At 29.2% G+C, this 1,075,481-nt stretch overlaps 2 protein-coding genes and 1 long non-coding RNA gene across 3 annotated transcripts; 1 reads left to right on the forward strand and 2 right to left on the reverse strand.

Annotated features, from left to right (window-relative positions):
* Positions 1-241,541: 241,541 nt before the first annotated feature.
* Positions 241,542-762,683, reverse strand: LOC142320255 (uncharacterized). Its single transcript, XR_012755328.1, has 3 exons — positions 762,407-762,683; positions 373,190-373,329; positions 241,542-241,680 (listed from the first exon to the last, which is right to left on the reverse strand). It is a non-coding gene; the product is annotated as an uncharacterized LOC142320255 (long non-coding RNA).
* LOC142320254 (neuroligin-1-like) lies at positions 277,521-566,819 on the forward strand. The gene is made up of 10 exons (XM_075357956.1): positions 277,521-277,631; positions 370,493-370,799; positions 422,787-422,939; positions 434,304-434,483; positions 464,649-465,021; positions 484,427-484,676; positions 503,189-503,340; positions 530,925-531,025; positions 556,578-556,724; positions 566,422-566,819. Exons 1-10 carry the CDS (start codon positions 277,521-277,523, stop codon positions 566,817-566,819), a joined length of 2,172 nt encoding a protein of 723 aa, XP_075214071.1.
* Positions 762,684-894,916: 132,233 nt separating the features above from the next.
* LOC142319954 (ciliary microtubule associated protein 1B-like) lies at positions 894,917-914,375 on the reverse strand. The gene is made up of 4 exons (XM_075357632.1): positions 914,312-914,375; positions 912,402-912,617; positions 897,704-897,914; positions 894,917-895,211 (listed from the first exon to the last, which is right to left on the reverse strand). The coding sequence occupies exons 1-4, from the start codon at positions 914,373-914,375 to the stop codon at positions 894,917-894,919; spliced, it is 786 nt and encodes a 261-aa protein (XP_075213747.1).
* Between the last annotated feature and the right edge of the window lie 161,106 nt (positions 914,376-1,075,481).

The following is a 1,075,481-nucleotide window of genomic DNA, read 5'->3' on the forward strand; positions in this document are numbered from 1 at the left end:
AAAATGAGAATAAAAATATTATTAATATCATGAAAGATATACGCAAAAGAATTAAATGTAGCTCAATAAAGTATCCGAAAAAGCGAGTAGGCCTACATGAAATTAACCATTCGTTATCTAATTTTTTACAGTACATTTATCGATTAGTTTAAGATTTATCTTAAAAAGTTCTGGGTCTTAGTAATACTCTACCCTTTATTCGTTTTTTTTATTATTAAAAACCATTGAAATACACTCGCTAACACATGTGTTTTTATATTTTGAAAGAATCTATCAATGGAACGCGGAAAAACAAGGATGAAAAATGTAAAAAAGAGAAAATTAATGAAAGAGACAAAAAACAATGATTAAAAGCAAAGATTGATAAATACTCTTAGCTACGTTATTGAGAGACGTGGAGAACTTATGTGATAAAGAAGGAATTGGAAACATTTGTTTGTAAGGATTTTGGTCCAAGTTACAATGTAAAGAATGATTCTATATTATCGTTTTTGTTTTCTTTTAGGTTTGTTTTAACTTAGAGAAAATGCGTTTGTACATTCTTACACAGAACATTCTACGAATTTTATACAATAAAGTATACATAAAGGTCACAATGTTAACATCTTTAATAACTTTTTTTTTAACGTTTAATACAATTATTTTATCACTTCTAATTACACTTTGATATTCATGATCTAATAACTAATTTACAGTAAATAAATCAATTCATTTTGATTAATAATAATTTGTTTTTCTTATTATCGTGAATATTTATATTCAAGTTTATAAATAATTGTACTATTATTTTTAATTGTCTTTGCCATCTATAATATTGTATTTAAAAACTAATATTAGTAAAAAAATAACAATAAGAATTAAATACTGAAACATAAACTAGCATAAAATGAATTAACAAGTAGATTAATTAAAAATGAAATATTTCTTTTATAGTTTTCATACTTACCAAGCGGGCGCAAAAAAATAATGAGCTAAACTGGAAAACAGGATAAAAATCTTTTACAAAAAATTTAGTAAAAATTTAAAACTTTACGGCCAATTTAATCGTTAAAGAATATAATCAATATTCACTGATAAAAAATTTAAATAAGAAAATAAGTATACGAAATAATAAATAAAACTTATTTCATGAACGATAAAGATAGCATGACAATGAAATAAACCTTTTAATGTTCTTAGAACATTAAAACTTTAAAAAAGTATTAATATAGTAAGGTAGGGGCTCGCTTCGCTCGAGCCAGCGTCCAGGGGCTTCACACCTAGACACTGGGGCCTAGGTTGCCAAGTGCGAGCTCTAAGTCACAGAACCGATCCCAGGGCCGCTGAGTTCGCTTCGCTTGATATAGCCGAATGGCCAGAGCAACCCACCGGGTTGGTCTAGTGGTTAACGCGTCTTCCCAAATCAGCTGATTTGGTAGTCGAGAGTTACAGCGTTCAAGTCCTAGTAAAGCCAGTTATTTTTACACGGATTTGAATACTAGATCGTGGATACCGGTGTTCTTTGGTGGTTGGGTTTCAATTAACCACACATCTCAGGAATGGTCGAACTGAGAATGTACAAGACTACACTTCATCTACACTCATACATATCATCCTCATTCATCCTCTGAAGAATTATCTAAACAGTAGTTACCGGAGGCTAAACAGGAAAAAGAAAGAAAGCCGATTGGCCAGAGGGATCCGTTCCCTGGACCAGCAGTGTTAGTTACTCTCATGGTAGTGAGAATAATAAAAGTGACTGAGAAATAAGAATTAATTATTCAACTTTTATAGAATCCTGAAAAAGAAACTAAATTAAATTACAAAACACAGAATAGTAGTCAACTATTCGATCTAAAAGTACAAAGACCTTTGACGAGGAAAACTCTGCAGGTTACAGAAATATAATAATGAGATAAAGTGATTAGATTTGATTTTCTTAAATGAATATCTTTAATTTGAAACTGCAGCCCCAAGTGGGCCAGGGTCTCGATCTATGGCTTAAAAGCTTCGCTGGGATAACAAGAATATATCCTACAAATCTGAAAGCAGTCGGTTCTCAGGTGAAGCTGTTTCAAGCAAAAATATTTTCGGAATTATATAGGAGATTAAACATTCTTAAACTAGCACTAGTAGTGACTTATTTTTTTATTATATTAACGTGATTGTTTTGAATAATGACATGCAAACCGAAATTGTGTACTTCTAGAAGTCGATGAAACTCCGTTAGCCGTTTACTGAATTATTCAAATGTGCTAGTAATACATACTTAATACATTTTTTCATACCTAGTTAATAATCCTATTTATAGTTTAGTAATTTAAAGAAAATGTATATTACCAGAAAATGAAACAAACATACCTGCAGAATTTCTTTATGATCTGCAAATAAACTTCGAGCCTCACTAAAACTTTTCATCAGAAATTTAAAAAACACCTACTTATTACAGCAGGGAAAAAATGAATTACTAAACCATAGAAAAATATTTGGAGCTATTTTAAAATTACATCTCCCTCTGTATTATTCACCAACTTGATATAAAATGAACATTAGATATTGCTTAACTGTAACTTAAGGATATTTTTTTACAAAACAACCAAGAACCTTTTCTCGTTGACAAAGCTTTTATTACATTTATTATTTTTGGTACTCACCAAACTTACAAATAGTATCTTCTTTTGAATTTCCGTGAATAATAACTATATTTTTCGGTTCCCTTATTCAGATATTTTATAGGTTCTCTTTTGCTGTTTACTTTTATGCAGTTCAAGTAAGTTTTCTTCCTTTGCTTCCAATGATTAATTTGAAACTTACTGAAAAACTTAAATGACAACTATAGTCTTCTTAAGTGTAGTTTTTCTCATTCAGTCCCTACTTATATTGGTAAGATTTATTTAACTTGTGTTAATGATGTCTCAAATTATTCTGATAATAAAAAAAGATGATGTTTATTATTAGTTGGCAGTATCTGCTTTTACAATTATTTTTTATAGAAATGTAGACTTTCAGTTTAAATGCAATTATTAGGTAATCATTGAAAACTGATGGCAAGTTTATTATAATAATTATTAAAGGTTTAAAACATAATGTCATAACAGGGATGTAGAAGTAAAATATTGTAACATATTGTAATATTGCATTATAATATTGTTTTACAAAAAAAAATTGTATTATATTTTGGTCATTGACCTTTATTAAACGCAAGCTACAAACCCAACAACCAAATATTAATCAGTAGTAAGGCGATTAAAAACATCATTTAAAACGTGTGTATAATTTCATACGAAGTTCATCATCTACTTCTTTTTTCCACTAGAAAAACATTTTTTAAATATTTTTTTTTGCCTTTTATTAATTTTATTTAATTTGAAAACAAGCTTCTTAATTTTACGTTTAATCAAACGTAAATAATTTTACGTTTGACAAAATATAAACATTTTTATAGTGCAAATAAGTAAAGAATTATAATTAAAAATATTATCAAAAAGATAATAGTTATAATTGCTTTAATATATAAAAATCATAATAAAAGTATACTATTACATTATTGAGTCAAAACGTCTTCATATTTTTGTTTAAAAAAGTTCCATATTCAATTCCTGATTAAAAAACGGAGCTTTTACAGGCTGTTCCATTTTACTTTCATGGATGATCATATTAAAAAGAGAATTATAATTATCAGTGGATCTGTAGCAGATTAGTAAATAAATTAATAATTTTCACATAATTTGTAATTAATAGAACAATCAAAAATACGCTACGATTTTATATTTCATAGTGAATAGCAATTTATTAACGTAGAACATTTATACTTGCAGGACGAAAACTGTGATATTGCCAATAGTGTCCAATCTAGGACTAACAGGGATACGGAAATAAGCCTTTAACAGCGCCGGTAGAAGCTGCAAAACATTGTGAAGGGGAAGAATGAATTATTATTGTATGTTTTATCCAATCGCCACCTTTATTAGCGTGTTGTATGCTACATCACGATTGCCTACATAGTGATACTTGAAATTACCCTCTGTTTAAGTTTCAGAGTTGGTTTATGGTAAAATATTGTTCTGATACAGTAGTACAAATAATCCTGAATCATATATTAAGATCCTTTTTTTAAATTTATCTGTAGGAATTAAACTACTGCTATTGTAATTGTCATTTTTTTTCTTTGTTAGGTAGTTCTGAATGAAATATCCTTTCATTTGATTTGAATTACTTTCTCTACACGCACAAAAAAATAAAACAGGCCGCCTTCAAAAATAAATCAACCAAAGAATGTGGAATTATTCTCTAATTAAGTCATGGTGCTAACATGTACCAATTAATTGTAAATTAATTTAATTTCAAAATGTTAAAGGAGGTTAAATTACAGTTGTAAATTTTACAAAATAATTTTTTTTTTTGCTCAATAACAATTATAATTACAATCGGCTCTCCTGCGGAGCCATAAGGAAGTTTCCTAACAAAAGCACGTGATAAGGAGGTCCTTAAGGAACTCCCAAAATAAATAATACACAATACATAGTTGCAAATAAACTTAAAGTCCAATATGAAATTTCAAGCTGTCATAAATCACAAGCTAGTAATTTCAGCACCACATAGTTCATAAAACAAACATTAATAACAAATAAAAAGAAAAAGATAGAGAAGTAACAAAAAATTAGATAGGACACCACTAAACTTGACGGTGTTAGATTCCAAACTGTTACGCAGACCCTAAATCGAGTACATGGGCACGTTTCAACCGTCGGACGTCTCTGCTGTTATCGAGTAGATTAATTGTAAAGTGGTTCACATGATTCTCAAGCCTCTGCAGTTATTTAACATTGAGCTGTTGTGCAATCTCACGAACCGATGGGAGCTCCAGATAACCGTGAATCTCATTCCGCGTGAGCCACGGCGCTTCGGCAATTACCTTCGCTACTTTGTTCTGAAATCGTTGTATAATTTCTACATTACTAGTACTAGCCGTTCCCCATAATTCTACACCGTACGTCCAGATTGGGCGCAGGATAGCCTTATAAATTAAGATCTTGTTGGATAACGTGAGGCCTGAGCCTCACGTATTCTTCCGTAGCAGCCAATGAAGTTCCCTGTACCTTGCGTTTAGCTGTTTCCTCTTCATTCTCACGTGACACTTCCAGGTCAAACGCCAATCGAAGTATACACCGGGACAGTCACCCCTCCCCATGGTAAATGTGACGTGCCTCGACTTACCTTGATTAAGATTAATCCTTCACTTTTTCTGCCACACGCAGACACGATCTAGCGCCATTTGTAGGTTAGGCAAGGCTAGGCCAGGGTTTTCGTTAACGGCCAGGATAGCAGTGTCATCAGCGAACGTGGCGACAATGCAATGATTCAGAGCTGGAATGTCCGCAGTGAATATGAAATACAATACAGGGCCCAGCACAGAGCCCTGAGGGACACCCAACCCAATCACAAAGAACCTTGAAAACTCGTCATTACATTTCAGCTGAGCAAAATGCCCCTCAAGTTAATTCCTCAAGACTAGGAAGTAGGGTTGAGGAAGTTGTAGATTTAACTTGTAGAGCAAGCCAGGTAGCCAGGTATAAGGTATCAAAGGCCTCTGTTGGATGTCTAAGAACGCCGCCGAGCAGAATTTCTGCTCCTCCAGATACCCATTGATGACCTGATGACTCTATGGGATTGTTTGATTGTGGAATGACCACACCTAAACCCAAACTGATGGTCCGGAATTATCCCCTTACTCTCCAACACTGGCCTAAGCCTGTGCAGTAGTAGCTTCTCAAACAATTTATATAAGACCGGTAATAGGATAATTGGTCTGTAAGAAGAAACTTCCTGTGCAGGCTCCCCTGGTTTCAAAATCATCGTCACCTGCGACACCTTCCATTCCGCTGGGAAGTAAGACGTCCCCAGAACAGCGTTAAACAGATTCCTGACGTACTCGGTGCCTTTAAGGGGTAGCATGACTAGCATTTTGTGCTTCACTTGTCAATCCTGGTAAGAAACCCAATCCGTTCTTCTCGTATGAAGAATGGGCCTCTCTTTTCTCCTTTGCACCGTCGTGCTTAGTTAAGTAGAACGGGTGAGTGGTCCAACGATGAATACATAGTTGTTCGCCACCGGAGTGTATGCAGATGATATACAAAATAAATGCAAAAAATATATGAAACTTATACGGAATAGAACCTAGTGCAGGAATTTATTTTAGTGTACATCATAATAAAAGCAGAGCATTAATGACAATATTGGAACATTTTTTTTTTTTCAAGTATACCTATACTTTACCAAACACACACACACACACACGCGCGCGTAGAAGAACTGTGCACACGCGCAGTTCTTCTACTTCCATTTAGTTAAAATAATTTGTCATGCATTTGAACCTGTTAAATACAATAACTACAGAAAGAAAGAAATAACAGAATAAATAAATTATGTATTCGTTCGAATAGAGAACGCAATAAATTAAAATGAGAAGAGAAAAATTACAATAAATAAATTTTTTCTAAAAATAAATTCTACCTTCTACTGGGAATTTGTTTATAGATGATTAATTTACCATATATAAATAAATATTTTGCATGGAAATGAAATGGAAGATTTTTTAGCCTATAAAAAATACTGTGTCTAAACCGGGATTAGAATCCAGGATAAATTAATTATATTAAAGAACGACATGATTGTTTTTCTTTGATGTATGAAATTCATACGTAACGAGTTTTTCTTATGTATAGACATCAATTTATGGAGGTGACATGAGATGTTTTAAAAGTGTAACGAACGTGCATGACGAAGAGAGTAACACTCATTCATTAAATGAAGAAGAAAATTGTGATGATAAAATAAAAAAATTAATCTAGTCACAATTTTAAATTCTAAATTGATATTGCGGATCTCGCTATAGTACATCTTGCAAAATCGTCTACCAAAATTTACATTACAATAAGATTACGGCCCGTTGAACAACTTAGATGTAAACGAAAGATCTTAAACAATTCCTGGAGGGATCCGCATTAGAATATTTAATTAGCCGTGTAAAAGAAAGCTAAAATCTCTTTATTCATGTTTTACTAAGAGTAGTACGAACACTGGGTAGGAAACATCAATTTCTTGAGTTCTGTTATTTTAATTTAGTGAAAAAATTCACAGAAGTGTAAGCAAAATTTGGTCCACAAACTGATGCGTTCAGTATTTTACGATCCGTTTAATGTCCTTCGATTGAAATAATTTTATGTCGCAATAAGCTATTAGTGTAAAAGCCTAGTCAATTGAAATTCGGCAGCAGTAGTGGCTTATGAAAAGTGTTGTGTTTATAGACATGTAGTCTCCTTTTTCTGAACAGCAAGTGGTACTATACTTTAGAAAACTGTCAAATACTGTTTAAATTGACGGCAAAAAAAATTCTTGACGAAAAAATTTAAAGCTTGTGGTTCACAACGAAAATTTTTCAATCATGATAGCGATATAAAAAAGAGGCTAATATAATTAGTTTTAGTAACACAAAAAAAATGATAATTAAAATATTTCTAAGGAAAAATTTTTTTTAGCCCACCGATCTCTTTAACCAATTATCCTTGGAATATATTGATACGAACTGTAATGGTAGTTTATTTGTATACTAAGATCATTCTTATTTTCCATTCAATAAAAATTCTAAATATAATTCGTAAAAAAAATCGTTTCATATTTAATTTAATTTAATTAATTTCCCCTGAAACTTTTAAGATAATTCGTCCACATCATGTAAAGTAAAAGGAAACTATCCTGTAAGATATTAGGAAAGAAATTCAAGTGAATCTTTCAAACAAGATAAATAACAATTGTATACGGTTGTACTTCTTAGTGAGTAAATTTTTGAAAATTTACTGGAGAAAGAAGAATACTGACTGAAAGGGAGATGGTTAAATTTATTTTTTTGTTTATTTGTTTGAAATGTGTCCCGAGTAAGGAAATCCAAAATATATTTTTTTCACCGACAACAAATGCTTCATTGTTATATAACCGATTCTTTATAAATGTTTATTCTTTTAGCTTTATTAAAACGTGACACCGTTATTCATGTTTAATACTATTAAAATAAGAAAATAATACGCATCTCGATAACGGGTGTTAATTAAACTAAAGCTTTTTAAAGTTGCTATTGTTTTAGTTTTATATGGAATATAAAGATAGCAAAAAAATAAAACTTGGCTTAGGCATTATTTTTAGATTTCAGTAATGTATTTAATAATCGGATTACACTCCCTGGAAAAAGTTGTTGTTTGTCTGCCTGCTTATGAGAATCGTAGAAAAATAAATGTATTAAACTCCTATTAAATAATCAGATATCTTGAGAATTGTTGAATCTATATTTATAATTAAATACCATAATAAAAATCAGCTTTATTACAATTCAATTGTAGAATCTTCTAACTGTTTCTTACAGATTCTGATGTAATCAAAGACTCGAGTATTAAAACACAAAAAAGAACGCTTGGAAACATTATATGCTTTCTGCTAACCTTTTTCCTTTACCCAATAATGGCGATAACTGGAAAAACATATCGTTTAAACTATTTTGAAATTTCAATAAAACCGTTTGGCCGTTTTACATCCACCCAAAAATCCTGAACTTTTAAACAAGCATCGGCACTTGAATTACGTATGGATATTCTGATTCACATAAAAAGATAAAAGTGTATAGAAGTAAGTATGAACAACGGTCTGTATAAATACACATAAATCTAGTGTGGGGTAACGTTATTGCAAATGGTAGATAAAAATCACCGGAAGAAATTTTATTGTAGTCATTTATTTAGCCTATAGTTATTAGAATAAAGTATTTATGAGAAAGAATTCCAAAAAGTAGATTCTCGTTTCAGAAGTTGTCCTAAATAATGGTGTGATGTATAGAATATTAAATAAAATGTTGTAAAGAAAAAGTTACAAAACTAAAAATATAAATTGTCGTACAGTAATAAGCAACTGATAAATTCTAACTCCAGCTACCAATGGAACACAGAAGGCGTTGCAAATGGAAATGTTAAACGGTATACGCTACATCTACGTGAAAAAATACTATTTTTCTTACTTTGAAGCAAAAAATGAAAAAAACTGATTACGCGCTTTTCTTTTTTCATTAAAAAAAAAAGAAATCACGAAGACATATAAAATAAATGTTACACTACAGTAACTGTTGAAATCTATAGAATAATATAAATGTAGTAGATTATGTTACGTGTATAATTTTGTAAAATTGTAAAGTAAAATATTATTTACTTCAGGTAAATTTGTATTACGTAATTAATGGTTTTGTTTTATCTAAACAATATTCATACTCAAATAAATAATTTAATTTGTCCAAACACGCCGAAAAAGTGAAAATGTATAATTTTTACAAAACTTTTATACCCATATAACTGCACTGGATAATGGTATCGATTTCATGAAACCGGTGTCAAATTATTAATTACAATTTTATGGCGACTAAGTTTGTAAACGAAAGTAGATATACAACCCTATAAATAATATCTTCACTCTCGTCACGATTTAGACCAGCTGTTTAATTAACATCATTACTATCAGAAAAAACCCTTACTGGGCCCTCTTGTACTTCACTGGTTCTTCACATGTACAACAGTAATAAGAAATTTTGCAAAGCTAATAGAACAACAATTTAATTTACTTCCTAATATAAAACAGTGTCGTTTCATACACTGATTTAATTTGGCATGGAAATATTTTGTTATATATAAATCATTATTATTGACAAAAGTACCCAAATATTAATGAAAAATATTTAAATAAACGTAGGTTTATTTTTCTATATCCATATACACCTGTTGTTCTTTTTTTTATAAATATTAAAAAATCTTTAATTTCTGATAAGCTTATACTTAGATTTTTCTTTTAATTTTTATTACATTTATTCCATACTATACTTTTCAATTTATTTCTAATTTGGCTCAGCGCACTAAGTTTCAAATGTTTTTGAAAATTCAAATTATACCATTAAAATTATGTCATACTCGAATAAAAAAATATTTTAAAACAGAGTAATTACTAAATCAAGCATTTTAATAAAACAATGACAACTACATATGATGTCCTTTGTAGAATGAAGGTCATTATCGATTTTGTATGTATCAAACTATTTTAGTGACGTTTTAATGACCTGATCTGTATATATAAATGATGACGAAGGTTTTCAACTTTAATTTCTTACATTATAGAATAATACAGAACTGTATTTCTCTTGAGATAATTTTTGTCTGGTTTCTGGAACGAACGAAGTATCGTGTTTAAGATTAATATAACTTGTGGGCAAAATATAAACAAAATGTACATTTTATTAAATGTAAAGCTGGTGAATGTGGTTTAAAGTAGTTGAAAATTAACCATTAAGGTGATGCAAACATTGGGTAGAAAGCTCTTGCTGGTTCTTTTAAGTGGCATTATAGGATCTGTTTGTGAAAAAAAATTAACGGTACTTTTTTCAGGAGTACGAGATAATTAATTTTTACTAATTTACGAACTTTTCATCATTGTCTTATAAATTGAAACCTTTCACTAAATTATTTCTACTCTGTATATTTAGCCTAATTCATTAAATATTAATATACCGCTGTTAGTGCGAATTCACATTCCATCAACTATTGCACGTGTAAATTCAGGCGTCAATCTACCTCCTAACCTTACTTTGTGTTTATATATTAAACAACCTTATGTTCTCAGAATTCAAACATCCTAACCATGTATTTTATTTGTATATTTGACCAATGAATTTAGAACCCATAGTAATTTAGATCAATCTATATTTGAGCTTCACGGTAACTTTATAAAACGTTTTAAATAACACATGCAATTATAATACAATAACAATAAATAATTCGCTATTTCTTTTAATTGATTCTCTAATAACCTCTAAACTTCACTTTTCCATATGTACTTCAACTCGTCCTCAAACATCTAGCAATTAAATATTTTAAAATTGTTATTTTACTTCAGACAGAATTGTTACGTTTCCACAGTTGCATATCATTCTTATTTTATAAAATAATTACTTCTACGTATATGTTTTTTTTTTCATTTACAATTTTATACTTCGTAAAAATGCTCTCTGGCAACTTATAGCACGGTTCTTCTTGGATTTTGCTGGTAATTGATGGAGCAGTTACATTTTTTATCTGTGGAATATGAAACCTGCCATTCCTAACTTGAGCTCTGTAATGTAAAATTATATATTAGTCTAAACAAAGAATTTTTTCTAATTTGATTAAAAAGGAAGACTTATTACCTTTTTTCTTTTATATAAAGATTTCTTACCATAATTGAATTCTGCTCAAGACATGTTTTTATAGTTTGATAAACGGCTAACAATAATAAAACAAGTCGCTGTTATAGAACACTAGATAATAGATTCAAACAATTACATCGCCTTCTGTCTTGACAATTCTAACTACCCATACCATAATCTCGTAAACAAATACCTTCTTTGACCTATTTGAACTTATGTAGGTCAAATGTATTGTTGCACAAAGTCGGCAGTATCGAAATAATTAAACGTTTTCATTCAAAAACAATAAATAAAATGTTTAATGGTTTAAAGTAACGCACGTTTAATTGAAACTATTCAGATGCTAAGATGATAAGTAAATGACGTCTTAAATTTAAATTAACGTTAAAGACTGATCAATATCCCGATCCAATGTCTGTAGATATTTATAGGTTAAAAATTTAAATAAATAATGGTATTTTGTTTATGCAATATTTATATTTAACATATACTTCATTAGAAGTATAAAAAACAGAATTTTGCGAATATGACTGTTATCTGTTACCCATTATATTTTCTTATATTTCTCCTTAATTATTCTACCACTTGTAAATGAAAAACTAAAAGATTAGTATTTGTAAAAAGTTCTTTGAATATTATTTTCACGATTGTCTTCAAAAGAACATGTAAAATTAAACGTAATTAATAAAGATAGATCTTTTTATCAATTAAAGATTTATTTAGAAAAACTAAAATTAAGATTTAAGAAAATTAAGATTTAGTTTCCACATAAAGTATAAATTATTAAAGGAAGTTTTATACCTAAATATAGGTATAAAAATTTCTATATTTTAACACAGTTTTAATACGGAAATCGTTATATTTCAGTACTGCTGTTATAGTGTTTCAGTATTTTTTTTTTATTGATGATATCTCGAAAACAATTAAATTGATTTTTGTAAATGAAATCTGAAATAAAACATTGTTGTTTTTTTAAATTTATTTGTGAGTGTCTTATAGCTAACTCTTACAGAATGAATTATCAACGAATAAAAATATTATTATACCAAAAATCGTGCTATTAAATCTACATGCTCTCTTTTTATCCCTTACTATCCACTAAATAATACACTAAACATATTAAAATTAGTAATATATTTGTAGTCATCTAAGCGGTTATTGAGGTTTAAACAAATATCTGCTGAACGTACAAACAAACATTCTGATTAAAATATAAACATGATTTAAAATATAATATTCAACAGGAATTTTAAAATACCTCAAAATACAAATTTCTTGGTTAGTCTCAAATAGGTATACAATAGGATTATATCGTGTAAAATCTACACAGTTAGTTTTCAAAGAACAAAACCAAAATTTTAAGATATCAGTTTTTCTCTTTTTTTTCCTAATTTATTCAGTGAAAAATAATACATCGATGCGTAAAAGGTATAAAACACAACCTAATTTCTTTTCAAAATTCAGCTTTTCATGAATTATTTAATATACTCTTTATAATGGTAATAAGACATTTTTTCTTGAAAACGAATTAATCTTGTTACAAAAGTAATTCGTGAAAAAATAGTAAACATAATAAATTATTTCTATCTTGAAACATAAGCATTTTGAACATAATTTTTTAATAATTTAAAAAATTAATTTGTAATTCATAATTTTAAATTATGAGTTAGTTAAGTTTAGTGCCAAACTTCCAGTGGTCTACACTTTACGGTGACTAATATTGCTGAAAATAACCCGATCCACGAGTTCGCTGTAGTAATATATTAGAAAGCAACTCTGTCAAACGAGTTTAGGTTGCTCATTTGGTCTTTGACCAGTTGAACGGGCATCCTTGGGAGTATATGTAAGTTCCATTGTAGGGTAAATATTTAGTTTTAGTTACATTTTAATTAATTCAGACATTTCTGTAACCAATAGTAAGTATAGCGGAGACATATCATCTAAGTTAAACAAAGCACCACGTAATTGACCAATTAAATGTTATGAAAATCTTAACAAATACTAATAATTATGATTCATATTGAGATGTTCGGAAAGACTTTGGCATAAAAAGATAGATTGGCGGATCATATTCTTGTAATTACCGAAGGAAGGGAAAGTAACAAAGGAAAATAAAATTCTTTACGTTCATTTTTAATAAATACCTTCGAAATTAATTTATTTATTATTAAATGAATTTTTACTCTCCATTTGGCGTAGTTTGGGTAAAAGTAAAATTTTTTCTTTCTTACTTTTTTTTTATTATCAGTTGCACTAACATAATACTCTATTTACAAATCTTATTTATTAGGAGAGTGATTTTAAAATCAAACTATTTTACTTAATTATTTAAAACATAATTAAAAAAATCCCTTTTGGCACACCGGAAGGCGGAGGCAGATTTCACCCGTGCTAAGTAGTGGATAACAAAGATTTCCACTTTGAAGTTAAGAAAAACTTCAGTTACTCAATTCAACAATGGTTGCATGGGAAAGAAATTTCACATGTTTAGCATACGACAAGCCCGACCTTCTTACAATTTCAGCAAAATTTTGATCATTCCTTGCCGTAAGAGTTGGTCATATCAAAAATTGTTTCAGACAAAAGTTTTAGGTAATGTTTAGAGGGCTAAGTACCACTTTAAACCGATTCGATACTGTGCCTATTAAGATAGGTATGATTTTATTTTGTCTTTGAAACCCGATTTTTTCCACCCCTTAGACCAATGATTGGTGATATCCACGTACTTTACTTTAATACGTTTTAAGCCCTTATCCAAAGAACAGTAGGAAATTTATATGAGTTCGATATTTTACTTAATAAGAAAGTAATAGCGATATTTTGTTTTTTCGAAAAAGCCCACGCAACGATTTTGCCCATTAACAAACTCGACCGAGATTTTGGGTCGTTATATTTTACGTATCAGTTTGAAAGTGATAGGTGCAAAATTACAGCAGTTACTGTGTCCAAAAGAAAGTGAAATATATATGTATAAACTTTTGGACTGATGGTGGTTTTGAGGTCTGGGGGATGTGAAACGCAAAGATATGTCGAAATTTTCTGGAAGTCGAATCTATTAATCTATTACCGAAATCCATTACAATAGGTAGCTTTCTTATGAAATCTACCTAATAAAGAAGTAAATAACAATAATAGAAGCAGTAGCAGCAATATTAGTGGTAAGATAAAATCGCTATTCACTAGGACAAATATACATACAAATAAAAACCTTTAGCAAATTATGCTAAGTAAATTCTATATAGTAACTAAAAGTACCAAAAAAAGCACACAATTGTAATTGATTCAAACAGCCTACATTAATTTATCGCTTTATTATATTAGGGTTAAAATTTCTTTAACAAATTACAAAATGTATATGATTACCACGTTACAAAAATTAGTAAATATATAACAAGAATAGTAATGCATCATTACTTTTAAAATTTATGTGTATGTTATTTATTTATAATTTTTTGCAAAAAGTAGTGTGATTTTTTTGATAGGTCAGAAATAAAACTAAATAATTAAAATCTATAACTTGATAATTCCTACAAATTTTGTTTAGAATTTTACATTTATTTATAAAATTACCCTATAGGTATATGTAATAGTTACTCAATAGTCAGGCTACTGCTGTAGTAAAACTTTATTTTTGTTTAATAAAACCAGGTACATAATATAACCAGGCTGATATTTATGGTGGTCTGGACTGGTAATTCCTCAATCTTTCTTACATAAGGTTCTGGGTTCAAATCCCACTCCGGAATAGCATATTTTTCACGCAACAAAAATTCATATTTCATCGTTAACAACCGTATTTGGTTCTTGTATTTATAATTATTTAAAACAAATACAATTGGTATCACATATTTTAAAAGTTTTATCTGTACATTCATAGCTGTATCGATTATTCATAAAATAGCTTTTAAATTATTTCCCTCCATGAAGTGAGTGACAAGTTATTTGACGTATTGAAATTCATTAAATAAAAGTAAAGTTAATATAAAGTAGAACGAGTGGAATGTTCTTTATAGATATAGTTAGATATTTTATTTTGACTCGCATGAATTCATGACAAACAAATGTTCTATTTAAATAGTATTTCATTTATTGAGAAGCTCCTTTAAATTTTCAATACAGAATTGAGTATTACACTTTAATATTGGGCGTGTAAGTGGTACATGGTGACTTTCGTTGTATATAAATGAAGTTTTGAACTTTTATTGAATCTTGTTTAGTATATTACAACGTAATGAGTACACTGCGCAAAATATCTGCGTCTGTTAATAAATAATTTTGTCGTCTATATAGTGTTATACATTTCTCTTACGGTTCGTTTGTTGAAAGGGAAATACAAGATGAATTAACTTGGTAAATACAGTTAATATAATTAAAATCAGGGATAATATTAGAATTGATAAATATTAACAGAACGAAGAAGGTCCAACTTTATTTAATTAATAGTTTTTATATTTGGTTTAATGTTTTGTTTAACTGCTGCGGACATATTTGCAAAAGACAAAAATTAAACTCGGGAACTATTTTTTAAGCATCTTACCTATTCCACTATATTTTAAAATAGTTGTTAGTGAGTTATTTTTAAAAGAAAACTAAAAAATAAGTGTCATTTAAAATGAAGAGGACTTAAAAAAATAAAAGGCATTCACAAATGAAGGTTATTTATGGAAATAAAAATCGATTAAATATTCTTTAAAATCAGAAATATATTAATAGGGCAATTAATGGTTTCGAAGTTTTAAAAATAAACATTTTCAGATAATATGATAACAACGTAAACTTTGACACATGATAAACTTTGGAGTTTCTGATATTCTACACAAAAATTGATCAACTAACTAATTATTCTGAGAAATAATAAATTCAAATAAATATTAATTTTATAATATTGGCAACCACAATTTACAGCAGACAAATAAATAATTTAATTTTCTTTACGGTTTCAATTATTTTTTTTTTTTTGTTATTTTATGAACAATAAGAAATTTTATGATAGCAGTAATGTTTTGTTTCTAGGCGCAATTTTTATTACCAAATTCGTTATCATTTACGACCGAATTATTACGTCACTCTTCAGTTACGAATTGAACGAGAGTTTCAAGGCTCCTCTTCTAAATCTCTAATAAACTAGGCTACAAGTTATAGAAATACTAGAATTTCTGGAAATGCAACCAATATATTTGTAGTCTTAAAATATTTTTTTTATTCTAATAAAATTTAAATAAATCGGTCTATAAGAAATGCTTTTCAGGAGGAAATTATATAAAAAATTCATAAATAATTATTATTATTAAAGTAATGCTGGTCTTCAAACTGAACAGATTTTATTTATATATTTAAATAAATATATAGATCACGAAAAAAAAAATTTCATATTAGAATTAATTTCATGGATTAACAAAGAAGTTCCCAGAATTTACCTGATTGGATCAAGGGAAATCTGAATCATAGAAGCATCACAAAGTACGCAAATATAATTAAAGAAAGAATAGATATGGTTAAAATAATAATAAAAAAATAAAAATAAATAAGCAGTAGATTCCTGAATACAAGGATAAAACCGGAAATGTTAAATGGTTTATCTTTCACTACACATGATTTTAAAATGTTAAATGTTTTTGCCAATTGTAACTAAATAAGGTTCATGAATTTAGCGAACAATTAAACGATAAATTCATCAACGTCAAACAACAAAAACTTTTACAATGAACAGCTTCAAAATACTGAACATGTTTAGGTGTATTTAAGTTGTGATTTTTTAACACAGTTCTAACCCCAGCGTTTTCCTTTTTTATCTCAAAAACACAAATATAATTTTAGATAAATCGTTCGTGCGCTGTGTGCAGCCGCTCGGCGCCCCACCATTGGTCCTCTCTGCGCCAATAGCAGCTGAAATAAAAATGTGAGCATATGTAACAAACAAACCCAGGTGCCATCCTTTTTTTTATTATAGGAATGAAAGATACTAAATATGTTGCAATCGAAATTAATGTAATCAACTGGCAAAAAAAAAAAATTACAATAAATAAAGGCACAAAAATCTCATATTATGGGCAACAGAAATATATTGTTGTCATTCTATTCACACAAACGGCTATCTGAGAACAGTCATATGCTCAGATGTTTTCAATCATGTGTTTTATACAGTCCTATTACCTGCAAAAGGATAAATACAAATGTTTAGCATTCATAAGATTTTGTGGCAGATAATTAATACTCAATAAAAAGAACAACGGCCCAAGAAAACTCCCTGTACCAATCCACGTTCTACATTTTCAACTGAGGACCGAATAACAATATTTCAAATGACTTTTCACGGTTGGTAAGACCAACCGATTAAACCAATTATTAAGCAGCTCCTCTGATAAGAAATTTTCGTAAATAGAATAGTAGGATATGTGAAATCTTTCGTTGTACTGAAATAGAATAAATTGAAAATAGAATCCTTTGTTTACTAACCCATTTAGTTTTTATTTTTTAATTGGAAATGGTTGTGTCAGAAGACGACTATTCTTAAAACACGCTGAATGTCTGTCAATACGTTATTTTTTCAAGAAATCTTTTACTTCTCTTATACATAGTTTTTTCAAATAAAAAACAATAGGTAATATGATTATAAAAATTATATAATTTTTTAAATTAAGAGCAACATTTTTCTTGAACGGAATTACTCCATTATTGATAAAATAGTTCATTAAATTTGTAAATTAAACAAAAGTGGCATATACTACTTTATCTAGAAGAAGCAGATAGGAATTTCATTACTATTAATTGTTTATTTTTTAAAGGTTATTTAAAATAAAAATTTTAACTTCCAAGTAATTAATAAGAAATTTAAACAGTGATTTATGAATAAAACTGTTAAAATGATGAATGAAACTGTTAAGATGAATGGTTTTGATCGAAATGAATCAATATTAATATTAATTAAAATGGTAGAAAAGAATTCATTAATTTTTTTTGCTAGAATGCAGGGTAAGAGAACTGAAGTTCGGGCTTTTCGTAGTTTTGCTGAAGTAATTTGACCAAGTTTATTTCTCAATTTTTAACTTTCAATATTTCCCTACTTTGTTTTAAGATATTTGTTGAATAGAGAAATTATCAAATATAATTTTTTTAAATTCCGAATAACTTTAGGATAATTTTTTTAATAATTTTTTAAATAAATTTTTTGACATCAGACATCTGCATAATTATATGGCTTAAATAATCATTTGCGTAGTTATATATTTTCAGGATTTATAACCTGTCCTACGCAGTAATAGGTTGCTATAAATGCATAAAAATTACTGGAAATGCACTGCGGATAATAATTCTGTAACTAGTACTCAACATTTTTTCTTTAATAAAGTTAGAAGCCAATACCACTAATATATGGTTTATAAGCTAAATATGTACGTAACAGTATCCTAAAGTTTTTAAATAATATCCATAACGTACTGACATTCCTTTATAGAGGAAATTAAATTAACGAAACAACACTTTTATCATTTAACAGATAAAATGTGTCGGTGCGTAAAATAACGATCTACTTTACAGTAATTTTTCCTAATGTAGAGAATTCATTGTAAAGAACTAATCGAAAAAAAATTATTCATCGCATACGTTTTTGATACAATTTAGTCTTCAGTTAAGTAACTAAAGATAAAAAATTTACGAATAAGTTAAGAAATAATATTAGCACCTTTTTTTAGCTGAAATATATATTCTGGAAATTCATAGGTTTTTAATGTTCAAAACTTGTGAAGATAGCCTAAATAATAAAAAAAAATTTGAGCAAAGTTTTTATAGAGCTGTAATCTAATGTTGTTTTCGATATACGGTTTCTGAAAGATACATTTTGCAGATTCGCTTCTACAATTTTTGGGGTTGTATTGACTCAAGTTTGAAAAAAATCTATATATTTCACTATAATACAAAAATTAATTAATGTAAAAATTATTAGAAATGAATTTAAGCTTAGTGGTTTGGTCTTATTTGTCTTGCGGTTACTGTTCAGGGATATCGTTAAGAATATGCGTAATTTGTTGATGAAAATTAAAACTCATTATTTGAAAGTTTAAAATATATTCTAAAGATATAAAATATCTTCGTTGTCTTTAACGAACGAAATAATTTAAAACAAAACGGCATAAAAAGTAGCCATTGAATTTACATTAAGCTTTAAAAAGTCTGAAATTATTATGTAAAGTGAGAATAGAAATAAATTTTATAAAACATTTTTGTTACAGTTACCTTCATACAAGAAATACTTTGAAAAGGGGGTAGAACGATATGCAAAGTTTCTTAATATAAGACCTTTTAAGTAATGTAATATATTATCCTTTGCCCTTGTAAGGACCGTTTCTTTGTGCTCATGATCGCACAAGAACTAGATCTTTCGAAGAATGCATACGAAGAAATCAGCCAAAAGGATCTTTCTCCAAGAACATAAAATAAGATGATGGTAGGGTTAGTTTGAATGTGGGCGACGGATGGAGCATGCGCCGAAAGTGACGCTAGTAGTGAAAGAGAGACCGTCTGTCAGTGGTGCGCAACCCATTGTAGTGGTCGTTACTCTTCCGGAATATCTACGCCGCAAAATTTAGTGGTAAAAGGAATTTATACTTTTTTAAGTTCTTTTATTTATACAATTTTTCTTTATTTTATAAAAATCTTTGAATTGCGCTTTAATGTTCTGTGTTCTCATTATTTAAGGGAACAAACTTAATACTTCCATTTACATAACGTTTATTATTTTTAGTTCGTTTAATGAAAAAATAAATTGAATCTAAAATTAAACAAGTTTATTTAATTAATAATTATTGAAAAAATATTTTCTTAAAAATGAAGTGTAACTGAAGTTTATGTATGTTTTTTTTTCATAAAAAAATAAGATTTTAATTTTTAACTATGGTAAATTATACACAAAGGAAAAATAAGTTTATTTTTAACATTTGAAAAATTAAGTTCATCTTTAGTTTAATATTTTGTGGTGAAAAAGATTTGCATATTTGCCCAGCATAATATATATATATATCGCAATTTATAAGTTTTTGGTCGAATGTAGTTCGTGAAAATAAACTAAATTGAAAGTTACGTACCGAATTATAAAAAAAAAAAATAAATAAATAAATAATTTTTAATATTTATTAACAAAGAATTTCATTAAAAATGTAGCAATATTACTCGAAGTGCCAAATCTTTTTTAATAATATTAATTCTTTTTTTTAAAAAAACAGGAAAGAAGTATTAAAAAACTTTTAATAAAATAAAATAATTTCTTTTTTAAGTTAGTCATTGATTTTTGTTTCATTTGTGAGAAATAAATAAGAAAAAACAAAAAAATAATTTATAAAAAATGAAAAAAATATTCCCGATTTAAAATCTTTTAGAAACTTAATCATGAAAAATATATATTTATATATATTAGTATTTTTTTTTTTTTTTTTTAATAAAAAAATCTTCCGTTAAAATATCTTCAAAATACTTTAGAATATAATTTTAATTCTTTACTGTAGGAAAGAAAACATTTTACGTTTCTTTATCCATAATATGTTTGTGAAATTATAATTTCTCATTATAAATCATAGCTTTTCGTTAATGTAAGTTATTTTATTTTATTTATTATTATGAATAACTGTTATAAATTAAATTAAATAAAGTATAAATTTTATAAAACATAAAAATTTATTACTTTAATGACAAAGTAGTCTGTTTATGTAAAATCAAAATATTAGTCTCCTTAAACAAAACATCCAAAAATTAATATTGTTAACTAATCTCCGCTCATTTACTAAATTTATGGACGTTACACTGATTGTTTACATATCTCGACTACTTATTAATAAATATAATCTTGTTTTCCATTAAATAAGAAAAATATTACAAGTGCGATAATTTTTTAAGATTAATGATTAACTTGTAAAACGAGAACTACACAAAAATTATAAATCATTAAATATATCTATTAAAAATTCTTTCAAAATAATAATTTAAAAAAAAACATTTTGGGATTTACCATTAACGTAATTAATATTCTAATCGGTATATTAATAATATCATTTTATTAGTAAAAGAATTTTACAAATTTAAATAGAAATTTACATTTTTAACGAACGATTTGATATTTTTAATGAAGTTAGTTTTAAATCTTAAAATCTAAATTATAATACAGAAAAAAAATGTTCTTTGTTACAATTTTTTCAAACAAATCCTATCTAAAATTGATTTTTTAAAAAATACAAAACAATGTGTGTAACGTATCCATCGTAAGCAATATTTAATATGTGTAATTGACTAAAGAATTCACCATAAAATTAATGCAAATATTGTTAATAAGAAATATACCTAGGAATATTTGTGTTGATAAAAAATAATTAAAATATAATCCTTAAAACAATTGAGAAAATAAAATATATTTAGAAATTTTTTTAAAAATATATATTTAAAAAAAAATTATAATGAAGATTCTTGTAGGCTTAAACAACACATAGACCAAATCTATATTAACTGTAGTTATAAAATCTCTTATTAAACAAGGGTTAGGTTATTTGTATATGTACCCGCACATAGTCTGTTAACACCCGCATATACTTTCAGTATGCTTTTAAGAGTTTAATAAAATTTTGATTAAACTAATTCAACCAGTCTAGTAAAAATGCAAAGGTAAAGATGAAAACGCACATACAAAAAGCAATTCGTATCTGAATTAAAAAAACAGAGAGAAGTTTTTAACATTTATTTTATTATAAACATGTTTTAATATTTTTTCGAATTATTTTAGCAGCATATGACGAGAACATGATCTTACGTAATCTAATCATATTTGTATTGTAAGAAGAAGAAATACATATTTTTTTATAAAACTTATCAGTTAAAAACTTCCTGTAGTAAAATAATCAATCGGGTTTAAAATATCCCATCGGGTTTCTCTAGCGGTAAACTCGTCATCGTAAATTAGCTGATTTTGAAGTCGAGCGTTCTAAGGTTCAAACCCTAGTAAAAATAATTTACTTTTATAGTATTTGGATACTAGATCCTAAATATCTGTGTTCTTTCGTGGTTGGGGTTCAATTAACCACATGTCTCGGGAATGGTCGGCCTGTGTCTGTTCAAAACTACACATTTATCGGTTAATTTACACCTACAAATATAATATTAATGAGTCGTTCATGAATTTTTTATTAATTGTTATACGATTAAAAAGAAAGACATTTAAAAAAAAATTAAACTCTCCTTTCAACATTTTTTTAAAAAATTTTTATTGTAATAATTCATTCAAAAAGTTTTACCCAAGTAAAATTTTATGTATGATGTAATTCTTTAAAACAATCGTTACCTTTTAACGTAAAAAAATACGAGTATATCTGTTGAGGTGATTTTATTTCCGTAGATAGATTTTTAAGATGTACGTCAATACTGTCAAATAAAAATTAAAAAAAAAAAAAATTATAATAATATTTATGTTTTATTTAAAAATAGGATAAAATTAAGTAAAAAAGGAAGTCGGAAATAAAGCAACTCTGTCAAACGAGTTTAGGTTGCTCATTTGGTCTTTGACCAGTTGAACGGGCATCCTTGGGAGTATATGTAAGTTCCATTGTAGGGTAAATATTTAGTTTTAGTTACATTTTAATTAATTCAGACATTTCTGTAACCAATAGTAAGTATAGCGGAGACATATCATCTAAGTTAAACAAAGCACCACGTAATTGACCAATTAAATGTTATGAAAATCTTAACAAATACTAATAATTATGATTCATATTGAGATGTTCGGAAAGACTTTGGCATAAAAAGATAGATTGGCGGATCATATTCTTGTAATTACCGAAGGAAGGGAAAGTAACAAAGGAAAATAAAATTCTTTACGTTCATTTTTAATAAATACCTTCGAAATTAATTTATTTATTATTAAATGAATTTTTACTCTCCATTTGGCGTAGTTTGGGTAAAAGTAAAATTTTTTCTTTCTTACTTTTTTTTTATTATCAGTTGCACTAACATAATACTCTATTTACAAATCTTATTTATTAGGAGAGTGATTTTAAAATCAAACTATTTTACTTAATTATTTAAAACATAATTAAAAAAATCCCTTTTGGCACACCGGAAGGCGGAGGCAGATTTCACCCGTGCTAAGTAGTGGATAACAAAGATTTCCACTTTGAAGTTAAGAAAAACTTCAGTTACTCAATTCAACAATGGTTGCATGGGAAAGAAATTTCACATGTTTAGCATACGACAAGCCCGACCTTCTTACAATTTCAGCAAAATTTTGATCATTCCTTGCCGTAAGAGTTGGTCATATCAAAAATTGTTTCAGACAAAAGTTTTAGGTAATGTTTAGAGGGCTAAGTACCACTTTAAACCGATTCGATACTGTGCCTATTAAGATAGGTATGATTTTATTTTGTCTTTGAAACCCGATTTTTTCCACCCCTTAGACCAATGATTGGTGATATCCACGTACTTTACTTTAATACGTTTTAAGCCCTTATCCAAAGAACAGTAGGAAATTTATATGAGTTCGATATTTTACTTAATAAGAAAGTAATAGCGATATTTTGTTTTTTCGAAAAAGCCCACGCAACGATTTTGCCCATTAACAAACTCGACCGAGATTTTGGGTCGTTATATTTTACGTATCAGTTTGAAAGTGATAGGTGCAAAATTACAGCAGTTACTGTGTCCAAAAGAAAGTGAAATATATATGTATAAACTTTTGGACTGATGGTGGTTTTGAGGTCTGGGGGATGTGAAACGCAAAGATATGTCGAAATTTTCTGGAAGTCGAATCTATTAATCTATTACCGAAATCCATTACAATAGGTAGCTTTCTTATGAAATCTACCTAATAAAGAAGTAAATAACAATAATAGAAGCAGTAGCAGCAATATTAGTGGTAAGATAAAATCGCTATTCACTAGGACAAATATACATACAAATAAAAACCTTTAGCAAATTATGCTAAGTAAATTCTATATAGTAACTAAAAGTACCAAAAAAAGCACACAATTGTAATTGATTCAAACAGCCTACATTAATTTATCGCTTTATTATATTAGGGTTAAAATTTCTTTAACAAATTACAAAATGTATATGATTACCACGTTACAAAAATTAGTAAATATATAACAAGAATAGTAATGCATCATTACTTTTAAAATTTATGTGTATGTTATTTATTTATAATTTTTTGCAAAAAGTAGTGTGATTTTTTTGATAGGTCAGAAATAAAACTAAATAATTAAAATCTATAACTTGATAATTCCTACAAATTTTGTTTAGAATTTTACATTTATTTATAAAATTACCCTATAGGTATATGTAATAGTTACTCAATAGTCAGGCTACTGCTGTAGTAAAACTTTATTTTTGTTTAATAAAACCAGGTACATAATATAACCAGGCTGATATTTATGGTGGTCTGGACTGGTAATTCCTCAATCTTTCTTACATAAGGTTCTGGGTTCAAATCCCACTCCGGAATAGCATATTTTTCACGCAACAAAAATTCATATTTCATCGTTAACAACCGTATTTGGTTCTTGTATTTATAATTATTTAAAACAAATACAATTGGTATCACATATTTTAAAAGTTTTATCTGTACATTCATAGCTGTATCGATTATTCATAAAATAGCTTTTAAATTATTTCCCTCCATGAAGTGAGTGACAAGTTATTTGACGTATTGAAATTCATTAAATAAAAGTAAAGTTAATATAAAGTAGAACGAGTGGAATGTTCTTTATAGATATAGTTAGATATTTTATTTTGACTCGCATGAATTCATGACAAACAAATGTTCTATTTAAATAGTATTTCATTTATTGAGAAGCTCCTTTAAATTTTCAATACAGAATTGAGTATTACACTTTAATATTGGGCGTGTAAGTGGTACATGGTGACTTTCGTTGTATATAAATGAAGTTTTGAACTTTTATTGAATCTTGTTTAGTATATTACAACGTAATGAGTACACTGCGCAAAATATCTGCGTCTGTTAATAAATAATTTTGTCGTCTATATAGTGTTATACATTTCTCTTACGGTTCGTTTGTTGAAAGGGAAATACAAGATGAATTAACTTGGTAAATACAGTTAATATAATTAAAATCAGGGATAATATTAGAATTGATAAATATTAACAGAACGAAGAAGGTCCAACTTTATTTAATTAATAGTTTTTATATTTGGTTTAATGTTTTGTTTAACTGCTGCGGACATATTTGCAAAAGACAAAAATTAAACTCGGGAACTATTTTTTAAGCATTTTTTTAAGAATTTTTTATTAATTGTTATACGATTAAAAAGAAAGACATTTAAAAAAAAATTAAACTCTCCTTTCAACATTTTTTTAAAAAATTTTTATTGTAATAATTCATTCAAAAAGTTTTACCCAAGTAAAATTTTATGTATGATGTAATTCTTTAAAACAATCGTTACCTTTTAACGTAAAAAAATACGAGTATATCTGTTGAGGTGATTTTATTTCCGTAGATAGATTTTTAAGATGTACGTCAATACTGTCAAATAAAAATTAAAAAAAAAAAAAATTATAATAATATTTATGTTTTATTTAAAAATAGGATAAAATTAAGTAAAAAAGGAAGTCGGAAATAATTTCATTTTATTAATTAAAAAAAAAAAGATCTAGTTGGAATTTCAGTTTGGTTGGATGTTGTAAGCGTCACTGATCATAGTAAAAGGTTTCTAGAAAATTTCCATTCGTGAAGCCAGGTTCCATGCATGAATACATTTATCTGCATTAATGTAACCACCGCATCTTCCCCCTAAAATACTGAGATTGATCCGCTAAAATTTTGTTCACAACTACAGTAAGCGTATAAACGACTCTGGTTTACATAAGAATCATATTAAAGAAAGGCGTTATACTTTTAAGCTGTATTCATAGAAAGAATAATAGTGTACTTAAAAAATATAAAACAATTTTGTTTTACCGTAATTTTTTTTATTAGCATTCGTATAATACTTTACTAAACTAAATAAATTTACTTTTTCATCCCCTACATAAAAAAAAAAGAATTATTTTAATTCCAGGAAAACTTGCAGTTAAAATATAAATATATATATATATATATATATATTATTTAAATACTTATTATTAAGAAATTAATGAAAGTAAAAATATAAAGTAAATTTAAAAAATTTACGGAAATTTAAACGAAGAATATTTATGTTTCTTTATTTCAAATAATTATTATAATGAATCTTTATTTAACATAATTGAGATAGAATAATTAAAATTATTATAGATATTTAAACAAAAATTATTGACGTAAAATGATTAGTAGTTACTTTCCTTTTAATAAATATACATAATAACAAGTCATTATATCACATTGTCGATATATATATTATTTTTAAAGTCATAGGTTATTAGTGATTTCGTTAATATTCATTTATAAATTTTCAAATCCTTAGCTGGGAATTAAATCTGGTGGTACCTTCGGAAAAACAGATAACTACGCTACTATCTTCGCCACCAAACTGGGCAATTATTTTTAATATTGACGCATAATAGCAGCACAAATATCCACACGGAATATGGTGATATGTCTGCGAACGTTTTCCGTAAAAATGTGCTGTAAAAGCTTTTTAAATTAGTTATGCTTTTTTGTATTTAATGATATATATTTTCATAAATATACTACATAAAAATTTTATGTTTAATAATACATACCGTAAATACATACTGTATAATACTTTAATTATATTAAATATTATGACCTGAGCATCTTGTTAAACTAATTAATGATGCAATATTTTTTAATAGTTTCATAATTTTACATCTTTTTTATTGAAGTTTATTACTACTTCCATTATATTAAATTATTTACCGTATTTTTTTACTTGATTTCTGCAAGTAAAAGAAAAATGATATTTGTATATTGGAAACGTTTTATTTAATTAAAAATATATTGTTCCAAAAATAATTTCATCATCAAATGAATTATTATTAGACAAATTACTATTTTGTATAGTAGTACGTACTATCTGTATTTCAGTTAACATTAATAAATTTGTATAGTGTATTGTTAGATAATTAAACGCATAAATTACGAATGTCATTTCATCCTCACACTCATCTATTTATTTAAATATAAATGGCTATTATTCAATGATACTTATGTGTACATTTGTACGAACTACGATTAATAATGAACTCATTGGCCTTGCAGACTTCAAAATGAGATCAACTTGTAGTAATAGTTATAGTATGTTTACATGTAAATATTCAAACGTTCAATTAACATATTTATTGAATTTGAAAGCTTTATTTTTTTAAAGAAAATGTTTTTATTTTATTGCAATACAGATATCATTACCACTAACATAATTCCGAAAACACTTTGTGATCGAGTTAGGGCTAGCGAAATATTTCGGCAGGATTTCAATTTCCCTGGTGAAATAAGGTCATTCTGAAATTTTTAAGGCGTAATATAAGAGGTAATTTGTTAGTTTCTTATGGTTTTTTATTTGGAAAATTGAAAAAATAAATAGTTTTCAAAACTTTAGCTCCTGTAATTTTCGTGATATACAGCGTAAAACGGAAAAATTCGTTGACGAAACACACATTTTTCATTGGTTTGATGTACAATATCATTGTTATTGAATGACAAATAAATGTGTGAAACTTGTACAGAGTTTAATTTTGAGAAAACTTATTTAAATAAATTCTATAAGTCGCTATACCAGTTGTCGTTGATGCGACTATGGAAACGATAGAAAAAATTTATAAAAAAAAATAAAATATCTACTTTTATTATTAAAAAAAAAACTTACCAGAAAAAAGTTATGACTTTTCAAAAATTAAAAACAATTGTTTTTAATGCAATAGATTTAACCATTGTAAAAATAGGTTGGTAGCACCAACTGTATGCTTCGAAATTAATTTGAATATTAATCATTATTGTTATAAAGTTGTGTTTTCGTGTTAATAAACTTTAGGCGTTTAGTTGTTTTTGATATGATTTTGATTGTGTTTAATTTTTTTGAGAATCAAGTTATGTAGAGGTTTTGTGTCTGTTGACTCTAAACTTTACCTACATCTGTTCCATAAAATCTGAATTTAAAAAAAGTGAAATACCGTTTAGAATTCTTTGTTTTGAAAAATTCCGTATCTTTCACTCATGTAGAACATGCTGATATGATCTTTGTGCACGGCTTTTGCAATGTATGTGTTCCAGCTGTGGAGGAGGAATACCAACGCAGGTATACTGGAGGAGTAGTTGAAAACTGTAAAGTGTTCTTTTTAAATTTTCAATAATCTTCTTGAAAATGGTAACCTTAATTCAACGAGAATTATCACTTAATTCCTTTCATACTATTTTTGGACGAAACCTTTACCTATAAGGACATAAATAAAACACGGAATTCACATCGGTAATCGCAATAAAATCCACATTCAGCAGTTAAATCAAATTTCCAGCAACGATTTTCGATGAAGTTTGTTGTGGCATGATTAACAATCAATTAATAGGTTCTTTCATACTAGAATAACATGTCACTGAAGAAAATTATCTGGAATTTTTAAACAATGAATTGCTTACAGTGCTTGAAAATTTCTCACTGGCGAAAGAAATTATCAACTTGATCGAGGATCAATACATTTTACGAATGAAGTAAGACAATTCTTAGATGAAAAATTTAACGGTAAATAGAATGGCCGTAGAGGATCAGTAATTTGGCCATTTAGATCATCGGACCTTACTTCCATATATTGCTGTTTATAGGATGGATTAAGTTGAAATTCAAGGTAAACAAGCAAAAAGTAGACACACGTAATGAACTGATCATTCGCATTCTTAATACTCCAACCCTCATCAAGGAAAGCTTCTATATCGTTAGTTTGGCGATAGAAAATGTAAGGAAACCAGTTGAAAAGTGCATCAACGTGAAAAGTGGAATTTTCCAACATTTATTGTAAATTAATACAGAATAAACTGCCCACCGGGTTAGTCTAGTGGATAACTCGTCGTCACAAATTAGTGGTTTAACAGCTGATTTTCGAAGCTAAGATTCTGAGGCTGAAATCTGATTGAAAGTTTGTTAGTTGCTTTTATACGGATCTGAATATTAGATGTGGATAACGGTTCACTTTGGTGATGGGGTCCAATTAACCATACCTCTAAGAAATTGAAGGCCTAGGTTTTTTATAAGAATTATATTAAAATCGGAAAAAAGAGGTTCCAGAACTGTATATCCTGTAATTTTAATGATATACAGCGTAAAACAGAAAAATTCCGTGACCAAAAATACAATTTTAGGTTTGATGTACCATAACTTTGTTAGTGAATGACTTATAAATGCGTTACTTATGCATTTCAGTGCTTGACTAAATGGAGGAGTTATTGGAAGGTAGACCTCATTTACGTGTCTTACATATCATCCTTATCTCATCGGGCTGTGTCATATGTTACCACACATATTACTCATTGAACACAATGAAACGTAGAAAAAAATACATGAGGATAAAAAACGGTATACTTAAAAATGTACTCACTAAATTTATAGTACTTAAATTTTTTTGAGGTCTAAATTTATTGTCCAAAAAAACAGCTATTTTTATTTTTTTCAAATGAATTAAATTTTTTTGTTAAGTTTTGATCTGTTTTGTTTTATAAAAATTATTTTGTTTTTAAAAATAAAAGTTGTTTTATTTTCTTTATTTTTCAAAGATTTTATTAATTATTTTCTCAAAAATTAGTATAAAAGTATCCTACTGAGTATGCTAGTAGGAACGGGACAGTCATGATTATCTTTAAGTTTTAATTATGATTTTTTAAACTTTTGACTTTAAATGTATTAATTTTAATTCCTGATGGTGGCTTCCAAGTAATCCGAAAGATCTAGAATACATATCTACGTACTGGTAAGATGGATTTTATTGATTGTTAATTTATTTACTTTATTAATTTTTGAGAATTAAATTTTCTACAAGTTTTGATAATAAAATTTACGCATCATTTAGTAATTTAACCAAGTTATTGTACATAAATCCTAAAAAATGTATTTTGCGTCACCAAATTTTTCTGTTTTACGAGGGATATAATGAAAAATACGCGATATACAGCTCTGGGACCTGTATCATTCGATTTTTCAGGTGAAAATACCTAAGAAGCAATCAGGGTTAATCCTTATATTACGCCTTAAAAATTTCAGTTTGACTTTATTTCACTTCTCCCGGTGAAATAATTTCACCGTTAAATAAACGTTTTTCCTTATTTGAAGCTCTGGAATCAGTTCACAAATTATTTCCCCCTCCTTCTGAATCACTCTGTATATAAATCCTAAATTAGCACACTCATATATTTCTTAATCTACTTAACTTTTTTTTACCTTGTAAAGTATTGAAAGCTATTATGAGTAAAAAAAATAATTATAATTTAAATATTAGAAATTAATTAAAATATAAATAACAAACTCTTATATTATTAAAATAGTTTATTATTTTATTACCTTATATAAATACATCTATACATGAAAATCTAGTTTAAAAAATTGTAATTAAAAAACTATTATTAATTTAATATTTTTTACCGATTGATCTACACAGAATAAAGTGCATAAAAGAATAAAAAAATACACATATGTACATTTTTTCTTCTTTACTTTCTATACATATATATATATATATATATATATATGCATACATTTTTACTTTCCCATCTAGCGCTATAGCTATAGAAGGGAAAGTATTATTCGGTCAAATTTGCGTATACGCTGTTTTTATTGGATTTTGACGTTTTCATTTTTAAGGAACACAAAAACCCGATCGGATGTTCATATGTATGTGTGCGTGTTCCGTGTCTTACATCTTATATCTCCAGAACTACAGGGCCGATTTTGAGCAAACTTGGTCAGATAATTTCTGTGTATCGAGCATTGATTCCATTAAATCTTCAACTTAAAAGGTCCAGGAGGTGAGCCTGTAGAGCAAGGTCATCCTCAGTATCTCGAAATTTCGCCTAATTAAGGTATTTTTCTTAGGCACAATTGTAAACGGTTAAAAAGTAATAATATTTGCAAAAACACTTTTTTTTCAAAATCGCATCCCTATCTCAAAAAACGCTCTAACTGGTGACTAAGTGGGTATATTACGTCAATAGTACCCCCTGTCACCGCTATGAGTGCTAGTGTAACACTAACGTACAGCTGTTTTAGAAAAATATTATATTTATAAAATTATAAATATTTTAAATATAGTTGTGTGTATATTTTTGTGTAAGCCGTGCATCAAAAACAAGCCACGAGACGGGAAAGTCGTACAAATGTGTTAAGAACTTTTATATATTCTTTTCTTTTTAATACTTATAACAATATTATATACAACTATTTATTTTGAAGGTAATGTATTTATATAAATAATATAAACATTTATACATACTATATTTTTTTATCATTAAAAAACATTATCTTAATGACAACCGATATTTAATAATAAACGAGAACAATGCAAACTCTCTAATCACTTCCAAAACCTATGAAGCTTTTGGAGATAATTTCGTTTTTAGATATTCATATAATAATGTAAACCCAATTATTCATCATATGGCAGTAAATCCTCTCCGTTCTAACCACAGGTATAAGAGTAACATTTGCTGCATCAATATATTGTTCAGATACGTTAATATCTGTTTTACAATAATATATTTATACGCGTAGCTAATATATATAGCTTATGGTAATATTTAAAATAATATTATGTATACTTGGATATTTATATAGTTTTATAGCGAATTTGAACGAATTGAGTCTCGGAAATACAACATTAGGAATTATTATATAATAATAATAATAATATTATTATTATTATATAAAAATAATAATAATAATAATATTATTATTATTATTATTTTTATTATAAAATAGAATATTTCATCAAATTTTATTTAATTAATTTGAAACTTACCAATAATATGAAATATATTTTACTAAGCATGTCTTTTAGAAAACGGAGTGGTAGCATTTCCGTCTTTCATTATTAGGTTCGAATCTCAGTCAGTCATGGCATTTTCATACCCTACAAAATTTTCATCTCATATTGCCATTCCCAAGCTTACAGTTTATATGATGAATTGATCATGCCCCCTAAAAAAGATGGTATTGTAAATTTGAAATTTTTCAATTGATTTTGACAATAGGCAAATCATCCACTTAATATTTATTTGTTTAATTTTCTCGATTTACGAGAAATGGATTGTAAAATTTTATTAATAATATACAGTAATAATTTTATACCGTTATAAAATATAAAATACGGTATAAGTATAAAATAATTTTATACATCAAAGACTGTCTAAAATAAAAAAAAAGTGTAAAATATTTTAAACTTATATACCGGAATGTTAGTATTTTAATCTTTCCTTTTTCATGGATCATCCTGGGCTGCAATCGCCATCGATAAAAAAATCTTTCTTACTGGCCAATTTTCACAAGCAAGCTTAATATGTCACAAGCCACAAGTTATCATATAGTAAAAATAAAATCATTAATAATTTTATATATTAATATTACAATTTCAAAGAAAAATCGAAGTTACATTTAAAAATTAATTTATAGTTTACTTATACATTTGGCTTTATATAAAATCTGAAGATATAAACATTTTTCTTGGTTATTTGAATTTTATTTAATAATATAACTACCAATGATTGATGATTTTTTAAATTTTAATAAAAATTTGAGAAGTTGTCTTGCTGAGTATTTTATATAAGCTAATAGATAAATAGCACTGTGCTGAGGGGTAAAGCACACTTGTATTGCATGAATGCTTATTACATAAAAGATATATTATGAATGTTACATGAAAGAATGTAAATAAGGAGTTCACAACTACTTCCATACAATTCGCTGAAAATATTACGTTTCCTATTTCTTTAGTATTTAAATTATACGTTGATTTATTTATGACTGTAATGCAAGCTATTATTTTAAAATAATATAGATTAAAAAAAAAGAGAATATTCAGCTAATTGTGTTAATGTCTAAATATTATATGTAAAAATCGTTGTTTAATACTGTTAAATATTATGTTTGTATTTTACATTTCTAATATATTAAAGGCGCCCGTTTATTTTATTAGGCACAGAAGTGTAAAGGCAGTCGTTGACCGACATAGGATGACCTTGACAAGACAAACGAAATTAATACTTTTAACTTCTAAAAATTATTTTAGAGTAATTTGTTTCAACTGTTTCTTAAAACGACTATTTTGTTTATTTATTTATGTTTTTTTTAATTTCTCGGAATTATTAGTGGTCCACGTTTTGCTGTTATAAAACGCTAAATATACCACAACCATAATATCATACTGAGAAAAAAACTGTTCAGAAATTGAAAATAAAAAAAAAAATTGTTTATCCAATTCGTAACTCGATGTTTCATGTAACTATGTTTATTGGCTTTATTTTTATGAAGCCTCCCTTTCTTTGTAACAAACTGGTTTTTATCAACTTAGGTAGATTTAAAATTTTATCATCTAAATAGATTTTATTATTTTTATTATTTTCTATAGTTATTTCATTATTACTTTTTGTGAAATTTAATTTTCTTTGTTTTATACTTATATTTTCAAATAATATAAATTATCCTTTCATTAATTTCATACCATGTAGTATTTTTCAAAATACTTAATAAAAAAAAAAGAAAAATAGACCAGACAAGTAAAAAATTGTAGATAAAGACATAAATAACTAGAAAAAATTCTACTTTCAAAGTTTTCATGATCTTAATATGTTAATTTTCAGTTATTACTAAGTAATTTTTTTTTTAATTTTAGTTGTGCAGATGTAACAAAGGTGCCTGCCTTATTAGATTTTATATCGTCTCGGGAGTTTCTATTTTTTAAACCAATGTTGAGAATTATTATGATTCCTCATCCCATCATTCGCCAGTTCAGCTGACCGTTAGCACGATGTTTATTAAGAAAATAAATCCCCAGTACTGCATAATAACTATGCACGCTAGGAAAATATCAAATCTGAGTGGAAAATAAACTACCTAGAGCAGATCCTTTGAAATACCCCTAATGAGATTGCCGGGTGATGCGACCCGGCAATTGACGTTGATTATGCTGGAGGCAACTTGGCGTTCGACTCCCTAGGAAAAGCATGGGCGTCGAGAAGGCACAGCTTATCCAAGAGAACTAATAAAAATTATTGTCAATAAAAGAAGATTTAGGAGAAGATGCCAATTATATGATAAAATGTGAAGATAGGACAGCTATGAACAGGTGTGCTCGTAAGTAAAGCTGATAAAGACTATCAAGAAGTTGACGTTCAATAATTACATGGAAAGTCTTTCCCTTTCCAGTAGAAATGATCCATTCGTTGTTGAAGCGGAAATGAGAGCAGAAGCTGAAGAAGAATTCTTCAGCTTCTGCTCTCATTTCCGCTTTAAGGACACAGACTGAATGGACTCGTAGTGACGGTCAGAAATCCGAACTGTTTGCTGAACACCTAACCAAGATCTTTCAGCCAAATGAGATGGAGGCAAATATTGATGTAGAGATTTATTACTTTTTAGATAGCTCGATTCCTCTATGTCTACCTACACAGCGTTTTACATCGGCAAAAGTATCACAAGCGATCGAGAATGTAGGAGGCTTAAACAAGGTTCCTGGGTTTGTAATAACCCGTAAGATGTTGTTTATAGGAACAATTAGTGCCATCGAATACATAACACTTCTCTTCATTTCCCATCAGAATGGAAGGTGTCACAAATAAAGATGGTTCCAAAACTGGGGAAACCAGTAGAAGATATATTTTCGTATATACCTATCAGCCTTTTACCTATTCTCTCTAAGATCGTTGAAAGGCTTTTCTCGGAACGATTCAACTTATTAGTATAAGGGGTTGTTGTTCCTGACCACCAATTTGGTTTGGGAAGTGGGCACTTCGGCATTGAACAAATTCATAGAATCGTTGATGACATCATCAATTGTTTGGAAAGGAAGGAATACTGCTCGGTGGTATTTTTGGATATCCAACAGGGATTTTTGATAAGGTGTGGTTGCCTGGTCTGCTTTCTAAGCTTAAAATGAGACTTACAAAAGCATATTATTTGGTATTACTGCAACTTACCTTTAAGGACGGTTGTCATGGTTGAAATATGGCCTAGAGTTCTGCTTCTTTGATACGAAAACGGGGGCACCGTAGGATTCTGTGTTGGGCTCGGTTTTGTATTCAATCTACTCTACTGATTTTCCTAACATAATAAATGTCACTATTGCGTCTTTTGCTGATGATACGGCGATTATGGCGGCTGATGTTAACACAACAGTATCGTCAGAGAAACTGGAATCGAAGTTAAACCTTCTTAGTGAATGGAAGGTACCCATGAGTCTGCCTAGACAAAGTTCACATCCTTCATTCTGTCTAAATAAGTGACAGATATCGTACGTTGTCTACATACGATGCCTAGGACATCATTTGGACCGTCGCCTAACATGGAAAATCATATGAGAGAAAATAGAAAATAATTAATTATCAAGCTTAGACGATTGAACTGGTTATTAGAAAGAAGGTCCGTGTTATCGTTGAGTAACAAACTGTTTTTGTTCAAGGCGGTTTCATAGCCAATATAGGCCTACTGGTTACAACTTTGGGGTACGACAAGCAATAGCAGTATCAACATCATCCAAAGGTTCCAGAAGAAAGTGCTGAGGAACATATCATCGGAGGCGCCATAGTTTGCAAAAATCAAGGAGATTAAATAGGGATGCCATCTATTCGTGAAGAAATTCGCTGATTAAGAATGTATGTAATTAAGCTTAACGCACAGGAAAACTATGTGGCTGTTAACCTTTTGGATAATAGTGAAGATTTGAGACCACGAAAGAGGCTACATGTATTGAATCTAGGGCTGTGCGGCTAAATATCTTCTTTTTCTTACTGAAATTTTGCTGATACAATTTATGATGTATTTTAATTAAGTAATATGAATCCTTTTGTTTTTAGTTTATGACTTGTTTAAGTTTTGTGGTTGTGCTTTGTTTTTTATATGTGGTTAATATATTTAATTTTTTTTTTGTTCAACAGTAACTTTCTAATTGTTTGCTACGCTTAATTGTATTTTTACTCGTTATACTTTTTATTCTACTACTCTTGGTTTAAACCTTTATACTCTCTTGAAAGGTATAATTGGATGTCTACCTTTCACATCATTAATACACTGTACAATTTACTTATAAATTCATTGTTCAGGAAACCGATTGTAAGTAAAGCCGTACACAAAAAGAGAACAAAGTTATCACTAATTAAATAAACTGAAATTTATATAGGTCATTCATATGAATGTATTTATAAGCGTGTGCGCGTGGGATTATTGATTTTTATTATTAAGAAAATTGTCAGTAAATATGATAACAAATATGCTTTTTTTACGTTTGAGGAAAGGTTAAGAAAGAACTTTAAAAGCAGTTGTAAGTTTTTAAAACATATTTTTTTTAATAAAAAAAATACTTTTATCCAATGTAGTATAATAATGTAATATTAATACTAAAATTAAACCTATTTATTTGTTTGTATATATTATTACAATAATTTTATCAATATGTTAGGATAAATTTTTTTTGTTATTTTCTAAATAATAGAAAAAGTGTTTTGGACTCAAACTATATTAACTGATTTAAAAATAATAATGTGATGTTATAATGTATCCATAACTGGGAATATAAATGTGCTCCTAACTATGAATCACTTTTCTTTTTTTTCTTGATGATATCGCCAAATGAGCTAGAAGCATGTCTGTGATATATGGAAATGGAATTTGTAGCGTATGAAAAATGCCATGCCTGACGGGATTCCAGCCAGGGACGTCCGGATGAAAGGCCAAGACGCTACCACTCCGCCACGGAGATTTGCGGATTGTTTATGAATTGTAACTTAAAATTCATTACTGAAATAAAATAAATTTATAAAAAAGTTATAAACATGTGTGGGTTTATGTGTGAAAACAACCAAACGCACACACACACACATATATTTTTATTCTTCTTTCTAATCTATTGTACCTACGTGTACCTTTGTATTATGAAAACCTACTCATTCCTACATTAATATAACATGGAAAAACGATTTTTCTATCGTTAATAGCAAAGTACATAAATTCCCAAGATAAATGTGCAGTAAATTTTTAAGTTTATTTCTGAAAAATTAGGTATCTATTTCATATTAAGTAAGCTTTAAACTCTGCCTATATAAACCAAATCAGAGTAGAATTATTGCGAATTTGAATCATTTAATAGAAATTTTAAAAATTTATTTAACTTAATTTAGTTAATTTATATACATATATTTTTTAATCGTTACGTGTTACTGTATATGAATGTTATCTATTGGGTGACTGGAACGATTTTTGCACGACTGTATAACTTCTACAACCATATTTTCAGCTGTATTTTTAGTTAACTTAAAAAAAAACTTATATATAGGTAACCAGTCATTCTTCTAATGCTTGTAAATTTAAATGATAAATTTGAATAATATATATATATATATATATATATATATATATATATATATATATCATTTATATACACTGAATAAAAGTATTCATTTAACAAAACTTAAAAAAAATCATAAAACTAAATTTATTTTATTTATATATTTGTTATAAAATCTTTAAATGTTATTGTATATAAATGTTCTCTGTTGTGTGACTGACATGATTTCCATACGACATATTTAATTTCTACAACAGCAGGTTATATTTTCAGTTAATTTTAAAATGAGACAAAAAACAAATTAATGAGGTAAAAAGCAATATAAACATGATGTAACAAGTGATTTTTATAATAAGTTTAAGTGATCAATATTGAATAACCTACTTATAGTTTTTAAATTAAGTCTCCTGAGCAACCATTCGTAACAGGTCTTGTTTAAAAACAAGTTCTTAATTTTAAGCTTTTGATGAATTCCTTCGTTATATTCGAATTCGATTACATTTAATACAAAAAATGTACAATAATGAATACAATTTAACATGAAAAGTGTTATATGATTTAATTTTCCTTGTGAACAATGTGAAACATTTGCAAAGATGTTTCTCTTGCTATCTTGGTCCTGGGTAACATTTGGAAATATTATCATAAGTCCATTCTAGCGCTCCAATGTCATGGAAAGAGTTAATGAAACTAGTAGTTAATAAAAAATTAATACTTCCTAAATAATTTATTACTTAATCTAAATAAAAAAAAAACAAAAAAAACTTGATTATATATCAATAAGAAACCGTCTGATAAAAAAGAAGGTATTATTGAAAAAAATGCAATAATAGATGAAAGTCCTAGATAAGAAAATAATGTAGAATTAACATTAACCACTTTGAGTGAATAGAACGTTTTTCTTTTCATTTTTTCCATCTTTTAAATTAAAGTAATTTTTCTGAAAAGAAAATAATTGTCATTATCATAGGGAATAATAAGTTAGGATTATAGTTTAAATAATAATTATTTTTAAAAATATTCTATTTTTTTTGGACAAAATAAAACCACAGTTTTTCATAAGAAAATATAATTAAAAGTTATACTATTTCAACCCAAATAGAGAAAATAGTAACGACTTAAATGTAGTATAATAATCTTTTTAATCCACATTAATGTAATATCAGATTTTCTTTATTAATAATTAAGTTTTTGATCATTTTATCAAAAAAACATAACAACATAAAATAAACCACCTTAGTCTTTTTTTTTATAACGAAGAAAATTCGTTAAAAATAACATAAGTTACTGGACGACAATATAATAACTACTATAATTATATTTTACGATTATAGGAAGCCTTCTGCTACAATTTCTTTTACACACGAAAATTGGTATTATAATGGGTCATGATATTCATACAGTTTATTAACTAAACTTGAAAAACCGAACCCAAAGTGAAGTTCACAACACCTGCATTTAATTAATTTAAACTTTTTTGTAAACATTTTCGAGGAAATTATATTAAGTGATACTACTACAAAAGAAGTGATAGCTATATCAAAGTTCTACTTCACTAGATGAATGAATAGCGAAACATATGAATGTTGTCAAAAGATAATATAACGTATACAAAAGTGAGAAAATACAGAAAGAGCGTCATAAGATAAAAAATTCTGTATTGTATTAAAACAAAATCTTAAATGATGTTTATCCTGTGCTACGATAAAAGATTGTAAATGTCGGCTCTTATTTAGCTTCTTTTAATGAAGTATTTGCTGGAAGTAAATGAAACGTGGACAGAGAATTGATTCAGTATTTTCCTTATCCATTCATCTACCATATATATAAAAGGTTTTTATTAAGAAAAGTACTTACGTTCATCTACTATATGTATAAAAGTACTTTACTAAAAGAAGTACAATTTATCTATTTGATCATTTTTAGATTCAAAGCAAATGATATTTAAAAAAAGGAATTAACTGTTTTCTAAAATAAAAATACTTCATTTATGCTACTTTTATATTGATAATTTTATTAATTACATCTAGTTTAAGAACGAACATAATTTTTAAATAAGAAATTGATACTTTCTTATGTCACGCACGTAGCGAGCGGGAGACTAAGGAGGCTATATCCCCCACCAAAATTGTCGGGCGATGAGGGCTCATCTCAAAATTATTTTCACAAAATTTAAGATTAATCGGTACATAATCATCTCCCTAGTCATTAATCCACTCCTATAATTCTTAAACCACCGTTACTCACCTCTGCAAGAGTAACGTTTTTACTCGACGTGTGAGCGCCGCGCTCACTCTGACGCAGTACTAATAAACATAATTGATTATTCAGGATTTCCCGCCTCAGATATGCAACACTTGCTAATCTCAATCCAAACACATGCGTAGGCAGCTAGACGACGTTTCAAGAATCGTCAAAAAGTTTTCAAGTTCTCTTGACAGGTTCGGCTAGTCCTGGAAGACTGGATGAACTAAAAATTTTACCAATGTATTATGATAATAAATGTTCTGAATCTGTCCTCCAAGCGGAGTATCTTATTTGGTGCTAGGAGATGAAGTCATTAAATTTAAAATGCGATCTAGAAGTGATTGAAGAATTGGATCACTGCAATAAAGAATATTTGCCGAATATCCATAATCACTTGCAAGTTTTAGCGACTCTTCCGGTAACAAAATATACTAACGAACGATCGTTCTCCACAATGAAGAGAGTCAAAACGATTGCGCGTAACAAGTAGGGGGATGGAAGAATAAGTTCGTTAGTTTCTTTGTTAATGCGTAGATATATTACTATTAATTCTGATGAAGTTTTAGATATTATGAAGAGAAAGAAATCGACGACTGGCTTTATAATAATTCATCATTTTTATTGCAGTGTGAAGAATAAATGTGGATTATGAAAAAAAAATATATACTAACATTATGATTCTTGTTTACGTAGTAAATGATGTATTAAGTCTCCGCATATGTTCTGTATTTTTCAAATGCAATAAAGTATACAAATCTGATTCAATATAAAATGATTTTCATTATAATTATTTTAACATCATCATCATCACCCCTTCCCTTTAGTCACCCCCGGAAAAAAACCCTAGCTAAGCACCTGAATGTTAACTTAAGTAAATTTTCGGTAAGTTTAATATTTCCATTTTTTTAATTTTATTTATTGCTTATTTGTTTAATTATTTATTTACTTTTTCATGTGTATTTATGAATTAATATTCAATTATTTGTTGAGTGTATTTTTTCCAGTAAATTTTATTGTTAGTTGTTTAATATTTCTTCCTATTCAATATAGTTAAAATCTTCAATTCATCATGATGTAGAAAGTTATTATTTTATGGAAAATATTTTGTAACACTTTAACTAAATATAAAAATAGAGTTTTAATTATTATAGTATACTTAAAATATATTTGTATTCATATTGTATCACTTTTCATTCTATTATTCCAATATAGATTCGATTGAAGAAATTTCTCTAGATTAAAAGTAAAAAAATATTCTTAATAAAGAAATTATCATCTTTTTTTAAACAAAGTTCATTCTTTTAAGAAAATAACTGCCTACTTAAAAAAAAGTAGAAAGTGAATAACACTCATTTTAGCCAAGATGATTATTATAAAATTAGTGATATATTAAAATGAATTATTTGTCTTAGTAAAATTGCCTTTTATAAGAATTTTAACCAAGGTGGTAAAATTATTTAAGTTAATTTTTACCTAATAAATGTTATAAAACTTAACACGTTTTACTATTTTATAAGAGAGTATGTGTTGAGTGGTTGTGAGCGTTCTCTTTTCTTTAAACTATTTACTGCATTTTGTTACAAGAAATTATTTATAGAGTACTAGTACTTAATTACAGAACACTATCTTCCATGGATGCAGAAATATACCATTGGGTAAAATTCTTACTAGACTCTTGTTTAACTCTTGTAGTAAACATATTTTAAGGGAGGAGAAAGTTGTAACTGCATAGTTGGGTACTATCATTTTGAGTACATTACACTCTAATACGCTAATTGAAAACTTTATTTAAACGTTCTGGTCGTTAATGAGGGTGTTTCATTAATCCTTCTCAGCAGCAGCGTGCTAAAAAAAGGTTTGGTTAGTTTTCAAATTATAAAATATCCTTTGCCTGTATAGCAAGTTTCCATAATCTATAAAGAAATTACATTGCAAAACTATCGTAATTGAAATATGAAAAGATTCTGAAATTATTTTAAGTTATGCCGAATGGACAAGATGACGGTATACATTTCAGGTGATTTTTTGATTTAAAGAATCTATTATTATTATTATTATTATTCCCAAGGACAAAGAAAACCCAGAGTCGCCATTCTCCTACCGCCCGTTGTACATGCTTGACACAGCTGGGAAGGTATTGGAGAAGCTGTTAAAGAAGACTGGTTGCGGCAATTAATCAAGCAGGTGGCTTGTCACCCAGCCACTACGGTTTCCGGCAGGGTCGCTCGACCCTAGACGCAATTCAAGAGGTTGTTGAAGCAGTGCGGCGAGCAGAGGACCATAATCATTTATCGCGACATGTGGTCCTTCTCGCTACGTTAGACTTTAAAAACGCTTTCAACTCCGCACGGTGAAGCGATATAATTCGAGCCCTAGAGCATTCGTTCCATGTGCCTCAATACCTCCTCAGAATGGTGGACGCATATCTGAGGAACCAGGGTCTCATTTTCTAGACCACGGCAGGCTAGCGTAGGACTACGATCACGTCAGGGGCGGCGCAGAGGTCGATTGTCGGCCCCGACCTTTGGAATGCCGTCTACGATGGTTTGCTGAGGCTGGAGTTGCCTGAAGAATCTGTCTTGGTTGGGTACGCTGACGACGTTGCGCTACTTGTCGCAGACCGCGACGTGAAGCGCGCCCAACTGATGCTCAGCCGAGCTGTGCACAAAATAGGTGCCTGCTGGATGACCATGGGTTGTCTCTAGCCCTCAGCAAAACGGAGATCGTGGTTCTAACGAAGAGGCGTATCGATAACCTTCTCTCCCAGCGGGACGGGGTAGTGGTTGTCGAGACCAAGCCGGTCGCAAAGTAGCTCGGTATGATGATTGACCGGAAACTCACCTTTGCTGAGCAGCTTCGGAGAGCCGCCGACAAATCTGCGAGAGCCGTAACAGCTCATGGCGAATGTCGGCGGACCGAAGGCCAGCAGACGGCGAGTGCTGATGTCCACAGTGCATTCCATCCTGTTGTACGGGTTAGAAGTGTGGGCCCAGGCACTAAGAACTGGAAGAAACCGGAAGCGGCTCGCGGAGGTACAACGCACCGCAGCTTTGCGAGTCGCTTCCGCGTATCGGACGGTCTCCGAGCCTGCAGTACTTGTGGTCGCCGGGGTCATACCCATTACTATTTTGGCAAGGGAGCGCCAAGTGATCTACAGGAGGCGACGGGAAGGCGAAGACCGGGAGGCCATTGCCAACGAGGAATGCACTCGCACATTCCTCACGTGGCAAGAGACCTGGGACCACGACACCAGAGGACGATGGACCGCAAGGCTTATCCTTCTGGTCGGATCGTGGACGGAGCGGCGTCATGGAGAGGTACTACATGACCCAATTCTTAACGGGTCACGGTTATTTCCGCGCTTACCTCCATGTCATAGGGAAAGCGCCGTCCCCCGAATGCCTCTATTGCCCCGGTGTACGGGACGACGCTGAGCATACCTATTTCAAATGTGCTCGGTGGGCGGCAAATCGAGGGACACTAGAGGCGGATCTTGGAGCACTGAGCCCCCACAATGTGGTGTTGATGATGCTCCGTAATCTGAGCAGCTGGGAAAGTGTAGTACGATTCGTCGGCAACATTCTCAGGACCAAAAAGGTTGACCTGGATAGTCCTGAAAATTACGTAGCACCTAATCAAACTAGTATAGGAGGACTCGACCGGAAGAAATGTGTTAAACGGTTCCGGGTCGAGTCCTGATAAAAAGGGGGGTGGTTTTAATCTGTAGTCTGCTGATAGTGACTGGGTAATGCCATTAGCGGGAGTCCGACAATCCGTGCGTAAACGCATTTCCACCTACCTCCACAAAAAAAAAATATATATATATATATATAAAAAAATTATTATTAAACATGTTGTAATATTTTATTTCCGAATATTATACAATTAAAATTATTCAATGGGTCAAAACTAAGCCACTGAACTATTTATTTCTAGTCATTTAAAGTTCTTTGTATCTAAAAATATCAAATTATACTAAAAGTGACATTTAAAACAAGACACTTTAATACATCTTTCTTTTGTTTTAGTCAAACAACATTCATTGTACAAAAAGTAATTAATATTGTAATAAATAAATAATTGTTATAATAATCAAACTCAGTCAGTTTCTAGGAAGCTTAAGGAATTAATTTAGCAAATGAAGAGTAACTCTATCCTTTCAGAAATATGCTCAGACGGAAAAAAGTGTATATAGAAAAATGAATATTTGTTAAATAATTAAAATATTAATTGTTTGCACTAAAAATATTGCATATACTTAATAACAAGCCTACTGTGTGTAATTAATAGCACAGTGTCATGACTGGAGACAATAACAGCAATTTTACTGATTTATATACTTATAACTCGTTATTAATGATTTCGGTTTACTACTAATGGTTGTTAAATTGATTTTTAAATCTATACTAACTGAAATGAAAATGAAAAAAACGGAATGATTTTTTTTAATGTTTTGTTCATCTCCTTCTGAATGCTTTCTATGTTGCATGAAACATGTTAAAAGCACGTTTACATCATAAAAAATTGTCTTTCTAACCCCGAAATGATTCACCAAGAAATTCAGTAGCTTATTTCCAAAAATTATTAATTTAGTTTTAGTAAATTTTTTAGGAACGGCAAAATACTGGAATTTTTTTCAATGCTTCAATTTTAGAATTTTGTTTAGATTACACAAAAAAATAACTTTATATGTTTGTCAAAATTTTATTAAAATGCTACTTGAACCTGATTTCCTATTGGTAATTTCTTATTTACTTTAATTAATGACACCAAAATATAATAAAAGAAAAAACTTGGCTACAGTTTTAATACTGTTTAAGCATAATACATGAAGATAACATTAAAATTTATTTAAAAAAGTTAATTTAAACTTTTTAGTTCATTTTACTAAATGATCTTCATTGAGGATTTCAGTGTTGTCTTGCCTACCATTTTGATAAGCACCTCAAGGAATTAAGTTTTGCAGTGATAAAGCCTCTTTGTAAAAGTCCATTGTTTTCCATCGATCCATTCTATAGCAAGTGTAAATTTTGCATGTTTTAAAGGTAAATGGTTTTCAGACATAAAATCTTTTTAGAAAGTGGCAAAACATGTTTGTAAATATCACGGCTAGTGCTAACAAAGCTGTAAGTTTTTCTGAATGTAGTAGTATAACTTGATGGCTCAGAAAATTCAAGACCTTTTGCCTCGGTTATCTTAAAACACTTTTCAGTTTTCAAAAGTATGTCAAGTGCGCTTTTCCAGCTTGCAAATTTGAGATTAGAAGTTGTAAACAATGTTCCTATTTGTGAAACAATGTATGTCATCGTGTTACTCTTGAAATAAAATGGTGTATACTTTTCGCAGTTTTCTCTCTACCAGACCAAATTCTAGATTTGCAGGCATCTATGAATGACCTCTGACTGGGAAAAAACCACTGAAACTGTAGATATTTTTTGTTAGAAAAATCGTGTAATAGTAGTAAGGAGAGAATAGTTCTTGTTCTACCCGATACATAAATCTAAAAAAAGTCTAAGTTTTCATGCACTGTTTAAATGCTGCTTATTAAGAATGTTATCCAGAAAGTGGTTCAAACTTGTTATTATCTCATTACAACCTCTTGTATATTCAGTTTTTAACCAGCGATATAAAAAGTCCTGTCTTTCATTACAGGTTTTCTGTCCTGAGAATCAATAACTATACCAAAGATGTAATACTACAGTTGGCGAGCATAGAAGGCTTGTTCAATGTTTTTCTTTGACAAAGGGTTATTTTGCATCGGATTGAAATTAATGGTGACAGTTCCTTCTGGTAACAAATTCAACTCACAGAAAAAACTTTTTGCCCGCATATTGTGAAAAGCGTAGAAAATAAGAAGCTTTTTCTTTTTTTCTGGATCACTCTCAGCTTTTCGCAGAGATCTGATTTTAAAACATTCACTACAGGTGTGTGTTTCTATGATTCCAAAACTCAAATTAAAATCAAACCTAAAAACTGAATAGTAAGGTGAATATTTACAAACATCTGCAATTGGGTATTTTTTTTAAAGAAATTCCTTGGGAATATCACTGATTGTTAACTCTGCTCGGTGGTACTTTCGACCAGGAGATTTCTATCGCCGGTAGTGACTTTCTCAACATCTTGAATATCTTGATGTGGTTTTTTTAACAATTCTTTCTGGCGTACATCTTCTTCAGTTGTTCTCGCTCCTTCAAATTTTTTCATCATCTTGCATTATAAGTTTGGCTGCAAGTTCTACCTTTGATCTGGCAAAACTCAAAATAGTCAGAAAAGATTCCTTGCAAACTCTGATTGGGCCAGTTTGTGTGCAAATAAAATACTTAGTACTCAAAGGAAAGACCCTTTTTGGATGTGGTTTATAACGCTTAGAATTGTTAACTCCCTCTATGAATCATGAGACCTTGCCGATGGTGAAGGGTCTTGAGTGCTCAGTAATGCAGAGTAGCTGGACCGAAAGTGCAACCATATCGGAGAGGTGTCTGTTGAGAGCCAGACTAAGGAATGATTCCTGAAAGAGAACTGTAGCTCTTTTAGTAGCTGTTAAGAGCGTATGCCAGAAGGACGTAAACGGCCATCAACATTACTCAATCTTCCGACTACAACGCAACTGAAAGCAATATAAATTCTATGAGTCGGAGCGTGGAATGTTAGAAGTCTTAAGATGGTTGGTAGGATAGAACATTTAACGAGGGAGATGGAAATGATGAGAGGGGGATGGAAATAAAGAGGGAAATGGGTAGATTAAATGAAGATGTAGTAGCAATTAGCCAGATTCGGTGGGAAGAGGAAAACGAAATTTAGTCAGGTGATTTTAGAATAATTAACATAGCTTCAAACAAAGAGCAGGCAGGTGTAGGTTTCGTAACGAACAAGAAGGAAGGGAAGAGAATAGAGTATTTCAAAAAGCATAGTGACATATTCATTGTAACAAGGATAAAATCAAAACCTAAGCTGACAACGATTGTTAACATCTGTATGCCTACAAGTGCCCATGATGATTATGAGGTAGAGTGTGTATATGAAGAAATTAACGAAGCAGTTAAGCACTTAAAAGAGGATGAAAATTTAATAATAATTGGAGATTGGAATGCAACCTTTCAAAAAGATAAGGAAGGAAATAATGTGGGCGAATATGGGCTGGGCAAAAGGAATTAAAGAGGGGACCGGCTTATAGAGTTTTGCATGAAGTATAATTTAGTAATTGCCAACACCGAATTTAAAAATCATAATAGAAGAATATAAACATGGAAAAAGCCAGGTGATACTGCAAGTTATCAGATAGATTATGTGATGGTTAAACAAAGATTTAGAAATCAACTCGTTGACTGCAAAGCTTATCCTGGAGCAGACATTGATAGCGACAATAATTTAGTGATAATGAAATGTAGATTGAGGTTTAAAAACCCGAAGAAAATGCGTCAGATGAATCGGTGGAATATAGAGAAGCTTGAGGAAGAAGAGTTAAAGAAGATTTTTGAGGAGGACATCGTTAGAGGTCTAAGTAAATTAGATAAGGGAGAAAATATAGAAAAAGAATGAGAGAATGTTAAAAACGAAATTTTTAGAACAGCAGAAGCAAACTTAGGTGGAACAAAGAAAAATGGTAGAAAAACTTGGATATAAATGGTTATATTGGAGCTGATGGATGAACATAGAAAGTATAAGAATGCTAGGGATGAAGAAGGAAAAAAGGAAGTATCAACAATTAAGAAATACTATAAACAGGAAGTACAAATTAGGGAAAGAAGAGTGAATTAAAGAAAATTGTTGAGAAGTGGAAAGAGAAATGATCATTGGTAAAATAGACGGAGCATACAGAAAAGTTAAGAAGTATTTTGTGATACATAAATTAAAATATAATATTGTGTTAAACAAAGATGGTACACCTATTTATAATACGAAAGAAAAAGTCAGTAGGTGGGTGGAGAGTTATACGGAGGAATAAAATAAAATCATGGGAAAAGATCACGGTGTATTTCATGAAATATTTTTGTATCATTGATGTTCAAAGAATTCATATTACTTCTTCTTATTAAACAATACTAGATTTTTTAAATTTGAATTTTTTTGAATATGATATTTACAGAAATTTAAATTCACATCAGTCATTGGTTTTGTTAGATAATATTAAAGCATTGGTGAGGTATTTGTACTGTAAACTGCAGAAAGGTTTGCGAGTTCGTTTGCTACGTTAAAACAAACTTTAAAGAATTATCTAATCCGTAATGTTTTAAGTAAATAAATAAATATGTAATTACAATTATAAAAGTTATATCCATATCTATTAAGTAGTTTTATTATTTTCTACGGAATATTTAACTTCATGAAAAAAAAAATATAGTGATGTCAGAATTACGGTAAGTAAAGAGTAAATGAAAGAACTGCGTATAAAAATATATAAAATAAACAGTCTTACTTTTTAAGTAATAACAGAAAAAGAAATATATCATTAAGTTTACATTACATCCTTTCGAATCTTTTGTATGAAAATTATTGATTAATAAAAAATATTAAAATTATAATAAAGAAAGATTCACTGAGGAAATATTTTAATTTCAACAATTTTAAAGAAACTAATGTGAAGTGTTTAGTGTTAAAAACATTTTAATTCGTAAAAAAGATTCTGTTATATATGTTGAAAATCAAGAATTAGAAAAATAATTTATCAGACGCACGCTACGTACTAAAAATATTTTAATGACATCTGACACGAAATTGACTTCTTGGTACTGATAACGTAGTAATAATATTTTACAATTTAGTACATCTGCAGTGCAATAAATTGTAATATTTGAAACCTTAATTTCTGTAATAGATTTTTATATACCTGTTTGTTACATTTCGTCATTTGGTATTGTAATATATAACATAAAAAACAGTTTTTCTACCAGATGCTTTAGTTAATTTTGATTATCATTATAATAATACAAAATTAATATTAAAAAATACACAAAATTACTAAACTTATTACTTTAGTATTCATTGTGATTGTATTTTTACAATAGTGTACTTTTATAACTATAGCATTCGTACCTACGTGACACGAGTGGTAGCGTATTGGCCTTTCTTCCGGAGGTTCTAGGTTCGAATACCGGTCAGGAATGGCATTTTCACACGCTACAAATCATTCATCTCATCCTCTGAAGCAATACCTAATGGTGCTCCCAGAGGTAAAGAAAAGAAATTATAAAAAATGCCTTAGTAAATAATGCTTTGAAAAATTACAGGTGCTTTGAGGTTAATAAAAAACGTGGCGTTACAAAAACGTAGTATCGTGTAAGAAGGGCTATATTTAGTATACAGAGAAACGCTCTTGACAGTGGAAAAGGTGTTTTTCAGATAAAAATTTTAATCTAGAAGTCTCAGTTCCTATTCAGGTCCATTGAACGCAATTTAATCACATCTAAATCTTTATAGATTTTCTACGTTAAGACGTATCTTACAGTGTAGTTATCTCTTACAGTGAACAAATTTTAGATCATCGATATTAAAATACTCTCCATTTTTCATAGTTATTAAGAATATCTTTCTCTTCAGGCAGGGTTCAACCTAACTATTTTCTCCATTTATTTTCTCCTAGTTACATTGCCTTCATTTTTCTTTCCGCAGATAATTATTATACTAAATGTGTCCAACCCGGTTAGCGTTTTGTTTTGCCTCCAATAGTTATCCACTTCTCTAATTGTTTAACCTCTCGTCATAAGGATTTTCTTTACATTCTATTTCTTATATCTTTACCACAGGCATACCTTCAGCTTTCACAAACGTTTTTTATCCTATTTTTAGATTTCAAGAGTTATGTTGCACTACATGGTACCTTTACCTCAAGCATTTAAGAAATTTTTGCAAAATAATAATTTTATTTGGTAAAGAAAGATTGCCTTTATAGTCTTGGTTTTGAAATATTTTCAACATCGTATTTTTCCTCTTTTCTTTGTCAGAGTAACAACATTAAGATCATTTTTTCATATGAAATATTGGATATGAATAAGTAAAAATATAAATTTTAAGATATCCAGGGACAAATAAATCAATTTATTCTGTTATATAACAGGATAAATTGATATATACTTCAGCGCTGCTAAGCTGTCTTTAACTGAAAACAAGATTTAAGGCAGCTAATATTTTGTTTTTTAAATCTTGAAATATATCTGATAAGTGTATATTAATTAGAACGAAAAATAAAAAAAAGTAGAAACAAATTTATGCTTTTATGTGTAACATAAATAAAATTTAATTATTCTCTTTTTTTATTAAAAAAAAAAATAATAATAATAATTTTACTGACATTTATATTAATTAATTAATTTATAACAAATATAAGCTGTTCGTTTTTTTATGATAAAGATGATTAATGAAGTTTGTAGCATATGAAAAAATGCCAACCCTGACCGAGATTCAAACACAAAGTATTTATACATTATTATTTTATAGTTATAATAAAATCAATTTTTTTAAAAAGAAAATAAACTGACATAATCACATGGAAGTTTATGCTTTTTCAATTATTCTAAAAACTGCCACTTTTTGAATTTGGGGTGGAATTTTTAGAATAATCCTTAATTTTTTTTCATTCTTTTAATTATATCTGCATCAACAATTGAAACAATATTGTTCCTCAGCACTCTTGAAAAATCACTGACCGGTTAGCCAATAAATTGACTGCCTAATAATTTGGGTGCCGATCCAAACAACTTTGATAAGGTAGGCAGACCAGAGCGATTTCCTGCCGAACCATTCGCAACTTAAGATCATTATACGTACATGAGGCTATTGCTTATGTACCAGGGTATGTGTAGCATTTTCCCCAGTTTTTTTGTCTGGTAGCGTTCAAGTACGTCAACACTGGACGCCGTATCCCACAATTCAAGCCCGTAAGTCTAAACAGGCTTCAAAGCTGATTTATAAAGCAATAATGTACTTTCCACTGAAAGCTGAGATCTATGTCCTATCAGACAGTACATGTTTTTTTTTATTACTTTATTTTTTTCAATTTGTCTTTAGGAATTTATTTTTAAACTAATATTTATTAAACATCTACTGATGTTATGTAGAAGAAACTTACTATTAAACGTCAAAGTACTCCGTTTATAACAGATATAAAAAAAATCATTGAAATTTGATCGTTTGGAGAAGTATAATGATTCAAAATGTACAATATAGTATTACATGAGTTAAGAATCTTTTCCTTTTTTGACATTATAAAACTGCTATTTTCACATGCTTAATTAGGTAGTACAAAAGTACACTAATACAAAAACTGTAAGACTAAGTTAAAAATTGAATATCAAATTTAGTTGTATGGTTAATAATTGTTAAAAATAAGTTACATTAATACACATACTATTAGTCTAATAATTGTGTTACTATTACATTATTATAATAATCACGTTATGTAATTGTATGACATTTATAGGATTAATTGTTTTATGTTTATTTTTCTATAGTATTTTATGTCAGGGGATTGTGAAAATAATCATACATCTCTATTATTTTAATATTTTAAATTATGTGATTAATTAAATTTCATGGAATAAACGTTCTATAAAAAATCTGAAAAATTCTGAATGAGTAGGAATGTGGAGGAAAAACAAGTTAGTGTAAAATAATTAACTTTATTAATAATTGTATTCTACTGTTGCGTGTTACTCTCTAAAATGATTATTAAATAATTTATAAAATTATTATTTTAAAATGATTTTATGTTTTAGATTAATAAAGTAAATTCAAATTCACTGGCATATTGCTAGTCTCGGCTACTATTTAAAAATAAATAAATATATATATATGATTCTGAGAAATTTTGTTATAAACAACGTAAAATCATTTTTAATTAAAAAATATTTGATTTCAATAAATATTTAAAACAATAAAATATTTCAATAAATATTAAGTAAAATGAAATAAATATACAAATATATAAAAAAAAAGTCCAGTGAAAAAAAGAAACACTTCTTTAAACATTACAGAATTACATTAAACAAACAACTCTTTTAAAATAAGTTAAAAGTTACATTGGAATTTAAGTACTGTTTTTCTAATTATAATTTTTTATTTGTTATTTACGATAAATGATAATTGTAAACTTTGTAAACTAAAGACATATCTCATAAACCGTTGCCTACTTTGTTTACTGCCTATTATTCCCTGCTAACGCAGGGAACTTTATTTCACTGATCAACGCATAACATAGGTTTACTTTGCGTTCGTTGTTTTCTGAAATATTCCAGACCCAATTACATTCTCAAATATTTAAATGAAACAACTTTCTTAATTTTCTTCCAATTCTTTCTCTTAAAATGGAGGAACTGTTTATTATTGTTTTATTAATTAATTAATCAATGTACTAATAATTTTTATTTATTAAGAGTTTGTGATTCATTTAATATATAAATTATCAGTGGCTGCAAAGTAATAAGTTTTTACAGAAAATCAAGCAGATAATATTTTTATTTTTATTTTTAAAATTACATTAACGTGACCTAGATATCTATTCTATAACTTCCAGGAATGAGCCTACTTTACGGGACAGCTTTAACCGTTTTCCTGCAGCTACTACAATATGAAACATCTAAGCCGTACCCTATTGATTGCCTTTTATCCCGAAGCATTTTTCCTTATCATATTAAGCCATTATGTAGGTTGCTTAGGGATAAATATTTTAGGCGTTACCAGGTACTCAACTGAAATTCATTGACAGGAATCAGAAACAAAAAAAAAGAACTCAAAAGGGCATCAACAGGATTTTTTAATGTATTTTATTATTAATGACTGCCCCTAGCGTTATACATTCTCCCGTGAAAATAATCTACCGTAATATTCTCTGCATAAAGACCGAGTCCCGGTGGGGCAATACTTTGGGGTCCTCTCATTGGAGGCATGACTCCTAAAAGACAGAGTCGATCGTTTGAGAGAACGAATCCCGGCTATCTGCTGAAACTTTGTTCCCGACGAGGTAGTTAGAGGCTATGGCACCGCACCCCTCGGAGCCGAGTTTATGTTTAGTTGCGGATTCGGCTTCGGTGGGCAGGGAAAAACAGAGGATAAAAATAATATTCTCTGCAATTCACCTCCTGTGAACTATCAAAAGAAGCAAAACTGCAGCACCTCATTATCCCTGTATTTCGTACACAAATTATTATCAATATCTAGGAATTGGAAAGTTATAGGTATTTGTTACAACCTAAGTTACTAATATTTTTACAACATTCTTATTCTATTCAGCGCTTTTTATAATCACCACTATTAATTTATTCTAGAATATATTAAGAGTAATCTTAAATATCTTCTTAAGCAGCGAGTAAATATTATTGGTTGTTATTTCCTAATTAATAACGCGAATGAAGGAGTCACTCATACTTATGGGAGGTTATGAGTTACCGCAAAACTGTTGTCCTTCAATACCGGTTTGCAATTACTAATAATTCTATAAACCTTTCTAACCAGTCAAAATTAACTGGAAGGGAATATATATACGTATAGGTTACGTACGTTTCAATTTACGGTCTGTAAAATTTGAATCAAATTTTTGGGACAGTTTTTTTTACTTTTAAAAGTTTCAATATTTTGAGAAACTCTTTTCACCTGTAAAAATGAGGAATTATCCGTGCAGCGTGAAGGATGTAACAGTAATATTGGAACAGTTTTTAAGGGAAAGAAAAATATTCTTTCAATGGGAGAAAAATATTGTTGTAGATAATTTTTTATTCCATTATTAAATTTTTTTTCTTAGTATGGAATAACTCAGCATAAATTGAAATTCGTGCAAAGTAAATTTTTGATGGTTTAATAACTGAATCTTGTTCACATTATATATATTTTTTTAAATTTATTTATTTATTTATTATTCTTTAAAACAATTATTAAAAAATGTTATGAAAACTATATTAATAAAAGTAATTTGTCATATTTATTTTAGGTTAAGTAATTTAAAACTGATGCCCACCCAGTACCGGTGTAGCAGAAACAACTGTTGAAAATACTTTTTTCATTAAGTTGAGAAAAATGTATAAATAAATAAAAATTAATTTTTCATTTATTTATAAGCAGTAAACTTCAAAAAGTTTATTATTCGGTTATAAGGCATTAAAGTTTTTTTAATGTTTATATTACCTTTTTTATTATTTATACTAGTAAAAGTAACATTTAATCGAATTGTACATCAAGAAGAATAGCCTCCGGGCAACATAAAAAACTTTCTTTGTAACCGAGTGAAAAAAGCCTTGTAGCATTTTTTCTTTTTAATTTCACTTTGGAGAAGAAAATGGAAAATTTTAAGGCGGTACAGTAAGTAGTAACTTTCAGGGAAGAAAAGAATCGTATAAAATGCTATTATGCATAAACTGCACCTATTCAACTACAGGAAGGAAAGTTTATGTTTAGTTAGAAATGAAAATTTTAGTACAGGAAACTCAAAAGTTGACACGTATTATCGATCGGTAAAAGTTATTCTTCAAGATGAGAAAGTGTCACCAAAGTAAATGGAGAAATGGAGAATTTTACACATATCTTTATTCTTACGTAAAATGAAGCTTTTGTCTTTTGTCGTTCAGAACTATCATCACATTTGATAAAACGTCTGGTATAATTACTGATTAAAACGCTTTTCATTCAAATGATAGAACAAACTTTGATAATTAATTGTGATAAGACTGTGTTATATTATCCTTTTCTTGAAACTTTACGGAAATTATTTACACCTCATATATTTTGTAATAATCATTTAGCTTCTACCGTTTAAGTTTACTTATGTTCAGTAAAATCTTATTAATATATTATTTATTTCCTTTTGAGAAAATATTAATAATCCGTGACAAATTAATTAAGAACTAATAAAAGGAAATAGTTTCTTTTTAAATGATACAAGTAGATATTCATATTTATCCGTCATTCTTGAAATATTAAACGCATAATTATTTGTTTTAAAAATAAAACAAATATAATAATTATAATTATTATTTTAATAATAATAATTATTATTATTATTGTAATAATTATTTTATAACTTTATTACAATTATTTCCAGCGATTCTAATATTTTATATTGTTATAGAAGTTTTGTGTGAGCAATTGTTATCATCTCAGAATAAATCAGTAATTTATTAGGGTTTCATGGATATCGTGATAAATAAATTTAAAAAAATATTATAAATCGAACAGAAACAAAGAATTTTGGATTAAACTAAAATAATCTTGTAGAAATGCATAAAATATTAGATTACGAAAAATCAGATAAAATACTAAAAATTCAAACAGTAAATATGAAATCATTCTAAAGAAAAGCACACAACTGTAAAAAAATTTACATTAGATATTGTAACAGATCTCACCAAAAGAAATTGGTTGAAAAAGTTTATTAAACAGAAAAACAACTGACAGCAAAGTTGTAATACTCTCTGGTAGTGGTTATTTTTTCTAATATAGCGTAAAAATAATTTGACATGAAAAAAATTAACTAAGATTTATTTTTTGTGGGGGGATAATTCATGATTAAATTTTAATATGAAATTATCGTTATATGTTTAAATAACCCAAAAACGTGATAAAACTTCCAATATTGGTATATTTTTTCTACTCCCTCAACTCCAAAATTATCTTTAAGAACATTTATTGATTTTTCTACTTTTACTACGTTAAATGGAAGAAAGTTACAAAAATTCCACTAGAAAATGTACAACCAATATAAAGATACCTAAGATTTATTGGCGATGGGAGGTGAATTATGATGAAATTTTATTGTTATGATAGTACTAAAAGTTTATTACTTAAAGTTTTAATAATATTAAAAGATTTTTTCTAAGAGACAATTTTGGGGAATTTTATTTTAATTCTAAAATAAGCATGCACGCATGTACTGAGCTTTAATATAAAATGGGGTTACGTTTGCAAAATTTTGAGAAATTTTATTTCCAAAAACCTCTCCACCGCCTGAATTTATTGAAGCCGAAATTTTGTCAACAAACTGCTCCATAAACACAAGTTTGTAAAAATTTCATCAAAATCAGTTTATCCAGTCAAAAGTTTATTAGTTTCAAACACGCCAACACATGATTTAACGTCGTGTGTTATGTATGCACGAAGATTACCTCTCCACTTTTTTTGGGGTTCTTGGGTAACGCAAACAAACTCACTCCCATTTTTTAACCGATTACCATACTTTCCTTCTTGCATAACTCTAGAGCTATGATTCCAGGAAAGTGTTACTAACAAATAAAAATTAAGATAACATAGAGCAGCGTAATTGAATTAAATAAGCAATAGAGTATCATAAACAAACAAATAAATATGTATATATATATATATATATATATATATATATATATATATATATATATTTATAAGAATAAATAATGAGTAAAAATATTATTATTGTAATATTATGTTAAGGTAGTATAAAAACAATAGAACCCTTTACTTAAACTATTGAAGATCTCTATTTATTTATACAACACCAACAGGCTTACAATTACCGATGGATGATGAATGAATTTTGTAGTAAAATGCCATGCCTGACTGGTATTCGAATCTGAGATCTCCGGATGAAAGGCCGAGACGCTACCACTCCTAGACAGAGATAAACGAAGAATAAACGTGACAATGTGATAAAATAGTAATAATTTGTATTACAAACCGTTTTAATTAATATTTTAACAAAGAACTAAAACATCTAATTTACTTTTCTAATATAGTATTTAACTTTGCTAGATTTATTAAAAAAACCCTGTTGAACTACTTTTGAAATTTTTGTAATTAGTATAAAAATTCATATTCTTCAGCCTCAATAAATGTAGGCTTAATCATACATAGCCAATAAATAAACATTTATTCTAGAGCTTCATTCTTTTTCAAATTAAATTTCATCATATTAATTGATTTTATTGTATTAAAATCTCAATCATGAATTAATTATTTAATTATCTAATTTATTACGCGTGATTTAGATTCCGTATAAAATTTAAAATTGGATTAATTTTGTATGCTGGTGCAACTAATTTAACATATGTATGCACGCGTACTCGTACATCAACCGTTCTTTTTCGTTTAGTTTAATTAACAACGTATGGAAAGCAGACTCCATTACACCGGTGGAAATTGAAACTGAATAGGTAAATGAAATCGCTTAACTTGTTATGGATGCGGTAATGGTAGATCCATTGAATGATTTTATGCTTTAAAAATTTCCAGCTCGAAATTGATTTGTTAGATTTTTGGATTTAGCATCAGCAGAATTATAATTAAATATTAACTTTACAAGTTTGGCAATTTTTTTTTATATCTTTATTAATTTTAGAAATTTCCAATAAAACTTACCAACAAACAACGAAAATGTAATTAAATGTAATTGTATTTTTTCCTAACATAAAACAACTGATGTAAAAGAATGTTTGTTTTTGTACAGTACCCGTTTATAAACAATTTTTATTTTAAATTTTAGTCATATTTCATTAGAAATATTGAAAAAAATTAAATAGAGATAGTTTAGATAAATTCGTAAAACATGACGTACGTTGGGATATTTCTTTATTTCCAATTAGTCTGATATGAAGTAACATTTATAAACACTTCACAATTATATAATATATAATAATAAATAATAAATTTATATATATATAAAAGAACAAAGTATCCATCCATCTGTATGTATCCCATTACGCTTGAGCTTACATTGATTATACTTATCACTTTATTTAGTATCATCACAATATTACTGAAACAGGATATCTTGGTTTAGCTGGAATATTAGAGATGGTGAAGTACGTCAGAAGTTCAATAACGTGCATCTAATGCATCTAGTACATCTAATGCACGTCCAATCAACCGTGAAATTTTACTGGGATCAGCAAATAGTATCCAGTTATTATTTTTTTTTTAACGGTTACATAAATGAAAAAAAAAATAGTGTTTGTTTCATTTTGTTTTGTTTGTTACATTTGATGATGTAAAATTCTTCACATTTTCACATAAAAACATGTTCAAACTTTTAAAAAGAAAAAAACTTTAAAAAGAGAGTTTCTTTGCTTAGGAGTTAAGTTGATATAGTAATTATTATTACGGTTGTACTTTGTAGTTAATGAAATATAATACTTATTCTTTAGATAATTAATTGTACCTAATAAATGCTACATTCGTTTATGTACATAAAATATATGTATCTGTATACATTAAGATAAAAGACTAAATTATTTTTTAATTCCCTATTATCTGATAAATTAAGAATATATACTATTTTGTCAATACTTTTTGTATATCCTTTTTTCCCTTTAAAAAAAAATACAAAAAACAATTAAATAATACAAGATGAAAAGTAAAAAATATAATAAACATATTTTTTCTTGATTTTTCAATGTTTCTCTTAAAGCAATATTGTTGAAAAGTCAATAATACATTATAAAAATATAATTTTCATCAAATAAAATCGTATTGATAAATTTTATCTCAGTTAGTCACATATAAAGTAAGGACAACAATGAAACCGAAAACAATAAATATAAAAAAATATCAGCAGCAGATGTTTGAATAATCAACAAACTCGTTCAATGACGAATTCAGTTTTCTACATGTATCACGTAAAATAAAAACGAACATTAAAAGCTAAACTATCTCTTAGTTATACAGATATTGAAAAAAAAAAGTAATTTAAATGAATATTCATGTCACAGGCCAGCATATAATTCTAACAGTTAAAATCATTTTTAACGGCAACAAACATATATTCACAGAGAGTTAAAAGTAAAAGAACAACGTATCTACCCGTATGTGTTCCGTTACGTGTGAGTTTTTGTTGTATTCATATCGCTTTGATAGGATGTAAAAATAAGGAACATACTAAAATTAACAAAAGTACTATTTATTAATATTTTGCAAAATGATTTTTTATTTCTGAATCAATCTTTAAAACATAAATTTAATTTTTAAAATAAATAAAAAAAAAAAAACGATGGAAAACACTAGGAGTATTACAAAAATTTTATTGCTCTTTATAAAATCAAATATACATTCTTTCATATCAGTATTTTAGAATATGAATTTTTTTATAAATCATAAAAATGTTATACCACTAAAACCGCACACAATCTATGCATCAAGTGTTCTGGTTTCCTATAATTATTTATTTTAAGTTTTAATATAATGCAAAAAAATATATATAATCAATGAAAGACTAAGATTAAAACCGATTACGATTACGGTTTACGATTTCCGATTACGAAGTTTACTGTTTTACTTTACGAAGAATGGAAATATATTACAATTATTATAAGAATTTTAAGAAGTGTAAATCATTATGAAAAGGTTTACTTATTTTAAGCCCTGTTTTGTAATCAATTTATCTTCATTTAATCTCATTATACCTTTTACCTAATAATTTTGAAGGCCTAACTTCAAGCAGTGTTTCACTATTGACTGTTCAAAGTGTATTTTGTAAATAGATAACGATCGGATTGTGCTTTAAGTCTATATCCTATAATCAATAAATGATACACCAGTTCATCTCCATAAATGATTAAAGTCAGTAAAGGTATTTGAGAAACTTATTCTGTACGCTTTACAGGCTGAGAATATTAGGCTAAATTAATTTCTAGGAAATTTCACTTTTAGACTAGTAAGCCTTAGTGGTAGCAGAATGTTCAATTAAAATTAATATTTTGTATAGCATGAATATTAATTAATAAATGAAGTACAGGAAACTCACTTAAGTACGAATATTTAGGAAAATAAATGAAAAGAATGATTGTACTGAAAACTTCTACGTTAACACAGCTTGTTTATCAATTATAAATTAGAATATGGAATACTAATATCAGGAAAGTTGTATTATGTTGAATTAAAAGCAAGAAGATTATTATAATTAAAAGTAAGACTTATTATTACGTAATAGAAAAGGAATTTCCAAAACTATTGCTTAAAATAAAATAAATCATACCTTCTACGAAGTTTTCTAATTCTTTAAAATTTATAATACGTAGTTGATTTCCATTTCGTTTTAATGTATTATTCTGAGTCCAACATTATTTATCGGTGGGCGAATGCAAATAACTTATTTCTCCTTTTAGAGCAAATATTTCATCATTGTTTCTTTTTAAATTTATTTTGAAATTATAAAAAACTCTTTTAGCATAGCTACCATTCACCAAAGTATCAAATATGTTACATTTGTTGGTTGTGATTTATTTACTGCATTAGTATTACTAAAGCATATAGGATAAAAATGTATTATAATTGTTTATAATACATCATTGTATTGTAACATTTTTGCTTAGACTATGTGACTGATAAAATTTTATAAACTTAAATACAAATTCACTCAGTAAGAAATATAAGAACGTAATGTTGACATTTTAATGAATAAAAATGTTTACTAATTTAGTATACCTTAATGAAATTTGCTAACACATTTTTAGTGAAAAGCAGCTGTATTATTCATGTAGCAACAAATAGAAATAAAAAAAAAAATAAATTTTTAGTAGTAAATCATAAATTGTTCATCACAATAAATAAAACTTTTAAATAACCAGATATTGTGTTTACTTCCTTTCGTACAAAGAAGTATTGTAATCGCGAAAAATGTCGGTTTTCTGATTTCAACGGAAATATCTATTTTGATCATCTGAATCCATTTTGACTAGTTTCGGCGTAACGTCTGTACGTACATACATATGTTTCTCGCATACCGTAGGATGTTGAGATTTTGGATTTAGGAATATTGTAACATCTATTTGTGCAATTCCCCTTTTGATTGCAATCAACTGAACCAAAAGTGTTCAAAAAGAGCCCAAAATAGAATGTGATAAAATAGAATCTGTAATAGTTTTACAGGTTATTATTGGTTTCAGCCTAGCGTGGCAACTATAGTACTTTATTAGTTGTCCTAATAATAATAATACCCTTTTAATACAGCGATAATCTGTCATTAACATATATTGCTATCTGATAAATTATTTATTTAATAAAATTATCAACATGTTTGACTATAGTAGATTATATAATTGTATACACAGCTGTAACCCTTTAGTGTTTTTACTAGTCTATGTTCGTCTAGCTATACTTTCATGCTTCGAGCCCAGAAAAGGCAATTAGTCTCCTTTGTTGTTAGTTAGGTTTCAATTAACCACATGAGCTGAGACTGTACAAGAGTACACTTCATTTATATTTAATATTTGTTAAAATCGGATTCTGTAATAATAAAACAGTATTCATTCTTTTCTTTTATTTTTAGTTTACTGTATTTGGTTTTGGTATTTATAAGACTGGTAGGATTTTTACATATAAATATTTAAATATAAGTATATTTTAGATTTAAATATAGTTTTAAATTCAGGAAATTATAATTTTTTATTATATCCTGAGTTTTTGATAATTAAATTTCTCCTGTTTTAGTTTGATGATCATATGTGCTTTTTATAAAATCAAATAAAACAACATTCTGACTACTTACACGTACTATCCTTGCTGAAAATACAATTACTTGTTAACTTCATTCTTTTTCAAAACTTAATGAAACAAAAATATTTTGTTTTTTTGTTTTTATATATTTTTATGATAACACTATTAAAAAGAATAATGAAAAAATTTAACTAAAAAATAGAAAAGGAAAAATCGGTTTCTCAAAATGTGTCTATAATGTGTAGTTCTAAAAACATAATCATTAATTAATTGCTATCTCTCCTGATGTCAGATTTTTATGATTATTTTTCGATAGCCGGCTTACGTGGGTCAAACACATTAAAGATTTAAAAACAAATTGTTTCAGACTTTAAGATATGGTGCGAGTCCTCAACAATACAAATTGGGGTGCCGATCGGTCATGTATGTTGCGTTTTTACTATTCCTTAGTTCGTTCTCCTTTAGATTATGGTTGGGTCACCTACACTTCGGCGCGCAATACCGTGCTTAAAATGCTGGATTCTGTACATCATGCTTTCCTTCGGCTTGCTACAGCTGCCTTTAGATCAAGGCCTGTCGTTAGCCTCCTCATTTAACACAGTTTTTAATACTGTAATTTTTTTTTACAGAAGTTTTTGGAGGTAGTTGTATGTTTTTGTGTTTTAACATTTAGTTAATGTTTTATTTCGTCTTTATTTTAATATTCTAGTTTGTTTTGATTTTGTTTTAAATTTCTCCTTAGAGTTATCATTTTGTTTTAATTTTTTTTACATTATTGTTTTGTGTTTATATTACTTGTTTTGTTTTCTCGGCGTTTCTTTTAAATTTTTAATTGTGAATTTTGTTGTTTTTTACATAACTTATAAAACACTTACATCTTGTTTGGTCGATGATAACGTTGAAGCGTTTTTCGCCCAGAATAAAAAAAAAAAAAATTAATTATTAAATTCATTTCAACAATGTTTCTTTGTTTTTTCTCATTTAAACACCCGCAAGGCAACCAGTCCGGCAATTAAGCATCAGTCGCTTACCTCAGGGTGTCGTGGATGCCTCTCCCTTATAAAGGCATCCCAATGGGGACTCCCTAGCGTCATCAGGATACGCCGACTTCCTATTCTGGATAGTTCATCCCTTAGTTGGAGAGCTGACATTCCTTTACCTAACCTTCGATGTTTACATCTATCTATAAGTCACCTAATTACTTTCCTTTTGTCTGTTAGTTTGAGTTTACTTTTCTCTGTTAGTTGTGTTAAGTGTTTGTTACCCTCAACTTTGTGTTTTTCTGTATTTACAAGTTTTTTTTAGTTATTTTTACTAACAAGCCTACATGCTACATAACCTAGCGGTCGCGGCATTGCTATGGACCAGTTTCCGCCAATTCTGCATAACAACCACCTAGCGAACGGCAGCTGGGAGTTGGTAAACAACACCCAGGTGGATAGAAAAAGTGACCCATTCAATTACTCCACCGGTATCCATGGAAGTCGTCGAGGAGTCGTGCCGGTTGACGATAGCCCCGCTACTGCCTCGGAGAAATTGCACTCTGTAATGGATGCCATCAGCGTTTGTTTGAGTACATGGAGGATAAAGGTTAATCCGGCGAAGTCCAGCCACGTGACGTTTATGATTCAAAGGGAAGGTTGCCCGGCGGTTCGGTTAAACGGTGTCAGGATACCACAAGTCAGTACGGTACGATACATGGGCTTATACCTTGATCGCCGTTTGTCGTGGAGGGATCATATTATGGAGAAGAGGAAGTTACTTGAAATTAAGTTTAAAAAGATGGTGTTGGGTAAGAGATCACAACTTTCTTTGTTCAACAAGGTTCTGCACTACAAGGCTTTCTTGAAATCGATATGGACGTACGGGATTGAAACCTGGGGAACGGCCAATAACAGCAACGTGAAGGTTATTCAACGGTTTCAGAAGAAATTTCTACGGAACATAACCCATGCGCCTTGGAAATGCTGAGATCCACGATTACGTACGTAATCGTAATTAGGCATTCCATAAGTTCGAGAGGAAACTGGACGTTTAATTTCGAGGTATGTGTCCAAGTTGGATAAGCATATTAATCATCTTACTTTGAATTTGCCAGACAATAGTGAGGACTTTAGGAAACTAAAAAGTCTGCGTGTTCTTGATCTTGTTGATAGTCTGTAATGATGAATTGCTTTGGCGGCTTGGTGCTTACTTTTATTGTTTCTTGGCTGTTTCAAAGTTAATGTTTTGTTTACTATTCTATTTAAAGTTAGTTATTTTGTTGTTCTAATTTTAATGTTGACTGGGCATTCAAAGGCACTATCAAATGTTTCATTATTGTTTGTTTGTTATTTTGTGCTTTTTTTTTGTATTACTTGAAAATTATCATTGGCTGGTCCTCTTTCACGAGATGCTCAGTCATATGACTTACTTATAGCTTCATTGTAGAAGCTGATTCTAAGTAAATAAAGAAATTCAGCAAAAAAAAATTCAACAATAAATAATACGAGTAGTACCATTATTCCTAATATCAGTAATTACCTGTAACACAAAATTACCTTTATGTGTTTTTATCCCCGGGGAACGGCCCTACTGTACTTCAACCACAGTTACTGTTACAGAATAAAGAATATGTATTATATTTTAGTACGTATTCATAGAATTCTCCGATTAAAAACCATAAACTAGCAGTTTACATTTAAAGTACTCCATTATGAAAATTAATTAAATATACATATTTTTCTTTATATTAATTGCAGGCTTATACCATTTTATAATTCCATTTATCATTCATTTAAGACCAAATTCCGGATAATGAAGAATAACAATTATACCATACATATAAATAAATAAATATGTATATATATTTATATAAATGTATATAAATTATTTATAGAACATTTCCAGAAATTTTTAATTAAATTTTACACTGACTTCTGCTTCACTACCCATAATCGGCTACGGAGGTCATAACAGAACTCCTAACAGAAATCAATCATAACAGAAATCCTAACAGTTTTATTCTGCCACAGATATTGTCATAAAAGAAATGAAAATATTTCTTTTGCTTTCTAAACAATTATTACTATCTACTTTAATACGTTTTTTCGTGCGGATGTTTACAGTTTGCAAACACTTCATCAAATTTCAATGATTTAAAATGAAAATAAAATATGTAATATGTAATTTCATTAAACTAATTTTCAACATCGTGTTGCTAACATATGTTAGTTACAAAGAATATTGCTTTATTTATGGCGCAAAAACTATTTACACGATAAAATTATTCTTTTTATATTTTAAAAAACCTTTACGAAAGGTGTGTGAATTTACAAATGTATTACAATAACTAAGATTGAAAGAAAAAATGAAAATTGATAACAATGTACAATGTATTTCACTTATTATCTAAATAAAATCGAATGTAAAAGGTAAAATCGATATAATTGTTTTTTTAATGTAATAAAATTACTTTATGCTCATTAAACATGTTCTACTTTATCTCAGGGTGGGAGCGTCGGTATTTAATTCATATATGATGTCCTGGTTTATAATTTCCGTTAAACTTAAAATTTTTCATAAGCTTAAAATTTCAACTTTTTTATCCTTGTACGATATTTAGCTTTACATTTTAATATAGAAAATAAATAAATAAATAAATTGGAAGTTATAAAAACCTTGAAAATAGTATTTTCAAACCTATGATTAAACAAGTCTGATGGAGTGTTTTATCATGTAAGTCTGCTTGCTTTCTCCTGCCCCTTATCTTAAACTCTTTGTTTTTTTCTATTCAAAGAGTGTAGGTATTTACAGTTTAATAGAATGTAAATCCTCCGATCTCGTGGAAGATTAGTATCGTTTCAGTCTTTCACCCGGGTATCCCGACTTTGTATCCCGGTCAGAAAGGTAGCACTCTTTATACGGTACAAAATTTCAATTTCATATTCCTATGGCAAAATTCAAGCTTATGTGGTGAGTAAAAATATAATAATACAACATTAAAAAATAATGAAATTCCCAGATACGTTAATAAAAATCATAAGAAATAATAAATCAGTAGCAAGATCGTTCCTTTTTAAGAAATTTCACTTTTAATATTCACCTTCGGTATTAAATATAAAGCCTAACACTTTACAATGAACTTAAGAGTAATTAAAGAATTTTTTCTTAAAACGGTAATAATTATCCCTTAATATAGTATTACACAACGTGTTAGTAGAACTGTACTAGTCTAGTCAAGAGTTGGGATGAAAGAACACTATAGGCTTGTGTTGCACTTACTTCTCTTCTTTAGGTAAAGAAACGAGTAGAATAGCAGCTGTTCTGAAACTTTTCCAGGAACATACGCTGCGGTTTCAACAGCCGCAGCACATGAGACTCCGTTTTGCGATTGCGTGTTGCGTTCAACACGCACTATATATAGTGCTTCTAATGACAAAATGGAGACAAAATCATCGTGTATAGTCCACAAGATGATATTAGGTGCTTATGTATTCCTGCGCACTACCGACTAAACCTCCACCCCTGGCTACCCCTTCCTGGTACAGCTGGTGTGCATTTCATCAGGAAGGAGGTAATACGCTCACACAGACAATCAAACATCACGTAGAAAGTCACACACAAGTACAAGATCACATAAGACAAAAGCGTACCCCACACACGCAACACAACATAACAGTAACCATAATCTACACACGTCGCTACACATCACAAGTCACATCCATCCCCTTATGGCATCCATCCCTTGTCAGATAGGCCACTTGATAGGCCCTATTACGACGGGGATTTCCATATTTTTGAGCCTGGTTCCTGAGGACTGGTACTTGGGACATGAATGACCATTCTTATTGGGGTCAGAAATTAGAAACTTAGGTGATTAGCGAATCACTGAATGCTATACTAATCTCGGAGACACATTTTACAGATGGAAATTATTTTCGTCTGGGAGATACTGCTTTTACACGAATAATCACTCCTATCGTAGGACCCATGAGAGTATATTTTTTTTTTTTGTAAAATATGTTATAAAAAAATATTAACACCTGGGTACAAGATTGGCCATATGCAGGCAACTTCAATTGAAATTCATGACTGGGTTGGATCTTTAATATTATATGCAGGTTAGTGTCTTTTCTGGTTTCCTTTCTGTAGTGGGTACCCGTCTTATAACAGGAGGTGATTGGAATGCGAAGCATCTTCTCTGGGGTTCTTGGTTCGTGACTACAAGAGGGTGAGCTTTGAGGGAATGCATTACCAACACACTTTTTTATGTCATCTCACCATCGCTTTTAGCCCACGACCCATCCGTTTTCAAAGGTGGGAAAGATTGTGGCGGTCTATTGAAATCCTTCGTAACCTTCCATGGTGAGTATTCATCTCTCTTCAAAGGGGAGTAACCCTGAAGAAAGTTTCTAAACGTCTCGTTTTTAATAGACTTCAACAGCTGTTGTAATCTACGAGCAGCACTCGTAGATTGAAATGTTCTATTCTGAGGCCTTCTGTAATATTGTCATCTCCTTCTACGTCTCCTCTTGGTAGAAATAAGATCAATAACCTCTTTCGGATAGGTCGTGCCTCCTTGTCCACTATATCATGTCTGTCCACTGGCGTCGACCGCCAAGTTGTCTCCTGCAGGATTGCGTCAAGTAATGCATCGCATTATCTATATCAGCACTATTTTTCAAATTAAAGGACTGTTACGGAAGATTAAATTTTTAGTTTTAATTGTGTAATGAATGAATTCTTTAATGTTCTTATAAGTAAGGAAGTTTTCAGCGTATATTTTTCTGTCTTAACAATCCATAGTTATACTAAATGCCGATCTCTATTCTCTACTCTATAGAAGTGGTTGCTTCTTGGCCTTTCACCTGGCTGTCCGGATTCGAATCTAACCAGGCGTGGAATTTTTCATACGCTACAAAATTGCATTTCCATATCCAATGCACAAGCTTCAAGCTTATTTTGTGATATAATTAACAAAAAAAAATAAATAATAAAATTAAAAATTAATTAAAATATAGTGCTCTTAATATATATATTTTTTTAAAGAAAACTATACAAAAAATTATTTAATATATATAGAAATGATATTATTGCTATCAAAGGATATATGCCTTAATTTAAGGAGAGTATGAATAAAAATTCTGCAAAAAATTATTTTACGTTTGTTTTTCTTTTAATGGTAATTTTAATTTAAAAAAAAATTCTGCTACTGAGAAAATAATTAATGAGTCCCAGTTGATAAATTTTGCCAATTGAACTGTAAGGTAACGCATCTATTGATGTTTACAAGTTGAAAACTAATATGCTATTAAATTATCAATACAATGAAAATATCGGTAAATTGTTCATAATATTGTTTTGAATAAGAACAATTAATTATTTACATGTTTAGTAAACTAGTAAATAGTTTCAGAGCAACTTTTTAACATTTGTAGTGAAAACATTTTAAAGTACTGTTTTAAAGTATTTTTCTTTATTTATCCAAACTATTTTTCAGGATTGTTTTTAAAAGTTTTCTTTCACATATTTTATGTGAAACAAAGCATTGATGAAATTTAATGAATGAATTTAACGAAAAATTAGGTAGTTGTATTTTTTAGCTAATTCATTAGATAAAAATAATTAATGTTTATCATATCTTATACATTTCTCTAAGGAATAGTTGCAATGTGTACATAATTTATTATTTCACTTTAAAAGAGAATAATTAATTTGTTGTTTATCATTGGTTTTCTTAGGGCTGTGACTAATGTAAAGCACCTAACGAAGAAGGTGGGCTTTGGAGTTAATTTCTCAGTAGGCCTAATAATGTTCAGTTTTCTGCGGTGAACGCAGTCTTTGTGGTGTCACTTGGGCTGAATATCAAATATATTTTAGTGGTCTTGTTCTTTGTGGAATGAATTTTGTTTGGTACTTACTTCAAGGAAGGCTCTTGCCAAATTTGTGTTAGTATGTTAAAATACTAGTAACTGTTTTTGTTTAATAAAATAAACGAAAATCAATTCAGATTTTTTTGTGCGATTATTTAATCAATAAAAAGTACTATTTGAAAAAAAAATATATATATATAAAAGTGTTATCTTACAGAATGTTTTTACATTAATTTGATATTCTGTAATTTTTGGGAAAGTAATATTTTAAATATATTATTAGATTCCATTGTAAAATAATAAAATTAATAAATTAAACAATATTGAAATATAGAGTACTTAATTTGAAATATAGAAATAGCTAATGTTATACATATATAAAACGCGTAAGTTTGTTTGTAATAATACTGGAGAATAAAATACAATTCTCAGAAATTAAAATCAATCCACAAATCCAAATGTCAAATCCATTAAGTCAATCCATATATTATAAAAAGAGAAAGAAAAACACACTGATATTTCTACCTTGGTAAAAGTTACAGGGAATATTCTCATCACAATCTGGAATTTAATTTTCACTAAGAGAGCAATAAAATGTTGCTTTAAATTTTTGCAACTTTCACTGACGTCATAAATTTTGATTTTCGTTTCAGGCTTAGATTAAAAATAAAGAAACAATAATGATAAAAAACACAAATAATATTCTAACGAGAGCAATAATATTAAAAAATCGTGTTGGTGAACATTTGAAGAAGTTTCTTAGTTTTTTATTCTTGACATCGATCACTAACATTCATTTATTCTTCGTTTTAATAAAAGAATTTCTTCCTAAATTCAGTGATTTATTAGGTTTGTATAAAAACGATCTTTTTTCCTGCAAAATAAAAGTCTAATATGAAATAATCTTTTTATTTATTTTTATCTTTTAATATTTTTGAGCCTTTAATGGTCGGTTAATGATATAATAATTTCTATACAATTGGATATGAAAAGAGTTGACTTTTAAATATAAATTTAATTGAGGTGGCAATAGTTTGAAACTAGCTGTATTTGTGTTTTAAGAAGTTAACATTATACGATCTATTTACTACATAATATTTCATTAATAATTCTCTAGTCTATACATATTTTTATTTCTTACCAATGTGGAGAAAAAGCTTCTGCCATTTCATTATAATCCAGGTGCAGAGATAAAAGCTTTCTGCAAATATATACTGAGATTTCTAAAGTAGTATACTATTCTCATTATATAATAAATACAGTGTATAAGTAGTTTTTATTAAGGTTTATTAAGGTAGTTTTATAATATCTGTAAATTTATATCTTGAATTTAAAGAAGAGTAATTCACAATATCCCGCCTCACAGTATAAATTTTTCATTACATTCCACGTTAATGAATACCACGTAAAAACTTGCATATATTGAAATTAAAATTTAGTCGGGAACGTTCCATTTCATTTTTTAACATTTTGCTACAAAAATGCAAAATTCAATTATAAAAATACAAAGTTGTAAACTTAGTTTTTCCAATAAATTAAACTGGGAATACAATTATTTCATTAAAGTTCATTTTTAATTTTACTTGTCAATTCGAACATATATATATATATATATATATATATATATATATATATATATATATAATCATATTCTTTAATATTTTTGGGCATACTTATACGGTATAATGGGAACAGAGCCTCTCCGAGTGCTGGTATGAGAGAGGAAAGCTGTGACGCATGTCACAGGTTTTCTGACTATCCCTATTTTGTCCCGTAGTGATGGAAGCTCTCTTAAGAGATGGGGGAATTTCTTTTGACAACATTGTCCAGGCAATGTTGACTGATGAGGAGGCTAGGGACTTAGTTTCAGCCTATGTCGAACGGATCCTAAACCCTGAGAACTAAGAAGGAGGAGGTAGGTATGTTTAGAGGTGACCAAAGTATTTAGGAAAGTGGATGGATTACGAGGGTTGTTCTAATAGAACAGGCAGCGAGTCTTGGACTGACGTAGCGTGAAAACGCTCCCTGTCCAGGGAAAACGTGAAAATGCTTATGAATTTCACACGACCACGCAATACTAACAAGCCTGGTGCATTTTAGAGATTTTCCCTCTTCGAAAATATTATTTTAATATTTTTCTGTTTAAAATAATAATTCGACTTAAAAAGCAAATAAACTTTAGACTTGTTATATACAGCTCTTATATTATATACGATCAGAGAAATTCACTGAAAGTACTAATGTATTTTCAATACTATCACAAAGCAAACGTTTAGCTGATCATTAACATTAGCCAGACTTCAAAATAACTGTAAATATAACTGGATGACAGTAACTATCAATAAAATAATAATTAATTAATTTAACTAATAAGATAATATATATTATTTTCTATAATTATACATTACATCAACAATATCTATACTTTAGGTGCATTATGATATCTATAAAAATAATATATATTATATACATAATTATCATACCATACAAATTTTCATTTTACATACAAGTCATTCTGTCATTTGAATAAGAAACAGTGTACCAAACAACATGAAGACTGGATAATATAAAATGGTAGAAGATAGGAATCTATCGGAATTTATTGTTTTACGTGTCTAGATATAGACGTATAATACGTATTCAATTAATATTGGCGTAGTTTTAAGCATTTATCTGATATTAATTCTGAATGACTCGTAAAGTTAAAAAAAAAAAAATTACTTCACTAAGAAAACGTTTACTTTGTATAAGTAAATACTACTTTCAATTAACAGTGTTGTCCTTATATCTGACGTATTTAGGTCATTGTGATTCGATTAACTGCTTAATTCACCTGAGGTTTGATAAGACTACCTTCTGACTTGTAATTTTAGCGAGGTATACAAACATGTAATTTGATAGGGATTACCATAATAATCAAATGGTGTTATGTTAACCCTTACTAATAAGTTAATATGGAATGAAACTTTAACCAAGTGATTACTAGGATCTCGGAAGTTCTTAGACATAAAGCATTGAAATTTAACTATTTAGTTAAAAAAATTAAAATTTCATAAATGTTTAAAAGATTTTTCTTCCTTTTGTTTTGTTTGAAGTTCTACAGACTTTTTTTTTGATATTGCATGGATGTAAGAAAACACAACTAAATGAAAATTTTACTGTGCTGTGATGAAAATTTATTGGTTGAAGATGATTTCAGAAAAATTATACAAAGGGATAATTTATCAAATGTAATTGAAAACAAAAATTAATAATGGTTAATTCAAAAGTATGAATAATTTTTTTAAGTATTATAATCAAAAACAAAGATGGGATTTACTATGATTTCATATTTTATTAATTTTTATAAATATTCTTGATTAAGGATATAGTTGTTTTATTATTTTACATTTTTGATAAGAAGTAGTTTTCAAATTAATTATTTTGTCTACAGAGATATCTTTTAAAACATACAAAAATTTATTTTTCCATTCTGGATAGAACCAATCGGTATGAGTTTGTTTAAGGTATAAAAATAATTACCTTAGTTTTTTGAAACGGTATTCGAATATAATTTTATGTTTTATTTAAATTTTTTAGAGGTCTGCTTGGGTGAAATTTTAACCTAGTGGATCTGTGGTGGTCTAGTGAACCAAGTGGTTTTAGTTTACCTACTAAATTCCTAATGTTAAAAGTTAAATTAAATTAAAAAACTGTTTTAAAAATTTTAAAACATTCTTTTTTTAAAAAAAATTAACAAAAACAAAATATACACTTCGTACTAAAAAGTAAAAGATAATTTTGTTTTCAAGAAAGTTACTTTTAAAGAAAATTTCTATTTATGCGTAACTCAAAAGAAAGGCGTGGAACGCGTTCTCATATACAACCACTTTAAAATTGTTTTGTTTTATTTGGTAATTACTATTATATTTGTTTTTTAAGAAAAGCTTTTTTTTAAAAAATTGTTTAATTTCTTTTAGAATCCAAATATCATACTACCATTCAAAGTATGGATGTTAAATTTTTAATATGTAAACATGTTTTAATTTTAATCAGAAATAAACATTGTAATTGATTTTATAATGTTTTAATGCTTTAAAAAAAGTAGTAACAGGCTGACAACAAAGAAAAAATTACATAAATTTTATTATCAATAAAACGACGATAAAATAAAATGTTTAAAACCAATATTCATTTGAAAAATTTAAAAATAAATATTATTTTTTTTACAATTTTTGATATAAAGTGTAATTTGATTACTACTGATCTTTTTTGATTGTTAACTTTAAAAAAAAGTAAACGTAGGAAATGAAAAATGAATAATACTGCGAGAGATAATAATAGTAAAAGATAATTTTGTTGTCAAAAAAAAATTCACAAAAGCTTTTTTCGATTGAAATGCAATAAATGAGAGAGAAAGGGTGTTAAAATTGGTGGAATTTCAAATGGATACTGTGTTAACTGAACCGTGATAAAGTGTATGAGATTGGCTGCACTGGAATAATGCTACAGATCATCTGTCGGATGTCTAATCTCATACTGAGCTTTTGAATAACACAGACGATGATAATTCCCTTAAAATTACTCTACATTGTTCTACCAAATAAATATATACATTCATATGCATACATAAATATCTGATGATTTATTTATATGAACCTAAATAGTGAATAAGTAATTCAAAGTAAACCGAAATATTTAAACTGCATTAATATATATATATATATATACCAAATTTCTGTACAATGTTATTATCATTATATACATATATGTTTAACAATTAAATAACAAGTAAATAACAGAATTTAAACTACACTCGAGTTAAACTTTATTTCTCTTTTCCCGTTTATGTACACGTGATTGTAGATGCATGCAAATACGCGTACCTCATATATACAAGCTCGCGTGCTTATACACACAGTTTTGAGTGTTAATATTTACGTAATTAAAGGTTAGAATTGAGGTTATAGAGAGTTAACTTTTAAAATTGATGTTATTTTACAACTCCAAACAATGGAATCGTATGCATTCAATGAGAACCTCTAATCATAAATAATATATACATATACATATATACTTATATATATATATATATATATATATATATATATATTATTTCAAATATGACACTTACTTTGTCTATAATCTCCTAAAATAATTTAGTAAAATTTAGGTAGTAACAAAATTTACTGATTTTTTAATTTTATTATTATAGAAAACTACATGTTTATAAATAGTAGCGCTGGGAACAAAAGACCTGGCTCATTTTGTTCCCAATTTGGCACATTCAGCTTTACAACTATACTGAATTAATAAAGTGAGAATTAAAATAAATTACACAACGAATTTTTGAATTGAGTTGAGTGTAGAATGTTAGTGCAAAAGTAATCATAATATTAACAAAATTATAAACATTGATTCCAAAATCCTAGGATATCTCTGATTGATGGATGCCAAGGAGATATTTCCATTATATCCCCGCGGTTTTTTTTTTTGTATTTTACATTTTTAAATAAAATTCCCGAAGAGAAAGCAAAAAAATTAAATTTATCGAATATTAAACAAAGTTATATTATTTAACAATGCACAGCAAAAAACATGATTCTATTAAGTTTTAAGAGAACGGTTTTACAAAATAACATTAGGTTTAAAGACTGAGTAAAACCTAAAAGAGTGTAGTGTACACGTAACTACTGAGAATGAGACTGAAAATGGAGGTTGACTATATGACATCAGGAGTAGCTCAGCTTAGGAACAAAAAGCAGTCTACGGTATCGGTTTTGTTAATAGTTGCGGCCTGGAGGCAGAAATTTATCATTTACTGAATTTCACTAATACACCTTATATAACAAAAAATTGCAACTGCTATTTTGAAACGGAAAGATTTACGATTAATTTATATGTCGTTCTACCTTTTAGGAAGGACCTTATTGTAGAATTTCATAAAAATTTGAAAAGGTCTTTGCCCGTAACTGCATCAAAACAAACAGACGAAAGGTAGATTTAAAGCAAGACTTTAAAACCCCATGTCAATACTCTCTTATAAGGGCAGAGAGAAACTCTCCTATCAGGCCATTAATTCATAAGAATATAGTTCTAAATCTCAACCCTAATTAATAGTATTTTTACAAATTGGGATATTCTGCACCATCTGCTAAAAAAACATTTACAAGTATACAACATCTTTTATTTTTATTTTTTGTAATTCTTAAATTTTATTTAAATGATGTTCTACATTAAAAAAAATATCGTATTATTTAGGAAAATATGAAATCATAATTAAATGAAGCCTTCGGTAGTAACGGAAATTCATTTTCTAAATGTGTTACTGAGCTTCAAATTAGTACCAGAAAATAACTAAAAATCAAGTAAAGTAAATCAAATATAAAATAGTAAAACAAAGACTTATCAGAATTTTTACTATGTTGTTTTAGCTTATTATTTACTATGAAGTTTTAAACTGTGTAAATGTTGAAGGGAAACAAAGGATATTATTACGTTATTGATTTTAAAGTTGGCAGCCCTGTCATAGTGCAGTTTATTTCGAAACATCAATTTTGTTTAGATCAAAACGATCGTCTGTCAGAAATGCTTGACGTTCTATATTTTGTTGTCTGTAACATTATCCTCAACTAAGTGATTCTGGACTGTAATCCAGTTTTGCTAGTTCATCACTTTGTCCAATATAATTTTCACTATCATTTTACTCCTTCCATCAAAGTAACTTTTAGCAAAATTGACTGACACGCTTTGTTTTATGTGTTTTAGAAAGAAGAAAACTGATGTACAGTTACACATCTAGCGAAGACTCTGTCCATTATCAGATCAACAATTTTCAAACAATAATGAAAAATATGTGCTCATTTTACATTTACTTTCATAATTTAAACAATGTTTTGCCTATAAAGACTTGTGAAGATTTCATATTAATATAATATACAACTTCAATCGGATTCTTTCAATCGAAAAAATCCCGCGCCCCTATTAAATTAATAAAATTAAACTTATATACATAGTGCAGTTCAGTTAGTATATAAAAAAAATCACTGTATATAATCAAGTAGGCAATTACGAATTTAAAAATATAATACATAAATTGTTGCAAATTGCATCATCAAAAATAAAAGAAAAGAGAATATATTTTAAATTGATGTAATATTAATATAATATAGTATAATATTATTCCCCATAACATGCAAAAGAAAAATCATTAGAACTTTATAGGAATTGTAAAAAAAACTCAGCTGAAGTTTAAAAGTAAACGTTAATTTATTATCTAACTTGTTATATAAAGGAGCAGTAAATTTTTATATGAAAAGAAAATATAAGTCTATGTACAACGAATAAGTTACAGGTGATTTACTGAGTACAGGCTCTAAGCATTTTACACGGATTGAATACTAGATCGTGGATACCGGTGTTCTTTGGTGGTTGGGTTTCAATTAACCACACATCTCAGGAGTGGTCTAACTGAGAATGTACAAAGACTACACTTCATTTACACTCATACATATCATCCTCATTCATCCTCTGAAGATTTATCTAAACGGTAGTTACCGGAGATTTAACAGGAAAAAGAAAAGGCTTTAAGCATAATGTATGAAATAAAATATATAAAAAACCAACAAAAAAAAAAAAAATAGATGAAACATAAAATAGAAAAATATATTATTATTCACTGGTAGTATATATCTTCCAAAAATTCTAAAAAAAAAGTTTAGATGAGAAAATACTGATAATAAGGTGGTTTAACAATGATATGCTTTTACACTTCATGATCTGATACGTTGCCTGTAGGTTTTTAAAAATTATTCTTTATATCTAAATACAAAACAAGTTTTAATAATTTTGGCTGCAAGCCAAACATATTTTTTTACTAAAGAGTTTGGATTATTTATGCATGCATGAGTGCAGGATTTTGTGAATGATTTCCCAAAAGACAAACCAGTAATTGCGATCTGTATTTTCTATAATAAATTCACCACAAACAATATACATGTTGATTAATTTTGAATTTCCAATCTAGGATCAGTTATATACTCTCGACTACTGTAACAATAATCCTACTCAAATAACACAATTTTTTACCAGTACCTGTTCTTTAAATTCTCACACTATGGTCTGGATTACACTTAGGAAAAACATGATTTAATAAGTAAAATAAAAAATTATTCTTAATTTAGGACTTAGACTATAATACTCACCGAAATTTTGTGAAATGACATGCTAAAATAAAATCCAAATAATTAATAATAGTAAAAAAATTGTTCCATTATGAAACTAAAGCTGATATTATTTTGTGTTAATATTCTATATAATTACCCATGTATGTCTTGGTACTATGACGTCTAACTTGTAATATATCATATGATTCGTTTTAAACAAAAAAAAAAACTTACTATCAAAGGACAGTAATTTACTTTAAATAAAAGTATAAATTACAGGGGTATTATATATATAATGGGTTCTTTAGGGATTAGGATTCAATTAACTACACTGTACAAAAATATTCAGCATGAGAATGTGCAGGACAAATCGCTAAATTTAACCTCCAGTTTACCTTACTCTTATAAAAAGGTAATAAATTCTCAAATTTGAAATAAAATTCTGAAAATAACTAGAAGCATACATCGCATCCAGCATTATCAAATTACGGTTTAATGTAAAAAAAGATTTTATGGAAATATATTTTTTTTTACAGTACAAGTAAATATAATAGTCCAAAAAAAGAAATATTTGTATTTATTTTTTCTATTTACCGTCGGTAATCATACAGTACCCGTGTAACAGATCGAATATTATGATGAAATACAAAATAGTAGTGTTGGGTCTATATTAATAAGAAATATGATAAACACGTGTAATTTGAATGATTCTCTTAAACGTACGAATATTAAATGCTTATTTATTTATTAATTATTATTACTATGAGGGTTACTTAGATAAGAGTTCGAATGGTAAAGTTATTATTTTGTTACAGTTGGTATTTTGTTACAGTGTTTAGTATTATTTAGTAAATTAGAATTAAATAATAAAATACTTTCTGGAAAGCAGTATTAGGATCACATCGTGGTAAGGTATAACTGGGTCAGATCCGGCTTCGAACTAGCAATCCCGTGATCGAATGGGAAGTGCTAATATCCAGTTGTCATTATCTATAAATATCTACTTTAATAAATAAATATAGCTGATTAAAATCTGGTAAACTTCGTAATCCTGCATGTTAGTTTCATTCGCGCGTGATTTGAGTGTATATGTATTGAATGCGATGAATTTTCTAAGATTAGTTTTACGCTCATATGGAAAGAATGATCATAACAGATAATTTTTTACATTTTAATCTTAGATTAGTATTAAAAAGGCACTAAGTAATTGTTACTGAAATAAAATTATCAAAAAAAAAAAAAAAAAAAAAAGATGCGAATTCATATAATATGAACTATAAACTCTCTGTTAACATCTATCTTTTTTAAGCATTTAGCACTTCATTTTTTAATATTATTTCACTTTCTTTTATTTCTTTTTTTTTTTTTGAAACCAAATTCATTTACATTAACAAACACAGGATTGGATAATAAAATTAGCTACATTCGATTTTTTACGGACATTATGACGTGAGATGCTAAACTCCAAATTCATCGGGAAATATATTACGCGGCAGTTATAAATACGTGGGAGGTTTTCATTTATCCTACCAATATACTGTACTGCTAATAAAATAGCTTCTATCGGCTTTGAGCTACATCACGTAGCAGGGTAGTTTGTTATGTTTTTTTTTTTTTTTTGTAAACGAGCTACTATGTGCACTAAGTACTGGAAGAAATTGAAAATATTAAATTTTTTTTTCTCTTTGACAATCATTGGTCTAAATGAACTATAGAAGCTTTATTCTATGTATACTATAATTTATATTCATAATGCAATACTTATTTTATGATACAAGAATGATAAACAACTGGAATTGTTTAATAAAAGAAGATACATTTTGTCACAAAAAACTCTCATTATAATTAGCAATTCCTAAATTCCTGTTGCAACAAAGAAATTAATTGATAATTCCTGTAAATAGTTAATTTTATTTTTTATTCCGTTAGCGCTTACATTACAATCTATTCAAAGTATATTAATAAATAAATGTACAAAATGAATAACTAAGAACAACAAACAATGTCATCTCTTAACTGAGGAAAATTAAATATTAACTAAAAAATTCTATATTTAAACAAATTAACAGTCCATGACTTACATTACTAAAGAGAAAAAGGAGGTAGAAGATAGAAAAAGAACGAGTGCAATCGAACAGGAACAAGAAGTCGAGATAAATCTCATAAATTGGTGAACCAGGTCCTCATTAATGTAAACACGTTTTATCCTGAAGCCGTTAACCATCAATGTGCCATTATTGAGAAGGTTGAAAGGTAACAGTAGATAGTCAAAAAGTCATTCTTGGGACCTGCTTTTGCATTTAGCGATGTACTGCTTGACTATAGAGCTTTAGAACTTGGTATATGAATTTTTTCTAACGTAAGAAGAAGTGTACAACATTTTCCTAATGATTTCTTTTTATATCTCTCAAGAACGAAAGGTAGGTTGAAAACTACAGTTCTCTAGATCAATGAGCTTTAGGAGTTCAAACATGCTTCAGAATCACTTTGAGCAGAATTAGTTTTCGAACTGATTACTATTTTTGACCGTTTGGACAAAACATTCTTCCACCATATCATAAGAGATTCAAGAAGGGTTTCGTTTATTTTCAGTCAAGAAGACAGATTTTGAACAGTCCTTTCTAAGTAATCCATAAACTTGGGTTAATTGGGATTCATTCATTTTTATTCTCCCGGAAGTAGCCACCTTTCCAGCGAATTCGAAAATTCTTGCAAGCATTAAATTTCCAATGCTGAATCACTATCAGATGCTACAAAATTGATGTCATCTGAAAAAGTATTAAGCATTGCTCAGAGATACCGAAGCAAGTCGTCAATGACCAAAGTACGAAAATAGGCCCGAGAACGCAGCTCAGAGGTACACCTTAATGTGGTTATTCAAATTACGTAGAAATGTCATATTTAACATCAATACATCGACCTTCGAAATATGATTTTAAGATTACATAAAATACGTGGGGTAGCTTACTTTTGAATTTGTAATTGAGACTACCGTGCCAGTAATTTTTAGAACGCATACATACTTCACGAAATACAACAAAATAGTATTTTTTTTATTTCAAATGTAATGTTAATAATCTGCAAGAGTCTATAAAATGTTTTCCTATTATAATGTTTCGCGGTAAATCGAAATTGGGATTTGGTGCAAGATCTTTTAGAGGCACTTTATACCGTTTCAGGAACAATATCTCAAAACTCTTACAAAATGCGGAAAGAGTGTTTATTCTCTACAATGTATTATCAGGTGGATATTTCTTCGGTTTCAGAACCAGACATATTTTCCAAGCACTATGAAAGTAACTAAAGAATTTGAAATTAAGAATTGAATTCATAAATCATGTTATAAATACTATCGTCTTCCTGGATCTCCTTTTTGAGGTCATCCTAAAAAGCTTTTAGTTGGGTTGATTTCTTTATCAATTAAAAACTTAACGTTTTTATAAATAAATTTTTTAACGGAAACTCAAGAAAATTCGTGATACATTGATATACAGCAGCCTTGAAGACAAAGGAAATATTCATAAGTTGAAGATAAGTGATCCCTAGACATATACGCCTTTTTTGAATCTCGTTCACGTTCCATTCTTCATATTGTAAGATTAATACTATCGGTAATGAGAAGTTTGTGTCTTTGTGTCAAGTATAAGATAACCTTTCAACAAACATATTGAAGGAGCATTTTTAATACTCTGAATCATCTACTTTTTTCATTTTTTAGAATTTTTCAGTCCATAATTAAAACAAGTCTTGTTCTCTGGATGGATCTATTTTCATATCTTTTCTGGAGCGTTCTCCTCTCTTAAATTTAGATAAACAAAAAGGATTTTGAGAAAGAGGGGTAGATGTGCGGGCATGTATGCCTTAGCAGATGATTGCATTAATTAATGTGGTACATGAACTTGAGCTTATACAGGTCTAATTTACTTCTGGATCAAGCGTCGGTGTATTTTAATGAAAATCAAGTAAACTTTACGTAATCCTGTAAATAATCCTGCTGTCCTTTTCCTGTATTATTTATTATATATACGTTCCATGTTCGTTATCAAATGCGATATGCTTAAGAGCACATCACACTATAGTTTAATAACTTATGTGAAGATAAAAATGCATATTTGTATTTTGTTACAACTGTGTACTAAGAAATTTACAAGAATTTAAGTAAATATCTTAGGTGTTATACATATTGTTTTGATTTAGGATGCCTAAAACCGTCGGATGGATTAATTAAAGGAACAGTCAGGTGGATAATATTTCATTATATTTAAAAACTGTGTTTTTAAAAACACAGATATACAACATTTTATAAAAGTTGTGTATTTTATAAAATCTTTCAGTGTGCTCTAATTCTACATTTGTTTAAAACGTTGATATTAAAGTTACATGCTATTAGAAAAAAAATTTGTGTATTATTTTACTGACTGGAAGTCCCATAATTATTTGAGGCCAGCTTTCCTAATTCTTAAATTCCAATTTTCTTTTCCTGGGTTCCACATAAATTAAAATACAATATTTTCATATAATTTATCACCGTCTTCTTCGCCTTTATCTTCAACTCTTCTGTAGTATCAACTTAATTTATAGGGAGTGTAAAAATTTAAAACCGCATTTGAACAAATAATTATTTTAAGTAGAAATTATTTTACTTTCATTATTATACGCGTTAATTACACTTAAACATATTCTGAAAAAAAAGTTTAAGCATCTATAAGTATAGTAGAACATTTGAAAATTCTATTTGTTTTATAATTATTTGTTTTTAGTCGTCACAGCGGTCGTCTATTAATTTTAATTACAATTTTAGTTATTTTTTCATAAAAATTTGAACAGAACATGCAGTAGGTCTATTAAAAAATATTTACAATAAATTTCTTTCAGTCAGCGATAAATTTACCATACTAGTTAGTTTAATAAGCCATTAATTGCTCACCCCGGAGCTACTCCATTATGTTTATCATAAACGGAATGATCGCCATTGTTTAGAATGCCTAAGCTCTTTTCAAAGTGACATGTCGAGATTTAATCGCTCGTAATCGTTATAACTGGAATAAAACCAATGTACCATGCGCACAATTTTGTCCGGATTGACGGTTGCAAAAGTACCGTGTGCGTTATGATTATCATCGCATTGATGATAATGCAATTATTGAAGTTATATATATATATATATATATATATATATATATAAATCAATCCAAACAGAATTGTAAAACTAGCCCTTTTGTTTTGACTAAGAAACATCCAGTGAAATAAAATGATTTAGATAAACAAAAACTTGGCTATAATTCAGCGGTTTCCATTTTCATGCTACTGCGCCTCCCTAAAAAATTTTTTTTCCACGCCTCCCCATCTTTTAATAGATAGACACGTTTTAAAAAGTAATAACTTTATTACAAAAAATACTGAAAAATAAAATTAACAGAATAATGACAGGATTTTCGTATAAAAATACGAAAATAAGTAATTATTGATATAAATTACTAACTAAACTACATCTAACGTATAAAAATTTAATGCGAGGGTTGTTGTTGTTTACTGGCACAAAGTTTATCAAATCTTAGAGGCAATGTGGAACCCAACTCATTTTCGACTATTAACCTGGATCGACATTTGGTTTTCATTGTGCCAAAAAGCCCGTCTAGCAAAAATAAAACGTTACAAATGATAGAAGCACTTGTATTGCTTTGAAATACAAGATTCATATTCTCCACTAAGCTTCATCCAAAACTGAAATGTGGTTTCATTTTGAAACTTTTGTTTCAGTGACCTACCGCAAGATAATTCTATCAGTTTTGTTTTTTTTTTATTGTTGTCAACTCAAGCTCGTCTTCTTCATTGTCGATAAATGGATTCTGTACCCACAAAACCTTTGAGAAATCTTTGAAGTATTTTAAATAATTTGAAAAATGCAGCGCTAACCATCCAAGTATTCAATAAAAAAAAATTTGCTTGCTTCAGTATTGGCTGTGGCCCAGAAATTGAAAGTGAAAACATAAAACTGACAAAAACATAAAACATAAAATTGATTGAAAGTGAAAACATATCCAACTCATTTTTTAAAAATTTATTTTCCATAACTTCAGCTTTTTAATGAAAGCTTTTACTTTGTCTTGAACAAAGGAATGCATTTGTGATCCCTGCTTTCATTTAATTAAACCACTCAATTTCCAAAAATTTCAACCAAATAGGCATGTTGAACAATAATTTTATCGTTCGTCCACAAATGTGATTTTTCATAGTGGTTTTCTTTGAGAAATGTTGCTATTTCTTCTTTGAGCTCAAACACCCTTTGAATCAATTTTGCACAAGGTAGCTAGCGAACTTCAAAATAATACAGAAGTGAGGTGTAATTAGTTTCTATATCAACAAACACCTTTGCAAGCAGTCTAGCTCTCAGTGGACTGTTCTTAATATTTATAATTTTATAACATTTTTATAATGTTTTTTTCTTTTAATAATTTTTATAACTTTAGTAAACATGTTGTTCAGTTCGTCGCTCATATTTGTTGACACTAAAGCTGCTCTGTAAAGCATACAGTGCGTCTAGACGGCATGTAGTGCTTTCTTCTTTATCAATGCTTGAAGACCTGCTTTGTGTTTGGACAATGAGTGAGTTCCGTTAGTACACAGTCCAATGAAATTATTCTACGTTTTGTTGTTTTCTTCAAAGAAACCCGTCGATTATATTAAGCATTTCAATGTATGTGGTTTTTCCAGGAATGGGTTTGCAAATATATCTTCTAATATATTATTTTCCGCAACATATCGAACGTTTGCAATTAAATGGGCATCTTTAGCTGTATCAGTTGCCTCATCTACTTGAATGTCGAATTTCGAAATACGCAGCCGAGAAATTAGTTGATTGCAAATATCTTCACGTATATCATTGATTCTTCTTCCGACTATATTATCATCAAGCGGAATTTGTCGCAACTGTTTTGCATTCGGTTCACTGAACATTATTTCGGTGAACTTGTTTCTTACCTTTCGCGTTTCGGTATGTGTCATGGTACGAAGTCAATAATACGTAACTGAAATAATGTGTAACTGAAAGTATTTTTTTTAACGTTTGCTTCTGAATATTTATCTCGTCAAATTTCTCCTTGAAAAAATTCTTCCGGCGTTCCAACGTATTCAGAATGTAGAGTTTCATGATGCCGTTTTAATTTGACTGGTCTCATACTATCTGAACCCAAAACTTTAGAACACAACAAACATCGTTTTTTTCTATTTTGAAATCTAACGATAAACACAATGAATTGTATTGTCTTTTCTTGGAAGCTTTACCTCCTTTTTACTTATTCCCACTTGTATCAGTATCAATAACTTTATTATTGTCACATTTCTTGTGACTACTTAAATTTATCCATTCGTTTAAAAAATATTTTATTAATGTAATTTAAAATTAATGATAATTAAATATTTTTATAAAAATGTATTAACGATAATTTTTAGAAAGAAATCACAATAAAAACCATATCACACCCCGCCAATACGCTTTAGTTGACACTTTAGCTACGAGTGACGTTTAAATTTGAGGTTATTGTTTCATGCAACTAGCGAGCGGTCCTTTTTGCATTACAGAAACAGAGCGGTTGCAAAGGCGCCATTATTAAAATCTTCCGTTCCAGAAAACGTTTTAATAAGAATTAAATGAATGTTTAAAAGTATAAGAAAAATAAAAATAAATATTCCTTCACTGAATTTATACTGTTATGTTACGATATGAAATTTATTTATTTATAGATATTATGTTATCATTAATTTTTTATTAAAACGTTTAGGCGCCTCCCCTGGTAATAGTCTACGACTCCCAGGTTGGAAACCGCGGCAATAAGTAATAATCAGTATTAAAAAATTGAACTGTTATTTCGCCGTGGCGCCAGAATTATCGGAAGCTATCAAATTCTTCCTTTGCACTTTTCTCACACATAAACTATTCATATTTAATGATTTTCATCATTTTATGATTAGTTTTTATTATGACAACGAGCGTTAAATACTTGAAAATTCGTTGACAGTAGAACGACAGAATGATTGAAAAAAGAAACTGTATTCATTTACTATTGCAGAAAAAGTTACGTGTTATTACATACGGAAAGGAGCATGGAAATCGTGATGCAAACAAAAAAAAATTGATATAACAGAGTCCTCCATCCGTTATTGGGGAAAAAAAGAAAACAAATTTCCTGTAGCCAATAAAGAAAAGAGAGTATTTGGCAGGAAAACGCAAAATACCCGGAAATAGAAGAAATCCTTGTAGCGATATACATAATGCACAATTTGGATACGCAATTTCTACAGAAATATATCAAATGAATGTCATAGAGATCGCCGATGAATTAAATATTTGTAGGATGAATTTAAACCTAGCCTTAACAGAATACGGCGATCTTTTTCAATTCAGAGGATAATAGTAGCATAACGGCTACCAGTATCATACAAAGATAAATTTACAGTTTCAAAGATACGTGTATGATAGATAAATTTATGAAAAAGGAACAATTATTCCCTAAATTTAATTAGGAATATTGTCCAAACACCAGTGATTTTTGAAATGCCATTAACAAAAAATAAAAGTGTAGATGCAAAGAGTGTTAATTTATAAAATACCGGTTACAAAAAACAACGCTGTTGGGCGATGCTGACAATATTTTCAGACAGGTAAAAAATACTTTCGTAAGAAATTTTTAAAAGAAAACACCGATCGAAAGGTAAGGTATTTATTTATACCTGATATTGTCTTGCAAACACAAGAAAAGGATGGATAAATATTTACTTAATACAGGGGTACATTAAACGCGTCGGTCAGATCTTTTATTTCGAAAATCTTCAATACAAGTAATGGACGGTTTTAAATATCATACGAACGATTATCTAAAGCGAAGACTGATTGCTGGAAAGTGTGATTAGGTAATTATTCATTGTGGATAGAATTATAATCTTAAATTTCTAGATATCTGTGTAAACCGACCATTTAAAACCAAACTCAGTAAAAACTAAACAAAATGGATGGGCAAAACAACATACGTGAGTGTACATCTGGTAAAATTAAGAAACCATCTATGATACAAATTAATGAGCGGATTATTGCAGCTTGGTCAGAAGTTACCGGTTAATTTGATTAAAAAATCGTTCAACAAATTTTACATTTTGAACACTCTCGATGGAAGTGAGAACGATTATTTGTGGTTAAGTGATTACGGAGATAATTGCAATTCTGTGGATAACGGAAACCAAGCGCAGAAACAGTAATTAAGTCTAGTTACAGTAATTAGACCTAGTACAATTTCTGTGATTGTAATGAAATGTTTACATTGTACACTGATTTTCTGACATTATGCAAACAAGAAATAAATAATTTATTTCTTGTTGACTTTAATCATCTGATTTTGATAATAAAATGCAAAAATCGAAAAATTTTTTCTTTTTTCAATCTGGTTGCACGTGATACATAAACGTATACGGTTTATTATATATTAATATTACAAATTTAATGAAAATGTTTATAAAGACTAGTAATTAATCAGTCCATTATAAAGTATAAGAGGTGTGGGGAAGCTCTTGGTGGTCAAGGCGCCAAAACCGGCTGAAGCCTATACTAATAGAATAATGACGGCCGAACGGTTAAATAACAAGAAACACTAGCTTATTAAGAGTTGTATAAAGTATTATCCCAGTTTTAGTTCCCTTTTTAAGACAAAAACACTGCTTACAAATGGAAACTGACTAATTGAGCATTCACGTCAAACCGTATTGATTGAGAAGTATTACTCATACATTAAATAAGCTTTAATAATACATCAATGCACGCGATTATGATAATGCACATTCATGCAAAATAATGTTTACTCAGCAAGCAATTCAAAACCAATTTCACAAATTTATTATTTGAGAAATGATATCAAGTCGGTCTTTTAAATAAATAATACTAAAAATATTGGAACCAGGAAACAATCTTAAGGTTAGGTAAAAGGTTTGTGACGATAAAAACAAATTTAAAAATCTATTACCTTTTATTTGGTTAAATACAGATATTTTTATAGAATAAGGTTAATGTTATTTTAACAAGTACGACATATAGAATAAACTATGATTTATGATATTAATGTAGCAAACATGTCTGCTGCTGTAGAAGGTCTAAAGCTAACAGAGAATTACAAGCAGACTCAACCTGCAAGTTACTTTCTCCTACACATTAATCTGTGTTACTTTTAAAGTAACAATCCATCATTTTTTTCACTTTAATTTAAAACCGTAATTTATACGATAAAATTATTTTTAAACAATTTTTGTATTTATAACAATTTATAATCTTACAATAAATACAAATAAATGTAACATTCTAAATTAATAATCTACGTGGGTATTGAATTTTTTTTTATAAAAACAATTAAATTACTAAAAAAACTCAGGAACTTCTGGCTTTTATTGATATAAATCTGAACTTCATCGCAATACAAATCTTGATCATTACTTAATTTTGACATTTGGGTGGTCATAATTCAAAATAATGTTTTGTAGGAAATTGTTTCAAATTTTACTTAACGGTTGTTTAAAAATAATTCAGTAAAATTCTTTCAGAGCAAGTGAATCATAAACAACTGTTGCTGAAATATGCGGGAAGGAACCCCCATTGAAATTTCAAAAATATTTCTGTAAATGTTGTTTACAATTTAATAAACTTTCATTTTCACTGCTTAGCAATTTTTGCTTCAATTTTTCCTCAGTACTCGGGGCATAAAATGATACGCCAGTATGAAGGTAATTCCAGCTCCCAATATGAGGTGAAAATGAAAACTTCATTGAAATTTTATTTCAATTTTTATTTGTGTTGATTGAAATTGTTTTAATAAATTATCTCCTCGACATTAGAAAAACCGCAATCAAAACATTTCTTTACTTATTTTTCTTTTTGTTATTAAGTGTATCTTGAGAGACTAAGGGCCAAGTATCTATTTTTATTTAAGGCTTAATGATAAAAAATTCGTGAAAAGAAACAGCCAATTTTAATGTCTATATTTCTTTCAAATATGAGTTTATTTTAAATGTTTGATGGAAAAGATTGTCATTTAAACAAAATGGCTTTGGAGTAAGTTCCCTATGAAACGTAAATTTAAAAGGCACTGTGCAACTACATATGTAAATCAATTATGGATACAGTAAATAGATTGTGTTCGTTACCAAAATTTACTCATTACTCGTTTACTTTTGAAAATTGTATAATAAAATTCAGTATTAAATTGCTCATATTTTTAAATACTTTCAAATATTAAGTATATTTTTAAACTTTCAAATATTGTATATTTTATAATTATGTATTAAATAAATTGCTTATCACTTAAATTTCAACCACAGGTACCATGTTAGAAGTTCTTAAGAAGTTTGTGCAGTCATATACACAAACTATTCTACACGAAAAAGTACTAATTAAAATGTGGTTTGCACTCTGTTTAACCTTACTACTCGTATAATTATGATAGTATCTGAATTAATTTGGACAAAAAACATTCTAAAATTTTTAATAAAAAAACATTGGTAAAAAATTATTCTGGTTCTGCCAGATGGTTCCTGATTTTTAAATAAACATCAGTACATCTAAACAAAGAAACATATGCAGATTGTAAATTCTAAAAGTAACCATTACTTTTAAGATTAGAGACACTCTAAACTACTAATTGCTGATGGACATAATGTTTTCAGTGAAGCTAAAGAAAGAAGAAATTTATCTTCTCATTTTTAAGTCATAAAAACACTACAGGTAACTGCAAAAGTTTAGTTGGATTCATCTATTATTATTAAAGAAAAAAGTTTAACTTCGTAGCAGAAGTTAACATGTTCTAAATAATTCGATCATCGAAAAAGTTTGTCTACAAACTAAATTTTAAAAAGTCAAATAAAATGAATTTAAAGGACTATGATATGGTGAAATAGATGACGACTGCATTACATCAAAGAAGATGCAATAGACTAACTAAAATAGTGCAAATTCTTTAGAATGACATGGATGTCTAGCAAGAATAAAGTTTCTTTGACTGCTGTTTTTCTTCTTCGACTATCTTATCTGAACATTCTTTTTTTCGTACTTTTTAGTAAGCTGTATATCTGTTTTAATCTCAGTCTATGAAAGCAGTAGATTAACTCAATATTTTCAATTTTTAAACTTTGTGTAATTTTTTCCTATTCTTATATCTCTAAGCCGAAGGTTTGCTTAATTTCAACACGTTTTGAATAAAGTAGGTGAAATTAATAAAAAAAATGAAAATATATATATTATTTAGTCATTACTTTATTCAAATCTACCAGAAAGGATTCAGAAATAATGATGCTAAACTTTTCCGGTATTTTCACATTACTTAGTACGAGTATTTAACCTTTTCGACAATAATATATATCAAAACCAGTGGTATTCTTAAGGTTTTATATAGTATTTTGTTTATATTTAACTAAAACAAATGTAATAAAAACATTCAAGAATAATATTTTAATTAATAGAAATTAAATAAAACCTCAAATTAAAATGAATAACCCTAGATTAAAGTATGAAAAATACTTAATTAAAACCACGTAAAGTTATCATATTTTAAAAATTATTTTCAAAAAGTTAAAAATTTTAGAGTATACTTTTGTGATAAGGTTCGAAGACTTCACCTTATACAATTCATTCTAACAAAATAAATAATCTGGAAATAAAAAGTAAAAGGGGAAATATTAACATAATATAATAAAAAGGCCTCTTTTAGACCAAGAGTTAAAAAACTGTTCTCATTCTAATAAAATCTCATTTAAAGAAAAAACTAAAAACAAATAGATCCATAGTATGAAGCTGAAAAGAGTTGAAAAAACTAAAATTAATTTTTTTGACGTGAGATTTGAACATTTTTAATTTAAAAAAAAAAATATATTATTCCAATGATATTGATACGATATAGGAATACTTTTTTATATTCTAAAGAAAGGGGAAAATAATTTTTTTAAATGTTCAAAACATAGTAGTTTAGCTCTCGTAGTATATTTTGTCTCCTTATCCGATTACAAGGACTTAACGAGATTCTTCCCACTCGAACAAGTTACATCAAACTTCATAATTGTTACTTCAACTGTTTCTGAAATATATTTCCAAATATAGGCTAAATCAAAATATGCTCATATAAATAGAAACATATTACAACACATAAGTGCGTGCGCGCGCGCACGCACACAATACATCAGAAGAAAATTGTTTAGTTTCTAATTCTTATTAATATTTTAATTAGTATAATTAATCACAATCATTTAATTCCAGTTTGAAAAAAAAGAAAAAATGAATTATATTATTAATATAATATTAATGTAATAATAATAAATAATAATGTAATTATTATTATTCATTAAAAACAAAATTACTCATAATTTTAATTATTTCACTTAAAACAATGAGTATACAATCTAAAAATATAAATTTTTTCTTCAACATTAAGTAATTTAATTTTTACAAACAAAATGTTTTATATTAAGTATATATTTTTCTTTAAAATTAGTTTTAGATATTGGTTTTTGTATCTACAGAGCTTTCTAAAATAAGTGAATTCCACATTTGCAAATAAATAATTATGCAGACTAGTAATTTTTTTTGCGAGTTATATTTTTGTTTCTTTTTTTACAGCATATAATTAATAATGAGATAAGGATTAAAGCACTTTCAGGATGAAATAGTTAGTAATTAATCTGATTATACTAAAATAGTCAAGAGGTCAAACGATGAAAAGAATTTTTTACAATTAAGTCCTTACTACTGCTTTAGTATTTTAATTCAATAAAACCTCTGGCGCAAATCTGCCCAAGAAGACCAACATCTCATTTTTTTTAATAATAATGTGTATAATTTTTTGCCCAAGAAATATACTAAATATAAATTAAATGAGAAAACTAAGGTATAATTTTTTATTTTATTTTTTCCTCCGCGAATTCGCCTTCAAGGATCACGGAAATATCATTTCATGTGGTTTATTTATTTTTCTTCTATAAGTTCTTCATTCTTTTGGACTGTTTACGTCTTCATTCTTCAGCCCATTCTTCGCTGTTGAGTTTTACTTTTCACCTATTCAAAAATTTCTTTCTGTGTTGTTTTCTATCTCGATATTTTTCTGTAACATTGATTTTTTTAGCTCTTCTCTCATCTATTTAACCTATCCATTTTGACCTTTGTACTTCCAGAGTTTATAAAAACTCTGTATATTTAACCAAAAATGGTTCATTCGAACTATGTGCCCATAAACGTTTAGTCGTTGTTTTCTTATTACTACTTCCAGGTTTCCAAATTTATCGTATATCTCTTTATTTCAGCACAGTCTGTGGCATTATTGTGTTCTTCTTGGTCAATAAATCCTTAAAATTCTTCTTTCTAGTTTGAGTAGATTTTCTATTCAAGTTATATTTCTAGTTTCTATGCTGTACAAGATGACTGGTCTTACAACTGTGCTACAATGCCTTAATTTTTCATTTTTAGAAAGATTCTTTTCATCGTTAATATCTTTTGTGTAAAAGATTACTTGTGCTAATTTGCGTGTTTTTTTTTGTCTCAATCACTAGTTTATCTGTTCCGTTCCTGCTAATTATTTTTCAAGATATCTAAAGTGGTCCGTGATCATAATTGTGCCATACATTTATTCTATTGTCTTTTTGGAATATTTATTGGCCGTTGTCATCAGTTTGTCTTAAAAAAGAAGATCTATAAGCCTGTTTTTTCAGCTACTTCTTTCAATTGGCTAATTTGGTTGATTGCTTCTTGTTCTGATTCTGTAATGAATGTTAAGTCGTCAGCTAAAGCTACGCATTCATTCTGAACGTTCTAATTTTTTGTTTCTATTTTCGCACTTGAGTGCAAAAACAATGAGCCTCTTTCCCGAAGGTTTTAATGACTTTATCTAACACCAATGCTATTTCTTCTGAATCCACCTTGATATTCGGCAAGCTTTGATTCGATCTGTGGGAGAAGTCTGCTAAAAAGTAGTTTGGAGAATGTTTTATACGGGACAGGTAATAGGGAGATTCCTAAATAGTTATTGACATTAGTTTTTGAGCCTTTTTTATGGGAATGGATGAATTAATGCGACAAGCCAATCATGTGCAATTTTTTGTTCTGTTCAAATTTTCTGTATAGTTTTATTGTTTCTGTTATGAATTTCTCATCTGCAAGCTTCCTTAATTCTGCGATTACACCATTCTCAACTGAAGCGTTGTTATTTTTGAGCGAGGTAATTACATTTTTAGTTTTTCCTTGCCTAGTGAATTAGAGTCAGGATTCTATATTGTGAAGCTTAAGTTCAATTTTTCTTTGAGTATTTCAGAGTTAAGAACTTTTTAAAATATTCAACCAGGATCTCACAATTTTCCGTGTTGTACACAATTATGTTAGAAAGTTTTCATTCAGAACCAATTTGAGCACTGAAATCTCCTAGAAAAATCTTCTCGTAATTTACTGGGATTTCTTCTTCCAAATAGTTTCCGAATTTTTCTGGGTAAATTTATTATCATTTTTTGTAGGAGCGTTATTTAATTAGTGTGTATTTTTTATTTAATGATTTGGTAGTCATAAGTGATATTATAACGTTTGCAGCTTTAAATAATGACAGAATCTAAAAGTTTTTTCTGACTATAAAAGCTGTTCCAAAATATGGAAAGTTTTTCATTGCTCTTTTGCCGAGTTTACCCTAAAAATTCTGATACTGTCAGATTCAAATGGTCTTCATCTAAGAGTTTGGTTTGTTGAAGTGCATGTATTGAGATATTTAGTCTCAGTAGTCCTGTGATTAATTGTCTGAATTTTCCAACTTGGATGAAAGATTTAATATTATATGTTAAAAAAAAAAAAAAAAAAAATAGTTCATTTTATTTTTATATTTTGGAAAGGTTCCTGCGTTGCTCTGATGCACACTATTGAACTCAATACAGGCAGATATCCTGGAATCCGATTGCCCGACTTTGTTATCAGGATAATTACTTTTGAAAGAAGCCATAATCCACGATATTAATGTGTTTGATGGTTAGACAGACTCCAGCGTAGTACACAACTAAGATTGTTGGCCCTACAGGGTTTCGTTTTAGTTCCCTCTAAACTAAACTTAACTACTACAGCATTTCTAAAGTTCAGTGAAATTGATTTAGTAGTATGAAGATTTTTGAGCCAAAAATTTTATATATATTTAATATGCTGGAAAATTATAATTTAAGTAAATTATAATTTCTTACTCCTAATACTCGAAACGTAAAAATCCAGTTTCATCCCTCTAATTTCATTGTGATAAAAAATCGGGTCTTTCTTCGAAAAATTGGTAAACAAATTAATAAGTATAGAAAAATTTTTTTTTAATATTTTTTTTGTACCTGTTAGTCAAACTGCTGTACTTCTTTTTTAATTTTATTCATATTCAATTTAAATTTAGTACATTTTAAAAAAGAAGAAGATAAATAAAATACGAGTATACTATTTGACTTTCACAAAATTTACTTTAAAAATCACAACCGGTGTTTTGGTTCATCCTCGATACCTTACTCAGGTGTTACGAACGAATAATTCATTCGGAGAATGAATGAAAATTTTTTAAATAAATTTTGCGAAAATCAAATAACCTATTTTGTTTGTTTTCTTTTGTTAAGATGGATTTTCATCAAGCAATGACTGCATTCATAGATTACTCGTACATTTCGTTTAAAAATTAGCTTATTTGAGATTTCCATCTGAAACTATTATTTTATCAAACTTCTTAAACAAATCTTTCGTATTATGCTAACAAGAATTCCAATATATAGTCTTTTATGAAAACTAATGTCCACTCATTTTAAAACCAAAATTTTGCCTAAATTTACTGTTTATTTTGATGTGAAAATGTTACTTTCACTGAACACACACACACACACACACACACTAACGCACTTGTATATTAGATAGTTACAATTAAAATTAACATCTTTAAAATTTCATTTCTACATATATTTTTGCTACTAGCAGATTTATTTTGACAAAACCTCTTCGTTTTCTCATTTAATCTCCTTTATGATGTACTTAGGCTTACTATATCTTATCCAGCCTTTGTTACTTTTCTTCCATTCTAACAAGCAAACTTCTTCTGTTCCTAATACCACCATTCTTAGTCTCTTCTGCATCATTTATATAACTTACAACAAATTCGTATATTTTATTCAAACTAAGACTGAAGTAAGTTTTATTTTACGAAAAAAAAAATAATTGCAGGTAGTATTTTTCTTTTAATCTTTGGAATTTCCTTTTCTTTTTCTTTAAGTAATAGTGTATTACGTTATGTAGCTTTAGGTAACATACTCGATTAGAAAATACATATTTTTTTTTACTGCAAGGTTTCAAGTAGATGTCGTTCATTTAAAAAATTATTTTTCTGTATAACAACTTTATAATAAAATAGTGAAGGTGAAGGATGATTTTACTTTAACGTAAGCAATAAATCTAAAAGGATTTTTGTCAAATATAAAAGCAAAATATAAACAACTTGTAAACCACTAAACACTTGAAAAAGATGAATCATAAATCGGTTGTTAAATAGAAATTTAAAAAGAAGGAAAAGCCATTCAAATCGGAAAGTTTGAAAATTTCATATTCAAAAATTTATGTTTGGTAATTTATATTTACGTAAAGATGTTACAACTAATAAACAGAAAAAATAAGTTATTTACTATTACCACTGCTGCTATCAATAGATGGAATTAAAATAATTATTTTAATTTAATTGGCTTATTAAATCTATTTGAAGATCCCCTTTAAAATATTTAATATATTTTAATTCATAGCTTAATCAATAGCTCCAAACATTCTGACGCTTTGAAAATATGATTAAAGTTGATTTAGAAACGAAATAAAGATAAAGTTTATTCGTTGTTATTACTAATATAATAAAATAGATGTATGTTTACAAAGATTTCTTTTTTAATGAGATAAAGTATCATTTCAAAAAAAAAAAAATTAATTGTGGAATATTATTTTTTAGGTTTTTCTTTAAATTTTGATTTTTGATTTCGATGCCAAATTGGAAAAAAAAGGTCAACAAATTACTTACCGTTAAACTGGTAATTCCAATACAATAGCCATTTCAAATAAATTTAAATCTGACATTTTTCAAGTGTTTTATTACATTTTTTTTAAAAATAAAGTTTATCTTGTTCACTTTTTATTTTATTTTATACTGACTTATCATAAAATATGAGTATAACAATAAAAATATCTGTCCTTCTTTAGTAGCTATTTACAAAATACCAAGAGTAGAGAATTTTCCCATTGAGAAACGTACAGAAAATGCAGATGAATAAATATTTCCGAATAAAATGCTTTCTAAGGAATGCGGGAATATTACTTTAAGTTTATGCATATCATAATTAAAAAATGTTTAGGTCAGAAGATTATTTTCAAATGTATTTTTAAACATTGTAAAATTGTAAGTAATCAATATTATTTATTAATGCAACAAGTAACAAAAAAAAAAAATGCCTTAAAATTACTTCAAAATGTATCTCATATAGCTCCTTGTTTCAAAATTCATTAACTTGATTTATCCAGAACAAATGTTCAAGAGTCCATCACGGGAATATCTTTTACATAATACAATATTAGAACGAGAATTTGTTAAAAAAAAGAAAAGAAAAAAGCCTTAAATACAGTTAACAAAATATTTAAGAAAACAGTTGAGAAACGACTATTTTTTGAAGCCGAATACAAATGTTCATTTATCTGAAAAATCCTAAGAAATAAAGCTCACACACACGCGCGCGTTTGCGCTGACACACTCACACACTCTCAATCTCTCTCTCTCTCTCTCTCTCTCTATATATATATATATATATATATATATATACATATATATATATATTTATATATGTATATACCCGTACATATGTAGATATACCAATCAGAAACAACTATCCTAAAAGTAGATACAAACCGTTCTTCGAAAACTCTATGCTTAGGTATTAAGATTTTTTTACGGGACTTTTATTTTTCTGTTTAGCCTTTAGAACGAATGTAAGGTTGAATGAGGATGATATCTATGAACGTAAATGAAGTGTAATTTTGTACTGTCTCAGGTCGACTGTTCCTGAGATGTGTAATTAATTGAAATCCAATCTCCAAAGAACACCGGTATCCACGATCTAGTATTCAAATCCGTATAACAGTAACTGCCTTTACTAGGATTTGAACTTTAGAATCAGCTGATTTGCGATGACGAATTCACCACTAGACCAACCCGGTGTTTATTTTACGGGACTTAATTTTATCATTTGGCACTTGCTAAAAACTATTTTTAAAAAATTAGCACCATCCTGATAGATATTGAGATTGAGTTGCTTACCAACTGATGTGAATTTTTTCTCTTTCTAAAATGCTAGAAAGCAGAAAATGTTGACCATTATTTGTTTAAATTAGCATTACGATGAAATGGATGAGTTTAAGAAAGAAATATATGGAGTTAAAAGAAATAATTTGTTTCAGCTACAGTAAAACATCTGAATTTAAAACCATTGGGTTGTCTGAATTTAGAAATTTTGGATAGTCGTTATTCAGGAAATAATTATATAACACTGAAATGTTAGTAATGATCTTATGAGTTAGAAAACCCATGCACATAAAATAACCAGTAACATTTTCTGAGCTGATGGTTTTGAAAAACTAAACAATTGCAGCCAAGTTTCATTTAGGTTCAGGTACTGTTAAAAAAATGTAGCAAATATCCTTTAAATTTCTCCCGAATGAGAATTCATCTCCTCCCGGACAAATCTTTTTCGCAATCAATATAGTCTTTCGCAGTTAGTTTTCCGTAATTCAATCATAGTCTCTTTGGTGTTAGTAAATTTAAAGATTAGATGTTTCACTCATGATAACACATGTAGTCTGTTTCCCAACACATGTAAGCAAATCCTTGTAACAGTCCACTTATAAGTCAGCTACAACAAAGATATTCTTTGATCTTGGATGTGTTTTCACGAAATCTGCCATTCCTGCGGTTATTTTTAAGCCACTTCATAAAATGTAAAAAGATTTATATTTATGGTTATAACTTTTTACCCGAAGTACCCATGGAGAAGAAAAGTACTCAAAGGAAGGTACGGTATCTATGACAGAAGATGTAACACATAGGAAGGTAACATGATGCTAATATCGTTCCATAGTAGTACCTTCCATCTATTCGCTATTTAAAGAATATGAGGCCTACGGTATAATACGTTCTGTTTTGCGTCTCTATTCCTTTCTAGAATCTAAATTTTATTTATATGAATTAGTTTTATGATGCTATTACTCAATTACATCTTTATGATTAGAATAAATTTTGACAAGAAATGTTCACAACAGATGAAATTTAATAACTTACAGAAAAGCGGTAGATTAATGAATGAATCTACTAAATTACGAATGTCCATTTTTATCAGTCTTCTATTCGAATTTTAACCTTGATATCTTCAAATAACTATTATAAAATGATTTCTTTTTTCACCCTTAAAGTGAGGACTCTATAGATAGGTAAAACTTAATACAATACAATTTAATTTTAGAAACTTAACACTGCCAACAATGAATTGCAACGAGTTTTTTTGGTCATCGGCAATTTACCTTATTCATATTTGCAATTTCCTGGATGAAACTTTGTAGATCTTTCAAACTTTATAGGTTTTGTTGTCTTATTTAAAACCTTATTTTAAACTGTTTAAACAGAAGCATCATTTTTAGAGTTGCATGGTATAGGGCAAACATAAAAGTGAAACTATGAACTAGTCTTCTTACGTGCTCGTTAAGCTTTTCTTAAATAGTTATCAGTACCGTTTCATATATTGTATACTTAGTATTTCTATTCCATACAATTTTTTAATATTGATTTAAATACTGGGAGATTAAGTAGACTAAATATTTTTAAAACAAAAATAACGGTCTATTTTATTTTCTACGAGTATTCCTCTCAAAGTTGTTTGGATTAATATATTTTGTGTATAAATTAATAGTTAAATGATAATTATACATATAATTTGGTTTCAATATAATTTTAAAATGAAATCATTATTTTTAACATTTCTTAAAATATTAGTCGATTTTTTCTTATTTTTTATTTCCTGCACTTATTTACAATCTCCTCTTCATTAAAAAATCTGTTATCATGAGATTATGACATGGAGAGGTAACTCTCTGTAGAAATACTTATAAGTAGTAATTAAATGTCAGAAGGTTGTTCTTTTATTTACGTATAATTACTTTACGCAATCAAAAAGTATGAACAAAAGAATTATTTTTGGTACCAACTTACTGTAAGTTCAGTGGATTCTTTCTCGTTTTAATCACCTTACGTATTCTTCAGTAGGGTTATTGCTAAATGTTTTTGATGATTCAATTTTAAAAAAAAATTTTTTTTTTCAAAATTTTTCTTTGAAATAACATGTAAGTTCAGTGAATTTCTTTATTTGTTACGTACTCTGTAAATGTACGAAGAACTCTCGATTAAAAATTTTGAATGATTATGATATTCAAATTACTTGACAATTTTACCCATTTTTCCAAATTGGTTAAACGATTAACTTTTGTTTTTGTCTTTTTTGAATTTCCTCCGAAAATGAAAAATAACTTTTTAAATTTTACGTTCAGTTGTTTACACTTCAAACAACTTAGAGTAATGATTAACCTTGAGACACAATTAATATTTTAATGCCAGGTTAATAAAACTGTTAACCGTTAATTAATTAAAAATAATGATAATAATTAAAAAAGAAATAAAGAAGTAATATTTTAAAAATAATCCAATTTTCCTAAGAGACATCTCTAATGATCTATCCTTAATGCCTAGATGAATTGTCATTTTAAGCTTATCATAATAGCATATTCAGTTTTAAAGTGGAGATTGTTGCATTTTTCTACATAAAAATTAATATACATAACTTCATAAAACTATATCAATAGTATTAAATTACTATAGTATTAAATGTTTTAAACTTATCATCGAACAATTTCAGGAAATATAAAATTATTCACATTACAGAACAAAATAGGATTTTAATGAAAAAATAGATATTAATTTCATGAAAATCATAAAACAAAAATGTTTTTAATCTGAGAAGATTAATATTAAATTCTATATTTAAGTAATTACTGTAATATCTTATTAATAGAAACGACAATAAAATAACCCGCTTAGTACTCATTAAAACCGTAATAACAGTGTTATTAAATTAATTAAGCTATGAACAACAAATGTGAGATCAAAGTAGATAAAAGTGGGATTAAAATGTCATGTAATTTATTATAAAAACAATTATCCATGAAAGTAATTAATTACTTAGTAGATAGAATCATTTTAATAATTCTTTCATTTTTTTTAATACATATTCACAAAATTTATATTTAAAAATTTAGTGTTATTGATGTCGGATAAAAGAAAAAAATATTTATATAATAATCAAAAGTTAACAGTATTTATGAGGTAGCAACTTGATATGTTATTGATTTTATTGTTAATAGATTCATCACTAAAGACTTAAGTAATGATGTATTTCGATTTCAGCCCGTAAATTACTGATTGCTTATTTATGATGATAAGGCTTATAAAATGTTTAAAGCAGTAAATCGAAAACGAACATTTGTTTAAACTATTATTTCGAATAACAATAAACAACATGGAGAGAGGCTTACTTCTAAACATACATTATTACATTATTAAACTTACATTATTTTTTTTTTGCAAAAGCCTCTTTAATTTTCATGTTTATATCGTATATTATTAGATTATTGTGGTATTGATTTGCAATGATGAAAAAGCAATTTTTTTTGTTGAAATTAACAATATAAATTATTAATTTTCAAATCTAATCACAACCAAAACTTGAGACTTAAATTACGTTATATTCACAGACAGACGTGAATAATGCAAAAGTAATATGATTTGTAAAGATCATTATTTAATTTTATTTGAGTTTTGAAATGATAGACTTATTAGTTTTAAGAGAGTTTAATAATTAACAAAAAAAAAAGAATACGAAAATTTAATTACAATATAATTAATAAAAATTAAAAATAAATAACCAATAAAAGAAATAAATCCTCGCAATTACTCATTAATTTATTTTGAATTAAATTACTGATTAACAGTGTAATCAGTTTATATTCATGATAAATCAGGATGATTTATCAGTAGTCTGGATGTGTGCTAGATATTCATCAGGGAACAATGAAATGAATTAGGGCAACAGGTCACATATTAATGTTGAATCCTAGCTTAAAAAAAAGAACACCGACGGAGAATAATTCATATTATCTTCCTACAAACGAATAGAATAAAATGTTTAAAATTAATAAAGAAAGAAGTATTTATTTATAACCTGAATACGAATAACTGTTAACCATAAACCTAAAAGCGGAAAAAAATTAAATATTTATCCCATTCTTGGATTTGAAAATAATTTGAATTATTTAATACAATAACAATCGGTGAAGAAAATGCAAAATTTAAAATGATATTTACGTACTGGAAGTAAAACTGTGTTAGATGAAATGCTGGCATGTATACATTCATATGAGTTGATATTTAATTTTAAAATAAAGAAAACGTAAGTAGTGATTGAAGTAAACAAAAAACAAATTTTTTTTAGCTGTTTATTTTAGTTTAGAAAAGTATATAGAAATGCAGAAGCCCGTAATGACAAAAAAATATCTATGTTGTATAGCCTGATACTACATTCCATAAGGAATAGAAGTTTTATTACAGTAATAAAAATTTTAATCAGAAGCAATATAAGACCGGAATATTATAATCTACAACACTTAAAAATTAAAGACTTTTCCCTGAAGTTTTTAACACACTTAGTAGAATCTGATTTTACATTTTTTATGCGATTTATTTATTCTGAAAGACATTATATCCTTACGTTGTTACTTACTGTATATATATCTTTCCTTTCTGCTTAATGTAGTTTGTAAAATAAGAATTAAAATCCAGAAGATTTTCTTGAAAGTTTTTCTACAGATTTATGTATATTATCAAGAAATCCATGATCCCATTTATTGGGTTATCTCAATAACAATAAAACTTGTGTTAAAACTTGCAAAGTTGAGATATTTATTACAAAAACTTTGATTTAAGATTTTCTAATTAAATTTTATAAGCTGAATTCAAGATCGAAGAATTAACAAAAAATTATGTTCTTAACTGAGTTCCAATTCTGGGGATAGTAGTTTAATATAACGGCATACTTTAATCTTATAAAAAAATTAATTATATTTTTTATTTTTATAAAGTAAACTTAGGTCATGAAATGACCTGAATTATTAATTTGCTGCTAATTCAGTTAAGAAAAAAAAGTTACAAAGTATTATATTTCTCTTTATTGTTTTAATTTACGGGATATAATAATTGTAACAATCACCTAATTTATTTGTTAAAAAAATAACCTGAAAAAAATAAATTGCGTTTTTAATTTTATACAACCAAATTTAGTACTTACTACCTTTACAACTGCTGTCTTCGTCTTCATTTTTTAATTTAGTTTTACGTTACATTCAAAATTCAGTAAATACATAACTGGATTCGTTTGTTACAATCAACAAAATAAATCATCATGATATATTTTTTTCTGAGAATTTGAGATAAGTTCTAAATTAAGTAAAAGAGTAAAGGAAACGTAATTTTGTATATATATATATATATATATATATATATATATATATATATATATATACTTCAGGGATATTATCCTCTTAAAATAAGGAAAACACGAAAGGCAAATTCATGAATTCATTTCAAGGTGCTAAGTTTATAAAAACATAAATATTTTAAGATTTTTATGGTATTCCAACACAAAAATAAAATGACTGCTATCAATTATCAGCATACAGACAATACAAATTAACTACACTCTTAGAGAATATAGATCTTGTTATTAGTTTAATATACATTCAGACGGTTAAATCAGGAAATTGAAAGTAAAAGCTATTAAATATTTGTAATTTAATAATATGTAGTTTTTTTAATACTTTTATTTATAGTCATATCAACAATTAAAGTCATTAACGACTTATCAGTGTAATGTAACCGAACCGGTAAATTTGTAGTCTTGAACAAACTCAGGTCGACTACTCCTGAGACGTGTGGTTAATTGAAATCCAACCACCAAAGAACAACGGTATCCACGATCTAGTATTCAAATCCCATTAAAAGTAATTACCTTTATTAGAATTTGATCCTGAGAACTTCAACTTCGAAAACAGCGAATTTACGACGACGAATTTAACACTAAACCTACCCGATGGGTTAATATATTATATTTAATTAATAATATATAATGTATATACTCGTTTTAATGATACATTATACGTAAAAGTGTGCTAGGTTTTGCATTATTTCGGTTATAAATATTTTTAATAAATTAAATTACTTTTAATAGATGAGAATTTTTTTTTTTAACTGAAAAGCGACGCAAATCACGTTTACTTTAACTGAAGCATGTTCATGTGATTTAAAAAAATTTAACTTTACAGTTTTTTTGGTATTTATCATATGTGATATTTTACTTACACTTGAGAAATAAATAAACAAGGACTCTAAATCTCAAAAATTTTAAACACAAAATTAATATTTAACTTTAAAATTGTTCTTTTTTCTTTATCAAAGTAAGTTTTACAGTAAGTTTGATGCTGAAAAAATATAAAATAGTCTTTGTCAGGAATACGCGTTTTACAGTGAACTGTTTTGCTGGTGTGGGGGTTTTTTTACAAAAAAGTGAATATCATAGAAAATGGTAGTATAATCTTTATTTAATATTTTTAATGTTGCATTATTGAGCCGTAGCATAATGTTTATTTAATATTTTTAAAACTTGGAAATATTTTTAAAGTTACATTATAGAGATCATACAGATATTTCGTGTGTAGGAGCTCTGCATACTTTGGAGAAATGTATTCTATATATACAGCATGTATGACACTGTTATACGATAGTACAACCGTGATCATATGTTAATATGATCTTCAATTTTCACGAAGAATAATATATGAAATCATTTATTTAATAATATTTTTATACTTACATAAAGTTGTAATTTATTTTCATATTATGTCGAAAGTGAATCATACTTTACGTTTCTAAAATTTTAATATTGTAATGGATATTTTTGTAATTTTTTTGTGGTAGTAGGATCCTCTTCAGCTTTCAGGATTTTTGAGCTCAATTTCACATAGTTATACCTAGTCATATATCTTTACAATAAGTTAACATTTTTAAATATATAATAGAAATAACCTAGTGAACCAAACAAAAAATAAAAAAATATTGATTACATATAAAAGGATTTAAATTCAATTATTTATTAATTAGTGGGTAGAAAAAAAAAGAAGAAATTTAGAGATATGTGGATTGTAAAAATATATAAATTAATTCTTACACTTCTGTTTAATTTATCTTTTACATTTAGTATTTTTTGCAGAGATCACTGTTTCATAAGAAAGTTCTGTTGACATTATTAAACACATACATATTTAATTAATAAAAATATAGAAAGGTAAGTTTGCCTTAGATGTAGAATGAAGAATCTTGCTGCTATTACAATAATTTGAAAACATATTTTAATTTTAAATTAAATAATTTAAAATAAATCTATTATTTCCTAATCTAACAATCATACTGACGTTCAAATTTTTCAGTAATTATACTTTTGTTGTTGAAATTTATGTTTATTTTTTCGGGAGTAAGTGATTAAAAGTTTTTCTTTACTTCACAGATTTCTTACACATACCCTGTGTATACCAATGAATTATAAACCTATCTCCCTATACTTTCAATATTTTAATTACGTTTGACATTACCAAAAACTTTTTAACGAAGTTGAAATCTCTGTGAAAATTCTAAATGTTAAGAAAAAATAAAGCAATAAATGGGAAATTTGAAAAAAAAATCATTCGTTATTAGGATGAAAATTTTTGCAGTATTTATTAACATAATATTTATTTAAATACATGTATGTTTGTGATTGTTTGTCTGTGTATATGTATGCGGTATTATTTTAGAATAGTAATGTAATTATTATTATTATTATTATTGGTTTATGTCAGAACAGTAAATAATTCTTTAAATTATTCATCAAAAAAAAAAAATTGCAATGAGAACAATACTAATGGAAAAACATGTTAAATTGCTGATGAATTCATTTTTTAAGATAACAAGGTAATATATTTTCAAAATTAGATTTGTATTCCAATGATCCTCTGATGATCAATCATACTTTTTTATAAAGTTGACATTTAGAATGTTCCGAAAGGAAACTTCAAAACAAATGTACTTTGATTTACTGTGTAGTTGGTCATCTTCTTTTAAATTACATTTTTTCTCTGCGATGATGATACCCTTTTTACAATTTTTTTTTTTTAATATCTCTGAATATAAACTAAAAGTTACATAAGAGTAAATTGATACGATTCTTCTTATAAATCTCTATTACCTTTTGTGTCCAAAAAGTAGAATTAGAGATTAATTTTTTTACAAATGTTGATACCACATTTTACATTTATCATTCAGCCTTACAATAAAGAAAATTTATGAGAGAAGTTCTAGTTATTAAAATATAGCTATAATAAAAAGCATAGGAAAAAATATTGCCTAAAAAAGAGTAATTCATTACAACCAAATTATTTTATTGTGAACTCCTTTATCTAATGGGAAATCATAGTAATTTTAAAATTATCAAAAAAATGGTTGTTAAGAAGATAAAAAAAAAATTAAAATTAAAAGAAACTAGGATCATTAAAAATTGTTTAGATAAAATGATTCAAAAAAATTTACTAAAGAATATTTTTTTTGGTGCATCGACTTCTTCAATTATTAGCAAAAATTTAAGTAGTATACATTAAGTAAGCGAAATGGAAACTCTAATTATTTCTCTTTCAATTTAATTGAAATGTGGGAACAGGATTATTAAACCTAGTGTTAGCTTTCTTTTTCTTTTTCTTTTTCCTGTTTAGCCTCCGATAACTACCGTCCAGATAATACTTCAGAGGATGAATGAGGATGATATGTATGAGTGTAAATGAAGTGTAGTTTTGTACATTCTCAGTTCGACCATTCCTGAGATGTGTGGTTAATTGAAACTCAACCACCAAAGAAAACCGGTATCTACGATTCAAGTCCGTGTAAAAATAACTGGCTTTACTAGGACTTGAACGCTGGAACTCTCGACTTCCAAATCAGCTGATTTGGGAAGACGGGTTCACCACTGGACCAACCCGGTGGTTTAAACTTAGTATTAGCTATAATTATTCATCCTCACTTCTGCCCTAGTTATCGTTTTTAAATAATCAGTTAATTTATAGACTGGTATAAAAATACTTGTGCTCAGAATAACACAACAGAAGTTTAGTAAATGATCTGTAGATTAAACAAACCGAATAATTTTTCTAAATATTTTTACGAATTAAAAATGGGGGATAAAAACAGAATATACATGGAATAAGTTGTGGTTAGACGATTAGTTATTTTAATCATTTATTGTGCTTTATATAAATTTTCTCGGGACCTTGTTAAAAAATTGATGTAGGAACAAAAAATCTACAAATAATCTGTGCACAGGTTTTTAACAAATAATACTTTATAGGTTTTCTTAAACTTCGAATTTTCATATGATAACCAGATAAAATACCTGGGATTACATTTAGTTCGTCACCTTACATATTCTATTCATGACAATATGAAACGGATTCGGTTAGCAAACTTCTGTATCGCTTCAATAAAAAAATCAAAATTTGCCGGTTTAATATGAAATCTTTCATCCATTGTTTTATAGAATTTTGCTCAGAGGTATGAATATGAACATGTAAAAATATCGATGTATGCCATGCAAATTTACGGTTCCAAAAAACGAAGTAACTCAATAAAATTCTAAAATTCCAGTCTGTTACTAAGAAGCATGATATATACATTACATTTTGAATGTCAGTTTAGAAAAATTTTATTTCATATAAATAAAACAACGCATCAAAACCAAAGGTTTATAATAGATATTCAAAATTTCCACTAAGATGGTTAAAGAAAAAATCTTCAAGAGATCTTTCTAAATATTTCTGGTACTCTAACAAACTTAAAATAATTTCAAGATATATTAATGTTAAACGTATGACAATCTGTTTCCAATGTATGAACAACACTCTAATGTTTTTACAGTCGTTTTTCATTATTTTTTTTTTAATTTGGAAATTATTCTTAAATTACGGAATTAGTACTTATAATTAAATTTAACAACGTTATTTGTTTAAACCTCTTAGAAAGGGCACATAATCTAATACTTATAAAAGATTCAAGATTTTGCTTTAGAGATCCATTTTTATTTATTAATGATATAATTGTTAAATCCCCAGTTTTTCACAATCTTTTGTAGAAAGAATATATATTAAATATTTCATTTCGATAGGGTTAGATGATTTTTGAGATAAAGTAATCCCAGTTTTTATTTCAGATAAACAAGGGTATAAGAAGTTCGTGGTTAAATCATATAAAGGAATATTATTAAATAAAATTATTTGATTGCTATATTGTTTACCAGATTAATAAATAAAACGGTCAAGGTTGCAGTTTAAGGACTTGAAAATATTTTACTGTCTTCTTCAATAGAAATGAGAGAACTAATTTATGTTTTTAAAAAGTGAAATTGCAATACGAAATATAAAATTACAATATCCATCTGAAACAGAATGTAAAAAGTTAATGCACACATATAAAAAGTTCAACAATAATTTATTTATTCTTTTGTTTATTGTCGTATCAACAATTAATGTTATTAACGATTTAACAAAACAGTGTATACAGATAACTAGTATTTAAAACTTACAATTAAATTTACGATTAACATTAAACATTAAACTAATAATTGAAAATTATAACATCACCAATATCTAAGCAATAATTTGATTAACCTTCACACGTATTAATATTAAATTAAGCTCATCATCTTATTACTTTATAAAAAATGCAACATAGTCTTGATGTCACCCCCTCGACTAAGCATCTTCTTCGTATTTTTACTTAATTCAGTTGCCAAAGACTAGCTTTGAATTTTGGGCAATCAGGAGTAGATTGATGATAGACTGCCCAATCCTCAGTCGTGTCAGGATGATTTGATTTCGTTTGTTGCGGGGACGAACGGTTCTTCAAAGACATTTTCCCTAATTATATAACAACCAAAATCGGTTCCACTGGGTATTTAGTCTATTGCAAGTTTCGCTAATGAAATCATTCTGACCTGCCAAACCACTCGAACCTCATTTAATTAAGCATTTACTTCAATACCGAAATGAACAAGAGTGTCATAAATTTATGAGTGATTGGCTCTGAATTCCTACAGTTCAAGCTTTGGAGGACACTTTTAGAGTGTTAAAATTAGAAATTTATCTTTATGTAGGGCAGAATAATCATTAAGGCAGAATATATTACGTAAGCTTCACCAAAGAATATGGAGAAATAGGATTTTTTATAGCAATTCTCTGTAATTATCATAGTACATAATGGAACAGCCAGACCCTTCAGCAAAGATCAGAACTGTCTATATAGACATGTATATATAATCTTTGTACATCTGAGTTATCTCATTGAATTTGTTTCTGAGAACGTATTTTTACTTAAATCTTTGTTTGTAGTAGTTTTGTAACGAACGAATATTCAAACTTCGGAAATATACGAAGCCACGAAGCAATACATTCCTTTGCTTTTTAGAGAAATCTTGGAACAAATATATTTAGCTCTGGGAGTTAAATATTCAGTCTTTGACTAAAAGGTTGGGACAAGGATTCTTCCTTTGCGGGCGCAGTTTTATGTGCTCGTGTTTAATAATTTGGAATACATGGCTTCCCGATGAATATTTTTATTTCAACAATAATTTGTTAATTATTAGGAAAGGTAGAAAAAAATCATTGTTATAAGTATAAGGTACATACATTTTTAGTAAGTATATTTTTAGTGAGAAAATTATGTGTACATTTATAAAATTCTTTCATAATATATTAAGATTTAACAAAATTTTACTTTTATTTAATAAATTTATTATATTATAATATTTAAATTAAATTAAATTTAGATATAGTTTTTGAATGAAACTTTTTTCAATAAATAATTTATTTTATTTTATTAATATATAATTTTAATATGCATCACTCTATGTAGCAGCGTATTGCTTTACGTAAGTTTAAGGAATATGGAACAAAAGGGCTGGAACGAGAAAAGCGTGGAACTTAATAACTTCTACCAAAGTCATTAAAATAAAGTTATAAAAGTTTATGGTATTCATACCCTTAACCGATAAGTATTTTTATTGCAAGTGAACTTCAAGGATAAATAATAATAATATGCGATATTTCGCATATAATTTAAGGATAATAGCGTTAGGCAAATAAAAGTTAAAAGAAATACAGATACAGTTCTATATTAAAAAAAATTTGATGTCCTTGAAGCCTGTATTTAATTTTCTCTTATTGAGCTACAAGGCAGACATACTAATTTAATATCTCATATTAATTATAATGTCTTTTTACTGACGAGACCGCATCATTTTTTTAAATACATAAACCAATAACCGAAGATGTTTTTATTTATTCTTCTAATTTAATAAATAAATAGCATCAAAATATTTATTTCTTGTTTATATAAATTATACAATCTCGATTAACTTATTTTGGGAAATTATAATTGAATAACGATTATTTAAAACAAAATATATCATATTAATTATACATATTTTTTTACATGTAAATTTTTAATTCGCTGTATAATTTACTGTGGAAATTTCCCTATTAAATATTAGTAAGCATAAATAACATGTTTTCTTCTTTCGATAGCATTTCCACTCTACTATCGATGTTCCACTTTTTGATCTATATATGCATATATATATATATATATATATATATATATATATATATATATACTGACGTGTACCACGAAACGGTCACCAAACTGAGACATGCGATCTAAAATCGACGACGAGGTAAACTGTCGTACGGCGTGGATTACGCCGTACGTCAAAATCCTCCCGAAGGAGGATTTCCTTCACGACAACCAGCGTCCTCCTTTACATCGCTGCCAAAACCACGAAAAAGATTCAAGATTTACCTTCGGAACTTTTTGACCACCTCTATATAGTTCCGACCTTGCACTAGCGACTACTTCCTCTTCTTGCATTTGAAAATGCGGCTTGGTGGACAACAGTTTGAAAACAACGAGGAACTCAAGATTGCCGTAGTCAACTGGTGCAATTCCCAGGCGACGAACTTCCATGCAGAGGAATTGAAGAAACTCGTGCAGCGTTACGAAAAGTGATTAGAACCGAATGGCGATTATGTGGAAAAGTGAAGTAGATATGAAATAAACCAAAACTGTAAGTAAAAACCTTTCCTCAAGAGGTAATATTTTAATGACCAAACGGCCCTCACTTTATGAGTATGCCTCGTGTATATATATATTTTTTAGGATACAAAAATCTTTACAAAAGGCTATAAGCTGTCGGTCCTAACAGGTAATCTAAGTTTCAATGTATTGCAAATATGAAATACGTTAAAATAACCGTAGAGTTTGACAGGTCGATAAATCGGTTACATTTAAATTGACACATTTTTGATTTAAGAAAGTAATACTATTCTCCAAAATACTGTAAATTCATCTTACGTACGAGTTTGGGAGTCATCTAGTAATTTATTAATTGATTTTGATCATTTGATAAATTACTTCTTTATTTTGAAGTGAACGGTTAACCTACCATAATAATAAAATGTAATTTAACAATTTTGGATTTTCTTTTTTTTAATTTTGTGTTTAATCTTTCGTTTTTCCAGTTAGATCGGTTTTTAACACTTACAGAGTGAAACAGAAGGAAAGGAAAATAATCTGGAAAATGACTCAAGAGCTTAAAATTAGGAAAACCTTCATTGACACATATGTCGCTTTGTTATTATTTAACGGCTAGCGAAACATTTTGTCGGGACTTCAGTTCCCCGATGAAATGAAGTCAAACTGAAATTTTTACTGCATTATACTCGTACGTTTTTAGAGCTGAAAAATTGAATAAATTAGATCCCACAACTGAATAAGTGGTAGTTTTCATGATATCCAACGTAAAATAGTAATATTCGATGACGAAAAACACGTTTGTTTAGGTTTGAAAGAAATTCCTCTGTTAAATGACTAAAACATGATTAAAATATATTATTAAAAATTGTAGACAATTTAATTCTAAGAAAATTTATGTAATAAAACCAAAAAAAGCAGTTCCGAGCAAGAAGACTGACATTTCGTTATTTTAATTTGTATAATATTTTTTGTATTTGTAGTTATTTTGTATAATATTCTTTTTTTTGCGCAAGGAATATTAAAAAAAAAAAAAAAAAAAAATGAGAAAATTAAAATAGGTGACGTTCTATTTTTATTTAAAGATAACATATATTTTCTGTTTATAAGAAAATTAAATTATTATAACCGTAATTTGATGCAATTAACACAAGCATCAAATTTAAATTCGCTCATCACTGTGACCCACCGCATAAGCGCGTATTAAAAATATAGCAATATAAAGTCATCATAACCTCAAATTAATGTAATATTGTCTGTTGTCCACATTAAATTGAACGTAACAGAAAAATGACTAAACCAATCTTCATAAAATTTTCACCTGCATAACCTCAGATAAGCTATAACGCCATATCTGATTTTCAATGAAATTTATCTAATGGTTTTCGAAATTTTCGAACCACAAACTTAATAAATAGGCCTTTAAATATGTATATTTATATATAAAGAAATTACATTTTAAGTAAATAGTATTTTCATACTTCTCTTAATTTGAAACAAAGAAAATTCAATCTTATCCCTCATTCCCGTCAAGCGAATGAAAGTAATACCGTACTTTTCTTCGAGAAGTTGGTAAAAAATCAATTTTTATTTTTAAAAAAATTAACAAATCTTAAAGGAAAAATGTTATCAATTCGTATAAATTGAAAACAGTTGTTTTTAGTACAGTAAATTTAGACTTTTGAAAAATTAAAATACATTAAATTTACTTTAAAAATAATACTCAATGTGTTTTATACTGTATTAATTTACAATAAATGTTCAAAAATTTCACCACTGACATCGATGCCCTTTCCAACTAATTTCCTTAGTGTTTTTTGTCACCAACATAACTGAAATCTTTGTTTTTCTTCATCAGGGCAGCAACATTGAAAATGCGAACGATCAGTTCATCAATTATCTCTATTTTTGCTTGTATACCTCGCAATTCATACATCCCGTAATACTTATTCTAAGGGAGTATTATTACACTTAATATAAGTAAGTATTATCACACTTATTCTAAGGTCTGATGATCTAGGTGGTCAATTAACCGGCCCCTACATCCAATCAGTTTACTGATAATTTTTTCTACTAAAAATATTGTCTTTCTTCATTGATAAAATGTGTTGGTAATCCATGAATTGATAGTACATTTGAATTCGTTTCGGCCAATGAGAAATTTTCAAGCACTATAAGAAATTCATCTGTTTAAAAATTCCAAATAATTTCTCCCCGTGTCACGTAGTATGAACGGAATTAAGTGATAATTATTATTATCTCTTACACTAAAATACAGTCATCTGACATGGTCACCAAGCGGGAGGTGTTGAAATCTGTGAATATGATAAGGACGCAGTCTATGAGCAAGTAACATCTTCCATACTGTGCTTAGTGGAATGTTGAATATTGTAGAAATTCTTCGTGTGCTCGTTGTAGGGCTGAACTACCACCTGAAGAATGGTTTTCCTTTCATCAGCATGCACCGGTTGACGTTAAGATGAAAGATTAATGCTGAGAAGTAAAAGATTAATGCTGAGAATTATTATTAAAAATTCTACAAAATACTTTATATTTTGGGACTACTCGTACATGATAATTATGTCAGTATTCTTCCACCGCAGCTGCAACATTTCCGTTTCACTTTAAAACACAAAACTCTGAAAATTAATTTCGAAGTATACAATTTTTGTCACCAACCTAATTTTGTGTCTAGATTGAAGTCTACATTTATTGTACTAAAAGCGGCTGTTTTTAATTTTTTTTTAAATTAAATTCTCTACAAGTTCCGATAATAAAATTTTTGTATTTATTTATTGTTTAACAAAGCCAGTCTTTTTCACAAACGTCTTTTTCATTACCGAATTTTTCTGTTTTACGTTGTATATCATGAAAACTACAGGACAAACAGTTGTGAGACCTATTGCATTCGATTTTTCAGTGCATAAACATAAGAAATCATTATGTTCACTCCTCACATAACACCGTAATACTTTCAGATTACCTCATTTCACCGTGGGAATGAATCCATACAAAATTTTTCGCTAGCCTAAGTAGATAACAAAGGGTTTTTAGACTTATGTTTGGATGAACATTTTTTCTTATTTCAAGCTCCAGAATCAGCTCCGAAATTATTTCCCTTTTTTCCCGAATTTAATTTTAATACCGTATGCACAATATTGGCAAAAAATAAATAAATAAAATAAAAAAAACAGTGTGAATAAAATTCAGTTATTTTCCTTATATTACATATTTTTTAATCCTGTGTAATGTGGTTTTCCTTTATATCACGAATAAATTATACGTTTATTTTATTTCATATTTCTTAATTCTTTTAACACCTACTCTTTAGCTAATATTATAAAAGTATCCGAAGTGCTGTTCATTTTAGGATTAATTATTACGTGAATGACGAATAAAGGAGGATTTAGTCAGGAAGTAGGGAGGAAAAGTCAATGTGAAATTCTTTATTTCAATGATGATATGAGATTATTGTAGACACAGATATCGCAAAAGTGTAACAAGAAATAAGAAATTGTGGAAAATTTGTCTTAAAATATTCCAGAACTTTCATATTTTTAACTAATCTTGAGGCATAAGTTCAGGGTAAAAGAGATGATAAAATACTAATAAATTTTTATGACAATGAAAATGTAATTCTAGGAAGGAGAGAAATTATAAAAAAGTACGAGGATACACATTATGAGTTTAGAGTAGATGAGTTGTAGAGAGAAGATTGCGTTGGTATGGATTGAAATTAATTAAGATAGAAACACCTGTTTGAGCAAAACGAAGGTAAGAAAAAACATAGGCAATAACTACTGGATGAATATAAAAAGGTTTTGAAAGAAAGATCTGGTTAAAGGAAGATGGTGGATAGGCATTAGAAGGATGGAAGCACTATTCATTCCCAAATCAAAAATATTTACTAATTTTAAAGAAGGAAAAAAATTATCGAGGTATAATTTTACTTTAATGTACCGATTTGATATCCAAAATAAGAATCAATTATTTAAAATAAATGAGGCCAGCAAAACTATTAAGAAAAATAATTCTTACAGACTCCATATTTATTCGTTTCACTATAAATTGCAATTAACAATAAAAAATTATTATCCAGTTTAAAAAAAAAAAAAAGTGTAATTAGGGTAATAATAAACACAGATTGTAAGTAGTTGTAGTAAAAATTTTCAGTTTTAACTGAATTGTTTATTAAATTGCTAATTTTATACAAAATTGGTTTTATATGATGCAAATAAATTAGCTTTTAATGAAAATAAAATACTTACATCAATATTAATAATTATTATTAATAATTCATTTTGTTAATTAGCTGTGAGAGCACTGATCAAGAAAATAAATAAATCTTGTTTCACCTCATAAAAAGTAGTTATAAAAAATTATTTTCTACGCTTTAGTGAACATCTGCTTTTCTGTTTATTATCTAAATTGCCAATTCTTCTATAATCAGTTTTTCTATGATCATAAATTAAAAGGTTTATCTTCTTTTTAAAACAGAAAGAGCAAAAACGTTTTAAATACTATATGTTCACATTTCCCTCAAATTTTGTTTAGATATAGACTTCTTTAAATAATAGAAATAAATAAAAACATCTTTCCTTGAATTAATTATTAATGTAGTCCGGGTGGATTAAATAATTAAAAAACTATTATTTAAATTGAATTAAGTTATATTAATATGGATTAAATAATAAAAAAACTATTATTTAAATTTAATTAAGTTATATTAATATATAAGTATTTAAGTAAAAGTGTTTCTATCGTTTATTTAGGGTTAATCTGGAGTGAATTTGTGGCAAATGAGATTAAAATTATTTAGTATATTGTGTACAATAATACCTAGAAATGCAATCACAAACAACCATTGTAGTTGTAATAATCATAATAATTACCATCATAATCAAAAACCATCTAGATCAACTAACCTCGGTTTGAAAAGACTCGGCAGAACTACTTCACAGAAAGAATCTGGTACTGTTTGTGCATATTTTTTTACGAGATTCAACTGATTTCTTACATGTAATCGACCAGCAGTTTTACTTAGAAATCATAGACTACGGTGGTTTTTCTCTACTGCTTTCTGAAGCTATTTTTAATTAAGTCTCCATCGTTAATTGAGTTAAAGATGAAGATAGTGTAAAGTAATGTGTAAAATAGGAATACAATTTAATTTGAATTTAATATTGTATATAAAAACATTGAAATCGTATTAAAATTTAAAGAAGTTCAATGATAATGACAACTCAGCGATATGAGTTCCTATTGCTACTTAAATTCTTAGCAACTTCTAGATTCTAAATAACTCACTATTTTTTTTTTCAAATGCCTCCCGTATTTTCACTCTGTCATTTCTATAACTGTTGTTTACTATAACTTATTTTTAAGATACCTCCTTCTATTGATATACTGTCACTACTATGCAAACTCTTTTGACGAATTCAAGTGGAGTTATATATAAAGCTACCTTTATATATTAAAAATACGTACCGTTTCTTTATATTTCAAGTGGTATAAGTTACATCAAACATAAGCATCTAATCCGTATATCCATCCCATTTCTGATTTTAATATATAAAAAGGATTTCACTGTAATATAACTGCGTCTATGTTCATGTCCAGCGTACTTTTATTATGATATTAAAGTCAGATAACACATTTATTACTAAAAATAAAGTTACGATTTACAGTTTTTCTATACTCTATTCTTTACATACCGGTATCTTAAAGTTAAATATATAATAATAATGATATACCGTCAACCCAGTATAGACATTTATTGATTTTTAAGAAATTATTGAATTTATTAGTTTTGACTGACGTCTTATTACAATATTTAATATTACTATTTTTATTTGTGCATTATTGATTTCAATTAGCTATTTTATAAATTCAACAATAAGATAAAATAATGAATGGAACTGATAATCTTTAAAATTTAATTATTTTTAATTTTATATATACGTATTACTTTCCTGGCATCATACTATGATTTCTTTCGTTTTCTGTTTAGCCTCCGGAACCACTGAAAGTTATTACTTCAGAGGATGAATGTGAATGATATGTATGAATGTAAATGAAGTGTTGTCTTGTACAGTCTCAGATCGACCATTGGTCAGATGTGTGGTTAATTGAAACCCAACCACCAAAGAACACCTATATCCAGGATCTAGTATTTAAATCCTAATCTAGTATTTAAAAGTAACTGTTTTTATTAGGATTTGTGCCATAAAACTCTCGACTTCGAAATCAGCTGATTTTGCGATGACGAGTTCACCAACAGACCAACCCGGTGGGTTATCATAAAGCTATGCTGAAAGAAGAGAAGTAATCAGTCAAAATATGAGGTATGAAGTTTTTTGCGTTCCTTATTGTTCGTACGTAGTTACGTACGTGTGTTGGAGTGTGTAGTGAGACTGATTAGAGCAACCAGAGAGTTTCAAGTGAAAAGTAATATCCACATTATTTTCTCTTAAAATTATTCCCACCTAATCTTTTCTTTATATAATTTTGACATGGCATTCTCTTTTTTTTTTACAACGCCTTTATGTGGATTTTACTGGAATTTGGTTCATATTGTCCTAAATATTTTTTATAGTCTAAGTCTAAAATTTGAAATTGTTCTTGTCTTTACGTGAATTTCTATTTTTCTGTTAATAGGTAATCTGTGTATAAGACTCCCCAGTTGATTTGGTTCAGTCAATTCAAACTTTTATTTTTTATCATTTAAATTTTACGCTACAAAAGGTAACACTTAAGAGTCTCACAGAAATAGAATGTCCTATTCGTGCTTGAATATAATTTTATTAAAAAAGAGAGATGGCTTTTATTTTTTTCTAATATCTGAGTAAAGAAGGTAAATTCAATTTTATAAAAGGATACAGAAACCGTATGAATTTTGTTGGCGAGATTTTTAAAGTTAGTAACAGCTCTAAGAAAACTAATAATAATAAATATTATATTCTAGGTTTTTGTTAAGTTATAATAAATAGGCGTATTTTATTCGTAAGAGTGAGAGAATATTTTGATAATTTCATGAAAATTTAAAATTAAATTTTTTTAAAATCAATATTTTCTTCGAATATTGTTTATTTCATTTTTATCACTTTTTCTTTATTAAAAAGATTATCTATTTTACCAAAGCTATAAAAACCTATTAAGTATATTAATATTTGATTTAATAAAGATTATCCGTGCCTGATATACTTACTTCTTTTATTACTTCTTCAAATTGATGATCAGTTATAATTATTTGGTACACGTGTTTCAAATTTATTTTATTTGGTATTTCTTATATTTTAATGATTATTTGAACTAGCTGTACTATATATTCTATAAATCTGTATATGCAATTTTTTTTTCTTCAAATAATTATATATCGATCATTATTCCCGCACATATGAAATATTTTTTTAATTTAAATCTGGTTAGCCGTTTTGAAGTTACATTTCACAAACTAATACATTTCATAAAATATATAAAATAAAATATATAAAAATAATTATATAAAGTAATGCAATAATATAATATATTTTTAAACATATAATATATATTTAACAAATGGAAACGTAATTTTAGATGGAAAATTAAAAAATATAAATAAGAAATAAGTAAATGTAATAGGTGAAATAGATAGTTGTATAATTAAACTACCAATATCCTCTAAATAAGAGATTTTGATCTATGAATAATTGATATATGTGATACTAAGTAGCCGGTTTGGAGTTACATTAACACGTAAATATGTCTACGTCTATATTCGTATTAAACTCAATAACAAAACGTATTAGTTTTAAAGACGTTCAGAATGCTTTTAGAGAATAATCCATTAAAATTTATGACAAGTTGTCTGATATTTTATCTCCAGCCATTTACTTTATATGCAATTGGGATAACTACTCTTTACAAATTTTTTTGAAAGTGGGCTGTGTCCCTCATTTAACCTTTGACTTTATTTTATCCAAAAAATGTTACGCAAGGATACTCTGTCATTTGTAGTGGAAGGGAAGCAGGGTATAAAGCTAATATATCATACGATGCAGTTAATATAATTTGCATGCTTGCAAATTTTTTGCAAAGTTTTAAAAAAATATGCTCTACACGACAGTTCATTAAAAATATATGAAAATGCATTTCCAGTTTTAAACCTTATCATAGATTAACCCAAAAAATTTCCTAGCACAAATATTTAATTTTTTTTAAATTCTTGGTGATCCATATTCATTAATATTTTTAATTATGCTTTCATCATTAATAGCATTGTTACAATTAATAAGACTACCGTCTATTTTAATTAGTAATAATTTTCAAGTCGTTTATATTTGCTAAAAACAATGATAAATTATTTCATGGACAATCAAATAGTAGCAAAGTAATCTAAGAGGATAGTATGAAAATTCTATATTTTCATTAATGGTAATAAAAATTCTCCACCTCCAGAAATAAATACATACACATTTAAATAAATGATTTAACAATAATTTGATTTCTTTTTCGTTTTGGTTCTTCTTTAATTGCCTGAGTCATAAGTATAAGAAAATTTAATTACAGGAAAATATTCTTATTTTAGAAACGTATAGATTTTATATAATTACTTCAAATGCAGCACGTTCAGTGGGTGTGCTAGTGAATTAAATAACACGGGGAGATGACACTTACCACGCTAAGTACCTGACGCTAAGATATATATATATATATATATATACGTATGCATATTTTATGAAATTATCTACTGTTGACTTTGTAATAAAGGAAACGTTGACTTTATTAAAAGGAAATGTAATGTAAATTCATAGAGTTCAAAAGTTGTTAAGTCTTTACATGTATTATTTTTTATTACATATCATTTAATTTCATCTATGTAATGTAGTTGGAAATAAGATTTACGTCTGCTCTTATGTCCTTACCGTTTTACATGAAGTAGATATAATAGGGAAAAGTTTAAAGTGTATCTTAATTTTGCTCATATATATTTTAAATAGTGTATCTACAAAAGAAATATATTGGATGATATATTGTATATTGTTAGTTTTTAATCCTTGTAAACTTTCTTCATAGACGTTCATTAAATAAAAAAAATATTTAAAACATAAATTCCCCTTCTTCAGACTTTTAACTTTGTCTATTTGTTGGACTACTTCCAATATTGAAAATCTATTTAAGATTCAAGAGCACATTGAAAGTATCGGTTACAATTTCGATTAAATTAGACTCTAGAGTTCATTCAAAGGGAATGAAATATTTTCCCTTTCAATTTCTTACAATTCTACTTTAAACTAACGACTAAATTAACAACGATTCGATTCCTTATTCAAGGTATTATTTCTTTCTTTTATTAATACTCTTTTGTTCTTTTATCAAACAAGCGTAACTTCAAGCAGAAAGTGTAGTTTGAACAAAGTTACTAATATTTTTCGAAATTTAAACTGCTGCGTACGATCAAAAACATTGTTTATAACTTGTAGGCTATTTTTTTCTGAGAAAAAAAACTTGCAAAATAATAGGCAAGATCTTAATATTGCTCAGTCGTTATTGAACACATCAAAGGTTTTTCGTTCTAATTTAATAAACATTACTGACAGTAATATTGTTTTTAGAGCGTATAAGTGAATTCCTTAGGACAGCAGAAGGATAATATTCCAGCACTAGATTTATCGTGAATTGTGTAAAGAACGCGATTAAGTGTTTGCAGTTGGTATTCCAAACTAATCAATATAGATGTAGCCAAGTTTCATTGCTATTAAAGATTATTTAGTTACTTTGAAGGATTTTTTTTTATCCGGTCTGAAGTGCTTGATTTCACAGAATGAAGTTGAATTATCAACAAAATTGTTTAAGTTCGATTAGAAATTTGAGTATTCAGATTTTCAAAAATATCGGAGTTATTTTTAATGGAAGAATACGAAGTTCTTTTGGATATCATTAGCTAATAGGATTTATTTTCCCAGCGGTTCCTCCAAGAATCTTTTGATGTAAGGTGGACTTATGTTTCTTTTTCTTGGCCTTGAAAATATGAAAAATAAAATCTATCGTTTAATTACAGATTTATAAATAAATATACATGCCTGCCGAAAATATTGTATTATTTCACAGAAATATAAGTAGCCATACATCTTGGGACATGTTAATGGGAATATTACTTTTAGGATAATTTAAGTGATGAATTATTTTTGTAGCTTTTTAAAATTTTTTATCACCAATATTTTCCATAAAGAAATTAAAATTAGGATATTACTGATAGATCTCTTAAGCTGATTTTTTCAGATCAATGAAGAATATTTAATGTATTTATACCAGTTACATTTAAGAACATAAATACCAATTTAGAAAAGATAAATATAGTTTATAATTTTAAAAATTATATTTAAATTAAGTCAATAAATTACTAATTGTTTCTTATTTCCCGAAACATATATGACATTTTATGTAGAGAGCAAAATAGAAAAATTCCGATTGAATCATTCCCTACGAATATTAATCTTGATAATCATGGTAACTATAGTGGACTTGCTGAGCACAAAAAAAGGGTTAGAAAAAGCGTACGTTGTTAGGCTGTAATTCATACTCGACTGGTAAAGGTTGAGAGGTTGAATGTAAATCAACCTCTCGACCTTGACTCGACACTTTTTCTATAACTTTTATCATTTACAAGTGAGAACTGAGAACTTTATTACAAGTTGAAATAAGTAACATCTTTAACAAACTAGTTTAAAAATTATTACTTAAATTAAACTATGATTTTTAGTTAAAATTTAATTCCTAAAATAATTAAGAAGTTTAAAAATAATTGATTATTTACAATAAATATTGCCCATTTTATCTAAGTGCAGCAGATAAGTCTGTTTTCATAATCTAAAATATTTAATCTCTAATCAATATCTATTAAAGATCGCTTAAGTATTTAATGTATTACAAAAGATTAAAGTATTATATAATTGTTTTATCATATAATAAGTATTATAATTGCAAATATTATATAGTAATAATTTGAATTATCAGCTGATAAACATCACTAGTAACAGAACTATTTAGTCATTAGTTACAGAACTTATTTCAATCCAAGAATATAATGAAATTTTGAATGGGGCATTTATATTTATATGAGTTATGATATTTTGGATATATAACTTGTTATGAACTTTATTCTAAGTACATACGAGGTCCATTCAGAATATAACTGAATTTTATTTTTTTAATCTTTGTTATTAATTTTACAGATTATAGGTCCTTGTCCTTTTCAAACTACTCCCCACCACTATTCATACACTTTTCCCACCGGTATTTCCACTTCGCGAACAGTCCTGGATAGCTTCATTTGTAATGGTCTTTAAGGACCGTGACGAATTTGCTTTAATGTCATCAGTAGTTTCTAAACGGCGTTCTTTCATCAATAATTTTAATTTCGGAAATAAGAAAAAAAATCGCAAGGATCCAGGTCTGCCGGTTAGGGAGGCTGGGGAATGACAGTCATCTGATTTTTGGCACAAAACTAACGAATTGACAAAGCTGAGTGTTGTCTTGCTGCATAAAGAGACCACTTTTTGCGGAGATTTTTACGTAACCGTGTTACAACCTTTTGACAATACGCACGATTTCACCTTCAGGCAAAAATTCAAAATGCACAATTACATTAAAATAAAAAAAAAAAAAAAAACAGACATCACTTTGCCATCGATCGAGACTGACGTGCTTGGTTGTGGCGTAGAAATCCTTTGCCGATCCATTTAACTTTTGTCTCAATGTCGCAGCCGTAAACTTTCGTTCCCTTATGATACTTTTTTTCTCTCTGTTTTTCGTGTTTAGCCTCCGGTAACTACCGTTTAGATAATTCTTCAGAGGATGAATTAGGATGATATGTATGAGTGTAAATGAAGTGTAGTCTTGTACATTCTCAGTTCGACCATTCCTGAGGTGTGTGGTTAATTGAAACCCAACCACCAAAGAACACCGGTATCCGTGATCTAGTATTCAAATCCGTGTAAAAACAACTGGCTTTACTAGGACTTGAACTCTGTAACTCTCGACTTCTAAATCAGCTGATTTGGGAAGACTCGTTAACCACTAGACCAACCCAGTGGGTTCCGTTATGATACTTTGCATAAGTGTTTCATCGTCTTCAGCTTGTTGAAAAAGTTACAAAAAAAACTTTCACTCGATGTTCATTCTGCTGTTCTTTCATCAAGCGACGAACAAACTTTGCTGCAACTCGATGCACGTTCAAATTATCAGACAAAATACCATGACATGATATGAAAACTTTCAGTTGAAATGCATGCTCTCTGAGAGTCAATCAGCGATTTTTACCCACTAGGTCGTTGATAATCTGAATGTAGGTGTTATCAGTTGAAGTCGAAGACCTCCTACTCGAGGGTCATATTAAAGATGACTGACGAACGCTTTTAAATCGTGAAATTCATTCGTAATATTGCTTAAGACCCTGAGTATCATCTCCGTAAACTTGTTTCAAAAGTTGAAACGTTTCTCTGAAGGTTTTCCCCTGTTTCAAGCAAAATTTTACGTTGTATTGTTACGTTTGTAATTTTACGTTGTTGCTCCAGAAATTTGCATGTTACAAAAATCCCTACTAACATTTCAACACGTTGCACTCAAAATAACAGTAACACGAAAACTAAACGAGATATCAACAATTCAAGAACAAGTGTTCACAGAGGAAGTTGTGCGGTACACAATGCTGTCAACTGCATTTCACTAAATGTCTCAGTTGGTGCGTAGTTAAAAATGTTCGTTCATTTTCTGAACAGACCTCGTATTGCTTTTTGAGGGAGTATGAATCTTTATTAGACTTAATTAATTAAGAAATAATTTATTCTAAATAACTATTTAGAAATATTATAAAATAGAATAAAATAAAGACACCTAAATATTAAAAAAGTGAATATTTCGCACAGCACCAAATATTTGATCTTTAACGATTTTTCTATTTATGAAATAATGAAATGTTTTTTTTGTGCTTGTTTTTATTAGAGATCAAGGGCGATTTTTCTTACAAAATTCAATTTTCGAGAGCATTTTAATATACCCTTTTTGAAGATGACAGGCTAAATATTCAAATCCTAGTAAAGGCAGTTACTTTTATACGGATTTGAATACTAGATCGTGGATACCGGTGTTCTTTAGCGGTTGGGTTAAAATACAAATCTCAGGAATGGTCGACCTGAGACTGTACAAAACTATACTTCATTTAAATTCATACATACATCTTCATTCATCCTCTGAAATAATATCTTGCTGTGGTTCCAGAGGCTAAACAAGAAAGGTATAACGTAGCCTACATGTTCTTGCTTAAGAACAAGTTTCTTCGCTTTGCCGATTTCAGATTTACACTGCGGTATCCTGCTACTTTTCTCTTTTATACTGTTTTACATGTCAATCCCGATATTTACAATACTTGATCTAGTTGTTTCCCTATCTTTATATCTAAATTTCTATTTTCTAGTTTAACTAGTTTTCTGGTTTTCTAATTGTTAGTTTTCATATCATTCCTTGCACATCATCTATTTTACTTATCAGCTCCGTAAGTTTTTATTTGTTATAAAACCATTATTTTTGTTATTAAAAACTGTTGATATAAACGTTCTGATCTTAGAAATAAAAATATGGAGGTTGAATGATCTATAATCAATCCAATTTATTCGGGTATGTCAGCAAAATATGATTAAAATGAACGGCCATCCATCCATTTCTTGTAAAAATTTACAAATAAAACTTAGCTTCATTTTTCACAGTTGGAACCTGCGAATAATATCGCTGAAGTCGCTGGTATTATAATGATTAATGTAGATGTAAATAACTAAATAATGTTGTTGAATTAGTGTTTTACTTCATTAACTACCGACCAACATTAAAAACGTATGATAATATTGAATGAACTTAACTTGCAGAAACAAAGCCTACAAATACAAACATGTTTGGTATCAAATTTTCTACAAACGACTATATTTTGTTCTTCAAATGAGAATTTAATGATGTCTCTAATGTTAATATTAATAGTTTAAATATGTGCTATGTAGTTTAAATATTAAACTGCTAAAGCTAATGGTAAGGATTAGAGAGTCATTATCATGTAAAGTTAAAATAAGTTAAATGTTACAGAAACGATAATATATTTAAAGTAAATGTTTTATTGAAACTACAAAATGAAAGTTACCCTTTAAAGTGGTTATATAAACTACAAAACATTAGTTTAAATACACATGAAGGTTAAATTCAACTAGAAATATCTATCATTTACTATTGTTTTTGCTCAAACAATGAAATTTGTATTACCTGATCTTCTCCCTTTTACATTAAATTCATGAATTATAGTGATACTTCAATAATCAGAATTAAAATAAAAATGTTTTCTTTTTTTTATAAATTATCAGGTTTTATGAATCGCAGCTATAACAATCATTAAACTTATAAAAATAAAAAAATTTCTAAGCAAATTTATTGCATTAATTAAAGGATTTTATATCCAAATACTACAATCTCTATGTGGTATTACACCTTTGCTTACATGAAAGTTAAAATCAATTTTAACATAAAAACATTTACATAAAAGCTAATAAAATGTGGTCGAATAATTTTAGAAAAATTTCCCTACTATTGTGAATATATATTCTGATAACAACTAGACAACAAGAGTTATCTCAATGACCACATTTTTGTTGCTGAGACCAAATCCATTATTTTACACGAACTATGATATACTGACAGCAAACGATGACGAAAAAGATAAAACTTTACCACTGGCCGCAACAACTGTCAGCCAGCCACATTCAGTTCCACGAAAGGTTGCTGGATGCCTAAAATTTTCAATATGATATAGAGTTTACCTGAGTGGAACATAAACAATCAAAAATAATTCAGATTTTATCATATCATATGGACATGTAATGGATATTACATCGCTCAAAGTAATATATGATTTATACATTCCTTCTGTAAGCAAGAATAACAGTAATAAATTTACAATCAGGTAAAAATATATACTATACAGAGAATAAAATCCATGTGAAACAAAATCGAAAGAAAATCAGTTTTTTTTTTATACCAAACAGATATGGTAGGTATATTACTATTTTCTTATTATGTGTAATATTATTATACCTATAATGATAAGCATTTGCTACCTCAAGCGCGCATTCTGTCATTTTTTATTCTAGAAACAGAAGAAAACATCAACAAATAGTTACACAAAATTACTAGAGATTACTGATTGGTTTTACAACTGCTAAAACACTTTGAATAACAACCAACGAAGAAGACAGATTAATAAAACTCATAATTTATAAAAGTAAAGACTTCTGCAAAAATATTATACGATACAGATGGAATATATATTAAAGTAAATTCAACGGTTATGCATTAATAAGTAATTTTTGAAACAGGATAGACCTACACCCAAAGATGTTAACCAAAACATGAAAATTCTAAAACATTCTAAAACATTTCTAAAACATTAAAAGTATAATTTCTAATCACAGAGAACGTGAATTATTTACAAGTACACTATATAATTTAAAACGAAAAAACTGTAAATGAAAAGAATAACCATGATACATTTCCTAGATATTACAGAAATTGGGTTTCCTTTTCACCTAAAAACTGGCTCCCGTTAAATGTTGTGAGACTAAACTAAATCTCATAAGTATCAATTGTATTTATATTAAAGAAATATTTTATTTTATTTAAATGCACAAAATTGTTTTAATAGTCTACTCGTAAAGTAGTGATATGTATGCTTTTTTCTCTTCATACAATATTACAGAACTAAATTTATTATCTCCAAAGATTATCTCGATTACAGTATACCAATATGGTGATGTAAATGTTTTAGCAGTAGAGGACACGATATTTTAAAACGAAATTTAAAGTTAAGAAGATAAAAAAATACGAGATATATTAAAGATTTTAATTGTTTACAACTGAATTAATTTACTTGAATATAATTAAGTAGGCCTGTTTATAAAATTCCTTTTCTCTGATACGCATTACAACAGAACAGAAAGGAACATAGAACATGGCTTCTGTATACAAAGAAAAAGAAAATACAGCTTGAAATTGTTAGTCCTTAGCAATGTTTTATAGCAATTGTCACCCTTAACGAGCAGCGTCGCATTTGTCTGTCTTGCATACAGATAAAACTGACATGATCCTATTCTGTAGAATGAAAAAAATAATTCAGCTCGCTTAGAATAAAATATTGTTGAAATATTCTGCGGTTTAAAAAAAATTTATTAATATTACATAGCTTTTTTTTGAAGTTTAAGTAGATAATTTTATATACGATATTAATTAATAAGTGGTATTCCGATTAAACTTTTATCGTTTCAATCAACTAAATAAATAATAGCTTTAAATTTGTAATTTAAATTATGCAAAAAGTTATTGATTTGAGATGTACCAGTAAAATTTTCACAACTGATAATTATTTCAGGGCTAGATTATTGTTGAATTACTTGATCGTTTTACCTAATCGTGGCCAATTATCTGAGCTGCATGCTAGGAGAAAGAGAATTAATATTAAATAATAAATGATTTGTAATAATTTATTAGAGACACTTCGAAATAGTAAAGTTCAAGTTTTTACGTAGTTAATGAATGGTAATATGGAAGTAATGTGGGTGATATGGAAAGAAGCGTAATCGGTTATAATCATCTGAGATTGGTCTTGACTGAACGCCGCACAAGATTTTGAATCACATACATTCAAGTTTTTATTCGTTGTTGTGTATCCTCCGAAAACAAACGATATTTCCTAGGAAAAATAAAAAATGCATATTTTTTTAATGGTACTACTATGTAGTTTGCATGAATCAAAAAATGCCTAAAATTAATGTCTCACAAAAAAGATTAAAAAAATCCCATAATATTCCAGTTCTTTAGAATGTTTCGAGAGTTATAAATTTACTTTTTCACCTCTTTTAGTTCTCCACAGATTTATTCAATTCCACCCATTCATTATATCCTATTTTCTGTTTTCTACCTTCTTATTAAAATCATTTATTTTGGTGCTATAACATATATCTCGCCAATTAAAAAAATAAGAAAACTGAGTAATCCGTCTTCAAATTTATAATTTGAAAAATTTTACAGATTTAGAATTTTTTCCACCGATTAAGTTCAAAATTTGTAATTAAGGTTAACGCGCACGAAAACCATTTGGCTATTAACCTTTTGGATAATACCAAAGATGTAAGACGACTAAAGAGGCTGCATACATTGGATCTAGAGGCTGTTGTGCAGTGAATATCATCTTTTTGTTAATTAATTTTTAAATATTTAACAAATGGTAATTTGTTAATGTTTTCTTTTTTCTCATACATGACTTTTGACTATTTTTTTATTCTCAAATCCTTGTTCTGTTTTGTTAACTATTCAGTTTTATTATTATAAGCTGTATTTTTATTGTATTATACTTTGTTAAACCTTTATATTGTCTTGGGAGGTATCACTGGATTCCTCCCTATTTCTTTTTAATTTTCCTTACCACTGGGCTGTTCCTGCGCCGAAGCATTGCGCAGCCACAGTAACCCCTTGGCCAGCCTTGGCCTGTAACCCCAGAGGGCCTCCATGAGATCCGGCCATGAGAGCAGTTCCTCACAGAGGATCTCCCCATTGGCCGGGACTCATCCCTTATTATGTTGCCTTGCCACTAACCGGTGCCCTTTCGTGAGGCACGGCTCCAGCAGGGACTACGGTCTTTTGTTTCTCCCACACCTGGTTCGATTATGTCAGGTGGGAGAACGAGAGACGTCAGATTCCGGTGGCCTTAACACCAGATAACGTCGTCAGACACAAGCTTCAGAGTGAGAATGGATGGAGGGAGGTAGAGAGAGTGGCTCGTCTCGTACTAACAGCGAAGAGGCAAGAGGTACCCCCTTGACGTGCACACGGCCCCCGATGTCAAAATAGGCATCGAAATGTTTTTTTGTTTTTGTAGTTGTTAATGTACTTTGCTAGGTTAGGAATTTATGATTGTATTATGTGTCTTTGCACATGTTGTTGTTGGATTATGCTGCCGGATATCCCGATGGACGTGGAGTGGGGAAATATTGTGAGCGGTGCTCTACCGCTGACGGCGAGGGAGGCATGGCGCAACAAGTAATGAGGGGTCATGGAAATGCGTGGGGGATCGAGGACAGGTACAAGTCCTTCTTGATGCGTGTAGGGGCCAGGGAGACAGCCTCTATGCTTACGGTGTTCCTACTCACCTACTCACGCGCAAGAGTGGGTGGTTCGGAGCTCCCCGATGATGGCATGGGGATCACCATGCACACCTTGAGGTGTGCATGGTGGGACGCGTAACTGTGAATGGCAAACGAAATGTGTGTCTTGATCAGGTACAATAGGGACTGGAAGGGTGCTCTCCTGCGGAGAAAAATTCTGATCACCGGAAGAGGTGATTAGTATGATTACGTGGAGGCACGAGAAACCCCGATGGGATGTCCGAGTTCGGACGAGCTAGGGAGGTCAGACTGCGCTGCCATGAAACCCTGAGGCGACTGGGTTAAGCTTTTTAGCGTGGGCTGGTCGTCTTGGGAAAGTTTAAAAAAAAAAAAAAAAGAGGGATCCTCGGTCGCTCATCAAAGACGGCCCATTGTAAATGATCTAATACAAAAAAATAAAATAAATAGAATAACAAGCTGAAATGTAATGTAATCTTAGAAAATGTTATTAATATACTCTTTCTTCAGCAGAGTAAATTATTATGAAGTTTTGACTTTTTTCATGTAGCTTTCGGTATTCTACCTGATTTTCAAACATTTATATATAATGATTCTCTGTTAAGTTTCATCTTTTCCAAAATAGTATGAACTTTCCATTCTTACTTACAATTTCAACTGCACTTATTTGAGTAAATTTTTTATTGACCAAATTTTTAATAAATTCAGTTAATGTGATAAATAATTTCGTGTAAAAAAAAAAAATAAATAAGATTAGGTATTTAATGTAAATTTTAAATATATCTTAATTATGAATTAAAAGAAAAAAATATTTTAAACGATTAGGTTCATCCATTTCATGCTAATGATATCTATTTAATTAGATTAATGCAATTTTAAAAGTAAAGAAGAAAAATCTGTGGTGTTGTATATGTAGTTTACAAGAATTTGCTTAGTTATCTACATGAAATAATTAACTTTTTCTATTATACGGGATCTCAAGTGATTGCATAAGATATTTAATACGGTTAGCTGTAAAAACAGTCTAATTTAGTTCACACAAAAATAAACCAATGATCTTTATTTACCTTTTTTAATGGTGGTTTCTTTTATTCAATGAAATTACTGATTTTGGGCTGTAATGCCCAAGTTTATAAAAGTTCATATTTGGAGAATTTAGTAAGTATGCAAAATTTTGGTAAATATTTTATTTTAATCCGTAAACACTATTGAAATATACACAGTAGTACTATAATGATGTTGCAATTAAAAAAAAATATTTTTTTTATACAAAATCAACTTTAATTAAATAATACAAAAGCTAAATATAAAATTCCCTTGTAAAAATGCTATAAATATCTTATAATCCGGTACAATTGAAATCACAAAAATTAACCAGAATAATCAAGTCTGATTAATTAGAATCCAGTGTAAAAGATAAATAAAAAAATTGTTACTATATCCAGATCACTATTAACGTTATGCACATTACCTAAAATTAATTAAGACTTTTTAATGAAAAATTATTTCTTAAAAATTGTATGATAGTGAATTTACCCCAGATTCTTTAGTTTTATTCTTTTATATTCTTTCATCTGTTCGACCCACTTTTTAAATCCTATGTTATTAAAGCGGTTTCATATAACCGCTTTATATCCTAGGTTATAAAGTGGTCATACGAGTATGATCGCTTTATTATCTATTCCATCAGTGCTTTTTCTTACAATAAAAGAATCTTTATCAATTCCATTTTTTAATCATGTTGTTTTATATTATTATTTGTTGGAATACACTGTAGAATTTTCATTGTTTAATTTTAATAAATCTTAACTAAATAAAATTGAATTTTTTCAGATGATTTATGATTCACTCGTATTTGTAGATTATGTAAAAATAAAATATTTAAATTAACGAAGTATTTTTATTTGTAAATATAGAATTATTTGTTCTAACTATACTTAATGTTATATAAGAAAATTAAAAGAGAACAGATTTAGAAATCAACGCGCGTTTGATGATTAGCTGTCTGAATATGTCGTCTTCTAAGATTCGCTGATTGTTATACAAAATATTTAAGATAATTTTTCCGTTTTGAAAGATTATTAAAGTAAATCTTTTTATAGATGAGTCAGTTCTTCCTTTTAAAAATATTAAAACTGCTGAAAAGAATAAACAGAAACAAAAGAACTGATACTATTCCCTAATTTGAGGTCCAAATAAAAAGCCTCTTTTGTCTTCAATTGAATTTATTTCCTTCCTAGGTTCAAAGACCACTCAATCAAATTCTATATAAAAACTGATTTCTTTTGAAAGCGTTTATACTCTTTGAAACAGATATGTGCACGGCCACACACACCATATCAACTGTGAAATGCCCTATTATAATTGTCACACGGATTCTTGCTATTTCTAATGTTTGGAATTTAATTATATTAGTCATAATAAAAAATAAATCAAACGGTACTGCAAGAAAAATCTATAAAAAAATAAGCTATAATGATGAACGTTTTTGTTTCATTCTAGGAAAGTTCGAGCAAATTGGATGGCAGAGAAAACGTTAAAAGATTTATAAAACGTTTTACTTTTTTTTTGTGCAGAAGTAAACCGATGAAATTAGCAAAATAGGTGAGGATCTGAATTGATAAATTTACTTATTTTATATCATATATATTCAAATTCGATTAATTTACATAGGCAGGGGATGATAGTTATGTATTTGAAGAGACCATATATGTCTAACTACGAGTAATTTCGTATAATAATAATTATTCCATTAATGAATTATTAACATTACAAAACAATTTCAAATATAGTACCTCCGGGATATAGACTGAGAATAACGATTCAATTAACACATAATTTTAATTAATATGAATTTACTATGGTTTTTTTAAATTTTGCATACTCCGCTTTTCTAATATGTTTTACGTTCAATCCTATGTAAAAATATTGAATTTATTTATGTTCTATTACAAATATAATGACTGTCAAAATAAAAGACATACAAAAAAAAGACTTGACCTGTTTTTCCCGATTTATTTTACAATTTTTATTTAAATTAATATAGACCCGATACAAAATTATTTTTGATATAATTTTATTTTAATAAAACTATTAGTACAAAAAATATCGAAAAATGTACTTGTGCACACTCAAAATTTGTTTTATATAACTTTTATTCTACAGGTATTCTTGATTGATTGCAGAATTCAGAAAATGTTTCCTTGAAAAATTGTTTATAATAAACCTCAGATTTCTTCGCTAATCTATGTTACAATAACATTTTAATAATTTAGCAATAACCAAAAATGGTAATTTGTTAAAAATAGTTAATCATAAGAAAAATAATTGGTTTCTAGTGATATGAGATATTTTTAAGAGAATTTGTACCGTGCCTTTTGGATAAATGTGTGTGCAATCGGGTAGGAATTTATTTAGACCGATTTTAAAAAGTTTTTAGTAAAAAAGGTTAATATAAATTTCTTTCAATCAATAGTTATCAAATAACAGTCAGTAAATGTTTTTATTTGATGAAAGTAAATGTTTTTTAAATAATTTTTGAGAGGTTATAAGAATATCGTACAAATTAAAATTTCCATAAAACAAAATTACTTTTTTCATCATTGAAACATACCATGTTTTATGAATACGTAAATAGTACTCTTATTTTTTATATATAAAGCATGATTTTATAAAACATATTTCTATTTTAATTTAAAATACCTGGTAGTTGCAGTAATTTAATATAAGATACATTTTTATGTAGATAAAATCTTGTACTGCATATCATGTGACTATGAAGTGGAAATAAATACTTTTAATTGAAAATGAAAAAAAAAAACAATTAAAACTACCTTGCACAATAACAAAATCAAAAAAAATAAAAACAAAATAAATAAAATTTTTATCTATTATTTTTCTTTTTATTAGATATAATGAGCATGATTAGTGTGGTCGTTAGCCTTTGTCACAAACGAAAACTTTTCCACTTTTAATAAAATAAATGACTAAGACAAAAGGCCAGTCTTGTCAAGAAGATTTAGGAATAATCTGGAAACTTTAGGTAATTTAGGAAAACCTGGAAAACAAACTTTCATAAAATAATAAACCCCAGAAAAAAACAAGATGAAAAGGGTACATAGGGCCCTCGATATTTAAAAACATATAATCCATTCCTATAGAAATTTTTCGTCAAACTATCAAAAGCGGGTATAAAGGGCCCGTAATTTTTAAAAACCCATCCTTAACGAAATTTGACATTAACGCCAAAACAAAACACAGAGAAAAGAAGAACTTCAATAGTTATCCTAATATGAATTGCATTACAACCTCCCTTTATTCCAAAAATCAGTATTACATGGAAAAAAAAAAAATTATATTTAAATCTTTCGTGAAATTCCCAGATTAGATAGTATATATACGGAATAAATCTAATCAATATTTTGAAAGTTTCCATTAAATTAAAAAAAAATAGAATATTACTTTAAAAAAAAAGAAAATGTTCATTAGCCAGATTCGAACCTCCGCCTCCGATCCGAGCCAATATCACGGGCGGCTTGGTAACAGTCCGACGTCATAACCACTGAGACTAGTCGACGACTGGCATCGGTTCCGTAAAACAAGCTTTATGTTATAAAATAAACCAGTGATCGTCTCCAACATGAATCCATTAGAGAATTATAGCCTAGTTGAAGAATAGAATTGTAACCTAGTAATAGAATTTTCAGATGAAGGAATTTAAAATAAATTAAAATTCATTACACATATATAAAAATAGACTAAAGAAATATAAAAAGGATTTACATTTATTAAAATTAAAATATTTCTATAAAAAATACAATACGTTCAAAATAACAGAAATATCGAATGTATTATAGGCGTATTTATGCTTAGTTTAAAATATTACTTATGAAATTTACTTACCGTTGCGTGACTGGTGTCGGGCGCATCATATAGAATTTTTTTTTATTTCTTCAGATAAAAATGTATTAGATTTTTTCCTCTTGTAACCGTTAAATTTTTTTTTTAGCAGTCAGCTTAGAATAATTTATTACGTCTTTTGCTAGTTTTAAATTTAGTGTAGATTTCATTATCAAATAATGTGTCCAAATAGATACATTTGATTTCATTTTTTTAGACAGTTCTTCGATATAAACAAGCAATTCATTCTCCGAGAACGAGTTTACATTGTTAGCTATTTTCCAATCCATGAACTGATCATATAATTTTTCATAAACTTTTTTTGATTCCTGTGGCGATAAGTACTCGTAATTCGTTATATGTTCTGCCTTTTCTTTAACCGAATGGTGTTAAATACATTTCTTCCTCAAAATCCGACTTAATTAACAAAAGGATAAACAGTGTAATATAGAAACTTAGTTAACTATTGGTGATACTTTCAAATTAACCTTTGCTTGCTAACTACCAAATCGGATTCAAATCAAAGTAGAAAAAACAGGTGATACATTAAACAATACCCGATTCTGATTGATCAGTGGTTGAAAAGGGTAAGCTTTTTACTGGATGAACCCGTGTTTCATAATAAAAATTTGTTTCATAATGACCCTCATTATGATACAGGTTCCAGCTCAATAATTCAAACGTTTTAATAAAGCCGTAAAAAAACTATTTAATATTGTATTTTCGATATTAACCATTTGTTCTGTGAGACTGAAACTTCGGTAACCGCTCTAATAATCAATTCTTCTTTATCAAGCACCCACATGAGTAGATAATTTATTATCCACTCTTTTCCTAATGAAGTAAGCGAGATAGGGTGGGTCCAAGGGATTTTTCCTTTTTTTTGAGTAGGAGCTATAATCGCTTTTTTCCATATTAGTGAAAATATACCAGCAATCCAAATTTGGTTAGAGAATTTTGGTATTTTTTCCTTAGAATGGTATCAAGCATTCTGATCATTTCATATCGGATGTAATCTAGACCAGCGGTAATGTTCGACCGTACTAGACCGTAATTAAATTCTTCTCTTGTAACCTCTTCATTATAATACAAATAATTTTCTACGATCATTATTATTATTTACTATTATTACTACTGAAGTGCTTTCGTTTTCTGAGAAAAAAGTTGTAAGAAATTAGATAATGAAATTCTGCGTCTTTTTATAATTATAATTTTTATTTTTAGGTATTATTCTTTATAATGGTAATGTTTATTTTCGGTAACACTAGGTTGAGTCAGCCGTTTTGATTATAGAATTTAACAGGCTTATATTAAAAATGTATTTTTTTTTCATACAAATAAATAAACTATAGTTTAAACAGAATGGTAGATACATTTTTAGTAGAATTTCAGCTACGATATTTAAAAAAGAAATACAAAATAAATTTTTGCACTTGGCTTAAACCATATAAAATAAAATTCATTCAAAGTAATTTAATATTAAGATTAAAAATTCTTTTTCTAACAGGTATTTTCAATTCTTGTTTGGAATTTTAAAAGTTCTCCGGAACATTTTATGTCAATTTAGAAATTCTTGCCTTTGTTCATAAATATTTTAATTTCTAATTTTTTCAGAAAATAGTTTACAATGAAAAATGGAAAATATAAGAAAACAAAGTTCAGATTAATAACTTAAAAAATAATCTGCAATGTAATATTAAATATATATAATATAGAAGTATTATAGAAATATAAAGATATAAAAAAAATAATTACATTTTATTTCGGCCCAGTCTAAAATGAATTCTTAATTATTTTAAAATAAAATTTTTGTATGATGAGTATTCTATGCTACCTAATTGTTTCGTAGCAGCTGTTATAAACATTGATGAACGTAAAACCTTGGAGACTGATATCCTGCATTAATAACTTAAACCAATACAAAATAGAGAAACCTGAAAGAAAGATGTTTAAAGTAAGTAAAAATTGTTTTGTTGACAAAAAAATTTCTTCGAAAATATAAGTAACGGATGAAATCTAATAAGTCCTAAAACCTGAGATGCCGGGAGAATTCTCCCAACACCACAAACAATACTGACAATATTACTGCTGATATTCGGATTTTGGAAACATAAAGATTGCTAATATAATTTATTGAATGCATTCAAGCCAATACATCAATACATCTTTATGCATATAAAGATCAGAAATTCGCTTGGTTGTCCTTCATGTTCACCAAAGATACGATTCAATATTATTTATTTCTTATATACCTCTTGATGAAACTTGATAATTTTTTGGAAGAACAGCACTGTAGTATTGTTGTTCGTCGGCATACATAAACCATATTTCAGGTAATTAACTGTTGGTCAAATTCATGTCACATCTTTTTTTTTAATCTACAAGTATTTTGGTTTACTTATAAAAAAAATATCATATTATACTACTACTGTATTTATTATGTAAAAATTTGTACGGTTACGAATAAAATAATTTTTTTATGCTATAAATTGCTAATATATTATATAAATTAAGTACTTATTCTATTTAGTGAGAAGAATAATTAAATTATGAATAATAAACTTATGTTAAATACAGTAATGAAATTTAAGTTTCTCAAATATATTTTGTTCATTGAAATAAATTGACCTGTCTAAAATAAATTAATACTAATTGTAAAGGTCGGTCACCATATTAAAATCAGTTATGAACTGAATGTTTCCAACTAATATTTTTGTGTTATTCTCTTAGATTAAAATAAAATCAAGAATATGGATTTTTTTTTAAAACTAATTATCCTTTAAAAGAACTAAACAAAAGCTTATTTTATGTTTTTGATTGTAAACGAAGGTTCTTTAGAGATATTAAAAATACATATTTGTTTTTTTTTTTCAAGAGACTGACCGACCACCTTTTGTTCTACGTAAATTCTAAACCACAAAGTCGGTGGTTTTGCCTTTTTTTTTTATAAACGTCAGATATACTCTATATTTCCCAGCAGTACAGGGTTTAATTTCAAGATTTTCATGTTAGTATGTACAATAACTCTGAACAAGCAACTGGGATGATAAAAATAACAACAATAATAATAAAAATGTAAACGAGAATAAAGATATTTGGCGTTTATTCAGATAAAGTAAATTCATATACTAATATTGTGGTTATAAAAAGAGTACAAAGGTAGGTTAATATTGCGTTATATTAATCAAGAAAAAATTAATTTAGCTTTTATCATAATTATACAACTTTTATTTTTAATCTCATTTCTTTTTAAAATGAATATACTAATGAATCTTTGAGCTCTGCATATAAAATATATATACCTGTATTGTTGTCAGATAAAAATATTAATATTAAAAATAGGCTTAAGGTAAAAAATTCTGATAAGCCTTTAAATTATATTTTAAAATAATATATCGAAATTTTCTGTATTCATTTCTTATGAATTTGAATTTATTGTAATTTTCCAATAAACGTAGTGTAAGACAAAATTCTGAAGAGGTAAATCGAGATAATGGTTAGCCTCAAAATAAGCTAGGGTCAATACAAATTGTGAACGATATTTATTTATTTGGAAAATATAATATAACTTAAGTTTTAAAAAATGTACAAGTATATATGGATTTATAATTACAATATGTAAACATGTAAGATGCTGTTACCATAAAGCACAATCTACATAAAGCATCACACATTCCCAATAGTAGCATATACATTGTAATGCATAGCGTATCCACGCTAAGGTTACTAAGGAACTGAAAATTATAGAGGTCTATTGTTATATTTTTAGCTGAGTCAAACCGATTCCTGCATATCTTTATATCAAGTCCACCTAAATGTAGATGATATTCAGCTTCATAAGAAGCACCTTCACTAAGTTCATTTCAGGAAGTGGCTGATTAATGAACATTATTATTTAAGGAGACAGAAACTCACAATTGTATTGCCATATGTTTATCATCCAGCAAAATATGGGTAATATAAAGTATCACATCAATATAACCCTTTCTTTGGAAGCAATGCATTATGTATACTCTCCAAACAGTAAGGAATGCTATAGACTACAAAATTCGAAATATGAATTTAATATTCAATTAATTTTGTAAAAAAAACTTATCAATCAGAAATTTAAATATAATATTAAAAATAATATTTTAAGATTTAAAATAGTCAATAAATTAAATCATTACTTACTTAATATAACACAGCTACTTAATTATTAACAGAATTTGATACAATTATTTATTTAAATCATTACATAATTAAATTTTATTATGTGATAATTTTTATTTTATAGAAAAAATAAAGTGTAACTGATAAATTTTCTGTAAAGATATAGAAAATCATGTAAAAAAAAGTTAAATTAAAAAAGAAATTAAAAAAAATAATATATATATATATATATTATACTACCTTTACATAATATATTACCATTAATTAAATTATATTATCTTCAAATATACCAAAGATAAACTATCAATATCTCTTTAATTTAAATGTCGAAAAATATTCTTCGGAACGCCTGATATAATATTTATATCTAATAATATATCACCGTTATACAAAATTGATTGTGTACAGCTCACCCCCTGCGGTGTACATATGTGATAGGTTTTTTTTTACCCTCCGGGTTCACCATTAGGTTTTGCTTCAGAGGATGAGATAAATGATTTGTAACGTGTGTAAAAATGCCATACCTAACCGGGATTAAAACCCGGGACCTCCGGATGAAAAGGCTGAAACGCTACCGCTTGCGCCACGGAGGCCGGAATACATGATAGGTTTAAATTTATACAAGAAAACAAAATTTAAAAAAAATAATAATTCACGTAATTTAAAAAGAATTGATAAAACGAAACAACAGATAAAATAGCAATACAATTTTATAATAAAAACTTGATAATATCAGAAAGTAATTATATTCATGAACATTGTCATCTGTTCCAATTTCCGTCAGTCATTAGAATAACTTGCTTTATCAGGTTGTTTAAAGTTATCTACTTCTACGTATTAACAAAAAATATTATAACACAAAGGTATATTTTTAAATTTTGAATATTATTTATATTAAAAAATAAAATGAAAATTAAAAAACCAACAAATAACAGCATAACCATAGAAGTATTAAATTATGATTTTTTACATTCCCGCTTACGATTTATCGTAATCGTGTATAAATACATAATTTTAACTTTAGTTATAAAATTCACTAAAATTTTACAATATAATTATAACTGTTTTCTACAAAATCCATCTGGTACAGCCAAATGTGAGTTTTTACTTTAATAGTCTTGAACATTTTTTCAAGACACGGTAAATTTTTCCATGCCTCACATTGTCTGCTTATTACGAAAAATTACTGTAATTAAAATATTTTTAATATTTGTTTTTGTTTGCACTTTATTCATTTCAATCTCTTGTTTCTATTTCATAATTTTCTGTAAAGCTTCGCGATAAACAATATTTGTTGTTTACTTGTCTTCTTTCGTAAAAATATACAATCCTTTAGAACTTCCTATTCTAGAGCATCCAACGTAGAGGTGTTCATGAGAGAAGCAGGGTTCTTCTAAAAAGCTCCTAAAAATCGAGATTTATCATTGTCCTGAATTTAATTTTTGTATGACGTTTCATTTAAAAAAAGACAGAAATTTTTAAATCTTTGATAACCGATAACTTTAACGATGGACAACATATGTTTTTTATTTGGCATATCGATAAATAATTAAAAAATGAATCTTTTGGCTATTTCAGAAAAAAAAGGTTGTGTAGCCGGACATAATGGGAGAAACAGATCATCGAGATTATATCTTTTGTAAGTGTTAGATCCTTTGCGATGTGGAGGACCATAAAACCTTTGTGGTAGGTTTTAGAGCGAGTATGAACTGTAGATGCATAGGTAATAAATTGAAACAACGCCCTGTTGCTTATTGAATTGCTATTTAAGGTAGTGTCCTCTTCACATTTCGATAACACATAATTGAGAATCTAACATTAACCTAACACGTATAATTGAACTTAATAACATATAAGCATACAAATAAAATAAGCGTTCATTCAAAAAATTAGTATGCGTGTCCATCCGGACTGAATGTACAACACGACCGCTCTGGGTCAGATTCTGGCGCCGAAATGCATAGAAGTCGCTATATCACAATGACCACTCCTTGCGGTATTATGACGTAAAACATCGTATGACCATAGCTTGCCGGAGAGACCTAGGTAGCAGCACCTGACGGCAAAAGTGAAACGTAACAATATGCTTGTGTTAGCCCTTGTGCTACTAACAAATACGCTATTTGAATTTTTAAATTGGTCATACCGTTCCGGAGATATAAGGAAATTTCGGATAAATAACGAATAACCGAATGATCCAGTGTACATCTTTTTTATACAAACGTTAGCACTCAAAATGGTAAAACATAAGCAGTTTGAATTTTTAAAATTCCACATCACGTCTCGTAGATATAACTGAATTTATATATTTGTTTTCCTTTACTACAAAAAAATAAATTAATTATGTACAAAAAACTAGAAAAATGTACTGGAAGTACATTTAGTAGACTACGCGTGAGACAAAAATTAAAGATAGTAATTATTCGAGTACTTTACATATGTGTTTAGAGAAGAGCCCAGCAATTAAACAATAAAGACCCACTTCAAACAAACAGGTTTTGAAAATTATTCAAATATTATAATACATGCCAGATTATCAATAGATGTACCTATAACTTTCTTATATGAAATGAAAGTAACACAATGACAGTGACAGGTAAATGTATAAAAATAAAATAAAATGGAAAATTATTTATAACATTTATAAAATTTATTGATTTATTTATCACTACTATATCTGTGTTGCTTCTGGTTGCCTGTTCTTTTGAGATTGAGGCTGGAAAAATTCTTTTATTGATTTTGTACAAGAAAGACAGCTACGAAATGTATTAGAAAAATTCAAATATCTGACACCGGTTGTTACAAAGAGAACATACTAAGCCAAATAGAAACCTTATGAAAATATGGTAGAACTTGTCCAAACAGATGTTAACATGTATGAAAATATCTGGGGGAAAAATATAATATATATTATATATTTTACATAAATAATATGCAACAAGGACTTACTGTTGAATGTTTTAATAAATTCTGTATTAGTCAGACGTGTACTCCTATTATGAATATTAAAACAAAACAAAAAATTCATCCTTTGTTATGAATTAAAAGAGGAAAGAATAAAATTACATTATGAAAAAATATATAACAAAATTTATAACAGTTACTGATTCTTAAAAAAAAATTAAAAAAATGTTGCTTTGTAATTCTCTTCAGCCTGTATTCATTTTTTCTGCAAAAGGTTACACGACTGGATGATTCATTTTCAGAAAAAAAATTATTTCATTCAAACAATGTTTTTCCCGCACGCTACCACTATTTTCCAGTTATGATTATAATGTTAAAAAAATATATTTAGTGATAAGTAGTGATGATAAAATAAAAATGTGAAATTTTCTTGCTGAATCAGGCTAAAATGTGGCTAGAATTTGTATCTAGAATATTTTTCACGTAGACTAATGAAATGGAAACATAATTTAAATAAAAAAGCACGCATAAAAACTATAAAAATACTGTTATCCTTATTGATAGTGTTCCCAAAAATGGAAGAAAAAAATTAATAAATTTAAAAAGAAAGGAAAAATATTTAAAGCCTAATACCGATAAAAATTTCGAACTTTCTTAAACATAATTTTAATTAAATTTTCTTACCGTCTTAAATTTTAGAAAAATCTACACATATATTTTTATGATGTTTTGTTTCAGAAATCAGTTCGTTAGGAATAAGTAGTATGCTTATTCCTTTTTCTAAATAAAGAAAGAATAATAATAATGATAGATAAAATTACCGATATAAAATAAAACTTTAACTTTCTTAGTTAAATTACTTATATTTCACTTCATCACATAGGAAAATAAACAGTTTAATGAGAAATGTCTGTATCTCTAAAACGTCAATACAATAAAAATATAATCAGTCAGATCAATATAATGCCATTTTTTATTCATAAAATACATTCCTGATGATTTCATAAGTAATGCATCATTAAATAAGCATTACAAGTGAAAAGAAACATTATATTTTATAAACGTAAATAGAATAAAAAATAATAAAATTTTACATGCTAATTTAAGAGCTTTAATTTTTTAATAGGACATTTTTACTTTTAAAATAGTAGAAAATTAATTTTTTTTAAATTAAAAAGTTTTAATTAGCGTTATTTTGTTGTAAACGAAGTAAATTTATTTAGTTAATTAATTATTTTGCTCCCAGGAAAGTTTATAATATAAATCATATTTAATAATTTCCAAAATAAGAGAAATAGAAAATATTATTGTCATTACATCTCAATAAATTTTATTTTGAAGAAAAAATAGTGAAATTAATTTTAAATAATTACTAAAAATTCAAATTATGTAGAGCTGTTATTTATGATAAAATTTGTGAATTAATTATTAAATTAAAACTTATTACGATTTATCTATTCGAGTACTTTATTTAATTAATGAATCAATTCAACTAAAAAATGAAAATAATTGTTGCTTTACATTAAATTCAATATCTTTTATTAGAAAAATAAAATCAGTAACAAAAGATATATAAAAACGTTTTTTCTTATACCAACTTCTGTGAAATGTCTTAACGCCACAAGAACAAATTACTTTTGCTGACTATTCCAACTTTACCCAAAATTCAAAATTTAGCGCTACATTGATAGTAGAATATGAGCTGTATACATGGTCATTCTATATATTAACCTAGCCTCTGGTTTCAATTGTTATATCTCTGTACCTCCCGTCAAACTTTGCAACTGGATATTCTTTAAGAATAAGACTCATGTTTTGTTTTGGATGACTATAATTGCAAACAGACTATTCTGCACCAACTTATAAACCTGTCCCCAAATCTTATAAAAAATATCGAATTTAGGATTACCAACCAGTCGAAGACAAGCCAAGTTCAAGTAGTACTTAAAATGAAATTATGTAAATAGTTTTGGGTTCTTTTCCATCTATCATTCCGGCTGCAATTGAATTTCTTAACAATTTTTAAAAATCAACTGTAAAAATACAGCCCGAAATAAATACCTTAAATTTCATTCGCAATTTGTAATTTTTTTCTGATTCATTAGAATTGGTGTTTTCCTTTGATATTCAGTTATGTTTTAGCTTTGGCTTTATTCATATGTGTGAAGGCATTATTTAGCATAAAACAGATCAATCAGGTCAATCTATTAAGTGTTGGTTTTAAAAAGCATGTGACTAGCTACAGTTTGTCACTCAGTTTAGTATCTATGTTTATATAGAGTGAGCTGTTCATCGTACAGTTAAAGAGTACTCAGCTGTTGAATATATGAGGGCTAATGAAGGTGTTCTAAAGCATTTAACCGTAAAATCCTAGGTCGTACTGATCAGCTTTTAAGTAATATTAATTTATTTTATGTTGTCTAAATTCTATATGTATTTATCAAAGATCCAATATGTTCAAAGGGAAAATTCCAAACATCTTGGGTTCTATTCATGTCTTAAAATGGATGGATTAATGAAATCTTTAGACACTTCTGTCGAGCTAGGATGAAAGGTGAAAACACTATTCTAATCATTAAAAATTCCTCATTTTCTTCACCAATTAGAATGCCGAATTTTTCTAACCAGTCAGAAAGCCGGCTAAAGTAAGTGCAGCGCTTAATGGTTGTAAAACATAGATAATAGGAAAAAATAAAGAAAAAAATTGAAGACTAAAAAAATTTTTAGAGGACTAAAAATAGAACTTCGTTGAACAAGAATGGTAAAATTAGATGAGTTGATAAAACGTAACAATCGGAGGTAAATTAGAGAGAAAGTAGGAGAAGAGAAAGATGGTGTGAATTGCACTAGAGATTCCCAGCATTCATACCAGATTATGTAAGTTGATAAAAACAGAGGTATAGAAGATAAAATTGTAGAGAAGACCACGAATTAAACAGACAACTGAAAATAAAATATATAGAAATTGTGTTGAGAAATTTAATTTGCATCTCTTGGTGACTTCCCGAATTTTGTCACAAATAAAACGAAGTATAATTCTTTATTTTATGACCAATAAAATTTTATTGACATTCACTGTTGAGTAATGTAAGACCATAAAATAATGATGCTATAAAACAACAGTAAATTGGAAAAATATATATGAGTTTCAGAATGTGATGGGCATTTAATTTGTAAAAAAATCGACTATAAATCATAATTATTAAATAAATAATAATCAAAATAATAACACATATTTTTCATATTTTCATGTGACATGATGAACGGCTTCATATTCCATTTATAAATATCAGCGAAACGTCAGAGAAGCAGTAAACTTTAAGGTCCGTTAAACACAAGTTATAGCTGTGGAAATGGGACAGTACTAGTTCACCGTCTGTTATATATTTAAGACTATCCATAAACTTGCAGTAAGCGATTCCGTGAGGCAGTTTATATAGTTTTGCTACCGGAAATAAGAATTTTATACTGCGAATTTCCATGGAATGTCTACATATAAAAAAATATCTATTTAGTTTTGTTTTAAACCGGTAAGTAGATTTGGAATGAATTGAAAAAAAATAAGAATTACATATTGAAATTATATGGGTAATATATTTTATGATTCTGTAATATAAAACTTTTCTGTAATTTGTTAGACAAAATTTACGGCAGTTATAATTTAATTACTAATTGTAATAAAACAATTTAAAAATGAAAATAATGTTTTTTCACAGCTAAGATTTATTCAGGTTGAAATAACCAAATTAGTGCATTTGTAGATTTAAATTAATTACATTTATTTAATTGGTACAAATTAATAAATTTGTTAAGTTCAAATAACCAAATTACACAATTACAAATATACGTTTACGTGTAAGTTCTAGCCAGATTACACGCAAAAGTTGAATAGCTAATAAAATTCTCCATGTGTATTTTATTACGATTATTGATTTAATTAATATGTTATTTAAAATTTATGTTAGACCTTTATTGGAGTTAAGATTTTTAAATAATTAATTCTACAGAAAGAAGTACGAGGTTTGTGCATGGAAATATGTTACAAAATATTTGGACTGTATAAAATTAAATAAGTTCTATAATTTTAATGTCGTAACGGTTTTTTTTTTTAATAGCTACTTCTTAAGAAACATTAAATAATGAGGAAATTTCATGATAAAATATGAGTTGATAATACAGCTACATTTTATTTTAATCGTTTTTGTAAGTTAGGTTTCGGGATAGTAATATGTATCACGTTACTCCTCGACGTCCGAAATACCTTTAACTCCCTCAGCTGGGACTCCATCTTCCGGGCGCTGAAGGGGTGGGATGTGAGCGGCTATCTTAGGAGGATGTTGGAAGACTATCTTAACGATAGGAAGCTGGTATACAAGGTTAGTGACGCTGATCTCTGGTTCCGGTTCACGTGTGGAGTGCCCCAGAGCTCCGTTTTGAGTCCCCAGCTATGAAATATCGTGTACGATGAAGTCCTCCGGTTGCGATACCCGCGGGGTGTCACGTCTATCGCCTACGCTGATGATTTAGCTCTGGTGGCGGTGGCAAAGACAGAAGAGGAGGTGACACGTGCCGCGAATGCCACTATCGCGATGGTCAGTGAGTGGATGTCCGGGGTGGGACTCCATCTATCCTGCAATATATCTCTATTTGTCCCAATGGCGGGAAGGCGGCGACTGGTGCCTTTCCCGATTTCGATGGAGAGAGCAATGATCCAATCATGAGAGGCCGCCAAGTATCTTGCAGTGTGGTTGAACCGTAGGCGGTCATTCATTCGTCACGTCCAGGCGGTGAGTGAGAAAGCTGAACAGACTGTCAAGAGTTTGGTTAAATTATTATCGAACGTTGGAGGGCTTCGTACGTTGAAGAGGAGGTTGTACGCGCATGTGGCGAACTGAATTCTTCTTTAAGGCGCGTCAGTGTTAAGAGAGCCATGGTGGTAGGGCCTAACAGAACACTGTTGGAGGGAGTACAGCGTCTTAAGGTGGCGTCGACATATGCCTCTGTATCGACTGAGGCGATGCTAGTGCTAACTGGGATGCCACCAATTAACAGCTGGTGGCGCCTCGTGAGCAAATTTATCAGGGTATGTCTAGGAACGATGCCAACAGTACTGTCTACAGGGATTGGCAAGCCAGGTTTGATGCGTCCACGAAAAGGAGGTGGACGCATCGTTTGATCGGCGCACATTGAGTCGTTGGCCGAGAGGAAGTTTGGCGAACTGGGATTCTGGCTGACACAATTCCTGACCGGCGAAGGGGTCTTCATACCTGTTTGCACGAAGAAGAGCTGAAGACTCATTCTGCCCCTACTGTCGGGAGTTAGACGCGCCGGAACACGTGATATTCCCAGTGTCCGCGGTGGGACGAGGAACGCCGCAACTGTACTGCCGTAACTGGGCATCTTGAGGTGGGGATCATTGTTGGAACGATGTTACGAAGTTCGGTGGACTTCGATAATGTGACGGGGTATGTGTCCGGAATAATGGAACTGAAATATCGGACAGCGAGGGGGTGAGGGACAGCTCCGTAAGGAGCTGCCGTTCGCCCGTGCTTGCACGGGTGGATGGCGATGAAGTGCGGGGACTCAAGAGTCCCGGCGGGGCCGTCCCTTCGGGGGTGTGTCCCCGTTAGAGGCGATGCAGAAAGGACTGAGTCCCGGTTGCTGGGTGATGGAGGCCGGGAACAGCATAGCCGGGCCTGGCATTTCCTTCATTTGGCGACTAGAGGCAAAGGCACCTCCCGGAACTGTGTTCATGCTTAGTTGGGGGTCTGGTTTTGGGAGGCAGGGGAAAAAATATGTATCACGTATTATATGTTTTATTAAATAGAAGATGTGTATAGTTAAAGCGCCTATGGGACTGATCTGCGCTCTAACCTGCTGTTGGAATGTTTTTGGTTTCACTGCTTAAGAACATACACGTGCATTTACTGATTAGATGGAGTTTTTATTAAACAATCCATTGTTTTATAAAACAAGGAAGCATGTTAAACTCATGACCGACTGTCATGCTTTATCAAATATTAAGAATGACATTCGAATTCCAACTCCGCCACGTTTTTGCTTTAGGAGAGTTTATATTTGTGAGTAAAGTAATTTTACAATTAGAAACATATTAATACAATTTTGAGAATTATTTTTTTTGTTAGAAAAAAGGGAGCATTATTTTTTAATTTTATTTTCTGATAAGATAAGACAAAATATTTTCTAAGATACCACTAGTTCTTAAAAACAAATATAGAATGAGATGGAAAATTATTTCAGTAGTTTTGAAAAAAATATTAAGTGTCTTATGTTGTTTTTACTCTGTAACGATGAATCTGTGATTTTTTTTCTGTACTTTGTTCTGAAAAACAGCACAACAGGCCTGACATAACCAACTTGTAAATCATATATTTTTGCTTTTTTCGCCCGAAGCGCTTTAGTAATGGAAAAAGTATGGTAAAGGTAATAATTTAGAAGGAATAAATTATACGGAAAATCGATTTTACTTTTCATATTTTTCCAACAGAAAATTTTGAACATTTTGTTTATACTAAAATATACAGAAGGGGATATTAAAGTAATAAAAAAGTAAATATATTAGAAAAAAAGATTATAAAATATTGCTTTATAAGAAGTTAAATTGTTATTAAGTGTATGAAAAATATATCCTACAAAAATTATGATTATTCTGATGAATAATGTTATAGTCATAAAACCATTATAACCCTAATTTAATTTCAATCATTAAATGTATTTATATTAGTTATACATACAAGTTAAAATAAAAAGAAACACTTTTTAAAAAATAAAAACAAATTTAATAAAAACAGTGAAACATTAGAAAATACTCTTTAAGTTTTCTTTTAATTTCGACTTTGGGCTGGCGGAAAATTAAATAAAACAAAATAATCAAAAATTAATTTTCTGTAAAATATAAAAAACAAAAAAATGAAAAACGACTTGAAAAGCAGCGTATTTACTTGTCAGCGCAGTTTTTTTAAGTCTTTTTAAATTTAATTTTAATATTTTTCATATGAAATATTTTAATATTAAATTTTTTTTTTAAATATGAGTAGGCCAACTATACTCCTGCCTCTATGAAAATATCGTCCACTCGAAACATTAAGGAAAGAAACGTGTGTCTTAACAAAAATTACACCGTTACACTGATCAGGTATACATTTTTGTAATCCTGTATCAATCATAAATGAAAATATTATCATAAATCATAAATGAATTCAAATATTGCTAATATTTTAAATGTAAAAAAATTGAATTTTTCGTTTAAAAACAACTTATATTATTTAGGAAAATTATTCAACTCTACTATTCAATGGATCTTTTAGCATAGTGCAAATAAAAAAAAAATCATCAATATTTGTCCTTTTATTGAAGATTTTTATTTGAACGCTTATCCAAAAAAAGGACATATGAAACTGACAGCCATCTAATTTATAAGTCGATTAGAAAATGTATGAAAAATATGATATTTCATGTATTGAACCATGAAAAAAGTAAATATATATCAAAAAGTTCAGTTTATTTTAAGAGAAATGAGGACCACATATAGAAATAACTTCATAAATATGCAATAACAGAAACTTTATCCTGTAGACTATGAGAGGTTTAACCAAAGATAAAATAAAACCGACTGTTATACAATGACAGCAAAAGTAAAAATAGTCGACAAAAAAAAAATTTAATATTACGAAGTGCATTCAATTTTTTGTTGACATACTTTGTTTTACAACAGAGATTTCTGTATGTTAATAAATTGTCGCAACATAACATTTTTTTATTAAAATGAAAAATTTTTTATTAAAAGATTAAACAATGATATTTACCAGAATATAAATAAAAAAAAAAAAAAAATTGTATGTAATGGAAATAAAATATTAATTAAATTTCATATTTTAACATTCCTGTACCTTAAGAATACTAAATTCTTAAATTTCGTATTCTTACATTTCCTGAACCTGAGTTAACACAAACAACAACAACAACAACAACAACACACACACACACACACACACACACACACACACACACACACACACACACACACACACACACACACACACACACACACACACACACACACACACACACACATACACACACACACACACACACACACACACATACACACACACACACACACACACACACAGAGAGAGAGAGAGAGAGAGAGACGCGCGCGCGCGTCTCTCTAAGAATGAATCTTCTAAGTTCATTCTCTAAGAATGAACGGCATACATAAAAAAATTGCCATTACAAATGCTAAATTAATAAATGATGAGTACTTGTGTTTTTATCAACCCGAAATTTGGTCGACACGTTATTAGAACTATCGTTCGCTGCTTGTATAGTAAATTAAGGGAATAAAGGAATCTAGAGTAATTTGAAAATTATTAACATAATTCGGCTTTATAATTTAATTATTAAAATGTGATTGTTTTTCTTCTGGTCTCCTAATTAGAATCTAACTACGGTACCTGATGTAAACATATATTTATTTACGGCTGATATACAATATTTATTTTAGGTACAATACAATATTTATTTTAAATGTATAGATTTCCTGATATGCAATATTTATTTTAGGTACAATACAATATTTATTTTAAATATATAGATTTCCGAATTTAATAGTAAGTTTATCGTGAAACTACTGATTTTGTTTTTACAAAAATGTACCATCTGCTAACTGAACTTGAAAATTAGCAGATAGTAGAAGAACACTGTGAAGGAGCTGCGGTGTGGAAGGGTGTGATCATTGATTTCACTCTTGAAAGCGGACTAGAGCAGTGAGAGATAGAGTATTAGAGGCTTATTAAATTTGTGAATGTGTCTCTTGATTTTTAAATGAATTAAAAGGAATTTGAGTACATTGAATTGTTGGACATTTCGTTTTTGCGGTTTTCTTGGTACGAAGATAGTATTTATGATGTTATAGATACAATCAAGCAGTAATGATCTGAGTGCATAGCCTAAATGATGTTAGATATAGGAAGATATTTTGGGAAGGCGCCGAGATCGCGCTTCCGCGAATCGATTAATTTAATAGTTGAGGATTGTAAGTTATGGTAGGTGCTCGTGGTTGGAAGAGGACACACAATGGCGATAGTAAGTTGTGTATTACAACTGATTGAAATGTCGGCCGAGGCATTTACATCGGTAGCATCCTCTCCGGTTATCAGGTTTAGAGGGTCTAAAAGACAACCTTCAGATAAGCCCATCAGGGCGTGGAACGGAGAAGTTGGTGTGGTGACCGGGATCGTCACAAAGCGGTGTCTTCCCCTTCGGCAGTCAGAATGATTATTAAAATTTTTCTTGTGTTATAGATCTTCCACTAACTTAGTGTTTAAAGTGAATTTTTTTTAAAGATGGGTGATGGTAAAACAACAATGTGTTAACTATTGCAGGATTTAGAAGATTCACAATCGGCTACAAATCTTCTTGTGCAGCTAGCAGAATATATTAAATATTTATTTTTAACATCTTATTTTTTAGTTACATGTCTTTTATTTGCAGGTGATTAACAAACAAAATATATATTAATTAAAAATAGTAACGGGAAAATCCTCGTTAGTTGTGATTCGTATGGAACCTTAATTACATGAATTTTTAGTAGCTTCTTAGTTAACTTAGAAGATGAACGTTTCACTAATTTCTTTTTTTTTAATATGTTAATGGTTAAAAAAATTAAATATAAGGCTAATTACGGATAAAATTAAGATATTTACGGATAGCTATACGTCATATTTAACCATAATTACTGTTTTAAAGAAAAATCTAATAACCTATTTGTTCAGTTAGGAGTTAAATGTTTAAATATAAGATTTTTTTTTAAATATACAATTTATTTTAGATAAAATAAAATTTTACCTAAACTTATTGTATACAACGGTAAATTCCTGGATAGTCAATGTTATATGCACCTTAGTTACTTTAGATTTCAACGTAACTGTAGACGATATTTTGAAATACTCAAAGGAAATTTGTTTTTAGAAAATGAAAAAATAAATATTTTATTTGAACTTCAATTGTTAGCTAAATGTACATAACATTACTCAATATATTCTCAAGGATGAACTTTAAGCATATATGGGAAATTAATCACCTTATAAAATGTAAGCAATTAAAAAACCAACCAGATTGAATTACGTAATGTAATTTCATATTTTTTCATTTAATTAGATTTCCTGTTTTTTAATAATTACTAATATATTGAATGTATTAATTGTTTAATTTAACAAATTATTAATAATTCAATTTAATTAATTAATTTAATAATTTAATTAATATAATAATTCATCAATTTTTCAATAATTTAATTTTTTTTTAAATTGCCTTTGCATATCATGTCAGCAAACTTATAGCTATAAACCGTTATTTTTATTAAAACATAGCAAGTAAATTTAACAAAATATAATTACACTGAATAAGTGCAATGTATTTTTATTTAGAAGAAATTATTGAGGCTGCCTAGTGACAACAGCTTCCGGTAGAAACAGGTTTTGGATAGAAAAAAAATCCCAGATACTTCCAGTGGCGGCCACCCTCCTGATTTTATCAAGGATATAATCTACACAATTTTACCATGAATGAATTGGAAATTTAACCTACACTCGTAGAACCCCAACAATGGAGAAAAGGACAGCAGACGATAAAGAATAATGGACAAAGGATAAATGACAATGGATAAAAGACAATAAAGGATAACGGAGTAGAATAAATATTTTCCAGATGGAATCAGGCAAAAAGTAAACCGCATCCAGAGAAAGAATACCCGCACTCATTCAAAACTTTTCCAAATTGCCGGAAGATATTGTATCTAACCCGTTCTATCATTATAATTTCCATTCCACAATTTAGGAAATAGGGACAGTTTCCAACATACAAAAAATGTACGCTGCATTAAAATGGCTTTATTTTTTAGATATTTAATAGTGACAAGAGAAATAACTTTTAAAAGAATATGCTCACTAATCCTCGGACTTATGTTGCGAATATAGAATCAAATTCCTAAGAGATATCTTGGTGAATTAGATCCCTTGAACGGAATGATACAATCGGGTGCTATGTGAAATCAAGAAAATATGGCTAAACATTGACATCATATTGAAACGCCAAAGAAGAAATTCTGATAGTTTATAAATTATAATTAAAAATTAATTATATTAATTAATAATGTTCGTTTGTGTTAGGTGTTTCTAATATTAAAAAAAAAATTCAGGTATAAAAAATCTTATTGCAGACGAGATAAGATTGCAGTCTACTTTCTTTCTAAAAATCATCCTAAGGAGAGTATCAGTCTAAAAATCTACAAATTATGGTTTTGTTTTCTTTTTTTTTATAGGGGTAGTTTAACAAAAATGTCTGTTAATATTCGGCTGGACGCTATTAAAAACCAGCTTATAAGTTTCTGAGTTTGCATTCTTCTGAGGTACCCGTAGTAATGTAATAAAAAAGTATTCCTATAAATAAAAAAGGTAAAAAGAAGTCTTTCGAATATGAGATTCCTTTATACATTTATAAAATTCTTTCTACAATAATTATTTTCTATTATGAGAGACGTAAAAGGCAGAATTCATTAATTCATAGTTTTCAGCACTTATATTTTTCATGAATAAAAATTAATTTAATTATTCTGCGATAATTGTCTCGTATGAAATTTAATTTTGAGCATGATTACAGTCTAATTACTTAGCAATATTATAATAAAATTATATGTACTTTATTGATTAACAGTAGTTACATTAATGATGGTGACTGCGTTGCCAACAACCGAATAATATTTAAAACAAGTAAATATTAACCAGCTTTCAACATTTATACTGGATTAAATATGATTAACGCAATATTCGTTGTATTATTAAACACAATGATCAAAAATATATATACTGTGCGTTAGCAAGTTTGCTTACGGCAATCCTATCATAAGCTATTATAATCTAGTATAAACAATAACGTACAATTGGTTTCATCAGTTATACTACGTTACCTTGTGTAGTTATTTTTTGTATATTGTATAATTATTAAAAAAAAGCTTCTTTTGCTTGTTTGTGCAAAAGACAACAAATATTTTATTTTATAACTCCTTATGTAACACAAATATTTTATAATGTTGTTACACAAAAAGTACAAAAAAATAATTAAACGACGTTTCGTTCCGAATTCGAAGCTTTGTCAAGTATAACTGAGAACATAACCTACTTTATCACAAGTTAAACAATATCGGACTGTTCTTTTTATTCATCCAAGCTGGAAATTTGATAAATAATAATAAATCATATAGATATACCTAAATAGATATTCTTTTGAACAATAAAATCTAATCCTATTTATTAACTGTTAATCATTCAGTTTAAATCATATACACGACCTCGACAATTAATACCAGTTCTGTTGATAGAATTGTTACATTTGAATATATGAATCATTTCATTTATTAAGCTCTTAGTATTGTTTACATTATAATCTAACATTTTTACTTATTCGTAATTAAAACTGGGTTTATTTTCGTCTTTATGTGATAATAAGGCAGTAACTTTATATTTTCGGTGACTCAATTATATATATATATATATATATATATATATATATATATATATATATATATAAAATTACGTAAAACAAGGTCTGTAAATAAAGTAATGAAATTGGTTCAGAAAATCTTTTTATTTACAATCCAATTATACATGTACTCTATCACCTTCTAATTAGTTCCCTTGGAAAGCCACGCAAAGATTCAAATCGTTTTCCCACTCTTCATAGCAGTGTTGGAACTCAGAAACCGGAATATCCTTTAGATAATCGGTTACATTTTTTTAATATTTTCTATTGCTCCAAAATGGTGTTCTTTGAGGTGTTTTTTTTTAAAAGTCGGGAACAAGAAAAAATCGCAGGAACTCAACTAAGGTGAATAAGGTGGTTAAGGAACTACAGGAATGTTTTTCTTTGCCAAATACTCATTAATAGAGAGTGCAATGTGACAAGGTGCATTGTCATTATGCAGTATCCATTTGTCTTTGATGACTGGTCTCGCACGGGCAAACTCTTTTCCGCAAGAATTTCTCGGTAAATATATTCATTTATTGTCTGTCCTGTAGGGAAAATCTCTTTATGGACAATGCCGTTACTATCGAAGAAACAAATTAGCATGGTTTTGATTTTTGATTTGCTCATTTTCGCTTTTTTGGGACGTGGTGAGTTTGAAGTGTGCCACTCCTTGGTTTGGGGGTTTTGTTTCTTGGTCGTACTCAAATATCCAAGATTCATCATCAGTAATAACATTTGTTAGAAAATCAGGATCAGCTTCAATTCGCTTGTTACCTGATGTTTTTCTGTTCACAGTGATGTTTTTTGGGATCAATTTTGCACAAATTTGTTCATGTTCAATTCGTTTGTCAAAATTTGATTGACTGTGGAATGGTTTAAATTCAATTGTTCTGCAATAATTCTGACAGTTACTCTCCAGTCGTACCATATACAGTCTCTGATTCGATCACCATGTCATCACCTTTTCACTTTATTGTTCTTCCAGAGCGTGGATCGTCCGCCGTTGGATCCCCGGTCATCTGAAAATGCATTAAACCATCTAAAAACTTGGGCTCGTGACAGAGCGTCATCTCCATACGCCCTTTTTAGTTTTGAAAACGTTTCAATAGCATTCTCACCAAATTTAACTCAAAACTTGATTTCACAACGTTGCTCATAATTAGCAAAAACGCACAAAAAAAACTCGTTTCACGAAAAGTTTGACGTGGCAACAATAGACTAAAAATATTAATACTTAAAATAAATCAACTGTTCATATAACCATATGTTTACAGTGACTTAACAGCATAGTAACTTTACAGTGTTGTCACTTTGGTTGCCAAAAAAAAAACTAGTCTCATTACCGTTGTTTACAGACCTCATATATATATATATATATATATATATATATATATATATATATATATATATATATATATAGGAGAATAGGAAAAAATCTCTTAATACATAAAAAGTTCTAAAAATTAAGTAATAACCTTTAAAAAAAACATTAGAATTTAATCAAAATACGTAGGCGTTCATCAATATGAAATAAATACAGCCGTTGTGTCAATAAATACCGTTATATTATAAACATTTAAAAACTATTAATCATTATAAAAACTGTTGGGATAATAAATAAAAATATGGGACCGAGAAAACCAGACTAAAATTTGATTGTAACGTTGATTTAGTCGTTGACAGACTAATAAAATAGTTTAGCTAAATAGAACCGTAGCTTAATGTTATACCAAATACAACTTTTCAGTATTTCAGATAAAAATAAAATCGTATCATATAAAGATAAATATATATAATATATCCTCTAATATAATAACAGTAGATAAACGGAAGCAGACTATTGAACTATTATAATATATTTTTTATTGTATCTGTATATAATAGTTTTCTGGTGGCTTTGTTACTTGTAGTATTTTAAAACTTTAATCCACTTTTTCAGTGGTTTAATAAACTAATAACAGAAACCGTTTTACTTTTATTTCATTAATTTAAAAAAAAGTACACTACAATTTGAAACCCTATCGGATTAGTTTTTTCCTAGTTAAAATTCTGTGATAGCTGATCAATAAGAGTTTCAGAATTGAAAACCGCTGGGAATTACTTAAAAATAAATATACTTTTTTATATGACTGCGGCAATTAACGTACAGTTCAACTTCCTTTGTGATAGGGTTTTTTAAATTTAATTTTTATCCCTTTAGAACTAAAACAACATGCTTTAAAACAATTTTTATATATTTTGCCACAGTTTTTCGGTAAAAAAATGAGTGAGTTAGGCTAGCACAGTTATTCCTATGAATCAATTTATTTTTGTTACATTATTAAGTAAAATGCAATGAATGAACCAGCAATTCATTCATTGTGGTTTATTTAACATTTTCTTCCTGTGGTTTATTTTATTCGTGTAAATGCTTTTTTTTTTTTTTTTTTTTTTTTTTTTATAATTTTGTAAAAATATTCTTTAGTACAGACTTGTTTCATTTAGGTCATTTTTATTTATTTGTTTATTAAAAATGTTTCCAGTTTATTAAAATTATGACACACTAATTTGTTCAATTTGTGGATCAGTAAATATAAAATGTTCCTTTTTAATCTGTTATTTACTTATTTAAACTTAATGGTAAATTCATATAAGTTAAGATGAGTATTTTATTCAATATTTTTTGTTGGTAAATAAATTTCTATTCGTTTTATTTGTGAAGAACTTTTGAAGGAATTAATTAAGTAAAGTAAGTTAGTATTTGGTCCTCTGTCTGACTTTAGTGATTTGTATTACTTTGACATATGATTTAAAGCCTAGAGCCCAGTAGTAGGACTAGTTGAAAAATATGCAAGAATAGATTAATACAAGGACAAAATTCAGTAAATAAATATATGTTATTATCAAACTGAGTAAAAGTATTGAAGAACTTACTTGGTATTCTTTTTTTAAATAAATTATTTATTTTTAGTTCGTAAGAATTGCCTAATTCAGGCGACATAATATCTAGTTTTGGAGGACTTCAATAAGTCAATAAGCTGGTTCAATAACTTCAGCCTTAATAAAAACTTTAACAGTTGAGGATACAGAATTGTCCATTTTAACCTGAGTTAAGTAACATTTAAGTTTACTATTTTCAGAATGTTTTATGGTTTTTCTAACGATACTTCGACCTTATTATCGGGCGAGAAGGTATTTAGTGAAGTTTAATAATATTTACAGTTTTGTCATCATCTTATGCATTCCAAGAGAAAAGAGGGGAAACTGTGTACGTGCATTGTAGCATAATATATGCATGCTTTCTTTCTGGATGGTGCAAGAGTAAATCTCTAAATTCTACGGAGTTAATCCTAGGAGAAAATTCGGCAGTAAGTTAACGAAAAAATTAATAAATTTTGCAGAAAAAGAGTTCATGTAGTACCTTTAAATATTATATGAGGATGATATTATATTGGTTGTAATGGTATTTTTAATGATATTGGTTGTAATGGTAATAGTAATTGCATTAGTACTATTGATAAATATTATAAAATATTACATTTTATTTAAATACTGCGTTTTTAGTAAAATATTTAAAGAAATCTATAGCACAAGAATAGTACTAGGAAACGGATTATTTAGTCGTTAAATTATAAATTAAAATTATTTCTAGTATATGTAAGCAAAGAAAAGTTGTTTGTTAGCAAAGGTATGCATATATAACTTTCTACTTTATACTACTTACTGATTAATGTAGCACTTACTTAACAGTTCTTAATACTCCCTAAATTTTAGCGAGATTACAGCAAACTAATATAGTCAAAGAGTCTTCCACTATTGATTACATTCCCTTAACTATTAGGTATAATTGACAATTATCTTCTCATTCTGACAGGTATGTTTTGAACTATTAAAGGTTGACTTTGTTGATAACTGTAAGATATAAATTTCTTTAAGAGAAATTAAATCACCATTTGATTTCAAACATTTTGAAGTTGTTGATTGCAATATAGAAATTGAGCGAAAATACTATTATTATTTACTTTTCTGACAAGAAAATACTCTGATTAATAGAGACTTAAAAATATATATCCAAAATAGTTACTTAGACTATAATTATTAAAATGCAGCCAATTATATATATGTAATTAAATGTACAACTTATGTGATTTTATTTATAAGAAAAAAATATTTAGATATAATAAAAATAATATTATAATAATATATATATAATACTGAAAACTATTTATATTTCAACAAGTAATAATATTTGTTACAATTATACATCAATACATTTGATGAATAGAAAAAAAGTCACAAGTTTAGTCACAAGTCACATATATATATATATATATATATATATATATATGTGTGTATAATCAATGCCTTTAATGCTTATTATATTTTTGCCTGAAATTCAGTATCTTTTTCTTTTCAGTTTGTCAAAACGGGTTTTTAAGCGTAAATAAACAAAGTTATTTTCTTGAACAATATCACTATATAAGGAAAACTATTTTTTTTATAAACAAACCACATGTAAAGTTGTTATATCGAAAATTTCTTAATATTTCGCATTAGGGGGCTAATCATCCAATAACAACATTTATCGTATACAACATTTTAGTAGAAGAATTCCCTTATTTTTTAATAGCTTGTGAAATCCATAACCCTAAACATCCAAGATAAATTTCTACAGAATGAAAACAAAACACAGAACGTAAAAGTTAATAAAAAAATCCTATTTACATCACGTTATTGACGGGAAGGAAAGAAATATATAAAAAGGGGCCAGACAGCTTTCATATTTAGAAATGGAATTTGAAGAAAGAAAATTATGAAATCTCAGTAGGGAAAGAAATAATATTGTTAGAAATTAATTAGAAGTTTCAATCTGCAGAATAAATTGAGAGATAACTGTTTTTCAGCCGCTGAAGAGGATATTTTTTGATAGATTGCTACGTAAAATTTTATTCTGAATTGAAATCTGAATTGAAAATAAGTTTTAAGATAATTGAAAAATATGCAGAACCAGAACAAAGTCATTACTTTTTAATAATATTGTGTTTTGATTAGTATGCAACTGACACAAGTTTAAACAGTTTATTATTCTATTATACAGAATAAATTACTAATTTAATTTACTTAAAGTGTTTTATTATTTTTCTTTTTGACATAATTTTTCTTCCTGTCACTGTGGCTAATAAAATTTGTTTAAAACTATAAACTAAAATTTTTTATCTACTCTCACCAATAATTCCAAAATTGAATTCTTTTCTACGCAGTTAGACCAGTTACGTCCTAATTGTAAACAAAAATTCTATATACTGTAATTTTTTTATAGAATAGTATTTCTAGGAATTATTTAAATTAGAGATAGTTGAGGTAATGAAAATACTCGTGAAATAAAAATGATATGTGATTGAGATCAATTGAAAGGCAAACAATTTGTTACAATCTGGTAAATCGATGATCATGAGTGGAAGGTCGGAGTTATTAGGTCAGATGATTAGACGTGTAGAAAATAAATGATAGTTAACCGGTGCCTAGAAGAAACGGCAAAAGAAGGTCGAGTGCAGCTCGATAACACATCCATTTTTTTTATTGGCAACTCCCATCGTTGTCATCATGAGTGCGAAGTCACTGGTGTTTCGTTTTGATGGTCAGGCCTCAGCATTGGTTACTTGCTCAGGAAGATGGGGGATTTTTTTTGTAACTGGTTGAGACATCTTCTGACTCTCTTCATGGGCAATAGTGTCCTTCACTATTTCCCATGAACACATAGGGGTGCTATAACACTATTGCATAGATAGGGGTGTACTATTGGTAAGATGACAGAACTCCGTCAGCGCAACTCTCGTTAAGTCAATAGTGGATGGAAATCCTTCCATGGGGAAAATATATATGTGTGCGCGTGCAATAAAGGGGGGGGGGGGTCTTGTGCGCCTAAATTCAAAAAAGAAACTATCTTTGTGAGTATATCCTCCTTTGACAGTATGCACTGATCGAAATTATTGTATTTTCCGTTTTGGGGTACTTTTAGGAAATTCTTTTGTAAAGTTCGTGATTTCTCTCGCTTATGTATTTTCCGACTGATCTTTCGTAGGAAAGGAGAGATGTAATTTAACGCATGAGCGCTTACTTTATATTCATATACTCTTTCGACTTCAAATAATTTTTTAGATTAGTTTTAGTTTCACATTATTTTTATATTCTGTAATTATAATATTAAAAGGGTCCACTGGATTTTATTTCCCACCATGGATTTTATCGTTTACTCTTTTAAAGGAAACACACGATTGAAATAGCCGTTTTAATAAATGATTAAAATAGAATATTTTCAAGGTGAAATAATAAGTTCTACGGCCTAAATTTCATAAATATCTTATTTACGACTAATACATATGTAGAATTTATTTTCCACATTAAATTAAACGTATAATCGTATAATATGAAAATATTATAATGATTCTTTGATAGTTGAACAAGGAACGTCTTAAAGTTTGTATTTATCTGTATCGGAAAATAAATGGAATAGCAATCAAGATAATTCCGTAATGAGATCATAATTAGTTTTTTCGGATGGTTATCACTGGTAAAAAATGAAGTTTTTTAACTGATTGGAATATGATTTAACAGCATTTAATAATGTGATTCATCAAAGGAGTTATGTATTCTGATTGTTCAAATTGTTTTGTATACCATTCATCGAAGTATTCATTCTTTTTATTGGTTATAAAATGAGGAATTGGTATGGGTTATAATTTAGTGCAAACTACTTGGGCAGTATTTGGTCTCTCAGTTCAATGCTGTGATTGAGCTGTACATATGCTGTACTCCGCGATAGGTCATACTTATGATTACCATTTAAGAAGCTGCAGAATTATGATTAGTTAGAAATCGATGATCTGATTTTTTTCGAGCGAATTGCAATTGAATTATTTAAATTGGATAGTTATGTGTTGTGGCGGGGTAGCTTACTTGTAACCTGTAATAGGTTAGAATCAATGATGTTGCCATTAGTTTATGTTTATCAATTTCGGTTTGTGATAATTATGATCATTGGTCGTGAACAATATTCATCTTATTTACTCGCGTTAATTATATATCACAAAGGAATAAAATTTCAATACATTTTCAATAAAATCTGCATGATTTTGAAAATAGGATGTTTCTATCTTAATTTTTTATATATTCATAGATATTGTTATGCTTGGCCATCATAAATTTTCAATTTCACAAATTGTTAGGTTTTACACGTACATAAATTATGTTTACGGCGTAACATGCAACTGAAAAATAACGTAACCTACACTGAAAGAGACACCTGTTTCAACATTTAAGAAGAATGAATTAGGCAATAAAACGGCATCTAATCGTAATAATAAAAGTATTACCAAACTATATAAAGTAGAACCATGCAAAATTACGCTTCAAGATATTAAATTCATCTATTATAGTAAAAGCTACCTATAACAATAAAGATTTAACTCGCTTTAACAGTATTTTTAACAATTTATAATTATCAGGAAATAATAATGTATTTGATAATGCGGTTGTTTTCCCAACATAAAACAGAATATTGCTGATATGAAACAGGATATTACTAATGGGGTTTATTTTTCTGAATAGAACTTGTTGAAGATATCTGTTGTTACCAAATTGTGGTATTAACTGAAAGTAGTTATAATATTTGTCCATATTATTATACAATTAAATTTAATCTCAATGACCGAAAATTAGCTTTTTATGTTTCAATATAGAGACATAAAGTTAACACTCAAGAAACCAACCAATCTGTATGTGTTTCTTTTTTGCCAAAGTAGTTACCAAAATTTTATTATTATTTATGTAGCTATTAAGTTATTCAAATTTCTCTATTGGTTAGAGTAGAGTACAGTAAATTTAAGAGTGGATGTTATTTGACAGCTTCATTTCTCGAGTGGTAATTTCCTTTAACTGTGTATTTGGAAAGTATTAATGCAATGTATCTCCTCTTAACAGACAGTATTTTTTATAAGAACTAGAATAAAGAAGATTTTTTTCGGGTGAAATTTATATACTCCTGTTACTGAAATGATAACCAGTGATTTTCTGTATGTAATAGGTAAGAATAATTTTATTTGCATATTATTTCTTCATTTGGAAAATAATTATTCAATATGATATCTGGTTAATAGGTTTTAATTATTCAAATTTGTGTCAATCATCTCGATATTTTGTTTATAAAGTTTGTACGTTATAACGCAAAACGAAATAAGTATTTATAATAAATCATTGAGAATGAATTTATTTGAACTAGGCATAGCAATCTATACGACTGAAATCAGCAATATCTATATTTTCTCAGTTATGAGAAAATATAGTTATATCATATATCATATGATATATGTTATATCATATTTTATACGATATATATATATCAGTAATGATTATGAGTCGTTTTTTGATTAGAAATATATTTTAATTAATTAGTCCTTATATTATATATATATATATATATATATATATATATATATATATTTATAAAATACAGTTTGTGTAGAACAAGTCTTATTTTTTTGATCACCTTATTGAAATTAGACTAATTTGGGTCTATTATTTAAATATTATTTCATAAAAATCATTTAATTTCTCTCCATTTTTCAGGAAAAATAAAATATTTTTTTCAGCTTTATAAGCTGAAAATATATTTTCTAATACGTAATGATACAGTTTCATGTGTTTATTTATTTATTTTTTTTCATATACTCGTCGATCAATAGCTTCTGACAATTTAAGGAATATAATTATTCAATCATAAATAATAATACGTATTTTATCTGACTTTAATTTCTAAAGGACAGGTTTTGTAACCGATTTTAAATTTATGCGTTTATTTAATTTAAAAAATACTAATTTGATAAGATGGTTTTCGAATATGAAAATGTAAAAGATTGAATGACCTAAGAGGTGGATTGATTGTAAATACTAAACAAGGAAAAAATATTTTGAACCGAAAATGTAAATAAAATTCACATGCGTGAGTTCCGAGTCTAAACTGAATTTACTAGATTTATATATAAACTAAAAACATTCCGGTATTTACTTATTTCATAGTTCTACTGGAATGTTTTATAGAATTTTGCATATATTTTCATGATTAGATTCTTTAAAACAGTAGGTCTATTTACTGTGCATAAAAGAATACAACTCTGTTAATGAATAACAAGTTTTATTACATTCGTGTTTGTTTAATTAGAAATTAAAGCTTTTTTCAATATTTAACAATTTTTATATTATTTTATTATTGGTTTAAACTCTTAAAACGATAAACATGGTATATAAGTTACACTGTAATAAGTTAAAATAGTACCAGAAATTTTGTAATACCCACTTGATATGTACTCGTTTATAAAATCCTTTTTACATTTATAAAAGGATTTGATTTGTAGAAATACTCATGAAATAGCCGAAAGGAAGAGCATGGGAAATATTGCAAAGGATATCGTACAAATCGAAACTACAGTAAGAGCTCTGGTGTCAATTAAATTTTATCCTTTGAATAGGGTTAAAAGGATGCAAATGGTGGGAAGGATTCTTTTAATAATCCATAAAACATTTCTAAAGTTTTTAATACTACTAAATATATTAACACAAAATTAGAATTATTATATTTAACTCAGATTAAATTTATCTTTCAATTTTAGCTAAATAAAATAATTTTATTTGTATTTACAATAAAATGTTTTACTACATCTTTATTTCATTTTTACTTTCATGTACGAAGTATTGTGATCGCGAAAAATTTCGGCTTTCAGATTCCAACGGAAATATACGTTTTGACCATTCCTGAATCCATTTTGACTAGTTTTGTTGGGAGGTCTGTACGTACGTACGTATGTAACTAGCATAACTCAAAATCTATTATCCGTAGGATGTTGAAATTTTGGATTTAGGTCTGTATTAAAATACTTGTGCACCTCCCATTTTTATTGCAATCGACTGCACCAAAAGTGTTCAAAAAAGCCCAAAATTAAAAAAAAGTTGGATTTTGGACTTTGCTTTAAGTGCAGTAATAAGCCCTCATTGAGAGATTTTCAACGGTATATCAGAAGTTTTCATTGGTTCCAGAGTTATAGCCAAATAAAATTTTAATTATTGAAATATCAAGATCTTATCACAGGCAGGCACATTGGTTCGAATCAGACTTCATGTCCTTTTCTTTAACTTTTTTTTTCATTTAAATATATTGATTTATTAATATTTAGTAACCCGTGATTTAAAATTAATTTTTACAATAACCAATAATTCAGTAATAACAATAAAAAAATCAGAAGTTATTAGTGAAATAAAACTTTATGTACTTTTCATTTTTTAAAAATGTATATATGTAATTATACAGGCGTACAAGGAAGTCATGCAGTCCCCACATAAGATTTTTTAAATAATATTTTCAGTTAGAGTTTATTAATCTTAATCAATAGAATAAATAAAATTTGATGGTAATTAAAATAAGGAAAATAATTTTTATAAAGTTAGTTTTAACAGTGGATGATAATAGAAAGAGGAATGAATAAAGTTCTCGATTGTTTTTTTTTTCAATTACAAATAATAGATTTGTTTGATAAAAGATAATTAAAGTCTTAAATTTACTTTAATCATGTATTTGTATCAATAGTTGTATATAAATGTTAAAGCTTGAACCACTGAACAACTTTTTTAATGTGCAAACAAAATTAATTTATTCCTGAAAATTATTCTTTATCTGTAAATTAAATAACTAAAATTTGAATAAAAAAGCACCCATAAAAACAAGAAAACTTGTTTCTTATTTTCGTTTATCGAATAAGAAACAATTTTCAAATATTGATTTGAAAATATAAAATTCCGGCATACTAAACTGGTATGATTGTAATCGGCTTACTTCCCAAAGTAAGTAGTTGGTACTTGACAGTGACTAAAAGAAAATAATATATTTATTATTAGCGGTTTAAATTTTATTAAATCTGTTACTAAATATTATCATTATTTTTAGAAATATGTATTCGTGTTAGTCTTTTTACTCAGTTAAAGGCTTTCATTATCAATTTCAATTTTCATTGCCATTTTTTCCCTTTCACAGATCAAAATTTCTGTTATATTCCGAAAGAATAGAAAGAAGGTGGCTATTTTAAAAACTGGATGTAAGTTTACACTACAAGAACTTTTTTGTTAGAGAATTTCAGTTGATTAACGTACATACAAATGTATGAAATATCAAAATGTCTACTGAAAAATATATTTTACACTAAGAAATATATAAAAATGGAATATATAGAAAGTCTGAAATAGAGATATATTGATAAATATTCTTTATATATGGTAGCTTTATATAATTCCAACTTGAAGCCTATTATTGTGTTCTATCTTATTAGTAATAAATAACAACATTTTATAAATTTTACTTATATAAAGCTTATTTTCCAACTTAGGAATATAGAATATAATTAGATTAATACATAATACATGTTTCTTTACAAATTAGTCTACGTCGTCTTAATAACGTGACTAGAAAAATAATAAGATTTACTCTACACACATTTTTACTTTACTCGCTACCGTACAGGAAACAGTAATATAATATATAAAAGGTATTTTACCTATCAATGGAAAATATAAACATTTTTATTATGCAAACGAGTTGCTTAGATATACAAATACATTTCAGGACGTACATTTATGTCCTACCCAAATGAAATAGATCTATGAGGGCATGAATAGAGAAGATGCCTTTAAACTCTTCTTGGAAAAATGGCTAGAGAAGTGGAACGCTGCTACAACTGGGGCGTGAACAAAGAAGCTTATTCCTGATATAGGACCATGGCTGAGGTGGTAGTACCCCACGACGACGTGGGGTACTACCTGTCATAATTCCTCTCCGGTCAACGAAGGATTTGGTGTATACTTACACAGGTTTAGAAGAAGGGAGCTCCCAAATTGTGTTACTGCGATCAAGAGGACGCTCCCTACCACACCTTTTTTGAATGTGCGCGTTAGGAGGATCTAAAAACAAGATTAACTTTCAAGAGACTACCCCGGAAACTTCAATAAAGTATATGCTGAGAGGTAAAGAGGAATAGCTGACAATAGAGAGATTTGTGGCTAAGGTTATACGAGCAAAGGAAGTGGATTACAAGAAGTGGGAAGAGTTAATTTAAGAAAAAAAAAACATAACGACCGAGATCTGGCTGGGGAAGATCCGGAACCGGTGAGCCAACCTGCCATGCCGGACGTACTACCAGTAGGCGGTGAGGCTCATTAAAGTCGCAAGGAGACTCCCCTGGGCTGAGTAATACTTGATTGTTGAGTCGGCTCGGGGAAGCATAAACTATGATTGATTAATCTTATTAAGGAAACGGATCATAGTTATTTCCCACAACACAGTTTTTCTTTTCTACAAGTAAAAATAAATGTTTACTTAAATAAATATAAACCAAGACTTTTTTTACAGATTTTCTGCAAATATTTTTGTTATTACAAGCTAATAAATATACCATGCTTTATAAAATTACCATAAATCCTTTTAAGCTTCAAATAAATAAATTGTAATGTTTAGTTGAAATTAATAGGACTTTTCAGTTACTGATATTAAAATTGCTTCTACTAAAAGTAAATATAACACATCAAATAATTAAATACTTTGATTAAAGATTCATCATGACGTTGAAATAATACATTAAGTTTAATATAAATAGCAAAACTACCGTTTGAAAAAGACGAACATAGAAATAAGAAGATTATTACGTCTTAGGATTCTAAAACAATCCAGTAAATATTTATATCTGCAGCCCAAACCGTCGAATTTTACCTCGTATTATAAAGTTTTGTAATTCAAACAAAACTGTTAAGGTTGTAATGATGGGTGAGAACTGTTTCGCAACTACATTATTATGTAATATTTATTCATTCAAAACCCTCAACATTTCTCTTTCTTTTTGTTCTGTTTGTTTGGAGTTGCTAAAACTTTAAATTAAATTCATATATTTGATTTAATCATTAAGTAATCTGTTTTACTTTATAGCATTTTTGCGCTATTCATCAGTATTTTTGAAAAAAAAAATATTATAAAAAAAGTGTTATTTGTATTTAAAAGTACATTCAAATTAAATTGAATTACAAATACATGAATGACACGAATGTCTGCTGACTATTTAAAAAAAATAAAAATAAAATCTTCAAGCAGAGATACCAATGAAAGGATTTTCTAATCATGGCAAACTAATATACTAGTTAATTATTTACCGTAACGAATGATTTTTTGACGACCAAATGCATTTAAAGATAGAAAAGGTTTGTGTTTTAGTTAACTATCTTGGAATTAAAAATTAGAAGGCGTAAAGACCAATCCAATATAGTAATATATATTATCATACAGTAATATAATAAATATATAGATGATAATAGTAATAATAATAATAATGCCCGGATAAATCCAATCCCACGTCCGTGCATTAAAATCTACGCACAGGTCCGGGGTGGGCCACGATATCGTATTTCGGTACTCTCACTTACGCTGGCCAACGGGGAAATGGTCTAGATCAGGAGCTCGCTGTGGAGTATTGTGGAGTACGGGATTGGTTTCACTACATGGCACTTTGTATACCTCTAAGGAAGTAATCGTGAGCGGAGACATATTAAACTGTACTGAAGAAGAAATAGTAGAAGAACTTTTTGAAAAAGGAGTTTTAGCATGTAGACAATTGAATAAGCAACCCAACAGGGCAGTTGTATCCTCCACGTCGTACGTCCTCACCTTTAACAAACCTACGTGTCCGAAAAAGATAAAGGCTGGGTCCAGAGACTTGAAGTGCGTCCTTCCGTGCGTGAATCCACCCGTCTGTGTAAATTGTTATGGATATCACTTGGCAAGATCGCGGGACTGCCCAATATACAAAGAAGAAGTAGCCATTCAGGAGATTGACCATACAAAAAGTCAGCTACTTCGAGGCAAAAAAGATAGTTTGTAGCAGAATGCCTAAGTCAGCGTCATATGGTCAGGTTACAGCTGTTCCTGCAACTTCAGTCAAGCCAAAAGACGCTAGATCTGAGTTAGCCCAAGCCCTATCAAATATGGTAGAAAGAATTCTCAACGAGAAACTTAGAATCCGACCAATCAAAGAAAGTAGTTCTATATCGGGACCAAAAGTTCAGAACGTAATTAAAGAAAAGACCACTCAACCAAAGCAAGATCCTACGGCCAGTAATACATCGAAAGAAAATCAAGAAAAAATTTAAAAAGCCTCAATCTAATCAGAAAAAAATTGAAGTTAAGATATAAAATGTCCTAAATCAAGGAAATCGGAAAATAATGAGAAAGTGACTAAGGGAAAAGAGGTACAAGTACAAGTGATTGTGAAGCCTCCAAAGGAACAGAGGCCTCCAAGAGAGAGGCCGAGCATCATAGCCGCCGCAATATTAACCTTTGGGAGTTCATCAAGCATGGACTTAATTGTAATACTCCCCGCACCGCCTGGGTCGGGATCACTGGATGCTACTCGCAAAACTTCCTCGCCTTCAGCATCAGTGGCATTAGGGGAGATGAACAGATGATGGAAGACAATATCTTTGAGGCTTCGGACACCCTATCTTCAGAGATAGAGGGTGTGTAAAGAATGGAGAAAACATGTAACAAAGGTTCACATAAGGAAAAACCTAGGCGATAAATCTTTATTTGTCAAATGGTCTGTGTAAATGAGTCGATCTTGCAATGGAACATCAATGGATGTTTGCCGAATTTGAGTGAGTTACAGCTGCTAATGAGAGAGCTAAATCCTTTATGCGCTTGCTTACAAGAGACGCATTTTACTAATACCGATAATTTGAGGCTGAAAAGGTATGGCATAGTTCGGCTTGATCAAGCGTTTAATCAAAGATAAAGAGGAGGAGTTGCCATCACCTCAGTAACTCGTTGTGCTTTTGAAAGAATTTTATCTATGCACTGATTTACAAGCCATATACCGGCATACCAGTCATACTCATACATGCCACTATGTATATATGCATATACCGGCCAGTCAACCTAATACACTACCTTTACAATTTACACAACCTAATAGAACAATTGCCTCCCCCTGTAACCTTTGGGGATTTCAATGCTTATAAACCTCTTTGGGGATCAGATCGCTTGGAACCTGCGAGAAGAATAGTTGAAGATTTTCTGTCAAATTCAAATCTTGTATTATTAAATACTGGCACAAGAACCTTCTTTAATTTCAGATGGTTCTTCCTCCTGCATTGATTTAGGTTTTGCCAGCGCCGCTATAGCGCATAAATTAGAGTGGAAAATAAATGAAGATTTACATGGAAGCGATCACTTTCCAACCGCGGTGTCTATAATACATCTGTGAAATTGTATTCCATACGTAAGAGATGGGGTTTTGCAATGGTGACTGGATTAGCTTCACTAGTGATGTCCATTTTCAAAATCTAACTGGAGACATCAACAGCGTTATTGAACATGTGACAGATGTAATCGCTGCTGCAGCATCAAGTCACATTCCTCAAACCACAGGGATGTTGCTATGTTGACCGGTTCCTTGGTGGTCGGGTGTTGTACGTAAAGCTATTAGGAAGAAGAAAAGGACTTTTAACATTTTTAAGAAAAGCCCTAAGCAAGAGAATTTAATAAAATTTTAAAAATTCAGGGCTAGCGTCAAAAGAGCTATCTGAAAAAAAGAACCACCTGGAAAAAATATGTCTCCTCGATTACAGAACAGACCACTTCGGCAGAAATATGTAGCAAAGTCAAAACGTTATCCGGTGGATCATCCTACCACGAGATTATCTGTATCAAGGATGGAGAAAAAGTTACTTGACTCGCCTTCGAACATAGCTGAGAAATTTGCGAGTCACTATGAAGCTGTCAGTGCAACGGAAAATTATGATGTTAATTTTAAGAAACAATAATCTGTAACTGAAAATGATATATTGTTTGATGCACAAACCAATCTGTATTAAATGAGGAATTCACTGAAGAAGAATTTAATCACGCTCTGAGTAAAACAGCGAGCACTGCCATTGGTCCAGACAACATCCGATATGAAATGATGAGAATGCTAGATATCATTGCAAGGAAGAAAATACTAGAACTCTTTAACCAAATCTGGATTCTGGTATTTATCCACGATAATGGAAAAAAGCGATTATAACTCCTATTTTAAAGAAAGGGAAAAATCCCTTGGATGCGCGGAGCTATCCACCCATCTCGCTTACTTGGGCTCTAGGAAAGATGTTAGAACGCATGATAAACTATCGACTCATGTAGTTCCTTGAAAAAATGAACGAGTTTCATCCCATCAAGGGGTGTTATCGTAAATTGTATTCCACCACAGACCAGATGATTAATGTTGAAAATTTTATATTGAATAGCTGTATAAATAAAAAAACATTGTGTAGTCATCTTTTTCGATTTAGCGAAAGCCTTTGATATGACTTGGAGATACGGTATCTTATAAAAACTACAAGATTGGGGAATAAAATGAAGATTCCCAACTATTATTAGGAGTTATTTAGAAGAATGTTACTTTGAGTTACAATTTGAAACGAATTCTCGCTTCTCAGAAAGTTATAAAATGTTGTGCCGCAAGTATCGACGGTTAGCGGAACCTTGTTCACGATTGCAGTGAACAAACTTATTCTCGCTATACCATCTTATATTGGAAGAAATTTATATGTGAACGATCTTGCGATTTTCTACGCCTGCAGTCAAACCGTAATGATCAAATATAAGCTACAGACGGCTATTAACAAACTCGCCAAAGTAGCAAATATGAATGGATTCCGGTTTTCATCTGAGAAGACTTGTATGCACTTCACTGAGAAAAGATCGGTATATAGAAGTCCAGTTTTGATAATGAACAACAGTATTATTTGAAATATAGAAACAGTTTTTTCTTAAGTATCACTTTCTACAGATACCTTCCATGGAGAGCGCATATAAAACAGCTAGTAACTAACTGTTAGAAAGCCCTAGCTTTTAGCCCTAGCTGTTAGAAATGTCATCAAGTGTCTGTCAAATTTGAACTCGGGGTCTGATAAAAAAGTATTATTGAGACGTTATAAAGCATTGGTCTAATAACGAGTAGATTACCGATCAATAGCGTATGGCTCCGCCAAAAATTCTCATCTTAAGAAACTCGGCGTGATCCATAACAAAGGAATCAGGCTTGCTACAGGAGTTTTCCATCCAGTCTGATTGAATGCATATTGTCAGAAGCAGGAGTTATGCCGTTGAACTACAGAAGGGAAACAATCCTGCTAAGATTGTTTCTTAGCTGTATGTCTCTATAACACATACAGCTTATGTCTTCGCTCCCAAGACATATAAATTTTGTTTCCTTTTATAAACACAGTTTGGCCAAAAAGTATCGGATTTATCATATAATTAGAAAAGAGAAAAAAAAGATGATAGAGTTTCTCAGGGGAAGCGGTTTATTGGAGATTCATTCATTATCATGAATAATTCTTTGAAATCTATTTAACTGTTTTTGTTTTTTAACTGTAATTTTTGCTTTCTCCAGTTTTAGTTTTGGTGTTTTTAGTGAAGTTGACGAATTATTTAAGGATGGGTTTTAATAGTTGCAGGTCCTTTACACCCGCTTTGATAATTTAACGACATTTCTTCAGAAATGGATTACAAATAATAATTGACAAGGGTCCTATACACCCTAGTCTCTAATGTTTATCTGGGGATTTATTGTTTTGTGACAAGTCTGTTTATCCGGATGATCTGTTAACAACACTGGCATTAATCCTAGTCACTTTCATGGGATAGAGTAGTTGATGCCTGGTGTTTCTAAAAATAAAAATAAAAATGGTAGTAATAATAATAAATACTGCTTCATGTTTCCATTTTGTATTTTGTTTACATTGTTTCATATAAAAAAATAACATAGATTTTTTCCTTGGAGTAAAGATTGAAAATGCATACAAAAAATTTGTTTTACTTTTTTAAAAGGTTAGTATCTGAGATTTATGTTATCATAAAGTATAACTGTAAAAACAAATTTTCAACCCGTGGATAATGACGTTTATTTTATGAAAATTATGTAAAAAAGTTTCGAAAAAATAATTAAATCGTAAATAATATACACGAATATATTAGTGCGGAAAATAAATTAATACTTTATTAATAACAAATTTAGATCAAGAAAATTGTTAATAAAAGTAACTACTTTACGCATTTAAGAAACAATAATTTGTAAAGTATGTATATAATAAAAGTACGTTCTTTTATATTATACTAGAATTTCTTATGAAGTTATTGGGTATTATGTACTGTCCATCTTCATTTCATTTTAATTTCAAAGTTTTGTAGTAATGCATGAATAAAATTAATTAAGTACGATGTGTTTCAGTAAGATGACTTTATCGTTACTGCTTTTATTAAAGTTAAAACTTTGCGGAATTTAATATTTAAAACTAGCGCTAGCGCTAGATCTCTCTTCGCAAGATTTTTCGTTGCCTTTTTCGTTCACGGGGGGATGGCTAGTTGGGGTTGGGGACTAATTGGGGGTGAGGCTGGACGGAGGCGGGAGTATCTTTTTAAAGTAGGTTAAATTTTTGTATAATTTATTACTCCGGTATTTCTCTCCAAACTACATTTTCAGTAAACTCTCGTTTTGATTTTACCTCTACTCTACTCTAACATTTTTAAAAGATCTTGCACGTGGAAGAGCCGCGTACAGGTGGCCATGACTGGAGACTGGTTCTGGCTAGTAGACTCCAACTTTATCTAATGTTTGTTCTTGATGCTTATTTATAGCCATTATAAAAGCTGGGTGCAAAGAAAATTGTTTCCTCTTTGATGAAACTGGAAGAGATGAATCTGCTGGTGAAAGATCAATTCTGGCGGGTAGTACTTTTTGCTCACTATTAACTACAGTTATTATCTACAAGTCCAAAGTATTGTTGTAGAATTTACGAATCATTAGGAGTCTTGTGCTATGCTTGCTTCTGATTGCTTACAAAATTATGACGTAATATTAACTCCCTTTCTCACTACAGTAATGAGGATCTGAAGAAATGACGCAATATTTACTTTTTTCTAAGTTTTATTTTTTTAATTTTATTAATTTTAAAAAATGATATATTTAGTATTTTTGCTTCCTGGTACGAAGTAAAGGAAGTATTGTGATTGCGAAAAATTTCGGTTTTCAGATTTCAACGGAAATATCCATATTGATCATCCCTGAATCCACTTTCTCGTTTCGGTGTGTCGTCTGTACGTATCTATCTCGCATAACTCAAGATTATGAATAGCCGTAGGATGTTGAAATTTTGGATTTAGGACTGTTGTAACATTTATTTGTGCACCTGCCCTTTTGAGTGCAATCGACTGAACCAAAAGTGTGCAAGAAAGCTCAAAATTCAAAATAATTTGGATTTTGGACTTTGTCTCAACTGCAATAATAAGCCCTCATTGAGAACTTTTCAACGATATATAATATTCATCGTTATATAAATATATATATATAATTTATTACGATAATTAATTTTAATTAATGAAATATTTGGATCTTACAAGGGGAAGGGACATCGGTTCAAATTCGACTTAACTCCTTTTTTTACATTTTTTGTTTTTAAATAGATTGATTTATTAACTTCTAATTGTAAAAAATAAAAAAATCAATAAATAGTAATCCAATAACGATATAAAAAACAAATAATAACAGAAGTTATTAATAAAATAAAATTTTATGCACTCTTCATTAAAAAAAAAGAGTATATGTAATTTAATAAGCGAACAAGGAAGTCATATGATGTCTTGGATGGATATTAAAAAAAATTTTTGAATTTTTTTAATATCAATATTATATTACAATTGATTATTAAATTACTTATCATGTTAAAATTGATTGTTACGTGAATTACACCACAGGGGCTATTACCTATGGGTTATATGCTTTCGTATAAAATAATTTACGAAATACCATGGTGAAATGGTTAGGCTGTGGGACTATCAAGGATTTTGCCAATTATTTTAAATATATAGACAAAATAAATGTAGGCTAACAAAACAAGAAAATGTAGCAATAAAATTAGCATTCATTTTAAAGAAAAAATTTACCAATTCAATTTTAGTTAGAGTACTTAAAAATTCCAATCTGTTTAGAGTAATAATAATCTTACCTCAATGGATATTGATAATATTATGATTACCAGGAAGTCTCAAATTCATATTTCAAAAACTTTATTTAATTGGACATTGTATTCAAGGTCCATAGTTGTATTCGTTAACTTAAATTTGCATTCATACAGATAAGTGTTATTCCTAAATATATTCTAGGTTAACCAGACTGATTGTTTGTACGTACAGTCCGGCAGGAAGTGCTTTCCAATAGATAGAATTAAGGAAATCAGTGGAATCAATATAAAAATCTATAGCTTTCACTCGATCGTAGTAAATCTTTCCCAATAAATAAATGTATGACAAATGACTTTAGGAGACCAGTTTTGTGTTACTAACAACTCGCTCAAGTATTGTAATAGAAATTTTCAAAATAAATGTGTTCTTCCAGGCATATTAGAGAAATTGAAGAGTGGAGTGGTATATCGTTTGTTTTAAACGACTTTCTATTCTTCAGAAATTAAAGAACACAAATTAAAGAAAGAAAAGAATGTGTATTATAAATGTGCTGCTTTCTGCTACTTTTTTATTAAGTAAACGTCTATTCAAATTAATTTTTTCTTAAATAATTCTATAAATCACTTATTGTCTCACACGAAAAGGCAAAGTATTTAAGTGCAAACCGTTCTAACTAGATTGTCTGTTCTAATTCCGATTTTTTTGTTTTATAATACTGGCTATTTCTAGATCATATTTAATTTTAACTTTCTACAGAAAAAAATCTCGTTTGTTTTGTTAAACCTATATATTCAAACACATTGAACAGGCGCTAAAGTAATAATTATAAAATTATCTTTTAACTTCATTAATAATAAATTTACTGAAAAATGTATTTATACTAATTTTAAAATAATCATTTTATGAAGTTATTTGGATTAAATGTATTGCACCAATAATTTACATTCTCTAAAATATAACGATTAATCAATAATTTCGACAAAATTGTTGGTTTATATGTTCATGTAAAATCTAATCCCAATAAAAATCGTTGGATAGGTAAATAGAAAATATAACAACATGATTAACACGACAAGCAGTAAAAGGTTTTAGTTCAATATCCAACTAAAATAACTGATACAAAGTAGCATCTTTGAATTAAATTGCACGAACGCCGTATAAACAATTTTCAGGTACATCATTTTCTCTTTATATTGAAAATCAATAGAACAAAATATATAAAATAATTTATTTACGTACGAAAATGTCATCAAAATACATACACTATATTTAATAAGTTTCTATTTTAATCGAAATATGTTATGGAAAGTTTAATGTAAATTTAGCGTCAGCACGTTAAATCAAATTTCAGAAACGAATTCTTTTGCAATCTACAAAATAAAAAAAAATTATTGTAATATTTCTCTTATGTCTATCTTGATAGATAAATAAATATTTTAATTAATTACAAAATGCAGAAATATTCTCCTTAAAAATAAGAACTACACAATATTTAGATGTATCAATTAATGAATTACCTTTTTTTGAAGTATTATAAAAAGAAAAAAAGCTGACTACAAAGTTGTAATACTTTCCTGACATTGGTTATTGATTCTTATATTATTGCAAAATAATTTGTAAATGAAAAAAGTTAATTTTAGTGGGGATAATTTATTACTGTAAAATTATCATTATATATTTAAATAAACTAAAAAAATTTTGAAAATTTTAAAAATCAGTTTTTTAAATTTTTTCTGCTCCTTTCCAAAATCCCCTATCAAGGAAATTGTTTGTTTTTTCTATATTTATTACGTGAAATGTAATAACTTGAAAAAAATTCTATTAAAAAATATACAACCAATAAAAACTTACTAGCATTGTTTTTTTTTGGAAGGCGGATGATTTATAAAGAAATTTTATTTTAGTATTATTACTAAAAGCTTATTGCTTAAACTTTTAAATAAACCAAAAAAGGTTTGAAAACTTCAATCTTTGAAGTTATTTAGATTTATTCACTTCAAATGTAAATTTTGATCGACTCCTCCATTCCCAATATTGCCTCCAAAGTTTTTTTGAGGTCGCTTGCACTACTATTATGCCTAGGAAGACATTAAAAAAATTGGTTAAAAAACATGCAATATGTAAAAATATAGCTTTTTGTACATTTTTGGAAAAGGGGGTACTTTGGGGCAAATTTTGTTAAAAAATGGTAAGATAAGCATCCACGCACTATTGAGCATAATATAAAGTGTGGTTATGTTTGTAAAAATTTGGGAAAATTAACCCCCAAAAAATCCCCCACTGCTTGGACCTAATATCCCTCTAAAAATCAAATTGCCCTATATGCACGAGCCTCTATACAAAATTTCATCAAAATTGGTTTATCCAATGAAAAGTTATTAAGATTTAAATAGGCTACCACACGTATATACGTATAAATTTTACCCCATTTTTTTGTTTTTTTGTTTTTTGGTTTCCGGGTCATAAAACATCGAGAAATGCACACTAGCCATTAACGATATTTTGACTGATATCCCATACTTTCCTTCTTGCAACATAGCTCCTAGAACTTTAATGCCAGGAATATAAAAAAACAGGCACTATATTTTAGTCATTAAACTAGAACCATTTCTATTGTTATTTAATCTGTGTCTACTTGTTAACTGTGGAAATTGGAAGTTATAAATCCCTTTTTGGACAATAACAAACAACTTCTCTAAAATTGTTTACTTCAGCCACTTATGGCTAAATTTGGAGCTTAAGGCTAGTCTGATTATAATTTGTAATCTTTTTGTTATGTATTTCCTTTTGGTTAGTTTTCTAAATTACTTCCATCCTTAGAGATTTTCCTACAGAAATCTACAACATTCTGTACATGTATGCTCTCTTATGTTAACAATTAATTAGTTGTTGTAGTTGATTCAGCTTATAAATAGATTACTCTCAAATTTCACTTCATTCCATTTTCCGTGTTAAACCGTTGTTAGAATTAAGGTTTCCCCTTTGGAGGCAAATGAAAATAATTTACATTATTACTAACTAACTGTACATTTTAAATTGCAAAAAATTAACCAAACATGGTATATTTATTTTTGTGTATATTAATTTACTTTAATTGTACATTTTTTGTTTAAATGACCAAAGTTTAACTGGTATTCTGGTAAAATTATACAAAACTGGAATGTACATTATTAATTATTATCTTTCTTAAATTTTATTAACTTAAAACTGAATTTAGCTTTATATATTAAGTAGAATTTTTATATTCAACTCAAGACTGAGAAGCAATCTGATCAATAGATCATTGTTTCCATTATGGTAGCGATAGATAAATGCAAACTGCTTTATGATTTATATTCAGCGATAACTACCTTATATTGGTGAAACGTGATAATGAAAACCATTATCAGCTCTAAGATTCATTAATGCAGAATTTTAATCAAAAAACAAAAACTATATATTTATGGAATAATGAAGATTCAATGGATATTGTTTACTAGATGACTCTGTAGATTTTTCCTTGGTCGCACAACGAGGTGAGGTTATCAGCTCCCGGACATAATATTACTATAGTAAATGATCAAAATTAACATTTAAAATTTATCTTAAAAGTTAAAACAATGTAAAACTCCTGAGTGAAAAATAAAAACGATATTAAAAATCTAACATAAAACAATAAAATTGTCGAACATCAAAAGCCAAAAACATGTTATAGTATTAATCAATTATTTGAATCCAAATGTAAGGTCTTAAGAAATCTTAGGATATTAGACAATACGAGGTGCTACCCAAAAGCTAGGGGAATTTTACCATAAAAATAAAATAGCTTACCATAACTTATAATTTCCACTGTCTCCTTCAAAGTAATCCCCTAGGGCACTGATACAGTGATCCCAGCGTTTTTGCCATGATTCCATGCATCCCAGGAAGTCAGCAGGAGTAAGTGTTCAAAACACTTTCTGCGTTTCTTCCTGAATCTCCTCAATTGTGTTAAAACGACTGCCTTTCAATTGAAATTTTATTTTCAGAAAGAGAAAAAAGTCGCACGGGGCATGGTCAGGCGAATAGGGTGGGTGGGGAATCACTACCGTCTTTTTGGAAGCCAAGAAATTCCGAACGGCTAGCGATGTGTGCGCGGGCGCGTTGTCATGGTGCAGAACCCAGCTGTTGTTACCCAACAGATCTGAACGTTTGCGCCTAATGCTTTCACGTAACCGCTTCAAAACTTCACAATAGAACATGTCATTGACAGTTTGACCAAAGGAAATAATTCCTTATGGATAATGCCTTTGATGTCGAAAAAAAGAATCATCATGGACCTGACGTTGCTGCGAACTAGGCGTGCTTTTTTTGACCGCGGTGAATTTCGTGATTTCCACTGGGACGACTGCTGCTTAGTTTCAGGATCATACCCATACAGTCTCATCACCGGTTATGATGTTGAAGAAGTTAGGATCATCTGTTGCTGAATTTTTCAATTCATTACAGACAGCTACGCGATTTTGTTTCTGGTTGCTGTTCTACAGTCTCGGTACGAATTTTGCAGCAATGCATCTCATGTTCAAATTGACCGACAAGATGCGTTGTACGGACCCGTATGACATTTGTACGATTGCACAAACATCATGGATTGTTTTTCTACGATCTGCAACAATAGCCTCTCGCACTTTCACGTTCTTTTCCGGTGTTGCACTTGTTGATGATCTTCCTGAACACTCATCATCATTGACTGTCGTTCGTCCATCTTAGAATCGTTTGTACCACAAAATAGTTTTACTTTTACTCATAGTATTGTCACCAAATGCTTCCACAAGCATGCGATGGGTTTTTGCTCCGGGTTTTTTAAGCATGCAAAATTTGATGCAGGTTTTTTGCTCTTTAAAATCTGCCATTTAGAACTTCGCCGAAGTAGTAAAACACAACATTACAGAACCGCACGAAAGTCAAAAATGCAGCCTCTCACCGTCACAGCTGTTGGAACACTGATTCACAAAGAGTTCTGTTAGCCACATCTAGCGGCAGCAGGTCGTACCAGCAATGGTTCGCGCGCGTAATTCAAATTCCACGAACTTTTGGGTAGCACCTCGTTTTGATATATTTGTGTACTATCAGTTGGCAGTCGCAGCAAAGAAAAACAGTTTCACAAGTCATAAGATATTTATGATTGAATAATCTCCTCGCAAGGGTATTGCTACTGCCACTTACCATGACCCTGAATAGAAACAAACTTTAATCACAGATATATTCTCTATTAAAATAGAGAGTAATGGGTGGATTTTGCTCCTCATCGAACTCGACTGAGATATGTGTAAGCTCCAATCCCAATAAGGGATGAATGGACCAGTATATCTTCATGTTACATAAATCCTTCAGGAATTATTCTACAAACGTCTATAGGGAGACATATGCTTTTTCTTATGTAGACTCACGTTTTAATGCACACATATTAAAGCATCTACCAAAAAGAATATAAATTCTTACTGAAAATATTAAATGACTAATAATAAAATATTTTAATCTTAAAATATCAACAGTTTAAATAAAGTAATTTTCAATTATATGTCTAGAATACTTCATTAAAACACATTACACGATCTGCTGTGAGAGAAAAAGGAGATTATTTTATGAAGAGTTTAAGAAATACAGGATTAAAATAGATGCAAGATAGAGTTAAATTACAAAATAATATCCAGTTTCATTTGCTGTGTAAACGTCAGAATGCTTCTTAGAAACACGGAGGAAAACTGTTGAAAAATTTAAAGACAAGAGAAATTCAGAATAAAAATTACAGTTAATGCCATATTCTGAGACGAAATGTATTTAAAACAACCAAAAATAATGCTATGCATAAGTATGATGAAAATCAACATAACGAAAAGAAGAACTTTAATATTATGAAAGAAATGTTTAGGATCTGCTAGAAATATTAACGGTGAATTTTGTAGTAATGCATATTGATCAGTTAGAATTAACACTTAACTTAAAAAAGCTCTTTTCTAAGGTAAATATTTAATATTACTTAACAAAACAACTCAAATTTATAGGGTTTGTTTATAAAATGAATTACAAAAAATTAAACGAGCGATATTCCCGTGAGGTGTTACTCTTTTGGAGTACTATTAATCGTGTTTAAGGTTTATTTTATTTATTTATCTTAGAAGAACAGAATAATTTAACCACTTAAAAAACAAGACAAGAAAAAATGGTTCATGAATTTATCATAATGAAGCATCTGCTAAACAATAATTCTTATAATGCAAACAGCATTGCTATGCAAATTGACATGCAAAGCATTTTACGCTAGTCTTACAAAGAAACCTAAATTAAAGAAAAAGATACACAGCGTAAAGTAAATTATTAACCTTCTTTTTCTTCTATGTTGCTGTAAATGAAAAATACACTTTAGGATATATGTCAGAGTTTATTTCTTTCTTTCATTTCATTGTTTTGCGTAAATTAAAGAAACGGATAAGCAGAAGAAGACAGCAGCAATTGAGTGCAGATGCTTTGGGCTAATCACACCATCATACAGTCCGCGTGCTAAGCCTTCTCTAAATGAGTTTTGTATCACTCTTCTAGTCACTAACAGCTCAATTAAATAACATGGCCACGTCTAAAAAATACATTTTTATACAAATTTAGATTAAAATAAACGTTAGGAAAGATTTTCATTATTACGTTCTAATTACGAGTAATTAATTAATTTACTTAAAGAAACTAAGCGATAATTTTATAAGCTTTTATACTTTTTTTTATTTTTAATTAAAAATGATATTTTATATCTATCCTGTTTTGTATACATATATTTTAATAAGGAAATATCGCAATTACGAGTACACTTCATAATATCGAAAGAATTTACTAGTTCATTTTGTGAAAGATATGCACGTTCAGGATCCCTTTTGTAAATTTCATAAAGAATAAAAGTAAATGTAAATAAAAAAATTAAAAAATATATGAGTTTATACTTTTTACTTCAACTAAATAAATTAGCGTTGTTAAGAAATTTTGCTAGCGACTGTGCAAAGATAGGTTTAAGGAGTTTTGGATGAATTTCTCCCCGCTAATGTAGCTTTATTATCACAGTACCGCTGCAGTTAAAGACGTAATTACATAGATGAGTTCTAATGTTTAACGGATACAACCAAAATGTAATGTACCAAGTTTAAGAGATTAAGAGTTCCTTATAGATTTCGTTCAGAATTATTACATGTACTTTGTTTTTCAATAAGATCCGTTACATCATCATATTAAAACCAATCTCTGCCAAGGTAACGCTATTACAGGCTTTGAAGGTATGGATATTATCCCCACATACCTTCGCAGCTGCAGTAGCTGAATATTATATCCATGGTTTCCTGGCTAAAATTAGAGTACAGTTATTCTATCTGCTCCGTGAACATACATAACAACAACTTTTCTAATTTAGAAGTAGTTCATAGAGAGAAATTTCTTGGAGTTTGTAATGAGGATCTAAATCCCGACGATCAAAACCGACTTTATCAAACTAGATAAACTAAAAATTAATCTTTTCTAATAATAACGTTTGCAATGGCAATTGAGTCTTTTTGATTAACTTAAAAATGTTTTAACGTAAACCTCAAAGAAATAATTTACCACCACCATTTATTTAGTATTTGCACAGTGTTGTTCTTAGAAGGGTAATAAGTCAAAATTATAGAAATAAAATGATAAATGCTGAGATTTTACATAAAAGCATTGAGATGATATTTTCTTGCTGAGAAAGTTGCAGTTAGTAATATAAATATAATTATTCTTGTAGAGAATACACTAAATTTTCCTAGTAAACTCCGCTAAAAAAACATGATGAATTTGTTTCATGCTGATTTATTAGTCAGAATATGGTAATTTTTAATCAGACGTGCTAGTTAGAGTACGGGCGAACTGTCCTATTGGTTGAATGTGGCCCGCTTAACGACATTTTTTCACATTATACGGTTGTAGGGAAATAGTATAAGCATTACTTTTTTATTTTATTTGTGATTCATTATTCTACTGATGGAAGTTAAAGAGTTTCTCTCTGCTTTTCATTAGCAAAGTTATTGGTTCAATTCACCGGTCAGCTTAGCAAATTACAGTCACTGCAAAAATTATTTCCATTTAGTAGAAAAATGAATAATTAGATCAGATACTGCAGATATATATATATTTTTTTTTTTTTTTATAAATTCTTTTACGTAATAATCAACTTTTTCAGGAGTTTATATGAAGATTGCCAGTTAGAAACCCCCCAATGGTACTGAAAAAATTATTTTGATTGGTTTATTTTATTTTTTAATTAGTCTCATACAATTTTACAATATTTTTCTAACTATTTTACATTTAGTGTTTGATAAAATATATCCTGAGGCATCAGCATGTGCGAGTGGTACATATATTACTTATTCTAAAGAAAATTCATGGAGTTGGAGTTGTGGCCGACCAAATGATTATTTCACAAGATAAAGCTACTGACTTTATATATATATATATATATATATATATATATATATCAATATGACCTTTCTTTACCAACACACTATTATTATATTAATATTATTATTTTTATCAATAGTTATATATTGATGTAATTATTACTTTTTGTTTTGTTCCCTTAGGGGGAGGGAAGAGCTCTACCAGCTGCCTCCAGGCCCGCTCTGACGGCAGTGCGGGGCTCTCACCCACTAATAATCCTTCCCCTCTAGCAACGCTGGGACCGAAACTAATCCCTATGGCTTGTACTCAGACCCCGCGTGATCACCCAGGCTCTCTTCCATCCTACTCGAAACGACCCCGTGGCGGCCCCTAGAGACGATTGACGGACAGGCGGGGAGCCAGCCGGCTACCCCCAGAGGCTGGCCCCATGATCATTCGTCTTCGGACTCTGTGCCTCGGTTCATCCGTTGATCCATATTCTGCTGAATTCTCTCATCATGCGCTTTTTCACATATCATGGTGGTGACCAGTGTTAATACTTTATCCCACTTGTCCTTGCTGCAAAGCATTACTTTTAGTATATTGCTCGTGTCCACTATTATTCCTTGGTCCATCGGTCTAACTCTCAAATTTCGCCAACTTGGGCAGGAGAACACCACGTGTTCCGCAGTATCCTGTTCCCCGCGATCATGACATTGGTTGGTGATGTTCCTACCGATCCGTTGTAAGTTATCAGGAAAACATCTGTGGCCAGACAGGAATTGAGTAAACTCGACATTCGTGTCTCCGTGGCTCCTCTCTTTCCAACCTCTGACATCTCCCATGAGCAAATATATCCATCTACTCTTGCGTGACGTTTGCCACCTTCCGATCCACTCCGTGTACAGCTCATCTACTGCTAACCTCTTGTGTCTACCGTTCACAATGAGGATCCTCATCCTAGCTTGCAAATCCACCGGTGGAACCCTCGCCATCACCGATGCCGCCTCTGTGCTCATGGTTCTGTATCCTGCGAGTATCTGGAGGTTAAATCTGCGTTGCAGCTTCATTTGTCGACTAACACCTTTAGAGCTCTGGTAAAGAGCTCCCTGCCAAATCTGCACGCCGTATAAACCCACTAACGAGAGTACACTTTCCAGCAGTCTGCTCTTCACGGTCCTTGGGCCCCCTTTGTTATTCATGATTCTACTCAGTGCCTGAACCACCCTGTCGCCCTTTCTGGCTGCCTCTTCCACATGTATGGAAAATGTTCGTTTCCTATCCAGCCGCAATCCCAGGTATTTTATGTCTGTACTGGGGTAGATTCGAGTATTGCCTGTAAAAAAACTGATAGGACTCAGCCTCCGCCGGCCGGACATCAACACCACCTTCACCTTTTTCTCCACGACTTCGTGTGGCGACACGAATTATATTACAATTGTTATAAATGCGTTTATGATTGGGTTAAATAATTTATCATATTATTTCAATTGAATCACAGATAATTCTACATTCATTCGTTAACAATGAGTAGTGTTTGTTTATAATACGCCTACTTATTTATAACTTATTACGTTGTTTATTCATTAATTCCATTATTGGTATTTATTTTACAATCAGTATTTGATTTATTATACTTACTTCTCTAATAACCTAGTTATTCCAAGTATTATTTAATTACTCTCTAAGAAGGCGAAGTATATGCCATGAATATGTTGACTAATATTAATATATATATATATATATATATATTGTTTTAACATAATTTTGAAGCAAGCTTCTTGTTAGCCATCTTTTATTACAACTTTCGCAAACGATCAGTGTTGTTATTTTTAACAAATCGTTTGTTTAATAATATTTTCTTTACATCGATCATAAATCAAACAAATGTTGCTATTTTTATCATTAATGAATTATTTAGGTGTTTACGTCTACTTGAATCAAAGAAGTTGATTATTTTAAGGTTAGAACACTGGCTATTTGTAAATTATTACGTTTTATTCTCTGAAAGCAACCATTTCAGAAATAATATTCAGCATATTATACTTGTATTATTCTACCTCTTGCTTTTATATGGAGATCATATTAAATAAAAGCAAAAGTTCATTATTCATTCACTCTATCATGAATAGATAATACTAATTTAAATAACTTAGTTTTGGCTTAAATAAGGTGATAAAATATTTGATTTATACAGAAGTTAAAATAAACATAATATGAAAAAAAAATTTCAAATAGTTAACTAAATCTCTACCACAAACATAGTACTAATCATTTTACACAAAATAGAGTGTGAAGATTAGATATGGAAATAAAAAATAAACAGTATTATTTAATGTTTAAGGGCTAATTTGTATAATTTAATTTGCGACAACTCTATTGAACCACAATTATTTACTTGTTAAAAACCATACATCTGTTAAACGTCACGATGTTAATATACTGGAATACATTAATCCCTCGATAATTTATTTTCATGCATAATTTAAAACTACAGCAAAATGTTTATTTCATTCAGGTATATTAGCGATAATTTTATTTCATGAAATAATGAACAATGTTTACAACATTATTACATTTTATATGCACATTGCATAGTCAGAATTCTATCACAACATTATAGATTTACAACAGACAATAATAAACATCTGCTTTTCAATTTCGATTATTCAGTACCTAATTATCATAAAAATATGATTCATCATAATAATTATTATTTGGTGAACGAATTATGGAAAACCCTCCAGTAAGAAAATAGATCCAGACCATTTGATAACGTAATATAAATCACAAATTATTAGGTATTCTTTGATGTATTTTAATTTTTCTACAATATAAAAATATTTAAATGAATTAGATTAAGAAAAACTCGTTCTTAAATTTCTGAAAAAAACGGGTAATTTTTAATCTGATCTTTTGAACATATGCCGTTGAGGCTACACGAGAATACATCTGTACAATTTATCCACCTTTTTTCCTCAAAAAGCTTTTATATGATTCTTTTGGATTCTACATTTTTTTGTTTTTGGCAATTTTGTTTTAATATTTACACAATATTATTGTAAATTAAAAACAATTCTTACAATAGAAACCGTGGTCAAAACTTGTAGTACTGTATAGGTTTTGGAAACAAATATTACTAAGAGATGAAACTTAAATCGTATTGGGTTAACATGCGTTCAAAAATGTTACGAAATTAACTTTTATTATTGTTTTATTGAAAATGTGAAATAAAAAATAAAAATGTAGAAATTGGAAAACTTTCCAAGACGATTATTGTAAAATAGTTAAAAATGAAGATTAAACATTTTTCATTTCCTTTTATTTTTCTTACTATAATTATTTTATTTTTCATCTTTGTGTTCAAGTATTTTTGAGCAGAATTTGTTAGTAATTTAAAAATAGTAAGTTTACTGGAACAAGAACTGATTTTGAAAGTGTTACGGGAATGGTGGTTTCGTGATCTTACTTTTGATGATTCCATAAAAAGAAAAACACATAGTCATCTGCTTGACACTAAAACTCTACAAATGTAGCACTGGTAATAAGTTATTAAATATTTGTTTTATAAATAATATAATTTGGTTTTCGGGTAATCAATTTATGGGTTTAATTTTCCAGTGGCTATGTCATATATCTGTGTAACATTAAATAGGTAGTAAATAGATGTCCATCAGAAAGTGGGAAAAAAATGGCTGACTAATTTGTAACACTGATCTTAAACATCTCATGCAGCTCTGCTTAGAGTTTTTTTTAAAGTATATGTGAACGTAGGTAATGATTAGACTAGCTTTATAGCTGATATAATCATAAAAGTTTTAATTATGTTTTTTTTTTTTTATACTATGCTGTAACTTGTTAAAGAAAATGTGTGATTCTAAGTACTTTACTTAATTTTTTATTTTTATTTTCTGTGGAAATATTTTTAATACCTTGAAATGTTCAAATTTTTTTTTTGTGGAGTTAACATGAATGTTTGATATTTAGAAATAAGAATGTAACCTAATTTATTATCTTCAACTGACCCTAAATAGTTCACAAACTCAAGAGGCCAACCACAATCCTATTTTGTGTAACACATTATAACTATAAATCACATACGTACTAAGATAAGCAGAAAGTTTGCAATACATATATATATATATATATATATATATATATATATATATATATTATTAGATTCGCAACAGATTTACAAATGCAAACCAACCTAAATATATGATATTGGTATGAATCATATAATACTATCCCAGTTGTGTCAAAGCATTTCACGTATAAATATCTCTCTACAGTACTTTTATACATTTATTCCATCAAGTAAATTCTACATGAAAATATGGAAAATGTCGTCGCATTTCTTAAGCATCCGAGAAGAGTGGAAAATCCCACCATCCATGCGGAAAATTAACAACATAAAATATCCTGTTAATAAGTAAATGCATAATTAAAGTATGAAATAAATCAGGAAAATTGGAATAATTTTACAGCTGCCTCGGAACTTTTGTTTATTATCTGCTAACTTAGGTTTTTGATCAGTAGTTACCTCGTCTTTTGTAAGCAAATATCTTTTAAGCTTATTTTATTGAAACACCAAAATATTGACTCAAAAATGTCTGAATCAAGACAACAATTCTTTTTATAGTGCCATTAATTGAAAATTACAAACGAATTTTATCTGATTTTGGATGAATAGGATTTTAGATGAAATTTTTTTGTTTTGCAAAAAGATTCTAATTAGAATAAGGTTTTATTGAATTTATTTTGGAACGTTTTTCCTGTTTAGCCTCCGGTAATCACCTTCAGGTATTACTTCAGAGGATGATATGTATGAGTGTAAATGAAGTGTTGTCTTGAGCAGTCTCAGGTCGACAATTTCTGACATGTGTGATTAATTGAAACCCAACCACCAAATAACACCGGTATCTATGATCTAGTATTCAGATCTGTATAAAAGTAACTAACTGCCTTTACTAGGATTTGAACGTTAGAACTATCGACTTCAAAATCAGCTGATTTGCGAAGACACGTTCACCACTAGACCAACTAACTCGGTGGGTTTATTTTGAAAACTGCACACAATTACCGATTAATTTTTGACTAAAAATGAATGACAATTATCGTCATTATTTATCACCATTCAAAGTCATAAAAATTAAAATTAAATTATCTATGAAGCAGTAGATTGGTTATCCTCGTTATTTTATTTCTTTATTTAATTTTACTATTGTGGCTAACATCATTAAATTCTGTTCTTTATCAAAGTTACAAACATGTAAAATTAAAAAAAAATAATAATAACAAAAAATTAAGAACATGTAAGATGTGGCAGGATTATTTCACCTCGATCATAGGAAATTTTGAAGAAAGTCGTTTTCCCAATAATAACTCAAAGAAATAATGAAAAATGGTATGAGTGCGGAATATTGAATAGCCAGAGAAGTTTGTTTATTTAGAAAAATATTAAACGTAGAAATTAAAAAGACCATAATATTTTCCGACGGTTAAAAAAATACTTTAAAATACACAAATGAAAAACTAAGTTCCCACACAGGCTAATTAAAGGTTAGGGCTTTATTTTCAAGAAATGCAGTTAATTGTTTGTACGCTTATCACTTCATTCTTAAAGTTTTATTCATAAACTTTTTGTATAATTTAATACGATTTGTCGGTAGATACTGGCTTTTTAACTGCATTTTGAAAAACGGAGGCCAAATATGAAATGTTTTACATGAAATCCTTTTTTCACGTAAAGTATTTTTTACTATGATACGGTTATTATCTGTTTGTTAAGAAGTACATCAAATTTCATATTATGAGTCGTAATAAAAATACTAATTTTTTATTATTGCATCCCCTATCAAACAAATTTTATTTAGATGTGGGTCTGTTGGATATTATAACTTTAGTTACAGCAGATGAGTTGACATTAACATGACAGTTTAAATTTCTAAAGTATCACTAAGAGCAACAAAAACTCCTTCCCAAGCCAGAAGATGTTCCATCTGCCAGAGAAGATGAAAGGTTAATTTTGCCATGCCTTTGTTTAATTACGCCCTGACTTAGGTATCCTTACTGCTGCACGTCCTTCTTTTTAAGCCTATTTAAATAGTTACTCTACTGAAAATCTAGTCTGCTACCAAAGAAATTGACTCTGAACGAATACCATACTATCAGAGGAAGCAACTGTAATTGGCTCCGTGCATTATACATAACTTACAAAAAAAAAAGTTCGAGTAGAGAAAATAAAGGAAAGCGCTGCTTCTGCTCTTCAGATAACTTTATTTTAAGTTAAAACTCATTACTTACTTCATTTTTAAATAAAAATATTTATATTCCTGGAAAAAGTATAAGTGCAAATAATCTTCAAAACTGCAAACATGTTCAAAACAAGGCAGAAATCAATTTCCCAACATTAGAATTTGCAATCGAAATTAAGCTTGAATCAAATATTATTATGTATTAATTATTGGAATTATTGAAGTTCACCGAAAGAATAAATTCAAAAATCAATTTCGCTTTGCAGGAAAGAATATTTTTTCTTATAATGAATTTTAAAACCTAAAAAAAACGCCATGATTATTGCAGAAGTTAATGTAACTTATAGTTAAGTTAATAAATTACTTAATCAGATATATGTATTTTTAAAAAAATATAAATTTTCTTTTGTTTTTGCTTTTTTGCTCAATTTAACTGAAAACATGGTTAGAGTTTTGTAGCAGCAGCTTGATGTTGCCATTAGTGAGGGCGTGAGAGCTACGGGCTTAAGGCACCTCATTCGTGGTAGGCCATCCCAGGAGACGAAGTGAAGGGGCAAAGAGTATTTTAGAGAAAGACAGAATGACAAGGATGAACCGAAAGGGTAGAATCGTTAGCAGTGATTCGCAGCCCAGAACTCAAGCCGCCCATTGGCACGTATCCCAACCGACTTCCATCTACTCTAATATTTAATCCCTTGTGGATTTTCCTACGTTTTAAGGTCACTGAATTGTTGTATAATTCACAGCTATTTAGTCACCTGATAAACTAATTGTAAAAAACATATGAGCCCAAATATTCTTAGTCTTAATTAAATTTGAATAATGCATTAAGCTAAAAACAGGGTAATATTTGCAAAATACGTTTTGTGCAAGAGCAAAAAAGGTAAATTATTTTTGTAAAAAGCAAATATTATTTTGCCGATGTTTATTGCAAATGACGAGATAAATTTCTTTTATCGTTCAATAAATGGCCCGTATTATTGTGCTTCATCGTTATAAATTATTCTCTTTAGGCAAAAAATATTAAACTCGGGTTCTGAGAATATGCATGTCTACGTTTTATTTATATTTACATGTATGCTTATTTGCTTATACTTCATAAAGGCTTGATCTTTTTATTCCTTATTGTATTTTTATGTAATAATAGGCACTTAACCTAATTTCGGGTGCAGATGGCAGAAACAAATTTTTGTAGAAAAAATACCAAGCCTACTTGAAATTTGAACCCAGAACCTTCGAATTTAAGTCAAAGGTACTAGCTGTCGAAATCTTTAATAATAAAAATCTAATTTAGCAGTATTTGTAATAGGATTATAAAGTAATAATTTTGAATAAAGAAAACTCAAGAGGCTACAGGATATATATATATATATATCGAGATAGTACTACTTTTCGAAAAAAGTGACTATAAAAATTTTAATTTCTTTTAGTTTATCTGTATATAAGATGGAAAAATACCTTAAATATTTTATAAAAAGCAATCCCAAATGTACCCTTACCATAATACATGCGATTCATATAATCATTTTTTTAACTTATTGATTTAATATCTTTTCACACTATATTAGAGGATTTAGAGGGTAGTCGGTTATCGTAAAATGAAAGAACTTTTTTAACTTTTATTCATACTGTAACACTATTTCGAAATAAAATTATTTGATCACTTTTTTTTTAAATAAACGGTTATCGGACTTAAAAGAATTTTCAGTGTTTATTCAAGATGAAGAGGCTATACTTTTACGTTAAAAAGTAATTTTGTTGTTTAAATGTACAAAATGCAATCCACAGGTATAATGGTTAGTCAGTTGTCGAAAATCAGTTGTTTAACAGTTGACTTTCGAAGTCGAGGTTTCTGAATTCAAATCCTAGTAAATGTTAGTAGCTTTTTTTACGATTTGGATACCACGCAGTGGATACCGGTGTAATTTGGTGGTTGGGGTTCAATTAACTACACTTCTCAGGGTTGGTCTACCTAAGTCTGTAAAGACTACACCTCATTTTCATCTCATATATATCCTCATTGTATTGAGCCGAATGGAATGCTTATTGTTCACCAGTTGAACAAATTGCAACTACACATTAGGAAAAGCAAGTATTAAAAAATGTACAATAAAAAGCTATTTGAATTCTTTTTAAGTACGTTTAAAACCCACTGTACACTAAGAAGTCAAAAAATAATTACAATTGAGAAAATCTTTACATTTCAATAGTTTACCAAATCATTGATTATTATTTCATCGCTTTGATTTCGTTAAAAAGAAAGTAAATAAGTTCACAAAGTTTGAAAATATTACTCAATTTTATCAGTAAGGTAGGAATTAAATTTTAATTCTAAGTAAATTTTAGGATAAATAAATATCAACCTTGTCATTTTGTTATTTACTAATTATGATTAAAAGTCCACATGCACTGATAAACTTAGTAGTATATTTCATAATAATACTTAATCAAAGCTTGCTTAAACTCTTTTATTTTAAATTAATAAATTTATTTTTAATTTTATTACATTAACTAAACTTTCTTCTAAACAAAGATTCAATAAAATAATAAATAAAAAATACTGCAAATTTTATTTAAACTAACATAGGTAATTTTTATGCAGTAAGGTAATTTTATTAACTTAAATTATTCATTTGCAAACTTATTTTTTGGCAACGTTTTTTTTTCATTTGCAAACTTAAATTTTAATCTTACTATCCATTTGTTATTGAAAAATATATAAATAATATGAAAACTGTAATCACAGTCGATAATATTAACCATGTACGATAGCATATACCTAAATAAGAATATAAAAGGGCTAATATAAATAGACAAAGATTAACAGTTAATTCAGCCAACAAAAATGTTGATATCTTGACAAGTATTTAAAATTGGAATTATAATCCAATATTGTTTTCCACCCAAAAACCCGCAAATGCACATCTATAAATTTATGAAAATATATATTCCGTGGCATTACATAATCATGTATTTTATTAGGCGATAAATTATAATTATTTCTGATTCCATCGGATTTTGTAATTTAGCTGCAACTAAATTACATTTACTTTTTGGGCTTTACTTTTTCCATAAAGTTATCTCGTCAAATTGAGTTAAAAGTTCTTACCTTGAAAAGAATGACGTTAAGCCCGAAATTATGTAAAAAAACACTTAGATATTACTTTTCGTTTAGAGTGAAGGGTTAAATAATTTTGTTCAAAATTCATTAACAAAAAGGAAATAAAAAAAATAATTATTACTTAAAAGATCGAACACAATTTATCTCCATCAACTTTCTAAGGTAGGATCCCATCCAAAGACTTTACTGAAGAGTAGTTATCTCAGGAACTAATATCTTCTTGGCAGCTCGAAAACAACACTCTATACGTATTAATAGGGTTCACAGTTTCAGAACTTTTATTTTCTTCTTTTTTATTGAAGAAAAGTTTAATATGAAGAACAAAAAAGTGTTAAGGGCAGTTTTTCTATTCGAGAATTACCTATCTCTCTATTTACGTCCTCTAATAACCTGCGATAAGTTATATTATTTATCTTTCTTACTTATAAGGATATAAAAAAATAGAAAAGTATATTAACTTAATCAATGGGTCGAGGCTTATAGAATAGATACACCGCTTTTTTATAAATATTTATAACAAGTAGATGCTTTCATGAAAGTTACTGAATTGGATGTAATTTTTCGTGACTGATTTCATGTCACGTAAAATATACATGTCAGTTTTCAAAATAATTAATTTTAAAATTACGGATATCAGTGGACTCGATATCTTGGTGAAAATATTTGTAAAGCTTTGAAAATAATATGATATGAAATAATATTATAAAGCTAAGGTTATATTAAAAAAGAAATTAAAACTTCGTTCATGTTGTGTATTACTCATTACTGTACAAATTGTTTCATCGACAAAAACATTTCCTGGGGCAAATGAAGTTTTGATCTATTTTTTTTTAGGTTTTAAATTAAAAAGTATAATAAAAAAACTTAACTAATTCCGATGATTGTTTAAGAATTAACTTTGATAATTATTTTCTTTAATTGAATTAGACGATTTATTGTAAATGTTCTCATTTAATGCAGTTTGGGAAAGGAATATCGGTAAAACTTTTAGAATAAATTGTTTAATAAGAACTATGTTAACTAATAAACGCACGAATGTATGAAAATGATTAATTAAATTTTATAACAAATTTGATAAAATTTAATTTTTGTGCTTTTCTTATAAAATTGGCAATTTGCAAACTTGATTAATTAGGCTTAACTCCGAATTGTCCCAGAGATGTAACCGGCTGTGTGATTCTTGTTTTTCTTTTTCTGTGTATGATTGGTGTATGAGAGCTTATCACCCTACTTCTTGATGAAATGCTTCCTTAAAGTGTTCCAGGAAGGGCGGGAAGCCAAGGATGGAGGTTTAGTCAGTAGTGCGCAGGTATAAATACGCGAATTATCTAAACGGTAGTTACCGGAGGCTAAACAGGAAAAAGAAAGAAAGAAAAGTATAAATACGCACTTAATAACATCTTGCGGAACCTGTTAGCGAGCCCGACACTGCCTAGGCGCCCGTAAATCGGGTTCCTCCACCACTTTAAAAAAATAAAAAATAAAAGTCCGAATTATCCCTACAAGAGATTGAATAAATAATAGTAACAACACTGAGGTTTTAATGATATTTTAAAAATAAATTCTTAAGTAATCTTTTAAATTTTTAATCAAAACTCTTCTAAGTTAACAACAAAATTTAAGAAATGAGAAAACAGAAGGAACCGTCATAAAAAATGATAATGACTTTGTTTTATCATCCTACTGCAGAGAAGCAGGATGTATGGTGAAGAAAACCACAAGAACAGGATGGTATCGAGAAAATATCCTCTGATACGGATAAATATTAGAAGATAAAAAAGATATATTAATGATGTAGAAATCGTTATTGAGGAGGATATGGAACTTTATGGATTGTAATGCCGAATGGTTTGTACATGAATGTTTGTAGGCTTGTTATCGTAATAAGCATGTGTGTAATAAATTCCACAATGCGTCCAAATTTACAAATAAAAGTTTTATTTCACCCGCCTTCTGAACCGTTATTGTTAATACTTAAAAGTAATGAAATAATCTAATTCGTTACAGGATTGTTCGGTCATCGGTCAAAATCAATATGGAACATTAATTTTCAGTTGATAGAGAAGGTAATGACGTATTTTGCAGGTATTACTGACCACATTAAACAGTTCAATTTTCGACAAGGACGGTGCTTCATTTCGTATAATCAGAATATACTAATTTATATCATTTTAATCGGAAAACAGTATCGATGTTCTAACTCATCCCTTAGAAACAGTAAATTAGCATCTGAAGATTAATTTAAAAGCATTAGTCCAATTTCACAAACAGCGATACTCGGATCCTATCATGCATTTTACATTCCTAAAGAATCTAAACGTTAGTGTCCTTCTTTACTAAACTGTAAATATAAAATAAAAGGTTTTACTTAGTCATTTAGGTGAAGGCTCGCTTGAAATGATATAATATGTAATTTAAGTTACTATTTATATTTTTAAAAAACTTATAAGTAAAAAACTTCTTTAAAGTAGTAATTCATGTTACGAATAAAAATAGCGCAATATTAATTAACATGACACAGTTATTCAGACATTTATTCATATTTAAAACCCTGGAACGTTTTATGCCAAGCATGAAAAGTGCAACATTTTAGGTATAAGGTTTTCATATAATTTTTTGTTAAAGGGAATTAGTATATTTTAATGTAATATCAAAAGAGTAAGTGGGGAATAGAAAAATTAATTTAAATTCATGCAGGCGTATCAAATCTTTAGTACTCTTAACTTATTTGTTTTAAAATTAGTTATTTTTTAAATATTCTTAATCATTCGATATCATTTCGAAATATAAATCTATTCAGGCAATTTTCAGTACTCTTAGCCTAAATTATTTGGAATCACTGAAGGATGTAGTGATTTACCAAAATCATAATCTATTTAAGATAGGATAGTGTACGTACTTTCTTTCTTTACGGAAAAATCAGGATTTTCTTAGTTTTTTAAATTTTCTAATGCACATATGGAATTTCCTTAACCAAAAGTAGAAAAAAAAGAAGCTTTTTATAGCGAAAAACTGTTTTCAGAGAGCTGAAAAATATTGAGAGCATTTCTCATTGTGTAAACAGCTTTAAATTCTCTGCCCTTCTGTTAAAGATCCATGAAACATGACAAAAATTTAGAATTTAAAAAAAAATTAGGTTTCAATTATCTTTTTTCATGCAAATAGAAAAAAATTGATAAAGTAAGAAATTGTGTTTGTTTGTGTACTGGTTATTTCCCAATCAGACCGTAATTTTTTAGAGATTGGATTTAATTTTATGATAATGAAAAGTACAATTATAACCCAAATTGTCAGTGACTTAAGATTAAATCTTAAATATATATTACAAAATATATAAACTAGTTATGGGCTGATGAAAATATCGTTGATGAATTATTATTCATTTTAACTGCAACCAAAATGAGGTATGTTTAGAAAAGAGTCTGCTAATTGATATTTTGGAAAGAATTGAAAAAAAGAAAAGTAAAGAACGTTGCAGATATCAGTAAATAAACAATAAATTAAATTGAGAGTGAATAACGCAAAAATAAAAACGGACTGATGTAACGTGAAGATCTGATTCTTCTGCAAAGCAGAATGTTTAATAATATTTCTTTAAAATTCTTGACTCATCCTTACTTGTCGGTACTTGCAGCTGTATCGCTTTATTAGTAAAATGATCGAGAACAAGTAGCTTAACTAAATCTTTGGTTTAGTCAATCAAATGTATTTTTAATTTAAAGCTATCATCTAATTATGATAGAAGGAACAATAGAATTAAAATTTATTTGGTACCACTCAGGCTACTCTTCACTAAAAAGAAAACATTTGTTTACTTCTACTACTCATAAACAGCGTCACGTTAAAATGTTCCTATAATTCACTAGGTTTTTTGAAAGTTATTTATAGCATGCAGAATAGATTTTTAAGCCAGTAAACTTTGCTAAAAGTGCGATTCCTATGTTATACAAAAAATTTAATGAGGACACGACGTGACTTCCTTGTACGCCTATTAAATTACATATACACATTTTTTGCTGCATTTCATTTGAAGTGACATATGATCCTCAAATTCTTTAATAAAGTGTACAGTTATTACAATTATACAGTTACACAATTGCTGAAATTAAAAAACGGGTACACAAATTAAATGACTCGCAACAAAAAACAAATAAACAAAATGATTATCAACTCCGACTTTGAGAGAATATTATCCGACATTTTCAGAGGAGTACTGAACTAAAAGATAAATTTTTTTTGCAATTTATAAAAGATCAGGCATGTATGCCTCAGTGTATATGTTATTGTGAGGATCTATTTCTCAGTCACTCTGTAGTTAATTTTAATGTAGATAAAATTTAAACTTAAATGCGAATCAAATTTAATGCAGAATTTAAACTCAAAAATCCGGAAATAATACAATTCTAAATTTTAATTTTCAATTAATATTAAATTATCAGATTTTTTACCAAATCAATTACATACACACATGTGAAATAATGCCTATTAAATTATCACATTTTTAAAAGTACATAAAATTTTATTTCAATAATAACTTTTGATTTCTTATATATATATTTTTTTATTTTTATTATTGAATTATTATTTATTTACAACTATATGTTACAACAGTCCTAAATCCAAAATTTCAACATCCTACGGCAAAACATTATTATGTTGTGAGAGATACTTACAGAGATCAAGCCGAAAGTAGTCAAAATAGATTCAGGGATGGTCAAAATCCGTTGAAATCTGTAAACCGAAATTTTTCGCGATCAGGGTGTAAACGAAGTATTCATTCAACCTTTACTTCGTACAAGGAAGTAAAAAGTTTTCCTTGCATTATACATGTAAACTTATTGATTTCATATTATTAAAAAAAAATCACAGAATCTGCCTCATTATGATAATTTCTGCACGTGATATACAGTATAAACAATTTTTCATTTTACTGTGAATCTTTATTTTAAATTTAAATATAAGTGAAAATATTCATGAACAGAAAACAATTGTTATATTTATTATTAAAATATTTTTATTCATTAATGACATAATTTTATTTTTGTCTCACAATGTGTATTTCGAATCGTTTACCAGTAAGAACTATAAGTAAATCTTATTACAAAAAGCACATGCTGAGGATTTCCAAAGGACACCATCAATTAAACGTACATAAACAAAAAGATATAAATAAAGAAGATACATAAAGTTCATATATGTATAATATATACATACATACCCACACTGGCACTGAATAAGACTACAGTACAAGATTTCATAATGATGTAACGAAAAACAAATAAAAAAACATGTTAAACAATAGACAAAGACAAACAAATAGTAATATAACAAGGTCACAGAGATGGAAAGAGGTTAGGCTTCTCATCAAAGTCACAGAAGGATGCTCAACACATAGTCTGATATTTAGCCAGCTTAAGAATCATTCAGATTCTCCCAACACCAGCATATGTGTGCATTTCAGACACACCGCACATCTTCGCTGTTGTCTAGAAGATTTTTTTTTTATTTCACCCTACCTACCGGGCCGGATCCACAACAAAGCAAAGCACAACCCAGGGGGTTGTCTACTCAAACGGGCCTCCCCATCCACCGGTCATAAGTCTAGTCGAACAGGTCAGCCCGCCGGTTAGATCTTTTCATTGCCTGGCTATAACCCCTACTGCGGGGTATCCAAACCCGACTATTTCGTTCTTGGACTCCACCCCGGAAGCCGGAATACATCTAACACTGATGGAGCAGCTCCACAGTCCCTCCCCAGCGACTCTTGTAGTTGTCCAGACCAGGCAACCATGTTTAGTGCCCTCACTAGATCCACTATCGTCTCCAAGCCCTCTTTAATCTCACGCTTCGTATTCGGAGTTACCTGCACCAAGCAGTGCAGTAACCCGACCCCAGCAAAACGTTCTTGAAGGGCGGTTTTCACAGGACACAAGACATTCCTTTCCACTTAGCACAGCATGGCTCCCGTCAAAGATTCCAACTAATGTATCCCCTGACTCCACGATCTGCGAATCAGAACCTCCTCCAATAGCAAGTTGCCACCTATTGTGACCCGCAAGTGGTGGAAACCGCGACTGTAACTATTTATTGGTCGGTTTAATCTCTTCCACAAAATCTTCGGTGCATCTCAACTGCACACGGAACCGGAGTCGCGCCCGGTACAACCTCTGATGATAACGGTGGGTACTCTCTCTCATATGCCTCCTCCTGTAAAATTTTTACAGAAGAATCATCTCTCTCTTCCTACAATGACCATATCCCTTCGAGTACTGCACAGAGTATTCCTAGAGGCCTTCCTGACAGGAAGGCCTCTAGCCCTTCCTGTCAGGCGAGGTCTCCCTCGCCCGAACTGATGACCATCACGAAGGGTACGTGAGACATCCTGCGATTCATCAAATCGGGACATAATCAATTAATTGTAACTTAAGCTATTAAATTAAATAACTGTTTATTCTGTCTACCACGAAGGTAAACAAATGCAACAGCTCTTTTCGTCTGTAAACAAGTCCTAGCAACCGTAAGCTTAAAGTAAAAATTATAATTTTAAACTCGCAAATAATGGTGATAGTCAACAAAAAACGGTAAGCAACTACGAAAATAACTAAAAAACACAAAATAAAAGGGAAAATAGGTAATCATACAACACCAAATCAAAAGTTATGCAGCAGCACAACATTGAAAGTTGTGTAATGTACTTGATGGCTTCGGGAGCGTAACTAACATTTTGAGTCACCAAACTAAAACCTGAAGCTTTCTTTGACCCTTCCCTTTGTTTGTCTACAAGTAGTGCTTCAACCATTGATGTGGGAATAATTGGAAGTCTTAACGGCATGGGCTGTCAATTATTTCCTTATCATTAAGACTCCCTTCGTAGTGCAGAAGAAATGTCTTACTATGATCACATTTATGCACACCCACATTTATGCCATATTTATGGTGGCTTCACATTTTGGTGGCTTCACATTTAAAATGTGAAGCCACATTTCCGCGATATATCAATTTCCGCGATATATCGCGGAAATTCCCTCATGATCTATGTCTATCCAAGTGGGAATGAATCTCAACATTATATTTGAATGTTTCATGCTTATTTTTCTTTAGCAGTCTTTTCAATGCAGCCCATATTGAGGTATGTTCTATCTTCAGCCTGTATCATTGCCACTTCCATCTGAGTTGCCTATTTATATTAATAAGTTCCATTATCTCTCTCGGATAATCCTCATGCCTCAGATTTCTGCTCAGGAGTCGGGCGTCACCCTCCCTTTTGCATGGTTTAGGTAAAATAGTACGTTACATAATCGATGTCTTCAGGACATTTCAATGGGACCGGTTCAATCAGTTCCTCCTTAATCCAGTGTCGATATCAGTCTCAGTACATCCTTTTGTTGTGAAGGTCAGGCTTCCTCTTTCTTACCACCATCGTACTTAAAGTGAGTAGAACAGGCAACTAGTCCGATGTTGAATCGTAACTACTTTTAATCGAGGCGTTTAGAGACGACATACTTGAAGTGACGTAGAAGTCTAATAAGTCCGGTATTTAAATTGGATTTGAAGGACAGTATTTACTATGTTCTAAACGTTTGCTGTAACCTTGATACCACATTGAGATATATATTGAGAATACAACTCCTTAACGTTCTCCCTCTAGTTGTTGCAAGCCGGGCACCCCAAAGAGGATGTTTTACAATTCAGCTTCCTCCTGCGATGAACCGGGAATGTAGGGCTGCAAAGAATTCCAAAAATAACTCAACTCACTTGCTACTGAATGGCGTGGAAGACAGTACACCGCAAATAATCTGTTAGGCCTCAGCCATCCTAACGTTTTGGGAAATATTCTTTGTATGGTCGTGACTGACAAGTTTAATGATTCTGAATGACGCCTGTATTAGTAATATGTCTTTAAATGACGACATGTTTCACTCTCTCTCTCATTATTTTTTGGAGTGTTTATACTATTCTTGGCTACTTCTTTATACAATTAAAACTCTCCTTGTGGACTATTATTTATTGTATTGATCTAAAATTAAATTACGTGAAGGAGTATTATGTATTAATACATATTTAGGTGTATAAAGCTTTAAATATTCTTTTATTAAATTATTATAAGTAGCATAGTAATAGTACTCTACTACTTATAAATATTTTAAAGTTCAGTGACAAAGCAAAATTAGTGAATGGTTACGTGTTTTCTCTAATATTACGATAATATTGAAAAATACTATACTAAAAATAATATATAATGCCAGTTATATGAAGAATATAAAGATAAACTACATCCATTTCAAATTGGACAATCACAACTTGCCTGGTGACTGTTTTAATGAACAACATACATAATGTATTGGATATCGTTACCTGATACGATATTAGGAAGATCGATTGATTCAGAATGTACTTTTGTCATTCTTTGGCATTAGAGTAACATTGACACACAAAACATATTCCTCCTTAAATTAAATTTTACTATTTTTCAATTAAATGAACGCCCGTTTGGTCTCTTAAAACATGTTCAATAGTTTATATTAATTTCTTAATAACTTATAAATAACTTTTTGAAGTAATTTCACCTTATTAATATCAATTATTTCTTTTAATATTCAGTTTATTAAGCTAAAAGTTAAATGACAATTTCTTTTTTTAGAAGTGATTGAAACTATAATAAGTCAACTACAGATTTTAGAGTTGTAGCACCTATATACATGTTGAAATATATAAGATATGAAGTAGGAATTGACAATCGCGCATGAACACATATAATTGCATTTGTATATCAAGTGATAACATAATGTAATTACTTTGCCGTTGACTCAAAAATTTTGATCTATTTTATTAATGTTAAATAGTCTAAATAATAGCATTTTCTTAACAGCCCTCCACAAATCATGATTTTTGATAATTTAGAAAATTTAATCATATGAAACCTTTTCAGTAAGTGAGCTTATATAATTAGCTTGTCTTACACAAATTTATACCATACAATGTAGAAAAAGTAGATTTTAGGATATCTATTACAGTATAAGACTTCTTAGGAAGCATGACATTAATCAGCCTATATGATTGAATCTATAAAGACAACTTCTTTTTATTACGAATATTCAGCAGATTAGAGATAAGATTTCAGCAGACAAGATCAGCATATATTCCAAGAAAGAGTACTTTTATCTTTCTTATTAATTTAACAAATTTAAAATTAAAATAAAATTAAAATGAGTTCTTTTAAAAGGGAATACGAGTAAAATTTGCTTTGCATCAAAAATATAGAAACTTATTTAATATCTTGTTATGAAACAGAAAATAAACATACTGGAATGAAACTATAATTCTCCTATTATTTTAAGAAAATTATAGACGAAAAGATGGATAGTTTTCATGACCAAGGTATGTAACTAGTAATTGTGTAACTTTTATCTAATTAACCTCTATAATACTGCCTAGTATTATGCTTGGTAACAGCTTTAGAGTAGCATATGATAGTGAATCCAGACTGTTGTTAGATGATTCAGACTGTTGGCCGTAGACGAGCATTTCGATTAAATTTATATTTTATAGTGGTTGATTTATTTCAAAAAAGAATTATATATATATATATGCATATGTTGATTTAATGAAAAATCAATTTAATGTTCATGAAACATTTTTCTTCTGAGACGGAGTAAATATTAAAAATGCAATATCCGTACCTCTTAGTATTTTCCTTTATCATGCAACATAAATAACTTAACTTTTCCATTACAACGTCCCTCCTCAAAATGTTATTTGACATTTCAATAATATATTCCAAGATTACGTACATTTGTCATTATCCATCTCTAATATACGTTATAGGTATTTAATACTTTAAAATGTTTTTTTTTTTTTTTTTGTATATGAAATGATAATATTTTTATTATATTCTATTAAGAATTTTATATGTAAAACGATAACAATACACGGTCTTAGTAAAGTAAATATTGTATTTCTTGCTAAGAATCTTTATTTATTTTTTTTCAGTTCGTGCTGAAAGACAAATAAAATTCTACATTTCATTAAATGTAATTTTAAAAAATTCATAAAATTACAAGAAAATTTTCAAGCGTATGAAGTATACTGTGTTTTTTTTTTGTCTTCAGTCATTTGACTGGTTTGATGCAGCTCTCCAAGATTCCCTATCTAGTGCTAGTCGTTTCATTTCAGTATACCCTCTACATCCTACATCCCTGACAAATGGTTTTACATATTCCAAACGTGGCCTGTCTACACAATTTTTCCCTTCTACCTGTCCTTCCAATATTAATGCGACTATTCCAGGATGCCTTAGTATGTGGCCTATAAGTCTGTCTCTTCTTTTAACTATGTTTTTCCAAATGCTTCTTTCTTCATCTATTTGCCGCAATACCTCTTCATTTGTCACTTTATCCACCCATCTGATTTTTAACATTCTCCTATAGCACCGCATTTCAAAAGCTTCTAATCTTTTCTTCTCAGATACTCCGATCGTCCAAGTTTCACTTCCATATAAAGCGACACTCCAAACATACACTTTCAAAAATCTTTTCCTGACATTTAAATTAATTTTTGATGTAAACAAATTATATTTCTTACTGAAGGCTCATTTAGCTTGTGCTATTCGGCATTTTATATCCTTCTGCTTCGTCCATCTTTAGTAATTCTACCTCCCAAATAACAAAATTCTTCTACCTCCATAATCTTTTCTCCTCCTATTTTCACATTCAGTGGTCCATCTTTGTTATTTCATTACTTTTGTTTTGTTCTTGTTTATTTTCATGCGATAGTTCTTGCGTAGGACTTCATCTATGTCGTTCATTGTTTCTTCTAAATCCTTTTTGCTCTCGGCTAGAATTAGTATATCATCAGCAAATCGTAGCATCTTTATCTTTTCACCTTGTACTGTTACTCCGAATCTAAATTGTTCTTTAACATCATTAACTGCTAGTTCCATGTAAAGATTAAAAAGTAACGGAGATAGGGAACATCCTTGTCGGACTCCCTTTCTTATTACGGCTTCTTTCTTATGTTCTTCAATTGTTACTGTTGCTGTTTGGTTCCTGTACATGTTAGCAATTGTTCTTCTATCTCTGTATTTGAACCCTATTTTTTTTTAAAATGCTGAACATTTTATTCCAGTCTGCTGTATAAAATTTTCTAATTCATTTTTTATTTCAATTTTAAAAAGCAAAAGTTAGTTTAGATTCAAAAAAAGTAAACAGCATTTTGTCGTTACGCACATTTACATTGACATTTGATATAAATTGCAGCAAAGCAAAAACCTAATAAAATAAATGATAATCATAATGATTATTTAAAAGGTTTACATTGTTTTTATAGGGATCTTTTAGAGAACTGAAAAGATAACGTAACTAATCATTGTTTTATCTTAGTTTGTCTAATTTTATCACAAAAATTCCTGCTTTTAAAACGTACTTATTTTTCAATGACACTTTCCAAAAATTCTTCAAGACCTCACTTGAGAAATAAATAACCGGCAAAAGTTTTCATTTATACAATAGAATACTATATTTGTTGCCAAACATCTTTGAAATCTATTTTCAAAAATAACTTAATCGTTGTAACAAGTAAAACTAATATGAGAAGAAAGTATTATTTTATTTTGTATTATTATAATAAATACAAAAAAAAAAAGAATTCATGTTACAGTCGCTAAATTTACTTCCTATTTTTTGTAGGAAAAAGTAAAAGAAAACTGAATATTCTGTAATTATTCATATTATTGTAATAAATACATGATGTAATAACACTTCCCTCTTCAAAAAATTCCCGTAGAAAATGAAACAGTAACATTTACTGTTCTTTCTACGACTATATTTATTTTCAGTTCAAAGGCTCAGGTTTGTATTTGAATTAGACGGTGTTCTGTTTATCTACTTCTGGCCATACAAGGGTTTGTTGCCTTTGATGTGAGAGTGAATTAGTATAAGAGAGGATGATTAAAGAACCGGAAGGTTATGCATGAGGAATACGCGTCATGATCTTGGTCTTATAGCGAGTACGCTATTGATTGTAGTACTGTTAATTATCTCACAGGATATGCTTTCATGCAAGAAAAAAATCAATTTATCTTCAATAATTGCAAAGTGGAGTGAGTCCACATTATATCTTTTTTTCAACTTTTTTATTCTAAAGTAAATGGTGTGTTTTTGTAACTGGTGGGAATAATATATGTATAAATATATATATAAGTATTATTACTAATATTTACTGAACTTAGCAGTAACGTTTTACATAATGTAATAACTCTTATTTATTATTTGCAGTAAAACATAAAATATTTTTATGTGTAATGGGGATGTGGGATAATTCATCAAAATTTGCAGGCTTCAACAACTACTGTTGGTGTGTGCATGTGTGTGTGTGTGCGCGCGCGCGTTATATTGTGTTATGGTGGTAACAATTAGTAATTGTTTGACTGGTTCTCGGGTTTTTAAGTGTTAAACATCTTTCATGATAAGGGATAAAATTGACTATGATATATATCTTTCGTAAATAAATTACAAGAAAAATAAGAAGCAAGGAAGTAATAGTGATTGCATTGTAATTTACCTACAGGCAATTTATCTAACTTTGTATATGTATATGCGTTTGTAGTTCCAGAAATATATAGTAATGAAAAATTTGAATTTCAGCAAAATTGATTCGTTCTGGCTGAGCTTTAGTTAACACTATCATGATTCAGGCTAAACTTGTCATCATGTTCACTTAAATGACAGTTCGTCAACATTTATATACAAGTGTTTTATAACCAACACAAGAGTAACTTTACCTGGTAACCATAATATAAAATCTGGCCAGTGGGACATTTAGACGTTTTAATATTCAACTTCCTTTTAAAATTTCAATAATTTTTTTTATCAGATTGTTAGGACAGAAGAGTTTTACGAGTAAACTCATATACAAAAATTAGTTGAGAAATTTTTTGTAAAACCATATTGTTATATCAAGATTTATTTACACGGTTAATAAATATTTAATGGTTAATAAATATTTTTATGTAACTTCATAAAAAAAACACACACACACACACACACACACACACACGCTCGCTCCCGCACTCACTACAAACAAAGGCAAACAGAATAAAAATATTAACTTTATTAATACGTAGCGTATTAAGAAATCATATACTGTATTATATATTTAACAGTTAACTGAAGTCCTAACTTCTGCTAGGTAAATAATTAATAAATCATTACGTATTTAATGGTCTAAAATTTCATTCATTATGCGGTAGTGGCTGTACGGAATAGTATAATAGTATTAGTAATGATTACATTGATATACGATTACATAATTTTAGGTATGTGCACGAGTGAACGTATACGAATACAAAATAGACATATTATGTGTTCACACTATTAAGTACTCATTAGCAGTTGTGTTGCGTTTCTGGCATCCATAACGCATGGTGTGCCATCAAGCTGATTAAGCTGGTGAACACTTCGGCTTACCTTCTGCAAACCTGAGCTTACTCTCCCCTTTCTAGCAAACCATACCACACCCTTCCAAAGCGCTATCATACTGTAATTTACTCAGCGAACCGCATTCTACTATAGTAATGTCATCTACACAAGATAATCACCTTCAAAGGGAAAGATAATATTTTTCCTTCATTGTTATTAATTGAATTATAAAACAATGTGATGTAATTCATTTTTCATGAAAAATATAATTTTCTAATTATATACATTTTACTGTATGAAGGCTAAAATTTCATTGCAATTATATTCGTGTTGGCATTATTTTTGTGTTTGTTGGTGTAAGAAATTAAATATTTATAATTACCACATGTATTTTCCATGAACAAAAAAATTGATGTGAACACCACATCACTTCCTTGTACGTCTATAAAATTACATATGGAAATTTTTTTCTGCACTTCATTTAAACTTATTTCATTTGAAATTGAGATACTATCCTCCAATTCCTTAATAAAGTGGACAGTTCACAATTTCTAAAATATTAGTTTTTATTAACATCAAATATTTATTTAATCAATTATTAATTCAAGAATTTTACCGGAAATATTAGGATAGATTAAAAGTCCCTTTATTACTCTTTAAATAAATGTATGTCTTATATATATATATATATATATATATATATATATATATCTAATAATATGTTTTTTTTTTTTTTTAATTACTATGGTGTAACAATCAACAAAATAAAAACAAAAACGAATAATCAGATGTTTCGCCAAATCTGATGTGGGCACCACATGACTTACTTGTACGCCTATTAAATTAAGTATTCACATTTTTTTAAAACGAAAAGTACATAAAATTTTATTTCATTAATAACTTCTGATATTTTTTTATATATATATTTTTTATCACTATTGAATTATTATTTATCGTAATTTGTTTTTTACAATTAGAGGTAAATAATAATTAATATCAATGTATTTAAATTAAAAAAAAACGTTAAAAAAGGGGGATGAAGTCAGATTTCAACCAATGTTCCCTTATAAGATCCAAATATTTCATTAATTATATTTTCATTTGGCTATAACTCTGGAACCTTTGAAAATAAGTACCATTTATTATACATCGCTGAAAAGCTTTCAATGAGGACTTATTACTACAGTTAAGAATAGTCAAAAATCGATTTTTTTTGGATTTTGAGCTGTTTTGGACATATTTGGTTCAGTCGATTGTAATCAAAAGGGGAGGAGCACAACTAGATGTTACCTAATCCAAAATTAGACCTAAATCCAAAATTTCAACATCCTGCGGCTAATCGTTTTTGAGTTATGCGAGATACGTACGTACAGATGTCGTACAAACTAGTCAAAATGGATTCAGGAATGGTCAAAATGGATATTTCCGTTGAAATCTGGAAACCGAAATTTTTCGCGATCTGAATATTTCCTTTACTTCGTACAAGGAAGTAAAAATAGACCTGCTTGAAAATTCTTATCAGTACACTTATTTTTAAGTAATCTATTTTAAAAAGTAACAGTAATTGTAATTATGGAGCGAAATATCATATTTGCCTTTATTATTACTATCAATTCCCTCAAATTCGTTGTAGGACCTACGCGCAATTACAATTACATTCCTTTCCAAAATCTAATTACATATGAAATATAATTTACATATTAATAATAATAATTCTTATTTTTATTTTTTATTTAATTTTACAGAAACAAGGGAGGACAGCGTTAAATATTTGATATATCCTGCAATATCATTGTAAACATACAGAAAAACACATGCTTTACATGTTCTTAAAATTGAAAAAGTAGACAAATAATAAAATTCAGAGAAAGTTATATAAGGAACAAACAAATTCCAATATTATGAAATTACATAAAAATATCGGTACATAAATAATTTTTACACCTACGTTAAAAATTCAAATAAGTACTTAATTACAACTAATATTTTGATTGTTTATTAAAAATATTTATAATTTATCATCACAACACAAGTTATTTAACAAAGTAAAAAATTGACAACGGTTCAAAAAAGTCGAAACATAAATTTTTACCACCCATCCTGTGTTTCCGAAAGATAACAGAAAAATGTTTATAAAAAATAATAAATCAAAGTGATCTCATCGTGAAGCTAATTTAGGTATGTCAAAAAGTTGCGGAAGGTTTGAGAGTTGTAAACCTTCAAGGCGAAATCGGAATTGCAGCCAATGTAGAATGTCATTCTGAACAACCAAAACCCTTTCGTTGTTCAAATAAGCATTCTGTTCCAAATGCAAGAATAGTAATCAAGCTGTCTACGGACAAGAGCTTTATATAAAACAAGACGGATAAAAGGATAATTGAAAGTTTTCGCTAACCATTTTAATAAGTCGAGATTGCGTTTGGCCTTGTTCACAATATTATCAACATGATCTGTGAAATATAATTTTGCATTGAGAAGAACTGAAGATCCATGGGTTTCCTTAATTTACATGTATTCACTACATAAATTTCAACCACATCAGAATTTAATTTCAAACATTTCCAATCGCAACAATAATATAACACTAACTTTTTACTTTATCAGTACTAGATATTGTTATAAGTTTATCAATCCTATGCACATCACCTTAATAAATATTTTTAATCCTGCTGATCTGTTTGGTGGGGTGATAACGTCTGAATACGGTTTTAACACAGGCTGAATATGTTTTAATTCTCGTCCTATTTTTTAATGTTTCTACAGATCATAGGAACCACTCTCACCTGGACATATTCTTAATTTTTTTTAACTTATGTCTTTACCTCAACCCGATTACAAAGAAATTGAAATTAACCACCCAGTTCGTTGGCAGTTATTCCAGAAATTCGTCCAATCCATTTGGAAACGATGGCCTAAGGAATATCTTCTCATTATATCCAGCAGAGAAATAAATGGCGTTTCCCTTCGTGTAATCTGTCAATTGGAGACTTTGCATTAATCTCTACGGAAAACTATTCACCAATGCAATGAAAATTTGGAATTATCACTAAAGTTCATCCTGGTCATGACCAATTAGTTCGAGTCGTCGATTTTGGCTGCAAATGGTCAGCTCCGCAAGACCTATGCATAAGTTGTGTTGTTGCCAGTAGCTGTCAATTAACTGGATATTGTTTATTTAAAAAAAAAAAAAACCTTTCACATGTTACTAATTGAGAATATTTCTAAAATAATAATTTTACTGATTGATATACTTTATTATTGTAATTCATTTATTCTATTTTATTAGTATGCTTTCAATTGTGACTTATATTATGATCATAAATGTTATATCTTGTTATTGTAAAGTAATATTCTGCACTTATATCAATATATTCATATCTTACTCGTATGCTCTTAAACTTCTTACACTTTACTCTATAGAATAATTATTATACTAAATTTACATCTACATATATACTACACGCAGGCACATATGCAGAAAACACATACAACTTACACACAAATACAACACGTAGATATTATATATTAGATGCTATAAGTCACTAAATGTACAATAAGTCATCATTGTTTACACTTTCTAGCAAATGACACCAAAGTAATTCGGGTCACTTAACACATCTTCTCGCAATAGATGCGTCGCAAACAACATATTTAAAGAAATCCTAGTGGCTATAAGATAATAAGTACAAGACAGATGCGATAAGTCACTAAATGTGCAATTAGTCATCATTAGTACACTTTCTAGTCAATGTTACCATGGTAATTCAGACCGCTGGACACATCTCGTAATAGGTGCGTCACGAAAAATATATTTACAGAAATCATAGTCGCTGTAAGATTATAGTTACAAGTTTGTAAGAATATGTATATTAACTTATATTATTACAAAATTATTAATATTATTAGCATTACGATTATTATATTATGATCCTCATATTATGATTAATGAAACTAAGAGCATTATGATTATTATTCTTATTATATTACTACTTTTATGCATTGTTACTGATTCGTTATCACTATTATATATTATATTGATAAAAAATTCTAAAATAAATATATTTGGTTTATCTTGTTTTCGTTTATCTGAGTCATATTAATGATATAATTTATATTTATAAAAGTATAACATTTATATACCGTATATTATACCTTAATTATATTGATATTCTCATGTTATTATAACAAAAAAGAACTTATTTTTTGACGGGCAGTATGTTCAGATTGATGTGTTTTCTTTGTCCTTTTGCTTAATGTAACCATCTTCTGTCATCGTCGTCTTTCTTCTTATTTGTTAATGAACCAGCTGATCTTAATTATTGTTAGAAATATTAATGTTATGAATTTTACTTTCCTTTATAATGAGAACGAATTAACATGAAAATGCATATATGTGCTGGTTAGAATGCGCTAGTTAATAATCACTTCCTTTACTTACTTTCAAAATTTACACTTCATTAATTAAACATTGCAACGTGCTACCCAAAAATTTATGTTTTTAGTTAAATTCCCATTTTAAATATATATTAAATATTTCTAGCTAGAATAATAAAAATTTTAAGGAAAGTAAATTCATACAATTAATTCCAACAATAATTAAGATCAGTCGTTTCATTAATAAATAAGAATAAAGTAGAAGATGACAGAAGATGTTTACATTAAGCAATGAGGACAAAGAAAACAAATGAATCTGATTCATTAGTTAATAAACCGTGAGAATTAAGTAATAACATATGACCTAATCTTAAATATTCTTGCATAAAGGAAGAATATTCCCTTTTAAGATTAAAATTCTTGCATAATCTTCGTTCCAGATATAAGAAACTATTTTTAGCGTTAATGAATGATTCACCTAGCCGGAGTTTATCGGATCTACGTGGTAATGAGACGATAAATCTGCCTTGATTGTTCCTAATGGTATTAAGTTGGAAGTGTGTTTCACATGCAGAAGTTTCATTAACTGAAACAGAATCAGTTTCATGAATTTTTCAAAAACTTTCAAGTATAGTTGAATGATATAAGTTATTTTTGCTTGTAAAAAAGCATGCAATTGTATTCTTATGTTTAAATTTAATAGGAAGACAACCGCTAAGAAATACCCTAACTTAGTCTCTTGAATAGTAAGATATCTTGAATCTCGAATAAATTTACGAGGTAAAATAAGTTTTAAATAAAATTGGGCACCGATTAAAATATCAGTATTATTTGATATATTAAATTTAGGATCTCCAATGAATAAAATTTGAGGAAGATTAAGATAAGAAGTTTCAAATGTATGTAATGGAAGGTTATTAGTTATGTTGCCAAAACAGCACAATGTGCCTTGAATGATAGGTCTTTGTATCGTGAGTGCAGTGCAATGTAAGTCCTACATTATAATCAGATTTGGCTAATGCATTATTTATACCTGTTTGCGATGTGATTTTAATGCATTGTTTTGATATTGTCCTTTAACACTTCTAATACTGCATTGTGAGTTTGTAGTACTTACTAAGATTTTCCAGGATGTGTTGTCTGGTCTCAAGAAATTCTAGGAACTCTTGAAAGTTTGGACAGCCCTTATTTGATAATATTTCCTTCGATAATCAGGCAGTATTATTATCTAGCCTTGTTGTTAGAAATTAAATTACAATGAATCTGAATATGTTAAGTGGAAGTTGCACTGCTTCAAGTGAGTTGACAAATGATGAAATGTCATTAATGAATTTAGGCAGAAGATCTAATGATTCTCTTCATTTTTTTTTTTTTTAACTTTTAAAATGCGATCTGCACTAAACTATTTAATCATAAATTAGTTTTTATAATTTTCATTTCTTAATGAAAGATTTTTAAAAATGGCTAAGGCTTCGTCTCTTAGCGATGAATGGAAATAATGTAATTTTTGAATATTTGTTAAATCTTTTTGAGTATGAATTAAATCATTAAATATATTAAAAATGTGAGGAAGAATGTAACCTTTAACCGATGGAAAATTGTTAGGTTGTAATTGCAATTGTTTAATAGCTGTGTCTACAGAATGTTCTTGATTATTTACTCTATGCTGACTATTTAATAAATGTTGCAGCTTATGCTTTATGTTGCATAAATTTTCCTCGACTTGTTCTCGATCTAAAGACAAACTATCATCATCAACGTCCATTTCTAATTGTATCTGAATGGAATCACATTTGCGGTGCAAATTAAGCAAAATTCGTAATTTGACTTGCAAAACGCATCTTGTGACGCGTCAAATTTATCCGTGCTTTTTATCTAGAGGTTGTATAAATTTTATTAAAAATTTCAGTTAAAAATGAACTATTATAGGTTTCCTATTTAATGTATCGATTGTAGATAAGTTTACATTAATTTAAATGTAACTTTATATTTTGATTTGCGTATGAATCGTACAACTTGTCAAGAACTTGTAAGAAGTGAATGAAATTAACAAATATTAATATAACTACAATTTATGAACATGTACTATAATTTAACACAATAATTCAGAATAGTATTTCTGAACGTATGGCTTAAGAAAATGAATTATTTACACAGTCGGGATTTTTTTTAATATTTTTTATTATTTTCTATCATAAAAGTTTAGTATGACTGCATGTAAAAAATATCAATTCAGTTATCCTGTTTATTTCACCATTTGAACGTGATATATCCCGATAGAATGATTGGTTTGAAGTACAAAATAATATGAATTACTAATTCCGAAACTGGGACGTGATCAAATCCTGTAAACTGATGGGTGCTGTTACGAATTTTTTCATTATTAAAAATTAATCAGTGTGTTCATGCTATTTGTGTAATTAAACAAAATGAAGTTAATATAAATATAATAATAAAATAAGAAAATTTTTACAACAAAATAATATATAAAAAAATCTGTACTAGTTTAGCGATAGATTTTCGGAATGAATTACAGTTTTCTTTTCTACTTTGGAGAGGCAAAATAGTGCATACTACACAGACACCTGTTCTCTAGGGACATAAAGAACAGGGTGTAGTCTCTGGTGAATCCAAAGATAAAGCTTCTTTTAGTGCTTACAACTGAAACACGATTAGAAAAAGAATTCAGGGGTAAATGCAGCTATAAAACCATCATTTAAGGAAAAATTATAGATACATACTTTGTAATTGCTTGCACTACTCTCAGTTTTCCCGCACCGTGATTTAGGAACTATAATGTATCATTTATTAAAGTAAACGTTGATTAAGTAAAGGCTTTGCCATTAAAATAGAATTCATTCCGTGATAATAAATACATGAACTAACCGGTAACTTAACTAAACATATTTAATAAAAAATACTTCGACAAAATAGCAAAGCTTATTAAACTTATATTTAAATAACGTATTACACCACGTGAAATTTAAAAAAAAAACATTCCAAGTTCAATCAGTTAAGTTTGCAACTAACAATGAACTAAAAACTCCGGAAATTGAACAATTAATTTTATAAACATGTTAAAAACACTGAAAAACAGCTTTTTAGGAACTACCATATCATAAAAAACAATAAATAATAAAATAAACGTAAACATTTAGAAATTTAAAGCTGCTAGAAAAGAAAAGTGTATAGAATATAGATCTTAAAATTATTATTTTAATAAAATATATTTAAAAAGAAACATAATAAATAATAAATTTCAAATAGGATGGAAACTTCTATTTACATTAAGTGATTTAATAAAACCTGTTATCTACATGATGTAGATAATCAGTTTTATTGAACGACTGGAAGAAAAATTCTGCACATCTTTCTCACTAAATTAAAAATATTTTTTTGCCTTTTGAATTTTTGATATGAAAGCATTTATCAACCGAAGTTAAAGATCTGAACAGCGATAATATAATTTTTTATTAAAAAAATATTTTAAATGCAATTAAATAAATAAATTCTTAAATAAAATGCTTTTAATAAATAATTAAATTAAAATAATTTAAATGCAATTTAAGTACTAGGGCACTTTACAATAAATTATTCCTAAGCAATATAAAGATGTAAATATTAGTAAAAATTTAATTTAATTGAACACTATTAATAGGAATTATTATTATTATTATTATTTTATTATAATTATTATCGAATTACAATTATTTCTAAAAATATTGGAATTACTTATTAATTTATTTATTCCGTACCGAATAATATTTGAATAACATTTATTATTAACGCAAAGTTATTCATTAATACAAAGAGATAAGAGTTTTATTATGTATTTTTAAAATTGTACTAAATTATAATGTTTATAGAATATCTTACAAACAAAACCTATCATTTAAAATTATTACATTTTGAAGTATTTATTCTGGGATTAAAATAATGAAATATTATATAAACGTAAAAAATTGAAAAGTATTTTACAAAATTAATAAAATTCTTGGAAAAATATTTTAAAAATTATTTGACGAGTTATTTTCTACAGTCTTTCAGGTTATAAACACAGGCAGCTTTCAATAATAAAAAAATAAAATAATAAAAAAAATATTTATAAATTTATTGTTATACCATAAATATAAATACTATAATCAGACGGTGGTAGGCTGTTTGATAAAATACATAAATCTGCTCTGAAAATGGGATCAGTCCTCAATATAAAAAAGCACCCGATACAAGACTTATTAAAAAAATAAGATTTTACTCATGTAATATACTATCCTACTTAATACATGTATAATGCATTGAAAGATTTAATATTGAACTCTTCATCGGATATTGACATTCATGAATATTGGGTCTGGTTATGTATACGCCCGTCTAATAAGTAACTATTAAGCTATTATAATTTACTATTTAAAAATACTACTGAATCAGGAGATATACATTTACGCATATTGATATTTTTAAAGCGAAACTAACGGTAATAAATCTTCTATAACTACATCACAAACGTCTGTCAACAGTTTCAATCCGGATATTGATGTCATATTCATTAACGACTGAATTAAGTAACTTACAAGAATTGTGCCAGAAATAGGAAATTACGCAGACTTGCCTCTAACTACTCGGGAGGGGGGACCGGGCCCGATTATGTATCGTTCTCGGTCCCTACCCAGCAGCCGGGACTTGGTCTTTTGATTACCCAGCCTACAGACCTCAGGCTGATCCCCAGCTGATCATCGGAGCCGACAGACACCTCAGCATGCCAGCCCTCCCAGCCGGGGCTGTTCGCCCTGCCCTAAACTAAAATCCCCTTCGACATCTTTTTCCTTAAAAATCGTCCTTGCCAAACCGTCGATGGCTCTCAAGTTTGACGCCGAATCCAGCATATAATCTACTAGTTGTTCTGATGTTAGATCAGCAACTCCGGCCCTGACCCGAGAGTTTTGCCATTTGTGGCAATGGAATACAGTGTGCTCCACTAAATCTTGCTCGTGAGAGTACATACAGGTTTTGGCAATTCCCTTCTGCATATTTTATACAGGTACTTCCTTGAAATTGCAATGTCCAGACATGACCTGAGTTAGATGGTAATTTAATTCACCGTGTTCCCCAGCCAGTCATTTCCCCTGGTCATAGATTTCTTCTGGTCCAGCTTGCTTTAACAATAGCCACCTGCTCTCACTCCATCGTCGAATAACAGACAATCTGGCGTCCACCTTACTCACCCTCGCAAACTGTTCCATTCTCTCCGGGATGAGCAAGTCCACCGGTGGAACCTCAGAAAGAACACATGCAGCATCGTATGAAAGTTTCTTATAACCTGTAACAACTCCTAGTAATGCTCTCCAGTGGACCCTTCAAAGCCTGTCAAGATTTCGCTGGATGTTAATTGTCATACACTAGGCCCGTACCGCATAGAGAAGAACTGAGGCTACGGCCGACATGATTACTTTTCTTTTGGTCGAGCCAAGAGCAAGTCACGAAGACATAAGTCTATTTAAGGCGTTCACTGATCTTTCCGCCTTATTACAGACTTCTGTGACGTAATCACCGAATCTGCATGCTCTATCTATTATTACGCCAAGGTATTTGACTTTATCCCTCCGATGCAACAGATGGTCTCCAATTCTCTGTTCTTTTGGCTCTACCTTGCGTCTACCAGTTACGATTTGGAACTCACATTTGTTAATCGTCATGTGTTTGCGTCCCCTCATCAATTAATGATATTGCAAAATTTCCCCTTGCCAGTATTTCCTCTTTCATCCTTTCGTTGACAAGGACCGCAAGGTCATTGGCGTATCCGTTACATATTAGCTACCTACCATTGAGAATGCCCTCATCACAAACGTATTCCGTAGGTATTAAATCGAGTGGGATCGTGACGTATAATTGTATGGATTCCAGGACACGCTGGTGTCTCAGTAAATGAAATCGCAGACGAAGCTGCCAGAATGGCAAAAATTTCTAATAATAGACATAATTCCTATTCGAGTGGTAGACATTCGAGAACCCCATAGAGTAATGAATGGAGAACTCAACACTAAACTATTTACAATTAAGATTATTCCGGATAAAGTGCGCCGTGTATTACAAGTAGTACTTTCTAACTGTCAAAAAAATACCAGTATGCGGTGTATATGATAAAATATATGATATACCTTTATTATTGTTAAGCATCTAATTGAAGAGTGTCTAATATGTCGCCTAGGTTCAATATCTCGGTTAAGTTTAATTATTCTAAATATTTTATTATTCGGTGGTTCATTCAAATTGTTAAATATCTTTATTTCGTTTATAATAAAAAGTATTTTTATTAAAATCTTTGAATTTGTAATTCATGCATATAAAATTATTGTATTAATTAATTATACATCTGTAATAAACATATGTTGAGTCTTTCAAGGATGGAACAAGACTGAATAAAAATAGAGTATTAGATATTCATTTAATAAGAGTAACAAAAAAGTGAACATTTCTATTTTTACAAATAAAAAATTATAAAATGAAACCTGAGTCTTATCACAACACATGAAAACCTGAGAAAGAAATACGGACTAAGAAACAATATTGCTACTGATTTAAAAAGTAGCAAAGAAGAAAACATAGTCGCTTCCTACATGCTAACAAATTACTAACGCTTTAATAGCCTTCAACGATCACAGTGTTTGTTATGTTTGACTGAAAATCATCAACGTGTAGACATTTTACACCCGAACGTAGTGTTCTCAATATTACTTGTCATCATCCAACGTATTTTTGAGTATATATTATCTTACTGTGTGTTTAATATTTTAGTTTTGTTTTCTTTTATGTAAATGTCAGATCCCTTTACAAAGTGTTATATGTGTGCGTTTGTTTAATGTTTCATGAAACAGTTATTTTTGTTTTATTCAAATGTAAGACCCTATAAATGATTAAATCTGAGGACCCTACTAGTGATTTTATTTCCTTTAAAGAATGAGACTAGGGCTGATGACTTTAGAAGTCGGTGCCCATATACTCAATTAAATAAGAAATAATTGTCATAATAATAATTATTTTTTTTAAATGGCTTTCTAAGTTCAAATTTTATGCAGATTTTACTCTTTGAATGGTTAAAAAATAATTGAGGGAATAGTAGTTTTTAGCAGTTATCTAATGATATCTATAAAAATAAAAAAAATTGTGAATGTAATTGAGATGCTGTTCTGCTGCAAATTATATTTACTAAAAGAGGCATCTTTTAGTAGTCAAAAGTAAAATGTGAAATAGTAAAAATACTAAAATGTGTACTTTAGTCAAATTTCGGAAAATTTTTTTACGAAATTGTTTTCGTTTTATCATGAGGTGACCATAATATTTTAATGCAAAATTATCATATATATGTTTAAAATATAAGACTTTTAAGAATATAAAAGCTTTTTCCTTACTTGTTTTAGTGTTGAAATATTTGTTGTTTTTTTTTAAGTCAGAACTAACTACTCTTCTGAAATTAATAATTTTCTATAAGTACAGTCCCCTGTCCTTCGATATCTCGGTAGATCGCTATGAACGGTGGGGATTACTGGAAAATAAAAGATCCGAACCTGTGGAGGAAGCCAGCAATGGTGTTCCCTCACTTGAGTGAACACTTAAAGAAAAGACCCGAACCAGAAGCGGGAAGCCAGTGGGCATAGAAAAGACCCGAACCGGGGGGGGGGGGGAAGCCAGAAATGGTGTACCCCCGCTAAAGTGGGCAGAAATCAAAACAAGAGATCCAACTGGCGAATCTCTTTGAGTTTCAAGGACATGCCGCTACGCTGAGCCATGCTTAACTGTTGTTCCAGTGCCTGCACTGATGATTATTAATATTATTCTTTAACCGTTCAGGTCAATGAGTTCTTTCTGATTTCCTCAAATACCTATTTCAGTAGTTGCATACTGTAAAATGAATAACGGTTTTTAATTGAATATCCGTAGATGTATAATATAACAAACCAAATAAAATCCACAATAATTTCAAATATATTTAATATTTGAAGGGGGGAGGGAGATCTCCCTCCCCCCTAAAGAATTTTCATTAACTGACATGACCTATATATATGTAACCAATTTCCAAATTCTTTATTGTAATCGTGTTTTCTTTTATTACATAAATTAAAAGTAAAATATTTAATACCTTTAAAAATTCGTAGGAGATTTTACAAATGTGCTTACCATTTTGATTTAAAATGTATAATTGTTTCTTTATTTTGCTTTTATATCAATCGCACTTGGAAATTTCATTTTAATCGTTTTTTTCATAACAGATCAATGAAAGGTAAATAAAATTTAAAAGCTGAACGATTTATTGTTATAATTCAATTTTTTTTCAGAACGTCTCACAACATTATTTTTAATTTAGATTTTATGCGTGCAAAAAAAATATTTAATTAGTAATTATTATTAGCAAAATATTCATAACCTCAAATGCAAGGCCCAAATTTTGAACAGTGATAGTGATAAAATCTAAATTTAACGTTTAACTAAAATGTATTTTTCTAATTGAAAATAATTTTTACCAGAAATTTAAAATAGTAATTAAAAACGAACTATATTCCATTTCATAAAAATTATAGCTATTTAAAAAGAAAGGTCCGTATTTTCACAGGTTCGTTAGCAAAACTTTTTCTGTGGTCTTCTGGAACGGGTGCTATTAAAAGATAGATAATTACGTGAAAACACCCTTCATATTTGTGAGCAGGTACTATTATATCCTAATTATACGTTTGGTATTCAATGCACATGAATACGTTTATGTAAATACTAAATTCTGGGAACAGTAGCTATTTGCAACTGTGATGAATTAAGCAGTCGGTTGCTTTTACCAAAGAAAATACGAAGAACGCTTCACAATATAAAGGGGATGGTGATTCTCATATACAGTTTGAGACATCAAAGTTAAGACTCTTACAATTATTACCTTAGGAAAGCAAATCCATAAGCCCCTAGTCAGCTTGTAAATACTACTTCGCTCATTAACATATTGTAGCATGTTTATTTACGCTTATAAACTATCCGTTTCAGTAATATTTTATGTTTTTCTTTCGAAATATTGAATCAATTCCAATAAACATAAGAAAAAATGATCAGTCAAATTTGGTGATGTAATAAAATCTCTGAATAAAACAAGAATCATAAAATTTCGATGTTGTAACCTCAGATTAACGTTAAACTTTAAGATTACATGAATCAATTAATACTTTATTTAGTCCAGTCTGAATGAATAAATTACTATGCTGTTCAAATGTTTATTAATAACACCAGCTTTTGTATATATTGTATAACTTTATACAAAAAAATAAATAAATAAATAAAATGTTAAAATATTTCACGCGTTAAAAATATTATACGAGGGTAAGTCAATTGTTATCCGCAATGTAGTATTGCAAATTTTATTGCAATACAAATAGGAAACTTACATATACATCATTTTTAAACATAGTCTCCTTGCATTTCAACGCACTTGGCCCATCGCTGCACAAACTTACTGATGCCCTCATAAAAGAAGGTTTCCCGTTGAGCTGCGAGCCAGGAATGCACCGCTTCTTTCACTGTTTCATCCAAGGCAAATCGACGGCCCCTTAATGCCTCTTTGAGTGGACCAAACAAGTGGTAGTCAGAAGGGGTAAGATCAGGAATATATGGAGGATGAGCCAGTACGAGATTCTGAGGCGTTTCAGCAGTGTGAGCAGTAGTATACGGACGGGCATTGTCGTGCAACAACACAACACTTTTCGACAGCAGTCCTCGGCGTTTTCTTCGAATTGCAGGCTTAAGCTTGGCAGTAAGCATCTCACTGTAACGCCCACTGTTTATTGTCGTGCTCCTTTCCTCATAATGTTCCAGAACTGGATCTTGTGAGTCTCAAAATCCGTAAGCATCAGTTTTCCTGCGGACGGTTGGATCATGAACTTTTTTTTGAAGGGCGAATTTGGTTAACGGCAGGGCAGCGATAATGTAACTAACCTAGCAGCATCAAACCTGCACAGAAAACAACAATTAAACCACGCATGCGACATCTACGCCACACGACAATACTACCAACATAAGCAAAAATATAACTAAATTGCGGATAATAATTGACTTACCCTCGTATATAAAACTATATTTTAAAAAATGTGTGAGTAAAAAAATTATTAAAAAGATTAAATTAACTAAAATATTAAAAGCATTAAGTGAATATTAAAATTATTTAAATAAAGAACGTCTTAGCAGGTTAAATTGTATACACCAAACATTGAATTAAACGCAACAGCTTACTTAATATTTAATAATTAATTTACCGGAGTATATATTTATATCTATATGTATTTTGAGTTTCAGATTAACATTTTTACTTTTCAATCCTGTTGTAGTATTGAATAATGTAGGAGAAAGTATTACAATTGTCAAAGTTTTATAAATTTGGATTTTTAAAATTTTCAAATTTTGAGATTTTATGACTAAAATATATGACAAAACAAAACCAGAGTAAATTTATGTAGGTATGGATGTGTATGTGTTTTGCTATTTATTCTGGTTAATATATCTGTTAAAAGTGATGTTATAATCATAAAATGTCTGCATAATGTTATAAACACATAAAATAATAATGCTATTAAATTTTTATTGTAATCGATTTAGGGATTGTATTGTTACCTCATTATTTTTAACTCATAGACAATTATAAAATTTTGCTGAGAAAATTTCCCAACTACAATGGCTGACTTTTTATTCTATAATTTGCCAACAATCTAATCGTAGAGAAGAAAATATAATTGATTTCGTTAGAGAAGAAACTGGTTTGTATTTTTTTATCTGATACAAATTTTTATTTACTTTAGAATAAAATTTAAATAATTTTAACAGTTTTTTGAACATTATATCGTAAAAAAAAAATACTTTTTCCACTAACTGGTTATAATGGCCTACAAAAGACGGAAATTGCAAAGTAATTAGTTTCTCGGAGTGTTTGAGTTCAAAAATGTAAAAATTTCTAACAAAATTCTGTATTGTAACATTTTAAATATACGGGATTGCCTGGATTGGGTAGAGCCATTCTTCTCTCATCTAAATTTTGTAAGTCTTTTCAAGTCGATGACTTCCTCCCACTAAATTTTTAAGAGAAAAAAAAATGTTTTTATTGAATTTAATATGAAACTTATTTTCACTAAAATTAATTACAAAATGTTATATTTACGTTACATTTGTTTCATAAGCACCTAATCGAATCAAGCTTCCCGGAATATCAAGCTCCAACGTAGAATTAAATTACTCATGGGATACAAATGCAAAGGCTTTGCCAATTTATTGATTGCGGATCATCCATAGAAAGAATCAAGAAACCATTTTGATAAAAGCTATACTTGGAATCAGTCCAGAACTAGGATTGTTTTAAGTTCTCGATTAAAAAATTGATATTGTAGTAAATTGTAAACATTTTATCTAATTTGTTTTAATCTAATGAGTAATAGTCATAGAGTTTACTGTTTGATTTAAAACTGAACAAAAAATTTACATTAATTTATAAAATCATTGGAATAGGAAAAACTGAAGTAAATACAATTTTCTCATTATTGAAATAATAGTATTAAGGGAAACGGAAGAAAATTATTCAAACGAGAAAACCCTTTTAATATTTTTTTTATCTGGATTTTTAAATTTTACCCAAAATGTTACTGTAATTTATCATAAGTATTATTATTATTGTATTATTACTTAATATTGTTGTATTATTAATACATTTTTTAATTAAGTTTTTATAATTTTTTTTAAATTTATTTTCGTCCAAAATATTAATGTAATTTATTACATTATTAATATTATTACAATTATAATATTAATTTATTAATATTATTAACATTAATGCAATAATATCATAAATATTATTATTGTATCATGTAAGTAGTATTTATAATACAATGAATAATTTTGAACCCATCTGTGTAGGAAAATAGGTAATTTTAAATTTCAAGTTGATTTTGTAAAGATATCTCAAAATATCTAATGAGGCACATCACTAAGAGAGGGATATTTCTAAGAGGCATAAACACCTTTGAAGTATTTATACCTCTATAATTTTTTAACATACAGTGCGTTAGAACAGGAATAAATATCGGCAAATTTTTATATCGGTTACGAGGTTAAACATTAATCTATAACAAATTTGGTAACTTTTATTTAAAAGGAAAAAATTTCTTCTTTCTAGGTTTCTTATCATTAAAAGGTAAAGATAATTTCAACTGTATATGGGTTAAATATTAAATTGTACGGTCGATTTTGCAAAAGTTACCCAATATTTTCGCCATATTAAAAAAAAAATATATTATCGCCACGATTGCGTTTCGGTTTCCATCACCACAGACATTGTATATAGTTTGTTATTTTATGTCCGAAAGCGGTATGCTAATTTTTTTCTATACCTTTACATTCTGTATGTCTCTCTATATTACTCTGTATTTCTTTCTTATAACTGTGAATATGAACGTCACCATTCAGTCCAAAAATATATTCAGTCCTATATATTATAGTCCAAATATTGGAAACCATTCAGACAAAATTTTTACTCTATGCTTGTTGTGGGATAGTTAAGTTAAGAGAAGGTTGATATAAATAAAAATTTATTAAATTGCCTTACTTTCAAGGCCACCTACTATTTACGTTTTAGTAACTAACAAAAGGATATTTTTTTAACCTTCGCGACCACCGTTAGGTATTACTTCAGAGGATGAGCTGAATGACAATTTTTGTAGCGTGTGAAAATGCCCGGGACCACCGAATGAAAAACCGAGACGCTACCACTCGCGCCATGGAGGCCGGCAACAGAAATATACATTTTTGAGTAATTTCATCATAAAATTTAAACAAGAAAAAAATTATTAAAAATAATTTGGGATAATTAAATAAAAAAAATAAATAAATAAAAAAACAAAAAGTTTACTTGGGTTTGCTTTTTACAGCGCAAAATAAATAAAAAATTAATCAAAGAAAATGTTTATAATATTCATTTTCTTTTAATGTGAAATGTAAACACTGAATTGGAAGATAAAATTTTTACGTTATAACGAAGAAAAACCTGGTCAAAACCTAAGCAAAAGTCATAGTGTCGTGGTGCAAAATTTACCAAGGTATTTAGAATTACAAAAGTAACTTTAAGTTAGAATTTATAAGCATGCGTTAAACTAATCACTGCTAAAGTTTTTTTGTAAATGTAGATTTTAGTTCAAACTTCTAAACTTGCAATAGTAAGCAATTAGGCAGGTAGCCTGTTTCTTGGACTCAACAGACCCACCACTTCTCTTTTGTCCTTTACTCACCAGACAGCTTAGAAAACTTCTCCTTCAGCCGTCTAAAGTTACTGAATTATACTGAACTAATCTCAGAATACACCAGTTAAATAGTTCAACGGTAGTATGTTTACAGATTTCGTTAGTTACACCGTGTGTGTTACTAGATGTGATCGAGATTATTTACTTTTCCAAATAACCTAAGTTCATTTATGTGTTCTGCAGAATCAGGAAACAAAACATAAAAAAAGTATTGATTATATAAAGAGCTAAATTGATTAAAACATTCAATTACAAAATATTCATAAAGTTATTTTATCATACTCGTAATTTATTTCAACTATTTCGGTAAAATTTCAGTGTTATTTTTTTACGCAACAAACAGATTATAAAAATACATAATTTTCTTAAATTAAGAAAATACCAACTAAAATTTACTGGATATAAAATTTACTTTGTGCATTAAGAAACAGAATAATAAAACATATAAAACAGTAGCAAATTTGAACAAATTATAGATTAAATATTGAAGAAATACACTGATTACAAAAAAAGAACGATGCAGTATCTGATAAATATATAAAAATTTCACTTAAACTTTACTTTAGTGAAATGTCGCTATTACTCGGTATCGTAAGTGATAAAATATATAAATTACAAATTTTATTGAAACTAAATTTTATTTTTATTGAAACCAGTATTACAGTAGACTAATCATTTTTAACCGATGTTTTACTTTACAAAACTCTCTGTTTCACTACATAAATAAAAAAAAAAGTTTACCTCTTTTGGGCTAGAGCAAGGCTATTTTTAATGCATGTATAGGAATGAGTTATTGAGCTGATGGGACGTAAATATTGTGGGTTGAGTATTTTTTTTTTTGTATTCAAGCCGCTATTCACAGGTTGCCGGGGTTACGAACTAAAAACAAAAATTATGGGTACATAATATCAGATATCCTATCTTGTTTCACCTGCTACACACCAGACTAAAATAGCAGATTGTTATACAGAAAACTTTATTATATTACAGTTGTTTACTAAACCGATTCATTTTAAAGCTTTAATTGAAAAAAGAAATAATTATCTCTAGAAGTGTGAATAACCGCAGGGCTCGTGGTTACAGACACACATGCGTGTAAAAGAAAAAGAAGAGAGAGAAAACAAAAGTAAGAGTTAATGGAAAGTGTTGAAAATGTAGAGAAATAATATAGCCTAAGGATATATATATTTTTTTAAACAAGGTGTTGAATAGTATTTTCCTTCCTTATCATTGAGTAGTATTTTCCTTATCCTTTTGGGATATTTAACATGAGTGGATTTCATATTACATATAAGATACATTAATATCTTTTAAATTATTAATAATTCTAATTTACAAAAATTATATCAAAATTTATATAATTTACATTAACGCAAATCCCCAAACCAATTTTGTGATTTAGAAAACTTTTCAAAACTAATAATAAACTACGCGAGACAAAGGCTGTTAGGAAATTTGGATTAATCTGAGTTAATAATAAATTATATATTTCAAGTTTAATCAATTTTCATTTATTACTTTGATTTTTTTACCTATTACTTTTACAATGGAAAACAGGAATATCCATTTCTATTTATTTAAAAAAAGTATTAAAATTTGAATGTAAAGTGGTCCTTACTAATCAATGTAGTAAGTAAAAAAAGTTATTAACTCATCCACAGTGAACGCAGTAGGCGTATTTTGAGATTCTGGTTAACGAATTATTGAGAATATTGCAGTGGTCAATGATGTGTGAACGATTAAATATTAGTAATATTCAAAATATATAACACGTTGCTAGACCAAAAAAAAAATTGAAATTAAAGACTGGAGTTAAATTTACTAACGCGAATCCCAAGGAACGGAATTATGGGATAAAATTCATATTTTAAATCTACATTAATTAAATCCGCAGTTGGGAAACGAAAGCAGGGAAGTAGAATTATATAAGAAAACTATTGTTTTTTTACTTATCCAACATTATTTTCTCTAAGATATAAAAAAAATCTTTGAAATCTAATTACTGTTCTATTAAATAATTATAGAATCGGATAATATACTTTTTAATATTTATAATACTGGTTTACTTCAATCACATTATTATTTAGTGATTGCCACATGACGCTAAAATTATCTACTGAGATTTTAATTTATATATTTTAGGCGTATTACGTTCTCGCTGTTAACCGCCAACTAGTTCACATGTCTATTCAGTTTCGTTTTGTACCTTGTACCGAATCGTCGTATTTTCTCTCGAACGATTAGCCATTACAGGTATTTATGTATTTCAGTGTTTTTGATTTTATTTCACTAATATATCTTCAACAGGTAAAGTAAAAGTTTTTTTTATAACAGCTTCATTGAAGAAGGAGTATAGAAATTTTTTCAGTAGTGTGAGTACAAAAAGATGAAAAATAAATTATTTGAGCTAAAATCCAAATTAAGTAGGATTTAAAGTAGAAAATTTAACAAAGAACCTTATCGTATGAAGAAACAATACACAAAACGCTTATACAATCACATTTTGTAAGCGTTTTTTTTTAAATAAAAAAACAATTCATGGATATCGCTGACTATAGTCTGTCACGTAATTATTGACACGCAACATAATTGAAAACGATAAAAAAACATCATTTAGGTCGTATTCATGTTTTTGCTCAAAACATCATCAGTGCGTAAATTATTCCAAGTACTTTTGAGGGCTTAGTTCAAGTGCCTGAGGAAACGGCAAGTGACCAGAAATAATGTATAAGATGTAATATAACCGGTGATTTTTTCAAACGAATTAATTTTTAACTGCTCGTAAGTGCGCTGTGATTAATTTTTAAGATTACGAAAAAGATTCAAAACTTCAAACCATCTAGTCAAAAACTATAGAACACTAAATTGTCATAACTATATAGTTAAGACAGCAATTGATTAATTTAGTAATAAAATAACTATTTGTTTACTAGTCTTGTTAATTAAATTTTTTGTCCCTAACTAAACTATATAGTTGTATTACAGTAATTCTAATGTATGTACGAATTTTTCCGATGGAAGTGTTTTTTTTTTTTTTTTTTTTTACCTTTTTTTCTACCACTTATAAGTTTCCTCTACTACTTGGTAAAACCTCATAGAAATTGTTTTTGTAAATTTATGTGATGCATCCTTAAGGTAAATAAAGGTAATTAATTTTTTCAGAATACAGTCAAGATTAATAAAATTTTACATACATTTTCCTTTTTAAAAAAAATTTGTTTTGTATCCTACATTCTTCCTATATATAAAATATAGAAATAAAGTAATAATTAATTAAGACAGAAGAATTTCACTGTTTGTAATTTTAAGAAATTAAATGCTATAAATTACTTGTATATTATTATTATATAACTGCGAACTAGAATTAATTGTACTAGCACGGAGCCTAGTCTTCTGTCTAACTTGTCCATTCATCACTTAACCCTTGGAAAACTTGCCAAACTCTTTCCCGCATTCCCTTATAACTCGTCATACCACTGGTCCTCGTCCATTGTCTACTGGTGGTCCTATTGTTTACTGAGGTAATTCAGTCTGCTATGCGTTTAACCCGGGGTTATGACGCTTCACCTAGATGTTTTGTCTCCTCAAAATCCAGTTTAATCTCAACTATGTGCTTCTTCTGTTGTCATATTTTTGTATCATATCTCTTCTATGATTTCTCATTATAAAATACTTATTTTACAAAAATAAGTTACAAAAATCTTTTCTTAGCTTCTGAAATATTTTAATCTGGTGTATTTAAAATGCTAACAGTATATTTCTAGTTATTCAAAATAGTGAAGTTCAGATAACCAGGATTTATGAAGTTGAAAATAATCAAAAGTTAATTCATTAAGAAACAAACATTTTTGTCAGAGAGTTTATTAAGATAAATTTAAAAACAAAGTATCCTGTAAATTAGTAGTAATTGGATATTGTTTAAGTAGTGTATATAAATTAGTATTATTTTATTCAAATTTGTCATTTTGTTTTTATAAAAAGAAAAATTTTCGTTTTCTTTCTTGTTTCTTTCGTTGTCTTGTGGCTATGCCATCCCAAAATGTAATTAATAATAAATTAGAGAGAAAGGATTTATCATACATAGTGTGGATTGTTAGTTATATTTTATTCATTGTATTAATTGTATTATTCTTTGTTCAAACTTTTATTGTATTATCATTGGAGGTATCACTAGAACCCATTATTTTACGTCGTTGTTGTTTTTATACTATTTCCTTATAGTTTCTTTACTTGGAAAACTTATTGTAAATAAAACAGTAAAAAAAATAAACGATTCGTATAAAACAACTGAGATATTTATCTGCCTCCACGATTTGGAAATATAAATTCTTTAACAAATATAATAACCAGTATTATTAAGTAAAATTCATTTAAGAAAGATTAATTATAATTAGCCTTTAAAGAAGAAATTCTTTTATATATAAATTCTATTACCAAGCAATGGAACGTTTATAATCCTCTTTAATTTTTACGTCATTTTAAATTGTTTGACATGATTAAATTTCAAAATAATTTATTCTGGTTTGTAGTCTCTAATGCTGGCGTGGTCTCCATCAGAAATTTTCATGACAGTTTGTGGAAGTATTATTACAAAGAATACTATCGTAAATTGGGATTTTTTTTATCATTATTACTAATATGTTTGTAATTGTATTAAAAATAGCTCTTTTTTATTTAAGTTCTATCTATATTTAATAATTTATTTATTATAATACAAAGCTTATTGTTTAATATTACCTTATAGTTTAAAAGATAAGAAAAGTAAATTATATAAGGTTATAATTAATATTGTTAATCGTAGATTAGGCTACTTTATTTTTAGAAAATAAATTTAGTAAAGGAAAAAAAGAGTGAATTTCATAAATTCAAGAGTATAAAAGAAAAGCTTTTCTTTGTAAAGTGAAAAAGGGGATCTCCTTAGTTTAACGTCATTTACACAGTATTCATTTACCTTATCTTAAAGAAGCCTTTCATTTATTAATTCTTTTTTATACTACCAACATAATGATGGATGATATATATTTTCTAATGGGTATAAGCCTAATAGTAAACGTACTTTTATTGCAAATAAACAAATAACAATAATATTAATAAATAAATACAATCATAAAATATTATAAATGTTATTCGGATGTAATATTTTATTTGTCCATATTTATTCATCACATTTATGTGATGAATAATAGGGTGTTATATGCATGCTTTTTTTTATTAGAAATAGATTTTTTCTTGGAAGCCGAGAGATTGTGATATACAGCTTCCTGATAGTGAGTGATGCTGTTGCTCAAAGTGGTTTTCGATCGTCAAGAGAATAATAGATTCACGGTTCAAACTTTTCAAGTGGGCCATCAATTTTTCCTTCTTTTTATTTTAAAAGGCTGTGGTCATCTTTCAAGTAAATACAGAAATACACTATTTATATACACTATCATGATGAACACGGTTCTATTTCATGTTGGATATCTGTAAAAAAATAAATCGTATAGCATTATTTCAAAATAATCTATTTGAAAAATAATGCTTTATGAAATTGTTATTTTGTTGTTTTTGCTGTTTTTTTAACAAACATAATATAATAAATTTAAAAAAAATGTTTACTTCTACTGCTTGTTTTCTGATTAGTAAAATACTACATTACGTAGTTTATTGTATATACAGTTTTACCTATATTACAGTATTGATTATTAACTTAAAAATAAACTAAAATACATTTATAAAAAGAAAAGAGAGTAGAAATAAAAGTATGTATATAACTTAAAATTAATATATATTACAAGGCTAAAAGATAAATTAAAACTAATGAAACGGCAATTGAAACCTTAAAGTAACCCTACTGAGAATTGAGTGTGGTTAGTAGAGTGTACATTATATAAATTCAAATGCTGCTGCTTTCAAATTAACTCGGCTCATAGACAATAAAAACAGTTTCGTTTGTTGAGTATTTTAAGGGTTGTTCTAATTAATAGTTAGTAAAGTCAGCCGATTATGAATTAGTTTAAAAAATAAAATGCATATAAACCTATCAAAAAAAAAAAACTTATCAATTAATTTTATTACTTTTATCAAACTATTTTACACCAATGTATTTGGTTTCAATTCATCGAATGATTTTGTTCTCGACTTCTTCCAAGTTAAAGTTATAAAATACGAGTAAGAATATAATGTTATTTTTTCCAGTTGATGATAGCATATATATCTGAAGAAATTATAAAAGTATTTTTAATAAAATAAAACAAACATAATCCTTTATCCATTACGTGTTGTTATAAATAATTTTTTATATGTGTAGCTCCCGCGCAGCTTCGCCCGCACTCTATGGTTACTTGAATTTTCCATCGCGGTCTATTATTTTTAGTCAAGTAACCGGTGTGAAGTTGCAGCCAGTCACACATACAGTAACGATGGGAAAGGCTGTTTTGGTTGAGCCGCCGCGCCGTATATCATCGCATCCCATAAAAAGTGATAGATATAAGTTATAGTGGTAATAATAATCTTTATTCCACAAAATATAAAGATAATAATTGAATAGAAAATTATTTACAGTTATAAATTCTTAAAACATAAACTTAATAGGCATATCTCCAAACAGTAATACAAAATTGTAGTAAAATAATAAAATTAAATAAATATTTATTATAATCTAGTGAAACCAGTACCCCTTCACAATAATAACTCTATTGGAGGTAACCGCCCATTATTTTCAATGAGTAAAATAACTATCTAACCATTCACTGAAAAATGTGTCAAGTGTGAATTTTCAAGTGGATAACAAAATTAATTGCACGATACAAGTCTTATAATACTAAAATTTTAAATTAATGAAAAGATTATATATACACACGGATTAAATAAATCAGAACCATAAATATAATAGAGTGAGTGATAAAGTTGAAAAGAAATTAATCCTATAATAATAAATATAAATAAAAATATGAAACATTCAGAGTCACCGATTTCACCCAGAATCACAGGACAATTAATTAAATAACTGTCTACATCTTCAATTGACAACAACCAATCGTAAATAAATAGTAAAAATGTTTTAGAGTCTTCTTTGAATTTAAATTCCCTTGGTTAGCGATTAAATGTTTCTGGATCTAAGTACGAATAAAAACGTTTAAATAACTCAATTTTTGGCTTACGAGAAACTACTCTATCCGCTTGCCACAAAGGCCTCTTAACTAAAGTACCAGGGATTCTATCCTGTTTACTGCTTTATAACACGTCATTAGTATTCTATAGAAATATACTCGTATATAACGCAATGGCAAGACCTTAAGACATCTGAATAACGAGAACGAGTCATGTTGACTACTTTTACCCCAATATTATACGTACTACATGCTTCTGAGCAACATAATCAGATCTATAAACATTGCAGTAGGCTCCACTCCAACATATCACCCCATAATTCAACCGTGACCCTACGAAAGCATAATACAGCGATTTCAGAACTCTGATAGGGGAATGTTTTTTTAAATAATAGAATTTATTTAAACAAATACTAATTGCTTTTTGCGATTAGTAATATGGACACTCCAGAATACTCTACTGTCCAAAGTAATGTCCAAGTGATGCAAATATTCTTCAGATATTTATCTGAAGAGTATTTTTAAGTCCAAATCTACTGAATATGGCGTTTAGTATAGACGAAAATGGGAAAAATTGCAATTAATTTCAACACTTTTTTACTTCTCTTCACCACCATTCAAGCTCGAATACTTAATATAGAAACAGGTTCATTCACAAACAGGTTAAACTCACCAAATATCAGGTTTTTATTTTCATTATTTATCGAAAAATTAAAAAAAAATAGTCGGGTTTCAAAAAAAAATTAAAAATCCATTTTAACCATATAAACTCGGAATTTAAAAAATCTAGAAATTGGTTTTTAGATATTCACTTGAAGAATTCACACACACAAAAATCAAGCTGATGTCTTTATTTGTTATCAAGATATTCAAAAATAATAAATTTATTTTTACTCCATTTTACTCTTTTAAACTCGGAATTTCAAGAAATGTTTTGTTAGTGTGCACTTACAGCGTTAGAAGAACGTATATGAATAATTTTTATCAATTTATTTTCAGTAATTTTTGCTTGACGTTGATTATGAATCAGTCATGATATGTTGATATTTTGAATTCATTAAGACCTCTATTGTAGAACATCTTGGGAACGACTCGCTATAAGAATTAAGTGACTTGCCTCCTAGCGACCCGAACGAGACGTGTAGCACCATAACGGATTGATTAGTTATTATTTACAAGTTTAAATAAATAATTATTCATATTAGTATAGCCTATGGTATTCCGGATTACATAATGAAGCTAATGTTTTAATTTGCTGGCGATTAGTTTATACATTCTTGAGAGTTTTGGAAAGGTACAAAGGTTTCCTAAAATAAATTATTATCCTATTAGTTTTTTCACTAACTTCATATTTATATAATAACAAGATTGCGGGCAGATGAAACGTATGTATATATACATACTTTTTAATACGTATATATATATATATATATATCAGCGTTCCCCGATATCGCGGGCGCTTTGCCTGCGATATCAATGCAGCTTCACCTGCAGTATATCACCTTCGAGCGCTGAAAAAAGGAAAGTAGTAATTTTTACTGCTGCATTATTCTCTGGTTTGCTGCTGCTGTAACTGGTGATGCGTGCCCGTCCGTAAAATGTTATTGCTGAAGCACATCCGTCGATGTGTTGCTCAGCATTTAGAGTTTTTGGTGTTGTTGATCCCATTAGTGGTCGAATTTTGGGAAAACCACAAGTTGATGTTCAGATATTAAAGGGAAGAAAATTGATTCCAAAAATCAAATGGATATATCAATTAGATTCCGAGAAATGCGCAAAAATGAAAAATGTAAAGAAAAAACAATTTATCCCCTTTCGCGCCTTCGCATCCCCGTCCACATATATACCCTTTCACCTTCGTCCACCCTATGTGGTTATTTGCGTTTCCCGTCGCATTCAGGGAATGTTTAACCGATCATAGTTCGCTTCGCTCATCCTTACCATCCTGTTGGACCCCGCTGTGTTCATTAAACTCACGCTTGTGAAAAAACTAATGATAAATAAAACTTAAAACCCGTTTAATTTATAAAAAAATATAAGTGTCTTACAGTTTCTTCAGAACAACAGATTGATCAGCACAGAACCCGGAACTTTGAGTGATCTAAAAATGTCGGTTTCAAAAGTCGGCTTCCATCTTAAAATTATTAGTTATAACTGGTTTCTCGTAGTTCGTATGGGTTAAAACTATATTTTTCCTGGTTCTTAGCTTTACCTGACAAATACCCCTAGAATGTGATCGTACTTCGTTTCTCATTTATTTTTAAATTTTTTAATTACTTTTATTTTATGTTTTTTAGTCAAGCTAACCGGAGGTAGTGCAGTCAGTCAAGTTGCACGTACAGTAACAGTGGCTGTATTAGTTGAGCCGCCGTTACCGCCGTACACCGTAACTCCATTGCACCCTTAAAAAATCACCGTTGCGCTCCTTAAAACATCGAAATTAAAGAAAAACTGAAAATGGTTTTTAGATATTTATCTTAAGAGTATTTGCAAGCTCCAGTCTAGTAATATCTTGCTTAGATTAGTCAGAAGTGGGGAAAAATTTCAATAATTATTCAAATTTATTTTACCTTTCTTTCACTCCTTTCTAGGTCGAATTTCAAAAAATCTACAAATTGGTTTTTAAATATTAATATCAAGATTACTCACAACAAAAATTGAGTTAATATTTTTATTTGTTTTCCAGAAATTTAAAAAAATAACTGGGTTTCAAAAAAATTCAAAATAACTATTAGTACTGAAACTGAGTATACTAATCTGTGTTGCTTTTATGAGTCAAATAATTTTTATTATATATCCATTCTCTGTGTTGAGTATATTGGATATTTCCTTGTTGCGCTGTATATCTCCTGCATTTCCTCTCTAAAAAAAATAAAATATAAAAAAAATATTATAGATAAATAAAATACAGCTAAATAAAACTATAAAAAGAATAAAATCAGTTTATTTAATAAACATTATACCTATCAGAGCTTCGTTAAAAATTGTCCTGAAAAAAAAAATATATATTATAATATATATTATTTTATATATATCTTAAGTCTTATTTTAAAGATTGTAACATTAGAAATTGGCATTCAAAAATAAAATTCTAAAGGTCTAGTAATCTTTATCTTCAAGTCATTAACATCAACAGTCAATTTACAAAGTACAAAATATAAAAGAAAATTAATGTGTATATATAAATTGCATATTTATTCCCTAAGGAAGGTCTATTAGATAGGCATCTAATCCCTTGATTAGCCTAGTTATTTAATGTAAATTATAACTAATTGTTTGTTTTATAACCAGGAAAGAACTTTTCGTGGAAACGAATTTATTCTCACATGTTTTAAACATCTGGAGTGTCATCTGCTAGCAAAAATTATCAAATTACTTTATTTTTTATTTTTAAAATAGCAATGTAAACTCTGCTAAAAGGATAAAACGAATAAAGAACAAAAAAGTTTTTTTTTAAAGACCTCAATTTTTTTATTTTTTTATCTATTACGAAGCTCGTTCAATAATTAAAGAGACTGTAAAAGAGTTATTATTTATTTAACGAAAATGAAACTAATGCTACTTTTCAACGTAATCTTTGGCCATATTCCATCTATCTGTAAGTTTTTCTTATTCCAGTAGTAACCAATTGTTGGCCTAAGTATCTGAACCGCCGGCCTCCGTTTCGCGAGTGGTAGCCTTTCGGCCTTTCACCTGGAGGTCCCGGGTTCGAATCCCGGTCAGGCATGGGATTTTCACGTACGCTATAAATCATTCATCTCATCCTCTGAAGTAATGCTTAACTGTGGAACTGGATTTTAAACAAAATAAAAAGTATCTGAATCATTCTTGTACTCCTTCTACCCGCCCATTGTTGTCAAAATCGGTGAAACGTAAAAACTTTATGGTGCTTGATTGGGCCTCTATAGTGGATGTGACAATACTTCTCAACGCAACTTTTGAGTAGCTGTCAGTTTTTTTGGGAAGTATGATGTTGAGCGTTATCATGCAGAAGAAAGAGAACTAGGAAACTTTTTGGACTTTTCCCACATTGTAGGTTTCACTATGTTTTCTGTTTTCATCTCAGCATAATACTCACTGTTGATCGTTATTGTTATTCCAAATAATCATTAGAGTTTTACAGTCCCAAAACACAGTTTTGGACACATTATCACCTGACGGTTAGGTTTTGATTTTTTCCTGGCGGGCGAACTCAGATGTTCCATACTCTGACGTTTGGATTCGAACTGAAAATGATAATCTAACTTCCCTCAATAGTTTTTATGTGACTTAAAAAATATTAGCTTACGTTGTTTAAATTCCTTTTTAATTTTGAGTCAACTGTCTCAAAAATTATCTTGAACAATTTTTACTGTAATTCTGCTTATCGTGGATAATGGAATAGACAGTGGCGATACTCTACTACTACAACTTTCAGCAATTTTTAACATTTTTATGCGTTTGACTTTGTGAGTAAGATTAATGCGATTTTTCAAAGCTACATTCAAAACAATCACTAGCCATCACCTACGATCGTCATTAGTGACACTTGTTCTGCCCGATTTAAACTGTTTAATTCAATTATAAACATTTTCACACTTAATATACTGGTTTTACACTTTCAGTAAATAGAATCTCATCACATCATACTGTTCTTCCACGGTAATCGTTTTCAAACGAAGCCGACACTTTAAAATATAAAAAGTTATAATACCGAAAAATTTTTTCAAACTGATATTTTCTGTATCACGATTATATTTTACCATATAATATATTTATATGGGTAAAAATTAAATAAAAATCTTTTTTGGAGGTAATTTAATAGTATAAATACAATCCACATTTAATTATAAAATATCAAAATTTTGTATATTGTGAACGGGGTCTAAAATAATATTTAAGATATACATTAGGTATTAACGGAAGTAACTTAACAAAGTAATTCAACACCCATTGTATTAACGGTAAACACATATGTCTTAGATATGTTTCATACTCACAAGAGATTTAGAGTATGGTAAAGTTACAGAGGAGTGTGAACTTAGAATTTCCAACACCTGACAACAATTCATCTCTAATATTGACGTATGGCTCTCTACACGGAAAATCACAAGGAATATTCATATCGTATATCTTCATTTCATTTCAAACATATATCTTACAAACCTCATAAATTACAACAGAATATACCTCGGATTAATAATAAGGTAAAAGAATTTTCAAAATTATTATCCTAAAACTTATTGATTTTGTTGAAGTTTATTTAAATTGAATTTTAGAATAAATTTGTTACGTTAAAAACCCTAACTTTAATAATTCAAAATGTATAAGTTAATTATTATTTTTAATCCCGATTTCTTATTTCGAAATGCGATGAATAATTCCAAAGTAATATTAATATATACAATCTTAGTAAAATTTCTCTTGAACCTGTTTTTTGGCAGAGATTATACAGTCTATGAAACCACTATGACATCTTCAACATCTAATCGGGCTTTCCAGTATTGTTTCTACGAAAACGTATATGATTAAAATATTCTAAAACTCATTATTAAAAATAATTTGACAAATAATAGCCTAAATATTCTAAGATACTGATAGTTTATTTTAAATAAAATGAAAAATAAAACTCAATAACTACATACGAAAACCTTTTTTTTCAATCTAAATGTATATTTCATTGTAAAAAAATCGTGAATAGCAGATACTGAAAAAATATATAAGTAATATAAAAATAATAATAATAATTATCAAATAAGTAATGTAACAGAATAAAACGATTATTTAAAAAAAAAAAAAAACAAAAAAAACTTTTAATCGTTCAGAAAGGTAAATATCCTTAAAAATGGAAGGTAAGGTATCCTTATCAGAAAGGTAAAATTGGTCTTTGTTCTTGTGTGCAGGATATATTAATCATATACATCATGGATTGTGAAGTTCGTGTATTAAAATAAATTTGTTCTGCTGCCACTTTATACTCGTAGTTTATATAAAAGAAAAATAGTTAATGAACATTAAAGTTATCGAACGTTTTACAAAAGTTTCATTGATGAAGGTATTAGGAATTACGAAAAATACTGGTGTAATAATCATCACTTGCTGTTCCAAAATCTCTTTTAATCTCTATAATAACCTCGAACCGTTAAAGTTTTGAAAAAAATATTTAACATTACAAGTACATAAAAACAAAAAAAAAATTATATTTCAACAAAAGGTTTTAGTGTTAAAATTTTAAACTGGAATAATAATTCCTATCTTTTATTTATCTTGAAAAATGGTTTACGGGCACTTTTTCTTTATATAAAAATAATATTTTTTATATATAAATTTCTTCAAAATAATTAATGTCTGGTAATTAATTACACATTTTTCATATTTGAACTTTTTTTTAAATAATTACCCAATACGTGATTAATAAATATTTCAACTTAATTTAAGATATCACCGAACGAAAAATAATTCGAACTGCTAAATTTAATTAAATTTGCATTCAATTATCAGTAATCTCATTGAGCCTTTTACAATCATAATTCCCAATGATCTCAAAAAAGGCGATATCTCTGATAATATTCAGCTATTTATACATAGATTTGAACGAAAGTCCTATTTTCATGGTTAATTCGTAGTTAAACACTTACGGCTGAAATGATGATTGAATTTATTGTTTCTTTCCTTTAATTTGTTTAATTTCGTTTGTTCTTATGTGTTTTAGTTAGTTTGTTTTAATTTGTTCGTTATAGCAAACGAATTAAGACCTGTTACATTTTGCTGTAACCTGTTAAATTTTCCGACCTGACTGTTTTATTATTTTACTAATTTAGATTTTTTTTTAAATAAACCACCAGCCAAATGATTAAATTAACTAAAGTTTCCTCCCGAAATATGTAATCTACACTGCGGGGCTTTTATTTCAAACAAAATACTGTTTAATACTTGTTATATAATAGCACAATCTAAATTCTTTACTCATTGTCCTCAACTAGCAGGGTTAAACACATTATAAAATACTAAAATTGTTGTAGAATTCATGTATTATAAAATTAAAATGATTTTACATGTTTACCCTTTGTCCACAAAATATATTGTAATATTTATCATGAAGATTGCCTACAATTTTTATAAAAAAAAGAAGAACAAGTAACAAATAAACAAAATTAATGGCATAGATCGGTTTAATAGAGAGGTTTACGAAATTAATTTTAAGATTAACAGAAACAAAAATTACGAATGGTTTTTTTCTGAGTTTAAAAGCAAAGCTCGTTTTTCATAATCCACAATAAGCTTATATATTATCGCGTTAAATAATTGATTATAATTCATCTGAAAATTAAATAATTCATTTAACTAAGACAATTTTCATAAATTATTTTAATTTCATGTTTTTAATAAATATATTGGTAAATAAATCCTTAAATCAAATTTATTTTATTTACACAATTTCTTTAACTTTTCTGCGCATTGCAGATTCTAAATTATTGTTCAGTGTAATGAACTCGTTAACATTCTACCCTATGAGATCATATCAGGTTACCTGCTCACAATTTTAATAGCTACGGTACAAGTACACAATATTCCAACAGCAATTTAACATCCATCTAGATTTAACATCCATATAGCTTATAATGATTTTGGCAAAAAACCTTAATCTAACATATAACGACTTTTTTGAAAGTTACAGTTTTCTTTAACATAGGGGATCTGTTTTATGTATAAAATATAAATATAATCTTATATTTATAAAATAGTAATATTTAATATTTATAATATAATATATAAAATGTTATTTTTTTGCCGCAGTGTTTATCGATTCCAATTTTCCGGAACTATAAGTAAATTTGAATACTAAAAAAAATGACCTGATAAAAGAGGGGTTTCCATTGAAATTCCTCAAAGAACAGTACATGTATACACAACTTTTCATTTACATAAAATACTTTATGATTCAATTAAGTAAATAAATAAAACGTACTATTTAACTTTTAAAATTAGTTTTGCTTTATAATTCACTAAAATATATTTTTAAACTGTTATTAACAATAAATTAATATATCTATTTTTAATATTGATATCATGCAAAAAGGGATGGATAGGATTTAAGAAGAGATTTTATTTCAAAATATGATGAAAGTTAAGTATGTGGATGGTTGATGATGGGGTAGAAAAAGATGAATAAGTTATGATGGTAAAGAAGATACTAAATTTTACATGACACAAAAAAGAGAAAAAGAGAGAATACCTTAAACGAATGCCTAACTTAAAAGATCTGTGTAAAATCCTAAGCTAAAATATAATCTAAAAACGATGGCTTAATATTTTTGTCTATATTTAATTTGTGGGAATTTCGTATTCCTACAATATTCCAATTACTAATATTATAATTTACTAGATTATGTCAAATAATAGTTGTATCTATTCATACTTCACTTAAATAAACATAAACAAATGGAATAACAAACTAGAATCGTGTATGCAAGCTTTCAAGTGTTCTTATTCGAGTACATCTTTTATAAGAGATAAAATATTGATTATATTTTTTTAAATTCTATCCTAAACACGTCCAGACAGTTATGATAAAAAGATAAAATCTTATGTGTGAGTATGAAAGGTGCAGTATGCTACTGGACTTATACGAATCGTATTGAATTTTGAAATATAGGGCGCGATCGAGCGTCATAAGTAAATATTTATCTGTTGTAATACACATATTTTGAAAACGAAAAAGAAGGTTTCAATAGGAATAAAACTGCTCACTCTTGAGTTCTTTTTAAAGTAATTTATTAGTAGAAAAAATTGATGTACAAAAGAAAAATAAAATACGAATTTCATTGCCGGTATTGTTCATTTAATGACTACTTAATTGTTATAAATTTGGTAGTTTTATTTTAATTAATTAAACAAAAAACATTATGAAATATATTAAAAATAACAATTATTATTAAAGTCAAAAATACACTCGATCCTCAGAATAAATTCGTAATGCTTACGTTACCTAAGTTACTGATTATGAAATTAATAACAAGGCTTTTCGGCCTTTATTAACATGTGGTATTTACTGAAGAAACAGTTCATTTGTTCCAATATACGAGTAAACTTATAGTCATCTCTAAAAGGGTGATTATGGATATGGGTTGTTGTATTTGATGTGCCTATTAAGGCTGGATGTAAATTCAGTTTGAAAGAATAGTGATGTAAATATATTATGAAAAGCATGGCGAGGAAAACTGCAACATTTAAAACCAGAATTTGAATCTGAATTTATCCGTATAAAAGACGGAGACCACAGATATCGGCTGAACAGTGGAGTCGTTTATAAAAAAAATCTATAATAAAATATGTGGAATTCAAGGTTGAATGTATATAATCGATAGTCGAAAGAAAATAATTTTTGATAAAAATAGGAAATTCATTCATTCAAGTACTTTTACTTTAAATAAAGTTGAACGGTAAACATTTATTTGAATTCAGCCAGAAAAATAGAAAAGAAATACTTTACTTTACTTTTACTTTTTCTGCTTTTACTTTAAAATGTTTAGTTTTATTAATTTTTATATTAATAAATTTTAGTGTTTATATTAAACTTTTCTAACGGAAAAGGGGGCATTAATCACTAGATGCAATAATTGCCTGCAATAGTTAATTGGAAGTAGGACATTTCTGTATATTTGATTTACGTTTTACGAATTTTTTGTATAGTCTTCATTTTAAAGTAATTATTTTCTATAACATGTAAATTATTTAGGATAGATTTTTTTATTTATTCCTTATTTATTTTCTTCTTATTTTGTAGTCTTCATAGATTTCTTGGGACCATGATTTCCATTGTCAGCCTCTTCCATCCATCTCTATCACACGCCTTCATCAACCAGTCACCTTTGTGGCCTGATTTTCTGATAATTTCTCTCACCCCCACCTACGTTTTTTGTGTACATACTTACGCATGTACACACATTCATTTATCTAGAAGAACTAGTTTGAGCCTGAAAGTAATGATTTACAAAAATAAACTTGATATCTTATTTTTGACATGATTGCCGTACTTTCTTCTTTAATATAGCTCTAAATATTAACGTGTAATATTAGCTTTCAATATTCTAGCATATGTTCTTTGCTGAGGGAGTTCGGCTCCAGCAGATGGCTGGATCAGAACGTTCTAATGACGCATTGAAGACCCTCGCCAAGTGACGTGACTGAAGACTAGCCCCCCTTAATGCAGCTTGAAGCTGATCTCCGGACGGGGTTCTTCTTGGATCATTGAGACATCACGAGTTCCCGGTTGCCAGGTGACTCTCCCTAAGAGGGCTACCTTTCCCTTCCCTATCACCTAGTCTGGGTCCGGGTATGCATCCCACGCATACCCCCCCTGAACTGTGCGCCCACCTCACAAACCTCGAGGGTCATCAGAACGTCCTGATCCAGCCATCTGCTGGACCCGAACACACTCAGCAAAGAGGCTGCCTCCCTGGACCTGCAAGTGTCCACGATTCGACCCCTGGTGACAGAATCTTTTTCGCCAGTTTCCCCCGAAAATGTTATTTTTTCTAACTCACATTAGTGGAGTTTGACATCCACACAGTATAGTTTCACTAGCTTCAGTCAGTCGAAGGTATATGTCATTTCCCTTCAGTGAGATGAGGTATAACACCTCACCTATATGTGTAGCAAGATTTATTTACCAACACAATTCAGTATACATACAATCAAGTCACTTAATATTACAAAATGGATGAAATACAATTGTTAAATAAATTAAATTTATTATACATTTTTATACTAATACAGCTCTATTAGTAAGTCATACTACAACACATGTAGTCATACTACAACACATGTAGTAATGAGTAGCACAATAAAATATTATAATAACAGTACAATGTAATGATAATACAAATAATAATAAAACAACAGCAACATTAATAAACAATGCTAGGAACCTAGACCAGCCCAGACAGTAAATCTTAATTACTCGCCAACAAGCACGATACAACTTATAAGAAACATAACAATACATGATAAAAAATCAATAAACAAGATACAATACAATACATAACATCTTCATTACAAAGTATAAAGTGTAGGGGGCTCTTGTCCCTGATTCATACGTCTGCGCTTACCCATGAAGCATTTCTGACAGTGATCTTCATCTCGTCAAGATGTAACAGCGCATCATTTATGTATAATATATACAGCAACAAATTCCAATACGCATATGACAAAAAGTAATTATACAAAACATCAGTAACAAAATAGATAGGATTCTTAAAACTAGAACAAATCGAAGAACGTATAGATGTATATATTACCCAATTTTACACTAAACATAACAATAACACAAGTAATATGATAGAAAATGTTCAACAAGGTACGGTACAACATATACATTTCATAACAAAGTACCGGGGTCCTTGCTCCCAGTTTAAACATTAGTTCATAGACACGACACATGCTAGGTAGTGAGCTTCATTTCACCAAAATGCGACAGTACATTTTTATATACAATACAATTAGTAGTAGATCCAATAAACATACGGCAAATTACAAGATACAAGAAGATATGTCACGAGAATTAATATATAAAATTATAAAATACACATGGACGAAGTCAGTATTTACAATTCCGTCTACATATTTACAAATTAGAATTATATAAATGCAGTTAAACCGTTAAATAAACTATTAAAGAAAAACCTTTACCCGTCAGTGACAAAAAGATGATCGATAATTAAAATAAATATAAGAATGGATTATAAGTTAATAATACCGTAAACCTTTTAACATCACTATAACTGAGGACTGTCCGTGACAAACAGTATAAGTGCCGCAAAAAAAGGTAAAAATTTTCTTTGAAAACACTCCACGTACCCATGCCAACGCAGTAATAAACAGTAAAAGTTCCAATTCAATTTTACGTAGTTCTTGCTTCATCAAGAGATGGAGTTGAGTTGCTTTTTATCCAAGAGATGGAGGGAGTAGTACCAAAAACTGAACACAATAACATATAAAAGAAAAAATCCCACCTTAGTAGTCGCACAGTATTTCCTAGATCCAACACATGAAGTCGTTTTAACTGTCTAACATCCACGCTATTGTCCGTCCAGTAAGTTCACAACCAGATTGTGTTGATGGACGTTTAGCTCAAATGTTTATTTCGAACATATTCATTGAATTTCTTCGCGAACATATGGCATCCTCAGACTCTCAAGACTCTCGATGTTCATCACAAATCATGGCGCCTCCTTTATGTTGAGCAGTTTGATCTGAAACCGATGGTTAACGTCAATGTTGCTTCTGCGTGTTGTACCTCAAAGTTGTATACTGTAAGTCCACCTTATGGCCTTAAAAATACTTTATATAACAACAGTTTGTTAGACAATGATAATTGAGACCTCCGGTCTAAAACCAGTACATCAGCTTAATCATAATGTTCAATTTTTCTCTCACATAAGATTTCCAAATCAGACGTCGGTCCAGATGAAGATCTAGGTACTACACATAGATTCAGGTATACTCGTGGGGAGTATCCTCTCCTCATTGCACACCGTTAACATGATTTGATTTCACCGGATTAAATTTTACATTCAATTTTATTAGCCCCACGCTGATTAAATCCAAGTCTGAATGCAATTTAGTCGAGGCTAGCGTTGGGCAATCGTCGAGTACCAAAATCACTGTGTCATCAGCAAATAATGCAGCAGTGATATGGTCCGGACTAGGAAGATCTGCAGTGAAGATGAAGTACAAAATCCGTCTCAAAACTGAACCCAAGGAATTCCTGACCGAGTGTCAAAGAAGTTAGACAACTCCAGATTATAGACTTTAGCAGCCTTTACAATCATTGTTAAAATTAACAACATTAATTAAGGTTTCTTTAATAATAGTAAAAATTGACCGATACTTGAAAAGTACCTGGGATTTATTACAACAATGTTTATTTCTTGTAACAACATTTATTTTCATTTTAATGAAATTCAAATTCTATATTGTAAATCTTCGTAAACCATTCATATGTAGTCTAGTCCAATGGTAAGTGGACTAGACTACACTAGAACACTAGTATATTCCATGTAAGTGGTCTAGTCCGGTGGTTTTTATATTCTATTCCCTAATAATCTGGACTTTCTCATATAAATGTACATCTAAAAATAATTACGGAAAAAATTCTTACGTTCTTTTAAAGAGATCATTCTGTAAGATAACCCCTTCTCTTGGGTTTCAGTAGCGTAAAGGTCCTGTAATCTTTTGTCTTTCTTCATTACAATTATTCATAATTTCGCGGCAGAATAGTAGTTTTTAATCCCATTCTAAAATTACGGTTTTTGAATCTCGGATAAGCCGGCCATTTATTCATACGCTATAAAATGTATATTTCATCTTAATCACCAAATGGAGAAACTTCCTGGACGTTAGTTTGTATTTGCTATAAATAAATAAACAAATTATCCTGAAAATCTTTTGTTGTCAAAGAATAAATAAATACTTTTTTTTAAATCTATTAAGTTCAAGCTACCTTTATTAATACGATTCAAAGACCAAATAACAGTATTCAAATAATTAATATTACAAACAGTAACCTACATATATGACGGAAAATTTCAAACTGATCAATTTTTTCAGGTGTTTTAGATTTATATCACCTTTTTTGATTTTTTAGGTTCACAAATATTTTTTCCTTCAATGACTACAGAGCTAAACCAAGCAAAACGGCAAAATTTCAACAGTTATCAACCGCAAGTACACAGACTGTCGAAGATGATCTTAGGTCTAGGAAATTGTGGAGTTAGAATAATTCATTTATAGAGGTAGAAGAAGAATTGCTAACATTTACAGAAAACAAAATGCAGCGGTAATAAAAGAAGAGCATAAGAATGAAGCCGTAATAACAAAAACTGTCTGATATTAGTCAAAAACGAGGGGTATTATAACAAAAACAGTCTGATATTAATAATAGATAATTTCAATTAGTGTGAAATTTGTTAAAGAATAACAGAGAAACATTTTCTTAGACTGACTAAAAAAGCTAAAAAATACTAGTTCTCAGATTCAAAATGTTACGATAAATTATTAGGAATGAAAGTTAATATTTGTTAATCATTCAGCATGTAGATTAGCCAGTGATTTGCGAAAGAATTTTTACTTTTCTGAATAACGTATGGGTTGTTTCCCATTTGTTGTTCTATAGTTGTTAAGAGTTTTCTTTTCCATACTGCAGGATATATAAAAAAATCCTTCATATTATCATCATACAACCATTATATGCTTTTGTGCACCAATTGCAGTAGCTAATTTGAAGTACATTTTACAAGAACTCAAAGCGTACTTTAATCTAAAACACAAGAACAACATTCCAAAATAAAGATAAAAATCAATACAACAAACATATGTTTAATAATATATGTTCCTATCGCATCAAAGAACTGTAATTTACCGTATTTTATTTCTTTCCCACTTCATTGAATTAATCTGAAAAATATCACTGATAAATTATGATAAAATTAGAATTTTTTTCCAGAATAACACAAATTTAAATAGAGAAATTTGTTTCAACTTGAAACAAACTTACAAAAAGTAAATCCATCTTAATACTGTAATACAACGGATACTTTATAACTCGCTGTGTACATACGAAAAATTTCTATTAATATCATGATTAAAGTTTACCAGTTTCGAAAATATTTCTTATAATATCTCTCATGTTAATATTTTATGCATGTACAAAACAAAACCTTTCTGTAAAAATATAAAAGCTTAAACTTCGGCTCCTCCTCTATGAATCATGAGACCTTGCCGTTGGTGAGGGGGCTTGAGTGCTCAGGGATACAGAGTAGCTGGACCGAAGGTGCAACCATATCGGAGAGGTATCTGTTGAGAGACAGACTAAGGAATGATTCCTGAAAGAGGGCAGCAGCTCTTTCAGTAGTTGTTAGGGGCGTGAGTCACAATGACTTAAACGGCCGTATCAACATCACTCAGTCCTCTGAGTACTGCGCAGCTGAAAGCAATGGAAAACTACAGCTGCTTTTTTTCCAAGAAAATGTGGCTCTCTGCGTTATCACATAGCAATAATGGAGGCGCCTTCCTTGGTAAAATATTCCGGAGGTAAAATAGTCCCCCGTTCGGATCTCCGGGTGGGGACTGCTAAGGAAGGGGTCACCAGAAAATTAAAAAATAACATTCTACGAGTCGGAGCGTGGAATGTTAGAAGCTTAAAAAAGGTTGGTAGGCTAGAAAATTTAAAAAGGGAAATGGATAGGGTGAATGTGGATATAGTAGGAATTAGTGAGGTTAGGTGGGAAGAGGAAGGTGACTTTTGGTCAGGTGATTTTAGAGTAATTAACTCAGCGTCAAATAATGGGGAGGCAGGAGTAGGTTTCGTGATGAACACGAAGATAGGGAGGAGAGTGTAGTATTTCAAGACGCATAGCAATAGAATCATTGTAATAAGGATAAAATCAAAACCTAAACCGACAACGATTGTAAACGTTTATATGCCTACAAGCGCCCATGATGATGATGAGGTAGAGTGTGTATACGAAGAGATTGATGAAGCAATTAAACACGTAAAAGGAGATGAAAATTTAATAATAGTTGGAGATTGGAATGCAAGCATTGGAAAAGGCAAGGAAGGAAATATAGTGGGTGAATACGGGCTGGGCAGAAGGAATGGAAGAGGGGACCGACTTATAGAGTTTTGCACGAAGTATAATTTATTAATTGCAAACACCCAATTTAAAAATCATAATAGAAGAATATACACTTGGAAAAAGCCAGGCGATACTGCAAGGTATCAGATAGATTATATCATGGTTAAGCAAAGATTTAGAAATCAACTCGTTGACTGCAAAACTTACCCTGGAGCAGACATTGATAGCGACCATAATTTGGTGATAATGAAATGTAGATTGGGGTTTAAAAACCTGAAGAAAAGTTGTCGGATGAATCAGTGGAATTTAGAGAAGCTTGAGGAAGAGGAGGTAAAGAAGATTTTTGAGGAGGACATCGCAAGAGGTCTGAGTAAAAAAGATAAGGTAGAAAATGTAGAAGAAGAATGGGAGAATGTTAAAAAGGAAATTCTTAAATCAGCAGAAGCAAACTTAGGCAGAATAAAGAGAACTGGTAGAAAACCTTGGGTTTCAGACGATATATTGCAGCTGATGGATGAACGTAGAAAATATAAGAATGCTAATGATGAAGAAAGTAAAAGGAACTATCGGCAATTAAGAAATGCTATAAATAGGAAGTGCAAACTGGCGAAAGAAGAGTGGATTAAAGAAAAGTGTTCAGAAGTGGAAAGAGAAATGAACATTGGTAAAATAGACGGAGCATACAGGAAAGTTAAGGAAAATTTTGGGGTACATAAATTAAAATCTAATAATGTGTTAAACAAAGATGGTACACCAATATATAATACGAAAGGTAAAGTCGACAGATGGGTGGAATATATTGAAGAGTTATACGGAGGAAATGAATTAGAAAATGGTTTTATAGAGGAAGAAGAGGAAGTTGAGGAGGATGAAATGGGAGAAACAATACTGAGATCTGAATTTAAGAGAGCATTAAAAGATTTAAATGGCAGAAAGGCTCCTGGAATAGACGGAATACCTATAGAATTACTGCGCAGTGCAGGTGAGGAAGCGATTGATAGATTATACAAACTGGTGTGTAATATTTATGAAAAAGGGGAATTTCCGTCAGACTTCAAAAAAAGTGTTATAGTTATGATACCAAAGAAAGCAGGGGCAGATAAATGTGAAGAATATAGAACAATTAGTTTAACTATTCATGCATCAAAAATCTTAACTAGAGTTTTATACAGAAGAATTGAGAGGAGAGTGGAAGAAGTGTTAGGAGAAGACCAATTTGGTTTCAGGAAAAGTATAGGGACAAGGGAAGCAATTTTAGGCCTCAGATTAATAGTAGAAGGAAGATTAAAGAAAAACAAACCAACATACTTGGCGTTTATAGACCTAGAAAAGGCTTTCGATAACGTAGATTGGAATAAAATGTTCAGCATTTAAAAAAAATTAGGGTTCAAATACAGAGATAGAAGAACAATTGCTAACATGTACAGGAACCAAACAGCAACAATAACAATTGAAGAACATAAGAAAGAAGCCCTAATAAGAAAGGGAGTCCGACAAGGATGTTCCCTATCTCCGTTACTTTTTAATCTTTACATGGAACTAGCACTTAATGATGTTAAAGAACAATTTAGATTCGGAGTAACAGTACAAGGTGAAAAGATAAAGATGCTACGATTTGCTGATGATATAGTAATTCTAGCCGAGAGTAAAAAGGATTTAGAAGAAACAATGAACGGCATAGATGAAGTCCTACGCAAGAACTATCGCATGAAAATAAACAAGAACAAAACAAAAGTAATGAAATGTAGTAGAAATAACAAAGATGGACCACTGAATGTGAAAATAGGAGGAGAAAAGATTATGGAGGTAGAAGAATTTTGTTATTTGGGAAGTAAAATTACTAAAGATGGACGAAGCAGGAGCGATATAAAATGCCGAATAGCACAAGCTAAACGAGCCTTCAGTAAGAAATATAATTTGTTTACATCAAAAATTAATTTAAATGTCAGGAAAAGATTTTTGAAAGTGTATGTTTGGAGTGTCGCTTTATATGGAAGTGAAACTTGGACAATCGGAGTATCTGAGAAGAAAAGATTAGAAGCTTTTGAAATGTGGTGCTATAGGAGAATGTTAAAAATCAGATGGGTGGATAAAGTGACAAATAAAGAGGAAGTTAAAAGAAGAGACAGACTTATAGGCCACATACTAAGGCATCCTGGAATAGTCGCTTTATTATTGGAAGGACAGGTAGAAGGGAAAAATTGTGTAGGCAGGCCACGTTTGGAGTATGTAAAACAAATTGTTGGGGATGTAGGATGTAGAGGGTATACTGAAATGAAACGACTACCACTAGATAGGGAATCTTGGAGAGCTGCATCAAACCAGTCAAATGACTGAAGACAAAAAAAAAAAAAAAAAAAAAAACTTCGGCTCTCTATTATTCAAATTTACAATTAATCAGAAAATAATAACGAAATTTGATTTTACAATATCTCGAATAGCATAGTTTAAAAATCTTGTTTCACGTGCTAGTTCAATAATAACACGTTAATTAACAAAATTAGACCATCGTCAATTTTAGTTTCAGTTTCGAGAAAAAGTTATCAATTTCGTCCCAGAGCCAGAATGATATTTCAAATACAATTATACTGCAATATCTTTTAGGCATCCATTTATTAGCTGAAAGCGAAACAGATAGAAAAATTTTAATGCATGGGGTAAAGATATTTTCTCCGTAGCTTATACGTATGATCGTAAAATACACATAACTTTATATACACGTAACATATAAAATTCCATCACATTTTTTTTTGTTAAACGGATGTTACTTCTCTTTAATCCATTTTGGTAGTAAGTAAAGGTGATTTTGATCGTAAACGAAAAAAGGAGAAATTACTAAATGACTCGTAGGAATGTCAATATAAATTATGTAAAGATATTAAAAAATTGATTATTAAAATCCTCAGGGATCACGAGTCAAGAAAAGTTGTTCTTTAACCTTTTTTTATAATTTTTTAGGATCCTTCACGTGATATGTCAAGATTTTGCCTTAAACGTTTTTAGTAATATGGTAATGAAAGTGTAATATTCCATTCTCATTTTAATAGCTTAGAGAGGTCCTAAAAACATTTTCGTAGCGAATATCTGCAACACATAATAAAATTTTTGCTAACTTTCAGTCTAAGAATGAAATGACTAAAGAAAAACGTCGAAGAAAGAATGGATTATTTCGCAAATAATAAAGAAAAAAATATACGCCTAAAGAATATTGAAATATTTATTTTTACCTTTAAAACATTTATTTTGTTATCCCATTGATTTCACTAAACATGATGATTATGAAGCGATCCAGAACTTTCATATACTTAATACTTCACTATTTAATCACACCATTTATTGATTAATTTTTAATATTTGAATGTATCAGATTTCTGCCAAGGTAACATCGACCATTAAAATTTAATTTTTCTTAAATTACAAAAAAAAAAAATGATTTACAAATGAAACTAATGTATTGCTCAGAAATAAAATGTTAAAAGTTTGATCATTTACATTAAGAATCTTGTATAAAAGGAGTTTGCATTGTATAAATAAATAATATTGTCTGTTAAAAATGTAGCACATTCTTTTGAATTTAATAATAAGAGTTTTTCTTTTGTTAACCTCTGTTGTTGTTAGCCTCTCTCCATGTGCATGTCATAGTTATTATTACTTTCAACATAAATATAATTTTACTCAATTATTTACGCATTTCAAATTGTAAAATGGTAATTATGGATTTCCGAATTTCCAGCTTTACTAATATTTAAATCAGTAACGTTCACGTAATTAGATTATTTTATTTTACTTTTATTTATTTACATAAATGTTTGCTAAACTTAATAAAGGTTAAATATGAATATAACAGTTAATTTTAATGTCTACAGTCTGCCAGTTTATCGAACAGATTAATATGGTTGATTGACTTCATTGTACAATGTATAAAACATAAATTAAAACAAAAAAAAAACAGTATAATTTCGTTTGGAAATTATTGTTAAATAACTTCCAACCTTACTGATTATTACAAATTCCAGTCAAATTTAAAACATAATGAATCTTGCTCATTCATTGAGTCAATGTTATGTTTTTATATTATCATTACATAATCCTTTTAATTGTAAAATTTACAACGCAATACAAAAAAAAGTTTTCCAAACGTGAATTGCCTTTTAATATTTACTTTATTCACCGGAACCACAATTGCTTACTAAATTTTATACTACCTATATGTTACCTATATCACTACAAATAATAGAAAAAGATAATTTAAAATAATGTTGTAAACTTTACTAATAATATTTATGAGTTAATTTTTTTTCGTGAAAAAAAGGATTATAATCTTTTTTGTATTTCTTTTTTTTGTTTTCCTAATGTGTACGTTGCAATCTTCTATTCAATTACTGAAATATAAGAAACTCCTTTATGACTGAAGAGATGAGTATATGTGACTTGTAAATGGGTGTAGTGTTGTACAGATTCAGGTCGACCATTCCTCTATGATGGTAATGCTACTGAGAAGAGCACAATGGGAGCTGTATTGAGGGCTTTAAGGAAGATTATTCCTCAGGCTGGTAATTTAGTATTTGTCGTCCCCAATAATAATATTGGACACTATATGAAGAAATTAATATCTTATTTGTGGAGAGACGAGGAAGTAGCGGTTAAAGTGCTTACGATCCCAGTTGAAGGTAAAGCTATACAAGGCAAGTCTGGACAAGCCCATATTAAAAAGTCGACACCACCGGCAGTTGACAGTCGTACTGTGGTTATCAAAGCAGCTGGAAAATCCTATTCTGATTTACTTAAAAGGATGAAGTCTGCAGTAAGTAGCGAAGACGCAAAAGAGGTCATCTCCTTACGTAAGGGCAGGAATGAAGAACTCCACGTGTGAATTCAGGGAGCGCAGAATGCTGCTGAGTTTACAAGTAACCTACGAGATAAGGCGGCAGATTTGCATGTTGACCTGCGTACAAGAGCGGGAAGGCGCACAATAGTTCACATCAGAGATGTAGAATGTGACACCATTGAGACCGAAATTTTTTCTGCAATTACTGCAAGAGTAGGTACTGATGAGGACATCAAGATATCGTCAATTAGAAAAGGGTACGCCGAGACCCAAAATGTTACAGTTATCACCTCGTATAGGGCTGCCTGCAAGCTGGTGGAACAAAGGTTGAGGATTGGCTGGGTAAATTGTCGGGCATATATTAGGGAATCAGAGGAAAAGTGCTTCAGATGCTGGAATATTGGACATCGTAAACATGAGTGCAAGGGCCCTGACAGAATGGATCTCTGCTTCAATTGTGAAGGCAGAGACCACAAGATTGCTGAATGCCGGGAGCATAGTAGCTGCCTGGACTGTGGGAGCCAAGAACACCCCACCGGAGGCTGGGGGTGCTCAAAACATTTAAATGCTTAGGGTGATAATGGTTAACGCAAACAGAAGCACCATGTCTCATGATTTGGTTAGTGAACTGGTCATAGAGGAGAGGGCTGATTTACTGATAATCACGGAGCAGAACAAGTACCTTGTTGCTAGATCAAGCTGGATGGTGGATACAAATGGTGACGTGGCAATTATGGATGTAAGTGGCAGGATAGCATGAAGATTGACGTCCAGATCTGGAGGCATGTTGGCGGTGGAGTCGGATTCAACACTAGCGATTGGTGCCTATGTGTCTCCAAACTGTGACATACATGAATTTACTAGAAGACTAGACATAATACAAGGAGTAGTAAATAACGCTAGGAAGAAAGTCATTATTCTAGGTGATTTCAATAGTAAAGCGATTGCAGCAGGGAGCGCATACACCAATCGCAGAGGTGAGATCCTTACGGATATGATGGGGCAATTAGCTGTCATTGTGTAAATGATGGAACCCCTACATATGAGGCGAGAGGACACTCGTCAGTCTTGGACTTAACAATCATAGACGATAGATGGAGTAGGGAACACTGGGACTGGCGAGTGTTACCACATGATGTGGCGAGTGATCATCATGCCACTATGATTACCATAAAAGGCTCAGACTATGTGACTAGAGACAAAATGCCCTATAGTAGTTTTACAAAGGAACAGATCGAGATCATAATCGATAGAACGGCCGAACGGATTATCAACATAGAGAATCTGACACCAGTTGCCCTGACTAACGTTATAAGACAAGAAATGGGCAGAGTAGCTCACAGAAGAGCCAGTAGACACTCAGTGTATTGGTGGAATATGGAGATTGAAACACTGAGAGGGCTCCTACAATCGCGCAGAAGAAGGAAGCAGAGACTCAGAATGCGAGGCGGACAGGAGTACGAGGAGGCATCTCTGGCTTATAAAGAGACCAGACGGGCCTTAAACCAGACGGGCCAGACGGGCCTATTCGTATGTCTTTTAGGAAGGATTTTAGACCGTCCGGCCATCCAAATTGGAAACCAACAAATAACAGAGGTCGAAAAGATTATATACCTGGGTGTGTCTCATGAGAGGAATTGCCGGTTCACCCAGCATATAATAGACATATGTGCCAAAGGTGAATAGATGACTAAGAATTTGAATATAATAATGTCTTCGCAGAGAGCTCCAAGACCCACTAAGCGGATGGCGATAGCGTCCACAGTGACATCTATGATGTTATATGCAGTACCAGTGTGGTGGCACTCAGTCAGGGTTAAAAGAAATTTGAACAGACTGGTTAGTACTCATAGGAGGCTGTTGCTGGGGGTTGTTTCAGCTTACAGGACGGTCTCCTATGAGGCGTTGTGCGTGTTGTCTAGGGTGCCACCAATAGACTTAATGGCCCTAAATAGAATCGAGAGGGCGCAAGGCCTCGAAGCAAATGAAGCAAAAGATAGACTTAGACATAGATGGCAAAATAGATGGCAGGAGGATGGACCAGCCAGACGCACGAAGGAGCTGATTCCAGATCTTACACTATGGTTAGACAGGGAACATGGTGAGTTAAATTATCATATCACGCAATTTTTTACAGGTCATGGCAATTTCAATGACTACCTCCATCGTTTTGGAAGAAGGCCAGGTCCAGAATGTATGTACTGTGAGAGAATTGACAATGCAGAACACACATTTTTCTGCTGCGAGAGGTGGGCAATTAAAAGGAGGAACTGTGGCATAATAGGTATGAGCCCAGCAGAGGTCCTAGAGCACATGTTGAGGAGCGAAATAAACTGGAAGAAGGTTACGGAATTTATAGTAGCAGTATTAACAGAGAAGTTACTAGTGTAGAATAGGGTAGGGTGGACAGCCGCAGTGGTGAGAGACGGCACGCTGAGGTGTGTCGTTCTCAATGATCCACTGATGACTCCAAGTGTTTAGATAGGTTCCGATGAAGAAGAAGAGCAAGAAAAGACCCGGTGCCACGTTACGGCTATTTGAGGTATGTCGTGGTTTCCAAATGGGCAAACAGAAAATCACTCAAAAGAGCTGACACCGGTGAGCCGACCTGCCATGCCGGACGTTCAGCCGGTAGGCGGAGAGGCTCGTTAGAGTTTACCAGACACTCCCCTGGGTGGCGCAATACCAACCAGTCGGACCGGCCCAGGGGAGTAGAGTGGGAAAAAAAAAAAAAAGGTCGACCATTCCTGAGACATGTGGTTAATTAAACCCCAACCACAGTGATAGTCGGTATCTACTCTTTAGTATTCAAATCCGAATAAAACCATTAACTATTAGTCGGATTTCAACATCAGAACCTTCGAATTTGAAAAAAGTAGTTAAAGATGTATTTGCGATGATTAACTACTAGTCTATCCTGATGGATTGTGTTATTACAGAATAATATTTTAGCACTAAATGATAGTATAGCTATGAATAAATAAATATAAAAAGGCGAATTAAAACAGGAAACAGTGAATTAAAATATAAGAATAATGAATGAATGATGTCTTATAGAAAATTACAATTAATATAACTTTAGTATATATCAGAATGATATATTTAAATGCATCACGAATAATACTTCATTAAATAAAACGAAGTTAATTCTAATTAACGAGTAAAATAAAACAATAAAATAAATACATTTCATTTCTCTTATTTCATGTTTTATCTACTTTTATAATGTGAAGAAATTTTTCGCTTCAGGAATTGTCTTGGGGGAATAATAATAATTCTTACGTGCTTAAATAATTAATTTAAGTACAATTAAGTTAAAATGTTATTATATTTAATTTCTTTTAATGAGGAGCAACTCACGGTGATTTTCACATAGAAGATATAGTCTAATGACGTAGTTAGATTATATTTTAATTAATTTTTTCGTTACAAATTTAAAAAAGAATCTTATTTCTATTTCCTGTTTATTATACATCATAAATCAACCCTAAATGGAACCAAAAACATAGCCAAAATTTATCAAAAACAGTCCTTAGGAATTTCATGAAATATAAATATGCATATTTTAATGAAATTAAAAAAAAAATTGTACAATTTGTTTTTTTACTTCAAGAAATTTGTAAAGATTTATTAAAAAATATTATACCCTTATTTTTAAAATGATTGACTGATTTTCACTAGTTTAGGACCCAAATCAAATTTCCGCAGGGAAAAGCAAGCACTAAGTTCCGTGTCACATCAAACTGTTTTAAATGATTTACAATCATTCAACGGATTCCATCCGTTTTATTATTTCCTAAATACATGAAACAGAATGCGTGCCTGGCTTCATGTTCTAATTCACAAAGACATTTTCACGATGTCTTATTTTGTCTTTCATGAATTAGCCTGAAAGTCCACGGTACAGACAGATACAATATCGAATCTACATTATATTAAAATGTTAAATAAATATTGAGATCTTTATATATGTAAATTAAATTGTTTTACAAAATTAGGCATTGTAAACCAGTATTAATTAAATTAGATATTATTTATTTTCACTTTTATGCTTGGATTTCGTATTTAGATAGAATATTTATATTTTAAATACTGTATTTATTAAACAAACAAATTAACTCTATTTTTTCCCGGAAATGGTTATAGCGTTGAATAGAACTATGAGTTCTATCATAATCCAGAAGACTTTGGAATATCTTAATTGGTAATTAATGTTGCTCTGTGTTCGTTCTATAAAATGTTCAGCATTTTAAAAAAATTAGGGTTCAAATACAGAGATAGAAGAACAATTGCTAACATGTACAGGAACCAAACAGCAACAGTAATAATCGAAGAACATAAGAAAGAAGCCGTAATAAGAAAGGAAGTCCGACAAGATTATGGAGGTAGAAGAATTTTGTTATTTGGGAAGTAGAATTACTAAAGATGGACGAAGCAGGAGCGATATAAAATGCCTAATAGCACAAGCGAAACGAGCCTTCAGTAAGAAATATAATTTTTTTACATCAAAAATTAATTTAAATGTCAGGAAAAGATTTTTGAAAGTGTATGTTTGGATTCTCGCTTTATAAGGAAGTGAAACTTGGACAATCGGAGTATCTGAGAAGAAAAGATTAGAAGCTTTTGAAATGTGGTGCTATAGGAGAATGTTAAAAATCAGATGGGTGGATAAAGTGACAAATGAAGAGGTATTGCGGTAAATAGATGAAGAAAGAAGCATTTGGAAAAATATCGTTAAAAGAAGAGACAGACTTACAGGCCACATACTAAGGCATCCTGGAATAGTCGCTTTAATATTGTAAGGACAGGTAGAAGGAAAAAATTGTGTAGGCAGGCCACGTTTGGAATATGTAAAACAAATTGTTAGGGAAGTAGGATGTAGAGGGTATACTGAAATGAAACGACTAGCACTAGATAGGGAATCTTGGAGAGCTGCATCAAACCAGTCAAATGACTGAAGACAAAAAAAAAGTGTTCGTTCATGAAGGTGGGTTTTATTTTAAAGGCAACAGAAACGAGAAAACAACATATAACAAATGCTGGTAAGGCGTTTTTCGATTTATTGGCATTCTTCACTGAGCAAATAACGTAATCTCTTCAAAATTCCAATCGCTGAGATACATTAAATATCATATTTCATTTCGTAATTGAATGTTTTTTGTTAGAAAATACTGCCATTTTATTTATAAAAATATTTTATCTTTAAATAAGAATATATATTTTTTTTTATATTTCAATATCTTCCGAACGCTGTACGGAATAGAATAAAAAGTATACTTAACATCACAAATATAAAAGAACCTTGGTACAAAATTTATTTCATGAAAATTTATTTAAAAGATGTATTATTTGTAGAAAAAGATTTGTACAAAAGAAAGTTTCCATTTTTATATTTTCCAATAATCAAAAATCGAATTCTTCCTTTCAGTAATCGAATACCTGAATCAAACAGAAAATTGAACGCATCAATTGGGAATGAACCCCTGAGGAACTAAATCGTTTACTTGACATCGCCTGATATGTTATTATAAACTGATATTATCTAAACTCCATACCCAGAAATACATTTCTTTTGTTATAAAAAATACAAAATAAAATAAATAACAAATATCGAATACTAATAATAACGTATGTACTATTTTAAATTAAAATGATTAATATAAACGTAACATAAGTTTGTAGTATTATTTATTTACATTAAAATAATGTTAAAATTATAAATTATATGTTGGATACGTTTATTTACTATTTTCCTTTCAACGAATTTTTTTCTTGTAATATTATTATTGTTGAATAATAAATTATAATTAATAACAGTTTAAGATTTTACGTTCTTTAAAATCTATAAATTTTTATGAAAAATGGGTGAAATATAAGAAACTTTTCAAGAAAATAAATATATGTTAAGCTCATTCAGATATTTTCAATCAATTTTTATAATAATATACTATTTTTTTGTAATTATATTTCTTAAGAATCAAACGAATTATTTTCATGTAGTGTATTTATTTAAAAAAAAAATCTTTTATTAAATTCTATTTGCTTTAAAAAAAATTATTGAAACATAAAAATACTATAAAAATCAAAGTTCATAACGCTAGTTTTATCCAGATATAAACTAAAATAATATTTAATGCGACTTCGGATGTATTATATGTTCATCCGCGAGAAAGTCGTATTTTCGAAAGTTAGACGTAATACACCACAGCGGAATAAGATATGCCACAGGCGCTTTTCGTAGAAGTCCGGCGACTAGTCTAATGTTGGAAGACGGAATAATTCTACAAAATTATAGAAGAGAGATCCTATTGCTAAAATATGCGGCAAATATATGAGCCTTTCCTACCCATATTAATAATTAAATATTCAACAATCATCCTTTGACTGTATTATACGAAAGTCGTGTTACTTATTCCAGAACAGCAGGAATAAGGTACCACGAATTAACAAAAAAATATGATATTGCTTTACCAGAGACGTTAGAAATCTCTACACGAGAAATACCACCATGGCTCTTACCGGCGGTAAATACAAGACTGGATCTCTCCTGTGGAAAAATAAAAAAGAAATCAGAAGTAGTCATCCAACAGATATTTTTATCAACCATAAGGGCTTATGAAAAATATATTAAAATTTATACTGACTGTTCAAAAACCGAACACGGTGATGGATGCTCTATATATATATATAAGTGGAGAAGCCGATTCTTGGAAACTGTCAGATATGGCAAGTGTTTACACGGTAGAACATTTCGCCATACAGCAAGCTCTTCGCTACTCTGAACATTTCTGCGAAGAAAGAGTGCTTATATATTCCGATTCGTTAAGCGCACTTATTGCAATTGGGAAGAAGAATATTAGAACGTCCTTATCGCCAATATCTTGTCCATCTTGTACGTTTTAAATGGACAAGGGCAGCGATGTATATTTGTATGGACTCCAGGGCACGCTGGTATTGCAGGAAATGAAAGCGCAGACGAAGCTGTCAGAAAGGTAACAATCTGTAATAACCTGGATAGAAGAATTCCAGTACGAGTGGTAGATGTTAAAAATTGTCTAATACAATAAGAAATAGGCGGAGTAATGATTGGAAAAGATCGAGTACCAAACTAAATGCAGTTAAAACTTGTCCATGTAAATGGAAGATCGACGTGAAGCTGACTAGCCGAGAACAGGTGGCGGTGACCAGACCTAAAATCGGTCACACGCGAATAACAAATTCATATTTATTAACCAGCGAAGAAAGATTAATGTGTGGTGTTTGTAATAAAGCACTTACAGCCAATCATCTAATGGAAATGTGTACCATATATGAGGACCATAGATGAGCACAATTAATATGAGTAACATATAATGAGCATTATAATTTATGAAAATATATTCTTTAAAAATAACAGAACAAATTATTTTATTTACAACTAAGAATGAACCAGTAAGGTTAATAGGCAGAATAAATACACTTGGTACCAAGGCGGTTTCTATTCAAACATATTTTTGGTCCTCCGACCGGAGATATTAAAGGTTCTAGAATTCAATACTTAATTTATGATTATATTGCTCATTATTTATGATTCTATAAATGTTCATGTTGCTCTTACACTCTTAGACAATCTATAGACTAGTTACTACACTACGTACATGCACACATGCATATAACATACATATACGCACAACATCGTATATAAAAACATTATTTACATGTAGTTCGTCAGTGGTATTAGTTGCTTACCAGCCACTGGATTCATTCTGATGGAGCACCACGAACAACACACTAGAATAAATCCTAGATCTATATGATTATAAGTACAAGAGATTATTTATTCATTTATTATATAGGTGCAAAATCACATTAGAGATTATTCATTCGTTTATTTTCAGCATGAAATACATTTATTTAGGTACAACACAATAGTAGAGATTATTTATTCAATCATTCGACATATTGATTGAGATTTTAACACATGAGAAATACACATGAGCTTTGTGACTATTACGAATTATATAATTACATAATCATTATTCTCCTAAAAGTGAAATGAGTACGAATTCAATTTTAAACCAAGTGTAGATTCATCAATTTAATTGTATTATTATATTTGACCGATATGCCCAGTTAAACTTTGTTTATTGTGCTGTATTATGTTATAATCTATGCATCATTGTATATTATATTATTTATCCATTGATTACATTATCAATTATATTGCTATATAACATATTGAGATTACAAATCAAGCATTATTATTATTTTCATATATTTACTACAACATTTCATTACATGTAAAAAAAATCATCATATGATTTTTGGCAGGCAGTATGTTCAGACTCATTTATCATTTCCTCCTTATTATTTTATAAATAAGGAACTTATACTTATATACTTAAAGTATATAAGTAATAGTAGTGCCATTAAAGTAGTTGTTATATAAAATAGTTGAACTTATACTTATATACTTAAAGTATATCAGTAATAGTAGTACCATTAAAATAGTAGTTACCATTCAGTTTCAACAGCTGATATTTTACATTGATAATGTAACAATGTAACTAAGTCTAATACTGTTTAGTCCAAATTTACACGTCATAAAGTTAACATGTACATACAGTAAATTACACATATTCTTCAACAATGTAATACAAATTAAATTAAAGTGTGAAACATATAATAATCATTATAACTTATGAGAGTATATATTCGTTAAATAAAACTTAACAATGTATTTTATTTACTACTAAATATGAACCAGTAAGGTTAATAAGCAGAACAAATAAACCTAACCAAGGTATGGCACCATGGCGGTTTTTATTCGAACATATGTCAAGCACTAGGCAGCTTCTTGCATGACTGAGGTCAAATGTTGAATCGGTCAAATGTTTCAATGGTACAAGTACAACCAGCTCGTTTTCTACCCAGTTTCATCATGAGTTCGAATTGATTCTCTTGTTATGGAATACAAGGGCTTTCCATTTCCTTACCATCATCTTACTAATGGTAAACAGGATAGGAATAATCATACATTGAATCAATAACTAACCTCATGTACAGTAATGAAATTCCTGAATTGATATAGATGTCCAACAAATCTGGGATCTTTGATGAATTCGACGGCTAGTAAGTAGGTTGCAACCCAGATAACACATTTTGGTGCATCTTAATGATGCAACCATTTAAATTCCTCCAGCAAACAAGATGCATTCATTTTGTTTTCAATATTTGGAAAAGTAAGTAGCTGATCCACAATTAACCTCTCCACTGCAGGGTTAAAAGGTATCCCGAAAATTTAATTAAAAACTGATAAAAAAATCTGATGTGAAAAATACATGACTTCCTTGTACGCCTATTAAATTACGTATAAGAATGTTTTTTTAAATGAAAAGTACATAAAATTTTATTTCATTAATAACTTTGATATTTTTTATTTTTTTTTGTTATTGAATATTATTATTCAGTGTAATTTTTTTTACAATGAGAAGTTAATAATTAATTATTAAAAAAATCAATATATATAAATTAAAAAAAATAGTTAAAAAAAAGGAATTTAAATCTGATTTGAAACGATAGCCTTCCCCTAAGATCCAAGTATTTCATTAATTAAAATTTTATTTGGCTATAACTCTGGAACCAATGAAAATAAGTAGCACTTATGACATATCGTTGAAAATCTCTCTTTGAGGGTTTATTTCTGCTGTTATGAAAAGTCCAAAATCCAGCTTTTTTTGGATTTTGGCTTTTTTGTACTCTTTTGGTTCAGTTGATTGCAATCAAAAGAGAAAAAAATAAATGAAAGGAAGCATGAAGAAAACATTTAGGAAATGAAAATTACTAATTATTTTATATTTTTTAAATGCTTGTTTTTTAGAATCATAATTATTATTTATTTTTCGGGATGTAAAAACAAATATTTTAATTGAGTTGTAACTTTCTACAATAAGAAATAAGCAATATTATAAAAATTAAATAATTTTTAAATAACATTTTAGATTTGCGATTGAAATATTTTATGTTAACTTTCTTATTTGCATATAAAAACGTCTATGGATGCAACAAATTACAAATTTTTATAATAACAATATATATTATAAAAAATTGTACCTTTTTAACACGAAGAGAACATGTAACTTAAATTAGTAGCAATAGTATGTACGCATTCATAGTGTGCACGTAAATATATATTGTGAGAACTTGGTATAATTGGTATGCCAAGAAATGTTATTTATTCGTCGCTTTAAAAACACAACTTTCATTAAACGTAACCTACACTTAAAAATAAAATATTAACATTCTCGAAGAAATAACGGAGTAAATTCACTTCTGTTACTAACAAATTTATAGTACTTTTATTTAAAAATAAATATACTATTATATGTTCCTGGAAATTGCTTAAGGCCTTCTGAAACAATAAAGCCAACAATTATTTTAATCTGTATACTAATATCCAAGAACAATGTTCTGTTTTCCGATTTTATTTCGCAAAATATTTTACAAACATATATTTTACATACATCTCTCAAACATTATTTTATTTCTCAGTTAATTTAATATATTTAAGTAGTTTTTGGCCTAAATAGTTTTCGGTCTACAGAGGATTGAATCTGTTAGTTTTAAAGAAAAATGGGTAGGGGTGTAAGAAAATAAAGAAAGTGTTGAGCATCTTAAAATTGTTTTATAAGTTATTTAAAACTACAAAGTAATCCAAAAAAAAAATTATAATACCACAAAAAGAAATCTACAACAAAAAAAAAAAAGGTTATCGTAAAGAATTTAAATGAAGCCGAGTTAGAAGCTTAACCTGGAAATTTATAATAAAAGATTAAGAATGCAATTTTATAAATATTTTACATGCTGTACCTGATGTATAATCGAGTAATCTGGAAAGAATTTATTCTCTAAACTGACTTTATATAAAAATATTTTTAAAACCAATTAAGCTTTTTATGAAACAATATGCCTTAAACTTATTATTAAGTTAAAATATCGTTTAATGTGGCTGAAGAAAATTTACGATGCAAACAAACAGAATCGTTATTTCTTAGTTTTTTTATTATTAAAAACATAATATGAAAATTAAAGTGTTTGTAATATTCTGAATGTACCATGCTTAAAATACATAAAGTCTGGAATATAAAGAGATGAATTAGTTTGTTTTTTGTTACAAAAAGTTCAAATGGTGGCATTATATAGTAAAAATAATCATGAATTCTATACTCTATTAATTAATGTAAATGGTTTACTCAGAGATTTATTATTATGTAGTGATAAAACTCACCACATGGTTTGCTACAATAAAAATAAGTAATAATAAAAAGGTTATAAAAATGAAATTTATACTTCAGCAGTCATTTTTTCCGAAGAAAAAAAAATACTTAGATAATAAATCACTTTACAAATAAATTCATTTTATGTGTTTTTTTGTTGTTAATACCTTATTTAATATTATTTTTACTGCTTTTTTAAATTCATTAATACATATTTTCTTCTATTCATATTATATATAATATAATAATATGATAATACATTTATATATTACCTATAATACCCGCAATTAAACAAATGTTGAAATTTCAATGAAAAATATTGAAAGGTTATTTTTATTCTTTCAAATTACCATTCACCATACTTTTAATAAAAATAATTATCGTTTATTTAATAATTCTTGTTGTTCTTGTTTCAAAATAAATATTTTAATTTTTATTTTCTAATTTTAACTAATTTGACAGAAATTATCTTATTACATTTCTTTTTCTTTTTACAATGAAAAATAGAAGGATAAATTTTTTGGTAAAAATTTATTTGACAGAGGTTTTTCAAAGTTAGATTATTCTTTTGGTTGGTTTTTTTTAAGAGAACAGCGAGGTAAAAATTTAAATAAAGCCATACACAGAAGCAAACGTAATTTTTCTGTAATGAACACGTCTAGTAATCTGAAACTTTTTATTATCCCTTGGGTTGAGTAGATTGTAATTTTTTTCTGTTTTATTTCTCTATTCCAACATAAGAAAAGTAGGTCACTCTATTCTCTGAAATATAACATTTTTAGAAATAGAAAAGTAAACGTACTTTTAAAGTATAACATAGAAAAGATACCATAAGTTTTTATTGAAGGTATATTGTATCCTTATTTAATATTTTATTAATAACATAATTAAATAAATAACAATGATTTTATTACCATAATTAAAATGGTAACTATTTAGTGTCAGATCGGATTTTCCTTTTAGAGAACAAAACAAAAAGAGAATTTTATATTACAAACATCTTGGTAGAATTTTACTTTAAATCTATTAAAATAAGCTATAAAATATACATCTTTTGTTAAAGAAAGCTAAGGAATTGTAAAAATAGAATTAAGTTTTAATTGCATATTAATAAAAATTGCTGTTGACATTGGTCAACTTGTTTGTTAGCGTCAAATTATTTTAACTAAAGACAAGTATTTCTATTGAAGTAATTCAATGTAGCATAAGATGATTCTAAAATCTAAAAAAAAAAAACAAAAAAAACAATAAAATAACGCCTACGTAAATTTTTGTTTAATGTTATTAAAATTTACATAATATTTTTAATTCCTAGCCGGTAGAAAATTATGGAAATTAGTGATAAATATAAAAGACTTTATTTAATATTATAAATATTTTTTAATAATTTTTCTCAAAATGCTCGATTATTCTAAAAGAAGCTTCATTATAAAATATACTGATATCTAATTGAACAGATTTAATTAATTTTCAGAGTTTGTGATGCTAAATTATTATTGCTGTAATAAAACATTAAATGAATTATTTTATCTATTTAGATTAACTTTATAAAGCATGGCCCATTGGTACTAATAGATAAATTATTTATGTAATAGTTTCCACATACCAACAATCTATAATAGTGTTGTTCTAGCGCTTTCGGATTATTATTCCATCCTCAGGAACAATGATGTGTTATACATTATAATTATTTACTTCACATTTCATTAATTATACTAAATTTCATAACAACTGGGACCTTCATCCTGGCATGACGGATAATGTTAACTTAATTTTACCTTTTAACGATCAATTGTTATATATATATTTTTTATAAAATTAAATTTAGTATAATATGTAAGTAAATAATTAATTATAATGTATAACACATAGATGTTCCTGAGGATGAATTAATAATCTGAAAGCGCTAGAACAACACTATTATAGATTGTTGGTGAGTGGAAACTATTATATATATAATCTATTTAAATTAATCTAAAATTTTACAGAAATATCTATAATATCTGTAAAATATGTTATTTTCATAACAAATTTTCATAATATGTTATGAAAATATTTATATATTTTCATAAGAATACGTGTCATTCCTCTATAGATAACAATTTTTTTTTTTTTTTTTAATTTAACTTCATCGCTCGTGTTATTACAAAAATTTAATATAAATGACCTTTTCTAAGAATTTTTAAGTTTGCCTTCATTTACGCCCGAAGGGTACGTTCATGTTATTTAAAAAATTACTGCCTGTTCTATTCTCATTTTCCATCAATTTTGAGGATCTTTGGATTAATGATTTTCTACGTAATAAATTATTCAGTCAGTAATAGTTATTAAAGTAAAAAATAAATAAATAATATCTACCTTTTGAAAAAACTAAGTAAGATAGTATACTTTATAATAGAGAAAAATAAATTTCCACTATTTTTGCCATAACTTGGCAATGATATCACGAAACAAAACCCAATCTGGAACTAATAAGTGTAATTCATAACTGATAATAAAATAACAATCCATGAGATATTTAATATCAAAATATGAAAAAAAAATTATTTTGAAACATCCGTCAATAACTTAAGCAGTTATATTCTGATTTCGGTAAACTAATAGATAAATAATTAAGTAAAATAATAGGTAATATTTATTTATTGTACTGTCTTTTTCCAAACAGTTCCAGAAACGGATAATCCTAATAAAAATAAATTTATTTTGTAAATAATATCTTCTTACGATGGTTTATGAAATCGGTGATTAAAATTATTTTTAATTTGAAATGGTTCATTTTTTCTTTTAAAATTATTAATATTTTTAATAAGATTAATAATTATAGTTCTTTCTAATAAAATAATATTTATTCAAATAGTATTAATGGTATTAAAACACTTATAAGAGAGCTGTAATTAATTTTAAAAATTTGAAATTGTTTCAATTCATAATTTATTCCATTTGTTTATAAAGCATGATTCCAAATTTAAAATAAATAAAGAGTTTTCTATTTGCTCGATGGATGAAGAATAATTAAATGTATTTTACCTTTTACTTTGTGATATATTAGCGACATGAGACTAAACTTGCCCCCTATTAATTACTCCTTTGAAATGAAATACTCATTCACCGATATTCATTACTTTTATTCATACAAAAATAAAAGGTGCAAAATTAATTTTCAGTTATTAACAATATTTTGCAATCTAATTATCACCTGCACGTTAATTAAATATGTGTTCGTATTACAATTTATTTCAAAATAATTGAATCTTATTCAATTACTGCTTATAAATAGCTATAAATTAAAAATAAAACTAGTTTATTTGTGATGACAATAATTTATCAACCCTAATATTTATTTTAAGCAACGAACCTTTTGAAACAACTTTTCTCTAAAGTCTGTTCTTATAGTTACAGATTTATAGTTCAAGCAAGGAAGAAAAGAATTATAAATATATTTAAAGTAACACACATTTTTACTTAAAACGAATATTATCTTACGCAAGTGATTTCATGACAAATAATATCTAAGTACAGATATTTTGAAAAGAGATAATAACATTGAAACTTATAGTAGGGTGTAACGTTAGTCTCTTTGCAATAAAATCAGATTTTATCTGATTCAGTACTTTATTACTTTTCTAGTTAGGGTGCTATAAACTTCTTGTTAGTTTAATTTTTTTAACGAAGTGAAATGTAACTCTAGTAAACTAGAAATAAGTTTATCTCATTACACATACTATAATTTATGAATAACTTTACTGTTATTAAATTAATGGAAAATTAAAATTTATGTCATGGTTACCTGGTTTAAGAGTTATTTAACAATATGAATATAATAAGGAATACTGCCTTTAAGCGTTACTTTAGTACAACAATTCTCGACTAGAATGTAAAATAAGATGAAATAATGAGTCATTTCTGTAGTAAAAGCATGAGTGGGTCATAATTTTACATACTATGTAAGTTTACTACTAAATAGTATGTAGTGAATTCTACAATGGAAAGTTCAGTTGTTATTCGTAGTTTATCCAGTTAACTCTATGCGTTACATTAAGGGTTTTGTTTAATTTAATTAGTATAAATCTTCATGTCAGTAACTAAATTTATGTAATGATTTAAGTTTAATTTTGTGTTAGCTATTCATAGGTCAAAATTGTTTAATTTTGCTTTATAACATCACATTAATATATATATATATTAAGATTATTTAATTTTGTTTAATAAAATTAAAAGTGATGGTATGTCTATTTTAATGTATTTAAGTGTAATATTGTGTTGTTTTATATTTAATACAAGGCAGGATAATATATAGTTAGACTCAACGATAATACTCGTATTACGCATAATGGTTTAACATAAAAGTTTATTAATAATATAAACATAATAGATTACTTTATAGGCCTACATGTAACGTAAGTTATGTATATAATGTAAAACACTGTTAAAGCTCGATAAAAGTAAGTTGTAACACATTTCAAAAGGTGTGAATTTCTTTTACGTGAATAATACAAATAAATGCTGGATCAAGTGTCACATTTCGTGTCAGTTGCAGTAAATATTTCTACTTATGTTGTCCATTTAATTATTTTTATCTATCTACAATTAGGAAGAAATGAACATTTTCTAAAAAAAAAACTGTAAAATTTGTTTAAAAATTCAAATGAATTTTGAATTTATAAGAATCAGAAATAGTACAAAATTGAATTTAATAGGTTCCATTTACGGTATATAAACGCTAAATTCAGATGATCACAAACCGTTACATGTGCAACTGTACGTACGTACTGTTGTTGTACATACTGTACGTACTGTTGTACGTACTGTACAACAAATTAAAGATAATTAAAAAAGTATGATGTAAGAAAGAAATAGATTCAAACGATATCTACTAAATTTCTTAGTTTTTCTAAATTTTTATTTATTATATTCAAATAAGAAAATACAAAAATTATTTTGTAGGATTATTTTATATAAATCGAAAATTAATTTTGAATAATATTTGTTACGAATATTTTGAACTAAGAACTTAAAATTGACTTAAAAACTTGTGAAAATATATAAATATGGTACGGTGTCCAACTGTAGGGTACGACTAGCAAGAGTCATAGAGCGATTCCTAAACACACTACTGTGAAGTATAAAAAAAGCGCCGTGGTTTGTGAAAAAACACTGAAATTCATGATTTTCTGGAATTCCCTACCGTTCGAGAGGAGATACGGCGATTCAGTACAAGATATAAAATGAGATTGAACAAACATGTGAACTGGTTCGCGGTTAACCTCATGAATAACAGCGAGGAAATTAGGCGCCTAAAGCGACTACATAAATTAGATCTGCAATTTATTCGAGATCTGAGGTAAATCAGCTGCCTAAGGGAGTTGTTCATCGTTAAAATTCTTCATTTCCTACCGCCACTTCTGTTGGTTTTTGATTTGGTTGTTTGTTTCTTTGTTTGATTAGTTATTCTTTGTGTGATTGAAAAGACTATTTTTTGAAGTTTTGTTTGCTTTTTATGTCTTGAAATAGATCAGTGCTCTTTGGATCATCTTTGTATATAATTATTAACGTATATTATATATTTATGTTTACTGTATACGATACATATACATATGAAAATTTACGTATATATATATATATATACGTAAGAACTATATATATATATATATATATATATATATATAGTTCTTTGAGGGATTTCAATGGAAACCCCTCTCTTCATGTTTTTTTATTTTTTTTAATTTAAATTTATTTATGATTCCGGAAAATGTGCCTGTAAATATATTGAAATATATATATCAATCGCTTTGAAAAATTACTCCTTTTTTAAAAAAATCGTAGCATAATAGTTTTCTGATACGTATATAATTTTTGAAGAATACTTAAATTGATTTTAATAAATAAAATAACAATTATAAAATTCAGGAAAAATGACGCTGTAGATGAAACACGCCCTCAGTTTAAGCTTTACTATTTTCCTAACAAGGAAATTATTTTGAAAAGTTTAACAATCCTCAAAGTTTAATGAATACTGTGATAAATAATTATTCAAATAGGCACAGCGGTAATGAGATATGAAAAACATTTTTTTAAAAATTCATCTACTAGGATATACTAATTTATATAAATAAAAAGATATATACATATAATCAAACCAAACAATGCAAATGTAGGAAGAAGCACAATATGTTTAACTAATAATCCTCTTTTAGTTTTCGAACAAGCAAAGTCTCTGTAGTACAATTACTGTATAATTCTAAGATTAATACAAAATAATTAAAAATAGTTTTGCTTGACTAAACGGCTATGGATTCGTAGTCTTGGACTAGAATAAAACGTTCGTATAAGAAATTATGCGGGTATTAATGTGGTCCTGATTCTGAAAAAGCCTAAAATATAAGATAGATACAAATTTTCTTGTAAAAAATTAGCCTAATAATACTGCACATTAAATTGTAGCCAAAATTTAGTTCACATTAACGTTTTGTTGTTATAAGCAGGCAACAAACTACATAGTACTTAAAAAAATACATCATTTATAAAAAAAATAAACAAATAATTATTTTTGTTCTTTTAAATATTTTAGATAGCAGATAAACAAGATGGATTGGATCTATTAATATTTTTGAAAATATGACACTAGGCAGGAGTGAAAGGTATTGCAAAAATGCTTGAACAGGATTGGTCTTCATGAATATTTTACTCAATTGTGTTGTTTATCTTTCTAAACAATATTATTATCGATATGATACGATTCCTCCCAAAAAAGAAACTAACTTTCTCGAATAAAATATGAAAAACTTACATTATTCTTGGGTGATCTAATACAAATCAATCTCGACATAAAAATTTGCGATTTAAAGATTTTTATATTTTTCTCGTTTTAGATTTGTACTTTTTTATTTATTTTAATGTAATTTTTTGTGTAAAGTATGTTGTTATAAGATTAGATTAATTATTTTCATCAAATATACCAGAATAATATCATTTCAGGTGTTTTTTAATACATCTTTACGATATCATAGGAAAAGGTAATTTAGCAATAGAGTAAATGTACTGCTGGACGATAATGACAAAAACTCGTATATTATTATTAATTTAAAAACCCAGAAAACGTTTGTTGATTTGCTTTCTGTATATAAAATTAATCAATAAATTATAAAGGTTCAATAAATAATCTTCTAAAATCTTTATTATTCTAAATTCTATTATAGTTTAATTTATGTCAAAATGTTGGGAAGTTCTGGCAAAAACATTACCAAATATTTTGTTGCAGTTGTAGTAAATCAACTACAACTTGATTTACAGGACCGGTTTGTATTTAAGGCAGGTTCCTTCATATCTGAGTGAAATTTTAACGCTACAAGCTGAATGCAAAAAAAAAAGATTAGAGGAGTGTCCATTAAAAAAAAATTTATGGTAGATAATAAACAAGTTATGGTATTTTTTTTAATGAAAAAAATAAATCACAAATTTTTTTTTTAACTGTACTCGTTTTTGAGCGATTATTATTCAGACTTCTCTCCCGTTACTTTATAATTTCATACTAGTGGATTGCTTGGTCATGGAGTTAGCTGAAATTACAAAAGAGTAGTCATTGCAGTCAGTCACGTCTGTGAAGAGGATTATAAGAAAGAGAATGGTGTTAATGTACCAAGATTTCCGCTTGTTCTAACCTCACCTAATCTGTCCGTTGCTGATCGAATAAATGTTGGCTACCTTTCTGTTGTGCGACCATATATACCAAACCCCAGACGCTGCTTCCAGTGTCAAGGTTTTGTTCACAACAAAATTGGTTGCACCAAGGAAAACGTTTGTGCGCATTTCTGCCGTACGGGAAATGATGATAGCCCTTTGTAGCATTGTGTCAGTACTCAATGCTGCAATACCTCAATGCTTGCCAGGGCAAGAAGGTAATTTCTGTTATAAAGACTGATATGGTTTACGTAAAACTACTTAAGTCGGTACTCCACCACATAAAGTTGCTGCTGTAACGATTGTATAGCAAATTAACAAGATACCTATGCAGAGATTATTAAAACATCTTCGCCTCTGATACGGCATCTCTGTCATCCTAGGCTTCCAATTCACCTCCACCATCTCGAGATTTCTACGAGGATATGATGATGGATGAATTGCCCGAAGAAGCAAAGCCATTCCTAAAAGTTGTAAAGTCAAAAAAGAAAATCCAGATAATATTTGGTAAGTAATCTTCACGCAGAGTTTTTATACATAACAGGAAAATGTATATTTTATTTTTTTTATTAAGAAAACAATTTATAAGAACCCTTTTTTAAAAGCAAATATAGAAAATTTAGTACATACTATTCGTAAATAACTTTTATTATAACTTTTACTATTATTAGTATTAAAAATATAACTAATAAAATATTAAATTTATAAATAAATTTATTATGATTTACAGTAACTGTAACTTCTTACTCGGTATATGGCAATATTTTTCCTAGAAAGAATTGGCTACTTAAGCGACTAGAGACTGGGATATATTCTCGTTCGGATTTTTAAATATTTTTGCAACAAAATTCGTTATAAGCAATTGATTTCCTGAAACATCCCTAATAAATATTTTATTGAAAATTGAAACAAGCAATAGCCAGTACGTTTTATAGCAATCTTCTACATTATCATGATCAGTCAAAAAAAGATCATAAATCTAAACAAAGAAGATTATATATAGCAAACAAAGTAATTACTAGCCTATGTTTTAATCTTACTTAAGTTTGAAACATTTTGTTCAGTTGGCTATGTTGTGATGAAATTAGTTGAGCTTCTAAGACATTTAACTTGGCATAAACAGGCATATAAAAACTATCTGTTTATTTCATAACATTTACCCAATTATTAATGGTTCTTTGTAATTCTATCTTGAATGAATTAATCAGTAGTAGTTTACTTATAATAATGAATTTCGTAGTCTATTTTACAAACATAAAGGGGATGCTTTGGTATATTAATACAATAATTTTCTTATACTCAGTTCATGTGTTTAGTGAAAATATTGTTTTTGTTCTATATTTTTTATGTAATTATTTAAATCTGTGTAGTTTTAATTCTAAATAAAAAAAACAAAACAAAAAAAAAACAGAATGCATACTTTTTTGAGGTGGGGGAATAAATTTATAAAATCGCAAGAAGACCGAAGTTTTGTTATTTTATTTTGTATTCTACATTCGAACTTGCATCATCATAACGAATAATGTTTCCAACTTGCCTAAATATTTTCAACCTTTGTTAATTATTTCCACCTTAAATTGAGTCAACTCAAGAAAAACTCAACCAATCTTCTTCTAATTTTCACTACAACTTCAGTTACACTACTACAACAAATCAAATTTCAAAGAAATTGAAGACACAAAATTTTATATATAAGACGATAAATAAATATATAAGGAAACTAAAATTTAAATTAATGTTATTTTCGTACTCCTCATATTTCAAAACCTAAACAACATTCATTTTTATCCCTCCTCCACACCGACGACCATAAGTAATACCGAATTTTTCTTCGAAAAGTCGGTAAAAAGAAATTTCTAAAATTATTCATATATAGATTAAGCTTAACTAATCTGCTTTAAAGTTTTTTTCTAAATTTAATAACCTCTTCAGTAAAGGCTAAAACAAGAAGAAAAAAAATTTTTCTGCATTTTAAGTCCCGGCGTCTATTAAAAGAATAATACATTTCTTTATAGCTTTTTATATGATGTATAAACTTTAAAAATTTTTCTTTTGAAATATATTTAAACCGAAGAGAGATAGAAAAAAGAACAAAAATATTTTTAGGAGGTGGGGGGTTTTTAGAGAAAAGTTATTTTGAATTATTTATATATACATTGTAGGTAACTAATTTGCTTTAATAAAGTTTTTCTTAATGTCTCTGAAGAAAATCGACATCGGTTTTTTCGCGATGCCGCCCACCCTGTTGAGCTGTACCTGAAAAAAAACGATTTGATCAAACCTGAGCTATAAGATCAACAGTGCCACACATATTCGTGTATACTTACAGATGTACACACATACATATGTTTTTTTGGTCTGGATAAACTGGTTGGGTTCTAAAACGTAAAGATTTGCAATAAATACTTTTACCTAACGTTTGACATGCTTACAGTTCTTTCTTCTTTATTACACCTATAGTTCTTAATATTTTTTTAGCCATATTCGCTGGGAAAGTAAAAACTCAGTTATATTTTTTGTTGATAAAGAAATTCACGATATTCAAAATAACTGTAAAGATTTATAAGACTTCTAAGCTTTACTTAATTCTATTCTAGAAACATTTATATAAATAACTTTTTTTTCGTACTTCATGTATATAAGGTGACTTAATTTAAATATATAAATTGATTTATATATTATTAAATAATGATGAATAATGGTACTATTAAATCTATGAATTGATGTTTTATGATTTTAGCATTTAACAGTCTAATTTTTCTTTATTAAAACCACTGTTAGTTTTCGTCAACATAATGGCTATGAAAAGAATAATAAAATTTTTGTGTTCAGCAATTAAAATTAGTAAGGATGCTTTATCCGGTTTTTTCATATTCCCTGAGGAGATGAAAAATTGTAAAACCATAAATATAAACATAAAAATACATGGAAGTTTACTTTATTAACATAAAGTAAACTTCCATTTTTATGAGAAAACTTTATGAGAAAAATAAATAAAAATAAAAAAAATGTTAAAAAGAAATATGAATAAATCGATAGAAATAATTATGAATATCATTTCATCAAGAAATTATGTCGTTATATATAAGTATGTGTATTTTTTTATTTAAAATGTTTTTATTTAAAAATAGAAACATAGGTTTAGGTGTTGAAAATTCTCTGCATCTTATTTTGAGATATATTATTCCAGCAATGTGAAGTAAATTTAATTTCAACAAAAGACGTGTAAATATATGTATTTTTTAATTTTTTATAGACTCTAACTTTTGAGTTGAAATAATGAACGATTTCGTTATGCAACGGAGTTCTATTCAAAATAAACAGAATTAATTCCAAGACTCTCCTGTGTACGTGACGGGAGTTAAAAGGGAGAAGTGAAGAATGCGCAACTTCTCATACCCGCAACTGCCGCCAACCCGATCTACCTACCCTTTTTGGCTATCTATCCTGATGCTTTAATTCTGTACTGGCCTGAATAGCAACAACTGCTTAGTTAATCGCACATTTCCTTGAACATCTTTTATTCATGACAGAAACATTTGGAAACAGAATTTAGACCTGACTGAACAGAATATGCAAACGTCATTTTCTGTGAAAGAATATCATTTTGTGTAACGTAACGAAGAATTATTCCAAGTATTATTATAAAAAATATAAGATTTGGCTGAAAAAAGTGTGTATTTTCATGTAGTAAGGTTTGTGAAGTGTTAACAGGTTAACGTTTGACGTAGTTTTAAAGTATAAAGGTCGCACGAGTTAAAAAATGGATATAATGAAAAAAAAATCTTTAGCAATAATTATGAATATCATTTTATCAAACTTTTATCTAATTAGTATTCAAGTACCAATTTCTCAAACATGATTGCAGCTGATTATTAATCAATTTTAAAAAGTACAAATCCACCTTATCATTGCTGGGTGTGTACTTTTTAATAATATACAAGTAATTATTAATTTAACTCAAATTTATGAAATGGCGTATTCATTTGATAATTAATTCAGTAAATTAAAGCAAATACCAGGTAGACGAATTTTATATAATCCATATTCCTTTAACTATAATATTTTATTTAATAAATATTCGGGTATTAGCATATCGCTATTTTTGTTAAGAGTAGATTAACATGGTAGAATACATTTATTAGCTGTGGAATGAAAATTATTAACTTATATAGATTATAATAACCAAGGATTCACATAATAATAAAAAAAATCTCATGTGGACACCATATGATTTCCTTGTACGCCGTTTAAATCAACTATACACATTTTTTTCTGGACTTCGTTTAAAGTTATTTCATTTGAAAGTGAGATATGATCCTCCAATTTATTAATAAAGTGGACAGTTACACAATAACTAAAATATTACTTTCTATTAACGTCAAATATTTATAAAACTATTAAATCAATAATCTTACATGAAATATTAGGAAAGAGTTAAAAGTCCCTTTGCTACTAATATTATTAAATCAGTCTTACTCGTATCTTTGTGAGTAGCTGATTAACAAAAGTTTCAGATTTCTGGTGTATAGTATAAATTAAAGTTAATAATAATTAAACTATTCTGTTTAGCGAACTCCTATGCAAGCTACAAATGTTAATTTCGAACTTACGTGGTAAAATATTCAGTTTTTATAATTGGGTTATGTGCTGAATAAGCAAAAAATTAAAAAAAAAAAATTTATACAGGAAAAATAAAAGATACATGAAGAAATATATCTCAAAAAAGGAGGGAGAAATGCTAAAACTAAAGAAAGAATAAAAAGGATGAAAATGTTGCAAACCAAAAAAAAATAAATAAACAGGAAGATGTTGCAAACAAAGAAGGATAAAACATTAAAAGTAATGATAAGTATAAACACGAAGAAAACGTAAAACCAAAGAAAGAATAAAAAGATTAAGAGAAGATGTCGAATAAAAAGAGCGAGAAAATATGAAAAATACAATTAAATATCAGAAGAATTACACCAAACCAAAGAGCGATAAAATGATTGGCAACAAAAAACCAACGAAATGATGATCAACTCCGACTTAGGGTGAATATTGTCCGACGATATCAAAGGAGTAATGCACTAAAAGGTAAGACGTTTTTGTATTTTATTAAAGATCAGGCATATATGTCTCAGTGTACAAAATATGTTATTCTCGTTAAGGTTAATTTTTTCACTGTAGTTAACTTTATTACAATATAGATAAAATTACACCGTAATTCCAGAATAATTAAATAAAATTAAACCTAAAATCCAAAAATAATACGATCTAAATTATAATTTTCAGTTAATATTAAATAATTAGATGTCTCACCAAATCTATACATATACACATATGTAATAATGCTCATTAAATTATATATACACATTTTTAAAAGTGCATAAAATATTATTTCACTAATAACTTCTGTTTTTTTTTTTTTTTTTTTTTTTTTTTTTTTTTTAATAATTACATATTTTAAAACGTTTTTACAATCACAGGTTAATAATTATTAATAAATCAATATATTTAATTTTAAAAAAAGTCAAAAAATAAAAAAAAGGAAATGAAGTCTGATTTGAACCTATGTGCCTTCCCCTTGTACATAAAAATATTTCATTAATTAAAATTTCATTTGGCTATAATTCTGGAACCAATAAAATTAAGTACTACTTATAAATATCGTTGAAAAGCTTTGGCTTGTGGCTTTTCTTATTACTGCAGTTAAGAACAAGTCCAAAATCCATATTTTTTTTTAGTTTGGGTCTTTTTGGACACTTTTGGTCAGTCAATCGCAATTAAAAAGGTAGGCTCATAACTAGATGTTACAACAGTCCTAAATCCAACATTTTAACATCCTACGGCTAATCGCTTTTGAGTTATGCGAGATACATACGTACAAATATGAATACGTACGTACAGACTCACATGGAAACTAGTCAAAATGAATTCAGGGATGGTCAAACAGGATATTTCCGTTGAAATCTGGAAACCGACATTTTTCGCGATTACAATACTCCCCTTATTTCGTAGAAGGAAGTAAAAATTGCAAAATTACCTTAAAAGACTTATCATTGAAATTTATACAAAACTCACCTTATTTATTTGTATTAAATGTATAAATATAAATCTACCTCTAATAATCTGGATTTGATTAATCAGATACAAGATTTAAACATACATCACTAAAATTATGCTGCCGTTCATTTTCAAACACGGAGTTATTAAACTATAAGGAGGAATATTGTTCATTTCATAAGATGAAAAATATCGTTATTTGTTAGGATAAACTTGTTTTACTATATATATATATATATGTATATAATACTTTTTTAGCCAATGTATTAAAATTTTTTATTATACGATATCGTAACTTTTTTGTTGTAGTATAAATTTTCAATACGCAGCAATCAGGATAGTGTTAATGAAATATGATTATAGCCTGTTTAAAAGAAACCTTTACGAAAATGACAAAAAAATGTGTACTACGTAAAATGTGAGAAAACAACATTTATCACCTTATTTACACGATTTAATATTATGAATAGATAAACTGATTACTTTCTAGCAGCGACAATCATCAGTTGGTAGAGAAGTGAGTGTTAATAAATGTCTGAATATACTTCTCTTCTCTGATAATGTTATTATACTTCGAATGTCTGAGGATGAACTGAAATTTGAAATTTATAGCTTTCCTTTATATTGCTTTAAATTACCCGTTGCAAAAACGAAACTGATGGCTTTTCATAAGCGTAATCTCATGACGCCACAAAAAGGAACCCATTGAGGTTTCTCAGTTCTCCTTTTTTACCTTTATTTTATTCACCAAATGAAATCTTCTACGTCAGTTCGCCTTTCCACCTTTATCATTCATTTTAGAATCTACCCAATAAATTCAAATCTTATCCACTTCTTTAAACTTTTATAAAATTTTTAATTTTCTTCTTTCTAAACGAGTTTTCATACATTACTCATTTCTTACTGTTTCTAGCCTATCTATGGACTCATCCTTATAAGAATAAGGATGAGTCCAAATTTGGAAGAAATAAGAATTTCTTCCAAATTTCTTCTTTTATTTTCTTGATAATTAATACAAATCCGCATAAATTTTACACTCCAAACTGAAAATTTGTCATCGTTATAAAAAGTTTTATTTCTATCGGTCAGCTATAACAAAATTGATTCTTTTCGCTCCTTTCTCAAAACTATTCAATTGAAAAATTTATAAAAACTAATAAAATGATCACTTTAAAGCTTCGATAAAGTGAAAAAATTATTATTTTCATTTTTTTTTATTATTCTCATCATTCTCATTTTATTTTATTTTTCTCATTTTTAGCTTCAGTTCCCTGTTTTGGTTGCATAAAAATGATATAAACAAGAGAAAAATGTATCTATTAATAATGCATAGATTTGAGACTGGTTTAAATAAAATAATATATTATTATTTTGTTCTATTGCATAAAACGTAAGGATAAATTAAATCATATGAAACATTAAATGCACTTTTACTTCCTCTTACGAAGTAAAGGAAGTATTTTGATCGCGAAAAATTTCGGTTTTCAGATTTCAACGGAAATATCCATTTTAGACATCACTGAATCAATTTTGCCTAGTTTCGGCGTGACGTCTGTACGTACGTATGTATGTATGTATGTATGTATCTCGCATAACTGCAAAACGATTAGCCGTAGGATGCTAAAATGTTGGATGTAGATCAGTTGTAACATCTAGTTGTGCACTTCCCATTTTGACTGCAATCGACTGAACCAAAAGAATGCAAAAATAAAAAAAATAATTTGGATGTTTTGCTTATTTTTAACTACGGTTATAAAGCCTCATTGAGAACTTTTCAACGATACTTTTCAACGATAGTACCATTATAAGTGGTACTTATTTTCATTGGTTTCCGTGTTATAGCCAAATAAAATTTTAATTAATGAAATATTTGGATCTTACAAGGGAAGGCACAAGGTTCCAATTAGTCTTCTTCTCCTTCTTTTACATTTCTCCGTACATTTATTTCTTTAATTTCTTTTCTGTAATTTAAATATATTGATTTATTAATAAAGTCAACCCGTGATTGTAAACAAAAAAATGTACAATAAATAATTATTCAATAATAACAATAAAAAAAAAATATATAAAAGAAATCAGAAGTTATTAATGAAATAAAATTTTGTGTACTTTTACAAACATGTATTTGTAATTTAATAGGAATTATTACATATGTGTATATGTAATTGATTTGGTGAAAAATCTGATAATTTAGTATTAATTGAAAGTTATAATTTAGAATCTAATTCGTTTCTTCTGATATTGTCGGACAATATTCTTCCTGAGTTGGAGTTCATCATTTCGTTTATTTTTTTTTGTTTCTGATCATTTAATCGCTCTTTGGTTTGATGTAATTCTTCTGATATTAGTTTGTGTGCAGTTTCTCTAGTTTACAATTTACTTTCTGTTTATATTCATCATCCTTTCATAATCTTTTTATTCTTTTCTTAGGCTTAACGTTTTCTTCCTCTTGATATTTATCACCTTCTCTTAATCTTTTTATTCTTTCTCTGGTTTTTAAAATTACTTCGTCTTTATATTTATCCTTTTCTCTTAACTTTTTTATTCTTCCCTTGTGCTTAACATTTTCATCGTTTTCATATTCATCTTCTTGTCGTTTATTTGAGATATATTTCTTCATGTTATCTTTATTTTTCCTGTATGATTATTTCTTTTTCATTTTTAATTATTCACCACATAATCCAATAATAAAAACTGAATATTTTAAACCATATGGTCAAAATTAACATTTGTAACTAGTATATGGAAGTTATACAAATAAACGGAGTTTTATTTGTTTTATTCCGTTTTTAAACGGAATAGTTAAATTATTAAACTTTTATTTATTCGACACACCAGAAAACTGAAACTTTTGTTAATTAGCAAGTCACGAAGATAGGAATAATACCAATCTAATAATACGAGTAATAAAGGGACGTTTACTCTATCCTAATCTTCCAAGTAAGATTGTTAAATTAATAGTTGAAAATTTATATAGTAATATTTCGGCAATTGTATAACTGTCCACTTTATTAAACAATTGGGGGGATTGTATCTCACTTTAAAGTGGAATAAGTTTAAATCAAGTGCAGCAGAAAATGTCTATGTGTAATTTAATACGCGTACAAGGAATTCATGTAGTGTCCAAATTTAACTTGAGAATATGTTAAATTAAAAATTGAAATAGATAAAACTAAATTTAATATTTTATAAGTGAAAGCAAAATATATGTTAAAAAGTATTAGGGTAATATTTTGTCTAAAAAAAGTCTGATGAATGTACTCATTCATTATGAATAAACAAAATATATTTTTCAGCTCTGTTATATATATATATATATATATATATATATATAATATAGGTTTAAGTTTCATTGTTTACAGAGTTTAGTAATGTTTTGTGACCTTGCCTAAGTTTAATTCACAATATTGGTCTTGCTGTTAGTATAATATTTGTAGACAGTGTTAAGAACGTTATAACTGATGGATTATAGTTTTAGTAATGAAAGCTTTACTTGTATGTTTCAGGAAACTGTTCTTGTGTCTAGAGTCAAAACGTCGTTCGGTCATGTCGTAAAACGTTTTATAACATCAAAGTAATGAGGTAGTGTACGATCTGAGTTTATTATTTTTTTTTTTAATAAAATATTAGTTTATGAAACTTATTCGGGACAGTTATCATATTATGATTTTGTTACAATTTAAATTAAAAAAATTTTCAATACATAGTTACATACAGTTTTAAAAATAGATTACATGTAAAAACATTTAAAAAAAAAATTAAATATCAAAACGTTAGACGAAATTTATTATTGAACAAACAATTTAACTTATTAATAAAGTTTTTATTAATTTAAAACATTAAATTTTTAATTAATAAAACATTTATTTATAAATAATAAAACATTTTATTATTAATTAACATTGTTTTATTTATAATTTTAATTATTAATAAAGTTTTTATTAACTTGAAGAAATATTATTTAAAGTTTATTTCTCGTTGAAATATAGCATATGATGGAATAAATCATGTGAGCTGTTTTAAATTTTTTTTTATAACTAGTTGAATACGTAAAAAAACTTAATGTTAACTTATAAATGATTTGAAAACTATTCGTTAAACAAAACTAATATATACATTGAAAATCTTTAAAAATGTATACATAAATTTTACCCATAAGTACATAGATTTGTAAATGTTTGATAATTTAGAAATGTAATCTGATTAGTTATTTTAAAAAATGAATTTCTTCCTGAATTTAATATGGCTTTGTCTATTTTTAAATTTAATTAAAGAATTATATTAACGAGCATGTTTAAAATGCTGTATATATCTTAAAATCTATTAAAAAAAATTCTACAAAGTATTGTTTAATTATTTAATAACATTATCTAAATTACTTTTGGCTAAATGAAATAACAATATTTCATTATTTTTGAATAGTGGTTAGATGTGTTACAAAATTAAAAATTCTACGGATTAAATAAATGTTCTGTTGTTGATTATAACTAGTTAATATTCTTAGTTAGTCAAATAAAATATACATTTTTTTTTTTTTTACAATAATTTGTAAAAAGCAGTTTATTCAAAAGTGATAAGTGTGAAGGTGTTGTGTTGTGAAGTGAATTCATTGTTAGCGTTCACGTAATTTGTTTTTCAACAATGTAAACGTGTCTCGTTATGGGATAATGGCGTGTAGGCGGCATGCTGCTGGAGGTGGCGGGTGCTGGTGACAATGTGGAGATGCCTTCTTGGCCTCCTTTTTATGCTACTCTTCGAGTCGGTGTTTGGTGGTCCTGTTTTCAGCTCCCGGATCGTAAAAACCGAAGCCGGCAGTGTACGAGGGGTAAGTTTAATTGTTATCGGTAACATAAAAATTACTAATCTAAATGTTGTTTAAAATTAGTTTGGATATTGCGATAAAAATACAGATTATCTTCATTGTTTTTAATAACTTCGTGAATTATTTGAAAACTCTCATCCGCAACCTAAAATATAAACATATTTAAGATTGAATGATGGAAAATTTCAGCAATAACAATTAATAGTACATAATATGTCGATTGTGTTATTATTATTCACTTTGATGCGTCCACATTCAGTTATTATATGCATTGGCAAATGGCGTTTACTTATATTGTGTTATCCTCTTGGTTGGATTTATACTTCTGAAATCGAAATAAATTTCTTCTGCAGTGTATAATTAAAATAATCACCTTAAGTTAATACCGCTTAAATAGTCAGTTCAGTATCATGTTAAACATTAAGATGATACTTCTGATTAAAAATAATTTGATCTTCGGATTCATTGTAAGCAGGTTGTCGCTTGTAATCTGAAAGGTGCTTTGAACTATCCTTTGGTAGGATTGCTTGTTTTATGTTTCGTGAGCGGATCGTTTTTTTATCACAACATATTTATTTTTATTAATTCCTTCTGCATTTTTATTTCTAGTTCAAGGAATGAATTAATAACAAAACAGATATTGTAAATTTATGTAACGTTAATGAGAGTATTTTGTAATAGTACATTATGATTCCCTCACTGGGATGGAAGAAGTGGGCTGTTCTATGAAGGAAGAGTCATATTGAGGATTAAGTAACAGGATTTTTAGGCTATTACCAATTTAGATGTCTGGAATGGAAAGGTAACTAACTGTCTAAGGTAGATGATTGAAATTTTTTTCATAATATTAACCATTTTCAACAGAATATAGTGCGTTGCAGTTTATAAAGTCTAGGAATTTAGGTGATTCGTTGTGCCTTGCTTCTATAAAATGCACTATTTTTAAATACGCTTATTGAGTGGTTACTTGTAAAGTTGTAGGTAATATTTAGATATTACCTAAGAAGACAATATGTTTAGACATATTGTCTTCTTCTCAGAGATCAAAAAATAAAAAATAAATAAATTACGTTTACTCGAACATAAGTAATAAGAGGCAAAAGAGGAAAAGCAGTGAAAAATATAATAAACAACTGACTACCAAGTATCCAAGTATATCACGTGATTACGTTAATTCGTATTGAAATATCGATTATGTATAACAAACTTGTCTTCAAGTTAAAAGGAAACTAAATTTTAAGATACTGGTAACGGTAGATACAGAAATCTATGAGAGTTACAAAAATACATCATATAAATTTAATTATTGCTGGTGAAGAATGAAAATATAAAAAATACTTTTGTAATGATGAAATTATACAATGATATTTGTGCAATTTTTTATATTTTTAAGCAACATAAAAAATTCTGACGGTGACATCAAGCTTGCAGTAACATCAAAGTTCAAGGTCATTCTGGTTCTACATTCCAAATCCAAGGTAACTGTAATCGCTGTCTTTTCGAAAGACAGTTAAATCGCTGTCTTTCCGAATAAATCGTTTTATGGTTCTGTTTTCAATTTCTTCGATCCATAAAATTTTAATACTTTGAACCACTAAGCTGGTAAGAAGAAATTCTGTCGACAAAAAATGTTTGGATCGAAGTCCAGAATACAAATATATTCACTTCAATAAATTTGGTTCCTTGTTAAATGAAATAAACAGCTAAACACCAGTTCCAGTATAAAAATGGACACAATTACACTGCTGACAAGCAGTTTTCTATTTCAACTTCTATTAGGAGTGTACGAAGCTGTACTGTTTGTTTCTGGTGACAATGGAAGTAATTAAAAAAATAATAAAACAAATATTCTGGAATATCTAGAGAACTCGATTAAAGAAATGTTTAATTATAACTTGCAATTCAGTACATTCTGATTTCCCATGGAAAACCACAGTTTCTAAAATACGCGAAAAAAATATACATATTGTTTCCTTATATTAGAAACTGTACTTTTTTCCAGGAAATAAACAATCGAAATTGTAATTACCTGTTTCCCAATGTCTGTACTAATAAAACAAAATAAATTTATCTGATAATATTTTTCACTGTTTCATCTTCCTAATGTTTCAGATCATAATGTTTTAGATCAAATACATCATTACCTATTATTAGGAAACTAAAAATATTACGTGTATATCTAAAGATATACAATTGTATATCTTTAGATTGACCAGCAACTTCTATTTAAAAGTCGGTCGTATTGAAGGAGATCATATTATAGTACACTCTGGTAGAAATAAGGCAAAAATTATTATTCCCTTTTGAAAAAATGAAAATTTAAAAAAAATTATAAATTTTATTCAAAATTATATTCAAAAACTTATTATTTAAAATTATTATATGGCTTCTAATATTTATAACTTAATATGTGATGGTATCAGGAAAGCCGGTACTTATTCTGCGAGAAAAAGATCCTTTTTGAATAAAATATTTGAGATCGATGATCCAGAGCGTTTCTTCCTGTCGACTAACCAATTGCCACGCTTATGAGGTCTGATTGGTTTGTAAATTTATTACAGGATTAGTTGAGTTGGACGAATAATACGGTAACTGCTCTGGCCTTTCATATTTTCAATATAGGGATGTGATATACAACCGATGTTAAACTATCGATCGTAAAATGACTTGATATTTGTCATCTATATTTGAATGGTTGATTGTTAGAATTTGATTACAGTAATAAGGGTCAATATGTCAACTGAATGGAATTCTATAATTCTTTAATGGAAGGAACGCTATCCGATAAGGTTATGGTGAATACCGCGCCTTTTTTATGTTGGAATTAAATTGATGTTTTAATCTTGCTCTCTTATTATTAATTAATTATATTACTGGTAATCTCTGAAACAGGGATGCTTCTAGAAATATCTAATTTCCAATAATTTTGGTTATTGTCTAAATAATATTATTAAGAAATCTAAATTAATCTTGATTGTAGGGTAGAATAATAATTAGAGTTTGTAATATTTTATTTAATTGGAAATAAGATTATTATTATTATTATAATATGCCGTGGTATCTTTTACGTTTTCCAACATTGAGAACTATCCCTTTCAATTCTATAACCATGGAGAGGGAACCAACTCGCATAATATTTCGATTGTTTTAAAATCATCTAGTGATGAAATTTAGTTTTTTTTTTTTGGCATCATAGCTGTACAGCTATATTGCAAAAAAGAAAAGATAATACAACATGTTTAGTTGTATTAATATTAGTATTTAATATTAAAAACTAAGTTTCAGTAATAGCAATCAATAACGAATAACTCCAGACAGTCAAAAAATGGGGTATAGCTTTCTTCCATTTATCAACTTTTTATGAAACAGAGACCCCAATAACAAAAATAGGTGGAGGTAATGTCCGTACGTAACGTATATACGTGTGTTGGCTTGTTTGAAGCTTAATAACTTTTGATTGGATAAACTGATATTGATGAAATTTAGCACAGAGAGTCGTGTATACGGAAAAATATTTTGGTAAACGGTGTAAGGGGTGATAGATAATTTTTTACGGGTCAATTTTTTTTTGTCTTTCTAAGCATAGTAGATCAAGCAGCGTCCCAAAAAATACTTTGAGGCAATATTGTGGAGGAGCAGATCAAAGTTTAAAAATACAGATTTAAAAAAAATTTGTTAACACTTTTTTTATTCTTGCTCTGTCTTATCTTTATCATCTAGTGACCACAATCTCATTATAATATATCTCATCATATACAACTCATCTTATTGGATTAAAAACAAAATTTCTTGCTGATCCCAGAAAAATATAACAACTGTTGTTTTAAGTATTTTTATTTATACATTGATGCACTGAATTCCTAAACAATTGCTTAGAAAGTTTTACAGTGACTAAATAAAAAATCAGTATATTTACATTTTCACTATATTTACATTAATAAAAGAATATCCATTTTTTTTATTATTCTTTTTTTTTTTGCTTGATGATCTTGTACGTGGGATTTAAATATTAATTTTCAAGATTATTGAATAATAATAATTTATAACTACTTTTATAATTGCGGCTCTTTATAGTTTCCTTATAGAGAAGAAGACAATTCCTACAGCTTCATTCTTTCTGTGATAATCTATTTAATTTTAAAATGAAGATAGATGTTTCATAAAAATATGTACTACTTAAATTATAAAAAAAATGTATTATAAAAATTTAATTAAAAAAATTATTTTTTTCTCATTTTATTTATTTTATCAAATTGCATATATTCCCGTAGGCATAACATCAACAATAACTCCAATCTCTTATAAAGGTATATATATTTTCAGTCCCTAACCTTTTAAAAACATGTATTTACATCAAGCTACAATAACAATAATATAGATATTATTGATGTTTAATTTAACTTTTTTTAAATTTTCAATCTACCACTTATGGAAATAAATTTTCTAAAAATCAAATGAATGATAAACAATAACATTTACTAAATGTTAAAGTAATTGTAGAATGATGTATGCTTATTGTTATCGTTAATCGCTAATGTTAAAATTATGTTAACGGTATATTATTGTTTAATTTCATTACGTTAACAAACCTCCGGGTTCATTTTAGATCGCAAAGATTGTATGTACGCCGATTTCTTTATTTCTCGTTTTTATTCTTGACTAAACATATACTTTAGAACATTATAGTATAATAGTATATGTTTGACGAAAGATAGATACTTATAACAGCTTCTTTAATATTTGTTCTGATATGTCTATTTGCACATCATCTGAATTTTTCGATTCGTTACCATCTCTTCATCATCAACCTGTTCCATATGGATACTTTTTTCTTTCTTTTTTTTTTCTCATTTATATAACATTCAACATCATTCCAGTTTCTTTTCATTTTTTTTTCTTTTGTTTTGTTTCGCAAAAGCAAATTAGTATTACTTTTCGACTTAGATAAACGTTGTCGCTAAAAAAAAAAAAAAAATAATAAACTGTAACAATACGCATAAGATAATGAAATAAGAATATTTTAATTATACAACTTCATACCCAAGTATATAATTATAATATACATATTTAAGCAGGATATATTTATTCATAACTTGACTGGATCTTCTATAAACAAAATGATCATCGAATTTAAATTTAGATGAAATCATTACATCTGTCTACAACTACAATAATTTATGTGCAAAATGAGCTGACCACTTTGAAAAAATAAGTGCAACGGTTAAAATAATAAAAAGATAACTGTTTATTAAAAAAGGGAGTAATTTTTTCTTTTGTACATGTTAACAACTGCAAAATAAATTTTTTTGATACAAGTTCAATCTCAAAATACTGCTGCAGTCTACACGTAGTTCCAGTTTGATTGCATTAGTGTTCTTCAGATTTTTCATAAAAGGTAAATTAGTATTCATATTGCGAACTGCACCAATTTTCATAAAACGATGTTCCGATATTGTCTGAAAATATTTGACTTACTAAAATACTGTATCGGGCCAGCGGCTTAAAGGTTTTAATTTTATCTTGTTAACTTCACAATTTACCAAAAATCAACATTCAAGGAAAGATTGAGATCAGAATGATGTTTAAATGTGGTGCGCTGGTATGCTAACGTAAGTTATCAAACGTTAAAATTGTCCCTAACTACCAAGTTTTTTGGTTGTTAGAACATTAGAAAAAAACATCCATATGATTGACGTGAACATTGTTTGTCTCGTGAAATAAAGCAAAATCATTGATTCTACTGTAAAGCGATGATAGATCAGTAAAAGTCTAAATTCAAAAATGATTTTGATAACGTCATGAGTAAAATTGTGATTCCGACAATAGTAATCACAACTCTCTCTTTTTTTACAAAAAAAAATAACACTGCACTGTTTGACGAAAGAATTTTTCTCTTTGTAAAAATTATTTTTTTTCGGTCGGAACTAACTAAATTAACGTAATTTCACAACAGACATACAACTTGTACGGTCGGTAGACTGGTGTAGCCGCGAGGCTTAACGCACCAGAAACCGAGTCAACCGGGCGATCGAGTTTGAAACTCAGCCAGATCGAGTTCCTTTTTTACCTTTAAATATTAATAATTTATTTAATTCTACTTTTTTTTTGTGGTTGTTTGTGGACGAAAAACGCTTGGGCGTTATCATCGCCCGGTAGTTATTATTAAAAGGGTAATTTAATTCTACTGCTCACCTGTGACATCACAACATAACAGACGACTTCAACAACATTTGTTTTGGTGGGGTGCAATTTTGTAAAATTTTTGCGCATATTATTTACTTTTTAATTATTAACAGGTGTGCCTAAGAAAATATGATCTTAAATAGGCGAAATCTCAAGATATTAAGGGTGACCTTGTTCTACAGCCTCACCTCCTTGACATTATCAGTTAAAATTTAGTCTCATCAGTGACCCATATACAGAAGTAATCTGACTAGTTTTGGTTAAACTTTGTTCAGTATTTCTGGAGATATAAGGTGATTTAGAGGCCGACTGAACACTCGCACATACAAAAATTAATAGGGGAAATTTCCATATGGTTTTTCGGTTCCTTAACTGTCAAAACGTCAAGATCCGGTGTAAACCGCATTTGCCCAAATTATACCGATTGTATTACATTCCCTTGTAGAGCTACAGCTCTGCTATAGGGATATCTAGACGGGAAAGTAATAGTTATAAAGTACCTAGTTACATACATATCTGGATTGCAAGGAAAGTCAGAATTCGTGCTGGCTTTTACAGTACTAATAACTATAACGAGTTGTATTAGTTTTAATCTTTAGATTTGTGTTTGTGTCGGGTGATTCAAAAAGGACATCGAAAGCATATAACTAACACCATATAATGCTTTATATAAAGCATATAATTTCACAAATTTTGTAAGCATATAAAAATTTATTTAGATAACTTATAAATTCAGTTGAGCTTTAACTTCATGACAAAACACATCACGTTTTGACGCACGTAGTTCATTAGTACCGAATTCAGCCACTAGCGCTGTTACCATGTTTTTAAAAATTGATACATTTAATAGTGAGGAACGTGCTCTTTGTGTGTTTGGTTTCACTATTTGCAATCAGCAATTGTAGTTCAACGGAATTTTCGTAGAGTAAGGTATGGAGCCCCCTAGTAGGGATACAGTTTACTCTTGGCACCAAACCTTCGTTGAGACAGTTGTTCTACTAAATATACAAAATCACCAGGACGCCCAGGAGTCCCTGAAGCTGCTGTGGCACAACTCAGAGAAATCTTTATATGCATATAGTGCAAAGAAATCAACTTGACGTGCGTTAGGCGAGATTCGCATTTCACAAACGACTGTTTGGCGCGTATTACACAGACGATTACCCTTGAAGCCATACACACTAACCATTGTTCAACACATTACAGTTGACGACAGAGTTGCTCGGATGCAGTTTTTTGTGGAAGTGATGGTTAGAACCGCGGACAACGATATATTTTTAGACAATGTAATGTCAAATTTTTGATAGCAAAATCCCTCATGAAACTTTGCAGCACATTCCTGACAGCTCTAATGATTTTAGTGCCCTAAGGAAATAAAGATTTTACGGCCCGTTCTTCGTCCAGGAGGCAACCGTAAATGGTACCGTTTATCTGGAATGAACATGCCTCAAAATTTTCTAATTCCTTAGTTAGAGGATTTGACCAAGATGGACGACATTACTATTAATAATACGAGGTACCACCTGTCTACCCCCTAGAAATCCGAGATTTTCTTGATACTCGATTCCCAGGTCTGTAAATTGTACGTGAAGGTAAAATTGCATCGCCAACTCACTCCCCAAATTTGGCAAGGCTAGAGTTTTTCTTGTGGGGTTTCATTAATCATCAGGTTTATGTACCATGTATGTCCATGGTCAACCAATGTATGTCACATTACAAATGGAAGCCATATCGAACCAATGTGAATGTTGGTTGACAAACTTAATGAGTTTTTATATGAAATGAGTTTTCAATCGAATCTGTAAGTTATCTTAATAAATTTCTATATGCTTTTAAATTTGTGAAGTCCTTTTTGAATCACCCGGTATAAATAGATATATTTTTATGTACCATATTCTAAATTGGAAAATGGTGATCTATTACATAAATAACCCGTTACGCATCTGTATGCCAACAAAATGCAGATGATATTCAGCTCACCAGGGAAAATTTCATTATACTCTTTATAGAGATAACTTAAGTTGATCATCAATATTTTTTTAAGCAAACCAACAGCTAATGTTTTACAATTAGCTATAATTATTTTTTTGTTTCTTAAATAGATCATTTTTGTGTTATTATAAATTACGTAAGTCGTCTGATGTTCCGTTATATTATTATATAATAATTTATATTGTAATTGTTACTATTCAATTTTTAAAAATACAGTTGTACATTATTTCAGTTTGGAGTGCAAATAATTCTTGAAATTAATTTTAATAACTGTTATTGATGTTAGAGTTGTAAGCACTATCTGATTACACAATTGTAAATATTTATTAATTAAATTAATATTTTTTATCTTTTATGTTTACTAAATTAGAAAGTATTTTTATTTAAACAATATAAACCAAATATTTATACGCTTAGAATTTATGTAACTTGATTTCTAAACGTAATTAACAATAATACTCGTATTTCATCAATTTCAAGTTGGAAGTTTACATTATTCAGGCTTGACACATTATTTTTTTTAGTCACTAAATAAACCCTTGAATTTATGTCACGTTTATCAAATAAACTAATTAACTTTTCAGTTAAACGAAATTCTGAAACGTTTTTGACAAATAGTTTTACAGTGAATCATTCTTTGTGAAGTGTTTAAGAGTAATTAAAAATTTCATCACCACTATCAAAACAGATGTCGTTTTTTAGTGCACAATTTTGCCTATAACCAGTTTTAATGATAATGTTATATTCTTCTCACAGTTTAACATTTTGGTTACGTTTATCGTTGTGTGAATATGGGTGATTAAATGTGTGTGTATATATATATATAGGTTTTCTAACACTAGATGAAAATTTTCATTTTAATCTAGTTACTGAGCCAAAGTAATTTCTAAGAAATATTTGTCTAAACAATATATTTTTAAATTAAGGTCAATTCATAAAACTAAAGTAAAGAAAATAAACAAACATATATTAACAAAGAACTCTAGATACAGATACACAGTTGTGGAATTCCTCAATATATTTCTTACTCATATATAATAAAATCAGTAACAGAATTTTTTTAAATATTTAATAATGCGTAGAAAATTTCATTCTCTTTTACATCTACTTCTTTGTAAACATTTTAAGTACCAATTACCAAAAAAAATTTTCTTTCAAATTATTCTACTCACCCACATTGTGGATGAACTGAATTTCTAGAACTGCCTAGAGAGCATATAATAATCCCTATTTTTATATCAATGTTAGAATTTTCCGATTATTATTAAAACCACTGAGATTACTTTGTATGCTGTGTGGTCTAAGAAATGGTGAACTGAAAACTATCGGCATAATACCAATTTTATAAACAGTATTAATAGGATCAGAACAGCATTTCTTGTCATCTTAAGAAATATCTAAATTAAATTAAAAACTTCGTTATAAAAAAACCACATTATAACTATTATAAAATTTAAAAAAAACAAATTACTAATATGATATATATAGATTAGGTATATATATAATTTTATGAATAAAACGAAAATTAGAAAACGTGAATTAAATTAGATTCTACATTTGCATCAGGAAAAGTAACATATTTACCATATTTTCACAAAAGACGTTACAAAAAAGTGAGCGCTCTGTATAGCGATACACGTTTATGCTCGAGTGATCAAATTGAGATTATCCTGACGCAAATAGTATGTCAATGCCGTCAATTTCTTATTAAATGTCGTCTTCAGTTGATCGATGGGAATTTGATCCATACCCTTCAAGTATCCCTAAAAGAAAATATCTCAACTAGATAAATTTGAGGAACGTGGAGACCACCACCCTCTGTTGACTGTTCAGCCGAATATTCGCGTGCTAGTGAATTTGATGTGTGACATGTTGCTCTGAATTCGGAAGAAACCGTTTTTTATTTTACAATCTATTAACGGAGCGTAAATTTCTTTGAAAATGGTAGCTCTCTATTATACGGTTATCAGAAAAAGCAGACCGTATACCTATTTGCTTATCGTGAAGTGGAGGTTTAAACATCCGGCACCCAATAGCTGATGCTGTGTGAATTACCCAGGTAATTGATTCCGTTTCTTTTCTAACAACAAGTACAACATCCAGTCTATTCGAACATCGACATTCTCTTTGAGAAGATAGACGCAATAATTAGGACGTTTCAGTTCATTTTTTTTCTTAAGTCATTGTATAGTTGTTACAGAATAGGGTCTAAAATTTAAATTATGAGGAATCTTACGGCAATCTGATGTTTTACGGCGCTTTGTTTTAATAACTAACGTGTAGATGTTTTCGTTCTCGGAAAAACGTTGAATATCGATTATGGCCTCGGGAGTTCTTACAGCGGCTCGTTTGTTTCATTTAACGTTTGAAACTGACCCCACTGTACGCCATTTATAAATCAAATCGTCTGTACTGAGTTATGGCTTCATGAATTACATTCAAGTACATATACCTGAAAAATTATTCCGCGAATAGTGACCCGTTTCTTGTAAAAATGCTCATAAGTTTCCTCTATAGCAACTTTATCCTCGATTTATAAGGTATTTCAGAAAAATACAATTGTAAAAAACAAACGTTTTTGCAAAATTAAAAATTGTAATACACTGAAATATTATAAAATGAAAACAATAGATGAAAGTAGTAGCATATAGTGCCGCTATAAATAGCTTTTTATAGGTGACACTCAAATAACTTCAGTTCCAGCCCGATCAATTTGATTTTAAGTTCCTCAACCACCGGTTTGTTAAAGCATATTTTCTTTGTATTATTGCGTAATAATAATTAAAAACAAATTATTAATAATTATTAACTTATTTTTTTGATAATGTTTTGCTCAATGTGAAAAATTTCATCTTTCCCTTAACAAAAAAAAAACCAAAAACAAACTGATGTGGACAAGACATGAATTTCTTATACGCCTATTAAATTACATTTCCACATTTTTTTAAAAATAACGAACAAAATTTTATTTCATTAAGAGCTTCAAATATCTTTCTTTCTTTTTTTTTCTTACGAATTACTGAATTATTATTCATTGTAATTTTTTTTTTATGAGAGGTTAATAATTATTAATAATAAATCGATTTATCTCAATTAAAAAAAAAGAAAGTTAAAAAAATGAATGAAGTCGGATTCAGACCGATGTGCCTTCCCGTAAGATCCAAATATTGCAATAATTAAACATTTATTTTGTTATAACTCTGGAACAAATGAAAATAAGTACCACTTATAATAAATAGTTGAAAAACTCTGATTGAGGGCTTATTACTGTAGTTAAGAATAAGTCCAAAATCCATTTTTTTTTAATTTTCAACTTTTGTGGACACTGTTGGTTCAGTCGATTGCAATCAAAATGGAAGGTGCACAACTAGATGTTACAACAGTCCTAAATCCAGAATCTCAACATACCATGGCTACGTACAGACGTCAAGTCGAAACTATTCAAAATGGATTCATGAGTAGTCAAAGTGGATATTTCCTTTGAATTCTGAAAACCGAAATTTTTCGCGATAACAATACTTCCTTTACTTCGTACAAGGTAGTAAAAAGGTTTTCCATTCTTTGAAAAGTGTTTTTAATCTTGAAATTAAAATTCTTTGATATCGCTTATAGTAATAAGCGATATTATTTTCTTTTATACCAACTCTACATGTCTATATTCGTCAAAACTTTCTAAGTAATAAATTGAAGTTTTGGTTTTATACAATGCATTTTGTTATGGTGTGAATAGGCATGGAAGTTATCATCCTTGTAGCTGTTCTACCAAGTGTAATTATATTTGCAATGTTTTATTTTAGAATACCGTTGATGTATCTTTATTTTAATTTTTAATTTTTATTTTTCTTTTATATAAATGTGTCCGATTCTGATATCGCATAGCGTATTGTTATATATGTACACTGTCAGTAAAATGCCGACAGTTGTTTGAATATTACTTTAAGTGTTCCGCAATTTTCAAATGTTTAATTGTTTTGATGTAACTTTAATTTAAATTCACATGAACAAAAAGTTTAATTTGTAATGGTTTGCGTATCAATACATAACTGAGTTGTAAATGTACCATTATAACGTTGTAGTGATTGTGCAAAGCAGTTTACATTGAGACTGTAATATTTTGAGACTAATATTTCAAAGTTTGTATTGTTTTTTTGTTGTTTTTTTGGATCGTTGAATTATTCTGTTTGTCCATGTCGGTTTGAAAGTTTCTTTGTATGAAAAAAACTTTTCAATAAGTTCAATGTTTTATTTTTTTAAATTCAATAAAATTATTATAATATAATTTAACACTTTCGTTTCATTTTGCAATTAGTTTATTCCAATTAATTAAATAATTAGTTTTTCAAATAATTTATTCGGAATAATTTTTTTAAATTTGAATCGGCATATGAAAGCTATTAAGAATTAATAACGAGCAAGTTTCTCAATGGAATATAAAGGTGACGTGAACATTTGAATTTTTATTTTCATTTGTGATTTTTAATCAGGCGTAAATTGCAAATCATCTTGAAAATTTCCATGTCTAGCGTGCCATGAATAATTTAAATACAAGATTAGTGAATATTTTATTAATTTAATTTTTTTTAATATAAAATTTGATAAATATGAAAGATCGAATTATATCTGAACAATATTAGAAAAATATTTAATTTAATGAAAAAAACGTTTGTGTGTACTTATATACGCATGTAAGAAGTTATACTTCTTTGGCGTGAATAAAAAAATAATATTTTTACGCCTTCAAGCAAGATTGAACTGAGGATCAATAGACGAAATTAAATACCATGCATGTTTGAATAAATAACACTTAAATTAAATAATATTTATTTTACACAGTTTAAAAAGTATTGAAGTATTCGTTGTCATATAAACAAAAGTTCATCAAATACATATCGATTAGTTTAGTTCCATTAATTTGTCGGATGACGATTAAATAAGCACGAGGGTTATCAGCGGCTAATGATATGAAAAATATAATACAAATAGTTTTATTTTATAATAGTGCATTTTATCAAAACTTTTTTTTTTGTTAAATTTAAAATTATTTATGAAAATCAAGAATTTATCTGATGTGCGCTATTTTCTGTGTCATTAGAAAATATAATTTTACTCATAAAAAATAATACATAAATATACCCTGAAATCTTGATACATAATTTTCACAAAAAAGAAAAAATATATAAATATATGCTGCAATATAAATACATTTTTATGTATATGAACAACAATATTCACAGTTTAAAAGTCTTCAGAAATCCGTGTATATAAATATATATTTATTACGACCCAATCAATATCTGTTATGTTTACAACACATGCTAATCACTCGATTGCATTGAACGACAGGCTGAATTAGACACTACACGCAAGTGCATGCAAACCAATCTACTTGGGCCTTTGCAAATCTCCATTGTGTTACAAACTTTCGTAACTTTCTGAAAATACACTCTGATCAGTTTCTCCTAATGCGTCAAAAGAATTACAACTTCAAAAACATTTGCTTAAAGTTATTATAAATTGCGGCAATAAGGTAACCTTCATTTTCACGAACATTTTTAGAATATGAGTAATGTTTTATATACGATTGCTGGAACTATGAAAAAATACACGTATAAATAATACACAGAATCAAAATTTTTATGATATTTAATAAGAATTAAAATATTTATTCATTCAACTGCGAAATATTCCTGACTCACTTTTTTTTAATACGAAATAATTTTAAGATAGAAACTTTTTTCCTATTTGTTTAGTGAGCGTTCTGTATTTATTCTGACTGAAATCAAATATTGATTATTGTTAAACATTGTTAAAACGTTTAAATCTCTGGTACTCTGGAGTTCATTTTATTTTTTTTAAATAATTTCCACAAACGTTAAGAGTATCTTAAAACGATTAATTACACGACAAATAAAGAGCGCAAAAGTTAAAAGTAATACAATGGGAAAAATATTAACTTCAGAGTTTTTGTATAAAATAAATATATATCCTTAACTTATTCAGTATAAAGTCATTAGTCAATCATTGTGAACAGTACTAAAATAAAAATCAGCCTTCCTGTCATTTTGTTGTATCTGACGCATAATATATTATTTGAGTGTGTTCTTGAGCATGTACAGAACTCATTTTCATTCAAACGCAGGGAATGCACAGACCACTGGAATATAGTAAAATCTTCTACTTTACGTCGGTAGCCGTTGAAGATGTGATAAGAAATCAATTTTCTCCTTTAAATTCTACAGACAAAAGTTATGGTTCAATACTTTGGGTAATACTCAATCATAGAAAATGAACAGCAATTTTATTGCCATTTTATTTTATAAATGTCATGTAATGTTATTTGTGCAGGGTTTTACCTTTATATGTATCTTTAAAATGATTGGGTTAAATATGAATACCCAAATTATAAAACCAATTTATGTCGTTTTAATGGTGTAATTTGGTTATTGCGACAATATTCACTATACTGCCTCAGGAATATCAGTACAATTTTCGTATAGACCAGCAACGCAATTCTAATTGTAACTTGCAGCTTATTGCAAAGTACAGTCATTTTAAAATAAAATACATCATAACAAACATATAAATAACATATTTAATTAAGAAAGTATATATCAGTGTAAATTAAAAAAAAGTATCAGTTAAATAAAAAATGACAAGCACTTAAATTGTTCTGATTGTTGAAACGAGAAACTATATTACTTTATATCAGATTTAATAAATACTTAATTATATTTCTTGCAAAATTTTAACGGTTTTGAGAGTAACTTGCTTGCGGTGAAACCTATCTCGGTAATGTTCAAGAAAAATTAGAATAAATTACACGGGGTACTTTGATTGAAAGGAAATATTTTCGTGATGTACATTGGAAATGTTGAAAAGCAAAGAAATGCAAGATGTCTATTTCTAATTTCTAATTGAGTCTAGGGACATGGTTAGACGAAGAAAAAATCTGATATTAACGCTGAACAAAGTCTTCTAAAAAGCTAAAAAGTAATTTCTATGTGTACCATATTAAAAGTTGGGGAGGGCTATGTAATCTGCAAATGGTCTTTTATATCAATTCTTGGGGTTAGTAAGAAAAGAGTAGATAGTATTTGCAAACTTGTTAAAAAAAGAGATTCCAAAGAATATGAGAAGAAACTACAATGGTAATGCGATCCCAAGCAGTGTTTGCCAAAGAATTTATGATTTTTATTAGTTCACTAAATGTTTAGGAATCACAATACTCCGGGAAGACTAAATATTACCTAGATGCTAGGCTTAACAGAAACATATTGTATGATACTTATATCTCAAACAATCCATTAGACAAACTGTCATATGACTTTTTAAGTTCTATTAAAATGAAAATTTTGGTTATTCTTTTAGACGGCCACAAGTTGATGTATGTATAACTTGTGAGGAGCTGGTTCAAAATTTAAGGAACACCTATTTGAGTGACAACACTAAGAGAACAGTTGCTGCAGAATTATTAGTGCACAAGCGAACAGCAAAAAGATTTTTCAGTAAACTAACTGAAATGCAAAACAAATTAGACGATAAGTCATCTGATTTCTCAAAAGTAAATCTAATTCTAGCGTTCGATTATATGCAAGATTTGCCACTATTCAACATTTAAAGGTCCAGGATATTTTTTATTTAAGAAAACTCTGCGTATTTAAACTTTACATTCACAACATGAGCAAAATAAATCAGGTAATTATGTTTATCACGAGGGTATAGAAAAGAAATATCCAAATGAAGCATGCAGCTTTATTTTATATTATATTAAATGTCATGAAATGCAAAATCTAATTGTCTTTACACACGCAACAAAACACACTACTTACCTCTTAGTTTCGGACTGTTTCCTCTTGATGGTCGACTCTTTCTTTTTAACCTCGATGATACGTTCCATCATCTTACCTAAAGCTGGTGCTAATTCTGCCAGCACATTTTGTGACTTAATGGAAGCTGTAGTGAGCCGCAACTTGCGCGTATGAAGCTGTCTTTGGCGTTCTATCAAGCACAATTTTCCGTTGCCGTATGTCTGAATCTTTGACACCCAAAGCAATGCAAAGGTTTTGGGATAAACGGACGCATATCCAACCTGTAAAAACCAGCTTTAATCTTCTCCGGACACTTTGTTTTATGGAAAGTAAACACATGTGATGTGGAGGGTTGAACTTCTCCGTTCCGGCGCATGTTTAATCGACGGCACGCAACACCTTGTTCCTGGAGTTCATCTACAATCTTCTCTTCTGCATAGTTTAACAAATCCCTGCACACAATAACGCCCTTAGAACTGTTCAAAGTATCATGGGAAGATATCTCAATGTCTATGACTCGATCTTCTTGGCTTTTAATGATCGTAAAGATTGAACGTCGTTGACAGTTTCTACAGAAGGTCCAACTGCAGTTTCCCGTGTCTCTTTTACCGGTCCTTAAACAGCTTCCGTGATGCGACGAGCTATCACAAAAGGACTAGTTTTCGAAAAATCGACGTGTTTCCTATTTATAAATAAATATTTCAATACTGAACCACTATTCTTTGATTCTCTGGCACGGAAGATGTGGGTGAAAAGTTGTCCATAATCCGGTCAATAAGGCAGTCATGATGTCACAAAGTGCGGGTGGAGAGACTATTGGGCGTGCCCCGCATCACTGATCTTGCCTGGGTTCCCCTCAGTCAGCCGCCTCCCACAAATTTCACCTGGGCCGAGGAGTCAGGTACTGCCTGACTCACGATACCGATATTCCAGGGCTCGCACGTAGCAGTAAGGGATCCGATACCCTTAACCATGGGACAATCTGCCAAGGACCGAAGTGAGTGACTCACGCTTAACGGCGCAAGACTTCAGCAGACCAAGCTCACAGCAACCAACCCTCAACCCGACTCCACAACCGAGAAGATGGCACTCCCCGTCCGCATTCCGCTCAGCGTTGGCAAACACATCACGATCATGACTCCCACTCCCGCTGCAAGCAGCAAAACCGAGAAGCACAACCGCATTCAGCTCGGACAGCTCAGAACCGCCAGTCCCGTACTCCATAGGGAGCTCTTGAGCAAGACCATTTCCCCGTTGACCGACGTAAGTGAAGGTACCGAAGTACCATGTTGTTGCCCGCCTGGACATGTGCGTAGATGTTGTTGCACGGACGTGGGATTGGGTTAATCCGGCAAAGTATTATTTTGTTGGTAATTATATTAATAATAATAATAATATAATGATAATATTATTATTATACTAACGATAAATGGATTGTACAACTGACAATTTACTTATTATTTGAAACTATTACTTCTAGTTTTAGAACAATGCCAATCCCCTTCGTCAATTAATTCTTTTAAATGTATGTAAAATAAATTTATTACAGATAACTGGAAAAAAAAATGTTTTCTTCAATTTTTAAAAAATTAAAGAAATTTTTATAGGGTTGATTAAGTATTATACATTTATTTATTGCCTAAAATAATTAATTTAAAACAATTTATTGTAGATTGCACGTTGTATATTGCTGACGTTAAGAAAAAATAATTTGGAGATATATTGAAACCACTGTTAATTTTTTCTTATTATGAAATGAGATATTAAACTCATCACAAAAATGTAGCACACCATTATAAAACATCCTTAAAAATTAATATATAAATTTCAAAACCATGAATTGACAAATTAGTGATCATTTATTTCCCTGACAATAAATAGTTTTAATTTGCTTGACATATTCTTTTCAGTTAAAATTATGTTTTAAAAAACGTTACCAAATTATATGAAAAATGGAGGAAATCAATAGAATGCATTAATAAGAAGCTGGGTAATAATGAAATTTTAAACGGAAACAGAACAATGAGGTGTTATATGTCACCTAGCAACTGCACCTGCTATTATTCAGTATTACAATATATATTTTATCATCATGGTATTCGTTCCTAAATACACAAGAGAGGACAAAAGCCTAGAGTAGATTCCGTTTTAGAAACAGTTTGACATTGTTGAGTTGATGTGGTTTCGACGTTCATTACAAATGCTAGAGTTAAATTATTTTCATCTGAATTCTGTAGCTATATGTGAACAAGTTACATACATTCGTTATCTTCCAAAACTGGAGCATTAGGTACAATTAAAAATTAATTCAGGATTGATTTACAGTGTTAATTTTTTTTTTAATTTGTAGTTTATATATTTTTTTTTTATTGTATTCATTATTCACCCCTGAAAGATGTGATTAAATTTAGGTTAAGTTAGAACTTGCTCACATTTTTAATTATTCTATTTCCAATAATATTAGACTAAGAATCAATAACAGTCTTGTGGACCAATGTCATCATTCCTTCACAAGACTGTTACTAATAATATATTAGAAATTTTTACAGTAGTATTCTACCGAATACCATAAAAAATTAAGCCAGAATAGGACTGAAATGCTGGTAATAGTAGACATAATGTATAAAAAATATATTTCTTGTGGTTGTTTGTTCAAATTATGTTGTAATCTGAAATCAGTACTGAATAGATAATTTCAGTGAATAAAAGTATTTACCAGTCTACAGGTAACTTGTCTACGTATCTTGTACTTACAGGGTTTCAAGAAACATACCTCTATAAGAAGTACTGGTTGTTATCCGATACCACTGTTGGTAGTGGTGTAATAAAATCAGGGTTCGCTTGTAGTTGACAACCTGCTGCAATTTATAAGTGATATAGTTAGAAATCTTTAATACAACATAGTTACCATATAGAAGGTACCTTTTGTCATTTATATTTAGGATATACTAAAAGTGGGTTAAATTCCTTCAAAAAATAGTTATAGAGAAAAATTGGTGTCGGGTATTAGTCACTGCCGAATATGCCATGGTTATCTCCTGCGATACGTAATACGGAAATTTCCTTTATTACTGGGGCAATATTTCTAAATAAATGCTGTGATTGTCTACATGCCAAGCCACCAAAATCCAGGTAATATTCAGCCCTGCAAGTCACTCATTCGCTTTGTTCATTAGAGGACTGATTTCTGATTTCTTATAAAAGAAGCAACATCAAGTATTAACAATTCAGTGGTATTGTATGCATCACAGCGACAAGATAAAAATAGAAAATAAAGTTAAAAACGTCAAATTAATGTTTCATTTTGTGAAAAATGAAGCTTTAGTTGACTGCGTCAATTTATTAAGGGATATCACATTTACAAACAGATACATTTGATAAATAACTAAGATTCGATTTGCTTACTTATGTAAGAGTACAACACTAAACTTGATTTTCAAAATGTTTTTATTATTTTGGAAATTTGTACATTCTGGGGTTTTATTTAGGGATAAATTCGCGTTTTCTGTGATACAAGAATTATTAACAATAATAACCTGTACAATACTCGTAAAAAGAGTTTAGAACTTGATTTTTGTAGTAATCTTTGAATTAAAAACATCAAATCAGCTGTCAACAGTTCTCATCTTCAAGGCAAATATAAATTGCAATTCTAAGTAACAGATGTAATTTCGTTTACTTAAAAGGAAATAATGATATATCTTTCCAGATTTTTATTTAAAACTAAATAAAAGAATTATAATTCAATATAAATCTTCTAAACAGTGGCTTAAATCAATAAATTATTAACAATTTAAGTATCTCTAATACTTCCAGAAACCCACCTGTTTGGTCTAGTGGTAAAACTCATCATCGTAAATCAGCTGATTTCGAAGTAGTGGGTTCTTAGGTTCAAATCCTAGTGAAGATAGTGGCTTTTATTCGGATTTGAATACTAGATCGTGAATAACGATGTTCTTTGGTGATTGCAGTTCAATTAACCGTACCTCTCAGGAATGGTTTGCCCGAGTCTGCTTCCAGACCCAAGGGCTCTTCTCAGTGCTAACGAAAGAACCGCCCTTTTCAGGGCACCACTTCAGGAACCTCAAACAGCTATTTTCAGGGCTACGAAAAAGTTTTAAATTACAATATGCCGTCGAAGCCATTCGGCGACAACAGCCGTTCTCAGGTCATTTTACCATAAGGTTTTAGTGCCATGTGCCGTCGAAGCCATTCGGTGACAGTATATAAAACTTACATGTAACGTGTGTTTGTGTGTTTTGCGTTTTTTAGTTAAAATTAGTTACTATTTAATTAGACATTGTATTATGTTTAAAAATCATGAATAAATCTTTTAATTAGTTTCAGCAAATTAAGCTTACTGAGTATTTTGAATTTTACTGTTTGTAAAACTTTATTTAATTACGATATGTAGTGGTTAAATTACTATTATTAATTTTTGTTATAATCGGATTACATTCAAGAAAGATTAATCACATAAAGCAACCTACTTTTAAAATCTGACCAGACAAAAAGGTTTTCACTCAAACAGCTAAATTTAAGTAAAATTCTAGTTAAATTTTCTGAATAATTTCCATTTTTAAAACCTTAAAGGCCACTATTAAAATAAATTCTTATGTACAAATCAATTCATGCAGGTTACGTGGGAGTCCAATCATTAATAAAATATTTCTAAAAGAGAAAAAGATAGAGCATATCTACTGCGTCTCGATTTGTATTTCGTAGGCATCGATGTTATTAATTTCAAAAAAAAAAAGAGGAATTGACACGTTATTCAACTGTAAAGGGCAATTCAGTAAAGCAAAAGAGTGATATTGATGGAATTACAGTTAATAAAGAGACGTTTTGAATTAATTTTTATTATATTTATTACCTCAATTCTTTGATATATGTAGAAATAGTTTTATAGAAGAGATTTCTTGTTAAATTATTACTGTTACATTATGAACCTTTTATTATCGATGTTACTGCAGTAATTACCGTGATAAAAGCATTGTAGTCTATATAATGAGACCAATTTTTCTGCGAGAACTCATGAATTAAAACTGATAATAACATGTATAATATTTCTATTGACAAAGTTTTATAATTTTAATCATTGTTTATAAGGGAATAATTATAATAAAAGTCCGTTAAAATAGCAGAAAATACTGTTTCCTTTATTAAAGTACGAAAAAGTTTACATGTTAACTTCATTAGTAGTATATAAAATAAATCTCTAAAAGAAAAAAAAATTGCACTTCCATACCAAGCCGAAAAATATTCGACCACTGTTTCTTCAATTACATATTAGTAAAGCAACAATTGTGCATGACATATTCACGGTATGACAAATATCTCCCCAGTACACGCGGAAATCAGAGGCAGGCCTATATATCTCAGGTGGATTGCACTTAATGACACTAACCATTCTAATAATCTTGACCTGTGGTCTATAGTCTATTAATTGTTATATATACGATTATTTGTGAAATACTCTTGATCAGGAAAGAAGATAATCTATCAAATCTTGTTATTTGTTATTTATTACTTAAAATGCTGTTTTTTTTTTTTTAATATATTTTTTTATTGTAAATAACAAGATGAAATAAATTTAATTTCCGAATAACATTAGTTTTTAAATGCGTTTATGTAATCCATTATATAGCGTGTAACAGTTATAATGTAGTAATTATTATTACGATCTTTACTAATAATTTATACAATATCTATTCCCTTAAATAAGTTAAAAAAAAAAATAATAATAAAATAAAGGTGATAGTTAAGTATATAACTGAAGTGCTTAAAGATCTCTATACTCAGTTTTAAAATCCTGATATTATATCCTGCTGATTTAAATACATTTTTCGGATGTAATACGAACTACCCGTATGGTGAAGTGTTTTATACCATTTTTTTTTTTTAACGATATATTACATATATTATGTTCAATGTTTGATTCTGAAGAATAATCCCAGTCAGAGTAACACAGGAAGATTTTCTTTGAAAAAAGAGAAAAACTGACAATAGATCATTACTGAATTACACAAAACATAAAATAGTTATAACAACGTTCGTAATAAAAATGTTTAATGAATCCGGGTTAATATTTTTCTAAGAAATTATTTTTTATAGTATTCATACTTTTTTTTATTTACTCATACTAAAGCATACTTCATCGAGGGCTATTGAGTACAAATCTCTACAAATTTTTCATCGTGATAGAATCGCGGTCATATAATCCTATGGCTTAGGAATCCAATAAATAATCATCCTTTTTTATTCACTACTTTGGAGGACTGTATACTACTAATAGCGTGTTAATAAAATTTTTGGTTTGAATATCAATACATGTCACTTGCAATAAAGCAAATAAAAATTTTAGTAATTCTCAATATATTTTTTATAATATCTTATCTTTTTATCAATACAATTCTTACAATAAGATAACCTTTATTAAAAAAAAGTCTATCTTTTTTAAATAAGAGAGATATTTTATAATTATATATTTTACACCTGAGATGAAACAAATCTGAGAAAAAACTACAGAAAACATCATCGAGAAGGATTCTGGGTAGTGTTCAAACAGTTTAATTTAATTTGGAAATAAAAACTGTGAAGCGATATTATGGAGGTATTACAAGTTTGATTAACTTTTATACATTTTCTTGCTCTTCAAAAGATATAGTATCCTCATCATAGTGGGATGAAATGATTCGTTTGAACTGAGGCTGTTTGGTCGAGATTACTTGTTTTAACAGGTATCCAGTAGCGACTCGCTGTAATGTAGTTCATTTAGGTAGATTTTCTAAGAAAGCTACCTATTGTAATGGGGAGCATGAATCGATTTCTGGGAAATTCCGCCATATGTTTGCGTTTCACCCCCCCCCCTAAACACACCATTACACTACAAAACCACCATCAGTTCAAAAGTTTTTATATGTATATATTTCACTTTCTTGAGGACACAAACTGCTGTAATTTTGTACTAATCACTTAAATTGATAAGAAAAGTAATAACACCCAAAATCAAAACGATAACGGCCCAAAATCAAAGTCGAGTTCGTTAATGGGCAAAATCGGATTATAGGGGTGGAAATGGGGGGGGGGGGCTTTTTAGAAAAAAAATAACGCCGTAGTTTTCTTATTAAGTAAAATATCGAATTCATTTATAGTTCCTACTATTCTTTGGATAAGCACCTAAAACTTATCTAAGTATAGGTATTTGGATATCAAATACCTAGTGATAACTAATTGGCCCAGAGGGTGGAAAAAATGGCGTTTCAAAGAAAAAAAAATTATAACTCTCTTAATAGGCACGTATCAAATTGGTTTAAAGTAGTCCTCTAAACATTACCTAAAAATTTTTTCTGAAACAATATTTGATATCACCAACCCTTACGGCAAGGGATGACCAAAATATTGCTGGAATTGTAAGAAGATGGGGGATTGTCGTATGCTAAACATGAGAAACTTTTTTCACATGTAACCATTGTCGTATTGAGTAAATTTAAAGTTTTTCTTAAGAAGTGAAAATCATTTTTATCCCCAACTTAGCACCGGTGAAATCTACCTCCGCCTTCCGGCGTGCCGAAAGGGATTATTTTTTTTTACATTTACTCAGCTATCTTCAGTTGATTGATATAAATACTAGCTCGTACTAACGTTCGTTACTTTCTTGATGTAACCTTTAGTCATTAAGACCGGTTTATGATTTTTAATATAACTAAAGCTGTGAGCTATAAAACTAAAATAGCATTCTGGTGTATTATTTCATCTAATAAAACTGTATTTCCTAACTAAATATTAAAGTAGCTAAACATAAAGTAATTTTAGTATTTTTTAAAATCAATGATCAAGATTTCAATACTCAAATTAAAATAAAATCATAACTTTGATTTAAACGAACAGATCAAAGTCCACTTGTCTTCTTTGATATTTTTTTAATAACAATTACTTTTCTTTTGATAATGTTAAAACGGAAGTAATCATCACTAATTCCTTTTTTCCGATAAATCTAGAAAGTGTGTAAAATGGCAGGTTTATTTCACTCTCCACACTTCCAAACAGAACAGCTACGATTGTTTTTGTGATTATGTCACAAAAACGAGTGTTTTTGTTATTCTGATATCAATACGTTTATTTGAAATGCGAGCAATAATAAACGTATGAAATTTTGAAGAAAACCAAACAGAAAACCAAAACATAAATATTACAAAGCTATTAATAAAATTGCTTGAAAGAATAATTTTAAAAATATATTTTTATCTTTTCGTTGTATTATTATGTCAAAAAATTAATTTACTAAATTATGTAATAAATCATTTTTATTTAAAAAAATAATAATAATATTAAACCCCAAAATTCTTACTTGGAAATTAAATTTAATACAGCCTGTTAAGAAAGGTTGCTGAATCAAGAAATACTTGTATAAGGATTAATTGAGTAGATGATTGAAGCAATGTACAAAATAGATTTAAATTGAATCGTCAGAATCCTTACGAAATATTTTGTTAATGGTAATGGAAAGAAAGAAAAACATATATGTTATAAACTAAATTAATAAATTTTACTTAAATACAAGTTGGTTTTAATTTTATATTTCATACATCAATGATATAAGGGAAGATATTTTTAAAAATGTAATAATTCACTGTAAAAATGTTGTTTAGCATCTGTATAAAAAGTGGAAAATGGAAGTTAGTGGAAAAAAAAAGAGAAAAAAAGGAATTCTGTTACCAGTATCAGATGGTTTTCGTTTTATTTTAAAATAAGATTATTTGTTTACATTTCCAATAGATGTATTGTTATAGTATAATAATGATTGATTTTAATGTATGTATTTTCTATGCCTGCTTTTTTATTAATCTTTGTCATCTAAATTGTTCATTTAACGTTCAGACTTGCAAAGCATTGAGTATTCAGATCATTATTCAGTGAATTAAAAATGACATCGAGGCTGACCTACAGGTTTTTTATAGTTTAGTTTCCAAGGCTACGGTGTTTTTAGGTCTGTTTATATTCCTCAGAAGCATGTAGTACGTATAATATTGGGTAAAAGTAGACGACATGAATACTTCCCAATATTCAGAGGCCTTAAGATCTTGCCACTGCGTCTTATGTATTTTTATAGAATACTAATGACGTGTTATGAAGGCTGTAAACAGGATAGGATTGGAACTTTGGTTACGAGGCCTTTGCGGCAAACGGATAGAGTAATTCTTCCTAGTCTAAGAATTGAGTTATTTAAACATTTTTATTCATACTTAGGTCCAAAAATATAACCAAGAAAATTTATCAAGGGAATTTAAATCCATAGAAAACTCTAAAAGTTTTTAACTATCAAATTTTGACTGGTTGTTGTCAATTGAAGATGTAGAGAGTTTTTTTAATTGATTGGCCTGTGATTGTGGGTGGAATCAATGACTAAAATTTTCATATTTTTATTAATTTTTATTTTGTTATCATTATTTATTTCCAATTTTTTATCTAGGATTAATTTAATTTTCAACTTTATCACTATATTCTTGTATTGTATTTACGGTTCTGACTTATATAATCTGTATGTTTGTACATATAATCTTGTCACTAGCTGGAATTTTATTATTATTATTAGTTGGATACCCGGTAAATTGTACAACGTCTTCACTATTTTCTATTTATTTTAGTAATTGAGTTTAATAGAAATTTTTATCTATTATTTTATAAATCCTACAGAAAAATCTTTTTTTTAATATTAACAATATAGATAACTTAAGAAAAGATCTTCTTGACGACTTCCAGAGATTGGTGTGTTGACTACTAGAGGATCTGGTTTTGCTTTACATTCAGAGAGAGGATCAGGAATATTTTTTATATATAACATTAACCAATCTAATATTTGTCGTAAAAATAGGTATAAAGCGTATGGGAAATTTATGCTGCAATAAATCGAAGCCAATTTCTTGTTTTTTGGTTCATTAAAGCAGTTTCATATAACTTTACTTATTTTACCGACTTTTCGAAGAAATAAATGGTTTTACTTTCGGTCGTATGGTATCGGTGGGGGTAAAAATGAATTTTCTTTACATTTTGACGTACAAAAATATCATTCATATATATATAGGCCTATTATAAAACTATTAGCTTAAAAATTTCTAAACTTATTGGATCAATTTCATTTACATTTGGATATGCTGTGGTAGTGTATGTGAAATTGTGCATGTGAAAATTAGATGAGGATTGGTTGAGTATTTCTTGTACGCTTAATTTAAGGAAAATACGAGCGGAATAAGTTTGAAGCGTGGTTCGTTATGATGCTGCAAGTTGGAACGTTAACGTTTCTTTAACTTCAGTATCTATTGGATATCTATTGCTAGAAAAACCAAAATAAATTAACGAAAAGTCGATCTACTTGCACAGAACTGCAGAAGATTTTTTTTCAAAATGATCTAAAATTTAATAAATTACAGTTGTTATTTCTTTAGACAAATTCTGTTTAATTTATTTTATAATTTTATTTAATTTTCGTAAGTTTAGTAATTTTATATTTTTATGACACTTTTGATGATAACTACAGATTAGCATACACTTAAATAAAATTTCATTAATATACTCTTGATCTACATAAAATCTTCAATTTGCTGAAAAAAGCAATTTGATCTACAGGTAAAAAAAATTATAAAGTTTATTTTTCACAGCCATAACTGAAATTTTGGGCAACAAAATCTAGAATTGTATTTGTAAATGTTGTTACAGTCAGTAGCCAGCAATATTTAACCTGATTATTCACAACTAACGTATATATGAAAATAATTCTAATCAGAATATAACAGAACACGTTTTAACTATTCAAAAAATAAATAAAACAGTATTTAATGGATTTTGATTGACATGATCGTACGTTGCACGTTTCCATTTTAATTACAGTATTCTCAATGGATTTTATAGAAAAATTCTGTCAGTTATCATTCTGATACGTTTGTTTTTTGTTTTTTTTTTTTTGGCCTACTTTTAGCTTTATACATTGAATGCAACTTAAATCATTTACACTAGGGAAAAAACTCTCATACAATTCTAATTAAAGCGTATATACTATCCAATATTTAAAATTAAAAGAAAAATAAATAACCTATAAAATATGGAGTAAATTTAATTAAAAATTATGTAAAAATTAATTTTTTAAATATTTCCACAAATAATATATATGTTATAATATTTATGCAGTTACATAGCATTTCAAGTCAATAATATTTGAAATTAATTTATTGAATAAAAATATCATAAAATAATCAAATAGTAAACACCAATCTGCTGTGTCAATTTTCATAGGAAAAGATTGAATGATGATGCTTAATAAATGTTGGTATCTAAAATCGAACTGATGCAAAATAGTTGGCAAAATTTGGTTATTTCCAGGGCCTAATAAATTGAAGAAAGTTTAATTACGAAATTTAATATTACACATTTCTGAATTATGTACCTCTTATTAATAAATTAAATACGTGGGTACGATTATTCAAATAGTTAAATCTCTAAGTTCCATTCGGTTAAACGGAAAAGTCGTTTATAGTATAATATTAATATAGTGGAAAATTATTAATTGATAGGATAAGGGTGAGCATCATGATTCAAATCGATAGTTAAACACTATTATAACATTATGTTTAAAAATGTTAAAAATCCTTCGTCCCAATCTAATTACATAACAATGTTATAGAATATGTTAAAATTAAACAAGTGATTTTGTAAACCATTAGCTGTTTAACAAAAACCAAAGTTAGGTGACCATGTATGTTGATTTGTCAACACATAGCCTGACACTCAGATGATGTCATAAAGCGCATCATTTATTCTCAGTGCGACTTCCTTTAAATTATTTTAAGATAATGTTTAGAAAAAAGGTCACAATACATTACTTAACAATACAAGATGTAACAATATAAAACTTATGTTTCTTCAATTTACACGAAACGTTTTATTTTTAGTTTTGAACGTAGATTTATATGAGTATGTTTAATTGTTTTTAATATCCAAAATGAATTAAAATAGCGAAATATATATTAAATATTTTAACTGTAATATAAAAATACATGTACTAGATTTTAAAGTCAGAAAATATTTGATTTAAAAATATTTCTAAAAAAGGAATCGCCACTTAAAAACTAGTGAAATCATTAAGGGATCATTATCAAAAAAGTTTTATTTTATAATTTAGTCTTTGGGATGCACATCATCACTCAAAAGATAAGAAAAACGAATAAATAATATTTGATACTTATTGCTGTAATAATACACTAAATAATTTAAAAAAAAGTAATTTAAATGTCTATCAGTTGTACAGCAGAAAACGATAGTAATAAGAAAATCGTAAAAATAAGATTGATGAAACACGTAGTAGGTAAAAAAAGAAAGAATAAATAAAAAATAAAATCGAAAACAGAAACAGAGGGGAACGGAATGAAGTATTGATTAATGCACAACACTCAGCAGGTGTAACTGCATTATAGAGCTACTAAGGTTCAGTACATGCAGCCGTTTAAGTCTTCTAAAACCTATCCGTAGCCTAGGACGTTTACTGATAAGCGGTTAACGTGGTCATTTAGCCGAAGTTCATATTTCAAACTGAAACCTTGTATTTCTTCCTTGACATACCGTAGAGCCAAATATTCATGCATTTAAGTGTTTTACGTAAACCACGACGTCTCAGCTTCACGCATTTCTAGTTTGTTCTGAAACCGATCTATGATTAGAACATTTATCTTGCTTGCCGTGCTCCATAGCGGATGCCATATGTCCCACATTGGTTTCAAAGTTGTTAAGTAATATAAAAGTAGTTTATTAAACAAAGATTACTCAGACCTCCTGCCCAACAACCAGTAGTACATTTACAAGAACTTCATGTTACCTTCCCTCTCTTGACCCTTCCATGTCAAACGACGATCCAGGTGATGACCCAGGTATCTTACACTTTTAGTTCGAGGGATTAAAATGCTATCAATGTTGACCAGTGGGCGGGCAGTCTTTTCTCATAGTTGCGAATGTCACACGGCTTGACTTAGTACGATTAACCTTATCTTGCTAGTACCCGGCCACTTGCTGATTAGATTTAATTCAGATTGAAGATTTGTTTAGTTGAGGCCACAGTTGGGTTTTCATCAATAGCCAGAATAGCTGTGTCATCGAAAAAAGAAGTGACAGTGTCTCCATTCTCAACTGGAAAGTCGATATGTGTGTGTGTGTGTGTGTGTGTGTGTGTATATATATATATATATATATATATATATATACACAGCGTAACAAAAAAGTGCACCTGGCTATTCATCTTTGAATTCAAAATATCAACATGAAAAACAAATTGGCTATTTTCATTGGTTGTCGAATTGTCCATCATTTTGTGTTTTTAAAAGAAAAATGTATTTGGTACACAAATGTACATCAAATCTTTTTTAGGAAATAAAAATTACGCTGTAAAAATCTTTACTTATTCCAGAATAATGGGCAATTTTTTAATATGTTTTGTATCGTTAATCGTTAGGTCTACCAAAATATATTTTATTAGCTAACGTATATTAAGCATTTATACAAAAACAGTAAATGATATCAAAATATTTCCTGTAAATTTTCTACCGGATCGGTCCATATTAAGATTTGAAACAAATTAAAATACTGCACATTGATGTTTTTTTTTTTTTTTTTTTTTTTTTTTAATAAATAATTCTGTTTGCAGAAATGAATTAAACTTAATTGTGATAAAAATATTCAAACATTGTTGATCACCCAAGTAATCTAGTTCCCTAGCAGCTCCTAGATAAAAAAAACCGCAACATTTCTGTACACATGCTTTATTATAAAAACCGGTGCTCTGTTTTCAGGGACAAGTAAAAGACTCATCGATTCCCTTGTACTGCCAGATTTGTTCGACCCCTTAGTCCCGTAAATCAATAAAAATTGAAAACTCTAATTTCTGTTCAGGCATATTATTGACCTCAAAGAACCAGGTGAAATGACGTCATGACGTCATCATGACGTACTGACGTCATGATACGGCATGACGTCAGTACGTACGAAGGTATGTGTGTGTGTATGTACGTACGTACGTATGTATCTCGAATAACTCAAAAACATTTAGCCGTAGGATGTTGAGATTATGGTTTAGGACTGGTGTAATATCTAGTTGTGCACCTCCCCTTTTGATTGCAATCGACTCGGCCAAAAATAGCCCCAAATCCCCAAAAATATGAATTTTGGACTTTTTCTTAACTGCAGTAATAAGCCGTCATTAAGAGATTTTAATGAAATATCATAAGGATACTTATTTTCATTGGTTCCAGAGTTATAGCCAAATAAAAGTTTAATTAATAAAATATTTGGATCTTACAGGGAGCGGCACATCGGTATGAATTAGACTACATCTCTTTTTTTTTTATTTACTAATTTTTTAAATTGTTATATATTGATTTATTAAACTCTGATTGTATATAATTTTTACGATAAATAATAATTCAATAATAACAATAAACCTTTAAAAAAATATGAAAAAATAACAGAAGTTATAAATGAAACAAAATTTTATGTTCTTTTCAATTAAAAATAATGTGTGTATGCAGTTTAGTAAGCGTATATGGCAGTCAGACATCTGGTTTACATATCAGATTTTTTTATGGTAGTTATGCGAAAAAAAATTAAGTTAATAAATATATAATTTTATAACAAATATTTTGTTTACGTCTAAAAAATAATTGTAAATTATATGATTTCATTTTTGCCATTTATTTAAAAACATATATAAATTTTTAAATTATATATTTTAATTAGTGTAAAATCTTTAATGTTTTTAAAATAGTAAAGGAAAATGACAATAAATTAATTTTACACTTAGATTGTTTTTTTTCACAATATAAAGGCTTAAGTTAGAAAAAACACTTATTATATTCTTATTATTACTATGCACTTCTTAATAATAATAATTATTATGATTATTCATTAATAAGAGTTTTGCACCAAGAAAATTATCTTCTTCAGCTATGATATGATATTCTCATTGATCATGCTTTTATGATATATGTATGTATTTTTTTTTTTTTTGTCTTCAGTCATTTGACTGGTTTGATGCAGCTCTCCAAGATTCCCTATCTAGTGCTAGTCGTTTCATTTCAGTATACCCTCTACATCCTACATCCCTAACAATTTGTTTTACATATTCCAAACGTGGCCTGCTTACACAATTTTTTCCTTCTACTTGTCCTTCCAATATTAAAGCGACTATTCCAGGATGCCTTAATATGTGGCCTATAAGTCTGTCTCTTCTTTTAACTATGTTTTTCCAAATACTTCTTTCTTCATCTATTTGCCGCAATACCTCTTCATTTGTCACTTTATCCACCCGTCTGATTTTTAACATTCTCCTATAGCACCACATTTCAAAAGCTTCTAATCTATTTTCTCAGATACTCCGATCGTCCAAGTTTCACTTCCATATAAAGCGACACTCCAAACATATACTTTCAAAAATCTTTTCCTGACATTTAAATTAATTTTTGATGTAAACAAATTATATTTCTTACTGAAGGCTCGTTTCGCTTGTGCTATTCGGCATTTTATATCGCTCCTGCTTCGTCCATCTATAGTAATTCTACTTCCCAAATAACAAAATTCTTCTACCTCCATAATCTTTTCTCCTCCCATTTTCACATTCAATGTATGTATAAAAGTAAAAATTTAATTGTTGGTAGTAGCAGCCGACTAACATTTTTAATTAACCTACATATCGAATTATTTAAGTATGACGGAAATAATAACATAAGTAACATGAATAGAAGGATTTTTGTGTTGGTTTAATTTGTTATAATCTGAGCTTCAGCAATAAATTTAAGTTAAATTGTTGATTAGTTTTAGAGACTAGTTATATACAGTGCAGTAAATTTTTGCACTTTCACTCAATATTAAATTAAGAAATATTTTGAATTTTATTAAAAATTTATTATCTGAAAATTAACATCATTACCAATCAATTTTATCCTTAATTTAACTTTCTGTTATACAAATCTAAAACGTAGTATCAATTCAGTCATCTCAGTGTCATTATCTACCAGATTTAGGATAATGAGATAAGGATGGTTGTTAAGTCTTGTTAAGTTACTTGTACGGTAACACCTCACCACATTTAATATTGAAAGCATTAGGAGATACTGATGAATTTCAGCACCCCTTGCAAACCACGTAACGTTAGTATATGTCAAGTTATCGATTTTGTTTTCTTGTAAAGTTATTGAGCTACTATTGATGGCGATGAAATTATTATAATTTTTCACCCAATTTACCTCTTCTTTTTTTTCTTCATTATTAATAATCTCCCGATAGTAAAGAAAGGTATTTTGAATAATTTAAAATAATTATTCCTTAATTTTCGTTTATAATTCTTCATAATTCTGATGTAGTTTAACAATTTTTCAAAGAGAAACGAGGAAGTACAAATTTACAACAATTTTTTTTACGTTTTTATTGTATCTATGAGTAATTAACCTCGCTGAGTTGAATGTTTTTGGACAATAATACTATATTCGTAAGTTTCGAAAGAATTTGAAAATTTTATTCATGAAGATTTATGAAAACTAATTATTTCAAAGTAATCATAAATTTCTTTTTATAAAGATCTACTTAAATTTATTCGGAAATAAATATATCTTTATTATGGTTCTCCAATTAAAAACTTCCATAACGATTTCCATAACGTGTGGGTAAAATAAATATATTGAAATAAGGCTTTTTATCTTTTCATTGGATAATAATACCTTTTTATTCATGAAAATTAAGAAAAATTATCCGATAAAATATGTTTATCTTTCTTCAACAGTGGTTGGAGAAACATCTCTATTTTAAGAGTAAGACATAAAGTAATATGGTCAACAATAAAACTGACATCATCTTGACCATTCAAACCCTTTCGTTTAATTTAACAATTACACTTTTGAAAAAATGTTGGTTTAAATCAGATTAAGAGACTTCTATAGGCTAGTAATTAGTATAAATTACAAGGGAATTAAAACACTGATTTTGGAAAAATAAGGAAATCAAATATTCCACTTATCTTATTTTAACATGATTTGACAGAACAGGTTCAGATAAATAGCTGGGCGTGTATAAAGTCACATTTTAGCAGAAAATTATTTACCTAAAAGGTTCGACGGAAAGCTTAGTTTGGTTTCATATAACATATGCCGTATATCAACGGTATTGAAAAGACGGATGCTCTTTCTGGAAAAAAAGGAAGGCTAAAACTATGTAAAATTGTTGTGTGACTTTTTTCAAACCTATTAAAAAGTTCGGTTGCAATATATCTCTAAAAATATAGATGTTGCATTCACATTTGAACATTTTTCTATCTTACTTTGCCGATGTAAGTGAGAGGCAAGGTGATCACTTTCATCATATATAACATTGATGAAAAACACACTACTAGGTAAAATGGAGATCAAATTTTCTTGAAGATTACGGCTATACACTGAAAAAAAATTCCAAAGTTTGAACACAGGAGAAAAGAAAAGAAAAGAAGATATTAGTGAAGATATACCTATGTATTCATAGGTATATCATACCTATGTATTATGTTAATAAATATGTTTTTCTTTAAATCCGTGAAACTAAAAACACAGAAAATTTTTAATTTATTTATTATATTAATTTATTTTAGGCTTCCAGATTTGAAATCAGAGCAATATGTACTGCAAGACAGCATAGTGAATGCATGAAACAAAAATTTTAGTTTTATTGATCAGTGTAATTTGAGATAAGACGCTGGGTACACAATCAGCCTTGGATAAAAAGAGAGAACAGTAAATTAAATCTAACCTATGTAAATATCTTTTTCCACCTTTGCAAATGAATTTAATAAGATTCCTTATAATAACGTCTAGAATATAAGCTTTCCAGGTATATTGAATTCAGTAGTAGTAATTTTCATAAAATACATTACAATTCCTTACGTCTCTGGGAAAACACGGCACACACTATTTTTTTTTTAATCTATTGCTGCAAATTATTTTTAAGACTATGTTGTTACTACTGTATAAATGGTTAAAAATGAAAAGCAAAAAAAAAAAATGTACAGCTGTGCTTGTATAAAAAATTTAAAAAAAATGATATGAATATACAGTAGTTAAAAAAATATGATACATTATTTCTGTCTCTTTTTGGTTCAGTAATAACAATAAGCCGCGACCGCTTTATTTACCACAGCTTAAGCATTGAACTTGCAAGTTAAATTATGGGATTATTGTTTGTTAAAGTACAAGATAATTAAAATTGTATTAAAATAGAAGTAACCGTTACTGGTTTAGTAAAAATTTAATTAAGAATATTTTATTAACATTTTGTATTAGGATACTGCAAGTTATATTTTTAAAAAAATTTTAACTTAAAATTTCTGTATTTAGAAACTAATTAGTAAGTTATTACAAATTTAAAAAAAAAAAAAATAATATTAAGAAGAAAGAACTACAAATCATGTGGTTAAATTTCTTACTTTGATTACATGCTTATTTCATAATAAAAAGAACTATTTTGTTTGTAGTCAATAAATAATTATAAAATCCATTTGACGAATAATATGAAAACAATATTATTTAGCATTTCACGGTACTGAATACACGATAAAGAAAAGTTTCTCTTAATGAAAAGAAATTAATGATTTAATATACACAATAAAATTATTTTATTAAAATTAATTGTTTTCACTACCTGACTTTTTCCATCTACTTGATCAAACACATTTATGGAGATCTCTTAACAGAGATCTCAAAATTGAGAACAGAGATGAAAACTACATATAACAATTCATAAGCAATAATTTGTTGTAAGGAATCGAAGAACTCTGCGAAAACCCTTAACATGTTATTTTTAAAAAAAGCAGTACGTTAAAATAATTAATATTAATAGAATATATAACGACCCACCGGGTTAGTCTAGTGGTCTAGTTATTTTATTAAAATTAATTGTTTTCACTACCTGACTTTTTCCATCTACTTGATCAAACACATTTATGGAGATCTCTTAACAGAGATCTCAAAATTGAGAACAGAGATGAAAACTACATATAACAATTCATAAGCAATAATTTGTTGTAAGGAATCGAAGAACTCTGCGAAAACCCTTAACATGTTATTTTTAAAAAAAGCAGTACGTTAAAATAATTAATATTAATAGAATATATAACGACCCACCGGGTTAGTCTAGTGGTGAACGCGTTTTTTCCAAATCAGCTGTTTGGGAAGTGGAAAGTTCCAGGGTTCAAGCCTAGTAAAGGTACTTTTATACGGATTTGAATACTAGATCGTGGATACCGATGTTATTTGGTGGTTGGGTTTCAATTAACCACTCACCTCAGGATTGGTCGAACTAAGACTGTACAAGACGACACTTCATTTACACTCATACATATCATCCTCATTCATACTCTGAAGTAATACCTAAACGGTAATTCCTGTAGGATAAACAGGAAAAAAAAGAAAAGAATAGAATATATTATACAGTTTGTGCCCGTTACTTAATTTTATTGACATTATTTTAAAATTGCATATTTCATTTATAAAAATAAATGTATAAATAAGCTTGGTATCATACAGGAAATAAAATATTAATAGTGTAAATAATTACTAAACGTATATTTATCAATATTTTAAGTTAGACCAAATTACTACACTGAAACTTGTAATATTTAAACATGCTACTTACAAAGAAATTCTTCCCTAAGGGTTAAAGCAAAGGCTGTTCTTTCACTACACCAGAGCGTTCCCATGGGATAAAGCTACTTGTGTAAGTAAACGTAGAACTCAATTATTTCCTACCCGCTTTGTTTAAACCATCAGAATTTTCTTAGCAGTACAGAAAAAATTATTTAAATTAATGCCTAATTAAATAATGAATCGTAAACTCTTATCCGTTAAAAATATTAATTTATTTCTACTAATATAGTTATGAAATATACAAGTATATTGTTAGCTCAGTAAAGATATTTGTTCAGTTTAATCAGAAAATTCATATCAATATGAATACGTGACTTACATTTCAACACCGTTAATGGATGGAATCACTCATTACCTAAGAACAGAAATAAGTTAAATTAAGAGCTATAGCTGCGATTTTATTATTTTCAAATGCTTTAAATAATGTATCATCACGTCTCAATGTACGTACTTGGGTAATGTACTTCAGCCTTTGGCACGGTGATATTCTTACTTCGCCCTCTTTTCTGAGTTCTATTTTCTTCTATCCTTTTAAATATCTGATTTTTTTCTTCTCAGTTCCCAATTAATTACACTTAAAAGTATCACGTTATTATTACTTTTATAGATTAAAGCGTACCATCTCTTAATAAGCTGTAAACTTAATTAGCTATAATTCAATTTTAGTAATTAGTTAAAACCTATACTGATCATCCTAAGAAAATTTCATTGATTTAACCAATATATAAACTTCATTTTTCCTTATCCTGAAGCTCAAAATTAACTATATGTTGTTTTATTAAGGATTAAATATTCTGTTTTAAACTTTTGTAGGTTCTTAAAATCTCTTTTGTTTTCTCAAGGATTTTAGATTTTAATAAATATTCAAATTAAATTTTGAAAGTATATAAATAATTATTCGTTCTTCATTAACACTATTTTCCATCAATAGATATATTAAAATATCAATCCTTATGTCAGTAATAAAAGAGAGTACAAATAACATAAAATTTTGCAACTATATCAGAAAAACTGCGTTGGAGAACTTTGAAAGAGAATAGGAAATAAATATTCATCCGTAGTTGATAATGTAAATTTCATTTGTTTTTGACGTATTTTAATAATAATGGAGTTAAATTTTAGTGATATTTCCAGGATATAGATGATGGCTACCTTTTCTATTGTTCTGACACAGCCAAGTGGAATTTCAAGCATAAAACTTCACCGTACTGAAAGTTAATCATTTCTAGATAGTCCTGTTCATGTATATACGTAAAAGAGGCCTTAAAAGCAAACAAAATCATAGTGAATTTTCATCAAAATATTTAAATAAGGACGTAGAACGTACCCGCATATTATAAATTTCATTATATGTAAATAGAAGCCTAATAATTTCTGATAAAATATAAATTCGTATAAACACAAAAGTTTTGTAAAAGATCAAAGTAAAATTATTCATAATTAACAGACGTAAGGAAATGTGGAAATACATACTTGGGGTAATATTACTACAAATAACTACAAGAAAATTGGTTTATAGAATCCGAAAATCTGATGTGGGATACTTCGTATTACATTAAAAATGTAAAGTAACTCACTCGCTAGTGTATTTCTTTAAAGAGAAAAATTATTTTTTCTTGCAAACATGATCATTTTAGATTAAATTATCTTATTTATTTTTCAGGATGAGATCTCTGAATCCATATGAATTCGCTAAAAATGAAAATTCGTATCTTCTATCTCGGTTTACTCTTTACTCTTCCTTTTGCTAATTATTATAAAAAGAAAAAGATTTTGAATAAATTGATTTAATTTTTTTTAAATGAAATATTCTTTAAATACATTACAAATAAAAGGAATGCTGTTGTAATAATATTTTTGTAAAATTTTGTTTTCAGTTAATCTTTCAAAATAAAATAAATTTAGGCAATGATAAATAATTAAATTAAATGATTAATCAATTATACTAATCTAATCACTGGAATATTTTAAGAAAAAAAATCAAGCTATTTCACTTAATGAAAGCATCATTCTTACTTTTTTTTATTAGACCTATATATGATAATCTGCGCAATCCCCTAAAAAACGTTTTATTACCGTTTTTGATACACGTTTTATTCCTGTGTTTATTTAAACAATGATCATTTGGGATCATTTTTTATGGCATCAGTAACGCAGTATTTGATTACATGATCAATGATTTCTGCAAATTTTATTTAGTATAAAGTATTTATCTATTTCCAACGTTATTTATGAATTGTTATCCTTTAGAAAAAAATTATTACAGAAAAATTGTCAATTTTTGTTTAAATGAGTGCTAATTACATACTAAGTATTAGAAGCAAATGAAAGAAATGTTGAATTTAATATTTGCTGTTATTAAATCAGCTTATAAAGGCTAATAAAAATCAATTGTTTTATTTTTACTAAATAGAATAAATAAGGTATTTCAAAATAATGGTACATTTTAATTTTTATTATTCTATAAGGTTATGATGCGTCCATATGCAGATACAAATAAAAAAAAAAATATATAAATTAACATAAAGTTATAACATTTAGTTATTTAAGAATCCGTCTTTCAGGCATATGATGAATTGTAAAACCATGAAACTACTCAATATTACAGGAGTCCATTAATATTTCAGGAAGATTATTTTATTTGAATTTTTTTACGTAAAACTGTTATCTGTTTAGGTTTGGAAAAAGTTCGTAAATAGGGTTATAACCGTTCAATATTCAAGTTCCTTTGTTTATATTCTTTTTTTTTAAGGTGCCATCCATAAAGAATATGAAAATGTTTTGTTTTTTTAAATTATGCACTCAGCTTTACGGCAAGCCCCATTAAATCACATCTTGTTGAAATTTTTAAAATTTGGGAAGCAACAGCCTTTTCTACGTTTTATTCCTAAAACTTTATATAAGTTTCCATTTTCTTGTTCTGAAGTATGTGTATTTTTTGTTAATAACAAAACGTCAGCTATTAAATAATTTTTTTTGCAATGTAATATTGATTTAGAATTAAAATATATAAAACTCACACTATAAAATTATTGACATAACAATTTTATCTTTGTAAATGTTAAAGTCATAATTAAAATTAAAATAATTTCGTCCGTTTTGTAAGAGCGTTACAACTGTTATGAATTCTGTTGATTGTGGAATCAGTTTAGCCAACTTAATAACTGTTGTATATTATTTGTTTATATAAAATGTCATCTTCGTATTTAATCTGTTCATTTATTAATTTGTTATTATTATATATGTGGAATTTTTCCAGATTAATAGTGTAACAATTATTAGAGTAATCCAATATTTCCATGAATTTATCTGGATTATAATTATATTTAGAATCTAAAATATATTTAACAAAATTTGAATGGTCATTGTGCGTTGTGTTTCTTTGTTATGCAATTGATATGTTCTTTGACTCTGATTAAAAAGGAACGATTAGTTATACCAATAGATAATACCATAAAATTAAATAACGAATTAAATAATATTAGATACATTGCCACATCAAATGGATACAATGATAATTTAATAGACAAATTAAATTTCACATTAAAAAATAAATTATATACGTATAAAGAATTAACTCAGGAAACGAATATGTAAACATAGTGATATTTAAACTATAAAAAATTTAATAAAACATATAAATCGTTTAATTTAAAGACAGCATATACCGCTAATCATAAAATCACAAATTATACAAATAATAGAGATCCAACTGGAAATAAATATAATTTAAACGGACTAGGTGCATACAGTTTAAAATGTGAAGATTGCGATTTACGATATATTGGTTTGACTAATCGTTCCTTTTTAATGAGAGTTAAAGAAAATACCAATTCCATATCAAAGAAACACAAAGCCCGTTAAAATTTTGTTAAACATATTTTAGTTTCTAAACATAATTATAATTCACATGAAAAATTCATGGAAATATCAAATTTCTCTAATAATTTTTATACTGTTATTCTGGAAATATTCCACATATATAATAATAATAATAATAATAATAATAATAATAATAATAATAATAATAATAATAATAATAATAATAATAATATCAAATTAATATTTGAACAGATTAGACTCGAAGAAGGCATTTTATATAAACCAATAATACACAACAATTGTTAAGTTGGCTAAACTGATTCCAAATTCAACAGAATTCATAACAGTTGTGACACTGACAAAACGGACGTAATTGTTTTAATTTAACTTATGAATTAAACATTTACAAAATGTTTATCTAATGACGATCAGTTGTTATGTCTCTAATTTTATCACGGGAATTTTATATTTTTTACATGTTGTAATTCTAAATTATTATATCCCTACTGAATATGGCAGAATAGCCTAAAACGTTTGAGTAAATGTTGATGAAAAAAAAATCGCTATTAAAATTACAGATGTCAAGAAAATAAATATAGTTTATGAACAATATAATGACGCACATACTTCTAAAAACTCAATAAATTATATATTTTGTACATAATATGCTTAGTTACAGACTATTATAGCAGTAGGTAAGACGGACAGGAGGTCACAGCAAACTCCTTTAAAGCTGTAATGTACTTTATGAATGAGAGCAAATATGATTTCATGTATGAAGATAAAAAAGGATAAATTGATAAATAAATATACAGGTGTCCATTAAGCCTTTCCATGATTACTAAAATTTATTACAAATAACATGGCAAAAGAAAGAAATCATGGTTTTTTAACCATGTCAATAAACTTCAACATGTGCGCCTTTTGTCACTAGTAGAATATCTAAACTAAAAACAATTTCACACCATGTGTAGGTTATCATTTCTTTGGTAACTGTAGCAACAGTTTCAGTTATTTTCCATCTCAATGTATCCAGGTCAGTTACGAGTGTTGCACAGACCTCTTCCCTTAACATTACCCCAGAGGAAAATGTTTAAGGGAGTTATATCTAATGATCGTGATGGCCAGTGAGTAAGAACGTCGCGCCCAATCAATCTGCCATTAAAGGGTTCATTAAAAAAACCTCGAACTAGTAACTTCTAGTTGACTGTAATGGTGCGCCATCCTTCTGGAAAACCATCCTAGGTTGCAAGTCATTTATTTAAAGTATGGTGTTGCAGCATATCCAGGTAAATGTTCGTTATTCTTGATTGCTCATTGGAAGAGAAGGGGCCAATGATTCTGTGCATCAAACCGCAACACAGTCACTTTAGGGGAATCCCTTAATTTTTTCTCTAGTAAAGTACGGATCTCTGGGTGAAAAAGACACATGCTTTAGGTACTCATTGTCTTTATCAATCCGTTGCAAAATCTCAATTGCAAAGGCAGAACGACGAGAGCCGTCGTCTGGCTAAAGATGTAGTAATATCTGAACCTTATACGCGTGTAACCTTAGTTTCTTGTGTAAAATTTTGTGCACTGTTGACCAGGGAATTCATAGTTCACGAGATGCACGACGTGTAGATTTGGAAAAGCTATGCAGAATTGCTTGCTGCACAACCTCAACCTTTTCTTCACTAACCGATGGCCGCCCTGTTCGGGGAAGTTCGTCTACTCACCCTTCCACTGTCCTTAAACTTTGAGTAACCTGATAATTACTGTAATAGGTACAGTAATTATTTCACTGCACAGTAATCGGTGATTTTGACTCATGATACCAAAACATACGTTGCGCTTTCTCCTGGATTGAGGCCATTATATAAAAAAAAATTGATCACAAAGCCCTCTACTTTGCCTCTACCAGCAACAAATCAATAAATAAATTTTTGTATTCATGGAAAGACTTTATGGACACTGTATATACACATCACCAATACTATAATAATTTTTAAATAATATAATATAAAGCTAATTTCATAGAAGTTTGACGTTTGGAGGCAAGCAATGCGTTTTCAAAAGCTCTGTTTTGTGGTTCATATTCAAAATCCTATATTTTAATCTCTTATAGAAAAACGAAAAACTTTTGGGTTGTTCTTATTGAATTTGTAAAGTTTTATGGCACAGTTGCCTCAAACTTGTGACATTCTAGTGTACTGTAGTTTTTTACTGGAGCAGGTACTGAAAAAAAGAGAGGTAGAGAATGTAATTTTTATAAACAATTTTTAATAACAGTATTGATAAACTGCATATACCTTCTTTACGAATAAATTATGCAGGAAAAACATTGCATTACATATTTTTATATTAAAAGATTTTTATTCGACACATTTTAAAACTAAATTATATTTTGCTGTTTGTACGTAAAACTTATTAAATTTCAGGTTAATATGTGCAGTCTAGTTTTCTTCTTTTAATAGACAATTATTATTCAACAAATGGTCTCCATCAAAACAAGATTTAATCTTCAAGCACTTGTCTGATAACAATGGACTTAATAGTTTGTCGGAAGCGCTATGTTCAAAGTGGTAAATATTTTATTTATTACTTTTCTCAACAAATTGTTTGAATAGACTAAAAAATTAAAGAAATAGAAGACGAAGGTGTTGACAGAAGAAAGGATACTTAGTATCAAGAGCTCTGTTTTTTTATTAACCTCGAAATCATTTCGAAAATAATGAAAATTTTATAACACAGAAAAAGTAAATTTTCTTGTAGTCTTTTTTCCTGGCAATCACCTACTTTTTGTTTAATCTACCTCGTTAAAACAAGCAACATAAAGAAACTTTATAAATAAAGAATTTCTTCAAAGAAAGTGAGAAAATCTTCGTGTAACTACACGTATAATACAAATTAAGGAAAAAGTTACTTTATGTGAAATCCACTCGGTTCTCATTGCTTTTCAGTCAAGAAATACGAATCTTTTTATTGAAAGAATTGTACAACCAAAACGAAAAACCGAGAAATCTCTTAATAAAATCTAATAAACTTTTATTTAATAATATCTGAGGTAGTCACACGGATTTAATAAATACATAAGCACCTTCAACCTACGCTTCAAGTGTGTAATGTAGAAGTACATTTTATATATTTTTTTATCTAAGTAAATCATTATAAAAAATTTACGATTTGATTTAAGTTTTCTATCTATAGATTTAGTAATTAATAAATTATACATTAAAATAAATTACAAAGCCTAATTTATAAAATTACGTTTAATTATATTATTAATAAAATGTTCTCTTTTTATTCTTAAGTACAACACGTTCAGAGTCTACAGACATACATTTTTAAATTTAAAGATATAACAAGCAGGAAGTATTTTAACCAAAACAGTTAAAACAAACTCATTTTTTAACCTTGTTTTCGTTAATTTTTACACATTTATAGGTCAAATTTTTTAACATTTAAAATTCTTTTCGGGACATAAAAATTCATTTTTAAAAACTATATCATTTCCATATATTTTTTACGTCTTATAATTTTTTATTATATAGCGTTCCTTTTTGACATTGAAAGGAGAATATTCCTCCAGTTACAAGCTTGAAGATTTATGGGCCAAAACCCAATTAAAAAAAAAAAAAAAAATTACACATAAAATCACATGAAGCCCTTTTTTGCAACGTCTAGTCCTAGTTTCCAATTTCTTTTGACTTTCTATCTAGTATTGAAGGATATATTTCAAATTACCACCCCGGTATCTACAAACATACTTCATTATGTGGAAATGAAGTAGAAAAAACAGGAACTAGATATTTTATACCATGTACGATATATACTAACACAATTAAAAAATATTTTTATTAAGGATATGACAAAAAATCTCGCCTAAATATACAAATATATGATTTTATAAGTGATTAGAATTAGAGTTTTAATAAGAACTTAAGTAACCGATCTTTCAATCAATAATAAGCCGTGTTAATGTTTGTGTAAGCTACTGAATCAAAACATGCAGATGGATAATGAAAGAAAATGCAGAAAATTATTAATAAATAATCGAAAAAATACCTAAGAGAAAGAGATAAACGTTTTTAGAGATGGATGAGAATGGAAATAAACACACCTTCCATAAGTCAACAGTTATGAAAACATTAAAAAGAAAGGATATAAATTTAAGATGGCAATGAAAAAAGATAATCAGAGAATGTTATTAGCTGTTATTCTTTAAGTAGTTTAATAATACTAAATTGAAGCTGGAGAAAAGAGATCACAAAAAGAGATTGCAAATGAAAAAAGCGACACTCAGGGTTCTTAAAGAGCAGTTAATAGCAAAACTATTAATTAAATGTAAGGAAAAGGTTAGGAGAATTTATTGTTTAGAGTACATAAATAAATGTTGAAGAACAAGGAAGGTAAAAAACCAAGCAATGAAATAATTAAAAAGCTTTAAAATTTTTTTTATGATAAAAATCAATAAATATCAATTTGAAAGAATGAATCACTAATGAGGAAGTAATGGATAGAATTGGCGAGAATAATAACTTTTTTTATACTTGTCAATAGACTGATTCACAAACAAAAAGATACTAGAATCACCAACCACTTGTGTATCGTTGGGGTACCCAGCGGGTAAGTCTAGTCGTGAACTCGTCATCGCAAATAAGCTGATTTTTAAGTCGAAAGTTATAAAATCCAAATCCTAGTAGAGACAGTTACTTGTATACGTATATGAATACTAGAACCTGGATAACGGTGTTTTTTTTTTTTGTGGTTGGGTTACAGTTAACCACAAATCTCAGGAATGGTCGACCTGAGACTGTACAAGATTACACGTCATTTACATTCATACATATCATCCTCATACATCCGCTGAAGTAATACCTTACGGTGGGTCCGGAGGCTAAACAGCAAAAGAAGAGTTATTATGTACCGCTGGGATTGGATGTGAAATAAAATTTATCTCAAACTCCTCTTTACCTCTTTCTAAGATTCCCCTTGATTCAAAGTAAAATTATAACTTGTCACGCTATTTTTCCATCGTATTTATGCTTCCACTCGAATTAATTTTATTTCCTTTTATACATTTTAATACACTCAAAATAATTAATTCTCATAATTAATTTTGATATTTTGCATTATCTAAAATAAATATTTTAATAAATAATATGAGACTGTAAATTATAGATTAAACGATAAAGTAAGGATATAATATTCATTGATTTATGATTGACTATTTAAATCTGGCATGTCTATACGTTTACTGGTACTTTGCATATTTGAAGATGTACTTACTCTGTACAAACTTTACAAATGCAAACAGTACGTTAACAAACGGAAACTTCTCTCCAATAGATAGGGGATTATTCCTAACTTACAAGATAAATATACAAGGTGCTCTTACCCGCATAGAAACTCGCGCGCACACAATATCATTCTCAAACATAATGACAATATTTTTTTAAATGTTGGATAAAATATTAAACCAATTTACAAGTTATAAGAGCGTGTACTTATTCAATTTCCTATTGCTAGCTACAATCATCAAATCATCATTAAAGTAACATATGTACATTTTAAAAAATGTATAAATTTATTATCAAAGAAAATACGTATTACTACCACTACCACACCACTACAACTACAACTACTACTACTACTACTACCATTACTAATACTAATAATAATAATAATAATAATAAAAGATTTATAATAGTTACAACTTTTGTATTAGTTTTGTAAGTATAACCACGGACTTTATTTTATATGTAAAACTTGGAATAATGCTAGAACTTTGCCAGAAATTAATTACGAGTGCAGTTGTTCTGAAAGCAAGTTTAGTTTTCCAATTGTTGTTTTTTTTTTAAGTTTTTATATTTATAATTGGTTTTAAAATATGAGGCTAGCCAACAAAAAAGTTGTAAAATCGAATAAATAGGTAAGTGAAATATACTAATTATAAACCAATCATTGTTTATATATATATTTATTTATTTATACATACGCGTGTGCGCGCGCAATTTTTAATGTATGTATGTTGTGTAATGTGTATATACATACAAAAGTATTGATACGCACACACACTTATTTAAAAATCTGGAAGTAATATACAAATATGGGTAATATACAAAAAGCGACCTGGAATCTATGTTCACCTTTTTTTTATCATTACTTAGGCGTATTTACAAAAAAAAAAAAAAAAACTGACTGATTTAGTCCAGAAAGTTTTCCCCCAAGGCTTTCTTATTACTAAGTCAGCATATGATATGAAGGCATTTAAAAATGATTCATGCTACATTTTGTTTATTATAATACAATATTTGGTGAACTTTATCATGCTATCAATGGGAACTCTGAAACAAAATTACAAAATGTATTTTATTCAATTCAAACATTTACAAAGTAACCCAATGTAATTACTAAAGAAATAAATTATCTACGAGGAGTGTATATTTTGCCTTTTTGTTTATAATGGGCGATTGATAAATGTGACATCAGTGAGAAATTTTTACACTAAATTCTCCTTTACTTGACATAGTGAATATCTATTTTACTGTAAGTAAAACTACTAAACTTACCTTTTGTTGTACCTCAGTTTGCTTATTTCTTTCGTTTTTAATCATAGCAAGCTACTAAAAATATGTATTTACTGGATTGAACTAGGTTATTAACTAGTAACAATTTTTTATTAGCGTCTATGAACTAGTATTGCACGCAGACGTGAGACTTTACAAAACCAATATATTTCAAAGATTATGTTTTGAGCAAGTCTCGCAGCATCCTTTTATAAAATCCAAGTAACTTACAGTAACGTAACTTACAATAAAGTACAGTTTCTTTAACAATTAAATAAGCAATAGGTGTGTTTATTCTTCGTTTGTTTTAGTATTTCTTAACATATTAATAAAATAATAGAATTTATTTATGAATTTAATATAGTTAAATTCTATTTTAAGCGCCCATGTACCGCCATATGCGAACATGAAACCAAAAGCATAAACTGGGAGTATACATTCTTTTGAATGATTCCCCTTTCTGTACAATTTTCAAAAACTATTGCCTAACTTATATTGTAAATTTTAGATTGGGTTTTTTCATAGAAAATTATTTATGAAAATAACTTTATATTAATAAGACGATTACATTTAACTTGGCAATGCATTGTCTTCTAGTTATATTTTGAATAACTAAGATTTTTAAATAATGTAAAAATTATCTGGGCACTTCATAAAACTCTACCAATGATGTGGATAAATGGCAATTTTACACCAATGATAAATTAAAAGTACATGTGTCATATTCTATTACAGTGGTAAAAAATAATTTGCATACCGACTAATATTTTTCAACTATTATCATTTGAAAATACTTAGTTTGTAATAAGTTATTTAATTTGTCATGAAAGTGTCGTGAAAGTTAAATTATAAAATAATTGATTTACAAACAACAGTACGGTATATATAATAAAACCCGGTATAAATTTTATTTGCATTTTTAGGTAATAAATTTACGCTGGAATTTTTTAAGAAGTTTTTTTGCGTTCATTTTTAACTAAGGTTTATGTTCTATGGTGTGTGGTAGCGTATAAATAGCGTAAGTCTGCACTGGTTTTCTGTTGAGGTCATGAGTGTGGTTCTATCTTTCTTTCTTTCTTTTGTTATCTCGGTAAATAACAGACAATGATTTTCCTCCCACCTTTCTATCAAATTTCCTTTTCATGTAGAGCAGGTAAGAGAGTAAAAATCATTTGCTGCCGCCTTATTGAACCGGAGCAGTTTGTAGAGATGAAGTCAATATATTGAATTTCCTGCTGTTGTTACTGTAAACTGTTTAAAAATTTGTTAAAAGCATCGTAAGGGTTTAATTGGCAAAATTTAAGAACTTGAATTACACAGTTATTTGAAGGCTTGAAGTTTAATCTTTTATAATATAAATTTTTAAATATAAAAAGTGTAACCGATCCTACACGTAAATCCCTCATTTACTGAAAAGTTAACTGCCTGATTTAAAAATAGAAATGGTGTACGCGTTTAATTAACATGGAAATTGCACTAGCTTAATAAGAAAGTTTTTGAAACAATCTAAATCCAACCGAATTAAAATCAGCGCCACCTTCTTATGTTATCGTATTAAATCATTATAACGTTTGTTAAATCATGAAATATGCAGGTCTCATTCTATCAGCAGCCGTGATACTAATAAGACGCATTCCAGTTAACAGGACAAAGTGATAAGCGTACCTCTATTGAGTATTCCTTACAGAAAATTTATTCTCGAGCTTTAGTAATTTTCTACGACTATATGAATAGTTAATTAGAACCAAACCACAGAAAAGTGGGTTAGAGACAGTAACTAGCATACTTTGAGAAAAAACTAGTCCGCCGTCCTTCAATTTTGCAACGACAAGCAAAGCGTTAATGTTAAAGCTCTGGCAAAAAGGATGAAAACAAAATACTGCGTTATCACATCCCAAATATAAAAAATAGGATTTCGAGCTACGATTGGTCGCGGACGTCTTTCGTAGTGCTCCGTACTTGAGATCTATTTATGTGTTAGACTATTTTTTTTTTCGTTTTGTGTTATAGGTTTTTGTTGTGTTTTTTCGTTTATTTTATTGTATTTACCCTTGAAGTTTCCGTTGCTAAGGATTGTTGTGCCGGTTAACAGTAGGTTAAGTGTTTTTATTATATTTTCTACGATATTTTGGATTTACTATTTTCATGGACTTGTTCAGTTGCTTATTGGACTGTGAATTACTATTTCTCTCGCCGTTGGGTGATTGTTATTTTCTTCACACATTAATTGACTTTTGCTGTGGTGATTTGTTTACATCGCCACAGCCGATTCTTTGTTTACGTTTCGTTACTCGTGTTTTTCAGTGATAACGGATCCCGGAATACCCTTGCCCGTATGTGGGAAGTTTGCTACACCTATGAGTAAACGGAAGTCTACACAGCGTGGCAAGGCCCGTGGGGCATTGATGATAACAGCGAAATTGGGCAGTCAGAGTCGGACACGAGTACCTAGCCGAGTGCATAGATGTTCCGGTAATTCGACGGCCTTGAACTCTGATTCCTGACACTTGTACGAAGTATATGAACTCAAGGCGAGACGGAAGGCAGAGAAATATAGGGCCACATTACTTAGGCGGCAATTCTATCAAATGCCTCCTCGCTGGTGGCTAGCGACAGCTCGGGATTGATGAAACTAATGAAGGCATTGAATCATGTCTACCTCAGCGGAGTGGATCTCAATATCCAACTGCAGATATGTTGTGGGCGCCATTGATTCCTCAAGACTAGACTGCTGCAAATACGAAAGATGACCTACGGCTGGTAAGGATGATGGCAAAACGGCGGCTACAATTGTCTCACCCGGTTAGAGCGAGGGGAAAACTCTCATAGTGAAGATTCCTTCGCCTCGATGGAGGAGACGGAAGATGGGACATCGGGCCGGGAGCTAATTGGGCTCCATGAAGTGTATTCTACCATAAAATATGGAGGGCGTTGAACACCTTCCGGATTGTAGTGGCGGGTTTAACTTAGTGATTCAAAAGTTGGGCGACCAAATTAAATTACTGAGTCGTCTATTCGCCACGAACATACTATAAAAGTTGAAATCAAACAATAAGCAAAGAAACTGAGTGCTTCTATGAAGCAGTTTGACGGCCACCGAAAAGTCTTTTGGGCGTCTGTCCAAGAGTGAGGAATCTAGGTGGGAGAGATATCCACACAGACGACCGTAACGAATGTTGACCAGGAGATCCAGAGGGCTTTGGAGAAAATCGTGGGGGAGTCGGTATTGATGGAGTTGGCCGGAAATAGATGGCTGAAAGAATTGGTCAGGTTCAGTGAGCTGGTGGAGGACCCCGAAGGCTTGGAGGATACGTCGGTGGCGTGGGTCTTTGCCCTGTTGACTGATGTTGGGCAAGAAAGACAGAGGAAACTGGTGATAAAAATACCCTGTATAATAGAATCGGATCATAGAGTACCATGGATGGAGATGTAAGGTGAAATTGCTGGTCCACCAGAACAAGTCGCCTTCGGAAGGAAGACAGTCAAGGGGAAGCGCCAATGAAAAAAGGCCAGGAGCGACCATTGTTACGGTGGTTGTAAAGGCGGGGGGAGGAACTATGTCAACCTTCTGAAGGCAGTAAAGGACAGTGTCACCTGACATTGGCGGGATACTCTCGGTCAGAGAAGGCGACGGTCAGGATCTTCATCTTAGTGTTAGTGCTGAGAGAGGAACAGCGGAGAGACTAAAGAGTGAAAGTGCGCAAAAGGTGCAAGGAGTTTACGGTGTCAGCAGGAGGTAGAGCGGACCACCTCTATCTCCCTTGTTAATGGAGAGCCTCCAGAAACTCTTGTTAGTGGGGCTCTCTATTACTAGAGAGAGTTGTCAGGGAGACAGATTCAATGAAGGTGGTATCTATGAGGTCGGCTTTTTGAGCAACAATAGTAGCAACGGTGGCGATACCGGCATTTAATACTGGGTCACTGCTATCGTAGGATCGGATGAACGTAGGATAGGATGGTGGCCTGCAGTGTTTCCCTCCGATTATCCGAAGAAAGGTGATTTTGGGTTAGGCGCCAGAACACCGAGCCGCAACGTATAGGGGCACGGGTAGGTCGAATTTATAGTTCAACTGTGATGATGCTGACCATCAGAAGAAAGACTGCATCCGCGCCGCTAAGTGTCCCGCATGTCGTAAGGAGTGTCATGCTTTCGGAGGAAAGAGCTTCAGGGCGTTCTCCCACTCATAAATGTCATTCAGATAAGACGCAAAAAGACCCGTCGTACATGACGAAATCATGGCCCTCGTCTGAGAACGGGATGTGGACTTCATTACGCTAGCGAAAGCCTCAATCTGACAATGTGTGGAAGAACTCTGGCGTATAGAGGGGTTATAAAAAGGTAGGCGGTGAGGACCACCAGTAATAAATTTCCAACTATATTGTCGAAAATATATTGTCTCCACGGATGCTGAGTTGTGATATCGGCTATCCCACGGATTGACTTTCTTGCACGATAGCGTGAAGAGAAGTGGGGGAATGGAGAAAAGCATGCACATAAACTGCTGTTGAAGAGGTGGCAGACGAGGTGGGGGGAATCGAGGAATACGGCGCTTGGACACCGTAGTCCCTACGATTAAACCTTGGGGGGAAAGAACCTATTGTGAGGTGGGGTACGAGCTAACCCAGTTCCTTACGGAACATGGATGTTTCCGCTTGTACCTGAAGAGGTTCAGATGGACGGAGGCAGACCTGTGTGTCTACATTGGACAGGTAGACTCCGATGAACATACCGTATTCAACTGCCACCACTGGGAGCAATCGCCGGCACAATGTTTTCAGACGCTGAGATATCTATCCTGATAACGTTGAGATCCTGATAATTTTATGAGCTGCATTTTCAGGTCCAGGAGGAGCTGGGCTGTGGGAGAGTGCATGATAACGGACATCCTCAAGGATAAACTGGCAGATGGGAATTGGGTGACGGCCAGTCTCCGAGAGTGGGCAGCGGTGGCCCACCTTGGTCGTTGGCTGCCGATGACTCCGTGTACGTCGGATCCTATCCTACTGCTCAGAAGCTGGCGTTACATATATCCTGCATACCGCACCCGTCACATAGGAACCGTGTTCATGCCTCGCGATCAGAGTCAGTTCCGAAGTGTAGAAGGGGGAGGTATTTTATTCGGTAACAGGCCAACACTACCGTCTGTTTTGTGCGGATGGTAGCTAGGAGAGCTTTTTCCTCCACCTACAAGAAACGAGAAAAAAGTATAAAAAATAGATTTACTTTTGAAGTGAAAATTTTTCACATTTATAATACTTCTATGCATTTCCTGAATTATATAATACGGAACAGTTTTTTCATACTTTACTAAGAAAACAAAAAATAGCGGAAGGTGTTTGATTTTAGTTCAATGACCATTAGTAATTTAAAATAATAATGTAAAATAATCTTGAAAAAAAATATTTACAAAAATTAAATAGATATAATCTACTTAAGATCGTCTGTTCTAAGAAAAAGTTTAGTTAATTATATAAAAAAAATAAAATGGAAATTGATTTGGACCAAAATAATCTAAAAAATATAAATTTTTTTAGATAGATTTAATAAAACAACAGAAATAACCAAATTGGAATCCGTTTTAATGAACTATATGAAAGTGTAAAATAATAATTTCACCAAAATGTTTTATTTATTGAATATGGTACACCGTATGAGTTTGCTATGTCATCAGAATTTGTTTTTAATTTAAAATTGTTTTTAGTGTTATGTTCAATGTGATACTAATAGTGAGATATAAAACATAGGAGTACTGTAGTTTAGAAATTATTTATTGTAGGCAGGTATTCAATAATAGATGCAATTAAATCATACAACAACAACGGAACTTGCTGTGGTAAAGTTTTACCGGAAAACTAGAAATATTTTACGAGGCCAGGAAACTTAATAATTCCGTTGTTGTTCATTCACAGTTCCCTACTTGCCTTAGATTTTAACTTATGTCAACAAAACGTCATGTAATTTTGTAGACACCACAAAAAATAAATTTTAAATTTTATTTTTGTTTTATTTGATTGAAATTACTCATTCATACAATAACAAAAAATAAAAAATAAATATATTTATTTGAGAAGAAAAATTTTAAATTGAACTTTAACTAACTGTAGTAAATCCATGCTGAACCATTGTGTGGGAAAAAATAATATGTTTTAGATTATAAATTAACATTATATATTGTCTTGCTTATTGTTATATTTTTAGTTAAAAATTGAACATTAATTAAATTAACAAGAAAGAACAAAATATTTATCAGTTTTTTTGAGTATGGTAAGAAAATTTAAAATATCCGCTAATTACTTTTGAATATATGAGTGACTATTATAAGTGTAGCAGAGTTAGAAATTTGGGATCTTCCAGTTCAGAAACCCCGGTATCGGAAAAAATTAAAGCCAGAAGCTTGGTAAAGAACACAGCAAAATTTCCCTTTAATGAGCTGATAAAAAGCTAAATATTACTGAAAATGACTATAGTAAGATTGTACAAGATTCATTTCAAACCAGAAATTCAATTATTATGAATGGTTGTAATACGTCGTAGACTTAGAAGAAATGCGATGCAAAAACATTATGATCGAATTCGAAGAAAAAAAAAAAAAATATATATATATATATAGACATTGTTGAAATATTTAATAACTTGTGACTGGAAACGGAAACAGAAGAGAAAGAGAGATATTGGCAAAGCAAACAATAATTAGTTACTTAACATGAAAACAAATGCAGTTGCTACGGCCACTACATTGAGGCAGTAACAAAAAAAAAAAAACCGATGTATGGAACCAAAGATCCGACTTAGATTTGTTAGTAAAGTAAAACTGAAAATTAAAAGTAACTAATAGAAAGAATAACCGTAAATTTTTACAAATAGCTCGTATTACAGGCCTAAATAAAGGAACTTCAATATTATTAATACAGAATAACTAATAAGAGTTGCTGTATTTAAAACCTTTAAGGTTTGTAGTAGCAAAAATAAACTTTTACTATAAGACAACAATTTTATTATACTCATTCATTTAAAAAAAGAAAAACTATTTCAGTAGCTTCTATTTTTCTTCTGTTGCTTGTCTATTAAGCTCTATAGTAATCTGTTTGTGACTTCATAACCAAGTATGTTCTAAAAGTTGACGTTTGTTTATTCGACCATTTTTAGTAATCGAAACCATGATTTTTGATAATTTTTTCAAAATTATGTTTTTTAATATTTGTCTGAGAATGGATACTATATGTTTGATTTTTATAACGGTCTGGAAAGTTTTGGCAAAATGAGAAAAATATTAAATTTCTTTAAAAAATTTGTTTATAAAACACAAATTTTAGTTTCAACAAATCTTTCTGATCTGATATTAAAAAAACAATAAGTAAATATATTTATATATTTTTTTTTTTACAATTTTTTTTTGTTTGTTATTTACAACTTAAAGTGCAAAATAGCTATAAGTGTTTTACGGGGTGATTTTCAATTTCTGTAAACAATTCTCCGTGATTTTTATGCTTAATAACATGTTTACTTTGATAATTATAATATAATTTTTTGAATTTTCTCCATTTTTTTAATTTTATCATTATATAGATTGTTTAAGATTTTGTCAAATACCTTTAATTCCATAAAAATATATAAAAGCAATAATAAAAATTATAATTAAGAGTTTAATATTACCATAATTTTTTATCTGAGAACTGAAAGTGCACCGTTTCTCAAAGTTAAGTAATTGTTGGATAATATTAGATTTGTATTAGCATTATGGGTAACAAAGTTCTATTAAATGTTGGGAACCTTGTGTTGTAAGTTAATAAGTTCCTAAAACTTATGTAATGTGTTTGCGCAAACTCTATATTTATTATTTATAAACACACATTTCTCCACTTACTCCCTTTCGCTCGTTCACCCACTTATACTCGCGCGCTCGCATAATTATTTCAGTATTAGGTAGGGGTTTGTGTACAAGTTATATATCAGCAACTCATCAAACAAATATTGTTATCATATTTTCATTGTAAACTTATCTGTAACTGTGTGACTGCAGATGTGCGGTGTTTTATTATTCAGTAAATTATTGCAATTAATATTTCACTAAATAAAATAAAATATTTTGAGAAAGCTCCTATGAAACGAATAAAACTAATTCAACAAACATAATAAATGTAATAAATTCTGTAAACATGAATCAAACAGTAAAATACTGAATACAATACAACTCAAAAAACATTTTCATTTTAAGAAACGTTCTACAAAAATTTTTATATTTGCTTATTGCTAAAAAAACAAATATTTTGAAGTTATACAAACATATACGGCAAAAATAACTTATAATATTCCTTTTAAATGGTAATAGGAAAAGAATCTTCTTTGTAATCCGACATACAAGCACCGTGAAAGAGGAATAATATTTCAAATAGATTTTGAAGCAGACCTTTTGTGTCCTTAGTCTGAAGTCAAATCTAAACCTATAAGAATTTAATTTTACGTACTTTATACTGTTTGAAAAAGTAAACTAGACTCGTTGATATTCCCGAAAGGCTCCTATTTTTAAAAATGAGAAAAAATGTAATTTTATTTTTCATTATCCTGATGGGAAATATAATGTTTATACATTCAAGAATTAATGCTTATCGAGATCAAAAACAAAATTGTTTTTATAAAATTTTGAGTAAATCCAGTCTAAGATAGAAGATAATTTATACCAAATAATTAACACTTTTCTAAAAATATATATTTTAAAAGTGATCTATCAGCCCCCTCATTACAAACAGAATGTAAGTTAAGGTTTACATTCAAAAAGGTATACAATACCTGATAATTCTAATTTGTGTGACAATTCTAATTTGAATGCAAAACTTTTATACTTAAAAAAAAAATTGAAAGGATACATAATAATTGTTTATTTTACATTTTATCCTCTATATACCTTTTGTGAGAAAAAGTTTAAAATGAAATAATAACACAGGGTTCCAACTTCCATAGGAAAATTTACATTTTGGCATTCCACAAGATTATTTAATTTCTCCTTGTCGACTTAACTAAGATTTAGGTTATTTTGAGTATCCTAAAAAATTATTAACGTTGGATAATTTGTTTTCAAACCAAGTAAAATCGAAAAAGTGAGATACACGGACTAAATTTCTAAAAAGTGTTGAAACCATAATTGTATTTTTCCGATATTCCATTATAATTACACATAAAAATACATTTTTTGTTGCATTTTATTTTGCACATAAAAACACTATATCTCCCATACAATTTCATATACTATCATAGAGTATTTTGATTTTAGTTGTTTTATTACAAATCTTGCTACCTAGAAACAAAACTCAGAAAAAAAACGAGTACTTAAGTAATACCAAAAATAGAAATGTTACTTATTTAAAAATAAAATTAATTAAAGAACAATATTTAAAAATTTAATACAACAAAAATGAATAAATTTCACCAGAGAAGTAGAAAGGTTTTTTAAAAATATAAACAAATTTTACGAATAATGAGATATTTCTTAACCTTTGCTTCAACTTCAACCGTCGAACTTTCTTTAGCAAATAAAAAAATTAAGCCATTAGCAACTATCATAAATATTTTTAGTTATGCATTGGACTGAGTGTGACACCAGAGACTTATGACCAAAATATAATTGCATATTCATAACATTTTTTCTGTTTATTTCTGTTCTGTTTTGTTTTAAATAATAAAAGTTTATTCCTCCTAAATCACTCTGTATAAGATAAATTACAATAATTATAACTGTCGAGATAATATCCACCTTGCTGTAGTACCTTGTGTAGAGTAATTATTCTATGTATTTACCACTCGTTCAAATAATAAATAAGTATAGGCATTTATTACTTCATAATTAGATATAATCTTTTAATATTTAAATTACTAATAGAGGATTATGTATAACTGTATATAAATGCCTTTTAAAGATTTCATAAATGATTCATTGTTAAGAATATATAAAACATTTTTGTAAATTTGAACCGTTGAGTCCATAAGGCTGATGGAAGAAGGCTGGAAGAAGACTGCCTGAATGTAATGCGGAGCCGGCTTATATAGTGTATTCGGAATCATCTGAATCATCAAGAGCCGAGTGCATTCGAAAGGAGCTGTGTGAATTGATAGAAAGACCTATAAATTTTTAAGTCCTACTTAAATAAATTTTTAATAACATGCACTGAGTCTGAACAGTAACTACGATAAATTTATTTACAAATCCTTTACAAACTATATTTTACTCCCAAGTAAGCTTTCAAGATGGCCAACAAAGCTGTAAAGCAGATGAAACTAAACATTAAATCTAATGAAAAGAAATTTTCTTACGAGGTAATGTCGGTATATGACGAGTAAATAAATAAATTTTCATAATCTGAGTTGAGTTATTCTGAAATATTTTAGGTTCAATTCAATCATGAATTATAATCAAGTTAAAATATTTAACAATTTTATCAAAATTCAATTGAAATTTTTATGTTAGATTTCCTTTTTAAAATGGATTTAGAAAACTAATCAAATAAAAGATTTAGAGATAATTAAATCAAATCTTCACTTTTTCTAATAAACTAATGTAGTGAAGAGAATTTTATGCGTTCGGCTTGAGGAAAGAAAAAGGGGACTATATGAAATAAAGAAAAGAGGTGGTGATAGGCTCAACATCCATACCAAGTAAGCGCGCGCCGAGTTAAAAAAAATGCTAAGAGATACCGAAAGAAAGCTTCACATGAGAAGTAATGAAGAGTGTATTCCGCTACTTTTACGTTAAGTTTTTTTAAAATTAAGTTTTAAATAATGATACATTGCATTATATTTTTATGAACGAATATGATGAACATTTTTCATACTTTCTTCAAACTGCCTCCTACTACTACTGTTATGTGATATAAGAATGAGGCATTTATTTCACTTTATTAGATTATTCAAACAATTATTAGAATAACAGGATAGTAATACAAAAAAAAGTTTGTTGATTAATATTAGTTATAACTGATAGTTATGGAATAACAATTTAAAAATATTTTTGAAAAAATAATTTCTTAAATTATTTCACGGTATTTTTTTAAATGAGAACTTCAAAAAGAAATAATTTACGTACAAAGTTTTACAGGAAAATATAATGAATAATAATCGTAATAAATAAATAACAGTATAAAACAATAAATAAAGATCATATTTGAAATTTATTAAAAAAAATCTGATGTGGAGACAACATGACTTCTTTGTACCCTCGTTAAATTACATAGACACATTTTTTTCCAAGTAAAATTTTATTTCATGAATAACTTCTGATATTTTTTCATAATTTTTTTTTGTTATTGAATTATTATTCATCGAACATTTTTTTTACACTGAGAGGTTAACAATTATTAATAAATCAAGATATTTAAATTAAAAAAAAAAAAAAAAAGTTAAAAAATGGAGTTGAAGTTTAATTCGAATCGATGTGCCTTCCCCTTGTAAAATCCAAATATTTCATTAATTAAAATTTCATTTGGCTCTAACTTTGGAACCAATGAAAATAAGTACCACTTATGATATATCGTTGAAATGCTCTCAGTGAGGGCGCTTATTACTGCAGTTAAGAAAAACTCAAAATCCAAAAAAAATTGGGATTTCGGGCTTTTTTGGATTCTTTTGTTTCGGTAGAATGCAATCAAAAGGGGAGGTGCACACTAGATGTTACAACAATCCTAAATCCAAAATGTCAACATCCTGCGGCTAATCGTTTTTCAGTTATGCGAGATACATACAAGCGTACGTACGTACAGACGTCACGCCGAAACAAGTCAAGTGGTTCAGGGATGGTCAAAAAGGTTATTATCGTTGAAATCTGAAAACCGAAATTTTTCATGATTACAATACTTCCTTTACTTCCTACAAGGAAGTAAATACATTAAAACTTACTGAATTCAGATTAAAACTTATTACTGTTTATTTGATTGCCTTAATTGGGAGATGTTATTTAATTACCTCAATTTAGAATATATTAAAACATGTTATTTTCAGTTTTTTTAAAGTCTATTTGTGTAGAAATGATATACATATAAATATAGAGGTTATTACGCCGTGAGATTTTCGCAAGCATCAATTTTCCTACTTTGATCATCTATTAGGCTTAGGTAGCAGTTCATTACCAAGCTTAGAGAAATTAGTTACAAAATAAATTTTTAGTTTTTAGATAAAGTATTAGAGGAAAAAATTAAAGCTTTAAAGCAATTTAAAATAAACATTTAAACTAATGAAACGAAAAGAGATTAGCTCGCAAGGTTATATCGGTATATTATTTAATTAAGGAAAAAGGAATGATAAATACAGTTCTTGAAGGTTGAAAAAAAGAGGAAGGTTGAGGCTTAGTTAATAAATGACATAAAAGATAGCGATGATTATGATGAGATGAAAAGTAAGTCATAAGACAGAAACAGATGGAGACAACAGTGATGCCAGGGACTTGCCAACAGGCGGAACACCACATGATGATGATGATATACAGCATTTTTATTTCAATATGTATAAAAAAAAATATTACAATTTTTAGGAAAAATCTTAATCTAAAAGTATTTTAAGTGAAGAGCAAAGTTTAATCTTTCTCATATCTGTGCGTGCTAAAACTTGTATCCGCAATTAACTCTTATTTCATAATAGTAGCTAGAAAGAAGAGTTTTCATTTAATACAGTAAAAATACTTAACAGATTTTTTTGAAGTTTATTTTTAATCTTATTAGTAATCTTAGAAATGGGGAATATTATTCTGAAAATGTGTTTAAAAAAATGAATGAGTCAAATGAAAAGGGTTATCAACATACGAAATTTTAATTTACTAATGACACACCAACACACATTACATACATTACATTATGTTTTCATTTATACGTAATATTACTTTGCATCTGCGTTTTTATATATTTGTATAAAACTAATAAAAAGTTTGTAAATTTTGTACTTGGTAACTAAAATAAATTATCGGTATAAATTTTTTTACAAGAAATTTATAACTTATAAAATACTAAAACTACTATATTTAATGTTTTTCCTTTTTTAAATAATTTATTTCTTAATCCTTTTACTTCAACGTAAGAATTTAAATCACCACTTGGATTGATGGTCTTCCGTGACAAATGGCCAATAAAATCTAAGTCTTAAAAGTGAGATAGATTTCACTTCTTTTACGGGACAAATAAGAATGATTTATCTACAAGTTTGATTTACACAAATTACTTTTCATGTAGATATAAAAAATTTTAAATTTTATAAACAAACATAATTAATTTTTTCTACATAATGATATTTGTCTACTTGTATAAAATTTACTTTTTATGCTTTGAAATTGTGTATATTTACACAATTTATTTTTAGTTTTTCATATATTTCTTTTGACAATCTGGAATAATGACTCGATATATTTAATTACTACAACTAACAGTCTCTACAATCAGTTCTACTCTGACCAGCACTCAATACAGCTCCAGATGAATGATAATAAAATGAATTCTTTTCTATGGCATGTGAAAAAATGCCATCCCTGACTGGGAATCGAGCCAAAATCCTCCATATTAAAGGCAGAAGCACTATCATTCCGCCACTGAGATCTGTCGTGTACAAATACGACAATTTCTTTCAATCTCGTTTAACTATTCACTTCAAATTAATTCTTTGGAGATGACAATACAGACACACACCATTAAATTAGCCTTACTATTTGCAAGAAAAATAACAAAAAATAAAAGGAAACATTATTTTCTCAGTTAGAAAAATTAAATTAATTAATTAATCGTAAAATATAAGATTATGGCGAAGTATCAAGATTCTTATCCAATTTAATAGGTTCATTCACAAAAACCCATAGATCTGTAATAAACAGTTTTTTTTTGACATGCAATCAACAACTACATCTGTAGAATCAGAAATATTCATTTTCTCTTACTACATCGCTGAAGAATCAAAGAAGATGGCTCCGAAACAAAAGAAATATACAATTGGATCCAGTATTAAATATATCACTCACATAATATTTTCTTTACGTAACAAATAAGATATCATGAACTACTTCCCGATTATTGAGGAAATCAAAACATCAGAAACTACAGCAAGATTTATAACCAGAAGAAACAATAACTAAACTTGCACATCTCAAAAAATGGAAAAGGCGTTTCTGATGAGCTTAGCCTTGACTATGTCAATATCGGAGTACAGCATTAAAGCACACTGGTCAAACCATTTTATTTTGTGAACAAATGAAAAATCGTTCCAGCATCTTAAAATATCGACTAATCTACAAAATATACGGAAACTAAAGAAGTTTCTTTTCATCTTAGATGTTATTCGGGTAATATGTTCATAATTCAACAAAGATAGAATACATCCAAGTCCAAAATACCTTCTCTTTATATTCAATTCAGGAAAACCTTATGGCATTTATTAATTTTATATATTTCCGGGTATATGTGATTCGAGGAATTCGGTTCTATCTAGATCTAGAATTAGGTGCTTGTTACAAAATTTACTTAAACATTCCGACATTCTGCAAATTTTTATCGTTTGAAAATTTTTCTAATTAATATAACATTTATAAAACAATCTACTTTTTTTTACCTACGATTTAGATTATATAGCAATAACATGAAAAGGTTATTCATTAAATTTAATCTTATACGGAACGATATTCTGTTTAGAAATAAAATCTTTTTAGTACTTAGTATAGTTGGAAATATTACTGGAATAATAAAGTAAATTATTTAAATGTTTTAACAAAAGTTTTAATTAGATATCAACACAAAAATCAAATTAGTTATAGATATCATCATTTAAAACAACGAGTTGAAATCCTGTAGATATATTTTGATCATGGGATCAGTTTATCCTAACAACGTAGGAACTAGTTTATATAAGTTTGCTAAATGAAGTATTAAAATAGAAGTTAATACCTTGTATAATACAATAATAAATTGAAAGAAATATACTGTTTTAAAAACATTTTATATACACACTTGACGATTCACTACAAATTACACTACAAGAAACTAACTTCAAGTACAAACCAGCAATTACCTTTATATATATATATATATATATATATATATATTTTTTTTTTTTCATTAAATTTTAAATAATTGTCTACATTATCATTCAAAGGGATAATTTCATTATTAATTTACATTCATTATTAAAGAAATATACTTTAAATATATCACTTTTTATTTAATTGAACATAATTAAGCATTTAAAAAAATAAATAAAGTACTTTGAAGATAAATATATTAATTGCAAAAATAAAACAAAAAAAGTATACTGTTTGGTTAAAATAATACAGAAAATGTTATTCCTGAATTTAAAAAGGTTGATTTTATAAAAAATAAACAAATTTTACATATTATAACATTTCTCCTTTCAAATTTTATTCAGTTTTAATGCATTCAATATATGTATTAACATAAATTTTAGAATACTTAATATGGTTTATAATTTTTTTTTACTTCTTGCTTATTTCATATTGCATTGTAATCAATTTTTTTTTATATTAACATATTAATATTTTTTTATGTTTTAAAATTATTAACATACCTTTAGCACTACCAAAAAATACAAAAAAAAATTAACTCTATTAAACGGTTTTTTGATATACATCTATCGTACAACCAGAATGTTGACATAAAAAAGATTAAATTTATGTAACAAATAGTATAATAAATGAATATTTATTATAAATAATATTTAAAATCATATTCCATGTGAAGTTATATCTGGAGAAAACCATAAAAAATATTAACCTAAAAAATTCTATTAGTATTTACACTAGAAGAAATTAACTTACCATAAAAAAATTTCCTTTTTATATATATAAAATTTTTTCATTCTATTTAAATAAGTCTGTACGAACGTTTTTATGTATTTCGCATACCTCAAAAACGATTAGCCGTAGGATGTTGAAATTTTGGATTTAGGATTGTTGTAACATCTAGTTAAGCACCTCCTCTTTTGATTGCAATGGACTGAACTAAAAATGTCCAAAAAAGCCCAAATTCCAAAAACATTGAATTTTGGACTTTTTTCGTTACTTAACTATAGGAATAAGCCCTCATTCAGAGCTTTTCAACGATATATCATAGGTGGTACTTATTTTCATTGGTTCCAGAGTTATAGCCAAATAAAATTTGAACTCTGACTTCATATATTTTTTTTTTTTTTTTTTTTTTTAATCTAAATATATTGATTTATTAATAATTTTTAACATCTGATTGTAAAAAAAATTCGATAAATCCTCATCTTCAAATTTTTAATATCATCATTTAGAAAATAATCTCATATTTAACATTTATCTCATTTTTAAATAATTTTCACCCTATTTCATGGAATTTAACAATTTTTTTAAAACCTTGTAAAATATTTTACCTGGAAAAAGTTTCTAAACATTCTATAGATTAACAGATATCTATTTAAAAATGTTTTTTTTTATCCAAACAAGATGTCCTATATTATAATTGAAATACTTAATTACAATAAAATAAAAATACATGTAAAGTAACCCTTACGGGATAATTTACTTTATGGTAATTTTTTTCATTTCAATCTACATATTTTCATATCCATTATTTGTAACATACTCATTAGTTTTACTATTTCTACAAAATACTAGCTTTTCGTAACTTTCATCACAATATAATTTACATTACATTCATATTGAATTATAATTTTCTTTCAAATGTCAAATTTAATATATAATTAACATCTGGAAAAAACTGTAGAAATTTCATGCAAGTTATACTTAACCCAGCCAATGTACGAGCTTTTGACGTCACGAGCAGACTACATATTACTACTCGGCCTGAAAACATCAACTCCGCGTATCAAATCGAAGTATTACTTATTATCGTATTGTACGCGGTAATAACTATAATATTTACATTTAAAAATTATAAAAAATACGTAATTAATTCTTTTACAACTTTTATTTGTACTAAATTATAACTTTTTAATAATAAACCACAGCTTACTTGAATTTTCTTCATGCATCTAATTCAAACTTCTAGCAATTTCACCAGCCTCGTTAAACGAATCACTGTCACTTTCATTTTCACTTTCACTATCAGATTCTACACGTATAATATAACGTTGTCATTTCATCTATCAATGGTTCCAGTTTTTCATACTCTTTTTCAATATTTTTTTACTTTTTCAAAATAAGGTTTCCAGTCACCTTCATTAATAAAATTAATTTTCTCCGTAGTTAATTTTTCAACATTTGTGAAAAAAAATGTTGTGTTATGACTCGCCATATGTCTTTTTACGGATGACCGTACCATCTCGATCAGATTCAAATTAGAATGCTACGATGGGAGTCTAAGAACACGATGCCCATGTTTTTCTTCAAAAGTTCATTCAAGTGATATTTTTGTACTTTTTCTTCTTTTTCCTGTTTAGCCTCCGGTAACTACCGTTTAGATAATTCTTCAGAGGATGAATGAGGATGATATGTATGAGTGTAAATGAAGTGTAGTCTTGTACATTCTCATTTCGACCATACTTGAGATGTGTGGTTAATTGAAACCCAACCACCAAAGAACAACGGTATCCACGATCTAGTATTCAAATCCGTGTAAAAATAGCTGGCTTTACTAGGACTTGAACGCTGGAACTCTCGACTTCCAAATCAGCTGATTTGGGAAGACGCGTTCACCACTAGACCAACCCGGTGGCTGATATTGTTGTACTTTAGTTTTACATAACTGTACTATTTCATATAACTGTGGTTTCAGTATTTTTGAACTCTACGGAATATGGGGTTTCTCCAGCCAATCGGTCATATCTTTTCTCCTGGAGTTAGAATATCAACAACTGGGGCGTTATCAACAACTACTACTGACATTGGGGGAGATTTAGAACAATTAAATCTGCTTTACGGCAATTGGCATGAACAGCAGAGATCAACTACAGTAATTTAATTACTTGAGTGTAAACGGACGGCCCTAAGAAACCATAAAAATTAAAATAGCAACGCAAAAGATGTAATTTGTTTATTCATTGATCTTTGATTGTTGTTACTCTTCTTTTTTTTATTATGTAAGGTTGGTATAATTAATCTTATTTTATGCATTGTGGTTAACGTTTATTCTGCCTTAATGGGGCCATTTGTCTATTGCCGCAATGCAGCGTGCCGTATTGTAAAATTAGTTGTGTGAAAGGTAGATATCTTCAGTGTTATTAGTAGATATTCTCTCTTAATATTATAGCTAAAGAAAAAATGTTTGTGAAGAGGTTTAACAGGTCGATATAAGTTGTACAATTAGATAAATAACTGTGTATTTGACATTTCATAATTTATCTTTTGCTAAAGTATATCTTATTCATATGAAATTTGTGATACAGATAACATACAAACATAAATTATTAAATTAATTAACTCAATAACTTATTCTTTATTATATTTTTGCAATTTAAACGGTTTAATAAATTTACGTACACGGCGAACTATTATCACAACAAAAAACGGTGTTTACAATTTTTTTTTTTAATTTCAAAGTTAACTCGTTTTAAAAAAAAATATTCCGCCAGACATCATCTTCTCTTCCGCTGAATTTATCTAATATTATTTCTTGCTTACTTTTCTACCGCTATTAATCCTCGCCACAACAGAGATAACCTACTTTCACATACTACCACAACAGACGAAAGAACGGTCTCCTGTTCGACCTTTACTTCGCAGTCATTTTACTTCTGAATTGTACATTTACTTCCCGAGATCATCTTGTTGGTATAGAGCCTACCCATATCTGGTTTATTAGCTTATGGACATAATAATTTACACTTAATAATTTGTTTTGGATTGATTGTATCTGATAAAAATCTTACTTTGTTTATTTTCACCCAACTGTTTCCAGTAAGCTTCAGAGTATGGTACTCGCTAGAGTATCGGTTTACTTAACCTTCGACTCTTTTCCTTTAACAGAAAAGATTTAAAATAAAATAAGGTGTAGTTTATTATTATTATTATTTTCAAATCTTGTCAGCCCATATCCAAATATCGATACACCGAAACACCGTGTCTATGAAGAAAATAAAGATTAATATATAATTCATTCTTAACACAGATCAACAAATCCTTGAGGCTTCATTAAAGATGTTTAGAATCGACATCTATTATAAAACTACTGCCATAATTACCGTCTGGCTATCATTGTAATATCTTGTTTTGTGAATCTTTGAATGTTTTAATTATTAAATTAAATTATTTTTTTAAATCTTGTTCTAAATTAGCCTAGAGAGATAGACCGGATTAATCACAGACACTTTAACTCCTGAGTTTCTGCTTATTCCAGTTCCAAACCTAAAAAACCTATACATTACACTGATTATGTTATCTATTTATATCGATTAATCGATTCAGAAATAATTTGATGTGTCTTAATTGTGATTTTATTTCATTTACAAGTCGGCTTGTAATTAATTATTATTTTAAATTGATTTTAATATCTGACTTATTGTTATTATCTGATTTTTTAGGTTAATTATATCCCGTTATAGTAAGATTAACTGGGATGAACTGTACATTAATTATTGTAAAATTAGAAGCAAACAGAGGAAAAAATTATGGATGTAACTATATTGTTATGTTCTTCAGTTTAATTGATTAACTGTTAAATTGATGAGGATTTTGTAGTATGTTTTCCGTTTTGGACTGAACATTTTTTAGTTCTTTAAATAAAATAAAATATCTGACAACAAAGCTGTTGTACGAACAGATGAAGTTCGGCGCTGATTCTTAAGTAATTAAAGTCATAATTTGACGTTATTATCAATTTTTTATTATATTTGAAAATACTTTTGTATGTATAAATTGAATGTTTGATATACTTGAAATATTAAATTAATTATTTATATATTATTAAATGTTTATTATAATTGAATTACGTACTGGAAATGTTACTGGATGCGAATGTACAAAAATAATGCGATTTCCATTTGTAGGCGACTGGCTGGAACTGAACAAGAGAGACGACTGAAGAATGAATAATGAATGACGATGGACGTGCTTAACTAATGTTGTTGGAGCCGCTGCTTTATCAGGAGCTAACCGTATCTGAAAGAAGCCATGTGATGTCGTTAGGATACGAGTGCATCTGAAAGGAGCCGAGTGACTTATAAGAAGCCGCTTAATCGTCAACAGCCAAATGAATATGAAAGGAGCCGAGTGTAATGTAAATAACCGAATGAATCCGACCGAAGCCGAAGATATTTAAATTTAAAAATCCTATTAAATACATTAAAGCCCCAGCATTGAAACGATACACACACATATATATATATATATATATATATATATATATATATGTATGTAAAGAGTAAAAATAAATATATAATATATATATAAATATATATATATATATATATAAATATAATAAAAATATATATATATATGTATGTATGTAAAGAGTATTTGAAAATCAATGAAACCAAAGTCCGAAAAGCTATAATATTTACTTGGCTTTGGCTATTTATTCTTATATAGTGGAAAAATAATTATAAAAATTTACCAAGATTATTTTTTTTTGGATGGGGGTAATGTATGATAAAGTTTTATTGTAATATTATCATTATACATTTAAATAAACAAAAAGAGCTAAAAAAATATCAAAAAAATCTGTAATTTGTAAAATATTTTCTACGCCTCCACCTACAAATCATCTTCCAAGAATTATTTTTTGATTTTTCTACGTTTACTAGGTTAAATGGAAGACAGTAAATACAAATCCACAAAAAATGTACAACAAATGAAAGGTTATATATAATTCTTTTTTTCCGGGGTTGGGGTGAATTATGATGAAATTTTATTGTAATAGTATTACGAAAAAATTATCATTTAAATTTTTAATAATATGAAAATTTAAAGTTAAATATAATTAAATTAACAATATTTAAATAAACCTAAAATGTTTTGAAAAAGTTTACAATAATTTATATTTTTAAACTTTGATAAGCTCTCTCGTCACTAACATTCCCCCAAACAACTTTTTTTGGATTGCTTGCGTTACTACTACGGCAAGAATGATATTTAAAAAAATTAATTTCAAAAATATGCAATAGTAGTGTTTTTTTTTCCATTTTTGTGCAAGGGAGGAATATTGGGGCAGTTTTTCTCTAAAATGATAAGATAATGCACGCATGCACTGAACTTAATATAAAGTAGGCTATGTTGGAAAAACACTGAGAAAATTAACCCCTTTTTCTTCTTTCTTTTTCTTGTTTAGCCTCCGGTAACTACCGTTTAGATAATTCTTCAGAGGATGAATGAGGATGATATGTATGAGTGTAAATGTAAGTGTTAGTCTTGTACATTCTCAGTTCGACCATTCCTGAGATGTGTGGTTAATTGAAACCCAACCACCAAAGAACACCGGTATCCACGATCTAGTATTCAAATCCATGTAAAAATATCTGGCTTTACTAGGACTTGAACGCTGTAACTCTCGATTTCCAAATCAGCTGATATGGGAAGACGCGAAAGAAAAAAAAAAAAAAAAGAAAAAAAAAGAAATTAACAATTAACAAAATTAACAATTAACAAAAATGAAAAATTAAGAGAAAATTAACCCCTGAACACTCCCTACATCACTTACGAGAGACTGACACCAAAATTCTATCAATAAACTGCCCCATAAATGCAAGTTTCTGTAAATTTCATCAAAATCGGTCTATTCCGTTAAAAGTTATTAAGCTTCAAACATGCTAACGCACGTGCGTAACATTATCCCCCTATCCCCGTACTTTTTTGTGTTGCAGAGTTCCTGTATCATGAAACTATGGTAAATGAAAATATCTCATACTGAAGTTTTTGACTGATATCATAATTTCCTTCTTACAACATCACTCTAGAATTATGATGTCAGGAAAGTAATAAATGATCTTTAATAAGGGTCGTAGTCATTCTATGTATTTATGCTGATTCCATATTTATTTGGTAAAATAAAAAGGAATGTATATTTATTGTTAATTATAATATGATTTACGTATTTTGAATAGCGTCATAATAAAATATATATATTTTTAATTAGTAATACTAATAAGCCGGAAATGATTATATACACAAAAAAATGTTTCTAAATTCCAGTTTTTACGTCTAAAGTTCTACTTATTTCTGCATAATTCAATTTCAAATTTTTACTTTGCGATATGTCCTATTTACCATCTGAAACCAAGCAGAATATCAAGAGATCTCAATCTTTCGAATAAAAGACGAACGTTATTCTGTGTAATAATACGCAAGTTAGCTAAGTTCATATAATTTGTATTTTGAAATTTTTTTTTTAATATGCGGTTATAATAAGTATTTTCAATAAATCCATTATTTCGGCAGCAGTATGAGGTGTGGTACTATCGTGTTGAAACCAAAACCGTTCCAGATCGATGTCATGCAGATTTTGAAACAAATAATAACTGCTCATTGATCTGTAACAATCACTCTTAACAGAAACATGCACTCCGGCCTAATTTTTAAAGAAAGGACCGACGATGCCTCCAGCATATAACCGAAACCACACAGTGCATTTTTCAGGATGCAATGGAGATTTGTTAATTACCAATTTTTTTTTTTGAAATTGGTCTTACCTCTTATATGGTAATTGTGCTTGTTGAGATAACCATTTAACCAGAAATGAGCTCCGTATAATAAAAGTTTTCGGTAAAAAGTGGATAAGTTTCCAATCGATTTAGGCACAATTCACCAAACAACCGACGCTTATTGTGTGGTCTTATGGTTTCAGTTCTTGTTTGGGTTTAGACCAAGATCTTTACGTAAAATTTTCCATGTAGTGGATGGAAAAATTCCAAGTTGTTGAGAACGGCAACGAAACACACATTCAGAACTTCTTCAACACTATCACTGACTACACCGATATTTTCGTTTGTAAGTACAGATCTTTGCCTTATTGTTAGTTTTTCATTGAGTTTTTTTTTTGTCTTCAATCATTTGACTGGTTTGATGCAGCTCTCCAAGATTCCCTATCTAGTACTAGTCGTTTCATTTCAGTATACCCTCTACATCCTACATCCCCAACAATTTATTTTACATATTCCAAACGTGGCCTGCCTACACAATTTTTCCCTTCTACCTGTCCTTCCAATATTAAAGCGACTATTCCAGGATGCCTTAGTATGTGGCCTATAAGTCTGTCTCTTCTTTTAACTATATTTTTCCAAATGCTTCTTTCTTCATCTATTTGCCGCAATACCTTTTCATTTGTCACTTTATCCACTCGTCTGATTTTTAACATTCTCCTATAGTACCGCATTTCAAAAGCTTTTAATCTTTTCTTATCAGATACTCCGATTGTCCAAGTTTCACTTCCATATAAAGCGACACTCCAAACATACACTTTCAAAAATCTTTTCCTGACATTTAAATTAATTTTTGATGTAAACAAATTATATTTCTTACTGAAGGCTCGTTTAGCTTGTGCTATTCGGCATTTTATATCGCTCCTGCTTCGTCCATCTTTAGTAATTTCACTTCCCAAATAACAAAATTCTTCTATCTCCATAATCTTTTCTCCTCCTATTTTCACATTCAGCGGTCCATCTTTGTTATTTCTACTACATTTCATTACTTTTGTTTTGTTCTTGTTTATTTTCATGCGATAGTTCTTGCGTAGGACTTCATCTACGCCGTTCATTGTTTCTTCTAAATCCGTTTTACTTTCGGCTAGAATTACTATATCATCAGCAAATCGTAGCATCTTTATCTTTTCACCTTGTACTGTTACTCCGAATCTAAATTGTTCTTTAACATCATTAACTGCTAGTTCCATGTAAAGATTAAAAAATAATGGAGATAGGGAACATCCTTGTCGGACTTCCTTTCTTATTACGCCTTCTTTCTTATGTTCTTCAATTGTTACTGTTGCTGTTTGGTTCCTGTACTTTTCATTGAGTAGAGTAATTTTTTTTCAAAATTTATCAATAGTTCCACGAATAAGTTGCCCTGATGGACGATTATGTGCACCATAAGTATTACGAAGTGCTTTATACGTTTGGTGAACAAAACATTGATTTTGGAAATATATTTCCAAAATTTGTGAACGTTGTTGTGGTGTCAGTTTTTCATGATCATTTGCAAATGCTCACTAATCTGAAATGACAAAACAAAATTTCATCAAAACAAAATAATCGAAAGGTCTCTCTATCATAATTTCTATTACTTTAAAAATAATGCTCGTCTTTAATTAATATAAAAGATTGATTATAACACAAATTAATATCATGTCTTAATTTAAATAATTTCGTGGACATGAATTTTTTAAATTAATATTGTAATAAAGTCGTATGAGAAATATCACGGTTGTTAACTTAAATTGCAAACTCATTTGTATAAATAAAATTCTTCAACTATAAATTAAATTAAATGAAGAATTTAAACAATTTTAATAATTATTTTTTTTAGATTTTTAATTAACGTAATGATATTTGCGGTTTCCATTTTGTCTTAAATAATCAGAATTTAATTTTCTGAAATTGCTTTGCTTGTCTCACAAAGATCTTTGAAACAACTTATCACATGACCGTATGTCCCTTTTTTATATTAAATTGGGAAGCCCGGAATATCTGTATTGAAGTATAGTATATATTTTAGATCTGATTTTTTTTATACTATGCTTTAATATAAAAATTACACTAAATTACCCATATACTGAAAAATGATATAAAACATAATTTCCATATAATCTTAAACCGAATGAAAACAATTATTTAATAACATTTTAAGGAAATGAAATTAACTAAGTAAGTTTAAAAATACTGAGCTGAAGGCCATCAACTCGAAACAGCTTTTAATTATCGGCGTATACATTTTAAAAGAAGCAGTCAGGTTACCGAATAAGATTTTTATATTAAAGACGCTGTGACATCTGCAAATAAAATAATTTTGCTAGTTTAATTGAAGTAAGTCATTTACGAAGGTAAGCAATAATAATAAATCTAAAACTAACGTAAAACCCCAGTTACTGATATTTACAAGGTGATAGTAGATCTGTTCATAAAGGTTAACATCCGGTCACAAATTAAATCTCTTTCGGTCATCCAATAGGATTCCACCAGTTTTCAATTCTTCCTGTAATATAATAAAATTCAGGTTAGTTTACCTACTACTGTCAATAGATACACATTTGAAAATCTTAGTCATATAATAGAAGAGACAAAGACTTGTGTGGCATCGATCAGTTACCCAATATATATTCTCAATAATTATATTTTTACAAAATTACAACAAAAAATGATATATATATATATATATATATATATATAATACAAAAGAATTACTATATCTTTGGCAATACTAAATACAATAAATCAAAATTTGACATATTTGTTATAGCAACCAATTCGCAATAAACAGGTAGGTTAATTACTATTCGTATTTTTCGCCTTTCTTTAAAAATTGAGAAATTATTTATAATAAAGTCTAGCGATCAGAAAAATATTGTTGCAGAAAGACATACGGACTATTACTGAAAGAATGCAAATACTAGCAATAGTAGATAAAACAAAAAGGTTTATCGAAAAAAAAAAAACTCGCACTACTATAGGCAAAATCTCATAAAATTTGTAATACGTTTAAATTTTCATTAATTTGGACTCATCAAATTAACCTGATTTGTTTTGTAAATTAAAAATACATGAGAATTCATAATAAATGTTTAATTTACTCATATTTTTTTTAAAGATAGTAGATTAACCATTATTATAAATTAGCACATATTTCTGATTATATTGAACAGTTTAAAAATAAACGAACGTGTAACTGCATGGAAAAATAATGAAATCCAAACCAAGAAGTATTTAGGATTTTTTAAATCTTTATTTAAATAAACTTACTAATTTTCTTTATTTTTCTTGCATATTATAAACAAAAGGATACCTTAAACATATCAACAATTATTCATATTTGCAAACAAAATTGTTAATAATCATGTAAAACACTGCATAATCATATGCACTAAAGATACAAAACAAATATGTAAAATGAGTAGATAATGATTACAATACATCATTTTATTTTCTTCACAAATTCCAAGATAAATGACAAATGCCATAACATTAAATTTCTTTAAAATAAGTAAAGAAATTAAGTACTAAAAAAAATCAAGAGAAAACGTTTTTGACTAGATTTTAATAGAATTTATATGGTAGTAGTCGATCAGGAATTTTCATAGAAGACTGTACTTCATTGATTTAGTGATCGTAATTAATCTTTTATCCTATACTTCGTTAAAATTTATTTAAAAAATACCATAATCTAATTTTTATATCTATTCGAATGATTTAAAAATGGCACACTTTTCATGAAAAGTTTAGGTATGTAGAAAAATATTTCATGGTACTGAAATATTTAATATCAACCTAAGTTGAAATTTCACCAAGTATTTCAAAATTATTTGGTTTTCATGTAGAAAATTTACAGTTTTTATTGAATTCCCTTTGGAAATATTACTTTTCTCCCCGTAGATTTTTTATTTTTTTCAATTCCTACAACTACAGTAAAAAAGTGCGATGACTTCATCCATTTTCACTGCTGATTTAATAAACACATAGGTTTTTTGTTCAACTGTTTTATTTACAATCAGTTTCCCAAATAACGAAACTATACGAGAAGTGAGCGGAATAAAGCAACAAGACGTGAAAGATATCATCCAGTGATACTCCCCACGGTAGTGTTATGAAAGTACGAACAAAGAACAATACGTTTAAAAGTGCAATGAATAAAATATAATAATAATCATTGCAAAATCCGTAACAAAGTACACATAATTCAATAAATGATGAAGTAGAGCAAAACAGATAAATAATACTATCACAACAAACTTCTAAATTATTAATAAAACAAAGAAAGTACAATATTCACCGCACAACAGTCTCAGGATCCAATGCATGCAATCTTTTGAGCCGTCTGACATTATCACTGTTAACACTGTTTCACAATAACATAACAGCCAGATGGTTTAATGCGTGTAAAGCTTGAGGCTTAAAGCTTGAGATTAACCGGTGAATCACGAATAGATGGCATCCCTAGGTAATCGTGAATCTCCTTGTTCTTCGCAAACCATGGATGGCACTTCTGATATGTGAATGAAGAAATTTACGACTACCTTAGATTGCCTTATATTTATGTTAGTGACGAAATTAAACTGTTTGCTTTATGTTACAGACAGCAATTAGACAGTCACGTGAACTTTCTAGCAGTTAATCTTCTAGACAAATTGGTGAAGCCCGGCGACTGAAACGCCAACAAGCTGGTCTTGGGATAACTGAATGATTTTTTAAGTGGTTCGGTATCAGACATGTAATAATCGTCTTTACTGTGCCTTACTGAGGACTATAGCGTCTTTCTATTTCTTTCTGTGAACTGTTTATGCTACTATTCTTTTTATCTCTATTTATTATTTAATAATGTCGTAGATTCTTTTTCGGTTTATTTTTTTTACTAGAGTATTTTGATCTCTTGAATCTTTGTGATTCCAATTAATGCAAGCGTGTTTATCTAATAAACGTTTTATATATATGCAGTTTATTTACATATATATTAATTTACATAAGTACTCTTTATTGGAGATATTTGCCGGAAATCATTCCTCGCCTACTTTTTTAATGCAACTTCCTTGCGTTAATCACAATGGTTTTAATCGGAACCGATTGTAAATACACGATTTGTGAGACAGAAAATATATTACTTCACTGTTTAAATGATATGTTTAATTAAATGTTTTCGTCAGGCTCATAATTTACATTTTATTATAAAGATAATAAAATTTAAAATTAATTAACTTAGTTTTGAAATTAATTAAGATCAAAACTTGTACATATAAAATTTAGATTAATTAAATTTTACCTTGATTGAAAATTAATATAAAAAAACTTATCTTTACAAAATTTAATTATTTTCATGGATTTGTATTAATTAATATCAAATCACCTCTATCAAAATATCTATTACTTATCACTTAACACTTACCCCATTTGTTTTGTGATAAAGTTTTCTGCTAAAAATAATATTGTTTTATTGAATATACAATCTTTATACTTTCTCTGTTGATAGATAATCACTAATTCAATTACAAACATTTTAGTAGAATAGCTTAGTAATGTAACTTTAATTCATTATTCTACCAGTAAACTGTATTATATTTAATTTTTCCTTGTAAACAATCCAATCATTTCTAATTCTACAGGGATTAACAAACATACATTCATAATTAATCACCAACCACAAAATAATGGCTACCATATAGTCTATGAGACTAAATGCCTGTTTTTAGGAGTACTAAAATAAAATTAATTATGTAGAATATTTTACTACAATACGTAATCGATAATGTATGTGTCTACAGGTTTTTATGCGTAGGACACATTTAAAAAACATAAAATTTCTGTAAAAATGCTTTTGGGTTCAGTTTTATTTTTGTACACGATTATTTTTTCAATATTATTGAAAGAACGAAATTAAAACTCTTGAGATCTATTTTTAAACAAAAATGTTTGGATATTAAACATATAAGAAATTAGTCTTCAATATTTATACGTTAGAATAGTCGTGAAATTGATCTGAATTGTGTACAATCTAATTAGATTTATGTTTATATATGCGTGTAATTGTAATATTTTGAGTATATATCCTAAGCGGATAGACTTAGTGAAGTTTCATTCATACAGTTTTGCTTATTTAGCTTTCAAAAATACAGTGAAATGATACATTTTTGAAAGTAGGATTGTAAAAATTTCACTTTAAATTTTGTAAATTAGTCGTATCGTGCAGTGTAAGGTAATCTAACACGTATATTCTTTTGGTTCTGACTAATGCGTAAGAAAAATCATTTCGTGATTGACTCGTGGAGGATGGATTTTATAAAAAAAAAATTATAAAGGTTTAAACAAAATAAAAAAAGTAAGAAAAGTTTAAACAACAATAAAAAAGTTAAACAACATTTATGTGAAACATTTTCCCTATGTTCCTTGTTTGCTAATAGATAAGAACTAGTATTATTCTCAGATTAACTCCTTGTAATTTTATTGTTATTCACTAAATGTGTTCAATGATTTATATTTACAGCTTTAAAATTCAGCAACGTAAATAATGATATTCAATATTTAATTATTTAAAGGTATAAAAATACAAAAATATTTTGTAATTTGAAATTATAATTATAATAAGAATAACAGTTTAATGTACCAAAAATAAAAAAAAAAAACATTTTAAATTTTCGTATGATTTTAACTTGTAATAACTTTTTATGTATATAAGAAAATAAAATTATGTAAATAAATATACATAAAAACAATTGTAATTTTCAGTACTGAAGGAATGTATAAAATGTTGACTGTAAAACATATCGGAAATTTTCAGCAATATCCTTGTAACTTTTCATTCTAACGGGTCACATTGCAGTAAATGTAAATTAAAATATGAAGCTACTATAAAATAACTAATAAAGAACAATAAAAGGCCAGAAATATCTATTTGCAAAACTTGAACACAGGTTTTTTATTCAACACGACTTTAATTCAAACCTTTCCAGTAAAAAATTTGTAGTTTAAAAAGGTTTTAGAAATTTTATAGTTTCAAAATATAAATACCATGGAATACAAATTTATTTTTAAAAACCTTGCAAAAAAAATAATTTGTTTGAGGAATCTGTTTTTATAATCGGTCGCCAGTAGAAGTGCGACCATAAGTAAAATCCTTAGCTAAGGGTATCATGTCAGGAGACAATCCAAAGACAGCCCACCTCAAATAAATACAGTATTAATAATATACATCAAATTTCATGACACAGACGAAGCAATTAACCGAAAAAAGATAGCAAGTCAGATAAAGGCAGATAAGTAATAAAGTCACAAAATATTACAGTCATACAAGTAACGTCACAGATATTAAATATAGTCACAAAACAATAAGGGCAGCCAATTCGCAGAGAATCAGACCGCTGACTCAGAGTCAACCACTAGCTTCAACATACGTCAAATTCCAGTATAGATTTTTAAAGTTTAAACTATCTTTAATGTATTAACCACTGTATCATTCCACGCACTCCAATGATAATCCATGCCCTCAAAGATCAGCGAGTTACCTTTCTCAGTCGTCTTACTTCTCCACTATAGTAACGTAGAGTCGGTACCAGATTACTTACATGTTTGTCCAGCTTTTGAGATGTAGTCCCTACTGTTACTACGTATCATCTCACGAATAGGTGGCAACCCAAAATACCCTTACACCTCATCGTTCCTTGGGTAACATCGTGTCCCGATATCATCCTGAGCACAATAAACCGTTGGGTGATTGCAAGATTATTATTACAAGTATTCTTCTATATTTGTGCATTATACCTCCATATTAAAAAGTAAATAAAATAAAATAACAATAATAAATTTAACCTGTAAAATATTTTCCAAGGGCAACAAGAATTTATGCAGTACAGATTTACTGTTTTGAAAAAAGCTGTCATTCCAATAAAATTCAAACAATACAATCTAACATACAACGGAAATCTTAAATAAACCACACTATACAACAAAGTCACTTCACAAAGTCCCAACATTCTTAAGATAGAAGAACTTTCAAGATTTATCCAAATCTTATGTAAATCTAGTAATGAATCAAAACAAACTATTCATAACTTGGAGTTACAGTAAGAATTCTAATACCATCACGGCTAAAGAAATGTTGGTCGAAAAATTTGAAATACACATGAATTCAATGTTTAAACATTCCTTCATCACTCTTCCAGATTTCAGCCCTTAATGTTAATTAATATGACTATGAATTAGCATTAATAAGATGTTTTCAATAAAAAACACATTATTGAAAATATTTCTGGAACGAATAAACCGATTAATCTTTACAAGCTTAAATTAAAGTGAAGTAAAAGTACTATAAAATGGAATTAGAGATTTATTTGAATAAATGCATTTTTCGCTGAAATATTGCAAAACATTTATAATCTTTAATAAAAAAATAGAAAAATGAGCTAAAAAATAATGTTTGTGATAAGAAAAATCAAGTTTCTTCTCTTTAAATTTAGGCCAAGTAGACCCATAAGTCGCGTTCCAGCTGCTTAAATAGACACTTACAATTTATTTTGCAGAATCCTTATGTTACAATAACAAATTAACTTAAAGCATTCAGCTCGGGGGTACATTTTGGACAACATTAGAGTTATTTGTTTCCAAAATTTGAAGTGATTTGAGGAAGAAATTATAAAGCTATCGAATCTGAAATGTCAGGTTCAATTTTTCGCGCTTTTTTTGCACTTTTTCGGGTATTACATGTGATCTAATTACGTAACCGTTATCTAAAACATATAAATTTATATCGTAAGAAATTACCTAAGCTTTTTCCCTCTGACATATTTTGAAGAGTGATTTCCGGCCGAGCTATACGCAATTTTCTTCGGTCATTCGGGTAATTTTTTTCAATTTTTCCCGCTTTTCCTTCTTTTCAAATCTGATTCATGTTACTCTTTTGTTAGAAACAATAGTGTTCCATTCCTATGGAACTCCATGTTGAGCCGTCTGGTGCTAGTGCGGCACCAGACGGCTCAACATGGAGTGCCGTCTGGCACTCCAGACAGTGCCGATAGTGCCGATGCTAGAGTGCCTAGCATCTACTAGCGCTGGCCGTACGATCATTCGAGTTGGATCCCGCTTGAAGAGGTCATGATTTGTTTAATGTAACATTTCATTCTAGTGCAGAATAGTCTAAAGTCTAATGTGGCTTATAGTGTTTATTGATTATGTTCAATTGTATAATTTTGACTAATGTGTCATTTATTCATCAGTCTAATGTTACTTGTATTTTCGATAATCAAAAAATGTCTAATGTGACAAATTAAAATTTAATTAATTTTAATTTGTTTTAGTTAATTTCATCATCTAAACCATCATTTCAAAATGCAGTCCATACTCGCTCTACAAACTTAAGAAATAGTTTTCATCGGTTACAACATCATACCAAGTTACAGAGTAGTACGAATTTGTCTGAGATTAATGTCTAAAACTCCTGGTCTTTTAACGTTTTTCACTGTTATTCTCGTTTTTATAACTCAGATAATTTACGTTACAGTATAGTTCTGGATGTGTAGATATTTACATTAAAAAAAAAACTTTCTAAAGCATATTCAAGAAATTATTTCAGTATAAAATTAATTAATTTTCCTTTGAAATTTTTCGAAAAATTTATATTAGAAGGTTTGATGAAGGAAATTCTCTAAAATTGGGAAAAACAAAAAAGTAAGTTTTATTTTCTACATGGTATATAACACATTCGATAATTTTGTAGTGTAGTAAAACAACTTGAATTTTCTTCATTCTCACAATTTGCTAACTATTCCTCAAAATATCAAATTTCATCCGATTACAGGCTCATCCGCTTTATTTTATGGAATTTTTTAACTAGGATGCAAAAAAACTTTGTATCAATAAGCACTCTTCTTCCAGTATTATCCAACTTTCATTGTTTTATTTTACCGCATAATTTTATTATTTTAGATCTTTTCGACACTTTAAAATTTCAGACTACGTGTTTAGTAGGGAAAAAATTTCATAATAATAATTTTACAATTTCTCATATTCTACAGTTAAACCTTTGGGGCTTGTGTGAGAGATCTATGAGTCGCTTTCAGTTTCAAATAAGTTACAAGTCAATAACATGTCAATTTCTAATGAGTACAAAAACTGATACAACAAATGTGTATTGAGAAGTGTGAAAAATCTTTTTGTACATTAGAATACTCGAAATTGGTTGTAAACACAGACGATTAGATTAATTCTTCGGAGATATAGATGAACTAGGAACAGCTAAAAAAGAATAGTGATTAACAACAATAGCAATTTTTATGCCTAAGGAGGGAATTTATTTTGTAAAAAAAATTGCTCGTCAGCTATAATTAAAAAGTAAAAGTGCTTTTCAATGTGTATAACGACGTTATACATTTAGAGTTTAATGCAAATATAACTTTAAAAGAAAATGAGCCGTGATAAATATGTTTCAAATTAACTATTTCAAGGTGAAAATAACTTATTCCGAATAACATCCTAGTAGGTTACAATGATATATAATTACCCCTTTTTCAATCTGCTTAAACTATTTTTTTTTAATGCAATACCGTAAGTTTTCTGTAATAAAATTGGCTTTGTAGACAAGAAAACAGGCGTTTTACTCATTTTTCTGGATTTTTTTTAAGTAATTCGTATGAAAATAATTTTAAACTTATAATAAGAAATTTAATACAAAGTTAAAGGAGTTTTATTTTGGTTTAAAATTTTCCCGTTTTACTATTTTCCAGTAAAAGAGGATACACATGGTTATTGACCCGCTTATTTTAATCACATTAAGTGACGTCATATGTACACCCTCATTCCCGCTGGATAATCTCTACACAGAGGGTAGGAACGTAGCTAAGCATATCCATTTCGAGAGAGCTAAAACTTCATTTTGATATGGCCTTACTTATTTCAAATTTACTTAAAACAATATTAATTTTACTCTTAGTTTTCATTCGATTACATAAAGTAAAAAATTTTGAGAACATAAATCCTGTGATTTCATATACTCGTAAATTTAATTTTTATAAACCAATAGCTTAATAAGATTACTAAAACAAAATTTCTATCAATTTATTATTAGAGTTTAATATTCTTTTATAAATTTTACGCTATATAAATTGTCTGATGATTTTCAGGCACCGTAAATTTATTTTATTACTAATTGGTTACGTCTCAAAGGAAACGGATATTATATTTATCCTCACATTAACTTGAAGCAGAAATTTTTTAATATTTTATAAAAATTTTTACTTTTATAATTTCAGTGTTGATTAATTTCTAAAAGTAAGATGTCTGTGACGAATTTATTTGTTCACCAAAGTAATAAATTTTTGAGCTTTAATGGATAGAAATGTAATTAGATTAATGTTTTTAAATTTTTATATTAATGAAAGAGGTTTATTAAATAAATTGTTTCTTCTGTGAGATTACAAATGTGCTAAAATTACAATAGTAATAGTACAAAATGAAAGGTAATATAAATGAATAATTTGTTATAAAAACTTAACTTTTTTTCTGCGTACTCTATGAAAAATTTCTTAAAATAATTTTTATCATGAAATTATATGCTATGACTAAAACGTCGAAAAATATTTTCTAAGCTATAAACGTTTTTTCTATCTTTAACTATTAAAATTCTAGAACTACTGATAACAATTTTAATTAAATGCAAATTAAAATGATTAAGACATTTTTTGCTAGAGACAGGTCGTTAACGACAATCAAAATTCTACTATATTCCTTGGGGACGATCAGATGTTATAGCGGAAGGTATGATCTCTAAATATGATTGTGAAGTTAACTGAAAAGTAACCTCGAGTTGGCGTCAAAATAAATTTGCGAAAGACAAAATATTTGACTATTGGAAATATGCGCATTAAAGTTTATCTGGGGAAGAAAAAAAGAGTGTGTTGTAAGGGTTAAACAAGGGTAATTTGAAGCCATATTTAGTCAAGCTGGAAGGAGCCATGTTGAAATAAATTCCAGAAGGATAAATTTAGAACGGGCATTGAGGTTACGATGAGTGTTTAATAGGTAGGAAAACTGCAAAGGAGATTAGGAAGATTTATAGAAGTGTCTTATGTAATGAGTAACTTTATTTTAAGTAATAAGATTGTGGCTGACAGGTGCAAAGGAATTTTTTTTTGCGAAGGAACTTCCGAAGGATGTGATGGTATCGCGTGATACAGCAAAGCATAATAGAATCTGCATATTTAGTAGATATGATGCAATAAAACTAACTAGTTTTGTTGGTTAAAAGAGCCGGAAAAAATTTTAGGAGTTGATATAGACTTTATCCTTATAGAGATGTTCCAGCTGGAGAAATTCCACTGGTTGCCCTAGATGGTAATAGCGGAATGAAATCATTGAGGCCGTGCTCATTCGAATTAAATGTTCATGATCGTCAGTTAAGTGCAAAGAGATAAAGGTAGCTGAATAAAAATTCGCTAAACGTATAAGTTAAACAAAAATATAAGTCTTTCATATTTTTTAACGGGTAAAGATAATACGTGCCAAATATCCTCCACAAATTTACCTAGTATTTTTTTTGTTTATTTTGGTATTGATTGTTTTTTTATCCTTACAAGTTTGTTTTTATTTTATTTTATCATACATTTAATTTTAAATTATTATTATACACCATTTTTATTGTATATTTTGTGAAGTTACTACTCTCAAGATTTTCCTTGATCCGTCGATGTAAGTACTGGATCACTTTGTTTCTCATCCGGGTAATGGCAAACCCATCCGTAACTGCTGTGATCTGCACTGTGTATTATTATTATTATTATTATTATTATTATTATTATTATTATTATTATTATTATTATTATTATTATTAATATTTACCAACCTAATATAAATACTTAATTATTTATAATAATAAAAAAATTAATTTTTAAACCTAAATACACATAAAAAACACACTTTAAAATTATCGCCTTAAAAATTCGACCTGTTTAAAATGCTGTATCACACTTTGAGTATGAAATCAAATTAACATTTACGTTGCAGGAATAAATAAACTGAGATAAGGTTAAATGTCTGATTTCCATTATTAAAACGAAGTTAGAAAGTTAACATAAAAAAAAGTCTCCTGCATCTATCATCTTCAATATATATAAAAATGACTGTTCGTTTGTTTGTCACGCATGCGTTCCTATACCACTTATCCGATTGCAATGAAACTTTGGAAATTTATTTTGCACACACTCACATAGGTTTCTGAATTAGTTTGGACCCGCTATGTGGCTCTGGGTTCGAGATATTTAGAAATATTGTATTTATGGACTCACATATGGCTCCATTGGCTCATATTGGCAAATAATCATTTGGAATTTGGCTCATATTCAGAATATATATTAATTACATGAAAAGAACATTTTTTTCAAAAACTTGTTTCACGAAATTTTTGTTTATGTCTTTCATGGCAAAAATAGACTAAAAATATTAATACCTAATATAAATTAGCTGTTCATGTAACTGTATGTTTACTAGTAACTTTACAGTGTTGCCACTTTGGCTGCCAAAAAAAAAAAAAAATCTCATTACTTTATTTACATATCTCTTTATACTAAATTCTACCAACAGCGAAGCGTTGCCGGGTCTGCTATTAAAACATAAAAGAAAACAATATATATGATTTACTGACTCAAAAGAAAAAAGTTCTTATTGATTCTCCGTGAGATCTTAAACTCTTGTCGGATACAGCAATTAGCCCTTAGCCCGTATCATTACAGGTGTCACTATTGCAATAACGTAGGTCACCCTTGTTCTACCGTTCAGAAACATGGCAAAGTTCCAAACGGAGTAGAAAAACCGATCAAAAGTAAAAAGGAGAACTGAATTATTGAACAGCTTGAGCTATAACTATATCAGGCATCTTTAACCCACTTCACTTACAACTGCTTATCTTACTGATTCGTTCCTTAATTAGAGTATCTGAGTAATGATCGATTAGATTCTACAAGGAATCACTTGTTCGCTAAACGTATAGTGTACAGGAGTTGAACGAGTATTAATGCAAGAATTTGATATATGTATATCGTATTTATTCCGAATAATCTAATTTACTCATTTAATAAATGTCAAGTTCTTTAGTTCATTAATGAAGAATTTCTTCCTTTAAATTTCAATGTAAGTTGCTCAACAACTTAATTCCAATGAATAGAAAATTTATGGTGGTGGAATAAGAAAGTAACATAATAAGGAAGGAACAAAGTAAAGGAATAACTTGTTATTCATTTAGATTACAAATCAAGGATTATTAACCAAAATTATTGAATCACTTTACTGGTGTATTACTCTTTCTCATACCATCTTATACTTTACTGACTGATCATCTGTATTGTATAAAAAAATTTCTTTAAACTAAGTTAGATTTCTTCTTAACCTAATTAAGGAAAAAAGTGAAAGACACACATATTCATTTGATACAAGAATTTTTAAGATAACTTAGATTTTTTACATAAGAATACGGGTTATGAATGTGTGTATGTGTGTGTGTGTGTGTTTGGGTGCGTCCGCGCGCGCGCTCACACAATCATAAAGTAAAACTCTGGAGAGCAGTATAAATGGTTTTTTTTTAAATCCCTTTAACTACATGAATTATAATACTAATATTTTAAACATGTTATTCGCTGGCTGGCCCATTTATTTAACCTTTTTTATCAATATCTTATTATTCTACAAATACATACATCTTCATACAGATTTTTTAAATTTGTTACTCGTATTTACATTAATAATCTTTTAAATTATTCTTGAAAATCTACTTATGTATGCAACATGACAAGCAATTTATTTAATACTAACCTCGACTAGGCTCTGTTTAACATTGATAAAGTAACTTGATATCTAACTTAAACTTGATATGTAAGGTATTTTTATAAAATTTTATGCATGGTAATGACTATGTACCGTAATTATTCTATTTACTGTAATTAATACAGGGTACTTCTATGTACTATAGGGTACATACTGCACTATAAGGTACTGTATTGTAAGGTTCTAGGGTACTTCTATGTACGTAATTAATATATAGGGTAAATATAAGGTCACCCATTTAAATTGTTATTAATTTTATGTCTATTTTCATTATTACGGCTTTTGATAATCAATTTTCCGATATGTATATATATAGTATGAATAGTAACATGGTTGTATGTAATTATAAAACCTGCCATTATTCAACTGCTGTTTTTTATTATGAAAACGTATTAGAAGAAGGTATTAGAAAAGGTTTGTTATATCTATGAGAGGAAATTATATTGATTCGTTTGGAGAGTTGTTATTAAAATATTATATTTTACATCAATAATTAAAAGGTCTCAAAAATATTAATTTTTTGACACTTGTGAATATCACGAATCAATTACGAAACTGATTAATTTAATTCTAAAAAAAATGCAAAAAAAATTTTTTGAATTAATTAATGGGTTAGTTCAAATTTTTTCAATAAATCTTATAAAAAGTAACAGTAAAAAAACCGTAAATCAATTTCTATTATATCAATTGCATTTTACGTATAAATGCATTTTAAATTTCCAAATCGTTGTAATGTGATCTTCCTTTAGTGAATTTAAAAAATATACATGAATTGTTAAAATTTAATATTTTACCTTTCTTAATGATACATGCAAATTAAGTTACAATGAAAAATACCCAGCAACTGAACTTGCATAAAAGAAATGATTTGAAAAATTCAATATTCATCATGATTTATTGAAATATTCAAAAGTACTTTAGAGTAGTCATTTATTTATCACATATAACTAAACATTTTAACAATACTAAGAAATATTTGAAAAATTAAATTATAAATGTTAATGAATTTTAAATTATATGGAATTTTTTTTAACCAGAAACAAATGAAATATATGCAAGAATTAAAAGCTTATTTCCATACATTGCCTCCGGCTTGAACGAAGTTGAAATTCAAATATTATATAGTTTATCTCTGAATTTCTACGAAGTTCAACAGTAAATTATTGATATCGGGCATAAACCGACGAAGAATAATAACAGGCTACTCGTTTTCAAACAAGAGTCCGTAATTGAGGCATCAAATACACACCAGACGTTTATCCACACAAAACACCTTTCACCACAAAGGAAGATAATTTAAAAGCAACATAGACCTCTACTATAAAATTAAATTACAAATTTCTCTCCAATTCATTTCTCACTCAAAAATTATAATAAAATATTCATTAGATCTTTTACACAGCTGGTTGTATCATAAAGTAATAATTAAATTTTAAAGGTTTTTCTCCAGTAAAATAACTAGATTAATGATAAAATTAAGTTAATTTCGATTGTGGAAAGAAAGAAGCTGATTAAAAACGTACCAAATACATAACTTGCGTGGATCAGTTTACTTCGTTAAGACGCAAAAACTAGTGATTCATTTAATACTTGGTCTTGAGTAAGAAAGAAATAATGACATGAATTATAAATTTTCTTAAATATTCTTAAAAATCAACAGTTCTTAATCAACTGATTAAGTACTGGTGCTCATACTTTTAACGGAAATATAATTGAAAAGCTCTCAATTTTAAAAAATCGAGTGGTAAATTAAAAATATAAAGGTAACTGTACTGTAACTGGTTTGGGTAATATAAGGTAGCTTTTAATATTGTTCTACAAAAGACAAAAATAGTGAAGAAAGACGCAGTTTCAATGTTATCCTGCAACTTAAGCGTGGCAAGAAGAAAATGTAATGCAAACTTAGACAAGCGTATGCCTTACACTCTCTGTTAAATTTGTAATGGAATTTTACTGATAATAAAAGGAACTTTACTAAAAATAAATAATTCAATTATTTCATATTATTATAACTATTATCTATCACCTATATTCAGGGAGGGCAATGAAAAAAGAGGAATGCTCGATTACGTACTAAAACATCTCTTGCAATGACGTTTTATTAAATCCCTTTGCTTATTATCATTCTAATAACTAAGTACTTCAGATTGTATATAAATTTCAATAAAAACCACGACAAATCATTCTAGTCTCTTTTTCTGGTCTTACTTGTTGACCTTTAACCGAGTACCTAATATATCGTTCAGGGCATAATTTTATAATTACCAGTAAAAACCTAAAATTTTCGTAATAAAATATATTTTTAGTCTTCGATAATACAGGGAAATTTTAACTGATGGACTCAATTTAGTATTCATACATTTAACTATACATTGCACACACTCTCACATGAGAGATTCTCCCCCAAGGTTAATAATGTGTTTTGCGCTCTAAAGGTTTACGGACTATTGATTTTTGCGGAACATACAGTTACTGTGATAATGATCAGGATATTCTGGAAAACTGGTTTTTCTAGAATAATTTGATATTCAGAAGACTTAACTTTTCAACAGGATGGAGCTCTGTCTCATTGACACCTAGATGTTCAACACTATCTGGATCAATCTCTACACAAACAATGGATGGGACGAAACGGAAATGAAGAACTGGCTCTTCAGTTTTGGCCTCTAAGATCATCTGTTCTCACGCCATGTGATCTTTTCTTGTAGGAGTTTGTGAAAAACGCAGTTTACTTACCACCTCTATCAACAAATCTGATTGACCTGCACTAAACTCAATAACAAAGATATGCTTCCACGCCTATGGAACGCGTTGAGCTACCCCTTAGATGGGTACCGTGCAACTAGAGGGGGCCACATTAAACATTTATGAATTATATCTGTAAAGTTTATTGTGAGTACTATCAGATGTAATTTACTTCACATTTGTTATTAGTTCTTCATTAGGAATTCATAGTTTGAAGTTGAGTCTATCATTCTGAGTTACACCTGTAAATTTAATTATACTGCACAAATCTTTTTTGAGTAAACTAGAATGTGTAAAATTAATTCAAATATGCTTGATAATGAATTAATTCACCAAGGAGCTTTGAAAAATGGAATGTTGTAGCGTAAGGAAACTGCCATGCGTGACCGGTGTTCGAAACCGTGAACAAAGGATTAAAGGTCGAGACATTACCACTCCATCACAGAGATTGATTGTATAAACTATTATATAAATAGCATAATAATAATAATAATAATATTATTATTATTATTATTATTATTATTATTATTATTATTATGCTTGTGGTAATAGCTGTTATTAATATTAATTAGTTAATTATCTTAATGATGGACAAACCCTATACACACACAACTTTGGATTATTTACTACCATTAGCACAAACATTTATTTCTCACTAGTGATAATAAATTTAAAACTAGGAACTTTGCATTCAATATTTCATAAAGAAATACATTTTTTTTGCTAGGTTATTAGTTTGGATTATTTTAAGATTGTTTTCTGTTTTAAAGGAAATTTTCATATCAAATGAGCATCTGAATATTAATTAAACATGTTTAACAATGTAGCAGTTTAAACACATTATTATAAAATCAGCTATTCTTCGAAGAAAAAATCTGTTTTATTTTTAATCATACATTATTATAATATTTTCTAATCTATATTTCATGGCCATGTAAGCTCTTCTTATTTTAAATTATGTAACACCATTGTTTTTGGGATAAGGAAAGGAGTCATCTTCTATCCATCAGTAAGTTGAATGGAAGATGCCTTATTAAGAGTAAAAAATAGAAACCAACCCACAAAAAAAAACAACATATTTTGGAGTTTTCCTGAATTCGTCCTACAAAGCAATATGCTTAAACAACTAAGTGCTTTATTTTTTTTTTATCACAAGAATGTAATGTAATATCCCTTAAGAATGAGAAATTATGTGATTTTACTTACACACAAAACATTTTTGGCAGTGTGTTGTTATGATTCCTTAATCCTGTGTTAAATCCGAATAAATATCCTAATACAGTGCTAAACTATTCAGTATTTTACATTTAAGTCTGTACAAACTAGATAAAATAATCAATAAATCTTACTTTATCAGAATCCTATAATAAACACTATCCGCCTTTGTACGTTATATATCCATTTTTATAGATTTTTACATAGATTTATTTAGCAGAAATGATAAAAACTGTAGAAGTAGTAACCACTGATAACGACCGTTATTTTTTAGTTTTTTTAAAGAGTATTTTACAAAATATATAATGAATGAATAAATAATAATTATTGTGTATTGTAGTGCAAAGAGAAACATTTAAACGAAAAAAGTGGTGTTCGTATTTTACAAGCTAGAGTGCATTATAAATATACTAGTTTTTAATTCAATATGCAGAAAATGTAAATTAGGACAAAAAAATTAAAACGATTTTTGAGGATATTTCTGCATATTTTGCGGATTTTGCATATTAAATGTAAAAATAATGTATATATTTTCATATGGCTTAGATGATTTGTAATACAGAAATATGTTAGACAGTTTTGCCTTACCTTTAGTCGAGAATTTAAGGACATTTTTTTCTTTCATTATGGGGTAAAAAAATGGAAAAGTAAAATGCTTACAAAGTAATAGTTTTATGACGGTCTTCTTTATAACTGCAATAAATATCAGGAAATTGTTAAAAACTGTTAACCAAATCAATCATTTGAAATTTATCATAGGACAGACATGAAAACACCAAAAAAATGCTGCTCAATATATGAATATATGTACGTATATTTAAGAAGAATAAATGTTACATTTTAAAACAACCTGAGAAAGAAAAATTGGTATAAAGAAGATAAAAAATTGATGTCATTAAAAACAAAGAAAAACAAAAATAATGTACTGTAGTATTACATAAAAATTGTGCTGTAAAATAAATGTAATATTTGCAATTTATGATGTATGATATGTATGTTTTCTTGATGAATGTGTAGTCAAATTTGTTTTATACCATAAAAAAAAAAATTGGACATTTATATAATAAAATGTCACCAGACGTGATAATTTTTCTTCCCTTAATAATACTGATTTTTCATTCTGAAAACATCACAAAAACATTACTACAGAAATTCACAATATTTATTGATCTTTTATTTTTATGCATTGTATTGATCATAAAAACTCATTCGCCTCGCTTCTTTAAATCTATTTTTATTATTTTTTTTGTGTTTGTTCATTCTTTTTCTCCCGTAAACCGACTCAAAAATCAAGTATTATTCAGCCTAGGGGAGTGTCCTTGCGATTCTAATGAGCTTCTCCGCCTACCGGCAGTACGTCCGGTATGGTAAGTCGGCTCACCGGTTCCGGATCTTTTCCTTATTTTCATCTTGCCTCTGCTTCTAACCGCTAGGCAAGGGCCACCGGGCCCGGATACGCCGTTTCCGACCCCTGCTCCAGCAGCCGGGTCTCCGTAGTTACTTTTCTTTCTTTTCTCCTTAAAGTAACCCTTCCCACTACTTGTAATCCACTTCCTTTGCTCCTAACTAGCCTCAGCTAGTTAACATAGCAAGTTAGTTAACATAGCAAGCTAACATAACCTCAGCCACAAATCTGTATATATTGTCAGCCATCCCTCCTTCTCTCTCAGCATATATTTTTTTGTAGTTTCCCGGGTGATTTCTTGTATGTTATATCTTGCTTTTAGATCCTCAAACGCGCACTGTCGAAAAAGGTGCGGCAGGGAGTTTCCTTTTGACCTCAGTACACAATTCGGGAGCTCCCGTCTTATTAACCTGTGTATACACCAAATCCTCCATGACCAGAGAGGAATTGTGAAAGATAGTACCCCATGTCACCGTGTTTCCTCCTCAGTGGAGGAAATACTGGGGAGTGGCTTAATATTTCTCCCGCCAACACCCAATTCGATCACCCTAAAGCAGAAGTCCGAATGTCTGTGCCACAAAAGGCTACTGAGCCTCAAAACAGTTTAGCGACAGTGTCTTAAATAGCTCCTAGAGCTTACCTAACAGCATGAAGGGACTAAGCACGGTGCCATACACCACCGGCTTACGTGTCCCGACCGCTCACTGGTTATATATTCACTAAAATTGGTAGGCGTACCTCGTCAACTACTAAAAATATATATAATAAATCCATGAATTAAAATTTACTTTGTCAAAACAGCAATTCGCTACCACGCCTAGGTCGCTGAATGCCACCTGTCCACCATATTAAAGCGCTTGGAGCCCTAATTGGCTGGTGGTCAGTCATATATCTCAAAGTTAGCTTCCAACAGCAGTGGGTCAGGAGTCTTTCCCTTAAGTAAACTACTGATGTCGGTTGAACGTGGCAACCCATCAAGGAACTCCCACACGGTTCGACAATGCGCCTCTCGCCACATTGACTCGCCGCTTGTGAGTGACCAATTTTTCCTCTGACTTTTAGATTCCCCGATCTCTTGCCCCCCCCCCCCCCCCCCCCCCGCAAAAGCAGGGCAGTCAAACATCCGGTGTTCATTTGACCAGATCAAATCACTGGATCAGCTGCCAGGCGGAACCAAGCAGATATTGGTTCAAATTAACATGGTTGGTGAGCAACTGGGCAACCGTTGCCCTTAAAAACTAACTCGAGGCATACCAACCTCCCCCCATACCTTGTACAAAATTGTACAGGGATCTTCCCTTAGTCGTGATGTCCCACTCCAACTGCCATGCTTCCATCGCGAGGTTCTACAGCCTCTTCCGCAGGCAGGAGATGAGAAACTGAACGAAATTTTATCCGGTGCATTGTGATCTCCGTTCCGTTCCGGAACTGAGTCGGCCCGAAACCGCATCCCAAATACCTCGGCCACATGGCTGCCCGAACTTTCACCGCTAAATTGACTGGGAAAGCCTTTCCCAAAACAGTGGTAGCATCGCAGGAGGTTGTTTTAAAAACACCAGTGCACACAATTAAGCCTCTGCGCTGGCACTCCTTAAATTTTGAACAAGTGCTCCATTCATATCCAAGTTATGCACCAAAGACGGGCGCCGGGTATGAGATCATGCTTTCGAGGCACCTCGGTACACCATGTAAATTTGACTGCCAGACAACCCATAGTTTGACAATTCTCCTAATTTTGTGCATCACTGAGAGGTGTCCGTCGCTACTTGCCTTATATGGTTGCTAAACAGCAACTTCTCAACAAACAAAACACCTAGGTACTTATGAACTCTCACTCGGCTGATTACACAGCCTTTATATTTAAGGTGGGGGTTTCGACTGTACGATAATTTTCCTGCATCCTTGAGAAGCATTAACTTCGTCTTGGGCATAGAAATTTTTTAATTTTGAATGTCCATCCAGCCCTCTTCGGTTGACAAAGCCGTCTACGCTCGATCTTCTACCTGTGGTCGTGAGTTACCACGAACTAACAGGAGACAGTCATCGGCGAAAGCCTGGGCCGTGATCCCATCTGGAAATGTCAATGCCAAACATCGGTCGAATACCAAATTCTACAACAAGGGACTGAGAACGGAGCCCTGCGGGCTTCCCCTGGTGACGGACTTTTCTAGAACTAGGTGCGCATAAACAGAGCCTTGCGGTCAGACAAGTAATCACGTTCTACGCCCGGCAGGGCTACGAGAACATTTTGGCGTTCCAAGTCGTACATGAAAGAACTCCAACACAAAGAAGGAAATGCTGCCTCTATATCAATAAAAATTGCCAAAACTTATTTACAGCCAGCGCCTTCTACCTCGGCAAGAGTATTTAAGATGCAATCATCGGTGCCAACACCTTTCATGAAGACATACTGGCCTTGGTTTAGAAGTGAGTTCATATCGATGTTTTCCCAGAGCCGTTCCACAACCAGTCTTTCAAACAATTTGCCGACCAGCGGCAAGAGACTGATAGGTCGATAACTGCTGACCTCAATCGGATCCTTTCCTGATTTTAAGACCATCCTCACCAAAACCACCTTCCAACAAGTCAGAAAGCAAAGCCCGCTTAGGCACCTCGAGAACTTTGTTACCGTAGTGGAATCTTCTCCGTGTCCAATGAAAGTCCTTGCTCTCGGCGTTTTTATATCAGACAAATTTAGAATTCCGAGAAGGGCAGCCAGTTTAAAACCTTGACGGGTCAACCTGTTCCCCCCACGGAACTGAACACATTTTTCATTATAATTACCAGAGACGACAACCGGCCTCTCTGATTACCGCTTCCAGGCCCAAATAGACCTTGTCAAATTCCAAATCATTGTAGTTTGGGGAAATGTAGCCATTCACTAGGGTGAAAGGATTTAACTTCACTGCCACAATTCCCTTGCCAGTTGTGCCATCCAATATAGCGAAGTGATTGGTAATATTCATTATTGCTACGTTACACTCTTCGTCAACTAGACAGCTTCTAGAGACCTTCTTGTGGTTTTGTTCCTCTACCAAAATAAAGTCGATGATACCTTTCTCCATCGTAACATCCCACACTAACTTATGTACGACTGACCTTCTGCCAACTTTAATCTGAAGTTATGCTATATATGTTAACTGCCATTAATCTGGCAGTTCATACTCGATGATGTTCACACTCCCGGTCACCGGTTCGGTGTCCTCTTACACCACAGTTTAGGCACTTTGTCGGTCCTACGAATTCACCAATCTTGTGGCCTGCTTCCCCGCAATTAAAGCAGAGATTGGCCCTGTTGTGTCCTTTGCAATTCGTCGACGCTTCTCCAATCCTCCAACGTATATATCACTTCAGGTCATCGACTTGGGGTTCTATTCTACAAAAATATCATCCCAGAATTATCTGGTCCCGTTTGCCCGTGTTTTGGCTTCTCGGACCGGAAGGTAAATGGTTGCCTTTTAGGTCGCCCCATAAACCGGTCTCACCCCTCACACCCTGACTGGTGTATCTGCTCCTATCTCTTTACGAATCGCCTTTACTATCTCATCCGCTGTGGTATATGAGTCCATCCCTTTGATGTGAAATACCGTTGTTCTCCAATCGTGTTCTTCTGTTACAACCACATTTTCTATTTTGGTGCCTAGATTTCTCAGTATATCCACCCTCTTCGTAGATAAACTTCTAACCCTGATTTTCATCATATCCGATTTTCCCTTCTTTACTAAAATAATATCCTCAGTAAGGTCATCCCCTATATCCGTTTTATAACTTGCTGGACGAAACCTATTTATAAGTATATATATGTGTGTATATAAATTATATACTTATGTATATATAAAGTATATTATTTATAAAACTTTAAACATATTTATAAGTAGCCATCAGTCTGTAGAGAGAGTGGATTAATTTACAAAAAATATGTACCGAATTTTTAAGAAAGAACTTGAATTAAATACTGTATTTAAAAGAAAATAGCATATATGTTTATAGTGGGTTATTACGTAGTTGTTTCATTTTATATCTTTCAATTATTTCTTAAAGAATTATTTTCTTTTTCAGGTAATTCTAGAGCTGAACTCTCGTCACCTAGAACCAGTGGAAGCATTTTTAGGTGTGCCTTACGCTGCGCCGCCAATAGAAGAAAATCGATTTCGGTTGGCAGGCAAACCAATAAGATGGAAAGGAACAAAATTAGCCGATACGATGCCTCCCGTTTGCCCCCAGCGACCACCAGACCTGGCGAATGTAACTGCAGCTTTAGAACGAATCCCACGCGGCCGTTATCAGCATTTGTCACGATTAGTTCCCCTTTTAAGGAATCAAAGCGAAGACTGCTTACATCTCAACATTTACATTCCTGGCAGTGGTAAGTACTATTTTGTAATAATAAATTTCATAAATATTAAAGACAAGATTACAATTATCGAACATTATCTATAAAATAATTATTATTGTTGCCTTCTTTTATTTAATATATATCTTTTAGATTATTTTGAGAAAAAATGTGGAAAAAAAGTTTTTGCATTAATTTTAATTTCATTACACCTAAGGGAGACATTACATCTTGCGTTCGTAATAACGCAGCTGTTTCTAAATTTTCAGTATAGAGAGATCCAGATACACTTTCAACTACCTAATATCCATTACTACCGTTCCACTGACTCGTGATCAAAACAGATACAAAGTGGATAAGCTCCCTAAGAATTTCAACGTATTGTTAATAAAGTTTGTCACAAGTAAATACGGAAAGGAAATTACAGTTAGGACCAGGTCAAATATTTTTCTATGGTTCCAGTAAGTGGCAGATAACAACGTTTTAATTATAAAAATATAACGTAGTTAGTAGACTATGAATATAAAATCTCAACTTTAATTAATCTGTTAACACTATAAGTGAATGTAATTAAATTTAACTCTTTGAATGAAAAAATTCTGGAAAGTATCCAAAGATGTCTTCGACAATTTTTTTAAGGAAGTCTTTTCTCACGTTGCTCTTTCGTACTTTCGCACAAGGAAAAATGTAATTTAAACCGATCAACAGAAAAACTTAAAAAAATATATACTATTCATAATCCAGACAATTTATACTTACACTCCCTGAATAATTGTTGGGAAAGCCAAACATTACAAAAATTAAAGACTCAGTGTTGAAGGAAGAAAAATAAATTTTATAAGGCTCGAAAATGAATCTATTCTTACAGAAGATGAACTATAGAAACGCTCAAAATACAGAATTATTTCAAAATTAGAAACCTTTTGTCGTTGCACCGTACGAAAATATAAGTCTCAAGTAAGTACAGTTTGTAACAAAATAAAAGTATGAAGTTAGCAGAAAATGAGCCAATTAATGTCTTCATAAAAGGAAAAATTAAATAGACGGGATGAACAATGTAAAAGTAGTGAGGAAAAAAATTTGAATAAAAGCTTAATCGATCAACATAGGGAAGAATAATAGAAATTGCCTAATAAATGTCATGAGAAGAGAAGAGTTAATTAAAGTAGGAGTAGAAGAAGAAATAAAAGGTACAAAATATAGGAAAGGTAGTAGTAAACATTTAAAAGATCTAAAATGCTAATAATGATTAAAATACGAACTTATTTACGGTTAAAATTACATAAATTTATGTTTGTATAAATATGGTTTGAAGTACGCAACGAATGTGATCATTCTCAACACAAAGTTTTGCATGCGTTTAAACACAAAAAAAATTAAGGGTAAAGTACACAAATGGGTTTATAAAAAATTTGTAATTTTAATTTTTTTTCTCTTTTTAAAAACAATCATCTATAAATATATAATTTTTACAAAGTTTTATTTGTTTTACATTTTATTATTTATACCAAAGCATGTCAACCGAAAACGAATTGTCAAGTAACGCAATTCACTGAATTTGAAACAATATTTGGTGAATAAAAAAGGTGATATATGTGCTTTCTAACACATCTATAGAAATTTCCTAACATGCCTCAGAAAATAGAGGGTCATATTTTCCAAGCAGAAAGAACAATGGAAATGCTATCTGAGAACAGATTCCGTTATCGACCGCTCCTTTAGCAGGTATGTTGGTAGGGCAAGTAGTTTATGTCAAAGGTGACATCTCTTAAAAGCCTTCGATAAGGCTTCTTCTAGTTCGGTCCATATCAGGCTGCCATACGTAAACCCTTCGCTCCATTTATTTTCAAACGAAGAACACAAACAGCTTCCAAAATGTATTACATAAATTTTGTAGTCTAATCTCTTTTTACAAAAAAAATATTTGTCTGAACATTTTCTAATATGCTTTTGAATATAATGATTGAATTATTTTTATACAAATAGAGAAAAAATTATTCCTTATATATAGGAAATGTAAGCAAAATATTCATTAAGTACATCTCTAATTAATTGAATGTAACGATAAGAATTTACTTTTTATTGCTTGGAAAAAAAAATTTGTAATTGATTAATTTGGTGCATTTAAAATGCAAGCAACATGTTTTTTTTTCCCACAAAATCCTGTTAAAGATTAGTTTTTATAAACTTAATATGCTTATAATTTTTCCGTTTGAATTTAGCAACATATTTGCTTCTGATGATTTGTTAATAATTAATTCTAATTACACTAATGTCGTGAGCATACTTCCAAATGGAGAACAAAAAAATTATTTATTTTACAAAATATACCTAACTATTTAACACAATAAAACTAATAACAGTGTATTAAAAAAAAAAAAAAAAACAGAAAAAATCGGATTTGAATACTAGATCGTGGATACCGGTGTTGTTTGGTGGTCGGGTTTCAATTAACCTCACATCTTAGGAATGGTCGACCTGAGACTGGGCAGGATTACTCTTCATTTACATTCGAATATCCTCGTTACTCCTATGAAGTTATACCTTACGGTGGTTCCGGAGGCTAAACAGAAAAAAGAAAGTGTATTAAAAAATGCAGTACCTATAATTTTGGGTGTGAGTTTAATTAAAGTGAGTGATTTAATGTAAAAATAATCTACCCTAGAATAGATGGTAGGTAAAAAATTATTTTATTCTTTAAACTTTAAAACAAATAAATATTAATATTTACTCAAAATCATTTGAACGAATTCCTAAAAATCATAAGCTAAAGAAAGTAGTGTTAACGCCGCGCTAAGACGCAGAATACTAACGATCGTGATGATATCTTTCAGAACGATCGGATTTCTCGGCCAATGTTCTGAAACTGAATGGACACAATCAGTGTACATAATTAAATTAAAAATTCCTAACTACAGTTGATTAAGATATCCAGCAGAAATGGAAAAAATAAAGTATTCATAAAAAAAAAAAATTAAAAATACCAAAGTTAATATACAAATTTTACGATCACAAACAAAATTTTGCAGTTATATAGTATTAAAATAAACGGAATGTTATTACGTATCTCTTGAACGAAAAGATAATATTTATTTTATGAATGAAAAGACTTAATCATGGTAGTGGATTTTCTATTACGGAACCAGTAATAGGGGTTATTTTGTATATTGAATAATATTCTTACTTCCCAAATATAGTTCTATTGCTGATATATATTATCTATAGCTGTAAAGGGAAAGTATATAGATCAGTCAACTATTTCGATGTCGGGTTTTATGTATTTATAAACATTTCACGAATCCCTGAGTTCAAAAACTAAAAAGAAATCATATTAATTTCCGGATAATATATGTACGTTTGCAGACCTATATTGCATGAATTTTGATTAATATAATCTGACTGGGTCAACATAGCCTCTTCAAAAATTACTTAAAAAAATTTCTGAACATAGTAAATTGGTGACAATAAAGCTTTGGAAAAATTAAAAAGAAAGACGAATAGTTTTCGTTATTTTTAATTTTTACTTTTTGTATGGAGGTTATAGAAAACTGGGCTTTAGTATCATGAAAGCGCTATAAAAGTAATTTAAAACTCCAAAATTTCCAAATTCCCAGTCGGCGTTAGGGAAGGGTGGTTGGAAGGGAAGAGAGGGAGGAAGTGCATTCAACATTATGTGTAAACATATTTTACCTCTTATCTAAACTCTTCGCCTAAAAGTTGTAATTAGCACAAATATTTGGCTATATATATATATCCCAGTTTTGACATGATTTTCAACCTTATTTGACATGTGGGCAACACCCTTTTCATTTTTCTGTTTTATTTCTTCCTTGACAGGATATCTTGGCAGGTGTTGGCGAAACTTAAGCGACATATTCAGAACATCAAAGGAAACAGAAAAGTACATGTAGATAAATCCCCTACTTGACTTCATTTTCAATCTGTTCGCCAATTTATTTTTCCCCCGCAATTACTAAATATGGAATATCCTGGAAGTGTCAGCCAAACTTGTGTTTGTGTGTGTGTGTATTTATATGCCATATTTTGCTTTATTTTCCCTTTTTTCATCATAAAAATTTAATAATTATACAGTATGTACCCTACATCAACCACAAAAAAAAAAATAATTTTTGTAAAACCAATATGGTGACCATTAAATTTCTTTAATAGTTCCGTAAATTAGTTTTATCAAATAATGTTTTATTAGATACATTTATAAGTCTTTTCTTGTGAATAAAATGACACATGAATTATTCATATCGGTAGATAAACCGTTGCGAATTGAAATTGTTAGTGGCATTAAAAATTTACGCTTGAAAAACGGGTATAGAATTTTCAGACTCGATAGTTTCCACTCTGCACTCCTACAGGCAAGCGGATTTCGATTTCAGATTTATTAATTTTCTGTAATATTTTTTAACAGATTTCACATTTTCAAGCGAGATTTAATTAAAATATTTTCTTATAAGGGAAACATAAACCGGGCAATCAATATTTGTTTTTTTCATAATAATAAAAAAAACAAAAAACAACTAACATCATTTGGAACCAGAGTGTGGTTATCACAGCACAATTCTCCCTAATGATGACTATAAGAATTATATTTTTAACTAATCTTTAATAATTTAATACTGCTTGCTACTATTAACAGTTAATAAACTTTATTAAGGAAAAACATGAAATTCTGAATGAGCCGGTTAAAAGAGGAATGAAGGTTAAGGAAAAAGAAGAGGAATGTTAACACTGAAATATATTTGTTGACGATCTAATATCTTAATAACTTTATTTATTTATTTGTACAGTTTAATTTATAATTCCAGGTATTTAATTTAAAAAATCACGTAAAACATATTGTTATTAAAACTAACTTACTTATAAATTTATGTAGAGGTTAGCTATTAAGAAGTTTGTCCGATCTAATTATATTACAAGAGAAACAGATTTAATATACATTTTTTGAGTGTAAGTATTTAAATACAACGTCTTACTACCACATTTAATATAAACAGAAAAACATGATTGCAATCAAGACCGTTTATGAAAATGTTATTTAAAATTTAAACCTTGATGGTCTTTCGATAGTAAAGTGATTACCAAAGTTGGTACAGTGGAAAAAGTATATACGAAAATCTGTAAATATATGTAGATGGTAAAAGAAGAAATAATAATGAAAATATAAATAGATGACAAATAAACAATATTTACCATTATATCTAATTTAACGAGCAGTTCCAGAAAATACTGGTCAACAATAGATTTTTCTTTCTTTTATTCATAGAATGAACCAAATTCATTATTCTTCTTTCAATTTTCCTTTAAATCTCAATTTAATTACTGAAAATACTAACAGGCTATAAAAATCATTAATTGTGATTAGTGGACGTATCGCATCAAACAATATTTTAACCTAAAAGCCGAGTAAAAAATAATACATTTTTACTTGTTTAATTCTTTGCAGAATGAAAATATTAAGAGTTTATTACTAATAGAAATTTTATTAAATAAATTTTAATTGGAACTAGATGAAATAGTATACTGCATACGTAGATTCGAAAGGTTCCACATTATCTAGAACCTTACACGGAATGTCATCCTTAAGACTGAATGCTATGAAATAAAGAAATAATGGTGATAGCTGAAGATTTGATCTGATGAAAACATGAAGTAATTCTCTGGGATCATACAACTGTTAGTGGGGCTGTTTTGAAATATCGTTGATAAAAACTCCTTAAGCACATTAGTAGCCTTCAGTAAAATATATATATATACAATATGTATACTACATATTTTATGTGTAGCTTATTTACTAATAGATATTCATTCCGTTATCCATTCTATTAGTATCGAAGCATATTTTCAGCTGTAATACGTAAACTCAATTAGCGAATTCTGCATATATGTTTACATACTCCACATTACTAATATCTAACATAAGTATGAGGGATGAGAGAACACGAGTAGGTATCTATTAGATTAAACAACGGTATTCAAGGAATTGATGAAGCAACAAACGTAAGCATGACTAATTACATTCGTTCAGAAATCAAAATACAAGATATGCAGAATATGTTACTTAAAATTGCGATTAAAATTATATTAAGATATTAGTGGTCTTAACTAAATAAACATAAGGGTAAACAGATAAATCCGAAATTCTACCTGTTATTCTATCAAAACTTGGAATTCAGTCCTATGGCATATCCACTCCTGAAATCATTAATTATGTACAGGTAAGGAAAGATTACACTATGTAATGCATTTGGTAGGCCAAGATCTTATCACAAATTAATTCAAAAGTTTTTATTAGAAATATAATAAACTGGTTTTTGGGAATTAAAAATTATTTATTCAGCATGAAATTTTAAATAATATAATTATTATTCATATATTCATTACAATGAAAAATATGATGGGATTTGAGGTAATATATTTAATTAAAAAAAAAAAAAAAAAAAATGGTATGCCCATGATGAAATATTAAGCGTTACATGTTTATTGATTCAATAAAAAATAGTTAAGAAAAGAATAGTGTGAAGAAAAGAAGTTAAATTTGAAGAAGAGAAAAGAAATTAAATTATGATCGTTAATACTGGAAAAAAAAAATATTATAAAAATTCTTAGATTTAAAATAAATAAAAAAAAAGTCCTGCTTCCAGGGTTGTGGTACCATTCATGGTGAATTATATTTGTGAAATGACCTTTTTAATAATAAAAAAGGATAATTGTTTTTATTAGCCACGAAGTCGAGTCAGGCTGGAGCAGTTTATCTTGATGGCAACCGTTTAAAATCCGTCAAAAACAATGATGGAATTGTGTAGGTGGACGATCCTAGGATGGGCTCTGATAACCTTGTTGCTTCCTATCCATGTTGACCACGGCTGTCTGAATGAAAGAGAATGTCGGAGAGAGAATCTTATAAAAGTGTCTTGTGAGAGAGTGTGTAACTGTCTGGTTCCTGGCAACGACCGAGCTTATTATACTTTCGGGGTTTCGACGTCATATAGTATTTTGTCTAAACAAATAATTAAATAATAAATTTATAACGTTGAACCTACTGGATCAACTTTAAACATGAATTTTTCCTAACTGTATTCCATTATATTTTTATATAAAATTTCATTATTAATTAGTTATTATCGTATTAGCCGACCTCCGCGGTTAAGAAGGTAGCGTCACAGAATTTCAAGCGATTCTCCCGGGTTCGAATCCTGGTCAGGCATGTCATCTTTTCATACGCAATCAATTTCTACCAGGCTAATAGCTGTTGATGCATACTCTTTCATTAAAAAGAAAAAAAAATACCGAAAACTTTGATTTTGTTTCTTTTAGTAATAATTATTGCGACATTCCGCACTATTATATTTAGAAAATATTTTTTAATAATGAATAAAAAATAGAAAGTAGAAAAGACCAATGAGTTTTATAATTCATGTACTTAACATATATTTGTGAAATGATAAATATAAAGAATGAATAAAATATAATTTAATAGACCAAGTTAAAAAGTTACAAAATAAATAAATTCGAGCTTATATGTGATATCATCAACCAAAAAAAAATTTTTAAATGAGAAAAATAAAAGGAAAATATATCAATTCATTTTGCTAAGTGTAAATTAAGTTTAACAGAGGGGTCCCATTAAAAATTATTTAAGGACTTATCCCCTGGGCTTAAAGATTAAGAACCTTGACGGCTTAATACAATAAATTATAATAAAATATGGGTTACCTTAAGCATAAACTATGTATGAATAATAAGGTTTTTAATACCTCTAGTTATTAGAAATAAGTACTAGCTGCTGCTTAGTACATAGTACTTAATTTGGTTTTTTATTAGTAGAATTTATTAATTAGGTCCATGTTGATGGGTAGATAAATTTGCAAGAATAAAATTATTTACATTCGTCATTATATACTAAATTATCTTTAAAACGGTAAAGGTTCAATAAATCCTTTTTTCTTCCTTGTACGAAGTAAAACAAGTACTATGATCGCGAAAAATTTTGGTTTTCAGATTTCAACAGAAATACTCATTTTGATTAGTTTCGGCGTGACGTTTGTACGTAAGTATGCATCACGCATAACTCAAAAACGATTACACGTAAGAAAAAGTCCAAAATCCAATATTTGGATTTTTGGATTTTGGACTTTTTCTTAACTGCAGGAATAAGCCCTCATCGAGGAATTTTTAACGATATATCATAATTGGTACTTATTTTCATTAATTCCAAAGTTATAGCCAGATAAAATTACAATTAATGAAATATTTGGATCTTACAAGGGGAAGGCACTTCGGTTCGAATCAGACTTCACTTTTTTTTTTTTTTTAATTGAAATATATTGATTTATTAATAAATATTAACCTCTAAAAAAAAAATGTTTTACGATAAATAATAATTCAATAATAACAATAAACAAAAAAAATAATAAACCTAAGTTATTAATGAAATAAAATTTTATATACGTTTTATTTTTTTAAAAAATGTGTTTAATTTTAAAGGCGTACAAGAAAGTCGTGCGGTGTCCACATCAGATTTTTTAAGGCTTATTTCCCATTTCAAAAAAAAAGAAGTTTTTACTAAAGCACAAAGAGTGACTGAAGTTCTCTGCTAAATCTTCTCTGACTAGAGTGACTAAATCTTCTCTGCTTTTTTAGTTTAGAAAAAATTCTTTTAATCGTGACGGTTGATCCTTTTTTTTTTAAATATCAAATAATTATAAAATTTGATATTTCAAAATACCTATTATATAAACGCAAACGTTTATGATAGGTTCTGACGGTCTGTTTGAGAAAGCATCACACCTATAGAATGCTTACACATTTTTAGGATACATTTGTATCCAATAAATCTCAAGAAAGATTTTTAAGCCATAAATCGAGGTCCTAGCCTCCTAAGGATGAAATTGTGATTGTGAGGTTTTCCTCGTTAAAATTCTGTTTACTTTAGTTACTACTATTTTGTATTTTTTTAATTTAGTTTCGTTTTAAGTTATTTGTGAATACTTTATAGTATCATTGTTATTTATCAGTATTATTTTCACAACCATGAGGATATCGAATACAGCGGAGGTCCAGAAAGATGGGAGGAAGGTGGGAGACGGGAGCCCTTACCCGCTAGTTTAATATAAATTTTACACCTATTGTATGACGCAGGACAGGAATAAACATGCAGTACAGTTTTCTAATTTAATATAAAAAATAACCTAATAAGATAAGATGTTTTACTCATTTATCTAATTTAACAAAATTACCATGTCAAGTTTCATTCGTCTGCTAATATATTAAATAGAATAATAGTGTTTAATAGATAAAGAAAGAATAACATTAAAATAAATTAAGAGTAGAGATTAACATAAATAAAAATAATAAAAGATAAAATAGAAATTCTTTGAAGCTCTCAACGCAATCAAAATCCCTTTACAGTATATATATATATATATATATACTGTCTATTCATTAATCAGTTCTGATTTAATTAAAACACTTTATATATCTGGGAATTATATGCATTAATAAATAATTTATTAGTAATAAAATGAGAAGAGAAATGCAAAGGTATTTCAACTCTTCATTAATTATTTCTTACAGCTTTTCCTTAGAAGTATTCAAACAATTATTAAAACCCATAAAACATTTACTGATACTTTTACAGAAATTGCCCACAATTATTTCACAAAAATAATACTGCCATTTTTAAGAAATTAATTCAGAAACTAGATTTTACTTTTAACTAAAGCCCATTCCTTTCAACTCTTTCTAACAATGGAAGAAAATGATTAATTTTTTTTAAAACTCCAAAAAAACCTAGGAAAACGTGCTACATATACCAAAAATTATTTAAATAAAAATAGAACAAAAATTGCACGTTTTTAGCTAACTATTTTAAATTAATGTCCATATTTAAGAGACTTTATGAAAGATAATAGTACAACCACTTAATATTTTATTTTGTGTATTTTTTTTTATACCTCAATTTTATCCTTTTACACTTTTTTATTTATTCCTTCATTATACGATAGAATTCAAAATAATTCATTCAGAACTCGAACCTGGAAATGATCAGTCATGGGATTCCCTAAAAATATGGATGCCTGCTATATAAACTTGAAAACAATTTATTGGCCGTTTAAATTCATAAATTTTGCAGTTTAATGTGTATTTCTTGATAAAAAAGCAATATAATATATATTCAAAAAAAGCGTTTAAATTAAAATTTTATAAAATGTTGTAATTATAACAGTAATAAATTAATTATCACATCTTCCTTATTTTTTTAATAAAGAATTATTAAAAAATAAATAAAAAAATTCATTATACTACGTCGTGGTTTCAAAAATGTGTATTGGCGAATTGAAAAAAAAAAAATAGACATTACTTCATACCCACCGGGTTGGTATGTCAGTAGTAGTTGTTGATAACGCCCCCTTATTACAATGCAGGTATTGATGAAGTGCCGTATTCTAACTCCAGGAGAAAAGATATGACCGATTGGCTGGAGAAAACCCATATTCCGTAGAGTTCAAAAATACTGAAACTACAGTTATATGAATTAGTACAGTTATATAAAACTAAAGTACAAAAATATCAGCCACCGGGTTGGTCTAGTGGTTAACGCGTCTTCCCAAATCAGCTGATTTGGAAGTCGAGAGTTCCAGCGTTCAAGTCCTAGTAAAGCCAGTTATTTTTACACGTATTTGAATACTAGATCGTGGATAACGGCGTTCTTTGGTGGTTGGGTTTCAATTAACCACAAATCTCAGGAACGGTCGAACTGAGAATGTACAAGACTACACTTCATTTACACTCATACATATTATCATCCTCATTCATCCTCTGAAGTATTATCTAAACGGTAGTTACTAGTGGCTAAACAGGAAAAATAAAAAAAAAGACATTACTTCATAAATTACGAATTAAAAAAAGGCTACATGTTTTCTGAAAACCCGTTAAAACTTTCTCTTATTAAGTTTTATGTGGTAGTTATTACCAAACGATTTTTTTTTCTTTTAAGAAGTGTTGTTTCAAAGTTATTTTGTATTAAATTTATACCGTTTTGTAAAAACTTTTAAATATTTTCCTTTTTTTAATTATCTTTTTAAATTAATACAGTGTCCATATGATTCACTTACAAATTGTTTGTTACAAAATAAACCACACTATTCACAAACAAATTTTCAATGGAAAAGTATACATTTTTAAGTTTACTTTAACTTTTCAACTTAATTTTCATGAAAATCATAACTTGAATTTAACCAGTAATGTCACTAAATTTATTATTACATTTATTTTAATTATCTTCCTTTTTCGATCACTAAAATAAAACTATCAGTATTAAATATTTCTTAATTACTGATAAGTATTTCTTTTAAATTTTACTGAAGGCGTAATATGAATACGCTAAAAAATAATTATGCAGAGAAAACCAATACTATTTGCTTGAACTTAGAAAATTCCTACTTATTTAATATTTGTGTGATATATGAAAAATAAATTTATTTATTTATTATAAATAAAACCGTACAAATAAGATACTTCATATAATTGACTGATAAATATTATTAATAAAATTTACTGATAAAATATTATTAATAAAATAAAATGATTACAGCTTAACATTATTAATTTAGCAGAAAAGTTAAAATCGATTACTTAATCTATTTTTCAAATCAAGAATGTCAGGAAAAAACTTTCTTTTAGTAGATAGCTAAAAGTATTTTAAATTGGACGAAAACCAGAAGTGAAGCCATGTGGTCGATAAAGGCAAGTTAATCAGGATTGATATGGCATTCGTAGCAGGATTTTATTTTAAGTTAACAATCCAATACAAAAAAAAAGAAAAAAACACACAGAAAGAAAAGTAACTTCTATTCGTCAATTGTCTGTTAAATGAAAAAATCTAATTTCACATTAAATCTCAAACCAACAGTAATTTAACCAGTAAAGAAAACATAAACACCTGGCAACTAAAAATATTCCCATTATTTTCATAACGGATGAAATTATTCATTCCTGATAATTAGGTTGAATATTTTTTTATCCTTATGGCATTATACATTTTCTTATTTATTTATTTATTTTTTTGATGTACATAAATAAAGTTTACACAATAATTTTTCATTACTTTTTAGAAAGAGAACATCGTATTAATTCGCAACATTTAATAGTATGCTAACCTATTATAAAATAAAATGTTGTCCATAAATATTACATGTAACATTTTTGGGGATAGAATAAAAGAAAAGGTACAGATAAAATAAATTATAAGAAATACTAAGTAAAATTTTTGTCTTTATAATTGACTGTAATCAACATTGAGTGTAAAAGGTAAAAAATAATTTTATTTGATATCAAGTTATGACAAATTTATCGTTACTTTAGAAATGCATAAAACTAACTGGCAGCCGGGTTCCATGGCACGAGCGGTAGCGTCTCGGCCTTTCATCCAGAGGTGTCGGGTTCGAATCATAGTCAATAATGTAAAAACAACTCTAATAACGCTACGTAGAAAAAAATAATTTATTGTCATTAATTTCTATTTTTTATATGGTGACAATTATGGTGAAAATTGCATATGGATGCAAAATATACTGTTCAGGCTAAGCGGGATTTAAAATCGTCATTTTTTCGCTTTCTAGATTTTCAATAATTCCTCATCTGTTAAAATAAAATTAACAAAATATTGGGTTTCTCGGCCTTTTGTATTTTACTTAAAAATCAAATTTATAGTAATTTACTTTTTAATGACTGCAAATTTTGTGACATTGTGACTGGAAAAAGTGAAACTGTTGATATTTTTTTTTAATACTCTACAATTTACATCGGGCATCAAAGCTCTGATAATTATTATTTTTTTAACTTCATTATTACTTCTCATAACATACTTTTAAAAATCTATTCTGCTGGAAAACGTTTTTCCAAAAACAATTACACTGATTAACAATGATTTTGTTAAATGAGAGTGAATAAGTGATTCTTTTAGTAGTTTACATGCTGATATTAAATATGAAATCTGAATTGTTCTATCCAATGTTTTTGTAACTACCATTAAGAATCATGCATGAACTCCATAACCGTAGCATTTTTTGAACGTATGTTATTATGTTATTCATCAATTAAATAGCTTTTGTTTATTTATTACAGTCCGGTAAATCGATGTCATATTGATTTGTTAACCATTAATCATCATGCTTTTATTTACACATTATTTAAAATTGAACAAAAATGTGACTCATTCTTCTTGTATTCATATTACTGTAAACATGACATCCACTCATTAGTTATCTTCGTTATTATATTTACTTATAAAAATGTCGTACAAACTAGAGAAATATTCTTAATTCTCCTTCAAGTGCGAGTTCTCGTATCTGTAACATTCAGTTTTGTAGCTGGCTTTCGTATTTGCGTGTTTATGTTCAGTAAAGTGAGAGTATATTTATTAAATTAGTGTGTTTATAAGTGTTTTTTTTTAAACAATATTAGTTATTGCAATGTACTAACAATGCCTCGTAGTTTAAAATTAAGTTAATTAAAAGTTAAAATTAAGTTTTAAATTAATCATCCAAACAATTTCTGGTACATCTGTGATGAAATAATGAAGTTAAAGAAATGAAATGTTATTTCTCAGAAAAGAAATGTAAATCCATTGATAAAAAATCATACGAACTATATTTTGGATGTAAATTAGCTGATCAAGACAAATTATGGGCTCCTCAAATTTGCTGTTCTTTTTGTGTAACATTGTTAACTGATTGACTAAATGGATTTTCTCATATGCTATTTGTGCAATTTCAATGGTTTGGAGAAAACCGAAGGTTCACACCACAGACTCTTATTTTTGTGTAATAAAGATATCTGGAATAACAGCTAAAACTAGACGACCTGTTAAATACCCTGATATTCCCTCTGTCATGCGGCCAGTGCCACATAGCTAGAGCTTCCAATTCCAGTACTACCAGAAACAACATGGAACTTAGATTAAGATGTAAATGTCGAATCTTATGCTGATTTATTAGGTAATGAAGAAAGAGATCAAATTAGACATTAGATATACTGAATCCCATTTAATTAATCAGTCAGAATTAAATGATCTGGTTCGTGACCTAAATTTATCAAAGGATCAAGTAGAAATATTGGCATCAAGGCTGAAAATATGGCATTATTTACAACCAAACACTAAAATAAGTGCTTTCCGTGACAATCAGAATTTGAAAATTTCTTCTCTCAGTACGAAAAATTAGTATACTGTAATGATGTGGACTCTTTATTGGAAGATTTGGGACACATGCACCATCCTGACAAATGGTGACTTTTTATTGAATCGGCCAACCATAGTTTGAAAGCTGTTCTACTTCACACTGTAAATAAATACCCATCATACAATTAGTATACGCTGTTGACATGAAGGAGTCTTATGAAAATATGTAAGTTGTATTGAGCAGGATTCAGTATTATAAATATTTATTGCATATTTTTGGAGATCTAGAAGTAATACCGCTTTTACTTAGACTGCAACTTTGATACACTATTTTCAGTTGCATTTTCTGCGAGTGGGACAGCAGTAATAGGAAAAATCATTACACAAAAGATCAGTGGCCAAAGAGAGAGTTGCTGACTGTAGGAGAGAACAATGATTTTAGTCAGGCATTAGTAAAACCTGAAAAAGTTTATCTTCCGCCACGACACATTAAGCTTGGTTTATTCAAAAATTCTGTTGCAGCAATGGATCGTAATGGTGCAGGTTTCAGTTTCTATAAAACAAATTTCCTAATTTAAGCGATGCTGAAATAAAGGAAGATATATTTTTTGCACCACAAACAAAAAAAAGTAATGAGTGATCCGGCGTTTGAAGACTATTTGGATGACTTGGAGGTTGCTGCGTGGAAATCATTTAAAAATGTGTTAAACAACTTCCTTGGAAACAATAAGTTCAGTAACTACAGAGAACTTATGAGTGAACTCTTAAAGATCTTGGGTGTACCATGTCACTCAAAATCCAATTCTTACATTACAAAATTTGGATTTTTTTTCTAACAATCTCGGCGCTATCAGTGATGAACATTCAGAACGCTTTCATCAGGAGATATCTGCAATTGAAACACGATACCAGGAAAGGGGAACCCAAAAATGTTAGCTGTCTACTGCTGGAATCTAAAGAGGGCTCTAACTATAGCAAATTACAGCAGGAAATAAAAAAAAGAAATAGATTTAAGTGATTACAAAATTCATGTCATGTATTGTCATACTACGTTCACTATACATTTTTTGTATCAAAAGACATTTCAATTACAAAAAACTGAGCCTGAGAGAATAAAAAATTAACATATATGAAATCAGCATAAAAAGCAGTAAAAGAATCAGCCACTCACTCTCATTTACCAAATAAAAAATTTAATTTTGGTTGGGCAGTGTTATTTTTTTCCCCTCTCCGCCCAGTCGGATTCCACAATGAAGTTCAGCACAATCCGGGGGAGTTTCCTTTTATAAGCCGGCTGGATCTTAACTATTAATGTGTGCCTCTAACTGGCACAGAAGGTTAACAGTCCCGACTATGTCGTTTCTGTTCCACCACCCTTGGAGCCGGGATTCGGTCTTTATGCTTTGTTATTTAATTTTTTACCAGTGTTACTTAAAGATAAGAATGTTTCCGAGATTAACTATCTTTTCAATATTTGATTAAGTATTCGTTCTATGAGCGATACTTTAAAAAGAAAGGTTTCATTAAATAAAAAATGAAATTCCTAATAAAATTTTATATTTGACTCTGAATCATTTTAGTGTCTCCTTATATCTTATTTCCATTATTCCAAAAAAAGGGGGTTGAAATTTTATTCAAGATGATATTTCTCTTTTTCTTAAATCAAATACGAGTAAAGAACCAAAGCTGAATAAAAATATATACAATTTTTAAAAAATCAACATTTATACACATTAGTATATAAGAAAAACCACTTATAGATTGCTCTTGATTTTCTTTATAATGTAATTTATTTGCTTTTTTTAGAATTTTTTTTGAGAAACTATGATATATGCTACATATTAGAGTTTAATAATATCATAATATTACGTCATTATAGATACACCATACAAATGCAGTTCTTCAGCTGTTTTAAGATATTTTAAATTCGTTAAAATAATTCCAAATTTAAATTCATCATAATAATACTTTTTTTACCGATATAAGAAACAAAGTAGGTGAAGTATAAAAGAATTGTTTGTTTGTTTTTCGTAGAAAGATTTGGTTAGAGTGCAAAGTTTTTTCCTCATTTTATTTATGTTCTTTTTAAAAAGCTACTAAATTTAAAACAAAGAATTTTTCTATATTACTTTTCCGATTGTTTTACAAACAACAGACATACCTTATGCGATAAAAACCAGACATAGTTTAGGCGCTAAGAAAGTGGAATTATTATATTTAGAAAAACAAAAATATATTTGGATTAGTATAAATTTTCTACTTGCTTAGATTCCTAAAATTTTTAAACTTATTTTTACTATTTGTTGTACGACTAACAAGAGAAGTATAAAATTATTATTCACTTGTATAATCAGTTTTAACACTTAGAAACTACAAAATAATTGATAACAAATGCTGTTTATTTTTAAAATCGCAATTTAACCAATCCTGCTAAGGATTCAATGAAATTTTAGAACATTTATGTCGACTTGGAGTTCGTTTAAAGAACGAAATCTCATTCTTAAGTTAACATTTGTTTTACAAAAAGACATAAAATGAGATCGAAAAGAATGTAATAATTGCTGGTGGGGATATCCTTGTAAGTATCGCGTAGAAAGTCGTCTTCGACTGATTTCATACAAAGAAGAATGTAAGTAAAAGAAACAAGCATATTTCAGTTAAGGGAAGTAAACAGTTAAAAAATTCTGTGTATTTTATGCAACAGAACACTGTTTGTGTATTTTTGCATGCAGTAATCATAAAAGGGTTACCATCAATTATAAAAAAAACAGGAGTACTTAGAAAGCTTAAAAGTTTAATTTATGGAACGATAAAAATTCAGCGTTCAAAACTCATAGGAGATCATTTAAGTCTGTTGTAATCAAAATTAGAGTACAATTATGATTTAATATTTAATGCAACACATTAAATCTGAATAGAACACAATACTAAACAGTATCATAAAAACGAGAGAATGTGCGGGATTTTCATATGAAATTCCTAGACTTGCCAATGACGAGATGCTAATAGAAGGAGTTAACAGATGAGAAATCCAGTTAGTAAGGAAATTATTCTTTACAAACAATATGATAACATAATAATAACAATAATAATAATATATATTATATTCAAATATAATATGATAATCCTATAATATAGATTCGGAGTAACAGTACAAGATGAAAAGACAAAGATGCTACGATTTGCTGATGATATAGTAATTCTAGCCGAGAGTAAAAAGGATTTAGAAGAAACAATGAACGGCATAGATGAAGTCCTACGCAAGAACTATCGCATGAAAATAAACAAGAACAAAACAAAAGTAATGAAATGTAATAGAAATAACAAAGATGGACCACTGAATGTGAAAATAGGAGGAGAAAAGATTATGGAGGTAGAAGAATTTTGTTATTTGGGAGGTAGAATTACTAAAGATGGACGAAGTAGGAGCGATATAAAATGCCGAATAGCACAAGCTAAACGAGCCTTCAGTAAGAAATATAATTTGTTTACACCAAAAATTAATTTAAATATCAGGAAAAGATTTTTGAAAGTGTATGCTTGGAGTGTCGCTTTATATGGAAGTGAAACTTGGACGATCGGAGTATCTGAGAAGAGAAGTTTTTGAAATGCAGTGCTATAGGAGAATGTTAAAAATCAGATGGGTGGATAAAGTGACAAATGAAGAGGTATTGCGGCAAATAGATGAAGAAAGAAGCATTTGGAAAAATATAGTTAAAAGAAGAGGCAGACTTATAGGCCACATACTAAGGCATCCTGGAATAGTCGCTTTAATATTGGAAGGACAGGTAGAAGGGAAAAATTGTGTAGGCAAGCCACGTTTGGAATATGTAAAACAAATTGTTAGGGATGTAGGATGTAGAGGGTATACTGAAATGAAACGACTAGCATTAGATAGGGAATCTTGGAGAGCTGCATCAAACCAGTCAAATGACTGAAGACAAAAAAAGTAGGAGTAACTGAGTTGAAGAATCATTGAAAGAAAGCATGATGTTTAGTTTTCAAACAAACATATCTAAAAGAATATGAATTACAAGCTGGGCATTTAATGCTTAAATTAATAAAGTAAACAGCAAAAATTAGGGATTATGGTAAATAAAGCCATATACTTAATTACAAGAGAATTAGTTTGTACAAACAGCCTACAAAGTCTAAAAAAGGGATAAACGTAGTAATATCCCTTGACAATTAAAAATCCAGATTTATCAGTCAATACACTCATAAAAAGTTGTTGCTTAAAAAAATTAATTGAAAAAAAAAGGTAATTTACTTTTACAATCAGTTATCGACGTTGATTTCTGACCGGTTTTACAAAATGAGAAATGAAGGATTAGGATCTGTAAACAAGCTACAATGATATGCAGATGAAGTAGCAGTCATTAAAGTTGGGAAAATACTTCGGATAAAAACATCCTCAGAAAACCGGAGATTGAACTAATAAAGACAGTTTAAGATATAACAACTGAACAAAGCAAACCTTAGGGACGACTAAAGCCCAGAGGCCTTGCAGTAACTGCGGTTTGAAGAGCCATGGAAGTAGGTTAACAAGTGCGCAGAAGTAGAGTTAGAATGCGGTCGTCACTTGATAAAAACGAGAATTTATTCATTGTAATCGAAATTAAAAATTTTATTCCACATTATTGCATATGTACTTTAGAGTTCTGTACCGGAAACAAAATTAAAGTAAAGTCATAGTTACTATTATTTCCTACTTGAGCATATTTTATTTAATTAAATATTTAAACGGCTCTATTATGTTCAGATCTATAATTACACAACTGAAAAACTTTATTAAAACACACATTTATTTTATCTTTCTAACTTTTTTTCTTACATTTTACTGCTGTGAACGTCAACACAAAAAAAAAATAGACTTTTGATGATTAATTTTCAAAAGAATTTATAATGCTGTTTTTTTTTTTTTTAAATAAAATAATTTTTTGTTTTTGAAATAATTTTTATGCGATTTTATTAAGATAAGTAATGGTTAAAACTCTTCTAAATAAAAGTTTTACTTCTCTTACTCTTTATTGGGTTGGCTTAGTAGTAAAATAATCGTCGTAAAATCAGCTGATTTCAAAGTCGAAGTTCTCAGGGTCAAATCCTAACAAATACGTATACATAAAAAAGTATAAATCAATAACATATAATAATAATAATATATTATTATTACACTTCAATTTCGATTCCTGTTTTTGTTTCGTCTACCAAAGAAAATTTGATTTATTTGGATTTGAATGCTAAGTTGTGGATGCTGGTGTTCTTTGATGGTTGGGTTTCAATTAACCACATATCTCAGGAATGGTCGACCTGAGACTGTACAAAACTACACTTCATTTACGTTCATAATTATCATGTTCATTCATCCTCTGAAGTAATAACTTTACGTTGGTTCCGAAGGCTAAATAGAAAAAGAAAGAATACTAGATCGTAGATACCGGTGTTTTTAATAGTTGGGTTTCAATTAACCTCACTCTCAAATATGGTTGGCCTGAGTTTTTTCAAGACTATGTAATTACCGGTACGGTTACATTACACTGATGGTCGCTTTTATGACTTTAATTGTTGATGCGACTGTATATAAAAGTATTAAAAAAAGAAAAACTTTTAAAGTTTTCTTGTTAATAAAGGGGTAAAATTTAATACAACGTCATACAGAAAAATACTGTAGAATGCATCCTTTTCTTTGGCAGATGGAACAAAAACAGGAATCGAAATTAAAGTGTAATAATATATAATTATTATACGTTACTGATTTATATATTTTTACTCATATTAATATAAAAATAATAATAATATTAATAATAATAATGATGTTTTCATAAGTTAATTTTTAATTAAATTTAAAAGGAAAAATTAATTGTATCGGCGATAAAAATAACCATTTACGGTAACTCTTACCTTCTTTTATAAAAATTCTTAATTAATGAAACAAGAATAAGAATATTTTTGTTGTTTTAAAATTTAATTATAGATTAAACCCTAACTTATTATTCCTTTTATCGTAATTTTTTCCTTTTTCTGTTTAATTCAAAAGCAGACACTCCAGTCGTATTACCTAAAGCAGATTACTTTTATAAGCTTAATATCAGAACTTTTCTCAATTTTATCCAATTTAAACTTTGTAGTTTCCTTGTCTTAAGTAAACTCATTTTTCCGGCTTAATGCATAGCATTTACTTTTATAATAAAACATTGTAAGTTTACTTTTTGTAGTACGGTGGCAATAAGATATTCAATTACATGTGTTCATTCACGAAAATTTTGTCCTTTAAAAAATAGAAAAAACTACAGTATGTTTAATATCTGTCCGTTTTCATTATTTTATTTTACTTTTTAATTGGAAAACTAAAACGTAATGTTATAAATATCCTACACAAATATACATACTGTCTCTAAAGAAGTGACTTACTACAGTACTGAACGAATAAAATGGAGATCAAGTTTCAACTCTCATTTTTCACTTCGTTTTAATTATTTATTTATTTTTTCAACCACAAACATTAAAAATTATTAGCATAAAGAAGTAGACTGTAATGATTGTTTGGAAAAAACTACTACTTGTAAAATTGAATTATACAGATAAATCGACAAATCGAAACATTTTTTTATTTAGAATACTTGCAAACTCATTCATAACTAATTAATAACAAAAAATACACACGATATAATGTCTGTATTATCGATCAACGTTTGTTGAAGCAATCAAACTGAACTCTTATACTACTATTACTCAGTTTAAATAATATTATAATATGTCAATATTTAACTGGAAAAAATTAAATGAAAATTAATGAAGGATTGTACCGTTTTCTTAACTTCATATATAATAATTATCAAATAAACTGTTTTTAAATGAAAAACTAGAATTTTTTATGGTTGATGATATTTTAAGTATATTGACTAAAAGTTTAATATTAAACATTATCTGTGAAGATATGAAAACCATCCACGTTATACTTCATCTCTGGGTATTTGGTATTACTACCCGGCGTTTCCTACATATTATAAATGTTGCCGCACCTTCCATTTTTCCGATTTATCCGTGTTTGTATCCTTCGTGGAGAATTAACTTTACTAATTTTACATTTGACCTCACTATGTATAATAAAGAATCAACATCACCAGTTTTCTTTCAACAAATGTTTCACCATATTCTCTCCAAGACAAACCCGGATTCGGTAGTAAACACAGATGGGTCGAAACAGCACGATATCGTTGGATGCGTCTTTATTTTTAATGACCGAACTTACATGTTTGGTCTACCCGGTTTTACTAATGTGTTTACTGCTGAACTATGCGCTATAAGTAAGACTGTGAATATCGTTGACCCTAAATATCGTCATATCCTTATATTTAGTGCGCACTAAGTCTTAGAACATTTTTATTTCAAATATCCTATCATCACCGAAATCTACAAAGCAATCGCCGAGTTGAACCATCGCAACACACAAGTTAGTTTCTGCTGAATTTCTAGCCACGTGGGTATTCCGGGTAATGGACGTGTAGATTTCGCTGCTAAGACACATGTAGTCAACCATCCTTCACTACCTGTGTTACTACAACCGACTTTATTAACCATGTCACGCACACGCACTTGGAGCGAGGTGGCAAGACGACTTGATTGCTACAGTCGACAATAAACTTCGCTATATCAAAGATACTGTGTTGCCTTGGGATTTCTCTCACAGGAAAATTCGCCGAGAGGAGGTGGTCCTTTGCCGATTGGGGATAGGACATACGAGAGCTACACACGGGTATCTGATGTCAGCAGAAAATTCACCGGTATGGTTACGATGCAACTGCCGCTTGACTGCGCGCCATATTCTTGTGGATTGCATGCGTTATGCGGCGGCCTTGCGTCGTAAATTTAAATTGCCCAGGAGTTTTCCTCACATACTGGGAATAATAAAGAAGTTCTGGATCGGGTATTTTCATCTCTCCAATGTATTAAAGTTTTACATATTTTATAATAGTTCTTGACATTTTCTTTTTTGTTCGGTAGTTGTATATTTTTGTATTTAACGTTTTACTTTAATTTTTTGATTTTGTATTGTTTTCAGTATTTTAGTTTATGTTTTAATTTTGTTTTTAATTTCTACTTAACGTTTTTATTTTGTTTTCGTAGTGCCTATATTAGATTTTATATTTCACATTTTGGTGTAAGGAGCGATGAAAACACGAAAATTCTTTTTCGCCCCAAAAAAAAGGTTAGTAATTTTCTTCGAAAAAAGTTACTTTTTATTTAATACTACCAATAAAAAATTCAATTTTTGTAAATACAATACTTTATTTTTAATTGTTATAATAATTTTAGGTAAAATTTGTAAAACTTCTTTATCATGTTCAACGCACTTTCTTCCGATTGATACCTAAATGGTATAGATCTGAGAAAAACTCAACTTTAAAGTTTTTAATTTAGAGATAACATCTCAATTAACTCAAGAAGAATCAATAACGGAACTTCCATTTTTATTTTTATAAATGTGTTTAACTGAGCTATTTAGTGAATCTAAAATTCAACAATTTTCTGTTTGTTACAGCACATGATAATCTACTGTTAACTTACTTAAACAAGTCGAGCGACAAGGATTAACTTCTCTCTTTTTTCCATTGGTTTCTATCATAAACACAATACAACACCTACATGATATAAGTTTTCTAACTTTACAATTTACAAAACAATTTCTGTGAGTTAGTAAATTAAAAAAAATATATATATAAAAAAAAATAGCATCAAACTTTCATAAAAAATAAAATAAAAACTGTTTTTCTCCTTATGCTAGAACTTCACCACAAAAAACCGTCAATATCGAATAAAATCTACAAAAACCAACGAGGTGCTGAATGTTTACTCCATTACTTCACAGTAATTTGTTGTATTATTCTTAATGTACCCCATAAAAACTCTGAACTAATGAGTTGGAAACGGATATGAAAACTGCTACAACTAGAAAAGATATCTGAGGAAATCTCTTTCTAATCAACCCAATTAGAGTAGTCAGGATAAGTCAGTCAGAAACTGACAATCATATTTCTTAAAAAAAAAACCTGCCTAAACAATAAGTAATAAAATAACTTCCAGTATTTACTTCGCATTTCATTTTTCTAATAAATTAATGACCAATACACGAAAGAGTCGAGATATGTAAAATATTGTACCATTATTACAATACAAACAATTCTGGTAATTTTCATCGCACTACTGAATCGAATGTTACACGCACAGAATCGAATCGATGTACCGGTTTGTAAACTTAAAAATAAATTCGAATGTACTCCAAACAGAACAGCTTTTGATTTATGTTTCAAAGAATTTGCATGGAAATTGCATCATCATGGTCTTAATTCCAACGAAAAAATAATAATATAAGATATAAAGGCTTGTAGTAAAGAGAAGTGGAATACATTTTTTAATTCAGTAATCACTCCTTTGAATCTACAACTCTTGTAATGAATAAAAAGAGTGAAACACTGAAGTAGCGACGACATTTCAAAAAACTTAGTTTTATTAACTACAGTAAACTACTACTGTAGTCTACTACAGTAGACTAGAAATAATTTTTTTTAAAAGGAAAACAATTTTTTACTCTTTATTTTTATCTAAATTTATTCTCCGACTATGAAAGCAAAATATTATTTGTGACATCCCTTTTTACAAAAATAAATTATTTTGGATGTAAAAATATGGTAACTAAATGAATAAAAAATATCAAAACTGAGGATGTGTATCATCCTCAGTTTTAAACAATCTTTTAAACAACCTAATCTTTTAAACAAGATTAGGATGAATCTCTAATCTTGTTTACGTTAGCCCGAAAATGTTTAATTTGAAACCATTGAATATAAAAAAATTAAACGTGTGTTATAATGTATTATACAAGACTAATAAAAGGTTTTTCATTCTTTTTTAATAGTACTTTAGTGCTTACCATAGATTATTTTTTGCTGAATACTTTATATAGTAGGAATTAGTGAGGTTCGGTGGGAAGAGGAAGGCGACTTTTGGTCAGGTGATTTTAGATTAATTAACTCAGCGTCAAATAATGGGCAGGCAGGAGTAGGTTTCGTGATGAACAAGAAGATAGGGAGGAGAGTGGAGTGTTTCAAGACGCATAGCAATAGAATTATTGTAATTAGGATAAAATCAAAACCTAAACCGACAACGATTGTTAACGTCTATATGCCTACAAGCGCCCATAATGATGATGAGGTAGAGTGTGTGTACGAAGAGATTTATGAAGCAATTAAACACGTAAAAGGAGATGAAAATTTAATAATAGTTGGACATTGGAATGCTAGCATTGGAAAAGGTAAGGAAGGAAATATAGTGGGTGAATACGGGCTGGGCAAAAGGAATGAAAGAGGGGACCGACTTATAGAGTTTTGCACGAAGTATAATTTAGTAATTGCCAACACCCAATTTAAAAATCATAATAGAAGAATATACATTTGGAAAAAGACAGGCGATACTGCAAGGTATCAGATAGATTATATCATGGTTAAGCAAAGATTTAGAAATCAACTCGTTGACTGCAAAACTTACCCTGGAGCAGACATTGATAGCGACCATAATTTGGTGATAATGAAATGTAGATTGGGGTTTAAAAACCTGAAGAAAAGGTGTCAGATGAATCAGTGGAATTTAGGGAAGCTTGAGGAAGAGAAGGTAAAGAAGATTTTTGAGGAGGACATCGCAAGAGGTCTGAGTAAAAAAGATAAGGTAGAAAATGTAGAAGAAGAATGGGAGAATGTTAAAAAGGAAATTCTTAAATCAGCAGAAGCAAACTTAGGCGGAATAAAGAGAACTGGTAGAAAACCTTGGGTTTCAGACGATATATTGCAGCTGATGGATGAACGTAGAAAATATAAGAATGCTAGTGATGAAGAAAGTAAAAGGAACTATCGGCAATTAAGAAATGCTATAAACAGGAAGTGCAAACTGGCGAAAGAAGAGTGGATTAAAGAAAAGTGTTCAGAAGTGGAAAGAGAAATGAACATTGGTAAAATAGACGGAGCATACAGGAAACTTAAGTAAAATTTTGGGGTACATAAATTAAAATCTAATAATGTGTTAGACAAAGATGGCAAAATATGGCAATATATAATACGAAAGGTAAAGTCGATAGATGGGTGGAATATATTGAAGAGTTATACGGAGGAAATTAATTAGAAAATGAAATGTTATAGAGGAAGAAGAGGAAGTTGAGGAGGATGAAATGGGAGAAAGAATACTGAGATCTGAATTTTAAAGAGCATTAAAAGATTTAAATGGCAGAAAGGCTCCTGAAATAGACGGAATACCTGTAGAATTACTGCACAGTGCAGGTGAGGAAGCGATTGATAGATTATACAAACTGGTGTGTAATACTTATGAAAAAGGGAAATTTCTGTCAGACTTCAAAAAAAGTGTTATAGTAATGATACCAAAGAAAGCAGGAGCAGATAAATGTGAAGAATACAGAACAATTAGTTTAACTAGTCATGCATAAAAAGTCTTAACTAGAATTCTATACAGAAGAATTGAGAGGAGAGTGGAAGAAGTGTTAGGAGAAGACCAATTTGGTTTCAGGAAAAGTATAGGGACAAGGGAAGCAATTTTAGGCCTCAGATTAATAGTAGAAGGAAGATTAAAGAAAAACAAAACAACATACTTGGCGTTTATAGACCTAGAAAAGGCATTCGATAACGTAGATTGGAATAAAATGTTCAGAATTTAAAAAAATAGGGTTTAAATATAGAGATAGAAGAACAATTGCTAACATGTACAGGAACCAAACAGCAACAGTAATAATTGAAGAACATAAGAAAGAAGCCGTAATAAGAAAGGGAGTCCGACAAGGATGTTCCCTATCACCGTTACTTTTTAATCTTTACATGGAACTAGCAGTTAATGATGTTAAAGAACAATTTAGATTCTGAGTAACAGTACAAGGTGAAAAGATAAAGATGCTACGATTTGCTGATGATATAGTAATTCTAGCCGAGAGTAAAAAGGATTTAGAAGAAACAATGAACGGCATAGATGAAGTCCTACGCAAGAATTATCGCATGAAAATAAATAAGAACAAAACAAAAGTAATGAAATGTAGTAGAAATAACAAAGATGGACCACTGAATGTGAAAATAGGATGAGAAAAGATTATGGAGGTAGAAGAATTTTGTTATTTGGGAAGTAGAATTACTGAAGATGGACGAGTAAGAGCGATATAAAATGCCGAATAGCACAAGCGAAACGAGCCTTCAGCAAGAAATATAATTTGTTTACATCAAAAATTAATTTAAATGTCAGGAAAAGATTTCTGAAAGTATATGTTTGGAGTGTCGCTTTATATGGAAGTGAAACTTGGACAATCGGAGTTTCTGAGAAGAGAAGCTTTTGAAATGCAGTGCTATAGGAGAATGTTAAAAATCAGATGGGTGGATAAAGTGACAAATGAAGAGGTATTGCGGCAAATAGATGAAGAAAGAAGCATTTGGAAAAATATAGTTAAAAGAAGAGGCAGACTTATAGGCCACATACTAAGGCATCCTGGAATAGTCGCTTTAATATTGGAAGGACAGGTAGAAGGGAAAAATTGTGTAGGCAGGCCACGTTTGGAATATGTAAAAAAAATTGTTAGGGATGTAGGAAACAGAGGGTATACTGAAATGAAACGACTAGCACTAGATAGGGAATCTTCGCGAGCTGCATCAAACCAGTCAAATGACTGAAGACAAAAAAAAAATTACCACTAATTTAAGTTGTATAGAAACAATAATTATCATGTACACATGCAATCAGTTAACACTTATCTGAGTACCCGTATACGTTCCCTTAGATTTTATGTCGGTGATATTTAAATAACTGTAATCTTTCCTAAAAATAAAAATAAAAAACTGTATTTGAATTAAACTTAAACTAAAGAAAAATCATGTTATATATTTACTCATTATGAGAAAAAAGAAAACCCAATTCATAAGTTTATCATTATTTTTTGTTTATAAACTAATAAGTAGATTGGAGCATTTAAACTGAAATCACTAACAATAATAAGCTTTTTTTTTCTCTCTGAGAAACCACCTTTCTGCTAAATAATTACTTTTTGTATTAAATGACAATAACCTACATAGGATTGCCGAATATATTCTACAGTATTAAAGTATTATGAATATATTCACGAATAACAACAAAAATTTTCACATCATCAAAGTTTGGTGAGAGCCCCGCTGGAGTCAGCTAGGTGGAAAGCGCAACCTAAATAAAGGCAACCTTTCACCACGAAACAAAAGGAAAGGGTTTTCTACACGACCCACCGACAAAAACATAATATAACATTTATAATAATAAAAAGAGTTTCCAAATTACTTTTAACAAAGCTTGTGTTCCATTAGCTTCTAAATAAAGGTGATTTATGATTATTTTTTTTTTACCAACATTAATTATTATTATTTATTCTCTTTGATCATGTAGATCAATAATATTTTCAACGGTTTAATACGTTTAACAAGCATTATTTTCTTTACGTTATATTTTATTAGTGTTAAACCACCAATTTTTAAATTTGGGAGAAATTTCATAACTAGGATTAAAATGTTCAGAAGTATTTAGAATAAGAATAAAATATATATATATATATATATATATATATATATATACACAAGGTAGACTTTAGTTATTGTAATTCATTTGAAACCTTTATACTGATATTAAAAAGTATGTTTCAACATAAACTATTTTGTTTTCGAAGTTAATAATAAATTATTTCATCAGATTTAATACAATTAAAAAGCAAAAACTACTTGTTTTATCGTCGATTTTTATTAAATTTAAAAAAAATATATATATTATTGAAGGGGCAAATAAAAGGAATAACAAGTTTATGATGAAAACGGAGAACACCATATTATTCCGGATGGTTGGATTCCCTGGGCCATTAAGTTAAATACTTTAATTCAGATGGGCAATTGTCCAGTTAAATCACTAATCGTATTATTTTGTTATGGAAGGATTTTTCTAATTTATTTATTAATTGTAATTTTTTCAATTATTAGGAGAAATAAATAACACAAAGACTTTTACCGGTAAAAATCTTGTAACTATTTCCCTAAACAAATTTCAGTGACTTAAAAGTATTTTAACTTACCACTGAAACTAATTATGTGTTTATTGACTTATAAATATGCTTGGATATCTGAATTAATTTTAATTTTACAAATCGAATTAAACTATTCAATATTATTCGTAATAAATCTTTTTATACATTTTTTTATGTTATCTCAATTTTACATGATTTTCATGAATAGTATTATGCAGAAACATATATTAGATTTAAATTTTTTCCAATTTTGGTTTTAGATAATTAATTTGGTAATTTATTTGATAAGTTTAAATTTTAAATAATTATGATTTTGACTTAGACAAATACCAACTACCATATACGCACCGTTACCCGAATAAATAACGCTAATTTTTTCATAATTATTTTACCAAATTCACTGTAACTGTTCCAGTTCAAACTTTTCACAAATAAATACGAAAAACCAACAAAAAAAAATACAGTTAAATACATCCTATTTTTTAGCAGTCAGAAAAAGAAAGGAGTTTTAAATATCAAATATAAAAGAAATATAAAAGTAAAAGTAATATAAAAGTAATATAAATATAAAAGTAAAAGAAACCGAATAAATGCCGAATTTATCGGTTGATATATTTATTCTGTTTCTAAAACTACGAGTAACTGAATCCTTACTTATATTCCAAATTGCAATTCTGAGTCAGAGAAATACAATTAATTCGTAACTTTTTAAGCAAATTTATATTGTTTTTTATTTATAATAATATCTTAGGAAGATAAAAAAGATATGGAAGCCTAAAGTTTAGAATTAAATTGTTTAACTAAGAAAATGAAGACGTACAATAATATTTTACTTTAGACAGGACTGAACATAAGCATGATAAGTTAATAATAATGATGGTAAACTTCTAAACAAATGATGATTAAGTTTTGCTGTAAGTTTTCAGGCTGATACACTGTCGGTCTATATTTAAGTAGTTGTAAATATTTAATGATCCATTATCTGGTCTTATACTGGGAACTGATCTTAATCCCAGATTTAAATTAATTTACAGAAAGGAAGATACCAGCCTGACTAGCCTCTGAAAGGTATTATCGTTTTATTTTATCTTAATTAACATCCTGTTAGTGTCCATAGTTTTATCCCTACGAATTTTCTAAAGATTATCATAGAATAATTACACAGATGGAAAAGAATTTCCTTAAAAAATAATTTTTATAATTAAAATAATTTTATTTAACGTTATGTTGTTCTTCATTCATACATGTTTATATGTGTAAAGTTTTGCGATAAAATTGAAGCGATTTAATTGGCTACAGTATCCCTTTTTATACAGAAAAGAGACAATTACAGAGCATAGAAAGTTATATAGGTCTGTGTTTGTTTGTGCCGCAGAAGTTCTTTACTAAAACTTTCTGGAAAGGAGTATAAAAACTCTACTCATGCTAACATTGTTGGTCGGCTAGGTATACACAGAAATATTAAAAAATGAACGCGGAAGGATTTTTGAAGTATAGAAAATGTAAAAAGGATTTAAATATGAAATTCTATTATAATCAGAAAAATATTGACTTTTCTCAAAAGATTTTATAGTTATTTCCTCCAAAGTAGAAACAAAATTAACAAACCATAAGAACACAAAATTGCAATACAATTTTGAAACCATATGTTACAAATGAATCCCATAAAAAATCGTTGGTATTTGGAAGAGTATGGTAGTTCTCACTCACTGGATAACCAAGTATCCGAAAATTCAAAAAAACAATTATGTTTTTAATAATGGTTTTGTCTAATGAAACAGCAAAAAAAGATGAACTTTCTTAATTGAGGTGTACAGTCACAGAAAATTACCAAATTGCAATCGTAGAATGCAAACTTTTGAATACAAATATTAACTGCGAAAAATTTATATGATTTGAACATAAAAAAAAATATGATATGAAGGTAAATGAAAATTTATACCGATTATTGTAAAGCGGAGGTTGGATGCTCTAAATATGTATATATGGTAAAGCTCATTCGTGGAACCTGCTACATTGTAGCAGGTTCCACGAATTGTAGCAGGCAATGGCTACATTGTAGCCATTGGTTACATATCAGAGTCCATTGCTTTCAGCAATTCTTCGCTACTCGGTTCATTTCTGCAAAGAGAGAATGCTTATATCTTCCTACTCTTCAAGAGCATCTAACTGCTATTCGATTCAAGAACATTGAGAATGTCCTTATCGCAAACATACTGTCAATTGCGTATGCATAAAACCGAATGGGAGATCAATGTGTATTTGTATGTACTACAGAGGTTTTAAAATGCAAATTAAATTATAAATATGCAAATATTTATACTAATACAAATTAATACAAGTATACATTTTTATGGGATATCAAAAATACGTGAAGTAATGAATGGAGAAGACTAAATACGAAATTAAATGCAATCAAAATTACTCCATATAAATGGAAGAGCGACGCGAAAATGCCTCACCAGGAACAGGTGGCGGTGACAACTCAAAATTGGTCATATACGGATAATAGATTCACATTTGTTGACAGGCGAAGAAAGACCAGTGTATAGTGCGTGTGATAAACCATTTACTGCTACGCATCTACTGGAAGATTGACAATGTATCAAAACCTCAGAAAGAGATACAGATTAAGAAACAATATTTCTGGTGATTTAGTAAATACCAAAGAAAGAAAAATATCTAGAACCTAGAGGATTATTAACGCATTTGTAGTAAGCATTCGACAAAGTCAGTATGATTTATTTATAACTGAAAATCCCCTGCATGAAGGCTTTTAGACCTTATCACTTAGGTCTCAAAATTACATGGTATTTTCAATATTTTTTATGTAATTTTCATGAATGTTTATTTTATGTTTACGTTTTAATTCCTTTTTATATAAATAAAAAGGTTCTTAGATCCTGTACCTGTTTCATAAGTGTTTTTTATTTAATATTACAATTTAAGTTTATTTTTGTGCTTTTAAAAATGTAAGAATATCATTCTTACCTCTAACGATCATGCAGATGATTTATTCCTTCTTTTTTTTTTAGAAGAGTGTAAAGATGGCTATTGACCTTAGAAGTGATGCGTACATAATTCAACAGAAAAAAATTATATATTCACAGTCACAATTAACAAAACATTTTTAACCGAATTTAACACACTACTAAATAGTAATTGGGGCAAATTTTCTACGTGTGTAGAACTATTTTTCACTAAACATTAACATTTTTTGGTTATTTCAACATATTTTCTTTTTTTTATCTTTCTTTTTCCTGTTTAGCCTCCGGTAATTACCTTTCAGATCATATTCGGAGGATGAATGAGGATGATATGTATGAGTGTAAATGATGTAGTCTTGTAAAGTCTCAGTTCGACCATTCCTGAGATGAGTGGTTAATAGCAACCAAACTACCATAGAACACCGGTATCCACGATCTAGTATTCAAATCCGTGTTAAAATAACTGACTTTACTAGGACTTGAATGCTGGAAATTTCGACTTCCAAATCAGCTTATTGGGGAAGAGGCGTTCACAGCTAGACTAACCGGGTGGGTTGGTTATTTCAACATCTGCGTAAATGTTTTATCACTGATATGTTGTCCTATGTTAAATATTTTATTATCAACAAAAGTTTTATTAACTATTACGAATATTATGAAATCATCACAGTGGCAATTTTTTGAATTTATTGCACAGTGGCAATAAATAACACCTGGCTGCGAGACACACAAGGTTTTGGTTTGCAAAATAACTGTTACAATGAGGCAACAAGGTTACTAATTAAGAAGTTCAGTTTATCGTTTAGAAGTAAGGTTTTAGTTAAATGTTTTTACATTTTTTGCCGATTACTTTCTTTTATGCAGCAAAATCATTGAAGCTGTTTGTTTAATAAAGTACTTGTTCAGGCGATAAGCTTATAGATCATACGGTACGTGGTTTTCCATACAAATCAGGTACCCGGATCAACGAAAAAATGAGGTACTGGTCCCAATGAAAAGAATCGCTGATCATAAAGTGTTAGTGCGCGTTATTTTTTAGAATATTGTGAGTGTGTTTATTATCTTTACCAGTAAATTTTAATTCTAAAAGTGGTAACATCTGTTTTATAGATAAATTTTACGTTGTTTTAAATTTATTTTTAAGAGTTCAATATGATCAGATGTATCATAGACAGCAAACATATCATTTACGTATGTTAGCTGATAATCAGGAAGTATTGAACTTCTCGTTTAGTAGTATTTAAGTATGTCAGTGTGAAATATAAAATGATTTTCTAAAAAACTCAGACAGGGTATTTACCCGTTGATTTTCTAACTGTTTGATAAAAACCACAGATAGTTTTCCAGTTCCTGATTTGTTGTTATTTACTCATTTTTATAATTTTTATTTTATTTCTATAATACTTTAAACTTCAATAAAGAAGGATAAAGGCCAATTAATATCTTGTTCTTCAATAAAAATGGAGGAAAATAGTTTATTATCATTAAAATTCTGAAGTGCTTATAGTTTTTCAGTTAGTGAACTGATTTTAAGAGTTCAAGTGCATTTACTTTTTAAGATCTCCTCTTTCTCACCAGGAGGAATGAATTTCTGAATTTATTTTTTTACTGAAGAAAGAATCAAATATATATTTTTAAATGATTTCAACCATTTTCAAATTTTTTCGTATACGAAAAAAGGTTTTGAGATTTAAAAAAAATTATTAATGTAGGTATATTTATTTTCATATAAGTGTTTCGGTAATTACAAAAATATATAGGAAGAATATAGATCTAGTAGTCTACATTTATGAACCATCGACAAAGAGTAAGTTTTATACTTTACTATTGTTATTATCACATTACATTAGTCCAGCGTAGGCAGATAATGTATTTCTTAAAAGAAAATATTTCTAAAAATTCAGTAAATTTATTTCTCCAAGTTTCCGATTTAATAACATAAATCTTATTTCAAATACAATAGATTTTGCTAAAATTTTCAAAATCCTCTAGTTTTCAACTCTTTTATCCAGTTATAGTAGAAATTAAAATTATTTTGTCAGTTCAAACTCAGGAAACTAGACCACATGCAGTTGTTGGAATTCAAACGCAAAAGAGTAATTGCCCTACTCCGGTAGCAGGATATTCCACCATCACAAATAATCCTATATTCCAAGTTATATAAGTTATATTAAAGATTGTTCTTTCTTAGTATTTTTTTTTAAATGTTTAATTTTTTTGTTAAACACAAGAACGCACCTAGATTATGCAAAAATATGATTTTCTATTATTTTATTGATGAAATAAATATTACTTATAACACTTATTCTCGTATTATTAAAGGATATTTTGTTATATTAAGTAAATATTATTTTTATTTGACAATAATCATTAACCATTTAGAAACTCCTAGAAAATTAGCTGAAATAATAAGTACAAAATTTATATGTTATCTTTTTTGTAATGAAATCCATTAACAGCCACCAGATTTACCGATAAACGAATTCCAGTTTCATCAAATTTTTTTGTTTGTTATTTAAATGATATACAATTTATTTTTTTTTTAATTTATTTTTATTTTCTAGTTAAGATTCTTATCTCTTTTTTGAAAGGTTTCGTCTCTTGTTAAATTGAAAATAGTAATACAAATATATTGACCTATTTATGTGTAAATAAATAATAAATCTGCTAACCTTATGTAATTGCGAATTTTCTTTTATAGCACAATCATTAAATTAGGGGATCAACCAATTCTTCAAAATATCTACTATTTTCTTGGAATGCTAAAATACAGTACATCAAAATATATATAACAAATTCAACAGTCGGTAAAACTTTACTTTTTTTTTTTTTTGGATCCGAGTTAACTTTTAAATAAAAAGTTGTTGTTAGCCTGTGTAATTATTTTTAATTCTGTTAATAACCCCTTTCCTAAATAATAAGTTTGAACATTTATTACGGAAAAGATTGTCATATTTTAACCTGATTTACATCTTTTTAAAATGTTGAACAATTTGGCATGGCAGAATCAGAAATATATAGTTGGCTTTTCTTTTCACAACCCAACAAATTACTTCAATTGCTTATTCCCTGGTAAACATTTTTTAAATACAACCAGGAATATGGTTCTTATGAATTTGAACGCATAGTCCACTTTCAGTCACTTTGTGAACCGTGTTTATTACCAGTTTTATCTACAATTACAAAAGGATTGCTTTATCGGCCTTTAAATAATAATCACCTTTATTTTTACGGTCAGTTACTCTATTTCTGTTTTCCTATATATTCCTTATTGATAATGGCATAAAATAATTTCATTCGGTCTGCCTTCAAAAATCATTTAATTTCGGCCATCATTTTGTTATTAATTAAAAATTTCATATAGTTGTTAAAATTTATATCGGTGTTCGATTATGACGTTAGATTCATCATTTCACCATTCAGTTTACTGAAAATGTAAAAAAAATCGAGAAATCTGTTCTAGCTCTACATATCCTAAAAATTCCAAAAAAAAATAATTTATTAGAAACCGCAATTTTAAAATTAACTTAAAATAAACATCTTATTTTATTAAAGGAAAACTTCCTTAATCAATAACTAAGCGGAAATATCATTGTTGAATTACACAGACAAATATCTATATCTGGTGCTCGGGAATGAGGGACAGCCCTCTGCGAAGCTGCCGTTCGCACGTGGTTGCAGGAGCGGCCGGTAGCGATGAGGCACGGGGACTCTCGCACTCCCGAGCGAAAAATATCGTGTCCCGGCGGGGGATGCTCCACTTGGGTTGTCTCCATCAAAAGCATTGGCATAAAGACCGAGTCCCGGATCCCAGAGTGGGGACATAGGGACGGCATAGCCGGGCCTGGTGGATCCTACTCTGGGGGTTTGAGGTTTGCACAAAGTAAGATCCGTCCGGCAGGCCGAGACGTGGATCCCGAGTAAAGAACACTTCCCTGGACTGTGTAATACTTAACTGCAGGATCCGGCCTGGGGGAGAATAAAAACAATTTTTAAATGATTAAAAATAGTTTTTCACGTTTTTAATCACGTGAGCACTAAATTTTCATCCCCAACCTTAAATTTTTGTTGATAAATGTGGATATTTCTTTGAACGGTTTAATTATCATGCTGTCTTTATTAAAAAAAAAAAAATATTCATCTATTCAATTTATAGATGATGCATGGAGGATTAAGTCAGGTTGGACAGTCTGAAATGAAGGTTTAATCAATCTCTAAACTTTTAACTTTCCTGGGCCACATTGAAAGAAGACAAGTTTTTTTCGGACCGCACAAAAATATAACCTTCACGATAGCTGTAAAGAAAAAATATAGAATATACAAGAATTTAAAATTCATATTTAATTAAATAGTTTAAGTGACCTGAATAAGGCATTGTTGAGAAGAGATGATATTATTCTCCGGAAAGATTATCTTATAATAATAATAATAATAATAATAATAATAATAATAATAATAATAATAATAATAAAGTAAAGCGTTACGATCAAAATTTTCTTTAAATTGAATCAGATTGTAGTCTTATATATTCCATTTGAAAATTGGCAGGGATTATGTTTATTACGACTAAAAATGCAATCGCAAATATAATAAAAGATTGATGAATATTCCAGAAATCTTAAAACCTGTTCTCAAATTTCTCTATCATATCGAAAAACAAGGATGAATATTTTTCTTTGTTCACAGGACCGTGAAAGCTGTTATAGTTTGTGACGTTGTAAGGATCAATTGGTTTTCACCTTGAAAACGCGTTTAAATCATTTAAATGAGCGGTAAATTCTACTAAAATGTCAAACTGTAAACCAGTTTTCATCGTCTAGTTCTCGCACAAATTTTGTTTTTGATCCCATAAGCGATTTATTTCATTGCTGGATTCATAAAATCTTTACAACATTTTACGAATTAACCTTCTTATCTTCAAATGGTAAATTATATCCAAGAAGCATCCATAAGTATAAGGAATTCCTAAAATTTGTGATATTCAATCCCTTGGCCTTATTAAATTTACAGACTTAGGGAGAATCTTCATGATGTTATCCTTCTTAAAGATTTTGAGGATAAGTTTTATCGTAGACTATGCAATTATATTCCATCATACGTAAATTTTAAGAAGCAACTGCATCGTCTTCTATTAATTTACAAGTCCGTCTCTTTTACCCATCATTGCCGGAGCATAATCATTATCAATAACTTATTTATTCACAACGGACAAAGAAAATAGCTTTAATGTATTTTTCACTACATCAAATAAATCTCTTGACTTACTTGGGACTTTTAATGGCACTAAAGAAGCTATTTCTTCAGTGATTTCATATTCGTCATCAATAGCTCTAATAAATATTTCCAATTGATCTGAATTAGTAGCATCAGTATTTTCGCCTACTGCCAAAGTACAAAATTTAAAATTACCTCCTCTACTCACCAAACCTTTTATCTGGTAAAACTAAACAGAATTTTTTTTTTAAATCGGGAAGTAACTATTCGTACGGGTTGCAATTTTGAATAATTTTTTTTGATAAAAATTTTATGAATTTCTCATTGTTAAACAACGTATTAAATTAAAACTTCATTGCTTATAAAATAATATCATGTTAAAATTGTATTTGAAGTAACGTTAATATTATGTAATGTTACAACAAATGCTAATTCACTACTACTGTTATTAGTATTTTTCATTTATTTTTATAATTACGGGAATAATAGAACGATTGTTTAGAAATCGAAACGAAATCAGTTTTTAAGTTACATCTACATTAGGACTGGAATAGTGTATTTTTAAAAAATAAATCTCATGAATTAAAATGCATGTTAATACTATAGTAATGACTAAATACTCAGGCAGTAATAAATATTTTTAAAGTTTACTTTATAAAATAAAGTACACTACAGTATATTAATTCTAAAAAAATCAGATAGATACATATATTTTTAATTATTCACGCAAGTTTAAACAAATTTGAAGGGGGAATATATATTGGTGCGAGTATTTGTTCGTACGTGTATTATAAAAAAATATTGTTTAACAAAAAATCGTCCGAATATGTTTCAAAATAAGTAACATTATATAAAGTAAATTGATGGAAATATCCATCCCAGTAGACGATTTTATATCGTGTGGGCTTATCCGCGCAAATATAAAGTGAATAAAAGCTTCCGTGTAACTATTGAAAAATTAACGTAGGTTTTTTAATTAAAAAAAAAAGAGTCATATAATAGATATGAAAAATAAAATTATGCTTTAAAGTTATATTCGAAATATTTTAATCCATTAAATTTTATATTTTATAATCAATATTGATTTCCATGAATATGAAAATGTTTTTTATATGCATTACCAGTTTCATGAAGACCAGTTCCTTTTAAAATACAAATATTATTAAAGAATAATTAATAAAAATCTGATCTTAAACATATAAAATCAACATAAAAGTACAAAAAGTATAAAAGTAGTTTTGGAGAATTAGAATGGTAAATAATTAAGGCACAAACTACAGGTTTTAAACTTTTTTAATATTGCGCTCTTTGGTTCTGCCATTAGTCTAATAAATATTTAATTTAATAGTTTTTAAATACAGAAGGTAAAAGGATAAATCGGGGTTTTAAAGTGATTTAATATCTCTTTAACTTCGATTTACAGTAATGAATCGCAAATAAAATTATTACTCTTTTAATTTTTGCCTAAAAGTATTCAATATGAACACGTTTCATCTATTACCACACTCCAACCAATTAAAGAGTTCGCCCCATACTTTAACCAGAACGTAATGGAAGCAATAGCTGCTTCAATTCTGTGCCTTAAATCGAGTAGATGTAGAAGCAAATACGAAAAATCCTTTATAAAATCCTAAAGGAAAATATCACGTAGTTTCAGATCTCTGAGACAATAAGTCGACCTCTGAGACCACTTCAAACAAACACTGTCATCATCGGTCTTGCCAACCAATCCAACGGTTGTAGAAAATGTAATTCAACCAATCCCGTCTAGAGTTATGGCGGTGTGAAAATTCTTTGATCCTTCATTCAGTTGTGGAAAATGCCACGTCTACATTAAACTACAATAAAGAGCATCTATTACGTTTGATTCAACGAGAAAAATCGGACCGTTTTTTCCGTCAGGATATTGCACAGAAACCATTTAGTTTTGGGTAATTTCTTTCTCATTTTAAGACGGGGTTTTTATGACCCCCAGATATGGATATTTTCCTACTAAGATAAGATATTAGCTCATAACTAAATACGATACGATGAAGAAAGTTATCATCATGCTGCAATACTTGTATGGAAAAATTGTCACGCACAGTGTAGTCGGTAGGCTTCAATTACTGTAACAGCTGAAAAACGATATGGACGCATAAGTAACAGTTTCCTTAAAATCTTTCCTTCTATCATCACAGACATTACTAGTTCGCGTCTACCCTTTCTAAAAAAAATTTTTTTTTCGAAAAAACTCTGATAGATTTATAATTTTCTTCAAACACTCATGGATCACATACTCTTCCCTTTACATAGAGATTAATTTTTAAACTGATTATGCAATCAAGAATATTGTCAACAGAAGGATTACAATTGTGCTATCTACAGATAATAAATTGAACTGTAACTACAGATTTATATTTAACCAACTGAACACAGGAGGCCTTCTGCTCAGGAGCCTCTATCAATGTTAATGACGCTGTCGAGCGGAAAGATAGTCAATCTATGGTCATGGAAACAACTAGATCTGCCCTTTTTTCTCATGATTTTAGCCTTATATCTACACCGTATAATTCATCCAAATTATATATTTTCATTTATATTTTGATTCTATAAAGATTTGGTTTAATATTTTAGTAAAAGTAACGAAAGAGCTCATTTAGAGCTAATTTAATCTCACTTCAGTAATTATAGTTACTGATATATCAACAGGAACTGTTAAATTTTTAGCATCAGTGTAAGGAATAACTAACAAAAACAATCATTCCAAATAGTTTGATAGATCAGTTGGGTTTGTAGTCATATTTAAAATAGGATGATTAACAGGAATAATAGTATTAGTCAATTAACTAATTTTACATAATATTTATTACGTAGAAGCCCATTTCCAGAATAGAAACGGTATTTCCTATAATAGCAAGAGTTATTCATTGATTTCTTAAAAAAAAAAAGAAAATCAAAAAATAAAAACTGACTAAAAGTCGAACGTTTCCCCAGGACAACTTTACGGACTACCAGGATTAATCCGACATTGTTCTGATTACCAAGAGCAATACAAGTTAGAAAATTCTGTTTCATCGCTGGAATCAGTTATTTAAATAATCAGATTTACAAAATTTATATTTACAAAAAACCAAGGTTTTCTTGTTTTCAAAATTAGTTAATTTAAATAATTGGAAATTATATAAGCCAGTAAAATATCAAAAGTTCTCTGATACTCGTCTAAGTGACCTTTAGTTCAGCGATAATTTATAAACATTTATTTATGATTAATTGTTTTCTATTAGTAATCGGCTTTTAAAGCCATTAGCCATCATTAAATTTTGCATTAAGCAAACTGCCAATGCACAAGTCACTTTCAGTAAATTCACATTTCATCCTTTCCTAATTTAACACATTCATACACTTACTATCATAAAAACACTATATACGCAAATTTCAGGCATTTACGTAAAACACATTCACTCTTAGGAAAACATTTACTGAAATGATTGGTTATATAGTAAAATAAAAATATAGCAAATTACTTGTAAGAAGTCAGATGACAATCCTTTACACTGAAAGTGATTTGAATATTCTCATAATTTCTACTACTTCCCACTCAACAGCCTACGTAATACGGCGCGATTTTTTTGTCCGCCGGTCGGCAACCGGTTGAGCTACGGTGTTGAAGCGAAAAAAACATATCTAGAGACCTATTTTTCAGGATGTTTCGTCTGTTGTTGCACCTGATGATGACTGTTCGGAGTTTGACTGTTTTTCAATATTTTTTTGTATAAACGTCACAAAAAAAATTATAAAAATTTTAACCGCTATGAACTTTCCAGAATTGCATTTTTGAGAAGGCATTGCATTTTTGCAATTTGGCAAAGATTGACAACTGTAAAATTGAATGATATATATAATTTTATTTCTTTTGTTTTTCGTATGAGTTTATTAAGATTGCCTGACATCAATTATTACTGGATCATAGATATATTTCTTGGAACTCTGTTTTTAAAGAGGCTTCTATCCCGTAATAGATTCAAAGGCATAATGTACGCACTACTTGTAAATCCCAATTCGTCGGTCAAGGACATGATCCTAATGATAAAATTATGGATTTTTTTATTCCTTTTAAAAAATAGTAATGTAAGTTTCAAACCTTATGCAAATCGGATAGTTGATGAAGGCCTATGTTCATTTAGAAGTCAAGAAGGGTTTAGAATATACATGAAAAATAAGGGTATATTCTTAATAATAAATATGGAATAAAACTTTACATAAAATTATGTGTTGCATCTACTGGGTATGTCCTTAATTGTGTGTGATATTTATACAGGAACTTTGGAGACAAAGATAATATTATTCAAGGAATATCTGAAAGATTGTGCTGTCAGTATTTTGTAAGGGGCACTGCATTTACATGAACCGTTTTTACACTAGCCCGGTTTTACTCATTTTTTTGTGGGGGAAGCAAACAGCTGGTGTCGGGAATGTTATGAAGAACACACGGGATCTGCTAACAAAACAAAAAAAAAATTGAAAAGAGGTGAGATTTTGTACCGTCGTACAGCTGATTTACTTGTATGCAAATGGAGATCGACAAGAGATGTTTATGCACTATCCATAAAGCATGAGACTATATTTTCACAAATAAAAGTGAGAGCCAGGGGTAGGTCAAAGTAAGTCATCAAGCCAGACCTAAATGTTGACTACAACCTGAACAAAGTTGGTGTCGATAGGGCAGATCAGTTACACAGCTATTAAACTTTTCATAGCAAAACAATAAAATTGTGGTAAATTAACTTTTTTTTTACTTGTTACTGTGGCTATTATCAGTGGCTATATCTTATACAAAAAAATTACAGGCAAAAACGTTACTCAGAAAGTTTTATCAGAGCAGTTGCAATGGCACTAGCTGGAGTAGATGGATATTTCGTTGAGCCAAGTCCACGACCACCTTTACAAAGTTTCGATAGAACTACTGCTCCGCAATTTACCACATATGTTTCTTGTTCTGCCAGTAAAATCAATACCAGCCAGTGCTGAAATGTTTATTCTGATAGAGGTTTGGAAGAAATTTGGAAAATAAAAAAGGAAGGAAGGTTTTGGTATGCATATTGTGAAGTTGGTCTTTATTTTCCACAGTGCTTTATAGACTTGTGTTTCATAGTTGGTGAACTAAATTAGAAAAAATTAATATTGTTTTATATTGTATTCTTATTTTTATTTTTATTTTTGATATTTGTGTGTTTCTGCCTGTTTCATGATAAAAGTGTTATTTGGTGTTGAATAGTAATTTAGCTTGTAGAATAATAGGCTATTGTTATATTAATGAATTATATTTAACCTAAAATTTTCATAATTTCTTGTAAAAGATAGAAGTTAAATAATACTGAAACGTGAACTTCTAAATTAAAAGATAAACAATAAATTAGTACAAATAGTAACAATAAAAATAATTCTTACAAGTGTAAGACTTTACAAAGTGAAGAACTGGTTCTGTCTTTCAATTTTACAAGACAACCTGTTTCAGTTTGTACCAGATAATAGCATTGTAACACTCTTTTTTGAATGTATAAATTTTGGTTTAATATTTGTATTATATATGTTATACTAGGTTTATATGATAAGTTTTATGATATAAATTTTTCCTTACTAATTCCTGTAAATATTTTTCAAAATACGAATAACGTGGCATTATTCAATAAACAATTTTGAATAAAATAAAACGTAAGGTGCTTTAAATATTATTCCAGTAGAGACACCAAGTTCTTAGATTTAATTCAATGTTAAAACCTTACATATGGGTTAAAAATTAAATTTGGCATCATTTTTTTCAAAAAAGGTGGAAATCTTCAGTCTAGTTAAAACAGTCTTGAAAGATTTATAGTTTCTCAATATATACCTGACTGTTTCTTATCCCAATATGTATGGGTTCAACTTTACCTGCCATCTTAAATTATTTATATCATGTTAAATTAATATCTTCAATTCTTATCCTGGTCAGCTATACTTGTTCAGGTCTTGTTAAATTAAATTTTGACTTGTTAGTATTTTTACTGACAATCCTCACTAGTTTCTTATCTAAGATATTTTCCCTGCGTTAAAAAAAAATATTTCAAACCTTTTTCTTTATACCGGTGACGTATTATAGAGATCGTCGTTTGCAGAGTCACGTTCTGCATTGTCTGTAGCACTGACAATGCCTGTAACACTACTATGCACCCTATTCGTCAGGAGTGCTCAGAGTGAGTATCTCTGGATACTATAATGGAGTAAAATTACCGTCGTGTTTTCCATGCAGAAAACTACTTAGTGGAGTAAACAGTTGCAAAAAATATCAAGGATCATGAATAACAAGGCCCAGTACGTGGAGGGCACCCTTCCACCACTATATTACTTATTTACATAACTTATATAAACATGCGCTGTGATAGCTAATGTCATGTATTATTTTCTAAACTGGATGAATAACTTCTACGAATTATTCAGAAACAGAATTGAAGTTAAATCTGCAAGCAATGGAATCAGTGGAAATTTTCATAAGGAAACACACCTACATAATTGAAAGACTTCAGATAAAACAATATTATGATCATCCATAAACTTTATAAGCGGTCGCTAATGATATTGAATATGGCTGACGTCTGTTACAAAAAAAAAAAATTAAAGAATAATATTTTGTTAACAAGAAATAGTTCAGGTGATTTGGAAATGATGAAAAATTTATTTCATGAGGAAACCGTTGAATACCTTGTTTAAAACGTGAAAGGAGGAACTGTTATTAAGTACAAATTCCATCCCTGGGATTTACGCAACTAATGAAACGTCGATTTATGAATTATCCGACTTGTGGGACTTATATTCAAAATAAGCAGACTGCTTTAACAGTAATTAATTCATGCCTGGATCAATGAATGATTAGGTGAAGTGAACTCAATTCAATCTCAAGTAGATTTCCGGCGTGTGAACGTAATTCAAGTGTTTTATCAATGATCAGTCAAGAAATATACTTCTTTCTTGGAAATATCGATCAAATTAACAATAATGTATTATGTATGGTAATTTTTTGAAACCTGGAAAATGAGAATCGCCCAAGACCCCAATACTATAAATCAGAACTGTACCTTCTATAACAATAATTACTTGAAACGTACAATTGACTATTTCAATACTTCTACTGAGGTAAAAGATAGCAATGTTTATTAAATTCCACTATGAGATAACCCATATGGTCAGCTGTTTTGAAGAATTGTCATTGAGGAATTGGCTTTTCCAACGCTACCTCTTATAGATTAACAAAAGCAATATAGTTTGTAGTTAAAAAATTATGTTTACTTACATTCAAGTAATTTTCCAATACTCTGTGTCATTTTGAACACTCTCCCTAAATCAAAGAACATAAAATAAGATGTCTTCCGGCATAAATATCTTTTCTTATAAAATTCATCACATGAAGTAACAAATTAACAATCTAAAATCGTAACCAAATAAACCAAGTTTAGAATCTGATTTTAATCAGATAACAAGCAAATATGTAAAATGTTACGTAATAATATGTTTTATGATATGAATAATAAAGGTTTTCGAATACGAACAGCTTTTCACTGCTATCAAAAGTTGAGGAGAATATTTATCTTGTTCTGATAAATAAATGAAAAAAATAAAAATACATTTGTTACTTTACTGATGTAAATCATACATAAAGAGACAGAAGGTAAAATCTGTTAAGGAAGACAAAAAATTAATATAAAATGATACCGCAGAACATAGGTTGTAAGTTTTATGTTTAAGTTAAAAGATTAATATGAAAGAGAAACGAATGGATAGTAGCAGCAAATCAGTTATTTGACTGGTAAACAAAACAAAATTATATATTTTCTAAAAAAAAATAAAATTTTTAGTGATGCATCCTTACCGCCAATGCATAAAAAAATGGTTTCAGTTCTATTTTAAAATAGAACTGAAACTTGGTTATCCATGATATAATATTTTTATTTTATAAAACGGAATAGATCTAAGTAGAGATTCTACAAAAAAATTCGAGATTATGATTAGTTTCATTATCACTGTTAAAAAGCATACTAATGTTTTTTTTTTTTTTAAATTTAGCCTGTGAATTGTAAGTGAGCATTTTTTTCATACAGTATTTACAACAAAGGAATATTTCTGAATTAATTGCATCAAACAAATTCGCTCACAAATGTTATTTATTTGAACTAGAAGCGTTTAATTTAACTTTCAACACAGACATAATGTTAAGGACATCTTGTATCTCCACTATATTTGTGGCTGTATAATTGCATTGCATACATAAAATGTGTTCAGAACATATCTACTATATCTATGGCTTTATAATTATAATGCATGACAATTTGATTTAATATTACAATGTAGCTCTTATACCTACTTCAAATAACATTCTGTTTGATATTTCAAATACACTTGTCATTCAGTATAAAACACATCTGTATGTTTAACATTACTCAAAATATGAAACTAATATGATGATATCAGTTCAATGTCAAATGATTTTTATTTTTGATTGCAACATATCTCAATTCGATTTTCCAAATCCATAATTGATTTTTAGTAAAATTTAAATCTTACGTTGACATTCTCTAAATGATTAGGCATGAGCAATTTTGTAAAAATTCTAACTTACAAAGCAGTAATCGTTTTAGCATAAAATTGCTTTTTGAAAGATGGCGTAGATGCCAATGAGTGAGAATTTTAGATTTTCTGTAGATTCTTCTATAATATTTGAATTGTTATTAAAAAAAAAAAAAAAAAATATTAAGTGGAATTTTATTTATAAGAGGTACTGTTTGGAGTTGCTTCCTCGAAGAGTAATGATCTTAAATATACTTAGATATTGACGTTATTGAATGTTATAAATGTGTCACTAATAAAACTGATAAATTACGATTTAGGACTGCCTTAATTGGCATATTGTCAGCCTCAAAAGTTAATATTATACATTTTCATGTTAATAATATGAATAACGTTAATAATATTACATTCTTCTCCGTGAATAACGCAGCAGAAATCTTTGAAGAACGCACTTCTATTCTTTTTAATTAACTTTTGGTATAGGATACTTATTACCGTTAAAATTCTTATGTTCTATGCAAATTCTTATGTTCTTATGATTTACTTCTTCATTCCCTATAACGTTACGGTTGTAGAAAAACATAAGAGTTGAGGAAAAATTTCCGAAGAAATTGGCTTTCTTTTTTCGTTGAAATAATAAAGACTTTTTCTGTCATTAATTCAAACTATGGCAGTAGTCGATATATTTCGTAAATATGGTGTTATCGTAAATATGTGTTTCATAAATATGGTGTTCTTTTTTATCGGCTAAGTTGCCAATGTAAAAAAAATAATAGAAGAAGGGCTGTTAAAGAAGAGAAGTAAAAGAACGTTAACGTTAGCAATAACGACCAAAAAATAAAGCATTGTTTTATAATAAAGTGCAGTTTCCTAAGCTTTACACCCCAATATATAAACTATAAACAAATTGAAACCCAATCTATTTCAATATTTTCATAAAGCAGAATCATATAAATATCTTTTTCTATTTTTTGTTTTATTGTTAGATTTTATTTGATTAATTTATTTTATTTTTCTCTATTGCACATTATACAATTTTTCTATTACACGAACATTTTTAATTTGTGCAAATTTGTTCCATCGGTAACAACTTTAGAACACTGTCAAATTTTTAATGAATTCCTTAACGAATCTCAAATATAGCCTCTGAGAAATTATAACCTGCACTGTGTACAATCAGCATTTTGCTTCGTAAATGGAAAATAAAGGCAAATCCGACAAAATCTAGCCACATACGATCACAGAAGAAAATATTGTCCAGAAGTTCATTTAAACGGAGTTTGGATACATTATGCCAGTAAGGTGAGGTACCTGGGTTTTTAACTTCATCGCCGTACAACTTTAATTTGGTGAGGTAATGTTAGGAGAAAAGGAAGTTTCTTAACATTAAGTTTTTAAAAGATGTACTGGATATTGGGTAAGGAATTTAAAACGTTTTTTATCCAAAAACATTCTGCTATACAAGGCGTTCTTGAAGCCGATATGAACTTACGGTATTGAACACTGAGGCACATCTAGTAACAGCAGTGTGGAGATCATTCAACGGTTCTGAAATAGAATACTACGGAACATAATCCAAGCGCCTTGTTCGCGAGGAATACTGAGCTTGACGATTAGATAAGCATTCCATACGTTAGAAATGAGGTTGAACACCAAATTTCGAGATATGTGTCCAGGTTGGAGAAGCATTTTGAATTTGTTTGACAACAGTGAGGATGTTAGGAGGCTGAAAAGTCTCCATATGCTGGTTCTGGTTGATGGACCGTCAACATGATCGGCTTTGTTGGAGATAACAGTTCTTATAATTATTTATAAGTTTTATTTTTGGTTATTCATATCTATGGATGTTTACGTTTATTTTTTATCTACCGTTATCTTAATGTTAATGTTTCATTTATTGCAGTTTAATTGTTGATTTGTAATTATCACCCTACTTACATACCCGACTTGATTAATGGTGTGAAGATACCATATTCAAAGACACTATCAAATATTATGTTATTTTATAGTTACCAGTATTTATTCATAGTATTTGTATTTATTTATATTAATTTTTTTGTACTCAAGTGTAATTTTTTTTATATTATTTCAAGTGACAGGAAGCCATACGATTTACTTATAGCTTCAATATTGAAGCTGATTGTTGAAAAAAAATGATTTCAGAAAGCGTACTACTTACCGAAATCAATAATGACCAATAGATAATGTCGATAATGACAACATTTAACGCTTTTCTTTAACTACATTTCTTTTAGTTTTATGAAGATAAATGAAAACAAAAATTACACGATTAAAACTTACACTCATCAGTTTTACCTAAACTCAACACATTAAAACTTCTTCGGTTACTTAGAAAGGAAAAGATAAATATATATATATATATATATATGTGTGTGTGTGTCTTCGATTTTATGTGTTGCTACATAAACAGAACGTTTTAGAAAAATAAAAAAAATAAAATATTAAAATTTTGTATTTTAAGATTTTCCTTGTCTTTCATCAATAAATTTGAAAATTCTGTTGGTGAAAGGACTAAAAAACAGAACAAAAACAGAAATAGCTGACATATTTTTTGTAATCAGAGAATGACTATATACGAGGAATGAAACAGAAGTTGTAGGATCCTTAAGAATAGAACGTATAAGAAACGTTAAAGGATTATTAATGTATAAGAAAATACGAGGGTAACATCGCAATGAGTTTCTAAATAATAGGTAGTAAATTATAAAAAGCAGATAAATACTTCTGGTAACCTATGGTAAAGGCGATTTGAGATTAGAACAAACAGTGATTTTTTTTTTCCTTGGATTTACTATTATTTCTATTGTAGCATTTTTAAAATGTAATTTTGGTATTTTTAATCAATGGTTGAACCCCAAAACAAAAATTATATTTAAAAGATTATGTGCTGTTTAGATCTCGATCTTTAGGAACATTTTGGAGATGAAAAGGGTAATATACCCAGTTTTAAAAAAATTTTTTGTTTAAATGAAGGATACAAATAGATTAAAAACCATATAAAAATGATCATCTTCGTTACCAATTTAACAAACAAAAAAGAAAATAATGATTGAATTATTCTATTTATAGACAGATATATTGCAATGATATATGTTAAACATGGAAATATAAATTAAAATAGTAACATTAAACCAATATTATTATAACATTAATTATTTTTAAGATAAATAAATTTTAATTTAAGACAGAGAGAACAATATACTCAATCTTCAATGTAAACAAAGTAAATACTGTTTTCAACAGGTGAAGCAAATTGGTTTTAAATTCCAGCAGAATCATATAACATTTTCAATTACTAATACAATTATGAGTTCAAACATTATTAATTTTCAAAACGAAATTAACATTTACACAATACACACGTAAACTTCATAAAATAAGCAATTTCTATGTTGAGTTTTGCTCTGAAAATTAGTTTAGGTTGAGGGATAAATATTTTGCTACTGAATTTTATCTAAATATTTTATAATGAAGCCAGAATTCAGAACAAAAACTAAATGAAAAATAAAGAAAATATAGGATGAAAAGAAATGTTTTTCTTGAGAAAATATTTATTAGATTAAAATTTTAATTTTTAACAAAATAATATAATTGTAATAAATCAATATTTAGTTACTGAAAATCAAGTTCCGGATATATTCAGGGGAAATTTCAGTGCAATAAAATAACTTTCAAAATTTCGTTTAAAAACCCTAAACTTTCGTAATCTGCAGGGGCGTAATCCGTATTATCTGCGCGTGCGCGCAGACATACACACTCCAGTAACGTATATATTTCTTAACATATCCTTAAAAAAATTACATGTGATTTATTTATAGAAAACATTTTTAAAAATGCAAGCAAGAAATTAAAAAAAAATAATAATTTGTCTGAATCATTAAAGAAGGATAATAATGATTATAGGCTATTGTTACTAACAATAACGTATTTCGTAATTCGTTGTTACACAGCGAAAAATAAAACTATAGCACAAAATATAATTTATCTTTAATTTTGTGTAGTTATATTTACGATTATTTAAATCTGAAAACCTTAGTTGTAAAAATACAAGGTGAATAAATACGAGTTTAAGGTACAGTTAGGTACACTAAGGGAATTTGCAGATGTAAAAAAAAAAGATCCACCTAAATTAAAACAATGTGAAAACTTTTTTTAAACGAAAAATATAACATATTCAAACACACGAAATTTACTTAACTAATGTTTATAGAGGTAAATATCTTTCTTCCATCTCACAAGAAGAACTTTGAAAATATATTTCACCCGTAGTACAGAATGTTAACTGAAAAGCAGGTAAAGCGCATTATAATTTTAAATATAATTAGAGAGGTAGTGTACTATTATAGCTGGTGATAATTCAAGCAGCAATTATCGTTTCATAATATATTAGTTAATTGTCAAAAGAGTTTATTGAAGACGAAGAATAAGTTTAAAAAAGATAATAGATGATACAAAATCGATCATTTATTTAAATACTATCGAATCTTTAAATAAGTGTCCACAAAAGAACATTTAGATATAACTACTGGGTTCAAAATAAATTAATATTGATATATAAAATTGATTTTCAATTAGTCCGATTTTAATTTAACAAGAATATACATTTTTTTTTATAAAGCTGACTAATAGCTGTTTATTAGTTTGACCCGTAAATACTTTAGTTTATGTAGTTATAAATGTCTATTGTACACCAAGTTATCACTTCGTTGTTTTTTATTTACTTTACAGACAATGTTGTATACTTTATTGAGGGTCATTAGAGATTCTCTAGTGATCTCGTTTTAAATTTTTCTTGGTACCTTTACGTAGAAATTTCTTAAGAATCTTTTGAGAATTATTTGACTGCAGAGACAATTTGGGTCTTTTCTTTTATAACCCTATCCCTGAAAATAGTGATTAATACTATAATACCACAGTACTCTATACTGATGAATGCAAAGGTTTTACAGTAAAATAAGCAAGTAAGTGACTGAACAATAACCTACAATATCAATAAAGTAAGGATGAAAAGAACAGTTTCAATCTAAATACAGCATTACCTACAATCAAATTCAGCATTACCTTATCAATAAATTTCAGTGGTAATTAACAATATTAAGATACCTTATGTTCAATAAATATCAACTAATATCAATAAATTTTGGGGGGGGGGGGATTGTAAGCGAAAAGACTGGACGGACGATATCATATTTTTCATTCTTTCTCATCATGGATGCAAAGTATTTGATTATTATAGCGTTTAGATATGTAGCCTTAATTTAAATTGATATGCTGAGTATTTTCAATTGAAATTTATTAAAAATTAATTGGAATGTTAGGTAAAAATAGTTGATACTTCTACAATCCTAAGAGTTTTAGCTTAGATCTTGTAGAAGGTTCTTTTGTTGTTTCTCCACATTCCTTTTTATTTTGTTATTATGATGTAAGTTTCTCGCCTGTGAAAGTATATTTTAGTATAGTTTCCCTGAAAGCATATTTTTCGAATATGCGACATTATATAGCCTTCACAAAATCTTGAAACTCAAATCAAATTATATATATTGATTACCAAGCAATGTTATTTGGTTTATAAACTCACACTAGATATTCAATGATTTTAGATCGACGAAATTAAATTATATTATAATGTAATATAATTATATTATATTATATTATTTCAGTACTGAACACTGACAGTACAATATATTCGGGTTGGATTACACCATACCTAGATGAATTATAAAGTGAAATATAACTAATTATAGTCAGTAATGTCAACATGTCGGTCAAAGTAATAAAGTTTAAATGCTAGTGTTTTATCATTACCTGTTTTTTGTTAATAAAAAAAAAAAATGTATTAAAGTAAAAGCTGATTTTTCTCTAGTAATTTTACTTTTCTTTTAATCAAAGTTAAGATTTCTAAGACTTGTTTGTTTATTAACCATGACGGAGCAGTAGCGTCTCGACCTTTCATCTGGAGGTCCAGGATTTGAATTCTGGTCAGATGGCATTTTTCATAAAATTTCCCTTTGATATTCCCATGCACAAGCTTATTATTACCGAGTTACTATTAAACTTGAATTACTGTCTGATTCAGTTACCATATACTTGAAAATTAAACAGAATACAAACTTTTATTTTTACAAGTTTCTTTCTTCAGGCGGCTGTTAGCCACTATTCATCCAAAGTGGTCCAACATATAAAGCAATTATACCATTTCTCAATACTAATAATCAATGTAAATAATTAGTTGATTTAAAGAGGATTGACGTTTCAGTTTGGCAATCGATAAAAAGTATGTATAATCAATTATTATTTTTCGCTCGAAATAAAATCTAACCTAAAAAAACAATCATCTAAATAAATAACCTCCTCGTAGGAAGCTTACAACCTCTTGCAAAACTTGACAAAAGTCTGCATGTGAGAAATATAAATATAGATTTCGATTATTGTTGAAATAACTTGGAACAATCTTATTCGATTTTCCAACAAATGCTACACGATCCTCTCTCTTAAACGGAATTTTCTATAATTCTTAGGAAATGAACGATTTGTCAGAAAGTTAACTTTATTAATTAGATTAAAATATATTAAAGCGAATTAAATAATGAATAAAATAGACAAACAATAAAATATCTTAAAAACAAAAATTATTTCTTGTGATACAAGGATTCAAGTGTTCTACTTTAAAATACCTCCTTCCATCGTTACATAAATTTTAAAAGTAGTAAAGGAAAACACAATGTTGAGTATTTTGGAAAGCAAATAAAAGGCGCTTAAAAGTAACCCTGAAGCACTTTTCAATTACCAAATGGTGGTCACTTATGAATCTGTTATGGAGGTTAGTTTTGCAATATTACTTATAGAATAACTGAATAATATTACCTTTAATAATATTATATTCGACATTCTATAAAATTAAAAAAAAAAAACAAATGAAAGTTTTATAGTATTTTGTAAATTTTTTTCAGGAAGCCGAGGATTAGAAGCGCCTTATGCAGTCCTTGTGTTTCTTCACGGGGAATCCTACGAATGGAACTCTGGGAATCCTTACGATGGCAGCGTCCTTGCCGGCTACGGACACATTATCGTAATAACGGTCAATTATCGTCTAGGAATATTAGGTAATTTTATTTTTTTTTATTTAATTTTTAATGAAGTCCGAAAAAACTTTGAATAAATTTGAAAAACGCTTCAAAACTAGTTTTTAAATGGTGAACTTTTTTATATTTTTATTAAACATTTTATTAACAACAAATTTTTTATTCAGCAAAGATTTACTTATAAACTGATTTTTCAAGTTTTAATTGAATCATTACCAAGCATAAGATGTAACTGAAACTCATTATCCTTTAAATGTCGCTAACGTGGACTTCTATATCAAATTTACAGTAAATAAATTCTTAATTGGATTTCAGTGTAGCTCTTTTACCCAAAGATTTACTTATAAACTGATTTTTCAAGTTTTAATTGAATCATTACCAAGCATAAGATGTAACTGAAACTCATTATCCTTTAAATGTCGCTAACGTGGACTTCTATATCAAATTTACAGTAAATAAATTCTTAATTGGATTTCAGTGTAGCTCTTTTACCCATGGATTTTACGTATTATTATATCACATTAATTCTGACCGATCAAATCAATATTTGCAACCATTCATGTATTTTGTTGTAACGGCAGTGTGTGTATTTTATCACATTTAGTTCAAAGAAGTTTACACATATTTAATGAACGAAAGTAATGTAATTTTACATCATAAGACAAGGGAAAGAACAAAACATCCTCGAAATGTAAAACAAATAAAATTGTTGATTTTTTATAAAAGTACATCTGTATAACTTTTACTTTCCTGTCTACATAGCGCTACAGCAGAGCTATAGCTCTAAAAGGGAAAGCTGTAATCGGTTTAATTTGGACAAATGCGGTTTTCACCGGATCTTGACGTTTTGACAATTAAGGAACCCAAAAACCTGGAAATTTTTCGAACGTTAATGTTCGTGTGTACGTGTGTTCGGTGTTGGCCTCTAAATCATCTTCAAAATTACTGAACAGATTTTGAACAAATGTGTTCAAATTAATTTTAAATATTAAGCGTTGATGTCATTAAATTTTCAAATTAAAAGGTTAAGGGGTTGAGGCTGTAGAGCAAGTTCACCCTTAGTATTTCGAGATTTCGCCTAATTAAGGTACGTTTTTCTTAGACACATTTGTTAACAATTAAAAAGTAATAAATATTTACAAAAAAAGTTTTGAGAAATCGCAACCACACCTGAAAAAAATGCTCTAAACTACTGCTATGTTGTGATGTCACAGGTGAACGGTAGAATTAAATAAATTAATATTATTTAAAGTGTAAAAAAATAACTCGGTCTGGCTGGGTCCTGAACTCAATCGCCCGCTTAACTCAATACCTGGTGCGTTAAGCTTTGCGGCTACACCGTTTGCCGACCGTACAAACGAAATTTGAAGGTTCGTTGTGAAATTACATTAGTTTCGTTAGTTCCAACCGTCGCCGCCGCTAGAATAAAATACAATTTGCGCGCGGGCTTTAGTTAGAATCATTGAATTAAATATAAACGAAAAAATATTAAAATGGTAAATATTTTTAATTAAGTTGTGTGTGTAGTGTGAGTAAGCTGTACATCAGAAACAATCCACAGTTGTAGGACTTTCCCGGAACGAGGCAACCGCGTGACAGGAAAATCCTACAACTGTGTTATAAGCTTTTTTTTAAACAGGTATTAAATTATATTATTTTAACAGGTGGTCGCACAATAAAATGTAAATGTGTAGTAAATTTCCTCTTGATTATTATAAGATTATAAATAGAACTCTTCTAAAACAGCGGAACTATCTCCATTTATCAAACTCTTATATATAATTAATTTATTTTTTTAAATACGTCACAATAATTTCCGAATTATTTTTCTTTTAAATCCTAAACTCAACTTTTATCTGTTCTAACCACTTTAAGGATAACAGATTTAACGCAAATAATTAAAAAAGTAACTTTTTTAAATCATTTTTTAAGGCTAATCAGGTAACAGTGTGAATATCATTTTTCTGTTAAAAGGACTTAAATTAAAAGACTAGATAATATAGAAGCAAACAGTATCCCTCAAACATCAATATTTATCAAGGATATATATTGAGGGAATAATGATTTTTATTCTATTCTTGGCAAAATTTGACTTCGTTTAACTAATTTCAACATATTACAGTTTGTTCTAAAAGCACAGAATCGTATTATTACGTATTATTATTCTTCTCAGTGCGACAAAAAAACAGGAATCTCATATATGTAATAAAACTTACACAGTAATTCCCAACTGTAATAGTGCGTTTTTCTCCTTATTGAGTTGTGTGGCGGGGGCTAATCAATACATTAGCTTACCTGACAAACACCAATTTATCGGGTAGGGATATTCAACCAATTTCTTGCATTACTAAAGTCAATGTGCTGAAAATCCCTACATGATGATTTGGATTTTTGCTTAAAACTATACTCTATTTAAAAGAAAACCCCGGCATTTATTACGGAGTGAGATAATTTTTGAGAATTATTTCTGTAAAGGATAAAATTGTAATATTATCTAAAATGAGTAAAGATATTTTCTATTCCCCAAAGATTATATATATATTTTTTTTTGTTTTATAGGTGTGTAAAAAATTAACTTAAAATTTGTTGAATTATTTCCGAATTAAAGATTTTAATATTTATTTTCTTTTTACTTTTTAAAATAAAATTTTATTACTTTTTGCATTTACATATTGTGGAATATGTGGAATAATATAAATTATGTACATTTTGATGTACACAAATCATTAATGTTTTTACATTAAATAAATCATTTTAAAAAAATTATATAGAGCCTCTATATATATATATATATATATATATATATATATATATATATATATATATATATTTTAAAGATTTTTTTATTTTATTTTATTATACACTTACTGCATTGCACATGAAACATTTTTTGACACACACACTTTCTTTTTACTGGTAAGTGAGGTAATTTTGCTCGGATTTACATTTTTGATAACTTTTACGAGTGCATTATTTAAACATAACTTTGGAATCTACGAGCATTTACAACAATTTGCCGACAACTTTCCTAATTCATGGTTTTATATATCAAAGAATCAAGTAATCATTTAAAAATCCATATTTAGTTATATAATCCCTGATTAACAGAATCGTTTTGTTTAATGGTAGATAAATGGTTGTTTAAATTACTGTTTGATACTTTTCTTAAAAGACATCGCTAGAATTATTGGTATTTTGTTGTAATGTCAAGATCAGTTCCAATATAAATTTAATAATATTGTCTGAAATTTAACTATATTGAAATTGCAAACATTAATCACGGTTGTTTAGCTTAACAACATTCTCATCAAAGGCTACTTACTATAGCTACAGTTCTGTTGTTATTGGAAAATTAATTACTAATAAACTAAAACGTAACTCAATCAGAGCAATTGAAATTTTGTTATCAAATACGCTTCTAGATAAAATACTGTGTATCTGGTTTATATTAACATTAACAAACCAATAAATCTTGATATTCTGGTTAGAGGTAGATGAAATTAACAATATTATTGTTGTCATAAATTCAACATCGACAAAGGAAGAAGTTAATATAATTTAAAATTTCTATGTAATCCCAATTATTTGTAAAGTAGATTGCTATTTCTCGGTTTTTCATCTGGAGCTCTGGGTTCGAATCCCGGTCATGCATTGCATTTTTACACGCTAAGATCGTTTTTAATTGTCATTCATTTAGAAAAACTAATTAACTCTTCTCATTTTATTATTCTATACTTTTTCAGCCCTTTAAATTTTACTCTGAATTTTACTACTTTGATATAGTAAAATAATATTTTCCAGAACTCCTATGTAATGTTAAATCATTAGTTCAATCATATTATTTTGGCCAAAATATTTTTTAGAACATCCACCCTTTCTCATTCTTAGTTTCTTACTAGTAGCTTTTGGCTTCTTTTGAAATATTTTTGTTATTTTTTCTTTTAAGTGTGCAATTAAGTACATCCCGCTAACCTTTTTAAATAACCTAACCTTTTTACTCGTTTTAAAAATTTTTCTCCCATTTGTCTAAATTTAGAAACTTTAAAAAGAACTTTTATTTTAGCCTGTAGCATTAAAAAAATCAAATATTAGGTAAATAGTGACAAAAAAGCTGTAGAAGTAAATTTTTTATACAGATATTTCAGCTATTTTTTAACAATATATAGTTACTTTAATTAAAGTAGTTAAGAAATAAACTATCGTAATATTCTTATTTCTTTATCAACGACTTAAAATTTATTATTACAGAATATTAAACAAAAGAACTAGTAAATTTATTTGTTTTTTTATGATCCTAAAATAAAGTAAAAGTTTAAATTGCATGGTAGGTATACATTTATTTAAAGTAATGAACAATTTTTATTGTCGTACAGAGTTTTATTATCAAGCTTTTAGAAATTATCAGTTTCTTCTTTATTATCAAAAATCTTAGTTAATTCCAAATTAATATTTATTAGAAAAAAAGTTATTTGGAAAAAATATCAAACATATTCTATTGATCAAAGAAAATGATAATCTACCAGTTATTAGGAAGTTTTATATATATATATATATATACAGAATAAGTTCCAAATTGCACTTTTTTTATTTTTGCTGTAGCCAAAAATAAGAGAAAAAATTTCATATAAATATATGTCGGAAAACGGTTCGTTCGCGAAACATTTAGCCTCGCTTTCTGCTTCCTATGTAAAATTAAATCGTACTAAAATTCTTGGGTTACAAATCGATGATGATATGATGATTTATTATGGTTTTAAATTAAATATGTTGAATAGAAATGGTCCCAGACCTCTATATCACTTAGATTTTAATAAAAATGTGGTAATACAAGAAAATACTTTGTTAGAAAATACATTTTTAAGGTTTTAAATAAAATAGCGTTGTTAATTTCCCAATAAAAATAAAAATTTCGAGTTAACTTAGTAGAAGATTTAATTTTGAGAAAATTTCTGCTGTAAATAACGTTTATTAAAATTAAACACGAAGATGAGAATTTCAACTTTAATTAGAAACAAAACACATAAACTAAATCGAAAAGTGATACAATTTTAAACAGAATAATGTTAATATACATGCTAAAAATGTATTTTAAAGACATCCTTCTAAAATATATTAAACATCCTTATTTTTTTCAATGATTACAGCTGATCAACAATTATGTGCCTAAGATTTGAATATACGTTTGAGCGGTTTTTGTGCTGTTATTGTTCAGTAAATCATTCACAAATGGTGATACTACCACAAATTTGTTTTCATTTGGAAAGTTAACAGATATGTTGTTAATTTATCATAAGCAAATAAAAATGGATTACCTGCTGTGCATAATACCGAGAAAATTATTCAGTTTGAAAATATTATCGTAAAACACTGGAGACTTTGGAGAGGCGAGTTCGAGAAACATGTATGTTTAAACATAAAGATTCGATACTGGTCGTGAACTATTTGTGAGAAATTCCAACACTGAAGAAGCAATATTGAATGAGGTACAACTTATCTCCCAACTAACGCACCAGAAGCATATTGTCTTCATGTTTCGCAATCTAGTGAGTGGCGAAACATGAACTTGACAGGAACAACACAATTATACCCATTCCGTACAACACGAGTACAAGAATTACTACCACCTGTTCTTGATAAATGGATGAAATTCTGTCGATGGTTAAGTACAAAATGTAAACATAATTCCGATTTCCTCATCAATATTCTAATTACTGAAGAATCCTGTTTTACAAGAAACCCTTTTATTTCATATAAAACCCTAACAAAAAACAAAACATCAAACAATAATATAAGATGAAAGAAGAAAAAACAAACAGTAATATAGTTAGCTTATGAAAGGTATTTATTCATAAGCTACATCGAGTCATAGAGGTGATACTCACTTAAAGAATGTTTCTCAAGCCCAAGAGTGAATCCCCCAAGTCCAAAATATAAAGAAGTTTGAGTCACCGGACAACCTTGTTGTTGTTTAGGAGATTCAGCGGTAGCTAGCTAGCCCACAAGATTATCTATCTGTTATTTGTAACGGGAACCAAATTTCTTAATTTCCTGGCGGATATAAGGCGATTCCAGATAGTAATGAATTTCTTCTTCCGTGCAAACTACGGCGCCTCTGTAATGATTCTCGCTAACTTATTCTGGTAGCTTTGTATAACCTCAACGTTTCTACTGGTCGTCGTACCCATTATATTTATATCATACGTCCAAATGGGTTTAAGAATGACCTTGTATATTAAAAGTTTTTTGAATACAAACAAATGTGATTTCCTGCTTAGTAACAAATAATGCTCCTTAACCCTGACGTTAAGCTGTTTTCTCGTGTCTTTCACGTCGGTTTTCATTGTCAAGCGACGATCAAGGTGGAGCGTGACGTACCGTAATTGGTCAGAATATGCAATGAAAACGCCAAATATGTTGACAGGGAGTGAGTTACCACCATTTAACGATTGTACTTACTGAATTTTGGTACAAATTAACTATTGTGAAAGGTTATTTATTATCACCATTATTTTATCTGATAAGCAAAACAAAAATATTTGATAACAATCTTAATCCAATTATCATTCAGTGTTTATATATATGTATATAAAACCCACTGTATACATATATTGTATGATTTCTGTGTAATATTTCAAACTACGTATTCCTATAAATCTAATACTTTTTTAAAGATAAAAGAAACTTTTTTAGGCGATAAAATAACGTATTAGCAGTTTAATTTTTATCTACTTATAAAAGCAACAGCGATAGATTTAACATTCGAGAAAATAGGAAATGTACTTTCTTGAAAGTGAGATTTAATTTACAAACGTACAGCTCATTTTACATATTTACCCGTCGAAAAAACCAAACGGCCGGTGTTTAATTTGAATTGTTCATCGGAAAGGGAAGTTGGTCGATACTCGAAGTCATGTCACAAAAAAGTAAATGTTACAGAAATAAATCAATTATACGACGGAAAATTTAGTTTTTTCTATTCAATCGCGAGGGGATAGAAATGGACTATAAAATTTTGCATTCAGGCCGCAAACAAAGCCCGACTGAGTGATCACTAGTCTCGGTACGGATATAGGCGTAAAACAGCAGGATTCAGATATGTAGTCTTACTTTGTGATCTCGCTCGGTAACAATTAAAATACAATAATTAAACTAATTAATTTTAATTAACTAACTAAAATTTCTATATAAATTATTTATTAATTAATTTAACTAACTAAATCTCATTAGAAAACTGCTTTCTAACATTTTGAAAACAGTTTCGAAATTTCGTTTTCCTAGTATAATATGTGGTAGGTAAATTGTGGCATTGTTGTGAATAAATCTTACATGTTTTATGTTCTTGGTAAAATTGATTTTAAATATCAATTATGATTATCGAATATAATAAATTTCTTATTTTCATTTGTAATTTCTCTTTTTTCTAATCCGAGAATATCGTGCTGTAATATAACATTCATTCTCTGTTTCCGTTCAACTGCATTTTACATACACCACAAATCTGATTAGATTAATGGCTAAACGCATCAGAAAGGTTTTAGTGGTGATTTTCCTGAAAGAATAAGTCACGATTTAAGTTAAACATGACTGCATGTACAAAAAAAACAAGCATACAAATGTATATTTTATTTATTTATTAATACGGACTAATATAATTTGTTTTATTGATTAAAACACAAGGATATCGTTGATTTGAATACATTGGATATCTTTAATTTACAAATTTTTAGTGAATTTTGCGTATTTGTATTATGATTAGAAAAACCTAACGTCAAATAGCGGTGTATGATTAGTATTGTTCACCGGAATTATAAGTTGCTGAATACACGAGGTTATATCCCAATTAAAAAAGATTGTATTAGAGTATCTAGTTTTTATTAAAGAATCGCGGGAGATACGTAATGGACCCTGGAAAACTACCTCACAAAATTTGTTTTTAAAAACAAATAATCACTTTGAAAATGTAATGAAATTTATATTCAAAACAAAGGTGTGATAACCCATTGAACGGTACATTGTGAAAGTCATAATTAGAAATAGATTGGTGTAATATTTTCGTAAAAATTTACAAATTGATGAAGTTTTTCAGTATTAGGAAAACTTAATCAGTATGCGGGATTAATTCAATATTTCTTTTAAATTTCGAAACAGGCAGCGTTTCACAATAGATTATATCATTTTACTTTTCAAATGAAAATATATTTAACGGGTAATCGTAAAAATATATGAGTAAATAAGGTAACGATTTTTGAATCAAATTTTATAATGGCAGAGGCTAAGATTATGTTAAAGATCAAAGATACTGGCATTCACAAGCTTTTAAAAATAATGAAATATTCTGAAGATTTATTTTATTTTCGTCCCTTCATAAGAGTAACGTAACGTGCGTAAAAAGAATAAAAGATGACCCCGAACTCAATTCTAATCCTCTCAAAGCAAAGCGGATAATAAATAAGTCAATGATAATACACATTCATTTTTGTATATCGCAGATTACATTTATATTTCACCGCCCCTACAGAATACTTCAATTACTGACTAATCAGAATACCGTATTTTGCTAACCAATCACAAGTACAAATGCGATTGATCAATGAAAAATCACTAGTAAACAATAATCACAACATTAAAAGGAACTGAACAATTTTACGCAGTAATTCCAACCTATTGTAATCCCGGTTTTTAGCAAATCATAAGATGTGAATAAAACTTACCGACTGAAATATATAAAAAATTTGGCCGATAAAGTACGTACTGCCCTAATTATTGTTAACACTATATCATATACAGTGATAAAATGTTACATCTTATCAGACAAAATGAAGGAGAACCAACCCTACATAGATTAATTTTAACCAAACACTAATCATCACTATTATTTTATCAGATAAGCGAAACAACAATATTTGTTAACCAATCCTGGATATGGATTGGTTAACAATTAATAATTTATGATTCAATATTTATGTGAATATACAACCCAATGTATACACATATCGTAAGATTTTTATTTTAATATGTTAAATGATGTATTTCTATGGATCTAGCTATTTTTGACAGATGCGTAGAAGAAACGTTTTGCAGGGAATAAATTAACGTAATAGCAGTTATATTTGTATGTATTTATAAAAGAAATAGCATTTTATTTATCAATTGAGAGAATAGAAAACGTATTTTCTCGGAATTGAGATGTTAATTTACAAATTTTTATTGAATTTTGCGTATTTGTATTATGATTAGAAAAACCTAACGTCAAATAGCGGTGTATGATTTGTATTGTTCACCAGAATTATAAGTTGCTGATAAATTATCCCAATTATGATTAATGATTAATATAATATTTAATTAATATAATAATTATATAATAATATAATTAATATAATGATTAATATTCCAATTAAAAAAGATGTAATAGAGCATCCAGTTTTTATTAAAGAATCGCGGGAGATACGTAATGGACCCTGGAAATTTTGTATTAGGAAGCAAACACTGCCCTATTGAGTGAACACTATTCCCGTACATTATAAACAGGACCATCAGGATTGAGATAATGTTATTTTTTAGTTCGTTATCGGTCAAAAATTCAAATATAATAAAGATACTTATTTATCTTATTAGAAAACTTGCTATATAAGATGTTGAAAGAGTGTCGGACTTTCCTCTTTTCAATATATGAATTTACTACTAATATTTACTAATCATATGCGCGTCAATCGGTTTATGAATATTAGTTTACGTTTATTCATGAAATATGAAATTTTAATTAGTCTTTTGTAGGTAAATTGTTAACATTGTAGTAAATTAATTTTTAACATTTTACATTTTTTCACAATAAAATATTTATGTTAATATTAATTTCTATAATTATCGAATTCAATAGTCTCCTTGTTTTCATTTGCAATTTCTCTTTTTTTAATTCGATAATATTATACCGTAATACATTCATACTGTTATATTCTACTGCATTTAAGTTAGACCAGAAATCGGCGAAAATTTAAGCCAATATCTACGCATTAAATGCATAGGTTTGCACTTAAAGACAAGCATACAAATTTTTGTTCTATTTATCCATTAGTACCAAATAATATTATTGTTGTATTAACTAACGCACAAAGACATCTTTGCAAAAACAAAAACAATACCTTACAAAATTTCCACATAGAAACAAAAAATGACTTTGCAAATATTTTCCTTTTTATATTGAAAACAAATGTGCTGCCCAATTGGACGGTGTCCGGAAATCATAACCTGAAATAAACTGGTGTAATATTTAAAAAAAATAAGATTCCACAGGAAATTTACAATATTTTTAAAATTTCAAAACAGGGTTTGACAATAAATTGTATCATTTTACTTTTCAAATGAAAATATAGTGCAACGGTTAATCGTAAATATACATACGTACAAGTTAATAGATTAAAATTTGCATATATTTTGCAATTTAATCTACCCAGAAATATCCGTGGTGTCTTGTACAATGATAATGAAATTTTAAACCGGATGTTTCAATTTTTGCGTAGTGCTGGGTTAATACAAAAAATGTAATATTGTTGCGTATATTTTTTGTGCTTGAAGAGTTTTTAATAAGTTTTGTTTTTATTTTACTTTTAATTTTTGTGGTTCTGTGTTTGAGATTTTGTTATCCGAATAGGGAGCCTTTTACACTCCCTATCGGAATTTGTTAAATTTTATATAGTTTGTTTTATTATTTTTGCTTTTATGTTTTAAAGTCTGTGATGTTAGTTGTTAGATTTTAGTGATATTAGTTGTAAGTTTTTTATTATGTAATTTGTATTAGTTTTAAGTTTTATGTTAGAGCTTTTATGTTTTTTAGTTTTCTTTTTAGTCTTTTTGTATCTGAGAATGGGCCCATTAGACCCTTCTCGGACTTTGTTAAATTCTATTTACTTTTGGTATTATTTTAGATTTTATTTGTGATATTAGTTGTAAGTTTTATTTACCTTTAAGATTAGCTTAAATTTCTTTTATTTTTTTATAAAAAAATTCCGGGCGATGATTACGCGTAGGCGTTTTTCGCCCTCAAAAAACAAAGATCAAAATTATAATCTGTCGATTCTCCGTAGTTGACAAAATTAAAAGTATAAAATTATATTCTCATCATTTTAGTAAATAAAAAAAGTTATTATAGCTATTAATGGTACCGGCGAAGCTGTACTAGTTTTTGAATTAATAAATGTTCGTTTTAAAGCTGATGTTTCAAAAACATGAAGTAAAATCATTTACACTATGATTATCATAAAAAAGTAAATGTATTTCTGAACATATTAGTGAGCTGTATTGCAATTGCAAAAAAAAAAGAATACTGAGTAAAATATTTTTAAGAAACAATCAGTAAAAATAAAATACTGACGTTAATTATTTTTTCAGGTTTCTTGAAGCAGGACCAAGAAGAACAAAGTGCAGCACAAAGCGATGTAGAAGCAGCACTTCGTTGGATCAAGCACAACATAGGAGCTTTCGGTGGCGATCCAGGTCGCCTTACTGTCTTTGGTCATGGACAAGGAGCTACAATTGCAAATCTACTTCTTCTCTCACACAGTGCCAAAGGCAAGAAAATGTAAACATTTTAAAACCATACATAAAAAAATAAAAAATAAAAAACAAAACCAATTTTGAAAAACAAAAAACAACTTTTTATTTAAAAATCAACAAAATTTGTTGGAATAAAGCGAGTCGATTCAGGTAAATTTTATTAGTTTTATCATTACACAGATTTAAGGGAAGAGTTTTGAGTGAAAATATTTACAGAAGTAATAGCTATTATTTCAAAATGGATGCAATTATGCTCCGTATTTAGGTTAACTCGATGAATAAGTAGCTTTGATAATAAAGCCCTGAACTTCCTTTTTATATTAACAATAAAGATGATTTCAATAATAAAATCTAAACTGTTTCAAATAATCCGATTTATATCTTCTCAGTTGTAAAGAAAGGAAAGTCGGAAAGAAATCGGTTTTCTTTTATAATGAACTAAAAATCCTATTAATAACTAATTTATAAAACAACAAAACACAGGAAAATGAAAATGTAACTGAACTCTGTAAAATAGAATAACAGAAATACATTGCAATGATTTTGAAGCTAGTTTTTGTAAAATACAAAGAAGTTATTTCATACAGTTGTAAAACAATTTATCTAATTTATTATAATATTGCCGGAATAATATGGCCTTTTTCCACGTAAAAGATTTTACCATGATAGTTAAAATTCCGTAAAACCTTTTCTAAAATATTAGTTATGAATTTTATAGGGTAAAATGTTCTGAATTATTATTATATTTTCAAATGATGCCCCATAAATCGTAGCATTGTCTTTAATGAATCCTCAGTAAGTATCAGAAAATAAATAGTTTTCTAGATTTCTCTAATGCAATGTGTAAGCTCATTCTATATTTAATACTATTTTTTCGTTTGAAAAATATTTAAAATTTATCCCTTGAACTTAACGGTCAAGTTTAATTACAAAACTAAATTTTCTAAAAAGAACTTTTTTAAATTTGGGCATTTTTTTACCTTTGTTCACTAAATGATTTTTTAAGAATAACTTCATAGTATAAAATATGTGAAAACGTTTTACTAAAAGTGAAGTAGAATCCTATTTTCACTAATTGATGGGAATAAAAAAAATAATACCCTTTTAAGTATTTCTAATTTTATTATCCTAGGCTTCTTTTATTATAATAAAAACTCAATGAATTATTAAAAATACTAATTCCAAAAAATGACGACTTGAAGACCACTTATTTGATGAATATTTTCAACAAAAGTTTCTAAAATTTCAATGGATTTATTTATGTCTTATAAGTGCTTTTAAGTGCATTATTAGTAAATAAATGTTTTTTAACCGGTTTTTCAATAAGAAGGCACAAATGTTCATGTAAATATGTTGTATTAAGATGTAATGAGGAATCCTAACCTGTGTTAGCCATTTTTCTATGATACGGAACAAAAATATAAAAAAGTGATAACAAGAGAAAATGAATTTCCCATTTTAAATGAAAAATATATCAAAAAAGAAACTACGGGGAATCCCGTAGAGCTGGTATAAAATTTTAGACTTATAAACTAGCTAACTGGCTTATAATCTTTGAATTACATAAATCAGAATTTTCTTTTAGTGGTCGTTAAAAAAAAATTATGTAACTTTTACTGGTCAACAACCTACCGAGATATTTTATAAAAAAATGTGGTGGGGAAGAGTGTGTGAGTGTACGAATGTTAGTCTATATTTAATAAAAAAGCAATTACTTTATACCGATTTTCATTAATTTTGTAATGAAAATTCAATGTAGAAACAAGTTAAGGGATTTTTGGTAAGGAACATTTTTGGTAAAATTTTTAAAACTACAATTAAAATATTAATTATTGAAATACGAATATTATTATTTTTAATTAATATTTTCTTGCAATAAATAACAAAGAGCGGTTGCGCTCATTTTCTGAAACTAGTTACATTCGGATTAGATTTTTTATAGAATGGCCAATAAAACTGCCCGAAACTTACTTCCGTAAATTACAGAACAGCAAATATTATTCGGCCACTGCTTATTTGTACTTTTTGTAAATTAATTTTCCTTTAGCTCAAATATGTTTTGCGCAAAATCATTAAGTTTATTCAATTTTTTCTTTTATTTTCTTGTTCTTTTAGCAAAATTTCTTTTTGCAAGTGACTGAAATCATTTCATCTAATTTTTTCCAATGATTCTTGTTTGGAACATGCATATTAGAAACGTATAACAAAAAAAATTAAAATCGCTTTAAACGTTTTCTTGGAAAATAGTAAAAAATGTTTTGTTAATTTTATACATTTTTTTATGATTAACGGCCATACATGATTATAATAAACTCTTTCTTATTTCAACATATTAATGTAACATGCTTTAGAGCAAATTATTAATATTTCTAGTTTTTCAAGCAACGTAATAATAATAATATGTATTGTAACCGAAACTTTTATTAGAATTACAATAAATATCCATACACTGTAAATATATAATATACACATAGTTATATTTTAACGAAAAACGAATACCTTCAATTTTTATAAAACTATAATGAGAGAGGGTAATTTGTTATTCTAACAAGAGGAAAACTTTTTATCAGTTCTTTTATTATTAAGCTTAGGCTAAATGTAAATTAAACTGTCAGTGAGATTAGTTGTTGAATTACAAATTATTGATCATTTTTGCAGAAAATTACTTTTATGATAAAGTACGGTGAGACGATTTCAAGGTTTGCCAAGCTTGTTATCAGGAAAATACATTATTGATCATAAAATTATAGCAACTACGTATTTGGAAAAAGACGAGCATTAATAACAAAAGAATCGCCAAGCTAAAGCTTTATTTTTCTTATTTATAATAATTATTTCGTCAACTTATTCCATAAATAATTATATTTTATAGAATTATATAAATACTATCGCATATATTAGAGTTATTTTATAGAATTATATTTCATTTAATTATATTATTAATATTTAGTATTTTATTTTTACATTGTAATTTTTTCTGTCGAAGTCTATTTATCACGAGTTTACATAAATAGTTATTACAATTTCTACACCAGTTTAATACTTTAACAGTAGATATTAAAGAAATATAGATAATATTTTAGACTATCAAAAATATAATAATATAACCTTGTATAAGGTCTAATGTAATCGATTTACTACTTATAACACATTGTAATGAATAATTAATTTGTCATTTATTATTATTACTCATACATTTATATCAGTAAAAAATATAATGATAAGATAAAAATCGATTTATCTTTATTTAAATACAATCAATTTTGTTTCCTTTTTAATACCATCGATTACATGATATTTTTACATGTCATAGAAAATTAAATCATTGTAGCATATTATTTTAATTTGAGTTTGATAGTCCAGCCAAGCATCAATCAATATGCATAATGAAATTAAATAAAATTTCATAGATGAAAACATGTAAATTTTATCGTTAAGTTCAAGTAAATAATTTATGTATTTAAATATTCCAGTCCTTAATCACACCGAGTAATTCAAAAGTGAGGATAAACCGGATTATATTTACCGTTTAATTTTCTGCGCCATAGGGTTGTATCAAAGGTTCTTATCCTTCCAAGAAAATGCAGGAGTACATAGTTTTTCTTCCAATCTCTAGAAATTAAACTTTCAAGATTAGTTCATTACAGAATATACACGAATTTTAATGTGTTAACGTATAATCTTTTATGCAATACTTTCATCTAGTAAAATTATATCTCAATTTCCAGAATAACTATGAAAAGTAATTGCCCCTATTATCTATAGGCGCATTTAAGAAATCATTGATTTGCCTGGTATATTTGATTTCCTAATCCAACTGTAGATAGATCGTCCGTTTGTCATAATTTGTTCCTTTCCTTTACCTTTAATTTTTTTATTTACACGTTTTTTTGGTATGTCTTGCTGACTATATGCTATGGAAAAAAGGACCTGCCAAATCAGTGCATTTTTTATCTTCTTGAATTAATTTATCCATGATATACGAGGTGCGACAATAAAGTAATGAGACTGATGTGAAAAAAAATGTTGCTTACCGTTTTAGTCATGTTTAGTGTTGTCTCCTTCAAAGTAGTTCCACTCTGATTGCACACACTTATTCCAGCGCTTCTGCCATTGATGGTAACATTTCTGGAACTCATCTTCTGTAATATCCTCCAAGACCCTCGTCACAGCTTTTTGGACATCTTGTGTTGTTTGAAAATAGTGTCCCTTGACCGCCATTTTGACTCTTGGAAATAGAAAAAAAGTGGCACGGAGCGATATCTGGTGAATAAGGTGGCTGTGGTAGTACTGAAATTTGTTTTGAGGTCAAAAATTGCTGTACTGACAGAGCAGTATGGGATGGCGCATTATCGTGATCCAGAATCCAATTATCAGCAATGTTGGCACGGACACGAAGAACTCGTTTACGAAGTCTTTCTAAAATTTCTTTGTAGAAATATTGGTTAACTGTTTGTCCAGGAGGCACCCACTCTTTATGACAATTCCCTTCGAATCGAAGAAGTACACAAGCATACATTTCACTTTTGACTTTGACATGCGAGCTTTTTTTGGTCTGGGTGATCCCTTTGAGTACCATTGCGAATCTTGGCGTTTTGTCTCTGGATCGTATTGAAAAAACCAACCTTCATCACCAGTGATAACACGGCTCAACAAATCTGGATTGATTTCCGTTTGCTCTAACAGATCGGCTGCCATATTTTTCCGTGTTTCTCGCTGTTGTTGTGTGAGATTTTTGGGGACCATTTTTGCACAAATCTTTCTTATACCAAGATCTTCAGTTAATATTAGACTAACCGTTTCTCGATTGATGTTGAGTTCTTCTGCAATCATTTTCACGGATAATCTTCGATCAGATCGTACGATTTCACGCACCCTGGTCAAGTTGACATCTGTCCGTGAGGTTGATGGTCGTCCACTGCGGTCTTCATTTTCAACATTCATTCTGCCTTCACTAAAAATTTTATACAACTGAAAAACTTGAGCTCTTGACATAACCTTCTCTCCAAAAGCCTTCTGAAGCTTACCATAAGTTGTCGCGTTTTCACCCAAAAAGAAATGGTATACCGTTGCGCAATATTTTGCGGTTTCATTTCTGTGACGAGAGACACAAATACGTGTTCACTTATTACAGCACAACTCACGACTGACCAGTTCCATCAATGTGCCGCTTGGACTAGAAGTACCTTATAGACTAAGTTCAAAGATGGTGTGCCTACGCAAGCTGCAGGGTTGCCACATCTTGCAAAGAAAAATCAGTCTCATTACTTTATTGTCGCACCTATGGTATGAAATGGTAATATGGTAAGTGTGGCTCTTCTAATTGGAATATTCATGAACACAATATTCTCCTTCTAATAATGGCTCTCTAGAAAGTCAAATTTGGCTTACCAATTAAGGCGTACCTCCTGCAGTTTATCTAATAATTTTCCCCTTGGAAAAAAATCAGGACTAGAAATTAAAATTGATTTTTTCATTTTCTTATTAAACGATGTGAAATAACAGGAAGAAGGAATTCAAGATCTTCGATGTCATATTTTAGGTAATAAGATTTTTTGAGGATTGAAATAAGGTATCTGCGTTCCACTACTTTTCTCAACTTATAATGTATACATTTCACTTCCATAATTGACATATAAATTTAACAGTAAGTTTGACCCTTGAGACGGCCTAAAAAATTGTTTTTCAATTTGTTTGTGTACTATAATAAATTGCCTTTTATCATAAAATACCATGAAATATCTACAGAATAATTATTGTTAAATTCTATCTAAGACAAGTTAAGATTAGCTAAAATAAATTGATTGGTGATTAATAAGGGAAAATCCTTATTTATGAAGTCGAATTGGTATTACATTGCCCCTACACAGCAATTAGTATTAGTACAAGAAGTACTTACATTAAATAGGTACACAATTGCATACATATTACGTCATGTGCAAAACAGTTACATTATATTCCTGGACTTCAGTATTAAAATAACTGAATGAAATCTTGGAAAAGACTGCATATTTAAAGAATAATACTGCTTTTAATAACAACTACCACTCTCCAAAAACCGAAATAAAAATCACTTAAAAATATCTAGTTTTTTTAATAACAAATATATGTAAAATAAAAAATATATTCTATTACAGGATGCTGGACATGGACTAGGCATTACTTTAATTTACTTTAATATATTTTTTATATTTATTCAAAAACGATTTCACTAGTGGATTTGTTATTAAGTTTTGATATTTATTATCTTTTACTTAATATTATAATATTACATACACGTTTTTCATTTTGTTTAATCTATTCTAGTTACTTGAATACTTTTGGAAAATTTAATTAAAAATCTCAGTGACATAACTAAAATAGAGCGTAAGATAATTTTCTTAATTTATGAATTTAATATTCAACATTTACATTTTTTTCATGTATATATAATATTTTTATCTTTTTATACGAACATTAACGTAAAAGGCTTGAAACTCATTCCGCAAGCAGACTGCTCAATTTGTTCACTGGACCATTAATTTACAACAGGCGGCAAACAAAATGGAGGTGTCGGGTAGTCTGAAATATCGCTCCTTTGTAGTTAATGCCACTTCATTTATTTATTGCACGCCACAAACCACAAACATTTTTACACAAATTATACGTAAATCTAGAAAAAGTAAACAAATATTTAAGTTATCTATATGACGTTCTTATTAATAAAATATGAAGAATTAGTTTTAGTGGAATTATTCTGGATTTTAATTTTATCCTGGAAGTAAAAAAAAAAAAAATGAACCTTATAATAATATTTTAAGAAATACATAAAACACCAGTTAAAGAAACATTTATCGTCCAGTTTAGAAATATTATTGGTTACAAAAAGAAAAGAATTCAACTGACCTATTTCATATTCTTTTGACATAAAATTGCTAGTTTAGTGTTAAATCGTTAACATGTTCATACTACTGGGTGGTTCAAGTAACCACCCAACACTCATGTCCCAAGAGTACCGGGGATATATCAGACCAATCCAGCAGAGCGCACGCATACTGGACCTAGGTTTCAAACAACTGGGCCCACTCAGATGTCCAGAGGAGATCGTTTGAGACTCACTAAGTAGAGTCATCCACTCTTCGGCACGATAATTCATCCACCTTGGATTACGATTTCGTTCGTAAGGTGTCGGAACCCAACCGAGTGTAGTGTAAGAAGAGACTGTGAAAGATGTTGCTGTGTTGTAGTGCAAGTTTATGTTATAATTTGTGTAGTATTTGTGGTACGGTGTATGTGTATGGTCAAATAGGTTCAGCAGCTCAGTATGTATGGCAAAGAAAAGCTGCATAGATTACGGCCGAAGAGACGCCAAACTCCAAACTTCTAAAGAGTAAGACCCTCCCATCGTGGTTGAGTTCCCGATTAAATCCCGTAAGATTCCCCGTGTGTCAATCCCAATAAATATTCCTTCAGTGGTTGTTGGTCTGCTTGAAAAACCACAAACAAAAGAGGCATAAGAGACTTTGATTGGCTCTGTCTTCTGAATTATTATTTAATGGTGAAGAAACAATAAACGCTACAGAGGGGGTGAAATAATTCTGTTTAACGTTTCTTGTAGTGAAATACAGTGAGGAAGATAAATCGTTTGGTAAGGTTTCTCCCTTCTTGATAAATAAGTGCGTTTTATCAGGTTGTGGTTCTCCAAAACCTGTTAAAGCTAAGGAGTGGCATCCTGTTGTTGAAGTAAATAGTGAAGAACAATGGCGGAAAATTCTAGCCCTTAAATATATACGGAAAGATGGAGTGGTAGTGGAACCACATAAGACATCTTTTCATCTTTTGCCATGACATAACTGATGTAGATTTATCTAAAACTACAAAAGAGCTGTCATCCCAGTCGGTCACGACAGTACACAGAATTATGAGATAAGAGAATGGTATTGATGTGCTGATATCATTGTTAGTTCTAACGCAATCAAGTCCGACCGTTCCTGACAGAATAAAACTAAGTTAGTTTTCCAAACCAAAAATTAAAAACCTGATAGTATTTAATCAGTAATTTATGAATATTATCCATTGGAACTTAAGAGGATTTTGGTACAGCATTAAAGATGCTTGAGTGTTCATGCACATACAAGAACCTTTAATAATGCGCTTCCAAGAAACACTCCTTTTCCTTACAGATACACTCAACGGCTATTTCTCTTAGAGATACGACTGTATCCTTGGAAGTCGAGAAATTAGTGGGGTTGGTTATTATCTTCATTCAGGACGGCGAATAAGCTACAAGCATACCACTAGCGAGCTACCCTCACCCCTGTAGTAGCCATAAAAATCTGTCTCTTTCAAATTGCATAACTGCAATATATCTTTCACCGCACTCTGAGTTTGATGCACTAGATATACAAATTCTTGTCCAAATTCCAGCTTCGTGATTAATAGTAGAAGACTTCAATGACCACCATATTTCATGGGGCTCATCAAACTGTTCCCCTCGAAAAATTAAACAAAGAGAGTTAGAAAAAAGTTGAACCTCTGTTTGTTGAATGATAAATCATACACCTTTATATCGTCATCGTCTGGTACTTTGTTTAATATCAACCTCTTCTTACAGTCATCGAGTATACTCTCTCGTTTTAAATGGTCTGTCTGTAACAAATTCTATGGCAGTGATCATAAGTCAATTATTACTACCTTTGGTTTCGACTGATTGGTGAACAAAGGAACACGGATTGGGACTGTTAAACGAGCAAATAGGGACGATTACCACAAAGACTTCCCATCACAGTATGATGATAGTGCTGACCCACATAATCAACATACTTCTTATATCTCACTACTACTCAAGAATGCTAGCAGAAATATTCCACATATATCAGGAAATCCAAGACGTCTCTCCATTCACTGGTGGAATGATTGCCAAAAACAAATTAGGAAACGACGGTAGGCACTGAGTAAATTTAGATACAGACCTACTAATGAACATCTGATTTTTTATCGTATGGCGAGAGCGATATGTTGTCAGGTATTCATAGACGCTAGGAGAGTCATGGAGGAATAACATATTTACCACCTTAGCATTACTCCCCACCTGCTGTGAGGAATATGTTTCATGCAATCTGCCGATTACAATCTATTCTCTGACTTATTCACGAAGGAGAACTTCTTAGCACTGTTAAAAGTAGTGAGTTAACAGTTAAAAGTAGTAGTGAGTTTTCACATGCATTAAAAAATTCACGTGATACCTCCCTAAACCTAACAAAATTCCTGTCAGTATGCCCTGAAATCTTCCTAATTCAGCATTACGATACCTTCTGTGAATTTATAAATTTTTTTGTTCTGCGCGCAATTTTTCCCAACCGGAAGCGATTGTCGTAACAGTGCTTAAACCTGGTAAAGACAATGCATGCTCCTCAGCCTACCGCTTTATCTCCTTGAACAACATTTTGTGCCAAGTGATGGAAAGAATGGTGAACCGCAGGCTTATTTGGTATTCAGAGAAACATCCCGTTATATTTGTAGTTTATAGTTATAGTTTCCACCAAAACCGATCTTCCATCGACCATCTGGTATTACTGAAGACGGCTATCCAAAACGCTTTTCTGTTCCGCCAGCACCTCGTCGCTATTTTCTTTCACATCAGGAGGGAGAACGATACGGCCAGGCGAAATGGAATTTTAAACAGCCTTAAAGCCCATGACTCCCTTAGTGGGGAGTCATGGGCAATATGCTTGCGTTTATTAAATGCACTGGAAAGAAAATGCTTCTTTGCAGTGCTTGTTTTATTAAATGCTCTTAAGTAATAGAACTTTCCGTGTTCGTGTTAGAGATTTTATATCGAGTAACGTCACCTTAGAGGATGAAGTGCCACAAGGAAGTGTATTAAGTGCCGCCTTGTTTGCTATATTTATTATCAACAGTATTACTAACACTGTGCAGCCACCTGTTTCATGTTCTTTATTTGTTGATAATTTTGTTATGTATATCCTATCCCATTCAATAACCACAGCTGAGAAACTACTATAAAAAATTATTTATTGCCTTGAACCTTAGTGCAAGGTGACCGGCTTTACATTCTCACCTGACAAAACAAAATGTGTAGTCTTTTCGTGCCTAATGAGTAGCCTTTTCTCTTATTTCATAAGCCTCAATGAAGAGCCAATTGCTTTATCCTGACGATAGGTTTTTAGGTTTGATTTTTGATAGCCGTCTTATGTGATCAAACACACAAAACAGTTAAAAGCGAGATATTTAAACATTTTAGATTTGCTACAAGTCCTTTTAGAAACAAGAAGTGGGAAGTCGATCGATCATGTATGTTATGTTTATATTATTTTTTAGTTCGGTCCCGTTTGGATTATGGTTGCATCACCTATTATTTAGCGGGTCATTCCGTGCTAAAGATTCTGGATACTCTACATCACGCTTTTCGTCGTCTTGCTACAGTTGCCTTTAGATTAAGCCCTATCGAAAGCATATTTGTTGATTGTGGTAAGCCATCACTTTGGAATAGACGAGACAGACTGCTAGCTTCTTACTCTATCCTTCTTAAAGAACCACCGAATCACCCGCTTTTTAAAGCAATCCTCGCAAACCCTCTTTTACAAAAATATGAAGACCATTTCGTGATAGAACAATGAATGGGTGTTTGCGTACTCGACGTTTAATGTACCTTTTAATTGTTGACACATATTCCACTTTTTCAACGTATCCCTGTATCCTCCATGGAGATTCGATCCCATAAATCCTAAATATGACCTCACCATATATAATACAATGTATACAACTCCCATTATCTTTCAGTAAATATTTAACCGATTTCTCTCTAAGGCAAACACAGGCTCAGTAATGTACACAGATGGTTGAAACAGAATGTTCCCGTTGGATGTGTATTTATTGTTAATGGTAGAACTTACATGTTTGGCCTACCTAGTATAAGGGTCTACTCACTTACTCGAAATATCGTCACATCCTTATTTGTAATGACTCGTGTAGTGCACTCCAACTTTAGAAGATTTGTATTCTAGACATCTTATCGTGACCCAAATTTATAATGCAATCGCTGTGTTGAGCCATCACAATATACAAGTGAGCTTTTGCTGTACCTTAGCCATGTGGGAATTCAGAGCAAGGAACGTGCAAATTCTTCTGCTAAAATCGCATGTAGTCAAACGTCTGTCACCATTTGTATTGCTACTTTCGTTTTAATTAATTCAGTTAAACACAATCTTAGAGCAAAGTTGCAAGATGACTGAAATACGATAGTCGATAATAAACTGCAACTCATCAAAGATACTGTGCTGCCGTGGGATTCTTCATGCAGAAAAATTCGCTGAGATGAAGCGGTCGTACACCATTCTGTGTACTCTGTAACTGCTGCTTAACTGTTTTCCATATCCTTATGGATTACATACGTTATGCAGCCTTGCGTTGTAAATTTAAATTATCAGGAAATATTTACCGTATCCTGAGCAATGATAAAAATGTTTTAAACCGGATGTTGTTATTACTACGAAAACTCAATGCACTTAATAGAATTTAATATTGTTTTGCCATTTGAAACCAGCAATCAATTTTAATCCAAATTTTGTTTGCTTATTTGTATATACTGTTAAGGTTTGGTCAGAAAAGAGTTATCTGACCAAATTAGTTTGATAAAGAAATATTTTATTAATATAAAAATACTTTCGATGCTAAAATTTTAGTCTGATTTTTTGTTTTATATTTAACATAACATTGTAATCTTAAATATCTATACCGTATGAACGCGATTATCGTCTAATCAAAATATTGAAATCTTGTTAAGTATTAACTTCAACATTATTAATATTTAAAATTCAATATTAATATATTATTATTTCAATATTAAATAATTCTACAGCCTTTTACCTCAGAAATATTCATTTCTAAAAAAATTAGGCAGTCAGAATACTATAACATTTGGTACTAAATGTTCTTTCAATGTGTTAAATAAGATCCCCCCTAAAATTAACCCTAAAACATATAAATCGACTATTCTTTTACAAATACACTTACTGAGATACGATTGTTGAATGGAAAGAACATAGATGAAAACTCAGTATATCTTGCGATGGAAAAATTGAAGGAGATTAATCAGAGTAATAACGCTATCTTCCATTCCCCCTCTCAATAATACTAAGGAAGTTATATCTAACTTAAGAGCGGATTTCGTGTTCAAAAGACACTTTTCGTACATTTTTCTTTTTTCGATAAAAATTTTATTTATATGTTTTTCAAGATATATTTTGTAACATTTTAAATAAGATAATATTTATTTAAAAAAAAAAAAAAAAAAACATTTTACTAGCATACAGCAATTCTTGCTGACGTTTTCAGGAAATTTACATACGTGTTTTGTAATTACAGCACTTGATAACATTTCATGAAAGTTTCGTAAATTAATCTAATATTTTAAACAATATAATTTACCTTTAATCAACAATAATTAAATTCATAAACATAAAAATATTTCTTTCAAACGACTTATTTTCTCCCGAAAATAGAATAGTTCTTAATTAATATATTACACTACTGTTAACGTCGAAAGAATTCTATGACGTTCTCGTAAAAATCCACATGCACAGTAAGTTATCGCAATTGAAAGAACAGATTTAAACGCCTAATTCTCAAGTACATGTAAAAAATATAATTTCGTCGACATAAGCTAACTTATTTCTTCTCCTCAAAGTCCTACAACATCAAATGGTGTCGGCTTCATTCCTTCGAAAACTGTAACATTTTGAATTCCAGTTTGACTAATTACAAATTAAAAAATAAAGATAAGTGTTACGTATCCCAATCGTAAAAGTATATTATGAAATCCCTGAATAGAATCTACTTATTGTAACATTTAATAAACCTTTTGTAAAAATTTAAGAAACGATAAAAATTTGATTTGTTAGTTAAAATAATTGTTGGAAGATAGGGATATCATTTTTTTTTTTAAATTAAATATTTAATTAAGGGTTTGCGTTTCAGAAGGCTATTCTCATCGCAGTCTCGCATCCAAATTTCAATAAAAGGTTAAACTACGTTAGCATTGAGTATTTAATTATACTAAACTTAACAGTAACAGAGCAATGCGGAACGTTAATTAAACAAAACCTAAATTACTGGTATTTGAATTGCTTATTACAAGGGGATTTGTATTTCGTTCAACTGTCAATCCACGGTATTTGTATTTAATTAAAACAAAACATGTTAGAGATCTTCTGAAAAAATGTATATGGCCTTTCATAGCCTCGTATAAAAATTTACCTTTAATGATTTTAATTACTTTATTACTACAAACTGTTCAAATGCGATGTTTCCGCTTATAAAAATTAATTAGATCACCTTCAAGTGGTGAAATTCGTATTGCTAGACTAATGTTTTTTACTTTCTTCAGGTTAAACTACCTCGATTTAAAATAAGCATTTTTGTATTCTCAGAAGACCAGCTTTTGAGAATAGCAAATAGGTAAGCCTTCTTCAGACCAGGTGTCTTTTCCTCCACCAAATCCATGCTAAAAATAAAGACTATATCGGCTTCAAAATACTCAGGATATACCTAGAATGTACGATTTAACCTTATTGATCTCTAAGGGTAGAAGCAAATATTAGAGATAAGAGAAAAGGATGGTTAAATTTACTTACTGCGATTTTTAGCTAAAACTAAAGACATACCTGACAACCTGGCTGATTTTAAAAAAGTGGTTTCATGGTTTAAGTGTATAAATGTAACATAAAAGTTCTAATAACAATTTCATTCATGTTTTTACTATAATTTTGTTGCCTTTACTACTAGTATTTTTAATCAAACGTATAGGATCAGGACTCATCTCAAGTTATCACTCATTGAAAACAATATAAATTGGTCAATCATTCTTTGTTTTGTAATTCCATATATTACGGCTATGAAAAATAAAATTTAGTATGAAAATTTATTTTAAACATTTCAAAAAAACCCTCCAACCAAATTTTTTTTTATTCATCTCATTTTTCCAAAATACATTTAACTCTGCACATGTAGGCAACAAAAAATTATAGTAGTTATTAGTCATAAAGAGTATAACAATTAAACAATTACTTGTTTTTTTTTTTTTGCAAACTTTGATTACTTTTGCAATTTTTCTTTAACTGTTTTCGTTAAAGAACAAATGAAACACATTTTCGTAAAATTCAATTACCTTCAATGTAAAATATCCTTACAAAGGATTTTTACAATAAACTTAAATCTTTTAAAAACTAGAATCAATTTGATAATAAGTAAGCTTATTCACCAAATTTGTGTGTCTTAGTTTAAAACGATGCTGAAGTTAAAGGAAAAAAGATTTAAAAAAATTTTTACTCAAAAATTTAATTAGGAAATTAGTATTTTCGGAATTCTAATGTCTTGTGATGTTGAAAACTACAAAAATCAGGAGAAGGTAAATATTCTCCCGATGGAAATACTAATCAATTTTAATTGGCTGCTTAAAAACACAAGAAAATAAAAACGGTAGAATCATGAAATTAGAAATTAAAGATAATTTAATTCATTAAAAAAAAAAGAGAAAGCCTGGATCAATTCATGTAGACCACGCAATGGGAAGTGAAATAAAAGTTGAATTCTTTTAAATAACCGATATAAGTTCAAAACAAATTTCTACGTTTTTACAAACACGACAATCTAAATACTTAAATAATTTAACTTGAGATAAGTCTGGAATTATTCACTCTAATTTTATATTATTTATTATATATATATATATATATATATATATATATATATATATATATATATATATATATATATATATATAATAAAATTGTAATATTTAAATTATTTCCCGAAATCTTTTAATTGACACAATAGGAATATTTGTGAAACCTTTTTACTTAGAATAAATTTCACTAGTGTAAAAATTGTAACGCTAATTCTGCCATTCTTATTTTTAATAACAATAAAGTCTATAGACTTATAACAAATTAAATACGAAACTTAATTTATATTCGACTGTCTTATCCAGCTATAATGCAATTGTATTTCCAATTAAGGTTAAATAAAAGGGAAAACCCTGTATTTGTAAGTCTCTGTACTAAAATATTTCTTCTTTAACTATTTTATTTTTTTAAATATATTTTAAATTTAATATTCTACTGTGTTCTAATTCATACATTCTTTCTGAGACAGATAATGACAGAATAATCTTTAATGAAAAAAATTTATCTCTTCCATAAATGAGTATGATAACTTTTAGGGAAATTTTAATTAGTATGATTGTAAATTTTATTGATTTCATACTTTAGATAATTGTAAATTTGATTAGCGATTTATTTCCTCCTCTATTTACAGAAGTAATTAATAATGAAAATTTCACATTTTTCGGTGATCGTTTTTAATAATTTTATCCATATAATAATTTGAATGACTTTCTCAGGAATAATTCACTTATACAGATAAAATTAATGAATTGCTTTAATTTCGGAAAAAATTATATGAATGAATACTATCATATTTCAGTTAAGCAAATAAACACAACGAAAAATGACTTTCACAAGAATTACAGATTTCGTTCGTTCATTTACCCTGTTCGAAAAAGTAAATAGTTTATGGTCAGGTTATTTATAGCAAGTTATAGCAATTTATAGCAAGTTCAAGTATATATAATTATATCTTCAGTTTAACTATTCAGGTCGGTCAGATAACAAGTTGATGTCCTTTTAATTACTAACGGAATATTTTGTTCTTTCGTGAAGTGTTTACCAGTCTACTGCTATAAAATAAAGTTAAAGATAAGAATTTTTAAAGCGAACAACTGAAAATAAAGAAATCAGAAAAATACGTTAATGTATAAAAAACATTCGTGCTAGGTAGAAAGAAATTTAGAAATTGATCTAAGTCAATTAGTTAAGTAAATAAATGAACATGTAAAAGGTATTTTATAATATCGATTTTGTTCGATTAACTTATATTAAATTATCGTTTTATTTTTCCTCATTACTTTATAATTCATATGCTACTTCTTAGCTAATTAAAAATTTACAAAAATGATCACAATAAAAAACCACAACACCACAGAATATATTGATTTATTTTTATAAAGAATGAGATCGCTCATCCAAAAACTTTAATTCTTAACAGCTATACTGGCTAAGATCATAGCTGCCCTTTAAAAGCATTGTTGAATTCTATACCATTAACTTCATCGTTAGTGGATGGCTTACAACCGGAAGAGGAAGTTTTTAGTAACCCGCCCTCTCATTCTCATCACTCAAAGTTATGCCTTGAACTCAACTTCACTCGCTGTTTTGCTGATATCTTTATAATAATAGGTGCTTTATCCTTTATAGTTCAGAATAGTTTGCAACTTTTAAATACAATCGTTTTTGTGTATAACTCTTCCAAAATTCTTAAATGATAAGAGTTACCTTCCTTTATAAAAACGGAATAAACTCATCGTTTTAAACTAGAATTACCTTTATTGTACAACCCTTTTTCTTATTAAGATCTTTGATTTAAATAAATAGAAATTTTTTCGGCTGTAAACCAAAATTATATAAATAAAGGTTTTTATTAACGGACTTTTACCTGTTTCTTTACTCCCTGGATCACCTTCGCCAGTAAAATATAAATTTTTAGAAAATTCGTACAACCATATTTGTAAAAAAAAGTATTGTGGACACAATTATATATATATATTTCTATTTCAACTGGTATTATTCAACTAGAAATGTTTTTAGTAAACTTGAAAAGATAACTCAAACTTAAAATTTATGAATTTTAAATACCCATCCTGGAAAAAAAGAAAATTAATATATTTTATCACAAACATATATATCTGAATGCATTTCACGACTGTACATACTATCATAGTAAATCTTGCCGTAAAAGAATACGATCTATTAAAATATCTATAAATGCAATCGTCTCTTGATTAGTCTCAATAAACTTTTATTTCTACGTTAAAAGATAATTAAGATAAAAGATATTTGGTCTTGACTCTGTGTTTGATTTTGTATGTCTGTGTCTTTTTTAATTAATTAAAAACCTGTTTGCAATGAATTATAATTCGTTCATTTTCGTGGAATACAAAACATACCAAAACCATAAAAAATTTAATTATTATATTTATCAGATGTATAAATAACTTTGAGAATTTTAACGAAAGTTTTAATTAGTATGAGTATAAATCAACTACGAAATTGGCTTACTTACCATGCAAAACACATTCAGCGTTATTTCAGATTCACTGGTCTACCTCAGAGTAGAATAACAAAACTTATCGTACACCACATGCTTTATTAATTAAATCTTATGTTACATTAGTTTGCTCATGTATTAGGTATTTTAACTAAATATTGCGTAAGATAGAAATGACTTCAATACACTTATTCTTAATAGATTTATACCAGTAAACAAACCAGTATTAATTTTGTTTTTTTATTTTATCATAAATTAGACATTCTTAATGGTGATTAAAATAAAAGGAAATTTATAGTTTTTGTGTAGGTTAAGGTTATTTTAAAGCATACACGTCAGTAAATTAATTAAATTTATTTTGTATGGAAATGCTTTTACTAAAAAAAAAGTTTAAAATGTCGATAAATTTGTAGTAATTTTTATTAATCATATATATATATATATATATATATATATATAGACAAAGTTTAGGTCTATAAAAACTATGTTATGTAGGTATTAAATCTCTTAATCTCGTACTGGGATTAAAGGTTACCAGAGTTCACGGGATATCTGAGATGAATTTAAGTCAGTCCATAGTTGAAGGACTGCAATAAATGTATAATATCTTGTAAACAGATATAAAATCGTTATTAGATGTACAATAAAATAAATTGGTAAGGATCAAAATTTACGTGACAACATAATGAAAATTCCACTTCAGTAACTGTATAAGACTATAGAGACTTTGATTACGTGGTAGTAGGGTCTTTCTCTTTCATCATGGAAGTCTCAGAATCCCCTGGTCTGATTTGGTATTTTTCACTCACTATCTATAATTTTGAAATAGGTGTTAACTAAAAGCTTACAGAATTCTTGTGGTTAATTTGTTAAAAAAAAAAATTACACGATAAGACTTGGGTTATAAATTTTTCTTCAACTAAAATAAAAAGTTTTAAAAAATTAGGCTAAATAACTTGTACATAATTGAATTGGAAATACCGTGTGATTTGGTACCAAATATATCTCTCGGAAGTAAGTAAAGTATAATCGTATGATATCCATAATAGCCGAATTAAAGAATAAGAAGACGCTTTCGTGTAATTCAAAACCACAGTTGTTATTATATTTGTAAAGAATGTGTATGTGTGTGTGTCCACTCTTGTAAAAATATATTCATCAATTTTATTTTTTTTCATAATAAATTAATCTAGAACTCGCATTTTATCATTAGAAAATATATAAAAACGATATTTCTAAAAGGGCAGCTGACAATGTGATGTGTTTCAATCTGAAATTAACTAATATCTTCAAAACCTTTTCCAAAAATTAAAAGCTTAAAAACATACTTTTCTAAAAAGTACGTTTTACAAAGTTATTACGTTAAAGAAAGATTAAACTTCAAGAATTTATTTTGGAATTTGATGTATGTTGAAACTGGTGGTTGACTCTAATTAGACGGTCTGATTCTCTGCTGAGAATTCGGAGTCTTTATTGTTCTGTGACAATTGTTTTTATGTAACTTAAATATTTGTGACTTCACTTTGATGTTTGTAATGTTTTGTAACTTTATTACATACTTGTATTTATCTGACTATTATTCGTTATGTAAGTTTTTTTTTTTTTTTGTTAACTAATTGCTTCGTTTGTGTCATGAGATCAGATTCATATTATTACTATTGTGTTTGAGGTGGGCTATCTTTGGTCTCCTTGACACGTTACTCTTAGCAACAAATTTTAGTTATGGTCGGAATCCTTTTGGCGACCGATTGTAAGAATAAATTTCTCAAAAAAAGTACTTAAAAAATTTAATATTGAATAAAAGTCATCATCAATTAGTTTCTCAGAAATTCTACTTTGAAACATATTTTTTTAATTTAAAAAGAGTAAAAATATCTTTTCATAAACGTTTTCATTTGCTAAAAAGTGTACCAGATAGTTTAAAACAATATACGTCTTATTAAAAACCACAAAAAGTTTATTTTTACGATTTTTGTGAAATTTACTGGAGGCTTTTCTACAATTTTTGTGTAGTGTAGTATATTTTAATTTGAGATCCATGTATTATGAGTCACAATAGTAATTCTTTCGTAACAAAAAACAATCTTTTGAAGTCAAGGATTTCGAAAAACCTAAATTATCTAAAGAATAATGAACTAACATGCCAGGATCATTTAGAAAATTGAGGAATGAAGTAATTTTCCATTCACGCGTTCAATGAGCGGAATATACTATTGCACATCAATTTGACAAGACCAACGAAGTGTCAGTGGTATTCAGTGCTATGTGTTACGTATCTATTATGTTCAACTGAACATCACACTTTAGAAAAGGTAATTCTGATTAGAAACGCTTACACCTCAGCAGCTTTACATGGGTCACGACTGTAAGACAGATTAGGACAAACGTTAATGGGGAATTATATTACATACTTTTAAAATAATGGATAAATAAACATAAATGCTTTTTAAGAAATGGTTAACGCCTATGTTATATGATTAATATAATTATTTTTTTTATTTAAAAAGGAATGGAATTACCGTTTAACATCACACATTTTAGCCAAAATAAATAATATATATATACATATATATACGTATTACCCAAAGTAAATAAAAAAATGTTAATACATCCTTTTAATTTGCAAATATAATATTACATTTTACTTGCAAGTTAAATTATATATTTAATCCACACATTCAATTTTTAAATACATATTTCTAGCAAACTTCTTGATTAAACATATTTAAATCGTAGTTATGTGTATCTCGCAAAATTAATGAACTATGTACTTATTTAGATCTGCTGGTTACATGCAAACATTGAAGCAATAACCTGAATTGGGAGTTTTATTGCCTCATCTAGTGATCTAGTAGATTTTCTAATGCGGTTAAGTAGAATATATTTCTGGAGTATAATGAAGTTAAAGAGCATTTACGTTTATATCTCGAACAAAGGAATTACATTTAATTGAGAATGATATATTTATCCCTTGAAAGTGTTAAAATCTTAATTGATACCACCTTATAATAAATAGCTAGTTCATTTAAGCTAAAGATATTTTATGGGTACTTTATAAATAAATAAACCAGAAGTTTTAAATTGATTTGTTTAACAAAAGCTGTTTCGGGTGCCATTCCAGTAAAGTTTAATATCAACCACATCCACTTCACCACTCCTCACCGCCAGTACGACGTTGAACAATACAATCGTTAGAATGTCCTTAGGGCTCATCTCGTACATAGTATTCTGCTACTCACTCCCCTCATTTCTTGTTATAATTATCTTTACCTCCCGTTCAATATTACTCTGAGAGTAATTGTAATACACTATATAATTTTACATCTCGAAATTTTAGTAGCTATCGTCTGGTTTACAACATTTTTGTTTAAAATTTAGTTTTCTGTACTTAACATAAATACAAAGATGGCTTATTCTTAAATGTAAAGAAAATATATTTTCCCATTTATTTTAAATAAATGAGTCAATCTAACATTAATTTAAACTGAATAGCATAGTAAAAATGTCTTCAATAATAATAAAATAATCAATAATCAAAAAAAATAATCAATAATAATTATCGTCAATAATATTAACGACGTAAAATTAATGTTAATTTCATAGATGTAGTTATTGAAAACAGTTAAAACAACTACATTCAATTTTTTCTTGTCGTTAAACAATGTCAATATACATTTACCTTTTTCAGTGTTTCCCTAAATATTACAATACTTCTGCTAGTTAACTCAGTATTAATCAAATAAATAAGATATATTTCGGATATTATACAATCATTTATTAAAAATAATATTTTATTTTAATTTAATCTATATCTAAATTATAATTTACTTTTTACGCTGATCTCATTTTGTTGGTCTAAATTCACATTACTGCGGATGTCATGATTTTTCCGTTGAAGCTGGTGATCAGATATAATTTATAGAATTGAATTAATTATGAAACATATTAGGGTTTTTTATTTTTAATAAAATCTTATATTTTTTATATTATTATTTATATAAGTAAATTGTGAGATCTCATCTTGAATATTGTATAGTCATTTGGAATCGTGAACTAGAATACATCTCTATTATGATTGAGGGTGTTCAGGAAAGGTTTCTCTCGATGTTTAAGCGGAACTTTCATTTCCCACAATCTATGACGAAAGAATGTATAAGTCAAGAATTCGACTTTCCTCTTCTGCTGATAGAAGACATATCTGGGTTGTCTTTTATTGTCTGCTGCATTGTAAATTTTTCCGGGAATCAGATATTCAGATTCCTGTACCTTGTTGCTCATTAAGAAATAGAAGCTTGTTTTTGTATGCTCGAAGGTCTGATTAATTAACTAATTAGCGATGTAAAGAGGGTACAAGAAGGTAAATAATTACATCAAAGAAATTGACTTATTTCAATTCAGTGAAAACATATTCAAAAGTAAAATTAAAGAGGTAATATATGTTCATAGGTAATGTGCCATACACTACACTGATTGGTTCCTTGTACTGATTACGCAGTAGGTCAAGGCTAAAATAGTTAACATAATAACGGAATTATATTGTATTATTTGTGTTCTACTCTTTGTGGAAGGTGTTTAATAATGGTTCTATTAGTTTTCTTTTCTCAAATTATAGTCATTATCTGTACATAAGTTTTTCTTTTTTGAATGTACAATATATAAAGACGGAAGTAGCTATTCTGTTGTACTAAATAAATAATTATTATTAATATTAATAATAATTAAGGCAACGAATCAGATATTTCTTCAACTTCAATCAGAATGTAATAAGAATTATAAACCTTTTTCTTTCAAATAATTTCACTAGTTATTAAATTACAAAACAATGAAATTCGACAGTATTGATTAAAATTAACTAAATCACTTAAATTTCTTTAAATCGTTTAAAAGAAAAAAAATTTTTTGTTGCAAACAATTACAAAAATACGTTTTTGAATGAGGGTAAAAGTAAAAGGTTTTTGTCATTCAAGTTCAAGAGTAAAAGTAAATAAGCAAATTAAAACATAATTTAATGATACTTAATTTCAATTTCTATTTGCATCGTTAGTGACTGATATGTTACGCGTGAAGGAATAATAAGTAACGTACTATTATACGAAATTTTCTTTACATGCAGGCAACTGGAGTCGACTCTTGACAGTCAGTTGAGAGAAGCAGAAATTTCTATCTAAAGTATTTCAAGATAACATATTGCTACAAGTAAAACCAACAAATATTCGAATAATAATAATGAACGTTTTTATTAACTCCCCATAAAAATGGGCAACAACTTAAAATGTCTCTTTATTAACTACCAAATGGTGTCTCAGGAGTTACAATGAAATACTAGTTTACTTAACTACATTATCATTAATTCATAGTTAAAGATTAAATTCTGTTCTTAATATACATCTTTACTGTGAAGCCACTTTACAATATGTACATAATTTACGCCAATATTTACCGATTGAAAAGTCTGTAGCTGTTAAAAGTACATTCACACTCACCACAGTTTTTTTTTTTTTTTTTTTTTTTAAGTGATTTAAACGAATTTCATTTAGTATAGATATATTTCGTACAAAATTAATTATATTTATCATTACATAATGAGCGAAATTTTTATTTCACTCTTCACTTTTATTCACATAACTTATATGTGAATAATTATTTAATTGAATTAATTCAATAATTATCATTAAATTTTTTATTCTAACCTATTAGGTCATTACCAAAATTTATCAATATTAAATCTGCTAAAAATCTTCCACTTGAATCCTATAATTCTACCCAATCTGTTTAATAAAATATCGTGTTTCTTATTATCTCTTTCAGTAAGATAGTTGAGTATTAGCTGGAACTTATTTAAACTCATTTTCAGTTTGATATATTCTAAATGAAATGATAAAAGTGTGCAAATATACAGGAATTATCCTCGTTTCTAAGTACAGACGTGTGAATTTCTAGGCTAGTAATCCTTAATAAAATCATGTAAACATTTTCTACAGTATAAAATCTTTAATCTCAACTTGAGCTGCACAGCAAACAACTAAGATAAATACAGCAATAAATAATTTTAATCTTACAGAAAACTGAATAATTTTTTTAAAAATTGTCTGCGGGAGGTATTAATTGCAAACATAGCTTATTTTTGTAAAGTGAGCGAAAAGTTACGCAATTCTGAATATTTTTATCCACTGAAATGGAAAATTTGCTTTAAGGTTGGTCCTAGTGGGTGGATTGATAATAGTTAAGCTAGTAGAAATATCACCACAATCAAGTAATCTTAGCCTATTTGTCGTTCAGTGGCATGGTAATCAACACTATCTGTAAAAACATTATCATGTGTGTTACAGTCTCAACGAGCATTAATATTGAGAGGTATTTTAAATCGCAGTCGCTTTAAAAGTACCAAGTTACTTTCCTGTAGATTTTTACTGATCAAACGAATCGAATAATTTAACAATTTTACGCATATTCACTTCTTTAAAGAAACCGGTAATGTAGATCCAGGGAAATTATCCGGTGGTGGCCAACAGCTTTAAAAATAAAATCTTTAGAACGTGTGACTGCATCATTTCAATGACCACCCCGTAAGTCAATAAGAAGGCTATCTCAGCAAACTGTAATATCTTACGAGAAAGTCGGCTAAAAAGAAATGAAAATTACGTCCGTACCGTATTTACAAACGTGCGCGATTTTCGAGAACCCGATCTCGGAAAAAGATTCAATTATTATAAATGGTTAATGCATTTTGTTCGCGGCAATATTTGGATCTTGAATAATATTCTCATTAGTGAGGAGTCATTATTTCGTCTAAGTAATTATATAAATAACCAGAATGACCGAAACTGGAGGGCAGAGAACCGCCAAGTTTTTCCGAGACTAAACTACAATCAGAAAAATTTGGAGATGATGCGTAAATTCTCGGAAGAGAATAGTGGTGAGTCCAATATTTTTTACGAAAAAAATGATATCTTAACGCTAACAACAGATTATAACTGACTTCGTAGTCGTTGGTGGAAGAAAATGTACGCGATTTTATGGTTGCTGCAGGATGATGCAACTGCCCGCACTCTGAATGACACAATGTTCCAGCTACGTTCCTAGGGAAATAATCGTTTTTTATGGTTTATGGTTACTTAGGTTTCCAGATCCATACCCCGTGAATTTTTATTTTTATATGCTTATTTAAAAAAAATAATAAATATTCAGAAATAATACTTTCACATCGATCGACTCAAACCGAACATTGAAGTCGAAATATTTCATATTACCGCTGAAACGTTTTTAAAGAAGTGGTTGCTTACATGAAGAAATGTGTTTATACCTATACAAATTAAAATGTAGGATATCTTAAACAATTCTTACATTAGGTGAAATTATTTAATATTTGTTTGTTAAAATTTAATAAAGATTTTCATATATTTGTTTCCAATTAATTTTCCAAACGGATTGCGTAAATTTCCATTCATCCTGTGTTTAATATATTTTACAATATTGACGTAAAATTAATTTTTTTTTTATGTAAGTCAATTCATTTGTTTTTAAATTAGCCTGTTAAAAATTTTTTATCGTTTGATTTGTTTAACAGAGTTAATAAACATAATATTACTCATATCGATTTTATATTACTAATTTTTAATACCTTTTTTTAATTATATTGTTATTATTTTGATAAATTTTATTATATATATGTTAGTAAACTCGTATGATTTTGATCACAACTGGTTTCGGTTTTGTTGATATTATTTAACAATAAAGAAACGGTCACGATATTTTGCATTTTGGTAATAGGACAAGAGCAGCGTTTAAGATTACGTATGCAATCTATACTCATCTTAGAGAAGGTAAAAGGAGTGGTGAAATTTGGAGAAGACACTCACAGTTTTAGACATCAGATGGTTTACTTTAATCAATATCATTCATTCTATCAAAAAATAATTTTCTTGTTAAACATCAAATAATTTACTCTTTCCCTTTCAAACAATTTTACAAACATAATTTCGCTAGTCAAGCAATTCCGACTGTGAACCTCTAAGGAGGTTCGTGAAATAGTTAATAATATAATGAAATTTATTACAGTAGAAATTAAAAGTTTAAAAGTATTAGTGATAGTACAGTTTATTATTAATTTTTCATTAATATAGTGATTAACAGGAGTAAGTTTGTGTAATAAATGTTAATACAATATGTAAAATTTGCTTTTTGATACCAATATTTTTCCATTTCAATAGAAATATAGCGCTGGAAAATACGGGTGCATATTTTTTTATTTATACTAAATCTGCAACATTTATCTTCAAAATACATTTCACTACAGTTACCCAATGGAAAAATTGTAGACTATTTAAGCGTAAAAAAGGAAAAGAAGTCAATTTCTCCACTTCATTTTGTCTGTTTTCTTTGAACATGCCGCGCATTAAGAATACCAACAGACAAAGGGTTACATTTGGGCTAGATTGATGACTGTAGTCTAGTTTGTTGTACTTTTAACTCTCTCTCTCGGTTACGCTAACACCTGCGACTCGTTCAGAATCAACAAAGCAAAAAGGAAAAAAAACAATTTGTTCACGTTAGATCAATGTATTCGGTCTGTATCAATACATTATTCTAACTCATGCGTCTTGTTTCATTGAGAAAAATATCCATTTCACTGAAAGACGCATGTATAAATTTTCATGCCTCCAGAATCCTCAACATAAATATGTCAAGGTTTATATTCTCTATCGTAAAACGTGTCTGATAGTTTCATCAAACCCTTTCCTACAGATAATTTCTTAGATTGTACCTTCAAGGTTAAGTATTCGGTTAATAAATTATCTCATGCTGATTCAATCTAATGTAAATCCAGTAGATCTTTACACGAAATCGCGCATGCAAAAAAATTCATAAATTTATAGAAAACATTAATAAGTCATATTTAAATTATTTCTAGTACCTAATAAGATACAATTACACTTTGCAGTTTAAGATTGGGCTACACAAAAAAAGCTTTGTGTGTATATATATATATATATATAGATATGTTATGCCTATAATTAACAATGAAAGCTTAGTACAGATGCAAATCTATGATAATATTACATCCCCTATATATCAAACATTTTAAAATTACAATATTTGCTAGTATTTAAACTAAAACTTACTTTCTAAATCATTAAAAGAATATACTCTTTGCAATGAAATATATTCCAATCATCACTTCACTTGCTAGTTAGTTTGTTCGGCTTATTAACATGGCGGCTTCTAGAGCATATGATCTTGAATTTGACATCTGTACATAACTTGGATGCAGTGTCAAGTTTTCTATCTCATTTCGAAGGATAAAGTAAACATACATACTATAAATTAATGGTTAATTAATTTCAATGACATATTTGGTTGTTTAAATTTTAACACATTAAGTGTATGATGAAGGACTTTCAGAAATTTTGATAGAGTAATAATAATGATATGATCTAACATCATGAAAAAATGAATTTCTGGATATAACACCGATATTATTACTCCATCATTAAATCATTAACAACAACAAAAGTAACCAATCTTGTATTTTATTAATGATGCTAAAAAAAATTTCAAAATTGTAGATTCCACTTTCAGAAGAAACTCAATACAGACCAACATTTTTTCAACCTAGGGGCTTCCAAACATTGTGAAACAAAAACATAATTTAAGAAGTTGTTTGCGTTACAGTACTAATTTTTTGGGTAAAATATGACAATGTTTGTACATATTAATGAATGAATAAGATTATGAAGGAAAATCGTACATAAGAGAAGGGCTGCTTGTGTTTACCATGTACTAGAATGATATAGTCAAACATGTAATACCGTCGCTTTAACTGCTCGTATTCTGCTATTGTTTTAATTGTTACCTACAAACGTTTTCGCAGTAAATGAAATCTTTGTTTGTCATGTAAAGTATATTTGTATATTATAATGACATGTTTCATCCAGTTTAATTAATAAATTATTACTTCATAAGTGATTAAACGTAGGTTAAATAAAATTAATTATTTATCCCAGAACAATACATGTTAATAATCGCAGGAAAAAGTTTGAAACAAATATTGTGCCAGTAATTAATACACAAAATTCTATTTAATTAAAACAACTAATAAATTTAATAAGACTTATATAATATTAAATTGTAAATGTCTAATAGTACTGAAATATCTTACGTCTTTTGCAGTCATCTAACTGTCAAGACAAGATGTTTACTACTGAAGTGAAATTAATAAAATAAAGTTTAGTTTACAAACAGGTAGATAAATGGGTGGATATGTTTGTAGGACATTCTAATCAAATATTACAAAACATTATAAAATAAAAATTAGAGCAAGTGATAGGGGTTTTTTTTAACAGAATGTTTTGAAACTCTGGATTCTATTGGTGAGACTGGAGTTAGATAAAAGTTTATTAACTACATTGAAAGTTCTATACAAAATATTTTGACGTTAACTAAATATAGCCTAACTGATTTTAACAATGTAAGTACCATTTTTCCATCTTAACTGGTTTTAAATGTCATGTCGAAACTATATTTAATTGAATATAGATTATCAAATGGAGGAATAAAATTTAATTTTAGTTTTTTCAGGTGCATAATTTCCTTCACTTCTTGGAAAAAAATTAGTGAAGAAACGTTTTCATCAAAAGAAATTGAAAAAAGTTATTTTTAAAACAGCCCGTTACACACGAGTTTTGTTATCAATATAATATAAAATTTTTGACCGTATCGTACGCTTATTAAGAGCTCTGTTTTTCTGTAGTAATGATGTCCGTTTTTTATACAAATCTTATTTATTATTTGAACGGTGGGAGTAATAAAATAAATACGCATTCTTCTTACGGTGTAAGTGCATACTAAGAAAGGTTTTTGACATTTCGAATTTAAAGGGGTAAAATGGAGTATTAATGAAACATACTATTTTTTTGGAATTTCTTTGTAACAAATTAATATATTAACTTGATTTTTAGTATGTGTAATCGTCATGTAAATTTTACCTTTATTTAAATTGCAAATTTTACCTAGACTTTATTAAAATTTCATTTTAAAAGAGATGAAGAAAATTACTTTTGAAACAATGATTGCAAATTTTCTACATTTCCGACTATACAAAACAAGATATTCAGTATATCTGGGTTTGAAAATACTCTTCAGATAAATATTAAAGAACTGTTTTCTGGTTTTCTAGATTTTAATATTTTATGGAGCGTTAACATAAATGGCGACGGGAATGCTAGTCATAACCCACCGGGTTGGTCTAGTGGTGAACGCGTCTTCCCAAATCAGGTGATTTGGAAGTCGAGAGTTCCAGCGTTCAAGTCCTAGTAAAGCAATTTATTTTTACGCGGACTTGAATACTAGATCGTGGATATCGGTGTTCTTTGGTGGTTGGGTTTCAATTAACCACACATCTCAGAAATGGTCGAACTGAGAATGTACAAGACTACACTTCATTCACACTCATACATATCATCGTCATTCATCCTCTGAAGTATTATCTGAACGGTAGTTACCGGAGGCTAAACAGGAAAAAGAAAAAAAAGGGAATGCTAGTCATATAAATTAAATAAATAATTTTAAATTATAAACTTATTATTATTATTATTGTAGAAGGCCATTTTAAAAAATAAAAAATAAATTAGGTAATGACCATATAAATATATATACATAGAAAATTAGGTGTTTAGTAGCTGTCTGAATGCGCAGGTGAGACTCTGTAATTCCATAAATCCGTAATCATTGCTAAGCGCAAAGGGAAATACGTGCAAGTATGTAGATATAGTGAATTTATCATATATAAATATTGCTAAAATTATACAAATCCGCTATTAATTAGAATCTGTACCCACAGGCACTGTATATTTTCAACCTTAATTATAAAGTTAATAAGAGATGAACGAGAATCTTTTAAGGAAAAAAGGGATTACAGTATCGAGGTTTTGAGTTAGGTTTTGTTTATCCTTCTCATATAATTTTCTTATAACGCAAAAAATTGAGCTTTAAAAAGTTTTTACTCTTTCTTAAGTACGGATTTCTTCGATCTGGTTCAGTTAGTAGTGCTATAAACTCTAAGTTATATTATATATTTATAATATAAATGTGCGATTAATTTTGCATAAATTAATATTTTACAATAAAAAAGTAGAGAGCGGTTTATGCCCTCTACTTTATATAAACAAGAAAACCAAACTATTTGAAACTCACATAATAATAATATGTATATAAATTAAATTTTTGTAAAGAACTTTTGAAACTTCAATATGAAATAGCGATTTTCATAAGAAATTATTTATAAATCTGGTTCACAATCGAAAAGAGATGAATTTAATAAATTTTTAAATTAAATTTAAAAAAACGGATGACTTTCTAAAAATTAATTCAACAAAACTTAGATGTTAATATGGTGTATGTTTAAAAAAAATATATTTAGAAATTGAGTCAAAAAAAGCATGTAGTTCTTAAAGAAAATAATTTTTAAATATTTGAAGGACATATAACGTAACCTATAAATTAAAAGTTTTATAGAATTGGGTAAGACAAGGTTAATTTTAATTAAATATTTTAAATATCTGAGAAAATAATTTGATTTGACATTGTAAAATTGTATATGAAAAACACGTTATAATAAGTAGCAAATTTTGAAGTAACTAACCGCTTATTAAAATTTCAACGTGGCGTTTATATACTGATCATTATTCAGCAACAGATACAACTATCAATGTTACAAAGCGATAATAGAATTTTACTGGCTGAAAGAATTAATTTTTTTTTTCAATATATGTTGATATTTTATTCATTCAATTAAAACTAACTACTATTAAAAATTACATAGTATTTATTATGTGTTACGAAAGTCTTAAACAGTATCATAATAATTACTTTATACTACGTAATTAACATACGTGTAGATTAATATAACTTATCTGTGTGAATGAGATCCGATTTCATCCACATGATATGCTAGTTGTAATTTTGTTAAGAAATGATAACATTTTTATTATAAATAATTTTTTATCTTGTGTTTGACAGGATTGTTCCGACGAGCAATACTTCTATCCGGATCGGTACTGAGTCCTTGGGCTTTGATTCAGCAACCGGAACAGTTAAAAACAAATGCAGCTCGACAGTTAGGTTGTCCGACCACAGGGAAACAAGTAATTGCTTGCCTTCGTCATTTATCACTAGAAGCCTTGTTGTCAGTCCGCATCACTCCACCAAGATTCCTATCACTCTTCGGTCCTTGGCTAGAACGAGATCCTTTAGAAACTATGAAAAGCTCACCCGACCATTTCTACTCAACAGATTTACTTATAGGCACCACAACAACAGAAAGTTATCTCGACTTCAGTGCTCATGACATCGAATACGGGTTCGAAGAGGACCAGCGCAATAGAATTCTAAGGTAGATTATGAAAAACATTATAAGATATTAAAAGCCTAATAGATGTTATCTATATTTTCAAACTTAATAAAAATCTTGTTATATAAACTAAAAGACAAATAAGTCAGAACAGACTGTTTAAACGTTAGAAATAACAAATAATAATGCCAATTTATGAAAACTGTCTGATATAAAATTTTACATTTATTTTTTTTATCAAAATAAAAGAAACTCAAGAGCAAATTTCTTGCTCCTATTTTATTAACTGTTTCTTAATACCATAATGTGAATTTAAAAACTGCAATCATAAAAAGGTTTGGCCTGGATTGCTCCCTTTTTTAGTATAATATATGTTAGCTGACAACGGAGTGAATATTTCACACCGCAATCACATTTTGTGCAGCTGAAGAGCCGGTGTGTTTGATGGCTTGCAGAAATGAAATTGAATGTTCGGGTAGTTTTGATTAACGCTTTACTTTGTCTAGTTTCCTGTCATTCTCGAATGAATCTTGCCTGTCATGTGAGTCAAAATGTGATACTCACAGACAAACTGTTGGACCAGTATTGACAATATTGAAATTCATTTTAAATAAAACTTACTAAATTTCTTGTATTATGAAGGTAAAATTCATAATTTTAGAAAGAAAAGAAAAAATGTAACTCGCATAAGTTCAGCATTCTTATTAGGTTCCTTAACATAACAAGTTTTTATTATGAGGCTGAACGTACTACCAGTATTAAGAACAGAGAAATAATTTTTTATAGTCCTATCTTAAGTAAAGAAAGCGAATTAATTAGTCAATGGATTCCCTCCCAAGAAAAATCAGTATAAAATATTTTGGTAAAAATTTGAAATTATTAAATATATTACACTTATACTTTTAAATTTATTTTATATATATATATATATATATATATATATATGTGTGTGCTACGATATCGAGACTTAGTGTGTCAAGAAATATTAGAGAGGAAACAAAGTAAAAGTCGAATCGGGACTCAGAACTTACTCTAAGAGTCGAATCCGCTAGCCGTAGGGCAAACGGCCTCAAATTTGATTATAACAATTTTCCCAATTTTGGCCATGGAGTACCTGGGAACGAAGGCGCAAAGCCTGAGGCTCTCCACCAAATAAATGATGTGGCAGCTGCCCGTAATGGTGAGAATAATGTAGACAGGTTGGACAAGTTTTTTTTTGAAATATAGATTTCCTAGTTCAACAGATTGCGAGTCTAATAAGCTTAGCTACTCAGGTACTAACCAAAAATCTGTTAATGACAAAATTTCTTCGGATCGTTAATGGACAAATTTCTAGGCAGGAAGAACAAGAATATATGGCAATTACCATTCTCTAGACATAATACTGGTATCAGAGATGCACTGTACAGACCGTAATTACGTTAGGCTTCAAGGTTTCTCTGTGCATACAACAAATCACCCTGATGGGAGAAGTCATGGGGGGAACTGCGATACTGATAAGGAATTCTCTACTGCATCACCAACTTCCAGATTTTTGTACTAATCAGAATCAGGCAACCACGGTTAAAGCTACAGACTGGTAGGGATCTATAAGAACTCTCCTCCATGCCATACTATTGCTAACGAGTTATTCAACGAATACTCTTCGGAATTAGGTTCCAGGTTTATTGCTGAAGGAGACTAGAACGAGAAAGATCCGTTGTGGGTTTCGCGGTTGACAACTAGCAGAGGAAGCACATTGAGGAGCTGTGTTCAAAATAAGCCTGGACGTAGTTTCGGGAATTAAGCCAACATATTGGCCTACGGACCCAACGAAGATTCCGAATCTACTAGACTTTACGTATTTAACTTTAGGTATAACATCTACATATACTTTGGTAAAAAAACAGTATGACAGGAGGTCAGACCACTCGCCCGTTTTACTTACCGTGAGTCCAATGGTCCTTAGGAAAACAATGAGGCCTATCATATATACGAAACAAAGAGGGTTTACTACTAGCACGAGAATGACCCATTTCCGCACGATACCCTTGAAAATATTGTCTACGCAACATACTTTCTAACGTCGTTCAATCAAGAAGGTGCAAGGCTATCTACTCCAGAACAAGTACGTTCAACCAGAGACAATACCTATCCGAGAGAAGTGATAGCTCTAATTGGATCAAAACGGTGTCAGGAATGACAAGGAAAGCTAATCTTATTTGCTTTACACTTAGGCAAAATTTTCAACCTCACAATGAAGAAGGTCCTAGTGATGAGGATATATAAGACTTCTTATAGAGACCATTGCCAGTCAGCTTTCTGATTACACCTATCTCAACAAGGGAGGTACTGGAGTTAATCAACCAGGAAAGGTGACTAAGAAAGTCACGGGTTTTGATTTAGTGACGCATAAAATTCTTGTTATGCTATATCCCTTAAAGGCATTACATAAATTAAGGATCTTACTAACTCCGTCCTGCGGACGTCTTACGTCCCAGCAAAATGGAAGTTATCTCAGGTGGTAATAATCTTGAACCCAAGGAAGCTTGCACACGAGGTTTCTTCTTACAGACCAATTAGCATCATATCGGTCATAACTAAATTATTTGAAAGGCTGTAACTTTGCAGGCCTAGGTCAGTTTTGGTTGGTGAGAAGGTAATTCCGAACCAAAACTTGGATTCAGATACGGCCACTCCAACATCGAAAAATCCCGTAGAATCGTCAATGCCATCAGTGGATGTCTGGAGAAAACAAATTTTTTGCTTAGTAGCATTCCTAGATATGAAAAAAGCCTCTGACAAGGTATGGTTGCCTGGTTTGCTCTATAAATTAAAATTAGAACTTCCTCAACCCTATTACCTTGTTAGAGGATTATCTTGAGGGGCGTTTCTCTCAGGTAAGATGTAATGATGCGTTATCGAAATTCATCGATATTAGATCGGATGTGCCACAGGGTTCTGCACTAGGTCCTGTGTTATATCCAATATTCGCTGTGGACCTTCCAATCCTGGAAAATTGAACGTCGCCACATTAGGCAACGAAACTGCTATCCTTGTTGTTAACGAAAATCCTGAACTAGACCAGCGGGAGCTGTAAGTGGAATTGGACCCTGTCTGCGCACGGCAGAAAATTGGAAGATTAATTTTAATCAGGATAAATCAAAACACATCACATTTGCCACGAGAAGGGGTGACTGTCTCAGTGTGAACATGGATGTTGTCTTGATCCCATTAATAGAGTGTGTACGTTACCTAGGACTTCACTTAGATACGATGAGAAGAAAATAACTGAACGCGAAGTATAACGAAGTGCATTGGATGCTACGGAGAAAATCATACCTCATCCTTGTCTAATAAATTTCAGATTTATATAGTTTTTCTACGACCAATCTTGACTTATGATGTACAGTTTAGGGGTGGGGGATCAGCAAGTAACAATAAAATAGTTATCATAAAACGCTTCCAAAACAAAGTATCGAGAACAATTGCAGAGGCGGCACGGTTCACACCGAATGATGAGATACATGAATATCTAGAGCTTCCGACGGTTCGCTAGGTTGAGACAACACATAATTAAATGCCAGCAACGTTTAGAAAATCACAGCAACCATTTAGCGATCAATATGCTTGATAACGAACGGGGACGTACTAAGGTTGAAACGTCTCCACGTCGTTGACTTTAGAGCTACTGAATGAGAGTTAGCAGTCGCCACATCTAGTGATATTATTTTGTTTCCTTTATTGATTTATTTTCTGTTTAAATCTACAAGTTTAGACTAGCCATCGCTTGATTATTTGTTTAATTTATCGGTATTTTATTTGTTAATTGCATGTTTTTATGGACTATGAACTGTTGGAAGAAATATTTTTTTCTATGAACTTTAAGATGCACATTATTATGAATTGACTTACTATGTGAAAGTTTCTTTAGGAGCCCTCTATTATGTGCTTATTATTAAATTATTTACTTATGGTTCCATTTAAACTGCAGATTGTAAATATACTGGTAATTGCCGATTGTAAATATACTTAACAAAAATTTACAATTGCCGATTGTAAATATACTTAACAAAAATTTACAATCGCAACCATAAATAAATAACTTGTTAAAATATATCATAAGAGAGGCCCATCCGATGATAACCTCCCAACGGAAACAAATATTAGTAGATTATAATAACCCAAACTACTATGTTAATAAACATGTTTATAGTAACAACAAATATCCAATAAACACTTACGGCAAAAAGATTATCATCACTAGATCTATAACTTGTCCAATCTATGCACCACATATATTAAAAATATTCATTAGCATACGATGTATTTTTCCTAAAATAAGGTAAGTAGATAAACCAATAAAAAAGCGTTAAACATAATAAACAGTAACACAGTTAAAACAAAAAAAAATAAGCGTTAATAGTGATTTTAGCTGTGATTCGTTTCGTTTATGTTTGTTTCGTTTTATTTAGTTTAGTTTGCATTTATATTAGGTTTTGGTTAGTTTGTGTTTTTTCCTACGGTTGCTACTCAGGTGGTAGCGGCCTTCAGGAGGACTTCCCGCCCCTTCCAGTACGGTGTAACGATAATATGAAAGTGGGGAAGGGAATCGCAAAGACATATCGGTAATGAAGATTGCGCCTTTCTCCACCGGTTGCAGAGGAAACAAAGTAATTCAAAGCTGGTGGTAGAGGTTTCTTGTATTGCTCAAAAGAGGCCTCTGGACTGGAGAAGTGTGGATCATTCCAGGACGTCTCCCGCATGGTGGAGATGTTGACGGAGGGGGAAGAGGAGGGCAAGTGGTGCAAAGAGACTTATACTCCGGAAAAGATGTTTTATTAATAACATGTCTTTTTTTGTTTAACCACATTAGGGAGTTCAGCTCACTTGTGCAGCAGTATATGAACACAAAAGTAGAAATCAAGGACTGTTCCAAACGTATGAATACCTCTGTTCGTTTGATGAAGGTGATTCAAGATGTTCTTGATGAAATAATCGTAGAGCCTCAGAAGGGACAATCAACTAACCCGGGTACGGTGGAAGAGGCCATCCAGAATTATTTCATTGTTACGGACGTGGCTCCGCAGACTCCAGCTGCGGGTCTTGACGGACTGCGTCCTGGTCAGGTGCAGAGCTCCGTCGAATGATTGATGATGGTGTTTCTGAAAAGGACCTTGTGAAACTGGTTCTTCGGAACTGGCCTGAGGATGTTTTCCAAACTTCAGTCCTGGTGAAGGACACCGCTGGGGTAGAAAAGGGTACTGGATATGCATGGAAAATAGATCTGGCGGATAGGATCGATCACCCAAATCACACTTCGTTATTTTGTAAAGCCCCATGGATTGGGGACCTGGCTCGTTCGGGTAAATTGACAGCGGGCCAAGTCCTTGTTGTACTGTCATCTGCTCGAGACCTGCCAGGACGGCGGTGCTCAAAAATTGACCTTGGTCGTACTGATTACGCCCTAATAACTGACTCGGCGGCTAAGGACTGTGAAGTGGCCTCCATCGTCTGCCGGTTGGTTCTTCAGGTGATGAAGTATGAGCACAATCGGGCGGTGTGTTTTCAGAAACATCGGGGCGAGTTGGACAACTATTGCGCTTCACAGTTGAATATTTCAGTGGATTGATCGGGAAGAAACACTTCATGCACCTGTTAGTGCTGATCCAGAAGGATGTAGCAGGAAACAGTCGGTAGGCTCGCCGACAACGACAGTGGTAGTCAGAGCGGAGGAAAAAACCTACACTGAACTCCTCCGCTCAGTGAAAGGAGCTGTGTTGGCAGGGGATAAGGAATAGGATAAGCGAATAAGCAAGGATATTTCTGCAAAGGTCGAGGGCATCACTACGGCTCTGACAGGGAGGTGTGGTAGGAGGGTTCACGTTCCTATTATAGATGTCGATATATTCACCACTCAGAATGAGTTCATTACGAAGTTTCGGAAAATCACGGGGGAGTCAATGTCGATTGAAGTTATGTCCATCCGTTCGGCCTATAGTGCAACGCAGGTGATCGGTCACTGTGGCTGGGCCGCTCATCCTTGCGGATTGGCTGATGGACGTATCCGTATCGGATGGGTGGCTTGTATGGCTATGTGAAGTTCATTTGATGACCTTAGTTTTTGTTGCAGGAAGCCAAGCCACTGGGCCAATTCGTGTGCCGGGCCAGTTCGTAGTAGCCACTGTTTCACCTGTTGTGAGACCGGTCATCTACGGAAGGACAACCGGCGAGAGATTAGGTGTCCTTCCGACGGTTGCGTGGACATGCATCAGTGGGTAGAGGATGCAATAGTACAGTCAATTTGTATTTTTATTTGAAGATCCTTACCTACCGATTGATGTTTTTTCCATATGTTAGGGGTGATGAGGGAAGCTTAACTCCAGATGTTTAACATCCCCCCTCTCATAGATTTTTGAAAAACTCAAAAAGTTTTTGAAATGCGCTTTTCTCTGAATCTATGCATTTTAGAGAAAAGTTTTACAAACAAAAAATGTAGAGGACATTCTCCTATGTAATTAATGTGTTTGAAGTTATGCCGTATAATTTGAAATTGAAAACCTAGGTGGCGCTGAATTTGTAAAAAAACGTGTTTTTCGGTTTTTTCACCGAAAAAAATTGTTTTTCGTCTGTATTGCATTTGGAAAAGTTGTTAATATTAAAAAAAAAAAAAACTTTTATTTAAACAATTTTCTTGTACGACTTACCGTTTTGCAGCTGTAGCTTGTGAATATGTTGTGAATTGGCCACGTATTCGAAACCGGTCTAGTCGTTTACAACTTCGATGTTAAAAAATCTGGAGTTAAGCTTCCTTAACGCATGGACAAAAGATCAATCGGTAGGTAAGGATTTTCAAATACAGCCTATTTTGATGACAAATTGCCTGTACTACAAGGCTTCAACTAAGGAATGAAGATGCGGTGCTTGCTCAGTACTGATGGGCAGCTGTGGGGGATAGCCCTGTCCAGGACAGGTGGAAGGCTCTGGCGACCCACCATCAATGATTGGAAGGGGACTCCTTCGCAGCGCCTCTGGGGAAGGAAATGTAAGACCTTAATCCCGGTGAGGGATCCCCTTGGGGGTTCTGCATTAGAGGCAGGACATTAAGATCGGAGTGGCGGTGAGGAGACCCCTTTGGAGTCCTCTCATTGCTTTGATAGTTTGAGGCGACGATAGGGAGCTGAACGTTAAAAACCCAATAGTAAACAAAATTAGTAACAAGAAACGGTACAGGAAAATAGTACCTTCAACGACATTCACTAAGGTCCAGTCCGTGATCCGTGTTAATCATGTAATCTATTCACCGTTGTCAAGCTGGTTTAAAGCAAGAGCATTTTCTTGTTTTTAAAATATAAGTATTCATTAACGAAACCAAAAATAAAGTTAAGTAACCCATAAAACATTAAATTTATTCAATTTTAAATGGAAAATAAAAATTTTATGTCATACGTTACAGTTTTAATGCATTATCATGTAAAAGTTAATGAAAAAAAGAAGATATATTGCATAAAATATGAATATTACGTAATTTAATACAAAAATAAGCGATTTGAGTATTTTAAAATTAGTTTTCTTTCATAAATTAGTTTATGAAAAAGCCTTTGACATTTTATGAGTACATTTATACATTTTATCCTTTTGACAACTTATTAAATGAATGTTCATCGTTAGACATGAACATGTCATGTCCATGAAATATTGATTTTTATTGCACGCTTCTGTTAAAAGTAAAATAAATAAGAGATAGAATAGACAAATAACTTAGTGAAATTCAATGAAGATAAAATTAAATACGCTAAATTAAATAATCTCTATTACATTGCACTCCAACTTCGTGACGACCTTATTTCTAAACAAATAAAATCGAATACAATTCCGATTGTTTTTTTTTTTAGTACACTTAAAAATTTGTTAATGTACCTTAAAAATATTTTTTACGTGAAATTTTAGAATCGCCAATTAGTAAAAGTAAACATCGATCAACAAGTTTTATCGATCTTGCTATTGCTCATTATAGAGTAATGCTGATGGAACGGTTTTAAAATAATAATATATTTAACGGTGAAATGTCTTCCAGCTTTAATATAGTACACAAATGTACGAAAAATAAGAATTAATAGTACAAAAATGTAATTTAAGTAAGAATGTTGAAAATCGCAGTACGATCTTTGTATCACGCGTGCGCGCGCACCCTCCCCCCACACCAAAACGCCCTCATATACACACTAATATACATACATATATATGTAAAACACACTAATATACAACCCCTATTTAGTGTAATAATTTCACATAAAACCATTATTAAATCAGAGAAAGAACCCTAATATCTAATTTCTTAGAAATTATTATAACTACATGGTAGCTTATTTGAGTGTCTGTGTTGACTGAGTTGTCTCTCCTTGACTGTCTTTACAGCACTCTACAAATATACATACGTACACAAAATATTGCAGTCACATTCAGTAATCAAAAGCAAACTTCAACAAAAACCGAATGAAAAGAAAACTGGAATTCTTTGTAACAAATTAGATAACGTGTAATTTATTCAGATTTCATAATATGTCCGAATTATTAAAAAGATAACATTATGTTATTAACTACTTAATAAACTGTAACACACTATAAAATAATCATTTTTATTTAATGATTATTAAATAAAAAAAATGATTAAAAATAATAAAATGATAGAAATGATTATTAAAATGTCAATGCATTATTTATTTGATAATTATAATCCTTTATATAATATGCCTTATGTTCATTTAAATTCACGTTTAGAAATGATACATTATTTTAAAATCTCACTTAGTTTATGTCGCTTATCAGACGATCTTTATTACGTTCTTCAAAAGTATTTCCTGAAGCTAATCCAAAAAAAAAAAATTGTCATATACCATTCATGAGTGATACAGAAAGTGCCGATTACAACATTTTCATTAATTTACGTAACAATATTTTCATTTGTGAAAATGAAACATTGTCATCATTTGATATTTTTAAAATACTTGTGGTTAATTAGAGGTTGAGAAAACCAGAAATGTAACACTTTTCCCGACACTTCATCTTAATATGTTCCGTTACAGTTTCTGTTATTCTACTGTAAACAAGTACAGTACAACTAACTCATATTAACAGATAAATTTATTATGCTATATTGATGATTCATAAACTGTATATATCTATTTTCATTATTTATTTAATAATGATTATTAAACACTAATGATTATTAAATTTAAAAAAATGATTAAAAATAATAAAATGATTATTAAACAGTCAATGCATTATTTATTTGATAATTATAAACTCACAAAAAGTTATAGTTATAACTCTTTTTGATTATGTGATTGCTTTTGTGTTGCGTGTAACAGAAATATACCAGACAGGGTTTAAAATCAGGAATTATGAAAATAAATGATACTACTATTCACCATTCAGACTGGAAAGCAAACATGAAACTGAGTAGTTATTTTTTATTAATATTACTTCTCCTCTGTAAAATACTAAATATAATTGTTTCATAATATTTCGGCAGCGAAGAAAATATTTTTAAAACCAATTAACTTTTTTCTTTTTTTAAGGAGAAAAACCACTAAAATAAAGTTGTTTTGAAGAACAGTTCTTTCTCCTGGGTTTCTTTATACATTTATTATCTTGTCAAAACTGTTGAGTTTTAAAGAAGTGCGTAAAGCATCTTAAAGGCAATAAATTAATAAAAATACTGCATAATTATACACTATTCTTAACTTTTATGAATTAAATAATGAAAGTTGTTATTACTTATATTCTACTTTCCAGTATACTTTTCCAATAAATTAAGTTAAGCAGTGTATTTTATTCATTAGAAAGGTTTCATGAAAATAATTTAGTCTATATTTTGTATAAGCTGTTCAAAAATTCTTTAAAGTAATAAATAAAATATAATCCTAAACTTACCTTTCCTTTCTAAAAATGATGGTCTTTTACAATTCTGTTCGTCCTACTCAACAAATAGAACTCGAAGGAAAAAAATCAGCTTTGTAACTAAAAGCGTTCTCTCGTTATACTGTTCAAAGGAATCCTTTCTACCCCCGACAAACACTCTCAAAAGAAATGAGTGTGAGAAATAGTGCAAGAGAGAACTAATGGAAGAAAATAAGTAACACAGCGCTAGCCCTTTTTCAGCAAAAATGTAACTGTATGATAAAGAATACGTCTTGTTATTTTGATCTGGAGTTCTTTTAGTAGAGAGTGTATATATACTGTATATATATATATATATATATATATATATTATTTCAGAGAAATGTGGCATCATTAGTTAGTTTACTCCTTTCACTTTGAAAAAGTATTTTCACTTCATGTAATTTTATTTTTATAAAGTTTATCTAGATTATTACTTTTGAATAAAATATATCTAATTATTTAACTAAAAACAGAAAAGATGGTATTTTTATGGCTTGAATGACTGTTTACCTTTCTGTAATTTATTGATTTTTTACTTGTTAAACTGTTCAAAACGCTTCATTAGGGTTTTAACATAAGCAATGTAAAAAATTATAAAACAAAAATCCTAATATAAAAATGTTGAAACCTCATACATTATCAATTGATGCAAGTAGGAATAAAACGCTACCACAGAAGAGCCTTACACATACTGAATATTTGGCCAGTTTTTTAATAGAGTTTGTAAAGTAGGTCTTCTTAATAACGTATTGCACGTAGAAAAAAAATTATATCAACGTATTTATTGTTAATTGTTAAATAAATTAAGTATTAAGATTTTGGTATTCAAAATACTGTAACATTTTTAATTTTCAGAAATTATACTAATAGTTCTAATATATTATCTTCCATAGCGCAAATTTTTTGAAGTTTTAATCGCAGCTAAATTAGCTTTTGATCTATTTGACTGTTCTTAGAATTAATTCTGTAGTTTGTTAACAAAGGTTTTGGTGTCAAACTTCTATTTCACTTATATCACTTCAGTAGTTCCTATCCATTCTAAATGAAATCCGAAGACATAATCGGAATATGTTCTTTACGTGAGTCTCGCAATTATCTGTTTACTGCTTAATATACTTCTACTTTTATTGAAAATCATCGCTATTTTCATTATCTGTTATTCAAAATAGCATGCTAGTCATTTGAAGTAGCTAGTAAATAGTAAAATACAATAGTCATCTGTACTAATTCTATTTATTTGTCCCAGCCGTAGATCACATGAACAAATGACTTTTGTTCCCAAACGAAGTTAACGACAGCGTGATATCACATAATCGTTAGGGAAAAATATTACTAACACTAATTTTTCTTATAAAATGTTGAATAAGCTTTTTTGTTAATAAACCATTGATCCACGGTTTTAACGATGTTTTATGTTTGGGTTTTCGTTAAAAGCAAAGTAAAAACGTAATACAACACCCTTCTCCGTCCCGTGCCACACAACAGTTGAGGAATTTACAAAATCAAGCACTAGATTGTCCGTACTATATTTAAACACGAGGTTTTCAAAATTTTTTAAGCTAGGCAGATTTTCTAGGCGATAGATTCTTAAAATATATTAAGTTTTCTAATAAATTTTTAAATTGATAAATGACATTTTTTTTTATTATACCTTTAAATTTAAAGTCTTTGAATATATATATTTAATTAATATCGTAGTTAATAATTTTAAATCGTTTTGGTTTACAATTTTGGAACAATTATATCTTATTTTCTCCATTTTGATTTATTTAACTAGCCGTAAAGGTAAAGACGTTTCATTGCTTCTTTTGATAAGATGGTAGAAACAGGTTAAACTAAGAGTTCAGGTAAATTAGATTAATCTAAATGAAATAAATGTATTTTTTAAAAAATACACTTACGTTGGTAAGTAAAATAAAGATAAAAGAACTCCTATTTTTATAAACTAAATTGATAACAAAAATATGTAGCGAGATATTTTTTTAAAAACTAAAAACCTCTTGAATTTTCGTGAACTAGATGTGAAATTCTGTATCTTTCTTAAGGCAATAAAAGTAAATGGATTTAATTTTAATTAAATTTTACCAGCTGCAATGATTATTTTCTTAGTTTACAAATAGAAATTATTCTTTTTTAACCTTATACTTTCCTGTTTGGTCAAATTTCTATCTTAAGGATTCTCAATGAATTTTAAATCGCTTTGAAACAATTTCAAATTGTTTTTTTATAAAACATTTATCTTGAAAAGTACCATTTTATTCCTTATTTTTAGTAAATAAGAATAAAAGTAATAACATTCAAAAAGTAATAAAATTAAATAAAATATTGTGGGAAAAAAACAATAGTCATGTACAAAACAAAACTAGATTATAATTTAAAAAACTGGCAATTTATTTATAAATAGTCTGTTAAATCATATAAATAAAAATTAAAAAAAGATAAATGAAAAGACAACTACAATAGAAATTATGTAAAATAGAGTTTTTTAAGTAGTTTAAATTAAACCTACATCCATTAAGCTCTTTTGAAATAACGACTTACTTATTTTATGAACATGGAAACAAAAAATAATTTAAAAACGCAGCATGTCTAACAATATAAATCCGAATAACAAACAAAAATCCGTCTATAAATAGGAAGAGAAAAAGTATTTGTACTTGAAGAGTGATATAAAAGAAATATGGAAAAAATGAAATATGTAGGAATACATGTTATAGCCTACAGTTATTCACGTCCACTTCCGAAAAAAAAAAACAGAATTCAATCTAATCCTCTGGACAAAAATTGAATCTTTTCAGACATATATATAAAAATACAAAAATCATTTCCAAAAATATATTTGATCTGTCAGTGAATTCCTACGTAAATTTCCTCTATTGATAAATTAATTTATTAAATGACAAAGGCATAATTTTATTATAAATAAATTCACTTCTCATTTATAAAATACGTAAAAATATATTTATTTTGTACGGCTTCCGGTATTATTAATTCAAATGGTAATAATGAATTATTAGTGATTAGTATTTTTTCAATGTTTGTTAATTGATTCGCTGATAAATATCCATCGCAATAATAAATTGCAAATAACTATAGAGAGGAATAAATGGGATATATATTTAACTGATATAATAACTATTGGAATATTTATTTGGTTTCATAAAAGACGTATTAATTATTGCTAATAATCTATTTTACTGACTAAAATAACATTAATTAATTATAAAATGAATTTATAACTAACATCAATAGCAACGTTTACTTCTATTGATTTTTAAAATTGTAACGTAAAAAAAACACAAGAAAAAATCTTCATAATTATAAGAACATGGAAATTATTTTAAGTAGTTACTGAACAAATTAATGCAAAAACTATTTTATTAAATAATGAATGTTTTATTTTATCTCATTAATACCTTAATAATCTTGATCTAACAGCCATTCTAATTTATTTACCTATTTAACCAAAATATCTACTATTCCCCAGATATCAACACACATACGAGTATATACATGTATATATTAGCATTCCCCGGTCACGGTATTTCTCATATATATATATATATATATATATATATATATATATATATATATAATATGCATTCCACATACATACACACACACACACACACACACACACACACACACACACACACACACACACACACACACACCCCCACACACACACACACACACACACACACACACACACAGACATATATTAACAGTCACAGTATTCTCCCGTTATATGCTTATAAAACTTAAATAACTGGAAATAGGTTTTTGGAAATTATGTATGGGCTGTTGCTGTCAGCAATACCAATATTCACAACTTTTCGGATAAAATCAAAAGTCTAGATAACAGATGTGTTCGCAAAATAATTTTTTATATGAAATCAAGACGATAATGTAGTTTAAGAACTACTTTGTATTTTTCAGCACAGCAAGTCCAGGAGTTTCATCATTCCATTTTTTTTTTCATGACAGTGGTTACATATTTTAATCATATTAACTATTTAAATAAATTTCATACTCAGATAGTCAATTTATGGATGATAATCAAAAGCTGGTTGGAGACCTAACATATTTGTCAAAGGTTGAACTCGATTTTGAGCCACGGGTATTCGTTGATCTTCAAGTCATTGAGAAAGCTCGGGTGTAGATTCACGTTGTCTATGATAATAAATTCTAATAACCCTAGAAATTCTTCTTCCCATCTGCAACCTCGTTATTCTAGGCATTAATAAAAATATTATGATCAAATTGAAAGACGAATCCAGGTCAATCGTATGTATGGCCTGAAATCATATGAATGGTTCCTGAAGAAACTCCTTAGTTCAGTATATAAATATTCAAATTTGCTGGCGTAAGAGTAAGTTCTCGCCGATCACCCCCAGATTAGACAATAACATAAAAATTTAAAAAAAGCAGTTAGGTTATTTATTTAGGTTTCTTTATTTATGATTTATGTAGTAGTGAGATTGAAGAGATTTGAGCTGTGAAAAATATTCCAGAGGTCATAAAAATGCTACAATTGAAATTTGATAGTGATTTATTCAGTAGTTTTCGCGGTTTTTGGGAATAAATGAAAAATACATTGTTGTCTCTTTATATAATAGTGAGATGAGATTGATAATAATTGGTTGTTAGGCAAGAATAATCTGACTTATTTGAAGCACAAAACATATTTTAATTAATTCTGTTCTTTGTGCGGTGCCGGGTGACAGCGTCTTTCATCAGGAAGGTTTGGGATTTGTACCCCAGTCATGGATGACATTATGCAATAAAAAAATTACTACAGATCCACAGCGGCTTGCTTCCAGCTATACTTGATTATAATATTCATTTTCATCCGCTTAGTTTCATCGTAAAAATAAACAAGCAAACTAGTTTTATATATATATATATATATATATATATATGTTTTTGTTTTAGAAAATTTTTAATGTAAAAATATATGAATAATTAATTACAGTATATTTAATTTTAAATTTTAAAGGAAAACAACCAATAGCCAAACCTAAAAGTATGTAAAATATTACTTTTGTTTGTTCGAGTATCTAGCGGTAATGTCAGTAAATGAAATACGTATTTTTAACGACTACGTTAAGTAATTTACATATAATAATTAGTTTCTTAACAAGTAGTATATGTCAAAGTACTTTTACACTATAAATTTCTCTGCTGAGTAACATTTATTTAAAAAATTAATTTACGTAATGTAAATTTGCGATAACATAATTCATTTATTTTTCGTATGGTAGCATTTACCACTTACTTTACACTGCGTTATGGAAACTACTAAGGAATATTTTTAAAGAAGAAATGCTTATTTTATCTTTTTTTAGGCAAATTATTGTAAATATGTGAAAAATATACAAATTGTAATTCGATGGATGTTGCTGATACCCAATGCTCGTTTTTATACAAACAAATATGGATACGTTTAAAATATATACATACATGTTAATTTTAGTATGAGTGCATGGGTGGATTTACACGTGTATGCGTATATCTGAGCGTTTCGATTCCTACTAACTGTCTAATCTATTTAAAATGTCTTATATACATTAATAATATTTCTTACAAGGAGGGAGCAATAATTCAAAGTGTTGTGACAGCTTTTATCGCTGAACGATACTGTTAAAACGTGCAAGTAGACTCACGCAACACGTGCAAGGACGATAATTTAAATACTTAGTAATATCCGAGACGTAAAGCTTAGTCCTTACTGGGTAGCTTAGCGTGTTATAAATCAAAACTATGTGATTAGTTACAAAAGCAGAAAGAATACTTTATTTAATTTTATGCTGTAAATGTACTTTTTCTTTTCAAAATTAATAAATATATACGTTATCAATTTTATGAATCGGCGAAGATCAAAGATAGTACAAAACATGATTACATATTATGGAAATTTATTAATTTTGGTAACCTTTTTTTTTTCTCAAATTATTTAATTTCAATGATCTGCTACGTCCTGAAAAATAAAATTGTCAAGTTTTTCATTGTATGTTTATTACATGTACTTTAACATTTTTCCAAAAAAATTGGTTTCACCAGTTTATTTTAAGTTTAATCGATATTTATTTTTGATAACGTGCTGTTGGGCATTACATTTTTCTCATTCAGAAAAACAAACAAAAATCTGAATTATTTTGTTTTACATCTTACTACGTATATTGTATTATAAATACATAATAATAACATAAAAGGATTATTGTTATTATGCAACTGCAAAAAATGAAGTTAGTCTTATTTTATATCCTGAATCATATGAAATTCTTTTGTTCGGTAAAGGAAAATGACAAAAAAAAATTCCCTTTGCTTAACTCGATTCAAAAATCCACATGAATTCAACAAAATATCTTCGCAAATTTGGGCTACTTTTTGAGATCGGCATTTCAAATCGAAATCCATTAAAAAAAAAAAAAGTAGATGGATTATTATATTAATTTCATTATAAAATATATGTAGAAAGTAAAAATAATAATTAATTGATTAATCATTGACATAAATATTTAAAAACAACATCAGCAATGTGTAGTGACTGAAAACTAGCAAGATTATATACTCAAAATGGCAAAAAGTAATGTGAAATATTTTACACTGTAACAAGATATGTCGTTTATATATTTTATTATATATATATATATATATATATATATATATATATATATATATATATATATTTTACTAGAAGATAAACATTTATTTTATCAAAATCAAATAGTTTAACCCGAAAAAATTTAACTTTAATACTTTTAGGAGATAAGTTTGAGAAAGAATAAAATCGATTTTAATTGAAAACATTAAAATCCGGTCACATTTACGAAACAGTAAAAATCCCTTTTTCATTTTTGGTTATCATGCCAAAGCATAACTTAAAAATAATAACTCAAAATAACATAATATCTCAAAAATAATCAATTCAAAGGAATGGAATATACAGCATAATCGTAATAGATACAACAAAGACTGTGTAATTAACCATGGTCCATTTATCCGTTATTCTTGTACAAGGCAGTCTCAGTCACGGTTAACCCACCGGGTTGGTCTAGTGGTGAACGTGTTTTCCCAAAAAATGAGCTGATTTGGAAGTCGAGAGTTCCAGCGTTCAAGTCCTAGTAAAGTCAGTTATTTTTACACGGATTTGAATACTAGATCGTGGATACCGGTGTTCTTTGGTGGTGGTTGGGTTTCAATTAACCACTCATCTCAGGAACGGTCGAACTGAGAATGTACAAGACTACACTTCATTTACACTCATACATATCATCCTCATTCATCCTCTGAAGTAATATCTAAAACGGTAGTTACCGGAGGCTAAACAGGAAAAATAAAGAAAGAAAGTCTCAGTCATGGTTGGGCATTTGATCAAGAAAAATGATAACCTTCTATCCAAATATCCTACGATTTAGAGAAAATTTATTAGACTTTGTAATAGTAGTGAGTTTTTGCTTCTAATTATGTTAAATATTTTAGTTCTAATACACTGCTATGTATCATAGCACATTGCTCTTTTATATCTATAAAATGATGACAACTAAACATAAGTATTTTGTTCTAACAATTAATTGTTCGAACAATTAAATGTGAAAAACAGTGGAAAGCGCTTCTTTGGATAAAAATATTGAATCTTATATATCTATCTTTACATAGATTCTTGTGTCCTAAAAAGCAAAATAATGGTACTCTTAAGGAGGGTAAAAGACATTATTTAACTTTTTCGTAACACTATACTTACAATTAACAGCGAAGAGTCTAAAATAGTGAAAATTATGGGATCCTTTTATACTTGGTCATTAAGCTTACCTCGATTTGGTCTACTTCGACACTGGCACGCTTTACTAGAAAACTCTGCAATACCCAAACACTTACATCACGTTACGGCCAAATCGCTTTTTTTCTGTGATTTCGTAAGTGCACTTCAAGTATTTCTAAAAACTAAAAGCACACTATTATTTCAAACATACTCGAATTTACATAGAACATCGTACTAAAGAAATAGTTCTTTCAATTAAATTACACTAAAAAGTTCCTGAATAAATCATAGCTAATAGGAATTCCACGCAACGAACGGATCTATACAACCATAAAGGCTTGCAACTGAAAACTGAAGAAGCGAGTGACCCATCCGATTAAGGTGCTTCTTGAAACGTCGGCTAAGTGTAGTGTAGTGGGGTAATTTGTTAGCCACACTCGAGAATAATTTTCGTAACCCTAATTATCTGTATTCCCTTAAAAACTTTCAGTGTGAGAATTTCCGGTAAAGATATTGTCCTTTGCCAAAATATATATATTTTAATGATAATTTAATTTAAGTATGTTTTAAAGCTTTTAATTTTGTTTATATTTCTGAATGGTGGAAGTTTAGGACTGTCTTAGTTTTTATTCTGTTTAAGAGGTCCCTTTACAATCCATTAGTGCCTTTTTTATTTGCTGAGTATCATACATGAGGAATTCGTTTTGTTTTTTATGAGGTTTTTTTTTTAAATATTGTAATAGTTTGTATATATACACTCATATATATTTTATTTTTTTGGATTTTTTCAGCAGAATAAATATTCACATCTTTATTTCCTTAAAACTATTTTTATAAATGATTTATTTATAAAAAATAAATATATGTAGATACAGTATGTAAATAAAACTTAAAACTATTCAAGTGCTAGCAAGAAATTTTTTTTCAATTAAAGAGCATTAGTGCATAATGTACAAGTACAAACTCATTACGAAGTTCTTATAAATAGTAAAGCAATATCTGTATTCAGAGTTTAAATCCATTTCAGCCTCACAAAAATGCTATTCTATAGGATATAATTGATCGAGCATAATTGAACTGTAATCGGATGTGTAATGAACAAACATTGTAGGCTAACAGCACGGAGCTGTTAATACCTATTCGTATTAACAGCTGAATTGGGTTATATATATATATATATATATATATATATACATAAAATACCTTTAATACTTTTTTCCGTCTATTAATCTTCTTATAAAATAATAGCTAGTTGGAACCAGTTAATTTTATTAAGTAAACCAAATAAAAGAAAAATACATTTTATCTTTTTACCTTACACTTTGATGTGATAATTTTTTGAATGTAGCATAGACTCATCTGACTATATCACAAATTAAATTTTTTTTCTACTTCTATAAGTTGAGAGATAAATTAAAGTTCCTAAAAAATATTGTTTTAATTACTTCATTTATTTGTTCACTGCAAACTTCTGAAATAAATATTTTAAAAAATTGTAATTTTGAAACATAATATTTTAGATACTAGTAAGTTATTCTTCCCTTCCGTACAGCAGTTCATGAGTAACAATGACGATGTGTAAACAAATTAATTTTTTTTCTTTAATAACACTTAGTTTAGGATAATATGTACAAATTATTACTGTAATTTTAAAAACTAGAATTTTTTTAAGTATTCCTTAATTTATTAATACTTTGTGATGAGTACAGTTTTACAATACGTTTTTATATTAACTGAATATCTTATGTTATGTTACAGAACCTATGTACGGAATACGTATGTATATCACCTAAATGAAATATTCTCAACAATCAGGAATGAGTATACAGACTGGGAAAAACCGATTGATCATCCTATAAACTTTCGTGACTCAACGTTGGAAGCTCTCAGCGATGGCCACACTGTTGCGCCATTAGTTAAAATTGCCCATTTACATACAACTAGAAGAAGCAGTAGTACATTTCTAATGCATTTTGGTTACCAGACGAAAAATACGGAATACCTCCAGGTAAAAATCTTTTAATTAATAAAACCTTTTCATTCTTCAAAATAACAAATCGTTGAATAAAGCTGTTAATTTGTAAGTTGCTTCCATTTATTTAAGCTATTAAGTAAAACCGTACATTCCGTCTTCTGTGATTTAATTTTATTAAATATTTTACAAAAGGAAACTCAAACGAAATAAATTCTATTCAGAAAAAATGATATTATTTCACTTTTAACAAAACAAGCAGTTTAAGTTAAACCTTTACGGTTCAATATATTTCTAAATTGAAATTGTTTTCGTAGTTGATAATGAAGACCATTTTCCATTCATTACAATAATTTTGTTCAAGTTAAATTGTTTGATAATTAAGTTTTGCACTCACTCCACTATATATGACAAAGGTATCAAATTTTTAAATATATTGCGTACTCATTATAACATAGAGACAGCATAAATGAGATGTAATTCATTTTTTCTAGCTTTTTTACGAGATGTCCTTCACAAGGTAAAAAATAAAATTTCACAGGAAATGACGGAACTGTTTCGTGAGTTTTTGATGCGGGTATACAAAAGTGGGTGAAGGTTTTTTAGAAACTGTAAAAGCTTCGGTAAAAAATACATCATCTTATTTCGTGGTTCAAATCGAAAAGCAAGTGGGTAACACTAAACTGGCGTACCAAGATTACAGTTGAGGATGCGTTAGTCAAGTCTGATATCCAACAGATATCAAACCTCAAGTGCGACGGGCAGATAGCACTAAACGAAAGCAAAGAGATTGTGACGACACAAATACGTTAAGCGGTTGGCTTTAAAGAGAGTTGTGGAGCAAAACAGCGTAGTCATTTTTCCATCGTTTGGTTTACTCGGTTCGTACAGGAAATCACTTAAGTCTCTCCATTCTATACTCTACATCTATAGCTATATTACTTATATTTAGCTCTATATTACTATAGTCTTAATACTACTATATTAGATCTTACAAACAAAAATCTTATATTAGCAAGCAAAAATGAACTTCAAAGAAGAAGTCCTCAAAGATTTTGTTGGCCACTAGCCCCTTTATTAATTTAAAAATATATCCTGTACCACACAATGATATGTTTTCCGATGAAATTGGACATCTGCAAAAGATAACTTAGAGAAAATTTTAAAAGTAAAATTAAATTTTGATTCTTATTCCTCACATTCAATTTCTACATATTTATTTTTATTTTCAAAAAAATATATCATACTTACAGCATTTTTAAAATAATATTTCTAAGAGCCAAAGACATAAAAAAAGAACAAACATACTTTTTTATGTAGTGTTATCATTAAATTTAAATTATTTTTTTTATTTAACTTTTCGTATAGGGAAAAGTTGTATTAAAGAAATACGTAACATGTAAAATTACTTTGCAACATTATTTTTGTCCAAAAAATAATCATATTATCTTACTATTTAATTCATTTTACAACCGGTACAACTTAAAAGAGAAGTTGCACAAAATTTTACTTGAAACTAATGAAAAATCAATTTCAAACATTTAATTCTTAGAAATATAGTTACATAAAATGAAAATCAAAGTTTATTACTTATTATATTATTTGTTTTGTTTTAATTTAAATGAAGTAGTTTTATACATAGGACTAATATTTTTTTTTTGAGTGTTATGGACACTGACTACTATGGGTATTAGCCCTTTTTCTCTTGTTCCAAACAAAATAGAAAAAAAAGTTTACTTCCCTGATAAAATCACTAGCGAACTAATCAGATGACTAGTGTTGTCAAACAGATCATCCAGAAATAAACTTTTCATGCAATATTAAAAACCCCAAAACAGCACAACATAATAAGAATGATAAGTGCCCTCCACTTAAAAACAGACTTCCGTTTCAAACAAATATCTTATCTGTCAAAACGGATTGTATAATCCCGTCATTAAAATCTACTCTTAAAAAAATTCGTCAATAACTTATAAAACTGATTACATTCACATTATCTAACGCCTAGGTTTACCATAAGGCAATCCAGTTTTTTTTGCTTATTTCTATCTTCGTGATGGCTTTCATGTAAAATTCCAAGATGTCCAAGGCTTCTGAGTTGGAATCTTCTTATTCTCTACAGTAAATTATAGAGAATGTTTTGCTGCTGGTATCATCTGATACCGGCAGCAACTGATGGTGCGGTTAGCATTACATCAGGGTAAGAGTAACATCTTAGAGTAACTAAGAAGTTCGGCAGACGATTACCTATTTTGGATAAGGCTAATGCTGAAATGCATGTGGCGAGATTGTTCCCTAGCATGATAGCCGATGATAGTGGACCCACACCATGTGAGAGCAGGAGATTTACTATAGATGAACTGCAACTAGAGGCCAAAAGTCTGGCTTTAAAGAAGATTCCTGGACCGGACAGAATCCCTGCAGCGGTGATCAAAGGTTTAGTCCAGAAGACTCCCTGGAAAGTATTAGAGGTTGCCAGTTACGGTTTGGAGAGAAGAGTTTTCCCAGCGTGTTGGAAAGAGGCCAGGGTGGTGCTCCTTACTAAAGGTGCACCCATGGAGGAGGACGCCACTTACAGACCCCTGAGCCTATTGAATACCATGGGGAAACTCGTAGAAAAAATGCTGGCGGGCCGTATTATTCGGGAACTTGAACAGGGAGTCGGGATTAGCCCAAACCAGTATGGTTTCTGGCGGGGGCGGTCCACTGTGAAGGCCATCTGTAGGATTTCGGACTGGGCTAATGAAGTCAGAAGAGGCACGTGGCGCACAAGACGCATTCCATTAATGATTTCACTTGATATAAAGAATGATTTTGGCTCATTCAATTGGATTCACATAAACAGGGCAATGGCCACAAAGGGATTGAGCCCTTATATATGTAGGCAAATCGAGACTATCTTTCCGATAGAAGATGTTTGATTGAAGCCCAGGAAGGAAGAATTCATTTTTAGATGCAAGGTGGGTGCCACAGGGATCGGTCCTGGGGCCGCTGCTATGGTTGCTAGTTATATATGATCTCCTGCACAGAATGTTCCCTGCTGGAGTTGAGGTGTTGGCATATGCAGATGATCTCGCTGTACTAGTTGAGGGAAGGACGGTAATTGAGGTCTAAGAGAGGGCGAACGCGGCCACTCAGATCATTAATGAGTGGATGATTTCTAGGGGTCTGCAGTTGTCATTGGAAAAATGTAGGTGTATCGAAATCACTGGAAGAAGAGTACTGGATCCTATTACTATTTTCATCGATGGTAAAGTTATAGGAGAGGTGAATAGTTTGAAATACTTAGGAGTTACCTTCCAGAGGAATTGTAGATACACTGACCATATAAGTAACATATGTAGGAAGACTGAAGCAATGGTAAAGAGTCTTAACATTATAATGGCAACGCAGAATGGCCCTAGAGCATCAAAACGCAGATTGTTGGTGTCAACGATAGTATCCTCGTTGATGTATGCTGTTCCCGCATGGAGTCACGCTATAGATATCAGGCGTAACAAGGAGAAGTTAGCGAGGGTGCATAGGAGAGGGCTCCTAGGTGTGGTGGCCGCGTATAGGACAGTGTCCTATGAAGCCCTTTGTGTTCTCGCCGGAGTACTGCCGATATATCTCATCGCGAGATATAGAGTCGAAAGATCGAAGGGCAGAGCAGATGAAGAGGCCCAAGATGAAGTCCATACTACCTGGCAGGAGAGGTGGACTAATAGCGGTGTGGGTCGCTGGACAAGACAACTCATCCCGGAGATCGAACCATGGATAAGAAGAGGTTTTGGCGAGATGGATCACTTTTTAACGCAATTTTTCACCGGGCATGGGTCGTTTAATAATTACTTAAATAAAGTAGGAAGGAGAACAGAGGCAATCTGCATGTATTGCGAAGAGATCGACGATGCAGAACATACTTTCTTCATATGTGAAAGATAGGCCGCCCTCAGATTTGACATGGCGATCGACGGGATGACTCCCGAAGCTATAATACCTTTTATTACTAGTCGGGAATCCAACTGGAAGAAAATAGCTTGTTACACCAGACAGATCTTATCGCAGAAAAACATCGACGAAAGGAGACTGGGTTTTTGATTTAGGTTAGGGAAGGGAGGACAGCCTCAGCATGGAGGGCCGGCATGCCGAGGTGTGTCGATTCTAATGAGCCGCTGGGAATATAGTTTAGGGAATAATAGAATAATAAAACACAAGATATAGAGAAAAGACCTCGACACCACGTCACGACACTCCAGGTATGGCTTGGTGTCTGAAAGGGGCATATAAAATAAAAGATTACTCTCAAAAAAAGCTACCGGTAGGACGACCTGTCATGCCAGTATATAGCTGGTAGGCGGGAAGGCCTATTTGAGTATGAAGACACTCTCCTGGATGGCGTAATACCAACAAGTCGGTCCGGCCCAGGGGAGCTGAGAAAAAAAAAAAAAAAAAGGGTCAAGACTACATGCACTCCCAGCTAAAGTGTGTAGGGTGGCTAAAGTGCTAGGCCTCTCATTTAAAGTTCTCCGTGCTTTCGGGGGCTTCATTGTTGGTCGTTCAATATCCTCATTTTATAATATCTTTATCGCTTGTTTTGAGTACCCTGAATGGGGACTTTTTCAAATCGTTCTTTCAAAAAGTATTTTCAAAAAGTCTTTCCTTTGTTCATATCGGCTGTCTTGTTTACAGGTTTTAGACAGTCATCTCTGGTTAGTCGGTAACTAAAACTCTCATTATTAATATGCTCAACCATACTGGCTAAAGCCGGAGCTATTCTGAAATTACATCCTTCGGTTTGAAAGATGTTGCAGGAGCCGCAGCAACCTGTACGTAATGCAATATACCTTCGGCGTTCTACTTTGAACGATTTACTTCGCTTGGAAGTTGTTCAACCTTTGAATGATCTTTACCTAATAAATTGCTACTTCTTCATAATAGGTTGGACGGTTTCGCCATCGTGCGAGATAATGGCTATAACAATTTACACAAACAGGTGGATCACTACTTTGATCATCTGAATGCAAGGGGTCGCCACCAGCACATATTTATTTTCTTTTACAACGAACCGCTGTATGTCCAAATAATTGACATCTAAAGTACTGCAATGAAGTCGGAATAAACGGACGTAGAGTCCGTCTATGGAATCCAGCGTTTATTTTCTCCTGACACCTCCGGTTTGTTGAAGGTCAGGACATGCGACGCGGAGTGTTCAAATTCTCAGTATTGTCGTGTGTATAATCGTCGATACGCAATAACTCCTTGTTCATATAGCTCTTCGAGAATTTCCTCTTCGGTGCAATACAGAATATCCATGCAAACAACAATACCCTTTAAGGTATTTATGTAACCATATGGCGTAAGCTCACTATCCAAAATTGCAATTTTCTTCGTATCAATTAACTGTACCGACTGTAAATTGTGGATGGTTTCAGCAAACAGTCTAATAGCAGTTTTTCGAACCTCATTTATCAGTCGTTCAGCAGCTTTTGTGATGCCTCGAGTTATCACAAATGGACTAAATCTTACCAAAATTTCCTTCTTCACTTTTGATAACTAAATATTTTTATATCGTCGCAGTTTTTTCGGTCGGAACTTGGTTCGATCCGTCTTTTCTACATTTGCAAACTACATGTTCTTCCTTCCCTTCGCTTGCGAAGATAAAGACTCTTGTGAGCGAGGGTTTTTATGTTGACTCTCTGCAACACAATGTGTATGAAAGTAGAATTGTCCATACGAGAAAATTCGCCAGCAAAGTTGTTATAAGGGGCAGCCAAAGAGCCTGTTGGGCATTTCCCCGGATTACTGATCCTGCCTGACTTTTCCTATTCAGCCGTCTCCCACATATTTAACCCGGACCCGGGAGTCAGGCACTGCCTGATCCGCTATACTAACATCCCACGGTTCGACCGCAGCAGTAAGCACTTTTACCCATAAGACAATTCCTGCCAAGGTTTGGACCGCTCAAAGTAAGTAGCTCACTCCAAAGTTACCGACTCACGTTGAGCGGTGTATGAATTCGGCAGCACAAGTTCTTATCATCTCACCCCAATCCGGTTTCCACCAATGGGAGGAGGGAAAAGCACTTCCCGTCCACGCACCACCAAAGGTCAGGATAAAACAGATCATGACCCCGATCACGTTGTAAACTGTGAAACCGTGAAGCACAACCACGACCACCTCAGGCAGCTCGGGATCGCCAATCCCGTACTCCACAGGGACCTCCTGAGCAATACCATTGACCAGTTAGCCGACATAAGTGAAAGTAAGGAAGTACCATGTCGTTGCCCGTCCGGACATGTGTAGATATAATTGCACAGATGTGAGAGCTGGCTTTATTCGGCGTAATTAATCATTCTTATTGCTAACAAAGTATAACTTTTACAATTTTAATAGGCGCCCAAAAGTTTATTCACGATTGATTTTGCTAGATATTTAATGCTTAATTTCAATGGTAAATTTTTAATATAATTCTCAATTGACGAATCAAACGAAGATTATTTCAACAGTTAAAAATGTATGTATTCTGAAGTTAATTTTTCTAAGCTCTGAGTTAGTGGGCCACATTTACGAGCATGACGGGTGGCAAGTGCTCACCCGGGAGTATGGGTTGAACATCCCTTCTTCAAAGGGTAATAATGTTTAATGTAATGTTAACTGTTATGATGATAATATAACGATAAATGTTTAAAAGTGATACAAAACAATAGAGGGTAAAGTTTATGCTGTATCTTTTATTACACTAGTTAGCTGAAAGAGTTACTCAGTAAGATGAAATTACAAAATTTATTTTTAAATACAGTACTAAATAACGAAAGGAATAACTTTAGGTCGGAATAGTGTAAAAATTAAATTAAGTTTACGCTGAGTCTTTATGTTTTCCTTTTTTTAACAAAAAATAAAATAATTAAAAGATTTTTCACCAAACAATACAGAAAATAAAGTAAGAAACTTGAAAAATTCAGAATATTAAAAAAAAAAATAAAACAAAATACCGAAAAATAACATTCTAAATTTAAAAATACCGATCACACAATGTTCATATGTACCATAAACCGCAAAGATCTTTCATAACCCTATTTAAAAGGAATAAAAGATTCATTGGTACAAATACCAATTTTCAAGTTGAAATTTCCCTTCACTGAAGAAGCTTTAAATAAAAATTTGTGGTAAATATGACAATTTTTTATAAATTCCTTCTATGTACATATGAGTACGTATAAATTAAATGCTTTTATGTAATTAATAAATATTTAATCACAAAAAAAAAATATTGATTTCAGCTTATAATTTTTTTAAAATTAAAAATAAACGTCGTATTTTTAAATTAGACTAATCACATAATTTTAATTGCTGACCAAAACGGTTCTGTAAACTTCCCAGCTTTAGCCATAAAGTCCGTTTTCACAAAAAAATATTCTTTTATATCATATTTTTACAGAAAATTAATAATTTAGAGATGTATATTAAAAAAAAAAATAAAAATAAACTATACGGAAAATAAAGCTACAGAATTTCAAAATTTGCAAAATATCCTATTAATGAAATTATAAGGTTAAACCCAGTTCAGGGTACACAAATCCTGATAATCCTATTTGGCTTTATAAAATGATTACATAACCGAAATTAAAAATTAAATAATCTTGAACAGATCAAATATTTTACACTGTAATATTAAACAAAATGAAATATTTACAAACAAAATCGGCAAAAAATTGTTTAAATCAGTCAGTTTTAACCCTTCATTAATAGTTTTACAATTTGTTAGGATTAATTTATATGGAAGTGAAACTTGGACAATCGGAGTATCTGAGAAGAAAAGATTAGAAGCTTTTGAAATGTGGAGCTATAGGAGAATGTTAAAATTCAGATGGGTGGTTAAAGTGACAAATGAAGAGGTATTGCGACAAATAGATGAACAAAGAAGCATTTGGAAAAATATAGTTAAAAGAAGAGACAGACTTATAGGCCACATACTAAGGCATCCTGGAATAGTCCCTTTAATATTGGAAGGACAGGTAGAAGGAAAAAATTGTGTAGGCAGGCCTCGTTTGGAATATGTAAAATAAATTGTTAGGGATGTAGGATGGAGAGGGTATACTGAAATGAAACGACTAGCACTAGATAGGGAATCTTGGAGAGCTGCATCAAACCAGTCAAATGACTGAAGACAAAAAAAAAAAGTTAGGATTAAAATCAAACTATACCGTTACAAAACTTTTCAGTTGATTAATATTTGTTACACTTCGTCTATTTAAGTTAACGTTAGGCTAAATTTATGTACATTTTGGTTAAAGTTACTGCTGTTATGTAGCTGATATGAGTAACTTATTTATTTAATTTAAATCTTTATAAAATATTATAGTTATCACAAACATACATAAAGTTAGAAGCTTAAAATAATAATGAAATTACTTTTCATTGCATGTTTTAATTGAAACTAGATGATAAAGAAATAATATTCCAAAAGGTAAAGTTTGAAAGTTTATTTCAAATTATTTCTAGAAAGTAATGTTATTAGTAATAGATAAAAGTTAAAATCCAGTGCACTTTCTAGATATACATGATTACTCTCCAATAAAGTTACCAAATTTTTAAATTATTTTCTCACTTTCGGATGTATTATAAAAAACTGTTGAAAATTAATAGATTTTTATAATTTGATAAAATTTGCTTTCATAAAAAACATATAAAGAAACTCACTGTGTCTCTTTTCAGATTTTCTTTGCAGACTGAATATAGAAAACATAAAAATATTTAAAAAAATTATTCATAAATATGTATATTTTAATTCACTTTAAAACACATGAATATTATTTAAATAAAATATTTAATTTATAATTAATTATGCATTCCTAATTTTTTTTTACAGAAATAAAATATTGAGATAGAGTATCTTACCGAATATGTTTTTTTCAATGGAAATAAATCGTATTAAAAGCTAACAAACTTTTTTTTTGACATTTGATTAATGGCTTTCCATAAATTGCCGTTAAAAAAGGAATATATAAAAAGACTAGAGAAGAGGTATACCAATATTTCCTGTACAAGCCAGTAAATTTTTATTGCTATGAAGAAAATGGGATGAATAAATATTTTAGACCCATTATTTATTCTCTTATAATATTTCACTAATAATAAATTCTTAAAAAAATTTAATCAGTAGTATTTGAACGGTCAATGCTAGTTATTATACTTATTAAAAATGATCTTTATCTGTGAGGACTACTGAAAGATGGTAAAATTATATTTTACAGCATAAATTTGTATTTTTATGTATTAATCTATGCCTGTTTGATTACATAGAGCGATGTAACGTTCTTTTCATTTTTAATGAAAAATATATATTGCGGTCGAAGATGTAATGAAAACTTATACAAAGATACAAATGTAAAGAATTCTTCTTCCGTATATACAGTATAAACGTCTACGATATAATACAAAAATACAAGAAAAAGCTAAGGCCTTGATATTAAAGACTTTACTATGCCATTATTTGCGGTTACTGTTTTTTTAAAATTAGATTTACAATCTACATTTAGATAATGGAGTTTATTTCAACTACGTAATTTAACAAGGAAGGTTAATTATTTTTACGAAAACCCTTTTGTTATTGGTTACACTTTTCTATTATTTATTATTTTATTATTTATTCAATTAAAAGCATAATCAAATACTTAAATTTTTCCAGATTAAAAATACATTTATTTTATTATTTTTTTGCTCACTCACCCTTATAGTTCGGTTGAGCCGTTTATGAGATGTATTGTAATTATCGGTAGTTATTTGTGTTTCATGATGCTTTTTAATCAAGTTCAAATCAATATATAATTATTTTGTGGTGATTTGAGTGTAAATTGTATTCTATATCAATAATAGGATTCTACCTGGTCAATGGGTCTAATTTATTAAAAAAAATCCTGTAACAAATATGGTGGTTTAAAACTGGACAACATCGATCAATCTAAAATACTTCATAACCTATTGTGAGCATAAATAACCTTATTGTCTCGTTGTTTGTAACGATAATTTTCATTCACATATTAAAACAAAGTGATTATTAATGCCGTCATTCATAACTCGCCCTAACACTAAAATTTCTTTGATGCATTACTCTACTTATTAACATAACTTTATTATAATATGTTTGTACAGTCGTAAAATATAAATATCTAACCGGATGTAGCTGTACGCAGATCTAACCGGATTTTCCCAGTTCATCAACGAACTGTGCTATTTCAATGGAATGTGGATAACTAAAAAAATGCCCTGTTATAAAAAAAAAGTTTCATTACGCGCAAACAGAATTGGTATTTGAATGTTATATAATAAAAAATTCTTAAATTTGTTCCGTTTCAAATAAAAATATCTCTAATGATGGTAAATATGTATTTATAATAAACATAAATGTAAGAGCCTCTTCCTCATTAACTAGATGTAGTTGACTAGAATGATGGTAATGAAAAAAAAAAGAGAATTATGTTTTAACTCATTATTTAGTTCATAAAGGTATAATAGGTTTTGTTTCTACTATTGCGAATCTTCTGGAAAATAAGGAAAAAATGTTGCAGTTCTCACGTACGTTTTTACTAATACAGTCGGAAATTAATTTGACACGTTTTAATTGGAAAACTGATAAATCAAAAAAAAAATATAACTAAAAAATAATTCTATTTAAAATACAACCAATTAATAATAAAATAAGCTAGTACAGCATGTTTTTTCTTCGACTGAAACCAACAAATACTACTGCAATGAAAATTTATATGTTTGGATTAGGTCAGATTAAAATATACTTGTAATAAAATATATTTTATTTTTACTGGTATATACTACAATCTTATGGAGTGAAGGCTGTTGTAAAACTTAAATTTGTATACTTTTATAAACTACTTTTATAACATTTACTTTTTCAAGGGAATAGTAGAAAATCTATTAAAATATATGACAACGAAAATTCCATTATCTATTTTTTCATAAATCATGTCAAAAATGTTAAGTTATTTCTCAATGAATTTGCTTTTTTGTATTGTTTTATTCAACTGTAAAAAAAAAAATTTATGTTATTAAATATGAGATTTGAACTTAAGTAAGGTACTTGATATGAATTTTTTTCTGGTTAAAAGTAAGGCATTTATGGATTTCTCGAGTCTAACGACAGTACGGTAAACGAACAACAGACAGGTGATATAGACAATCGTAAAGGGATCTACTAAATCATTTACTTCTAGTTACGTCTTTCTTAGAATACCGCAGTCACATGTCTACTGTTAAGAGCGATCAGAATCTCCCATTAGTCCCAAACCTAACGCTGTTCATTTGGACGGGAAAAGGTATTTCACTTTATATGTTAACGTAAGCCGCAGAACAAGATTTACTACTCTACAGTTACCGGTATTAGAAGCCTCAAATAGAATTGAACAAGCAATTATTTTGCCCGTATGAAAAAAATTTGATTTAAACTTTGTATATTCAGTGTTAGCAACTTTCATGTTACACAAAAGACAACGAATTAATGTGGGAGCGAAATAATCGCGGACTAGGTCATTTCAGGCGTAATCTGGTAGTAACCGTCAGCCAGCTCCAGCCGTGTTAACGTGTAATTTAAATAGTTCTTCCGATGAGTAATTTATACAGAGGTTTAGCCAAACTTAGAAATATCTGCTTTTATAATTGTTTGACCATTTTTAGGGCCTGTGAAGGCGCTGCACAGTCTATCTTCAAGAACTCAAGTTGAGACAAGGTCCTGTTGTAGCATACTTAAACCAGGTTTGAATGTATAGCCTTTCTTTTCTCCTGAGAGATGAAGGCAATCACTAGAAACCGAAATAGAGTTTTTAGTGTTTAGTCTAATAGGATATTACCTACATAAGTTCAAACTTCAGTTTGCTAACACAGTGTACATTTTGACGTTATCTATAAGGAGGAGACTAACAGAACAGATCACTTGATGCCATAAACTCTGTCAATTTTTCCCCAGATGAATCAATGGCTGGTTGTACAGTTCAATTGCGTGCCCTAAGAATTGAGTTTCTGCACGGAAGTATTAACGGAAAACCCCTGATGGTCAGGGTTTCCTGGCCTCTACTGAAAAATTTATTTACAATATGGATAATTACTGTAATTGTACTAAATACTATATTATACTAAATATTATTTTTCGCCAACATTGATATTGCTCTGTTTCTAACTTCTCTTATTATTATTCTGATCGATCATTCGCTCTATTCTGCTACTTTTTTAAATATTTCCAATTTATAGATTGTTTTTTAAAGCGGATAATAAAAATATAACAATTTTATTAATTATATATATTATTAATAAAAATTATTATTTAATACGTTTTAAATTCAATACTGGTATTCAACCTCAGTACTGATCTGGTTCATTTCAACACGCTATTGCACAGAAAATTATAATTCATACATTTTTTTAATATAAATCTAGATATATCGGAGAGGCTTAAATTGAAAAGTAATTAAAATATTTAACATGCAATCCTACAACACAACATGAGTAACTAACAAAGAACTAATGACCGAAAGACCAACTAACGAAGTACATAACATGGTGGACACTGCTATGGGTATTAACACCAACAAATATATAGGTATTGTATTACAAAATATACCAAACCTTACTTGAAAAAAAAAATTCATTAATTAAGCGATGAATAACAACTAAAAATTTTACTACGTGCTGGTGTCAGGGGTGACTCTTTCAACAACCATTTCTCAAACACAGCGAATAAAGTACAATATTTTTTACAACGTCACACAAATATCTATCGAGCGGGAAATAACAGCATTCCTTATCCTTGCCAACTTTCCAGTACAAAACGATTCATATAACAGTGAATGGGAGCCAGCTATTTTACATTCTATTATATATTTTCGTCTCAATTTTTTTCCAATAATTTGTTCCATTATTTAAAATTTGTTGTAAAAATTTAAACGCAAAATCAGTTTTGTTTATTAATAATTTAAATACCAAATTTAAGGTTAAAAACTCAAGTATCAGAATGAGTTTTATTGAAAAAACTGCAGCATTTGGGAGGGTTTTTAAAAATTGTGATATTTAATCTAGAAAATTTTAAAGTTAATTAGAAAATTGCGTAATATATAATTTTCTAAATATAATATTTAACAAAAATTAGTTTTCTATTCTCTTTTCTGGGCATAATTCAATTATGAACGATACAGATTTGTTATTCTTCATGTTTTACACTAAGAGTTAATTAATTTCATATACTTTTATTGGCAGAACAGTAACTCGAAAAATTTGCCCAATAAATTTTATCGTATGCACTATAGGAAACATTATGCAGTATTACTGTTTAAAAGCATCTTCACAACACTACATAACATATGAATAGTACTTATAGAAATAGTTTTAATAGAAAAAATAATCGTAAACTGAGATAACATTACCTTCCTTTCATTTGATTATGGTAACAGCAACAATTTCCGATCACATCTTGGTCTTATCCTCCACAAACAGCGCTAAATGATTCAGAGAGGGAGTTATTCCATCACTATAATGGATAGAATGGAGATAGACTAAGTAGAGCAGGATTTAAACCAGTACCAACGGTAAAGTATAAGGCCGAGAGATACATAGTAAGAGGGATAATACCTTTCTATTCCTAGGTTATACATTTCTGATGAAGGAGGTTAAAAATATCTAGAATAAGACTACTTTTTAGAATAAGTACTTTTTTTTAAATTATGAGTTTTTCTAAAGGTTTCGTGCAATTAAGATAAAATGGTATATTTCATAATTTAAATGTTTATTGTTGGTTAAAACAAACCAATATTTAATATTCTATAATGTAATAAGCATAAACTTATAACAACTGAAAGGCAGAATCTATTGTATCATGTAATTCTATGTCTTCTGCATCTACATATCTTGCTAAGTTTTAATTATTTATATCATTATAGTTAGTTTACCATGAATAAAAAAAATAAATAACTAATGAAATTTTTTTTATTTCAGCGTAATTTATTTTAATATCAAAATTAGAATTTTAAATGAATAACAAGACTGTGTACGATATACTTAAATTTTAGCCCTACGAAATTAACTAATTATTCGTAAACTGCTGTTTCTAAGGACTACAACTACATTCATTTAAACTAATAATTTCATTGGAAAATTGATTACTTTGATGAGAAAAGAATTAATTAAGCATTTCTTTAAAAAAGTGGTATAACTTCGTTTTTAAAATAAAGTTGATGGATACTTTCTTTTTATTTTTTTTCTTACTCAACGAATTTCAGTAGAAGTATAGAATTTGTAGGAAAAAGAAAACCAAACAGTAATTAAGAAAAAAACTTTTAAAATTTCGTAGAGCATATCTGGTTGAATGGAGCGAAACAATAATTAGTAATAAATAACGTTTTTTTTTTCTCTTTATATAACAAATTTGTTCCATTTAAAAATGTTTCCTTTCTTTAAGAAAAAATGAAAAGGAGCTTATAATTTTGTATTAATCCTTTAATATTTATTTCATATTTCTTTTAAACCTTTTTTTTTTCAAAAATACAGTCATTATTTTTATAACTTTCAAATATTATTTTTCTTTCTTTACTTATCTGTAAGTATTTCTTTAGATATTTACAAGTATTTTCTAGAGAATATTTTATAACACATTATTATAACGATCGATTTTAATACTTACAAAATTGTACTCTTATCTCACGTCATTTAAAGCTTTACACTGTCGGTTAAGGTTCATTAATTTTTTTCTTTGATGAAATAAAAACAAGAAACCATTCTCTTTATTCACAACTTTCTTTAATATTATTTTCTGCCTTTAGCCACACAATTACTTTTTATCTCTTTAATCACATGAAATATTTTATTAAAGTTATATATGGAAAATAAAACCTTGTTAATATTAGTGTATGACAATCATCTTGAAAGATTATAATTTTAATAATTAATTTTAGGCTACCTTAATTAACTGAAGAATGAAATAATTTATCATTCACCCGCGGTAATTTGCAGAATGCAGTTGATGCAACTAGTAGAATTATTTTACAAAATAATTTTTCTGATGGTAAATTAATTATTTCTTGGTGTGTTGCAACAAAAGTGAAATAATTTCGAAATGAGTACAAATTTTATACATTTTTACAAAACCAAAAATATAAATTTTGAACAATGCCTGTACCAATTTATATGTAATCGGCTGGTTTTTAGGAATGGTTTTAATCGCTTTTCTGATATTACCTTCACTTAAACTCTTCAGTTAAACGTGTAGTCACACCATCTGACTGAAAAAGTTAGTTTTTTACTTCCCTAATAAATGATTCTCTTTTAACTTACCTTATCATTACCGGTTAAAATAAAACCGGTTAAAATAAAACATTTGGAACTCAATACCTTTTCTTGTTATAAAAATACAGATAAATAAATCAAGCAGATAAATATGTATGTAAAAAGTGATTAAAAATTGCACGGCAATCTCTCGGGACATGATTCTATAGCCAAAAATATAAAAAAAGATTCGTATTAACATAGGTCAGAAAACGGTTTGTTAGCGACTTTCGGTCGAAAAAAATCTAGCCCTGCTCTTTGCAGCCTCTGTAAAATTAAACGGTACTAAAATTCTTGAGGCACAAATCGAGGGATAAATTTGGGATTTCCTTATTGGGTTCGATATAGGAAATTGAATAAAAGTGGTCCCAGACAGCTTACTTAGATTTTTTTTTAAATACGTAAAAATGAAAATTTTTTGTGGGAAAATACAGTAATTTAGGTTTCGAATAAAATAAATTTGCGAATTTCCCAATAAACAAATAAAAATTTCTAGTTAAATTTGTATAGAATTTAATTCTAAGAAAATAGAAGTATATGAATTTAAATTAAACACAAATTTGAAAAGTTCAACTTTAATTAAATAAAAATCAGTCAAACTGGATCAGAAACTGATACGATTTTAAGCATGATAATATAAATAAAAACAAATAGAAAACTCATCAACAACAGGAACAGGAAAAATGAATAAAAAATAGAATAAAAATCATTTTTTTTTTCTAAAATTATTAAAATACTAAAATGGTTCCTTGATAAATCTGCAAACAATTCTTCAAACCAGTTTCTCAATGTAACCGCCATTCTGTTCAAGGCATAGTTCAGCTAGGAGAATCCATGCTGGTCGGGTATCTTAATAGGATAATTATTATTCCTAATAGTACGTCCAGCTTTTATTATACGAAGTCTCAATTTTTATTATGTGCCAATACTAGCGTAATGGACTAATAACTTCATCAAAACCTCAAAGGAAAAATCCGTTGGCTTGAGAACGAGAGATCGAGGTGGTCATTTTACTGGTCTGTTTCAATCAATCCATTGCTTACCAGATGTGCTATTTAAACTATTCATCACACAACGATAGTAGTGTGCAGATGCGTCATCATTAACAAACCACACTTTCATCAGATTTGTTTGCAAAAATTCAACTACCTCTCTCCATTGAGCCTTTTGGTAAGAAAAAAAGACCTATAAGATTAGTATAAGGAGACCACGCCACAACTTAAACGAAAATTACTTTAGAAATGACTTGCAGCAGTTTAACGGTGATTCTCTTCTGCCGAAATGTAGGTGTTTTAGGTAATTTACAATGCCATTTTTTGTAAAACAAGGTTCATCACTAATTTGAATATTACTTAGAAGATCGGAATGATGTTCACAATTTCTGATTTCTTGACAGAATTTCATCCATTTTTTTTTCCAAATCAGGTGGTAATAACTCCAGTAAACGTGTTTAATGGAATGGATATAATTATTGCTTTCGTAATATTCGCCACATACTTGATTGCAAAACATGAAACCGATGTGACAGCCTTCTGGTGCTTGAGGTGGGAAGTAATTGTACCGTATTTAATATTGCTTCTTCAGCAAAGCAATATAAATATAATTTAATCAATTAATATATATATTAATTAAATTATATAAATTAACAAAGGTATTTAATTCTAAATTTAAAAAAGTGTGTTTTCCGACAAAGCTTATTGGGTTTTACCCAGTTTTCTTAAAATGTTGGAGAAATAGGGGTCTGGGACCCATTTTTATTAAATTTCTTAGATCAAAAAATATAATTAAGCATTAAATTTACCCCTCCATTTGTACCCCAAGAATTTTTAGTATGGTGGTTTAATTTCACAGAGAGAGCAGAAAACAGGGCTAAATGTTTCGCGAGCCGAAACTCGGTATCGAACCTTTTTCTAACCTCAAATTCAAATTATTTTATTTGTTTCACTTTTACAAAATTAATAATTAATGGAGAAATCCTAATATTAATTATAATTGTACTCTAAGGTTATGTATTCATAGTCTAGAACCAATACTAACATAGTTTTATAATGCAATTTAATATTCATTACTTAACTTAATTATACTTAATTTATATGATTTATAATCGGAAGTGGGTTTTGTAAAAGATGAAAGATTAGGTGTCCACAAGGGTCTTGGCCGTTTTGTGGCAACATCCCTTTTATATTAATCTTTTTAGTTAGAGTAAGGGGACAAAAAGGAAGCAGTTTTATCTTACATAGGAGAATTAGTTTTGGTTCAATTCATGATTTACTATGGTGGAAACTTATCTTTTCTGCAGTTAAGTATAGAGAAGATCAATCGTCGTCAAATATTTATGTATACTAATAAACCTTTCAACCAGTGCTACCCATTAAGTTATATATATATAAAAATTCTATTACTATGTTAAGACCAATAGTATAAAGCATTATAATTAATTATATATGTAATCATAAATCATGTAATTACATGGAACATACTTTCAGCGTCATCAATATTAATTAGCCATCGTCTTAGTAGCTATAAGAAAATGTTTAGGTTCCTCTACTGGTCTTTATATGATTAGGATGTATGTTATACAATCTAGGAGCAGTACTTGAAAATAACTTAATATAAGTCGTTTTATTTGCTCTGGGGACATATACATTCCTTTTACTTCTAAGTTTGTACTCGGTTATCATACTATCTCTATGACCACTTCTGATAAAGAAAATTTTCATTACTTTATAAACATATAAATAACCTATGAAAATATATAACTTTTTTCTTATTTTTGGCTATAGAATCATCTCCGGAGAGTGTCGTGCATGTTGGAATCACTCTGCATATCTAAATCTCCTATGTTTTCCAGTAGTATAATTATCATACATATACATTGTATGTATGATATCACTGATTGACTAGTATGAGATCAAAATATAAGTTTTGAAGTACATCAACATTCAATTATTTTTGTAGGAAACAATATGTTACATGTATGTATAATGAGTTATGATTATAATTGAAAGAGACAAATTTAATAATACTATTTAAAAGGGTTTTCAGTAAAATCTCCACTGTTCTTACTTCACAATACATTTTATTGCATTATTATCTGAAAATACTAATATAAAATTGTTTTACATGAAATGAATTATCAATAAAATTTACATGATTTTATCTTAATATTTACCACTCCCTATGTTAAGATGTTAATTTCCATAGACTACGGTGTTATTACCGTCACGTTTAACTTTTTGTTACAGAGACTCGGCAGTGTACGTGGAGATGACTTACCATATATATTGGGCCATCCATTAGTCGGTGGAATGCCATTCTTCCCTAGTAATTACACGCGGCAAGATATTACCATTTCAGAGATTCTTCTTACATACTTCGCAAATTTTGTAAAAACTGGGTAAGTCTTAGAATACCATGCTTACCTTTTCAATAACGAAATGTTATAAAATATTTAGTATTATTAAAAAAAAAGAATTTCAAATATTAAATCACGTTTAAAAATATTTAAAATACTTTTAAACTGAAAAATAAGTTATTAACATTGTTTTATGGAGATATTAATTTAAATATACAAAAATTATCGTAATACACTGAATGATTTGCAATTATTTATTTATTTCTTAAACGAATTTTGATTTGTTGATAATGGATTTTTTTAATACAAAAAACATTTCAGAGTAAATTTTAGTTTTAATTATTTTGTTTTCTCGTATCAAATCCACATTCAAAATCCAAAGGAAAGAATCTAACAGAAAATTTAATAATATTTTTCCTTCATTATTTCTAAATATGAATAGTCTTAGATTTTCATTCGGTTCGTAACTTGAATAATAGTTTAAAAAATATGAAATCCTACAAAAACATAAAAGCAAGTAAGTAAAGTAAATAAATATATTAATTCAGATGTTTTAATTAAGGCTATATATTAGCTGCCGGACTTCATGGTTGTCTGGTGCCTTTCATCCGGAGGTCCGGGTTCAAATCCCGGTCATGCATAGCATTTTTACACGCTAGAAAATTGTCATTTCGTCTCATCCTCTGAAGAAATACCTAACGGTGTTTCCGAGGGCTAAAATATATATACCCTATAATAATGAAACAAATTAACAACTTGATCCTAAAATAAGTACCTTTATTTTATTTTATAATATGTGTAAAAAAAATTAAGAAAAAATCTTTAATTTAATATTTCCAAAAATATCAGTTTAGTTCAAACCATCGAATGGTAAATATATTTTTGGGTTAGGCTATTTGATATCAGTTGATGTTGTAGAAAGATTAATTTAATTTTCCTGATTTTATTTTTAAGTTAATGTACTATTAATTACGATTACTTTAGAAATCTCTAATGATTCTTTTAGGGTCGAGTAATGATAAACTACAGACTTATTCCAATAGAAAATGTTTAAATCTCAATAATTATAGTTGTTTTTAAACTATGTATGGCTGTAATTTTAAAACGGAAATATTCAACGAATTATTGCAAATAATGAGTATTTAAGTATCGTCAAATACCTACTCTGCGACCTAACATTGAAAATTTAAATGTTAACCTATTCTAGTAAATGGCTTATTAAAAATACTTTAAAACTTTTTTTATGTTTCTAATGATTGGACTATACTCCGCCGTGGATAAGTAAGTTAACCATCCGAAGTATATTATGTCAATACGCCGTAAAGTTATACCTGAATTGTAGTGATTTGATCAAACCATCAAGTACAACGGTTGCTAAAATTAAATCGACCTTTGAAGATAGATAAATATGGTCGATAATCCTGCAGTAATATGGTGATACTACTGCAGGATTATCGTGTAATATGGTGATATTACTGATAATTATCAAAGTTGTAAATTACGTTAATAGTGTTTCTACCGTTGTTTGTCATACTGGTCTAGAAATTGTGAATGAAAAAAGTTGGCTCATGCAATAGCACTAGCATTAGGGTATCTTAAATGAAAGTCATAAATGGAAAACGTTACAATCTAATTGTTCTTCATGGAAAATAAGTTATTTGTAATGGCAGTAATTTTACTATTTTTTAAACGAGATAAAAACACAATGTTATATTTCATATTATCCCCGTCAATTGCAATTCTGAAGTGATGCTTATCCTCTCATATACAACGTATATGAGACGTCTCTCATTTACAACGTTTTTCTTTGAATCATCAACTTTATTTCCACGTTATCTAAACTTGATTCATCTACCGATAAGTTTGTCACATATTCTAAAATGATAACTCAATCATCTCCTCTTCCTCAACCTTCTCTAAATTCCACCGATTCATTTGACACATTTTCTTCAGGTTTTTAAACCCCAATCTACATTTCATTATCACCAAATTATGGTCGCTATCAATTTCTGCTCCAGGGTAAGTTTTGCAGTCAACGAGTCGATTTCTAAATCTTTGCTTAACCATGATATAATCTATCTGATACCTTGCAGTATCGCCTGTCTTTTTCCAAGTGTATATTCTTCTGTTATGATTTTTAATTTGGGTGCTGGCAATTACTAAATTATACTTCGTGCAAGACTCTATAAGTCGGTCCCATCTTTCATTCCTTTTGCCCAGCCCGTATTCACCCACTATATTTCCTTCCTTGCCTTTTCCAATGCTTGCATTCCAATGTCCAACTATTATTAAATTTTCATCTCCTTTTACGTGTTTAATTGCTTCATCAATCTCTTCGTATACACACTCTACCTCATCATCATCATGGGTGCTTGTAGGCATATAGACGTTAATAATCGTTGTCGGTTTAGGTTTTGATTTTATCCTTATTACAATGATTCTATCGCTATGCGTTTTGAAATATCTCTTCCCTATCTTCTTGTTCATTATGAAACCTACTCCTAATCACCTGACCAAAAGTCGCCTTCCTCTTTCCACCGAACCTCACTAATTACTACTACATCCACATTTATCCTATCCATTTCCCTTTTTAAATTTTCTAGTCTACCAACCTTTTTAAACTTCTAACATTCCACGCTCCGATTCGTAGAATGTTATTTTTTAGTTTTCTGGTGACCCCTTCTTTAGTAGTCCCCACCCGGAGATCCGAACGGGGTACTAGTTTACCTCAGGAATATTTTACCAAGGAAGGAGCCTCCATCAATGCTATATGAAAATGCAGAGAGCCACATTTTCTTGGAAAAAAAGCAGCTGTAGTTTTCCATTGCTTTCAGCTGAGCAGTACTCAGAGGATTGAGTGATATTGATATGGCCGTTTAAGTCATTGTGACTCACGCCCCTAACAACTACTGAAAGAGCTGCTGCCCTCTTTCAGGAATCATTCCTTTGTTTGGCTCTCAACAGATACCTCTCCGATATGGTTGCAACTTCGGTCCAGCTACTCTGTATCCCTGAGCACTCAAGCCCCCTCACCAACGGCAAGGTCTCATGATTCATAGAGGAGGAAAGGAGGAAGAGGAAGTAAAGAAGATTTTTGAGGAGGACACCACAAGAGGTCTGAGTAAAAAAGATAAGGTAGAAAATGTAGAAGAAGAATAGGAGAATGTTAAAAAGGAAATTCTTAAATAAGCAGAAGGAATGAAAGAGGAGACCGACTTATAGAGTTTTGCACGAAGTATAATTTAGTAATTGCCAACACCCAATTTAAAAATCATAATAGAAGAATATACACTTGGAAAAAGCCAGGCGATACTGCAAGGTATCAGATAGATTATATCATGGTTAAGCAAATATTTAGAAATCAACTCGTTGACTGCAAAACTTACCCTGGAGCAGACATTGATAGCGACCATAATTTGGTGATAATGAAATGTAGATTGGGGTTTAAAAACCTGAAGAAAAGTTGTCAGATGAATCGGTGGAATTTAGAGAAGCTTGAGGAAGAGAAGGTAAAGAAGATTTTCGAGGAGGACATCGCAAGAGGTCTGAGTAAAAAAGATAAGGTAGAAAATTTAGAAGAAGAATGGGAGAATGTTAAAAAGGAAATTGTTAAATCAGCAGAAGCAAACTTAGGCGGAATAAAGAGAACTGGTAGAAAACCTTGGGTTTCAGACGATATATTGCAGCTGATGGATGAACGTAGAAAATATAATAATGATAGTGATGAAGAAAGTAAAAGGAACTATCGGCAATTAAGAAATGCTATAAACAGGAAGTGCAAACTGGCGAAAGAAGAGTGGATTAAAGAATAGTGTTCAGAAGTGGAAAGAGAAATGAACATTGGTAAAATAGACGGAGCATACAGGAAAGTTAAGGAAAATTTTGGGGTACATAAATTAAAATCTAATAATGTGTTAAACAAAGATGGTACACCAATATATAATACGAAAGGTAAAGTCGATAGATGGGTGGAGTATATTGAAGAGTTATACGGAGGAAATGAATTAGAAAATGGTGTTATAGAGGAAGAAGAGGAAGTTGAGGAGGATGAAATGGGAGAAACAATACTGAGATCTGAATTTAAGAGAGCATTAAAAGATTTACATGGCAGAAAGGCTCCTGGAATAGACGGAATACCTGTAGAATTACTGCGCAGTGCAGGTGAGGAAGCGATTGATAGATTATACAAACTGGTGTGTAATATTTATGAAAAAGGGGAATTTCCCTCAGACTTCAAAAAAAGTATTATAGTAATGATACCAGAGAAAGCAGGGGCAGATAAATGTGAAGAATACAGAATAATTAGTTTAACTAGTAATGCATCAAAAATCTTAACTAGAATTCTATACAGAAGAATTGAGAGGAGAGTGGAAGAAGTGTTAGGAGAAGACCAATTTGGTTTCAGGAAAAGTATAGGGACAAGGGAAGCAATTTTAGGCCTCAGATTTATAGTAGAAGGAAGATTAAAGAAAAACAAACCAACATACTTGGCGTTTATAGACCTAGAAAAGGCATTCGATAACGTAGACTGGAATAAAATGTTCAGCATTTTAAAAAAAATAGGGTTCAAATACAGAGATAGAACAACAATTGCTAACATGTACAGGAACCAAACAGCAACAGTAACAATTGAAGAACATAAGATAGAAGCCGTAATAAGAAAGGGAGTCCGACAAGGATGTTCCCTATCTCCGTTACTTTTTAATCTTTACATGGAACTATCAGTTAATGATGTTAATGAACAATTTAGATTCGAAGTAACAGTACAAGGTGAAAAGGTAAAGATGCTACGATTTGCTGATGATATAGTAATTCTAGCAGAGAGTAAAAAGGATTTAGAAGAAACAATGAAAGGCATAGATGAAGTCCTATGCAAGAACTATCGCATAAACAAGAACAAAAAAAAAGTAATAAAATGTAGTAGAAATAACAAAGATGGACCACTGAATGTGAAAATAGGAAGAGAAAAGATTATTGAGGTAGAAGAATTTTGTTATTTGGGAAGTAGAATTACTACAGATGGACGAAGTAGGAGCGATATAAAATTCCGAATAGCACAAGCGAAACGAGCCTTCAGTAAGAAATATAATTTGTTTACATCAAAAATTAATTTAAATTTCAGGAAAAGATTTTTGAAAGTGTATGCTTGGAGTGTCGCTTTATATGGAAGTGAAACTTGGACGATTGGAGTATCTGAGAAGAAAAGATTAGAAGCTTTTGAAATGTGGTGCTCTAGAAGAATGTTAAAAATCAGATGGGTGGAAAAAGTGACAAATGAAGAGGCATTGCGGCAAATAGATGAAGAAAGAAGCATTTGGAAAATTATAGTTAAAAGAAGAGACAGACTTATAGGCCACATACCAAGGCATCCTGGAATAGTCGCTTTAATATTGGAAGGACAGGTAGAAGGAAAAAATTGTGTAGGCAGGCCACGTTTGGAATATGTAAAACAAATTGTTACGGATGTAGGATGTAGAGGGTATACTGAAATGAAACGACTAGCACTAGATAGGGAATCTTGGAGAGCTGCATCAAACCAGTCAAATGACTGAAGACAAAAAAAAAACCTCAATCATATCAGCGGGATCTGTAACCAGTCTGAAACACGTATATAATACAAACCATTTACCGTTCTTATATCTACCTTATACAATGTTGAAGTTTACGTTGATTATTTTTATGCGGTTAAGTTTATACAGTTCTCTAACATGTGGGTCGGACAATAAAACAATCGATTTAAATACCAATAAGAGGTTGTCTTTTTTCCGTAGAAATTATCCGTAGTTTACAATGTTTTATTATTGAACTTTGTGGAAAGAATTCTTTTTAACAGTTTCTTTATATTTTGAATGTACGCTCTCATCTTTCAACTCTTAACATCAAGTAGCAGTATTCAAATAACGGTTTTTTGTTTATTATTCGTATCCAATCACGTATTATATTACATGCTTAGAAAATGCAAATTTATATCGGAGAAAAAGTCAATTTAAAGTTTTGTGCAGTACTAGTAAGTAAGAGAATCAATCTACATCGAATGAGTTGCAGCTATAACTTAACAAATAATCCGTGCCCGACTACAGATCCTGCATAACTAAATAACTCATATAATTACTTATACAAGTTGTATAAATACAATATAAGTACAAGAGTTGCCTACATAATACACACCACAACAGGGGCACATCTCTACCGCAAAAAAATATAACCCCATATCGATGTGGTACTTTCTTCTTTCTGTTTAGCCTCCAACACCATCGGAATGTATTACTTCAGAGGATGATATGTATGAATGAAGTGTAGTCTTGTACAGTCTCAGGTCCAAAATTCCTGAGATTTGTAGTTAATTGAAACCCGACCACTGGTATCGAAGAACACTGGTATCTACGATCTAGTATTCAAATTCCTACAAAGGTAATCTCTAGTAAAGTTACCTTTACTGAAGATGTATATGGTATTAGAGGAAGTTTAATGAATTTTAATTTTATTAGCCCTCGAAAATTGTCAAAATAAACATCCACAAATCATAAATATATTCCTGAGCTTGATATCTTGAACAAATATACATTTCGTTACAAATTTCTACAAATTACGCATCATTTCGGTTTAAACTACTTTATCTAAACAATTAGCATTTTTCTGTTTCTTGTAGCACTCTCATTAACTGAAAAATATTTTTATTTTTTATTTTTTATTTAACTAATATTAATATTAACATTAATAAAAAAGAAGAAAGAAATTAGAAAAACCCTCAAAAAAGTAAAAAAATAAGAATTAAATCAAATTGAGTATTTTAAACTGAAAAATATAATATATTAACAAATATAAAAACGCACTGAAAAGTAAAAAATAAAATTATATAAATATCTAATAAATAAATGTGATAATTATTAAATTTTAAAATTAAAAGTAATGGCTATATTTAGTTAAATAAAATCGTGGCGCAGTTTTTATAATTTATTTAAAACAACACATCATTTATTTTTACAGCAATTAAACTTCATTTTCATTTTCAATAACGACGCGAGGAGGCGGAAACGTCTGCTTGAACCTCTCCAGTTGATCAAAAGATATAGTTGCAAGATTTGATTATAACTAAAGCAAGTTAAATAAAAGCTTATAAATAAAAAGTTTACTATGTTGTTTTCATAATTACATGGTGGATTTGAAAATTTCGAGTAACTGCAGCTATAACGCGGAAACTTTCAATTTTTTCTTAACGCGGAGCTTGACAATTTGTAATCTTAGAGCGGGTAAGGAAAGATGAGCTATAAAATTTGTTTAAGAGATATGTTTTATCTGATTGATCATTATTTTGCTGAAGTTGTTTTAAGCTAGATTTTTTTTACGATTTTGTAGTATATTTTTAAATAATTAAAAAAATTTTTTTTTTTAATTTCACCGCCTTTTTTCTGTGTAATACACAGAGTAACTACTACTGATTGAAACTTTAAGTTCTATCTCTCACACATTTTAACAACCATTTTAACATTGCAAACAGTAATATTTATTAAAAATGTTTTTCTAACGTTAATAGTTAACTGAACTGTTGTGTTGTTATCAACACTAAGATCAATAAAAGTATCGAAATCGATTCTGTAGATACTTTATTTGTATCGCTGTTTTATTGGTTGCTAAAATTCTGTATAATCACTTATTGCAAGCAATTAGCGAGCACATTATTGTAAACAGATTTACGGTTAAATGATTCTTGAAAATCCAATTCATTCTGTTTGAACGTTTCAACGAATTGAAGTTATTTCCGATCAGATATTTGACAGTTTTAGCGAACAATTTGGTGAGACAAAGAACCGGATTTTGTTTTATGTTTTCCTGCGATAAAATATTCATGTATTTTTTGTTTGTATTTTTTTTATAATACCATTGTAAATTATATGTACCCTATCGAGCGTTGTTAACGTATTATTACAATTTTAATTTTTTGTATAAAGTCACACATGTGTACTACTGTACACTTGACTGTCGAAAAGAATTCATATATCTTTTGCTGGTATACGGACAAAGACAATTTGTACAAAGTTTTGTATCTAATGTATCTGACGGTAACCTACACTTGTTTTTTCTCATCGAAACCGAAACTGCTTTCACTTACTATCTGATTGTGTTTAGTTATAGATACAGTTGTCAACTGTCCAATAAACCATCTTTCATTGTGATTATTTACTAGATAAAATGATTAGCTATATAAAATTTTCTTTTCAAAATGAATTGTCTGTTGTATAAAATAATAATGATTATTAATATTATATTCGTTAAATGATATTTTTCAAACTTACTTTTTCAAACTTAAGAATCTTTCTGAAAATAATTAAGTAACAGTTTCTCATCGGTTTTCTATTGTAAATTAGAATTTATCTCTTTCTAAGAGAAATTCTGGAAATCTGAAGGGTTTCTCTTATAAACTTATTCTTTAGAATGGCTGTTTTTTAACTAATTATTAACTAAAAATAGGTCCCTGAAAGCACATAGTTTTTCAGAATTAAAATAATCTCTATTTTTATAGTTAATTAATTTAAATTATAATCATAATATAAATTAGGTAATCAGTGATTATGGCATAGCAGAAACCCTCATCTAAATTGTTGATAGCAGACATTCACCCAACATTTGCACTTTAATCTGAATTGTAATCAAGAATTTTGAAAATACATTACATGTGACTTTGCACGAGATCGTCATACGCTATGTATAATATTCGACCATTTTGAGAGTGATTTTACTGCAGTGACTATGTCAGAAAATTTTTTTTTTCTGACTATTGTTTTTCTTTTGAGTACACAGGATTTATTTTTGGTGAATTCCATTGTCGCTCCTTGCTCATACTTTAAACTGTTTGATACGGTACAATAATTTTACCCTCTTCTTACCTTTTTAACTATTTTAGTTGGTTTTTTAATAGAATGGAAATTCTATTCTCACAATAAAAATTTTCTTCGTTATTCTGTTCATCACGGTTCGTTTATTCATGAGATTTTTCTGCTTCTATATATATTTGAAAGTGGTAAACTCGTACTCTATATGTATTTTTGGTAATGCATAGAATTACCTTCAAACTAATTTAATTAATATTCACTATCTCCTATATTGGTGTATTATTATAAACGGATACATTTAACATAATTTTTTTTTATTTGTGTTCTTCGGTAAGGAATTTTGTTGGATGAAATTCGAGAAAGAAAAATTTTCATCTTATATTTCAACGGACTTCAATCATAAAGTTTTATACAAAACTATGCCGATATTTAAGCTTAACGACAACCGTTAAATTCATGTAAATTCATCTATTATAGATTAAGTAAAACTTTTAAAGATGGTATTTCAACTACCTATAAATATAAAATAAGTTCTAAATATAAAGCAAAAGATGTAAAATTTCTCACAAACAAATCTAAGAACAGCAGCAGATGTGGCCGACAAAATAATCTTTATTTATGTTACACAGACTCTTCCATAATATTTTTAGAAGGCATTGAGATAAATGATTTACCATTTAAATAATATAATTTGACTAAAGATGCGAAAGGAACCTTTTTTATAATTAAAGAGAAAAATATTTCTGTCTGCCCTTATAGCTGCTGGACAAAATTTCATAATTTAGACTCTTTGTAAAAAAATCATTTAAACGTTTATGTTATCTGTATATAGTTTCTTTAATAGCAATAATGATTTTTCTTAATGCAACAAAAAGTAATTTAATTTTACAAATCCCTTTACTTTTATTCATTTTTTACGTTAGGCGCTTTTACAAACAGATATATATATATTTTTAATACGGATTTCTGTCCGAATAAATCTTGTCATATAGTTTTTTGAGAGGATCAGTGGTTCTAATATTTAAAATTTCAGGATTGGAAACTTGTCTATCAAAACAATCTGACTATCTGACAAAAGATCAGTTATTTCCAAACAATTTGATTATTAAAACGTTAATACATGAAAGCCAACTTTTATGATTTAAAAGAATAATTTCAATTACTAATACGGTTATAATAATTTATGATAAGATTATTTTTTTATAAATAAATATATATATAATGAAAAGCGTTTCTATGAATTTTTTAGTTAGATACACAACGCCATATTAATAGATTGTGTTTTAAGTCGACTCCGAACGAAAATAAATATTTGTGGAGTTTCAGTATTACTTATTGTGAATTTTATTATTTGCTGGTTAGTAAGGGTGTAATTCTTTGGTCATTATTTTGGGATATTATTTTATGTGTAATTAGTTGTTTCGAATTTTGATGCTTGAATAGTCAGTCTTTAGGCAATCTGAACTTCAGGATATTTGCGCGGTTTAATTTATTAAAGTCAACTTTCTGGATGGATTTTCTGTTAGTTTTGGTGTATTCTGTGATAAAATACAGGTGTTTTAGCTGTTTGTTTTAATTTAATATAATCCAAATAAATCTGTTAATTAATCACTTGTGATTTTGTTTACACTGTTAACGGCCATTGTGATTTGTCAACGGTCATTGGTTCTTTGTGATTGGAAGCGGTCATCTTCCATTGGTCTGATTGGTCTTTCCTTTATTTACATTGCCATCTGATTTACTGGACATGTTATTGACATTGAACAACTTTAGATTTATTTAATAATTTTTGTTTGCTTTTATTCAATTATTATTGACTATGTCTGATAAAGGGGGGAAAGAAGGTAAGTTCAGCCGGGAAAAATGCGCTCCGGGTGAAGTATTAGCTGAAGAGCGGTCTGAAGATTCCTGATCATCAGGACGATCCCTTGATGAGCCAAGGGCAGGGGTATCGGGTATCTCTACCCGGGTTAAGGATTTCGTGCAGGATTTTGCTAAAGCGATAGGGCATGTGGGGAGTCCTGCTCCGATTGTTAGCGAATTTAGTGAGAAATATGGAACACTTATGCAGTTCTCAGAGAGTCTCAGAAGCAGTTCAGCTAAGGTATGCGAAAAGGTTATCCCCAAAATGAGAGAATTTAAATCAATTATTTCTGCCATCGTGGAAGGGTATAAGTTGGTTGAGAGACCTCCAGAGCTGCGTGAGGTGTTCATAAAGGAAAAGGTTTCTGTTCAAATTGTGGTGTTTCAACTTCAGCCTTATTCTCAGGTATTGAAGAAGAAACGGGGGACCAGTCTGTCAGGAAAGCAGGCTGAGGTTTTTTGTTAATTTAAAGGAAGAGTGTCAGCGAAATCTAGCAAGAAAATGGACTAATTGCAGGTAGTTCTTCGATAGAAGAGGTCGAGCCTGGGAATTCGAAATGTACGTGAGACGAAAACGGTTGTCGTTGCCGAAGACAAAGAGACAATTAAAGTTATTTCTGACTCCCTCGAGATTGTTAAAACCAACATGAAAGTCGCCCATAAAATGAAGAGGCGTTTTAAGGTCATCGTGAAAGATTATTGATGACGTCTATCTGAGGAAGAGTTAATGACTCTCATACCGGAGCAGAATACTCAGATTGCTGAGGCAGCCTTCATGACTGATTGTCGACTGTTATTCAAAACAGATAGGCGCGAGGCAGAGCGTTATCACGGTACCTTTGAGGTGAGTCCTCAATTATTTAATAATTATTTAAAGGTTTAGTATCTCAGGGCAGGTTGTTTATTGACTTCTCTCAGTGCAAGATCAAAGAATATGCTCCAGCTGAGCGGATGAGGGATACAAACGAGAGGAATACTCTGAGAAGTTGCAGGTTTACATTTTACAGATTGAACTTGGCGAGATTGCCATACGTAGGGGGTTCGACAGCACTTGATCATCATGTTGTTGTTCGTATAGATGTTCACAACTTGTATCTGTATGTTGTAAGTTCGTATTTTCAATATAGAGATCCTACTGATCGTCATCTTCATGACTGGGATTAAAATCCTACAATTATCTGGAACCAGTCCAATCTTTACACAGTGATACATAGATTTTCTCCTAAAACTGAGATGAGAACGGTGTATAGAGTAAATCGCGGACAGAAAAACCTCGTTTGAAAAAAGATTTTATCGGATCGCGTTAATTAGTTATTAACGATTAAAGTTAAACATTTTTTGGCTGTCAACCATATGATTTTTTGATATGTGTGTATTGGAAATTTTATACAGAATATGAATTTCTGAAAATTATATCAAAAAAAAGAAAACACGAATAATATTGATGTCTGAAAAATAAATAAATAAATCGAGAAAAGGTGAAATCGGGAAATACTTTCAAACAAGTGTTAACGATAAGATATAAGGGTAATAAACAGCGGTTTGCCGTAGCATTGTTGGGCCGCCGTAATCCCTACAATAAAAGGTAACAACATTGGTGCGGAAGTGAACGCTAAGTCACTTTGTGGTATAGCATAGCAGCTTCACCGATGATATCGGTGAATTAATTGAGGGCTTATTACCCCAATATGGGCTGAAGATATATAATGAACCTGGTGAGTTGCTCACCTATGTAGGTAATGTAGACGGGGGTCGGCATTTTGGTGGAACGAACATTGACGTTACCGTTGGTAGATTAATCCTGCCAATGTTTGTAACTGGAACGTGGTTGACGATAGCTCAAGCAATCATCGATTGATTGTATGCGATTGCTGGTGGTTTGAGTGCTACATGTGTAAGGTTCCGGTTCAGCAGGGTCGATTCCTCCTCATGCATACGGATTGGAAAACGTTCGTTGATTTTCTTTCGGCCAAACTTTGTGTTTTGGATCCGAGTCTGGTTATTCTGGACTTGGAAAACCTGGCAGAAGGTTTGTCAGCGGCTTTCATTGACGCCACTGAGTGTGCGTTTCCTCGTAGTAGAGGACAAGGGAGGCTAGCTCCATGGTGGAGCAGGGAATTGGCTGTTAAGCAGGCTGTCTATCGTTAGCCGAGAGCATCTAAGCGTGAGAGTGATCCAGAACGGCAGGCGGTTCTTGTTGGCGAATATAGAGATCTTAGACCTTGATATTTTCACAAAGTCCGGACAGCGAAAAGGGATTTCTTGCGTTTCTTTGTGCATGAACAGAAGAACAATGATCCCTGGGAAGTTGTACGTATGGTTTTGGGATACAAACAACGAAACGACGTTCTTCTCTCCACTCATTCGAACCGGCTCGCTGTAATTTCCGACATTTTTGAAATTCCTATCATCCATCAGCTGGTTATGGGTGAGGAGGCTCAGTTTCGCGGGGGTGCAGTCTCCTTGGAGGTTACTACGGCTGAGGTGCGTCGAGCTATCTGTAGTCTAGGTAGAGGTAAGGTTTTGATGTAATAACGGCGGAGCTCCTTGTTCGCTCGGCAGTAGTAAGTGTGAGAATTATCATACGGGTCTTTAATAAAATCTTATTTGAAGGATAATTCCCGGTGTGTTGGAAGAAAGAGCTTGTGAAATTACTGTTTATAAGTGGTGATAAGGATCTCGAAGTCAGTTCTTTACATAGACCCTTGACGTTATTGCCGGTTATTGTTAAAGTCTTTAAAATTTTTTTTCCTTGAAAAAACGAGAGGTCGAAATCGCGCGGTTTACTAATGGATAATTAGTACGGGTTTCTTCCTGAAAAAGGTACTGAGGATGCCATACTTCGTTTGATAAGTGTGGTAACCTCGAATCGGGAGGAATACGTCCTGGAAATTTTCCTGGACATTTCTGAGGCCTTTAATAACTTATGGTGGCCTTCTACTATATACCAGTTATAGAAGAGAGATTGTACTGTGAGTGAGTTGCAGGTTATGCAACGTTACTTCAGTCATCGAGATGTGCTGCAATACGGAGGCAGACATGATATTGGGAAAACACTGTCCAAGAGTTATCCGCAGGGCAATGTGTTAGATCTGTTATTGTGGGTTGTAGAGTTTGACTCAATTCTGCGGCTAAGGTTGCCCAGCAGGTTTCGCATCGTGGCTTATGCTGTCGATGAGCTCTTGCTGGTCGAAGGAGGTTCGCGGAGGGGGGTTGAATTCCGAGCCACTCAAGCATGCAGGATACTCAAGCAATGGAATCATTAACATAAGGTGACGTTTAGTCCGGAGAAGTTCACGATGCTGCTCCTCAAAGCCTGTTTGGCTGTGAGCCGGCGAGTCCGCGTATCGATGTCCGGCCAACGGGATAGATGTGTTCAGTTTCAAAAGTACCTCGGGTTGTTTCTTGGTGAGAAATTGCAGTTTAAGAAGCACCCTCAATACGTCGTTGGAAAGGCCTGTAATTCCTTTTTCGGAATTGATCGTGTGGTCAATCCTAAATGGGGGTCTTAATTTTAAGACCATGAGTATCTTTAATAAGGGCGTCTTCGAGGCAATTATGCTATAAGAGGCGCCTGTTTGAGCGGACAGCTTAAAATTTAAAAGCTATCGGGATATTTTGACGCTTCAACGCCTCGTATTGCTGACGGTAACAGATGGTTAGTGTACAATTTCACGGGAGGCGATCTTGATCATCGCAGGTGTGAAACCGATAGTCTTGATTTCGTCCGAGAGGCAACAGCGTTATGTTGCTAAGAAGTCAGGTGAATTGAGTTCAGAGAAACGAAAGAGATAGAAGAACGTGGTTTCGCTCTGTGGCAGGCAAGATGGGATGAAAGAGATTGTTGTCGTTATACATATGAGTTTTTCCCCTAACGCTGTTGATTTGCGAGACGCATCTTGGATACACCCAAACAAGTATGTGATGCAATTTCTTTCAGGGAATGGAGCTTTTCGGGACAGATTAGACATGTTTGTTCTAGCGGAGTCTGATATGTGCTTGAAATACGGATTGTTGGATGATGAACATGTGATATATGAATGTGCTATATATGACATAATGCGCACAGAGACCATTTTTCGGCTTGATATTATCGGTTTGACACTTGATCTCCGTATTAATTGGAAATTGCACGAGTGGGATGATCGTAGAAAGTTTTATTGTAAATTTGGCGAAAGAAAGATCGCTGAAGGGGTGTGATGTTTTCTTGGACTTCACTTCTTTGTGTTTTTGTTTGGTTTTATTGTTATTTTGTTGCTGTTCTTGTTTCTGTTTGGTTACAGATTTTTTATTGTCTTTTTTTTAATTGGTTACGTTATGTTAATTATTATTGTTATTGTTATGTTTTGTTAGTGTTTAGTGTTGCGTTTTATGATTCGTTATGTGTCGAACTCATTTTTACTATTTGGGTAGGCAGAGTTCAGTTCCTTCGTTCTTAGAAAGTCATTGTCTTGTTTGAGACTTGGCTAGATGTGTTTTGTTTGGAGTTTATGTTGGTAGACCGATGGGAATGTCACTTGTGACATTCGCATCAGTGGCATCCTGGTAAAGGCTTGACGGAAAGATATCATTGAAGTACGTAATAATTTAGACTGAACAATCTTCTCCTTTACACAAAGTAAAGTATTTTGATACATTTGAATTAATTTACGGACTGTTTTATATAGATAAATATTATTTTAATTCAATCGCTTCGGTAGTATTTATTTTTGTAATTTAAATAGGATTTTCTTTTAACAATTGAGCACAGTATCACAGAAAATAACTAACGGCTTGAATTAATCAATTTATTTTTTTTTTCTTTTGTTTTGGTGTTCACTTTAACTTTTAATTTTCTTTTTATACCCAGAAAAATAAATATTTTTTATCTGTAGATAATTTACCAATTTTTGTTGGAAGAATGAATTTTTTTTTTTTCTTTTTTTTTTACATTTATTATTGTTTCACTAAATATTTATCTTTTTTACCATTTATTTATCAGTTTTATACTTTATCGTTCTATAGAGTATAATACTATATATATAGTATTTATCGTTCTAATTCAATACAAAAACATTTGTGTCTTGTCCTTTAAGATTATTAATATTTGGAGATAGTAATAACACATTTAATATTTACTGGTAGGTAATTGAATATTAATTTCGGTTTAAATAGAAAATATTTCTTAGAAGATAAAATATTTAAATTACGTATAAAAATTTTTATTCGGAACTGCACAAAAATGTTTCTTGATAAATTTTTAAGTTAAAACTATATTCTGACCCAACTCTTTAACTAAGAAAAGAAAGTACCAAACTCTTTATTCTAAAAACTTCTTTTCTCAAAACCTACTAAAAACCACCAGAGTTGTCTTACTTATTTGGCTAATAAACAATTAAAAGAAAAAAATAAGAAACACAGGGTTTATTGATATAAATGTGTTCTGTTTTAAAAACAATTTTTTTTGTTGCAATTTCTGATAAATTTTGTGACATTTAAATAAATAAATATTTTTTTGTAGTTTTTTATTTTTACTCTATCAATATTTTTTTTAATTAAATTATTTTCGAATATATATAATACGTTGTTTACTAGATTTTTCCTATTTTATTTCTCGTGGATGTTATTGATCCCGTCGTACCAGCCTATTTCTTTAATCAAAACTTTTTGGAACTCCGAAGAGCAAATCTTGCCAACTCACTGCGGAAGAAGGAAGGGTATAAAAGAGAAATTTATGAATATTACGATTAAATTGTCTAAAATTAATGTAACAGTTAAAAACTTTGTGTATATTCATCGATTGTATCATTGTAATATTCATTTTAAACATAACAATCATAAACAAAATAGCTTTTTTCAGATCAGCTGCCTAATTAAAAGTTCGCTAATTAACAGTAATACTGCAGTTATATCTTTTCCATAATATAAGCAACATTTTTCCAAGTATTACTGTCAGCTTCGATCCCAAGAAATATGTACTACTCGATACATTTAAAGTGTCCGCCGAAATTGAACAAAATGTGAATCTGCTCCACAACAAAGTGAAATCGTGGAGTGTATAAAGTATCGAAAAATATTTATTACATAATTTCATAAAACGTTTACCGAGTCCAATGAGTAATTGATTTAATAATTTTCGGAAAAAGCTTCTTCATAAGCGAGTACGCTACAAAAAATTGTATCTGTTCGAAACGAGTTCAGATACCTTCTGGATATTTTAATTTTTACCATATTTCATAAACTGATTTAATAATAATTATTGAACAAGCTTTGTTAAAATGTGGTCTGCAGTAAAGTGAAAATAAAAGGTACAAATTCACGTAAATGTCTTTCAGTATCATCAATTGTTGTTTTTAGTTTTATAAGTTACAGCATTATCATTGAAGGGAATTTAAATCAAAATAATTTTGGTATGGTAATATAAATCAAACATCAATTTTTTATGAAAAATCATTTGTACGTTTACATTTTTAAAAAAATGTTTTTTGTATGTATATTATTTTTTATTTATTTATGAGTAAAAAACTAAAAAGCATTTTTATTATTTTAAGTGATTCTCACATAATATCTAAGATAAGAATTGAATTTCCTTTTGTAAAATTGAATACCACCTTTTTCATACAGAAAAAATAAGTATATTAATAATAAACATTTTTGCTGGAAATATCAAATATCAGTAAATACTTTAACGTTAATTTAAGAAAGAAGACAACATATTCCTAAAACTAACTGGTTAACGTTATTACACATTTTTTGGTCTTGTTACCCAATTGTTAATGTCTGGTAATTTTTTTCTAAGAAAGGGAAATTTTCTTTTGTGACACGAAGTTGGTAGCACTTCTAAACCGGAATAGATACTGTAGTGTGAGTTAATTCTCCTTGAGCTGTGGAAACTTTTGTGCCGTTTCCGGTCGTGTTACGAACAGAATGTCTTTTACCATAGAACAACGAGTTTTCATTCTTGAAAAATATTTTGCTACGAAATCGAAGTGTAAAAGAATCATTTCAAATAAAATTTGTTGCTGTTCCTCCGCCAGAAAAAATGTCAATTTCTAGGCTAGCAAACCGATTTCGAGAGACAGGTAGTGTTTGCGACAGAAAACGTAGCGGTCGATCGACTCGCTTGACAGATGACGTTTTAGAGAATGTGAAAACAAGATTGCTCAATTCTCCACCGAAAAGTTTACGAAAACTTTCCACGCAAGTCGATTTGTCATATTCGAGTGTTCAGAAAGCTGCTAAAAAATTGAAATTGTATCCGTACCGCGTACGATTAGTCCAAGAGCTTCAGCCTCCAGATTTAAACAAGCGATTGCAATATTGCCGTAGGTTTAGGTCTCTCGTAATTGATAACGGAATCGAATTTTTAAACACTGTGTTCTTTAGTGATGAAGCTTGGATCCATCGCGATGGTTTTGTGAACAGTCAAAACTGTCGACTTTGGGCGGTTGAAAATCCTAACGCAAAACAAATCTTTGCATCCTGAAAAAATTGGCGTGTGGTGTGCGATATCTTGTCATCATATAGTCAGACCCATATGCTTTGAACAGACAGTAAATAGTGAAGTATACAGGAATATTGTGCGCCAATTTGTGTGCCTCCTGGAACCTCAAGAACGGTATTACTGGTTTCAGCAAGACGGCGCTACATACCACACGGCTCGAGAAACCGTGGATTTTCTACAAGAGTTCTTTGATGCTTGAATAATAAGCAAGGGCTTATGGCCTCCAAGGTCCCCAGACCTCACATCTCCTGACTACCTTTTGTGGAGCTACATTAAGTTCGAGGCCTTCAAAAACAATCCTCACACTATTGATGAACTTAAAGTAAATATTACAAACTTAATCACGAATATTTCCAACGCAATTCTTAAAAAGGTTTCTGCTAATATGCTGTAAAGAGTCCGTGCGTGTATAACCTCAATTTTGAGCATATTCTTTAACAATTATGTAAGTAATAGCTTTTTATTAAATCTCTTTTGTAAGTAATAAATACATTTTTTTATTCCACCTAAATTTCCCTTTCTTAAATTACATTTAAAATTGGGTAACAGGACTAAAAAATCACTTTGTAGTTTTAGAAACATTTGCTATTAAAAAAAAACAGAAATAATAAATGGAACTTTAAATTAAAAAAAATTCAACAACTAAAAATGCTCATTAATAAATTGAAATTAAATCGAAATAATTTGAATTACTTTATCAGAAAAACAATAATTTACTCCAATTAAGTGTTATTAGTATATATATATAAAAGGAAAAACTTTGTGTCATTTTATTGATTTAACATATGAAAAATCAGTTGTTCTTCGTTCTATAATAATTATCCGCACACATTTGTCTACTTGTCGTATAATGTATGTATCTTAATTATTAAATAAAAACTGACATACGTTCAACTAGATTTATGTCTACTGCCTTTTTTTTTTTAACCACTGAATGTTTTATTTCCCCAGACACCATCCCTCTTTGCAACAGACCTTATCTATCGCATAGATTGGAATAGTCTTCATACGTTTCAAAGCCATCAGATTTCTTACTAGTTTTCCAACCATTAAGCATATGTCAAAAATGTTATTATTATACGTTGACGAATAATTTCGTCAAAGAACAAAAAAGAAAAAAAAAATTGGTGGAGTTCATCTTTTACTCATATCTAAATGAATCTTTCATTTTTTAACAAAAAATAAATAAATAAAAGATTTTTCGCTGTAAATACAGTAGCAAAATTTCTGATTAAAGCTTTAAGTGAGTACAGAAAACCTTTTGACGTGAGGAAAACCCACCGTTATACTACGGTGGGTATAAAATATGTAATGTTTATTAAACAGATATTAATAATGTTTTACCAATGAGTAACGGGAAAAGGTTATTACAAAAACAAACGGGTAAAGGGGTATTCATTTTATTATATAAATTTGTTTTGCTTATTAAGCAAAGTATTGAATTACTTTCCCGGCTATTAAGAATAATAAAAATTAAAAGAGGTAGGGCCAAAAAACAAAAGCAAACATATATTTTTTATAGGTAGGGAATAAATTTTAAGAAAGGTTTTTGTAAAAATATTCATATATCTATATATATATATATATATATGTTAAGCTTAACAAATTTACCTAAGTAATTTTTTCTCTAAATCTAAAATTCCTTTCAATAAAATGTTAAAATAAGAAAAATAAAATTTTCAAAAAGGTTTTCCTTTTTCAATAATGATATATAATTTAAAAAAAAAATGTTGGCATTTCTTGATAGCTGTATATATGAAGTATAAATTTAAAAAAAAATGAAAGATATTTTAACCGAATGAAGGTTTTTCAAGTTTAAGAAGTGGGGGTTGAATTTTTGAAATTGTTGGTTTTTTATATATCCATTGTAGGTATTGTTATAATTATCTTATATCTAAAATGCCTCTGAAGAATACCGGAAGTGTTTTTTTTTCTTGTACATCCCCCTTCTTAATGAATATTGAAAACAGTAATATAATTAGTGCTTTATACTCATTTAAAAAAAAATGAAAGATATTTTAACCGAATGAAGGTTTTTCAAGTTTAAGAAGTGGGGGTTGAATTTTTGAAATTGTTGGTTTTTTATATATCCATTGTAGGTATTGTTATAATTATCTTATATCTAAAATGCCTCTGAAGAATACCGGAAGTGTTTTTTTTTCTTGTACATCCCCCTTCTTAATGAATATTGAAAACAGTAATATAATTAGTGCTTTATACTCGTATGTAGAAATATGTGGCCAAATTACAAATAAAATTCGTTTGGTCGACCTGTAAAACCAAATATACATATATGTATAAAACCAAAAGCATTGTGATATACCATACGTACATACGTACGCATATACATATATGTTTGAACTAGTTGGATCTCAAAACTCTAAAGATTTGCAAAAACTCCTATACTCCAGTTTTTAAATGATCACCATACTTTCCCTTTAATGTAGCTATTCTAACTGTAATCACCGAGAAAGTAAAATTTTTGAATTATAATCCGTAATTTGTAAAATACATTTTTAAATAAAATGTATACATACATATTATTTGAAAATGTATTTTTTTAATAGTTTACTTGGCTTCCAATAAAATTGTATCTCAAATTTTGTGAATGTATTGTAGGTTGACATTTACAAAGTAAAGCAAAAATTTGGGTTAAATGTATTTTAAGTTAATCGGTTTAAATCCAGAATAAAAAAGTAAGGGAGAATAAAATTAATTTTCATACCGTTTTAAAATTATCCCTCAACAATCAAAATTTATAAAATTCTGAACTATTAATACGATGCCAGCCAAGTTTCTATATAGGATAAAATGCACATAAAAGGAAGAACATAATGATGCTACAGCTTTAAAATTATCCACCAACTCTGATTATGATATCTGAACTGCCAACATTTCATCTCACTAACGTTTGAATTGTAGCATAAACCAATGATTTGAGGAGATAAATATTTTTATATATTAAAGAGATATTGAAATTGCTTACCTACATTATATTCTAAGCATATAATACATTTATGACTAGGGTCATCCCTGTGCGCGCACACGTAAAAACTACTGAACAAATTTTAATAAAACTTTAAATATTTATAATTAAGAGGCTTAGTAATTATATGCAATTAGAATTATCACGATATTCTTAATGGGGGTTAAGGTATAATATAAATTCATTAAAGGAAAAAAATTAATCCTTTTACTACATTGTATTTATGTTACCATGCTAAAAAAAAAAATTCTAACTTCAGATCTATATATGTATATATAGTTTTAAATATTTTAATATTTTACCTATTAATAATATAGTTTTTATTTTTTTCTTCCTATATTTATATAATGAAACATTAGATGTCTTAGTTTTGGGACTTTTTCCATCAAGCTATCCAACTATTTCATTGTAGGGAATTCTAACTATGCTGCAGGATCTGATCTTATGATTACACTTTACTATAACTATAAATAGATCCACCGGTTGAGTTGAAATGAGTTGAACAATTTCGATGTTTCCTCATTATTATTACTATAGTAATAAATTCAAATTTGCATTTGTTGAGGGATTTGGCTGTCGATATTGGATTGTCAAAAGTTAAAAAATATTCCTTCAAGAATGTATATTGGTTTTCTAACTCTGCTTTTTTATTATTCAGTCTGCTTCAAGAATGAGAGTATCTCTCTCCTCTGAAGCAGCTGAAATACGTAACTCTCAGTTAGCTACTGACCGAGAGTGCTACGCAGAGACTCGACTTAATTTGCAACGCGAGTTGAAATTAAATCCGAGTTCATACTGATGTCATTGTAGAGCTACCAAGTCAGATAAAAACAGAAGTGGCTTTACCTATTGTGTACAGATTAAGAACGCTATCAAGGTTATTATATTGCCGCCATATCAGAAGTGTGTTCCTATTGTGATGCACAGAAATGGATAAGGGAATCAAAAGGAATATATTTATTTACAACAGGAGCGTATCAGAGTTTCAACGTCAGAAACGAGGGAAATTTTGGATGAAAGAGACTTTTTAGGCTCTAAAATACTGTAATTTATCAGTATTATTTGATACTGATAAATTATAAAACTACTGCAAGTTTGTCACTGCACTTGATGTTGACAAGTTACTGTTATCACAATAAGGATAACCAACACAGCGGGATTCTAGAGGGCGGAGCCCCTAGCCAGTGGAGAAGTCTGGCTGACAGGCTACTTCTTTAAGAAGAGTTAATTTAGGGAAAAATTCGCTAAAAGAGAACATTGTCTCTATTTTACATTTTTATTGGGTTTTTGTGATTTTTTAATTTATTTTACATTTCACGTTAATTCTTGGTTTTATTACGTTTAGATGCAAAAAGTTTACAAAAGCACTAGAAAAGTCGGTGAAAATTACTGTTATTTCTAAACAGTGGAATTTCTTTGAAATTAATGGAGTCATTATTACCTCTAAAATTATTGGTATTATTGCTTGAACATTGCTCTGAAGAGGTTTCAAACATTTAGGAATTCAATTACAAGTTTAGAGATGATTTATCGTTTATTTGCATTAAAATGGATACTTACAAATATCATCTCTGTGATGTACAACATTACACTTTTAATTTACACTCGCAACCCATTGATTTTCAAACTTTTACGACCACCGTCCTCATTAAGAATCAAAGATTTTCTAGCGCTCTCCAAAATTTTTAAATTTACCATCTGTTAAAAATAATAATTGCAATTGCTGTTTTTCAGATGTGCTCTTAAAAACAGCAATTGCAATTACTGTTTTTAAACGTGCCCTATCCTATTTCTAAGTTGAAACTTATATTTTAAATAAGAGCCATTGAAACTCATATTTAATCATATTTGGAATTATTTTTATTAAAATTGCTTTAAAAAAAATTACAATCGTGTTATATAAAAAGTTATATAAAAAAGTGATAGCATTTCAATATACCAATACAATAATTAAAACAAAGCTTTCAATTTAAAAATTACACTTACACTAATGTGAAGCATGTATCTGATGTGCTTTAACGAGTTTGTTAATATCAGCTAGAATTTACTTAAAAACAGCCGTAAGTGCCGCGTTCGGTAACATGCAGCCGATTTCTCTTTTTGGCTAGCAACGCTGCTATAGCACTAAATTCACGCTCAGACAAATACGACAACGAGAATGCTATCAGAAATTGTTAAATCATTTTGGGTTAAGCTAAGAGCGGGTGATACATGTTGCAGTCTCAATCTTTAAAGATTTAAATACCTCAGCACAAAATAAACAAAAGCCAAAAACTACAACGCTATATTAAAGACCTCACAATTTTTCATTAGAGATATATAAGCTAGATGAAAACCATTTAATATCCATATTTATTTGTATCAATATGTTGCTTAGAATTTAGAGATATACTGCATCAATGATAAAAGTGGCCTTTTCTGTTTAAAGTGGAATATTTCGGTTCAGAAAAGTTGTAGGGACATACAAAAAAAAAACGAAATTAAAGCTAGATTTTTAAGCTTTTAAACGATTTTAATGCAGTTTACTGAGAAAGTTTCATTTCCCCCATGCCCTCGATTAACACGAAGAAAAACTTTCATATTTTTAAAACTTTTCTTCTCTTTAATTTTTTATACTAATGTATTAGGTATTTAATTTTAGTTTAAAATATCAGGAAAACATAATTTTTGCCTTTCTTTAATCATCCAACGGCTTCGTAGACCGCCTGAACGCTTCTAATTTTCTGTGGGCCTTCTACAGCCCTGATAGCCTTTAGCGTCCACAAGGGGGCGTCATCGCCCACTTTGAGATCTCTAACCGGACTAATTTTTACATAAAGATCGTTCTTTATTTAGTTATATTGGTTTCACTTATTACTGCGATCATTTTATGATAATAGGGCTTATTTTTTACTGAAAATTCAATTTGGTTTGTTATAGGTAGGAAAACTTACGTGTTAAAATTTTGTGAGGTGGATGAACAAAATGTTACACTCGGAACACATTTACTAAATAACACGTAACTACTGGAATATTTAAATATTATGCTAAAATCTTCCGATTACATCAAGTTTGTTCTAAATTGAACTAACGGTAGGCAGCTTGGAAGAAAAGTCCAATCAACACAAAAGCAGTCAACAACAATATATAATAAAATATCTGCTAACCATCTCGTAAAAACAAACATACTTTATTTTATTCCTAAAAAAACAGAAAAGAAAAAGACACTATCTTAATTATGGGATTAGGGAAAAGATCCCAACATCACCAGAAATAAAAATTAACAGAATAAAATAAATAAACAGAAATTACTTAAATTAGTAAATATTCAAAATTATAACCAAAGATAACTTAAATATATGTCTTACTGATATATATAAAAATAATATCCATTGAAGCGTAGTTCAGACAGCAGTAAAAATATCAATTACTGTGATGACGAGGGGAATTAAAAATATTATGAGGTAAGAAATACTGTCTCTCTAAGTCTAAATTTGGTTCATTAATTTTTATAAAACATTACTTGTCTTATATAATATTTTACTGCTGATCTTCAAAACATTCATTCACAGGCTTTCAATAAACATACAGCGTAAAATAACATTGAGTGAAAAGCATTAAAGTAGATCAGGATATTATTTAGAAGTAAAACAAAAAAACAAATGTAATAATAAATAATGTAATCACATCATAAAATTAATTTAAAAGTCAGGAAAAGATTTTTGAAAGTGTATGTTTGGAGTGTCGCTTTATATGGAAGTGAAACTTGGACAATCGGAGTATCTGAGAAGAAAAGATTAGAAGCTTTTGAAATGCGGTGCTATGAGAATGTTAAAAATCAGATGGGTGGATAAAGTGACAAATGAAGAGGTATTGCGGCAAATAGATGAAGAAAGAAGCATTTGGAAAATTATTGTTAAAAGAAGAGACAGACTTATAGCCCACATACTAAGGCATCCTGGAATAGTCGCTTTAATATTGGAAGGACAGGTAGAAGGGAAAAATTGTGTAGGCAGGCCACGTTTGGAATATGTAAAACAAATTGTTAGGGATGTAGGATGTAGAGGGTATACTGAAATGAAACGACTAGCACTAGATAGGGAATCTTGGAGAGCTGCATAAAACCAGTCAAATGACTGAAGACAAAAAATAAATAAATAAATAATGTATACGATGAATTTTAAAGTACCGCATTCATTATGAATTCCATTTATTATCAATATGAATATTTTATTTAACTGCAGGTTATAACATGGAATTTAAATCATTTATGGATGGTAAAATCTTTTAATGTATTTGGTACGTCTTGAGATGTGGTCCCATGATTAAGATATGGAGGAACTCCAGTATAACACTGACATCAGTATTATAAACTTACTTTAAAAATTAAAAAATAATCTTTTATCAATTTAATTATTCGACACGAGTCCGACCTACGTTTAATATCGATTACGTGCAGAAATATTATTCATCCTGCTCTACCAAAATTAATATTCTTGAATTATACAGGTATAGTTTGAGTGAAAATTAAGTGTATATGTATAGACAAAAACATTGTATCTTTACAGACAGTAAAATGTTTGATATAAAACTTTAACAATCATGTAATAATAATGTTAATATTATTTACACTAATGCACGTATATACAAGTTTCAACAAACACAGTAACTGTTAAATAACTTTTTAAAAATTAATTAAACTTTTTAATTAACTAAATTAATTTTTTTAAATTTAGAAAATGCTCATACCTCAAAACAATCAATTTTTTGGTTTGATACCACACCCTAACCAGTCTGGAGGCAATCGCAGGTGATCTCAAAAATTTTAAATTGAAAGGTTAGGGTTGTGACACGTAATTTAAATATCATCGACACAAAAACATTTGTTGAAAAATGACAGTGTACCATTTCCCTTGTCCTGAATTGGTGACCATTTAACATTTTCTACAGCTAGTTTCAAACGTGACATAAGTACACCTCGTAAATTTGTCTCACCAAAAAGTAGGTAGTTGATCGTCAGTTTTACAACTTTACCCGTATTCGCATTAAAAATAAGAACAAGTAAAATAAATTTAGAACTAACTCAAAACAGGAGGGCCTGTTCAGAGATTAGAAATTAAGAATTATAAAGCAAATAATAGAAAATCCCAGTTGTAAATGACTGAAAATTTGTAATATTTGAGCAACTAATAAAAAAAATTTAGAGCTATGTACTATAAACTCTTATAGTTCATTTATTTTAACAACAGTCGACTACTGGAATATTGCTAGGGGGATTCAAATCGTAAATTAAAACTAAAACTTCTAGCAAAATAGTAATAATTCGTGACAATTGAATGCTAATATGTAAATCTCTAGAATATATTTAAGAAAACTGGGCTAATACAAAAATAAATAAAAAATATTGAAATAAATTCTTGTGTGTTCTTATTAAAAATGTGTAATAAAATATTATAAATTATTCATGAAAAATTTCTGTCTCATAGCTATCAATAAATCTGGTTAAGACAATGTTTGGGATTTCTACAAACTTTAATATATTGTAAGAGTTATTATTTTTTTTATTATACACTATTATAGACCTTGTGACTAGTTTTAAAAATTATGAACAAACATTAAGTAAACTATAACTATAATTTTAAAAGATTTGTAGTTTATTAGGTTTATTATTATATTACATGTTATGATTTGATTTAATAGCGCTATAAATATTGTATTAAAAAGAAGTGCAATCAACTGTTAAAGTATTTATTTATCGTATAGCGTCATTCATTAAGTATTCGGTGAATTTTATTTCTATTTTGATATATATTTCCTTATAGATTACGGTAATAAAAAAGTAGAAAAAAATTCAGAATGATATTCGTGTTGTCAAAGAATGTTATAATAAATTAGATATGATTTACGTTGATTTTTGACACGTATTTTTCTATACCTAAAGAAATTTTTACTAAGATGGCTTCCTGTCACATTTAATTCTACGTACATGTTATTCTAGTTTCCTTCTCGTTTTGTTATCTTGATATTTAATTTGTTAAATTTATTTTATATTGAAGGAATTTTGACAGATTTTTTAAAAATCTCTTAAATAAAAATAAAACAAAAATTTCAAAATAGATAAGAAAAAATTTGAATCGCTTGTTATCAAGAATAAAATAAAATCTTTCAATTTTTTTTTATAATGATACTGGTTTACCCTTCCAAAAAAAAGTAGAGATTTGTTTTATCCTCGTTTTAAGCAAAGTGTAAATATATATATATATATATATATAATATTTTGTTTGTTTGGCATACGAAATATAATAATATTTCTGGATTTATAAAATCTAGTTTAAAATTTTATTACTAATAATGTCTTTCATAATTTATACTAGATGAAAAATTTTATTGTACAAGCTACGTGTGTTTTACTATATAAAGTCAGTTAATTAAAACATTAAGGTTTTATAGATAATAAATTAGTACTTTTTATTTTTATTTACAGAAATCCTAACGAACGTCAAGCAGGAGAAGACAAAACCAGACACAGACAATCTCTTTCTTGGGAGCCGTTCACTCTATCTACACAGTATTACCTAAATATCGGTCAGTTTTTAAATAATACTTTCTATTTACGTTCATTTTATTACATCATAAATCATTTTATTACAAAAATCACTTCATCATAAAATAATTTTATTACATCATAATGCATCATTGTTGATGCATTTTATTACATCATTTTTTTTTCATAAATTTTAATAATTTATTTCAAGCATGACCTGTATAATAATAAATTATTAAACTAATTCTGTAATTTTAACAGTAATATTAGTGAAAATAAGTATTATTAATATTATTTTATTGTATTAAATTCGAAAGCGATTTTTTAGAGATTAAACCAAACCAAATTAAATAAATAATACATTATGCAAAGAGCCTATAATGATAACCATTGACGCACGATTGCGAAGTAACTCCGACTCTTGCTTGTTTTTGGGGTTGCAGGTTCATGAAACGTCGAGTAATGAAAAAACCCATACCCCATTTTTTAACTGGTTACTATGTTTTCCTTCTTGCAGCATAGCTGTAGAGCTAAGATGCCAGGAAAGTAAAAGATTAAAAACAAACAAACATTATTTTCTGCTCAATTTTTTGTATTATACTGTAATAAACTAATGGTGTTTCGAGTACAGTCTTAGCAGTTAAGTAATGTTTTTTTCACGTTATCCAAAACTACTGGGGATAAGGAGGAAAACTAGTACGTTATGCAACGAGCCTATCATGATAGCCCCACTGATGCACGAGTGGAGTAAGTTACGACAGGATCCTTGGCGAGTATCGAAAAAGTGTATTAATGGCCATTATAAAAAGATGGATACTCTATTTTTTTTTTCTATAACTGAGAAAATGTTGGGGTGATCGAGTTAAATAGATGGTAAAATACATAGTTTAGGAAATATATTTTTAATTTTTAAAAAATGCATTAAACTATACATTTCTGAGACAATAGGATATTAGTCATAAGTTCTGCCTGTTTTTAACATCGATCGTTGTAAAAAACATTTTTTCCTCAGAATCCGACGTAATTAACAAAAGGATAAACTATGTAATATAAAATTTATTACCCATTGATGTACTTTCAAATTAACATCTACTTGCCAACTACTAAAACGTATTGAAATCAAAACAAAAACATAACTGACACATTAACTAATGCCCGGTTTAATTGGTCAGTGGTTGAAAAACGTAGGTTTTTGATGGGTTTGAACACTTGCATCATAATAAAAATTTGTTTCCTAATATGCCCTCATTATGATACAGATTCCAGCCGCGTATTTCAAACGTTATAATGCAGCCATAGAAAAAAAATTGTATATATATATATATATTTTTTTTTTTGTTGAAAGATTACAATATATGATAAAATAATCGGTATTAGTAATTAATAAATAAGTGAATATTACACAAAAAATACAAATCTATAAATTTGTAAAAACTAAATCAATACGTACACAATAACCATTCAAAATTAACCATTAATTATTAACCATTCAATTAGGAAAATTCATATAATATTATAATGTATCTAGGAATTTTGTATCGTAGAGTTTTTAAAAATAGTGGAAGGTTTTTCCTTATTGTATATTTAATTAAAATTTCTCAATAAAGTTTATGACAATGTATTTATTAAACAAACACTGCATTTTGTTTACTGTTTACTTAAACTTCGGGTAGCTTATTATTTTAACCAACTGAGCTAAAATACAAGCACATTAGCTTCAACAAGAATAACAATGCAAGTGTGCCTCTTTGTTTTCCTCTGCTCACTAAAGGTATGAAAGAAACTACGTTCGAAAAAGAAGAAATATTTTCCACCAGTTGTACATTTTTATTTGAGCTGTACATGTGTATATATAAAAATACATATATATATATATATTATTTATTTATTTATTTTTAACGTAATATTTACGATCATCGCTTTTCTATTATTGTTGAGTGGTTTTCGTTTCTAGGCAACGATACTTTAAAATAAAATACAACTGGCAGCAATACTAACAAATATGATTAATAATAATTAACCAATATAATGCCACTAAAATAAATGTATGCTCTTAAACATAGTTTATATCAGATCATCATAGTTTATATAACGTTTACATCAGATTTAAAAATGAACTTGATCTAGACAACAACCACGATAAAAAAATTACCTCTACAAGCTACTTAATTTCAAAAACTTCTACAGTTACTGGAAGTATTCTATTACACAAAGGAATTATTCTGTTACAAAAAACTAATGGCTTCCATTAACTACGGGTATAATCATTTTAAAACAAATCACGTACATTATATGCAGATTTTTTTTATTAAAATTTAGAGAATACAGACGCAGAAAGCGATTTGAATCAAACTTCAGCGTTCATATATAAGAATCAACTGTTAAAAGTTATAACACACACACACACACACACACATTTATGTATATATACACTCATATATAATTAGATTATATATATTACACATTTACATTACATTATATTATATTATATTATATATATATATATATATACATACACCGGGAGGCTGTAAAGTAACTTACACCTCTCTAACATTTTTTGGAGGGGGTTTACGGCTTTCTTCCTTGTACTGAGAAGCTACTTCAATGAACGTTTAATATCCCTCTTTCTATTTTTGGTGGCTGGTGGCGGGGAGCAACTCTAAAGTTTCAAACAGGACAAAAGGTCATTTTATATACCAGTTTAAATAGTTACATGATTCGAAAAATTTATACAATTAAAATTAAATTCTGATCGTCCAAACCAAAATGACAGCCAACAATGCGTTTGTTTCAGATAGCTGGAACTACGGTTGGATGCTCTACTTTAATTTTTTTTTTGTTATTTTAGGTATCCCGATTCTGCAAATAGTACCCAATTATAAAATATCTGATGTTGTCACCGCATGAAATCCTTGTACACCTATTAAATTACATATACAATTTAAAAAAAAAAGAAAAATACATAAAATTTTATTTCACTAATAATTTCTGAATTTTTCATATATATTTTTTATTGTCATTATTGGATTATTTCTTGAAAACCTTTTTACAATCAGAGAATAATAATTATTAATAAACCAATATATTTTTAAAAAAAAATATCTGAAATATAAAGGAAATGAAGTCGGTTTCGAACCGATGTGACTTCCCCTTGTAAGAACCAAATATTTCATTAATTAAAATTTTACTTCGCTATAACTCTGGAACCAATGAAAATAAGTACTACTTATGATATGTCGTTGAAAATCCTTCAAAGAGGGCATATTACTGCTGTTACGATAAAGTCCAAAATCCACATTTTTTGGATGTCGGGCTTTCTTGGACACTTTTGGTCCAGTCGATTGCAATCAAAAAGGGGGACATACTAGATGTTACAATAGTCCTAAATCCAAAATTTTAACATTATACGGCTAAACGTTTTTGAGTTATGTAATATATATTAATATACGTATGTATTCATACATACATACGTAAATAGACACGTAAATACAATCATAAATACGCACGTAAATAGTCAAAATGGATTCAAGGATGGTCAAAATGGATATTTCCGTTGAAATCTGTAAACCGAGATTTTTCGCGATCACAATACTTCCTATAGTTCGCACAAGGAAGTAAAATTTAGAGGGGGGTCGTAAGTTACTTTTCAGCGACCGGATGTATACATACGCGCGCGCGCGTATAAAACGTACAGATTATCATAAACAACCCACCGGGTTGGTCTACTGGTGAACGCGTCTTCCCAAATCAGCTGATTTGGAAGTCGAGAGTTCCAGCGTTCAAGTCCTAGTAAAGCCAGTTATTTTTACGCGGACTTGAATACTAGATCGTGGATATCGGTGTTCTTTGGTGGTTGGGATTCAATTAACCACACATCTCAGAAATGGTCGAACTGAGAATGTACAAGACTACACTTCATTTACACTCATACATATCATCCTCTGAAGTATTATCTGAACGGTAGTTACCGGAGGCTAAACAGGAAAAAGAAAGAAGATTATCATAAACATAATAATAAACGATACCACATACTGTAACTGAAGCCTGAATAGTGATTCAAAATCTTTAATTTGAAGCAGTTTTGTACAATTTAATTTCTTAAATTTATCATCAAAGTTTATTTTACTTATAAAATAGGTAATCAGCCTACCCTGTTCTACAACTAAAAATCTATTTTGATAATTTTAAAATTTAGCGCTCTACTGATCTTCTGCAGCATGTTATTAAAGTGTGTAATTTCATTGATAAAGATTTCAACAACAAAGTAATTAAATGATTCTATTGTGTAGAAATATTAGGGAGATAATCAGACCTCATGGCTGCTAATCTTTTTTTTTTTTGGGTATCTGAAAGGTAATAAATGCACTACAAAATGAAACCTATAATAATTACTGAAAGAAACTAATTGGTATAAATAAATTAATTATTATAAATAAATTCTGATTATATATTTTTTTTAAACTTGGAGATGTTATTTACCACATGGCATGATGTAATTATGAAAAGGTAAAAAAATTGACACAAATATTAGTACCAGTAACTGAATTATTAGTTTCATTCAATGAGTAATTAGTTTTGAACCCTCCAACGAAAAAAAAAAGATTTATATTTGAAATATCAGATTAAAGTATTTCCAGATCATATACTTCCATAGAAAGAACAGGTAGAGTGATGAACGGACAACCTGACCCACCGTAGGGGAAGACACCAGCCTTATGACGATCCCCTTCGTCACACCACCACCTCCGTTAATAACCAGAGAAAATTACAGTTATAAGAACCGAGTTAATCGTTCTCAGCTGATGTTCACTAGTAGATTTAATATATTTGGGTAAAATCATGCCCACGAATCAATAGACAGTAGCTCCACTTTCCCTTTATTAAGTTCATCCCCAAACGTCGATCACATTCTTACGGTAGACAATTATTTAGCGTTCTACCTTTCGAGTGTTTAGGTGTAGTTTTACTTTGAATATGGTAACTTTCTCAGATTGGTTAAAAAGAAATATTACTGAAGAACGATTCTAGTGGCTACCAGTTTAATGCAGACATGAAAAAATATTTACGCGTGACTAGCAATCACAAAAAAAGTTCTATAAAACTGAATAGTAATAGTAAACTATTAATACCAATTACATTGTTAAATTTAAACTTTTTAATAGTACTAAAACATAATCAGTAGAAGATATTGAGTAAAGTTATTTTACAAAATATAAACGTATGATTATTCTATGTTTATTATGATGATTCTATGATTATTCGTTACAAGTTAATAATATGGAATTTACAACTTTACTGTAAATATAGAACGTCATGTTTATTCAAATTCCAAATAAAAAAAGATAACACAATTACACAGTTTTTTTAATTACTGTACAATTATACATTACAAAAAATAAATATATTTATATTTAAATATATATTCAGTTATATTTTCCCTTTATTTTTATAAACAATTCATTTATGCTTTCTGAATAGTATTTTCATTAAGCACTGCTATTAACTTTAAGTGTGATTAAAGTAGCTAGAATATTACGTTGCAGAGGTGATTTTTGTAACATTAATGAAAATGCTCTTTATGTGTTTATATTACTAGTTATTAAAACGTCTATTTACAGAAATGTCCCATTTCTGGGTACCTACTAACCAGTTTTGAATTACCTGGAATTGTCTACACTTAGTTTTAATGGTTATTCCCATCACATTGTATGAAACTTTAAAGACTCTGGTATGTTTCTTTAAAGTTGTATAATTTTGTCTTGGGTACAGTCAAGTGTATTTTAGTGATTTTGTAGTGATTTATATAAAATGACAGATACTAGTCGTCGATTTTGCAAAACATTTAGCGGATAAGTTACGTTACATATATGAAATACTAATAAATGTATGTGATTTACTTTAAAGTGACAGATTACATCTACATCTCAGAAAGTCAAAAATCTTACATTTTAGTGTAGTTGTCTTTTAGTGTGAGTTGCCGGTTAAATCTAGTGGCAAGAAAACTTCTATGTCGTTTGCTGTTCCTATAGTGTGATGAAAACCTTCTCACCATGTAAGTGACTGTTACTTCTGCATTACTAAAACAGAGAGGTATTCTCTATTTTATCAAAGTGAAGCATCCAAATTTGCCTTCAGCACTAAGGCCATTCCTCACAGCCAGGGATTACTGGTGCCGATTGGGACTTTAAACTTGGATTACGTTGCGTTTCCCGATGATTCTTTTTCTTTATTAGTATCTGATTCACAACTTCCTGAGACTACTACTAGTGAAACTACGTTTTTACCAACTACCAGTAAGCTTCCTTTAATAACTAAAAACTAATTAAATGATTCTTTACGTGACCTGGGTTTGTCAAAACTAAAAACTGAACTTCTTGGTTCGAGACTTACAAGTGAAACTTGTTAGACAAAAAAAAAAAAAAAAAAAAAAAAAAAACATAAGGGTTTCATTTTGGCAGAAAAGGGATATGTTTTAAAATTTTTATAAAATGGAAGGATTGCTATGCATCTATTATGATATTGACGGTTTAATGAATGAACGTAATATGGAACAAACATACCATCCGAGTCGCGTATTATCAAAAATTCATCTAAATACTACCTAAAAGCAGTCTTGCTTGATAATGGAAATGAAATACCACTATCCGTATAGCTCCTTCAGGGGTAATGAAAGAAAACTTTGATAACTTAGCTACTATATCAAATGAAGTTAAATATAACAGTATCAGTGGGCTATATATGGAGTATACCACAGTAAGAGTATATGTGGGTAAACGTGCAGATTTAAAAGTAACAGGTTTATTGCAAGGGTTTGAAGGGGTATTACAAAGTATTTCTGATTTTTATGCCTATGGGATAGTCAGGCAAAATAAGAACATTTCATTAAGATAGATTATCCTTTTAACCAGGTACTTAAAATATAAAGTACGCTTTTCTCGTTGATTCATAAAACGTCCTTCTCGCGCCTCTCCATATAAAACTTGGACTAATGAAAAAATTTTAAAGCTATGGACAGAGAAGATAATGTTTTCAAGAACCTAAAAGAACTATTTCCCATAAAGTGACACAAAATTAAAAGAAGGCAATTTTATTGGACTTCAAATAAGGAAACATTTAAGTGATCTCCTTTTTAAGAAAAATTAAATGAAAACGTATTGGTAGCTTTGAATTGTTTTGTAAGTGTAGTGAAAGCTGTCTGGGTAATACAAAAGATGAAAGTTATAAAATCTTCATAGATGAACTCTTAAAGTTTATAAATTGCTAGGATGTCGCATGTCCTTAAAAATTAATTTTTGTACTCCCATTCTCACTTTTTCTGGAAAATTTGTGCTGTAGGTGACAAATAAAGAGAGAGGTTTCAGCAGGATATCAGAACAATGGAAAAAATATGATTCACCTATGATAGGCGACTACTACTCTTTTTTAAAAAGAAAAGATTTTACTGAACAAGAAAAAGGGGATATATTTTGTCACTATATGTAACATTTTATACCTTTTGTTTCATATGGCGTTCAATAACATGTCTTTAATTAAATTTCACTTGATTTAGATGAAAATATATTTTTTATTCAGCATATACATTACACTGCAAAAATATTTCATCTGTTTATACACAAATCCGAACTACCGTATCAAAAAAATATGATGTGGACACAACATGACTTCTTGTACGCCTATTAAATTACATATACACATGCTGCTCTTCATTTAAACTTATTTAATTTGAAAGGAGATACGATCCTCCAATTCTTTAATAAAGTGGACAATTACACAATTGCTGAAATATTAGTTTTTATTAACATCAAATAATTTTCCAATTATTAATTCAATAATCTTACATGAAATATTAAGACAGAGTAAAGGTTCCTCTATAATTCGTATTACTAGATCAGTATTACTCGTATATTCGTCAGTTTCTGTTTAACAAAAGTTTCAGATTTCTGGTGTATCGGGTAAGTAAATATTAATATTAAACTATTCAGTTTAGTGAACTCCTGTATACTGGTTACAAATATTGATTTCGAACTTACGGTGTAAAATATTCACTTTTTATTATTGGATTACTTGGTGAATAATCAAAAATGAAAAATAAACAATCATACAGACAAAAGAAAGATAACATGAAGAAATATTTCGCAAAAAAAAAACGAAAGAAGATGAATATGAAGAGGAAGAAAATTTTGCAAACAAAGAAACAATAAAAACATTAAGAAAAGGTGATAAACATGAAGAGGAAGGAAATGTTAAAAATAAAGAAAGAGTAAAAAGATATAGAGAAGATGATAATGATAAACGATAAGATGAGAAAACGATAAGACCAAGGAAAGAATAAAAAGGATTAAGAGAGGATAATGAATATAAAGAGAACAAAAATTTGAAAACTAGAGAACATATACACAAATTAAGATCATAATAATTATAACAAGCCAAATAGCATTAAATGATAGGCAACAAAAAACAAATTAACGAACTAATCAACTCCCACTTAGGGAGAATATTGTCCGACAATATCAGAGGAGTAATGAAGTAAAAGATAAGAATTTTTTACAATTTAATAAAGATCGGGAACGTTGTCTCAATGTATATGTTCTTGAGAGGGTCTGTTTTCCTGTCACTCTGTAGTTAAATTTAATATAACAAAGTTAAGCAGAATTTCCAGAATAATTAAATAGAAATTAAACTAGAAAATCAAAAAAAAAAATACGATGTTAAATTACAATTTTCAGTTGATATTAAATAATCAGATGTTTCACCAAATCTATTTATTACATTTTTAAAATAAAATTCATAAAATTTTATTTCACTATTAACTATTGATTTTTTTCATATTTTTTTCTTTATTGAATTATTATTTTAAAACTTATTTTAAAATCAGGGATTAATAATTATTAACAAATCAATATACTTAAAGTAAAAAATTCAAGTTAAAAAAAGGAGATGAAGTGTGATTAGAACCGAAGTGCTTTACTCGTGCCTAAGATCCAATATTTCATTAATTAAAATTTCATTTGGCTACAACTCTGGAACCAATGAAATAATTACCACTTATGATATATCATTGCAAAAGTCTCAATGAGGGCAAATTAGTGCAGTTAAGAAAAAGACCAAAATCCAAATGTTTTCGGGTTTTGGGCTTTTTATGACACTTTTGGTTCAGTTGATGCAATCAAAACGGGAGGAGCACAACTAGATAACAATCCTAAAACCAAAATTTCAACATACTACGGCTAATCGTGTTTGAATTATGCGAGATACATGTGTACATACATGCACACGTACGTACAGATGTCACGACGAAACTAGTCAAATTGGATTCAGGGATGGCTAAAATTAATATTTGCTTTGAAATCTGTAAATCGAAATTTTTCGTGATCACATTACTTCCTTTACTTCGTACAAGGAAGTAAAAACTGTACGTGATTCAAAAATATGCATATCATTTTCAAATTTACGGCCACAAAATAACTTTAAATGTTAAAGTTAAATGTTAAAATCGATGAAAAATATATTTTCATCAATGTTATTATAAAATAGTTTAAAATTCTAATTTATTATAATTCATGAGTCAATTATAATAAAAAAAATATTTATTTTTAATTTTATTTTAATATTCTTTTATATAAAATGTTTTTCTTTTTTTGAAATATTGATTACAAGCTAACTAGCTACTATTCTGTAATCTGTATTAACGACAAGCAGCACTGCAATAGTAAGAAAGTCATTGTACAGTATATGCCATTTTATTACTTTCATTATATACACTATGTTCTGAAACTTACGAGAAAAAAATTTAAAAATATTGTCGACGAATGGCTTCGCGGCACGTGGCACTTACTAACCTTGCAGTAGTCCTGAGAAGGGTTGTTGTTATCGTCGATTGGCTTCGGCGGCTCGTAATTTCTAACTTTGTGGTAGCCCTCAGAAGGGCTGTTGTCGTCGAATGGCTTCGACGAGTAGTTGTAATTTTTACCCTTGTAGTAGTCCTGAAAAGGGCCGTTTTTGGCGTTAGCTCTGAGAAGAACTGTTGGGTCCAGAAGCTGGTCTCCGACAAAGTCGACTAGGTTGTAGTCGGGGAGTTGCGGCTCGTCCATTGAAATCAGACCGGGCTTCCCCTCAACGTCAGTTGGGTCACCACTACAGCGTAGCATTTGTGGTTCCCAGAATCCTGTAGTGTCGAAACGGCGTCAGTCGTTTTTCCCCGGCACGGCCGAGGCGGTTCTCCCCGAGCGATACCACGCTGGTCCGTGGTATCCGTGGTAGCGTCCGCATCCAGCGGTTCCCTGGGCGGGCCGGCCAGGTCTGCTGTTACGACGGGGATGTGGCACCCGCGGGAGGTACAACGTAGAGACGGCTATGGAACTTCTTCTGTCTTCTTCCATCTTCTTCTTCTTCTTGGTCTTTTCCATGTGGTGGTCGAAGATGAATTTAAAATTCACTCTCGTGTACGTTCTTTTATTAGAGCCTGAGAGTGGTGGGACACACATAATACCGCTATGGTGGGAGAACTGCGCGACGGAAGTGATGCTGTGCTAGCGCGTAGGTGTACTGTACTCCTACTGACATCTGTGCTGCTATCGTTGCCGTCCACTGATATTAAGTTAGGTATATATGTGATAATATATATTGATAATATATAAGATAATATATATAGATTAAGTTATGTAGATTTCATTACAAAGCTACCTATTAAAATGTGTACCATGATTCGACTTCAGGAAAACTTCGACATATCTTCGCGTTTCACATCCCCCAGATCCCAAAACTACCGTCAGTTCAAAAGTTTATATATATATACACGAGTATATATATTTCACTTTGTTGTGGACACGACAACTGCCATAATTTTTCGCCAATCACTATCACATTGATACATAAAATGTAACGATCCAAAATCTCAATCAGGTTTATTAATGGGCAAAATCGGACCATGGTGATGGGATTGAGGGGTAATTTAAAAAAAAAAAATATCGCTATACCTTTCTTATTAAGTATCGGATTTCTTTTAAAGTTCCTACTATTCTCTAGATAAGGGCCTAAAACTTATTTAAGTAAACTTTTTTGATATCACTAATCATCGGCCCATTGGAAAAAATTTCGAAGACAAAAATATCATACCTGCCTTAATAGGCACAGTATCGAATCAGTTTAAATTAGTCGTTAGTCCTCTAAATATTACATAAAAATTTACTTTGAAACAATATTTGATATGACCAACTCTTACGCAAGAGATGACCTAAATATTGCTGGAATTGTAAGAAGAAAGGAGGACTTGTATGCTAAATATTTTCATGCTAAACACCGAAACTTTTTCACACGCAACCATTTTCGTATTGAGTAAATATGAAGTTTTTCTTAACATTAAGGAAGATTGTTCAGGATGTATTAAGATGAATTTTTGAAAATATGCGACTCGGAAGGTATATATGTTCCATATTATGTTCATCCACTAAACCGTCAATATCACGGCAATGTCAGTATAACTCCGATAAAGTGTTTATTGTTTGAATAAGTACAACATAAATTATCTAACTTCCTCAATAATTGACATTCTATAATAATAGTGATTATATAATACTTTCTTTTTTTTTTAAATTATTGACTATAAAAATTTAACAAATTCTAGTTTAACATAACCGAATCGATTGCCTTTAAAGATTTAATTCTCAATTCCTTGATAATAATAAATGCTTCCAGTGGTTCAATGAAAGTCCTTATTATTAAAAAATTAAAAAGTCACCATTCTCTATGCTATTTTTAAATCGCACTTTGCAATATAAAATACAATAAATCGAGTTCAAATTTAATCTTACCATAAACAATCCTTTTGTAAACTGGTATATACAATTTCAAATTCTTATCTACCTTCATAATTTTTTTATTCTTCTTTAAATTTCATTAAAAAAAAAAAAAAAATAACTGCTTAATCCTTCTCCCATTTTTCAGGTCATTGATAATTAAACTAAACAAATATATATCATATATATTTCAGACAATAACAGTTGTAATACTACTGATGCTTTTATTTTTATTTTTTTTGAGAGAAAAATACAATAGCGTAATAACAAAAGCTTTATTTTTAGTGGCGCACACGTTGTAATAGCGGTTTTCGCCTTCGATGTTAACGTTCTATTACTATTATTATTTCTATCGTAGTAAACAACAGCTTTATAATAAAAAAAATAAATAAAATATCATTAAAAATAACTTCAGATGTTTGTGATCTATTGACAATTTTTTTTCCCAAATAACGTTTAAAACGAAACGAAAAATATTTTAAGAAGGTGAAGTTCTACACTAAAATTTGGCCATGAGTTATCAGAATTCTTCTGTATATATAAAAAGAATAAAATAATTTTTATATAATAAAAGCAGTAAAATAATTAAACATCACATTTTTAGACTGAAATAATTATGAAATCTGTATTAATGAATGTTTTATTAAACTTCATTATTATCGCATAATTTTGGCGAATTAAACTTATCTATGTACGTTTTGACTTTTTTATTTATATAGCCTATAAAATGATATTTCTAAATTCTTTAAATTGTAAGATTTTTTTATCTTTTTTGTATCGTACTATGAATTTTGAAATTAGTATTTATGCGGTGAATACATTGGGGGGAAAAAAGTATTAATTTTTTTTTTATCAAAACCTATTAATTAAAACAGGCATGTATGAGTAAATGGCGAATACTTTATTAGGAAAATTATTTTTCCTCATTAATTAACACAAATTTTATCAATCATTATTATTATTAATTATATATTGTGTCTATAAAAATTATTAAAATGGAGTTTTGAATTTACCAATAATACAGTTAATTGTTTTTTATTGATAAAGTAAAACTAAAAGTATTGTAAATTCTTCTAATCATCCAAATTTTAGTAATGGTTTGTTACTTTACCTCTGACAAACATTACTTAGAAGATAATTACAGATTTTCCAATCAGAAAAAGAGTACATTAATATATTTTCATTCAACACTAAGTACTGACCCTATTCGAGAAGGCAGCGTTGTGGTCTGAACTTTAAAAGTTTAATTTATTAATCCAAAAATTATTTAATGTGTCATTAAGCTTTTGTCTGAAATTTTATTTTACGTTGGTAAACCGCGTTTAAAGATAATATTTATTATTCCTAAGCATATCTACTTTAATTCAATTAAAGTTATTACTTTTTCCAATTTCTTCAATAATATTGCATTAATGTCTCTTACCTATTAATAAGCGCTTGAAGCATCCAAAATTTTGCAATATTTCATGCAGAGCGCGCGCACATACACACAAATAACAATGCATAAAAAATTATTAATTAAAACAATAGTTTCTACTACTTCAAGAATGGGAAATTTATTTTTTTTATAAAATTGTTTATTCAATAGATAATTGCCTGACTATAAATTGTCTGACAGCCAGGTAAGTAAAAAAAAAAAAAAAAAACAGCCTATTCTTGCTAATAAATATTTCAATTTTAATGCAAATACTATTATATTAGAATACATTTTTAATTAAATTTACATTTCTATTAATGGTATTTGACACATAATGTACATTTTTTGAAGAGAGAAATTGAAGTTTCAACTATAACTAATTTACAATTTAAATCAACGAATTAAATACTTTGTATATAACAATTACGACTAAAAAAGAATTCATATAATGTAAATTATAGTTAAAAAATTATACAACACACTTCTTTTTTTCAATCAGAATCACAGCTCAAATAAATATCGACTTCTGTAACAAGTAAAACCGACTATCGACTCTTCCGTTTTAATGATGTGTGTAAAATTGACCTTTCCTGTATTTTACAGTTTCGTAACAAGAGATTAGAATAAATAAATAACTATATATAATGTTTAAACATCAATAAATATAATGTGTATATTTACACAATTTTTAAGTACAATTTTTCATAGAACACGTTCAAGCATAAAGTACAATCTATCTAATATCACTTATTCCACTAATATACTACAGAAATACATTTTTCGTAATCGAATCTGTTAAACCTTTTTGTGTTGCTAGAGATGATGAAATGAATATCAGTTGAGGATTAACATAGTTTTCTTTTACTGATTACCCTTAAATATTCATTATTTGTTAAAAGTATTAATTAATTTATATATATATAAAACTTGCTTACATTTCACTAATATTTTATACAGATGTAAAAATACAAGAGGCAGGGTTTACATTTTTCTTACATCTTGAGGATTAGTGAAAAGAAAATTCATAGATGATAATAATGATATGCTTTAAAAAATATGAACAAACGTTTTATAAATTTAGCACTCGAAGGACTTTAAGTTATGCAAAGAAAAAGTTATAAATGGAGAAGTAAACAAACAGGTTGAATTGAGAAACTCTTTCTTTTTTACACAGTTAAAAGAAATTGTAGTACCTAAAGATGCAGCCTCTACGTTTACCGTTTTATCTAAAGTTTACCAGAAAAAAGTACTATCTTACTTTACTAAATTTAAGGAAATGCAGAAGAAGCTTTACGTCACATTGTAATTAATTCAACACTCAACATCTGTTGAGAACATTTACCTTGACAACTTCTGACATACAAAACTTTGCAAACAACGTTTAGGAGTTCACTTTACCCGTCTACTTATCAAATTCTTATTATTTTATGTCCTTTTTATTAATCAGGTAAGTTGTAAAAGCGTTGCAGTACATTTTTATGTAATTTAGGCTGCCTCCACGAAAACTTAGGAAGTAGTATCTCCAGTTGAAAAAATAATAATAAGGAGATGTAAATAGACAGATAGTTATAATAAATCCTGAGTTCAATATTTTATAAAATACCAAAAAATATACCATAAATTTTATTTTTAAAATAATTCCCAAGCTGTATTGCTCACTTAATAATCCGAAATCTTTTAATTCCAATCTTCCTGTTTATGTTTAAGATTTGTATATTTATTTCGCAAACAGTGCAGCTTAAAATATTACGGAAGGAATAATCGATATCTAAGAAACATATGATAATATTTGTTAAGTCTTTAGAGCTAGGATGGACTGTATTTGATCTTCGATTGAAATGAAATGAAACCATATTCTCCTAGGACAGTTAAATTTATTTTGTAGAATACTAAATAACACAAGTAATATTTGACCAAGAAATACATGACCGTACCAGACGGGATTCTTCACTCGAATGCATGTATAAACTGACTCGCAGGATAGCACTAATAGAAACTAGAGCGCGCACTAGCTGGCACAAACTAGGAAAGGAATACTATTTTTCTTTAGATAATTTTCTTTTTCTTCATGTCACATGGTAATATGGATATTTTAGCAATTATTTTTTATTCAAAAAGTTGCACTCGTAGACGCGTTTTTTCAAATTTCTTAATTAATATTAACTCCTTAGAAAAAAAATTCAGCTCCTAGAAGAATTTTAAATCAACCACTTACTGCGTAGCCTTGAGGTACTTTCAGTCAGTTTATTTAATTAATGTCGACACAGTTATTACAAGAAATCATCAAAGGATAATACAATCTCTCAGCAACTCAGAGATGGAACAACCGAAGTAGTATCAGAATTGATTATCATCGAGATGTTTTTATGATTTTTTTTTGTTTTTAGATAGTCTTTTTAGGCACAAGAAAATTTCTTAGAAAGAAGTTACAAAATAAAAATAATTTCTACTTCATAAATACAACTTTAATCAGCTTTAGTAACGTTAATAATATACAGCTTACGTGATGTTTGTAGACAGTATCTTTTTTATAGGCTTTCAACTGATTTTTTTTTAAATTCTAGTTTTATTACGCAATTAAAGATTTGACCAAGCTCTTTCTTTTATTTACGCTGAGGAAAACCAGAATCCCGATAGAATAAGTAACGCTCCTACACCAATGTGACAATTACATACATTTATTTAATTACAGCTATATATAAATTTTTTTCTGCTTAACGGACATTAAATCCGGACAATGTTAAAAAGTTGTTTTTATTATGTTGTACTCAACTGTGTAAATATACGTATATAAAATTTCTATTAATTATCTTGCTTTTTTAAATTAAAGAAAAACCCGCTGACTGGTTTAGTTATGTAAAGCATAAAACGTGAAAATAAGTAATTAAGAAATATATTCTGTTGGGATTTAATAAAAAAATAAGACTTTCATTTACATTCCTGTTTCACTTAAACTACGTTAGTTCTTATAGTATAATATACGTTAATTTATAACGATACCCTACGTTTAAAAAATGAGATGTAGTTAGTACGGCGAGATAGAAATTTCACGATACTGTAAATAATGAAAAAAATTTCTTGAAATGTTTTAGTATGAATTAATTTTATAATTTTCTGTATTTTTCCCTCCAGTTCACACATGTTTGTCGGATTGTGTGATATGAACTGAGATTGGAAAAAATTTAGCCGTTTGATTGAGATTTTTAGTCTGGTCAATTCATTTAATTTTGTATAGAAAAAGCTACGAAAAGTATTTTTAAAACATTTTTATAGGCTTCCAGTATAATTTACCATTTAAAAATGATTTATTTTCATAATTAGAGCTCTTAAAACTTCGCACAATACGCTAAATACATATTAGAGGATATAGCTTATATAATCTGACTATATTGTCAATAGGTTGGCATAGCTAGCTAATCTTATAAACAAAAATGATAGATTGAATATGAATGTCATTATCTCAAAGATTTACTGGATACTTAATTTGTTTTAAATTCTATCACATTCCTATAAAACGTTTTCATTGCGCACAGTAAAATTCAAAGAGAATCAGTCCTGGGTCTATTTGACACTTCCTATCTTGTAAAGTTTTATTTATTTGAACTTAAACGTAGAAGTTAGCAAATAAAACATTTAAACTTATATTCCAACAGTTTCTAGCCAACAGTTATGATTTCTTCTTAAAATACTTCATAAAAATAGTAAGCTTTTATTTTACTTGATTCGTTTCTGCATAAAAATTGATCGTTTTATTTTAATTTAAAAAAATGGGAACACACAGCATAAATGACCAAGACTGACAAATTAATTCCCATATTTCATATTAATTAAAAAATATTCTTAAATGTACATATTATCTACAGTTTTTTTACCCTGTAATTTTTAAAAAAAATTTGATTTTTTCGATTAATTTATAATATGGTATAATGAAATGAACAAATTCAGATAATTGTAATCTGACCAAATAGACTATACCTAAGGATGGATATCCTGAATACCCACGTATCATTAAAAAGTTTTACAAAAAATGATTTTATTTAAAACTAATAAAACCAAGAAAGGGGACTGTGTTTGGTACATTTTAAATTAAATTATGGGTAAATTTCTCATATTATTTTTGGGACCAATCATTCATGAAATAACATATTTAACAAGCTGTGAACGATAAATTGTCAGTAAATTACTATTGGAATTATTTCTTTATCATAAAAAAAAATGAAGAACCGATGAAATACAATTAGTATTTCAGTTAGAGAAGTTACTCCTCCTGTCTTTTCTCAGTATTATTTCTAAAAATCCAGAAAAAAATAAAATTACATTAATTTCTGTAATTTATATCTAATCTTAAATAAATTACGTCTCAAAATTGGTGGATTCTGTATATCCGTTATCTATGATTTTCTACAATTCAAGTTTATTGATAAAATTCATAAAAGTAAGAGATTAGAATACTCTATACTGAAAGAACGTAGACAGATGTTTATTTTCTTGTGTTGTAGTAAAAAAAAATTGCTGTCTGTTTCCCTCGACAAAACTATAAGTAAATAATAATAAATAACATTAAAATTAATGGAAATTTTATAAATATTTAAAATTATTAAATAACGAACATCAGTCGGTAAACGGCGAAGTCAACCACTTCTCTGCATTTTATATTCTAATTTATCTAATATCATTAAAAAAAAACAACATACAACACATAAGTTCATCATCATATTGATGTTATAAAGGATGAATTATTATTCAAATTTATTACTTTCGGAATAATATATTACACATTATAACTGTGCACAACACAACATTAAATTAAGGATTTATATTTAACAAATAAACATTTATCACAATATTAACAATTCATAAAGGAAATTTAAATTAGAATTGCTTAGCAAATCAGTAAATAAATATATTTCATCTTGCAGAAAAGATGATAGAATAGTTTAATCGATCCAAAGCTACCAGAAGCTTAGGTAGAATATAAATGAAAAACTTGTCTTTCGTTATCAACCACTACAAAAAAAAAAATTGAAAAGTTGAATACAATATAAATTATTTAGATATTCTTTCCTGGAAAAGTTGGTAAGTAATACAACTATTCCACGTATATTTCGTATTTTATTATTTATTTATTTACTTTTCGTAAAAAGAGAAAAAGTTTTATACAAATTTGTAAAATCAGTTAAAGTTTATAATAATTAGTAGAGTTCAAATCTGTGCTAAGAGGAGCAGTGTTCACTGTGCTAAGGCCTTTCATTTACATTCGGTAAAATGTTAAATACACCATTAAAGACAAGGTTTTTGGCTATTAAAAAAAACAAATTATTTATAATTAAATCTCTTCAGCAACTATAAATATTAAAAACTACTAATATCGCTGCCCTCTTTCTTTATCCTTACTTTATCTCATATAGTAAGGATTCAGTGTTTCTAGTTTAAATATTTTTCCTTATTCCTCAGTATTCCGGCCATTTTAATTTCTCCTACCTCTCTGGTAACCTATCCAGTTCTTCTACTAATTTATATATTTAATTTATTTTAAACTTGTTTTTACTCACTTTTTTCCCACCACTTCCAACTTGTGAATCCATCTCTATGGCTTCACATATCTGAACCATCGTACTCTACATTCTTAGAATTTTTGTTTCTTCCTATTAAAATCATTACCTTCCTTATATTTTTTTAAAAACGATTTGGACATTGCAAAAACAAATATCATCGAACCAGAAAATTAATACCAAGTTTTATAACAGCAGATTAAATCATACGGGAGTTATATACCAAATAGTGACCTAAACGTCCGCTGAAGTATTGTTTAAACCATGATATTTTAACCAGGATTTTTTAATCTTGGATTCAACTCACGAAGTGTGAAAACAGGAAGGATGATATATTTATTAACCGAAGCATTATTCTCCTTACAACGGCCGGTAAAAAACAAAAAAGAAGGCAACTTTGGTAACTCAATAAGCATGTTCTACCTGTGACGCACATGAATACATATATCATTGGCAGTAGTACATGTAAAACGGATTTGAATACAAGATCGTCGATACCGGTGTTCTTTGGTGGCTGGGTTTCAATTAAACACACATCTCAGGAATGGTTGACCTACTTACTACTTTATTTTCTGTTTAGCTTCCGGAACCACCGTAAGGATGAATGAGAATGATATATAAGAATGTAAATGAAGTATAATCTTGTACAGTCTCAGGTCGACCATTCCTGAAATGTGTGGTTAATTAAAATCCAACCATCAAAGAACATCTTTATCTACAATCTACTACTCATATCCGTAAAAAAAAACTTTCTTTACAAGGATTTGAACCTTAGATCTCTCGACGTCGAAATCAGGTGATTTGCACTGACAAGTTACCCACTAGACCATCATGGAGGGTCAGGAATGGTCGACCTGAGACTGCAGTCTTGTACAGACAAGAATACACTTCATTTACATTCATACACATCCTCATTCATCATTACGGTGATTCCGGGAGCTAAACAGAAAAAAGTGAGTAGTACATGTAATGAAATAAATAATACTTATTTTTTTAACTGAATATATATTAAAAATTTATGAAATGCTTCGACTATGAAAGAATATTTTGTTAGTGTTGGGTTTTTTGTATGAATGTATAGCAATAAATCACGTTCAAAATATCTCAGTGTTTTGAACGTTTTAAGTTTTTTCTCTGACAAAGAATAAACAAGTAACACTATTTTATTATAAGGAATTATTTACCAATATATTTGTATCAAATACGAACCAATATTCATCTACTTAAATTTGTTTTATTAGTTATGTAGATATTTTGATGTTAAATAGTTCTTCTAGGAAATTGGTTAAGAATTTTAAAATTTGCAGTTTATCTTGAATAACTTTGTTCTTTACATTTATAAACAAACTTTTATAACCGATTAGATGACTTCATGATGAAATTCGTCAATAATTTTACCTTAAGAAATTTATTACTTTTATCCCAATTATTATTTTTTTTCATTAATATTATATTTGGATCCCTTTATTAAATTCTTAAAACTAAAAATTTAAATTTATAACTTTATTTCGAAAAGAAAATATTCTTCTACGGAAGGCTAATGAACAAAATATTGATAAACGTGAGAAAAAAACGGTTGTTAACCACCCTAATTCATTTCTTCCGTTGCTTATACATAAGAAATGAATTAATTTATAATCAAAGGTTTATTAGACAAAATGGCTTAAATACTAAAGGAAAGAAGATTTTTATTATATTTTATTTATTTTTAAAATTATTTTCGTAAAATGACTTCTATATTGCTTACATCTCTTATATATAAATATAGAAAGATTTCATGAAAACATGTCAAGGGATTCTTTAAGTAATTACTAATATAAATAAATGAATCTATGTTAAAACTTGAATTATTTAAATAGTTAATTACATTTTTCTTTTTAGCCGAATGTAGGTAATAATAGTGAAAATTAATAAGGAAAAAAATATTATATTACGACCATGTTCACAATTTAATGATATTAATTTATTCGACTTCAAATATTAAATGATTTTAATTATCATTAAAGCTGAGAAGATTAAGCCTACTTTTATCGCCTATACGCAACATTCGTATTTTTAAAAAGAAAAACTCTCATTTTAATATTTGAAGTAAACTTAAAAGAAAATAAATTAATCGTTGGAATATGCTTTTAATTAATACATTTTTGAACCCAGAGTAAATATTTGAAAGTGAAGGGAAACCTTATAATTAGAATTTAAACGAATCCTGTGAAAAATTACAACTTTCATAAAATTGATTTTTCTTTAGATTTATTAAAAAAAAAAATGCTACGGTGATTAATGAAAGAAAAAGATTTTTTTTTAAATATTAATTAAAAAATACTTATGGAAAATTAATTAGCCATATTTAATTATTTATCCGACAGAAAATGTTTTGTTTTTGATATTAATTTAATTATTATATCTAATATTTATTATCACTGTTTATTCATTTTCACCGTACAGAATCTATTAAGATGGTTATAACCAAATTAACTATTGCAAGTTCGCTTGTTTATTCAAGTGAGATTTAGCTAATCCTCAGTAAATCATCAATCCATTTTATCGGCAGTATATTTGTGCAATAATTAGTTCAGTATAAAATCACAATTATAGGTTTGTGGAAGCAGGATGGTTCAATTAAGCCGGTTCAATGATTTGATTGATTCAGTTTTCCTCAGGGATGTTTTTAGGTAGGATATAGCGGCGTTTATCTAAGTTGTGGATAGAAGTAGACGTAAACTTCATGTTTCTCTGATTTCAACTAAAGTTACTTTCTACATTTATTATATATTTTGAGGGTCCTCACTTTCACGTACTATGTTATAAAAGTTATTTTTCTATACATCTTATATGGAAGAAAAGTTTCATTATTTGTTAAAACTTGGTTTCATATTTCTTCAACATTTTATATTAATAAAATAAATAAAAGAAATGGCTGTTCATGATGGCGTAGGCTTATGAAATTACATTAAAAATAGTTATGAGTAGATTATAATAGACTTTTAGCAAATTAAACGCAATCGATTATTGAAACCACTAATATTTAAACAAAGTTTACCTTATTTTAATAAATATCATATAAATCTGAACTTTCTCATAGAAAAAATTCGTTTCAAACTACACAAACATAATAGATTTTTTTTTTTGTTGTTGACAAAACCTCTTAGGCCTAAGTACACTTATTTTTTACTTTATTAAAACATTAAAAAATAATTTTTACGAATATCAATTGCAAAAAAGTGTATATAATTATTATACGCATTTTATTATTGTCTGCGTTGTTTTAAACGTTAAATGGTAAAATAACCTCTGAAGGAAAACATAATGAATTTTTTTTTTAATTAAATTTTTTTTCATTTAGACTAAAATATTTGCTTATTCTGCCATGAAAATTCTGTCGAAATACAGATAATACAGTACGGCTAGGCTATATAAGTCGAAAAATGTTACCGAAACATATTCAACGGAGTACTTTAAATGTAGAAACTGAGATAACAAAAATTTCAATAATGAATACAAAATAAATAGACAATAAACTGATAGAAAATAATTTGAATATTGAAAAATTTATCTTGTAATTTTAAGAAAATATTGTTAAACTATTCAGTGATTATCGTTTTTTAATTTAATTCATATATATTTATGAAAATAAAATTTAACATTGTAAATTGATAAATACTATGTAAGACTTCTTCTAACTTAACAAATTCATACTTAAAATTACATTCCATAAAATTCTACTACAGTCAATATTAAAACTAATTTCATTGTGATAAATATTCAAAACATAAATGACAATAAAATAGGAAAAGACAATCATGAACCGTTGAGAAATATTTACCTACGCTACGAAGCACTGGACTACAAAAACAAAAATAGGACTTTAAAATTTTGTTCAAATTTTTGCAACATTACAAATTCAGATCATTTAAAAACAATTTTTAATCGTTTATTTAGATGCTGTATATCATTACCGGTTCAGCGTGTAGCGGTGTTTTTATTTAAACTTAAACACCTAATAAACATCTACTAAATTTTCAATTTTAAAAATAATCTACTAAAATTTTTTAGTTAAATAACGAAGTTTACCTTTAAATCAAACACATTTTTTAAATGTATTGCATTTTTCAATGATATACTGTGCAAATTAATGTAAAGAAATCGTAAGAGTGTATTCGCCCATTATGAAATTTTTTGTTGAAAACTATCTGTTACTGTTCAATAATGAATGATGATGATAACAATCAATGACTAAGATAAAAAAATATTGGAAAGTGCTATATGGGAAAAGATTCTTCATAAGTTAAAACGTAACTCTAACTCGGTAAACATTAATTTCTTGATAACTATCCACTAAAACTAGGTAAAATTGTTACTTATAGGCTTACACGTAACTAAATCGTATTTTGGAAAGTAGATTCTGTAGAAAACTTTTTTTAACACTATAGAGCGATTCATGATTCAATAAAAAATTGAATCATTTTCATATAAAAAATATTTATACTTTTGTTTACCCGAGATTTTAGACATTATTTTATATCTTTTTATCTAAAAGAATTAATAAATAACCCTTTACAGGCATATACAAATTAAAAAACAAATAAAAATTGATTGAATAATAATGCACGGTTTGAATATTTGGAATAAATACCTCAAGAAAATATTATTTTTTTTGTAATTATAGTTCTTAAATAATATTGAATTAAAACGTGTACACACGCACAAGAGTAAAAATTCTTATAAATTATTCAAATCAATTACCTAATAAAATAATTATAGTGTAAGAACCTTTCTTCTTATCTGGAAAAAAAAGAATCATAAGGTAAATAATAAAATTTAAAACGAAACAAATTTCTTTGCAAATGTAGATCGTTGGTAGGCTAACTGTTTAATTTTAAATGAGGTCTATCATAATTAACATAATACCTCCAGTCTAGTTACCAACCTAAACATTCGGTTATTAAAAATATATGTGTAATTTAGCCGTTAATCGGATAATTTCTTCTTTTAAATATTTTTTTCGCTTATGCTTTTATTCAATTCATATTTATAATTAAAATACTTAGTTAATTGCATGCTGGATATACGGAATTTTTAGTTTCAATCTCTAATAAGTTCTACCTCAAATAATCACACATTTTTAGTTAATCAAATTTCTACCAAAAGTTTTAATAAATTAATATAAAAATTATTCAACTCAGAATCCGGAAGTAAACACGTTATATGAATTTATGCTTTAACCTATACGACTGTTGAACATTTAATAACACAGGTGATTTCTTATAAATTATTCAGCCTATTTTAGGTGTTAATAAAAAACAATCTACTTTCATACAAGTTTTGTTATTGCACAAGGACTTCCAAACAATTTTGTTTACAACATTTATAATTTCAATAAGTTCCACATGAGCACACTTTTGTGGCGCGTAAATTATCTAGACAATATTCAGTTTCACGCTACACATTACTACAGTTACCTTAGAGGTGGAAGAACCCCATTTACGGGCTCGCTAACAGGTTCCGCCAGTTATAAACAAGGGCGTATGTATACCTGCGCACTACCGACTAAACCTCCACCGCTGGCTTCCCCATTCCAGGGATTGCTTATAAAAACATCTCATCAGAAGAAGGGGGAATCGCCCACACACACAGTCATAACAATCCAACAATGTCACATACCACAAAAACAACACTACTGGAAGCAACACATACAGCACGTCAAATACATATACCGACAACAACAACACAAGAACCTGCAGAAAACAGGGCAAGCTACTAACACCCACGCTTTACACACCCACACAGAACATTACTACGGATACCTGGAGATATTCCATAAATTACACCTTCCATTCTTCTTTTTCAATTCATTGATGTTGATAAACTTTGTTGCGTACAGTCTTTTTTTGATAAAACGCAAAGAAAGAACTCAAGTTGCGTCAGGGGATCCAGGTGGACAGAAAATTGGTCCATCACGGTCAATCCAAAGTTGAGAAAAATGTTCATGTAAGTAATCCCTAATTGAAGATGTAAACCCGACTGTGGTGGTGCACCGTTTTGTTTGAAGTAAAAGTTGGGTTGCTAATATTCAATTTGTAGTGCTGCAGTTCACTAACATGGTTAGGTAACTAGCACTAGTAACAGTTGGCTAGGTGAAGAAGAATGATCCGATCATTTCATAAGCAGTCATCGCACACCAAACGTTCATTTTCAGGCTATCATGCCGTATTTATCATGCGGCATGAGAATTTCTGCTACACAATCCGACAATTATGACGGTTAACGTAAGCAGAATCATGGAAGTTAACTTCTTTAAAGAAGATTACTTTTTTAAAAATGCATTACCTCGTTCACTATATTACGAATATCCACAGTAAAATTGTAACGGCGTGGTTTATGCTTCAGTTGCACGGACCAAATGAATTTTTTGCGCGTAAAACATTTCAGTCGCTTGTGTGGACCTTCAAAGTTCTTGATTACGGTATTCCCAGTTCTAAACACCCTCGATGAGTCGATTTACCCGGGTTTCTGTGAAAAATTTTCTCTTACTTGACCCACAACTTTTTCGAAGACGGGAGATCTGCCAGCATCTTTTCTTGTGTACTACGCTTCCTGTATTTTTAAACTATTAATATCAACCTTTAACAGAGTCTTTATTAGGAAAATCAAAATCAAAAAGCGCTGCATTTCTTTGTTATTTCTTATTAACCGCTAAAATGTGTTTTAATAATTTATGTTCACTCTGCATATTAATAAACAACAAATTTTATCGCTTAAGTGAAATAAAAATTAATTATTATAGATAGAATTAGAAACTTGCTTGAATTCTGTTTTTGTTTGTTTGCAGGACAAAAACCACGCATTAAATCTCATTACCGAGGACATCGAATGGGAATCTGGTTGAATCTTATTCCACAACTTCATCAACCAGGAGATGATGACGTCAGTATGAGACATCATCATTTTCATGAAAGGGATGGCCATTATTATGCTGGTAAATATTTTTTAAATATTATTTTTTAAATATTATTTTTACTGTTAAGATACATTTTTCTGTGTACATTTGTTTATTTCAGTAATATACATCAATTTTTTACCAGAGATATAATACAGATTATTTTTGATGAATCTTATTTAATATACTTCATTTCATTCTTTTATTATTATTAATTTAAAAACCTAAAATAAACATGCATATTAAAAACATTTAAAAAAATATATTAAACGGAACCCTTTAAAATGGTTTCATCAACATTATGATATTACATTTTATAACAAATCAATAAACCTACAACAGTTTGTCAGTTTATTTCCTTATAACTACCGGTACTGCACGTATTAAATTATCAGATGTACATGTGTATTAACAAGAAAGTTTCTTCATAAGTAATATTATTGCTATTCTATCATATAGCATCACTTTGGGTAAATATTCATTGTAATAGTAGCTAAGTAATATTATATTGTACGCCATATATGATATGCTAATTTATACAATTGACAAGTGAGATATATATATATATATATATTTTAGAGTTGTGAGATAACAGTAATATAAACATACCCTTCCGTTTTGAGTGGGGTAGTCTCGGTTTTCAGACCTAGCTAAATAAGCTTGAAAATATCCATTACAAATATAAACACTTCACCTTTAACGTCTGCAAAACAAATTTTCAGAATTAAAAAAATTATAAATGTAAAAAACAAAATATTTGTTTAAATTTGGTATATAGTGCACAGATATATATCTGTATATATAAAATACATGAAAATATATAAAATGTAATTAATTTTTTTTATTTATTCTGTATATATACAGAAGGAAGATTAGTGAAAAACAAACCAACATACTTGGCGTTTATAGACCTAGAAAAGGCATTAGATAACGTAGACTGGAATAAAATGTTCAGCATTTAAAAAAAATTAGGGTTCAAATATAGAGATAGAAGAACAATTGCTAACATGTACAGGAACCAAACAGCAACAGTAATAATTGAAGAACATAAGAAAGAAGCCGTAATAAGAAAGGGAGTCCGACAAGGATGTTCCCTATCTCCGTTACTTTTTAATCTTTACATGGAACTAGCAGTTAATGATGTTAAAGAGCAATTTAGATTCTGAGTAACAGTACAAGGTGAAAAGATAAAGATGCTACGATTTGCTGATGATATAGTAATTCTAGCCGAGAGTAAAAAGGATTTAGAAGAAACAATGAACGGCATAGATGAAGTCCTACGCAAGAACTATCGCATGAAAATAAACAAGAACAAAACAAAAGTAATGAAATGTAGTAGAAATAACAAAGATGGACCACTGAATGTGAAAATAGGAGGAGAAAAGATTATGGAGGTAGAAGAATTTTGTTATTTGGGAAGTAGAATTACTAAAGATGGACGAACCAGGAGGGATATAAAATGCCGAATAGCACAAGCTAAACGAGCCTTAAGTAAGAAATATAATTTGTTTACATCAAAAATTAATTTAAATGTCAGGAAAAGATTTTTGAAAGTGTATGCTTGGAGTGTCGCTTTATATGGAAGTGAAACTTGGACGATCGGAGTATCTGAGAAGAAAAGATTAGAAGCTTTTGAAATGCGGTGCTATAGGAGAATGTTAAAAATCAGATGGGTGGATAAAGTGACAAATGAAGAGGAATTGCGGCAAGTAGATGAAGGAAGAGCATTTGGAAAAATATAGTTGAAAGAAGAGACAACTTATAGGCCACATACTAAGGCATCCTGGAATAGTCGCTTTAATATTGGAAGGACAGGTAGAAGGGAAAAATTGTGTAGACAGGCCACGTTTGGAATATGTAAAACAAATTGTTAGGGATGTAGGATGTAGAGAGTATACTGAAATGAAACGACTAGCACTAGATAGGGAATCTTGGAGAGCTGCATCAAACTAGTCAAATGACTGAAGACAAAAAAAAATATATATATTTGTTTAATATTTTATATAGTGCACAGATATATCTTAAACCCTATAGAAGTAATTAACTGAAAATTATAATAGTTACTGATAAAAACAAATTTCTCTTCACCTCAGTTAATTGCAACGTTTCACAAAAACAAGGAAGATTAGAAAAAACGAGCGTTTCTTAAAAATTTTATTGAAACAATAACAGTTACTAACTTTTCTTCTTTTGTTCTTATATTTTTTCTTTTCCTATCAACTCAATGAACTTATTATAAAAAGTATAAAAAACTTACAAAATTACGGAAATCTTAATTGCAAAACAATTATTATATTTTTTTCTTTTGTGTAATTTACATTGAAAAGACATAGTACGTTAAAAAAAAAGTTTACATAAAGTACTTAATTTAAAACAATCAACTAAGTTTTATATTAAACTCTGATTTAATCAGAGCTGGTATGGGTATGTATTTTATTAAAAATATAAGAACTCTCCCAGTATTTGTTTTGAAGGATCAAAGAAAACAAATCTAGCAGAAAAACGAAATTAGAGTGTTATCAAGAAATCAGTAATAAACGTAAAAAGTAATAATAAACTTTCAAGTAGTACCATATAAAGTATCATATCCAGTTTCTAAATATTCATTTGATGCTTACTAAATTGCTTTTATGCTTAGCTGGGTAAAGTATTTGTATATATTAAAAACCATCTGATGAAAACTTAGGTTTTTTAAAAAAATAATATTATTTTAATCATAAAGACGTAATATTTAAATTGAAGTTTTCAATTCAATTTTAAAAGAATAAATAGAAAATAATTTATGAGTGATTTATTAATAATGGAAAAGAATGGTAAAACGGGTTTGGTAGATTTTCCCCAAAAAATAGCTGTTTTCTGGTTTTTAGGTGGTTATATTTTACTTTCAATCACAAATTGGTTTTATAAAGACAAGTCTATTGTAAATATAAACACACGAATAAAGTAAAATTACTGAATGTTGATGTAAGTTGTTCCCACTTATCGATATCGCACAACGATCCGACAATCCATTCTGGAAATGCATTTTTAAAATGATTAAACTTTTAAAGACGCCCCACTTACAAAACAAATATACTAAATGAAAATTCATTCGAAGATTTTCAGTTATATTTCGATAGAATTTTTTTTGGATAATTACTTTAAATGGATACCACAGCTAATATGTATTTAAAAAGAATAACAATGATTTAAAATAACACATACCTATATTAAGTAAATTTCAATATTTTCTACATAGTAGATAAAAATGGTCTCATGATGAAATATTAAGCAGAATTTAAAAAAATTAATTTAGAGTTTTATTATTTTAATAAAAATGTAGGAATTAAAGTATTTTTATTTATTAGACAATGTTTTCTAGAATACAAAATAACACATAGTAATATAATAAAAGCTTTATATGTTCATATTTACTTATGTTTCTAGATAAAATTAATTGTTGCATGAAATTAAGTTCTTTCCAAAAGGTAGTAACTGCAATTCCATCAGAGCTGCTAGTAATTGAACTCCCAGTTAGAATTTACCATTTAATAAATATTATACTTAAGATGTTTCAAAAAGGAAGCATCCGGAATGTATCTTGTACATTTTAAATATACATTCATGACAAGATAATATCACGAGTAATGTTTCAAAAATATTCAAATCTTGCATACTTGTAATTATTTGGCAGATATTGAGACTGATTTCCTGTAAGAATGCTACAGGTTTTACTCATTTCATAACAATTAGAGTCACAATAGTATTTGTTCAAAAATATTTATTAAATTTAATTTTCAGTGCTAATTTTTAGTTTCTTCATTGTACGATGTCTATTTATAAAACAACACTGAAGAATGATTTATAAAGAACCCTAAAGGAAAAAGGTGGTGAAAAATCTGAAAAGGAGGAACGCAAGTACTTTGAATTCGACTGTTAAGCAAAAATCTATTATAACATGGTTATCGTCTTATAACAAAAAGCATGATTAATTGCGTCACCTTGGATGAAACCAATATGTTCGTTCGTTCGTTCTATAGATTTAACTACTTGATTGTTCATATAGCCATCTAGAGGTAACCAAGCCTTGTCGGTAGAATAAACACAGTCATATCCTAAATTTTAAATTGATTAGGCTTCGATTTTTTTATCAACTAAATATTCAATCTATGGCAAAAATTTTAAACATTTTTCATCATCTAATTCTTTCAGTTTGTATAAATTTTAACCCAGTAAGCATTAACTGAAACTTCCTTCTGCTGTTAACAGTCCTACTGAGAGAATCACTTTCTTATAAATTCACTACATTCTTGAATTTAACGCTCTTTTACGTCCTCAAATACATCAAATATTAATAGGGAAGTCGACCTGCCTTTTTTTTTTCATACTGGGCGTTTCCTTTATATATAACATTTATGATTAAAAGAGACATTGTTAACTTATTCCTGCACTCCAGACTAGATTAATTTCAACAGGAGCTCGTCTTTATATAGTCTAACAGAAAAACCTTTATCCTAGGAAAAATAATAACTGATGTAATACATGCAAATGAATAATGGAACGACACTGCTTTATTATTTCAGCTCCTCTGAGCAGTTAAGATTAAGTGGATTTGTATCCTACGGCAGAGTAATGTAAAAATCACTATGTGTATATTGAGTAACCTCATACTAAGTGTTGTGTTAGCTTTGAAAACACCTATTATTTATAACAATATAATAAAAAACAACTAAAATAATATTATTACTAATCTATTTCATTTAAAAACATTTTTACGGAGGTATCTTATTTTTGAGGACACTATTTTTACGTAGGTATAATATTTTCAGAATCTACAAAAAGAAATAAAAATTTCTGTTCACAGTGTTGTTCGACCGACTTTTTTAACAAGTAAAATGAATGATTAAACAATTTTTTTGCATCTTCTGATAATCAGGAAATGCAAAAATATTAAGTAACTTTTAATGAAGATTTTAATAATTCAAGGCCACACTAGTTTACATGAATGCATATGTCAACAAGTACCTTACTGTATAATGTAACAAAATATTATAAATATGAGGTATTATTTTTAAATAATGTATTTTTGAAATAAATTAGAAAATTAACCAATTAATTGCATTGAACAGTTCGTTATTAAATTCAATATTATTTATGTATGTTTGTCAACACTTTTTTTCATATTTGGATAAAGTGTCATTAGAGGATTAGAAAACTACTCGAATGGCCGCAATCAGCTATCGGATTCACCTCAAAATCGCCGCCAAGTTTAATATTTTGTTAAAAGTCAATTCAAGTTGGTTTAAACGCACTAATGTAAGGTTTACTAAAATGAAATAAAATTGACTAACATTTATAAAAATAAGTTCTGTAACTCAACCTTAAGATCCAATGGCGAAAATACTAATTTTTAATAATTTATAAAAAATAAAATATGCCATAATACTACCAAAACACGAGATAAATGAATTACATTAGAAGTTAGAGATACTATCTTTGTTAGAAATGGATTATAATAATTATAAATAATTACAATAATAAAAGAAATAATAATAAAAATGTACGTTCGGGAAAGACTTCCTAAACTGTTCATTGATAACTGGTCTAAAAATAAATGTAAACAACTCAGTTAATTTTCAGGTCAAGTATCATGTAAAATAAAATCTTTGAATTAAAAATTAATATTACAAGAACATATGAGAAATAAAAATTCTTTCTAAGGGTTTTAACTTAAAGACGTTTTACGAGTATTCAACTATGGAATTCAGTCGTTACCACGTAGTTTGGGAATGATTAACGACCTGCTATCCTATTAAATACTCGTGTTGAATTTTTTGAATATTTTTTCGATATTAGTCAGACAATTATTAAAATGTTTAAAGGCTTTAAACTAAGAATATATATTCGAGTAAATAATCTGACCGTTACTTAAAACGCAATTGAAAACCATATTTAAACAATAGTAAAAACAATTTAATTATGTTTTTGGATAATAAAAAAAAGACTTTCTTCTTCTATAGATATAAAAGGCAATGTTCGTATCTGTGTCCGCTGTAGACTAAAAAATTACTAGAACAATTTACGGTACTGGTCCGATTTAAAAGGAAAGAGGAGAAATAGGGAAAAAGTGAAGAAGGGAAAAGGATAATAAAGGAAAAGGTAAAAAGAGAAAAAATTTGAAAGGGAAGAAGGGAAATAGAGAAAAAGAGATAAAGTGAAAGGTTAACTTTTATGCAGTTCCGTAATGTTAATCATTTTAATGTTTTACCAAAATTTCATTTGTATTCATTTAATATATATATATATATATACTCAAATCTAGCAATAGCGAAGCATTGCCGGGTCTACTAGTTATTTAATAAACTCCTGGTAACAAAGAAAAACTTAAAATAAAGAAGAAAATATTAATATAAATAATACGGTATATATTATATAAATAATATAAAATAATAAAAAAAATGAAACATTTTTCTATAAGTAATTAAATTTTTGCTATAATTAACAAATTTTAAAGCAGCCTGGTCATCTTACGTTCACTGTGTTTTTCATCACGCAAGGTAATTTTGATCTTAAACATTTAGAATAAAAAAGTAGCTTTCAAAAATGAATATATATTTATTTCATTTTCTTATTGAATAAACATACTGAGATATTTAAAAGTAAACAATAATAGTTGGTGAAAATATTTTTAATTTCTTGAAGTTTTACATTAACCAAGATATCTACGAAAATTTAACTTTAAAATTAGAATGTAATTTTTATTTTTTTGCTTGATGATATTGCCAAAATAAGCTTGAAACTTGTGCATGGGATATGGAAATGGAATTTTTATAGCGTATAAAAAATGCTATTTTGCGGGATCAAACCCGGGACCCCCAGATGAAAGGCCGTGACGTTACCACTTTGCCACGGAGATCAGCGAAGTGTTATTTATTTTAAAATAAAATACGATTATTAGTTACTAGATAATTTTTACGTATTTTGTAAAACTAGAACTTTTTATTTAAAAAATAGAAATTATAATGAAAGTGTAATTTTTTTTTATTCTCGTTCTCAATCGATAAATAAAACACTCTCATCCCCCTAAAACACACACACAAACAATTGAACAACTTACGGTAAGCATTTTGAAGTAGATTGTTACCAAAAATTTTTTTCTATCACAATAATCTGTATTTTTGAAAAGAAAGATCGAAGATGTAGTATATATGAATATAAAATTTATATTAAAGAAGAAAACTGTTATTAACGTTAGTTTATACAAAAAAAAGGACAGCCCATTCGGAATAAATACATGTAACAAAATCCTAAATTCACTAAAATAATAAATCTTTAAAATCAAATAAAATAATAATGGTATTGAACGTAATAATTATTACTATTATTGTAATGAAACTACATTATGCGACTCTACTGGTTAGCAAGTGTAATAGGGATTTGTGTCGCCTTAAACAACATAAATGTCTAGACAATATTTGAATTTACAATACAGTGTTTAACCGGAACATCTGCTACTGAATTAGATCTTGCCTAGGGGAAGTCATGAATGACGATGTGATTTTGATTATGAAAACAGTGGATTATTACGATTAACAAAATACATAACTTCAAACAAACGGGTTTTTAAACGTTCATTGTGAATCATACTTAGAAAATTATATTAACATAACAAATTGACGACTACACAAATTTTAATCACATTTTTGTTATGTAGAAATAGAGTTCTTAAAGAGATTTTTGGAGCAATTATGTTGCTACTTTGGTGTTGGTAAAGAGGTGGTACTGGATAAATGAAATCAGTCTTAACTGCACATGATAGCACTTAAATAAATAGATGGATGTTTAAATATATGATTTATTAGAGGTGGTTGTTTATTTAACATATATTTTACTAAAACTGAATGTGTGTTTACATTTTGAATTATTCAAGACTATTGAGAGTTCTGCTAGAGGAAAAGCAGGCAGCCCTAATCAGGAGGTGGCGGATCGCTGAGGTGGACCGCATCCGAACGAGTGATTGAAGACCCCGGGGGTCTTGGGAGTGGAGCCTGTGGCTTAGGCGGGTTCTCTAGGAGGGGGGAGTTAAGACTGTGTCCCGGTGTTGGGTCTCTTTGGGGATTCACCACTTGAGGCAAGGCATAAAGACCATATTCCATATCGGGGATCCCCCTGCGGGGGGGGGGGGTCACCGTTAGAGGCACGGAAATGGCAGACCATAGTCCCGGTGGGGGGCCCCTTTTGGTATTCCCTCACTTGAGGCGAGGCGTAGAAGACCGAGTACCGGCCACTTGGGTTGCTCTGGCCTGGACGGCATAGCCGGGCGCGCCAGGGGGGTCCTGAGTGGTTAGATACGAGGCACCTCCCAGGACCGCGTGATGCTTGATTGTAAGTCCAGTCCTGGGAGGTTGGGGGAAAAAAGTCAATCGAGAGTGGGATTTTTAATTGATATAAACAAGATTTTCATATCGTTTATAATAATAGTATATGTTTGTTTGACTGTTCTCAAGAAATGGTTTACAAATTTTTTCCGTTACCACGTGAACTGACAGAATTTTTTTGAATACGCGAGGGAGCGTGAATTTATTCTGTCCAATATGAAAGTTACACTCACACATTTAATACACTAAAAATTTATGAGCCCAACCTAATAATATATATTACTTATATTAGCGAAGTAATATATATTACGTCGCTTTAAATCATTAACATTTACTTTTTTTTTCTAATGGGTACTTGACAATATGTTCAACATCTGAACGATAAACAACCACACGGTCCAATGTGGTGAGTATGGTATGTTATACCATAACACCAGTATAGTATGAATATACATGTAAATAATGTATGCCTTATACAGATTCATGCTGATCATTCCTGAGAAGTAATAATTGAACCCTAACAACCAAAGTACACAGGTTTTTACTGTATAAGATTCAAATTTATATAAAGTAACAGCTTTTCCTGCATTTGAACCTCAGAACCTCTGACTGTGAAAAAATTTACTGCTAAATAGCTTATAAACAATAAGCTTCTAAACAATGAACAAAAAAAGAAAATTAATATTTTTTTTTTTTTGTTTATTGTTTTCTTTTGATTTTAGTTCAGTGATAATTTCAAAACAGTGACGCTTTTGTACTCCCTAGATATAAATTTATTTTACACGATTTCTTGATAAACATTTGTTTTATGTATTTTGTGTTATATTTATTTTGTTTTCAAATTTTTTCACTCGCACTTGGTTATGGAAATCGTATATGGATTCTAACAAATTTTTAACACTCATTTCTTGAGTTTCAAATTATTCTGATTCATTAATTTAGAAAAAAACAATTTATTTTAAAAGTGTCATTCACGGGATAAAGTGTTTGATGCGTGTTTTACGAATGTAGGTGTTGACTTTCCGGTGTAATATTATGTATAATATTATGTAAAACATAAAACATGTAAAATTTTGAAACATACTATTATATATAAATAAGAATATAAAACAATTCCTTCTTCGGAAGTAAGTAACAGCGTGAACATGATATATTAGCATGATTAACGTGCTGTGCTAAATGAAACTAAATAAATTACTTTGAATTATCCAATCGAAACAAAAATATAAAGTATTTATAACATATCAAACCGATTTTCATTTATTTTGCTACTACCCTGTTATAGTAAATGTTATTTTACGATATATTTGGTTTAATAATAAATATTCAAAAGTTTCATGAAACTAATTGATTAATGGTTATTTATTTTTGGTTTTTAGGAATAGTAAAAGCTGAATCGTTTACAAGGATTCCAGTACTTCCTCCGAGAACGACGCCAGACGGTTTTCAGTTAGAATGTCCCGATAATACAACAGCACCTCTTTTATCTGGATCTGAAGATGACGAAGACGGTGAAGAACTTATAAGGAGAAGTCAAAATGCTGCTTTAGGTTTAACGTTAGCGGTTGGTTGTCTTCTACTACTTTTAAACGTTTTAGTATTTGCTTTTATTTACTGCCAACATGATAAAAGACGTCAGAAGAGACAACAACGTACCAGCAAAAATACGATACCTGAAGCTCCACCCCCTCCACCAAGACCACCTGTTCGTACTTGCAGTACTTTATCGACCGGAACTGTTAAGAAGCGTGTGCAAATCCAAGAAATATCTGTTTAATGAGACGACCTATACTGTGTTCATAGTATTGTAATATTGAAAGTTATAAATAATAAAAATAAACAATCACTCAGTTTATAAAAAAATAAAAAGACTATGAATCGTTACATTCTGTAACCAAATTACTTTAAACTAAAAACAAATGTGTGCTCAATAAAACGCAACTAATCTGGAAAATTCCTGTTCGAAACCATTTTAATCTTGATGAGTAATTAAAATTTTGTGTAATTTTTAAGAATAAAACATTGCAGTAACTTAACGCATTTTATATTTGTACATTTAATTTAATGAAAGATTGATTATGTTTTAAGATGTATCACCTTTTGTGTGTCGTGTAAAACTTAATGAAACTCAGTTTTCATTGTAAGTATTTATGAAATTAAATATATATATTTTATGCCTGGTAAGAGATACATATGAAAAATATACTTTATATGAGAATATATTTGAGGGTGTAATATAATATACGATTAAATCGAAATTGAAATCTAGATAAATATGGAAATACAACAAACAAAAGAGATAAATTTCCATTTAACACGTGTTTTTTTAAAACTTTTAATGAAAAATATATGTAAATAACCCAAAATTACAACTTTTTTCATTTTTATCCACCACCAATATACTGAATTTTTTAATGAAAAATGTAGTTTTTACATTTTTAATTTCAATATATTATTTATATCTCCTTTTAGTAACAAATTTTAAATAGCTAATAAAAAAATTCAAGGATCATTAGGCACAACAAAAACGTACTTCCAATTGAATATTCCTCATTCATTTGATAAATATTTCATTTATTGATGTGAAGTAGGTTATCAAATATTTAAATAATATTGTATGGTATTAAAAATCCGTAAAATACTTAACGCCTAAATAACCAGCCGTAAAATATCAATTAAAAAAGAATCGTACATTTTAATCATCTCCAAATATAAGTAACATTTATTTGTTTTTGTTTTTTTCATATTAAAAAGTATTTAAACTTCGGTAATACAATAATTTACTAGTAAACTTAACTTTTTCCCTAAATTGACTTGAGAAATATTAATATTGTTCCAGAATCTTGTTCAACAGTTTCATATAATGTGATTCTAAAACAGGATATTTCAGGGATTTCAGTCTTGAAGTTTGTATATATTTGTTGTTTGTTTGCTTTTAAGTTGATATTATACTTTTCACAATCACCTTAAGCCTAGGTACTGTTGTCAATGATCATTACTAATCTAAAGAGAACCTTTATATTAAAGTAATATTAAAAGAAGAAATTTTTAATGTTTATGTTTTTTTTTTATAAATAGTTTCCTTATGGTATTTGAAAAAAAAATTCAATACCTGCTAACTGATTTCCTTTGAAATTTACAAATTTTAATTTTATCATATCTTTTGAAATTCTCTTTTTTATTCCCGACAGAAAATTTTCTGATTAAGATATATAAAAGCTAGAGAGAAACATTTTTCTCACAAAATTGAAATGATAACTCGAAAGTATTTATCTTAATAAGGAAAAGAAAAGGTGGTAAAGAATGACAATACTATTGATGAGTAACGGAAGAATATGAATGACTTTATTCGAATTAAGTCATTATTCACTATGGAATAATGTGTTTATTTAGATTGGTTTAATGTCAAAAGTCAAAATTTTTTATGAACGTAATTTTTTATTAAGAATCTTGGAACCGAAATTTTTATAAATGTTGATTGTTTTGTGGTTTATTGTATACATCAGGTACACTATTATTTGGCTGACACAAACATAATTTAATAAAACTGGACCTAAAAAGTTTTGTTAGAAAGTATGACTATTTTTTTAATAATTTTTTGTTAACTATATAATACAAATATCATTTAGTCAAGATTTTTATAAAAATGTTAATTTTTTTGTAAATATACATTAGGTCGAGTATAATTTTGTTGAGGCAAACATAATTTTGTCAAATAGGACTTAAATTTGTTTTTTTTTAGTAACTACACTTTTCTTATAGTGTAATTTTGATGATGCAAATATTTTATCAAATATGACCTAAATTTTTTTATTAAGCAATAAAATTTTACTAGTTTTATATTAATCTGTTTAAAGTATGTGTATTTGATTTATACTAAAATTTACTCAATATTTACTAAAAATTGTCACAGTTGTATAAAATACAACGCGCGAGTAGCGATATAAAACTCTAATCCGAGTTTCAGAAGGTAAAAATAATATAGTTTGTAATATTTTTTCTTTTCATAGAAACAGCTTAAAGATTTTAAAGATCAGCTCTTTAAACAGATCGTCTTGACGAGAAAGTCTTTTTTTTAACATATTCATGTTTGTTAGCTTATTTTTTATTAGATATCTGATTGTTCAATAGAATAGTACTCAGATGAGCATACAGAAAGATGAGCTGGCTATTCTTTAGTAAATAAGAACTAAGAAACAATCCATTGAATAAAAACAGCCTTTGTAGGAAGAATGACACCAGCTGAAGTTGTTAGTAGCAAGATTATCTCAAGGAAATTGTTAAACAATGTAGAACCCAGTCGAACGTAAGGTTTCACATTGAAAAATTTAATAAATATCAGTTCTTACATATACAGTTCTATAGATATGCAGAATTTATGCGCGTACCAGAAACATTTCAAATAATAAAATTTCTTGGAGAAGATTCATAAAGTAGAGTATGCCAGAATCTATTTAAAATGTAAACAATTACTTTATTAATATAATTTATTTTATTAACTTTATGGATATATCTTTCATCGAATATATCACTATTTTTCCGATTGTAGGTTCTGATTTGCTGTGTAATTTTTTAAGTTTTGGTAAGGACATAGAGTTTGGCTAAAAAAAATTATTTATATTAGAGCAAAACAAAAAAAAACGTTTAATCTGAACAAAGGACCAGATTCACTTCTCTGTAAGTTAAATGTATCCTAGATTAGTTAAAATGCAAAATGAAAACTATAATTTTACAAAACAGAACAATTTCAGGTAAAACTAAACTAAGTTTCTATGACAGTAATGTAAAGTAAAGTAAGAAAGTAATGTAAAGTAATCTATGAAAGTAAGTGAATCCTTAAAAATGAGAGAATATTCGTGTATTTTGATCTTTTGTTTTAAATAATTTAGATATTTTGATAAAAACTAATTAAAAATTATACTTATTGGATGTATGTTAAGTGAACAAAGTTATCATTAAGAATTATTATTGCATGATAACATCTGATTTCATTTAATAAAAACTTAAGAGTAGGAAAGTTTAAGATTTACAATAAATTCATTTTCTATGGAAAATAATTAATTTTCTTGAATATAGAAAGTTAATGCAAAGTTTTAATTACATATTCCTATCTTATTATCAACGTTGAATTTCTCTTTCAGAAAACTTTATGTTGTATAGCAAAATCAGATTGTAAATTGTACAATCAGCTAATGTCAAATATAAGCATTGTCTCGGCGGAACAACCTGTTAGACTTTACATCACAACGACAATCACACGAACAAATGCTTCAAGAAGAGCAACGTGATAATTATATATTTTAAACTATAACAGTTGTAAATTAGCTACAAGGAAAAGTAGGACTAAGCAGATTAATGTGTGACACCATAATTTTGATGTTGTTAACTAATTTCTATTTTTCTAATTTTTCTATTCTATATACCCCACGGCATAAGCTTCGAGCTTATGTGGTGAATTAATCTTAAAAAAATTATTTTATTTATTTATAGACATAGTTTTCTTCTAAAATTTCACATACCTTCCTCTACTTCTGAACATGCTTTTTACATCAATTTCTCTTTACTTGAATATATTATAGTAAACCTAAAGTAAACTACTTTCAAATAAATGTTGTCAAATATAGAATAACTCCGAAAATGTTTCCATTCCTTTGCAATCATACTTAAAAGGTTTAGAAGTTGCGTTTGCTTAGGCATCTACCTATAAACTAACTCGGTTACTTAATTGTGAACACACTACTAGAAACTAGATAGAAATAATTTTTCTACGTTGTTCACTGTATTTTTAATTTAAATACTGCGAGTTTTTTTTTGTCTACGAACGATTACCTTTACATTTAAATGCAATTTGCCTAACATCTTTGAAAAAGATCAAAATAACCTCATTCGCCTTCGACCTACCTATATTATTCATAATCATAATTTTGAAAATTTCTGTAACGCGTAATATTTCCGAATTTATTCAATACCGGTTGTAATCAATTTGCCAAAAGCATCTTTGTACTATCTTTTATTTCAACCTCTCTAAATTAAATGTCGATTTATCAAGGACTATTGCATAATAAACTCCAGCAATATTCCTGCTTATAACATCACAAATGCATACTTATCTTCCAGTGGATTATTGGTTACTGTGGATTGTACGTAAAGGGAAAGGATGACGATTGAGATAAAAAGGCTCATTAAACGTGCATCACTATAATAGCCTGTCCTTTTATTCTGCAGAATATATCCTCCAAAGCTAGTTTAAAAGTACCGTAGAGTAGAGCAATTACTGTCTTTAAGGAAAGATTAAGGAAAGAACGAAAGATTAATTGTTGAATTAAGACATCCGTTTAAATCCTAAGAAGGGGCTATGGGTTACTTTTGAGTAATTTTTATGCTTAACTATTATGTTTTTTGATATGATCTTCCCGTATAAGAGTGTTCAAGTTTTTCTTTATTATAGTGGTGAAATGGTCATAAATGAAATACAATTCTCCCTTTGACTGTACCAGTCAAAGACTGTCTTGAAAAAACATTGGAAGGATTTTTTCTTTACAATTTCCATACAGGGCTCCTGGATGTAAAATAGTAGCTGAAACACCTATAACTGGCATAGAATAAAGAAAAATTATTTATCACAAGACTTATGTAAAAATGTTTATAAGGTTAATATGCTTCCCTCACTTCCAAATCATTATCGTTTTCTAAGTAGATTTTAAAACGAAATAGGCATTGAATATATTGACAAAAACATAAGAAAATATCTATGGTGATATTATTTTAAGGTTATATTGGTTTACAGCATGCTTCTTTAAAAAAAACGCATTACAAATGGTTTTTTCTTTGTGATTAACTGCATAAATTCAAGGAAATTACTTATGAAAATGTATTATTTCTAAAATAATTAATCCATCCAAACATGGAATAAAAATCTATAAAAATATATGGCAACTTCTCTATAAATAAATATAATACTTTTATATGTTGATATAGTTTGTTAAATAACATCAACAAAATTATAAAATAACATTATTAACAGATAAGTAACATCATTAAAATATGTAAAATTATTAATTAAATAAAAATTGAATAATTAAAACATAAATATACTAAATAAGTGAATAATAAAGTCTACTAATACGAATTTCCCTAAATTGACTACTATTTTATATATTGTTTAATTACAACCGATTATCTATATTTATTTTTTCATTAATGGAAATCGTTATTTGAGTAAAATAAGAATGTAAAGTAACATCACAGGAAAAAATGTAGGTCTGTATATATGTAAAAAAGAACCATTTAAAAATTAACGGAATATCAAAATAAAACAAAAGTATTGAAAGTAACATCGTCCATTCTATTATAAATATATTTTTAATGGTTCAGTGTATTTCTGTAAATAAATGTTATTATTTAAATATAATTACGAGTTATAATTTATTAAAATATTTATTATAAGTTGTGTGTAAATTTACCCTTACAAAATCATTATGATTAATATTTTTGTAGCTGTGTAAATACGATAAATACATTTAAATTATGAAAACTTTGTAAATAAAATTTTATAATAATTTCGTTTTATTGTAAATTTATTTAACGCCATATTTCATTCATTACTGTTAATTTATTTTAATTGGAATTACTTACTTAGTAAAGGCCAGTGTGAAAATCTATTTGGGGCGAATCAATAGGAAAAGAACTAAAATGAAAAATGTTATAAAAATTAGTCTTAATAAAATCGTATATAATAAATACGAACAGGTAATTCACTGAAAATTAAGTAATTATAAATTATTTCGTTTAAAATTGAATATCTGCAAATATCACTTTTTTTAATTCCGTATTTAAAATCTATCATGAACTCAAAACATTTTTGTTGCGATAAAAAATTACTTGAATAATTATCCAAAATATTTTAGATGATTAGCATTTAGAAAACGTAATGAGGTGAGAATTTCAAACTCTAGAAAAAGATAGATATGAATAAACGAAATTACCTCACTGGTATCGGAGAATAGAAAGAAACAAAGCGTCATTGCGATAAAAATCAAGGGAGCAACCACAAAACCTTGATTTTCATAAGTTACCTTTGAGTCGCATTAACGTATGGAAATTATTTTACAGTATTTTCTTCACTTTTATTCTCTATTATCTCTTTTTTCTTTTTAAATACGATTATTTACTGAAAATAGAGTATCTAAAACTTGAATACCTTAGGGACAAGACATTCTGTTTACCTGTTTGCGGTCTAAAAGGGAACATCTCAGAAACAACGATTCGACTCATCGTGGTTATGTCCTTAACCTCGTTTATTAAGTGAATGTATATTTTTAATATAAAATTTTCCGTATGATTGATGTAAAATTCATAAGAATTGTAAGAAGAGGTCAAAATAAGTTTTAATAACGAAATTTGTAGAATCAAAGAAAAAAATTTCAGGCTGTACATATCGGCAAGGAAGTTGTGATAAAAGTGAAAATAATTATACGTAGGTAGAAATAGAAAAATAGCTTTTACAATCAGGATCATTTAAAAAATAAATATTAGTAAAGAAATAAAAAAGAGATAACCCCCCCATACGGAGTAGAAAAAATACTTTAACGAGAGTACATTATTTATAACAGCACACTATTTATACAAAAAGAAGATAGAAAAACTGATAACAAAACTTCGTACAACGTAAAAATACAAACATCCAGGTGCCAGCACTATGATAGTAAAACATAACGAATCCAGAATCATCATTTTTAAACAAACAGGATCTCAAATGCGTACCATATTACACGAATGTATCTGAGTAAACGAAACACAGATATTAATAATAATACGAAATCCAAACACTGACAAACTTGCTCATGATAAAAAGAAACTAGTACCAACAATATAAATATGAAAAAATTGAAATCTGGTAAACAAATACAGAATACAAGGTAAATCAATGTATATCTTCATTAAGAAAAGAAATAATAATAACAGATTAATTAATAATAATGGATGAGTCATATATCTAAACAATTATGAGATGTGAAATTGGTAAAATAACACTAGTTATTACACAATTTAAATCCAATATAAAAGCAGAAAATATTTTTTTTTAAAATAAAAAATAGTGTGAAAAATCCATAAATTAAAAAATTCGTTATGTAAAATTACAGGAGAGTAGTACTACTTATCTTCATATAAACAGTTTAGTAATTTACATTTTCTTTTAAATATTATTATTTTAAGTAATATAATATTTATTTATTAATATAACTATAATTATTATTTAAAGTATAAAAAAATGCTAACGCAGAAACAGTTATCAAAAAAGTACTGATACAGAAAAAACAAAAAATTAAACATAATCCAGTAACCCAACTATCACGTATATTTATCACCTACATCCATACTTTCCTTAAAAACATAATGGAACTAAACCAAGACAATTTAATAAAATTTCTAAAATTCTTTGTATACTTCGGACGTTTATTATTGGCAACTGGTCATAGCTATGTAAATCATAAAATTACCCCTCCAAAACGAGAAGTATGCGTGCTTTTTCACCAATGACAAAAACTCAGTCAGCTACAGAGACGGTACAGTCATAGTCAGAATTATTGAAAAGAGCTTCTCCAGTTGCAATATTTTTTAGGGGGCATATTTACAATTTGATGAAAATAGAAGGTTATAAAATACACAGTTACAAGATACAGAATATAAACACAATTATATGGCAATTTGCGTCTTACTTCTTTTGTTGACTGTACACGTATTTTACAGCACGAACCCAGTTACGGAATGAAATGTGCACGCGCTACTATTGCTAATCTCGAACTAAAGTCTTAATGCAAACTGGCCGTAGCCTCGCGGCAGGTGTCTGTCTGAAATTGAGTTGCCAAAATCGAACAGCCGAAGTATAGTTACATAACGGTAACTTGATGAATAGATGTTCTCCAACTAATAATGTGGAATAAAGCTTCCCTTCGTAGAAATACTTTTGAATTTTTTTCGAAAACATTTTTGTTTATAACGAATAATTATTCAACACGTAAAATATATATAATAATTTTATTGCATCCTTCCAAAAAAAACAAAACATTAAAAAACAGGAGTAAGAACAAAAAGGGAAACACATCCTTCCACCATTCTGTTTATCTACACTGTTTAGTGATTTAGTTATTTATTGTTTACTTCACTGTTTAGTTATTTATTTTCACTATTTAGTCTTCACTGTTATACTTTACGGCGGAATTGATTTTATCCTACTGAACATTGTGGTAATGTGTTTTATGACTAGGTTTAAAGTTTAGCCGGCCTCCGTGGCGCGAGTGGTAGCGTCTCGGACTTTCATCCGGAGGTCCCGGTTTCGAATTCCGGCCAGGCATGGCATTTTCACACACGCTACATATCATTCATCTCATCCTATGAAGCAATCCCTAACGGTGATCTCAGAGGTTAAACAAAAAAAGGGTTGTGTTCAGATATTTACATTTTAGAGTCGTTTAAATTTATATATTTATAAATAATACACCAAAATTTATTTAGTTTTATTACTGTTTAATTAATGGACTAAATTTTATTTTTTTTAATTCTTAAGTCTACATTTATTATCAACGCATAATAAACGTCTACATTTATTATACATAAAGTCTACATTTATTATCACTCATAACTGTCGATTCCGAAATCTATAGCTTTTGTAGTAATTAAATTAGAGAAGAGAAACTGACTCTCAATTAGTTGATTCATGGACAACAAACACACAATTGGGGGTTTGTTTACTTAAGTTTGAAGATTACCAAAGATTGTTTCTTAACTTTTTTTTGCAGGCAAACGACTCACCTATATGGTTTGATGTTGTAACAATTTTACAATGAAAATTATTATTTTTAATTTACACCAGAAGGTTTTTGTAATGTAGACTTACTTTTTTCCTCCATATACTTAATATTTATTTTTTTTATGAATCTGATTTTGTTATTTCAAAATTGAGGTAAGCAGTGTTAAGCACCATGAAGGTTGCCTGAAAATTTCCAAATTTAATAAATAGTCTACTTATTATCAAAATTTTTTTTTAAAATGAAAACTTTTGCAGTCAATAAAATAACAAAGTAAAAATGAATAAGGCTTGGTGCTTGCTACAAGCCATTATTCTCCCTTCTGATAGAATGTAGCAGTAAGTAACAATGAGTTCGCAGAATTTTATTAATTTTAGGTAAATATGTTTAAAGGAAAACTTGTGAAGGAACATTTTTTATTCGATCGTTCAACAGAATATTCAACATAATTTGAAAAGTTTAAAATAAAGTTTTTAGCGCAAACAAGGCCTATCAACAGAAAGTGCAATGTGCCCTGAAAACTGGGATACTCTTGTAAAGTTGTCTCTTACAATTAATTATCCTTGTATTTGATGTTATTGCGGAGTTAAACAATTTCAAATAAACAAGAAGTTTGCAGTCTTTAAAGGGAATTGGACAGCATGATCTCAGAAAAACTCTTTTTGATATAAAAATATTTTAGAGACAATTTTACAAAAAAAAAATAGTTATTCTCAACATGATCACGAGGAGAAATAAAACGAATTGAATGGTATTACTCCTGATTTTGTCCATATTGATGTCTTCTTTGCATATCACTTTCAGGTAAGAAGATGACTTTGAAGATAGCTCTTCATATGAAGCGTTCAAAAAAAAATAAAACATCTAACATAAAAAACAAATAAAAAAAAAAATTTCATTAATTATTTCAGCATCAGTAAAATCCATTGTTTTTTCTACTGATATAATTTTCATTCTTAATAGGATTACAGAAAACATTTAGGGACTTAGGATGATGAGGGAGCTGAATTTTCTAACAAAAGAATCATTGACCCTAAGCAAGCCTGCAGAATTAACACTTGGTCAGAACACTAAGTAAGAAGGTTTTTGAAAAAGAAATTAAAGATTGGCTAAATCAGAGGTTATAATCTATCCTAGGTTGAATAATGTACGCCAGAAATGGACCTTTGTGACTAATTATTATTCTTTAAAACCACATTTTATACGAGATTAAATTTCTTTCAATCAAATATAGTGTGTTCCAGAATAGGTTAAAAACAATAGTGCTTAAAACAATAGTGTTTTTCCAAAATATCTAGATTACTAATGATTCATATAAATATGTAAAATTACCTCCTAAGCAAACATCGAGTAAAATATTTTATTCGACAATTCAACTAATATTTCTTCCAAAAGTAACATCACGACCTATTTTTTTGAACATGTTAACTCATAAATAACGAAATAAGCTGAAAGAAATAATGATACTGATTTTAGGTCAAAGTAAAAGTCGTTGTACTGAATAAAATAATCTTATAGCTATTACTGATTTATACAATTAATCGAATGAAAATGTTACAGCAGAAATAATTCATCGACTCATAGAATAAATCACACTAGTTAACTGGAAACGTTTATAAAATGATGTAACGAAAAGACATTTTTTATGATCAAAAGAAAAATATACATCCTTCAGAATAAAATTGGAAAATTATATATTCATACTATTGATTTTGCGGTTTCATAAGTTTGACCTGATTTCATTTCATATTTTTCGACATACAGAAATATATATCCAGCTTTCTGTTTAATGTAATATCTAATCGAGTATTGTTAGATTCAAAGACATAAATCAGATATTTTTGTATATTCAAACATCATCATGTTAATCTCTAATATTTATCCGGATAGATAAAATATATTTGTTATATATTAAAACTGTTATACCATACAAAAACCTGCCTTACAGATTTAAGCGTTTGAAATATTTCATAAAAGTTTATGAGTGTAATCTTTTTTTTTCTTTCAGTGTTACTGTATGTTGGTAATACAGTTTAGTATTACAGCTTTAGTATTACAGTAAATACAGCTTAGTTCTGCTACTAATTATTTTTCTTTGTAAATCTATGTAAATGAAATAATCTTTAGGATCGACAATACATCACTTAAATCAATTTGACCCTATTCAGTATTAAATAAAATAATAAATTATTTTCTTCTATATATATATATATGTGTGTGTGTGTGTGTGTGTGTGTGTGTGTGTGTGTGTGTGTGTGTGTGTGTGTGTGTGTGTGCGTGCGTGTGTGTGTGTGTGCGTGTGTGTATACATTAATATAGTTTTTCATATCGACTATTGATCATATACAAATTTGAACAACTTATCAAGAAAGAGAATTATTCTAAAACAAAATTTTCATAAACTCACAAGTTGATCAATTCTTTTCAATTACTACTTTTTATTTATTTTTTTGATGCTTTTACAGTCGCTACAGTCATTAGCGACTAATGTAAAATACATGATCATAAAAATAATAAACAATAAAGAAACAGGAACAACTAATACAAACTGAAATACATACATCAGGCAAAAACCACTAAACTGTATTCTTCATTCCACTGTAGGAGAGGAACCGCAACAGACATTTTATACCTTCTTTCTGGTTTAGTAGAAATTTCATATCTGAATCTAGGTGTAGGTTTCGTCGGATGGTCCAAAAGATTGGGCAATCAAAGAGCAGATGGTGCACGGACATTTGACCTTGCAAGCTTCACAGATCTCTGAGGGGAGCCAAATAGATGAAGGTGGGCAAACCTGGTGTGTCCAATCCTTAGCCGAGTTAAGAAGACTTGGTCTCTTCTTTGGCTCAGGCAAAGAGGTTTCTCGAGCACATCCTCCCGGATGTTATGTAATGCCGTGGGAGGACTTAGCAGTCAGAACCTATTCCACTGAGCCCGTAATTTTACACGGACTGATCTCATGAAATCTCTCTTACATGTCGATTGTACTCGGATGCCATTTATTGCCGCTCTCTTAGCAGCCTCATCAGCCCGTTCGTTCACGAGGATGCAACAATAGCCAGGACCTATACCAGTACCACAGTCTTATTTATCCTTCAAAGGATATCGTGAATAATCTGAACAATGGATTCAGAACGTCTGCAGCTCAAGCTCTCAAGTACACTCCTAGAATGAGTAATTACTAGGAAGCTGTCACTAGGGGTCCGATTTCCTTTCCAAGGATCTTCGGGGGCAGGCAGATCTAGTTCTTGGAGATAGCAAAGCAGCCTGAAGCTGAAAGACTGCGGTAAGGACGTCCTTCCTTCAAGTGGTGAAGTGCGAGCGTGTATGATTGTCATGTATTTCCTCCTGTAATGCAATGGGATTTTTTTTCTAATCCAGAGTTAGAGGTTTATACGATTTTAAAATTATCTCAAACATAAATAAAATCTTTTGGTAAAACAAATTTAAATTTAAAACTGTCTTGCCAGTAGTTTTTACAAAAGTTAAATAGATCCGACAAATACCAGATAAAAAAAACTACTACATGTTGTAGGGGATCGGTATATTCAGTGATAGTATTTTATTAGGCATGAAATATTTTGTACGATTCTTTTATAGTAAAAACTATTACAAGTTTTAATTCATAGATGACAAAGAAAACTTTTAGTTAGGATACAACCGGTAAAGAAGGAAAGAAATAAACAAAGTTTAAATTTTTAAGAATTTGTTAAAAACATTTACGTTATTTTGTTAACCTTAAAATTTATAAAGAATACCAAAATCGTTATAGCGCTTTTTCCGATAAAAACATACGCATCGATATTATAAAAATATTATAATATAATCTGGGCTTCTGCTGGAAAATTTGCCACAAACTGGCGGAAGAATTTTTACACGTTTACAAAGTGTTTTTTCTTTGCGCTTTGATAAATTAAAAACCGATAAATTTTGGTTGAGAGATATGACGAAACATTCTCAAAGTAATTGTATTTGTTTTAAAATTTAAATAAAAGTACATAATAAGATACGTTTTCTTTCGCATGTTTTTTAATCAATAAAATCCGATTCATAAATCCAATATATAAAATTATAAAAAAGTACAAAATAAAACAATTATTTTCAAAAGTAATAAGGCAACAATATTTCTCTACAGCATTGAGGAAAATTTTACGAAATCCAAAAACTCAGAAGATTAATTAAATGTTTTAAAACATTTCAAAAATAATAGTAATAATCCTACAAATTGCATATGATAGATATATACAACGATAGAAGGAAAGATCATGTAATCGATTATTATTTTCTTTTGTTACGACTTTAAATTTAATTTAGTTTCTTAATATTACTTCCTGAAACAAACTGAGTAAATGCTTTATATTAGTGCAAAATATAATGAAAAGAAATGTGTCTGATATACATCAAATCTGAGCTCTAAGCTGACCACTGGTGAGTAGTATATGCAACATGTCATTCTGTATATTATGGGCTCTGATAACTATGTTGCAGAAACGATTGAAGAAATAATCATCAAATGTAAATGTTCAGTTTTAAACAGCGATCAAATAAAGTTATTCATTTTGATCTTAATTCCCCTTAGGTATCTTCCAGAACCATGGAACACCAAAAATAGAAACTAGGAAATTAATAACTGCTGCAACAACATCAATGATATTATACGCGGCCCCGGTTTGGGGACATACAATTAGTATTAAACGGAATAAAGGAAAATTGAGAAGCGCGCATAGACTTGCACTGTTGAGGGTGGCCGCTAGTTACAGAACGGTGTCCTATGACGCGCTTTGCGTAATAACAGAGGTTCTACCAATAGACCTGCAGATTAAAAGCAGGATGCTTAGATATGAGGGACTACCACAAAACGAGATAGCGGCTCAATTGGAGCAAGAATGGCAGTTGGAATGGTAACGCTCAAGAGAAGAGTCGGGGATTGGACTAGAAGACTAATCCCTGATATAGGTAGGTGGTATGGAAGTAGACGCGGAAAAGTTGACTTCTATATGACACAGTTATTATCGGGGCATGGATCTTTCGGGCAGTACCTAGCCAGAATTGGAAAAAGGGACACACCACAATGTGTTTATTGTGAGGAAACAGATAATGCGGAGCACACTATATTTGTATGTCCTAGATGGGCTGAAAACAGGAGGGTAATTATAACAAATCGATTAACACCGGACAATCTAATTAATTGGATGGTACAAAATCAAGAGAACTGGGACTGGTTCAGAAGATATGCTGGAGAGTTCCTGAGAATTAAGGAAGAAGAGGGCGGTAGACTGTGATTAAGTTTAGTAGGGAAGGGTGGACAGTCTCTCTGTGGAGGGCCCGTATGCCCTGGTATGCGGGTTCCTGCGAAGGGGGAGAACTCCAGGGGAGATGGGAATAAAAGAAAAGACCGAGTCCCGGCCGGCGGTGTTTCTCCCTGCGGCCGTCTAGGCGCTTTGTGGGGTGGGTACCGTCGGTTAGAGGCATAGGCGTAAAGACCGAGACTCGGTTCCCTGCGGAGGGGCTGGGGGACGGCATCGCCGGACCTTGGCCCTAACGCGGGGAATTAGAGGCAGGCAAAAAATAAAACAAAAGATCCAAGACCGGGGGGGGCCAACCTGCCGTGCCGGATGTAAAGCCGGTGGGTGGGGGACGCCCCCTTTGAGTAGAAGGACACTCACCCCGACTGAGTATCTTTAAATGGATATCCGGTCGTGGCTAGTAGGAGGAAAAAAAGAAAGAAAAAAAAGGTATTTTTAACCATATTTCTACTTTCTTAGCAGTTGTATTTTCTGCTTAACAGTTGTATTTTGTACATCAATCACCTTGGATCTAAGAAAAATTTATTAACCAAATTTCAACTTCACGTTAATTTTATTAGATGAGAATGATAGACGAGTGAATAAATAATTTATGTATTCAGATTTACCATTGGTTACAAATGATATGGAATGGGTAAATGTTCAAGTAATATAATATATTTATGATAATATTAAAATTACCCATAACATTAATTTTTCTTCAAATAAACCATCTAAAAAAGAAATTGTTAGTTTTGTGTAACAGATAACACGAAATTTATTATTCTGCTTATTATAACAGGTTAACTTTCAAATAATTAATTCTATTAGATTATATTAGACGCTCTCTATATATACAATTTTTCCTTACTACGAATTTTTTTATTCGGTTGTGTTTATTTATTGCGAATACATCAGGAAGGCTTTCATTTTTTATGTGGCTATACATTAAATACTTAGAGTATAAAAGTATAAATTAAAGTCTAATTATATTAGCGAACATCCTTTTTTTCCCTTGCTACCCTTATGTATAAAGCTATTTTATAGCAGGATAATTAAAAACTCGGTATTTATTAAACATCTAGCAAGTACACTGTAAGATAATTTAATATTCTTCACAGACAGTACCATATTTAAATAAAGCTAACAAACGTAATGAGTGTTTTAAGCATAAAAATAAATTTTACGCATAAGTTAAATTAAAAGTTGACTGGAAATTAGATTTGAGTATTTTAATTCAATTTAAGTTTAAATTATTTCTGTTTTTTTTTTTCAACAAATTTACATAAAAAAATAAAATAAAATTTTCTACAACCTTGCATTAACGTTTTTTTTTTCTGAATAAAAAACAAATTTTATTTCTTCGTCCAATATTTCGATGAATAAGCTAAAAAAAGACTCAGTAGTATGGGTAACGGGGCTCCGAGTATTGTTCTCGGTAATGTTCATTTTCGGCCGAATTAATCTACCGGCCGATTTTAAGGACTGGGTTTCGCGGTCACCTGCAGGTACGACTTTTTCTAACGATTAAGGACATCGATTCATACCACAATTAGAGCTGGCGATGTGGCGGTTACGGTCGAAGTTATTTGCAAGTGTAACAGAGGCCTTTCTCTGTCTACATGCCCTCCCGCGATGGGAACCATGTAGTGCCCATGTTTTTCAGGGAATGGGAGCCCTGAAAACGTCGGTGTGTAAGGGCCTAGAGTTAGTGCAGAGACTGCGCATCCGCTCTCTGCCAAGACATATGCCGGTTCCACCTGAGTACCGGAACGGACCTCCAGGGTTGGTAGCCCTGGAGTGGGGGTGTACCCCGGCGGCGGCTAGCCTTACTACAGAAGGGATCGTTCTAACATACAAGTTGAACAACCAAACGTAGCAGAGGGTTCACGTAAACACCTTCAACTAGAACCGGCCGTTTCGCCTGAGACAAAACGGAGAAAGAGCGCAGAATCATGGAAAATTGAAGTTGAGGCTAGGAAAAGCTTGCAAAAAGCTTTCTTCAAGAGCAACGTTCTGAAGCCGAAATATTTAATAATTACAAAGGAAGACGGTAATTTCTCGTGGGTGAGTCCCTTCCTCATCGCTCGAGAATAAATAAATATGCTGGAGGCCCTGTTAAGGAAATCAGAAAAACGTTCACGGGACTTCATGTAGAGACTGTAAATGATACACAGTCTCAGACGATCCTTGGACTGAAATAAATAGGAGAATTGGCTGTACGTGTTGATCCCCATGGTACACTCAACACCTTAAGGGGTGTTGTAGTCTGTCAGGATCTCTTAAACTGTTCAGATAAGAAATTGTTGAAGAACTAGCAGCACAAGGAGTAATAGAGTGTCGCCGATTGAACATGAGAAGGAAAGAAGAGATCCTTCCTTCAGCCTCTCATGTTCTCACATTTAACCGTCCGTCTTAGTGAGATTCTAGTTGATGAAAAGAAAGTAACAGTACAGAGTCTGTTATGGAGGCTCTGTGTAACTCCTGTAACTGAGATGGCCTCTAAGCCACAGAGGCCACAAATCATTTCACAGGGGGGGCGAGTGTCCCCCCTTTGTAGGCCATTGTTGGAAACTGCCAAATATGGCCAGTGCATACGGCAGAACTTACTGCCATTCAGCAAGCTCTTCGCTTCACAGAATATTATTGCGAAGAGAGAGTGCTAATTTGTTCCGATTCATTAAGTGCACTCGTCGCAATTTGGAACAAGAATATTAAGGATGTCCTAATTGCAAACATCCTGTCCATTTTATACGTTTTAAATCAACGAGGACAGCGATGCATATTTGTATGGACTCCAGGGCATGCTGGTATTACAGGTAATGAGAGCGCAGACGAAGCAGCCGGAAAAGCAACAGTCTGCGATGATTTGGATGCATTTCCTGTAAGAGTGGCAGATGTTAAAAATTGTCTAACTAACGTAGTAAAAAACAACTGGAATACTGAATGAAGGAGCTTAAATACAATATTAAACTCAGTAAAAACTTCTCCATATAAATGGAAAAGCGCCGTGAAATTGACTCGCCGAGAACAAGTAGCTGTGACCAGACTTAGAATCGGTCACACGCGATTAACAAATTCATATTTGTTAACCGGCGATGAGAGACCAATGTGCGGTGTTTGCAATAAAACACTTATAATTAAGCATCTAATAGAAGAGTGTACAATATATGAGGACCTCAGAAAGAGGTTCCGTCTAAGAAATGATATTACTGCTGATTTAGCTAATGGAAATGAAAGAAAAATAGTTGTATATTTACACGCCAGTGGACTTCTTATAAGTCTATAAAAATGGAAATTTTAAAGCTGTGTTAAAGAGTCTCTAAGAGGTAGTTTCATTCATATATGGGAGTCTCGAAGCGTGGCACGTATAGTGACGGGAGGTAGCCCTCTTGCCTAGGCCACCCTGGCTTGTCTACATTCAAGAGCAGTGAGTCGAGGTGTGTCCAATGATGGCACGGGGGACCCTCAAGGGTGGACTGAGGGCGCGAGGCTATGGGTGGGCGCAATGCATGCCTGTAGCCTGTTTATATAGAGAGCCAACGGCGACGGCATCCTGGCGCGACATATATTCTGCTTAACGGCGGTTCTGGTCGTCCCGAGGGTGCTAAAATTAACAAATAATCGATCCAGGTAGAAAAAGATAATGGTATTGACAACTTGTATTTTTAATTTCATGGTTTTTTGAGAACCTTATCTCAAATTTTAATATCGGGGCCCTACACACCCCGTAAGTATTGTGCTTGTCTTTGTTATTTGTGTTTTAATGTTCTGTGTAGTTTGTGCTTTTCAATAAAATGTAAGGGCCCTTTACACCCTTACATATGACGATACTGATGGTGATACTAATTTCATTCTAAGAACGTGACGAGGGCTAATGACCTTAGTAGTCGATCCCTGTAAAAATTTAAGAAAAAAAAAGACTCAGTAGGAATACAACTTTAATATTTATTTTGCTGTTATGTGAATTACAAAAACAGTTGCGAGTTTGAATCAAATTAGTAATCAATTTTCAAAAAGTAATTGGAGAAAAAGGAATTTTTTTCACTTGGATGAATATCCGTAAAAAAAGTAAGTCAAATAATGCAATTTTCCAATGATTCGAAACAAAAAGTTTGATAATAATCAAGAACTCTCTATGAAACGTTAAAAACGATATACTCAATATAACTGCAAATAAAAACGATTGTAAGAGAAATTAATCTTTCCAGCATTAAAAAAAAATTAAATTTCTGCAGTCGTCCACTGAATAACAGTGTTGACTGGTCCAGGTTTAACAAAACCAAATACCTTTTAACAAAACCTTCCGTTTCGATAAAATGAATAAATCACATCTTTTGCTTAATTTAATTTTTTTTAGTTTTATATTAGATTGTTTTTCTTTTTAAATATAACTATTTTTCGTATGCTTCAATATCGTTATTCATTATTTATTATTATCACTGGTTGTTAGTATTCATTTATCTACTCTTTATTCCTATTGTTTAAAAAACTGTAAATGAATACATTTAAATAAATTATAAATAAATAAATAAAAAAATAGTAAATACGTTTCTAAAATTACACGTCACTTTAAAACTGCTGGTTTGAAATTTTTAGGCAGAATAAGCTCATATTGATTCAATGCATATGTCTTACTATGTGTATATATAAATGCAACAAATAATAATGGAATTTTATAAGTTTGCTCTATCCTGATATCTTTTTATTTAAGCGGCAGCTAAAATTGGATACAAATATAATGTTGAAAATCAAAGAAAATTTATCCACAGAAACTACTTGAAGAATAACTGAAATTTTTATTTAAGCGACAAAGCTATAATAATATTCCACAAATAACAGAAAATTTAGTTAAATATACGAAAAGCCCTGAGGTAGGTAATCCCCACGTCCGGAACACAACATCTACGTTTCACGTCCAGGGCGGTAACAGCCGTACTTATGTACAATACATATAGCTGGCTAACGGGGCTCCGAGTAAATTCCTCGGATATGCTTTTCTTTTGACCTGTTTCCACCTTCAGGTCCCCTCATGGATTGGATTTTTCGGCTACCTGCAGGATATGAACAATTTATTGATTAGGATGTGGACATATACCAAACTTAGAGCTGGCGATGTGGCGGCCACAGTCAAAGTTATTTGCAGGTGTAATGGAGACCTTTCGTCGTCCACATGCCCCCCGCGATGGCAAGCATGTAGCTAAGGTGCCCATGTTCGGAGCATGGGAGCCCTGAAAGCTTCGGTGTGTAGGGGCCTGGAGTCAGTGCGGAGACTGCGCATCCGCTCTCTGCCAGGACATATGCCGGTTCCACCGGAGTACCGGAACGGACATCCAGGGTTGGTAGCCCTGGAGTGGGGGTGTACCCCGGCGGCTAGCCTTACTACAGAATTATTTGTTCATGGAAACTGAACAACTAAACGTGAGAGGGTTCACGCAAACACCCTCGTTTAGAACCGGCCGTTTCACCTGAAGCAAAACGGAGAAAAAGTGCGGAAACTAAAAGGATTGAGATTGAGGCTAGAAAAAGCTTACAAAAAGCTTTTTTTAAAAGTAGTAATGTACCGAAACCCAAATATTTGGTCATTACAAAGGAGGATGGAAATTTCTCGAGGGTGAGTCCTTTTCTCATCGCTCGGGAGATAACTAAATGCGCTGGTGGCCCTGTAAAAGAAATAAGGAAGACCTTCATGGGACTTCATGTTGAGACTGTAATGTGATTGTCCAGTCTCAAAAGATTTTGGGGCTTAAAAAGATTGGAGAACTGGCTGTACATGTCGATCCCCACAGTACGCTCAACACCTCAAGAGGTGTGGTCGTCTGTCGGGATCTTCTAAATTGCACGGAGCAAGAAATTGTTGAGGAGTTGTCATCACAGGGAGTAATTGAGTGTCGCCGATTGAACATGAGGAGGAATGGCGAAGTCCTACCTTCAGCCTCTCATGTTCTCACATTTAACCGCCCTACCTTGCCGGAGAAGATTAGAGCGGGGCTACATCGATTGGATGTGCGGGCATTTATCCCGCAACCTATGCGATGCTTCAAGTGCCACACCACTATCAAATGTGAGAGAACGCAAATATGCGTGTGCGGCGTATAAGGGAGTCTCGAAGCGTGGCACGTATAGTGACGGGAGGTAGCCCTCTTGGCTAGGCCATTTTGGCTCACCTGCATTCAAGAGCAGTGAGTCGGGGTGTGTCCGATGACGGCATGGGGGACCCTCAAGGGTGGGTTCAGGACGCGAGGCTATGGGTGTACGCCGTGCATACCTATGGCTGATATAAGAAGAATTCAACTGCCACGGCATCCTGGCACGACTGATATACTGCTCAACGGCGGTTCTGGTCGCCCCGAGCGTGCTTAAACAAACTATAAATGAGACTTTTTATATTGGGGCCCTTTACACCCCGTAAGTGTTTGTGATTGTCCTTGTCTTTTATGTATTAATGTTTATTGTGAAGTTTGTGTTTTTAAATAAAATGTAAGGGCCCTTTACACCCTTACATATGACGATCCTGATGGAGATAATAATTTCTTTTAAAGAATGTGACGAGGGCTAATGACCTTTGCAGTCGATGCCCGTAAAAATTCAGTTAAAAAAAAAATATATATACGAAAAAGAAAGACTGTAATACTAAAATTCATCTGCCTTATTAAAAGAGTTACATTCACCTTCATTTTTTTATTAATAATTATCCTTTTTTATTTTCTTTGTAACCAGCAATTTATTTTTTTTTAAATCATAATACTCGTATATTTTCCTCTTTTACGAATTGAATTTCAATTTATATAAATTAAGGCTTCTTTTAAAATACAACTCAGCAATGATTTAAACTGAACCAAAAATAAAATATTGGTGTTTTTATTAAATAATATACCATTCATAAGAATCAAATGGAATTTGCAACACAGTGGTTAATTGCTGGTTGGTTTTGTACAAAATACTTCTGATTGTAAGAAAACATCCTTTAACTTGGAACACATTCAAGTAAATATTGATTCATCCGAATCCTTCAAGGCGTCATATGTACTTGTAAAATATTTCGCTATTTCTATATTTACACAGTATCATTAAAGATGTCAGATACAATTTGTAATAAACAATTAAAGGTTTTTTCTACGGTTGATAACGTTTGAATTACGCAGCTGGAACCTGTATCATCATGGGGGTACATTATAAATTACATTTTCATTATGATACAAGAGTTCTGCCATTCAACAACCTACTCTTTCCAACCACTGACCAATCAAAAGCGGGTATTGTTTAATATATCAGCGATGTTTTTACTTTGATTTTAATCCGAGTTAGTAGTCTACAAACAGAGGTTTGAAACTACACCAGTCAATTACCAAATTTCTATAATATATGGTTTATCCTTTTGTTAAATTATTCGGATTCTGGGGAAGAAATATCATTAACACTGATCGATATTATAGAAAATGCAGAACATGTCTAATAACCTATTGTTACGGAAATCAAAACATTTTATGAAAAATTATACGATCAGTTCATGAATTGGAAATTAGCGAATAATGTAAACTCCTTCACGGTAAAGATCTCGTTGGACACATTAATCGATAATATAATCTACTCTAAATTTGAAACGAGCAACAGATATAACAAAGTACACTAATCTGACTTTTTTTTTTTCAAAAAAAAAAAAAATCAGAAGGTTACGAGAAAAAATCTAAAACATTTTTTCTGAGAAATAAAAAAAAAATCTATATGAAGCGCCAGACGCCAAGTTTTTTTTTTGACAAAGGTAAATTAATTTCATGAGTTACATTTTAAACAAAGTCTAAGTAGGTATAATACATTCTATAATTCTATTATTTTAAACCGTCTGTATTTTTTATTGAAATATTTTAATTTCAAGCTTGTAAATGGCTTACTTATTTATTTTTTCGTTTTAATTTCTGTACGCGGATAGTGAATTATAATTAACTGTAAGTTTTTTCACCTGAAAAATCTATAACTAGGCCACAAATATATTCTTCAACTAAATTAACTGTAAGTTTTTTCACCTGAAAAATCTATAACTAGGCCACAAATATATTCTTCAACTAGGTTGCTACAATTCTCTAGTTGAATCATAGTGGAGGCTATCATTGTTTTGCAATATAACGTTTGTTTAACGAAGAAGAAGCCAGTGCTCAATTTGTTCGAATGGGTAAGTCGGCGGTGGAGGGTACTACCACCTCCGCTTTTGATATCAACTCGGGTCGGAGGCGGAGATTCGAATATGATGATTTTTTTTAAACTAATATTTCCTTTTGTAATTTAATAGAAATTTACAAATAATCATTTAATTTATTACATATTTTCTTTTTAATCTGGAAATTTCACAAAAGAGTTTAATACAATTCCCTTTTTTCTAGGTAATACTGATTTTTGGAATAAAGGAAGCTTGTAGAAGACAAGAATTGCACAACTTAAAATTTATTGATGTAAAGGATCTTGGATCAGCACGTCTAAATACTGTACTGAATAGAAAAATAAAATGTAACGATCATTCGCAGAAACAGGGAATTATTACAAGACATACTTAAATTACGTCCTTAGGAGTGTAACAAGTTTCCTTTTTTTTAAACTACGCGAAAGGAAAATAAACTGTGCAAAATATCAGCATTAACAGAAGTGGAATATGGGTTAGAAAATAGCTACGTACATATTTGAATCTTCCAGATGATAGATCACTTACTTATATACAGCTTTTTCGAAGCGTTTTCGAAGAAGCTTGCAACTCTCTTAGTTGATGTTGTCGGGGGTACTTTGACACTTAAGTAAATTTGAGGGGAGGTAGAAATCTATAGCAGTGGTTGACGTAAACGAGTCAATCAAAAAGAAAATGAAGTATCGAATAAAATATTGGACTCTTTCGCAAAAACAAATATGACTTGAATGTAAATGCACAGTCTACATCAACATCAATAGAATACAAGGAAAATTATTTCCACAAGTAAATTTTAACAGTTGATAATACTTATTTACATGTATCAAAAGACAAATCCTGATACGCTATAGCTGTGTTAAGTTGCAGAATTTTATACAAGAAATAAATTAATAAGGGGAAGAATTATATATAACTATATATTTTTTTTTAAATAAAAAAAAATATTTCGTAAACAATATATTCGTTCATTGTTTTAAATCATAATATTCTCTCAGCTGTAGGAAAAATACGGTATGCAACTCTCTAAATGGCCATTAATGCACTCTACAGATTTCACGATACTCGCCAATGCTTATGTCGCAACCTACTTCATTCGTGCATCAATCGGGGCTATCATGACAGGCTTGTTGCATAACGTACTAGTTGTTCCTTAAACCCAAAGGTTTTGGATAACCTGATAAGAAACATCACTTTATTGACTGCACTCAAAATAACATTAGTTAACTCCAGTATACTACAAAAAGATTGAGGAGAAAGTAGTATTTCGGTTGTTTTTACACTTTTATTTTTCTGGCATCGTAGGAACTAACTAAATACGCTGCAAGAAGGAAAACATAGTAATGATTTAAAAGAAAAGGTATGAGTATTTCTCCACGTTTCATGACCCAGTAATCCCAATAAAAAAACAAGAGAAGGGGGTACTTGTGTTGGCGCGTTTGAAGCGTAATAACTTTTGGGCTACGAACGGAGGGAGTGGTGTGATGACCGATTTCCTCACAAGGCAGGTGTCTTCCTCTACAGAGGTTAGGATGTTAAAATTTTGGGGTCAATATCTCCACGGGTTGGGGGTAGATAGTTTTTTGGAGCAAATTTTCTCAAAATCTTTCAACCGTAACGCTGTTTTAAAATAAGCCCCGTACTTGCATAGATGCTTATCTTACATTTAAAAAAAGAATTAGCTCCCAAATTATTCTCCTTCCCCAAATGTTGAAAAAAGCAATCATTTTATATCTTGTATATTTTTTAAATGAAATTTTTTTATGCCTTCCTATGCATAGTAGTAGTGCAAGTGTCCCTAAAACAAAATTTTAGAAAATTTTGGGGGGTGGGGGCCTGCCGATCAAAGTTTAAAAATATAGATCTTTTTTGAATCTTTTAAACTTTTATCATTTAATGTTATTTTTCCACTATATAAAAATAAATAACCACCAGGAAAGCATAACAACTTTGCTGTCAACTTTTTTATATTACATGCTTATCAAAGTACTAGTGACAATCATACCTTCAAATGATTCATTTATTATTTATCACATAGATAAAATTTTTCACTGAATAACGTATCTAAACTCATTCAATGATCATGGAAACCGATGTGATTTAAAGATTATGGAGACCAATGTCTGGAGAAAATGTACGTGTAGTCTGTTCATTTTGTTTAGACAGCTGAGACATCAGGATTGTGTTTGTGCGATTAGTGTGTATCCTCTGCAAGTATACACAGAAAAAATACTACTACTCATCATAGGCTCTTCTCTGAGGTTTAAAATGTAGCAGATATTTTATAATTATAGTACTGATATAATAATTACGTAATTATATTTATTGTAATTATAACATTATCATATAATAAAAATTTATACATTAATATACAATCAAATGTTGAAAACAAATAATTCTAGAGTCTTAAATAATACAATTCCAAGAACACGGTTATAACCTACGTTTATATTGCTCTCCAAAAAAACATGCTACATACTTGATAGTTATTTAATGACCATAACTTTGAATTACAAAGACAGAACACAGAAAAATCATAGACTGTTTTTTTTTTTTTTTAGGAAGTTTGTCTCGTCTCCACTAATTTCAGATCATATAAAATATCTGAAGAACTTTCAGTTTTATTAATCTGTATAGATTGTAAATTCATCTATTGTTTCGTTTATTAGCCCTTCTACTTCTTTTTATTGGTCCTATATATTATTAAAGTGAAACACAAGTTTCTTTCATTTTGATACTGCTACCGGAGAAAATGTGTCTACCCAGAACCTTTTAACACCTTCTTCCTTAAGCGTAACATTGTAATTATCAATTTGATATTCGCATAGGCCCATATTAATACTATGTAATTTAGTTTAAGATGGAACACCTAAAACTGTGCGTCCATCTTGAAATAAGATTAAGTTAACTCCTTTATGTGGTTCTAACTATATTAATATAAAAATTTAAACATATACTTATTTTAAAAAAAAATTATTTAGTTGCAGAAAATCTCGCATAACATATTTTTCTTTCAACTCCTGTAAATTTTAGTAGTGTACATTGTTTATAAGTAAATCAAATAGTCCTTTGTGGTTCACTAATCTTCTTTTTCTTTTGTCCAACAGGAATATTATACAAACGTTCATAATTTTATGGTAGTCAGTCTTGATTCCATATATTCTCATACTTTTAAGGCGGTTTCAAATAATCCCATTTAAATGTGAGGTTAACCGAAAAATTAAAATTATATTTTTTCAGAAAATATGATCGTCCAGGAAGTAAGAAACGTTTGTTTATCGCATGAGCACAGCTTCAGTTAAAACAATGGTTCAAGGCCATCTGTACTCAGTTTTTGTTCTGCTAGCGCTATATAAAATTTCGCAGCTGGACTGTAAAATGCAGTGAGTTTGTATGTGCTTACAATGAATAAATAAAACGGAAATCAAGCTGATTTTAAGGTACGATAGATCGGTCATACGTTTTTCTGAATGCGTATGATGTTCGTCCCGTGGAAATTCTCATCAAATTTCTACCGTATATGGTGAGAGTGTAATAAATAAAGGAAACGTGAGGAAATACTATCGATTATTTATGGCAGGGAGAAAATCTGTGCATGACACGCAACGCTCAGGACGCCCTAATCTCATTAATGAACAGCGGAACGAGCAGATTGTCAGATACGTGATAAATTTCTTGTACGTTCAAAGTTTTTGTTACATGGAATTACGACTGTTCAGCTAATTCACAGAAGTATATGTGTTCAGTGGGTTCCAGGAATGTTAACAGTCAGTAACAAAACAAAATGCATGCTGCTATATGATTTTTGGATCGATTCCACAGAGATGGCGATGAACTGCTGGATTGACTGATATAAAACGTGATTTTCATACTGCACACACGACGGTAAACGTCGATTTCTTTAGTTGCATCATTCTCGAGTGCCTTGAAAGCCAAAAATTCAAAGAAATAGTTTCAAAACGCAAAATGATTGTCACCATTTCTTCAGATCGCCACGGAGTTTTACTGTGAGTTTATGCCTCACGAAGAGACAATTAATTTTGACTTTATTATAAATTTTTATGAAACTTCGTCGCACATTTACAAATCGCCGACGTAGTCTTTTGATTTGTATTGTGTGTTTGCTTAACGACAATGCATATCAAAATGCCGCCAAAATAACTTGTGAGCTTCTCAACTACTTTTTCGGAAACTTCTTTCCGAATAGGATGTTTTTCCCGGATAGGATGTTTTTGATCATCGCCATACAGTCCAAATTTTGTTTCATACTGATAAACCTGTTTAAATAATTGAAACATTTTTTTTGGCAGGAACCTCTACGAATGTTATGACAATTTCAAGGCAGCTGTTAGTGAGTAGCTTAATGGACACGAAGGAGGTGATTAGGAAAACTTGATTACGCGGAAAATTGCTTAAAAAAGTAGATTGTGGTGCATATATTAAATACATTAAATTTTTTATATTAAAAAAAAACGGTTTTTACTTTTTGTATGACCCTCGTACGTAAAAGGTATTTATAATTATTAAACTATAGCTTCCAATAATTGACAAAACTTTTGGTCTAAACCTTTGTGTAAAATTTTAAATGGTTCTACATCCTGATCTGATTATAAACTTATACTAAATTCAGATTTTTTCTAAGAGGTTAGTATAATATAACAATATTTGTATGAAATAAACAAAATTTAGAAAAGCTCAAAGAAACATTATCGGTATCTATGTTTTTATTTGAATCAGCCTCCTTCTGGAAATAGAGTTTTATTTTAACTTTTGGCACCTTTTTAATTTTGAAAGTACTGGAGTAGTTATCCTAAACAAGTATTTAACATTTAAAACAAACGTATGTTATCGTTTCTTCTAAACAATTGCTTACCCACAAACATTTAAAGTAAATAATCAAAAACTGAATGAAATAATTGATTCAAAAATTTAATCTCAAAATATGCATGCATAAATAAATAAAAAATCTTATTAAAATAACGAGCATGTACTAAGTTCATATAAACAAAAAGTTTGGTTTGTTTGTCGTTTAAAACATTTGTTTGTACTTAGAAAGTTATACTTTATGGAAATCAGAAATTTTGCATTGACTGTTAAAGGTTTTGTAGGTCACATTAAACTGCTGGTATTATTATCCCGGCTTAGCAAATATGACGGTATACTAAAACATGAACAGTATCTAACATCCTAATAGGCTTACAATAGGCTAAGGATTAAGCGAGACAAAGTTACAAGATTCCAAGATAAAGGAGGTCTTGATTTTAGTTGTGTTCTCTGATGTGGTAGGAAATGGAGTGGGTACTTTGGTTAATGTAAGGTACAAGTATTGCAGACATGACAAGATTATTTATGCGATATGTATAATAAGAAGATTACATTGTTACATCCAGTTTTACGTGTGTGGGACGCGCACGTCTGCGTGTGAGGTTATATTTGAAGGATAGAGATAATAAGCGGATGACTCTGAATAAATACATTTAATCAAAAATAATTGGCCTTTACAACTAATTAAATGTATGTAAATACTTATATCAGACATAGACTTAGAAATTAAAGTATGTTCGTCATTACATAAAATAGCAATAATCTATTTAACAACGAATATTGCTCAATTAAAAATAAAATATAACGTTCATTAGAAAAAGCAAAATTTAACAAATTGACATGCTTCAAAATATTAAAACCTATAATTAAAGAAAGCAAAAATAATTTCAATATAAGTATATACATTATTTTTTTTTTTAATTAAGCTAGATAGAAAATTAGAGTTGCATTATTATTATGATGAGTGTTTATTAATTAAATATTTAATTAAGTAGAATGAAGAACTGCACTTAAAAAAGCTCAGTAAATAGTCAGAAAGATAAGAAAAACATGTTAATATTCGAATCATGAGGAAGTCTTCTTGAAGAAATATATTTATAAAAATTTCCTAATTAAAAATTATCTGTTAAATGCTCTATTTCTGTGTGCGCGTGTGTGTATCTTGTCGTGGAGTAATTCTTTTAGTCTAAATTTTACTTTGTATATGTATATATATATATATATAAAATAATAAATTTCTCCAATAAGAGCTTTGCATTAATACTTACAATCACTTTGGACAATTATTGTAAAATGATATCTGACAACAGGAAACGCTTTAAACTGGAAAATAATTAATGTTCAACGATTATGTAATAATTACCTAAATATTCCATATATTTGTGCTCATAAATAAACTATTATAAAAAGACTTATTAAAAACAAGTTGTAATCTTCTGAAAAAAACTAATTTTGGATTTTTTGTTTCGGTTATATATAGTAATTTAAAAATTAATAATAATTTGACACGATTACTATTTAAGAGTTATGGATGAATATGTTAAAAGTTTAGATTATATAGATGTTTTATTTTTAAAAAAAACTTATCTTCCTTAAAATCCTCACTAATTACGAGACATTTTGTACAGTGTAACAGATAAAAAATTAAGCAATTATTAAGTGTCTCATCCTTATTAGAATGGATATATACTTTTTTCTTATTCAATGTAAAATAACTTTTATTTTAAAGAAAAAATAATTATGGTTGTGTCCATCTTGCAAGAGTAGTAAATATTCTTTTGGCCTTCTCTTCTGATATGAAGAAATATATATTATATAATTATAATTTCTAATTAACCAATAGTCAAAATTTGGGAGTGATAACATTTATATAAAAATTATATAATTTAGAAAATCTTGCGAACAAAATTATTATTATAGTTTTTAATTTAAGATCAGTAGATGAAATCTCTTTCCAGACTGTAGCTTTGTTAATGTTAGGATAATTGTTATTTATCAAAATATTTTACCTTAAACTCTTATTACTAGACAGGTCATCTGGAAAAAGCTAATGCCTAATAAAGATAACCATAAAAAAATATGTATTTCTAAATAGAAATGGCAATAATTATAGAATTCAGAAAAAAAAAATAGTTATTTAATAAAACAAAGCTTGCAATGTGTAGATATTAAAATTTCTGTTGATGTCCACAAAATTGATGAAGATCTATTTTGGTAATTAATCTCATACAATAGATTACGACAAAAATACAGGTTTAATAAAAATGATTTATTTATTTAACTAGATCTTAAAAAAATAATTTTAGGTAACCTGAGATCCAGTTCCAGGCTCAATATAAAAACAGAAAAAATTTTTTGTCACTGACTTCTTTCGTTGAGCAACACATATATTACTAGAAGTCAAGAAAGTACATGACTAACTAAATGCAAGTGACGTTCAGTCCTGAATCAAACCAGTCAAATAACTGGTTTGATGCAGCTCTCCAAGATTCCCTATCTAGTGCTAGTCGTTTCATTTCAGTGTACCCTCTACATCCTACATCCCTAACAATTTGTTTTACATATTCCAAACGTGGCCTGCCTACACAATTTTTTGCTTCTACCTGCCCTTCCAATATTAAAGCGACTATTCCAGGATGCCTTAGTATGTGGCCTATAAGTCTGTCTCTTCTTTTAACTATATTTTTCCAAATGCTTCTTCTTCCTTCATCTACTTGCCGCAATACCTCTTCATTTATCACTTTATCCACCCATCTGATTTCTAACATTCTCCTATAGCACCACATTTCAAAAGCTTCTAATCTTTTCTTCTCAGATCTCCGATTGTCCAAGCTTCACTTCCATATAAAGCGACACTCTAAACATATACTTTCAAAAATCTTTTCCTGACATTTAAATTAATTTTTGATGTAAACAAATTATATTTCTTACTGAAGGCTCGTTTCGCTTGTGCTATTCGGAATTTAATATCGCTCTTGCTTCGTCCATCTTTAGTAATTCTACTTCCCAAATAACAAAATTCTTCTACCTCCATAATCTTTTCTCCTCTTATTTTCACATTCAGTGGTCCATCTTTGTTATTTCTACTACATTTCATTACTTTTGTTTTGTTCTTGTTTATTTTCATGCGATAGTTCTTGCGTAGGACTTCATCTATGCCGTTCATTATTTCTTCTAAATCCTTTTTACTGTCGGCTAGAATTACTATATCATGAGCAAATCGTAAATGAGCTTATGAAACAACGGATTTCCGCCAACTGTTAAAAGTTACTTTATACAAAAATATTTCACTCCCACCACTACTCTTACTACTGAGATCCAAAAGGTAGGTTCTCTTTCTTCAATTCATGTGTACAAGTGTTAATGAATATGTATGTTAATACATATATGCCTATGGGTTATCATGGGTTATCTATGAGTTATTCATCAGCTAGTGGTACCGAAAATCTCTAATAAATTATACTACAGTCCAATATATTATTTCTGAAATAAAAACAGATTTAAAAGCTTCACTTCCTCAGACCATTTATTTCTACTAGTTATTCAAAGCAGTAGTTTTATTTGCTCTACATTTCAAAAACGAATTTATTCTTTCTTTAAAAAACAATACTGTGCAATAACACTTTATCACTAGGAAGGGGAATCCTTATCAATTAACTCCACAAAATAAAATGCAGTAATACAATTTTAGTCAAAATCCCTAAATCACATTTCTTTTTCATATTCATTCTCTCAGCGCCTTTTGGTTCTTTTTGTTTTTTTATACAATGCGGATTTACTTTTTTTTTAATAATCTAGCCTGAAAAGAAGGCTGAGTCGAAAAGGCTTCCTTAAAAATTAATATGTTTTTTTTATAGCAATTAATTGTATACAAATGAGTAAAAGTGTTATTAGATGTATGGATTTATTTTAGAAAATGAATAATGCTGTTTGTTTATTTATGTTAAAAAGTATCATTTTAACAAAGGCTAGTATAGCCTTTGTTTTTAATTTTTTTTATTATGATAAAAAATAACGTAATCATTTCTGGGACTGCCATCGCCTATCCTTGTACTATCGAGAATCCCCAGAGGCATCAAAACAATAATTTAACGGTTAAATATATATGACCGTTCATACATATATATGGAAAGAGAGAAAGAGTGAGAGAGATAGAGTAGTTATAATTTCTATGTACAAATGTTACCGTTTTCAATTATGCATGTTCAATTAAAAATTATAATGTGCTGAATATATCTTAGTATAAAATACTCATTATTTTTTTAAAAAGCATAAACGGTAATGTACCTTAAATAAATTATGTAAATTAATTACATACAAACATTTTATTTGACATATACTAAATATAACACATTAAACATTACATTTAATTAAAAATTCTCATAGTTAATTAGTGTATTTAATTTATTGCTACTATACGTTTGAATTACTACGTTTTATTTAATCTGGAAGCAGCCTTCCACTGAGAGCGATATCAAAGCTTCTTTTTCGGGATAATTTGAATTTTAAAAGCAAGACAGAAATTGGGAAACGTAATAAATAATATGCATTGGAATGACCAGCGTAAATTTCTCTTCCAGAAATACTTGGTAGGGAAGGTAATTTACAGGTTAAGATAATGTTTTATTAGTGATTCTTTAATCGTTGAATTAAAGGAGCCTTTAATGTTACAGTAGTTCCTTTAAAAGAGTGGTTTCGTTGCGCTTCCGCTACAGCTACGTTTATTTATGGTGCTAATTCATGATATAATCACACTTATAACAACTTGAAAGCAAAAATTTAGTGACGTATAAATATATTTGAATAATACTCACGTCATTCACTGATAAACAAAAAGCACGCGCAAAGCCAGGTGGAACGATTCTTCTACTGGTCGATAACGCATGGTATTTTTCCCAATGTTAGAGAGTAAGCGATCAGTTGGGTTTCCCAAATCCACAACAAACGGCACATTACTTAATTTCTTTCGGGACATGGTGCTTTTAGGGATAGTTTGGCTAGGTTTAGGTTGTTTGACACCGGCTTGTGTCCGAACTGTAGGGTCGATGACACTGTGGACCATGTCCTGTATGTCTGTCCCCGTTACGAAGCTGAACGTACTAGAGTTGTAAGGGAACTTGAGAGAGTTAACTCCTTCTTTGATCTACGGGTCAACTGGAGGACTCGCAGAGACTGGGTAATCGGTGTTGACTTCCTTCGCTTCCTCGCGCTGCGCAGGATGGCCGAAGGGACCTAGTCGGTAGTAGAGTAGGAATCTGGGTGGCTAGGGTCTGCCTGGATAGTTGAATAGGCGAAGGTAGGCGCTTTGGCAGCGAGCCACGGTTAGTCGGATAAGAGGTGTCAATTGCTGAATTGTTAAACTGTCGACGGAACGGCGACTGCACTGCCGATGGGCATGGGATGCCATGCAGCCGTGAGGTGTAGCGGCGTTTTGACGAGGGCATTTTAGAATGAGCAAACGACACTGTCGGCGAAATGCGGTTGCACTGCCGAAGGGCATGGGACACCATGCAGCCGTGAGGTGGAGTGGCGTCTCGACGATGGTTTACTGTGGTGAATGTCAATGAATTTAAGATCACATTATTATTTATTACTTATTCTTATATATGATAGTTACTATATCCGTGAAACTTTCAATGAAGTTTCTTTTAATAAAGTATTAGAATATAATAATAAAAATAATCATGAAATTTTTAACCAGCAATAACTTACTAATTGGTTAATTGGGTGCTTACCGACCAGAGAAATATTCAAGGTATGAATCTATAACTCTTAATAGTAAAGAAAATGAGTATTGCGAAGTAACTTGTTACGCAAATGAATAATTCAATAATATTGATCGTAATTCTGCCAGAGAATAATTAAAATCTCATATACACAATTTCGTGCCGTACCGTACCAGATTTTGTGTTAATAAAATAATACTGCAGGAATTAACGGTTGTTGAAACTGATATTTTAATGTAATTTTTTAAACCGATTATATTATATTTTGAATGAACGAAAATTTTAAAACTTTTAGAACACTTTTCTGTTTCTTTCTGTACGTTCAATAAACTAGCCGTTTAAATAATACTACAGAAAGAAGTATCGCAATACTAATGTAACATAAAACTGATTTTGATCACATTAATGATTCACATCTTTAACATTTATATCATGTTTATTCCAGCGAGTTGATTCGTTGTTTTTGTCTAAAATATTAAATTCTTGTAATTTTTAAATATCTTTCTGATAAAAATCAAAGGTATTCAACATATCTGGCATCTTAAGTAATGGTGAAATTGAAAGTTTTTCAGAAATAGCATCAGTGATTTTACGTAAAAATTTCGTCTGAAATCACTGAAGGATGAATACGTTACTCTTTCTTGCAGTACATCGTCATTTGTAGAATAGAAAATATCTAAGCTAAATTACTTGCAAAAATTTAAGTTACGAATACACCGTGAAATTTACTAGATTTTCTGTGCTATTACAAAGAAACTCCTCTAATTCATAAACTGCTAATGATTTCTAACAAATTATTGAGTTAATTTTTCAAAGTTCGTATAGTTCTCAGCCTAACAAACAAAACACAATTTTTTCAGAAATAGCTTTATTTTTCAACGTAGCAACCTTTTAATTTTATACATTAAAACCAAAAGCATTTCAAATTTTTATACTTCAGTATAATAAGATTTGGCCAATACTTCAAGGTACGCGATTCACTCAGCTTTTCCCTCTTCATTAGAAGTTTCTTTAAATGAACCATTTTATCGGTTAAGAAAAGGGAAGTAATTGCTGGAAGCCAAATCTGACGAATATGGTGAGCATGTGGAAGCTCTTCTTAACGTAGATCATAGGGTTTTGTAAGAACAACCCGAGACGTGTGTGCAGCCGCATTATCTTGGTAAAATATCACTTTACTTTTGCTGCAATACCAAAATTAACTTAGTAAAACGTCTGTCTAATAGTAAAACTAACTTTCCCGTTCAGGATTCCACGCTTTTGCAGGTAGTCTATTATTATAACCTGTCATGTTAACATGAGGATTGCAGAAAAGCGTAGCCAAGATTTTTCCTTCAGAAGAAACCGTTTTGTTATTCTTATACGAGCACAATTTCGCCTGATCCTTTATTAGACTCCTATTTTGTCTCTAATGCCTCACGGTGAATTTATGTTTCTCTTACTGTTATTAAATGTTAAATAAGTATAAATAACCTGGAGATTTGTTCAGTCGAATGCGTTTTTTGCTGACTATTAACAAATATGGCACGTATCGGAAAGCTTCTCTTACCCAAAACATCGTGTAAGATGTAATGAACAAGAACTATCGAGATGTTTACAATATCAGCAAGCTCTCCTACCCTCAATCGGCAATTTAATACGGCATTGTGGATTTTTGTGGCGATTCCGTCGATCGTAACGATCTTGTGAGCAATCCAAGCCTTCACCATTTTAAATCATGTACGACCACGTTTAAATTTAGCAGCCCACTATTTAACAGATAAAAGGTATTAAAAGTATTAAACTCTAAATATATGTAGGTAACAGTTGTGAGACATCTATGCAAGTAATAGTTACAGCAAAATTCATAATAACGAAGAATTGTTGATAAAATGTAGCAAAAGGCTAGCTTCTGCATTGAGTAATTGCTTTAACCTGACAAGATCTCTTTAAACACATACAGAAATATATTTATATGACATAAGAACACGCATGAAAATAAACAAGAAGAAAACAAAAGTAATGAAATGTAGTAGAAATAACAAAGATGGACCACTGAATGTGAAAATAGGAGGAGAAAAGATTATGGAGGTAGAAGAATTTTGTTATTTGGGAAGTAGAATTACTAAAGATGGACGAAGCAGGAGCGATATAAAATGCCGAATAGCACAAGCTAAACGAGCCTTCAGTAAGAAATATATTTTGTTTACATCAAAAATTAATTTAAATGTCAGGAAAATATTTTTGAAAGTGTATGTTTGGAGTGTCGCTTTATATGGAAGTGAAACTTGGACGATCGGAGTATCTGAGAAGAAAAGATTAGAAGCTTTTGAAATGCGGTGCTATAGGAAAATATTAAAAATCAGATGGGTGGATAATGTGACAAATGAAGAGGTATTGCGGCAAATAGATGAAGAAATTTGGAAAAATATAGTTAAAAGAAGAGACAGACTTATAGGCCACACACTAAGGCATCCTGGAATAGTCGCTTTAATATTGGAAGGACAGGTAGAAGGGAAAAATTGTGCAGGCAGGCCACGTTTGGTATATGTAAAACAAATTGTTAGGGATGTAGGATGTAGAGGGTATACTGAAATGAAACGACTAGCACTAGATAGGGAATCTTGGAGAGCTGCATCAAACCAGTCAAATGACTGAAGACAAAAAAAGACATAAGAAAGTATTCATTATTAAATAACTCAATAATTTTATAACTACAGTATTTTACGGTCAAAAAATTATTGCACTATACTTTCACAGATCTTTGGGACAAACAAGACGAATATTAAAATATTTATTCGGGGAAATCTAAATAAATCAGAAAATTGTATGCATTTGTGCGTTTTGCAAAAGATCCAAACACAACTGAATTAAAAAAAAATGATATAATGTTTTATTTACTTATATGTAGTAAAATAATTAAATACTTTAATATCTTTAGAAACCAGTAAACAAAAGCTTCGATTATACACCTGTATGTACAGATGTAGTGGAAATTGTGTTAAACGAAAATTTTTAATACACCATCAGGGACTAGTATAAAATTAAACAGGAATTTTGGTAGGTGTCTCTTAATATATTTTAAATCTGCCGTCATAACAAAGACAAAACAGTAGTAACTGCTGCAGCAGTATATGTATATAAGGATACTGTGGATAAAACTGTGTAGCAATATAAGCAGTATTTGATAGACATTCTGTTTACTTTACATAAAATAATAGAATTTCGTAGGGCATTATACGTAAGCGACATACAGGCTTCAGTGCATTTGACTATGGTAAAACAAAAGACGTCGCCTTCCAAGTTGTTTCGTTATTGTTAAAATACTCTGAACGTATTAGCATACATAAAACATTACAAACATTTCTAATATTGGTTAAAAAAAATAACTTTTTTGTAAAAATCAGTTTTAAAATTAAATGATATTGATAAACTGTTTCTTATTCTGTATTATTTGATTTTACTCGGTCTATAAATAAGTAAAAGCTTATCATCATAGCTTAATCCATTAGAAGGGTATGATGACTTAAATTTTCAACAATAATGATTAGCAAAGAATCGTTGACTGTTGTTGTAGAGACTGCCGCAAATCGTCTAGCACAAAGCTATGCGTTACTAACACCACAAATTCCCCGACTGAAGGTTTAAGGAAACACTTATTGTAGCAAAAATGAGATTTAAGTTTTCTTAATTTATTATCTATGATAGAATAGATGAGAAATGAAAATTTCTTCTAAGGTAGTTTGTTGCAAATAGATCATTATTTTTTTTTTACTGATGAATTAAAACTTATATATTAGTTTCAAGTAATCAGTATTAAAAAGTTACCCTGTACTGTATAAATAAACTAAAGGTAAAGATCAATATAACAGGGTTTAGCTTGTACTATGTAACGAAATGAATTTGGAGTACCTATATATATCGTAGTTCTTCGAATATAAGACGCACCCAAAAGTTAGGAAATAATTTCTGGAAAAAATAAAAATATGAAAATACTAAATAATTTATTTATTATAAATTACGCAAGTCATAAAAGGTTTTAGTATGATATATATATATATATATATATATATATATATATATATCTATATATATATCAGTATTTTTCATAAGTTCAACCTATTTTGAAAAAAACGTACTTTATTCGTACAGACTTGAACAGATTCAAGGCGACCACTCCTGGGACGTGTGGTTAATTGAAGCCCAACCACCAAAGAACACCGCTATCCACAGTCTACAATTTAAATCCACATATAATACAGTGATTGGATTATTGTGATTAGAAAAAATTAAGATTGTTTTGTGTGTGTATACATATACATATGATAGACGACTAAGCACGCCCGATTAGTTTTGTTGAAATCTAGTAAGAAGCAGTTTTTATTAGGCTGTAAGAATGAATTAAGTACTAGCTAAAAGACGCGAAACGTTTGATCGTTCAGTTAATTCATGATTTTTGTTTTGCTGCCTTGAATTTCATTAGTCATAATAAGACAGTTGGTAATTTACAGTTTCAGGCCAATAATTTTTATTATGTATTATAATCAAATCCCATACCAACGCTCAACGTTATTATTAATTTCAAAATAACTAAAACCCAAATAAAATTCGATTTGTTTTTTCAACATTAGTGAAGAGTAGAGGAAAAATCAATGATATTGCTAACCAACCAACGACATTTACATGACTTAATACCCTTAGTAGTTTGATTTGTATTTTATATAATTTTTTATATTATAAAAGTGTTATTTCATTTTTCCCCCAAAAACAAAATAACATATTCTTTAAAGATTCTTTTATATCTGATTGATAAGGCATAATAGTTAAAATATTACTTAACATTTTCATAGCAGTTATAAAATTTTAATTTTTATTTGATAATGGGAATGAAGATATTTTAAAATAAAAAATTTCAATATTCACCAAGGAAAAGTTAATGATATATCCAATCATTGTAAATGATTTTCAAGTAAAAGAACTAATTAATAAAATTTGAGGAATTTAAAATATATTACAATTTTCCTCTACTACATTATTTTTTAATGATATATTTATATTCATTCTTCTTTTTCTTTGATTTTTATATTTTCATATTTTTAAAAATTCCATTAATTATTACACAGTTTTTTTTTGTTAAATAAAAGCTGATGATGAGTTAAAGTATTTTCATTTTCACTAAACGTTCATTAATATTTTAGTGCGTTGCTAGTCGAATAAATTCTAATCGCAACTTATTTCTTTTAACTTTTATCTACAATTTAACGAATGTTTCTTATAAGTAAAAAAACATTCGTTAAACGGACTTCTGAACTTTAACTAATTAAATAAATTTTTTAGATTTAGTTTAAGAGAAGGAGAATTTTGAAAAAAGTTATGACAATATTATCCCAAAAATTTATGGTATCAACCATTAAATCAAGAAGATTTGAGAACTGCAACCACTACTTTCATTGATAAATTTTAGTGAAATGTAACAGATTATTTATCAAACAATTAATATGAATTTATGTTAGAAAATTCCGATTCGATAATATCATATGTGAAACGATCAAGATAACGGTGCTCCATCTAACCGAATTATGTGGTTAAAAATTCTATTAAAGAGGAAGTATAAAATTAGAAAAAAATCAAATAGGTGAAAATTTTCAATAATAATAATATTTACAATAATGTAATTAATAAAAGTGACTGTTAGACATTTTGTAGTAAGGGTAGAATAATAAATAAATAGAAGTTAGATGCTAAAGGCTACTTCAATGTACATCAATGAAAGAAATCGTTAATTTGCGAGGGCAAAAAATAAATATTTTTTTCAGTAGGCTTTACACTATACAACCACCAAAAAATGGTTTAATTTAGTATTTTGTCTTAGACTTACGTGGAAATGTATATTACAATTAATTTTACTATTAAATAACTCATCAAAGCATCAATTATAATTTTAATCCTAAGTAATATGTCACTGCAATTTTTAAATAATTAACATATTTGTCCATATCATAAAAAAAATCAAATTGCGTCCGTGTTCATATATAACTGCAATGTTTTTTCTGGTTTATCAATTCATGTACGTATTCCTAATTAAATCCACTAAAATAACTGGTGGTATGGCTAAGGGTAGTATCAAAAGTGTTAAAGTATAACCGGTCTGAACTGCTTTCACGAAACTACTAGCAAGGAAAGAGCTCAACGCCTGTACAAAGACGTTCTATAGGTGTAATAATGTATCATGCTTTGCTTCTGTCAGTATTGACTTATGAAAAACACTTACTTACTAATAATGAATGATACTACCAACTAAATAAAGGCAAAATAAATTTTTAAGATGGTACATAAATGCACAATTAGGATACTTTTTCAATAATCATTTTTTGTTTCATTTGTGTAAATATTACATTTAAAAAATTGCAAAAATTTAAACGTACAGTTAATGAGTTTACAAAAGTTTTATATCAGATTGCTTTATAGTAACTTTTAACATACATTTGTAGTAAAAGAAGAAAAAATTTCTTTCGTTGTTTATCAGAACATGATAAAATCTTTACGATTGTAAATATTTTTTCGTGCTGATAATTGAAGAAATAATGTATAAAAATCGATTTCATCGTTACAAAAGTTAAAACTCTCATGCTTTGATTAACAACCATATTAAATGATTATGGTTTAACAAATTGCATGATTTATTGTTTGTATATAACCTTTGTAACAGAAAATCACTCACCTAGGTGAAGTTAAATAAAGGACCATTAAGCTCGTATTACAGGCGCAGTAAATTTTTCGATCTACTCAATCAATAGCCAATGCAAAGATCAAATTAAATCTACCCCACAAAATAATACAATTTACAGAAGAGAATGCTCAAAACCATGAATTTTCTGCATCTTCATTTAAAATTTAATTAATAAACATTTCAGATATTTACACAATTCATTTTTATTAATGTCTTCTGAATTCTATTTGTTTTCTATTTCTATTTATTTACTTTCTTCACGTATTTAGTTTACTATTATTTCATGTAATTTTACATTATTACTAAATATCTTCACACATATGTCTACTTTATAATTAATTATGTATTATTTGTTCTTGCTTTTAACTATGTTTTATTACAAGTTTTCTTAATCCATCCTAGAATAGAATGTGACAATTACTTTCTCATTAGAGTAGCAACCTAATCCATTCTCCATCTAATACATATGGTGTACAATTATGTATCGATCGTAATAATATTTGTTAATAAGTTTGAGAAATTACTATTTGGAGATAAAGCAATATGTCTACATGTTATATCAGAAAAGCTAAAATGTCTTGGTTATTTAGTAAGATACTTACGTAAATTTTAGCACTAGAACAAGGGCTGGTACAATTTTTTTTTCTTTAAGAATTAATTCACCACAGAAGCTTTAAAAAGCTTAGCTTGTAAGTAAGAATATGTATGAAAATGGTATCTTGTAGCGTAAAAATGTAGCAATAAATCCTATGTCTGACCGGGATACAAACCCGGCCACCGCATGAAAGGCCAAGATACTATTACTCCGCCATGGAGCTCGACTAAAACCTTGAACCAGAAACGAACAAAATGAAATATGTTTCACTCACACTATTTTCTCTGTTCAAAAATCAGTTTTGAGAGAAAAGAAAGAATATTAATCCTCGGGTTTCCGCTCTCAACAATACCTAGACCTTTTGTAAATTATCTTCAAACCATATGTGGTTCAGAAGCCACCTTTTAGGCTAACTTGCAAATAAAAATATACTCTCATAAACCTTATTCTATGCTGTTAATCGCAGCCTATCTACAATTTGAGGAAGATATGACTTCTCAAAACTCATTGAAATAGACAATTTTGTGCAACTTAAGTTAAAATAATATAAAATGAATTTCTCTAATTCTCCAGGGAATAATTTTTCATATTCTTAAATACCAACTTCAGTTATATCTATTAAACCTACGCTCTTGATACCGATTCGAAAATTAGCCTACTTATTGGCATTAATTATAAGATTTGTCAGATTCCCGGAACTTTATCTTCTATAAAAAAATAATTCCCTATCATTTCACCTTTTATGTTCCAAACCAAATCTTTATTTACTTTCAGGTAAAAATGTGTCAACTATTGAAAATCCACATGTTATACAACACCAAATTTAGAAGTCATTTATCTTCTTATCAAATTTTTTAAACAATATTTTATTATCCAAAATAATATGATTCTCGGCTGACGTAAAAATATTGTTTTAATAAGTTAATACTATCTCTAATTTTATTCTAAATTCAAGGCTACTAATTCATAGTACTGATAGAACAATCGAGAATACATATACCTGTACTTAGTTCATGTACAGTATTTCTATACAATTTGTGATCAAAATAATTCGATTCAAGTAAATGTAATTACAGCCATTAAATTAATTAATGATTTTTTTATGAATCAATTTTTATATTTTTGTTTTTTATTGCACTCCAATATCATCTTGGATTATGATTTCTCGAATCACTTGGCATTGTAGGAAGTTATATCCTCTGTGTAGATGACTGCAATGCCAAACACGTGGAATGATTTTTACGATTTAATAATCGCCGAGGTCTAGCTTCTTGGCAACCTTTCCTTTAAAATCCTTACTTATTAATTCAACAGCATCTCAGACACACAAGTCGTTAGTTGTTATTAAACGGCCAGACTTTTTCAATTTCTTTGTAGTATGTAATCGTTTCGTTTGTTTTTTTCTAATTTTAAATAATATCGCTTGGCTATTTTTCTGCATTTATTTTTCTTTTCTGAATTATTCTGCTCAACCGACAGGTACCATCTATAAACTCTGAGTAACATCAGCTGGGATTTATTTCATCACTAACATCTCATTAATTTGAGATTAGAAGATAAAAATTAAGAATTCGTAAGATTTAGTAATGACGGTTCAAGGTTAATTAATTCATAGTGTCGTTATATCTAATAAGCAAGGTAATTGTAGTTATATCTTCCATGATACGCTACTTCTTTCCGGTTTGAAACAAAATAATTCGATTCATGTACGTCTAGTTACAATGATTAATGATATCTCTAAAATATAGCTGATCCATAAACTTCTTGGCATCCATATTTACATGTATAAAAAAAAATTATTTAAGTTGGTCCAGCAGATTATTTTCCATTAGGTAATTAATATGAAATAAAAAGAAGAGAGAAGTTCCATTTTACCCATTATGAAACCTGCTGATGTAGTTAAGCAAAGTGGGTAGTGGGAAGGCAGAATAATAATAATAGTTATATTTTCAATTCATTCCCAAACAAAAAAAACAGATTTGTGGTCGTTATATTTTATGTATCATAATAATAACAGTTATATTTTCAATTCATTCGCAAAAACAAAAAAGGAGATTTGTGGTCGTTGTATTTTATGTATCAATTTGAAAGTGACTGGAGCAAAATTATGGCAGTTATCGTGACCACAAAAAAAGTTAAATATATATATATATATATATATATATATATATATATATATAGATTTACTATATTTTTATAATCAAAAACGAACTTTAACAACCCAATTACAGAATTACAAAGTAAATGAAATGACACACTTACCTTATTTTATTATTCCAAAGCACTTTTGCGGGATCCCGCATCATAAGTTGCATATAAGATATATTTATATTAATTTATATATCAAAACATAAAAATGTTTAATTAAAATTAAAGGATTAAAATTTTATATATATATATATATATATGAAATCAATTAAATAAAATAACTACATATATATAAACATTGCTTCATAATTAAAAAAATAAAAATAAATTAACATTAAATTAAAAAAAATTTAAAACCATCACCTTAACCTTTTAAAATAAAAGGGTAATTAACCTTTTAATTGCAATTTAAAAATTTTTGTTTCATACGTAATTTTATATAAATACATCTTTTATACAACGGATGATGCGGGATCCCGCGATCGTGCTTTTGGAATAAAAAAATAAGGTAAGTGTCATTTCATTTACTTTCTAATTCTGTATTTGGGTTGTTCAAGTTGGTTTTTGATTATAAAAATGCAATATATTGGTATAGAGGAATATGGGTTTTATAATTACTGACTTCAGGAAAATCATGTAGATGAAAAATCATATGAATATATAAACCTTTGAACTGACGGTTGTTTTGGGATCTGGTGGTTGGGAAACAAAAAGATATGTCAAAATTTTCCCTAAGTTTCACATATTTAACATATGACAAGCTCCTTCTCCTTAAAATTCCTTTTACATTTAAGTCATCCCTTGCCGTAAGGTTTGATCATATCATACATTGTTTCAGACAGAAGTTTTAGGTAATGTTTAGAGGACTAAAAACCACTTTACACCGATTCAATACAGTGCCTATTAAAGGAAGTATGATATTTTTGCCTTAGAAACCCCATTTTTTCCACCCCCTGGGCCAATGGTTGGTGATATCAAAAAACGTTACTTAGATACATTTTAGGCCCTTATGCAAAGAATAATAGAATCTTAATACGAATTCGAAATTTTACTTAAAAGGAAGTTATAGTGATAATTTATTTTTTCGAAGTCCCCCTATGGACCGATTTTGCCCATTAACGAACTCGACCGAGATTTTTGGTAGTTATATTTTATGTATCAATGTGAAAGTGATTGGCGCAAAATTACGACAGTTATTGTGTTCACAAGTACGTGAAATATATATATATATATATATATATATATATACTTTTGTACTGACGGTGGTTATAGGGTTTGGAGGATATGAAACGCGAAGATATGTCGAAATTTTCCAGAAGTCGAATCATGGTACCTATTACAATAGGTAGCTTTCTTATGAGATCCATCTAAAACACACGATCTATCCAGTAGAAGCTGTCTTAGGGTTTATACACTTCCGGGATTCATATTTTAAAAAGTGCGCATATTCTTAAGATTAATAAGATCTGTTTTTTCTGAACTAAGCTAAACTTGTTGTTGAATTGTTGAAAGAAAGGCAAAAGTCCTAATAAAATTTTGAAAAAGAAACCAAAAGAAAGTTATCCAATCAGTGGTTTTTAGGGCAATCTGCTTACAAGACATTTACATTTTATTTAGAAAATATTTCTTCTAAACTTTAGACTAAACCAACTCCACCGTAAATAATATCCTGCAATTTAGATTTCTTTTAAATTATTTTATGTAATTATCAAAACTTACTAATACTAAACAGAGTTCAGATATTTGGTTTAGAGAATTTCAGTGACCTTAAATAAAACAAGCTTCACAGTTTAAATCATTATTTCTTAAATAAATGTTGCCGTCTGCTTTATAAAAAAATGTAAATCTTTCATTTCACGTTCAAAAATCAAAACATTTAAATTTAAACGAGTTAATCCCTTTAACTCCCGATTTTACAAAATTAAGGTGAAGTTTACTGATTCTGGAACATCACCTACCTCAGTTTCTTTAGAACCCATTCCAAAATTAAAGAAAAATGTAGTAGGACTTTTAGTTACATTACAGTTTTAAATTGTTTTATAAATATACATTTTATTCTATTAAAAATGCAAGCTACAAGACATCTCAATACAAGCTTGGACTGATGGTGGCCATAAATATTTTCCATCAATGATATTTTTATAGAAAGTGAATAGTTATTTATTTACGGAATAGAATGTACTTGCTATATGATTTACTTTTTAATAAACTTTTTAAGTAGTAAACAAACTGAAACAAAATAAAAACATTTATATGTTTAATAAACAACTACCCTTTAGAAGCAATAAAACCACTGAACCATTCTTAACAATCATTAAGAATGGTTAGCATCGATAAATCTTGCCTTTTGATAAAGTTAAAACAATTTGGCTGTTTTTTAAGACATACGTGTTGACTGTACGATATTAGAAGATGTAGTGAAAAGAAACTACATCTAGACTGCTAGAGACAGAGCAAGGCTCAATTACGAGTATATCGACCAAATTATGAAAGACTCGGAAACTGCTACCTACCTATAAAGAGATATTCTGAAAATTGAGAAGATTAGAGATCAACTGCAAACCAATCCATTGATTGCGAACTAAAGAGAAAGAAGAAGAATGACTAAACTGAATACTTTTGTTATTATTAAAAGTAATATTATTAATTTTTACATGGTAAAAAATGAAATAATTAAAAATCAATCATCGGTATGTTACTAAATTTATATATTTTCAAATATAATCTCAATATAACATGATTTGCGCCTCAGAAAAGAGATATAAAAGTTAATAGTTAAGTAAATATTTCGTTTCTTTATGTTTTTTAATTTCATGCAGAGATATATTTACAATGTATGTTAAACGAATTATATTTAGTGAGATGGAATTATTTTAAATTCTTGCTTGCTTTAACGAACTACTTAAGGAAGGATATCAATGGATAATTATATTACCATATTTCATTATTTTCATATATTTTGTAAAAAATAAAACAATTTTTATGGAAACATTATTCATAATATCTGAGTATTGATATAAATAATTATAAGCTCTGAAGTAATTCATTAAACAAATTCATTTAGTAAAATCTGCTTTACGCAACAGTATAAAGTAACGTATGAATATATTATACAACAGGATATATAAAGGATTATTAGGTGCAGAATCCATTGGGATACTGAAAACAGGGTGATTCTTTGTGCTCATCAATCAGTGCGATTAATAACGTTGAATTAAGGACTATGCATCGTGGATAGCAGTAACTCAATAACACGGTTTGATCACCTCAATCAATCCTCAAGTTTGATCTGATGATAGGACAAGCATCGCAACACCTTCCTATTGACGTCATCAATGTAAAGCACCGGTGTAATCTGCTATAGAAGCAGGAGCATGAGGGGAAAATAGGCTGAGGTGTTGTAATGGTAACATTACACTACAAAGGCACCCCTTCTGTACATTACGACACATAGTAACATATTACGTACATCTATTTATGCTGATAATTTAAATCTATACATTTAACTATTATGCGTTTATAATTTAATATTAAATAACAAAGATATTAGTTAAGTGTGAGCGCATCCTATGACCCTTGTGGTGTCTATTCATTCGTTTGTAAAAGCTATCGATCAATATTTTTCAGCTGAATAAAGAATATCTAGTGATGTTATACACAAAATGTAAGGTTTATAAAAATAGAAGATAATATATTATATATCACAAATAAGCATATTACGACGTATTATATAAAAAGTAAAATTTATTCACGAAATAAAAGAAAATGTAAGTATAATAATTTCAACTTACACAATAAATATTCTGTTTTAAGAAAGTTTGCCTGCAGAAATGTTATCCAGTTCAGCAGTTTTAAAACAAACTTCAAAGTAATATTGCTTTTGAGATATCATCTAATGAATGAAGTTACAACTTAGCAATATTATTTTTATCTCATATGTACACAGTCTACATTTTTATAGTATTTTTTTTCTCAAAATAAAAAAGGGATATATAACTTTATTTCTAAGAACTAATTTAATTATTAACATCTGACTCAACAGAGAAATTGAAATTGAAATATGTAAAAAGAAATAACGACTGTTATTTTTCCATCGTCATTATGATTGCAATCATCTTACCATTACCAGCCCCAAGGTGGTTCCTAACACCATGTTCATATCTCTTCTATTCTTCGTTAAACATTTAAATTCTTGATCGTTCCCATTTCCTTTAATTTCGTCTATAACGTTTAATCCTTTCCTTCTTCTCTTCTCTGCATCTTCAAACTGATCTTACTTTTATTTTGTGCAACTATTTTAAATTCTTCTGATTAAGTTATTTTCTCGTTCATTCTCATTGCATTCCTTTTTCTTTTGCATTTGTCTGTATATTTAGTTTACTTCGAAATTTTCCACATTTCAAATACCACTAGCCATTTCGGGTTCCCTTTTTCTAAACGTTCGTATTTCCCATCCGCGCAGAAAGCATCTTAAATAAAACAATTGCAAAATCATTTCTTTAATTCTACCTCCATCTAACTACAAAATAATCTGCTTTCTAATCGCTTCTTTAACCTTAGGTATACAAGAAGATATATAATTTTTACTTTTTAATTTTATGGCAACAACACAATCAAGTATATCGACTTTTTAGTTGTTCGGATCTTCGTTTTTTTGTATACATTCGTTGTTTATTCCTCCATCATAATGCTTTTTTCTTAATATTCTTTTTTATTCCGTACTCTATCATTCTGTCATCTAATATTAAAATGTTTTGCTGAATATCCTATGATTTATCTCTCAAAAATACCTTGTTATCTTGTGTAATTAATCTCCTCCAACTCTGATGATTTCTTTATCCTCTTATATGTTGTATTTAATAATATTTTCGTATTGTAAATTAAAGAACGTTAGAGATAAATAAGTTCATAGTTTTATTTCTCTACCTTGGTGAAATCACTCAGTTTGCAAATTTTCATTCAATATTTAAGTATTTTCATAATACTAAGGAAGAAATTATTATTTGTACATCTTACAGCTTCTGTAGAATAAATAATTCCTGCGCCATTTCTTCCTTTTTTATTTTCTGAATAGTGCATTATAAATCATTTTTCTTAACACAGCCTATCTTTTACTATTTTACTTTTCTTAATTCACTTATATTCATTTCCTATAAATTTCTAATTTACCTACTTTCAGTAGCATCTAACATTACACATGTATAGGATGGCGCACAAAATGATTCAATATTTATTTCGGCAATAATTGTTCAGGTTAATAATTATTATGTCTTTCATGCTGGCAGAAGCGACAGAGTTTTATATTGTAATTAGCAAAGGAAAGGATCGCTTAGCGGATCTAGAGCGCTGCTTGGATTTCTCTTGTATTCTGTTTTTATTTGATGTTTTGTTTTATAAATTATGTTTTTGTTGTTGTTGTTCTTTGTTTAGTTTTGTTTCAAAGTTACTGTGTTGTTATTGTTCCGTGTAATATTTTTATGTTTTATGTTGTGTGTTAAACACACTTTTACCTTCTACGGGTAGTATTTCTTTGTTTATTAAGGTCTTTTCAGTCTTTTCAGACTCGATGTGTTTTATTTTGAGTTCATTAATTAGTAGTTAAACGACGGGAATGTCACTCGTGGCATCCTGGCCGAGGCGGACTGGAATATGTCCTAAGCCGAGGTTTCGAAGATGACCTGCGGTAAAGTCAATAAGGGTTTGGAATGGTGGTGGAGGCGGAGGGTGTCTTCCTCTACAGGGTCAGATCATGAATATTGAGTTCAACGTGTGATGCCGAAAAGACTGGACGCATTTCCTACAGATATATCGTTATAGTTATAATTGTTTTTAGTAGATAACTTTATTTCTTTGCACAGTGGCAATATGGTAAGCAATGAATTTTACTTGAGGTTCGATTATTGCCAGTTGAAACTTGTAAGGTGTTTAATTACTTGCTTCAGTGTTGTTTAATTTACTTTTTCGTTTTGTTTTTTTTTTTATTTTTTTGTTAATTGTTAGGGCTTTTACAGGGTAACCTTAGGTGATTTCAATTTTCAGTTAAGTGGGTGATTTGATATTCAGATTCCCCTCTAACGGTGTAATTTCAAAACGGTTAAAATAATTGCTTTAGATATTTTATTTTGAGTTTTTTAAAATTATTTTTGTTTGTAATTTCGTTCTTTTATAGTTTTTTTACGTTATCAACGGTAGCCATATCGGTTAATTCCTGTTGGCTATCGTTTGTCTACGTTGAATGTGATTGGTGGTTTTGTTTTTTGACAAAATAACAAAATAACTTTTGTTATTTTGGATTGCTAGTTCGTTTTTTATATTTATTATTTAGTTGTTTATTTATTCCAATTTTAGTCTTATTTTATTATTCACTATGAGTGATTCGGATGACCGGTGTCCACGTACTCCCCCGTTTTCTCCTGGATTTCTTAAGTGGAAAACGGGTAAGGAGGAAAGGGCACAAAGGGCGTATGAAAGAAAGACATGTTACGAGGAGGCACAAAATAATAGGCAAGGTAGAATGAAGGAAATGGAGTATCGGCGGAAGGAGAGGGAGATTACGGAGAAAAAGCCTTGGGAAGCCAACGAGGCTGAGATTCGAGAGGAAAAGGGACAAGCGAATAAGATAAGTCAGGAAGTTTGATTGAGACTGCAGCCGCTGTAGAAATCAGGGTTACATCCGATGGTGGATCTGTCGGTGCTGTCACTGCGGAAGGTGTGTCAGGTCGTAAACGACGGCAAGAGAAAACTTTTGAGAAGGTCAAAGCAGCTGGGGGAGCTAAGGGAGTGGTTAATGTAGTGGCAACAGAAGAGAATGATTTAGATTTTGATGGTAGAATAGTAGAAGAGATATTGGATACCTTTGTAGGTCCTGGCAAACAATACTTACCGCCCATGAAGGCCAAAAAGGCTGAGGCTGCAATATTGCGAAAGTTGGAATCTCGATTGTCTACCGACAATCTCTAATGAGGTTGCTAGCAAACTAGTGGGCACGTTCAATGAATTATGTGTCGAGCGTAAATAATTTTTTGGGAATTAAAAATTTTAAAGATAGAAGTGTCATACAGTCGCGTATGCGTAAGCTTAGATTATTACATTTACTGAAAGTTAAGAAGAACGGCCGACTTTAGGAATATATCGAGGGTTTTAGTGCCGGGATGGGTGAATGAGTATCTGCTTCACCGCCGCCGCCTGTAAAGAAGTTTGCCTCTGATGTTGTAAAGTCTATGCCTAATATGCTATTAATTGATAAACCTCCAGGTGTTTCTGCCTCGGCCCTTAAAGGCCAGATAATAAAGAACTTAGAGGCCAGGAAGAAAAGCTTGCAGATTCTCAGTTTTATGGAAAATCTGAAAGGTTTTTCTTAAAAACTTTTAATCCTTAAAATCCTTAGAAAGGATTGTGGCGGATGGTAGCGAGACTGAGCGAAATATCAGAGGTAATGCGAGGATTAATGAATATTCAATAAAGACGGTGGCCACTAAGACCCTGAGACTCAGTATGATTGTTTACGACGTCCCACGAGACATGGGAAAGAATATATTTCTTTTGTCTGAATATTTTTTATAGGTTTTTTATTTTGTTGTACATTTATTACTTTGTTTGGCTATTTGACTACTTGTTAGGGTTTCGTTAGTTTTGTTATTGTGTTTTGTTGTTTATTATTTCGTGTTTAGTTGTGTTATTGTTGTCTTTGAATGCTGTGATTTTTCTAGTTTTCACATTAGTGTCTTCAAATTGAAGGTTTTATGTGTTTTGATTTGTTACTTTGTTGTTTTGATTCGAGTTTTATTACTGTGGTTTTCATATGTATCTAGTTCTCGTTGATGTTATGTGTCGAGCTCATTCTACTCTCGGGTAGGTAGTGAAGCTCAATCTGACTGATAAATGGTATGCGTTTAGGGTTAGTGTCCATATTAGGCGACGTACACCGATGTGAATGTTACTTGTGGTATTCGTATCGGGGGGGGGGGGGGGAATCTTGAAAGCGGTCAGAGCACCGTTGCTGAGGAATCCGAGCAAATTAACAAGAAAAGCAGCAACACAACTTGGGATTTTTAATAATACTTTAAAACTGATTTGCATTTGTTTCCGTACAAAACACCAATGTTTTTCTGAATTAACGATTGACAAAAAACATCAAAGAATGGTATTCAGTGAATGGGCTGTGAACCAAGACCTATTGTGAACAATGTTTTGTTTTCAGATGTGGCACATTTTCCCCTAGACGGGGTTGTTGAAGAGAATGTGCGTTTCTGAGTTTTCGAAAATCTACACGTGCTTCATGAAAAGGTGCATCACACTCCAACAATTACGGTACGGACCGCAATCTCAAGTCGTGGGGTAATAGGGCCGTTCTTTTTTGAACAGACCGTGAACAGTGAATATTACCTATACCTGCTGCGTAATAATATTTTCCTCAACTTTTTTCAAAATGGTTTCAATTAGAAACGAATGGTTCATGCAGCATGGAGCCAGACAACATACAGCTAATGTATTTTTAGACTTTCTGCATGAAACGTTTAACACAAATGTCATTTCAAACCGATTTCCTAATCGCTTAGTATGCAAACAGATCTGGCCCCCGAAAGTCCTGATTTGAATCAATATGATTTTCTTTGGGAATTTCTAAATTAAAATATTTATGCTAAAAATCCTCTACAAACTTACACCCCCCCCCCCTTACAAACTACGAGTGAAACTGAGAGTGCTGATCATTAAGGAGTGCAACGAGATGCAGGAGGATATGAGTTGTCGAGTTATTAACAACGTAGGAGTTCGTGTTGACGAAGTTGCTAGTCGTGATGGTGGTCATATTGAACATGTGGTAACCAGAACATAATCTCCAGGTGTATAGTAAACACTTTGTATTTTACTTTTCTCTATTGTGATTCAAATAAATAATTTTTTAGCAAAATCAATTGTTGGATCATTTTCTGCGCCACCTGTACATTCGAATCTTCTTTCTATGTTTCTCACTATTCTCTCTGTATCTTCTGTCTATCGTGTTCTTTTTATTTTTCTGCTTCTAAAGGTTTATATAGAAGTACACAAATAACACTTTTCACCCTGTAAATAAATAAATCTATCGATTTTTTTTTATATCTATTGATTTATTAGATTTTTTCCAGCAAACCTGATAATAAAAGCACAACTTTTCTATATTAAGTTTTTCAAACTTGATACCGTTGGTAAAATATAATTATTATTTATAATATTAAAAGCAAGTTACCAATATAATATTTTATTTTCTCAAACGTTTTTGGATATTCTGTCGTCTTCGGGAGGATTTAATAGTAATTTAGAAAATTAAAATACATAAAAATAATAAAATTACTTTTTGACGATCTATTGTTATGTCTTATAACAATGATAATATTACCATGTAAATTTTTATTTCTTGTATATTTTAAATCACAATTATTATAAATTCTTCCTGAAGATGGCAGAATAGCCGAAAACATTTGAGAAGATCAAGTAATATACTGGTTAAGCTGTTTTTAATGTTACGTATAACAACTTTTTTTATTCATATAAGTTGTGGAAGGTTGCAACAATCATACTAGCTATGTAATATAACAACTATTACTATTTTCATTTCTCCATTCCTATTTCACCCAGCAACATTCATTTAAAGCAATTCCATTATTTCTGAAATAATCCACAGCACGAATTTTTAAAACGAATCTTTATGTATAATGTCTTTTAATCTTTATCTTAATGTTTTTTTTTTTTTATTTTTTTACTATTTATCTCGTCATCAAATTAAAAAAAATCATGTATTAAATTAAATGAATAATTTCCGTCAGTCGAATTATCATTTTCTAAACGTGTTATTTATAATGTATGAATTATTTATGAGAATATTAAATTTGCATATATAATTTCAGAGTTGCATCCTGCATCAGTTTTGTTATAATAAAGTGCGTATCGTTTTTTTTTTTATGTTTCTAACCAATTTAAATGATAATATTAACTATTATAAACACAATAATACGTATAACATCTAATATTGCTGTCACAGATATGAATCGTGTTAAACAATTGATTTAATTTTAATTCTCGTCACTAAAGTATAAAATTAAAAACTTCAAAGATATTACATAACCCGGCACTTCTTTAGTTACAAAAGAAAATATAATTAATAATAAATTAATAAAATAATACATTTATTATTAATAAATTAATATTAGTAATGCAAAGCGATATTTTTATATTATTAATAAATTTATTAAAATAAATTAAATAAATTTTAGTTGTGTTATTAACACGACGTTATTATTTATTAAAATATTATTATATAAAAACGTAGGGTTTGTTTATCAAATAAATTTTCAATAATTAATAAACTGTTATAAAAAATCCTCCACTGTTTTAACACTAACTCTTTGGAATTTCAAGGTATTCGGGGTTATAATTATTTAACTTTTATATAACCCCTAAGTTTGCTATCTTTGGGTAAATATTTATTAATACAAATATTAACATACATAATAAAGTTGATAAGAGCTAAACTATAAAATCTGATTCTACAAGGCAACAGTATATCATTCATTACTAACATTTTTGGACTTTATTCTTCTATCACAACTCATGAATCCCTCAGATTACTTCAGTAAATATTTTAAATTCCGCGATAATCAAATATTATTAAAATCTATCCCACTTTCGAAAAAATAAAAATATCCTACAGGTGAATGATAGGATTAGGCTCCCTTTCAGACTCCCTTTCCTTCACGAGCAGCTCTATCTTCCTATAATCTTCAAAATTAACAAAAATTGACGTATTACAGTATTTTTAACTGATATTTTACACAAAACAATGGCTGTACCTGATTCATTGTATGGTTCGAAAACATGGATTCCAAGTAGAAGGCATTTAAACAATATTCAAACATCTAACACGCGTTTTTTGAGGTCGGCGAATGGGTGTTCAATATTAGATAAGGTCTTTAAAGGAATAAATCCGGAACGAATTACGTATTTTTAAATTAGAAATGAGGATACTAAATAATTAGGAAAGATGGTTGGCGCATCGAGAAAGAATGCCGAATGGAGGATACCGAAAAAGATATGGGAATATAAATCTGCGAAACGGAGAGATGTTGAGACCCCAGAATACGTTAGTTATTCAAATTGTGGATAGGATATATTTTTTTGAGATTGGAACAGACGATTCGCCTATGCCTTCAAAGAAGAAGAATATTTATTTCAAATATATAAATTCTTGTGACTTCTACCTAAAAAGACTCAAACCTCCGGCATCCATGTAACTAACAACAAAAATTTTTGAATATTCAATCCTTTCATTTTCATGTGATCGTATTCCTTGAAATATTACGTAATTATTGAAAATTTGAGCTATGTTGCCCACCCAGGTACTCCGAAGTTTCTTTAGTTGCTATATTAACAAAAAAAATAAATGTATATTAATCAAACCCGAATCGTTTTTAGATTTATGTAAAATAGATACTTGTCATTTCAAACCTAAATGACATATCTAGATCAATTTTACTCCCTCTCAACTACTCTTCATTTATGAAAAGGGTAATAAGTATCGAAAAATCCACATATATAAAAATTAAAAAAAACTTTGTATACTCATATGTACATATATAAAGAAAACACTTTATCACTGACGAGCATATTAGTATCTAATTTTCACAGAATTTTTAGAATAAAAAAATCTGTTTGTTATTCCAGTTAATTAGTTTGTAAAAGATTATCACTATCTTAAAGAGTAATTCTTTTTAATACAGTTTATTCAATTTATTGTATTTAATAACATAGAGTGCATTTAATGAGCTCATCCTAGAGTAAACAATTTTAGAAAATAATTTCTCCAATGAATCCGTGCTAATTTGTTCAAAACTGTCATGACATACCAATGAGTATCCAATCAGAATACCGTATTTATTTAAATGTTCAAGAAAATAATGAAGTTTAATCAATCGGAAATCCAATATTTACACAAATTACAACATTAAATAGTTTTGACAAGTTAAAATACAATAACTTCCAACCGATCAAAATTCTCTCTCTCTCTCTCTCTTATTTTTAAAAATAATTACAGGATAATCAAAATACATCAAATTTAAAAAAATGGGTGCATAATTTTTCTAATAATTTCATAATTTACCCATAATTTCATAATCACGGCTCATAATATCATTTTCCTTCCAATCGTATATCCACGATTATTTATTAGTCGTAAGAATACATACACGTAACTATAAAAAAAAAAAAAAAAAAAAAAAAACAGCAAATGTCCGACCAATCATGTTACGGAATTATCATGGCTGCAATTAATTAAAAATGTTTCCGATTAGAAAAAATAAACTCTTTATCTTTTTAGGGTGCTCGTTATTCAATATTTCAAAACTATAAGTAATTTCATTTAACTAAAAATGAAATATGAATAGGATATAACTATAAGGATTAGTGCTTACTATTAGTTACAAATAGGAAGTTAATTATTTAGAGAACATAGGTTAAACTTTTATCAGTTTGATTTCTGTTAATGATTTACTTGAATATGAAAATTTAAATATATTGCAGTTTTGACTGTCATTCCCATTTTTCTTCTAAAAACCTGGAAATATTTTCAGAATAATGTAAGAAAGCGGATGATAAATTTAAAGTATTTATCCCCTCAAATCAAAATTTTAGCATTTTACGTTAACATAAATATAGAGTAATGTAATGATGGTTACAGATTATTTACATTTTGTAAATATAACTTAGTATAAATGCTTTGTTTTGTGTATAATTGAAAAACGAAGCCGTTAATAATACATGAAACACGATTGAAACTTCGAGTAAGCAACCTTTCCGAAATTAAAGCATAAAATTTTCTAACTTTTTAATTGTCGCTGAAAAAGCGTACGCAAGACTGATAATTTTACCGTACAATTTTACCAGTGAAAAAATATTGGTGAAATTTAAAAATTGATTGATATAGTTAGTTTTAATAATGAATAACTTGTGATAAAGCTGATACAGAAGTGATTGAAATGGTTAATCTTATTAAGTAATCGTCCGGCATTGCGTCGGAAATTTAAATTAGAAAATACAAACCTAACATTCTAGGGAACAGTATAACGAGTTTTTTTCGTATTGATACGTAAGGCCGAGGGATTCTATTCGAATATTTAATGTTTTATAATGTATTTTAGATTTTTACTATTTTACCTGCGATATTGTGCTTTTTGATTTTTTTATATTATTGTTATTTAGTTTATATGTGTATGATAGTTTGCGTTTGTTGTTATATAATTAGTTTGTTTATTGTAGAAGCATTGATTCTGGTCGTTAATAACGAGTTTTCGTTGTGTGCCTTAAAATACCAAAAACTCCCCAAAAAATGATAATTATTTATAATTCACCTAAATCATTGTACAATAATTAAAAAAAGTACTTTTAGTTTTCTTTTTACCATAGGATAATAATATAAAACAGAAAAGAAGATTCATGGATTAATTAAATGCATGAAACATTTTCCTAGTCAAATGGTACGAAGATACTGATTTAGTTTACGTTTAAGCTTGAACGATCACAAATAACTCATTAATTTGGATAAAGTTACAGCCAAAAATAGTCATACGATTTAAATAAGAACGTCGTTAAATAAACATCCGGCTTGGTCCAGAGGTTTTATTCTAAAAGTACATCATCCTACTCAAACTTCCTTATCATACATAAGAGCGAACACTCAGGTTTGAATATAACTATACATTCGTTTGGATACAAAGGAATACAATTTTTTTTAACCTCCTGGTCCACCGTTAGGTATTGAATTAGGTAACGATTTGTAGCATGTGAAAATGCCATGCCTGACCGGGATTCGAACCCGGGACCTCCGGATGTAAGGCCGAGACGCTACCACTCGCGCCATGGAGAGCGGGTTATAAAATAAGAGGCCATATTGTTATTAAATATTTAATATTTATATTAAACACTTAAACGTTAAATAGCATTATTTCCATATCATTATTTTTTTTTTTTTATTAAGAAACCCAAATACATTATATACCCATTCACCGATAAACAAAACAAAAGTATTAATAGTAACGAAAAACATTGTACTGTTATATTTGGCTTGGAGTGCCAAAGTAGAATATATTTTATGTTCAACCATGTTTTTATCAGTTACAAATTTCATCGTGTAACGTAGTGGTATTTTTCAGGAATGTTTATTTGAAATACCTCTGCCTAGAATCTTTTTCCTTAAATTTTCGCACACCTTCCTTTCTGTAATGTGTCCTTTATTGTTAGGGTAGAAAACATATTACATAATCGTTTGCATAGACAAACGTCAATTATAAATACGTAAAATCATAAGCATGAGTGCGACTGAGCAATTTTGTGTGTGATTATGATTGCACTTGTAGGCAATTTATTAAGCTAATCACCAGCTTGTTAAGTTTTAATATAATGAATAACAGTAATTAATAATAGAACAGTAACTTCAGGGACATCAACATTTATTTTACCAAAGTAACTTGTTCGAAGTTCACTAAATAATTAAAATAGAACTCCAATGGATGGCTAAGAGCCAATTCGTTCATATTTACGAGAAAACTAAATGAAATTTGCAAAATTAATTATTCGGTGAGTATTAATATAATACTATACAACATCGTTAACTAAATTTGACATAATCTTGGCTGTTTGGATTCTTCATAAATGATTGGTACATATAAATTTTGTAGACCGGTTTATAACACCACAGGCAACATTATATATCGGTGGTTATCGTTCAAAATATAAGATAAAATATACAATACGCACAAGTATCTTCATTCCGCATATAATTGTAATACAAATATTTCTGAAAGAAAAAAAAATGAAATCATTAAGATTTTAATATAATTAATCAGTTTCTGTACAGGCTTGAATATTATTATTATCTCAGTAGTCTTCATATTAAAAAAATACGATTTGTTTTTCAACATTTTTTAAAACACTCCTCTACGTCTTGAGTTTTTAAAATGCCTTGTTTGATAAAATTTTGTTACATAACAGTAACAAAATTCCCCAACCTATCACTGAAAATTTACAGTTTTCCAAACTTTTCATCCCGAACACACAAGTTCACTTTCGTAAATAAAAGTGTTCGAAAAAAATAAATATAAAATCTTTTACATAATTATTGGAAAAATAATAATTCTTATCTTACCGATTATACAAAACTGAATCTAGAGGTAATTACACTATACTCGCTTTTAAATATTTCTTTTACATCTCATATAATGCGTGGAAAGAGATATAGATTAAATATCAGTTTATTAGTTAAAATTCAGAAAATCTATCATGTAAAAAGAGATAGCTTAAAATAGTGTTAAGTCTCCTACATAAGCAATATCTACCGAGATTTTCTTAAGAAGTTAGTAACTTTTTACTTACTAGGTATTTTCAGTTCTTTTTAATAGAATGTAACTGAATTAATCTATTATAAATCTAATTTCAATGTACAGTGTACCTTGAAACTTAGCGAGTGTTGGATTAAAAAAAAAGTGAATTAAAAATTAATTTTCTATGAACACAAAATTATTACTTTAATTTTTTTTATTTTTCCGTTATACCTATTCGGTTTTTTGAATTTACCTTTTTACGTTACACGTTTAACAAGAATGATTGATTTCAAAGGGGTGTGTGTTTGGTTTTACGATATATGAACGTTGGCTATTAAAATATTCATTTTTCAATTCTAAAACTTTTTTCCTCAGTGCTTAATTTACAATCGGTTTCAGTTTACCGAAATCATAAATAAATTTGAATAAAAAAAAATGTCATACAGAGAGGGGTTTCCATTGGCATCCTTTAAAGAATTGTATATATATACATAAGAATGCATATATATATATATATATATATCTTATAGTATACGTAACAAGTATATAATAAACATAAATAAGATGAATCACAGGAATATTGATAAATTTCAGAACATAAAAAACAAAGAAAACATAAAAAAATAGTCTAATCAATCACTCAAATAATAAAAAATAATCAAACAAAGTAAAACATATCAAAGAATCAACAAAAGTAAGTCGGGAAACGAAATGAAGAATTTTGACGATGCACAACATCCTATGGTAGTCGATTCACCTCATATCTCGGAGAACTTACTGATCTAATTTATGCAGTTACTTTAGTCCCATAATGTCCTCGCTGTTATCCAGGAGGTTAACTGCGAGCCAGTTAACATGTTTATTCAACCTCATTTTACATCTAGTACTAAAAAGTCGTGTCTCCTCTCGAACAGTTGGAAATCCAGATAATTGTGTATTTCAACGTCTTTTGCAAACCATGACACTTCTGTTATATTCTTCAATAATAATTTGTTCTAGAATCGTTGTATAACATCAATGTAACTCACTTGTCGAGCCCCGTAGTTGAATTCCGTAGGTTCAAATCGGTTTCAGGACAGCTGAGAACAGCGATTGCTTGTTAGGTAATGTTAGTTGGATCCCCTGCCTAATAACCAGTACATCACCCTGAACTTAATGTTAAGCTGCGTCCTTTTCTCCCTAAAATGCATCCCCACATCAGACGGTGATCCAAATGCAGTCTTAGGTATCACACGCTGTTAGCATGTAAGATGAAAACGCCATTAAGTTGAATTCGCAGGGAGTCACCCTCTCTCATCGCAAACATTACTTATCCTGGATGACTTTCATGGATAACTTTCATTTTCCATTTAGCTAGCCATTCGTTAATTAGATCCAACAGAGTTTTTATTTTAACAGAAGCTGCGATAGGGTCATCGTATACATCCAGGATCCGTGTCATCCGCAAACAAAGCAACGGTGATGTTCTCTAGAATCCAGAGGTCCGCGTCCGCAGAAATGACCGAGTGTAGAAGCGGTCCCAGAACTGAAACCTGAGAAACACCAAACTCAGAATTCAGAAAAGTTTTGATTGTATTTCACTTTGGAAAAATGTCCTTCCAGATAGCTGAATAAAATCAAGTAAAACGGTTGTGGAAGGCTTTTTATCAATCTATAAACTATACCAGAACTTTATAAAAGACTGCAGACTTTATAAAAAAAAGATCTGCTGACTTACACAAAAAAAAACATCCGAGCATTACATTTTCTCTTCTACGAATTTTCTGATAACGTAGATAATCATTTGTTTTTGTTCCATTGTTATGAGACCACGAAACCTAAATGATAATAAGGAATAATATGCCCTTCCTCCAAATTTGGCTATAGCGTCAAAAGAAGTAATCTATCAAATATCTTTGTAGAATATGTAACAAGATTGTTGGTCTGTATGAAGCTACATCATGGATCAACTTACTCGGTTTTGGGATCATTTCCATCTCCGATGCATTTCATTTCGTCGGAAAAATGCCGTTGGAGATGTGTTGCCTACTGGATGGTGTTGAATGGAAGCAAAATAAAAAACATTTTATTCGTTATCATGTCGTTCCCGGGAGCTTTATTTGAATTCCCTCCTCTATTGATTACTAGTAGAATCTCTGCTGACAAAAATGGTTTCACGGAAGACTCATCGGAATTAGGCATAATTTAAAAAAAAATATTATTTAATGTTATAAGAGGAAAAATATGTATATGCCTGCATATGTAGATAAAACCCGCTTATTATTTATTTTGTTATTTTTGTTATTTGCTTTTACAAAATTTTGATTAAAATGTTAAATAAGATTATATGTTAAATTTAATAATTATTAATTACATTTAATAATTTGTAACGATTTCTTTTTATAAATTATACTATTTCAATTATTAATAGATTTTTTAAATATTGCCAAATCTTTATTAATGTTGTATTTATGAAAACGTATAATATTCAAATATGATTATTAACAACATAGAAAAATATTATAATTTTGTTACAACTAACAAAACAACTCTTAAAATGTAATGAAAATAAATATTTGTATTAATTGAAATGTTAAAAACATGTTATTATTTTCGACGGTGTGTATTAGATAGCTAATAATATTACTTAAGAAATAAATTAAAGAAATATCCCTGCTCTCGAGAAAAAGCAAACAGTTTTTCCAAATGTATTGTTATGCTACATTATAATTTTGGTTTATGTATGACGATTAATATAATGTTAAATTTTTTATGTACGCCTATTTTTTATGTAATTTACATATTATACTGGCAGTAATGTTTCATTTCTATAAAATATTTATTAATTTATCCTTACTAAAATATTAGAAATTATAAAGTCGAATTTAGTAAGAAGCATGCGTGTATCACATATAAAATACACGTAGAAATTTTATTTACATGACTGACCTTGACCTGAAATATTAAAGCAAACGAATAGACGAATAGAATAAAAAGAACAGAATATAAGGAAAATAAGAAACTGATGACAATAAAGAAATCTTATTTTATACGCCTCTCAATTTTTCTCCTTTACATTCTGCTCTGTCCTTCAATGCCAATATAGGATAACATTGTTCTCTCATTTGTTCTATAAAGCAATATAAATATTCCCACTTATATTAAATTTTTCCTTTATTTTATTTTTCGGTGTTTTTATAATGTATAATATTATGTCAATGACTTAATACTTAAATTTTATTTCTGTAATTAATAAAGAGTTGTATATTATTATACTTATTTATAAGATAAATGGAAAATAGTCTGTATTTTATCAGATACTAATGTAGATATGAATTTTAACCTTATTTTTTAATTATATTATTATATTTTCAAAATTACAAACATGAAAACAAAAGAAACATGTAAAACCTAACTTTTAAATTTATTAATACGTTTAGAAATTAAATTCCCAGTTTTTTAAAACATATTCAACCTTAACAGATGTTTATTTGTTAAAAATATACATATTTGTTTTACTTTTTTTATATTGCATCAAATGCAAATTCAATCGGCTTACAAATGTATTATTTATGAATCCTACTGAAAAGTTAGTCCTGAATTTTTTACATATATATGCCTGCATGTATGTTTTAAACGCCAATGTTACTTTTTTGAATTTTGGTATTTCATGTTAATTTATTGATTTTATTATAAAAATATCGAGAAGACTTTTATGAAAATTGTTGTCTGCTAACATCGAATAATAAGCCTCTCATATCAGAAACATGACTGTTAATCTGACTACCTACAAATATGTAAAACTGTAGTGATTCGAACTTTAAATATAAAAAAAGTCATAATACATCAACGGTGTACTGTCTGCAGGAAAATGATAGGAATTGTGTGAATTACAAATTGATAACATATTTATTTTTATATTTATGAATCGTTTTGTTTCAACACACGAGAGTATGTATTTTTAAAAATGAACAGCCTTTTAAAAAATTTTCAAACATCAACCAATTTTTATATCTATAAACATTTCTATATATCTACACATATTAAATATCTATATTTACCTAAACTAAATATGTAATTATCGAGCAGTTTTTATGAAACTCATTTTTTTACTTAACTGTCAGACGTTTTTAAATAGTGAGTTTTTAATTTATAACCTTATTATCATTAAGATACCGACTGAACAAATTTTACCAAATTATTAATGTTATAAATTACATAAGCTTTTTTCTAGTAATAATTGAGTAAAATCTTTTAAATTTAAAACCAACATATTTTTAAATGGCATTTTCACTTCAATAACAATAGAGGGAAGAACATTTTTACAGATTTATGTTTTAACAAAAAATTTTTCACTAAAGTGTATTTACAGAGTTCATTTCATTGTTAGTTATACAAACGGTACCTGTAAAATGTCGTAAATTGATGAAAATTTTTTCAAGAATTAGACTAAAAAGAAATGTTGTAAGAAAAGGTTTTCCTTTTCATAAAATTATACCATTTCTGCTGATGGAAATTGTACCAAATAGCCTGAGTGTAAATAATAATAGTAGTAATTTAAATATTGGGAGTTTACATTCTGTAAGAAAAGATACAATCGGAAACAAAATGGCTGAATACTTACCAATTAGATGTTACGTCAAACGTCACGGTAAAAGCAACGTAGAAAACCAAATGCTAAAATTGGAAAAAAGATAGGGAATTACGGTTTAAAATCGTATTTAGTACTTTTTTTACAAACATCCTACTTATTTTTTATTTTATTTAAAGATAAAAGTTACTTTACGCCCAGTAAACAAATTTTTTGTATAAATAAAGAGCCATGTTGAACGGTTTTTAAATAAATTAGAAAACATATTTGCGCTCTAAAACTGTCTACAAATATTCCATTTAATAGCTAAAACTACTTCACATCGATTGTTAAACAATCATCATTAATAGATATTACGGCAAAGGAATAAACAAAAAAGTATTAAATTAATAAGCGGAGTGGTAGCGTCTCAGCCGTTCATCTGGAGGTCACGAAGCTTAAATCAATTCATCAGTTAAAATTAACAAATAATAATAGTAAATTTAAAAAAAATATGTACAGTAATTATAAAACATATAAAAACAATAAGCATCAGGGTTTTTAGAATGGGAGTAAAATATTAAGGAAGAAATACAATCAACCCTTGTAGTATTATGCAATCCCGATAAAGATGTATAAACACAGTAAAACACACCATCCATTTCAATCTTTAATTCAGACTGCCCACTACGAATTAATGCATTTATCTTATAAAGATTAGATATTTAATACTTATAGCAAGAAAGGGAATGGACCTTAAAACTTAACTCCGATAAAAAACAAAATTTTATGGTGGTGACGACATTCTATATGAATACGACAGTTAAATGTAATAGTGATTGAAACTTTCACATATTTTTAATATAATTCAGAAAGACTGGTTGCTACTGATTCCTTTTCATTTTGGTATTATTGAAACGACTACATCATTAATAATGAAGTAATTTTACCAAGAATTTTTGGAAGAATTAAAATCTAATTTCTGTTTTAAACGTCAATTTTGGTAAACTAATTATGTGACCAGATTCCAGGAAATTATAAGCTAGAGACAATTTCTCTGGTTTTCTATATTTATAACAAGTCAAATGATTTTTTATTACAGATTTAGTTGTGAAATTATTTTCTCTGATTTTTTAATATTCCTTCTATTTGTTCTAAAGTATGGTTGTATTAATATATTGAATGTTTTATTGATTCTCTTTTGAATGCTATCTATTATCTTTCTAGTAAAACCATTTAACACAACTGTTTTTTTAATGAAATCCATTTCTTGCAATAAATTTCCAGATCAAGGGAAACCCTGTTTTTTTTTAAAGGCTTTTAATAGTGATGTTTTTTTTTGTTTTATAAATAAATGTGATTTTTCAAATCTTATTAAGCCTACTGAAAGTAGTTATCTCTTAGGAGTTCCTTCTAGCACTTAGCACTCTACTTAGTGTTAATTAGGATTTCTCGTTACTAAGAATCTTGTATTAGAAACTAAATGGAACTACCATATTATGTATTGTTTTTCTAATAGATTTGTTATATGTTTAGGTCGGATTCCATTTTCAGCCTTCTTCTTTCCGAGAAGTTTAATAGTTAGTAATTTGCATAATTTTGTATTTAGTTTCATTGATATGCCTGGAAAGGCTCCTAAATTCATATTTACTGTTAGACTAGCTGCAGGGAATATCTCCGCAGTTAGGCCCTCCGGGCGTATTGCCGTGGCGGGCGGCGTCTTGGAATGGGATTATTAGGTGTCAAAAATTGATTACCTCTGGTGTAAAAATATTCTTTTTTGAATGATGAAAATTGACATAACGAAAGATAAATTAGAAATTTAACTCTAGAAATTGATACTAACGAATTGGGATTTTTCGCTAGTCCTAACTTTTGGTTATAATTCTTTATTCTATGAAGAAAAACAGTTAAATAAATAATTTTTAAAATACTACTCTTAAATTAAACGTATTAAAAGGTAAAAAATAATTTTGGGACGTATCTCAGAATGGGTTTGACAACAAGCTTTGATGGTGATATGTAAGATTTTTTGAGTCACAGCTTCAAATTAAAAGTTTTATGTTTTTGCCATTTTTTTTCTTTTCATTACGCATAAGAAAAATTTGGCAAAAACATCAAATTTTTTATTTGAAGCTATGACTTTCACATAATCATACATATTACCGTAAAATTTTGTCAAATCTATTCTGAGACACCGCCATAAAATTATTTTTTTTTTACATTTTAGTGCGTTTATTTTAAGAGTAGTATTTTTATTTTTTTTACATATATTTTATTTTCTTCTTTTTAGTCATCATAAATTTATACTTTACAGCTGCGCTAGCACACAGGTTTGAGCGTATTTAGCGAATGGTAGTATCAATACGTTTTACGGCGGGCGAGTGCAATCAAAACATAGGACAAAACGATTTAATCTCCGGATAACCAAGATCCGGTCGATCAAGATTGTACCGGATGCGTTAAACAGTTAGCGCTCGACCTGGTGATACATAAACCGTTTGAAACGTGAAAATCGGACAAGCGGTTGCCGGAATATTATGGTGGCACCCCATCAAACCCCCTCACCATTTTCCGAACTAAAATATTTACGAGGGTTATTCAAATTTTGATTCTCAATGGATTTATGTGTTTCCTATTATGTTATTGCAAATATTGTAAAAATAAATAGTGTAATATATAAAAATATTTTTTATTAGTGTTGTATTTTTATGAATCAGGTGTTTTTATAACATAAGGTGTGTATTTGTGATGTAAATGTTTAATTATTCATCAACTATCAAGGACACTCCAGCCCGATATTTGGGGTTTCTCCGACTATCCACAAAAAAAAAAGTTATGTTAATAAGATGGGTAGACTATGTAATTAATTTTTTTTTTTTCATAAAATAACTACCTATTGTATTGGTGCCATGATTCGACTTCCGGAAAATTCCAATATATCTTCGCATTTCACATCACCCAGAACCTTAAACCACCGTCAGTTCAAAAATTTTATATATATATATTTCATTTTCTCGTGGTCACAACAATTGCCGTAATTTTGTGCCCGTCACTTTCAAATAAATACATAAAATATAACGACCCAAAATCTCAGTCGAGTTCGTTAATTGGCAAAATAGGACAATAATGGTGGAAATATGGGAAACGTTATCGAAAAAATAAAATATCGCTATAACTTTCTTATTAAGTAAAACATCAAATTCGTTTAACGTTCATAGTAGTTTTTGCATAAGGACTTAAAACTTATTTAAGTAATGTTTTTTGATACCGCCAACCATTGGTCCAGGGGGTGAAAAACATGAGGTTTCGACGACATAAAGATTATACTTCCCTTAAGTATACTCCCACAGTATCGAATCGGTTTAAAGTGGTCTTCTAAACATTACCTAAAACTTTTATCTTAAATAATTTTTGAGATGACCAACCCTCACGACCAAAATTTTGCTGGAATTGTAAGAAGGGTCTTGTTGTATGCCTAACATGTGAAATATTTTTTTAAATGCAACCATTGTCATATTGCGTAAATTTGAAGTTTTTCTTAACTTTATGGTGGAATCTTTTTTATCCTCTACTTAGCACCGGTGAAATCTACTTCCGCCTTCCAGCGTGCCGAAAGGGATTTTTTTTTAATATACAATTTATATATTATTAAAACGTAATATATTATATAAATTAAATACAATTTGAATTATAAATACGCTTATATTACCTCATATGAAAACGATTATTTTTAGTTTAATTATATTTATATAAAAACTACAGCTTCATGTTTTAACGATTAAAAAATTATTTTAATTTCTGAAACTAATACGAGTATTATAATACTTATAAGGTAAAAATTTAATAGAATTTATAATATTTTGGTACAAATACTGTTCTAAAAACGTTAAAATAGATAAAACGATATAGGTTTGAATATAAAATGTAATAAGTACATTAATACAAAGAAGATTACAAGTTTTACACAATTTTTAGCTCAACGTTTTTAGAGATTTGAAAAAATTTGTAAATATGAGTATCGGGTTTTAGTTATGAGATATAAAGTTTTTATAGCTCAGAAAAAACAATTTTTTTTTTAAGATTTAAAACTGATAGGCACACAGACTTAAAACGGGAACTCATAGAGTAATTAAGTAGGTTTCATTTCAACTAACACTATTTTCAGCTGGAAGAGTTTATCTGCTACTCACCCGGAAGGTTCTAGGATCGAATCCTGGTAAGATTTGGCTATTTTCCGCAATTAACAAAATTCATTTTTTATAACAAAAATAAGAAGGGGATTGTAATTTGAGGTAGGACTATTGTTATCAGGTAGATAATTAATTAATTATATATATTTGTTTACGAGTACATTTATCATTTTTCTTGCCAATTTTATAAAAATTCCTTGTGAACACGTTTAGAAACTGTAGACATACGGTACCGAATTAAAAATTACTGTTTTCTTCTTATTACCTTTTGATATAATTGGTTTTATGTCCGTGTGAAACGTGAAAGGATTCTAAAATGATATTTACTTAGCCTTATAACCAATTTTACCAAACTATTTCACCAGATTTGTGCAATTTTGGTTCAAATTTTCTACTCATCCGTATTTCAAAGTAATAACCGTTTTGTTAAGGTTAGCTGTTGTTGTAATAAAATTGTTGTGAAGCAGCTGTAACTTTTCTCCAATTTAAATAGTATCATTCAACACAATTTATATGAAAGAGTCACATGAAAAGTAAAGCTCGCTTTTTTTTTAATTTGGATTTAACACTATCTTGCAATACGTTACATATATTATTACCCAAAACTTACAATTCAAAACTTAATGCAGAGTTTGAACTAGTCAGATCTTAAATACTGTACTATACTGTTATCCATATTTTAAATTATTATCCCTTTGAATTCATTTGCAATTTAAACAAAACTGAAGATTCTGTGTTGTTAATCTGTTGATAATCGTCTGCTTAACGAAATTTGTTCCGGTACAATATACAGTAAGGAAAAACCCATATTTTAATTATTTATACTTAATTTTTTTTTAGTTAAGTTCCATAAGATTATTTAGTTGAATAATTTTTTTCTTTTTATCGCCAGGCAAGAAAATAGCCGAAATATAACAAGGTAAACTGGTACTGGCATTACTTCAGCCAAACTGGTTTAGTAACAAAACAATATTTATTAAGTTTATTATTATTTGATGCGTAATTTACAGCATTACTTAAACTCAACTCAATTTTCTGACTGCAGATCAATACCCATTGTTAAAGTTTAATAATTTCTTTTTATGTTAAGTCACTGTTGTTAACTTTTTTTATTGTTCTTTAAAATAATAATGTTATAAATTTGGACATACTGTAAGTGGTTATGTTGAGATTATGTTACTAAATGAATCTCTTTCAGGTATTTTTACAAAGAACATTAATATTACTGGAGAAAAAATGTTGGTAAACGTTCAAAATATAATAAAAATTATTTGTTCCAATAATGCAATAAAATAAATAAATTAATGCAGTTAAAGTTGTAAATAAATTGTTAAAAGTTTAGGACAAATGCTAGTCGAAATTTATTATTTATTTATAAAAATCAAGATTAATATTATCTACTATGTTTTGCATTTTAATCTGTTAGAAATGTAGGCTTAAAAATTAAAAATAATTATTTAATAACAGATCGAGTGCATTTATATATAAATATATAAATTCGGAACATAACAGTTATCGAAAAATGTGCTTAAAATTAAATTCCATAAATTTTAAGTAAACAAGAAAATCATAATAGTAAAATAATAAAGCATTGGATTAAATGACAGTGTTAATGATCATGTATACATAATTCTCTGTTGTTTAATGCAGAATCAACTACATCGTTATGTAATGAAGTTTTAGATGTGGAAAATTGATTTACTAATTTATTATTTATATTAAATTAATGTTTTACGAGAAAAGTATTTAAATAACTAAAATAATTTTGTTAAACGTGCTTATGGTATATACGTTTTTAACATTGTAGTAAATAGAAAAATATTGTACAATTATTTGGTGAATAAAAAATGTATAAATAGTATTAAACCAGATTATAACAAGAAGACATTAGTGGACTTCTGATCTATAAATGAGATGAGATGTAAAGGATTATTTTATAATCATTGGGTTCAATTAAAAATAAGTTTTCACAAATTTCAATAAATATAAATTGTTCAATAAAAGAAAACAGCATAGTAAAATATTAATAACTTAATATTCTCAAAACTCCAATCAGAACTGTATTGTGAGAAACAGATGTGAATTTTTTTAATTAGATGCAGACTAAACTAAGGTTGTTCTATATAAAAAAAAAATTAATGTTTTAATTCTGAGCAGAAAGATAAAATATTCTGAAATTTTATGTGTGATGTTTATTGAAGAAATTACGTGTCAGAACACCAAATTTATTTAAAGTTCAATTTATAAATAAATATGAATAATATATATTCTTGCATTCTAAATGATTTTTCAAAACTGAAACCTCACTCATTATTTTATTTTTATTTTTACTGTTAAGTTATTATTGATAAGGCAATTTGCAAAGTACTGGATAAATAGATGATTTCAAATGTTAATATACCTCATCTAGTTCGTACATAAATTATTGCAAAGATAGTAAATCGTAATTATTAACAGTTACATAAAATATTATTAAAAAAATCTCATGTGGACTTCCTTGTACGCCTATTAAATTACATTTACAAATTTTTTTTAAAATGAAAAGTACACAAAATGTTATTTCATTAATAACTTCTGTTATTTTTTTCATTTTTTTATTTTTTTATTTTTATTGAATTGTTAATTATCGTATAGATTTTTTTTTTGTAATCAGAGGTTAATAATTAATACATCAATATACTTAAAAAAAAGTTTAAAAAAAGGAGATGAAGAACAGGATGAAGAATAGAAGATTCGAACCGAATGTGCCCCCCTTGTCAGATTCAAATATTTCATTTAAAATGTTATTTTGCTATAACTCTGGAACTAATGGAAATAAGCACCATTTATGTTATATTGTTGAAAGGTTCTCAATGAGAATTTATTACTGCTGTTAAGAATAAATCCAAAATCCAAAAAAAAATAGATTTTGGACTTCAACACCCTATGGCTAATTGTTTTTGAGTTATGCGAGATAATGTACGCACAGACATCACGTCGAAACTAGTCAAAATGGATTCAGGTATGGTCAAGAAGAATATTTCCGTTGAAATCTGAAAACCGAAATTTTTCGTGATTACAATACTTCCAATACTACCAAAAAGGAATTTATTTTAATAAGACTAAGTTTTGAACGATCAATCTGTTTAAAACATAAAACTTTTTTATAAGAAAAGAATCTTAAAGACAACTGTGACATGTTCTTTCTGTTTGTTAATTTTTTTGGTTGAAAATGACGTAAAGATATAATTCGGAGATGTGAATGATGAATGAAAAACAGGAATGGAAAGTCAGAACAAATCAACGGTTATAGGGTTCTGAAGAAGGTGTTGTATTATCATGTAGGAATGAATAGAAAATGAGACAAATGTGATGGGTTATTCAGAAACTACAGTAGCAATAATATGGCCATGTGTATAAAACAGTTAATAGTGGGGCTGGACTTAATTGATCAAAGTTTAAATGAATTTTGGCAAAGAATAATAAAGAGTAAGGAAAAGACTCTTTATAATTTGTATAGAGTAGATTAAATTCCGGTATCAGTATTGACGATACTGATGAAAATGTTCAGAAGAAGAACGCAGTGGAAGGCAGAATTCGGGAAATATCAATTCTAATCATAATACCTTTATGGTAAGGTTTATTGAAAAAAAGAAGAAAAATGAAAGAATATTTATTATTTCAAACTAATCAATAATTTAAGTTTTATTCAGCTAAATTTTTTTTGCAGTTGTTGGAAAACAATAAAATACCAAGAAAATGAAAACAAAATAATACGAATAAAAATTAAATCCAAAATAGGTTAAAGCTTTTTAAGAATTCAGCCTAGGCCTTTTATTTTTAAAATTACTTTTGACATATAATTTAAAGAGCGCATATGATATTAACATATAAAACAGCTATATCTGTGGTTATTCTTGGAAATGGTATTGTAATGCAAAACAAGTTGCTCACAACAGGCGCTAGTAAATTATCCCTAAGGGTCTAAGGCAGTCACACCCTTTTCAAGACTAGTCTTAAGATGTGTTTTTAGATCGTTTTTAGGAAGTACTGTGCGGGTTAAAGTATTGTAACAGAAATGTAAGTCTGAGAACGTGCGGTTTTATTAATGTTTGTGAGAGTACACATTTAAGGAATAGAAGATAGTAGATTTTACTTTACCACTCATATATTACATGCTAAGTTTTTATTTTAATTCTAATTTTCAAAAATGTTTCACAAAAATATCTTTGTAATGTTATGAAGAAATTACTGAGAGCTTTGTGATGGTTATTAATTACGTAAACGTAAGAAATTATACGTGGAAAATAAAGTAGTAAAAGTTAAAACGAACAAGAAGAATTTTGGTTCACAGCAGTGTAAAATTGGTCACATATATGCAATCTTATATTTATTGTTACGTCAGAAACATAAAATTAACCTCTAAATCGAAAGAAAATCTTTTATATTGATATTTTCTTAGCATTTACATAGATATTATTACTTTTCAGGTCGTACTGGTTGTTTTTATGAGCGAGCAACTTAGGAAATCGTACATTAAAAAAACACAATCGCAACACACATAAAACAAAAATTCATAAAATATTTGAAGTAAAAGACAGAAGAAAAAATACATATACATTAAATATTTAATTGTTTTAACCGGCGCATAAAATAACATACGAGAACAGTAAAGGGTTAGAAAAAGTCCTATCAAAACAAAAGATCTTAAGTTGGGTATGAACTATCATTGATAATAAAACTCTGATAAATAAAATTAATTAGTGAGATTCACTTCTAAATTACACAGACAAAAGTAAAATTAAGGCAAGAAGGGTTTTTTGTAATAATACTCTTAATAAAAATCAAAATTTTAAAAATTTGTTGATTTATAATCAACAAATTTTTGATTATAATGATTTATAATCACGCAATTTGAAAAAAAAAACTGGTCGAATTAAATTTTCCTTGAACGTTACATCAGTTCAGTAATTACCAAAGAATCCATTATGGATCAGTACCTAACAGAAATTATCATGTATTACGGGTAATGAGAATAATTACAGACAATTCCACGTTCGGAAGTTACTGGATATGTAATAAATGTAGTATATATTTGACAGTTCTTAAAACTCATTATTGAAATTAAATCATAACGATAGTAAAATGCTCAGTACTATGTATGCCAATTTTATAAGGTATTCAAGCTTCCTCAGCGACCAGGAAAGCACAATTAACAGAACATTCTTTTTTGAATTATCGAAACAGTTACAAAATCACAAACATTCTGAATATTTTTCATTTGACGAAGGAAGCTGAAAAATCTTACTGGAATACTGTAAGATTTGTAATAATTTCCTTGAAGTAGGTCACTTAAGGATTCAAATCTATCATTGAACCCTGCTAGGGAGAATATTACACAGAACACATTTATGAGGTAATTTCAGAACAGCTAGAAAAGTGTATCTTATATTGGAACACCTTTACTGCAGAAACGACATTACTGTCGTTATAAATACAGTTCTAAAAACATGTTAATAGAGAAGATTCTAAGGTTCCGTCATTATTGAACACATTCAGGCCGATATCAGCTTATTCACTGTTACCATAGAGAAGCTCACCTTTCTACACTAAAATATTTACTTCATAGAAGGTTAAAAAAAATCAACATCATGTTAAAAACAAAAAAAAAACTAAATCCAAACGTAGAAGTTTGTTGAAGGAGTTAACAAGAGAACGGTATTCTAACTGGATTTCTGAAAATCAAATTTTAATTGTTTGTAAGGGTAGAATTGTTTTGTTTTTTCTCATCCTGCCGCATGAAAGGTTGTTTAATTTTTCCTAATTGCTTACAATTTAATTTATCCCCATATTAATACATATCCATAACGTCATAACCTTGAAAATATTTCCTTGTTAATTATTAACCTTGAATATCATTAATTTTGTGTTTCTGTTTCTTCTTTATAATAAAATTCACTAAATTTCACATCTTCTCTAATATGAAACTAAAATATAGATAAACATGAAAAACAATTATGATATTTTCTTCTAAGGACACTATTCTTTGAAAGAAGAGCCTCACACTACAAAACTGAAGCCATATTTGAGTTTTAGAAAACATTACGAGAATGATTCTGACATTCCTGGAATATTTTACTGAAGATAAGATTAATGAAATCTGAATGACTGGGTAGTCAATATAGGGTGGGGGGGGGACTATAGGGTGAGCGTAGAACTATGATTATACGTGAATTTATTGATAGTTTTTAAGCAATTATTTTTTTTATTTTTAATAAATAACACTGATTTATACATTTTTTTTAATACAGGAACAGGATCCTATATTCGTCTTAACTTTCTGTAATAGATAAGTTTTTTTACGTAATTATTTTTGTACGTAATTAACTGGTGATAAAATAAAGGGGATTTTTCTATACTATTTTATTACTTAAGAAAATTAAAGTAATAAGGGTAAGTAATAAGAATATTATTAAACAGGTAACATAAATATATGATATGTAAGAATATAATTTAAATTCATACTTAGTAGTAATAATGTATAGGAAAGTTAAATATAAAGAGAAAAGTTGCCATCGAGTGTTGAACTTTCTACGTATAAAGTTGCGTTAAACTTTATAATCTTGTGACATATATTATCTATAATAAGTGAAAATATAAAACGGAATTCAGTAGCATTACAATACTTCTTAAATAAAGTTACTAAAACTTTTTATCACATGATTTAGAGTCTATATTATTTGAATTTAAAAAAAGTATGTTATAACTGGTATAAAAAAAGGCATTTATTCTATCAAATAAAAATTAAAAAAAACTTTTTTATATTAAAATCAATATTTTTTTTAATGAATAAATGAAATTATCTGCAGTGGTTTACCAATTGATAATTCTAGTTATATTTTTATTTTCTCCACCCAAAAATATATGGAGAAATCCATGACAAAGTTTTTTTTAATATTACCTTTTGAAGATATATACCGCTAAATTTAATTTAACTTTGTAATTTATTAAAAATTTATTAAAGTTTTGTACAATCTGTAGGCAAAGTGAAAAACGAGCTGTCAGCTGCACCGTCCCCACATATTTTGTACTCCAAGACTGAGGGTGTACTGTCATTAATTTGTATTGTCGACTGTCCTTGAACTGTTTAAACAATTTTTATAAATCAAAGATAAAAATATAGATGATTCTTTTGGCTCTTTCCTTCTTTTTGCGCAATAGATTTATACGAAATATCATTATCAAGCCACTAGGTGATTGAATTATTTATACCACGCATTACAAGCCAGAAACTATACGATTACTATTGTTAAAAATGCAATGCAATGCTACATAATAATAGTTATCAATATTTACTAATCATTACTTGTTAATTATTCAGGCGTTCTTCGGAATAAAATCTCTTAGTAAAGATAATAATAAGTGAGAAAATAGTAAGTGCGATTGATATGAATTTAAGTATATTTATTTTCAAATCACATGTAATACGCAAAAAGGCTACAGAGAATACAATAACAGATTTACAATCGAATCAGCCAGATATTCTTCTTTATAATATCTTAGCTAACATGACATAACAATAATAATACATTCATAGAAAGACAAACAGACAACTGATCACATGAAGACTTGACGCATTTTATTTATATTGCCTTTGTGTTCAACAGAAATATTTGAAGATTAAAAAAATTGCTACCATTTTAGTGTATATTATACTCGTATTTGAATTTGAATATTTGTCCATTTATCTGTCGATGTGTTGTTTGTTACTGCATCACGGAAAACCTAGTAACTGATCTCTTTCAAATTTGTATGATACATTTCTGTTGCCCAAGGGAATATTTTAAACCAAAGATGGCACCCTAGCGCTATCGCCCTACTTGGGGGTGAAGTCGTGAATTAAAGGTATTCATTAAAGGAAAAAAAATCCTTTTACTTCATTATTATGTTTCCGTAACCATGGCAACCGAAAACGTTGCGCTGTTTTCCCCGTCAAACATCTAAGTATTTTAGTTACCATATGCTGCTATTCTGTCTTTTTCAGGTTTATTTAAAGCCTGAATACCTTAATCGTCATTTATCAGTATTATTCTCACAACCGTGAGGATAATGAACAAGTCCTAGCTACATGGCCAGGCGAGAGAAGCGAGTCCCGACCTCGTAATATATATATAAAATATTTTTAAAAATTCTTCTGTCACAACTTAGTCCCCGGGACCACCGTTACGTATTACTTCAGAGGATGAGATGAATGACAATTTTTGTAGCGTGTGAAAATACCATGCCTGACCCGGATTCGAACCCGAGAACTACGGATGAAAGGGCGAGACTCTACCACTCGCGCCGCCGAGGCCGGCCAATCAAAATATGTTGCGATACGTCTACATAATCCACAGGGTTGGTCTAGTGATGAACTCGTCATCTCAGATCAGCTGTCTTCGAAGTCGAGAAATAGGCAGTTACTTTTATCTTGATTTAAATAATAGATACCTTAGGCGGTACCTAAGGTAGATGTTCTTTGGTGGTTGATTTCAATTAACCACAAGAGACTGTTCAAGATTACACTTCATTTTAATTCATACATATCATTCTCACTCATCCTCTGAAGATATACCTTACTGTGGTTTCGGAGGCTAAACAGAAAAAGAAAGATATGTCTGTATAGTTAGATTTCGCAATAAATCTACTTACACTTTAAAATAATGTGGGACCCTGTTACATATAAAGTTATATGCATTTATTAAACAAACTTATATATTAGACGTTCAGTTACTCTCAAAAAATAATGAAAGAAAATAACGAACGAAAGCTTCTACAAAAAATGTAAAAATTCAGAAACCTAATCGTATATCTAGATTCACTCCCGCTTTCTTCGTAAATTATGTTTAATTGGACCAGAAGGTAAAAAAAAAAAAATTTAATAAATTACCTGCTTAGTGTGGATACTAAATAACGCACAACTATAAACGAACACCTACCACTTTTTTATATTTAGATATCGTCCTTATACATTTTACACACTACAGATACACGAAGTCTTTCGTAAAGAACCTAATAAACAACGGGAAAGGCGCTTAAAATTAAAATTTCCTCAATTTCACGCAATCATATTTTTTGTGAGATCTATAATTATCAGAGCAAATGCTTGGGATCAAGTTGGGTCATTCTTAGAAAAGTATAAATATCGATTCATTTGGTTTTATATTTATATGGTCCCTGAAGGATATTTATCTACTTAGTGTTATTAAATTAAGTTGATAACAGCTTCAAACAGATATACTGACTAGCGATCGGTAAATGTAATTAAATTACACCTATCACGATCGATTAAAAACAAGTGAATTTCTTCTTGTCACGGATAACAATTAAATTCTTGGAAACAGTTATCATAAAAATCCTACATAAGTAAATTACATAGTAAAGAGTATCCATAAAATGTAAAGATATATATATAGTAAATAAAAAGATACATATAGGATGTAAAGATAAGATTGATAAATCAATAAAACGAGAAAAGTTAGAGAATACCGAAAGCGTACTTTATTTACTACTTACTGAACCCTTATACTTATGAAACTTCTTTGTAGTGCGTTCAGATTGTTTAATTCTAAACAAAAATGTACTGCTGTTGAAAAATAGAGAAATTATATTAGTATTTCAAAAGGTAACTTAGAATTTTACGAAGAGAGCCCTATACATAAACCTATGTATTTTCCGAAACTATATACACGATAATTTAAAAGATACACCAAAGTAAGACCGTGTGACGATAGGTAAATCTCATACGCCATATGCGTATGTATTACTCGCTTTAATAATATTTCCCAATAAGTGGTTGTGCATTTCCAGTTTCCAGCCATGGATGTAAGCTGGATAATGATAAATCACTTTACTAATACCTCTAATGTAATGACTGTTCGTTAATTAAATATTCTAGAATTATTAAACTAAGACTGATATATAATATACTAAGAAACAAATTTTTTATTTTCAAGTTAATAAAAAATTTTGATTTTTGCAAAGGATTACCTTCATCAGCTGGTAAAACTTTACTTTTAATCTTTTGTTCTCTTTTTATAATGTTTACGATCATTTATGTTGCATTCACATTTTCCCAAGTACGCTTGGTATCGGTGCTTGTTTATCTTGGCAATGGCAATATCATTTTTGTGATTTATACGGGATTTTTGTGTCTGATCCTCAACAACAAATAGGTTATGACTTTCTTTCTTTTTCCTGTTTAGCCTCCGGTCATTACCGTTCAGATAATACTTCAGAGGATGAATGAGGATGATATGTATGAATGTATATGAAGTGTAGTCTTGTATAGTCTCAGTTCAACCATTCTTGAGATGTGTGATTAATTGAAACCCAACCACCAAAGAACACCGGTATCCATGATTTAGTATTCAAATCCGTGTAAAAATAAAATATCTTATGACTACCATAATAATAATTTAATGTTTACACATTTACCTATTCGTTAAAAAAATGTGAATTTTTTACAATAAAACGTTTTCATAATATAGTATTTACATTTTATTTATTGTTATTTTTTTTATACATTCACTTTTTTACATAATTTTATATTTGTGGTCATTAACTAAAGAATGGAATGAAAAATAAAATAAAAATACAAAATTAGTTTTTACATAGATTCTGAATTTTTATATTTTCAATACAATATTTTCATACCGTTATTCTTATATGCATGAAAATATAAAATGAAGAAAAAAGAAAATAGTTTGTATATTTTTAGAAAACTTATTTCAGTTTTTAAAAAAAGAAATCACTGTACGGAAAAAATAAAATAAAATAAAATAATAAAATTAATAAAACATAATAAAATTTCTTACTAATAAAAAAAAAATTGCGCAGTTCTACGCAAGACCGATATTTCTTTTCCGATGCTCTTATATTTCGCAGTAAGAAACGCATTGATTTTCAGAGTACAATGCACTACATGCATTCAATTAATGATTCTAAACCTACACATCAAGTTTTACTCACCACTGAGGAGTCACTGCATAAGGGCGTGTGAAAAATACACCATTACACAGTCAACGTAACCTCAATATTGAGGTTATGTTGTCTTTTGTCGAATATAATTGGTTGAATATAATATATCTTGATCAAATTATCACATGCATCCTAGGTAGGTTTCTACAGCATATCTAAATTTCAATTAAATTTATCTAGTAGTTTTGGAAATTTTCGAAATACAGAGCTAGGGCTTTGATGTAGTATGCCTTCAAAACTTCCATGGGATAAACTAATTTACACTACACGTTTGAAAGCAACCAGTTGGTTCTCGTGTATTACGAGAACAGAAAATAAATAAATAAACAAACAAACTGACAAACTTTCAGTTTTAACCCATTAAATGGGTTTTCCATATAAATATGGAAAACCCATTTAAAGTGAATGACATTTTTGTATCTCAAAACGTAAATAGAATTCAATTTCCCCAATTGCACTATGCGATCGATATTACTACCACACTTTTCTTCGAAAAATCGGTGAAAAATTGTCTTTTCAATAAACATATAAATTATTCTGCAATTTTTTGCACTGAACAATCCCATTTATTAACCAGTATCGTTAAAATATTTTAACAAAACCGGTACAATGCATTTGAGTAACGGATTCATGCCAATTAAGAAGAAACTTGTAGAAGATATAATAATTAGAGGAATCCCGAAAGGGACTAAAAGAAAGCCATTTAGTAAACCTAACAGATCCGTTTAACAATCGTCTTTGGTAATACTGCCCGCTGTCTCACCTAAATAGATGTTGTTCAATGAAAAGAGGTTACCCGACCAGGATAGGAATCTCATGGAAAAGTGTGAGGGCAGACGAATTTCTAGTACGTTTAGTTCGTTAAGTTTGAGGCTGTTAAGGTGACGTCACAAGTAATTCCAGTACATGAAAACAATAAGTGGTACGGTGAGTTACTGAAGTGGAAGAGATAATTTACTAAATTTCACTCATAAATTGTTCGGATAGTTTTATTTGTAACAGCAAAGGTATTTGCAGTGAAAAAACTTTATACTTCACTTATCTATTTTACTATTGTTGTTAATACAAGACTAGTTGTTAAAAGTGTTAAGATTAGCAGTCATGCTAATGTCTTCTGTCAATGGGGCTGAATTCTGGATTCCAATATTTAACTATTTGTAAATAAATCCTGACGATTACTGTAAATTCTGTTATATATAAGTAATCACTACTTATTATTATTTGTTTATTATTATCGTTTATTATTATTTTTATTATTATTATTATTACTTTTGGCGTTGGTGTAATTATTTTGATTACTATTGTGAGTTATTTATTATTTTTCTTTATTATTCTAGTTGTCATTATTATTATTAATTTGTCTTGTTTTAATTATGTTCTTAAACTAATAAAGTGTAGTCCTATAAACATTTTCAATTTTCAGTCTCTCAATATCCTGATCGAGCCGCGAACACCGACAATATATAGAAAATTGTTAGCTCTTATAGTTTAACAGAGAGTTATTTTATAAAATTTGACCCCTATAAGTTTTAGTAAGTACAAAACTAAAAATTCTAACTGGAAAACATTTTGCGGCTTTCGAAAAACCGAACTATGAATTTCTTGAGTTACTCTATTACATTTCATTTTCTTTATCTACATAAGCCTAATAAAATAAAAAATAAATATAAGAAACAAAACAAAAAATTCTGAATGTTTAAAAATTTTGGGATCCCGTATCAGTGAGGCCTTTTTATTATAATGTATTCCAAAATAAAATTTAAGCTATCAAATTTAAAAAAATATTTTTTTTTTATTTCCCGGGCTTCCTTACTCTAAGGTATCAACTTAGTAAAACATTTTTTTATAAAAAAGTGATCCTTTACAAACAGAAAATTGTTTAAAATATTTAAATATAAAGCATAACTTTTATGACTGAATAATTACTTCTTATTTTGTGTCTGGGATACATTGTAATTGTCCGTAAAGTGACAAAGAACAATAAAAAAACTTAATAATTTAAATTTAAAGAGTTGGACACTAATAACAAAATAAAAAATTATATTTTTTAGTGCTGAGGAATAAATTTAAAAAAAAATTCTAAAAATATTTATACGAGTATATTATAGGTTAAGCTTAACTAATGTACTTAAGTAAAGATTACTCTAAATCTTAACACCGCTTCAATAAATGGTAAAATAAGTAAGGAAACATTTTCAAAAGTACATTTCTGTGATTAAGGTCCGGGGATTATAAGTTTGAAAAATCGCATACATTTTTTGATAGACCTAACTTTTCCTCTTGTGTCGTCGGGTGCTGCTACCTAGCGAGGGCTAGGGGTCAGGTGATCTGATCACGCGACGTTCTACGTCATAATACCACGAGGAGTGGTCATTATGATGTAGCGACCTTCTATTTTTTGGCGCTCGAATTTGATTCAGAGTGGTCGCGTTCCACATTTAGTCAGGTTGGATATGTACGGATGAACGCTTATTTTAGTTTTATAGTTACATGTCAAGTTATACGATATATGTTTTATTAAGTTCAAATACATGTTATCGAAATGTCAAGACGACTAGATATTAAATAGAAATTCAAAAAGCAACAAGGCGTTGTTTCAATTCATCACCTGTGAACATACTCCAACCTCGCTCTAAAATCTACCAAAATGTGTTAAAGGTCTTCAGGCGAGATCGTTCACAGCACTAACTATATATGACATAAAATACCAAAAATATTTATCATTAAAACCGAAGGTAGAATAGACAAAAAAAACGTACATTTCAATTTTAAGAGGTAGAGGTTCGTTTTGATTATGTTTATTATTTACATATGCATTATAGGTAACAAATTTGCCTAAGTAAAGTTTTTTCTAAATTGCCTCTGAAGAAAATCGGAATTGGATTTTTTTGCAATATCCCCCATCGTATGAACGTATGTTGAAAAAAATCAGTATAATTTGTGCCGCATGTATAGAAATATTTGAGCCAAATTTTATGATAATAGATTTGATAAATCCTGAGATATAATGTCAAAAGCAGTGCAGTATGTACATATGTATGTACGTATATATATATATATATATATATATATATATATATATATAAATTATTTATAATAAATATCAACTATGAAGCCAGTGAAGAAAATTACGTTATTCATGAAATGTAAAGATAGGCATGATTGGACACTAATTTAATCCAACAGGCTTTAATAGTATTATAAATATTGTGCATTTAACAAATTGCTGATTTGTTCCGACAAGCAACTAATGAAAATATTTGCTCATTACATGAATAACAATAACTGAAGCGGATAAACACAACATTGATAGTTCCAACGTTAAAGTTTATAATTAATTTTTCTAAAGCTATTTCCCTTGAAATTATTTTCCTTCTTTTTAAATAAAATTTGTATAGTAATTTTACCTATTTAACTTCAAAAAAATGTTTTAAAACAACTTAATAAAAAAGGACTGTACCTACCTGGATTGTAAATGGATATCAACATTCATTTTTTGCAGCACAGGTTTACAGGGGATTTTTAATATACTTACGGGAGATCAGCTGTGGATGCGTTCGCACGTGTTTTTCTCGTGTTCCGTGTTTTAAAGTTTTTACTAGGGTTTTGTGTTGTTAATTAGTTGTATTTTGTTTCTACTGTTGCCTTTATTTTGCTGTTTTGTTTTTTTACTTTTTTTTTTTTTTTTTTTTTTTTTTTTTTTTTTTTTGTTAGTTTTGTTGTTTACTGGTATTTTACCTACCGTAACCAAGGACTGTTTGCTTGGTTACGCAGTATTGATTTAATCAAGGACAGTTTAGATCTCTGTTTACTTTCGGCTTATATGGCCGAATTTTATAAAAATAGTTTTATTTTAAATTATTTTTTTATAATGTGTATATATTACTTGATATAGAGAGTGCTTCCAAAATGGTAGGCTGGCTACACTTTTTCAGATTCTGCTTGTAAAACTAAACAAAAAGCCCCTTATAAAAAAATGCCAATTTCTCCTTCGTTCTCTCGCTATCCGCCATTATGTTTTTTTTATGTAAAAATATATATCTCAAGTTTGGATAGATGAAATATATTAATACTTGATAAGCGTAATAAAGTTTTAAAATTAGCAAAAATTCACGATTTAAATAATTTTGCAAATTACAAAATGGGGTCATGTTTAGTTTTCAATCCGTTATATTTCCATAAATATTAATTTTATCAAAATTTTTTGTTATTTGCTAAAATATTAAGCCTTTTATTTTGAATAAAACTGCATTTTACTTTTTAAAATAGGTTAAAAAAACGACATATAGAAGAAAATTTATGTAATTTTGTGTCATAATTATTAGGTCTATTACTGTGAGAAAATTATTACTTTTCATACTAATTTGCAATACTACAATTAACAATAAATAAAACAGTTAATATTTAATCGAATTGAACGTTAGATGGAGGACATAAAAACAAACACAAAATTACATCAATTTTCTGCCATAACTTGGTTAACCGATTTAAAAAAATAAAAAGGTATTTTGTTCAAAATAAAAACCTTAAAATTTTAGCAAAATCATAAGTTTTGATAAAACTAATGTTTATGGGAATATAATGGGAATTAAGAAATAAATATGGCCGCAATTTTGTAATTTGCGAAGGTATTTAAGTCCTGGTTTTCCACTAATTTAAAAATGTTATTACGCAGAAGCGTACCAAATATTAATGTGATTCGTCCATCCGAACTTGAGATATCAATTTTTATATAAAAATAACAAAATGGTGGTCACAGAGAAAACGAAGGAAAAATCGCGATTTTTCCTTAGGATATCTTTCGTTTAGTTTGACAAGTAGAATCCGAAAATGTATAACCAGTCCACCATTTTAGAAAAACTTGTATATTTGAATTATATTTACTTAATGTGGCTGATACAGGTGGTCTTGAGGGTAACGTCAAGATCGATGAGGAGAGATTTTTTTCTGTTACGGGTCGGAAATCCTGCAGGCAGGGAGGATCTAGGATCACCATGCAGGAAGTAATGTCTTGTGAAACAAAGGATTGTTTTTCCCACAATATGAGGCTTCTCTTTCGTAGTGTGAGGGAGCTGAATGTGTTGGTCCGACAACACTCGACAACTAAGATCGAGATTAAGGCGTGCTGCGCAGACATGAACCGAAGCGTTCGTATGTTGGAGTATTTTGAGGAAGTTTTAGACCGACTAGAAGAGGAACTTTAGGGGTGAAAATGTGTTCGACCAAGAGTGAAGGACAAAGCCACACAGACGTACAAAATTGTCTCTGGTGGGGTAACTCAAACTCCGGATGGGGGATTGGGATGAGCTACGACTTGGTCGCTTGAGCAGGTGTGACGGGTGGTAGAAGATGGGATCCATGATGCCGATCATGAACGGCTAATCCTTAGGGACTGGCCCGAGCACATCTTCCGGTCCTCCACCCATGTTGAGGGTGCTGACAGTTTGGACGGCTCCGCCTGCATTGTTGATATGATAGTTGGGATGTAGCATTTTCAGACAGTACTTCAGAAAGTTTCATGGGTTAGGGATTTGACCACTGCTCGAAAATTAAAGCCTGGCCATGTCCTCGTTTTGTAGTCGACTTTTCGGTCTCTCCCAAGAGGATAGTAGCTGTAAGGTCGCAATTGGGTGAACCTATTACACTCTGGTCATCGATTCCGCGGTGGGGAATCGCGAGGTGTCCCCTGCTATTTGCAAGTCCATCCCACCGATGTTGGAGAATGGACAAAATCGGCAGGTGTACTTCTATGGTTCGCAAGGGCAGGTGGGAAACGTCTTACGGTGATCTGTGAAGTACGCAGGAAGAAGGATTTGGAAACGCCTTCTCGTCGAATCAGACTCGGACATCACTAATCATCGATGCTGGTAAATAAGATACAACTCGCGGGTCCGCCAGCAGCTACAGTTGTAGTCAAGGCGGATGAGCGGACTTTTTCAGATATTCTCGGCTCGGTGAAAGAGGCAATTTTACGAGGAGAAACCTGAATTCTTTCCTTCCGGCACGGCCAAGGGGAGGACCTCCACCTCCAAGTTCGGGCAGACAGAGGCGAGGTGGACCAACTCAGCAAGGATATTGCCGAAAAGGTGGAAAGTGTTACTACGGCCGTGGCTGGCAGGGGCGGCAGAAGAGCATACGTCCTGGTTTAGGACGTGGATGCCCTCACGTCACAGGAAGAGTTTCTTCGAGAGCTTTGCAAGATGACAGGTGAGTCGGTCACTACTTACGTCCTATGAATGCAGCTGCGATGCAGCTGCGTTACAGCTCTACTCAGTTGGTAACATTGGCAGTGCCGCCCATCCTGGCGGAAAAACTACTGTCTGATGGGCGAGTTCGAATCGGGTGGGTGGCGTGTCGAGTGGTGTGGCGTACATCCGAAAACCTTTACTTCAGACGTTGGAATCAAGCTACAGTTCTATTCTGGCGCAGACAGAAGCGGCCCCTGTTTTACATGTGGTAAGGCTGACCATTTACGCAAGAACTGCACGCAGGACCCTAGATGCTTATCTTGCAAGTCACATGGTCCTGCGTCCAGAGATCGGGGATATTAGATGGCTCCATCGGCATCTGCAACAGCTTCTTCATAGAAACATAATGGTATCTCTGAGGGATAGCCCCATCCGGGAGGTGGTGTTGATCTCCCGCTTACAATGATCGGGTGGTGATTCCCTTGCAGTACCGTTTGGGGGAAAGTAAGACCTAGTTCCGGAGGGAGATACTTTCGGGGGTTCCCATTAGAGGCAAGACCTAAAGACCGAGTCCCGGTGGGGGGATATTTTGAGGTCCCCTCATTGGAAGCATGACCCGTAAAAGACCAACTCCCGGCTATCTGGCGCGTAATTTGTTCCGTCGAGGTAGTTAGAGGCAATGGCACCCTTGAAAGCTGAGTTTACGCTTAGTTGCGGGTCCGGTTCCGGATGACGGGGAAAAAAGCAAGAAAAAACCAATATTATAGAAATAATTTGTTACAAATACAATATCACAAAACGTACATATATCCACAATATTTGTTATCTTTATCGACAACAACAGTTATAATAAATTTGATCACCATTTTGAGCCAAAAGGTTTGCAAATTATTTTTTTCTGGAATACCAAAATTTCCCGCTAGATTTTATAGCAGCTGCTAGCTATTTCCTCAATATTCTTTAAAAAAATCACTCTAAACAAACTTCATACATCAGCCTGCCAATAAAGACAGTTGAAAACTGAATAAAGAAAAATAATTATTAAAAATATATTGGTTGGACAAATCTCATACTTCAGATTCTCCAGTTTTTATCATATCACTCATTTAAATAATAAAACTATTTCCCCGAATACAAATAAAATTTTAGTATTTACGAGTGTTTCAAAATAGGAATATATTAAAACTGAGTACCTCCAAATAGGTAAAAAATTGGTTGAATGAAATACGATTTAAGGCTGACAATTTCTATGAAGATTAAATACTTTCATTAAGTGTTTGTTCATGGTAATAAGAAATAAGTGTCAATGCTTTACGTGTATTTATATTAATTTCAATATATAATTGATAATATTATACTGCATTCCAAATTGAATTCTTCGTAACACTTCACTATATTCACTATATTTTGTAGACATAAATTGTTTCCAAACATCAAAATTGAATTTTTAAATGATTCAAAGGGATTTTGAAATCGATTTTTTAATAGTAAAATATGTATTTTAAAAGTATGTAATAAAATATTAAGTGCACATTGCCTGATATTAAATTAAAATTTCGTGTAAATTTCAAAAGTACACACAACATTGAAAATAATTTTCTACAAAACCGTTTAGGCAAATTTCTTATTAATTACAATAACGAAAAAATATCCTTGTGAATTCTTTTAATATTAACAAAAAACTAACTGGCTAATTTTAAAATTATTACGAAAACATTGAGAAAAAAATAAGTGATGTTAGATCCTTTTATGAAAAAATATAAGAGTTAACAAATAATGTTAACCTAATTTTTAAGTACAGTTACTAATCGGCAGTTTCAAAAGATGTAGTTTTTATAGTTTGACTCAAAGTTGTAGTTGATAACCCCATAAAATAAACCAACAATGCAATGGAATGCAATTTTTGGGTTCTGTAAGCCGAACCCAAAAATAAACGAATGTAAATTGATTCGGATGAATTTTTTAGGATTCAAGTACTTATGTAATGGAATTACTGCACCATGCTGATAATGGTATACGCTAATCTGATAAGTAGATTATTAGAGCAGCAGTAAATATAACCAAACAACCTCATTTTACAAGCAAAAATTTAAACTTAAAACTCACTCATCCAACTGTTTGGTATCAATTAAAACCTAAAATACAATCTATATTGCTTTCTAAAATTCATTATGATTTGGAAACTAAATTTTAGGTGATAAAAATACATAAAGTATTTGTTTTTTATGTCATTAAAAACTGAAAAATATTAGTAAATACGCCAAAGTATTTTCTTCAGAACATCTGTAAGTTAATGTTAAAGCTCTTTGGATAATAATGAATATTGCTCACAATTCTTTGATTTTATAGTGCTTAATAACTATAGCTTTCAAGTTATCTTTAAAAGGTTTCTACAAATTATCCCGGGAAAAGACATTTTATACCACTAGAAATAACTCGAGCGTAGTTTAATTATGTTATACAATTAACAGATATGCTCTCAAAAAACGTTTCCTAACCAAATTATTTTGATTTTCAGCTTTCTGAACAATCTAATGCAAAAACAAGTGACCAGTGAATACGCATTCAACGGCATGAGAAAAATAGATGAAAATTAAACGACACGTGACATAAAGAATGAAAATTTAATTTACTTTTTTCTTTTTTCATTATGAAGGTGAAATAATTTTCATCGTGATTTCAACACTAGAAGAAAAGATGGCGTCATGTTTTTTTATAAAAAAAATTGGTTAGAGGTTTTCGCTTTATTACACAACATTATCTGTTGCTTCATATCTTTGTTAATTTTTGTTATCCACTTACTCCATACACAGACTACACAGTGAAATATTCAGCGTTTTACATAAAAAAATAATTATTTGTGCATATTATATTTGTTTATGTAACGCGTAATTTTATATAATAGCCTAAAATAAATAAAAATTTCTGAATAAAAAGAAATAAACATGTAAAATTAATGATCAAATCAACGGTATGTAAATATTTTTATACATATTGAAAGTAAAATTAAGCTATAAAAAATATTTTTTTAATTTCATTTGTGGATATCTTGATTTTAATTAAATATTATGTTAGTAAAATATATAAAAATATTTACATACCGTTGCTTTGGTCATTAATGTTGCTTGTTTATTTCTTTTTATTCATAATTTTTTATTTATTTTAGGCTACCATATAAAATTACGCGTTACATAAACTAATACAATATACACAAATATTTATTTTTATTAATAAAAGATAGCAAGTAAAAAATATTCCTCTAAGAGTTAAAAATTGTCGATGGAAATGATTTGTTTTTAATTAAAAAAAGAAAAATACGCATAGGTTAAGAGTCTGCTTGAATTTGTACTTAGAAACGGAATCATATTAATAACCTAACAATTCTAAGCATAAAATAAATACTTACATTTATTAAAATATATAAAATCTGTCACGAATTTCATTATAGGATGTTTGAATGCTGCGTGCGAATCGTTTCAGAGTTTTGTGCTTTTTGTGTACGCTTTAACGGCAGCAATTAACCCCATTCTAAATTCCTCCCGCATAGAATACACAACATTGCCCATCTTCAGATCTCTTTAACCTTAATGAAGAATTTAATTAAAATAAAATAAAATAGGAAAATTTGACATAATTAATGTTTAAAATTACAAAAATAAACAATTTTTTATTTTATGTTTAACCACTGAGGTTTAAAATATTTCTTGCATTTACGTTAAATTCGTAGTATTTGTTAATTCGTTTTATACGTCACATAAAAAAAATTATGAAAAATATAATTTCAGAAATTGTTTTAATAAAACTTTCCCAGTGCTTGCTAGCAGCTTAAAATGCAAAACTTCCTTCACGAGCTATAAATTATTTTTATTACTAAAATTGTATTTACTTATCTTATTTAAAAAAACACATTTAGAATTTATAAACTCAACCTATGCTAAAATCTATTACCATTCTAAGTTACCATAAAATTGTAATAAAAACACTGCTATGAAAAAAAAATCTTTAAAAATATTAAATTTATAATGAATCCTAATAGTAAGGGATAAACTCATTACACGATGAATCATATTAGAGAAAACACAAAATCAACTCGATGGTATTGTAAATTAAAATTTGTTTTTTATAGTAATTTTTAAGCTAAAAACACTAATAAACCTTTCATTTAGTCCAACAGTCTTCAATATGTAACTTCCTAAGTACCAATTTTTCAGTATTTTAGTTAATTATTTCATAAATACAATCAAATTAATCTTAACAATACAACTTGAGATAATAAGCAAATAAGACTTCAACATGTATTAAAATATCCAAATATACAAACATTATTCTGTAAATGATTCTTACGAACTTCCAAGTATGGATGAAGTAAAAAAAAACAAAATTTTATAAATATATATATATATATATATATATAAAATTTTGTTTAATAATTATTAATTTTTTATTAATTTTATTAACGTTGTCTGTAATGTCAAACATTGATTTTCCTTCATAAGAACGCTAGTTGTCAATTGATTGACAGCGATTTTGACAGTTACAATGTGTCAAAATAAGTTTTTGACTTCAAATTCGTGTTCTCCGACCCCAAAAACCCTTATTAACGTTATTTTTGAAGTTTTGTGATGAAACATGCTAGCGCTATATCGGCACGACTTGAAAATAACTTAAAACCCATGGTAAATCCCCTTTAAAATTCAAGTGGAGTGGGGGATGACTTTTTTCGAACGGAAAGGGCTCATCAACGCGTCAACAATTTTGTTTTTGAGAGTACTTTTAAATCAGGGGGTGCACGTTTATCGACAAAAATTTTGCCCTATTTGGACCACTCTAATGCACCCTTTCGTAAATTTCAGTTTACTACGTCATATGATGATTACGTATCATAAACCTGTAGTTTTGCAATTTTTTTTAGAAAAATATTGCAAGAAAAGATGAACGACCATTGATTCAAACATTTAATTTTTATTGCTCTTTTACTGATGTCAACTATGGAGAAGTTTAATTTTAGTTTATTGGTCTATAAAATTAAACAAGGTTTAAGCAGGCCTTAACGATTCTGGAAATACGAGTAGATCTAAAAAAATAAACGTAGATTACGTACAAAATATTAACAAATGTCAAAACATGTGAGAGGTAGGAGATTCTGTAAAAGTCAATTAAGACTGGAGAGGGAATAAAATTCATGCTTTTAGCTATAACTTTTTAAAACTGGTTTTACATACAAATATATTAGGTTTGAAAATTGTGTAATAAGATATCCTTCATTAACTTAATTTTAACCTATTGAATTAGAGCAGTATGACTGGTACTGAATTTTAACACAAAATGTTATAAGTATAAAAATTACACGTATGAATTTCCCTTAGTAACCGATTGGCAATTTTTGTATATTTTTAACCAGCGAAAAATTAGAAAAGCTATCATCGCCTGATATTCAAAATATAAGAGCATGAACTTCACGATTTCACGATGTATTATAATACGTCTGATAAAAATTAAATTGCCTTATGAGAAGCGCAGAACAATTTTGAGAGAATACTTTTAGCAAGCTATGGTTCATTAGTTGACGTTCTGAAGTATGTAGCTGTACTGATGTTCAATGAATATAGGTTTTCGAACCCTCTAATTCGCTCCTTCCAATTGTGAATTTACAGTACACGTTTAATTACGTAATTACCGGATTGTGAATGATTATAATGCTGTTGAATGGGTAATGGGCTAGGTACATCATTGATGTAGTTGAAAAATCAAAGGCACCAAGTGTATTTCACTTATTTAAATTCTAGTTTGAATCGATATCGTAAATATAACTAAATAAAGTTAGTTATTATGATCCGTAACCCCTAAAAAGTAATCCACACGACTGGTGTTAACTAAAAATGTTTCATAAACTTCGTTTGCAGTTTTTTTATATGTAGAATCTATAACTGAAAAAAAATTATATTTGTATTATTAATATATTTGTTTTTTATGGTCTAAATATAATTTTATAAATATTTAAAAAAACACTAATACCACATTTCTACATAATACATTTACAGTCAAATATTTTGATGTATTTATTTGGCTGTATTAGATATTGAGGATGGAAGAACGAACATAAACGTACAAGAGAGTCCTCTACACGATAACTAATTGAAAAGCGTTGTATCTTCTGCGATGATATGGTGTCCAACCTGTCTAGCAGAGTGTAGTAAATGGAGGATATTATTTAACATAAGTTGTAATAAAAATATGAAGAATTAAATTTTAATTATTCACTTTTTACGTATTTCTCTTAATTATTAACATACAGTTATTATTACTATTATCCCAAGTTAATTTTCCTAAATTATAATCACTTTAAGAACTATATTTCGACGACTAATGTAGTGAAAGAAAGATGGAGGGTGTCTTGTCCTTGTACATAATCTATATTTATATTTTAATAATACTGTTTGTCTCAAACTGGGCTGATCTAGTCGTTAACTCGTTATCGCAAATCTCGAAGTCAAAAATCAGCTGTTTATTTCCAGCCTTCAATGTTTTGAAAAATAAATTTCTAAAAAAATATGATTACCGGTTTTTATATAGCTCCCTTTAAGATTGTACATTCTTTCTAACCATGGTATTTAAGAAGGATTTCCTGTGTTTATACCCTTTAAAAACATTTTTTGTGCACGAATTCTATTTAAAGTAAAGGTTAATTTTATAAGTGTTGATCACTTTTATGTAATTTTCAATTGTGTTAATTAACCTAAAAATAATTTATTCTATTCCTTACCGCAAAGCGTTGGCGTATTACAACATAACTATTAGTCAAATTACGCAGCAGAGTGATGTAGATGATAAAGATTACTAATGCAAATTTTAGCTATAAAAATTTAATTCATTCTACTTCATGGAAAGAGCATATTATTAATATACGAGTATATTGGCGTATTCTGTCTTGACATCTTAATATTGTTTCATTAATTGTTCTATAATAATTTAAAAATTAAAAAAAAAAATTTAATTGTCTTTACATTTAATGAATTCATCTCTCTTCAGAAGAATTAACTCATTCATTTAACAAATTTGATTCACATTATTACGGTGATTTTTGTTAGGATGAATAAATGGCTAAATATTTAAATTTACATTCTGTTCATTCTAAGAAGGAAATATCGCATAAACACACTGCAGACGACAGAGCGCTATGGAACAGTATGCCTAAAAAATATTACATAATTTATAACTCTAACTACTATTATATTTTATTTAATTACGTATTGAATTATAACTATTTATTTATAATTTATATTTACTTTATACTTTTATACTAAACTTATTTCTCAGAAAATGTCTAATATCAAAAGCAATAATATCTCAAATAATAGCTACCATATTATTAAAAATATTTAATAGGTAAAATATATAACTTGAAAAAATTCTTACCACTTCGAAACATTAGAGAATCTGTCAGTGTCCGACAATCACTGGATTCCCTCCATTATATCCGATTCTTCATCACTTCCACAAGTTGGCGTTGACGAATAATCTCTAACATTAATTATTAGTTCAGCAACCACAACATCGAGAAAATTATCTAAGACCCACATTTTCTTTTCTTCGTCTGTAACATGCTTCACGCACTTTTTCCACTTCAGTTAATACCTCGTTCACATCTTTCTCAAGCAGGATTTTAGAGTCTTTCATATTATATGGATTATTTCGGGCAACATAGCCTTTTACTTGGTTCCACTCTAACTCAATTTGGATTAAGGTTACAGTGATAAGGGAAAAGTCTTACACTATGACAGTTCTGCTTTTAAACTGTTTTTCCTCCATAGTAGATATTTTTTTATTGCAGCCATAAAGAAATTTCTTGTTTCCTCCATCAATTTTTTCGAATATTTTCCAGTTTCACACTATGTTACGGAGCATCATCCATTACAACTGTTCCAGTTTCGGGTAATGACGATACTTTTTCAAACCACTTCCTAAATATATCTCCGTTCGTGTCATCGTGATAGTCTGCAGATTTTTGGATCCAAAAATGAGTAATCCTACCTCTAAAAATCAATTTCATTGCCAATATGTTCCACAATTAATAGCTTTCCTTTAATTTTTAGAGGTTGCAGGCTCCTGAATAATCCTGACAAATGCTGTTTTTATCGATGTAACTGTCATGTAACACCGAATTCTTGAAGTGATGTGGCCTTCATTTACCCACATCTCATCCAAATTAAATTATATTTCTACCCATTTTTCTATAATTTGATATTTTTTTTAAATAATTACGCCGCCAAATTATGATCTCTTCTCGATCAACAATTACACATTTTTTATTGCCTTTAATAAATTAAACTCTTGTCACAGTTTATCACAGTCAGCAAATTTTTTTATTATTGGTGTTTTATTTAGAAACAATAAGTTATCTACAGTCAATCTTATTACATTTTTGTCAAATAATACTACTGCTAATGGACACCAGTTAATTTAGAAGTTTTACTACTTCCTTTGTAACCAATGTAGGATTTTTCTCCAGCAGTTGATTGAATACTTTAATTTTTTTTTTCACCATTTTGCAAATGTTTCCGTTTTCTGTACTTGCTAAAATATTTCCTGAGTTATCAGCCATATCAATAAACTATTCGAATAAACACACACACACAGGCTAATCGTATCATCAAATCTCAAAATAATCAGTAATAATCACACAACCTAATATCCACACACAGTCACCCGTACTAAAAAAAGTACTAAAATACAGACCTACAATTAAAAGAAAATTAAAAATATCCAGTTATGTAAGTATGGAATAAGAAAATTTATACTGTTATTTTGAAGTCGGTGAGAAAAAACTATGTTTCGTTTATAAACGTCCGGTAGTTACAACAGCTCGGCGCATACAATACTGTGCTGCATATACACGCACTATCACGCTCGCAGTTTTGTTATTTCATATTTCCTTCTAAGAATGAACACAATTGCGAATTCTAATCATCAAAAATATACAAATAAAACAAAACCCACTGAATATTTTCCTAAACAATTTTCATGACCAAGAAAGAACTCGCATAGAACAATCCTACCACTAGTATACTTTACATGTACACTTGAGTGCCAAGGAGAGTTAGCTTTATCTGCGAATAAAGAATGACGTTCAGGGCTTACCAGGAAGATTATATTTTAATAATGTGGGCATTTTAAATCATCCCCCGGTGATTATTCTTTAATTGAATTAACATATTGCTCATCCAAATTTATACCAAATTGTTATATGCAACAATCATACCGGAATACGGAATACGGAGGTATACCGGAATGCGTTCATTGATTCAACAAAAATGCTTAAATCAAGATTACCAGAAATCATACGAATCGATGTAATTTTTAAGATATTAATAGTAAATATATTTAAATCCACAGAAAATGTGTTTTACAAATCTCTCTTAAATTGTTATTCCTGTAAAATTTCCTTTGTTCAAAACTTTGAAATAAAATTAATTTCAAGATTCTTGTGTGAGCGTTATTCCTTCTCAAAATTCATACCGTACATTAACTCCGAGTTAAAGCATACATTACCGAAAATTACTAAGTTCATGCATTAACCCAGATTTAAAGCATGATTTATCTAATTGTAAAATTAAAAAATAAATGAATGATTTACAAATTTGATCTTATTTTCAATTGTTATATTCTATTATTAAATGATTATATAATACAAAATCAACTATAATAGTTTAAAATTATATCTATAGTTATCTTTAAGAGAAAATGTTAACATGAATTTGATGCGCCAACTATTTATAAAGTAAAAATTACTGTTTTTTTTTATTATCTGGATTTTTTACGTAAATTGTGTACATCTACATTTAATTTAGAAATTTTCTATTTGAGTTTTACTATCAGATGATTAACTTGCGAAAATTATTTACTTAGTTATTAATTTTTGTATCCTAATTTTTTTTCTAAAAGAAATTTTATACTTTTTACGTCATTGTGTAAATCTGACATTTTGTTTTCTATGGCAATATTAGAAGAAATTATTAATTCGAGTGCAGAGCCGTCTTCTCTTAATTCCGGTTGGACGACAGTTTGGGCCATGTTATCAGCAGCTGCCTTGTAATATTTTTTAAGAGAATATGTCTCACTGTTATCCCCATGACCCTTATTCGCGTGTTTATCGTATTTTTCCTGATCTAATATAACTTTTCGCATAATCTCTTTATCCACTTTATTTTCAATTTCATCTTCTACATCTGAAAAAAATTGTTTAATTCCCGTTGCTTCTGAAATACTATGTGGAATTATTTCAGGGACCACGCAATCACTTAAAAATGATGTTTCTTTTTTATTTATTTCATTTTTTAATCCTTTCCTCTCTCTACGCGGCCCGTAGGAAACAAAAGTCTTTTCCCTCTTATCATGATTGTAAGTTTGAGGTGTATCTTCAATAGACGGCATAGGTTTATAATTATCAAGAGATGTGTTTTGAGAATTTGACGCTTTGCAAAATTCACAATCAAGATTTTCAGGAAAACTTGCGTACTTCACTATTTCTTTGCCGGTATTCATATCCAAATTTACATCATTTCCGTTTGATAATTCATCGTTAATATCGAAATAATTATCATAGTCCTCTGTTACTACAACATCCTCGTCATCATAATCTTGGATTTCACTCCACTTTTTTAATTTATCTTTTACATTATTCTGTTTCTTGTAGAAATTTTCAAGCATGTAATCACCGGGGAAACAAATATCTTCAACGATACATATTTCGTGAATATTATTTTCGTCATTTTTTAGGTGTCTATCTTTTAAACGTTCACCTATACTTGAAGCTGCTACATCGATTACATTATCATCAATATCCACCGGGCATTTATCATGATATTTACTATTTTTCAAAGATTTATCATATAAATTATCACCGTTTTCACTGTCGACAGATTTGTCATTCGTTATAGGATTTTTACCTGCAGTAATAAAAGGATAAAAGATTATAATATAGTAATAAAATTAATAGTTTTTTAAAACATATCAACTACTAAAGAAATACAGAAATTTTAGCCCAAAACTTAAATATTTTTCTTAAATTTTGTTTTAAAGACATAAGTTGTATTTAAAAACCGACTAATAAGAACTCAATAAAAAGTTAACTGATGAAATCAATCTGAGAAATTTCAAAAGGAAAAGGAAAGTTAGGTAAAAACCCAGATTTAGTCAAAACTTTTATCCGATTGTGTTTTCGTAAATTCTTTGAAATTGGTTGTATGGATATTATGTATAGCCTGTATGGCTTTTTATCCCGAGATCTCGGGTTCGAATCCCGATAACGCTAGGCATTTTTCATATGCTAAAAGTTTACATCAAATTCCCATGCCCGTACTTTAAAGCTTAAGTGGTGAATTAATCATAAAAAAACAAAAAAAAATGCAAATCTGCTAAGATAGTAGGTAAATATAATGATTGGAATACTGTCTCTCAACATAATGTCAAACTAAATTCCCCCTGATCTTGTTTTCCATCTATACAAATTTCAAAAATATCTGAGGAAGAAATTCTCACTGATTTAATTCTCATTTACATTAATATTTGCGAAAATATACTTTAACTATTTAAAATTAACAGATTTTAATCAGAGTTGATTTTCATTCATTTAATATCTAGTCATAGGTTAAAAATATTATTTTCGAATGGTAAAGTATCAATTTGACGAAGATTTCAAAGGAGTGGAGATAGTAAAATTTTTGGGTATTTCGCATACCTTCAATCTTCGTTAGAAAATAATCATATGATTACACAATTTTAAATAAAATCATTTAAAAGATTTCAAAAAGAAAATTTAAGGATATATTTATTTATTTATATAAATATTGATTATATATATTCTTTGAATAGAAATTTTGTTTTCAACGCGTCCTCCCATCGCCAGTTATAAATTATCACATTACGCACAATTAAAATATCGGGTGGTCTAGAAGTCAGATTCGCCGAATAATTGACGGTCATGTTCAGTTCCTAAGCTTCATAAAAACACTTTCTTGTTTTGTGCACCTAAATACCATTTTTCTGGTGAAAGATACAAAATTGAACTGAATATTATATGAACTGTGTTCATATAACTTCGTTCATAATACCTATGTAAATATATCCAAACACAGGCAATTCAATGTTTTTGTTCACCTAATACAGGCAAAAATACTAGCTAGAAAGGTAACAAGTTGTAAATCTAGTATGAACGGTCGATGCAGATTTACAATTAAAATATGAAAACTGCAAATAAATTTAAAAGGTTGTTAATTTCAAAATTTTAAGTTATTCTTTATGAAATTTTAAATCCTTCCTGTTATAAAAGTTTAGGAAAAATTACGTTTTTAAGGAACAATTGATGAAAAACTCCTTAGTAATTCTGCAAAAAAACTTTCCGTATAGGTGATGTTAGACAGGTAACGATATATCCTTAGTTCCTATTATTATAATTGATAATATCTAAACAGATTAAACAGTTCAGCAGAATGTGAGCTTTTGTACAGTAAAAAATAACTGTCAATTTGTGCGGTCTGTGTAATGTTTTATAAAGAATGTTTGGCTGAAAAATTAATACCTTGATACATGTTTAAGATTTTTTTTTTTTTCACCGGGTTGGAAAATATTGTATATCTGATATAGTATTTTTTTTATGAAAATATTATGATTGCGCTTGTTAAATTTTAAAACTTTATAACAAATCACATGATTATTTATACAAAATTTTATGATTATTAAAATATCAGTTCGCCACAATAATAAATATTTATCCTTATACATTTAGGTATCCATACTTATTAAACAAATTTCATCTCAGAGCAAAATTAAAAAAAATAATTAAAAAAAATTACTATTAAATCCAAAATTGAAATTTTTAACAGTCTCAAGCTAATATCAAAGTTAGTAATAAAAATTTTCTGGCAAATTAAAGGATCTTTTCACATCAATCGGAGCAGCATTCAAAATCAACTAAAACTAGATGGTGCTGAACGCTGATTATAATGAGATATGTACTGAATAGATTTAGAAAAAATTATTTGAAGTTACGTTATTTACTTTTATGTAATTCCAGTGATATGCAATACGGTGTTAGGAGAATTATGCAGGAAAACATAAACAAAGAAGTAGAATAAGTTGACGAATGGAAATACATTCTGAATAAATATTAAGAAAATTTTATATAAATAATTAAATTTAAATTCCTATATGATTTAATTTTATAATAATTACCTGATTGTGACCACGCATAAGCCCGGTTTATTAGCGCTATAATTAATACGAAATAAATGAAAAGTTTTACTGTATACATTTCGAAAATTCCTGATGAATAACCAAATTCACCGAGGCTAAACAGAGAATAAATGTTTCTTCTTTAGTATGATATTTTTGAATGATAATTTTTTAAACTAGTAAAACCATAATGTTGCTTAAAAAAAATATATTCCTGAATACATAATTACTGTTTAATTTAGTCAGTCTAAATGGTGTACTAGTTTAAATTTAATTTTTTCAAAATTTTACTACTTGATATTTCCAAGGTAACCTCAATAATGTTTACGTTACGAAGGTAACCAAAACTGATAATACATTTACATTATTGTTAAACTAAAAATATAAACGTGATAGTACGTAAAATTTTATAAAATATACATATTTATACAAACGTTCGAACATTTATTTAGAAAACATTCTATATGGCTAAATTTTCGCAATGATCAATTTGTTTCAATATTTCTAGATTTCAATTTGTCTCGAAATAAAACTATTATTCAACGTCAGTTCCGTTCAATATCTCTCTTTAGCGGTGTTCTTCCCTTCTCTTATTTCTTGGTGAATTTAAAAAAATATAATTATTAAGTTTTTAAATCACAAAAATAATATAAAAATACAATTAATATTTGCTGTTAGCTAAACATAAGATATTTTGCTGGAAAAAAGTTGTTATAGCATTCAAAATACTGTATTGTCTCAATACTTCCTGTAGTTTTACGCTTGTAATCCTGCAATTTCAACATTTGATTCATTCTTTACTTCATTTAGACTCCTTCTTGCACCATATTTTTCCAGCTTTTTATCATTTTAAAAATTCAATTCAGTTAAATCTGATTTTATTTATCAATATATGAGTTTTATATTTCGAGTAAATTGTTGATAATGTGCATTACCGTTGCAGCTAATAGAGCCCAAACGTAAGAAGAAAAGAGAGCATATTGGTCTCCAAGATGTATTTTCTTCACCTTCAAATTTTTACTCCTTGAGGCTGTTCTGCAGTGATGACTTCATGAAACATTTTCAGACTTTTACAATCTGATTTTTTTTTTAGAATACGAGTATACTCTCTTCAAGAGTTTGATTTGTATTCCTTACTCACATCAAGTTCTTGAATGTTTTCCCACCAATTATATCTGAGGTAAAAATTGCACCCCTTATTGAAATCGCAACAAGAGACCATCAAAATTTTACGAAGATTTATACATTTCTTCTGACACGAGTAATATGTAACCAGCATTGGAAACATTTAAAGTATAATATGTATACTGATTTTTCGAATTTCAGTATTTGGTTTGGAAAAATAAATAAAAAATTAGAAATATACATACGTCTAGCAGAGGCTTTGTAACAAAAATTTGGGTAAATATCGCAGATAACTTTTAAAAGTACTATCCTCAAAGCCACTGTTTGGTAGTATTTCAGATGTTATAAGTTTTCAACCCAATTTTTCTTATCTGTGAAAAAAATTTTCATTCTAGTTACTTTCATTTAAATTTTCTCCAGAGTAAAATAAAACAGTAGTCTGACTGGCTCGTTGAATGATGTGTATAACTAACTAAAAATCACATGCCGCAATTATTTTTCTCTCACTTCCGATTATTTCAGCATCTATGAGGGTACAGTACCTAACACAGAGTTGAAACTAATGTGAGGGCATTCTATTACGAATAATATGACCTCACATTATCGGCTGAATTAACATCTGTTTGCTAATGTAATACCCGTACTAACTTGGCTATTGCAAAGAGATTTTTACTTTATTGTAATATTTAACACAGCATTCTTGTTCACGCATTCATCCAGGTCACCTGTACAGCAAGGTCATTCAATATTAAAATTAAAAAAGTGGTTTTTTAAAGTTAATTTTTAGTGGCATAAATAATTTGTTATTCACGTTTGTGCAGCTATCAATCCCTAAAAATGTGTTTCTTGTTCATTTTTGCTTTCCTGTTTAGAGCTATAAAATTAAAAAAAAATTTTTTTAAGAATATCAGTTTATTTTCTATAAATAGCCTCTGAATATTTCATAACTGTACATGAACATCGTAATTTTTAAAAATGCTCTAAATTAACTAGTGGATAAGTGGGTATACTGCATCCACAGTACCTCCTCTCGCCACAAGGAGGGCTCGTTTAGTACTGACGCGTGTAGTGAATGCGCTCGCCCTTTAGTTACAATAATTGAATTAAATAAACAAAAATAATATATTAAACAAAATGATAAATATTTTTAATTAAGTTGTGTGTGTAAGCCGTGCATCAGAAAAAAATGCCGCGTGACGTGAAAGTCCTATAACTGTGTTGTCGACTTTTTAATTATATGCATATTTATACTGCATTAACCACTAAGCAGAATTAGGTTTTATGTTTTTTATTTGTTATCTACTCTCTCTTTAATGTTTTTTTTCATATCATCTACCTAAGGGACGATCCTTTTATAAATTTGTATCTGGGGGGATGGTACGCCTCAATTTAATTTTTAAAGGTAACGGGAGTACAGGTGCTCACCAACCATGTTAATTTGAGACATTATCTGTTCTAGTTCCTCCTGGCAACTGATGAGCTGTGCGTCATCGGGGAGGTCCAGTCGAATGAACATATAAAGTTTGACTGCCCCGCTCTTGAGGGTAGAACAGAAATCGGGCCATCCTGGAACTTAGAGGTCAAGGGGAAAATTTCCCATTCACAAACAGCGAGTCAATATGGCGTGAACCGTATTGTCAAAACCGTGTGGAAGTTCTTTGATGCGGTTGCGTTCAACCGGCATCAGTAGCTTATTAATGGAAAAGACTCCTACGGAGCTGGTATAGGAGGCTACCTTCAAGGAATGGTCGGCTAACAGTCAACAGCTCCAAGCGATATAAAAGGTGGAGAAGTACTTGCTGGCATTCAGCGACCTATGCGTGGCAGCGATTGTTGTCTTTAGATTTAAGGAGACAAGTTAAATTTTCCATTTACGATAGTCATATAGAGAGTATTATAATATAGACGGGGTGCGCCTACCCAATTTAGTTTAACATATGACACCTGCCAAAGTTCTAAAACGAACTATAATTCTTTATTTTTACAATATAAATGGTAGGTCAAGTTCCAGACTATTGGTACAGAAGAGTGTTTTAGTTTCTTCCTCCTGGAGCCACAATATACTTTTAAAAAAAGCGAGACTACTACGTGGGCCTCGTCGGTTTTATACATACACGTCAATCTCGGTTATTTAAATATTGTTTAAAAAAATATTATCATTACGATATCAACTAGTAGGTTACATTATATTCTATTTTACCGGATAAAGCAGTGCATATCTCGCTAAATTTAATTTTATTACAATTATGCTTATCTTTCTAACGTTGTGATAAAGTAAGTAATATAACAGGAAGATATTTTTTATTATATAAAATTTATATTCATATATATTTTTTTTTATTAAGTCCACAATCTTTTATTTTAATTACAGTCACCCTCATAGCTTTTGTATATTAATGACTTTATACTATGAACACAAACAATGCTATTTTTTAACGAAAATCCAAATTTAAAGCTAATGTTAGTGTAGCTAATGTTAGTGTATAGGATCAACTTTACACTTGAATAACTGATAAATGTTATTAGGTGCCTAGAATTTCCTGTGATTTTGCATTTTGTTTTAAGGCCATTTATGATTTTATATATATATATATATATATAAATATGTACTTACACTGGGTGGCTGAAAAGTAAATTATACCATCCTATACCTTCTTTTATGATTAAGATAATTGGTTACGGCATTCTTCTTTATAATGAGGGGATTATATTGGTCGACGGGTGGGCGGGGGTAAGATAAAAATCTTAAATTGAACCAATGATCATTTGATATGCTATTTTAAAGAGACGAGAAAAATTATACAATTAAAACTAAATTTTAATTTCCCAATCCAAGATGGCGGACAAAAATGTGTTTATTTTAAATAGCTAGAACTACGGTTTTATGCTCCCTTTAAGTTTTTCTTTAAGATATCTCAATTTTCTCTTTAAATATCTTCTCCGATAAGAGAGGCTAACTCGGTTAGTTCCAATTTAGAGTAGTCGGCGGCGGACAAGACTGGCTCAAACATTTTAAATGGGGCATATGACCATGCGATACCTTGTTTTAAAGGTCTTTATAAGGCAATCAAACTGTGTCAAAAAAGTTTGACTATTTAAAATAGTGACCACACATGTCATTATTACTTTAAATAAAAATTGAAAAAAATTCCATTAAAATTTTTCAAATCCTTTATTAATTAAACTGACAGTCTTAATTTTAATTAATTTACGTAAATAATAGTTTGCAATTTAATTTTTTTTCATGGGCAATTAATTCTATCTTTTATTATTCTTTTTAATCTCAAAATTATTTTCGGTAAAAAATGTTATTGCTTCTCATCTCATATTGAATATTCAAATTTCCCTTCATATGCCTCCACCACAAAGTAAAAAAAAAAAAAAAAAAAAAAAAACGCTACTCAAAAGCTTTTCTCAGTCTGAGAAAAGTTTCTGGTTAAATCTTAGGAGCACCACCTACTAGTAAAACACATCTTCTCTGCTGAATAAAGGTTTTCCGTTTGGTCTTCCAGCTACCTCAATCAAATTGTTGGGAGCTGGAATTATCTACTCGTTCAGCAAACCACAGTACATATCACGATCTGTGTTGCTATTAATGACAAATGGACCAAGAAATGGACAATTTTTTTTTGTCTGAGCGATAAATGCTTTGACGTTATCATCGCTTGCACACAACATATTTGTTGTAATATAAAAACAGATATCACATTTTACGTCTTAAATAAAATAATATAATTTCTAGTTGCTATACAACAATTAGCATGAAAAGCTGATACACACTAGATTAAGTATTTGAGTGTAAACGGACGCCTCAAAAAAATAAAAAACTTGATCTAAAATTTCTTTACCGTTGCCCAGGATTCTTCGAATGCTTCTGAGCAATTTATATTTAAGACTTAAAGACGCGTAACAGATGCAATCCACAACAATGTGGTGTACAGCCAAGCGGCTGTCGCATCGTACGCGTAATAAAGCAATCTCTCTTGACGTCAATAACTCGTGAGTAGCTCTCGTATGTCGTAACCACAATTGGCAGAGGACCACTTCATCTCGACAAACTTTTCTATATGAGGAGCCCCACGGCAACACATTATCGTTGATACGACGAAGTTTGTTATCAATTGTCTTTAACAGCCCATGAAAAGTAAGTGAGACTTCATCAGTGAACAATATGATGAAGCAAGAAATATTTGCATCGTTCAACCGGCATCAGCAGCTTATTAAGGGAAAAGACTCCTACGGAGCTTGTATAGGAGGCTACCTTCGAGGAATGGTCGGCTATCAGCTAACAACTGTCATTCTCACTGTCAACTGTTATTCTTTGTGTCAAAAGTTTAATGAATTCCACTCTCCTATCAAAATCACGTTCAATAATTTCTTGTACTAATTGTATGTTTATAAACTTGTACTCTTGTATGGGTCGTATCTATTTTTTTTAAATACTTTTTTCACTGACCACTTAGATAAAATTATTATTTCGTGCAATCGCTCTTGCCGATTTTTGATTGTTAACATACATTTCTGCTAATATTCTTTCTTCAATAACTTCATCTGTACTGGTTGGCTAGGCTTTTTATCATTTAAGACGCTAATAGTGCGTTGAAATTTTTCTATTAAAATTACGACTGTGATCCTGGAAATTGTGTGATAAGGGTGCCGCGCATTACAATGCATTAGCTCTTCCTTTGTATGGTTTTATTTTTCCAAATGAAAACACTTTTCCTACTCTTTCTTGGATTGAAAAAAAAATTTTTTTACCCGAAATTTTTTTCGTAGATTATGATTTTTTAGTTAAGTTATAAGCAAAACATGTTTCTAAGTAAGATTAGACGTTTTTAATCTAAATTATGTTTGTTTTTTTTTTAATTTGATTTCTTTAATCTTTTTTCTCTTTTATATTTTTTGCATTTTAAAAATGTTTAAGCTTATTAAATAAAACAGGAAACTTTATCAAAAAGTAACATTAATGCTGTTACATATCAATATTTGTTAACTAGTACAAAATTAAACAATGATTATAAATTTTGAAAAATGTATCTTACCTATGTTTCACTTTTGATCAGCTGTTGCTGACATTGCCTACTTATTAAATAAAAATTACTTTCTTAAAAGATTCTTATGAAATGAGAATTTAATATTAAAAATGCTTAAATTAGTTAATATTTAATAATTAATTTTTAAAATTTTTAATTAAGGTAATGACATTTTTACGCCATTTACGTTTAAATTGTCAAAATTATATTTGTTTAAACCTTTTGGCCTGTCTCGCAAAGACCTGTAATACAAGTATCACATGACCATATGTCCCATTTAAAGATGTTTTAGCTTCCCCACCGACGCCTCATAAAGACCATATACTGTAAATTAGGGCTTCTTGAGTTAGCCTCTCTTATCGGAGACTTCCAAAGAAAGAATTGGATACTTAAAATAACAAGAAAAAAATAAAGGGGAGAGTCCTATCGTAGTTCAGCTCCCAGAAACGAACAGACTGTTGGCGTCATTTTTGACTGAGCCATCAAAATTTAATTTTAATCGTATGATCTTTTTTCTCGTCTCATCAAACTCTTTAAAATGATGTTAAATGACCGTTAGTTGCAGTTGAAATTTTTAAGTTGCCCCTCACCGACAAAAAATAAAAAAGAGTTAAATATATTCATTTAAGTAGCTTCTCAATACCAGGAAGAATGCCGCAAACCGTACCCACATATATCAAATACAAAAAAAAGAACTTCAAGGCTGGTATAACTTAATTTTCAACCACCCGGTGTATATATATATTATATATATATATATATATATATATATTATACACATATATAAAACGTTTAGATTATCATAAATACCTATGCAGATACGGTAATCTACACGGTACCACCGACTGAAACTGAAACCTAGAATAATCCTTCATAATTTCTTTAGTTTAGTTTGGTGTAAGTTCCTGCAGTTTAATTTCTTTAAATTTATAGTCTGCGTACCCTGTTCTAAAACTAAAGATTAATTCGATAATTTTTAAATTACCGAATTTTTGTCAATTTTCTCAGTATGTTATTATTTCAATGTGGAACTCCGTCAATGAAGATTTCAATAGCAAAGTAATTAAATGACTTGAATTGTGTAAAAATGTTAAGTACATAACCAGATTCATGACTTTTTCGAATAAACAAAATATTGCTATCTGAGTAAAGGTTTTTGATATAACCACCATTGGCAAGGAGGGAAAAAATAGGAATTCAAAGACAAAAAACATACCTCCCTTAATAGACACAGTATCGAATTATTATAAAATTAAATATATTTAAACAAATATTATAAACAGATGTTGGTGGTATTCTTTTCAAGTAAATTAACTCATTATACGTAGCGTAAAATTTTATATTTCAACTGTTTAAAAGGATAGTAACATTAAAAGAGTAAGTGTAGCGAAATCGATTTCCAGCCGTCATTTCTGACGAATTGCTGGATTATACAGCAATAGGACTGCTCGAAAATGGTGTCAGTATAAATCCTCTTGAGAATTTTCTAAACGACCGTAACAGGAGACAAATTGGCCAGTGGGAAAAGCAATTAGAATAATCTCAACTAAAATCATTGTACACAGATTTGTTGGATTTACTGTCATTAAGGAAATAAAAATAATAATTGCTTCTCATTATTTTTATTTTTGAATAGCCTACGTCTTATAATGTATATTATTACGAATCATTAATATAATTACATTAACATTAATATAATTTATCATTGATATCATAATCAGAAATACATAGAATTTTATCTTAATAATTTTGTATGTTTATACTCGAAATTATTATAAATAATTATACATTATACGTACTTATACATAAGTCAAATATATACATATTTATTGAGTGGTATAAAATATATTAATGCATACCCTTCATGTTTTAAAAATGAAGGCTACTAGGAGAGGGAAATAGAAATCTTCATAGTTAAAAAATTACTACTTTATGATATGTTTGAAATTTTTATCCTCCATCTTGGATCCACCTCATTGTATCAAAGGTTTTCTTTTATAGGAAGGTGGACATGTGATACATGATTCTGATGTAAATATTTACCAAACAAACAATGGCGAAAACCGTTCTTCGATAAATGGTTTCGTTTTCGAGATATACGGTCGTAAGCGATCCAAGTCGCAAAAATGAAAAAATCGCATTAATAATAAAAAGAGATAAAACACCCGTAATGACTTATTTATTTGGTCTTACCTTGAGTATACATCCACTAAAAAACTTTAAACATTCAACGTTGGGAGTTAAGGCCCAAACACTAAAAATAAAAGCCTTCACAAAAGAAATAACAAACAGTAATACGTAACTAATAAGTTGAACGTTACTATAAATTAAACGACTAGGTCAACTGATATTATTATTGTAAATATTATTGCAATGAATTTTTTAAATTTCCTAATTTTGTAAATTGTTCAATTTTTTCCAAAGTTTTTTATCAGTAATTTAGGCTGAAAACATTTAGTTAAATTTTTAAATTAAGTATTGTGATAATTAAAGTAATTCGTATTAAATAATTAAAAAATATCTACCTTATTTCTATATTTATAATATCGAGATATTTAAAGAAAAATAATAATAATATACAAACAACATAAATATAGAAGATATACAGTTTGATATTTAAGTATGAAAACACATTTATCATATCTGAGAGGAATTTGGAGGCAGAAATAAATGGAATTCTACGTAGTTCAAAATAAAACTATATTATGCTGAACTTTAACTTATTGAATTAAACTTAATTTTTTTAGATAGGAAGGTGGACATATGATATATGATCTCGATTGAAAATTTTACAAGAAAAACAATAAAGAAACCTGTTTTTCTGGTAGTGCCTTCGCTATCGAGTTATAATCCGTCCGGAACACACCACCTACGTTCCACGTTCAGGGCGGCAACAGCTGTACATACGTACAATACGTATAGCTGGCTAACGCGGCTCCGAGTATTTTCCTCCGAAATGTGATCTTTTGTTGACCTGTCTTCCACCTTCAGGTCACTATGTTGGATTGGATTTTCTCGGTAACCTGCAGATCATGGACATTGAAAATGATTCGAAAATGAACTTATACCGCATTTAGAGGTGGCGACGTGGCGGCCAGGGTCATTGTTATTGCAGGTGACTCTTTAGTTGTCCACATGCCCCCTGCGATGGCAAGCAGTTAGCGAAGGTGCCCATATATGTTGGTGCATAGGAGCCCTGAAAGCTTCGGTGAGTAGGAGCCTGGAGTCTGTGCAGAGATTATGCATCCGCTCTTCTACCGGAGTACCGGATCGGACCTCCAAGGTTAGTAACTCTGGAGTGGTGGGTGTATCCCGGCGGCTAGCCTGTCAAGAGAAGTGATCAAATTTAATTCAACATCCTGAACAAGTCAACGTGGCTGTAGGTGAACGTAAACACCCTTATTTAGAAACAGCCGATTCGGCAGAAACAAAGAGGAAATGTAGTGAAGAGTCTGACAGAATTAGAAAAGATTTGCGGAAAGCTTTGTTTAGTAATAAAGGGCTCAGACCAAGATATCTAGTGATTACGAGCGAGAATGGAAACTTCCAGAAACTCAGCCCATTCTTTATCGCTCGAGAATTTACAAATTGTTCTGTTGGTCCTGTCAAAGAGATTTGCCAGACTTTCAATCGAACTGTAAACGATATTCAATGCCAAAAAGTTCAGTCTTTGAAGAAGATCGGTGAGTTCCCGGTGTTTGTACAACCTCGTAGTACGAAAGGAGTCGTTGTTTGCCGTGATCTTCTTAATTGCACCGAAGAAGAAATAGTGGTGGAAATTTTAAGTAAAGAAGTGATTCTATGGCGCGGGTTAAATCATTGCCATGAGGAGAAATGGTGACGTTCTATCTTCAGCGTTGCCTGAGTTGACCTTCAATAGACTTAATCTACCTGAAAAAGTACGTGCTGGCATACATCGTGTAGATGTACGCGCATTCATCCTGTAACCTATCTGATATTTTAAGTGCCAACGTTTCGGAGATACTGTGGTCAGATGTGAAAGCCAAGAAATGTGTGGGTGTGAAATGGAAACTCATGAAGGCGATCCTGTAAAGATCCTCCAGTTTGCATTAATTGCAAAGACACAACTACCGTTCAAAAAATTTCCCGGTGTAAAAATTTGAAACGGCTATTCTGAATTTAATACGCTGCAAGAGATAAACTACCCTGAAGCGAGGAAAATTGTTAGCAGTAGAACACCTCGACCAACAACAACTTATGCAGAAGTAGTTGCTGCCCATTAATCATCTAAAGTTAACGTAGAGCAGTTGCTTTCTACGCTTGCAGAAAGCATTGTTACTATGATAGAGAAAATCATTGACACTAAGATTGAATCTAGTCAGCGAAAGGAACAAATTAAACCCGTGAAGACTCGTCTACAGATGAACATCACTGACACTAGGATTGAATTTTCTCAACGAAAAGAAGCAGAAAAGATTGGTAATTACTCATTGTGTATTCGATTTGATGAAAAAATAAAAAGAGAATGCGATGTAAGATCCTGATAAAACTTAAAAGCCTTAAAAACGTACACAAACTGAATGCTAAAGCTTTCTTTTCAAATCTGAAAGATAAGGATCCAAATGTTTTAATTCGGTCGTTTAATTTATACAAAAATTTATGTTTTCCAGAAGAACCCGATCAATCAGCTAACTATTCACGCCAGTTACACGTGCATAATTTTACTGTTGTTCAGGGTTCTTCTCTTGCCTGTAAATTTGTTTAGCTATTGCTGGACTGAAGATCTTCTTCAGAAAGGATCTAATCAGATAGTCACAGATATTTTTCATAGACTCAATAATAAAGACTTGATTCCTTACAAAAAGATTAGACTTCTTGCAGACGGATGTGGAAGGCAAAACAAAACCAAAATCTTTTGTTAATGGCTTGTTAAGTGGTTTTCAACTGCTCCTGATCTTATTTATTCTATTGAGATTGACTTTTCCGTTAGGAGATACTCCTTTATACCACTTGATCGAGTATTTGGGACTATTGAGTCCCAAAATCCGTTACAAATTAAATATTATTGACCATACGTAAAAATTATTGAGAGTCATTCGACTGTCATAAAAATGGGAGAAGAATGCAATGTTTTTAATTATTCAAACGTTTGTTTTTGAAGAAACAAAAAGAAAAAGTTAATACTGGAATATTATTTCGTTCAGAGACTTCGAATCAAACACAGAACACAGGAGGATAGAGATCAATTTTTAGGAAATATATTAATGTGTGCAATGTTAATCCATCCCTAATTATTCCATTTAATTTACAGAATATTAAAAATGTCAAAATTAAGGATGTAAAAAACTCTAACAACACATTATGGAGAAACGTGGAAAGACAACGAAAATCTTTTGTATTCACAACTATTCATTCAGTACAATCCTTATGAAAAAAACTACTAATATTGACAACAATGATGAGTCTAATGAAGATCCGACTGGTGAACCGTTATCAGATGATTTTGATGAAGACATAGTTTAGTTTAGGAGTCTTTTAACTAATATTCCCTATAATTTTGTAAAATAAAATATCATTTATTATTATTACTATTATTATTTATTGACTTTTATGTCCCTTAAATTCTTAATTATAGAAATAATTTACAAACTGAGCAATAAATTATAGTGTATAATTTTTTTTATTTGTGTTGCCTTGAAGACAAAGAATCACTAATGTTGCCAAGTAGTAATCAGACCCAGCTGTCTCCACATTTCTATATCAAACATCTCTATCTCCGACTTTATTTTTTAAATACTTCAATAATTAAGAATTTCTGTAAGCTCTTCTACAGATTCTCTAGTGATACTAAACAAGAGTTTAAAAGAATAATTTTATTAATTTTACACCGAGAAGAAAGAATAGTTTTTCGGCTCTCCTGAAAAACTTTGAAAACTGATGTTTTGAAAACGGTTTGATACGAGCCTCAGTTAACACTTACAGTTATCAGTTAACAATTCACACTGTATTACCTTGAAATAATGCAACTTCTAAACTCCTCATTTCACCTTCTTATACAAATATACTTTTAATGGTAAAATTTGTTATTGTTAGTAAAAATTAAATTGTAGGCCTAGTGGTTCAAATTTGGTTTTGGTCAAAGTTTTATTCATAGTTTCCTCGTTTATTTATTTTTATTAAATATTATATCTTCAAATAACAATGCCTTCTTTAAGTGAAACCGAAAGAATAACTATGTTCATGATGTACGGGTATGGTGACAGAGTTTGACCACTACAAGAGAGTGACTTCCAAACCGAGAACCAATAAGTAAACTGTGATCAAGACTGCACAGCGATTTGAAGAAACCGGTATCGTAAAAACGTCCTCGCACCAGTACACCAAAAACTATCGCAACGTCATTAGATGTGTTGCAGACCTTTGCTGAAGACCTTCATTCATCGATTTGGAAATCGATGAATGAATAATAGCAATAATTTACAAACTGAGCAATAAATTATAGTGTATAATTTTTTTTTATTTGTGTTGCCTTGAAGACAAAGAATCCACTAATGTTGCCAAGTAGTAATCAGACCCAGCTGTCTCCACATTTAATAAAGACTGTTGATCAACATAACATCAGTTATTTTTCAGATCAAAATTTCTTAAAACAAATAAATTTTACCCTCATAAACTACACCTGGTGCAAGAACTTTCGTATGATGATTTTGACCGCCGAGTTGAGTATTGTGATATTATAATGCAAAAATTATAAATAGAAACAAATTTTTATAATTCAACGATATTTACTGATGAAAAGACTTTTATGTTAAACTGCCATGTCAATTAGGAAAACTGTTGATGTTGGAGCGATAATTATCCCAGATGGACGTTGCAAACTTTTACAGCGCCCTCAGAAAGTGAACGTTTGGGCGTAAATCGTAGGTCATGGTATTGCTGGGCCTTTTATTTTAGATGAAAATCTTTTATTTTAAATGAATCTCTGTTGGCCGATAGGATTTTACCAAATATCCAGAAAAATTTTGTACAAAATTAAATAATAATCTATGATTTTAGCAAGGGGGCACTACCTCATTATTATCTAAGGGAACGGCAAATTTTAAATAAACAGTTTTCAAATTGTTGGATAGGACGTAGAGGAGCCGTAGAATGTCAAGTCCCCTGACCTGTCTCCACAGGTTTATTTATTTTGGAGGTATCTGAAACATAATATTTACAAAACAAAACCTACAGACATTGACAAATTTAAAAGAATATTATTTGACAAATATGCTCGTTTACCACCAGACAAGTTATAAACAAATATTAATTGACATTAGCACACTGCCAGGCTGTAGAGTGAAAGCACTTTCAACATTTATTGTAGAACTGTATACTTTCAAAATTTATTTCATTAGTAATTTACGATCTAAAACAATCGATTTAAAATAAATATAGTAATATTTAAAGTAAATATCTGTTAATATGGCCGTCTTTGTTGTGTTGTTAATTATTAGTTATTGTTCATTATTATCAACATTATAGCATTGTTTAATGTTTGTTATTGTGTGTATTACGGGTTGTAAAATGCAATAAATGTTTTCATGCAGCGCGCTTTACCTCGTTTAATTTTAACCCGATTTTTCCGTCGTTGCAACTTTCAATGCCTATAATTCTACAACGAATGTAATAGAATTCATTCGTTTTCATCAACAGAAAACGAATTTCACCATTGTTTTTCTTGTAAAATTTTAAATCGAAATCATGTGTCATATGTCCACCTTCTATTTTAAAAAATTAAGTTTTACTTCATTTGGCGGATCAAAGATGGCGGAAAAAAATTAAAAACCCACCATAATGCAGTTTTTTTTTAACTATGTAGAAGCCCATTCTTTCTGCGTCCAAATACCTCTCAGATGTGCCGTATAATGCTGTTTCTATAATTAAATATTACCCGATATAAGTATATGTTCCGTTCCACTTTGAGCCGGTTGGTGCTGCACACTAGCATTTACTAGTACTGGCCGGTGAGTTAATTTAACATGACATTCTACGTTAGAATCCTGCCCATTGCGGTCACATTTTTCATTTCTTCCGGATGGACAATTACTGTTAGTTATATTCTACGTAAGAATCCCGCACAGTGCGGTCATGTTTTCATTTCAATCCAAGGGGACTCATAGTTTCTTGATAATGTTCATGTTCAATTATGACTAAAGTGTGATACATTCTAAAGTTTAATGTAACTATTGTAATTCAATCAAAATATCAAGGGTGACAAGAAATTAAATATAACGATTCAAGAACATAGCGTTGCTTCATTTCATGATCTACCATCTCAACAAAAATACAGTCCACCTAGCTCTAAATTCTACCAATATATATATATATATATATATATATATATATATATATATATATAAATTTCATATTTATCATGTATTTGATGATAAAATAACTTAACTCTATTTTTGGTTTTTCTAAAATAATTAAAAAATATTATAAATTAACCAACTACATAGAAATTTAATTTTATTGTCCTCGCGTATGTTAAATGTAATAAAGCAAATACTTCCCGAAACCAACCATTTTTCGAGAAAGTTTCACCGAAGGAGATAGCTCAGATAAGGTTATAAAGGAATTGTTATTCTAAAATTCTGATGTATGTGTTCTAAGAAAATGCGTTGATTAATAAAAATAATATCTCAAAAAAATAATACTTATTTTATTTTTAAAGTTGATAGGTATAGAGAGGAATATACTGTAATCTTGTCGTTATGAAATATTTTTTGTATATAATCGAGAAAACTCGTTAATCCGACTCATGATTATCTGAATTTAAGACTGATCTTAATCGTTTGTGGAAACAATAAAATTATATTTTTTAAAATCTCTTTTCGTTAAATTCAAATATTTAATTTTGTTATCCACTTTAATTGGTTTTATAATGCAGTCTTCAAGGTAATAAAGAATGTGACTGATCACTCCTATATTAGGAGTGTTCTAAGAATATTTTTGTGACGCTGTTTTTAAATGGATTCAAAAAATCTCATAAATTTACATATATTATGAATTTTTTTTGGGTTATCCGGATTATCTAAATTCTTGGTTTTCTTAACAAGTCTCTTTTTCATAAAATTCGGATAAACGGGTTTTTGTATTTCTGCGTTTGTGTACTGCTGCTCGTAAAACAAGGCGCCATCTAAAAATTGTTTGCGCTATATTTATTATATATCATCCATTCTGAGCGAAATACTTAATCACATTTTTATTTTCGTCTAGATTGAATAGATTGAATGTACTGTAGAACGTAAAAAAAAAACTTTTTTGTTAGTGGTACTAACATAAAATTCTTTTTTTAATATTTTTTTTCCTTATTTTTTACTGTGTATAATTATACAACGATAAACGGGATTATTATGAATTATTTACAAAAACATTACATTAATATGAAGGCTACCAATCAGCGTACTTATCTTATCCATAGTCTTATCAGGATCATTGTGTGATCTTATAGGGTAACAGATGTGACTGTAATTATTTATCTGATGAGTAAATTTTAAAATATTCTTAATTTTACAGCGAAATCTTTGGTTAAAACTGTTCATTGTTACCTGCGTGTTAATTAGTCACACTATTATTTCTCACGTACAATGGTGGTGTTATTTTATGTGTTATGATTTAATCTTAGCTAACTGGAAGCTGTTTATGTTCCTCCTAACTTGTATATTTCCATAAATCAGTTACATACGTATCGGTTTCATCTTGTGTAAGTTTTTTTTGATGACAGTAAAGGGAATTCTTGATCCTTAAGATTATAAAGATTTTTTGTCATTTTCAGTATGTTACTTGATCATTATGTATAGCGTCGACGTTACATTTTGATAGTTAAGTGTAACGCCCAAACATTTTACTGAGTACCATTGTAGGATTGGGATGTTATTTAATTAAATGGAGAACAATAATCGCATTGGACAGAAAGAAATGTGAATGTATTCTGTCGAATTTGTTGTACCTTCCCTTTTTTAGATAAGTAGAAAAAGTTTTATATACTTAAATTAAAATAAAATTTCAATTTCATCAGCTTAAATAGCTACAAATGTATAATGAATTCTTTTATGAGATGCTAGCTGACCCGGGAATGCTTCGCTATTGCTAGATTTGAGTATTATGTATAATCTATATATACAAAAATGTTAAGTTCGTTGTGTACGGCTACAAAAACTCAAAATGTTCTGCACCGATTGAGCTCAAATTTTAGCACGATATATAACCCGCATCAAAGATGGTTTTCATGTATTTTTAATAAATCTATCTATCTATTTTTAATTTGTACATTTTTAATTTAGAAATGTAAACAAAGGAAATCCAATCAGATCAATGCAATATGGCCGCTGTCAAACACAACGATCAAATTTCTTTGAATTATATTTAACAGCTAAAACATCTGTATTTTATTTTTAAAAAAAACACGATAAAAAAATTTTTTGCACGATTTTTGAACCCGCATCAAAGATTGTTTTCATCTATTTTTAATAAATCTATCTATCTATTTTTAATTTGTGCAAATTTTATTGTAATATTTTGACTTTGATAGAGAAAATAATTTATTATCAAAAAAAGTCAAATGAATTACATGAAGCGAAACCCTACAACAAGATTCTACTGTAAACAAATTCATCGTTTAATTTACCTTACGTTATTCGCAATTCCACTCTGCATCTTTTAATCTGAGAACATTTACTGCAACCTACGTAGTAGATTATCTGGGTATGTATGCTAATTGTTGTACCCTCAGATCCTCTATTTACATAACCTTTCACTAACGAATTGACTAAACCTCGATGCTTTAACCACAAACCTAGTTCTTCTTTTTTAAGACTTACAATTTTACCTGCTCTCTAACTCTATTTTAAAATTTCTATTTTACTAATTATCCTGATTTATTAAATTTCATGTAACAATATATTGAACATTTTTTTTAGCTTTCTTGTTTCATTATATTTTATTTTTTGCTGCCATGCAAAACATTTTATACAAACAATTTTAAAGTTATTTTTAATCTCTCATCTATGTTAGATACTTCACTTTTTTCTGTCTTACTTCTAAGTAACAATATTGAACAACATGTTAAATATTGTGTTCTATTATCTTAAAGTTTAATAATGTTCATAATCTTCTTTTCTGTCATATATATTACCATTGCTGAATTGTTATTTATCTGACTAAACATCTTTTACTCAACCCATTCAATATTTCTTCTTATTTAATTTTGGAGAAATAAAAAAGAAAATCATCGCTATCAACCCTTTTTAACATCTTTACTTTTTCTTCTTCTATAATTATCTTACTAATTTTTCACTATATCTGTATTTTTTTTCTGATAATATATTTTCTTAATTCAAATTAAAAAGTGCGTTATAATAATTACTTTTTTTTTTATTTACAAAATGTATTTTTTCTTATAATATTGTAAAAGCTATTAGTTCTAATAAAAATTGTAAACGTTTTATTTTCTATATATATATATATATATATATATATATATATAATTATATTAAGATACCTTCTTGTTATCTAAAAATGAATTTACGAGTATTATTTTCTACAGCCAAACTTCTAAAATTAATCTGATGGGGCAAATCAGACCCTTTTTCCAGATCTTTATGAAATAGAAGTGATGATTTCAGTCTCGGGCACCTTTAAATTCCCCTTCTATCTTCTATAAGATTACCTATTACTTTTGACGTATGAAATTTTAGCCGTATAAATCGAAATACTAAGTTTATTACTTGTTCCTGATTTCGATATGAGAAAATTGATTATAATTTTTTTTTTTTATTTCAAAATTTATTAGAACCTTCTGTCTCTAAGACCATACTTAGTACTTAATTTTTAAAACCTGCTAAATCGTTCATCTTCCAATCAACATTATAATTTTACCTATAGGCCTACGTTATTTATCTCTAATGCTGAAGATTCTGACCTCATGTACAGTTTTATCCTGTTAACATCTTTTGCCCGAACACCTCATCAAATACTTTCCTTTCAGTAAAATCCCTCTATAAATTTCTACCAACTATACTCTCTTTATAACCAAGGTTTTCACCATTAAAATCTAATACTGAAGTGGTTTCATTGAACAATTTTTTTCCTTATTTCGCTTTAAGCTATATTTTTCATCAGAGAATCGATTTTTCTATAAGAAACTGCAACCTTTTTTCAAATAATTTCTTCTTTCTTTGTAATTTCATTAATTGAGGGGTTTTAAAGTTTATTCAGTTTTGTGATTTCATAATATTTATGGGTTTTGTATTCTTATACGCCAATTACAGTTTCTACTATTATCCTCTACTTCTGAGTAACACTATATATGTAATACACCAAGAAACTAATCATTTGAGAAACTTCTCAAACCTTCTTTTTTGCTAACTTAAATATATTTATTTTTTTCAGTTTACTTTTTTCAAAATTATATTTTAATTAAGTTAAATATAAGTTAAATATCCTATTAAAACTTATCAGTTACTTTTAATCTTTTTAAAAATAAGATTATTTTACTTTTTTCTCCTGATTCGATTTTAATGACTTTACACGCAATTTATTTAATATAAAGGGGGATTACCCCAGTTTATATTATCTGAGTTATTATTATCTTACGAGGGTTATTTTTTTTAAGGTCCAATCGGTCACGAAATTAAAACCACAGTGAAAAAAAAAATTGTTTTATTTTATAAAGTACTTACACAGTTATGCTATTTCTCTACATAGTCGCCAATCCGATTTAGACATTTGTCGTACCGTGGTATCAACTTTCCAATACCCTCGTCATAGAACGGAGCCGCCTGTGTTTTCAGCCATGTTTCTACGCTAGTCTACAGGTCGATGTCTGTGGCAAAATGTTGTCCTCCTAGCCAGCGTTTCATGTGAGCAAAGAGAGGAAAATCGGATGGAGCCAAGTACAGGCTGTATGGTGGGTGATCAAACACTTCCCAACGAAAACGCTGCAGGAGCTTCTTTGTTACAGCTGCAGTGTGCGGCCGAGCATTGTCATGGAGAAAGACAATGCCTGATGACAACATTCCGCTCCGCTTATTCTGAATTACCCTTTGTAGACGTTGAAGAGTCACGCAGTATGAGGCTACTGTAGCCTCATACTGCGATGGTCGTGCCACGTTCCATGAATTCCACCAAGAGAATTCCATTCTGGTCCCAGAACACAGTACCCATACACTTTCTGTTGGAGAAGGTTCGCTTGAACTTCTTTGTTTTACTGGGAGAATGAGCATGCATCCACTATTTGGATTGTTCTTTTGTTTCGTCAGTTTCGAAATGGACCCATGTCTCGTCCCTGTGACAATTTTGTTCAAAAATCTTCTCCTTCATTGTGGTAGCGCTGGAGAAACGTTAGGGAGGCGTCCATTCTCATTGTTTTGTGATGGTCGGACAGCAACTTGGGAATCCATCTCGCACACAGTTTGCGGTACTCAAGTCTCTTGCTAGCAATGGTGTTGAGAGCTGACCTTAAAATTTCAGGAAACAAATCACTCAATACAGAAATTGTGAACCGACGATTTTCTCGAATTGCCTCATCTAGTCGCTCCTTCCCTGACCGCCTGCATCATGAAGATCTGTACGTCCTGCTTTAAAGTTCCTGCACCATTGTCACGCTTTGCTGTCACTCATTGAAGTTTCACCGTACACATTACTTATTTGTCGATGAATTTCAGCTGCATTACACCCCTCAGCCTGAAGAAATCGAATTACCGCACGGACTTCACACTTGGTGGGAGATGCTATTGTTGAAGACATGTTTACGTGCTAGCTGCGTGTTCAGAACTAAACGAAGTGACGCCGCGTGACTGAAGGCCATACTAGAGACGCTACGCAACACATATGCGGAAAGGTTCGTTCGATTTTTGCGCGGGTTTTTATTTCGCGACCGATCGGACCTTGAAAAAATAATAACCCTCGTATTATATTTATTATATTATTTGTGTTATTATTATACTTGTATTAACAAAAGTAATAATCAGTCATTCTCGTGACTATTATACTATTTAGTTATGTTTTTCTTTTACAAAACTTGAACAATTTTTAGAAAATAAATTATCGAATCCCGTAAGAAAATCGCTGCTTTTTTACTATTTTAAATTTACTTTTTCTATTAATGTCATTACACCATATTACGAAATCTAATGTTTACCTTGGTTTTAAAAAATATTTCATATTTTACTTATCTGTATTTACAGAAAACAGTTTCTCAAATTTTTTATGATATGATAGTAATCATAATTTAGTTGTGATGGAATAAAAATTTAATCACTACTAACCAGTGATAAATAGTTATTTCTCGTTTGCTTGTGATTAGATTTTTTGGTTTCAAAATATCTGCTTAAATATTACCTGATACTATCTAGCATTAAATTACTTGTATCCTTCACATATCTTCTTAGTCTCTCACATTTGTGGTTCCGCTTTTATTATTACAAATAAAGATAGTTCACTTTTTCTTCTAAGATATTTATTTCATATTTTGTAACAATTTAAAAAAAAAAAAGATTTAAAATTACAAGAAAAACTAAATTTATGCTCATTTAAAATTAAAAAGGACATTTCTCTGGTTATATTTTAAATAAAAATATTGCTTAACAATTTTCTTCTTGATTAGAAAAAATCTTAAAATTTGTTCAAAACATTTAACGTCAACGTAAAAACGTGTACATAGTTAAGTTGAAGAAATAGGCAAAACGCTTGATGTATATATATATATATATATATATATATATATAGAGAGAGAGAGAAAATCATCTGAATTAGAACCATGAAATCCTAAGTAGTTGTGCGAATATATCATGATATAAAACGCAGGAGTAAAGTGAATCTCGTGAGAGAATTCCAAACTACATTGCAATGTTGTGCTCGCAAATTTGTTCCATGATTGAGCCATGCCACACCAACTTACTACCTACTTTCACTGAATAACAAAAACTCACTGGAGTATTCTTGGATAGGTACACATATCTTCACAAATATACACATAAAAACACGCACACAATTGCAGTGATAAACATTGTAGCATCTTAGCATTAGTTAGCTATTTGAATTACACAACTACGTAGCACAACTACAGTAGTTTATTATTGTTATTTTTGCTTTATTAACTTTAATTTTTTAAATAATTAACAAGAAAAATTTTAACAGAAAAATTTCAACTCTAATAGTATCACCTATGAATTTTTTATCGGTTATGTACGTAGGATTTATAAATTGCGAGAGGGGAAACAAAGAGAAAATTACACGCTCTGAATAAAAAATGCAGATATTTTAATTCTAGCTCCTCCTCTAAAGTTATTGTAAATTTTTTATTGTCAAAGTACTTTCGATTTTAAGCATGATGTAACGTGTAGGCTAAGTTTCAATATTTTAATGAAACAGGAGATTATAATATTGTAATATTTCTGTTTCTAAGAAAATTGTAAACATAAAGAAAAACTTACTTGTACAGCACCCGAATTATAAAAATGCATTTACATTTATGAATTGTAATAATTACATTATACGAAAAAGGTTATATTTTTGATTGCTTTTTATTATTAAATGAAAAATACATGAAAATTAATCGGCCAACAAATAACAAAATTAAAAAAAAAAATTATTATATAATTTGTTTCTAAATTTGTAGCTTTGTAATATTTAAACAAAGAATATTAGAAACGTTATCTGTTATACAATATTTATTTAATTAGCGTTGAAGTAATGGAAAAAATTAATCCCGGGGCGTTGTTTCCAACAATCTGTGGCACATAAAAATTGCTGTATATTCAACAATTACGAAAGCACGATTCTATTATAAAACATGAATAGAAAACATCTGTATGACAAAAGATCTCTGTGAAGAAACCTGTTTACTATTCGCATTCAGAAATATTAACTCTTTACAAACTTTCAAATTTACATATGGATTTCTCATACATAAAATTGGCAAACCATTTTCCTCACTTCGCTTTGTCGGTTAAACGTTTTCTTATCTAGAATGTGAGTATTATTTCAGTAAATGTATATTAATACTTTTTCTAATTCTGTATGTACCCGGGTGTCCTAGAATGATCTGAACAACTTTGATATCATATTTGAAAAAAATGTAATAGTCCTATGAATGAACGGTTCGGCTCTAACAGGTAAGTTGTAATGTTTCCCTCGGCTTATATTGAATAAATAACGTACATAAACGCATATGTCAGTCGCCAGGAATCCACAGATGAAATCACAATGCGTAGAGAGGTTTATTGAAATAAAATCAGACACACAAGTTCGACGCAATTTTATAACTGTCTAACCGTAGAGCTACCCTAGATAACAAGTATTCATTCACAGTATGATAAATTTAAAGAAAGTGACACTGTTAATCGTAAGAAGGTGCAGGCAGGCCTATAACATTGAATGAAAAAAAGAAGATCATTCGGAAGTCTTTTGTTCGCAGCCATGGGAAGTCAACTCGAGTGCAGCGCGCGAAAAAATTGTGTCTGGAAAAGTGAACACTCAGAAAGTTCGAATACAGAGATCAGAGAACCCCACATGTTACACTTAATACACCGTGTTAGAGGTAGCTCAAAAATTAATGTTTGGTGCGGACTGCTTCACGATCGGGTCATTGGACCCTTTTTCTTTGCGGAAACGGAAGTTAACGCAAATATCTAACTGGACTTGTTAGAAGAGTTTGTTTACTTTTACCTTGAAGAGATGCAACCGGAAATCATATTTCAATAAGGTGGAGCGCCGCCACTCTGGGATTTATTAGTGCGTGAATCACTTTACAACGCATTCCTAAATCGCTAGCTTGGTTGTAGTAGACCGATTGTTTGGCCACCTCCATCACCGGATATAACTCCATGTGATTCTTTCCTATGTGGTTTCATCAAGGATATTGTTTACAAAACTCGTGTAGTGAATATTGATAACCGTAAAAAGAGAATTGTTAACGCATTCAAACTTATTACTTATTAACTTGATAATTCATAACTCATAACTTTCTAATGCAACTCATAGATGAGGATATTTTACAACGAACATGACATGAGATTGATTACCGGTTGGATATTTTGTAAATTTCTAATGGTTCACAGATTAAATGTCTTTGGTTACAGAAAAAAACCTTTCTGTTTTAATGTTTCTAATATCACAGAGCCCGTTTTTTACCTTAATATATAAACGATTTACTCAAAATCAAAGTTCTTCAGATAATTATCGGATACCCAGTATCGTACATTCCTAATAATGGAAAAAACAGTATTTATCTGGCCTGCCGTGGACAATTTTCGTTTCTAGTAAATTTAACTTTCTCATGAAAAAATTAATCCGACATCATCCGACAAAAACTCAAGACTTCGGAACCTGTTTGACACTAAAACATCTTACAAAGAATACTACTTTAATTATATAACTATTTTTATTCCCGACTGAAGTATAAAATATTATTCGCTTGGTAGTTTCTTTAAAAATTCGGAACTGTAGTTTTTAAATTTTCATTTACAAACTATTATTTTGTTACGCTTATTTTATTTATTGGCATTATTTCAGGAAATAAACGTTGGATAATTTTACGATTCTAAATATAAATCATGATAACCAATAATCATGAATAATAATGGTATGTTAAGATTTATCCTTAAAATTCATTGTCGATGACCCATTAATTTAATAAAAAGGACTGTTGCATAATATTGAATACATAAAGTAAAATTGCAGTATTTTAAAGCTAATTTGCTGTAAATGATTCAGTAAATAGACTTAAACCAGCTATCGTTAAACAAGTTGGGTATTCAAAGGAGACCGGAGACCGAAGTTACTAGTAGTTCTATTTACAGAGATATAGGAACTAATATTCTATTTACACAAGTTATCAGTGTTTGCAGTCCCTCAGTATTGATGTCTACCATTTCGTTAATCTCATTTTTTCAGTTTGAATAGCAGAATTGAAAAAAAAATGTCTTATCTATTTTATGAAAATTTAATATAAACAGCTGATTCAAGCCAATATTATATAATCTGAACGCTGCCAAAACATGTAGTTTAAATTGAAAATATTCTCTTTCTTTTAATCACAAAAAATTTTAGTTTTTATTTTATGGTTTTTTTTTAATTATCATTAAAATTGATCATATTTCTGTTATTTTTTTTTATTTTTACTTTTTGGCTACTGCCGTATATAAAGGAAGGAAAAAGATTATTACCAGCAAATAATAACGCCTTTTATATTTATTATAAATTAAAAAACGCTGAAGTTATCGTTAATAAATATTATGCAAAGCTTTTAGATATCGATTTGATTATTTCAGGTCTTTATTTCACTTTATGTTTTAATAATTAAATCATTAAATTCAGTTTGGTGATTTGATTCTATTTTTTTTTTTTCGAGATTAAGAGCAAAGGAGTTATTGCGAACTTGCTATATCTCAAAGAGGATTGGACATCTGGATAATTAAATACATTTCTAAATTTTAGTTAAACAAAAAATACATTATAAAAATACCGCTGGAAACAAAGCCATTGAAAAAAAAACCATTGGAACAAAGCCATTGAAAATCACTGCAACTTCTATACATTCAAAATTTTTCTCATTTATAATCTATCAATATATCATCTGGAAAATTCTAAATGAAGGCTTTACCAGGATTAAACTTTTTTAATTATTACTACACTGGAAGGTGAATTTTAAATACTTTTTGTGGTTCATATTGTTCAAAATATTATTTGAGATATTTTTCATTATATGTTAGGAATCATTTGAGCGACATTGAATATAATTAAAGTGAGTATATATACATATTTTATATATATATATATATATAATTTTTTTTCTTTGACCTAATGATTTCGCTTCATAAGCATGAAGTTTGATCGTGAAAAAAGGAAATGGAAATATAATTTTTTAGCGTATGAAAAATGTCAAAACTGACCGTGATTCAAACCAAGGACCTCCCGATGAAAGGTCGAGAAGTCCTGGTTGTTAAGTCATAGGTTTTAAATCGTTACAGTTGTTTAATCGTTAAATTTACTTTAAAATAATTGTAAAAAACAATATGATGTTTTAAACATCGTTGATAAAATATCATTTTAATTTTAAAGAAACTGAGTAATTAATAATAGAATCAGGATAAAAGTAAATTACCAATCTAATACTACTATGGCAATGATTTGCTTTTTAAAATGTTTAAAATCGTTAGGAAAATTCAACAAAATTGTTTATAGCTTACCTTCATAAAAAATGCATACTACCTAGAATTCAAAGAAGAATTTGGTGTTTATTTTTAGTAATACTTTATATACATATTATGCTGCTAGATGCATACAATAATAATAAATCAAAACAATAATACATTAAAACAACAAATCACTTTCTATAATTTTAATCAGTAAATAAAATTATCACAAATTTTGTTAATAAGTAACAATTTTTACTACTGTGCTAAACTAAGAAATCACATTTACTACGACATCTTTTACCCCCTTCCAAATAAATAAAAACAGGTTACCTCTTTAAAAATCTTTTTAAAAATGATCTTTATCAGCAAAAACAAAAAAGAAAATAGTTAAAAATACCTTCCGTTAAATATTGCGATTACTTCAGACTTCACCGGAATTTTCTTATTTATCCTTACTTAAACATTACGTAAAAATAGACTATATGTTGCGTAATACTCTTTACAACTAGATAAATTTGAACAAATATCTTAGAAATAGTTCGAAATTCGACTAATTTAAATAAAACATAAAACTATTCAACATGAATATAATCAATATAATGCTTTTTTTAAAAAAAACCAAAGTAGTAGTCATGAATTTCAGAATTATTAACTTATATTAAAAATTTGAATATGCTCGAATTGTGAATATTTTTAAAACACTTATTATAACAAAAATTTCTTGCAGACAAAAATAAAATTTATCAATTTTCCGTTAAATAAAGTGATAATAAATCAGTTTTATCATATTTTTATAAAATCAATCTCTGTAAAGTCTTACTTAAATATCTGAAACAATTTTTAAGAATTTCTTCCCTTTCCTTGAAAAGTACAAACTTTTATGTATGTTGCATCCAGAAACCCATTATAGCATAACAGATGTAAAGAAGATTCAACATTACCCTAAATTTTACAAAACTATATATTATTTCGGATGAATGGAAGAAATCGTTTGTTTTATTATCCCAACATTTTACTAATCCATTAAATATAAATTTCAGGAAACGGGCACTGATTTAGAAATGTTAAATTCTTTCAAAGTATACCTAACTGATTGAAAAAAAAATTAATTAATGAAATGTGTAACAAATGATATCTTTCGGAATTCAGTAAATACTGTAAATTGTTTATTAATTTTATAAATTGTATTTTATGACAATTTCCGAATGATCAATTCTTTTTATGAAAGAATTTGATTAGGATGAACACAGGATATTATTTCACAGGCGACGTAATAGCTTGATAATTAATATCTAGTTATTTTGTAAGTTGTTTTCTTATCATCATCGGTTAACCGATAGTATAATCTAAATTTTTAATCCGGCAAATGTGTAATGAAATTAATCAATAAGTAAGGAGAGATGTAATTATGAATAAACTTGTAAGAGTGATTAGATAATTAATCTGTTATTGTTAATATTGTAGTAACAGATATATACCAGGTGCATAAAGTGTACTGTCTGTATAGAATTACTCCAGTCCTGCATTACGGTACAATTTACGCTTACACTGAGCCACAAATTGTAATGAATGAAATTATAGTCAGATTAGTGTTAAATAATGATTTTCAGTATCGTTCAACTAGTTGTTTTATCACACAAAGTTACTAAAGACTGTGAAACTAGAAAAACAAATTCAATATTTCATACTGATAATGTAAGTAATTTGTTTTAATGCTAAGTACACGCCAAAGCAGAAGTGCTGCTCTGGTATTCAGAAGAACGTTAGAAAAAAACGGGATAGAAATATTATAATTTTTCAGAGATAATTTTGTTTAATTTATTGTCAGAATTGTTGAAAATAAAATAAGGTCAACAGCTAAAATATTACAAACTTTACGTTTCATTAAACAAATTTTTAATCAACTCTGGATAACAAATTACAATATTTATTGATAATCTGAGAGAATTGGCAATTATTAATCAAAAGCTTCTCGCAAATACCTTTCTATGAAAACAATAGCTTCTTTATATCTTTTTATGAAACACGCAATCCGTTAAATATTATGATTACTTCAGACTTCATCTGAATTTGATTAGTTATCATTAATTAAATATTACCTAAAAATAAATCATGCGGTACCGGATGATTTAAACTATCCGTTATACTTTTTATAATTCATCAATTTTTGCCAATATCTTAGCATATTTATAAATGTAGTAGAAATAACGAAGATGAACCACTGAATGTGAAAATAGGAGGACAAAAGATTATGGAGGTAGAAGAATTTTGTTATTTGGGAAGTAGAATTACTAAAGATGGACGAAGCAGGAGCGATATAAAATGCCGAATAGCACAGGCGAAACGAGCCTTCAATCAGAAATATAATTTGTTTACATCAAAAATTAATTTAAATATCAGGAAAATATTATTGAAAGTATAAATTTGGAGTGTCGCTTTATATGGAAGTGAAACTTCGACGATCGGAATACTTGAGAAGAAAAGATTAGAGGCTTTTGAAATGCGGTGCTTTAGGAGTGCGGTGTTATAAATCAGATGGGTGGATAAAGTGACAAATGAAGAGGTGTTGCGGCAAACAGATGAAGAAAGAAGCATTTTAAAAAATATAGCTAAAAGAAGAAACAGACTTATAGGCCACATATTAAGGCTTCCTGGAATAGTCGCTTTAATATTGGAGGGACAGGTAGAAGGAAAAAATTGTGTAGGCAGGTAACGTTTGCAATATGTAAAATAAATTGTTAGGGATGTAGGATGTAGGGGGTATACCGAAATGAAACGACTAGCACCAGATAGGGAACCTTGGAGAGCTGTATCAAACCAGTCAAATGACTGAAGACTGATGACAAGACTGAAGACAGATGACTTAAAAAAGTATAAATCTCTAAATATCTTAACATAACGCTATTTTACACGAAAATAATCAGTACATTTTTCGTTTTCTAACGAAAGAAAATTTTGTACTTCAGAATTATCTTCTACTATCTTATTTTTAATATTATCTAAATTATTTACATGGTTATACTCATTTAAAGCTTACTTCTGGGCTACTAGTCGTTTTATTATTTTTTAACTGTAGAGTTTCGTGTATTTTAAATATGAAGACGTTCCACTGTTATCTTTATGTTTATTTCTATTCTTAATTATTTATTTTCTTAACACTAAATTGCCACATATTAGGTAATATGTGACAATTTAGTGTAAAGATAAACAAATAATTAAATAAGAAAACACTGTAACATATTATTATTTAACATATTAAAAATTGCTACTTATTATAGTACATAGCCCACCAGGCTGGTCAAGTAGTAATATCGTCGTCGCAAATCAGTTGTTTAACAGCTGATTTTCAAATTCGAAGGTTCTTAGATTCAAATCCTAGTAAAATTTGGTTGCTTTTATACCGATATGAATGCTAGACAGTGGATATCGGTATACATTAATGGTTGAGGATTAGTTAACCACATATCTCAGGAATAGTCGGTCTGAGTTTGTACAAGACCACACTTCTTCCTGTCATACAGGATATCCTTAAAACGATATCCAAACTGTTGGATGTAATTTTACTTAACATACTGAAAAAAAAAAGGCTTGTGAACATTGGTCCGGAAACGCATATTTTTCGGTCTGTCTTCCATTTTGTGTTTTTTAAGAAAAAAAAAATTATTCAAGAACGCAATAAAATTTTGTACTTTATTTTAAACTAAAATTTTTTAATAGGAAAAAAAAAACGATAATCTTCGTTGACAAATTTCAAAATGGCGGTCGTATCAATTTTTCAATCTTAAATATCATATGAATTATTAGATTTATAAAAATTAGATATTACAAAAATATCTATTTACAAAATAGATTTTGTATTATAAAAATTATGAAGCATTTTGTTGTGAACAAAACGACACCATAGTCGTAAAAATCAGACGACAAACAAAAGAGTTATTGCAATAGGTAGGTCTAAAACGATATGCGGCCATCTTCTTTTTTTTTATCGTGACTCAGTAGATAATTAAATCAAATTTTCTGACTAAAATGCTAAAATTAGAGATTTTAATCAGAAACCACGGTATAAAAAAAACAATATGGCCGCTTTATCGGTTTAGCGTACTTTTTGCAATAATTATGTTGTTTGTCGTCGGATTTTTACGACTAAGAAGTCGTTTTGTTTATAAAAAATGCTTCATAATTTTTATAATACGACACAACCTATTAAATAATGTTAGCTTAAAATAAAACACAAAATTTTATTGCGATATCTCGAACCGTTCTTGAGAAATAACGTTTTTCTTTAAAAAAACAAAATGGCGGATAGACAGAAAAATATACATTTTCGGACCTATGTTCACTGGACATTTTTTCTTCAATATGTTAAGTAGAATCATTTCTTAGAATTTGACTTCACCTTTATAGGACACCTGTATATATCATTCTCATCCCTTTAGTTCCATGGATGGGAGGCAGGTTCCTTATTGTCCACAGTTGAACAGATTGCAACGTACAAATTAGGAAATAAAATAAAAATAAATATTTTGCTACATAGAATTTTATTTTACTTATCATAAAATTGTTTTTTCTCATCAAAATATTTTAAATTATGATGTACGTATTGTATGTAAATTATATAGTACTTTTTGTAATCATAGGCTATACTCATTTTAAATAATTCCCTTCCTTTTGTATTCAAGACAATGATTTTATTTTGGTAAATAAATTAAAAATGGATGATATTTCAGGAAGCAAAAGTAATATGCAGTATAAAATTCATTATTAACATATAAAAAAATTCTGTAAACAATAGAAAACTTTTGAGTTGTATAAAAAATCTTCTATGAGAATGAATGGTTGATATGTGGGAGAATTTCTGGTAGCGCAGGAGAAAAGGAGTGAATAAAAATAGAAATAGGTGCAGTAGAAAGGAGATAAATATACAGCAGAAATATACGCAGTCAAAGCCCCACTAAAAGAATAAACACGTGAGTTGGAAAAGATGTAGTAGTACGCAGTTGTGGCAACGGAGGACAGCATTCCAAGAGAAATAGGCGTGAATGAAACAGAAACTGCAAAAGAGAGAAATGGATTCAATGTTAGAAATGATACAAAGGGCAAAATGTAATAAAGTTATAGAAAGGGAGCTGCCCCTGATTTGAAAAAGCAGAAAAGAAGAAGATTTTTGTAAAAAATGTCACTTTCTCTCCAAAAGGGATGATCTTTCGTTTCACATGTGAAATATTCATTATTTATTCTTTTTTTTAACTATTCTTCATAAATTTATTCAAAAAATGACCGAATTTTTGTGAATAAGCATTCTGCAATACGGATACACATATGAGGAGACTGAATTCTTTTCTATGAGGGGGAATAGAGAAATCATAAACGATTAGATTGGTTAATGTACAATGACATACATAGTACACTTTAAAAATTGATGAAGTCTAAAACAGTAGTAAATATAATAAAATTCTGTCAATCTATTTTTTCAGATTTAATGGTAGTTGAGGCTAAAGAAATAAACACTACTCAACAGCTTTTACTTGTTGAAATATAAGTAATATTCTAACTTAAACATAGATATTCATGTACTACTAATTATACAATTTCTCTAATCTAATTTTGGAAGAAAAATTGTGATTTTTTTTTAAACAATATTGACATTCTACAATATGAACCAAATACGTCAATTTTATTTGTGTACAGTGTTTATTATTAAAGGTTTTTTAGCTTATAGATGAAAAACTTAGGTTAATATTGTACTTGAAGAAAATATTAATTCTAATCAATAAATTTATTAGTAATAAAAATTAAAGAAAAAGTTAAGTTAATCAAAAACTATTAAGAGATATATTTATTTTAAGCCTCTATAGTTGTCAGCAATTACTTCATTTATGCTTAGAAGCCTATAATAATAAGTACAGAAGTTATTAAGCTTTGTTCCTCACAGCCTGTTCTGCAGATGCTTAACGTATTATAGTCCACGACCTCTTGACAGCTGTCACCTAAGTTTACTTTCCTCTGCTGCTGTCATTTTCAGTTACGTCAGTTCTTTCTTAACCACTAAGCAGACACACATACGCGCGTACGCATCCATACACTAAATCACACAAACATTATAAATATCGTTCATTTATAATTTAGAACTTTGACTGTTATTGATGTAAATCTAAACACTCACTGTGAACGCTTAGATGAATAACTTTATTTATTATAAAACTGTTATTACTCTATGACATTTAAATAATTCAAACACGTACACACATAATACAGAAGTTACGCAAAACTGTTACAAATTATCAACAGTAACCGTTCACAAACAGCTGTTCAAAGTGCATGTTCTTATGCATATTAAAATGATTTAATATAATTATATATTTAAACTAACTTAAAATACATAGATTAATCCTATAACACAGACAAAATCATAGTACAAACAAAACTCAATTAAAGTTCCCGAAATAGTCATGATTTGTATATAATTACTACTTTCAGCGTATAATATAGGCAGTTTTACAAACGTAATATAAAAATATTAGAAAAATATAATTTAAAACATGGTTATAGCCGGATACTTTACAAAAAAGATATTTTGTGTTTTTGTTTTTCAGAAATAATAGTTAATTTTAAATTTATAATTAATACGAGTATTTAATACTTAATTACAAACAACCAACATATTTTTAAATTTTACCCTCAATTTTTAGAGAATAAAAAGAGATGGCATACACATATTAAGTTAAAGAATATTATTTATTCAAAGCTTATCAATTAACAAAATGACATTTTTGAATTTTCTTGTAGGCAGTATACAATTAAGAAAATTAATGTGTAATCAGTATGATACATAATAAAACATTGTATCTATTTCTGATAAGGCATAGGGAATGGATAGGTATTATTCGTTACGTCGAAAAAATAAAACTAACCCAGAATTTACCAGGAGAGATTAAGAAAATCTATGAATAAACGTAATGCCAAGATATGTTATAATAGATCAAGATCAATTATAACAAAAGAAGTGGTCCACGTCCGTCTTAATATATAAACACATTAAATATTTGAAATAATATAGAATTAGTGCATAGTTCATAGAATAGAATACATAGAGTACATAGTTCATAGTTCATAGAATTAGTACAGAATAACGGTTCTGAAACAGTTAATTCACAGTTTTTTGAGTAAATACTCAGACTAAATTAAGAATAGTAACTGTTGTACATAGTTTCCTAAAACGGAGGTAGCTATAATTAGTTGCATAAAACAATTTCTCCGGCTCTTTTATGGTTTTAGCGGATGGATCCCGTTTTGAAATACAAGAAACAGTAGTCAGATTCTTTTGGGTTTAATAGTAATGTTCAGTACACAACCTGTCCTGAAAAAAATGTGAGTAACGATGTTACTTACTCTGAATATAACATCCTTTTTTTAGTCCTTTGGAATTAAAACTTACAATCTTCCCAAAACTTCTAGGGAGGTTGTGAATATTTATTCAAAATTTGAATGACTGATACCTGTTTCATGTAGCCTAAAAAACAATAGAAATACTTTTTTGAAGTAGTTTAGTTAAACAAATTTTTTCAGCATTTTAAATGTGGATAATGTGACTTTTAATTCTAAATCTTAGACATTGTGAGTTTTGCTTCTCATCTTGCACCATACTGCAAATAATCTTTTTAAATGAATGCAGTAATGAATAATGTAATAATTTAAATCAACCACATGAATACGGTATAAAGAGATGTGACATCACTTTTAAAAAATAAATTGTATTAAAAATTTAAATATTATGGATTGTATTAAATTTTGTACACAAAACGTATTATTTAAATGAAATTTTACAAAATTGGCTTTAAAGTTTTTAAAAAGTTAATCATCAAAATCAATCTTAATTAAATACAATTAAATTACAATACAACGTGAGACAAATAGAACTGTTATGTATAGAACTGTAAAAAAATTAAATATCAAAAATAAATAAAAATTTAATAATAAATAAGCATTTTAATTTTATATTAAAATTGAGAGTAGTTCTTCATAAGGTTCGCAAATATTTTCTTCACTTCCATTATTAATATTACAACGTGCACTATAAACAATCGTGGAATAAAAAAAATAATCCTTCCTTTAGACACCAATCAGAACCAAAGTGATTAATTAGCACTTTAGTACAATCCATCTTTTTTCCTTCATTAATCCTATTTTCCTCAGTCACATCAAAAAGGACCAAGTCAAAAGGAGTTTTATTCCAACGAATACTGACTTGAATTTACCGATGTCAGTTTTATAATGAAGTTCTCCTTTTACTGAAACAGGCCGGTTAGTTTTGTTGACGTATACTATTTTATCTGCGTAATCTGATAATGCCAAGAAGAAGTATCTTTTATTACTTGTTTATGGCGTCTTACAGGATAAACAATTTCTATCTCATTAATGTGTTCAGGAGTTTTTGTGTACAACCAAAATAGACAGATTGAAAGAATAATAGAATCTTTGTTTTGAGGTGAACAACCATCTGCTATAATACGAATTGCGCTGTATTTAAAAAGCAACTTTCTGTTTGAAGAGCGTCAAACAAGCATGATACGATAGTGTTTGAACCTTTGGCGTACTGGTTTTCAATCCAGTACGACACAACATTATCAGGAGAAAGTTTTAAAATTGCTGTGACCGTTAACAATTGTAAAATTATGTACATAAATCTGACGGCAGTAATGAACACGTTGATCAGGAAGTTTCGGTGATGCCTGAATTTTTTGACAATCCATTGAAAAAATTAAAACATTGCTTTCATCCCTTAATAACTCATAAAACGTATCAGCTCTTTTCTTGTGAATTAATTTACCGGTTTTTAATTTATTTTTTAATTCTTCTACCTTTTCTGATTTTATTTTTTCATTAAATTCTAAACGCTGAGAACAAACATCGATTCGCGGGCTATCAAATCCCAAATTATAATTGGTATTAAAAATCATTCTGAAAAAAAATGTCTTTAACCATAATGTTGTGAGGTTCATTACAATATATTTCATAAAATTTTGTAATAATGAGGTTACTGGTTAAATATTTACGGTTTCATTTACCGCGAACGTAATGAAATTCAGTTCAATTTAACTTATTAATAAATTTCATAACACTTTCCTTTTGTTCACTGTATTTATTACGCATTTTAAAAACACCTCTTTTTTCCTCAATAAAGCCTTTGTCATGATACTGTTAACTTATTACGGTTAATTCTAAATCTAGATAAATTTAAAATACCAATGATAGCTTTAAGACTCACAGGAACAATCTGCTTCTGTACGGTCACGCACAAAATATTTGCAATCTAAAATTTTTTTCCATATTTCTTATCAGGTTGTGATGGACGACGTCGTTGAATTATGTTCAATTTTATGTGTATTGGAATAAAATTTTCTTGATGTATATTTTCCTTTTTTTAATAAAATGTATTGTGAGAGTCTTTTATATCTCATTAAGAAAATTCCACTTATAAGAAGGCTGATAACTTATTAATATGTATTACCAACTCACACCCGGATAAACAAAACTTAATAGATTATAACAGAAAAAAACAGTAACCTGTCGGTAACTACACAAACAGCTGACAATAATTTGATCTGTATTGCCAACCTAATTATTGAGTGACATAAATAACATTTTATTGCAATGATATAGTCTATTAAATTAAAAACAAGAATTATATTTAAAAAAATTAAATTCAAATAATATTGTTATAATAATTATCCTAGAATATTGAGCTTAATGAGGTAGCCGTAATAGTTTGTTGAGAATACTGCTCTCGTTGACTAAATCAAAAGTTGATATAAAAACTAACATTATCCAGTAGAGATTGTGAGTTTTAATTCCAACCCTAAACTTTAATTCTGTTTTTGAATAGGAAATTGTGCGTTTTGATTCTTAACGAGTTCAGATTTAGATTCTCCATTAAAATTACTAAAAAAATGTATTCATAAACCAAAATGTCAAAAAGTAGAGATTCTGATTTTTCATTCTATACGACTATTTTCAGCTTATATCTTCTCATTCTGATATTATTTGATAGTACACTCAGATCGATGTAGAAGGCAGTGGGAAACAACTTTCTTCCTAAATTTCTTCAGTAATCCTCCCACTACATGTTTGTTATTACGGTACATTTAACGTGAAAAGCATTAAATTAACTTTTTTTTCTTTTAGTAATCCTGGCCCATTCGTAATAACAACGTAATTTCGTACTGCGTTGAAATTAGACTGTCAAATAATTCATATTTATTAACGCAAAACAACATTAGTTAAATGGTAAATTAAAATCCGTTAATGTAATAGTATTTAAAGAATATTACTAAAAGTTTTTCGGTTATTCAGATATACACACACACACAATACTATCAACAGAAAAATCGGGAAATATAAAAAAATATAAATTTTCAGAACGTTTATTAATAAAAGAAGATCAAGGGACCGAGGACAGATTCCGGGGCACATCTCATTTTAAATCATGAAGTTATACGGAGTTCTAATGAAAGAATTAAATTTATTGTTTACGGTCGATAAAGTGTGACATAACATCCCTTTACGACTGTAATCAGTTTATCCTAATCCACAGAATTTTTTTCAGTATTGGAAGTGAAGAATTGAAACAAATAATTTACACGGACAACTTTTTTTTTATAAAGATTCCTTACCTGTTACAAACTCATTGCATAAGAGCATCATACATCAGCTAAAATATATCGCAGTAGTAAAATTGACTTTGTTTTTTAATTTCCAGAACTAGAAGTAAAACCTTGTACACTAACAATATTGGCATTACAGTTTTGACTACATTAAAACAACTGAAAATGATTTTCAAATTATGATCAGTCGCAGATCATCATTATTGTTTTTACTTAACAAGTTGTATTTAAATTTAAATCATATACTACCGATTTCGATTTATAAAATAAAAATGAATTCTTCAACATAACCAATTTAATAATAATAATTTTCTAAAATATAACCAATTTTGCAAAATAAATCAATCTTGAATAGAAACGTAAATACTTTGATATTAAAATTTCAATTTCGTTGCGCATCAGATATACCCTTTGGTATAAACCCAATTCCAAATTGTTTTGAAATCGATGTTTGTTTATTCTAGAGCAATGGAGTACACACATCAGTCATGCAGACGTGAAAACAAATACACGAACGCAAGCGCCCATATTCACACATTTATATGTCGTTACGGTATTGGTTTAGATGGATTCAGAGATACTAAAACCACATAAATCATTAAAAAGAGTCAGAATTACCTTTTTTTTTCTCTGTTATGGAGAAAGTAGAAAATGATGCGTAATACACGACATACAAAATCAATCAACGTCAATAACTTTAAAGGCAGTAGATGGGGGCTAATTAAAACAGTAAAGTTCAAAATCAAGTTACTGTGACCACGGGTCAATAAGAATAAAAGTGTGAGTAAATACAATAGTTCCAATTAACATGTATAAAACATTTTTTTTTCCAACAAAAAAGTAGTTCTCTTTTTTGCGAGGAATTACAATCTGGCCATATATTGCTTATTTTATACGGGACTGAACTCTGCGGTCCCCAGAGCAACAGTGCCAACTTTTATTTTGTTTCAAATAAATTTTTAACTTTTATTTTAACCGGTATTTGAAATATTGTTTATAAAAATACTGAAGACAAATATACTGAATTTCACAAGGAGTAATTATTAATACGAGTATTTATTACAATCATGGATGGTGGATGAATGTAATAAAACTATTTCTTTATCCAAAACATAAAGAAATACTTCCAAAATATATGTAAATACCATTAGAAATGTTAACAATTTTAAAAATTATTAGCAAAACGTTTTTGAGATTAATTCCATATGATAAAATAACATTTCAAACTACTGAATTAAATCTATTGCAAAATTTTAATTATGTAGATGCAGCGTTTATAATATTGAACATGCAGTAACTTCTTACACATTTTTAATGCTTTCTTTTTATCTTTTCACTATTTTTTAAATCTCTCTTTCTATCTCTTAAAAAACTTTCAAAAGAAAAGTTTTATTTATACGTTTATACGTGCATTTATATATTGAAAATTATCTCGATTTCTTAGGTAGGTTACCACTTTTTATAAATTTACAATTGAGATCATTAAATTAACGTACTAAGTTGATCTTCTTCATCAAATAACATTGTTTATCATGAAAATTATTCTGCATTTAAAGTATAGTTGCTTAACGGTACCTACTTACTCGTTTTTCGGTAGGGATGAAGATTAAAATTTATGGTGTCTGACAATTTTATGTCTGTTTTCACGCATCGTATTTGAGATTCAATTGAACAATTTCATCCATATATCAACCGTTTGACAAATAATTTGAACAAATGAAGGACATTTTGTCTACGATAAAAAGCTATTAATTTTATCTAATAAATGATGATAATTCGATAAAATTATTATTTACAGGATTATAAATAATAATTTTAAAAATTTAATGATCTCCATTTTTTTAAATTTTAAAAGTAAATTTTTTAAACTTATTTGTTTTTTCGAAAATGTTTTCGGGTACATATATACCACATTTTATTACTATGATCTCAATCCATTCTTAAGATACATATTTAAAAAAATAAAAAACCGACGAAAAGCCTGAAAAAGAAGCAACGTAGGTAATTTGTCGATAATTTTCCCTGTCATAGGACAGGGAAGAAAATCAGGATAAAACTGGGATATATGAGTATATATATATATATATATATATATATACATATATATATATATATATATATATATATAGCCATCTATTTGTATCAATTTTCTAATTTTTGGTTAACAGGTGTTTGAAACAAGGGGGTAAAAACTGTTTATAATAATATTAAATCTCTTACCTTTCAATCCAACTGAATTAAAACTTTGGAAATTTAAATTACTTCTACTGTCATCGTACTATCGTACTAAAGTTCAATTTTCTACGACTATACAAAAAGTAAAAAATTCAAAATGGTGAACATACTCTTCCCCCTTTTTAATTATGTCCAAAGTTAAAGCCATTACTGACCGAATTGTAGAAATTTTTCGTGGCAATTTCAAAAAAATTATGTTAAATTAGTCATAACAAGTATTTTGACTTAAACAAGTCAAAATACAGGTTACACATGTACATCGTACGTAAGTGGGTTGGCTGGTATAAACTTCTATTTTTTATTTTCAATGTTTTGGATCCAGGAGGTCGTGTGAAACATCAATAAGTTTCAAACACTGAAATTTTGGACAAACTATATACTTTCCTACTTCAGCTGCTGTTTACCAGCAATAGAGCATTAGCCGGGAAATTAAGGCTTGTGGGAAATATCCTATTTACTTCAATTCTACCAACGGACTGGAAAAAGGCTTTAGCTGGTTGTCTTCAATAGAGCTTTAGCATTTCTAATGTTTAGAAAATGATAAATATATCTGTATTAATAAACATTACAATAAAATATTCTCAAAAATACGCTAACTGAAGTAAATCAAAATTACCTGATAAATAGTATAAAACATACTGAAAAACTATTGTAGCATAACATTTCTGCAATAATTTAAATCTAATTTAATTTAAATACATACCACATGGTGATTCAAGCAAAATGTATAAATTGGACAAATATGGCAAGTATATATATATATATATTTATATATATATATATATAAAGGTTTATAGGGTATACATACATAAGAAAATTTTAATTTATTTTGAAAATAAGAAAAACATTAGAAAGTAAAATTTATGTTAATAAAAAAGTATCAGAATATACGGGCGCGCGCTAAACAAATGCACAATTAAATTTACATTTAATTTTTGTAAATATGTTTTCTGTCCTGATGTGTAAGGTATTTTATATATTTGTTTTTTATTTCCTATTGCAACGTACCAATAAATGTTCGAAGTAGGTAAATTATGTTTTAGGAAGGAAAAACAGGAAGAAGTGGTGGCGTACTGCACTTGAGTTTTATCTTTACATAAATCTTTTGACAAGTCCAAAGAAATAGATTGTATGTGAAAGGTAAATCAATGAGTTGTGTGCGTAACACTTGAAAAAGCTTAATGTGTAAGCGATGTAAGAGAAAAAATTGCCAGTTATATTAGGCATATGAGATTTTCAGTTTGTTAAGACTAAATACAGATAGTTTTCTTATCATTTATATATTATACCCACACGAGTTAGTCTAGCGATTAAACTCGTCATCGTAAAAACAGCTGATCTTTGAAGTCGAGAGTTCTAAAGTTCGAGTCCTTGTTAAGACAGTTTTGTTTATATGAATTGAGTGCTAGATTGTGGATACCGGTGTTCTTTAGTGATTGGGTTTCCATTAACCACGTGTCTCAGGAGTGGTCAACCTGAGTTTGTTACAGACTTCATGTTTACCGAAACAATTACAATTATATTGCACTACATCACCAGTTGGAGCACGCACACACACACACACACACACACACACACACACACACACACACACACACACACACACACACACACACACACACAGAGAGAGAGAGAGAGAGAGAGAGAGAGACAGACAGACCCGGCCGTAGCTGGAAAACTGGTTGGAGAAATAATAATAGTTATCACCTATATTGTTATATACATATAATACATACATCTATTACATATATTACTATCTAATGAAAGCAAATGATTTGAGTACAAGTTGTACAGTTTTCGAACATAATTACTGAGAGATTACTGATAATTATAATTTACAATAAAGAGGCTGGTAATTTTACTTTTGCGAATAGTTATACTCACGTCAGATCTGCAACTGTGAGTTTATAGCACCAAATGTGCATAAACAAATTCAATAAAGGCATTTATAATTGTTAATGTGTACTATTAAATTGACTGATGTGGTATTAGTACATAAATAAATTTGAATATAAGTCTAGTAATAGTTTACATTATTCATAAAAAACAGAATGTCGTACTTATTTACTTAGGTAATCGCGTTTAGTCGTAATTTACTTAAGTATCGCGCTTAGTCGTCTATTTCTTAAAAGTTGTATTTATTTACTTTAGAATTTAAAAAAATTAACAGTTTTATTTTTAAATTTGACAATACTATCAAAATATGATAATCAATAATTCAGGTTAAATATGAGTTTATATTGAGAATACAAGATTAAAAATTAGTATACAAAAGAATATTTTCTCTCGTTTGAATTTTTTCTTTAATAGTGAAATATCTCCCACCCTGAATATTTTTGTTAAAACCTTTACTGATGTTCTTCTTTAAGTTCATTCCTAACATATGTAAACATATTTTAGCACCATAGATAAAATAACAGAAGATAATCTACTATAACATAAATTCTCCATAATCCAACCAAGACTTCCCTTTAGCAATTTAGTTTCGTTTTTATGTTGTACATCGATCTGTTACATATCTACAGTAATCGTGACTGGCTGTCTTAAAAATAATGTGTATCGCGCTTAGTGGACCACTACAATTCCATTGTAGAAGGAATTTATAGGGAATAGGCTATTTTCAAGCCTACTGGGTTGTGACAATCTCACTACACCACTTATATATTAAATATAAAGGAGAGAGAATGATTTTTTTCCTTCTCCCATATTTCATGTTCTGTATTTCAAAATATCTTCAGTTTTTATCTGTATCTTCTTTTGTTCAACAGAATCGGTCCATTTTATTTGCTTTATTTTACGAAAATTATTATTGATCAGTACAACTAATATAGTTTTTTTTTCTAAATTAGGACATATAATAAAGATATCTCTAAATTCTAAATATTATAAGGGAAAACAGACCATATATTTAACGAAATTAAATTTAAAAATAGAAATAGTAAATAGTAGACTCTATTGTGATTAAAATATTAATCTTCAGAAACTGTACTATATCCAACAGTTTTTCGAACAGTACGGTTATTAATATAGTTTACAAGGAAAACTCCTGAAATAGATTTAACACTACATAAAACCACATACAAGTCCTACAAAACCAAGATGATATTGCATTTAAAATGTGAAATCTACATTAGAGAAGCTACAGACACATGGGAAAAATTTTGCAATAGGAACAATATTTATGGTAAGTCACTCTTTTTTTAGTTTGGAAAGTCCGATTTCTTATACCAAATCATAATTTCTTATACTGCAGTCATAATAAATATAAACTTTATACTTACAAAAAGGACCAAAATGGAACTAATGTAAATAAAAAGTGTAAAAATCATGAGATAGTATTTTATTTGAAGCAAGGAATTAATTAAAAACATGATATATTTTTAACGAAAACTACAATATATATATTTACGCTACTATAACGTTTAGTGAAAATTAAGAAGTGTTTGGTTAAAAAAAAAATATCAAACATTTATATCAAAGTTATACATTTAATTAAAACCTGAAGTAAAAGACGTCTTTTGAACATTGTAAATAGTGGCTCAATGAGGTAAAGGAAGGAAATATAAAAGAGCAAAACAAAAATTATTTTTACACACAAATAACTAAGTAAAACAAATCAGTTAAAAAAAATTAAATTTAATAGATCAGTTGAAAAAGAGCTTAACTGATGTTTGGAATAATAATTCAAATTTTAATCTGAATTAGTAGTATAATGACAGATTTGACTTGATTTAAAAGGTATTTAAAAGCAACTTTACATAGTTCAAAGTTGGGAATTAGAATATATTACAATTTGGACATAATGTGTCATATCTGACAAACAAAACTGATAGATGTTATATTCAAAACAGAGTTATATATATTTGCATTTTTTTAATGCCTTAACTTATTTCATAAAAAATCTGATGAGGACACCACAAGGCTTTCTTGTGCGCCTATTAAATTACATATACACATTTTTGCTGCACTTCATTTAAACTTATACTGGTTAAATGTTATTTAACCAGTATACAGGAGGAGTTCACTAAATCGAATAGTTTAATTATTATTACTTTTATTTAAATGACATACCAGAAATCTAAAAAGTTTTATTCAGCAACTCACTAACATACGAATAATACTGATCTAGAATAATATATATTACGTAACAGGAGTTGTAAGTAGCATATTACCCACAAGTGAAAAACGTTACGTATGTTCACGAGTACGCCATGTCGGTTACGAGTCGAGTTATTTACTATACCTTTTCTACGACCAAAATAACTTTCCCATAAAAAGAAACAGTTATCATTTGAAAGATACTTACATTTTTATTAAATATAAATTTGTAGGATAGAGTAAATATTTTGAAATTAATAATTTATAAATCATTCTTATTATAAATTATAATAATTTTTCTAGTAAATAAAAATATTTTAAAAATAAATATTATTCAAATACAAATGTCAATAGTAATTAATAAACCAATTTTCAAAAATCACTTTAAATTAAATACAATTCTAAAATGTACAGTTCAACATAATGTACAACATATTAATCAGCATATTGTATTTTATTGTTTTGTCAAATACTTAAATAAAATGATTTGTTTTTTAAAATAAATATACACTTTTTAGAAGATTTTGCTAAGAAAATCCAAAAATAATACTATTTTAAATTATAACTTTCAATTTTATTAAATAATCAGATATAATACGATTATTACCAATATAAAATTCAATTATACTTAATGTCGATTTCCAGATGATTGCAATCTTATAAGTAGGTACACAAATAGAAGTTACAACAGTCCAAAAATTTCATTATTCTACGGCTAATCGTTTTTGAGAATGTGTAAAAGGTAAAACAATGTAGGCTTTGGAAATAAAATTATTCTAATACACTAAGATCATGCTTAATGTTAAAAAAAAAAATTGTTTTACGTAAGAAACTTATTTCTAATTCTACAAGAAAGTAACTATAGTGACCTTTTGCTATAAACCTTAAATCAGTATAAGGCACCTAATATCCTCATTACTTAGTGTATATATCTTGCATAACTCAAAAACTATTAGCCGTAGAATGTTGAAATTTTGGATTTAGGCCTGAACATCTAGTTGTGCACCTCCGTTTTTGATTACAAAAATGTCCAAAAAGCCCAAAATTCCCCAAAAATCTGATTTTGGGGAATCTTAACTGCAGTAACAAACCATCATGAAATCTTTTCAACGATATATCATAAGTAGTACTTATCTTCATTGATTCCAGAGTTATAGATAAATAAATACGACTTCATTTCTTTTTTTTCTTTTTTTATTTAATTTAAATATACTGATTTATTAATAATTATTAATAATAAATTTAAATATTTATTAAAAATATTTTTACAATAAATAATTCAATAATGAAAAAAATAAAATAAAAATATGAAAAAAATTCAGAAGTTATTGAAATAAAATTTTACGTACTTTTCATTAAAAAAAAAAAAAGTATATATGTAATTTAATAGACTTACAAGGAAGTTTGTGATCTCCACATCAGATTTTTTTTATTTTAAACTCGTATCATCTATATTCAAAAATAAATTATAATGTTCTCGTCTTGGTTACTAAATCAATATAATTACTTAAATCCTAGAAAAATCAAACAATCTTCAAAAAAAAAAAATAGACAAAAAGAAGTTGTAGGTGCTTTTCAGTTAAAAACATTACAAAACTTAATTACTAAACGTTTAACTTAATTTCCGAGAAAGTTTATTCTATTATTCATTCCCTTGAAAATTAAAAATACAGACACGTCATCTTAGTAAAATATTCCACCAATTTAACACCGTGATATGGAAAACTCAGCAGGTGCTCATTTGAAAATTATTATTATTTACAAGAATTTTCTTTTAGTGGAAAGATTTTTGAAGAAGTATTACTTTCATTCTTCAAATATATGTAAGATTTTTTAACAGAATTAGATTAGATTTCAAACATGACAAATTTTAGACTTAGTAATTCATGAGATAACTTAGAATGATGAGGAGAATTTTACTCATAGAATTATATGATTATTAATATTAATAAAAAATCAGATAACGAAGATTCAAGGGTAAGAATTGCAAGGTTTTAGAAGGTAAGCCAATAATTAGTGAACAAAATAAAATTAAATTACTGAAAAAAAAAAAATAGACTCAAAACCCAGGTCAACAATAATACTGTATAATAGTATGCCTCAGTCTTTAGCAGTAGATAATAAAATAGAAGATAAGTGAAGGAATAGTTATTACTTTACCAAGAATTTGTATATAGAAAAACTTTATTTAAAACATTGAAATAATCATGATCTTAAATATTACTAAGTTTTTGGTCTCATGGAAACCTATAATAGAAAAGGTAAAGAAAGGGACAAATCTGAATCTGTAAGACTGATGACAAAGAGGATGTAAATTTTAAAAAACCTATGTAAAACATGAACAATTCATTTTTTTAAATACAGATAATTTAATTATGAATAAAGAATAAATACGGAAGAGGTGTAAATGTAAAGTTTGTTATCAAATAGATTGTACAACATTTAGGCAGATATTTCAAAAGAATAACGAATTTTAAAACCTAAGGTGAGAAAAAATTTGAATTGTCATCCAATTTGAAAATAATTAATTTAGAATTTTGAATACAAAACCTTTAATTATAGTTTACTTTTTAAAAAATTAACGGAGAAAATGAAAGAAAGATATGGTATAAAGACAGATTAAATTCTTAATAAAAAGTTATAACCAAAATGTTGAAACTTGCGTTGAATTTTAATTATATGCAAGTATAGAAACTAATTTAATATTAAATATTGAGAAAAAAAAACAAAAACGATTGAACTAGTTATAAAATGAAATTTTAAAACTGATGGTTTTGTGAATGACATTTTTAAGATTAAAAAATTCTATTGTTAATACAACACTAAAAAAATTAATAAAATGTATCCATCTATCCTTATTTTCAAATACTTAAATGTATTAACTATTAGACAGATTTACATAAAAATATTATGTATATATGTAATTAGAAATAAGATTAAATTTAGACTCAGTATAAATCAGGTTTATAAACTTGAGATACTACTAGACCTTGATATGAGGCTTAGTGCTCTAAACTTACTACATGTCGTAGGCAGCTGGACTATAAAAGCTCAATATCAATGTCGGATCGGAGAAATTATTTGATTAGTTTAACGTAAAATACTAAAAATTATAGACAATTGGAACAGAACAAACATAATTCTCGAGTTACAATTTTTGAAACCGATGTAATTATTATCCCAGTTTTTGTGTTTTGTATTTTTTATAAGAATATGTCTAACGGTGACTTGCTACCAGCGTTCAAACTTTTCTTCTACTGGCAGTTTTAATACTATGTTTATTTAATTATTTGTTATTGTTAAATCTTGATTTATTTTTTAAGCATAAAAATACTGTAATAAAACGTATTATATATATATATATATATATACACACACATACAGCCATATATATATATATATATATAAATATATATATATACACATACAGCCATATATATATATATGTGTGTGTGTGTGTGTGAGTGTGTGCTTATTTAAACAAAATTTTATAAGTAAAAAATTAAATTACAAAGGTATTAGAAAGTTTAGAAGAAGAAAGGTTAAATCTGAATAGCAAATTATAATTGCAATCGATGAATAATTTTTTTTTTTTTTTTTTTTTTAATTGTGCAACAGAACAGTTACAAAACCTTTGTATGCCACACAATATCACATAAAGTCACAAAAGAACACCCACATATAAATTAAAAATACAATATTCAAAACACAATAATAATAATAATAACAATTATGCAGTCAAATACAAAAAATAATTAGAACTTTAAAAACGGTAGCTACGGAGTGATAATAAAAACACATAGATGAAAACATCCAAAAACAAAAAGACAACATTACTAATACATTCCAAATAAAACAAGATATAAGCAATAATCCTTAAAAAAACAACAATAATTTTAAAATCATGAAAGTGAGCATCACACCAAGGACAATGATCCATCGCCACGTAACTGTCTCAAATTTTTAACGAAGGTTGCCTCATCTTCCCAAAAGCTTAGCTTATCCTGGAACTCCACTGCAACACTGGTACACCGCTCAATCGGAGACACGGTGGAACCAACCGGCGTCACAAATTGCCTAAAAGACCTCACTGACCTGGCCTGGTTCCACAAGACAACATGATAACGCGTCGGAAGTCTGTTGTGCAGAGCTTTATAAAAGAAAACCAAGTCAAAGTACGTTCTTCTATCAGATAACCTGGAAAGGCCTAATTGCCTCAACATATCCTCTCTATTAGCACCAACAAAACAATCTCCAAACTTAAAACGCATCCAGTTCAAGAACCTATCCTGAACACCCTCAACCAGATCAGAGGCAAAACGTCGTGTACTATTCCACACCACGGTCGAGTACTCCAAGCGACTCCTCACCAAAGACTTGTATCATACTATATATAAATAATCATACTATATATAAAGCAAATAATGAAAAATGCAAGCTAATAAAACTAATTTTTAGAAATTAAAAAAAGTATAAACTTTACCTCTACAATAATAGTGGTCGAAAGAAAAAAGGTTTGATCGAAGTACGTTTTAGAGACAGATGTAGCCTATCAAAAAAAAAAAAAAAAAAAAAAAATGGAAGTGAGAAAAACCAATCATTAAAGCACAAATACAGAATCACTGATAAAAATATAGAATATAAGAAATGAAACTAGCATAATTCTTATATTCGATAAAGAAGAGAAAACTAAGCTGATGAAACATAACAAGAAAGGAAAAAAAATAACGATGAGTTGAGAGAAGAGAAGAATACACAAAATACAATTCCCTCTCCTTTCCTGTATTTCTAGCTTTCCTATTGGGTTATGTTTTAGTAAAAATAAATTACTGAACTCTATAAACATGTTTTAATCGTTTTATTTTTAATTTCTATAACTATCTTTAATATGAAACAGAATTATTTTCTGAATAAAAGTACTAGATGTTAATCTGCTTTTAATTTCTTCCTTACTTCGTCCATAATTAGTAGTATCATGACGTTTTCTTTTAAAAAAAAGTTCTTCAAGCTTTCAATTTATTCTCTTTTTGTTTCTCATTATTCTGTTACCATCAAAAATTAATTTTCTTTATATAAATCATTAAATTTCTTTATGTGATAATTCAATACTTTATTTTATATTTAAAAATTATCAAATTGAATTCTAATTTCCGTTTTTTAGCATATTTAGTAAGATATATTCTTTTCTTAAATCCTTACAAAAAGTTACCAATTTAAGAACTACGAAGCAGCTCTCAAAATATATTATATAGTGAATAAATTACCAAAAGACTACTAAAAGATTAACCGATAAACCAAATTCAAGACTTACTGAAATTCAGACTAGAAATACTGATCTTTTATCATCACCCTTTTTCTTAAATATCCTTTTCCTTTAATGAAAATAACGTAAATAACTCTCGGTACATAAAGTAGTCACTATAATTTTTTTTTAGTTTTAGCTTTTATGAAATATATAGCTTCGACTTAAAAGATCAGAAAATTTGGTAAAACTTATAATTTGGTTTCAAAAGATTTTAAATAGAACGCTACAATTTTTTTTGTGATAATTAAAACGTAATAATTAAAGTAACATTTAACATTTATAGAATTTTCCTTTTTTTTAAACACGTTTACATAATTATTTTAATTTGTTTTATGATTCTTTTATTTTAAGTTTGTTCTGTTTATAATCAAATAGATTAACAGAAATATATTCAGCTGACATTGATTATTTTTGCAGCAACATTAATTATAAATAGAAAATACAAGCTTGTAGTTGCGTTTCAACCGATTTTCATTATTTATTGAAATGGGAAAGATTAATGTGACGCCTGGTGAACAGTCACATCGGGCAAATAAACAAACCTGTATTATCCAGTTTTCTATCTGCTGGGGATTACTCTTGTTTGTATGTACTTATAGCAACCTTAGCTTAGACATATATTTAACTATAAACTTTGAAATTAATAGGCTACATGAGTTTCTGTTTTCCCTTGACTCGTATAATTTTCATCCTAGAATATATTTTAAGAATAAATATATATTTTTAGAATAATGTTTTATATTATTTTTTTTTTAAATAATGCACAATTTTTTCATCAGCACAAGGTATTTTTTTTAAATACGATAAAAATCAGATTATCAATAAATTACGATATAATAGAAAAATAAGAATGGGAATTAATGACGCTTAACTTCCCAACATTTGCATTTAAATTTAATCCCATATACGGTAATGTTGTTTGTTTCACCCCTACAACATTATTTTATTTAATAAAAATAATTAAAGTAGATTGGTTGCAACAGCGAAAAGGTTTTATCTTTTTTATAAGTAAAACGTTTAGAATTGAGGTTTAGAAAACAACGTTTAATATTCTTATTGCACTGGTATTTATAATTATGTTTAAAACTTAAGAGTAGAAAAGTGTTTATTCATAAAGACATCGAGAAATAAATAAATTTCAGGGTCAATTATTTACTGACAGCAAAACGTACCCTTCATTATCATCTAACACTGTAAGGAAATTACTGATCAGGATAAACAAATCTACTCCGAGAACACTAATGATTTCGTGTTACCGTATATTTATTTACTTTTTTTTAAAGTTTAAATTAAGACATTTTTCTAAGTTAATTGCCAATGGAAGAACTTTACACAACTTTCTCTCAGCTGTTTTTGGAAGTGCGGGACTGAATTTTGAGAAATTAAACTAATATGTCAAATTATAGTTCCAATTGTTTTTTGTTATGTTACACATATCCAGGCAAGATCAATTTTATTACAGGTAAGTGCAATGTAAAGTAATTTACTGAATAAAAACGAACTATTTGGTCATTTTTTAAAGAAAATTTTATATATATATATATATATATATATATATATATATATATATATTAGGCCTGTTGTTACTGATACTATGCGGGAAAAAAATCTCTTTCTTTGGTCATCTCATAAGAACACCGGAAACAAGACTGTCAAGAAATATCATTGGAAAGTTCTGGTTCCAAAAGCTAGAAGTAGGATGGATCAAAGAAATTTGAGAAGATATGAAAGAATTGGGAATTTCCCTGTCTGACTTACAGAATAAAACTGGAAAAATTACAAAGCTAAAAGACAAAAACATTAGATTTAAACAAAAGACAGACAAACGACAAAATACAACGAAGAGGGTGTTTACAGATGAAGAGAAGAAAGCAAGATCTGAACGGATGAAGAAATACTGGGCAGCTCGGAAGAGTAAAATAACACGCTTTTCTCAGAAAAGATCTAAAATTTACTTAAGTTGTCCCATGTTGGCCGTAAAAGCATAATAATAATAATAATAATAATATATATATATATATATACCAATAATGTTTATAAAAACTGATTTATATAGAAAGATATTTATTAAATAAAAATTAAAACGTCGTGGTTGTAAAATTAAAGAATATAACACCTTTAGTAAAAATAAAAAGGAAAACATTCATCATGTTTTTCTAACAATGTTAAGCGGCACGATAACAGTCATTCAATAATATGTTTAAAAAAATAATGATAAATTCGTTTCAGATAGCCTTCTTATCCGGGTGAAATATATGGAATATAGCCTATTGTTGTACGTTAGAGTGGTAAGCTAACCAGAGTAAAGGTAACATTATACCCTACAACTGGCAATTTTCTTTTATTTACAACAGAATTTTTTTAACTACCTGTAGTACTCGTAAATTAAAATATGCAGAGAAAGCAGCCATGAACATTATGACTTTCAGATATAACATGACTTAAATTTGTTTACTAAGAATTTTTGGGATTAACAATGTAAAGCAACAGATTAGTTTACCCTTTCAATAGTATATACTAAAGTGAGTCTTACTCAGTACGAGTAATTTACACCAATATTAATTAGTTTTATTTACTTCATTTCTAAAACAATAAAACTATCTACTTCTACAAAACAAGACAATAGAACAATTTTCGAATAATTCAGCATAGTTACTCTGTATTTGATAAAGGTAAAATTCACTCCATTTTTTTTTTAGCTGTTCTTGTAGTTTTTTAGCTGCGTGTTTCTAAACGATTTTCCTACGAATTTATTTAAAATTAATTAAAAGATTTTCTTTTACGAAAAATAACTTGCTATTTTAAGTTCATATAAAAAGTTTATATGTTCATAAATTTAAGTTCATTAATTTGTATATAATATATATATATATATATATGCATAATAAGTGATGTATATAATATATTATTATTATATATATATATATATATATATATATATATATATAATAATAATAAGTGATGCAATCATTTTTAATTGACATACATATTCAAAATTTTTAACTTATTCTCTACTGATTTCACATATTGGTTAATATCAGAAACCTGCATAAATATATTATTATAATATAATTATTATTATTTTATAATCTTTTCACGATTTTATACATTAGATTATAAACTCTTTTTTTTTTAATAAATTTTCATATAATGATTTTCCCACGGTTTTTTCTACCCATTCATAATGTCATCTTAATAATGTATCCGTTAATCTGAATAAAGTATTTATTCCTTTTTTTATTAAATTTTTTTTTTACATTTATTAGTTCCTTTATTTTCATTCTATCCCATTAGAATAGTTGCATCCTTCTCATATGATTTTAAGTTTATTTTTTTAGCTCTTTCGTGTTACTAATTATTTGATTGATTTGAAGTACACCATTCATTTGTCTCTAATGTATGATAAACCTTTAACACTATTATATAGATATTTTAGATGATCACTTCACCACACTTTAAGGAGTAAGCGTGGAAATGTTGAATGAAATATTTATACTGAATGAATAATTTCAAGCCTGTCTATGTTTCAAACCCAGAAATTTACGGACGAAACTCGATCATGCTAATACTCCGCCATTATATTGTTATACATGTTGTTGGAATATTCACTACATTATTTAATAAAAAAAAAGTACTGAATAATAAATTTAAATAATTTATTCACTTTTAAATTATAATTTCAGCTTAACCATTCTATTTGCTTTGATCTCAATAAAGAAACTCCTTCAGTATACTTTATTTTTTTATTAAACACTCCTCCCCATAAACAAATAACTAATAAGCATGTTTTTCATCTTTGAATTGATTGGGTCTTTTAGCTAGTTCCTCTGCTGGCTTGATTTTAAGATACGCCTGATCTCACATTTTAATAAACATGCATTGTAATTTTTATGCTGAATAAGGAACTGTTATGGTGAATCAGTCGCCAACCAGGTAAAAGATATTTGAATAAACTAATCTCAATCCCTACAAAAGAACTTTTTCGGTTATTGATTGATCTGAGGGGTATTTTCTTCTTAGGATTGTTAACTGAGAAGCATTACACCATCCTAAAACCATGGATATGCCTTTGATGGGGAATATGGTGTCCGAGGACCAATTATACGAAGTCTGTAATCGGAAATAGAGTGTCATAGCAAAAACTCTTTCACGGTATAATTTAAAAAAATTAAAAGTGTTTTCATTTTATAACAAAAACTTTATGATTTAATTTTCTATAATTCTTCTGTTGTATATAATCGTAGTGAAATTAAAAACTAATATCTATCTAAACACTCGTATATAAAACATTTCACTACTACTCGTATAAATACACTACAAGGTTATTTATGAAAAATATTTATAATTATTAATTTCAGTATTTAAAAAAAAAATTGAAACACTGAGTTTTGAATATTAAAATTTTTGTAAATCAAAAAGGTCTGCACAGGTAGGAGCACTTCTATGTTAAATAATCACGATCCACCTAATAATGCAATTAAGGATTAATGAAAATTACCGTTCTCTTCGAGTACAGGAATAACAGACAGTATAAGTGTCTGATTTCATTAAAAGTTAAAGAATTTGGGCAGCTATGATATTTCAAACTCTTTTTTCCAGTGCTGGAGAACCTTTTCTACGGAAAATTGAATTTTTTTATGTCTACGCTCAGTAAAGCTGATATTACAAAACATTCATGCAAATGACATTAAGTAAGCTATTACAAAACAAATAGGTAGTTGCCATGCAAGGCAAACATAGACATAAAATATAACTATATACAGAGAAAAAGAGATTGAATATATAACTCTACTTATTTGAGATAGAAAAAGACATTGCATTAAACGAAGAATGAAAGTTCCTTCACTCTTAATTATCATTTAAATAGTTCATTTCATTTCTGAATATTACTGGAAATTACGAACAAGCTCAGTATAATTCCAAAATTAAAGTACGTAATCGTCTACTGCATTCCATTTTTTTCTATATAACTTCAGGAAATATAAATATGTTACTACTTAAAAAACTTTTAATAAGAGAATAAAAATTATCATGGGAAACTCTTTCATAAAATAATTTATAAATACAAACGCAAAATTTGATTAACTACAATTTAGGTAAGGTATCAAATGAAAAAGAAGAGCAGTAAAATCGGTTGATTAGAAGCCTTCGGGTACTTCTTTTCTAGGTAACATTAACCATCCGTTCTTTGGTTATTGAATGTATATAAATTGGTGGTTCTTTTATTGTTGTCTTTTTGACATTTTTGAGGAAATTTGTATAATTTTTGGGGGGATTATTTTCGTGTTTTCCCTAGTTTTTGATTATAAGGGTAGAAAAAATTTGTAGAATATATACAAAAAAGTATAAAAAAATAAATACACAATTTACGATCTTAATAAAGATAACAGCGCGTTCATAAAACCAAGGAAAAAGTGCTATAGTATACTTACTCAAGCACAAAGTAAGTGCTTACTCTTCCTCTAGTAAGTAGTGCTAAAGTACTTCAATTTTTTTTCAATTTAACAAACTCAAATATACTTAAAACAAAAACCAAAACTCGTAAACATATTTACTTATTGAAATTATTTGAATAAGATAGTATATTTCCCGTAACACTTACAGCTTACTTCAGTACTAGAGGTCAAGATTTATATAATTCTTAAAAGTCAAGAATTCTATAATTTACAGCAACCTTCATATAATTTACCTAATTTTTCCATTAAAAAAAATCGGTAAGCACTGTTCCCAATAATCTTTTTCGCAACACTTTCAACTTGATTTCTGCTAACATAGTACTCCTTCCTACAAAAATGAATAATAGTTTTACTTAATGCAGAGAAGAATATGTGCATCATTATTACTCATATAAATAATTAAAAAGTATATGTAATTATATACTTGATTATAGATCATCTGGGGAAAAATATATTAATGTTCTATTAAATACTAATGTAGAAAAATAAATAATATTACTCTGCGTACGTATCTATTTATTATCTTCCAAAAATGTCTGTTTTTTATTAAAAATATATAGAATCCAGTATTCTATCAAATAAAGCTAAAAATTGTAATATCAAATGTTCTTTTCTTGTTGATATGTTTTTAAAATTAATTCAGTATATTTAACCTGCCTTTTCTAATATAAATGTACAAAAAAAGAAGAAATTTAATTTTTTTTTTTAAAACATTTCGTAATAAAAGTAGTATTTATGAAATAAATATTGCTGTTATTTGCTTATTTATTGTCAAAATATATTTGTTTCTAACTTCCAATATTTATTCTAACATTACCTAATATTATCTAACTTATATATTTATTTGTTTCTAATTTAAAATATAATTTTTATTTTGTATATTTTAAGGTATGAATTAACTATCACGTTCTTTTTTTTTAATTATTTTTAAAGATCTTGTAAATACACAATTATATTTAATTATTCAACAGGAAACGCCATTAATAACTGCTCGTATTTACAAGGTACGAAATATAAAAAATGGTTAATTTATAAAATTACTATTCATTCAAAATACTAAAATTAGGTTCAATAGCAATTAGGTTCATTCTAAAATTACTATTTTTGTGATAAATGAATGTGTTTCCTTATTATTACGTATTTTCTATAAAAAATAAATTTTTATGAGATAGAATAATCATTTATCAGTAGTAAATATAATTGTTAATACTATGTTGTATAAAATATGACTTTAAAAGAGGAATTCAACAGATTTACCTTACTGTCTTTTTTTCTCAAACTACAGCTCTATTAATGACGTTAAAGCGTTTGAATAGATAATTCTACAAACAACCTAACGGAAGCAATATATGCACGGTGAAACAAGACCTGTCTATTTTCATGACTGCTGGGTCATGTTCCTTCCCGCAGAGCTGTCACGGCAAATGCATGAGATTATTGGTTGAACCAAGTTGTGGTCACTTTAAGCCCTGCCAGTCTCTCTATCATACCATTTGCTTCATTTCTATCTCTACAGCAAGTAGTTCAGTAATTTCTCTTAATATTCCTTATCAGTTTTCCCAATGAAGTAACGTAACCACTATTCGTTTGGAATAGATTTTTTTTTACGAGTACTTAATTAAAAATATAAACTTATATTTTCAATTTTTTTCAGAAAATTCACGATTAATATTTTATAAGTTATTAATCAACAAATGACATTAATATATAAATTAGTTTTTAATTTCGTTTACAAAATATACAGAAAAAAAATTAAAGAATTATCTCATAATAAAAGAGAAAAATCCAGTAATCAAGAGTCAAAGATAAAAATAATCTTACCCTTTGATATGAAGACAAATACAATCTAAAGCAAACTACGATATACGAAAAGAATTATCAATAAATTAATGCAGTGCGATCAATTATTTACTATACCGATACAAATTTAAAATTTCGTGGATGTAAACTCACAATACAACAAAATAAAAATTTTAGAGATTATTGTAATGATGATAAAGAAAAAATCGTATCTTAGTAGATAATCTACTTATTACTCTAAATTTTATTCTTTAAATTACGTAAAGAATAAATTTTGTATTGTGTTATGCGTAAGCATTAACTACAGTAACTTTGTTGAAGACTGAATCTTTATTGTCCAGCATAAGATTTAATTACTCAGAATTTTGGTACAGAATTGATGTTTAGGTAACACGGATTGGAAAAGTATTTCATTATAAAATTAATTAAAAATTTATTTTCAAGATTTTCAACACTTTTTTTTTAAGTGAATTGAGATAAAATTGTATTCACTATAAAATTTATGTAATATATAAAATAACTTGAATACAAAACAATTTTTTCCTCAGAGAATTATTTACTTTTTTGCAATAAAAAAAAAAGAAGAAAATAAAATCAGTTTGGACAAAGGTTTTACATCTTCACGTTGAACTTTGCATTTATGTCATGTATATTGGTTAATTTTTTATTTAAATTATTAATATTAATTTATTATTAAGCAATATACGTGACATAAATGTAATTAATGAACTGAATTAATTAAATGAGATTAATAATATTAATTATTTAGGCTTAACAGTAATAGACATATGAACAAAAATAAAATCCAAATAAGCTTTGACTAGAAAAAATGAGTAGGAATTTTTCAACGAAAGTTTTCAAAACTTACAGTTTACATTAAATTAAAAGTTTATTTATTGTAAATTTAGACAATTGCTGTTTTAATTAAGAGACTTGCCACGGGTTCCCCACTGATTCAAGGAAAAATATAACAGAGTTCACCGTTAGATAATGTAATAACATGATCTACTTTTGTTGATTTTTCACTCTTATATCACTTTAGCTGGTAAAGCAACTGAAGTACAAGAAACCCCAGAGCCATATTTGCTTTCTCGAATAGTAATGCTTTTCATTCACTCTCCACTATTGTCGTGATTTTAGCAAAAACATATCAAGTAGGATTAAATTTTTTCTGAAATTTAATAAAAATCAGATTATCATACGCTACAATATAACCGAATCAGTGAATACAACTATACTAAATATCTTCCCAAAGCAAACCCTATGTGGGATGTTTGTTATTTTTGAAAGTGATCATTAACACATATAAATTATGACTTATGTGGAGATTTCCAGGAAACATTATAGTATAGGAAAAATAAAATTATATAGCATTAATAATTTATTTGCAGAAGTGTGGCTAAAAATTTGTTAAAATTCTATTACAATTTTTCAAAAGTTTACTATAGGAAAAACAGAAGAAGACGGACTAATAATTTAACCAACCTCTATTTAGATCTGCTTTATAAGAAAAACCCATATTAGAAAACAGCAGAATAGGTTTTTGAGTCAGACCGACAGGGTTTATACTGCCGTTTCCAATCCCAAGGGTCTTCTATTAAACTAGCCTACAATTTATTTTTCTTTTTAAACAGTTCGTAGGAAAATTATTATTCGGTAAGGTATCCACTGAAGGAAAAATACATTAACAGAAAAAAGACTATTAAAAAAAAAAAACACTAAAAAAACAGGTAATAAAATGTAAAATTATTATTTAGCAATATTGACATTCTAAGCTCTTTAAATTTATTTAATATGTAATTAGTAGGAAATTAAAATTTTCTATCAAAAACGTAGTAATCTTTAAAGCTGAGCCGTCTTGAAAATGTAAAAACAAATGTTAAGAAAGAGTTGCTTTTGCTTTTAATTCTTAGTTTATTTTAAGTTTTCTTTATTCTATTATTAGTATTCTTATTGTTTTATGATTATTATTATTAAACGATTTTTTTTTTTTCAAATATGATTGGTTTAAAAAACATTCTCATTTCAATAAAGTAGAAGATGAGACTGACATTGTATTTGTTGTGAACTAAGCCCGTGAATTAGGGAATTTGAATTATTATATTATCTTAACGTTTGCATATAATATGGTTGAATTTCTTTTTGAAAACATATTGAATGGTGGAAGAATTTCAGGCTAATTATCATAATGTTTTAATAATCATTTCTGACCAGTGCTGTTTACAAATAATTGAAGAATTTAACATATTGATCAATCCTTTGTCGTACAAACATTTTCTAAAAATCATAAAACATTACTCTATGAAAAACGCTGTTTTAAGGAATTATAGTACCGAGAAATGTTTTCCAAAAACAAATAAAAAAAGCAAGCCAGATAAGTGACGAATAATTATTATATATATATATATATAAATTATAAACACAATTATAAACCCGATCGAAGCGCTGCCTACCGGATCCAATTGTGAACCTTAACCATCCCAAGATCAACAACACATAAATAAATTAAAAAATGTTTTCTATGGGATCAAATTGTGAATTTAAACCATTCTTGAATCAACTTAATCATACATAAAATTTCATCAAAATCAGTCCAGCCGTTTAGGAAGAGTTCAGTCACATACACACGGACAGAAGAAATATATATATATATAAAAAGATATATTCACCATTAATACGTATATATATATATATATATATATATATATATATATATATAAAAAGATATATTCACCATTAATACGTATGTTGTATTTACATGCAATATGTTTTTCTTTATTATATATTTTACACTTTAGCAGTAATATCAAAGTGGTGCAGGTTTGTAGGTAATTACCCTTTAACAAACTAATTTTAATGATGATGATGATGGTGATAAAAGATTGAAAATATAGCAAATTTTTCGTGAAAATATAATTTTTTTAAACCTTCAACGTTAATAGAATATCTTACATCTGGTTTGTTAGAATACCTTCCCTTGTAAAATAAAAAACACATTATCCGATCACCCCATTACGTCGTTAAAATATACATTAAAAATGATAATATACGTAAAATATATTTACGCATCCAACTGAAAACATTTTTAAGGAGGTTAAAAAATTGATCTTCAATATTGAGTCGGTTTAAAAAAAATTAAAAGAAGGGAAGTTTTTTTTACTTATAGATATTTACTCTAATAAAGAGTTTAATTTGTGTAAGTATATTAAGAATTCACTTTAATGTTAATATTTGTTAAATATTTAATTAAATAAATATATAACAAATAATGAATTTTGATGGTTAAAATTGAGAGAAATTCTATTTAATTTTCTTCTACAAATACTAAATAGTTATTTCAGCAAATTAAATTACTAATTAATTAATTACTTATAAATTAAAAATTAGTACATGACAGTAGGAAAAATATTTCATTAACCTGTTTTAATAAAAACTTTGAATCACTAATCTGCAAACTAGGAAGTAGGGGATAAATTCTACCCAATAAGTTTAAAAATATAATAATTTTTGTAGAAAAATAATTAAATATAATTTATATTTTACCTAAAAACAAAAGATAATTTTTCTGTTGGGATTTTATTATTACAAAATATAACTGCGGATTATTAAGTAAAAATTCTCTTCTAAAGAAAATGTGATTTTAAAAAAGGTTGAATAGTTAGCTACTACTAAAAATAAGAGCTTACTGTAATATAAAGAAAACGGAGTCAGACTATGTAATATCAAAAACTTATCTGGAACTTTTCAACTACATTCAGAGTAAAGATAATATTTATACGACATTCGATTAAAAATATTTTTAACAAAATTTGCTACGGGCATCAAAATAAATGATTGAATAAAAATTAATTTTTATTTAAAATATGAAACGTACCACAATGTTGTTATACAGGATACATACTTATAGATAACTCTAAATTTACAAACTGAAATGAAAATAAAATTAAAAAATAATTTTTTTAAATAACTCTGATAATGACTGTTCAAAATACTTTACTGATCTTATAATCTTTTTTCACAAATATGTCTGTATAAAGCGAGTCTAGTCTTATAAATTAAATACTATGCTATTTCCCGAAAAGTCGATGCATGTATTTTTGGAAGTATTAGTTTTTATATTAAATTCTCTGTACATAATACGATATTCCTTTTATTTTAGTGTAGTTATTCACAAACTATCGTGGTACATTTTTATTCATTAATACTATAAATTTCCCACTAGAAAGCAAACTTTTAGTTGTAATTTATTACAACTATGCGGTGAAATTCAAGCGCGATTGAAATTTACATTTTGTACAACCTGTAATAAAAAATGTTCTTCCCTCTAAACAAAAAAATGATCATTTTCCGAATGTATAACCCATTTTTCCAGCACTCTAGCAAGGTACCCCAGGTGCAGCGTTTAGCCAGTCTAGAATGAATAGGTGATGTTAAATTTTTATATAGCTCTCTTGTAACGTTATCAGCAGTCAGGTGTCTCATCCACAAATCAATAAAAAGTTACCGAAATATTGTTAATAAAATGATAATAAATTTATTATTCATGAAATATTTTGCGCTTTTAGCGAACGTCATAATATGAGTCTGATTTTAAATAAATCAACCTTATAATTTGGATTATATCTAATGACAAACACACCTTTTATAACCATTAACCTCATTCTTTGCCACTAATTTATATGCATGCCTAAAGCTGGAGAAATCTAGATATGAAGTTTGATAAGAAATCACAAGCCACTTACTTTTATTCTTCCTAAGTACACATTGTGGGCAAAGATGAATATATACATTTTACGTTTATAGACTTATTTTATGTCTGGGGTGTCAAGGAACAGTCTTCTATTTTAAACAAATGTTTCAATGTTCATTGGACTGATAAAGGCAGAAATATACGGTGTCAATCAGGGTTCAGGACTTATCGATGGTTATACCTACAGAATTTAGTGAAAGATTTATGAAATATCTGTAAATTAAAATGTTAGTAAAATGATAAAATGAAACCGCATCTCCATTTATACCGATACTTAGACCACACTTGTGCCACAGAGTTCATGCCATTTTAAATCTGAAATGATAGGGGAATTCTAGTCTACTTTCTATGTCTGTTCGTAATAAAATGGTGTTGCATTAGGTGCCATGACACCTAACAGTTATTAGGTTATTGGAAATATGAGTGAACTCATATGGTTGCATAAAAACGGGCGACTCTTCCATTAGCAGGGCGATCTGGCAGGGTTGTTGTATAAATTTAATGTGAGCTGCTACCAAATTTTAAGCAGACCTGTAACAAGCACAATAAGAACAAATAGACATATCAGAAACAAAATTTGGAATTCGTAAAATGAATAGCCATCTCATAAGTTCCCTTATGCGGCTAGAGTGAATCACCTTGAGGAGGGTTCTACATTTCATTATTGGTTATGGACTTTTTCGGAGTTTCTATAAATAAGTTTACTCTGAGGGAATTGTACTCTTTAATGTAATGCAATTATAAGACTGCTAAATTTATTAACATTGAATATCAGATCCTTTGAAAAACCTTTCTTTATAGGCCTTTTAGGAGGGTTAAAAATTTTAAAGTAATTTTGAAGTACCTATTTTTAGACAATGTTATGATTTTGAAAGTGCAGAATATGCTTTAATGTTTATGTAGTGGTCATTTCCGTTCCTCTCCTTTATATATATATATATGAAATAAAATTCAACTGTAAAAAAGCGAAATGTTCAGAAACTTGACTTATTTTTAAAATAAACAAGTCAGAGAACTGTTATACAAATTCTAAGCAAAACCGAAAAATTGAGGAATATTATAAACTACTTAAAATATATAACAATAATGAAAAATTAAATAAAACAGTAATTAAACAGCATGGTTTCAAATTGATTAGTCTGTATAAAGTAAATACAAAACATAATGAAGCACGATCGTATTAAAACTTAAATTAGTTTTAAAAATATTTATTACGTATATTCGTTGACAATATTGACAAATCAGAAATTACATATTGTAGTGTATTTAAACAATTTTTAAATTTTCACAATGAATAAAATTCATTGATTTCATGTCATAATGTAAATTTAATTGAGATTACAAAAGTACATTAACGTTTTCTAGTGAAAACCACGAATAACCTAATTTTGTTAAAGATTTAATAATGGAAGTGTAACTTTCAATCTACAATATTTATCAAAATTTCAATACTAAAAATCTTTCACCTTTCAAAACTCTACTTAACAAACTGTTTCATTTCCATCATATTCTAAATATAGATTAATTTGCATAACTGTCAATAAGTAAAGCAGAATATGTACTTATTAAAAAGAATGCTTGATTTGACTTGGTCTACTTGGACTGGAGATTAATAGCTTACGAATTTACAACTGCACAATCTGTCCCACTAAAGCATGGCAAATACAATTATATAGGGCTGAAAATTTATCTAAATTTCATAGAGATCTTACGTTCAGTGCTTATATTCGGGATCTTCCTATCAGCGCTTAAAGATAATGTTTATAAAACATTTATTATTCAGTGACGAACCCATATTTTCATGTAAGAGCATAACAAAAAAAAATAATCAACTAATTTTAAAATCCAAGATATATAGAAGAAACTTATTCTACAACATACAGTATTTCGTGAAAGTTTCGTTATTATTAGCAATAAAATTACAAAACCATTAATTTTTTTAAGTAGGTTTTTCATGAATTAAAAAAAAAATTGGCGTTCGTAAGTAAATTTCTTATATTGCAGTGACCACCCATTTTTAAAAAAATTCCACGTGATCACCACATGACTTCCTTTTACGTCTATTAAATTACATATGCACATTTTTTGCTGCGCTTCATTTAAACTTATTTCATTTGAAGGTGAAATACGATCCTTAAAATTCTTTAATGAAGTGGACAGTTACACAATTGCACCGTGGTGGACACAACATTGCATCACATTTATTTGTGGTGTCTGTATCAGAATTTTATATTAGTTTATATATTAATTTTGTTTCACATCGCTCAAGTAGTTATGTGATGTAAGTGAGAACATGTCGAATCCGTAACCATGCATATATAGATTCGAATCCGACTTCATATACTAAATTTTTTTTAAAACTTTTTTACTTTAAATATATTGATTTATTAATAATTATTAACCTCTGTAAAAACTTTTCAATTAAAATGAAAAGTACATCAAATTTTATTTCACTAATAAGTTTTGATTTTTTTCATATTTTATTTTTCAATCGGAGGTTGATAATTATTGATAAATAAATATATTTAAGTTAAAATAAAAAAGTTAAAAAAAAATAAATAAAATGAAGTGGTATTCGAACCGATGTGCCTTCCCGTTGTAAGATCCAAGTATTTCATAAATTAAAATTTTATGGCTATAACTCTGGAACCAATGAAAGTAAGTACCACTTGTGATATATAGTTGAAAAGCGCTCATTGATTGCTTATTACTGTAGTTAAAAAAAAATTAAAAATCCAATTTTTTTTTATTTTGGACACTTTTGGTCATGTCGATTGCAATCAAAAGGGGAGATGCACAACTAGATGTTATAACAGTTCTAAATCCAAAATATCAACATTCTACAGCTAATCGTTTTTGAGTTATTCGAGATACATATGTATGGTTTATACGTACAAGATGTACGTATAATATAATATAATATAATGTACTTGATATACGCCGTACAGATCAAATGTTTTACATACGTACAGATGTCAGGCCGAAACTAGTCAAAATGGATATTTCCGTTGAAATCTGAAAACGGAAATATTTCGCGATCACAATACATCCTTTACTTAGTACAAGGAAGTAAAAATAAATATAATTTAAAAATATATTTAGTCATCTTTGTGTAAATATAATAAGAAAAATAATTTTAAAATAACAAACTAATGTGTTTTCTTCCTGAAACAACTTCCTTTGAATCAGATTGGATAAAATACAATCCTAATATCATATCAGGAAATTAAAATAGCAAAGATGAGTAGATAATATACCAACTTTTAAAAAATATAAAAACAAGTTTACATAATTCAATTAAGATTAATTTTTTTTTAATTTCGATCATTATTTTCACTTTAAAAATCTATGTTTAAATAAAAAAATTTAATTCAATATATTTGTTAACTCTAATTTTTGTCCTGTATATTTTTTTTAATTTGTTACTAGTCCGCAATAATAATTTTAATACTGTAGGACTGAAGGTTAGTAGCAGCAATCAGAAAGATAAATAATTACTGATACACAGTGAAGTAGTATTCAGTCAGACAACATTATTTCCTTTAACCAGAAAGGCTGATTAAAGTGAATTAGTTACGCTGTCTACGTAGCAAGTAGCTTGTGCTTACAATTTTTTTTGTTGAAGTATTTATGTAAAGCAGGATCATTGAACAATATTTTATAGTAGGTAAAGTGTACTTCCCACCGTGAAGGGGGATGTAGCGGCTTATGATCATAACATGTAACAACCTCGTAAAAAATTCTGTAGATTTCCGTTTCTTATTTGTCTTTTGTCACGAAATATTTAACCAATGGATTTCAGTTTTGCGTTTACATATTACATTTCAAAAAAAATAAAAAAAAACAATAAATAAATTTATTTAAACTTATACCGAATATTAAATCGTAATCATACACTAAAAAATCATTTTAGTAAATTCTAAATTTTATATAGAACAGATGCTTTTGTTAGTATTTGTGTTTGTATAATGTTCTGTGATTTTTATATTTTTGTAAGAAGATAAATGGTGTATCTTAAGAAGATAAAAGAGAACTTGGATATTACTTTTTTACTTCTCATAAGGAAATTTAGTCTTTTAAAGCATTGTGCGGGTTAACCTCTAGCCTAGATTGGCTGGTGCGATCATGGATCAGCTATCAGTTGTTGAAAACGATGAAAACGAGAATTCCAGTTGTGCAATTTTTATATCTAACAAGAAGCGTAGACCGTTGAAGTCTTCTGAGAGGGACCGTAGTTTTCATAGAAAACTCATCAGGGATAGTTTAACGTTCTACAGTATATGGGTGGCATATCTGAAAGCGAAACCTATGCTGAGATTATCGATTTACGACTGACCCCCTACCTTGGCAAACAATATTGCTTATTATAAATTATTATTATAATAATAATAGTTAATTATAATATTAATAAATTATTATTTTAGAATAATAATAAATTATAAATAATAATAATTTATTATTATTATTGCTTATTATAACCAGTACTGCTTATTCCAAAGTCGCATAGTCCATAAGACACTGCAAATGGTTTGCCGCTGTCTAATGAATACGAAAACCTCCCGATGAAGGATGACTTCGCTGAAATAGTCAGGGAAATTGTGTTAAGCCCCGCCGATTGTGCTATACGGCATAACAGATGTTGACGCTTACAAAAAGATCATTAACAGGAGGCCTGGAATATCAACGACCTCGCTTATCAAACTTTTGTGCTTCCATTCAAGGCTATCATATACATAAGACTTTACTTTAATGTCATTCTTCGAACCACGAGCTTACCGAAGGAATGGAAGGTGTCGCATATGGTAATTGTCCTAAACCGGATAAGCCGACCCATGATGTAGCTTCACACATACCGATAAACCTGTTACCTATTCTATCCAAAGTATCTGAAAGAGTACTTCTTTTGAGGCTATAGCTGATTTTGGAGGATTTTGTAATCACCATTTTTACCGTCAGATGTGGTCCCAACAAATTAACAAACACACAGGATTATCAACGTTATAAGCATGTACAAGAAGAGAAGATGTATACCTCGATTGTTTTGTGGGAGTCCAGTAGAGACCTTTAATAAATTCTGGATTCCTGGCCTAATATATATTTTGAAAAGGAATCTTCCTTAACCGTATTAATCGATCGTACACAGTTACCTGGAAAGACGTTTTCCCCATGTGAGATACGATCGAAATTTGTCTGAATTCTTTGATACTGGATCGAGTGTTTTTCAGGGCTTAATTCTGAGACCGGTTCTACACTCGCACCTCCGGACTCCAGGGGACATCACAGTTGCATCGTTTGCGGACGAAACGGTGATCTTAGCTATGGATGATGACCTTATCGTAGATTCTGTTAAACTGCAAACTGAATTGGATCTATTAAACTAATGGCTAGCTCAAGGGAAGATATCCAGGTAAATCAATTTAAGAGAAGTGGATATCTTCCCTTACATGGTAAAGTTAATCCAGGTAAATCTATGCATGTTCCTTTTGCGACGAGAAGAGGCGACTGCTAGCGAGTTCAACTGAATGCGTTTTCATCCCGCATGCTATCAGCATGCGTTACCGGTGACTACATTTGGATCGCTGCCTGACGTCGAGGAATCGTGTCAGAGATAAATGGACGTAGCTTTAACATTACGTTCAGGGACATGTACTGGTTGTTAGACATGGGATCGCAACTATCATTATTTAACAGGCAATTACTGTAGTCAGTTATCTTGAAACCGTTTGAAGCTATGGAATTCAAATATAGGACTCGCCAATTGAGAGTAACATCAAAGTTGTACAGCGATTCCAAAACAAATTACTGAGAAATATAAAAGAAGCGTCGTCGTTTGCGACAAATACTGGAATACACAATAACTTGAGATTGCCAATCATTTGAGAGGAAATACTGTTTATACTGTATAAAATATGTATATATATATGACACATTTGTTCACATTTCGTTAGAGCGATTTCAATGAAACCCCTCTCTCCATGTCATTGTTTTGTATTCAAATTTACTTTATAATTCTGGTATATTGGAACTGATTGAAAATCAAGCATTACAGCAAAAAGTAAGAAAAAAATTCTATTAAACAAATATAACAATTAATATTACTAACACATTAAATTTGTTTGTTTAAATTTGTTATATGTAGTTCAACTTTTTATATATTGAAAAAGTTTTTTTTCCATTTATATTGCTTTTGATTTCTCCAGTCATTTTTCCAGCTTCTGCTGGGTCTTGATGCATGTGTATAGGCAAATATAATTACCGTTACAGGCTTACCAGGCCTGGCTTAACTGCAGTGTAAGTGTAAATGTACCGGAAAACATTAAGTCTGGAACACACTCAGGCGCTCAAGTCAACTACTCCTGAGTCATAAGGTTAATTGAAACCCAGCCACCAGAGAACACTAGTATTCATACTTTAGCATTCAAATCCACATAAAAGTAACTGCCTTTAGAAGGACTTGAACCTTGAATTCCCATCGACAATCAGCTGATTTTTCACTGATGACTTTAACCACTAAACTAACCCGGCGGGTTCAATTTTATATATATATATATATATAAAATTGTTAGAATGTTATATTTGAGTGAATAATTTTATAACAGAGACACACGTGTAACACCGGTTACTACAGCAATTTGTATCAAACAGGAATATGAGTTATATATCTGTTCTGTTTGCTCTGCCAATTATATGGTGACAAAGAATCACTTTCTATTTTATATCGTCTGATCGGTATATGCAAAGACAGTGACAGGAAAGAGAGAAAAATGAGAGAGTGAGTGAGAGGACTATTCATTGAACGACTGTTCACCGAACCCTCACTGAAAATATCCGATTTCTTTATTACCAACTTTGTCAAAAACAATATGTTTTCATAAAAAGATGTGTTTAATTTATTTAAAAAAAAGAAAATAATTAATTTTTTAAAGAAAATATACTTTTCATACTAAAATAGCGGAGAATGACAGACAGAAATGAGGGCAAACAAAAAAGGAAAGGCATAACCTTAATAAAAAAAAGTTATAAAGTAATGAAAAATATGACAAAAAAATGCTAACTTTTTCCACAAAATGTAAAATTACTTGTGAATCTGCGCTTTCATCTCTTTTATTATAAAACGAGAGGTAGCGTAACTAATCCTCATGAAAGAAAAACAAAATATTTTCCCTCAAATTCATAATTTTAAGAATAAAGCAATTTTTTTTTATTTTTTATTTTTTTTGTAATAACAATTACTATTTAATTTTTCAATGAAAAATGATAAGTTAAGGTTCAGTGAAGTTCTTCGTAATAATAATGAAGATAGTTTATCAAGCTTTTAAAACACTCAATTCACTTTCTTTTCAATTTTATTGCTAACTATACGGTTTCTTAAAAAATAAATAAATAAATCGAAAGTATTAAACGTATTTTATTAAATATAATTTTATTTTTCATCACCTACAAATATGCGTTATGAAATTTTGTCAATTTTCTTTTTTCATTCTTTTATGATAAAATTATAAAAATCTACTGCAATTCCTAATTTCAATATATTTATTCTTTATAACTAAAAGATTAGCTTTTCATTCAGTTAGTTAGTTTAAAAAGAAATTTCCCTGTTGAGTTTTGTCTTAAAAGTTAGCCATACCAGTACTTAAATGTCACAAAAAATTTCAGTCGTCTGGGCCGGGAAGACATGAAAACATTCTGAAATTGTACAAATATATTCCTCGAACCCAACAATTTACTACACGCAGCACGTGAATTTATGTCCTTTCAGTCCTAAAGCCAAATTGAAACAAGATAATTAATAAAAAGATTATTAAAATAAATTATCTTTAAATAGTGTCCAAGAAAGTATGTGAAAAAGTATGTGTATTTTATAAAAGAAAGGATAATTTTCCATTAAGCAGTACTGTCAATTATTTTGAAAATTTTCAATTACCATATGAATTATCATAATTTTTACACAATATCTTTAATCAAAAATTTTCATTAAATAACGAAAATTAATTAGATAGAGAAAGCACCAAAAAATGAATACCATAAAATTACCAGTCAAAGTTTTCTGTAAATGATTTTGAAAAAAAACTCACCACAGATTTTAAAACCTTGCAATTGTCCCATCTCTACGTTTATTTACAATTATAATACCTACATTGTATCTATTGAAATGTCTGTTTTGGATAGATTACTATATATATATATATATATATATATATATATATATATAAATAATTGTTTTGTAATACGATCGTTGGCTGTAATGTGTAGGCTTCTGGGATGTCTGGATGTATAGTCATCAAATACGAATATATATCATTACTGAATCCATATATGATTCACCGGTAGAGTTGTATTTGTATGTAGTTTGGGACTTCACTGTTGCTTGTACTAATCGCCGTAGGAGAATGAGATCGATTGACAGATATCTGATTAAACTATCATTCGAAGTACATTCTCAGTATCATTATTAAACGAATTCAGGAAGTTTAATCTAAAGTTTATTCTTCTGTGAAAACAAATTGAAAATTGAAATTATACAGATTAACACAATATTCCCTATAAAAAAATACTAACATCGTATACTTTAATCACCAGTTTCGTTGTTTCGTGTCTAGCCCCCCCCCCTCAAAAAAAAGAAGATATTTCAATATTATAAAAAATATAAATTAGGCAGATCAATTGTAACAATAAAAAATTAATTAAAACCTTTAAAATATTTCACTTTTTTTAAGGGCAACTTGTTATTAAATTCATAAATTTCTTAATTTTCTTCTGTTTTTTTAAATAAAATAAAATTTATCAGTCACAAAGGTTGTAAATAAAAATGTATTCATTGTGCTTGTGTATCTTTGTATGAGTGCATGCAAGTATAAATACTTTTTTATAAATATGGACGAAAAAGTAAGTACAGATATTAGTGTCGGTAATTGAGGAATATTTATGTTAAAATTATTTTATATTCCAACTCGCTTCATTTCTGATCCAGTTATCTTCTAAGCATTACTAGGAGGTAAACTACGAATACCGTAAGTTTTAATTAATCCAGACAAAAGGTACCTTTACTAAAAATATTTGATAAACCCTTCTTACAAAATTTTACAATATTGAAGGAACATTTTAAGTTGATGATAATTAAGGGCTTTCAGTTTTACGTGGAGCATATGTAACATAATTTTTATGAGTAGAATTAATTTCAGAATAAGAAATTATTTACAAACTATCATTTGGTTTAATATTCGATAAAAATTATTCACTAAATACCAATTTTCATAAGCAAACAGCATTAAAATAAATTTATAAGAGATGCAAAAATAATTCAATTAAAACTGAAAAAGATTAATATAAATATCATCGCAATAAAGATAACTACACGCACTTTCCCGCTTTCTGTTGACTTTCTTTTACCTTATAATAATATAATTCCTTATAATAATAGCAAAATTTTGTCAATTTTTTGCAAATGCTTGAGTTAAAAATTCAATCGCATATATCCTCTGTCTTAAGAAATCACATCCTTATTCAGTAAGCAAAACAAAAGGAAATTAAATAAAGATAGCTGTATTACAGGAAATATGCTAAAATGAGTAACAAAATCTTTGACGTATAGACCGTAAACATAAAACTAAAACCCTGTTTCATCAAAAAATCAAAAAAATATTTTTACTGACAGAAAGTTATCATCCAGTTTATTGGTATTGCTTGAAATGGTACTGTAGTGCAATATATTTTTAAAAAAGCAAATTTTAAATAAAACTGCTTTCCTAAATTAATTGTTCTAATTCAGTTGTAATTCCGTTTTTTTTTTCTATTTTCTCGGTTATTTTTTCTCCTCCTATGAACATATATTTTACTGGTCAACGACTTTCATGAGTTTTATTTTTAATTCCTTATCTTCAATATGGTAATTAATTTACACACACACACACAGGCACATATATATATATATATATATATATATATATGTATATATATGGTATGTATATATTATGTGATATATATATATATATATATATATATATATATATATATATATATATATAAAGTATTGGTTTTCCTTAACCAATAGGATAAAAATTGATCAAGACAATTAATTAGGATTAAGCGCAAATTTAATCAATTGATATTTCTGAGTATTTAATTGTTAGTAGGTGCTTAAATGGAAAATTGGAATTATGAATCGCCAGAAAAAATTAGACGGTAAAATCATGTGTATTAATCGAGTAATTGATAATTACTGTATATCTTTTACTGTTTAATTTAAGCTTTTATCACTTAAACAGAGTAAGTTATTTGAGAGTATATTTGTAACAATGTATTATATATATATTTTTTTTGTTGAATACAATTATCTACCTTTCTTAGCTTCATCATAATTAAGTCATATATTGACGCGTTTCGGACACTTTCAAAACTTTTTGCGCTCACTGAAGCTCATAATTGTACTCAATATAAAAATTATGACGATATTAGCAGAAAATATATATATTTTAATAATAATGTATTATACATTAACTGATTAGATATTTAATAATCCCAAAAAAATCAACTCATAACTTAATAAAAAAAAAGCCATCACAACCTCCAAAAACCAAATAAATTATTAAAATATAATATATTTATAAAAAAATATTATTAAAAAAAAGGAGTAAAAATTGTTCTAAAACCAAAATGCATAAAAAAAACAAAATAAATAATCATAATCTATCTATAAGAATACAAATATCTTCTACTGGGCGTGGGTCCAATTCATGTAAATCAGAAAAAGGACTATCAGAAATAATTTTTTTATCGATTGGGTAGAACGACTTAGTTTGAAATTTATTTATTTATTGAAAATGATAAATGTAATGATGGCTGAGATTTATAATTCATCACATCCGTGCAATTCATCGCCTGGTGTTCTGCCTGGCGGCAGGTTTCTTACTAGTTCCCTTTTCTTACTGAAGGCTTCTTTGCCATCACTAACCTTTTTTTTTTAATTTCATTCTTTCATCATAGTGCTCAAATATCTGTAACTTTTTACTTTTTTTATTCATCCTTAACATGTCCTTATGATGAAATCCCCTTGTTGTTTAGTTTTCCAAAACTTATTTACATTGCATACGGTTAATGTCTTCCTCCAGTAAACAATCTCTGAAGCGTGTGAGTGTGTGTGTGTGTGTGTGTGCCACCAATGAAATTAATTATATTATCAGAAAACCTTAAGCATTTTTTTCGTCCTCTTCTATTTATTATTTGTTCTCATATATTCTTTATCATATCTTTAATTTGAAGTTTGAAAATTATTGGTAATAAGCAGCATCCTTGCCTAACACCTCGATTTAAAAACCACCTTCTCAGTCATACTCTTATTTTCATTGCTGCTGTTTATCTCACGTATTATCTTCTGTCTTTACATTCTATTTTTTTTTCTTTAATAGTCACCACCCTTTTTCCATTTGATTCTATTAAAATTCATGCCTTTTCTAAATCTATGAAGCACAGGCTCATTTCTCTTCCACCCTTGAAATATAAATATTAATGCAATAACTCCGCCTAATTTTCTAGGAACTGATCTAAGTTGGCGTATGAAAATAAAATGTCTCATTCTGGTTGAATTTGTGGGGTAGCTTTTAAAGTTTTACCTCGGGTAAAAGTTTCTAGGTCTGTAATTAAATATGGATTTAAATTGATATTTTTATTTTAACAATTATTACGATTAGCGTTGAATATTGAATATTTAATAGTGAAATAGGGATGAAAAGAAATCTTATCGATATTATTTATTGCTCGAATAGGATTAAAAGATCTCTGTCTCATGAAGAAAAATTAAATTTCCATAGGGATATAGCCTTAAATAATCTTTTAGGCATTTATCTGTAGAAAATAAGCGTAACCAGTAAAAACAGGCTATTAATGATGTTTAGCAGTACTCTGTGCCTCAATCATTTTTACAGAATGTAGATTTCACTAGACGAAGTAAAAATTCCACCGCTTCGAACTATTGTGTTTTAAAAACCGAACCACGATTTACTCTTTAAATTTATTTTAATCTAACCTTTAATTTTTAGAATGCAAGGGCGCAGATCATGGCCATCTGACAGCAACGGTGGGAGGCGAGCCAGGTAGGACGGTGGACTACGCGTCTGATTCCGGACGTGAGTGCTTGGGTGGGACGTAAGCATGGTGAAGTTGGATACTGCCTTACTCAACTACTTTCGGGCCACGGGAACTTTGATAGCTATCTGCATCGCTTCAAGAGGAGGAAAACGGCGGGTTTCAGGTACTGTGCGACAGCTGACACAGCCGAACACACCTGGTTCGACTGTGTCAGGTGGGAGAACGAGAGACGTCACATTCCGGTGGCCTTAACACCAGATAACGTCGTCAGACACATGCCCCAGAGTGAGAATGGATGGGGGGAGGTAGAGAGAGTGGCTTGTCTCGTACTAACAGCGAAGAGGCAGGAGGAACGCCCTTGACGTGCACACGGCCCTCGATGTCAAAAGAGGCGTCGAAATGTGTTTTTTTTTTTTGTAGTTGTTAATGTACTTTGCTAGGTTAGGAATTTATGATTGCATTATGTGTCTTTGCTCATGTTGTTGTTGGATTATGCTGCCGGATATACCGATGGACATGGAGTGGGGGGATATTGTGTGCGGTGCTATACCGCTGACGGCGAGGGAGACATTGCGCAACAAGTAATGAGGGGTCATGGGAATGCGTGGGGGATCGAGGACAGGTACAAGTCCATCTTGATGCGTGTAGGGGCCAGGGAGGCAGCCTCTATGCCTAGGGTGTTCGGGCCTACTCACGCGCAAGAGTGGGTGGATCGGAGCTCCCCGATGATGGCATGGGGGACCCTCGAGGTGTGCATGGGGGGACGCGTAACTGTGAAGGGCAAACAAAATGTGTGTCTTGATCAGGTACAATAGGGACTGGAAGGGTGCTCTCCTGCGGATAAAAATTCTGATCACCGGAAGAGGTAATTAGTATGTTTTCGACGAGGAGGCACGGGAAACCCCGATGGGATGTCCGAGTTCAGACGAGCTAGGGAGGTCAGACTACGCTGCCATGAAACCCTGAGACGACTGTGTTAAGCTTTTTAGCGTGGGCTGGTCGTCTTGGGAGTTAAAAAAAAAAAAAAAGAAAAAAACCTTTAATTTTTAACGCTTTATTCTACAGTTCTCGTATTATGAATTTGACGTAATCTCAGTTTTATGCTTGTACATTTTGTATTAAACTATTCTTTATATTTCGTTCAGAATACGAGTCATATAAATCATAAAATTCATTACACTTTTAGGTGTGATAAAAATAGACACTTTTATTGTCATAATGACAAAAAAATAAATAGAACAGATCAGTAAATATACTTTTGTCTTACAAAATCAACCTAAATCTAACACAATCAAAAACAAAATTTTAAAAAAGTTTCTAAAAAAAAACAAAAGAAAAACAAATTTTATTTTCTAAAAAGAAAACAAATTTTAGCAAAGTTCCTAAAAGAACTAACTTAGAAGAAAATAAATAACAGGGATATTTATTGCTTAACTTTTTAAGTGAACGAGAGGAAATCATAGTAAAGGAAACAATGTGATATTGCAGCCGTTAACAATGTTTTACTGCGATCAGGTTAGAATTACCACTGGACAATGTGCACAAATATTCAGTGGCAAGTTAAAACGAACGATCTCTAATCTTAATTAGATCAAACACAGTAAATCAAGTCTCAAAATCACGTTTACTATTACTAACTAAAATAAACTGCTCTTATGAAACGAGCTGAAGTTTACAGCTATCGCAACTAACAATATTATACAAACATTTCTATTGTAAACCATTTATTTAATAGACGAGTATATCTTTACTATGTTAGTTTAAGTCATAGTAATATTTTTGTAACAAACGTAATACATAAAATATGTCACTTCTAAGTAACGGCTTTAATCAGATTATTTTAAATTTAATATTAATGAATAATACTTTACTAATAAAAAATAATAATTCAACAATTACAAAATTCTAAATTAAAAAATAATAGTCCATGTTTATAAACAATAAGTGAAGAATTGTTATTGTATAACACTTTTACAGTCACCTAAAAAAAAAGGAATTATAACATTACATTCAACGTATTTTTTTTTTTTAATTAATATTTATATTTTGTTGTTAAATTATTCAAGTTTTTCAAATTCAATGCTTTTAGTTGTCAATCATTTTAATACAAATCGTTAAGATAAATTGTTAAATGATAATCTTTTTTCTCAGGTTCGGAACGCTGCCAAAGTTTCTGACAAATTTAAACTCTCCATCAAAATGGAAAATCTTTGATTTTACACCCTAGAATTAATCAAAGAAAGCCTGAGACGGATAAAAGTTCGGGTGTAAAATAATTCAAACAATTTTAGTTTAAAGGAATTAAAATAAAATTGTCCATTATTCATGTAAATTAATTATAGAAAACAAATATAAAAGTATATCCTAGTATCTTAGATCAAAATTCAATCCAGAGTTTTCCATTGCCCAATCAATACTTCATATCAGTCCAAAAAGGTATTTAAAGGTAATTATTGACATAACTTATAATAGAAAATTGATTGCGTTATTAAAATGAAAACAATTTAGATATTATACAGTAGGAAAAATAAAATTTTTCCTGTCTACAAGCTAAAATAAAAATTCAGCTAACACTGTTTTTTTATACCTGAAAAATATTATTGAGAGCCACAACATTATCCTCAAGGTAAAATATTATTATGTTGGTATATATCAGTACTTCCCAAAACTAGTTATACACTTATCACGGGCTAGAAAAACAATTCGTAACATCGACTTATTTTGTAGTTGTTGGAAATGGTCTCCCTGAACATCCAGACATAAATGCAAGCGTTTTCTTGTTCTTGAAAATTCTGGAATGTTGATGGTGTGGAATGTTCGTAGTGCAATAACGTATAGTTCCTGAAGTTTGGAGTTCCGAAAGGCTAAAGGTTTTCTTGATATACTTTAACTTTTGCATAACCTCAGAAATAAAGATCCGATAGGCTTAAATTCGGAGAGCAAGGTGGCACAATCTAAATGAAATGATTTGATTACGGAAATCCTTTAGAGGTAATTTGATTTACTAGCTGACGGTATGCGCGATCACATAGTTTTTATTTAATCCAAGCAATACAATTCTGTCTTCCGTTAACTCTCCAATGACTAATGAATGATTTCACAACAGTAAGCTGAATTTATTTTATCTGCAAAAAAAAATAATTCCGTCTTTTCGCTAATATCCTCTTTTTTATATTCGCTTTCCAAATTTTGCGGTTAATAACTTTTGAACGACTTTCCCTTTATACAGATTTCTGTGCCCAAGACGAAGTTTATGCTTCTGAAGGGCGCAGACAAATTATCAAGCAGTCGTAACCCCCAAATTAAGTATAAAGGCTGTGTAATCAGCCCAGTAAAGGTTTATAAGTGTACCTAGGTATTTTGTTTGATGATAAGTTGCTTTTTAGCAACCACGTTAAACAAGTTGCGGCGGACGCTGTCTCTATGATGCACAAACTTAGAAGGATTGCTCGGAAAGGCTGTCTGGTCGCCAAATGTACTTGGTGTACCGAGGTGTCTTCAAGAGTATGATCGCATACGCGGCGCCAGTTTGGGCGCATAGGTTGGATAGAAATAGAGCACTGCTTCAAAATTTAAGGAGTGCCCAGCGCAGAGCCGTAATAGTATGCACTGGTGTTTTTAAAACAACTTCCTACGAGGCTACCACCGTATTGGGAATGGCTCTCCCAATCGATGTAGTGGTGAAAGTTCGGGCAGCCATGTGGAAGTTGCGAAGAGGTCGGGAAGCCGAGGCATTTGGGATGCGGTTTCGAGCCGGGCCAGAACCGGATCGGCTATCACAATGCACCGGGTCTAAATTTCGTTCAGTTGCCCATTTCCCGCCTGTGGAAGAGGCTATAGAGCCTCGCGATGGAGGCATGGCAGCTTGAATGGAACATCACCAATTAGGGTTAGATCCTTGTAATGGGAAGATCTTGTTTATACAGGATCTGGGGGGATGGTATGGAATTCATTTTTACAGGCGGCGGGTGCCCAAGTGCTCACCAACCATGTGGATTTGAAGCAATATCTGTTTCGGTTTCGCCTAGCGGCTGATGAGTCGTGTGTCTGCGAGGAGGTCCAGTCGAATGAGCATATGATGTTCGACTTGGGGGGGCCAGAGACTGGGCCACCCTGGAACTTAGAGGTCACGGAGAAAAACTGGCCGCTCATAAATGGCGAGTCAGTGTGGCGAGAGCCGCATTGACGGACCATGTGGGTATTCCTCGATGAGGTTGCGATGTTCAACCGTCATCGTTAGATTTTTAATTAATCTGGGCTTTACCGATTCCTATAGCGCCGCTGTGCGAAGTGATTTTCTGAAATAATGGCTGGCCACCAGCCAGATAAAAGCTCCAAGCGCTTTACATGGTGGACAGGCACTAGCTGGCATACAGCGACTGAGACGTGACAGCCTAAATTCTTGTCTTTTATTTATAGATTTTTATTTTATTTATTTTAGTAATTAGTACAAGGGGTGCGCCTCCCCGATCTAGATTTAGTTGACAAGTGAGCGGTTGGGATACATAAGCGGGTGGTGAATAGCACGATGCTTAATCCGCTCACGCTGATAGGTTGCTCATTAGGAGCTTTTAGAAACGAGGTCGCTAAACTGTTTCAGAGGCACAGGAGCCGTATCTTGGCACTGACATTTTGTCTATTAGTAACCAATTCCCTTCATACAGATTGAAAATGCACTTCTTACTGGTTACCTTTTGTGCAGTTGACCAACACCGATCTTTTTCTGTTGGGCAAACTTTTGCTTGGACTTGTTCAGACTAGGTTGCATAACAGTCGACATGTCTTGCACTTTTTCTTTGAGTACTTATATTCTAGCACTTTGTTTATAGCCCTTTACCGTTCCCGTCACCCAAAATTTCTCGATTAGCTCTCTTACAATTATGTCGATTAGGAAACGACGTTGTAGGTGAAAAGCTAACGAAAAACTGGTCTTCCGTATAATTTCTATGCTCACACAAAACTTATTTTAACGAGAAATATTCGCTGTTCTAAAATTAATACCATTCTGAGCGTACACGGAAAAACATGCTCTCAATCGTTCAAAGGCGACGAACAAAGAACCAGACGTATCCTCTCATCTCAAGATCATCAACCAAGATCAAGGAAGCAAACTAGCATATTGCAGTATTACCGTTTGCAGAAAGCTTTACTACCAGCACACGGAATACAATCAATCAATATATAATCGTGTTTGTAAAGGTGTAGTCCCTTTTAGAACCGAATGTATTATAATATGTATAAATATTAATCACCATAGCAAAGAGCGTCTTTGCCTTTCACTCGGAATATCGTGCGTTCGAATCTCAATTAGGCATGTCGTTTCAACACAATCTATAAAAGTTCATTTATCATCTAGTTAAATAAAATGCATGTGTAGCGGTACAATTAACCTACGGTTCTTAATACTAAATCAAATAATAATTGCTTTATTTACATGAATGGGTATGGTTGTTGAGAATATGTTTAATATTTCTTCTCACGGAATAACCACCTGTTAGGCCTACGAGAGCGTACAGTGCCGTCATAGTGTTCCTTACTATTTTTATACTAGTATCTACTAAATTTACTCTGAAGGATTTTTTCATTATCAATTTTCATTAATCTATTCAAAATAGTGTGTTTAAAAGTTAAATAAATAAATAAATTTACCACAGTTAATTAATTTTCTAGTATAATATATTTATTAAAAACAAAAATGTTTCAAATCTCCGTATAATGTGAGCCCAGAGTAAACCATTATTTATTATTTAGTAGTATTTATTTTTTATTTCACTCATACTATATAGAACATGTTTAAAGAAGAATGCACTATCCAATTTACGATACTGGTAGAATTAGTGATAGATGCATCAGAACTAGATTTGATTTTTTTTAGCATTAAAACTTTATATCTTTACTGGCCCTCGCGTATATGTCAAGCATACTATAACATAAATTTTCTAGCGTAGTATTTATATACTATTAGAATAAATTTACTTTTTTCAGACCTTGTTATGTTTTAGGTAATTTCATACTAATAACTTAAAAACTAAAAAACACAACGATAACTGTTAACAATGAATTACTCGTACTTTGGTGTAATTTCTCAAAATATTTAATAAATAGTTGTTATTTCAACATTTTTAAATAAGTTTTATTTTATACTTCTTTGCTTGAATGAACTGACACAAGAAGAAAAATTTACACTTTCTGAGGTTAGGATTTGATTAAAATTAATTTCAACCTCCCTTATAAGAGTGTATTATATCCAATTTGAAATCGATATAAGTTTTCTATTTAAGTGAGAAACATTTTTTCAGCGTAACAATTTTTTTACAAACTCTTTTCATTTCCCATTGGGGTTTTCTTGATGGTTCTTTTTTTTGGCAGAGATTGGGATATTTGATGTCTGGTTCTTATATATAACGTGACAAGCATCATTTCTTTACTTTTGACTCTTCTCCTTTACGAATCTTGTCTCTTGGAATATGACTTCTGTTACCGTAATATCTTCTGTAAGATTAGGTACTTTCACAGTATTTATGATTCTGGTACATTTTTTTCTATGCGGAGATATTTTGTACATATTTTCTTATGAAGTTCAGAAGCATAGTTTTTTTAGTAATGAAATGTTTTTATAAGAGATTTAAAACCGTAATTTTTTTCAGATAGTAATTTTACCTAAAACTGTGAACACAATGCTTGCATGCTACCATTTTTTATAAACACAGTTTTAAAATATTTAAAGTTTAAAAAAAAATTAAAAACAATTTTAAAAACAAGATTTTTAATTTTTTTTTTTATTTTAGCAATTAATCTTGTTAATGTAGGAAACTATAAAAGAATAAGTCTAAAATTATTGAGAAAAAAAAAATAGAATTACCGAGAAAAAACGAACGGCTTTAATAAATGTCGGACGCAACGGAAGCCAACGACTCGATAATCCTTTTTAAACGTTTTGCTTTCCGATAATCAAGACCACTAGTCTTACTCTATCACAATGGTGGGAACCATTTGTTGTAGTAAGACGGACCGATGAGTTCCTTGAAATGGAAAAACGAACTAGCCTCAACTATGAAGAAAATAATTAATTTAAAAAAGCCAGTTACTACTGTATACAAGTAATAAAAAATCGAGTATAATATAGGAAAATTATTTTTTTTTTTGACTACTTATATTTATTTTTTTGACTTTTATATCTCGTCTATCTGATAATTTTAAATTTTCCAATAATTAATTTTATACTACACTATTGATTACATAATAAAATTTTTAAAAAAGTAATAATAATACATAACAACTTATTTCTGTCTGAATAAATTGCACAAAATTTAAATGCACAAGATGCCTCAAAGAAAAAATTAATTCTTATTTTAGTCAGGTTAATAACTAGATCCGCTGAAAATTTGTAATTATAAAATACTCCAAAATATAATTATATATGATTAAATTTCCATAAAATCTAACTAACTGCAAAATAATTATTTAGTTCAATTAATATTAAAGAAATTGATTGAAATAAAGGAATGAGTATTTGTAATTATAATTTCCTTGTATATCTTTTAAAAATACCTTTTTTTTAATAAAATTTCAATTTTTTTTCTTCTATCTATTATTCGATATTTTTTTATTACAAAGCAGTATGTTTAATGAAAATAGTGTGTATACTTTCATAGCTGACGTTCAGTCTTTCCATTATAATACTCTATTATAAAAAATTATTCTTTACTGTATCATTTATAGAGTAAAGGAACAATGATAAAGAATGTATTGCGTAATAATTCTCAAGTCTATATAAACTTTTATTGATTACTTTAATAGTCAATACATTAAAAGAGATGATTATTGCGTAATAAATTAATTTGCTTTTAAATCAACCTCTTTTTTTTAAGCGAGACAGAGACGTAAAATAACATAATTACTCGTATCCATATTTATGAATGCAACATTTTATTTAATACCGCGTCTCATATTTTATTCATTTAAGTATATAATATATATATATATATATATATATTGTATATATTATATGTATATATATATATATATATAATACAGTTGAATGCATTAAGTGGTGAATAACGGTGTAATAATAATTACAACACCATGTAGAAAATTTATATAAAAATTTAATGTGGACACCACGTGACTTCCTTGCACGCCTATTAAATTACATATACACATTGTTTACTGCAATTCATTCAATCTTATTTCATTTGAAAGTGAGATACGATACTCCAATTCTTTAATAAAGTGGACAGATAAACCATTGCATTGTGGTGGACACCAAATTGGATCACATTTTTTTAGGTGTATCAACATTTTATATTAGTTTATGTATTAAATTTGATTCGCGTGACTCATTCTCAAGTAGTTATATGGTATAAGTGTAACGTGTCGAATCCGTAACCATGTACACTTCGGTTTGGATCAGACTTCATATACATATATTTTTTTTAACTTTTTTTTTTAAATTTAAATATTGTTGGATATTTTTCTGTATGTGCATGCGTAAGGTGCGTGTTTGTGTGTATGATATAGTGGGAAGTTCTCCCACTCCCTTGTTCATGTGTGTGTTGCTCGCTCAGTTGAGTTCGTGAAATGGACATGGCGTGTCAATCTATCGACAATTTTTGGGCAATTTTCACAGACATAGAGGCAGCATTTTCTTCTTGTGTTGGAGTTCGGTCCTCTATGAGTTGGAACGTCGCTACGTTCCGGCAGACCTGCAGGCCGTAGTAACTGACTATTTTTCTAATCGTACGGCTCTGTTTAAAGATACGCACCTAGCTGTGGAAAAATCCGTCACCAGGGAAAGCCTGCTCGGTCCCTGCGGGACCGAGTACGGAACCCTGAACAAATACCAGGTTTATGGTATTTGACGGGTTTCTGGGATTGACATTCCCAGAAGGAGTCACGGCACAGGCTTTCGCCGATGACTGTCTCTTTTTAGTTCGTGTTAATGCACGACCGCAACTGGAAGATCGAGCGCAAGCGGCCTTGTCGACCGCGGAAGGCTTGATGGATATTCAAAATTTAAAGATTTCTGTACCCAAGACGAACTTTATGCTTCTCAAGGGAATAGACAAATTATCATACAGTCGAAACTCCCACATTAAGTAAGTATAAAGGCTATGTAATCAGCCGAGTGAGAGTTCATAAGTGACTAGTGTTTTGTTTTTTTTTTTTTTTTTTTTTTTTTTTATGGAAAGTTGTTGTTTAGCAACCACATACCGTGTAAAAATAACTGAACTTACTAGGACTTGAACGCTGGAACTCTCAACTTCCAAATCAGTTGATTTGGGAAGAGGCGTTCACCACTAGACCAACCCGGTGGGAGAGATTAAAAAAAAAAGAAGAAGCCTGGTCTGTGCTTCAATTGTCTAAACAGTCAACATAAAGCTGTGGTCTGTCAAGCAGGCTCATGCAAACATTGTGGCAAAAAAACACAATAGTTTGCTATATTAGAGAGTTGATTCAACCTAGCGGAATTATTCAGAACTGAAAATTTTCAATTAATTGTTGAAGAATTTTCATCTACTGAACGTACTGAATGACACTTTCAACCTCCTAGTGCTCCACACTTTGGCGGACTCTGGAATCATCAGTCAAACTTGTTAAGAGTTACATGAAAAGAGTAAACTATAATCTATGTCAGATGATAGTAGAGATTTTGTGATGTTTCTTCAAGATGGGTGCATGATGGATATTTTTCTGTATGTGCATGCGGGTGGTGCGTGTTTGTGTCTATGTGTAGTAGGAAATTCTCTCACTCCCTTGTTCATGTATGTTGCTCGCTCAGTTGGTTCGTGAAGTAGACATGGCGTGTCAATCTAATACAAGAGTGTCAATCGGTGCCAATCTAATACAATACAATATCAATAATATAATACAATAAAGATACCATAATTTTTAGTTACATACAAACTGTGACATTTTATTATACAGTCCACTTAACCGTTTCATAACCAGCACCCAAATATATTGTTTTACTACTAATTAACCTCTGTCAAAATTTTTGAATTAAAATGAAACGTACATGAAATTTTATTTTTCTAATAGCTTCTGATTTTTTTAATATTCTTTTTCAATCGGAGATTAATAATTATTAAGAAATCAATATATTTCAATTAAAAAAAGAAAAAAAAAGGGAAAATAAAGTTGGATTCGAACCGATGTGCCTTCCCCTTGTAAGATCCAAATTTCTCTATAATTAACATTTTGTTTGGCTATTACTCTGTATTTAACGAAAATAAGTACCATTTGTGATATATCGTTTGAAAGCTCTGAATGCGGGTAGATAACAAAAAATCCGAAATCCAATTGATTTTTATTTTGGGCTTTTTTGGAAACTTTTGGTCCTACGGATTGGTAGTGTACAACCAGATGTTACAACAGTCCTAATTCCAAAATTTCAACATTCGGCTAATCGGTTTTGAATTAGGCGAGATATACGTACATACAAGGAAGTAAAAATGTATTTTTAAAAATATATAAACTGACCGTATTGTGATGAATTACTCTTATAAAGGAAAAAAGGAGTGTGATATTTTTTTGTTTATATTTACTAAGCACGTGTTTTGATTAATTGAAACGGTGTGTTATTCGTCGTTTTCAATTATTAGAGGTTAGAGAGATTTAGACAAGAAAAAAAGTTTATTTAGAATTAACTACACAATTAGTGTTTAAACGGATGAGTTATATAAAAAATACAAATACCTCATTAAAAAAAAAAGAAAGAAAATTGGTTCTGCTAAAAGGAAACTGTATACCATACTCTAAAATATAATAATTTCTATTAAATTTCTGGTTATAAAGATAACCGCAAATGTTATTAACTTGTTTTTTTATGCTATTTTTTTGCATTAAACGTGAAATTTTGTTTTTTAAGAAAAATTTAACCTCCACCGTTATAGAATTTTATTTATTTATATTCTCATTATTAATTTATATTCTCATCATTCTTAATCATGAAAAACACTTAATATAATCGTGCCAATTTTGGATGTTCAGCTGATGCGATTTTTTTTATAGTTATTTATAATTTTTTCCCTTAAAAATAGGTAAATATTATCTAGGTATGGAAAAGATATAAAATTAAAATCAATTTCATTAAATTTTAATCAATTAGATACGTTTATTTTAATACGTTAATTAGTTCTGCACTAATAGAAAGAGTAATAGAGATAAGTTTAAAGGAATCATCCCAGTTTATTTTTTGTTTCATTATTTACTTTCATTTTTGTTTTTTTTTTTTTTTTTTAATATAAATGCAATATGATTTTAAAGCATCAACCAGCATACGTCAAAATCTTGTTCGCTGGTTGATGTAAAAGCCGCGTATACTTTTAAAAGGGAAGACAATGATAAGAATATATCATCCTTTAAAATTTTTAAATGCTTCAGCAATACAAAAATGAAAGAAATTAAAAATTCATACATAATACACATTATATAAATTTATACAATATTATCACTATATAAATAAAAATATGTTATCACTAACCATTTTTTTTTTACACCTTTGGATACATTGTGTTAAATCGATTGTCGATTAAATCAATGAATATTATAGTGCAATCTTCTTATTCAAGCTTCCCGTATTCGCGATTTCGTTATTCGCGGTGCAATATTATGCGATGTCTTTTCTATATTCAGGGCTAAAAACTTATGTATTTGCGTACACTACATTTTATAGTCTCCAGTGGCGGCTCGTGTATAGGGACTGTGGAACTGCAGCACTCCCTATTTCAATATTATCGATAACATTGGGTCCTTTTTTCTTTATACTTGTGCAATATATAATCCTTAAGCTTATTGTCAGTAGCCATCCCCCAGTTTATGAAAAAGATACAAAAATCTGTGTATGGAACTGTGCCCTTCACAGATTCAGCGGCGTGGTGTTCAGTTGTTGTGCCCATGCGCACATAGCAAGCTGTACAGGAGAGAGCACTGTCGCTCCCGCAGTGTCCACACTGGCATGCTGATGGAAGGCAGTTTGTTTTTTACCCCGCGTGTATACGGAATGTTCCTATTCGTTCCCCTTTCTAGTTAAGTCGGTGGAAGGAATATGAAAGTAGTTTAGTTGTTTTTTTTCAGTAGCGGTCAGTAGATGGCGGAAAACAACGGCTCTTTGATTGCCAAACCTGTCCAAAAACACGCTGGAAGAGAAGGTAATTAGTAAAAACTAATTTTGTATTTTTTTTCTGTCTACATGGAAATTTAAATTAAGCACCGTTGGACTATAATGTTTTTAAGCGGACATTCTATTAAGTTATTATCTAATAATACTAAAAAGTATCTGTACTGAAATTTTATTATTTCTTCAGTTAACCCGAATAAGGTTTTTAAGCACAATATGCTTAAAAACTATGTACCATATTCTTGAATGTGATAAAGTGTAGAATCAGGTTATTACCTGATTCTACACTTTATCACATTCAAGATAATTGGAAGCAACATAATAATGTTGCTTCCAATTATTCTACTTGATTCGTTTTTTTGGTTCTTTTATTTTACAGGAAACTTTAACCTTGGTCTTGAAAAAGGCCCAAAAAAATAATTTTCTGGAGCAGAACCCCCAGTAATTTTAGCTACGATCCGCCACTGGTAGTGACATTAAAAAATAAAAATATTAAAAGATTTAATGGCGCAAGAAGAGTATGAAGGAGAAGAGGTAAAAGATACGATCCTTGGAAAATAGTTAAATATCAAAACGCTTACCGAAGGCATTAAACTATTCCATGATCTTACCAAGTTTTTTTATAGACGCTGATCCATCTTTGAGTAGAAGCTTAATGTTTAAGCGAAAAATTGAAGATGCCGTGCAAGAGTACACAGAACTTCCCACGGATTTAAAAACAAGAGCGAGACAAGGAAATATTAAAAATATTTGTAAGTGCAATCCAAAATATTGTAGGATATTTTGTAAATTTCCTTTACAGTAATTTTAGTTTTTGTAGTACTGTCACTGCAGTACTATGTACATTAAAATGTTTTCTTGACTTTTTAAGGCAATTACATTTAATACATGTAATAATGCATGTAATACCGTTTTCTAATGCATTACATACTGTACGTACTGTAGTGAGTTTTTAAATCAAACAGTTCGGTAAGTGCTTACGACTAAATTACGTATTGTACAAAATCAGTGCTTATATTTAATTTTGCCATATATAATTCGTCAATAACATAGGCCTAAGTAAGTACGAATGTTTTTTTTTTCATTACATGGAAACTAACCATTCATTCTTAAATGAGATTAGTTCCGTTCTATATTCGCGGTTTTTTCTGAATTTGCGGCATTGTTACAGTCTCTAACCCCCGTGAATAAGGAGATTATACTGTATTAATTATTTTAGCGCAAACATTAATCAATTGCTTTCAAATTGCAGTTAAAGCAAATACATAACAGCGGTATTTGTTTCAATTATTTCTAATATTATAACTTTGTTATTGATCATCTTAAGGTTATTTTTATACTTATAGAAGTATTTGATGATAATTTTCATTACATACAACTGTCATATTGTCATGACATTGAATTCTTTAAATATTAGGTTCGTTGGATCGATTTTGGATTTATTAAAAATTGTTTTTATAATACACTTTTGAATTGAAAATATGTTATCATATGTACCTTTCCATATTACCAAACAATATTGAAAAATGGATTGTACAATCGGATAATAAATAATTTCAATATTGAGATATTCATAAGTTTTTTATTTTACAGAGAAATTAGTTATATAGATTTCAAACTTCCACACAAATAGTAGTAGTCTGAGATTTCCATTTAAGATTTTCGTCAACGATTAGACCCAAGCATTTTACTGCCTTAGTTTTTCAATTTTTGGAAAATTACATGTATTAGGAGGGCTTGAGTTCATTATAATTTCAAATTTTTGTTTGAATATTTAATCTAAAATTGGTAACTAATATTAATTGAAGACTTAATCTTTTTTTTATAAATAAATTAAGGAAATTTTGATTCAACCAATCCTTCAACAGTTAACTGTTCGAGCTAATCTATTAAATGATTACGAGGTATAATATCAAAAGCCTTGGTCAAGTAAAGGAAAATAGCTTAAATTTTTTTGTTATTGTTTAAGTAAAAGATAATCCCTGTAAATAAAGAGAATCAAGGCATTGTCAGTATATTTATTTTTTTGAAATCCAGATTTGATTAAATTCTACGATTTTGTGTAGTTTTAAAAATTTAACCACGTTATTAATTTTGCCGACAACTAGCTTAAAAGACTGAAAGGTTTATAGTGCTCAGGAGTTTTTGCGTCACCTGACTTAAACAATGATTTAATTTTAAATAGTTTAAACAAAGTTATTATATTACATGAGGATAATCCGTAAAATTTCTACTTTATAAACTTCAAAACTCACAAAATAATTCGGCGTTTATTATACTATTCCCATATACCGGTAAAATAAAAATTTGCATTTCATATTTAAAATTCTGTTCCAATTTAGGATTAATAAGTACGATTAAGTTAGATATTCCTGCAGACCAATCAATGTGAAATTAAAGTAACTATAAAATCACCAAACCAAAATTGAGAAAATAATCGAAAAATATTTGCGTTAGGGGTTAAAAATTTAATTTTTTTTTTTTTCATTCGGCTTATATTTGTTAATATACTACATTTTCGTTTCCTTCTATAAAAAATACAAATAAAAATTATTAAAATTACATGCGTTAACCGTAATTTTTTTAAAACTTTAATTAGGAAAGGAAAATAAGAAATTTATATATTTATTGGAGATTTAGATTAGACATTCTTATTATATTTTTCTTAAGACTAGACAACACACTAGCCGATCGGGAATCGCTCGCCCGACCATCTGGCCCGGGTTTCCAAGGACCAGGTCGACCAAGGCGAGCCACGAGACTAACCCAGGTGTTTCTTGGAGCCACCCGGGGTCACGGGACCGTCCCCAGAGCCACAGAGGTTGCTTCGCTTGCCATTACTATCTAGCCAGAGGGCTCCGCTCCCTAGACCCCACACTGTTTTTTACCATCGTGGTAAAGAAAATAAATAAAAATCAAGGAAGTCAGGTTTTATAGAAACCTGAAAAAGAAACTAAATTACAAAAGACAGAATTGTAGTAATTATAGTAACAAAAGCATTTAGGAATTTAATATACAAAATAGTAATTTAAATTAGTATTAGAGAACATTTAGTGATTTAAATTACTAAATGTTTATATTACTAAATTACTAAAGAAATTTAGTTACCACTACTCAGTCTTGTGTAACTTAATTTCTTTTTCAGTTGTTTGTATAGTCTGTATACTTTAATTGTTATTTATCACAATTATTCTCACAACCATGAGGATAACGAACGCAGCAGAGGTCCATGGGGCTCCGCCACCTGGCTAGTATATATATATATATAGTTGTGTGTGTCAGTGTGCGCGCTCACACACCACTTATGTATTCACGGATGATATGTTCAAACTTTAAAAATTTATAGAAGGCTTGAGAATAGAGGAAAAATTTCGTATGGAGAAATGTCTACTCTCTCGTCTCGTTGGCCTTTCTACCTATTGTATTTTTTTAAAAGGAGCTTAAAACTAATAAACGGATGACGTACCATAACAGTATTTAAAAGATATACGCCAATATTATTTAACAAAACAAACAAATTTGATTTTTCACATTTTCAAAATTGTAAATACTAACTCTTAAATTACTCACCGATTTCAAAAATATGTTAAGATACTCAATTCAACCCTACAATTTTATTTATTCATTTTTTAAGTAGTTCTACATTTGCGCCTTTCTTTTCAAGAAATGGCTCAATTTCACTATTTCTTTACATCTAAAATAAATTTCTCCATGTGGGTTCCCTTCTAAATCATTTTCTCCAAACGTATTAACGAATATTTTTTTAAACAAAAATCGATGTTTTCTGATTAATTTGAAAATATTTTCTTTTTTTTTGACTTGGTTAGGGATTTAAATTTATCAAAAAATCAAGCTAAACTGTTAGGACCAAGACTGCAAGATTGGAATTTACTTTTAAAAAATACAAAAATTTCCGAAAAGAAGCCGACAAAAAGAACTTTCTCAGTACTTTATTGATGAAAATAATTTGGTTTATTGCACAAATAATGATGAGCTTATGTTGCACTTAAGACAAGTTCATAAACCTGAGGACTGACCCCTTTTTATAGATTGGTCCAAGTATAGTTTAAGAATGGTTCTACTACACAACGGTAACAAATATCCATAGATACCAATCGCTTATGGAATTAATTTGAAAGAAACATACGATGTGATAAAAGTCCTTCTTGAAAAAAATAAATTATAAAAAACATAGTTGAAACATATGCGGTGATTTGAAAGTTATAGCTATTTTCTTAGGCATGTAGTTAGGCTATACTAAGTACATGTGTTTCTTTGCGAATGGGACAGCCGAGAAAGGGACAAACATTATGTTACCAAAGAATGGAAGAAACGAGACAACTTACCTCCAAATGGAAAAAATATTATTCATGAGCCTTTACTTGAACCCAAATATATAGTTTTACCTCCTCTCATTATCAAGATAGACTAATGAAAAATTTTGTAAAAGAAATGAAGAAGGATAGTCCAGGATTTTTGTACATCAGGCAGAAATTTCCAAATGTAAGTGAAGGAAAAATTAAAGGAATATTTGCTGGTCTTCAAATAAGAGAGTTGGTCAAAGATGATGTATTTAACTCGATGTTAAATGATGTAGAAGGTGCAGCTTGGGCTTCATTTAATGACGTTTGCCAAACTTTTCTCGGCAAACAAAAATCCAATACTTACCAAGATATCGTTAATCAACTTCTTACTTCATAGAGAGCTATGGAATGTAATATGTCTATAAAAATACATTTCCTCCACTCACATCTGGATTTTTTCCTGGATAACCTCGGAGACGTAAAAGTTGAACATGATGAACGTTTCCATCAAGACATTTTGGTGATGAAAAGCCCGCTATAAAGGGAAATGGAATACTAACATGCTAACCCATTACTGTTGGACATTAATTCGGAATGTGCCTGAGGCTATTTATAAAAGAAAAGCATCAGAAAAAGCATTCTACACTGTTATGGACATGCAAAATTATAAATTTTATAGATTTTAACTAAATTTTCCCTTAATATTTTTGAAGCGTAATTTATTTAAAACTAAGAGCGATAGAAAAATTGTATTTATAAATGTGTAATGTACGCAAAAAAAAATTCAAGAAATGGTATCACCTTTAGAGAAATATTAAAAATGTTTTTTCTTGTCTATCAGTGTAATCAATAACTGTCCTGAACCTATAACACGTGCCCGAGAAGGTTGACTTTATCAAACTGAACTGTGCATTCAACTAACTGGTGATCACATCAAACAACTGCTTTAACTCAACGTCAGTATTTTTAACCATTACATACAAATTTTTATAGCGAGTTCAACAAGGTAAATTTATGACAAATCCAAGATATTTTCTTGACACCAATTTTTCTGGTTTTGCAAAACGTTTATTAGAATCTACTAGAGATATGGTTCTAAATTCACAATAAATCAAGGGAGAATATATTTCTAACAGTAAATCGAAAAGAAGCGCTTCTGGCCATGCATTTATGCAAATAATTATAAGTGCATTGATCAAACCCAATTCCACAATTAATACCGTGCTATTTCGATTGAATATACATGTTTTTAATGGACTTAATTTCAAGACTGGTTTCCTAGAGGTGTAATTAAAGAGTACCTATCGTACATAAAAACGATTTGTTGAAAAGTACCTTAATCAAAGCAGTTAATAGATTATTGCTAAAGTCAAAGTTTAACTATTGTTTTCAAGTTTTTGGAAAGTTCGACAATGTGATCTTAACTTCACAATTTATAGTATTCCTCATCACTTGCTAACTAGGTTACTCACATATAATGATTTAGTAGTAAGTAACAAATATTGAAACATTAAATTGTTAAAAAACTGCTGATTAAACTGGTTCTAGTTTAGATTTTCTTGTTAAGTTAAAGAATTAAATTTATCATAAGCTGATAATAAATAACTAATTTGTAATACTGCTTTGTTTATATATATATATATATATATATATATATATATATTTTGGCTTAAGAGATTTTATGGGATTTAAAAGTTGCTTGACACTCCTGCAGTCAACCTACTAAATGATTCAGCAGCGTATGGTGGTATTACACAGCTTTCGTACCGATGAAGTTAACTTCGATTTACTTATCGTGTATGAATGAACACGTCTAAGATTGCTGGTTGTAATACGATTAAATTTGTTACGCAACTATCGGTTTATCGTAAGTAATTGCGTGACCAACCGTTTAACCAGAAAGAGCAACAAAGCTTGTTTAGGCTGAACAGAGATTGGTAGTCTTGCAAGAAGTAAAGGTACGACCAATTTTAAGATCAAGTCATGGAAATTTCATAATCATTATTGTTTACAACTTATCAGAAATAAAATCTTTGTTATATATAAACAAGTTTATAAGTTATTATGTGGTGCAATACTACCAACATAAAAAAAAATTATTTCCGTCATATAAGAGGTACTGGATGTAAAAAAAAGCTGCAAACACAGTTGTATGACTTTCCCATCACGCTGTTTTTTCCTGATGTTCGGTTTACGCACACAACTTAATTTAAAATAATTATAATTTTATTTAAATACAATTTTTTATTTTTTATTTAATTCAATTATTCTAATTAGAAAAGCGCGGGTGTGGCGGTACTAGCGGCCACAATAAATAAATTTTTACCTTTAGATATTATTAATTTATTTAATTCTACCGCTCAACTCATATCTGCTCACGTCTGATACGTTAAAGCGTAGCAGACGACTACGCTTTGACGTAGTCGTCTGCTACAGTCGACTACAGCAGTAGTCCGGTCGCTAACTGGGATGTGGGATGTCTAATATAATCATTAATATAATATAATCTTTTCAACTGAAAATTTAGTAGCATCAATGCCCCATATATAGACGTAATCTGACCAAGTTTGGTCAAAGTCGGCAAGTTGTTCTGGAGACCACCGAAAACCATTTTTAAGGGGTTGGGAGTGAAATTTAGCAAAAAGGTGTTTTTTTACAAAAGTTGTTTAATAATATTCAAAAATTAAATATAACCGTAATTACGCAAAATCTGGAGACGATTCGTTCCCCCTGTATCCCCACCCTTTGACCTTTTGAACTGAAAATTTAATAGCATCAATTCCCCTACTACAGAAATATTATACCCAAATTTGGTAAAAATCTGCCAAGTACTGAAGATGTAAGGCGATTTACGCGCCAACATACATAAGTATGTATGTAGGTACACACATTTTGTCTCGGAAATTTTGATGCCATTTTTCAATTTTCTGGGGTCCTTAGGGATCAATTCGTCAAAATTCGGTGAAAATCGGATATTTCCAATTTCGACCGATCCCCATACGGCTGTATCCCCATACTATCCCCTTCTATACAGCTATAGCTGCTATATAGATGGGAAAGTAAAGAAAATACTGAAATTAAAAAAAAAGAAAAATTGCGTTTCAGCAGTAAACTTCAGCATGAAATTTTACTTTATTGGAACAGAAATATCTATTACTAGTTTTAATTATTATTATACATTAATAAATCCAATTTTATTGATAAAATAAATGTAAATGGATGTGAATGTAATTCAGATTCAAATTAATTATATCCACAATTAATTTATTATTGAAAAGTATTATGTTTTTAAAATATGTAAACTCCTTACGATGCAAAAAATATTATCAATAATTTAACAACATTCAAGAATCAATAATTATTAAGATTTTATAAAGAAAATATCTTGGAGAGATTAAAAGAAATTTTGGATGTGGCTTTTATGAAAAACTACTCGGATTAAATAATAATTTCAGTAAGCTAATAAATTTGTAATTATTTGTAAATATGTTGTTTAAATAATCGATAAATGTTTCCTTTTATAATCTAAGTTTATAAAATGGAAAACAAATAATATATGCAGTTAAATGAAAAAGTAAACAACATATTCGGCAAACATTTTTTTTCGACTATCGATCTATTTTTTCCACTAATTACTAAACTAATGTTAAATTTCAAGGTAAAAGGCGCTTAGTGTGTCTGTAATCAATCATTGTAGACTACGACATCATTAGAGATCACCGTACGAGTTTTGTAACGGAACAAAAACTGGTAACAATGGACAACCTAAACAACAGTATATTAAACGCTAATCACGTGAAAAATTTTAACTGTATATTTTTTAAATTAAAAATACAGAACTACTGACGTACAATTGTTAAAAAAAAAAAAACAAACCACAGTTATTACATAAGTTAAAGATTTACATATAAAATTATGAAACTGTATAATAGGTGTTGTAGAATTTTTATATTTTCTACCTCATGTGATGAATTTGCAGCAGTGTCTGTACAAATATTCAATACATTTTTTAAAAAAAATATCGTCTATTACCAAATTATACCGCTTAAATGTTATTCAGTGTATAGTAACTATTTTCCACTTATGATTTTTAATGAATTAATCAATAAAAGGAGTCCAGATGTTTGCGTATGCGTAAACACGTTTGAGTGCATTAAAAATTTAGCTCGTGAATAATACTTTTGGTCTTGCAAATCGGGATGATTTAAACCCCGAAGATTTTGAAAGAATGGGAGTTAAAGTTATGTTTCGCTACAGAGGCTGATGAAATGACAGGAATTTAAATACATTTATTGTTTTTTTATCACATATGCTGTATAAATAGGGGTAAATCCAAAATGAGGTTATAAGAGTTACCATCATAGGCATATAAAAAAAATAATGGGCTACGTTTGTGTATAGAGAGTTAAGTCCAATTCCATTGTGGAGTTGAGATATTCATTTATGAAGCTTTGGTATATCTGAAAAAAATTTGATTGTGTCAGTGTAAAGGCGATATATCCTAATCACAGACGTATCACACTCTTTACCCTATAAAATTAAAATAAATAATTGAGGGTAGAGTGTTAAGTCGCAAGATAAGTGACTTATCCCTCTATACGCTCTTCTTTTAAAAACTTAACTCTCTGTTCCCTGTTTAAATTTTTTTTAATTATATAAAATTATAAAAAACCTATTTTCTTACATTGCTACCACAAAACCTCGTTACATGGAGGGAATTATAATTTTGTAAAATCTCAGTTTATTAAATCACTACACAAGGTAGTTTTTTGGTAGATTTCATAAGAAAGCTACCCTATTGTAATGGGTACCATGATTCGACTTCCGGAAAATTTCGACATATCCTCGCGTTTCACATCCCCCAGACCACAAAATCATCGTCAGCTCAAAAGTTAATTATTTAAATAAATAAATATATATTTCACTTTCACTTTCTTCATATATTTTATTTCACTTTCTTATAGACACGACAACTGCCGTAATTTTGCGTAAAATCTACCTCTGCCTTTCAGCGTGCCAAAAGGAATTTTTTTTAATATAGCATTTTCATGTTAGTTACCGATTTGCCTATTTTATTTTAACACTAATATGACTTGTGAAGTTACATTTATATTAGAATTTGTGTCCAAAACTCCTTATTTTACTAAGTAAGATAAATCTTAATAAATAAACAAATAAATTAACAATAAACAACAATTATGGTTCGGTGCTGACCGATCGTACGCTGAGCTCGCAAAGCAGGTAAGCAGTCCATGAAGAATCAGGAAGTGGGTGATATTCTGTCTTTGGCGCGAGGCGGTGGGGGCGTACTGCGCATACGTGTTTGAGGTGCCGATAGGGCTGCAACACTGAAGAAGGCCATTCTGGCTGTACGGCGGGATTGCGGGTGGATGAGCAGTCGAAGGACAGCCGTTGAGCTCTATTCCATATTCTCGACCTTAAGGACACGGTGACTGGTGTGACACTAGGTGTAGTGTCTGTGGTTCAGAGAGCCACACGCTGGAGGGTAGTAGGAGTTTTCCACTTGCTTGCATTCGGATCCTTCGATTGAAGGATAGAGCTGCTCTGGAGCACAGACATAGATGGATGGCAGTGATCAGGCACGGAGACTCTCTCGTCCTCTTGTGGGGGGAATGAAAAGACCATAGCCTGGAGGGGATGCTCTTTTGGGTGTTTCTGTTAGAGGCAAGAAGGCATCAAGACCGAGTCCCGGCTCCTTTGGTAGGGGAACAGGAACGGCATAGTCAAGCCTGGTAACCCTACCCCTGGAATTAGAGACAGGCGGCGATAACATAAAGGTCTTATTCTGTCCTGCCGGTAGAATGGGAGACTTGTTAGAGTAGGTGGACACCTCCGGACTGTGTCATGCTTCGTTGTGGTATCCAGTCTGGGGAAAAAAAAATATAAATAAATAGAGTATTGTTTTATTTTATTTTTTAAATATTAACTATGATGTCATATAGAGCAGAGCGAATTATGGATTTAGTGAAGAAGAAGGAAGAGATTTTTTTTTAAATCTGATGGTGCTGCAAGCTCAGTAGCGGTAGGTTTAAACCCTAATCCTAACCTATATGGTTTTGTGTAACCTTATAGTATTTATAGTAAAATAATCATAATCATAAAAACATTGGACAAAAAGCGAGTTCTACACAGTTCCATTATTACAAGCTAACTTTATTACATGAACAAATTTTGCATTTGGTGGAAAATTAACCTAAATAACTATGGTTATCCATTGCAAAGAATAATTAAATTTAGTACTTGTCCCTTCCATTTTTAACAATTCCTTCTATTTTACATATAAAAATTCCAAAGAAAAGAGAAGAAATTGTTCCGGTCTCATATTACAATATTAGCCATACATTAACAAAGTATTTAATTACAAAAAGTTACTCTGGCTCTTCAGATACGCGTGTAGTAATGTTACAATGGTGTATGAAAATTAACAATAGGCTTGAAATTATTATCATATTCTTGTATTAAAACCATATAAAAATACTGAAATATAATCTATTTTTATTTGATGTACTGTTTTACTAATGAATAATTTAGGTTGGAAATAGTTTATTTAGTTTAAGTTTGGTTTATAAACCCAAGTTGGTTTTATTCTAGCTGGTTAAAGGAAACAATGGGTTATATACGATTACTAAATCACAATATTTCAAATTTAATAATATAAAAAACTGTATATTATGACTGGGTTTTTATAGGTTCAAGACCAGCACCATCTGTTCAAATAGATTTCATGGATATTCTGAATTCTGATGATTCTGACAAAGATGCTAATTATTGTTTTGATGAAGATTTGCGAGTGGATTTGGTGTCATCAAAAGAAGATAACCTGCATCCAAAAAAGCAGAAAAAGTGTAAGAAAGAATAAATAATAGTAGTTTATGAAAGAACCATCCATAAATTTACTCATCAAAATAAAATGTCTGAAGAAGGAAACCTAGACCTAACAGAGGAAACACGAACCAAACAGTTCCTGTAATTGAAGAAGGAAACATAGATGAAGGTGTTTACCAACAAAATCATGATGAAAGGAAAAACAAAGAAATTCTAACCAAGAAGGAAACAAGGTTTACAACAAGAATGTAGGATAGCTCAGTGAGAAACAACTGAGAAAGAGGGAACAAGAATATAAAACAAAGAAGTGTACAATTGTAAAATCCAGGAAGTCTGAAGCTCTTGGACCTTGTAGGCTCAAGTGTTCAGAAAAAATACCAGATAATGTACATAAAAAACTATTTGAGGAATATTGGGCAATGGTGATTATAATAGCATATATTGCATCATTATTAAAATTAGATGAATCAAAGGAAGAAGAGTTAGGTTAGTAAATGAAAATAGTCAATTTAGCCTAGTAAATATAAAATATAATATTGAAATTCAGAGAACAAAAGTTTTAGTTTTCAAAAAATGTTTAGTGAAAATATTTGATGAGCTGAAAAATGGTTGAAAATGTCACTTCAGGAAAAAGATCTACTTGTAGATTAATACAGTTGGCTGAGAGAAGGAATGTTTTCAAAAATTTTATGCCAGAAGATCTCACAAAGGCAACGGGATTTCTTACTAAAATTCCAACATACAAAAGTCATTATTCGTGAAGGGATTGTGGGAAAATGTTTGTTTCTTCTCATTTAACAATAGCAGGACTTTATGAAGAGTACAAAAAAATCTTTGTGACAGCAATTCAACCCCTATTTCTTATCGTATGTTCTGTATGGATTTCACAGATTATATCTAAAAATCAAAAAACCAAAAGTAGATTCACATGCTAGATGTGACAAACTAGATATTCAAATAAAAATTTCCTCTGGAGAAGACAAGGAAAAGTTTGTGGACCACAATGATGTTGAATGTGTTTATGATTCAAAAAAGTATGATAAATAAATTAAAAACTGATCAAAAAATTAAAATAATCACTTTTGAAACAACAGTGTCTTCCAACTCTCGTTATACAGAAGTCAGTGGCTCTTTATAAACAGCAGCTCTGGACTTTTAACCCAACAGTCTATGACTATGATCATGGTAAAATATATTGTTTTTTTAAGGCATGAAAGTGTGGCTGGAAGAGGTGCCTATGAAATTGGCTCATGTGTCTATAAATTTATTTTAGAAAACATCAAACAAGAAGTGAAGTCTCTAATCATGTATTCAGATACTTGTGGAGGGCAGAACAAGAATACACATGTAGCTGCTGTGTGTAATGTAGTGTTACAATACTTATCATTTTCAGAAGAAATAAATCATAACTTTTTAGTTCCTGGCTACACTCAAATGGAGTGTGGCACTTTGCATGGACTGACTGAAAAAAATAAAAAGCATTTCTGTGGAAACATCCAGCACCCACATTACTGGGCTCAACTGATTCAACAGACTGGTAAAAATTCCTTTTATAGTCAGGGAAACGACCCAAGAAAGTCTCTTTGACTTTGCAATGTTGAGAAAGGTGAACTTCAGCAACGCAAAGAAGATATCATAAGAAATTCTTTCAGTTTGAGAGAAGTTCAGTGACTCCAGTACAAAAACTGAAGAGCCTTGATTGATTTACTTCAAGACATCTCTTGATCCTCATCAACCATTCCAATTTGTAAGTTTTAAAAGAAGAGGAATGAAAAATATTAGTAATATGACACCAAAGTTATGTTACACAGAACCAACCCTTATATCAGAAAATAATAAAGTTGATTTACTTGATATTCTTCCATTCATCTCACCTGTTTTCCACTCAATCTACAAAGACCTTAGGCCGTCTCAAAAACCAAAAGATATTTACCAAGATGATTCAATCATAGTAGAGGATGAAGATTCAGACAAAATGAATATAGAAAGGAAAAAGCAAAGAATTAAAAAGGGGAAAGAGTGAAAATTGGAAAAGAAGAACCAGAGAGTGACAGCAGGCCAGAATCAAAAACTTCATTAAAAAAAAAATAGGAATAAATTGTTATAATATTTTTTTATACAAAAACTATTTGGATTGTAGGATTTTTTTCAGCATTAATATTACTAAATTTAAAAAAAAAAATGATTAAATTTTGGTTCAATTGTTTTACCTTAAATACAAAATCATGTGAGTAAAAGGTTTTTTTTTTTAATTAAATTATTTTAATTTTTCAAATTATTCTTTATACTTCAATTTATTGAGTTTAATAATTTTAAAAACATTTTTTATGAAATTTGATATGCAAGTAACAATATACAAATTATTTTGAAAAATAAAACATGCATATAAAATATAAATATTTTGAAAACATCAAGAAACTAATCTTAAAATCAATGAAAATTTTTAAATTCACTTTTCCCAAAAGTATTATTTTCGACTAAACACCCTTTAACCAGCAAGAACAATTATATTATTAAAATGAACAACCTAAAAGCAAATAAATAAATTATCTATTTTAATAAATAATGAATCTATTTTTCTATTATAGTATTATTATGCTGTGCTCAATAATTCAAATAATTTGTGTGTGTTTGAGTGAGTGATTGTACATGTATGTCTGTGTGTAGTTAACAACCGTAAGGCTTAATTCAACTTACACTGTTAACATCAACTGATGTCTCTACATATGTTGCTAAAGGCTAGAAATTAGCATTTAACATAATTAATTGTACACATCACATAATTAATTACAGTACAATGATATAAATTACAGACCAAATATTTAAAACATTCTAATACAATAAAAGAGATGATGTTAGAAGTACAAAAGATATAATAATAAGTATTATCAACAAAAAAAAAGCATAAGTTAGCTGACTTATTATCAGCCTGGTTGCAGTTATATGGAATAGACACATCAAATCAACTGTTTAAAAAATAATTCATCCTTAAGTTGTTTATTAATAATTTTATTTTGTTTTTTTTAATTTTTTATACCTTCAGTAAACTGTATGCGAAAACTTAGGTGAGATTATAGTACCCTAATTTAGTCAATCGGTTAATAAGTTACTAATACTACAAATTCTTGTTACACAACATAATACTACTCAACCATTAAACTTTGAGAAATTGCATTCTTATAATTACAAAACACCTCAGCCTACATAAAATAACGTAATTTACATGCAAGTACATAAAAAAAAGAATTTTAAGCTAACTTAATTAAAAACACTGAAAATAATAAAAATAAATTTTAATATTTTATGGTAATGAATTAAAGCACAGTATAGATATTTATGTAAAATATATCCTTCTATTCTCTGAAATTTATGCATGAAATATTATAGAATTCACAAATCAATGAAAATATGTTAATATATAATAATTTATCACTTAAACACGAACAATGAGGAAGAACATAAATTAATTTTAAGAAAGATTAATTAATCCCGTATTATTTTTACATTTTACATTGATAAATACCACTCACGACTGAGTTACAGCTCATGAAAAATTACTTAGATTACAGAGTCAAAAAGCTTTAATAAAATACAATTTACTAATTTTATTAAAACATAAATAACGACTTACCTCTAAATATACATTAACGAGAAGTTTTTGTCACTGAAATTATAATTTAAAATAAACAGTTAAATAAACACAAATAGGAACGGCACAAAGATATAAATAGGTTAACCGAAAATTACCAACTGCAATCTAAGCAGGTATGAACATGCATGGAACAACGCGCATTTGTTTAACGCAGCCAGACGTGAACCACGTGATCGTTTTGATTTTAGCACAGCAACGAAATTTATACACTGTTAAACATTACCGGTTATTGCGCAATGGTACAGATACGCTTACTTAAGGTGTACATAATATTTTTAAAATATTCCACTGAAAATTAAATCTGCTCTTTACGCAACTGCTTCCTAGCCCGTTTACAAATCGCACCGCTAGATAGCAGTATTTGATAGTACTAGGTAGCGTACAATAACTTCGTAATGTGTGTTAGAAATGATAAAATTTAAAAGAAAATGTACTACAGTTTATTTTAATAGTAAATACTCTTATGTAAATGAAAGTACTGAAGAGAAACAATTTTTTCAAATCCCAACACTTCATTAAAAAAAAAAAAACGTATTAGTTTACTAGAGATTTAACGAGTTTTATTAAAAAAGGAATAAATAAGTTTAATAATATCTATAAAATAATAAAACCATCTTGTTTTAATAAAAAGGACCTGATGAAAGAAATATTTATTAATTTAAAATTTTCATTTCCTCTTTTTTATTTTTTTAAATAACAGCATAATCTACAGCCCTAATGTATTTATAAGAAAAATTACAGAGATAATGTTAAAAATTAAATATTTAATAATCAGCGAAGATCGTATAAATTTTTTTTCTCTTTCGTTAAAAAATTCACGGTAAAACATTTTTATCATTAAACTTTTTACGTGAATTAATAGTTCTTGATTTAATAAAATTAAATTAATAGTTCTTTGAAAATTTAAAAGAAAAAACAAAAAAAATTGATAACTTTAATAGTGATAAAATTTTTACTTTCCTGTCTAGATGGTACTACAGCATATAAATACTACATATAGAAGGAAAGTATTGTAATTGGCTCAATTATCCGGTTTTCACCGGGTTTTGACGTTTTGACATCTTAGGAACCCAAAAAACCTGATGGAAATTTTCCAGACGGGTATGTGTTGGTTTCACCCTCTAAATCACCTTCCAGAACTACTGGACCGATTTTTACCAAACTTGTTCAAATTACTACTATATATGGGGCATTGATGTCATTTAAATTTTCAACTTAAAAAGGTCAAGGGGTGAGACTGTAGAGGAAGGCCCCTAAGTATATTGATATTTCGCCTAATTAAAGTATTATATTTTAAACACATTTGATAACAATTAAGAAATAACAACATTCGCAAAAAAAATTTTGCAAAATTGCACCCATACCCTAAAAGAATTCTGTTGTAGTATGCTATGTTGTGACTAGTTGAGAGGTAGAATTAAATAAATGAATAATATTTAAAGAGTAAAAAAGTAAATTGGTCCGGTTGGGTCTCAAACTCGATCGCCCGGATGATTCGGTACTTGGTGCGTTATGCCTCGTGGCTACACCAGTCTGCCGACCGTACAAGTGAAATTTGTTTTATTTAAGTTGTGAAATTCGTTTAGTTAGTACCGACCGTCGCCGCTAGTACCACCACACCCGCGCGAATTAAATTCGATATGCGCGAGCGCTTTAGTTTAAATTATTGGATTAAATAAACCAAAAATATATTATATTTAAATAAAACGATATTTTAAATTAAGTTGTGTGTGTGTGTGTGTGTGTGTGTGTGTGTGTGTGTGTGTGTGTGTGTGTGTGTGTGTGAGCCATGTATCAGAAACAACCAACAGTTGTAGGACCTTAGGGAAAATTCTACAGCTGTGTTGTCAGCTTTTTTTTATAATAAATTAGAATACACTGAAAAATATGTTTAATTTACTTCCAGATGGAAAAAAGAAAAAAAAAATGTTTATATCAGAATCTAATTTTGAAATATACCTAAAATGTAAACTTTATACAGCTTAAAATTTAATGCAAATTTTATAAGATTTAAGGTTCATTCTATTAATAATAAAAATATTTATTCTTATTAATATATTATTAACCATAATTTTGAATGAAAATGATTGCTTAATTAAAAACATATGTAACATCTTTTCTTTTACAGCTTCCAAGGGACCACCTTAGTCAAGATAAAGAAGGATGTTTCAGTTTCCTGTTCTCTCCATATTTCTTCATTCTGACAGATCTTGCCTTTCTTAATTTTTCTGAAATCACACATCCTGTCTTTGGTTTGTAGTCTAGGTTGTTTATCTTTTAGAATTTCCATTTTCCCTGTGTTTTCCTTCAGGTCTGCTATCGTTATCCCTAGTGATTTCTAGTTCTCTTGTATTTCTGCTAGCCAGGTAATTTTGTTCTTGCTTTCCCATAGTTTTTCTATTACTTGTCTTGCGATTCTATTGCCTGGTGTTCTGATGAAGTATCCAAAGAAGGAAATCCTTTTCGTTTTATTGTACTTGTTACAGGTTCAATTTCCTTAAAAACTGTCTCATTCGATATTGTCCTCCAGTGTCCTTCTTTGTCGTATTTTTTTTGTTTATACAGATCCTTGCTATTCTTCTTTCGAGTTTATATAATATTCTCTATGTTTGCTGTATGGCTTGTTTTGAATATAGCTTCGCTACCAAATATTATTACGGGTTGGATGATTATTTTGTAATGGTTGAGTTTGATAGCTATTGAGGGCATTTTTTACTTCCTTCTACAAATTAAAGGAAATATTGTATAGCAAAAAATTTCAGTTTTCAGATTTCAACAGAAATATCCATTTTGACCATCCCTGAATTCATTTTGACTAGTTCGGCGTGACTCCTGTGTATGTACATAAGTATGTATCTTGCATAACTCAAAAACGATAAGCCGCAGAACGTTGAAATTTTGGATTTAGGACTGTTGTAACATCTAGTTGTGCACCGGTCCCTTTGATTCCAATCGACCGGACTAAAAGTGTCCAATAAAGCCCAAACTCCAAAACATTTGGATTTAGTACTCTTTCTTTACTGGAGTAACAAGCCCTCATTAAGAGCTTTTCAATGTTATATCATAAGTGACACTTATTTTCATTTGTTCCAAGTTATAGCCAAAAACATTTTAATTAATGAAATATTGGGATCTTGCAAGGGGACGGCACATTGGTTTGAATCTGACTTCATATGCATATATTTTATTTTAACTTTTTTTGTAATTTAAATATATTGATTTCAGTAGTTGTTAGTGAAATAAAATTTTATATACTTTAATTTTAATTCAAATTTTTACAGAGGTTAATAATTAATTATTAATAAATCAATGGATTTAAATTGAAAAAAGTTTTTTTTTTCAAATGGACACATCGAACCGATGTGTCCATGGTTATGGATCCAACATGTTCTCACTTACTCCATGTAACTACTTGAGTGACATGAAACAAAATTAATGTATAAACCAATATAAAATGTTGATACAGACACCACAAAAAAAATGTGATGCAATATGGTGTTCACCCCAATGCAATTATGTAACTGTTCACTTTATTAAACAACTGGAGGATCGAATCTCACTTTCAGATGAAATAAATTTAAATGAAGTGCAGCAAAAAATGTGTATATGTAATTTCATAGGCGTACAAGGAAGTCATTTGGTGTACACATCAGATTTTTTATTGTACGTATTGTTAATGAGTTTTTGTGTTATTGTTGACTGTTTGATTCTACTTCTCCACGTGGGTTTCTTGTTTAATTTGTATGTGATGATTTATCCTAGGTATTTTGAATTTTTCTACACTGTTATTGTTTCTACCTTGTTTTTCTTTTTGATATATTGTTATAAGTGGGGAGTTAATTAACATTAGTTTTGTTTTTTGAAAAAGATTCCTCTGCATTGAACTAATCTGTTTTTTTTTTTTTTTCTATTTGGATGCTACTTGCCAGGACTAGATCATCAGTGAAGCCTAGGAAATTTAGTTTTATGTTTTCTTTCTTTCGATGAACATGTTTTTGGGATTTACTTCATATCACTTCATTATTAACTCCAAGGCACAGTTAAATAAGCGTGGAGATAGGTCATCACCCTGTCTCAGCAGTAAATTACAAAGGTATGAATCACACACTGATGCTACATATAATTTTGATAAACCCCCAACAACATCTTTATTGATCTGGTCAATAAAGATGTAATGTCTTTATTTTAACTGTTTCGCTTTATTTGTTTCACTTTATCACTTTTTAGCATACTATTACACATTTGAGATTTTAAAGACTGGTTTATTACACCATAAAACATTCTAATTTACAACTTCTTTGCAGAAATAAGAGATGTAGCATTTAATATTACTATTTCTTTTTTTATGACAAAAGCAGTTTTAAGGGAAATTCTTCTAAGAAATCAGGTTTTTCATTATATTATTGCATTTATTTTTTTAAAAATAAATAACTTATATACATTAATTACAAAGGTCAACAAAAAAAAAATTATAATTTGAACTGATATAAAAGTAGGTGAATTAGAATATTTTGTTTATGCTAAATCTTAAAATAAAATCAGTTTTTCTTCAACACCCTCAGATTTTTAGTAGTGAACTTTTAAAATATTGAGAAACTTCTTAAATAATAGAATACAATAATAATAATTACAATTAAAATTCCTACCTTTATTTTGGAGAAATCTATGTTTATTTTAATTTCTTTTTTCTTATTTTCCTTTTGTGTTCAGTGAAGTCGCTTCTTTTTTTATCATTCAACAGTATTCACCAGATTCATTCCATCTACCTTGATAACTTTGTTTCATCTGCAATATATCTTGGTGGAACCTTTCTCTTTGTTCAACACTGATGTCACCCAAGGTTAAAGGGAAAAAGTCCGAATCAGAATGTAAAAAATGAATTTTCAATGACATTCTGAAGTCTAAATTTTTGTATTTCATTAAGAGTCCAATTATAAGCTGATCATAGTTTTCAGTTTTTTTTGTTTCCAACAAAACCAGTAATGACATCTTTGAATGACTTTCTTGCTGCTAGTTCTTAGGATTCAGTTTGCTGTAAGATATATTTTCATTAATTAATATTGTTATTTTTGAATTGTGAAAAAACCTTAGCTAAATATTTAAAGCCAGCACCATCTGTGGCTAATGCTTTCAGAAAATTCTTCATCAGGTCTAGTTTTATGTATAGAAATGGAAAAATAATACAATCTGCTTCAACAAAGGGAATATTGACAACAATTTCCTTTCTTGTAGTAAACTGATTTCTTTTTGGCTAATTTTTAACTGCGTAATGTTTATCTGTAGCCGACTATCCCACAAACACATATATTTTGTAAAGCCACTCTGGAGAACGAGAAGAAGCCCTATCGCTCTTCAGATCAGCAATGATTCGCTATGAGTGTTCATCATACTTAATAGCTATTAAAATATTTGACATACTTTCACATGTTTTTTTTCATTCCTACAGTATGTGCTATCGGTATAGAAGAAAACTTATTCAAGTTATGCAATAATACTGCCTTTAAGTTTCTTTTGGAAAGGTCTATAAATAAACACCAATTATATACAACATATTCATTGTCCAGTTCAGACATTAGCCCCCTACCGTCATGGCATGAACAAATTATCTTCCAAAGTTTTTCATTTTAATCGAAATGAAAATTTACTGAAAAACTAATTTTAGTTTTCAGTAAATTTTAGTTTATTTCTATAAACCAAAATTTTAGAATCCTTGTTTAATAAGTTCCATTCTTTAAGATGTGAACCTAGAAGTTCTGCATGTTGTTTCGATGAATACAAGTCATGAATTAGGTCACTCAGTTGTGCCTGTGTGATGAGATGAGGTTCAGTACTTGATTCTTACGGGATTTTAATAATTCCAAGAGGTTGGAGCAATTGGGATCAGTAAATCAACACCATGAAGTACTGGTCCCATAGCTAAATGAACATTTGGGTATGCAATACTGTTTTTGGTTAGTAGGCTTTTGCCAAATCATAAGTACGCCAAACGGTAAATGCTCTGTTTTTCCTTTTAACCAATGGGTTACTTTAATGCATCACTTTATGTATGCAACAAGTGGATCCCAGGATTTATCTTGACCTCCCAAGGAATAGTCAAAATAATGTTTGTAAGCAGTTATCAGCAGATTCGATACTGGTTTTCATTGACTTTTTATGGTGAATTCTCTGCAAACATAACAAAAATTATTTGAAGAATTTTCGTAACTCTGATTTTTATTCATTGTAAAATTCAAAATGTTTTAATGAATAGAAGTAAATTGAAATATTAAAAAAATACTTACTTAATTATAAAAATAATTAAGTTTTAATGTATAAATACTTACATTACTTAAAATACTTTATAAAATTGCTTCATCTTGGAGTGTGTAATAAAGCACAGCATGAAACACGCAAACAGTCACAACTTAAGAAATTATTGATGTTCAATAAAGTAATACCAGAAATTGTTCTGTTGCAAAACTCTTTCACTAAATTTATGGCATCACTTATGAAACAATCTTTATAATATGTGTATGATAAAGCCAATACCACATCTGAAGAAAACAGCAAATCATACCAAGACCTGACTCATACTGAAGAAAATTTCATCAGTGTAATGAAGTCAGTATGACTCATTGAAATATATATACATGGCTGGCTTGGCATGAAATGACAACATTCAACTGTAATGTATCAAATATAGGTCACAATACAGCATCATTAAATACAGCATGCATCACAATATAAATGAGATGTGAATAAGTAAACATATAGACATACTAACTTATTTTAATTGTTTATTCCACAAATGATGGAACAAATAAATTTAAGGGGTAGTAACTTAAGAATGTTACATGATTGGTTGTTTTAAAATACATATTCAGGATTCAGCATATAAAATATTATATGAAACACCTACTCCCTTTTCATTTCCAAATTTTATGTTGACCAGTGTTATAAAACTATGTAGGATGTAAATAATGAAAAATTCTCCCTTCAGATTTCACACTGATGTATTTCTTTTTTAATAGTTGAATTTCCAATCAACTTTTCTTTTAGTTTTAATAATTTTAGTAACCAACGAAAGACATTATATCAATGATCAAATTACCCGTAGAATTTTAAAAACTTAAAAACTCCATCCTTCACACATATCTGGATATTTCTTGCTTGCTATTACTTTGTTTTACATTGTAATTGGGTCATAAATTAAAAAAAATCAGGCTGAATTCATCGTCTGAAATCAGTCTTCTTGAAATATACCATTTTATCCCTATTAAAAAATAATATGTATGCATTAACAGACAACTTAAGAATGAGGTAAAATGTTTGGACATCTTTCCAACACTTCTAAACGCCTGAAAAAACATATCAATCATTTCATTTCATTTAAAGGGAGGAAGATTGCTATTACATGCACATTTAAAAAATTAAGAAAGTCATACAATTTAAAAAACAGACTTGTCAACAGTAGGTAGAATTTTTCTTGATTTAAAGTCAATATATTTTGGACTTCATTAAAATAATGTTCTAATAAAGGTGTTTGAAAAAAGAATCACAATCTATATTTTGGGGTTTCATAATTATATGCAATAAAAATACTTTTAATCTTTAAAATATATTTAAATATTAAAAAAAAAGAAATACATAATTTAGAGCGCAAAAACAGAAAAATTTGCAAGAAATAGTAGTCTAAAAAAATATATTACATATAATAAGTTATAAATTTCCAGTAAACTCTTTAGAGGAATAGTTTAAAATGGACAATGAAGAAGGAATGTTTGCAAGTATTGTAGACGAAATTTGATTTTCTTTTAATCTATCATTTAATATTTACAAAATTTATAGTCATTTCTATAAAGAGAATTTTAAAATTTGTTAAAAAGGTTTTTCTATTTCCTTCATAATAAAAAAAGATTAAATTTGCTTTCAGAAAATATATTGACAGTTTAGTAAATTTTGATTGAAATATAAGTATTTTCCAGAGTTAATATATCATTATTTAAATTTTAACCTCCTTTTTACTACATTAACAGTCTTTCAGAGTTTTAATTCTTCACATGCAATTTAAACAATTATAAGATAAAAAAGAGATAATCATTATTCGCCATTAATAAATAAAAAAAACGTTAACAAAATATTTATTTCATTAATGTTTTTTTATCTACTGATGAATAATTCAACAAACGTACAATAAACCTACGCTTAGGGTGAAATGTTAGTTACAGTTTAAATCAGAAAGAACCTCAAATTTGCAACTTCTGCAGTTATATATCTGCAGTAATAAGTATCAGCAGATTCTACAAAGTTTAACCTGAATTTTTTTTTTTTCAATTAGCCTGAATATCTTTTTATTTTGTTAATTTTGGTAAACGAGTAATACTATTATCAATAAATGAAGGAAACTGATGCTTATCGGGTATTCGCAAAATCAAACGTTTATTTTTTTATGTTGTTTTGTAATGTTACACATTATTGGATGTAACCCCTTTAATAGACATTATCTATTAATGGTTGCTTTAATTTACCTCTACTGTATATATTTTAAAATAGTATTATTACATTTTCTCGTTTGAATAAATTCTATTGCTTGGTTAAGTGAAATGCTGGTTTGTTTATTACTGATAAAATAATAAAAGATTTAAATACATGATTGAGTAATGCATCAATTAATACATAAATTAATCAACAAACTGTGGTACAATTTGTAAGATTAATGGATTATTATTCTGAACTCAGAAACTAACAACAATAAATTACATAAGAGAAGTAGACTTATTAGTTTCTGGAAATAAATACCAAAATGATACTAAAAAAAAAGAAGCATTGCAAGATTTCTATAAATTATATTTATATCCTTTTGTTAGGCTAATCATTACCAAAATAAAACATAACTTATTAATATATACAATTTTAGATAACCTTTGTCTGAGCAATAATTATGGATATTTTTTTTGTTTTACTATTAGTTTTTCAAAGTTGAGAAGTAAGGAAGAGGTAAAATTTTTATGTTCAGATATCCTATTAAAGGATAGCAGCATTTAATTTATTTTTCTGAGATTTAAATAACGTGATTCAAACAAGATGGAGCTACTGCAATTAACCTACAATTTTAAAATATAACATTCATGTTTTTAATTGTTTCACATGGACAACAGTTTTCATAAATGAAATGTTTGCATAATGATGACTGAATTAAATGACACTATGGTATTTGTTACAGATTGGATGATTATTAGTAAGTATATTTCACATGCAATTGATTAAGGAGTTCCCAGTTAAGAAAAAAAATTAATAAATTATCAAATATTCAATCTGAAAAAAAGAGTTAATGGCTTTTTTCTCAAGAATATTTTCTGGAAACTATTTTAATGTAAAATAATCAAATCGGACATAGTTGTTTCAAAGGTTTGATCGAGCAAGCTATATTTAAATAAGAGTATACTCTTATTTAAATACCTTTTAAGGTAATTTTACTTACTAAATTGTCCTATGTATATATTTCTGTTTAATGTATTTTTCTTTGAAGCTTCTGCTCTTAAATGACCTCTCTCACATCATCACAACTACAGCAGCAACAAACTGGTCATCTGTCACTTATCTCTCCTTTCATCATGGTTTTAAATTTCATCAAACATAGATTACCCATCACAGTCATCTCATCTTTAAAGTCTCTATTATATAACAATAGAAGGTTAGTACATAGGTTTAATACACAGTGCTTTGATTTCTGATCTTACTCAAATCTTTATCTTTCATTTTGTATTAACAAAGGAAAGGTCTTCCTCAAAACTATATAAAAGATGTTGCATGCTTTAATATAAAAGCTTTACCACTTAAGCTAAGTCTTTGTATTTTACATGAATTAAGTTTTATATGGTACGTTTACAAATACACAAAGAAATTCTCTCATCCAAATGTAAACAGTATTAAAAACTCTTCTGAGATATGAAATATATAAATATAACATGAATACTTATAATTAGTTTGTAACCAAAGGAATTAGATTACGAAAAGCAAGAAGATATTATTAGCTCATGATTTAGCTATCATTTGACACATGATTTTATGAAAACTTTTCTGTAATTCCATATAAAACGTAGGTCAATATGAATCAAAACTTTACCCCTACTACTACTAGTACTTTGTTTTCCCCTTGATTTTTCTATTATTTGTTATATAAGTGCATATATATATATATATATATACATTATGTATATATATATATATATATATAACGTATATGCATATTTTTATGTCATATTAATGTAAATTGAATGTCTGAAATTTATTGTAAGGAGATTGTAGTTACTTTCCATGAAAGGATTAAGAGAAAAGGACCTGTAACATGAATGAATGGTGTTACGATTCTTTATCAACGTGCTGCATGCCAAGATGTTTATGAAGAAGCACTGAATCCTCATTTTGTAAATTCTTCATATTCATATGGCATTGCCCCTTGTGACCATTTTCATATGTATAGATGAAGTGTAAATTATCAGAGGCCTGTTTCTAAATTGTAGGTGCAATGAAGCCAATAATAACAAAGTTCATGAAAAAACTATCAGCAGACAACTGTTTCTAGCCATGCAATGTTCAATGGATCAGTGAAGAATGTGGAAGTAGGTTGTTGGAGACTATATTTTCTACATGTAATTTGTGGAATGAAAAATTTTAATTCAGGAGTTCAATATTTTTACAACGATACTTCATTTCAATCAGTGAAACCTAAACATTATGTAACTCCAGATTTGAACATTTTTAGAACAAATAAACATTTAGAAACAAAAACTTAGAACAAGCAAGCAAACAAATAAACATTTTTAATTTTTAAACTTGTTACTTATTATTAAAAATAGTGACAATTAATTATTGAAAATTTTTAATATGAGGTATAACAAAAATGTCTCATGACTCATAGGATTGACTTTCACCCTTCATCTATGCATCCATTGCATCCATTTATTGATAAGAACAAGCGTAGCTTTCATAATACCCAAGACAAGGTCAAGTTTGCCACATATAACCAAAATCGCTGTATTGTCTGCGAAGGATGCAACTGTGACATCTTCTGTACTGGGAAGTTCTGCCATGTATATCAAATATAGAATCAAACCTAAAAAAGAATCCTGTGGAACTCTTGAAAGATTGTCTATGCAGACAGATAATTTCTGGTTATATTTGACTTGAGAAATCTGCCCATCTAGGTAACTAGTATCATCAAGATAGACCTGCTGAAGTAGGCTTGACTTCAGTTTGAAAAGGAGACCGGAAGCCAAACTTTGTTGAATGATTATTGAACATGTAGGAAGGCTGCCAAACAGTATTCCTTTCTTTCTAGGCTCCCATGGGTCAGACTAACAATTCTGTGGGTCAGCTTGATGGAGGAACGGCCGCCTCTGAAGCCATAAAGTGATCAGAGATAATATTACCCTTCTCTAAGACTGATGATGATCTTTGAAGGAACAGCTTTTCAAAGATCTGTGACAAAAGAAGAAGAAAGCTTATAGGCTTGTACGAAGACATGTCATTTGCAGGGTTTTTTGGCTTCAAAACCGGAGCGATCTGCAATACCATACTGGCCAGGGAACCATGTAGTTTAAAGTATCGCATTGAACAGATGGTTTATATAAAGTAATCCCAAAGGAGTTAAAACACAAAACATTTTACCAGTCTTCAAATCAAATCCTGTGGCCTTTCTCAAGTATTTCAATCTACCAAACTCTTGCAATAAATCAGCTGTTACGGACCTCAACAGGAAACACAGAGGAAGTGGGCTATCCAGGAATTCAAAGATTACTTCATCAACATCATACAGATTTTATGGCTTGAACACATAGCTTAGGTATATGGTAAACAGTTCCGTCTTTTGACTATTGCTGCAAGCCCATTTATTAGGCGACCTTAAAGGTGGGGATGGCACTGCATATTTTGAGACACTTCGTAGCCCTCCACCTGCTACAACGAATCTTCACCTTCATTGAGTGAGATAACCCTTCAACATAGTTTCTAAATGTTTGGTTTCTAACTATTCTCAACAACCACTTACATTTGCGGGCAGAACGGTTAAAAGCAATTCTGTCCTCAGGATTCCTGTAGTACTGCCACCTCCATCTCCTTTTATTCGTAGTGAGTTCAATCACCTACCTGGAGCAATTCCTTATTTGGCTTCACTCATCTTCACTGACCTTGAGCGCCATGCTGCCTCCCACATTGTAGTTGCCAATCATAGCACTGCATCATTGATTTCAAATTTACACTTCAAAGGGTCACCCACTGGTATCCTCTCCTCAATCCAGGTCCCATAAGAATTCCTGTCAGTCCTACACTTGTAAGTGAGAAGGAACTTCATGTTCTTAGTCAGTTGTTACTTCCTGTTGGGCTCAGAGTCAATCAGCATCATTGCAGAATGATCAGGACTAGAGTCAAGGTTATTTCTAATGTCAGGGTATAGAGGACCAACTCCCTAGCAAAAAAAAAGAATAAATCCAAGACGTCAGCAGTACTGGTTGAATCTGGGGGTCATTAGGTCGGTTCTAAGCCAGAGAAACTGTTGAACCAAAACCTTGTAATATATTTCTTTGGTACTGTACCAAAGGTATTTATTAGTGTAGAGCCTTAGTGGATGTTCTGTCTTTGCATTCCAGCTACCCCCTGAAACGAAGTGGCGACTCAAAGAACCTAAATAAATATTTTGAGAAAATCTCATCTGTGATCACATGGTGAGAGAGGCAGTAAATTGCAGAGAGTCTGAGTAGTCCAAGCCAGTCTGTCAATTCAACTGAAGCCGCTTGTTTATGGTTAATCCCAATTGGTAGAAGTAGCATCGCTTCTCGGCCTCTGGCCCCGTGCTGTTTAACTTGTATATACTGCTACCAGTAGCGATTTGCTTCAACAACTACAGGGTACCTAAGTTCACGTCGTCGGGGCTGACAACGGTTAGTGGCTGTCAATCAACCTGCGCTGCTGTGGAGTTTGGTCGAAGATTTCCTTCTGGCAACCAAGGTGGTTCGGCAGCTGGGAAGGAAGGAAGCCCCAAAGGGTCACTGGGTGTTGCAGACCTCGCCAAAGATCCGGCAGCTCTTGGTGGTCAGTGGACGTTTCTTTGTCGGGTGTACCTCATGTAGAGTCGTTGACCGTATAGAGGTGCTCGATGCTTTAAGTGTCAGTGCTTTGGTCAAACTTCTCTCCTCTGCAGAGCGCAGTCGGAGATATGTGGTTACTGTCTTCTTCCGGGACACAGCCAGCCAGTTGCTCTGCGAAGTCTGCGCCTGCCAAGTTCGCCGCCTGTACCTTGGTGAAAGGCAGCGATGCTGGACACCGGGACGAGGGTAGGCACTACAGGGCGAATGATATTGCTCGGACGAGAGCTGTAAAAATACAGCTTATGGCAACGCCTGAATTGGGGAATACCTTTGAGGACGGACGCCAACATGTTGAATGCTTGCGCCTGTGGCAGTTTAATCTGCATCATTCTTGGGCGGCCGCCAGTGAAAGTATGAGGCTCCTTGAGGAGTACAACCTCGAGGTCCTCTTTGTCCAGGAGCCGTAGCGGTCGGAGATAGGGTGGTCGGCTTCCGCGAGGTGAATGTTATTCATTCTCGTGGGGATGGTTGCTCTCAGCGATCGTGATTGGCTCAGGTTCGTTGGTATCTTCTGGATGTCCCATTGGTCCAATGAGCAATTCACTGTCGTGCGAATCACTAGGGGTACACTCGATGTCGTACTAGCATTGGGATACTTCCAACTTGGATGGAGTATCGATGACTTGCTGGTGAAGTTTCGCAGGATTCTGGACGGTCTCCCGGGCATCAGAGTGCTGGTTGGTCTGGACGCTAACTGTAAATATGTTTTGGCAATCTTTATTGACATAGAGGCAGAATTTCCTTCCTTGTGTTGGAGTTTTGTCTTCTATAAGTTGGAACGCCGCAATGTTCCCGTAGCCCTGCAGGCCGTAGTACGATTTGTCTAATCGTACGGCTCGGTTTAAAGATGCACACCTAGCTGTGGAAAAATCCGTCACTAGGGGAAGCCTGCAGAGTTCCGTTCTCGGTACCCTGCTGTGGAACCTGGCTTTTGACGAGTTTCTAGGATTGGCATTCCCAGGAGTCACGACCCAGGCTTTCCCCGATGACTGTCTCCTTTTAGTTCGTGGTAATTTACGACCGCAGCTGGAAGATCGAGCGTAAACGACCTTGTCGACTGCTGAGAGCTGGATGGACATTCAAAATTAAAATATTTCTGTGACCAAGACGAAGGTTATACTTCTCAAAGATGCAGACAAATTATCGAACAGTCAGAACCTTCACATTGAGTATAAAGGTTGTGTTATCAGCCGAGTGAGAGTTCATAAGTACCTAGGTGTTTTGTTTGATGAGAAGTTGCTGTTTAGCAACCAGATTAGGCAAGTACCGGCGAACGCCGTCTCAGTGATGTACAAACTTAGGAGGATTGCTCGGAAGGACTATGGGTTGTCTGGCCGTCAAAACGTACATGTTGTTCCGAGGTATCTTTGAAAGCATGACCCTTTACGCGGCGCCCGTTTGGGCGCATAAGTTGGATATAAATAGAGCACTTCTTCAACATTTAAGGAGTGCCCACCGCCGAGCGTAATTGCATTCACTGGTGTTTTTAAAACAACCTCCTACGAGGCTACCTTCGTTTTGGGGAAGGCTCTCCCAATCGATTTAGTGGTAGCAAGTTCGGGCAGCAATGTGAAAGTTGCGAAGAGGCAGAGAGGCCAAGGTATTTGGGATGCGGTTTCAGGCCGGGCCTGTACCGGAGCGGAACGGTGATCTCAATGCACCGGTTCAAAATTTCGAACAGTTGTCTATCTCCCGCCTGCGATGGATGTATAGCAGCAAGAATGGCACGCCACGACTAAGGGAAGATCCTTGTATAGATATATACAGGACTTCGGGGATTGTACTCCTGTCCTTTTTTTAAGGGCAATGGGTAGCTAGGTGCTCTCCAACCACGCAAACTTGAACCAATATTTGTTTCGGTTCAGCCTGGCAACTGATGAACTGTGCGTCTGCGGGCTGATCCAGTCGAACGAATACATGATGTTCGACTGCCAAACTCTTGGGGAGTCCAGAACTCAGGCCACCCTGAAACTTAGAGTTCAAGGGGAAAATTGGCCACTCAAGCGGCGAGTCAATGTGGCGAGGGCCTCATTTTCAGACCGTGTGTGTGTCGCTTAAGGCCGTTGCGTTGTTCAATCGGCATCAGTAGTTTTTCGGATAAAAATGACTCCTATTGTGCTGCTGTGGAAAGCCACCCGAGAGTTTTGGCTGACCACCAGCCAAAACTTAACCGCCTTAATATGGTGGACAGGTACTTGCTGGCATTCAGCGACCTAGGCGTGGTAGCGAATTGCTGTCTTGGGATGTAAATTAATTAAACTATTATCCATTTAGGGATAGCCATTTTGCGTGTCTGTAGAGATCCCAAGAGGCTTAGTAATCAGAGTAAAGCGTACCCATCTCCTCTGCTTTCTCTCTAACACCTCACTTTCCTTAAACACTTTACAACCCTTGTTATTCGCATGGTGATCTTTCTGTTTTCTTTCTTTTTCTGTTTACCCTCCGGGAATTACCGTTCAGGTAATTCCGAACGTCAGAGGATGAATGAGGATGATATGTATGAGTGTAAATGAAATGTAGTCTTGTACAGTCTCAGTTCGACCATTCCTGAGATGTGTCGTTAATTGAAACCCAACCACCAAAGAACACCGGTATCCACGATATAGTATTCAAATCCGTGTAAAAATAACTTCTTGGCTTTACTAGGACTTGAACGCTGAACTCTCGACTTCCAAATCAGCTGGGAAGTTGCGTTCACCACTAAACCAACCCGGTGGGTTTTATTTATACTCCTGGAATCATTGGATATATTTTTTTTAAATTATTAGGATGATCTTGTTAGATGCATTTCAATCATTTTTAATTGAATCTGTACCTTCCTTAGTTTTCCAGTTAAATAAAAAAGCTCATAAGTTAAGGTACAGCAGTAGTGAGATTCCACTTTTTCTAATGAACCAAATTTCATTATTAAATGTAAAAATTCAATTTTAACATTTTTACATTAGTATTCCACTCTACTTTTCCGAGTTTACTTTTATTCATTTCTAAATATTTTTCATTTACAGATGATGGTATATCAGTTTTAATCCAATCTAAAATTGAACTTTCAGTCCGGCAAAAGTCCCAATAAACATTTTTTTCATACTTCAAAACCCTAAATTATACTTTAAGAAAATTTCACTGAAAACTTTAGAAAATAATTTGTACTTCCAACTAAAGTGTTTAATACTTTTCGAATATACTTCTATAAATTTCTTTGTTCATTAAATTTCACTGAAAGTTAATACCCGAAGTAGCAACTTTGTTATTGTATTACACACTGTAGCGTATATTATTTAATAGAATAAAGTTTTAACGAGTTAAAAGTAGTTCTTTTCAATTTACAAATTAATAAAGTAGAAATGAAAGAAATAATCTTAAAAACAATAGATAAATATTTAATATAGAATCGTTAACATTAAACAGATGGCCTTACCTACATTCCATCCATCTTTCTCTTGTTTTAGACTATGCAAACCTATAAAATATTAATATTGATTAAAAGTACTCGTTTATAATATTTACTGTTAATATAATTTCACAAGAATAAAATCCTTCCAATAAATAAACAAAATACTAAATTTGAATAAATGGAGGTAAAACGTTACTTTTCTATTTAGAAATAAAACCCACATAATGAAAACTGTGTACATCCCAATATAAACATTTAATAATATGTTCAATCAACATTTTCTGTTTAAAAATAAATATGTTGCTAAAAATTTTATTTACTCTTTAAAAAATCACCAGTTATATTTATTTGATCTACACTCACTGTTCACTTCATACGCAATTGAAATCATAACCTTTTAATGGAGATACACATTTTACTTGCTAAAAGAAACTGTTGGAGATTCACAATTTATTTTCTACATTTTAAAACTCTGATGACTTATACTGTTGTTTGGGATAAAAGGTACCGATTTTTTCCTAATAATAGTAAAATGTCAATTTCATAAAAATGTGGAATTACATAATCGTTTGGTTTCACTAACGTCATATAAAAAAAATCGTACTTTTTTACATTTTTTAATAAAAATTTGAAACTGGATAGGGTCATGGTAAAAGGTTAATAAAAAAATTCAGAAGGTTGAACAATAAAAGATAAATCAATCATCATTTTTACATTATCTTTATTTGTTATCAATAAAAAATAAAAATAATAATATATTAACGGCGTTCAATATAAATAGAATAGTACATATAGTTGTGTACACTCTATATAAAAATATCCAGTTACTCTAATGAGGTAATAGAAAAACCACATAAAATAGAACTTAACATAAACCAAAGAAGCAAAATCTGATAAACTGAAAATATTCCCAATAGGATGTGGTGTTCTCAGCGCACGGCATTATTTTATTATCGTCGTATATGCTACTCGTAAATCGCCTGTTCCAATCCCAACTCTCCATTTTTATTTTTATTTTTTCTTCTACTCGTCGAATAGAAAAAATCTTATTTGAATCAAGATAATCTGAACGAATGTTTACATTTAACTAATGTTAATATTGTATTACTTAAAATATTTTATTTCACTCTTAAAATTTTTGAGAAGTTAGATGTAAAATATTTTATTTATTTGCTTTTGTTTTATATGCATAAGAAAAAAAAAACATTTATTTGGCTAATGGTAACAATAATTTTGCTTCGTTGTCGATTAAAATGATTTTTTTTAATATGCAATAAAATTGCAAACTTTAAAAGGTTATCTACAATTAATTATATTTATGTAATAATATTTAGTATTTCTTTAATTTGGATTCAGATAACAGTAAAAAATGAAGTTCAACCTTGCATGATAAACTAGCGCATGTATATATATATGCGCTATTTCATGTATGCACTATATGATATGCGCTTACAATCGATGTAAGAAATCTTTCAGATATTGTAAAACTTATTTCCGTTACTTCGATGTGGACTTGCTAATCCATGCTTACTTTTGACTCAATGAAACACTTTCAGAATATGAATGGTAGCTTAGTTTCTGAATCGTGTGTTAAACTACATTACTTATCATAAGGTGATACATTTTCTAAAAGCGGAATTATTTCTTATGATTTTGAGTATACCAGAGTAAATGATTAATAGAGATTTCTACTGTTCAGGGGTCGCTTAACACTTTTTTTACATGTTTTCTTGTTAAAATTCTCATACAGAAAACGGTCAAAGACTATCTTTTTATAGTTCAGTTAATTCAGTAGTTGTTTGGACCCTCATTTTTTTTTTTCAATAAATAATTACTGTAATTATGATTAAAATTATTTTCCATTTCAAATGAAATATAGTCATGAAACTTAGATGAAAATCATTCTTTATTTTTATGAATACAGATAATATTTTTTGTTATAGTTATAAATAATAATATGTTATACTCGTAATAAAAAATTTTTCCATTGTCAAAAGTTTGTAAATTTAGAGTTACATAATTTGTTGACGATACTACATACCATCACACAAAAACATTTCCTTTTTTGTGGTCAGTTTAATACAATAATAATACAATTCTCCATTGCTAATCAATCTAATCGACACATCTTTAATTTTTATTTATTACAAGCTATAAATTAATCGATTATTAATAGAATTGCATTCCTGCAATTTAATTTAAGATGATATGACTATCGTGACAGATTAAATAAGGCAAGTGGTGACTAATAATAAAATACTGAGAACAAACTACACCGAACCCTAAAACTTCGGTAGTTCAGTTTCTTACCACAACTGATACAACTCTTGTTCACCTCATTTCTTGGTTAATTCAGTAATGTTGGATCCAATCATCCAGAAAATATTATTTCATCTTTTATTAAAACTTCACTACGTTTCCCTTCCTCTCTGATTTATCTTAAAACTTTTTTCGATTTCATTAATATGGTTGGTTATTTTAACTGAAAACCAACCAAATTTATGTTACATTATTATTTTATTATTACTTTCTTAATCGGAAATTTTATTAATTAATTATTTAATTTTTTATTCATTCCAAACAGACCCTTAAGCTAATGCCCAAAAAGCTATGAAAAAAATATTTTTTTCTTTATTTAAGATCAAACTTGCTTTCAAATAAGTAACCTCAAAATTTAAGCATCCTTTTGGTGTAGCATATTTAATTCTTTTACAGGTTGGCAGTAAACAGTAATTTAATGCACACAAATTACGAAAGTGTAAAAGTAATTGATCTATACAATGAAAAAACTTTTTAACTTTTGTAAAAGCTAAAACGGTTTATTTTCTAAATAACATGGAAAAATGATTCTTCTATAAGAGGATATTTTCTTAGAGATAATATTATTTAAGTCGTTTGGTGACGTTTTAAACAAAAAAAAAAAAAAAAAAAAACAATAAAAATAAAGAAAAAGCTTTGTAATTGTATTTTAAAAAATGTTTAAGCATATACCAATTCTTTTTCATTTTATCGAAATTCGTTTCTTTGATACCTTTTAGTTTTGCATTCACTTCAGGAGCACAAACCTGAATATTGAAAAACGCTTTTATTCATCTTAATTATCTTTTATCCTGTTAGTACATTTGAAACTTAGATTATTTCAGTTAGAAATAAAGTAATAAGTTAATTAAAAATTGTTAATATTACTATCAATTTTATTATTACCTCAATTACTTATGATATCGGAATAGTCGTAATACTTTAAAATTTGATGTAACCGGATATAATGTTTAAATCTAAATTATTATAGAAAGATTTATCTAAATTTGACGGATGTCCTCCATTTATTTGTTTAAAACATATTGAAAGAAGTATTTTTCAAACTGAGAAAAATACTTTTTAAAAACTATTGAAAAAATATGAAAAGTTACTACTACATAATAAGTGAAGCTTCCCACAAATGTACCATTGAAATGTGAATGAGAAATTGATGATGATACAAAGCGTTTAAACTCGTTTAAACTCATGCAGGAAGCAGCTTGGTACTATACATCCTTGGTAAAAATGTACAGAGAGAAAAGCAAAAATTATCCGAGGGAAGTCTTCTTTTTGAGCTATATTGAACATCTTCGCTGCTCACTAGGGACTACTATTCCTTGTGGAAAGCCGCAAGAGAATTTAAGAAAACTCTACAGTCACCTCCTCGTTTGAGGTCTCCGTGCGGTTGAGCTTGCAGAGGCAGTCAGAAGGCTGAATTACTTGTCTCGCACCAAGGGCAAAGTCTTCCAATATCATGATATATTTTGGTGGTGGGGGTTGGTAGTGAAGAAGAGATCTTTGAGTTCCTTGATAATCCGATTCCCCTATTAGAATCAGTGGGACTGATGTAGAGTGTTTATATATCGGATGAATTCAAAAGGATAAAGGATTACAAGAAGGCTCCGGGATTTGACTCTATTACTGGTAAGATGTTATTCGTGCTGCGACCTTCACTACTTGTCCAATCCAATTCCTCAATACTATCTTTTGGACAACTTGGTACAGGATGGAGTGTATGGTACCACAATTAATTTTTTTATTTTTCAACATTATTTTAACTATTAAGATATAAAAACGGTATATCATCTTAAAACCAGCAACCCTGCTGACGACACATAATTTGAACCACAAGTCTTCGTATCGTCTCATAAGTTTGCTTCCAATTCTTTCTAAACTTCTTGAGAGACTCTTCTTTCAACGACAATGGCCAATCTTATTAGAGAAGAATATTTTGCCGGATCACCAATTTGGCTTTAGATGCGAGCTTCCAACCATTGAACAAACCCATGGAGTTGTTAACATCATCTGCATTTGCAAGGAAAAGAAGAAATACTTTTCAGCATCTTTCTTAGACTTACAGCAAGTCTTTGACTAAGTCTGACTGCCTGACCTTCTGAACAATTTGAGTCTGCAACAAAGTTGCAGACTCAAATTGTTCAGAAGAAGACTCAAATTGTTTCAAAAGAAATTGTTCAGACTTAAACAAGTTGAGTCTGCAACAAACAACACTTTATTAGTGCTACGAAACTACCAATGTGATCGATTTACGCAAGTTAGGTGTTACCAGGAATTGTCCTTCTTTTTCAACATTCAGTCCGGGTTCTTGAAGGTTTAGTCATGGGCCCGATTTTGTATGTGACTTTACTGCGGAACTTCCCAGCCCAGACTACGCCACAGTTGCGTCTATTGCAGACAATTCTACATCTCAGCGGTTGGCAACGACGTAGTCCTGGCCTCCAAAAAGTTACAGTCTGCTTTGGATTTCATGAACGAATGGTTATGCAGGTGAAAGATAATATTAACCCCAGCTAAACCGATTCACGTGATATTCACCATGAGGAGAGGCGATTGCCCTCGAGTACATCCAAACAATACTCTTATTCATGATGTGAGCATAGTTCGGTACCAAGATAAACTTTTTGATCGTTAATTCTGAACGGATTACGTAAACGGAAGAAGGAACGATTAAACACGAGGTTTATGCGGTTACACTGGCTACAGGGTAGGAATTCTAACTTGTTTCTTTCAAATAATTTATTGATACACCAAGTACTCCTAAAACCAGTTTGGGATTACGGTATGCAAATGTGGAGAACGTGATGTGTCAGTAGCATTAATAATCCAACGGCTTGAAAACAAATCCTAAGGATTACAACGAAAGAACCGTGATTTGCAACAAAAAAAAAACTAGATTTATACAGATTTCCTACAGATTTCCTATGTACAGGAGAAAATTCGGAAATTAAACAGGATTTACAAATCACGACTTAATATATACCCATGATTAATTAGCCGTAAACCTGTTGAATAACAGTAGGGACGTTAGACGACTGTGAAGACTTCACATGCTGACCTCAATGATTCATCAGAAGTATTAAGACACGAATTGTCGTTGATAACACAAATCATACGTAATTATTTTATTAGTAATTTGGTACAATGTGCACTGTTGTTTTCAATACACCTATTAGGATTGTCACCAATCTGTTTATCTATCGTCATTGTTTCTATTTTAGATTTCAAAAACATTATTTTCTATTAACCTTGCTACTTTTCTGGCTTTCTAACATTATGTACTGGTTGTCAAGACGTTTGCTGTAATTATTTTATTTTTATCGGCTCATTTTTTATTTTTTATTTTTGTTCCTTTTATGTCTTCTTAGTTATTAGTTATTCTTGTTTGACGTTTTATTATTACTTTTATTTCTATTTTTGTTACTGCTATCAACTGTTCTGTTCTTATAATTTCATGAAGAAATGTTTTACAGATTTTTTAAGTATTATAATCTTTGTATTCAAACATGGGCCGTCGTTGCATAGTCTTTATTTTTATCATAATTTCCCATTCGATTTATTTATAGTTTCGAAATGTATTTTAAGAAAGCGACTGTAAATAAAGTTGAAAAACTGATTAACAAACAAAAAATAAAATGGATGTAGAGAGTTAAAAAGAAAAAATTGATCTATCGATAATTAAATTAAACACAATTTTTTTTATTTACGATAAAAAAAGAAAATCATGAGTTAGGACACACTGGAGTAATAAAAATCAGAAACTTTAATATCAGCCAATAGACATTTAAGTAAAAAGAAAAGAAAAAAATTAACAGCATAAGCTACAACATATATTAATACTTACATGTTATAAAATGTTCAGTGAGTTAGAGTTTTATTAAATAATAATTCACAGCAAGAATTTTAGGAATTCTGTTGGAGATGATTGCATTTGTTTCGGGATGAAAGGAGTAAGGAGTTTCCTCTACGGGGCGTCCTAATGGACGTGGAAGTAGGCTTTTAGCAACAAGCTAGTCTTCGCATGCTCTTTACCCTGTCTACTTGTATGTTCGTTATAGCACCACTGGGGTGAGCTAACGTAAGATGCTTTTAAGCGGTGGCTTATCTTCATATACTACATAGTAGGCAATACTTATACGTGTTCCTAATACATCTTATTTTATCACAGTTTACCTAGAAAAAACACTATCTAAAATAAAATTAAAGTAAATAAAACTTGTACTTCAAAAATTTTTGTAGGATAAAAATAATGGTTATAAGACTAATTGCAGGAATTAGTCTTATAAAATTACATCAATTTTATGTATAAAATTCCATGAGATCTAAGGAAAAAAGCTTATTTGTCATAACTTTTTGTTAAGATATAAATTTATATCATACGTGATACCTTTTTTTATTGTACTAAGATAAAAAATAAAAGTATCATACTAATTTTGTTCTATAAAAACAACTTAATTCTCGGTAAAAGAAGAATAGTGAAACATAAAGCCCTGTTAACAATTTATCCTATAATTATCTTAGAAATTTCTGATTTAGGAATTCGCTCCAAGTAAAATAAATAATTTTAAAATTTGAAATACTCTTGAACTTGTAGCATAAATAGATGGTAAAACATTAATTATTACAGGTTTTTTGATTTTTTTATGGGATTCGTTTACGTATTATATTAATTAATTTAGTTTAAGATAAATTTTATTAATAAGAAATCTTATTATACGTTAACAGGCTATTATGAAATCACATGATATCATGACAACTATAAGAAAAGGTAAGTTTATCACACAGTTAGGGAAATGACTGGCAGAAGTTCAATAACAGGTTTTTAATATTTATAAATTATTCTCCTGTAACGAGTAATTTATGTTGATTTATTTTCAAGTCGATGATGCCAAAAGTGTAGTCTCTGAAAGAGGAATCAATTCACCTAATCGTTAGAAGCTATGACTGAAATTGAAGTATGATTATTACGGTCTGTAAAAAAATAAAACGCACGGTACATCGTCATATGAATTTTTTTTTTGTTTCATATCTTTTGTTTATTTAGATTTTAGAAAACAAGACCCTTTAATACATTTTCAGAATTATCAACATCCCTGTTATTTATATTTTTGTGAAAGTCTTAGAATTAATGACAAAGTTTTTTCCGTAAAACTTTTTTATGAAAGGATTAGTTAGATCTTATTAAGATAACACAAGATACCTGAACAATTTTGAACTCTACTAGCGGGATAGTTTTTAAACTCATACTGAATAACAATTAGTCTGTACGGTTCGTATACATGTATCATAAAAAAAATTAAATACTGAGCGCAATAGCTAACAGTTTTTATTTGTAATAACGTTACGTTTTACTTATTACAGGTTTCCTCCGACATTTTAACGGTACAACATAAATAAATAGAACATATTCAGGAATTTATGTCAAGAACTTTAAAGAATATAATAATAATTGTTGTCCAGGAAAATCCTATTCCGTCATATGGGTCGATGATAAGAAAAGTAAACGTTTATAGGTTGTGTAGGGAAATAAATATGGTTTATAGATTATATGGCTTTAAGTATAGAACTATTACTTTTCACCCGTCTTAACTTTTTTTTTATTCATTGTTTTCCCATAAACATGGTATTAAATTCTTAGGAATGGCCGAGCAAAGAGAAATCCATGATGCGAACACGTTTAAGAAGTTGATTATTAAAAATTTAAATTCTTCTGATACAATATTAAATTTCTAGCATGAATTAGTGACGTGTTTTCCTTTAGTCTAAATTATTTGTTTATCATTATATAATTATGGAAATACACACATAATATAATATAAAAGCTATACACTTTCCCATACAAGGTATTTTAATTTCCATGTTTTTTTTCACGTGTATTCAAAAGGTCACAGAAAAATAATTACACAATTTTCTCAGAATTAACTTCTCTACAAGTTTTGGTAATAAATTTGAGTCATTCAACAAAGTTTTCTATTAAAAACTTAAAAAAAAAGTGTTTTAAGACAAACAATGTTTCTGTTTTACGGATCTTATAAAAACTACTGGAGATATGGATCTGAAACCATAAATTGAAATCGTAAGAAACCATAAATTTACCCCTTAATTTGAGTTTCTAGAATTTCAGTATAAATTTATTTCAGTCTTTGTCCAGGAGTCAAGGAAAAATATTTTGTTAGACGTAATTCGCTAACGGACCTTTCCGGACCCGTGTTTATGAGAAATTCTTCATTATTTACACTAGTAAAATGAGCTCAAAAAGCGCCAATAGCACAAGTGAATCACCTAATATATAAAGCTTTCGAAAATTCGCTGTATAATATGCTTTAGATTATGTGGTACATTCTCATCTATCAGCATTAGTTTGGTTGCCCTGTAGGTTAGTTGGACGTCTTGCTCAGTACTAATCCAAGACATCAGTTATTTAATTGTAATTGAACAATTAATTTCGTTTATTAACAATTAATTTTATTCGTTTATTGGAATCAATAGTTACGCGAAACGAAGTGGTTCTTTTGGTAGACGAACGCATTTTTCTCGTTGAACACGTCTTTTGTGAAGATAAAAAGAATAATAATTTAGTGAAACACTAGTTATCTGAAAGGTTTTCAAATACTCCTGGTCCCCAGCGCAATGCAGTTTGAACTCTTATCGAAAGATTTCAGGTCACAAGCTCTATTGAAAGCCTGTTCGAAGAGGAAGACCACCTAACAAAGCGAAGAGAAGCTGCTTGATATTTCGGATGTTATAACCAAATTACCATCAAAGTCAATGCGTAAGTTATCACAGTAGCAAGATAACGGTCTTGCTACCGCACATAAAGCTGTAAAAAAAGAACTGAAGCTTTTCCCCTACAAAGTGATGTGATTCAAAAAACTGAAACCGGCAGATCATATCAAGAAGCTAAGTTATTTTCAAGGGTTTGAACATTTTATTGACCAAAATTTTGTAGGTGTCCGGAAAATGACGTTTTTTTACAGATGAAACGTGGTTTCATCTTGGAGGGAATATTAACTCACAAAATATTAGACTGTGATCGACAACTAACCCCAATGAATTACATGAATAATCTTTACGCGAAGACAAAATTGGAGTCACGGTTGGTGTGAACAGAACGCGCATTGTGGATCTAATCTTTTTTGGAAATACATCCGATTGTTTAAAATAAAAATTCAAAGTAATAATTGAGAAAGTTTAGTCGTTATACTTCCATAATTCCAGTGCACAGAAACTTTCCGAACGCTCTGTATATATATATATTTTATACTAATTTTATTTTGTATTTTATAATCGTTACGCGTCGAACATTTTATACAAAAGTATTTATACTAGATATTAACATAATGACAGATCCTTAGAAGGAATCAAAATGAACAGAAGATTTTGAAGCTAGAATACTAATTTGTAAATCTGAAGTATAGGACCACCTTGAGTTTCTAAACTCAAGGTGTAGCAAACACAATGTTTGAGCATGATAAATAATTTTTATCTCAATTATTACAGTCCAACCAAACTACACTTAGAGGAAAAAAAATTGTTACCTGGACTTTAATAAGTGGAAATTTAAAGGGGTTTATAATTAACGTAAAAAATTAAATGCGTGAGCGTAGATGGAGAAGGGGTGATTTGTGGGGTTGGTGGTTGAGGGGTTGAAAAAATTTTCCAATACAAAAGTTGTGATCATGCAAAAATCTACAACTTTTGTAGAGGTCATTTAATTTAATTTTGACGAAACTAGGTGAAAATTTACCTTTTTGTGCCTTAAATAATTACACATTTTTTTTGACGTCAACTTTCGCCGAATGGAAATAATACCATTTTTCAACCCCCAAATCAACCCCTTCACAACCCTCTCCGCTCACGAATTTATTTATTTTTTTACGTTTATTTTAAGCCCCTTTAACATTTCCACTTATAAAAGTTGAGGTAACAATTTTTTTCCCCTCTAAATGAATTATTTTTCATCGGTCAATTTTTTCCAGAGCTTAAGCACAGCCACAATTTATAGCACATGAATTAGAAAAGGAAATACGTTTAATAATAAAATATTAAACTTAATTTATCTAATTAATCTTACTGCATAAAACAAGTTTTAAAATTTCTTTTTAATTATTGTTTTTTCAAATTAATTTTATCGCATATTACCTCTGTTTATAAAATTATAGTATAAAATGGCTACGTAACACTTAATAATTAAATTTATATTTGTAAATCTTTTTATTCTTAAAATTTTAGCTGTCCAAACACATAATAAATTGACAAAAATCTAACAAATTTCAATAGTTATATAAACCTAGTCCAGGTGTTGTATTATTATTTATTTCCTGAAAGGAAGTCTTTCTCATATTTAATTGGAACCTTATAGATAATCCATAGTTTTACCACAGATCAGGATGTATTCTAATGTTTTATACTATTTTCCCTCGATTATAATTTTACTCGTGTAAAGCGCCTGTTATAAGACGCATCAATCTGGGTGTTTTTTTCTTAAAGCAATGATATTCATTGTGCTTCAGTCCCTGTTGAACAGAATGAAGGTCAGGTTTGTACGGATAAATATCAGATGCATTTGGCTGGGCATGGCATTCTGATATAATATATATATATATATCATTTAGTAAAGAGGGGAAAGAGAAACCGCCTAATTTCTTTCCGTTAGTAAGCCTTGCATCTAACATGGAAGTCTACTATTCTTGGAAATGGCTGCCGCTTTTTGAAGTTGTAAAACTCACAACTGATTGTCTATAATCACAATTGTTATGGTTTGGACACTCATAGTTAACTGCACACAGAAGAAAATTTTACCTTATGTTTAGATTTAATACAGCCTAATAAAATGTGAGCGAATTGTTGAAGACAAGAATAAAAATGTCAAAACGGGATAAGAAATTGAATCCTAGATTACATATACTAGCTGATGTTGAGTGAGTTACTACAGCTCATGAATAAAATAAAATATTAATCCATAACGAACAAGACTCAAATATAAGTCTGGGAGTATTACGCTTTGCATTTGTCATATTGCATTAACACGAATTTTTATGTACTTTCTTCTTTATATAAGGGTTTAGCTTGAAGTTTTCTATTTCAAGTTTTTTCCAGAGTTTAAACAGAACCACAAGTTATAGCATATGAATTAAAAAGCAGATTTTCACGACTGCAATAACATACAAAACACACACGATAAAACGTCACATAATAATAAATTTTATTTTATAAAAACTTTCTCTTAGAGATTATTTTATTCTTTTGTTTTATTTAAATGATATATATTTCTGCTAAACTTTTCAATAGTCTTATTTTATATATAAATAAACCGTCTCGTTTGCATAAAAAACAGATTATGTTTTATGTTAAAACTGAATAATCCAATTTTATTAAAATTTACTTTATTTTTATTTCCAATTACAAGAATGAAATCTCCGTTTAATGTATTTTGTTTTTATCAAAAATGTAGATAACAAGATAGCTTCCATTTTGTGAATAATGAGAAAATGGAAACAAATTAAGGCCAAATATATAACGCTAGATGAAATCTTTCATAAAAACAGACTTTTTAAATAAGTTAAAGATAAATTAGTTTTGTTTCCTTAGTCCATTTATATTCAGCCAACTACACCAGAAATAACGGTTGTAAGCAATACTTTTATTTTCAGTGTTACTAAAGAAAAGATGCACTAATTTTTTTAAATTAAAAGACATTAAAAGGTAAATATTAAAAGATATCTTTAGTTGCGCATGTAAAAATAGGACTAAGAACATTAGAATAAAACAAAGATAGGCGGTTGGAAAGATATCAAATTAGAGTCGGTTGAACGATGGATTTCGTAAATTAAAATAGGGGAGGGAAAAATTTAACGATAACTGTAACGATAACTTCAAATTAAATAATAATATCTTCTTTGTTTATTTAGTTGATGAATTAATTCATCGCAAAACCTTTATGATGCTTGCACGTAAGGGTATGGAAGTTTGTAGCGAAAGAAAGATGACAGCCTGACCGCAAATCGATTTCAAGACACCAATTGAAAGGCTCAGTTGCTACCTCTCCAAAACGGAGATTGGCAATTCGACATTTGAAATTTGTTTTTAAATATTGTAAAAAGTGTAAGAATATCTTACTTCTTAAGAAAAAAGGTTCTAAATTAATTAATTATCTTCGTTTTTCATTACGTTCAAGCATTATATACGTAAAATATAAGGGATTTAATGATTAACTTTGTTATTTCTAACAAGACACAGGGATCCTCGCTTTTTCAGTTTTGTTGCGAAATAGAAAAAGTACCTTTTCTAAGGCACTACCTACCTTTTTATAAAAGTGCCTTTTTTCCTCTCATTTTAAATAATATAAAATAATAAGGAAAACAATTATAAAACTGCATTAAAGTAATTAATAATACTTTTTAACTCTTTCTTTAAATTTCAAATCTTCTAAAAACTCAAATATGTTTTAATAAAACACTGACTTTTTAAATCAAAACAATAAATTAAGGGTTAATTATTTAAGAACTAAATTAGGGGTTAATGACTAGGTATTTCTATGTAAGTTAACATTCACGATACTCAAGACCTTTCTGAAACCGAACAATTTAATTAGTATTTTCAAACTGAGAATAGATTACTATATATTAATACTACACAACTCGTTAATACTACAACGGGTGTCATGGGTGTCAGTGTCTGATAAATGTGAATGAATGAAGGTTTATTTCATGGGTTTTTGGAAAAAAAATCTTGGACCAGGAAATCTGAAAGACAATGGAATATCGGTGAACAATGGATAACAATGAACATGTAAATATGATTTCGAAATAATTACGAGTTTTTTGTAACCCTAAAAATAGCATATGTGGCAACAGAAAGAAAGATCACATGAGACGGGTATATAAAAAAAAAAACGAAGGAAAAGACATTGAAAGTGTATTTAATAACAACCTTCAGAGTGATAAGAATAAGAAAAGATCCAAAATTTTACGTACGATATAGGTCATTGAGTATAGATGACTAAATGAAAATAAGAATAGCATGGAATGAAGAATGTTCTGGATTCCATTGACTGATCTCTGTTGTAGCAAAAATAATTAATTTACTTTTTTATGTACATGTATAAAGTTTTACTAATTTTTGTTAAACTTTTTTTTTAATTTTTGTTAAACTTTTACTATGTAAGTTTTTACAAAGTAAAAGTTTAACAACTGTTGTTGAATACACTAAAACAGTATAAATTGTTTTAGAGCACTAAAATATAGATAAATAGTTTATGAACGCAAAAACAAATAATTAGAAGTTATAGTGTATAGCGTAAAACAAATAATTTTACACACACACATATATATATATATATTGATTTATAAAATCTCCAATGAATTTACAAGGAATAAACTGAAATGCTTCGTTGTCTCATCTAAATATTTATGGGATAAAGTTTAAAAATTAAATGCACAGCGCTCCCCGGTCATACTGAACTGCGTTCTGCTACATCATTGGTAAATTATGTCCCCCTTATCTCTTTCACGGAAAGCTATTTCTTTACCAGAAAAGAATTATTATTATTACAGAATTTAGTTTAATTTTTAAAAGGAAATCCCCTTAATGTGTTTTAAAACTGTTAATTTAATGCAACTTCTAGCATTGTGTTAAAAATCTCATAATAATTAGATCATTTCCAATATATTTTACCACTGGTTTCATTATTTTTTTGTTCTTTCGGTTGGTTAAAACAAATCACCTGTTATAAAATAAAACTATTTTTAATATTAGAAAACTATTCAAAATTTCCTTTAGTACTTGATGGAAAATGTCTATCAATGTTTTTTCAAAGATACTACAGCATTAATTAATCCGCAACTCCAAGATATAATTTATAAATTCATAACATTTTATGGTCGTGAGTACTGCTGAATTTTCTACTTTCTGATGGTAAAGTTACCAATTTTTGTTTAAAAACATTTTAATTTAAGAAATTGACATGTCAATTAGAAATTGTGGGAATGTTGAAAGAGAGGAAATTGTTCAATGAGTAGCAGGGAAAAGGTTTTTAATATTTTTCTATTTAAAGGTAAAATCAAGTAAGAAAAAAAGGATAACTCATTGTAAAATATCTTATTATTTATTATATTTTGTCTAGTTAATAATATTTATTATTAAACTCTATTCCAATAATGCGTATTTAAGCATAATATAATTTTGAAAGATATTAATATATATTCCTTTATTATATAGAGAATCTTAAGATTCTCTATATATCTCTATATTTTAATGATTTCTCTTATATTTTCTCTATATTATTTTTTGTCCGTATTCTGTGTTTTTCAAAGCAAAAAAACTTTCTATTTTCATAAAGAAATTATAAAAAACAATATTCATGGCGGATAAGATCATTTCCTGCTACTCTATGTGTACATATATCGCTGTTCTCTCCATGTCGTCCTTTGGGCGTGGTGTAATTGAGAACCATTAATTTTATAAAAATAATATATAATAATTTGTTTTCGTAGTAAAAATGAGTTATTAGCTTTTTCATCCTTTTTAATAGACCTTACTATGATTGTGATAGTTAACACAATGTCAAAGCCATTCATCCTCAAATTACCTGTAATATCTATCCTTCTACGTATTTTTCTATTTCTAGCAATAATTTTCTACTTTATTCTTTTATAAACTATAAATGTTCTTTTCCCTCCTTTCTATAAACAAACTGCTTAAATAAAAATAAATTATAAATTATAAAATATAAAATAAAATAATTATAGAAAATAAGTATTGCAAAATTCCGATTCGAAGATATTCAAGTTTTGGTGGAAAATGGACACCTTAGATCCCTTGTTAAAACATATTCTATATTACAAAGAAAAAAATCTCAACTTATTTTAATGAATCGTTAAACAAGAATAAAAATAATAAATAATTAAGCAATTAACTGTTTAAATAATATAAAACCAGAGAAACTATTGCAAATTTTGTAATTAATACAAATGTCAATTCGTTTTGAAGTATTAATTTGACGAGTAAGTTGTAAGAAGCAGTGGTGACGGTGACAAGCTTTGTTTGGTCTTTAAAACCAGGTTCTCATTCACGTTGAAAGTGTGCTTCAGTGCCATTCCTCTTTCGTACAGAGAAATAAACTCCGATGCTGAATGAGCTATGAATTCTCCTTAGTGTAAGGGAAAGAGCATTATAGAAGCTGGATGGAAGATAAAGAGAGAAAAGCTCGTTAATACTGTGGATACACCAATGTAACCGTAGCTTGTTATCTCTCCTGTAACTAATGAAGAGCGATATTGTCATAAGGCTAGTGTAATACAGTAAATTCAACTCTGCGACTCGATAACAAACTCCTACCAATTTAACATCACTTAAATCAAACCTGCTTTTTTATTACTTATGCTGTAGGAAATAAAAGGAAAGTCAAGTATGGTATCAAGGAAAAAATATATAATAAGAAAAAAATAAGAAATAATATTTTTTTTTATTCTTTTTTATACAAATATCTTCTTTGGTACAGATATAATGATTACAAATAAACTCTATGTTTAAATGATTAATTAGAAAATCTTCAGTTACCCCTAATAATAAACTATATCTAAATTGGATGCCAATTATCATTAAACAATTGTCTTAAGTAGATAATGAGAGATACAAAATATTACATAACAAAAGAATTACTAGAATTTACGATTGATACAAATGGATTAGAAGAATCATCAATTCAAGTGAGATTTTAAAAATATAGAAAACGTTTACGGAACAACCAAAACTACATACAATAAAAATGCTCTTTAAACACCCCTGAAAATTAGACGTTATATCAAAATATAGAAAAAAATAATGAACACAATGAAACAAACGAAAATTATTGTTTTTTGGTCACCTTATCAGAATGAATAATAAAAAAATCGATTAAATAAGCAAATTATTTATTTCTTCTATAATAGGAAAATTAAAATAAACTGGTCTAAGTATTAAAATTTAATAATATAACAGAAAAATATATTAAACGTAGATCTGTAAAAGAAAAATTATGATGTTAGAGGGTTTTCAAGAGCAAAATACAAGAAAAAATCCAAAAATGAAATAATCGGAAGGATATTTCGCTTAATTTAAATTATATTCTATATTTATTATTCTATTCTATATTTAGTATATTCTATATTTCGCTTAATTTAAATTATTAGTTAACATGTACATTCTGAAACATATGTAAAAAAATAAAAAAATAAATTTAAATAAGATTAAAAATAAAATAATATAATAAATATAGAATTGTTCTTGTTCTTTTACAGAGATAAAAGAACAATTGCTAACATGTACAGGAACCAAACAGCAACAGTAGTAATTGAAGAACATAAGAAAGAAGCCGTAATAAGAAAGGGAGTCCGACAAGGATGTTCCCTATCTCCGTTACTTTTTAATATTTACATGGAACTAGCAGTTAATGATGTTAAAGAACAATTTAGATTTGGAGTAACAGTACCAGGTGAAAAGATAAAGATGCTACGATTTGCTGATGATATAGTAATTCTAGCCGAGAGTAAAAAGGATTTAGAAGAAACAATGAACGGCATAGATGAAGTCCTACGCAAGAACTATCGCATGAAAATAAACAAGAACAAAACAAAAGTAATGAAATGTAGTAGAAATAACAAAGATGGACCACTGAATGTGAAAATAGGAGGAGAAAAAATTATGGAGGTAGGTGACTTTTGTTATTTGGGAAGTAGAATTACTAAAGATGGACGAAGCAGGAGCGATATAAAATGCCGAATAGCACAAGCGAAACGAGCCTTCAGTAAGAAATATAATTTGTTTACATCAAAAATTAATTTAAATGTCAGGAAAAGATTTTTGAAAGTATATGTTTGGAGTGTCGCTTTATATGGAAGTGAAACTTGGACAATCGGAGTATCTGAGAAGAAAAGATTAGAAGCTTTTGAAATGTGGTGCTGTAGGAGAATGTTAAAAATCAGATGGGTGGATAAAGTGACAAATGAAGAGGTATTGCGGCAAATAGATGAAGAAAGAAGCATTTGGAAAAATATAGTTAAAAGAAGAGACAGACTTATAGGCCACCTACTAAGGCATCCTGGAATAGTCGCTTTGATATTGGAAGGACAGGTAGAAGGAAAAAATTGTGTAAGCAGGCCACGTTTGGAATATGTAAAACAAATTGTTAGGGATGGAGGATGTAGAGGACTGAAATAAAACGACTAGCACTAGATAGGGAATCTTGGAGAGCTGCATCAAACCAGTCAAATGACTGAAGACAAAAAAAAAATAAAAAATAAATAAATATGTACGATATCAGCAGTCAACCAAACTAGATCATGGCCGCGTGGAGCAGGAGCTGCAAGAAATATATGTTAGCCGATAGAAAGTATTTTCTGAGAAATTTGTAAGAAAATTTAATCTAATACATTCTCGGAAGAATAGAAAAATATATTAAAAGTAGATCTTTTAAACCAAAATTATGATGTTAGATGGATTCCTACGACAAAATACCTGTAAAGAAAATCCGAAAATGAAATGGTCGAAGAACACAAACAACATGAGGAGAAAATGAAGATATGTTTCGGTAGAGAATAACTTAACGAAGAAAGAAGTAGATGAAGTTGGAACTTAGTCCAAAAATGGTCAAAATCAAAAAAATAAAACGATATGACGAAACTGTTTTCTACCTTTGTTAATAAAATACGAATAAAAAATAAAAATTTAAATATTTCCAAAAACTATTTTCAGCGTTATTTAAGGGAATCCCCTAATTACTTATAGTGATAAATTCATTATTATTTTAGTAACGAGATTATTTAATATAACACAGCACAGCTTTTAGTTAGCAGATATGATTATATTAAAAACCCAGAAATACTATTTTCATAATTCTTCTTCTTTTTATTAATTTTTTGACTCAAATATTTTTTTCTATTTTTTGGTGTGGACCTTTTTCATCGAACTATTTTACTGAAGTAATTTCCTAACAATGCTGCAGGTAATGACGATTATACTTTTCTGAAATTCTAAATCGATTCACGCGTCGAGCTGTAATTTTTCAATGTTCGCTAGTAGTTTTTCGATATCATCCTCGTAGATCAGAGGATGATTGCCATTATGTGAACACGCTGTTGTTGTCACTTTTATTTAATTTCCTGAACAATGGAAAATATTTCTGTACTTTTTCGTTATGCTTTTTGTAAAAATTGTTGCTGTTCAGTATCAAGATTTCAAACTAATGTTTCTTCATGCCTTTTAGATTACTATGATTTCCGGTTTATTGTGCGCGGTAGTTCATTCCGTCATTATTTCTCTGTTCCAGTTCAGCTTTACTCTTTCGTTTTCGATTATCGGATTCGGCACATATTTTGAATAATGCGTTTTTAAGTGAAATAGTCCGTACTTCATAGCTATTTCTTGATGTATGTTCATAGCAATGAGATGCTGGCGGGTGGTGTACTCTACGTGATGTAATCGATCGATGTGATCGATGGTACCCTTTCCATCGCTGCGTCGTCGGTTTGGATGTTATCTTTAATGATACGCTTGGAGTAATTTCTAGTTTTAACAGTGTCATCTTGGATATTGAACGTAAAGACTTCTCAGGATATATGTTTCCTCTTCGAAGTCACATGCGCGATGCTTTCTCGTCATTATGCGATTGCGAGACTTAATATTTATACATTCCGTGTATTTCTTTATCTTTAAACTTCTGCAGCTTTTCTACACCGCCACTAAGTTTTGGAGGGGTCCATATTTTTGGTCTTGAAGAATAAGTAGTGTATACTAATCAGCTTCGATAATGGCGGCGTGTAAATTGCTCGTTTCTTTATTCGGTTGAAAATGTTGCCATGAGGGTCTAGATTAGCATGTAGTGCGCATTTACGATATCGGTTATTCCTCGCCCTCCGTGTGTTTTCTCGGTAGGTGGAATCGGTCGACGGATGAATTCGGATGATAGTAGTGAAACATTGTGACCGTTGTCTCTATTGTTCAGTTCATTTCATCTTTAGTACATTTAATGACTCCAAACGAGAAGGCCAACAGCAGTGTTTCTTACGCAATTAATAGCTCTTGCTTTGTTCGTTCTGCTTAGTTCCGTCTTATGGATTTGTATCAGTCGGTTAACATATTTATCCTCAATTGAGCCAAGATCCAGTTTAGTTGACTGCTGGTATTCTAGGTATTTATTATATAATTTTTAATTTTATTGTCATTAAATTTTTTATTTACAGATTTTCGCAGAATCTTCTTGTTGACTAACAAATTAATTAAACCAAATTTTAAATATTTCTTTTTTTAATGATTTTTTAAACTGTTTAAAATTCGTAAGATTTAAAACAAATCCTTCCTAATAATAATAATAACATAACTTCTCTATAAACTAATTAATGACGTGCAGTTAACCTTAAATAAAAACTGTTTCAATTCTTTGCTATGAAAGATTTAATACTAAAGGGGTTGTAATCGGTAATCATCATCAAAAATAAATTGACTGCTGAAAGTACTGTAAAACGTAGATAAATGTATAATTTTGTTTAAAATCAGCGCCTAAATATTTCTTGTAACAATGGCTGGTAGATAACTATTCATAAGTGTATAAACTACCAGTGTGTACTGGTAGTTTAATTATTCATTAAACCACGAATATAATTAAAATAAACTCGTTTTGGAGATAATCTTTCTATAAATGGAGGGTAATTATTAATTTTTTGAAAGTATTCCACCGTGTAGGCTATTTTTGTATTTGGGTATATATATCTTCATATATTTTATATGATACTAAAGCTCCGCACAGAGTTAGCTTATAGCCGTGATAATGACGTTTCTGTATTTCTGATATAGTGATTCTGGATGAAAAATCAGTTGGTGAACCGTGCTGATAATATTATACTTAAGTAAAAAATTACGATTTTTTAAAAAAAAATTCCACTTTCATAATTTCTTTCCTTTTTTAAATTATTTCTTTATTCTCAAATTATTTACCGAACCATGTAATTTATTTTATAATAACTATAGTTAATTGATATAATAAAAGATTATATTTAGCATTATTATATGAAAGTAATAAAATTTAAACATTTTAAAACAAGTAATAATGATATTAATTTACATTTTGAACAGTGAAAGTTTGGTAGTAAATATTAACTTATTTTCTGTTTATATATATATATAAAGTCATTAACGACTAAAGTGTAACTGTAAATGAACCCGTAGTCTTGAACAGACTCAGGCCGACATTCATTTCTAAGAGATGTGATTAATTGAACCCCAACCACCAAAGAACCATGGTATCCACGATTTAATACTCAATTTCGATTAAAAGCAACTACGTTTACTAGGATTTGAACTAAACCCTGGTCTTCGAAATCAGCTGATTTACGATAACGAGGTTTACCACTAGACCATCCCGTTGTGTTCTGTTTATTTTTGTTTAGCTGTACCTTATGTTATAACTGATTAATCTATTCCTTTGTATTGCCAACAAAAATTTCTTCAAATGGATTAATATTCACTTTTTTTTAAATAAGTGAAAAAAGGAATCAATAATAATATCTTAATACTTCTAATAATCTTGCTTTTCTCTTTGACAAAATCCCGAATTACATAGCCTATCTATTATATATGTTGTTAATTTCATTTATTTATAAAGGTGGGTTTCAAGTTATTCCGTTTGGTAAAAATAAAAAGAAATTTGATTGGTTTTTAGAAAGACCGTGTTACATATTACCAGCCATTTTAAAATAAACATAGTGGTCTAAGAAAAAAAATTAATATATTTATTACTTTAGTTATTTTTATGTTATACTTTCTTCTTTTAATAGTGTCTTAAATTCTATCAATATGTTGTAAATCATTTTTAAAAACATAGAACTTGTTTTGTAATATTCATGATTTATGAATATGTTTGAATATTACTGAAAATGATGGCGATTTTGTAATCAGTAGTTTAGAAACTAATTAATCGAACGATCAATATAAGATAGCCAATTCGTATTTGGGAGTATTTAGTTATTCGCGTATGTGCACTTGTATATGATATATATTTTTATATAGTGCTTTTCAGATGGCTTGGATGGACTGTACTAATTGGTTTTGCTAGCTTCATGAATATTTATCGAGTACGTAGCTTAAAGCTTTAGGATATTGTTAAGTATGCTTTGATCAATATAATACGAAGAATTGTATGATGAAAGATGAATATTCCGATACAGTTTTTTTAAATTAATTTCCATTATTTATTACTATACGACGACCGTAATTAAACTCATAACTAAAGAAGTATACTGTGAGTATTAATGTACTTTTTACAGTAAAAAAAATTGTTTATTACTAAGTTTTATATATACATTTTTTTCATTAAAAAAATATATATATATATTAACTGTTATGTATAAAATTATTACGTTAAAAAGTAGCAAATCTAGCACAATATAGGATTAAAAAAAAATCTTAAAATAACTTAAGATCTATTTTAAAGCACGCACTAATCCAGTGGAGAATATTAGTATTTATTTAACTCTTAATAAATTTCAACTCTTTGAAGTCGATTACAAATTAAGCTAAGAAATTGGTAGCTGTTTTTTCCTTGGACCTAGAAGTCAAAAAGTTAAAATAAAGAGGAATTGGGAAGTATTATTATGCAATATCGTATTCATTCTACTTATATATATATATAAAATCTGCTTTTTTTTTAATTTTAATTAAAACCTTTGAAATCGATATCTAACACAGTTAACAAACGTAAAAATCATCAAATCGTAGATATATCATTTGATTATTTTTTATTAAATAAATCTTCCATTGGTTTTACTTTGAAGAAACTTATTCATAAATCATGAAAGCTTATCTACAAAATAAAAGTAGAACCTTCGAAATCAGCGTATTTGTTCATAAAGAAGTCTTGCAGATTTTATACAAAAACGAGTATCTCCTCCGTTTTTTAAATTAGATTAAAATTTAAAAACAAGTACTTAATAACTGGCTGATAGTTGATAATTAGAAATTCTAGTTACCTATAGACACAATTATATATATATATATATATATATATGTGTGTGTGTGTGTGTTATGAAGGGTATTTTTCAGATTCATTATAAGCTATTCATTCTAGGACGTGTAAGATGAGATAAAGTTTAACCTAGGTTTGTATCGAATGTCTAACTAAGCACTACAAATTTAATTCTTTTAATTTTATAATATTACAAAGATTTATGAATTATATTAATGCTGAATTTTAGTAGTACTACTATTTTTTTATGTTTACCAAAGTGTATTCAGAGAAATAATTTTTATGGTAATTATGTAGCCTACAATAAGGTAACATTAATTTATACATTAAAGCTAAATTTCAAATTATACATTTTTTTTAGAATAACACCCCGCCATCTAGATCAATCCTATCATAACTTATCTTTGTCGAAGTATGATTATATATTCTACCTAGATTATTACCTACTATAACGAATACATAACAATCTTAGCATTAACACAATACATTTAAACAATTTTACTTGAATATCAACACTTCCAAAATAGGAAGTTAGAATAAATATGCCTTATAGAAACGATTTGGACGTAAGTAGATCAGCTATGGCACTTCCTACTTTATCATAAGAGTAGAATAAATTATTTATTTCAGAAAATATTTTTTTTTTTTTGTAAAAAAATAATAGGAATTATTGTGCAAACTTGAATTGACAAACCAAATAATAAATTAAATAAAAACAATCAAGAAGACTTATAATATATAAATTTGTTACCTGAAATTATACTGATGAAGTAGAAAACAAAAATTCATACAACTGAATAATACCTTAAGTATAATTAAACTGTGGATATAAACTAATGTTAGACTTTATATCTCATCTTCACATCCTAGAATGTCGCTAAGCTTACAATAGATATAAAAAGTTCCTTCATAATAAAGTACAATCGTGCCTACAATTAAATACAGTTGCTAGTTATCAAACATCCTTCTGAGTACGCCAGCCACTTTGATGGTTAATATAGGTAATAATCTAGCCACTTTTTTTTAAGGATATATATATATAATTTTTGTTTAAAAATTTTCATCTACCAACTAATTTAAAAAAAAAAAAAAATTTAACTTTATTAAATTAAAAATAGACTGTATTATTATTATTATTATTAAAAGAGTTTTCAATTTTTTTGTTTTACAAACATTTGTTTATTAACTTGTTTTTTTTTTTGTATTAGTCATTTGAAAGACAAAAATATTAAGAAAATTTTATCAGTCTTCTCTATTGTTACTTATTTTTTTCTATTTCATTAATCTCAAAATATAAAAAGACTTCTGTGTTTTATATTACCAAATCCTTCGTTTTTTTCTTATTTATGGATTATTTAATTATTAGTATACTACTTCTCAACAAACTCTTCCATTACTAGTAATCAAAGCAAGGAAGATGGCTTAATTAACCATAGATTGACGTAAACAATTTATTCATTTAATAAAATTATGGCATTGGTTTCGTTTTTTCTCAATTTTCTCACAAATTTTATTTAATATCTAATTATATCATCCGCCTAATCTAAAAAATTCATAAATTGCAATAAAACTTTTCTAACGTTAGCTATAATTCTCTATGCTTTACCTTCTGGCTTTTCTGAGGTTCATATATCACGATTTAATGCAGCGAAAATACGTTTTTAAAAATGTCTTTCAAATTTCTGAATATTTGTTTTACGCTAGCAATAATTTTCTTTTCGTAGATTTTGTAAGAGCTCGTGACAACATATATTTAATTTCTTCCTTACATTATCCATCCTTTGTAATTCTCATAATTACCTTCCTTTCTGTTATATTTCATTATTCTTTTGACTTACTCTTATCTGTTTATCATCATTCTGGTGGTCTGCCAGGCGACAGATCCCTTAGAACACTACCGCAGTTTCAATCTTTTTCTGTCCCAAGCTTTCTCCTTCCTCACCCTTTAGTTCCCAATTTTTACCTCATCTTTTAACTTCATCGTTCTTCTTGCTCGCTTCCTTTCTTCTCCAACTGATCCCTCTTACTGCAGTTGTCAAGATTAAACTTCCCCTATATACATGTCATAAACAATTTTCTATTTTGTGTACATCCACCATAATTGTTCTTTCTTCTTTAATCCTGTTCTTTACTTCCTCATTCTTAACTTTTTGCCCATCTTATTTTATTTACACTTCTTCATATACATATCTTAGAAACCTCAAATTAATCTTTGGATATCCAGTGTTTTTAAAGTTTAAATAGTCAAATTATATAACAATCAATAAAATAACGACTACATTAAACTAGTGACAGCCGAGTTAAAGAAATATCTGTACCTATAAGCTACTTGTCCTGACTGATTCATCAACGCCCAGCAAAAAGTACTGTAGATAAATTGATGAAATTTTGTATACGTGTTCTTCTTACGGTGTAAGTGCATACTAAGAAAAGAATTTTTGAAATTCCGAGTTTAAAGGGTTAAAATGGAACAATAAAATTTATATATTTTTTTTTATTACTCTGTAACGAATGAAAATATCAACTTATTTTTTGTGTGTGTAATTTTCCTATACATATCGAAAAACAAGTGTTTAGATTTCTTGAGATCAACCTTGAAAGGGATAAGAATAGTAAAAGAATTACTATTTTTCATTTACATTTTATTACATTTTATTTTTATTACATTTTTTCATTTCCAATCATACCAGAAAGATATTAACTATCTAGATTAGGGTTTGCAAATACTCTTCAGATAAATATCTAAAAACCATATTCGGGGTTTTTGAATTTCGCTTTCTTAAGGGGTGCGACGGTAAACGTTGCGGCGATTCAACCAATACAGTCACTGTTATGGTATGTGCGACGCGACTGGCTGTGTTTACTTGATTAAAAAACAGAAAATAGAAGCAACTAAAAAAAATAAACTAAATACGTCACCTCCTAGTAGTGTTTTTCGGACATTAAGAACCGGGAAAAATACATTTTTACTCGTACGAAGTACGGGAAACCAGTTATAAAAAATAATTTTAAGATGGAGGCCGACTGTTTTGAAACTCACATTCTTAGATAACTCTAAGTTTTTCGGTCCTGTACCAACCAAATGTTTGCTCTGAAAAAATTACAATGTACAAATATTTTTTAGCTTTTAATTTTTATTTGTGACTATTATTCTCACCAGCATGAGTTTAATGAACACAGCGGGATCCAAGCGGCATAGCCCTTTGGTTAGATGGGAAGGGCGAGTGAAGTGATCAATGACCGGCTAATTATCCCCTGACCGAGATGGGAAATGCAAGAAACCATATAAAGGGGGGAGGTATATACTATTTATAATGTAAGACTTGTATATTATATTGTTACTTGTGTATTATAAAACTTGTATAAAACTTTAAGAATAATATTTTTAGTTTATTGTTAAAGAAAATATTGAGAAAGAATATCTTGTAAAGGTGTTAAATTTATCTTAAACATTTATGTTTCCTCTTTAATTAATTATTACTGATGAATATTAGCAGTTAATATCTAATTCCTTTTATCAAACACTTGATAAGACGGTTCATAAAATTATATTCAAGGAACTGAATAATATATAATTTATTACGTTTTTGAAATTATTTACGATCCAATAATTAACTTGAATAGTTAATTAATATTTTATAGAGGTGTAAAATGAAATTCTATTCTAAATTACTTAAATTACAGGTAAGGCTAAACATAATTTATTAATAACAATCTCATTTGGTATTTCAATAGTAATGGACTGAGTAGTTGTGCTTAACAACGAATTCCCCCATCACCTCTTTAACAACAGCTACATTATACGGTCTCAGCAACAACCAATCCAATCTTTGCTTTCAAACCCTGCACCACCACACTCCATTCAACTCCTTTCCACTGATTGCAAGTTTGCTATCTCAACAATCTCAATTCCTGCCGCTGACATTTCCTTCTTGAAGTAGTATTATACAAGTTCATGAAACTTCCAATAAAATGAAATCATAGGATAATAATTAAATTGGCGTTCCCCGCATATGACTTTATTCAATCGAGCAAATGATCGATCCCAAAGTATGATTGTTGATTTTCAGTTTGATTTAATTTTTTTCAAATGAAATAATTACATCTAGTTTGAAGACTTTATTTGATTCTTTTGAATACTGCTTAATAATTATATTTTTTTGTTTATTTTTAATGTAAACGACCTAATAGAAACAGTATAGATTGGGGAAATAATAGAAAATGATCATTTACACAAAAACATGAAGTTCATAAACAGGTTTTCATAAAATGATTGATTTGATGTTCACGGTAAGAATATTTATTTTTACAGCATGTTTTATCCTAAAAGCTAATGTATACATATCACCCTGTTTTATTGTTGTAGTCAATCAAGTGATTTTCACCGAAATATTTCTCCTTCACCAAACTAAGAACTGGGAACGTTATCCTAATCCTTTCAGTTCCAGGTTCATTACAATCCATTTCATTACCTAATCATTTTATTGCGACCATCATATTGCCTTCTAATTTTGTATTTCTATATTTTTTTATTCTATAAAAACTGTTAAATTATAGTGTTAAATTTTTGCATCAAAGATGAGTTTTATAAAATCCAATAAGTTACACTGACATGTGTTTTGTAATGGTTTACAGCTGATAAAAATCCGAATAAATATAATTTGAATTGTATTAGGATCCTCATATATGTATTCTCATTTATACCTAACACATATCGTAACACGTAAAAATTTCTGTTGAGATTTCTAACTCTCAACATAAATTTTCAACATGAAATTGAATAAAATCGTTTATTATAAAGAAATTATGTTTACTGCTTGTTTTAAGTCATAAGATATACACCCGATAGTAATTTACAAGAGAATCGATCGATTGCTCAAAATTATTTGACAAATATTTATTCCTAAAGGACTTATTACATCATATTCCGACCGTCAATCCCATAGTGTAAAATCAAACCGTAATCACCCTCCTTACAAAGGAGTTCCTATGCATTTCTTTTCTAAAACGCTAAAACTCTTGTATCTACCTCCAACCATGCCTCTTGGTGGACGATAAAGGATCTTCCTGTGATCAATATTAAGCCCCAAAATAACATAAGGTACCTGCCAATGGATGTTTACTAATGAAAGTTCCTGCTGAGAACCTAGGATCACCACTGAATTATCAGACTTTAAGTATGCAGGATGAGCTATTCTCAAACACATGGTGTCGCTAGTATAATTTTTAAATAAATTGTATTATCTGTTGCTCAAAGGATTCATAAAATATACAAAATGATAAGGCTAAAATGTTTTTCTCAATATAATTTAATATTATAATAAAATATTTCGGTAATTTATAATTAATCTCAGAATTTACAATTGCAGTTGAATTCCTTTTTAAATTTTAAGGATAACAATACCAAAATTCCTGCCTTAACACATTTTTCTTGAATATTCTTAGTATTACTTATCATAAAATTAAAAATGAAACAACTCAAATCGTTAGAAATTAGGATTTTTATATTGCGATATTAGTAACCTTTCCCTTCTCCGATTGTTTATATAAATATTTTTATCGTAAAATATAATATTTAAATTATTATCACTGAATATAATCCACAATCGATTGAAATGAAGTGTTAATATTTTCTAACAGCTGAAGGAGATAAAGAATTATCATTATTAGTGCATTACATTCAGTTCCTACTTTTATTTTTTGGGAGAAGAGTTAACATATAGAAGAGATTATAATTAATTTATAATAATAATATTTTATTTTAACTAATTTCAGTAATGATAAATTGTTTAAATTTTTTGAAAAGTTGAAAGGGAAAAATAAGCATAGTTGATAACTTCTACTCTCAAGCTATAACACAGTAGATTACACCAAGTGAAATAACAGCTGTTAAAAAAGAGAAAAAAATAATTTTTTGTGCTCTTATAGAATCAGAATAATAAGAGAAAAGATTGCAAAAGAGGATGAATTTTAGTAATTAAATAAAAATTAATTGATCTGATGAGGTCTAATCTTATCTAGAAAATGAAATAACGTTAAGAGGAAAAAAATCATCATTAGTCTTCCTTCTGTTTTCTATTGAATCTCCATTAGCGTAATAATAATAATAATAATAATAATAATAATAATAATAAAAATAAAAAAAACAAATGTTGAGAATTATTTTATGTACTTTTAAATTAAAAAAGAGACCTAAATTAAATGAAAAAAATAATATGACTATAGTTTAAGGTTCTGAAAAAAGAAATAGAAAATAAAATAAATTTAGTCGTTATTCAATATATAATTAATTGCAAACATTAGGTCTAATGAAAACTGAAATTAATAAACGACAGAAATTAGATATTAATTATTTTACCAATATTTATTTTATTTGCTAACATAATTAATTATTACTATTATATATGTTTAGGTTTCATACAATCAAAATGACAGATAGAAACTTATATATATATATATTGATACTTTTGTTACAATAATTGCATTTTAAATAATAAACATGAGGATATAAACTTCAGATATTATGTATGCGAAACAATAACGTGTCAATTTCACAGTTTTTAATTACATCAGAAATATTAATCCTTTTGAAAATACCAAATGTGTAATATAGGCTTTTAAATAACAAATAGGGTGTCTGAACAAGAGCTGAGTAAGTGAATTCGTACCGTACGGTCGTGTTGTTGTTCTGCTCCGCGATAATAGTGTTTTTATCTGGTTTTTACGGCTCTTTCTTGGAAACGGACGATAGGCATTGTTGGGTAAGTGTTTACTGGACGTGTTATGAAATTTTTATGATTTTTGGTTAACGGACGGATTTTTTATTGTGACTTTTGTCGTTTCGACCTTATTGCAACAGACAATAAAGATTATAGTGGGCGACTCTTCGTTGCGCGTGACTATTTGGTTATCTCTAGCTGATAACAGATAACATATCAGAAGGCGGTCATATAATTAATACAATTATTATTAACGATAATAGACTTATGTTATTTACTTGAAGTTATTCAAAATAAAATAATTAGAAATATAAAATGTTTTTGATTTTACTGGTCCTGTGTATATACGGGCGTGTGTGGTGTTATAGAGCTTGTTTTTGGGCCCCGAATTCATTGGTAGTGATTTTTATCACTACCAATGTGCAGATCGCTATCGATGTAACGTATGGTATAGGTACAGGATGGACGGGAATCCGTTTCATCCCATTAGGAAACTGAAGTGGCCGCCGGTGAGGACGGATCGCTCTCTCCGAAGCTCTACATTAGCCCTGAATATGGAGATAGATGTTGCTGGCTCGACCAGAGCTGCTGCAATGGATTTGAGAGCTTCTTCGGCAACCAAGCGCCTTCCTCAGATGAGGGGGAGCGTTCTGGCGGCAACCTGGAGACTCTCGTAGCTAGGCTGGAGGTATTGGCTGATGATTTTTCAATATATAGAGCACGAAGCGTAAGATTAAGCTTCTTGATAAAGATCTCATTACACTGGCTTCGGAATTCAGAGAACTATGCGTATTATCTCCATCGATTGATAAGATAACAATGACAAACAGAGGTGTATCGAGAGTTGGATCTGGCGATTAAACTGGAAAATGGCGTCTCTGAGGAGGAACGTCTTCACTTGGTCGCCCGGCGTTGTCCTTCTGAATTACTGGCCACTACTGAAGTCATCAATGAGCCGGCTGCTACTGTAAAAATACAAACCATTGTTATAACTCAACTAAAACAAGGATCTCTCTACCATAAACAAATTATCAGCTTGGTTTGATGATGATAATACTGGAGAGAATTACTGCTGCTATCATCTGTTAAACAAAACTTTTAATATATTTGGTTTGTGTTTATCCTCCCAGATACATTGATTAATTATATCCACAATATTGATTATATTATTTATTATTATTATCCATAATATTGATTACATTCACAATTGAACGTTACGTTTTCAGATATTTTCTTTTATACGCCCGGCACCCAGTTTTTTGTTATTTCTTTCGCATTTATATAAAATAATAATTTAATATCGTTTAATCATCAGATTAAATAATTACATAATAGTAGAAAGTCATTTTCCACAACTATTACCTGTGTTGGCCTGTACTGCTTAGGGATATGATAAAATTCTGTAAACAGCAATGTTAATATCTAGTTCTGTGCACAAAAATTAAAGTGGCGGCACAATAATATTCCATTTTCTAAGTATTGTTTTGATTAGATTTAATTAATTAATTGTGCACAATATCTTAAATGTGAGTTAAATGTGTAGCTTAGTTTTTGTAGGTTATTTCTCTCCGATCGGAAAATCTGCTTCTGGATGATCAAATTATAAAATTGATAAGTGAAAGTATGAATTTTTTTAATGTTCGTCTACTATACTCGTATGATTTTATTCATTTGCTCCTGGGCAACAGTACTTAGCAAAAGCGTTATTGATAAGGGTAATTATGAGTATGGTAACTAAGTGTTGTCCTGTTATTCTGTAAACTCACAGTGTTCTAGTTGAAAAGTGCTAGTCTTGTGTTCAGATGCTTGTAGGTTTCACATTCAGCGAATATGTGGAAAAAAACAATTTATAAATAATGCCTAAAAAAAGAGTGAGGGACGCACGACAGAAAAGACCTGTGTTTTTATCAGAGAAAAGAACTACAATGCAGATTACAATAAAAATCGATTAGCTTCTATTAAGTAATAAATAATCCATATTAATTATCCAGTGGTGACGATGAAAATAAACAGAATTTAAAAATACCATAAAATAATCTTTCATCATTTTATTCTAGGTTTTAAGATTTTATTATAATAATTTTATCTAACCAAACATTATAATTAGGTTAGCTGCAAAACTACAAAAATAAAAATAATTTACCGGAGACTAGGACAAAAATAGAAAGATAACATTTACTGTTCAAATTACTGTGTGATTTTTCTATGCAAGAAGTATTTTTAATAATTACTACAAATGCAGCTACAGCTATGACTGTAACAACCGCTGTTACGGCTAACGGGCTCACTGCGTTAGTCGCATGGGGAGTGAGAACTGTACTGGCTGAAGCGTCATTGGTGGCGGGGGTACGATGACGAGTTCACAAAGGTTGTTTGTGTTATTCCAGTGCATCAGTACTAAACATGTTCTTTCACGTTGCAGTATGCTTTATGAAAGCCAAGATTGTAATTAATTAATCCTTCAAGTTGTACAATTTTAGTGATAAAATTTAACTTTTACTCTTCAAAAGAGTAATTATTGTGCACAAAAAAAGATTAATTTTATCTTTTTGTTCTGATCTTTAATACCAAGAAATATGGTTATTTTATCACAAAGTGGATATGAATATTTCTGACGTAAGTTTTGGTTTACAGAATAACTTATCCTATTTCCTACATTATTAAGGTAATTTTATATTTTTAAATTCTGTAAATATTTAAATATAACAAAATATTTAGTCAATAGATTTCTTACCATTAATTCTGATAAGCTTTAAAGTAACATCTATTGATTAACGTCATCAATTAAGTATATATAAGTTCAAAATTTGTTTAAGAAAATAAATCACATCATGTACTTTTATGCCGACGAAAAATTGGTAACTGTTAATAAAACGGTGATTAATTAAAACACTTGACATTCAATTTTTGTTTTTATTTTCAGTAGTTGATAGGTTATTAGCGTAACAATTGTACAATATTAGTTTTACAACTATATATTTTCCAGTAATAATCTACTATTTTATTTTTCCAGTAATAATCTACTATTATTTTTTACTATCCACGTAAGTGGAGAGAACAATCTTACTAGCAAAAGTGTGCTTATTTTATAATTATGTATATAGAAATTATTTCCTAGATAAGCCTATCAAGTAAGTTCTTTGACAAACTAAATCGCATTAATGCTATTACTAATAATTAATAGCGTATATGTTTTAAAATTTCATATATTATCAATTAAAATTTTAAGTACATTTCTTTTTACGCGCGTATAGATACACTTGAGTTGAACAGCATAGTAGCATGACGTTTGATTGTCTTGACTGCAAATACTGTTGAACTTTATGAGTAAAAGTGTTTCAAATCTTTGTTGTCAAACCAGACACTAGGATTAGAACACGTAAGTGACAGACTAAACCAGAACTAACAAATAAATTACACTTACTTCTTTTGCTCTACCATTATTTATGTACGTTAGTTTTTATACAAAAGTAAATAAAACGTTCCTGTAAAACATGTACGCAAACTCTTCTTTTTCGCTGTCAATTGCAGACAAACCACAAACTAGAGCTAGATGCCACAGATAAAGTGGTTAGATTTTTTCTTTTTTTTATGATCCATCTACCGTACACGTTCAAGGTTTGTGCGTTGGAAAATGGGCTTAAATTCATTACTAATTTAATTTGTAATTTAAATAAAATGGTCTAAAATACAGCCGTATTAGTTTTTCTTTTTTTGTAATTTACAAAATTAATTTAAAATGTAAATATTTGAATATAATTTGTGAATGATTGTCGTCTAACCTAAAAAAACAAAATAATTTTTAAGAGTATTTTTCATTTCTGTTTTTTGGATTTTTTCACTTCAATACTTACCATACAAATTGCCCATGTAGCATGTATCTCGCATATCTTAACGTGACAAGCAAGTACAGCAATATATCTTATAACATTTTGTTTTTATTCTTCACGGTAGAACCCATGTAACCACAAAATACGTAACTTGTTTAAACAAATAAACCGTGCGAGGAAGTAGTCAGAACATACTCTCTGTCTGTGACGTCACTACCGCCGTATTCGTGCTCGTGACGGGCGTGATGAATTGCACCGCGCCCTCTACCTTGATTAAGTACCTCCTCGGATCCACTTGAAATCCCATTAGGATTTCAAATATTTAAAGTACCCTCTTCGCCGTGGTTCAGCAACTGCATTACTGGATCCATACTGTAGAATATTTACTGGTACAGTATTTTACTATTTTTTGTTTACAATATGTAGAACTATTATTCTCTTTACAAATACAATTAAAAAACAATTTACTCGAAAGTATGGAGTATGATAATTTAGCCTCCTTTAAATTAGATGCAAAAATTTATAACGAAATTAAGAATAACAGACAAAAATTCAGAGCATTTTTAATTGGGTTATGTCAATAATTAATTTTCTATAATTTTATTGTTATACCTTGTTTTTTTAAAACCAAGACATTAAATTCTAAAAAAAATAATAGAAATTAACACTGAATTAATTAAGTATATAAAATTGAGAAAACATATTACAAATTTACCTACCAACACATAATACATATGTAAACACAAAGCGTTATATCAGAATAATATTTTGAAAATCATAGAAGTTACACATATATAGATTCATGACAAACACATTTTTCACTACTTACGTAAACATCATGGATTCCATTACACAAGACTGCATTATTTTGATTAGTTATTGAATAAATCGAAATATTCTAAACTTAACAAAATAAATGAATATATTTAACAAACACAAGACAAATATAATAATCTATTTGACAAAAATAAATTTATTAATTACATTTGTAAATAGTATAACAATATAATTTATTCCATCTACGATTTCTTTTAAAATACCAGCAGGAATGTTATCAATACCCACGGAATATGAATTTTAAAAGTTTAATATATATCTGTATTTAAAAATTTTTATTTAAAATGCAAGTTTTAACTTCTTGAATATCAACAGGAAATAAAAATAGTGATTCCTCAAGAAAAGCTTTGTTTGAAATAATGGAACAGAAAATATTAAATTATTATTAACGTAAATAATAACAACGATATTGTTATTATTAATAATATAAGTTATTACTGAATTCCTTTTCTACCTGAATACGGCATGAAATAACGAAGTTAGTAGTTTTAAATGTAATACTTTAAATACAAAACAATTTTCTTTACTTCTTATATATTAATATATTTTTTTATAATAATTATTATTTGCTTAGGTGCCAATGTTTTGATCTTGTTTTATTTTATTATACGCAGTTCACTAATTAGGCTTATTGTGAAGCCATTGTAAGCCTGAAAACAGATACCCGGGTTGATTAACAAGCAGTCTCCTTCCTCAAATCATACCAATACGGGTTATTTAGACCTCAGCTTTGTCTTTATGTGCAAACAGAAAGCACCCATTCAACCCATAAGCCTTTGAATGATCAAATGTTCACTCAGGTTGAGGGCAACATAATGGCAGTAAATAATTTTGTGCCCATTTTCTTAAATTATGAAACAATTTTTTTTTTCTCCAGGAATTAAAGAGACTCCTTAGCGATACCAGATTTTAATGAGTTTTGATTTTTTGTGAAGTATTGTAAAAACAAGTAAAGAATAAAAACTTTTAACTCTACTGCAGTAGTTAACTAGTTTTTTCCATTTAGAACAACTTTTCTTGATTTTACGCTATGCTCTTCAATCTAATTACCGACATAAGTTATTTGAGACTTTACTATGAATTAAATTGTAACTGCAATCAATTGTAACTGAAAGGATCAATTTCTCTGATACCTTTCTTAGCTCAAGCAATGCAAAAATATTTTTTTATTAGCTAAAATTTTATAATTTTATTTCATTTTTCTTAATTCTTTCAGATTCATAATATTCAATTAATACATGAATAAAGTATTATTATACAGGATTATCATAAAAGAATGGTGCGGTTTTGAACATGGTTTAAATTAAAACAGAATTACTTACAGTTTATGTTTTTTTATTTTTCGAATTTGTCGTCTCAAACATTTTTTTACATAATTAATAAATTTCAATATGTGCGCCCTTAGTCGCTCGACAAATGTCCAAACGATACTCAACTTCTCTTCAAACATTAGTTAACATTTCTTCGTTAATGGTTGTCATTGCTTCATTAATCCTGTTTTTTAAGTGGTTTATGTCGCAAATTTTTTGTGTATAAACAACGCTTTTGATGTACCCCCACAAGAAAAAATCGCAAGGTGTCAGGTCTGGACTCCTTGGAGGCCAAAGTATGGGTCCTTGCCGGCCTAGCCATAAATCTCCAAATTTTTTCGTTCAAAGCGTCCGTGACCGATGCATTGAAGTGCGGGGGAGCACCATCTTGTTGAAAATGAAGTTGATGAATGTTTTCGAGTTCATCCGGCTGAGGAAAGCAATAATTGATCAACATCTCAAGACACTCAACTCCATTAATTGTTTTTTCAGCAAAGAAGAAAGGTCCTATTACACGATTTTTCATCACACCACACCAAACATTAACTTTAGGCGAATCGCGTTGTTTCTCAATAATTGCGTGTGGGTTTTCAGAGCCCCATATTCGTGAATTGTGTCTGTTAACGCATCCATTCACATCGAATGTAGCTTCGTCTATAAAAATTGTATCACCTAAAAATGATTCGTTTTCACTTATTCTCTCCGACATTTCAAAACAAAATTGTAACGTTTTACACCACCATCGGGTTTTAATTCCTGCAGTATCTGGATTTTATAAGCGTATAATTTCAGTTTTTTATGTAAAACTTTGTGAACTGTTGATTTTGGAATACCTAATTCGACGCTTCGACGGGGGATGGACTTCCCAGGACTTCTAATTGCCGATTGTCTAATTAGTTCAACCGTTTCGTCTGGTACACTTGGTCTGCCGGTTGATTTCTGTTTCTTAACCGATCCGGTTTCTTCGAATTGTTTGAACCAACGTGTCATGTTATTTTTGTGTGGTGGATCTCTTCCGAATTCACGTCGAAACGCACGTTGAACTAAAATTACGGATTTTAATTCAGCCATCAATAAAACACACTTTGCTTTGTCTTTATCCGAGAACATAGTAACTCGCTAAACTCACCGCAACAACAATACAAGAACTGACGTTGTGGTTACAACTGCTGATAAATAAACCTTTGGGTTGGAGGCTTTCAGGGATACCAATATAACAGCTAGTAATTTCCCTACAATCTTCCTATGTATTACTGAAACCGCACCATTCTTTTATGATAACCCTGTTTAATTAATTAATAGTATTGTAGTAAAGGAAAGTTTTACATACCTAAACATTTTTTATATTTCTTACAAAATTTACAAGTAATGTGATATTTTACACTTTAATCTAATAACTTATAACAATAATATGAAAATTAACTTTTATTCTAAAGAAAGTTGATTTTTTTACAAATATCTAATTAAAATCTTTTGGAAACGGGTTCGATTGAATTTCCCTTTTGTTTGACCCAACCAAATGAAAATTACGGATAAATAAATTATTGAAGTTAGATCACCAATTACCTGATACTAGATAAAACTGTCAAGTCTACTAAATGCTATATTTGTATGTATGTAATCAATTTTTTTCATAAGCTCAAGAACGATTAATTAATTTTAAACGGATCTAAGGTAATTATAAAGGTGCAGATTACAAACTTATAAAATTTATTCTCTTTAATAAATTTGAATATTATTAGTAACATCAAATAAGTAAAACAAATATTTTAGGGGAAAATAGAAAACACAATTTTATTAAAGGCTTTCTACAAATATGTAGTGTTACAATATTTCTATTATTGATTGCAGCGTAATATTGGGGATAATTATAGATTAATTTTAGTTACACTCACAAAAATAAAAGTTAGATCTTTCAATCGAATCTCTACCTATAAACTAATGAAAAAGTCGAACTTATAAAATATTTTCTAAGACAAAGAATATTTAAAACCGTGTCATGTAATCATTTAGATTTTTCTGTTAACTATATACTCGTATATTTGTTAAAAAATCAGGTATATATTATCTGTTAATGTTGCTGTGTTGTTTTTTACACATTGTAGTCATCCCTAAAATGTTATTCGTTGGTTAATTTATTCCGTTTAGTTAATAATCGTTTATTTCATTTAATTAAATATTTATTTTTTCTCTGTAATAATGAATTGAATTAAAAGAAGTAATTGATTGGGATTATGAATGAATAATGCTACCCGCTATAATTCTCTTTGAACATAATTTTTGTTTAAGTTAGTGGTTCTACATTAATAGATTGCCGTAATTATTTATCAGGTTTTAAACTGATATAATTTGATAATACATACTTGGATTAGACGATACTGCTTGGTAACCGTGACTCTGTGTCCCAGAAGTTTATTTCTTTGGGGTTTAACTAGTATTAATACTTCTCAGAAAAATAACTGTGTGTGTAATTTTTAGTAACGAAATGGATCTTTTTTAATAAAACAAGAATAACAAATTTTCTTAACACTTTAATGAATAAAAATAAAGTGTATAACAACTTTTAGTGAAACGAAAATGGATCTCATACCTCTAAGACATCTATTTAAAGTTCTTCCTACAATCTTGATCAGTATTATAAAGAAAACGATCTGATGTGGCAACCCCATGACTTCCAAGTACGCCTACTAAATTACATATACACATTTAAAAAAAAATTAAATGTACGTAAAATTTAATTTCATTAATAACTTCTGATATTTTTTCATACTTTTTTTTTATTATTATTGAATTTGAAAAAAAATTTTTAGAATCAAAGGTTAATAATTATTAATAAATCAATATATTTACATTAAAAAAAAAGTTAAAAAAAGAGATGTAGTCCGATTCGAATCGATGCGCTTTCCCCTTCTAAGATCTAGATATTTCATTAATTAAAATTTCATTTGGATATGACTCCGCAACCAATGAAAATAAGTACCACTTATGTAATGAAAAGCGCTCAATGTCGGCTTATTACTGCAGTTAAGAAAAACTCCAAAATCCAAATTGTTTTTAATTTTGAATTTTTTTGGACACTTTTGGTACAGTCGATTGCAATAAAAAAAGAGAGGTACAAAACTAGATACAGAAGTCCTAAATCCAGAATTTCAACATTTTACGGCTAATCGTTTTTGAGTTATACGAGATAAATACGTACTACAACGTCACGCCAAATTAGTCAAAATGGATTCAGGGATGGTCAAAAATAGATATCTTCGTTGAAATCTGAAAACCGAAATTTTTCGCGATCACAATACTTCCTTTACTTCGTACAAGGAAGTAAAAATTATGACAATATATCCTAATTACTCTTACTTTCGTTTGTTGGTTTCAATTTAGATTAATGAGTGCATTGCCATTTATGAAACAATTCTTATCAAAAACTTAACAAAAAGACGGGATGACCAAAACTACTGATAATTAGAAACAGCTAATCTTTTTCGATGTAGTATTCAAATCCGTATAAAGTTTAGTGGCTCCAAAACGTTTTTAGTTCACGGCACTATTGCTGAATCCAGATTTTCTAACGGAAAATTGCCCAACAAAAATTTAGATGTGTAAATTCAACTAATTATAACAATTAGTGGAAAAATGAGCCTGTTGATCGCTGCACATTTTCACAAATCGTGGAATTAAAGTGAAAAATAATCATCCTAACTTCCTTATCCACATTTATTTTTTTGCGATACTTAGATTTAACCTGGTTTTAATGAAATTGGTTATTTATTATTTAATAATAAAAAAATTAAGTTATTCAAACCATTTTTTCAAAATGCTTTTCCCTCACAAAATTAAATATATAACCTTTAAAAGAAGAGTTTCACGCTACTTGTTTTAAAATCAGCTAATATAATCTAGTCCCAACTTCATTAAAATAAATTTAAATAATGAAGGCTGAAAATTTCCATATCAAAACATTTTTCCTGAATGTGTTTTATCTTTAGAAAAAAATACTGTTAAATAAATTCTGATTCCATATTTACTCAAAGTCCAGTAATTTATTTGTTCATTCAGTTTACAAAAATTGAAATTGGTTTTATTGAAACTCTTTCTTTTCAGAAATGTATGCTATCTTCTGAAAAATTAGCTAACTTATAGAAGAGGAAGAAGTTCAAGGCTTCTTTCCCATTAAATTTTCATGCGCTTTGGTTCCCTCAATTGGCAAAGATTGAATATTTCTAAATCAGACCATTATTTTTTTCAAAATGTATTCACTTAAAAGCAAATTATTAAGCAGTTCACTCCATTTTGTGTTCTAAAGACATAATACCTTGAAACCCTTTGGAAAACTTTGGAACCGGTTCTGTTTAAAAATATTCTTTCTTTTGAGAAGTTATATACCTCCAAGCCTTTCTACTCCCTTTCATTCAATTGAAATGTTAATAAAAGAATATTTTTCTTTTCTTCACTGTCATATTTCTTGGAGTAACAACTTTATGAGATTAAAACTTTGAACTGTGTTGCCCATCCAGATACTTCTAAGTTCCTTAGATTCTTCATTAAGAAAAAAAGAGACATTTTAATATGTGACCTTTATTTTTTACCATCATCATTTTTGTCAAATAATATCACAAATTGATGACAACATAGAGATAGTAACACGTGCGATTTTAATTTCAGCGGAGAAAAACATTCCGAAAACCACCGCAAATTCGACGAAACTCACAATATCTTGATGGAGCGTCGAGGTACGTATAGCGATTAGCGACAAAAGGAAGGCCTTTAATTTATTTACGAAAGTCTAACCCAGGAAAATTTATATTATATCTTATAACAAACGTCGTGCCTATGCAAGACGTACTACATTGTCTGCGAAAAGAGCACCCTGGGTAACTTGTGTAACTTCTATTGATAGCAGGACACCTGCTACTCAGGTATGGCAGGAGGGTAAGTCTATAGCTGGTCGATTTAACAACCGTTCTGTAAACGCGCTTGACGAAACCGGTGTCGTCGTGATCGATCAAAAGGCTATAGCTTAATTGCTGGCCGATCAGTTTGAAACTACAAGTAGCGATCACCACATAGATTTCATTCGCATCGCAAGAGAACAAGTGGTACTAAACTATGTAACGGATAACGAGGACTTTACAACGTACCGTTTTCATTCGTCGAATTCAATTATGTTCTGCAAACAACAGTGATACTTCACTGGGTATGGTGATATTCTATATACATTCGTCTGAAATCTTAAACACGATGACAAAGCTTGGATATCACTCTTGCTTAATCGGATATAAGCCTCGGCCTCATATCCACAGGTGTGGAAAGAAGGAATGGTCGTACCGCTTTTGAAACAAGGGAAAGATCCTTTAGGCATCAAAAGTTACAGGCTGATATCTATTTCTAACATCGTATATCGGCAAACTCCTAGATAAAGTGATAAATGATTGTTAACATGGTTATTGGAAAGGAAACAACTTTTTTCAGTGTATCAAACCGGCTGTAGGAAGCGTCGTTCTCCTACTGACAATATGACAATTCTTGACAACATTCTACAGAATGCTTTTATTAACATGCAGCACTTTGAAAACTTATTTTTGACTTTAAAAAAGCATTTGACATGACCTGCAGGCATGGGATCTTGAAAAAAATGCATCTCCGTGGAAATCTCCTCATGATTATCACCTGTTATATAACCCGATGAACTATGAAAGTACGCGTCGGTAACACTTATTCGACAAGTAAGCAGTTGAAAAATGGAATTCCGCAAGGATCACCCCTCAGCGGTATCCTGTTTACCAATGCCGTCATTAGGAACATTGGTAAATGTATGTATGTTGACGATCTGGCGATCTTCTGTGCCAGCACAAAGACTGCAATGGTCCGGTATAAGTTGCAACGAGCAATCAATATCGTCCATATGGCTGAAAGGTCTGGGTTCAGGTTCTCCACCGAAAAGTCATGCACCGTACACTTCTGTCGCTTTAGAGGAGTACACTAGTCCACGACTGATGATGATGGGTGTTAACGTTCCATATGAAAAGCAGGTGAGGTTTTTGGGGTCGGTCTTCGATAGAGGCCTTTTACGGAGTCCTCAAATACGTCAGTTATTGCAGAAATGCAATCGACAATTAAACATACTCAAATCTACGTCTAATATCTAATATGGGGATCAAATCGAGAAGTCCTTCTTCGTCTATACACCTTGATACGATCACGGATCGACTATGGCTGCGTGGTTTATTTCTCGGCTCGAAAGAGCTGTCTAAAAGCTTTAGATGTCGTGCAAAATGCCGGAATACTATATGCGACTGGAGCTTTTTGCATCAGTTCCGTCGAAAGCCTTATTTGTGAATCAGAATTTTTTCCGCTACGTTTTCGGAAAGACGTTCTGTTATTGTGCTATGCAATTGCTATCGTTATTAGCGCATGAGTAAATTGACCAGGCCGGCCGGAATCAGAGCTCGAGAATTGATGAATAATTCATCGTACTTCCCAGAGTTGTTGAATCAACGGTGTGTGAATCATCACCGTGGCTGCTTCCAGATTTAGCATCTTTTAAGAAACCTATTTCTTGGGAGGTAATTCATTGTTTTCGAGAGACTGTGAGCGAACACAACCTCGAGCTGGTTTTATACACGGATGGCTCAAAAACCGCGTATGGGCGTAGCAGTGCCTTCCATTGTGTAGCCGATTGTTATTCGTGGTTCCTGCCGGCTATTGCGTCTGTTTATACTGGGGAGTTATATGCCATCTGGCAAGCTCTGAGATGTGAGCACTATGTTGTGTTACGTCTTCTTTGATCTGCAGCGACTCTATATGAGTGGTCTTCAGGCATTTCAAGATGCGTGATCAATGGACCTCTGGGTGCAAGTAACACATGTACCGCTCCAAGTGTTAAGCAAGAAGGGGCATCGATGCACACTGGTGTAAATCCCGGGATAGCTCGAGCGGATGCTGACGCGCCTGGACCCGACAAAACACCCGACAGACTTAGAGACGTTAAGTGTCTTTGACTGATTGATTTGCATGGCATTTCTCCAGCTACCACCCCATTCGGACACCCTAAAGCATTAGACTGAATGTTTGTGCCACAAACGACTACTGAGCCTCGAGTCAGTTTAGCAACCAGTGTCCTAACTAGCTCCTAGAGCTAACCTAATTGCGTGAACTAAGCATGGTGCCGCACACCATTTGCAAGCACACTCCATCCAAGCTGGAAGTATCCCTACACCAATATAACGTCGAGCATACCCCATTTTCTGATGAGCCATTCACGACGGTAAATTGCTCATTAGAAAACTGAGGCATCCAGAAGACACCCAACGAGAACGAGCCGACCACGATCGCAGAGAGCTGCCGTTCCCCACGAGAATTTTTTTTTCAAAACGTTTTGTATGATGCTAATACACGTAAAAAACTCAATCGTATTGATCATACCCATATCCCTCCTAGAAACGATCTAATAATATTAATAATAAAAATTCTAATTTTCATTTGTACAAGAGTACAAATGAAAAATAGAATTAAATTACGGAAGATTTGGTAAGAACCAAATTTTCCGTAATTTAATCGCTTAATTTGGAATTGCGAAGTTTATTAAAAAAACGTTGTCTACGTTCAAAGGTATAAAAATTACTTTTTATTTAGTTATAAACTACTTTAAATATTTTATTTTAAAAAGAAGCTACTTTAAAATTTAGTAAAAATCTTAATGGAAAAATAAATCCAGCAAACAAAAAACATAAGAACTTAACGTATAAAAACAAACAAATAAAAAAAATTACATCAATTTAACTTGTTATCAGCTCAAAAATTAAAAATTTATAAGGTAGTAATAAATTTCACATCCTTCTGCATCTGCTATTTCCCCTAACAAAGTTATAGACAAATGAAGGCCATCTGTTTTAGTTAAATTAAATAAAAATATACTAATAATGCAAAAACTAAATGCTTAGAAATATTATTGTAATCTTTAAAGTCTTTATGTATTTATATAGCTGGCAGTGGTTTTTATACAGGAAGAGTTAAAAGGTCGATCTAAGCTGAAGGAAGCGTTGTAAGATAATTCAGTTCTTTTTTTATACACGTGAAGCGAGGCAGATATGATTGATCGTTGCTTTTATGTTAAATTTAGTATAAATATACTGTTTTCATACATCTTCTCATGGTTATTATTACATTAAAAAATTTTCTTTAGTATTTTCAAAACCATCGATTAGAAAGTCAATTTTGATTTTGGAAATACCTGAAATATTTAATTTGTATCATCCATTTAAATCAAAATCGATGTCATTAATAAGCATTTTAAATCATATGTTTCTTTTTCACATTAGGTATGCTAAAAGACTTAAACATATATGATTTATTTATTAGTAAATGCATAGAATAAATCATTTTGATTCTAAATTATTATTATATTTTGTGACAATATTTTGCCGTTTATTTGTGCAAAAGAATTGTGAAGAATCTAATCAAAATTCTAAAAAAATATTTTTAATTTAATTTCCATCTATTTCAACAGTTAAATTATATGAACATACATTTACCAAATTATTTGAAATCTTTTATTCTTTTCTAAACCTTTTATTTCATGGCAGTTGGGGCTCATAAAATCTGAATTGAGATATTAGATATAATTCACTTAAATTCTACTTTGTCGACTAGCGCTATAGAAGAGTTATAGCTATAGAAGGGAAAGTTGGTAATCAGTCCAATTTGTGCATATGCGGTTTTCACCGGATCTATACGTTTTGACACCTCTATTTTTCTCTCTTTTTCCTGTTTAGCCTCCGGTAACTACCGTTCAGATAATACTTCAGAGGATGAATGGGGATGATATGTATGTGTAAATGAAGTGTAGTCTTGTACATTCTCAGTTCGACCATTTCTGAGATGGTTGAACGTTTTGACACCTAAGGAACCCAAAAGATCAGATGAAAATTTTCCGGATGTTGGTATTTAGGTGTGTGCGTTCCCACCGAATCCTAATCATGTAGCACCCTAAATCACCTTATTTCTCCGAAACTATTCCTCTGATTTCGACCAAACTTGGTCGACTTACTTTTATATATAGGGCATTTATGGCATTAAATATTCAAATATTCAAGGTCGAGGGAGCAAGACAGTAGAGCAAGGTCACCCACAGTGTCACAATATTCCGCTTAATTAACGTTTTTTTTTTTTCTTAGGCACATTTGTTAACAATTAAAATATAATTCCTAAAAATGATTTTTGGAAAATCGCACCCCTACCCCAAAAATTCTCTAATTAAACTATGGCTAAGTGGGTATAGCCTCACTTACTTTCTCCTCACTTGTATCCCCTCTCACCTGAAGAAGCGCTAGTATAGAACTCATATACAGCTGCTGTAGTCGTCTCTCCCTCTCTTTCAGTTTAGCCTCTGGATCCACCGTAAGGTATTACTTCAGAGGATGAATGAGGATGATATGCGGGAATGTAAATGAAATGTAGTCTTGTACAGTCTCAGGTCGACCATTCCTGAGACGCGTGGTTAATTGAAAAATCCACCAAAGAACATCGGTTACCACGATACTGGTACTACAGTAGTCTATATGTTTTCGTCGTCTATGCTGTAGTCGTCCGCTATGTTGTAACGTCACAGGTGAGCAGTAGAATTAAACCTTTCCCATAAAAAACGATGGTGCGTGGGTTTGTTTGTTTATTTGATGTATATGCTCATATTTTCTTTTAGTTGCTATTGACGCAAAACGGAACAAGTGGTGCGCCGGGCAGATGCGCGCAGCACACGAACGATTCATTCGTTTTAATATTTTATACTACTTTATACGAACAATTTATCTAAAACTAAATATAAAAAACTATTTTTTAAAAAAGCTTTTATTTAACTAATATTAATATTAACATTAATAAAAAAAGGAAACAAATTAGAAACACCCTATCAAAAGTAAAAAATAAGAATTAAATCAAATTGAGAATTTTAAACAAACAAAATATAATATATTAACAAATATAAAAATGCAATGAAAAGTAAAAAATAAATTTTATAAATATCTAATAAATAACCAATAAATAAAAAAAATAAATAAATGTAATATTATTTTTTTAATTTTTCTTCTTTGTTTCCTTTTTTTATTAATGTTAATATTAATATTAGTTAAATAAAAGCTTTTTAAAAAATATTTTTTTATATGTAATCAAACATATTTTTGTAATTTTTTTTTTGTTTTAACTTTTTTTTATTTTTTACCTTTTAGTCTTAATGAGCAATAAAATTTTACTTCCAAAAAAAATATTCTTAATAATATTTATATCTGAATATTTTTTTTTCTGAATTTTTACTGGCATCGACTGCTAGGGTATTAGCCCTCGTCACATTCTTTAAAAGAAATTGGATCGTCATATGTAAGGGTGTAAAGGGCCCTTACATTTTATTTAAAAGCGCAACCAACATAAAAAAACATTAAGACACAACAACCAAACAAAACAACACTTACGGGGTGTAAAGGGCCCCGATATTAAAATTTGAGATAAGGTTCTCAAAAAGACCATGAAATTAAAAATACAACTTATCAATACCATTTCTTTCTTCTATCTGTTTCGTTTATACTTTGTTTAAGCACCCTCGGGGCTACAAGTACCGCCGTGAAGCAGTATATTAGTCGTGCCAGGATGCCGTGGCAGTTAGCTCCTTATAAACAGGCTACAGGCATCTATTGCGCTTACCTATAGCCTCGCGCCCTCAGTTTACCCTTGAGGGTCCCCCATGCCATCATTGAGAGCAGTGAGTCAGGACTCACTGCTCGTGAATGCAGACGAGCCAGGATGGCTAAGGCAAGAGGGCTACCTCCCGTCACTACACGTGCCACGCTTCGAAACTCCCATATACATAAAGAATTCCACTTAGAGATTCTTTAACACAGCTTTAAACATTTCCAACTTTTACAGACTTCTAAAAAGTCCACTGGCGTGTAAAAATGCAACTATCTTTTCTTCATTTCCATTATCCAGATCAGTAGTAATGTCACTTCTTAGACGGAACCTCTTTCTGAGGTCCTCATAAATTGTACACTCTTCTATTAGATGCTTAATTGTAAGTGTTTTATTGCAAACACCGCACATTGGTCTCTCTTGGCCGGTTAATAAATATGAATTTGTCAATCGCGTGTGACCGATTCTAAGTCTGGTTACAGCTACTTGTTCACGGCGAGTCAACTTAAAGTCGCTTTTCCATTTATATGGAGAAGTTTTTACTGAGTTTAATTTTGTATTTAAACTCCTCCAATCAGTATTCCATTTGTATCTTACTATGTTCGTTAGACAGTTTTTAACATCTGCCACTCTTACAGGAAATTCATCCAAATTATCGCAGACTGTTGCCTTTCTGGCAGCTTCGTCTGTGCTTTCATTACCTGTAATACCAGCATGTCCTGGAGTCCATACAAATACGCATCGCTGTCCTGGTTTGTTTATAACATACAAAATGGACAGGATGTTTGAAATTAGAACATCCTTAATGTTTTTGTTCCGAATTGCAACAAGTGCACTTAGAGAATCGGAACATATTAGCATTCTCTCTTCGCAATAGTGTTCTTTGTAGCGAAGAGCTTGCTGAATGGCAGTAAGTTCTGCCATCTGAAAATTATTGTTTGTTCAAGTTTGTTTGTTTATTATGACTAAAAAGTAAAAATATTTATTTTTACACATCGAAGTTACATACGTGTACCTAATTTCAATAATTTTTATAAGATAGTTCATGAGAAATGAACATTTTCAACTGAATGCATGAATTTAACGTAGGGATAGTGGGTGGTGGCGTGGGGGTGGTAAATATAAAATTCCGTTGCCGTGTGCTTTGATTGTCATCGAAATTACATATGTGTACCAGAATTCATTGATTTTCATACGATAGATCAAAAGATATAGCAGTTGCAAGATTTGATTATAACTAAAGCAAGTTAAATAAAAGCTTATAAAAAGGCCCCGAGAAAATTTTACATGGTTCATGTTTCGTTAAATGTTTTTGTCAAACGATTTTGTTAAATGTTTTTGTAAATTATACCTAAATAACGTTCATGAATTTAGCGTACTAACAACAACAAAAAAGTTTACGACGAAAAGCTTCAAAATTCTGAACATTTTTAGCTGTTTATGGAGTTGTGTTTTTTTAACACAGATGTAACCCCAATATTTTTTTTTATTCCCAAAACACAAATATAATTTTAGATAAATGGGTTTATAAAGAAGTATAAATCGTTCAAACGAAGTAATCGTTCGTGCGCTGCGCGCAACTGCCCAGCTGCCCGGAGTACCACGTGGTCCGATCTGCGCCAATAGCAGCTAAAATAAAAATATGAGCATATATCAAATAAACAAACAAACCCCTTGCACCATCGTTTTTTATGCGAAAGACTTATATGAGTAAATACAAACAAGCAAACCCACGCACTATCCTATTTTTAGAGAATGATTTCTTCCCCATATAAAATGATGGTCTATGGGTTTGTTTGTTTGATGCACGTGCTCACATAATTTTGTCATATGTATATACATGATTTTGTTTAATTCAATTTTTCTCATCAACACTCACAATAACCCATCAAGTTCTAAAAACATTTAAGTTCTCAAAGCATTTAAAGTTATTGCTGTTTGTTGATATATTAGAGCTATTCAAATTTTTAATTATTGAGTTTGTTATTCTTAAAAACCCAGTTTATCCTTTAAAAAAAATTCCTTATAAAAAATTATTACTAAATTTATCCTCGAATCCCTCGTAGACTTTTAGTAAAGTGGAAGTATGAGAATTTGTTAGCCTAACAGCAGCTTAGCTGAACATACATTTTTTTTTTTTTTGGTTGTGGGCGAAAAACGATTGGGCGTTATCATCGCCCGGTAGTTATTATTAAAAGGGTAATATAACTCCAAAATAATAAGCTACACAAGGTGTAAACGTAATATTAATCATATAATAAAAATCTACTAAAACAAGCGAAGAAGGCAAAATAAAACCCAAAAGTAATATCCCAGACAAAGTTGATAAAATAATAAAGATAAAATAATAGAATAAAGAAAGTATAAAAACTTACCTAACTCTGATGGGTTGTGCAAAAATCCCCACCCCGGATAGTAAAATTAAACACAGAGAACTAAAAAATCAAATCGAAAATAAAGATTAAAATTATTAAAAAACTTTCCTTGCAGAAAAACGTATATAAGTATATTAAATCCTTTGCAGTAACCCAGTACTATGCAAAAAGAGATACATTCGTTCCAAAACCCTGCCATCATTGGCCAAGATATCACGAATGCTGCTGGGTATATTAAACTGACGACACAACGCCGCATAACATATGCAGTCCACGAGAATGTGGTCCACAGTCATGCGGCAGTTGCATCGTGTGCACAGGGGTGTGTCTCCTCCCGACATTAGATATTCGTGTGTGATCCTCGTATGCCCCAACCATAACCGGCAGAGGACCACTTCCTCACCACGAGAGTTCCTGCAAGAGGAGCCCCACGAAAACACTGAGTCTTTAATCCGTCGAAGTTTACTATCGACGGCAGCCGGCCAGCCAGTTTGCCACCTTGCTCGCAGTGATTGTTTTATATGATTAATAAAATCAAAGATAGTAACTCAGGTGGTGAAAGGAGGCTGAATACACGTATCTTTCGCAGCAAAATCTGCCCTCTCATTACCAAGAATCCCAACATGGCTAGGGATCCAGCAAAAACTTACCCCCTTGTTTCGTTTTTCTAACTCAGCGATTTTATCATAAATGCCAACAACGACAGGATGTCCGGAATAAAGTTTTTCCAACGCCTGGAGAGCACTGTACGAGTCACTGCAAATAAGAATGTTCCTATATTTAGGGCCAACGATACTTAGAGCCCTATCCACAGCGAGTAGTTCCGCGGTTAACACACTCGTAACACCGGGTAGGCCAAACATGTAAGTCTGTTCATTGAAAACAAAAGTACAACCAACGTTACCGTCATGGTTCAACCCATCAGTGTATACCACCACGTCTGGGTTCGACTTGGTGAGGAGAAACTGGAACATCTACTGGTAAACAATAGGTGGCGTTGATTGTTTATCATACGTTGTAAGATCAAACGTAAAATTTATATTTTTATTCTCCGCGGGGGATTCGAGCACGGGCATGATGGAAAGAACGAGGGAGTGCCAACATTCATACGCTGCAGCAGACGTCGTGTACGGACACACACAGGCGCAGTACAACGCGGACGGTCCTCATACTTCCTCAAATTAGGATTCTTAAGAACTGGGTCAAAAGCTGGGTGATTCGGCTGTCTGCTGAGACGGGCAAAATAAGATAATAAAAGCTGGTCTCGTCTATCCTAACGTGATGGCTCGCCACTTTCTACAAGTAAGCTTGCGATAGGGCTCGATCTAAACGCATCCGTGGCAAGCCGAAGAAAAGAACACCGTCCAGCGTCTTAAGTATGGTTTGACGAGCTGAGGAATAGGCGACACAACCATAATCCAAACGGGAACGAAAAAGGGAGTAGTAAAAACGTAACATACACGACCGATCGGCCCCCCAGTTGGTGTTACTTAGGACCCGCATCATATCCAAAAGTTTGGAACACTTTGTCCTCAAATCCCATATATGTGTGACCCAAGTAAGACGGCTATAAAATAGCAAACCTAGAAACCTGAAGTAAGTAGAGACAGCAATAAGCTCCCTGTTCAGAAAAACCCGCGGATTAGAAGGGTTCCGTAGCCGAGAAAAGACTACACATTTCGTCTTGTCGGGTGAAAATGTGAAACCAGTAGTCCCTGACCAAGCCTCAAGGCGAAATATAGTTTCTGCATCAGTCGCTCCGCAGTGGGTGTAGAGCGGCTTGCAACGTAAATAACAAAATCATCAACGAAAAGACAACAAGAGACAGGAGCCTGTACACAATTGGTGAACATACAGAAAATGTTTGTTTCTAAATAACAGTTGGAAAATTACTTAGGCTGTTCATACGCAGATACAGATTAATTTTTGCTTAACGTGACGAATAGAGAATACTTGTAAATTGCAGAATTCCAAAATCTTTCAATAGAGAAATATTATTTTTTGAACTCAGTAATGTATTATTTATCGATATGCTTTTTTTAATTTATGCAGTTTTATGAGGTTACGTTGATACCCTTTTTAACGTATTGAACCCTACTAAGAGTAATATTGAAATAATTGGAAGATCACTTCATGAGATTTCCAAATACGAGGTTGTCTAATGTTGGCATATATTGTTTTATGAACTGTAGCAATAAGCTCTAATGATTATATGCTAATATTATGCTTGATTAAATTAATTATATTAGAAACGCAGATTAGTAATAACTAAAACAATACTAATATTATACCATGTATTTTCTATTTTTTTTTTTTTTTTTTTTAACGTACATAATATATTCATTCATTTTCTGAGTTATTCTGAAAATATTAATTAAATAATTTGTTATTACGTAGTATCCAAGCGGAAACATTGTATCGTTTATCTTTTTTTTCTTTTTTTAAATATTTTTAAACAAATTATTAATTATCAATAAAAATTAAGTGTAAACAAGATATTATTGTTATACATACTTGTATAATTATTGGCTTTATTTCTTTTTTTTTATTTACTGAAACCAAAATTTATTATTGCAAAAAAAAGACTGCTGCATTAGAATTATTTAATAGATTTTATTATTTTCTCCGTACAATTCTATTAACAAACATACGTTTTTGGAAATCAAAATATTCTTGATCTGTAATCACATATCGGACTAATACAGAATATAGGCTATTCTGTGGTATTATCGTCTAAAACAATAGTTTTCAAAGTGAGCGATAACGCCCCCTCGTAGGCGCTGGAGGCCTTCAGGGGGGCGATAGAAGGCCCACAGAAAATTAGGGGGGTTCAGGTGATCTAGGAAGGCGATGGCTGATTAAAAAAAAAAAAAGGCAAAGAGTATGTTTTCCTAATACTTCAAACTAAAAATTGAATACCTACTACACTAGTACAAAAAATTAAAAGGACACCTTTATTTTATGATAAAACATGATTATATTCAAACGACTTTAACTCTGCAACCAAGAGGCATAGAGAGACGATTGAAAAAAAATTAAAGGTTGAATATTCTACTTTTTGACAGTATACTTCAGATTTCAAACATAATCAAATTTAAAAAAAAAAAAAATCGGTAAGAAGAAAAGTTTTAACATTTTTAAGTTTTTATATATGTTCGATCAAACGCATGGGGGAAACGAAATGTTTCAGTAAACTGCATTAAAATCATTTAAAAGCTTAAAACTTTAGCTTTAATTACTTTTGTAAGTCTCTCTACGACTTTTCTGAACCGAAATATTCCACTTTAAAGAAAAAAGGCCCCTTTTGTATTTAATTCTGCATATCTCCCGGTCTAAGCAACGTATTGATATGAATAAATGTGAAAATTAATATAAAAATAAAATTCAAGAAGGGCTACCAAGAATTTTGGCTGCAAAAATCAATCCCGTATTGTACCCTGGATTATTATCGATTCTTCAACGATTTCTGATAGAATTCCCATTTTTGTATTTGTCTGAACCTGGATTTAGTGCTGTGGCAACGATGCTAACCAAAAAGAGAAATCAGCTGCATGTTATCTAACGCGGCGACTTACGGCTTTTTTTTAAGCAAATTCGAGCCTGATATTAACAAAATCGATTAATCACATCAAATTCATCCTTCACATTAATGTAAGAGTAATTTTTCAATTGAAAGCTTTGTTTTAATTATTGTATTGTTATATTGAATGTGCTATAACTATCGTTGTTATATAACTATGTACATGCAATCGTAATTTTTTTTGGAAGCAATTTTAACAAAAATAATTCCAAATATGATTAAATATGCATGTTACTTGCTCTCATTTAAAATGTAAGTTTCATCTCAGAAATAGGATATACCATGTTCAAAAACAATAATTGCAATTGCTGTTTTTAAGAGCACATATGAAAAACAGCAATTGCCATTATTATTTTTAAAAGACGGTAAGTTTAAAAATTTTGGGTGCGCTAGAAAATTTTTGATTCTCAGTGGCGGCGGTGAGCGAAAACGTTTGAGAATCAATGATCTAAAAGATACTTTTTCTATATGTGCATTGTATTTCTTAGCTTTATGGAAAGAAAACCGTGACAGCAAAGAACCATAACGCTATAATTCTTGACATTTGTATTGTGTGATTGTATAAACATGTCATCCTCATTAGAGGCTAGACCTATCAAATAATATTTACAATTTTCTTATCTGGTGATAAATACCATACTTTAAAATTTCGATTAAACACTAACATTCTTTTATTATTATATTGAAATTGTGTAGAATTTTAATGATAAAAAATATCTAATATATTGGATATATTATATTTTCAATGAAAATATCTAGTATATTATGAAATCTAATTATACTATTATCTATTATACTATAATTTAAATCTATTATACTGTAATATGAAATCTAAATATTAAATGCAATAGCCACACTAATAGCCAGAAACAGTCTATAATGTAGTTATAACTTAGCCAACGCTTTTTGATGTGTGCAATAAAGATTGGAAATGAGAAATAATACTTAATTTATTCAACTTAAATTCATTTCACTCTTAAGATTCTGCTCTTTTCACCAAAATAGGTATTGTAGGCAAACCTAAAATTAAAAGGATTTCTAGGAAGAAAATCTTATCAACATAATATAATAATGTATGAAGTAATTTAAATATTTTATTTCTTGATTAAACAATTTTAAATAACAATTATTTAAATTAATGATTTATGAACAAAGAATAAAAATATCTAAAGTACACTTAATTTTCAAGGTTTCTGTAACGCTAAACATAAACCTAAAAATATACTTTCAAGTACGATGCTTTGTTTAGCACTATTCCCAAGGGTCCAAGCATTCTCGAGTGTTGCTCAGTGTGAAGCTACACAACTTCAACCTATTCCATTATACAACAAACTTCTGAATATCTGTAATGGATTTATGAATTTGAACTTGAATAAAGCAGCATTATTTTATATAGTCACTTTAATCTATGCTTAAATCTGTATCATAAGTTTCTAATGTTTAACTTATGTTTAAAATTAAACATAGTGTTTACTAAACAGCCATTATAACCTCTGATTTGATTCAATAATCATAAAACAACACTCAATTACATTATATTCGTTTTTTTCAGTAATAGCTCGAACACGAGTAATGTAGATTTTTATACAGAAAATTTTATGATTTAATTCTGTTATTAAAAAAGTTGCATAATAATCATAGTACTTTTACCTCATATTCGGATTAATGGTAATTTAACATAAATATACTTTTGATGGCTTAGGTAACATTATCAAGATCATTTAGAATATGAGAACACAAAAATATTCGTCATTGAATTTTTATATTTCATAGATTTCTAAATAAATAAATCTAGAAAATCTTTAAAATGTTAAATAGGGAATTATCAAGAGTCTTAAAAATAAATCTATTAAAAGTAATACAAAAGCAGTTTTCCAATATAAGTTATGCTACGAGAATAAAAGTTTTATTTTTCTGAGTGGTTAGGTTAGTTATGCGGTCCTTATTCTGCAATTTTGAGAACAATATGATTTCTTTCTTCTTATTTTTTTCGTTGCAGAATTCGATTACCAGTTTCTTAAAAGGGTTATTATACTTATAATTCAGCAAATTCAAATAATTGAGATTTTTAGAAATATTTTCATTTTCTATTTTTCCCCTTCTAGAAGGTTATGAATCATTTAAATTGTTTTTCTTATAAAATTTCTACATCAAATTAATCTTTTGATTATATTTCTGTTTTACTTTTTCGAAATAATTTTATGTTATTTATATTTATTATTTAAAAAATACATGTCATAGAATATTATTAAGATTGAATCATGTAATCGCCATTTTAAAACTTTTTAAATTCAGGAAGTTGGGATAAATTATAGAGTTAAATTAACAGCAGTCTAGCAATAACAGAGAGGATTATTTTCTTGAACAAGGGTGAATGGCCGAATGTTGTTATAACATAGAAACAACGGTCTATTATCTGCTTTCAACTTCCGTCTTGTTCCACCCTCTGAATCTGAAAGCTTTGCCTAAATCCAACCTTTAACACTACAAATTAAATGAATGTATAACATATCCTGTTTCAGTTATCACTTTAATTTATTTTTTAAACATTTAAATATTTTACACGCGCGCGCGCGTGTAAAATTTATTTGTTTAAATTTAATTGTATTTAATTAGTATTAATATACTAACACCTATTTATTTTTTAATAGCATTTTATGACTAGGAAAACCTGCACTATATACATATATATGGAGTAAGATGTTTATATATATTTATACAATAGTAAAAATAAATAGCAAATGTGGAACGAATAACTTTTTATATTATTCATAATTTTAATTTAATTACTACTACAGTATAGCTAAATCAAATAGAAAGAAATAACAATGAAACCACCGCTCCTATGACCTGTAGAAGTGAATAAAGGATTGCAAACAATAATTTTCTGAACTGTAACTTTGTTTATAGCTTTTGTAAGAATAACTTAAATGTAAATAAGAAATGAATTTTGGACTTTTTCTTAACTGCAGGAATAAGCCCTCATTGAGATCTTTTCAAATATGTATCATTAGTGGTACTTATTTTCATTGGTTCCAGAATTATAGCCAAATAAAATTTTAATTAATATGATAGAGTCTATCTTACAAGGGGAAGGCACATCGGTTCAAATCCGACTTCATCTCCTTTTTTTTTAATTTAAATATATTGATTTATTAATAATTATTAACATCTGATTGCAAAAAAATTATACAATGAATAATTCGGTACTAACAATAAAAAATAAAAAATGAAAAAATAACAAAGTTATTAATGAAATAAAATTTTGTGTACGTTCTTTTCATTTAAAAAATGAGTTTATATGTAATTTTAATAGGCGTAAAAGAAGTCCTGTGATATCCAAATCATTTTTTTTTTAATAAAATTTTCAAAAAATTAAATTTATGATTCACTGTGATATTTTATTTTTAATCATTAATCCCATTGCAGAATCCAGAAAAGAAAAAAAATAAATGTAACATCATTTATAACAAACAATGGAATGGTAAAGCGAAGCATTCTCTAAGAAAATATAAAGGGATGATATACGGAAACATATCAGTGAGACAACCGTTATAAAGACCAAGGTTAGTATGGAGCTAAAAAGGATATTATGAAAGAACTTCGTTGATATGATATTACTAGAATTGACGTGGTTAGACAGTGAGACAATTAATCGATTACTGTTCACATTAAAACTACGTGACTAATCAGGTAATTGTAATTAAATTAAAATTATGAATAATAGTAGATATTCATTCCATATTTCCTATTTATTTTTAATATTTCAATAAGTATTAAATTTATATTTTCCTAGTTATAAAATGCTGATTAAAAAATAAATGGGTGCAACTGAATAAATACATATTAAAAATAATTATATTCAAACAATTAAATAAGACATTTATTCAACAACGTTCGGTTCCTGATTAACCATTGTTTATATAATTAATTTTAACTACAGAACTAATTATAATTTTTTTTATAGATTATGGTAATAATAATACTTATTTTTTCAATACTAATAGAATTACGTATTTTCAAAATTCTGGGCAATAAGAAAGAAGTTTTAGACCAGGTGTTGCTATTTTTACGAAGTGTTAATATTTTACACAAAATTTACAATTGCGGTATATATTTTTTATTCTAGTGCTGAATAATTATTTTAACGAGTTTGTTTTTCTATTCATTTAATTATGATTTTTATATTGTTTTTTTTATTCTGTATCCGTGAAGGGACATTTTCCACCCTTTTTCGACTTCGTTAAATTTATTTATGTTTATTTAAATTTGATACATGTTTTTATTTCATTGTTTTTTTTTTCTTAATGAATTTTACCTTAAGTTACCCACTTAATATTAGTTTTAAGGTTTTTAGTAATATTTTACTTTGTTTTTAGTGTTTGCTTTTTAATAGTTAGTTTTTAACCTAGGTTTAGTTTTTTGGTGTTAATTTTTTAGTCTTCCCGTTATCCGAGTTCAGGTCCTTTACACCCTTCTTAGACTTTATTAAACTCTTTAATTTTAATTAAATTTTACGTTTTTAATGTATTCTATTCTCTTTCAATCTATTTTCTTTTATAAATTTCTACTCCGGGCGATGATAAGGCCAAAGCTAATTTTATTCAAAATCAGATGAATTAAAAAAATAATTTATTGTAAACCAACTTAAAAACTAATGAATAATGATTTTTAAACCTTTTTAATTATTAATTTTGAAAGTTATAGTCAAATTTAAAAAAAAAATTATTTATTTGGGTTCATTTCAAATCGCCTAAATTTAAAAAAAGAATCGTTTAAGTGTTAGTTTTTGATCTTTATTACAATTTTTTGAAAGTTGATTTAAATTTTATTTCAAATTGACATAGTCCTAAAATGTTCCTCACCTTAATTGCAAAATATCATTCGCAAAAAGCGCAAATGCGAGAAACTTGATAGAAATAAGTATCTTCTACTGATCCTTACAATACAATGGTCTCTCTGTAATATGTGAATATATATTTTTTACTGTAAACTTTACGAATAATTTAAATTGAATTTTTGCATGGAAATACTTTTATTATTAAAATGATAATGAAATATTAATCTCTATGTAACAATCCAGTACAAAAGAATGATGACAGTAAAAAAAAAAAAAAAAAAAAAAATATAAAAAATTTATTTTTACAAATAAAAGAATGAATTATAATGCAAAAAAAAAACAGTCGACATCAGTTTCGATGACAGAATTTATTGGTGTGATATGTCACACCAATTTTTTCCGTTAATTATTCTAATTTAAACTTATTTGTATAAAAAAATAGTTTATAATTATGCAAAAAAAATGCATTATAGTTATCAATACTTAAACGTTTTAACAATTACGCTAATTTATTGTAATAAAATATTATTATTTACACTGTTTTTTTACATTTTTATCATATTACATTGTTGGGGTATTATTTTATATGTAGTTGAATTTTCGTTTGTTGTCGGCCTTTTTAAAATTCTGCAGTTCATTTTTTATATTCCTTTCATAATTTTGGTGGAATTTTTTTTTTTGTATTTTGTTATATAAGTACTTTACTCTTCTTTCATGAAATATTCCCTTCTAATTGCCTCTTTTCCTGATGATTAGGTCTACTGTACGTAAAATTTCGCTACCGTTTCACTTCTATAACCATTTTCTTCTTCTTTTTCCTGTTTAGCCTCCGGTAACTACCGTTTAGATAATTCTTCAGAGGATGAATGAGGGTGATATGTATGAATGTAAATGAAGTGTAGTCTTGTACATTCTCAGTTCGACCATTCCTGAGATGTGTGGTTAATTGAAACCCAACCACCAAAGAACACCGGTATCTACGATCTAGTATTCAAATCCGGGTAAAAATAACTTGAACGCTGGAACTCTCTACTTCCAAATCAGCTGATTTGGGAAGACGCGTTAACCACTAGACCAACCCGGTGGGTCACTTCTTTAACCTAGCAGGCTTCATCTACAGAGTAAATTAGTAGTGGCTTTTTGTTGTTTACGAAATAGTGCCGTATTTAAGAATAAATGCTTTCATATCAGGTATATTGTTGCATTAAAATTAAAAAGAAAATTTATACAATTTTTTTTTGAAAAATGTATTTAAGATTTTGAGATGTAAATTAAGATTTGCTCATATTCCAAACAGCGTATAGAAGTAAACCGTAGCGAACTATGGAGAGGAAGAAATACTTGCTTAGGTTATGTCTGAATACTAGATCGTGGATACCGGTGTTCTTTGGTGGTTGGGTTTATGTTAACCACACTTCTCAGGAATGGTTGAACTGAGAATGTACAAGACTACACTTCATTTTTCATACATATCATCCTCATTCATCCTCTGAAGAATTATCTAAACGGTAGTTACCGGAGGCTAAACAGGAAAAAGAAAGATTATGTCTAGTTATTAAAATGAAATATTTAAAAAAAATAAAAGTCGTTCTGTGGCCTCATTTTACAGACGAATGTGTACACATTGTTCACTACTGTGGGAATATTTAAATTTCCGGTGGTGGACATTCTAACGTAAAGTTATAAATAAATGTATGTGCAATGCAAATAATCCAAAGAAGAAAATGTTTTGCTTGGGATAAAGAATTTCTTACTTTTGTTATCTATAGTATGTTTAAATTATTTCTATTTAGTATGAGACAGTTGTATGGTTATTAAAACTACTTTCATTTTACTCCGATATTCATATTAAAATGTAAAAACATTGGGATGTAAAATTGAATCGAAAGAAAAGTAATAGCACTGTCGCATTTACAAAAATAAACATTCTTTCAAATCATTTCTCTGTACTAGTCGTTTTAATATCCGGCAGATCATCCCTTAAAAAAACACATACATATAAGTTTACCAGCCAAAACCATTTGCAATATAGCGATATTTTAATATATTAATTATTGCAATTGTATTCTTTGTTATTGGTTATCTTTACTTATTCGAAAAAAAAATATATTTTACATCTTAAAAGTAAGTAAATTATTTTGTGATTTGAATTAGTATTAAAAATAAATATCTCGTGTAATAAATATCGACCCAACTTTTTCTGAGGCTTTTATATTGTTTAAGATAAATAAATTGTTTTAATAAGTATTAAAAGTAACTGGAAGGAACTCAAATTGGTACCATACGAATACAATAATAATTAATAATTGTGATTTGATTTGTATTTTCACTTCCTACCTCAGTTCAAAATTTCAGTAATAAAATTCAGAATAAAATAATTTTAAAATTAAATAACTGACATTATGGACACTCATGCATATGAAAGTGTATTGAAAGACGATATCTTTATACTTTTAAAAAGATGCCTAAAAAAATGATTTTTAAAAAAATCAGAATTCTTCAATACCACAGCGCTTTAAAAAAAATCTTAATTATATATTAACATTTTAAAATAAATTTAGATTGAATTAGGGTTATTTAGGAAAAAAGTAGCTATTATCATAATAAAAAAATAATGTTAAATTCAACATTGTTATTAATATCTATTAAAAAATATATATATTTTATAAATTTACTCTTCAGAAGAATATAACGAAAATTATAAACCAAAAGAACACAGTTCGTATTGTTTAGGATTAATTAATATAAAAACTTTTCAAAATACTTTGTAAAATTTCAATAGGAATCTTAGAATATTCACGTTTAAGAAATGATCGGATATTTTAAATGAATGAACATATTTCAATTTTGTATTTTTTATTTATTTTCTATTTATTAAAAAAAATAATAAAGACTTAATTTATTTTCTTCTTTGTATTAGTAGATCTAAAACAAATAATAGTATTTCGAATATTAATTATCACGTCTGTGTTGCGGCTTCGCCCACGCTACATGGTTACTTTTTTTTACCCGTCGCGATCAACTTTTTATATTGTATTTTTTAGTCAAGTAACTGGAGGCAGATGCAGCCAATCTCTCGCACATACGGTGGTAACAGTGGCAGTAGTTGTGCTGGTTGAACCGTCACATCGTACAAAGTCGTACCCCTTAAAAAAATTAGTATTAAAAAAACCATAATTGGATTTTTAGATTTTTAGCTAAAGAGTATTCGCAAGCCCAGATCTACTGCATTTTTCGTTTAGTATATTCAGGAATGGGAAAATTCAATCATATACCTTTCTTCATCCTCTTTCAAGGTCGAAAAATCTAAACGTTGGTATTTAGATATTTGCATGAAAATTGTATTTCAAAAATCAAGTTGAGAACTTCATTTTTTTACCGAGGAATTAAAAACAATTTCCGTGTTTAAAAAAAAAATACAAAATCCATTTTAACCCCCGAAATTTTAAAAAATTCAGAAATTTGTTTTCAGATATTCACATGAATATTACACACACCAAAAATCAAGTTGATATTTTTATTTGTTAACAAAAAATTAGGCGGGTTTCATAAATAATTCAAATTCACTTTAACCTTTTAAATTTGGAATTTCCACTAATCTACAAATTAATTTTTAGATAGATATTATAGCGCCCCGAATTAAATGTGTAACACCGTAACTGATCATTTAGTAGTTACACTTTTATTAAATAATTTCTCACCCTAACCTAGCCTGTAACACTCAGGATAACATAATAAAGTTACCTTTAGAATTTGCTAGCGATTAGTTTAGCGGTTCTTGAGATTTTGACTAACAAAAGTTTTCTCTTTACGTAATACTATGATTGAATGAAAATTTATTGAAATAAAGAAACGTTTTAATCATAAAAATAATAATTAGGCAGGTTATTCCTTCAATGGGAATCAAATCAGTACGTTCTTATAACTTTTATTTAATTATTTATAAATGCGTTTGCTTCTCTTCCATTTATAAGTACCATTTCCCTGAAATGAAATGCGAAATTCATTTGTTGCAATTTTATTTTACTTCCACAGCATATAAACTGTAAAATTTATTTAAATGAGAAACAGTATAATACTACTGTGATGAGGTAATTTTTTTATATTACTATTTTAATACAAAAACACACATTTTTGTTTTAAGTAGAAATAAACACTCATAAGAAAAGATATTGTGGTGTAAAAGTTAAAACGCGAGTTCAAATTGAAACAAATGTTACTAGTCTACTTTTAAAAAGGGAGGCGGTGACGAGCGGAAAGAACAAAACAATGGAAGCAAGTCAGGTTTACTTCTAGGATATTTTTTCCCTTGTTTTTACGTTGAAAATATACAAGCCAAGTTGGTTTTTCACTAGTTCCACAACGACATGGACAGGTCTGTTGAAACTTTTGCTCCCTGGTGGCACTTTTCTCCAAACAGAAAGCCAGTTTACTGCTGTCAACATGTTGCAGCTAGGCTTTATCAGATCTCAAAAATATTTATTTTTATAACAAATTCAGGTTGAAAATGTAATAGGAAATAAAAAAGAAGCTCAATAATATTCATAAAAATGTAAATAGGATTACTAGTCGTATAAAGTTTTATTGTTCTGTCTGTTTATACATAATTTTTTTAGTATGTTTATATGAAAAAATATTCTGGTCTACTTACCAGATCTAATTCGATTACAACTACAAAAAAAAAAATATATAAAAAAATTTAAATTCAAGAATTTTAATTGAATACCACAATATTACTCTAAATAACTTCCGCGTTAGTTTTAATTTATTCCACTTATTTTATTTCTATACCAACAAAAAAGGTACAACGATACCAGGAAATTTGCAATCTCAGATAAAAATCGATTGAACAGATAAAGTATATAACGTAACATCTAAGCTATTAAATATTTACAACAAATTTTTATTATTTATAAATGAAATTTTGCGTAAAGTTAAAAAACCTATCTATATTTGTAATAAACATCCCAACAGCTTAGATACGTACGTAATTCTACTTTAAAAAATTTTCATTACCAATACAGAGAAATTAGTAAGCATACCTTAATTATCTTTTTCTCTAAAGTAGTAAGTAGTAAGAGTTAGTGTTTTCCTGCTCAGAAATGTCCACTACTAAGCAAATGATTGAAGAATAAATTAAATTTAAAAGTTACCATTAATAAAAATATAAAACAATATATAATGTTTCTAAATATAACGAAACAAATATAACCAAACATTATTAAAAATCAGCATTACTTTATTATTATTATTATTATTATTATTATTATGATTAATTCTCTAGCAGTTTGTAGTGTAAAAGATCTGAAACTCAACTTGATATCACAATAAATTTAATTGCTGGGGTTCAGAATTCCGTTGTGTATTATAATTAACTCGTATTTACACTTATTTTAAACATTCCATTTTTATAAAACTGTTCTTCACATTAAAGTTAATCATAAAATTTCATCCTTTTATCTTATAGAAAAATATTTACTATCTGTTTTTTTATGTTTTAATAAAGTAAAGGAATTTGTTCTTAAATCCCAATAGGGTAGTTTTAGATTTCAAGCTTTCAGACTTTGATACATACATGAATTTTATGAAGCTTTATGATTTTATATAAGATATTTAATGATTTTTTTCGTATATCTTATGATTTAAATATTATGTTTGTTTTTAAAATAAATTCATTAAATATTCTCGTATTTGTGATTTAAGAAAAAAAATATATTTTACGAAGAAGCTCGCTCTACATCCATTTTTTTTTTTTTAAGAGGCGGAAGAACTTCATTTACGAGCCCCTATGCAGAGCCGGGCTCGCTAACAGGTTTCGCAAGGTGTTATTAAGTGCGTGTATAAACCTACGCACTACCGACTAAATCTCCACCACTGGCTCCCCACCATTCCTGGAACAGCTTAAGGAAGGAAACATTTCACGCTGTTTCAAGACGTGTGGGGAGCCAGGAATGGAGGTTTAGTCGGTAGTGCACAGCCAGGTTGGAACCTGTTAGCAAGCCTGATAGTGCCTAGGCGCCCGTAAATTGGGTTCCTCCACCTCTTAAAAAAAAGAAAAAGAATGTAGAGCGAGCTTCCTCGTAAAACAATTTTTTTTCTTAATTCACTAATTCGAGAATGTCTAATGAAATTATTTAAAAAAAAAAAACATAATATTTAAATCATACTATATATGACAAAAGATAATTAAATATCTTATTTTAAAAAATCTTTAAATACTTAGAAGGAATATGGTTATGAGTACGACATGAGTGATAAAACACTCGCATTACGGAAAACAAAATCATGTGTTCTCACAAAAAGTATACGTGAAATCATATTTTATCGTAGCAGTAATTTCGTATCACAAATAATTAATAATGGTCCGCTTTCAATCTTATTTAACTATGAATATATTTACTGCTCATAGAGCCATTGTTATTTAGATTAGAACAGGCAAATATTGTTTACGTGTTCAGAACAGGAATTTCAGTAATTATTTTACCACTGTTTGTGACGGTGGGATAATGCACCTCGCTTTTTAGCCGCTAGTATTGCTAAGCTATGTTCTATCACCCATTGTAAAATGATAATAAAATTCTGTCAATAACAGAATAAACTTTCACGTAGATAAATTTATAAATTCCTGTAAATACATAACTTGAGAGCTATAATAATTTTAGCTAAAAATTACTTACAAAGAAGATATAATAATACTTAAAAGCATAACAACTATTATTATGTTTCTTACAAAGAAAGAAAATAATAGTAAATTTGAGAAAAGATTCACTCATATAAAATAATATTTATGCTGCTATGTAGAAGTTTTTGTGAGGAAATGTATTTATTCTTCCAAGCAAAATTTGTATGAATATGTGGAATGGCCAGTAACACCATAAGGTTTGCTCGTCGTATTACTGATTTTTATTCGACTATGTTATAATAGTCATTTGTAAGTTTGAAAATAATTATACTAGACTGGATAAAACAAACGAGTTCCCCTTTTTAAATGTTTTCTTTGTTTTTGATTAAATATTCTAGATTGCTAGTTTTAATTAACGCAATTCTGAAGGATTTCCTGAAGGAAATATTAACTTTAAATTAAATGGTTTAATCACTAGAAACAAAGCATCATTTTTTACAACCTATTTTTTTCTTTTTTTTTAATCAGAGACATCAAAAATATCAAAGGTCAATGAAGGCTGAAAGAAAAATCGTTACAAAACCAGAATATTTTATGTTTTATATTATTCATATAAAAAAAGCAAAAGTAATGAAAACATTTCGTTTCTCGTAATCACAATTTTTTCAATGTTTGTATTTTTAATTTATAGTAGACTTTATAATAGAAGAGAATTCAGTGCGAATTTAGTTAAAACTTAAAAATCTATGTATAATGAAATAATTTAAAATTATTTGAAGAATCTCGTTTTATTAGTGACGAATACATTGATGCTATCTGGAAGAAATAGAAGTCTTTAAAATCTGAAGAATTATTTTTTCATAGAGACATATATACTTCTGTGGGAGCTCTCCCTGTCTTTTTTAACGTATTTATGAAATTTTTTTGCGGTTGAATTCATGTATTGAATTGTAATATCTTGTCATATTTAATCTACAAATGTATTTATTTTATGTTGCCCTTATATCTTTAACTTTATATTATTGATGTATGAAAAAATACTTTTGAAAATTTTGTTTCCAAGGAATTATTATTTTTTTTAATGGCTCTTTAGAAGTCTTATTAGCATGAATTTTCTTAGACTCTACCAGTTGATCTAACGAGTTTGATTGTTTTAAATTTTGTTATAAAAATACTCCGTAGATTTTGAGTACAGCACGTGTAGTACAGTACGATGCATAGTACGTAGCAGCTAGGCGAAGCTAGGTAAAAGTATCACAATAGTAGGCGGTATATTTTTGATTTTTTATGAAAACTTCTGAAATTATATCTTACGCTAAGTTTATATTTAATTTGATTTATTTTTGTGTTAGTCAGATTTCCGGATATTTCTTTATATTTTCCCTTGAAATAATGAATGCATGCATGCAGGCGACATAGTATATACACGTATGTGTAGGGGTGTTGGTAAATCCTAATGAAGTTATATGATATAAAATGGTATGAATATAATTTATCTTAATTTCCAGTTTGTTTAACATGTCAATTCTGCATTTCAGTTCTCTCATACTCCCTTTTCCATGAATTTCATAATTAATATTAACGTGATGTGCTCTGTGCAAGAATTATGATGTATAATTGTTTCTGTTATTAACTGTATAGGTCAATTTTCTGTTCAGAAATAATTGAGAGAGAAAAATAAATTGATTTTCTAGATTAACTATATTTAAATACTTTTAATTTATTTAATTATTAATATAGCCTTAATTAAATATAAGTAATTTATATATTTAAAAAATCTGATGTGGACACCACATGACTTCCTTCTACACATATTAAGTATATATACAAATTTTTAAAAGTACATATAATCTTATTTCACTAATAACATCTGATTTTTTCATTTTTTTTTTTTTTTTTTTTTTTTAATTATTAATGAATAATTATTTATTGTATTTTTTTTTCATAATCAGATATTAATGATTATTATTAATAAATAAATATATTTAAATTAAAAAAAAAAAGTTAAAGAAAAAGGTTATGAAGTTGGATTCGAACCGATGTGCCTTTCCCTTGTAAGATCCAAATATTTCATTAATTAAAGTCTTTTTGGCTATAACTCTTGAATTAATGAAAATAAGTACGATTTGTGATATATCGTTGAAAGGCTCTCAATGAGAGCTTAGTACTGCAGTTAAGAAAACGTCCAAAATCCAAATATTTTTGACGTTGGGCTTTTATGGACATTTTTGAAGTCGATTGCAATCAAAAGGGAAGATGCACAACTAGATGTTACTGCAGTCCTAAATCCAAAATTTCAACATTCTATGGCTAATCGTTTTTGAGTTATGTGAGTACATACGTAGGTACGTACAGACGTCACGCTGAAACCAATTAAATGAATTCAGGGATGGTCAAAATGGATACTTCCGTTGAAATTTGAAAACCTAGATTTATCGTGATTACAATATTTCCTTGTATTCATACAAGGAAGTAAAAATTATATTAATACTTCACTATTATTTTTTTTTTTGCATTTTTACTTCTTTGTATGAAGTAAAGGAAATATTGGGATCGTGAATAATTTCGGTTTTCAGATTTCAACGGAAATATCGATTTTGTCCATCCCTGAGTCCATTTAACTGGTTTCGGCTTGACGTCTGTACGTACGTACGTATGTATCTCGCGTAACCAAAATAGATTAGCTGTCGGATGTTAAAATTTAGGATTTAGGACTGGTTGTTCCCTCTAATTGTGCACCTCCCATTTTGATTGCAATCGACAGGAACAAAAGTGTCCAAAAAATTCACAAATTCCAAAGAATATGTATTTTGCACTTTTTCTTAACTGCAGTAATAAGCCCTCATTGAGTAATTTTCAACGATGAATCAATCATAAGTGGTACTAATTTTCATTTTTTCCAGAGTTATAGCCAAATAAATTTTAATTAATGCAATATTTGGACCTTACAAGGGGAAGGAAGACACATCGGTTCAAATACGATTTCATCTCTTATTTTTTAATTTAAATATATTGCTTTATTAATAATTATTAATATCTGATTCTAAACAATTTTTTTAAATAAATAATAATTAATAAAAAAAAAATGAAAAAATATCATAAATTATTAATAAAATAAAATTTTATCTAGTTTTCATTAAAAAAAAAATTGTATATGTAATTTAATAGGCGTCCAAGGAAGTCATATAGTGTCCACATCAGAATTTTTTTATTAGGTATTTAACGAATTTATTACATAATTTTTGTGTTTTACCTTGAGAAGTTGTGATGGATGAAATATTTCTCTCCAATCTATTTAAGTAAAGCTCAAGTTAATAGCACTCCTCTTCCTTTTTTTTTAATTGACCGATTGCCTGTTACCCACTGAAAGCAATTTACATATAATATAGTCATACTATTATGCAGTTTCTTGAATTCTATAATTTTATTATAAATTCGAAATAGATAAGTATAATTTGCTGGAACTAGTTCACCTGCCAAATAATTTAATAGAAAATGTTAGATTATCTATCTCATAGAAAATTTCTTGGGCTGGAAATCATTTCCAACTTTCCAGTGAAATTGACGAGTTGTATCAAGTTTAGATTGACTTGTGAGATGGATGATCGACCCTTCCAGCTAAGATTTTCAGCTTCATCTTAGCTTTTCACTTCAATGACAAGTAACAAGTTTATGCTGCTAATCATTGTATGCTCTCTTTTTGTTTAGCCTCCGCAACCGCCGTAAGGTATTACTTTAGAGGATGATTTGTATGAATATAAATGAAGTCTAGTCTTGTACAGTCTCAGTTTGTATATTCCTGTGATGTGTGGTTAATCGAAATCCAACCACCAAAAAACACCGGTATCCACGACGTAGTATTCAAATCTGTATAAAAGTAAAAGCCTTTACTGGGATTTGAACCTTAGAACTGTCGACTTCGAAATCAGGTGATTTGCGATGACGAGTTCACCTTTAGACCAACCCGGTGGGTTAGTCATTGTATGCTAGCAGGCAAATTTATCACAGTATCTTACAAGCCGTGATTATAAGGCCCTGCGCTATAAAATACAATTCCATCTACCATCTTTCGTGTAACTTGTATGAAAAATATCAATCTTATTATACTTCTTATGCGTATTGTTACTTTATATCTATGATTTTTTAAATTAAACAAATTAGTTTCACTTTTTTATTATAAATAAAACACGACTGAATACCACACGCTGATATCATTCTGTTGTTTTTCTTATGCATACTATAAATATTCAAAAACACGATATATTTGAATATGGCTTTTAATATAAATTGCCTTTAATTTGTAACTCACTGTTAATTATTGAAACATTTTCATAATTTGAATTTTATTATATTTTCATTTAATAAAATATGTTATACGAACATTCAATGTTGTTATATTATAGATATATTATTTCAGAAAATTAAATTTTAATCTGAGATAAAATATTTTGTACAAAATATTATTAAAAAAATTATAAATATACTTTAATTACAAATATGTTATGATTTTATGCAAAATTATTTTGTATAAATTTAGTTTTTCTCTTCTAGGTATTTAGTTGTAATCTCTAAGGCTGGTTTTAACTCATTAATCCTAAAACCATCTGTATTTTAAAGATTGTTAGACGTAGAAACCTAGACTTCTAATCTTTTTCTCTGAGTTGTGCCTCTATACATATTTTTCTCTTTCCCTTCTTCTTCATACTCCTCCTTACCAATATTTATATGTATCCAAACATCTTACATCATCTTTCCTTCTGCAAAATAATCCGGTTTAATGAAACCTGTTCCATTGATTGTTTTTATATCTGTGTCTTAACTAGTTAATCCTATAGCTTTATTTTAGATTGGTCTATTCCATTTCCAACATCGTTTTTTTTCAGCGTAAAGGTTTTAATTTTTTAATGATAAACATAAATTAATAATAATTTTAATACTGTAAAATAAATTACCAAAACTCCATTTTGTACAGTTATTAAAACTGGTTATAATTTTCTGTTTAAAAAATAATACCAAATGATTATAATGTTTGCAAGTAAATGCTACCAACATAAAAATATTTAGATCTATTAAAAAAACCAACATGTTTTACGTAAAATGAATTTTTGAGCAAGTTTTCAAAGATAATATCATATAATAACATAATACTTATAAAAAAAATCATTTATTAGTAATATTTTAATAAAATCACAGTATATATATATTTTAATAACTTCAAATTTACAACCTTAAGCTTACAATATAATAAAAATCAATCTTATACATGAAATCTTTAACTATTTTCATTTTCAGAAGTAAACTTTGTTTCAAATCCTCTAGGGAATGAACATGTAATCTCCAACAACTAGATTAAAAAAGAATAGTTTATTTGTTTCTTCACTACCTGTTTTTTATTTACTTCTTTTTTTATCATTATAATGTTATATTTATTATCAGCTGTCATTTTATCTTTATTTAATTTTAAAGGTTTTTAAGATTAGCGTAATACGGAAAAAAGATTATATTTAGATGACAATAATTATAGAAACCATAATTTGTTATTTTAATTCTATTCTAGCAAATATGATCATCAGTTTTTAAACTGTAGAGAAAATTATACGGTTCACTTTTTCATTTGAATATTTACATTTCGTAACGGAATTATTATTTCCTTTTTATTCTAAAACATAAAAACTTGCATAGTGTTTCATAAATTTTATATTAATTGCTTAATTAGCTTCATTATCTACTGTATTTGAAGCATGTATTAAGATTGGTGAAATTAGTAGCTAATATTGTGATAAAAATTAACTACATTTTAGAAATACTTAAATTATTTTTCTTTCTAATATTTTTTATATTTATTTGGAAGTTATTTTTATTTTTTCAGAAATATTAAATATTTGAAATTATTATATTTATTGGTCATTATACAAATAATATATATATATATCAAATACAAATTATTAATTCTCAAATAAAGAACCTACTGCAAACCATCAAGCCTGTATTTATCACAGTTAGTTGATGGATATAAGGTCAAGAAAATTAAATATTTAGTGTTGTGAGTGCTTGTAATATTTTTAAACAGAAAAATTATCTTCCCAGTATCTCAAAAAATAATTATTGTAAAAAAATAGTGGTTCTGCCGCTACCGATAAGATTCCGTTTCTGAACCGCGTTCATGAGTGTTCAGATATTAATCCAAAAGATGAAAAATGTTAAATCTTCACGTAATTAGAACAATACACGTAACATTAAATAGTGCACATCTCAGTAAAAAAGAAAATAACAAAATATTTTGAATATTAATCAAAACAGAAAAAAATGTACTTGCAAGAAAAATAGATTGTTTACGTGATGATAAAGCCAAATTGATGTAGTTAAACTGTTTAACCAGCTGAAGGAGCAGCAATGTTAAATGATGGAATAAAACTAATAAGTTTGAATGTACTAAATATTTATGCATGTTCTACATTATACAGTCTCGTTTTATTTATATCTTAGTTCCTTAAACGTAGTAGTTGCCAACAGTTTCTTTGAATCACACCTCCAAAATGTTTGATTTGTATGTATAATATAAATATCAGAGTTGAAGACAGTAAATTATTAATTTTCTAATTATTTACCTACACACAGTACCACAAGTAAACACTTATAAGTTTTCTTTTTAAAAACTCCTAGTAAAGATTCTGCTATATAAGATAAAACTGCTTCCTTTTTGTCCCCTTACTCTAAGTAAAAAGATTAATATAAAAGGGATGGTACCACAAAACGGGTAAGACCCTTGTGAACACCTAATCTTTCATCTTTTACAAAACTCACTTCCGATTATAAATCATATAAATTAAGTATGATTAAGTTAAGTAATGAATATTAAATTGTATTATAGAACAATGTTAATATTGGTTCTAGACTATGAATAGATAACCTTAGAATACAATTATAATTAGTATTAGGATTATTCCATTAATTATTAATTTTGTAAAAGTGAAAGAAATAAAGAATTTGAATTTGATTTAGATTAAGAGCCGACATACTTCGCTGAAATGTAATGATAATCTATAAGTACAAATAATTAGTGTTTTAAATTTTTGTTTCTGTCTTCTAAAGTAAAAGGAAAAGGTAACTCTTGGGTAGATTTCGAAGTAAAATTATCTGCATTTCTAAACAAAAATTATAGATTTTTTTTTTTTTTAAAGAAATATTAAATTTTAGAAATTATTATATTTATTGGTCATTATAAAGTTATTTTCATATTGATTTCATTATTATAAATTTTCTTTTGATTAAATTTTATATATACAGGCGATCAGCATAACCTTTAAGAAAGTAGCAAATAAATATATAAACGATTAATTTTTTTTTTCTACTTTACTTGGTACATTGTTCCAGTAACTCAAGTTAAGTTTGGTTTACTTAAAAATAGATGCAAAATAAACAACGAAATTCAGTGGTTAAACACACTCTTTCAAATGAAAGTCTAGGAATGCATTTAGTTTATTCACAGTGAAACGGTGAACATTAAATCTTCAGTACAAAGGAACGGAAAGCGAGGAAATTTATGTGTACAAAGCGCTCTAAAAGGTATTTCATTTTACTATTTTTCCACTTTTATAATATTAATGTATACTTTCTACGTAACAATAAAAATAATTTGTTATAGAAGTAAAAACATAAACATTTTAATACTAGTTTATAATCATTTATAAATTGAAATATCAGTACTGTAAGACTGAATATACAATATTATTAAAACAATTAGAAATCGAAATTAATTAATTAGTGTAATGTATTTTTCAGTATTCTCTTTGAATGAAAATGTTGATTTATAATGTTAAATTAATAACAGTCTTCTATATTATTAGATACTATTAATAATAAAGCGTAAAATTAATTTTATCTGGATTTTTTTTATAGTCGTATCAACAATTAAAGTCATTAGCGACTTATCAGTGTAATATTTAAATACTATACTGGTAAATTTTTAGTCTTGAACAAACTCAGATTGACTACTCCTGAGACGTGTGGTTAATTGAAGCCCAACTCATTTTAGCTGGCCTCCGTGGCGCGAGTGGTAGCGTCTCGGAGCGTCCCGGGTATAAATCCCGGTCAGGCATGGCATTTTCACACGCTACAAATAACTCATTTCATCCTTTGAAGCATTACTTAACGGTGGTCCCGGAGGTTAAAAGAAAGAAAAAAAACCATTAAAGAACACCTGTATCCACGATCTAGTATTCAAATCCGAATAAAAGTAACTAACTACCTTTATTAGGATTTTAACCTCCGAATTTCGACTTCGAAATCAGATGATTTACGACGACGAGTTTACTACTAGACCAACCCGTCGGGTTAATTTTATTAGTAATTATTATTATTTGATTCATTTTATTCACAAAATTGTTTAACTAATTATGATAGAATAAAAAATTTATTCATGACAGTATCCAGAATTTTCTAGTCATCAATAAATTAAAGATATGTTTATTCTATCATTTTGAAAAACATATATATTTTTTAAATTTTTCACACGATAAAAGCTGATGTTTTGTCTTCTTCATAAAATAAATAAGTAAGATTATAAATTAAATCTTCCTGTAGTTCTTAAATAAGTAACTAAATATATTATTTTTAATTCCTTGCAACATTTTACTCTGATAATTACACTAAGCAGTTAAGTGATGCGGTTCATTACTTTTAAAATGTCTAAAACTATTATTTTACTAATATACAAAACATCTTGTTACAAATAAAACCAGATATTTTTGATCGGGATAAAAAAATTAACTTATACATATGAATATTTCTGTCATGAACTTCATTAGTTTACTTGCAACAAGCCCCCGACTTCAGTTGAATTTTCTGAAAGAGAAGAGTTATCTATATAATTTTCGTTTTCTTTTATGAAACGTGATCAGAGTTTAAACTTAGGCCATAATAAATTATTTATATTTTTTTTTTACATGTAAATTTGCCTTTTATAAATAAAATACGAGTACATATAAGTAGGGGAAAAACTGACAGAACGACTAAGGAATCATCATTGATTTATAAATAATTATTCTAAAAAAAAAAAACTTCTAAATTTTACTAGAAATGCGGATAATTTTACATCGAAATCTACTCCAGAGTTACCTTTTCCTTTTACTTTAGAAGACAGAAACAAAAATTTAAAACACTAATTATTTGTACTTATAGATATACATTACATTTCAGCGAAGTATGTTGGCTCTTAATCTAAATCAAATTCAAATTCTTTATTTCTTTCACTTTTACAAAATTAATAATTAATGGAATAATCCTAATACTAATTATAATTGTATTCTAAGGTTATCTATTCATAGTCTAGAACCAATATTAACATTGTTCTAAAATACAATTTAATATTCATTACTTAACTTAATCATACTTAATTTATATGATTTATAATCGGAAGTGAGTTTTGTAAAAGATGAAAGATGAGGTGTTCTCAAGGGTCTTGCCCGTTTTGTGGTACCATCCCTTTTATATTAATCTGTTTAGTTAGAGTAAGGGGACAAAAAGGAAGCAGTTTTATCTTAATATAGCAGAATCTTTACTAAAGAGTTTTTAAAAAGAAAACTTATAAGTGTTTACTTGTGGTACTGTGTGTAGGTAAATAATTAGAAAATTAATAATTTACTGTCTACAAATCTGATATTTATATTATACATACAAATCAAACATTTTGGAGGTGTGATTCAAAGAAACTGTTGGCAACTACTACGTTTAAGAAACTAAGATATAAAAAAAACGAGACTATGTATAATGTAGAACATGCATAATTATTTAGTACACTCAAACTTATTAGTTTTATTCCATCATTTAACATTGCTGCTCCTTCAGCTGGTTAAACAGTTTGCTACATCAATTTGGCTTTATCATCACGTAAACAATCTATTTTTCTTGCAAGTACATTTTTTTCTGTTTTGATTAATATTCAAAATATTTTGTTATTTTCTTTTTTACTGAGCTGTGCACTATTTAATGTTACGTGTATTGTTCTAATTACGTGAAGATTTAACATTTTTCTTTTGGATTAATATCTGGACACTCATGAATGGGGTTCAGAAACGGAATCTTATCGGTAGCGGCAGAACCACTAATTTTTTACAATAATTATTTTTTGAGATACTGGGAAGATAATTTTTTTGTATAAAAATATTACAAGCACTCACAACACTAAATATTTAATTTTCATGACCTTATATCCATCAACTAACTGTGATAAATACAGGCTTGATGGTTTGCAGTAGGTTATGAATTTGAGAAAAATTAATTATTCGTATCTTACTGAAAATTAATGTTTTTTTAGTACTAGCAATATAATACTAGTAATAGCAAATAAACATTCTCTAAACAAAACAAATTTTATTTTAGTTTATGGAAAGAAGAGTGGATTATTCAAATCTAAAAAAATATTGTAACTATTCGGTGAGATTTATTTTTGCTGCCATTATAAGATTTTTTTGTGTCAAAATAAAATTTACAATCAGTTACACTATTACAGAAACCATAAGTAAATATCGCATACAATCACATGTAGAGAGACTTCTATCGGAGCTCCTCAAAAATACTTACTAATATTCTTACACAGAACATCTAATGTAAGTACACAATTAAGGCTAGGTTAAAGAACAGTGCCATCGGCACATCAATACAAAACAAAAATAATCGTGAGATTTCGTAAAAAAGAGAAAAAATTGAAGTAAAACTATAGTTAAAATTGAAAGCTTAACAAAAAAAATTGAACGAAATGGAATAAAGAAAATAAAACTAAGTTGTTGCAGTTTTCCTCAAATCACGTTAAGTCATCAAAGTCCAACACGTGAAGTCGTATTAGCCTTCTAACATCTTCATTATTGTCTAGAACGTTAATAACTAAATAGATTATTAAATATTTTTTAGCCGCAGTTTAAATTTTCTACCGAATCGCTGTATTTTTTCTCAAAAACCCAGATATTTCTGGATTTTACTGTTTCTTACAAATCAAGGCGCCTCTGTGATACTCCTCCTCAATAATTTGTTTTGGATCGCTGTATAATCTCGAAGTTTCCGCTACTGGGTGTACCCCAAAACTGAATCCCATAGGTCCAAATCGGTTTTAGGATCGTCGTGTACAATAATTATTTGTTGGATAAGGAAATCTGTGATCTCTTATTCCGCAAGCAGTACATTTGCTGAAATATAAGTAACTTTTTATAAATTTTTCAAATTAACTGATGTTTTAGGAACACTCTTTTTTGCTTGCAAATTTTAAGTGCATAGATTTGACGTTTATTATGAATAGAATAAAATTAAATGTTGACCGAAGTTTTTACCAACATTTATTTTCTTCATATAATTTCGTGATAATGGTTTTTCCTAGAAATAATTTGTTAAATGTATTAACTAAAACCTGTACTACCTTGTATTTTCTAGTTATATTCACGTACATGAAATAAAAATCCTACATCTTAACATCCTTTAAAGATCCAATTAAATTATTTTTATAAAAATTAATTGTATTAGTAACTAAAAATAAAAAAAAAATATATAATTTTCATTTTATTTGAACTTTGAAATGAATGAAAAATAACTCAGAACTTTGAAATTAATGTACAAATAATACAATATTACTAAAAAATTACGAAAATGTATAGTTGCCATTCTAAATATTACACTAGATTTCCTACAAAATTTGATTGTCCTAATCTATTACAAATGACTAAAAACTTTATAATTTTAAATAACTTAAGAATCTAAAAAAACTTTGTAATCCTTAACAATCATATTCAACGTACAATAGAGAAAGTAAAGATTGTTTCGCAACTTATATACCGCAAGAATATTATACGGAATTTATAATTAAGTTACAAGTATCTTCATTACAGTATATAACACAGCTTCAACGTATAACTTATAAGTGTTACGTAAATTTATTAACAACACTGTTTCAATATTACTGAGACAACAACAAAAATAGTCATACATATCCAAAAGTTTAGCTACTTAACCATACACAAGAAATAGATAGGTGTCAAAGAAATTAATAGGAACTTCGTATTCAGTTTAGTATCTTGATTAGCGTCTTAATTAAAACAAAATGTAAAAAAAAAAACTATAACTTATACATAAAAATGAGTAATAATCCTATAAAATTATTATTGCGTGGTTATTTCTATTATGCGTGACTTTTCTAATAAATGTACTATTCTTTTTCACAAAGGTTTACCTGTTTATTAACATTAAATTGTTTTTTTTTGCTAAAAGTAAACAAATATTATACCTAACGAAATATCATGCTGTAGATTAATAAGGTTGTAACGTAATATTATGTATATTTTCTAAAAACAATAATAAAAATAAACCGATTTTGTGAAACTTTAACAATAAAAGTACAGTTTCATAATCAACAGTTATAGTATGTTCTAAATTGTGGGGGAACATTTTTAACTCTGATTAAACATAAACCCACCTCTTTTAAGGTTGTTGGTACCAGCTACACGTTATCTTTAATTACAGGAGCTTATTACGGAAGTTTTTGTTGAAATAATTGCTCTTTAGAAGTCGTTTCCTTTTCGTTTCGTATTACTTCTCTAATTTTTAATTTTAAAGTGGTAAAAGTTTTATTATGAAAAACTGAGGTAGGGTATCTGTAATTCATTTTAAATATATTTATATACTAGTTGGAAAATCAATGGAATCTATGATATTTGAATTTTAGTTGCGTATTTCTTTCGTAAAACTATATTAAGCTTGTTAGTTCCAAAATAAATTAAAAAATCTTTCCATTATCTAGGTACATGTGTTTTCGTTTTAATATTGGATGGATAATAAAGGAAACGTTAATTTTTCAACAAAATTTCATTTTGTTTTTTTCTAATTTGCTTAAAGCTAAAGCTTGGTTGGCAAATATAATGAATAAATCACTTGCCTGATGTTCATTTTTAATTTATATTAATCTAAATTTGCCCAAAAAATTTCCATCCATAATAATCACTACACAATTCTCAGGTTAGATATCAGATGAAACGTTCATCAGCATTATTTGTCGTTGCGAACGAAGTGATCGATGGACCTTCAAAAAGTAAGAGTGACTAAATTAGTAAAAAAATGTTTTTAGAAAAAAGCCAACTGTTAAATACAAACACTTCGTTAATTGAGTATTACAGAAAAAATGTTTTTATTCTATCTTAACACATTATGAAAAATACCTCATGTTTTTAAAGAATTGTAGTTTAGATGATCTTATGTTCAAATAAGAGAAATAAACATAAACACACATTAAATTTACGATTTAAAGTATATAGAACCCGTATTAATAATTAAAACAATTCTAGATTTTAATAAATTGCTTATTTATAATGTTTCAATAATTTTTTTTCGAAACCTTTTTTAGATATGATTATCTTGTTAATATTGAACATAAAAAAATTGCAAACTGCTCAAAATAATCCTGTGAACGGGCAAAAGAATACTGTGTTTTTCCTGCCGGTCATTAGAGTCAACTGAAAGAAAAGTAGCAGACAATTAAGAACATTCAATAATTGATTTAGTTTAATAATTATATTTCTCTGGGAAAAAAAAAGTTTTAATTAATGATATGCTGGTTAGTGTTGAAAGTGGCTTGGTACGGCTGTGGCGTTTTACCACCCATGTGCTGTGAGATATATTAGGATACATTAATAAATCTAGTACCAAGAAAAAGAAACAAGTTTAATATAGTACTGTGGGAAAAAGAAATCCTATTTTCAACAAAAGTTTTTAAATTCCTTTTTTTATTTCTCAGAGAATTTGCGTTAGCCGATAGGGACAAAATTAAAATTTTTTAGGTCTAAAGGGGAAAAAATAAGAGTGGAAAGACTATTTGTGTGTGCGAGCGCGCGCGCGCGCGCAGGTGTGTACGTGGAAAAGGTTATTGGACATATTATATTTTATCTTCTGAAAGAGCCCTGCAATCGGTTGTCAAATAAGCATGCAAAAAACGTTTGTCTACAAAACTAATTATATCTCACAGAAATTTAAAAAAACAATGGAAAAAGAGAGTGAAATACTGACATTTTTTACAAAGACATGGAGACTTTTTTCACTCAGGTTTAAAATTAATAACTTAAAGAAAATTATATAGTTATGGTTTATAAGAATTGAATTGCGGATTTAATTTAGATTATAATTTTTAAATTATTCACTCTCTTTTGTTTAAACAACAATTAAGCAAAGTTCATTTACCGTTGCAAGTAAAGAATATCAACTTATAGCCTACAGGATGTAAAACTTTCGCTTTATATTATTTATCTAATCTTCTAATATTTTACTGCTCGTTTCATTAATCAGCAGAATTTAGCCAAATTACTGTTCTTTCTTTAATATTGAGAAGTAATTAGAAAATTACGTCTTATATAAGTTTAAGGCTGGTCAGTATAAATTATTGAAAATAGGATGACCTATGAAAAATACTTAATTATTATAGACGAATAAAAATTAACATATAAAAGCCTGCAAAAAGATAATTTCAGAGAGTTTACAGTAAACGTTTCTCAACACAATTTAATTTTTATTGTTTACATAAATATATATACAACTAAACTTTAACCTCAGTGTTTCTTTATGTGTATATAAGTTACAAGAACAAGGCTGTATGTTTCGTCATATACTGGAGATGATAATGTGTCTAAACAAGTAGAGTTTTAACCAATCCCTCCGCGTCGAAGTCACTGTTCTGATTTTACAAGTAGCTAACACATTTATCCTCTATTTGTTTATTGATTTTTAATTATTTTGTTAACATTTTTAATGTTAATTCCATTTAGAATATAATACTCAAACATTGTAAAATTTCGGATTTATTTTTGGTGTATAGCCACAGGTATTAATTAATAGAAGTGATTTAATTGCATAATAATTATTCAATAAAAATATACGTATATTTAAAATTTTGTATTTTCGAGTTCCCTAATTAAAATTCATTCCAAACATAAGTTATTTACATGAAATACAATACATTTATATTTCATGTTATATTAACTACACATTTATAAAATCTAATACTATGTTTGTTGAATCATATGAAATCGTCAAAAAACCAGCAAACAAGACCAAGAAAAAAGTAACTTTTATTAGGAATTTTCAGCGCATTTGAAATTTTATGAAATAATCCTTATCATTAAGCAATCACCAAAGGAATTTAAAATCGAAGGAAAATTGTGAAGGTTGATATTTTAAAGAATTATTGTAATACAAAGTTTGTGTAATATTTTATTGAATTAATTTTGTTAATTAAATTTGGTATTATATAATTTCCGATATTGAAATGATTCTTGTATAAGTTTAAAACTATAATATAGTGTTTTTCTGCAACTTTCCATATGTTTTAGTATTAGTAACAATCAAATTTCTTAAAATTTTCTTCAAGTTCAGTTAAAATCATTTGCATAAATTTTCTAAAAATTAAATTTTGTTGCAAATTGTTCTTTGTTTACTGGTAATTTAATGAAGATAGTGTATGTCAAACCTAAAACATTTCATTTTCCAGCGCTATTTGTTTTTTTTTTTTAAATAACTTTACATTCGACTTGTAATAACTTTCTTAAATAGCCAATGACAGACAAAACTCCTCTTTAATTAAACATGTAGAAAATTTAATTCTAAACAGCTCTCAATTCAGTTATAGTTGTCAGTATATGTTCTAGGATACATTTCTCGGACTTATTTTTTCATTTTGTCAAATTAAATTTCATATAAAACCATCAAACTAACTTACATTTTTGCGTAGATGAAATCTAAGCGAAATTTTTTACCATTTCATTCGTTAATGAAGCGTTTCCGAGCCTGCATACAAACTTTGTTCTGTATTTTTACTAGTAGAACGAACTGCCAAAATATCTGCATTAATTTTCATCCAATAAAAAAAGTTGGTACGTGGGTTTATTTGTTTGATGTACGTGCTCACATTTTTACTTCTTTGTAAGAAGTTAAGTAAGTATTGTTATCGCGAAAAATTTCGGTTTTCAGATTTCAACGGAAATGTCCATTTTGACCATCTCTGAATCCATTTTAAGAAGTTTCGACGTGACGTCTGTACGTACGTATTTACCTATCTATCTCGCATAACTTAAGCGATTAGCCGTAGGATGCTGAAATTTTTAATTTAATACTGTTTTAACATCTAGTTGTGCACATCACTTTAAATTGCAATCGACTAGACCAAAAGTGTCCAAAAAAGCACAAAATGCAAAGAATTTGGATTTTGAACTTTTTTTTAACTGCAGTAATAAGCCCTCATTGAGAGCTTTTCAACGATAATAAGTACTTTAATCATAAGTGATACTTATTTTCATTGGTTCCAGAGTTATAGCCAAGTAAAATTTTAATTAATGAAATATTTGGATCTTACAAGGGCAAGTCTTGTAAGAATTCGAACATAGGTTCGAATTCGACTTCTCCTTTTTTTAACTTTATTTAATTTTAATATATTGATTTATTAACTTATAATTATAAAAACTGATTACAATGAATAATAATTTAATAATAACAATAAAAAAAATGAAAAAATCAGAAGATTAATGAAATAAAATTTATGTACTTTTCTTTTTTTTTTTAAAATGAGTATATGTAATTTAGTAGGCGTAAAAATCAGTCATGTGGTAGCCACATCAGATTTTTATTTTAGCTGCTATTTGTGCAGAGCGGACTTGTAGTGCGTCGGGCAGCTGCGCGCAGCGCACGAACGATTCATTCGTTCAAACGATCTATACTTCTTTATATGAACGATTTATCTAAAATTATATTTGTGTTTTTGGAATAAAATAGAAAAACACTGGGGTTAGAGCTGTTTTAAAAATACAAAACTTATGTAACAGCTAAAATTGTTAAGTATTTTGAAGCTTTTCGTGATAAGTGTTATTGCTAAGTACGTAAATTCATTAACGTTATATAGTTGGAAAACATTTAATAAAGTTACGTGTAATAAAACATAAACCATGTAACATTTCGCGGCGGTCAGTAGGCTCGCCTTTTTTACACGCGCACGCACGCACACACACACACACACACACACACACACACACACACACACACACACACACACAGAGAGAGAGAGATTTTTTGAGGGTGTGCAGAGAGGAACAGCGGGAGAGAGAAATATTACCGCACACAGACATCATAATTCAAAAAATGTAACTTACTCGTATTTCCGCAGCGACTACTACTGCCGTATTTGTTAAGTTATATTTTATTTATCCATATACCTTAAGAAATTATAATTAAAAAAAATAATATGTTTCTATATATGAATAATTTAACTTTGTTGGCTGAAACGTACATTACTATCCTGTACATTGTTCATGAAATATTGCTTCTTTAATAGAAAATGTGATGGTACCGCCATTTTCATAGCAGCAGAATGATGTAAATTTTCATAATAATCCTAATTTATGTACTGTATATATAATTACAGTTCGATTTTATTACCATATAGTGAATATTGTGGCTATTGTAACTAATGTTTTTTTTCAGGTCGTAGGAACCAAAATATAATTTAAGAATAATTATTTATTTAAGTTAATTTTTTATTTAGTTTTTATTTATTATACTAGATGATACAGTCTGAATACTACCAGGAGAATTTAGGAGTTAAGGGATACTAAAAAATAGAGACAGTTTTCTTTTAATGAATTTTGATCAATTTTGGTATAAATATCGTCAAAAAATATTACAGTTATTTTATTTTATTTTAGAAGTGATTTTCAGAATACAATACAAAAAGGTTGACATGAAATAGCAACGTTGCAGGTGAATGTTTATACAATGTCTGTTTACCGTTTCACCTGAAACAATTTCCAAGGATTAACATTTTATTCATGTTATACCACGTTTACATTTATTTAAAAAAAAAAAGTTATTCTGCGAATTGGATTTATATTACATTTTTCCTTCAAAATTACAACATAAATATATATAATATATATGTTTACTTATATATATATATATATATATATATATATATATATAATATATATATAATATATATATATATATATATATTTATGTTATAATAATTTCACCACCACTAGCTTGTGTTGCCTTTATGTTACCAAAGGGATATAATTATGTACATTTTGTATAAACAATTTTTTTTTTTATTATGATTTCGCCGTCAGAGCAAGTAATGTACTTTTTTGTCAATAGCGAGCGGCCTCCATTTAAATATTTGAAACGAAGAATTCAAATATATTCAAAATCTGAAACATATAAATTAAATTTAATAGTTGTTTTCCTTCTTAATATATTTTTTTTACGAAGCTCCAATCGGTATTTGACTTCACTAGCGTATGGTTAACAAAGTGGAGAATAAAGGTGAATCAGAATAAGTCAAGTTATATTGCATTTGCTATGAGAAGAGGTGACTTCCCCGGGTCCACCTAGACGGCATTTTCATCCCACACTCTGATCACGTACGGTACGTGCTGCCACTTCATCGTCGTTTGATGTGGAAATACCACGGGAGATAAAAAGGAAACAGTTAAACACGAGATATAAAACGCTTTATTGGTTGTTAGGCTGGAATTCACACTTGTCGCTGTCCAAAAAGTTTTAATATACAAAGTGATTCTAAAACCGATTTGGTCGTATGATATAGCTATAGGATTCAAAGAGCAAGAGTAATATTGATATTATACAATACTTCCAAAATAGATTGACGAGATTATTGCAGAGTCACCGTGGTTCACACTGAATGAAGAAATCTCACCATTACCTTGAATTGTCTTATGTTAGCAAACATATCAAACGGTTCGGTTCAAATTACAGACAGCGTTTAGATAATCACGTGTACTTGTCAGCAGTTAATCTCCTAGACAACATCGAGGATGTCCGGCGACTGAAACGCCTACATATGCTGGACGAAATTTAAATAAACAAAAGCGTTGAATCATAAGTCCAGTTGTACTTACTTTGAATGGGACCTAATGATTAAGTGCAATTATCTTGTTCTAAAAGCGAGAGTGAGGCCATTTTCAGAATAACAACTGGCCACGACTGTCATGGTGCCCATCTCCACCGAGTATATCCTTCATCTAGATGCGTCATTTGTAAATCGAAAAATAGTGTTATGAACTGGAAGCATCTAATGGATGAATGTGATTATTTTAAAAATTGTAAAGGAATGTCTCTTCGAAAGATGTATTGGCGAGTTCAGAAATTAATGACTTTTTATCAAAATTTAGAGCATTTGCAATAAGTAAATAAATACGTTGAAATTTTTTTTCCTCAAATTATTTTACAGCTCTTATTTGTACATGTTAAATAATCATCAGTAATATAGGTTTGTGTTAATATATAAAAATATTCACACCTAAATATCCTGTCTTATGGTGTAAAGCCTACTTCGGAAAATCATTTATAGAAACATTAGAAAAAGTTTTTTTTTATTGTTTCACCTCCGGATTAGCAGTACGAAATTCATTTTGCAGACGATAAAATGAGTGTTTTATAGCATGTGTGAAAAATTCCACCAGGATTCGAACCCAGGACCTCCAGGTGAAAGACCGAGACGCTACCACTCGCGCCACGGAGTTGAATGATTTTTATCCAACGTTTTATTTGAAAATTTATGACTCTTGCCTCTGCATATTTATCTAGACTAATGCGTTATTTTTATGAGTAACAAACCTGTTCTGACCCATATATTTTACAGTCCCAGAATGTTTTTTCGGTCAGAATATTTTGCTTCTTAATTAATTCCAGTTGCCTCAAATTAGGTCATATAAGTTGAGCACCTAAACTTGTTGGAAAGGCTGAATTTAATTTCTTTAAATCACGTTTACTGCACTCCATGTACCATTGATAGTCATTTTATCCTTTTTTTTCTTGTTTAACCCCGGAGACCACCGTTAGGTATTGCTGCAGAGGATGAGATGAATGATTTGTAACGTGTTAAAATGGCATGCCTAACCGGGATTCGAACCCGGGACCTCCAGATGAAAGGCCAATAAGCTACCACTCGCCCCACGGTGGCCGGCAGTCTGTTTATCCTCTATTATTTTGTTGGTAGCAAGTGATGGAAATTTTTACCGATATCCGTATCTTTACGCTGTATAATTAAAATTTAACATTACTTCTGAATATAATTACTAAGGTCTGTCTTATTTGATTGTTATCTTTTAGTTCGTTCATATTTTTGCAGACTGTTCGTTTAAAAGTTTTGTTTATTTCGATATGTAGTCGTCATATCTATTTGTCCGTTTTAATATTTATACGAGATAACGTAAATAATTTTTAATGAACATGCAAGGAATGCGTTTTTAAAAACTAAACTAGATAGAGAAATTAAATCTTCATGGTTTTGTAACAGTGATTTAGGTACGCTAATGATTTATTTATTCTTCGATATTTGTTATGGATGACCAATATAAATGTTAACTACGTAAATTATTTATATAAAGATTACGTACTTATAGTTTATATTGGTGTCAATGTTTATACGTTCGAAAAATGAACTTTCGTCTATTAAAATAATCATCCGTTCGAATATTTTAGAAAGAATGGATCTTTTTATATGAATGAATCAAAACAAATTTCTCTTAATCCTAATTTTCAGTTACGATTTGAAAACATTTTTCAGTAACATATTTTGATATTTAATAAATTTCTACCGAAATTAGTTAACGAAGAAATAATTATAGTTTAATTTTATATTTAGTTTTTAAAACGTGTGCCTTGTTTCTTTTTTTGTAAGTACTAATTACCAAACTTCCAACAGGCGAGAGCAAAGATACCAGTGGAATTTAAGTTGAAATACCAGAATTCAACTGATACCAGTTGAAATACGCAGAATTTTTGATATTTAAAATCATACAAATACATATTCAAAGAAAAATCCTATTTTAATGTTAAAACCATTAAAAATTAAACATTAGCTAATTTATTCTAAAACTTCGACAAAAAGCTGTACATTATTTGTTATCTTCTTTTAATCACTGATAAAAATAAAGCTTCTACTCTGATATGGTTTGAATTCATGTATCCAAATTAATGCATATAAACTGTTTCATGTACTATTTATATAATAATTAATTTACTAAAATTCTAAAAAAACAATATAATTTTTTTTTTGGGAGGGTACCTGAAAAAAAAGACCTGTTATGTTTCATTATGTGTATTATTGAGGGAAGAGAAAGATAAATTTCTGATACATAAAAATATGTGCGTGCACACAAAAAAATCCACGCGCGCGGGTGCACACACAAAACATTGATGTATGTATGGCTTTTAAGTAAATTCAATATATTTAACAATTTTTACGAAATGTAAACTAAAGAATATGATGTGGACACTACATGACTTTCTTGTAAGCCTATTAAATTATATATACACATTTTTTGCTGCACTTCATTTAAACTAATTTCATTTGAAAATGAGATACGGCCCTCCAATTGTTTTAATAAAGTGGACAGGTACACAGAGAAATAACCGGAAAATTATCCTTAGCATTTTATATTAGTTTATATATTAATATTGTTTCATGTCACTAATGTGATGTAAGTGAGAATGTATCGGATCCGTAACCATGCACAGATCGGTTTCAATCCAACTTGATATATATATATATATATATATATATATATATATATATATATATATATACATGTTTTTTGACTTTTTTTTTTAAATTAAATATATTGATTTATTAGTAATTATTAACCTCTGATTGTACATATAATTTTATTTCACTAATAACTTCTGATATTTTTTCATACTGTTTTTTTTGCATTGTTATTACTGAATTATTATTTATTGTTAATTTTTTTTCTTTTACATTCACAGGTTAATAAATCAATATTTGAAATTAAGAAAAAGTATTAAAAAAATATACGTATATGAAGTCGGATTCGAATTGATGTGCCTTCCCCTTGTAAGATCAAATATTTTATTAATAAAGTTTTATTTGGCTATAACTCTGGAACCAATGAAAATAAGTACCACTTATGAATATCGTTGAAAAGCTCTCGACGAGGATTCATTACTGTAGTTAATAAAAAGTCCAAAATCCAAATGTTTCAAAATTGAAACCCCGCTTTATTTTGAGGTCTGACTGTATACACATTTTTGGTCCAGTCGATTGTAATCAAAAGGAGAGGTGCACAACTAAATGTAACAACAGTCCTAAACACAAAATTTCAACATTCTACGGCTAATCGTTTTTGAGTTATGCAAGATGAAAACCGAAATTTTTCACGATCACAATACTTTCTTTAGTTCGTACAAGATAGTAAAAAAAGTGTATATTTTTTTTAGAGAAAATTAAGGCACGTCACTTTAACGCAAAAAAAACAATGAATTATTTCACCTGAATTTGGGGAATAAGACGGTCCTTCAAAGTATTATACCATTTTTTTTTTATTTAAATCGATCCTTTGCAAGATAATTCAAAAAATTTCATGTTGGCTAGCGTATTGGTTAATTCATCAAGCTAAGAAATAGCAAGTATTGTAAGATTTCTATCACATAAATTTATTAACTGAAGTGAAGTTAATTTTATACACTGAAGGTAGATATTGATTACCATAAAACATGCGTCGTTTGCTAGCTGCAAAAATAATGTTACAATGAAATTTTCTATATAGTAGATGATACATCGCATAAAACGAACATGATTTATATAAATTAAATTCAATCTTTTTAAATCCACTCGTGTGAAGTAAACATTTATCTCTGATCGAGGTTCATTTAATCAAATACTCAAAATATTACGACAAGCGAAACGATGTTGTAAAATAAGGCTTGCGCACAGATTTAACTTTATAGCTCACCAAGTAACGCAGTAATCTAGTAAAATTTATCAAATTTTAGTGATTCATCGGATTTCAGTAAAAAGTTGATTTTTTGAGAAAAAATCTTTCTAGAGCTTTACTTATCAAACATATAATCGGAAATTCAAATGTGAATATAATTAAATTAATAGAGACAGATATTTTTAATTATTATTTAACATGCTTGGACAAAATAACATGGTATACCATGTATTACCTAAAATTATTATTTAAAAACAAAATATCTCATTTGCAATATGGTATTTGTAAGAACAAGTCTAGGTATCAAATTAGTCATCATTATATCTTGATGGCCATAAACAGAACGTGTTTTTGCTAACGCATAATAATGCACTGTTGGTAAGACTGGAAGCCCTACCCCGGTAAGGTTAAAATCGCCTAATTTATGACGCATTATTTTAGAGACTAATACTAAATGATAAGAGGATGAAACTCGGGAAGAATGTTTCTTATTTTATTTTGACACTACTGATTGTCTTTCTTTGAAATATAAGGGTTTGAAAAAAGTTAATTTTCTATCAAGCCATCCAAATTTACAGAAAACGTTGCCTATTTTAATTTTTAAATCAAGAACTACTACAAAAACAATGATGATAGGGATCAACACAAGAAACTAAACAACTAGAAAAAGCTATTAAGATTTCAGCCCTATATCTCAAGTACCTTCTGAAAAAATGGCTCTTTTGTGTAAAAAAATAGGATTTCTCAGAAAACTGAATAAACAACAAAGATGTAACTACTGCTTGCGTTTAATTACATTTCGATTCCTAGTAGCCACACCTGGTAATTTTCATACACCTCTGTATTCTCCTTTAAGTATTTTTCTTCTTTTTGCAGTCCTGGCTTCCTTAGAAACACTTTTCATATTTATTTATTTCTTTCGTTTTCTTTCTTTCTTTTTCCTGTTTAGCCTCCGGTAACTACCATTTAGATAATACTCCAGAGGATGAATGAGGATGATATGTATGTGTGTGAATGAAGTGTAGTCTTGTACATTCTCAGTTCGACCATACCTGAGATGTGTGGTTAATTGAAACCCAACCACCAAAGAACACCGGTATCCACGATCTAGTATTCAATTCCGTGTAAAAATAGCTGGATTTACTAGGACTTGAACGCTGAAACTCTCGACTTCCAAATCAGCTGATTTGGGAAGACGCGTTCACCATTAGACCAACCCGGTGGGTTTCATATTTATTTCTGCTTTCCTGATATGGTACTTTTCAAGCAAGCGTAATGCATCTACATTGTTTTCTCGAATTTGAACTCCCAAATGTTCAAGAATCTTTTAATCGACCAATATTTCCATCTTTGAAAGTCACCAAAGCATCGTACACACCGACTTGTATATCTTCCAACAAAAACGTTTTTTTGGAACCTGTCTCCATGCAACATTGTTAAACGGCTCGTTCACGTTTAGGGTATTTGGGTAAAGACACTGATGAAATTCAGGATTGACTAATCTCTAAATACAGGCTATGTATCCTGCATATCAGATTCGGAAATAGAAATTTATTGTGTATACCCATCAAGTTTACCAGCTTCTTTGGCCTTACCAGTTGATAGAACATAAACCATGCTGTGATTTTTTTATCAGTTGATATTTTGTGAAAATTTATAATCCAAATAGCCGTTGTCATATCATCTAAACCACTACTATTTTCGCTTATGGCTTTACAATAATGATCATTAAATTGGTCAATCACTGTATCGGTAAGCCGAACCTATATTTTATTGTTTTATCATCTTCCTACTTCTGTTCAACTACTCTCTTTTTTGTTTAGCCTCCGGAATCACCGTAACGTAGTTTAGACAGTGAATGAGGATGATATGTATGAATGTAAATGAAGTGAAGTCTTGAAGTCTCAGGTTGACCATTCCTGAGATGTGTGATAAAACCCAACCACCAATGAACATCCCGGCATCCACGATCTAGTATTCAAATCTAGACCCACCCAGTCAGTCATATTCTTACTTAGTTTCATTGCTACTGTTTGTCTCATCTGTAACTTAACCTTCTTAACCTTTAACCTTCTTCTACCTTTTTCTCTTTCAGAATCACCATCATTTTCTTCCATTTGTAAACCGGCATCCACGATCTAGCACCTTCTCGTCACATAGCACTTTTTTAGTTACGCAGTCTTTTACCCATTCGCTTTTCAACAACAGAAAAACAAGCTCTACAAAATAAAACTAGCCGCAGACTTCTGGATCTTGGATAAGAAGAAAAACCTTTGACTTAATTGAAGCTATGGCAAAACTCGTAAGATTTGTATGCTGTGAAGTATTTTACAAAGCTTTTATAAGAATACTTCTAGTTGGAATGTCAGCAACATTTTTATACGAAATTAAATATCATAATCTGAAGCACAGTCTGTTGTCAAAAAGATTTTCAAACTCTAGTCTTACCTTAACATCTGATAAGGATCCCCAAATTCAAATTTGTTATCATCACGCGTAGTTTTCGATATTTCAAATCTTTTATTTTTATAGTGTGATAACCTTTTAAAAAATAAGTGATAAATGGAAATATATTTCCTAGTATCCACCTTTCGTAATTGTATATAATGATGCTGTTTCGTATCTTACCTTTTATTAATCGAACACATAAGTATCTACTCAGGAAAATTTATATTGAACACATTTCCGTGTGCCTATGAGCAATTCTAAATTCATATTCACTGTTTATTGCAAACATATGTATGAAACAAATTAAATCAAAAATCACTTCATTCAAATTAATTTAAATTTAGAATACACTTATTTTGTCATTTACATTAGCAAAGTAAAGAATGTAAACAGAATGAAGTATTACCTAATTTGATAAACAATTCTAATTTTTTAAAACCGAAACAGATAAACAATAAATATCTTAGAGTATCGTATATTTCTGCCTCTAACATCTAACTCACTTGAACAATCAAATCCTGAATTGTTCAGACTAATCATAAATCACCGATTTCCAATTATCACAGTATCGTGTTTTCTTAACAAACCACAAGAGGTACGTTTACCCAAACAGGAGACTATATATTTACACCAATTTAAACCAATCGCAGTATGTAGTTAATTGACCAATCAACGTTCACAACTGTTCACGAACGTACAGAATCGTTCACAGTACTGAACAGTTTTAACACCATATACCTCAACAAACCATAAAATTACGTATTTCTCATACATAATAATATACATGTGTACAAGTATAATTCAGAAACCAGCATGTTTCAGTCAATAACAAATAAAAATAATCCCATTAGTAAATATAAAATCTTCAACATTTATTAAGCTCATAATTTAACATTGCAAAACCGGTTAGTAATTTCGATTATCTTGCGCGACATTAATTTATAGCATGAAGTGATTTAACTGTTTAGTACTCTTTTAAAGTAGATGTAGGAAGGTGATAATTTAGAGGTCTCAGTTAAAGCTTCAGGTTTTTATTTTCTCTTTATAATTTCCTGGTTGAAAAAAGGAAAGTAGCTTCCTTTGCAGCTTCTGTTAATTATGTCGGATTTTCCATTAACCTATTTTTTTGTCTGTAGCCAGCGGGAATAACTTCAGATTAGTGTATAAGTGTAAAGTGTATTTTATGCGTTTATTTTCTCAAAAATTTATTGAACCTGTGTAAATTCAGAAATTTTTATCGGCATATGAACTTCTAAATTATCGATAGTTACCCCAAGTGAAAGTTCATTGCTACCAAAGATCAAGAATAATACACCGTAACACTTGCAGACTTTTCTAACTCCAACATCGTTAATTTATTTCCTTATGAGATATGTAATAAATAGGTTGTCATAAAGTAGAGATAACGCATCTGTAAGGTACAATTTATAAAATTTAAGTAAATATAAATTAATGTAAATCCATAATTTTGATAACCATTGCCATTGAAATAATTAAACTAATTAATTTTTTTATTACTTAGTACGAATTAGTTTTACACACTAAAGAAATTTTCTCGTCTGAACTTATGTAATAATAAACGTTTTAGCACATTTTTTACTTCGAAGATATAATTTAACTATTAGTTTAGAAAAGCAGGGTTATTTTTTTATGCTCACACACACACACACACACACACACACACATATATATATATATATATATATATATATATATATATATATATATATATATATAATAAGCGTGACTGACTCTTCAAATACATATCATTCTGTAAATTGATGTAATGAAGTTTTATATAATTATTAATGTAGACAATATGTTTATCAGTGCGACAATAAAACACCAGTTTTACCTTTATTTTCACAAAAGACTTTATTGGAGGAACTTCCAGTTTTTTGTAACTTATGTAACCCAATTATTTTATGTTTTATATCATCATTGTTTATTATTAAATTCTAAACAAAATATTGACAATATTTTTTTTTTGTTTTTGTTTCAGTAGATTTCAGTTGGTATTAAATATAATTATTCTTTTTACAATGAAAGTATTCAAAACATTCTTTTGTTATTGTATTAAAATTTATCTGTTATATATATATGTACTATAGCAATAAAAATTTATTTTCAGTCTTATATTCGCCTTTTTTCACAAAATTATGAAATTACAAATTCTTCGTTTATGAATTATTCTTGTATATTTTTTCAAAATATAATATCTGTAACTGCATTTTCATCAATTCGCAGAAAACATATCGTAATAAAATATTGCATGAAATTACATTCCGTAATATATTATTCCATATTACATTTTATTAAATAAAATACTTCAAAAAAAACTGTTGAACTGTTCAAATCACAATTTTATATGATTGATTTATATCTTATTAATTCAACTTCTTCTGTTGCTTTATATTTCATTATATTTTCACTAGCTTTGTTCATTTCTTACTCGTATGACCCTGAGTGCCTTGTCCATCTAGTAAACATACCAATTAGTATAAGTAAAGATGTACTTACTACCTATACCATCACGGGTGTGAATTATGTTGGATCGTCAGACAAGGGCGTATCAGTAAATAGTTGCAATTAACAAACTTTTCGTCTGTGCTGCTGTGAAAAATATAATCTTTGTTGTAAATCGGTTATAAGAAAAGATTTACTTATTTTATAGTTATGATTATAATATACGTGCAAAAAAAATTAACCCAAAAAAATTTCAAATTTTACTTATACAGAATGGAAATTTTTCTAACTTTGTTTCTTACAATCAGATATTTTTACTCTTTTTTAACAGATAAATTAATTCACCATAGAAGCTTACAAAGAAGTTATACGTGGAATTATGAAAATGTAAATTTGTAGCATTTGAAAAATTTCACGCCTGACCGGGATTCCAACCTAGTACTTTCAGATGAAATGCCGAGATGCTACCACTCTGCCACGGAGATCGACATTATTATTTCATTTGGTACCTATACTATTTGCGTCAATCATTTCTAAGTGAGGCGATAGTAAAACATCCGATGTTCGAAAGGCATTATCAGGTTAGTTTGAGGAAATATATTACAGAAACAGACCCTGTGATGAACAGAGGTAAAATATCACTACTAAGGTTAATATTACCTTCATTTTCAGACTTTAACTTTTGATAGGTTGTTTATTACTCTGAAGAGTGATGTAACACTTACATGAATGACTCTTGTATCGTGTCAAGTCAATGCAACCATTAGGTTTTGATACCCAATATAGTATATGTAATGGCAATGTTAACGTTATAGGGTAAATCTTAGCTTCTGAAACTTTTAAACAAATAAAAAAAAGTTCTGAGAATACTAAATTATGTCTTCGTTTATATTTTCTTTTTCAAACAAGAAGGAATTAACTAGTCAAATAATACGATAATTTGTCAAATAATAATTATACTGCAATAATACTGTAATTAGTCAAATATAGTACGATTCAGGAATAAAATATTTACATCATATATATTAATTACATCTTACAAATTTTATGTCAGCAACAGGAACATATTTACTTTAGTATTTTCATGAAAATAAAAATGATAAAAATATGTTGCTAGATATTTTTAGTATGTACAAGTTGTTATAAAATTTTCTGATAAAACATTTGAACGAATCTAACTAAAAATTTTCATAAAATATATTTAAAGAAATCTGAAAAAAACACACACATAAGCCGGGTGGTCTGGAAAACGAAGTCCCAATGGTCGCGAATAGAGTGTGTCATTAAATAAACGAGTGTAAATATAATAATTATTTTGTTATCCCAGTATCAGTTTAATAGTGAAAAATAATATTTAAAAAATTAAGTACACAAAATATAAATGGATAGTAATATTTGGGCGAATGAAGCAGTACTGAAATAAAAAAATAAATATTCTCATACGTGCGGATCTACCAATCTCAGAGTAGAACTGTAGATAACTATTTAATGAATTTAACAGCGTGCATTTTATCCTAAGGCTTCAAATATATGTTGAGTCATTATTTAGTTGAAATTCTACAGCGAGTGTCAAATTGTCTGTAGAAAAGCGAGGAAATATTTTTGCTTAGATCTGCAATAAACCTCAATGTAAAAAAGATTTGCGATTTACATTGACTTTATTCTATATATAGTGAAATTTATAGAACAGTCTTTGTTAATTTAAAAATGAATATTTTAATAATCATTATAACTAAAAAACGTTTACAAACTAGAAAATGAGTCTAATTTTTTATGCATATACTCTACTATATATATATATATATATATATATATATATATATATATATATACTACTACATTAAATTTACGCAAAAATAACACACAATAACCGTAAGAAAGTTACTTAAAGTTATGATATTCTAATATAAACTGATGAAAAAAATATAGAAAATTATTACATCCTAATTTCATATTTTACCTTAAAAATGTCATAAAATTTGTGCAAATTATAAAAAAAAAGTTAATTAAGATTTAGGTTGCAGGCTCTTCCTGGTAGTAGAACTAAATTTTTCAGTGTTTAGGAAATAAGCTGAACATTGATATTAATGGAGATCGTTCTGTAATCGTGTTTCGACAGTAATGTTGTAATTGATTGCTATTATTTGTCTCTTCTCATATCTTTTAAAATGGCACAAAAAAAAACAATCAGTAAAAATAAAGTAGAATGAAAACAACGTGGCTGTAGGGTTCATTTCACACAATTTATTACTAAGGATATTGGAGTGGCAGAAAAAGTTTCCTTGGCAGCAAGATTAGATTTTTCATATACTCACACTCTACTTTGACGTGAAACCTGAAGGAATAAACATTACATTTTCCATTCGTTACTTTTTGATTGAGTACTGTGGTGGCAGGTAAAGTCAGTACTGCTTTAATTCCTCATTATATATGCAAGTAGGCAGTAGGCTATGAAATCTTTAACGAAATAACGAAATTTCCTAATTTATTTCTTATCTTTACCGGTTTTAACTAGGTTGTTTGAATTATGATAACTTAATTCTAACTCCTTATCTACTTTTTTCTGAACTTCTTCAAGAAATTAGAGCAAATAGAAGTTTATGAGATTTTTATAAGTATAGAATCAAAACTAAGCAGAAGAATGGTAAAAATAAAATTACGGTATAAAGGAATAAAATTGCTCCAGAAGTATTTCTTCTAGAATCAATAATTTTTTCTTATATATAAGTAAAAACTATATATAATTATATATATAATTATATATATAATTATATATATAATTATATATATAATTATTCTTTTCTTATAGCTAATCTTAATTATAAAAAAATAGTATTCATTCAGCTATTCAGTTATCAACCTATTAGAACTAGATGTATGAAGTTGTAGAGAATAAGTAGAGTCTACCAATTGAAATTTACAATTTTATTTTCATTTAGAAAGTTAATTGTGCAGAGATCAATGCAAATTCGGAGAAAAATAAACACATTCTTCCTTATAATAATTTTAATTTTAATTGATATGGATTTTATATTGGTGAAGGAAAAACGGTAATACAGTGAACAATTAGAGCCAATATAAATTTGTTTTCTACATTCATTTAATTTTCTCCAGTGTTTATTTTCAATAAAGAAACAAATACCGTCTGTAACGATTTTATGTATTAAAAAAAATGAATCTAAGAATTAAAAATAAAAACAAAATCCGGTTATACATGATAAATAACTATTTTCCATGAAACTGAATTGAAAACGATCCAAATAATTACTGTTCCTTTATTTAGATGAATAAGGTACAAATATATTGTATTCTAAAACAAGTATAACTTGGTTAAACTATTATATCTTTTTAAAAACACGAAAAATTAGTGCAATATTTGAGTTTAAACCTACTTCTGTGTAAAAAGAATTAAGTAACTAATCTTTATTATCATTCTTAATAAAAGTTGTTAACACAAACAAATTTAAATGAAGAAAGTTTTTCAGTTTTCTAGAAACGTAAAGGAGGTGAGTTACAGCGTAAAAATAATTAGACAGAAAAAAAGATTTACAAGTAAATCAGGTGGTTATACTGTATTTTTTAACATCAAATTGAAGAAAAAACACACGGTTTTAATCAAGTAAACGTATAGATACAAAAATGTTTAATGATTAAGCAAGGAACATTTGATGAGGGATTGAAAACAATTTTAGGTTGGCCAACGAATAAGTAGAAATACTAATTATCTTAAGAAATAAATGGTGTAAAAGATTTGTGCCTTATTTTTTACATAATAAATAAAGGAAGGTATTTGCATTTAAGTGGAAAAAACCCCACATGTTTTTATAGATCCCGTTTTCTTTATTAATTTCTATTATTAATTTTCTTTATTAATTAATTTTTACATTTTGCAACCTCTTATCTTTTTATAACACATATGCATTTCGTGATTAATTATTAATTTATGGAAAGAATGACGTCACTTGGATGTTACGAAAATGAATTTGATTACAAGTTGTTAAGAAAAATGCTTTTTGTGAGCTTGAAAATAAAATAAAAAATTAAATTTAAAAATGGAAAAAATTTGCTAATTTTTCTCTCCGTCAGAAGTATGTTGACTGAACTACAGTTATAGTACCTACTAGTATATAGGTATATTTGATTTCCACGTGTCTCTAGTAAAATTTTAGTCACAGAAGAAATATATATTTTATAACAATTTTTTTTTGTTGATATTTTGAAATTTTACTTTTAATAATTTTATAGAAAATCAAAATGGGATTTCTCTTCACCTCTGCTAATGAAGCAAAAATTGTAGAATAATAACGACAGTATTCTATCCAAGTACTATTTACCAGTAACAGGCAGAGTAATAATGTAATTTAATTCGTTTGTTTTTTGTAATTCGCTATTACAGAGAGTTCAAATTTCAAACTACATCAGCGGCCTTTTATTTTAGCCTTCCGCAATCTTTGAATAGATTATTACTACAATGGGTCTGATGGCTGATGATTTTTAATCAGAAGTAACATCATCAGTCTGACAGTCGAACAGTGCATAAGTTCTTTAACATAAACTATGGTTATTTATGGGTAGTGGCCAATCAGCTAGTAGGCTATGTACCGAAGTACATTCTGCAAATAAAAATAAAATAAATGATGTCTTTAATCATTTGTTGAAATTTGATAATGCAAAGGCCCTGAAAAAGGACTCATTTCTTGACATTTTGGGCTAATTATAAAAAATAAAGTTGTTATAAAACAAAAATATGAACAATTAAGTTGACAATAACTATCCAATAAAGAGACAGATTATATAAAAATTAAATATTAAAAATAAATTAAAATTTTAATTTTAAATTTCAAATTTGGCTTTAGTTTAGATTTTTCTATGCAAAATAAATGTGAAAAATAAATTTCTTCTATTTTTTATATAAACTGCATTCTACTAATCTCACAAATGATTCTAAGATTTCCCAAAACAGATTTATTCATTTAGAAAGAAAATTCAAAAGGTCAGTGTAATTTATTTACGAATGTGCTCAGGTCCTATACAGTGACAAAGTTCATATATAAATATATTCATATGTATCTATTCATTTGATAAAGTCCAGTTTTTAATGGAAACTATTTCTTAACACAGCCTATACTGCTAGATATTTTGTATTATTTATCTTAATTCCCCTTTTTTAACTCCCTTCCCTCAAGGCCCGATCCACGATTCCGTATTACACGGCCTTCAGGGTGCCAGTTGCCTCTACTCCCCTGGGAGGCCATGCCAGACCCGGCTATGCGGTTACTGACAGCACCCCTCAACGGCTGGGTCTAGGTCTTTTAATAAGCGCCTGCCTCTAACCCAGGGTCTCCTACTGGGGCTCTAGACCGGGTCTCGATCTTTCTTTTCCCCACCTAAGGAACCCAGGAGTTCCGTTCAATCATTGAAGGTAGGACGCCGGAGCATCCCACCCCTCCCGAACGAGGCTGCCCTTGCCCTAACGCTATCTCCCCTCACCTATCTTCCACTTCTTCCAGGGTCTTCTTTCGGATAATGTTCCCTATTACCTTACTGACTGTTGACCAGTTCCGCTCACCATGAAGCATTACCTCCACTATATTATCTGCGGTAAATTCTCCCAACCGCGTCCGCATCATCATCCTGTCTTCCCCTCACCTTGGGCACTGGAAGACAGCATGTTCTGCGGTATCCCGCCCTCCACAATACTGGCAGCTTTTAGACGACCGTCTCCTCCTGCCGCATAGGTAGCTATTAAAGCTACAGCTACCATGCCCCGATAAAAATTGGATTAGCTCAAACGTGAGTTTCCCGTGTTCACGTCTGAGCCAAGGCCTGATATCTGGTATTAACTTCATCCAGAGACCCACATCTGATTCAGTCCATCTCTTCTGCTAGCACTCTGTCGTCTCCTTCCTGGCCATGCTCTTTGTCATCCCTTCTCTTCTTCGCACCCGTTCTTCCGCCAACAGCTCCATAGCGGGGAGCGAGGCAATCACCAGAACTGCCTCTGTAGAGACCGTTCGGTAAGCCCTAGCAACGCCGATTGCCAGTCGGCACTGCAGCCCCGCATGCCTCCAAACGGCCACTTTCGTGCACAATTCCCTCCTCCTTAAATTTTATTTAAACAATATTATGTATCAGTATTAACACTCAGGATTTCCTTAACATATAAGTTGCATATACGTCTACGTATGTCACCACAGATCTTATTGAAATTCAAATCAATTTCTTAGTGAATATGTGAAAGGCTCAATTCCTTTTCTTATGTTCCGTATAAATACATTAGTAATTTACTACAGCAGAGCACAAATGAACAAAATGTAATTAATAATGAAATAAAATTTTAATATTAATTGTAGCAAATTGTCAAATGTTTTCTACAATATCAAGTTACATTAATAAACACGTTTTATATGTTCTAACCAAAAGCAACCTAGAGTACAAATAAACTTCAAAATTTTAGTTATTTTTTTTAATAAATTATATCAACCTATCAATTGAAAAAATAAATAATAATTTATTATTACGCTGAAAGGAAAGGAAAACCGTAATTTTGTTTAATATTTGATGAATCTCTTTTAGATCGGCATAGCTCTAGGGTTGAATAGATTGAAAAGATTTTTGTTTCATTTTTATTTTTTTTTCAAATTATCATGTAATATTGTTATTTAGAAGACTGAAATGAAGAATTAGACACCTTATTCCTGAAAAACCAATTTGTTTTTTTAATTTTATAAAATCAATACCTAATTTTACCTTTGGCGGTCCATTTATTAATGTTTAATTTAAAACAAAAAGGTTGTCTTTGTTTCTTTTATTTTTTCAATTATAATTTTAAATTAAAAACATCCAATGATACGAGTATAATTTTAGTTTATTTTTAATTTAATCTTTATATTAAACTTCACTAATCGATTTACTAAAGGACATACAAAATTTATATAAATAAAAATTACATAATCACGTTTTATTATTTTCATCTCATGTTTTTTTATGTTTTAACAATATATGTATTTTTTTTTTCTCGAACTGAAGCAGACAAACACCCTCGAAACAAAACTTTTGTATGTATATATTATTTATAAAAATTTTCACAATACTGTCCTCTTGTAGCTTCGGCTTGGCTAATAGCTCGAGAACTGAATTGTTCTGCCTTTAGGTTCCAGAAAACAGGGAGGAAAAAGTGTGATGTAGTAATTTTTAACACTAAATTTATGCTATTCGATAACAATAAAAACTTATTTGAGAACTATACAAAGGTTTTCATGATTGCTCCTTTTATGATCAGTTTAATAATACTGATAATTTTTAGTTTACTACACATTTTTGACCTAAATATTAAGAATATGGCAGATCAATTCAACTTTCGTTGCGCCTAACTTATGTATGTAATCTAGTAAATTAAATACCTTAATTCGTAAATAAATACAAGATTTGGAAACTAAATTCACTTCTAACTCGGTAATAAGATTAGAACGTACAGAAAGTACAAGATTGATAAGCGAGGATGTAAATATAGTTAAAATGAGGTTAAAAATTACCATAGAACAGAAAGGAAAATGTATTTGATTATGTAAAAAAAAATAAAATTAAGTAAATAATTAAAGTTTAATTAAAGTAAAATAGCGGAATTTGTTATAAAACTGATAATGCACGTGGATTTCATAAGAAATGCATATAAATATATATATATTTTTTTTTTTTTTGTCTTCAGTCATTTGCCTGGTTTGATGCAGCTCTCCAAGATTCCCTATTTAGTGCTAGTCGTTTCATTTCAGTATACCCTCTACATCCTACATCCCCAACAATTTGTTTTACATACTCCAAACGTGGCCTGCCTACACAACTTTTCCCTTCTACCTGTCCTTCCAATATTAAAGCGACTATTCCAGGATGCCTTAGTATGGGGCCTATAAGTCTGTGTCTTCTTTTAACTATATTTTTCCAAATGCTTCTTTCTTCATCTATTTGCCGCAATACCTCTTCATTTGTCACTTTATCCACCCATCTGATTTTTAACATTCTCCTATAGCACCACATTTCAAAAGCTTCTAATCTTTTCTTCTCAATCGGAGTATCTGAGAAGAATATATATATATATATATATATATATATATATATATATTTTTTTTTTTTTTTTTTTATTATTATTATTATACAGACCGTATCACAACGTTCTCCCGCCATTTTCATAACCTATTCTACTCATGAAAATAATAGAAACATTTTTTAAAAAACATATTCCTAAAAAGCTTCGTTTGCGAGTTAATTTTATTTTTACAAATGTTAAATCACCAAAAATAATTTGGTTTTTGTTTAAATTAAATTAGTATTTTTCTAATAAATATAGTAATGTACTTTTTCTAAATAAATTTCAAACTATCCTTTGTTTTATTCAACTTTTCGTACAACATTTTGTTCACTATTTTAAAATTTTTATGTATTTATTATCCACTTAAGTAAGTTATTGTACGTCAAACATAAAATAACATGGTATTTTACCTCAATTTATTGAATTTCATTCAATATTTCTGAAAAACTACTGTACATGCGGTTCTGGAATCTATTCTATTTTTATCAGATCTAAAACCATAACTAATTACTAATTCTGCGCCTTATTTACGTCCTAAAAATTTCAGTATCACTTCATTTCACCAAGGTAGCTGAAATCTGGCGAAATATTTCAATAACCGTAACTCGCAAAGGAGCATTTTTGTACAATTTTCTTTTTTTTTTTACATAACTTTTTCCATTATTTTCAAGATTAGAATAGGGTATGAAAGTCCCAGAAAAACTTCGTGATACACTATGTTATATACATATAAAATCATAAATGAAAAACTTCTCGGTTGTTTGTTATAATAGACAACAGATATTTTATTTTATATCATTAAATTTAATGTTTTTGGTTTGCTGTTGATAATTTAAGTATATTATTTTTTACACGTAAATATGAATTTTACATGAACCTTATAATTATCATTTTACTTGCATACTTTTTTTGACAAACTATAATAATATGTTAACTTATCTATGTTGTGTTACCTACGTTGTGATTGATGACTGATGATTGGTGATGAACTTAATTTGTGTTTTATTTATTTTTTTTTTTTTTTGTCTTCAGTCATTTGACTGGTTTGATGCAGCTCTCCAAGATTCCCTATCTAGTGCCAGTCGTTTCATTTCAGTATACTCTCTACATCCTACATCCCTAACAATTTGTTTTACATATTCCAAACGTGGCCTGCCTACACAATTTTTCCCTTCTACCTGTCCTTCCAAAATTAAAGCGACTATTCCAGGATGCCTTAGTATGTGGCCTATAAGTCTGTCTCTTCTTTTAACTATATTTTTCCAAATGCTTCTTTCTTCATCTATTTGCCGCAATTTGTCACTTTATCCACCCATCTGATTTTTAACATTCTCCTATAGCACCACATTTCAAAAGCTTCTAACCTTTTCTTCTCAGATACTCCGATTGTCCAAGTTTCACTTCCATATAAAGCGACACTCCAAACATACACTTTCAAAAATCTTTTCCTGACATTTAAATTAATTTTTGATGTAAACAACTTATATTTCTTACTGAAGGCTCGTTTAGCTTGTGCTATTCGGCATTTTATATCGCTCCTGCTTCGTCCATCTTTAGTAATTCTACTTCCCAAATAACAAAATTCTTCTACCTCCATAATCTTTTCTCCTCCTATTTTCACATTCAGTGGTCCATCTTTGTTATTTCTGCTACATTTCATTACTTTTGTTTTGTTCTTGTTTATTTTCATGCGATAGTTCTTGCGTAAGACTTCATCTATGCCGTTCATTGTTTCTTCTAAATCCTTTTTATTCTCGGCTAGAATTACTATATCATCAGCAAATCGTAGCATCTTTATCTTTTCACCTTGTACTGTTACTCCGAATCTAAATTGTTCTTTAACATCATTAACTGCTAGTTCCATGTAAAGATTAAAAAGTAACGGAGATAGAGAACATCCTTGTCGGACTCCCTTTCTTATTATGGCTTCTTTCTTATGTTCTTCAATTGCTACTGTTGCTGTTTGGTTCCTGTACATGTTAGCAATTGTTCTTCTATCTCTGTATTTGAACCCTAATTTTTTTAAAATGCTGAACATTTTATTCCAGTCTACGTTATCGAATGCCTTTTCTAGGTCTATAAACGCCAAGTATGTTGGTTTGTTTTTCTTTAATCTTCCTTCTACTATTAATCTGAGGCCTAAAATTGCTTCCCTTGTCCCTATACTTTTCCTGAAACCAAATTGGTCTTCTCCTAACACTTCCTCCACTCTCCTCTCAATTCTTCTGTATAGAATTCTAGTTAAGATTTTTGATGCATGACTAGTTAAACTAATTGTTCTGTATTCTTCACATTTATCTGCCCCTGATTTCTTTGGTATCATTACTATAAGACTTTTTTTGAAGTCTGACGGAAATTCCCCTTTTTCATAAATATTACACACCAGTTTGTATAATCTATCAATCGCCTCCTCCCCTGCACTGCGCAGTAATTCTACAGGTATTCCGTCTATTCCAGGAGCCTTTCTGCCATTTAAATCTTTTAATGCTCTCTTAAATTCAGATCTCAGTATTGTTTCTCCCATTTCATCCTCCTCAACTTCCTCTTCTTCCTCTATAAAACCATTTTCTAATTCATTTCCTCCGTATAACTCTTCAATATATTCCACCCATCTATCGACTTTACCTTTCGTATTATATATAGGTGTACCATCTTTGTTTAACACATTATTAGATTTTAATTTATGTACCCCAAATTTTTCCTTAACTTTCCTGTATGCTCCGTCTATTTTACCAATGTTCATTTCTCTTTCCACTTCTGAACACTTTTCTTTAATCCACTCTTCTTTCGCCAGTTTGCACTTCCTGTTTATAGCATTTCTTAATTGCCGATAGTTCCTTTTACTTTCTTCATCACTAGCATTCTTATATTTTCTACGTTCATCCATCAGCTGCAATATATCGTCTGAAACCCAAGGTTTTCTACCAGTTCTCTTTATTCCGCCTAAGTTCGCTTCTGCTGATTTAAGAATTTCCTTTTTAACATTCTCCCATTCTTCTTCTACATTTTCTATCTTATCTTTTTTACTCAGACCTCTAGCGATGTCCTCCTCAAAAATCTTCTTTACCTCCTCTTCCTCAAGCTTCTCTAAATTCCACCGATTCATCTGACACCTTTTCTTCAGGTTTTTAAACCCCAATCTACATTTCATTATCACCAAATTATGGTCGCTATCAATGTCTGCTCCAGGGTAAGTTTTGCAGTCCACGAGTTGATTTCTAAATCTTTGCTTAACCATGATATAATCTATCTGATACCTTCCAGTATCGCCTGGCTTTTTCCAAGTGTATATTCTTCTATTATGATTTTTAAATTGGGTGTTGGCAATTACTAAATTATACTTCGTGCAAAACTCTATAAGTCGGTCCCCTCTTTCATTCCTTTTGCCCAACCCGTATTCACCCACTATATTTCCTTCCTTGCCTTTTCCAATGCTTGCATTCCAATCTCCAACTATTATTAAATTTTCATCTCCTTTTACGTGTTTAATTGCTTCATCAATCTCTTCGTATACACATTCTACCTCATCATCATCATGGGCGCTTGTAGGCATATAGACGTTAACAATCGTTGTCGGTTTAGGTTTTGAATTTATCCTTATTACAATGACTCTAGCGCTATGCGTCTTGAAATACTCCACTCTCCTCCCTATTTTCTTGTTCATCACGAAATCTACTCCTGCCTGCCCATTATTTGACGCTGAGTTAATTACTCTAAAGTCACCCGACCAAAAGTCGCCTTCCTCTTCCCACCGAACCTCACTAATTCCTACTATATCCACGTTTACCCTATCCATTTCCCTTTTTAAATTCTCTAGCCTACCAACCTTTTTTAAGCTTCTAACATTCCACGCTCCGACTCGTAGAATGTTATTTTTTACTTTTCTGGTGACCCCTTCCTTAGTAGTCCCCACCCGGAGATCCGAACGGGGGACTATTTTACCTCCGGAATATTTTACCAAGGAAGGCGCCTCCATTATTGCTTTTGAAAATGCAGAGCCACATTTTCTTGGAAAAAAAAAACAGCTGTAGTTTTCCATTGCTTTCAGCTGCGCAGTACTCAGAGGACTGAGTGATGTTGATACGGCCGTTTAAGTCGTCCTGACTCACGCCCCTAACAACTACTGAAAGAGCTGCTGCCCTCTTTCAGGAATCATTCCTTAGTCTGGCTCTCAACAGATACCTCTCCGATATGGTTGCACCTTCGGTCCAGCTACTCTGTATCCCTGAGCACTCAAGCCCCCTCACCAACGGCAAGGTCTCATGATTCATAGGGGAGAATTTGTGTTAGATTTATGAAATAAAATATATGTTCTCTCAATCTCTCTCTCTCTCTGATACTTTAATATTATTTTCATACACTTTTAAAATGTTATATAATCAATTCTTGTCACACTTGTATTTAATAATGAAATAAAAAATAATAATTTAATATCTACTTAGCGGAATTTGTTTCGGCGTTCTTGACTTATAGGCCGACATATTTACTAGCGTTTGTAATATGTAACTATTATTGTAACATTAAAATCATTAACACATTAATGAGGCTTATTAAACAATTCTAAAAAATAGTCCTAAAATTAAAAAAAAGAAGATTTTTCATTAATAAACGGTCTTGCAACATTTAGTAAATTCAGAAAACTCAGTGCAAGGTTAATTTGAATTATTTAAATAGTTCCACTTTAATAACCCACCAGCTTAAAATAATCTATCCTGTAACGTATCTATTTTTCCCACTTACAGAAAATTATATAAAAGTAATAGAATAGTACGTCCTTCATTTATTTTTACCATCTGAACTTGTATTTTATTTTTGAATAACTCTTCTAACTGTGAGCGATATGCTGCATCAATCTTCACGTCATTTAAGTTGAAAAGTCGACCCCCTTAAATTACGAGTAGTGTTGCAATCTGCGCTCTTCTGCGTGGTTTGAATATATTTCCGTATTTTGAACTGAAGCTTCTGAAAATATCAACTTATCACAACGTTCTATTGTCTTATAATAATAATACTATTTAATTAAAGTTCCAAATAACAAAAAGTACAAATTATGTTAAAATATTTTTCTGGTTACAGTTAAACATTTTATCATTTCGGGAATCGTTAAATTAAATGTTTTTGGTTTGCTGTTTGATATATTAGTATATTATTTTCCCTACGTAAACATGAATTTTAAATAAATCTTACAATTTTCATTTTACTTGCGTACGTTTTTTGACAAAGTGTGATACAATGTTAACTTATCTATCGTACAAAAATTTATTAAAATTATACATTAAATCTATTTTGTTACTTTTTGGGTAATTTTACGTGGTACCAGTTAAAGATATAGTATGCGCTAATTTTTAGCATATGGTCTTGGTAATAACATTTTCTAAATTAAGCTACACCCCTCCGATCTCCGTGGTGGAGTGGTAACTTCTCGGTCTTTCATCTGAAGATCCCGGGTTCGGATCCCCGTCTGGCATAGCATTTATCACGCTACAAAATTCCATTTTTACATCCCAGGCACAAGCGTCAAGCTTGTACGGTTATATCATCAAGCAAAGAAAAAAGTCATTAATTTATGATTTATTTTTACCATAATACGTACAAACGTATAATATTTATTTGTTTTTAATGACAATATTAGCAGTTTCTTTAAATTAGTGATGGTGAATGCAAATCAGCTTGTTTTCGTGATCTCTAAAATAAAAATGAAATGTCTTTGCTATCCATTCTTTTATTTCCATTAAACTCTTCTAGTCGTCTGTCACCATAATCCCCAAATATGTGTCATTGTTTTATTATTTTTATTCTACCTTCAGTTATTCTTCCCACTAAATCCTCATTTTTTATTTCCATTGCTTTAGTTTTTCTTACTTTTATCTTCATCCCATATTCTTTCATCCTTTTCTCCACTGTTTTTAAGCGCGTTTATGCCGTCAGCCAATATTACCATATTATCAAATTATGCAACTTATTAATTTACCTTATGCAACTTATTTTTCAACCTCCCATACTTATTACATTTTCTAAATCCTGTTTATGCAGTATTGTTTAGCCGGAGAATTTTATAGATAGAGAATTTTTAATCTTGTATTTTTGAAAAATTATTTCTCGAAAAGGATTGAACTAAATAGAATCTCAGAATTGTCTACTGAGCCACTTACGCTATATTTTTATAATTTACTCATTTTTTGAAAATATGCAACTTTTAAATATTTTTAAGACAAAAATTGATGTCCAATTTATTATGATTATATGTTTTAAGTTAACTCAATTTCGTGCAGTAGCCAACATGATGTATTAAATCATCCGACTTGGTTGTTGTGGGGGAATTTAAAAAGGTTACTATTTACAAGTCGTACATTTTCCTTAGAAAAGGCGTAGAAGTGGATCACTGAAGTTGTAAAAGTAATTTCTCTATAGAAATAACATTTACTCCATTTATATCTATTCAATAATGGATTTGATATATTCGGCTAAAATAAGTTATTTAACTTAAAACTGTATGAATTACTGGAAAGTAATATAATTATAAATATTATTCATCTAATTATACATATTAACTAACCTAATCCAATTTAATATGTAACCTTTGTGTATATAGAATATAAAATTATTTATTTTTTTTTGTATTAATTTAAACAAATTCTTTACTAAATTTCAGAAAATTATTAAAATATAGATGCAAAATTAAAATTTTGATTAATTTAAAAATCTTAATTTTAAAACGTAATAGATTAGATTCACAGATTATATAAACAGATTAACTTCATGAATATGAAGAAAAAATTAATCTTTTCTATAATGTGCTGAAAACAATAATCGCAACATTGAAATTGATTAACAATTTAAATAATATTAAAATATATATATATATATATATATAATGATTCAATTTTACTGATAATATGAAAATACATAAAACAGAATTAATTAGATTTATAAAAAGAAACCCAGCACGCGGTATTCCAAAGTGGTCATATCCAAGTACTAATCTCTCTCGACGTCGCATAACTGCGGTGATCTTAATGTGAATCGATGTATTCAGCGTGGTATGGCCGATAGCGGGACCGAAGGACGAACCGAGAGGGTTGACTTCAGCTGGGACAGAGATAAATTATAATTATGAAATTACGTTTACGTAAACAAGTCGCTTTTATCATATTAGATACCATGATAATTAAGTAAAAGATGGCGAAAATTGAAAAAAAATTGAAGTAAATCAGTATATATTTAGTTTTAATTTATATTGAAAATTTACATAGTTTATTTTGCGGTCAAGAGACAATTTCTGTTCTGTAAGCCATATAATGAAAATTAAAAAACATTATTTGATGTTTTTTAAAATAATATGTGAAATTTATCAAATATTTCACCATTTCCTTCAAATTAAAATTCTGTATCGGTTTTACTTGGATTGTTTTTATACATTTCCACTAATTCGTTTATTTTTTATTAATATTTAAAATTATCACTCCTTAAAAAATATAATACAAGTTTCAATTATCGATTAAAACAATTCTCTGGTATACAATTTTTCTTTTCGTCTGTTTTCCCCCTATTGACAATATTTTTCTATTAATAATACATTTAACAAAAAAAGTGATATTTTTATTCCGACTATGTGTCGGTATATTTTTATTTTAATAGCGTGAAAGTTAGTCAATATCTCAGTTCATTTCACATCCTATTTACTATTCGAATAGATAAATATACTATTAAAACACTATCCTGATTACAAATATTTTTTCCGTATTTTCTTAAAGTTCAGTTTACATAAACATCAATCTGAATTATTTAGTTAAAAAAAAATAGCTATATTTTCTAAAAAAGTAGTCCAAAAAAATTATATTTTTAACTAAATTCGATGCATATAGTCTATAACAATATGAGAATGACATGCCATTTCATCTTATAAAACATAATTTATAGACCTATGTGTTTATTTGCATATTAAAAGATGTACAAGGATCATAAATAACATGATGTAAGATAAAATGTCCTTGATAAATCTACATACGAGGTATATCTATATAAATAAAAATATAAATAAATGTTCGTTTGTTCAAAAACTTAAATCTCCGAAAGTTCACAGATTGCTTTGAAATGTTAATTCAACGCGCATTCAAATACGCGCGTGTTTTTATATACCTAAGATGTCACACCTGTGACAGGTAAATCATGCTTTTTTTAAAAAACGTATGCTATCTGTTGGACGTACAAGCAATACACGCTATACTAAATATTTTACGATTCAATTTCAGTGTTTCCGATATGTGCGTTCACTATAGACTAAAAAACTACTTGACCAATTTATATTCAGGGAAAAAGGGAGAAAGTGAAAAATCGGAAAAGTTAAAAATTGAAAAAGGTAAAAGGAAGGAGGAAAAAAGGTAAGAAGGGGAAAATGGAAAAAGGAAAAGGGGTAAACAAGAAAAAGGAAATGGTAAGGAAAAAGAAGAAAAAATAAAAGGGGACATAGGGGAAACTGGAAAAGCAAGGAAATAGGGAAAAGAAAAAAATGGGAAAGGGGGAAAATTGAAATGAGGGAAATTCAAAACGAGGAGATTGGGCAAGGGGAAAAGGAAAGTGTGGAAAGTTTAAATTTTTTAAAGTTACGTAATGTTCATTTTGTTAATGTTTTATCAAACTTTCAATTTTATTCATTTAATCTGTATATATACACAAATCTCTCTCTCTTTTTCCTGTTTTAGACAATTCTTCAGAGGATGAATGAGGATGATATGTATGAGTGTAAATGAAGTGTTTTTTTTTTTTTGTCTTCAGTCATTTGACTGGTTTGATGCAGCTATCCAAGATTCCCTAACTAGTGCTAGTCGTTTCATTTCAGTATACCCTCTACATCCTACATCCCCAACAATTTGTTTTACATACTCCAAACGTGGCCTGCCTACACAATTTTTCCCTTCTACCTGTCCTTCCAATATTAAAGCGACTATTCCAGGATGCCTTAGTATGTGGCCTATAAGTCTGTCTCTTCTTTTAACTATATTTTTCCAAATGCCTCTTTCTTCATCTATTTGCCGTAATACCTCTTCATTTGTCACTTTATCCACCCATCTGATTTTTAACATTCTCCTATAGCACTACATTTCAAAAGCTTCTAATCTTTTCTTCTCAGATACTCCGATTGTCCAAGTTTCACTTCCATATAAAGCAACACTCCAAACATATACTTTCAAAAATCTTTTCCTAACATTTAAATTAATTTTTGATGTAAACAAAATATATTTCTTACTGAAGGCTCGTTTAGCTTGTGCAATTCGGCATTTTATATCGCTCCTGCTTCGTCCATCTTTAGTAATTTTACTTCCCAAATAACAAAATTCTTCTACCTCCATAATCTTTTCTCCTCCTATTTTCACATTCAGCGGTCCATCTTTGTTATTTCTACTACATTTCATTACTTTTGTTTTGTTCTTGTTTATTTTCATGCGATAGTTCTTGCGTAGGACTTCATCTATGCCGTTCATTGTTCCTTCTAAATCCTTTTTACTCTCGGCTAGAATTACTATATCATCAGCAAATCGTAGCATCTTTATCTTTTCACCTTCTACTGTTACTCCGAATCTAAATTGTTCTTTAACATCATTAACTGCTAGTTCCATGTAAAGATTAAAAAGTAACGGAGATAGGGAACATCCTTGTCGGACTCCCTTTCTTATTAGGGCTTCTTTCTTATGTTCTTCAATTGTTATTGTTGCTGTTTGGTTCCTGTACATGTTAGCAATTGTTCTTCTATCTCTGTATTTGAACCCTAATTTTTTTTAAAATGCTGAACATTTTATTCCAGTCTACGTTATCGAAAGCCTTTTCTAGGTCTACAAACGCCAAGTATGTTGGTTTGTTTTTCTTTAATCTTCCTTCTACTATTAATCTGAGGCCTAAAATTGCTTCCCTTGTCCCTATACTTTTCCTGAAACCAAATTGGTCTTCTCCTAACACTTCTTCCACTCTCCTCTCAATTCTTCTGTATAAAATTCTAGTTAAGATTTTTTATGCATGACTAGTTAAACTAATTGTTCTGTATTCTTCACATTTATCTGCCCCTGATTTCTTTGGTATCATTACTATAAGACTTTTTTTGAAGTCTGATGGAAATTCCCCATTTTCATAAATATTACACACCAGTTTGTATAATCTATCAATCGCTTCCTCACCTGCACTGCGCAGTAATTCTACAGGTATTCCGTCTATTCCAGGAGCCTTTCTGCCATTTAAATCTTTTAATGCTCTCTTAAATTCAGATCTCAGTATTGTTTCTCCCATTTCATCCTCCTCAACTTCCTCTTCTTCCTCTATAACACCATTTTCTAATTCATTTTCTCCGTATAACTCTTCAATATATTCCACCCATCTATCGACTTTACCTTTCGTATTATATATTGGTGTACCATCTTTGTTTAACACATTATTAGATTTTAAATTATGTACCCCAAAATTTTCCTTAACTTTTCTGTATGCTCCGTCTATTTTACCAATGTTCATTTCTCTTTCCACTTCTGAACACTTTTCTTTAATCCACTCTTCTTTCACCAGTTTGCACTTCCTGTTTATAGCATTTCTTAATTTCCGATAGTTCCTTTTACTTTCTTCATCACTAGCATTCTTATATTTTCTACGTTCATCCATCAGCTGCAATATATCGTCTGAAACCCAAGGTTTTCTACCGGTTCTCTTTATTCCGCCTAAGTTTGCTTCTGCTGATTTAAGAATTTCCTTTTTAACATTCTCCCATTCTTCTTCTACATTTTCTACCTTATCTTTTTTACTTATCTTTTACTTATCTTTTTTAATGAAGTGTAGTCTTGTACATTCTCAGTACGACCATTCCTGAGATGTGTGGTTAATTGAAACCCAACCACCAAAGAACTCCGGTATCCACGATCTAGTATTCAAATCCGTGTAAAAACAACTGGCTTTACTAGGACTTGAACGCTGGAACTCTTGACTTCCAAATCAGCTGATTTGGGAAGACGCGTTAACGACTAGGCCAACCCGGTGGATTTATATGTACTCAAATCTAGTAATAGTGAAGCATTACCGGGTCTGCTAGTGTATATATATATAAATATTAATATATAATAAATATTAATTATTGTTTGTAGAGTCTTTTCTTTAAGTAAGCGTTAGATAATATTAGAAGTACATAAAATATCAGGTATACAATATTATTTGCATTAAAAATACCTTTCTGGAAAATACTAAACTTACATTTAATGTTTAGTTATTATCAGTAGTGCATAAGAGCATTAGGAGGAAGAGGTTTAAACAAAAAAAAGTACTATCAAAAGCATTTGATAAATACGACTGATTTTTGACACAATTTTATTATTATTTTGATAAAATTCTTTGTCAGTGATTTTTAAAGTATCAACTTCTTTTTTAAAAATAATTAAATAAGAAAAACTACCATTATTATTGTTTTTTTTTTTTTTAATTTCAGGGGCATTACTTCTGTGGTAATTTACCCGTTTCCAGAAAAAAATAAAAATAGAAAAAAATCTTTTCATTCCCTATAAAAGATTAAAACGATCCAATCTTTCTGCTTTATTTTTCTTTTTTGATTTTTAGTTTACAAAAGTTTCGAAAATGTTTTTATTTAATTTTCGATTCATTTAGATCATGTATCCAAGGAATTTTAATATTTTTCTAATTGTGGTTTCCAAATTTTTCTAGATTGATAACCCAATAAGATTTATAAACCATTTTATTGCTTCTCTAATTTTAATCCTAACTTTATAAATTTGATAGAAAATAGTGAGAACCCTTTTGGTTTTGCCGTTATTTTGTTAGAGAAAATGGATAAACTTCTGTAAATGTATGATACATATAAATTTAAGAGGGTTATGTGTTATCAGTAAAGAAGTCACATGAATAGTAGTTCAATTAATGTTTACTCGTAAGGAAAGAGTTTTCTCGGTTGAACTTTCAGGTGAGCATGATGGGAATTACAAATCGTGAGGAAAGAGTCAGAACGGATGTACTCCGTTTTCTCTGGGGAACGAGTTCTTTGTTGGTTTTGAGTGTTACAAAAAAAGTTTCCGTTTAAAGCTGAATCTAAAGCTAAAAAAGTCAGTGAAATATTTTTAACAAGCTATTACTATAAGCAGCCTACAGAACACTTGGCAACTTTTTTTCTTAAACTGGAGAGCGAGTGAGAAAAACTCTTGCAACTTTTAATTGAAAATTAAAAGGAAACCTACGTAATTTGATAGCAAACATTGCTTTAAGTAATAATAATCTGTAATTGATTACCATGTTTTTTTTTTTTTATAACATTCAATTCTACTTAATTCATCTTTTTTACACATTTATATCATATTTTATAATGATTTTTTTATTCTACCAAATAATGAACATCGAAGGGTTTTTTAAACAATTTAATATGGACCTAAATAAAACATAGGGTAATACCATCCATTCCTTGAATGTCATGTATCTGTCAAATACATACTTAAGAGTACTCCTGCTCAATATTGAATTATTTATACACTGATGTATTTTTTTGCACCAATCAAAATGAAATGTTTATTTTCTGGATATGATAAAAATATTAACTATTGGAAATAATACTCAATAAATAAAACAGATAAAATGATTAATAAAATAAAATTCAAATTACTTTAATATAGTTTGAAGTGTATTATATTATTAAAACTTCCAGAAGCAAAGATTAAAATATCAGGAAAAAATTAAAAACAGAATCGAGTGAATATTAATTATACCAGTAAAAGTAAAAAAAAAACAAAGCACTTATGGAATTAAAATTTTATAATTTTAATTTCAAGAAACATCATTTGAATTTGAACTCAAATTCAAATTTTTCCCGAAATATACTTTTACAGATCACTTTACAGCGGTAAAATTATCAGGAGATATCTTACTTTACCCGGAAATCCAATTATGTTGAATTATTTAGAAATATCTCAATAATAAAATACGATACCGAGATTTGAATGAAAAATGAAGGAAACGTCTTTTCAACTACTTTTAAAAACTTCAAATTTAACTTCACGCTAAATTCTCTCAAAAGATATGTTAAAAGAATTTTTATTAACAAATAACCAGATGTTCCTTTATATGTTCTACGATCAATTTTAACTTTTTGGACCTACATTTTTTTCCGATCACTGATAATTTTCCTAGTACCTCATTTAACTCAGGAATCATTGTTTTATAAAATTAAAGACCGTGATTATTTATCTTTACAATCTTAATTACGAAGCATAGCTGAAATCTAATGTACAATCCTTCATAACTCGCAAATAAAAATAGATTGTCAAATGAAACAAATAAGGATTAAAAGTAGCTTTTATTTTTTTTTTTTTTTAACTTACATTTATTTGTGCATGAAGTCACTAATTTCAGCTACATATTTCTCCGAAAGGTGAATCTGCTTTCTCATTCCGTCAACAAATAATGCTAACAATCTTTTCCCGATCTATGTCCTTACTGCATCTTTCACCTCATCAGCCGTGGTGAAATGAATATCCTGAACATCGATTTCTAATTGCTGAAAGAAGTAAACATCACAGGATGCTAAATTTTGTAATTTTTTCCTTTAAATTCTTTTGCGTTATTATCGCCTGGACACGATGAATTTGTTGTAATAACCAATGATATATCATGTATTATATCTCAATTAAAGCAATAAAATAAAATAAAAATATCTGCTTTACGGCAATGGCATGAATAACTGTAATTTAAATAATATATAAATACTATATTTAAGTAAACGGACGGCCATAAGAAACTGTAAAACATAAGGTAATATTTCATTACCTCCTAGAATAGTTTGTATGTTAGCCGCTTGGTTAAACTTGCAACAATGCCGTATAATGGATACACTTTACAAGGATCTGATGTACTGTTAGTTGGCAGTAGTAAACGGATGCATCGGGGTGCATCCGTTTGCGTCATCAGATCCTATCTTTGAGTGATCCTAATGTGTCTTATTCGTAAACGGCAGATAATAGCTTTCAACGGTTATTTCTATATGAGTAACTCCACGGTGATACAATGTTTTTAATAGGTCGATTGTTCATGGTAACATACCATTCACTTTGCCACTCATCGTGAACTACCTTCTTCATGAAACAAACAAGATCGTTAGAAGCAACAGAATTGGTAAAAGGAGGCTGAAAACAAGCCTCTTTTGCCGCACTGTCTGCGCGCTTTTTGCCCAAAATTCCAATGTGGCTGGAGATTTAGTAGAAGTTAACTGTTGTATTACGTCTGGTCATCTGCGAAATAGCAGACTGAATCCTACATAAAACAGGGTTCTGGAGTATGCGCCACTAATAGCCTGTAATGCACTCACTTATAGAATTGACAAGTACATGTCGAAATGTTGGGCTAATTACGCTTTGGAAGTTATTAATAGGAAACAGCTCCATAACGAAAATACAGGTGATACTGTGGAGGCCAGATATGTATGTTCTGTTGCCTACCACAAAAGCACAGCCCACAGAATTAATGTTTTTAGAGCTATCCGTGTAAACTGTAATATTAGGATGTTCATGCTATTCATTTAAAATTTGTTTCTCAAAGTAGATTTGTGTTCTTTTTATTATAATGACAAAGAGCAAAGCAGTAATTAACGAGAGAAGGTCGCCAAGGTCAGCCAAGAAGAACGTTTCCGTAAGTACTAATGTACCGAAGTACATCAGTACGGAAACGTTTCAGAAACCTTTCATAACATTCATTTCGTTGTTGTATGCTCTTTTCAGTGATTTTTATGGTAGCTATCGCGGACAGATTTTAATTTAACCTTTATTCTACAATAATGCGTTCTACTCGTTTTTTTCGATTTGTATCTGGGTTGTTGTGTAATGCGACAATTATTTTTTATTTTAAATGAATTCATTAACCTCCCTTCGGTGAACGAACCAAAAAAATCGGTATATCATCAGTCACAGAAACTGATCTACGACTGCGATGTTCATCCTCAAAAATCTGTATACAGACTTTTAATGTACAAAGTTTTATTACCCTTCTACTCTCAATTTACTCATCAACAATATCATAACCAAAAACGGTTTTCAGATGACGTTGAATATTACTTGCGTTCAGATTTTGTTGGTAAAAACTCAATCACTACACGTTGTTAAAACTCGTTAACATAGCGGGCGCACTCGATTCAGTAACAATGGTGGCTGATAGAAAATGAAAGGGCGTGTGGTTAAAAAGCTTTTGAATGTTAATAGAATTGGAATGAAGCTACATGATGGCAAAAAATTTCATTTTGAATGACATTCTGTTTTCTCCCCTTACGTTCACGCTACGGTGTACATTTCACTCGCCTGACATAGAAAAGCAACAAAATTAAAATTAACAGTATCATTGCCTTGATCTCTGTAAGTCTTACAAGGAAAACATTTTTCTTTAAAATACAATTCGTGTAAATACAATAGAGGAGCAACTATTACTTCCCGAAAAATAAAAATTGAGCTTATAACAATGCGAAACAAAAAAATTGCAATATAATTCAAAATTTTCCGGTATTCAATCATTATATTATATTTTATTGAACATAAGATTGGTTAAAATTGGATTCATTATAATAATATATCAGTAACAATTTGTGAGGCAAAAATGATAATATATTATTTTATTTTTTACGTCAAAAAAATTATAACCAAAATTATTATATGAATATTCAATCTTGAAAAAAATTATTAAATTAAATTAACCTGAAATTGCGCCATTAATACGGAAACAACTACGAAAATATAACTATGATTTAGTTTTGTCTTTAGTAAGGAATATACTTTTCTTCTCAGTACAACAAAAGAATTTTCATTTTTAAATAGATTCTTATTTATAACTTAATAATGATTAAATATGAGTAATAAATAATCATACATTTCCACTCCTGAAAGTAACTTTGTTTATTCAATCAATATTAAAAAACATTTCTGGCTTAAATGTCCGATTACATAGTAAATGGTCCATTTAAAAAAAAAAAATAAAATGAAAATTCTTTCATCAAAAAACAATTTTCATTGAAAATAATTCTTTGAAAAAAGTACCTCTATAAATAGGAAATAATTTTCTAAGTTTTTTAAGGTTTGTACATTACTAATACAAGAGCTATTTTAAAAACTGATTCTTTCTACCAAACAGTCCTGGCAATAGTTGAACTAAACTTGAATATACAAACAGCCAAATGAGTTTCTCATATATTTATTTTTATAAAATAGAAAAAGTTTAAAAACCATAAATGTAATAATTATTTTTGCTTAATTTTCTTTTGTTGTTGAGGTTATTTCCTCAGATTTTGCAGGTCAAATTATAGTTTAGCAATAAGATAAGTTTCATAGGCCACATAATTATAACAAAATTAAAAAAAAATGTGTATTGTAATTATACTGATAAGAATTTAATGTACTGACATAAACATTTTTGTATCAGACTCAAATTACATATAAAAAAATAAAGAAGCAAATTAATACTAGTCACGTACTTTAGAGGCAAACTTTTTATTTTATTCCATCATGTATAACGATTGTTATAGAACTATCAACATTTTTTTTTAAATTTTGTTTTATTGTTATCACTAAAATATGGTCTATCAGTATCCTATGCTTTTAAAAATGGATAATGAATTTTTTTTCATTTTTTATTAATTTTTATATGAACTAATCTGTTTTCTTTTTATAAAAGTAAAATTTCGTACATGGTTTGACAATAATAACAAAAATAATAATAAGAATTACATAAATATATTAATTCATTAAAAAAAAAAAAAAAAACTTTTAATCCAACAAATAAACCTGCATCAAGAAAAATAAGTTTTATTGACTTTTTTGTAATTAATTAGATGATTAGAAAGTTATGTTTATAAAAAAAAACAAAAAAAAAAACACAATATTAAGTAACATTGCAAAACCATTTTTATTTGATTAAAATACATATAGGAACAAAAAATGTTGTTACATTTTAATTAAAAACAACGTAAATATTTTGTTTAAAATAATGGAATATCGAATTATTCATATCAAATTAAAAACATTGTAAATAAGTGAATATAAATAAAAATATTCTTAATTCGACTTCCACAATTTCAAGTTCTATTACGCTTCGTAAAAAAGATTACAAATCGTCTTCAGTAATTTCAATTTTTTCATCATTATAATTCAATTCGAATGGTGGTATAAGTCTGTTGCCTTTTACTCCAAAGTAATAACTTGGAGTTGATTTTTTGTGAGTTAAGTTAGGAAAATACGAATTAGCAGCAGGAATTATGTATGATCTATATTGTCTATCTTTCTTACGACCTTTTTGTGAATATTCTGGAGATTTCTTTTTAAAAACATCACAATTTACTGGATTATACTGAGCAGCACTTGGTAAGAAAAAACCATGCTTTTTCTCATAACGGCCCAACCTAAAATACAACGCATAAATAAAAAATTATCCATTATAATCATTAATTTTTAGGAACTTTACTGTGAATATTAAATGGCTATTATAATACTTCATTTTAGCTAGACAAGTTAAATATAATATTAATTTTTTTATAATAGACCTCGTTTAAAACAGAGTTAAACCATAAGCTTCAGTTCAGGGTGATTTTTACGGATGATAAATGATGAAAAGTAGTTTTGATAACATAAATTTTATCAAATAAAGTTTAATGAAAGGAAAAAAACAAAATAATAATCTGTAAAAGTTTTAGAATCTTTAAATTATTAATTTCTTCATATTGCCTGTTAAAATTATTTTATAAAATTATAAACTCTTTCCAGTCTACAAGATGCAAACTCTATCAGGTGTCGAATTAAATTATACTTTTAACCCTTCTAACAAGTTCCACATTGAACAATATAGACTGCACTTCCAAAACAATGAACTTCTGAATAACAAGTACACTTAAAAGGATGGAATCCTTAACTCTTCTGAGGTAAGATAATGTACATTTATAAACAACTGATAGATAATGAGTGTACATCCATAAGTCCAATCTTCTTAAATTAAAAATAGAAAATTATCTGGCCCATGTTTACGCCTACTTCATATTAGTTAATTCAACATCGTTTATTTAGATGAAAATCATGGAAGGAACAACAAAAAACTTTGTTGGTAGTAAGCGTTGATAATTTAGAAAAATAATAACCGATGAATATAGCTTAAAGCAATTTTTATGTTTATTTTTAATGAAACTCAAAATATTCAACGATTTTTAAAAGCTACTCTTTATTTTTAAGGAAACAATTTTTAAAGGTGGGTGTTCAACTGAAGAAAGTAGGTAAATACGAATATTTATTTTAATTATTTACAGATGTAATTGATGTAGCGAGCAAAAAAATCGGGCATCAAAACTATTTTACAAGATATTATTTACAAGACTGACTTATTTAGAACTTATTGTTCATCAGAATATAGATACAACAGACTTATAGATTAAAAAAAAATACTATTGTTAACTAGATAGTTTACAATAGCGTATACAAAGTTTATGGTCCGGGAAATCATTACTTTTTTAATTGACTACAAATTGTAAGCTAGCACAGAATATAAATTAATTTTTCCACTTACTTTTTTGTTTTGATCACACTTAACTTTATTGTATAAATTTCTGCTTCCAAAAAATTATACAAGGAAATTTACATTAAATATTTAATTAAATAAACACAGAGAGTTATATTTATCATCCCGTAAGTGGTAGTAGAAATAATCTATAATTTTCTTTGGTAATAATGTTGATAGAGCTTAGGAAAATGGAACTGAACTGACTGTTAAGGCCGGAGTGACATGAATTTTAATCATAATACTCTCTTTAATTACTCTCTTTAACAAAAAATTAAAACTATCGCGATAGCTTCTGGAGTTTCATGCATTTTGACAATAATCAGTAATTACCAAATAATGCGTAATTTCATTGTAGTTTTTGATAATGGACCATTCCAAAATAATGAATTTACAGAATAAAATTCTAATTCTGTCAAGCAAATGAGTTGTAAATAGGTACAAAGCAAAAAAATACCGCATCTTAGCAGCATGCAACGCTTTAGACTATGAAATAAATTATTTGTAAATTTAATAATAAATTTCGGGTAGAAATTAATCAGTTGTATTATGTAAAATTAATTTTTAATAGAATTTTTATAATAAAATAATATATATTTTTCGTATTCTATTCTAATAAATATTTCTAAAATGTCTGAATTGATAGAATAACAAACACCGTAGCACTAAAAATGGTAAATATATTTCTTAAGTAATTTCTATTTACAATTGGTGGAGGAGAACAAGTATAGATAATATTTATTATAGTTTTCAATATTTAGATTACCAGCGACACTTTTCATTAGAAGTAAATTCTGCTAATGTCAAGTATGGATCTGGGATTAAAAACTAAATTATTTATTAGAAATGTAGCGTTTTATGGCATCAAAATAACGACCATAAAAAATTCAGAAAGAAAAATTACTGAGGGTTTGATGATGCGTTACAGGAGAATGTTGAAAATATATTGATTTCAAAAAAAGGAAACAAAGTCTTTGACAGTTATATGAGGAAAGAAATTTATATTATATTCATACTAAGAAACAAACTCAAAAATGGATATGTTCATATCAAATCTTTTTTTGCAATTACTCAGCCTAGAGAAAAAAAAATTGTGAATACTATTCAGGATTTTTATTAGAATTGATTAATATTGAATCTCTTTATATCATAACTTAATAACAGCTCAATTAATTGCAGATTCATAAACTATTATTACTAATTATAATGATTATTGTATTAATTACGGTATTTTAAATTCAAGGAATCTAGATTTTTAACTAATCATTTTTGGTGAACTGCTTTATTCAGTTGCATAAGTCGGTTTAATATTAAAATAGATATTCAAAAGAAAAAGTTAACTTTACTGACTGTGAGTATGATGGATATGTTTTTTTATAAGCCACACTCGTTCCTACAGTATCCGGTATATAGTAGGCGTTAGAAGCTGGAGACACTTTTCTACTCCCCATATCTGATCTTTTCACACCTAGAGTGAATGCTGGTGCAGTTCTATAAGTAGAACTTTTTGTATAGTCAGGAAAATATACACTTGGAGCAGGAATTAAATCATTTCTTTTACCTGTAAAAGAAAGTTTATTTTCAGTACATAATACATACTTTTCTTACTTTTATTTAAGTTTTATATATATTCATTTATAATATTAAATTCAAAAAGAAAATTTAAAATTACTGTATACTATATTTTTTAATTTGAATATTAATATACATATATCTGTATCTACTTATATACCTTTATGTACATATATATACCTTTATATACCAATATTTATATATGTAGTTTAAAATACAACTGTTTGTATTACACAAAAGTCAATCAGAAAAATGTATTTTTATGTTTTTTTTGTTTTTTTTTAAAACTATTCTAGTGAATTTTCTTTTATGGAAGGATTTTTAGGCATAATAAAAAAAGATCAAAAATGTGATGCATACCAGATACATGGGAATCGAACTTGAGGCGATGTAGAGGCCAGTATCCAACCATTACACAAGTTATGAATTTAGTTTTTCGGACTAGTATTAAGTTTAAAACTTGTCTCATGTGTGTCTTGGTTTTGCTCAATTACATTTTAATTGAACAAGCGTATTTAATTAAATTAATCTCATTAGAGTACTCTATTCTTTTCTCCAATTTTTGTATTTGGAATTTTTTATAACCTATGATGAGTTACGGTTGTGTGTAACGAGCAAAAATGTCTAAAATTAGTGCCCTAGAAATTTCTTAATTAATCGTTTCGCATTACCTAATTTGGGCGTTTTACACTTATTAAATTGTTTTAAATATTGACTACTTCAGAAATAGATATGATTAAAAACAAAACTGACTAGTATATTACTTTTTATGAATAAGTTTTTATTAAAAATTATAGCTGTAAATAAAAATAAAATATTTATACCTAATTACTAAAACAACGTTCTGAAAAAATAAAAGAGGCGATTTTCTTATCAGCTGCTGTCCACAATAGAAACAGTATTGTTAATATTAATTTAAACTGATCATTACATGACTTGGATTACATTACTAGTACACAACGCTCGATGTAGGAATGATGTAGTTATTTTTTAATAACTTTTTCAAATACCACGCAAACTTCGCTGTCCTCAATAGGAAAATATGAAGATTAATTATTAGAAGGTTGATGAAGATCAATTTTTGAGTCGTGTTATTTTAGGTTCAAAGGGAGAATACATTTTCGTTTTTAAATACACACGACAGAAAGAAATGAAACTGTATAACATCAACAAAAAAGTAATTGGGAAGTAACAAGACCACTCCTCAATTCATACAGCTCTTATGAAACGAGTAAATTACAGACAGATTTACTGCGATTATAACGAGTAAATAGAATATTTTTTTTTAAAAATGAAAAAGGAATCAATAAATACGAGGAAGAGATTGAAAACTTTTACATTGTAAATGGGTTTTTGTCTTAAAACCCTCTTTTGGAATTAAAAATACGTTTTTTAAATATTAGTGTTTAATGCTCGAAGTTTTTTTTTAAATATTTTGACATGAATCACGCGCACGTGCACACACACACACACACACACACACACACACACACACACACAATAATTTAATTAAACTCTTAATGATTATTTTGTAGTATTATTCTGCCGAATATAATGTTATTTATTTGAAAATATATCTTTGAAATTTAAAAAAAAAAAAACATTTTTATCATCCAGGTAATAACGAGCAGGATTATCGGATAAACTGTAGTATAAATTATCACATAATTTGAACGAATGGTAGCGTAAATTACATAAAAAAGATTACTATACAAAAACGTTTTCCTTTTTACGATATCAAAATAACTTAATTCGCCCAAAATATTTATCATCAATAGATACTTTCTAAAAAAAGTAACAAAATTTTGAAAGTATAACAAATTCAGTCTTATGTAAAATATTTCTGTATAGCAAATAAATTTTAGAACACCGTTAAGTTAATTTCAGTTTAATTACACTAGTTTCTATAAATAATCAATTATAAAAAAAAAAAAAACAAATTCTACGATTTATCATGACGTTATTTCTTGTTCTTTTCTGATAGTATATTTTTTTATACCTAAATACTAAAATTGAAATTATATTGCCATACAAATTGGTACATAAAACTACAATAGTTCATTTCTAAGTCCATTTCTACGTTTTTTGGCTATTAGTTTTGCTTTTAACCTTGTGGGGGAGATAATAATTTTTCAATCAATAGAAGACATATTTGTTTTAGTAAATATTCCAAATCGTTCCAATAAATATTTAAAATTAGTAACCAATATTTGAAGTAACTTTAGTAATAAAAAATTTATTATTTATTTTATGAAAATAATATTTCCATAGAAATACTGCACTGTACATACCAATTACTTCGTGTTTTTCATAAACATACAGTATTTTATTAAATCAAGTATTTTCTTATAAATCAAGTAGTATTTTCTCTTTTGAAAATACTACTTTGAATTTTCGGAAAATATTTATCACACCCACCACGTGTAAAATGCATTGTGTATATTTCTATTTTGTACAATTCTTGATGATAATATTGCTTATGAATGAAAAAAAAAAAACACTATGTACCTAAAATTCTATTATGTTAATACGTTATTATGGTGAATCATAGCGTGATAGAATTAAAATCTGATTTTATTTATAATAATTTATACCGACAAAAAAAATATATTTTTCGTTAATATAATGAAAATTTAGATGGCATAAGATAATAAAATGGATCTGTACACCTGCCAACTCGCATATATGCATAAGAGCTCTAGCTCAGGATCAAACAGTTGTAAATTGCCAATTACTAGCACGGTAGGTTATATCTGAAGGAATAATTATATCAGCGCATTGATATATTGATTAAAAGAAGTTGTCAATGAAAATAGAGAAAACATACATAATTCAGACTTTCAAGAGTGAATAATAGCATTAGTTATTATTTTTAATATTGAAAAACATATTTACATTAAAAAAAAAAAAACGTTTTAGATTCTGCAGAACAATTTATTTTCATTAAAACAAATAAAATTCTAAATAAGTAATTTTCTTGTTAAAAATCTGCGATTTGTGTGTGGAGAATATTTGATATATCTGCTTATTTTTAATTCATTACCTTCATAAAAATATTTTATCTTTTATGAAATAATTTTTGTTCTGGGTTATTACCGTAAATATAACCCCAACTAGAATGAGTATGTCCGGAAACTCTCTTCAAAGTAATTACGTTTTTTGAAAAAAAAAAAAACAAATTCTGTTTCAAAATTAATATTTTGTAATCAAATGCTTTCTTCAATTATTATTGACCACAATACTGAGTATTATGAGTTAATATCAAACGCTACAAATTAAAATTAAAATGAGTGTTTAAAAATAAATGAATATTTAAATGAAGTACCTATTAATTTCAAATTAAGTGGGTATTTAAATTAGATTTTATTTAAATTAATACAGATTTGATTTTAATTTATTTCAATTTTAAATTTTTTATTAAAAATTAGTATCTGGAAAAATGGCTATTTTCCTAAACAAAAATTGCATAGCCATAATTTTTTTTTTTTAAATTGTAAGTCAACTTCTACAATAAGTTGACTTGCTCAGCAGTAATCATTAAATTTGCGTGTAACTATGTTATCAAACTTTCAGTGTCCACAATGGAGTACACGGGTAGCTAATAGCAAGCAGGCGTTTGCTCATAGATAGAAGACTAAGTATGACAGGGCTTGACAGGCATGTTCAAAGATTAACTATAGAATACAAAACCTCTTTATTAAGCTCTCCTCACAGCATCTTCAGTGATCCAAGTGGATTAAACTTTACTTGCTCTTCTGTTCTGTTCTGTTCTTCCAATTTGCTGTGAAAAAACTCAAAGCCTTTTGATTCCAAAATAGTAAACTATTACTAGAATTCCAAACTATCTAGATTTTCTCACAATAAATAAAATTAGTTTATTTAGTAAATCTAAAAATTAAATATAACAAAACAGTTATATTTAAACTGTATTGTACCTTATTTTCCTAAATATAACAGTTTTCTCTGTGTATTACGATTTATTGTTTTATTGTAACAAATTATGCGTCATTATTGTAGTAGTATATATTAAATTAAAATTAAGTCTGTAATTTAGTTACGTGCAATTTAAATTATTAAAGCTAGGTAAAATCAACTCGTCCCAACATCACGGACTGGAGTCCAGAACAGAGCCCAGCAGAGATGCGTCCTGGAAGGCAGCCATAACAGAAGTGGATGAAGAACTTCTACACAACCTCTCCTTTCTAAAAACTTACTATTTAGATAAAAAAAATAAACCAGCAATTGCGACTCCTCCGGAATAGGGGTGGCATTGCTCCCTCCTTATAGTTAGGGCCCCGTTGTGGCGTATTCCTGCTAGCCTATTAAGCGTTAGCACCGAAAGGACTTCAGTAGACGGTCTGAAGGGAAATTACGTCGGGAGGACAGGCTCTATAAGCCTAGCCTTCCGCGGTCGGCCCATAAAATGGGTTCGATAACGCTGGTTCAACAACGGATTGGAATGCAACTAAATCCGTCTTAAATTCACTAAAATAATAATACACAAAACTTGAAAAATTAGACCCGAGATATAAAATAACCCTTTTAAAAAACAAGCCCGATTAGAATCATCCAGCAGCAAGGGACTCTGTCCAGGTTCTGCGATAAGTAGGGAATAATAAACTCCCGCCAACTTTGCATTCCATTCCAGGTAAAATCAACTTATTGTAGAAGTTTCCCCCCAAAAAAAAAAAAAATGTTTTATTACAGAAAAAAATATCTGGTTATGCAATTTTTTTGTTGTTAAATACCCAATGCCTAATAAATTTATTCATTAAAAATATATATAATATTTCAGTAACATTATATTCCACACAAACAGTTAAAATATTGTAAAAATTTACACAATCCGTTCAAATATTAAATTTACAACAAAAACAGGATGAGTCAAAGGTTTTATACTTATTAGACGGTGCTGCTTCCTGGAACTCTTCGTTTAATTCTGTTAAACCGAAAATCACTTGGTTACCAGCTTTTAAATACACATTTGTTTCATTTACATAATATGTCATCAGTTTGATTGATATTTTTAAATAATTTTAATTTTATCGAATATATTTACATTCTTATGTTTAATTTATATTTAAGAGAATAGTCGAAAAGAACATCAATTTTACCTTCTGTTTTAACAATTTGTTTTTTGTCAGTAAACTTCCTCACTTTTACCGTGGTTGTAAAATACTTTTCAAGATCTGACTGATCGAACACAAGAAGTAAATTTAGTATCTTTTATTTCCGATTAATTTATTTAATATTTTTAATTATAGCTGGATTTTAAGCATCAGTCAAAAGTACGAGTATTTGAAAATTCTCTTCTATGAGCTCTTCTATAAAAAGAACTAAAGAGAAAGAAAACAAAGTTGTCTGTAAATGGTGGGTGTTCTTATTAAGAGATAAGAGGAAACTGAATATTTCGCGACTGGTTATCTATTGACACGATTTGATTAATTAAACCTACATTGATTTATTTTTACCTGATATCTATACCTAACACGGTTATTTGGAAAACTGATTTAGAACCATATTTTTCTCTAATTTCCACTATCAACTCGTACACTTAGTAATTTTAGCGATAAATTCAATCCTTGTTTATGAAAGAAAATATGTAAAAATAAGTTTAGTAAGAAATAATTTAATAAACTCGCCGATTATCTTGGAAAAATGGTAGCATCTTGCCCTTTCATACGGTGGTGCCAAGTCCGAATTCCGGTCAGACCTGGAATTTTTCTTACACTAACAAATTTACCCTTTCACTTTCCTACGTGAAAGCTTCTTCCTAAGATTCTGCGGTGAATTAATCATCAGTAAAAAAAAAAAAATCGTTTAGTGTGTACCTTTATGTTTTATTTGATCGATTTATAATAATAAAAAAGTTTTTCAAATAAATAAAAAGAAAAAAAATGTTTTAAAATATAGCGGTATGCAATTAATATAGTGATATCTTTATATGTAGATAATACATTTATTAGGATGTTATGCAAGTAAAAATAAATAGTCTATTCTAATAAAAAATAAGTACCATTTATTTGAACCATATTCTCTATCAGAAATAAAAGGTAATAAAATATTATTACAGTGAAGGCTAAAATTTGAAAATTACCTTGCTCACAACACAAACGTGTACCACTCAGAAATTATTTCCTAAATTATATTCCATAAATAGAATATTTTTTAAACTCTTTAAATTTGAGCTAGCTTAGCTCGATCTCCTAAATTATCGTATCAAAATCCTAAAAGAACGTGTAATAGAAAAAAAATATAAAATAATACGAGGATCGTTCAATTATTAAAGACAAATTAAAAAGCCAAAAAACTATTTAATAGAATAAATTGAAACTGTCTGAGGTTGAATTTGGCCCTTCAGACATAGAAAATATCAGCAGTTTGAAAAAATCTCGTTATTATAAGGTATTTTTTTTGCAAAATGTTGGCCCAACTTGAAAGATATACCATACCGTAAAAGAACATAGTGCTACATTGAGTGTACAAAATGAAAATTGTTATACGTGCATTGAACTTATGAAATCAGGCGGAATAAGTGTTTCATTATAACGGAAGACCCGGTGGAAGTTTCAATTGACACTGAAAAATCGTATTAATGATCTTATTCGCAAGGAAAAACGCACAAAAATTTGGGTAACTGCTGAAATTTGTACTACAAATATTAGTGTTATCTATTCCATTATCCACGATAAACTGACTTACTGTGAAACGTGTTAGATGTTGGTACGGAAACAATAGACTCAAAATCACAGACACGGTATTCACAAACGGAAATTAAACAATGGTTTTTGTGGAAAGTCTTTTTTAGATTACTCAATACCTCATTTTGTAACTAGAATTCCTTATATTTAGCCTGAATCCGAAATCAGAGTTTGGAATGGAAACATCCATAGTGCCAGAAAAAAATTCAAAACTTACAAATCATCCTGTAAAATTATACTAACGGCGTTAGTATTTAGGTCTATAAAGGCCCAATTTATTGGAATTATTTGGAAGAACGAGTACAATCAGCAGTGAGTTGTATTGTAACTGCTAGAAAATAAAGAGAAACCCGCAATTACGAGGAAAAATTCTCGTTTTTTTGCAAAAGTTCTAATAGTTTGCAGGTAACGCTCACCCCCTCAGAAAGCTCAAAAGAGAAGCTAAACTATACAAAGATTCGGGAGGGTGTATCACATCCACCTTACAGTCCAAATCTCTTCAAAATCAGATCTTTACTTGTTTGATCCTCTTAAAAGTGTTTTACACGTCCTACCACGCTCGGAAATGGATTAATAATCCACGAGTGGATTAATAATGAGGTACGGGAATGACAGACACAAGGGAAACTTTATTATAGAAATAAAAAATACCACAGAACGAAGATACAATTCCATTATATCTGGCCGTGGTTAAGGAAAATTAAAAGTAAAAAAGGTCGTTTTTCATAAATGAAATAGATATTCTGATACTAATATTTACATTTTATTTGATGTCAAAACCTATTTATCATCTACGATATTAGTAAATAGTTGTAAGTGATTAAATTAGGTAAAAAGTTAATGATTTACAAAATCATAATTCAAATCTAATTTACATTTGGACATTTTACGTATGCCGTCTTCCTAACACAGAATAGGATTAGCCATCTCTGTGTCACAAACTGTTGCTAATATTGGTCGTGTCACTTTTTCATTACTTTTTATATTGATAATTCTAATCACAGTCACTGAAAGGCGACTGAAATTGTTATGATGTGAATTTTTAGAATTAAAATTAGAATGTTAATGATAAATATTCGTTTAATTATTCAAGTTAACCAACAACAATTAAATATATAAATTGTTTCTATACTAACACTTGATGATAGCAAATGTAAAGATGTATATTTTTTAACAAAAACTAAAAGAACATGCCATACAAAGTTAATTAACTGATTACAAAATGTCATGTAATTTATCATTTATTCATTAAGTTAAAAAAATTAAATTTACTGACTACCGGGTTTTAAAATTAAACTTATATAATTTTAAAATACGTTGTACAGTTTATGTTGCGTGAAATTATCACAGTTTATCCACCACTATAATTTTCAGTACTATTCATAAAATTTTATAGAATTTGCAATTTTTTTTTTTAAATTAAATTCTATCATTTTACATAACAGTCATTATTTATTTTTCCTAGAATGTATTTATTAATTTTTTTTATAAGATGATAAACATAATTATATGGAACTAAAATACTTTATTAGAAGTTATTATTTGGATAAAGAAATTATTATATTTAATATTTATGTTTTATTGGGTTAGGATTCTGCAAATTAGTAATGTTCACAGTAACCCACCGGGTTGGTCTAGTGGTTAACGCGCCTTCCCAAATCAGCTGATATGGAAGTCGAGAGTTCCAGCGTTCAAGTCCTAGTAAAGCCAGTTACTTTTAAACGGATTTGAATACTAGATCGTGGATACCGGTGTTCTTTGGTGGTTGGGTTTCAATTAACCACACATCTCAGGAATGGTCGAACTGAGAATGTACAAGACTACACTTTATTTACACTCATAATATCATCCTCATTCATCCTCTGAAGAATTATCTAAGCGGTGGTTACCGGAGGCTAAACAGGGAAAAGAAAAAAAAAAAAGTAATGTTCACATTGTATCGTATAAGTTTTCTTTTATTTTAAATTGCAGTGTTCAATTAATTTGTTAGAATTACAAAACCATCCTTTTAAAATCTAAAATAATTTATTTTTTCTAAACTTAACCTATATTTTTAGTGTCACTTTTCAATCAAACAAATGGAATTTTAATAATACTACTTGTATTGCTCATGCTATCAGAGAGTTACCTTTAAAAACGTTACCAAGGCGACTGGAATCCTTTCTCTAGCGATCTCCTAACCAATTATATATAAAAATAATACACCTGGCAACGTCCCGAATTCAATTATGGTAGTCTTTTCAATTACATTAACTTTCTTAAAATTGCTACTTTAACCTGGAGTGTTTTACAACCATCTGAATCTCATCATGAGTCATGAGTAGCATTTTCTGTTTAGCATTAATGCTAAAATCATGAAATAGATTTATAAGTATCTTACGCAATTACATGATATATGTTTGTTATTTAAAGTATTAAAATAATTTATAATATATACTGAGAAGATATTTCTTTGTAATTAAATACATGAGACTTAATACTGTTTTATTTTTATTCTTTTTTATTATTTATTTATTTTTATTTTTTTGTTAACTTAGTCATTTCGTTTGTTTCTTTTAATTATTGTTACGGTTTCTTGCAGTTTATTTTTAATATTTGTTTTAATTTGGCTTTTTCTTTAGCATATGAATTTCAATTAATGTTAATTACGTCCAGTTTGTTTTTATTCATTTACTTTTCAACAAAAATAGACTATTTAATTAACTGCAACGTAGTTGGACGAACTGTTAACAAACATTGCGGATACAATTTCAAATATAATGTTTACTGTGAAAATTGTACTTAATATTGTACCTCACACCATCTTTAGGTGACTGTAGCAACTAAGTGAGTAACAACTGATACCTAAACCACACCATTGCTTTGTTGTAAAGAAATGAATTATTATCTTTAAAAACTAAAATTCTATTATTATTTTTATTAGCGTGCACATTTTAATTGAAGGAAATACTAATTTAATTTTTTTCATTTTTAATTGTTATATATAAATACAGTATACTGGTTTATATATATCCTATCATCGTTTTGTTATTTTTTTCGGTTTTAGTTATTGTGCTTTTTGAAATTTTATTATTGTGTTTTTATAGTTATCGACTAAAGATCCTTGAATCTTCTTCTGATAAAATCTATCAGATTCAACGTGATAGATTGTTTAGATTAGTATTTAAATGCTTCACCATTTTTTTTTTTTTTTTTTTTTGTATTTATTGGTACTAATCTAAATTTTTTATGTTATTGTAGGGGAAAAACACTAGATTAAATATTAAAATTAAATTTACGCCGTTGTGGCGTATTCCTGCTAGCCTATTAAGCGTTAGCACCGAAAGGACTTCAGTAGACGGTCTGAAGGGAAATTACGTCGGGAGGACAGGCTCTATAAGCCTAGCCTTCCGCGGTCGGCCCATAAAATGGGTTCGATAACGCTGGTTCAACAACGGATTGGAATGCAACTAAATCCGTCTTAAATTCACTAAAATAATAATACACAAAACTTGAAAAATTAGACCCGAGATATAAAATAACCCTTTTAAAAAACAAGCCCGATTAGAATCATCCAGCAGCAAGGGACTCTGTCCAGGTTCTGCGATAAGTAGGGAATAATAAACTCCCGCCAACTTTGCATTCCATTCCAGGTAAAATCAACTTATTGTAGAAGTTTCCCCCCCAAAAAAAAAAATGTTTTATTACAGAAAAAAATATTTGGTTATGCAATTTTTTTGTTGTTAAATACCCAATGCCTAATAAATTTATTCATTAAAAATATATATAATATTTCAGTAACATTATATTCCACACAAACAGTTAAAATATTGTAAAAATTTACACAATCCGTTCAAATATTAAATTTACAACAAAAACAGGATGAGTCAAAGGTTTTATACTTATTAGACGGTGCTGCTTCCTGGAACTCTTCGTTTAATTCTGTTAAACCGAAAATCACTTGGTTACCAGCTTTTAAATACACATTTGTTTCATTTACATAATATGTCATCAGTTTGATTGATATTTTTATCATTTTTTCATTGCTTTGTTGTAAAGAAATGAATTATTATCTTTAAAAACTAAAATTCTATTATTATTTTTATTAGCGTGCACATTTTAATTGAAGGAAATACTAATTTAATTTTTTTCATTTTTAATTGTTATATATAAATACAGTATACTGGTTTATATATATCCTATCATCGTTTTGTTATTTTTTTCGGTTTTAGTTATTGTGCTTTTTGAAATTTTATTATTGTGTTTTTATAGTTATTGACTAAAGATCCTTGATTCTTCTTCTGATAAAATCTATCAGATTCAACGTGATAGATTGTTTAGATTAGTATTTAAATGCTTCACCATTTTTTTTTTTTTTTTTTTTTGTATTTATTGGTACTAATCTAAATTTTTTATGTTATTGTAGGGGAAAAACACTAAGTTTTATTACATTTTTCTTCTTATTAAGACTTACATTAATCAATTTTTGTAGGTTATACTCGTTATTATAAAGTGGTATTTAAAGAAATACATATCTTTAAAAAAAATTTTCGTTATTTACTCTACTACTTCCAACAAAACTTTCTTTCTAAGAAATTAATTGTAAAGTCCGAGAGTTGAAGTTTTTTCGTGCGGTTGTACTAGGTGAACAACTAGCTTGTAGCTTTACTTGTAAAGGAGATTATCTCAAAGACTACAGTTAGGAAAATAAAATAACGTAATCCCTTAGTTTATTAGCTTTGGAAAATTCAATCATTTTTCATTTTTCATTAGAGATAAACTTTAAGTGCTTTTTGGCCGAGGTCTTAATAACAAACTCATATTAACCCTTAGAGAGCATTAATATGTTTATAAATGGTGTTTAATGTAACCATCAATAAACTAAGACATTTTAAGCATGAAAAAAATCCCCACAAAAAACAAAGTAAATTATTTTTATTAAAAGCAAAAAATTCAGCTGAATTACATTAACATCTATGCAGTAATATACCATTCATTTATTAGGTAAAAAAATTGGAAACCAAAAAAGGAAAAATACAACTAACTAAACAAAATACAACTAGTGGCAGTAATCAAATTACTTATATATTATTACTGGATTCATTTAATAACTATTTTCCGTAATTCTTTGAAGAAAATTTCTGGGCTAACTGAAATAATTATTCGACATAAAATATCGTGGTAAATGAGTTAAACGTTAGAAATGGAGATTACATTCAACAGTGTGCCTTCCGCGTTGTTTTAATGTTACCTGTTATGCTTAAACTAACCAGTTTTATTAGAAATAATGTTAAAATTATAAAAATAAGATCAAAACAAAGAACACCTGTAATCAAAATGTATCCATTTGGTTGACAAAAATTTACAGCCATTGGATGTTATAAATGATAAAACTACTTTCAAAAGTATATATATATATATATATATATACAATCGATTGCCAAGAAACTAACATGAGAATCAGAATGAATGAAACGTTTCAATATAATCTAAATATGTGAGTAGATTACGTAGATCTATAAAGATATTTTTCTGAACTGATAAATCTGTTCATCAATTGTCTTATTTAAATTTAGGTATATTTACTATGAAAAATCAACTTCTTATTTTTTGTCTTACGAAATTCTCGTATGCAAATCCGTTTGCAAGAAATTAAAAGTTTAAAAAATTACTTGAATTTTGTTTTATTTAACGATAAAATTTGTAAGAAGAATTAATTAAATATTTATTTATTAAATTATTTATTTGTTGCTAGAATATCTAATGAATAATTTAGATTTCTGATTAAAATACAGATTACAATTATTTAAAAATATTGAGGTTTTAGCTGTACTGATTTTTTCCCCTATTTTTGTACCCTCTTAATTAATTTTAAAATTGCCTTATTAAAAGTCAAAGGAATGCGGTGCGGATGCGAAATAAATGATTTGGTGAGGTACTCGATTAAACACTGTGTATGGCACCTACTTATATTAAATAAATATTTAAATACTTTATTTTCAAAAATTATGTTTCAATAGCTATCAGAAAAATAATCATACTTTCATTTTTCGAAGATATTCAAAACAGATTTTGAATTAATTTTCTATCTCTGTAAGCGCCAGTTATAGTTTGAATTAAATAATAATCCAATTCAAACTGTTCCATTAATTATAAAACGACGTCATTTTAAATCATTCTTAAATTAATTAATATAGTTGTTGAATTAAATATTATTGTTAATGAATGTTTAATCTAAATGCTAACTCATCGGATATGACGAACACAAATGTGAATACAACATAATGGTTCAACAAAAATGTTAAATACCATTTCAATATTTCTTATGATGAGCGTGCGAGTTGATTATTAAGATTCATAAAAAATCAACAAAGCAGTGATATCTTAAAAAAAGATTTTTTTCCTTTTTAGAATATATTAAATGAAAACATTACTTATAAATATTAAAATTAAAAATATATCTAAAAATTTATATAATTTTAAATGAAATATAAATAAATATTTTTAAATCTATTAAAAAATATGTAAAGATATATGTACTGAAATTTGATTTCATTTAAATATGTAGTATAAACTACTTACACATTTCTATTTTTTGTTTACATTACTAATTTTGTTCTTTTTTTACTATGTATACCATTATTAATTATTTTTAATGATTATTTCGTGAATTATCGTTTAATTGTTGTCGGTAATGACTGATTATTATACTGTTATAAAATTTCAAGGTAACTGGACAATATTAAGTGGATGAACAGTTTTATTCGGAAGGCCACAACATGTGAAAATAAAAGCATTTAATGAAATTATTTACTATGCCAAAAATCGTCCGATAAAAAAGATATATCAACCTGTAAATCACTTCGATTATTATTAAAAGAAAACACTAGATTTTAGATGAACTGTCATCTACTCACGGCGAGTAAATTTACAAGTGCAACAAAACTACCACAGAAACAATAAATTAACTGTTCTTGTCTTTTGTTATATCAACAGCTGTAACTGACATCTTATTAATGTAATTAGTATTTTATTAACTTATTTCTACTTTAAAGTCTAAAAACTCTTTAAGCCGTATTGTGTACGTCGTTAATTTTTCCTGGGAAAACTAAACTACTATATTTTTTCCTGGTTTTAAGCAGGAAAATGCAATATAATATTTCATAGATAAGTTTATTTATAGGTAATCGTAGATTATTATACTTTCAATCTGAAAAGAGGAAATAAATATTTAATTTTATTTGCCGAAACAAATTAAGTGGCGTCAAATTATTAACGGAGAAAATAATTGTAATTAAATAGAACACCAATAAGATAAGTTTGATACGCCGGCTATAGTGAAATATTTGCTTAGGTGCTGTAAACTCTTCTAAAAGGTCCCAAAAATAGAAGTATTTTTATTTAATAAGAAGAAGCAATAATACTTAAATATTACTTTTAGACGATTAGAAACCATTCATTTAATTAAATAAGAGTTAAATTAATTAGGATAATTTGTATATTGTGAAATAAATAATCAATGTAAGTATGGAATGCAATTAATTTTATAAGATATATCAAAATTTGTTAATTTTATTAATTTATATGCATACATATATATATATTTTTTTTTTCTTCATTTGTTAAATGAGTAATACAGTACATAAGCTCATGGCTTATGCGGGGGAATAATATACTTAATTTTAATAATATTAAAATAATATATTAATATAATTAATAATTAATGTAATTAACATTTTCAAGTAAAAGTAATTACAAGGAATATTTTTATTAATTTTAGAATAAATAAATAATACCTGTTAATTTGTAACCTACAATTCCCCCTGGTAACTTAATGGGTCCATTACGAAGTACTCCTCTTGTATTATAAATAATTGGTGACGGTGTATAACCTTTCTTTTCATATGGATTAGAAAAACGTGGTCCCAGAGAGAAAGCTGGACTCCTTTTAATAGTCACATCATGATTGTTAAAACCCACACTAGGTGGCAGCATATACTTGGGACCTGGTGCTATAAACAGTTAAACCGTAAAATTACATTTCATATCTAGACTGCTATTATCACTTTTACATCGAAAACTATATTATATGATTAGTTTACTGAAAATCCTATAATTTAACATAAGACTAATTTAATAAAATTTCGTGTTTTATAATTCTGAATGAAAAATGATGTATACTATTTCTTAATTGTAGGTTGGAAGTTATGAAATCATTTGTTTTCTTTTACCGGTTCTGCCTAAATATCAATTGATATTTACATAGTATCATAAAAAACTACGAAGTCAAAACTTTTATTATTTACAAATTTCTATTTTTTAAAGTAATAAACAATCGTTTCAGTAATTTTTGAGTTACAATAAGTAAAAATATTTTACCTTGGAACTATTATTTACATTAATAAAAATCAGTAAAATTATGCTTTGTTTACTTTCCTTTTTTTAAACAACAATACTGATAATTTTTACATTAATTCCTTTAAAAAAATTTAAAAAGCATACGGATACATTAAAGCGTAATATTTATTTTTATAAATGAAATAAATTTCTTTATACTTATAAAATAGAAGTTGCTCGAAAATGAAACATTTATATTTCTTAGCCACATTCTTATTCATAAACTCAATTAAAGTTGTATTTTTAAAATATTTTTTCAATTTAAAACCCTAGGCTAGAAAAAATTATCTGATAAAAATTTATTATATAAAATATGTGTAGGAATATACAAATATTTACTTGTTTTCCCTTTAATTGATTAATAATACATATGTAGAAAATAACACGATGAGACTGCCATAGTTATAGATAAACCTCTTATGTTGAATATGTGAAATTTGTATTTGTTTACTACCAAATTTTTGACTATTTAGAGATTACTTGTGCATATTACTGCATTGATTTTAAATTTTTTATAGAAATTAAAAAATTATAGAAATCGTACATTAGCCGACTAATATAGAAGAAGGGTTGCTTGTTTTCTGTAATTCCCAAACGGCTGGAGCCGTTGTAATTAAATGCGTTTCAATATTACATTTAAAGTTAGGTATATGACGACCTGAAATAAGTAATAAACAGAAAATACTACTTTATCCACCGCCAAATATTAGAATAATTTTAAACTCATAAAATAGGGTGTGAAAAAGAATTTAAATTTCGAATGGCATATTTATAATAGGAATTCTCCTTTAAAAAATTTCTTTGAAGTTTCAACTGCTTATCGTAATTCAACATTATCGTAATTGTCAACATAAGGATTATATTTTTTGAATTGCAAAGTATAAAGAAATATTTGGAATGAATGTAACCTGGATATTATCTTTTCGGGGCTTTTAAACTATGTTTGGCCAAACTAGAATGTGTACCGTGTCCCCCCTGAAACTCAATCGCTCTCTTTCTGTTTAAGTATATATATATATATATATATGTGTGTGTGTGTGTGTGTGTGTGTATGGGGCTCATTTGATGTGAGCCCCATCAAAGAAAGAATGAGAAAGAGAAAAGACGAACATACAAGTGATTATTCTTTTCATAAATAAAGTGTAGTGTATTTAAAACTGAGAAATACCTTTATATGTTATTTTATTTTACGTAAGGTACAATATTTTATTTAAATCCTACTCTTTTTTCGGGGAAAACTAAAGATTGTAAATAAAATATCATGAATAGTCTTTCAAGAAATCTAATGCAGTGAAACAAGATTTATTACAACGCATTATCCTTAATGTAATACTTGGGGTTACGCTCAGATCTTTTTCACGTGTAAAATACATCCCATAGTTCTAGCGAATCCACGTTGTTGTTCAGTATCTTGCTGCCTCTACAGTATCGTAAGCAACTCGTCATGAAAATTAAAGCTGTAAACAATTTGAAAAATGTTATTTTAGCTAAAATTAAAAGTACCAATAAAAAATTGTGTGGAGTAAAATATTTTATAATTACAAGTATACTAACAAAAATAAGATATAAATTTTGCATAAAAGATTGTTTAAATCATTGTAAAAACAAATTATCCCAAACTATTTCGTTTTTGGTAATTCTTAAATTGGAACCTCTACTCATAATAATGGAGATGACGTTTATTTTAAATTACAATATATTTTTCTTAAAGCAATCCAAATTTCTTTTATGTTCATGAAGAGAAGTATTTTAAAATCAGTAATAATTACAGTATTAAAATCTGATTATCAAACAAAATAAGGATCGATACGTCAAAAATTATATATTTTTTCCTGTTATTCAAATCTTCCTAATTTATATTAATTCAAAACATTTATTTATACAGACAACGGCATGAATCATTTTATATCAATTAATTCATTAATTTTAAAATCAAAACTATTTTAAACTCATCAAATGGTGTCACATTAAAAATAGTGATTTTTATTAAATTAATTTTATACAAAATTTAAAATACATTCTTGCTATGTAAAACAAATAAACCGCCAATTTTAATTGACCAATTAATTTCGATTAACTACATGTTTCAGAAATGACCGGCCTGTAGAAGATTACACCTCATTTACATGTCATACATATCATCCTCATTTTGTTGGGTAGTGGGGGGAGGGTTGCTTATTGTTCACTAGTTGAACAGATTGGAACGTAAACATTAGAAAGTAGGAAACAAATTTTAATTGAGGTTAAAATGAGTAAAGAGTCATTATGAACAGAAATAAATAAATAAATAATATATTCCTTACAATTTCATTCAATTCATCAAACTAGAAATCAACGTATATTAATTTTATGTAATAGAACTGAAATATAATTTTCAATAAACAACTGAATTAATGATGTATTCTTTATTAATTTTACTTACTGATATGATACTGCAGACGCAATTGAGATTTACTTAGTCCCGCAAATTCCATGTTTGAAAGTTTTGATACGGATTAAATTTTCGTAAAAAAAAATTCAATTATGCATAGAATGATTTAGGTTTTATAATTACCTAGTCAATGGATTGCGAAAAAAAATTAAATGATCAAATAAACACAGCTGATTAAATAAATAAACATTTGCATTCTTTATTACATATTTTGATTTAAATGATTTATAATTATTTATTGAAGGTAATTTTAGTTTTTTTTTTCTAATAGATTTTATTAAAATTAAAGAAGAAGAGTAACAATTAATATTAGCCGTGGCATATGGGATTTTTTTTACGTTTCCGGTTTTAGCTCTATTGCTGCTTTAGCAGCATAGCTGTATAAAGAGAAAATATAGCAATAGGCCAAAATGTTGGTAAGCTATGTTTTGGAAAACGTTGAATTATCTTAATCCAAAGACCACAAACGCTTTATAAAAAGTTGAGGAAGATTTATGTAAGCACATGGGCTAGCCTGTATTTTGATTACCACGTCCGCAATAAACAGATATTTTAGTTATATTGTAACATTGTATGTGATGGAAACATTGAGCAAGGCATTGACATAAGAACGTTTAGGTTTTGATAAATACAAACATCGCTGTACAGGACTAATTTTTTTGTCTTTTTCAGTTGCTCCGAGTGGCAATTTTTCAGTTAAAAGATATAAGTCCAAATGGATGCAAACTCTTCCGCATTTATACCACCGTCTTAATCCACATGAAACAGAAACCTTTGTCATTAATTAAATTTAAAAAAAAAACAAATTGTGTACTTGAAGTAATGTGTTATAGTACACGTGCTTCATATTGGATTTATTATTATTATTATTTGGAGTCATTAGAACTGCTTGTAAATCGAAGGTTGAACACATTTTTCATTATCTTTATCTTTCTGCTTTTCTTTCCTTGCTTCCAGTTTTTTAGAAATATGTAATTGATTATTTTGTTCAAATATAGTACCCATCTTGTCAGCAGTACATTTTTCACACATATCTTTTTTTTTGGGCGGAAGAGTGCAATATTTTTAAAACTTAATACTTTGTTGAAGACAATTATAGATGATGGTTCATGCGATTCGCACCAGTCTTTCATGTAGATCGTTTTTAGATGACCATTCAGGAAGAAGATATTTCTTAGAAGAAGAAACTCTACAGTAGTGCAATTTCATAGAAAGTAATGCGTCTACAAAAGCAACCAGTTATTTCTTTCATTCTTCAAATGGCAATGTCTGATCGTCTTTCTTATCTCTAAGCTGTCTGGATTTGGGGTCATTTTTCATATCGGTTTTCTAGTTATGTATAGTCCATCTTCCAAACCAAAGGGTGTTCAAGAACATGATTTTGCACAGTCCCTTCTTCTCATCACCAATTCTTAAGTGCTAGAAAAGAGATTGAATTGTCTTGAGTTGTCTACATATATTCGGTCCCTCGGTCACCTCGTCGGAATACAGATGATAAAACAAAATCATTTACATACATTTTCTTTTTTTCCCCTAGAGCTTTATTTTCATGAAGTTTTTTCCAAAAACCTTTCAAAAATATTTTTTTGTCATCTTCACTTACAGAGGCACATGTCATTATGCCTAAGTTTCTACACTTGGGCATAATGACAAGCAAGTGAGATTTTATTTTCATTTTCTGAGTTTCCTTAGACTTATCATAAAGCCATTTTCCATCTTCATTAGTACGGCCGTACGACCCAAGTAAGACTGGTCCGTTTGTCGACGCTTTCTATTTTTTTCAGCAAATCAGTCAGGTTTAAAACTTGGGATCTCTTTTTTCGCTTTTTACTATCTTCAGGTAAATCAGAGTTTCTGTCAGAGGTGCTGCTATAATACGAGTACGAAATCAGGCAGCATTTTTCTGATATTTCTAGTCTTTCATCTTCAGATATTGTACACTGATCAACTCTGAAATCGAGTGTAGGCACTCGTCCTCTTACAGGCTATCAATCTGATGAAGCTCATTGATTACGTGGTCAAACACAATAGTTTCTGTTAAAGGCATTTCTGAATTCTCTTTTATAAATTCAATTTCTACATTATCGGCGAATGTATAAATTTTTTGTAGGTGTTCAGGATCAAAAATAACCCACATACCTCAAAATTAGCATGGAGATCATGTTGAGGACTTACGTGCTCACAATCCGTGGTAGCATTGTTAAAATGTTTGAAGGATGAGCACTATTGCTCTCTTCTGAATTTTCATTAATTCCAATTTCTTTTATTCTCTCTAAGGTTAGATTAACCAGCTTCCGTCCCCCCGACATCTAAAAGTAACAAAAAAATATAAAGATTAATCGTGAACATGTAAATTGGTCAAGATAACACAATTACTATTTTACTATTATTACTATGATTATTGTAATTACGTTGGATAATTACAGTAAATTAAATTCTATACGTACCTTAAATGATAAAATACAAAGATGAATAAGCAGCAGTAACAGATCAAACCACAAATAAAGGATCTCAATAATCCCAACATAACCCAATAAACGACCAATCAGCTGATGGAGATAGCAGTTTTTTAGAGGGACTTTATACCCATTTTTCTTGTTAAAGGCAGTTTTTTTATTCTTTTCAATGACACCAAAATCACTTTTGGTTTAAATAATGGAGTTAGCAGATTAACACCCTTACCTTACGAAATGTACCTAACTATTAATGCACTTCTTTTAATGAAATTTCCAGGTTACGTGCAGGGCAGATTCCTAGTGAAATAGTAAAACAACTCCCTAAAACAAACACATTGTTTTTCTCACTTATCTGTTTGATACCATATTAAGAGTTGTAGGTTTTTAAAACCATTAAAAACCCGGATAATCTCTCTTTACCCTCTTCTGCTTGTCCATAGTTAAGTAATGTAGATTATAAATAAATAATATTATATATAAATATATAGATATTTGTTATATTATATTATAGTATAAATAAATAAATATTTTAATAATTAAAAATTTTTAATTTTTAAAATTATTATTATTTTTGTTATTATTATTATTATTAATACTTCCTTCTTATAATAAGTTTGTTGTAAAATGAAAATGTAATTTCAGGGAAGAAACTTTTAGAAATAATAACATTTTAATTAAAAACACGTAATTGAGACAACAGATGCACCCTCTAGCTTACTTCTGTTTACTAGAAAAGTCTAAAGCAGAATTTTTCTTAACACTTATTTTTGTAAAATTTTCCTGGTAGTCTTCTAAGAATTTATTATCAATATTTCGTTACCTTATGTAAAAAAATTATTTTTGTTTACTTACTTAATTAAATGTATTTTTATTCAAATATTACAATTTCTGCAATTATGTTATTCATAATGATGTACATTACATAATATTATATAATGTGATATATGTTATAACAAGTCTAGTATAATGGACTGTGGGAACGAGTTTCTTCCAATTAAGAAGAAAGAAAGAAAAAATAAATTAGAATCTAGAAATAATTAAGAGAGATGGATTCTTTTCTTAGAATAAGAGGACGGTTTAATAATCTGTTTTTTTTTAAAAACAAACAGAGGCACCTACCAAAGTTCTTGTTCAACCAGAAGGGGTACCGGACCGGAATAAGAACTTATAGAAAAACGTAATGGCGTGATCAATGAAAATTATTACGCTTCAACAATTAAAGGAACTAATTGAGTACTGCTTCTACAGGCCAGAGATATAAATACTAACAAGTATCTGTGGGGAGAGTCAGTATTTTGGCGAGGCCTTGTTAGGTGCAGTCTTTACCTCAAGCGATAAAAGTGAGTACTTTTGCAAGTCCGAGTTGGAGGCAATTGCGATGATAGTGATATCACAAAGCGTGTGGTAAAAAGGACGTCGCGAGTATTTCAATGTTGACAGTTGGTGTATGCAAGAAGTTGTTTGTGAGTTATTGGTAAACAGTTGTGAAAGTGACAGTATTTTATTCATTCATAAAGTGTAAAGTAGTTCTATTGTAAAAACAGTAAAAGCAATAATATTTGTAGAAAGTGAATTGTATGAACTTTAGACTGTTCTACTGTTATCTACTTAGTACTGTAATATTAGGTCCCAGCTGTTATAAAGTTTTTAGTAAATTTTACAGCATTCTGTTTTTATAATTTAACTGTCATTAAATAAATCAAGTCCTTTTTAATTGAATTATTATTTGTATGATATATATATATATATATATATTACCATTGTTATTATTTTCTTTATTTTTTTTATGTCTTTAGGGTAATAAATTTTATTTGTAAGAAATTTTTATGTTTGTAAGTCTCTCAATATTCTTGTCGAACCGCGAACACACGACAGTATGTGTACATTATAAGCCCGCCTTTTTTGCAGAGTATAGTTATGAAATTTACTTACTAAATTTTTTCAGTTTTAATTATAATTATTTGCAACACTTATACGATGTATATATATATATATATAAATTTTTAACAACTGATTTAATTCTCACTAAAAGAACAAAGTTTTTGCGATGAGATTTATGAGAATCGATTTCAAAAACTTTCAATAGATATAATTAAATAGAATAACATTTTTGAACTAATTTTACGTTTAGTTTTGAAAATTTTTAATGTTTTTCATAAAAACCAAATGAAATAATGAGGAAGAATTTAATAAAGAGTTTAATATAAGATTAAAAAGATACTTAAATATCACAACTGATAAAAGATTTAAAGAGATTCGAAGAAAACATTATTTTTTTTTATTTTGACGAAGTTCCATCTTGATGAGTTTGGTAAGATCTGATAATCCAAGGAACGCCGAGTAATTTTTTCAATAATATATTAGCTCTTCGTACAAAATGAACTACAAATGAAATTTTTTAAATTTTAAGATTCTACTACATATCACTGTAAACGTTTTAGGAATACAGATCACATGGGAACAAAGCAACGATGGGGAGATTATACGCTTATTTACAAGGGTAAAGTTTTCTCGTAAAACATTATGAAGAAAAGTCGTCAACTCAAAGTCGCAGTGCAAAAAAAAAACAACGCCTGTAGTGCAATGTACAAAAAACTTCTTAACCAAGCTTCGTTTATGGAAACGTTTAATGGTTCTTTTATATACTTATGTTTAAAAAAATAAATTGCTTTTAGACTAGCAAGATCTTACAGTAGCAATTACAAAAAGAACAAGCTAGTAATTTTCTTTTATGTTTTAACTTTTTTCATTCTTTGTAACGTTTTGTTTGTTCTTCTTTTATTAACTGTTCAGTATGGTTTTACTTTGAACTGGTTCTAATTTGTTTGGCCCACCTTTCACTTTCTGATTATCAGTTAAAATGATGGATTATTTTTTCTTTGATCGAAAAAACAGACAAAATCTTAAAGGCTTTTTAATTTCTAATTATTGTATAACAACTTACAATCTACAAAGACTGTAGAAGAAAAATTATAAAAATTTCTTTGTGATTCTAAAGTCTAAGATAGAGGAAGTTTTATATATATTCTTTATTAAATAAAAGTTTTTTTACTCGAAGTAAAGGAATTTTTGTGATCGCGAAAAATTTCGGTTTTCAGATTTCAACGGAACTATTCATTGCGAACATCTCTAAATCCATTTTGATTAGTTTTGGCGTGACGTCTGTACGTACATTTGTAGGTACGTACCATCTCGCATATCTCAAGAACGATTAGCACTAGGATGTTGAAATTTTAGATTTAGGACAGTTGTAACATCTAGTTGTGCATCTCTTCTTTTGGTTGCAACCGCCTGAACCAAAAGTGTCTGGAAAACCCCAAGATCTCAAAAAATTTGGATTTTGGACTTTTTCTTAACCACAGCAATAAGTCCTCATTGAAAGATTTTCAATGATATATCATAAGTGGTATTTATTTTCATTGGTTCCATACTATAGCCAAATTAAATTTTAATTATTGAAATATTTGAATCTTATAAGGGATCGAATCAGACTTCATCTCCTTTTTTTTAAATTTATTTTTTTTTAATTTAAATATATTGCTTTATTAATAATTATTAACCTCTGTTTGTAACAAATCCATACGTTAAATAATCTTTCAATAATAACAATAAAAATATATGAAAAAAAAATCAGAAGTTTTTGAGTTTAGAAGCATTGTGAATTATCGTCTTTCGAAAGCAAGTAAAGAAGTATAACTCACTTATAGAAAATTAATTATTAGTATTCATGAAGTTCTTTAAAGTATGAAATCGGGCCGGCAAGAGTTTTTACATTTTCAATCAACATATTTAAGAGAATTTAAGGAATTTTTTTAATATATATATTGTGTTTGTTATTAAGTATATATAAAATTATATAAAAAAATTATATATCTTTAATTATTTCTCGATGATTTTGTATTTTTTTTATATTAAAAAAGTTCCATCATTTAGTTTCAATATTAGTAAAGGAATAAAATATTTAATTTTTATGAGTGTTTAATATTCAGTTTATAGGAAGAAAATATTTAACGGTGTATATTTTCATGTTTGAAAAAATGAAGTAGAAAAATATATAACATTTATTATCTAGCCTTTCGTACATATCTGTACGAAGTACAGAGTTTTGATATCATCTGTTTTTTTGTTTTCTGTTCATTCCTTAAACTGAAACTTTCTATTTTTATATTTATAAAAATTCTGCTATATTTCGTGTGTTTGCTAACAACTTTTCGTCGATTGCATTCACGTATCTAATAAAAAATCAAATTTGTTCTAAAACATAAATGTTTTTGGAATTTCGTAGCCAACTTTTTTTTTAATTAATAAATCATTAGCTTCAATCTAATTTTTCCCAATTTTGATCATACTAGGATAATATCCTTCTTTCATTGACTGCTCGTGATGAAATATTGCACTTATAACTTTATATTTTTTCCAGAATAGTTTGCAAGCATCTTTAGACACTTTTTTATTTCTTTAGTTTCAGTTATTTTGCGTAAACATACTACGTCGTTTAAGAATAATTTTATTTGAATGATCATCAGTTTTCCTAAATAATGAATTTCCATTCTATGTAAGAAAGTGGAATTTTTTTAATAAAATTATGAATTAAATCTTGGGGACTTAAACTATTATTTTTCTTTAAACTATTCGTTTTAATATCTATGTGTAAAACTAAATTATTTTCTTTGTGCTCTGTAGCATACTTACATTTATCATTTCCAAAAATAATCGCGTATTGGATAGTGTGATCTATAATTTTCTTAAAAGGTTGGTTCATCTTTGTCAATTAAATATGTGAAAAATTCAACAGCATCTTGTTTTCGTTGAATATTGAAATTCTCATGCACAAATTTTATTATTTCTAATTTTTAAGTGACGTATTTAATATACGATTTTTCCGTTATTTCAGGATCTCATTCTTTAATAATACACAATTAAAAAACATTGAATAACTGAATTAGCATAACACGAAACTGAATCACCGTTAGATAACCCGTATAATTCTTGAACATCATTTTTATCATTCTTTTTATTCTTTTTACAATACCTACAGTACCATTAACCAATCCTTGAGATACATCGATATTTCTAGTCAACATGACTTTAGCACCTTTTTTATAGTATCGACCTTAGGATGACCTACAGTCTTAGAATAATTTTCATCATCTGATTTTAAAGCCTTATTGATTTTCTTTTACTCAAATAGGTTGCACAGTCTAATAAATCATAATCAACTAATTCAATTTCTTCAGTATTTAATGTTTCACACATGTAACGGGTTAGTAGAAGACATAACGTATATTCTGGTAGTTTATTGATGTAATTGCCTAATTTGAGCATATTGTTATAGTAGTCAGTATTTGTAAAAACAAATTTTCTAGAATTAAGTTATTTTAGATCGTCATTGTTCAAGTAACCCATTGCATTTCGAGAAAGGATTTTTGAATATATTAAATGGTTTTTTTGTACCATATTGATAATCAATTCATCGAAATGGAAAAGATTTTTCCAAAAATCAAAGGCACCAAATGGTTCTATGTATTTGTTGGTTTCATCTGAAGTAATTTTGATATAAGTAGGATGGCCACCCACTGGTTGAAGTTGTAACAAATCTCCAAATAATAAAACGTGTCGTTTTCCAATACCAACAATCTTGATTATCAGAAGAGTCGAATATTTCACATAATCTAAGAGTTACATACATGATTGTTATGTTAGATATCGAAATATCATCAATAATGATTAAAGGTGTGTTTTTTCAAGTTGTCTCCTATTGATTTCAATGCCATGTCTGCCAATTGTCTATATTTTGGAGTAGCATCATGTTCTACAGGCAGCTGATAAAGTCTGTGGAATGTTAGTCCTTTGATTTGTGCGCAGCCATAACAGTTGGAGTAGTTACAGAAACACTTTTATTCAATTGTTGTTTAACACAACACCTTATTGCGTGGATAAGATTTAATTTTACCGGTCCCTCCTTCACCACTAACGAAAAGTCTTAAAATTTGATCGTTATCATTTTCTACGAATTTTTTGCTGTATCAAATATACGTTTCTGATCTTCATTTTATTGGGCAAGAATAATCTTCCAAGTTTTTATCAATTTCTCTGTAATCTTTCACTACTTCATCTAATGATTCGTGGCATTCATTGGGTGGCATTCTAATGATTCGTCGATTATTTCCGATTCTTTTTCGTACTCTGCTATTTTATTTTTAATCATTTTCTCAATACGATTAAAAGCCTTTTGAATTTTTATTAGTCTTTCATGGTATGCCATTGCTTTTGGTAAACTACGTTGTAGACTCTGGAATGACTCTACAGATGTGCTGTATCCATATTTCAAAGTTACTAATTTTCTCCAAGTTTTGAATAACAACAATAAACTGTAATAGTATTTTTCGGGTTGAACTTCCACATTGCATCTGTAATGATTTACAGGACTTTTATTTAAACGTTTCTTGGTAAATTTTCCATTAGGTAGCATGTAACATTCTCTATTGCTATTTGTAAGTCTGTCAGTTGTATAATCAAACCGCTTTACGAAATCATACAAACAATAGTCATCCAATTCCTTTGGTCTCATAGGTTAATAGAACCTTTGGTCTATCATATTGGAATAGAAAATATCATTAGAATCTTTATCTAACAATTCAATTTTTTTCTTAGGTTTCAATATCTTGGCAAGGTCTTCGTTTATATTAACCCATTTGACAATAGTTATAGGGTTCGTGCAATAAGCGAATTTCCTATCAGATGTGACTATCAGATGCTTCTAAAGCTCCACACTCTCTATTGGTTAATGCTGTAAGAGCAAAATTCCGTAGCCGACTGCACAATAAAGTTGAATTTTTAATATTGCCGAAATGCTCTTGGGTAATATTGCTCTTCTCTCCTTTTGTTTCATATTTTGTAATTTATCTATTGATGGTTTTATCACCATAAAATTGAATATCCATATGTCCTTGCCATGCAAGTAATATTTATGGATTATAATAATTAATGTATTCTTAACTTTCATTTCTTGGTAAATCATATAATCTACTTCTTGTTTTCAAGGTTATCTAGCCCACATTGGAAGACACAACATCCTTCAAAATAAGAGTGTCAGTCTGAGGTTGTAGAAAACCAAATCTGCAAACCTTGATGAAACCTCTTGTTTTTTATTACATTGCCAATAAGAATTGTGATTATGTCTTTGATGAGTATTTAACACGTCAGTATAAAGTTGGTGAAAGAGAGATTTATTTAGAATATTGCATGTAACATATTATTTTATAAATTCAGCAAATTTTTCATTCGTAGATTCCCCTATGATAGAAGCATTTTTCACCCACAACAATAAATAAAAGTGTTTTGTTACTCTACTTTGTTATTCCCGCCGCCAAAAGTGGTGCGTCATTTTTCCTAAAGGATTATGTTCCGAACAGATGAAGTCCAGCATAGCATGAAATTGAATATCGATAAATCTTGAAACTGATACTGGATCAGCTGCAATTATATCTGCATCTATCATTTTATCCATGTGAGACTTGTTAACTTCACGAACATAATTTATAAATCCATGCAATAACCATTCTGATGGACAAAGTCAAAAACTACGTAGCAGGACCATAATTATTGATCATACAGGAAAGATTATTTCAAGGTTTTTTCCAATATTGTTCAGTATTATGTAGCCTAGAAAAAATAATATTTAAATTACTCTCTAATTGTTCTTCAAAAAGTAATTTCAAGTAAGATTCTTCAGTGTATTTTTCTCAAGGATTTGAAACATTAATTTTATGATAAATTCCAGATTTTAATCGGCGAATGTTGTAATCATTAAGCAAGTAAAACAAATATTGTACATTTTGTCGCAATTGTGGATGCTTGGACAATAATTTACACTTTATAAATTCCAAATCACTTAACCGAGTATTTCGATCTGCGTATTGACCACCATCTCCGCATGTACATAAGTCAGGAAAACACAACAAATCTAACGATTTTCTTCGGTTGTCGATGGAAACATCATGTATTTTGACAAATTGATATAAGTTCCTTCTAGTATCATTTACTTTCTTTTCGTAGATAGGATAAATTGTATATTGATCAAAATACTCATCTGTATTGGATTTTTGTGTTTACATAGCATTTTTTTTTTAATATTATCTCGAATTTCATAAGTTTCTTCCTTGTCATCGTTTTTGCATTAATAATTGATTACCCCTTACTTTATCAAGCTTAATACCATATATAAGTGAATTCGCAAAGGATATAGAAAAAACTCCACAATCAATACAATTATTTTGATTTTGAACTCTTGTGAATTTTATCATTTTCAAATCAATGTATGGAAAGAGTTGTCGTAAACTAAATTACAATAATTTAGTCAGTTTACCAGCATTTATCTAGACATAAATATTGTCGCGTGGTGGTTCCGCACGCCTCGATCAGGATAATGAGCGATTGTTGACAATTTATTATGTTTATATAATTATAGTTTATTGGTTTAAGATGTTCAAATTACAGTCAGGCAAATTAATAATAATAACATTGGGGATGAATACAATAATAATAATAATAATAAGCGACAAAAACAGTTAGTAAACACAAATATTAATAGAGTAATTACAACCACAATAATAGGCAAGGTAATAGTAGTAAACGATATTATATGACATAATATCAAGCAGTAAGCATGACATAAAAACAGAAAAAAATACATAGCGTAATCAACAAAGAATAACAGTCAAGATATTATACATGAAATAGTAACAAATGTCATTAATAAATAAGTAAATACAGATTACACACGAGAGTATAAAATAAATTTTCATTCGGAATTTATTCAAGGTATATAAACAAAAAACTTTTATTCGGACCCTTTAACAAAATAAACGCTAGTTTTAACCCTTTTTAACCACTAGTCTTACATTAACAAACAATCTTATAAAATTCACTTGCAAATCCTTTTTGTTGTCTATCTAATTGTCTATACCTTTATGTTGTCTAAATTACTCATGGCGTCACCTTAATCGTATGGAACTGGATATTCTTCTCGCTGGACTGCTGCCTTGCACACCCGTCTCACAAACTGGTTCGCGGAACTCCACCGAACTGACGGTTAGCTGGTCTTACTGGGCTATTTATTTAGGAGGCATTAGCCTCCTTAACTGTCAGATCAGACCCGAATCGAAGCGTGAGAAGAGTCGACCAAGGCTTTCTTCCCATGAATTCCAAATCTGGTCTCTTCTCACCGTACAACAGTTATTCATAGTGTGCTAGCGGGCAGTACAACAAAAGACAATAGTAAAACGGACCTATTCTTTACAAAAAGAGTTGTCCTTTTTTGTACCTCTCAGGATCCTTCCAATTATAACATTTTCTATTTATAATAATTGGTAGAGATCCGTTACTCAGGCCCACTATACCGATCTTGTTACAATATAAAGAAATTTTGTACTGTAGTAGCAGCAAAGGTGTGTACAGAATCTGAATATATTCAATATCTTTTGATACAGAAATAATCCTTGAAAGGTCATCCATCCACATACGTTGTAACTGAAAGAAAAAGTTCAAATTTTTTTTCATTAAACACCTAAACAGATTGATATGCATTTTCGTTAGTCCTAGATTGAGAATATCTTCAACGTCATCATGCTGTAATGTAGTAATGAGAAAATCATTCTCCATTTTCAAAATAGATTATTATTCACTTAAATTCCTTGTCAATATATCAAAATTAAAAGTACCTGATAAATAAACTTAGATCGCTTCAACATTATCTTTTGAAACCTGTAGCAATTATAATTTGATTGTTTCAATTAGAATCAATTTTGAAGATTCTGGAGCAAAATATCAATGCTTCAACGAGAATCTACTGAAAATCTCGGTGCAGTGATTGTTATGCTTCAACAAGAATTCGTATACGAAACAAGTTTTACGAACGCATTGCAGAATACGTATACGAAATACTTGGAGCAAAAATGTAGTTAATATTGCGAGCTGAAAAAAAAAAATGAAAATGAGTATTGAAATCAAAATATAATTTTCAAGAAGATGAAGTAACGTTTTTTTAATTTCCATATTAGATACAAAAGACAAAATTTTTATTCATTAAAATTTTAGAAATATCAAAATATAGCAAATGTTTAAGATATACCAAAAAAGTCAATCCATCTTAAATAAAGTTTTGAGGAAGATTAAATTTTTAGAGTATTCTCTACTACACAATATATCATTAAAGTGTTCCGAAATTGTTACGCAAGTTATCAATCGTTTACAAATTTATCAAACTCTATTTATTTAAAATAAAAGCATTACGATTGTAAAATTTACAATCATATTCAGACGTCTTTTAACTGTGATGTATAATATCTACTGATGACTAAAAACATGTTATAATTATATTACTTTCTAGAATGTATTTCATTTTAAAATTAACTGTGTTATTTTTAGAATGTGTTTTACTTTTCCCTATCACTAAATTGATTTTTAAAATTATAAGTTTTTACGTGAAAAAATATGAATTGGACGTATACTTATGTACAATATCAACCTAATAAAGACCTAATTAAAAAACTTTAATTATTACTCATTGTTAAAATTTACTTATTTATTCAAAGATAAAAACTTCAAATGATAGGTTATGTTGCACTGACGCTATTATTAAAAAGTATTGTTTTGTGCTAATATTGTTAAGAATGAGAGCATCAGAATTATAATTCAAATTACCTATGAAACTAATACTATGTAGCTGATGTTCAAGTAGAAAAAAGTTTACTAAATGCACTGAAAAAAATTTTATCTAAATTAAACAGCAAGATTTAACTTAACTAGTACAGCAAGAATATAATCAATCTGAAATCGTATGATTGGTTGATTGCACGGTATATCAAGTCTAGTCAATAACAAGTCATCTGTTAATAATAAGATTCTTCTTATTTTTATGTAAAAACAATTTCAAAATTCTCATTAAATAAAGCACTTGATCTTCATGAATGAACATCTTTTTATCATTTTTTTTTTGCAAAAATATGTCTTTTCACTTAACTAATATACATTCCGAATATGAGCTTAATCGGACCATAAATACAATTTTTCGAAATATCACGACCAAGTAGTTCTAATTGTAGAATAAAAATTTTACCAATTTATTTTAGTTTTATTTATTCCTATTTTTATAAAACTAGTATAATCTCTTTTAAATTTTTCCTTTAAATTTTATTATTTCAAGTACATTATCATTCGTAAACGGATTAGAAGAAAATATCAGGGTTAGAAGAACAAAAATTTCACATTTTCAAATTAGAAACGTGAAATTACAAAGATTATCACTTATTTATCGAAAAAACCTATATTCATTAAGAACATCTATTTCTACGATGATATGTAGCTTTATTTCATCAGAATTGTTATTTTTGTATACTTTAAACAATTTTTAAAATTTTGAATTGCCGATTTGCGATTGTTCAGAGTAAATAAGTCTTCGGTATTTCCGCCGTCGAACAAACTCTCACCGGCGTCGTTCCTACCGAACTACTTGATTAGCATATTGTAAAATTAAGTAATAATATTTTCTTAAAAAAAAAAAGTTGGAAAAAGAATATTTAAAAAGAACTGTAATTCGTAAAATATGGAAATGAAAATCTGCATGGAAAACAAGTGTTAAATCATTTTGATAGAAGAAATAGAAAATTGATTTATTATAATGTTCATTCAATTTAAACTGAATTTGCGAGCTTAACGCAAAGTAATTTCTAACATTTCAGTATTTCTAAGAAAGCTTTCTACATATTTAATTTTAAGTGATATGAGTAAATACGTAATGAAAGAAAAACAATCATATCAGGCAACACGATTTAGGTTACTGCAGTGTGTTTCTTTTTATAAACTTTTCTGGTCTTTCCTAATTAATTTTAGAAAAAACTTACTTCCATATCGTCTATGAAAAAATAATTAATTCTGAAAGAAATTCTTAAATATATTTATTAATATTAATATTTTCAATTTCTATATGGAATTCCTAAAAAAGAAACTGAAGTAAACTAATAATACCCAAAAAAGTATTTTAAACTAAGTAAAACTTTTCCGAGATCTTTAAACGTACGGTGGGCTAAAAACAACATATTTTCACTGCATACAGATTTTAATTCTGCATCAGGTGAAAGATTTAGGTTACTCTGTTGTGACCAATCAGCTGGTATAATACTGTTAAATTGGTTTTAGTTTATTTCCAAATTAGTCTTGAAAATAATAAGGATATTGCTCCTACCCATGACACGTTACTGTGCGTGAATTTCTGATTTACCAACCAAGATTATTTCATGCACTTTTGAAGATTATTTTGACAGAACGATGAAATATACTATTTATTATGAAGCTAATCTTCATTTTTCTACCTTAGTGATATACCTGATGCTTCACATTGAATTAAATAATAAATCGTCATAATTGTATTTACTGGTTTTGATGATACTCGCGTAATGATGGAGAAGAAATTTATGTACAAGGAGTTTGTAATTGGTGTGGGATATGAAAAAAGGATTGTTGGTCGGTTATTTCTTCTACAGACGTACAACAGGTGATTGATATCTTTAGATATTATGAAATGTTATTATTCCGGAGCTGTTAAACAACCTTGTGACCGACGTAGGTTGTCCTACCTGGAGAATTGTCGAAGAGAATGCATTTTGACATTTTTCTGTCTCAAGCTGCCTACAGAAAACTCAGTTGATTTAATAAATCGGGAAAAATTTATCGGAAATAATCTATAGTTAAGTGGTTGAATGCCCATGAGTGTATACGAACACATAATATCCCTATAATGATAAGGGCCTTAACGCGCTTGTTTAATAATGACACCTTAAACACTTCTAATTTGTGTTAAAAATGTATTAAAATGCTTTTTATGTATAACTTTTTATATTAATTTTTTTCTTATTAAAAGAAAACAGTTAATAAAAGAAATTAACTGTTTTCTTTTAATAAGAAAAGAAATTAATTCAGTTTTTAAAAAACTGAAAAACTGGTTTTAATATATATAATTTTTACTAAAAGACTATATATAGACTGACTATGTATAATCATCTGTTTCATAGTTAAAAGTATGTAGTTAAAAGTCATATAGAACTGAGAAAAAAACACATTATAAACATAATGATTAGCTTGAATTGTTGTAATTTTTAGACCGTATATGTTTTGCCATATTAACTTACGATGTTGAAGATGTCTTCAGAGTTTTCATGATTTTATTGGATGTTTAATGAGTATGTACAATCTAAGCTTAGATTGTACATCCAATTAAATCATGAAAACTCTGAAGACATTAGTAACAGAGAAGATAGATGAGGAACGTGGAATGGAAAGAAAATTAATTGTAGAAACATTAAAAAAAATCAAGACCAAGGAAAAGAACAGAAAAAGAAAAAAAAATGAAAGAATTTATGTACGACTACACGGGATTTTTTTGAATGATATCTTTTTGTTATTCTTATTAAAAATCCAATATATTTTAATCATAGCGTTCAGTTTCATGTATACTTTTCTCCTTATAAATAAGAATACTGGCTAGTCTCCTTCTTCTTTTTCTTCTTTATGTAACATACATAAAAATTTTAATTTAGTTGGCTCATGGTACCAGCTGATAGTTTTATAATATTATTTTCATTCATTATTTTTCTAATTTTCATTATAATTTCATTCCATGTTCATTTAGTACACGTATATTTTTTATACCTCTTTATCTAAAACAATGTAATACATTAAATATATTATCAATTAATCAGATATTAAACCTAATGATCGTTGCAATTAATTGAAGGGTTAGGTAAAGCATATAATCAATGAGTTTTTATTTAGTAATGAAAGGGAATCAGTGATACCAGTCAATAAAAATACATAGAATTAACAAGGTAACAAATGACAAAATAGAAAATTTGCATCAACCAAATTTTCTTTTCAAAACAACTTGAAACTGATTTTCATTATTAATTTCCATCAAGCAAGTTATTGTAAATTATAGTCGCATCTGCAGAAAAATTAAATTCAAAATCCTTTAATACCTTGTCACTATAAGCTTACAAACTCAATATTTGTGGCATTATCTGCAGTTAAAATTTATTGTCTAGTAGATGGCATTCTATAAAAGAACTTGTTGTTGAGGTACTTAGTGCTACAATAGAATTTCGGGAAGTATAATTTATTACAATTATTAATATTTAATTACATAAAAGTAATGAAATATTGTAAAAGTTAAATCGGTTAATTATGTAAATAATTGTCCTCTAGTTTGACTATTAAATCTCAGGAAATTCAGTAAATTAGCTTCGTATTTTACTTGCTTAATAGCAAAATAGTAGACTAATCTTAAAGATTAATTTTCTCAGGATTTCCTTTTATGCAATATTAGTTCTGCATGTATGCTAGTAAAATCTGTACAATCTCTTAATTGGGTTGGAAGAACAGTAAGTAACCTTCTGTATTGATTAAGCTCAGTCACTGTATTTTATTATACCACTAAGAAAAAATGTTTAATGATTGCATTTATTTATCTATTAATTAATACCAATTGTCGATTATACCGTCAACTCGTATTTTCTTGTTCAAAATGCATAAATAAGCATTACTAATATGACGCTATCTGTCATAATCATCGTATTTTTTTTTAAACAACCTATTGAATTTTTTAAGAAATAATGACGTTAATTAGTCTATACTTAAACTTATTATTTATTGAAACATAATCTGCAAGTATATAACACTGCAAAAATACGTCGGCAAGACGTCTAAGATCTGGATATTGCCAATTTTCTTTTATTGGATGTTCATTAAACAGAAAGATATCAGCCTTTCTTCATGAAATTTTAGACATTTTAAATCTAAAAGAATTTTTATTTTATCTATTTAGCTAATCTGCAAACAGTAAACATAAGAGAGATAATTGTGCAACATGGCTACATCATAATTATGTTTAAGTTGTAATATCAAGGAAGTAGAAAAAATTTGATTTTTTATTGTGCAATGCTCTAGACCAATGATTCCGAAACTGTGCGACGCGGCGCTCCCGAGAAGCCGCGGCCTCTTCATAGGGGCGCTAAATATTATAAAATCTTCATAATTAATTGAAGAAAGACATTTATTATTATTAATTTAATGTTAATAAAGTAAAAAAATAATGAAAATGCAAAAGATTTAGTTATTTTTATCTCTTACTTACGAGTAGTACTTTAACTTATCGTAGGAGGCCATGAAAAAATTTTAATTGAAAAAGGGCACCGCGACTCGGAAAAAGTTGGGAGTCACTGCTCTAGACTGATAATAATTTAATTTTTAAACGGTATTTTTTGTATAAATGTTTTCCAACCTTTTTCATTGCATTTCTTTCTAGTATACGTACACAAGTATACATCTTCAATGTTAATGACGAAACAAATTGTTTTTTAAAAGTGATCCTAATTAATTAGGATCATAGGTAATAAAGTATTAATTCTTTTTATTAGAGTAAATCGATTTTTCATTGATCTCCTTATTAAGAGTTAGAAATTAAGGAAGCAAATGACTTTTACATTTTTCTTAAATTGAATATTTTTTTCACTAACTGATATATATTTAATGTCAATAGAGTCATAAATCAGAATTGTAAAACTCTTTTTAAAATCAAATATAGTACAGTTTGTTTAACTGGATAAAACACACAATTAAGGATACAGATAAAATTATTATTACCAGCTCATATAACTTCTTTCCGCAATATGGTAAAAAATAGGATGATCATTTCTTAGAAAAAAAAAATATTAGATTGATTCCCTCAACTCGTTTACGCAAACAGAACAAAGAATTATAAAATTTTACAATGGAGAATACCAAAAATTGTAAGTTTTGAAAATATAAAATGTGGTATCAAGTTTATTTATGTTCTTTTTATACGCTTTTCTTCACTTCTAAAATCTAAAAGTAAAACCTTTTAATGAGCTGAAAAGCGAGACGAGTTCTTTAATAACGTAATCAATAAGTCGAATTGCTGAGCGTAAAAATGAATTATTTATATCCATTATATGTATATTAATTTCTATTTGTATTTTTCATTAACTTAGACATAGACTTTGTTTTGATTAAAAATTTTATCTATGAACTTTAATCCTTAATGTGTGATTTTTTTTCTTTATTTTAACTACTGATTTTTTACCTATAATACCTTACTATTGAAAAACTTAAATTGAAAACAAAACATTTACATATCCACTCAGGCATGAATATAATTACCAGTGATTTGAATAAAAATGATTTCATATCTTTACAAAGAGAATGTATACAAAAAGTCTATATTGAATAACTGTTATTTTTAATCATATATTAATTTTAAAATGATTGCTTCCGTAAATTCAATAATATTTTATACGACGGGATAACTAAAATTTGGCATAGCTAATGAATTAGAAGTAACTTATTTCTCGTAACCTTAGAATGGCAAAAAATGGATGTTAAAAGTAAACAATTACAAATTTTGTAAGAAAAGGTTTCTAGCTAATCTAATAGCGTTTCATATTGCATAAGGAGTACATTTACCTGTTAAGGGGGGCTGTAGCTGTGCATATATTCACAAAACACACACACACACACACAAATCCGTGTAATAGTTCTTTTATAGATAACATGGACCTAAACCCACCGGGTTGGTCTAGTGGTTAATGCGTCTTCCCAAATCAGCTGATATGGAAGTCGAGAGTTATAGCGTTCAAGTCCTAGTAAAGCCAGTTATTTTTACACGGATTTGAATACTAGATCGTGGATACCGGTGTTCTTTGGTGGTTGGATTTCAATTAACCACATATCTCAGGAATGGTCGAACTGAGAATGTACAAGACTACACTTCCTTTGATTAAGGCATTGAGGACTCTTTTCCAGAACCATGGTACACCGAAAATGGTAATAAGGAGACTGATAACTGCAGCTACCACCTGAGCAATTTTATATGCGGCCCCGATATGGGGAGATACAATGAATATTCAGAGAAACAAAACAAAATTAAAAAGAGTACACAGGCTTGCTTTACTGCGTGTAGCCGCGGGATACAGAACAGTGTCATACGACGCGTTGTGTATACTAACGAAGGTTCTACCCATTGATTTACAAATTAAACAAAGAACATTTAGATATAGGGGTATGTCCAAAGATGAGATTGAACGGCTAATTGATCAAGAGTGGCAGGATACATGGACACACTCTAGAGTTGGGGATTGGACCAGGCGACTAATCCCCAACATAAATATGTGGACTAGTAATAGAATAGGTAATGTAGATTTTTATACGACACAACTGTTGACGGGGCATGGCTCGTTCGGCCATTATCTGTTTAGAATTGGAAAAAGACCTACCCCACAATGTGTGTACTGCCCAGAGACTGATGATGCGGAACACACTGTGTTTGTATGCCCAAGATGGGCTCCAAATAGAAGAGAAATTTCGGACAACGGACTTACACCTGAAAACCTCTTAAATTGGATGGTCTATAGTGACGATAACTGGGATTGGTTCCGTAGGTTTGCCGGGGAAATCTTACGCACCAAGGAAGAAGAGGACAGAAGAAGGGGTTTGTGAAATTAGGTTAGGGAGGACAGTCCCTCTGTGGAGGGCCCGTACGGCGTGGTGTACGGGTTCCTGAGAAGGGAGGGAACTCCTGGGGAGTGTGGGACAAATAAAAGACCGAGTCCCGGTTGGCGGTGCCGCTCCTGCGGGTGCCTCGGCGCTTAGTGGGGTCGGTGCCGCTGATTAGAGGCAAAGGCATAATGACCGAGACCCGGTTCCCCGCTGTGGAGATGGGGGGGGGGGGGGATTGCGTAGCCATACCCCGTCTCCGAGGCAGAGGATTAGAAGCAGGCGAATAAAATAAAATTAAAGATCCTAGACCGGGGTAGCTAACCTGCCGTGCCGGGTGTACAACCGGTTGGCGGGGGACGCTCCCTTAGAGTAAAAGGACACTCTCCCCGACTGAGTATACTTAAATGGATATCCGGTCGGGGAGAGTAGGGAAAAAAAATCCTCATTCATCCTCTGAAGTATTATCTGTACGGTAGTTACCGGAGGCTAAACAGGAAAAAGAAGAAGGAGAAGAAGATATTTCTCGCAGTGATGAGCATCTCACACTGGTGAAAGTTTCTAACCGAGTCGGTAACTAGAAGAAGGTGACTCCTCTAGTCGGTTTATAGGCTGACATTGATTTAGGTTTATTTCTTTATATTATATAATATCTATTATTATATTTACTTAATTTTGTGGTTTATATCTTTACATTATATTAAAGCATTTAGTTTATTAAATTACAATATTTAAAGTCATTGGGAAATGGAAAAGAAAAAAAATTGAAACTATTAACTGGTCAAAAAAATTAAATATTTTTGCTTTCTTAAATGAAAGAAAATGGTTGATTATTATAATATTCTTTATGTTGATTTCTTATATGTTAATAGATTTTTTCTATCGGACTCAGTTTTTTTGTAATTGATATTTCTTTTGAAACAAAAAATGTATAGTGAACTAAATATGACAATAAATTACATGCATTTTGTACTCACCTAAAATTTATTTCTTTTGGATTTTCTGCTGTAATTTTTTATCGGTAGATCCCTCTTTAGATTCCAACAGTAGCCAGCAAACATTTTTGGGTTCCGTTTTCTCTGATATCGTATCTTCATTGTAGATACCTCCTTGTGAAAGCATTCTCCATGTTCATGACTAATAGCGCCGAGTTGTTAGGGAAAGAATCCAAAGGTGAATGTAAGAAATGGATTTTGAGTGACATGTTACACCCAAGTTCTTTGTAGTTTTGAAGGTGTTCACTCACAAGTTCTCTGTAGTTACTGGCCTTATGGCCTCCAAGGAAGTTGTTTACTATTTTTTGAAATGATTTCCATGCAGCAACCAAGTCGTTCAAGCATTCTTTAAACGCAGGATCACTGATTAGTTTTCTTATTTGTGGTTCAACAAATATACCTTCTTTTATTTTAGCATCTCTTATATTAGGGAAACTGTTTTTTTGAAAACTGAAACCCTGCACCATTATGATCTATTACTTTAACACAATTTTTTTCTTAATGTAAATGGCGGAAGATAAACTTGTTCTGGTTTTTCTGGCCTGACTAGCAACATTTTTCTCTTCTACAGTCAGTACCTCTCTCTTTGGCCGCTGCTCTTTTATGTAATGGTTTTTCTTATCCCTGCTGTCCCACTCGCACAGGAAACAACAAAACTTAGTGTATCTAATATTACTTACAGATCTACACAAATATGCCAAAAATATTTCTCATACTGAATCCTGCTCAATACATGTTTCATATTTTCATAAGACTCCTTCATGTAAACAGCGTATGCTATTGCTATAATGGTTATTTATTTCCAATGTGAAGTTAAACCGCTTTCAAAAACTAACAACTTGATGCTAGTATTTCTGCTTGATTCTTTGATAAATTTATATCGCGAACAAGATCATTTAATTCGGATTAATTAAATGGGTTTCAATATTTGAATATCATATCATTTCATATCTATTTTCTAAAACGTTTGGATCTCTTTCTTCATCGCCTGATAAGTCAGCACAAGATTTGACATTTTCATCTTCATCTAACTTCCATGTTTCTGGTAGTACTGGAATTGGAAGCCCTTGGCTATGTGGTACTGGCCGCATGACAGAGATAATATCAGGGTATTTAACAGTTTAGTTTTAGCTGTTATCCCAGATTTTTTTTTTACGCAAAAATAGCAGTCTTTGGTGTGATCCTTCGATTCTCTCCAAACCATTGGAATTGCACTCACTTTACTGAACAACATATTCCCGCAAATACGTAAGTCAGCTTCAAAACTGGATGTTACAAACACGAAAACTTGCACTAGAATAAAAATTAAAAATATTTCTCTAGTCTGCACGATACTTTATATGTAAATATTATAACAGAAATAACCGATGAGTGGATGACATGTTTATAGTAAGATGAAATTAGGAAGAATGAGTCACATTCTTGTTTATTTTAATTAGTGTGTAAATAATAAACATGACTAATGTCAAACAAATCAAGGTGACAACTGTTAATGTACTGTAATAAATAAAGAAAAGCTATTTAGTTGATAAATAATATAATAAAATACGTTCACAAAATGGTACGCTTATGGAGTTCATGCACGATACTATCTGAAAATAAGAACAGTAGTTACAAAAAACTATTCGTGATAGAAGGATCTGATTTCATGTTTAAAATCAACATGAAAAGTACTTTAATAATCAGTTATTCACTCTCATTTAACAAAATCATTGTTAATAAATGTTATTTAGTGAATTTGAAAACGGTCCTGCTTTTATAACCGTGATTAATTCGTAAAAACAGTAGTTTACATCCGAGTAAATTTACAAAATTATTTTCGTCTTTTCTTATTTAGAAATAAATTATAAAATATGTAGAATAAATTTTAAAAAAGACCTCCCTATACTCTACCTTCACAATTTAACGTGCTGATATTCCTCTATTTTTGTCCTTTTCAACGATGATACATAACGGTAGAAGTATCTTCGCTTCTGTATTGTCGAACATTTTTCCATGTTGAAGTCCTTTCCTTCCACAATGAGGATTTAATGTTAATTCTCTACACTAAATATAAGTATAAACGATAATCGTGTCACTGCTATTAAAGAACCACTCAAGAAAAACACTTCGGTTAAAAAAAGTTATTTGTGTTAATTATATTATTAAAAAAAGAAAAACAGTTATATGTGTCATTAGCCTAAGATTCAATTTGTTTATTTTTTGATTTACTTAATTTTCTTATCGCTCTGCATTTATTTTTTCATTTTTTGTTTTAAAAAACTTAATTTTTTTATTTAATAAAGGAACTAGAAGAAAGAATAAGGACGATTTTTGATTTAGTGGTTCTTTCCTATCCATGACATCTGCGTCCGTGTCTATTGTGTCGTATCTATATGATGACTGAGATTCAATGGCGCTATCGTAACCTTTTTTTACTACTTTTATTAGTTGTTATAAACAACTGTTTATAGTTGTTGTTTATTAGTTGTTTTTCTTGTTAGTAACTTTGTCTCATTATTAATCTATTTGTGTGTACAAAGCACCGCTTAAAATATTCAGGTAGTAGTTCAGAAAATTTGTTTCAGCGATTTTCTTTTATTATATTTTCTTGGTATATTTTTGTTTTATTTATGAAATATAACTCCCTTGATAATCTGCGGTTTGATATTGTCTGAGGCATTGGGATGTTAAGCGTGAATGACACGGTCTTGAAAAGATCACTTTTCAAGATGAGTGTTGAGAAATACTGTTCTTAGCATTCATAAACGAAGAACGAGTATTGAAAAATATTGTTTATAAAATGTGAAAACGAAGAAAACGAGTTTCAGAAGTGAATAATTAAAAATAAATGCTGTAATTAATAAGTCAGAAAAAATAAAATTAATTTTTTTTGTTGAAGTATAAAAGTAACATCGAACATCTGGAATGTACGCCAAGCAGCGGGCTAGGCTATGTTCCTTTTCTAAAATGTTATCCAGAATTTGTTTGTTTTCCTCAATACTTTACACGCTATTAAATCACGTTCACGTAGATTTTTTTAAATTTATTTATTTTTTTTTTTTTTATTTGCTTACGAATATACCCTTTAAATATGACACCTTTGAAATATTTCTTTAACTGCCTCCGAAATGTAAATAACGATTGTTTCCTAAATTGCTCCCAGTTTTGACGTTTTTATTTAAATAGCTTTTACTTTCACCATCTTACTGGAAGTAGTATGTGAAAATATTTCTTTTGAAGAATAATTGCTTTTGTTTAAAATGTATTTACTACTCGGTCTCTAAATTACGAGAAGAACTTTTTTCTTCTTTTATCCTGGGCGCACAACGAAGTGTCATTATCAGGGCCCGGACACAACATTACTACCGTAAGCAAGTAAAAATTAATTTAAAAATTAAACTAATTTAAAACGCCTATTCCGTATGAAAAAAGCAAAATAACCATAAAAGAATAATATTATAAATTTAACTTAGAACACCAAAACTATCTTGCATACTCCAAACGGAAAATAATAATAAAATTTTTGAATGCAAATACACGGTCTTAAGAAACAGTATTGGATAACATAACGTACAGTTTCCTAAATTTTTTTCTGATTTTAGCTCCAAATTTAAATTTCCGAAGCAGTGTCGCATAACACCGTTCACAAGTAGCAGCGAACACAAGCAAGTGCATCGGTCCAAATCACGAGATGTCCATCAGTGAATCTAGTGTACACTATTTGCAAACGGCAAATAATTACTTAATTTTCTTAATTTCCTTTCGTTGCTTACTCCTGAATGACACATTTTCCTTAACTGGATGAAGTTTATTTTTGATAGTACAATTGCATTCACTTTGCCGCTCATCGCGAACCACCTTCTTCAGAAAACAGACAAGATCTTCAGAAATAACGCGATCAGTAAAAGGAGGCTAAAAACAAGCCTCTTTTGTCCCACGATCAGCGCTCTCAATTCCTTAAATTCCAATGTTTCTGGGGTTCAATTAGAAGCTCACACTTGTGTTACGTTGCGTCTTTTCAGAAATAACAGACTGTACCTCACGCACAACTGAGCGTCTGGAGTAAATGTTCCTAATCGCCCTCAAGGCACTCATGGTACCTGAGCAGACAAGTACTTTGTCGGAATGTAATAATTTAAGTATTTAATAGGAGATATCTAAGGCTTTATTAATAGCAAACAGCTCCGCGACGAAAACACTGGCGATGCTGGGAAGGCCAAACATGTATTTACTATTGTCAAACATGAAAAGACAATGAACAAAGTTATCGTATTTAGAGCCGCCGTCTGTGTAAACAATAGCATGTGGATTCAAGCTATTTACAATATTATAAACAGCTTACAGTATTGTAATTAGTTTTTTAATATAGTTTTATAATGTAAGCTTTGTAATGTAAATAGCTTGACAATATTGTACATATAGTTTTCCAGATGAAGAAAGGCTAAAAAATCAGATTAATTTTTATTCACTTACAGGTTTCAGTCTTCAAAAATCTTTTATAAAGCGTAAATAACAACTTTTGATATAAATAGATTTATTGAATTTTTTATTTTTAAACCAGAAAATATCAATTTTTTATGAATTTTCCCTGGTAACTTTTGACATTCAAAACCCTTTCTTCTTACATAATATGAATGTAGTATACGACAGTACATGCTTGTAGGTCGGTAATTGTTAATGATTTAAAATTTTTAATATAATTTTAATCCACTAAAATTATGCAAAAGGTGGAAAAATTAGAGCGCGCACACACACGCGCGAGCACAAAAATTACTGCTTTACTGAAGGTATTAAAAAAATAATAATTAAACCAATAAAAAACGTTTTCTTGGTGAGTGAAATAAACACAGACTTTACCGTCATTATTAATGAATGTGCCACTGGTCTAAAGAATACTGAAATGTAAACCACTCTATCAAAATAATGTATTCAGTGTTTTGTGAGGAATATATGTACATATTGAGTAAAAAGTACGAACTTTTTATTCATGAGTATTTAAAACAGCTTTTTAGAAATTCAACGTGTGAAATGATAAAAAAAAGATTTAAAAAATAATGATAAAATCCCAAAACAAGCAGCTTTTAAAAATTTCAGTATTTTATTTAAATACATTATTAAACTCTATGTAATTTAAACATATTTTTCAAGTAAAACTAGTTCTGTAATTGAATTTAACATCAGTTAACATAAATATCCGACTTGTGATTTTCTACTTTCATAACAAAAAGAATGAGAGAATTTTTATTTAAATTACTGAATACAAACATTAAGCATACTTAATAATTTAAATGGGTTCTCGCGTTTATATAAATGATTTCTTTTACATAAACGCCAAAATAAAATTATTTTTTTCGCACCTATGTAATATCTGTATTCCAATTTAATTTACAACTAATAATGTTCACCAGGTGTTTAAGATCTATGTATTTATTTATTAATTGAATTACAAGACTTTTATTAGGTATGCTTTACACAGACAGGCGGTTTATCTAAATATACATATATAGTTTTTGGCAATTGTTTGGCGAAAATTAAGTAAAAGTTGTTTAAAATATGTTTTGCTAATGTTATGTTAATTTTACTTTCTTTATATTTTAATTTTAAACTTCAGTTCATCTTGACTAGTTAAATTTAAAAGAAATTGTTATAAAACTACTCAAATTCTGTAATACATATTTTTTAATTATTTATTAATTCTCTTTTATTAAAAGGCATGTTTGTGGAGGGAAAACTAAAACACTTTGATATCTTTGAGTTTGTTAATGATCCGTAGAAACAGAACACATTTCTTAAAAACCTACATTTTAATTTTTTTGGATTAAACAGTCTTGACGAAGTAAGAAAACGAAACCTATGGGATGCCACTAAGTTTCTCACTAGTCCCTAAATATATACGAAGTTTTGGGATAAATGCCTTAATATAGCAACATTTCAATATAATTTACGTTTTAATGCTTCCTAGACGATCCTTTTTGGTGTCTGTGTTTATAAGGAGAACCTAACTCAACAAAAAGAGTAAATTTTAATGGCCTATGGAAGTAGACCTTTCTTTTGAGAATAATTTTAGTGTTGTAATTCTCAAATTTTGTTCATTTTGGAAGTTAGCTTGTTGCAGGGACCATAACCTCATTGACACCATTAGTTGCTCTTAGGGTAGAACACAATAATAACGATGAAAATATGCTAATTCTTTAAAGTTTTCCTCAAGCTAATCGGGATATTCCCGGAAAAGGTTTACAATAATTTATTTTATTGGCAAATCTAAAGCCAATCCTCTTCCTCAACCAGAAAAATCTGATTCAGAGTTTAGTTTGTGTATTAAACAAACGATTTTCTCTGATTAACAATTTGTTTTTAACCAAACATATATTTACGGGAACATATTGCAAGCTATACCTCTCTACGGTCTGAGTTAATTTTAATAACAAAATTACATCATCGGCGTACGCTGTCACGTGGAACGTTCTTTTATATCATACTTTTTTTTTAATGTAGTATTATTATTTGCATATTATTGATATATTTACGTTAATATAACTAAAAAATATCTGATGTGGACACCACATAACTTACTTGTATACCTATTAAATTATATATACACATTTAAGTACATAGAATTTTATTTTATTAATAACCTCGGATATTTTATTATTTTTTTTATTATTGGATTATTATTTATTGTAAAAATCAAATTTCAATTAAAGGTTAAAAAAAAATAAAAAAAAAAGGAGATGAAGTCTGTTTTGAAACGATATGCCTTCCCCTATAAGATCCAATATTTCATTAATTAAAATTTATTTGGCTATAACTCTGGTACCAATGAAAATAAGTACCACTTATGATATATCGTTGAAAAGGTCAAAACGAGGACTTATTACAGCAGTTAATAAAAAGTCTAAATCCAGTTTTTGGGGGTTTTTTGGTCCAGTCGGATGCAATGTTTTTGGATTTTGAGCATTTTTGGACTCTGTTGGTCCAGTCGATTACAATCAAAAGGGTAGGTGCACAAATAGATGTTACAACAGTCCAAAATACAAAATTTCAACATCCTACGGCTAATAGTTTTTGAGTATGCAAGATACAGTCGTACTTACGTACGTCGAAACTAATCAAAATGGATTCAGGGAATGTCAAAATGGATGTTTCCGTTGAAATCTGAAAACCGAAATTTTTCACAATCCTTTAGTTTATACAAGGAAGTAAAAATATTATTATAATATTTGAGTAATTAAAAAACAAAAATTACCGTTTTGAAAAGATTAGCTATCCCACCGTAAGAAATTAAAATAAAAAAGAATAAAAAAAAGAACTTCTTTCATTTATTAAATAATTTAAAAAAAGGAATAGTAAGTGTAAAAGAAATGTTTTGTTTTGAATAAATGATTAAGATTGATTTACAAAGAAAATCTAAACTACAATAATAAAATGTTATTTCAATCATAAAATGTCAGTTTACAATAACTTCCAATATACAGTCACTCATCTTTGAATGTAATTTTAACACGGATAGACACAATACTGCAGATATTCATGCTGGTGAATAAAGTGCAGTATCTTCTCTTTTGTTCTGCTTGGTGGTACACATGCGATCACGTTTACTTAGTACTCGTTTCTGTTTTTGCCCTGGGTTAATGTTTGGTTCATTTTTAGTCTTATCAAAGTAGAAAGTTTACAATAGTTTTTTTTTAAATAATGGGAGAATCAGCAGATTTATTATAGATAAACGGAAACGGTATAATCGAAATTTTGAAATTTGTTTATTTTATTAGGTAATAGCTATTTACAAGCGAAATGTGAAAAATAGAATAAAATAGTAAGCCATCATCTGACAAATTCTAATTAAATATCGCTTATCGCTTCATTGTATTAAACAACTGCCTCTGATTTCTACATTATGAAACCTTTGCAATTTAATTTCGATAACTTCTTCTCCAAATTCGGAACTGATCATCCGTACTTCACTAGGATGATGGCATTTGAAAACGAATATACTATTCTTTGTAAAGTCTTAGCAATTTCGTTTTTATATAATTTGGATTCGTTGAAACGAGAGGAATATTTTTTGAGATTAATTCGTAGCATCCTCATGTGTAATTCATTATTTTTAAAAGTTGTCGAATTAGGTTAACAGTTATATTACATATCCATAAAAAGAGAAAATAATCTATGTAATTTTCCTTCCATTAATTTAAGGACTATTTTATTAATGTGACCTTGTCCATTAAGGTCTGTATCAGACGATCCACCGTACGTAAGACAAGTAAAACCAATCCCATCAGTTCACTTTACATACAGTGCATGTTTCCCCATATTTATGTCATTTCTCTTTTATGTACACACGACATGCCTTTATGCAGCATCTTGTGTTCGTATACATATAAGCGTTTCATCAGTATGTAAATATTGTCTGAAATTACTAGTATGTATTGCATGGAAGTGACAAAAAAGTGTATATTAATGAAAATCTAGTAACATCAATAAAAGACTTACTTTATAAAACGAAACAAAAAGCGGGTGAACTTCAGTATAAATTTGTTTGGGTACGAAATGGTAAAATATTTGTTAAGAAAAGTGAAGATGTGTTTGCTATTAAAATTAACACTGAGGCGGATCTGCAAAAAATCAAGTGAGTTATATAAATTTGTAACTATGATAGCGTTATCCCTAAGAGTATAATATAATTGTTTCGTAATAATATTATTATGTTCATTACATTCAGTTCTGTAAATGTAAGTTCACGTATTAGTTATTTCTATCATTTTATTGCATTTTATATTTATCATATTCTGTTATTGATGACTCAAGATTCTTGGTATTACTGTTCCAATATTATAAAAAAAGGAAGACCTTCGCTTAATTTAATTTTATGCCAATTCAGCAGCTACTTTTCTATGTTTATAAGCATCAGTTTATTTCTTAAAGTGAATAATAGTTTAATGAAAAATATTTTATTTTTAGAAACTGGCTTTAAATTGATAAGGATAATTGACTTGCAAAACGATGTATTTCTCTTGCGAGCCTATCTCAAAAATGTTATCTCTGTTATGGTGACGACATTGATATCAAATAATATGATACTGATATCATTAAGTTACACCTACGATCTTATTCGAGCGTTTGTTCTATCGAATATATGTTCTCCCACCCCTTTAACAAAAACGGTTATGCTGTGTTTTTGCGTAGATAAGACATTAGTCATAACAACGATTAGTATTAAATTAGTCTTTACAAATAAAATTTATATGTTTCTAAATAAAATGTTTTTATTATGTTTACAAATTGTATAATCTTATAATCTGTATAGCTTATGTAATCTGTGCGTTTTAGACATATTTCGAATCCCTATTGAAATGGAAAACATTAATGAAAATAATATTTTTAATGGCCGGTTTTTGGCTATTGATAATTACTACTCGAACCTAGACGAATTTTCGCAAGATTACTCCTGTTTATCGAAACTGAGTATACTTCATTTAAATATTAGGACTATTCGCGGTCATTGGGATGAATTCTTGATTCACCTAGGTAATAGTAACGTAGATTTGATAGTTCTCACGGAAATAAACATTACGGATAATGAAATAAGTTTAATTAATTTTTATCAGATTAATGGCTATGACTCCTATCACTGTGTCCGGAATATTAGGTCTGGTGGTGGTATTTTAATTCTTTGTCGTAACACACTCAGTGCTGAAAGAATAATGTTGGATTTGACTGTCTCAAGTTGTGAACTATTATGCATTCAGGTTTCAGTGAAATTGGGCGTTAATACCGATGATTTTACGATAATATGCTTTTACAGACCGCCAGATTTAAATGTTCATGAATTTTTACATGATCTTGAAAATATTCTTCATAATTGTAATAATAATAATGCGGTCTTAATCGGAGATATGAACATTGATCTTACTAAGGAAAATACTGTAGTTAGTTACTATCAAACCTTATTACATACAACGGGATTCATGTGTTGCATATCTGATATAACGAGGGAGGAAATAAGAGATGGGGTAATTGTTAGATCTTGTATAGATCACATTTTTATTAGAGGCTTTCCTGATTACGTTTTTTCTGGAGTAATTGAAACTAAAATTTCTGATCACTATGTGACAATAGCAGATCTGTTGTACAAGAGTTCATCCCAACGATCGATGGATGACAGTCTTGGTTCATTTTACTTAGATAATGCCTTAATTAGATATAAGTTAGATAGCATAAATTATGACACCTTAGGTAATAAGATGGATAATAATCCATCTGCATATGAGAAATTCGTTGATATAATTAATTCTGTGTATAACAGTTCTTTAGTTCGCAGAAATACTGATAGGATTAAAATTCAAAATAGAAAAAAACCATGGATGACGGATGACATTCTAAATAAAATAAAGTATAGAGACAAACTGTTCAAAAAATGGAAAAAAGCACCAGCTAACCTGGAAATTCGAAAAGATTACATATTATATAGAAATAAAATTAATATTGAAATACGAAAAGCGAAGGAGAAGTATTTTAATGATAAATTTAAAAATTTTCAAAAGAATGATATTAAGGGTAACTGGAAACTACTTAACTCTTTGATGGGGTTACCCTCTAAGCGTAACTTAGACGATACTATAATTAAATATGTAAGCGGTACATCTAATAACGCGGGTAAGGTCGCTGCAGACATTATCGGTAAACACTTTGTAACTTCAGTAGATGATATTAAACATAATTGTATACATAAGTTCTTGAAATTCACGGGTGGCAATTGCATGCAGCTTGTGTCTTTTCATTTACCTTTAAGTTCTCCTAAACAAATAGAAAATATAATTTCATCTATGAATGATAAAAAATCGCCAGGTGTAGATGGCATACGAATCAAAGATTTGAAATATGTCGTTAATAAAGTCAGCCCTTTAATTTCAATTATAGTAAACAATATAATTAAATCAAGGAGGGTTCCTGATCTACTGAAGATGTCTATTGTTAGACCTATCTATAAAGCTGGTTCTTTTAAAGATTTAAATAATTATCGGCCAATTTCTATACTGTCATGTATCGAAAAAGTTTTTGAACGGTATGTCTCTATGCATATTACTAAATACCTTGATGATAACAAATTAATCAGTGAAACTCAATATGGTTTCAGAAAGGGGATTGGGACTAACGATGCTATAAATGATTTATCTGATTTTGTCAATATTAACTTAAATAAATGTAACCATGTAATCTTACTTTTTTTAGATTTTCGTAAAGCTTTTGATACGTTAGACCATCATAAACTTTTAGATGCCCTAAATAAGCTAGGGTTTAATGGCCCTTTTAATAATATGCTACAAAACTATTTAAGTAACAGAAAACTTATTGTTAAAATTAAAGATAAATATAGTGATAGATACGAAACGGATAGTGGCGTGCCTCAAGGGTCTATCTTGGGCCCAACACTTTTTAATCTGTACGTTAATGATATGTCTAGCGCGATCTCTAATTCATGTCTGTTGCAATACGCTGATGATAGTGTTTTAGCATTTGGACATAAGCGATTGGAAGAAGCAGAGTTTTTAATGCAAGAAGATTTTAATAATCTATTAAAGTGGCTTCATGACAAAGGCCTAATTATTAACGCTAAAAAAACTACTGTTTTACATGTAAGATCTCCTTATCTTCAATCCCAAAGACCAATAAAAATTATTTGTCATACATGTGACTGTATAAAAAATTACCACATAAATTGTAATTGTGAACATCTCCAGAATGCTGACAAATACAAATATTTGGGTGTACATTTTGACTCTTTTTTTAGATGGGATCACCATATAAAACATATATGTAAAAATTTAAGAGTGGTTGCTATGAAATTCCACCACATCTCACCCCTATTACCAATTCACTGTAAACGCTTACTCTATTCATCCTTGTTTGAATCTGTTATTCGATACGGCTTGACAACATAGGGATCAGCCGCAGACTATCTCATAAATAAAATAAATTTAATACAAAATAGGGTCCTCAAAGATATTGCTCTTTATGATTCTGATAACAATTATGACACTAATTTAAATAATCTTACAAGGTTTCTGTCAGTTAGAGGTCTATTTAAATTCTTAATTATTTTTAAGAACTTTTACAACAGTGAATACAGGGTAAATATAGAAAGTGGATACAATTTGAGAGCAATGAGCTTTATCACAGATAGATATAATAATACTTACGGTAAACGATTAAAGAAGTACGTTGTTCCTGCATTACTTAATTCTTTACCGAATCACCTCAATAATGTAAAAATAAAAAAAAATGATTTAAAAAAACTTCTCATTGAGTGGGCATTACTTATAACGTAATAGGTACTAACAGGATTCATGTTGGATTTATACTGGCAGTCCAGACAATTATAACATGATTATAGTTATTATTTTAATGTTGATAATTATTGTAAATCAATAAATAATGTATTGTTGAATGGTTAAAGCTTAGTTATTTATTTTCTTTAAGTAATTGTTGCAACAAGATATTAATTGTGTAATTCGTTGTTGTAATTAAGTATATATTTTGTATAAGTATATTTTGTTTCTTGAATATAATTTTAGTTACTAAATCTAATACATTACAATTATTAAAGAAATAATTTGTTCATTAGTTTTTAAATATTTAGTCTAATTTTGTAAAATTAATTTTATAATTGTACTACTATTATAAGTATTATAAAACTAATAATATCTTTAGTTGTTACATAAAATTGGTTATTACATTAACCACTTAATAATGTAATAATACTCTTTAGTATATCTGTCGACAGACTTAGGTCTGACGGATGACCATGTAAGTTTTAAATTGTAAATAAATAAAAATAAATAAAATAAATCAAGTAGTGGTCAAAGTTTCGTTAGTCTTTCAGTCTGAGTCGATTGTTGAGACTAAAATAAAAACTTTGAATGAGTTTAAAAACCTGTTTCGTCTAAGCAAGGTCTTACTGACGGAATATTAAATAACGTCTGTAATCCAATAATCGCAAGTCTAGGAAGACAAATTGAACCCATATGAGAGGGGTACCCTAACCAAAGCAGACGTTCCTCTCGTATAATTTGTTTCGATTTTTCATATTAGCGATATATGTAGTACATTGACCTTTGGGGTATTCACTTAATTCGATCGTCTCGTAATTAGTCAAGTCAGTAAATTTTTTGATCGAGAACAGCTTTAAAAGCTCCAACCAGTTCGTCTTTTTCGAAAAAAATATATCAGTCTAAGGATTACGTCAAAAGTAAACGGATTTCTTTCTACGGTCAGTCTTGTCTTCAATGAAATTTAATTTTTAAACTAAATTCCTAATTTTATTAGAGAAAGAGAATTTTTTTTATTGATTCCATTTTTTTCTTTTTAATTAAAAAAAGAAGATAAAAGTTAATAACTATAGTTTGGGTAATTATGATGTTACTCTTATCCTTTTACGTGAGAATTAAATTCTCAGGGATTACAAACAATTACTAAGGGTTAAATTTTTGATAAAATTGTTAACTATTATTTAAAAGATAATGGGGAAAAAATGTTATCAAAAGGTAAATTTCAAAGAATTATAAAAATCTTCTTATAAAAGGTAACCGAGAACGATCCCCACCAGAAGAGTTTATAAGTAACTGCCAAGCATGGTAACACACATCCGAATTGACTGTCTCTATAAAACCTCTTAAATAAATTATAGAATTTACGCAAACCGGCGTCCACATTCATCCAGAATCCAACAGAACCGATCGAAGACAATTGCATTCAGCATGTTAATGATTATTTATTCATGAAAGTTTGTCAAAAAATTTAGCTTAAAAGACTGTAGGGGAGTTTAATAGAGGTTAGGTTTTAATCTGCGAAGAAGTTTATCAGATTGGTTTAATTGCTTTTGGTCCCACATAAAAAATATTATAGAAATCAATACTGAATTTTTCATAGTTACTTTTAATTTTGTAAAGTAAAAATATTAGATATGCTGCACTCAGTGTTTTATCGATAATTAATTTTATTTTATTTTAATTATAACTCAACTGTGAAAAAAAAAAACAGGTTTTGTGTTTAAGGACTGAATGATGGAAAGGCGCTTACTCCATCTGCATAATTTTAAGAACTTTCAAGTCAGCTGGATGATGTCGTCAGTTATATTAGCGATTAAAGTTAATTTATGAACTAGAGTTAGTTTTTTTGTTATTTTTTCACCTATAAGTTAGTTTTTCTTTAAAATTCCATCATTAATCATTTTAAATATTGCATATTTATATTGAATTAGCGTAGTTGAACTGTCGCATTTTTAAATCGAGTAGTTTTTGAGTAGCGATCAATTGAAAATAAAATAAATCTGCACATCTAGCATTACTTTCTTAAGTTATTAAAATTAGATTTCGCTAATACAAATTTGACTAATGGAAGTAACATATTTTTACGAAAGTATGTTTTTTCTGACAAGTTTTTCTATTTAATCATTATCATTAATTTTTTGAAATGTTAGGTTTAGGTCGACTCTAATAACTTCTAACAAATAATTTTATAAGTGTATTATTATTTTATAGATAATTGCATTTGTATTTAAAAACGTTGCGATTGTAAATTTTTTAACGGACTAAAAAGCACGATGTGTTATGAAATCATAAACCAAATTCATCACTGCAATATTTAATATATTCGTAATTAGTACTTCCTCATAGGCAGATCGCGAAATAAAAATAACTAACTGTAGCGATTCGAAATTTCATTAATATACTACTCGATTGAGTATCGTCACAATATAAAAAAAAATGTAAATAAATCAAACGTTGTCATTATAAAAAATGTCTTCTGTGTACACTGTATTTATACATAAATCAAACCTTAACATATTATTAGAAAAAGCAGTATTAAAATAATATAATATTAGCGTAGTTGTAACGAGGAATTTATGAGCTGCGTTTTGCAGTATATTGTGTCAGTAAGCTGTAATAGTAATTATTTTATTGTTACACAATAGTACGCAAATTCAAATAATTTGACCGAGATTTAGAACTTTGAGGCCTGAATCCTAACCAAGAACCTAGGAATCACAAGTTGTATTATGTAAGGATTTCTAAGAAGTGCTACTTTCTGCAATTGTGATGTTAAATCTTGTAGACCAATTAATTCTAAGTTTTTATGGATGCTTGCTGGTATAGTTCCTGGGGCAGCCGTTGTTACTATTGGTACTATAGTGGTCTTTTTTCATAGGCGTTGTATTTCAATTTGTAAGTTATTGCTATTTTTCAGTTTTTTTCTTGGTATCTACGATTAACGGAAATATAGATATTTATTATGCAAACACGTTTTTCTTCCACTACATTGTTGTTTGGTGTGTTCTGCTCCAAATAGCGGTTAGTTTGAATTCTGAAGTCCCTGAGGATTTCCACCTGGTCATTTTCAACTAGATTGCCTGAATGATGTTCCCACCACATTGCTTGTTCCCATTCCAACTTCTTTCAAAAGTGCCAATTAATGATGGTGGATACTTTGTTATGGCTTTCTAAATAGTCCGTTTATGCGATCTTCTTGTAACTGCAAATTAGGTAGAGGTTCAATTATTTCTTCAGCCACTTTGCATAGACGACGTTTGCTCTCACTCTAGCTATTATAGATTTTGACTTTGATTGTGTTGGCCTTGCGCTGCTAATATAAGGCCTTCCGTTTCTTTATTCAATATTCGTTGCGTTAATCACTGCCAATTTTCACTGCTTTGGATGTGTAATGTGCTGGCCGTGCAATGGTTTACTTTGCTATCTCTCTCTTATGCTACTGACCGTTTAATTTTTATATTAATTTTTTACTTTTTTCACATTTTAGAGTTCTTCTTTGCAGGCTTCTTTCAACCATTCTTCTTGACTTCCTTCAGTGTATTCTACCAGTGCTCACTTTTCTTATTCTATTGATTGCAGTACTTGAATCATGCCTCTTCCACCTTCATTCCTATTCAAATACAGCCTATTACCGTCACTTTGTGCCTGCAAGGCATAATTATTTGTCCTTGCTTTTCGGGTCTTTCAGTCTAGGCTTTCGTATTCAACCCATGGGTTTGGACTAGTGGTGAACGCGTCTTCGTAAATCAGCTGATTTCGAATTCGAGAGTTCCAAGTTAAAATCCTAGTAAATGCAGTTACTTTTATACGGATTTGAATACTAGATCGTGGATATCGGTGTTCTTGGATGGTTGTGTTTCAATTAACCACACATCTCAGAATTGGTCGACCTGAGACTGTACAAGTTTGCACTTCACTCACACATATAATCCTCATTCATCCTTTGAAGCATTACCAGACGGTGATTCTCGAAGGCTAAGCAGGAAAAAAACGATTTTGTTTTTCAGATTGTGTCTAGTTGATTTTTCCAGCAGTACACCAAGCAGCAGGAACAGAACAGTGCAGGTGTTTATGGCTTTGGTGGTATTGCTAGCATTAAGTCATAATTTTAATGGTTTCCTAATTTTCCTGATTACCCCTTAATTAATCTGGGATTTACTTCTTTGGGCTTGAGGTTATCCACCTGAAGAACTCCTACATATTTGTAACTTACATCAGGGCACTTTATTTCATTGTTATTTAACATTAATATCCCATCGGTGTAAGCCGATTTCCTTCTACTTATTGCCAAGACCGCGTATTTATTCAGCCTAATTCAATGGAAATAACAGAGCTACAGATTCTTACTTTATTTAATAGGACTCAATCTCATCTTGGAATATGTCATACAATTTTAGATTGTCCATAGAAAGTAGCTGGTTTAGCTTATCTGATGACTTGGAAACTTGGTATCCGTGGCCTCTTGCTCAAAATTGTGGACAGCCGTACTGATGCGATTACAAAAAGGAGTAGGGAAAATTAGTCTCTTTGGAATATTTTTTATTATTATAATTTTTTAAAGAATTTGTAATAATTTTGTTCACGCTTGTTTGTTATTATTAGTATAAATACCTTTAAAAAAAGGTAACACCTTTATAAATAAAGGTATTTATAAATACTGTGAATATTTTTTGAAATATTACTGTTATTTTATGCCTCAAAAATGTTGTGTACTTGAGATAGCAGTTTTTCTCACAAATCGATGGATAGGAGTAATATAACTTGTAGGTATGCTCAATTACTCGTACTTTGTAGGTAACATAATCTTAATTTCAAATGTGGTAGACGTATTCTTAGGATAAATTTACATCATCGAGTTAACTGTTACAATAAGTATAGAGGTGATGAGAAGAGATGCTCTGGAAGTAAAAGAGAAGTATAACTGCTACCAGTTTTGGATGCGATCGGAGTAATATTTCTACTTGTTTTCGAGCGATTTTGTTTTTATAATTCTCTCTCCAACTGTATTTCTTCTTTGTAATATAATATTACCTGATAATAATTATTATTACTAAGAAGTAAATATAGAAGTAAATAAGGAAACATATGATTAAAAGTAAATAAGACAAAAGATTTGAACGATGGAAAATACCAATAATATGGTAGTTGTTGCATGAAAATTCGTAGATCCACAACACCATAGAAATTCATTGGCCTACGCAAATGTTTAGAACTAAGTGGAAGTTTTTTAATTAAAATTTTAAAAGGACTCCCCATAAAAATAAAAATATGTGACTTATAAAATAATATCATCACAAACCATCTACTTAATACATGAAAGCGATATGTGTGAATAAGAAGATAATATAAGGTAGGAATATGATGTGCCCAATTCCGAATTTCATTACATATAATATCTGTATCCAATAGGATAACGAATTTTATAATTTAGATTATTCTGAATAACATAAAAACCTGTAGAGTAATCAGTTAAAAAGCAGAAAAAGAAAAGGCATACAAGGTCTTTATTAAGCATACGAGGCATACGAGAAAAGGCATACGAGGTCTTTATTAAATAATTAGGCATAGAATACGTAATATTAATTTGAAACTAATAAAAATCATTTAAAACATGAAACCTTATGAATACTACAAAGAATTCTAAAATCGTAATTATTGCCGTTTCATTACATTATATTTGTAGGAGTGATACTGATACCATGTCTTTTTTTTGTCTCAGTCATTGGACTGGTTTGATGCAGCTCTCCAAGATTCCCTATCTAGTCCCAGTCGTTTCATTTCAGTATACCCTCTACATCCTACATCCCTAACAATTTGTTTTACATATTCCAAACGTGGCCTGCCACACAATTTTTTCCTTCTACCTGTCCTTCCAATATTAAAGCGACTATTCCAGGATGCCTTAGTATGTGGCCTATAAGTCTGTCTCTTCTTTTAACTATATTTTTCCAAATGCTTCTTTCTTCATCTATTTGCCGCAATACCTCTTCATTTGTCACTTTATCCACCCATCTAATTTTTAACATTCTCCTATCGCACCGCATTTCAAAAGCTTCTAATCTTTTCTTCTCAGATACTCTGATTGTCCAAGTTTCACTTCCAAATAAAGCGACACTCCAAACATATACTTTCAAAAAACCTTTTCCTGACATTTAAATTAATTTTTGATGTAAACAAATTATATTTCTTACTGAAGGCTCGTTTCGCTTGTGCTATTCGGCATTTTATACCGCTCCTGCTTCATCCATCTTTAGTAATTCTACTTCCCAAATAACAAAATTCTTCTACCTCCATAATCTTTTCTCCTCCTATTTTCACATTCAGTGGCCCATCTTTGTTATTTCTACTACATTTCATTACTTTTGTTTTGTTCTTGTTTATTTTCATGCGATAGTTCTTGCGTAGGACTTCATCTATGCCGTTCATTGTTTCTTCTAAATCCTTTTTACTCTCGGCTAGAATTACTATATCATCAGCAAATCGTAGCATCTTTATCTTTTCACCTTGTACTGTTACTCCGAATCTAAATTGTTCTTTAACATCATTAACTGCTAGTTCCATGTAAAGATTAAAAAGTAACGGAGATAGGGAACATCCTTGTCGGACTCCCTTTCTTATTAGGGCTTCTTTCTTATGTTCTTCAATTGTTATTGTTGCTGTTTGGTTCTGTACATGTTAGCAATTGTTCTTCTATCTCTGTATTTGAACCCTAATTTTTTTAAAATGCTGAACATTTTATTCCAGTCTACGTTATCGAAAGCCTTTTCTAGGTCTATAAACGCCAAGTATGTTGGTTTGTTTTTCTTTAATCTTCCTTCTACTATTAATCTGAGGCATAAAATTGGTTCCCTTGTCCCTATACTTTTCCTGAAACCAAATTGGTCTTCTCCTAACACTTCTTCCACTCTCCTCTCAATTCTTCTGTATATAATTCTAGTTCAGATTTTTGATGCATGACTAGTTAAACTAATTGTTCTGTATTCTTCACATTTATCTGCCCCTGCTTTCTTTGGTATCATGACTATATCACTCTTTTTGAAGTCTGACGGAAATTCCCCTTTTTCATAAATATTACACACCAGTTTGTATAATCTATCAATCGCTTCCTCGACTGCACTGCGCAGTAATTCTACAGGTATTCCGTCTATTCCAGGAGCCTTTCTGCCATTTAAATCTTTTAATGCTCTCTTAAGTTCACATCTCAGTATTGTTTCTCCCATTTCATCCCCCTCAACTTCCTCTTCTTCCTCTATAACACCATTTTCTAATTCATTTCCTCCGAATAACTCTTCAATATATTCCAACCATCTATCGACTTTACGTTTCGTATTATATATTGGTAAACCATCTTTGTTTAACACATTATTAGATTTTAATTTATGTACCCCAAAATTTTCCTTAACTTTCCTGTATGCTCCGTCTATTTTACCAATGTTCATTTCTCTTTCCACTTCTGAACACTTTTCTTTACTCCACTCTTCTTTCGCCAGTTTGCACTTCCTGTTTATAGCATTTCTTAATTGCCGATAGTTCCTTTTACTTTCTTCATCACTAGCATTCTTATATTTTCTACGTTCATCCATCAGCTGCAATATATCGTCTGAAACCCAAGGTTTTCTACCAGTTCTCTTTATTCCGCCTAACTTTGCTTCTGCTGATTTAAGAATTTCCTTTTTAACATTCTCCCATTCTTCTTCTATATTTTCTACCTTATCTTTTTTGCTCAGACCTCTTGCGATGTCCTCCTCAAAAACTTCTTTACCTCCTATTCCTGAAGCTTCTCTAAATTACACCGATTCATCTGACACCTTTTCTTCAGGTTTTTAAACCCCAATCTACATTTCATTAACACCAAATTATGGTCCATGATACCATGTCATTAGCTGATAAAAAGATATACATACATATACGGGTATATGTTTTTTGAAGGGGCTACAGCTATTTACAGACAATATCCTGCAATCAGTAATCAAAACGTGTCTTTCTTTCTCTTTCATAATAAATATTAATTATTTATGCCTTTAATTAACGGTTTAGCCCACCAGGTAGCTCTAATGGTTACTTCACCGTCGCACGTCAGTTGTTTAATTCATCAGCTAATTTTCGTAATCGAAGGTTCCGAGGCTTCAAATTCTAGTAAAAGTTACAGTAGTTAGTTTTATACGGATTTGAATACTATAAAGTGGATACCGGTGTACTTTGGTGGTTGGGGTTCAATTAACCATACATCTCAGGAATAGTCGGCCTGAATCTGTACAAGAATACACCTCATTTACATGTCATATATATCATCCTCGTTACATTGGGCCATAAGTAAATTGTAACGAACACATTAGAGAAAAAAAATTAATTAATGGTTTAAAATAATTTAGGACGAATGCAATGCTGGGTATATATTTAGTCAGGTTTCTTTGTTAATTTTAACATTCTGCTACTTTTTTATGTGACAATTTGCGTCATTAATTTTTCCTTAATTAACTGTCTTTCAAATTTTAATTTTTTTTTTTTTTTTTTTAATTAGTTCAACGGTTTTTGTATTGTATATGAGAAAAATTATAAGTTAAATTTATAAAACTACATTTTTCGTTTTTAATTTACAAAAGTATTTCGTGAAGCAGGTAAGGAAAATACAAATTGAATTTATTATTTCTAAAATTATGTTTAGTAAATGTCAGGATTTGTTTACTAAACCTTACTTGAATAAGACTATGATTACAATTATATTCTTACGTCAGTTATACATATTTATAATTAACTGAATTTTTCTTTTTTTTTATAAATTAATTTTTCTTGTAGTCTTTTCAGAAGAAAAAATTGGATGGGAAGTTTTAGTAGGACTTAGAGAGGATATAAATAACCTTTACGAAGGGTAAGAGTTACTCTCAACAACTTAGTGAACTATTAAATGCCGTACATGTAATTTAATTTATAATTAATAATCCATCGTACAATATTAATAAAATTGTACGTATATAAAGGCTATATACATCACTGAATTCCACCTACGCACACATACAATAATAAATCCTTATCAACATGTATTCCTATTCGCTTCAATAATTAATAGTTCGTAGCCTACCCTTCCGTAATAGGTTGCATGTAGAATGTAGAATATTTAATAATTGAAATGTTCTGTTAACACAAAATGTTTTAGAGTGTTGTTATTCGGTGTTAACATTTTCACATCAACAAAACTATTTTGTATAAAATAAACAAAATTACTGAAACATACCCATACGGAATGTTTGGGAATTTCTAGAATTAATTCTAACTTTCCAATCGTTCGTTTTCTTTAGTGATCTAAATGTATATAGAGTTCTATCTGAATCTTCTCTATTAATAATTGTTCTGATTTAGATGAAAACTAGTTATTTTTAAATATTTCGGAGAATACTTTTTGCGTATAATTAATTTTGGTTACTGCATCAAAAAATTTTTATTCCGTTCTTAACATTTATATAACTTCTTATTTCTTTATTCCATATTACTTCTGATCTGGATCAGAAGTATGAACTCTCTTGAGAAGATAATTGTGTGTTTATCTATTTATATGCCATTATGGCACGTATATGCATAACGGTTTCTTTTTTTTTGAAACTGTATTCCATAATTCAGACATTGAAATATATTTTAAAAAACACGATAATTTCTATGAGAAAAATTCTAGGTCTTGGAAATTTATTAGTGAGAAGCTATTTCACTGGACTAATGGCAAAAATACAAATATTCTATTATGAAAACTATATTGTAAAAAAATTAAATTTTACCAGCTGAATTATTTAGGTTGTCATTGAGTAGTAGTAACAATGGTGCATTTTCCATAATGTAAAGGGATAATATGAAAGTAAAACAGTAATTTGTATTTTATTGAAATATGAATTTCAGTTTTACAAATGAAACACATTTTTTTTACGTTCTAAATTTCAGTTTTACAGGTATTAACTGTAATTTAATTAATGGATTGTCTCAAAAAATAAAGTGAGTATGTATTAAATCAACAGTTAACAGTCCAATTGCATTGAGAACAACACAATGACTTTAAAGATATTATTTTCTTTCTAACATGGATTATAAAAAAAAAAACATTCGTTTTTCCCTTTCTATCAAATTTCCCACTCCCATTGTCTTAACAAGGTACGAAATATTAAATTATTCTATCTCCGCTAGGATGAGATGACGATTTTGTTAAATCAACATGTTCATGTTAATCAGACAGATCTCTGATAAAAAAAATTCCAATGACTTTTTTTAAATAAAGGTAATAATAACAATAATAATTTTATATTTTATTAATTCAGTTAATAATTAATTAATAGGTATAAGTAGTTCATAAGATTCTGTTCCTGCATACGAAGATAAAGAGTTAAAAAATTTACTAATACATTTCTTAATTTGTCAACTTAATTTGTATGTAAGAATCTGAATAAAAATACTGAAATACAACTGAATTTCCTGGATTTCGTCCTTAAATATAGTCTGAAATCTCTGTTTTTATTTTCTTCAAGATTTAAAAAAAAAATTATACTTCATAAAAAAAAAATTATATATACTGCTCGTATTTTATTCTTTAGTGTTTAAATATTTTATATTATGCAGATTTTTCTTTGCAGATTTAAAACAATTTTTTTGCAGATTTTTCTTACGGAATTTTGAAGTAGTTGAACCAGATTTAATTAAAGTTATATTTTAAATTTATTTATTTTTTATTTTATTAGTTTTTTTACTGAAAGTGGCTACCAATGACATCGCTATTTTATTTCTGTCCTATTCACGTGTAAAACTGAAGGAGTTTTGTAAATTGTCTTACTATTTTGTTTGAAATATTTTAAAAACAATTAAAAATAATTCTGAAATTTACAGATTGAAATCCTTTTATTTTAAATTGCAGAATACTCAATATTCCATTTAACGCAAAAAAATATACTCGTGCAATCATGTAGAAAATAGTAAATGTTTTATTCTAAACAATAACAAGAAGTGTAACTTTGATAGTTCTTTAAAGAAAGAAAAAACTATAGCATTAATTTAGAGAGATTCTCCTCTAAAATAATTCCACAAACGTGAAATTTAGATTTAAAATAGTTCCAGAACTGTACTTCAGTTTTGCAACTTTTAAAACAAAATAGTATTGCAGTTGTAGCATTTATATGTTATTGTTAGTGTTGCGTACATTGGTAGATAAATATGTCACGGAAATAAACGTTTAATTTACCTTGGATGTAACTTTCTAGGTCACTTTGTCTTAATACTGTCTAGACAAATAAAATAGAAAAAAAATATGTTATTTTACTTCGTTTCTCCATTTTGCAGCTGCAATAAATTATAAATCTATTTGCGGCATTGCCAAATGAAAATTATATATTTCCGTAAAATTTTTAATTTAAAATTCAGATTATTTAAATAAATTTAATCTTGCATTAAATACGCTTTTATTAAAATTTGTTACATTTATAATTTTTTGGAAGTTATAAAATCATTCGAGTAGATGTACTACGGTAAACAGTGCTACATTTATAACTTATATATTGTAAATAATCTGCAGCTACGAATCTGACTGATCAATGTTTGTTGGTCAATGAAGATAATGATATATTATTCTGCAGAATACATTTGTATCGGACAAATAATCTTATCTTTTAATTTATCATTTTACGAAAAACGGCGATGCTTAATAGGTTTTACACAGCAGCCCTCTTTCCATCATATAAATCAAACAAAAAGAAAGCTTCATACTTGAATCACTATATGTAGCTATTTTACCTATTTTATGTTATAAAATAGATTTACCTCTAAACAAAGAATATTCCGCCATGAAACAACTACATAGGATACTTCACTGAAAATTTAAATAAATAATATAGCGTTGTTTCATAAAAACTCATCGTTATCTTGTCCGAATTACCCAATTTTCTTTAACTGGTCAAATTTTTGTACATCTTACGAGATATATTTTACATAAGAATATTATATAAAAAATAAAAATAAATCAAACGACTTAATAAAGGATTTAAAACAGAGTAAAATTAAAAAAAAAAAAACATTCTTATTAACAGTTAGTTACATACTTGTCCTATTCTGTAGACTTTTTTTCACTACATTAGAACCTTTTTGGTAACATACTCAGTAGTTAAAAAAAAAAAAAAAACTGTGAAGAATTGGTCTGTAAATTTATCAACCATGAAACCTTTTAAATATTACAATATTGTAAATCAAAGGTAGAAGTGAAAAAAAAAATTTTGTAACTGAAATTCTTCTTTGCAATATCCGTGGGTTTAAATCAAATTATATTGAATTCGGTCAATCAGTTGTCAAATTATATAATTAGATATTATAAGTAGGTAGATCGTTCAAGTAAATGCCTCCAACGCATCTCTCCGTTCAGTCTGAGATTTTTTAAAAAGTTATTTTTTATTTCATATTTTCTGTGAGTACGAATTATTATAAAACAATCATAACGGTTAAAATACTACTTTACTATTCATTAATACTTTCCAGTAACAACAACAAAAACTAATTATAATTTTTAATATAGATTCATTAGGAATTACATTTCAAAATGAAGAACGAGATTAGGAAAATCCGTCGTTATAAATCGTTTAATAAATTTTTTTTACAATTTAAAAATCAATTTGCGTTACTGTTGGCTATAAGCCTTATCGAATCTAGTTGAATAGAAATTATACATGTATTTAATTGAGATTTTTACCCATTTCAGTACCGTTATAAATATTTATTCAAGTATGAAATTAAATTAATGTACAAGATGATTTAGCCTGCACAAAAATCTTCACATGTTCACATGTAAATATTTGTCGACTGCTGATTTAAGTTACAGGACTACAATAATAGAGCTCATAATTTTGTTACCAAAATGTAAAATTATTTGTTTAGAAGTAATTAATATTTCTTTGGGCTTAGATGTAGGTATGAATCAACAAAATGCAGCAAATGTTAAGGAACATTAAAGGGAGAAACCAACATTAGTTTGCTTTTATATAATAGAACAGAAATATTTCATTCCATTATAATCCTAAATATTACCGGGATTCAATATTTTACTGTAACACCAGTTTCAATAGCTGAGAATTCCTGCGTTATCTTATTAAGATGAATCACCGTTGTCCTTGAATAAGAATTATATATCGGTTCAATTTATGCCAAATCTCTTTTCTAATAATTTCACACCTCTACTGTGTTTAATATGTATAAAGCAACTCGTCCTACATGATTCATCAAAACGCAGCAAAAACTAAAAAAGAAAAATTGATGAAAATTTGTATACGTATTCTTCTTATGGTGTAAATACACTATATGAATGGATTTTTTGGAATTCCGTATTTAAAGGGTTAAAATGGAATAACAATAAAATTTACTATTTTTTTTAATTTCTTGTTAACAAGTGAAGATACTTGATTTTCGTTGTGTGCAATATTCATGTAAATATATACAAACTGTTTACAACATTTTTTTTTTAAATTTGACCTTGAAAGGGATGAAGAAAGGTACAAACATTTGAACAATGTTTGCAAATTTTTCCCATTTCCGAATATACTATACAAGATATTCATTCGATTTGGATTATAAATACTCTTCAAATAAATATTTAAAAACCGTTTTCGAGTGTTTTTATTTTTATTATTGGGAGGGGGTAAAAAAACAATTTTATTTTTTACATTTTGCCGTTTTATGCTACTGCTCTTGAATCAATCTTTATACGATTTGGTAACATTGTGATGTCAATTTATGTTTGTAATTCTGATTATATATTGCATTCCCATTGCCGCTTCGCTAGCGGCAACGGGAATGCAACGGAAATCTAAAAATCAATTAGTGGGTTCTGTACTGATCAAACTGTTATTTTTAATAGATACAGTACACTAATAATTTTTATAAACTGAACCGGCTTTAATTTTTATTTCATTATTATTCAGAAGCATTAATTAATGAACTGAGAGGAGTTCAGGAGGCAGAGCACTCTGCCTAGACGGGAAATGCAACCAAATATTGCGGGTAAGGCCGCAACGGGGATGTTAGTACATTATATATATATATATATTAATATAAATAAATATATATATATATATATATATATATATATATATATATTTTTTTGGCTTCAGTGATTTGACTGGTTTGAGGTAGCTCTCCAAGATTCCCTATCTAGTGCTAGTCGTTTCATTTCAGTATACCCTCTACATCCTACATCCCTAATAATTTGTTTTACATATTCCAAACGTAGCCTGCCTACACAATTTTTTCCTTCTACCTGTCCTTCCAATATCAAAGCGACTATTCCAGGATGCCTTAGTATGTGGTCTATAAGTCTGTCTCTTCTTCTAAGTATATTTTTCCAAATGCTTCTTTCTTCAATCTATTTGCCGCAATACCTCTTCATTTGTCACTTTATCCACCCATCTGATTTCTAACATTCTCCTATAGCACCACATTTCAAAAGCTTCTAATCTTTTCTTCTCAGATACTCCGATTGTCCAAGCTTCACTTCCATATAAAGCGACACTCCAAACATATACTTTCAAAAATCTTTTCCTGACATTTAAATTAATTTTTGATGTAAACAAATTATATTTCTTACTGAAGGCTCGTTTGGCTTGTGCTATTCGGCATTTTATAACGCTCCTGCTTCATTATATATATATATATATATATATATATTGTGTGTGTGTGTGTGTGTGTGTGTGTGTGTGTGTGTGTGTGTGTGTGTGTGTGTGTGTGTGTGTGTGTGTGTGTGTGTGTGTGTGTGTGTGTGTGTGTGTGTGTGTGTGTGTGTGTGTGTGTGTAGGTGATTTATAAAAACTCATCGTTATTTTGTTTGAAATACACAACTTTATTTATCCGGCCAAATTTTTGTACTATTTTACAAGTTATCTTTACATAACAAATTAATCATTTATTTATTTTTTTAATAAATCACACGATTAAATAAAACATTTTAAAATACGTAAAATTATAAAAATTCTCAATTTTCTTTTAACAGTTACATGGTGGTCCTAATCTGTAGACTTTTGTGCACAACATTAGAACCATTTTTGTAACATATTCAGTAGTTAAAAAGAAAGCTGCATAGAAGTGGTCTGTAAATTGATGAACCATTAATATTCTTAAATATTACAATATTTTAAATAAAAATAGAAGTGTTAAAGGCTATTTTCGTAACTGAAATCCTTCTCACATGTCCATCGGTTTAAATGTTATATATGCAACGTTGAAATGTGATGTTACATATATTGCAGGAATCGGACAACAAATAGCTGATTGGATTTCACACCAGAGATAGTGAGCAGCGATGGAAAAAATACAGATACCTAGATTGTATAGACTGTACCTCAAGAGAAAAAGTCGTCTGCATGATATTGGATTTTCAATCTGACAGAAAAATTAACCTACCAAAGACATGTTCAAATTTGGTGACTGCAAGTTAAAGAATCTGAAGATGTATGTGAATTCAGATTACTATCTGTACGTTCTGTTACTGTCTAAGGTTCTGAGAGGTGGCACCAATAAAATTTAAAGAATTTTTATCGATTACCAAAAATTTTATTATACTGTAGCAGTTAAGACAGCGATCCTGCTTGTACAAACACATGGTTCCGAGATTATGTGCTTCTGTTCGTGGCTGTCTTTTCACCAAAAGGATTCATTAAAAACTGGCGTTATAGGTTTTAGAACCTTCACCAAACCGGGAGCGAATAACCAGCTAATACGACGGTATATTGGATACTTATGATATTTGGTTAGCTGGCATTTCTCCCGCCACCACCCCACTCGGTCGCCCTAGAGCATAGACCAAATTTTCCGTGCCAAAAAACGGCTACTGTGTCTCTGAAACAGATTTGCGACCTCGTTTTCCTAATGCTGCTAGTGAGCTCCTAACTTGCGTGAGCGGTTAAGCTGGGTGCCGTACAGCACCCGCTTTATGTGTCCCTACCGCTCACTTGTCACGTTAAAACTAGATTGGGGAGATATACTTATGATATGGAAGTACAACTTGTACCGCTTAACGGTAACTTTCAAACGATGAAGTATATTACTTCCTGCATTTAGATACACCAGCAGCAACCGCAGTGCTATTGTGGACCACGAAAAATTAAAAAAACTTGTTGACGTCATTTAATAAGTATTATAATTTATCGATTTACGTACAAATTAATGAAAAAACTCAGGTATTAAGGACAACCACTTACTATGACACCTATCCTATTACGTTAATACGCTTAACAGATTGTTTTATATAAATTAAACTTGTCTTAGTACTGTGAGATAGTTAAAGGAGGTAGATATATTCTGGATACCGTCGATAAAGCTTTCAAGGTCTGGAAGCTTTCGAACAGTGATAGCTCATTGAGCTATCACTGAGTTGATACTCACTTTCTCGATCTAACTCATTCTATTGAACGATATTCTGTTTATATGCTTATCATTTTGAAAAACATAATATAGATCGAGATGATATTTCAGGGACACAAAGATCTTTTCAGCCACAAATGCCTGTGTCTCAACTAGTTACAGATGCGTGTCTTAACAATCATTCAGATTACATCGGAAAAACAAAATGAAGAAAGTAATCTGTGCATTGTCGATCAGTTGTGGAATTAACAAATTCAGAATGTAACCCATGAGATTTAGTCGACTTGCATTGCAGTCGATAGATATTTAGACTATAAATGATCGGTAGGTTGATGTTTTTACCGAAAAAATATAAGAAATAAACGGAGCTTACCAATGATTCAACGGAAGAGTGATTTTATTACTCCATAATTTGATTTTCACGCTTGAGATACATATATATATATATATATATATACGTTGCTGATAAGCTTGGCTCCGATGCCATTAACGCGATTAAATATTTATCAATCCGTTAACATAAAGTCGTTATAAAGCAGTTATGAGTACTTATACGGGCAAATGTACATGATCTACGATGAACTGTATTATACGGAGATAACAGTGCAGTTTTATGAACAAAAAGGTTGGTAACATGCCCGATCTGTTTACAAAGTAAAAGTCGACGGAGAGTTTCCTTCGGGATTCTCCGGAGAGTCTCTACACACTCAGTTGTACATTAAGTATATTTGGCTTACTATACTCTTCAAAAAGAGTTAAAAAGATATTACTATTCATGCAGTCAGGGTGGAAATTCGGTATTGGAGGTAAAATCGTTGAAATTGGAAATGTTCAGTATAAACTGCTGTACAATAATCTGCTTCTTACAAAGATGATTAACGTAGATAGTAATATACTATCTACGTTCATCATCTTTGATCCGATCAGAGATTTTTATCTCTAAATATATAAAATGATCAAAGTCCCGATTGTTGACAGCAGCAGTCGCACCTGAATTCATTTTTTTGTCCTAGAACTGGTGTGTTGTATCTACTCGTTATAGAAAATAATTTTTTTTTATCACTAAAAATTTTGAATAACACTGATAAACATTATTTTTTTTCCTAACATGCAAACATGATTTTAATATGTTTTTTGATACTTAAAACGAATATGAACTTAGAATCTTTCTATCCCCACCATTCTTGAAAAATATTAAAAACTTTAATTAAAGGATTTTATCATCTTTCAACGTATAGTTAGCATTCTAAGCTCTTATATTTTTTTTTGCTAGTTCAATTTTTATTGTTTAACTTTGTTAACATAATTTATAAGCTATTAAAAAACAATACTAGACAAAGAATTAAATCATATCACAGTTCCATATTTTGACATCATAACTCATACTGAAGAGTAAGCCTTCATGGACACGATTAATCATGACTGTGCAGGTCAAAACATGTAGCTGAAAACACAACTGTGTTTGTATTAAGCACTGGATTTAGGAATGAATTAATTTTGTTCAGTCTTATTGTTATCTAAGATTGTTAACAGCGCAGTGTCAATGCCTCGAAATTGTGTAAATGATGTGGATGCATTTTGTTATGTATATGGTGAGTTTACCGTAAAATATAATACAAAAAACATTACACGTTTAATTAAAAAATCATATCATTTGTACTTTCAGTGTAAAATTGGTGATCAGGAAAAGACGTGGACTCCTCATATAAAATTTGTTCTGTATATTTAAGAGGATGGCTGAAAGGTACACGGAAGGCTTTGCCTTTTGGTGTAGTAGTGAAGAAGACAACAATGATTTTGATTTTAAATTATCTTCACATATTCCACATCTTATGTCAAAAGATGAATTAAATGACTTGGTTAGGGATTTAAATTTATATATAATGTTTTAACATTACACTATTAAATATTATGTTTACCAATACTAATGATAATTTATGTAATGTATTTATAGAAATTTGCAGTTTCTTAATAGTTCAATTGTTAATTCAAATAAAAATAGCAGAAAACACAGTTGTGTAACTTTTCCCGTCACGCGGTTAAACGCGTTCCTGGAAAGTCTGACAACTGTGAGTTGTTTGTCATGCTCGGCTCACACAAACGCGCGCGCTCCCAACACATACTCACACACACACGCAACATTAAAATATTTATCATTTTATTAAATATAATATGTTTTCGTTTATTTAGTTCAATTATTCTAACTAAAGCGCGAGCGTATACCGTATTTATTTCGAGCAGGTATGGTAATACTAGCAGCAACGGTCGGCACTAACTAAACTAACGTAATTTCACACCTATGTAGAATAAATTTCGCTTGTGTAATGGGCAGCTGGTGTAGCCGCGAGGCTTAATGCACCAGTACCGAGTGGACCAGACGATCGAGTTCGAGATCCAGCCAGATTGAGTTACTTTTTTACTCTTTAAATATTACTTATATTTAATTCTACCACTCACCTGTAATGTTACAACATAGCAGATGACTGCAATATCATTTTTTGTAGCAGAGAGACAATTTTGGAAAAAGTTTTACTATTAATTACTATACTTTGTTTTCTGAAGCTATAGCTCTGTTATAGAGCTATCTAAACGGGAAAGTATAAATGTGATTACATTGATCTATTAAAAAAGATTATATATATATATATATATATAATTTACTGAAAAATAATTTTAAATAATAGCATAAACTAACTAAAAAGATTATGTAATGAATTTTATATTTATTAAATGAAACTGAACTTTTTGATAAGTGAAATTGAAAATGGAAAATGAACTTTTAACTGATATGTTTACATAGCTATCAGTTAAAAGTACCAAAATCGACAACTGCAGTGCAGTTGTCGTCATTACTGTTGAGTGGAGAAAAAAAAAGATAAAATGATTTTTTTTAAAAACCTGACAAAATTGACAAAGAGAGACTTGTTACTGTTCTCACGATTGACCAACGCCCTTTAGTAAATCGTCTCTATTTCTAAATTTTAACTGTAGTTCTTATATTATAAAAGGATACAAAAATTCTCTATTTGAATTTTTCTTTCAGCAGTTATAAATTAGTACAAAAGAATACGTAATTACTCTGTCAAACAATACAGATACATCTGGTAGTTATGATTCAAGTAAATATAACGCTTGGAGAACAATGTAAACTTAACAGTAATAATTTCACGAACAAATATTTAAAGTCTCTAATTTATAACCAGATAAATCATAATGATATAATATAACAATTTTTATGAATCCCAGAGGAACGTACCTAATTTTTATAGGCCAAGGTCTTTCCCGTATTACTGTTTGTAGTTGTCTGTGAAATGTATTAGAGCGCATGCTCGAAACGTATGAACGACCGTTGAGATGTCAGTCGAACCGAGTACCGCGGCATGTAAAGGTCGTAAACGCGCCTTGGAAGGATCATTTATCTGTGTATATGTGAGTATACCTGTTAACTAAGCACATGAATTTCATTTTATAGAAAAATTATTATTCCAATTATAAATAAATTGTCCGTACGTAAATTCATGCTTGTTAACCATTTTTTAGGAATTAATTTTAGAAATTGAGTGATTAAAACTAACTTACTTGAAATATTACTGACTACATTGATTATTTTAAAAATTATTTGACAAAATTAAAAACAAATTACAATACACACAAGTTAGAAATTAATTTCACATATCGTGAAAATAAAAAAAACTCTTCTCAAACAAAAACTTCATAGAAGTTTTAAAAGATCTTACTAATCGACCGTATTTTTTCTACTCATTAATGATTTACAAAATGTTAATTCAAACTCTTAGTTAAAAAAAAAAACAAAAAAAATTAGTTTGTTATGTTATTATCTATTTTTTAATAATAGTATAAGTATATTTTTAATAATAATATAATAGTATAATCTCATTACTAGAATATCTATTGATATATTACTTTCGGTAAAATCATATATCATCTTTTTAACATTACATTTTTTTTTTTTTTTTAAGAATGGATACAATATAAAAATATAATTTAAAATGCTTCCCTTTTACTTTGTTGACAACTAGGCCTGTTTTACTCCTTTGTAATAAAAGTAATTTTTTCGTGTGAGTAAATATAAAGCAAAACAATTTTAATTTACGGCAAGATAATCATTGGTAATAATTATTGGATATATATACATGTATATATTTTACAACTGAGTAAATACCTAACCTGAACTAGTTCTAAAACAGCCAGTCTTCCAGTATCGGTTACTAATTTCACATTATCAAATCAGAAAATCAATTATTTATTTCTACTTTTCTAGTAAACTCTTGCTTGAAATACTGCATAAAAACAAACATTCGTTTCAAGTATATACGCCAACTGTTCAATTAACAAACGCTAAAGGAAAACTTACCCTTCCAGCTATGTTAAACTAAACCTACCTTACTAGCCGCCGTTAATCTCTACAGCACATAATCTTTACTGTTTTTCCTTGAGAACAGGAAGCCTACATTTTCTCATTTAAATTCATTAAACAATTCAAGTTCCTGTTTCTTACTTCAAAAGACTTTCTATATCATTTTTTAATTATCACGCGCCCTCCATCTTATCATGAATTTAAAACAAAAATAATGCTTATGAAATTTATAAACAATTTCCAACATCTTATTTTTTAAAATGCTCATTACTTAATTATTAAAATCCAGATTTAAATTTTCGAAAAAACATGATTTTATTAAATGCTAAATTTATATTTGTTAAAAAAAGTTGCATTTAAGTTAAAATAAAATCAATAATTTGAATGTATTTAAAAGTATTTATTACGATCAATTTTTTTTTTAATAAAACATGATCTCAAACAATTTTATAAAAAGATTCTGTATAAAATTGGCATTATTTGAAATCGGTCAATAGATGTTAAGTTTCAAAATAGTTTTCTGATATTTGTTCCTACTTTCAGAACTATTTCAGTTAATTTTAGATTATCGTTATACAGAATAATAAAAAAAGTAAGATGTAAAAATTAAATGTATTAAGGAATAAGGTAGGTCAGGTTAGTAATATGATTCTAATGAATATAAATTGATTAATTTTGCATATAATAAACTAATTATGAAGGAAATAAAATTTACACATTTAGGTGTAGGCCATGTGAATGTTAATTATTAAATTAATATTTAATCATAGCGACAATGAATATAGCACTTTTCGTCATAAATTCTCGTTAAATGAAACAAATTTTTAAATTTGTAATAAATCTTAATGGTGAGGAGGTATAGTCAATATACGATAGGGTTCTAAAAGTAAATTTATTTCATTTTTATTTATATTTGAAATATAAATAATGTTAGAAAATAAATAATTCTTCCCAAAGACTTCGTCCTGTATTAGTCTACATAGATCTATATCACCTCCTATGTTGTGTTCTTAACATAAAATGAATTTTTATGTTTGTATCTAGACGTGCAGCCATGATAAACAAGTAACCAAATTACAGTATTAGTATAATTACAATAATATAAAGTATTTCTAACGGGAATTTGGCGAGAATATTTTAGTTTAAGTAATATAAAATATAGATTTGTAAAATTGAATTACTACAATAAAAATATATTTAGAAAATATTTTTTAACCTTTTTTATTAATTAAAATAACAAATTTGCTGTGATAAAATAAAAATTAAAATAGAATGCTTAAATTTTTCAGAGTTAATGTATTAAAACCCCAGTTTTGTAATATTACAATTTTATTAATATTAAAAAAAATAATAAGGTTTCTATAACGGATAATTTAAGCCTGAAAGAATGTTCGTAAAACTGTTGTTACATCCATAATATACACCATTTAATTTACATGATAAATAATTTAACAAATCATCAGTTAAGGTTTTTGACACTGTTTAGATTACACGTATTTGAAAAAAGAGTATCAAGAGATTTTTAATGCTTAATTGTAATTTTAGATTACTGGCTCATTATTTCGATTAAATATATATATATATATATATATATATATATATATATATATATATATATATATATGTTTATATTTAAGGGATGTTATCTGTTTTTAATTTGAGCGTGAAAATTTACACTCTTGATTATGTAAAAAAAATAAATAATAGATATCATTTAAAAAAAAAAAAAAAATAAGTAAAAGTTCATGTTAGTTACAATATTACAAAATCAAATAAATGTTTTACCTCATTGCAGTTGGCAGACATTTTCATCGGCAAAAAATAATGTAAAAACGGAACTAAGTGTAATTTATTATGAACTTTGTATTGTTTTTTGGCTTGTTAGAGAAGGGTGGAAATAAATTTCTTAGTTCTATTACTAATGTAGAATAAATCTTATTTGTAATTATGCGCGCGCACACAAAAAAAAAATATATATATATAGATTTAAAATGATAAAAAATGGGTTGTTTTTGGGGTTATTTTTAAATTATTTTAAGGCTAATTTAACATTATTTTCGTTATCTTTTCTATCGGTCTCTATATCAATTTCCAGATAATGGGAAAAATGTTACTAGTAAGTTTATTTGTTTTTTTTATTAAACTTAATACTTTTTCATTAACTTCTATATAATTTCGTGATATATACAACCTCTAATAAAGATGAACTACATCATATAAGTATAGAGTATGAAATGTAAAAAAAGCAATGGAAGATACATGTTACACATTTTTTTCTCCAAGAATATAATGTTCTCTATACATTCAGTTTATTTAGTAAATATAATGTAGATATCTCTTTTAGGTTTGAATATCATTAGCATATCTGTGATGCACAAACTTTGTTTTTGTATTAGCTGATATGAGCTCATTTATTTTGTTCATTCAAATATATTATAATCATAAATTAATGTTTTTTTATTCAAATTTGTGCTATTAACATTAACTAGTTTATAAATGTCGATCCATCAGTAAATTTGTTACATTTAAAATTATTATTCTTCATAATATCACACAAAACTTTTAAATAATAACATAATTGTATAACATATTTCGAATGGAATTATTTCGTACAGCCATATATATTTTGTAATAAAATACAATAAATAGTGTAATAAAATTACTTATAAAACGTTTACTATAATCTTTAACCGTTATAACCATTAAACGATTTACTATATGTTAAACACTAAAGGTTTTTAAAATACATATTAAAGACACAAGCAGGCTATAAAATAAAAGTAATAAAAAATGCCTTATGGTCTCTAGTTTTATATGATAATGCGTTTTGTCATTCTTATTGAACTTTAAGTTGAGTATGCGTATTTATAATTGTTTTCGAAACGAAAATATAAACGTATATCAATTTATTATGAATGAGCAGTGACCAGTTGGTAATAAATAATGAAAAATAACAATAAATTATTTTTAAAATTGGTTTTAATAAATGATGATATTGCTATAGATTTTTCAAAACAATCGCAGTACACAATTTTGATGAATATTTTATTTATTCACAAACTACAAATATTACTGACATTTACAGTAAACGAAATATTGTCTGAAATTATGTTGAAATCGATGCCATTTCAACGGGAAGTTCTCTGCAAAAATTAATTGCTTAAAAAATCAGAAACAATATTTCTGGTGGTAATCCAACATATAGAGTCATTTTACCTTTAAATTATTATAAAATAAGAATTTTCGTAGATAATTTTTAAATCTTGCTTACAGTAACTTTTTAGTTATTAGATTAATTATCAATTAATTGTATGTTGTTAAATGTATCATTCGTTAGAGTACATTTTCTGGAGGATAAAACGTATAAAAATGAAATTATATTAACATTCTCGTAGAAGAAATGAATAAAACCGTTTAAAAGAAATCTCTATGTATCCCTTAATGTTTACGTTTCATTAGTTCTCGCATACAACTAGTATTTTAGGATTTTATCATGTTAAAGAAATTTTTTTTTCATATCAAATGCGAATTTTATTCTTTTAAAAATAAATTTATTGAATGCTGTATAAAGATTAAAAAAAAACAAAAAACACCGACTTATTTTTAGAATAAGTATTAATTAAGTGTTACCGAATTATATTGATTACAAAGAGTAAACTTAAAATTTTATTTAGCCAGATTTATAGAAATATTTTTCAAAGATTCATAAACGTTAAGAAATATTTTCATTAAGATTTGATAAGGATTAAAGTTTTTAAAATGTTAACAGGTGATTTATTTTTGTGGGACTTGATGAGTGATTAAAAAAACATATTAGTCATCACTTTCAGAGAAGTTTTAAAAATAATTATATTGTTACACTTTTAAGCCCAAGAAATGGAAATTAAATTTTTATTATTAAACTAATGAACAACTACTTTCTAAAAATTTTATTTCAAAATTATTATGTAACAATTCACTGAACAGCAGAACAAATTCTTGCATATTTTTTGTCAATGAGTGATGAATGTCCTATTCTTGACCTCTTTATCATTATTACTGAAGTATATTATAAATTAAAAACGTAATAATTATTTTTATAATCTTGTTATAAGTCTAATATTTTATGAACATGTACAAACATAAAAGGGGAGACAGTCAGCGCAAAAGATAACAATGAGACTTTGACTATACCAAAGTTTCTTTCACCGTGAATGTAGGTCTAGAGCAGTCGAGTAGTAAAAGTCATCATTTAGATCTAATGATAATTTTACAGCGAAACATATTATTTACCTAACCACAAAATTATCTAGTTGAACTAGAGCACTTAAAGGTGTTTATAGGCTACATTTTTAAAAATATGTGCAAAATTATCTACTAATCTTGGTTGGGGATAACTTAAAACTTTTAACAGTTTAATATTGTCACCACTCCAAAAGACGATTGTTAAAATTAACAAACCGTTTGAAACTTTTAGAATTATTTGGATAGCTGAAGTTAAAAAACACGTAATAATTCCTTCATAGAGAAAAAAAATTATTTTTTAAAAATTAAAACAAAAATTTTACTAGTAACTTTTTAATTCGAATATAAAATTAAGGGAAAATAGAATAAAATAAACTGTGAGATATTTCAAAAAGTACTAAATAAATGGAGTTGGTAAAATCCTCTAAAAAAACGAACCAGCACTGCCCGTAATAAAAAAGAAAGACTAATGAAAACATTGGCGATTTATAAATGTAGCTAGGCAGAGTGCGGGAGAATACAGAATGACGGATTGAAGAAGAGTGAGAGTACAATTAAGAGATAACTATAACCAGGTTTTATATAATATATATATATATATATATATATATATATATGAAAAGCCAATTTAAATACAAGTATAATTAAGATATTTTATATCCCTTCACTATTGTTTCAAATCTCTTTAATACATAGTGCTATTTTGTTTTTTCGATAATAAATGAGAATTGTCGGTAATATTATTCTGTTTTTCTAAAAATAATACTATTCTGTACTGGCAACGAAGTGTTGAATAAATTAAAGACGGGATGCAATATAGACTGGATTACATAAAAATAGAGACCAGCATGGAAAGTATCATGATTTAAATATATATCATCAATTGTTTATTTTATATCACAACTGGATGATTGCAGAATGCGGAAATAAAATTTTATTCTTCTATCTTTCTCGCTGAATGATAAAATCTTTTCATTTTTTCATAAATTTTTAATAGAATAAAATAATAACATTTTTCTATAAACATTCTTATAACTGAAAAATGATATAAGCGTAATATAAAAATATTCATATACATGTTATTCTTGTTTAGTATAAAAGAAAACTATGAGTGGATTTTCATTTCTCCGAAATTGAACGTACATATTCGGAAAAAACCACTGCTTTACGTCGTTCACCGTTTTGTTCCAGTTCCGCTGCTATTACAACCAATATGATTTTATGAAGCATAGTTCCTTCTTTCTTCATGCAAATGATACATCGCTCGCACTACTGTACTGAAAAAAAATATTAATTTATTAAATTTAAAGTTAATTTTAAATTGATTCGAGTACGATCATTTGCCAATCGTTAACTGCATATTACTTGTAAAACATAATATACTATTCCCCCTACTGAGTTGTAACAATATTTACAATATTCTATTTCTCACACAATGGTGTACACTAATTTTGTTATTTTATACTATTTGGCTTTATGTTTTCTTATGGTGAAAGTACATTAAAAACAACTTAGGTATAAATGGCACTATATAGAACAATTATCTTTGATAGTAATGATATTCATTTTACAGTATGTCTGAGAAGCCAAAAATCCGTAGAAAAAGTACCTTGTGAACATACTACATATTCTGAACATTTATACATAAATGTACTTACGAATTATTTAACCAGTTAATTTGTGTCTGTGTGCGCTCAATATTGTGCTAACGTACAAGGTTATGGATTTCCACGTCCTCCTTGTTATTTTGCGAAGCATGGTTCGAAAGCTTCTTCCTCATTGTTATGCAATTCGTCATTTGTTGCGTATCGACGTTGAAGTATATATAAGCCTTGATTATTCTACACAATGAGTTGACAGGTAAGGTCAGCGATACCTGGGTTCTGAATATCCAGAGAGCTGGAAATTATTCGTTTAAGAAATCGCTCATTGAAAGAACAAAATGAGCTGGCCGCTTATTGCTATATCTAGACACGTTGCATTCAACGTGTCTTGAAATTCATATTCCCTTCTCTTGCAGCTGACCGTCTTTCTAATCATCTTTCCATTAAACATATATTCACATTTTCAAATAAGATCATCATTCACGTACTGTTTAAAAAAAAACTGTTAAAAACCATCACATTGTCATCCCGACCCATATCATGATGTATGGTTGATTCATTTCCAACGTAAGCACAAAATGAGGTTTCTTAATTAGCCCAGGAAATCGCATAACTTCTCGAACAAAAATAAATTGCACTTTTATCAGAAAACTAAAATTTTATGTGGAATATCTCATTTGAAAATCGTGCTACTAAATCGCTGCAGACTGCAACACAGAATTCCGTCTCTCTCTTGTAATACATTTACAAAAGTTGATCATAAACTATTAAGTTTTCAAGTTATTTTTAATGATATCGTACATTATTAATCGCTTTATCTTAAGTTCGGTACGTTTACGAATAAATTTAGTTAAAGATTACTCATCAGATCGGCGACAACCTATATTTGCATTTGCTCCTTGTTTTGTTTTCCTTGTTTTCATTACGCGTCTGTTTTTAACAATGCCGGAAGTAAACCTACTTGATCTATATCAAGCAAACAGTATTGCTTAGTATGAGGTCGTTGTGTCAGCTCATATCAACCAAACCTTTGGAACTGAAAAAAGAGAGCAAATGAGTGACAAGTAACCTTGAGAGAAAGGATGCTAACGCCTGTAAAGAAGTTATTTTGGAACCAAATAACTTTTGACTTTAAAAAAGTAGCAACTTGTTAATTTTAGGTGGGAATACGGGGATTTTTCGAAGTAATATTTAGCCAGTCTCTATAGAAAACAGATTAATGGTTTTACTTACAGTACTGAATATCGCAAATGTGTTATAGGGCAAACCAAACATTGTATCAAGCTCAGCTTAGAAAGCACTTCACTTTCTACCTAAATTTTCTTTAATAAACCTGAACAGGATGCTTAATATTCTTGGAAATAATCTTACAATTTACGGAATTAACTGATGTCTCATATCATGTCGCTTACAATTATTCTGTTACAAAGTCAGACATAAAAACAGTGTTGTTTTAATAGTAGTTCTGCAAGCAGCCCTGCATATCTTTTTTTTTTTTTTTTGTCTTCAGTCATTTGACTGGTTTGATGCAGCTCTCCAAGATTCCCTATCTAGTGCTAGTCGTTTCATTTCAGTATACCCTCTACATCCTACATCCCCAACAATTTGTTTTACATACTCCAAACGTGGCCTGCCTACACAATTTTTCCCTTCTACCTGTCCTTCCAATATTAAAGTGACTATTCCAGGATGCCTTAGTATGTGGCCTATAAGTCGGTCTCTTCTTTTAACTATATTTTTCCAAATGCTTCTTTCTTCATCTATTTGCCGCAATACCTCTTCATTTGTCACTTTATCCACCCATCTGATTTTTAACATTCTCCTATAGCACCACATTTCAAAAGTTTCTAATCTTTTCTTCTCAGATACTCCGATCGTCCAAGTTTCACTTCCATATAAAGCGACACTCCAAACATACACTTTCAAAAATCTTTTCCTGACATTTAAATTAATTTTTGATGTAAACAAATTATATTTCTTATTGAAGGCTCGTTTAGCTTGTGCTATTCGGCATTTTATATCGCTCCTGCTTCGTCCATCTTTAGTAATTTTACTTCCCAAATAACAAAATTCTTCTACCTCCATAATCTTTTCTCCTCCTATTTTCACATTCAGCGGTCCATCATTGTTATTTCTACTACATTTCATTACTTTTGTTTTGTTCTTGTTTATTTTCATGCGATAGTTCTTGCGTAGGACTTCATCTATGCCGTTCATTGTTTCTTCTAAATCCTCTTTACTCTCGGCTAGAATTACTATATCATCAGCAAATCGTAGCATCTTTATCTGTTCACCTTGTACTGTTACTCCGAATCTAAATTGTTTTTTAACATCATTAACTGCTAGTTCCATGTAAAGATTAAAAAGTAACGGAGATAGGGAACATCCTTGTCGGACTCCGTTTCTTATTACGGCTTCTTTCTTATGTTCTTCAATTGTTGTTGTTGCTGTTTGGTTCCTGTACATGTTAGCAATTGTTCTTCTATCTCTGTATTTGAACCCTAATTTTTTTTAAATGCTGAACATTTTATTCCAGTCTACGTTATCGAAAGCCTTTTCTAGGTCTATAAACGCCAAGTATGTTGGTTTGTTTTTCTTTAATCTTCCTTCTACTATTAATCTGAGGCCTAAAATTGCTTCCCTTGTCCCTATACTTTTCCTGAAACCAAATTGGTCTTCTCCTAACACTTCTTCCACTCTCCTCTCAATTCTTCTGTATAAAATTCTAGTTAAGATTTTTGATGCATGACTAGTTAAACTAATTGTTCTGTATTCTTCACATTTATCTGCCCCTGCTTTCTTTGGTATCATAACTATAACACTTTTTTTGAAGTCTGATGGAAATTCCCCATTTTCATAAATATTACACACCAGTTTGTATAATCTATCAATCGCTTCCTCACCTGCACTGCGCAGTAATTCTACAGGTATTCCGTCTATTCCAGGAGCCTTTCTGCAATTTAAATCTTTTAATGCTCTCTTAAATTCAGATCTCAGTATTGTTTCTCCCATTTCATCCTCCTCAACTTCCTCTTCTTCCTCTATAACACCATTTTCTTATTCATTTCCTCCGTATAACTCTTCAATATATTCCACCCATCTATCGACTTTACCTTTCGTATTATATATTGGTGTACCATCTTTGTTTAACACATTATTAGATTTTAATTTATGTACCCCAAAATTTTCCTTAACTTTCCTGTATGCTCCGTCTATTTTACCAATGTTCATTTCTCTTTCCACTTCTGAACACTTTTCTTTAATCCACTCTTCTTTCACCAGTTTGCACTTCCTGTTTATAGCATTTCTTAATTTCCGATAGTTCCTTTTACTTTCTTCATCACTAGCATTCTTATATTTTCTACGTTCATCCATCAGCTGCAATATATCGTCTGAAACCCAAGGTTTTCTACCGGTTCTCTTTATTCCGCCTAAGTTTGCTTCTGCTGATTTAAGAATTTCCTTTTTAACATTCTCCCATTCTTCTTCTACATTTTCTACCTTATCTTTTTTACTCAGACCTCTTGCGATGTCCTCCTCAAAAATCTTCTTTACCTCCTCTTCCTCAAGCTTCTCTAAATTCCACCGATTCATCTGACAACTTTTCTTCAGGTTTTTAAACCCCAATCTACATTTCATTATCACCAAATTATGGTCGCTATCAATGTCTGCTCCAGGGTAAGTTTTGCAGTCAACGAGTTGATTTCTAAATCTTTGCTTAACCATGATATAATCTATCTGATACCTTCCAGTATCGCCTGGCTTTTTCCAAGTGTATATTCTTCTATTATGATTTTTAAATTAGGTGTTGGCAATTACTAAATTATACTTCGTGCAAAATTCTATAAGTCGGTCCCCTCTTTCATTCCTTTTGCCCAGCCCGTATTCACCCACTATATTTCCTTCCTTGCCTTTTCCAATGCTTGCATTCCAATCTCCAACTATTATTAAATTTTCATCTCCTTTTACGTGTTTAATTGCTTCATCAATCTCTTCGTCAACCTGACCAAAAGTCGCCTTCCTCTTTCCACCGAACCTCACTAATTCCTACTATAGCCACATTTGTCCTACCCATTTCCCTTTTTAAATTTTCTAGCCTACCAACCTTTTTCAAGCTTCTAAAATTTCACGCTCCGACTCGTAGAATGTTATTTTTTAATTTTCTGGTGACCCCTTCCTTCGTAGTCCCCACCCGGAGATCCGAACGGGGGACTATTTTACCTCCGGAATATTTTACCAAGGAAGGCGCCTCCATTATTTCTATGTGAAAATGCAGAGAGCCACATTTTCTTGGAAAAAAAGCAGCTGTAGTTTTCCATTGCTTTCAGCTGCGCAGTACTCAGAGGACTGAGTGATGTTGATACGGCCGTTTAAGTCGTCCTGACTCACGCCCCTAACAACTACTGAAAGAGCTGCTGCCCTCTTTCAGGAATCATTCCTTAGTCTGGCTCTCAACAGATACCTCTCCGATATGGTTGCACCTTCGGTCCAGCTACTCTGTATCCCTGAGCACTCAAGCCCCCTCACCAACGGCAAGGTCTCATGATTCATAGAGGAGGCCTGCATATCTAAAATCGTTAAATCATTAACGTAATGATGAGTTTAAAAATAAATTACAAATTTTTCTATTGGTAATTAGAAATGAAGGATTTTAAAGCTAAATATTTAATCTGAGTATTATGTAAAGTGAAATTATGTCTATATATTTTTGCCAGTTTTTACAATGATCGTAGTTATTATTAATTGATAATATTATTATTTAATTGATTCGTAATTTTTACGAATTATTTTTTACGAATTTTTAGTTTTAGTATATTAATTCTGAATAATAATAATAAACGATTACAAAAATCGAGTTATCCGTTTTCAGTATGTTATCAATTAAATAGGTAATTTTAGTATTTTATATTTATTCATAAGAAGACTAACATATTATTCGTATTCCTCTTATTCATATTATTTCCATTATTTCTTTCAAATTATTCATAAAGTTGAGTAATTTTTTAAGAAACTCAGCGTATTGTATAGTTTTTTCAAAATAGGCTGTCGTTAATTATGAAATATCATTTATGTTTTTCGTCGAATAATAAAACATTTTTTTTGATTATTATAAAATTTATGCTTAAACTTTATAAAATTTAATTTGCTCAGAAATACGTCTTACCCAGAAAGTATAGTTTATATCTCAGCGACAATTTTCATGTAACTTTAATTTCAAGCCAGTGAATAAATTACGTACAATTAAAATACATAACTGTAAGCTTGCTACAAAGAATATTTTGAAGATTCGATATGTTGTGTGGAATTGAATATATTATATCAAATACGTTTGTAACAGGTAGCTGGCATTATTTAAACTTCTACGGTTCAATGTAGAACGGTTGGGAATGCTAGGTTTTATTGTTTAATATCGGTGAATAACAAAACATCATTTTAAAATTTAGAGTATATTTATCTACAATATTACAGTAAATAATAGCCGGACCTGTGCAGTAAATAATCCGGACCTGTTAGGTCCGGATCATGTCACCGTCGCCACGTTTGCTGATAATCCTGGTTGTTGTGACGAAGATCTAAAATTAGCCTCAAAGACGCTCCATTCGGTATTAAACTTGATCAGCGTCAGTTTAACAAAATAGAAAATAAAGGTGAATCAGAATAAGTCAAGTCATATTTCGTTTGCGATGAGAAGACATGACTGTCCCCGAGTCCATGGCATTTCATCTCACACTCTGACCGCGTCATGTACCTTTGACCTCTGGCTTTACCTTGATCGTCGTTTGACGTGAAGTACCACAAGAGAGAAAAACGGAAACGGTTTAACTCGAGCTTTAAGAAGCTTTATTAGTTGTTGTTCCGTAATTCACACTTGTCGCCGTCCAGAAACCTTTAATATAAACAATATTCACGACTATCTTGAATTACCTTATTTTCACGAATAGGTCAAACGGTTCGGTTCAAAGTATAGACAGCGATTAGATAATCACGTAAAATTTCTAGCAATTAATCTCCTAGACAACAGTGTGGATGTCCGGCGACTGAAACACCTACATGTCCTGAACTTGGAGGAATCTGATTGATTTTAAGCTGGTTCAAAAGTAGTTATGTAATGAGCAACTTTCTGTGCCTTGTTGAGGAGCCTTACCTCTTTCAATTTATTTCCATGAGACTGTTGTATTACTAGTTATTTCTCTTTGTCTATTGTGTAATGATGTTATAACCTAATTTTGTTTGTTTTTCCTTAGACCTTTGTGAACTGTTTTACCTACGTGGTCTTATTCGGTGTGATTGTGTTTATATATAATAATTTTATATATGTATGTAGGTATGTACTTTATTTATATCTTTACGTACTTGTACGTTTTAATGAGGACTTTCCCTAGAAACCCCTCATCATGTGCTTTTTGTAATACGATTTACTTGTGGTTTCTAACTCGGAACAGAGATTGTACGAATAAATAAAAAAAATGTGAGAAAAAACATTGATCCAGGCCTTACTTTTTATACAAAACTTAAATGACCTACTATGAAGTATTTATCACTATAAAAAGCGAACGCATTAGATAACTCCTACGCTGAAATTTATTTTAAGCCATTCTTTTGTTATGTGTAATTTTTATGTAAGTCCAAGGATGAAAAGAGAACATTGATTGTAATAAGATTTTAAAAGTATAATAAAACTGATAAACTTAATAAAACTCAAAGCTACGTTGTGAATAATATATGATATTGGAAAAAACGGCCAGGGTAACGGATTTATTCCAATTAAGAAGAAAGGGAAAATAATAATAAAGAAAAGAAGGATCTAGAAGGAAGTAAAAGGGAATGTTTCTTTAGAATAACCGGTCAATTTAACAAATTATCGTTTGCAATACAGACAATGGCGCCTCCAAAAGCTCTTGTTCGACTAGAAGGGTTACGGACCGGAAAAAGAAGCTACAGAAAAACGTAAGTGTGGGGACAATGAAAATTATTACGCTTCAACAATTAAAAATTAATTGCTGGCCGGTAGATATAAATACTGCCAGGGACCAGCAGACAGACAGTGTTTGGCGAAGCCGTATTCGGCGCAGTCGTGACAACAAACGATAACAGTCAATATTTCTGAGAGACCGTGTTCGGTGCATTCGTGATATCAGGAAGAATTTCGTAACAAGTGAAGACTGCGTCACGAGAATTCCAGAGTAGACAGTGGGTGATTGTAAGTTGTTCGGTGAGTTACTGGTAAATAGAAGTGAAAGTGACAGTATTATTTCCATTCATAAAGTGCAGGGTAGTTTTTTTTATAAATAGCAAAAATAATAACCCTTGCAGAACGTGAACTGTATGATCTTCGACTTTTCTTATGTTACCTTGTAAATTAAAACGTTAGTTTCTACCAGTCGTTATAAAGTTTTGCATAGATTGGAAAGTACTTTGGTGTTTATAATTGAACCGTCTTTTGAACCATCTTGTCTTTTTAAATGAAATACTATTTTGTATATTATATATACTATTGTCATTATAATTATTATTAGTTATTTTATTTTTATGTTTTTGAGTAATAAATTGTTTTTATAAGAAATTATTAGTTTTGTAGTCTTTCAACAACCACACGACAATATATAGAGTGGTGAGAGCTACCACCTCTTGACGAAAGTAATTTTGGAATTTATCTGCCCGGTATGGATTTTACCAAATTTTTTTCTTTAAATATTACTTTAATTTTTCACTAGAAGACGGAATTACTTAAAAGTTTGCTTGGTAATTATTTTACTGACTCGCTTAGGATTGGATTTTAGGGAACAGAATTTTTTTAAATGTTCATAAGAAATTTTATTGAAATGTCCAATTGAAAATGTTTCTCCCATCGCCAAAAAACAGATTTTAATCTGTTTTTTTGGCGATGGGGGAATTAAACAGAATTTAATGTACTTAGTACAGGGAATTATTACCGGAAAAAAATTATTGAAAAGAAATAAACGAAATAAAACTTTTACAAAATTTACGTATACAACATTTTTCGAAATATTTGTCAAGAATTATAATTAAAATTAGAAGAGTTTTCTCATTTTAAATTATGTAAAGTTTTTAGAAATTTTTTTCTGTTTATTAGGAATTTAACAAAGTTACTTTACTGAAATATAGCAAAGCGTTTTTCCAGTTTTTTAGGGTTTTGCAACAATTTTCTTGGAAATTATTAGATCCAATTCTAAAACTTATTTTGTTCAATTTTTCAGATCAATATACATATAAAATTATCAATCTTATCCTTAATTGGATCCCACGAATTTCAGTATGGCTTCGTTTTACGCTTGCAGCAGTAATTAGGGTGAAAGAGTTTACTTGCTAAAACTCTAAATCAATACGTTTCTGAATTTATGTTTTTGTTTATATTATTTACTTCTCTGTTAATATTATGTTCAAATTAGGAATGGTTTACAATTTTGGATCAATCCTGCATATGCAGACATTCATACATACAAACGTAAATAAAAAAAGGAAATAATAATTTACTATAACTTTTGATTTCGCTGATTAAAAGACCAGTTTTCAAATTTGAAAATAATTATTTGATATTTTGAATTCAGTGATGTATAAGAAATATTGAATATCAACAGTATAATAAAAACAATATGTATTATATTATACGATTTATTTTAAATGCATCAAATTTGCTTCGTGGGTATGCATCAGCCAAAATGTTTAGTATGTATATATATATATATATATAAAATAGATTTTTAGTAAACATTTACGTAAATATGTCTAAGAAGACTTTAAAAATTATTGGCAAAGCTGGAAAGTAATCGAAACCAATTATTATTAATTATACATAAATAATAAAGGATTTTATTTTCCAGTTTATGGAGTTTAATAACATGCGCATGAATTTAATTTTTGTAATGTACTCTTAATTCAATATAAATCTCTTGTTTCATTTATAAATTGTTTCTCTTTTTATTATTCATTTTACATATTCATAACGATATTATTAATTTTAATGGACTTTTTTATAATGTACATTTAGATGAATCAAATAATAATGGTTCATTTTTTCATTCGATCGCAAAATAAAGAAAATTTAACTACTCTGTTGGTGTGGAAAGGAAGTAAAAAGAGATGGTGAAAGGCTAAAGAGAGGGCAGAAGTCATATCAAAATAGAGGTGTGGAAAGGGATGCTTAGGTTCAACATCCAAGGTAGCCGACCGTATACCTAACTGCTACAACCTTATAGAAAACTGCTACAACTTAAAGTTACGGATAATATACATAGGTTACTATAGATAACACTATAACTTTACGTATACGTGCTTTGATTTAATTTAAATTTTGTCGCCATGTAAACTGTATTATTCGTTCAAAAAGTTATTTTCTATTTTTAATAGATTTATTTTTACACTTATATTTTATACATGTTTGTATATTGGCATAAAAAATTAACAGTTAAATACTTAAAATATTGTCGGTCCTAGAAGAATGAGAATGCTTATCTCATTTAAAAAATAATAATACTTAGATACAACTATTTTCTAAAAAAAGTAGCAGTGAGATAACACATTAATTCTTTTCTTGTCTATCTTCGACTCATTGCATTACTGAAGAAGTAAAAAAAAAAAAAAAATGTTAAAATATATAATGCTATTTAACAGCTACACGCGTTTTTTTAAACGGTTACAGCAAATTTAGTAAATAGAATAAAATATAACGGATTATAAAAAGATCTTAAAATATTATAAAATAATAATTCTCAATTTTCTTAAACTTTTACGTTTAACTTAGCGCCAGGTACTTTTAACGGTTGTCAGTAAGTTAACAAATATTTATTTAGCGCCGAATTCGTGAAGTTGAAATTTCAAGAAAAATTGAACATCCTGATCACCATATGGGAAGACACCCGTCTTGTCATGTCCCCGGTTACCACACCACCCACTCCATTCCTAGTCCTGATTGGTTTTACCGGAGATCGTCTTTTAGACCCTCTAAACTTGGTAACACAACACAGACATCAGTTTGGTCTGTCAGGATGCCACCGATGTAAATTTCTCAACAAACATTTCCACCTGTGTATTTTCAAAACCTACTATCGCCTTTATACATAGTCTCTTCCAAACCACGACCTACTACCATAACTTACAACCTTAATTATAAAATTACCCGATTAGTGGAAACGTGATCCCCGCGCTTTCTTCTAACATCAAATGTTTCACACAAAACCTATTCCTACAGATTACTTCGATTAGACTTTGCACTTAGATCATTATTTAAGTCTTTAAACACAAAATATACTATTTTCAAACCAAAAAAAGAAGTGTTAACCTCACAGCGACAATTTTTTCCTAAAATTCAATTTACTCAAAGTCCTCTTGATTTAATTCAAAATCAAGATACTGATTTACAAATTTAATAAGCCTTTAATGAAAACATACCTTCTAACTCTCTGCTTTCAGAAGCGAGGTCAATACATCCTACACCCTCCCATGCCGCAGCTCCATCACAGAGTTCTCCACACATTCATTTTCATCCTAACAGCGAAAATCTCAGATAACAGGGCTCAATGCCAAAACACATTTCTTGGAGAAGTAAGCATCCAGGCGGGCCCTTAGCCACCCGGGTTGATATTCTACTTATAAAATTATGACAGTATCAGACTCCCTCAGCTATCCGCCGTAGGGCTAAGAACCTAAAGAAGACAGCAATTATGTTTCATTCTCTTTCGGAAAGAGAATATCCAAATCAAAACCAGAATTGATCCTTGCAATCTCTCTAGCTACTTTGGTATGGTCAGCTCCGTACCTGGAGCAGACTTATAAGACATAGCGCATATCATTAATGGCTCTAAATTCCGGACACTAGCCTAAATTAAACAGTGTTATTCATGCTACTGTGAGTATTAATTACAGAAAAGTGTTAAATTTAAAACAAATTTATTAAACAAAGCATTAATATTTGGCTACTAAAGAGTAGCCAAACGTGGCTACTCTAAAAGTGGCTACTCTTTAGTAGCCAAATATTAACTCTTAGTTAATAGCCAAATAGTTAATAGTTTAGTAGCCAAATATTAACTCTTTAGTTAATTAATATGTTAATTTTCATTGACACAAACTCAAAAAGAAGATTATTGATGAATTTTCTTCTTGGAAAATTGTCTTTTGAATGTAAATCCTAACAAAAGTTGTTTTATTTTTCTATAAAATCGTTTTTTGTTACGATTGTGTCAATTACGTAAAAAAATCGTAAATAATTTCATCGTGTACAGTTTGGTATACAATACAGTTCAATATGATCAATGCAGTTTGGTACGTACGTACCAATAATTCCCAATAACTAATTGTTTCATTTTGAAAAAATTCGTGTAAAGAAATTAAATTGAATAGTTCCAATCGCGTAACTTTTTTTTTGGAATAAAATGTATTCAAAATATTATAGATTCTTCTACCAAAAAACCAGAAATTATTAAAAATAAAGTAAAAGTTATTAAATAAATTGGATTAAAAACCAGATGATTATCGCAAACCCCTAGGTCAATTGACCTAATTGTTAAATTTAGTAACATTAATAAAATTCCAGTTTCCTGTGGAAAATACTTTATAACCAGATTAGCGTTATACCTCAGGGAAGAACCTCGTACATTTTTTTTACTATATCCAATTTTGTTGTGGGAGAAAATTACAAAAATAAAAGACTGTCATCGGAAAAAATCTTTAGTCCCAAAGGATGTTATATCTGTACCTTGCAATGAGACGTAGTTATGTTGCATATATAATTACACTCACACACACACACATATATATATATATATATACGGCTACATTACACCAAATGATATAATCTTTTTTGTTTTAATTAACAACAAACATTTTAGATTATTATAATATTTTATATATATATATATATATAATTATTAGTATTATTATAATATAAATATGTAGTTCAACAGTAATTTGACACCACCAAAATCATCAATTTATGTTAAATCTTTAAATTTAAAAGTTTTTTTTTTTTTATGAAAGCATTAATAAAACACATTTCGTTGAAGATTATATATATTATATATAGTAACGTATATATATATATATATATATATATATATTATGTAAGTGCAACACGGACGCACGCTCATGCCTATATGCATATATAAATTTATATATATGTATACATGTATCTTTAGTGTGTATGTTACACAAGAAATATTTATTTTAAAAAATAGGTACTTTTCTCTAATTCAAAAATTGTTTAAACAACAGACAACAAATAAATCCTGACAATATGTATGTACATGTACAGACTATTATCTCTTTTGTTTATGTATATCCTTCTAACTCAAAGTACGCTTCACCGAGTATTGACATTATTGAAAAAAATAAAGAATACAAACAAAATCCACTTTACGTTTGTTCACCTGAAGAGAAGCCCTTACGCTAGCAATACAAATCAATGTTACAGTAGCAGCTGAATCTGAACAAACATTTTTTTCTAAATCTGCAACGGTGCTTTTCTTTCCCTAGGAGTGTTTTGTACATTCAACCCTTAAACCTACTTATCCTTCAAACCTGTAAATTTGTTTCCTTATGAGTATTCACCAACTAACAGAAAAACAAATCGTTTTCTCTTATTTCTTTTTTGTTATAGCCTTTTGATTTATTTACCATTTTATATTTCAGAATCTTGTTTCTTAAATAATGTGCATTAATTTACACAACACTTTGCACATTGGGCTTGATTTGATGCTGTAGATATTACAGACAGCACTAATGATTTGTAATTTTTTTTGTACATAACAATATTTTTTTACAGGAAAAAATAAAACCAAATGTAATTTTAGTCTATCTCTCTCTACCATACTTATAAAATGTGATATTTTTAAATTACAAGATAACTATTTTTTTTAAATTCAAGGGTTTTTTAAATTTCAATAAATTACAAGCTAATACGGTATTTTAGATTACCTTTGAGTGGATAGTGTTCCAGTAGGTTGATGACTTACGTGGTGTATCTGGGTATATTTTTGATTAGTTATCCTAATGTTTTTAGAAAATAGAAGTATAATAAAATGAATAATCATACAAATAATTTTTCCTTGGAAGATGCAGAAAATATTGTAAATTTCAAGCATCATGAGTTATACAGACATTAACAGCTTATTTAAATCTTGATTATAATATTAAGAAATTATTTAAAAATTATGATTCAGTAGACTGAAGTGTAGCAGAATGTACACAGCGGGCTCATTTTTTTTTTACTCAGATATACGTAGTTAGTTGCTCTGTAAAGGTATATGTAATGATTCGATCTTGAATTTTCTGTGAAACTCTGCAAACACCTATTTTCTTTCTAAATATTTTGTTATCCTTTCCTGTCTCTGAAGCAGAATTGTTTGAAAAATAAATGACAATAAAGGCAAAGGAACAAAATAAAGGCTGTTTATAATTTCTGTAAACAATCGTTAATTTATGAAGTTCTTTTCTTGGAGACTGAATAATCTGTTTAGGGATATTTCATTGTTTAATGGTTATAGATTGTTTATGGTTATATATTTTACTTTTAATTATTGTACTTTGGGTTTCAATTTTTTAATCTTTCCTATAGAGATATAATCATTAAAAATAATATCCATATTTTTTTAAACTACTAAAAAAAAATTTGTATCTTGATATAAATGTACTACACCAATCTTAAATCTTACTTATTTTTTTATTATAAACCTTGAACCTAAAATGAAAAAAAAATAAAAGTTTTTCCAGTGAATAAACTGTGCAAAGTACTGCATGATTTAACCGGCATATCCAGGAAAGTCTTGTAATTATATTGCCAGTTTTTTTTTCATTGAAATGTACTTTTTGAAAATAATGAGAGCTCTATTTATTTTATTTTTCTTTCGATAATGCCAAACATTGTGAAAATGATTAATGAAATAAAATATCATAAAAGAGGAGTGTTCTACTCCTGCTCCAGTTAGAAAATTAGAAAAAAATAATTGTATTCAGATCAATCCTGAAAAATATGCGGGAGTTAATTGCCATTAAGAAAAATTTTAGTTGCTCTGTAGGCATAAAAACTAAAAATTAGAACTTCTTATATAAAAAAAGAGTGGAACAACCGCGGGAGTTAAAACATATTTAAATAGTTTTACAAATTATTTAGTTTCTGTTGACTTAAATCATCTATGAAGTATTCAAAAAATCTGTTAGGTTGTTCTTTTGATCCTGATTGAATCAAATCAAGAGGTACCAGATAAAAATAAAAAATAAAGATCGAGTTTACAATAAAAATAAAAAACAAAATGTTTAAATTATTTGTAAGAATTTTAACTTCCATACGTCTGATTTTATTTAAACAGTTACAGCCTATGAAATAAACGAAAGGAAAATCATTAAGCTACCCACAGTACAGTGATTGCTTCTTTTATATAAACTAAAGAAGCTAATGCTCAGGATAATAAAATTTAAGTAGATTTACCTCAGTTTTAAATAAATAACCTTTTAAATAATAAAATTACAAGTGATGAAATAGGTATTGTTTTGTGAGTTTCACTAAGAGGATAATTAAAAATAATAATCTTTACTATAAATTAAATTTAACTATATTCTAAGTAATAAATATCAGTTGATCTTTTTGTTGTTCACAAAAGTAATAATTAATATAATGGCAAATTTCAAGTTCAAGATACTTCTTACACCTTAAAAATACAAATTATTTATATATGCATTTGCATAAGATTTACATTGTAGCATATTAATTTTGGCCAAGAGTATTTTGTCGGAAGCTAAACCCTATTAGATTTTTAGGGTGTGTTTAGATATAATGTTTTTAATAACGAAATTCGCTTTTCACCGAAGTAATAACTTTATTTATATAAATACGTGAAACGATATATACTAGTTAATCAAACAAAGTACTTTTAGAAGGTCTAGAATTATTAAAGTGGTTGAATAAAGGACATGTGGCACATTTAGGAAAACGTGAAGGATAAAATGAATTATTTATACATGTCATTCAGTATCAGTAAATAAACTCAGTAGTTTATTTACATTGTCTCGAATATGTGTTAGGATGTAGGGCATATGTATTTGTGAGAGTGATTTGGAAGAACAGTCTATTGTACTGTATCAGATAGATGCTGTACAAAGAGTATGAATGATACAGTTTGGAAAACAAGAAAAATAGAAAAACAAGATGATTTTGCTTTATTTGTAAAATGGAAATACGCCCACACCCGCGCCTGCCCAAATAAAAACACGCACGCACGCACGCATACATATACATATATATTGGTCACAATGTAATTTTTTCTTTATTATTTGTTAAATTTTATAACTACTGTATATTACCAATTTACAAAAAAATTTACATAAAAATGAGCAGTGCTATAATGTACAATGAAAATTAAAATTAAAGTTTTAAAAATTTTGTTAATTTAATAAGGCATTAAACATGTTACCCATTAAGTTAAAAGCATATTTAAAACTGAATAATGTTTCCAATTCAGTAAATGACTTATTAGGATTATTTTTTTAAATTTCACACTGAAACGGGGAACTAAAAACTCATTTATCTTAATTTCTGTTAACATTAAAAACCTGTCTGTTAAAAATGTTTCTCCAGAATGTTTATCAAAATTAGATTATTAATCCTATTTTTATTATTAGTCTAATATGTTCATTAATTCTACGTCTAGTTAGAAGTTTAATATTGCGGTACAAAATTTATCATAATTTGCACAGTGAAATTTATATACATTATATTTATCTTTAACATCAAAATGCTTGTCACTGTTATAATTTATATATAATAAATAACATTATCCGTTATATATGTAATTTTAATCTACAGATATTTGCCTATTATTATTATTATTAATATGTATATATATATATTAACTATTAATATATATAAAATTTTAATGTTGATTTTTAAATTCACAATTGTAGTATCTTTTTTAACATTACAATTTTTTTTTTTTTTAATTATCAATAATTACCTTTAAAATTACATGGCTTTTGAGCTTTTTTTGAATTATTGTACTGCTCCTTTAACAGTGGCTTTGATTTTAATGGCACCCACATTAAATTAGTGAAGAAATTTATTTGATCTATGATAGAATAACATGTTTGATGTGTGGCGAATTTCTTCATCTAATGTTTTGTTTTCACTTTTAGTTTTTTCAAAATTAATTTTGTCTGTGAATCTTATTTTTAAATTCTATTGGTAAATTCTGTAAGCGTGTTCATTCCAAATATTAAGTCATTTGTTGATATTAGGAGATAGTATCCAGCAAAATTTGACGTGGACACCTCATAAATTCCTTGTACGCCTATTACATTACATACTCAAATTTTTTAAAGTATATAAAATTTTATTTCGTGAATAACTTCTGATTTTTAATTTTTTTTTTATTGCTATTATTGAATTAGTATTTACTGATTTTTTTTTTTAATATTTATTAATGAGTCAATTATTTAAATTAAAAAAATACTCGGTAAAAGTTGGATTCGAACCGATGTGCCTTGTAAGATCCAAATATTTCATTATTTAAAATTTTATGTAGCTATAACTCTGGACCAATGGAAATAAGTATCACTTATAATATAAAAGCTCTCAGTGAGAACTTATTACTGTTGTTAACAAAAAGTTTAAAATCCAACCAAATTTGCATTTTGGGCATTTTTGAATACGTTTGGTTCAGTTGATTGGAGTCAAAATTGGAGGTACACAACTAGATATTACAACAGTCCAAAATTCAAAATTTCAACATCCTTCGGTTTATCGGATTAGAGTTATGCGAGATACATAAGTACGTACAGACGTCACGCCGTAACTACTAAAAATGGATTCAGGGATGGTCAAAATGGATATTTGCGTTGAAATCTGAAAACCGAAATTTTTCGCGATCACAATATTTCCTTTACTTTATACAAGGAAGTAAAAAATAAAATTATTATGAATCTGATTTTTTCATCATCACCCGTAAAAATGAAAAGGAAAATCTGTAAAGGTTGTATTTAACACAATTTAATGGACGTAAATTACCTGAAGTTAATAATTTGTGATTAAGTATGGTAATAAGGATCATATCCAAATCAAAAAGTAAAAATTCACAAACAAAATTCACATGAATTCTAAGAAAACTTAGTGAAAGATTTAAATCTATAAGGCATCTAAAGCAAAAAATAAAAAGAAGTATACAGTTCACTTCCAGTATCTTAATAATAGTATACCTTTCAACTTAAAACAGTAATAAATATCTTCTTGATGATATTGAGGACCGTTTACAGTCGTTTATACTTTCTTAAAATTCTTTCCCGTCTCTGGGTCCATTTTTAATACTAAGAAGCAGCATCACTCTCATCTTCCGATATTACAGGAGTCTATGACGTGTAGGAATCCGTGCAGGAGTCCTCTCTAGGAACCCGCTTTTTTGTAATTGGATCCTTGTTATCATCAGAGGTAAAACTCTGCTAACCTTGATGAGATAGAACACCCTGGTATGTTTGCACTAATGATGCGCATTTGAGGAAACATTTGATTAACCTTCTTTTGTACATCTATTTTAGTGTTTCCTCTTTTATTATTATGATCGCGGGGAATAGTTCCATTCTTTCCGAAAAGTACTTTGACAACAAACTCTCATCTCTATTAGTACATTGTTTGATCAAACCCATCGTTTGATCAAGTGATGAACTCGACATCGAAAATCAGCTGATTTAGAAATCGAGAGTTCTAAGGTTCAAATCCTAATAATGCAGTTACTTTTATACGGATTTGTATACTAGATCATGAATACCGGTGTTCTTTGGTGATTAAGTTTCTATTACCCACATATTTCAGGAATGGTCGATGTGAGATTGTACAAGACATTTATTTTTATTCATTTATTTTTACATATCATCCTCATTCATTCTCTGAAATAATACCTTACGGTGGTTCCGGAGGGTAAATAGAAAAAAAGGAAATCATTGTAACTGTCAGTACCATAACTAATCAGAATTAACCTTCTTTGTGTACTTTTACTTTAAACTGTTCAAATTATAGTTAGGTTTGTTGCTAATTATTTTTATAAGTTTTAAAAACTTTTCTAATTAATACTCTAAAATAAAAATTTGAAAAACTGTTCTAAAATAAGATAAAAGTTTTTCGATTTAATTAGAATCGGTAGTCATTTTTCATTAATGCATTGTTTTTGTATTATTTTAATTAAAAATATTAACGCATTTAAAATTATTTTACTATATTTTTTTTCAAATGAATAACTAAAATTGCCTGATTTAATTAATAACAATTAAATTTGGATTTGGTTAATATAGTAACGTTATGCAGTACGAAATGGGTTCATTATATATAGTAAGGAAATTGATTTTAATAACGAAAAGGTTTTATGAAGGGTTTAAAATATTCAGGCGTATTGGAAATAATTGTCTGCTGCAATTGTAAACATTGTACTCACTGTTACGGTAGTCAATATTTGCTAACTTTTAAAAGCGGAAGTAACTTTTACCCACGTCCAATTTTTTATTTTATTATTATGAGCATGATGATTAAAATCACTTATAATTTAATAATATTTCATTCGTTATTTCTCTAAAAATCCAATCACGCAATATTCAATAATTATTTTATAAGTTGATATTGTAAAATTTAAATCGTAACAAATTATTTCCAGTTGTTGATTTTAGTTTTTATCGTTGATTGACAATTTTGCAAATTTCTTTAAAATTGGTTTTTAAAATAAAGAATTTTTTATATTACAATTAACGTCATATGACTAAAAATACAAAGTAATTATTTTTCAGAATATATAAATAATAGGCAGTCAAAAATTTATAGCTAATCCGTTTTGGATAAACGTAACATTCAAAATAATATTTCATTATCATAAAAACGGAGGGTGCATGGGTTTGTTTGTCGTACGTGCACACATTTATATTTTAGCTACTATTGTTGCAGAGCGGGCCAATGGTGGTGCGCTGGGTGGTTGCGCACGACACCTCTCTTTCAACTGACTCTGTCACGGTCGAAGCAGTCAGTTTTTAATTAATTTACGGATTATTTAATTTAGTTTCTAAACGCAGATTATTTTTTTTATATTTTATATTTGTATTTTTATTTACTTATTATTTATATTTGTTTTATTATAAAACAAAGGGATTATTAGTTAATAGGAATATATTAGTAAAAAAAAAATTATTCATTATTTAGTGAGGGGGGAGAGTCGTTGGCGCGCATCCGGCCGGCGCATCACGTGGACCGCTCTGCGCCAGTAGCAGCAGCTGGAGCACCAGCTAACACAACCTTACTTTGGTGAGATTGACGATCAATCACAAATTTGAGCGTTAAAGTTTTATATGGTGAGGAATTAGCTATGTAGAATTTCTATAAAAAATCATATGAAACTGTGAACGATTTACTCTAAAGCAAGTACAAAATAAATTGAGAAAATAAACGATTCATAAAAAATAATATTATGATAAGGAAAAATAATAAAAAATGAATCTGTTTTTAGTTTTCAAAACAATGTAAAATGGATATTATAAAGTTTTCTAAAGTACCTTATTCACATTATGATTGTAAATGGTTCTTGGAATTTATAGCCTATAAATAGATAAAATATAGTGAACACAGTAGAGTATCTTATTCACCGAGATAAGTGTAAAAGATTACTGATGAAAATTTTATTTTATATCAGATTTTTGTAAAATTTTGTATATAACTTTTTTTATTTTTGCAGTACCTATTAGAATTCATTCTTTTTTGAGTAAACATACGAAACCTGCTAAATGTTACGAAAACACCTACCACTGAACAATGTAAAATGTTTTTTTTTTTTTTATAAAAGTACCTAGGTTAAACCTTATACAGTTAATTCCATTATTCAAATATATATATATATATATATATATATATATATATATATATATATACAAACTCATAATTAAAATTTTGGTGACAAAATTTGATAAGATTATTTCTTTTCTGACTTCGTTATACCAAAAAAGAACATTTTGTAAATAAGTGAATATAAAAGTATATATTAACCTCGGGTTGGTCTAGTGGCAAACTCGTCATCGTTAATCAGCTGATTTCGAATTCTAGAGTTTCAGGTTCAAATCCAAACATTATATAGATTTGTGTCAGGGAATTAGGTAAGGAAAGTTTTTATCGTTTGAAAAATCTCAAAGCTGACTGGGATTCGAACTATCTACATTTATTTAAACAGGATAAATAAGAAAGAATAGGATTATTCCTTTATACAGATCTCACATTGCTTCTATTCGGGTATGAATACTAGATCGTGGATACAGGTATTTTTTGGTGATTGGGTTACAATTAACCACACATATCAGGAATGGTCGCCCTGAGTTTTTTCAGGACTTAAAATTTATAACCGGTACAGTTAAGTTACACAGAAAAGTCGCTAATGCCTTTTAATTGTTGTTGCGACTATAAATAGAAATATTTCTTAAAAAATCATATTTTTTTCTAACACTATATATATATATTACGTAAAATAAAAATCTAATATTAGCTATATTAAAAAGTACACTTTTTTATAATCTAGTAGTTAACAGTATCTAATTTTTCCACAATCTGTATGAATATAACAAATAAAAGTTAAAATATTACTTGAATAAACATTTTTTATTTTCATCATACTATCAGTTTATTGTCTAAAGAAACTCAGCGATGAGTTATAGCTAAAAATAATTCATTGTAATAGTGAAATAGGCATTATTTTTCAAAATATTTCTCATATTTTAAAGTTTTGTAATATTAAACTTAATTACTCAAGAGTTTCTTTTTTAAAATTATCAATACTTGCTAAAAATAAGATTTAAGTTAAAAATCTATTTATTAGTTTAATTCAATGAATCTATGCTGGTCCATTTTTAATGTTTTGGGGGTTCGTTCATAGGCAAAGCCCAAATATTGATACCGTTGTTCTACGTAATTGAAATCAGGGTTTATTAAGACAGAATAGATAGATTAGAAAATCATTTTCAGTGAGAATCTTGGTGAAGAGTATATACATTATTTTTTTATCTCTAATTATTCTTTTTTTAAAAAACAAAACAAATCTAAACTAGCATATTATTGATAATCAATTCCCATTTAGGATAACATCATCTGAATCACCAAGCGATTGCGGGTGCTCATCACTTTTTTTTTTGTTATGAACACATTTTTATACTTTTTTTTCTCTTTATTCTGTAAAATTGTTTTATAGGTTTATTACACCCGCGTTCTTGCAAGAGTAGATAAATTTTTACAGCCCTCAACTTTTTTTTTTTAATATATCCCTATATTTCCCATTTTCTCTTGTGCAGGTGATGCTAATTGGATTAAAAATTGGGGAATGAAAGGTTTTGAAGAGGGAAGAAATTGTAGTAGTGATATAATAATAGACTGTCTGATAACTAAAAAAGCCTATCACCCAAATAACTATCGAGAAAAGCCAATTTTACCTACTAAAATAGGAAAAACCTACTTTTTTAAAACACAAAACTCCTCTAATAAAAAATAAACACCTACACAAAAACAAATGATAACAGTATTAATGTGGTGTAATGAAAATAAAAAAACCTTTTACGTTATGGTGATTAAATAAGTTTCAACGTGTGTCGGGGAATTTGGTAAGGACATTTTTTATCGTTTGAAAAGTCTCATAGCTGACTGGAATTCGAACTATTTACATTTATTTAAACAGAATAAATGAGAAAGAACAGGATAATTCCTTTATATAGATCTCACATTCTGAGAAGAGATCAAGGAAAAACGAATGGTAGAACAGGTTTTTGAACGTAACCTTAGTTGTGAAAGAAAATTTAAAACATTTCATACTCTTCCATAAAATGCAAAGCCGAGTTGAAATTGTGTATGGGCTTATGTCTAAATCATCTTAATAAAGCTATATAACAGTGAATTTCATTAAACATTATTAACATTTATTTAGCTTTATTAAAATAATAAAATAGCTTACAACGTATAAAATAATCAATACATAGATAAATTTCAAAAATATCAAAAAAGACTGTAATATTTTCAATTGTTAAACAAGTAAATATAATAAGTTGCATATTACATTATCATTAGCTTTTTTTTTTTTAAAAAAAACAAGTTTTGTGTTTAATTTACTATGAAAACATTACTTTTAAGTACTTCCTTTTGGCTTTACCCGAGCGAGCCCTTGAGAGAAGTAGCTTGTAAAAGAGGAACGCCTGTGACTCACAAGAGGGAGGAAATTTAAAGTAAGTACGAGTATACTATCATTCTTTGAACCTTCTTTTAACGTACATAAAAGCTGTAGGAAACTCGGCCAAGTACTTTTTTTTCACTTTCCAAATTTTCATAATAATTTCAACTAGATAGCAACGTTTTATATTTTCAATATATTTTATATTAAACAATAAAACGTTATATTAAAGTATACTAAAAGAGAAAAAAGTTAATAAAATTCTGTAACTTAAATAAAATAAAACAGTTTTACATAAAGTACATGAGTTATATTTTTGTAGACAGATTATGGTATTATTAACAGTTTTACTAAATTTAAAACAAAATGTGTTGTAGATTGTAATTATAATGGTACACTAGGGATAAAGATTAGTAGGCCACTTAAATTTTTCTAATTGAAAAACTAGATAAAAGCAAGAATTAAACAAAATTATTAACTTCTGGTAAAATTTGGTAAGTTAAGTGCCGAGTGATTCAAAAAAGAATTCACAAATTTAAAAGCAAATAAAAGTTTTTTGAGATAACTTACAAATTCGGTTAAGGTCTCAATTCATAAAAAAACACATCAAGTCTGTCATCCAACATTTGCTTTCGTTTGATGTGGCTTCTATTTGTAATGCGACATTCATCCCAGTCTGGGATTTTATTCCAGACTGTAGCCAGCAAATCGAACGTTAACTTTGCAGCTGCGGCATTAATTTGAAGTCTTAGCCCAACAAAATCAGAAGCAAAGTTGGTATGTATATAAACCTGATCTTTAATGAAATCCCACAAGAAAAAAATCTAGTGAGATCAAATCTGGGGAGTGAGGTGGCCATACACTTGGCCTTCACGACCAATTCACCGACCTGGAACTCGAGTATCAAGAAAATCTCTGACTTCTAGGCATTAGTGAAGTAGTGATAGTAATGTTGCTCATAGTAATGACTTCCATTTTGTTAACATCGTGTAACTGACGAATTAGACAATTTTGAAGCATGTTCAGATAAACGATACCAATTATGGTTGCTTCGTAGTCATTGTAAACAGCCGTAGTCATTGTTTGCTTAAAGCACAAAAAACATTAACCTTAGGTCTATCATGAATGTGCTACAGAGATTCATAAGGAATTTTTCTACTCCATATTCAACAATTATGGATGTTCAGCATGTCATTAATGTGAAACGTTGACTCATCACTAAAAATTACATTGTCTAAAAATGTATCGGTATCTGCAATTCTAACAATCATTTCCACACAATACTGCAGCTGAGCAACTTTGTCGTCATCTGTAATGTGTTGAACCATGGTTAGATTGTACGGTTACAAGTGCATTGTTAATGAAATGCGAGCCAAAGAGTTGTTTGTGGAATACCAGTATCACTTACGCACGTCGAGTTGATTTCTTTGTACTACGTGCAGATCTTTCTCTGAGTTGTTCCTCAGCAGCTTCAGGGACGTTTGGGTGTCCTGGTCATTTTGTATGTTACACAGAACAACCTGTCTCAACGAAAGTTTGGTACCAAGAGTAAATTATATGTCTACTAGAGGCTCCCTAACGTATTCTCTATGAATATTACGTTGAATTGCATTTGCTGATTCCAAATCGTGAAACCAAAATACTCAGCTAGCACGATACGCACCAGTAAATGTTTCCATTTTTAACAGCACTAGGCCGAATTCGGTCTGATAGACGAATTCGGTAATGATGAACTATGTGAGTCAAAACTTTACGTGTATTGTTATGAAAAGGGACCTCAACTGAATCTGATAGTTATTTAAATAAATTTTTATTTGTTTTCAAATTTGTTAAGTCCTTTTTAAATCCCCCGGCATTTCTTTCTGAAATATTTCAAGAAAAATGTATTATTATTATTATTATTATTATTATGTTTATTTAATTCAGTAAACGGTGAATGTAATTGAAAGTAATGTCTTCACCGTGAAGAAGTCATTATAAAGACTTCTTCACCGTATCTCGTTGAAAATTTCTTTTTTTGTAGCTTTTTCTATTTTAAATGCATAAATATAGATACCAATACCATCAAACAATAATTTTATTGAAAATCTTACCAATATTACCTTTTTCGAACATATAAAAACCAAAAGGTTAATTTCTATTAAAAATGATAGGCAAATGATACATATAAAATAGATAAAAATTTGGGTTTATTTACAGAATACATTTATGTATTCCAGTGCTTCAAAATATTTTGAAGCAATACGTAAATGTGAATTAATAACATTACTTTACCGTGAATAAAATTTTCTTTTCAAAATAATATATTTAAAAATTATTTGAGATAACATGGTTATTTCTTTTAAATAAAAACTGTTTTTTGCTTTTCATAAATAGTGTATTGAATTAACCTAGCATATCAGTAAATATAAGAAACTCAAAGATTAGATGTCCTTTATCAATTAAACAGTTTTTTGTGTGTCGGATAATTGGAAGTATGATATCGTTTTAAATCTCAACCAAATTGGGCATGATGAAATTACATTCAAAGAAGTCTTGAACAGGCTTTGTTACTTGTAATTAGAAACGGTTGGTGTACGCTTCAGTTGTTTCTAAGAACGAAAGAAATATAAAAATATATTCTTTTGATCTGCTTCATCGACCTGGAGAAAAAATATTTCTTATACGTTTACTAAAGAAAACGATTAAACTATTATTTTCCTAATAATGTAATATCTAATTAATTCTTGGATTATTTTCTAAATTTCTTCTTTTTTTTTTTATTTGTACTACATTTTCTTGATAGAAATTTTTTCCGATAATATTTTTATTCCTAAGTATTAACTTTGAAGTTTTATTCTTTGTACAATGTTCATCGAGATGATACTTGATGAGATGTTGATCTCAGGAAAATAAATTTGGATGTTGGAAAGGTCTAGTACTATGAAAGTATGAACTAATATACTATTATACTGTAATATTAATATATCATTATAGTGTACAATTATACCGTAGTCTGAAGACACAAAATTTTATCTACATAGGCATCAACATACAAGTTTCTCATAAAGTTACTCAACGATGAATGATTGGATATTGCTTAGGTGTTTATAAAACAAAACAAAATCCTTTTTTTATCTTTAAGAAAGATAACTGTCAGATTTTTTGTGATTCATGTATGCCATAAAGGCAGATTGTGAAAAATTAGGGTTAAAATATCAGAAATATTCTGAAAAAAAGTCTTATAAAGAAATATTTTCTCACCCCCATAAACATTAAATATTTAACAGAGTAACTTCTGTAAATATACTTCTAATTATACTTACTAATTACACTTGTAAATATACTTATATTTTTAAATAAACTAATGTAAATATTTTACATTTCAAGCTTATTTGATTTATTTATTCTGTTGTATCATGGCACGTTCTGGTTTTCATTTTTCATATTCTGCAACTCGGAAGAAAAAACGTTCCTGAAAATGGTGGATTTAATTTAATGACATAAAATTTTTATTTAACAATATATTTTAATACCTATTATAAATTCTATATCCTAAGCTTAAAGTTTCAAAACCGTTTCAAAAATTTTGAAAGCTGTTTCAATTAATTTAATCTACGGTTAATATTTCTGGTCCAATGATAAATATAATTATTACATCATAATAGTTCATGAAATAAATATTAGAATTTTTTTAAAAATGTTTTGATTTCGATTTTGAAGAATGCTATCGAGAAACGCGGCAGCAACTCCCTTGGGTAAGTTGCCGTCATCGCTGCTACTATGAAATGTCAAAAGTAAGGTAGGCTATGAGTTTTCACTTTTTTTTCTCAGCACCAAAGCAGCCTATGTAGTTTAACGTTAAGATTACATATATATATATATATATATATATTATATTTAATGATTAAATCTGTAAGTCTTCTCTAGAAGTTTTACGGCAAAGAATTCGGTTGAATAAATTTTAAATACTATTAATTAACAAATATTTTAATTTTTCATACAAATTAGCGTAGCTTAATATAATACTTAAAAAATAATTTTAATGATCAACTAATATTAACATCTTTTATATTTTTGCTTTTGTTACTTGGAAAAAATAAATATTGTTAGCTGTTTTACACTAAGATAAATTATTCTATAACGCATTACGTGTGACTTAAAAGAAAGTTAAATTTATAAGATAAATTTCTGACTTATCGTGAATTCAAAGGGGGTGACAAATCTTAAGCAATTTAACTAAAAATAAATTAAAGTATCGAGTCACTTGTACAAATGAGCTAATAACTTTAAAGAGTTTGCTTAATTTCATTCAAGTCAGAAGAAAAACTTTAACATTAATATAAACTGATATCCTTTACTTTAGATTTTAATGACGGTATGCACATTTTTTCTCATCCTTTGTGTATTTAACTGGTGAAAAAACTTTGAATTAATTAAAAACATTTTCTCTTTCGTCTTATTTGATAATTCTTAGTCTTAACAAACACAATTTAACTAAATATTCAAAATTTTTTTATTTTGTACAGGTTAAGACGTAATCATCTATTAATTTCACCACATTTAATCACAAAAATATTCTTCGGTTGACATTGACTATACGTGTTTCCTCATTACAATTACATTAGAGCAGCATCGTGCACAATTAGTTTTTTTTACATGCGATTTCCATAACTTTCACAAAAGAACCACTATAAATATCACAAATTAATCACAGAAAAATGTAACTAGAAAAAAACTATTGTTTTATTAGCCTTCAAAAGAAACGTTTTGATTGATCACAGATCTCTACAATCTATTACTACGCAGTTTTACCTTCATTTCCGTATCTATGCAAACAAAAATTTTTATGACGAACGTTAATAAATTACCGTTATCTACTGGTAAATATTCGTATAAATTATTACAAAAATATTTGAAGCATTTAGTTTCTGAGATCTACATAAGTAAAATATTCTGTGTTGTTAATTCTGCGGTCTTTGGCTAGGACTAACACATCCAGTAGACCATTGCTTAAGCTACTCTCTTTCCTAAACATCTTCCTAAGACATTTTGGAATATCTTAACGTTAAAAAAAATTCTTATCAGTTTTATGTTGACTTTATAGAAGATAAATATCGTTATTCAACAGAAGTCTTTTCTCTTTAAAAAAAATTGAACATTTTCATTCTTATTTGAAACATGATCGGGTACTAACCAAGGTATTTTCCGATATGCTTTCTTTAATTTTATTTTCACACTTCCTTATACTTTTTATTTAAACCAAACTATTTCCACGTTTATTAAATTTGATCTATATTCACCGTTTTTTGGACTTTGAACACATTTTCTTCTCAATATACTAAATAGATTCTTATTTATATATTATTACCTTCTTACCATTCTAATGAGTTTAATTATTGAAATGTAATATTATTCTGATATTATTATTAGCTTAATTACCTATGAAACTGAACTTTATAACTTTATCTATGTAATTCCATAGTGCTTAAACATGAAAAGATAATATCATACTGAAAAATACCTCTTATGACGAGAATTTATAATTCATATTCAGAGTTTAAGTAATGTAATGGAAAATACAATTTATTGTATGCGCAATTACAGGTATAATTTTTTGTAAGTAAAAGACAATCTAGAAAAGTTTATTTAACATGTGTTAGTTGTTTATTTTTACCTCAGTTTAACAAATTAATTAAAATTTTCTTTTATGCCATTTTGTTTCTTTTTTATTCACTACTACATTTTGAGCCTATTAACGTTGTTAAATCGGATAGCTATATTTACATTACTTACTTTCTTTGTTACAAACTTACAGTAAATTAAATAATTTTATATTTTAGAATATATCTTTATGTGAGAGGTATTCTGGCGAAAAAAATACAAAAAAAGATAAAGAGAATAAACTTTTTTAGTGATTAAAAATGCAAGTCATGACTAACTTTGTTCACCACAGATTTTAATTAAAATTTAAAATTAAATTATTTGCATGCTTCCTTAGTTAATTTTCTTTTTTTAATGCTATAAAATTTCCGAAAATGTTTCTTTCCTTCCTCTTTTTTTTCATATTCTATTAAAACAAACATAATCTTTTTGTTTAAAATCTTTCATGTGTTACATAACATTAATTTTACATCTACTGGGGTATCATTGCGCATCATTAACGTGAAGTCGAATGCCTTGAGTATAATATTACATGTTTTGTTTAGGAATTCATTTGCTTTGAGTTGATGAAACTAGTTTCCTGTTAGATTCTAAATGAGTTAAAATATAAACTAGGCGTGTAAAATTCATAGTAGGAGATATAACAGTTAATACAATTTATTGTTAATTTTACTTTTAGTAGAACGATTTTCTTGCATGGAAAATGGACAGAACAAACTGTAAACTGATAAATAAAATGATTAATGATTAAAATCTTAAATTTATACTTCGGTAACTTTGTAAAGTAACATCGAACAACAGTTCATATAATTAAAGGCTTTTGTACAAAGCTATGACTTAATTTATCTTCAGACAAGCACGTTTCAAATTTCTTGGTGTGCTATTCAAACATGCTTAATTTTCTGTAATGAATTTCTTGTTTATAAAGTCAAATTTAAGAGCTTCTTCGTAATATTTGTATATTATTGAAGTAAGAAATAAGAAATCAAAGATAAAAACGAGTATGTATCACCTTCTTATGTATAAAATAAAAGATCATAAAATAAAATAAATAACATAAAATTTATATGAGTCAGAAATTTAATATGAAATAACAATTTTAAAGTAGATTAGTTGTTGTAGTCATTAATAAAATATACTAAACAAGTATGTTATATAATATTATTTTTCCTCACACAAGAAATTACATTTTGCGATGCGAATTATTTCTGGTCTTTAAATCGACATAATTGTTAGTTAAATATATTAATATTATAACTACTAACAACTCTACAGTATTACGATCACACTACGAGTGAAAAAAACTTGTGAAGAAAAAAAAATAGTGAAGAAAATAAATGAAAAAAGGAAAATAAGATGACTTAGGAGAAGGTTGATAATATATTTAATTCTAGTATTGTATTGTACAGTGCTACACTATTTTTTTTTTTTCTAGTATTATATCGAAAATTAAAACAGAACGGAACTGTAGCGGTTTTTTACTTTTCTTTTTTTTCTCTGATTTAAACATCCCCTAAGGCAACCAGCCGGCAATTAAGCATAACCCGGTCACCTCAGGGTGTCGTGGCAGAAGTCTGCGCTCTCTGTCTAGCTCCCTGTAGAGGGATCCCATCGGGGTCTCCCTAGCGTCATCAGGACACACCGACTTCCTCTTCTGGATAGCTAGCCCATCCCTCAGCTGGAAAGCTGCCCTCCCGTTCCTAACCTACGAAGCACCAGGTGTGCGTTTCGCACATCTGGTGTATACCCCACGCGACCCGTCCTCTCACACCTTGAGGATAGCGGTTTTACACTTGAAAACATAGAGATTAATACTTATAATAAAATATTTCTACATACGATTCAGTAGAAGAAATATTGAAATGGGAAAGCGTATTAGAAATTTAAATCATTTAAGTAATTTAAAGGGAAAATTAATCCATTCGAGTGATAATGGGAAAAATATTATAACACACAAAGAACATAAAACTCATATAACCAGCTGGTTTGTAATTTTTAATCGAAATACCACTAAAAAGAATTAAAATAGTATATCTAGCTATTAAAAGAAAATAAATAAAAATATAAATACACGGTGATAGTTTTTTTTGTAAAGGTATAAATTGAAAATGGATAAGAATAGTCGAAGTTATTCTAATTCAAAAATGTTTAGGCTATTTTATAAGCTATATTAGATATATTTGAAAACTAACTTGTACGCTATTTTCCAGCATATCTGCTTTGATCCTCTTTCACACTTTTTAGTATTTATTTAAAGTTAGGTTTGTCTGCAACAATCCCAGCTTCTTTAACCCAGAGAACCTCTTTTTGTATTATATATAGCATTAATTACATCAGTTACAGCACAGTAGAAATCCTGGAAATAATATTCAGAATAAAGTCTCATATTTTGAAAAGATATTAAGATTATGAGAACTAATTAAATAAGAAAATACTAATTTCTAGTGTAGCATAGTATATTTGACTAAGATTAATAAATTGTTAGGAAATATCAGTTCATTCGGTAATAAAAATAAGATATAGCGAAAAAATAAATAATGGAATATGCGTAAGAGTGAAATAAATACGTTAGATGTAACAAATATCATGATTTAAAAAAGTGATAACTTAAAAGTTTAAAATGGAGAAGTGTATCTCTATTCTACATCAAATTCAAATGTAAAAAAGCGAATTAATTTAATTATGTATACATATATAAGGTATATTATATATTATATATAGGTATATCTCATCTGATCTAAGTTAAATTTATATTTGAATTTGTTTTGCAGGACGTTATTTTGAAGAATATTACGTTTTTTTTTTTAAATCGAATAAAATTAATATTTGAAATTGTGATACAAGAGAAACAATTTTTAATAAAATTATTTTCTCGTTATAAACTGTTTTGTTAGAAATTTAAACAAAAAAAAAACAAAAAATAACAGATGAGATCCGGTTACAAATTAAATAACCTATCAAGAGAATAGGTTTGTGCAGTAAAAGCTAAAAGTATAAATGTAAAAAACGAATATCTCAGGTCACAAATTACATAATGTCACTTTTAATTCTTATTTATTTGATGTGTTATAAAATTTTTACGGAATTGGTTTTCATATTATTCTTCAATTAAATTTACTTCTGGGAAAATCAGTTTTGAAGTTAGAAATAAACTGATAAAATTACCATATTTACAATTACAGCAATTAAAATTAAATAAATTTCAAGACTTGTTATTTTTATTTTATATGATTTTCTACTCTTTGAAATTTGAAATCATTTGTTCAGTTTCATCACATCATTTTTATTGCTTAAATTTTGTAATATACAAAGATTTTTATTTAAATATTCTTTTTGTAAAAAAATTCAGACCAGATTAAAGGGTTTAAAATTATGACTTATAAGTCTATTTTTTTAATTTTATTAAGAAAAACTTTCCTTAACATCTGTAATAATGTGTAAAATAAAATCAAAAAATGCTACGTTTTAAGTAGTATAATAACATGATCTTGCTATTTCTATAATGGTGAATTTTTTTAAGTTTGAACAATATATTTTATTTATAAACTTAATGATGGATGAAAATTATTAAATAATGGTCATTGCTATTTTTGGATGTCGAATAATTAGCGGAAAATAAATATAAAACTAACCCATTTCATATGACTACGAAAAAAATAACTTATTACAGTGTACTGTATGAAAAAACAGTAAAATTTTAAAACTTGCACTGAAATTTCCTATTAATATCTAGAATTAATATTTTAATATGCTTGCATACTTCCTGTTAATAATTTTAGTATACTGGTGTCAAAAATAGTCTATTCTATACAATTCCTCTATTCAATAGAAATCCTGAAATCTGAGAACATTTTTTCTTGCACTCTGGTTAAAACGCTTATTTTTGGAAGTATATTGTAACTCACACAGTTGTAACCTCAGTTATTACTGAGGTTAAATAACCTTATTTAATTAGTATCAGTAATAACTAATCTTTTAATTCTATTATTACTATCTAATTACAGCTTAAATATTTCCGTTAAAATTACGGTTAGTTACCATCGTTCGGGAGACAAAAAAAAATGATTTTAACTCGTGGAGACGAGTTAAAATCATCAAGAAGAATCTCCTCTTGCATTTCTTTCTATATTAAGAAACAACTTTTTTTTTAACATTTGGTAGTCAGAAAAAAAAATTACTTCTTCATTGTGTGGTCTCTATTTAGGAAATTGGTTTTTTCAGTTGTCTACTTACATTTTTAAACTATTTAATAGCTTACATAAAAAAGGAAGAGTATTTAAATTTAAAAAAAAATATGTGTATCTTATTATTGTAATTAATAATGTTATCTGAATACAACAATTAATAGTAAAATATTAAGGTAATTATTTTAGAATTGTGCTAGTTAGCGACACAGAAGCGGAGCTGATGCCCATGGGAGAAGGTGCGGTAAATCAGGCGAAGAGGTGGTTGTCTGCGAATGGACTGCGTTTGGCTGATGACAAGGTAAAGGTATTAGTTATGACAGGGCGTCGGAGATTAAGTCCCATTCAATTCCGGGTGGGTGAAATAACTGTGTACTCATGCCCAGCGGCAAAATATCTCGAGGTGTGCATGGACGGACACCGGTCCTTCACAATCCATGCAGAAGAAACTTCTAGGAAAGGCGTTTAAAAATCTATACTTAAAAATCAGTTTTTGTTGACACATTTATATTTTAAATCGATTGATTTTAAATTTTTGATTTTATTGTAAACTATTTTTTCCTCGTGATTTAAAATTTTGAATGTGATTTTAAATTTTAACCTCTCACACAAGAAGTTAAGATAAATTTTCTGAATTAAAATTTTTTTTCCGAGATTAATAATTCTTGATAATTGGATGTAAGTCTTCACATCTCATTAGTCTAGTCCTGACTTGAGATCAATTTATTGAATCGTGGAAATTGAACCGTAAGCACTAAGGTAAGGCTTTATTTGCCTCATTAAAGTAAGAAGAGAATGTAACTGTCATTTAAAAACTCGTTTAAGCTTCTTAAGAATTTTTCAGAAATCCGTTCTTAGGTTATAGTTGGGCTATTTAATAAACTGCATTTTTCTTATAACAGTACATAAAAGTAAATTTTCTAATATCTAACTTATCTTTAATTATCCAAGGTTTACTGTTTGAGAATATTTTAACTTTGGCTAAGCAAAGAAATTGTGAAAGTAAAATTTACAACAAAAATTGCCAAAGTAAGCGTATAAACACATTAAAAGATTAGATTATTAGAAACATCTACTATGTAATATAATTAATATTTTTTTCCTCGGTAAATGAGTTCGTAGATTATCTAAAAATGTTAATTTTTTATTTGTAACTTAAAATTGTTATAATTATGATATAATGCATTGTATTTCCTTGAGAAATATATAATTTCTATTTATCTGTCAAAATTTAATTTTTATCTGATTTAATTTTTTACCCAGTGCAATATTTTTCCCTACTATTATATTTTGGTGATTTTATTAGTAATCATAATGGTTACAATATTTCATTAATATTTTTCGACCCGAAATTATGGCCATGAGTTAATCCTTTTAGCTTATAGTTTACACTCGCTAGTATTTTGACTTCTATTATACTATAGTAGATCATGTAAAGCTTAATTTCCTTTTTGTCTTTTGTTTCCTTTTCCTTGAATTTCTGTTGGTTTTTTCAGCCCATCCTGACAATGTATCTTAGCTACCATAAGAAATGGTTGTAAGAAAACAAATCATTCCAAACTACCATAGTCAGTATTAAGAGTTACAGCCCCATTACACCATGATTACAAGAAATATTAGAAGTAAAGTGGTTACCTGTTACCATTTACTCTAAAACAAACATAACTTAGCTTATCATCATATTAAAGTTAAATCTAGAACTTTCAACTTTAAAAGTAACATCTACTGAGTCTAATGCGAGAAGTATCTTTTAATGACCATCATTATTCTCAAGAAAAGTAACTCTGATTTGAGCATCTTGTAACTTAGCAAACAAGGTAGTTTAAAGCAAAAAATTTTAGTGTACCCCTTCTATAAAAAACAGTTTGTAGTAAGCAATTCCTACTGGTAACATATAGGAATAATATTTGTATATTGTACAGGTAAATTCGTTTTTGATTTAAGATCGTCTTTTTTTAGACTGTTATGCGATTCCTTCATCAATAGCAAGTTTTCGTTTTAATTTGGATTATATTTTTAGAACTTTAACCTACTTTATATTAAGCTGGCCGATTATGTTGTACCCTAATCTAAACATAAACATGGAAAAGCATACAGTTATCAATAATGATATAACCTTTCCAGATTGGGAACGATATAAACAAGAATTTAATCAGAAAAATCTTTCAGTTCAGCAGTTGTCTATGATCGTTTTAACTTTATTCTAAACCTTTTTATTTTTTATTTTTTAAACTCCCCAAACGACCAGCCCACGCTAAAAAGCTTAACACAATCGCCTCAGGGTTTTATGGCAGCGCTGTATGCCTTCCTAGCTCGTGCGAACTCGGACATTTCATCGGGGTTTCCCGTGCCTCCTCGTCGAAAACATACGAATTACCTCTTCCGGTGATCAGAATTTTTCTCCGCAGGAGAGCACCCTTCCAGTCCCTATTGTACCTGATCAAGACACACATTTCATTTGCCCTTCACAGTTACGCGTCCCCCCATGCACACCTTGAGGGTCCCCCATGCCATCATCGGGGAGCTCCGATCCACCCACTCTTGCGCGTGAGTAAGCCCGAACACCCTAGGCATAGAGGCTGCCTCCCTGGCCCCTACACGCATCAAGATGGACTTTTACTTGTCCTCGATCCCCCACGCATTCCCATGATCCCTCATAACTTGTTGTGCCATGTCTCCCTCGGCGTAAGCGGTAGAACACCGCACACAACATTCCCCCACTCCATGTCAATCGGTATATCTGGCAGCATATTACAACAACAACATGAGCAAAGACACATAATACAATCCTAATTCCTAACCTAACAAAGTACATTAACAACTACAAAAATAAAACACATTTCGATGCTCTGATGACATCGAGGGCCGAGTGTACGTCAAGAGAGTTCCTCCTCCCTCTTCGCTGTTAGTACGAGACGAGCTCTCTACCTCCCTCCATCGTTGAGGGCGTTGTTACTCTAAACCTAAAGAAAACAAACTGTACATTAAAGTGTTAAAAGGTCCGAGTACAGATGTATGAGATAAGAGTTGTGAACTATGACTGAAAGATTTTCCTAAGAGTACATAAGACAGCATTTTTTTATTGGGATACCTAAGGTGTAGTCATATGGGGCATCAGTCGGCGTGGGGGGGGGGGAGCTTGGGAGCTTGGTTGACAGGGTTACGACCAATTAAGGATTCGAATGGGATGACCCTGAGATCATGAATTGCATCTTATTTTATATGTTAAAATATGCATGTCATATGAACTGCAAATAATGTGTAATGACCAGTACGTAGTCCACATGTCATCTTTAATGAAATAATTGAGTTGAAGATCAGACTGAAGAATTTCATATCAAGAAATTAGAGATATTGGTATGCAGAGACTTCTACTGAGCTACTCATAAATACATTTAACTGAAAAATAAATTCTGGAATGATCTCTAATATTCTATACGTTTCACGTTTGAATAAAAACACATTAAATTTTTTTGTCAAAAATCGAGTTTTTTAATTTATAGAAAATTCAGTTTCTCATGTGAATTAAAACTCAAAACGTAAAGGAATACCACATTTAAAATATTAGTCAACTACAAACTTTCTTTAATTGGTGTTGGATAAAATATTCAAATACTGGAATTAGTTAAATGTTCAAACTACCTTTAAAGTCTAAACTGAACGTAAACAGTGAAACAAAAAAAAGAATAACATTCTCTTTATTTAGTATTATTATTATTTTAATAAATATTTTAATAAAACTAAGTCCGTTGTTTCAGAATTAATTAATTTCTTAAAAGTAAATTTTTCTTTCCCTCAGAATAATTCAATCTTCTTATCAATTTTTTGTCATCGATCAAGTGAAACGAGGTGTTTTTATAACTCGATTTTTTTTAAATTTAGTCAGTGAGTTTGTAACACAGTTATGATCAAATGAATTCTCCAAATTTTATTAAATTGCTATTATGTGTAACAACTTCTGTGAAACGATTATTTTTAAAACTTTCCTTTTCAAAATGAAAACTGCTGTTAATAAAATGATTGAAAGCTGTGATAAAGGGAAAGACTCCATCGCCAAACTACCATCGGGTGTTACTTCTGATGTCATCCACCATTTCCAGTCGGTAACTCCGATGCTGAGCGTTAGGCACTTCACTTAATATGTTTTTGTCTAACTCTGGCTCTGAAACCGTTTACCTGCTATTATAAAGTATTCTGTTTTTCTTTCTGTAAACGTATATATTCAATCAACAATAGTTTTTGATAAACTTATATTTATAGTTTTCCTCTTGAACACTAAAATAAAAGGTGATGATATAGTTTTAGTAATTCAACATTCTTCAATAAGTGGTGTTTGGTTTCCTTAGTGTCGATGGTTACGCTATTATTAATAAAATAATATTCTTTCAGCTACCTTTACAAACCGTTGATGTCGTTTCTTTGAAAATTCTAGCTAAATTTGGTACAAAATGAGTGAGATATTTTATTCTACCTGTAATAGTAAACTTTTATCACCGAATCCGTAAATTTTAATTACTTATGTAATTATCTAAATAAGAAATATAAGGAGTTATATACTTTAATACCACACGTATATTAACAGTAGTCATTTTTCTGAAAAATACTTGACATATACGTACGGATATCGGTAATACATGTTGATTTAATACATGTATTTAATATTTGTAATACTAAAATTATTTCAGAACTTCTTTCTATTGTATATAGTTTTTTTTATACGGGCTTAAAAATGAATGGTTCATTATCGTTCAAAAGTTATTGGTCATCATCGACCAACAAAATACAAATTCCACACTTCAGTGCAATGAAAGTTTTTGGATAAAGCTTTATCACTCTTTATTCCGTTGAATAAACGTCATGAAAAAGAATTAAATATTTAAATATCCACAGAAATGTTTGTTAGAATCTAAACAAAATTTCGGGCTGAAAGAATCTCTGCTAGAGTACATATTTTTACCTGTAATAAACGTATTAATTTCCCATAAAAATACATTCAGTCAGAAGGCGGTTTAACGTGTAATAACTATTATAAACATAACTCATGGATTCCCATGGATTTTATTTAATATAAAATTCTTATGAATATTTATAAAAATTCTATAACAAATAAAATCCACGGTTTATGGTTTTTGTTTAATATTAACACCAGGTAAGGAAAATATAAATAAATTAAATAACAACTTAAGTCTCATTTTAAAAACTGTTCGGTATTATTGTCACAATTCTACTCGGGATAATAAAGATTTAAATACTTTTAAATATTAAAAGCTAAGGATTATATATGAGATAAATTTCATATAATATTATTATAAACAAGAACAGAGAAATTCCTGGTACCCAGGTTCAATAACTAATAATGAATCCGAGAGCAAAGAATTGTGCTATTGATCTGGAAACTGAAAATTAAAGAAGTCAAAATAAAATCAGTAAATTGAATGTGAAATGAGAATTGAAGCTGTATGGACTTTGTAACATTTTGTAACTCAGTTTATGCAAAAAAACAATGTTTCAAACCACTGGTCTTGAAAAAATAAAATACAAACACAGAAAAAAGTTTGTATTCCTTTAGGAAATATTTCATTTTGTTTTGAGATATGAAGAAATCATTTCATACACGAATCGTAAAAATTCATAAGTAATGTTCTACTCATTTAGATTCATTTTTTAAAAAAAATTATTCTTTTATTTTATTTTAAATTGGTGAGAGTTATTAGTCATAAAAGGTGAATGAAAATAATTAGTTTGAATAAATATTTTGTGAGAAATAATACTATTTAAATCTATTCTTGTACGTTTATGTGAGAAAATATGTTCAATTTTATTTTATGCAACCCATTCTACATAAAGCTGAGAAAACAAGTTTAACTATACTTAATTATTAATTTTAATTTCCTGATTAGGTTAGTATAGAACATAACAGAAAAATATGGTAACCGCGCCAAAATCTATATTCCACTTGTTTTGATTTTATAGAATTAGAGGTTGAAAATATTAAGAAATGAAAAATTGATGGGTGAGAGGAGTAATTTTCATCAATTTTAAAAGTATGTGTGTGCATTCACACGTGTTTGACGGTATCTATTTTTGTTAGTATCTTGGAATTGGCTTGACAAAAATTTGAAAGAAATTTGTTGGAGTAACTTTTTAAAATGGACAGTGATATTAAAGTTTGAAAATAAGATGTGGGGAAATAGAGAGTGATCAGCGGCTAAATCACGACAGACGCTACAATTAATGAAAATTTCTCTGATTCGAGTTTTGAGATATTTGTAAAATGAAGATCAAAATTATTCCAAAAACCTGAAAAATATGTCATTTGTATGTCGATATAAGAGTATGTCGTTTTTTATTCAACTTGATTATCATATATTTTCATAAAACGTAAAAAAGAATATAGGGTATGGAAATTCATGACGGTATGGTAATGTGTATATGTCGGTATACTTATGTAATTATTTAAATAAGATGTATAAGGATAAATTATGTACTTTAATATCACATACATATTAAGGCTGTATACAAACCGTTGTTGACGTTATATGTCCGTAAGTTTGCATCTCAAAAGGCTGAATTGTTGGAATGGGTTAAATATATAATTTGTTTACTATCAAGCCTAGTAATCCAAAATAAAAAATTAGTGGTACACTTGTTCTTCAATAAAAAACAATTTTTTTTTTAGGATAGAGGTGAGCTTGCAATAAAGTTATTAGAGATGCTAATGCGCGCGTCTACTATTTCATTTATACAGGAAAATAGGCGCACCTACCATGCTGAGTCCGTGTTCTGTTTAGCGTTGACCATGTCTTACGTGGCAAGTCAAAACCCGGCGGCCTTTGAGTAATACATGGGATTTGGTTATTCTGCTTTATGGTCCATTCTTGACTCCAGGCATCAGTTAGGTTAAATCCGTCCTGTGTGGCAGCAATTGCTGTTTTGATCGGTGGCTTTCTAGTTCGAAGGCGACCACGCTTGGCATCCTCAATGTCCTCATGTACTGGCAGGTTTCGATTGTTTATAATCTTCTTGTACTCTCTTACAAGAGCGTTCATACGGCGCAGGTTCGGGGGTGGTATGTGGCTGAATACCGGGAGCCATTCCACGGGAGTAGACCTGATAATCCCGGCAACCATTCTCATAGTGTTATTAAGTTGAGCATCAATTCTATGAACATAAGAGCTGTTAAGCCACACAGGCGCACAATATTTAGCAGCCGAAAAGACCAGGTTCAGAGCCGATGTGCGCAAAGTGGAAGCCTATGCTCCCCACGTCGTTACACAGAGCTTATGTATGATGTTGTTTCTCGCTCTGAGTTTCCCTGCAGTTTTCATTAGGTGCTCCTTAAATGAAAGCGTTCTATCAAGTGTCACGCCTAGGTATTTTAGTGTCTTATTGTGAAAGAGCCATGTATCCTCGAATAGAATTTTAAGCTCCCTATTAGCATACATGTTCTGATGTTCCATCTGATGTTCTATCAAATGGAAGCATGACACCTCTGTTTTATTAGCATTCGGTTGGAGGCGCCATCTCCGGAAGTACCTTCCCAGTTTCTCCAGGTCAGTCATCAGGAACTTCCTCCGATTCCTCAAATGATCGACACTATTGTTAGCACCCAGTCATCGGCGTAGCCATGCTTTTTAGATCTTGTCCCTGGCATGTCCGCAACATAGGGGCTGAAAAGGAGAGGCGCAATTACCGACCCTTGTGGCAGGCCATTCTTGAGTTTCCTCGGTGAGCTTATATCGGATCCCATGATAACTTGGAACATTCTGTCATTCAATATGTTATTAAGGAGGCGATCTATATATATTATAAAAATAATATATTTTATGCACGCGAGTAACAGACGAGTAACAAATATTACATTTCTCTCTATCACTCTCTCTCTCTCTCTCTCTCTCTCTCTCTCTCTCTCTATCTCCGTGACTGAGAGTGTCCACATTATTCTGTGATTATACCTGATATGAGAATTTTTATTTGAAGAAAAACAATTATTTTATTAAACTGAAGTGAGTTCACAGTAAGATGAAAACACCTACTTAACTGTTTAGAATAGATTTGCCTACAGCTCAGGCAATAGTATTGATAACTCCTAAACTGCTTGTTCAGGGGCTCTATTCCTCGCAAGGTGTGGATTTTCATTGAAAGATAGATTTATCTTTTGATACTTCCTTTTCTGAGAGTAGCTGCTAGAAGTATTAAAAAATATTTATAATATATCATTATGAATTTTTTCCTTTCATAAAATAGACTGTACGATTATTAAAATGAATATAGAAATAATATTGTTAAGATAAACTCTACTTTCAGTAGAAATAATATAATGTACTTTTAGTTTTATTTCCTTCCATATATTAAAGAATAATATTTGTTTAACCTATTAAAATAAAATACTTTTATAAATTATTAAAATTGAAATTTAAAAAGCAATTCATCATAACTGAGTTATTATACTTCTAGTTCTTTGACATACTTAACGTTACTGTTGCATTTTCTAATTAATCATTACTAAAAATTCAGAATTCAAAGTCAGAAATTTATGTCGGTATTTTTGACGAATAAGTAGATTAAATTCGCATTATTTATAAATAAATAGGTATATATATATATATATATATATATATACTTATAATAATAATAATAAAGTAGACAGTAAGTAAACTGAAAATATATTAATCCAAATTTTTTAATTGTAAACCAAAGAAAAAGAAAAACAACTTTATTCAAATTACATCGTATTAACTTTTTTATTAGCATTTTTTATCGTATGATGTATAAATATATATATACTAGCTACAGAGGCGTGCCTTCCGAGCGGGTTGCTCTGGCAGACGGTGTCTCCGAATGGGATTATTAGGTGTCAAAAATTAAATACCTCTTGTGTAGAAATATTTTATTTTTGAATGATGAAAATTGATATAACGAAAATTAGATTAGAAATATAACTAAAAATTGTAACTAACGAATCGGGATTTTCCGCTAGTAATCGGTACATTCCGGTGCCTACGTTTTTGGTTATATTTCATTATTTTACGAAGAAAAACAATCAAATAGGCCTAAATTAAAAAAAATATATTATTAAAATGTTTTTCACATGTATATATCGATAGATATGCGATATTCGATATATAATAATATAACAAGTTTACACCTGACTACCAAGAAATATGTATTAACGAATTGGGATTTTCCGCGAGTGATCGGTACATTCCGGTGCTAAGCTAAGGGGCAAGAACACATACAGATAGACACATATATAAATTCCCTTTAGTAGGGTAGGATATATTTTCGTTTTTTTGTTTTTTTTCAAAAAACACATATAATTTTACAACATAAGGCAGGGAATGAAAATATCCACCATTAATTTTCGTCATTCATATACAAAAAGCTTATAACATTACATATTAACGTGTACATTATATTTACAAGAAGCCCGCAAGCAAATTGAAGTTTTAACCGCAAGTCTATATCTATATCTAGGCCTGAACTTGACCATCACACGGCAATTTGCTTGCATGCTTCTTGTAAAAATATATTTTAATATGTAATATTGTGTTTGATATGTGTTTTTTGTATGTAATACTGACGAAAGGTAATGGTAGATATTTTCATTTTCTGACATTTCTAATACACTGAAGCGGTGAAAAATGTAAGAAATTCCTATGAGAAACGTATGGTTAAACGATAATCAAAATTATTATATGTGTTCTTAGTAAAAAATAAAAAAATATATATTTATATATATAAATATCCTTTTTTGCTAAATACTTTAATGAAATTGCAACAAAAACGTCTTATAATGTGTTCTTATTGTCTTCCTGCTTGATAATATACATAAATTATTAATCACGAAATGTTGATCAACTTTTAAAATAATTGAACCTTTCAGAAAATAAAAATAGTAACACCAACTGAAACTTAGAAAATATTAATCAATAATATTAATATTAATAATAATAATAATAAATAATAATAATTAATAATATTTTATCATAACCTTTAGTTAAAAAGTTTAAACTGTGAGCAATGGAACACTTGAAATATTTCTGGAATCTGCTGAAAAAGAACAATTAAAAATTTCCAATCATAATTGGGAAAATAAGTATTCGATCAGTCACATTTTATCAAAATATTTTCAGTCATGATTGAAATAACTTTGTTCCGTTTATTGATTTTGTATACAAGCTAATTTTTTTTTATTTGTATATATTGAAGTAGACTTAATTATTATTTTAACTATCGTAGAGCTTATTTTGACAATTATAACAACGATTTTGTTGTTATAAAAAGGTTTAATTTCACCATCAGATTAAAAGTTTGGTTTCTACTCTTATTGAAGTACATTTTTTTTTTTTTTTTTTTTTTTTTTTAATTTAAGTACTTATGAAACACCGCAATTTTAACTTAATTTTGGTTTTCTATCTTACAATATTCTTTAATATCAGTTATTCCTTGCTTTACGGATTTAAAATAAGAAAAAATTGTTTTTTTATTAAATGAATTTTATTTATTTTTAAAAAAAGTTTAATTTTTATTTAAAATTTTGTTTAGTTTTATTCGGTTAATTTATTTATTTCGGATAAGTAAAATTCTTAACTTTTTATTCATTCTTTAAAAAAATATTTAAATATAGTGAAAAAATTACTGTAAATATGTTGCAAGATTATTAGGAATTTTATACAACATAGTATGTTTTTTAAATAATACAATTTTTAAATGTTGAATTTAAAAGCGTTTGAGAAATTAGTTTTTATTGTATATTAAAAGAGTACTTTATGGGACAGTAGGTCATTTTCAGGGTGTAAAGGAAATTAATTTGAGATGATACTTCCTTAGTGACAGTGAAATGATCGGATAAACAGAACTAGGAACGTATGTCAAACAGCTTAACACCGTTTACATCCCTCTATATCCTAAACGGCTTAACTTCTTTGAAACCTTGAGCTTTTTTATAATGGAAAATATAATTTTAACTTTATAACTTAATAATTTTAATTATATTTATGTGTTGTTACAAAACAGGTTTAATTTTATTTTTAAGCCTGAAAATTGTTTTTATAATAATTGAGTTTAAAAACAAACGAAACAAAAATAAAAAAGAGGTTAAAATTAGAATTAATAACAAACAGAAATATAGCTGGTACTGTGCAACAGGCGGTAGTGTACTTTGTTACACTAAAGTATCGATTTAATTCCCAACCAGAGTCTGAGAAACTTAAAAAAATTCGGCCTTAATGTAATCACTGCTGACCTTAGAAGATAATTTGACTTTAAAAAAGATTTTAAAAATAAATAAACTCGCAAAAGTTAACTAATGATACAGTTGTCACACTGTTAAACTTTAATCTTTATTTTTGATTAAGTCTTATTATTTGGATTAATTTTGATATTAAATACATTTGGGTAAACTTTAATGACAAATACTCGTAATAACAGTTTAAAACAGGAATACACACACACACACACACACACACACACACACACACACTCGTATTTAATATATTCGTCTAGGAAAAACATAATCATTTCCTATGTGATCAGTGCTTGTTATTTTGAAGTATGTATATAGATTTAGGAAATTCGTAATGAGTGTTCATCATAGAAGTTATCTTAAAGTATTTATCCGTTACTGATTTCATTATTGTTATTTTTGCGATTTTTTCTCAAACGTTTTTTGCAAATGTACTCACGAAACCTTCTAATGCTAAGGATGTTACTGAACTATTTATCTATGAAACGTATTAAAAATTATTTATTTAATTTAAGTATGCTTGCTGCTTCCTTCTCGCTTTACTTAGATAATAGATTATTACTCCGGTCTCCGTGGTGTGAGTGGTAGCGCCTCGGTCTCTCATCCGGAGGTCACGGGCATTGAATTTTTACACGCGATAAAATTGCGACTTCATCTCATCGTCTGAAGCAATACTCGACAGTGGTCCCGGAGGCAAAAAAAAGAAAAGAAAAGATTATTATATCCCATCAAAATAATATTTTCATTTCTTATTTTGCTGCATATACTTCTTGTACTTTTTACTGAATTTTTAACCTGCACAATAGGTGGAGGTTAGTGTAAATATAAATAAAACCTTGAATTTGTGTAATTGATTTTGATGTAATATCAAAAACATAAACATGATACGATGGCAAAAAAAAATTAACTATTTAATTGCAAACGATTTATTATTACTTAAAAACGTAATATATAAGGTGTTATTGCTTCACATAAGGTGCCATTATGCCGGCAATAAGACTTTAGTTCACACTGCTACCTATACCAGATATTTTTTAAATTTATTTATGCACAATAATGTTAAAATTTGCAGGTAGAATTTCTTTTCTTGACACAAAGCTATCTGTGACTAATAATACTAGACAATTTTTACGCTTATACAGTAAAAATATTATAATAAATAAATTAAATAAGAAAATAAATAACACAGTATCTAAAGTAGAAAAAAATGTAACATTAAAATGAAGGTAGCCATAGTACAAGATATGGTTTTTCACAAACAATTTAAACCGTTATGTTTATCTGTTTAAGGAAAACAGCTATTTACTCTTTAATTTTTTGTGATGAGAAAAATAGTTGGAGACCCTTACTCTACCTTTCGAATAACTTTGGAATCCTATTATATTATAAGAAATAATGAATGATTCTACTGGAAAGTTTCACCAAAAACATATTTAACTTTGTACATCTAGATATCGCTGGAATATAAAAATGCAAATTACCAAGCAAACTAAGAGAATTAATCCTACCATTAAAAGGCTTTGTAAAAACATAATTGAAAATACATCCCTTTTAGCTAACAAAGCACCTAACTAAAAATACATTCTGAGCTCCTCGACGGGATATCACTGCGATATAGATGTTTATACTTTCCCGTTCAAAACTCTCAAGTTTTTCTGTAGGTGTTTGAAGTTATCAGTATCTATATGTTTTATGGATTCCAGACTGTCAAACCATAATATAAGCAAGGACACAGAATTGACTTGGATAAATAAATCGCATTCTTAATCGTTAAAAAAACAAGTTAACCCTCAAAAGAAAGACCTACCATTCGATTTATTAATTATATGATCAACATGGTTGTGAAATATTAATTTTAATTAAATATAATTGCAAGATTTTTCTCTTTAACAGTGTTTCGTAAATCAATTTGATCCACCCAATAGTTAGTAACTAGAGGATAAATTTGATATGAATATACACTCAAACGCATTTTGCGGTAGTTAGATAAAGAAAATTATTTTTATAAAAAAGAAAGATTACGTAATAGGGTGTTCGGAAAGTTCTCAGCCTCACATAGAGATGATATATGACGAAATGACTGATATTTGATCCTTTAGATGCCGTGCTGCTAAGTTTTAGTCACTTGTTTATGGTGATCGAGTAAAACAAATAAGTATTGATATTTCTTGAAAAATTGATAAAATTTATTTCAATCTGCTATAAAGTAATGTTTTAAAAGATTAAAACATACATAAACCCCGTTGAACATAAAAAAAGTTAGACTCCACTATAGCGAATTCTGTCCCTTCATTTTTGGCGATAAAAAAGTGGGTTGATGAATTTAAACGTGTTACATCCATTCAAGATGATGAACGCTCGGGACGCCAAAATACCGTTACGATGACAAAACACGTCACACAAATGCTGTATAAAATGATCGCTGCCTGAAAGTATGCGAGCTTCCTGCAATCGCAAATATCTTGAAACATCGTGTGCACTACATTTTAAACGATATCTTGGGTTTGAAAAAGCTTTCGTAAAAAAGCTATGGGTGTTACGTTTGTTGCAATAAACCAAAACCCCATTCGACTGAACACTTCTCAAATGTGTTTAGACTTACTTAAAACGCAAGTCTGGTGAGTCTTTGAATTATTATAATCATCTTTTGTCGATGAATAAACTAGTTGATAAACCATTCATTTACTATTATAATACTTGCCGGAAACCAAACAGTGTGTAGGAGAGGGTGATAGTGCGCCTAAAAAAGTGATAACGGTATGATCTGTAGAAAGAGTCATGCCTAAGATTTTTTGGTATTCTTGTAGTGTGTTCCTCATATACTAACTAGAAAACGGGAAGACCATCCTCTAGAAATATTTCCCGCGCTTCACTACTGCACCGATCAAAATGTATTATTCAGTATAATTATTCATATACAGCCAAAAATAAAGTGCTTTTTTACCACAGTGCGTCTGCACATATATATCGGATTGTTGCTGGAAAACACCAAAGCATTAAAGTGCTTCCGCATGCACCGAAATTTGCCCGATTTTCCTCCGAGCAAAATTACCTATTCCGAAACCTGAAGAAGTATCTCACTGGACCAAGATGGACCTTGATGAAGTCAAGCTAAGCCAAATACTTATTTTGTAGAGTTTGATTAATCACTTCATACTGAAGGTATTAAAAAGTTAGAAAGTCACTGGCCTGAATGAATTGAATTGCCAGGTGACTTCGTTAAAAAAAAAAAATGGGAATAATCTTGTATTTTCTTGTCAGCTCGAGAATTTTTGTAAGAATCTTTGTATGTTCTGTCTCTAAGAAATGATGATCAGTTTTATTTTTTAATTACTTTAATAGTATAATATCACCTTCAAACCTTAATATTTTATTTACAATTTAAATTATTTATAAAAAATAAGATTAGAGAAAGTTTAGACTTTATGTGCATTAGACTTTTATGCACAGCAGAAAACCACTGAAAGACATGGCATCAAAAATGTTGAGCCAAAAACAACAATTGCTAATTCAAAGAAACTAAATTTACATAGTTTATTCTTCAAAAATTCGTGGTCAAGGATGTCAAACGCTTCTTATTACATTTTTTTTTTTTTATGTAAGACTTTTACTCTATCTACTGAACTTCGCTTCTGTGCAAGCCGTAAGAGACCTTGTTAAATCATTCATTTAATAAATTGATATAGATCTGTCTTTAAATATATCCATGTTGACATGGAAATGTACACACATTAATATATTGATACGTTCTACAGAAGAAGATACTTTCATAAACTTTCACAAATGTATTAAAATTCTTGTAGGATGATAATTATTATTTGCCAAAGAATTAACGGCCTGTTAATTAAATGAACATGACTGTGACAATTTCAATCTATAAAAAAAAAAATGCCTTCTCTGATAAATCCGTTGTAAAACAAACATAAATAAAATAAAATAAAATAAAACAATTCCCGATTTCATATGTTTCTGTAAAACTTGTTTTCAGGTTTTTAATTACTGCGCAAATATTGCTGTTAGAAAAGCCCCTACATCAACTTATCTGAAGCTACATGCTCCCATTTACTTATTGTTTCACGTCGTTACAATCGTTCCAACATACGCCAAAGCAAATAACTTAACAAAGACATTAGGTATTCCACTTCCAGCAAAACTAGCGCCAGTTTACACTTAATTATAAATATTACATCTTTTTCTTCCCTAAAACTTCATTTTAAAAAATCGTGTTTCTTAAAATCGGTTTAACAAGTTTATTCGATTTCATAAATTTTAATATATTCCTTGGTGAATCAAGTCTAATTTTACCATATATTTTCAGAAATTGGAAGACTTCTTAATTAAATCTTTCAATTAAAATTAATCATTTTACTTCAGATACTTTTACTTCAGATTATTCTTCAGATTAAAATTAATCATTTTACTTCAGATTAAAGTACTACTTCACTTTGTTGAACTACTAATCAGATTGAATTCGAATTCAGTCATGTACGAAAAACAGGAATGGGAAGTAAAAGTAAAATGCTACATATTTGCTTCACGGTTTATTAATTTGTATGGGAGTTAGTCTTGTACAATTTTACCTCTATTTTTCCTCTCCTTTTACAGATTTAATACTAATAATTTCTTCGTATTACAACACTTTTTTTTAATTTAAAGTAATAATTCGTCATTGTATTAGAACTTCCTCATTATGAAATGAAAATTCTATTTAAGTAGCTTAAGTTATGATACCATAAAATACAGTTACCACCTCCTAAAGTTTTTCAGGATTTCAACGGTCACTTTTCGTTTCATAAAAATAATTAGCTATTTATGAACTTCTTAAGATGTTTCAGTAAATACTTTTTACGCTTTTAATTCAATTTTTTACCACTTTATTATCCGGGATCATTTTTTAATTTAATTCACAAAATCCATTTATTTACCAGTAAATAACACCAGTAAACATTAATCAATTGACTTTATTCTTCTCTAATATTACATGGGGTTGTGATTAAGATATCTATTTTATTTTCATTTATCAGTATATATTTATTAATGTATTAGAAGGAGTAAGGAGGTTTGAAAAATCCGTTAACTACTATCACTTAAGAAAAATCGTTTTGTAAACCAGTCTACAGAAAGCCAAATCCCGTTGATCCGTAGGCCACACTCACACAAGCAAGCGAAGCGAGCGTTCGGTTATGTTTGCTGATATCGTACAAAGTTCAAAAACTCGTTTAATTTTATTTTTGCAATTTTAACGTTTCATTACAATCTATTAATAACTGAAATCTGCCAAAACAAATCTTAATGAAATTTATTTTTGAACGAATAAACATCAGATACGGATTATGCGTAAAAGATAAACATTTCACACAACAGTGTCAGAACGTTTTATATCAAGAGATTCCAAACATTGTACTCGCCGCTTCGAAAAAATATATATATATTTTTATTTTTTTTATTTTAAATTCTTTATAATTCAAAAACTCAATAAAGCGACACTTTTTTTTGTATATTTACAATCAACACGATTAAAACAACACATTTCAAGATTATTGACTTTTGACTGTGCTCAGCTTTCTAAATAATTACCCTAATTTCTCTTGTACAATTTTTTTTAACATTAAATTACTATCTGATACAAAATTATTTTAAGGAAAATCCTTGAGAATTTGTAGAATTTTGAAAGCCTACATAATGGTTTAAATGAAGTTATTTATGAAAGATTATAAAAAATGGGAGAAGATATTCGAATAAATGGAAAAGGTTAAGTAACATTTTTTTTTTTTAAGATTGAAATGTTATCAAAAATACTAATAAATCACATTATAAATTAAAAGTTAGTTGTAAATATTTCAGAAAAAATGCTATAACTTCAATAATAAAGATATTTTAATATAAGAAAATGACTGGTATTCCTCGTAGGTTCTGGTACGTTGATTGACATTAAAATAGTAATAAGGTTTTAAATCTACATTTTTCAAGACCGACAAAAAAAACCCAACCGATTCTTTTTACGATCATATAAGACCGTAAAATGGTTTCAAAATTATTGATTACGTAATTTTATTTCTGTAGTTTAAACAATTGAGAAATAATTATTTTTTTAATAGCTATTATATAGTACTCTACAGAGAATAAAATATAAATTTAAAAAAATAAGTAATAAATGTATCCCAATTAATTTAAAATGAATAAAATGTTTTTAAATATTTATTATAAAAGAGGAAAAATTGTTTTACGAAATAAATAACGATTAACAAAAACATGAATTTAATTTAAATGTATAATAATTCCAATTTTTACGCCTATATTCAAAAAAACGTTAAGTTCCTTTTAAGTTTTATCATCTTTTTGCGTCAATATATTCTGATAAGAAATTATTTATTACTTTTTATTCAAGCAATGCTGCATTGTACCAAATATAAAATGTTATTAAAATAAATTCAAGAAAGTAAGGAAATCTCAATCTATTCCTCACAATATGCAAAATTGTATCGTAAAATGTTTTCAATTATACAACCGTAACGGAAAGAAGCTTGTTTCCCGTACGATAGACTACTTTCATTTAATGTTGTTGTCTACTATCGAATAAAGAATCGAAATTTGAATATTTTCAAACTGAAATGCATGCGCCAATTGTTGTCGATCGAACTGCATCTCCATCCTTAATGACCTCTTTGTAATGTTACAAAGGGCTATAAATAAACAAACACACGAAACATGTACTCTACTCTGTACTCTGATAAATGCACCTATTGTTGGCGTTCTCATATCAATTTTCTACCTCACGAACTACACGCTACTTCTCTCATTGTGGTAAATAAAGATTATAAAAAAATATCCCCGGAATGAAAGTTATTTCAATAGGAAAATAGAAAAAATCACAAACTAATTGAAAGTTGTATTTTGAACTGATCCAGCCTAAATATAATAATAAATAAAAATATTAAAAGTTACAAAAAATAATTCGTGTGATGAAATAGTTTTACACTAAAAATGAAAACTATATTTAGATATTTGAGTTCTTATAATTACTCAGTATGTTTTAGTCATTTTAAATAAGGGAAATGTTATTTAAAATTATTTTTAAATAACAAAATTATTATCATATAACGCATATTTTTTTTTTTTTTTTTAATAAATCAAAATAAATTTACACAGAGTACTAAATTTCATTGTTTCGTATTAGATTGAAATTTATGATCTTCGACTCGCCTTGGTAGGTAGGTATCGAATGAAGCGGAGCTTATTTGATAACTGTCAGCCTTATTAATGAAACGAATTTCCAAATGTTAAAATTTGATAATACCGCCAAACTCAAATAACTTTATGTAATTGGTATTTTAAATGATTTTATTATTTTTTTAAATCACCATTACGTGCCATAATTTTGTTTTGATAATAAATAGAATTTTTTTCTTACAACATTATAAAGTAATGAGAAATTTCGTTTTCTTATTGTATCTGGCGATCAATAGTCAATAATGGATTCACTATTCATCATATTGATAATCAACCTACTACACTAATCGTAGGTTAAGAATTTATAATAGTTTAACTGAAAATTTTTTATAAAATTTCTTTCTCATTTACTAAATGATGATGGGATTACTAGTTGTTCAAATACCTTTTTTGGTTTTGCAATCTAAAGATTCGTTCGTTCACCATTTAGTACAAAACCTACTTTTAACGTTTCATGTAACAGGCTTCCTTATAGAAGAATTGTATTATATTTTTTTTTTTTATAATGTATTAAAATTTGACAAAAATTAAACATCTAAATGTATTTATACCGATAGTAAATCTGCATATACTTAACCGGTAAGTAAGAACGACAGAGAGAAATACAATTTCTTCTCGGAGATGAAACTTAAGAGATTAAAGTGGAGGTATAATAGTTTCCCCCCTGAAAGTTTATGGCAAACAGCTAACTATCATTGAATGAACTTGAAAAATTTACGCTATTTAGGTAATGCAGTTGAACTTTAGGTTAAAGAATGGTACAAGAAAAAGCAGAGATATTAGAACTTGGAAATAAGAGATTGTGATTATTTTTGGACATGAAAGAAAGTTTGTTTACCTAAAAGGAATTAGCGAAAAGGAAAGAATGTAATAATATTAAGAAGCAGCCAAAATATATCTCAAAATCAGCTCAACTAAAGAATGGGACAGATATTTCACTAGAATTGAAGGCAAATGTAATGGAAAAAGTAGAACTTCGCCAGTAAAAAGATTTAATCAGTGGCAAAAAGATTCTTTAAATATTAACATAACTGAAAAAAGTGACTGAAATATTTATATAACTAATCTTTAGAGAAATGAAACATTATAAAGTAAGTTTTTAGATATCGAGAAAATGTAGAATACACTAACTGTGAAGTAAAGAACTGAAAATAAAAATTCGAATTTTATAGCATGGTATTTCTCTAGGTATCTAGATTGCAAACCAATTTGGTTTATTTAAAACCAGCGTATGGCTTGACATTTCAAGGAATAAAGAATACCAAAAGAATATTTACTGATAATTGAATACTTTAGTCCAACGGTTCTCAAATTTTTTTTCGTACCTAATGTGAACTACGGATGGGTAGCACTGAACTATTAAAATATTTTACAAAAACATTGACTTGGTTTAAAAAGAAATTTTACATTATACATTTACTTACGAGTATTGTAATCAGCAATTATACTGATTACAATACTCTAGAAGACTAATCATTACAATATTCTAGAAGACGAGAAGATTACAATATTCCATAATATGAATTAGTGAGAAGGATGGTTCTAGAAGTTTGAAACAACCAAAGGGATATCTGGTTAAATTTAACTTAATTACAAGCGCAAATTTGGGTTAAGATTCAGTTTATCATGAAATTTATTTTTTTTTTGTCACCATAGCTAAAACTCCAGTTTCGCAAAAAAATTTGGTAGAAAGTGGAATTAAAACTAGCAATGTTTTTCTGTACACCGATGAATATTTATTTTTGCCATATAAATTTTGCCTAAAGGTTAAAACCTTTAGGCAAAATTAACATAAATGTAACTTAGTAAATTCCGGACTCCATCACTAGATAGTTCTGTAAATCATCTTGTTTCGTTGTTAGTAAGGATTCCAGAAATAGTAGAGTATAAAAGGATTTCTTATCCAGAAGAATTCAGAATGGTTTTCTTTATAATATTCTAAATCGTTTGACATTTTTTGATAGATGCCTTTATTTTTTCGATTACTGAAAATCGATTTATTGTTTCACATTTTAAACTTAAATTTCAACCACTGAAGCCTTTGAAAATAACTGATAAGTAGGCTAATGTTGTGATCTTCAGTGCGTCTGTCAATCGGTCACGCAGTTCAAACTTTGTATCTGTAAGGAAAACTTTCACCTTTAAATGAGCTCAAATAAAATATTTATTTTCTTTAGAAAGCCATCTCATTGCTATGTGCAGCAGTAAGTGAATGTGGACACCGCCCATTTCAGAACACAGTTTCGAAAATAAAGAGATAGTAAACCACGAGATTTAATAAAATTGACTACGTTGACGGCCTTCTTGAGAATATGTTAAGCTGTTGAGGCATATTTTACTACTGGAGCTTATCTGTGGATACTGCAGAGAGTGAGAGTAAAATTTCTGTAACAGATTTTACTTTGGGGGCAGTATCTCCATATTTGTTGTCTTAGCTCAAGCACCAATCTTCTGCACCCTCATGTTAAAAAAAATTTCATTCTTTGCCATTTTTGCTAAAACTCTAATTTATCATAATTTTTTTACGTTAGTCTTCTTTTGATTTTTTTCTAAATTTAGTTAATCATTCGTAAATTTATCGCTTAACAGAAAGTTTTTGTCCTATACAAATAGAGTAATATAAAAATAAATGCTTCATAGAGAAGCGAGCATCAATCCTATGAATTGAAAATTAAACATTACTTGAGAGTGAAAGAAGGTAACTGTATTTTTTGAGAGATTGAAAATGTTTTATATTCTGTCGATATCATTTATAATGCTTAGTAATGGCATCTTGCAGACATATAATAGGTAGTATTTCCAGGAGAGAAGAGTCTTAACTTTTGATGACAATAAATCCGAGTACCGTTTATTATTAGTTTTAGAAACATATTCTAAATAATTTCCTCGAAAAACAGTACAGTTTTACTATCTTTTTTATATATATATATATATATATATATATTATCTGTGTATCTAGTCACGTTCATACGTTTTGAGGTTGAAATACGTGATACGTGCGTCCTATCTAATATTGCAACAAATAGCCAATATCTTTCTAAATTCCCTTACCCCTATTGCTGACACAGCTACTTCCTCTCAAATTTATTACTAGTAATCTCGTATATTAATTAACTGCATCTAAACACAATATTTTCTATCGTGTATAAATAAATATCTCGTTAGTTTATTTGAATTATGCTACGGTTACAGTTCATTTAATTTTTGTTGTATAATTTATTTATTAAAAATTTATATATAAACACAAAGCATAAAATATTATTAATAGACTATGTAACTCTGACTATGTAATATGAGTAGGATTGATAATAATATACGTGTAATTTTAGTTTCACATTAAATAAATTTTTATCTTTAAAATAAATTTAGTTTTTCGCTTGAAAAAATTTCTTGTATTAGTTGAAATAACCTTTTTGATTATATTCTTTCGTGTTTTCAAAGCATTATACAATAAAAACCTTTACTTCAGCAAAAATATGATACTACTATCTTTTTATGTGAGAATTAAATTTGATTACACGTATATTCTATGAGCGTAACTACATTACAACCACAAAAACCACCAAGTATTTTTACATCTACACTTTCTGAAGTAACTTAATTTAAATTTAATATTGTATAAAAATTTAATTTTCCTAAGTTTATGGTGATATTCATTTTTTGGAGATTAAAAAAAATAAATGAATTCGTGTATTTATTAATCGCACTATGCGTTTAAATAAAATTAATCAGCAACTGAAATAAAAAAAAATATTCAAACGTTTATTTTATTTTATTAGAACTTGATAAATGAAAAAAAATAAATGATAAATGATAAATATAATAATATAATGATATAAATGATAAATGAAACTTGAAGATTATCCAGAATATTATTTTAAATAACTACCTACTATAAACATGCTTAATATTGTAATTTTGAGTTATTTAACCATATTATTAATTTTAAAAAAATAATAAAGATTATCTACAGTGTGCATTAGCAACATCAGTTTTTTAAAGATTGTCAGAAATGTTCATCTGGTAGTCACAAAAAAAAGAACAAATTAACTAAATTTATTTTTTCAGAATGAATAAAATGATAGACAAAATTAGATAAGTGTGATACATTGAAATGAGAGAGTAAAGTGAATGAATTTTCATTAAGAGACTGTTATATTATTTATAATTTTTAATGCCAAAAAAAATGTATTTAGTATTTCTGCATGTACGTATATAAATAAATAATGATTTGTCTTATTATTTATTTACTTTGTGTTTCTAAACATTTAACATCTTTTTCTACTTCTAATTCGCTTTTAAAATAATTATATACTGTTTTTTTATTCTGTCAGTACTCTTTTTGATGATATTTTTTGCACTTTTCTTTCTTGTGAATTTAAAATGGAATGAGTTTTGTTTTCAACACATAATTGAATGATTGTGACTTAGAAAGTAGTTTGATATTATTACCATGTTAACTATATATAAATAGTTTTACTGTCCCCTAAAATATAAGTCCAGTCATAATCATTGATCTGAGTCATATGCATTCATTGATCCTTATTTCATTTCTCTCAATTCACACTTCCAATGCATAAATATATATTTCGAATATTTTTCCAATTATTTTTCTAGGAAACTGTCGAACTTATTTTGCCGTGTCTATTATTTCTTGTTATAGTTCAAAATATTTGATCTACTGTTATTGTTTGAACCGATTCGTATGTACTGTTCTATAATGAAGAATTTAGACACACATCTATAAACATTCAAGAGTAGTCTTAATGAAAAAAAATCAATTTACATTTGTTGTAATGCCATTACTATTAATAAGGATATGAAATATTTCTGATATCAAAAGCTGGGTATCCAAATAGTATAGATTTACTCCTCCCCCTGCTGCCACTACATCCTAGTCAGTACCTGCAAACTGTATGCCCCCTATTTCTTACTAGGAGAGTTAGTGTATCCATAAATAGGTCACTTGATAGTAGGCTTACTCTAACCTCAGTTGGTACTGAACTTAAATTTGGAGATGTAGTCTACATTCAATTTAACGTCTTAGTTTTACTCAAATGGAATATTTTACTCAAATGGGTTATTAAAAAAAATTACGAAATCTTTCTCTGAGTGTGACTGAACTGTTTGTTGTTTATTTGAATGTTTCCAAATGCCACACGATTCTTAGAATGAACAAGAGTTATACTTAAGGATTCCTAAGCTTTTTTAAAATAACTTTCTATATCTTAGAAAAGCAGGTTATCGTGAATATATCTGAGATGATTTTTAAAAAATTTTCAAACAATTCGCCTATCTCTAGAGAAGTTCCTCCGTGGGTAGATCGTGCTTTTGGTTTTCCTTCATTCTTTTTTACAAACAGTTTTCACCTGGTTTTGGCTAGACGTACCCTTGTTTGTACTACTACTGCAGTTATTATTTTTTCATTTTGTGAGGGCGTCTCTACTTATGGACGTACGTCACGGTTATATCTCCTTCACAATAACTTTCAAAACGTTTACAGGTCATTTGCTAATTATGATGGAAGTGAGAATAGCTTTAAAGAATATAGAGAGAGAGCGCGATGTTAGTTAAGAAATTAAATTTAGAAACGTTGAAGAAAATGGGTGGAGAACAAATGAGGAAATTAGATAAGGCAACATTCATAGAAACCAAACAGAAGAATGAAAAGGATGAGAAGAAAGGAATGTAAAAAATACTTGAACTGTGTAACAGCTATATCGTACGGGAGAATGGTCTCTGCAAATGTAAAAATGGAGATGGTATCAATTACGATGAAAACTGATAACATATACACAAAACGTAGATCAATAAATTTAATAGCTTACACCGCTAAAACGTTTGAGAGTCCTAAACCTGGGCGTTGGTAAGAATAATGAAATAATCAGGAGAAGAACAGTTTGGCTTCAGGAAAGTGAATGATCAGAGATGCCATTGAGCTATTAAGGTTGGTTGAGAGAGATGTTTTGAGAGGAGAAGAAGAGGAATGATTTTGTGTTTCACAAACTTAGAGAAGACATTTGATAAGAGTAAAATTTCTGTAACAGATTTTACTTTGGGGGCAGTATCTCCATATTTGTTGTCTTAGCTCAAGCACCAATCTTCTGCACCCTCATGTTAAAAAAAATTTCATTCTTTGCCATTTTTGCTAAAACTCTAATTTATCATAATTTTTTTACGTTAGTCTTATTTTGATTTTTTTCTAAATTTAGTTAATCATTCGTAAATTTATCGCTTAACAGAAAGTTTTTGTCCTATACAAATAGAGTAATATAAAAATAAATGCTTCATAGAGAAGCGAGCATCAATCCTATGAATTGAAAATTAAACATTACTTGAGAGTGAAAGAAGGTAACTGTATTTGTTGAGAGATTGAAAATGTTTTATATTCTGTCGATATCATTTATAATGCTTAGTAATGGCATCTTGCAGACATATAATAGGTAGTATTTCCAGGAGAGAAGAGTCTTAACTTTTGATGATAATAAATCCGAGTACCGTTTATTATTAGTTTTAGAAACATATTCTAAATAATTTCCTCGAAAAACAGTACAGTTTTACTATCTTTTTTATATATATATATATATATATATATTATCTGTGTATCTAGTCACGTTCATACGTTTTGAGGTTGAAATACGTGATACGTGCGTCCTATCTAATATTGCAACAAATAGCCAATATCTTTCTAAATTCCCTTACCCCTATTGCTGACACAGCTACTTCCTCTCAAATTTATTACTAGTAATCTCGTATATTAATTAACTGCATCTAAACACAATATTTTCTATCGTGTATAAATAAATATCTCGTTAGTTTATTTGAATTATGCTACGGTTACAGTTCATTTAATTTTTGTTGTATAATTTATTTATTGAAAATTTATATATAAACACAAAGCATAAAATATTATTAATAGACTATGTAACTCTGACTATGTAATATGAGTAGGATTGATAATAATATACGTGTAATTTTAGTTTCACATTAAATAAATTTTTATCTTTAAAATAAATTTAGTTTTTCGCTTGAAAAAATTTCTTGTATTAGTTGAAATAACCTTTTTGATTATATTCTTTCGTGTTTTCAAAGCATTATACAATAAAAACCTTTACTTCAGCAAAAATATGATACTACTATCTTTTTATGTGAGAATTAAATTTGATTACACGTATATTCTATGAGCGTAACTACATTACAACCACAAAAACCACCAAGTATTTTTACATCTACACTTTCTGAAGTAACTTAATTTAAATTTAATATTGTATAAAAATTTAATTTTCCTAAGTTTATGGTGATATTCATTTTTTGGAGATTAAAAAAAATAAATGAATTCGTGTATTTATTAATCGCACTATGCGTTTAAATAAAATTAATCAGCAACTGAAATAAAAAAAAATATTCAAACGTTTATTTTATTTTATTAGAACTTGATAAATGAAAAAAAATAAATGATAAATGATAAATATAATAATATAATGATATAAATGATAAATGAAACTTGAAGATTATCCAGAATATTATTTTAAATAACTACCTACTATAAACATGCTTAATATTGTAATTTTGAGTTATTTAACCATATTATTAATTTTAAAAAAATAATAAAGATTATCTACAGTGTGCATTAGCAACATCAGTTTTTTAAAGATTGTCAGAAATGTTCATCTGGTAGTCACAAAAAAAAGAACAAATTAACTAAATTTATTTTTTCAGAATGAATAAAATGATAGACAAAATTAGATAAGTGTGATACATTGAAATGAGAGAGTAAAGTGAATGAATTTTCATTAAGAGACTGTTATATTATTTATAATTTTTAATGCCAAAAAAAATGTATTTAGTATTTCTGCATGTACGTATATAAATAAATAATGATTTGTCTTATTATTTATTTACTTTGTGTTTCTAAACATTTAACATCTTTTTCTACTTCTAATTCGCTTTTAAAATAATTATATACTGTTTTTTTATTCTGTCAGTACTCTTTTTGATGATATTTTTTGCACTTTTCTTTCTTGTGAATTTAAAATGGAATGAGTTTTGTTTTCAACACATAATTGAATGATTGTGACTTAGAAAGTAGTTTGATATTATTACCATGTTAACTATATATAAATAGTTTTACTGTCCCCTAAAATATAAGTCCAGTCATAATCATTGATCTGAGTCATATGCATTCATTGATCCTTATTTCATTTCTCTCAATTCACACTTCCAATGCATAAATATATATTTCGAATATTTTTCCAATTATTTTTCTAGGAAACTGTCGAACTTATTTTGCCGTGTCTATTATTTCTTGTTATAGTTCAAAATATTTGATCTACTGTTATTGTTTGAACCGATTCGTATGTACTGTTCTATAATGAAGAATTTAGACACACATCTATAAACATTCAAGAGTAGTCTTAATGAAAAAAAATCAATTTACATTTGTTGTAATGCCATTACTATTAATAAGGATATGAAATATTTCTGATATCAAAAGCTGGGTATCCAAATAGTATAGATTTACTCCTCCCCCTGCTGCCACTACATCCTAGTCAGTACCTGCAAACTGTATGCCCCCTATTTCTTACTAGGAGAGTTAGTGTATCCATAAATAGGTCACTTGATAGTAGGCTTACTCTAACCTCAGTTGGTACTGAACTTAAATTTGGAGATGTAGTCTACATTCAATTTAACGTCTTAGTTTTACTCAAATGGAATATTTTACTCAAATGGGTTATTAAAAAAAATTACGAAATCTTTCTCTGAGTGTGACTGAACTGTTTGTTGTTTATTTGAATGTTTCCAAATGCCACACGATTCTTAGAATGAACAAGAGTTATACTTAAGGATTCCTAAGCTTTTTTAAAATAACTTTCTATATCTTAGAAAAGCAGGTTATCGTGAATATATCTGAGATGATTTTTAAAAAATTTTCAAACAATTCGCCTATCTCTAGAGAAGTTCCTCCGTGGGTAGATCGTGCTTTTGGTTTTCCTTCATTCTTTTTTACAAACAGTTTTCACCTGGTTTTGGCTAGACGTACCCTTGTTTGTACTACTACTGCAGTTATTATTTTTTCATTTTGTGAGGGCGTCTCTACTTATGGACGTACGTCACGGTTATATCTCCTTCACAATAACTTTCAAAACGTTTACAGGTCATTTGCTAATTATGATGGAAGTGAGAATAGCTTTAAAGAATATAGAGAGAGAGCGCGATGTTAGTTAAGAAATTAAATTTAGAAACGTTGAAGAAAATGGGTGGAGAACAAATGAGGAAATTAGATAAGGCAACATTCATAGAAACCAAACAGAAGAATGAAAAGGATGAGAAGAAAGGAATGTAAAAAATACTTGAACTGTGTAACAGCTATATCGTACGGGAGAATGGTCTCTGCAAATGTAAAAATGGAGATGGTATCAATTACGATGAAAACTGATAACATATACACAAAACGTAGATCAATAAATTTAATAGCTTACACCGCTAAAACGTTTGAGAGTCCTAAACCTGGGCGTTGGTAAGAATAATGAAATAATCAGGAGAAGAACAGTTTGGCTTCAGGAAAGTGAATGATCAGAGATGCCATTGAGCTATTAAGGTTGGTTGAGAGAGATGTTTTGAGAGGAGAAGAAGAGGAATGATTTTGTGTTTCACAAACTTAGAGAAGACATTTGATAAGAGTAAAATTTCTGTAACAGATTTTACTTTGGGGGCAGTATCTCCATATTTGTTGTCTTAGCTCAAGCACCAATCTTCTGCACCCTCATGTTAAAAAAAATTTCATTCTTTGCCATTTTTGCTAAAACTCTAATTTATCATAATTTTTTTACGTTAGTCTTATTTTGATTTTTTTCTAAATTTAGTTAATCATTCGTAAATTTATCGCTTAACAGAAAGTTTTTGTCCTATACAAATAGAGTAATATAAAAATAAATGCTTCATAGAGAAGCGAGCATCAATCCTATGAATTGAAAATTAAACATTACTTGAGAGTGAAAGAAGGTAACTGTATTTGTTGAGAGATTGAAAATGTTTTATATTCTGTCGATATCATTTATAATGCTTAGTAATGGCATCTTGCAGACATATAATAGGTAGTATTTCCAGGAGAGAAGAGTCTTAACTTTTGATGATAATAAATCCGAGTACCGTTTATTATTAGTTTTAGAAACATATTCTAAATAATTTCCTCGAAAAACAGTACAGTTTTACTATCTTTTTTATATATATATATATATATATATATTATCTGTGTATCTAGTCACGTTCATACGTTTTGAGGTTGAAATACGTGATACGTGCGTCCTATCTAATATTGCAACAAATAGCCAATATCTTTCTAAATTCCCTTACCCCTATTGCTGACACAGCTACTTCCTCTCAAATTTATTACTAGTAATCTCGTATATTAATTAACTGCATCTAAACACAATATTTTCTATCGTGTATAAATAAATATCTCGTTAGTTTATTTGAATTATGCTACGGTTACAGTTCATTTAATTTTTGTTGTATAATTTATTTATTGAAAATTTATATATAAACACAAAGCATAAAATATTATTAATAGACTATGTAACTCTGACTATGTAATATGAGTAGGATTGATAATAATATACGTGTAATTTTAGTTTCACATTAAATAAATTTTTATCTTTAAAATAAATTTAGTTTTTCGCTTGAAAAAATTTCTTGTATTAGTTGAAATAACCTTTTTGATTATATTCTTTCGTGTTTTCAAAGCATTATACAATAAAAACCTTTACTTCAGCAAAAATATGATACTACTATCTTTTTATGTGAGAATTAAATTTGATTACACGTATATTCTATGAGCGTAACTACATTACAACCACTATAAAAACCACCAAGTATTTTTACATCTACACTTTCTGAAGTAACTTAATTTAAATTTAATATTGTATAAAAATTTAATTTTCCTAAGTTTATGGTGATATTCATTTTTTTGGAGATTAAAAAAAATAAATGAATTCGTGTATTTATTAATCGCACTATGCGTTTAAATAAAATTAATCAGCAACTGAAATAAAAAAAAATATTCAAACGTTTATTTTATTTTATTAGAACTTGATAAATGAAACTAAATAAATGATAAATGATAAATATAATAATATAATGATATAAATGATAAATGAAACTTGAAGATTATCCAGAATATTATTTTAAATAACTACCTACTATAAACATGCTTAATATTGTAATTTTGAGTTATTTAACCATATTATTAATTTTAAAAAAATAATAAAGATTATCTACAGTGTGCATTAGCAACATCAGTTTTTTAAAGATTGTCAGAAATGTTCATCTGGTAGTCACAAAAAAAAGAACAAATTAACTAAATTTATTTTTTCAGAATGAATAAAATGATAGACAAAATTAGATAAGTGTGATACATTGAAATGAGAGAGTAAAGTGAATGAATTTTCATTAAGAGACTGTTATATTATTTATAATTTTTAATGCCAAAAAAAATGTATTTAGTATTTCTGCATGTACGTATATAAATAAATAATGATTTGTCTTATTATTTATTTACTTTGTGTTTCTAAACATTTAACATCTTTTTCTACTTCTAATTCGCTTTTAAAATAATTATATACTGTTTTTTTATTCTGTCAGTACTCTTTTTGATGATATTTTTTGCACTTTTCTTTCTTGTGAATTTAAAATGGAATGAGTTTTGTTTTCAACACATAATTGAATGATTGTGACTTAGAAAGTAGTTTGATATTATTACCATGTTAACTATATATAAATAGTTTTACTGTCCCCTAAAATATAAGTCCAGTCATAATCATTGATCTGAGTCATATGCATTCATTGATCCTTATTTCATTTCTCTCAATTCACACTTCCAATGCATAAATATATATTTCGAATATTTTTCCAATTATTTTTCTAGGAAACTGTCGAACTTATTTTGCCGTGTCTATTATTTCTTGTTATAGTTCAAAATATTTGATCTACTGTTATTGTTTGAACCGATTCGTATGTACTGTTCTATAATGAAGAATTTAGACACACATCTATAAACATTCAAGAGTAGTCTTAATGAAAAAAAATCAATTTACATTTGTTGTAATGCCATTACTATTAATAAGGATATGAAATATTTCTGATATCAAAAGCTGGGTATCCAAATAGTATAGATTTACTCCTCCCCCTGCTGCCACTACATCCTAGTCAGTACCTGCAAACTGTATGCCCCCTATTTCTTACTAGGAGAGTTAGTGTATCCATAAATAGGTCACTTGATAGTAGGCTTACTCTAACCTCAGTTGGTACTGAACTTAAATTTGGAGATGTAGTCTACATTCAATTTAACGTCTTAGTTTTACTCAAATGGAATATTTTACTCAAATGGGTTATTAAAAAAAATTACGAAATCTTTCTCTGAGTGTGACTGAACTGTTTGTTGTTTATTTGAATGTTTCCAAATGCCACACGATTCTTAGAATGAACAAGAGTTATACTTAAGGATTCCTAAGCTTTTTTAAAATAACTTTCTATATCTTGGAAAAGCAGGTTATCGTGAATATATCTGAGATGATTTTTAAAAAATTTTCAAACAATTCGCCTATCTCTAGAGAAGTTCCTCCGTGGGTAGATCGTGCTTTTGGTTTTCCTTCATTCTTTTTTACAAACAGTTTTCACCTGGTTTTGGCTAGACGTACCCTTGTTTGTACTACTACTGCAGTTATTATTTTTTCATTTTGTGAGGGCGTCTCTACTTATGGACGTACGTCACGGTTATATCTCCTTCACAATAACTTTCAAAACGTTTACAGGTCATTTGCTAATTATGATGGAAGTGAGAATAGCTTTAAAGAATATAGAGAGAGAGCGCGATGTTAGTTAAGAAATTAAATTTAGAAACGTTGAAGAAAATGGGTGGAGAACAAATGAGGAAATTAGATAAGGCAACATTCATAGAAACCAAACAGAAGAATGAAAAGGATGAGAAGAAAGGAATGTAAAAAATACTTGAACTGTGTAACAGCTATATCGTACGGGAGAATGGTCTCTGCAAATGTAAAAATGGAGATGGTATCAATTACGATGAAAACTGATAACATATACACAAAACGTAGATCAATAAATTTAATAGCTTACACCGCTAAAACGTTTGAGAGTCCTAAACCTGGGCGTTGGTAAGAATAATGAAATAATCAGGAGAAGAACAGTTTGGCTTCAGGAAAGTGAATGAAATCAGAGATGCCATTGAGCTATTAAGGTTGGTTGAGAGAGATGTTTTGAGAGGAGAAGAAGAGGAATGATTTTGTGTTTCACAAACTTAGAGAAGACATTTGATAAGAGTAAAATTGAAGAAAATGATGGGGAGAGAAAAAGGTAGAAGAAGGTTAATAAAGAAGTTTTACATGAGACAAAGAGCAGCAACGAAAGTACGCAAGAATATGACTGATTGGGTGGGTTTAAATTTGAATACTAGATCATGGATACCAGTGTTGTTTGATAATTGGGTTTCAATTAACCGCACATGTCAGGAATGGTAGACTTTAGACTGTACAAGACTACAATTCATTTACATTCATACATATCATCCTATAAAGATTACTGCAGAGGTATTAACCTCTGAAGTAATCCACCGTAAGGTGGATTACCAGAAACACTTTACCGTTTTTCCGGAGGCTAAACAGAAAAAGAAAAAAGAAGGATGGGTCTAGAAATTTTGCCTTTAATCAAGGCTGTTCAATATTTATATTAATGCTAAAATTCAACATTATGATAAGAAATCCATTAGAAAAGAGGGAAGAGGAATAAGTAAAGGAGGATGAACAAAAGCATAAGGTTTGCTGATGACATATAATAATTCTAGCTGATCCCACAAACGCGCTTGAAATATTGCTAACAGCCCTGGAGGAAGGATTGAAGGAGTATGGAATGAAAATAAATACAGGAAAAACTAAAGTAATGGTAGTTAACAACAAGAGAAGGATTTAGCGATATGGATAAGTGAAAGAAAGATAGAAATATTCTTAATTACAGATATTTGGGAACTAAAGTGACAGACGACTGGAAGAGCACAATGGAAATAAAATAAAGATAGCGATGGCGAATAAAGCCTTTAGTAAGAAGAGCGTATTAATATATAGTAAAAGTCTGGACTTAGAGTAAGGGAAGAGGTTAGCAAAGTGTTATTTATGGAGTGTCTTGTCGTATGTAAGTGAAGAATGGACGATGAAGAAGTGGAAGGATAGATTCAGAAATGAAGAACGAAACTGGTTGGACATGTGTTAGAGGAAGTAGAATTCTGACAACTGCATTTGAGGGTCATTAAAAGGAGAAGAGTAGTAAGGAAGAAAAATGGAATTAATAGATAAGGTGAAGCTTGAAAAACTGTAAGGAAACGAAGAAGAATGTTTGGGGCAGAAAGGGATGGTGACAAAGATGGCGTAAGAGAACTGCCGAAAGGCAGAAAACGATGATGAGTATCAAAAGCACCAAATGATGATGATCAGTATAGCATATAGTATATATAGTATAGTATCATGATTTGATGTTCTGCCGACATTTTTTGTTATACAATATCATTCAGTATTTATAATTTTTGTTATACATTTTATTAACTAATTAAGAATTTAATAATATCTATTCTCCAGCTAACACATATTTTTAAAGCTTTTCAAATTGTCAGATACTTTGCCTTCTCCAGCTAGATTTTTTTAATGTTTGATAAATTCTACCCACTTACAAAGATATAAATTTGCGCAAATTTTAAGAATTTGTTCTCTTAATTAATTCAGTAAATCTGTTAAAAAATCTGGAAAAAATTCTGCATACAATTGTTTTGTTGTTACAAACTTATGAATTGTCAAGGATAATAATATAAATTGTTGAATATCTGATGAATTTATGGAAATTTTAGGCCATGAGGCCTTCTTACAGGAAGAAATACTAGAAATTGAATAAATATCTGATTTTATATAATCTAATTTGTCATTTTTATGATAGAATCTTTAGTTTCTTAGTCAAAACCAACGAAAGCGTCCCATAAGGTTATTTGCTTAAAAATAATAAAATTTTACGAAAAAAATTCTGAAAAAAGGAACGAATATAGTTGATAAAACCAAATTAAATTTTTAGATTTTTTCCCAAAAACAAAATACATATATAAACTATTATTTAGTTTTATATGAGTATAAAAACTAAATAGAATCTGTGCGATTCTTTCTATTCATCAAGAAAGTACAAATTTTTATTGCAGGTATTTTCTATTGCTATTACTGCACATTTTAAAATTAATTCAAACTGTAGGCCTACTATATGTAGTAAGTAGTATACATAATAAAAAAGTCTAGTAGAACATATTTGATTATAGCTTGTTAGTATATCGCAACGCAAGTTGTTCTTAACATGAATAGTAGCTTCTAGGACAATATTGTTTAACTGTATGCGTATCAGGAAGACGATATTTTTTGATTCCAAAAAATTTTTCTTCCAAAATTGTTCTTAAGAATGGTTCCAGAAATTACTTCACTATATTTCAAATTACCATAAAATTAAATTCACAGAGAAAATTTAAATCGTACAAAAAGCGATTACGGTAAAGGTTTTACCATAAGATTGCTAGGTAAATATTTAACGTCATATAACTTGGATAACTCCTTCAAAAAGAAAAACTTGTAAGAAATTAGAAAAAAAACTATTAAAAGTTACACTTACAAAACAATAAACATAACTAAAATTGTATTTTTTTTTTATGTGATGTCACTGAATTCCTCAATAGTAGGTGTTTTATCCATATTACGTAGTAAATAATGAATTTGGTACTAGTATACAAGACAAGAATAAATGATTAAAAAAACAAAAAATTCAGGACATAAAGAAATACTGAAATAAAGAATTCATTTATTTTATTATGTATAGTGCCCAGAAATCTACTAGAATTTAACTTTCTTTATATATAAATATTTTCATGCTATTAATAATATTTATTTCATAAGAAACAAAGAACGTAGTGATTACATTGTGTTTATTTTGCATTCGAATTCATTTTACTTCTTGGTTAGTCTAAAAAAAATTAAAATCCGCATAAACCAGTCATTTACAATAGCGGATCTATACTAGACAACTTGCAAACTGAATATATAAAAAAATACAAATGTTACGATCGCATTACCTTACATTAAAAGAATCCTGAACATAAAGTGAATTTTGGTATTTGCTATCTATTTTTATGACAATCATTTCGAAACTTGAATCTCCAATTATTTTCTAAACTTTTTGTAGATAAAAAACTATTTTTTTAATTGATTCCAGTTATTATATTTCTTACAAATATTGTGCAATTCATTCATCGCAAATGAGAACATGCGTATTAGTTGGTATAAGTTTATCATAAAACCTTTAATATTTACAAGAGAGGGAGTACGGCTAATTCATGGAATGGTAGGAAACAGGTCGTTTTACAGACTTGAGACAAGTTTAGGAATTGAAATAAAGTTTTCTCGTAACTTGTACTCAATTGGGTAAAAGCTTATCTATATTTAACCCTTTGGTCAAAACGTGGTCCTCGAAATGTTTCAGAAACTCTAAGAGGTAGTTGATATCAGATTTTTTTTTATCAGATACACTGTTTTCTTAGCATTATGAAGCATAAAAGAGGAGCTAATAAAATACCATGTACCTTTAAAAAAATCAGTTTTTTAAACAGCATTCATCAAAACGCAAAATTATACCTCCAAGCAAAATTATTAATCTAAAGGGCTACAAACCCCATAGTTGTAGCAGCGTATAAATATCGTTATAATTACAAATATTTCACCAAAACTGATTAATTCATTCAAATAATATGTATAAGTATAGAAATTACAACTAACTGTTTTTATCTAATTTTAAATATTTAATTCTTGTGAAAGTCCTAAGTTAACTATCACTAAAACAGGAAAATTAAAAATATTATACATACACATTTAATCTATTTTTTGGTAAAGCCTGTCACTATCTGTGTTAATAACATAATACATTAGTTTTAATATAAAGGTATTTATGTAATTGTTTTAATTGGAATGTATAAAAATAGTTAATAGAATTCATATAACTTGGAAAGTGGAATTAAAAATATATGCCTAAGAATCCTTCGTAGTTATTCTATAACATTTTAAAACAACCGTATACTTCCATGTTTAATAAAAATAATCTAACATTATTGTCTGCTTTACGAAAGAAGTTATTTGGATCTGTATGCTAAAATGTAAAAAAAATCATATAGCGGTTATAAAAAAATTGTAACACGTACTAAAGTTTGTTTTAAATTATGCAAATAACAACTGGTTTGTATAACATAAATTCTGTCGTTTACGTTAAAGTAAAAGCATAAGCCAGAAACCTTTGTTTATATCTCTTTATTTTCATTTAAGCAAATTACGATAACTATCATAAACCAATTTTGTAAAATATGTAGTTAACAAATGTAAAAAAAAATTGTGGTTTATTCTGGTCCTCATCTAATCCCAGATTGTTTCGTGTATTATTGTGGTGAAAAGAGAAATTTTTCTAAAACGTCATATCCATCTACATCATCCATAACAAAATAACTTATAAATTAATATCCGTTTACAAATTTAGACGGATGTTAAAAACAAAAATAAAAATTATTACCTCTTTGTAATGAAACTAAATATGAAACTATAAAACTTCCTAAAATCGTTAACTACGTAGTTCCATCTTACCCTACTAGAGACTAAAGTACTCGTGTAGTCACATCCTAGTTATAAAACTATTAGTAACTACCCAGTAGGGACATTTTTAGGCTCACTAAATACTTTTTTTTAATTATTTTGACGCAACCTAAACCTTTCTTAAAACAATCTTTCTATTCCTTTATTATCTATAATTTCTATTCAGTTTGCTAATAGTATATGTAAACTTATATTTTAGATTTTATATAAGTGCGTGTGATTGTGTATGTATAAATACGTCAAATGGATATTAAATGGATGGTATTGTTGAAAAAGTAAAGAAAATAGAAATAATACATCTTTTTTTTATGTAATCAAGTCATTAATTTGCGGTAAAATAATTTATCCGCATTGCTAAAGAGCACATAAACATTAATTAAAAGTAAACACAGTACGAATACTTATATGGTATGCTTTCAAAATTTATTATATTAAATAGTTTAGGATTGAAAACATATACCTTAATTTAAAAATTAAATATTTAATTAAAATAATATAAATTAACCTAGCTATTAAATTAATACTGTGTATTATTATTGTGAAGATTGTTGTTATTATTAGGGTTTGGTGCATTAATACAACATTAACTTTTTAAAGTTTGTTATTCGATATAATTATGAAGGTAATACGAAATAAAAAAAGTTAATTCAGTGCGTTTTACCTTGTTTTATTATTACCGCGATTTTTCCGTTTTTGCAACTTTAACTGCAAATAACTCAAAAAACGAAGGAATTTATCGAGAAACGGTTTTTACCATCGTTTTTCTCGTAAACCTTTACAATAAATCATGTATTTCATTTCTACCTTCCTTTTAAAAAAAAAAAAAATTGATTTGATTAGCAGGATTGAAGATGGTGGACAAAAATTTCGAACACACCCTAAAGTAATAATTTTGTATCAATGCAGATCCGCAATATTTTCCACCTCCTAGTTCCCTTTTTTTTGATATATGAAGCCATTTCCATACTTTATTATGACCTGTATATTACTTTTAATATATAATAATAAATAAACATATTGAAGTTTATGGTATCACCACAATATGTAAGTTTTTTCTCAATACAAATGCAATAAAGTTCGTTCTGAGATTTCCATTCCGTAAATAATTTATAAAAACAGGAATAATATTTCTGAGAACGATGTTCCTGTGGAATGCAACATGTCACCTCAGAGGACTCGATTAAATATTCACTCGATTCTAATACACTTAGAGTAGACCTTCAGGTAAGAACAAAATCTTACAATGACGTACCTCTTATTTCTACCTCCTCCAGTTTTTCTAACAGGATTTCACACCGTACCTATTGAAAGCTTTTTTAATACCTGCAAGTAAATCTGAACCTTAAAATCTTCATTTATATCGGCGTAAATATTACCAAATAAACTAATTAATGGTAATTCAGTACTTATCTTTTCCTGAAAAGCGAACTGTTTTTTGCTAAAAAAAATTATTTTGCTGAAATAATTTCACCAAATTTCATGATGTTCTCTATTACCTTGGAAACAACTGGAGAAAGTGGTGTAATTTCCAAATCTCTGGTCAGTTTCCTTCGATTTAAGAATAATGACTTATAATTTCCAGAAATTTCCTGTTCAAAACCTAATTAGCAAGTCTAATGATATACTACAAATAGATTGTTTACAAAATTAGACCGTTATATAATTCTGGTGCCTAAGGTTTTTTTTCGTTAAAAGGGACTTACTTCTTCAGATTCCTTTTTTATCAATGGATGATAACTACAAGGAATCGGATTTCCTGACTATTTTATCATTAGGAATGTAAGAGAGTTTACTATATCCATATGTGTTAAGATTTTTCTCCGCCGCTTCAGAGAATTATTATTAAACATTTAAATACATAGAAGAATGTTTGTGTATTCGATAGTCTTTTTTACAGAGTTTCTAAAGTTTTATTCGCAATTTTGCACACTAACAGTTCCAATGAAGAGATAATTATTACCTATATATCATTTTGAAATACAACCCCTATCGTCTTTTTACTCGCTCATTTTAGTCTCTAACCAACCTTATATTTTTCGATTAAGTTTACAAAAATATACCAAGAAAATAAAGCTATTATTATGGAAATCGATGATTATTGAAAAGATGATTTTCGAATAGTAGGACAGTCAAAAGTATTTCGAAAAAGGGCGTTGGACAGTAAATCGTCTTAAAAATTTTGGATTGGAACTTTTAGGTTGGACATTTTGAATCCGTCAACTGATTATCCAGATTTCATGATGTCATCTATTACCTTGAAAGAACGGGAGAAGTTATATCGAACATCTATGAGATTACCTTTTCTTCAATTTAATAATAATCAATGACTTATTGCAAAATTAGAAAAAGACTCCACTTATCAAACAAATTATATAATTTATTTTATAAATGGAGTCTTTTTCTGAAGACTTTCTGTAAAGTATATACTTTAAATGACTCTTGCATTCGCTGTTAAAACTGTTGAAATTGTACTTCACTTTATCGTTAATTAATATTTTTGATTCATCATGCCTATTCTGATCAGCAGTCCTATCTCCATATTTCTTTGTAATAAAGATTTTCCCAGTGCATCAACCAAATCAATCTTCCAAACATATCTGAATATTTAAATTGTCAATTTTTATATTAGCAGGTTTTAATTTACACAGTCTCTGAATACATTTGATTCACTTACCAATTCCATAAAATTTATACAAAAGTTTTAAAAATAGTTTTTAGTTTCTTAGTAAATAGTATTATAATATTATTTTTTCAAATTATTTTTTGAATTTTCTTTAATGTTATAAATTTAATAATTTATTTACTTTTTTGCGACTACTCTAACTCAGTTGCCTTACATTTTAGATTGATTATAAATAGTAAGATGACCATAACTGAAATGTATCAAATACTTGGGGTTCTGGCTTTTTTATATACTCCATTAGGTTTTTGTATCTGTGGTATCTAAGAGTTTAAAATTTAGCTTCTAGGATAATAAAATTAGCAAAAATCCATTTTGGTAAAATCTCTTCATTGCAATCAATGCGGAGAAAAGTTCAACATAAATCTAGAAAGAATGATATAAATAGTTGGAAAGGAAAAGGGACCATATAAATTCTGATAACGCGATTTCCTGACCAAAAATTACCTTCATGAGTTTCACTAATAACTAATTGTAAATATAATTTTCAAAGTTTTCCTAACTTTTATGTACTAAAAAATCCGGTGCAGGATTAGATTGTGGTTTTTGTTTGATTTTATGGTAATTTAAATTTGTGCAGCCATTTTGAAATTATATCTCACATATGAATTGAATAAGATTATATTATACCTAAAACGTTTTCATAGCCGGGTAGAAAATCATTTCTTAACAATTACAAGGGTAGTAAAAACTATTTTTTTAAATTCTTCGACTTAACTTATTTCACTTCCCCACTATGGGAAAATCTCTTTTAATATTCATTAAAGGTCAATAAAGAAACACCAGAACATTTCTGACTGCCTGTAACAAAATTTGTTTTTATGTTGGTAAAAAGCATTTCAAAAACATCATGCTTAAATAATTTCATTCTATCATATTTTCTAAAGTCTTTCATAAACTGGAAATTTTTGCCACAGGGTTTTGGTTAGATTTTAATTTACCAAAGCATCTGTGAACTAATTAATAAATTACTCAAGTTAAAAAAAGTCTGGATAATGTTTTGTAAGCACAAGAAATGTAAGAAATATTTCCGTCCTTTTCATGTTTAAAAAAAATGTATGATCTTGTAATTTAAATTGTTTAAATTTCATGATCTTACATTTATCTATAGGTGAAAGAAAAACAGGGAAATAATTCTCAAACATCTGTGTAGAATGTCAATCTGAAATTTCCACCCAGGCTTAAAATAAATTGAACGAAGATACTAGCAAAATCTTGATACAACCTTCAGAATGATAGGGAAAATACGATGATAAATAACATTTTTTCTTGATAGTCTGCAGAATTTGCTTATAGATTTTTTGTGTGAATAATACCTTAAAATAATATGTATAATTAATTGTATTTTTAAAAGGTTTAATTATTAAATCATCAATAATTTTACGTATTATCCTACTTTATACTATACTATGAAAGTTAAGCAAATTCCAAGTCGTAGGAAGTTTATTTTGAGAAAAGAACTAATAGTGCAAAATTAAAAATGGTGTTTATGACATAAGCTGAGGCATAGAATTTATAATTCAGTTTTCTTTAACTCAAAAATTTTTTGAAATAGCCAGTTACGGAATTAAAAATCTAAAATTTACAAATGTACAATATTTTACTGTAATATTTTAAAAACACCATGAATCATTTTATTTTATGAGGAAACAAAATCGAAATTTTCAGTTTGTTTTTGTAACTGACTTCAGAATTATTGACCTGAAAGTTTGTTATTAGAGCACACGTGTTAAGAATGGTAAGTTAATAAAACAAGAAGCTTGTAACAATATTCGATAGGAAAAGAATTCAGGTTCATTAACACTGGCAAAAAATTATTAAATTAATACTAACTAGGTTGATTATTTTCAGTTAGTTATAGTTACTATATAATTTTTTTTTGTAAATCTTATTAAAATTGTAGTTAATTAAATATAAATTACCAAAGTAAAATTTATTTTTAATTTCTTTTAATGTACTATTTAGAATCCACATTCAAATACTATAATATCCTACAAAATCAGAAAGGAGTGGCTGTTTTAACAAACTAATGTAGCGTAAATGTATACAAAATAGAAAATGTTACTTCTAAAAAAAACTAATTTCTTCTTATTACTTTTCAGATCTTTTTAATTAAAATCTAAGCAAATTGAAACAATACAACAATTTTAGAAATTGCTATTGTAGTTATAATTATCATTTTTTTTTTATGAAAAATTTTTTTCTTAACTTATAAGAAAAACTTTTCTTATGCATTTTTCAGAGGTCTATATTCCATTTACAATGTTTCATTTTACTATCTTAATGTTTTTCACAAAGAAAAAACACATTTAAAGCAAATTGAATAAAATTTAGCTCTTTTATTATTTTATATTATTTCTGTGAGCAATTTTGATTATATTTTATTATTAATTGCAATTAATATTAGTTCTGTCAAGTTAAATGTTTTTCGTTATATTTGAGAACTAATATTTGTTTTCTTTCTATTTGTCTTTCTTATCCATTCGGCTACGTATTTAAGCAAATTATTTTAATTAGAATATTGGCCTAAGTTTTATCATATTTAAATTGCAGAATATTTTTGTACATGAGTTCATTATTTCATAAAACTATCTCATGAGACAGTTTTGTGAAAATTTAATAGGCAAATATTAATTACCTTAAACTAATTGTCATCCCATAAGACTTACGTATAATTTTATTTTAGGTTAAGTATAATAAATCAATAATGATAATTTTGCGATGAGCTGTGAATAAATTAAAATTAGAAGAAACCTAATTCCGTTACATTCTCTTTTTTAAAAATATTACAGTTTTTATTCTAACATACAATAAAATTTATTACACAATAACAAAGATCAAAATAATTGACACAATCTTTTTTTTTATATAATTCTCAATTTTACTAGAAGATTAATGCTGAGTTCTAACGGGTAGGTGGTAGTAATTAGTAAGGTGTTAATTACAACCTAAAGTACACTGGAACTAAAACGTTCATTAATTTACATACATTAATGTATATAAGGGAAATAAAATATATCCTGATATTCACGAATTTGAAAAAAAAATGATTCGAAACCTTTTCCTATTTGACATTTAATCGCAAAAGAGTAAGCCCACACAAAAACATGAACATAAAATTTAATCGAAATTATTATAGTTTATTTAGATTCACTCGTATAATCTTTATAACGAAATAAATTTACACCTTTTTCCTTTTATTTTTATTTTTTTGTTTAGCCTCCGGAACCACCGTAAGGTATTACTCAGAGAGGATGAATGACGATGATATGTATGAATGTAAATGAAGTGAAGTCTTGTACAGTCTCAGGTCGACCGTTCCTGAGATGTGCGGTTAATTGAAACCCAACCACCAAAGAACACCGGTATCCACGATTTAGTATTCAAATTCTTATAAAAGTTACTGCTTTTACAAGGATTTGAACCTTAGAACTCTCGACTTCGAAATCAGTAGATACTCAGTAAGTAGAGTAAGTTTCTGTGCTCTGTATTTTTTACCTATTCTATTCTGTATTCATTTAAAAGTGATATATTTAAGTACGTACCAGAAAGTATTAGTTATCATCATTATTTATTTGTTTTATAGCAGTTAAAGTTACCGGAAACTGTAACTATATATTAAACTTTAATTTAATCAACTTCTAATGGCTACGACGAATTAAAAGGAATTTAAATCCTCTTAGAAAGTGATGTGTAACATGAAATGAAAGAAACTTTTATAATAAGTAACACATTTAATTTAACATTTTGCTTGCTTTGAAACCTTCTTCGAAAGTACAGAAAGTTTTTATTTTTATTATATAAGAAAATTATTGTATACAACTTGCTTTTAAATATTCACCTAAAAATAAAATTTTATTAGGTTATTATAAATTAAAAATTTTATTATTAAAAAAAAAAAAAACATTTAAAAATATTTTTCACTTTTGTTAAACTTTTTATTATTGACTTTTGCTACAAGTATTGGCATCCGTAATTAGTTAGTGCTAACTACTGATGGCGAATATGTAATGCCCGAAAAGGTAGCCTTTGTATTTTTATGGTATTTCTTAAACACAGGAAGAAATGTTTAGAATTATTCGATTGTTACCCTTTTTGATTATGAATAGGTCGGAACTGATACACTCCTATACAAAAACACTTCTCTTATATTATTTTATCTTATAGATTACCTCACGGTTAGTTATTGTAAAAAAAGGAAGAAATTTTATCAATATTTAAATTTGTAATATATAACGATTGAATAGCCTGGTGCTTCAGCTACCATATATCGTTGCTTAAAACTATATTTATTTTACTTAAACATTTCCTGATTGGTAGTGAAGGAGATATACTAATAGTATTTTGGTTAAGTGCACGTATGAAGTTATTATAATAGATGTTATAAAATTTTTTTTAAAGTTCAGAAAATATTTTCTGCATCCCTTATTAATATTTATAAAATAAAAAATCACAAAACTCTGTCGGTATAGTTTACTTTTTACAGAATATGAGAATGTAGAACACTTCAATTAAAAAGGGAAATCAGTTTGACTTGAGGAAAATTGAAACTTGAAAGATATTTGGTAGGATGACCGATTCAAAAGTAGTTTCCTTTTGAAAGTCTTTGATCATTAAGGGCAAATAGAAACTACATATAACTCCATCTGACCTTTTAAACTTTCACAACTTTTATTTGACCTAAGTTTACTGCTTACTAAACTTCCGTTGTCACGTTTCAAATGTTTTTGATTGTGACTTCCGCTTCCTTCAATCCTCCTTTGAATATGTTTAGCTTTATCAATATTTTTTATCCGTACAATTTCCATATGAAAAGAAAAATTAGTGTAACAATTCTATGGCTATTTATTAATCAGGGTGGTGTTTAACTTGCATTTTTCCCATGTTAAATACCGATTAAGTATTTCGCCATCTCCTATTTCATCAATAATATTTTGTGTATTTGTGCGCATTTTTGTGTATGTGCACGCGCATACTCATATGATATGGGTGGTTGGCTTTTAAAGCAATTCTTTAAGCTTATATTGCATGTCTATTTCATTTATTGGTTCCATTATTGGTATTATTTCTATAAAATCAATCTCTCAGAAAACAATAAATCTGTATATATATATATATATATATATGTGTGTGTGTGTGTGTGTGTGTGTTTATGAATATTATATACATGTATAATAGTTTTTTGGTAAATAGCTCTAATACTCTAACTTTGTTATTTCTGATACATTAATGAACACAAAATAAATTGTCCATAAATATCCTCTCACATAAATGTTTGCATAGTACCGTATCGTGGACTTAATAGAAGACATGTATATATATATATTCTAATACATATTAGAATTATTTAGCTTAAAAATATTTTCGGTTGGAGTATATGTAAAATAAAACGCCAAAAAATATTATTCTTAAATTTATTTGAATTTTTCATTATTTATTATTACATTATATTACACATTTCTACTTACAACATTATTTTTACAATTTTTAAGCTTTTTTGGTTTCCTTACATTAAAAAAAATTAAGTCATGCTTTAAACAAAAATTTCTTTTTAATTGGCCTTGATGAAATTATTTAGAAGGTATCCCACTAAATTGTGGGAAGGTTAGCTCATCCCTTTCTTTAATAATATGAAATCGCTTTGAATTCTTTATATTTTTTCTACGGTTCTTCACTCCAAAACCACAAAAGTACATACAACATCTAAGAACGATTTATGATGATTTTATATTAAAATTTACAGAAGTTCTATGTTCTAAAAATCCATTTTTCGTATGTGATCTCTAGAATTGGTTCGTTTTATATGATGGTTTTATTATAAAAAAATGTTTCCATTTACATAGATCAAAGATATATAAAACGAATAAATAGTAACAAAGAATGATCTTATCGTAGAATAAGCATAATGTAAGATGAACATCCCAGTAGAACGCAACGCAACCTCTACGTAATATGCGCCCAGTCAATCCACAATACGTACATAGAAAGATCAGAGTATTATTAGCCAAGATATAACTGTGAAATTACTGGTTACTGGTTTTGTGTTGACTTGCTTAAAGTTTTCTGCAACAAAAACTTATATTTGAACAAAAGTTGAAGCACTAAAAACAGGTAAAGCGTTTCTAAAATGCAAGCACTCAGTCATTTAATTTTATACCGAGTGGAAATATCTAACTATACTACCATAATTTATTACTTTTGTTGTATTATTGTCTTATCAGCGGATAATCAACTATTGCTTGGATTTTAATGTAAATGAAGTTTGGTTTTATTTCGAAATTATTCACTTAGATTTATTTCTATATTCAAAAGAGGCTTTTTTTCGCTAATAGTAGGGACTGCTACTGGCCTCTTTCCTTAACAGTAGTACGAACCAACTAATAGTAACTTATACGGGTTGAATAGAATCATAATCCAAAATTATCAACCTCAACATCCTTTTTATAATTTTTTTATCCTTTTTAAAATTTTATTTTCTTCATTCTAGTATTTATGTTTTTCATTCATGAATCAGTCCTAAAATTAGGATTATAGTTGTTAATGTTGAAAAAATTAATAATTAATTATGTTTTGATTATTAATGAATTAATTAATAATTTATGTATTCATTATTAATATTTGAGAATATTGGTATAATTATTGAGATTTCGATGTCAAACATAAAGAAAATTGTTGCAATTAAAACAAGTGAACTTTGAAACCGGTTTACAGAGTGCTCCTACTGTACTGTATACGTGTTATATGGGTTCGAGTTCATCGCATATTTACGGCGCTTTAGCTGGTATTACGGGTTAAGAATTCTGTTCATTCATTTGTGTTCCCTTCATTGATACTTCCACCAAAGTTTCTTCATTTACAATGAAATTTTTTTTAAAGATAACACCAATCGCGTAGAATTTCAACAAGATTTTTCAGACCTCTTTTGTCAGGAAAACTGGGTATTATTGCTAAATTGATGGATTTACAGAAGGTGATTCAATTACAAGTGCTCTTGTATTAAATAGTAATGTTCAATCTGCCCCTACCAACGAATATATTTACTGCTGAACTGTTTACTCTAATGTTGGTCTTACATCATTTTCGCTATGAATCCTGTTACATAATATTATGCTGTGGTTAAGTAAATGTTCTTCAGTCATTGTGTGACATATTCCGAACGAATCCAATAATTGTAGAAATTCACGATCTCATTCTCTATAAAGTACAAGTACTTTAATTTCGCGCAAACAAATAGAATACTTATTTTAATTTTCAAATTACGCCAGTTTACAATAAGACAAAATTAAAAGGATAATATACTGTAAGTATTATTTTGACAAATAAGTACATAGTTAAAAATGTATGCATTAGCTGATACTGTTCTTTTTTTTATATCCATAATCTTCTTCTTACTTTCTATTCGCTGCTGATCTGATCCAGTTCTGAGTCAGTCTGTAGTTACGTTAAACTGGTTTTATACGTCCGCATTATGGAGTACGTTAATTATTGGTGTTCAATTGACATTTCTGTAATTGAAATAACCAGACTAAAACTGAAGAACACGAACTTCCAAATTGTTATCTGTTACGCCAGGACTGCCAGCTTTAGTATTTCATTATTTAAAATAAAAAATAAAAAAAGCTAATATAAAATATAATCTTTGAATAATAAATTTTTTCTCAAAAATTTGTAACAGATTAAAGTATGTATTTAATTAAAATAAATTTTGTATTAAATACGGTATCTAAATAAAGGAAGGTTGCTAATTAATAATTATATGGGAGTTGTTACCTTTTTTTGCAGATAAGTTAATATATAAAATCTTCGGATTTTTTACTGAAATATGTTAAACATTAAGGTAGACTAATTAAACCGCTGGATGAAACATTAATAACTAATAGGCTTAAAAGCAAAATATAATTCATTGCAGATTTTTAAACCTTTTATTATCACGCTTTATTATTATCTAAAAGAAGCTAATAAAAATTATGATAGTATGTAAACATTTTAAAACTTATTTATTACTTGGTTTTAAATTCCAAGAAAGTAAATGCTCGTAAAGTGTTAATTAAGTAAACATGATAATTTTTCTCGTCGGTTCGATTCTTTACATCGTAAAAAGAGTTTGTTTTGAAATAATTAAATAACATTATATTTTACATTTTTCTCACCATTTTTATTAAAGAAAAAATTAATTAACAGAAAAATATTATTCAGCGTATTCCTTAGAATAATACTGGACGTCCTCATTTAATTTTTTAGTATTATTACTATCAATAAATAGTAAAGAATATTAAATTTAAGCTTCTTTCTTTTCCTTGATGAAAATTGCTTTTTGTTAATAGAACGCTAAGGACAGAGTTTAAATCTCTTTTCAATTCACTGAGTGAGATGGCACGATTTTGATTGCTACTTATCTATTCAACTCTTGAATTCGGTAAACTCATTTATATTTGATGAAAAATGTAGGCTTAGTTTCTAAAATACGAGTATATTAATGACTGTTATTACAATTTATAAATAGCACGGCGGCTGTAATAGTAACATTAATAAATTCAGAATCATGTTTCTTCTGCTATTTATTTTTTGACTTTGTTCTTGAAATAAAATTTCATGATATTGGGAAAAAATTATGTAATGAATTTTCACTTTTATGAAATCGATAAAATTAATTTTACTTCTCAGCAAAGTACCATTCAGAACTGATATCTTTGTAAGCTGATTTTGATTTCATCTACACAATTAAAATCTCACGTTATATCAAATGTACAATATCACAATAAAATTTATCATAATGTGGGATCTGAAATTAGTTATATAAGTTAAAAAAAAAAATTGATTTAAAGTTATTAGAATGATTAAATCAATCAAATATTACTTTAGTAAAACAATATATAGATAATTAATAGAATGACTTTTGTTATGAAACATCTAATAAAAATTCAGTCATAATTTTAAAAAAATTAATTAATGACTTAATTATCCTGCATCATAGTGTGTACCTAACGTCACCTGAACAAAAAGTAAAACGTAAATAACAATTATTTGTTTTGCAAATTTAAATAAATTAGTTAAGTCATTTATATATCTATAAATATGGTAATGTAATTTTTTAAATTATTATTTTTTCTACAAGGACATCGAATTTAAGTACACTACGCTACAGTTAGTAAATGGATGGATATTTACTTCATGTTTCGCTTCATCCTCTATTCTAAGGATGTCAGGAAGAATACAGCACATAATAGTACAGCAAATCCATCCCCTTAAATTCTGAAAAATGTGCGTATAAAGAAAGAAAAAATGATCTAATGATTAATTTTAATATTACTGCAAATGATCAGATACTGACTGAACACCGATTACTCATTTCAGAATTATTTAACATTTTTGAAAATTTAAAGTAACGCAATCAATAGGAAGAATCATTTATTTTCTTCAAAATTCTTTTAATTTTAACTCAAATTTAACTATAACTATGTTCTATTAATTATAAAATCAATTAATTCATTTAACAGGTTGCCCTTATCATATTTAAAATAAAATTGCTACGATAGTTAACTTATAATAACGTAAAAATTACCCTAAAAACAATTATCTCGAATATAATTTAATGTACTTTTGGTATAAATGCTGTTCTTTTGAAATAGCTACCATGTATTACGGGTAAAGCAGAACCTGGCTTATTTATATTAAGAATTATTTTTGGGCAAAAGTTTTTTTTGTGCACCTTTTCTAAACTAATTTACATTGCTTTGTTTAGCTCAAATTTTTGACCTTGACTAATTCAACAATTATGTTAATGCTAGAATCGAGTACTGCAGCAACTTTCTCAATACCCAGACATTCAGTTATTCACATGTTAAATTTAGAGTTTTCACATCAGGGCTTTACATACTAAAATTATAGTTTAAACTTTTTTTTTATTATCTTGTTTCCTTAGCCCCCATGCTGGTTTCACCATGATTCATAAGCACAGCCCAGGGGATTGTCCACACTCTAACGGATCGTTTCAGTGAGTGCCTGTCTCTAACCCCTAGGACTAGGTACCCAGGCCTTACTACGTCGTTCCTGAACCCCACCCTGTGGGCCGTGACTCGGTCATGATGACTTGTCTCCAATGTGAGTATCCCGCAAAGAGGGCCCTCACCGCGTCTCGGTCTTTAAACAGCTGCTTCCATCTAACCGGATCCCATGAGGAGCTCCAGCCGGTTCTCGGTCTTAACAGCTCGAGAGAGATGTAGTCCTCGTGTCTCATCGTCGCCGCCCATCCTGGCAAGCCCAGACGAACAACGACTCTACAGGAGGCTGACCATCATCCCCACCTCATCATCCCTGCCTTTGAACTGTAGTATCGTTGTTATATATTCTGACACAACTCTGAATTTGGCGGCTCCAGATAGCATTGTCGGAACAATCGTGTCTACATCGAGGGGTCCAGTTAGTTGTTCGACCATGGTCGAAAGAGGCATCTGCCTCGTTCGACCATCCACTGTCGACACCTGAACATATTTTAAACTTAGCAAACTATATCTTTACGGAGAAAAGCCTTGGAACATTAGATGATTCCAAAAGGGTACATGTTTATTAATGAAAACGTTACGTACCTTTTAAATGGATTACATTCTTAAACGGAATAGATCATTATAAAAAATGTTAGCTTACTTACCAACGTTTACTAACAAGAGAGTACAGATAAATGGTCAGTAGAAATCACCTTAACTATTCCCTCTACACAAACCAATCATGGGATTTAAGAAAAGTTCTGACTCTTGAACTATTGTCTTACACATAAGATTTTTGCCGCCATAAATCGTTATAAATACATCGTAATACGTATATTGCCATAAATACGTACAAGTGTAATTAAAAAATTTCATTTCTAACCGTAGTAAAAATTTGTATCGCTAGTAGCTTCACAATTTAATAATAATAAGAATAATAATAGTATTAAAAAAAAACACTCCTTTTCAGCAACCTCGTATTTACTATCGTGTATTTTTTAATGGTAAGAAATCCTAGCATGAAATGCAACTATACTGAACTAGATTGAGAGAATAAATAAAGTTTAGTAGTATTTCTATATTACCTGGAAATTAAACTAGAGTCAATCTAGGACTTTGAGTTCTTCTCGGTTATTAATGTAATGATGATATGCCTACCGCTTTCACTCTATCACACTCTCTCTCTCTCTCTCTCTCTCTCTCTCTTCTCTCTCTCTCTCTCTCTATATATATATATATATATATATATATATATATATATATACAGCTGTGAAGAGAGAGATGTGTCAATCAGTATTGATACGTCATAAATAGAATAAATCATTATAAAATTGTTAGCTTACTTTCCAATGTTTACTAACTAGATAGCACACAAACGATCAGTGCAATACTATATAATACATCAGTAAGAGGAAAACATAAACTATTTTTTTTTGTTCAAAACACAAAGGATTGAAAATTATGAAGCGTTTAACTATATTGTAATATATTACTTTAGGAAAGGGTTTAATTTGAAATTAGAAATATTAAAATTTTAAATTAATCAATCTTGGAAAATGTTATATTATTTTTATTTATGTAAGAAATACATAGATAGTTTGTGATGGTTTTGTAGTGGTTACAAGAACAAAGTTTATATTCGTTCGAAAATCATAAACTAATACAATTTATAATAAAATTAATTCCAAATCCAGAACAACATTAAAAAAAACCATATAAAATTCAACAAAATTAAACAACCAAAACAATAAGAAAATAACGAATCCCAAAAGAAAGAAAATAAAATTTCCTTCTAAATAGTTCATTTACGATTTTATAATATTTGAGAGTATTCAGTACTTATTGTATAAAACAAATTTATTACATTTGTTTAATGAATTATTTAATAATCATTTGTTTTATTTATTTAATTAAGTTGGGGTATTTAAGTGAGTTTTGTATATTTATTTATTATACTTTTACATAAAAGTATTTTACTTCTCTAGAAATCAAAAAATTAATTTTTCCAAGAAATTTTACATAATAGCACAAGAAAAAATATTAGAATTGTTTTTTCATTTCTACAAAATAAAACAAAATAGAAAATTCACAACAAGAAATTATTGTAAAGAAACTAAAATATTACTTATTACATAGTCTTAACTAAAACTAACAGAAAAAGTATAAATCGTTTAAAACGTTTTAAATAAAAACTGTTTCTTTCGGTCTCACCATCCCCTTAGTACTAAAAAATTCGATCATAATAGGCGGAAATATCTCGGGGAAAATTACTCTGATGGACTACTAGGTTTTGCCAAAGATGAGACCCAGAATGCTTCGTTAAATGCTTACTATTTAGATATATCGAGAAGAAACTTAAAAATTCGAATAAAGTTATCACGGAAGTTATTCTTCATTCTGAAAAATTATTTTCTTGGGGGTGGAGTGAATATCTAAGACATTACATATACAATAAATTATCAAGGCTGGGCAAATTAATGCCTGTATATTTCATTCGCGATGAGATGTTTATATGCATGTAGGAATATATAAACACCTTATGTATATGATACAACTGATGCATATGAATACATATAAACACTATATGTAAATTCAAGTAGGTTGTAAAGTATAATGAGATACAAGTCATCTATGAAATGGATAAAAAGGATCATATGTAATCGCACATAAAATATTTAACCATCGAATGTTGATTTGTCTTGAGTCTTTACTTCACATGAAAAGTAAATTATCAAAGTGAAAAAGAACGGGATTTTTGGGACTTTCTGTTGATTCAATATAAATCAGATATATTATTTATGAGACTTTTATACAAAAAAAAAGCATAAATTTATTTGTGAAAGATAAAAGTTAGATGGTTTCATTCAGCCTTTTGTTGAAAGATATACGTTGAGAATGAACTTAAATTAAATAATCACAAATCGAAGTGAACTCTGTCGGTACATTACGCAATTAAACGGGTTATTTATATGGGTAAAAATAATGTAAAACTATCAAAACTGTCTTGATGTACATTTTCTAACTGAATTAAAATACTAGTTTGAGCTTAGGATATATTAGAAATGATAGCTACCAAATTATCTGCTATTAAAGATTGAGGTTGAATTTCGAATAATAAAATTTCGACAAATAATTGAGAAGATTTTGATGGAACAAAATTGCATAATGCAGTAGAGATGTAACTGATACATAAATAATAACTACTATTCCTGAAGCGATTGGAGAACTCTTATTAGATGACTCATCTTCAAGTAGTTGACACACAAAAACTTTAAACAATTTTTCATACAATTTCAACATGTTGAATAAAATTTGCAGTAACATAATTTTTAAATAATTAAATATACAAAATCATACAAGTATTAAACATGAAATAAAAATGTTAACTTGAACACAAAGAATAAAATTGGATTTTTTTCTAGTAAAGTTTCAGATTTTAAAAAGATGTATGAAATGAACTTTGTCTTTCTTAATACATCTGTAATTCATTAAAATCTTTTATAACTTTCTTTGTAAGAAGTTTTTAAAAGAAAAAGTAAACAATTTCAAATGTTCTTTTTATGAAAGTTTATTCTAAAATAGACTTTTAAAGTTAAATATGTAAAAGTTTTTTCTAACACAAAAATATTTTGAATATAAATTAGTTACAGAGATATCTGGTTACAGTTGAATCTCCTAATTTAAAATTGTAAATTAAAGTCTGTTAAATATCGTGTTAAGATATTACAAGAAATTTGCTGTTATAACAAAACCATGAAAAAAGTATTTTGTATATGTCTTATCGTAGTTTTATTTTTAGACAATCTTTCATATTACGGTAGATTATAAATCCACAAAATGAATTACTGCATAAAATTTAAATTGCAGATTGCATAATGACGTTCAATTTTATTGGTATTTGTTCGTTCACTATGAAGTAACAGTTTTTCATATTTTAGAGTATATGATTGAAAATATTTCTTCTTTTTTTTTTTTTTTACAAAAATATTTTTACCTAATATTTGTAAAAAATTAAAATCAGATTTTAAATTCAATTATTATTCAGATATTATAATTAAATTACTAAACTATATACAGGCTAATTGAAATACAAATTTCTATACAGGGAGTCCGAACTAAAGGTATCCAAAAGTAATGCCGTATATTTAGAAAACCAAACGTAGGCTCAATCGACAGGAAGTATTACCAAAATGTATTCTGTTTACACTTAATTTCAGCGGAATACGCATGCTTGGGCAAACCGACTCACAATGCAACTGTACTCAGTCAAGTTATGGACCCCCGAACAGAAGTTTCAGTGCATGCTTTGGTTAATGGAGTTTCAATCAGTTACGCCTGTTGAACGGCGTGTACGAACTGAATGGAATATCGATCCTTCACTTTCAAGTCTATTCATCAATGGGATCGGCTTTAAGAGAAACTGGAAGCTTGGTTTCACAAACTGCAAATCATCCAAAAGTTTCAGTTAGTGACGAGGCTGTGGGTCGTGTATGCGTTGCATTCACTACCAGTCCTTGAAAGTCAATTAGGCGGGCTAGTTGCTAACTGCAGATTCCTTGTTCCACTGTTCACGACCTTGTTCATAAACGGCTCAGTTTGCGAGCGTACAAATTACAACTCTTTCATCACATTAAACCAAATGATCGTGATCTATGACATCAGTTTGCCGCAGAGGTAAATGCACCGTGTCGAATATTATCCTCATTATCTTGATAAGTTTGTATTTGGTGATCAAGCAATCTTTCATATGTGTGGGAAAGTTAAAAGACGTAATTATCGAATTTGGGATACTGAAAACCCTCATATAGTAATCGAAAATGAAAGGGACACATTGAAAGTCAATCAATGTTTGATTAAGTAATATAAGTCAATGAATGATCAAAATATACACAAAATGGCGTCATCGGTCCGTTTTTTTTTTCATAAAATCGACTGTGACAGGACATACGTACCTCCTCATGTTTGAGAACTATGCTGTTCCTCTGATTCAGTTTCAAACAACATAGTTCGCTCTACCACACTTTAATCGAAATGTTACTATGTTCTTGAGCAACACTTTTTTCCGGATGTTGGATCTGAAGCGGAGGTCCAAGTGCATGGCCACCTAGATATCCAAGTATCACTGCTGATTTTTTGCTTTCATTTGACGTTGTGTGCACCAAATAAAATTTCGTGATTTGGATTATTTAAAACAGAGAATTGTTAATGTTGTAAGTCTAATAACGCTTCGGATGCTCGTAAACGCCTGGCAAGAGTTTGATTATCGTCCAGATTTTTGCCGAGCTACAAAAGTTGCACACATTGAACTTGACTACCTACATTAAAACTTGGTGATATACTGTTTAAAAAAAAATAAAATTAGATTATATCAACCGGTTCCCATAATATAAGCTGTTACATTTGGATATATTTATCCCGGACACTGTATTTTCAAAACAAAACAGTTCAGCATAAAACCTGATTCAGTTAGATTAAATTTCTCTTTTAAGCAGTCCCAGAATATTTGAAAATAATTCAATACTTGTAAATAATTTAGTTAAACCCGAACATTTCACTTGTATCAATATATCTGTCCAAAAATCTAACTATTCCTAACTATTTTATTATTGTTGTTTTAATATAAAATTTTACATTAAAGTAAAGATATAAAGATGTTTAATGATTAAATTTAGAGAATATAGTGATAGTGTTGTATGGGTTACACGTTTTTTAAGGTCATAAAATATTCCTAGAATATTTATATTTCAGGCCATTTATTTCGCAAACTATGGAAAAGAATGTAATAATGACTTTACACTTTCGTATAACATTATTTCTGATGGTTAGTCTATGACCTTCAAAAAAGATCCATTGGTGGGGTCAAAAATAGATCATTCCATTTGAAAAAAAATTGGTCCATTTGAAGGTCAAATATAAGGTTATCATGATGTGTCCTCCTTCAATCAGAGTAACTTTTGTTTAGGTCAATTTTTTGTATTATACACTTTTTTTCACTGTATATGATAGAAAATATTTAGGTTACAGTCGAAGTAACAACTATATTCATAAAGCTATTATTGTATAAACAAACGATGTAGAAGTATTTTTATTCGAAAATTTATCATCATTATTTTATTTTCGTCTATAAATGTATTATTTAAATCATTTTATGATCTGTTTCTCAGATTTTGGTTCAGTTTCGTTACAATTGAATCGAAGTTCATTAGTTAAAATTTACTAGTAAAATACAGATTCATAGTGGTGTTTAATTAATGAAGTTTATCCTATGAAGACAATAGATACAAACAACAAACAGGCAATAATAGCGTCTACACGGTAAGTCGCTGACTCAATGGATTGTTATTTTAGTAGTTTCAGTATTATTCTATAAGTTAGAGAAAATTCGTATTAGTGATAAATTGGTAAATAAATTTTTCAACCACAATATTTCGGTAAAGATTTATGATTTAGTAACAGTTAATTATATAATCATGAAAATCTGATGTGTATATATATATATATATACACACAGACATCAGATGCTGTTATATATCACACACATACACACGCCTATCAATGCAAATCTGTAACTTTTCTTTGTCAAATTCAGCTTCCAACTACCAAAATTATGAAAAAAGAGTTTTAGGTATTTGTTGATGACATCTAGGAAAATTCTTATTTAAAAAGTATGTTCAGAAATTTATAGATTTTAATAATTTAAATTGTAATTTATGCCTAGTATTAAATATTTAATCGAATTCTTGGGTCCATAAATATAAAAGTTTTCTTCATTGTAACTTTATTATTTTTAATGAATAAGAAAATGATTAATTTTTATTTCGATTATTAACGGATAAGATTTTTTCATTTTATTAGTAATGATAAGATTTTATTTACAAATAGTTAGGAACAAAAAGTGTAGCTTTGATGTGAATTTGTTTCTGGCTCAGTAAGTTTAATATTTTAAACAACTTCTATAAATAACCATCTCTCGCATGAGATGGTTATTTTTTTTTTTTTGAGGTTTTTAGGGGCATCGACTACTTTGGTCATTAGCCCCATCCCACTTCAAAAAAAAAAATAAGGGTTCAGTAATTCATTTTCATGAATCGAAAATGTTCAAAATGTTGCATTCTTCTACAACTTATATCCAAAAAATTACTTCCTAGGCTTTCCTTTCGGCCATCCTTTCTTGTACCGTTTTACCATCCTGCGAACGGCCTCAACTCCTGACGAGAGAGTGTCTGAGGCCTCGGAGATGGCATCATTCTCTCTATCTGATGCCAATGACGTTCGCCGTCTTACATCAGGTGATGAAAGTTTCGTCGGTGCTGTTAGCATTGTTGCTAAGGAATCTAAACTAGCAAGCGATGCACTCTCCGCGGCTGATGAGCTGGATTCTATCTCTACTGCAGTACTGGGTCCAGCTGAAATAGATGCTCTCACCGAAGCTGATCTTTGCGCTTTTGGAGGCTCTATTGGTACAGGTTTTATATTCTCTACGTCTGGTGGTTTCTCAATAATAACTTGCACCTCCATTTCCGTAGATTCAGATTTTCTTGTCACAATTTCTTTAGGCTTGTGACTAGACGACGGAGTGATCTGTTTCTCTTTGCTAGATAATTCAAGATTTTTTATTCTTACTTCAGTTGGTGGCTTAATAATCGCAGGTTTGGCTGGTGTTTTAAACTGCGCTGGTGCGTCTCTCATGTCAACGGCGTCAAAAGGAGAGTGAGCCTTCTCATGTTTAGTTTGTTCCATCCGATGAGTCGATTCAATCTTTGAATCAATGATTCTTTCAATCATCGTCGCAAGACATGGAGCCATCGTGTTAAGCAACTGCTCCACGTTAATTTTAGATGTGGAAGGGGCAGCCGCTGCTTCTGCATAAGAAGTCGATGGTCGAGGTGTACGCTGACCAGCAATTTTCTTCGCTTCAGGATAACTGACCTTTTGAAGCGTTTTAACTTCCTTAATTGCCGTTTCTAATTTATATATAAGGCAGTTCCTTGAACGACAGTTGTGTTGCCCTTTACAATTAACGCAGATTGCAGGGTCTTTACATGGGTCACCCTCATGTGTTTTCACTCCATATATACATATTTCCTGCGCTTCACATCTAGCTGCTGTGTGTCCGAATCGTTGACACTTAAAACATTTCATCGACTGCGGAATGAATGCTCGTACGTCAAGCCGATGGATGTCAGCTCGCACCTTTTCAGGAAGGTTCGGCCTATTAAATGTTAAAACATGCGAGGCCGAAGGTAGAACTTCACCATTTCTTCGCATGGTTAGTCTGCGACACTGAGTCACTCCCTGACTCGACATTTCTTGTACAATTTCTTCTTCTGTACAATTTAGAAGATCGCGACAAACAACATACTGATTAGGTCAGTATGCAATTAGTTATGAATTTCCATTATTATTTCGAATCCTTTGTTGCACAAATTACAAAACAAAACATGACTTAAACCAGTTTCATGTTTTTATGTGAAGAGGGTAGCGTGTGTTATTTATTAATATTTCTAAAAAAAATAAAAAGCAACTTTATAAATTTATAATATGAGTTACAAAGTGATATATGATTTTATGTTCATGTACAGTTTCTGCTTATGATGGATGTTATATTAATATTCGTATTTTGTTTCATTATGGTATTCACAACGAACAAAATTATATTTACTATGAAATAAATTTACAAAATAAATTACGCTCACTTAAACCATGGCTTGGAGAGCATCTTTGTGTGAAAATCAAATAAATATAATAGTAATAACAATAATGAATGCTTTGTATAAAAACATCAAAATACAATCAAGAAATTATACTTTGAAAAGTTATTATAAAACTTACAGGAGTATAATTTTAAATGACTAAACGCTAAATAGGAGTTTACTAATTTATATTTTTGGTGAATCAAGAAAAACTGGAGAATATTAAATAAACTACCAAGTAAAAGGAAAGAAGCACAGGATTTAAAATAAAATATGCCGATAACAAAAGGTAAATGGTTCCGACTCAAGATGATATTAATTCATCTCTTATTACAAAGATATATTCATTATATTTTTTTGTAATCCTTTTTATTTCAAGCATATATTCTGGAGAATATCCTTCTTGCTTTAAGCAAGCAATGGTGTTGTAACTATTTTCAAGGAAGAAAAACAGGAATCGGAAAATGATGGATCAATTTATTATTTTTATAATACTAAATTAAATATCCTAAATCAGATGACTTGAATTTATACATTAGCAAAGATTTATTTTTTGAATCAAACTGGGTTGTGGGAAGGTTTAAGCATAAAACATGAGTTTTAGTATCTTTAGAGAAACGGCTCTTATTTACTGAGTAATATTTGTTGTGTTTATATACTGTATTTGCCTATAATGTTTACTGAAGATATTTGGTAGTTGGATGCTAGAGTACTGCTTATAGAATTTATACGAGTTATCTCGGTAGCAGAATTCAGTTTATTAGAATGGACAATATTGTAGGTTTATCAATCAAAATAAAGAGTTCGCCTATTGGGTTCAATTTTGAAGCAAATTATATTCTTTTAATTATCCAGTTTATGTAACGCAAACTAGTCGTGTAACTTATAAATGTATTTTATATAAACCACCTTATAAAACAGTTTATAATATAGCCGATTCACAGACTATCAATCAGAATATAGATCAAGATTTAGTTCAATTGAATTGGCAATTTGCAAAGCGTTCTCGTAACCAGCAAAATATATGATATTTTAGTCTGAGAAAATAGATTTCATGTATAGCCCAGCAATTGGTCATTCCTAACCGTAGTAGAATATCTTGTCTAACCTCATTTATGAATTGAGAAATGTCAGTTTTTAAAATTCAATAACCTTAAATAGATTTAAGGCTTTTTGAATTCAGGTTTAGAATTGAGAACTGCATTAAATATATTGAGAAAACTCTTCATGACCGTGTTTCATATTTGTAATTAGTAAATTTAGTTTCCTCTATTATAAGGTATTAGAATAGAGATTGAGACTTTTTCATCTGATACTGCTTTTAATAATAGGAAGGGTAAGTAATGAAGTTCCTCCACCCATCATGGAGGAATACATTATCTTTTATTAGTTATATCTTTCAAATCACTCAATTACTCATTAAATCAAGAACTTAATTGTTCTGCTGCTTCGTAATTTACACTCTGTCAAATTATTATCTGCTTAACATACGGCGAAAAGTTAGAATTCAGGTCAACAATAAAAAATATTCACAGTAAATGTTGTTAATGAATTCCGCCAGTAAAATTTATACTAATATAAAAGCATTTTATTTTCCTTGGTAAATTATTACGCAATAAATTACCTGTAGATTTTGATAACTCTGCGGTTAGGGTGGTTTTATAGAAATGTTAAAAAAGTGACGAATTTTGTAGAAAATATTGATCAACTTAGCAGTGTTACTGTATGATTTGAATTATTGGTTTGACCCGAAGAGTGCTGAGTGCATAATCGGATACCTTTATTATAAAACCCCATTAAAATAAATTGTTTTTTCAGAACTGTTATATTTTTATTTATTCTAAATTAGGAACGGTAGTATACCTCGGCCAAGGAATACGCGTCTTCTCTTATTTGGTTTCTATTTTTAGTAAAATTCTTCAGTTTATTATGGAAAAGGTTCAGTCTGCATTACCCTTAGATTATTTATTTATCATGTTTTGTTATTTATCTTAAGCATTTATGCAGTTATATTATTCTTTGTGTTTATATTTGTATTTAATTAAGTAATATTTTTATAACCAACAGAATAGAAAATCAGCTTTTTATAATATTTTATAGGTTATGATTCATTTTTACTTCCTTGTACGAAGTAAAGGAAGTATTTTTAATCGCGAAAAATTTTGGTTTTCAGATTTCAACGGAAATTCCATTTTGAACATCTCTGAAACCATTTTGACTAGTTTCGTCGTGTTGTATGTGTGTATGAAACTATCTCGCATAACTCAAAAACGATTAGCCGTAGGATGTTGAAATTTTGGATATAGTACTGTTGTAACATCTAGTTCTGCACCTCCCCTTTTGATTGCAATCGACTGCACCAAAAGGGTCCAAAAAAGCAAAAAAATTCCTCCAAAAATTCATTTTGGACTTTTTCTAAACTGCACTAATAAACCTACATTGAGAGCTTTTCAACGATATATCATAAGCGGTACTTATTTTCATTGGTTCCAGAGTTATAGCCAAATAAAATTTTAATTAATGAAATATTTGGTTCTTACAAGGGGAAGACACATCGGTTCAAATCCGTCTTCATTTCCTTTTTTTTAACTGAAATATATTGATTAATTAATAATTATTAACCTCTGATTGTAAAAGAAGTTTTATAATAAATAATGATTTACTAATACCAATAAAAACGAAAATGTGAAAGAATATCAGAAGTTATTAATTAAATAAAATTTTATGCACTTTGCATTTAAAAAAAAAAAATGTGTATATGTAATTTAACAGGCTTTCAACGAAGTCATGTGGCGTCCACATCAGATTTTTTTTCTATTAATAAATGTGAATTTAAAAACAATTGTAAATTAATAAAACAATATTTCTTTTTTAATTACAATTGTATTCAGAAACTAAAATATAAATGAAAAGGAATTATTATGTATCTTTTATTTTATAAAAACATAATGCAGGGCTCAGTGATTTTACAAATAATTCATTGGAGAAGCCTATTGTTTTAATTAATAATAGTGTATATTTAATTTATTCCTTTCCAGTAAACAGTACTACTCTTTTATCAATATAAATTACGGAAGGAGGAAATTTCGAAAAATCAAATTTAATTCAACTCCGATGTCCCAATCATATTTAAAATTATTCAGGTAATTTTTAAGATAAAGCTTAAAGAGAACATGCTTGTAAGGTACCAACATGTATATTACCTTTTTAGAGACAAATTCTTATTAATAAAAAAAGTTTGGAAAAATTAGAAACTAGAATGTTTGCGCAGCTAGTTAATTGAACAAGTTAAAATCTTCCTCCTAATTTCAAAGTTTCTTAGCTTTATTTCTTATTGTACATTATTAGAGTTTTTGTTGTAAAAGTATATACGAAAGAAAAATATTATCTTTGGAGGAGATAGAATAAACTTTCCGCTTTTTACCCTCTACTTGCAAACATTTTTTTAAAACATTTTCTATTTCGTTTTCCTTATATATGTTTATGAGAGAAATTAAGGTTAATTTATTTTAAATACGATATGTTAGAAGTATTTTCTTTTCATCGTTATCGAAAATAATGTTATTCTGCGCTAATTTTATTTATTCACTCCTACCAACTACAAGTTGACACCTGCTATTTTCTCGGTTTTTTTTTAATGATAAAAAACAAGTTTAAAGTATGTGAAAGATGCATAGCCCAGCTAGTATTCCAATTCAAAATCATTCTACCTTGGAATCCTGCTAAATAAAAATTTCAATGTTTAAATTACTCTTTCAGTTTAACCGTAGTTCATAAATAATAACAGATTATATGTTTTGCTATAAACTCTTTCACAACCGACACTACTTCATAATTTCTTCTTACCCCCTTCCAAATGTAATATAACATCAATTCTGCTATGATATTGAAAAATCCGTTTTTTATGTTTTACGTTAATCAAAAATATTCTTTATTTATTTTACAAAGTGTATGAACACTTCGTAAAATTTAAACGCAATCATGAGATCGCCTTTAAATTTTCCACAATGGTTTTTCAGGTAAATTTCTTTACAAAATAAAAATTACTTGTCCATTTCCTATAGATTTGCAAGCAGATATTTTTCTCACTTTACCCATATTATTACCAATATTAAATACTCGTATGTGTACTTCCTATTCTTCCTGGGTTGGATTTAATCCAGACCACATTTAGGACAGGTTTTATTATTGACAATTATTTCTCAAATTTAATTACAAATTATAAGTTGGAGTACTTCAAAAAAAAGAATAACATTAATGAGCAAATCAAATGTTCATTTTCTGCTTAGGTTAATCATTGATATTGATACATTTTGTATTATATTTTATATCTATACAAAATGATAAACAGTTTCTCATTTATTTATTAAAATATTTACTTTTATCATTTATTTTAGTATATATATACATATATATATATATATATATATATATATATATATGTATATGTAATATATAATATATGTATATATATATGTAAATTTAAAAAAAAATCATATTCACTAAACAAATTATTGAGTTGATTAAATCTTAGATTTATTTGAATTGGGTATAATTAATAAAGTATCTTACTTCAATTAAAGAAGGGAAATTATTTCTGTTCAAGATTTACGTGGAAATGTTAAAACTGACGATAGATATTATTTTATGTTTTTAAATTATACACTTTTCTTTTTTCTTACTACGAACTACAATGAGTTTCTTTATATCGTTTATGTTATAAGTTCACAATACTAATTTTTCTATTTTCTAAATTATTTTTAACTATTCATGAGCTTCTAAATTTGGAAATGCAAATTTTTACTATTATCGATTGTTTAATAATATTTATTAACTTGAAGTTTGAATTTTGTCTTAACTGAAGCGGAAAATTTAATAATAGTTAAACTTCCAATATTTATTATGAATGCAACAAACTGCCTGCAAAGATTTCTTTGGGAAAATTAGTAATATAGGCTTTTGTGACTTGACCTATTTTAAAAAAAGTATGTCGTATATGTCACGTGCGAACTTCCTTGTCAGTTACAACATTAACAGTATCACATCAAAAATGTTCACATCAGGAAGTAAAATTTAATTTTTAATCAACTCTTTATACCATTCAAAATGTACATTTCTTCTCTCAAAAGTTTTATATGTTTTCGTCCTTCCATAATGAAGTTACGTAACTCCAGTATTTTACTACTCGAATTAGGGGGTCTACCGATCTTATTTAACACCCTCTGAGGAAAAATATCGACGAATTTTTTTTTAGTATTTGTCTTTAAACATCAACTATTTGAATGTTACTAAACACTCAATTCAGCATATTTATAGCAAATACTGTACAACTATTTCCGTGGTGTAGTGATAGCACCTTTCATGCAGAAGTCATGGCTATGGATTAGCCAGGTTTGGCATTTTTCATACTCTTAAAACGAAGGAAAATTATCAATGAAAGACATCACGACGCAAAGCTGTTCTTCATTAATGCTTTCTTATTTTTATTTTGTAGCATATAGCTTAACTGCATTTTAATATTGATCAATATATTGGCAATGTATTTTATTTTGTAGTTTGATATTATTTTTTTCTCTGTTGTGTATATAATTGTATATAATGTGTCACTAAAATATTTGTAAAGATCTTTGGAGTGGAGAATTATATAAATTAGAAATAAATAAACATGTTCCCATATAGACAATGAAACTATTACGAGTATGTTTATTGGAGTTTTTTCTTTTGCACTTGAACACAAATAAGCTTTTATTAAATTGAACTGTTAGCCGTTTCCGAATATTTAACAAATATTAACTCCCACTCTTTTTGGACTTCCTTATCCAAAAAAAAATAAATAAATAATTTTAGCAGAAGAATTGAAAATGGTTGTTATTTCTGTAGACTGAATTATTTCTCATTTCTGGAATTTGCATGTTTAATCATGTAACTTGTAACTATTTCAGTTACAGTTTTATTAAGCGAAATCTTATTTAAACAATTAAAGACTCATTCTCTTCGAAATTAAACGCTTATAATAACTAAGTATTAAAATAATACTTAGTTAATAAGTAAACAAAACATACGCACACACACCATGTTACTAAGAAATTAATAATTAAAAAAATTATATGGCCTGCAATATGAAGCATTTGAAATATTAAAATAAAAAATTCCAATATTATTTATTATAACAATGTTTTTTTTTTTTTTTCATATAAGATATGTTTAACGAAATTTATCAAACTATCTCTCTACATCCTTCAGGGATTATTACGGTTGGAAATCGTATGTGTTACAGTTTATTTTTTCCTTTATTGTATGAAATCTGCTTCTAAACTTTTTCAGAACACAGTATAATAAAGTACAATTTTGTAATTGAAAGCAATTCGTTAATTAAGTGTTACAATCATTCGACATCATTATTATGGCTCTTACTCGCACAAAATACCTGAATTTCGATAGTGAGAGTTAATTTCGATAGTGAGAGTTGCTTTCTCTGTGAATAATGAAGTTCCCTATGCTTTCAGCCTCTGTGTTAAACATAATTAGATAGACCTGCATGTCTGTGGTTTTATTATTTAATGTGCAGCAGAATATTCGACTCAATACAGAATGCAACAAGAAACATTCTCATTTTTTCTTTTAAATTGACACTAGGTATTTATTAAGCTGAAAATGGCTAAAATAAATGATTTAAAATGATTTTAATATTAGTTTTTTCTTTAGGTATTATCTAGAACTGTTTATATTACATCAAGTTATTTACAACCTTGATTACAACGTAAGCCTATCTACGTATCTTTCTTGGTTACCGGAAAAATTTTGAACGACAGAAAACGAAAATATCTAAGAATTACGATCTCGGATATATTCACTGCAAATATTTCAACGAGGAAGATGAGATTGATGAAATAATACGTAAAAAAAAATTCCACACAATTTCTAAATTTAGAACCAGAGACCAACTCATCTAATAACAGTTTTTTTTTAATAATCTAATCTAGTAACTTCTGTTCAAAAAGAAAATGTGACTTTACTTTTTTCTTTGCAGATCTAATATTCTAAAGCAGAATTTTACCTCCAGGAGCACGAAATATGCTTGATTTTAAAGAACTTGAAATTTATAAAAATCCTTAAATGATATTCAATTACAGTATTGTAGATTATAATACTTAAAATTAAAAAAGATAGTATTTTTTACGAAAGATATTTGCACTTTAATAATGAACTTGTAGGTTGTTATTTTAGCATAATTACGAAAATTATATATTTTATTTTATTTTGTTTCGAATTCAACAGCCTAGGGGTACGTTAGAAAAGTTATTTCCGTGTATTGTTCTTTCTCTTCTTCCAATATTTTATAATTCTTTCTGAGGTCTTTCTTCCGACACCTAAGTAAATTTTTTTTTAAATTAATTAATTTTAATTAATTATTAATTAACTTTTACTTTAATTATATTTATATTTTACTTAATTTAAATCTCTTTTGAATAATTTTTTTAACAAAGGGTCGATTTACGGCTGAAACAGGCCAATATAAAACAAACAAAAACGTAAAATAAATGTGAACATTCATTTAATTAAATAATTTTATTACTAAATCCTTATGAATTATTTTATTAAAAATAAAATAATAAGAAATAACTGTTGGGCATACCAGAACTGCATTCTACTACTAATAATGCTGAAATAAAGTAACGTTAATCGAAACATAAAATTTACATAACCTAGTACATTTCTTTTGCGTATAAATTAATTTTTATTCACTACTCTTAACTTCTATTAAATAATTGTTAATACAACATAACAATCACCTAATGAATTCTGACATTATTTTAGGCCCATGAATTAGTGCAAACACAAAAATTCTGTTCCGATCATAATTTTAATGAAATCCTTGAGATCTCTTTACATATTCCGATCCTACCACAATGCAATTTACCAGGTCACTATTTCTTTTCTTAGGTCTCTTTACTACTCATTTGATTCTTACATTCAACCGTTATTTCTTTTACTTATTTTAAATTTTAAAAGTTATCGATATTTACAGTAATAGTTCGAGATTTTTATAATTAAAAATAATACCGTTAAAACATAATCATTTAAAACGTTAACATTTTTATTTTCCCATTTTTTTTTTTAGCCTGACATTGCATTTAAAAGAAGAAACATGAATTTTACAAGAAAGACAGTGTTTAACACAAAGGTACAGTTTTTGTTTTCGAATTTTGTTATAAAGTAGTACTGAATTTTGTGGGTAAGAGGAAGAAGGATGTCCAAGGTCTCATCTAGGATGCTTCCTTCCTTCCTTACGTAACGGTAAATGCTCCTGCAATAACCGTAAATCCAGGGCAAAGTGTTTTTAATCTCCTTCCACCTGCAGGACCGTCCATTGCCCATATTAAAGACCTCGTCTTCCATCCTTCTCTGTTACAGTATAGTATATTCTACTTAAAACCACGAACTAGATTTATTTCCCAAAAAGTGATTTTAATTTATCTCTGATAACGTTTATACCTTTTGAAAACAAATTATAAAATCCATTACGTACATTTGAAATGTTTTACATTTTGCCTTATTTAGGAAATATAAGCTTTTCCGAAATTATTTATTAGAGATTATATTGAAACATATTCTTCATAAATTTATATCAACATTCGTTAATTTCAATGAATAATTTATTTTGTTATACTACCTTAGAGAAAATTTACTAAAGCAAAAAAAAAAATAACATGTACTAACTATTTCTTCTTTTTTAAATACTAATAGCAATACATTACTTGCTCTTATGCGGTTTATAAGTGTTTAAGAGGCTACAACTTAATTAGTCAAAGATTTTTGTCAGTAGGCTCACTTTGAAACAATCGCAAATAAAATAGTTCAATAGGTTGATCTGATCTTAGACAGACACATCCTTTGTTAGTTCTGTCAACATAACATCATATAGATGTACAAAATCCACATGGATTTTCGTGGTTTGGACGTTACAGGGAACTTACCTACACTCAAAAGACTCAATTTTAAAGGAAGAAAGATCAAGAATACGGAAGAAAGGATATACCTCGTATATAGTAAGAAATCATTCAGAAACTACCTAATGGAACGTTATTTTCTGATAAGTAATTTGTTTTCATAAAATTTTTCCGCTTGAATTGCACTTTAAAAAAAAAATAGTTGTATTTTTTATGAATAGCCTCTTAATATTTTATAATTGTACATGAATATCATAATTTTTACTTTCCCGTTTAGCGCTACAGCAGAGCTGCTATAGCTTTAGAAGGGAAAGTATTGTAATCGGTCCAATTTGGTCATACGCGGTTGTCGCCGGATTTTTTCGTTTTGACACCAAAGGAACCCAAAAACCGGCTAGAAATTTTCCTGAGGTTTGTATGTACGTGTGTGTGTTCGGTATCTCTTCCTAAATCACCTTATATTTCTAGAACTCCACGACCGATTTTGACCAAACTTGATCAGATTACTTCTAGATATGGGGCATTAATGCCAATAAATTTTCAACTTAACAGGTTCAAGGGGTTGAGGCTGTAGAGCAAGGTCACCATCAGTATCATCAGATTTCGCCTAACTAACGTCATATTTTTCTTAGGAACATTTATTAACAATTAAAAAATAATAATATTTAAGAAAAAACCTATTGCAAATTGCACTCCCACCCCCAAAAAATAATTTAAATAAACTAGTGGCCATGAATATCAATAGTGTAAACTGTATCAATAGTACCCCCCTCACCAAAAGGAGCGTTAGTGCAGTAGTGACAGTACGTAGTATTATTCCTGTAGTCGAGTCGTCTGCTATGTTGTGACTTCACAGGTGACCGGAAGAATTAAATAAATGAATAATATTTAAACTGTAAATTCGTATTTAAAGTGGGTGCTAGGGACCACTACACCTGTACAAATGAAATACGATATTCACTCGTGCTTTAGTTAGAATCATTGAATTAAATAAATAAAAATATAAAATGATAAATATTTTAAATTAAGTCGTTTGTGTATCTGTGTGTAAGCTGTACATCAGATAAAAGCCGCGCCGGGAGTCCTACAACTGTGTTGTCAGTTTTTTTTATAAAAAGAAACTTTAAAATATAAAAATTTCTTCCCAAGTTTTATATTTTAAAGTTTTTGAATGTACTAATTTGATTAGAATAATAAGCTCACGTAATTCGGTGTTTCTTTCACAAAATTATTGAAATAGATATATTTAAATGTGGGTTCATAATATGATATTGTGAAATATTTTCTTAGACATTTTTATTTTTATTTTTTTAAATTAAATATGTTATTAAGATGTCATTATTATTTAAATACAATAGCACAAGTGATTTTTATAAAGAATAAAGTTTTTAAACTAAACACATGTTGCAGTGTTAAAAATTATTCTAAGAGAAACTAGAAAAGCTGTTTATTCTACCCCCTTGGTAAATTCTATTCTATAGTGAAATAAATGACAACGGTTTTGCTTTAAAGAAAACAACAATATTTTACAGGAATATGAAGCAGTTATTCCTTAGAGAAATGAACAAAAAAAAACGTGTAGACTACTGATTTGTATACTATAGAGTGTATTTTAATAGAATAAAACCAATCCCTTGAGTCGATTTAAA

This window comes from Lycorma delicatula, chromosome 2 (genome assembly GCF_047948215.1).
Source record: "Lycorma delicatula isolate Av1 chromosome 2, ASM4794821v1, whole genome shotgun sequence".
NCBI lineage: Eukaryota > Metazoa > Arthropoda > Insecta > Hemiptera > Fulgoridae > Lycorma > Lycorma delicatula.

Bases quoted from the DNA above. Each gene is read 5' to 3' on its own strand.
- LOC142320254 (XM_075357956.1), top strand. From the start codon at position 277,521: ATGTGGAGATGCCTTCTTGGCCTCCTTTTTATGCTACTCTTCGAGTCG. The intron at 277,632-370,492 runs GTAAGTTTAATT...TTTCTTTTTCAG, and splicing joins AAGCCGGCAGTGTACGAGGG to GTAATTCTAGAGCTGAACTC. The intron at 465,022-484,426 runs GTAGATTATGAA...GTTATGTTACAG, and splicing joins CAGCGCAATAGAATTCTAAG to AACCTATGTACGGAATACGT.
- LOC142319954 (XM_075357632.1), bottom strand. From the start codon at position 914,375: ATGTATTTTACACGTGAAAAAGATCTGAGCGTAACCCCAAGTATTACA. The intron at 897,915-912,401 runs GTATTATTTATT...TTTCTTTTACAG, and splicing joins TGTAGGTTACAAATTAACAG to GTAAAAGAAATGATTTAATT. The intron at 895,212-897,703 runs GTCAGTAAAGTT...GTTGTATTTTAG, and splicing joins ACATATCCATCATACTCACA to GTTGGGCCGTTATGAGAAAA.